Below are 1004519 nucleotides of genomic sequence, written 5' to 3'. Positions count from 1 at the left end.
TGACTCTTGACTTATCTATTAATATTGTCATGTAGAATAAGGTGTGATTAGGTGAATGACAAACACTAACTTCACTTAATGAATTTTTATTCAGCACTTGCATATGCAGTGAACTGCCTCTGGCCAGAACACCTATGGTATATATACAGCTACAGAACATTCCAGTACAATGGTGCTTGACATTTGTAGATACTTCTAGAATATAATCAAGCTGAATATAGAAATTAAAATCATACAGTCCAGGTGAGCATTGAACTCACGAGTCTCCATGCAACAGTTTAGTATCATAACCACTACACCACAGTGCTACTCATCTTCTTCTGCCACATTGCTCCCTCCTTAAGTGAACAGCATCTTGGTGTTATATCCTCCTAGTCCGGGATGAGTCATCAGTCCTGCATACCCCGACTCCCGATGACTGATGCTCACCCTGGGGGTGATCTTCTTAGAATTTCTTTTGACACTACACTCTTCATCACCTTTCTGTTTGTTGCCTGTCACTGAAGCTTCAAATTTACCCTGGATTGCAGGATCCTTGTAGGGCTTCATTTGAAGGATGTGGACTGTATCTCTGATCTTTCATCGTTTTGTGTCAGGGTCGAAATCTTCAACTTCATAAGTAACATCTGACAACTGTGTTACAACCTTGTAAGGTCCAAATTCGTGCTTGAGTAGCTTCTCGGAGAGACCAATCTTCTGAAAAGGAGTAAAGATCCAGATGAGGTCACCAGGCTGGTAAACAACAGGGCAGTGGCTTGCGTCATACCTTCAGTGACTGTTTTCTTGAGCCTGCAGCATACAGAGTTGAGCCAACTGCCGAGCTTCCTCAGCTGTGGTTAACACCTGGCCAATGTAGTCATTGTCCATGTCATCAGGATGTGACAGAAACAGTGTCCATCATCATACTCACCTCATGCCCATGCACCAGGAAAAATTGTGTAAATCCTGTGGTGTCTTATTTGGCAGTGTTTTAGACAAACGTCACAAAAGGTAGCACCTCATCCCTGTTGCTCTGCTCAGCATTGAGAAACACAGATAGCATGTCAGCCAAGGTCTCATTAAGGTGTTCATTAAGCCCGTTATCTTGCAGGTGATAGGCAGTTGTCATGTGATGAGTAATGTTGCACCGGCGGTTTGTCTCTGTCGCAAGATTCTATGGAAAAACTTTCTCTCGATCCGTAATTAACGACCTTCGGGCACCATGTTTTAGTACAATGTCTTCCAGTATGAATCTGGCTACCTCATATCCTTCGGCTGTTTTCATGGCTTTTGTAATGGCAGAGTGTGTCAGATAATCAGTGCAAACAATAATCCATCTATTGCTACTAGCAGACATTAGAAATCATGCGAGGAGGTCAATCCCAACACACTGGAAAGGCGTTTTGGCTGGTGGAATTTGTATGAGTCAGTCAGGCAGTTTCTGAGGAGCTGCCTCTCTCCTCTGGCACTCTTGACAGTGTGACACATAGTGATGGACAATCCTAAGTAAACCTGGCCAAAAACAAATGGATTCTATCATATGTTTTAATAAATCCTAAATGTCCCACCTCAGGTGTGTCATGGAATTTCTGTAGAACATCTAAGCACATGTGTTTAGGAATCACTGGTAGCCACTTCTTTCCAAACAGATCAAAGTTTTTCCACAAAGTAATCCATTAACTACCTTAAATTGTCCTTTCACATCCTCTGACTGATTTAAGGCAAGCAATATTTGAGATATCTTGGCATCCTTCTGCTCAGCACAGAGATCCTGGAGTGCAGCAAGACAGTCACTATTTTCATCAAAGTCTTGATGGTCTTGCACAGGGTTTCTTGACAGACAGTCAGTATCTTGGTGTTTTCTTCCACTTTTGTACACTATGGTAATGTCATACTCTTGAAGACATAGTGCCTACCTGGTAAGTCATTCTGTTGGATCCTTAAGACCTGTGAGCCAACAAAGTGAATGATGGTCTGTAACAATTGTGAATGGCCTTCCATAGAGATACTGTCAAAATTTGCACATGGCCCAGATCACAGAAAGACATTCTCTTTCTGTAGTCGAGTGATTTCTCTTGGCTTTTGTAAGTGTCCTACAAGTGTAGGCTATAACCTTCTCTTTTCCATCCGAAATTTGCACCAGAACAGCACTGATCCCATACCCACTGGCATCTGTGTGTAGTTATGTAGGTGCTCTCTCATCATACAGACCAAGTACAGGGTCAGTCATCGGAGCTTTTCACAGCACGTTGAAAGAATCTTGTTGAGAACCACCCCAGACCAGCTTTTAACAACTCTTTGAGTGGCCTGGCTTTCATACAAAAGTCTTTGATAAAATGACGGCAATAAGAACGTAATCTGAGGAAACTTCTCACATCTCTAATACTTTTAGGAATAGGAAATTCTGTTATAGATCTCACTTTTTCTGGGTCTGGCCACACACCTTCATTTGACACAAGATGTCGAGATGTTTTGATTTCTTTTGCTCTAAAGAGACACTTTCTTGGATTAAGTTTCAGTCTGCCTTGTTGGAGACACTTAAGAATGGCCCTCAGTCTTTTTATATGTTCATCAAATGCCTCCAAGAACACTATTATGTCATCTAAATAACAAAGACACATCATCCAATTAAGGTGACACAGAAGATTATCCATCATCCATTCAAAAGTTGCTGGTGCATTACACAAACCAAACAGGATTACCTTACATTCAGATAGGCTCTCAGGGGTGATGAATGCAGTTTTCTCACAATCAGCTCCATCTACTTCAGTTTGACAGTATCCTGAGTACATGTCCATGGTTGAGAAAATCTTAGCCCCCTTCAGACAATCTAGTGTATTGTCAATTCATGGAAAAGGATAAACTTCCCTTTTAGTTATCTTATTAAGCTCCCTGTAATCAACACAAAAGTACCAACTGCCATCCTTCTTCCTGACAAGGACCACTGGTGATGACCATAGGCTCTGCAAAGGCTGAATGATGTCATTCTTCATCATTTTCTCTACCTCGTAGCGAATTACTCAACGTTCCGTTGCTGACACATGGAATGCTCTCTGGCTTATTGGTTGATGGTCTCCAGTGCTAATCCAGTGCTTCACCATCAATTTGTCTAATTTGTTCTTCACCTGAGGACTGAAGCATTCAGAGAACTCTTAAGAAATGGCAAGTAGCTTCTTCTGTTGTTCCTTAGTGAGACCTGGTGATAGTCGAGCTAGATGATCTCGTCTCATAGTGGTAGCACCAGTTTCGCCCACAGACTCGGAATGGGAGGTTTCTGTGATGCTCAGCTGTTCCTCAATTAACAGCTCAGAGTTTGCTATGCACATGGTTCTTGGAAAGATCTGTGGTTCTCGGCGACAGTTAACTATCTGCTATTCACCAAATCTGTTCTTAAACAAGACGACAGAGGCTGGGATGGCCAAGTTATTTTTCAGTGGTATGCTTCTCTTACATTCCACTACAAGATCCATGGGTTGACGCATGGCATGACACGTGACAGTTACCTTTCTAGTGCTCACTGCAGGAATGATCACTTCATCCAGCACACATAGTCTCCACACACTTGGATGTGCATCTTCCTGTTCACAGTATCTCATCTTGTCTAGCATAAACTTCAATTGCCTGAAAAGGTTTCAAAAAGTCCCACACACTCTTGTAAAATGATGAATTCTAAGGGCTGTGCATGACCACTTGTACCCACACAAATTGTACATGTTCCTGTAGGTTTTACATATTTCCCATTAGCCATCTTCAGCAGAGATGTTTTGCTGTTGACAAACATGGTTTTCTGCAACTGGCGATGGTACTTCTCCGAAATGACTGAATATGATGCTCCAGAGTCCACAAGAGCTTTGACTGGTCGGCCTTCTATGAGGATATTGATGTAGTTTCCTATAATTTTGTAGTGATTGACAGTGGAGGATTTTTCTCTTCGGCATCCTCATCTACAATTGAGGTCGCATCCTTTAGTTTTCCAGGTTGCGGCAGCTAGGTAATTTGCTGGAGCTTTTAAACGGCAATGGAGACCATGATCAGCATGTTGGGGTGCGTTCTCTCCAGCAGCTAGCTTATGGCGATGGTAACCTACATCATGCTGCACCAACATCTTCTTGTTCATCTTAGTCATCCTAGAGTTGGCGTCTACTAAGATTGGTCTGCTGTCTTCTGGCGTGGGTGTCATCAAATATCCACCACCTTTCTCAACAATAGTACACTACATGTCCCAGTTGTCTGCAGTGGAAACACACTGGTTGGTTATCCTGGGTCCTCCCTACATCAGTCTTCCTTGGGTCCCAAACAGGTTCCTCATGCGGCATATGATGTCATCCCATTTGTTAAATTCGGCTATACCCTCATATACCTTCAGCCATTTGTTTGGATCTTGGCCATCATCACCAGAGAACCTGGAAGGATGTTTCATGTGGTGGCACACTGTTGCTGTCATCGTAACATCCTCTTCTTCTTCTTCTGTCTCTGGTAGATTGCAATCTGTTGAATATGGCTTGAACTCGGGTTTCTCGCCACATAAATGGTGGCTCTGTTGTGGCCTGATGGGAGCCACTGTGTCGTCAATAATGTGCGCTATCACAAGATCCAGTACCCAGTATCTCCACCAGAATAATATCACATAGAAGAAGGTGTAATTAGGTGAATGATGAAAACTAACTTCACTTAACAAAAGTTTATTCAGCACTTGCACATACAGTGAACTGCCTCCGGCCAGAACACATACAGTAAATATACAGCTACAGAACATTCCAGTACAATGATGTTTAACATTTGTGGATACTTCTAGAATGTACTTGAACCGAATATAGAAATTAGAATCATACAGTCCACATGAGTTTTGAACTCACGACCCTCCATGTAACACTTTAGTATCATAACCACTACACCACAGTGCTACTCAGCTTCTTCTACGACAACATGTTGTCAATCAGTCTTTGACAGTTCTTGGTCACTCTAGTTGGAAATTTTACTACTGTTGTCAAATTATAAGAATCAACTAAATGTTCTAGATCTGCTTTACCATTGCTTGCATTTAGGAAATTTACATTGAAATCACCTGTAATTAATAGATCCTTGGATTTTGAGTACACTTGCAATAAGACAGAATCTAACTGGCTCAGGAGCATCTTTATGTTACCTGACAGAGCTCTGTATAGTGTTAACACTACAGCTGTATGGTTGAATTTAATTGAATTGAATTGAATTTTATTTGATCCTGTAAGATTACATTGTGTACAGTAAATGTACGTGTAATATAGGACATGTCAAAGTGTTAACATTTCTTATCACTTATTTTTCTACACCTTTAGCTTACATTTTTACATTACTGATAATGAGTAACAATATATACAAATTTAATGGCATAAGTATTCTGCAACACTGTAAAACTCTTTTTCAATGAGATAGTCTTTAAGTTTCTTTGGAAAGTCATTGTGAAGTACACAATCTTTCAGGGTTTTGGGCAGACTTCTTAGTAGTCTGATACCAAAGTACTGGGGTCCTTTTTCTAGCATTGCCAGTCGGTGGGGTATGCTCCGTACTTCATTCTTCTTTCTTGTATTGTGGGTGTGTACACTAGCATTTGTAATCTAGCCCTCACTACCTTTTGTGATGTACATTATAGTTTTGTATATATACAACGATGAAAAAGTTAAGATATTTAAATTCTTGAAACAGTTTATGCATGTTTCAGAGGTCTTTCTTCTTAAAATGGTCCTAATTGCTTTTTTTTTTTTTTTTTTTTTTTGTAATGTGAACACTCGTTTTGTCTCTTGTTTGGTCACTTACAGTAATTGTTTGGTCACTTACAGTAATGGCAATTGCACTAATAATTTACGAGCAACTTTACAAAAAATTGATCATGCTCAGAACAGTGAAATAAATATGCTGAACCTACCAGCTTCAACTAGTGACAATTATATGCTTTATAATTTATAAAAAAACAGCTACCAGCCACATGTATGTTTTTTATATAAATTATAAACCTATAGTACAACAGCCACGGTTCTCAACATGTCAACTTTCGACAAAATAGCGTTACAATTATATGCTTTTTGATCACCTTAAACATAAACACTGTCAAACATCCAAATGTACAATCATCCTGGTCACAATGGCACCACTTTAACGACCTCCTTGACATCTCTCCTTCCTTCCCACCAGACAATATACAATCTAGCACGCACACAGTTAACATTGTTCCAAAGTACATCAGTAAAGATATAGTCATACTAAGATCAAAATATAGATCATTAAATCAAAAATAATTTACAGAAAATGAAATTCCCTCAACAGCTCAATAGAACAATTAAGATAACATATATTCACATAAACAAAATTTATCTTTTTATAGTGCAGTAATTTTATGAAATTTGATTTTTAAATCATAGGGGTTGATTTTGTAAGCATGACATACACTACTATACAGCCAGCTTAGTATAGCTACAGAATATGTTAATTAAAAGTTACAGCTAATTAAAGTTAACACTGTAGTTTGATATGTGAAAAACTTTGTGAGCTAATGAGCATAATTCCATATAATGGCCCATGCTAATAAAAAGTAAATCATTTTGGCTTCCATGTAAAGAACTTTAAATTATCTAAAACAAATTATCTTTCAAAATAATTAAACTTGTAGTTCACAGCCATCACCATTTTCCTCTGCAGATATTGTCTGAGCCACTGTTAGATTCTCAACTCTGACCTACTTTTATTACCTTAATTTTTCTGTACAATGTGATGTGCAACATTCATTCATTAACTCACTGATTATTAATTTCATGTAGTCTAACATTCTGATGACTTAAAGTGTGAGTGGGATGTGGGTTATATTGGCTTATTCCCCCAAACCACCTTCCACTTCTTTACAAGATGGCTTACTTGGAATTTGCAGCCATTCTTCTTTAGTGAATAGCCAGCTGCTTGAAACCCTCTTGACTTCTTCTCTGTCAAATGATACTAGGTACAGGAATTTTTAGACTCTTTCTGCTTATGAACTTAGTAGACACACAAACTTTACTTTTCTTCAGCTAACGATGTATTTGACCTCCACACACAATAAAAATTTCACTTTCCACATGTAACTTCCTGCAAGTTTCTCATACAGCTGGACATTAGAAACAAATTGAGTTTCAGTTAAAAGAAAGTTGACTTGGATACCATGACCTGTCTTAACACGAATCATAAAATGAGACTTGCCTCTAACGAGGTTGCGTCAAGAGTCTACAGGAGTACTTTTTCAACTGTCGTTGTTTTAATAACAATAGTCAATGTCACAATAACCACAGAGCTGCATATAAACTCCATGGTTCTTCCTTACACACTCACTAAAACATCTATGGGTTGAACGGCAGGTACTTGTCGGAGCCGTCCGACTGCTGCATCTACTCTCTTCCCGCGACTGATTTTAAACCTGCACACACAAACATGTGACGTACAGTGGTAGGATTCTACAATTCCACACTCATATCCAGAATATCATGTTTTTTAGATGGTAGAACGCTGAGTGGTTCTAGAATTTACACAGAAATTGTAAAATCACTATAGTACTTTGTGCAAATTTGCAGTATAGCATTCATACATGTAAACATGGGGATTCATATTGTGCAATAAGCATAGTATCTACATACTTTTCTAAATTTCTGACCAGCAACATTTTCAATAAGCCAAAATCAAATTGACAGCTCCAAGTATGAATATCGTAAGTCCAAAAATGGTCAAACTGAGTTCTGATGTTCACCAGAATTTTTACTTCAGTATTTTTCTCCTGTAAAAAATCATGTCTCTAGCACTGCAACTTTAGCAGTAATAGCAATCTTAAGGATGCCGTAAGTTATCTAACGAACTCTCTCTGATGAATAGAACTCAAAGTTATGTTACGATGTTCTTCATGGGAAAATGGTAGCACAATTAAAATCACAATTGTAGTTACAATGTTTGTATAGGGAAAGTTTCTCCTTACAAGTGTGTGCTATTTAGCTTTCTTACTATTAATTTGGGAGCAGTGCCATCAAAGGTTGGTTGTTGTCAATAATAGCTGTCCTCATTGTAGACATGATCATCAGTATGAGTATGACCAATGATCTTGCCTAGAATAGTAATTGATAAAAAGGTGAGCAAATGGGTTGCAAGTTTGCTATGTTTACAGTTTGTAGCAGTAAGTAAAATCTTAAGTGATCACGTACACAAGTCAGGCATTAAAAATTCAGAATGTAATGCAACATACTCTTCCCTGGACCCAGTTAGAACTCAATGGTACTCAAATAATGAAAGGAAGACCCATAAAAGGAGAAGGAATCATCCTCATATACAGTAAAGGATTCCTCAACTGAGGTTCAGCGCAATAGGGCTGTAAGAGTGCTGAAATTCAAGCTAGATTAATGAACCTTGAATGCAATCCCAACCTATGCTGACTGAAATGCCATAATAAGTTAACCTACGAAAACAGGCAGGATATATCTGAACAGTTTTCCGATATTGGATATCACAAGCAGTCAGAATTCATTTGTTGGCATATCAAAAATTTTAGCAGGTACAGATCTGAAATGTGACTGAATCAAGAGAAAAATTTCAAAATTATATTCTGTTAACAGTTGATGTGAATAACGTTAAGATGTGTCAGAAAATGTTTCTGCATACTCTCACTATTACAGATATGTGTGTAAGGGCTGCCACAATAAAACTGGGAGCAGATGGAATTTTGCTGTTTGATATGAGAGGAAAACTTGAAATAAAAAAGTCAGTGCAAGAGCATATAAATGGCTTCCTGTGTGTAGAGTCACATTACACAAGGAAAGAAACAAGCAGAAGATATAGTACCTTGATGCCAAACTGAGCGCAACAAAGAAGCACAGAATGTAATGAGGATGGTATCTTGCACTGTTAGCTGCAACAGGCAGAACACATGCTTTGTTGGTGTTGCTTATTTTAGTGATTTTGACCAAGATGAACTCATGCTGCAGTGTCCTTCTGCAGCATTCCTGTGTATAAGTGTGCACAGAGTCAGCTAAGTGAAAAATCTGCGTAATGTGTAGATTTGTTTATAAATTAAAGTTGACTTTGGAATTTTCCTTTGTGTGGGACCATGTGTATGAGATTCTTGAGTGCCACATACGATGGTTGGAACTATAATAGTGGCAAATATTTATTTACAGCTTGTACAAAATAGATACATGTTTTAAAGTTTTACTGACCTTCAAAGTAGTCACCAGCAGTGTGTATACCCCTTGCCAGCAACGTGGAAGTCATAGGATACTCTTAGCAGTGTCAGTTGTGTTGACAGTTTGAGCAGCATGGTCTATCACCTGACAAATTTGTAGCAGTTCTGAAGTGAATGCTGTGAAGTGTTTCCTTCAGTTTAGAAATCGAGTTGAACTCACGAGAGCATAAGTCAGGGGAGTGCAGTAGGTGATGTAGCACTCATCAGCCCCATCAGTCAAACAAATCAGTAACAGCTTGAGCATTGTCCTGCAAAATGATGGTCAGGTCCTGCAGAAAGTGTCATCCCTTCTGTCTTTAAGCTGGTCGTAGGTTATGTTCCAAAAATAGCATAGAGACAGAAATGATGACACTTTCTGCAGGACCTGACCATCATTTTGCAGGACAATGCTCAAGCTGTTACTGATTTGTTTGACTGATGGGGCTGCTAAGTGCTACATCACCTACTGCACTCCCCTGACTTAAGCCCTCATGAGTTCAACTCAATTTCTAAACTGAAGGAAACACTTCACAGCATTCACTTCAGAACTGATACAAATTTGTCAGGTGATAAACCGTGCCTCTCAAACTGTCAGCACAATTGACACTGCTAAGAGTATCCTACAACTTCCACATTGCTGGCAACGGGTTATGCACAATGCTGGTGACTACTTTGAAGGTCAGTAAAACTATGAAACACATAAATATTTTGTATGAGTTGTAAATAAATAGTTGCCACTATTACAGTTACAAGCCTCGTATTTTACTGTTCACACCACTTCTGCATAATGTTTCACTGGTTGTATCAATGCCCATTAGTATTGTGATGTATTGTGAAATTTCAAACATTTGTGAGTGCCGCAATAAACTCATACTATTATCATCAATTATAGGCTTGAACTTAATCATGCCCTCTTAAAATTTTTGGAAAAATACCTATTCTCATTCAAAACAATCATTCTCTAATTTCATTGTGCAGTTACCAGTATGTGAGAAAGAGGTCATCTTTGAGAAATTTTGAACGCTTGCAAAACTACATTTTTGTAAGTTACCAGTACAAGTGTTTTGGATATGTAACATGTTTAATAAAAAATCAGCATTTGTGGTTCACAGTCCTGACAAATAATATATCACCCCTAAATTTCATTGTTTATCAACACACATGAAGTGCACTTTTGAGAATTTTTGGAAGTTACAATCTACAGGCAAGCTATAGTAAATCAGCATTTGTGGTTTAGTTACTGTAGCATATATTGTAACTAATATATTGTGTTACACCTACTTTTCCTTTAAAGAGGAGCAGCCATATATATAATCTACATTTATTATAAATGAATTTTTTTTTTCAAGTTTGCTGACAATGTTTCAGGAAAGTAATAATTTTTAGTACAGGTTTTAGTGTTATCTTAATAGAAATCTCATTTTGTGTATTTGCTTCAATGCTTATAGGGAATTAAAAACTTTTTAACTCAACAGATTAAAAGATAGTCAGCAGGTTTAACTTGAAGTTATTTGTTTGCTGCCTTGAAATACACTGCACCAGCCAAAATGCAGCCCCACAGTGAATGCTGTTCATGAACACAAGATGAATTGATTGATGTTTGTAAGCAAGTGGATATTGCCCTGGCTACTGCTGCTGTGGTACCTGGGCTCACCACAGGGCCACTGTTGCTGGCACTATCTTGTCTCCATGGGCCACATTATACAAACACAACTCCACAGTACTCCTCCACTGGCAGCTTTATAAGATGCTGCCCAGCAGCTCATCAATCAGTCTGTAAGTGTGCAAGTTCCAGTTCCAGTTTGTGAGCATAGCACATGGCAGTCAGAGCCAAAACATCAATAATGTAGCAGATATAGATTTTACCTAATACAGTGTATCCTTAATGTCAGACTGTGTACTCTAACTGTACCTTCAAAACTGTTATAAACTAGTACATTTTCTCATCAGATCAGAGTGATCTTTCAGGTGCATTGATTCAGAAGCTGTTCAGTTGCTATTCTGACTCTAACATTAGTGTGTATCCTCTGTGTAACTAATTAAGTTCTGTTGTTATTGGTTACCTGGACATATCTCTCTTCTTGTGTGCATCACCCACAAAACACAATACTAAAGATGCAGCAAGTTATCTTGGATGTAGAGTTATCAATAGATGTAGAGCTAACTTTGGGTGTACCCTAGGGAGTGTGTTGTGTCCCTTGCTATTCATATTATATATTAAAGACCTTGCAAACAATATTAACAGCAACCTCAGACATTTTTCACCTGATGTGGTCAACTATAATATAATACAGAAAGAAACTGAACAAATATTCAGTCACATCTTTAAAAGACTTCTCCTCAGTGCAAAGATTGGCAACCTCCTTTAAGTGTTCAAAAATGTAAAACTATACACTTCACTAAACAAAAACAAAAAATAGTATTTTATGACTATAATATCAATAAGACACACCTGCAATTGCTAAACTCATACAAACATCTGGGTGCAATATTTGTAAGGACATGAAATGGAACAATTACATAGGCTCTGTCAGGGGAAAAGCAATTAGTAGACTTTGGTTTATTGTTAGGAAAGTAGGGAAATGCAGTCAGTCTACAAATGAGATTGCTGAAGTGTGTGGGTCCCAGATAGGACTTACAGGGAGTGTTGAACATATAGAGAGAAGGGCACATGAATGGTCACATGTTTGTTTGACCAGCAGGGAAGTGTCACAGAGATGTTGAAAGAACAGAACTGGCTGAAGATAGATGTATATTAGGCCTGGCCAACATTTTTGCTCCCAGATAAAATGTATGCTCATCCCTCCGGCTTCCCCAAGCAATGCACTATTCTTAGCAACTGTGAGTGAGACAGCTATATTCTGAAACCTACACATGCCATAAACTTAGGAAGACAGTGCAGCTCTAGTTCTAAGGGACAAATATTGCAGCATACTTTTATAAGTAGGCGTTTACCAAATGTGTCTATTTTCAGCTTTTTGTTTTACTGCCAAAGCAGTTACTTTTATTACTCATTTAAATAAATACATTATATTGTTTTAATACAGTGAGCATAACTACAAAAAGCAGTAAATACAGCCATTTAACATTACATTGTGATGTTTATAAACTTATATACCTTCCTGTTTTAATGTAAGAGGTACATCAGAGGTGAAAAGCGAAAATGGTCTGACAAATAAATCAAAATTACCAAATCAGCATTTGTGATTTAGTTACTGTAGAAGATTTCCTAATTAACATTTTGTGTTATATACAGTTTTCCCTTAAACAGGAGTAGCCATATAAATTATCTGCATTTATCATAAATTAACTCTGTTTTAGAGTCTGCTAATCACTATCAAATCCAGTATCAATAATGCTTTTCATTATCCTCCAAACTTTTTTAGTTGGATTAATAACAGGAACAATAATGGAAAGATACTGACTATCATATATTTTATTCTTAACATTTCTTGGTGGTATATTAGTCCTATTTATTTATATTACAACAATTGTGTCAAATGAAATATTTCAACATAAATCAATTACCATAATTATTACCCTAACAATAGGAGTATTTATTATATCAATATTAATTATCCTGGACATATCAATATTTATAGACTTCTTCAAAAATACTGAAACTATAAATATTGATAATTCAATCAATTAACAAGAAATAACAATATCTTTAGAAAAATTATATAATAGATCAACATTCACTATTACAATAATAATAATTTATTTATTTTTAGCACTATTAGCAGTAGTTAAAATTACTAGTATTAACCAGGGGCCTATTCATAAAATAAGATAACTTACTAATGAATAAACCCTTATGATTAAGACATCCTTTAATTAAAATTATTAACAACTCTTTAGTTGATTTACTTGCACCAACAAATATTTCATTTTGATGAAATTTTGGGTCCCTGCTAGGGTTATGCTTGATAATTCAAATCGTAACTGGACTATTTTTAGCTATACATTATACATCAAATATAGAAATAGCATTTAGTAATGTAGTACACATCTGCCAAGACGTAAATAACGGTTGAATTATTCGAACTTTACATGCAAATGTAGCATCTATATTCTTTATTTGTATTTATTTGCATGTAGGACGAGGCATTTACTATGGATCTTATATATAAATACACATCTGAATAATTGGTACAGTAATTCTATTCTTAGTTATAACAACCGCGTTTATAGGATATGTTTTACCTTGAGGTCAAATATCATTTTGAAGTGCAACAGTAATTACTAATTTATTATCAGCAATTCCGTACTTAGGAACAGATTTAGTTCAATGAGTGTGAGGAGGATTTGCTGTTGATAACACAACATTAAATCGATTCTTTACATTTCATTTTGTATTACCATTTATCATTGCAGCTATGGCAGCAATTCATTTGTTCTTCCTTCATCAAACAGGATCTAATAAGCCATTAGGCCTAAACGGAGATATCGAAAAAATCCCATTTCACCCATACTTTACTTTCAAGGATTCTATCACATTTGTATTAATAACATCATTATTAATTATATTATGTTTAATTAACCCTTACCTTCTAGGAGTCCCAGATAATTTTGTACCCGCTAATCCATTAGTAACACCAGTCCATATTCAACCAGAATGATATTTCTTATTTGCATATGCAATTCCTAACAATGTAGGAGGTGTTATTGCACTATTCTTATCAATTAGAATCTTAATAATTTTACCATTCTATAATAAAACACCATTCCGAGGTATCCAATTTTATCCTATTAATCAGATTCTATTCTGAATCATAGTAGTTGTTGTATGTTTATTAACACGAACTGGTTAACAACCAGTTGAAGAGCCTTACAACATAACAGGGCAAATATTAATAATTATCTACTTTACATACTTCTTAATTAATGTCTATGTTATAATTACCTCATGTTGTAATTACCTCAAAACGTTTTAGGAAACTAGTAGTTTTTACAATAGGTTTTTGTGTTGCAGTAACAGAAATCTTGTTTTATGTATTTGTTTCAATTCTTAAAGGAAATTAGCAACATTTCAGCTCAAGAGATTAAAAGATAATCAGCAGGATTAATTTAAAGTTATTTGTTCATTGCCTTATAGCACATTGCTCAAGCCAAATTGCAGCCCCACTGTGAATGCTGTTCTCAAACATGGGATAATTTCATAAGCAGCTGGAAATCATCCTGACTACTGTCAAATGATTGGCAGCTACTGTGAATCAGTGTGTTAGAAGAGCTCCTGCGAGCCGTGTAACCTGTGATACTTGTACTAGGGGTACCTCACATACTGTCCTTTCCTCCATCCTGTCTCCTCTGCAGAAAGTACAGGACCTGTCATTAGTCATCCACTTGACAGTGAGTGGCATGTTAATGGTAGATCTAGGCATCCTGTAGAAGGTGGACAGGGACCAGGGGGACTCAGGATGTTGTACCAATTAACCTACACAACAAGTTTCACTTAAACTGAGCCAGTGGTACTCATTTTATTTGTTTTGGGGAAACCTGTTTTCTCCAGCATCAAGAAGAGGCCAAACATTAATCCTCGGCAGTTCAAATTATGGTACCATTTAGGGAAGTAGTAGAAAAGGACAGGAAAGGACACCAGGTGCATTCAGTGTGTATGCCTAGGGGCCTCATTGAACACACTGAAGAGGCCATTCCAGCAGCCATTGAGGGAACAAGGTGCAACCAACTATATAGATCATGGCACAGTGGAACAAATGATGCCTGTTGTCTGGGCTCCGAGGTCATTCTTGGGTCATTTCAGTGGCTGGCAGGGAAGATTGAGAAGACCAGCCTTGTGCATGGAGTTTCAACAAAGCTCCCAATTTGCAGTATTGTCCCCAGAATTAAGTGTGACCCTTCATTTCTGAGTTGATTGGTAGGACTGAACCAGAAACTTTGAAAGTTCCATGACAAGCTAAGCTGTGATTTCCTGGACTTGTGCCACTAGGTTGAGGACTATGGGGTCCCCCTAAATGAGCTACTAAGGTAGCTGACTATGTGTGGGGTGCACACAAGGGTTTTTTTGATGAGGTGACTTTGCATCCAGTCCAGATAATGAAAATTGTAAGAAACCCACAAGTATCAGTGTAAGATCAAAAGAAATGCCTCTTATAGGTGAGAGTATTAGAATCCTAATGGTAAACTGCCAAAGCAATAGCAACAAGTGGCAGAGTTTGAAGCACTCATGAAAAGCAGTGAAGCTCACTTAATGCTAGGTACAGAAAGCTGGTTGATACCTGAGACTGATAGCAGTGAGATTTTTGGGGAAAATTTAAGTGTGCATCAAAAGGATAGGCAAATTGAAAATTGAGGTGGTATATTTGTCACAGTAGGCGAGAAACTTAAATCCACCATGATAGAAGTTGAAGCTCCATGTGAGATTGTTTGGTTAAAATACAATACCAGAGGTGGGTGTAAAATGATAATTAGATCCTTCTGTTGCTCCCAGACTCATCTCCTGATATAATCAAAGAGACAACCTCAGTTCACTTGCAAGTTCCCCAATCATACAGTAATAACCAGAGGATTCTTTAATCGTCCAACAATTAATGGGAAAACTGCAGTTTCTTAGTAGTTGCCATGATAAGACATACTGTGAAACTTTACTAAATGACTCCTCTGAAAACTACCTCGAATAGATAGTTAGAATCCCACCCATGATAGAAATATATTGATCTAATGACAATTAATAGACCTGACATCTTTGAGGACGCCCACATCAAAACTGGTATCAGTGACCATTATGTAGTTGCAGCAACAGTGATTACCAAAGTACATAGGGCAACTAAAACAAGCAAAAATAAATATATGTTCAGTAAACTATACAAAAAATCAGTAGTGTCATATCTCAAAGAGGAACCTGAATCTTTTAGCACAGGGCATGAGCATGTAAAGAAACTCTGGCTCAAGTTTAAAAGAATAGTTGACCATGCACTGGATAGATATGTAGCCAGTAGAGAAGCTCATAATTGGAAGGAACCTCTTTGGTATACAGTCACTGTAAAGAAACCTCTAAAGAAACAGAGATGACTGCATAATAGTTGTTGTTGTGTACATAGTTCCGTGTAGTCAGTGCATACACAACTTTCCCACTAGAGCGCGCCCTGCTAAGCACAACAGCGCAGGCGCAGCGCTCGTCCGTCTCCGCACTACGAGATGGCGCTGCCGTAGAGACGGACCAAATTCTGCTTCCGCCGATCCACATATTAATATGTAACACAGCCAATGAGATTGTTGCTAACAGAGAACCTTTTCTCCTCACGTATCACACTCGCGCAGTGGTACATGAACGCACGAGGTATTATAACGAGTGTACAGACCTCCGATTAGTCAGTCTGCATTAGTCTGTACCAGTCTGTATGAGTTCTACATTTGTCTGTATCAGGCTACAGTCAAGTTTCTGTCTGCGCCTAATAAGATTATCATATTCCTGCACATAGCCATGAAGATAAATGAATAGACACTTTTGTCAAGTATCAGAGATGTGTGTGAGAATAAGATTAACATACCAATACCAAAGGAACTTCAGATTGTCAATTTTGGTCACTGTCAATCAGCTACTCTAAGCATGCAAGTGGCAGTTCTATTGTCTGACCTAACGTCAGAAGATAAACATGCCACGATAAGACCACGAGACATATTGCTGACACTCGCCTACTTCGTTAGAGCAACAAGTCAAATAATTTGATGGTTTGTGTACTGAAGGTCTTACAGTGTGCTCACCACAGTTGTAAAACAAAGTCTAGGACTAAAGACAGAGAGATGCTTATGGAAATGTTTTTGCCTGTCAAGAGAGCAATGAGCGATGCCTTCAATGCCTACTGCAGCAGAATATTGTCAAGTGATCCTTCACAGAACCCAAAGAAATTCTGGCTGTATGTGAAAGCTGTTAGTGGGACAAAAGTTAATGTCCATTCCCTACTGAATGAGGCAGGAGCTGAAACTGAGGTAGAAAAGCAAAAGCTGAAATTCATAACTCTGTTTTCAAATGTTCCTTTACAAAGAAAAACCCAGGAAAAATGCCACAATTTAATCCTCATGCCACAGAAAATATGAATGGAATAAGTATTAGGGCCAGTGGTGCTGAGAAACAACTGAAATCATTAAAACTGTGCAAAGCTCCAGGCCACAGTGAAATTGTAATAGATTCTATACTGAATTTGTGGCTGAGTTAGCCTCTGTTCTAACTATAATCTGTCATAGATCCTTTGAACAAAAAACTGCCCAGTTTTCTGGAAGAAAGCACGTCACATCTGTCTACAAGAACGGTGGTAGAAGTGGTTCACAAATCTATGTCAATTTGTTGTAGAATCTTAGAACATATTCTGAGCTCAAACATAATGAGGTACCTTGAACAGAATGACCTCAATGCCGAATAACATGGATTCCAAAAGCATCAATCATGTGAAACCCAACTCGCATTTCTCTCACGACATATTGAAAGCTTTGGATCAAGGTAAGCAGGTAGCTGCAGTAAATGATTTCTGAAAAGGTTTAACTCAGTACCACACCTATGCTTATTGTCAAAAGTATGATCATATGAGGTATGAAGTGAAATTTGTTACTGGACTGAGGACTTTTTGGCAGGAAGGTTGCAACATGTTGTCTTGGATGGAGAGTCATAGTCAGATGCAAAAGTAGCTTTTGGTGTGTGCCATGCAAATGTGTTGGGACCCATGCTGTTCATGCTCTATATTAATGATCTTGCAGACAATATTAAGAGTAAAAGCAGGCTTTTTGCAGATGGTGCAGTTATCTGTAACAAAGTACTATCTGAAAGAAGCTGCATAAATATTCAGTAAGGTCTTCATAAGATTTCAAAGTGATGCAGAGATTGTCAACTTGTTTTAAATGCTCAGAAATGTAAAATTGTTCACTTCAAAGAATGAATAAATGTAGTATCCTATGACTATAATATCAATGAGTCACTGTTGGAATCAGCCAACTCATACAAATACCTGGGCGTAATACTTTGGAGGGATATTAAATGGAATGAAACCACACATTCAGTTATGGATAAAGCACATGGTGGACTTCAGTTTATTGGTATAATAATGGGGATGTGCAATCTGTCTACAAAGGAGATTGCTTACGAGTCACTTGTGTGACCTGATCTAGGATATTGCTCAAGTGTGTGGGACCCATACTAAGGAGGCCTGACAGGGGATACTGAACATATACAGAGACGGGCTGCATAAATTGTCACTGAAAGAACTGAACTGGAAGACTCTTGAAGATAGACGTAAACTATCCCGAGAAAGCCTATTAAAAATATTTCAAGAATCAGCTTTAAATGATATACTACCATCTCTTATGTATCACTCACATAAGGATTGATGGGATAAGATTAGAATAATTATTGCATGCACACAGGCATTGAATCAATCTTCCCGCACTTCATATGTGATTGAAATGGGAAGAAACCCTAATAACCAGTATGATGCGATGTAACCTCTGCTGTGCACCTCATTGTGGTTTGCAGAGTATTGATGTAAATGTAGCAAAGCATATAACATTGGCTTGGACACCTCAGTCAGATTACATGAAATAATGTCTATTCTTAACAAAATTAAACACCTGGTAGTTCGAAATTATCCCCGCTGGAACTGCCCTGGTTATCCTGGATCTAACCAACAGAATGTACGGCCAGTTGTAACGTTGCAGATTCGGATGCATTTTAAGGAAAGCTGTTATTCTGAAAATATCAAAGTACCCAAAACTATCTTACAAGTTTACACGAAGTGGTGCAAACACCTGTATGCATTGTAACAATATAAATCTAATATACAGATGTAATTAGATTACCTAGAATGCATTATGTAATATGAATGGTTCAAATGGCTCTAAGCACTATGGGACTTAAATCTGAGGTCATCAGTCCCCTAGCTTAGAACTACTTAAACCTAACTAACCTACAGACATCACACACATCCATGCCCGAGGCAGGATTCAAACCTGCGACAATAGCACCAGCGTGGTTCCGTACTGAAGCACCTAGAACTGCTCAGCCACAGCAGCTGGAGTAATATGATAAAAATGAGATGTAATACAGCTGTTGTCCAAAAATCTGTACATAAAATATAAACAAATGTTATAACCTCTACTTACAAAATTCATACATAGAACCTGATTGTAATTAATCCTCAGCTAAGTGTAAAGATGCAGGATTCATGTTAGCATCAAAATCAAACCTGTATTTAAAAAGTTATTAAGATTTCTAAATCAAACATTACTGTAAAAAGGTATATCATGTAATTTTGCAATGATAACAGTAATATTTCAACATGTTAATTTTCTTAGAAAGATTGTAACGAATTGTAAAACTAAATTCTGTAAATTGTTTTAGAGAACCAATCAATTTTTCATTGTAAACTTCAAAATTTCTGTTTAAAACAATGAATGCTTTCATATTTCGATTGTTAAAAGCTATATACGCAACAGTGGCAACAGCCGATCAAATTTAGTTTTGAGTCAGTAATATTTGAGTTTAGTTCACTGTCAGTGTCAACGTTTTGTTCCAAATAAACAAGCTATGAAGTACATTTATGTATTGAGCCCATCATTTACTAAATTTGATTGACCTGAAGTGTTGACAGTACGAAAAGCTCACTTTGCATGAAGATGATGGGTATGAAACTCATTGAAATGATGCAACAAGATGCTACCGCTCAGCTGATCATCTTAGAAGATTTTATCATCAAAGTGCCCAAGCTCTCTTTCAGGTGGAGATAAACAGCAGGAAGGGATCTACACCTCAACACAAACTTCGAGAAACATTAAGTATCTGTTTCTGGTAGCCACAACAGGTTGTTACATTTTACCATCTACTAACATTCACAGAATGTCCTCAAGAAACAAATGGCACCGTAACAAGTGGCAACTAGTCCTCCAAGATGTACAAGCACAGTGGGGACTTGTAAGCTCACTGCATCAGATGTCTATCACTGGCTTTTGCCACTCCGCTCCTTGTGGCTGCGAGTATGCAACACGGCTTCTATAAGCTTATGACTGAGTCTGAACTGACTGGCTCTAGTCACCCTATTGGGTCACTGCATTCTACTACATATACGATTCTTGCTCTTCTATTATGCAGTAAGACAAATTATGCTGGCATACTAACTGTCATTGTACTTTATTTGTCTCCAACTCAACTAATGTCAACACTTCCATTGAGCCTAGAGATTTCCTACTTTGTCTCATTATGTCTTAATACCTGACTTAAATGTATGCTTTTTCCAAGATGATACCTCCAGCCTCTATTAAGTCTTCAACACTGAAAAGCATATTGGCAGACAGTGGTTAGCCCATTGCAACTGATATTATCAAACTGCCATAGAATGTTTTTCATTGAAAATCTCAGTAATTGCTGTTTTTGAACTTGGTCTCTTTAAAGTAGTAGTGAAACAGGTTGACCATGAGATCCCGATCCCAATTCATTATTCAAGTATTAAGTCAAAGAGAATGAACAGGTCAAGATTTCTTTTTATTTTTACACGAAAATGAAAGGGAGTGCTCCTCGACATCCAAATTTAACACACTCTGAAGATGACGAGTCTTTGAGACACTTTAGAACATATAAAAATCATTGTACCTCATAAATTACAACAATGCAGTCAAGATCTACCAAACAAATAGCCGTCATGGAGTAACCATATAACTCAAAACTTACACTGTTTTCTGTTTTTAAATTAATTCTACAATGAGTAATACATGTTATGAAGTAGCACAGTAAAGCAATGGCTTCCTGAGCTCCTTTCATATCTCTGAAAACTGCGTTTTTTTTAGTACAAACCTCTCTTCGGTAAAATGCAATACTTGCAAATGTGTGTGCTATAATTAGTTACTTCATGGTCACTTGTGTTAAGTTTATCACTAATCTCATTTCTGCTACTACACATCATTTACATGGTTTTCTTTTTTTTTTCAGTCCATATTCTGTACTCATTACAACTTCATTCCATTCAAATATCTAGGTGTAATAATGCACAGCAATATGAAATGGAACAAGCGTGTAAGGATCGTAGTAAGGTTCGTGAATGCTCTACTTCAGTTTATTAGAAGAATTTTAGGGAACTGTGGTCCATCTCTTAAGGAGACCAAACATAGAACACTAGTGTGACCCATCCTTGAGTACTGCTAAAGAGTTTTGGATCCCACCAGGTTGGATTAAAGGATGAACTGAAGCAATTCGGAGATGGGCTACTAGATTTTTCACCGTTAGGTCCGATCAACACACAAGTATTTTAAGGATATGCTTCATGAACTCGAGTGGGAATCCCTGGAGGGAAGACAACTGCATTCCTGTGTACCATGACTATTTGATTACCATCACCCTGTAGATCACGAACCACCTGTACCTTCTACTTGTGACGTCAGCATGTAACTCTTCTTCACATTCATTAAGAATTACAATGTCATCATTGAAACCCTTTCACTCAAACTTAAATCCCACTCTTTCATTTGCATCATTTCTTCTTCAGTGTATAGATTGAATAGTAGAAGTGAAAGACTGCATCCCTGTCTTCCACGCTTTCTGGTCCGAGCACTTTGTTCTTGGTCTTCAATTTTTATTGATCCCTCTTGGTTCTTGCACATATTGTACAGTATATTACCAATCTTTCACTATAGCTAACACCTATTTTCCTGAAAGTTTCTAGCATCTTGCACCATTTTAAATTGTCGAAAGCTTTTTTATAGGTGGACAGATACTATGAGTGTCTTATTTTTCTTCAGTCTTGCTTCCATTATCAAGTAAGAGCTGACTTTTGTACCTTTGCCTTTTCTAAAGCCAAATGATCATCATCTAACTGCTCTTAGATTTTCTTCTCCACATTCTTCTATACATTATTCCCAACAGCAACATGAATGCATGAGACATTAAAATGACTATGCTCTTGCTGTTTTCAAGACTGTGTGGATGCTATTTTTCCAAAGTCTGATTAATGTTTCCAATCTCATAGATTACTCATACCAAACTGAATAGTCATTTGGTTACTACCCCCCCCCCCCCCCCCCTCCCGCAATTTCAGTACCTTCTGCCACAATCATAAATCATCCAGAGCTCTGTTAAACTTTGACTATAATAGTGGATCGCCCATATCGACTCCCATTTATCCTTCTCTCTCATCATTGGGCAAATCCTCCCCTCATAAGGAACTTCACAATGTACACTCTCCACCTATCCACTTTCTCCTCCGCATTTAACAGTGGAATTCCCATTGCACTCTTGATGTTGAAGCTCTTGCTTTTAATTCCACCGCAGGATGTTTTAGTTTTTCTGTAGGATGAATCAGTCCTTTCGATGACCATTTCTTTTCAAATTTATTCACACTTTTTTGGAGTCCCTCCACCTTGGCTTCTCTGCACTTCCTCTTTATTTCAATCTTAAGTGACTTACATTGCTGTACTCCTGTCTTTCCTGAATATTTTTGTACTTTCTTCTTTCTAGGGATGTCTGCCCCTCTTCCACTGAACTCTCTACTGCGGTATACATTATCGCAGTACCTATGGCCTCACTGATCTTCAAATGTATTTCAACATTCCACAGTACTTGTGTCTCACTTCTTTCCACATTGATTCTTCCACACAATTCTCTTAAACTTCAGTCTACTCTTCATCAATACTAAATTGCAATCTCACTGTGTACCAGGTATCTTCCCATGTCTCCAGGTCTTTTGCAAGAATCACTCTATCAATCCTCCTCTTGTGATTTTTCAGCAATATATTCACTATTACTATCTTAAATTTATTGCACAATTCAATTAGTCTTTTTCCTCTATCATTACTGGTACCAAGCCCATGTTCCCCTGTAGCCCTGTCTTCCATTCCTTCCCCTACAACTGCATTCCTGTGTACCATGACTATTAAGATTACCATCTCCCCCTATATAATGAACTACCTGTCCAATAGCCTGTCATCTTCTGCTTCTAACTTGAGCACAGATATCTGAATTATTGTTGTTGGCATTGGATTTGCTGTCGATTCTGGTGATAACAACCCTATCACTGAACTGTTCACAGCAGCTCTCTGGCTTCCATCTACATCTACTTATGTAATCCTCTAAGCACCATAAGGTAATGGTGTAAAGTACTTTGTACCATCAAAAGTAATTTTCTTTCCTGTCCCATTCGCAAATGGAGGGAAGAACAATTGTCTATATGCCTCTGTATGAGCCCTAATTTCTCTCATCTTATCTTCGTGGTGCTTAGGCGAAATGAATGTTAGCACCAATAGAATTGTACCGCTGTCTACCTTGAATGCCGGTTCTCAAAGATTTTCTCAAGTGTTCTGCAAAAAGAACATCATCTTTCTTCCACGGATTCCCACTCGAGTTCATGAACGATCTCCCTAATACTCGTTTGTTGATCAAACCTAACGGTGAAAAATCTATAACCTGCCTCAGAATTGCTACATTTAGAACAAGCTTTCATTCATTACACAAACTAGTAATTTTGTCTAAATCATGTTGTATCTTCATGCAACCACTCAATGACAACAGCTTCCCATAAAACACTGCATCAGCAAACAGCTGCAGACTGCTGCTCACCCTTTCAGTCCTATTAGTTATGTATATAAAGAATGGCGCAATCCTGATTATACCCTTCTCTCTGATGAACACTGACAGTTGACGACAACATACTGGGGTCTGTTACTTCGGGTCTTTGAGTCACTCACACATTTAGGAACCTATTTTGTATGCTCATGCCTTTGTTAACAGTCTTCAGTGGGATACCATGTCAAACACTTTCCAGAAACCAAGGAATATGGCATCTGCCTCTTGTCCTTCATCCATGTTTTGCAAAATACCATGTGATAAAAGGGAAAGCTGAATTTCACACGAGCGATGCTCTCTAAAAATGAGCTGTTTTGTAGACAGAAGTTTTTCCTTCACAAGGAAATTTACTATATTTTAACTGAGATTATCTTCGAGAACTCTGCTGTAATCCAACATTAAGGTATTAATATATAGTTCTGTGGGTGAGTTCTTTTACCCCTCAACTATATAGGACTTACCTAAGCTTTTTTTACAGTTGCTTGGGACTTTGCACTGGGAAGAAATTCATGACAGATGAAAGCTAAATAAGGGGCCAATCCACTAGAGTACTCTCTGTAAAATTGAATTGGGATGCCATTCAGACCTCGATACTTATTTGTTTTCAACTCTTTCAGTTAAATGTAATTTTCCTGCATATATGGGGCAACACTTCTCACATATATTCTATTTATGTATCCCTTCAGCTGCCCATGTCAGTCTTCTGAGATACTTCAAGGATATGATTATTAAATGCATTGGCTACCTGGCTATCATTTATTATTTAGCTGATTTCTTTAAAAACAAAATTGTCATTATCCTTAAAGGATTCCCTGGTTTCTTAACTATTTTAGTGCCAATTCAGACTTAATTTTATTACTTGAATTTAAACAGCACAGTCTTTTTTTAATGATATCAGTTTTACTTATCTTTTTGTCCCATATAATTTTTACATAGTAAAATAGGTAAGTTATTTTATTAGAGAGAGAGAGGGGGAGGAGAGAGGGGAGGAGGGGGGAGGAGAGGGGAGGAGAGAGAGGGGGGGGGAGAGAGAGAGAGAGAGAGAGAGAGAGGAGAGGGTAGGACAAAGAAATAACTGTTCTTCAATCATTAAACCATACTTCATTTTACTCAGTGAGAAGCATATCCAAAATATACATAAGGAGTAAGGTAGATTATGAAACATCACTGTATTAAAGGAAAAATATATATTTCAAAGAAAGGATCATATTTACAAGTGAATAAAAATTTCTAGTGTAATGTGTGATCTCTATTAACATCACATTAAACTATATAGACATAACAACATGGACAGTACAAGTAGATCGTTTCTCTTTTTCTTTGCATATATTGTACAAACAATGCTGCAATATTCGTTGATTAGAACACAAACGTTCACCAAAAATGCTTTCCAAGCATGGTCAATACAATAAGGCAATGTCAATGCAAATGATAATGATAATCCTCACGCCTCCACTTCCGCACACAACAAAGTATTGGTAATTACTGTATAAATGCATTCTATAGTTCACTTTTATTCAGAATAAAAATAAATTTTGATAGCATTCAAATATTTCATTGTATAACATTTTAAATATTAGCATTTCAGGGAAAAATAAACTCCATGGTAACATAAACCATCTTACCACATACCAGACCCATTCATGTGCGCATAAACACACTATTTCTAGTTAGAATAAAGTATTCTATAGCTTTTCTAAAGTTCTGTAAATTGTTTTAAGGCATTAATGATGATCGTTAAAAATTGAGATATTTACAAATCAAGCTTTCAGCAAATCTTTTTGCTAATACATTACAATTTTAAATCTCAATGATATGTATTAAAGAAAAAGTGATGAACTACTGCACGTGCATTTCACAGAAAAGTGACCTAATTCTGTTTAATAATGCTTGTAAATATTTCAAAGACAGTTCGGAGAGCTTCCCTTCCAAATATTAAATGAATTAAAAAAAATCAATCATTTTTTACTTTAGGGAACTGCAGATGTTATTGGAAAGTCATTTATGTACTTGTTACTAGGAGGCATAATGATATACAGTTGTCTGATGACTAAGACAAATTACAGTACAAACACTGTATTTTATAACAGTGTTACCAGTGAACAACACAATTTGTGTAGCTGACAACCCTCTTTGATGATTCACTGAGTTCCTGCACTTCATCTGCCAACAGAACACTGAAGAGAACTTACTTTTTCGCAAGTATTTTCTAAGAATTAAACAAAAGCTAAAAATCAGAGGATACTCAAAATATACAATGTTTAGTGTCAGCAGCAACCACACAATACATCAAAATTTTAATGAACTTAAAACACTCAAAAAAAGAAGGAAAATGATAAGGTTAAAACCTTGTGATACTAAAAAAATGAACTCAAAAATAAAGCAGTCACTTCTCTGAAGTAAAGCAGGTACAATCTGAGTAATTTTAGTGTATTTAACACTTCTGATAAACTGGCAGGAACTTACACAACAATGAATTACAAGCTGTATAGGCTTATTCAAGTACTTAATAAAATACATTTATAAAAGACAGCTGTTAACTTTTAACAGGCTGTAATTATATACATTTTTACAGGTCACTTACATTTTATAAAGCTTTAAATATTCACATTATTAACAGGTAAAACTTTCCAGTTTCACAGTTCTATTATTTAGAATAACATAGTTAAAATGTTCAACTTTGTTTTGAATAATTTGTTGTATAAATTTAACTTCATATAAACATGGAAATATTAGCACCTACATGTATTGTCTACTAGTGAAACTGATGTGTGACCCCTCTTTGTTTCTCTGTACCCAGGAAGTCACATAAAGAAGATCTGCTACATTGTTCTTCACACAGCATGTGACCGTTCCAAAAAAGAGGAACTGTGCATTTACAAGAAATTCCATTATTTTTTTCCTTTTGTGGTGAAGTGGGTACTCTCAACAATGTACCACATATCTTGTATCATACATTTACAACATATCAGGCACGAAAAGCTTCCATTTTCTGTTCCATTATTTCACCACAAAAACAAAATAAATGCAACTGTCTTCTCTATTTCCTAAGAAATACAACACCTGTTCCCCTCACAATTTGCAAGCAAAATTTGATATTTTTCTTGACTTCTTACATGTGGGTGAACTGGCTTAAATAAAAGTACCATTAATTTTTACACATACATACAATGAGTTTTACAGACAATTCTTAATAAACAAGAAGTACCTACTCATCATTCAAAAAAATATTCATTGCGGAGCTTAAGAGAAAACAATACAGGAAACATTACTTAATAATCTAGATAACGTACTGTCTTCACAGACTTCTTGAAGTTATCAAGAGGTATTAGCTCTTTCTGATCTGTTTTCCTTTTATATCTTCATAATATTTCCACCCCTTCTATTAACACTTTTGCTCCTGTGAAGGGAGTAACAGTATATACAATGGTATGCAGGTACATTTCAGCTACCTTAATATCACCGGGAAGATTCATTTGTGTGCTAAGTACATTCTGGTACAGAAATAAATTGGGCTTACATAAAACACATACAATAAAACTGTAATTCTAACACTGTGTATTTTATGTGTGATTGTTTTCACACTTCCTTTCCTCATAGTGCATCAAACATCAATGACATCTGCACTGATTCAGCTTGGTTACTTTGGTTAACATTCCACAGCTTACCCTCCAATCAAATAGGATGGCACAATCTACGCAACCTATTTATGATATGCTCCTGACAGCACCATCACAGAAACTTATTTTTGAATACTAATCAGCTGAAAATTCATAGTGTGCTTTACAAAGAATTTACAAAAGGAAATTAAAATGTGCATACACTGCTAAGTTGCCTCAGCCACCTCACCTGTGTGTCAGGAACAAAGGAAAAATACATCTTTCTCAAAAATATTCACAATTTGACAATACAGCTATATCATAGTTTAGGAAATACATAACAAAGTAACACCAAGTTTTTCAATTTTGTTAAGTAGAGTCAGATTGGCCTTCAGTGGTTCCCTGAGACAGTGAAAAACTTTTAAGCTATTTGTAACATTTATTCAGTAAAACACATATTATTAATGTCGCTGCATAAATTTCCATACAGTAAGTACTGCTCCACCTTCCCATTCTGTATTCTTTGTAATGCCCGCATTTTGCACCAGAAGTATAAAATAATGTTAATTCTCCACTTACACATGTTGACATGGAACACAAAGAAACGGTTAAGTAATGGAATGAGAGAAAGAAACACACAAACTTAACTTCTCTTTTTTAACAAATACAGCAGTCAAATCCTACTAAACAAATTCTCTTTACCGTTCAGCGTAACTGATACAATGAAACAGAATATTCGTTAATACCTTTCAGGTTATTATTGCTTAATTACGAGGCTGAGATTCATAGTTTTGCGACACTTCAGAGATGATAAAGATATAAGAAACCTATCTCAGTCAAACTATTTACCACATTACTTGGTGGAAAATTTTGTACATGCCTATTGCATTGTTCAATACTAACATGTACTTTTATCAGATATTTTACCAAACTGCCATATATAATGATCTAGCAGTGTGACAGCTGTTCCACTGTAAAACTCTCCAGTATAAACCTGCAGAAATTTCTATTTAAAATGGGGTAAGTGGAACAAGAATTAGATTCATGACACTACTGTCACTTTTGCATGTTGTAAAAATCCACCTCAGCTTCATGTAATGGATGAAAATATGGACAGGACATTATATATTTAGTAAAAATGTAGCCATCAGCAGTACGTTAAGGGCTCAGCTTCCCACTAATGAACACAAAAGCAACATTTTAGCGGGTAAACAGACAAGAAAGGTGGACCTGTTTTTGTCATTCTGAATGTAGCAACTACCACATCCAATTTTGTGTGTGCCAAATGGTTTACCAAAGACCAAAACTGTGCATTAAAAGTTATTCTATCAGTTAAGAGCAAGGCAGAAAGTGACACAGCAACTGAATTGCAAGATTTGTGTTACAATATACAAACATTAAGCAAATTTTTGTTTCCACAACTTATCTGCTACGACATACGATTCAGTAACAATTAACGTTATCCTCCTCCTTGTATATTAATTCTTGCTTATTCATCATTCCCAATAAAACTTACAATCTCTCAGTTCTGAGGCAATTAGCCTGTCTGTCCATGGTACTATTACTGTTTCCAATATTTCAATGTTCCATCCCATTTATACACATTAACATTTGTTCATAGTGTTTTGATACAGTATTAGCAGACTAATTTGCAAATAGTCGTCAGGTCCTCTTATTCTAACATCCAAATTTATACCTTTCCATTAACTTGTGATGGTGGTGGTGGTGACGGTGGTGGTGGTAGTGTTGCTGACAGTGGTATGGAAGGCAAATGCTGACTTCTTCATAATGAGTTTCTTTACAAGAAACAGTACTTATGGTTTAACAGTTACACTATCTAGGAACTTGATTTCAAAACATATTAAATAGTCTGTAACTTTGGGGCCCCTAACTACAAAAGTTCCAGTTACGGAAAGTTTATTATTTGTATCCTTGATTTCAATATTTCAAAAATCATTTTATCAACATCCTACATCTAGGAAAGCATCCATAGGAGGCATATGCTCAACAAGATAGAGAATTAAAGTTCTCAACACTTGACCTCATTGTCATGGAATTAATGTTATAACAGTTACAGCTTTTGAAGTTTACACTATACATTAAAGATAAATAACTTGTACCACTTCTTGAAAATGCGATACTGTGTATAAAACAACTACTTCATACGAACCAAATACCACAACTTCAGATTGATATTCAGTAAAAAACAAATAACAGAGAAAACAGTAAAGTGTTGCTAAAAAAAAGAAAAAAAAATTTCTTTGAGTAATAGAAACTGACATTTGAAAAAAATCTGAGTTTTTTGTAAATCTGACAACTCCCATTTTCAGATCAATAACAAACATGTGAAAGGGTGGTAAATACAAGTAGTTGGAATGACTGCACAACTAGGCAATGATAAGAGTGCTGTGCTGTACAGATATTCAAAAATCAACTGCATGATTACAATGCAGTACCAAAATTCAAGTTTCCATCACACAGCATACCTTTTTTTCCTTATTCATATAACACTGCAAAAAATGTAAACTTGTACAACAGAACTGCAAACAAGTCTTTTATATTAACAGGAAAACTAAGCAGGAGTTCACAAATAATGTACTCAACAAATTGTATAAAAACAGTTCATAAGCATTGATCCAAGTGTAGGAGACCAATGAAACAGTAGGCATCTTACTGTCATGGAAACTGCCTTTACATATTGACTGACTACTCATAACATGAACACTAAACTTCACTTACTTCTCTCATTAACAACAACATAATTTACAGTCTCATATCATAATTTACTCATGAAAATACAGTGACTCACTATTAAGCCCAACATTTGAACATTTGTTTGTGATAAAAAAAACTTTTTTGTTCTGTGAAAATTTCATTTCCTTTACAGGATGTCATGATACAAGTACTCATAAAACTACAAATAATAATAAAAAATATAATTGTGACAGACGATTGTTAAACAGATCATTACATATAAATTTCTCAGTTGCCAGAACTAAGTTGAGCTGACTCAATCTTGACCAGAAACATGACTACTGTGAGAAAATCTTGAAAGTGAAGATTTAAAGTGCACTCTTTTTACAATAAATCTTGTCAAAAGTCATTAAAAAGGAAGGCATCACAGATGTCAGTTTTATTCGCTACACACTGTAAAAGTGACACTACTGTTAGATGTAATCTTTTAAGTATGCAGAAGATACAAGAAGTTACACAGGTTATTCATTTGATGAAAGATGTGCAGATTCTGATCTGCACCACAATGTGTGACATTACGGTAGCAAATAATGAGCAATGTACCACATGCTACATACGATTAATGTGAGACAACGACTCCAGACATGCCGCACTCCTAGTGTCTCCCATAAAAATAGAAAATTGAACTTTGTACACCATCTTGCAATGCAAATGGCTGGCTCTGGCACAGGGGACCATAGGATTTCTCTAAGTAGCAAGCAAATTCACAGAAAAAAATGTCACCATTAAACACTTCAATGGTTTGAACCAACAGTAACAGCAGTAATTTCATTTCCACCACTGCACTGTGCACGAGCAACTGACACTGTTGTGTTACTACCGTTCAAGAATTCTTCTCTTATTCTAAGAGCCTGGCTCATTTTGGCATCAGGTGCAGCAATAGCCTCTCCCAATGAAACATTGTCCCTTAAGCCAATGAAACTCTCCCTCAGGCAGCCGGGACCAGGAGGAGAGTCTGCTGAAGAGAAATCGGGCACCTTCGAAGTTGGGGATGTTGGAGCATCGAGCAGTGGCCGGAATTCCTCTGTTGCAGCTGCTGTTCCTTGTAAATATGAACTTTCACTTTCTTCCGAACTGTCTGATGTTGTGACACAGGATGCAGGAGCTGGAGGATGTACAATAGTAACCTGCAAAGTACTGCCACTTTGGTGTATCAAAGGGGTGGGTCCTGTTGCAGCAGTATTAGCCAACAGTAAGTCAGCCTCATCTGCAATCTCCACATCATCATCATCTTCAGTTACTGGCACAGCAGCAATAGTTCTTGCAAGGCTTTCACGAGATGCATAAGGAGGTGGAGGACCTTCTCGTGGAGGTGATGCTACCACTTCACTATAGGGAGGTGGATCCACAGGTCGCCCTACAAACTGAATACCATTGTTAATATTGTATGTTACTAAGAGGGATCCTGGACCAGGTGATGAGACATCAGCTGTAGAATAAGGAGACCGATTCAAAAAGACATCCAAGTCATACAGGGGGACATGATGATGTGGATGTCCCACACCACGGAGAGGAGGAGGCGGGAAACCACCTCCTAGCCTGGAACCCGCGGGGCACCGGGAAAGGAGTGATCGCTTCATATGCACGCGACAGATGGCTATCACCAGGATACTCACGATGAACATGAAAGCTGTTGCACAACCTGTAAACAATAAAAATAAAAGATAAATATCAACAAAATAATCAATGTCTGAAAATATAACTGGATATTTAAACAAATTTACTCACTATTCAGAAGCAGGAAAAAAACAAACATAAAGGATATGGAAATGCACAAACTTTCAGAGTCAAGGGTTCCTTCTCCTGGCACAAATGTTGAAGGAAAAGGGATGAAGGAAAAAGACTGGTGAAGTTTAGGAAATAGGGAATGTTAGAGAAAACTCCCCCACAACACCCGGTCAGGGGAGGCTTACCAGACAGGATGAGAGGGAGAGTCTGATATTGTTGACTAGTTTTGAAGACATGAATTTAAAGGTGGAAGATATGATAATAAGCAAGATAGAATACTGAAATATCATGATCCAAGACTCAATAAAAATGGAAACCTACGTACATTATAAATGTTAGGACAGGTAATGGGTGTAGGGGTGGAGAAAAAAGAGAAGCTCAAAAAATAGACGATATAGAACAATAAAAGGGGAGCACGAAAAAAATAAAACTACAACCGCAAAAATTAATGTAAATGTAGTTCAGAGGAGTGGCGAGAATGAATCATATGCAGTAAAGCCAATTCCCTTCTGTGGATTTCTGAGAAATTGAAATCAAAAGAGATAGTTGAGATGGTACATGTGGTGAAACAGGCACCAAGGTCACAAATGTCATTTTGTAGTGCATGCTCTCAATAGGACACTGTGTTTCCCATTCATCCTAACTGATAACTACGTGGTAATTATACCAATATAGAAGGCCTAACAGTGTTAACATAACAACTGCTATACAATGAGTCGTTTCACAAGTGGCTCTCCCTTTGATAGTATATGTTTAGCCAGTTACAGAGCTGGTACATGTGATGGCAGGAGGTTGCATCAGACAAGTCTTACAATGTGGACAGTCATAGGGATAGGAGCCATAGGGTAGAGAAATGTGTGCTGGAAGAACATAGGGTCTAACCAGAATACTGCAGCCAGAGATTGAAAAGGAAAAAGGCAGTGGGGGGACAAAAGCTATTTCAGGTGGAGTGTGCAAACATGTGACCTCATTTCAGGGCATGATTTTGGGGAGTCAGAGCCTTGTTGAAGTAGCTGATTAATATTCAAGAGGAGGATAGTATTGAGTGACAATAGATGTACCCCTACATTTTTTGTTGTTTTTTTTTTTGTTTTTTTTTGGTGGGGGGGGGGGGCGGTGGGGGTGTCAGCAGTACTAGGATTGGATGTGGTGACCCATGAAGTCTGCTTTTGAATATGCTGGTGGGATAATTACGTCCAGTGAAGGATGAGGTGAGGATGGTGATGTATTGCTCTGAAGTCTGCACCTGAACAAACATGTTTGTCTCAAATGCAAAGGCTCTAAGGGAGAGAACATTTGACATGGAAAGGACCACAACTGATAAAATGTAAGTACTGTTGTTTGTTTGTAGATTTAATGTGAAGAGAAGTGGTAGTTGACCTTCATCAGAATGAGGTTTCCATCAAGGAAAGTAGCATGGGCTTTGGAATAGGATGGTCTCTGTGGTCACAGAATTTATTTTCAGTAACTATTCCTTTTCTTCAATACCCTTTTATTATTCTGTATCTTCTACCTTCTGACGTGTCTAGTTTTCCTCATCCCAACCCCAAACCCCACGCTCCTTACCTATCTAACATGCATAATAGAATCAGCTTTCTGCTCTTACTGATTCATGCATAATGTTTTTTCAGTAATCTCTGTCTGGCTTATTACCCTGTCATCCACCTTTAAGCTTTCTGGTTTTCAAATCTCATCCCATGCAGGCACTATCAGTCAGTCTTCGCTTCTCATCCTACCTAATAAGTCTCCCTTGACCCAGTGTTCTGGGTGACTCTTCCATAACTCTCCCCATTTCCTAAACCTTGCCAGTTTTTTTCCTTCATCCCTCTTCCTTTCCCTTTATCCCTTCTGCCAGAAGGAGGAGGCATTTCCACATCCTTTAAATGTGTTTTCTCCTGCTGCCACTTGGTGAATATACATTTTTTATCTATCCAGTTACATTATATTCTTAAAACAAAAGATATGTAACATTTTATTTGGACCGAAAAATTTTCTTTAAAAATTAATATTTAAAATCAGTATCCATTTAACCTAGCTGTACAGTAAATATCGGGAGAATATTAAGACAACACTTCATCAATGTGTCATCGTCCCCCCCCCCCCCCCCCCCCCACACACACACACACACACACACACACACACACAAGCATAGGAAAGTCAGCATACAAAGTTTACAACTGATCTATTTTTCAGTAACTATAACATGTGCATTTCTCTGTATATACTAAACTGGTCACTTCAGAATGAAGTTCTGTCATTTATGTACTCCAAGGAAATGAAAAATGCCCCTGAACAGGATGTATATGCATACAAGAAAAAAACACTCAGATTTCCTTGGATTTACTTGTTAAAAATATATTTCTCACTGTGTTAAAATACACTTTCTACTGGGTGAAAATACACCATTCCCCTAGTGAACATACATATTTTCCACGTTCAGTGACACTATACTTTCCCTCGCAGCTGTAAGACTTAGCAATCCTTTGAATGGTGAAGGTTTATACACAGACATGGGATTTCATGGCAGTTTAGGAAATTAAACCAAGCAAAAAACAATGTGTTTTGAACAGATCTTTGATGCATGGCCACATTTACACTACATATTTCTGTATTACGAAACTATAAACACGAATTCCACCAAATACAGCACGATAACTTCTTAAGTACAGAGTTTGAGTTCGCAATGCGCTTCTGTCACTCAATGATAGCTCATTTATGTGCTCTTGCTCAGCAGATATTCAGAGCATAGGATACATGATGTAGTCAGCCAATAACATCACTGTTAAGTAGTGTAAACACACAAAATGGAAAAGTTGATGGTTAAGATTAATATACATACAGTATAGCTACAAGAAAAGCTAGGCGGTCACATATAATATTGGTCATAAAAAAAATTTCTGCTGCTCTCCCCCCCCCCCCCCCTCCCCTTTCCTGAGGGTTTGGTTAGGTAATATCCTAAGAGTGCAGCTTCAGTTGCAGCAGCTAAATATTTCTGACAAGCACGATTATAAATTTCACTGTTGTGCATCTAAAATTTCATGGGTTACCTGGCTGAATACATGTTCCCTTGAGCATTTCAACCCTTCCATCAAAAAGTCTGTCACGTGGAAAATAGCTCAAGAACTCACTTCACACATTTTTGGAAGGATAATTATACGTTTTTATCATCACTATTGTATTATTTGTAATCAATGAAAGAACTAAAATATGAAAAATTAACTCTGAAGCTTAGTCTTTTTTAGCATGTGTTACTTGTTAACATGTATCAAATACAAATGTGTCAGTGAAATTTTAAATAATGGCATAAATGGCTGGCCTCCTGGGCCCAAAATTATTCTAAGTGGCTGGTCCTCAGTGTTAACTTTTGAATGAGAGTCTAATGCTCTGTGATTTACAAAATTCATCACACATTCTTACACATACTTTATCTTGCAAAAAAGAAAATTTACTCACAAACTAAAGCTTCTCAAACCACCACTCGCAAGATCTTCCCATGACCTGTTAGAAATGTAAACAGTTGTGACATCACGCACATCGATTCGAGGCCCACAATCTTGGGGGGGCCTACATCAAAACAATTTGTTGTTATGAAGTATTGCATAGTCTTTGACACTCTTTGGTGTTGACAGACACTTTGCGCACTGTGTTTTGTTGTTGCAAATGGCAGATTTTTTTTGCAAACTAAAGTTTTATTTCAGTGTTATTCTCTCATTTATATTTTATTGGTGCAGCCTTTTTCAGCAGTACTGGGCTAAAGTAAAATTCTTTGTTAGAGTGAAAGTCAAAATTACAAAAAATTAAATGAAAACTAAAACAATGTAAAATTCCCAGAATTCTAAAAAATTCCCAGGTTCTTACACGATTTCTCCAGGATGAAAAAATTCTGTTTTTCCCGTATTTCCCAGTTGTCTCGGGGCATATACACCCTGTTGAAGTATTGTGCTATTCACATCTTCCAAGAAACAACCCCCCCCCCCCTTTTTTAAAAAAATTACAAACTTACAAGTGCACTCCAAAAATCCCATGCAGCAGGCACACAGCATATATTGGATTGGCCTGAATATAAGCTGCATCTAATTAAACATTGCACCTGCAAATCCTCGTTTTTAATAGGGGGAAGGGAGAGAGTAATATCAGAGGAAAGCAGTAGAGAAAAATTTCTCACATTACCCATTTACAAAAACTGTTCAATTTATTGTCACTCTTTAAACATATTCCTTTACGATCTGATGTAGATAAATCACACCAGCCTTCCAGTCCAGTCTACACTAGCTTAGCTCTCTTACTGAGAAGTACACCAGACCAAAATTAATTGCGTTGTTTTTTTCTTGGCAACAAATCACAAATGCTTACAGGAAATTTTCTTTGGACATAGTTCTATGCTTCAGCTAGTGCTAGTATCACAGTCAGTCTTTGTTGTTTTCAGTTGTTCTTAATGACTTACTTTCTATTGCTTTACAGTCCGCTTATTGGTGAAGATTAAATTTTACTCCTTAATTAAAGGAAAACTCTGCCTATCCTACTGTGCAGAGTAACAGAACTGTAAGCCCGACAATAGTCAATACAGAAATGTAACATCAATTAAAGATGATAACCATTCATCTGACTATTTTATTTTCAGTGAACAAGCTGAGAGCAAATGAGGACACTCAGAACATAGTTTCTATCCAAGTGTTTCCGAGTCGAGCCTACAAATGATGTTCTAAGTCACAGAGATATGAATTATTCATCAATCTTTCAGAGTTCTGTATTGACCACAAGCTATCCACCACTGGAAATCTTTTGTTTTTTATATTTACAGGACAGTTAGGTACTATTATTTTCTGCGATATCACTGAAAATAAATTATGCTTAATAACACGCATATCGATAAAGAGGCTGAATCACAACAACAACGATTAATTTTCAAACACAAGCAATACTACTGCTCCAGTCTGAACTAAGAAGCAAGCTCTACAGATGAAGTTTCTATGATGTGCATAAATATCAACATTTCCGAGGTAGCACAAATAAGCTGTACCTAATATTTTGCAGGCGAATATTTAGAGAAAAGGTGTGACTTATATTTAGGAACGTAAGGTACTACAAGCATAACAATGTACTACTCACCAATAACTGTGTATATAGTAGTTTGGAGGAAACCCATGTCATTGAATCTCATTTCATCATACATTGATGGATCATGGTCCATAACTGAAAAAGAATGAATAAAAAAACTTTGCAACAAATCTAATCAAACAGATACAATGCATTAGATATCAAATGGAATGAATTCACATATTTACAATAAATGTCCCTGAATTAAAAAAGTCTTTCATTATATGTGAATAAAATAAAGAAGGAAAATAAGATCTTTGAATTACATCCATAAAGAAAAAAAAGTACAGTAATGGCATGGATGTCTACCTCTGAGAATAGGTTTTGTTCTTTACAACTAAACTTTGTTTTCTGCCCCCTTTAATATCGCTGATAACAGTGGCAGCAGAGGTGTGGAGGAGGGGTTGACACTGACATTCTGGACAATCTGTAAATGAGTTTCTGGCACTACATAACTCATGAAGCTGCAGTAATACACATGTAGTAGCGAGTGCAATAATTAACTGAAATTTAAAACATGGCTGCTACACTGAATAGTTATAATAAAAGAAACACCTAGCATAGGGTTTCCAGATAATAATTGTATGGCCAAGTGCAAATGTGTAACAGCAGTCACTAACAGTTACTCTCATGAAATCACAACATAAAGCTGATGGTACTTGAACTACGCAACCATTACGGCACCTCACCTGAACCTCTCGATATCAGCAATATTCTACTGTATTTCTGTAAAGTAGTTGACATATTTCTGAGACAACATTCAGATTTGATTTCATTTGTGATACATCGATATGTTTATATTGCAATGATATTATTCTTATGTGTATTCTTTCTTTTGTCACTCCGATCTTCGACGTACTTGTAACTGATTTTTGGGCGCATTAGCGATTATTAGTTAGTTGTTAACTTGTTAGCGTCGGACCTTGAGAAAGTCAAGTCATGGACGTCATGTTGGAAAGACGAATATTCTCGTCAGCTTATAAAATGTGAACTTTAACAGTGACTGTGAGGAAGATGTTTCCAAGTATGTTTTGTATTGTGAAGTGATGTTTTGTGTGTTACGTGATATTGCAATAAGAGCAATTAAAAGGAAGTGTAACTAATTTCGGAGTGCTGATTATTTTTTTACATCACCATTGTCCAGCAAAAGTGTAATCTCCAAGAATGGTTTGAGAAGCACATCTACAAAACTTTTGAATATAGCAGAATAAAACCTAGGCCTCTTTGCATCAGAGCTTGGAATCATAATCACCTAGATTTTCAATTATTGAGCCATGATTTTACGACGAGACCAGCGTGGGAAACACAACAAGATGAGCGCCTAGTTTTTTGATTATTACATTATTACATGAACCATGGACCTTGCCGTTGGTGGGGAGGCTTGCGTGCCTCAGCGATACAGATAGCCATACCGGAGGGGTATCAGTTGAGAGGCCAGACAAACGTGTGGTTCCTGAAGAGGGGCAGCAGCCTTTTCTGTAGTTGCAGGGGTGACAGTCTGGATGATTGACTGATCTGGCTTTGTAACAATAACCAAAACAGCCTTGCTGTGCTAGTACTGCGAACGGCTGAAAGCAAGGGGAAACTACAGGCGTAATATTTCCCGAGGGCATGCAGCTTTACTGTATGATTAAATGATGATGGCATCCTCTTGGGTAAAATATTCCGGAGGTAAAATAGCCCCCCATTCGGATCTCCGGGCGGGGACTACTCGAGAGGATGTCGTTATCAGGAGAAAGAAAACTGGCATTCTACGGATCGGAGCATGGAATGTCAGATCACTTAATCGGGCAGGTAGGTTAGAAAATTTAAAAAGGGAAATGGATAGGTTAAAGTTAGATATTGTGGGAAACAGTGAAGTTCGGTGGCAGGAGGAACAAGAATTCTGGTCAGGTGACTACAGGGTTATAAACACAAAATCAAATATGGGTAACGCAGGAGTAGGTTTAATAATGAATAGAAAAATAGGAATGCGGGTAAGCTACTACAAACAGCATAGTGAACGCATTATTGTGGCCAAGATAGATACGAAGTCCACACCTACTACAGTAGTAAAAGTTTATATGCCAACTAGCTCTGCAAATGACAAAGAAATTGAAGAAATGTATGATGAAATAAAAGAAATTATTCAGATAGTGAAGGGTGATGATAATTTAATAGTCATGGGTGACTGGAATTCGGTAGTAGGAAAAGGCAAAGAAGGAAACGTAGTAGGTGAATATGGATTGGGGAAAAGAAATGAAAGAGGAAGCTGCCTGGTAGAATTTTGCACAGAGCACAACTTAATCATAGCTAACACTTGGTTCAAGAATCATAAAAGAAGGCTGTATACATGGAAGAAGTCTGGAGATACTGACAGGATTCAGATAGATTATATAATGGTAAGACAGAGATTTAGGAACCAGGTTTTAAATTGTAAGACATTTCCAGGGGCAGATGTGGACTCTGACCACAATCTATTGGTTATGACATGTAGATTACAACTGAAGAAACTGCAAAAAGGTGGGAATTTAAGGAGATGGGACCTGGATACACTGAAAGAACCAGAGGTTGTACAGAGTTTCAGGGAGAGCATAAGGGAACAACTGACAGGAATGGGGGAGAGAAATACAGTAGAAGAAGAATGGGTAGCTCTGAGGGATGAAGTAGTGAAGGCAGCAGAGGATCAAGTAAGTAAAAAGACAAGGGCTAGTAGAAATCCTTGGGTAACAGAAGAAATATTGAATTTAATTGATGAAAGGAGAAAATATAAAAATGCAGTAAATGAAGTAGGCAAAAAGTAATACAAACGTCTCAAAAATGAGATCGACAGGAAGTGCAAAATGGCTAAGCAGGGATGGCTAGAGGACAAATGTAAGGATGTAGAGGCTTATCTCACTAGGCGTAAGATAGATACTGCCTGCAGGAAAATTAAAGAGACCTTTGGAGATAAAAGAACCACTTGTATGAACATCAAGAGCTCAAATGGAAACCCAGTTCTAAGCAAAGAGGGGAAAGCAGAAAGGTGGAAGGAGTATATAGAGGATCTATACAAGGGCGATGTACTTGACGACAATAGTATGGAAATGGAAGAGGATGTAGGTGAAGATGAAATGGGAGATACGATACTGCGTGTAGAGTTTGACAGAGCTCTGAAAGACCTGAGTCGAAACAAGGCCCCGAGCGTAGACAACATTCCATTGGAACTACTGACAGCCTTGGGAGAGCCAGTCCTGACAAAACTCTACCATCTGGTGAGCAAGATGTATGAGACAGGCGAAATTCCCTGACTTCAAGAAGAATATAATAATTCCAATCCCAAAGAAAACAGGTGTTGACAGATGTGAGAATTACCGAACTATCAGTTTAATAAGTCACAGCTGTAAAATACTAACACAAATTCTTTACAGACGAATGGAAAAACTAGTAGAAGCCGACCTCGGGGAAGATCAGTTTGGATTCCGTAGAAATGTTGGAACACGTGAGGCAATACTGACCCTACGACTTATCTTAGAAGCTAGATTAAGGAAGGGCAAACTTACGTTTCTAGCGTTTGTAGACTTAGAGAAAGCTTTTGACAACACTGACTGGAATACTCTCTTTCAAATTCTGAAGGTGGCAGGGGTAAAATACAGAGAGCGAAGGGCTATTTACAATTTGTACAGAAACCAGATGGCAGTTATAAGAGTCGAGGGACATGAAAGGGAAGCAGTGGTTGGGAAGGGAGTAAGACAGGGTTGTAGTCTCTCCCCGATGTTATTCAATCTGTATATTGAGCAAGCAGTGAAGGAAACAAAAGAAAAATTCGGAGTAGGTATTAAAATCCATGGAGAAGAAATAAAAACTTTGAGGTTTGTCGATGACATCATAATTCTGTCAGAGACAGCAAAGGACTTGGAAGAGCAGTTGAACAGAATGGACAGTGTCTTGAAAGGAGGGTATAAGATGAACATCTACAAAAGCAAAATGAGGATAATGGAATGTAGTCGAATTAAGTCTGGTGATGCTGAGGGAATTAGATTAGGAAATGAGACACTTAAAGTAGTAAAGGAGTTTTGCTATTTGGGGAGCAAACTAACTGATGATGGTCGAAGTAGAGAGGATATAAAAGGTAGACTGGCAATGGCAAGGAAAGTGTTTCTGAAGAAGAGAAATTTGTTAACATTGAGCATATATTTAAGTGTCAGGAAGTCATTTCTGAAAGTATTTGTATGGAGTGTAGCCATGTATGGAAGTGAAACATGGATGATAAATAGTTTGGACAAGAAGAGAATAGAAGCTTTCGAAATGTGGTGCTACAGAAGAATGCTGAATATTAGATGGGTGGATCACATAACTAATGAGGAAGTATTGAATAGGATTGGGGAGAAGAGAAATTTGTGGCACAACTTGACCAGAAGAAGGGATCGGTTGGTAGGGCATGTTCTGAGGCATCAAGGGATCACAATTTTTGCATTGGAGGGCAGCGTGGAGGGTAAAAATCGTAGAGGGAGACCAAGAGATGAATACACTAAGCAGATTCAGAAGGATGTAGGTTGCAGTAGGTACTGGGAGATGAAGAAGCTTGCACAGGATAGAGTAGTATGGAGAGCTACATCAAACCAGTCTCAGGACTGAAGACCACAACAACAACAACAACAACAACAACAACATGAAATGACTTTATTAACTGTGTTCTAATGACACCTGCCACATAATATGACTGTTGTTGCCAAAAAATGCAGTATTTAGCAGTGTGAGCAACACCACAATCATTATTAAATTCTGACCTTTGTTGTGATAGGGTTGTTAGACTGGTCACTGACATTCCTTCAAGTTTCCATTTGATTTTGTAGTGTGCGAGAGTTCTAGGTGATATGGTTAAAAATATAAATGGTTTCTTTCGAGTTGCATTTATGGTAATGACAACCATAGCTCACTTATTAGAAAAGGATTCACAGTCTTGATGGAAAGATTTAGATCTGTCTCATCAACTGAGATGCCATTTAAAGGGACCAAACTTGCATATTGTTAAAGTTGTCATTAATTTCGTGCATAAGTTGTAAAGAGCAAAATCAAATGTTGTCCTGAACTGCTTGTAAACAAGTAAGCTAGCATTGAGATGAAGGAATAGTATTCTGTTTTGTGTTAGCTAATAAGTATATTTTAATACTGCTCTTTCAAGACAATTGTGCATTTTGCAGAACAGCTGAGTCAAAACTCCCAACATACAGTAAACTACAGCAGCCAACTGGTGTATATCATATGAGAGACGTCCTCTTGAACAATCACCAAGCCATAATGCTTAGATGAAGGGAAAATGGCCTTGTTAATAATGTATTAGACTAATGTTGTTTTAACCTTGTAATAATGAAACAGTGCACCTATTTCACATTTCCATGTGGAAAAAGTATGTAAATGCTATTTTCCAGGTCATTAAAAAAAAAAAAAGAGTTCTTCGCATGATATAAAGAAGAAAATGAGTATAAGGAGAGCAAAGTAAAATGTTGTCAACCAATCTGAGTAAAAACCCTAAATGGTTTAGGTCTTATGTAACATCAGTAAGCATTTTGAAATCCTCTATTCATTCCCTCAGAGACCATACTGTCACCAAAACGGAAGATAACAGAGAGAAGGCCAAGACATTGAATTTGGTCTTCCAAAAAGATTTCACCACAGAAGATAGTAACACAGTCCTCCTTTCAACCATCGCACAAATGTCAAAATAGCAGATACTGAGATAACCAATCATGGAATAGAAAGGCAACTACAAGTGATTAGTAGTGGAAAGGTATCAGGACCGGATGAGGTAAGTCAACAATGATCATGTGAAAGAACTTGGTCCCCTTGTAGCAGCAATTTATTGCAGACCCTGCAGCAATGAAAGGTACCTAATGACTGGAGAAAAGCACAGGTAATTCCCATTTTCAAGAAGGGCCGCAAGGACAAATGCACAAAACTATGGACCTGTATGTTGACGTCAGTCTGTTGTATAATCAGGGAACATTTTTAATGCTCAAGAATTATAACTTTTGGAGAACTAAAATCTCCTCCATAAAAGTCAATATAGATTCCACAAACAAAGATCTTGCAAAACTCAACTTGGTCTGTTCCTCCAGGAGGTCCATAGCATTGTAGACAACGTCCCGTACTGCTGGTTAGTGCAAAAAATACAAACTTATCTAATATTGTACCGCATTTGTGACTGGATTCATGACTTCCTTACCAACAAAACTTGAGAAGTCACTCTTAGGAGTGACAGACATAAAGGAAATTTTCGGAGTACATCAAGGAAGTGCAAAAGGACCATCACTGCTTACAATGTATAACAATGATCTAGTAGAAAGCAACAGTTGCTCTTTAAGACTGTTCACAAATGATGTGGTTGTTTATAACAAAGTAACAACAGCTGAAGACAGAATCAATTTACAGAATGATTTGCAGAGGACTGATGATTGGTTCAGAGTCTGGTACTTTACCCATAACGTAAATAAATGTAACATATTGAGCATACACAGGAAAAGAATGCCACTACTGCACAAAAGCCCTATTGATAGTAAACTGCCGGAAACAGTATCTACCACAAAATATTTAGGAGTAATTATCCACAGTAAAGCAAATAGTACGAAAAGCAGATGCCAGACAGATTCATAGGCAGAATCTTAAGGAAATGTAACTCATTCTCAAACGAAGTAGTATACTGGGTGCTTTTTCAACATATCCTTGAGTATTGTTCATTTCATCTATCTGGGATTGTTACCAGGCACGACTGAAAGGAGAGTGGGGGCGGGGGAGAGAGAGGGTAGAGGAGAGGGGGAGAGGGAAGAGGAGAGGGGTAGGGGTGGGAGGAAGAGAGAGAGGGGGAAGAGAGAGAGGGGGGGGGATCCAAGATCCAACAAACAGCGGCATGTTTCATCGCAGAATAATTTATTTAGTGAGATAGCGCCACACAGATGCTTAACAAAGTGCATTGGCAGATGTTACAAGAGAGTCATTGTCACCACAGAGGCTTACTACAGCAATTTCAAAAAAGCACTTTCCGGGAAGAGTTGGACAAAATTTTACTTCCTCTCTCATACATCTCACGTGGTGACCACAAAGTGAAAATTTGAGAAATTAGAGTCTTATATGGTGGCTTGGCATCAATCATTCTTCCCACACGCTGTTCATGAGTGGAAGAGCTGCAATTAGTGGTACCAGAAGTACCATCCGCCACATACCATATGTGACTCACAGTGTCTGGTGTAGTTGTAGATGAGTTAAGAGTTGTTATCAAATATTTCCAAAGAATGTAAATAAAAGCTCAGTGTGCATAGAATACAAATCTTAAAATAAATTCCAAAACAAAGGGAATGCTGTTACATTATGCATCTGTACAGTTAATTATTAAATTAATAAGAAGGAAAGATTATCATTAAAAATATAAGTGAGTGCTCACAGCAGTTCTTCAAATCACTGCAATGAAAAAGACTGTGACTGTGACAAAATCAAAGTTTTTAAATAAACACACAAAAAATGAAAAACTGAAGTTATAGTTTGTCTGATGAGTAATTACCTATGACAGTTATGTGAACTAAGCTTTTAGGCACCAAAGAGAAGGAGAAAGTTACATGTTATGTATGACAGATATAGTCCACACATGGAATGTATCATAATTACTATCTTTTCCAGGATCACTACTTGTTACATAATTTAAAACTTTGGATATTGGCCACTTTAAATAATATCGGACCTACAAGGAAAGCAGCCATTTATGCCTTTATTTAAAGCTTTACTGGGGCATATGTAATTGATGCAACTTCAAGAGAAATACATACTAAAAACAAACCAAGCTTCAAGATTCATTTTTCATATTTACTTTAGTTCTTTGATAGATTACAAATTTTAAAATAATGATGAGAGAAAGCATAATTATCCTTCTGAAGAAGTAGCACAATATGAGTTATTGGGCAATTTCTTCTCTCGAGCAACCAAAACTTCTTGATCACTCCACAAACATAATGTATTTGTAGCAGAATTATAGCAAACTGTGAAACCTAATGGATACATGTACAAAATTATATAAATGCAATCATACTGCCTCAGCCATTCATGGCAGCAGCTGTACGTTTTCTAATGAAGGGACAGCAGCAAAATGTCCATATACGAGGAGCGACAATAAAGTAATGAGACTGATGTGAAAAAAATGTTGCTTACCGTTATAGTCAAGTTTAGTGTCGTCTCCTTCAAAGTAGTTCCCTTCCGATTGCACACACTTTTTCCAGCGCTTATGCCATTGATGGTAACATTTCTGGAACTCATCTTCTGTAATATCTTCCAAGACCCTTCTCACAGCTTTTTGGACATCTTGTGTTGTTTGAAAATGGTGTCCCTTGAGCGCCGTTTTGACTCTTGGAAAAAAAGTCACACGGAGTGATATCTGGTGAATAAAGTGGCTGTGGTAGTACTGAAATTTGTTTTGAGGTTAAAAATTGCTGCACTGACAGAGCATTATGGGATGGCGCATTATCATGATGCAGAATCCATTTACCAGCAATTTTGGCACAGACACGAAGAATTCTTTTACAAAGTCTTTCTAAAACTTCTTTGTAATAATATTGGTTAACTGTTTGTTCAAGAGACACCCACTCTTTATGAACAATTCCTTTGGAATCAAAGAAGTACACAAGCATGCATTTCACTTTTGACTTGGACATGTGAGCTTTTTCTGGTCTGGGTGTTCCCTTTGAGCACCATAGCGAACTTTGGCGTTTTGTCTCTGGATCATACTGAAAAAACCAACTTTAATCACCAGTGATAACACAGCTCAATAATTCTGGATTGATATCCGTTTGCTCAAACATATGAGCTGCCACATTTTTCCGTGTTTCTCGGTGTTGTGGTGTGAGATTTTCGGGGACCATTTTTGCATAAATCTTTCTCATACCAAGATCTTCAGTTATTATCAGAGGAACCGTTTCTCTATTGATGTTCACTTCTTCTGCAACCATTTTCATGGATAATCTTCAATCAGATCGTATGAGTTCACACATCCTGGCCAAACTGACATCCGTCCGTGAGGTTGATGGTCGTCCACTGTGGTCTTCATCTTCACCATTTGTTCTGCCTTCATTAAACATTTTATGCCAATGAAAAACTTGAGCTCTTGACATAACCTCCTCTCCAAAAGCCTTCTGAAGCTTAACGTAAGTTGTCACCGGTTTTCACCCAATTTAACGCAAACAGAAATGGCATACCATTGCGCAATATTAAGCAGTTCCATTTCTGTGGCGTGAGACACAAACACTTGACAACTTATTATAGCACAACTCATGACTGAACAGTTGCATCGATGTGCCGCTTGGACTAGATGCAGCTAATAGACCGAGGTAAAAAATATTGTGCCTACGCAAACCTGTAGGGTTGCAAAGAAAATCAATCTCATTATTTTATTGTCGCACCTTGTATTGTTCTCACATGCAATGAGTCCAGTTTCTGATGACAGATAGCTGACACACGTTTTCTTTCCGATGCACAGTTGATGTCCAACTCAGGTTGACATGGTAGTGTTCATATTCCTTCAATTCATTACCCTTAGCAGACTCAGGGTGAAAGAAACATTTTGCTACTTACATGCCTTCTTTGCCAAGAGTAGTTCATGCTGACTCTATATTTCTGTATTCCTCCAATTCCAGTGGCCCGCAAATTCTCACTTTTTTATTTTTTACAGAAACGAAAGTAGCCATCCTTCATAGATTTAGATGCACTGAACATCAATATCGAGGTTGAAATTCTCTCCTAGCTCAGGGTTACAAGTAAATAAGGTGTTACAAGGTGTTTACATCTCACAGTCACTTATGGAAAAGCTAGGCATTTGAAAGATTTCCTCTGTCATTAATTGAGTAAGGTGGGTATTCCCAGTAAAATAAGGCAATATTGCTCTACACTATGACTCATGTGCACAATATCCAGTCACGTGATCATTGTAGAACGTAGAAACTAGACGTGATTCCGATGTAATTTGTCACAGCTGCATGCTCTTTTGCTGTGTTAGTTCACTTGTTACTGACACGAGTGTCATGTCAGTTGGCAGTAATGTGTGTGAAGTGAACTGTTGAATCTGAAGAATTGTGTTATTCTGGGTGTGTATGCTTTCACAAAAAAAAGAACCTGTACGTGCAATAACAAACCTGGTAACTTTTTTAACATTTGTGCAGATGTTACTTGTGGTTCAAGAAGGTGACGACTGACTAAAGCAGTAAAACAAGCATATGCCTTGTATTTCAGTTGTCGATTTGAAGTTGGGTTGGATTGTTTGAGGGAAGAGACCAAACTGCAAGGTCATCGGACTCATTGGATTAGGGAAGGACAGGAAAGGAAGTCGCCCATGCCCTTTCAAAGGAACCATCCCCACATTTGCCTGGAGCAATTTAGGGAAATCACGGAAAACCTAAATCAGGACACCTGGACGTGGGATTGAACAGTCGTCCTCCGAATGTGAGACCAGTGTGCTAACCACTGCACCACCTTGCTAGGTGTTGAGTGGGAGACTCAGGATAAACTATGGGTTCCATACATGTTTTTCACCTTGTGTTTGTCTACAATGAATGCTCGGATGCATGGTAGAAGTGTCACCACGAAGTTTGGTGTGCATGCTGTTTGGCATAAATCCATAAATCATGAATTGAATTGCTATTTTTGTAAGGTAACTCCCTTGAGGAAAGGAGTCGATGCCAAGAGGAAGAGGAATATTCAATACCCTGTCACTGTGTACCAGAATGATGGTGCTGAACTGAGACATACAGCACTCATTCATTAGTGACACTGACCCTACATTTACACCAGCATCATCATCTGGAAAACAACACAATATTCGCAGAGTGGACTCAGTAATCTGATTAGTGATTTAGATCTTCCAAAGTGTAAAGCAGAACTCTGGGCCTCATGACTTCATCAGTGGAATCTCCTTGCTGAAACAGTACAAGTGTCTGTGTTTCAAAATGTGAGAAAAAACTAGAGTGTCATTTGAGTACTGAAGGTGGCATTATATTCTGCAGTGACATTTACGTTTTGTTGGAAGACCTGAAGATTACATACAAACTAGACACAAAGAGAATCTTTATTAATGGTTCAAAAACGTGCTTGGAGGCAGTACTGTTATACAACAGCAATGGAAGTGCATCCATTCCTCTCATTAAACTGCCTTAGCTTAAGTAAGTTTTACCACATTGAAATCCATTGTAAACTGTGTTAGTTACAATAAGCATGAATGGCTGGCATGTGGAAATGTATGTCACTATGATGCTCTTGGGTTGGCAAGTGGGTTACACTAAGTAGTGTTGCTAACTGTGAATGAGACAGTCGTGCAAGAGAAAAACAAAACACATAGAGGGAATGGTTTCCACAAACAGCTCTGGTGCCTGGGTCAAAAAATATTGCCGAAGAACCTCTAGTGAATCCAAACTAAATTGTTCTCATTGTTGTACATTTATCTGAAGCTCATGATTGCATCTGTTAAGGTGGTGCACAGGAATCAAGCAGCATTTCAGTATCTGTGTAAAAAAATTATATGAAACAACATACAGATGATCACAAAGGGGATATTCCTTGATCCACAGATACGCCAGCTTTTGGGGAGCATACACTTTGAATCCATTACAACCACAGATAAGCAGCATAGCACTGTTCTCATACCATCACAACACTGTTAGTAGGAAATAGGAGAGCAAAAAGTTACAGAAGCCTTGTGGATGAAATCATTCATGCTTATAAGGCCACTGATTGCAACATAACCTTGAAGGTGCACTTCCTTTACTCGCACCTCAGTGTGTTCTCAGAGAAATGTAGCCATTCGTTATAAGCACGGTAACTGGTTCCACCAGAATACTTCTTTCCAGGAGCAGCGGTACACAGGATGGTGGACTTCTGCTATGTTGGCTGATTCCTATTGGATCCTACAGAGAGATGCTGGTGAATAAACTGGTAAGTTCAATCAATTTATGTGTTGGGGAATAAAAGACTCTTACACAATTTGTTGTTGTTGCATACAAAACTGTAGACTGTGTGATTTGTTGGTGTTGCGCACAAAACTGTAGACTATGTTTTGAATTCCTTCAAGTACTACTGAGTAGCAACATTTTTGTGCCAAAGCACGGATGTATATGAAGAGATTAAATGCTACTACACATTTAAGAGGAGTCAACATCGGTGGAGATGGTTTTGAGCGACTTAAATCTCAAAATATGGTCATGCCACACCACATTCAGCACACATAGGTAAGTCGCATGATTGCTGTATTAAACTCAAAAGGACATTACTGATTATTTCTGTTTGTATACATGTCACTTGGTGCACACTTTCTGGTGGCAGAGCAATATCGTCTATTTCACATAATATTTACATGGTACAAAGGGGACTGCTTAAGAATTAGTACACTGCAGCACCATACGTTATCAAGAACAAGCATTCCTATGGGTTGCTAATGGTGAATACTGCACAGCAGCCCCATCTTTTAGCAACAGCAAACATCCTGTTTTGGGGCGACTAGCACAGACGCACACATGCATCATCCAAGCAAAACACATTGTGGCAGAGGCAGCAGCCATGATTCTGTCAAAACTGTGATGCAAGCAGACCACTTTACACTCGAATGCTACGGGTTTCATGAGCCAGATAAATGCATTCAATGTTTCTACACCAACAGAAGAAGTTGGACACTGTCAGGAGTGCCTGTAGGAAACTTAGAAGAGCCCATCACAATCAAAGACTCAATACAGGATCTGCTGGTTGACACAGAATACAAGGCTTACAAAGAGGCTTGTGAAGACTTCACTGACAAATGCCATCTGAAAGGCGAAAGGGCTTTAGGAGGAGCATGTTCAGGGGTATAAAAATGCAATTGATACACATTTGCCAACCTCAGCAGCTCACCAGCATGCCTACATAGACATCAACTGAATTCTTTCTCAGGTGACACAGAAGCATGGCCATGATTCTGAGAGCCTGTTCACAGCCTCCATAGATGAAAATCCAATGATATCACTTATGAACAAGCACATATTCCTCTGTGAATATTCAGATGTGCAACCCAAGGATTTGGTCAATGGGACTGCTGTTGCAGCTGACAAGCGAGAAGATGAAACAAATTTTGAAATCCAAGTATGGGGATAAGACCAGGCTTATACAAAGCCACCTTGACTTCTTGAACCTTAATGTTTCAACTTCAAGCAGTCCCCATCTACATTGAGTGCCATAAACAGATTCATGTGCTAAGAGCATTAGGAGAGGATGTGGATTCTTATGGGAGAACACTTGCTTCTAAATTACTATGTGCATTCCGAGAAGAAATTTTTCGGAAACTGGCTTATCCATCCAAGAAGGCAAAAGATCCAAGAAAGGAATCTCACATACCGCATGGAGTTTCTAGCGTCTGCCCTTTATGTTAAAGTTAAAACGAAGGTTGACAAAGAAGAAACAACAAAATTTACACTCTTCCTATGCGTACTGTGAAGAAAGGGAGCACTTGGGCCAAGACTGCCGATAGGCTGTAAGCTTACGGGCTACAATAGATACCATGCAGAAATGAACAGCTGCTTCTTATGCCTTAGACATGGCCACAGCAAAAATCCGTGCTTAACCCTTTAACATATTCTTTTTTTTTTCCAAATTAGCTTCAAAAAACACGTTCCCATCAATGAAAAGCATCCTATAATGAACGAAATTACATACAGAGCATTTTAAGTTCAAAATAATGAGTCACAATATTTTGAAGATACCCAATAGTAAAAACTCAAGTATACTCAAGCACTGGACTTTGACTAAAATATCCTGAAATGATGAAGTAGTTTCTTAATTTCTGCACAGCTATAAGTCAAACCCTGTATCTCACTACGGTTTCCTGTGAAGATAAATCTTGGAGGAACTGGCTGGAACACAGTGAATGTATTTACCTCATACCATTGGCGATAACTCGTCTCTCAACTGGCAAAATGTTGTCACTTTCTCTCTCTAATGAAGTAACATCACATTCTTCTTCATTTTATGAGCTGCTAAAATCAGTGTCAAACACGGGATCACTAGAGCCACACATTTTTGAAAGTATTGCCCAAATAACAATACAAGAGAGAGGATGAAAGCTCATGTTTTGTTGTTGAGAATCCAAAGCTGCACCCAGTAAAGACGATAACCAAAACACGACAGCCAGGATACAAATGTATGATCAGATGCTCTCACGCAGCCGAACACTTAACTATCAGTGCTGAAATGGATGCAAGCAGGTTTTTAGTGTTTAGAAGTTCTGTTCACCTTTCTGTTGCCTGAGAATACACGGGATTTTAAGTTTCTGTCACAATAATAAAAATGAGACAACTGGGGTTTTATGTTAAGGGGTTAAACAGGTAAAGGCATTCTCTGTGAAATGTAAGGGTAAGCACCACATATCCATCTGCAATACCTCACAACGGTAAACAAGATGGAAACGACAACTTCCAATTTCACAAACTTACGAACTGCTTACATAAGTATCAGAGGACAAACTGGTAAGAGTAAACAGACACGTGCCATCTTAGATACTGGGAGTCGCTCATAGAATCTCTCAAACTCAATGTCATGGAACCACAACTATGGAAATAATAACATCTGAGTCATCCTGTACTTCATCCCTCTCAAGGAGAAAGATTCATTTTGATATGATCGGATACTTCCACCAATGCAGACGCATCATTATAGTTTCCGAAAGCAGCAATAAATTCGCGCATCAGCCAACAGTACCACAAGATGTAGGAGATATGGCCTTGACAGAGAGTATGCAGCTGGCAGATCCAATAGGAGACACTGAAGATCTACCTATTGAATTCTTGTTTGGAGCAGATTATTATTGGAAATTGTTACCACGGAATGACAAATTAAGGTATCACGTTCATTGGTCCTCCTTCCAACAATCCTTGGTTATGTTCTTAGTGGAAAAAGAACTGGTACTGCAGTAAAAAGGGCAACTACCAGCTTCAATGAGGTGTCTGAGATGAGTCAGAGCACTGCTTTTGGGATTTGGAGAGAACCGACATAACAAAACAACAACAGCGAGCAAGAGTTCTGAGAGTCATCCTGCATGGAGAATTGCCGCAGAGTTCGATGCCTGACTCGGAAGGAGGATATACTTTTCTCCAGTAATTGCACTGCTGCTGAAGCACATTTTTGTTCTTTACAAAAGGTAGAAGTTGCACCTGAAGCCTACACAGCTGGAAACATATTTTACCTGCCACACCATGCAGTGAAGAAATGCAACAATGGAAGCATCAAACACAGGATTGTGTTCAATGAATCATCAAATGAACCAGACACTCAATCTTTGAATGACATCCTTGAAACAGGACCAAATTTACCCCCAAATTTACTCGTAACCTTGTTACATTTCTGCAAACTTCCAATGGGGCTAGTCTGTGATGTGGATCAAGCCTTCTTACAGTTGGTTTTGAACAAACAGGACAGAGATCTCACTAGTTTATTTTGGTATAGTGTTGAGCAAGCTGAGAATGGTGCCTACACCACCACAGATAACGCGATAACATATCGCTTCGCATGTTTACCATTTGGCTTTGCACCAAGCCCATTCCTTTCATTAGGTGCTATGAGGGAGCCATCAGCACTAAATAGTGACCAATACCAATGACTGCCAGCACTCAGTGTCAATTCTAAATTCATAGACGATTTTGTATTTAGTGTGAGAGACAGTGGGGATGCTGCATCTCATGGGAAACAATTTAAATGCAGAATATGATCTTTCAACATACAGGGAAGACAGGTCTTGCATGGGAGGAAGTTTTGCCGACAGATTTTGCACATAGTTGGCACTCTTGGGTTGTAAAGCTTCTATCACTTGTCCTCGTAGCACATTCCCAAATGGATGGTGCTGTTTTATATGTATAGACAACAACTGAAGTCAATTACATAGCACATATTGTTTGCAGCAAGAACAGGTTGTCACCTGTCAAGAAAGTAACCTTACCTGGGTTGCAATTGCTTTGTCACATTGTTTGGTTCATAACTCCTTCATTCCTTCTGCCAGGAAACAGTGTCTGATGGCAAAAAGGCTACATTGTGGAGTGTTTCAACAGCTATCTTGGAGTGTATACAAAATGATCCAAACAAACGGAAAACCTTCATCTGCAACTGGGTGACAAATAATGATGAACACTACACCCACTCAATGGATACACTGTCCTGGAGATCACAATCTCGCAGATACCTCGCACGGGGACTGGCGGCAGATTTGCTAGTAACACTTGACATCTGCTGGTGTGGTCCACCATGGCTTTCAGAAGACAGGGAGTTATGGCCACTGGACATCCGAGCTCCACCTTACACTAGGCGCAAACTGAGAAGCTTATAGCACGTGTGGTACGGCGCACCACAGTGTGCGTTTTTGTAACTTTCCATCTGTCTTCGTTAGTACATAATAGTCTTCAGTTACATACATCTGTATAGTTTTTGTTCTGTTTATTCTTTTGTCAAGAACAATAACTGGTGGGGCATTAGCCACTGGGATTATATCTTTGGCCTCCACAATGTTTTCATCGTAAGAATGGACAGACAATTCATCATGGGGACAGTGAATAAGGAAGTAAGGAATATTATAAAGTCATGTGATCTAGAGCAAGGCACAAAAGTAAAACAAGGTTATCTACCTGCTGCCTGTTATGTTGGCGTATCTCTAAAATCTGTTACAAAAAGTCAAAAAGGGGTGATTTCCACAGGTATGACCCGTTTGTGCTCCTGGTAAAAACTGTACAAGACCTGAAGTACACAAGTTTCACTGTAATTATTTGGATATGAATGTAATAAAAGACATATTATGTACATGTACATTTCCACCGCAAGCTAGAAACAGCCAAAAAGTCCTCTCAAATAACAATGTTTTCACTGGCTCGTTGTGACTAGAAAAAGCATTTTAGTGGTTGCATACACACTATCGGCATTAATAAACATTATACAAGAAGTTACAAAACGGGAGAAGTGGTCGATATTATTCCAAAAGTATGAGTATCCTGAAAGCGTGTGGTGATATCACGTATTTAATTTGTTGAAATGTAATGGTGACAAATGCAGATCTACTTTCCTGACAATCTTTTTTGAATGATAAGAACTCTTCCTTTCACAAGGCACACTCGGCTAGCTTTCAGATTTCTGGCGCGTACATTATTCCCAGTTGCTGACAATACCTTGACCATTGTGTTGAGCTATATATCACTTATTTATTTTTCTCAATAACAACTATTTTATTTGCGAATCACACACTGTCAGTTTGGCAAGCTGTAGGTGAGTAACCAGCATCTGACATGAGCGTGTCATTCGCCTGAAGGGCATGCTCATCATTATTTTAGTACTATTAAGATGAAGAAAAGGAATAAAATCCTTTGGTAAGTTTCCATTCCAGTCATTCAGCATTACAAATGCGATGGTTTACGGGGATTCAGCCAAAATTCCAACAGAACTGGCAATTTATTTTTGTGTGAATTGTTAACCTTTTCTCATTCTAAGAAGCACCACAATTTACACGTAACGGTCACATTTCTTGTGTTGACAGGTTTAATTATACTTCTTTTGCCAAAACACAGTATAATTTTCACAAACTCATCTTGCAGCAGCTATTGCGACAGAATTATGAAACAGTGTGTCTCATTAAACAAGTAATTGGTGACCAGAGAGCTCAATAGCTCACGACAAACCTCATTCAATCGGTTTGCAATACCATAAGAAATTTCATGTTTATCTTCATACTAGAAAACTCTTGTATCACTAGCTGTTGATAACTTCAAAAATTACACTCACAGAAGGGAGAAATAACTAAGTTAATAAAGTAGAAAGTATAACTTATACTGCCAGAGATAAAAAATGTTCCACATGTTTACGAACTGGCAAAATACTCTCCTCCTTGTGAGCTATCATTCACCAAAATCTCATTTCGATGTCTCAAGTGGTTTAGGAGATATTAGGGATGTTGTGAATATTTCATTCTCACGGGCATGAGCGCACTAGATAGGATCCATTTTCTTGAGATCGGAGACAATAGAGAGCACCTCTCAAGTCTAAAGAAAAATTCAATATGTTAGCTAAATTTCATATGCAGCAACATGTGTAATACACACCAAACACAAAGTCATAGCGACCCCTATGTTTGACTGCAAACTTTTTTAATTCTATGCAGTATCTTAATAAAGTGTGTACTGTCACTGTAAGTATGACCGTTAGGAGATGATGGGCACTTTGCCACAAAGCTGACATATAACACTACAAAGTATGGCAAAAAGCAAATACTTTAACTGAATGCTTTTGAAAAATCATTTGAGAAAGATTACAGCGTGCACACACTTCGATTCTGTATGCCCTGATTCTGCGGCGCATGCAAAATCTGTGTACGCGTCTCAATATGCACAGGACTAGCACAGCACGTAAAATGTAACTCAGATCAAAATTTAGTTCCTACTGGCAAATACTTCACACAACTACCCTTGTATGTTGTTTTGTTGACAGTACAAAGAGAAAGATTAGAAATACTGGTAGTTTGAGTGTTCTGGAGTCACAGAATACCCAAACATACTGGATCAGAAGAGTTCAAGAGAAGTTATTCAGTATCTAACTCTGTGCACTGCATGAGAGAGAACATTATCCAAAGTGTGAGTGACGGCTCGATGCAATCCTTTTCTGCTGGATGCAATGATTCAGCTCAGTGGTAGGCTACAAAGCACTGCATTCTCAAACTCGGAGGAGGATCCAATTATATTGGACGGAGGTCATCATTTCATGCAACTTCTTATCAAACACACACATGTAAAGACTGCACCATCTCGGAGTACACATTGTACTACGAGAACTGCTATACATTGCTCGAGAGGTTCATTCTTAACTGAATAAAGCCCACTGTTGAGAAGGTACCAGTTGAAAATGCTGGCTTTAGGCCTAAAAGGAGCTGCAGTGTCCGGGTACTAGCAGTAAGCACACATATTGAAAGGGGCTTTGAAGAAAAGAAAAAGTCCAAAGCTGGATTTATTGATCTACCATCTGTGTATGACATAGTATGGAGACAAGAAATGCTGCTGAAATTCCTACACATCATATCTTACAAAAAACTGGCCACAATACTTAACAACATGCTGGCAAATAGACACATCGAAGCACACCTTAATGGCTAGAAAAGCTGCAGCTACTAACTCAATGATGGCCTTCCCCAGGAATCAGTTATTTCGCCTCTGCTCTTCAATATATACATATCTGACCTACCACACACCCACTCTAAAAAGTTCATTTATGCAAACAACATATGTTTAATTACACAATCTGTTAACTTTGATACATCAGAAATTACTCTTGAAAACAACCTGAAAAATATGGGTGAATATTTCCAAGTGTGGCGAATTAAACACAATGCCATGAAGCCACAGACAGCCTGCTTTCATCTAAACAACAAGCAGGCACACTATGCACCCAGAATTGCTTTCAGAAACCAAATGTTGAGATACAACTCTCAATCATGAACTATATAAAGATGGCGCCAATAGGAAAGTGTAGTGACACTTCTCACTCATTACATAGGCAAAAAATGCACAGTTCTTCGTGTAGAGAATGTGAAAAGCGTGTGATAAAGGGTATTCTGTGACTCAAATGCAACTACTGGTTACACGAAAAGTGCGCGAAAGTAAATCTAAAATTCGTCAGCGATGATTTTCCATGGACATGTCACAGTTGTTTACGTGACGAAACGGCCCATCTTGTAAATGCAGTTGATACAAAAAACGAAATTATAAAGTTACTACAAAGTGACATTGAGGCATTAAAAACCGAGCTTTCGACCATCAAGAAAAAAAAACAATACATTAACACAAGAAAAGAAGTCCTGTGTGTGTAAAAGCCATCAAACGGAAAAGCAAGAAGATCGCAAAAATACGAGTGACCAACTGGACTTTAAAAGCAACATTTCAAGTGCTCCCGTTGATGTCTCGGTAAACTCAGTAGGCCAAAAACCTGAAGATAAATATAAATGGAAGGTGGTGACATACAGCAAAAAGGAAAAACAAGGTGACAGATACGCAACAAAAGGAAAATGACTTTTTAATAATTGGCGATTTGCTGCTGAAGAATATTGTTGTCGCCAATTGCAAGATCGACGTACGACCTAGAATTAGAACGCAACAACTCTGTAAACATTTTAAAAATATGGTAAATGCAATACAAGATACTACAGAACCTTCTGAAACCAGACATAATTATAAAGGGGTGTTTATACATGGTGGAACGAATTCGTTAAGGAGCAGCAGTGAGGAAGAAATAGCAAACTAACAAGAAACATGATTCGTTCTGCAAGAAATATGTAAGCAGGATCTTGGCTGATGCTTAGCGGAATCCTAAACAGAAAGTCGGTGAATGAAAAATACATCGCCAAAATAAACTGTGCTCTTAAAGAACAATGTGATCGTCTTGGGGCAATTTTTATAGACCTAAACAAATTCCTATGTGAAAACTCACTAGCGAAGGATGACTTGCATTTAAAGACTGGGGTCTGTAACATTCAGCAGAATGTTTGCAGATGTCTGCAGAATCATTAGAAACAAGGGAAACTAATATGGTCTGAAGTGGGTGAAAAGTCATACACTCTATCTGAAAAAGAAAAATATAAGCACCATACCAAAAAAAAGACGATACTAAAGAATTTGCCTCAGAATACAGCTCACAACATGTAAACTAACAAAAGAAAAATTACATAAAAATACTTCATCAAAATATTCAATACTTTGGTAACAAAAAATTAGAAGCAGAAGTACTCCTGAGTGAGGTAAAACCAGACATATTATGCATAAGTGAACATGGACTAACTGAAAGTAAAATACATAATGTTGCAATAAAGGACTACAAACTAGCTAGCTACTTCTGCAGATCTAAATACAAGGGTGGTGGCGTTTGTATATATATTAAAACAGGTACTCTACTAAAGAATGTAAACAGTGAAGCTGCTACATAGCCCATAGCTAGAGAAAAAGACTTTGAAGTTACTGGTATAGTGACAGAGGATTTTAGTGTTTTGTGTGTACAGGTCACTATGTGGCAATATTAGCATCTTTCTGGAAAAAATTTCTACCTTATTGAGAATGAATATGAAGAGAAATCTTATAATATGTGAAGACTTCAACACTGACATGGGAAACAGATATAAAAATAAGACAGGATTTTGAAGAATTGTTAATACAGCATAACATGAAAGTAACAATAACTGCACCAACATGAGTGACTTCACAAAGTGAGACAGTTATTGACAACAGAATTACTAATATGTATAACTTTGAGACACATGTAGTTCATACAGAAATATCTGATCATCATGGACAACTAACCAGCTTTTGCAGAAGTAATGACACAGTATCAGAACCAAAACAAACAACCAAAGAAATCAGAATAATCAGTGAGCAAAACATCAACATCTTTAAAACTATGTTAAGTAAGGAAACCTGGAATGAAACCCTATAGGCCCAGAGTGTAAATAAAAAATATGATGCATTTATTTCAACAATTAAATACCATTTTAATGTAGCATTTCCCAAAGTAAAAAGACAACAATAAGAGAAGCCAAAGCACGAGCAATTTACACCACCATAATGAACTCAAAAAACAAGGCAACGGCAGCTTGGAATGCAATCAATGCTCAAAGAAAGGAAAAAGATGGGTCAAACAAAGGAGAAGGTATTAGGTCATTTAAAATAGACAATACAGTGGTCAAAAATGGTATGGAAATAGCAAACACACTGAATAATAACTATATCAGTGTAATACAAAACTTAAAATTGGAAAGAAATAGACAAAAACAGAAGGGTATTAAGGCACCAAAAATATCATGCAGTACTGTGTTCTTAAGACCAGTCACGGAAGATTAATTGCGAAAAACTATACAGAAACTGATGTACAAGAAATCAGCTGGCGGTGATGAAATATCAAATCATGTAATAAAGCTGGTAAGTGAACAAATAATAACACCACTGCTGAACAAAGCAAACTGCTCTTTCACAGATGCAATTTTTCCAGAAAAACTGAAGATAACGAAGGTGGTGCCAGTTTACACGAAAGGGTATAAGGACCTGTTTCACTGATATCAGGTTTCTCGAAAATCCTAGAAATGCTTATGTATACTAGATTAGTTAATTATATTAATATAATAGAAACAAACATTCCACATGGGAAAAATATATTAAGAAAAGAAGCTGTGACTTACCAAACGGGAAAGCGCTGGTAGATAGACACAACAAAAAACACACAAACACACACACAAATATCAAGCTTTCGCAACCCACGGTTGCTTCATCAGGAAAGAGGGAAGAAGAGGGAAAGACGAAAGGGCATGGGCTTTAAGGGAGAGGGTAAGGAGTCATTCCAATCATGGGAACGGAAAGACTTACCTTAGGAGGAAAAAGGGACCGGTGCGCACACACACGCACGCACACACACGCACATATACAGACTCTATAGATATTTTATGGAAGTAACTGGTTCTGCATGTGTATACAGTGAAACCCCTATTTTACGTTTTTGTATGGTCCAGACTTTAAAAAACACAAAATTGAGGAAAATGTTAAAACACCACAAAATACGAGCAAAAACACTTGCAATTGGCTTATATGATTATAAATCACAATTCTCTCCGACACTTTGTATAAAATCTGTCTAAGTGAAGGAAATTAAATGTTCAGGGCAATGTCTATACAATAATTTGTGGTAATGAATTTCATCAATTCTTAAAAAATCACAGATGTGTAGCCCAAGTATAATCTCATGGGAAAAATTTTCCAATATGCTACGCCTACAAATTACACATTCAAAACACAAATTTTTGAGCAATCATCCTTTGTGCTCACCCAGAAAAAAAAGCAAAAATTGATGAGCATGTTGAATTAAACCCAAAACATCAAAGTAGCTATGTGGTTAAACCATAAGCATAAATGTGGACATCTGATTACCGTATTTACTCGAATCTAAGCCGCACCTTTTTTCCGGTTTCTGTAATCCAAAAAACCGCCTGCGGCTTAGAATCGAGTGCAAAGCAAGCGGAGGTTCTGAAAAATGTTGGTAGATGCCACCACAACTAACTTCTGCTGTCAAATATACGTAGCGCTACACAGGCATGCTTTGTAGGCACAAAGATAAATACTGGCGTCAAAACCCTCTGCGTCAGTAAATAAATTTAAAAAAAAAGGTGGAAGACGAGCTTTTTTTCTCCGCCCCGAGTTTCGACCACTGCATTTTCATACATTATCCAAGGACGTAACTACAAATTCCGTATTGTTCATCTTCGAATGTAGCAGAATTTCAATGTACTACGAAAATCCGACTGGCAAGACTGCTTGGGATGTTTGTCAATATGGCCAAGTCTATGTTTTGAAGAGATGGTTACTAATAGGAACCTGATCAAATGTGAATCACATACAGTATTCTTTTCACCATAAGAATAATACGAATATAAACATTTTGCCATGTATTCTTTCATGTTTGCTTCTATCTCATTTAACTCCTGTCTGCCTAATAAACTACAAAACTAGAGTGAGACAATAGCAACCGCAGAAGAATATACATATCATGTCACATTTACATTCATATTATTCTTATGCTGAATAGTGATACAGTCAGAAATGAAACACGGTAACTGACTAGATTTTTAAATCTAAGATGACTAATTTCTGTGCAGAATTTGATGTACTAAAGAAGCGGCCGAAAAGATTTTCAAACGGAGAAAAATTTTCGCCTAACTCATTCACAACATGTTCTATCATATGCAGTCTATTATTTAGTTCTTGTTGATCATTATCAAAGAAAGCAGCAGTGTAAGTAACAAAAAATAGCAGTCTCTTGCCATTGTTTCGCTAATGAGATGATTTTTTTTTATTGTACACAGCGGTAGTGCGCACAAAAGCAAGCCATGCCGCGAGCGGCGACAGGCCGTAAACACGAATGTGATAAACAATGCATGACACAGTACAGTAATGCATTTTCAGCTCAGAGAGACGTAAACACCTATAACAAAGAAAACGGTACTTATCAGATCAAAGCAATCGATTCAAACCAGACGAAGCACGTGAAAAATGAAGGGTACCCGTATAAATACAGACGGAGCGCCTGACGCATAGCAATGGGCTACCTGGTAAAGTGTAACTGCTAAGCTTACGACTCGCACCAAACTACTGTAGATGTATCGCCATACATTCAACCTAAATTGTGTCTCATATTACAACGGGCCAACTTTGTTTCGATTTGGAGGTGCGGTCTGAAACTTTTCTCTCCCCTTGAATTTCGAGTCTCAAATTTCAGGTGCGGCTTAGATTCGAGTAAATACGGTAATGGTATACTTTGTTACCATTGCTATTATTCTTTAATGCTTTTCTTATGAGCCGCACTTCATATGCAAACCACTGTGTAAGTGTTATTTTAGGCTTTATGAGAGAAACAGGGAGACAAAAAAGTGAGTTTACTTCCCCAATTGATGTTATGAGCTTATCAGAAGTCAGCTCAGTGAATTTTTGTACATTTACACACATAAATTTGAAAGAAAGCTCAGGTGCTACAGTTTCACTTCATGCCCTCTATCACTGCTGCCAATCTTTAGGATCTTCAGTGCACAGTGCAAAGTATACAAATGAGCAGTGTATGTAGTTGTTCCAACTGTATCATGTCAGATTCGAACACGAAAGTCGTTAAAATGTGCTATCAGAAAACCCTCATTCTACTTTCGTGTGACATCTCTGTCACAGCACATTGACAGAATGAAAAGTATATTTTCGGCACTTCACAAAATGCTTTCACCCCTACCTGCACTCCCGTCACTGAAGGACCACTCCCCCTCTCCACAAGTCCTGTAGGAGAGTTCATTTTATGTGTGTTAGTGTGCTGTGGAGGCTGCACTGGCTATTGGGTGACTTAACAAGTCATTGGGTGACTTAACAAGTCCGCATCCAATGAGAGTTCACTCTCCGGAAACGGACGACATTTCCTCGATTATGACTGAGCATATTCTTCAAGACTCAGTATTTGAATTTAAAAGGTTGACAGTTGATACTGTTTTTGAATACAGTGCATGAAAAATACATGCAAAAAGTTGACACCAAGTTACAATTGGCACAAGAAAAGGTGGCAGCAGGTCCCCGTCGTCATGTATTGGCTTGGTCCATAACACTTCACATTGACGGTCTTGTTTTTCCATCACCACTGCAACAAAGAATAGTTTTATCATAACTGCATGGTGAAGCTAAATGTTGACTCCTCTCTCCACAACAGCCTAAAATATTCCCTTAATTCCACCACCACCCATGGTGCAAACCATCTGGCTTTTGAGCCACATCAAATATCAATAGGAAGAAAAAGGGATGAAGTCAAGTGAGATATCGAGAAAGAACTTAGAATCAATGTAAACTTTACTAGGAAGAAATGTAAAATCGGGGCATTTTCAAAACTGATTATCTGTGTTTCTCACGGGGCTACAAAGTTACGGTGCAGAATCACGAACAACAAAAAATTGGAGAGCGTAAAATCAGTGTTCCACTGTAATCACACAATAAAAGGTCTTTCTGTCTATTATTTGCAATATGTTAGATACAATTACCAAACATGCAGCAACCAGTTGCAAAATCATTTTGCGACTGGTTGCTGCATATTTGGTAATTTTATAGTTTACAGTCGCTGCACGACTTGGGAACCGCGTGGAGCCCACCATTCACATGTTAGATACATTTAGGTCGAGGGTCAAGGGTCAAGCACCGATCTTCTACCAGTCTTCCTACATTTCACTACCATTTTCTAGCATTGCAAATTCTCTGTGTAGATTATCATCATCTGCAAAAAGTCTCATGGAACTTCTGAAGTTATCTACTGGATCATTTACATATAATGTGAAAAGTAATGATTCTGTAACACTCTGCTGGGGTACATACGACATTATTTTTACAACTGAAGATCTCTCTCCATTCGGATCAATATGCTGTGTCCTGTTTGCTAGAAATTCTTCAATCCAAATCTGTCTGCTGATATTCTGTACACTCATATCTATTTTTCATTTGGCAGCTATGTGAAACTATACCGACTGCCTTCCAGAAGTCAAGGTACACAGCATCTACCTGGGCACCTCTGTCTACTGTTATCTGGGTCTCATGGATGAACAGAGCAGTCTGTGCTTCACACAATCACTGTTTTCGGAACCCATATTTTTGGTTCCCAGAAATAACGTAACATGAGCATAAAACATATTCTACAATTCTGTAACTGACTGACGACAGAGATACAGGCCTACAGTTTTGTGCATCCTTTTGATGACACTTATTGAAAGCAAAAATGACCTGTGCTTTTTCCCACTCACCGTGAACACTTGGTTCCTCCAGTGACCTACGGTACACTGCTGCTAGAAAAGCTACAAGTTCTTTCACATACTCTTTGTAGAATTGTAATGGTATCTTACCAGGTCCAGTAGTCTTCCCTCTACTAAGGAATTTCAGTTGCTTTTGTATCCCATGGTCACTTATTTTGATAAGCCATTTCGTCATTCGTGTGATGATTTAAAGAAGGCACTACAGGACAATCTTCCTCTGTGAAACAGTTTTGGAAAAGACTTATTACTTTGGCCTTCCTTGTGTTGTCCCCCATTTCAATGTCATTAAGGTTACAGAGTGTCTGAATAGCTGGCTTCAATCTAGTAACTGATTTAACATAATATCAAAACTTGTTAGGATTTCCTGTCAAGTGGATAGACATAATTTTACTTTTCAATTCAATGAATGCTTCACACAAGGCCAAGCTTTTGCTAATTTTGTTTGGCTTTGTTCAATTTTTGTGAAGCTCTGCCTATATTTAAATTTAGAGCACAGCTCTCTTTGCATTTGTAGTAGTTTTCTAACGAGGCTTTTGAAGCACAATAGGTCTTTTCATCCTTCACAACTCTGCTCAGCGCATACCGGTCTAAGTGTATTGTACAATGACTGGTAAGTTAAACTCTCAATCTAAAATTATACCATGACCAGAAAATGTATGCAAGTAATGTTCTCCAATTTACCCCTCAACTGTTGTGCGGCTAATGCTGCTGAGGAAGGAGGATTTATATAAGCATCTGATGACAATTCTTGATCCACCTTTAACACCTGCCTTCTACCAAATTATTTTGCGTTCAGGACCTATACTAATCTCACTAGGTTTTATTGTATTTTTTTTTTCCATCTATAAACATGCCTTCACCAGCATTGTTCAACCCACCTTTTCAATACATATTCCAATACGAATTTTGAATTTCATTACTAATGATGTTTGGCTTCAGCCAGACTTCAGTCCCTAGTGCTATGTGGGCACTGTTACTATTTGTATGTGAAATTAGTTCTGGCACCTAGCAACAGACACTTCTGCAGTTAACTAGTACCATATTAACATTTTCTTTATCTGATCTGCTATGACAAATGCTACTCTTTCTGGACTCAGAAGGCATCTGGTAAGGCCTGTGAAGGGGTTTCTTCACTCTAAAAACCGCACATGTGCACACAACACATACTCCATTACCCTAGTAACAGCTTGCTGCACACAGTGTACACCTGACCTATTAACGAAAACCTTACAATTCTCCACTCAATAGTTCACGTCAAAAAATTTGTATCCGACACTATCACTGAATTGTCTGAGCCTCTAGTTTAAATCTTCCACTCTGCTTCAAACCAGAGGGCCACTGCGCATTTAATTCATAAACATTGTACTGAAAAAGGAGAATTCTACATGAAACTTATTGTTCCCTAAACTTTAGACCATACATTAGAGTGTACAAAATGTACCTAAAGGTTTGTGAAAGTTTTGAATCTTGGAAAGACATAGATATCTATCTAGATTCCAAAGTAAGGGCATGTGATTTAACAGCATATTATCACGTAGTATTACAAGCTGATGGTGGACAGCATTGGCTGCATAACAACTGTTGGCTTCTGCTTTCCACAATCGTTTGCCTGCTAGAACAACTGTTGCTGAGCAATTAAAAAGGTGATTTTTTTTCCAATAACAGCATCAGAGAATCTATCTGGCCAATCAAAATAGAGAATCATTGTCTGTTTTCAGCTCCTGTTTGAATAACTAAGGAGCAACAAAGGCAAATTTTTAATTTTATATTGAATGCCTGTTGCAGGTTTCAAGAAGATGCAGTGTCAGTTGAAGAAATGTCTACAACTGTGACATTCCAATATTAGTGGTATCCAGCCTATTGAAATGCTGACGATCACAATAATATAGTTAATAATTTCAACAAAGTCACTACAGTATTAAAAAGATAATACCTTTCCACAAAAAATTACAAATTTGTGAATTACTATGGAATGCCAAAACTAATATAAACTGTTACAGGAGAAATAAATGCATAAGCCTATAAACAGGGTGTTTATAAATTAGTTATACAAAAGTAACCTTTAATTCTGAAAAGGGCAAATAACTTACAGAAAAGTTTGATCAGCACTGAATTCAGTGTATGTTCAAGTTTTATTCCCACCCAACACTGTTCTTCCCTGACATTTTCACTAGGTGGCATGCACGAATGAGATAGTCCAACAATCACCATGGAATCTTATAATGGTGCAGAGCTTGAGCAGTGTTGTTTATGGTTTCATGGATCCAAATCTGCAACTACAGTCAGAGACAATTCAAGATTAAATATTGATAGCCACCACCTCAAACACAAACTGTTCCTAATTGGTATAACTGTTTCACCAAAATTGGCTGTGTCTCGCATAGGATGCCAGGTCAGGATCAGTCAGCAGTATCTGATGCAACAACTGAACAAGTTCGGCAGTCTTACATTCATAGTCCGGATAAATCAATGAGATGTGCCAGCCAGTGTTATGATGTGGAAGGTACTATGGAAACGTCTAGTCATTCAAACCCAACAAATTGGAACTATTACTATTTTAAGAGAAGGTGACACTTGCTTCATAGGATTTGACAAGAAATTGAATACAGATGGGAAATTTGTCACATTACAAAAGGTAGCCACATTGAACGTTTGTGAATCAAACTTGAAGATGTACTGCATTCCATGCTGCATGAAAGATTTCTTTAACTTATTTATCTTTTCACAATTAAAGGTTACTTTTTATAACTAATTTATAGCACCCTGTGCTTGTGGGTAGGTTGTTGGACTAAATGGTTTCTTCTAGCACTTATACATTGTGTGAAAGAGGTTGTGGGGTTCATTCTTTCAGAAACTGTTGCTTTCTTGCAACCCTTGTAAAAATGTCACTATTCTGATTTGGATGACTTGGCAGGACTCTTTGTATTTTAATATTCTATATTAAACTCGGCACTCTAATTTGGAAACTGATAAACATACTGCCATCGAATTATTTTGCTGAAACGCTCATTGTATGCATTTTTTTGTGACTAGGACTTCAAATTCTTTGTTAAAAGCTATATATACTTCTCTCTAGGTTCACTGTGGGATCAAGATCTTTGTGTCTGTTTGCAGTGCTGCCAACAGGTCATTTTCACCATCTACAGCGAATTTTTTCTTTAGGTCCCCATTAGTTACTTTTTCTTGTCAGAAGTAACTTTTTCTGCATTCAGAAGTGATTTGACAAGCCTGGTAGGAGAGAGAGAGAGAGAGAGAGAGAGAGAGAGAGAGAGAGAGAGAGAGAGAGAGAGAGATTTGCAGGAAAAGTGTAGTGTAAACTTAATTCGGTTATCTTTGTAATTAAAAATACTTATACATTTCAGGGTGTGACATCAGATTTTAAAGTCACTGTATTTTCTTCTGCAACAAAGTAGTGCAAAGACAATGGGCAGATGTTTCATGAGAAAGAACAGGTTTTTCAAGGAGGCTGGAGTAGTAAAGAAAGTGAGTGGGCAAAAAGTGATCATGAAGTGCTTTTGTCATAATTGCAGTAAAGAAACCTTTCAATGCCTGAACAACATGTAGTGACATCAAGACATAAACAGTATGGATAATAAACAGATTGCAGTAGACCTGGACCATGTTTTCATGCTCAAGTAATATTACAGTAGACTTGGATCATGCTTTCATTCTCAAGGAATTTTGTAACAAAATAGCACCACAATAGCTTGACACATGTTAAGAAATATTTTACTGAGGCCTGTAAACTCAGTAAAAACCCACTTCAACACTTTTCAAGGGACTTAACAAAAATGGTGCAAAATGTGGGAAAATGTAAAATGTGGGGAAATAACATTTTAAGCTGTAAAAAATATGTACAGAATACACCCTTTGTTTTCCCTCTTTATGTATGATACATGTACATAACAGACATCAAAAGATTTCTCAGGTACTTGTTTATTATCTAATAAAGATTTATCATCTTATAAAAACCACTGACATAACTGGAACTGATAACTGTCTGGGAATTAGGAACGTTTGACGCACTCTCATACGTTATAATTGATGTTTCTGAAAGATTGCAGCTGTCATTCATTATTTAAATAATGAAATACTGAAATAGTTACTTATTTTTCATGCTTAGCATGAGAATTTTTTTCTCATTGTGAAGTGCAAATATACACAGGGTGTCCCACTTATCTTGACCACCCTACATAACTGTTTGTCCAGATGCAAATTACAAAATGTTTCAAGCAATCTTTAGCCATCAGGGGGACATCAATCAGCATGATTGCAATCGTTGTAGCTTTGTTTTTTTTACAAAGAAATGAACAGTGGTACGACTTTTTTAAACGGAAACCTGTATTTTTTATTCGGTAATTCATTTCCTCTCCTAAAGACCTATCTAAAAATGTATCACAGTGTACCATTTACTGAAACACAGTGTTATTAATTTTATAGCACAACACTGACGCTGACACTCCCAGCGCTTAGTGCACGAACTCTGGGTAATGGAACACATCCATGTGCTGACGTTGAGAGAGGACAAATATAAATATAAGTAGAATTCCATCAACCACTGTCAGTTGAAGAATTGTGTGAGTAGAACGCTCAGCTATGGGGAATGTAAGTTGGCAGAACAGTACTTGCAATACTGTTTTCTTATGTACATGTATATTTAGTACAGTAGTTTAGATCTTGGGTCATTCCATATGAAGTTTCCTAGGGCTCCCAGCTCGACCATCTTTAAATTTTGCTGAAATTTGTACAGTACGTACCTGAGAGCCCTACATGAACTTATGCAAAGTTTCAGGCTCACCTGTAACTTGGTTGAGGTGCTGGAGCCATTTTCTTGAAGACCACTTTTACAGAGACCAAAAAGTCGTGAAGAAATCGTCAAGTTTGGCATTTCACTGTTCCTAATGTAAAAGAGCTAGACTCTTACTTCTGGGTCTAGTGGTACAACTTTGTGTGCTCTACACACAAATGTTGCAAGTAGAGTTCAGAAAGCAATAAATTTGGTATAATCTCAGTTCAAAGTGGGCAACAAATCATGCTGCGACAATTTTCTCCATAATTTATGGAGGTTCAAAAAGTGGCTCTGAGCACTATGGGACTTAACATCTATGGTCATCACCCCCTAGAACTTACAACTAGTTAAACCTAACTAACCTAAGGACATCATACAACACCCAGCCATCACGAGGCAGAGAAAAATCCCTAACCCCGCTGGGAATCGAACACAGGAACCTGGGCGTGGGAAGCGAGAATGCTACCGCACGACCACGAGATGCGGGCAGTTTAACGAGGAATAAGTAGTGGAGAAAGTGTGCAATGGACCTGGTCTTTTGCCAAACTACTGTCTGCCTGAGTGTTTAGTATATCACAAATTTTGGCCTGACTTGTGTGTTTAATTACTGTGCTACCATCATGTAAATTTGCTAAAAAACACTAATGTATCTAAATATACCCGTGTTCAAAGTCATGTATCTCATAATGGGCACCTACCACATTACATTCATTAACACCATTCAACAGAGCACATTTCTTTCTATTAGAAAAACTTATTTTCATTTTGGTGTCTCTTTGGATAAGGCGCAAAAATGTCACCTAAAATTTGGAATTTTGTTGATTATGTCTTCATTGTTTGAATATTCATTTTGCTGTTTATTCAGTGACTTTAAACCTGTTTGTGACAGGTTCATAGTTAAACTTAACCATTTAACTGTACTAGAGATTGCTACATAATTTTTGGGAACTGAATCCTTATTAATTTTATTTCTTTTCTTTATTTAGGACTCTACAATTTGATTTTAGTGTCTGAAGCATATCAAGTTGTTGCTAAAATGTAAGAACAAGATCAAGTTAATGTATGCAGTTTTGGAAATATTGATTCCCCACACCATTTAACGACATACAGTGCCTTAAAAGGACTGGAAGCTGTAAAGCAACTTTCCTTAGAACAACAAGAATTACTTTCTAGACGGAGTGGTTTACACTCTACTGAAAATACTCAACTATGCTTCCATCATGAAGCTTTACTCCTAAAAAGATTTTAATTTTTGCAAAGATCATGCTGCAACCCATTTGGCAAGAAAAATCACACTGCACGAAAAAGCTTGCACTCAATCAACATAGAAACAGCTGACCTACTAAAAAGGATAGCCATGTCTGATATTAAACCAGGCCAAAAAATGTGCCTTTCCTGTAGAAAAGAATATGATACACTGAAATATTCACAAATGGACGTTACATATCATTCAGATGAAGATGATGAGACTAATGTTGGTCACAATTTGAATACAAGCTCAACATTTGTTGGAATATCACCATTAAAATTTCTACGAATTGGTGGAAGGGATACAAAAGGATATGCAAAGCACAAAATACATCAAGTTGAAGGTGGGAGGACTTGATCCCAGTGAACTGGAGCAACCATCCACAAGCAAGCAATGATCGACTTGATCAGATTACATTGAGTTGATCCAACAATTGAATGAAAAATTACATATATCAAATAGTAACGAGAAAATTCAAATTTTGACCTTTGTTCCCCAAAACTGGTCGTTCAAAAAGACTATGGAAGAATTTTGTGTTTCAGAAAGAATGATAAGGAAGGATAGAAAGCTAAAAGGTGACCAGGGAATATTGGCACAGCCAAACATAAATGTGGGAAAAAGCTTTCTGAGGATGTGAAGGCAAGAGTCATAGAACATTTTTATTATGAAGAGTTTAGTCAGATTTTTCCAGGAAAAAGGACTGTATTACTGTTCAGATAGATGGAAAAAAGATTAAAAAGCAGAAATACTTATTGCTGAGCAACTTAAAAGAAATGTTTGTTGCGTACCGCAATAAAAATGGGCCGGAAATTGGATTTTCCAAATTTTGTGAATTAAGGCACAGCTGGTTCACATTCAGTTTGTGTCTGCACAATACATCAAAATGTGAAACTAATGTTGGCATATAGCCCAATAAAAGAAGATCACAAAATTTTACTGAGCAAAATTGTCTGCAATTTGGAAACAAAGGATTGCATGCTTCATCACTGTGAAGTATAACCAGGAACAGACGCTCTAAATGAAAATTTGGAAAGTGCTTTTGCAGATATTGATCCTGAGGATACAATTCAGTTCAAACAATGGACCCACACAGATATACACTTGAAACCAGAGAAATGATAGCTGAAGAATTCATTGCACTATTAGTTACAAAACTGTTGGCCTTTTCTATTCCCCACTACATTCCAGAGCATCAGAGCAAGCATTTGCAGTTCACTAAAGAAGGTCTTAAACCAGAAGAATTGATTACATTAATGGATTTCGCAGAAAATTACTCCTTTATTGTCCAAGACGCAGTGCAGGGATTCCATTGGGAAAATAGTCAAGCTACAATACATCCATTTGTCATTTACTGCAAAGGTAATGAAGACCTAAAGAGTGTCAGCTACTGCACAATCAGTGATTGCCTCCGACATGACACAGTTGCAGTGCATGTGTTTTTAACGTACTTCATCAAATCCCATGAGTGCATTTTTAAAAAAATTAAGCATATTCATTATTTTAGAGACGGTTCTGCAGCACAGTACAAAAATTTTAAGAGCTTCCTATATCTTTGCCATCATCAAAAAGATTTTGGCACTACTGCAGAATGGAATTTTTTTGGAAGAAGCCACGGGAAATCACCATGTAACAGAAGTCATTCCATGTCAAATCAACACACCTATTTTACCTCACCCTCTTAGATTTTGCTGGAAGTTGGTATAGTTATGGTGGGCACTGAGACTAAGAAAAATACCAAATTTCAATTTTTTTTTATCTCAAACCATTCCTGAAATATGGCAATTTTTTTTATCTCAAACCATTCCTGAAATATGGCTATGTAAACTTTTCAATAACCAGCCAAAAATTTGTGAACGGACTTTTTTTAAATTGCCCTAGGAGCTGCCCTAATTGAGCTAGAGAACTGGGAAAGGTGTCATTTTGCAGCATTTTTCATGCTCTTTCCAGTGATAGACAAAAACACATAGCTTCTAATTAATAACCTTTTTCAAAATGGTAATTAATATTTTGATTTAATTTTTTTACGAAAGTACATAATTGAAAATTTTCAAAATATTTCCATAACTACTTCATACTATTGTAAATCACATGGCAAAATATAAATCTGGGATGATGATTGGTTCATTGTTAAAAAAATTATTCCAGACTCTTGTTTCTCACTAACGGCCCTATTTTGACCAAATTGACCTTTAACAAACAGGAATTTCTTTAAAATATACTGAAAGGTAAGTAAAAAAAGTATTAAAAATTTCAAAACATCACCTTATTAAACCAAAACTAATCAGCATATTTTATAATTAAGTTGATTACTTATTTTAATTTCATACAACTTCACTAACAGTATATTAACCGATATAACAAAAACAAGAAATTGAGCATTTAACTACAAACTAAAATAAAGTATGAATAAGTACAAGTATTTACATAACAGTTCTGGTCCATGATGTTTGAAATGGAACTATTAAACAAATTAAATATGTAATGCTTGTTTCTGAGTAACAGGTATCTGTACATAGCTAAATTTAAAACAATAGATACTAACAATAATTTTGAAACAACTTTCTATAAAATATATATTAACACTAACCTGAGACAAAAATTAAGTTTTGAGTTGAAAGCAGTTTCCCAATAAATTGTCTTGGAACTTCACATATTACATTTTAATAAAGCTGACTGGGTTTGGTTTACATCAATTTCATTGAGAATGTATGTTCTCCCTGTTGCAGTAAATGGATTCACTTTTGTGAGAACATCCACAACTGACACCCACAGGACATCTGCATGTGCAGGATAAGAGAATGACTTAGCTGGTCCACATGGATAAAAAAAAAGTTATTTTCACTTCATCAAGTTCTTCGTTATTTTTTTTTCTTTTCTAAAATGTACCCAAGCCACCAGTTTTTGCCATATACAGTGGTGACATAGCCTGATACATCTTGTAACTTCAGTTTGTCTGGTGATGTAGTTACTCCCCCCCCCCAACTCTGCATATCACCTGAGAAGTATTTGATTATTAATTTTGATGATGTAGTTTTGGGGATAAAAGCATGAAATTGCTGTGTACTTTTGATTGTCAAATGCCTCAAGTCGGCTTTTTAAGAATATTTCGGAAGCAGTGCAGTCTTCTTGAGTGGAATATGCAAAATCAACATTTGTGATGTTATCTACTGCCCACTCAAATAGACCTCGTGCTGTTTGGATCTGATTTTGGTATGGCCTTGGCAAACTTGCACGAGCTGCCAGTCTCTTTACTGAACCCCCTACTCCATCACAAGGGCATTTCCAGCGTGCTGTGGCTGAAAAGTGCCACTCAGCTTTTATGTTGAAGTCTTCCTCATGAAGGCAAAGGTTCAGGAAGTTTAAGATTTTATAACTGAGTGGCAGAACTGTCAGAATAATAGTATATCTTTTTTGGAATCTCTTGAGATTGATTTGTTAGATATGAAATTAGCTTCTTTTGAAAGGTGTAAACCGCAGTTGTATTGTGCTCCAGGCAGTCAGAAACAATGAAAATGTTCATATGCTCAATTTTGTCTTCCTGTTTGTAATATATAACAAAAGGATGAATGGTAATCTGTTGTCTTGTCCAGTGGAAACTCTGAGCTTCATCCTGTAGAACTATACTATAATTTTCTGAAAAATCACATAGGACTACAAATTCAGATTCCACAAGGTCTTCTCTTGCGGAGTTAAGGAATGTTCGTTGTAGCTTGGCAATGAAGTCACGCCGAATCAAATTCGACATCTTACTACAAAATAAATCTATGAATTATTCAGAAGTCGGAACTGAACTTGTTCAATTAAGTTTTCATGAAAAGCATCTTTTAAAATTTTACGTATGACAGTTTCTCCTGGGCAGTATTCACAGTTTCCCATGTTGCAATCAACTGATGATGGGTTGCAAAGCACTGACGTACTACCTTAAAGGTCAGTTTGGTCAAACTAGGGCCGTTAGTGAAAAACAAGAGTCTGGAATAATTTTTTTTTTAACAATGAACCCATCCCACATTTATATTTTGCCATGTGATTTACAGCAGTATGAAGTAGTAATGGAAATATTTTGAAAATTTTCAATTATGTACTTTTAGTAAAAAAATTAAATCAAAATATTAATTACCATTTTGATAAAGGTTATTAATTAGAAGCTATGTGTTTTTGTCTATCACTGGAAAGAGGATGAAAAATGCTGCAAAATGACACCTTTCCCAGTTCTCTAGCTCAATTAGGGCAGCTCCTAGGACAATTTTTAAAAAGTCCGTTCACACGTTTTTGGCTGGTTTTTGAAAAGTTTACATAGCCATATTTCAGGAATGGTTTGAGATAAAAAATTGAAATTTGGTATTTTTCTTAGTCTCAGTGCCCACTATAAGTATACCAACTTTCAGCAAAATCTAAGAGGGTGAGGTAAAATTTTTATTAAAAGTGTGTTGATTTGACGTGGAATGACTCGGAATTGGGGGCACAGTTAAGCGTTTAGTAGCAAGAGCTAGCCTTCAACGCCCAATTGACAACCAAATCTTAACACCAACTGATCTGTTTGAATATTGCAACAACAAAAAAAATTATCATGACATTGAATTTATTTATATTAAAAAAGAGATTATTGAAGGTGCAAAAACTGATCAAGAGAAACATTTTGAGGATGGATGTCTAGTGTCTGGTGCAAGAGACCATCACCATTTTGTGCCAACTGATGATAAGCGTCTTAAAATTCACAGAGTATCAAATGATACATTGTTCTTTACAGCAAATGTTAACCAAAATGCTAAAGTTGCTACTAAACACGTTGCCATTAATAAACTACAGCCTGGTCAGTATGTTGCTTGCGTTTATGATGGAAAATGGTGGATAGGAAACATCTGTGAAGTTTCATGAGAAGAAAAAGATGCCTTGATTAATTTCATGCATCCTCCTGGAGCTGCTCAATTATTTCATTGGCCTACTAGAAGACATATGCTGGATCCCACAACAACAGATAATTGCAGTTATACCAGTCCTAGCTGCTTCAATGATGGGGCGGCAATACAGTTTGCCGGAAGCAATAGTTTTGGACATCAGTGAATAATTTAAAACATTTAACAACTGAAGAATTCTGTATTACGTTTTGGGAACCACAGAGAGACCTAAAAAACTCTTGGGAACCCACTAGATGCCCACATTCAGACTTGGGAACCTGCTATATATTCGCATTTCGGCTTGGGAACCTGCTACACACCCACTTTCACGCTTGGGAACCTGCAGTAAAGAAACCCACTCTTAGCTGACCTTGCATGGCTATCGGGCGTGGCCCCTTGGCGATAGGGTCACCAGTCTTGAGATTGGTAGTCGCACAGCCACCATGGACCAATGCAACAATTTTCCAAATTACCAAAATAGTCAATACTTTAGGCGAATTTTTTGCAACTTGCCCAAAGAGACATCAAAATGAAAATAAGTTTTTCTAACAGAGTGAAATGGGCTCTGTTGAATGGTGTTAATGAATGTAATGAGTTAGGTGTCCATTCTGAGATACATGACTTTGAACACGGGTATATTTTGACACATTCGTGTTTTTTAGCAAATTTACAGGATATAGCACAATAATTAAACACACAAGCCAGGCCAAAATTTGTGATATACTAAACACCCAGACAGACAGTAGTTTGGCAAAGACAAGGTCCATAGTGCACTTTCTCCACTACTTATGCCTCATTAAACTATGGAGCAAATTCCTTGCGACATGATTTGTTGCCCACTTTGAACTGAGATTATGCCAAATGCATTGCTTTCTGAGCTCCACTTGCAACATTTGTGTATAGAGCACACAAATTTCTACCACTATACCAATAAGCAAGAGTCTAGCTCTTTCACATTAGGAACAGTTGAATGCCAAACTTGACGATTTCTTCACGGCTTGTCGATCTCTGTAAAAGTAGTCTTCACGAAAATGGCTCTAGCACCTCAACCAAGTCACAGATGAGCCTGAAACTTTGCATAAGTTCATGTAGGGTCCTCTGAAGATGGTCGAGCTGGGATCATCATCTAAACTGGGACACTTGACATGGAATGATGCCATTTTAAATACTGTTGTGTAGAGTAGGCATACAGTAAAGGCTGTCCTTCCTACAAACTGCATCGACATAACATATTTTTTATTGTTGATGTTAGAGGTAGGCGAAATGCTATGCAGACAGCGGAACTGTAACACAGAGCGATATTCTGATAAGAACTCACCTTCACAACAGATGTTTTTTCGTCTTGTTGCGACACTTCAGGAAACAGGAAGTTTCAACTCACAACAATGCAATCATCATAACACTCACACAGACGAAGCTGCCGAAGTTACTGTTCTCACTTCCGATGCTATGAATCCACATGTGAGCACACAACAGCTTGAACACAAGATTGGCATTCCTAAAACCAGTGTACATCTTATTCTTACACGTCACCAGTTCCATACTTATCATGTACACCTACATCAAGAATTGCATGGGAATGATTTCCAGAATCGGGTACAGTTCTGTCAGTAGGCACAGCAGCAAATCCTCGCCAAAGAGAAACTTCCTCTCCAATGTTCTATTTACTGATGAATGTTCCTTCTCAAACAAAGGACAGGTAAATACAAGGAACATGCATTATTGGTTCAGCGACAATCCATGATGGCTTAAACAGGTAGAACATCAGCATCAATGGAGAGAGAATGTCTGGTGTGGGACCCTTGGTACTACAATTATTGGCCCCTATTTCATCAATGGTAGTCTAAGCGGCACAGCATATGCCAACTTCCTCAGACGAATTCTTCCTCCTCTTCTGTATGAAGTTCCCCTAAGAACCAGAATGCTTATGTGGTACCAACACAATGGATGTCCAGCATATAATGCCTTGCGTGCACGTCGTATTCTGAACCAAATGTATCCTGCCAGATGAGTCGAAGAGGAACAGTTACTTGGCCTGCTACATCCCCTGGTTTAAATCCTCTGGACTTTTTCCTTTGGAGATGCATTACAGACGTTGTCTATCACGATATTTCAACAACTCCAGAGGACATGCAGGAACATGTTGTGCTTGCTTATGTTGTGCTTGCTTGTAATTCGCTTCAGCAGGCAACACTGGAAGCAGTAAATAATTCTTTCAGTCAAAAAGAGCACCAGTGTATTGGTGTCCTGGGTCACCACTTTGAGCACCTTTGAATGTTCTACTCCTGGGCAATTGTACAGGGGAGTCAAAATCACTTTTGTGTTATATTTTTACTTGGTTTCCATTTTTTTTTTCTGACCACTCCCGCAAGTGGACAAGTTTGTGATTCCGGGCTCAAAGTCAATGTTGTGTTATGTAATTAATAATGTTGTGTTTCAGTGAATGGTATACTGTGATATATTTTTGAATAGGTCTTCTGGAGAGGAATTGAATTACCAAACAAAAAATACAGGGTGCCATTTAAAAAAGTCGTACCGTTGTTCATATCTTTGTAAAAAACAAAAGCTACAACGAAGGATCTCTTGCTGACTGATGTCCCCCTGATGGCTAAAGAGCATTTGCTTGAAACATTTTGTAATTTGTATCTGGACAAACAGTTATTTAGGGTGGTCAAGATAAATGGGACACCCTGTACATTAGTATTTTGTGTGGTGTTTGAACATGTGTTATTCTGTGTCTCTTGTACTGTAGTCTCCTTTTTGAGGTGCCTCTTCAGTTATGTAGAAAATCACACACACACACAAATTACCACTCACATTTTTTGTTTGTAACGTCACAAAAAATTCATATGTAAATAATGCATTTGACAACAAGAATAAATCCTCGAAAAAGGTTTTGCTCAGCATGGAAAAAAAAAAAAGAAACACACACACACACACACACACACACACACACACACACACACACACACACACACGTTGCCGGCACTCTGTTTAAACTAAAAACATTTGAGTAATGCAAAGTGACTGACGGCATCAACAAGCGCTACAAGTGGCCAAACGCCAAAATACACTAAATATGCTTCAACAAATGTGTCACGATGATCACAACAATCACGGAACTATGTTTGCGGTGTAGAGTCAGTCTGGAAATGGTTGTGGCAGGACGTAATATCTTTATTTGAACGAACCTAGTTACTCCGATCAGCCACCAAGCTATATAGAGCTTGGGAGCAACGAGAGATAAGGTATGAATTGTTTCAACTTTTATATGTTTATCATTTGAAATCCACTGAGTAAATACCATGGTGCGAAGAAACTTAAAACACCACTGGACAGCCAACATCAATGCCAGCGACATTTCCTTCTCCACAAACTTTTCTTCATAATGCATAAATTGCAGGAAAATTAAAAATATGTTGACACGAAATTGGGTGCAAATTAACGTTGTGGACATAGGAAATTTGAGAGGTACAATAAGACATGTTGTAAACTGCAGGAAAACGTAAATTCTGGGAACGTAAAAGTGGGGTTTTACTGTACATTCTTCTTAAATCCAACCTGGCACGGTCAAGGAATTTAAAACACTTCTGGTGTCTGCATAACTGTGACAGATCATCAGCAGAAAGTGTCACTAATATTTAAGTGCCTCTAAAGCATTATAGCTGCATACTGCTTTTGATCTGCTAGTGGATGAATGGAATCTACTCCAATTGGAAACCACCATAACTTCAAGTACAACACAAACTCCATTCGACAGTTATTGAAGCAAGTCATCAGAACGAAATGTATGAAAGAAGAACCATAATATCCACAAACAAGTTAAGTGGTGAATGTAGTCCCAACTGTGTCTTATGGAAATGATGAAGTTGAAAGAGGTTATCCTGCATCAAGAGGATGTCTTACAGGGGAGCAGGCAGCGCTTTCAGGAAAAAAAAAACCATCAATTCAGTTATGACAGTAAAAGATAGACTGAAACTGTATGATTTGTACACACCTTTGCCCACCAACCAATCGCCAAGCCAAACCATTTGTTACCCCCTTTTGTAAATGGTTCTTCATGTACGATCAATGGTCAATACAGATCAACAGAATTAAGAATTGAGTTAATGATACAGCTAACATAGAATTTTTTCTCATTTTGAAGTGCAGTTGTTGTGCATTGCTAATGATGCAGACTGTGTGATTTTTCAGAGAAGAGCCAAAAAACAAACAAAGTGGAATTTGTGTCAACAGCATACTCAGAGTAGTGTGTGTGTGTGTGTGTGTGTGTGTGTGTGTGTGTGTGTGTGTGTGTGTGTTGGGGGAGGGGGGGGGGGGTTTACATATCTGTAATATTCATTAACAACAGAAACAAGTAGAGAATACTTTGTAACAGATATGTGCCTGAACAATACCTAATACATAAGGTACAAAATTTAGTCATTATTTTTACAGCTCTAATACGGAGTCAAAAGGAATTGCAAATAAACCAAGCAACATGTGAAAGCTACTATAAAAACTGAAAGCCATTGAAAAAATTTGAAAGCCATTGAAAAAAATCTAAAGTCCACTAACTTAAAAGATCTTCAGTCATTTCTTGGCAAAGTCAATTAGTGTGCCAAACTCATTCCAAAAGCTGCCTTGATCACCAGACCATTCAATAATTTACATAAGCAAGTTGCAAAATATGAGCAGTCCCAGCAGTGTTGGGATGCCTTGCAGAAAAAGCACCGTCTTCAGTCTGCTGTGCAAATGAAGATCTAAACTTGTGTTACATTAAAGGGAGATAGACAAAAGGACATTGGGATAAACGAACACACATAAAAAGTGGCTAATTGCTTTCTTAAAGGAACATCTCCCACCCAATTCCCTTGAGGTGCTCCATACCTATTTTTCTTTTAAGAACAGGATCCATAGCAATACAGTACATGGGCTACTGATGCTGACAATAGACAACAATGATGATGATGACGACAACAACGATGATGATGATGATGATGATGATGATGAGTGCCAAGCATGAAAAGTACTAAGGGATGGGAAGACATGCACAAATGTGCTCACAAGTTAGCATGTCTACTGACCCGGCATCCATGATGACAAAGAACACATCCCACTCCCGCATATAAAATCAGTCAGCACCACGGCAACAATTCGACGTCTGACCAAAGGTGCAGTAGCCAGGGAAGTGTGTAACGTAGTTTTCACCAGTCCATTCGTAAGAGAGGTGTGACTCATTGTCAGCAATGCCTGTTCAAAATCCATTTCTTTCATTTGAATACCTAATACCACAGCAAGTGAAAGTACCAGCATCTTGCAGAAAATATTCACCACTGAAAAGACCCCAGAAAAAATAGTTTTGGAGAATGTCCCTCAATTTCCTTTTCATACGTTTCAGCATTTCTGTTCTCAGAATGACATAATGTACCTAAAAACAGCACTGTTCCACCCAGCCTCCAGTGGTGGAGCCACACCACTGTCGACACCTTCAGTTGCAGATGTGAGTACATCAGCATCAAGTAAACCCACTGACATGGCACAGTTCCTGCCATACAACTGAATCACCTCAATCCAAAGATACATTCCAGCAGACCTGGTGCATGGCCACTAATAGCAGACAATCTTGGACCTCCTGCGACCAACGAACACCCGGGTCAGTGCAGCCACCACCCCCACTGCTCTCTGTGGGTAGAGGTCAGGTCTCGCATCCTTGAAAGGGTACCTGTACGGCTACCCAGCATCATTAGAGCCACTCAGGGGAAGCTAATGGCACCATGCTGGTATGGCAAACAAACCAGCTGCACACACAGACACCAGCAGATTCCACACTGAGGCAACCACCACCATCCCCGGAATCGGCTCAGCATAACTTTAGATGCCATATTGAGTAAGATGACATCTGCTGGACCGTCAATGTCAAAGTTGGTCCACCATGGAGTGGGATCCCTTTCCATCTCCAGCACCGATGACTACAAGCAGGGAGGCAAAAATCCAAACACCACCCAGCTCCAGCATCAAGACAGTGCCCCTGCAGCAAGCAGAGGACCATGTAATTACAGATCTGCAACCATCAATACCAATGAATTTAAAGATGACCATCAAACACCTTATGAGCTGCCAATCAACATCCGTCCCCTGCTTTTACAACAATACCACTACCAACTGGGACATATCCAGGTCTACAGGGCAATTAAAGTGGGAAGGGGTGGTACCTACATCTTTGTCGTCTAACAGGGAGGTCAATAACCTGTGATCATGGCCTTCTCCTTCAATATTCTCAGAACAGCTAACTACACTATGGCTAAAGGACTTAGCATGACAGCAGACTCTATGGGTAACTCTCTTGGCTTGCTTTCTATGACATGACAGATAGGCACAGATTGGTTTTTGTGAACTGTCAATTTTACTTGTGCAGTGATCCAAACTGCACAATAATGTATATCTGTTACACCATAGCAGGAATAATAAAAGTTTTTTTTGGTCATTATTCCACTTTTCAAAATATCAATACAAGGTAAATTAGGTTAGGTAAAATTTAGCCCAATCAATTGTTGGATTCAGACTGTACCTCTAATTGTGGCTGTGTATCACATTTGTAGGCATGAGAAAACTAAGGAATGCAGGAATCAAGATTTTCACATTGGGGAATCATGATTTGCTGTAAATAAAATCCGGAAACACTTTCAATTATTTATTGCGCAAGAACCAAACATTGTACAGATATTATACATATGTCATTTTAAAAAGAAACCCTGAAAGTTTCTTTCATCTATATCGCCACAGCGCAGTTTTGTAATCTGCCAAATGTCAGCGCTAGTCGCAAACATGGAGAGTTTAGGTTGCAGAGCAAGCTGTTTTATGAAATGGTCTCACTGATCACCAGATCTCACTCCGTGTGACTTTTTTCTGTGGGGACACGTTAAAGATCTGGTGTATATACTGCCTCCACCATGTGATGTAACAGGGCTCCAGGAGAGAATACGGGAAATGACTGCCACAGTCGACCAAGCCATGCTCGGATGGATATGGCAATAATTTGATTACCATACTGATGTCTGCCGGGTCACTCATGTTTCGCATATCAAATGTTTGTATAAAAAAAATAAATAAATAAATAAAAAATAAAAAAAACCACTTTCAGAGTTTTTCTTCAAAATATAATATGTATGACATCTGTACAGTGTTTAGTTCTTGTGCAAAAAATAACTGAAAGTGTTCCCAGACTTTATGTACATCCTGTATATTAAATATATATTTTCAAAAATCATACAAGTAGGACTGTCAGTGGCACATATAATGCAATCAATGGGGAAAAGTAGGATCATCCACGACAGGACAATATCAGTTCATGATAGGAAAGAGACATACATACAATATCTCCAAACATTTGTTCAAAAATGGCTCTAATAGCTCTGAGCACTATGGGGCGTAACATCTGCGGTCATCAGTCCCCTAGAACTTAGAACTACTTAAACCTAACTAACCTAAGGACATCACACACATCCATGCCCGAGGCAGGATTCGAACCTGAAGTGCCTAGAACCGCTCGGCCACACCGGCCAGCTCCAACATTTGTTCTAAGCATATTTACTTACTGGTCTTTGGACAACATGAGGGCTTGATGCTGACATTACAGTTTGGATCTTGATATTCATCACAACACCATGAACTAGGTATGCATCGACCATCATCACACTGTTGTCTACCCTCACATGGATCAGGACCTGCAGTATCACAAAAAACAAGGTACATTCACAAAATTAAGAAAGGTGGTTATTTAAAGAACTCACTCTGAATCCTGATCACATATCAGTTGATCTTATTTTGTTATCAACAGGAGCCATAAAGAAAGTTTGTGAAAAAATGGTAGGGGAAGGGGAGAACGGTACAACCAATTTACTTTATATCAACATCAGACACTGTTAAAATGTTACTGCTACAACCAACTGAAGATACCAAACAGATGCCTCTAAGAAAAACTGTGGTACTTACACAGTGTTAATGCAGCTGCAAACCAGATACGTGTATTTATGAAAACTGATTTCCTACTTTCTTACCCCCACATTACATTCATCAGCACCTTCAAGTTTAAAAATAAAGTAACTTCAAAAACTATAATTACGCCAACAATTTTTTTGTGGCCAACTGTGATAAAAAAAACAACAGACATGCATCTACAAATATAGACTCTTTATGTATATGAGAGCTTGCTGCATGAAATGCTCAATTGTATTTCTATTCTGCAGTACACAGCTGATTAGTGTAAAAATTTCAGATCCCACAGCAGCCTGCAGTAAATGCTGCTAGTCCGCAAAGGTACTGACCCAGCAACCAAATCAATTTGGATTTCAAAAGGGGAAAAATACAATAAACACTATCAGGGAATTCATTCAAAAGATAAGCTCTGCTTTAGACATGGGTAGAAAGGTCACAGGTATTTTTTGTGATGTGACCAAAGCTTTTGACTCAGTCAGTCACTTACTACTTTTACACTGGGATCGTGGATGTGGATAGGGCATTGCAGTGGTTCAAATCTTATTTGTCAGAAAGATAACAGATAGTTATTCTAAATTCAAATGAAAAAAAATCATTCTTGGACTGGACAAATATTTGTACATTGGTTTCACAGGACTCAATTTTACGACTTTATCTTTTTCCACTGTACATAAATGATTTACCTTTAAACATTGACGTTCACCCAGTTTTATTCACAGATGACACCTCGGTTTTAATTGAAAATGACAATTTAGAACAAATTCACGATACTGTGGAAAATATAATGGGGAACCTAGAATTATGGTTTCAGCACAATGGATTAAAACTCAATGTCACAAAAACACAATTAGTGCAGTTCAGTGCTTAAAACATTAGCAGCATCTCCAATACGAATAGCGCATGACAATCGGGAAATGACTGAAGCAAGTTATGTAAAATTTCTAGGTCTAAACCTTGACAAAAGTTTACATTGGAAGGCACATGTAGACTTCTTAGTAAACAGACTAGCTCATGTGATGAATGTCTTATCTGGTTCCACCCTTATGCACACCAGGAAGATAGTCTACCACAGCTACTTTGGGTCTATAATTCAATATGGAATAATTTTCTGGGAAAACTCTACAAACTGCCCAAGATTACTTACACTTCAAAACAGAACCATGAGTAACATGTGTTCAGTCCAAAAAAGAACATCATGTCACCCATTATTTAAAAAATTAAAAATACTAACCATTCCTTCTCTGTACATCTACGAAACTTTTATTTTCATATATAAAAATCAAAACTCACTTGACAATTTTCATTTCAACCACAATTACAGTACTTGTCACAGACACAGCTTCAAACTTCCCTCTCATAATTTAAAATTTTATGCTCAAACACCATTGTACATGGCATTCAAAATTTGCAATAAATTAAATAACACAAATCTGTTAAATATGCAGTGTGACCCACTAAAAATATTGTTATTTAATACACTCGTGGGAAAATGTTATCATTCAATTGAAGAATTCATGCAGGACAGTTTGGCAATTTGAAAAGAAAAGAAACAATAAAGATTATGTATTGTATAATAAATTGTTAATGTAGCATATAAATTGTACTGCAAGCTGCAAAAAGACCACAAGTGTTATATATCTTATTGTTAAATTGTTCATGTGTAAAAAAGTAGATATGCCTGCTGAAAAACGTTAATTATTATAACCTTATTTTTTTAAGTAATCTGATGTGTCTTCAGTACAAAAATCTTTGATTTGTAACTGTACATTATGAGACAAATAAACTACAGTCCACATTCCGTCAACAGTAAACTGCAAACATTGCTTACAGTATTTTAAAAACACATCGCCAAACATCTGTTTTAAAAATCACAATGTCCAAGAGTTCCAAAATCTGAAGGGTAGAGGAGGACTGCAATTTATTTTGCAACAGGGTTCGACAAAATGTTTTGGCAAAACATATTCCACCATAAGGTGACTTAAGCACCAAAGTCACTTTGTACTTGCCCAATCAGTTTTATCACAAGTAAACATAATGTGTCTCTCACCATAATCAGTTAACTTAGAATACCTTAATTTGAATTAAATTTTCTGTGTGTGAACTTTGTCCATCTTCTTTCAATATCTAAATCTAATGGATTTATTGACAAAACCAATGGTTTATAAGAGAAAAAATGTTGTTTTCACATTCTATCATTGATTATATAAGTATACTGACCACAATGAACTAGTGACTCATCAGCTCCATCCTTGCAATCAATTCGACCATCACACAAGTATCTTCTCGGAATACATGCACCCGATGAACACAAAAACATTTTGTCAGCTGAACAGTGTGACTTTTCTGCAAGTGAAAAAGAATGGATATACAACAAGCTCCAAACTACTGTTGAAACTAGAATTGTATATTGTCAACTTAAATGGTAACATATAGCAGAGTAAATTTTATAAATATAATGGCACTGTCCAGAGATCAATAAAATTTAACAAAGAAGTAAGGGAAGACCATTGGACTAACAATGGATGCAGAAACACAAACAAATCAAAACGTTACAAAGTCAGGTCTGCCAGACAGCCATAGGTAGCCACAGGCCGTTGGGGGATGAGATTATGGCAGTAGGAAACCAGACCCCAACTCTCAGGCTGGCAACACCATATTGTCTGGCCTCCAGATACAATCACACAACCCACACTGTCATACAAAATGTAAAACTAGTTTCGCAGCTTGGATGTTACCAAGTAAAACTGAAGGTATTAAGTCAGCTAGCTTCTAGGTTTGCTTTATCATATTTAATGGAGTTGGACACTTCCTTAAAATGTGTGCCACTGTTAAATTAGTGCTGTAACTCCAATAATGTGGAATGGCTTTTTTAAGAATAGGATATTCTTGTGAGGGTAATGTGAAGTCAGGTTTTCTGAACAAAAACATCCATGCATGGGTCTCTTTGCGGTACTTAGCTGCTTGGTGGCAGCAACAGTACATCACTTCCTATTCCAGGTGGAATGGTACTTGAATTACGTAACCATTACGGCACCTCATCTGAACCTCCCGATACCAGTAATATTCTACTATGTTTCTGTAAAGTAGTGTACATATTTCTGAGATAACATTCAGATTTGATTTCATTTGTGATACATCGATATGTTTATGTTGCAATGATATTATTCTTATGTGTATTCTTTCTTTTGTCACTATGATCTTTGACGTACTTGTAACTCTGATTTTTGGGCGCGTAAGTGATTGTTTGTTTGTTGTTGAGTTGTTAGAGTGCAGGACCTTGAAAAAGTCAAGTGTTGGATGTCATGTTGGAAAGATGCATATTGTAGTTGGCTTATAAAATGTGAGGAAGATGTTTTCAAGTATGTTTTGTATTGTGAAGTGATGTTTTGTGTGATACGTGATATTGCAATAAAAGCTGTTAAAAGGAAGTGTAACTTAAATTCGGAGTGCTGATTATTTTTTTACATCACCATTGTCCAGCAAAAGTGTAATCTTCGAGAATGGTTTGTGAAGTGCATCTACAAAACTTTTGAATATAGCAGAATAAAACCTAGGCCTCTTTGCACCTGAGCTTGGAATCATAACCACCTAGATTTTCAACGACTGGGCCATGATTTTATGACGAGACCTGCGTGGGAAACACAAAAAGATGAGTACCTAGTTTTTTCATTATTACATGAAATGACTATTAACTGAGCTCTAATGACACCTGCCACATAATATGACTGTTGTTGCACGATGATGCAGTATTTAGCAGCGTGAGCAACAACACAAACGTTATTAAAATTTTGACCTTTGTTGTGGTAGGGTTGTTAGACAGGACACTTACTATAATTAGGATAGGACATCCAAAATTCCAGACCTGGTGTCTCCAATTTTAAGATATTCTTTTTGATAGCCTCCTTGGCCAAATGACCTTTGCATCCTTTCCTGATATTCCAATGTGACTGGGAGGGTCCAGAGAAATACCTGTATCAGGGATAGTAGTGGGCTATGGCAATGTCATCTAGATTAAGAAGGCCTGTGCGCTGTCTGCAAGTAGAGTGATGAGTATACAGAGAGTAGTCATAACAACAGCAAATGACTAGTGTTGTGTAGCACTGCACTGAACTTGCAAATGGGTCATTCCATGGCAAGTGGCCAAAGGGTCCCCACTTGACCATCTCCAATTTGAATGAAATTTTTACAGGATATATATATAGACCTTACATGAAGCACTGCCAAATAACAGCTTCATAAGTAGTATGCTGGGGTCACTAGCCACCTTTTCGTAAAGGCTCGTTTTTTGACATTTCAACTGAAATGAATAAATGATCAGTTTTGTTTTACCACTGTTCAGGATCTAAGAGACTTCTTGTGCTGAAACTTTGTGATCCTGTTCAACTGTTTGGGTAGTACAAAAGGTCAAACTACGGTAAATTTATCATAGTGTGCGATCAAAGTGGCCCATAAATCTTGTCATACCATATTTTGACTATACTTCATTGCCTTGTATCAACTGAAAGAGTTCTTTTCTGAAGCTAATATTTTAGTTATCTGCAGCCTGCCAGCAAGTCATAAAGCTCTGCAAGTGGTACCCAGATTGCTCAAATAATAACTGAGTTATCAAAATTCCAAGTGCGCTAAAAAATTTAATCAGTCAATTTTGGCTCACTTTCAAAAAGGTCATATCGCAAAAGGGATCACTCAAATTTTACTCGGACCATTAAAACGAGTTCACTTTTTTTTTATTAGAAAAAGTTGTTTTTATTTTGGAGACTTTGCATTTAAGAACAACTAAACTTATATTTTCATTACATTACATTTCTTGACATTGCGACTCAAATGAATAAATGATCAACTTTGATTTACCATTACTCAGAATCTAAGAGATGTTGTTGTTGTTGTTGTTGTTGTTGTTGTTGTGGTCTTCAGTCCTGAGGCTGGTTTGATGCAGCTCTCCATGCTACTCTATCCTGTGTAAGCTTCTTCATCTCCCAGAACCCACTGCAACCCACATCCTTCTGAATCTGCTTAGAGTAGTCATCTCTTGGTCTCCCTCTACGATTTTACCCTCTACGCTGCCCTCCAATACTAAATTGATGATCCCTTGATGCCTTAGAACATGTCCTACTAACCGATCCCTTCTTCTCGTCAAGTTGTGCCACAAACTTCTCTTCTCCCCAACCCTATTCAACACTTCCTCATTAATTATGTGATCTACCAATCTAATCTTCAGCATTTCGAAAGCTTCTATTCTCTTCTTGTCCAAACTATTTATCATCCATGTTTCACTTCCATACATGGCTACACTCCATACAAATACTTTCAGAAATGACTTCCTGACACTTAAATCTATACTCAATGTTAACAAATTTCTCTTCTTCAGAAACGCTTTCCTTGCCATTGCCAGTCTACATTTTATATCCTCTCTACTTTGACCATCATCAGTTATTTTGCTCCCGAAATAGCAAAACTCCTTTACTACTTTAAGTGTCTCATTTCCTAATCCAATTTCCTCAGCATCACCAGACTTAATTCGACTACATTCCATTATCCTAGTTTTGCTTTTGTTGATGTTCATCTTATATCCTCCTTTCAAGACACTATCCATTCCGTTCAACTGCTCTTCCAAGTACTTTGCTGTCTCTGACAGAATTACGATGTCATCGGAGAACCTCAAAGTTTTTATTTCTTCTCCATTGATTTTAATACCTACTCCGAATTTTTCTTTTGTTTCCTTTACTGCTTGCTCAATACACAAATTGAATAACATCGGGGAGAGACTGCAAACCTGTCTCACTCCCTTCCCAACCACTGCTTCCCTTTCATGTCCCTCGACTCTTATAACTGCCATCTGGTTTCTGTACAAATTGTAAATAGCCTTTCGCTCCCTATATTTTACCCCTGCCACCTTCAGAATTTGAAAGAGAGTATTCCAGTCAACATTATCAAAAGCTTTCTCTAAGTCTACAAACGCTAGAAACGTAGGTTTGCCCTTCCTTAATCTAGCTTCTAAGATAAGTCGTAGGGTCAGTATTGCCTCATGTGTTCCAACATTTCTACGGAATCCAAACTGATCTTCCCCGAGGTCGGCTTCTACTAGTTTTTCCATTTGCGTTAGTATTTTGCAGCTGTGACTTATTAAACTGATAGTTCAGTAATTTTCACATCTGTAAACACCTGCTTTCTTTGGGATTGGAATTATTATATTCTTCTTGAAGTCTGAGGGTATTTCGCCTATCTCATACATCTTGCTTACCAGATGGTAGAGTTTTGTCAGGACTGGCTCTCCCAAGGCCGTCAGTAGTTCCAATGGAATGTTGTATACTCCGAGGGCCTTGTTTCGACTCAGGTCTTTCAGTGCTCTGTCAAACTCTACATGCAGTATCGTATCTCCCATTTCATCTTCACCTACATCCTCTTCCATTTCCATAATATTGTCCTCAAGTACATCACCCTTGTATAGACCCTCTATATACTCCTTCCACCTTTCTGCTTTCCCTTCTTTGCTTAGAACTGGGTTTCCATCTGAGCTCTTGATGTTCATACAAGTGGTTCTCTTATCTCCAAAGTTCTCTTTAATTTTCCTGTAGGCAGTATCTATCTTACCCCTAGTGAGATAAGCCTCTACAGAGACGTGTCATGCTGAAACTTTGTGATCCTGTTCAACTTTCTGGGTAAAATAGATTAGCTGTAAAACAAAAGGTCAAACTATGGTAAATTCATCATAGTGTGCTATCAAAGTGGCTCATAAATCTTGTCATACCAAATTTTGACTATACTTTATTTCCTTGTATCTACTGAAAGAATAACTTTCTGAAGCTGATACTTTAATTATTTGCAACCTGTCAGTATGTCATAAAGCTCTGCGAGTGGCATGGAGATTGTTCAAATAATAACTGAGCTCACCTTGTCTTATCAGAAAAAGTTGTTTTTATTTTGGAAACAGACCAGTTTAGTGTCAACAGTAGAGTTTGGTAACATGCTTCAACAATCAGTCTGAAGCACACAGTTGTGTAGTGAAGTGTGTTCAGATGTTGTGTGTGCCTTTTTAAATGATGTGAAGTGTGTTGTCATTACTGGATAAACATCTTTTTTCGGTTGGTAAAAAATTATTTCAAGATACGGAGTGACTCTTTAGAAATGTTTATCAGGTTATTTAACTTTTTTCTGTTGAATTCTCAAGGAAATTCCCTTTATCTATGATTGTTTAATATTTTTCAGTTGGAAATATACACCACTTCTGCTTTATCTAATATTGATACAAACAGCAAATGGGTGCTTAAATTTAATTGTAGTGTAATGGATATCAACGAGGTTTCTGTACCATGTGTCATTGGCCTTACTGATAATTCTGCATGTCATCTGAAAACATATACACATCAGCATAGCTTCATTCTAATCAAAGAATTTTCAGTAGAGCAACAGGAATTACTAAACCAAAAAAGTGAGATATGTCTTACTGAAAATGCACAAATATTCTTTCATCACAAAGCAATACTTGTGGACAAATATGACTTTCTACAGAGATCTTGTAATCCTTTTGGTGCAAAGAACCATTCTGTTAAATAGGGTTTATGGATTGTCAATGTTGAAACAGCAAAACAATTGCAAGCCGTGACTAAGAGCAATGTGAAAGCTGGTCAGAAGATCTGTCCATTTGCAGAAAACAATTTTTAGCAAAGAAAGCAGAAAAATAACAATCAACTTAAAACCAGTCAGAAGATAAAGCATATCCAGAAGTATTAATCGATTCAAGTCTAACTGCTTTTCGGGTCTCCCCTCAAAAATTTCAGAGAGCATCAAAAAGGCATGTGAAAGGTCATGCAAAACGAAAAATAAGCAAAGGTCAAGGGGCAATTGTGAATAACAATGCTGCTGCTGGAGGATTCTCCCCAAAAGATCTTCAAACACCTAGTACAAGCACAAGAAATGTCCTGATTGTGGTGATTATAAGCAGCTGATTACAGAATTGAAAGGGGAAGTTGCAACTGTCAAGGCAGCCTGAAAAATTGTAAATACTGACATTAGAACCACAAAGCTGGGCTATAAAAAAGACAATGCAAGAATTTGGTGTTTCAGAGGCGATGGTAAAAGCAGCTAGGAAGTTACAGGCAGAAAATGGTGTATTAGCTCTGCCAAAGAACAAGTGTGGCAAGAAGATTCCAGATGCTGTAAAAGAAAGAGTGGTGCATTTTTTCAGAATGAAGAATTTAGCCGAATTTGTCCAGGTAAAAAAAAGACTGTGTGTCAATTAGAATAGAAGGAAAGAAAGTTTTGATGCAAAAATACCTTCTTTTGAATAATTTGAAAGAAATGATTGCTGCATATCGACTTCAGCATGGGCCTGAAATTGGATTTTCCAAATTTTGCGAATTCAGGCAAAAATAGTGCATCACTGTGGGTGCTGCAGGAACCCACTCAGTCTATGTTTGTACTTTACACCAAAATATGAAACTGATGCTTGCAAGACTCCAATTAAAGAAGATTATCAGAGTCTGACTGCTAAAACAGTATGCGATTTGGAATCCAAAGACAGCATCCTTCATCGCTGTGAAATCTGTCCGTGAATAAAACTACTGGAACTGTTTTTAGAAAGTAGTTTTGAAGACAGTGATCCAGATGATACCATTGAGTTCAAACAGTAGGTGCACACCGATACAGATACATTAGATACCATGCAGGTAACCACCTAGGATTTCTTGAAGATCCAATTTAAAAAATTGACATACTTTCCACTCATCATTATGTCGCGAAGCACCAGAGCAAGCACCTAAAATGAATAAAAGAAAGCTGTAAGCCAACTGAACTGATCATATTAATGGACTTTGCTGAAAATTATTCATTCACTGTCCACGCTGTAGCTCAAGATTTTCACTGGAATAGCAGCCAAGCAACTTAACAACCATTTGTTGTTTACTTCAGAAATAACTTGGACATCAGCAGCATCAGCTACTGAACAATAAGCGATAGCCTGAAACATGATCGAATTGCTGTACATGCTTTTATAATGACATTAACAGAAGATCGAAAGTGTCTCCTTGGAAAAATCACACACATCCACCACTTCAGTGATGAGTCAGCAGCACAGAATAAAAACTTCAAAAATTTTCTGAATCTCTGCCACCATCAAAATTACTTTGGAATCTCAACTGAATGGAACTTTTTTGCTACAAGCAATGGAAAATCTCCATGTGATAGAATTGGAGGAACTTTAAAGGGCCTGGCAGCAAGAGCAAGCCTTCAATGACCAACTGAGGAGCAGATTTTGACACCAACTGATTTGTTTAAATACTGTACAAAGAATATCAGAGGAATCCAATTCATTTTTGTTTCAAAAGAAGAAATTGAAACATTAAAAAATGAGCAGGAAGCAAGGTTCAAAAATGGCTGTGCAGTATCAGGAACAAGACAGAATCACCATTTTGTGCCATTGAATGAAAAGCAAATTTGTTTTAGAAGAGTATCCAATGATACAAATTTTTTGTGGCAATGTTGACCAAAGTCAAGCAACAGTGTCATTCAGAAATATTACAGCCTTACAAACAGACCAATACATTACCTGTATATATGATGGAAAATGGTGAATTGGTAATGTGTCTAAAGTTTCAGAAGACGAAAATGATGTTTTAGTCAGTTTCATGCACCCCAATGGACCTGCGTATTCATTCTATTGGCCAGCCAGGCAGGATGGTTGTTGAATTCCAAACCATCCAGTTCCATCAGCAACAAGAATGGGCTGACATAATAGCCTGTTGGAATCAACTATAATTGCTATTAGTAACAAATTTCAGCAAATGAATTAATAAGAACTGAAATATTTGGCTTGGGAAGCATAATGAGTATGACTGGTACATGTATTTTTTAATGTAATATAAATGTAAGTTTATTTGGTATTACAAGATTTATGAGCCACTTTGATAGCACACTATGATGAATTTACAGTAGTTTGACCTTTTGTTTTACAGCTAAGATATTGTACCCAAAAAATTGAACAGGATCACAAAGTTTCGGCATGACAGGTCTCTTAGATCCTGAGTAATGGTAAATCAAAGTTGGTCATTTATTCATTTAAGTCGCAATGTTGAGAAATGTAATGCAATGAAAATATAAGTTTATTTATTCTTAAATGCAAAGTCTACAAAATAAAAACAACTTTTCCTGATCACATAAGGTGAGATCTTTTCAATGGTGCCGAGAAAAATCATATTTGCCTGATCCCTTTTGCAATATGACCTTTTGAAAGTGAGCCATAATTGACTGATTAAATTTTGTAGCACACTTGGAACTTCGATAACTTAGTTATTATTTGAGCAATCTGGGTGCCACTTGCATAGCTTTATGACATGCTGGCAGGCTGCAGATAACTAAAGTATAAGCATCAGGAAGTTACTCTTTCAGTAGATACAAAAAGCAATAAAGTATAGCCAAAATACGGTACGACAAGATTTATGAGCCACTTTGATAGCACACTATGATGAATTTATGATAGTTTGACCTTTTATTTTACAATTAAGCTACTGTACCAAAAAAGTTGAACAAGATCACAAAGTTTCAGCACAACAGATCTCTCAGATCATTTATCCATTTCAGTTGCAATGACAAAAAACGAGCATATACGAAAAGGTGACTAGTGGCCCCACCATACTACTTATGAAGCTGTAATTTGGCAGTGCTTCATGTAAGGTCTATATGTACATCCTGTAAAAATTTCATCAAAATGGGAGATGGTTGAGTGGGCAGCTTGTCTAAATTTTGGCCACTTGACGTGGAATGACCCAAATACGTGAATGTCGCACAGTGTGACCGTTTCAGAATGTTCTTAATGTTATTTGTGCAATTCACATTTCTAAATGACAATAAGCACTACACATGTTATGTGACAATGCGTAAAGAAAATTATCCAACAGGACCAAAAGTAAAAGTTTTTTTCATTTCCAGAGGAAGAAAAATTTCTACAAAAATGGAAATGGGCTATCACAAGGGAAAATTTAAGTATCAGTAAAACAACAAAGCTACATCACTTAAGCTGCTTTATAATTATGATTTTGTAGGAAGTCAATTACATAAAGCATAACCTTAACTTTACAAATAATTTTGTACTTACTGTTTTACTATTTTGGCAGTATATTACTATAATCATCATATATCTTTAAGTTTTTCATACTGTATAAAAAGTAACTATACTGTACAGCGTAATAACAGAAAAAATATTAAAGCTGAGAAATTAATCTTTCTTTGGAAAACTACAGTTCAAAAATTGAGTTTTTTAAATTTGTAGCTGATAACTTTTAACTATCAAAAATACATTAAAGAATACATTCAGCTAAGTGATAATGATGTTAATTTGCAGCCCAGAGCATGTTGAACTATATTCATTTTATCTGAAAGGCTTAGGACAATCCACTACTGAATAATTGTAAAAAATGTAGATGCTTGCAAATACGAAAAAACTCATGCGGCCTGGAACAAATGTGGTCACCATTTAAAAATAATAAACAATAAATTTTAAAAAAATATATATTTTTGTGACTACTAAACATTGTGGGAATTCGCTCAGCAAATATAAAATTTTTCTCACATGGTCAAGCAACCAGTGCTGGACCACTTGGTACAGATTGACCCTTACAACATGTTGTTTCCCATTCCATTTTAGTTGCTTGCTTGCCGTGAAAGTCAAGCTTGATATGGAGTTCACTTGATATGAAAGTGAAACCTGATACAGAGCAAGAGTGTATCACTGTGTGCTTTGGCTGATCCACAAAACATGTTTAGAGCGACTGTTTTGTTACTGACTTAGAATGCTGCATATCTGAGTGGTTATTACTATTCACACCGAGCTGCTCATAGAAATTTAACAAGGTATTGTGTTTACCTGTGCTGGATTAGTGGTTTAGCATACTACTGGCAAGAATCTAAAATCTCATTTGAAAGAAAGGTAGAAAGAGTAGATGTTTTCCTCTTACCATCAAGTTATTAGAGCAGCAGCTCAATTTTGGTGTTTCATTATCTGACCATTTCAGAGTAACAATCCTGGTTTTTTTAATAATGTGGCTTGGGAGAGAATATGTACCCTAATATGAATGGCCACACTAAGAAGTAGTTAAGATAATTCAACTAATAATTCATAAATTACAAGAAATGTTCATTTGGGTATGATGCTAAAGAAACACGTATGGACAGTATCTACATGAATCTCTGCACACTTTTTTACAACACTAGGGGTGAAACTGATTCGTAGTCATCCTGAATGGCAGTCACACTTTTTCCTGGGAAAGGCAACTTCACCCACTGCAAACGCTGCTCATTTTTCAGACAGACTGTACCTCCCTCACATTTCCTGTCAAGTTTCCTCTCGTGAGTACACAAAATAACTTCACTCTGGGGTTTTGTTTACACAACGTAGTAATTAAATGAGTACTTATTTTTGTATTAATCAGGTGTTGTAAATAAGAGAGCTTATTGCCAAAAATAAGGCCCAATAACATGCAAATATAAGTTTCGAAAACATTATTGGAAAAACAGCAATCTGATCAGATAATCTGAAGTAATAATCAGTCTCAATCACAATTTTTATTAAAAATACATGTCAGTGCTAAATGATTTCAGTTGTATCTAGATCATCAACCATGTCTCGGGAATGCAAGAAAATAATTCTCCTTAGAGGGTAACAGGTGCAAAATTATACAGTTCATCTACATAATAAAACACAATCCCAACAAAATAGAAAGTTTTAATACAATTAGGCACTGAGCAGAGACAATGAGCTGAGCACTGACAAGTGTCAGAAGACACCTCTGGCACACTACCATCTCCACGGCAACAGCTAGTGTCACTGTGCTTATGTTTGCTTCCACACCTTAGTTTGAATGATCACACAATTCCCACAGATGGCACTTTAGCATTTTTACAACTAATTCCATTGGTTGTTTATGCATATTTGTAGTTATGTTTTACAAACGTAAAGTATTTACAACTATGGACACCTCACATTTATGTAATCTTTCACATCATATTCTATCTGTGTCTAGATTGATATGTTCAGTTTTCACGTGTTATCATTGTATGTTAAGCACTATTAGCTCCCAACAAGGTCATGCAGTAGGTGATGGGCAGAGCTTCCCCTTTATAATACACAGCATTCTGACACTATTTCACAGTTGCTGGAGGTGTCTTCCAACAATTGCCAGTGCTCTACTTTAGATATGACTGATATTTGTTACCAATGACATGTGAGTTTCAATTATTAATGAAAACTGCTTTCACAACTGATAATTATTTTAAAATAGGCAGATATGTCACACTTATTTTCAAGGCAGGCCAAGGCAAATAATGTGTATCATGCAAGCATTCCTTTGTGTAAAATATCCAAATTCAATTCATAGCATCCAATTGTCAAAACTATGTTATGTGAGTTGTAACTAATGTGTTGTGTTGTGTCATTCACAAATAGGGAGCACTGCACTGTGTTCCTTGTCATGGAAGTTGAGCCACTGACTAAGCTAATAAGTATGCAGATGTTAAGGATACTGCTCAGTAGGACACCATTCTCCTGTTTGAATCAAGACTCATTATCAAAATACCACTGTGACATGACAGACCATAAAAAAGAGGGAATATATACTTCATAGTATCACAGGTAAAACTATACAAGTGCATTACACTTCCTTGCAATTTCATAAGCCTTCTCAGGATCAAGAAACATGCCTACAAATGTTGCCTGCATAAGAACGTATAATATACAGGGTGGACAAAAATTGTGTTATGAAATTTTAACTTTGGATAGCTGATGCCAGTAGGAACCAAAATTACTTATGTTGTGTAGGTCAACAACGCACAATTTTTAAACTACGGAAACTTGGCGCCACCCGCTCTGATTGGCTCTGGGATTGCCCTGTTGCCATTTGTCAGTTGACGGGCATCACTATGGTCGTCGGTTTACACGTACAAACGTCCCTTGCCCTGTCATTGCCCCAACATGATATGCACATGGGTTGAATAGGTCTTGCGGTTTGTCTCCATGTCACCTCAGAGGCATTCACATGTAAGCTTCGCTTCGGAGCACACACACATCACTTGTGATGCAGTCATACAGTAGGCATGGTGGCACAGTATTCATTTGAAGAACAAGGCATGATTTCTGCTTATGGACTAGCTGACAGTAATGCGCATTAAGTTCGACAGTTGTGTAAGGAACAGTACCCAGCAAGACGCCACCCAACCCCACTATCATATACAGCAATTCACTAACACCTTGGTGAAACAGGCTCATTAGCGGAATATCATGGTGATGCTGGAATACTTCGAACATGACGGGATGCTGCATTTGAAGAGACTGTTCTGTAGCGCTTCGAGGAAGCACCTACAACAAGTGCTCGAGAAGTTGGACACAATATGGTGGTCACTCATCAGTTAGTCTCGGAGGTTTTGAGGGATGACGGCCAGCATCCATTTAATTTCCACCCTGTCAAAGACCTAAATCCTGTGGCAAACTATGAACACGGCCTTTACAACACTGGAAACATTCATCACTGGACAAGGCGAAATCCTCACATCAAGTACATCCATGGACACCACGAACGATTTTCATTCAACATTTGGGCAGGCATTGTGGGTGACCATCTGATTGGACCACTCCGTCTACCTCTTCAAATTAACGGGCTAAATTACCTTCACTTTTCACAAGAAATCCTACCCAGCCTCCTGGAAGATGTTCCCCAGGGCATATGGCTATGCATGGGGTTGCAGCGTGACACGGCACCCACACGTAAGTCGTGCTGTGCGTGGATATTTAAATGAACTCTTCAACAGCCAGGTAACTGACAGAGGTGCTTGTAGGACATGGCCCCCGCGATCATCATACCTCATGCCACCAGACTTTTTCCTGTGGGGATTCTTCAAGGTTCTAGTTCACCCACCCAGATGCAGACCACATAGAAATGAAGAGGAATTAATGAATCACATTCAACATGCCGCCAATCACATCAGCGCAATGCCAGTAATCTTTGAAAGAGTTTGGCAAAACATCGTTCGACATTACCAAGCTTGTGTCGTGTCAGAGGGTTGCCAGTTCGAGCACCTGCTTTAAGTAAACAGTGTCCTAGCTACAAAAATGGCTCTTTTCAAGGCTGACACAATTTGCAAAAGACTTTCTGTACGCGAACTAAAAGCTGTTGACAGGTTCGTTCCTGGTATGTCTTATCATGAAACTACAATGGATGTGTCGGGACTCCGGCAGACTCGCCACCAGACCCACAGAGTGGAACGCTGACGCACCATCACTGAGCCTGCGCACCGCCTTGGATACATTACAATCTTCGGTAGGCAAAGCATTCGCGGTCATGCGTTGTCCAGAGCAACTGGCAAAAGGGCAATTCTACGGCCAATCGAAGCGTGTGATGCTGAGTTTCTGTAGTTTAAATATTGTCAACCTATACAACATTACTAATACTGGCATTAGCTATACAAGGTTAAAATTTTGTGACAATTTTTCTCCACCCTGTATAGTTGCCTACACAAGGTTATCAATGGTGGAACGATAGAATACACATGGAAGCAACTGCCAGTGGACTATACAGAATGTACTGTTTGTTCATCAGCAATAGCAAACATTTAGGTCCACAAAAAATTATCTTGAGCACAGCAGCTGAAAGACAATACAACAGCCCACACCTCTGTCCCATCTCCAAACTCATTGCTATGTAGCAGTGAGACAATAACTGCTGCACGACTTCTGTGCTTGTCATTCCTGACATATATTTTAATGAACTTTTCGAATCAAACTGTATTACATGGGAATCCAGAAGAGTTGCAAACAAGAGACCCATATTCCCTGATGCCTATACAGCTCCATGACTACAGAAGGCAGAGAAATATTAGTAGAGGACTGAAAATCACTTATCTGGGCAGATGCATCATATATCTATCTGCATGTCCGCTATTCTATTTTAGATTTCAAGATGCCTTCTGTGAGAAATTCATGGTGAAAGCTTAAGGAAATTCTGATATTCCGAGAACATTTTAATGACATTGAAAAGATTTCTTTGGATGGGTATAAAATTTTGCTAAATTGAAAGGGCCATATCAATTTGCTACCAATGCAGGATTTCATGATCACCCATTTTCTTTACAGGGACAGTAAAATTGTCAGCCTACTGAATCTTAGAAGATGACAACATTCATATCCATTACTCAGTGCATATAATTCCAAAGCATTAGAAATACTCAGAAGCAGACACCTATCTTGAATGGCCCACATGGATTTAAAGCATATTTTTAAATGGCAACATTTATCCTCTCCAGGAATCTTTGAACTATCACACTTACATAGTAATACATGCACTCACTGATTGTTTCTATGACTAATAAAGAGAGTGAATTTAGGTTGAATTATGAAATACACAATCACAATTCTTGAAGCAAAAATTATATCCATACTGACTATGCATTCATGTCTAGTGTTCAGAGAAAAGTCTTATATTCTAGTGCAAAACTATTGACGAGACTGCTAGGTAAACTTTGACAGGAAACTGATAATTTCCACATATCTAAAATTAAGACTGTACATTATTACATCTGCGGCCATGTTTGGATGTCTGCTTGTGTGTGTCAATGTGTTTCCTTTACTAGAGAAAGCTAGTGTAAACACTATTTTCTGCTGCATACTTATATGCCACACATCAGTCAGCTATAGGTGATAGGGTAGTTGTGTTACCTTTGTTGTTGTTGTTGTCTTCAGTCCAGAGACTGGTTTGATGCAGCTCTCCGTGCTACTCTATCCTGTGCAAGCTTCTTCATCTCCCAGTACTTACTGCAAACTACATCCTTCTGAATCTGTTTAGTGCATTGATCTTTTGGTCTCCCTCTATAATTTTTACCCTCCATGCTGCCCTCCAATACTAAATTGGTGATCCCTTGATGCCTCAGATAATGCCCTACCAACCAATCCCTTCTTCTAGTCAAGATGCACCACAAATTTCTCTTCTCTGCAGTTCTATTCAATACCTCCTCTTAAGTTATGTGATCTACCCATCTAATCTTCAGCATTCTTCTGTAGCACCACACTTCGAAAGCTTCTATTCTCTTCTTGTCTAAACTATTTATCGTCCACATTTCACTTCCATACATGGCTACACTCCATACAAACGCTTTCAGAAACGACTTCCTGACACTTAAATCTATACTCGATGTTAACAAATCTCTCTTCTTCAGAAACGCTTTCCTTGCCATTGCCAGTCTACATTTTATATCCCCTCTCTCTACTTCGACCATCATCCGTTATTTTGCTCCCCAAATATCAAAACTCCTTTACTACTTTAAGTGCCTCATTTCCTAATCTAATTCCTGCAGCATCATCCGATTTAATTTGACTACAGTCCAATACCCTCGTTTTGCTTTCGTTGATGTTCATCTTATGTCCTCTTTTTAAGACATTGTCCATTCCGTTCAGCTGCTCTTCCAAGTCCTTTGCCGTCTCTGACAGAATTACAATGTCATTGGCGAACCTCAAAGTTTTTATTTCTTCTCCATGGATTTTAATTCCTACTCTGAATTTTTCTTTTGTTTCCTTTACTGCTTGCTCAATATGCAGATTGAATAACATCGGAGAGAGGCTGCAACCCTGTCTCACTCCCTTCCCAATGTCTGCTTCCCTGTCATGTCCCTCGACTCTTATAACTGCCGTCTGGTTTCTGTACAAATTGTAGATAGCCTTTCGTTCCCTGTATTTTACCCCTGCCACCTTCAGAATTTGAAAGAGAGTATTCCAGTCAACATTGTCAAAAGTTCTCTCTAAGTCTACAAATGCAAGAAACACAGGTTTGCCTTCCTTAATCTATTTTCTAAGATAAGTCGTAGGTTCAGTATTGCCTCACGTGTTCCAACATTTCTGCGGAATCCAAACAGATCTTCCCCCGAGGTCCGCTTTACCAGTTTTTCCAATTCGGCTGTAAAGAATTTGTGTTAGTATTTTGCAGCCGTGGCTTATTAAACTGATAGTTTGGTATTTTTGACATCTGTCAAAACATGCTTTGTTTGGGATTGGAATTATTTTATTCTTCTTGAAGTCTGAGGGTATTTCGCCTGTCTCATACCTCTTGCTCACCAGATGGTAGAGTTTTGTCAGGACTGGCTCTCCCAAGGCTGTCAGTAGTTCTAATGGAATGTTGTCTACTCCCGGGGCCTTGTTTCGACTTAGGTCTTTCAGTGCTCTGTCAAACTCTTCATGCAATATCCTATCTCCCATTTTATTTTCATCTACAGCCTCTTCCATTTCTATAATATTGTCCGCAAGAACATCGCCCTTGTATAGATCCTCTATATACTCCTTCCACCTTTCTGCTTTCCCTTCTGTGCTTAAAACTGGGTTTCCATCTGAGCACTTGATACTCATGCAAGTGGTTCTCTTTTCTCCAAAGGTGTCTTTAATTTTCCTGTAGGTATTACCCCTAGCGGTATGTGCCTCTACATCCTTACATTTGTCCTCTAGCCATCCCTGCTTAGCCATTTTGCACTTCCTGTCGATCTCATTTTTGAGACATTTGTATTCCTTTTTCCCGCTTCATTTACTGCATTTATATGTTTTCACCTTTCATCAATTAAATTCAATCTCTCTTCTGTTACCCAAGGATTTCTATTAGCCCTCGCCTTTTTACCTACTTGATCCTCTGCTACCTTCATCATTTCATCTCTCAAAGCTACCCATTCTTCTTCTACCGTATTTCTTTCCCCCATTCTTGTCTATCGTTCCCTAATGCTTTCCCTGAAGCTCTCTATAACCTCTGGTTCTTTCAGTTTATCCAGGTCCCATCTCCTGAAATTACTATCTTTTTGCAGTTTCTTCAGTTTTAATCTACAGTTCATAACTAATAAATTGTGGGCAGAGTCCACATCTGGCCCTGGAAATGTCCTACAATTTAAAACCTAGTTTCTGAATCTCTGTCTTAACCATTATATAATCTATCTGAGACCTTCCAGTATCACCACGCTTCTTCCATGTATACAATCTCCTTTTACGATTCTTGAACCAAGTGTTAACTATGATTAAGTTATGCTCTGTGCAAAATTCTACCAGGCGGCTTCCACTTTCATTCCTTCCACCCATTCCATATTCACCTACCACATTTCCTTCTCTTTACTATCAAGTTCCAGTCACCCATAACTATTAAATTTTCGTCTCCCTTTACTATCTGAATAATTTCTTTTATCTCATCATAAATTTCATCAATCTCTTCGTCATCTGGTGAGCTAAATGGCATATAAACTTGTACTACTATGGTAGGCGTGGGCTTTGTATCTATCTTGGCCACAATAATGCGTTCACTATGCTGTTTGTAGTAGTTTACCCGCATTCCTATTTTCCTATTCATTATTAAACATACTCCTGCATTACCCCTATTTGATTTTGTATTTATAACCCTGTATTCACCTGACCAGAAGTCTTGTTCCTCCTGCCACCGAACCTCACTAATTCCCACTATATCTATCTTTAACCTATCCATTTCCCTTTTTAAAATTTTCTAACCTACCTGCCTGATTAAGGGATCTGACATTACACGCTCCGATCCGTAGAATGCCAGTTTTCTTTCTCCTGATAACAATGTCCTCCTGAGTAGTCCCCGCCCGGAGATCTGAATGGGGGACTATTTTACCTCCGGAATATTTTACCCACGAGGATGCCATCATCATTTAACCATTTAACCTTTATTTTACATATTATTTCACCCATATATGTCTGTCGTTGGTGTGCATTATTAGTTATTTCTCTTATAAAGTATACATCGGAATACTTTGATTCCAAGATCATAATTTGGAATTGTTAAACAATGCAGTATGCACCAATAGACATAAAACATCAACAAGAGCCTCAAAACACAGCCAATGGTTGACACAAAAGCATCATCAAATCAAAAACGGACAAGCTTGTTAATGGGACTTTCAAGGCAACAGGGATTATTGGGCAGGGATACTGCTGTTATTAGTACCTTCAGACACATTAAAAATCTGAAAATACCAAACTACAGTGGGAACATTGGACTTCTCACAGGAGATGTATATGTAATGGCAGAATGTGCAATGTATTAAAAAATCGTTGGTCATTGCATAGTCATTGGCTTTTTCTACTTAAAGAAATCATGACCTTCCAATGCAACACAGACTGGGGGTTATGGGTAAGAGAACTTGCAGTGTTTGAGGATTTGCACTGTGTGCGAATGTTGCAATTCGTTGATATTGAAACTCATCAGTCAAGTGATAGTATACAGTAGCCAAGTACACAGTAGCCAATAAGAATTGCTATATATACTGATTTCTTTGCAGAAGGTATTGATTGAATACATTTGTTTTCGATATGGAGAGTGACAGAATAACTTTTACTATGCTTATTATTATCAAATTTAAGGTTGCTTACTGATTTTTGTATTTCTCTGGTGACTGGAAAAACCAAGATGTGCTGACTGTATGATGTGTAGTGAAGCCTGAGGCCTAGTTTACTTTGGAATGAGTCAGCAAAAAACCTGGTTATTGCGACAGACTGACCTGTAGCACAGCATGAGGTCTAAGAAACAGTTTAGCTCAAAGCCTAGGTTAAGTTGGAATGTGATAATCTTATAAATGAGCTGTTCGGGGGAACACAATGGTAAGCGCCATCACCATGTATTTTGCGGTAGATGGCTAATGACACCACCTGTGGGATGAACAATGCAGTAAACTTACTAGTGGTTCCAAATTCACTCAACAGATGTCAGGGAGGAGCTTAATGGTAAGCGCCACTGTCCATCTGTTGCGGAAAAATAATGGTAAGTGACAGAGAGAATGGCGGCAAGTAAAAACATCTCCGAGATTATGGCTACAGTGAACATGGCAGAAGACGAGGAATATACTTTCAATGATACTAATATCTTCGAGAGGGATCCAGAATACATCCCTAACGAGTCAGATGACTCAGAGGTATGTTATTTTGTAAATATACTGTCTTTAGTACGTTTCACGAACATAATTGTAAGTGCATGTACATACCATTACATTCCTGAAGTACAGCTGAAAATTACGTTCGCCGACAAGTACAAGATGTGTACAGTCCAGATCAGTGGTGCGAGATCATCAAGAAGTCGGCTAAGGAAAATCCATTGCTTATATCTAATATGAAAAGAGAGGATTTCTATCAAATACGACACTCTAAAGAAGCATTTGTCTACAGAAAGAAGAAAGTTGATGGTCGAGATGTCAACCTAAGGAAAGTACGTAGGTGGAAGGTGACCCCGAATATCCATCATCTTTATACATCGGCGAGACATTTTGTCATGACATTTGGCATGAAATAAACTTCAGGAAATGTGGAAGGCAAGGACCAGTTCCTATGCTTCGACTTAAATACAATGGGCCAAGGCTTATTGAAAAGAAGAAAGTTGCTGACGTCCTGTCGCTCCTAAATTACATACCTCCTGTCCAAAATGGATGTTTCCTGTCACTAAAGCCAACAGTTTTAGGTGAAAAAGACATTAGTAGTGAGAGTGATGAATGATTTTGCAATTTCAGTAAAGTCTTGAAGACTTACTGTAAAATTTAATATGGAATGTTCTATCATTGTGTGTTGTTAATGGTGTATGGTAATGTAATAACTTTTGTATATTTCATTTGTTTTAGTCAGTTCTGAGTTTCATTTATGCCTGTATAGTAAAAGATAGATGTTAATAAAATAGAAAGAAACTTCCACATGGGGAAATATATTAAAAACAAAGATTCCAAGACTTACCAAGCGGGAAAGCGTCGGTAGACAGGCACAATAAAATAACACACAAACACAGACACAAAATTTCTAGCTTTAGCAACCAACAGTTGCTTCTTCAGGAAAGAGGGAAGGAGAGGGAAAGACGAAAGGATGTGGGTTTTAAGGGAGAGGGTAAGGAGTCATTCCAATCCCGAGAGCAGAAAGACTTACCTTAGGGGGGAAAAAGGATAGGTATATGCGCGCGCGCGCGCGCCCACACACACACACACACACACACACACACACACACACACACACACACACACACACACACAGACATATTTACAGGCAAAGAGTTTGGACAGAGATGGCAGTCGAGGCCGAAGTGCAGAGGCAAAGATGATGTTGAATGACAGGTGATGTATGAGTGGCGGCAACTTGAAATTAGCGGAGATTGAGGCCTGGTGGATAACGAGAAGAGAGGATATATTGAAGGGCAAGTTCCCATCTCTGGAGTTCAGATAGGTTGGTCTTGAGATACTGTACTGGCCAATTACAATATTTGTTACGCAAATGAATTATTCGTGCCAGAACTCTTCATTTCTATACAAACAGTAAATTACAATCAAGTAAGTACATACATACGACATACATCATTTCCTCCTTCATTGGTTGTATGTCATTTACATGGGTGTGGAATCTGCTGGTATCTGGAAAAATATGTTGAAATTTCGAAAACATGTTCATGAGAGTAATTTATTCCATAAAACACATTTAACATATGGAAAGAGGAAGAAGAGTATCGTCTGCACAGTCAGGAAAAACAGGAGGAAACACATCCAGCGTACCAGATCTCTCAATAGGTGCCCTCGTCACCTCCGACACGAAACTTCACATGTTTTATGTCCATTCTAGAGGCCACGGCTGATAATAGAAAGTCCTCTTCGACAAAAGTATCACTGGAAGGTGAGTGGAAGCGCTACAGGTCTGTTGTTGCGCATGGTTTGTACTTAAGAGGCATCAGAAGAGTTGGATTGGGAATGTTCTGGAGTGAAGGCATCGTCTGTTTAGAGGCAGATGTGTCTGATCCGGAGGAAACAGGAAGTTTGAACGATACAGACATAATGTTTGTGGGACCAGTTGTATTCGATGGACGCTGAGTGTTAAGAATTCTAATTGCCGAGTATGGCAGAGGCGACACGCCGTTCGGAAGATGAAGCTCTGTGTTGTGCGTAACTGGTCCAACATTGTCTGAGCGTTGCACCGTTTGTGCCACCAGTGTGTGTTTCTGCCGCGGAAGCGGTTTTGGCGTGGTCGTGAAATTAGATGTTAGAATCACTACAGAATAAAAGGACTCTTCAAAAAAAATATTCAGATTTGCAGATCAATTGAAACTTTAGATGCACTGTATCTCGAAACTGTGATCTTGGCGCTTACCATTTTGTTCCCCCGAGCAGCTCAAATTATAGAGTGCACCAATCAGTCGTCCTTTTTAGATTTTATTATGCAAATCCATTCTCAATGTCCTATTTTTTATTCTCAATACATGTAAGTCCCTGTTGTTTGGACGTCAGTCACAGTTCTTTGAATACTACTGTATACAGTAGGTAGGATGTGTGGAGAACACATCGATTGGTTGAAAATAAAAAATAGCGCATTGAGAATGGATAGCTACTAGCTGTAATCTGGATTTGCATAATAAAATCTAAAAAGGACGACTGATTGCCATACTCTATAATTTATAAGTCACATACAGTCATTGAGTGCATCCACTTTCCAAATGGAAGGTAACCTGGTGTGATAATCTGTTTGCAAGTTGTCGAAGTCAACAAATCTCAACATGAAAATGAGACATACATATGTCACTACAATAACCTATCTGTATGTCTTATTTTTGATCTTGTGAAAATATGACAAGGTGGTTAAATTCTAACCCTATGTAACAAAATACCAGCTAACTTTAGTTATGAACCATATGAAATCATGAATGAGAATCATCTCACTCATGAATCATCACGTTAACTTCCCAGGATTTATTGTGTGAACTGTTATCAACAGCAGCTTGCAACGGAAAATCCAGCAAACAGCATAAACCCGCTTTTACCAGAGCTACTCTACATATCAATATGTAACAACAAAAAAACAGTGACCTCACTGCTCACAGTAGAATGGCAGTATTGCTATCTTCAATACATTCACAATCTCAGACAGACCTTTAGAGAAGTAGAATATACAAACTGCCTCTCTCAAAGGACCATCAACAACAAAGGTCTGGTGAATAACACTACCCACACCTCCATCCACAAGAACACATGCACTAACCTCCATTTGCAGATCTTCCTGTATGGAATAAAGTAAAGACAGGGATTTGTGACTGCTCAACATGCCTATTTTTCAAATGGGGAGCCAAACAAAAATATCACAGGCAGCAAATAAACAGCACAGGGCAAAGTTCTAACATTCAATAACTGTCACATGCTACCTCCAAAGGTAAAATTCACCAGTTTACAAAGTAATTGAGAGAATCAAACTGAAATTGATATATCACATATGCACACTTGACAGCTCCCTAAAACATTGTAATAATAGTACAACAAACACAATTTCAAATTTATACCAGACAGTCAAGCAAAGTAAACTATTTCATCAAATCATAAAAAATCAACATGAAGTGCTGAGAGAGGGATGATGTATGTTTTTCTCGCACACTGGGTATTGGTGGAAATGTAACAAGTATTATGAGAATAATTCTACAATTAACCCGTAGCTACAGTATGAAAACACAGAATTAAAAAAACAATTCTGTGCTATAAATTATTTTAGAGATTAGGATCTAAATGAAAGGAACACTCAAGTATAAGTTTTATTATTAACCAATTGGCTTGTACAGCCGGTCGCAAGTTTCAAGTCCATTATCACATTGCTGGCTGTGGGACAGGCTGACAAGCTACAGATGCTTCTTTTGTGTTTCTTCTTCTCTATTAATAAATAGCATGAAATGTAATATATCGCTGGAAGCTGAGAAATGAATCTATTCAGTGGCGTATAAGAGACTCAATTTCATTTGATATTAATCAAGTTACAAGCAATCATTTTCGAGTTTTGTTAGGTTTAGCCCCCCCCCCCCCCCAAAAAAAAAAAAAAAAAGAGTCCCGTCAAGAAAGCTCACTCTAGATATTGTGTAGTGTGCAAAACAATGAAGAAGAAAAGTGATTTGCTGTATGAGTGTGAGAACTGTACTTTTTTCGGGTGTATCATACAAAATAAAAATTCTGAAAAGTATTATATTCACTCCTCATCACGTCAATAAATAATAACAGATTTATAAAGGATCCCAGTCAAAAAAATATAATATTTTGAGAAATTTATGTAAGATGAAATATGCTAATTTTCGTATAGTTATATAGTAAATATAGTGTTTACCGTACGGAAAAGATATAAGTAAGTCAGTGGGTTAAACAGCACCTCAACAATGACAGACTGATATACACAGACATAACTACGAAAGCAGATTTCAGAAAAGTTAAAACGTAAACTAAGGAATGAATCAGTGTTAGCGGATATCAACACCAACAATAACAACACAAGCGCTTAGTTTCCTTGTACTTACTGTTCTTCACACTAACAAAGGCGAATGCACTTAAGGTAACTCTTCCTAATTCCTCGACAGCTTCGCAAGTGTAGTTACCAGTATCCCTTTCCTGCAGGTTTTGTATTAGTAAATTTGCTTCGTTCCACATTTGTTTTATTTGTACTCGATGCTTACTGCAAATTAACCGAGTACATCTACGTTTAAGAAACACTCCAATGTTATTGTACATATGAATTCCTCAACTACTAATTAAAAGTATACACACTACACATTAAATGTAACTACATTTAGCCTCAGAGGCAGACACCATAAGAATAACAGAAGCACCTGTTCTGCGGGTTGAAGGGCAATCGCCAGGTTATGTTAAACATTGGTGTTGGTTTGTTCTCTTCAGATACAACTTTGCAGCTAACATTCAGCGTGTCTCCAACCCGTACAAAGAAACGGGCGATCTCCTGCAGCTGTGCTGGGATCACCGGCGTAGGTTGAAAAACTAACTCGTATCCTATGGAAGTTTACAAATACATAATAACTCTCTTACCATAGCAAAAAAATGAGTTATTCTTGTTACTAGACGAAAATAAATGACTTAAAATTTAAAAAGTTTCAAATACTACATACATAATATTAATTCCGACAGAAAACGTTCATAATAATTGATATTTACCTTTACATTGGCAAAGTATAGAGCATGTACACAACAATAACATAAATAAGGCCATGTTTAAAATCACAGCCAATGAGACAGAGATTCTACTGAAGCTGACACAAAGATGCAGATAACATACTGATTACGACTGAACTTTTTGGCAAATAAAACTCGCGATTCAATTATGTAAATGTTTACAGATAAGAAGCACAGAAACGTAATACGCAATCAAGCTCGGGAATAATCTGAACGCTTCCATTTGCATCAACGTGAAGCTACAGCATCATGGCAAACACGTAGTAGCAGATAGCCTATTTATTTGTGGCAAGTAGTTTATTTGCACCGATATGCTTGTAGTTAATTCATGTATTCGTGACATTTCCTGGGCAGCCCTAATGATTAATCGTAGATGCCTAATATAAGCTCAAAGACATGCAATAAGAATAATATGTGGTGTTCCCCCCACGACCATCTTGTAAACATTTGTTTAAGGAGCGTTACAGTACATTTATTCCTTCATGAAATTTATTATAAATAGTCCACTGCAGTTAAAGAGGAACCATGATGTACACAATTACTGCACAAGAAGAAAAAATGACATTCATTACTCCACACTGAGGTTGTCTTTAACACTGCAACCAAAATTTTTATTAATAGCCCCACGACATAAAATGTCTGAAAGACAAACAGATAAAATTTGAAGAAAAACTAGAAAGGTTTCTCACAAAAAATTGCTTCTATATCGTAGAAGAATATCTATTATTGTAATGCGCAAAAGGTAGCGGGTAACAACTTGTAACTCGCTTCAGTAGGCTAGATTTTTTTTAAAAAATTAAACGTCTAAATGTTAAGCATGTAACCTTATTTACAAATTAATTTGTGATTCGAATGTAGAATAACTTGTTTGGCACCATTATGATTTATAGGGCAAATCATCCATGGAACATGAAACTAACTAATCACAAATTGGACACCAGATTGCTGCGCATTTCACAGTACAAGGCAGATCTGCATGTAACGACTTGAAAATGTCCGCCCACATCTCTTCTGCACAGACTGATCGTTGGGTGTGGACAGGAGATTTCAGCAGCTACGAGACAGACTTCAAAGCTGAATGGGGAGGTTAGCAAAACAACTCAAATACATAGATGTAAATTACATCTGCGCAGACAAATAATAGTGTGTGGACAAAAGAGCGCCCTAAATCGTCGCACGCAATTTCGTTGTCGCAGAATCACTGCAAACCTTGGGCGCTGTTCCTCCTCCATCCCTGAGATCGACACAACAATTACTGATTCCATTTCGGTTCTTAGAATTGAGAAAAATCTTAAAAGGTACTAGCGATGCTGCTTCTGGATATGACGATATACACTATGGGAAAGCTAGTCAATCTGCAGGACAAAGCTTTACATTACCTGACCGACATTCACAATCAGATATGGGAAAACGCCAAATTACATGCCGACTCGCACAATTATGTAATTGATACAATACTCAAACCTGCCAAATACCCAGATTTAGCCAGTTCATATCGTTTACTCACTCTTTCTTCGTGTGCGCTCAAAACTTTAGAAAGAATCTTGAAACGCCGATTGGACTGTTATTCGAGAGTAATTCCCTTACTCCAGGTTCACAATACGTATTTCGAAAAGTAAGAGGTTCAATTGACAGCCAAAGTCTATTAATTATGGACGCAGAATACAACTGTTTCTAATCGCTACTGTTTTCTGATGTTTCCAGTGTGTATGACAGCATGAATTTGAACATTTTTATACAGTAGCTCCAGTCGATGGGTGTTCCATATTTCATTATTTGTAAACATTACTCCATCTTTTGGCAACATCTAATATCTGTAATACAATAGGACAATATCTTGTACAGACCACACGTGGTCCACAGCAGAATGCTGCAAGGCTCCATTTTGGTCCTGTTCTCTATTCACTGTAAAAATCCCAAATTAGGTTGAAGATATCTGTGTGTACACTTTAGCTCTCAGCCTGATAATAGCATTATTACGGTTGGACTGAGTGCAGACGTGCTCTTCTCGTAGACATACAGATCTGCTCGGCACCAAGTCTTCAGTGATTATCTTTACACTGCAGTGATGGACAAAACCAACACCCAAATACAAGTAGGACCTTTTACTATTCACTTTAGAAGCACAATGAAAAGGCTTGGGCTCGATGTCGACAGCAGACTGATGAGGGTGCACCACATATTTATTTATTAATTTATTTATCCATATACAAATTTCTTTCTATGGATGTCGTCATTATACATACATATGTACACTATTTTGTCACATAAGATAATGAAATACAAGCTATGTATAATAAATTCATTATATATTATTCAATTCATTATCATTATCATTATATATTATTCAATTTATCATTGAATTATATAATACAGAAGAACCTGCTTCAAACAAAAGAAATAGATTACAAGACACCTCTAATACTTGTATGGGTAAATTACAATCTAAAATGTCCACTTTATAATTGATTAACCTGAATATTTATTTATGCCAATTTTTTGCTGCATGAATTCTCTAATCGAGTAAAAACTATTTTTTAACAAATTTTCTTTCAGGAATACATTAAATTTCCTTTATGTTTTTGATTTCTTTTGGTAATTTATTGTATATCTTGTATACCTTGGTAAAACATAGTGGTTTGGGTTTTAGTTTTATTCGTTCTACCTAGGTTCAGGCAATTACTGTTTCTGGTTTGGTGATCATACATGCAGCTGTTTACTAAATATTGCTCAATATTTTTTGTGAATTAAAACTGTAGTTTGTGAGATATATTCACTTGAGTTTGCCAGAATACCCATTTTTTAAATAGCTCACTGCAGTGTGCTCTTTTGTGACTTTTGATTTGAACTTAGAAATCTCTTTCATTATGTTAACCAGGATATGTAATTGCTAGCATACTTTCACTCAGCACTGTCCTGTGCCATAATATTTGAACAAGTGTAAGTAAAATTAAAAAAGTATCTATTATACAGAAGAGTGCAGCCAGAACATTGTGTAAAATAGATACAGAATATCTTGGACCAGTGCCTTCAGGGGCGTAGGCATTCTCATACTTGTGAGTCAATACGTATATTCCTATTTACTCCTTCTTCAAGATAGTGTGTATAGATTACCATATGTGAGGTACTATTTCGCTCAGTGCTCGTTTGGATATCATAATGGAGTTGAAAATTTTAAATCTTTGTCACTTCTTCCTGTTGCCAAAAATCTCATTTTCTCTCTCAGTCGTTCATGTCGTGAAAGTACTCTCCTTATACATATAGTTTGCAGTATTATATGAAAAGTTATAAGAGTCATTACATGTCTCGGTTTCTATCCGCAAATAATTTCGCCAGGTCGTTAGGTACACGGTGAAAGTTGTGGTGTTTTAACATTTGAAGTCCGTTGTTGCTTAAGGATCCACTGTCTTGAAAATTTAAACGGTTATTTGCATCTCTGTTAACATTTTTTTAACTAGTTTCGAACACAGGCCACAGCAGAATTTCATGCCTTACGAGTTAGTGGCCTGAATTGAAATTGCGAAATAGTTGCCGTTTACCACTGATGGTATGGTCCTTGCCGACAGACATCGAGCCCGTGGTAGATTGAAAGAAGAACGTAGGAATATTAGGGTTTAACATCCTGTCGACAACGAGGTCATTAGAAGCGGACAATAGATGGAAACAGTGTCATGTGGATGCACGAGATTTGCGGCGAATTATTACATGATCAGACGTCTACGCAGACAGACCGGGGGGCTAGAGTCTAAGTTATTGGCCGATTTTTTTGTGAATGTCGCTAAAATGAGTTCGACAGAAATCGATCGATTTCGTTGTAGTGATACAGTGATCTGTAGTGTAGCCGAAGATCTAGGTTAGGTGGAAAGGTGATGAACTGGTTGTGAGCTGGCGAAAGTAACAAACGTGAATGTAAAATATCGAGGCGTGGGCGGGGGGGGGGGGGGGGGGGGGCATAATGCTAGCGCAGAACACAGATTTTTCGCCGTACTGCGCATGACGTCAGCGTCGAGAAACTCGGCTCAGTTCGCGCGCGCTTTCTTATGTGTTGAAGCAAGTAAGTTTTGCGTTGTTGCTGTTTGTTATCGTGTTGAATCAAGATTATTCTTTCTGCGACACTTTAATAATGCCGAATTGTGCCGTGGCTGTGTGTCAAAGCTCGAATCAGAAGACTAAAGGGAGTAGTGTTTTCTATCATAAGTTTCCAAAAGATCCTGAAACATGTGCTTGGTGGGTTCAGCGCTATAGAAGAAATGATAGTATTAACATTTAAAATGCTACTATATGTAGCGTACATTTTAAAGAAGATTATTTACCGGATCTCCAAGCTCAATTAATGAAACTTCCGACAAAGAATATCTTAAAGCCTACTGCAGTTCCTTCATTGCACCTCATTAAAGCCACATCTGCAGCTGCTGCTGCTGCTTCGTCTTCTGTCCAAGAAAGAAATGACACAAGGAAAGATCGTGAAACACGTAAACGTGCACTTAACAGACTAGCTTCACTGTCACCGAAGAAAAAAAAGTGGCTCAAAGCACAGAAACTGAAAAATGCCGCTTTAAGGATGAAATGAAGAGACTTCATAAGGAATTATCGCTCCAGACAGAAAAAATAAGCGTTTGATATCTGAAAACAACACACTGAGAACGAGAAACAAATTACTGGCTCATGCATTAAGCAGACAGAAAAAACTATGCCATAGTCTTCAGTATCAACGAAGTAATAAAGTGAGAACTAAAGTACACCAAGTTGTAAAAAAAAGTGTTTACGAACGCACAAATTGAATGTCTTCTGAAATCAAAGAAGAGCACCCATTGGACCCAGGAAGATACAAGCAAAGCGTTGCTTCTGCGCTCTCTGTCCAGAAAACTTTTATTTATTTAACAAAATATAATGGGAATACCATTACCTGGATTTTCTACGTTAAAACGATGGATATCCAATTATTTTCGTTGTGTTCCCGGAATTTTGACTGATGTATTGTCCTTAATGAATAAGCAAGCCACAAACTTAATTCAAGCAGGGAAGATGTGTGTGTTAAGCTTTGACGAAATGAATGTGGACAGTCGTATATGCTACGACCAAGAAACTGACACCATATACGGACCACATTGCCAGGAAAAGGTTGTTATGGCACGTGATTTCTGTGGAACCTGGAAGCAGCCCGTATATTATAACTTTGATACTACGATGAATCGAGATTTACTGATCAGTATCGTCAGAGAGACGCAGGAAGTAGGATTTGTCGTAGTTGGTATACTGTCTGATATGGGGGGTAAAAATGGGAAAGTGTGAAAGGAATTCCACATCGACTACACAAACACGTTCTTCACCAAACCAGATGATGAAACGAAACGTGTTTGGGTATCTGCTGATGTACCACATATGGTGAAACTTCGCAGAAACCACCTTTAGATGATGGTTTCTCATTAAGTGACAGAAGAATGATAACAAAGCACGTAATCGAGCAGCTATTGTGGAAAGATAATGGAGAACTGAATCTGTGCCCTGAGCTTATTGCTCATCATCTGACAGTGTGGAAGAGTTCGACAGCGCGTTCATCTTGCTTGCCAACTCTTTTCCAGCAATTTCTTTTGTAATGCCTGAAGAAAAAGACGCGGCAGAATTCTTCAAATTGGTGAACGACACTTTTGATGTTATGAATTCGAGGGTACCTGTCGGCAAACGACCAATTTCAAATGATTTGGATTGTGTAAGGAGACGCAGGAGGAAGTTCATCGCAGATTTTACTCCGTCTATGAAAAAATGAGATGGAGAAACTTTACTTCCTGTCCAAAAGGGATTACTCACCTCGATTCGGTCACTGCTGGGTTGTTTTTCTGATTTAAAACACGGCTACGGTTTGAAGTATGTATTGACCTCAAGGTTCAACCAAGACTGCCTTGAAAACTTATTTTCCCAGATAAGAGCAATTGGCAGATCCTATGGTCATCCCTTACCAGTGGAATTTAAAAGCTGTTTGCGTATTTTAGTTATAAACAAAATTTATTTATTTAATTATTTCTTGTTCTGGTGATCCATGTTGTGAATACATCACAGGATATGGAATGTGTCAGTTTTACAAACTTTTTGTGATATTTTGTAAGTATTGCTATTATTCATATTAAAATTATATGGCTTAGATTAACGTTACAAATTAAAATCACAAAAAATAAATGTTACAAAGTTAAGGATTACAGACTCTATACACGTACATACAGAAAATATACTACTGAAAACTTAAGATAGATATATAGGATCACAAATGAAGAGTGGGAAATGTATCTGAGACTTATCCGTAGAGGTACTAGGGTACTATTCATCGTGGTTCAGGAACTCTTCTATAGTATAAAATGACCCTTGCAATAGGAAATGCCTTAAGCTTTTCTTAAACGAGAACTCTTCATCTACTAAACACTTAATTTGTGAAGGAAGGGCATTAAAAATCTTACAACCACTGAAGTGGACCCCCTTCTGTACCTTACTCAGGTTTGCATGCTCATAGTGGATATCATCTTTTCTTCTAGTATCATGATTATGATAAACACTATTAGGTTTGAAGAGGGGCTTTATCTTCCTTATGAAACACATCAAGGAGAATATATATTGTGCAATGGATGTGAAGATTTGAAGTTCTTTAAAAAGATTTCTGCATGTGGCTCTAGGATGGGCTCCACTCATGATTCTTATGGCTCTTTTCTGTGCAGATAGCACTTTCCTAGCAAGTGGCTGATTTCCCCAGAATATGATTCCATATGCCATAATGGCATGAAAATAACCATAATAAGCTGATTTACTGGTTTCTATATTTCTGTAAGAGCAGATAATGCGTAAAGCATAAGTTGCCGAATTCAGCCTTTTGCAGAGATCCAAGATGTGGTTTGACCAGTTTAGTTTGCTATCTATATGTAAGCCAAGGTACTTTGTACTATCGACCTTAGCTATCTGCATGTCACCTCGTTTTTGTTCTTGTTCATCTTCTTTAGAGACTGTTTGAAACTGGACATAGTTTGTTTTACTGTGATTAATAGAAAGACCATTTACATTAAACCAGTTCACAATATCACTAAAAACCTTATTAGCTGTCACCTCAAGTTCATCCATTGAGTTATCAACCAGTAGCGCAGTGTCATCAGCAAAGATGGTGAATTTACAAAAATCTGTACATAGAGGAAGATCATTAATAAAAATAATAAAAAGTAGGGGCCCAGAATGGAGCCTTGAGGCACGCCACAGGTGATTGTTCCCCATTTCGATGATGCTGATGCACCTTCTTGACTATCCAGTACAACTTTCTGTTTTCTGTTTGAAAGATAAGAATGGAGCCACTTCCCTGCTGCCCCACTTATGCCTAGATATGAAGCTTTATGCAAAAGTATTTGGTGACTGACACAGTCAAACGCTTTTGAGAGGTCACAAAATATTCCAACTATCTTCATCTTTTTGTTGATGGACTCCAAAACGTTGGCAGCAAATGCAAATATTGCATCTTCTGTTGATAACCCCTTCTGAAATCCAAACTGACTTTTACTGATGATCTTATATTCAATGAGGTGATTAACAATCCTGGCATGCATTAGTTTCTCTAAATCCTTAGAAAAACTCGTCAGTAGTGAGATTGGCCGATAGTTAGCAGTATCTGCCTTATCTCCCTTTTTATACGGAGGTTTCACAACTGCATACTTAAATCTTTCGAGCACTATTCCTTGCTTAAGTGACGCATCAAAAATGTGGCACAGGATTCTACTTAAGTGGCCGCAGCAGTCTTTTAATAGAATGAGATTTTCACTCTGCAGCGGAGTGTGCACTGAAATGAAACTTCCTGGCAGATTAAAACTACCGGGCGTGAGTCGTGCTTCGGTAGCTCAGATGGTAGAGCACTTGCCCGCGAAAGGCAAAGGTCCCGAGTTCGAGTCTCGATCGGGCACACAGTTTTAATCTGCCAGGAAGTTTCATATCAGCGCACACTCCGCTGCAGAGTGAAAATCTCAATCTGGAAACATCCCCCAGGCTGTGGCTAAGCCATGTCTCCGCAATATCCTTTCTTTCAGGAGTGCTAGTTCTGCAAGGTTTGCAGGAGAGCTTCTGTAAAGTTTGGAAGGTAGGAGACGAGATACTGGCAGAAGTAAAGCTGTGAGTACCAGGCGTGAGTTGTGCTTCGGTAGCTCAGATGGTAGAGCACTTGCCCGCGAAAGGCAAAGGTGCCAAGTCCGAGTCTCGGTCGGGCACACAGTTTTAATCTGCCAGGAAGTTTCAGTATTTTAATAATTTGCTAGATATGTTGTCAACTCCAGTGGAGTTTTTACTTTTCAGGGATCTAATTATTCTTTCAATTTCTGGAATAGTGACTGTTGTTATTTTGATTTGTGGTACTGTGCCAGGTACGCTGGCTTGCAGAAAACTAATGGCTTGATATATGGAGCCTTGCGATCCAATTTGTTCTGTTACTGTTAAAAAATGTTTGTTGAACATATCAGCAACTGTTTTTGGATCACTAACAATATGATCCTGATTTTTTATTTGAATATTTTCACTGTGAACTGCACTTTTCCCCGTTTCCTTCTTTACAAAATTCCAAATAGTTTTTACTTTATTGTTCGAGTTATCAATTTCTGCCTTTAAGAACATGTTCTTTGATGCCTCTATGGTTTTGTTAAGAATTTTACTGTACAATTTGTAATGCTTAATCTTATGTGAGTCATCTGATGTCTTGGCTCCTGCATAAAGCTCCCTTTTTGTTCTACAGGAAATTTTGATGCCCTTTGTAACCCAAGGCCTGTGATCTGATTTATACAGATTTTCTCTAATTAACTTTGTAGGAAATTTTTCTTCAAAAATACTTGTAATCTCGTTGATAAATATATTAAATTTGAAGTTTACATCAATAGCAGCATACACAGAAGACCAGTCCATGTGCTGTAGTTTATGTTTAAAGTTTTCCATGTTGTGTGTGTTTGTAATCCTAATGTTTTTCCAAATGAAATTTACTCTCCTTTGTACATTTATTTGGTTTATGGTGAGGAACTGTCCATTATGATCAGATAGGCCATTTGTAATATTTTTTTACACTTAAATTATTATATGCATCCTTATCTATAAATATATTATCTATTAATGTACTAGAACTGGCTGTTACTCTAGTTGGACTGTTTACCACTGACACTAAATTGTAAGAGCACATCAGGTGTTCAAGATCTGTTCTATTCCTGTTTTCTGTTAAAAAGTCCACATTAAAGTCACCCATTACAATGACTGAATTAGTTTTTCTAGAGAGGCGGAACAAGAGTGATTCAATATTTGCCATAAAAACGTTCAGATATCCAGCAGGAGCCCTGTAAATTGACAGCACAATAACTGTTGCACTGTCTGTTGTTATCTCAATACCACACACCTCAATGTGCTGTTCCAGACAATATTTGCTTAAATCTAGAGATTTATATTATTCCTAATAAATATTGCGACACCACCCTTTCCCATACTAGATCTACAATAGTGGGCAGCTAAACAAAAGTTTTCAATCTGTAACATGTTGATTCCGTCTGTGATATGATGTTCAGAGAAACACAATATATCAGGTTCACTTCCACACTCTTCATCACTTAGGTGAATTAGCAGTTGGTCTATTTTATTTTTCAGACCTGTTATATTTTGATGAAATACAGACAAAGTTTGAGACTTGCTCACCTTTACATTTGTATATTTGTTTGTGGTATATTTTCTCAGTATACTAGTTAGTTCTGCTTGTGGCGCTGGAGTCCCATGTTTAATACACGAGAGAGATGTTTCACATGATTTTGACTGTTTTTCTCTCGTGTCACTCAACATAAATAACGCTGAGTTACCTTTCTGTTTCGTGTAGGACGAGCTGCTGCTTCCGCTGTGTGTGGTTCAGCTGCTAGTTCTCTTACTGAAGGCACTGCTATTTCAGATGATGATGCTGTTTCAGTTGATGATGATGTCGGTTCCACACAATGGGATAGGTGGTTTGGCCATAAAAAGTTTTTGCAATTAAACATGCTACACTCATTTGCATTTTCAGTATGTTTTACACTGTATTTGTCTTTGGGTACAATGTTTTCCTCACTGATGTTTGGTTCTCTATAACTGAGTGGTATTATGGGCCCACTTAGTGATTTTTCTGTCATTACAGTCTCTAATATGAAATTTGTGATTTCTCTCCTCCCAAGATTGTTTGGGTGAAACCCGTTTCGTGTATAAAACTTTCTGTGAAATTCGCTTGCTTTAATTATCGTAATATTTGCGAATTTTGAGCACAGTTTGTAGATCTGCGAATTTACGCTGGTTACTTCTGTGTTTACACATGACCAGTTTGGAAGATCATGTCTGAAAGGCACATCCACTAAAAACACTTTCTTCGATACAATGCACGGTAATTTGGCTTTTAAAGTTTTTATTAGATGTTGGCTGTTGTTGCAAGCAACATCGTTTGTTCCTGTTGCAGTTACCACAATGTCAGAGGTGCAAGATTTGGGGGTGTTTTGGTTAACGTTTTTGAGTACGAAACTTGCATTGGCTTGAGGGTAAACGTAGCCTAAACATCCAATCTGAGCGTTTTCATTTAATAGTTTAGATAAATTGCGTCCTTGGCTGTCACTTAAGATAACAGCCTTGAGCTTTTGGCCATACGATTTTTGTTTTTCATCAAATTTCGTGTTTACTACCGCTTTGTTTTGGGAAGTACTAATAAGTAACTTTGGGTTTGTGGGCGGTGGTTGCGATATTTTTGGTTGAATATTAGTTTTAGATGACAATAGACGTGGTTGCACTTTACCGTTTGGGGTGATATATATATTTTTCCTGGAATTCTTATTTGCAGCACTAGAATCATGGTCCTGGTTTACAGTAACATGCTTGTTATTACTGGGATTCCTAGCCATATGTGGATAACACGAACACAATACACTGTCTTTGCGGCCATCACTTTCACTTTTGGGCAGTTTCTTCTCTACTTGTACGCATTTTTCCATGTGGTCTTCGTATTCCGAACGTGTTGCAGCCAGATCTTGTTTCAGTACACTAATTTCCTTCTTCTGTGCCACCAAAATAACTTCGACATTGCTTACTTCTAAGCACTCAGCAGATAATTTTCCCGTCACTATCTTGTGATTCTTCAGGAGTTCTTCGTGCTTAGAACGTAATGCAGCTAGTTCTTCTTTCACTGTAGTGAATTCCTTTTCCTGTAGTGTTAGGGAATCCTTTAATTTATTTTCTGCTAGACGCTCAACACACGTTCGGTATTGCCACTGGTCTCCATCGTTTATGAGTTTAAGGTTTATTTTCACGCACTTATCGTGATACCAACACTTGCATTCTGTGCATAGGATACCTTTCATTACCTTTCTGGGGCACATATTACAAACGGAGCGATCACATAATAACGAAACTGAGAGACGATCTTTTTCACTACCTTTACTCGGCGCCATCTTGAAACATGATTGCTGACATTCAGTTACGCCGTTCTTGTCCAGTCTCCCCGGAAACTGATACAAAATATTTGACTTCCAACATGTTTACAGGACTTGTGACGGGCATTGATGAAACGTTGTCAATGGCAGAAGGTGATCAACAAATGAGGGACATTACACTACATGACTTAATTGTTCCACCTTTGATAGAAGATTCAGAGTGTTCTCTATAAGGTCTCCGCTACATCGCTGGATATATTGCCTCCAGGTGCGTCTCCGTTGACAAATGACTTGGTCATCCTAGTGGTAAGACACTTGAAGTGTCGAAAGACCATGCAAGTTCTGGGTGGATTGAGAAACTGTCTCGTGGTGGCTTAACCATCCCTTCAGATAAGTGGTTTGATGTTGTTAAGCAGTTAGACGTGCTTTTTTTTTTAATTTTCATGGCAGCAGTCTGTGCAAAGACGGCAATGTGATCAGAAACCTGACGAGACTTTTAATTGGGAAGTTTCCAACTATTCCTCAAGAGGTCATCACAGTGTACGCTAAAACCAGAACCTTCATCCGGTTAAGGCACTTCAACACATCTGCAAAGGCACAAAGGGACAAACAGCAGCAGCAGAAAGCAGCACACAGGTGGAGAGCTTCTGCAGTCCCCTCCAGATCTTATTACGGAATTTAAATTCTTCTTAACATTTTTGAATGTAAGTTCATTAAACCAGTCTTCTGTATCATTATGTGTAGTAATGTCTCAACTAACTAAACGTATGGTTGTTGCTTAATACCTGCATGAAAAAGATGGTACACACTATTGTCGATTGTGATGCACAAAATGTGTTTAGTAAACTGAAAGCTCTTGTAATTGTTGCGTTTACAGTACCATTAAAATTGTAAAATAAATAAAAAGGGACTGAATCATACCAGATTGTTGCTATCTAACAAAAAATATTGAGTAATAGAATATAAATTGAGGGGAAGCCACAAATCTGTAGTTTTACTTTTGTCATTACCAGAGAGACAATATAAGAGTTTCACATTCGTAGCAGGTATTAACATTCAGTCCCTGTATTGGTAAGTTTCGATCGAATCCATAATTCATTATATTGACCTTCACGTTTCGTAAATTAATGTTATCTTTTAAGCCCATAGTGCCGTATGCGAACGTCTAATGCTGCTGACGCTTCTCGACAGTGACGTCACAAGGAAGCGCCCGATCGCTGCCGAACACATTGGCCCAACCTTCTATGTAGCAACCTGGGTAAAATTTAGGTTGTGGTAACAGGCAGATAGACTTGTAATGTAGCCTAATGTTTACGTTTGTGCCATACTTAATCTGTCGATCTCTCCTGAGCGCCAGTTATACCGTACTCATTTTAGTCGCTCATTGCTTCTGGTCGTTTCAGAGGTTGTCTATACCGAAGAACACATCGAGTAGAATCGCTGGTGGGCATCTACATATTGTTTTGTTTTCTGACTACTGTCAAACTCGAATTGTGAGGGGCCGTAGCCGCCTCCCAAGGGCGGTAGGATAATGTGTTAACAAAATGGTTTTGGTATCTTGATAACCTGCGTAACATGCCGCGACCAAAATCAGCCAAGTCAGTTTTCATAGAAAAAAATGATTCTTGTGTTCCTCGTATATTTCTCGAAGAGGTGAGTTTCATTTAGTTTTCTAAGTGGCTGTATCATTGTCGGTCTCCATTAGTTTTCCCAGTAGCTACTGAAATGGCATCGAATATGAAATTAAGATATACTGAATGCAATATGTGACTAGTTACGTGTTGACAGTGTATCCTACGTTACATTTTATAACAGTTTATTGTTGTAGCTCAATTTTCTATTCAGTCAGTTTAGGGGGCACCTTACCACAATTTGTGTTGTTTTTCCAGTGCTGATAGGCGACGCTCCTTAGGTCTCTTTTTTTTTCCATAATGTCCAGATGGTGTTTCGTTGGTAGTTTTTTTAAATTGCGGCAATTTACTCAGATCAAATGAAAATAATTTAAACGACAATTTGGATAGACGTCCCATATCACATGAACCAGAGCTAATTGTGCTGTTGAAGGTTTGGTTGGAGCAATCCATCCTAGGAGTATGTTGGATTAAGTTAGATCGCTACTTCAGAACTGAAGACTTCAGTGACTTCAATTTTAACCTAAAAAAATTGTAGGTACTAAATGCAGTCCAGTTTACTGCAGTAGTAACAGGTAGAATGTTTCTAGTCTGACTGGAACTGACAATAATTGTCTTACCCATATATAAAAGTGGAAATTCAGCCCAAAATTACAGTCCTATAGCAATAGTGTCAATAATACTGGAGATGATTCAACTTCTAACGAAAGACCAGTTAAATGGCGCTTCCTTAATTAATCAACCCATTAAGCAGAGTGCAGCATGAATTACGAAGTAGGTTGTCAACAATTAAGACATTTCAAGAAGTTACTTGAATTTTAAAGTAGGGAGAGCAATTTCGTCACACTAATAGATCTAACCAAGGCTTTTGACACTGTCTCACTTAGTATTTGAATTAAGAAATCAGAAATACGTCGAACAACTAGAACAGTTAGCGCCACTGTAATCATATTTAACAAACAGAAGCTAAGTAAAAGTTTAGATACAAAAATATGCCCTTTTCAAAATAATATAGGTAGTCTAACAAGGCTCTTTGGTGGAACCTTCTTGTATTTTCTATATGAGTGTTTTCTTAATTTATTAGCATGTAAATTTGTGATGTGCATTAATGATGTAACTTTCATCTCAGAACGGTAATGTAGGCCTAAATGTTGTCAGAAAAATTAAGGAATCCATGATGGGAAAGGAAAGTTGGTGCTTCCAGGAAAATATGTTGACAATAACCAACAATAAAATGGAACATATCTTCTTTTCCCCTAGAAATATTACTAATCAACTCAAGAACTCTGTAAAATTGTTAGGCATCTACCTGGATATTAAATTGGACTGGAACACCCACCCAGAAGGGATTTGTGGCAAATTAGCTGATTATATCTTGTATGGAAACTTAAATGTCGCATGTTGTATTATATTTGATCCATTGAGTCGCATGTATGCAGTACAGCACATTGGATAATGGACAAATCAATATTTATAACTGTACCAAATGTAAATCTATAATTAGAATTCAATATCTGGAACATTTTTCAGTCTCTCTTCAGAGCACAGTGAGAGATGCTAGATTAGATAAGGAAGACATTAGAAGTAAGAGAGATGGGATACATGTAAGTAACATTAGGCATGCTGATACTATCTTGAAGGCAGAAAGTGAAGGTTTGACCACTCTATTTTAAAATTTTCCATTAGTGCGTACCATTTGGGGAAGGACGCCTTACGTGGTGCTTTCTATATCCATCCTGCCCTAAGATCTGGCATACCCGCTACTGTCATGGAGTTGGACTTACACCGAGCATCCGGCCACATCAGCTGCAGTGTGTTCCGGGTAGCATACATTCCCTCCCTTGTGCACTTCCATCTTTGCCCTCGTCATATCCATGGATATTAGACACCCGACATCCAGCACGGTAGCCAGTCCGTTGTGGTGGAGTCGCACTGCTGATGCCTGAGCTGCTACCTCCCCACGTATGCCAAGGAGTAGATGCATATCCCTCTAGGGCATCAGGACTCCTGGCAAAGGCCGTCCTGCCAGGTGGTCTTTGCTGTGGCTAGGTGGCACCCGTGGGGAGAGCCCCTGGCCGTAGTGGGTGGCATCAGGGCGGATGCCCTGCAATGAAGTGTGGTACATCATCTCTTGCTGGTGGGCCTCCACCAGCAGTCTCTAAGTGATCAAGGTCTAACCTCAATGGTAAGAAATATGATCTGAGATCATTTCCCTCTCTATCTACTTTGTGGGAGGAGCGTATGGCTAAAGACGGCAGTGCAGATTATTCACCCCGGTATCTTGTCTGTATGTGAGTTGATGGTGAATCATTTGTTGACCAAGCCTCAGTTTTTTGTGGAGCATATAGAGGACAAGTTACGGGAGGTGGAGGTCTTGTCCCAAATGCGCTCTGGTTCAGTTCTAATCAAAACAGCATCCTCTGCCCAGTCACGGAGGTTGCTCGCTTGTGACAAGTTGGGTGATGTTTCAGTTACTATCATGCCCCATAAGAGTCTAAACATGCTCCAGGGTATTATATTCCATAGGAATCTTCTTCTCCAGTCAGATGATGAACTACGCGCCAACCTAGAACGACAAGGTGTTCACTACGTCCGGCGTGTCCAGCGGGGTCCGAGGGAAAATCAGGTAGCCGCCGGTGCCTTCATCTTGGCCTTTGAGGTTGATGCCTTACCTGAAAAGGTCAAGGTGATGGTTTACCGCTGTGATGTGAAGCCATATATCCCTCCTCCGATTCGGTGTTTTAAATGCTGGAAGTTTGGGCGTATGTCATCCCGATGTACTTCCAGCATCACGTGTTGAGAGTGTGGACGTCCTTCACATCCCAATACTCCATGTGCCCCACCTCCCATCTGTGTTAACTGCGGGGAACACTATTCCCCCCTGCTTGACGGACTGCCGGGTATTCCAGAAAGAATGGAAGATTATGGAATATAAGACCCTGGACCACCTGACATACACTGAGGCTAAGCTGAAATATGAGAGGCTACAACCTGTGCCAATGACGTCAACCTACGCTGCTGCTGCAACAACGGATCTCCCGTGTCGTCATGTACATGACTGACCCAGTGACGCCCTCCCAGGCTGAACCACTGATGGCACAACACTAGAAGCAGAAAAAGGAAAAGGTTTCCAAGAATCCCGACATTGCGGTGGCACCCATCCCACCACTTCCTACAAGCTCGGCGTCTGAGGGTGAGGTCGAGATTCGGGCATCTGCTGAAGACCTGGATCTCGCCGGACCCTCGGACGCAATAGATGTCACTCGCATGGGTACTGAACCGGAGGCAGCAAGTGACCAAGCGGTGTAATCTGCCTCCCCAGTTCCTTCACGCCTTTCTCAGCCGTGGACAGTGTCATCCTCCAGTTGAACTGTGGCAGTTTCTTCCACCATCTTGCTGAGCTCTGACAACTTCTCAGCCTTCACCCTTTCTTCTGCATTGCTCTTCAAGAAACTTGGTTTCCAGCAATGCGAACCCCCGCCCTACATGGCTATCAGGGTTATTATAAGAACCGGGCAGCTTATGAAAGGGTATCTGGTGGCGTCTGCATCTATGTTCTTCACTCTCTTCACAATGAGTCTGTCCCTCTACAAACACCTTTAGAGGCTGTTGCTGTTCGGGTGTGGACGCCACAGGCTGTTATTGTCCGCAGTCTCTATCTTCCATCAGATGGTGATGTCCCGCAGCATGTCCTGCCTGCGCTGATAGCCCAGTTGCTGCCACCTTTCCTGTTATTGGGCACCCATAACCCTCTGTTGGGTGGGTCAGTGGCGACAGGTCGAGATGCCACCGTTGAGCATGTATTGACACAGCTTGACCTTTCCATTTTAAATGATGGTGCCTTCACACATTTCAGTATGGCACATGGCACGTACTCAGCCATTGACCTTTCAATCTGCAGCCCTAGCCTCTTACCATCTGTCTAATGGAGTGTACATGACGGCCTGTGTGATAGTGACCACTTTCCTATCTACCTGTCACTGCCACAGTGTCACTCATCAGGGCGCCCTTGCAGATAGGCTATGAATAAGGCTGACTGGGACTTGTTCTCCTCCATGGGCACTATTGCCCCTCATTTCTAATGAAGCCATTGATGCGGTGGTTCACTCGGTCACCACCGGCGGCATCGTTACTGCTGCAGAATTGGCCATTCCCCGTTCTTCTGGGTCCCCTTGGCGGAGGACTGTGCCTTGGTGGTCGCTTGCGGTCACCAAGGAAGGTCGCCGGCAGGCACTTCAGCGCCACAAGTGACATCCCTCAATAGAACACCTCATCACCTTTAAACGGCTGCGGGCGCATGCCGGTGCCTTATTCGCAAACACAAGCAGGAGTGCTGGAAATGGTGTGTCTCCACCATTGGCCTACATATCTCTCCATCACAGGTTTGGGCCCCGATTAGGTGCCTCTATGGCTATCAGACCTCTGTCAGCGTCCCTGTGCTCTCACTGATTGGGACAGTTTGTACTGACTGCGACAAGTTGCAAACCGCTTGGCAGTGCATTTTGCTCTGAGTCCCACTGGCCTTTCGCTCCATTAAAGAGCGGGTGGAACGTCGGAGCCTTCCATTTCACACCTGCCATCCTGAATCCTACAATGTTCCATTCAGTGAGTGGGAATTCCACAGTGCGCTTGCCCTGATACAGCTCCCGGTCCAGATCGCATCCACTGTCAGATGCTGAAACACCTCTCAGTGGACTGCCATTGACGCCTCCTCGACCTTTACAACCGTATCTGGGTTGAGGGTGAGTTTCCGTTGCAGTGGTGGGAAACTATTGTTATACACGTTTTGAAACCTGGCAAGAGCCCATTGGAGGTGGACAGCTGCCGCCCCATTAGCCTCACCAACGTTCTTTGCAGGTTGCTCGAACACATGGTGAGCCGGCAGTTGAGTTGGGTACTCGAGTCTCGGGGGGCTTCTGGCTCTGTCTCAGGGTGGGTTCCGTAAAGGCTACTCTGCTGCCAACAATCTGGTGAGCCTGGAGTCAGCCATCGGTATGGCCTTTGCCTGCTGTCAGCACCTCGTTGCTGTCTTTTTTGACATGCGGAAGGCGTACAATACAACATGGCGCCATCACATCCTCTCTATGCTTCATATTTCAGGTCTTCAGGACCCGCTGCCGATGTTATTATGAAATTTTCTGTCACGTCGTACCTTCCGTGAGCAAGTCATGGCTTCCCATAGCCCCCCCCCTCCCCCTCTCTCGAGTTCAGGAGAACGGGGTACCACAGGGATCTGTCCTAAGTGTCTGCCTGTTTTGCCTGTTTTGCCTGTTTTCTATTGCAATTAACGGGCTAGCTGCAGCATTGGGAACATCGGTCTCAGCTTTCTTGTATGCTGATGACTTCTGCCTCTACTACAGCTCCATTGGCATTGCAGCTGCTGAATGTCAACTGCAGGGCGCTATCCGCAAGGCACAGTCTTGGGCTGTAGTGCATGGCTTCCAGTTTTCGGCTGCCAATTCCTGCGTTATGCATTTCTGTTGGTGACGCACTGTTCACCCTGAGGCCCGGCTTTTTCTTGACAGTGAACCTCTTGCTGTGGTAGAGACACATCGGTTTCTGGGTGTGGTTTTTGATGCCCGGTTGACTTGGCTCCCACATATTGGGTAGCTTAAACAGATATGTTGGCGGCATCTTAATGCTCTGCGATGCTTGAGCCACCGGTCTACCCTCTTACGGCTCTACCAGGTGTTAATCCAGTCCCACCTGGATTATGGGAGCCTGGCTTATGGTTCAACATCCCCATCTGCATTACGGGTGCTGGACCCAATCCTTCACAGCGGGAACCGACTTACCACTGGTGCTTCCTGGACTGGCCCTGTGGACAGCATACTTTTGGAGGCAGGTGTCCCTCCACTGTGGTTACGGCATCAGCATTTATTGGCCGCTTATGCTACACATGTTTGTAGCTTGCCTGGGAATCCTAATTATCATCTCCTGTTCCCTCTGTCGGTCGTCCATCTCCCAGAAAATCGGCCCTGGTCGGGTTGCACGATCACAGTCCGCGTCAGAGAGCTTCTCTCCGGGCTTGGGGTTTTCCCTCATCCACCTCCTTTCTGGGCCCCTCTGCGTACACCCCCTGAGGTGTGTGCCCCTTGCCTTCAGCTCGAATTGGTACAGGGCTCGAAGGACTCAGTCCTCCAGATGCCTTCCGCCACCGCCTTCTTTCCATCCTTGCCACGTATCAGGGCTCTGGCGGTGGTTACACTGACGGTTCGATGGTTGCTGGATGTCAGTTATGCTCTCACTCTAGGGGAGCAGTACGAACAACATTCATTGCCTGCTGGCTGCAGCATTTTCACTGTTGAGCTGGTCACCATCTTTTGTGCCCTAGAGTATATCCGCTCCTGCTCAGGTGAGTCCTTCATTATCTGTAGCAACTCCCTGAGCAGTTTACGAGCTTCGACCAGTGTTTCCCTCGTTCTCGTCTGATGCTAGTTATCCAGGGGTCCCGCCATACTCTTGCCTGTTGCGGCCGCTCTGTGGTCTTTGTGTGGACCCCAGGCCATATTGGGATACCAGGCAATGAACATGTAGACTGCCTGGCCAAACAGGCCACCAGTAAACCATCTCTGGATCTTGGACTCCCGGAGACTGATTTGCGAGCATTCTTACGCCGCAAAGTTTTCGCGCTTTGGGACACTGATTGGCGTGATCTGACCACACCCAATAAACTCCATGCTGTCAAGGAGACAACGACTGTGTGGCAGTCATCCATGCGAGCCACTCGCAGGGACCCAGTTGTCCTTTGTCTCCTCCACATTGGCCACACCCGGCTGACGCACAGTTATTTACTGCGTCGTGAGGACCCGCCTCTATGTTGCTGCGGTGCGGCTTTGACGGTGGTCCACATTTTGTTGGCCTGTCACCTTTTAGCTGTGCTGAGGCAGACATCTGTGCTACGTGATACGCTCCCTGCCCTTTTAACAGATGACACTGCCATGACAGGCTTAGTTTTGCATTTTATTCGGGCAGAGGGCTTTTATCACTTAATCTAAGTGTTTGTCTTTTTTTGTGTTGAGTCTGGCCTTTGGCCTACGGTTTTAGACTGAGTTTCTAATGTGTTTCTCGGTGGTTGGCTTTTCCTTTTTTTGTCTCTATGGTCGGCCAACCACTGTCACACTCTGTGTGATTTTAATTCCTTTTGTCTGCTCTCTGTCTAAGTCATTCTTGTCCTGTGTCGTCTTCCGTCTTTTCCATTGTTCATTTTTATTCTGTGTGGGTGTTTGAAATTTTGGAAAAAGGGACCGATGACCATAGCAGTCTGGTCCCTTCAATCCCACAAACCAACCAACCAACCAATCGCATTGCTACGGGTGCCTTTATCCTGGCCTTCGAGGGGGATGTCCTCCCAGAGGAGGTCAAGGTAATGGTGTATTGGTGTCATGTAAAACCTTGTATTCCACCAACAATGAGATGTTTTAAATGCTTAAGATTTGGACACATGTCTTCCTGCTGCACCCCTGATCCCCTCTGTGGTGACTGTGGGGGCCTCTTCCATGAGGGGAGTACCTGTGCTTCCCTGCCAATGCCCCTCAAGGGGTCAGCAATTAGTTGCTGGGTACAGGCTAGGTGACCCTGGGGTCCCTGAGCTGGGAAGTGCCACCAGTCCTCAATACCATAAGCTCTGAGCGTGCTTAAACGACCACCGTAAGGAGCAATGGTGGAACATTGTACAGTACAGAGCCTGGGGATCTTGGCTTAACTGCCTGGGTCGTGAGGATGGTACGAACCTCTATTAAAAAAACCTCAATCTCAAAGTGTGCTTCATGCCAGGGAGACACATGGCTGTTGAGGTAGAACAGTTGCTAGCGGGCGACCTCTGGGGATCCTGCCGCCCCCTGCTTACCCAGGCAGGTGGGGCTCTGTCTGGGTGGACATAACTTCGCCTAGCTGCTCGTGGGAACACCATGAAACGAAATACGAATAGTGCGAAAGCGTGAGTCTCGAAGACAGGAAAGATCAGTGCTTTACGGTATGACCCCCCCCCCCCCCCCCCCCCAATCGTTCCTTTCCCTGTCCACACCAGTGGAGGAATGGGGGTCTAAATTACCTGGTGCGACGTATTCTTTTCGATTTATGGTTTGCAGCTGAGCAGATGGGGACTCATTTTGTGGAAAATTTAAAGGACAAGTTTGGAGAAGTTGAGGGCATGTCTAAAATGAAGTGTGGAGCAGTCCTCATACAGACAGCATCCCCAGCACAGTCACGGGCATTGCTTGCTTGTGACAAGCTCGGTGATGTTGCAGTCTCCATTGCGCCTCATAAGAGCCTCAGTATGGTTCAGGGACTTATTTTTCATCTTGACCTGTTGTTGCAGTCTGATGATGAGCTCTGTGCAAATCTGGAATGCCGCTGTGTCCACTTTGTAGGATGTGTCTTCAGGGGACCTAAAGATAGTAGGGTCGCCACTGGCTCCTTCATCTTGGCTTTCGAGGGTGACACCGTGCCCGAGAAGGTCAAGGTGATCATACATCAATGCCCGTCAAGTACCCTAAGGCATAAGTCAGACCCTTGGTGGACATCAGAGATTGCAGAAGCTATCCAGGACAGCCGATGAGTGCTGCAATGACTCCGGCATCATCCTTCCCTAGAGAATCTGGTTGTCTTTAAACGGCTGCAGGCCCGGGTTCGGCGGTTAATCCGGCGGAGCAAACAGGACTACTCAGAATGATATGTTGCCACCATAGGTTCTCGCACCTCCCCATCTCAGCTGTGGTCGCAGGTTCGGCGCATTTTTGGCTTTCGCCCTCATGCATCTCTCCCTTGCCTTTCTCTTCTGGGTACACTTTGTACTGACCCAATCGCCGTCACCAAACATCTGGCAGAGTACTTTGCTCTTATTTCCGTGACAGTAGGCTACAGCGCAGAATTCCGCGCCATTAAAGAGCAGGCCGAGCGTACGCAGTTGTTATTTTGCACGCATCATTGGGAACGATACAAAGCCCTGTTTAGTGAATGGGAATTCCAAAGTGCCCTTACAGCTTGCCCCGATACCTCTCCAGGTCCAGACTGAATTCACAACCAGTTTCTTCGTCATCTCTCGGCGCACTGTCAGGGTGAATTACTCGCCCTGTTTAACCCCATCTGGATGGAGGGCGTTTTCCCAACTCATTGGCAGGATAGTGTTACCATCTCAGTGCTGAAACCTGGTGCAGATCCGCTGGTGGTTGATAGCTGTCGCCCTATCAGCCTTACCAATGTTATGTGCAAACTCTTGGAACGGATGGTGAGTCGGCGACTCATGTGGATTCTTGAAGCTTGGGGCCTCCTAGCCCAGCAACAGGGAGGCTTTCGTCAGGGCCACTCAACAATCGACAGTTTAGTATTGCTACAGTCGGCTATTCATACAGCTCAGTGAGAACATCTACTTGCTGTTTTCTTTGATCTTCGGAAGGTGTACGATACCACCTGGTGCCATCATACCCTGGCTACGCTGCATGAATGGGGCTTCCGGGGTCCACTTCCAATTTTTTTTTTAAGGAATTTCCTCTCCAGTTGCTCCTTTCGGGTTAGAGTTGGCACATATTTTAGCTCTGCTCATATTCAGGAGAACGGTGTACCACAGGGCTCGTTTCTCAGTGTTCCCCTCTTTTTGGTGGCGATTAATGGTCTTGTGGCTGCGGTGGGCTCATCGGTCTGTTATGCTCTCTATATGCTGATGACTTTTGTCTTTATTACAGTTCCCCAAGCATCAGCATTGCTGAACGGCAGCTGTAGGGAGCTATCCATAAGGCACATTTTTGGGCATCCAACCATGGTTTTCAGTTCTCAGCCTCCAAGACCCAAGTGATGCATTTCTGTTGTCATCACACGGTCCACCTCCATCAAGAGCTCTACCTTGTCAATGAACTCCTTCGTATTGAGGAGACCATTGCTTCCTTGGCATGCTGTTTGATGCTCAGCTCTCACTTGAACACCTCATCTTCGTGAGCTTAAACAACTGTGCTGGTGGCACCTCAACATCCTTCGCTGCCTCAGCCACACCGTTTGGGGGGCTACACGAACAACCCTCCTACAGCTCTATAAGGCCTTATTCCAGCCCCAACTCGACTACAGGAGTGAGGTGTATGACTCAGCAGCACCTTCAACATTGCAGATCCTCGACCTGATTCTCCATTGTGGTGTCAGACTGGCGACAGGTGCCTTCCGCACTAGTCCGGTGACTAGCCTTCTTATAGAAGCTGGAACCCCTCCCCTATGATTCCACCGACAACAGCTGCTTGCGTCATACATCGCCCGTCCATGCCTCACCTGACCACCCAAACCGCAGGCTCCTTTTTCCATCTTCTGCACTCCCCTCCCCACGACGGCGGCCTAGATCGGGTCTCCCGATTGCGGTCTGCATTAGTTCCCTTATCTCGCCACTTGAGTCCTTTCTCCTTCCTCCATCCTTCCGGCCCTCTTCTTCTATCCCTCCTTGGTCCCTCCCTCACTTGTGGTTTTGCTTGGATTTGTCCTGCGACTCTTTAAGTCCTCCGTTCCACCTGCCAGTCTATGTCAACAATTCCTGGCTCTTCTTGCCTCGTTTCGCGGTGCAGATGTAGTCTACACCGATGGTTCTGTGGTCGATGGACGCACTGTGTTAGCTTTCATCCACGACGGCTATGTTGAGCAGCAGTCCCTGCTTTGTGGGAGCAGTGTTTTCACTGCGGAGCTGGTTGTTCTTTATCGTTCACTCCATCACCTTTCCTCATGCCGCGGGGAGTCATTTGTCATATGCAGTGACTCCCTGAGTGGATTACAAGCACTTGACCAGTGTTTCTCTCAGGACCCTTTGGTGCGCGGTATTCAAGATGCTGTTTTCGCTCTCACAGAGTGTGGTCGTTCAGCAACGTTTGTGTGGACCCCGGACCACATCGGCATTCCAGGAAACGAACGTGTCGATCGCTTGGTCAAGCAGGCCACCACTTCGCTACCCCTGGAGCTTGGTCTCGTGGAATGAGACCTCTGGTCAGCCCTACATCGCAAGGTCCACGATGTTTGGAGCTCTGAATGGTCTGTCTTGAACACGCCAAATAAGCTCCGCATGGTCAAGTCGTCCACGGCCATATGGAACTCATCCTTGAGGGGAAGGCGTAGGGATTGAGTTGTTCTCTGCCGTCTCCGAATTGGACACATGCAGTTGACCCACAGCTATCTCCTTAATTGTGAGAACCCACCCAAGTGTCGCTGTGATGCAGGGCTGACAGTGGTCCATCTTCGGATGGACTGCCCCCTTTCCGCGCCCTTGCAGCAGTCCTTTAATTTACCAGTTGCCCTTCCTTTAATTCTATCTGACTATGCCTCTACAGCTGACTCAGTTTTACGTTTTATCCGTGCAGCTGGGTTTTATTACTCGCTCTAGTGTGGGTGCTCTCGCATGATTTCTCAGGCTACACCCACTCCAGCGAATTGTAATTGTGACGTGGATACTAAAAAGTGTCTTTTATGGTACCAAGTTGTGTTGGTACCTCTGTCAACACTTTCCAGTTGGAGGTTCTTCATTTGTAGTTGAGAGGTTGACCTTTTACCTGATCCATCAACCACTGTAGTCTGTTTTACTCCAGTCAACTATTTGCTCTGCTCCTTTTAAGTGACCTCCATTTCATGTTACTGTGGTGTTCATTTTAGCTCTGTACCCCTTGGTGTTAGCTCCCTCTGGGTGCAGAGGTTACGCTTTTACTGTATAGGCCTTTTACAAGAATGTCTGTTTGGAACTGGGGAATGATGACCTCGATGTTTAGCATCCCATCAAACCCCAAAACCAACCAACCAACCAACCCTCCACCAATGTGTGTAAATTGTACTGGACAGCATTCTCCGCAATCGTCTACATGCCCGGTGTTTGTGAAAGGAAGGAGGATTCAAGAGTACAAAACCTTAGATTGGCTCACCTAGATAGAGGCTCGTCAAAAATATGACCGGCTCCATCCCAAGTCTATGACCTCTACTTCAATTACATCCATTTCCCCTCGCCCCCTGCGGGTTCGGGGGTTAGAATAGGCCCGCGGTATTCCTGCCTGTCGTAAGAGGCGACTAAAAGGAGTCTCAAACTTTTCGGCCTTATATGATGGTCCCCTGTTGGGTTTGACCTCCATCTCTCAAAATTTTCCGAAGAGCGAGCCGATTGGGGAAGGGCGCCTTACTTGGTGCATTGTGTCCATCTTGCGATCAGTCCTTTCGCCAGCTTATACACCGTTGAACTGCAGTCCTGTCCGCTCTCCATCTCTTGGGCATGACTCTTTTTCTGCGTGCAGATAACATCTTGCACTGTGCAGTGTCTCTTTCTGCACCGACGGCGACCATGGACCACATTTTACCTAACATCCAGCACGGTAGCCAGTCCGTTGTGGTGGGGCCGCCATGTACCCTGTTGGTTGTAGCCCCCTGACAACACAGGGATCGCTCTACTGATGCCTGCGCCGTTAACTCCCCACGTATGCCAAGGAGTAGATGCCTATCCTCCTGGGGTATTGGGACTCCCGACAACGGCCATCCTGCCAGGTGGCTCTTGCCGTGGCTGGGTGGCGCCCGTGGGGAGGGCCCTTGGTTGGAGTAGGTGGCATCAGGGCGGATGACCCGCAATGAAGCGTGGTACATCGTCTCTCGCTGGTGGCCAGCCGCCAGCAGTCTCTAAGCGTTCTCGGGCTCAGTTTAATGCTCAGAAGTACGATCCGAAAATGTTCCCCTCCCTTGCCACACCGTGGGAGGAATGTAAGTCTCAGGATGGCAGTAGCAATTATTCGCCCCACTTCTTAGTTTGTACGAGGGTTGATGGGGAGTCTTTTCTCTCCACAAAGCCTCAGTTCTTCGTCGAGCATTTAGAGGACAAGTTTGGGGAGGTGGAGGGTTTGTCAAAAATGCGCTCTGGATCAGTCCTGGTACAAACGGCATCCTCTGCCCAGTCACGACGGTTACTCGCTTGTGACAAGTTGGGGGATGTTGCCGTTACGATCACACCCCATAAGAGTTTAAGTATGGTCCAGGGAGTTATTTACCATAGGGATCTTCTTTTCCAGTCTGATGAAGAGCTGCGCGCCAATTTAGAGCGCCGAGGTGTACATTTCGTCCGGCGCGTTCATCGGGGTCCGAAGGAAAATCAGATTGCTACCGGTGCCTTCATCTTGGCCTTCGAAGGGGATACATTACCGGAAAAAGTCAAGGTGATGGTCTACCGTTGTGACGTTAAGCCCTATATCCCTCCCCCGATGCGGTGCTTTAAGTGCTGGAAGTTCGGCCATATGTCTTCTCGCTGCACTTCCAGCCTCACATGTCGAGATTGCGGACGCCCATCACATCCCAATACTCCATGTGCCCCGCCTCCCATCTGTGGCAACTGCGGGGAGCACCATTCACCTTGCTCGCCAGAGTGCCGAATTTTCCAGAAAGAGCGTAAAATCATGGAATACAAGACCCTGGACCGACTAACCTATACTCAGGCCAAGAGGAAATACGACCGACTCCATCCTGCGAGAATGACATCTTCCTATGCTGCTGCTACAACACCTGTGCTAGCCTCGTCTGTTTCTCCAATTGTGGCCGGATCGACGAGTAGTAAAACTCCTCCTGCCCCCTTGCCAGTGGGGGGCTCTACCCACCGGGTTGCTCCTGCGCCACCTACCTCAGGAGCAACAACATCCCACCCATCGGCGACGTCCGTCCCCACTTCTGAGCCGGAGAAGTGTCCAACTTCTTTGGCTTCTCACGCTCGCAAGGGGTCCCTTGGGTCCCTCCCTTCCCAGGTTTCCGCCAGCGAGAAGCCTGACGACCGACAATGGCGTAAGTGCCCGCAATCAGCTGGTCGTAGGGCTTCACGATCCTCCTCTGTCCCGGAGACTGAATCGGTGAAGCCCTCCCAGCTGGTGCGACCCAAGGAACGGCGTGAGAAACCCAAGAAGAGCTCTCAGCCCAAGGAACTTGCGGTGGCAGCCATCCCACCGCAACCTTCCAGCTCTGCGTCTGAGGATGCGGTGGAGATTCTGGCGTCCGCTGAGGACCTCGATCTCGCCGGTCCATCAGACGCCATGGAAAGCACTATCACAGGTGTTAAATCGGAGGCAGCAGGTGACCCAGCGGCGTAATCTCCCTTCCCAGTCCCGTCAAGCCTTTCTCAGCCATGGACAACATCATCCTCCAGTGGAACTGCAGCGGTTTCTTCCACCATCTAGCTGAGCTCCGCCAACTTATCAGCCTTCACCCTTTCCTCTGCATTGCTCTGCAGGAAACTTGGTTTCCGGCAATGCGAACCCCCGTCCTCCGTGGCTATCGGTGTTATTATAAGAACCGGGCATCTTATGAAAGGGTGTCTGGTGGCGTCTGCATCTATGTCCTGAACTCTCTTCACAGCGAGTCTGTACCTCTCCACACACCTTTAGAGGCTGTCGCTGTTCGTGTGTGGACGCCACAGGCTGTTACCGTCTGCAGTCTTTACCTTCCACCGGATGGTGATGTCGCGCAGCATGTCCTGGCTGCTCTGATAGCTCAATTGCCTCCACCTTTCCTGTTGCTGGGCGACTTTAACGCCCATGATCATCTGTGGGGTGGGTCAGTGGCAACAGGTCGAGGCGCCATCGTTGAGCATTTATTGGCGCAGCTCGATCTCTCGATCTTAAATGATGGTGCCTTCACACACTTCAGTGTGGCGCATGGCACATACTCCGCCATTGACCTTTCCATCTGTAGCCCTGGCCTCTTACCGTCTGTCCAATGGAGAGTGCATGACAACCTGTGTGGTAGTGACCACTTTCCGATCTTTCTGTCACTGCCACAGCGTCAGTCTTCTGGGCGCCCTAGCAGATGGGCTTTAAATCAGGCTGACTGGGACTTGTTCTCCTCCACTGCCGCTATTGAGCCTCTCTCTAACGATGGCATTGATGCAGTGGTTCAATCGGTCACCACCGGCATTGTTACTGCCGCCGACTCTGCCATTCCCCGTTCTTCTGTGCCTTGGTGGTCACCTGAGATCGCTGAAGCGATTAAAGCTCGCCGGCGGGCGCTCCAGCGTCACAAGCGGCATCCCTCAATCGACCACCTTATCGCCTTCAAGCGGCTGCGTGCGCGAGCCCACTGCATTATCCGCCAACGCAAGCAGGAGTGCTGGGAGCGGTATGGGTCCACCATTGGCCTCCATGTCACTCCATCGCAGGTCTGGGCCAAGATTCGCCGCCTCTATGGCTATCGGACCCCTGTCAGTGTCCCTGCACTCTCACTGAATGGAGCAGTTTGTACTGACTCCGACGTCATTGCAAACCGCTTGGCAGAGCACTTTGCTATGAATTCCGCTTCTGCCAACTACCCCTTGGGCTTCCGCTCCATTAAGGAGCGGATAGAACGTCGGAGTCTTTCTTTTCGCACTCACCATCCTGAATTGTACAATGTTCCATTCAGTGAGTGGGAATTTCGAAGTGCCATCGCCACTTGTCCTGATACTGCTCCTGGGCCAGATAGCATCCACTCTCAGATGCTGAAACACCTTTCAGTGGACTGCCAGGACGCCTCCTTGATCTTTACAACCGCATTTGGGTCGAGGGTGAGTTTCCGTCGCAATGGCGGGAAAGTCTTGTTGTCCCCATTTTGAAACCAGGAAAGAACCCTTTGGAGGTGGACAGCTACCGTCCCATTAGCCTCACCAACGTTCTTTGCAAGTTGCTTGAACGGATGGTGAGCCGGCGCTTGAATTGGGTACTGGAGTCTCAAGGCCTTATGGCTCCGTCTCAGGGTGGGTTCCGTAAAGGCCGCTCTGCCGCCGACAATCTGGTAAGCCTGGTGTCGGCCATCCGTACTGCCTTTGCTCGCCGTCAGCATCTGGTTGCTGTCTTTTTCGACATGCGGAAGGCGTATGATACGACGTGGCGTCATCACATCCTTTCTACGCTTCATGGATGGGGTCTTCGGGGCTCTCTGCCGATCTATATCCGCAATTTTCTGTCGTATCGTACCTTCCGCGTGCACATCGCGGCCTCATATAGTTCCTACCAAGTCCAGGAGAACTGTGTGCCACAGGGTTCTGTTCTCAGTGTGTGTCTGTTTTTAATAGCTATTAACGGGCTCGCTGCGGCCGTGGGAAATACTGTCTCTGCTTCCCTGTTTGCTGACGACTTCTGCCTTTACTACAGCTCTATTGGCATTGCAGCTGCTGAACGTCAGCTACAGGGCGCAATCTGCAAGGCGCAGTCTTGGGCTGTAGCGCATGGTTTTCAGTTTTCTGCAGCCAAGACCTGCGTTATGCATTTGTGCCGGCAACGCACTGTTCACCTGGAACCGCGGCTTTATCTTGATGGCGAGCTTCTTAAAGTGGTGGAGTCACATAGGTTTTTGGGGATGGTTTTTGATGCCCGGTTGACTTGGCTGCCTCATATTCTGCAACTTAAACAGGCGTGTTGGCGGCATCTAAATGCTATGCGATGCCTGAGCCACACCAGGTGGGGCGCCGACCCATCTACTCTCCTACGCCTTTACCAGGCATTAATGCAGTCCCGTCTGTACTACGGGAGTCTGGCTTATGGCTCAGCATCCCCATCTGCGTTGCGGGTGCTGGACCCAATCCTCCACAGTGGGATACGCCTTGCCACTGGTGCCTTCCGAACCAGCCCTGTGGACAGCATACTTGTGGAGGCAGGTGTCCCTCCACTACAGTTACGACGCCAACAATTACTGGCTGCTTATGCTGCCCATGTTTTTAGCTTGCCCGGGTATCCAAATTATCGTGTCCTCTTCCCGCAGTCCGTCATTCATCTGCCAGAACGTCGGCCCCGGTTGGGTTGTCCGATCGCCGTACGTGTCAAACAGCTTCTTTCCTGGCTTGGGTGTTTCCCTGTTCCACCTCTTTTCCGGGCCCCTCTGCGTACACCCCCGTGGTGTGTGCCTCGCCCTTGCCTTCGGCTCGACTTGGCACATGGCCCGAAGGCCTTCCGACGCCGCTTTTATTCATCCTGGCCACATATCAGGGCTCTGGCGTTGTCTACACCGACGGTTCGATGGTTGCTGGTCTAGTCGGTTATGCACTAACTCTAGGGGACCATTCTGAACAACGTTCGTTGCCGGCTGGCTGCAGTGTTTACACTGCTGAGCTGGTCGCCATCTTTCGTGCCCTAGAGTATATCCGCTCCTGCTCAGGTGAGTCCTTCGTTATCTGTAGCGATTCCCTGAGCGGTTTACGAGCTCTCGACCAGTGTTTCCCTCGTTCTTGTCTGGTGATGGCTATCCAGGAGTCCCTGCATACTCTCGCCCGTAGCGGCAGGTCTGTGGTCTTTGTTTGGACCCCAGACCATGTTGGTATACCCGGCAATGAAACTGTTGACCGCCTGGCGAAAGAGGCCACCAGTGCGCCATCTCTGGAGATTGGCCCCCTGGAGGCTGATTTACAGGCAGTCTTACGCTTCAAAGTTCTCTCATTTTGGGATGCTGAATGGCGCGGTCTGACCTCCCCTAACAAACTCCGTGCCGTAAAGGACACGACGACTGTGTGGCGGTCGTCCATGCGAGCCAACCGCAGGGACTCAGTCGTCCTTTGTCGGCTCCGCATTGGCCACACCCGACTCACGCACAGTTATTTACTGTGTCATGAGGATCCCCCTCTTTGTCGTTGTGGGGCGTCCTTGACGGTGGTCCATATTCTGTCGGAGTGCGCCCTTTTAACCGTGCTCAGGCAGACTTTTGCAATGCCTGACACGCTCTCTGCTCTTTTATCAGATGACTCTGCCATGGTGGACTTGGTTTTGTGTTTTATTCGGGCAGGGGGTTTTTATCTTTTAATCTGAGTGTTTGTTTAGTGTTGATTCTGGCTTTTAGCCTCTGATTTTAAACTGAGTTTTTAAAGTGTTCTTGGTGGTTGGCTTTTCCTCTTTTTCTCTATGGTCGGCCAACCACCATCACACTGTGTCTTTTAATTTGTTTTGTTTGGCCTCTTAGAGAGTATTTCATGTCCTGTTTCGTCTGCTGTCTTTCCTGTTGTTATTTTTTTTTTATTCTCTTCGGGTGTTTTAGTTTTTATGGAACAAGGGACCGATGACCATAGTAGTCTGGTCCCTTTAATCCCACAAACCAACCAACCAACCATTTCCCCTCCTACCCCCTCCTCTTCCTAGCCACACCCCATTCACCCCATGACTTCAGCCTCCTCCCTCCCCCCCCCCCCCCTCTCCCATTCCCACTCAGTACCCATACTCACCCCTTTGGCTGCTGCTCCCCATCCTCCGCCGGAGAAGTGCTCTCCTCCTTCGGCGGCTGCCGGTACTGGGCTCCCTCCTGGGACTCCTCTTCTCGGCACCCCCCCTGAAAGGCAAACTACTGCTCCACATAGGCAGTGTGATCTGCCGCCAGTGGGCGTCAAGATTGCCCGGTGTAATTCCGTGCCTGCCCTCGCTGAAGTCTGCCCTTCTCTTCCTTCCCAAGAGAAGAAGCAGAAACGTAGTAACAAGGACAAGGCCCCTCTGGTACTCCCTGAGATGCAGCCTTCCCCTCCTACAGTCCATGAACCAAGAGTCTGAACCCACCTATACTGATATTACCCCATCCTTACCGGTGACAGATAGTGACTCGGTGGTGTGACCAACTCCGGTCCATTTGCTTCCACTTTGGACTCCGGCTAGAGAATCCTCTTGTGGAATTGTAATGGATATTTGTCACCTTCCAGAGTTGCAGCCTCTTCTTTCCTCTGCTCTGCCTCTTTTATTGTACTCCAGGAGACCCATTTTGTCAGTTCTTACTCACCCACCCTTTGTGGGTTCCACGCTTTCTGTCTGAACCAAATTGGCCCCTTGTGAGCTTCTGGTGGTGTTTGCGCCTTGGTCTGCAAGGACATTGTTAGTAAATGGGTTCCTCTCCTTATCACTCTGAAAGCCATTGCTGTCATGGTCCATGTAGCCTCTCCAATCACAATCTGTAATCTCTACGTCCTACCTGACAGGCCACCCACATCCCATGCCCTCTCCACCTCACCACCCTTCAACTCCCTTCTCCCTTCCTGTTATTAGGGAACTTTAATGCCCACAACCCTCTTTGGGGTAGTCACACGACTGCTGCCCTGGGCAGGACAGTTGAAGCTGTTTTGGCAGGGTTTGATCTGTGTTTACTAAACACAGGCGCTCCCATGCACTTAAGTGTGGTGCACAGCACTTTATCAACCATTGACCTCTCCATCTGCAGTCCCGGCCTTCTTCCCTCCATTCAGTCGGGCATCCACAATGACTTACGTGACAGCGAACATTACCCGATTGTTTTGATCTTCCTTCAGTGTCTCTCACTCAGTCACCCTCCCAGGTAAGCCATATCTAAGGCTGATTGGGGTGCCTTCTCCTCTGCTCCCATCCCCCCTGTATTGCCACACAACAGTGGATTAATCTACTCAGACTTTGACTGCCTCCATCCTTGCAGCAGCTGTTTCAGCAATCCCTCCTTCTTCAGGCTCCCCCCACCGGAAGATGGTCCCTTGGTGGCCTCCGTGAATTGCTGCACCATAAAAGACCGCCGCTGTGCTCTTCAACATTTCAAGCAGCACCCTTCTACTGCTCTCCTTCTGGTCTTTAAATGACTCTGTGCTCGGGCTTGCTACCTAATAAAGTTTCAGAAACGGATTTGCTGGGAATGATATGTAGCTGCCATAGGACCCCACATCCCCTTTTCACAAGTCTGGGCGAAACTCCTGAGAAATTTTGGCCACCGTCCTCCCACTGGGGTCGAAGGAATTTTTGTGCATGGTATTGTCCTTAGCAATCCAGACTTTGTGGCAGAAAATTTCGCTCAACACTTCGCTCGACGTTTGGCATTGGCTCAGTATCCACCCATGTTCCTTCTACTGAAAGAGCATTCACAACGACTGCCTTTGTCCTTTGTTTCATGCTGCTCAGAACCATATAATGCCCAATTCAGCAAGTGAGAATTTGGCAGCACCCTCACCCTTTGTCGTGACACGGCTCCTGGACCAGATCAGATACATAACCAAATGCTCAAATACTTATTGGTGGCTGGCCACCATCGTATACTGTCCCTCTTCAACTGTCTGTGGGGTGAGGGAGTCTTTCCTATCCAGTGGCATGAAATCATTGTTGTTCCGGTGTTGAAGCCAGGGAAGCTGCCCCTTCAGTTGGATAGCTACCGTCCAATTAGACTTACTAATACCCTGTGCAAGCTTCTTGAATGAATGGTGAGTCGGTGGCTGTTATGGATCCTTGAATCCCGCGACCTTTTGTCATTGACTCAAAGTGGTTTTCGCTGTGGCCATTCTATGGTGGATAACTTGGTCCACCTGGAATCTGCTATCTGGTCGGCTTTTGCCCATTGCCAACACCTCCTTGCAGTCTTCTTTGATGTGCATAAAATGGATGACACCACCTTGATCCACCACATCCTCACCACCCTTCACGAATTGGGCCTTTGTGGTGCTCTGCCCGTTTTTATCCCTAACTTCCTTTCTTGTCGCTCTTTTCGGGTCCTAGTTGGCTCCTCCTACAGCTCTGCCCCATTGGCAAGAAAATGGGGTTCCACTGGGTTCCGTGTTGAGTGTCCCTCTCTTTCTCATATTCATTAATGGTCTGATGACAGCTGTTGGGCCGACAGTGTTCCCCTCTTTGTATGCTGACGATTTTTGTATCTACCTCGCCTCATCTGTAATGGGCACTGCAGAACGCTGTCTACAGGGGCCAATCTGTTGGGTGCTTTCATGGGCTCTCTCCCATGGCTTTCAGTTTTCGGTGGCCAAGACGTTTCGTGCATTTCTGCTGTTGCTGCACAGTCCATCCCCATCCGGAACTATTCCTTGATGGCCAGCCCATCAAGGTGGTGGACACCCATTGCTTCTTGGGTCTGGTCTTCGATGCCTGGTTGACTCTTCTCCCTCACCTTCGCCAGCTGAAGAGGACGTACTGCAGATACCAGACCCCGTTCACCACTGTGATGTCCGACTTGCGACTGGTGCCTTTCGGACTAGCCCCATACTTAGCCCTCTCGCAGAGGTGGGTATTCCACACTGTGAGTTTTGCGCTAGCAGAAGCAGATATCTTATGCGCTCCACATTCCCTGCACCCCAAAGCACCCTAATTATGGTCTCCTTTACCCAGACACGATCGCCTTGCTGCAGTGGCGGCCACGATGTGGGCTTATCATGACTGTCCGTATTCAGTTGCTGTTTTGTGAGCTCCAGCAATTGCCTTTACCACCTCTCTTCTCAGCTCACGTACATACCCCTCCATGGTGCGTCTCTCAGCCGCAACTATGTCTTGATCTCTCTATTGATTCAAAGGATTCTGTCCGTCTGATGGATCTTCGCCACCAGTTCTCCTGTATCCTCAGTTCTTTTCAGGGTTCAGAGAGGCGATCTATAGTGATGGCTCCATGGTTGCTGGCTGCACTGGTTTTGCTTACACCTATGCGTGATGCACAGAACTTCGTTCCTTGCCAGATGGCTGTAGTGTTTGTACTGCAGAATTGGTAGCCATCCTGCATGTGCTCGTCAACATTTCTTTTGGGAACGGGCACTGATAACCTCGTTGTTGTGTGCCCTAAAACACTAATCATCATCATCATCATCATCATCATCAACATCAACCATCTTGCACGCACTGGACCATATCCACTCCTGCTCAGTTCTATCCTTCACTATCTGTAGTGACTCATTGAGCGGTTTGCACACTTTTGGCCAGTGTTTCCCTCGCCCATTGGTCATCGCTATCCAGAACTCCCTTTCTGTCCTCACTCAACATGGATGCTCGGTGGTTTTCATTTGGACCTCAGGCCATGTTGGGATTCCTGACAATGAACTTGTCAATCACTGGCTAAATTAGCTATTACCAGGCCATCTCTTGCTATTGGCATTCCGGAAATAGACCTTCATCAGGTTTTGGGCCTTTGGGATGCAGTATGGATCACTCTTTCTTTGCCGAACAAGCTCAGGGCAATTAAGGATTCTAAAACTCCATGGCAGTCCTCCTTACGGGCATCTCGTAAGGCCTCTGTTGTCCTATGCCAGCTCCGCATTGGCCATACTTCTTTGATTCGCGGTTATCTCCTCCATCGTGAGGACCTCTCTCTGTCGTTGTGGATCGATGTTGACTGTGGCTCACATCTTATTGGACTACCCCAACTTAGCCACCCTACGACAGACTTTTAGCGTTCCAGACTCGCTATCCCTAGTGTTGGCTGACAGTGCCTTGGTGGCAGATCTCGTTTTACGTTTTATTCGTGATTGGTGTAATTATTGCTTTATTTAAGGGAGGGACCTTCTTCCACCTTATCGGTGAGTGGAGGGGATGGCAGGCCCTCTTGCTTCCCCCTTCACCCCAAATGGGCTTCATCTGGGCTTGGTGGTTCACCCCAGCCCTCTGCCTTTCCACTCCTTCAGATACGGGGTCTGTTATGTCTTAAGCGTCTCTATTGTCTCCTGTGCTTCTTCCTTCCCGCCCCTGTCATTTGTCACTTTCTTTCCCTCACATCTTCTTCTGCCCTTTTCCGTCCTTCCCTTAGTTTCTCATTTTATGGACATTGTAGTTGCCTCTCCTAATGTGGGATTTTATCGGTTTTAGTTAATCTAAGGTTGGAGGGACTGATGACCGCATAGTATGGTTCCTTTTTCAACCAACCAACCAATACTCGCCAAATCCAGTACTCAGACAGCGTTAAAATAACTGCTCGTTCTAAACCACAAGATACACACTGGTCCGGGAAAACAATTTCAACAACGACCCACAGTACTGAAACCAGTCACTGAAATAACGCGGACGAATTATAAGTTGGTACAAACACAGAGAAGCCAGAAGCAACAACATCCTTCTGTCGGTCAGTGCATGTGTGCTGCCAGCGGTCATACGAGTACTTGCTGTCCGGACCTCACTGCTGCTCCGTCGCAACTCAACTCACTCGGCACACGATGACCCAGAAATACTAGAAACCAGTCCAAAGATAGCACGACAGTACATGCTATCGATAAGTGCTGGTGCTGCTAGTCACGGACAGACAAGGCGAGCAAATGTATTGGCACTAGTGAACACACTAAGAAAACGAGACGCCGCTATCACGATTACAAGATGCCAAGCTATGAATGGCATCAATGCAAGCAGCACACAGCTCAGTGTTTTTCTTTGGTGATTGGAAAAAAACTAAATTTGCTGACAGACTAACCTGTAGCAAAGCCCAAGGCTAAAAAGTTAGGTCAGAACTGGGTTATTTCATGTCAAATGAACAATTTGTACAATCAGACTCTTAGATTTATCTGAAATCAAGTGTGTATGTAGTGCCCAAAAATCGTAATACAAAACATTTTTTCACATTCTTCTGATGAAAGATATACTGTTTTCCTCTACATTGTGAAAGTTGCAACTTGGGGTGATTATGGGATCACTATCAAAAGTAATTTTATGTTCATCCCTGTCTGTTGATCGTATGTCTCTAGAAGCAATTGCAAAATCCTTAGACGGCTTTACTGATTTTTTTTTTTTACAAATTTAAACTATTTACACAACATTTCTTTGTCGTCAGCCTACAAACACTTTCCAAGACAGATTGAGAAATGAACTTAGGAAAGGGAATTCTTGATTTATGATTTAACTGCAGATCACACCTTTGTTATACAGGATGAAGTTCAAGGTTACCATTGGACCAACACACAAGCAACAGTTCATTCCTTTGTAGTTTATTACAAGGATGGCTACGAACACATACACAAGTCTTGCCAATATACAGAAAGCCTCACTTATGAAACTGTAGTTGTACATCTGTTCCAGTTCTACTTAATTGACTTTCTGACCAAAAAGAAAGTAATACAAAACCAAGTAAATATATTACTCTCAGATGGAGCAGCAGTTTGTATAAAAATAGAAAGAACTTCATCAACCTGTGCTATGGTGGTGATTTCCATATTGAAGCACAGTGGAATTTTTCAGCACCTCTCATACTAAAGGAATTGACACTGGTATTGGTGGAAAAGTCAAGTGACTAGCTGACTGAGCAGATCTGCAATGCCCATATACACTGATCGACTCATGACACCCAAACAACTTCATGTGTTTGCCAAGTATAATACAAAAGAGATCAATTTCAAATATGCGACTATGGAAGATCATGAAAATAAAGAATTGAAACTTAGAGAGATTTGAAAGTGCTGTACAATTGCAGGGACACAAAGATTTCACATCTTTATTCCTCTAAACACAAACAAAATAATAAACTATAGTATATGAGGGGTGTTTGGAAAGTCCATACAAAGTCAGAGGGGTGGCACCACTGGCACGTACTGAGTTCAGGTTTAGTTAGTAGCATCGTTGGAAAGAACACACACAAAGTTTCAGCCATATTGTCTATTTCTTTGTGTATGGCATTCATGTGAATCAAGGAAGTCAAGTGATTGTCAAAAAATGGACGAAAAAGAATTTTGTGTGGTGATTAAACATTACTTTGTGAAAGGCAAAACGACTCGAGTCGGGAGGCTAAAGAGGAACTTGGTAAACATTGTGGTGACTCTGCACCTTCGATTAGAACAGTTTATAAGTGGTTTCAAAATTTTCGGAGTGGCCATATGAGCACAAGTGATGCTGAACGTTCTGGACCCTGTGGAGGTTAAGACTCCAGGAATTATTGATAAAATCCATGGTATGGTGATGGATGACAGAAGAGTTAAGGTGCATGAGATTGCTAGTGCTGTGGGCATCTCAAATGAACAGGTACATGATATTTTGCATAAACATTTGGACACGAGAAAGCTATCCGCAAGATGGGTCCACAATTGCTCACACTCGCCCAAAAACAGAATCATGTGAAGTGTTGCAAGGATGGTTTGCAGCTGTCCAGGAAGAATCTGCAGGACTTGAAGTGTCGTTTTGTCACTGTGGAGTAAACATGGATGCATTACTGTACTCCTGAGACCAAAGAACAATCTAAACAATGGGTTACCAAGGGAGAATCTGCGCAAAAAAAGGCGAAGACCATTCCTTCGGCTGGAAATGTTATGGCAACTGTCTTTTGGGATTTGCAGAGAATAATCCTCAACTGGAAAAGGGTAAAACTGTTACAGGTGCATATTATTCATCATTATAGCACCATTTGAAAACGGAACTGCAAGAAAAATTCCGGCGATTGGACCGCAAAAAAGTTCTTTTCCATCATGATAATGCACCAGCACACACCTCAACAGTTGTGGTCCCAAAATTAATGGAAATAAGATTCCAACTCATTTCTCATGTCTCGCCTAGTCTCCAGACTTGGCTCCCTTGGACTGCTATTTGTTTCCCAATTTGAAGAAATAGCTGGTGGGACAAAGATTTTATTTAAACGAAGAGTTGATTGCAGCAACTAATAGCTATAATGCAGACTTGGACAATTCCTATTATTCAGAAGAGATCAACAAATTAGAACAGCATTGGACGAAGTGTATAAGTCTAAAAGGAGACTGTCGAAAAGTAAAAAAAAAGTTTACCCCAAACACATAAGGAGTTTTTATTTTTGTACGGACTTTTCAAATGCCCCTCATATACTCTAATGAAAACAACATTGATCTAGTGACAGATTTTGGTGGTGATCCAGTATCGTTTGATATCAGAGGATATATTGTGTATGAGTATAATGAACACTGGTTGTTAGCCTCTGTAGATGGAAGAAAAAAAAATCGGGACAAGTATCAAATCACATTCTTCCCGTAAGCAGCAGGGAAATAAAGGCAATCTTGAACCCTCAAACTACTACATGGAAAACATACGTATTGTCCTATGCAGAAATGGTGATGTGCACTAAGCTGATTGGCTAGAAGCATGTTGAATTCTACTGATTTGACTTAAGTCAGTAACAAGCACTAATAAATACTGATTTTAAGACTGTTCCTGCCATTAAGCTGTATTCAGTTTTTTTAAAAAGATATGTAACTTTTATTTTCTAATTATACATTGATGAGGCAAATATTGGTTTTTTCCCAACTATCCATTATAAGCCATTTTATTTTGATTCTACGTATATAATACGAAAGTTCTTGTAAAGATATTTCAAATGCACTCAATTTCATTTATAGATTGACTAGAACAAAAGTTGTGAACAAATCAATATTGTTCTGAGAGTAAAAAATTCATTGAGTTTAACATTTTTGAGCGTTCTTTGCATAGCAACCTTTCATAAGAAACATTTGAAAAAAAATGTTTTGTATTACTATTTATGAATACTATATACATACATAATACAGGCCAACAATATTTTTGGGAAAAACTTTTTACTATGATGGCTGATCTCTGTAGATTTTTGTAAGCTAAATTCAAATCTAGCCTTAATATTTTGTATCAACCATAGTTTTTGAGAAATACACTTTTTATTATACAGTGTGGCCCATTTATTTTGACCACTCTAAATAACTGCTTGTCCAAATGCAAATTACAAATTGTTTCAAGCAAATGTTCTTTAGCCATCAGGGGACATCAGTCAGCAGGATTGCCTTCATTGTAGCTTTGATTTTTACAAATATATGAACAGGAGTATGACTTTTTTTAAATGGCACCCTGTATTTTTTGCTCAGTAATTCATTTCCTCCCCTAAAGACGTATTCAAAAATGTACCACAGTATACCATTCACTGAAACACAATGTTATTAATTTCATGATGCAACATTGATGTTGTTGCTCCTAGTGCTTAGTGCAGGTAATGGAACACATCCACATGCTGACATTGACAGAGGACAAATATAAATATAAGTAGCATGCACACCCATCATTTCGTCAACCATAGTCAGTTGAAGAGTTGTGTGAATAGAATGTACACCAACAAAGAGAAGGAAGAAATGCTACTCATCTATGGGTAATGTAAGTTAACAGAACAGTAATTGCAATACTGTTTTCTTATGTACATGTACATTTAGTACAATAGTTCAGTCCTTTTAAATATTAAATATTGTAGAGTAGGCATACAGTAAAGGCTGTCCTTCCTACAAACTGCATCGACATAACGTTTCTGTTGTTGTTGTTGTTGTTGTTGAAGGTAGGCAAAATGCTACGCAGACAGCGGAACTGTAGAGAGAGCGATATCCTAACAAAAACCCACCTTCCCAACACGTGTTTTTTTTTGTCTTGTTGCGACGCTTCAAGAAATGGGAAGCTTCAACCCATGACAATGCAATCATCATAGCACTCGCACAGACGAAGCTACCGAAGTTACTGTTCTCACTTCCATTGCTATGAATCTACATGTGAGCACACAACAGCTTGAACATGAGATTGGCATTCCTAAAACCAGTGTTCATTGTATTCCTGCGCGCCTCCGGTTCCATCCTTACCTTACATCAAGAATTGCATGGGAATGTTTGCAGAATCATGCACAGTTCTGTCAGTGGGCACAGCAGCAAATCCTCGCCAACCGGAACTACTTCTCCAGTGTTTTATTTACCGATGAATGGTCCTTCTCAAACAAAGGACAGGTAAATACAAGGAACATGCATTATTGTTCCAGCAACAACCCATGATGACTTAGACAGATGGAACATCAGAATCAATGGAGAGTTAATGTCTGGTGTGGGATGCTTGGTACTACAATTATTGGCCCTTATTTCATCAATGGTAGTCTAAACAGCACAGCGTATGCCAACTTCCTCAGACGAATTCTTCCTCCTCTTCTGGATGAAGTGCCACTAAGAACCAGAATCCTTATGTGGTATCGACATGATGGATGTCCAGTACATAATGCCTTCCGTGCACGTCATGTTCTGAACCGAAGGTATCCTGCCAGATGGATTGGTTGAGGAGGAACATCTACTTGGCCTGCTAGGTCTCCTGATTTAAATCCTTTGGGGATGCATTAAAGATGTTGTCTATCGCGATATCCCAATAACTCCAGAGGACATGCGGGAACGTATCGTGCTTGCTTGTAATTCTCTTCAGCAGGCAACACTGGAAGCAGTAAATAATTCTTTCATTCAAGGAGTGCACCAGTGTGTCGGTGTCCAGGGTTACCACTTTGATCACCTTTGAATGTTCTACTCCTTTGCAATGGTACAGGAGAGTCAGTCAATTTTGTGCGGTGTTCGTACTTGATTTTCATTTGTTTTCTGTCAACTCCAGCAAGTGGAAGAGTTTGTGATCCCGTGCTCAGTCAGTGTTGTGTTATGTAATTAATAACATTGTGTTTCACTGAATGGTACACTGTGATACATTTTTGAATAGGTCTTTAGGAGAGGAATTGAATTATCAAATAAAAAATACAGGGTGCCATTTAAAAGTCGTACCGCTGTTCATTTCTTTGTAAAAAAAAAAAACAAAGCTACAGTGAAGGCAATCATGCTGTTTGATGTCCCTCTGACAGCTAAAGAACATTTGCTTGAAACACTTTGTAATTTACATCTGGACAAACAGTTATTCAGGGTGGTAAAGATAAAAGGGACACCCTGTATAGTATAAAAATCCTATGCTAATCCGTAAATGGAGGAATTATAGAAACACTTTGTTACAACACCAGCATGGTTTGTATTTACAGTAAGCTACTTAAAACAATGATATGTGTCAATAGAGATTTCAATTGTCAGCTGGATTTGGTTTGTATTTTCTTTCTCTTTTTTCTTTGAAGCTTCTTGTGTGGCTTTTTCTACAATTAGTCGCTTGCTGAACTTCTCGGTGATGAGACCAACAGAAGTACCCCCATCATGTTGATGTTCCAGTGGCCTTGGTAGCCTGTTCCAGTTTCCTGGGTAGCCTTTTTCCATTACTCCAGCGTCCTGGTGAAAATGCTCTCCTTGCTCCTCACAAACACCCATATTTTCCGAGAAGTAATCAAGATGACTGTTCAAAAAGTGAATTTACATTAAACATCCTAAAGTTTTAAACTTCTCTAACATTGTGGCTATAATAGAAACATATTCTGTGTCTTTTTCATGTCCTAAGAACTTTGTAACAACTGGCTTCAATGGTACCCATACTTCTCACTTAAGGTCATTGTGGATTCAAAGTTAAGGTAAAACATCAATTTTTTAATGTCAGGTTTGCCAAAGACGACTTCTTTTAGTTTGGCACTTGAAAGGTGTGGAAACTTTTGGCAGAGATACTTAAAACATGGTCCATATTTAGGCAAAGCCTCTACAAACTGTTTTGTTTGTCCTAACTTTATATGTTTTTTGGATCTACAAGCTTTTTGTGTAGAATGTTCTTCTCCCCAGGTTTTAAAGACTCCTTCACAGTTGAGTTCTTTCTGCACCAGTGTTGATCCCTAGCCCTAAAGTCATTCACACAAGAAACATGGAAATTTGGCAAAGTCACCTTGCTGACCAAGGAGCATACATTTTATTTTTAGATTGCCACATATCACCCAACCATGAGCAGAATAGCCTATTTTATTTAGCTTTATTTATAGGTTTTCATAGATTTCTTTCGTACGTACAGATCGTCCAGTGGGTATAGATGCATACATATTACCATTGTGTAATAAAACAGCCTTGGATGAATCAATAAACATCCTCCAGTCTTGCTTTTTGTATTCAATACCAAACTCATTCATCAGACCAGGAATGTCTGAGCAGTACACTAAATCACCTTGTTGGGGAAAAAAAACAACAAACTTGGAAAATTGCTGCTATCCCTTTCTATACATGTATAGGCTGGTTCCAACTGCCAATAAGTTCTTTTCTCTTAATCTAGAGCCAAGCAATCCAGCTTTTTCTTTCGTTAAGCCCAGATCCCTAACCAAATCATTAAGCTAGGTCTGAGTAAACAATTTGGGCTCTAGACTTTCTGCTTTACAATGGAATTCATCATCTGGCTCATCTAAATCATATTGTACATTAGAAAATACATCTGTTGGAATAGAATTTAAATCATCTGGTGGTTCAGGAGCCGGCAAATCTACACCATGCCCTACTAGTCGGATGGACCTTCTTGTTTTTCTAATTATGACCAATAATATAGACACTGCAAAAGTAGCAATCATCAGAATGATTTCTTGACTCCCTCCATATCGTAGTAACAGCAAATGTAAAGGCTTTCTTTCTCCTTTTGGGACCATTTTCTCATCTCTTTAACACGCACATAACATACCTTATGCAGTGCCCAAGCTTTATCTTGATCACAAAGTTTAGATCCAAAGTATGATAAATAAACCTTTATCACAAAGTCTGTAATGTTTCTTTGGTGTTTTTTAAATCACAAATTCACCACAAATATAACAAACTGTCAGCAGAGTTTTTACAACCACGATTAGACATTGTACTGAGCACATGTACAGGAAATAGGAAAGTGAAGTTAGGTTGACAGTTAACAAAACACCATCTGTTAACACAAAAATAGAACCAAAGTCATCTACATTCATTACACCTCCTTATTAAATTATTTTAACTATATAAAAGCTGTTAAATTCTTTTTAAAAATCACTTAATTTAAAATATTTCACTGTAAATGTGAAGAAATGGTGGGTGATACAGTTTTTTTAAGTATCATTTGTATTTCCCACCCTAAAAACATAAGGTATTTTCAGCAAAAAAGTTTCCCCATCATTGGCCTGTGTAATCAGTACAATATAAAAGTGTACAATGTGTGTGCCAGTAAAACTTAGAAATGAATCCTGGTATGATCAAGGGAATTATATTGTGTGATAGACCTGCATCCCTTCTCCATGCAGGAGGTTCCCATTTTTTACCTGGAGGAGATGCTTTTGAAAATATAAGGGCTGTGTAGTTTTGCCCTCTAGAAATTTCTAGAACATTCCAGAATATTCAAGAACATCCAAGAGCATTCCAGAATGTTCCACAATGATCCAGGATGTTCTGGATTGCTCGGAAATAATCTGTAACATTTGGGAAGATTGCAGAATGTTCGGGAACTTCCCAGATCATCGTGGAACATTACAGAACACTCTCGAATGTCGTGGAATGTTCTGGAACATTGTGGACCATTTGAAGCCTTTTAGGTATGTTCTGGAATTCGCCACTGGTGTGGCTACCCATTGGTAGGGGTCTATAAAGCAAGACCTGCCATGGGCATGAACATCAGTTTATTATCAGTGATGAAAGGAGGAACTGAAAAAGTAGTGCAGTGAGTGAATAAAAACAAACAGTGAATTGTGAGTAGTCACAGTGATACAGTGGTGAAATAGAAATCAAAAATAAAATGTGAGAAGTGAGTCAAGTGTACTTAGTTTATTTCTCAATAAAAAGTTGATTTGATTTTTATTTTAGACAATTCCCAAATGTAAGAGAGGAGCAGATCTTACCAATTCTGAAGCAAATCGGTGAAAACAAAAAGAACAGCGAGAAATTAAACAGACGAAGAGTGCGAGGCACGTTTAAGTTCACAATGGACAAGAATGAGTATTGTGAGAGGCAGAGAAACTGAAGAGCAACAAAACGAAAGGATTGAAGTTTCAATTGTGACACATTCTTATAATAAGACTGCAAACTCAAACCAGCCATGAAAATATCACCCTATGAGAAGAGACGACTAGGGCAAGTAAACAGTACAATGTAAAAAATGAAGCATTTCACTATGACACAATGAAAGAATGTAACAAACAAAAAACACATCATATTTGTTCAAATGGATAACATATGCCAGTTTTGCAATGCCAAAAAAAAAAAAAAAAATCGGTAGAGAAACACCAATGTTATGGTGTAAACCCAAGTACCAGCACGCCAGTAGGGAACAACAGGGAAGAGTGGGCTGTGAGAAGAGATCAGCCAATTGCACGCTGACCAGACCTTCGTCCAGGATCACATTGTGGCCACAGTGGCCCCTATGTGAAAAGGATATAAGTGCCGCAGCTGACTGGTGATGCCCCAGTTGAATAGCAGCTTCATGATTAGTGAGTTCTATAGCAGCACAAACACTGGGTATTTCACTTGTACTCCCTCTGTATCATAGACTTGGAACTGTCTATACTGAAGAAGATTATTTTGTATGTCACCATTTACTTGCTTCACATCTGTGTTATTGCAAAACTTGATTATTGTAAATTTGTGTAATAAAACTCATTAATACAATTTGTTTGAATGTTTGTCCAGCGACCCGGGTAAGCAGGCTTCCTTAACACCACAACCAGGATTGTGTTGCATGAATGGAAAAGTTCCATTACCACCACTGAAAGCACCTTTGTAGAAATTTTTACTTTATGTGAACAGGAAAAGATTTCCTTCAAAATATAAAAGTTTACAATGCCTGCATCTATTTATTTATTTATTTATTTATTTATTTATTTATTTATTTACTTTTTTTGTGAAGTCAATTATGTTTAATTTATGGATATGGTATCTGTTCTTTCGGATATGTAGTGCTTGGACATATAAGATGAGAATGTGGGTCTCACGGGAGGCGTGCACAACGTAGTCCCTGCAGTCGCACTATTCTCTGTGCCCTCGGTGACATAGATGGACAGAGCGTCTGCCATGTAAGCAGGAGATCCCAGGCTCGAGTCCTGGTCGGGGCAAGCATTTTCACCTGTCCCCATTGATATATATTAACGCCTGTCAGCAGCTGAAGGTATTAATATATAATTCTAATTTCAGTTATGTTTGTTTCAGTCAAAGGACAAATCTATCTAAACATGGGATCATTACTATGACTACCCAACAAAGACCATAAATTTCTGCAAGTTTGTGTAATTGGAAATGAAGAAACAGAAATTGACCAATGATGCACAAATATCAGTGGATTCAGACTAGTAGTAGTCAAAGATGTACGCTCTTATATGAATACAACCATCTAATTCACATATTCAAAACAGCACTCGACAAATGATTTCTGATGACTGCAAAGACCACTTGGAGAACATCAACTTTGGTTTAATGCACCTCAAGATATGCAAAGTTGTCATCATAATTGCGGACATTGAAAACACAAGCCATGACATAATTCTACGTCTACACCCATACTCCGCAAGCCACCTGGCTTTGAATACCTCTATCGGTTCTCCCTTCCATTCCAGTATCATATTGTTCATGGAAAGAAAGATTGTCGGTTTGCCTCTGTGTGGACTCCTCATGGTCTTTACACAAGATATACATAGGAGGGAGCAATATACTGCTTGACTCTTCGGTGAAGGTATGTTCTTGAAACTTCAACGAAAGCCCCTACTGTGCTACTGAGCGGCTCTCCTGCAAAGTCTTCCACTGGAGTTTATCTATCATCTCCGTACTGCTTTCGTGATTACCAAGTGGTCCTGTAATGAAGCGCGCTACTCTGTTGGATCTTCTCTATCTCCTCTATCAACCGTATCTGGTACGGGTCCCACACTGGTGAGCAGTCTTCAAGCAGTGGGGGAACAAGTGTACTGTAACCTACTTCCTTTGTTTTTGGATTGCATTTCATTAGGACTCTTCCAATGAGTCTGTCTGGCATCTGCTTTACCGACAATCAACTTTATATGATCATTCCATTTTAAATCACTCCTAATGCCTACTCCCAGATAATTTATGGAATTATCTGCTTCCAGTTGCTGACCTGGTATATTGTAGCTAAATGATAAAGGATCATTCTTTCTATGTGTTTGCAGCACATTACACTTGTCTACATTGAGATTCAATTGCCATTCCTTGCACGATGCATCAATTCGTTGCAGATCCTCCTGCATTTCAGTACAATTTTCCATTATTACAACTTCTTGATATACCACAGCATCATGCGCAAAAAGCCTCAGTGAACTTCTGATGTCATTCACAAGGTCATTTATGTATATTGTGAATAGCAATGGTCCTACGACACTCCATTGTGGCACACCTAAAATCACTCTTACTTCGGAAGACTTCTCTCCATTGAGAATGACATGCTGCATTCTGTTATCTAGGAACTCTTCAATCCAATCACACAATTGGTCTGTTAGTCCATATGCTCTTACTTTGTTCATTAAACGACTGTGGGGAACTGTATCGAACATCTTGTGGAAGTCAAGAAATATGGCATGTACTTGGGAACCTGTGTCTATGGCCCTCTGAGTCTCGTGGATGAATAGCACGAGCTGGGTTTCACACGGTCGTCTTTTCGAAACCCATGCTGATTCCTACAGAGAAGATTTCTAGTCTCCAGAAAAATCATTGTACTCGAACATAATACGTGTTCCAAAATTCTACAACTGATTGACTTTAGAGATATAGGTCTATAGTTCTCCACATCTGTTTGACGTCCGTTCTTAAAAACAGGATGACCTGTGCCCTTTTCCAATCCTTTGGAACGCTATGCTCTTCTAGAGACGTATGGTACACCGCTGCAAGAAGGGGGCAAGTTCCTTCGTGTACTCTGTGTAAAATCGAACTTGTATCCCATCAGGTCCAGTGGCCTTCCTCTTTTGAGCGATTTCAATTGTTTCTCTATCTTTCTATCTATCTATCTAAATAAAATAGAAAGAAACTTCCACATGGGAAAAATATATTAAAAACAAAGATTCCAAGACTTACCAAGTGGGAAAGCGCCGGCACACACACACACACACACACACACACACACACACACACACACACACACACACACACACTAGCTTTCGCAACCGATGTGTGTGTGTGTGTGTGTGTGTGTGTGTGTGTGTGTGTGTGTGTGTGTGTGTGTGTGTGTGTGTGTACACCTGTCCATTTTTTCCCCAAAGGGAAGTCTTTCCGCTCCTGGGATTGGAATGACTCCTTACCCTCTCCCTTAAAACCCACATCCTTTCGTCTTTCCCTCTCCTTCCTGAAGAAGCAACCATCGGTTGCGAAAGCTAGTAATTCTGTGTGTGTGTGTTTGTGTGTTTTGTTCATGTGCCTGTCTGCCGGCGCTTTCCCGCTTGGTAAGTCTTGGAATCTTTGTTTTTAATATATCTATCTATCTATCTATTTATCCCTCTATCATCTATTTTGATATCTACCATTTTGACATCTGCGCAACAATCTAGAGGGAACTACAGTGCAGCCTTCCTCTGTGAAACAGCTTTAGAAAAAGACATTTAGTATTTCAGCCTTTACTCTGTCATCTCCTGTTTCAGTGCCATTTTAGTCATAGTGTGTCTGGACATTTTGTTTTTAACCACCTACTACTTTGACATAAGACCAAAATTTCTTAGGATTTTCTGCCAAGTCAGTACACACTGTTCATATGGTGTCCTACAATATATGTTAGTATTTCTGCACAGATAGGACAGATATCATTTTAATGTGAAACAAATCCAACCTGAAACAGGCATATAAACAAACAAAAAAGTTACTTCATATGAATTCTATGCTTACTGCTTAACGGTCAGAGACAATGAAACGTACAATCACATTCTCAACACTTCCCATTTATCCCAACAATTCCTGGTAGATATGTATGCAAAAACAGAAATGGGATGGAAGCTTTGCACAACACTGAATCAGAGGAAACTATGCACAGAAGGATACATCCTCCATCGAGACGCAGTCGTAAATGACTGAAACAATGGAACAATGATAATCTTATCCTCATCACATGTAGGAAGATCGAGACACGTGCATGAATACACTCAAGGTACCATGACCTACACAAGAAAATAGGGATGACCTGACCTCATCATCATGTCACGTGTGACTTTTCATGGCTAGAAATCAAAGAACAACTAAGATACAAACAAGTCTCTGTGCATCAACATGACATAAGCTAGTTTTCCAACAAAAGCAAACAAGATTTATTGAAGTCATCACAAAATACATCTTTGGAACCATTAGATGCTGGATGTACACAATAAAAAGGCAAAAATGAGGACTGCCTCACTCTCACAATCTCATATGGCTACACAACAGAATTCATCGCGCAGTAATTGACAAAAATCATCGAAGCTGAATTTCCCTGTCCAAAAGATGATCTGGAACAGTACAGTAATGGCTATCCCAAATACAGAAGATAATTACCCAAAAATAGTTGCTTCACAGCAAAAATATGAATGAGACATTGACGAACTGGAAATAGATAATCAGTGGGTAGTGCCATATAACACACTACTATCCAAAACGTTCGAAGTGCACACAATCGTAGAATGCTGCTATTCAGTGAAATCTGTCAAATATTCCTGTGAGTATGTGAACATAGGCAGTGACGTAGCAGTATTTCAAATAGCCAAAGACAATGAACAACGAAACAGAGACGACAAGACCCTCATGTACCAAATGGGAAGATATGTCAACAGTAACAAAGTGATGTGGCGGATTTTCGGTTTTTCCATAGATGAATGTGAACCATCTGTGCCAACATCTAGCAGTATATTTGGAGAATGGACAGAGTGTTTACTTCACAAAAGACTGCCAGACAAATTGCTAGTGAACCACCTCAGAACAACACATTAACAGCTTTTTATCAGCTGCGTCAAACATCTGCAGTCACGATAACGTACTATATGATGATGTCTGCACCTACTGTACTTGGATCACAATAAGAAAAATTTCCCAACAACGAAAACAAAGAATTCCAGTAGGAGATCACCCAGGAATCGTGAAAACTGGTGCACTAGGCCAAGTATACACCGTGCATGTGAATAATGCCGAATGTTTCTATCTCTAGATGTTTTACACAAACTACGGGGACCAACAAGTTTCACGGATCTCAGGACTGTTGACCGTTACATATGCCAGATGATCTGAGAAGCATGCCAATGCGTAGGACTCTTAAAAACTAACAACCACTGAGAATTCACACTACAAGAAGTCTTACTGACAGCCTCATTTGACTTATTCGCCATAACTCTAACAACATGTAACCCATCAATTCCAAAACAGCTGTAGGGAAACCTTCAAAGAGAGTATGAGTGATAATGTAATGTACCAAACACAACAAGCTCATCTTGAACTGACTATCAGATTCAACAAAGACATCTTCAATGAAACACTCATATGTCTAGAAGATGTCAGATCGTAGCACATTTTTGGATTCATGCACCACGAAAAGATGCTGTCTGTGTGCTAAACTTGGAAATTACAAAGAAAAAGTTACATCAACAAACTAGTTAAATACATTGGGCACAACAAACCATTCCTGAATGATATTCAAAAGGAAATTTATGACATTATCATGGACTGGATCAATGACGACACTGGCCAAATTATTTACTTGTATGCACCAGGCAGCACTGGGAAAAGTTTCGAATAAATCTATTGCTGGTAGAAATATGTGCTAAACACCACCTTATTTGCACTGGCAACATCTGGCATTGCAGCCACACTTACGGAAGGAGAATGAACCGTCTATTCCACCCTACGACTACCATTGAATATACCTGAAGAACAGTTCCCGGTATCCAATCTCGAGAGAATCTGGATGGCTTGAACTTCTAAAGCAAGCTAAAATTATCTTCTGGGATGAATACACAATGGCACACACAAAATCACTTGAAGCCTTAGACAGAACTTTACCAGACTTGTGAGGAAACACTGAAATGATGGGAGGAGCTCTCGTCATGCTCTCAGGAGACTTTAGATGAACACTTCCAGTTACCACCAAGTCAACACCAGCAGACAAGATCAGTGCATGCTTCGAAAAAATCACATCTCTGGCCATACCTAAAAAGACTGTGACTAACAAAAAATATGAAAGTTGAACTATCGAAAGACAAAACAGTACATTCTGCTGAACAACTTTTTCAAGTAGGTGAAGGCACATATCCTACTGACCACACAACTGCCCTAATTAACATCAACAGTGATTTCTGCAACATTGTCACTGCTGAAACTGAGCTCATCAACCAAATTTTTCCAAACATTGTCCACAAAGGTACCAATCTGAACTGGCTATTTGAAAAGGCAATTTTAGCAACTAAAAATAGTAATACCAATGATATCAACTTGAATATTTGAAAGAAAAATCCCAGTGAAGGGAGAATACACAATGGTAAATTTTGAAGAAGGCATCATCCTCAAAGACTACTCCTTCTCTCAAGGTTAACTATACGTAGTGCGCTCTTGGGTAGGAAATCTGAAAACTTTGTACATAAATACCCGGGATAACAAAATGAAAAATTTTATTTACAAACAAGTATTTCAGATAGTTAGAATATGATTTCAATTAAAAATTTTTACCTCTTACACTTTAAAGTTTATCTTTTTATTCCATCTACCAGACAATCTCACCAACTCCCTGAACGAAGCCAGGTATCCCAGCTAGTGCCAAAAAAATTCATACTTTCATTTGTTGATTTCACTTAGAATGACCAAATGTAGCCATTTGGTTGTGAGTTGGCAAATCCAGTGAATGTGAATGGAAGAGAATTAATGTGCTAAAGACTGACCAGTAGCACAGTCTGAGGCTTAGGTTATGTTGAAATATGATAATTTGCTTGTGGGTTAGTGGAGCCAACGAATCTTGACATGAAAATCTGATTGTCATAATAGACTGATGTATAGCATAGCTAGATATGTACATTAATCATTGCAGTAACTTGCTTGTATGTCTTGTTTCTGATTTTGCCAAAATTCTTATGATTTGGTTAAATTCTGTTCTAACAGAGCAAAATACCAGCTAATACTATCTAGGAACCACAGAAGAATATGAACAAATCTCATTTCCTACTTAACACCTGACTTAAGATTCACATTGTCCATTTCTCATGACTCATTGCACAAACTGTTACCACAGGAACCACAATGAAATAACTGCAGTACACTGTAAGTGCACTTATAACACTTTATTTTCTTTGGATTGAGGTAGATTCCTTCACCATTAACTAGGTGCTCCAAGACTTTTATTTCTCGTGCAACGGAGAGGCACTTTTATGGATCGAGACGAAGGCTTGCAACCCAAACGACACGTCAGTATGGTTGTAAGGTGGTGTTTGAATGGTGTATAGTACAATCGACATAACTTTAAATTTATACATGCTGTCAGGAGTTAAGAAGGCAGTATTTTCCTGGTCGGCTTGTCAACTGTGAGTTGCCAGCAGCTTCTCTGTATGTCCATAGTTGAGAAGTACTTTGCTTCTGTCAAGCATATATGGTGTTATTTACCATTCTGTGGTGTTATTTGTGTGGCAGTAGGTTGACATCTTTCTTCATGATGTTATTCATTTGTGAGTAGTCAGTGATGAAATCCAATGTGTCATCCTTCTTCACAAGGGCCACAGGAGAGGAGCACGGACTGTCCAACGGTTTAGTGTTGTCATCTTGCAGCATCTTAACCTACACCTACAGCCTTCACAAACCATTCTTCAGAGTGTGATGGAGGGTACCCTGTACCACTGCTAGCCATTTTCTTTCCTGTTCTACTTGCAAGTAGAGCATATTCTCCAGCTCCTCCCAGATTATCCAGTGGTCAGTCAGGGACACTCTACACTAGTGTTGTCTGATTGGTGGATGATCCCATGTTGATACAGTGTTTTATCATTGGCCTGTTGGTTTGCTTTTTCTCCAGTCTGCTTCCTACCTTCCTCCCTTTCTCTAGCAGAAACACTGAGTTGAACAGCCCCCCCCCCCCCCCCTCCATTTCATCCCGCACCACCTTGAGCCCTACAGTGCTCCTTTCACTGAATGAGAATTGGTGCAGACTCTTAGCTCAACACGAGACACAGCCACAGAGCCAGACTCCATTCACAATCAGGTGATTCAACACTTGATGTTCCCCAGATGCAACAGCTCCTCAAGGTCTTTAATCACATCTGGCTCACGGGTGCTTTTCCGTCACAATGGTGAGGCAGTATTATAGTACTTCTGCCTGCCACTGTAATACCATAACCTCAAAGCTGGAGGTAGTTCGTATAAATGAATCATTTTTATTAAAGCAATTGCAGTATAAAGAAGCAGAGTAGTGTTACCCTCTGAAAGGAATTTAGTTGTGTTGACCTTGATATACCAAATGGAGGTGGCTTATCAGAAGTGAAAGTTAGAATCACATAAATATTTAAACAGTAACAAACAATAATTTACCTATCCAAATGATAATAACAACAGTTGCCAGCCTAATTAGGCATAAGAATTAGTAACATTCCTGTTCAAGAAACTGAAAATAAGTAACTTCAATGGACAATCACAGTCTATACTTTGTCACAAGGGGGGGTAATGAACTATGGCATTTGCATATGTTCATGTTAAAGTTGGAGCTGACAGAGCTGAGCAAACTATTTGCATAAATATAACAGATAATGAAACACACTATTACCTTGAGGTCTTAGTCAAACTGAATGGTCTCAGTAATGTCACTATTAATATTTACTGTAGAATTGTAAATTGGACATAGGTTCAATATTACTTTTCAAACATATTCCTATCTGACATGAAATATGGGTATGGTTCACAGCAAAATTAGTTATTGTGCGTAGATTAAGTCTCTCACTACTAAACACCTTTCTACTTAGAATGGAAATTAAATGGAATTCACTAACAGATTACTTCTCACTGTCTTTTGAATAAAGAAGTAACTGTTTTCATAGATAGTGGTCTGTCTATTAATCGTTATCTAGCATGAGCACGATAGACAAACTGTGGATCCTGTTACACCATTAATATGCACTTTTAATACACAAGAGGAACCCATTATTGTACAGAAATGGACTTGAATAGCAAGAGTAATCAAAATTTTCTATAATTAACTAACTTTGTGCATTTGAACTACTTTTAATGGAGGGGGGGCCCTTAATCCTGACCACTGTAGCAGAGCAAACTAAACACAATTTCAATACACTGTAGAAACAAGTACTTAGCAAGCATGAACATATAACTCTCAGTAGTTGCAGTTCTGAACTTTTACTGCAGCGAAACACAAAATTGAGATATTTGTAAGATGCTTTCGACAAACAATATTAATTTTAGCCCACTCTGTTGCCATATTAATTTTAATATACACTCAATAAAGGACGTTCGGTGAACACTTTAGTGTGGGAGAGACCCTGAGTGGATATGTGACTGAGGATAAATCACGATAGGTACAAGAGTTCAGTCTAATTTTACCTTATATTTGGGTACACTATAACATCCTATGAGCTGATCCTTCACTGTACATGACTATAGTTATTCTGTTCCATTACAGTGATTGAGCATTGTGGTGGCGATTGCATGTTGGTAGGTGGATTTGCAGGTAGGATTGCTGGACTTGTCATTTCTTGGTGGAGATGATAGACACCAATTCCAGAATAGTTCCAGCTCTTTATCCATCCATCTGAGGCACCCGAAAGCATCAGGAAAAGCCTCTCTTGAAAGCAGCACAATACTCAACTTTTACATGAACAGTTGATAGTTCGGTAGCTCATCCCCGACTGACTTTTAATCCACTTTTCTATCCATGCCAACTACATTTTGCACACGCTGTGTGCTTCCGTTCCCGAGGGTAACTAGAAAACCTTCTACATACGAAATAACTAAGAACCCTAAGTGAAGGTCAGCAGTTTACATAACAGCAACCAAACATATGAAATAAAACAGAACATTTGCACATATTGACATTTCTACAAAAAATTATTTAAACAAAATTACAATTATACACATTAAGTTTTGTTCCCTCCAGATGAGACAAAGAATTTAAATGATAGATACACTACATTGCATAGAATCAAACCATGACATCAAAGTTTTTACAAAGGAAAAAAAACGAACACACTTGTGCTATCAATGCAATCAAAACATTTACAGATACTCAACGTTATAACATTAAACATCAAACAAAAGGCAAAGTAAGTCAGTACAGCATTAGATCTATGGTGTTACAGTACAGTTATCCCCGTCCTTAAGCCTTGACAGCTACTGCCCCCTCAGCCTTACAAATGTGCTTTGTAAACTGCTTGAAAAGGATGGTCAACTCCAGATTACGTTGGGTACTCAAATCTCAGGTCCTTTTATCACCATAACAATGTGGCTCCCGGGCAGGGCGATCTCCAACTGACCATTTACTCCAATTGGAATCAGCCATCCGACAAGCTTTTACTCACCACTGGCACATTGTCGCAGTGTTCTTTGACCTACATAAGACATATGACATGGCTTGGTGCCATCACATTTTAGTTACCCCTCCATGACTGGGGCTTACATGGTACCCTTCAAATTTTTATCTGCAAGTTTTTATCTTACCAGGTCTTCTGGGTTCGAGTTGTCACTTCACTCAGCAACCCTCATATTCAGAAGAATGGTTTCTGACATGGTTCTGTGCTAAGTGTCATGCTCTTCCTCATTGCCATAAATGGACTTGTGGCCTCTGTTGGGCCTGTGATTACACCGGCGTTGTTCATTGACAGTTTTTGGCATCTGGTGCAGGTCCCTCTTGATGGCGTCTGAGTGCCAGCTCCAGGGCTCCATCCGACGAGCCTCTACGTGGGCCATTGCCCTTGGCTTCCAGTTTTCCTCCTCCAAAATGCAGGTTATGCATTTTTGTTGTTGACTCAGCAGTACACCCTGATCCAGAACTTTACTTAGGCAACCAGCTCCTTGATGTTGTAACACAGTCCCATTTCTTGGCCCTTATTTTTGATAACAAGAACACATGACTGCCCCACATTTGCCACCTAAAGACTACATGCATGCAGAAGCTAATGCTCTCCACCTCCTGGCCCACACGTCTTGGTGTGCAGACCGTTCCACTCTTCTCCATCTTTACTCTGCTCTGGTGTTGTTCAGGCTCGATTATGGCAGTCAGGTTTATAGCTCAGCAGCTCCTTCCACTTCGAAACTTCTTGACCCTGTCCATCATTGTGGGGGTGCATCTGACTATTGGTGCCTTTCACACTAGTCCTGTTAATACACTCCTCACGGAATCAGGGATTCCTCCTCTACACATCCGACGGAGCCAACTCCTTGTTTCTTACGCACTCGCTATTCACCAATTCCCTGACCATCCTGTTTACCCTGTGCTCTTCGCCATTGAGGGATGTCTCCCTCCTAACACCTGCCATGGGTGGGATTGTCGGTTGGCATGCGACTCACTGGACTGCACCCCATGTCTTTCCTCCCATACCCCCTTTCGGATGGTGCCTAGACCATGGATTAGGACTGTTCTCATCCAGGGTCCTAAGGTCTCTGTTGCTCCTATGGTTTACCAGCATCTTGAATGTGCCATCCTTGCAGAGTTCCAGGGTGCCACCATCTTTTACACTGATTATTCTAAGACTACTGATAAGGTGGGATATGCTTTCATGTCTCCTACCAGCTTCGAGCACCATTTGTTGCCAGGATCGTGTAGTGTATTTACAGCAAGAGCTTCTAGCCATTTACAGGGCCTTCCTTTTTGTTTCTCAGGCCTCCCTTTATAGTGTTTTAATTTTTTCTGATTCCATGAGCAGCCTTCAGGCTATCGATTGATGCTACTCTCGTCACCTCTTCGTCTCTGCCATCCATGACCTTCTCTCTTCCCTTGAGCATGCTGTCTGTTCAGTCGTCTTCCTCTGGGTTCTGGGTCCTGAATCGTGGGAATTCCAGGGAATGAATTGGCTGACCATTTAGCTAGAGAAGCAGATACTTACCCCCCCTTTTCCTTTCACGATTCCAGCTGTGGATATGTGGATCTGAATCAAATCTCTCTTTGCCCAACAGTGGAATGCCATCTGGAGTGCTACTACTCATAGTAATAAACTCCACACAATCAAGTAGTCCACTGCAGTTGTGGGCACTTCTTTCCACCCCTCTCGGAAGGAGATCACTGTTTAATATTGTTTACCCATTGGCCATATATGGCTCATCCATTGTTTCCTCCTATGTAATGACCCACCTCCACAGTGTGGTTGTGGCACCATACTGATATCATGTCACATATTGGTGGCATGTCCCCTTCTTTCAACCCTTCATTGTAAGTATAGTCTTCCTGCTTCCTTAAATTTAATATTAGTGGACGATCCACAGATGGTAGACATGGTCCTGGGTTTCCTCCATGAAAGTGGTTTTTATTTCCATATATAAGATTCTCCTTTCGTCTTGGAGTAGGGGAGGGTTGGTCGTGATTGGGACTCCTTTTGCAGTCTTCACGGTCTGTGACCCCTTGGCCCCCCCCCCCCCCCCCCTCCTCTTTCCAGTTTTTAGATTTGGTCTCACCTTTTATGTTTATTCTGTGTGTGTTTAATGTTCATTCTTTTATATTTTGACTCCTCTGACTGAATCTGTTCACTTTTAGCAGACTCTTTCTTATGTAACACCCTTTGAAATTGCGAGACTGATGACATCACCATTTGGTCACATACTCTCTCAGTTAATTAATTAATCATCCAATCAATCAATCAGTCAATCATTCTCTGTTACCTCCTGATGCATGGGGTTGACAGTCATTATTGCCCTGTCTTGCTCACTTGGTCCTCCACTTCTGCCATAAAGTGCTGTATTCTTCTCTTACAATTGGGCATAGCAGAAAGACGAGATTGTACTGGTCTTCCATAGCTGCCATAGGGACCACATTCAGGAGTCTGTCAGAATTCCTTCATCTAAATCTTTCTGTGACATTGATGCGCTGTCATCACCTGATTAATTGCTCGGTTGTTGCGGCATTCTTTAGGAGAAGAGCTTGGTGCATGTCTTCTATGACTCCTTGCGTCAAGTGTGAGATTTTGTTGGCTTCTGTCATATTCGGATTCACAATGTAGCGTAGGGCAAAACCATACTGTGTGTAAGACCGTGTCTTTTCCTCTGATGTTGGCCCCTGTTCTTCAGTTGTTCTTCTGCTAGAAAAAAAGAAAGAAAAAACATTGCTGGGCTGTGCTGTCAAAGTAAAATACACATTCGCCAAACATATCCTGTCATCCCATGTGTGGTATTTAGTGATTCATTCAAATCCTTTCAGCCATTTCATCATGTCTACATCTACAATATGTAAACTACCGTGAGGTGTGTGGCAGAGGGTATATCCAAATGTACTGGTCCCGCTGTGGGTCCGGGGGTTATAATAGGCTCGAGGTAACCAGCCTGTCGTAAGAGGCGACTAAAAGGAGTCTCACACATTTTGGCCTTTATGTGATTGTTCCCTGTAGGGTTTGACCTCCATTTTTCAAAATTTTCCCGTAGAGGGAGCCAGTTGGGGAAGGGCGTCTTACTTCGTGCATAGCGTCCATCATGCACCGAGACCTCTCGCATCCTTCATTGACACGGATCTGCACTTCAGCTCATTCTCCAATTGTTGGGCGTTGTAACCCTCCTGGGTGTGTTTTCCTCAATCCTCTGTGTGGTATCACTTTCTGCCTTGTTGACAATAATGGACTACTAAGCTCATTTGTGCCTGATAACCCAGCACAGTAGCCAGTCCATTGTGTTGGGGCCGACATGTACCCCATTGATTGTAGCCCCTTGACAACACAGGGATCGCTCTGCTGATGCCTGCGCCGTTAACTCCCCATGTGTGCCAATGAGTAGATGCCTGTCACCCTGGGGCATCAGGACTCCTGACAATGGCCATTGTGCCAGGTGGCCTTTTGCTATGGCTGGGTGGTGTCCATGGGGAGGGCCCCCGGTCAGAGTGGGTGGCATCAGGACAGATGACACGCCATGAAGCATAGTACGTCATCTCTTGCTGGTGATCTGCAGCCAGCAGTCTCTAAGTGGGCACTGTCTAACTTCAATCCTAAGAAATATGACCCCAAGTCGTTCCCCTCCCTGGCCACACCATGATAGGTACGCGAGGCTTAGGATGGAAGTGAAGCTTATTTGCCCCGGTACCTCGTATGTACTAGAGTTGATGGGGAATCTTTCATGTCCATGAAGCCTCAGTTTTTTGTGGAGCATTTGGAGGACAAGCTGGGGAGGTGGAGGGCTTGTCTGAAATGCACTCTGGGTCAGTTTTGATAAAAACAGCATTATCTTCCCAATCACAGGCATTACTCACTTGTGGCAGGTTGGGGGATGTTCGTGTTACCATCATGCCACATAAGAGCTTAAATATGGACCAGGGTATTATATTCCACAGAGACCTTCTATTGCAGTCTGACGAGGAGTCCATCACATTCCAATACTCCATGTGCCCTACCTACTATTTGTGTCAACTGCAGAGAGCATCATTCACCTTTCTTGCCAGACTGCAGGATTTTACAGAAAGAGAGGAAAATCGTGGAATAAGACCCTGGACCGACTGACCTAAACTAAGGCTAAGAGGAAATTTGAGCACCTACATAGCCATGACCTTCTCATATGCTGCCGCTACTAGAACAGTTGTCGCCCCATCAGTTCCTCAAATTCATGTCACCTCTCAGAGCCAGGAGACTACACCTGCCCCCTTGATGGTGGTCGCTTCCCTCCCTGTTGCTCCTGCACCACCTACTTCGGGAGCAACATCCCCCCCCCCCCCCCCCCTCCAACCATTGGGGATTTCAGTCCCCACTTCTGAGCCAGAGAAGTGTAAGGCTTCTTCGGCTCCTCTTGCTAGGAAGGAATCCCTTGGGTAACTCCCTTCCCAGGCTTCTGCTAGTGGGAAAGGTGACACCTGCCAGTGGCTGAAGAGTCTAAAAGCAGCTGGTCGTAGGGCTTTACGCTCCACCTCAGTCCCGAAGACTGATTCAGTGAAGTCCTCCCACATAGGGAAACCTAAGGAACAGTGCGAGAAATCGAAAAAGAAGACCCCCCAAGAACAAAGAACTCGTGGTGGCACTCACACCACCACCACCACCACCACCACCACCACCACCACCACCACCAGTACCTGCAAGCTCTTAGGATGTAGTGAAGATTCTGGCATCTACTGAGGACCTGGATCTCGCCGGACCCTCAGACACAATGGATATAGACTGCTTAGGCAAAAAGTCGGTGGCAGCAGGTGACCCTGAGGTGTAATGCCTCATTGAATGTTCCATGCCTTGACTGTCTCATGATGATGATGTCCTCCAGTGGAATGGCGGATTTTTCCACTGCCTGGCTGAGCTATTCAACCGTTAAGCTTTACACGTGGTTTCTGCGTTGCCCTCCAGGAAACCAGGTTCCTGACAATGCAGACCCCTGCCCTCTGCAGCTATAAGGGATATTACAGGAACCACAGCGACTGTAATCGAGTGTCAGGTGGAGTTTGCGTTTATGTGCTAAACTCGGTCTGTAGTGAAACTATGCCCCTTCAAACCCCTCTAGAAGATTTGGCTGTCAGAATATGGATGACGCGGGGAATAACTGTCTGCAATGTATATCTTCCTCCAGATGGTGCAGTATCCTTGAATGTGTTAGCTGCACTGATTGATCAACTCCCTAAACCTTTCTACTTTTGGGAGATTTTAACACCCCTAATCCCTTGTGGGATAACACCGTGCTTACTGGCCAAGGCAGAAATGTCGAAACTTTACTGTCTCAGTTCAACCTCTGCCTCTTAAATACTGGGGCCACCACACATTTCAGTGTGGCTTGAGGTATTTACTCGGCCATTGATTTACCAATTTACAGCCCAGAACTTCTCCCATCTACCCACTGTAGAGCACTTGATGACCTGTGTGGTAGTGACCACTTCCCCATCTTCCTGTCACTGCCCTGGCGTCAGGCCCACAGAAGCCTGCCCATATGGGCTTTAAACAAGGCGGACAGGGAAACTTTCACTTCTGATGTCACCGATGACTCTCCCCCACATGGTAACATTGACGTGATGGTTGAGCAGGTGACTACCACAATTGTTTCTGCAGTAGAAAACGCAATCCCTTGCTCTTTAGGGTGTCCCCGGCGAAAGACGGGCCCTTTGTGGACGGCAGAAGTTGCTGAGACAATTACAGAGTGTCGGTGAGCTCTACAGTGACGTAAGTGGCACCCTTCCCTAGAGCATCTGATAGCCATTAAGTGGCTCTGTGCCCGCATTCGGCACTTTATCGAACAACGGAAGCAGCAATCTTGGGAGAGATACGTCTCGACCATTGGATGCCATACATCACCTTCCCAAGTCTGGACAAAGATCAGATGTCTTTTTGGGTATCAGACCCTAACAGGTATCCCTGGCGTTACCATAAATGGCATGCTATGTACTGACACAAACGCGATTGCCGAGCCCTTTGCTGAGCCCTTTGCCGAGCCCTTTGCCGAGCGTATGACACCAACTGGCGACATCATATCCCTGCCACATTATATGGGTGAGGCCTCTGAGGCCCGCATGCACAATTTTATCCAAAATTTCCTGTCGCTCTGTACTTCTAATGTCCAAGTTAGTGCCTCTCACCCCCCCCCCCCCCCCCTCCCCCATATCCAGGAGAATGGGGTCCCGCAGGGCTCTGTATTGAGAGTATCACTATTTTCTAATGGCCATTAATAGTCCAGCAGCAGGTGTATGGCCATCTGTCTCACCCTCTCTTTATACAGACGAATTCTGCATTTCGTACTGTTCCATCAGCAATAGTGTTGCTGAGCGCCTACAGGGAGCCATCCACAAGGTGCAGTCATGGGCTCTCGCCCCCCAGCTTCCAGCTTTTGGCCGCTAAGTCGTGTGTGTCATGCACTTCTGTTGGCGTCGTACCGTCATCCGGAATCACAACTTTACCTTCATGACAATCCACTCACTGTAGTGGACACACATTGATTCTTAGGACTGGTTTTTCATGCCCGATTGACTTGGCTACCTCACCTTCATCAGCTTAAGCGTAAGTGCTAGCAGCACCTCAATGCCCTCCGCTGCTTGAGCAGCACCAACTTGGATGCAGATCACTCTACTCTGCTGCAGTTCTACAAAGCCCTTGTTCCATCCTGCCTTCACTATGGGAGTCTGGCTTATGGTTCGGCGGTGCCCACAGCGTTCCGTGTACTCAACCCAGTACACCTCTGTGGCGTTCGCCTAGTGACGGGAGCTTTTAGAATGAGTGCGGAGACCAGTGTCCTGGTGGAGGCCGGAGTCCCTCCTCTGCAGATCCAACATGCATAACTGCTCGCCAGTTATGTTGCACACATTTGTAGTTCTCCTGAGCATCCAAATTACCATCTCCTTTTTCCACTCATTGCAGTTCATATCTCGCGTCAGTGGCCCAGGTCAGGGCTAATGATTGCGGTTCGCATGCGATCCCTTCTGTCTCAACTAGAGTCCTTCCCTTTATCACCTCCCATCCAGGTCCATCTACCGACACCTCCATATGGTATACACCTAGGCCACAGATTTGTCTGGACCTTTTGTATGACCATAAGGACTCAGTTACTCTTGCCGCTCTCTGCTGTCACATCCTATCAATTCTTGACGTGTTCCGGGGCACTGAGATGATGGTCATGTTAGCTTCGCCTATGTTCACAGAGACCAATTTTAACAGCATTCCTTGCCGGTGGCTGCTGCAGTGTATGCCCTGCAGAGCTGGCAGCCATTTCCCCTGCACTTCAGTATATCCGCTCATGGCCCAAGGTATCGTTTCCTCTGTGTACTGACTCCTTGAGCAGCCTACAAGCTATCGACCAGTGCTACCCTCGCCATCGTTTGGTAGCGTCCATCCTGGAGTCCATCTATACCCCGGACTGGTTCCATTGTTCAGTGGTGTTTGTGTGGACCCCAGGACACGTCGGCATCCCAAACTTGACGACGGGCTGGCCAAACAGGCTAAGCGGAAACTGCTTCTGGAGGTGGGCATCTCTGAACCTGACCTGCTCTCTGACTTAGGCCATAGGGTTTTTCGGCTTTGGGAAAGGGAATGGCATAACAGTACACACAACAAACTGCGTGTCATTAAGTAGACTACGAATGTGTGGAAGACTTCCATGCGAGCCTCTTACATGGTATCAGTTGTCCTCTGATGGTTCCACATTGGCCACACTTGGGTGATCCATAGTTACCTCCTGCACAATGAAGACCGCCTAAGGTCAGTGCGGTGCCCGGTTAACAGTGACCCATATTCTTGTGCACTGTCCCTCTTTGACTGCCCAGCAATGAAATCTTGGGTTACCTGACTCATTGCCGCTAATGTTATCTGACAACACCTCACCGGATGATTTAGTTTTACATTTTATTCATAAGGGTGGGTTTCATCATTTGATCTAAGTTTTAGTGCATGTCCTTAGTCCCTGTTTGTCCCCCACCCTGATGTTTCTTGGTTTTTATGTGTTTGAGTGGCTGACTTCTTTTTTATTCTCGTGGTCATCCAACCATGGTAATGTGTTTTGTTGTTTTAATCTCTTCATCCCATTTCTTGCGTTTCTATTGTTTTCTTGTCCCCTTTTGTCCATTTACATGTTTGTTGCCCTTCATCGTTCTTGCGATTTTTCCTTTCATTCCGTTTTGTGTTGTCAGTCTCGTTTGTTTTATTCTCACACTTGTGGCGTTGTTTTATTCGGAACGAGGGACTGATGACCTCGTAGTTTGGTCCCTTTCCCCCTCTTTTAAACCAACCAACCAACCATTGTACTGGTTTCTTCCCATTCCTTTCACATATGGAGCAGAGGAAGAATGAAGGATTCAATGCCTCCATGCTTGCAGTAATTATTTTATTCTTATCCTCACAATCCCCACGTGAGCGATACATAGGGGATGGTAGTATGTTCCTAGAATCATCATTTAAAACCAGTTCTTGAAACTTTAACAGACTTTATCTGAATCGTTTAAATCTACCTTCTAGATTCTTTCAGTTCAGTTCCTTGAACATCTCTGTGACATTCCCCCACAGATTAAACAAACCTGAGACAATTCTTGCTGCCCTCTTCTGTATAAGTTCAATATCTCCTGTTAGTCCTATCTGATATGGGTCCCATATACTTGAGCAATGTTCTAGAATAGGTTGCACAAGTGATTTGTAAGTGTTGTCCTTTGCAAAGTGATTACATCTCCTCATTAGTCCACCAATAAACCAAAGACTACCACCTTGTTTACCCACAACTGAGCCTATGAGAACATTCCATTTCATATCCCTTCAAAGTGTTATACCCAGGAATTTGCATGAGTTGCCAATTCCAACAGTGACTCATGTATTTGTAGTCATAGGATACTATGTTTTTGTTTTGTGAAGTACACAATTTTACATTTCTGAACATTTAAAGCAAGTTGCCAATCTTTGCATCACTTTGAAATCTTATCAAGGTCTGACTGAATACTAATGTCGCTTCTTTAGATGGTAATTCATTACAGATAACTGCATCATCTGCAAAAAGTGTCAAGTTTCTATTAATAGTGCCTGCAAGGTCATTAATATACAACATGAACAGCAAGAGTCCCAACACACTTCCCTGGAGCACATTGAAGATAGTTCTAGTACATATGGTGATGACTCTGTATCCAAAGTAACATACTATGTCCTCCTTACCAAAAAGTCCTCAATCCAGTCACAAATTTCACTTGATGCCCCATGTCTGGCCTAGTGTCTCTGAATACTCTGATGAATGCCTGATGTCCAGCTGACTTGTTGCTGCTTTGGAATCCATTAGTTTCCTGAAAATATGGACCTTGGGAATTGTCCATTTTGAAGTACCCTGCATTTCCACCAAAATGTGTCATGTCATAACCAGAGTCAAGACCAAATCCAAAAGCAGGTTCATCAGCAATGTACAGGATTTAGCACTTAAAAGGTGTATATTGTGAACACCGAGATACAGATGTGTTTGAATTGGTGACCCGCAGCTCGCCAGCGAATGACATCAAGCACTACATCACACGGCATGCAGCATAGCTCATGGCAGTATTGCTCAGTAGAGCCTTACCTGATAGGATTAAAAGTTGATACAAAGAAATTTATTGTATTCTTTATCAAGATTATTAAATAAGTGTGAGGTCACCACAGAATTACTCATCCAACTTTTGTACCACAAGCTACAAAATGGCATTGTGCAACACAGAGGTTTACTATTCAAATTCTGAGAGTATATGTTCAAAGAATAATCATGCAACTTAGTACTTGCTCTTCCATATACACTGAAGAGCCAAAGAAACTGGTACATCTGCATAATATCATGTAGGCCCTCACGAGCACACAGAAGTGTTGCAACAAGACTTGGCATTGACTTGACTAATGTCTGAAGCAGTGCTGGAAGGAATTGACACCCTTAATCCTGCAGGGCTGTCCATAAATCAGTAAGAGTACGAGGGGGTGAAGATCTGTTCTGAACAGCAAGTAGCAAGCCAGCCTAGATATACTCAATAATGCTCGTGCCTGCGGAGTTTGGTGGCCAGGGGAAGTTTTTAAACTCGGAACAGTGTTCCTGGAGCCACTCAGAAATTCTGGATGTGTGGGGTGTCGTATTGTCCTGCTGGAACTGCTCACATCCATTGGAATGCACAATGGACATGAATGGGTGCAGGCAATCAGACAGGATGCTTACACATGTGTCACCCGTCAGTCATATCTAGGTGTATCAGGGGTCCCATATCACTCCAACTGCACATGCCCCACGCTATTACAGAGCCTCCACTAGCTTGAGCAGTCCGCCGCTGACATGCAGGGTCCATGGATTCATGAGGCTGTCTTCATACCTGTACACTTCCATCCATTTGATACAATTTTAAATGAGACTTGTCCGACCAGGCAACATGTTTCCAGTTATCAGCAGGCCAATGTTGGTATTGATGGACGCATGCAAGGCATAAAGCTTTGTGTCGTGCAGTCATCAAGGGCACACGAGTGGGCCTTCGGCTCTGAAAGCCCATATTGATGATGTTTCGTTGAATGTTTCGCATGCTGACACTTGTTGATGGCCAAGCTTTGAAACATGCAGCAATTTGCTGAAGGGTTGAACGATTGTCTTCTGTCGTCATTGGTCCCATTCTTGCAGGATCTTTTTCCAGCCGCAGCGATATTGGAGATTTGATGTTTTACCAGATTCCTTGAAATTCACGGTACGTTCATGCTTTGGTCGTACGGGAAAATCCCCACTTCATTGCTGTCTCAGAGATGCTGAGTCACACACTCATGCACCACCTATAACACCACATTCAAATTCATTTAAATCTAGAGAATGTATCATTGTAGCAGCAATAACAGTTTAACAACTGCGCCAGACACTTGTTGTCTTATATAGGTGTTGCTGACAGCAGTGCCATATTCTGCCTGTTTGCATCTCCCTGTATTTGAATATGCATGCTTATACCAGTTTCTTTGGCGCTTCAGTGTATGTCATGGAATGACGATGAGAGCAGAAATTGGAAAGAAAGTTGAGTGTGTATGATGGCTTCCCAACAGCTGTTATTTCTGCATATCATTTGCAAATGATACAGCAAAGAGGCAGAGGAAATGACTGCCATAGACAGAGAAACCTCTATCATATGCTATGTGGCTTGTAGAATACAGATATAAATATAGATGTAGTATTTTGTTCTTAAAAATTTCCTTTATGGGAATGTCATTGAAATCATAGTGGTGGTCCCATACATTTTTCACTGATTGTTTACAGAGTATCCACATAACACTTTCTTACCAAAGAAATTGATGCAAACTGTATAACTACCATGTCTGCAGCATGACCCATATAAGATATGTATGGGCTAGATAGTAGCACCTCAAAGAGCTCGGCCAGCAATAGATGGATTTAAGTTTCATGAACCTGGGAGTTTTGCTCTGGGAATTAGTCAGTGTTGCTAGTCTTTTACATCTGCTCTTTTAATCCTCATGGCCTTTCACTGTATTTAGTTGAGAGTATAATCATTTAACCACACTTCTTGTTCCAGTCGCAAATGTTGCACAACTGTCAGTAAATCTCTGTACAAGGTCAGGTTTCTCTTATTTTGTTGCCCCTCCTAATCTTGTGATGCCATCAGCAACAGGTTTTGAACAGCTTATGTATTCTTTAAGACATGGTATTTCAATTTCTTGAAAAGCTGCCAATCAGAGTTTCCTTAAAGTTTCATTTAAAGTATCCTTGACTGTGAGTAAATCATGACTAGAATTACAGTACAAATTCCTTCATGTTGGACATGGACAAGAAGAGGATTTTCCAGCTGATTCTAAATGGGTTTTGCAAGCTTTAGGACACAGTGAACACAGATTCCAAAATGCTTGACAGTTTGACATTGCTATATTATAAAGTTTTTTGTATGAAGTACTTCAAGATCTGGCCTTATCCATCTCTCTTTATGCTATTAAATATATGGTGTGTGTGTGTGTGTGTGTGTGTGTGTGTGTGTGTGTGTGTGTGTGTGTCAGTCACACCTCTCATGATTAGGCAGTTGCAACTCCTCAAAATCTTCAGAAGTCTCTGGAAATTCTCATAGGCTTAACATGTCTTCATCGTCATCCACAGCTTCAGTATCCTGAACCTCTTTTAATTGTTCCTACATCAGAATCTTTTCCATGTATTTTAAAAGCTGGACCATATTTCATTCATTGTCAGTAGCAGTTTTCACGATTTTTGTCAGCTCTAAATCAAATTCTGAGTTAAAGTCCTTAATCTGTTTAGCTACTTTATTGTAACTGTGTGTTCCCTTATACTTCTTGCAAGCCATGAATCAACTTTTTGATTCAAATGTTTCACAATCAATCCAGTGAACTGTTACACTCAGACAGATGGTCTTGAATGATGACTAATATCAGCAGTAGTGCATACAAATAAATCTGTTTTAAAGCTCCTTTTGTGTTCTCTGTATATTCTGTGTGTAATTCTGCAATATTTTGATATGTTCTCCAGCACATCATTTTTGGTGGAACAGTTGACTGCTGTGTACCTTCAATAAGGTCCTTAAAGGATTCATTTGCTAGAATTGGTATAGGTGACATTGTATCACTTAGGAAATAGTCACCACAGTGAAATTGTTGCCAGCACTTAACAATGTGGAGTAAGATGAACATTGTCAGCACATCAGAAGTACTGAAATTATCAATGACCAGTGAATACTGTTGATACTAATCTTACTGACGAAAGGAAAAGCAGTTTTTCAAGTACTCCATAGATGTAGACACTATATGCAAAGGTATAGCTGTCACTGTCAAATGGAATGAACACACTTAGTTTTGCCCATGAGTAAATTTGTGATCTCACAAAAATGCGGTATGGAACTCACTCCCTCTGTTTTTCACTTCCTTTTGAGTTCACTGGGCATTATGAGATGATTTCAGTATGCTTCATGTGAAACAGACAATAATAGTTTACATACAGTATGTACCCATATCTTACTGCCTTTTCTAACAATTAGCCTCAGGAAACTTCCTGGCATTGTGTGCCGGACCAAGACTCAAACTCAAGATCTATTGAGTTCAAATCTTGGTCCGGCACACAGTTTTAATCTGCTAGGAAGTTTCATGTCGGCACACACATTGCTGCATGGTAAAAATCTCATTCTGGGAGTAGTAGACAGGTCAGGAAAGTGGGGCCAGTGTGCATTCAGCATGTTAGCTGTGAGGTCTTGTCAGAGATTCAGAGGAGGCTTTACTGGCAGCCAGTGAAGTCATGGGGCGCAACCAGCTTGCCACCTTGTTTTTCAGGCCATCTTTGATTTCTTTAAGCAGTTGGCTGGATTGGTGAAAGCAGCTAACATTGCACTTGGGATGCAAACATGGCTAACTGCTGTGCCATATCTAGAACACTAGGTGCCTATTGAAAGATCTAAATTAGGAACTCAGATGATATTTGACACAAATTTCTCAACCATTGTGTTATAACCAGGAATAACACAATAACCTCTTCAGTCTGGTTTATTAAATCACAAATCACTTTTTAACAATTATGTTAGCCAAGCATCTATCCAGACTCACACTCAGAAGTGGTTATACCAATGTCCAAATGTGCATGGTGGGGTGCATGTCCCGTAATTATTCCCAAGTCCAGTGAAGTTCAGTCCCTCCAAGTGATGTCGCAAGATTTCCGCCGAGCAGCCAGATAACCTCGAGTGGTGCGGCGCGTCATCCACAAGCAGCTGGAACAGGGCATACTTCACTTCCCAATGAGAACTATCGTTTGCGGCGGCGGCCGGGTTTATATAAGGCTTGCTAGTTAATGGAGCCGTCGGCTGGGGTCGCTGTTTTCCAGGGAAAACCAATTGCAATGTTTCCTGGCATAGCCAATTGCTGTGTGCTGACAAACGCGCGCGCGCGCAGGTGGCCAGCGATGGTAGCCGCGAGCCGCCCGGAGAAGTGCGGCCAGCGATGTATTTCTCGGCCACGTAAGGAAGCATGCGTGTGAAGACGGCCAGCGATGGAAGCAGCGTGCCGCTCAGAGAAGTGCGGCCAGCGATGTATTTGGCGGCCGCATACTGGAGCACGTTGTTCGGTGTTTGTTAGAAGTGATGTATACCACAATTACTATTGGATGGAGAATTGTAGTGCCCCCCTTTCCCATTGTGCAATATTTCAGGTGTGAACTAAACCAAGAAAGCAGATACTTGGGTAGTAGAGTATCTGTGGCATGTTCTTTGGGTCAATGATGAATTGCCTGCCAAAGTTGAAGGCAGATCAGCCACATTACCCTTAGGAAACTTTTCTCCTTGCGGTTGGAAAGAGAAAATGTTAATGTGGTGTTAGTAAACTGCAGAACCATCCTTGGTAAAGTTCCAGGATTAAAGTTAATAATGCCTTTGTACTATTAGAATCAGAAAGCTGGTTGAAACAGGAAGTGAATAGAAGCAAAATCTTATGTTTAGATTAGAAAACACATTGCAAAGGTAAGTAGAAATCAGTGATGTCAGTTTATTTACTGCTGTGTATAAATCAAAAACGGATAGTGAAATATATAATAAAATGTTTTCTGAACCAGTTTAATCAGGAGCTGCAGTGGCAGAGCATTTTAGAATCAACTTGCAGAGTTGCTTAAGTTTCCTGATCTTGTTGTATTTGGTGGGGTGGGGTGGGGTGGAGGGGGGGGGGGGGGCGGCATCATAAATAGACCCGCTATAGAATGAGTCACCAAATGAAACGTGCTGTCAGAGATGGATTATATAAGATTGTTCTGCATATATTGTGTGTTTTGCCTAATTATTTAAAGCAAATTGATCGAGAACTGACTTGGGAGTTTGATGTCTTACATGGAGAGGTCTGCAGCTGTGGGACTGACTTTTTGAAACCATCTACACGGTGATGTAGGTTAAGATCCCAGGTATCACCACCTGCAGCCATTCACCCATTCACACTTGTGTGACCTCGTTGGTGAGGAATAGATGGAAAAAAGTTTGGAATTTTATATGGTGCTTAATAGTGTTAAGATTTAAGTAGACTGGTTGTGTGGTGTAATGACTATAGTAAGGCCTTCACATGCTGAAGGTTCAAATATCATGATGTGCCTTAAATCTTTTTTATTTTTAAATCTTTATCAAAATGACAATGCTCGTTATTTTTATTAAGTTAATTGCTTTAAATGTAATTTTTTATTTCTATTCCTTTGTCACATTTCAGTCATCATATGAATTTTTTCATTTGTTCCCATTTTTTCTTTATATTATTGAAATTATTGTGAATATGAATTTAATTATATTTATCTGTTATAATAATTAAATATTTGAAAATGCCGATCTATTGGTTAAAAAACAAAAGGCATTTAATCTATTTATGCTGACTGTGCAATAGTGTCGAAAATGTATTTTTCATTGAAAGATGCACAATTTTTTATGGTAATCATTGTACAAACATTTAAAGCATAGCCTAAATTCACTCAACACTATTACAAAATAGTGGAGATGAAGATTTAAACAAAAGATGGGATTGTAAGCAAAGCCAAATTCAAGAAAAATTAGGAATAGAAATAATGACTGCAAAACATGAATGAAAAAATAGGATGATAAAACGAAAGAAATTAAATCAAAATGAGTACTTAAAATCTTGTGAACAAAGATTTTGAGTGGAAAAAGAATAATAGGAAGAAAGATGAGAGCAGATAGATGAAGATACTGATGTGATGAGTAAAATGTGATAAAGGAATAGAAATATAAAATTACATTTAAACCAATTAATTGAATAAAAGTAATGATCAAAATAATTTTGATAAAAATTTAAAAAAACAACTAAAAACCATTAAAGTATCTGATGAGATTCGAACCCACTACATTCCTCCCTGTCAAGGCCTTCCACTATCCATTACACCACGCAACCAGTAAATAAGAAGCTACTATATTAATGGTATTGAGCATCAAGCAATTCAGATTTTTTTGGCCAATAACTCTCAAATGAGGGCCTACCAGGATGAGTGGCTGTGGTACGTGATAGCTGGGATATTTACATCACAGTATAGATGCTTTCAAAAAGTCGGAAGTCAATCCTACCACTGAGGACCTCTCCTTGTTAGACCACCTAGCAGCAGTCATACCTAAGTTTTCAAATCACTCAACATAGAGGAGGCAATCAGTGATATTAAGGCTGTGAGAACATCAGTGACTACAGGTGTTACAAGGAATGTTGAACGAACTTAGGAAAATGTCTTTGCTTAACAAGAGTAACAGGATACAAATTTCAGAGTATGAGAGTAGTCAACCTCACTCAACCCTGAACACAGATGGAGAAAATCCAAAAACATTTTCAGATACCACTTCCCTAAGTCTCTCTCTCTCTCTCTCTCTCTCTCTCTCTCTCTCTCTCTCTCTCTCTCTCTCTCCCCCCCCCCCCCCCCCCCTCCTCCCTCTCCTCTCCTCTTTCATCCTTCCCACCCACTGTAAGTCTTTCCGACTCTGCACCTAGCAGCCAGCCATATCCTGTCTGTACCATGCCCCTGCATACTCTCACAAGCAACACATTATTTTCTCCCTTCCCTACCCTGCTATTGCACCTCCTCCCCACCCCATGCCTCCTCCATACCCTCCCCACACCCCACCCCAAATTGTTGCTCTCGTCAGCCACAGTGGGATTAGGTCCACAGCAACCAGAGAAAGTAACAATTGTTAAGCAGTCTTTTCATTGTGCCTTTCTGTGTCTCATTGCCACCTCTGTGTGATTATAGCAATCAATCATTTCTATATTGTTTTCAAAATAAGTCATTGTGTAATAGGAAAAAAAACTCAAATTGCTCAGTAGTGGAATGGCGTTTGCATAGGATGAGATACTTTGAGATTCTCCATAGATTATGCCAAAGAAGTTGCTCCCATTGTACCAGTATTTTATCGTAGGTCGTTGGAGCAACAAAGGGTACCCAGTGACTGGAAAACTGTAGTTCATTTCCATTTTCAAGAAGGGTCCTAGGATAGATGGACATACTTGCAGACTCATACTGCTAAAGTTGATGTAGTGTAGAATTGTGTGATGTCTGATTGTCACATATTATGACAATTTTGGAGAACGAAAATCTTCTGTAAATATCAACATAATTCTGTAGACAGAGACCTTGTCAAACTCAGCTTGATGTGTTCATTCATGAGATACACAGCACTGTAGACATAGGCACCTAGGCTGATGCTGTGTTTCTAGGCTTCAAGAAAACATTTGGTTAAATTGCGCCCTTTCACATACTCAGCGAAATATGAACTTAGTGAGTATTGGACTTATCTTTCTTTTCAAGAGTACAGCAGTTTTCCTCTGTCACAAGAAGTTAAAATAGTCATTATCATTTTCACAGATTGCTGTCATTTACCTACACTTGCCTCACACCCTTGTCAATGTTACCTACTTTCATCCCCACTCCTTTTATTTATTTCATATTGTCATTTCTACTTGTTTACAGGTGACACTGCCTGACCTGGAAAAAAACGGGATTCTTATTGAAGTAAAAGCATGTGGCCTGCCTGATACTCAGTTTGACCACATTGCTGTAATGCAGATACTTGCAAGAGCAAACAAGAAACAATTCATGGGTTTGGGATTTGACATCTCGGGTGTTGTTCAAGCTGTTGGGTCTGATGTGACTACTTTAAAAGTTGGTGATCAGGTTGTTGGAGTTGTACCACTTGATTATGAGCAGTCTGGTTGCTCAGAATATGTTGTTGTACAAGAATTTGATGTCGGTATGTATCATGAAGTTTTAATTCTAATCTCTGGTTTGAAAATACTATAATATTCCAGATACTGCTGTTTGTTTTGTTTTCATTTATTAGTGGTACGATGAATAAGTAGAAGCTAAAGTTGTTATAGTAGTGCATTGGTGAGGAAATTGGCCAACAATAGGAAACTACATAATAGAGATTTTAACAACTCCTGATAGAAATAAAATAAATAATGTGACACAATTAAGTTTTAGAACAACTAAATTACATTAGTGCTAATTAAAAAAAAATTGGAAATAAAAGAAATATTTAATCATATCCATAAGAATTAAGTTAAGAAATAAATGAAAAGACAACTCAATACCATTCAGAGAGGATGGAAGTTTAAATTATGAAAGTAAAATGGGGGTGTGACAGCGAGATGACATATCTGTTTTTGACAATGTCATTCTCATATCTGATAAGTATGGGTGCATTGTGTCCATATTCACAATGATTCTGTGGGACGCTTTACACATGTAATTGCAGTGAGATGGAAAAGACACACTGTGGTTTAGTAGTTGTATTAAAAAATTTACATATGTTGAGAGAGTTTTGGTACAGATTTAAGTGAAGTTAAACACTTGTTAACAAAAAATATCTGAATGACACCAAATGATCATAAAGTGCAATGTGAGAAGGGTTCAGTGGGATTAAAAATATCATTTTGCCAATTGATCTGACAAATGGATATTAAAAAAATTTTGGTCTTGTGTAAATCAGTAAAACATTTAAAATCATGTACTCAGTAACTTAGTGCTCTAATGGAAGATGACAGAAAGGATACTGCAATACTGAATTCAGTATTCCTCCAAAATTATTTTACTACAGAAGATAGTAATCGGGTTCCTTCTTTCAATCATTACATGTATGCCAAAATGACAGATATTGATATAAGCCATTGCTTAGCAGAAAATTAACTAAAATAGCTCAACAAAGAAACTATATGTGGACCTGATGAAGTAATCTATGTGATTCTATATGGAGTACTTGAAAGAACTCTCCTAGCAATGGTTTATCGTAAATGACTGGGACAGTAAAGTGTACCAAGAAAATGGAGAAAAGTGCATGTAAGTCCTGTTTCCAAGAATGGTCATGGGGCATAAGATTGCAATTATTATATAAGACTAGATCACTGACATCAGTCTCGTAGTCTTATGGAACACATTTTATGCTTGCTTTTATCATGTTTTTGGGAACAAATATCATTTTGGTAGAAATCAACATAAAGGCCAGAAACAAAGATTTTGTGTACTTTGGTCACTCTGTCCGCAACGTCCAGAGGACCATAGATAATGATGCCCATCTTGATGTCATATTCTTTGGATTCTGGAAGGCATTTGACATAGCTGTGCATTGTGGCTGATTGAGCAAAATAAAAGCTCACTGAAGAATATTTCATCCATGAAGGACAGCATTATGTGAGGGCTGTGGCTGTTGATAAATACAAGTAAAACAGTTTTCTACAGCAATCTCTTATTCACTTTGTCACTATGCATTTCAGTGGTTCACATCATCTTCATGTGGAAAATTGTTTTCATAGCTGGTGTTAGTGAAGAGCAGTGAAGCATTTTCACAGCAGCAGACCAAGGGCAATATAGGTTATGTTATGTCTTTTACTAGTTATAAAAACTGTGCTTTAGGAAAGGTGCTTTTAAAGTTTGAAAACATTAACTTGTGACAGTAAGTTGTACTTACAGGGACAGTAGCATCATAAAAAGTGCATATTGCTGCTTGTTGTATGACCTCCTGTACACTATGCGTACAGTCTCATGTCAAAGATGACGTACATGTTACAAATATGATACAAAGATGATTGAGAGTTGCAATACCTAAAGCTAGGTTATTTGTTACTCTACACTACAAATCGGTTATTATATTAAATGGTTATATACAGAAATGTTTTTCTTTTATTTTAAAAAGATGAATGGGCTGCCTAAGAATATGATTGTGCATAATTCAGCTCTTATCCTAGGTGATTATACATACACAAATGTGTTTTTCTTCTACTTTATAAATATGACTGGGCTGCAACAGAATTTGGACATGTGCACAATTCTGTTATATTAAATGGTAATATTATGTAAAAAAGGTTACAACATATCATACATACATATTTGTTGTAGGTTAAACTTATTGGGAAATGAAGAGGATTGGTTATGTAAATTGCTGTGCATTGAAATTGTAGATTGTGAGAATGCTTTAAGTGTCAAAATTTTGGAAATGTTGGTTGAACCTGTTCCACTATTGTTGTTGAGTAGGTTTTCCCCAAGTTTCTTTCTGTGGATATCAGTTTCTAATTCCTCTTACAAGCCAACGTGCATTCAAAAGTTAACTTTTACAGAAGATGATACATTTCTAATCATTGATGGGGAAAACAAAGATGATGATAAAGTCATCGACCAAACATTCAACAACATTCAGCATAGCACATAGAACTCTACACATCAAAACGTCAGATGTGCAAGGACAGACATAGGTGATTGACCCTTAACATAAGTAAATCTAATGTGTTGTGCATAAAAAGATGAAAGGATGTGTTGCCCTTAGATTACACTATAAACCACTTACCACCAAGAGTGGCCTAAAATGGAATGATCATATTAAGAAAAAATAGTTGCTACTCTCCATGCAGTGGATATGATGTGTATTTATGTAAATTTTTCAAACGCATTTCTATGTTTATTTATGTATTTTTATGTGTTTTTACCCTCCACTGTGTTGGCACCGAAAAATTTCCTTACACGTTCTCAGAATCCCACATAAAAAATCAGCATCTCTTCTAAATGGTGAGTAGCAGTTATCCTTTTCATAATATACAATATATATATTATTTCATATTCCATCTTGGGTTTTCCGTTGTTAAATGACCATATTGAATTGCAGATATCAGGCTGAGATTCATGGGAAGAATGCTAATGATATGTAATTAATCCACAATAAAATGGCTTACAATACACTTGTTCAATCAGTTCTCAAGTACCCTTAGCAAGTAGGATTAATGGAGGAGGTAGAGAATACCCAAACAACTGTGATGTATGTTTGCCACAGGTTCATTAAGTAAGTGTGATAAGATATGGAAACGCTCACCAAATTTCAATTGAAGTTACTAAAAGAGAAGCATTGTGTATTACAGAGAGATTTACTGTTAATATTGTTCTGAGAAAGACAGACAACGTATTAATTTCGCGTACATACATCTCATGAAATGATCATAATAAGAGAACTGGAGGAACTAAAAGTCATACTGCTGCGAACTGTGCTGTGTGCAGTGTGGACTAGCAGTAGTGTCACTGGATGGCATGCTTTGGTCACCGGTTCAGATCTGATCACCAGCCATAATTTATCATTCGTGGATGGACCTTAAATTTCTTGTGTTTGTGCTGTTTGCATGTTCTGGAATATTCAGTGTTTGTGGAAATAGCAGCAGTTGTGTTCTCTCTGTACATTGGAGTTTCAGTGCCAAGTGTTTTACTTCTTTGATGACCCTGCTTTCAGATATAGACTTTATTCTAGTTACAACACAACACTATTGAGTCTTACTGACAGTCATGCTTTCCAAAAATGGCTCTGAGCACTATGGGACTTAACATTGATGGTCATCAGTCTCATGCTTTCCACACACCATTAGTGGATGGAACAGGAAAGGGCAAAAAACGGTGCTGTTACCAGAATTATCTTCTACCACACACAGTTAGGTGTTTTATGGAGGATAGCTGTAGATGATAACAGATTCTCACTGTCAAAGAAGGAAATGTATAGTTGTTTGTCAAACAATGGAAAATTGGTAATTGAATAACAGTAATACGAATTATTATACATTGCTACTCAGCACATAGACGAGGCATTGAGGTGCCTCTTATGGCTAACCCTCCCCCCCTCCTCCTCCTCCTCCTCCTCTACACACACACACACACACACACACACACACACACACACACACACATAAGGAAAAAAAAAAACACTGTCGGTTCCAGACACTGCAGCCCTACTTGAGGAAAGACTTAGTCCAATAGCTTGATAATATCCAAGAGCCTACTTTTAAATGTACCTGTCTGCTGCTCAGTGTATCTCCTCTATTTAATGTGTAGCAATCCATCGTAATTCATGTTGTTGTACTTTTAGGTCTGGCTGTTAAAAGTAAAACCTGTTTAATATAGGCAGGAGTAAACTTAAGAACGGTCCCTGTAGTTGATGTTTTGAACAGCCGACAGGCATGTAAGCGAGATGGAATCTTGAACGGTGACAGGAATGTGAAGGGCGATGTCCACGAGAGCAAGAGGGAGCAGTGGAACAAGATAGCCATGTGGCACCAGAGATTTTTGTGTGTTGAGGGAAAGTGCCATAAGTTACTTGTTACGAGGGAGCAGGAGAGATCACAGGGACAGGGCAACTGCACAGGTAACAGTGATGGTGGTGAGCACCGGTTGGGAAGTGGGTGGAAAGGAAAGGCATGGTGACAGGGCTGGAGGAAGGTATTTGACAGGCTAGTGGAATCAGACTCCAGTGGGTTTCAATGATTAAAGGATGTGTTGGATAGACAATTACCATCTATGCAATCTGAGAAACTAGTATTTGGAAAAGAGGGGAGGAGAGGGAATCAGGTGCATTATGTGACAGGGTGTTTCAGCCTGGGGTGGTACTGCAGATTTAGGGTAATGCTTCTGAGCATCTCATAAATTGGAATGATTGAATAATTAGAAACCTGTGGGAGATCAGTTAATGAACTAAGATTGGATGGTAGTGCCTGTTTATGCCTTAGCATACTGGGCAAGGCTGGGGAGTGCTTGTTGCTCTAGATGTGGTTACACTGTATGGGAGAGACATTTTACTGTGGAAAGAATGGCAGCTGTTGAAGCTACAAGTTCAATCTTGTTTATGTGACTGCCTCTAGCTAATACCTCAGCTATATAGTGTTCACTGTTTGTATTTCCCCCACAGCCGGTATTGAATAAATTTATTATTAGTAAAGGCTAGGAGTGGATTACAGTGTATACAAAAGAAGAATGAGATGGCAAATGTCAGAGAATATTTGCAGGGAAAGTGACAGCAGGCTATGGGAGTAGCAGAGACATAGGCCAATGTTGAAGAAAGAGTTTTTGCTTGCTCAGTGCACTGGAGCTAGTGTTCAGCATAGGGGGAGATTCAAATCTCATGGGTGTTTGCGTGTGCAGCAGTTTCAGAAACAGAGCAGTGAAGTTCATGGTTAGGCACACTTTGGTGGTTGTTATTCATGTCACTAGATAGCGCTGTCAAACCCACATAATATACTTCAAAGTAATTGTAGCATGTTGTATGACAGTGCTGCTTTCACCCATGGCCATATCTTTGATCAGGTTGGAAAATCATGTGACTGGACTGTAATAAGCGGTTGTGATCGTGTGTATGGAACTGGTTTTGTACGTATGTTTATTCTACTTATGGGTTTTTCACAGGTCAAAGACTTGGTGGTGGTACTGGAGGGAGCTGGAGTGGCTCAGGGGTTGAGTTGAAGGGAGCATCTTCTTCTTCTTCTTCTTCTTCTTCTTCTTCTTCTTCTTCTTCTTCTTCTTTTTAATTTTTTTAAGAAAAAAGAGAGAGAAGGAAACTGCCATATGATTGTATATTACTAAATTTATCTTCTCTACTATCTGGATTTTGGCTTTTCTGCCATTATCAAGTACAATGCTAAAAGTTGTTTGACCATTTGTGGATAAGGCATCTGTTGTCTCATGGTAAAATAATAGATAATGAAAGCCACGTCAAGGGATGCACTTATTTTTTTCCAATATGTAGAAGAAATATAATGACAAAGGAATACTGATCAGTGGCTGGTTTGAAGTGTCAATGGATTTGTTGGGCCACATTGGAAGAAATGGTGCGGGAAATCTGCTTCTTGCACAACCTTTGCAAAGTTTCTGGAAAGGTTAGCTGTCTTCTTAAAAAACTCCTTTCAACTACAGATTCTGTATCTGCAGGTGTAGGGACTGTAGAGGAGGGACTTTTTGATGTGGAATGTGTGACAGGTGGGAAAGTTAAGGTACTGTTGGCAGTTGATACGTTTGGAATGCCCAGAGACTTCTAGGGAGATGAGAATCGGTATTCAGAAAGGTAGGTCATTGAACTGATAAAGGATGTGTGAAGCAGGCTCAAAAGTTTGTAATAAGATACTGATGGAAATATACTGTCCTTGCCATGTGCCTAGGTTATGATGTTATCAGTGAATCTGAAACAGATGAGAAAAACAAGGTGTTGAGGGACAGGACTGATTCCATTAGGGATGCATATGCGGTTCTGCAGGTTTATGTGTAAATTTCGTCTTAGAAAAAATAATTATTAGTCAGAAGGCATTCAACAGGAAAGATTTGGTAGAAGTTGATTTGTTTGGCATGAGGAAAGTAACAATCGAAACAGTGGGTTACTTTCCATGCATCTACTCCAAAGAAGTGAAAGACAAGACTGTCTGCACACCTGGAAGTAATGTTCAGAGTGCCTTAGATATATGTAGTAGCCATAACTATCCCTGTTCTGTATTAATATGCAGGTGATGACTTTGTCTCTGAAAAAGTGTTATCCTATAATAGTTATCCAGTCAGACTTTCATAAAATATTGGTATAGTTATAAGACTTGTAACTAGCCATTTATGCAGTGTTAAATTGCAGATTTTGAGGAACAAACATTTCCTAAAACAATTCATAAATTACTACAGGAGTTAGTCATTTTACGTAAATACATGAAGGTTGTAATATATGTGACTACAAAGAGGAACAACACTGTAGGTTCATTTGTAGACAAATAGTGTGGCAAGTTTCAGTTGACTTGCTGGGAGCTGTAATATATCTGTAAAAGGGATGGCTTACCCTTGTATGACACATAATGGAATACTATTAAATTGTGTGGAATTCATATTGACAATTTGGAAATAAATGTAAATTTTTAAGGGAAAAAAACATTCTTATTAAATACGATAAGAAGTTGTCTTATTTCAGTAGAAGTAAATATTAATTTTTTGGTAAAGTTATAATAATTCGTTTGGTTTCCAGTATTGAAGCCAGATGATGTAAGCTTTGTTGATGCTGCTGCCTGCATTGGGGATGCCGTAAAAGCCTACACTGCACTTCATTACCTTGGGAAACTGAACTCTGGAGACACAGGTGAGACAGAATACATGTTTCACTGTTCAGCAGAATTTTAAATGCAGTTAATGGTACAATCAGCATTTTGGAATGTAATTTTAGACTGACACATAATTACATACTTTCGGTAAGCTCGCTCGAATTAACACTGATACAGTCATGCTTGTTCCTCATTCTTTACTCCTTCCCTTATTTATATTCCATCGGGACATTCCATTACCATATTAATAAGGATGATATTCCTTGTTATGCAGTAGTATCATACATGCTAACTACTCAACACGACATTCTGAAATGAATGTATGGACTTAAACCAACATCTGACATGTCCAGAGCCATGAGAGGTGCATAAATAAATATACTGGTGAACTGCCCCACACAGGCCATAGCCTTACTAATTTAATTCACAGTTTCACTTTATATTCATCAAATATTGGTTTGCCCCTGTATACAACATACATCGGTAGGTCTCCGTGGATGGGATTGACTTTCTAAAACCATCTATACCAATGGTTCCCAACCTTTCTCTGACCATTACCCCTTTGTGTAATGAGACGTTAGCCAGTACCCCCCCCCCCCCCCCCCCCTCCCCCAACTACACTTTGGAATGAAAAAGAATTTTTTTGCATACTTTTATTTTTAAAATGATAAAAGATAAATGATATTTAGTTTTTGAAGATGTTTTACTGAAACACAAACTAATGAGCCAGTGACACAACTGGTACTGCTTATTTCTGACAACTCTTTTATAAAATGATGAAGCAATCCTCAGTGCACTGCGAATGGTACCTACAACTCCTCCTCCAAAAAGAAACATAACTACCCACATTGAGGACAGACACTTGATGTAAAACATGCTTCCTCTGCACCAATCCTCTTCCTAGGGATCCTTGCTGCAACCCATTTAAAATCAATCAAGGTTAAATGCATTCTCTATTTGAAGAAGACAATATTCATGCATTTATTTCACAAGCTGTAACCTCCACTACATTGTGTCACATGTTGATGCTAGTAATTGGAAAAAAGGTGGTTATTGGTATTGCATGTACTGTAAGCAGTATTACAACCTTATGAAATAGTGGTAAAAGTTATGATCTTTTTGAAAAACTTGCATTCATGGCCAGAACAGTCAACCCCTTTTCTTTTTTACCTTTACCTTTTATCCCCCAGGGGGTTATTACCCCCAACTTGGGAAGCGTTGATCTGCGAGGTGGTGTAGGTATCACATCACACCGAAGTTGGCCCTCATTTGTGAGTAATCAATGAAAAAGTTTTACATCATACTCTAGAGCCTTAAAATTATCAGTGTAGCACAGTGGTTAAGATGTACAGAGAGAGTCAAAAAGGACTTCTTTACTTTGGAATGGTAGAGAAATTCCTTTCGATAACTTACAGAATCGGTAGCAAACAACCTCATGTTTGATTCAAGTAGTGGATCAGTACCCCATTCTGTCACAAGAAGTGCCAGTACCCCATTCTGTCACCAGAAGTGCCAGCATAGTGCACAATTCAAATGGCTACTTTCACTAGTGCGGAATTTGCTCACTTTGTGTTTTGGTTTAATGAAACGAACTCTGCAACAACTGTTCGGTGTAAATTTCACACCGAATACACTAAAGAACCTTCTAGCTGGTCTATAACGTACTTCTGGCACAAGAACTTTGTTGAGACTGGTTGCTCACTACAACATGATAATTCACTTGCGACTTGATGATTATGTCGAACAGGTTAGGGAGAAACTTCCTGGCAGATTAAAACTGTGTGCCAGACCGAGACTTGAAGTTGGGACCTTTCCCTTTCACGGGCAAAGCTGTGTCGACGGGGCGTGAGTCATGCTTGGGTAGCTTGGTTGGCAGTCTGGCACTTGCCCGCGAAAGGCAAAGGTCCTGAGTTCAAGTCTTAGTCTGGCACACCGTTTTGATCTGCCAGGAAGTTTCATATGAGTGCACACTCCGCTGCGGAGTGAAAATCTCATTCAGGTTAGGGAAAGATTTGCCTGGAGTCCACAAAAATCAGCGTGATGTGTTTGGTGAGTACTGCATAGGTGTTTACTCTTGAAACCGTACAGAGTCATAATGGCACAGAACATTGATGAGTCATATAGGGTTGCTCATGGAGAATTCTGTACAGAGATGTTGCGTGGACAGAGGACGTCCAAACATTCCTGAATACAACAATCTTTAGCGATGAGTCAACATTTCGTATCAGTGGCATGGTGAACACCCACAACTGCGCGATATGAGTCAGCAAAAATCCACATGGAACACATTTGTGACAGCCCCAGAGTTAATGTGTTTTGTGCCCTTAGGAAATTGAAAATTTACAGCCCTTTCTTCTTCAAAGAGAAAACTGTCACTGGTATTGTGTATATGGATATGCTTGAAAACATTTTAATGTCACGGATTAGTGAAGGTGACAGAGATGGGATGGTTTTCCACCAGCAAGATGGTGCGCCTCATTTCCTCACGGAAGTTCAAGGTTTCCTCACTAATTGCTTCCCAGGTTGGTGGACTGGCCGTGAAGGGAAAATTGTGTAGTCACATTATTCCCCAGACTTGACACCACTGGATGTATTTCTCCTGGGTTTCATTGAAGACCTTGTGTATGTTTCTCCCCTACCAAACAATTAAGCCTACCTGAAAAATTGAATCTATGCTGCTGTTGCACAAATTGTGCCCAATTTTCTGCAACAAATGTGGGAAGAAATTGACTGCCAGTGAGAGATTTTCTGCATCGCAAATGGTAGTCATATCAAACCAAAATGACACATCTACCAGTTCTGTAGCTTATCTCAATAAATTTCTATATCATTCCGAAGTTGTGAAGTCCTTTTTCCCTCACCTGGTATTCTGACATATAGAAGTTGTGGGTTCAATTCCTGTCAGATGCATTACAATTTGTATTTTTAAATATTTATTGAAATAACTTTGATCATTATTTTTATTCAGTTAATTAGTTTACATTTAAACTTTTATTTCTAATCCTTTCCCATGTCATTTTAATCATCATGATTAATTTTATTTGCTCTAATTTTTTATTCCTATCATTCTTTTTTTCATTTGGAATCTGTGCACATGATTTTAGTTATTTTTATTTGTCTATCAAATACTTAAATGTTGGAAAATGCAAATCTGTTACAAATGAAAGAAGAGAGAATTTTTTTATCTTAGCTGTGCAGTGGCATTAAAAAATTAGTTTTTGTTACAAGACTTTTTAATTCTCATACAAACATTTAAAACATAATTTCATAAATAAAACTAAATTCAAGCAAAATTGTGAATAGAATTAATGAATGCAATAATGTGAATGAAAATATAAAATAATAAAACAAGAGAAATTAAATCAAAGTTGATGATGATGATGATGAGAACAAATAAAAAAATCTGACAGTGTGGCAAAGCATTAGAAATAAAGACATTTAGACCAATTAAATTAATAAAAATAAAGATTCAAAAATAAAAATTTTGATGCATCTGACAGGATTCAAACCCACAACCTCCAACATCTGAGGAACATATCTTAACCATTATGCTATGCTGCTGCTCAAGGTAAGATTCTAGAGTAGGAATATCAAAGTGTGCTCTGCAGAGCCCTGAGGCTCCACAAGGCCTGTGTGAAGGCTCCACTAAAATAATGTCGACCTTCAGAATAAAGCACATAAAGTCTTGTCACGCACTGAGAAAATAACTCATGAATATCATATCAATGTTGCTGTTATGTAGTTGGTTTTTCTCTCAGTGCTTAATAGGTGAAAATGAGGTGACAAGCAACATAATAAATCTATAGATAAAAGAATTTAGTTTGTAAGAGTAGATATGTGGTGACCCATTAGTCGTAACTAAACACGCACACAGGAGCCGTGCGAACCCTTTCTCCCACCCTCTCTCCCACTCGCCACAAGCATTCCACTGCACTCTCTCCATCTCTCTCTCAACCACAAATACCTGAAACTGCCTCAAAGGATTTCATTGCTTCTTCACGCTTCACTGCCCGGGGTTTATATAGCAAAAGGGGTTGCTGTGTTTTGGCCGTGATTTTTTTTTTATCTCGTAAGATTGTAATACTGATTACAGTACACGCGTTACCAATAACCACCTTTTTTTTCAATTACTAGCATCAACATGTGACACAATGTAGTGGAGGTCACAGCTTGTGAAACAAATATATGAATATATAAACCCATTCCACGCAGTACAGAGTACAGTTCCTACTCAATTACAATGTGCAATCTAGTTTGGCACGGTGAATCCATGCACTGTTCTCAGACCCCAGTACATTTGGTTCATGTTTTTACTGACCACAGTAGTAAAATCCAATATTTGTTTGTTCTGTTGTTAAATTAAACTGTTGAACTTAAAAGATAGAATGGAGCATTGGCTTAAAAATTTTGTAGCAAGATCTTGCATCGAAAGTTCAAATGCGATTGTCTGGAAAATGCAGCATCAACCTTAAAGATTTCTGATCAAGACTATAAGATTCAAGATGATAATGTAATGACATTGATTTCCATGGTTTCAAGCAGTGAGATATGAAGCAAGTCACGAAGGATTAAGAAAAGAAAATTCATGAATCGTATATCAATCTTGGATTTGTTGTTCCTAATGGCGTCTCTTTGTATTTTATGTAGCAACTCTGAATACTTCCACAGTGCCTGCTACGATGTGCTGCCATTTGGAAATTATAAACCCTGATTGAAAAGGCAAGACTGAAGATTTTTTTATGTGTAACAAAGAACAATTACTAAGAAGTCGGATACCTATGAAGTGAAGTGTGCAAATCAAACTCAATGAAAAAGCCGTGAAGACATCATATTTGGTCAGCTATCACATTGCAGAAGCAGTTCAAGCACACACTATCACTACAGTCAAATTAATGACATAACAGGCTATATCAAACAAGTACTCCAGCCCAACAAATTTGTCTTGCAGATAGAAGATTTGACTGATGTCGCTGGACTGGCGATCATGGTAACTGTATGATATCCATATAGACATTCACATGGCATTGCTGCCAACTAACATTACTGTATCTTTCTTTTTTCTGTGATTAACTTCTCCCACTCAATTGGCATGATTGTATTGATATTTGTACAGATGGGGGCATGGCAATGATGTCGAAATAGCAAAAGTGGTACTACTAATAAAAAGTAAAACACCAAACTCAAGTTCCAGCTATTTCAGTGAAAATAATTAATTACTTTAAATCTCCTCTTCAGTGTTGATTGTTTTCATGGTTACATGAAGATCATAGAAGCAGACATAGAACACTACTGCTATACACCAAGGTTAGATGGTTGTTTTGTGGTAAAACCTTAATGAGATTATTCGAACTAAGGGCTATATTACAAGCTATTATGACCAATATTTCATTCACGTTAGACTGTTTGAGCGATGCGATTTAGTTGTTTAGACTATCTTTGTAGGCAGAGATGTCTGAAAACTTAATTTATTAAATATATGTTTACAAGGAAAACAGACAACAGTTTTGTGCTTGCAACAAAAAACTGCCATAAAAAATTATATTTTTGGATGGTATGTGATGGCAAGAGAGAATTAGAAAGCACTTTAACACTGAATTTTTTCATTTGCGCTGCAGTAGAATTACCAAATAAAATATTTGAAGAATTGGTCCAATGTCTTCAAGATATGCATGCATCTTTTGAGATTTATTTTTCTGATGAGCGGATCACAAAACTGAAAATGAATTCATGGATTCACAGAGTTGTATTCTCCTTTCGTACACACAGTTGTACACGGAGAACAGTCAATTGATTAACACATACATAGTGAATGAACATAACTTTTTATTTATTAATGATAGAACACTATATTTTATAGTTCTCCTACCTCCTAGGGCTGAAGTTATCGTGTGTAGGATTGTGTGTAAAATTCATGGTTGTCATAGAGCACAAAGAAGAAGCCGAAAACACTGGGCAGTGAGAGATAGCAAATCTGTAATTCTCAAACTCTGAAGAATATTCTCAGTGCGGTTACTACTAACTCACACAAGCAGAACACAACTCAACACTCAATATACTCTAGTCTGGCATAAGCTCAGCAGAGTGAGGACCCAACAAGTCCATCCACTGAAAGCGGAAATGGAACTCTCCTTGCTTCTCCCATGCAGCCATGTCATTCCGCTGCACGATGGTGGCACATTGACTTGCCTGCATTGGTATTGACATCCAGCATCTTTGCAATGGTAGATGGCTGGTGTGAAGCTACTGATGATCAATGACACAGCTGTCCTCTGGCCCTCCCCCTCTCCCCCTATTCCACCCCAACCACACACACCAATGCAACTCCTCCATAGGATGCAACATAGGCTGCAGCACAGACTGCCAGCATGGCAGCAACACTGTAAGTACTTCCAAGTTAACATCCATTGACATCCCCAATCAAGGAGATGACTGTCCTGCAGGAGAAGACAACTGCGCCAGTGATGACGGCCGCTGCAGGCTCTGGTGACAAACTGGATCTGTGAACCCGAAAGGAGGCAGCAGTATATCACGAGAAGCAACAGGACAAAGCTGGTGTTGGTGTGCTGGTGCAGTCCCATCAAACTTTCTGTAGTGTAAGTGGATTGCAAAAGCACCATTTTCCAATCTACAACGCTTGCAATAAACTGCAAACAAGAACAGTTGCTAAGCTGAAACATAGGCATGACTGGTAGGACATAGATCCTCTGAGGTGGATGCATACTGTGAAGTAATGTGCTATGCTGATGACCATGAAATGTGCCACTGGCAACTTGGCATCCCTAGACAAGGAGCAGTACGATGGTAAAAACACTTTGAAGGTCTGTTCCCACAAGTGGATGGCCTGTAATGTGTTCATCTGAGCCCTGAAGATTCTAACAAAATGTTCCACACTACTACTGAAAGGACGCCATGAGGATGTGAGCTGTCGCCCATTACCAGACACAATGACCTGTGACAATCCTTCAATACAAATAAAGGTGAGACTAGATATGTATCAGGAACATCATATGTATATGACAAAATACTGAAGTCAGATCTGACACAGTATTCACGTATGTCATGGGGGCAATGAAGGGGAACTTGCTATAAGCTTCCACCACCAATAGTCTTTGTATTCCAAAATGGGCTATCAAAGCCAATGTGTAACCACTGCTGTGGTCCAGCAGGATGTGGCCAATCAAAGTATTGCTGAGGGGAGGAGCGGCCTCATGTTCCACACACTTGATACTCCGCATAGCTCAACACTCAGCGCATTCTAGTCACGCGTAAGCTCGGCAGATTGAAGACTTGATAACTCCATCGACTGAAAGAAAGAATTGCTCATTCCTTGGTGCGATATTTCATAACCACTGTGCAGTGCTGGCACCTTACCACTCTGAGGAGCATGGCAAAAGGCTCATCCAGATGTGTGCTACCGGTGATGCAGCATTCACATGCAGCATTTTTGTGGAGGTAGATTGCTGGCATGAAGTTATCAGTGAAGAAAGACAGCACACACAGTCCTTTTGTACTGAATTTACAGAAGCCAGAAAATATGTCTGACGAAATCCATGAATCCTTTTAAAAAATATCAGATTCAAGCAGAGAATCATTGTTTAAAACAATGTTACTTGATGATTTTTGGAACAAGGTTCATGATGAATACACACTTCAAAAAAAAAAGTTTTGCTTCACCTTGGTTCCGAGAGTTCTGGAACATGTACAGAAATCTGGAATAGAGATAAACATAAATATAATTTCCACCCTTTTTATTGCTCATGAAAACCATATATTGCATGTTGTACCACCATACAGCGAGATCTTCAGAGGTGGTGTTCCAGACAGCTGTACACATCAATACATCTAATACCCAGTAGCACGTCCTCTTGCATTGATGCATGCCTGTAATTGTCATAGCATACTATCCACCAGTTCATCAAGGCACTGTTGGTCCAGATTGTCCCATTCCTCAACAACGATTCAGCATAAATCCCTCAGAGTAGTTGGTGGGTCATATCGTCGAATCAGCCTTTTTCAATCTAGCCCAGGCATGTTCAATAGGGTTCAGGTCTAGTCCAGTGAAGTCGTTATTCTGAAGGAAGTCATTCACAAGATGTGCACAGTGGGTCACGAACTGTCGTCCATGAAGATGAATGCCTCGTCAATATTCTGCAGATATGGTTGCACTCTCGGTTGGAGGGTGGCATTCATGTATCATACAGCTGTTAGGGCACCTTCCATGACCATCAATGGCATACGTTGGCCCCACATAATGCCAACCCAAAACAGCAGGGAACCTCCACCTTTCTGCACTCCCTGGACAATGTGTCTAAGACGTTCAGCCTGACTGGGTTGCCTCCAAGCACGTCTCCAACGATTGTATGGTTGGAGGCATATGTGACTCTCATCGGTGAAAAGAATGTGATGCCAATCCTGATCAGTCCATTAGACATGTTGTTGGGCCCATCTGTTCTGCACTGCATGGTGTTGTGGTTTACTAAGATGGACCTCGCTATGGATGTCAGGATCAAAGTTACGCATCATGCAGTCTATTGAGCACAGTTTGAGTTGTAACACAGCGACCTGTGGGTGCACGAAAAGCATTATTCAACATGGTGGAATTGCTGTCAGCGTTCCTCACAGCTGTAATCCATAGGTAGCGGTCATCCATAGCAGTAGTAGCCCTTGGGTGGCCTGATTGAGGCATGTCATCGACAGTTCTTGATTCTCTGTATCTCATCTATGTCCAAACAACATCGCTTTGGTTCTCAAAGATGCCTGGACGCTTCCCTTGTTGAGAGCCCTTCCTGGCACAAAGCAACAATGTGGATGTGACTGAACTGCGGTACTGACCATCTGGGCAGACAACATGAGCCGTGTACATCCTTCCTGGTGGAACGACTGGAACTGATTGGCTGTTGGGCCCCATCCGTCTAATAGGCACTACTCATGCATGGTTGTTTACATCTTTGGGCAGGATAAGTGACCTCTCTGAATAGTCAAAGGGATTGTGTATCTATCTTCAGGAGTTCTGGGAACCAGGGTGATGCAAAACTTTTTTTGATGTGAGTACATTCACAACTTGCCAACTGGCTGTTACTATCCTTTTCCCATTCTCAACAATATACTTGGGTGAAATAAGATTGTTGGCATATGCTGCTACATATTACTGAAGTAGACTGGATGCTGAACCTAACATATGCCTTCAACTCTCTTCTGTCAAGCCTGACATTAAACACTTCATCAAATAAAACAATTACTTCATACCTCCCTTTAAATGGAAACACCTTTATCAATTTACAGTGGAATGAATACAGTGTTATTTTGTGTATTGTATTATTGTGTGTTATTTTTGTATATTGTTGTAGAAGTCAATAGTGTACAATGCACATATTTTTGCATGATTTTCGCTAAATGATTATAATTAAACCAGGTTTTGGTTATTTTAGGACTTCATAAAATATTTAGTACTTCAAAAGGCTTCAGTCATTAAAAAAATTTGAACCGCTGGTCTACAGTATCACGTGAAATTCGTATTCATGAATTACTAGCAGCCAAGGGACCACCTGAGTGAATGGTTGCAGTGTGTGATATGAGGGACCCTAACCTACACCACTGTACAGATAGTTGCAAAATGCCAATTCCACTCCCCCCCCCCCCCCCCCCCCCCCCTCTCCCCCGGGATGAATGGCAGACATGATGATGTAATGTTCCTCAGTAGATCTCATGTCACATGCAGATGTCTTCACTAGAAGTGGGGTCTCTCTCATCCTGGGTCTGAGTGACGTGCCCTACCTTTTCAAGCTTCGTCCTACCCACGGAAGGTAGTAATAGTTCTGCAAGCTAAAATAGTTTCATCACATTAAATTTAAAGTCTGTGTGTCACTAATGCCAACGTTTCACCTTCTGAAACAATTTTCTTCCAGTTTGTTTTCTTGACTGAATTTTTGTTTGATACAAAGCTAAAGAATGAAGTGCTTCCCAAGGACATATGTAATAAATTAAATATATCTTTGAAAGAAAATATAATTAATTGTAAATAAATTGATTCTCCTAATATTTATTTACAGTTCTCATTATTGATGGGGCCAGCTCATTCGGCAGCATCTGTGTGCAATTGGCCCATCACTGGGGTGCAAGGGTACTTACTACAGCCACGTCAGATGACGAGAAGGCATATCTGCAAGGCCCTGGCCGGGGCATTGCCCATGTTGTTGAAGTGGGAACAGGTGGACTTACAGGACAGGCCCAGAAAAGCAGCAGTACCAGCAGCCTTCGGTCTGGTATTATGCTCGAAACTGGCAATTTGGGTGTTGACATAATAGTGGACAGGGGTGGATTGCCATTCCTACCAGAAGATCAGCAGGTAACGGCTGTCTGTTGAAGTTCCTTTGTAATACGATACAAAAGAGTCATGGTCTCATTAATATTATGTTTTGTCACACATAATGAAATATTACACGGGAAAGAACAAAAATATACTGCTTTAAGTGTTACAGAAAGAGGATTGGTGTTTACAGCTGTAGTCTTCTGTAAGTTATATTTTCAGATTAATGAGCAGCTGATTTTGCTTATTCTCTCCTGCTGTTTGTTCTAAATGATTTGCTTCTCATCAGTGGCCCTAACATTATCCTCTTCTTTTCTTTTTAGAATATTAATAATAATGTTTGCGACAACAGATGGAGCTCTACCACAGCATATTCACCAACAAAACATGAGATAATTTCTTGCCTTGGGGTTGGGGGACGCTGGGTGACGTCTAAAGCAAATCTTCAGGTAATGGTATATCTCCACTTTCCACTAACTTGACAAAAAACACACCTTGTATATGTTAATGAATATTGTAGACCTGAAATTATATACAGGGCAGAGTGTATATCATGTAGTGTGTTCTACGACAGGTTTATATTTGTATCTACTTTTTCAGTTGGATCCACCTTATTCAAGGATGCTGTATTTACGTTGTGCTAGTGTTGGTTTTCTGTTTGAGCAGTCATGGATTTTGTCAAATGCCCAGCAAGGACGTTATCAGCATATACTGATGGACATTGTAGAAAAGATAAAAACTGGTATTGTACGGTGAGTGATTTATTGCTCAGTTACTAGACCTATTTTGATGGCAGATCTGGTTCCCTCCCTCGGCTACCACATTGTATGTGTACTTTTTCATGTTCTTTTCCCATTTTTACTTTTTTTTAAGGATTCCACTGAGAAAATACTGAGCATTAATGAGATGATATTAATGCACAGTTCACTCTTTATACATCATCTATCATGGTGAGTTGGAAGAAACCTAAATAAGAAATTAAATGGCCAGTTATTTGGATGTGAGAAACTTGCTCCAGTGCTTATACAGAGTGTTCCGGTTGGAATGGTAAGGGCAATGACAGGAACAATCATTCAGTACAAGAAAATGTAGTAAACATTGGCTCTATAGTGCATCTTAAGAGCTGTGAGCATGTCTTCATCTTCAATACTTTGAAACAAATTTCTGCTACTGCAGGCTCTTTGCTTTCCATATTTTGAGATATGGCAATATGGATCAAAACAAGATAAAAATATCCAGTAAACTTGGGCTCTGAAGTGCATACCTTAAAAGCTACAAGCACTTGTTCATCGTCGCTGATGTAAAACACATCTTCCACTGAACAAGTTCTCATAGCTCGTAAGCTATGCACGTTAGAGCCCACATTCACTGTACACTTTTTTCCCCTTGTTTTGGTCTATACTACCTTCTTCCAAGATATGGAAAGCAACGATTTTGCCGTAGAAGGGATTTGTTTCTTAGTATTGAACATGTAGTAGTGTTCATAGTTCTTAAGGTGTGCATTTTAGAGTCCACATTTACCAGACTTTTCTGCAATGAATCATCATTCTTTCCATATCCCTGAATATTGACCATTCCTCCTGGGATGATCTCCATGTGCGTAGACAACCAAGAAGTCGTTTATGGAGGTTATCAGTGTCATTCAGAGTGTAGAAACCATCTTGTCTGTAATCAAATGTAGCTAATTTATTTATCCACTTCATAACATAAAATTTTATCAACATGACATGTTAGAAAAAATATGGATATCTCAAACATTCCCACAACCCATATGTCCCCTGCTTCATGGTAGTGCACTCTTCATGGTTATGGAAAACGCACATAGAGGATTTCAATAAAATTTTAGTGCTCCTAGTAATTTCATTGTGAAATGCGTGTGCTCAAACTATAAAAATATTTCCATTACACTTTCCTCTCAAAGGAATTATATTTCTCTTTATATCCATATAATTTTAATAGCCTAATTGACACTAGTTTTCTTTGTGGCTACTTAATGAGATTAAGTTAATTTTATTTTTATCCAACTTGCCACTATTGTCTTATTTCTGACTTCTTTTATCTTTTTAAATTTTTATCTTTTTAAGTTTTTATCTTTTTAAGTTTTTATCTTTTTAAGTTTTTATCTTTTTAAGTTTTTATCTTTTTAAGTTTTTATCTTTTTAAGTTTTTATCTTTTTAAGTTTTTATCTTTTTAAGTTTTTATCTTTTTAAACTTTTATCTTTTTAAACTTTTATCTTTTTAAACTTTTATCTTTTTAAACTTTTATCTTTTTAAACTTTTATCTTTTTAAACTTTTATCTTTTTAAACTTTTATCTTTTTAAACTTTTATCTTTTTAAACTTTTATCTTTTTAAACTTTTATCTTTTTAAACTTTTATCTTTTTAAACTTTTATCTTTTTAAACTTTTATCTTTTTAAACTTTTATCTTTTTAAACTTTTATCTTCTATATCATTTTTAACATACGCTTGGGCACTGTTAGTACTTACACCAAAGTACGTAATTTTTACATTAATTTCATATTTCGGCAGTGTACATTCAACTTTCTTCAATTCAGTTATATACTACATAGTCACCATTTATTAATGTTTGGGGTAGTCAGTCAACTCTTACGCCGTTCACATATGACATCACTTCCCCTTGTAACATGACACTCACTAGTTTTCATGCGAGGTTGCCATCTGCCATTGCATAATTTCATATCTCGAGTGTAGCTGTCATGTGCCTGCAGCCTAGTGTTCGGGTGTGATGGCCACGTGCCTCATGGTTCTTGTACTCCTGAAGGTGGATATAATTCCCCAAAACTGGTTGTGATTTTGAACCAATAAAATTGTTTACAACTGAAGTGGTTAATTGACTGATTCTACTGAAATAATAACTGCAGTTACTTACTTTAACATCTTCCTGGTGAAAGAAAGAACAATAGTCAATGACCTATATATCATACTGTGTGACAGTCTGCAGGACATATTGCAAATAGCAGGATGCAGAAAACGTAAGTCTAAAATTTAAAGCATAGTTAACATATCAGCATTTGAAATATTGTTACTACAAAACAGTTAGTAGTGTTAAGTTTTAACATTTATTGTTGCTATTAAACTACATGACCTGCTCTGTATTTGCTGGCACTAAATTAAGCATAACATTGATTTGTATTTATACCATGCCAGTTCTAGTGTTACATCCTTGCACTACCTCTATTAAGCCACTGACTTCGTAGTTTTAGAAGCACTGACATTTCTCATATGGACTGCATTCTGTTCATTATTCACCAACATAGTAATAAAATGCAGTGCGTGAAGGTCTTACAGTAAATATACTTTCGGATTTTGTCATAAACTACAGGGTGTCCATAATTAAAGTTCCAGTTTCAGAACACTGTAGGAGGAGAACCACTGCTCAGAATGATGTCAAATTGTAACAGCTTAAGAACTGATGCAGGGCGAAACATCCTGGAACAAAAAAGGACAAAAATTTTGTTGGGCCCAAAAAGTGCATGAAAAGCGGAATATCAGTTTTTAATTGTCCTGGGGCCAAAATCCACATAGGAAGCAAAATGACATTGGTTTCTAATTGTCATGGAACTGGGGCTAGGCATGTTCAGTATGCTGTCGCACTTCTCTGCCACAAGTTGAAATCGAGAAACAGCATATTCGACAATAGACTGGTTTGTCTTGGGGGTCACGTTCAGAATGTATTGTGAAATGTCTGCCTTCAGTTCAGCTACATTCTTAATTGGAGCACCGAACATGACATCTTTCAGATAATCCCACAGCCAGAAGTCACACAGATTTAGATCAGGTGATCTGGACAGCCAGGCTGTAGGGAAATGATAACTGATAATTCTAGCACATCTGAAATTCCTGTACAGTAACTGCTTGATTGGCTGTACAATGTGTGGAGAAGTGCCATCTTCAATAAACATAATCCTATCCACACTTACTTACTGTTGAAATTTGGAATGATAATGGTGCGTTCTGAATCCCATGCCACTTTCCTTAATGTTAATCTAGTGTTCACCAAAGGCCAGTTACACACTTCTGTCCACATTAAACCTACCAACAAATAACAGTACTTAAATTTTGACAGTTGCCATCCTTTCCATGTCAAACGTTCCCTCCCATACAGCCATGGCATCCAAGGCAAATGTATTTATTTGGATTCAGACTCGTTACAGCAATACACCACCATTCTCACCTTACCCTTGTAACCCCACCAGCCTAGCCAAAAAGCGTATTTCCCTGGTCATCACATCCTACGGTGTACTGCTGACCCGTCCACAAAACAGCTTTGGAGCACACCATAGGTGACCCAGTATTATCCTGGACTGGAATTTGTCAAGCAGCTACTTAGACAGGTCCATGACTTCCTAAAATCATGCTCTGAAATGAAATCCATTGTGTCTGAAATTTTGCTCACTACACGTAGAATAGCTTTCTGCTGCCCTACCGATCTCCGTGATATTCTTGTCATACCCTATGCTCCTTTTGCACCTGTCTCCTTACCCTATGGCTCCTACCCCTGTGGCTGTCTCTACTGCAAGACTTGGCCTATGCACCCTCCTACCACCACCTATAATAGCCCTGTAAATCGCAAAACATATAATATCAAAGGAAGAGCCACTTATGAAACGGCACTTCATGTACCAGCTATTATGTAAACACTGTTTGGCCTTCTACATCAGCATGACTACCACGGGCAGAGGATGTACATTGGCACCTTGCAGTATTCTATTGCAAAGTGTGCTCTACAACATGACGCCCGTGATCACGGCACCTGTTTCTTCACACCCACCATCAGGATTCTTTCTCCAGACACCAGTTTCTCAGAACTACACAGGTGGGAACTAGCACTTCAACATGTCCTTGGTTCTCGCCACTCACCTTGCCTTAATTTACGTTAATTTCAACCGTCACAGCATTTCTTCACTGTAAGTACTCTTTGCTTCACTCCATTTTAGTTTTCTACATCTTTCATTGTCTTTCCTGTCTATTTTTCACAACCCCCTCCCACCTCTGTTACGTACAATGCACTTAGCTTTTCACTCTTATTAACTCACACATTATGTTTAAGCAGTAATCTTTGGCTGCATATTACCCTGTCTTCCACCTTTAAGCTCTCAGGTTTTCAAATCTTGCCTGATGCAGTCCACAATACTCAGTCTTTCCTTCTCATCCCATACGGTAAGTCTCACCTGACCCATGGTTGTGGGTGAATTCCCCAAAATCTACCCCTTTTCCTAGACCCCTCCAGTCCATTTCCTTCACCCTTCTTCCTTCGCCTTGAACCCTTCTGCTTGATGGAGGATCCATAGTCTCTGAAAGCTTGCCAATTACAACAGTCTTTTATGTGTTTGTTCTGCCACCACTTAGCGAGTAGATTTTTTTATCTATCCAATAAAATAATGTTGTCAGTAATTCATGGTTTTCATTGTTATGTTTAAAATTTTACCTACTTAGTTGTCCATCTCTCTTTCCATGTGAATGTTGTAGTATTCATCTAGAGTCATCCGGCAACATTGACAGTTAACAGTTAACCCCCATTACATGATATATCTAAGGTGTACACCTATGCTGCAGCACGCCAAGGGCACAAGTTTGGGATTGCAGTCTGGTTCTGGTAGGCCTATTATATTACACAATTTGCACAGAATATACCTTTTGAGAATCAGCGCATGCACATTAGATGGCAGTTACGCATGGAACCTGAAGGAGACTGTTTTGCTGTAAAGTCATTCATATAGACTAAAAATTGTTTGTAAAATAAATTATTCAATTATATACTTAGAGAGTAATCTGATTGCCATATTAAAGAAAGATGCATGTTAAATGAAAAATACATTCATTTTTCTTTATACCATATTCACAGTGCACTTGGTATGCACAGTTTTTTCAGATTGACACTTAAATGCAACAATGTTCTGTGGAAGGGACAATACAGGCAGGAGCTTGTCTTGGCCACTAATGTCAGCTCTCTGAAACCAATCCCACCAAGTGACAATTAACTCTTTTTTTCAAGTTACTGAACTGGTACAAGTGTACAAGTCTTTTATCTCTGAATGTGTGGTTGTACTAGTTTCAACCATACGTACTAAAGGAACCCCAGCCTATGGTAAATCGGTATACAAATATATTTCTTGGTGTATTTATTTGGCTGCTATTAGTAAATGACAGATTTTTTTTTTAATTCTGTCATGTACAAATAACAGCCAAATAAATACACCAAGAAATGTATTTGTAAACTGATTTACCATAGGCTGTGGTTCTTTTAGTATGTGTGGTTGAAATTAAAAAAAAATTCTGTCATGTTTGATAATAACGCAGTCTATTCACTATATATGCTGACATTGAGTACTTTAAGTACCCTACTGTACTTATCAATGTATGTAGCAAAAAAAAATAGAAAGAAACTTCCACATGGGAAAAATATAATAAAAACAAAGATTCGAAGACTTACCAAGCGGGAAACCGCCGGCAGACAGGCACATGAACAAGACACACAAACACACACACAGAATTGCTAGCTTTCGCAACCGATGGTTGCTTCTTCAGGAAGGAGAGGGAAAGACGAAAGGATGTGGGTTTTAAGGGAGAGGGTAAGGAGTCATTCCAATCCCGGGAGCGGCTCGACAGTCGCGGGCACATACAATGCAAGCTGTGGCTGCTCTGTTTGGTTGATGGGACTGGGAAGTACTCGCCAGACTGGAAAGTATTCGCTGGACTTAAGTTCTTGTGACTGATTTGATTACGAAGATGAAGGAACCACTTCGTGGCATTCGCTTTGGAACTGTTCCAGAGATTCGACAGGCAGTAGACTGCTCCATTCGCACCATCAATAGAACAGTTTCTGCTAATGGTACACTCTCTTTCAATCACTGGTAACGGGTTCTACATAACACTGGAGACTACTTTAAAGGACAGTAACAAGTGCAAACATGTAAATCTTTAGTTTTGGTTGTGAATAAATAGTTGCCACTACTTAAGTTATAACCCTCGTATTATTAATGGTAAAGAATAGTACATTCACATCCTAATGAAAGTAATGCACTTCATGATCATGTTATGAACATGTGACATGAAATGTAGTGCACAGGCAGATAAAGTGCCTCAAAGGCATTAAACAGAGCAAATACATTATTGTGTCACAGACATATAAGAACAGCTATAAATATTTTGGTAAAAAACATCATCTATACATTTAAGCATGAGTAGAACACTTTATAATCCTGCAATGAATATACAATATAACATCTTACTGATGGGACAGGGTGCACAGTGTTGGGCTCATGCGTGCATGATGTCGTAAAGAAATGCAACTACTTTCTACAAAAGCTCAATCACCGTATCAAGCACAGCGATAGAACAACATCCTTAAGCAAAACAACGCCCTTACTCTTGAAAATATCAAATTTCATGATCATAGTGGATGTAAAAGATGGGGCACAGCCGCGTGGCGTGCTACAGTAATAAAAAGCAATGCGAATACATTCCTGAGTGTAACATATAAACACACAACATATTGTAAATACTGATTAACGCTAATTAAGGTAGGGTGTACAGTGTGCATGATGTCATAAAGAAACTCAAGCAATTTTTATAAAAGAACTAGCATCACATCAAACATGGCGAAAGAACTACGTCCTTACATTTCAAAGTAATTGGAATGAATTACGAACATGTTCGATCTAGCACTTGCGGCACACCCAGGCAACACGCCAAAGTGATGCCAAGTAGTGCAGATACTTTCCTAAAGTTTGCCACAAAAGCACAACCATAATATTGTGAACGATAATGTACATCATCTTTACATCCAAATACAAGCAATGCACTTCATGCTCACACAGTGAATATGTATTTGGTTATAAAGATGATGTATTTTATTATCAGTAATATTGTGGTTGTATTTCTATATGTGACACTCAGGAATGTATTTGCACTGCATGGTGTCACTGTGGTGTGTCGCCTCGGCGTGCTCCGTATCGTACATCCAGTACGACTGTGAATTGTTTTGATTATTTTCAAGTGTAAGGACGTTGTTTTGCTTTTGTAAAAAAGTAGCTGCTTTTCTTTATGAAGAAACGCACACGCAAGCTGCACACTGTGTACCCCATTCTATCAGGAAGTTGTTATATGGAATATTGATTGTGCAATTATGTAGTGTTCTTCTAATGCTCAAATGTTTAGATGATGATTTTTAACGAAATATTTGTAGCTTCCTTTTATCTCTATGACATAGTAATGTATTTGCTTTGTTTCATGCTATTGTGGCACATTCTCTGTCTATGCACCCCATTTTATGCCACATTTTTATTGTATGATCATGTCCGCCCCGGTAGCTGAGTGGTCAGCGCGACAGACTGTCAATCCAAAGGCCCCGGGTTCGATTCCTGGCTGGGTCGGAGATTTTCTCCACTCAGGGACTGGGTGTTGTGTTGTCCTAATCATCATCATTTCATCCCCATCGACGCGCAAGTTGCCGAAGTGGCGTCAAATCGAAAGACTTGCACCAGGTGAACGGTCTACCCGATGGGAGGCCCTCGTCACACGACATTTCATTTCATTGCATGATCATGAAGTGCATTACTTGTATTTGAATGAGAGGTGATATTCTTTGCTGTTAATAATGGTAAGGTGGTGATTTTGTATCTGACACTTCCGAATGTACACTCTAAGGCAAAGAAAAGGAATGCACCATGAAGAAATTATCCAATTGGTGTGGAAATTGGTAGGTGGTGTGTACATGTTCAGATAAACAAATGATAACAATTTCAGAAAAACTGATTATTTTATTCTAGAGAGAGAGAGTGAGTTTTACAAATTGAGTAATTCAAAATGTGTCAGTTCGCCTGTGGCTCTTAATGTCAACAGTTACCCATCTTGGCTTTGATTGATAAAGATGTTGGATGTCATCCTGAAGGATATCATCCCAAATTATGTCCAATAGGCACATCAGATGGTAGGAGGGCCCTCTCTACAATCCTCCAAACTTTCTCAATTGGAAAGAGATATAGTGACCTTCCATGTCAAGGTAGCATTTGCTAAGCTCTCTCTCTCTCTCTCTCTCTCTCTCTCTCTCTCTCTCTCTCTCTCTCTCTCTCTCTCTCTCTCTCTCTCTCTCTCTCTCTCTGTGTGTGTGTGTGTGTGTGTGTGTGTGTGTGTGTGTGTGTGTGTGTGTGTGTGTGTGATCTTTGCTGATCATTGGAGCTCAATTTGAAGTTAATCACTCAAGACAAGTCTGCTTCAGTCAATCAGATTCCAGGCCAAAGACATGTCTAGAGATGCCCCAGACAGTAGTGGGATACCAACCTGACTGTCGCCCATCATATGGCCCAACCGTCAGGAGAGATGGTCGGGCATGCCATTTATTTTCATAGCAGGATCCTTTTGGTTGTCACCTACATCTACAGCTATGTTCTGCGAATTGCCATAAGGCGCATAGCAAAGGATACCCCCCATTGTAGCAGTTTTTAGGATATCTTTCTGTTCCATTCATATATGGAGTGCAAGAAGAATGATTGAACGCTCTTGTGTGTGCAGGAATTATTCCAATTCTATCATCATGGTCCCTGTGTGAGTGATATGTAGGAGGTTGTAAGTATATTCCTAGATTAATCATTTAAAACCAGTTTTTAAAACTTTCTTAATAGACTTTCTCGGAAAAATTTACATGTACCTTCAAGAGTCTTACAGTTCAGTTCCTTCAGTATCACTGTCAAACTCTCCCTCAGGATTAAAAAAAAAAAAAAACAACCTGTGACCATGTGTGCTGCCCTTCTCTGTATACGTTCAATATCTCCTGTTAGTCCCATCTGATACAGGTCACACGAGTGATTTGTAAGCAGTCTCCTTTGTAGACTGATTACACTTACCCAATATTCTACCAATAAACTGAAGGCTACCACCTGCTTTACCCACGACTAAACGTATGTGATTATCCAATTTCATATCCCTACAAAGTGTTACGAGGGTCGGTCAAAAAGTAATGCCTCCCATTTTTTTTCTACTTAAAAAAATTAAGTTAAGTGAAAAATTTGAATTTGGCGCCATTCCTCAAACCTTCTTCTGCAATCCACTGCAGTAGTAACTTTCTGTGTCAACAGGTGGCAGCACAGCAGAAGTTTGTAAGATGGCCGACATCGATGTTCGTTTGTGACAGCGTTGTGTGATTGAATTCTTGAATGCAGAAGGTGAAACGCCCATACGCATTCATGAAAGACTGAAGAAGGTGTATGGTGTTGACAGTGGATGTCAGCATTGTTAGACGATGGGTTCGTCGTTGTAAGGAAGCTGAAGGGCAAACACCGTTGACTGACGAAAAGCGGAGCGGCAGGCCGGTGAGTGCAGTGACTCCACACAACATTCAGCAAGTTGATGACATCATTCGTGGTGACTGTCGGGTGACTGCAGATGAAGTGTGTCGCATTATTTCTCTTAGTAAAGGCAGTGTGATCACGATTATTAAACAATTGGGGTACTCAAAAGTTTGTGCACGGTGGGTTCCAAGAATGTTAACCGATCAGAATAAAGAGGCAAGGAAAACAATAGCCTCCCAACACTTGCAGCGCTTCCGTTTGGAGGGAGATGAGTTTCTGAAAAAAATTGTGACTGGGGACAAAACATGGGTGCATTTTTTTGAACCCGAATCAAAGAGGCAGTCAATGGAGTGGCGTCACACAAGCTCGCCGAGGAAGAAAAAAATTCAAAACTGTGCGATCGGCAGGGAAAGTTATGGCAACAGTTTTCTGGGATACAGAGGGTGTGATTCTGGTTGATTTTTTGGAGCAGGGATGCACAATAAATTCTGCTCAATACGTCACAACCCTCAAAAACCTTAAAGCACGTCTTCAGCGAGTTCGCCCAACAAAATCAATGGCAGATGTTCTTCTTTTGCATGAAAATGCAAGACCACACACCAGTCGTCACACCTCTGACGAGATTGTCAAAATTGGATGGGAAGTTTTGCCTCATCCCCCATACAGCCCTGACCTGGCACCATCAGACTTCCATCTGTTCGGGCCACTAAAAGAAGCTCATCGTGGGATTCATTTTGAAGATGAGGAGGCCGTCAAAACATCCGTGCGTCAATGGCTTAGGAAGCAGAGCTGTGATTTTTACCGTGCTGGGATACATGCCCTTGTTCAAAAATGGACCAAAACTGTAGAGATGGGCGGAGATTACATTGAAAAATGACAAAATGATCCTCAATGTTGTGGTTTTCAACCTATGTAATTGCATTTAAATTTCCTGACAATTAAACGTAGAAAAAAAATAGGAGGCATTACTTTTTGACTGACCCTCGTACATCCAGGTATTTGTATGAATTGGTGTATTCCAACAGTGACTCATTGATATTATAAGAGACCATGTTTTTTTTCTTTTTTTTTTTTTGTGACAGTATGAAGTGCAAAATTTTACATTTCTAAATGTTTAGAGCAAATTGCCAATCTCTGCACCACATTGAAATCTTACCATCTAACCAAATAATAATGCAGCTTCTTTGAGATGAGTGCAATGGTCCAACACACTTCCCTGGGGTACATTCAAAGCTACTTCTACACCTGATTATGACTCTCCATCCAAGATAACACACAGTGTCCTCCCTACCGAGAAGTCCCCAATCCACTCTCAAATTTCACTTGATACCCCAAATGATTATACTTTTGACAATAAGTGCAGGTGTGGTACTGAGCTAAATGCTTTGCAGAAATGAGGAAATAGTGCATCTACCTTGTTATCTAGATCCAAAGTTTCCTGTATGTCCTGTGAGAAAAGTGTGGGTTGGGTTTCACATAATCGATGTTTTCAAAATCCTTGCTGGGTGGCACTGAAGAGGTCAATCTGTTCAGTATATCCCATTATTAAAGACTGGTTTATATACATCACAAAAACTTAAAATATGCATGAAAAATGCTTAAAAATGCATGAAAAGTGTTGAAATATGCAAGATCAAATAATAATAAAAACTATGGTAGCTACTGCATGCATTATATCTCAAATTCGAATGTGTGCATATCAGTTACGAGGAAGAGTGCTGGCCACGTGAAAGCTGATATCATTTTCTGAATACTTTCTGGTAGAGGTTAGCAAGTTGGCCTTTTTGGGATTATTTTCTAAAAAGTTACAAAATGGGGATGCATACTGTTTTTCTATAATTGTTTCTTCTTTGCTATTGTTGTTTGGCAACAGGCAGATGCAGTCTGAGTGAGTCGCAGCGAAACAATCAATATGTACAGTACCAACTTAGAGATATATCGCATGCAGAGGGACATGCCCAAGAAATCCATAATGTTTTATTTAAAAAACAATGAATTTTTTTAACAGCATTAACTTTTAATTAATACTATTGGACCAAAGCTTCATTTACTATTTATTTTACACATTTCTGCTAATGTAAACATAAACAACCAAGTGTTGTTCCAAATGTTCGGTAGTAACATTGTGTCTCTGATCACTCAAAACATTTATATAATCAGGAAAGGACCATTCTACATCAACTGAGATGTCTGGGCAGTATTTGAATTTGAATGCTATGTTGCCACTTACTGTTTCTGGTTAGAGTTCACCTGTCCCATTAATAAATCTATCAACTTGGCACAACAGTTCAAAGCCTGGATTATTGTTTAAAATGTTTTCAAACTTTTCTTTAAGTTTTCTTCGGAGTACCTCCGGCAGTGAGGAGTTCACTAGAATAATTTTATTCATTAACTGAATAGATTCATTCAATGCCAAACCTTGAGTTTCAAGCTTTTTAACACTTGCAGATTTATGGGAAAAGAGAGTGCTAATCACAGCAGTGTCTTTTAATACCAGAATCATTAAAAGCTTCCTTGCACTGGCAAACTGCCAAATCCTCTGCACTATCGAAGTCGTTTACTACCACTGTAATGGCCTCGAAAGGTTCAGTGTAAAACACAGCTTCAACCCACGTACCCCAACAAGTTACCACTGGTCCTGATGCGAGCAGGAGCCTTTAGAAACACTTTTTTGTGTGGATGAAATCCGTTTATTTACATTCACAAATGTGTAACATGCTTCTTCAGCAAGGCTTGTATTCCACGAGCAAAACATGTCACATGAATCAAATTGGAATAAAATACCTGGAGGGCTTTTCCTGCTATGATCAGATAGGGAGCAGCATCTGAAATAAACACAAACACCCTTTCATTAGCCGAAGATTCTGGAAATATTTTTCTAATACAGTCATTCACAAATATGGTGATTGTAGGATGAATTACTTTTTCAAGTTCCTTGCAGGCCGCTAAATAGGAAGGAGGAGGCTCTTCTTTTAAAGCATCAACAATTAAATTTGCTATGTGATTTTACCAAGTGTCTGCAGTTTTGTCAACTGAAATCCAGAAAATGTTGTCCTTGAGTTCACTGCGTATTTATTCCAGAACATTTACGTAAAATTGTCAGTATGCAATTTTTATGCCATGTTGATTCATCTGGTGTATTTTTATTCAAGCAATATTTGCACAGGAAGCCTTTGAGGATAGGTTTTGTAAGTTTGTGAAGAGAAATATTGCTTGCGATGAATGCTTCACATAGATCAAAGTTAAACTGACTTTTGGACAAATCCCTGCTGCTGCAACTTGCTGTTGACAGAAGGTGTTGTCATGGTCCTTTCTTCTGCATTCTTGTGATATGAAGACTTGTCATGGCATGCGGTTCTATTTAAAACTTTCTTTTGCACGAAATGTTTTTCTCGCAAACTCAAAAAGATAAAACAATTCTGTCATATGTAAATGTTCCAGCAGTGTCATATCCACAAAACGATGGTTTTTTGTTTTTCCAAGCTGTATGGCGCACAAGACATTACACACTAAATGTCGTAAACATATTATTCAACTGCGTACAAGTAAATAGAAAGTTAAACTGAAACAATGGACGTGCGACTAAAGGCTTGCGTAGTTTAATTTAATTGTTGCTGATGGGTATGGTATGACAGCGGAGGGGATTAACCAGGGATGCAGGTGTAGGAGCATTGATGCCTGTTCCTGTTGCTCTTCTGTAATGACTTCACTAGACAGTGGACTCTCGGTTAGCGATTGTATGCAGTTCTGGGTCGCGGTCAATCTGCGAGACATCAAAACTAAATTGAGTAGAGACCATGCATCTAAATTTCTAAAATATTGTAAACATAGAGCAAAAATGGAGTTAAAATATGCAATAAGTGTTGAAAAGGAGCCAAATATGCAAATGCAGATGCAACATGCAAATGCATATAATGTGGTCTCTATTCATTATGTTTGAGCACAGAGTATGTTCTGAGGTTCTACAACAAATCAATGTCAAGAATATTGGACAGTAGTTTGTTGGATCACTTCTGCTGTTCTCCTTGTAGACGGGTGTGACCTGTATGTTTTTCCAAGAACTGGGCGTGGTTTTTTGTTTGGGGATCTATGATAAATTAGGATTAGGAGGAGGCTAACTCAGCTGCAAACTCAGTATAGAATCTGACAGGTATTCCATTGAGGCCTGGGCTTTGTTCAGTTTTAATGATTTCAGCTATTTCTTGACACTACTGGCGCTAGTACTTTCTTCATTCAAATTTTCGGTGACACAAGGATTAAATTGGGGCATTTCTCCTGGGTTTTCCTTTGTAAAGGAACATTTGAACCTTTGTAAAGGAACATTTGAAAACACAGTTAAGCATTTGAGTTTTTGCATTGCTACACTCTTTCAGTTCCTGTCTCATTCGCTAGGATCTGGACTTTGGTGCCACTAGCAGCCTTTACGTACAACCAGAATTTCTTTGGGTTCTGCGAAAGATCACTTAACAATATTCAGCTTCAGCAGTCATTGAAGGCATCACGCATTGTTGTCTTGAAAGCCAAACATGTTTCATTCAGCCTTTCTCTGTCCATAGCCCTACACTTTGTTCTACACCTATGATCCAGTAACCTCTGTTTCTTTAAAAGTTTCCTTACACTGACTGTATACCATGGAGGTTCCCTCCCATTACGAACTGTTCTAATGGGTACATATCTATATCTAGAGTTGAGCCAGAGTTCCAGCAGCTCTACATGGAGGCACCAGCAGCCCCGCCAGGACGCCGGCGCCGGCTCGCCACAGCTCAAGGAGTCGGCGTCCGCCCTGTAATGCCCCCAGTCGTTGCACATTCCACCCGCCTTTCATCCTCTCCATGTCTGACTCACTACCCTAAATGACGCTGCAGTCGACGTGCTTATTACCGTCCTGTGCTGAAAGTTTCAAGTTTTGTGTTGAGATGTGACACTACTGATATTTTATCTAGTTTACTGAACATATATATCTTTCTGCTTGTTTTAGTTGTCCTATGTACTGTGGTAATCATTGTTGTCACAACCATGATACCAGTTTCGATGTGAACATCCACAGAGAGATTAGGTCTATTTGTTGCCATTAGATCCAATATGTTTCCATCATAAGCAGGGTTCCTAACTGTTTGGTCTAAGAAGTTTGCAGACAAGACATTTAGTAAAGTTTTACAGGATGTGCTATCATGCCCACTACTAAAAAAACTGTAGTTTTCCCATTAATTGTTGGATGATTAAAGTCTCCACCATTGATTACAGTATGATTGGGGAACTTATACACGGTGCAAGTGAACTGAAGTTTCCTCTGAGGAGATGATCTGTTGGGTGATAGAACACTCCAGTTATTTTATGCCCACCCCCTGATACTGAGTTTTGTCCAAACAATCTCACATGCAGCTTCAGTCTCTCTCTCTCTCTCTCTCTCTCTCTCTCTCTCTCTCTCTCTCTCTCTCTCTCTCTCTCTCTCTCTCTCTCTCTCTCTCTGTGTGTGTGTGTGTGTGTGTGTGTGTGTGTGTGTGTGTGTGTGTGTGTGTGTGTGGATTTGAGTTTCTCGACTACTGTGACAAATACGCCACCTCCATTCCTCATTTACCTATCCTTTCCATATACCCTTACAATTTCCCCCAAAATCTCACTGCTATCAGTTTTAGGTTTCAACAATTATGTGAGCGTCGCTGCTTTTCATGAGTGCTTCAAAATCTGGCACTTTTTTGGGGCAGTTTTCCATTAGGATTTTAATACTCTCACCCATGGAAGGCATCTTAGACTGCTACTTCTGAGTTTCCTACAGCTGTCATAATCTAGATTGGATGGAGAGTCATCCAATCAAAAAGAAAAAGAAAAAAAATGTGCATGCCACACAGTCAGCTACCTGAGCAGCAGCAGCAGCTGCTGATGTGTATGTGATCTATTTAGGGAGACCCTGCAGTTCTTAACCCTATGGTGCAAGTCCAGGAAGTTGCAGCCTAGCTGGTCACAGAACCTTTGAAGTCTCTGGTTCAGTCCTTCCACTGGGCTTAGAACCAAAGGGCCATGATCAGTTCTGGGGACCATGCTGCAAATTGTGAGCTTTGTTGAAACTCCACACGCAAGGCTATTCTTCTCAACCTTCTCTACCAGTCACTGGAATCGTCCAAGAATGCTCTCAGAAAGCAGTCAACAGACATGATTTGTTCCAATGTGTTACCTCAATTTGCAGTTGATTGTGCACTCTGTTCCTTCAATGGCTGCTAGAAAAGCCTTTTCAGCATGTTGAATGAGGCTCCCAGGCATACCCACAGAGTGCACCAGTTGTCCTTTCCTGTCCCTAGCCTGCAATTTTCTCCAAGGGCTACCATCATTCACCATACGTTTGAACTGCTGACGATTAATAGACCCAGCCCTTTTGCATTTGCCTCCACCTGACATTGGGCAAAACAGGTTTCCTCAAAACAGGTGAAGTGAGTCCCACTGGCTCAGTTTCAGTTTGAGTGAGTCCCACTGACTCAGTTTTAGTTTCAGTTTCAGTGAAACACAGCACCTCATACTTATTGGTTAGGGGAATCAGTACAACACGTTGAGTTTTCCCTGGTCTCTGTCCCAACTGTACAGGACGCCTAGATCTACCACTGACATTCCACTTGCAGTCAAGTGGAGGGTAATGACAGATCCTGCACTTCCTGCAGCACAGACAGGTTCCACAGGAGAGGATAGTACTTGAGATACCTCTGGTACAGGTATCACAGGTACACGACTCTCGGTTGCCTTTCCAACATACTTATTTGCAGCAGCCACCAATCGTTTGACAGTAGACAGGGCGATTTCCAGCTGCTTACGCACATCAACTAAATCATCCTGTGTTTGCAGTGATGCTGCATTTTATCTGGTCCAATGCATTACAAGACAGTAAACAGATAATCAGCAATCTTAATTTAAAATTATCTTTTAATCTGTTGAGGTAAAGATTGCTAATTCCCTACCAGAATTGAAGCAAAAACGAGTTTTTTTGTTAAGGCAACACACAAACCTGTGGTAAAAATTACTAATTTTCTAAAATGTTGTGATGTTAATTATATTTGTTAGAAAACTCAAAAATGGAGTTAATTTATGATAAATGCAGAAAATATATAGAGCTACTCTTCTGTAAGGGAAACCTAGATGTAACACAATATGTTGGATAGAAAATCTGCTGCAGTAACTAAATCATTGCACCTATTTGCTACAGATTGCTCATAGATTATGCAAAGGACAATAGTAGCTTCCAAAAATTCTCAAAAACATACTTGTTTGCAGTGATGTACAATGAAATTCATGGGGGATGTATTCTTTGGCTGAACTGTGAACCACAAATGCTGATTTGCTGCAAAATAAATTGCATATCCAAAATATTTGTAATAGTAACTTGCAAAAATATAGTTTTGTAAGCATAAAATTAAAACTATTTCTCATGTAATTGTACAATGAAATTAGAGAATGATTGTTTTGAACGTGGATAGGCCTACTGTTCTCAAAAGTTTTAAGAGCACAATTTTGTTTAAGCCTAAAATTGATGGTAATAGTACTAGTTTATCGTGGCACTCATAAATGTTCGAAATTTCATGATATATCACGATACAAACAAGTATTGATACAATCAATGAAAGGTTAAGCAGAAGTGATGCGAACAGTAAAATATGCAAATCTAGAACTTTAAATTGGCACGCAATCTTGTACATACGGTCTCATGGAAGAGAAAATTCCTGAGTTGTCTCTTATTTATAAATAAATGTGCATATTGCAGGGAATTTTACATAGCTGATTATGTATACACTTCTACAATGGTGTGCCAAAGAACAACACTGCTATTTGAGTTTATCTTGATCAAAATTTCTGAAATGTCCAAAACCAACAAAGGCACTGTTACAGCAATGCATTATGTCAACAATATCCTACGCCCCATATTCTTACTGTCCATGGCAAGTGACCCTGGGCTTACATTTTAGCAAGATAATGTCTACTGCTGTGAGAGTTTCTACTGCTTGCCTTTGTACTTGGCAAACCCTACCTTGGCCAGTGATGTTGCTGGATCTCTCCCCAGTTGAGTATATTTGGAGCATTATAGGCAGGGTCCTCCAGCTGTCTCAGAATTTTGAGGATGTAACACGTGAGTTGGACAGAATTTGGCACGATCTCCCTCAAGAAGACATCCAACAACTCTATCAACCCGCACCAAGTCAAATAACTGCTTCCATAAGGGCCAGAAGTGGACCCACACTTCATTGACTTTACCAGCTTGTGAAGCTCTTTCTCTTGAATAAACCGTCCATTTTTTCTGAAATTGTAATCATTTGTTTGTCTATACATGTACATCAGACGCACAGATTTCCACCGGATTCAGATAATTCCTTTGTGGTGCATGCTTTTATTTTTCTTGGAAAGTATTTGTACTGTTTGCTTTTGCTGCTGCATGTCTCCTGGATATTTTGTAAAAATCAGATAACTATGTAAAATGAGAACATTTTGTAACTATGCCTTGTTATTGTGTGTGTCATAACAACCATGTAGTGCTGAGGGTACTTGCTAAGTTATTTTATGTTATTTTCTGTCTGTCACATAGTAGTAAATTCAGTGAAGAATATTCCACTTAATTGTGTGGTTCATTCTCGTAACATATTGACATGTTTTGAACTTTATTTAGATGGTGTTTGTGACTACAGCTGAGATGAGCACTAGAGGCTCACATAATTTTTATTCCTTTTACTGATGACTATTGCTGTGTTTGCAGCACATAAGTAATTTTTTGTCCCTTCTAATAAAGATTTTTGCACTACTTCATTGTAAAACATGTTTATTATGTTAGTACTATATCTAACCCTGTGTGCACACATCGTTTGCAGCTATTACCCACTTGAAAATGACCACAAGGTTGAAACTGCATTAGTGGATGGTTAATAAACATGCAGTCAATGTTGAAAATTAAATTTTTCAAAGATAATATACTACATCTGCTGCATATATCCTTTCATGATTTCTTCCGGGTCTTTGGTGTTGTGATTATTGCATTCTGGAAAGTTCCAAAAACTAGCATCTGATTGTGTGAAACCTCAGAAAGAAATCCATTATCTGCTGCTCCACCACACGTGTAATCGCCAGATTTTTGCTATTGTTATTGATAAGAGCATGAGTTTCCATGTTTGCTTTTGAGATGTGATCTAAAACCAGTTTGGTAATATTATAATATACACCCCTGTAAATCTGAAAAATTATGAACATATTATGGATGCTTGTGTCATACAAGAAATGCACAAGCTTAGCCAGTCAGCTTAAGTTGAGTGCATTACCTAGTTGGTAGCCTCCGAATCATCCTAGCTCTGCTGCAGTTTGAATGAATAAATACTGTAATGACTTGTCTGGCTTTCCAGAATGGGGGTGGGGGAGGGGTATAAACTAATGTGGATATGCCAAATTCCATTGCTGAGTTTGGCAGAATGGTATTACGAATATTTGCAGTTTTCCCATCTTAGGCTCTCTCTCTCTCTCTCTCTCTCTCTCTCTCTCTCTCTCTCTCTCTCTCTCTCTCTCTCTCTCTCTCTGCTTCCCTGCAACATTGCAACATTCTGTGTTATCTGCATGCAACAGTGCCACTGCCTGCAACAAGTGCTTTATTGCCTCCTGTATTATTACTTTGCTTGTTCTCATTATTCTCACCCTTTTGCTGTCACAAGTCTGGATGAAACAATAGATGAAAAGTAAAAGTAGTAAAAATTGGGACCTGCATTGTTCTAGGGTTTGTGGCTGCACTCACACCAAACAACCATTGGCATTCAAATGGTCTGTTGTTGCTCAGATGCTGCCTCTGAAGTGGGTGGTCACAGCATTGAGACCACCATGTCGTGCCTCTCACTATTCTGATATGTCACTAGAGCTGATTTTTGGGCAGCATCAGTGCACTGGATTAACACATCAGGAAGTCTGTCTGAGACCACATCTTCAGGCTGATGGGGTCACTGTATATAGATCAGCAGCAGACAATTGATGTAGCACCAAGACAAGGCAGCTGGCCAAGAAAGTTGCTTGAATTATGCACGATGGAAAATCAGTTCATCTTAATTAAGATGGCAAATCCTGACCAGTCCTGTTTGTTAATATCTGTAAACAACTACCTGGTGTACCTATTACTATAACTCCCCATAAGAACCTAAACATGGTACAGAGACTGATTTTTCAACAAAATTTAATGCAGCAAAGGGATGCAGAACTGCACAAACACTTTCAATCCTTGGAAAGACCAAGGGATCCTCTTCATACCTCGTGTGTATGTTGAGGAGCCCCCCCCCCCCCCCCCTCCCCCTAATGCAATAGGTTTAACACCAGCACATTCATCCTCCCTTTTAAGGGATTTACTTCTGGAGGAGATAAAAATTTATCAATTATTGCTGCAAAGTGAAGCCGTACTTCCCACACTCTATTCAGTGCTTTAAACACCAGTGCATCAGGCATATGTCTTTCAGTTTACATATGACTCAGTTTGTGGACACACTGGTTGGCCTCTTCACTATGTATGTTACCACCTGTCCGTGTCAAATGCGAGAATGCCTACCCTCCCTGATGCCCAAAATGTTCTAGCCTGATCAAGGAACACAAAAATCCCGGAACTGGAGGTAGGTCACCAATAGCCTTTCATATTTTGGAGCTCATAAAAATATAAGATTGTTCCTATTAGTCCCAATGATATCGACTTTTGTCACTACTGTGGCTAAGTCATTGGCAGTGTTTGTTGTATTCACTCCCTCACCATCAACCCCTGGTACTCGTGCAAATAAACTTGACCTTGGGAGTGGCTCCACACTCGGCTGGAGAAGCAGCACTCTCTTCCAGCATCACCAGTGACAGGCTCCCTTTCTGGAATCTTCTCTCTGGAAATCTACAGACCAGCAATCCTACACAAGCCAGGGGCTGAGTGGGATACAGGCTGTGGGTCTACAGGTTGCCCACTCTTTTTCCATTCCTGTGCCCATAGCAAATAAGCCCTCACAAGATTTTCGGCCACCAAAAGTTGTGAAAGAGACAAAGAAGAAATTTTGGAAGAAGACTATTTCCAACTATCCCACAGCCACAAAATCCCCTCATGCCATCAAACTTCGAAGTACTGTCTATTGATGTTGTTCTGCCCCCACTGGTGACACAGTGATTCTGGGGCATGAGCTGTCCTTTTGGCCCCTTCACAACTAACCTTAATACCTTTGATAGTTCATGTCTATGGCGATTGATTTCTTCTTGTTATCTGATCTGCATTGCTTTCCAAGACAACCAGTATCCAACTCATCACGATTACAATGCATGCTATTGGAACCGCACTGGCCCTGAGATATGTACATTGGTTTGCAGAGATGTCATCACTGAGTACATTCCCCTTTCTAACACAGTGAAAACAATATCAGTGTGAGTGCAAATGACATCAGCAATCACCATTTGGAAAAATACACTCCTGGAAATTGAAATAAGAACACCGTGAATTCATTGTCCCAGGAAGGGGAAGCTTTATTGACACATTCCTGGGGTCAGATACATCACATGATCACACTGACAGAACCACAGGCACATAGACACAGGCAACAGAGCATGCACAATGTCGGCACTAGTACAGTGTATATCCACCTTTTGCAGCAATGCAGGCTGCTATTCTCCCATGGAGACGATCGTAGAGATGCTGGATGTAGTCCTGTGGAATGGCTTGCCATGCCATTTCCACCTGGCGCCTCAGTTGGACCAGCGTTCGTGCTGGACGTGCAGACCGTGTGAGACGACGCTTCATCCAGTCCCAAACATGCTCAATGGGAGACAGATCCAGAGATCTTGTTGGCCAGGGTAGTTGACTTACACCTTCTAGAGCACGTTGGGTGGCATGGGATACATGCGGACGTGCATTGTCCTGTTGGAACAGCAAGTTCCCTTGCCGGTCTAGGAATGGTAGAACGATGGGTTCGATGACGGTTTGGATGTACCGTGCACTATTCAGTGTCCCCTCGACGATCACCAGAGGTGTACGGCCAGTGTAGGAGAACGCTCCCCACACCATGATGCCGGGTTTGTTCCTGTGTGCCTCGGTCGTATGCAGTCCTGATTGTGGCGCTCACCTGCACGGCGCCAAACACGCATACGACCATCATTGGCAGAAGCGACTCTCATCGCTGAAGACGACACGTCTCCATTCGTCCCTCCATTCACGCCTGTCGCGACACCACTGGAGGCGGGCTGCACGATGTTGGGGCGTGAGCGGAAGACGGCCTAACGGTGTGCAGGACCATAGCCCAGCTTCATGGAGATGGTTGCAAATGGTCCTAGCCGATACCCCAGGAGCAACAGTGTCCCTAATTTGCTGGGAAGTGGCGGTGCGGTCCCCTACGGCACTGCATAGGATCCTACGGTCTTGGGGTGCATCCGTGCGTCGCTGCGGTCCGGTCCCAGGTCGACGGTCACGTGCACCTTCCGCAGGTCGACGGTCACGTGCACCTTCCGCCGACCACTGGCGACAACATCGATGTACTGTGTAGACCTTACACCCCACATGTTGAGCAATTCGGCGGTACGTCCACCCGGCCTCCCGCATGCCCACTATACGCCCTCGCTCAAAGTCCGTCAACTGCACATACGGTTCACGTCCACGCTGTCGCGGCATGCTATGTGTGTGTTAAAGACTTCGATGGAGCTCTGTATGCCACGGCAAACTGGCTGACACTGCACAAATGCTGCGCAGCTAGCGCCATTCGACGGCCAACACCGCGGTTCCTGGTGTGTCCGCTGTGCCGTGCGTGTGATCATTGCTTGTACAGCCCTCTCGCAGTGTCCGGAGCAAGTATGGTGGGTCTGACACACCGGTGTCAATGTGTTCTTTTTTCCATTTCCAGGAGTGTATATTTACCTGTAGGCAGGGCACATACTTGAGATGAACACCATGACCTTACTCCAGCAACTGCCCTTGCTTTTCACGTACTTGGGGATTTCAGTGTGCATCATGTTTTGAGGGTCCACCTTATCTAGTAGAGGTCTTCTGATTGACCAGCTTCTTTCCAATATTGATTTATGTGTCCTAAGTGACTGTAATCCTACCCATCATAGAGCCGCCCATGTCACCTTTTCAGTTATCCATGTTACTGTCTCTTCCCCCAATCTCACGGCTTCACTTTAGTGATTGCTACTTGATTACCCCTGTGACAATGACCATTTTCCAATAATCCAGTGACTTTTTGTAAGTCGCTGCCCAATCGAGCAGTTACCACGTTAGGCTATTCAAAGGGCCAGCTGTTAGTCGTATGCTGCCCTCACCTTTGTCCCCCAGCCAGATTGCATCAGTGAGGTTGTGGGAGATCTCTGGTGAGACTACCCGCATCATTGGAAATTCCCCTTTCTGTAACCCACTCCACTGCATGTCAGTGCACAATAAAATAGACATTGCAACAGCTATTGTGGATAATCAAAGGGCACTGCAGTGCTCGTGATGAATCAGTTCATGATGAACTCCTCTTGTCCCACTCTGCAACAGCATCGGTGCCCTCTTATTACCTAACTACATTTCAAATTGAAGACATTCTCCTATCCTTTACCCCCCTCTTGGTTACACTGAATGACTTAATGAATCTTGACGTGTCACATGATGCAGGCCCAGGCCCTGATTCAATTCCTAATCAGATTATCCAACATCTGAACATTACTTGGACTCAATCTACTCAGAGTCTTTAGCTGTACTTGTCTAGAAAGTGTTTTTCTGTTACAGTGGTGGGATTATATATCATCATCGTCCCAATCCTCAAACCAGGCAAAAACCTAACAACCATCTGCAGCTAATGACTAATTAGCCCCACCAGCATGCTTGAGAGAATGATAGCCAGCTGATTATGTAGGGTTCTCAAATTTAAGGATCAGCGTGGTTTCTGTGAGGGATTATCCACAACTGACCATCTTGTTAGATTGGAAACAACAATCTGACAGACATTTTTATGAATGCCAAAATATCATTGCAGCCTTTTTTGACCTACATAAGGCACACAACACTACTTGGCATATCAGATTTTACTTGAGGATACCCTCAATGACTGGAGCTTTTAAGGCGCCCTAGTGATTTTTATTAATCAGTTTTTATCCCATGAGCTTTGTTGGGCTTCAGTTGATATATCTCTCAACACATCACAAGCCCAAGAGAATGGTGTCCCATAGGTCTCCATGCTGAGTGTCGCACTCCTCATTGCCATCAATGGGCTAGTGACCTCAGTCGGACCAGTGGTTGCCACTGTGTTCTATGTTGATAATTTTTTCATTCTGTTGCCTTAGCCAAACAGTATCCTCTGATTGGACTCTTTCCCGTGGATTCCAATTCTCTGTTGTAAAAACTTACCGTGCATTTCTGTCCACATATCATTGACTGTCCTACCCCATAACTCTACTTGGGTATCCAGGGCTAGGAAGTGGTTGCAGTGCCTCAATGTTTGTGACTTATCTTCGATTAAAAAATGACATAGCTCCACTATACTCATCAACTAAAGACAAGCAGCATGTGAAAGCTTAACACTGTCTGCTTCCTTGCTCATGCTGTGTGTATTGTCTGTCTAGTCTCAGATGGACTACAGTTGCCAGGTTAATGGCTCAGTGGTACCTTGGTTTTTGAAATTATTGGATCCAATCCTCCATCATGGTGTAAGAGTGGCCATTGGCTCCTACTAGTGTAGTCCCATAGACATTCTCTTTGCCAAAGCGAGGATCTTACCTCCTTAGTTCTGATCGTACCAGCTCTTGCTCGCTTATGCAATCACATTCCTACAATTTCCTAATCATCAGTCTTACCAAATTCTTTTTGCATAAAAGGCGCTTCGACCTCCTGACACCAGGTCTTGGGTGGGATTACCAGTTGGAATGTCCCTTGAGGTCCTTAACTGGGGCCTCCATCTAACTTCCTAGAATGAGTCCCCATGTCTTCCTACAAACCCTCAACCCTCCTTTATTATTACCCAGATGATGAATTACTTCTCCCACTGGTCAGGAACAACATTCATTGCCAAGAAAATGTAGTTTTGTCTCTCTCTCTCTCTCTCTCTCTCTTTTTTTTTTACAGCATACCAGATAGCCCTCAGTTTTATTAACAGATCTTGCAACAGCATTTTAATTTGTAGTGACTCAGTGAACACACGCCACGATATTGATTGTTGTTACTTTTGTCATTGCGTGATACCTGTTACCTCACAAAATTCTATCTGACCTTTGTTGTATTGCCTGGTCCGTTATCTTTCTGTGTGTCCCATGTCATATGGGTATCCGTGGTTGGTTGGTTGGTTGGTTGGTTGGCTGGAGAAATGGTTACTAGCCCAACATTTGCTTTGATGATCCTAGGTGCAAACTTATGGATGGAAATAACCTGTCCTGACTCGGAGATGGAACAACATATTGGGGGCTTCTACCCCATCTAATAAACAAAGAGACCACTGCTGCATTGTGCTTCTCCTACTCTTCTCAGAAAAATCCACCATCATATGCCACATCTGCATCAGTCTTATGAGATTGGCCCATAGTTTTGTCTTAGTTACTGAGTAACACGTTTTGGTTTCGGAGCCTTACTGAGAGTTGTTCACATCCTCTTCACTTTCCGTGCTAAGCATGGTCTTCTCGATTTCTTGGTCCTAATATTGGCAGGTTTTACTTATTTTTATTTTTTTAATCTGAATTGATTAGGGTCATCAGGCCCTTTCTTACATTGGACAAGGATTTTACGCATACAGTACCTTATTTACATTATAGTTCGCTAAGATATAACAGTTTTAATATGATAACTAGTATTAAAATGATTTGAGTGTATGAAGTGGTAGTGTCAATAAATTATACTGACTAAACTAATAAATACAAGGTTTTTATAATTGATTGAAGTGTTTTCATAAATTCACAGTAGCTGGCATTAATGGACACATTGTGACAAAACTCAATACTTAGGTACATAAATACAAAAACTTTCGTATCTTGCTTCTGCAATTCAGATATCTGCCATAAGAGCGCAGCAGTGAGGTAAGATGGCGACAGGCACCGAGAAAGTGCAAGTTGTACTTAAAATGAATACGCACCAATCTGGCCTAACAATACCCATGTGATTCTTTTTGTGTGGGGTTGTGTGAAAAAATAAAGATTTACACCTCCTCCGCCAACAACCTACCAGAACTGCAAGCTGCACCAACTATGCTTTTGAACAGGTTGATGAGGACATGCTGTGCCGAATGTGAGGAGAATTTTATTATAAGCTTGATGTCTAAAGAACCAGTAGGTGGTCACATATTTCTTCTTTCTTTTAGTGTTCAACCCTGAGGTTGGTTTGCAGCAGAGCAGCATTCCTCTCTTCTGTCTGCTTTCCTCTTCATTTCCACGTATGTGTTACATCCAACGTCATCCATGATCTGTTGCGTGTATGATATCCTTGATTGCGCCCCCCCCCCCCCCCCCCCTCTCACCTGCCAATTCCTTCCCACAATAGTTCCTTCTGCTATTGGTCCAGTGACATTGTTGTGTCGTCGCATGTGCCCTACAAGTTCGTCTCTTCTCGTTTGGATGTGCCTCCACAGAGATCTGGTTTCCTGCACACTTCTAAGCACCTCCTCATTTGTTACTTTCTCTCTCCAGCTGATCTTCTTCATCCTTCTATAGCACCACATCTCCAGGGCATCTAGCCATCTTTTCTCTTCTCTTCCAGTTGTCCAAGTTTCACTTATTTTCAGACAGATTTTTTTGCTTGTGAGTGAGTTCCTTCTCTGATTAAATTCAATTTTGGCCTTTTGTATTCTGGTCGCAATTTCTTTCAGGCTTCTGCCATCTCTCATGATTTTGCTTCGCAGGTAAGTAAATTCCTCTGTCACTTCCAGCTGCTCTCTTCCAATTCTGATTCTGAGAGGTTCATATTCTGCTCCTGTACTGCATACCATCACTGTAGTCTTTTTTTGTTTATTCTCATTCCATACTGATTGCATTGATTTTTTTCGATTGTTCTGAGGACTTTCTCGAGATTTTCTCTTGTCTCCATGACTATAGCAATATCATCTGCGTAACGTAGCATGTCTCTTTCACCCATTAATTTTGATCCCCACCTCAGTAGTTTCTCGAACGTGGTCTATAGCTTCCTGGATGTAAGCATTGAATATAAGAGGAGAGAGCACATCCTTGCCTTACCCCTTTTCTAATATTTGCTTCTGGTTCCTGGTGACAGTTCCTAATCACTGCCACCCCATTCTTGTAAAAACTGAGTGTCACACGGATGTCTTTGTACTTCATTCCAATTTTCCTCAGCACTCTGAACATCTCTTGCCAGATAACATTATCAAATTCTTTTCCATGCCTACAAAGGCAGTATAAGTTGGTTTATTATTATGTAATTGCTTTTCGATAGCAAGACTCAGTGCCAGAATCGCCTCTCTTGTTCCCAATCCCCTTCTGAAACCAAATTGATCTTCACTCAGCATATCCTCCACCTTCTCTTCAATTCTCTTCAGAACTACCTTTATCAGAATTTTTGATGCACATGATATTAGGCTTAGAGTTTGGTACTGTTAGCATTTTGTAGCTGCTGCCCTCTTTGGTATAGGAACAGTGATACATTTCTGGAAGTCTGTCGGTATCTCTTCTGTGTTATAGATGGACCTAATAAGTTGGAGCAGCATCATTTTCATGCTGTCATCAGCATTCTTTATTAGTTCTGCAGGTATGTCATCAATATTCGTTGCTTTGTTGCCCCGTAGTTCTTTTAGAGCTCTGTCAAATTCTTCTTGCTGAATGTCATCTTCCTCTACTTGCTCTTCTCTTCCTATTTCTTCCTCCGAAAGAGGTGTTCTGGCATACAACTCGGTTTTCAGAAAGGTGTTTCAACAGATAGTGCTATACATGCTTTCACTGATCAAATTTTAAATGCTCTGGATAGTAGAACATCACCAATTGGGATTTTCTGTGATCTCTCTAAGGCTTTTGGTTGTGTGGATCATGAAATCCTCTTAGATAAGCTGAAGTACTATGGAATGAATGGTTCAGTAGACAGATGGTTCACTTCATATTTAACTGGTAGAATGTAGAAGGTTGAAACAGTAAACCCACATAGTACACAAAGGGCATCAGATTATTCAGACTGGGGATGTATCAAGAATGGGGTACCACAGGGTTCTGTCTTGGGGCCTTTATTGTTTTTAATATATGTCAATGACTTGCCTAATTATATTCATGAAGATGCAAACTTGGTTCTCTTTGCAGATGGCACAAGTATTGTAATCAAGCCTAAAAAGCAAGAATCAGAGGTGGTTTTCCGCAAATGGACTTTCATTGAACTTTGAAAAAACGCTGTACATACAGTTCAGTACAGGGAAAGGCATAACACCGGAAATAAATATAGTGTGTGGGGGAAAATCTTTAGCTAAAGCAGATTGTTCAAAATTTCTGGATGTCTGTATTGATCAGAATTTAAACTGGAAGACACACATTGACAATCTACTGGAACGATTGAGCTCAGCTACCTATGCTATTAGTGTCATTGCAAATTTTGGAGACAAGCACATCAGTAAGTTAGCTTACCATGCATATTTTCATTCGTTGCTTTCTTACGGAATCATCTTTTTGGGCAATTCATCACTAAGAAAGAACGTATTTATTGCACAAAAACGTGTTATCAGAATAATGTCTGGGGCTCATCCAAGATCATCTTGTAGACAATTATTTAAAGAATTAGGGATATTGCCAGTAGGTTCACAATATATATACAGCCTAATGAAATTTGTTGTTAGTAACCCAGATCACTTCAGAATTAATAGCATAGTCCACAGCTACAATACTAGGAGACAGGGTGACCTTCACTACCGTTCATTGAATTTGACATTGGCACAAAAGGGGGTGAATTATACTGCCACAAAGATTTTTGGTCACTTGCCAAACAATATCAAAAGTCTGACAGACAACCAATCGGCATTCAAAAGTAAGTTAAGGGAATTCCTGAATGACAACTCCTTCTACTCCATAGATGAATTTTTAGACGTAGGCTAAAGAAATACAGTTAGTATTAACAATTGTACCGTATATAAGACTAACAAAGATTATTTGGGATAAATGAATCTTTTGTACTTGGACACGTTCCACATCATTACGAAAGAATCGTGTTCATGATCCATGGAACAAGTAATATAACTAACTAACTAACTAACTAACTAACTAACTAACTATGTATTCTTTCCATCTCTTCACCATGTCTTCACCAATCAGCATTTTCCCTTCTTTACTTTCTATTGTGCCTGAGAGTATTGTTTTACATTTTACGTTTGTTTGTCACATATGGTCGACTTGTAATATGCAAAAAAAAAAAAATGATTTTGAGCCTCTCTCTCTCTCTCTCTCTCTCTCTCTCTCTCTCTCTCTCTCTCTCTCTCTCACATATGGTCGACTTGTAATATGCAAAAAAAAAAAAAAAAAATGATTTTGAGCCTCCCTCTCTCTCTCTCTCTCTCTCTCTCTCTCTCTCTCTCTCTCTCTCTCTCTCTCTCTCTCTCTCTCTGTGTGTGTGTGTGTGTGTGTGTGTGTGTGTGTGTGTGTGTGTGTGTGTGTGGTTGGCCATTTTTTCTATTACACTCTGTTTCACAGTTTCAGAGTAATGCTCTGAAGAAGGCTAAACCTTAAAGGTTCATTGTCCTCGATACTAGCTGATGATGAAAGAACAGTTGAACAGGTTTTTATACTTCTTGCAGGGTAATGGGTGGTGTTCGTGTTAGCTATAATGGATCAGGGATGGGACGACTGTGGGAGGGATGCCCCTATTGCATGCTGAGTCCCGGGAGACATTTGCCTGATGCCCCACCCACCTACTGACCTAATTATTTCTTTCGCCTTATTTTATTCTTGTTAGTCCAACAAATGTTCATTATATATTTAGTCTTCTCACTTTTACTATTATGGATCATCCTGTCTAGAAAGCATTTTTTACTCTGTAACTGCCTTAAACCTTAATTGAGATGGAGGGTACAAATTCAGTTGAGATTTCTCATGCCACAGATGTGTTCTCTTATACTTGTACCTCCCTTAATTATTTCTGAGCTCTAGCACCAACACTGCTTTCAGTGCCTTGATTTGATCACTCCTACATATTTTCAAAATTCGATCAGTTTTCTAGCACTAACTGCAGATGATCCATCTCTTGACTGAGGAACTGAGTCCCTTAACTCACCAGTTAACCAGTAACTGCCCACACACTCAGCTAGAAATGCAATTAGGATCATTCTATTAGTCTGGGAGTATGGCCTCTCCATCTGGAAAGGTCACTTGAGAATGTGAGAGGTTCAAGCAGTGAAAAGGCACATGCAAATTTATTGAATGCATTGCATTTATTCACATCTTGGTAAGTCTTCTATCACAAGATTTAGATTATGTTTGTTGTCATTATAATTTCTTTTTTCTGTGTTTTTACTATGTGGTGGCTTCGGAATTGATGCACTGAGTGAGTAATGAGTCATGTTTGTTAAAGTGTGATTTACTGTCATCAGTCCTCATAGTAGGCCCATTTATCAAGAACTTTGAGTTAAGCAGATGTAACAAGACTTCTAAGCAACTTAGTCTGTGTTCTAACAATAAAACTGAGGCAGAGTTGCTGGCCATATGTACTTTCAGGAGATGGGATTTTGATATTGCTATAAAAATACACTGCCTGACAAAACAGTGAAATACACTGAAGAGGAGGGGGAAATGAAATGAAATGAAATGAAATGAAATGAAATGAAACAACAATGTTGAGGGGTTTGTGACATTATTTAAGTGATTACAGAATTGTGTTGAACTCACCAAGCACTTGAACAACTTCGGCAGCTCAGGCCAACATGCAACTATGACATAGAACAGAAGCAACAATCTGGATGGGGCATGAAAGAGGAAGTGATAGCAGAATATGGGGGAGGGAGGGGGGGGGGGGGGGGGAGAAATACGTGCTCTCCACCGAAGCGTGTAGGTACTAGACTGCCAACAGTTGCAGCTTCGGGAGGCTGTGAGGCAAGGAACTCGGGAGGGTGCATGGGAGGAGTGATGAGGGAGAGGAACTAGGATGGGGAAAGTCAGGTAGGTGCATTGGCAGAGGGCAGCACACACAGAGGGTGATGCAATGAGAATAGGGAGGAGTTGATAGGATAGTGGGGGTGGAAACAGTTGGGTGGAGGGTGTGGCGATAGTGGGTAACCATAGATTGAGGTCAGTATAATTTTGGGAATGGAGAATATGTTGTAAGGATAACTCCTGTCTGCGCAGTTCAGAAAAGCTGGTGGAGGGGAAGATCCAGATGGGTTGAGTAGTGAAGCAGCCATTGAATGCTATGTTCAGCTACATGTTGTGCCACAGGATGGTCTGCTTTGCTCTTGGCCACAGTTTTGCTGTGGTCGTTTATGTTAGTGGACAGTTGGTTGGTAGTCATAACAATATAAAAAGCTGTGCAATGTTTGCGGCAGAAGTGGTATATGACGTGACTGCTTTCTCAGATGGCCCAAACTATGATGGGGTAGGGTAAGCCTGTGGCAGGACTGGCATATGAAGTGCTGGGTGGGTGGGTTTGGCAGGTCAAGAACTTACCTTTATGAGACCACTTGCCAATATCATGTTACGCCCACTCTTGCGCGGATGGATACATGCACTGATTCAGTCACAGGGAGGGAATAATAAAACTCTTCTATTCTCTATGAAACAAGCTGGCCCACAACTGTTGTACCTAGTCTTTGATAGCCGGGATCCTGGCATTGTGATGGAATTGATGCCCAAGCCGGTTCCATACATGTTCTATTGTGGATAGATCTGGAGATTGTGCTGGTCACCTGAGTACCTCAACATTATGCAGACGCTCATAGACACCTGCCAGATGTCCTTGGCATTCTCTTGTGCCATCAGAGTTCCCTCAATCACTAGCACTAATGACCTAAAGTCATACCAGATGGCTCCCTACACCATGACACCAGGAGAAAAATACCACCTTTCCTTTGCAAAACATTGGAAGAATAAGACGTCTCCCCAGGTTTCTGGCGATGACCATCTTGGTTAGTGCAGAGTCTTGATTTATCACTGAACACAAGAAAATAGGTTTTAGCTTCCCAGTCAAGGCACCAGTCCATGCACAGTTGTTTCTGTTGTGGTGTTAATGGCAGCCTATGCATGAGATGGTAATTCCAAAGTTCAGCGGCTGCTATTCTCTGACCCATAGTGTGGAATGAACACAGAATGTTGCAGGGAGTTCATTACTTGTTCTTGGATGGCAGGTGCGGATGTTAAGGGGTCATAATGTGCAGTGCACAATAGGGCGATCCTTCCTTATGGCAGTACAACATCGGGTCACTGTCAAATCTGAATGCTGCACAAATCTGGGTATTGCATGATTGAATGAGCTGGTCAAATAGGGACTCACTATGAAGTCCCTTTCAGATCCTGATAACATTGTCTCACACTTGTACGTAGCATCTCTGTGTGCTCCAGAATGATCACTCAGCATCTGTTGCTTTTTGCACCACTTACTACACTGGATCAGACTTGGGAACAGCAGTAATATAAACAACAACAATGCATTATATTGGCTATTCTATCTGTCCCAGAGAATGGCAACTTAAAACTATTTACACACCCACCAGTGGTGTGAACGTGCACAAAGCTGTCTTCTGGATGCTTCACTTTTTTGTGAGGCCATGTATGCACTTACATGATCCTAGCTTTCAGAACTATTAGTTCTTACCTCAGGGAGTTTAATATTACTTAATTCACTTCTGGTCAAGTCATAATCCAACCATCTGTTGTATCGCCTACAACCCCCCCTCCCCCACCTACACCCCTTCTCTTAATTACTCATAATTACTCACCCATGGGTTAGCACCTTCACCTCCACTCCACCCTTCCCTATCCCCCCCTCCCCTCCACCTCCCCATCCCACCCTCCCCCCTCCCACACTCCCACTCCCCCCTTCCTCCACCCATAACCCCACTGCCCCCTCCCATGCTCCGCCTCCCATGCTCCGCCTCCCATGCTCCGCCTCCCATGCTCCGCCTCCCATGCTCCGCCTCCCATGCTCCGCCTCCCATGCTCCGCCTCCCATGCTCCGCCTCCCATGCTCCGCCTCCCATGCTCCGCCTCCCATGCTCCGCCTCCCATGCTCCGCCTCCCATGCTCCGCCTCCCATGCTCCGCCTCCCATGCTCCGCCTCCCATGCTCCGCCTCCCATGCTCCCCTCACGTCACCTGGAGGAACAAAATTGCATGAAAATAAGGTAAGTGTTTAAATTGTTGGCTAATCTCCAGAATTGCAGAGGTTGACAGCTAAGTTATAAACTCTTTAATGTTTCCAACACTTCTGTTGCTTATTGATGTAATACAGAAAATGTATAGACTAGGTTTTTGGTAGTTATCTATTTTTTTGTGTACTTGTATGAGGTGTTTGTTTATGTATTGTCTTTTTTACAGTCCAAATATCCACCATACAGTATCATTTGAATCTGTTCTGGAAGAAGTGAAACTAACTGAGGAACTCAGAGTTGGGAAAGTTGTCATGACAAGGTCCTAACACACAGAATTTCACTTCGCTCTTTCATAAGGTTTTACTACTGTTCTTGGAAATGTCAGAAAGAATGCACATTTGTGATCTCAGGGAACCTACATTGTCATCCAGAAGTTGGGAACAAAGGAGTACTGAAATGCTTACAACTACATCAAACACATGTCCTCCAAAGCTAATATTGGAAAGTCCAGTAAATATTTAATAACCATTAATAGTAGTTGTCTGTGTGCCTGCAGTTTGTGAAGTGACTGTTTATAGTAGCACACTGCTTGCAATCAATGTATAATGAGTAAAGAAAATTATGTATGTTGAAAAGTAAGTGATCTTTGTAAAATTAATTTACACTTGTTAGTGAATATTTAACTCTCAGAGAAATAATTTTACTTGTTTTTGGATTGTAGATTAAACTGACAGTCAACATATCAACATAATTTTGTCTTGTTTGTGGCAGTTTTGTGTTCATTATTACACTTATTCACTGAGTGTTGATGCTGCACAGTATATTTTTAATGGAAGAAGTAAATATAACTACTATACACCAATTAAATGTATACAGTGATCTTTTAGAATGGAATTATTAACTAAAAATTCAGAATTCTTAATGAAATTTATTTCATGGGTATATATTAGCTTGGTTCCAATAGTGAAAGCATGCCACTGGGCATATAGCTCAAAGTTTGAGCTGTATATGAATTTTGCTTGATTAGTGGCATCACATGTATACACATAATTGGTCTATGTTATAGATAGAGCATTTATATATGTGATAGTTGATTGTTGAATGGTTATGCTATAGTGTCCATTCAAAAAAGTTAATGCAGATTCTGTCCATTGTATCAATCCAGTATCTTATTTCAGATCAGAGAATATCAGCAGATTTGTATACTATCTGTAAGAAAATTACAGTTATGTAAAATAAACTATTTTTTGTTTCTGTTGTTTTTACTTATTGTGTCCCAAAATCCAATTCCTTATCAGAGCAATAAGAGACAAGTGGTGGTCCGAGGTAAAGTGTTGCTCATAAAGTACAAAGGGAATTCAGTGTGTTAGGGCTGACTGGCCTTGACGATACTCAGCAAGGTGGTTTGTTAAAGTGGGCATTCAAGCCAAAGAAAAACCTTTAAAACATCAGTAAACTGCAAATGATTGATTGACACTGTACCTACACCTATCACCAAATGACCACCAATTTATAGTTTGAACTGTAAATATCCTGAAACTGACACATAAAACGGAAGAACTGATTGATTGTATGCAAAGAAAGCAAATTCTTATGGAAATAAATAAAATGTTAAGAAAATTGTAATCTAAAAATTAATTTAATCCTTTCAAAATACAGTATTTGCAGTGACGTTAAGAGAATCAGTGATAGAATAATTAAACACTCAGCATTTTGAAATGGGTACAAATTCTGTGCAGTCAGATTGGCTTTTCATAAGTGAAGCTTAGCTGTTCATAAAGATTGGTTTGAAAACTGCAGTACTTTCCTTAGCATACTCTTATTGGGGATGGTATGCGCTTGCCTTCCTCTTTACGTTCATACTATCTTCATAGCCAGTTACAGGGGCATTTAAAATTTAATATGGTATGGAATGATTGTGCGACTTGCTAATTTTCATGTGTGCAAATCATTGCTAAAGGTAAAAGAAAAGTGACAAAAATAAGTTAATGCTCAGAGTAGGTCTCAACTCAGCCTCAGGCACTTACCCACAGAACCACTCTTTCCACAAATTTTTAATGATGTAGGGATGATGTTGACTGTTGCATGCTTAGTGATGGATGCTTTTCTGCCAGATCAGGCATATGGTGCGTGGTGCGAAGTGCTACCCTGTGGCTGTGATTGGCCACTCGATGCCAAGTGTGGTCTCTGCTGTGGTCTCCAGGGACCACATGGCATTCAACATGTTAAATCCTTAGTTAGAATCACAGCGAATTGTATGACTCTTTACTGGAATGACATAGGTATGACGGAAGACATACTTTCAAATTTTCACATACAGTGTGATTGTAGAAACCTCCTAGAACAAAGGGAGAAATACTCCAAAAATTGTCACAGTTTGGATGACAAGAGAAACAGTGACAATTTTGTAGTAGTAGTGGTGGTGGTAGTAGTAGTAGTAGTTTGAAACACTATTAATTATATCAATGCAATCCAAAATGAACACCTTGACTGAATATTTGACTCCTCTCATTCTGTAATCAAAGAATATAAAAAATGATAAAAAACAATGACTCTTTTAACCAAATATCAACATGCACAGACTTGTGATAAAGAACGGGAAAAGATAACCAAAAGACATTGCATGATGAAATGATAAAATTACCATTAGAAATGAGAGTTGGACAAGAGCTGAAGATGAACTAAAGTGCAGGGCACAGCGTGCAGGAGAAACTACAGCATCCTACATTCTAGATCGCTGAAAGTATGACGTGATCCACCACCCTGTAGTCCACCAGCCTGATGACCTCGTATGGATTTTCACTCCTGTTCACAAGGTAGGTCTGTCTAAGAAGCTTCTCAGGCACCACTTTGGACCTTATAAGGTTGTAAGACAGTTGTCTGATGTTGCCTATGAAGTTGAATATTTCGACCCCAACACAAGACGATGAAATATCAGAGATATGGTCCACATTCTTCGAACAAAGCCCTAACCTAGGTAAAATTCGAAGCTCCAGCAACAGGCAGCAAGCTTCATTAAGTGAAGTTAGTGTTCGTCATTCATCTAATTACATCTTATATGTGACAATATGATTGACTTCATTTCATTTCTTGTAAATATATTCCACTTGAGAATACCTCCGCCATCTGCCTGAGCAATGCCTCTTTGGTAAGCAGCATATATCACCTTCTGTGATTTTTTTTTTCTACTGTCAGTATCAACATGCATTAAGAAGTACCATCTGCCAAACATATGTGATCTTTTACAATGCTTCAAACATGTAGTGGCAGTGTTAATGCACCCCATGCCAATTTCTGTGACCTGTGGTGAACAGAGGTGCACTTTGAAGTGTTGCTTCTGGATTCTGTGGTTGTTCATCTGTTGTCACTTCCAAGGGATGAATTGTGAATGATTTGTTGCAGTGTGGCCCATTACCTGCTTCTACAATCTGCAATAGTCCACAGTAACCCCTGTTGTCAACACATGGACTCCAATTGCAGTTGATTCTGTTTGCAATGGTTTACCTCGAATGTAACTAAAAACATCGTGGGATAGGAATGCATAGTATCTGCATGACCTCTAAAGTGGAGTACTCCATTTGATATATTCATTTGTTCATTGTGCTCCCACAATCCCCCAAAGGGGAATCTTGAGTGATGGGGAACCGGGCAAGGAGCATATTAACAGCGTCAGAAAGAAAACTGCTACTTTGGAAAAAGTAGCTACCACCTCAATTATATTATGCAGCTGTTGTATATTTGCTGTTTGTAGGTTAATATTTATTACTCGGCAAAGTGAACTGTAGGAGCTTCAGTAGTAGGAACTAACTTGATCACGTGACTGGGTACAACCATACTCCAGTGAAGATGTGGCACAGTGTTACCTGGCAGTGAAAGCTTGTTATTAACAAAATTAAATTTTTACATGCATGCCTTTGAAGAACAGACACAGCTGATGACCACAGCAGTATGGAATATTTCAGAATTACTTTGCAAACTTTGAATTCCTTGACATCAGCTTTATTACATCAGATGAAAGTACACTTGCTGGTACAATCATGGGTTATGTGGTTTCCTCTGGGAGGAGACTGAGGAGATATTATAACACACAAAATACTAGTTCAGTTTATCACAACATAGATAAGAAGAATGAATTAACCTTATACAATCAATATCCATAGGAATGTCATGAGTGTTCACAACTGTCTCGGAACATTAACATATCATTTGATAGACAAAATAAAAGTCTCCCAATCAGTTCCCATTAACAATAACTTTTACTTAGTGTTCTACCTAGTAAACTGATCATAGAGCTAGCCTACTAGATGATGATGCTGTCATGTTACTCAGTCATCACAGACATGGCTGAGTAGTACTGCGCGCAGCCATAAGCAGAAGAATCACTGTGAAACAGTTCTGGGCTATGCCAGTGTCACTCATTGATCGTGGCAGCTTGCAGTGACTGTCTTTTCTTGCAGTTTCATCATAAGGTACTGACCTTGCTTTGGCACCTCACTCCTTAGATAACGCCACAGACCTGAATCTAGGATGTCCCATTTTCATGAGTGGTTCCCTTAAATACTTCATCTAACTGTGCACACTTCCCAGACTGGTTCAATCCTCCATATGTCAAACTGTCTAAATCCTTTTATTGTAGCTCACGAAATTCATCACCTAATGCTTGTAACATTACTTGGATTCCCACAACAGAGAGAATAAGACAATGAGAAATTGAGGCCAATTTTATTATTGTCATGTGCCCACCTAGGTTGTAAAACTAACATCCATATCTGAAAGAACAGACACTGCTGATGATCCACAGCTGTATGAAATCTTTTCAAAATTATTAGGTAGTGAAACTAATATAGCTTATGGCCAGGAATTCACAGTTAGCCAAAGTATTTTGTACAGCCATGGATGACCAACTGTCTGTTCTTTCAGGCATTCATGTACGTATTACAAGACTAAGTGGTCACATAATGACAACAACATTGGTCGCAGTTCCTCATTCTTTCATTCTCTAAGTTATGGAATCTAATCAATGTTGCATATGTTTGGTGATGAATTTAATGGAGTATGATAAAATTATGTAGACAGTGCGACACGTAGAAGTTTGGGCTGGTCCAGGGAGTGTGAATGGATAACCAAAGTGGTTAAGGCCACTGCTCACAATTAGTAGGAAATCCGGTTTGAGTCCTGGTGTGGCACAAATTTTCACATGTCACTACTGTTAATAGATCTATCTATAATACAAATGATATCAAGGAATTCACAGTTAACAAATTAATTCTGAAAAATTTAATTTGATGTTGATCAGAAGGGGAAACCAACAACAGTGCAGATCGGAAATGTGCCAGAACATGAAAGCAATATGTTGAAGCTGAGTAAGTTGATGGCATGCAAACATGGCAGGAGAGTGGAACTTGAGTATTTACCCTAAAGAAAAGGGAGCAAAATACACAAATAAAAATGCCATTTGTGATGTGGATGAATGTGTTTTTTGACAGCAATTTTTAAAATATTATGAAAAATACAGTAAAATACCAACCTTGTGAAACTTCACAGCTTTTGTTCTAGAGAACTGGACTTCTTTGCTTGCTGCCCAGGCAAGGGAGGGTGCGGCACCAGGATAGGTGCTCAGAGAATGGACTGAGTGGTTCAAGGTGCACTGTCTCTTACCTTAAAATGTTCAAAATAAATTTCATTGTGATCCATTAAAATGACCATAGATTGCTTAACACAGCAATTGAGTAGTGGTTAGGATTGTTAGGTATCACACTGGGGGGCATGAGTTTGATCATGCTATAAAATAAACTCTCTTTTTCTTCTCTCTCTTTCTTCATCCTTGCTTGACTATCACTATTGATAACAGTTGAAAAGGTTCTTTGTTATGTTAGTTATAAAATAGATAACAAAAAGAAAACATACCATTTATTGATTATTTAATATGCAGCAGATGCATACAAATTTATTTATCGTTAGGATTTAATTTTTAGTGGTCCTTGTCATTGAAACATTGGCAAGACAAATTATTCTCACACCATGAATACTGCATGAAAGACACCTTGCCACAACAGGATTTAATTTTCATTAAACTGAAGCAAAAAACTTACATCACAAAGAACTGAATACCCCTAGCTGCATACAGGCATTAATATAAGTCATCAGGGACAGTTGAAAATGTGTGCCCTGACCGGGACTCAAACCTGGGATCTCCTGCTTACATGGCAGATGCTCTATCCATTTGAGCCACCGAGGACTCAGACGATAGTGCAACTGCAGGGACTTATGTCTGGCATGCCTCCCGCGAGACCCACATCTGCAACTTATTGTCACACACTATATTCATAGTGCTGCTGCCCATTATACTTGTTTCTCACGGCTTCACTGCCAGTTCCCGTAAGAGTTCGGGCACTGTTTGTGCGTCCACACAGAAGAACATGGTCAAATGGGCGGTAAGCCTTAACTGTGTATATATGAAGATGGTATCTGTTCTTTCGGACATGTCCAAAGAACAGATATATAAAATTTACATCTTTAAAATTCTGCAATATTTGTTTTATATATAAACTTTGCAGCCATAAAAAAGTATTTTACTCAAATTCTACTGCCTTCTGCCTTATTTTTGGCCATATACACCAACACATTTTGACACAGTCAAAAATTAAATTAACATAAAGCTAACATTGTACCAACAAGCTACAGGATGCAGAGCTGATGCTATACATGCTCAGCTAATTAACCTTTCTCAATATGGGCACTATTTTAATAGGCAGTAAGTAAATCGACCTCATCTTATTACCAGGAATCTCTCCTGTGTGAAGATACTCCAGTGCAAATGACTCAACTGTGAAATAGCTGACACCTTAAATTGCACCATCATTCAGTCCATACTCTAATCCCCGTGCTTGAACCACATCCTCCCTTTGTGAGAAATACTGTTAGAATAAACAAGTTATTATGCATGAATGAGACACCACAGTTTCAGAAAAGTGTGATCGCATTACATATTTATGAAAATAAGAGGAACAAGAATTAAAGTGACCATTGGTTTATTAAGATGAAACATGGATTCATACATATTATTCTGTAAATAAATGCTCACAAAGTGATACTGTCCAATTGTTCCACTCTGCTTCTTATTGTTGTGCTGCACAGGGCATTGATGTACAGGCATGTGGCTGTACCCCGTTTAAGAATACTGGAGTGTGTGCTCCCCTACCTGTTTCTCAAGCATAAAAACAATTATGCCACCACCCTGTTGAAGTCTTCAGTTCAGTTTGGAGTGTAAGACTTGACTGCAGTGGTATTTTTCAATGAAAATACTTACTTAAATCCATAAATACAGAGCCCTATTTACAGTACTTCTACTACCTGCCATGCAGCCTTATAACAAAAACAGTTACATGCAATGTATTTAACAGAATGTTCCAATCCATGACTCTAGATCTTCAGATAATGTATTGAAACATTTTTTAATGAGGCATATTTTTCATTTTCTTTCAAACTCGTACAGATTCCCAATTTCTTGCTTGTGACATAAGCAAACCTTACATTCGTTGGAAGATCGTTTATGTAGGTTAAGAACAAGAGCGGATCCAATAATGATCCCTGTGGCACTCATATTCTGTCCCCAAATTCTAACATCATTTTTGTTCCTCAGATAGTCTGTGAATGAAATGAAAAGATGGATAGTTTAGTGGTGGAGACAAGGATCATGCGCAAACACAAAAACATGAACTGTATACAATGAGACGGGGATACATTCATGATCATGGAATTATGAGAATTTCGGCTTAGGTTCAATGAAAAGTTCAACTACTTACTACAAGTAACCAAATAAGAACAAATACAAAAAGCATCAGTTAAGAATTTAACTTGAAAAAAATCAGCATTTCATAGTTAACTCTTTATAGTCAATCAGTTGGGGAAACTTTAAATAAACATGAAATATTGCGATTGTGAGTTTTCAAAAATTAAAACCAGATCTTCAACAATTGAAAATACTAAAACAATTAAATGAAACTGGAAATACAATTATTCAGTCCTTGTGGGGGTTCATTGAGGTTAACAACATGAATACAAGAATTCGGAATATACGGTGCTTGCAAAACAATCACCTCAGTTCTTGCTTGCTTGACTTGTGTTGTGTCCTGGTCAGTCATAGTGTCTATCATCCCCTACTTCTTTGTCTGTCCTGTCTGTTTGTTGTTAGCACTACTCCCAGCAGTTCCCCTGCTTGGAGGCTTCACACCTCTGTTCTCTGCCATGCACCACTCATCACTGGTCACTCGAGATGATAACATTAGCAATGAGGTAAAAGGTTCAGTAGCATGGAGGCTAAGTTGGGGCAGTCCTGGCTCACAGGAATGAGGATGGCACAGAACAGCCCATTGTGTTCTGTGCCAACACAGCAGAGAGGAACTATTCTCAGGTTCAGAAAGAGCCTCTGGCGATTGTGTCTGCCATTCAAAAATTGCACATTTACCTGTTTGGGATGAAGTTCACTCTCCCCACTGATCACAAGCCTTTGTTTACCCTATTCGATCCACACTTACACACACCACCCAGGGCAAACTGCTCAATGTGTCCAGCGCTGGACGCTGTTCTTATGCAGTTAAGCTGACGATCACGATTTCAACCAGCAGGAAGTTGTCAGCTTTCACATTGATATGGCCCGCCAAGATACACTAGATGGATTTCCCGTCACGGTTGCACATGTTGCCTCTGCCACATGCCAGGACCCCATTATACGGCAGTTTCTCCGCTACATGACCCATGGTTGGCCCACCTGTCTGACTCACTAGTTGACAATGGAATTCAGCCTCTGGTGGCACCTGTCACCCAGGCTCTCGGTTGTGGTGGATGTCCTTTTGTTGCTCATGGAGGCTGACACCCATCAATTGATCATCCCACCCAATTTGCGCCACCGCGTCCTATGCTTGCCACACTGTGGACACAGCAGATGTCCCGTATGAAAGCACTGGCTTGCTAGCATGTGTATTGGCCCGTCATTGATGGTGACATCAAATGTTTGGTCCGTTGGTGCACGGAGTGTGTGTGTCTGCCCTTTGCAATCATTTGCACCCTGGCCCACGTCTCACCAGTCCTGGGATCGCATCCATTTTGTTTTGCGAGCCCGGTCTTGGGACCAGTGTGGTTACTCATTGTGGATGCATACTTTATGCTTGCACATGATGTCCACCACAACTGATGCCACACTCACAGCCTCGGCTCAGATTCTCGCCATCGAGACCTTGGTCTCCAATAATGGCCCCCAATTTATGGCAGTCTCCTTCCACACATTCTGTGAGGCCAACAGTCTCAAACACCTCTGTCCCATCTGTCCTCCAATGGCACAGCAGAATGACAGGTCAGGACATTTAAACAACAGCTGACAAAAGTGGTCAAATCCCTTTGCCATCATGTCGGCCCTCACCTTATCCTTGATCAGTTACCACACCATTCTGATTGATGGTCACAGTCTGGCCAAACGCCTCCATGTGTTGCAACCACGGACCCCGTTCCATCTGCTGACACCGTCACCATCTGAGCCCTACTTCGGACCCTCTCAGCGCTATACCCAGGCACGACCACGTGGGCTCGCTCGCAAGTGGGCAAGGCCGCTTGGACTCCCACCACAGTAGTCCAACCCACGGGTGGTGTGTGACATCGGTATGGACATGGAAGAGGCTCAAGCACCGCCACCATAACCAACTCTAGCCTGTACCCCTTCATGGCACGTCATGTTCCCCAATCCCCTGCCTCCTTCTGGTGTGCAAGAGCCCCCTGATTCAGCCCCACTGCCAATGGCTGATGGCTCCATGCATGCATGCTGACACTCCTTCCCACATCCACGAGGATCAGAGATGCTATGCAATGCCCTGCCCTCAGGTGACTTTTGATGGATTCCATGGACTGCCCTCCCAACCTACCACTAGTGGTCGATGACACAGGGTCCACTCCGTTCCCTCCTTCCACCCACCACAGCACCGTCCGCAGCATTTTTGCCACTACACACGTTTTGGGGGGAGGGATCTGGTGTCAGAAGGTACAGAACGTGAATGCGTTTCAGAGGGTACAGACCTTGATATCCACTAGGGATCTCTGTGCTCCAACGTGCACCTGTGCTGTGAGCCTCACTATATGAGTGCGCCATTCTCCATACCAAGTAAAGTGTGCGGCCAATCGCACTTCCCACGGTCATGTATTTAGGCGGCCACTCGGCACTACCCCAGCAGTCTGTCATTGTTTGGAGTGTTCCTATGTTGCTGTGGTCTCGCCATGTTTATTACCTCAGTTCTTGCTTGCTTACTTCATGTCATGTTCTGGTCAGTCATAGAGTCTGTCGTCCTCTACTTGTTTGTCTGTCCTGTCTGTTTGCTGTTCGTGCTACCTCCAGCAGCTCCCCCGCCTGGCGGCTTCGCTTCTCCATTCTCTGCCATGCAGCACTCGCAAGTCACTCGCGGCTATAACAATAGGGAAGGTATAGGGAACATGTCTGCAACCAGAAACTTGGAAAAATGATCTTCAGAAAGTAGTGACATTATACACTCCTGGAAATTGAAATAATAACACCGTGAATTCATTGTCCCAAGAAGGGGAAACTTTATTGACACATTCCTGGGGTCAGATACATCACATGATCACACTGACAGAACCACAGGCACATAGACACAGGCAACAGAGCATGCACAATGTCGGCACTAGTACAGTGTATATCCACCTTTTGCAGCAATGCAGGCTGCTATTCTCCCATGGAGACGATCGTAGAGATGCTGGATGTAGTCCTGTGGAATGGCTTGCCATGCCATTTCCACCTGGCGCCTCAGTTGGACCAGCATTCGTGCTGGACATGCAGACCGCGTGAGACGACGCTTCATCCAGTCCCAAACATGCTCAATGGGGGACAGATCCGGAGATCTTGCTGGCCAGGGTAGTTGACTTACACCTTCTAGAGCACGTTGGGTGGCATGGGATACATGCGGACGTGCATTGTCCTGTTGGAACAGCAAGTTCCCTTGCCGGTCTAGGAATGGTAGAACGATGGGTTCGATGACGGTTTGGATGTACCGTGCACTATTCAGTGTCCCCTCGACGATCACCAGAGGTGTACGGCCCTGTGTGCCTCGGTCGTATGCAGTCCTGATTGTGGCGCTCACCTGCACGGCTCCAAACACGCATACGACCATCATTGGCAGAAGCGACTCTCATCGCTGAAGACGACACGTCTCCATTCGTCCCTTCATTCACGCCTGTCGCGACACCACTGGAGGTGGGCTGCACGATGTTGGGGCGTGAGCGGAAGACGGCCTAACGGTGTGCGGGACCGTAGCCCAGCTTCATGGAGACGGTTGCGAATGGTCCTTGCCGATGCCCCAGGAGCAACAGTGTCCCTAAATTGCTGGGAAGTGGCGGTGCGGTCCCCTACGGCACTGCGTAGGATCCTACGGTCTTGGGGTGCATCCGTGCGTCGCTGCGGTCCGGTCCCAGGTCGACGGGCACGTGCACCTTCCACTGACCACTGGCGACAACATCGATGTACTGTGGAGACCTCACACCCCACGTGTTGAGCAATTCGGCGGTACGTCCACCCGGCCTCCCGCATGTCCACTATACGCCCTCGCTCAAAGTCCGTCATAGAAGGCAGTTTATTGTTACAGAGTATTACCTAGTCCTCGTTCTAAGGCCTTTGACATATTTTTGCTGTTTACAGATGCTTGTGCATCCACAGTGTTTTGTTGTTGTAAATGGCCCATTTCCTTTGCCACTATAGTTTTTTTTTCCCTGTCGTTTATATTTTATTGCTGCAGTATCATTCTCCACTAGCAGGATACAGTAACATTCTTTGCTAGAGAATCAATTCTTACCAACCACAAGTACAGAAATTTAACTGAAAGCTAAAACAATGAAAAATTCCCAAAATTCCAAAACATTCTTGGGCTTTTTCAGTTTTCTCCCAGACGAAAAAATTCCCAGGTTTTTCCCATATTTCTCAGTTGTCCCATGTCATATGCAGCTTGTCGTAAGACTGTAATAATAATAGACTCCCATACTTTTGAGTTCTTCCTGTACCATTCCTTCTTCTAGCAAATCTTTTTCAAGTTACATACTACACTCCTGGAAATGGAAAAAAGAACACATTGACACCGGTGTGTCAGACCCACCATACTTGCTCCGGACACTGCGAGAGGGCTGTACAAGCAATGATCACACGCACGGCACAGCAGACACACCAGGAACCGTGGTATTGGCCGTCGAATGGCGCTAGCTGCGCAGCATTTGTGCACTGCCGCCGTCAGTGTCAGCCAGTTTGCCGTGGCATACGGAGCTCCATCACAGTCTTTAACACTGGTAGCATGTCGCGACAGCGTGGACGTGAACCGTAGGTGCCTTGACATCACAACTGTTTACATTAGGTTCATTTGACCAGTTACCAGTGGGTCATGCACATGCGCAGTTGACTCGCATACGAGCAGGACCTTCTCTTGCTTCCCGCTACTTGAAGTGTAGCTGTTAGTAGTATTGGCAGTAGCAGCAAGCTGCCAGATGCTATGGAGAAAAATTTTTCTCTTGTGCCTTAGCTGCCAGATTTGTGCATGTGCAGAGTTGTCTGAGTTGTTGTTGGGAGGGGGTTAGCCTACACCCAACCCATGTTTACATTAAGTGATTTCACTGTTTCCTCTTCGTTTACAGCTCCCACATCAAATGGAAACAAAACTGATTTCTGCAGCTGGGAGCTATCAAGTGAATTAAAATACATTCACATAATTAGAGAGGGCAAAAATATATTATTAGTTTCCGTTTTCTGATTTTATTTTATTTCCAAGTTATTATCAGTCAAGCATTAAAGCCTTGCAGAACAATGAAGTTATTTTTGTCAGTATGCTAAAGAAATTTGGCTTTCTTAATCTTTCAACTGAGGCAATCAATTTTTTTGAAATGAAGTGTTTCATTCCACAGTATTGGCTAGTTCCAACTGTTTGTGAATTTCAAGTGCACATTTTCATTATGCCATAATAAAGAACCAAATTTGAGATAGTACAGTACTGGTACAGCAAGAAAATTTACATCCCAAAAACCACACTGAAAAGCTTAATATCAGATGGGACCTACTCCATTGTGAATCTGGAAAAAACTAATGTGTACTTCAAGACAAATTATGCATTTTAGTATGGTTTACGAAATTCTGATGCTCTTGGAGTCCTGTTTCTTTTATGGCATACTGTAAGCTCTTTAGTACTTTATACATACGTACATGCGGGCTTCCTACACCACTGCAGCTGCACACGTACAATAGTGCCTGTTTTCTGGCATTCTCTGGCAACTGCTAAATCAAACCTATTTCTGACAATCTCAGGGTAGTATTGCAAATGATGGTTGAAAAATTGTTACTTTCAAAGTAAATTTCTTTTTATGCAAGATGAATTATGTTACGTGTGAGAAAGTGGGATGAATCACAAGGTGTTTAAAACTGAACACATTGAGGATCAGCCACTTACAAGAATTTCGAGTCCAGAAGACCAGACATTTATGCCGTTTTTTTTAATTTACTGGCACAATTGTGTGATGTATCTTAAGGTATAACACACGCAAGAAAAGATCAATATTAAGTGTGAAGCTTAGCTTCTCTTCTAGCTTATTAACCTTCGAGACCAATATTATATATTTAAACTTAGCTTTTCTTGTAGCTATATTATGTATATTAATGTAAACCATTAACTTTTACTATTTGTGTGTTCACTCACCGTAACACTGATCTTGCTATTGGCTGACTATCACACGTGTCCTTTGCTCTGAATATCTGCTGTGATCGGCTGGCGAGATCACATGACATGAGATATGACTGGCTTACAAAAGGACACCAGTGTATAAAACGTTAACCATTCAAAAGATTGATAAGTTTCACAGCTCCAGGGGAAAAAATCTGCGGAAAGCCTACTGACACTTAGCATGCAAAAACTGTATTTTCGCCTGGAAAAAAGTATATTTTTTAAACAGGATATCAGGGAATAATCTGGGAATTTTTTTCCTTGTCCATGAATTAACATTGTATGAGCATAAAGACTGACCAAATTGGTTGTCTCAGGAAGCAAAATAACTGCTATCTCAGAATCTATATAAGAACTACTCAAAAACAAAGAAAAAAATCAGTAGGGCACCCGTTACTGGTATAAAAATTATAGAAGATACTGGTAAGTCAAACAAACCTAATAGGAAACAGCTCTTCATGGAATTTATGTTAGCAGATGGAATAATAACTACCACAGAGAAGGAGGAGTGTCTTATTGGAGTGTTCCTTGATCTAGAAAAAAGCTTTTGATTTTGTCGACATCACCATGTTACTTGTCAGGCTGTGGAACATGGTTATTAGAGGAACTACCCACAAGTTAATGAAATCAGGTATAAGCAACAGGAAACAGTTTGTGTTGCTTAAAACAAACAGTGGGTCTTTGAAATTCAGAATGACTGAGTGTGTTGAAGTTCCGCATTGAGGCACCTTCCTTTTTTTTTTAATTTATGTTAATGATGTGAAGCACTGTAAAGCTCCTCCCGCTTTTGGTTATTTCAGATTAATTTTTCAGATATTGGACTCAAGTATGGGAGCTTTACATAGAGAACACACTTCATTATGAAATAAACCTGACAGTGTGGCTAATATGAACAACTGTCTCTTACACATTTCAAATATTTAAGTTACATTCACATGGAAAAGATGACTTTGAATTTTGTTGTATTGTATCTTTACCATTAACATACTTCTCTAACAATGCCCAAACTCCTACAGTCTTGTGTTAACAGTTAAGCTTGTTTCACATTCATACTTAAGTAACCACTGCTACATTGTGTTTCCACATTAATTAAACAGATAATCACTGATTTACATTCTACTATGACTATGTTCCCCCAAAATAATTACTGATTCACCAACATGAAACTGTTCATCCATAAGCAAATTCTTCATACTGTTTATCCAGCTCCACATAACTGGTCCATGCTGAAACTGAAAAATCATTCTACTGCACACACAATGATGGCATGTGACCATTTGCACTGGGGCATTATTGCCATTATATGGCAAGCCAATGCTCCCTCCATGGAAAAGGTGTGCTGAGCTTCAAAAGTTCCAGAAGCCAACAATAAGTAAGGAGCACAATATCAATTTGTTACAACATTCTAAAAGTACTATTCTCCTAATCCTGAAACAAAATCATGTATGCCAATGACACATCAGTTGTGTATAAACATGAACACTATGGCAGTCTGGTGGTGCTGTGCAACAGTGTTAAGAATGAGATAGTCAAGTATTTTAATGAAAGCCATCTAAATGTAAGTGCTTCAAAGACTTCATTAATTGAGATTATCCATAGGAAACAATGTTACAAAAATGGACAAAATTTGTGGGAATCTCATTCCTGGACAACCGCAAATGGGACATGCGTATAGATTTGTTAGCTTGTAAGCTTACTAAAAACATGTTTGTCCTAAACATGAATATCAAATATTGTAATGATGTATGTGTACTAAAAACTGCTTACCTTGCATAATTCTCATCAAATTTAAACCAAGTCGTATGGGGTGCAAAAGTGCACACCAACCTAAGTGCATCATTAAAACTAGAGAAAAAGCTATCAGAATTATTTGAGGTGCCAGATGTAAAGTATCATGTTGGCACCTGTTTCCAAAATTTGGTCTGTAAACCATTATTGGTATATAGGCATAAAATTAATTCTGCTTCTGAAAACAATAAATCCAAACTTAAACTGTGACCTAGACCAGCATAATACAAGACAAAAATTAAGGTGTCATGTAAACAGCCACCGAACATCATTATATTAAAAAAAAAGAAAAGAAGAAAAAAAACTTTATGCTGAGCTGAAGTTAGCCAATGCCAGCCCTTCCTACTAGCAAATTAACAGACCAACTACAAAGAATTTTTACTGAAAATCCTTTTTTTGCCTAGATGAGTTCTTTATCTTTATGAAAAGTACTTCACAGGTATGTCAAGCTCACAATTGTAGGTAAATCACAAGTGATCTAATGATGATAAAAAATATTGGTAACACAGTTATTTGTAATATAAACAAATGTAATATGTATTAAAAGATAAAAAATCAATCAGTATGATGTCCCGAAACTGTATTGTTTCTAGAGTTTGTATTCCCTTATTTGACATTCAATAAATATTAGTATTAGAAGGGCAAGTTTTGAACAAGTATTTCTTAAAGGTCTTCATCTCAGTAGGAATTTACATTTAGGAAAAGACTAGATGTTGAAGTGTAAAGTTGGAATCAACTGTGAGAAATGTTATCTACAAATACTAAGGAAGAGAAGTAAAGCAATTACTATTTCCAAAGAAATGTTGATTAATGATGGGTTGGAGGCAAGAATATACGTTCTAAATTTGTTGTTAGCAAATGGGACAGAAACAGAAGGAGATTATGATATTTGCAGGAAGGAGAAATCAATGCCCAATGCAGAACTGAGTAAAGAACAGTTTAACAATTTGGGGAATAAGGTGTGCTCTCAAATAGACTTGATCAGGTAATGAATTATTAATGTAAACTTAGTCTGAAATGTCATGAGACTTTCAATCTGAAACCTTACCCTTTTGCTATCACCAAGAAGGAGAAGTATCTAGAAAATTAGGATAAAATGGAAAAATGAGGTGCAGTATATCAGAGTGGATACTTACCAACATCTACTTCACCTTTGAGGGGCAGACATACAAACAGATCAGGCGTATGGCCATGGGAACCAGGATGGCTCCTTCCTAAGCCAACCTTTTCATGGGTCACTTGGAAGAGGTGTTCCTGGGATCCATAAGTCTTCAGCCCCTGGTTTGGTTTAGGTACACTGATGAAAACTTCACCATATGGACTCATGGTGACTCTGACCTGCTAAAATTCCTGGAATCTCAGAATACCTTCTCCCAATTACATTTCACATGGTCCTATTCTGAATCCCATGTAACTTTCCTTGATGTTGAGGTACTCCTCATTGAAGTCCAGCTACACACTTCCGTTCACATTAAACCTACCAACAAACAACAGTACTTAAATTTTGGCAGTTACCATCCTTCCCATGTCAAACGTTCCCTCCCATACAGCCTAGGTATCTGAGGCAAATGTATTTGTTCAGATGCCAACTCTTTACAGCAATACACCACCATTCTCACCTCAGCCTTCCCTCCTCATAATTACCCCTCCAGCCTAGTTAAAAAACAGATTTCCCAGTAATCACATCCAATCCAGGTACTGCTGATACCTCCATAAAACAGCTTCAGAACACACCATTGGTGACCCAGTATTATCCTGGTATGGAATGTGTTAATCAGCTACTTCGACAGCCACGACTTCCTAAAATCATGCCTTGAAATGAGATCCATTCTGTCTGAAATTATGCCCACCTACCCTAGAATAGCTTTCCACTGTCCTCCCAATCTCCGAAATATTCGTGTCAGACCCTATGCTCCTTCTGCACCCGTCTTCCTACCCTATGGCTCCTACCCCTTTGACTGTCCCCACTGCAAGACTTGCCCTATGCGCTCTGCCTTAACTGGAAAAAGGAAGAGCAACCTGCAAAATGACACGTCATATACCAGCTAGTATGTAAACACTGTTCAGCCTTCTACATCAACAACACTAGCACCAAATTATCAATTAGGATGAGTGGGCATAGGCAGAGAATATATACTGGCAACTCGCAATATCCTGTTGAAAAGCGTGCTCTACAACATGACATTCGTGACCTAAGCACCTGTTTCACCACATGTGCCATCTGGATTCTTTCCCCAGACACCAGTTTCTCTGAACTACACAGGTGGGAACTAACACTACAACACGTCCCTGGTTCCCGCCACCCACCTTGCCTTAATTTATGTTAATTTCTTCCATCTCAGCAGCTTTTCTTCACTGTAACTACTCTTTGCTTCACTCCATTTTAGTTTTCTACATCTTTCATTGTCTTTCCTGTGTATTTTTCACAGCCCCCTTTCACCTCTGTTACATACAATGTACTTAGCTTTTCACTCTTATTATCTCAAGCATGATGTTTAAGCAGTAATACCTGTCTGCATACTACCCTGTTTTCCACCTTTAAGCTCCCAGGTTTTCGAATCATGCCTGATGCAGTCCCCAATGATCAGTCTTGTCCATATGGTAAGTCTCCCCTGACGCACAGTTCTGGGTGAATTCCCCGAAATCTACCCCTTTTCCTAGACCTCTCCAATTCATTTCCTTCACCCTTCTTTCTTCCCCTTTAACCCTTCTGCATGAAGAAGGAGCCACTGGCTCCAAAAGCATGCCAATCCCAACAGTTTTTTATGCGTGTGTTCTGCTGCCACTTGGTGAGTAGATTTTTTACCTATCCAATTAAATATGAAATTGCTCTGCATGAACAGAAAATTTAATGCTCTACTACTAATGATCACTGCAAATGCCAGCAATCACAGTTCAGCTGAAGTGTACAGTACAGACCCACTGACAACGTCTTCTCCACACTTATGCACCTCCAGAGTATCGTTACTGCACCTCGTAGCAAATCCGTTCTTCAAGTCCACACAGAGATGTTGACACTCACTATGAAACACTATCTCACTTGGTCAAGGCAGCATATGGCAAAGAGATATTCCACTACATAGGCCTGCTTTGCTCATGGCCTATCCACGTGTTGTTTGCTGAAGCAGATAGGTTCGCTGTAGTGTGTCACCACAGTACTGCTGCTAGGTAGAAGTCATGGCAGAGGTGTAGGACCTCACATTTATAGGAGAAACTAGGGGAATTGTATCAAGTTACCAGCATTTTCAAATCAAGTGCTGGGCTGAACCAGGTGATTGAAGAATTACAGGCTCTGTGTAAGGATTTCATGAAATAGTGATGGTGGAGCAGGGAACAGTTAGGATAGGGACAGGGCATATAATGTAGGGGTGACAGAGCAAGATATATTCCCTAATTGGTAACATCAATGTGCCCATGGTTATCTGTTCCAGCAACATGATTGTCCACTTGTTGGCAGTACTGTAAAGTGAGTGACTGTGGGGCTGGAAATGGTGCTGACTACTGGCCAGGCACACATTGCACTGATACTGGTGGAGACTATAAGGTGATGGGATACACAATGCATGACCTGCACCTCAACAGGACTGAAAAGGGAAGATTGATGGATTAATTGGTGAAAGTATAGCAACTGGGAATTGGACCACATATGCTCAAACTCTTGTTTTGTAGGTAAAAGGCCTAGGCCTTTTTTAGCATCATGACTATAGGCTTTCCTCCCTTATAGGTGCCTCAACCATTTTAGAAATTTATTCAATGTGTACACGGAAGATAGAATATACTTGAGTGTGCAGTCACCTGGTATTAGAAAAGAATCAAAATCATAAGGACAAACATTGCAGAAATATCCGTAGAATTATCTATTTTTCATCAAAATATGCAATCTATTAAAAACAAAATTCACTGGCTTGAAGGCGTATTACAGGCTTTCATCAGTGCAGTGGTATGAATAACAGAGCACTGATGCAGAGACACTGAAATACAGCATATAGTGCCATTTTCATATGAATGTGTAAGTTGCAACTACAGAACTACCTTAAAGGTTAATTGCACACATTTTAAAGCTAGAGAAGACCTGATCACAATAAGTGTAGAAAAACATTTTGAATTTGCAGCCATTGAAGTAACAAACCTAGGCATTCATAAAAAGTTAATCATTCCGAGTGTGTACCACTCACTTAGCGTAAATGTGAGAATTTACTTCAACAAATTAAGTGAAGTTTTGGAAAGAGCTCAGCCTCCAAAGCTGATCTAATAATATGAGGAGACATGGAATATTAATGCAGGATTTAAGGGTGAAATTAGTAATAACTTCCTAAACCATAAGAAAAATTTTGGGTTATCACAAATGGTAAACACTGCTACCAGGGTATCAAGCAGTTCACCATCACTTTCAGACCACATACAGGGTGCCTGTACCTAAAGTTCCAGTTTCAAAATGGCCTAGAGAGAGAACTTCTTCTCAGAATGATATCAAATTTGAACAGAATATTATTGACTCAAGGGGGAACATCATGGAATAAAAAGAAATTCAATGCAAATTTTACTGATAGATGGTACTGTAAGTGTCTTAACATAAATGGACTTTGGTACAAATGACAGATAAATCACAATACAATGGCTATGGTTTGAATTGCATGTTACAACATCTGTCCTGTTCAATGTGTCTGACTGCACAAGTTAGGCAGTCGACAGTTATGGCACTATTAGTTAGGTAAGCCCATCCATTGTGGCAAAAGGTCTTACCATGTTGAATGAGAAAAGTCAGTTTTTAATTGCCCTGAGGCCAAAAACCATTTTCTGCCACAAGTTGAAATTGAGAAACAGCCTGTTTCACAGCAGACTGGAGTGTCTCAGGGGTCATGTTCAGGCTGTGTTGTGCAACACACGCCTTCAGTTCAGCTTTCTATCAGATAATCCCACAGCCAGAGGTCACACAGATTAAGGCTTGGTTGTCTGGACAGCCAAGCTGTAGGGAAGTGATGGCTGATAATTTTAGCATTTCTGAAATACCTCTGCAGCAGCTGCTTCACTGGCTATGCAATGTGTGGAAGAATGCCAACTTGCATAAAACAATCCTACTCGCATGTCCACACTTTTGAAGGGTTGGAATGATGATGTGCAAAACACTGATAGCTTTTACTAGTGATGTTATAGGTAACGAGACTTGCGGGACTCATCTTCTTGTGAAAAAACAAAGCTGTCAACCTACACCACACAGTCACCTTTTCAGAATGAAGTGGTACCAATTGATATGCATGTGGATTTTCTATTGCCCACATTCTGCAATTATTCGCGTTGACATGTTATTTGAGATGGAAATGGGCTTCATCTGTTCACAGAGTGTTCCATGGCTATTCATTGCCCACTTCCATGTGAGCAAAAAATTCCAAAGCAAACATTTGTCTTGCTGGCAGTACAACAGGAAGCAACTCCTGTACATGGGTGATATTGTATAGATAGGAATGCAGGATGTGTTGTAGGATTTTATGCACCTTGCTTGCAGGCATGTCAAACATGCGCTGCATGTTTGCATACCACTGCTCAACCCCTCCTACAGTGCTGTGGCCACGTATCTTCAGCAGATGTCAGATCAACTGCTTTCCTCCCTGTGCCACATTGCACTTCAAAAATCCCGTCTTTTCAAATTTTGTAATCATTCTCTCTAGACTCTTGGCAGACATTGGACCAGTACCTTTTCTGTACTCTTGAGTGCCTGGATCTTCTACCAGGCTACTGGCACACAGTCACAGTTCTTGTGAAAGAGCTTTACGAGCAGTGTGCAGTCCTCCATGGAGAGAGTCATGTTGTGCATCTCAGCTGCAAAATGAGAAAAGCTGTGTGCCACATGTCTGTTGGTGTGCATATTCTGACACTTAAAGCATCATCTGTTGGTCAAATTTTGGTAACAAAATTTTTTCCATGGTGTTTCTCTCTGCATCGATAATATGCTCTTCAAATCTGACATCATTCTGAGCAGTGGTCCTCTTTCCATATTGTTTTGAAACTGCAGCTTTAATTATGGATATACTGTACTTGCAGATATCAACAAGGAAAACTGTAAAGTATTTATAAAATATCTTGGTCTCTCTGATCATTATTTGAATACCATAAAACAAAACAAACCTGGGATAAAGTGCCTATGAAAAACGATGTAGCAGCTGATTTTTTTAAATTCTGTGCACTGTTTAAATTAATTTTTGAGGAGGTAATTTCAAAAGTGATCACTTCAACAGCCGCAGCTAAAGAAATATAGATGGATAGCAGCAGGTATTAGAAAATCCTCCCAGACACAAATACACTATCGGACATTAAAATTGCTACACCATGAAGATGACGTGTTACAGATGCAAAATTTAAATGACAGGAAGAAGATGCTATGATATGCCAATGATTAGCTTTTCAGAGCATTCACACAAGGCTCGCGCCGGTGGCGACACACCTACAATGTGCTGACATGAGGAAAGTTTCCAACTGATTTCTCATACACAAATAGCAGTTGACCTGATGAAACATTGTTGTGATGCCTCATGCAAGGAGGAGAAATGTGTACCATCACGGTTCTGACTTTGATAAAGGTCGGATTGTAGTCTATCACAATTGCGGATTATCGTATCGCGACATTACTGCTTGCGTTGGTATAGATCCAATGACTGTTAGCAGAATATGGAATCAGTGGGTTTAGAAGGGTAATACAGAATGCCGTGCTGGATCTCAATGGCCTCTCATCACTAGCAGTTGAGATGACAGGCATCTTATCTGCATGGCTGTAACAGATCGCACCTCGATCCCTGAGTCAACAGATGGGGTCATTTGCAAGGCAACAACCATCTGCACAAACAGTTCGATGACATTTGCAGCAGCATGGACTATCAGCTCAGAGACCATGGCTACGGTTACCCTTGATGCTGCATTACAGACAGAAGCACCTATGATGGTGTACTCAATGACAAACCTGAGTGCACGAATGGTGAAGCGTCATTTTTCGGATGAATCCAGGTTCTGTTTACAGCATCAAGATGGTCGCATCCGTGTTTGGCGACATTGTGGTGAACACACATTGGAAGCATGTATTCGTCATCACCACACTGGCGTATCACCCAGCGTGATGGTATGGGATACCATTGGTTGTATGTCTTGGCCACCTCTTGTTCACTTTGAACAGTGGACGGTACATTTCCAGTGGCTCCGCCCCTCATTTGATCCCTGCAAAACCCTACATTTCAACAGAATAATGCATGACTGCATGTTGCAGGTCCTGTACGGTCCTTTCTGGATACAGAAAATGTTCGACTGCTGTCCTGGCCAGCACAGTCTCCAGATCTCTCACCAACTGAAAACGTCTGGTCAATGGTAGCCCAGTAACTGGTTCATCACAAACGCCTGTCACTACTCTTGTTGAACTGTGGTATCGTGTTGAAGCTGCATGGGCAGCAGTACCTGTACACACCATCCAAGCTCTATTTGACTCAATGGCCAGGCATATCAAGGCCGTTATTACGGCGAGAGGTGGTTGTTCTGGGTACTGATTTCTCAAGATCTATGCACCAAAATTGCGTGAAAATGTAATCACATGTCAGTTCTAGTATAATATATTTGTCCAATGAATACATGTTTATCATCTGCATTTCTTCTTGGTGTAGCAATTTTAATGGCCAGTAGAGTATCTCAGTTCCTTGCAAAAGCATCACATTAAATTCACAGTTCCAAAATAACTATCAGAGATACAAAAAGATGTACATGAAGGTACTGTTTGCTACAAAAAATCATTCATTTACAAAATAATATATAATGCTCAAAATTAAAGCAAAGTAGTGTGGGAAGTTATAAAACATGAAACTGTGAAGTTCCTCTTCATTGTTCACTTTGTTGATAATTGCTCATCTCCTTGTCAATAATGTATTATTTCACCATCAGTCTTATTTGATGGTCAGCTGAGTTAAGGTCATTATGTACAATGAACTGAGATGCAACTCTTAGCTTATTATAGCCTTTGTCAAAAAGCATTACTGAATTGTAGTAACTAAATTATGCCACAGTATTTGTATTCAACTTCAAATTCCATTACTGCTTCAGTCTTGCATTGCAATTCATAGTTCTACTTTCTTCTGACAAACAGCCAAAAGGTTCAGTGCACTATTTAACTTACTTTCACATACTTCCTCCAACAGAGTATTTGTGATGATCATATCTTAAGACTACATATTAAAGACTGCTGTACAAATATTCAGTCAAACTTTGATAAGATTTATAATGGTGCAATGACTGGCAAGTTGCTTTAAATGTTCAAAAATATAAAACTGTGCACTTCACAAAATGAAAAAGAATAGTACCTTACGAATATAATATTGTTACATTCCATCCTGGATTTTCCACTATTTGAATATAATATTTGTGAGTCACAGCTGGAATCTGTAAACACTTACAAAAACTTGGCTGTTACACTTGGTAGGGACATGGAGTGGAATGATCATATAAGCTCAGTTGTGGATAAAGCAGGTAGTAGGCTTTGGTTTATTGGTAGATCACTAGGGAAATGCAATCAGTGTACAAAGGAGATTGCTTTCAATTCTCTGCAATTCATCTATTAAACAACCATTTCGGCTAGTTCTAAAAACTTTCGCTTTATTTCCATTTCCGTTTTTCCCACACCACTGATCATTTTTAGCTGCTTCCCACAGGTTTTAACGTCATTATTTCTTTGTCAGACAATTGTTAGCCACATTTTCATAATCTGCCACCACAAAACCACTCCTTTTAATACATTTACACGCAGTTTTTTCGAAATTTTCCCAAATTTCTCCACGCTTTAACGTGTTTTGGCGGCAACACAACCACCTAACCTTTGTGTACCACAGGATCAACATAGCTCAGTTTTAATCAACACTTTTTCGACTTTTTTCACACCAAATCCCCAGTTGCTTTCTAGTTCACCCTTATCTCTTCCCATATATTTTTGTTTTCATTTTCATTTCAGCCTCATATTACACTTTCCACCTTCTAATACCATGTCACCCTCACAGCATCCCTACAATGACTCCATTAAGTTTTATTTACATTCCTTCCGCAAACATGCCTTCGCCCTAGCCAGATTACACTCCCATATTTTATTTACTCAGGCTTGTCTGACATTTGGCGTTACCCCCAAAGGCCTCACACTTAAAGTTCCCATCTCTGGCTGTAACCCTTCTTTCCATCAGTTCCTATACCAGTTCCACACGGAACAATCTATAGCCCTCACCCACCTAATCCTTCACCTACACATCAACTCAGCCAATGAACGGCCGGCCAGAGTGGCCGAGCGGTTCTAGGCGCTTCAGTCCGGAACCGCCCGACTGCTACGGTCGCAGGTTCGAATCCTGCCTCGGGCATGGATGTCTGTCATGTCCTTAGGTTAGTTAGGTTTAAGTTAGTTCTAAGTTCTAGAGGACTAATGACCTCAGAAGTTGAGTCCCATTGTGCTCAGAGCCATTTGAACCATCAGCCAATGAACACACCCATCAACTAATGTCCTTAATAAAAGTCCTCAATCTTTCCTCTCCCACATCCACACCGGATGTTCAGAGAATCCTCCTACAGGCCAGCCCCAAATTAGAACAGCATGCCACCCTCCACCTCAAAAAACTATCCAATTTCCTGGTTTCCCACCTCCAGAAAGCCAACTCACTCACCCTTCATAACCTTTCCAGCAAACCTCAACCTCCTCTCATTGCACTCAGACCCAGTCTCTCCCATCTACTCTATCTCCCACTTCCAGCTCCACTCCCCTGAAAACCTCAAAATTCTAATCAACACAATCTGGAACCACGAAACCCTAATTCAGTAGTTAACCTTTCCTCCAAACCTCTCTACAATTGCGAAACCTCTGTCCTATCCAAGGGCCTCACCTTCAGCCCTACTCCCAGATTCAACCAAATAGCCCTCGTCAAAGATTTACTGTCCTACACTCGTACTCTCTGCTGGAAATATTACTTTGCCACGAAGAAAAATAATCCCAATCCTACTCCTAATGAGCCAACTCCCCAAGACACTACCCAAATTGAACCCTGCCTGGAACAGTTCCGTCCTCCATCACAGTGGGACCAAACTCCTCTTCCTCAAAATCACCCTCTCCAAATCTTCCAGGAATTTCTCACTCCCAGCTTTGCCTCTCAATCCTTCTTGAAAAACCTTAATTCTACTCCCAACATCACCACTGCTGAAGCCCAGGCTATCCGTGATCTGAAGACTGACCGATCCATCATCAGTCTTTTGGCGGACAAGGGTTCTACGACCGTGGTACTTGATCGTATGTGGCTGAGGGACTGCGTCAGCTTTCAGACAACACTACATGCAAAGTTTGCCAAGGTAATCCCATTCCTGATCTGCAGGCAGAGCTTCAAGGAATCCTCAGAACCTTAGGCCCCCTACAAAACCTTTCACCTGACTCCATCAACCTCCTGACCCCACCGACATCCCGCACCCCTACCTTCTACCTACTTCCTAAAATTCACAAATCCAATCATCCCGGCCGCCCCATTGTAGCTGGTTACCAAGCCCTCACAGAACGTATCTCTGCCTACGTAGATCAACACCTTCAACCCATGACATGCAGTCTCCCATCCTTCATCAAAGACACCAACCACTTTCTCGAATGCCTGGAATCCTTAGCCAATCTGTTACCCCCGGAAACCATCCTTGTAACCAACCATTGATGCCACTTCCTTACACACAAATATTCCGCACATCCAGGGCCTCGCTGCGATGGAGCACTTCCTTTCACGCCGATCACCTGCCACCCTACCTAAAACCTCTTTCCTCATTACCTTAGCCAGCTCCATCCTGACTCACAACTTCTTCACTTTCGAAGGCCAGGCATACCAACAATTAAAGGGAACAGCCATGGGTACCAGGATGGCCCCCTCATATGCCAACCTATTTATGGGTCGCTTGGAGGAAGCCTTCTTGGTTACCCACGCCTGCCAACCCAAAGTTTGGTACAGATTTATTGATGACATCTTCATGATCTGGACTCACAGTGAAGAAGAACTCCAGAATTTCCTCTCCAACCTCAACTCCTTTGGTTCCATCAGATTCACCTGGTCCTACTCCAAATCCCATGTCACTTTCCTTGACATTGACCTCCATCTGTCCAATGGCCAGCTTCACACATCTGTCCACATCATACCCACCAACAAGCAACAGTACCTCCATTATGACAGCTGCCACCCATTCCATATCAAACGGTCCCTTCCCTACAGCCTAAGTCTTCATGGAAAACGAATCTGCTCCAGTCCTGAATCCCTGAACCATTACACCAACAACCTGAAAACAGATTTCGCATCCCCCAACTACCCTCCCAACCTGGTACAGAAGCAAATAACCAGAGCCACTTCCTCATCCCCTCAAACCCAGAACCTGCTACAGAAGAACCCCAAAACTGCCCCACTTGTGACAGGATACTTTCTGGGGCTGAATCAGATTCTGAATGTGGCTCTCCAACAGGAATACGACTCCTCAAATCCTGCTCTGAAATGAGATCCGTCCTTCCATGAAATCCTCCCCACTCCACCAAGGGTGTCTTTCTGCCATCCACCTAACCTTCGTAACCTCTTGGTTCATCCCTATGAAATCCTCAAACCGCCTTCCCTACCCACTGGCTCCTACCCTTGTAACTGCCCCTAGTGTATAACCTGTCCCATGCACCCTCCCACCACCACCTACTCCAGTCCTGTAACCCGGAAGGTGTACACTATCAAAGGCACAGCCACTTGTGAAAGCACCCACGTGATTTACCAACTAACCTGCCTGCACTGTGAAGCTTTCTATGTGGGAATGACCAGCAACAAACTGTCCATTCGCATGAATGGACACAGGCAGACAGTGTTTGTTGGTAATGAGGATCAGCCTGTGGCTAATCATGCCTTGGTGCACGGCCAACACATCTTGGCACAGTGTTAACCGTCCTGGTTATCTGGATACTTCCCACTAACACCAGCCTATCAGAACACCGGAGATGGGAACTTGTCCTTTAATATATCCTCTCTTCCTGTTACCCACCAGGCCTCAACCTTCGCTAATTTCAAGTTGCCACCGCTCATACCTCACCTGTCATTCAACAACTTCTTTGCCTCCGTACTTCTACGTCGACTGACATCTCTGAATTCTCAAATGAGAAGAACAATGTGAAATGATGGATGCACTGTTCCAATAATTAAGAAAAGATACTATGGCATGCGAGTGGGACTCTTCCAACTTGTGGAGATGGAAGCAAAAGAGCAACACAGGATAACTGACTTTGCTAACAGAATATTAATGAAGCATGAAAAGAACTACACAATTTCAGAAAGAGAGACTCAGTAGTGGTATGGGGTTTCCAAAAATATAGGAACTGTGTACATGGATGTATATATGGATCATAAAGTACTTAACTTGCAATGTCAGTTTATATAATGTTACTTAAAATCTGTCTTGATTGCAAATTTTTTATTCATATCTGAAGATGGTTCTGAATGAACCGAAACCGATCATATGAATAAAAAATTTGCAATCAAGACAGATTACAAGTAACAGTATAAAATCACTGACTGCTGTTATCCCATCAGACATTATGCCTGTTTTTGCAAATGTCAGTTAACTTGACAGGCTAAGAGTGTGGTTGGGCGAGGACTCGACCTTGAACCCAAGACTCCTGTGGGAACTGCTTCCAGGAGTCCAAGTCATGCAGCAGGAGAACTTCTGTGAAGTTTAGAAAGTAGGAGAGAGATACTGATTAAACTGAAACTCTGAGGGTGGGTCATGAATTTTGCCTGGATATCTCAGTCAGAAGAGCCGTTGACCACAAAAGGTGAGGTCTCAGGTTTGAGCCCCATCTCGCACACAGTCTGGTGCCGATTGAAAGATTTATTCTAAGAACTTAATGTGTGCAATTTCTGTTGTGAAACACATGCCTGAGAAGCAGAATCAGATATCTGATGCTTTGTTCACATTGCCATTTGGTAGAACAATAATGCACATATTTATTGTAAAGAAAGAAACTTAAAAATGTGAAATGAAACATGGGCAGAAACGAGAAACAAGAACATTGTAAAAGTCGATGTGCAAACAAAGCCAGACTGAAGTAAAAAAAATAACACACACACACACACACACACACACACACACACACACACACACACACACACACTAGGTGTGTGGGGGCAGTGTTGCGTGCAGTGGATAGAGGGAAAGAGAGGTGGGAGGCAGGAAAAATAACACACACACACACACACACACACACTAGGTGTGTGGGGGCAGTGTTGCGTGCAGTGGATAGAGGGAAAGAGAGGTGGGAGGCAGGAAGAGGGTTTGGGGTGGGTAGCTATTGTCTCAGAGGGAGGCAGCAGGTCTGCGAACTAGGAATGCAGGAGGGAAGAGTGACAAGTGCGTGGGCTAGGCATGTGATGCACGGATACGGGAGCTGATGTGATTCCAGCATTGTGTGTCCAGCTGGCACAATTATTTTGTGTGTGTGTGCTTATATTTATGCTGTCATTTTCAATAAGCTGGAAAAGAACAATTTCCTAAACTGTGTATACCTTAAAAAGTTCTGTTGGACAATAGACCTCCATTAATTTCCAAAGTCAAAGAGTACCAATTTCATGCCACAACAGGTAATAACAGGAATGAGAAAATCCAATTTAGTGGAAAAATTGGTGCCATTTCCATCCACAACAGAATATAGTACAAAAGAGAAAATAAAATTAGTAAAGGAGAACATCAAGGACAAAACTAGGGAGAGAAACAACTGACAGAATCGAGATCAAGATGTTTAAAATGGAAGACTGGGTTGTGATAGGGACACAGAGCAAATCAAACAAAGCAGATGCAAAGATTCCCAATTTATTTTATATTTATAAGAAAACTTAGGCCTACAAGACAGCAAGGATACCACATCGAAATGTGTAGTTTTCAGTTTGTCCTAAGTCAAAGAATATTTGGGAATAATATTGTAGAAGTGAGAGAGTATAATTTGAGAGTGAGAACAGAGAGGAAAAAATTAGCAAGCAAGGCTGCAATAAATTCCATACCACACAAATGTCCACATCAACTTGCAGGAAATCAAAGAATGTTTTGTCATGATAAACTGACATGTTTAAATTAATGTTGATAAATTTGTAAATTTGTGAATTAGTATTTATAACAAATTTTGTTTGCGAAGTAACAGTTTTCAGTGAGTAATTAAACCTGCCACAGAGATGCTGCAACTAGAAGCACAACAAATACAAGCTGTAAAAAGAGGTTATTCATGGAATAAATATACAACAGCTAAATGAAATCAGAGGAGCTGAAGGCAATTATCTGTTTGTGTGCCAGACATGATGTATTTAATATTTTGTGAGAAAATTGTCATATATGAAATTCGTGGAACATGAAATCATAGCCGGTTGATGTGGCCGAGCAGTCCTAGGCATTTCAGATTGGAGCCATGCAACCGCTATGGCCGCAGGTTTGAATACTGCCTTGGGCATGGATGCGTGTGACATCCTTAGGTTAGTTAGGTTTAAGTAGTTCTGGGGGACTGATGACCTCAGAGCAATTTGCATTTTGAAATCATACTACTGGCTCAACTAATGGTCAAGATAATCAGTAAAACTAAACTAAACTCCATCCAAGCAGGCCTTGGAAGGCCCAGTGGTACCAACCGGTCACCGTGTCATTCTCTCAGCCCAGAGGTGTCACTTGATGCGGATGTGGAGGGACAGGTGATTAGCACATCGCCCTCCTGGCCATTGTCAGTTCTTGTGACCACACTCGCTACTTCTCAGTCTAGTAGCTTCTCAGTTTGCCTCAAAGGGGCTGAGTGCCACCCGCTTTCCAACAGCTCTCGGATGACCGGACAGTCACCTATCCAAGTGCTAGCCCAGCCTGACAGTGCTTGACTTCAGCAATCTGACGGGAACCGGTGTTAACCAATACGGCAAGACCATAGGCAATAATCAGTATAAAACCAGACAAAGTTCACACGATCAAGAATGAGACTTTGCAATGAAATGAATCAAAACTCTTAGAAAATGACTTCATAATGTGCTTGAATTTTTCCAAAAACATCTAAAATTCAATCAGTTCCTGTGAAAGTTTCAAAAGTCAGTAGCTAGGTAAAACCATTTTTAAGGTTAAGATAATATTACCACTGATATATCAACAGTTGCTGTTTATCACAGGACTATTGCATGTCTTTCTAGCTGTAAAAACACTATATGTTAGGGAAGAAATATTTCAAATAATACTCTTAACATTCAGAGAGAATACAAACCACAAAACGCCATTATGAGTAAAAATCAGGAGTGATCCCTTATCTCTGTTAATTAAGATTAGAAAGAAGCTTGATGAGCACCATATTGATATCCAGTACTGCATTACAAAGCAAAACTGTGGCCCAAACACATTATCCTAAATACACTAACTTGAGCTAATCATTGTCCACACAGCTGATCACAATGATATCAAGTCATCTCACAACAGGAGTGGGCAAATAGAAGCACCAATATCTGATCCTAGCACCAAACCATAGCAAATTCAACTGCAGCAATATCACGAGTCACCATAGAATTACACCACAGGACATGTGCATACTGCTCATGAATTTTTGTCTCATTAAAAGTTGCAAAAAGTAACATTTTTATTCACACATAGATGCTTGCATCTACTACTGGCAAATCACAGTAGTCTGTTATTCCCTCCAGCAATTGCTACTCAGTGGACATATGTTTAACATCACAGAAAGAGATATTGATCATTGATGGTGCTAAGTGATGTTAGAATCATCTGAGCACAAGACAATTTCTATCTTGTGTCCTAGGTCACACTATCATTTTAGAAACAATATTTTGTGTTTTGTACAACTGGTCAAATGGAAGCTGGCAAAACTTTACTGTTGTATGCTGCCAGGAGAGTTCCCAATGGCTGCAGTAAAAGGATTAACTAGCATTGCCTCAGGTTATGACTGGAGCTCATCCATGGATCCCTGAAAAAGAGGTTTTCAGATTACAGTGTGAATGATTTTGACATGCCATGCTCCTCACAAGAACAAGATAGTTATGCTTGTTTAACTACTTTCAAAGTTGCAAGGCTTGAGTCTACTTGCAGATGGAGGGCTCATTGACATGACTGTTGCGCAGTGATGGTGTAACTTTGCACTGAATCTCAGTACCATATATGCTCCATTGACTCAGTTCAGAAGAAATATTACCATGCTAAACAGGGAACCCACAGAACCAGCGGCACCATGCCAACTATCAGACCTGACCTGCCTAGATAGCTACTAGATGAGCTTCACACAAGCATTCCAACCAGGGCACAGCACAAACAGCTGAATTTCAAAAAAAAAAAAAAAAAAAAATTATCAGTAAAAACCTCTGTAGGTTTCTCACTACAACTGATTAATAGTGTACTTCCAGGTGTTCTACCAAGTTGTTGATTCCATTTTTTGCACAATATTTTGGCAACTGACACAGCCATTTTCTTCAGGTGTTATGAGTTTTGCTGTTATGTGTACTCAATACCTGGACTTCAAACGAGTCCAGGTAGTGAGTGCACATAACAGCAAAACTTGCAGCACCTGAAGAAGATGGCAGGGTTGGTCATCAAAATATTGTGCAAAAAATGGAATCAACAACTGTTATGTGTACTCAATACTTGGACTTCAAACAAGTCCAGGTAGTGAGTGCACATAACAGCAAAACTCGCAGCACCTGAAGAAGATGGCAGGGTTGGTCATCAAAATACTGTGCAAAAAATGGAATCAACAACTTGCCAGAACATCTCTAAGCATATTATTAATTGTTTAATTTTATTTATGGTAACCAGTTTGTTATTTAATAATTGCCATAAGATCAATTAAGAACCTGTGCACAGGGCCACTATTACTATAACATGATATCCATCACCAAGCAGTTGGTTGCACAATAGCTCCTCGTTTAGCTCGTGTAATGATGGCTATTAAATAACTGAAGCTGATTACCACCAATAAAATTAAGTGATTTTCACTTGTAACTTTTGTAGAAAATGTTAAGTCATAACCACACTCGAGTCCAAATCCCAAAAGCAGAGTTGTAAATGAAGTACATTCAACATTTAGCACTGAAAGCACAATTATTGCAAACATCAACATACACTCAGAACAGAACTGATCTCCTGGATGGAGAATGCAGCTGTTTATACACACATTGACTATCACAGTGCATACGAACATTAAAAAATGTAAGGTACTTCAAGAACCTTTCAGAAATGATAAATAATAAATAAAAAATTATTACTGGAGGTAGTATGAACTGATGACTCATAGCACAAATGCCAGCAACACTATCTGCTAGACTACACTGCATGTACCACATTCTGAAATTGCTCTCTCCTGCAGAATCTGCAACCAATTGCTTCAGAAATTCTCAATTGAGCACCTTCGATCTATATCTTGTAATGCTCCTCTGTATGACTGCACTGGTGCATCCTAACATTCTGGTCATGTTGTTACACCCTCTTCATTGCAATCAGTATCAAAGGTAACACCTTCCATTGAAACTTCATGATCACTGAGTGGGTCTTAACTTTTCTTGAACCCCCTATCATGTATTAGCACCTCTGGACTGTAGCAGGACTTCATACAGAGGACATGGATGATGGTGTTTCTGAGGTTTTGAGTTCTGATGGTCATAAAACTCAACTTCATTTGTAGCATCTGACAAGCAACAAAGGACATGATACAACCCAAAATAGCATTTTGTAACTTTTCCAATAATCCCACTTACCACACAGATGTAAATGTCCATGACAAATCTCCCATTCTGTATCTCACTTGCCAGTACTTGGCATAATAGTGCTCTCAGTCTTTCTCCTGGGATGATGTGCAAATCAGCTGCATCACTTCTTTGGTTCTTGTGACAAGGTATTTCACATAGTCATCCAGAGAGTTGTTCAGTTAAATGGCAAATATGTGTTCATTTTTGCTTCAGCCTGATGACCATGTAGCAGGAAGAATTGTGTGCAGCTTGTAGTGTCTTACTTCATTGTGTTATAAACAAATGCCACAATGGGCAATATTGTATACTAGTCTTTCTGTTCAACATTAATGTATGTTGAAAGCATATCTGCAATGTCTTATTAAAGCATTTTGTGATGGCATTCATCTGTGGATGCTAGGCAGTTGCCATCCTTTGGATGATGTTGCAACATGAAATTATCTCTGATACTAGCCACAATTGAAAAAATTTCCTGAGATCAGAGACCATCACAGGGGATGCTCTATGTTTCAAATAGATGTCTTCTACAAGGAATTTTGCATTATTTGGAGCTTCAGCAGTTGTCCCAGCTTTGGGAACAGCATAAAAGGGTTAGGTAAGCAGTGAAGAATGTTAATTATTGATTCCCATTTGTTGACTCCAGGAACCTCCCCAAGAGGTTGACTTCTGTTTGATGGAATGGTACTGCTGTAGGCAGGATTGGTATCATATGCTCCAGAAGTAATTGCGATAACTGCATCCATAACTGGCATGCCTTACAGTAGCCTCACAAAGTTTCTAATGGCTTGGTAGGAACCTGGCCAGATTCTGCAAGCTCACACAACAATTTCACCAGGCAGGCACAGCAGTGCTCCGCAGGCACAATGCACTGTAGTTCAGCACCCCATATGTGTCCGTGTGTCACTAGTGTCGGCACAGGAGCATGAGAGATAGCTGCAGAGTGAGAGAGACTGCACAGCACTGCTCTGTACTGGACTGTCCCACAGGCAGAGTGAATGTAAACAAGATAACAGATGAAGCGCAGCTCTATAAAAGTGGTCCATGAGCGGTAAAACAAGCAAACCCTTTACTGTTTAGGTAACAATTAGTGTTTGTGTGGCAGAATTACTAAGTAAAGCTTTAGCAAACAATGTCCAAAACAAGAAATGAAGTACTTTTCTGACCCACAGTATGATTATATTAATATTGCACATGGACACTCATCATATGTAAAGTGGGCGTCTTCTGAAAGATATATCAATTTCTTAAATGGACTGGTGTCATAAATATTCTATTCTATAAACAGTTTTGTGTAAAGAACACAGAGTCTCATTCTTACTGTTAGTAGTTACAAATAAATATTATTTTTTACTTCATGCTACAGCTTTTTGTATCCATTTTCACAGTTCAGACATCGGATCCTGAGTTTGCTATTTTGTATGCAATAATTTTAGTTGAACAAGTTTGAAAACTTATTAAAAAATAGAATTAAGGTTATAAAGACCTTAAATCTTACAGTCAACATTGTTAAAGAGGACAGTTAACAATTTACATGTTTTTTCTTTTTCAAGAAAATGTTTTTTCTAGTGTTGGTACAATACTCCAGAAGACTGCTGACCTCAAAGAATTAGTCAAATTTGTATTGCTAAGAAGTGAATGGTTCTTAGTTTTAGCCAGCTTTAAAAGGGAGAAAAATCGCTCACAAATATACGTGGAACTAAACATTGAGAGAACTTTGGCTACATGCTGATGCAAAAGAGGACACGTCACTCATGGAAAGCAGCTGTAAAAGTCATCCAAAGAAAGCGATCCTTCAGGTGAATATCACACTGCAGGTCAATCAGCTCTAGTTGAAACACTAATGAGACATCCTCTTCTCAAAGGGAAAATAGGCAAACAAATATATCTAAGCTCAGTTGAAGCTCACCTATCCCCAAAGATCTGTTTTCAAACTCTTCTTGTAATTCACAAATGATTTGAACATTATCTGAAAAATCCACATATTGTTTAACACTGTTTACTGCAGGGAAGTGTCCACAATTCTCCTCGCACAACTGTTTTTCCCACAAAATAAGTTAAAACATCTGCACTAAATCAACAACAGAGTGATTTTCGCCTTGGAGTGAAATGTTCAAAGAATTTAAGTGACCAGTTAGGTCACTCAAAAAAGCCAAATTCGCCACCCACTTAGGATAACAAAGTAATTCTTCCGGACATCCTTTCATTTTCCAAAAGGTATTGATTTCGTCCCTCAAAGGTAAAAACCAGTGAAGCACCTTCCCTCTGCTCAGCCATCCTGCTTTGGCATGGTAGGGGATGTCTCAGTATTCCAATTTGACAATTTGATATCAGCCAGAAATTCTTTAAATTGGCGATACGTGAGTCGATGGGAGCAAAGATAATTTACCGTTCAAACAACTGTGTCCATTACATTTTTTATGTTGACAATTTTCACACACAGTGCATCATGGTGTACAAGAAAATGGATTGCTGTGAATAAGGAACAGCCAACTTCAGCCATTTTTGACCTGACATAACCCAGGAATCCAGTGTTTATCCCTCATAGTGCGAGGCTCCATCCATTGTTACACTGGTCAGGTGTTGCCATTTTATACCCATTGAATTGAACATGTTTCCCACATCTAGAAAAATATCCAAGCCTTTTGTTGTGTCTTTTAATGGCACACAGTCAAGAAATTCTTTGGTGAGATTCATATTGTTGTCAACACTCCAAATGAATATGATGTGCTGAGATATGTCTGCAGTGTCCATGGACTCGTCAAGAGCGATAGAAAATGAAACAAAGTTTGCTACTCTCTCCATTAATTGCTGCTCCATATCTAAGGCCATATCTTTGATTCGGCAAGCAACAGTTTGAGGCAAAAGAGCTATTTTTTATCATTTTTCTGTGAGGTCTGCTGGACAAATACAAGCCACCGAGTCGACAAGACCATCCTTGATGAAATTCCCAGCCACAAAGGATTTCCCTGCTTTTGCAATTCTCAGCAAGCATTTGTAACTTGCGCACAAACTTTGCCCACCTGCTTCCTGCTCCCATCCCAGTAAAGAAAAAAAACACCCTTACAATTAATTTTGGACAATACTGTTTTTAAAACACTTTTATCATTTTAACAATTAATTGTTTCATTCATAGAAACTCAAATAAAAAAACTAACAAGAAAATATTGGTTTTTGGTGCATTTTCCTCCAGTTCCTCTGAAAAGTAGTTATAGATACTAGCAAGAACGGCAAAATCTGGTTGCAAAATAAATTTTTATCCATTGAAATATTCTGTTTTAATTAACTGAAAACACAGATCAAACTACAACATATGCTTTCCCATCCATCAAACTAAAAATACGCAAAAAAAAGAATGACTCTTAATGACACTTTGCTGTCTGAGAGAGCATTTGTGATGGCTTTTCAGAAAGTGGCAAAAAATAACACACCTGAAAGTTTTTGTTATTCTTGTGCAACGTGATTTAATGCAACCCAAATATAAAAATTAACTGAAAAGAAATGTTCCTTGTTGCTGACAATCTAATATTTGATAAATGGCACATTGTTAGTGACAAATCAGATTATAAAACATTGTTTTATTTATCATCTTTATAAATAATAAAGAGTCATACAATAGGAAAACACTTACTTCACTGTAATGCCGCTTGAAATTTTCTTTCAGTTCTTCAAACTTGGACTGGTATTCCTCTTGTGACACATTTTTGAATGATCTTTGTGACAGGTATTAAAGTACGGACCAATTGAGTACTTTTTTAAATACATGAGGTTCTAATGACATACTAAACATTTGGCATGATTTTAGGCATCAGTACAAAAGAAATTAATTTCCCAGTTGGCTTTAAATAGTGTGGACAGGTTGTTCCTGCTTTTTTTTCTGCTGCTGTTGACCACCCATTTTAATCCACTGTAGCCTTATGTCTGTTGACTAATGGCTTTGTGTCATATCAGTGCTTTTGACCACTGCTGGTGTGGCAGTCTGTCTTCGGTTCAAAGTGTGCATACAGCAGCATGGCAAGGAGCAGTGGGTGGACCGCATGGTCAGCTAGGTGAAATGGCTTGGCCACTGCAACATCATACGAACTTGCCCTGGGTGCTGTCCTCAGGTGATCGTGGGGGCTAGAGCCTCAGGGGCACAGTTTGGATGAGCCTGGTTTAGAGCCTTCACTGCTCACAGATGACCAGATGGAATATCATGAAAATACTTCAGGATACCTGGCCATAGATAAGCAGGAATGATGCACATCCATTTCCATCCTACAGAATCATAGTTACTTTGATACACTGCTTTGTCTATTTACTGGAATTCTCTTTTGGTCATTGTCTCCTCTTTCAAGGCTTCCGTGGTTTCCAGCAGTACTGGACCTTCCATCTATTCTGCACAAGTGTCATTTAATGCAGTGCTGTGTCCCACCAAAGGATTCCATGTAAGGCAGTCAGTGTCCTTTTGTTTGCATTCTCTTATGTATATCACTGTTATGTCATACTCCTGATGTCTCAGTGCCCATCTTACTAGTTGATGTGACAGATCCTTCAGGCTAATCAGCCAACATAAAGAATATCAGTCCACCCCAACAGTGGATGTTTTCCCAAATAAATATGGTCTGAACTTGGTGATGGTTCAGGAAACTGCTAGAGACTCTTTCTCAGTTGTAGAGTAATTCTTGTCAGACGTGGAGATTATTCTAGAAGCATAAGCTATCACCTTTTTAGCACATCCCTGAATTTGCACTAAAACTACACTTACTCCATAACTGCTAGCTTCAGTATGAAATTCTGTCTCAGCATTCTCGTCATACAATGTTAAAACTAGAGAAGATTTGAGTGCCTCCTTCAGGTCAAGTAAAAGACTACCTTGCACCTTCTTCCAGGAAAATTTTGCATCTCCTGCAGTACTTCTTGCAAAGGTTGTGCCTTGCTACAAAAGTACTTCATGAACAGCCAGTAATATGAGCACATTCAGAGAGAGCTTCTTAAATCATGAATGTGCCAAGGAGTCAGAAAATCTGTGGCTGCTCTTACTTTCTCTGTATGAGGAATGACTCCATTGTTTTTACTAGATGCCCCAAGATTTTATTTCTTGTGTGGTGAAGAGGCATTTTTTCAGATTTAGGCAGAGATCTGCTGTCTGAACACTCTTCAGCATGGTTCTCTGGTGGCTTAGATGTTCTTCAAATTTCTTTGAAAAACATCCAATGTCATCCAGACAGCAATGTCATCCATTTAAGGTGTTGAAGGAGGTTGTCCATCATACATTTGAAGGTGGTAAGAGTGTTACACAGTCCAGAGAGCATAACTTTAAGCTTAGTGAGGCCATCAGGATTTATGAAGGCAGTCTTTACTCTGTCAGCCTCATCAGCCTCAGTTTGATAGCTGTCTGTATCTGTGTCTAAAGTTGAGAAATTCTTTGCTCCTTTCAGCTAATATTTTGTTCAGTCATCAATAGTTGACACAAAAATGTCAAATGCCATCTTTCTTTTTCACACGGAGTAGGAGAGGACCATGGACTCTCTGAAGGTTCAGTGATGCCATCTTGCAACATATCCACTTTCTCCTGCATTATCCATCACTCAGCCTGGGACCCTTTATATGAGTGCTGTCTAACAGAGGATAATCCCAGGTGCTGATACAGTATTTTACAGTGGGCCATTTGGTCTGTCTTTTCTCAACTTGGTATTTGAAAACATCCAAAACTGATGCAGAATGGCTGTTGCTCAGTGACATTGTTCCTCGGTCAGACCAGATCTTATTGGCAGTTTGATAATAGCTTACTCTCCCGCATTTTCTGTCCTACACATGTAGGGGCAATTTGTGGTTGCTTATGACAGATGAATGATTTCTGGCTGCTTCAGAACAACATCTTCAGTGGCAGCAAATGCCTAGAACAATCTTTGTTATGTTTGCTTGTTGAAATAGCTTCATCAGACTGGAGTGATTATCTTCTGAGTCTATGACTGCTTGTGATGTCTGTAAGATATCCTGTCCAAGAATAGCATTGTGACTACATTTTGTTGAAGGGCTGCAGTCTGTCATTGATAGTTATTGTTATGACACATGTTCCTGTCAGGTGAATGTATTTCTGTTTACCACTTTCAGCAGAATCAGTTTCATATCACAGAACACAGTTTTCTTAGCTGATGACAATAAGCATTAAACATTACAGAAGGAAGCACCTAAGTCAATTCGCTCCCCAGGTTGGCCATCAATGATGACAGTGAGATTTCCTGACATCTTTGTGGCTGTCGTCCATGGAGCATTTGAATCTTTGGCAGCCTCACTTCTGTATATGCTCACTTCAGTTTTCCTGAAGTCAGTGGATAGATGGGGTGGCTGGTACCAATGTATGGTGGCACTGGATGGCTGCAGAATATTGAGGAGTGACCTCTTCCAGGACACAGTGAACGACTTTGTTCCAAATGTTGACTATAATCATCTTCTGCTGACTGCCATGAACAGAGTTGTTATGATTGTTTGTAGCTGATAGAGCAGTGCACTCTAAGAAGAAAGGAGCAAAAAAAAAAAAAAAAAGATGCACCACAAAGGAATTATCTGAATGGGACAGAAATCAGTAGATGGGATGTACATGCAGAGACAAACAAATGGCTACAATTTCAGAAAAATTGGATGCTTTATTCCAGAGCAAGTGCTTCACTAATTGAACAAGTCATTAATGCATTGGTCCACCTCTGGCCCTTATGCAAGCAGTTAATCGGCTTGGCACTGATTGATAGAGTTGTTGGATGTCCTCCTGAGGAATATTAGGCCAAATTCTGTCAAATTGGCACATTAGATCATTAAAATCCTGAGGTGATTGGAGGTCACTGTCCATAATACTCCAAATGTTCTCAATTGGGGAGAGATCCTGGTGACCTTGCTGTCCAATATAGGATTTGGCAAGCATGAAGACAAGCAGCAGAAACTCTTGCTGTGTGCTGGTGGGCATTGTCTTGCTGAAATGTGAGTCCAGGATGGTTTGTCATGGATTGAACAAAATGGGGCACTGCAGGTGACAAACAAAGGGGTCCTGTTATGAAAAGAAATGGCTCCCCAGACGATCACTTCTGGTTACAGGCAGCAGTCAGGTTGGTGTACCACTACTGTCTGGGGTGACTCCATACATGTCTATGTCTTTGCTGGTCATGGGGTCTCAGTTTGAAGTGGGACTCATCAGTGAAAACAGTTCTACTCCTGCCAGTGAGATTCTAGGCCAAAGTCATTTCCAGAGATGCAGTGAACAGCAGTGGGATACCAACCTGTCTGCCACCCACCATATAGCCTGACAACCAGGAGTGATGGTCTGAAGTGCCATTTCTTTTCAAGCAGGACGCCTTAGATTGTCATTCAAGGAACCTTTACAGTACAGTGGTATGTTGACAATATTCTATGCCTCATTTTGTTGCCCTTCAAGCCACCCTGGGTTTACATTTCAGCAGGATTATGTTGCCCAAACACAGCAAGAGTTTCTACTGTTTGTCTTCATGTTTGCCAAACCCTCAGCCAGCTAGGTCTCTGTATCTTTACCCTGTTGAGAATGTTGGGAGTATTACAGACAGGGCCCTCGATGCTGCTCAGGATTTTGACACTCTAATGCTCCAATCAGACAGAATTTGGCACAATATCCTTCAGGATGACATCCAACAACTCTGTCGATCAATGTCAAGCCAAATAACTGTTAGGATAAGGGCCAGAGGTGGACCAACACATCACTGACTTGCTCAATTTGTGACAATTTTTCTGAAAGTGTAATCATTTGTTTGTCTGTACATGTACATCACATTTACCAAAGTTCATGCCATTCAGACACTTTCTTTGTGGTACATTGTTTGTTTTGTCTTACAGTGTAGTTGTTGAAAACTCGCCTTCTTTCTCTGCACTAGTGTACAATGTGAACACAGCATCCACAGTGAATACCCACTGGTGTATTCTCCTCTGTCCTCCAAATGTCTGTTCTTCTATGGTGCATTGTATTTGGCAAAAGAGTTGGTTGTACCTGCGTTGGATGGGTGATAGTTTGTCATTTGATAGGTGTGACATGTCTAAGATGGCTGAATCCATTCTTCCTAGCACATCTGGCTGGTGGTGGAGATTCTTCTACATTCTCTATAATTTCCTGACATATTGGATCAACATTCATTGCTGCTATCTTTTACATACTTGGTCCAACAGTTCTAGTTGCCATAGAACATTGCATCTATTCTCTCATTACCTAGAATATGAGAGAGGCAATGTTTAGATGGTCTTCCACAACTGCCATAGGGCCCACTTTCAGGAGTCAGTCATACTGGGTGGTTACAATTAAACAGACAGTATTCTGAGTGCTGCAGTGTTAGGTGTATACATTTCAGGATACTGAACCATTGTAAGTGTATTCATTAATTGTAGCATCCATGGAGTATCCTGAGAAAAATGATAACCTTTCTGCCACCAGTTGAAAATAAGGTTTAAACAGTCGTTTCCAGTTTTGATGTCAGTATCCTGTTTGTTACTTGGTAACATGTTGATTTCTTTTGTGAAATGACTGTTGGTGTAAATGGCTAAGAAGGTTGAAGTTTACTGTACAAAATGCAATGGCTATTAAGAAGAAAGAGCATGCACTGCTCGTAAAGTTGCTTTATCAAAATGACAGCAAGAGAAATGCTGCACTGTAGGATTATCACTGACAGAATCAGCTGCGAAGAGGCCCCATGTCAATAAATGTGCTAACAAATATGATGAAAAAATTTGAGAGAGAAAAAAAAAAGAAAAAAAAGAAGATAAAAAACAGGTCAATTGGGTGCTGCAGCAGGGAAAGGGAGGCAGCCCACTCCCATGGCAGTTGTTGATGAAGTTCCTGTAGCTACAGCTGACTGTGCAGCACATGCTTCAAATTCTGCAGTTTACAGCTCGTGGTCTAGTGGTTAGCATTGCTGCCTCTGAATTACAGGGACCCAGATTCAATTCCCGGTTGTGTGGAAATTTTCTCTGCCTAGGGACTGGGTGTTTGTGCTACCCTTATCATTTCATCATCATTTGAGAAAGTGGTGAGATAGGACTGATTAAAGTCTGGGAATTTGTATGGATGCTGATAACTGTGTAGTTGAGTGCCCCACAAATCAAATATCATCATCACCATCATCAAATTCTGCAGCCAGTACTTGAGCTGTGTCTTGGTTCCCAGGTCAACAGTTCAAAATATTTTGTGGTGCATTTAACACTGGTATCCCTACATGATTCAGAATGTGCATCAAATGAAGCCCCAAGATAGCCTACAGCACCATGACTTTGCTCTTTACTTTTTAGCATGCATGTGCGGGGGATATTCTTTGGATGGAAGAGGCACATTTTACTCTGTGTGGGGGCATTAATGTACAGAAGCATCACATGCAGGTTTCTACTCTCCTGCATGCTGTGTAGAAACACCCACTGCACTCAGTTTATGTGACTGTCTAGTGTAGTTTCACAAGCTCCTTCATTCTCAGTCTGTTTTTCTTCAAGGATTATGACAACTCTCAGGCCTGTTAGGTGTACAGTGACATCTGCACATTATAAGTATCTCCTTGTGCAACATATGATTCCAGCTTTGCAAGAATGCAACTGTGTCTTCACCATTATTTTCGTGCAAAATGTGGTGACACCACATGTCACTTGGCAGGTGAAAAATTTCTTTCGAGAGACCTTCGGTAATAATCACATCATCTTTAGGATATTTAACAATGTGTGGCATCCTATATCCCCTGACCTAAATCTGTGTGCCTTCTGGTTGCCTTTATAGATCTGTATCCAGACTATTCTGGATCTGAAGGGTAATGTACAACATATCACTCAGATTACACTGGATATGCAGATAGCAACTGCCTTTCAAGCTGTGTTACAGATGCAGCATGTTGCTGGGACAGAAGACCATACTGAACACTTGTAATTGAGACCATATCCTAATAAACAGGCCAGAAGCACTTTTATCATGTATTTGATCATTCCTCCCTTTTTCCTGTACCCACACCACATTCTTACTGCTTACAGCACCATATTTTCACTGGTGACAGAAAGTAGAACTGCTATTTCTTTTCAGCAAACTCCATGAGTGCACTGATTAATGGATGTGCCTTCTAAATTTCAGCATCCTACAAGGTACGTGTCTCACATTGCACCACTCAGAATACCATCAGTTTAATTATAACAACCCAGTACTTCTTTTGTCCAATTCTTTTCTGTCACATTTCCTCAATGCACTGGCACCACTTGATGAATTTCATGGCATGTTACATACTTTACCAAAAGAGCATGGTACATATCTTCTGTAACTCCTTTCATCATGCATGAGATTTTGTCAACTTCTACCTTAATTGGATTCACAACGCGGCTTAGGGCTGAAATATTCTGTGCACGCTGTGTCATTTGCCCATGATATTGGGCCCAATTCTTCAAATTTTTGTCTGCTAAGTGGACTTGTTGATGATTGTCACCAAATATTTACTTTGGTTCAACCTACTGAGCTTCTTTTTCTTGTCCTTCAACTGAGCCTAGGCTGTGCCATACAAGTAAAAGTGCACTTTTGCCAAACACATCAAGTCATTCCAGCTGTTGTATTTGCATCTTGGCTAAATCCTTTTAGTCAATCTGTTGGGTCTTCACCAGCTTCTCCAGAGAACATTAACTGGATGCTTGATGTCCAGCTGACTTGTTGTTGGCTTGGAATACATTGGTCTCCTATATGTACAGACCATGAGAACAATGAACTGCCTGCATTCTGGTTCCTGTCCATGTAGGTTATAGTTTTTACATTGTCTAATAGGAGCCATGATGATGTAAATGTTTGCAAGTACCCAGTGTCTCCTTAAAATGATATCACACTGTATAACTACAATCAAGTCCAAATCCAAAAACTGAGTCCTCAATGAAATAAAACACTTAACATTGAAAATACATTTATTACGAACACCAGTGTAGAGCCGGAACAGAATTGACCTCCTGGATGAGTGTGTATATTTATATAATCAAATATTCCAGAAGCCAGACAGCAAATATTTCAGTAGATACAAACATTACAAAAATAAGATATTTCAATGACTTTCCAGGAATGATAAATACTAAATAACAAATAATTGCTGGTGATCAGGTTTCAACTCATGGCCTACAGCACACCAGCCAGGAACACTAATCACTATGACACACTAAATGTACCTCAGTACGTAGCAATATGAAATATAATCTCACATGTTGCTACAGGAATTTCGACTTGAACATTACTATTGCTCTCCTATAGTTTGCAACTGCTGTGACGTTGTTTAAACAACTGTTGTGACTATTTACTGCCTACTGTCAATCTTACTACCGCAACACTCTAATGGATGTAGGATACCAATTCCTCCTTTGAGACATACTAAGCCAATGACCAAAGTTTTGGAAGATGCTGAAGACTAATTCCTTATGATTTCATCATACTCATGTAAGGAGAAACACATCAGACATTACCCACATGAAAAGTTGTAACTGATATCGTTCATAACTTCTATATACACCTTTCCATCGTCTACATCTAGCATTATGGTATTTTAATCAGGGTAGAAGTGTATGTATGTAAATCATTGTATGGACAAAAAAGCCTAAATTTCCATCATAAACCCTTCATCTCAGATCAAAGCAATACAGAGAAAAATGTTATACACTTGCAACACATGACTAGTAACACATTTTATGAGATGTCATATTCTTCACTTATTATGAGTCAATGTAAGAGGCCCCAACCCTTAAAGAATACTTGGCCACAAGTGATAAATAGAAGTAGTATTTTTTAGATGTTGTCACCACTGACATTCAAGAGAGGTTATGAGTATAATAGAGCACCACTGAGAAAAACTGGACGGAAGTTGCAGAGACAGCTATATTGGGGAACTGTCTATGGACCTGGGAGAGCCTACAGCATGAAGACATTTATTGGCCACTGATGCTAACAATGCCAGAAAAATAACTTGTCACATGTCACTGATAACTTATCCATCAGGCACCACAGTGTAACCCTCCTTGCTCTGCTCATTTATACACAGTGTGTGCATATGTGTATAGGGTGACCCAAAAGTTTGTTAACATTTGAAAATGCTCTAATTCATGTAATAATGTAGGTAGAGAGGTAAAACTTGACACATATTCCTGAAACACTGAGGGCTTTTACTGAAACCAAAAATGAGTGCAAGAACTGACCAAAAAGACGGCGCTGGACAGAGAATTATGTGTAAAATGAGCTGTAGTAAGAAAGGGAGATATATGAACCAGCAATTTCAGCATGAAGACTTTACCAGAAAAGGCACTGTTACTGAAACTGTACTATCAAAAGCAAGAATCCACTGCTGCAGCTTAACGATTGCTATAAGAACATCCTGTGACTTTCAAAAAAATTAATTAATGACCAAGAAAAAAGATCTCCATTTGAATGTGGGTTTGATCCAAGGTCGCTATGTAAAAAATGATCACAAAATTTGAAGCCATGGAATGTATAAATGATTGGCCTCATAGTAGGTGACCAGACACAAGTGCTATTGCTGCTCGGATAGTTCAGGAAGAAGTGGAGACTCTAGCACTTTGACCTCCACATGGTGAAGTCAGCTCTCATGAAGTCACATATCACACCAGCATTCTATGTGCTACTGTAATGCATTCCCTCCAATTCTATCTGTACAAAATCCAGTGTCATCATGAACTGTTAGCCACTGATTTTGTGATGGGGAGAGCATTTGCAGTGTGGGCACTTCACAAAATAGGTGAAAATAATGACTGGTTATCTAATGTGTTGTGGACCCATGAAGCACATTTCATACTCTGCAGGTCTGTTAACACCCCAAACAGCAGAATTTGGGCTACCAAAACTCCTAGAACAGACCTGGAACCCCCATATCCTGATGAGCAAGTCATAGCATTGTGTGGATTTACCACATTAATTGTGATTGGACCCTTTTTCTTCAAAGAAATGAGGGGTGCTGCTTTTAAAACTGGTAGTGCAATTTAAAAAGGGAATTAGATAGGTTAAAGTTAGATATAGTGGGAATTAGTGAAGTTTGGTGGCAGGAGGAACAAGACTTCTGGTCAGGTGAATACAGGGTTATAAATACAAAATCAAATAGGGCTAAAGTAGGAGTAGGTTTAATAATGAAAAAAAATAAGAGTGTGGGTAAGCTACTACACACAGCATAGTGAATGCATTATTGTGGCCAAGATAGACACGAAGCCCATGCCTACTACAGTAGTACAAGTTAATATGCCAACTAGCTCCACAGATAATGAAGAAGTTGATGAAATGTATGATGAGATAGAAGAAATTATTTGGGTAGTGCAGGGAGATGAAAATTAAATAGTCAGAGGTGGCTGGAATTCAACAGTAGGAAAAGGAAGAGAAGGAAACGTAGTAGGTGAATATGGATTGGGGGCTAAGAAATGAAAGAGGAAGCCGCCTGGTAGAATTTTGCACAGAGCATAACTTAATCATAGCAAACACTTGGTTCAAGAATCATGAAAGATGGTTGTATACATGGAAGAAGCCTGGATATACTAAAAGGTCTCAGATAAATTATATAATGGTTAAGACAGAGATTCAGAAACTAGGTTTTAAATTGTAAGACATTTCCAGGGACAGATGTGGATTCTGACCACAATCTATTGGTTATGAACTGTAGATTAAAACTGAAGAAACTGCAAAAAGGTGGAAATTTAAGGAGATGGGACCTGGATAAACTGAAAGAACCAGAGGTTGTACAGAGTTTCATGGAGAGCATAAGGGAACAATTGACAGGAATGGGGGAAAGAAATACAGTAGAAGAAGAATGGGTAGCTTAGAGGAATGAAATAGTGAAGGCAACAGAGGATCAAGTAGGTAAAGAGACATGGGCTAGTAGAAATCCTTGGGTAACAGAACAGATACTGAATTTAATTGATGAAAGGAGAAAATACAAAAATGCAGCAAGTGAAGCAGGCAAAAAGGAATACAAACATCTCAAAAATGAGATCAACAGGAAGTGCAAAATGGCTAAACAGGGATGGTTAGAGGACAAAAGTAAGGATGTAGAGGCTTATCTCATGAGGGGTAAGGTAGATACTAAATACAGGAAAATTAAAGAGACCTTTGGAGAAAAGAGAACCACTTGCATGAATATCAAGAGCTCAGATGGAAACCCAGTACTAAGCAAAGAAGGGAAAGCAGAAAGGTGGAAGGAGTATATAGGGGGTTTATACAGGGGCGATGTTCTTGAGGAAAATATTATGGAAATGGAAGAGGATGTAGATGAAGATGAAATGGGATATATGATACTGCGTGAAGAGTTTGACAGAGCACTGAAAGACCTAAGTCGAAACAAAGCTCCGGCAATAGACAAGATTCCATTAAAATTACTGACAGCCTTGGGAGAGCCAGTCCTGACAAAACTCTACCATCTGGTGAGTAAGATGTATGAGACAGGCGAAATTCCCTCAGACTTCAAGAAGAATATAATAATTCCAATCCCAAAGAAAGCAGGTGCTGACAGATGTGAAAATTACTGAGCGATCAGTTTAATAAGTCACAGCTGCAAAATACTAACGTGAATTCTTTATAGATGAATAGAAAAAATGGTAGAAGCTGACCTCGGGGAAGATCAGTTTGGATTCTGTAGAAATATTGGAACATGTGAGGCAATACTGACCTTACGACGTATCTTAGAAGAAAGATTAAGTAAAGGCAAACCTACGTTTCTAGCATTTGTAAACTTAGAGAAAGTTTTTGACAATGTTGACTGGAATACTCTCTTTCAAATTCTGAAGGTGGCAGGGGACAAATACAGGGAGTGAAAGGCTATTTACAGTTTGTACAGAAACTAGATGGCAGTTATAAGAGTCGAGGGACATGAAAGGGAAGCAGTGGTTGGGAAGGGAGTGAGACAGAGTTGTAGCCTCTGCCCGATGCTATTCAATCTGTATATTGAGCAAGCAGTAAAGGAAACAAAAGAAAAGTTCGGAGTTGGTATTAAAATCCATGGAGAAGTAATAAAAACATTGAAGTTCGCACATGACATTGTAATTCTGTCAGAGACAGCAAAGGACTTCGAAGAGCAGTTGAACAGAATGGACAGTGTCTTGAAAGGAGGGTATAAGATGAACATCAACAAAAGCAAAACGAGGATAATGGAATGTAGTCAAATTAAGTCGGGTGATGCTGAGAGAATTAGATTAGGAAATGAGACACTTAAAGTAGTAAAGGAGTTTTGCTATTTAGGAAGTAAAATAACTGATGATGGTCGAAGTAGAGAGGATATAAAATGTAGACTGGCAGTGGCAAGGAAAGCGTTCCTGAAGAAGAGAAATTTGTTAACATCGAGTATTGATTTAAGTGTCAGGAAGTCATTGCTGAAAGTATTTGTATGGAGTATAGCCATGTATGGAAGTGAAACATGGACGATAAATAGTTTAGACAAGAAGAGAATAGAAGATTTTGAAATTTGGTGCTACAGAAGAATGCTGAAGATTAGATGGGGTAGATTACATAACTAATGAGGAGATATTGAATAGAATTGGTGAGAAGAGGAGTTTGTGGCACAACTTGACAAGAAGAAGGGACCGGTTGGTAGGACATGTTCTGAGGTATCAAGGGTCACAAGTTTAGCATTGGAGGGCAGCGTGGAGGGTAAAAATCATAGAAGGAGACCAAGAGATGAATACACTAAGCAGATTCAGAAGGATGTAGGCTGCAGTAGGTACTGCAAGATGAAGAGGCTTGCACAGGATAGAATAGCATAGAGAGCTGCATCAAAGCAGTCTCAGGACTGAAGACCACAACAACAACAACAGTGTAATGGGTGCAAGATATGAATGTTACACAATTGCATCATCCATAATCCGGCTGTTAAACACCTGCTGGAAGGTATGACTTTTATGCAGAATGATGCCCCACCCCATACTGCTATAGGTCCCTTTTGCACATTGTATGGTGAGGATTTCATGTTACTTGTTTTGTGAGGATTTCATGTTGAGCCATCACTTCCATCATGCCTTGCCTCCCCACCCTATACTGCTATAGGCCCCTTGTGCACATTGTCTGGTGAGGATTTCATGTTATTTGTTCGGTGAGGATTTCATGTTGAGCCATCACTTCCATCATGCTTTGCCTCCCAGGTCCACAGATCTCAATCAGTGTTGTTATTGGTTGTGGGGTTACCTGAAATTGAAAGTCTGCCATGATCCAGTGTAGTTATTGGTTGTGGGGTTACCTGAAATTGAAAGTCTGCCATGATCATCCATCCTAATTAGGGATGCTAAAACACCACATATGAAAGCAGTTCCTCACTATGCTTACTGATACGCTGTAGAGTGCTTTCCAAAACATTGCCCCTCACTACAAGTATTATTGATAAATGATGGCTGACATGTTGAGCATTTGCTATAAAGAAAAATGTCTTTGCTAAAAATCAGTTGTTATACTAATTATTACTTTTGTATCATATGAAGCACCATCTGTTGGTCATTTTGTATTCTTTCTTTGCCTCCAACAAAACGTGCATAAATATTTACCTCTTTTACATTATTCCATGTCATATTTAATTTTCAAAGTTAACATATTGTTGAATCACCTTGTATAATTATATACAGAGCGATATAGACTTCACGCTAGCATCTGAGTTTCTCTTCCCTTTCCTCATTCCTGAAGCTAAGCCCACTGCCAGCTGCCACTATTCAGCTGCCACTATTCAGTGGCAATCTACAGTTTCAGACTTTTAACACTTTCATATCAAAACCTGTTCGGCTCTCCATTTGCACTTTATTACCTTCATACAGTGTTTCATTCAGAACTTGGCAGATTAATAACTATCTCTCAAATCAGGAAACATGAACACATTCCAGAGACTTGTTTCAAAGAGTTATGTGACCACAGTGAAGTATATGAATATATTTTCACAGCTGTAATAAATTTCTCAACAATATATAAAAAATGTGAAAACCTGGAACAAGCAATTCTCAAATACATTTACTGTGTACATCAACAAAACAAGTAGCTACTTGTCAGATCTGCACTGCAATACAATGGACAACGAATCTTACATGATAACTCCATATTATTGCTAACAGGAAGTGGCTCAAGGTTGTGTGCCACATTCAGGAATGTTTTAATACACTCCTGGAAATTGAAATAAGAACACCGTGAATTCATTGTCCCAGGAAGGGGAAACTTTATTGACACATTCCTGGTGTCAGATACATCACATGATCACACTGACAGAACCACAGGCACATAGACACAGGCAACAGAGCATGCACAATGTCGGCACTAGTACAGTGTATATCCACCTTTTGCAGCAATGCAGGCTGCTATTCTCCCATGGAGACGATCGTAGAGATGCTGGATGTAGTCCTGTGGAACGGCTTGCCATGCCATTTCCACCTGGCGCCTCAGTTGGACCAGCGTTCGTGCTGGACGTGTAGACCGCGTGAGATCTTGCTGGCCAGGGTAGTTGACTTACACCTTCTAGAGCACGTTGGGTGGCACGGGATACATGCGGACGTGCATTGTCCTGTTGGAACAGCAAGTTCCCTTGATGGTCTAGGAATGGTAGAACGATGGGTTCGATGATGGTTTGGATGTACCGTGCACTATTCAGTGTCCCCTCGACGATCACCAGAGGTGTACGGCCAGTGTAGGAGATCGCTCCCCACGCCATGATGCCGGGTGTTGGCCCTGTGTGCCTCGGTCGTATGCAGTCCTGATTGTGGTGCTCACCTGCACGGCGCCAAACACGCATATGACCATCATTGGCACCAAGGCAGAAGCGACTCTCATCGCTAAAGACGACACGTCTCCATTCATCCCTCCATTCACGCCTGCCGCGACACCACTGGAGGCGGGCTGCACGATGTTGGGGCGTGAGCGGAAGACGGCCTAACGGTGTGCGGGACCGTAGCCCAGCTTCATGGAGACAGTTGCGAATGGTCCTCGCCGATACCCCAGGAGCAACAGTGTCCCTAATTTTCTGGGAAGTGGCGGTGCGGTCCCCTACGGCACTGCGTAGGATCCTACGGTCTTGGCGTGCATCCGTGCATCGCTGTGGTCCGGTCCCAGGTCGACGGGCATGTGCACCTTCCGCCGACCACTGGCGACAACATCGATGTACTGTGGAGACCTCACGCCCCACGTGTTGAGCAATTCGGCAGTACGCCCACCCGGCCTCCCGCATGCCCACTATACGCCCTCGCTCAAAGTCCGTCAACTGAAAATACGGTTCACATCCACGCTGTCGCGGCATGCTACCAGTGTTAAAGACTGCGATGGAGCTCCGTATGCCACGGCAAACTGGCTGACACTGATGGCAGCGGTGCACAAATGCTGCGCGGCTAGCGCCATTCGACGGCCAACACCGCGGTTCCTGGTGTGTCCGCTGTGCCGTGCGTGTGATCATTGCTTGTATAGCCCTCTTGCAGTGTCCGGAGCAAGTATGGTGGGTCTGACACATCGGCGTCAATGTGTTCTTTTTTCCATTTCCAGGAGTGTAGCTTTTGAAAGTGTGCTGGGCAATTTAAGACAGAAGTACAGACTCTCTCAGATTTCAAATGAGTATGCCTACTACAGAACCAAATTCATTGGTTGTATTTTCACACTCCCAACCTTTAGTTCAACTGCTATTTATATCCAAATGGTACCACATTGCTTTCATGCGAGATGTATGTCAATTTACTGCCACGGGCATCACAATAAACATAATAAATGTATTCTCATAGGAAGATGGCTTTATTATAGTAAAATATTTGATGTGACAACTAACAAAGCATTATGAATTTGGAATTTTGTTATTACAGTATAGTTTCACACAAATTTTTATAATCATCTACAGAAAACTTACTTTTTTCTTAGCCACAAGTATCTTTATTTTCTGTTACAGCTCTGAAGCACACTTTCCTCTGATTAACATTCTAAGTGTTTTGCAAGAGCTATGAAACTGTTTGTAGACTATATCATTGTCGAAAAAAAAAAAACATTTCGATCTGAAGTTTCTCACAGTAGAGGCAGGTCACTGTTGTCAACAGATGTTGTGTCAGATTCCTTGATGACACATATTCTATCATTTTCTGATATTACTGTGTGCTCCTTCAATTTAAGCCCTGGGATCACCACATCATGTTTATCCATATTGTCACTGTGTTTAGCACTGTTTTCCTGTTGACACAACAAAGGTTGTAATGCATCTGGAGTGTTTGTATCAGGCCCTAACACAAAAGAATTGTCACCACTACATGTCAATCCAGGATTTGGTATTCCATAATCAAAATAAGTATTAGCTGGTCTGCTGGTCCAAGGATCAATTCCTCCAGATGTGTAGTAAAAGAGGCTTGGCCAATTAGAAGGAGAGAGCAGCATGTCAGTTGCTTCCAGTTTCTCATTTGTTGGAGGTGCAGGTGGAGGGGAAAAGGTGAAAGGAGGCAGCCCATTATAGTCATCATGCAGTGGAGCAGACAAGGATGATGTCTTGTTGGTGAAGAGTGACTCAGTTTCATCAACCTGTAATAGAAATAGCTCACTTCTTAAACAACTGTATAAAAATCAGAATACTTCTATCATACTGTGCAATTTAAATTATATTAAAAAGTTGTAAGAATGATGCTACTGATTATTATTTCTGTGAAAAGTAACAAACTCTAATATCAGATGTTAAAAGAGAGGTTTTGACTATAATGGTGACACTTGTTATAATTACATGAATAGACATTCCAGTAAGGACATGCAATATATTACTTCCTTTCACTTATTACATTTCACAGTATAACCAATATGGTGAAATAATAGAAACTTGACTTTATGGAGAGGCTTACCAACAGCTGTAGACTGGAAATGGGAAATAGTGAAAGTACGAAATGTCAGAATTTAAGAAAAAAAGGAAGCAACCGTGGTAGATTCACATCACAAATAGTTTTGTTTAAAGAAATGCAAATAATGATAGTTTCACATAATTTGTAATGTCTGACAGAAAAGTGTTTCAATTGTCAATAACTTTAGAATTAAAACATATGTGGAAATTACAACAATTGAAAGTCCATGTTGGAATATCAAACAACATTATGAAAAGGATAAATTGCAACTCACTGTAAAGATGACACAGTGAGTTGCAGGCAGACACAATCAAAAGACTTACACATTGAGCTTATGGTCAAACCCTTCTTCAGAAATGAAACACACAAGGAACCACAACTCGTGTACACATGACTGTTATCTCTGGCTAGAGTGGCCAGAGATAGCAGTCATGTGTACATGAAGTGTGCTTAATCATGTGAATATGTGTGTGTTTTCCTTTCTGGAGAAGACTTTGGCAGAAAGCTCAAGGAGTAACAGTCTTTTAGTTGTACCTACCAGCAACTCCATGTGTCATCTGTAGGGCAAGTAGCAATCCATCCTTTTCATAATATTATTGTATATGAATTAAAACTTAGTTAAAGATGTGTCATGTTTCATTTCCAAAACATTCCTTAATGTGCACACCACAACCGCATATATTTCTGCACAGTGACAAAGAATACAGTATTGATATTGACGACACAATGAGAAATAAAATCCCCTGCCTTTCACTTCAAGAAAATCTGCCATGGCTATTAGATTGTTCTTTTTTCAGCAGTTAATTTTTTGACTAATGGGTGGCAAGGAATACTTCACAGGATGGAAAGACCATGCACCCTAAACACCAAAGTTACACAGTTTTTTATTCATGTCATTGTGCTGCACAATACACAGTTCAATTTTAATGATTTCAACTTACACCATGTTGTAGTAGCTCTTTTCTTAGCCACAGCCATCCCTTTGTTTGTTAAATATGGCTTTCATTGAATTCTTATCTCAGTATTCTTCATTATGTTTATAATCTTGTCTTCCTTTCTATTATAAAGCACAGGACACAAAAGATTTACTTAAAAAATAACTGAAATGAAGGAAAGTGCACCATTGCTTGTTGCTTGTAGACAAGCAAGTGAGAAACATCTTATAATATCCAGAATGAATTTTCACTCTGCAGCAGAGTGTGTATTGTTTTGAAACTTCCTGGCAGATTAAAACTGTGTGCCGAACAGGGACGCGAACCTAAGACCTCTGCTTTTCACAGGCAAGTGCTCTACTGACTGAGCCATCCAAGAATGTCGCACGACTTGCACTTACAGCTTCACTTCCACCAGTAACTCATTTCTACATCTACATCTATATACTGGGTGTTTCAAAAATGACCAATATATTTGAAACGGCAATAAAAACTAAACAAGCAGTGATAGCAATACACCGTTTGTTGCAATATGCTTGGGACAACAGTACATTTTCAGGCGGACAAACTTTCGAAATTACAGTAGTTACAATTTTCAACAACAGATGGCACTGCAAGTGATGTGAAAGATATAGAAGACAACACAGTCTGTGGGTGCGCCATTCTGTACGTCGTCTTTCTGCTGTAAGCGTGTGCTGTTCACAACGTGCAAGTGTGCTGTGGACAACATGGTTTATTCCTTAGAACAGAGGATTTTTCTGGTGTTGAAATTCCACCGCCTAGAACACAGTGTTGTTGCAACAAGACGAAGTTTTCAACGGAGGTTTAATGTAACCAAAGGACCGAAAAGCGATACAATAAAGGATCTGTTTGAAAAATTTCAACGGACTGGGAATGTGACGGATGAACGTGCTGGAAAGGTAGGGCGACCGCGTATGGCAACCACAGAGGGCAACACGCAGCTAGTGCAGCAGGTGATCCAACAGCGGCCTCGGGTTACCGTTCGCCGTGTTGCAGCTCTGGTCCAAATGACGCCAACGTCCACGTATTGTCTCATGCGCCAGAGTTTACACCTCTGTCCATACAAAATTCAAATGCGGCAACCCGTCAGCGCCGCAACCATTGCTGCACGAGAGACATTCGCTAACTATATAGTGCACAGGATTGATGACAGCGTTATGCATGTGGGCAGCATTTGGTTTACTGACAAAGCTTATTTTTACCTGGACGGCTTCGTCAATAAACAGAACTGGCGCATATGGGGAACCCAAAAGCCCCATCTTCCAAAGGAATCATTGGCCCATATTTCAGATCTGAAACGATTACTGCATCACGCTATCTGGACATTCTTCGTGAATTTGTGGCGGTACAAACTGCCTTAGACGACACTGCGAACACCTCATGGTTTATGCAAGATGGTGCCCAGCCACATCACATGGCCGACGTCTTTAATTTCCTGAATGAATATTTCGATGATCGTGTGATTGCTTTGGGCTATCCGAAACATACAGGAGGCAGCGTGGATTGGCCTCCCTATTCGCCAGACATGAACCCCTGTGACTTCTTTCTGTGGGGACACTTGAAAGACTAGGTGTACCGCCAGAATCCAGAAACAATTGAACAGCTGAAGCAGTACATCTCATCTGCATGTGAAGCCATTCCGCCAGACACGTTGTCAAAGGTTTTGGGTAATTTCATTCAGAAACTATGTCATATTATTGCTACGCATGGTGGATATGTGGAAAATATCGTACTATAGAGTTTCCCAGACCGCAGGGCCATCTGTTGTTGACAATTGTAACTACTGTAATTTCGAAAGTTTGTCTGCCTGAAAATGTACTGTTGTCCCAAGCATATTGCAACAAATGGCGTATTTCTATCGCTTCTCGTTTAGTTTGTATTGCCGTTTCAAATATACCGATCATTTTTGAAACACCCTGTAGATACTCCACAAGCCACCGTATGGTGAAACGTGGTGGGTACCCTGTACCACTACTAGTCATTTCCTTTCCTGTTCCACTCACAAATAGAGTGAGGGAAAAATGACTGTCTACATGCCTCCTTATAAGCCCTAATTTCTCGTATCTTATCTTTGTGGTCCATATGTGCAATGTATGTTGGTGGGCAGTAGAATCGCTTTTGCAGATTCAAATGCCAATTTTCTAAATTTTTGCAATAGTGTTTCTTGAAAAGAACATTGCATCCCCTTCATGGATTCCTTTTTCAGTTCCTGAAGCATCTCTGCAACACTTATGTGTTGTTTGAACCTACCAATAACAAATCTAGTAGCCTGGCTCTGAATTGCTTCAATGTCTTCCTGCAATCCAACCTGGTATAGATCCGAAACACTGAGGCAATACTCAAGAACTGGTCACACAAGTGCCCTATAATTGGTCTCCTTTACAGGTGAGCCACTCTTTCCTAAAATTCTCCCAGTAAACTGAAAACAACCATTGACCTTCCCTACCACTGTTCTGACATGCTCATGTCATTTCATATCACTTTACAACATTGTTGTTGTGGTATTCAGTCCAGAGACTGGTCTGATGCCACTCACCATGCAACTCCATCCTGTGCAATCTTCTTCATCTCCCAGCACCTACTGCAACCTACATCCTTCTGAATCTGCTTAGTGTATTTATCTTCTGGTCTCTCTCTATGATTTTTACCCTCCACGCTGCCCTCCAGTATTAAATTGGTGATCCCTTGATGTCTCAGAACCTGTCCTGCCAACCAATTCCTTCTTCTAGTCAAGTTATGCCACAAATTTCTCTTCTCCCCAATTCTATTCAATACCTCCTCATTAGTTATGTGATTACCCATCCAATCTTCAGCATTCTTCTGTAGCACCACAATTCGAAAACTTCTGTAATCTTCTGGTCTAAACTATTTATCGTCCACATTTCACTTCCATACATGGCTACACTCCATATAAATACTTTCAGAAACAACTTCCTCACACTTAAATCTATACTCGATGTTAACAAATTTCTCTTCTTCAGAAACGCTTTCCTTGCCACTGCCAGTCTACATTTTATATCCTCTCTACTTCGACCATCATCAGTTATTTTGCTCCCCAAATAGCAAAACTCCTTTACTACTTTAAGTGTCTCATTTACTAATCTAATTCCCTCAGCATCACCTGATTTAATTTGAATACATTCCATTATCCTCCTTTCAAGACACTGTCCATTCTGTTCAACTGCACTTCCAAGTCCTTTGCTGTCTCTGACAGAATTACAATGTCATCGGCAAACCTCAGAGTTTTTACTTCTTCTCCATGGATTTTAAAATCTGCTTTTCTTTTGTTTCCTTTACTGCTTGCTCAATATACAGATTGAATAGCATCAGGGAGAGGCTACAACCCTGTCTCACTCCCTTCCCAACCACTGCTTCCCTTTCATATCCCTCGACTCTGATAACTGCCATCTGGTTTCTGTACAAATTGTAAATAGCCTTTTGCTCCCTGTGTTTTACCCCTGCCACCTTCAGAATTTGAAAGAGAGTATTCCAGTCAACATTGTCAAAGGCTTTCTCTAAGTCTACAAATGCTAGAAACATAGGTTTGCCTTTCATTAACCTATCTTCTGAGATAAGTTGTAGGGCCAGTATTGCCTCACATGTTCCAACATTTCTACGAAATCCAAACTGATCTTCTATGAGGTCAGCTTCTACCAGTTTTTCCATTCATTTAAAAAGAATTTGTATTGGTATTTTGCATCCATAACTTATTAAATTGATAGTTCGGTAATTTTCACATCTGTCAACAGCTGCTTTCCTTGGGATTGGAATTATTATATTCTTCTTGAAGTCTGAGGGTATTTCACTTGTCTCATATATCTTGCTCACTAGATGGTAGAGTCTTGTCAGGGCTGTCTCTCCCAAGGCTAACAGTAGTTTTAATGGAATGTTGTGTACTCCCGGGGCCTTGTTTTGACTTAAGTCTTTCAGTGCTCTGTCAAACTCTTCACGCAGTATCATACCTCCTATTTCATCTTCATCTACATTCTCCTCCATTTCTATAATATTGTCCTCAAGAACATCACCCTTGTATAGACCCTCTATATACTCCTTCCACCTTTCTGCTTTCCCTTCTTTGCTTAGAACTGGGTTTCCATCTGAGCTCTTGATATTCATGCAAGTGGTTCTCTTTTCTCCAAAGGTCTATTTAATTTTCCTGTACACAGTATCTATCTTACCACTAGTGATATGAGCTTCTACATCCTTACATTTGTGCTCTAGCCATCCATGCTTAGTCATTTTGCACTTCCTGTCAATCTCATTTTTAGGAAGTTTGTATTCCTTTTTTCCTGCCTCATTTACTGCATTTTTATATTTTCTCCTTTCATCAATTAAATTCAATATGTCTTGTGCTACCCAAAGATTTTTACTAGCCCTTGTCTTTTTATCTACTTTATCCTCTGCTGCCTTCACTATTTCATCCGTCAAAGCTACCCATTCTTCTTCTACTGTATTTCTTTCCCCCATTCCTGTCAATAATTCCCTAATGCTCTCCCTGAAACTCTCAACAACCTCTGGCCCTGTCAGTTTATCCAGGTCCCATCTCCTTAAATTCCCACCTTTTTACAGTTCCTTTAATTTTAATCTACAGTTCATAACTTACAATTTAAAACCTAGTTCCTAAATTTCTGCCTTACCATTATATAATCCATCTGAGACCTTCCAGTGTCTCCAGGCCTCTTCCCTGTGTACAACCTTCTTGAACCAAGTGTTAGATATGATTGAGTTATGCTCTGTGCAAATTTCCACCAGGTGGCTCCCTCTTTCATTCCTTACCCCCATTCCATATTCGCCTACTACATTTCCTTCTCTTCCTTTTCCTACTATTGAATTCCAGTCACCCATGACTGTTAATATTTCATCTCCCTACACAATCTGAATAATTTCTTTTATCTCATCATAAATTTCATAAATCACTTCGTCATCTGTGGAGCTAGTTGGCATATAAACTTGTACTACTGTGGTAGACAAGGGCTTTGTGTCTGTCTTGGCCAAAATAATGCATTCACTATGCTGTTTGTAGTAGTTTACCCATATTCCTATTTTTTTATTCATTATTAAACCTACTCCTGTATTACCCCTACTTGATTTTGTATTTATAGCCCTGTATTCACCTGACCAGAAGTCTTGTTCCTCCTGCCACCAAACTTCACTAGTTCCCACTATATCTATCTTTAACCAGTCTATTTCCCTTTTTAAATTTTCTAACCTACCTGCCTGATTAGAGGATCTGACATTCCATGCTCTGATCCGTAGAACGACTGTTTCCTTTCTCCTGATAATGACGTACTCCTGAGTATTCCCCACCCAGAGATCAGAATGGGGGCTATTTTACCCAAGAGGACAACATCATCATTTAACCATACAGTAAAGCTGCATGCCCTCGGGAAAAATTATGGCTGTAGTTTCCCCTTGCTTTCAGCCGTTTGCAGTACCAGCACAGCAAGTCTGCTTTGGTTAGTGTTACAAGGCCAGATCAGTCAATCATCCAGACTGTTGCCCCTCCAACTAATGAAAAGGTTGCTGCCCCTCTTCAGGAACCACACGTTTGCCTGGCCTCTCAACAGATACCCCTCCATTGTGGTTGCACCTGCGGTACGGCTATCTGTATTGCTGAGGCATGCAAGCCTCCCCACCAACGGCAAGGTCCATGGTTCATGGGGAGGGGGGGGGGGGGGGGGGGGAGGGGAGGGGGTTACAACTAGTGTCCTGCTTGACAAAATCTAGTCATTTAAATATATGGGTGTTCTTTTCAACATTATGTTTTCAGCGTTACACCCAGATAGTTAAATGACTAGATTTTGTCAAGCAGGACACTAGTAATACTCTTTCCGAACATTATAGGTTTGTTCTTCCTATTCATCCATATTAACTTACATTTTTCCACATTCAGAGCTAGCTGCCATTCATCAAACCAACTAGAAATTTTGTCTAAGTCAACTTGTATCTTCCTACAGTCTCTCAACTTTGTCACCTTGTCATACACCACAGCATCATCAGCAAAAACCACAGATCGCTGCCGAAGCTGTCCACCAAATCATTTACGTATATAGAGAACAACAGCAGTCATATCACATTTCCCCGGGGCACTCATGATGATGTACTTGTCTCTGATGAACACACACTGTTGAGGACAGCATACTGGATTCTATTACTTAAGAAGTCTTTGAGTCATTTAAATATCTGTGAACTTATTCCATATGCTCGTGCCTTCATTAACAGTGTGCAATGGGGCTCCGTGTCAAATGCTTTCTGGAAATCTAGAAATAAGGAACCTGCCTGTTGCCCTTCATCCATAGTTCACAGTATATATGTAAGAAAAGGGCACGCTGAGTTTCACATGAGCGATGCTTTCTAAAATCATGGTGATTTATGGATATAAGGCACTCAGTCTCAAGGAAGTTTCATATATTCAAACTGAGGATATGTTGATGGGTTCTGCAGCAAACCAAAGTTAGAGACACAGAGACATTGGTCTGTAATTTTGTGGGTCCAATCATTTATCCATCTTATATACTGTAGTAACCTGCATTTTTTTCCAGTTGCTTGAGACTTTGTGGTGGGTGAAAGTTTCATGATAAATGCAATCCACAGGGTACTCTCTGTAAAACTGAATTGGGATGCCATCTGGACCTGGTGATTTATTTGATTTCAAATCTTTCAGTTGTTTCTCTATGCCAGGGATGCTTAGTACTAAGTCGTCCATACAGGAGTCTGTCCGATGGCCAAATGACGGCATGTTCGCATGATTCTACTGTATGTACAATTTCTTGGACGTGAAATTTAAAACTTTGGCTTTCAGTTTTGGCTTTAACTGGCACACCAGACTGGTCAACAAGGGACTGAATTGAAGCATTAGATACGCTTAGTGATTTTACATACAACCAGAATTTTCTTGGGCTCTCTGCCAGATCTTTTGCTAAGGTGTGACTGTGGTAGTTGTACGTTTTGCACATAGACCTTTTCACAGATGCACGAAGCTCTATTAACCTTCACTTGCCATCATTTGTGCATTCTCTTTTGAGCTTCTGCTTCCTCAGCATCTACCAAATTTCATTATTAAACCATGGTGAATTCTTGCCACCCTGTATCCACTTACTACACAAATAATTCTTCAGACCACAGTCTCCTTAAACTTTAGCCAGAATTCCTCTACACCCATGTTACTGGAACTGTGTGATGTCAATTTACTATCTAAGTAGGATGCTAACAACTGCTTATCTGCTCTGTCTACCAGAAACACTCTCCTAGCCTTCTGGACTACAATAACATCATGACCGCTAATCCTCATTTCTGTAACTGACATTGTCCATAAGGTCCAGCCTATTTGTAGCTACAAGATCTAAGATATTTCCATTGCGTGTGAGCTTCTGAGATAACTGCTCAAGACAGTTGTCAGAAAACAAGTTCTAAAGAATTCTGCATGACTCTCTGTCTGTACCCTCCACAATGAATCCATAGACAAACTAGTCTATACTCGGTAGGTTAAAGATGCGTCCAACAAGTATGCATGATCTTGGTATTTATGCACTACTGACTGAAGACTTTCTTTGAATGACTCTAGAACTGTCACAGTAGAATCAGATGGCTGGTAAAACATCCAACAATTAACTTGGTTTCACCTACACCTGTTATACGTGTTTATATAACTTCGCTCCTCCCCCCATGAACCATGGACCTTGCCGTTGGTGGGGAGGCTTGCGTGCCTCAGCGATACAGATGGCCGTACCGTAGGTGCAACCACAACGGAGGGGTATCTGTTGAGAGGCCAGACAAACGTGTGGTTCCTGAAGAGGGGCAGCAGCCTTTTCAGTAGTTGCAGGGGCAACAGTCTGGATGATTGACTGATCTGGCCTTGCAACATTAACCAAAACGGCCTTGCTGTGCTGGTACTGCGAACGGCTGAAAGCAAGGGGAAACTACAGCCGTAATTTTTCCCGAGGACATGCAGCTTTACTGTATGATTAAATGATGATGGCATCCTCTTGGGTAAAATATTCCGGAGGTAAAATAGTCCCCCATTCGGATCTCCGGGCGGGGACTACTCAGAAGGATGTCGTTATCAGGAGAAAGAAAACTGGCGTTCTACGGATCGGAGTGTGGAACATCAGATCCCTTAATCGGGCAGGTAGATTAGAAAATTTAAAAAGGGAAATGGATAGGTTAACGTTAGATATAGTGGGAATTAGTGAAGTTTGGTGGCAGGAGGAACAAGACTTCTGGTCAGGTGACTACAGGGTTATAAACACAAAATCAAATAGGAGTAATGCAGAAGTAGGTTTAATAATGAATAGGAAAATAGGAATGCGGGTAAGCTACTACAAACAGCATAGTGAACGCATTATTGTGGCCAAGATAGATACGAAGCCCACACCTACCACAGTAGTACAAGTTTAAATGCCAACTAGCTCTGCAGATGATGAAGAAATTGAAGAAATGTACGATGAAATAAAAGAAATTATTCAGATAGTGAAGGGAGACGAAAATTTAATAGTAATAGGTGACTGGAATTCGAGTGTAGGAAAAGGGAGAGAAGGAAACATAGTAGGTGAACATGGATTGGGGCTAAGAAATGAAAGAGGAAGCCGCCCAGTAGAATTTTGCACAGAGCACAACTTAATCATAGCTAACACTTGGTTTAAGAATCATGAAAGAAGGTTGTATACGTGGAAGAACCCTGGAGATACTAAAAGGTATCAGATAGATTATATAATGGTAAGACAGAGATTTAGGAACCAGGTTTTAAGTTGTAAGACATTTCCAGGGGCAGATGTGGACTCGGACCACAATCTATTGGTTATGACCTGTAGATTAAAACTGAAGAAACTGCAAAAATGTGGGAAATTAAGGAGATGGGACCTGGATAAACTGAAAGAACCAGAGGTTGTACAGAGTTTCAGAGAGAGCATAAGGGAACAATTGACAGGAATGGGGGAAAGAAATACAGTAGAAGAAGAATGGGTAGCTCTGAGGGATGTAGTAGTGAAGGCAGCAGAGGATAAAGTAGGTACAAAGACGAGGGCTGCTAGAAATCCTTGGGTAACAGAAGAAATATTGAATTTAATTGATGAAAGGAGAAAATATAAAAATGCAGTAAAAGAAGCAGGCAAAAAGGAATACAAACGTCTCAAAAATGAGATCGAAAGGAAGTGCAAAATGGCTAAACAGGGATGGCTAGAGGACAAATGTAAGGATGTAGAAGCTTATCTCACTAGGGGTAAGATAGATACTGCCTACAGGAAAATTAAAGAGACCTTTGGAGAGAAGAGAACCACGTGTATGAATATCAAGAGCTCAGATGGCAGCCCAGTTCTAAGCAAAGAAGGGAAGGCAGAAAGGTGGAAGGAGTATATAGAAGGTTTATACAAGGGCGATGTACTTGAGGACAATATTATGGAAATAGAAGAGGATGTAGATGAAGACGAAATGGGAGATACGATACTGCGTGAAGAGTTTGACAGAGAACTGAAAGACCTGAGTTGAAACAAGGCCCCCGGAGTAGACAACATTCCATTAGAACTACTGACGGCCTTGGGAGAGCCAGTCATGACAAAACTCTACCAGCTGGTGAGCAAGATGTATGAGACAGGCGAAATACCCTCAGACTTCAAGAAGAATATAATAATTCCAATCCCAAAGAAAGCAGGTGCTGACAGATGTGAAAATTACCGAACTATCAGTTTAATAAGCCACGGCTGCAAAATACTAATGCGAATTCTTTACAGACGAATGGAAAAACTGGTAGATGCAGACCTCGGGGAGGATCAGTTTGGATTCCGTCGAAATGTTGGAACACGTGAGGCAATACTGACCTTACGACTTATCTTAGAAGAAAGATTAAGAAAAGGCAAACCTACGTTTCTAGCATTTGTAGACTTAGAGAAAGCTTTTGACAATGTTGACTGGAATACTCTTTTTCAAATTCTAAAGGTGGCAGGGGTAAAATACAGGGAGCGAAACGCTATTTACAATTTGTACAGAAACCAGATGGCAGTCATAAGAGTCGAGGGGCATGAAAGGGAAGCAGTGGTTGGGAAAGGAGTGAGACAGGGTTGTAGCCTCTCCCCGATGTTATTCAATCTGTATATTGAGCAAGCAGTAAAGGAAACAAAAGAAAAATTTGGAGTAGGTATTAAAATTCATGGAGACGAAGTAAAAACTTTGAGGTTCGCCGATGACATTGTAATTCTGTCAGAGACGGCAAAGGACTTGGAAGAGCAGTTGAACGGAATGGACAGTGTCTTGAAAGGAGGATATAAGATGAACATTAACAAAAGCAAAACGAGGATAATGGAATGTAGTCAAATTAAATCGGGTGTTGCTGAGGGAATCAGATTAGGAAATGAGACACTTAAAGTAGTAAAGGAGTTTTGCTATTTAGGAAGTAAAATAACTGATGATGGTCGAAGTAGAGAGGATATAAAATGTAGACTGGCAGTGGCAAGGAAAGCATTTCTGAAGAAGAGAAATTTGTTAACATCGAATATAGATTTATGTATCAGGAAGTCGTTTCTGAAAGTATTTGTTTGGAGTGTAGCGATGTATGGAAGTGAAACATGGACGATAACTAGTTTGGACAAGAAGAGAATAGAAGCTTTCGAAATGTGGTGCTACAGAAGAATACTGAAGATAAGGTGGATAGATCACGTAACTAATGAGGAGGTATTGAATAGGATTGGGGAGAAGAGAAGTTTGTGGCACAACTTGACTAGAAGAAGGGATCGGTTGGTAGGACATGTTTTGAGGCATCAAGGGATCACAAATTTAGCATTGGAGGGCAGCGTGGAGGGTAAAAATCGTAGAGGGAGACCGAGAGATGAGTACACCAAGCAGATTCAGAAGGATGTAGGTTGCAGTAGGTACTGGGAGATGAAGCAGCTTGCACAGGATAGAGTAGCATGGAGAGCTGCATCAAACCAGTCTCAGGACTGAAGACAACAACAACAACAACATAACTTCGCTGACACACTCAGCTTCAACCTCAACAGAAACAATATTTTTCTCAACTATAATGAACACTTCTCCTCCTATGGCCTCTACTCTGTCTTTCCAATATACATTCCATGACTTGCTAAATACCTCAAAGCTGTCCACCTCATGTTTCAGCTAGCTCTCAGTCCCAAGAATAATTTGAGGGCAAGAACTTTCCTGGAGGGCAGTAAATTTGACAACTTTACTACAAATATTTTGACAGTGTACTGTTAAAACTTTGACAGTCAAAATGTGTTTATTCTGAACGCCATCTGACTTCCCTTGCTGCATGTCAATTGATGAGTGTTCATCAGAGCACCATCTTACCTACGAAACCCTCATGCGCACACCACAAGTACTCTGCAACCAAAGTAGCTGCTTCCCTCGTGTATTGCACCCCTGATTGATCAAGGGGTGCACCAAAAATCCCCACATGATAACGCATGTCTATAAATCTGCATACAAGACTGTCACAGAGTTGACGAAGCCCTCGGTTGAAACCCTCCACTCGGCTCCAAACCAAAGGACCCGATCAACTCTGGGAACAATGCTACAAATGGCAACTTCTGCTTGCACCCATGCATGAGGCCAGAAATCCTCACCACCTCCATCAGCTGCCTGTATGAATTGAGGATGGCCTCAGAAACCATGCAACAAGCATTGTTGGAGCCAACGTGAGCCACTGCTTGCACGCTCGATAGCCACAGTCAAGGGCTTCTCCACATCTCACATGATGTCCTCTGATAGATATACCTAGTGCACATTGGCTTTCTTTCCAGCCCTGAAAGCTATCCAACTAAGAGGATCCATAACATGCCTAACGTTGGAGCTCACAATATCTAGTAAATCCCTCCCCCCTTGTGTGCCAGCTCAGACAAAGCTTGGTGAATGGGTGAGGTCAGGCAGCCAGTCTCCACATTGACCTTCTGCCTCAAGCAACACGAATGAATTACAACCTGCCACTCACCGTGCTGTGAGGGCAAATCCTTTGCATCTGGTGCACTGGGAGGTGCCTCAGAAGTAGAGCCTATCAGCAAAACAAGCAACACCTGAGGTGTCCCATGTGGTGTGCCAGATTCTCTGCCACCACTGCACCCCAAGGCAGCAACTCAAAAGTGACTGACTATAACCAAAAGCACATTCCAAAGAAGTAAACTACAAAAGCCAACATAATACTAGATAAGCAACTTGCTACCCTCCTGATGTGTCACCAATGCAAGCTGATGGATTAATGAGCTATATAGTAAGCTTTTCAGTGAGCAACTACTGCACAAGAGAGTGAATGAATTTACATTTACAAAAATATGAGATTACAACTCTTAAACAGAAAAACACACACAAAATTTAATAAATATACTATGAGAAAAACACAGAAAAAAGTAACACTCAACTTTCCGGTGTGTAGACATATATCAGCCAAGAGCTGGAGCCCGACTGACTTGCTTACTAAACTAATGGGCAGTTACTTTCAAAACAAAACAAATGAGTACCTACTGTGCCACAGAGTGAATGGACTTATGCTTATAAAAACACAATATTAAACCTCTTAAACAGAAAAATAATGCACAAGATTTAATAAATATTCTATGAGGAAAACACAGAAAAAGATAACACTTAACTTGTTTACCATCAAAACTTCACATGCATTCTCCTGCAGACCCTGAAGAACCAGAACACTTAGAAGAAAGATTATTGGAAGACACTGCATGGCCACAGCCTGGGAGATTGTTTCCAAAATGAATTTTCACTCTGTAGCAGTGTGTGCACAGATTTAATCCTTCTTGACAGATTAAAACTGTGTGCCAGGTCAGGACTTAGTGCTCGGATCTTTGCCTTTTCTGGGAAAGGGCTCTGCTGAGGTCCATGATCCCAGATTTGAATCCCAGTCCAGCACAGTGTTAATCTGCCAGTAGTTTTCAGGTCAGCCCACGCTCTGCTGCAGAGTGAAAATTCATTCTGATAACAGTTCCCCAAGCTGTGACTTAGCCATGTCTTTACAGTATACTTACTTTCAGGAGTGCTAGTCTCTCAAGGTATGCAGAGAAGTTCTGTGAAGTTTGTAAGGTAGGAGATAAGGTACTGGTGGAAGTAAAGCTGTGAGACTGTGTTGTGAGTCTGCTTGGATGGCTCAGTTGGTGGAGTACTTGCCTGTGAAAGGCAAAGGTCCCAGGTTTGAGGTCTGTCTAGCATGCAGTTTTAATCTACCAGGAATTTCAGGTTAAAACATAATTAGCATCATGGTCAGACATGTTCTGCACATTCAGTGTTCCTCAAATCACAAACAAAGAAATTTACACACTGTTAAATCTAGTAAGTACAAGGAAGCTTCTCTGGTTCTTCCAGTCTATCTCAAGTTATTACACATGACATGTTCAGCAGCTTACAGGAAAAAATGAAAATATCCAATCTTAGCACTTTCAACATTTTCCATTTCCAGTCTTCAATCATTCTTGCTGTGTGTAGCAAGCACAAATGGAAAAGAAAAGCAGAGGGGGGGGGGGGGGGGGGGGTAGGGTTGATATTGGTACACAATGTGCCCTCTAGTCCACAGTGAAAGATGGTGCATGGTGTGCAAACGTAAATGTAAATAAAGGATCATTATCAGTAACGACTGTTTTTTGCTGTACTTTTTACCATCTCTAATGACTGTGGTGTTGATGGAATGTTAAATTCTAATCTTCCTTCCTTCCTATATTTTATAGCATATCCCAAGACTGAAGTAATGAAATGCCTTAAGAGAAAAAATCCTCTCACAAAAATTCACCATGGACTCAAGAAAATACCACCTCTATCAAACAGTTTGCTTATTTTTATACAGTATCTTGAAAACAGTAGATGCAGGCAAGTTGATAAATTCTGTCATCCTAACATTTCAAAAACATGTGAAACTGTACTACACAGTCAACTGATAACAAAGATATGATTATATGGAGTATCTCCACAACTTAAAAAGGATAGCTGAGACAGAAGACAGAATGGAATGCAGTAATATCTAGTGTTCACCTAGGAAATGTTATAGGCCCTCTGCTGTCCCTGATCTACATAAACAACATTGGAAACAAACTGAGTAGCTCTCATAGATCATTCACAAGTGATGCTGTCATTTACTGTCTTGTAACGTCATCAGATGATCAAATACAATTGCAAAATGATTTAGACAAGATATCTGTATGTGCAATAAGTGGCAATTGACTGTAAATAATGGAAAGTGTGAAGTCAACCGCATGAGTACTAAAAGAAAGTCAGTAAAATTTGGTTACATGATAAATCACACAAATCTAAATACAGTAAATTCAACTCAATACTTAGGGATAGTAATCACAAATAATTTAAATTAGACTGATCATGTAGATAATGTGATGAGGAAAGCAAACCAAAAACTGAAATTGATTGGCAGAACACTTTGAAAGTGCAAAAGGCCTACAAAAGAGACTGCTTGCACCACACTTGTGCACCTTCTTCTGGGGTATGTGGGATCCACATCAAATGAGAGTGACAAAAGACATCAACAAATTTCAAAGAAGGGCAGCTCATTTTATATTATTGCAAAATAGATAACCGGGTGCTATGGATATGATATTGTTAATTGTGGTTTATTTGCCTCATAATGAACATAATTTAAATCATTTGACTCAAGTACAGGAGACATGTCAAATTGTGGTAAAATTTCACCATAAACAAAGAGCAGCTGATGTTAACAAACAGTATCATAATAACAATACAATTCTGTTATATATGCATAGAATAAAATCTAACACTTAATTACCCATTGCTCAAATTATCATTTCATACTCTATGAATTTTTCCATTGAATAATAGCATTTCTCCCACAGAATTTGCTGTAGCCTCATTTTTAAATTTTTGGCTTAATGTTAAATATGTTTTTGCCCATTAACTTGTTATATATTGTCATCCCCATATACTATGGAGTCCATGCATATAATTTCAACTAGTGTGTGGGAAGCATAAAATATGATTGTCCTGAAATAATTTTTGTCTGCACTGTAGGAAGATTATAATTTCATAAATGTACATGGAGGGAACTGTTAGGATTTGTAGTTTCTGAAATAATTGGTGACAAGATTCTGTTTGCTGTGCAGTACACATGTATTGGACAATTTTCTTTTGCAGTTTCAATATTTGAAATACACTACTTGATCTTCCCCAGAAAATTATCCCATATCTAATGACAGATCCAACACAACTATGATAAGCAATTTTTGAAGTACTGAAGTCAATGGAATTTCCTAGTATTTGCATTGCAAATGCAAAACTGCTTAGTTTATTTGATACGACGTCAATATGTGTATTCCAGGTAAAGTTCTTGTCCACATTTAATTCCAGAAATTTGACAGTGACTTCTTTCATAGGCTGATTATTATGTGTATTTTAAGTTCCACAGATTTTGAATATTTGGTTTTGAAATGTAGAATATGGGTTTTTGCAATGTTCAGTTTCAACTTATTTAACTGGAACCAGTTTTCTAAGGTATCAAGTGTGCTTACAATAGAGCTCAGAATTTTTTCTGCATCATCATCTTCAATTAAAACAAAAGTATCATTTGCAAACAGAACTGATAGGGAATTTATATTTATGGGTAAGTCATTTATGTACAATAGGTGGTAGTTAAATTTTTTTCCATTGTGTAAGTATGATGATAGCCAATTTAGACCATAGCCCTTAATCCCACATTCATCTAATTTGTAGATAAACGAGTCATGATTCATGGAGTGAACTGCTTTTGTGACATCACAGAAGATACCTGCAACTTTACTTCTCTGATCCAATGATTTGCATGTCTTTTCAATGAAGTTTTTCATAGTTGAAATCCAAGTTGGTTTTTACAATAATATCATTTTTTGCAATAAAGTTTTTGATATGGTTTGCAGCTTCTTTCTCTAGCACTTTTGACAGGACTGGAAGTATAGAAATACGCTGATAGTTTCCCGTGTCTTCCTTTCAACCCTTTTTTTTTAAGGGCATTCTTCGAAACATCAGGAAAGCATTCCTGTTTAAATATTGGTCGAATATTTTAGTTAGGAGAGATGCTATTATGCCACACACTGTTTTAATCACTTAAGTGAGTATCCCAACCCACCCAGCAGAGCTTTTATTTTTTAATGTAATGTAACATTTTCCACATCCTTTATTGTGACTTTTTTGAAATTTGTAAGATACTCAGCTTCTTGGTGGATTCCACAGGGATTTACTTTACTCTGCTACATCAACGTCTGACTTTGCCATATATGAACAGTTCATTTAAACACTCTGCTATTTGAGCCAGGTTTACAATAAAGCTATCATCTACTTTAATCCTTGATATTTAATTACTACTAACTCTAACATCTAACACTGATTTCCCAACAGACCACACTGCCTTTGTTTTACTTTTTTGTTGTACAATGAACTTCTTGTTTGACATTTGTTTGGCTGCCTTCGCAACTTTTTTTAAATATAGCTTTATAGTGACAAACATACTCAGTAAAATGTCTGTTTTTATTATATTTCAGTACATTGTGGAGTTTCCTCTTCCTGGCAATATAAATTTTTATATTCTAGGATATCCATTTAGGTTTATTAGTCATTTTGTTGCATGTGGTTCTAAGTACAAAAGTTTCATAAAATATTTCAAGAAAACTACTTAAAAATTGTTAAAGTTACTATTACTCAAAATATAGCTGTGAATTGGGGTGGCAATCATAAACATAATGGTGTTTTTTGTTGTGGCAGGACATTCCTGTGACATTTCAGTCACTAACTTCTCCTCTGATTGTGAAAACATTCTGTTGGTGCCCACCAACATAAGGAGAAATGATCATCATGATAAAATAAGTGAAACTGGAGCTCACACAGAAAGGTTTAGGTGCTCAGTTTTACCACATGTGATTGAGAGTGGAACGATACAGAAATAACTTGAAGGTGGTCTGATGAACCCTCTGCCAGACACTTAATTGTAAATTGCTTAATAATCATGTACAGGTAGATGTAGATGTGAATGACGGTAGAGCTCTGCAGGAATGTAGCCCATCAGAGTAGTCTGTGCGCAGCTGCAGCGTGTGAAAAAGAGAATGAATACATTGCACATAGTTTGATGAATGTTGCCGATGCTGCTTTGCCGTATGGTACAACCAAGTGAACACTGTCCACATCCATGTGGATGTCATGTGATCACACTCACTTCCATATAGACTGTGAATTTGTGAATTTACAGTGTTTTCATGTGTAATGTACTTCCCTTTCTACTACACCTAGAACTTCCTTCCTTTTTCTGGTCAGTGCAAGGAACAATATCAGCTATAATGAGTCCTATAACTGCATTTTCTCAATTTACTCATGAAAGCCTACCATGTAGCTGAAACTTTTTATTTAATTGAACATCAAGTTGACAATTATAATCAATTGTCACTTTCCTGAATGAAAATATTTTGCTTTTGTTCTGTCAAATGCAAGCATCATTTCATCAGCTAAATCAACGACATTCAATGAAATTCAATATGTTATTACTACTTCAATTTTTGTTTTACATAATCATACAGAGTCACTGTGGTATTACTTGGTAAATCTCAGGTATACAGCATACACTTTCTCTGCAGAAAATGTGGATGCATGAATCTGAAACAGAAAATGGATTTTGAGTGCTGACTGGATAGGAAGGACTCCTGAAGATGGCCCATAATAATTTGGCATAGAATAATGTCATATGAGTACCCATGCCAGTATTAAGGATTTGTTTATAGATTTGGCCTTAGAAAAGTGAAATAATTTTGGGTCATGATGTTACTAGCTAGGAGGATTAGGAAAGAGGTGGCGGATTTTGGGTGCCAGGAGAACATTATGGTGTATAAAGATATTGCATCCATAGTGACCAACAAGGAGTCTGGTGGTAATGGGACAGACACTGTTGAAAGGTGGTGAAGGAAGTGTGCACTATCTCAAATGCAGCATGGGAGGTTACAGACAATGGTCCGGAAGTGTCGGTCAGTAAGGGAAGTGGTTTGTTGAGTGGGAGCCTTGTACCCAGCCACACTGGGATAACCAGTGGGGTTGAGTTTTAGGGGGTTGATAAAAGGTAGGGGTGCAGGGGTTGCTAGTGTGAGGAAGAATGTAGATGCAGGTGTCAGACTTCAAGGTGGACCTTACACCCTGAGGAGTTTGTTGGAGGTCCTGTTGGATTCTGGGATGGGATCATGGTCACAATGTTTGTCTCCACAGCTGTCAGAAAGCTGGCGGAGTCCCTCAGCCACATACTCATTATGATTCATGATTATGTGAGTGGAGCTTTTGTCTGCGGGACAAGGTCTGGGTCTTTACTGCTTGTGACAGCTAACCATCCATGATTAGGTGGGATGGGAGGATGATCACAGTTGGAGACACATTGGAAGTGTTTTAAACAAGGTTCTATGTGGGATTTCGATTGGTTGTTGTCAGTGGGATACGTAGTTTCCACTGCAGAGAATGAGTCAAGGAAAGAGGTCCTTAACTAGTCCAGCATAGTTGAATATAGATTTTGGGGTAAGTGTGAAGCCTTTTGGGAGTACTGAGACTTCTGCAGGTGTGAGAGTTTTGGCTGGAAGGTTGACAGCAATGTTATAGGATGGGTGATTAGGAGAAGTGAATACATGAAGAATAGAGGAAGTGTTTGAGATAAGAAATTAAGAGTAAATAAGCAAGCCATGGACATGGAGCTCCTTGTCGGTCACTGTGGGTGCAACATCCTTGTGCACTAATATCTCCCACTACCTTTACCAACATTCTCCTGATATCAAACTCACAAACTCTTTCCTAATCCTCTTAGCCAATTACATCCTGACCGTCAACTATTTCACTAGTAAAGGCCAAATATATAAACAAATCTGTGGTACTGCCAAGGGTACTTGCATGGAACCACACTATGTCAACTTATTTATGGGTCACCAGGAGGAATCTTTTCTATCCAGTCAACACCTAATCCCATGTCTGGTTCAGATTCATTGATGAAATGTTCATAATCTGGACTCATGACAAGGACAACCTTTCTCCTTCCTCTATATCCCTAACACCTACTCCCAAATCTACTTCACCTAATCCTTCTCCACTCAATGTGCCTAATCCTTCTCCACTCAATGTGCCTAATCCTTCTCCACTCAATGAGCCACCATCTTAGATGTTGATCTTCACCTGACAGATTGCTCCATAAATACGTCAATGTATATGAAGTGCACCACTCACCAGCAGTACCTCCACTTTGCCAGCTGTCAACAATTCCATGTCAAAAAATCTCTTCCATATAACCTCACCACTCATGGAATGCTGCATCTGCAATGGGATGCAGGAATTTTTGAAATATACCAATAACCTCACTAGAGTCCTTACTGAAAGACAATATCCTACGCAGCTCATCCATAAAGAGATCTCCTGTGCCATCTCTGCCTCTGACACCGTAAACATGTTAACCAGCCACTGGCCAACACTCCTCTTAATCTCCCAATATCACCATGACCTTGAAAATGTCAATCACATCCTTCACCAGTCCTTGACTACATCCTTCACCAGTCCTTGACTACCTCTTGTTGTGTTGTGAAATTAGGGATATCCGACTCACAATCCTACCCACATCACCCTAGGTAGTCTTCTGCCACACGCCCCACCTACAGAACATCCTTGTCCATCCCTATTCTAATTCTGCTTCCAAACCTGCACCCTAATGGTCATTCCCTTGTAGTCGACCCATGTGCAAGACCTGTCCCATATATCCACATTCCACCTACTACTGCAGTCCTCGAACAGGCAACTCCTGCCCAATAAAAGGCAGGGCCATGTGTGGAAACAGCCATGTTACCTATCAGTTATGCTGTAAATACTGTACATCATTCTATGTGGGCATGAAAAGCAGCCTACTGTCCACTGGCATGACTGGCTATCACCAAATTGTGGCAAACAGCACATGTGACCATCCAGTTGTCGAAAAAGCAGCGCATTGCAATACTAATGACTTCAACAGCTGTTTGACTACACAGGTCATTTAGATACTTCCTTCCATGACACGTTTCTCTGAATTCCACAGGTTTTGATTGTCTCTCTGGCATATCCTACGCTCTTGCAATCTTACTGGCCTAAATCTCCCTTAACTTGCTTCCCACTAACTCACCTTACCTCTTCCCTTCTATCTTCTGTCCACACCACTCCTTCCCCATCCAGATAATACATGACTTCTCCTACTACACTTTTCCACCACACCTGCTCCCCATTTCATGCTCTTGTACTCCCCCCCCCCCCCCCCTCTCTCTTTCTCTCCCTCCCTTTCCCCCATTCTTTCCATCTTCTCCCTTACTCTCTCCTTTCCCTGTCTCATTCCTCATCCCCATTTTCCTCTCCTTTCCTGGACCCCATCCCCCTCCCTCCCCACTCTTTCTATCCCTCATATGCTCTACCCCCCAGACTCGTTTCATTTTTTGTGCTGACCCTGAATCATGTGGTGAAAGACCTGCCTCATACTACCCTGCCACCCAATCCTTCCCTCCCTTCCTATCTCCATCTACCCAGGCAACTGCTTTTGGTAACTGATATTCAATAATCATGCTTGCTGTTACCACGAGCGGTTATGTTTGATGGCCTGTGTGAATGTGCGTACTCTTACTAGAAAAAGAGCGAGAGCTTGAAAGCTAGTGTTAACTGTTTTAGCTATTAAGTGTTTCTGTAAGCCACACCCCAGCCCTCTAGAGGTAAATGGTTGCCTTTCACTTATTTTAGGTATTTTTGTATCCAAATGTATATTTAGCACCTTATCCATTGGAAATATATCACAATTGATTGCAAATTTTTTTTAAACACACAAGGCAAAAATTGGATTCTCTACGTCTACTGAACTGCTACAATACCTAATATATGATATGAAGTGTGATTATGAGCCATATGAAGACCCTGCAATACATAAAATAACGTGTCAGAAATGCCATACGATACACACACACACACACACACACACACACACACACACACACAAATAGACAGCACCCATTTTAAATGTATCTGTAGTAAGGACTGGAGATACATTCGTATTACAAGATTACGATAAAATATTGAAACTCGAAAGTGTATCCGTGAATTTCCTCAGATGCATGACAGTATCCTTAAATAAGCAAATAAAATGGTGATAAATGGAAATCAGTGTGCTTGTAGCTAATACACAAGCAAATAATGATTTAGATTGTATGTGAAGAATGTCCCCTGCTCTAAAGAATATCATTTGCCATCTATGGATGCTCTGTGGCATAATATTTCTTTGTGGTGGCATGTCATTGCATGTTTATGTTTTTAATGTATGCTGCAAACTCTCTATGTCATGCATAACATTTGTAACTTTTTACATAAGGTGACAACAAGAAATCCATAAGCAAAAGTTATGTTCAAATTTGCCATATCTGACATTTCTTTCTGTTACCATACATGGGATAAAGACTGTTTACAAATTAATGAAGAAGATATGAGCATGTCTCAGATCTACAAAAGTCAAACGGACTCATCTTAAGTCTCAGAAATATATTGACTATTGTGTATGTTTGAAAAGTCTATGCTGGAAAGACTGGATTATCCATCAATACTATGATTATCAAACTTAAATGATATTGCACATTTGGACAGGTGGAAAAAGTTGGCTACGGCAGAACACATGCTGTGTGAGACTGATCATATAAGAAAATTCACCATGGCACAGGTTCTGTGTAGAAGAGCTATCATTCCTGTCTGTTTAGGAAAATCATACAAACTCACAAGCATAACAATATTTTTAACAAGAAAGAATTAGCTTCATTGTAGATGGGTTCTGGATTGCTGTGCTGCAGCTAATGGTTGTTGTTGTTGTTGTTGTTGTTGTCTTCAGTACTGAGACTGGTTTGATGCAGCTCTCCATGCTACTGTATCCTGTGCAAGCTGCTTCATCTCCCAGTAACTACTTCAACCTACATCCTTCTGAATCTGCTTAGTGTACTCATCTCTCGGTCTCCCTCTACGATTTTTACCCTCCACACTGCCCTCCAATGCTAAATTTGTGATCCCTTGATGCCTCAAAACATGTCCTACCAACCGATCCCTTCTTCTAGTCAAGCTGTGCCACAAACTTCTCTTCTCCCCAATCCTATTCAATACCTCCTCATTAGTTACGTGATCTATCCACCTTATCTTCAGCATTCTTCTGTAGCACCACATTTCGAAAGCATCTATTCTCTTCTTGTCCAAACTAGTTATCGTCCATGTTTCACTTCCATACATGGCTACACTCCAAACAAATACTTTCAGAAACGACTTCCTGATACATAAATCTATATTCGATGTTAACAAATTTCTCTTCTTCAGAAATGCTTTCCTTGCCATTGCCAGTCTACACTTTATATCCTCTCTACTTCGACCATCATCAGTTATTTTACTTCCTAAATAGCAAAACTCCTTTACTACTTTAAGTGTCTCATTTCCTAATCTAATTCCCTCAGCATCACCCGACTTTATTCGACTACATTCCATTATCCTTGTTTTGCTTTTGTTAATGTTCATCTTATATCCTCCTTTCAAGACACTGTCCATTCCGTTCAACTGCTCTTCCAAGTCCTTTGCCGTCTCTGACAGAATTACAATGTCATCGGCGAACCTCAAAGTTTTTACTTCGTCTCCATGAATTTTAATACCTACTCCAAATTTTTCTTTTGTTTCCTTTACTGCTTGCTCAATATACAGATTGAATAACATCGGGGAGAGGCTACAACCCTGTCTCACTCCTTTCCCAACCACTGCTTCCCTTTCATGCCCCTTGACTCTTATGACTGCCATCTGGTTTCTGTACAAATTATAAATAGCCTTTCACTCCCTGTATTTTACCCCTGCCACCTTTAGAATTTGAAAGAGAGTATTCCAGTCAACATTGTCAAAAGCTTTCTCTAAGTCTACAAATGCTAGAAACGTAGGTTTGCCTTTTCTTAATCTTTCTTCTAAGATAAGTCGTAAGGTCAGTATTGCCTCACGTGTTCCAACATTTCGACGGAATCCAAACTGATCCTCCCCGAGGTCTGCATCTACCAGTTTTTCCATTCGTCTGTAAAGAATTCGCATTAGTATTTTGCAGCCGTGGCTTATTAAACTGATAGCACGGTAATTTTCACATCTGTCAGCACCTGCTTTCTTTGGGATTGGAATTATTATATTCTTCTTGAAGTCTGAGGGTATTTCGCCTGTCTCATACATCTTGCTCACCAGCTGGTAGAGTTTTGTCAGGACTGGTTCTCCCAAGGCCGTCAGTAGTTCTAATGGAATGTTGTCTACTCCGGGGGCCTTGTTTCGACTCAGGTCTCTCAGTGCTCTGTCAAACTCTTCACGCAGTATTGTATCTCCCATTTCGTCTTCATCTACATCCTCTTCCATTTCCATAATATTGTTCTCAAGTACATCGCCCTTGCATAAACCCTCTATAAACTCCTTCCACCTTTCTGCCTTCCCTTCTTTGCTTAGAACTGGGCTGCCATCTGAGCTCTTGATATTCACACACATGGTTCTCTTCTCTCCAAAGGTCTCTTTAATTTTCCTGTAGGCAGTATCTATCTTACCCCTAGTGAGATAAGCTTCTACATCCTTACATTTGTCCTCTAGCCATCCCTGTTTAGCCATTTTGCACTTCCTGTCGATCTCATTTTTGAGACGTTTGTATTCCTTTTTGCCTGCTTCATTTCCTACATTTTTATATTTTCTCCTTTCATCAATTAAATTCAATATTTATTCTGTTACCCAAGGATTTCTAGCAGCCCTCGTCTTTGTACCTACTTTATCCTCTGCTGCCTTCACTACTTCATCCCTCAGAGCTACCCATTCTTCTTCTACTGTATTACTTTCCCCTATTCCTGTCAATTGTCCCCTTATGCTCTCCCTGAAACTCTGTACAACCTCTGGTTCTTTCAGTTTATCCAGGTCCCATCTCCTTAATTTCCCACATTTTTGCAGTTTCTTCAGTTTTAATCTACAGGTCATAACCAATAGATTGTGGTCCGAGTCCACATCTGCCCCTGGAAATGTCTTACAACTTAAAACCTGGTTCCTAAATCTCTGTCTTACCATTATATAATCTATTTGATACCTTTTAGTATCTCCAGGGTTCTTCCACGTATACAACCTTCTTTCATGATTCTTAAACCAAGTGTTAGCTATGATTAAGTTGTGCTCTGTGCAAAATTCTACTAGGCGGCTTCCTCTTTCATTTCTTAGCCCCAATCCATATTCACCTACTATGTTTCCTTCTCTCCCTTTTCCTACACTCGAATTCCAGTCACCCATTACTATCAAATTTTCGTCTCCCTTCACTATCTGAATAATTTCTTTATTTCATCGTACATTTCTTCAATTTCTTCATCATCTGCAGAGCTAGTTGGCATATAAACCTGTACCACTGTAGTAGGTGTGGGCTTCGTATCTATCTTGGCCACAATAATGTGTTCACTATGCTGTTTGTAGTAGCTTACCCGCATTCCTATTTTCCTATTCATTATTAAACCTACTCCTGCATTACCCCTATTTGATTTTGTGTTTATAACCCTGTAGTCACCTGATCAGAAGTCTTGTTCCTCCTGCCACCGAACTTCACTAATTCCCACCATATCTAACTTTAACCTATCCATTTCCCTTTTTAAATTTTCTAACCTACCTGCCCGATTAAGGGATCTGACATTCCACACTCCGATCCGTAGAACGCCAGTTTTCTTTCTCCTGATAACGACATCCTCCTGAGTAGTCCCCGCCCGGAGATCCGAATGGGTGACTATTTTACCTCCGGAATATTTTACCCAAGAGGATGCCATCATCATTTAATCATACAGTAAAGCTGCATGTCCTCGGGAAAAATTACGGCTGTAGTTTCCCCTCGCTTTCAGCCGTTCGCAGTACCAGCACAACAAGGCCGTTTTGGTTATTGTTGCAAGGCCAGATCAGTCAATCATCCAGACTGTTGCCCCTGCAACTACTGAAAAGGCTGCTGCCCCTCTTCAGGAACCACACGTTTGTCTGGCCTCTCAACAGATACCCCTCCGTTGTGGTTGCACCTACGGTACGGCCATCTGTATCGCTGAGGCACGCAAGCCTCCCCACCAACCGCAAGGTCCATGGTTCATGGGGGGTTCATGATTATTGCAAATAATAAAAGGAGAACAACAGTGATAAGTATTAGGAAAAAGCACTCAGATGCTGGTGCAACTGGTACATATAATCTCTGGCCATGTTCTCTACTGCAGCCCATCACCCACAATGGAGCGTCTCCCTTTGACAACGTAATTGACCTGCACTGGCGAAAAATTGTTAAACAAAACTCAGCCACAGATACTAAGACAAAAGCCAATGGACGATTCTTCATTAATAGTACTATTATATTTCCCTTACGAAAACTCAGTATTATTTCTGCCTCTGTACACTATTGTCCATCCAGGATAATCTATATCATTCTGCCTGCCAATAATTTTTAATTAAACTGCAAACTGCGTCAGATATTTCATATTACAATATTATTGTTCTTAATGTAAAGAACTGTAAAGATGTACTCTTTAAAAATGTAATAGATTTCAACGACATGATTAGTGAATCAAACTTAAAGTCAGTTATGCCATATAAAAAATGAGGTAACAATATGCAGAGGTATGAAGTGAATTAGGCACTTATGCTCAATTGTAGATAAAGCTAATTGATACATGTTGATGTGGTTCTATGATGTGTGAAGAGTAGCAGTTGCATTTCGAGTGACGGTTGTTTTTGGAATCTTTACTAGCTTCCATTGGAAATGTCATTTTGTGACAGGTTCTAGTACTGTTGCATTTTATGCAAATGGGCATAAACTGCAGTTTTACCCCATTTTTAGACACTGTTCTCCATTCAAGCGCTGTGTGGTAAATTATAGTCAAGAGGAGAACTAAAATAAAAGTTTTTATGCAACACAACATAAATTCTTCCAACACTTAGTAATTTCATGTTTCCCAAAATGACAAGTTCTGATTATTATGTCACTCATCTTTGCAGCTGTGTGGATAATGAATGGTAACAAGAATCTCTATTTTCAATTACAAAGGAATGTTTTAAGATAAGATTTAATAATATGGCTTCCATTTTAGTACTGTCTTTAAAGTCCTTTTAATTTTTGAGCTGTTGTTTCCAAGGGTCCATGCATTCCCCTTCTGATAGTCATATGCATTTTAATTAATGTATGCCTTTGAGTGAACATGTTTTGCTTTGTGATTAAGTACACAGTAAGTACTATTTTTAACTGATATTCTTTGTATCTCAAAGGGGAATCTCTGTTGCCTTCTCACTCTGCAGTGGAGTGTGTACTGTTTTGAGAGTTGCTAACAAAATAAAACTGTATAGGAAACGAGTCTTGAATTCGGAACCTAGCCTTCACTGGGAAGGATCTTATCATACAGAAGTGATGCCGTGTGAAATTTAAACAAGTTTAAAAATCTGAAAAGTTAGAAAAGTACACATATGTCATTTATGTTTGAAAACATAGCATGAATATAAAGGAAATCTATTCACCAAACAGCAGAAGTAGAAAACACTTAAAAGATATGGGAATGCACGAGCTTTTGGAATCAGTGGCTTCTTTGATTAGGTTTAGGAAATGGGAATAGTTACAGGAAAGTTGTTCATAGCCCCGGATCAGGAGAGACTTACTGGACAGGGTGATAAGGAAAAACTGTTTGTTGGTAAAGATGTGATTTGAAAACCTGAGACCTTAAATATGGAAGATAGAGTAATAAGCAGAACAGAAATTATTGGGAAAAAATTGTGAAAGAGGCAGTATGAGGGGAAAATTAAGTACTATATGTGGTAGACAAGTGAGGGGATGGGGGAAAAAATATTGGAGAATCAAAAATAAAAGGGAAAAAAAGGAATAGTTACTGAAAAGAAATTCTGAGATCACAGAAATTATTCTCCAGGTGAGTGGCAAAAACTAAGCACATCCTGTAAACACTGTTCCCATCTGCAGAGTTCTGAGAAACTGATGTCAGGAGGGAGAATTCAGGCGAATGTTTGATGAAATGGGCACAGAGGTCATCACTATTATGTTGTAAAACATGCTCTACAACAGGATGTTGTGTTTTTCAAGTATACACCCTCCGCCTATGCCCATTCATCCTAACTGATGACTTGGAAGAAGTCATGCTGAAGTAAATGGCCGAACAGTATTTACATAACAGCTGGTACCTGACAAGTGCCATTTCACAGGTGGCTCTCCCTTTTGTTTTGCCAGTTACAGGGCTGGTGTAGGTGGTTGTAAGAGGGTGTATCAGGCAAGTCTTACATTTGGGATGGTCACAGGGATAGGGGCCATAGGGAAGGGAAATGACTGTAGAAAGAGCATAGAGTGTGACCAGGATATTGGAGAGACTGGAGGGGGGGGGGGGGGGGGGGGCAGAGGGCAGTGGAAAGCTATTCTATATGGGGTAGCAGAAAAAATATCAGACATAATGAACCTCAGTTCAGGTTATGATTTTAGGAAGTCATAGCCCTGTTGAAGTAGCTGATTAATACGTTCAAGATCATTTAATACAAATGACAATAAATGCACTCCTAAGTTGTTTTGAGGCATGGCCAGCAGTACGAGAACAGAATGTCATGGACTGGGAAATCTGCTTTTCAACTATGGTGGTGGAAGTATTACATAGAGAATAAGTACATAAAGATACTACACCTGACAAATACATTTACCTCAGATGCCAAGGTTGTGTGGTAGGGAACGGCTCACATGAAAAGGATGGCAACTGTCAGACTGTTTGTATAGCTGACCCTCGGTGAGGGTGAGGTCAGCACCAAGGAAAGTGGCATGAGATTTGGAGTAGCACCATGAGAAATTTAATTGGAAGAATGTATTAAGAGATTTCAAAAATTTTGACAGGGGAGCCTCACCATGAGTTCATGTGGCAAAGATGTCATCAGTGTGTCTAAACTAGATCAAAGTTTGAAGGCTTATGGATCTCAGGAAAGCCCCCTCCAAGCAAACCATGGAAAGGTCAGCATAGGAAGAAGCCATCCTCTTTCACATGGCCACATCATTGATCTGTTTGTATGTCTACTCCCCAAAGGTAAAGAAAGTGTTGTTAAGCAAGAAAAATGTCACAGTTTTGAATCAGGTGGATGCTGGTTGAGATAATGTTCAGCAGCAGACAGACCATGTACATGGGGAATATTGGGGTAGAGAGAAATGGCATCAATGATGATAAGCAAGGTATGCATTGGGAGTGGATTGGTCACAGATTTCAGGTGCTCTAGGAATTGGTTAGTGTCTTTAATATAGAACGTGAGTCTTTGTACTACAGGCTGCAGGTATTGATTGACCAACAGAGAGATATATTCAGTGGGTGCTTTGAAGCCAGCACCAGCAGCTACATGATACCAGAGTGGTTGAGTTTGTGTATATTAGGAATATTGTCTATTTCCACATCTATGGGTTCTCTCCTGCCACCAATTGACAAGTAGATTTTTTTATCTATCCTTATCTATTTTCAACTATGTCATTTAGTACCATAAGCTATTTATATACCAAGTGTGCTGAGGCACATGCAGTTTCAGTTTAGTTTTTCATGCATTCTTGAATTAGTAGATGACCAATTAATAAAATCTAAACTGAAGAAATATTTTATTTTTATTTTAAATAAATACACATGTATTTTGCAGCAATAAACAGAACTGACTGAAAGAAACAAGGGAACAGGGAGGAAAACTAATGAAAGGCTATTCCAACTATGCCAAAAAAATATAATACCACTATAACTTTTCACAGCATTTAATACTCATCAATATTGCATTAACCATTGTTTTGCAATTCCCAAACATCAAAATATTGTGATTCACACATTTAAAGTTATTCCATACTTTTAAATACCATCTTCTTTTCTTTTTCAGATCCATCAGCTGTAGTGCACAAGAGAACTTACTATCCTAAATGAAGCTGTAGAATCTCATCAATTCTCTAGTGCACAAAATAGTACTTCAGCAATTCAGATATGTTGCTAGTGCAGTCTGAATGACAAAAATGAATAAATATGGTTTCTTTTTAGAAAAGATCAAAAAGGGGCATTAATCCATCCTTCCAGGATCTTGACTGTTAGTTGCAGTTGCCATGTTCTTACAATGCTGGAAAGGGAACAAAAGTAGCAAAATTGCGTATACTACTCAGCCAAGGAACCATAAATATGACAAAGGAACAAAGGACCATATAAATGAGGACACACAGGGTGTGCCAAGAAAATAATTTGAATAAATCTGTAAAGAACAATTTATTGAAAACAAAAGTACAGATGTTAAGCATTCTTCAAACTAGCACCTTTGGGAGTCAACACCATTTTTCTAGCAATTCTGCCAGCTCTGGTAGGCTTCCTCAAACACCTTGACGAGAATCTCCTTCAGACAAGTCATCACAGCAGCCTTCACAGCATCTACCATATTTTACAGACTATAAGATGCACCTCAATTTTTAAGCAATTTTTAAACAAATCACTTTTTTACCATTTTTATTGTTAAATGGCTAAGCCAGACTAGTTCATAAAACTGAACTGACCTGTAAAATCCCTGAAAATCATCTGAACTTTCTTGTTCCTCTTCACCATCATCGTTGTCCTCTTCATATATAAGATGGTCCTCACTGCCATCAAGAACATTACTTATGCTGCACTTCTTGAAATGTTTAACAACAATGTCTTCTCTCAGTCTAGACCACAACTGTTTTACCCATTGACACGCATGTTTGAATAGAGGTCGTTTTAAAGCTCCCTTCGCCATGAATTCATGTTGGGTTTTATCCATCATCTATTTGTTCCATTCGTCTCTCATATATACTTTTAAGTGGTTTATTTATCAAGACATCAAGAGGCTTCAGCTGTGAAGTAAGTCCTCCCTGAATAACAGCACACTCTGTATTTTCCTCTTTCAGCTTCTCTTTCACAGAATTTTTCAGAAGATTACTAAACTGATCTAGCACAAGAAGAGAACTCTTCTACAATAAAACACCTTTCCTTCTCTCCCACACTCTGTTAATCCACAATTTCATACCACCATTGTCCATCCAGCTGTTGTCATGTGTGTGAACAACAGGCAACAACACTTGGTAGTATTTCAGAAAGTTTTAGCATTGTTTTATGCTTGAAAATGACCACTGGATTGAGTTTAGTACCATCAGCACAACATGAAAAGACAACAGCGTAGTGCATTTTTTCATGTCCATTTGTCTTTATAGTTACAGTTCTAGCACCTTCCTTGACAACACTTCTGGTACATGGCACATCAAATGTCAGAGGAGTTTTGTCCATATTCACTAGCTGGCTTAGTTTCACACTGGTTTTCTATCAATGTTGGATAGTAAAATGATGGAAAGATAATATTTTCTCTTCATACTCTTGTGGTGCTTTTTGAGATATTTTGGTTTTGGTTCGCATGCTAAGAACATGATGCTTTATAAAACGGTAGCACCAACCAACTCCACCTTTAACGTCTGTTAAGTTCCACTGAAGTGCTAGCTTACAAGAGTGTATTTGAATAATTTATGTAGGTATCAATTCCAATGTCATTTTGAGAGTGTTCTTGAATCCATTTCAATATATCATCTTCTAGTTTTGGGCATTTTGCATTCAGTCTTCTATTTGCATGTTTAGTCTTCCTCATTTTTTTTTTTTTTCAGTTCTTCTTTACTAGCATGCCAAGTGCGAATGATTCTTTTCTGTTGCTGGAGTCCCAAAATGCCATTCAGCTGCTCTGTTTCTATGTTCTTCTGCATATAATGTTACTTTTAATTTATAGTCCTTGCCATTACAAAGCTAGCTACCAACAAAAATATTGTACTGTTAGCGATAAGACAAATCACTTTCAATCCAAGTTCACTGGCACCATAGACTGCAATGATGCATTCATAGGCTAGGCAATGTTCTGTGATGACAGGTTTGAAGGGAGACAGTGTTAGCAAGCTTGTGAATCCCTACAACTCAAGTTTGTCACATTGGTGCTCTATTGCTGTCAGTTGAATCCAATGCTGCCAGACAGAAATGGGTTTCCTGCAGCATCAAGTAATGCTCATTTTTAAGACAGGTGTGAATTTTAAATCAAACACTGGACTTTTTATATTAATTTTGAATATAAGATGCACCTGAATTTTAGAGGCAATTTTTCGAAGACAAAGGTGCATCTTATAGTCCATAAAATATATTACTATTCCAAAATGATGGGCCTTTGAGATACTCTTTATTTGAGGAAACAAGAAGAAGTCCATTAGCGCCAGATCGGGAGTGTATGGTGGCTGGGGCAGTGTTGCCATGTTGTGCCTGGCCAAGAACTCACAAACAAACCAGGTGTTATGAGATGGCATGTTGTCATGATGGAGTCACCAGTTTCCACTGATCATCCTCCTGACACAAAAAACACCTGATTTTGCAGCCTTTCACAGATTTTCAAATAAAATTGTCTGTAGACAGTTTGCTCCTGTGGATCAAACTCTGAGTGGGCATTGCCTTTGGAATGAAAAAGGGTGATGAGCGTAGCCTTCATCTGGGGTTTTGTCATCATACCATTTGGAGAAGATTTCAAGTGCCACTCTGCATTTTGTCTTTTTGATTCATGATTATATTCATAAACCCATGTTTCATCCCCTGTTATTACATTATCCAAAAAATTTGCATCACTTTTGCAGCAGTCCATGAAATCCCTTTGGATTATTTAACGACCAGCCTTTTGTTCAACTGATCTTGGGAGCCATATTTGCGCAGACCTTCCACACGGCCAAATGTACTGTAAGAATTTCATACACAACAATTTACAGTACACTACACTGTTCTGCTATCATTTGCACACTGAAGTGTCAGTTAGAGTCCAAAACTTCCTCCACTTTCCGTACGTTCTCATCAACATAAGACATGGACAGATGTCCAGGTTGTTGTTCATCATTGATGTCCTCTCCTGTGACACTGGTAACTCCTATTTTGGGACCTTGCAGCATCCCCATAAGCTTGTTTACGCACTGTGATGGTCTCGGAGACCAATTTCTCTAACTTAACACAGAATTTAATGGCATGTCACTGTTTAGTAAATCATGGTATTTTGATCTCCTGATGTCTCACTTGAACATGGATACACACTACAAACAGTCAGGACTCGGAAATTGCCAGCAGACAACTGGTGAGGGATGCATTACCTTCCCAAGGCCCCCAACAACTTTCCCCGCCAGTCACAACATTGCAACCTTCTGGTTTGGCAGGAAACAATCATTCAACTTACTTTCCAGACACATCCTGTATGACCCTGAAAGGACAATTGATAAAGTTATTCAAGGATATTATGCTTCCAAGTGTTATCACAAACTTTCTTATGTTCATAAACTACACCAATGAGTTTCTGCTTGCATACTTGAACCTGTTGTAGAGGCACTCCCAGTAGGGTTATATAATCAGGGATTGGATTATGCCCCATGAAACCACACTGAAAATGACTTAGGGGTTGTAGCTATTCAATAACTCAGACAAGAGAGCTCATGAGGGCAACATTAACCACTTGGACATGTACAGCCCTTTCTGTGTAAAAGGGAGGATTAAGGTAATTTCATTTTATGATTTGGGAAATAGTACTGTCTCCCACAACAGATTAAGGTGGCACAGTAGTTAGCAAAAAGGACACAACCAAGAGGAAACTGACTGAAATCTAGAATGAGATTTTCACTCTGCAGCGGAGTGTGCGCTAATATGAAACTTCCTGGCAGATTAAAACTGTGTGCCTGACCGAGACTCGAACTCAGGACCTTTGCCTTTCACGGGCAAGTGCTCTACCATCTGAGCTACTGAAGTACGACACATGCCTGGTAAAGTTTGGAAGGTAGGAGACGAGATACTGGCAGAAGTAAAGCTGTGAGTACCGGGCGTGAGTCATGATTCGGTAGCTCAGATGGTAGAGCACTTGCCTACGAAAGTCAAAGGTCTCGAGTTCGAGTCTCGGTCGGGCACACAGTTTTAGTCTGACTGAAATCTATGTAGTCATCCACATTTATGTTTCCTGCCATTTTCCTAAATCATTTAAGACAAAATTGTGGTTTGGTTTCTTTCAAAAGAATATAACAATTTATTTCCCATCCTTCCCTTAATTTGAGTTTGTGTTTTTCTAGTGATATCATTGTCATCAAGACATTTTAATGTAATCTTACTTCTCTCCTTCTGTTTCCTATATTTAACTGAACAGGACAAAGAGGCTTTATTTTGCACTACTTGTGACCTATCACATTATTGTGCAGTGCACCTGATCAGCATATAGACGATGTTCAGTCCAGTTGCCACATGAAGAAGGGGCACTTTCAAAGTTCTTTGTAGTTAGAACTATAATCTTGAGCACTCTTCTCAACAATAGCTTGGTGGTTAGGGAAGATTACATGTTGAGTAATGGTAATGATGACTTTGGCAAAGTTTTCCACTGACATCTGCACAATATTTTTTCCGACTGGTCCAGAGGCAACCATGTTCTATTACAGCATTAACTGGGCAGCTCCCACCTTGTCCAGAAATATACTTGATGATCACCAGAACTATTGCAGCTTTTGGAATGATGTTCAGGAATTTACAATGAAATCTCTTCTTTCTTCCCTCAATAATTCAGTACTGTGTGGTCCTTATCACTCGAAAGACTGCATGGTCTACAGCAGTACCTGACCCTGATTGCAGAAAGCTGTTTCTCACTTCATTAGGCAACAGGTGGTCTTCATAGCTAGCTTGCAGAAACTGGAATGAACTGTGCAGATGGGAGTTACAACACATTATCCACTCTCTTTATCATCCCACCCTCCACATGTGGTAACATACTGTCCCCACAACATCCTTTCAAAAGTTTCCGCCTCCTCTGTCCTATCATCTCCTCCTCACTCTTGTCTCCAAGCCTCTTTGTTTGCCACTCTCTGCTAATGCACCTGCCTATCTTTCTCAACTCCTCTTTTTTTACTCCTCTTTTCCCAGCTTCCCTGCCCCTCAATCTCCTAATGATGTGCCTGTTGTCATTCTAGTCCCTGGCACACTCCGTCAGACAGTGTTCCTCTGTTCCCCCATCCATACACTACTATCCCTCCATTGTTTCTGCCCCATCCAGACTGCTGCTGCCATCCCATGTGATAGTTGCATTCTGGCCTAAGGTGCTGGAGTTGATGGTCATCTGTGTGTGAGGTATGCTTGCTTGTGTGTATGAATGATGTTTGTGTCTCTTTGGCTGATGAAGGCTGTGGCCGAGAGCTTTGTATAAGTGTCTTTTTATTGTGCCTGTCTGCAACTTGTCTTTTTTGCCTACACTGATGACATACAAAATATGTTTTTCATATGAAAAATGATATATAGTTAATGTTCCTGAAAACTGTATAATCAATGTTTGTAATAATACGAAATTTTGCAAAATATCTCACTGCCATTAATTAATTCTGATAAATGAAAACTTTTGTTACAACATAAATTCACGAAGCTTTCAAGCCACATAAGTGCAATAAAGCTGATATTTGAAATATTGTTTTTAGAATATAAGCTGTACGCAATGTGTTGTTGGAGTTTTTTCAACATACCTAATTAAAGTGTCCAAACATTCATTATTATTCTAATTATTTATTTTACTTACATCTGTGTTATATTTTAAGATATTGTTTTACATTTTACTTTCACTTTCTTTGTTTTTGTTTTTAGTTTATCTTTTCACACATGTGTATTTTGTTGATTGAAAATAAGAAGTAATGCTTTATAATGTTAGCAAATATTGACAGCAGTGACAATCTGTTAAGAAATGCTTAAAACATAACATTTATTTACACCATGTACATAAAATTAACAAAATTTCTTTACATAACATACATGATGGAGATGGCAATATAAAACAAAATTCAGCAGAATTTTCAATTGTCGTGGACGAGCCTCTGAATACCCTGATTTTGTATCAGGTATATATTAGTATGTTGGTAAGCCTTAGCAAAGAGAATTGATCATGTACTAATGACTGCAGCTTAATTATATTGTTTCTCAAGTGGAAACTAACAGCATACTCATTCAATGGAACTAGACCTGAAAGTCGTCTCACAAAGTTCTTCCAACATCGAAAGCTGTATCTGTGCTGTCCAAACCTTTGGCATCACCAGATGAAAAAGTCCCTTGTCCTCAGGTACACTGCTCTAAATGATTCTTTCACACTGACAATAATACAGATATTTCTCCCTCACTAGGAAAGAAAACATCTTTCCAATATTGTTTGACCTGATCAGACATTTGTTTACCAGATTTCAATGATATCACAAGGACATTTGGCATTTCAAAAAGAGGTTATTGAATTCTCGGTCCAGACTCACCATTTGTTTCTTTTAAAACTACAAGAAGGTAGTGAGAAAAAAGCCATTCTGAGCATTGTACCTGAGACCAAGAAACTTCTGGTGATCCCAAAGGATTTGATTGCAGACGTACAGTGTGAAATGCACAGTCTTTCAGGGTTGGAAGAACATTGTGAAATGACATTCAGATCCAGTTCTGTTGAATAATTATGATATCAGTCTTCATTTGAGAAACAATACAATCAAGCTGCAGTCACTAATACATAATCGGCAAAGCTTACCAATGCACTGAAATATCGCTGATACAAACCAGGATATTTAGAGGGTAACCCATACCAATCTAAAATCATGCTGAATTTTGTATTATATTGTCTTCTTTGTCGCTTCTACTACATGAAGAAATTTCATTCATTTTATGTGCATGGTGTAAAAGAATGTTATATTTTGATCATGTCTTTACAGATTATCACTATTGTAATTATTTTCTATCATAAAAACGAGTTATTTGTTATTTCCTTACCATGAACCATGAACCTTGCCATTGGTGAGGAGGCTTGCTTGCCTTAGTGATACACATAGCCATGCCATACGTGTAACCACAATGGAGGGTATCTGTTGAGAGGCCAGATGGTCATGTGGTCCCTGAAGAGGGGCAGCAGCCTTTTCAGTAGTATAGGGCCAACAGTCTAAATGATTGACTGATCTGGCCTTGTAACACTAACTAAAACAGCCTTGCTGTGCTGGTGCTGTGAACGGCTGAAAGCAAGGAGAAACTACAGTCGTAATTTTTTTCCAAGAGCATGCAGCTCTACTGTGTGGTTAAATACTTCAGAGTTAAAATAACCCCCCACATTCAGATCTCTGGGAAGGGACTACACTGGAGGACATCATCATCAAGAGAAACAAAACTGACATTCTATGAACCGGAGCATTGAATGTCAGACATCGAATCAGGCAGGTAGGTTAGAAAACTTAAGAAGGAAAATGGGTAGGTTCAAGTTATATATAGTGGGAGTTATTGAAGTTCAGTGGCAGGTTAATACAGGATTATAAATACAAAATCAATAGGGGTAATGCAGGAGTAGGTTTAATAATGAGTAAAAAAATAGGAATGAGATAAGCTACTATGAACAGCATAGTGAACACATTATTGTAGCCAAGATAGACATGAAGTGCACACCCATCACAGTAGCAGATGTTTATATGCCAACTAACTCCGCAGATGAGGAGGACGTTGAGGAAATGTATGATGAGATAAGAGAAATTATTCAAGTAGTTAAGGGAGCTGAAAATTTAACAGTCATGGTGGACTGGAATTCAATAGTAGGTAAAGGAAGAGAAGGAAAACTAGTAGGTGAATATGGACTGGGGGAAGAAATGAAAGAAGAAGCTGCCTGATAGAATCATGGCTAACACTTGGTTTAAGAATCATGAGAGAAGTTTGTATACAGGGAAGAGACCTGGAGACACCAGAAGGTTTCAGATTGATTATATAATGGTTAGACAGAGATTTAGGAACGAAATTTTAAATTGTAAAACATTCCCAGGGGCAGATGTGGACTCTGACTACAATTTATTGGTTATGAACTGCAGACTAAAACGGAAGAAACTGCAAAAGGCAGGAACTTAAGGAGATGGGATCTGGATAAACTGAAAGAACCAGAGGTTCTAGAGGGCTTCCGAGGAACCATTAGGGAGTGATTGACAAGAACAGGAGAAAGGAATACAAAAGAAGAAGAATGGTTAGCTTTGAGAGATGAAATAGTGAAGGCATCAGAGGACCAAGTAGGTAAAAAGATGACTGCTAGCAGAAATCCTTGGATAACACAAGAGATATTGAATTTAATCAATGAAAGGAGAAAACAAAAATATAATAAATGAAGCATGCAAAAGGGAATACAAATACGTAAAAAATGAGACTGACAGGAAGTGCAAAATGGCTAAGCTGGAATGGCTGGAGGACAAACGTAAGGATGTAGAAGCATATATTACTAGTGGTAAGATAGATTCTGCCTGCAGGAAAATTTAAGAGATCTTTGTAAAAAAGAGAACCATTTGTATGAATATCAACAGTTCAGATGGAAAACTAGTCCTAAGCAAAGAAGGGAAAGCAGAAAGGTGGAACAAGGTACATAGAGAGTCTTTGCAAGGGAGATGCACTTGAGAACAATATTACGGAAATGGAAGAGGATGTAGATGAAGATGAAATGGGAGATATGATACAGCATGAAGAATCTGTCAAAGCACTGAAAGACTTAAGTTGAAACAAGACCTCGGGAGCACACAATGTTCCGTCAGAGCTTCTGGGAGAGCCAGTCATGACAAAACTCTTCTATCTGGCGAGCAAGATGCGAGACAGGCAAAATATCCTCAGACTTCAAGAAGAATATAATAATTCCAATTCCAAAGAAAGCAAGTGCTGACAGGTGTGAAAATAACCGAACCATCAGTTTATGTCATGGCTGCAAAATACTAACACAAATCCTTTACAAAAGAATGGAAACACTCATAGAAACCAACCTCAGGGAAAATCAGTTTGGATTCGGGAAAAATGTAGGAATATGCAAGGCAATACTGACCCTACAACTTATCTTAGAAGATAGATTAAGGAAAGGCAAACCTACATTTCTAGCATTTGTAGACACAGAGAAAGCTTTTGACAATGTTGACTGGAATTCTCACTTTCAAATTCTAAAGGTGGCAGGGGTAAAATACAGGAAGTGAAAGGCTATTTACAACTTGTACAGAAACCAGATGGTGGTTATGTGTCAAAGGGCAGGAAATGGGAGCAGTGGTTGAGAAGGGAGTGAGACACGGTTGTAGCAAATCCCTAATGTTATTCAATCTGTATATTGAGCAAGCAGTAAAGGAAACAAAAGAAAAAATTGGAGTAGGAGTTAAACTCGAGGAAGAAGAAATAAAAATGTTGAGGTTTGCTGATGACATTATGGTTTTGTCAGAGACAGCAAAGGATTTGGAAGAGCAGTTGAGCAGAATGGACAGTGTCTCAAAAGGAGGATATAAGATTTACATCAACAAAAGCAAAATGAGGATATGGGAATGTAGTCAAATTAAATCAGGTGATGCTGAGGGAATTAGGTTAGGAAATGAGACACTTAAAGTAGTAAATGAGTTTTGCTATTTGGGGAGCAAAATAACTGATGATGGTTGAAGTGGGGAGGATATAAAATGTAGACTGGCAATAGCAAAAAATTGTTTCTGGAGAAGAGAAATTTGTTAACATCAAATTTAAGTGTCAGGAAGGCCTTCCTGAAAGTATTTGTATGGAGTGCAGTGATGTACAGAAATGAAACATGGACAATAAGCAGTTTACACCAGGAGAGAAGACAAGAAGCGTTGAAATGTCATGCTACAGAATAATGTTGAATATTAGATGGGTAGATCATGTAACTAATGAAGAAGTACTAAACAGAATTGGGGAGAAGCAAAATTTGCAGTACAACCTTATGAAAAGAAGGGACTGGTTGCTAGGATACATTCTGAGGCATCAAGGGATCACCAATTTAGTACTGGAGGAAATGTGTGGGGTAAAAATTGTAGAGAGAGACCAAGAGATGAATACAGTAAGCGAATACAGAGCAATGTAGGTTGCAGTATTTACTCAGAGCTGATGAGGCTTGCAGAGGATAGAGTAGCATGGAGAGCTCCATTAAACCAGTCTTTGTACTGAAGACCACAACAACACCTTATTAATTTCAGTGTAAGAAATACACATATGTGAAACAGTACACTAAAAAACGAAAACAACCTTGAATATAAAATAACAATTTAAAACATAAAACAAATATAAGCAAAGTAAATAATTAGAATAATAATCAATGTTTAGATATTTTAATTAGGTATATTGAAGAACCTTGGACAGCACACTATGTACAACTTATTTTCCAAAAATTGTAGTTCAGAAATCAGATTTATTACAAAGGGATATATGTGGCTTAAAAACTTCTTTAATTTATGTTGTAACAAAAGTTTTCATTTTTCAAAATTAACTGAAGATGGTGGGGTATATCGCAAAATTTTAAATTATTACAAAAATTGATTATGCAGTTTTCATGAACATTCATTACATATCAAATTTTATATATTTTTTGTATATTTCATCATTTTAAAGGTATTACCTCTAAATTTAAAATGCCAAATTACATTTCAGGAAGTGTTTCACCCCTTAAAAGCAAAACTGGGAAAAACAAAAAAATATGTGTAGCACTACTTTGCTCCCTCTACACACTCACCAAGTTTCATCAAGGTCATTTATTGACACTTGGGAATGTTGCCTTGTTAGTGGGTAAGTGTCAAACTAAAACACTGAAAGTTTCAACTTCACTCTTCAGTCAGCCCTGGTATTTTTTCTGGCTTTTTAAAAATTATTTATGCACCTGTGTACATGACAAATGCTAAGTTGTGTTATGGTTTTGATTCAAGGTCACATTATTATGTTCTGTGCATAGAATTTGAAGTATCTGCACTAGCAGAATAGAAATGTGGAAAACACAAGTCCAAAAACAATTTATTGGACTCACTGAAACAAAACAGTAATACAGTCTCCAAAAGAACAGACTCAATCAAAACTGCAGATCATCATAAACATAAAATAAGATATAATAATAGAAAAGACTTGAATCTTCACAGGGAGATCACAATACAACAATTGTACACTGTCAAGATGTTTGTCGACTATACCAAGTCCATCTGCAAGAGATCGGCTAGCTAGAAGAGGCTCTCTGGCCATGGCTGCCAGGGTGGCAGCTCTGTATACTTCCAAGTGGTGTGTCAAACTGCCCTTTTCTGGCAGTGCCCTGTAAAGCCTGTTTGGCAGATGTATCTGCCGAACTATTTGTGATCACATGCCTAACATTTCAAAGTAGTTCTTGGGCTAGCTGCGACTTCTGGTGAAGCTGTTGTGCAGGCTCTGTGAATGGGTAGCATCCCTGGCAGCCGTTGGTGGAGACCTGGTGTTGTGTTGTGTTGTGGCTACCGGTAAATATTTGTGTTGACAACACAGACGACTTAGGCTTTCCTGGTGAATATACGCCCTGTGATGCAGGCATCTCATATTGGTTGGACGTGAAGTGGGATGCCAATGCAGTAAGCACTATGATGTATGTAGTGGGCATTCACAGCAAAATTCAGGAGAACCTGCTTCATATGTCATGTGTAATGAAGGGTACAACACTGTGAACAGAGCCATCTTCAAATTAGGATGTCAATTACGTTTTGATTCATGTGTTCTCTTGGTGTAATTAACAGTTGCCTCCAAATGTTTACTGGCAATTTTGCCAAAGTGAAAGAGATACAAACATATTTCTCATGTTTTCTTCAGTTTGGCATACATCATGCAACTCTGTTGAATTTAGGCCTCAATATCATGTCCTTCAGTGACCACTGGGTACCATGGAACACTTCTTGTGGCATGGCACATAATTGCTGCAATGAAGTCTATTAATCTCCACAAGTCAAAATTATTAGTCCTGCAGCACAGATTCATATAAATGTACATAAAACTATCCTATCATTTGGAACTATTAGTTCCTTCCTCATAGAGGAGATATTATGGATTGGAGAAAGTTGGAAACTAACGATAGATCACTAAACTGCATGGGGAGAGGAACTCATCTGTTGTCAGGACAAAGGGAATTAAATAGGAGACCTTCATGTCCCCAACCATCAACAACAACTATTCACCATGGAGGATGATGCACAGTATGTGGAATATTGCTATTATACAAAAGAAGGTAGAAGAGAACCTCCAATTGTCCCTGAACAAATTAGAATAGATATCAAATGAATAAAGCCAACAAATAACAATTCCAATTAATGGCTTTCCTAGGTAAATATCCTTTATGATCTAATATAGGTCTATGACACTCTTATCAAACAGATGTCACACTTATGTCACTTAAGGGTTGACATACGTAACAATGAGGACAAAGATAAGTAATAAAAGGGCAATGTTCCAAAACATATATCAGACCATCAACAAAATGCTGAATAAAAATGTGAGGAAATATTCAAGTATAAAAATTTACAAAATTATGGTAGTACCAATTTTCATATATTGGTGAAGAGATATGGCTCCTCTATCAAAACAGCAGAAATGAGACTTCTAAGAAAAGTCAAAGAATTCTCTCAGTTGGATAGAATAAGAACTCATAAGATGCAAAACAGAATTGAATGTCATTCAAATTGGAACAAAAATATAAGAAATGAGAAAAGGGAAAATCATAACAACACAACATGCAAGAGAAGCCATCCTAAGTCAATACAGGAGTACAGATCTAAAGGACAAAAAGATGTTGCTAGGTCTCAGAGAAGATGGGAACAGCTCTCTGAATGAAGCCATAAGAAGCATTCTCTTCATATAATGAGACTATCAGGAAGAAGGAGAAACAATACACATTCACATACCACTATACGTATACCATGCCCATCCATCAGATTGTTCAGTCTCTTTCCAATAAGCTGAATGAAATACAAATCTTGTTAAATGATGTGAGCGATATTTCTGTTTTATGCTTTACTGAGCACTGGCTAAATAAAGACATGATAGAACTAGCACACCTACCTCAGTTTAAATTAACTGGCACATTTTGTTGAGAAGTGCTCAGGCATGGTGGTAGCTGCATATATGTTCGAGAAGATATAGACTTCACTAACATAACCAAATTAAAGAAACTTCCACATGGGAAAAATATATTAAAAATAAAGATTCCAAGACTTACCAAGCGGGAAAGCGCCGGCAGACAGGCACATGAACAAAACACACAAACACACACACAGAATTACTAGCTTTCGCAACCGATGGTTGCTTCTTCAGGAAAGAGGGAAGAAGAGGGAAAGACGAAAGGATGTGGGTTTTAAGACTTCCCTTAGGGGTAAAAGCTTGTGTCTGTGTATGTGCGGATGGATATGTGTGTGTGTGTGTGTGTGTGTGTGTGTGTGTGTGTGCGCGAGTGTACATCTGTCCTTTTTTTCCCCCAAGGGAAGTCTTTCCGCTCCCGGGATTGGAATGACTCCCTACCCTCTCCCTTAAAACCCACATCCTTTTGTCTTTCCCTCTCCTTCCTGAAGAAGCAACCATCGGTTGCGAAAGCTAGCAATTCTGTGTGTGTGTTTGTGTGTTTTGTTCATGTGCCTGTCTGCCGGCGCTTTCCCGCTTGGTAAGTCTTGGAATCTTTGTTTTTAATATATTTTTCCCATGTGGAAGTTTCTTTCTATTTTATTTATATGTTGTTGTTGTCTTCAGTCCTGAGACTGGTTTGATGCAGCTCTCCATGCTACTCTATCCTGTGCAAGCTGCTTCATCTCCCAGTACCTACTGCAACCTACATCCTTCTGAATCTGCTTAGTGTACTCATCTCTCGGTCTCCCTCTACGATTTTTACCCTCCACGCTGCCCTCCAACGCTAAATTTGTGATCCCTTGATGCCTCAAAACATGTCCTACCAACCAATCCCTTCAGGGTTATAAACACAAAATCAAATAGGGGTAATGCAGGAGTAGGTTTAATAATGAATAGGAAAATAGGAATGCGGGTAAGCTACTACAAACAGCATAGTGAACGCATTATTGTGGCCAAGATAGATACGAAGCCCACACCTACTACAGTAGCACAAGTTTATATGCCAACTAGCTCTGCAGATGATGAAGAAATTGAAGAAATGTACGATGAAATAAAAGAAATTATTCAGATAGTGAAGGGAGACGAAAATTTAATAGTAATGGGTGAATGGAATTCGGGTGTAGGAAAAGGGAGAGAAGGAAACATAGTAGGTGAATATGGATTGGGGCTCAGAAATGAAAGAGGAAGCCGCCTAGTAGAATTTTGCACGGAGCACAACTTAATCATAGCTAACACTTGGTTTAAGAATCATGAAAGAAGGTTGTATACGTGGAAGAACCCTGGAGATACTAAAAGGTATCAAATAGATTATATAATGGTAAGACAGAGATTTAGGAACCAGGTTTTAAGTTGTAAGACATTTCCAGGGGCAGATGTGGACTCGGACCACAATCTATTGGTTATGACCTGTAGATTAAAACTGAAGAAACTGCAAAAATGTGGGAAATTAAGGAGATGGGACCTGGATAAACTGAAAGAACCAGAGGTTGTACAGAGTTTCAGGGAGAGCATAAGGGAACAATTGACAGGAATAGGGGAAATATATATATATATATATATATATATATATATATATATATATATATATATATATATATATAGGGAAAGCGCCGGCAGACAGGCACATGAACAAAACACACAAACACACACACAGAATTATGAGCTTTCGCAACTGGCAGTTGCTTCGTCAGGAAAGAGGGAAGGAGAGGGAAAAATGAAAGGATGTGGGTTTTAAGGGAGAGGGTAAGGAGTCATTCCAATCCCGGGAGCGGAAAGACTTCCCTTAGGGGAAAAAAAGGACAGGTGTACACTCGCACACACACACACACACACACACACGTATCCATCCGCACATACACAGACACAAGCAGACATATTTAAAGGCAAAGAGTTAAGGGCAGAGATGTCAGTCGAGGCGGAAGTACAGAGGCAAAGAAGTTGTTGAAAGACAGGTGAGGTATGAGCGGCGGCAACTTGAAATTAGCGGAGGTTGAGGCCTGGCGGATATCGAGAAGAGAGGATATACTGAAGGGCGAGTTCCCATCTCCGGAGTTCGGATAGGTTGGTGTTGGTGGGAAGTATCCAGATAACTCGGACGGTGTAACACTGTGCCAAGATGTGCTGGCCGTGCATCAAGGCATGTTTAGCCACAGGGTGATCCTCATTACCAACAAACACTGTCTGCCTGTGTCCATTCATGCGAATGGACAGTTTGTTGCTGGTCATTCCCACATAGAAAGCATCACAGTGCAGGCAGGGCAGTTGGTAAATCACGTGGGTGCTTTCACATGTGGCTCTCCCTTTGATCGTGTACACCTTCCGGGTTACAGGACTGGAGTAGGTGGTGGTGGGAGGGTGCATAGGACAGGTTTTACACCGGGGGCGGTTGCAAGGGTAGGAGCCAGAGGGTAGGGGAGGTGGTTTGGGGATTTCATAGGGATGAACCAAGAGGTTACGAAGGTTAGGTGGACGGCGGAAAGACACTCTTGGTGGAGTGGGGAGGATTTCATGAAGGATGGATCTCATTTCGGGGCAGGATTTTAGGAAGTCGTATCCCTGCTGGAGAGCCACATTCAAGGTCTGATCCAGTCCCGGGAAGTATTCTGTTACAAGTGGGGCACTTTTGGGGTTCTTCTGTGAGAGGTTCTGGGTTTGAGGGGATGAGGAAGTGGCTCTGGTTATCTGCTTCTGTACCAGGTTGGGAGGGTAGTTGCGGGATGTGAAAGCTGTTTTCAGGTTGTTGGTGTAATGGTCGAGGGATTCAGGACTGGAGCAGATTCGTTTGCCACGAAGGCCTAGGCTGTAGGGAAGGGACCGTTTGATATGGAATGGGTGGCAGCTGTCATAATGGAGGTACTGTTGCTTGTTGGTGGGTTTGATGTGGACGGATGTGTGCAGCTGGCCATTGGACAGATGGAGGTCAACATCTAGGAAAGTGGCATGGGATTTGGAGTAGGACAAGGTGAATCTGATGGAACCAAAGGAGTTGAGGTTGGAGAGGAAATTCTGGAGTTGTTCTTCACTGTGAGTCCAGATCATGAAGATGTCATCAATAAATCTGTACCAAACTTTGGGTTGGCAGGCTTGGGTAACCAAGAAGGCTTCCTCTAAGCGACCCATAAATAGGTTGGCATACGAGGGGGCCATCCTGGTACCCATGGCTGTTCCCTTTAATTGTTGGTATGTCTGGCCTTCAAAAGTGAAGAAGTTGTGGGTCAGGATGAAGCTGGCTAAGGTGACGAGGAAAGAGGTTTTAGGTAGGGTGGCAGGTGATCGGCGTGAAAGGAAGTGCTCCATTGCAGCGAGGCCCTGGACGTGCGGGATATTTGTGTATAGGGAAGTGGCATCAATGGTTACCAGGATGGTTTCTGGGGGTAACAGACTGGGTACGGATTCCAGGCGTTCGAGAAAGTGGTTGGTGTCTTTGATGAAGGATGGGAGACTGCATGTAATGGGTTGAAGGTGTTGATCTACGTAGGCAGAGATACGTTCTGTGGGGGCTTGGTAACCAGCTACAATGGGGCGGCCAGGATGTTTGGGTTTGTGAATTTTAGGAAGTAGGTAGAAGGTAGGAGTGCGAGGTGACGGTGGGGTGAGGAGTTTGATGGAGTCAGGTGAAAGGTTTTGTAGGGGGCCTAAGGTTTCCCTCTCCTTCCCTCTTTCCTGACGAAGCAACTGCCAGTTGCGAAAGCTCGTAATTCTGTGTGTGTGTTTGTGTGTTTTGTTCATGTGCCTGTCTGCCGGCGCTTTCCCGCTTGGTAAGTCTTGGAATCTTTGTTTTTAATATATTTTTCCCATGTGGAAGTTTCTTTGTGTTCAAAAATGACCAGCATATTTGAAACGGCAATAAAAAGTAAACGAGCAGCGATAGAAATACACATTTTGTTGCAATATGCTTGGGACAACTGTACATTTTCAGGAGGACAAACTTTCGAAATTACAGTAGTTACAATTTTCAACAACAGATGGCGCTGCTCGTGATGTGAAAGATATAGAAGACAACGCAGTCTGTGGGTGCGTCATTCTGTACGTCGTCTTTCTGCTGTAAGCATGTGCTGTTCACAACGTGCTAGTGTCCTGCGGACAACATGGTTTATTCCTTAGAACAGAGGATTTTTCTGGTGTTGGAATTCCACCACCTAGAACACAGTGTTGTTGCAACAAGACGAAGTTTTCAACGGAATTTTGATGTAACCAAAGGACCGAAAAGCGATGCAAGAAAGGATCTGTTTGAAAAATGTCAACGGACTGGGAACGTGACGGATGAACGTGCTGGAAAGGTAGGGTGAACGTGTACGGCAACCACAAAGGGCAACGCGCAGCTAGTGCAGCAGGTGATCCAACAGCGGCCTCGGGTTTCCGTTCGCCGTGTTGCAGCTGCGGTCCAAATGACGCCAACGTCCACATATCGTCTCATGCGCCAGAGTTTACACCTCTATCCATACAAAATTAAAACGCGGCAACGCCTCAGCGCAGCTACCATTGCTGCACGAAATACATTCGCTAATGATATAGTGCACAGGATTGACGATATGCATGTGGGCAGCATTTGGTTTACTGACGAAACTTATTTTTACCTAGACGGCTTCGTCAATAAACAGAACTGGCACATACGGGGAACCGAAAAGCCCCATGTTGCAGTCCCATCGTCCCTGCATCCTCAAAAAGTACTGGTCTGGGCCGCCATTTCTTCCAAAGGAATCACTGGCCCATTTTTCAGATCCGAAACGATTACTGCATCACGCTATCTGGACATTCTTCGTGAATTTGTGGCTGTACAAACTGCCTTAGACGACACTGCGAACACCTCGTGGTTTATGCAAGATGGTGCCCGGCCACTTCGCACGGCCGCCGTCTTTAATTTCCTGAATTAATATTTCGATGATCGTGTGATTGCTTTGGGCTATCCGAAACACACAGGAGGCGGCGTGGATTGGCCTCCCTATTCGCCAGACATGAACCCCTGTGACTTCTTTCTGTGGGGACACTTGAAAGACCAGGTGTACCGCCAGAATCCCGAAACAATTGAACAGCTGAAGCAGTATATCTCATCTGCATGTGAAGCCATTCTACCAGACACATTGTCAAAGGTTTCGGGTAATTTCATTCAGAGACTACGCCATATTATTGCTACGCATGGTGGATATGTGGAAAATATCGTACTATAGAGTTTCCCAGACCGCAGCGCCATCTGTTGTTGACAATTGTAACTACTGTAATTTCGAAAGTTTGTCTGCCTGAAAATGTACTGTTTCCCAAGCATATTGCAACAAACGGTGTATTTCTATCGCTGCTAGTTTAGTTTGTATTGCCGTTTCAAATATACCGGTCATTTTTGAAACACCCTGTGTGTATATATATATATATATATATATATATATATATATATAAAATAGAAAGAAACTTCCACATGGGAAAAATATATTAAAAACAAAGATTCCAAGACTTACCAAGCGGGAAAGCGCCGGTAGATAGGCACAATGAATAAAACACACACACAGAATTTCGAGCTTTTGCAACCTGCGGCTGCTTCGTCAGGAAATAGGGAAGGAAAGGGAAAGATGAAAGGATTTGGGTTTTAAGGGAGAGGTTAAGGAGTCATTTCAATTCCGGGAGAAACAAGTGTCTGTGTATGTATGGATGGATGTGTGTGTGTGTGTGTGTGTGTGTGTGTGTGTGTGTGTGTGTGTGTGTGTGTGTGTGTGTGCGAGTATATACCTATCCTTTTTTCCCCCTAAGGTAAGTCTTTCCGCTCCCGGGATTGGAATGACTCCTTACCCTCTCCCTTAAAACCCACATCCTTTCATCTTTCCTTTTCCATCCCTCTTTCCTGACGAAGCAGCCACTGGTTGCAAAAGCTCGAAATTCTGTGTGTGTGTGTTTGTGTGTTTTATTCATTGTGCCTATTTACCGGCGCTTTCCCGCTTGGTAAGTCTTGGAATCTTTGTTTTTAATATATAAAATAGAAAGAAACTTCCACATGGGAAAAATATATTAAAAACAAAGATTCCAAGACTTACCAAGCGGGAAAGTGCCGGCAGACAGGTATGAGCGGCGGCAACTTGAAATTAGCGGAGGTTCTCGATATCCGCCAGGCCTCAACCTCCGCCGCTCATACCTCACCTGTCTTTCAACAACCTCTTTGCCTCTGTACTTCCGCCTCGACTGACATCTCTGCCCTTACTCTTTGCCTTTAAATATGTCTGCTTGTGTCTGTGTATGTGCGGATGGATATATGTGTGTGTGTGTGTGTGTGTGTGTGTGTGTGTGTGTGCGCGCGAGTGTACACCTGTCCTTGTTTTCCCCCTAAGGGAAGTCTTTCCACTCCCGGGATTGGAAAGACTCCTTGACTCCTTACCCTCTCCCTTAAAACCCACTTCCTTTCGTCTTTCCCTCTCCTTCCTGAAGAAGCAACCATCGGTTGCGAAAGCTAGTAATTCAGTGTGTGTGTTTGTGTGTTTTGTTCATTGTGCCTGTCTGCCGGCGCTTTCCCGCTTGGTAAGTCTTGGAATCTTTGTTTTTAATATATTTTTCCCATGTGGAAGTTTCTTTCTGTTTTATATATATATATATATATATATATATATATATATATATATATATATATATATATATATATATATATGTGAGAGTGTGTGTGTGTGTGTGTGTGTGTGTGTGTGTGGTTATATGTGGAGATTTCAATGCAATGTTGATTTCTCCAAACCCAGTAAATTTAAAGATGAAATCTAAGATTTACTGGAGTCCTGTAACCTAAAACTAACTATAACTAACCCAACTCATATAACCACTACTTCTGCAATAACCATAGATCCATAGATCAGGTGTTAGTATATACAGATAAACATACCTGCAACACATAGACTACAAACACTGGTTTTAGTCATAACAGTGCCCAAGTACTAACAATTGATATTCCAGGAAACACAAAATCCCAGAAAATCCCAATCCCAGAAAACTAGAACTACTGTCACGAAGTTTAATAATGAAAGCATAGATACTTTTGTTCTCTCTTGAGAAGAGAAATCTGGACTGACGTTTCCAGTTCAAAACAACACAGATGACAAGTATGATAAATTTATGGCCATGTACAAACATTTTTTTGAAATGGCCTTTCCTAAACAAACGTTACTTATAAATTCTGTACACAAACCAAATAAATAGATCACAACAGGAATAAAAAATATCATGCCAGAATAAAAGGAACCTATATGAATACTCAAATCAAACCACAAATCCTGTATTTATCAACTACTTTAAACAATATAAACAAATACTTAGACAAGTTATAACAAAAGCAAGGAAAATGGAAAATTACAAACAAATAAAAAATTCCAGGAATAAGACAAAAGCAACCTGGAGTATCATAAAAAGAGAAACAGGCACTACATCATTAGTCCACAAAAATATAGAACTTCATGTAAACAACAATAAAATACTCAACACCACAGTAGTAGCTAATAAATTTAACAACTACTTTTCTAACATAGCACACCACCTGATTACCGAACATTACAACTCACAACCAAACAGCAATACACTCCAGTCAGATACAAAAATTCTTACAAGAACCTTATTTATGTCTCTTACAACACCTGAGGAATTATCTATCATTATAAAAAGATTACCCAATAAGTATTCAGCAAGTACTGATCAAATACCAGATATTATCATCAAAGCAAGTGTAACATCTATCGTAGAACCATTAACGGATATTTTCAATTCATCATTCATGAGTGGTATATTCCCAAAAAAACTGAAAATGGCAAAAGTGGCGCTAGTGTACAAGAAAGGGGACAAACATGGAGCTGCAAACTATAGACTTGTATCAGTATTGTCAGGCTTTGGCAAAATTCTTGAAAAACTATTCCTTAGGAGGCTGACAGCCATTCTAAATAAAGAAAACATAATAAGTGTTGCACAACATGGATTCAGAACTGGCAGATCAACGCAGTCAGCTATTTATACCTTCTTAAATGAAATACTAACTACAGTAGATAATAAGCAACATGTGACTGCCATACTTCTTGACCTTACTAAAGTCTTCGATGTAATTGATCATAATACTCTGTTGCAGAAGCCAGGTAACTATGGAATACGAGGCCTGCCAAGATACATTCCTACCTTCATGACCATCAACAGATCACTCAAATAAAATACAAAGACATAAAAACACAAAAAAATGTAATTTTTACAGTAATGCTCCATTACATATGGAGTTCCTCAAGGGTCAAATCTTGGGTCAATTCTTTTCATTCTTTATATTAATGATTTGGTTGGTTGGTTGTTTTGGGGGAAGAGACCAAACTGCGAGGTCATCGGTCTCAGCGGATTACAGAAGGACGGGGAAGGAACTCGGCCATGCCCTTTCGAAGGAACCATCCTGGCATTTGCCTGGAGAGATTTAGGGAAATCACGGAAAACCTAAATCAGGATGGCCGGACGCGGGATTGAACCGTCGTCCTCCCGAATGTGAGTCCAGTATGCTAACCACTGCGCCACCTCGCTCGGTATTAATGAGTTGTCAGAAAAAATAACTAAAGGGACAACAGTACTTTTTGCAGATGACACAAATATCCTAATCCAATCATTTGATGAGGAAAGACTACAAAAAAACAGCTACAGGTATAATACAAAATTTAACACAATGGTTCAGAACAAACAAGCTAATATTATATGATGAAAAAACAGTGACAGTCAATTTCCACAATTCACAGAAACTACATCCTGCAAGATTGATTTTTAAAATTGATGGAAAAACTGTCTCATGTGTGAGCGACCCAAAATTTTTAGGTATACATATTTATTAAAACCCAAAATGGGACACACATCTTAATCATATAAATAAAAAGTTAAACACATTTACGTATGCAGTAACAATCCTCTCACAAAATACAAGCCATGCGTCAGTGATCACAATGTACCATGGCAATATTCAATCACTGCTGATGTACGGCATTATCTTTTGGGGGAACTCCGCAGATACAAACAAAACATTTAGGCTACAGAAAAAGATTGTTAGAATAATGAACCATGCTAAGTACAGAGACTCCTGTAGACCAATATTTAAAAATCTCAGTATACTGCTTCTTCCTTGCTTATACATGTATGAAATACTAAATTTAAAAAAAATTACATATTTTAAAAGATTGGAATATCTTCAAGTGTAACTGTGATTTCCACCCTCATGATACTAGGCAGCAGCATAATTTGCATGTCAATACAGTAAGTACAAACATTTGTAAGAGAGGTGTGTATCATACTGGCATAATGCTGTACAATCACATGCCATCCTATTTGAAACAGATGTAAAATTTACAAAAGTTTAAAGTGGAACTGAAAGAGAACTAGCTTGACCACTGTTTCTATTCTGTTTCCGAGTTTTTAGAGTACCAGGAAAGTATAGTGTAACTGCTCAAATATTCTTAACCAATCTTTCATTTTATTTCATTATATTAATTTTGTCATCAATATTCAACATGTATTGAATAATTTTTAATTATTTATCTTTTCAAAATAATAATGGGTAAAATGTTGTATATACTGTACCACCCTGATTTGTCCTACATTGTTTGTGCAAAATATGTACCTAAACACGATTTACAGGACCAATAAAGAAATACAAATAAAAATAAGCAAAGCTCGTATATTACTCTTTGAGTCAAAGATGGCATGACATCCATTAGAAGGAATATTCAAAATGTTCCAACTGGACATCCAGAGTTTTCATGGTTTCTGCACTGAGAAAAGGGTGAAAGGGTGAAAGATGGCAAGAAAAGAGATCTCAGGACTGCTGTGCACAAGATGTCATGTGGAATTTGTGACTGTATAGAAACAGAGTTTCGGAAAAATATATTATACTTTCAGATGAGGTTCCATGTGAAAAATTTAACTACAGCAGCTCAGTTGAATGTGGGAGTAAGACCTAAGGTAGGACCCTTGCAAGAAATATTATCTCGGTTGCAAAATTATGGGTTTACATTAAAGCTCATAGTACTGTTAAATGTTGCTAGTACATGCGTTGCTTATTTGTTGCTAGTTTGAAGATCACAGCAGAAGCTTGTGAATATTGTGTTTGTGAAATGTGGTTAGTGGGACTGCTGGTGGCAGGGGGTGGAATGGTTGACATATCCACAAAAGGAAACAACATTGTAGGTGAAACTAAACCAGGTGTTGATTTTTAAATCTGCTGTATGCCTATTCAAAGAAAGTGGCTAAAATGAAAAGCTGCAAATAAAGCCAGATGTCTGGTCTGAGAGGCATATACAGGGTGTTTATAAATGAATATTGAGGTTTTAACGCTTTATGATATTTATTATACTTAAATTACAGTTATAAATGATGTCAAATGAAAGAGCAACTCAAACAGTTTTACCAAGAACCTTATAAATATTCAAGGTGAGCACCATTTGTCACACGGCACACATCAAGTCTATAGCCGAGTTATTCCCCAATGTTGATAAGTGAGTCTTCAGTGATTGTAATAACAGCTGCTTCAATCTGGTTTCTTAATTCAGGGAGGTCTAATGGTAGCGGAGGCACGCACATATGATCCTTGATTTAGATCATAAGGAAAAAATTGCATGGTGTTATGTCAGGTGAACCTGGAGGCCATGCAAAGCAAGCCCTGTCATTGGGCTTCTGACAAACTCAGCTATAGACTTGATGTGTGCCATGTGACAAATGGTGCTTACATTGAACATTTAAAAGGGTCTTGGTAAAAATGTTTGAGTTGCTCTTTCATTTGACATATCATTTATAACTGTAAGTTAATGTAATAAATATTATAAAGTGTTAAAACCCCGATATTCATTTATAAACACCCTGTATTATTGATAAATATGAAACCCCAATACGCTTTAATTTCTATTTGAAGTGTGATGTATGCAACATCAATGTGCAAACAATTCAGTGGAATATGCTCTCATTGTGAACAAAATTACATATACATACAAACAAAATGGATAACAAATAAAAAACATTACAGCCCATAATCAAAATATCCACGGGTGTACTGCCGGTCTATAGTGTCCAACAGGCACAATATTTCGGTGATCAAACATGTCGCCATCATCAGGTGAACTGACGGACTGAGCTCCTGTGAACGTGCCGGCACGGAGATCCGTACGCTATGGCTGCTCAGGGGGAACTGGGTTCAGTCGCGGCGGCGGCCGATTTAAATACCCTCTGCCCGCGGCGCGCTCCCTCCGATGTCCGTGCCCCGTGCCACAGTAGCGCGGTAGAACAGATTGCGACGGCGTCTGAGATGACGTTGGTGTGATGGCTCTGTCCACCGTGGTCGTCACAACTATGCGTTTGCCCATGTTTACTTGCTACAAAAAGAGTTTTCACACTGGCCTGATTGCTTATATTACCAAATAACAAGCATTCTTCAGTGTAGAACAATTTTCTTGGGTTAACACATAAACTAGCTCAGTCAACTTGACTAAGAAAAGAACTGTAAGATTTCTGCAGACTCCCCATTCAAAAGTCTTAAATCTTCCCATATGGCTACAGTTTACACTATAAAGTGGCAAATATGAAAGTAGGGGTTTAAAAAGACAATTTACTTACTGTAAAGATAACACACTAAGTTGCAGATAGTCAAATTAAAAGACACACATAAACTTTCAGCCACAGTCTTCATCATAAAAAGAGAAACGCAAACACACTATCCATTCACACAAGCAAGGACAGTGCACACACATGACCAACAACACTAGCACCTCAGGCCAGAGTTATATAATTATTTAATGATGAGACAGATATTTTGAAGCCAGCTTTTAGACTTCAAAACATTTCCAGGATCTGATGTGGACCCTAACTGTAATATATAGGCTATGAACTACAGATTAATAATAAAGAAATTGAAGAAAAGAAGGAACTTATGGAGGTGGGTCTGGGCGAAATTAAAAGTAGCAGAGGTTGCTGAGAGTTTTAAAGGGAACATTAGGAAAAAACTGAATGAAATAGTAGAAAGAAATGGGTTGCTTTGAACAATGGAATATTGAAAGCAGCACAAGATCAATAGGTAAAATGACATGTACAGCTCTTGCATAACACATGATAATACTGGATTCATGACTATGGGAAATATAGATACTGTGTACATGAGCATTTTGTCTTAAGGTGGTAATCCAGTATTAAGCAAAGAAAAGAAGGCTGAAAAGTGGAATTAAGAAATAGAAAGGTTAAACAAGGTATATAAACATGATGGCAATATTATAGAAAAGGAAGAATAAATAGATAAAGATGAAATGAGGGCTGTAATACTGTGAGAAGAGTTTGACACAACATTGAAAGAACTATGTCAAAATGCACCTGTAGTCGAAAACATTCCTTGAGAATTATTGAAATCCTTGGAAGAATATATCATGAAAAAACTATTCACATGATATGCAAGATATAGGATGACATGTCAAATATCTTCAGACTTCAAGTAGGATGTAATAATCCATTAAATTTTGGGTATTCAGCTAAGCAAATAAAATTTTTTCCACTGAAATTTCGTCTGCATATCATTTGGCCATCCTTAGAGAGAGATGCGAGACTGCAGCTTACTCTGAGGATGGCTGGATGATACACAGTTGAAATATCAGTGGAAGAAATTTTATTTGCATGGCTTCATGCCCGAAATTTAATGGACTATTCATTATGCTGTGAGAAGTTGAAAATGCATAGGATGTAACAACTCCATTTCCAAATAAAGCAAGTGCTGACATGTTTATCACTGATGCATCAATTTACTAAGACATAGGTGCAAGATACCAACACAAATTATTTACAGAAGAATGAGAAAGGATAAGGGTGCTGACATCATGGAAGATCAGTTTGTTTTAAGGGCAAATGTAAGAACATGCATGGCTACATAGAGGGGACACCTTATCCTCAACAATATGTTGAAGACATGCAACCCTATGCTTGAAGCATTTGTTGATGTAGATAAATATTTTGACAATGTTGACTCATATATATTCTTTGAAATTATGAAGGTAACAGGAATAAAGTACAGGAATGAGAGGGTATCCATAAGTTGTCCAGAAATCAGACTGCAGTTCTAAAAGTTGAAAGTCATGGAATTATCTAATCACTAGAGACAGTTGACTGCAGCCAGACACATGAGACCACTATCCCATCGACCTGGAAAACCACAGAGCGAGATATGCGTGCTTGGTCACAGATTCAGCTAATCACCCTGAACCAATAGTTGGGTGTCATGCTTCCAATGCTTATGTATTCTCATAGACACCATACCACAGCCAATGGAAAGTGTGACATGTTACTAGGCTGTCTTGAGGCCTTCCCAGTTGAGCACAAAACTGGAGGATTCATAATGACTGCACATTTGATCTCTGCCAGATCCTCCATCTTCAAGATCAAGCAGATCTTGGGCTTTTGGTGTGTGTCACCATTTAAAGGATATGTACCTCAATTGTCACAAGTGTCAGCTATCTAGGATAACAATATGTTGATGACAGGAGTCACTTCCACTAGATTGATTAGCATGAAGAGTTGCATAAAATGAGAAATGGAGACTAAAGCAACAAGAAGCAGAAAAATTAAACTTGACTGTCTCTCTTTTTCCTAGCATTTGTCCCATTTTATATGGTCCACTGTTATTCATAGTTTGGCAAATTATCTTCTTTTAATGTGGCCTTCCTATGACAGTCATCAGGTAACCTAATGGAGGGAAGATGTGTGTGACATCTGTGAACTGTATAAAATTTGTCCTGTGTGTTATCATATTTTAAATGCATGTGTATCGTATTTACTGAGATTGAGATTGGGGACAAGCCTAATATTCACCTAAACAAGGAAAGAAAACTGTTTGGAAATCATGTGCAGGCTAGCTGGTGTAGGAGACTAATGGTTGTTAATCCACTTTGTGGATTCAGTCCAGCTCTGGCTCACTTCCCATTCATTCAAGGTCACACACTGCACACTAAACTATACAAGCACGTCAATTAAACTTGTTCATGTAATATGATGAATTTAAAGGAATACGGGACATTCTCAGAAAATTATGTTCAAAATAAATTATCCTAATTCAAGTAGACATACAATCATTGTTGTTTAGCTATAGGTTTGAATAATTTATTTGCACTCCTATGCACAATGTACCAAACCTCATAAATATATAACAAATTCATGAAACTAAACAGATCCACCAATGCCTATAAAAGGGAAACATCAGTACACAAATGATTCACTCTCAGTATCAACTGTTATGAAACTCCTGTGAACTAATAGAGAAATTTATACAATAATGATTGAAAATTTACTAATAACAGAATTATAAGGGCCATTCAAATGAAACCCAGTCATTAGTGTAAAATAATGGTAATGATTTTACTAACTCAAAAGTGGAGTTATACACAGTACACACACTCCAAAATAGTCTCCAAAACTGTTGGCACATTTATCCCATTGTGACACTAGCTGGTTGATTCCATCCTCGAAGAAGCTAGTAGGCTGCTGTTGGATTCAGGCCTGGACCCAGTCACACCCTTCATCATCCATTGCTATGAAGATGATGATGATTTATGGGGAACGTCATCCATTGCGAATCAATATTTGCGAATAGCTTGTTTTAGAGATCCAAAAACCAATGGATGGTGTCCACAGTGATTCTGCAGTTGTCCAAGACTCACTTCCACATCCATTTCCAGTATTATGACACGATGAGCCTGTCCAGGATGAATATCATCCTCCAGTGACTTTTGCACCTCAAGGAGTTGTTTGCACCAATCCACAAGAATCAAACAACTCAGACTGTGTTCTCCGTACACAGCCTTCAACTCTCTCCACTGCCAAAAATCGAATCACTCCTTGTTCCTGCTTACTCGCCTGCATGTTCGGTAGTGGATGATAACTTGTGTGACCACCTTCTCTTCGGCGTGAAACCAGACTGGCACTAAGCAACACCAAATGGTGTGCACGCATCAGTCTCTCTACCAATAGATGGTGCAACCATACCTACAGTTACGTGGTGTCACCTTATGTGTAACACAAGGTAGACACACTGACCAGGTTTCATTTGACTGAACCTCATATAACAGAAGGGATGGTATTTTAGTGACTTGCTAGTGTTTTATACATTCTTAGATTATGTTCATGTGCTAGAATTAGCACTTCTTTAAGCTTGATACTTTGAAAGATTAATATTGGTATTAATTTGCTGATAATTTAATCTGTTTGGTGCTCATCTGAAATGTTTGAAGTTTACAGTTACCTGACAAATAAAAATAACTGTTTATGAACAATAATCATAGACACACATTCTAAAGAACTTGTTTTCCTAGATCCATGAGTATTAATTTAAAACTTCAGCAGCAAGAACCAGATGATTTATGAGCATAGTCAACAGGATTTATTTTGAATGTAGTTTGGAATTTCTTGGGAGTTCTGTTCTTCTCTTTTGTGTTTATAGGTACCATAATAGAGACAACTGCAGCCAACACACTTGGAAAAGGATGCAAAACTTACTTGGTAATCATGTCAGTCTCTTCATGGAACATTTAACACTTCATCTGACTTTCAGATTTATTATTAGTACAATTTCCATTAAAAAGAAGTGATACTGCCAAGTGAGCCTCAAAATACTAAGATCCTTGTAATACCAGATGCACATGATATTCTCCGTGCTTGTTTTAGCTGAGTGAAGAATTTTGTGACTTTGTCCCTAATGCACTTTCTACAAAACAACCAGGAGTTAGAATATGCTAAATGTATAAGCAGTTTTCATGTAAAAATCAAAAGAATGAGGAACATTTAAGGATAAGATGGGCTACACTTACACTATGTCTTGTGCTATGTTATCAGCGTGTTCATTCAATTTCAGTCTTTTATTCATCTGATCCTAGAAATATTTTCACACTAAGCTTGATTTGGTGTCATTATTAAAATGTGACACTGGGTTAAGTGAGTATTTCATATTTGTAAATTTATTTTAAATATATTATTAGTGGTAATAAGAGTAGATACAGTTGTAACAATGTTAATTTGTTTGCCCATGTGAATGTGTATTTTGTATTACTTGCAAATGCCTTTGTATGAGGTTGAAACCAGAATGTTACAACTGGAATAGGTGACCTCTCAAGTCACCTGCCACCTTCCACATACACACCATCAAACTATAAACGAGCATTCCCCTCATGGCTCAATACCACCCAGAACTAGACCAACTGAACCACACTCTCCGCCAGGGTTTTGATTAACTCTCATTGTGCCCTGAAATGAGAAATACCCTACCCACCATCCCTCCCACCTCAGCAACAGAGGTATTCTGCCACCCACCAAACCTATGCTATATCACTTTCCAGAAACGACATTAAACAGCCATATAAAAACCCATGGATCAGTAGAGAAATTACAGTATTTCATGAAAGGAAAAGGTAATTGTATCTGTTGGCAAGAAGAAATAAAGATACTGCAGTAGTTGCACACTACAAAAACTACTCAAATTTACTAAGAAAATTTAATAAAAAATCAAGGCACATGCATGGCACATCAGTAATCAGTAGCTCTGACAACAGACTTAAGGTGATATGGAATGTAGTGAAACAAAGTCAGAATGACTGGTTAAGAACATGAGAACATCACTACTGACTTAAATGGGAGAGCTATAAATGACGAGTCATAGGTAGTAAATGCATTTCATTATCGTAAATTAAATTTAAACAAACTCAGAATCCCTAAGATTAATAACCTTTTACAGAAGCTCAAAATTTAGTGTGGACTTCAATGCGAGATGCTTATAATAGTTTTCACAATGAAGCTTTATCTCGAGACCTGTCAGCAAATACAAGGAGACTCTGACCTATTGTAAAGTATGCTAGTGGCAAGACACAATCAATGCCTTCTCTGCGCAGTAGCAATGGAAATCCTATCAATGACAGTGCTGCTAAGGCACATTTACTAAACACAACCTTCCAAAATTCCTTCACCAAGGAGGACGTAGTAAGTATTCCAGAATTCAAGTCAAGAACAACCACCAACATGAGTAACTTAGAAGTAGATATTCTCAGAGTAGTGAAGCAATTTAAATCACTTAGTAAAAGCAAGTCTTATGGTCCAGATTGTATACCATTTTGGTTCCTTTCAGAATGAAATGATGCAATAGCTACATACTTAACAATCATGAACAACCACTTGCTTGACAAAAGATCTGTACCCGAAGACTGGAAAGTTGTACAGGTCCCACCAATATTCAAGAAAGGCAATAGGAATTATCCACTAAAATTACAGCCCCATATCATTAACGACAATATGCAGCAGGATTTGGAACATATATTGTGTTCAAAGATTATAAATTACCTCGAAGAGAATGGTCTACTGACAGTCACCCAAGATTTAGAAAACATCAGTCTTGTGAAACAAAACTAGCACTTTACTCGCACAAAGTGTCGAGTGTTATTGAGAAGGGATTTAAAATTGATTCTGTGTTTCTAGATTTCCAGATGACACCGTACCACAGTTGGTTTATAATCAAATTGCATGCTATGGAATTTCATTTCAGTTATGTGACTGGATTTGTGATTTCCTGTCAGAGGGGTCACAGTTCATAGTAATTGATGGGAAGTCATCAAGTACAACAAAAGTGATTTCTGGCATTCCCCAAGATAGCGTTACAGGCCTTCTGCTGCTCCTCATCTATATAAATGATTTAGGAAACCATTTGAGAAGCTATCTTATGTTTTTTGTAGATGATGCTATGTCTGGTAAAGTCATCAGAAGGTCAAAACCAATTGCAAAATGATTTAGATAAGATATCTGTATGGTATGAAAACTGGCAATTGACCCTAAATAAAGAAAAGTGTGAGGTCATCCACTTGAATGCTAAAAGGAATCTGTTAAACTTCAGCCATGTGGCAAATCAATCAAATATAAAGACCATTAATGCAACTAAATACCCAGGAACTACAGATACTGACAACTTAAATTGGAAAGGATACATAGAAAATGATGTGGGGAAGAAGAACTGAAACAGTGTCTTACTATCAGAACACTTACAAGATGCAACAGATGTACTAAGGAGACTGCCCACACTATGCTTGCCCATCCTCTTTTGGAGAACTGCTGCACAGTGTGGGATTCTTACCGGATATGGTTAACAGAGCACATCAAGAAAGTTCAGAGAAGGGCAGCATATTTTGTATTAAAGAGAAAATGGGGAGAGAGTGCCACAGACATGAAACAGGATTTGGGATGGACATCAGTAAAACAAAGGTGTTTCTTATTGCAGCATGTTCTTCTCATGAAGTTTCGGTAACTAAAGTTTTCCTCTGAATGTGAAAATAATTTGTTGAAGCCAACCTACATATGGAGAAATGATCACCATAGTAAAATGAGAGAAATAAGAGTTCACAAGGAAAGATATAGGTGTTCATATTTTCTGTGTGCTGTTCGAGAGTGGGATAACAGAGAATTAGTGTGAAGGTGGTTCAATGAACCCTCTGCCAGGCACTTAAGTGCAATTTGCAAAGTAGCCTTGTAGATGTAGTTGTAGATATAGTAGAAAATATGGTGGCAAATAGTTTGAGAAAAAAATACAGCTGTAAGTGGAAAAACCAATGCTCATAAATTTCAATCATATCAACTGAAATTAAGAAAATTATATAACCCCTCAAAAATATAATCTCATATGGACTTGAAGGTGTTTCTGACAGAGTACTAAACATTTGTTCCCTTATAAGCCCTGTCTCATCTGAAATATATAGTAAATCACTTACTCATGGGATTTCCCTGGATAGAATGAAATATGCCACTGTTAAATCCCTTTATAAGAAAGATGATAGGAGAGATGTCAATAACTATTGACCTGTTTCACTGCTGACATCATTTTACAAAATTTCTGAGAAGGTGACATTCTAGAATAGTATTCCACCTGAGAAACAATAATATCCTCAATAAACCACAGTTTGCATTTAAAAAGAGTTTCTTGATTGAGAATGCCATTTTCACATCAACTCACCAAATTTTACAAGCATTAAGTAACAAAACAGCACCAGTCGATATTTTCTGTGACTTATCTAAGGCATTTGACTGTATGAACCACAATATTCTCCTAGAAAAAGGGGGATTTATGGAATTGATGGTGTAGGCAATTAAAGGATAATGTTATATCTAACCAAAAGAATGCAGAAAGTTATACTTAGTAATTCAACCAGTGTAATCAGGGGAGATCCCTCTGACTGCAGAGAAATCACATAGAGTTCTTAGGTCTGCATTGTTACTCATATAGGTAAATGATCTTCCATCTAATTACAACAAGTAGAATTACTTCTTTTTGCAAACGACACTAGTACTGTAATCAATCAAAGCATGCATAAGCAACAGAAGAAATGGTAATGAAGTTCTTAACAGTGTCATTGACTGATTTTCCAGAAATTGTTGCATGCTCAATTTTATAAAGGCACAACATTTTCAGTTCTTGCACATGTAGAGGTACTACACCAATGATAAGGGTAACACACAGTGAGGAAATAATAAATAGTGTTGAAACCAAAATGTTTAGATGGCCACATTTGCAAGTAGAATCATTGCAAATCTTGGGGAGAGAGAAACTGGTAAGTTGCCATATTTTCACTCAATAACGTCGTATTGAATATTGTCATGGAATAATTTGTCTTTAAGAAGTAAAGTCTTCATTGCTAAAAAATGTGCTGTAAGAATAATATGCGCTGCCAGATGCCAACCATGAATACTCTTGTAGGCATCTGTTTAAGGATTTGAGCGTTCTGACTGCTGCTTGACTGTATATTTACTCCATCATGAAGTTTGTTGTAAATAATCCACTGCAGTTCAAAAGGAACAAGGATGTATAAGACAATGATACTAGAAGGAAAAATGACATTTATTACTCCACATTTTCCTTAGCACAAAAAGGGGTGCACATGCTGCAATTAAACTTTTTGATCACTTACCCTACTATATTAAGTGCCTGACAGGCAGCAAATTAAAATTTGAAAATAAACTGAAAATGTTTCTCCTTGACAGCTCCTTCTGTGCCATAAAAATTTCTATTATTATAAAGTATGAATAACTAACTCATATCTGTATGTTTAATAACAATGATGATGATGATGATATGATAATAAATAAAATAAAAACTTATAAATATTCAGCATGCTCCCATATTTACAAATTAATCTGTGATGTGGATGGAAAAGGACCTGTTCCACATCATTATTATTTATCATACAATTGATCTTTGGAATATTAACTAACACACACTACCTCTGCTCCCAGCCTGTTGCCTCATGGCTCATTTCACTGCAACAGGGCCTAGGTGCAAAGCCTGTCCCATACATTCTCCCATCACTACCACCACCGCCACTTACTACAGTCTGGTCACAGGCATCTAATGTCCCATCTGAGGCAGGGTTATCTATGAAAGCAGGAATATGATCAACAAACCAAGCCGCAACCACTATGTACCTCGAAATAATCAGCAATCAGTTGCAAAAAGAAGTTTAATTTCTTAACCAGTTTCAGGCACTTTCTAGAAGGTTATACCTATTGCATTATATGCGAGTGTCAACAGTAAGATGCATACAGCAAAATGCCATGGTCATGTGACCAATAGTGCCTGTACAAATGTGGTGCATCATTTTTGTAAAGGCACTATGAACCACATAACCATGGCACTTTGCTGTATATATCTTATTGTTACTATTTTTGTACAGGTGCTATGAACCACGTAAGACTCAGTTTGTGCAATTCCAAGTAAGGAAAAAAGTTGAGGATCAATTAAGTATTACATTGAATGGTAGTGACTTACTAAAAGTTGAGTCAGCCCAGTTTCTGGGTGTACACATTGACAACAGTCTAAAGTGGTCTGAACATATTTTGCACCTCCACAAAAAACTCAGCTCAGCAACATTCGCCGTTCATATTATTTTGACTGTATGTGACTGAGACACCACAAAAACTGCTTATTTTAGTTATTTCCATGCATTATTACTGTATGGCATAATTTTCTGGGGTAATCAGCCACTATCCAAAAAAAAATATTCATTGCCCAAAGAGAGTTATTAGGAAAATGAGTGGAGTCCAGCCTAGACATTCCTTTAGAAACCTTTTTCAGAAAATTAGGGATACTGAAAACTGCATGCCAATATATCTACTCCTTGTTATGTTTCATTGGTAAAAATGGACAATCGTATAAAACCAATGATTCATACCATACCCACAATACCAGGAGGAAGATGGACCTCCATTATGAATCAAAAAACCTTATTATTGTACAAAAAGGAGTCCATTACGTGAAGTGCAAGGTGTTCAATGCTCTCCCACCATCACTGAAATTACTTATCCACGAGCTTCCCAAATTTAAACAACAGATCAAACAGTATTTATTAGATAATTTCTTCTACTTGGTAGAAGAATATTTCAGTTGAGTTAACTGTAATTGATTTTTTCATTTACTAATTTGATGTGCTATTGTGCATTATGATACTCACAATCACTGTTAGCATTACTGTGTCTTTCATTTAGCTACTAAGGTCTACCATATTTTTAATGTAATTTTTCTATGCATATTAATGTGTATTTTGTCTTATACCAGATATCCTCTTACAAGAGGTACTTTTATGTATTCCTTTTGTATTATTTGTAATAATTCTGACACATTCCAGATCCATGCGAATACCTGACAGTATTGGATTTATGGGATATAAATAAATAAATAAATGACCACAGAATTTTGTTGCATGTGTCTTAATGTTGACATTTGCAAGTAATGCAATTGATATAACCTTCTGAAGAAGGGCACTGAGAGCCAAAAATTCATTAAGAAATTAAATTTCTTTTTGCAACTGGTTGCTGATTATTTCAATATATACAACTGCAATTGCTGAGGACGGATAAAGTACTGCAACCATTGTGTTGCTTTCTACAGGGGCATGACAACTAACAAGCACCCTCTGTTCACATGAATGGCCAGCAACAAACAGTGGCCAAGAGACAGAAGAACCACCCAGTTACTGAACATGCTGCCCAACACAGTACACTTCAATTCATTGACTGCTGCACAGCAAGCACCATTTGGATCCTTCCTACCAACAGCAGCTTTTTGAATTGTGCATGTGGGAACTCTCCCTGCAATATTCCAATGTTACCTCCCTCCTCCTTCCCCTGAAACCCACAACTGTACACAGCAGCCCTACCCTACTCCACCATGTCCCTGCTGCAATCTCCCACAAGCAGCACTACACCTTCCTCCAACCTATCCTGCTATCCCCCACCCATCCCCACCTGTGGCTTTTCCTTGCCCCCTCCACTCAACCCATCACATGCAATTACGACTCAATCTGGCCACAATGGTCAGAGTCTGAAGTCATGAATTGTGATGTACAAATGTGTGTGTCTTTTCTACTTCAGAAGGAGCCCGTTTGGTCAAAAGCTAACATGTATACAATCTTAACATCGTGCCTGTCTGTGATTCGTCACCTCTGTATGGTGAACAGCAGTCTGTCCTTTTCATGATATTGTTATTATTAATTCACTCTCAGCATGTTTGTGTCATAAATAATTTTACAATTTTTTAAAAGAACATTTAGAACATTTTTGGTTCATTTGTCTACGCCCAAGAACTACAGAGAGCAAATAGTGAACTTCAAAGGATGTCCATCATTGTTTTCTTATTTTGAGTTTAGGTCTATTACTCTGATAGTGTTTAACAATACAGTTGATAATCTCTTATGCAGTTGCCTACAATACACATTTCCTGTTGCTTTGTTATGTCAAATACAGGTATTTTTGTAGAATAGATATTACACAAAATCAAACAAAATGAAGAAATAAACTTCTGAATAGCAATGGCACTTAATATGCTCTTGTCCATTAAAATCATGATATGAGGAAGGTGGCATGAAGCAGAAGTCAAATTGTCATGAAATGTACTAGCTGCTTGCATATACAGATGATTTGTATTTTAGTAGAACTGTAGAAAATAGGTGAGAGTAATGACATTTACATTATGTACATAACAAAGGATTGTGCAGTTAGTTTCTCATTCAGAAATCATATTTAATGTTTCTACGTGTACACATCAGACAGTTATAGGTTATTGGTTGGCTTTCATATATTTTACACATTTAATGCTGTTTGTTTGTGAGAATATCATGTTATGCCTTAAGTAGGAAGGAATGTCAGAATGTGACAACTGCAGGATTATGGCCTACTGAGATCTTGGCTTATCATTCCTTAATATTACTGCTTGTGTTGCTCATAATTCCATGACTGTCATGCAAATATAGAATCTTTGGTTTAAGGTGGACCATACTCAACAGGATTTCATGGCCCAACATAGGTACAATCATAAGGGACTTCCCATGCAGGATTGTACAACCACCTCACAGACCTTGAGTAAGGAAACTGGCTTGTTTGCAGCAAGATAAGTTAGCAGGCAGAAATTTTGTTGTGCAGGCAACCATGAGAATGTATAAAGCATACTTTGTCTTTTTATTAACATCTATCATGTTCAAACTGCAGTTTGCCTGAATCCATTTGCACTCAGAATTGAACTGACTTTAAAATTGAACAAATGCTCAACAATAGCATACTTCCTGCAAGAGATGCTAAAAGTCTAGATGGGGGCCAGTGGTATATGTCTATTTTGTGCAGCAATGTTGTCGACACTCACTATGGGATATGACAGGAACAACTGGGGGCCTGTGAGCTGTTGGTTCTACACAGCCAATGAGAGAGTGGTGGTAGACAATAGATGATATGTTTGGAATCAAGAGACATTGTAGCATTCTCACATGCGTATAGAAAAAACTGGAGCTGTTTTCTTGGGTCCCACAGTAATGACAACCTCAGAAATTGCATTATATTCAAAACAGACAGCCAAATGTCTGTGACAATGGTTATATAAGTTCCACAGCTGTCCTGTAATGATGATGACAATGATGACTTAAAATAGCAGTACTGCAAACGACAGGGTAATTAAACAAGAAAGGCAATAAAGATAAAAACTAATGTAAACAATTTTTGTTTATTTTATTCCTCCTTATATTACCAAAATGTAGACAGTCAATAAATGGCACAAATTTCGAAAAGGTGTGATCCTTTATGTCAGAAAATTTTTTGTAATTCTGATTAGTCAGAATATGCTAAAAAATATTATTTCTCAAGGAGCCTCTTAAAGAAAGGTGGGTCATCTTACACTCGGGTAAATATGGTAAGTAAAGTTAGACAGACCTCCATAATCATGCAGAAAAAGTGTAATGTAGAATCTGAGAGGTGAATTCCATTTTCTTATGGACCTACATCAATGCAGCTGTGTTACATGTAGCACAAAAAAGAAGGGAAAAAAAGCTGTAAATGAAATTTGGATATTCTGAAATGGGGTAGATTAATAATGTTTTTGGTAGATGCAATACATTTATTTACCTCCAATGTTAAATGCATGATATCACTTTGATATGCATTTTAACCAACACTGCATAGTTATATATCATTTAGGAATACACAATTAACATCAAACTTTGGTAAATCATTTGTACACTGTTTCTTTGCTGGTGTTTTTTTACTAGATTGACTTGGGTGTTTCGAGATTCTTAATGGTAATATTTATATTGTTCTTAAATGTTCAAATTTTTAAGCAATAAACAATATATTAAAGTAATATAAATCATTGCATATTTCATTTAAATTGAATTTCAATAAGTTTTCTCTCCAAAATAAAGGCAAAAAAAGTTATATGAGTAAAATAGTTTGAATAAATGGGCAGTGACTGCCTTTTCACACTAAAAATATAATTTTATATTAACTATTGCACCTCACAGGTTATGCAGTTAAGTCAATATACAATTTTATCTTGCTACCTAATTTTTAAAATATTCATCACTTAAATAATAAGATAATAAATATAAGTCACTGAATGTTATTTCTGAACTCTGTAAAATGATAAAATGTGTTACATTTCAAAATTTCCTAAAATAATACTAATATTGTCATTAAATGTAAGCTTTTTTTATTTTGGAACATTTTGAATACTGGAGTTTCCTTTTTCAGGAGCAGCAAATAAACTGTACACAACATAGATGCAGTTACTATGCTAATAACACAGTTACTGTACTGGAAGAACTAGAGCTAAATTCTAAATAGCGACTCATTTGTAAGTAAGTTTCAAAATTTTCAAGTATCAACATTTTTTATAACAATATGTTTTCAGTTCAGTGAACATTACCATCTTATACTCTAGTGACCTGTTATTAACAAGTGTGTAATAAAAATACAAAAATTATCAAATCTATAACAAAAAGTGTAATAAACTCAGATGTTGCAGTTAAAAAACAAAAAGGGGCAATTTTACCCTCCAATAGGTAACAGGTTCTTCTCATTAATCAAATTACATACCGGTACAGACAGTAACACTATTCTTTATGTAACACAATATTTTTACTTTCTGATAAAGGCCAACAAAATATTTTGGCAAGGAACTCTAGAATCGTGATGCCCGTCATACTTCTAAGAAATGACTTTTCTTACATTAATAACAAAGAGCGAAACAGAAACATCCTTATCATAACAAACACAACTAATGAATAAATGTAGTTTTTATGGCACATGCTAATCACTTAAATCTTAAACCCAGTACTTTTTCAACAAAGTCTTAAATAGTTGGTATGGAAACTAGGCTGAATAACAGAAAGTGACAATTAGGTTACAGTTTTGTTAACTGCTTGTTTGAGTGAAAAATGGTTATCGTGAATGTCCCACACATTGCTTCTCTTATGAATTTACTGTGTGTGTCTTTTTGCTTGATTTTGCCTCTTTGTAAGGCACTGTAGGAAGAAAACCCATTCAAAGGACATATTTCTGACATTTAAAAATTATCAAACACATAAATGTCCTGCAAAGCTGACAAGCTATGGACAACTGTAAAGTCCTCAACAATTATTTATAATTTGCCATTCACTAAGAAGTTTTACCTGAATGTAAATCATCAGGTGAAACTTCAGCAATAAACACTTGTCACATATTCAGTCAGAGACAAAAATCTACCACAAAAATCTATGAAAATATCTTTCAGGCAAGGAAGCACAGAGCCATGGAATAAAACTAGTGACAAATAATTGGTTGCTTTCTTAAACTAAGTAGAACAGAACTTAATGATTGGAGTTCATGAATCAAGTTCTTTACTTCATGCACAGACACAGCACCTTCTCTGCTGCATTACGCAACCATCATTCAAATGAATAAGTTACATATATCAACTTGTTTATATATTTATACTATATAAACTTTGTTTGCTAGTGAACTCTAGAAAAAGTACCTAATTTTCTCACTGCTTCTAGTGTAATTCTAATCAAAGAGTACTTTGCTCCAGCATTAAATCTTAAACTTCTTCACATCACTTTCACGTCTTAAAGCTCTCTGCATTATCATGAGTTTAAAATGTATCTTAATGTAAGCTATTATTCTAGCTCTCAAAAACATGAGTTTCACCAATAAATAAGGCACTCCAAGTTTCAGACTACACATGCTTTTTCAGACATCTGTTTTCATATTTATGTTGGGAAGTCTATTCTTTGTGACATTGAAGGTATTATTTCAGAAAGGTAACTATCATCCTCAAGAGTGTAGGCAGTTTATGTTCAATGCTCAAAATGTTAAAAACGAACAAGAGAAACTTGAGAAAAGTTGTCTTATAATGTCTACAATACATGCAAAACATGACTGACTATGTACATATGTATAATATATGCATATATACATACATTTCACATGTGTGTTTAATTAATTTTCATTTATTACAATTCATAATGCATGGTGGTTTTTCTCAGTTGGCACTAACACTTGTACTGCAGATATGAGAACAAAAAAACTTACATGCACTACTTCTATAATGACAAATTATTTGAATCTCATAAAAACAAGGAAACAAATGCACTGAATGGAATGGTCATTTTCATGTGAAATATTGAAGTTTTTGTGGAAAATGCAGGTGCTATTTTAGTTTAGATGTAATCATTGGATGAGTTTCAAATATCCAATGCTAATATTATAAAATAACACAGAGCTACATAGTATTTTTGAAGCTGACACACTTCTAAATCCACCAACACCTGATGGATAAAAAATAGTACTCTAACGGAGATGATGCTCTTGGCACATTCAGTGCAAATACTGTTTACAGCATAAGTATGTTAGCAGTGACTAGAAATATAGGAAAAGTAACAATAGAGCCTGTTGCCTTCCATCCAGTTATCAGAATAAAGCTGAGTTTCATAATCAGATGCCATGCCCTCTCTAAATATGCTTCAAACACAACACAAAAGGAATTGTACTGCTTTTATCACTTGTCAGGAATTTTATGACAGGAGACTTATACTTCCTCTATTATTATGTTTTGTGGATGAATCTGTTTCACTACTGGTATATGTTTCATGAATGTAAAAAAAAAAAGAAAAGAAAAAAAAGGAGAGCAAACAACAAGAATGAGGTAATCATGAATAAAGGTGCTTGAAATACTATGAAATGCCTGCATCTCTAATTAATGGTACACTTTTAGTGATGTCTTATATTTCTTTTGCAAAGATAGAGCACAGCATATATTCACATGTGCTGACAAAAGTTTTAGAAATTATGAAATAGAATTTCTGTATTTTTCTCATTAACATTGTAACAATGTTCACAGCTTCACATATTGTAATTTGTATGTCAAATACTGCATATGAATTTAAAATTAATTCCCCAAAGAGCATCAAGTTAGTAATGTTTCATTCATTACATCATTATGTTTCTTCTTCCTCCATGACACACAAAATGCCTTTCTCGATGATAAGCCAGTCTAAAGTGAGAGCTATTAATATAATTAAGGAATCTGAACAGTGCAGTCAAGAAAGGCTACTGTTTAGCTTCTGTTGATGTTGAAATCATCACAGACTAATGGAGTATAGTTAGAAAAAGTTAGAATAGGCATGATATAATCAGAAGCAGCATAGGAGATTATTTCAAATGGTTGGAGTATTCTGCTTTGTCCTTAATTTGAATATTAAAAAAAGAATAGTAAAGATAATCTCTTAAAAGATTATATACTGTAATTTTTGTTTTTGTTTAATTTTTTGAAATTCTCTTTTCACTATTAGCCAAATCATGACCACTCAAGCTGCTTGTTAATGTAATTATTTAGTCTTATATGCAGTCTGAGATTTATGGGTTGAGTCACACCATTCTACTTCAAAATATCAGTCACTGACAGGCAGAACTTAGTACACTAACTTGGCCAACAAAGAAAATTCCCACCAGTAGAAACATTATCAATAATACAGGTAGATACATTGGAGATTCTCATAATGTTAAATGGAAAATATACATTATTTCAATAATACATGAGATTATATGTTACTTAAAGGTTATGAAGTAAGTTATATTTAAAATTAAATTGTTTTAAGAGCAGGAAGATTAATATTTGCAGTAATAATGCAGCTATTTGCGAATTAGTGGAGCATAGCAATACTGAGAGGTTAGGAGCAGAATTTCAATGCACCCAATCCACCATTTACTGCTATATTTTGTCCACATGAACACTAAATATATCCATACAGCCACTGTTCAGTTTAGTTTATTCAACATTAAAAATCTGTCATCAAAACACAGTTATATTCAGCTTAACATATGGTCTCCAGAAATATGTTACACATTTTTTTCTGAAACACATTGTAAATACTTCTCAAGGAATGTGACTTGACTAAGAGAAGTATTATTCATATTTTCAGTAAATATGGTAAATGAATAATACATAAGATTACCACATGGTGGAAGAAATTGGTATGGCTTTTGTGACTTTTAACAGTAATTGGTCCCCAGAAGTACACCTTTAATGAACAGGATTGGATTTTGTGACTACAATAACACTTCCACCCAGAGCTCAACTAGAGAGATTGAAATTGAATATTATAAATTTTATGGCTGGATATGTGAGTGTCACAAATGATTATCATGCTGGAATGTTCACTATTTTGAATTAACAATGTGCTCTTTCTCCAGTCCTTCACTTCAAGGCACAATTTTCAAATAAGTTACAGTTTCTAAAATATTTGCAGAATGTTCCTTTTTGCCCAGCATTTATTCTTTTGTATACTGATGATATCAGCATTAAACAATGCCACAGTATGTAACTATACCACTTTACACAGTGTAAAGTAATTTTTAATCAGTCACTGTATTTGCTACACAAGTAAATCCCTCCCTTTCATTGATCTGCTAGACAAGAAAGAAAATATTACATCATGAAACACAAAGCTAATTTCCAGAGGACTAATTCATGCAGTTGCATTACATTAAAGTCAGCTGTTCTTTTGTATTGGTCATGGAAGATACTGTGATGGTGCATTTTTTGATAGCTGCATCATTTCTATGATGAATATATAGACATGTGTGTAGTGAAATGTGTTCATTTATCCTTTCTCAAGAATCTCCAAATTTTGGGGATAAATGCTACAAAGAGGGAAAGGGGTGAGGATGGGAAGGGTGAGGGATGAGATAGAGGGGGAAGAGAGAGAGAGAGCGAGAGAGACAATATAGATTAATTGGTAGGAACATGGATAAGAGCATGTTTTCAACTTGTAGGGAGTATTTTTGTATTAAGGAAAACATTTTACAACTATCAGGCACAGTGAAATTAAAGTATTCATTATTGCAGGACTTTTGTTCCCATGTATACTGAGTCTCTATAACACTTGCACCTTTCAAAATTAAATGAACATAACTGTAATCATTATATGGTTATTGCACAATGTTGCTCTGTAATGAGTGCACATGTGCATGTGTGACATAATATGTATGATCTTGATTTCAAGGGTTAATAATGAACAAAAATTGATTTCTTACAGAACCTTCTACAGCCAAATACAAAACCTCTGTATATTTTCATGAACAATATTGTGTGCAGACTACTGAAAGTTCTTCAAAAAGCTACTGAAGGTTCTCTTTGATTGTTCTGTCTATTGAAGCTTCTACTGAAAAGAGTGCACTTTCTGCTGCTCCTGTGTAAGAAAAGTGCCACACGAAAGTAATGAGCTATAATAAAACTAAGCACAATAACAGTCTCAGTTCTCCATAATTCTATCATGGGCAGCGTATCTTTATGACATCCTCAGACTGTAACTGGTTTCTCTTTTTCTCTCTCTTCTTTAACTTTCATAGTAAATATTTAACTTTTGAGATATTAGGAAATTAGTACCAAATTATACTGCCCTTGTCTCCACATCAACCCCTAAATTTGCTATGAATAACCTAAAAGTATGTTCTTACTTTGGTTGTTTGCCTTCTTGTGATTCTCACAGCAAAGAAACAAGCAGGAACACAAAATGGAATAAACACTTGAATTTGCTCTCATCTCTCATTTTGATATCAGTAATAGTAGAAACAACAACTGATCATTTGCAGACAGAATGGAGATCAATACATAATGCTGACAAAAAGTGAAAACTGGTTGGAGCTTCACTCATCCTTCCTTTATGACAAGTTTCTCTTTGGACAAGAATGAGTGTTTGAAATTAAGAGTCCAGTCTCTTTCTTCTCCCTTTAACTGCAAATTCTTCAAGGCGCTGATTATATCTTTTAGTAACAAACACACCATTTTGAATTAAATGGAGGCAGCATTTTTCCACCAAAATTAAAATTTAGTAGCAAGCACATCATTTTGAATTTATTGGAGGCAATATTGTTCCACCAAGATTAAAATTTTATCAGGTAGATATTGTTGTTCATGTTACAATGTTACAGAGCCCACTCTTGCAGGTAATACTGAAGCACAATATGAATCTGTGAAGTCAAACAAAGGAGAGCCCAGACCGGAAATCAAAAATATTAGGAAAAGAATAGATTCCTTCTCACTGTAAATATGTCATGTTGAGTTGCAGATAGGCACAACAAAAAGACTGTTACACCCACAGCTTCTGGCCAAAGCCTTCGTCAGAACAGAAAACACACACACACACACACACGCACACACACACACACACACACACACACACACACACACACACACATTCACACAGGCAAGCTCAACTCATGCTCACACGACCACCATCTCAGGCAGTTCAGAACAGAATGCTTCTGGTCCAAGCTGCTGGAGATGGCAGTCATATGCATGTGAGGAAACATTTCACGTGGGAAAAATTTATCTAAAAACAAAGATGATGTAACTTACCAAACGAAAGTGTTGGTACATTGATAGACACACAAACAAACACAAACACACACACAAAATTCAAGCTTTCGCAACCCATGGTTGCTGCATCAGGAAAGAGTGAAGGAGAGCGAAAGACGAAAGGATGTGGATTTGAAGGGAGAGGGTAAGGAGTCATTCCAATCCCGGGAGAGGAAAGACTTACCTTAGGGGGAAAATGAACAAGTACACACACACACACACACACACACACACACACACACACACACACACACACACACACACACACACACACATCCATCTGCACATACACAAGCAGACATGTCTGCTGGTGTCTGTGTATGTGTGGATGGATATGTGTGCACGTGCGGGTGTATACCTGTCCTTTTTTTTCCCCCCCTAAGGTAAGTCTTTCCTCTCCCGGGATTGGAATGACTCCTTACCCTCTCCCTTAAAACCCACATCCTTTCGTCTTTCCCTCTCCTTCCCTCTTTCCTGATGAAGCAACTGTGGGTTGCGAAAGCTTAAATTTTGTGTGTGTGTTTGTGTGTCTATCAACATACCAACACTTTCGTTTGGTAAGTTTCATCATCTTTGTTTTGTGTTTGCGCGCGCGCGCGCGGGGGTTGTGTGTGTGTGTGTGTGTGTGTGTGTGTGTGTGTGTGTGTGTGTGTGTGTGTGTGTGTTTTCTGAAGAAGGCTTTGGCAAGTAAATGTGTGACAGTATTTTCGCTGTGCCGGTCTGCAACTCAATGTGTTATCTTTATGGTGAGTAGCAATCTGTTCTTTTTCTAATATTGCTAATCTATGAAGCCACATAGAACAACTCTGAAGAGCCAAACAATGTAGAGAAGCATTATTCTATATGGTTTCTGATGCAAATGTTCACAGTTCAAAATGTTTTCACACTTGGGAATGATTTTGTAATCTGAAACTAGAGGTGTGCACAGTGGCCAACAAGACCTTCCAGATAAAATTTAGTAATTGCAATCCCTCCAATTTCCTTTACATGACTGAATAATGGTGGGCTTCCAGCTGTACAGCCAACTTGTTGTTCCCATATTATCCACATTATTTCAATGAGCGACCATGTGCTCCTCTTCATGTGCTGCAAGTTGCACTGTTAAATTTACTTGCTGCCTGGATAGAGTTCAGGCAGCAAATCCACTTAGCAGCACAACTTGCAACACCTGAAGAAAATGACTGCCTGGATTGCAACAAGACAGCAAGTACACTTAACTGCACATCTCAACACCTGAAGAAGGTAACTACATCAGTCATTGAAATACTGTGTGCAGGATGGAAACAGCAACTAAACTGTATACCCAACACACCATTGAAATTTTAACGTTGTTGGAACAACGCCCATTTTATTTAACAAAGATGTGGTTGTAGTGCGAAGTATAAAGAAAATATTTGTTTAAATCATTACTATGTCATGAATTATCCTGTAAATTCATATTTTCATAATATGGTGTGTTTGTGTAGTTGAACAAGAGCTGATACTACTACTGTAGTCTTTCGGAAATGTTATTCCTCCTCTGTTGCCTTTTCTGTAATCAAAGGCCCTAGTATAGCTGACAGGAACCAAAATTGAAGTACATCATTTGTCCATAGCCTTTAGGTGCTCTCTGTTGTTAATGATTAGGGAGATCATTGGCAAAAAAAAAGAAAACAATAATGGAACTATTCTCATTTCTGTAGAGTTAAATAAAAATTTAGATAATGCAGTAATTGTGTCTTCATTGGCTATTTGAGCTTGCAGAGAAGCAATGAGCAGTCATGATGGGTTTATTTATTATTTTGTAACATGAAGGTTTTCGCTACATTGACCCCTATGTTGACTAAAATTTTTGAAAAAAAATTGTCTGATTTTTATACTGAAGGCTGCCCTCATGTACATTACACACCAATTATTTTTCATTCATTCCTTAGACTCATTGTACATGAAGCATATTATATGTTCAAAATAATCTATTAACTGAAATGTCTTAGCACATTTCTGAAAGTATCCCACTTCCTTGACAAACACTGACATGGTTTTCATTTATTTAATGAAATAATTTTATATAAATACGGGAAACCTTGAAATTAAGTTGTGTAAATCATGATATTGTTGTTGGGAGTCAACAAGGAATTTATGTTAATATTATGAGACTTGTAGTTATGTTGGACTGAAAATAAAACCACTGATTTCATTAAAACTGAGTCAGCAATATAGTTTGGTGTGATCATTGCTACTGGCATTTGTCTACCTCTATCAAAAGTTTCTCACTGTTAGTTCGAAAAGGTTGGGCATAACCATCTATAGTATTACATCATTTATCATAGGCAGGGCTTTAATATGTATGTCACTAAAAACTGTGCTAGGATGATTTTTATGTCTGTTGGTTTTGGCAGTTGCAGACAATTCTTCAGTCATTGTAAACACTATACCATTTGGTAAGGCTGACCCTTACAATTGTTTATTTTCAGCTTCAGTTAAAAAAAAAAAAGAGCACTTCATTGCACACAGCACACTTTTAGAAACTGTTGAGCAGGTAAGAGCTGAAACCTGTGTTGTGATAGTCATTATAATAATTGCAGTATGCAGAGGGGTCCACCAAGGTTGGTGGCCAGTCCATATGTTGACTGACCTGTTGCTGGTGTTGCTGTTGATGCAGAAGTTGTTGCTGCTGCTGTTGCTGGTGCTGCTGCTGTTGTTGCTGTTGTTGTTGTTGTTGTTGTTGTTGTTGTTGCTGCTGCTGCTGAAGTTGCTGTTGCATGCTACTAAAAAAACCCTCATGTGAGAAACGGCCAATCTCAGTAGACCCAAATGCCTGCTCAAAAGCAGGTAATGGTTTAGTGTCAACTGGAGTAGTTGAAGTGACAGCTGTGGTGCATGTACTTCCACCAGAAGTCACAGAAACAGCCATATTTGATCCCTGTTGCTTCTTGCTGTTGGCCTGCTTTGGGACCTGTTGTTGTTGTTGTTGTTGTTGTTGTTGTTGATGATGGGCTTGTTGCTGTTGTTGCTGCTGCTGTTGTTGTTGTTGCTGCTGCTGCTGTCTCTGAGCAATCTGATGTTGCTGATGCAGCTGCTTCTGCTGAGATCCAGCATGCACAGGTGTACTTACTCGCACACAGTCTTCTCTCTGCTGTGTCCCATGCAAAACAAAAAGCACAAATTTTAATAGTTAAGAGTATACAATGACTTAAGAGTCTCTCTCTCTCTCTCTCTCTCTCAAATACACACACACTCCATAACAATTAGAGCTATCACACAAGCAAAGATGACAAAGGTGATCAACATTATTAATTACTGATAGTGATTTTGTTAACAATAGAATTTGGATCTACAATTTCACACTAAACATGGAACAGCAGTCGAAATATAGAGAGGAAGTCAACTGCCCTGATCGGGGAGAAAAAGAAAAAAAAAACCATGGGATCAATGTCATCTTCCACACTGTGGTCAGCATTTTATATGTTCCAGTTGGAATTCGCTTAACTGATTTTTTTGCAAAGTGTAAAATAATGAGTGACAATTACTATGCAAGCCTTCTGAACTAACTTTCTTTCTTCAGGACAATGCAAAAAGTGGGGTACCTGGGGGGGGGGGGGGGGGGAGAAGAAAGAAAGAAATAATAAAGGGATAGGGAGAGAGAGAGAGTCAACATATTCACAAGAGTCCTCATTCTCTAGCTTGCACCTGTTCTAACATTTGAAGAAATGTGTGGCTGGAAATTACTTAAAGTCCAATGCACATAGATGAATATGTTTCAGACCTTACATAGAGGCAATTCACAGATGGAATCTAGTTAGGGCTGGAGGTGAGGGGGGTCAATAACCTAAAGGAGAACTACATTAAAACAGAAGTGTGTTTTTATATTTTATAAGTCTTGCACTACCTGGATGAGAAATTTTCTCTTAACATTTCTACATGAAACCTAGTTAAACATCAACCACAGAGATATATTTGTAGATATTTTAAGAACAGTTCCTTCTGTGCATATGCACTGATTTGATGATCCATGTTCATTGTAAGCTCAACATCAGAGGCACATAACATGGTTGTAGTGAGTAATTATGTCACAAATGTCTTCCAAGAATAGATATATTCTACATTACATAGGAAAATTGAAGAACAGGCTCAACAAAATCTAGATGATGAGAAAATATGGATATATTTGGAAAACATTAGTTTAGTTATGCTTATTAACAGTCCTCTAGGAATAAAAATGACAAAACACATTATCATCTGTGAAAAATATACTTCATATGAGATCTGTCTTAAACAGACTAAAGGAATAAAAGATTATTGTAGAAAGTCAAAAACTCATGGAAACTGGTTCCACATATGCACAATGCTACCTAGAAACCATACACAGATACAGGTTGTAGGTACGCACTTATGTTGCAAAAATCATATAGAACCATAAGTTCTGGAAAATATATAAAGAATATCCTGGTTTGATTGAAGCCAGTTTAGTAAGTCACAAATATTGGATTCTATCAAAATAGCAAGATAAGAAATCTTTTTAAGAGCAATAGGAAACACAGATTTTTATTTTTGAGAGGTTCAAAAAGGCAACTACTCTTCAGTTCTTCTCAAGACAAGGGTAAATGATCAGCACTAAACTTCAAAGATGATGTTGGTATAGAGTAAAGACGAATATATTTTTTTTTTAGCTTACTGTTTTTTAAAAGGAAAGAAAACTATATGAAATGTAATTATTACTAAAAATTATTACATATTTTCAAATTTATTGATCATTTTTATGCAATTAAGGAAAACTGTTCAATGCATTTTAAAGAACATCACTGGATAAACCACTAATCTAATTTATAGCTCCTATATCTAGTATTTTCAAAGTAAGTGATACTTAAATTACTGAAAATCAAAGCTACAGTACACTGGAGAAAAACTATATATACAAAAGTTTAAGCCTCTCATAAGGAATCATAATGTACCAATGCTATAGTCTTCATTTTGAGATTCCAGTACTTATTCTTCCCTATTTAGCTTTCCTCTTCTTAGTTACTGGTACTTTCCTCAGCAGGGCACAGAAGTAGCTTAATTTATGTGGCAACAGTGTGCTTGGCTCACACAGCTATCATCTACACAGCTCACTCATTTCAACACTGGAGGTTTTGCTGCTGCTTCACTGCAGTATTATAGGATCTCAAAGCTTGGCACAGGTTTGTGCAAGCATGCTATTTGACTGAAGGTTTCCAGTTTTTACTGATTTATGGCAACTGAAGGCCACAGCAAGACTTCCTGAGCTAGAATGTGCTTCAAAGTATTTGAATCAATAAGTGAAATGGAAAACATTTCACATGTATCATGTCATTTCATCTAACTTTAATTTTCCATCAGGAAATACCTTGAATCACAGATTCACAGTCTTGCTAGTACCACTGTCCACAAACTCCTTATTGTGTCTACATAAAGGCTGCAATTTCAAAAATATTGTGCCATGAGACAAGTTATTATTCTAAATTGGTATCCTCCTGCCCCAAAGCCAGTTAAACTGGGTCAAAACAACTAAGTTCCAGGAGAGAATGAAATGTGAGTAAAAAATAAAACAAAAAAATTACAAGTCAAAATGGCATCCCTCCCTTAAATGAAAGCTCTGTATCTTATCTTGAAAAACATGCTGCTTAATTTGGCACCAAATATAGCAAAGATATTGATATTGTGGAGCTCATTAAGAAAATAGCTGCTTCCAGATAGGTGAAGAAGCTGATGAAAAGCATTCGGACACTTTGAAGGTTTTTTTCTGTTCAAATTAAGGGTGAAGAAATGTTTATGCAAACACCAACATAGTTTCAGTAAATTAAATATGATAAAAAACTCTAAATGTTGAGTACAGGTGGAGCAGAATGTCAAACTGCTACCTTGTCGAAAGAATGATGAAAAATCAAATATTATAGCTATACTAAAATCTGATGAGAACATAATAGACCTCAAAGCTATTGTTTAGTTGCTCTACTCAGAATCATCTAAAAAGTATTAGAAAGAGTTCCTCAACAGAATTAGCCATAAGACACTGCAAGCAGTCCCACCAGTTCTGATCAAACAGAACCGGCTCAGACCAGGTTCTTCCTTTAACTTCTTATATTGCATTTTTTCAATTCAATAAACTTTATCAACAGCTGTACACTTAAAGATATTTTATTTTATTTGGAACTCAACCAGTTTTGGCAATTCATTTTGCCATCTTCAGACCCCATACGCTTTCTTTGAATCAATGAGCTTATCGTATAGCGCCATAAAACTGGATATCGTGAATCCCATTTATTGCGGACCTAATTCAAACGAAAGCGTGAGTTGCTGTCACACTTTGCAGTTGCACTGGTTCCATTATGTGCTATTATTTTTGCTCTCAAACCTTCCTCTTCTAGTGTTCCGAGTAGTATGGATGATTCTACATTTTGCTTATCAATTTTACAGTTAAGATCTGTGGCTAGTACAATTTCAACTGGTCACTGGCTTCTGATGCCATATCTGTAATATATTCAATGTTACACCTGGATGTACAGGGAGTCCAAAATTAGAGTTCCAGTTTTAAAATCCTGTAGAAAGAAAACCACTGCTCAGAATGACATCAAATTTGAGCAGCACATTATTGACACAGGGAGAAATGTAAAATAATAATAACAATGGGGGTGGGAGTGGGAAGAAGAAGAAAGACCAACAAACGGCACTAGAAGTGTTGGAATATCAACATCCGAGACATCTAATATGACATCTCCATGAGGGGGTGACTATGGACCAGTGGCTCTGCAGAAGTTCCAGACACTCAAGGGTATGAAAAAAGGCATGGAGAAAATGATCACAAAATTTGAAAAGATAGGTTCTTTTGAAGTGCAGCGTGGCACTAGGAGGGAAACAGTTGATCCCACATCTGTTGAAGATGTGGCCACAGCTTTGCAGGAAGGGTTGAGCAGTGGTGTGCAAACATTGAGTGCACAGGGAATTACCCATGGAAGCATGCTGGATAAAATCCTACAAAACATACTGTGTTGCTAGCCATTCAAAATCATCCATGTTCACTCTGGAATTTATTGCTTGCATGGAAGTGGACAATGAATGGCCGTGGAACTTTTTGTGGACAACCAAAGTCCATTTCCATCTCAATTGAGATGGCAATATGCAGAGCTGCAGAATATAGGTAACAGAAAATCAACACACAAATCAACTGCTACTGCTTCATTCTGTGAAGGTGACTGTGTGGAGCAGGTTGACATCATCATTTATCATAGGGCCCATTTTTTTGGGAGATGGGTCATGCAGGTACTGTTAACTATACCATATGTGGGTCCTGTTACCGGTTCCATCACTGGTAAACACTATGAGTGTCTTTTCTGCATGAATACCATTCCAACCCTACAACAGCAAGGACATTTTGGGAAGGACTATTTTCATGCAACATGACACTCCTCTGCACATTGCAAAGCCAGCAAAGTGGCTGCTGCACAGGCATTTAAGAAATGCTAGAATTATCAGCTGTCATTTTCCTACAGCCTGGCTCAAAAGAGCACCTGATCTTAATCTGTGTGACTTCTGCTGTGGGGTTATTGGAAAGATGTGTCCAGTGTTCCAGTGGTGAACATAGCTGAACTGAAGACATGCATTGCACAATACATTCTAAATATGATGCCTGAGACAATCCAATCTATTGGAGAACATGCTGTTTCTTGATTTCAACTTGCGGCAGAAAATGGTTGATGGCACACTGAACATTTCTTGTGCCAATGTCATTTTGCTTTTTATGTTGTTTTTGGCCTAAGGACACTTAAAAATGGATTTTTCCCATCCAATGTGATATGATCTAGCTTTGGTGGATGGGCTTACCTAAATAACAGAGCCACAACACTGACTGCCAACCTGTGCTGTTCTGGACACTGAACAGTATGGATGGTGCAATATGCAACTCAAACCACAACTATCATATTGAAATCCATCTGTCATTTGCAGCTGTCCTCTTTATGTCAAGACGATAACAGTGCCACCTATTGGTAAAGTTTTCATGAATCCCCCGCCCCTCCGGTGTTCAAATTTGATGTCACTCTGAACAGTATTTCTCTTTCTACACTGTGTTGACACTGGAATTTTAGCTGTGGACACCATGTATATAAAAGCTGATTTTTTTCCACGGTGTACAAACTCAAGGGATTGATCAATGAGAGGATACAGAACGGAAAAAAAAAGAAGAAAGGAGCTTTGGGTCACCTCGGTTCTGAAACTGTACAGAAAACTGGAATAGAGATCAATATCATTTCTGTCCTTTTTATTGCTCATGAAAACCCCATATTGCATGTTGTACCACCATACAGTGAGAACTTCAGAAGTGGTGGTCCAGATTGCTGAACAGACTGGTACCTCTAATACCCAGTAGCACGTCCCCTTGCAATGATGCATGCCTGTTATAATTGGTGCCTACTATCCACAAGTTCATCAAGGCACTGTTGGTCCAGATTGTCCCACTCCTCAACAGTGATTCAGTGTAGATCCCTCAAAGTGGTTGGTGGCTCACAACATCCATAAACGGCACTTTTCAATCTATCCCATGCATGTTCAATAGGGTTCATGTCTGGAGAGCATGCTGGCCACTCTAGTCGAGCGATGTGGTTTTCCTGAAGGAAGTCATTCACATGATGTGCACAATGGGGGCGCGAATTGTTGTGCATGAAGATGACTGCCTTGCCAGTACGCAGCAGATATGGTTGCACTATCGGTTGAAGGATGGCATTCATGCATCGTACAGCCATTACGGTGCCTTCCCTGACCACCAGTAATGTACGTTGGCCTCACATAATGTCACCCCAAATCAGCTGGGAACCTCCGCCATGCTGCACTCACTGGACAGTGTGTCTAAGGCATTCTGCCTCACCAAGTTGCCTCCAAACAGGCATCGCTTTGGTTCACTCCGAGACGCCTGGACACTTCCCTTGTTGAGAGCCCTTCCTGGCACAAAGTAACAATGCAAATACAGTCAAACCATGGTATTGACCGTCTAAGAATGGGTGAACTACAGACAACACGAGCCGTGTACCTCCTTCCTGGTGGAATGACTGGAACTGATCAGCTGTTGGACCCCCTCCATCTAATAGGTGCTACTCATGCATGGTTGTTTACGCCTTTGGGCCGGTTTAGTGATGTGTCTGAACAGTCAAAGGGACTATGTCTGTGATACAATATCCACAGTCAACGTCTATCTTCAGGAGTTCTGGGAACTGGGGTGATGCAAAACTTTTTTGATCTGTTGCTGACTCACCTTGTAATGGATGTGATACAGTGTTGTACACAATGGTTCTGTATTCAAATTGAGAGCTTGCCGATATTGTGTTTACTTATGGAAAGGCAAATGGCAAAGAGTGGCAGGCAACAAGGTTGTATCGGGAGACCAACAACAACCATAGCATTCAATGTTTGCAACAGCATTTTGCAATTTGTCTGAGACAGGGTCACTTCAGGAAGTAGGTCATGAAGGATGTACTCAAAATGTTCCGACACCAGACTTGGAGAAAAATGTGATTAACATTGTGGAAGGCGACCACTACGTCAGTACCAGGCAGCTGACTAGCTAGTACAGGGTAAGCCAGACGATCGTGTGGAACATCCTCCATGACAATTGTTACTACCCTTATCACTTACACCATGTGTGGGGCTTACTAGCAACAGACATTCCACATCAGGAGCAGTTTTATCACTGGTTGCTTCACCAGGCAACCACGATTCCAGGATTTTTGTCAGCCATCCTACTCACAGATGAGGCCACCTTTATATGGAGTGGAATCTTCAACTTTTGTAACAGTCACCTGTGGTATTGTATGCAGAGCCCCCATGGTATGGTAACAGTGAATCATCTGCATCGGTACAGACAGATTGTGTGGGTCAGGATAATTGGCGACCGTATTCTGGGACCAGTCTTCCTCCCACGTCACCTAACAGGATAGAACTATGCATGTTTCTTGCAGGTGACTTCACTTCCCCTGCTGGAAGAAGTCCCATTGATGATTAGAAGGATTATGTGGCTGCTACATGATGGTGCTACAGTCCACTTTGCCATTAATGTCTGGACACATCTCAATTGTGTCTTACGTGGTTGATGGATCAGATGAGGGGGTCCAGTTACATGGCCTACTCATTCACTGGATCTCAACCCTTGCAATTTATGGTTATGGGACCATCTCAAAAGTATCATGTGTGCACAGTCCATTCCAGATGTGGAGACACTGGAGCAGATTATCCATGCTGTTCAGATACAGCCTGGCTGATGTGAATGTGTGAGACAGAACATGCTACAGCATGTACACATGTGTGCTGAGACACATGGAAGCGCATTTTCAACACATACTGTAACTGTGGCTGATGGTACAGCATGTATCAGACCACAGTCTCTGTAACAATGTATGACTGAATAAATGGTGTCCTGAATGTAACCCACACATTTCCAGACATAAGTTCATTAGACCTTTTTCATTCCATATCCTCTCATTGATTGATCGCTAGAGTTTGTACACAGTGGAAAAATCACCCCATATATGTCTATTACTGTTACTATGGTAGTTTTTATTATTACCATATTACCCTCCTTGATAATTCTTTTGATGTTCTCTGTTTTGCCCTTTAGGAAGCATGCAATTCCCTCCACTGATCATGCATCGACTGGCTGTCCCACTGCATTTATAGCACAGTAACCCTCAAGTTTTGTAGGTTCAGTAAGAAAGATCTCTGTGAACTTCAGTTACAAAAGTTATAACATCAGTTTCATCCATTATCTCCTTTGGTGCAAAAGGTAGTGCATTTTTCATTCCCTCAATGCTCCACAATCTTGTGTTTATGCTCTTATTCAAGTGTAATTCGATTTTCTTATAGGTAAGGTTATTGTCTCTCCCTATGGTGTCTCTGTATCTCCAAAAGCTGTATCTTCTCTCCCCCTCCAGTGGCCTTTGTATCTCCAAACGTTGTTTCTTCTTATGACTATTCCTTTGGACCTGAAATCTGTTCTTTGCGTGTCTTCTGGATAACTGAATGAGAAGCCAATCTTGAAGGCTTTCCTCTCCCCATGCTGGAGTCCTTCACATTCTATATTTCCACCAATATCACTTCTCTCAAGGAATTTTCTGTGTTGATGATTTCTTTTAGTCTCCCTATGTAGAGCCAGGCCATCTTGGCTGCTGATTTCAGCTCAGTCTGCTTTCTTGGATCTTGTGGTGAACCTAAGTTGGTTTGTCAGTGTTTTCCTTTCTCCTGTGTACATCATTTCAGAGTCCATTTCCTTCCAATATTTTGTGTCAATTTCTGATCTTCTCACAGGCCGATTTCTTCTTCTGGTCACGATCATTCACTGATGTTCTCCTCCACTCTTTTATGCATCTTTGTAGAATGTCCCTCATTTAATACATTCCATCTCTCTATGGGAGTTTATTCCTCCTGATGCGTTTGAGTCTCTGTATTGGTCACAGTGAGTTTTGTGCTGCATTCTTTATTTCTTCTATTATCTTCTTGATGATCTTTGCAATATCTTTCATCAACAATTCATAGATGCAATTTATGGTTGGCTGTCTCAGAGATTTTTTATTCCATTTTTGGACCTGTGAGTGGCTTAAGAGATCAACTAGTAGATGTCTCTGGGTGGCAGTTCATGCTTGACTCATCACTGTTGCTGTCTCTGTTCAGCCTCATTGCAGTAGCTGCTGATATGTACTGGGTTTTGCTAGTAGCCTTGTGCAGTGCCTCATTAGATGGCATCCTTAGTTCTGTGCCATTCTGTTGTTTATGTGTACTGCTAGTACCTAACCAACTTTTGGTGTGGAGGCCACAAATGTCAATGAGGTATGAAACTAAAATTAAACAGAAACCTAAGTCATAACTTAAATAAAGACAGTGATCGCATTTAAAAACTTAACATTTAAAATAAATACAAAAAAAGCATTATGTTATGGTAAATACTCACAGAGTTTTCCATTTTCTGGAACAGCCCAGAGTGTTGCAGCTGTGCAGAACCTATGCGTCCAGCATTCTGACCAGCACAAGTTCCATTTTGAGCTAGTCCAAATTGGTTTGTGCCACCTAACACTGTCTGCCGGACCATCACTGATGAACCTTGAGAGGCAAGCATAATATTAACAAATACTTTTCTTCATCATGTAAGGTCTTATCATGGACATAAAATCAGTATTCTAAATTTAAGAAAAACTTGAATACCATTAAAACTACAAAATTATGGTATAATTGAAATGGATTGCCAGAAACAGAAAGGCGGTAAGAGTACCCATGTCATTGTCAAAGCAGCATATGAGCTGATGTAAGTGTTCACAAAATACAAATCACCATGTGTGGCTTTTATCTGGCCATATATTTCATTATTTTAAAATTAAACGTATTGTTGATAGTTAATCATAAATTCGGTCAGATAATATTATGTAGATTCAGGGGCGGGAGGGGGGGGGGGGGGGGGGGGGGAAATGAGAGAGATATAATGCAGCAGTTGGCAAATATGTCTGAGAAATCTTTAGTAATCTCATCAAGAGCTGCTAATTATTTGTAGAAACTTTTTCATGAGCAATAAACTTCTTGTTTGGAGGCTCAAACATAAGATATTAGACATATGGCTCTTAACTAAAAGGATGCAGAGTGATGCATTAAAAATCTCCACAACAGTTTCCATGTAACAGAGACTTCTGTCATAAATAATATATTCTCCTTGACTGTTTGCAACAGTCTACCAACATTAGGGTAACTTTTTGATTCAATGAATGTAGAAATCATGTGGTGTTGAGGCAAAGAACTTGTTGAGTCGTGTTCGGAGAAGATTTTCATCTGGAAAGGAAGTTTCATGAAAGCTGTTCCAATATCTAAGGGCACACGATCCGGTGAATAAAGTGGGTGTGAAACAACTTCCCTACACAACTCCTGTACAGTGTTTCTTGTCAATCTAGCCGAATGTGGATGGGCATTATTGTGGAGGAACATCACGCAATTTTCCTTGTCATTGTTCTTGAACTGTGTCTGTAAGACACCTCATTTGCTGATAATGAATGCCAGCACTGATCCTTACACCTCAGGGGAGCAATTTGCAGTACACCACGCTGTTGCTGTTCCACCAATTGCGTAACATTGCCTTTTGTGGATGCATGCAGGTCTTTGTGTGGGGAGTTGCTACTTTGTTTGGAATCAACCATTCCTTTCCTTTCCTTATGCTAGAATATAGCCACCATTTCTCTTCATCAGTAACGATAAAAGATAGGAATGGTTAGTGTTATTCATAAGCCAGTTGGTGACGAGCAAGCAGAGAAGCACACGTGGCCACTCGCTGATTTATGTGATTTAGCTTAAAGCATATAGTACCCATATTCTCGATTTTTGAACCTTCCCCATTGCATGCAAATGTCGCATGAGGATAGGATTTTAATGATCCATCACAACATTTGCCAATTCTCATTGGACCTCAAAGGTCTTCCTGAAGGTGGAGAGTCACTACATCATCATGGTGGCACATTTAGATGATGCTGTGACAGAGAAAATAAAAGATGCCCGACCACAACGTTTCTAGATCACATCAAAAGAGGCATTTACACAGCGATATATCCTGTCGCTGGAACACAGATTACAGTGCGCTTTTAACGATGAACTGATGGGTAACTTATCTCCATCTCAAGTTATTTGGGCTTTACTTGCATTGGCAGAACCAGATTTGTTTCAGTACGCATGCTGTGGCAACGAAATTTCCCTGTGAACACTCACACAGAAATAGCTGAGTATAAAGGTTTATCACTGTGGGAGGTAGCGGAGAAGGTAAATGCCATAGAATATCATGTCGGGAGTTCCCCTACGAGCCACCATTGGAAACAAGAGTTATAATGATCAAGGAAGAGGCACAGAAGTGGCACAAATCATCAACAAGTTATGCAGACACTCTACAGAGCTGATGCAAGAACGAAGTGTAGAACGGTTGGAGGAACAAAAAGCATGCATGAATCTAAGATTATCGGAGTGTACTCTAGAGAAGTACACCATGGGCAAGAAAAATGACTGATACACATGTGAGACAGATATGAATCAGTGGTGCTGGTATCACAGGTGTGTTGGGGAAGCCGAACAGCACTCCACTACATCCTGCTGTTACCCGCATCAGCAGACGTTAAAGGACACTGATGTCCATCACCAACAGCTTACATTTCCACAGAAGAATGTGCAAAGACAGCTGGCATATGCAATGCTGACAGTAGGGCACAATCACAGAGGTTATTTGTACATGACTGCATTTCTAGCAAGAATTTTTTGGTGGATTCTGACTCTAGGGTTAGCATCTATTCAAAACAGCAAATGTCAGGCCTATCATGCTGCTGCAACAGACTCACAGCAGCAAACATGTCGGCCATTGAAACCTGGAGAATGGACATGAACAGTTAATTTAGGTATTTCATTCGAGCCCGTGTTCACATTCATAGTTGCAAACGCCACCAACCTCATATTTGGTGCTAATTTTTTGTCACATTTTCACTTATTGCCAGATGTAGCCAACAGATTGTTAATTACATTCAATAACATTTCTGATGAATGTGTCATCTGTCCTGGCAGATGAATAACTGCCAGCTCAACAGGGGAAAAATCAATTGCTCACATTCCACAATAGGATGTATGAGAAATTGAAGGCTTCTCAGTTGTGAGGTATGGATACCACAGCACACGAGGATGAGCACTTTGGCCGAATAATACAAGAGTTCCCATTGCTGCCATAAATTAACTACCAATGGGAGATGCAGACACTCTATGAGGCATCACAACTGCACAATGATGGTCCAGATCGCTGCAGCTCATCCAAGGAGACTGTAACCGCACAAGCTCTTGTCGGTGCATCTCGGGTTTGAAGAGTTCCTGAAATCAGGTGTTGTAGACATATTGGATAGCTGTGGGCATCTCTCTTACACATAGTGAGAAAGAAAGATGGATCATGGTGATTATTTGGAGATTATACAGCACTCAATACTTGAGCAATATGTGATCGTTACTCAATGCCAAACATAACACCCTTTAACAATGCTATCACCCAAGCTCAACTGTTTTGTATTGTTGATTGTGAAAAAGCCTACACGCAAATTACCAGAAAACCATGTTAACAACACATTTTGGGCTTTTTCAGTACAAATCTATGCCCTTTGGGTTGAGGAATACTGCAGAGATGTGACAATGTTTTGTGCATGAGATATCACAGGGTCAGCTATTTTTTTAATGTTACATGGAAGATATTCTCGTATTTTCACCAACAACTGCAAGAATTTGGCATGATAGTTAATCCAGGATATGTCGTCTCTCTGGCCAGGCTGGCCTCACTGCTGGGATGGGTCAAGGCAGTACAGATTATGACAATACTGACAACTTACAAGGAATTACACAGACATTTAGGTATGGTAAACTTCTACTGACATCTTCTGGGGCTGGCAAGGCAGTAAGAACCACTCACTGCATCACTTGTGGGCAAACACCTGGCTGGTAGTGAAAAAATACCTTGGATGCCGGTAAGAAAACCTGCATTCCTCACAATCAAGTTATGTTAGGCGCAAGCAGGACAATTGGCTGATCTACGAATTAACACTCCACTGGCCACCATGGTAGATGTAAGTAAAAATGCTATAGGAGCAACACTGCAATAAAAGGTGGTTATCAGATGGTAACCACCCACTTTTACTTGACGCAGCCTCATGCCATGATGAAGGAAATGGAGCACCATTCATTGGAAATCATTGGCAATCTTTGCAGCCATTAAACACTTTCAATCATTGGTAGACCATAGACATTTCACGATCTTTACGGATCAGCAACGGCTAATGTCACTCTTCCAACGTACCACAAATCACAGCTCACTGCAACAGTGCAGATAGGCATAGCATATAGCACCGTATACAACCAATGAGTCGCACATTTCCAGCAAGGACAACATTGTTATGGATTCTTTGTCATAGAATTGTGCCAGTCTACAAGTATTTCCATGGATGGAGATAGTGGTAAAGCAGTGAGATAATACAGTAATAAATGATTTGCTAACAAATGAACATGCAACATTACAGCTAAACCGCATTCCTGCCCTATGTGGTGAAATGAGCAATTAATGTGACACATAGTGAGGAGTACAATGACCTTACAGTACTGCACAATTTGGATATAGGGTTTTCCAAGCTCTATATAATTTAGCATGCATGCTATGACAAAATTAGTGGAAGCTAAGTGGTGTGGCCTGGAGGGCAGAAAGACTGCAGAACTTGGGCATGTTCTTGCCTTACCTTGAGTGTGAAAGCAGCAAAGTTAGTCAACAGGCTTTTACAACAGTTACGCAGTTCCCATCACCTGCAGTCTGATTTTGCTACATAAATGTGGACATCATGGGACAATTATTATATTCAGATGGACACTGTTATCTGGCTACACTTGCAGATGGCCAGAAGCTATACTTGTACCAGAAATCTCAGCAGAGATGGTGGCTAAGGCATTAGTGAGTGTATGGTTTTCAAGATTTGGTATTCCTCACCCAATTACTATAGATTGCAGATGACAATTTGAATCCCAGTTTTATGCAGAAATCCTACAGCTATGAAGTTGCAACCGTCTGCACACTGCCAGCTGACGTTTTAAGGGTAATGGAACAGTGAAAAGGCTGCATCGTACCTTAAGGCTGCACTGATTTATTCTTCACCTATATTGAGGGGGGCACTTCTGCTACTATTGCTGGACCTGTGCGCAGAGATCAAGGACAATTTTAAATGTTCACCAGCCCAAATGGTCTATGGAGAATGGTTGAGGGTGGCAGCGGAGTTCATGAGCCTGAAAAGTTCACCAGAAGTAATGGAGTTCACAGGGCAGCTCGGCATATACATGAGATTTTGTGGGTGAGCCCACCTGTCAGATACAGTGAAACACAGATTTTCATTCACAAGGACCCATGTACTGCATCACAAATCTGGCTCCAAGATGATACAGTGCACCTGCCATTACACCAAATGTATGCAGGACCATACAATGTACTTTTGAGTTATACGAATACCTACGAAATGACCGGAACAGTAGACACAAAACAATCTCTAGTGACTGGTTAAAGCCAACATATCTAGACATGAAGGAATTGGCACAACACCGATCCATGAATTCTACACTGACACAAGATGATCCAACAGCACTACGTAATGTGGAGTATTTCATGGTGACAGTATCACTCACTGCCAGAACTTCTGCAGGGCATTGTTAGGTAGGCCAGATATCAAGTCAAGCATCAGTACCTTAACATTTACGGGGTATAGGGCTTTAAAAGGTGGGAGGAGGGAGGGGGCGGCAAGCAGTGTTGGAGTGACAAACGTTAATATTTCACCCCATAGTAGCAGCCAAAGAAGTGAGAGTAGTACATTATAACATCAAGGAACTTGGCCCATCATAACTGAAATCATCAAATATACAGGGTTATTATAATTAAAGTTAAACTTTCAAAATGCTGTAGAAATGACACCACTGGTTAGAACAAAGTCAAATTGTAATGGAATATTATCAGAGAAGGGGGAAAAGATATGGTAGAAGAAAAAACATAGTGTGAAAATTGATCAATAGAGGTCAGAATACACAGATGACAACACCTGTCATGCTCACGACCCATTGAAGTTGATATACACAGAATTTTCCTCCTTTCACATCTGTGATGTTTGCCATGACTGTATTAATGCAACATCACACTCTGTTTGTAAAGCTGTATTACAAGAATGATGACTGGGCACATGTCACTCTGCAGAAGTTACGGATGCTGAAGGGTTTGAAAAAAGGCATTGGTCCGATGTCTGCCATGGGTTTGCAGAAAATGATTCAGAAATTCAAAAAGATGGGTTATTTTGATGTGCACCCTGGCAGAGAGCGGAAACAAATTGATTCGATGTCAGTGGAGGCAGTGGGCACAGCAATGCAGGAGGAGACAAGTGGTGGTGTGCAAATGCATAGTGCATGGAGAATTGCATGAAAACTGGCATACTCGTGAGCAAAGGACGTAAAATCCTACGAAACATCCTTCTTTGCCATCCAATCAAAATTACCCATGTGCACGAGTTGCTTCCTGTTGACCTGCCAGAAAGAGAGCTTTAGAATTTCTTGCTTGCATGGAAGTGGACAATGATTGGCCATGGAATATTTTGTGGACAAACAAAGCCCAGTTCTATCTGATAGCATATGTCAATATACAGAATTGCCAAATATGGGTGACAGAAAATCCACACATAAATCAACCAGTACCACTTCAACCTGAAAAGGTCACCGTGTGCTGTGGGTTTACAACATCATTTATCACAGGGCCATATTTTTTCGAAGAGACAGGTGCTTCCATTGCTATGAGTGCCTTTTGTGCAACCACATCATTCTAGCTCTCCTAGAGCATGGATGTGTGGATGGTATCATTTTTATGCAAGATGGCACACCTCGCATTGAAAATCCAGTTAAGCAGCTGCTGAAGCACCATTTCGGAAATGCTAGAATTATCAGATGTCTTTTCTCTACAGCCTGGCCATCCCGATCACCTGATCTTAATCGGTGTGACTTCTGGCTGTGGGGCTATCTGAAAGATGTTGTGTTCAGTGTCCCAATTGCAAACTTAGCTGCACTGAAGGCACACACTGCACAACACATTCTGTACATAACCCCAGAAACACTTCAATCAGCTGTGGAACATGCTGTTTCTCAATTTCAACTTGTTGCAGAAAACAGTGCACAACATATTAAAAATGTTTCGCACCAGTCATGGGAATTAATATTCTGATTTGATTCTGACTGATTCTTTTTATGCAGTTTTTGGCCTCAGGACAATTAAAAACTGATGTGATTGATGCTTTTTATGCAGTTTTTTTGCCTCAGGACAATTAAAAATTGATTTTTCTCATCCGATGTGATATGACCTTGCGTGGTGCATGGGCTTACGTAACTAACAGTATCACAACTGTACAACCATGCACACTGAGTAGTAGAGTTTGTTTTAACATCAAAAGTACACCTTACACATTGTTATGTGATTCATTTCTCATTTGTAGTCGACTGCTATTAAATGCCTTTTTCCAAACCCTTCAGTGTCCAGAACTTCTGCAGAGCAACATGTGTGCACTCATCATTCTTGTAATACAGCTTTACAAACAGAGCACGATTCTGCAGACAGCCATGGCAAACATAGCAGATGTGAAAAGAGGAAAATTCTGTGTACCCAGCATGTTTATATTAACTTCAATGTGTCGTGCGCATGACAGGTGTTTTCATTTATGTATTCTGACTTCTACTGATCAGTTTTCACACTATTTTTTTCTTCTGCCATAAGTTTTTCCCCTTCTCCAATAATATTCCATTGCAAATAATATTCCATTGCAATTTGATGTCATTCTGACCAGTGGTGTTATTTTTTCAGTAGTTTGAAAGTTTAACTTTAATTATAATCACCCTGTATATAAATGATCTTCCATTGGCAATGCATGTATTATAATTAAGCCCAATTTAGTAACTTCAACACTTTAAAATGTAAATAGCATTTTTTGAGAATTAGTAACTGGTTATCTTCAAATGGGCTATTGCTGGATTTAAATAAAAGACGATACCTGCTGTTCTGTACAAATAAACAGTACTGCATAAGTCTTGACCATACCGTTAGAACTAATGCACAAGGATAAATCAATAAATGAAACAAAATATTCTTAATTTGTAGGTGTTTACACTGAATAGAACATGAACTGGAAGTCACATTCTGCAGACTTTAACACCTTGCCTCTGCAACTTTTGCATTATGGATAATATTAGATTTTGAAGATGGAAATGTAAAGTAGACAGTTCGTTAAACAGTTGGATATACTGACAACAATCTCATAGTGCATTTATGAAGCATGTTGTCAGGAAGCAACAGTACTTTCATAAATATCGTATTAGAAGTAGAAATGATTTACACAATCCATCATTCACCCTTAGTATGGCACCGAAAGGAGTGGGGTATTCAGCCATAAAAATCCTTGACCACTCACTTAGTTAAGTACATAAAACTTGAATGGATAATAAAAGTAGCTTAAAACACAAATTGAAATTATATCTACTTAATGAATACTTCTGCTACACACTGCTGAGAAGATATACAATAATTGTAGAACTGAATCATTTCATATCACAGTGAGAGGTTACAAGTAAGATTTACAGAACATTGAACTAACAAAACAGCAGAATCTACTTCAGTGCAAAATAAAAACAACTGTCAATATTCAAGTGAGGAAGACTATGTACAACACAAAGAGAAGCCAATGAAACTATTAAAAAAGACTTATCATATAATATTTGTTGATGCCTGTTGCTTGCTTGGTAAGCATTTTCAACAATAATGGACAGTTCATCACAGTTCTCATGAATGGGCAGCACATAATTCTAATGTAGTTTCCTCATTCAGTCATGTTAGGCTAAGGCTAATCAAAAGGTTTATCACAGCAAATCAAATGCTCTGAAACAGCAGGAAGATGGCATTCAGCGAGTACTCACCAGTGACTTTCCATAATGTGTTATGCCATTCTGAAGCAGTCACTGATGGTTAATCTTCTATAATTAATTAATATATTGGATAGATTTCAGTACTTCATTCACTGCTGTTTTGGCTGAGACTAGTTACAGGCATCAGTTGACTTATCTGACATAATATCAATGCTTGGCTTAACTTTTGAGGAATGGACACACATTCTACAGCATCAATTATCAATAAAGACAGCTGTGTTTCTGGAGGGCTGTGAGTTTGTAAGGCAGCAACATGCACTGCAAACACATTTAATGGAAAGCAACTGACAATGAACAAAAAGAAGTTGGAGACATTAATGCCTGTTTATCTTTCAGTTAGAACTGATTATGATATTCAGTTATTAGACCTGGTGAATTTGGTCAATTCTGAGAAGAAAATGGGATACAATGACCCTTGGTTAAGTTGAAGAAAGAAGAATAAACAGAAATGAAAAATTTCTGCAGTGAAAGCTGACCTTACAATAGGACACATTTCTTTCCAGTTGTAAGTCTAGTATCTCATCACTAGAGATCACTCAGTTGGCAAAGAATCATACAAAGATTTTGTAATTGGATGAACATGTATCTTTAACTAGTATCACTTGTTATTCAAAACATCCTTGCTGCGTTATGTAAATGCTGTACCCACCTTGGTGGCCTCGGCTGTCATTACCACACACATTCCAGGCCCCAAATGGCTGGAGTTTGTCATCTGATTGCCTCAAATAGTTTGCTCCTCCATGTTGAGATCCCTGTTGACAAAAAAGTTGAAAATTATTATTATACATTATTTAGCACTTCCTCATCCATACATAGGATACTATCACTCACTGAAAAGAATAAATGCTACTTAAAAATGAGGTAATAGATACAATGCTTTACAGTCCAATGAACATAACTGTCTTCAATGGACCCCTCACAAGTGGAAAAGTAATTTTGAAATGAAGGTAAACATTTTGAGATTCAGATTACGCTCTTTCCAAGTTATCAACATAAATTTGCATGCATCTGGAACAATGTTTTGGCAAATGAGTATAATACATACTATGTGAGTTTTGCCACGACTGCGGGAGTTTGCATTTGAGTGTCTGTGTAGTTGTGTGTGTGAATATGTGTACTTTTTACTGGAGAAAAATCAAGAGCTCAAAAGCATGAGCGAATAATGTTTTCTGTGGTGTTTCTGTGCACCGTGTATTTATCAGCTAAAAGTGAGTGGTTGCCCATATGACGGTTCATATCAGTGTTTTCTTTGAACACAATGGGATAGTGTGTCATGAGTTCCTGCTTTATGGTTGTATGGTCAATAAGGAATACTATCTGGCAGCTATGTGCTATGTGGATGAAGCAATCTGAAGAACACTAACAGAACTGCGACAAAACCACTTGTAGAAATTGCATCAAAATAATGTTCCCGCTGACATCTCAATGCTTGTACGACATTTTTTGGCAAAAAACAAAACCATTATGTTGCCTCAGCCATCCTGTTTGCCAGACATGGCCCTTATGACTTCTTTCTACTCATGAGGCTGAAGGGAACCATGTAATGATGTCATTTGGTGGTCATTGGTGAGATAAAAACAGAGTCACTCAAGGAGCTGAACACCATAATGAAAACTGAGTTCCAGAAATGCTACCAAGGTTGGAAAAAGCAATGGCACAAATATATTATATTTGAGAGGGGATTACTTTGAAGAGGACAAGTTGATGTTTACGAATAAATAAACATTCTTTAATAAAAACGAAGATTCCAATTACTTTTTGATCACTCCTTGTGACAGCATGCTGGTCCACTGTTGGAATGCAAAATGGCAGTGATTCTGTGGGGAATGGTTACAAGAAGCCATTGGTAGTGATTCTTGGTATATGGCATCAATGTGTCTATGTAGAGGTCATGCAACTCCCATAAATAACAAGCCAGTGGTTTGTAGGCACGGAGCTGTCACCTGACAGCACCCCGTATGTGTTCCACAGGGTTCAGATTAGGTAAATTTGATGGCAAAGGCATCAACACGAGTTCATAATCATGCTCCTCAGACCACTGCAGTACAATTTTTGGCTTGTGACATGAACAATCATCCTGCTGGAAGATGCCATCATTGATGGGGAAGACATCAAGTAAGTATGAAGGGATGCAGATGGTCCACAATAATGATCACGTAGGCTGAAGGTAGAGGATATTTTACCTCTCTCGTATATCTTGTGTACCAGGAGAATAGCTATGTTACAGTATGTCCTCCAAATAATCTCAATAATTCTTACTCTTCAATAATAATGAGTGCATCTACATACCTGTTGCATCTGGTTGTACCACATATGGCCACTAAATTCTGGAAAGAAATTGTAGTCCGGCATGCCCACAATGCCCACAGGGTATGGTGTGATGGTCTCAAAGTCGAGGAACTGCTCTGTGTAGCCACTGAGCAGACCCTGCTCCACCTGTTCCCGCACAGATTTCCGCAGCTCGTCTGGACACTCGAGCTGCAACCAAGAGTCCAAGCATCTACACTGCAGGCTGCAGAAACTGTTTATAATACAATTAACACTGATAAAATTCTTTGTAGCTTCCAGCCGCACCAAGTGGTTTCAAACACTTGACCTTTCAGCTAAATGTCTTTTGGTTCCTTCTACCATCCTTATTTTATACAGCAACACTGCTGTCTGCAACATCGCTGGTGCACACTCCAGCACCATATGAGACAATATTTTCATTGACCACCCATTTCAATCTGATGCCCAGGTCACAAGCTGTGGTTAGCTCCAGGCTGCCATCTTTGTTGAGGGTTTTTTCGTAAATTTTTATCTCAATTACTTCTTTCATTATGCTACCCCAGAAACTATTAATCCATGTAATAACACACATCTTGTTGATGAGAATACTATGTCTGTTTTCTAGTGCTCTGCTACAACTGGTTTTTCAAGGTACTGAAGGCGGAATGTGTTTTACACAGTGCTGTTCAGTAAGATGCAGACTGTCTGACATAAAACTGTCCACACTCACATGGTATTCTACACATTCCTGGGTGGGTGTAGGCTGTGCATACTATTGAATAATGCTGTGGAGAACATGATAGATGCTTTTTTCCTTTGGTACCCTGAGAAATCAATGGCAGCAGAGCATGCTCTAGAAAACAGACACTGTGTTGTCTTCAACAACATTGACAAGACATCTGTTATTACATGGACTAATAGTTTCTGGGATAGGGTAGTAAAAGAAATGATTGAGAGAAAAACTTGTGACAACACTCTCAATAAAGATGGTGGTCTGCAGTTAAGCATGGCTTGGGACTGGCCAACAGAAAGTTGAAGAAGGTGCGCAGGGCATGGCCATCAGAAAGTTGAAGAAGACACGCAGGGCATGCCAAGAAAACATTACCTTATATGGCAATGGAGCAAATATTAGTGACGTCACAGAAGGTAGCATGGCTTTATAAGGATGGTAGCAGCAAACCAAAACACAGTCACCAGTCGACAATGGCTGAAGAGAACTTGTCTGACAACTCGTGGATTTTAAATCACTTGATGTGACTGGAAGCTCAAGAGAATTTTATCTGTACATACTGTGACGAAACAATACATTTGTAAAATTAATATGGATACATAGTCTGTTTAACATCCATTTACTTGAAAACTGCTTCCAAAAAAAGTAGCATGACAATAGGAAGAAGAATAATCAGTTGTATACGATTTTCCAATGAGACATAGTATTAATAAGTGAAAATGAAGGCATTTAAAGTATATTAAAGGAGATGAAAACCAGTTGCAAGGAATACAGAATGAAGGTAAATTTGAGGAAGACTAAGGCAATGGTTTTGACAAGACTAATGAGGAAGAGAAAAGTTTATTAAATAATTGATTACTTCCGTTACCTAGGATGCAAAATAACATGAAATATGACATGTACTCAAGAAACAGAAAAAGAACAGCCATTGCCAAAGATGTGTTTTACAGAAGGATGGTTATTTTCTGTGGTATACTGAACAGGCAATTACGTGAAAGATCAGTGAAGTGTTTTGTATTGATTTGATGCTGTGGATGGTGGCAAAACATGGACACTGTGAGGCAGACAGAAGAAATGCTTAAGAGGCTTACAAGAAGTGGATTTCGAAAAGAATGGAAGGTGTGAAGTGGACAGATAAAATAAGGTTCAAATGGTTCAAATGGCTCTGAGCACTACAGGACTTAACTTCTGAGGTCATCAGTCCCCTAGAACTTAGAACCACTTAAACCCAACTAATCTAAGGACATCACACACATCCATGCCCAAGGCAGGATTCGAAACTGCGATCGGAGCGGTCGTGTGGTTCGACTGTAACGCCTAGAACCGCTTGGCCACTCCGGCCGGCTGATAAAATACGGAATGAGGTTGTGTTACACAGGATGAATGTGGAAATATGCACTGGAAGGGATAGTCACTGGGAAGAGGACCAGTGGAAGGAGAAGATAACAGCTAATTGATGACATCAAGATAAATGTGTCAAATGCAGCTACAAATAGGATGGCAGAAACTACAAGGTCTGAAGAATGTTGATCTTGCAGTGACAGACCTGTCTTATGGGCAGAACACATTATCATCATTATCAATACTGATATAGGATATGTATGATTTGATAAGAATAAGAACTACATTTTATAGTTCACAACTGAGGTTTGTGTTATTTTCATAATACAAAGGGTACTAAGAAACTTGCAATACAGTCCAGCTTATTTGAATTTAATTTCCACAGTACTAATCGTATCTCATCATTTCGAAGTCAGTAATCAAAACCTCCACTCCCCTCCTTATTCTTGGAGTATGACTCATTCACTGTGACACTTGTAGGAGCCCATCTTTCAGGTACGTCTCTCTTTGTGGAAATGAGCAAACTTTACATGGAGCCAGTTCAGGACTACAAAGATAATCCTCCAGAGCACACTGGTATATGACACATATTTTTGACTGCACTTATGGAGCATCAACACAATGAAAGAAACAATTACCTAGTGAAGGTGGGCATTGTGGGGTGAAACTTGTTCCTATACTTCAATTAAAATTATTTTGTGATTGCTATTTTAATGACTCAAGCAATAGGTGCCAAAAGTCAGCTGACTGCAGTTTTTTCTTGGAACATCCTCCACGACAAATGCCACTATTTGTATCATTTACAACATGTGTAGGCCTTATTAACGAAGGGCATACCTCCGCGGCAAAGATTTTGTTGCTGCTTGATTGCACAGATCACCACGATGCTGGGATTTGTCATTCATCCTAATCACAGATGAAGCTACCTTTACAAGGGCAGTATCGTCAACCTGCACAAAACCCACTTTTGGCCTACAGAGAATCCCCATGATACAGTGGCAGCGAACCATAAGCACGTGGTCAGTATCAGTGTTTGGCGGGTATTATTGACGACCGCCTCATATGAGTAGTCATATTTCCACAACATCTCACAGGCGAGGAATGTCTGCACTTCCTGCAGTTGACCCTGCCTCTCCAACTGAAAGATGTGCTTTTGATGGAACGACGGGTATTTTGGTTACCACATCATGGTGCTACATCTCGCTAACTCACTATTCTGTTGAGTGTGTGGCTACAACACTGGTACAAACAGAACATTCCCACCTGCCTGGTGTGTTCTTACATGTGCTTTTAAGTTCAAATGTGTGTGAAATGCTAATGGACCAAACTGCTCAGGTCATTGGTCCCGAGACCTACACACTGCTTAAAATAACTTATCTTATGCTAAGAACAACACACACACACACACACACACACACACACACACACACACACATATTCCCAAGGTAGGACTCGAACCTCCGACAGGAGGGGCAGCGCAATCCGTGACATGGCGCCTCAAACCAAGCAGTCACTACGTGCGGCTGCTTTTAAGTGTTCAAACCTGCGATATCGGCACTTACCCGGTCAGGTGCACTTTCAAATATGCGCCCCACCGCCGTCACGTTTCCTACAACTGCCATCGTGGCAGGAGGACGCTGCCACAAATGATTACGCCACTGCCAGTAAGATACAAGTACCCCTCTCCGGAGTGCCAGGGGCGGGTGCACTTATGTTCGAACATTCATGTACTGAGCCCATTTTGTGTGTTTGCCAGCTGAATAACGTTTACAGACTTTCAGAGTTGCCAGGACTCAACATCTTCTGAAGAGTGACAGATTTTTAAATCTTTTGTATCTGTATGTTTCAACATTCAAAACTACTGTTAGCAACTGATGCCGCTAATACAGCAACAAAGTTATGTATTATATTTGATGTTAGATGTAGAATAAATTAATCTCTGAATTCTCAATTCATGAACAGCATCAAATAAAGAAACACGTAGCATGCAAAGGAAGACATAACAAAACCTACAATGTCAAAGACCTGTTATCTCTGCCTCCATGAGTGTATCTCCATTGGAACACTTTCCTGACCATTGTCAATACTACAGAACCCAGTACGTTGTCCTCAATGGCTAGTGTTAATCAGAGTAAAGGGCATCACCAGGAGAGACTCAGGGAAGTGTGATACTACCACTGCTATTTTCTATATACATAAATAATCTGGTGGACGGGATGTGCAGCAATCTACAGTTGTTTGTTGATGATGTTGTTGTGATGTAAGGAAGTCATTGTTCTTGAGTGACTGTAGGAGGATACAGGATGACATAGACAAAATTTCTAGTTATTGTGATGAATGTCAGCTGGCTCTGAATGTAGAGAAATGTAAGTTAATTCAGATGAGGAAAGACACACCATTAATGTTCGAATACAGCATTAGTAGTGTGATGCTTGACCCAGATGCATATGATCATACAGTAGATTCTTGTGTCGTTAATCGGTGAAGTGTGATTGCAGGCATGTCAGTGACCTTAATTCACCTCCCGTAAACGTCCTCCACACAAAAACTAAGAATAGGGCATTGTCTATGACACTTGGCCATTTCTTACATGGAGAAGCACTTCCTGCTTGTGTTCACTGGCTGTGTTCTAAATTCAGATGAAAGAGTAGACATTCGTCTGATTAATGACCTACCATCTGTTTTAGGGACGAACCAGTTGAATTTGCAAAAAAATTGAAGTATATCTGCGTCTACAGCTACTCCCCAAGGCTCCATATAGTGCGTAGCAGAGGATATTTTGTACCACTGCAACTCATACCATTTGTGTTCCACTAGCAAATAGAGCAAGAGAAAAACAACCGTCTGTATGTCTCCATATGAGCCATTTGTTTAATCATGTCTTCAAGATCCTTTCGCAGAATGAACATTGGTGGAAGCAGAATCATTCTGCAGTCAGCTGCAGATGTCGGTTTTGTGCACTTTCTCAATAGTGTTTCTCTAAATGAGCTTCGTCTTCAGTCCAGCTATTCCCATTTTATTTCACAAAGTATCTCCGTAATACTCACACATGAACCGAACCTACTGGTAACAAATCTAGCAGCACACCTCTCAATTGCCTCCACGTCTTTCATTAATCCGAACTGGTGGGGATCCCAAACAATTGAGTGATACTGAAGAGTGTGTCAAACAAGTGTTCTACATGCTGCCAATTTTATACATAAGCTTACTTCCTTCCTAACATTCTCCCAATAAACCATACTGAATCATTTGCCTTCCCTACTACTGACCTTACGGGCTTGCTCCATTTCATACCGCTTTGCAACGGTTTGCTTAGATACTTAACTGACACATTACTAATACTGTATTCGAACATTACAGGATCTTTTACTTACTCATGTGCATTAATTTACATTTTTCTGTGTTTACTGCAAGCTACCGTTCACTGCACAATACTTTTGCTGCGGTTAGAGCAAGCTGCCACTCACTTCACCAAGTAGAAATTTTGTCCCAAGACATCCTGTATCCTCCTACGGTCACTCAATGATGACACCTTCCCATACACCTCAGCTTCATGAACAGATGGCCGCAGATTGTTGCTCATTCTATCCATCAGATTATCTATGTGTACAGAAAAAAACGGCAGTCCTCTCACACTTCCCTTGGGCGTTCTTGCCGATACTCTTATCTTTGATGAACACTCGCCATTGAGGATGACATTACTGGGTTATGTTACTTAAGAAGTATTTGAATCATATATCTTCAAACCTATTCCTTATGCTCAACCTTCGTTAACAATCTGCAGTGTGGCATCATGTCAAAAGTTTTCCAGAAATCTAGGACTATGGAATCTGCCGATTACCCTTCATCTTTGGTTCACAGGATATCATAAAGCCATAGAGTATTCTCTGTAAAACTCTATAGGAATTCCACACGGACCTGGCGACATTTTTGTTTTCAACTCTTGCGGTTGTTTCTCTACGCCAGGATTACCTATTATTATCTTGTCCATACGGCAGTCTGTTTGATGGTCAAACAATGGTTTGTTTGTAAGATTCTCCTGCGTGAAGCATTTCTTAAATTCTTAAATGCGAAATTTAAAACTGTGACTTTTGTTTTCTATCTTTAACTGCCGCACCATAGTAGTCAGCTAGTGACTGGATGGAAACCTTACACACCCTTAGCAAATTTATGTAGGACCAGAATTTTCTATTATTCTTGTTCAGATCTAAGGTATGGCGGTGGTGGTAGTTGCTGTATGCCTCGCACATAGATCTTTTCACAGACACATGAGTCTCTTATCAGTTTTTGTCTGTCGTCATTTGTGCCTTCTCTTTTAAACCGAGAGTTCTGCAGCCTTGTGAAACCATGGTGGGTCTTTTCCATCCTAAACCACTGACTAGGCACCTACTTCTCCAGATTTACAATCAGTTCAAACTTTTTCCATTATTGTTCTACATACATCGTATTGGAACTAAATAATACCCATTCAGTGTCTAAGTAGGTTTCTAATAACTGCTTTCTGCTCTTTCCAGCACAAATACTCTCCTAGTCTTGTTGATGGATTTGTTAAATTTAGTAATCATCACCTCCCTAATAACATCTTGATCACTAATCCGTGTCTTACGCTCATACTGTCGACTAGGTCTGGCCTGTTTGTAGTAACAGGGTGTAAAATATTTCTATTGCACATTATTTGCTCAATAGAATATGTTTACAGAACTACCTCACAAGACTGGTGTGTCCCTACCACCTCCAATGAATCTGTAGACAATCTTGATGCTGTAGGTTAAAGCCGCCTCCAACTATATCGCATGACAGGGGTATTTACATGCAACTGAGCATAGACTTTCTTGGAATAAATCTGCAATTGTTCCAGCATTATTGTGTGGCTGGTGAAAACATGTTGTCTGGACTGCTAACTAAACTATTAGCTGCAGCAACAATATTTTATGGTGTGTCTGAGTAGCTGATTTAGGACACCATCTGCACATCCCTCTTGTATTATTTTCAGATGGTGCTGTCTAGAAAAGTCATCAGAAGATCGAGATCAATCCAAAATAATTTAGTCTAGATATCTGTGTGGTGCACAAAGTGGAAATTAACCCTAAATAATGAAAAGAGTGAGGTCATCCATATCAGTATTAGAAAGAATCTGTTAAATTTCTGTTAAATGATTAATTTTCTTTGTAGTTTATGATTTGTTTGGCTGATGGCACCATTTCCCAACATGTTTGGGTATGTCTTGTCAAAACACACAGGCCCCTGTAACACTCAGTAAATAAACACCAGCATGGTAGAAGATTTTTCAGAACACACACAGGAGACCAAATGAAAATATTGTTCATATGTTATCTATTGGTATACGTTTCATGTAACAGTTGCACAGCTTGAATGTTTGTGAAATGCAGACTCAAGGTGAATGGTGCCTCAAATGAGACTGGCAATATGAATTGAGAAATAAGAAAGAAATTTCATGATCTCCATTGCATCTTGCCACCCAAGCTGCTGCAGAAAAAGTCCTGTTCCTTTTCAGGATTCAAATGGAATACTTTCACATCAAAAGTCATCATTTGCGTTGTGGTGATGACTCAGCTGACTTCAAATTTTTCTTATTGTTGTGCAAAGATATGCTTCGAAATTGAAGAGAGCATTTCTCTGTGTGAATAGCATTGCTGCAGACAGCTAAACTTCACTGCTTTATGGTAGTATTTCTACTGTGTAACAAAAGAGAAGTATGCATGCACCTGTTGTTACCAAGAAGTCCCATTATATCACGAAGAAAAGGTTGCTATTTCTTCACCTTAAGTGGACTGCTGTAATGTGAAGTGCCCATGAGTTGCTAGAGGCAATATTGCAAGCTATATACTCCATGTTTACCACTCCCCTCTATACCTCTTGTAATACACTTCACCTGAAGCTCTGCCTGTTGATATAGATATTTGGACGTAAGATAAAGCACCCCGTTTCCGCATTACGACAACGACTGCACTGTTCACTAGATTACTGTAGCGAACTGTACAGAATGCTTTCCTAAATGGTGATTTCTGTAGAGGATATTTTCGTCTTGAGAGACGTCATAAGACGTGAGCATATCCATGTTGATAATACTACAGAAGATTGAAAACAGCGATATGGGCCTATTACATGATATGTCCTGCGGCCTTACTTGAAAACGGGAATTACCTGTCCTGCTTTCCAGTCGCTAGGTACCCTTCGTTATTCTAACAACCTACGATAAACTACTGACAGAAGAAGAGCAAGTTTTTTCGCATAATCTCTAGAATCTCACACGTATCTCATCAGCTTCAGATGCCTTTCCTCTATTGAGCGAATTTAGTGCATTTTCTATTCGGCAATCACTTACTTCAAGACATGCTAATTCGGTATTCGTGTGATGATTGGAAGGAGGAAACGTTCTACGACCTTCAGCAGAGTACCAGTTTCGGAAGAAGACCAAGAGTTCTTAGGATTTCTAGTCAAACTGACGGGCAAAATTTTATTTTCAAATTCATTGAACGCTCCTTGTACTGCTATCCTTAAGCTCATTTGCGCTTCGTTTAGCTTCTGTTTGTCAGCTAGACTTTTAATCTGCTAAAATATGAGAGAGAGCTTTCTTTTCTTCCGTACCAACTTTCTAATAGGCAACTGAACCACGGTGGGGTTTTCGATCCCTCAAAACGTTATTTCACATATACTGATCTTTGTTTTTTATCTATTACTGCTCCACACCTTCGTCCTTGGCACCTGTGATTGCAGTCATCACCAGAGTGTTATCCATGTAGTTGACTATGGTAAGAACGATTTTCTCCAGAATCAAGATACTGGCGTATACACTTCTTATGGTAATATGTGAAGGCCCTGTACAAAGGCTCACGTATAATCGTGAGAGTCAAGGAACAAGTAGATAAAAGTGCCCCGTCCGCCTTCCCATACACACACACCACACTGCACATTGGACGTTCTGCTCAGAATTGAGTAGAAAAGAAAAATAGGTAATAAACACTTGATATTGTAAGAAAGTTCTGGTAGGACGTAAATACTTCACGAATGAAGGAGTTCATTCACCGAAAAGCAAAAGCGTTGAGTCATCGAGATGAGCACAGTAGGGAAAGAAAACTTGCCAGCTTTCAAAGTACCCTTTTTCGGGCCACAGTACAAAAAACATACAGAACACAACACCACACACACACACACACACACACACACACACACACACACAAACGCGCGAGCGTGCTTGCTCACATTGTATGCACAACCTAACCATTTCGGGGCATACGTGTGAGTATGCGTTAGTGTGTGTGTGTGTGTGTGTGTTCGTACTCTAGCTCGAAAAAGGATTACTCTGAAAGCTAGCAAGTTTTCTTCCTTTGGTGTGTGTGCATCTCAATGACTCGAACGCTTCTGCTTTTCGGTAAGTATTCTACTTTACTCCTAAGGTAATAATATTAACAAGTACTTAAAAGGAGTCAGTGACGAAACAGGAACGAAACGATAATTTCAAAGAAGTACATAAATAACATTCATGTAAATAAGTACACTACTAATGAAATTCATAGCCGGCCGCGGTGGTCTAGCGGTTCTAGGCGCTGAGTCCGGAACCGCGCGACTGCTACGGTCGCAGGTTCGAATCCTGCCTCGGGCATGGATGTGTGTGATGTCCTTAGGATAGTTAGGTTTAAGTAGTCCTAAGTTCTAGGGGACTGGTGACCACAGATGTTGAGTCCCATAGTGCTCATAGCCATTTGAACAATTTTTTTGAAATTACACACGTCAAAAAAAGATTTCCATCACCTCGGTTCCCAGAGTTCCGGTACCTGTAAAGAAAAATGGAATAGAGATCAACACAAACATCATTTCGCCCTTTTTATTGCTCATGAAAACCACACAATGCATTGTGTACCACCATACAGCGAGACTTTCAGAGGTGGTGGTCCAGATTGCTGTACACACCAGTACCTGTAACATCCAGCAGCACATCCTCTTGCACTGATGCATGTCTGTACTTGTTGTGGCATACTATCCACTAGTTCATCAGGCACTGTTGGTACAGATTAGTCCACTCCTCAACGGCCATTCGTCATAGATCTCTCAGAGTGGTTGGTGGGTCACGTCCTCCATAAACAACCCTTTCCAATCTACCCCAGGCATGTTCGATTGTGTTCATGTCTGGAGAACATGCTGGCCACTCTAGTCGTTACTCTGAAGGAAGTCGTTCACAAAATGTCCACGGTGGGGGCGCGAATTGACGTCCATGAAGAGGAATGCATCCCCAATATGCTACCGATATGGTTGCACTATCGGTCGGAGGATGATATTCACGTATCATACAGCTGTTACAGCGCCTTCCATGACCACCAGCAGCGTACATCGGCCTCACAAACTGCCACCCCCAAACAGCAGAGAATCTCCAACTTGCTGCACTAGCTGGACAGTGTGTCTAAGGCGTTCAGCCTGACCGGGTTGCCTCCAAACTAGTCTCTGACGATTGTACGGTTGAAGGCATATGCTACACTCATCGGTGAAGAGAATGTGATGCCAATCCTGAGTGGTCCATTCGGCATGTTGTTGGGCCCATCTATACTGCGCTGCATGGTGTCGTGGTTGCAAAGATGGACCTCGCCATGGACGTCGGGAATGAAGTTGCGTATCATGCAGCCTATTGCACACAGTTTGAGTCGTAACACTACGTCCTGTGGCTGCACCAAAAGCACTATTCAATATGGTGGCGTTACTGTCAGGGTTCCTCCGAGCCATAATCCGTAGGTAGCGGTCATCCACTCCAGTAGTAGCCCTTGGGCGCCCTAAGCGAGGTATGTCATCGACAGTTCCTTTCTCTCTGTATCTCCTCCATGTCCGAACAACATCGCTTTGGTTCACTCCGAGACGCCTGGACACTTCCTTTGTTGAGAGCCCTTTCTGGCACAAAGTAACAATGCGGACGCGATCGAACCGCGGTACTGACCGTCTAGGCATGACTGAACTACAGACAACACGAGCCGTGTACCTCCTTACTAGTGGAATGACTGGAACTGATCGGCTGGCGAACCCCCTCCATCTAACAGGCGCTGGTCATGTATAGTTGTTTACATCTTTGGGCGGGTTTAGTGACATCTCTGAACAATCAAAGGGCCTGTGTCGTACTCTTTTATTTTTACAGAAGTGTTTACACATTTATCTACACTCTGTAAACCATTGTAAAATTAATAACAGAGGATACTCTTTATATTACCATACATTAAAGTTGTCTATGTTCCATGCACACATGGTATGGTGATAGTGTTGATGTGAGTGCTGTGCGTCGTTGGGTGAGTAAGTTTAAAGATGTTAAGGCGGGAACATCGGACCTGCATGACAAACAACGAATTGGACATTCTGTAGCAGCAACCACCGACTTTCACAAGCAAAATGTTGACAGATTGATTGAGGACGATCGTCTTATCACTCAGAGAGAAACTGCAAGCACAATCGGCATTTCACAAGAACGTGTGGGCTATCGGAAGATCTGTACACGATGGATACCCTGGATGCTGACTCCTGAAATGAAAGTGCACAGACTGGAAATTTTCAAGGAACTCCTCTTGCGTTACGAGAATAAAGGTAACGCCTTTCTCCATTCAACTGTGACAGGAGACGAAACGTAGGTACGCCATGACGACCTGGAGAAGAAACGTCAGTCTATGGAATATCGACACAAAGACTTGCCCCAAAAAAAGAAATTCAAGACGCAGCCCTTAGCTGGAAAAATCAGGGCCACAGTGTTCTGGGACGCAGATGGTGTTATCCATGTTGATTTCCTTGATCGTGCAACAATAAATTCAGAGCATTACATCACAACACTGTGAACTCTGAAACGACACTTAACAAGGGTCTGAAAGGAAAATGGAAATGTTTCCCTAAAGCATGACAATGCCAAACCACACACTTCACGTGCCAGCACAGCAGAACTTCAGAGACTGGATCTCACCACCGTGCGGCATCCTCCAAACAGTCCAAATTTAGCACTGTCTGACTTCCATCTCTGCCCGATAATGAAAGATGATCTGTGGGGACATCATTCCGCTTCTGATGAAGACGTTGAGAGAACTGTGAGACTGTGGCTGCAGGAACAAGAGTGTCGACTTCTTCTGTGATGGCTTCAGAAAACTTGTTCATCGTTGGCAGAAATGTATCCAGTTGGTTGGTGATTATGTGGAAAAGTGAATATTGGTAATTAAATGTCACATTCGAAGTATTACTTCCATGTTTGATTTAGTAAAATATTCCCATCCAAACCCAATTAACGAAGGTGAAGGCATTACCTTTCATTCAACCATTGTAAAAGGGTAGTGCATTGGCTGACCTGTCATTTGCACTTAGATGATTCATGTGAAAAGTCTTCCGACATGCTTATGGTCGCAGAACGGGAATTGACACACTTCGAACGCGGAATGGTAGTTGGAGCTAGACGCATGGGACATTACACTTCGGAAATTGTCAAGAAATGCAATATTCCGAGATCGACAGTCTCAAAGAGTGTGCCGAGAATACCACATTTCAGGCATTACTTATCACAACGGACAATGCAGTGACTGACGGCTTCACTTAACGATCGAGAGCAAGAGTGTTTGCGCAGAGTCGTCAGTGCTAACAAACAAACAACAAGGCATGAAATAACCGAAGAAATCAATGTGGGGCGTACGACGAACGTATCCGTAGAATAGTGCTGCGAAATTTGGCGTTAATGCGCTATGGCACCAGACGATCGATACGAGTGCCTTTGCTAACAGCAGGATATCTCCTGCAGCGTCTCTCCTGGGCTCGTGACGATATCGATTCGACTCTAGACTACTGCAAAACCGTGGCCTGATAAGAGCACTCCCGATTTCAGTTGGTAGGAGCTGGTGGTAAGGTTCGAGCGTGGCGCACAACCCACGAAGCCATGGGCGCATGTTGTCAACAAGACACTCAGCAAACTGGTAGTGGCTTCATAATGGTGTCACTGTGTTTACATGGAGCTGACAGGGCCTCTGGATGTTCGGCTGCTTGGAGACCGTTTTCAGCCATTCATGGACGTTATGCACCCAACGATGAAATTTTTATGGATGACAATGCGCCATCACCGTGTCGCAATTGCCCGCGATTGGTTTGAAGAACGTTCTGGACAATTCGAGCGAATAGTGTGACCACCTGGATCGCCCTACATGAGTCCCTTTCTGAATTTATGAGAAATAATCGAGAGATCAGTTCGTGCACAAAATCCTGCACCGGCAACACGTTCGCAATTATGGACGTCTATATAGAGGCAGCATGGCTCAGTATTTCTGCAGGGGACTTCCAGCTATTTGTTGACTCCATGCCAAGTGGAGTTGTTGCACTACGCCGAGAAAACAGTGGTCTGACATGATATTAGGAGGTATCGCATGTCTTCTGTCACCTTAGTGTACAATTTACACAATTTTAAAAACCTTTTTTACTTGGAAAAACAACGCTCTGCTTTTACAATAGATACAGATTCTGTTAGATACATCAGCACGGTTGTGCCTAAGTCTGCGTACGAAAATTTCAGCTCCGCTAAGTATTGCAAGCCGAACAGTTTTGATGTTCTTTTCAACGTCACTGCACGGTACACGTTAGTATTTAGTTGGGAATGAATATTATCAATCATTGGGTAAATAGAGATTCATCGTTCTTACTTAAGATCTATGTCAGCCTTCTTTATTGTTGTTATTCGCTTGTTGACTTAGCTCTCGATGCATCCTCTTTCACAGATGTTGAAAGTTCCATCAGGCAGTTTGTCGGACAGCACTCTTCCTTAAATGTCTCTCTTTCAAATTCTGAAGGTGGCAGGTGTAAAATACAGGGAGCGAAAGGCTATTTACAATTTGCACAGAAACCAGATGGCAGTTATAAGAGTCGAGGGACATGAAAGGGAAGCAGTGGTTGGGAAGGGAGTGAGACAGGGTTGTAGTCTCTCCCCAATGTTGTTCAATCTGTAGACTGAGCAAGCAATAAAAGAAACAAAAGACAAATTCGGAGTAGGTATTAAAATCCATGGAGAAGAAATAAAAACTTTGAGGTTCGCCGATGACATTGTAATTCTGTCAGAGACAGCAAAGGACTTGAATAGCAGGTGAACGGAATGGGCAGTGTCTTGAAAGGAGGGTATAAGATGAACATCAACAAAAGCAAAACGAGGATAATGGAATGTAGTAGAATTAAGTCAGGTGATGCTCAGGGAATTAGATTAGGAAATGAGACACTTAAAGTAGTAAAGGAGTTTTGCTATTTGGGGAGCAAAATAACTGATGATGGTCGATGTAGAGAGGATATAAAATGTAGACTGGCAATGGCAAGGAAAGCGTTTCTGAAGAAGAGAAACTTGTTAACATCAAGTATAGATTTAAGTGTCAGGAAGTCGATTCTGAAAGTATTTATATGGAGTGTAGCCATGAATGAAAGTGAAACATGGACGATAAATAGTTTGGACAAGAAGAGAATAGAAGCTTTAGAAATGTGGTGCTACAGAAGAATACTGAAGATTAGATGGGAAGATCACATAACTAATTAGGAGGTATTGAATAGAATTGGCGAGAAGAAGAGTTTGTGGCACAACTTGAGAAGAAGAAGGGACCGTTTGGTAGGACATGTTCTGAGGCATCAAGGGATCACAAATTCAGCATTGGAGGGCAGCGTGGAGGGTAAAAATCGTAGAGGGAGACCAAGAGATGAATACACTAAGCAGATTCAGGAGGATGTAGGTTGCAGTAGGTGCTGGGAGATGAAGAAGCTTGCACAGGATAGAGTAGCATGGAGAGCTGCATCAAACCAGTCTCAGGACTGAAGACCACAACAACAACAATAAAGGGGTGACGCAGACCGCAAGAATAGATGCATACTTGTGTTGACACACTGTGCCTTTCAGAATGACGAGATCACCAAAAAAAAAAAAAGCCACAAAAACATTCTCCAGGCCATAACATAACGCTGCCTCCTCCGGCCAGGATCCTTCCGACGAGTATTGCAGAGTGTCGGTCGTCTGTCCAACGGAGCATAAAACGTGATACATCTGTGAAGGTCTGTCGCGACTCAGTGGACGTCCAATTCTAGTGCTGTCGTGCAAGTTCCAACCTTCGTCGCCGATGAGCAGCCGTCAGCATGGATGCGTGAACCAACCTCCTGCTGCAGGTGCCCATACCGTTTGCTAAACGGTCGCTGAGGAGAAACCATTGATACCCCCTAGCTTCATCTGAGTGGTCAGTTGCTCAACAACTTCACGTGTATTCGCCCGTGCACATATCTGTAGTCGTAGTTCACCCCTGTCACCTATGGACCGTGGTACACCACGGTTGCCTTGCCGCCAGTTTTGGATAGCGCTGTTGTGTTATGGACGATAGCACGATATACGAGTACTTTAAGAGCTGCAGCGCATTAACAGTTTACAAACTTGGCCGCTTCCGAAATGCTGCACTCTTCCTTAAATGTCATATGCAGGTGCAATGTCAATGCTCCCAGATTACGAGGCTCTAAGTACTGTAAGATATTTTTCTAGTACCTTGATCAAATTATGTTTTAAGACGTACTGATATACGAGTTGTGTTCAAGAAGTAAGGTGACTATATTTTTATGAAAAAATATATATATTTATTCATCAATACTCATGTTGTCCCCTTCAAAGTAGTCCCCTCGGATACAACACACTTGTGCCAACGCTTCTTCCAATCCTCGAAGCACTTCTCATAAACACTTTTCGGTTTAGTGCTGAATACTTCCAGTGACGCAGTTTTCATTTCCTCAACCGTTGAAAATCCTTGTCCTTTCATAGGTCTCTTCAGTTTTGAGAGTCCGCAGCTCGTGGTCGTGCAGTAGCGTCCTCTCTTCCCGCGCCCGGGTTCCCGGGTTCGATTCCCGGCGAGGTCAGGGATTTTCTCTGCCTCGTGATGACTGGGTGTTGTGTGATGTCCTTAGGTTAGTTAGGTTTAAGTAGTTCAAAGTTCTAGGGGACCGATGACCATAGCTGTTAAGTCCCACAGGAAAAAGTCGCAGGGGGCCAAATCCGGTGAATATGGTGGCTGAGGCATTATTGTCGTGTTGTTTTTGGCCGAAAAATGTGTCACACGCAACGACGAATGAGTAAGTGCACTGTCATGATACAAAAGCCATGAACTGATTTCCACAATTCCGGACGTTTTTTGCGTATTGCTTCTGGCAAACGGTGCATAACGTCGAGGTAATACTCCTTATTGATCGTTCGACCTTCAGGCAATAATTCACGATGCACTACGCCAGGGAAATCGAAAAAAAAACACCACAACAGTGAGCAATACATTGACATTTGATCGAACTTGACGTGCTTTTTTCGTCTTGGTTCTCCGGGATTCTTCCATTGGGACGATTGGGCTTTGGTTTCGATGTCGTAACCATAAAACCATGTTTCGACACCAGTTATGACCCTTTTGTGCAAATCAGAATCATCATTGACGTCATTCAAGAGCTCCTGAGCGATGCTCATGCGACGGTTCTTCTGATCAAAATTGAGACGTTTGGGAACAAACTTCGCTGACACACGTTTCGTGCCAAAAACATCCGAAAAAATTCCATGACACGAGCCGACCGATGTGACAACATCCTCAGCAACTTCTCTTGCGTCTAACTCGACGACTTTGCAAAACAATTTTCTTCAAATCTTCGATGTTATCATCTGTTTATGTGCTGGGGCGTCCAGAGTGAGGTTCATCCCTGTCATCTTCTCGGCCATCTTGGAAGAGCTTGTACCACTTGTAAACATTTTTGTTTACCTAGTGTAGACTCACCATACGCTACTGTCAACATTTCAAATGTTTTAGAGCACTTGATTCCATTTTTCACACAAAGTTTGATGCAAATTCTTTGCTTAGTTTTTATAATAATCGAAAACCGTGGAGCACACTAAAACACGTCTAACCTTTCTATCGTTAAAAACAAACGAAGTATGCTGTACACCTGAAACTGTGAACATGTATGTGTACGGGCCATGTGTACCAACATAACAAAAAAATCGATAATCGAATGTAAGTTACCCGCGCAGTTTGAAAAGTCACCTTACTTTTTGAACAGCCCTCGTACTTCGTTCGTTACCAGTAGCAATTATTCCAATAAATATCTCTTCTACTGCAGACTGGTCTATGACCAAGATGAATGAGGTAAGTCAGTCGTGTAGCTTTGACTCTGAAGAATTTCCACAGCTGTATGTGATTACCTGAATAAATCAAAAGAGTTCACTTGACTGATCGATTTTACTATCTTCTCCACTTCTCCTTTCAATTTCCATTTTTCTTTCTTTCGGCCATTCCATTAATCCTCAGGGGCTTTGGGCCTTTCCCCAATGTGCCCCTGCCTAATTATGATCTGCTATATCGCAAAACAGTTACCTGTATTAGGCAGTGAGTAAACAACGAATCGCGACGTGCCGCAGTTGGCTTTGGGACGTGCCTGTGGTATCAGGCTTTGATGACACCCTAGGGCGTCAGATGACAATGGAAATGCAAGTTTCCCTTGGACGCCGATAGGGGTCGCGAGGGATCTGACGGAGTCAACAGTGCACGCCCACTGAGCCGTGCCTCCAGGCTCCGAGCGCCCTCCACCGCCGGAACAAGGAATGGCCTGCGGCAGCGAGATAGCCCACTTGCACTTGGAGCCTCTTCACTACCACACCCTCGTTCGTATCTAGTGCAGTGAGCCTCATACCTGTTGACACTGAGAGCTGCATTTCATTTCTTACTGCAATATCTGCAACGAGTCTTCGTCCACTTTTCTAGTTAAATAAATCTTCTGTTTGCTAATCATTTCTGCTCCCACCCAGCGACCTTCCGAACCCCACGTCTTCTTACTGTTGTGTACAAAATCGTAACAACAGTGCCCACACAGCCATCACAACATTGAAATGTCAGTTATGACGATACACAACACCTAGTCCCCGAGCAGAGAAAGCCCCTGACCCGGCCGGGAATCGAACTCACGCCCCCGGTTAGCAATCCACCGCGCTCTGACCGCGTAGTTAACCATGCGCACCGACTACGCGAGTGCATCGAGGCTCCAGCACCAACGTACACTATGTGATCAAAAGTATCCGGACACCCGGCTGAGAATGACTTACAAGTTCGTGGCGCCCTCCACCGGTAATGCTGAAATTAAATATGGTGTTGGTCCACCCTTAGCCTTGATGACAGCTTCCAATTTCCCAGGCATACTTTCAACCAGGTGCTGGAAGGTTTCTCGGGGAATGGCAGCACATTCTTCACGGAGTGCTGCACTAAGGATAGGTATCGATGTCGGTCGGTGAAGCCTGGCACGAAGTCGACGTTCCAAAACATCCCAAAGGTGTTCTATAAAATTCAGACTAGGACTCTGTGCCTGGCAGTCCATTACAGGGATGTTATTGTCGTGTAACCACTCCGCCACAGGCCTTGCATTATGAACTGGTGCTCGATCGTGTCGAAAGATGCAGTCGTCATCCCTGAATTGATCTTCAACAGTATGAAGCAAGAAGGTTCGTAAAACATCAATGTAGACCTGTGCTGTGAGTGCCATGCAAAACAAATGGCTCTGAGCACCATGGGACTTAACAACTGATGGCATCAGTCCCCTAGAACTTAGAATTACTTAAAACCTAACTAACCGAAGGACATCGCACACATCCATGTCCGAGGCAGGATTCGAACTTGCGACCGTAGCAGTCGCGCGGTTCCGGAGTGCAGCGCCTAGAACCGCTCGGCTACCGCGGCCGGCACCATGCAAAACAACAAAGGGTGCAAGCCCCTCCATGAAAAACACGACCACACGATAACACCACCTAGTTCGAATTTTACTGTTGGCACTACACGCCGGCCGCTGTGGCCGAGCGGTTCTAGGCGCGCAGTCCGCAACCGTGCGACTGCTACGGTCGCAGGTTCGAATCCTGCCTCGGGCATGGATGTGTGTGATGTCCTTAGGTTAGTTAGGTTTAAGTAGTTCTAAGTTCTAGGGGACTGATGACCACAGCAGTTGAGTCCCATAGTGCTCAGAGACTCCACACAACGTTTTTCCACTGTTCAACCGTCCCGTCCAATGTATACGCTCCTTACACCAACCGACGCGTCGTTTGGCATTTACCGGCGTGATATGTGGCTTGTGAGCAGCCGCTCGACTATGAAATCAAAGTTCTGTCATCTCCCGCCTATCATAGTACTTGCAGTGGATCCTGATGCAGTTTGGAATTCCTTTGTGATGGTCTGAACAGATGTCTACCTATTACACGTTAAAACCCTCTTCAACTGTCGGCGGTCTCTCTGAGTCAACTGACGAGGTCGGCCTGTACGCTTTTGTACGTGTCCCTTCACGTTCCTACTTCACTATCACACCGGAAACAGTGGACCTAGAGATGTGTAGGAGTGTGGAAATCTCGCGTACTGACCTATGGCGAACGAGACACCCAATTACTTGACCACGTTCGAAGTGTATGAGTTCCGCGGAGCGCCCCATTCTGCTCTCTCACTATGTCCAATGACTACCGAGGTCGCTGATATGGAGTACCTGGCAGTAGGTAGTAGCACAATGCACGTAATATGAAAAACATGTTTTTGGGGGTGTCCGGATACTTTTGATCACATAGTGTTCATAATCTTGTGTGTGCGCCGCACATAAAAAATTTTTAGTTTGGTAAAAACAAAATAAATATTTCTCACTTGCCTTTATCAGAAAGTAATGAACTATCAAAACAATGAGATGGAAATTAAAATTTCTGACCTCTAAAACACATTCCTTTCAGATGTCTTTGTACAAAGGCAACCAAGCAACACACACCACTGTTGCTTGCCTTTCTCAGGCCAAATCAAAGGCACTCCTCCTCAGAATAACAGTTGCATTATATTGCGAATGGAAACCCGTCTTTTCGGCTTGCTTTCATGTTTCCTTACAAGTGACACGCCACAATATACCCACTCCATTCGTCAACAATTACTTTAAAATATCTGCTTGTCAATATTGAGCAATAATAAAGAATAATTTGAGACGCAAGGAAGTAGACTGATACAGAGTACACCAACGGCTATTTTTTTAACATAACGGCAATGTGGTTTAAGATTTCAGTGAAGTTGTTTTCACGTAATCTGGATTGTTATCGTTTTGTTTGTTGAGATAACGGCTTTGAAGAACGCGTGAGTTCCGTAGCGTAGCATTCAGTTTGGGACGAGACGAATGGTTATATGAATATATGTATAATAGAAATTACACTCTACTCTGCAAGGTGAAAAGACTACTTAGATAAAGTAACATAACATACAAACAACTCAGTGGAAATGATGGAAAGTGCACGAGCATGTTGCCAGTTTATTAGTGTACACCGAAATTGACCATTACGTTCGAAAAACCATGCAAACACGTGAAATATTTCAGTCAGTTCAGAAAATGAAATTAACGGGACAATCGCTAGGAGAATGAGTCTCGGAAGGCGACAAGAAATCGAAAAACCATGGTTATCAATTCCTCAGAGAAAAACCAAACTGAAAAATACAGAAATTACAAAACTGGAATCGAATAATTCGGTTGACTTCTGTCAAACGAAGACAGCAATACCCGATGCCCTTTCCTCCATCCCCCCCCCCCCCCCTCCCATACACACGAAACGAAGATAACTGAAAAGTGACACTTGCGAATTTCTTCAGAATGGATCAAATTAAAAAAATGCAAAAATTTCACAACTGGGACCGAATTTTCCGCTTGACCTATAGAATGGACCAAATTTTAAAAATGCAAAAATTTCACAACTGGGACCGAATTTTCCGCTTGACCTATATAGGTCAAACAAAGATAGCGATATCAGTCATCCCTTATAAAACAGCCACATAACAGAAAATCAACACACACTAATTCGTCTAGAATAAACCGAATAAATGATGCAAGGATACTGGAATCGAGTATTTCGATTGACCTACACACTGTAGCTCAAACGAAGACAGGGACACCAGACACACCCCCACCAAACAACGACTTAATTAAAAAAAACATACACAAATCCTCCAGACCAAACCTAATGAAAATCTATTAAATATTGGAACAGAAGTCCAAACGAAATTAACTGGTCAAAAATCGAAAACTAATAAATAACTTATAATTAGCAAAGACGCAATTGCATACAGCTGAATCATTACTATAAAACACATTATAAAAACAAAGATCAACAACAACAAGAGTGAACCATTACTATAAAACACATTATAGAAACAAACATCAACAACTACAAGAGTGAGGCACTGGTGACGTCAACACTTCCTTTACAAAAACAATCGACTTCTTATACGCAGCACCTCAATGTCGTCACGTCCGAAAGAAAACCAACCAAAGTCTTAAATAACATCAGTACTCGTTTCACTCACGACCATTTTAGCTATGCCAGGCTAACGTCACCTCCAACAAACTTGTCACGTTACAAAAACAGCCAAATGATTGTAAGAAACAAGATGATAATTATAACCACTATCACATGTAAAAATTTTAAGTTCCTGTCTAACCTTATTCTCGGGAATTGTGACCAATACAGAAAGAAACAGCGAAGCATATGCGAGGAAACATATAATCGCTACTAGTTCTTCTGTCACTAATTTAAGTTGTGCTCTTCGGTTCCGCCCTAACCAAACGCTCAACATACAAAGAGCGTTCAAAAAGTTTTGCACAGCCATCTTTATTTTTTAAATTCTTTTCAGGAGGAGAATGAAAATTTTTGTGAACATATTTGGAACACTTAGCTATAAGTTGGTATATAAAAGTATTTTCTTTTATTTACTGGTGAGCCATAATGGACCGTGAAGTAGATGCCAGATCGCGACAACGGTCGGTGATGGAGTTCCTCTTCAAGACCGGCTATGTCTCTGCCACGTCGATTCACAGGAAGTTGCTCCCTGTTTATATGAAGGACACGGTGGATCGCAGCAGTATCCAGTGGTGGTTGCAGAGGTTTAAAGAACGTGGTTTCTCTCTACTGGACAATCCACGATGCGGTAGACCATCGACGGTAGTTAATTATGTGAATAAGGAGACCATTGATCAAATCATCCAAAATGACATATGTGTGACGACACGACAGCTTGCTGAGATGACTTGTTTGTCGTTGGGTAGTGTGGTATCACTAGTACAGTTGCTAGGGTAGAGAAAAATCTGTGCACGTTGGGAGCCTAGATTTTTGACAAGAGAAATGAAAACGACGAAGAAGAATGTGTGCGAGGATCTAATGAAGACCTTCACTGAAGAGTGGAAACAGTGTTTTGACGGCGTCATTACCCAGGATGAAACATGGTGGTTTTTGTCGGAACCTCGAAGCAAAATCCAATCCATGGAGTGGCGTCATCCGGGTTCCCCTCGGAAGAAGAAACCAAGACTTCCACGATCAGCAGGCTGAAAGGTGATGGCATCCTTCTTCTGGGATCAGAGTAGTGCCATTTTCATTGACTTTTTGGAACCTGGCTCCACAACTAACCGGAACCGTTCCTGTTTGTCATTGGACAAACTGCGACGTGCCATCAAGACCCACAGACCACAGCTTCAGGGTCAGCTCATCAGACTACACCATGACAATGCCAAACCCCACACAGTCCTTATGACGCAGGAGAAAATCAGGAAAATGGGTTGGAAAACTGGCCCTCATCCTCCCTACAGCCCGGACTTGTCTCCGTATGATTTTTACCTCTTTGCTCGTCTGAAGGTCCACCTGCGCGGTGGTAAAACATTTGATAGTGAGAAAGACCTTATTTCAAGCGATGGTGTAAAAGTCAATCCCCAGAATTTTACCAAAGTGCATTTACATCGTGGAAAGAACGTTGGGTCAGATGCGTCACAGCTGATGGAGACTACACAGAGTAGGCTCAATGTAGAGCTAAATGCTCCAAGTACGTTCACAAAAAAATTCAGTCTCCTCCTGCAAAAAGTAAAAAAAAAAAAAAAATAAACAACTCAGCAAAACTTTTTGAACGTCCTTTGTATTTGGAATAAACAACATAAAATACAAACATAATAGCTTGCACTAGTTAATAACAGTACCTCAGGTAACATTCATAACAGCGCAACATAAATTCACGACATCACACAGGACGATACGGGTTAAAGCAGACGGGTGGGTGGAATCGGAAAGCTGGATATTCCTTGGCGCGATGTCAGCCTGACTATGGTGTCAAATTGCGCCGGCCTCACAGCACAGGAAGTGAAGGGCCCGGAGATAACATTTGCATGACATCACACGCGGAAGAACCATCGAGAATCTGGAAGAAGGAGAGGAGGTACTGTTTATTTCTACAATGGTTTCCATCAGTTTACAGCTTGAACATTTAGCTACTTTTCGACATAATCACCATTTCTGTCGTTGCATTTTTGTAGACAGTTGGCAGTTTTTGTATGTCCATGTCATACCATCTCGCCGCCATGCTGTTCAGAAAGTTATGAATCTCTTCTTTCATCTCGTCGTCGGAGCTGAATCGCTGGGACCACAATTAACGCTGAGAGGTACTGTGAGACTCTGAAAAAACTCAAACGGGCAATTCAGAATCGGAGAAGGGAAATGTTGAGCAAGGGCGTACACATTCTCCATGACAACGCTCGCCCACACATCGCTCGGCAAACCGTTGCTCTCCTGCAACAGTTTCAGTGGAACATAATCACCCACCCACACTATAGTCCTGACTTGGCGCCCAGTTCCCTAGGTTAAAAGAACATTTGGTCGGAAAGCGATTCATCTCCGACGACGAGGTGAAAGAAGAGGTTCATAACTTTCTGAAAAACAAGGCGGCGAGCTGGTATGACATGAGCATACAAAAACTGCCACAGCGTTTACAAAAATGCAAAAACAGAAATGGTGATTATGTAGAAAATTAGCTAAATGTTCAAGGTCCAAACTAATGTAAACCATTGTAGAAATAAACGGGTCTATGCACTTATAAGAAAATAGGAGACCTTACTTTTGGGATTACCCCCGTACATTGTGCAGCAGGCAACACGTCTAACAGTGTGGAATTTCGACCACATTTAACAGGACTGCAAGGCACGAAATCTCACGCCACATAGTGGCACGGCAACTGCTTGGGGGTGATCTCTTTGCCCAACGAACAGTAAGTTGTGTTCCGTTGACACCCGGACACGGGCGGCACTATTTGTGATGTATGTCAAAAGCATAGGAACTGAACCAACGGGAAGTGGGCTGACGTGCTCTTCTCGGATAAGATCAGATTCAGTCAAAACAGCGATTCTGGACAGACCCTCATATGGAAAAAAGGCGGGAACACACAATGCACCCACGAACGCTGTCATTCATCATCGTTTAGGTGGTCCAGGTGTCGTGGTGCGGGGAGGCATAATGTTGCATGAGCGAACTGACCTCCAAATCCTTGAACACGGTACACTCACTGGTGAATGCTATTGTGACACTGTAGTCCATCCCTATGTGCTTATTGTTACGAGTGCATTCGCTCATGCTTTCATTTTTATGGATCATAATGGGTGACTGTGTTGACCAGTGCAGATGGAGGAGCGAATGGACTGACCTGCCCATTCATCTGATTTAAATCCCACCGAGCACGTGTGGGATGCGTTGGGAGGATGTATTACAGCACGTTCACATGCACCAACGACCATCAGCAGTTGTCAACTGCGCTGCTGGAAGAATGGATCGCTCTACAAAACTTGTCCTTGCTGCCAGCTAGGAAGCACTGTGATGAGCATGCATTGCCGTTCGTCGTGATCATACAGCCTGTTACCGACTATGTCCCTCCTTTTTTTATGTCCAGGGAACCATCACATGGCTTCAGTGAAATTATTGCGTTTGAATAAACGTGTCATTTCTGTTCGTCTTATTGCATATTTGTTTCAGTTACCTTCTGTACAAAACTGTAGGAGTTCTTTCTATGCAAGGTTCAAGTTTCGTTGACTTGGCAGTAAGATATCATGCGAAACTTACACTCGTCCTTAAATTTTGCACACCAGCGTACATGACATGCAAATATCACATTAAAATTGAAATGATAGTATGGAATTGTTGGCCGAGAGGCCCCAATCAGGGGAGCTCGGCCACCGTATTGCAAGTCCTTTTTAGGTGACGCCACATCGGCGACTTGCGAGTCAATGATGATGAAAATAATGATGGACACACAAAACTCAGCCCCCTGCCGGGAATCGAACCCATGCCCCCTGCATGGTAGGAGGTAACGCTACGCTACGGAGGCGGACATTATCACATTAGATCTTCACTAACGCAACAAATGTTCACACAGTTGCAAAAAAAAGTATGTGTGTGTGTGTGTTTGTGCTGGGACCATACCTTAAAGTGTTTAATCACCCGATAAAACGTGTTACTCACAAGACGACTTAACCCACATAATTGGAAGGAAGGAGGGAGAGGTCGTTAGAGATGGTGCACTAGCTCGGAATGTTTGACGGATGTGGAAGAAAACCAGCCATGCGCTTTCAGGGGAACCATCCCGGCATTTGCCTGGAGCGGATTACTGAAATCACGGAAAACCTAAATCTGGATGGCCGGACGCGATTTGAACCGTCGTCCCCCCGAATGCGAGACCTGTGTGATTATCACTGTGCCACCTCCCTCGGTCCATCGAATTGGGCAATTCAACTGTTTTACATAATATGCAATGATGACGTCATTTTTGTGAAACACCACGACCGGTTTGTAGCCACCAAGACAATTTTTTATGTACTTCCAAGCTTGCCATCTTGGAGGTACAATGAATATCATTTTAAGTGATTATGAACCTAGTGTCGTGGGGGTAAACAGATAAACCATTTTAAGCGTTCATTAGCCTAGCGTCTTGGAGGTATACAGGCAGGCAATAACAAGTGGTTAAGAGCCTATTGTCGTGGAGATACACACAACATTTTAAGAGATTAGAGCTTGACGTCTAGAAGGTACAAAGACAGATCATTTTAAGTGGTTAATGACCTAGCGCCTTGGAGGTACGCAGACACACCATTTTCAGTACCTACGCCATGCTTCTGAATGGCTAGAGAGTAGTGCACGCAGTCATGCTAATGTGTATCCTTATTTCATATTATGTTAGTTTGTAACTCTGGTAGATTGCGATGTGAGAATGAGTGAGATTTATTGTTTGAAAATGGTAAATATTAAATAAATAGGCAGCGATTTTAATCTGTGTCGTATACTGAACTGAAAAAAGTATGGAGCTGGTTGATGTTTAGAACTTGTTTTGTGCATAAAGAAAAACAGTGGCGCACGCACTTGTTGATTGAGAATAAGAGCGAAGCAATAGAGTGTAAGTAAAAGTACTACGATCCCTTACACCATGCTTAGCGTAAGTGAAATACAGTCGATTACAAAAGAAAGAAAATCAGAATCGCCGAAAAAAATTGACACTTCAACCTTCATACTAATTTGCGCTCTGGTACGTCACCATATGGCTGAATTACACGAAAAACTGGCAATATTGATAATAAATATAATTTTTATCTCAATTATAGAGTTATTAATATGAAACAAGTGGCAGAAGTGCGTTAAAAAGAGTTGCTTTCGAAATTATTATTTTTTTACTTTTGGTCTCGAATTGTAACGTTATACGTATTTAGGCGAGGTATTGGGTCGTCTAGGGTTGGTGTTGACGAGTGGTGCATTTACTTGCTTTTTTACTTGCATTTGTCACATTTTTTGACAAATGTTGCCTTCCCGCTTCAAGTTGACCCACTTGTATCTGTTTTGTCACCAGAAAATAATTTTTTTGTATCTATACAGTGATCTCCAGCAATATAAACATGTACATGAATGTATAAACACCTGAGGATGGGCACAAGCCCGAAACCGGTCTTGTGACAAATAAATAATGTTTTATTGTGATTGGCAGCGGAAATTTTTCTACACCGTATAAAGGAACAGTCACGGAGTTCAACAGAATCCACTATGGATAAAAATTATTTTTTAAATTTTTTTCTTCAGCTAACCATTCACGCACATTTTGAATTATTTTCTGCTATCAATGTGTATAACAGGCCTACGAGGCATCGTAGAATTTATAGACGGATCTTCATTCATGATCATTACGTTCGATATACTAAAACGAACCAATAATAATGCACCGCACTCTGTTGCTAGATCGCATAGGTTGGCGGCTATTCAGAAAACGACGACTTCCGACTTCTGCCGACAAATAACGCTCCCAGCATAATCTACCGCAAGGGGCCAAGCCCTCACCACCAGAATAGACACTCTTAGATTTCAAAAAACCAACACGACGCATCACGAAGGAGTCATGCGAATCGGACGCAAGTCAGCAGATGTGATGTACATGTACAAACAAACAAACGGCAATTTGACAAAAGTTGGATGATTTATTCAAGAGAAAGAATTTCATAAATCAAGCACGACAATAATGAGTTGTCCACTTCTGGCCCTTATGCAACCAGTTATACGGCTTGGCACTGATTGACAAAGATGTTGGATATTCTCCTGGGGGATAATGTACCAAATTCTGTCCAGTTGGCGCGTTAGATCGTCAAAATCACGAGAAGGTTGGAGGGTCCTGCTTATAATGCTCCAAACGTTCTCAATTACGGAGAGATTCGGCTACCTCGCTGGCCACGGTAGAGTTTGACAAGTGTGAAGCAATCAGTACAAACTCTCACCGTGTGCGGGCGGGCATTATCTTGCTGAAAGGTAAGCCCACGATGGTTTGCCGTGAAGGACAACAATATGGGGCGCGAAATGTCCTCGGTGATCGCTATGCTGTAACGGTTCGGCGGATGACGACCAAAAGGGTTCTGCTATGAAATTAAATTGCATCCTATTCCTAGTTGTGACGTATGACGGAAGACAGCTGTGCTGGTATCTTACTGTTGTGCGTGGCGTCTCCAGACACGTTTTCGTCAGTCATTCTCTTCGCTGGTCGTCGGGGCTCAGTTCGAAGCGCGGCTCAACGCTGAACGCAGTTCTAATCCATTCGTTGAGATTCTATGTCCAATGTGCGCGTCACTACCGCGAACGGGTTTGTTGGTATACAGAGGTCAATGACAATGAGCTGCCCCCTTTCTGTGACCTGTCTATTCAAGGTCCTTGCGGCCACTGAAGCACCAGATGCACATAGGATCGATGATAACGACGGATCCGGAGCTGTGAGTGCTTCTTTGACCACTGTTCGGTCCACACGTTCTGTCATCTCTCTAAGTCGACTGCTTCCTTGTTGACGCTGTGTTCGGTCATGATTCACTCATTTTTCCGACATTACTGAGTGATCATGTAGCTCCTATTTAAATGTCGAGCGATTCGCCGATTACTCCAACCAGCTTCTCTGAGCCCAATAGCACGTCCTCTCTCAAATGCTGGCATCTGAGTATAATGTCAAAATTGTTCAAATGGCTCTGAGCACTATGGGACTGTAGCGCCTAGAACCGCTCGGCCACCGCGGCCGGCCGTATATTGTCCACGAGGTATCGTTACTGCCGGCTTCGGTCGCAGGTTCAAATCCTGCCTCTGGCATGGATGTGTGTGATGTCCTTAGGTTAATTAGGTTTAAGTAGTTTTAAGTTCTAGGGGACTGATGACTTCAGATGTTAAGTCCCATAGTGCTCAGAGCCATTTGAACGATTTTATCGTTACTGCCCAATTCAGTACACGGAATGAAATTAGCGAACGCTGTATGCCGGTTTTACTCTGCTTGCCAACTGCACGGTGAGATGGCGCTGTAGCGTCACACATCGGTGCCCTAATCTACAATTTTGCATTTTCCGTCGATTCAGTTTATGACCAATTTGTATAATCATCAGTTGTGTGCCGTGTTTTTTTGTGTTATAGTCTATTTAGATCGCACGTGCCATAATTCACACATTTTACTCCACAACATAATTGCGTGAGATTTTGTCGTTCCCATGCAACCGGTAAAATAAAAGAACTCACGAAACTTCGTATTTCGAGCCATAATTTATGAGCGTACGACGCCGTTAAGTGTGGCACAAATTTCAATCCGACTTTCAATTCTGTACTGTACTTGAGCCCATTTCTGATCCTATTAACTTATTGTGGATGTTCTTGATGTATAGTTGATTTTATAATGTGTACAGTGTGTTGACTTAACGGTGTCGCTTAGCTTTCGTGACTTGGAAGCTGCACAAAAATAGCTATGGTATTGTATGTAGCTGCTTTGTGAATACGGGCTCAGTAATGCTTAATAAAGCAATTAGCGATGAAACTATTCCTGGCCCATCGGGGTAAAATTCATTGCTACAAATCACTATCACCGGTAGAACATTAACTTCCGTGTAATACAGTTTCACGAAACGTTGTTACTTCCGCGTGCCGTTTCTACCGATACCCACTGATAGGTGCGTGGTGCCTGAATTGGTAGCCATGCAGGATATATTCCCGCCCCTCAATCTCCATCTCAATGCAGCGACCAACTTTTACTTCATTTTCACCACATCGTCACGCGACGCAGACAGTTACGTTGGCAGAGTATAGGCACTTACGTAGAGCTGAACGAGCTGTAACGAATCAAGTTTTAAGTGAAATTATGAAAAGTTTCTCAAAAATATTGCATCTGGTAGTACGGAATCATCTGAATCGATTGCTTTGACTTCCAAAAAATAGTCGCGTCCGGTACTCCAGACCCACAAAGAAACAAACCACAATGTCGGAAATAAACACAGAATCAAACTCCAGTGAATCAGAATCTGAAACTCCCGTGGTGAACAGTGGAGCTCACGAAAAACAGCTGTGTTTTCTGTCTGTTAGGATGATGATGATGTTGGGATTGAGGGGTTCTCAACAGCACCCGTACAAAGTCCCAATTTTGACACAGTCCAATATTGTCATTCCCACGAGTGATGATGATGGTGATCAAATGACGAGAACTAGACAAACACCCAGTCCCCGGACAAAGAAAATCCACTACCCGGCCGGGAATCGAACCCGGGACCCCGTGATCCAGAGGCAGCAACGTTAGCCACTATACCACGAGATGCGGAGTGTCTGTTAGGATGACGTTATAGACGTATTTGTCAGTACGTATCCATGAATGTAGACGTTTCCTATAGCAGATTATCAGCACCGTGATATTGCTCAAAGCGGCCCTACACAGCAGTTAAATAATAATAATTAAGAATATCCCAAATACGATCATCATATACACTTTTCTATTTTTCATTACTGCAGAAAACTATGTAACAGTGAAACTCAACATCGTCGATGGTGAGGTTATTCAAATTCTCAAAATAAAGTTTTCTGTTTTCCACGTAGACTATCTGGCAGAGCGCAGTTCTAGTGATGTTTTCACTATGACAACACACTGCTCCGTCGTGAGACGCTCCTTACTACACTACTGGCCCTTAAAATTGCTACACCACGAAGATGACGTGCTACAGACGCGAAATTTAAGCGACCGGAAGAAGATGCTGTGATATGCAAATGATTAGCTTTTCAGAGCATTTACACAAGGTTGTCACCGGTGGCGACACGTACAACGTGCTGACATTAGGAAAGTTTCCAACAGATTTCTCATACACAAACAGCAGTTGATCGGCGTTGCCTGGTGAAACGATGTTGTGATGCCTCGTGTAACGAGTCGGAATGCGTACCATCACGTTTCCGACTTTGATAAGGATCGGATTGTAGCCTATCGCGATTGCCGTTTATCGTATCGCGACATTGCTGCTCCCGTTGGTCGAGATCCAATGCCTGTTAGCAGAATATGGAATCGGTGGGTTCAGGAGGGTAATACGGAACGCCGTGCTGGATCCCAACGGCGTCGTGTCACTAGCAGTCGAGATGATAGGCATCTTATCCGCATGGCTGTAACGGATCGTGCAGCCACGTCTCGATCCCTGAGGCAACAGATGGGGACGTTTCCAAGACAACAACTATTCTGCACGAACAGTTCGACGACGTTTGCAGCAGCATGGACTATGAACTCGGAGACCATGGCTGCGGTTACCCTTGACGCTGCATCACAGACAGGAGCGCCTGCGATCGTGTACTCAACGACGAACCTGGGTGCACGAATGGCAAAACGTCATTTTTTCGGACGAATTCAGGTTCTGTTTACAGCATCATGATGGTCCCATTCGTGTTTGGCGACATCGCGGTGAACGCACATTGGAAGCGTGTATTCGACATCGCCAAACTGGCGTATCACCCGGTGTGATGGTATGGTGTGCCACTGGTTACACGTCTCGTCACCTCTTGTTCGCACTGACGGCACTTTGAACAGAGGACGTTACATTTCAGATGTGCTACGATCCGTGGCTCTACCCTTCATTCGATTCATGTGAAACCCTACATTTCAGCAGGATAATGGCACGACCGCATGTTGCAGGTCCTGTACGGGCCTTTCTGGATACAGAAAATGCTCAATTGCAGCTCTGGCCAGCACATTCTCCAGATCTCTCACAATTGAAAACGTCTGGTCAATGGTAGCCGAGCAACTGGCTCGTCACAATACGCCAGTCACTATTCTTGATGAACTGTGGTATAGTGTTGAAGCTGCATGGGCAGCTGTACCTGTACACGCCATCCAAGCTCTGTTTGACTCAATGCCCAGGCGTGAGGCAAGTGTGAAGGCGAACGCTTAAAAGCGGACAGACAGTCCATTCCGGTTAGCCGTTAGCACGCGCAGGCGTCACATTGTGCGACGTGCAGGGTTTGGGCTTGTCTATCCGACAGTCAATCACAGAGCGAATCGACGCCGGCGGAGGCGAGATGAGCGCCAGAGAGGTAATTGACGTGGATCGATGCGCGCCACGAGATCGCGCGGGCTCGCGTTCCTGGCGGACTTCTTAACACGGCTCGGCGGCGGCGTCGGCTTCTCTGTCACCTGCTGCGTGCCGCGGCCTTGCCGTATTGATTTCTGCCCGCCAGCATCACGCGCCACGCTCGGAAAACGAGGAGCCAGACGGCATCCTTTAAAGGGCGCTCGAACACTGTCCCTTTTTTCTTATAATCCGAGGAGCTGAAAGAAACCGGGCTGGATCTGCCACCGAGGCGCTGACGTCGCGACGTAACATCGAGCCTCTTCCTCCTAACCTTCCTATTGGCTTTTCGCCTGCCGCTAGCTGCAGTCCGCTGGAACAGGCGTGACCTGACCTTGTACAATAGAAGGGAGAAACTGTTTCGATGTTGCATACTGGGACTTTCTCGACCAGCTCTGACATGTTTTTAAACTATATGATTAAAAGTATCTGGACATCTATCGTGGATATTAATATTGAGTCCACGCATACTCGTTATGAGCCGGTCGGGGTGACCGAGCGGTTCTAGGCGCTACAGTCTGGAACTGCGCGACCGCTTTGACCGCAGGTTCGAATACTGCCTCGGGCAAGGATGTGTGTGGTGTCCTTAGGTTAGTTAGGTTTAAATAGTTCTACGTTCTAGGGGACTGATGACCTCACAAGTTAAGTCTCATAGTGCTCAGAGCCATTTGAACCATTTTGAACCTCGTTATGACGGCTTTGAGCTCTGATGGTGAAACTTTCAGTCAGATGTTTGAATGAATAGGGAGGAAAAGCAGACCATTCTTCCTTAACAGGAGAAACGAGAGAAGGTAGTCATGTAGGACGCTGGGACCTGTGCGAAGTCGACTTTCTAACTCATCCCAAAGGGTTTCCATTGCGTTCAGGTTGGGGCTCTGGGCAGGTCAGTCCGTTTCAAGAATGTTATTGTCCACAGACCACTGCCACACACATGATGCTTCATGACAGAGTGCAGCCGGCCAATGTGGCCGAGCGGTTCTAGGCGCTTCAGTCCGGAACCGCGCTGCTGCTGCGGTTGCAGGTTCGAATCCTGCCTGGGGCATGGATGTGTATGATGTTCTTAGGTTATTTGGGTTTATATAGTTCTAAGTTTAGGGGACTGATAACCTCAGATGTTAAGTCCCATTTGACAGAGTGCACCGTCATGCTGATAAACAATCATTGTATTCGAACTCTTCCTATACTGTACGCACACTATGCTGTAAAGTAAGTTCACATCCTTCCGCATTCGATACTGTCTTAATCGTAATAAAGGGATCACAACCTAACAACTAAAAAAGCCATCATAACCTTCCACCCACACCCCCATCCCATATTCAATGTTGGCACTACGACTACACGTGATGGCAGCTAGCATTCGTCACACCCAAACCTTTCCATCGGATATCACAGGTTATAGCGTGATTCATCGCTCCAAAGCACTCGTTTCCAGTCGTCCACTCTCCAGTAGCGGTGGAGCACCTCACGCGTCGCTCAACATTGACTGCAACAATGTGTGGCTTATCAGGATCTGCTCGACCACCTTTTTAACGCAATACGCGCAGTCACTGCGCTAGATGAACTGGTACGTAGCAGTTTGGAATGCATGAGTGATTTCTTCCGCTATATTCATGCGACTTTTTACAACAACCACGCGCAATGTTCTGCAGTCATCGTCTGTCACTAGGTGATGTTTGCCTGGACTTGGTTTAGCTGTGATTGTTCATTCACGTTTTCACTTCACAATCACGTCATCTACAGCCAACTTGGGCAGTTTTAGCAGGGCTGAATCCAACATGGTGAAATCCAATGACTTGTCAACGGTTAAAGTCAGAGAGCTCTCCTACCACACCCATTCTGCTGTTACGGCTTTTCTACTGACAACACAGTATTCCCCACATCCTTTTAAGCCGAGGGGTACGCCTCTCGTGACTTCTAGTGGTCAATTCCGCATTGTATAGGTACGTCCGAATATTTTCGACCACGGCCGTGCGGTTCTCGGCGCTATAGTCTGGAACCGCGTGACCGCTACGGTCGCAGGTTCGAATCCTGCCTCAGGCATGGATGTGTGTGATGTCCTTAGGTTAGTTAGGTTTAAGTAGTTCTAAGTTCTAGGGGACTGATGACCACAGCAGTTAAGTCCCATAGTGCTCAGAGCCATAATTTCGACTAGATAATGCTGGCACAAATTGAAATCCACACCTGGCCATAAAAAACACCAATTTTACTTATTGTACATATGGAATACAGTAGGAAGATTGCATCATTAAACAAGTGAGTGTTTTGAGAGTACATAGGATGCGAAAATTAGTATGCAGCATTGCCAGCTCTGGCAACAATGTCTCTAATCTACACTGAAGAGCCAAAGAAACAGGTAGTGCTGGAGGGAACTGACGCCACGAATCCTTCCGCGCTATCCGTAAATTCGTAAGAGTATGAGGGGTGGAGATCTCTCCTGCACAGCACGTTTAAGGTATTCCAGATATGCTCAATAATGTAAATGTCTGGGGAGTTTGGTGGCCAGCGGATGTGTTTAAACTAAGAAGAGCGTTCCTGGAGCCACTCTGTACCAATTATGGACGTGTGAGGTGTCCCACTGTCGTGCTAGCATTGACGAAGTCTGTCGGGATGCACAATGGACATGAATGGATGCAGGTGATCAGACAGGATGCTTACGTACGTTTCATTTGCCAGAGTCGTATCTAGACCCATCAGGGGTCCCATCTCACTCCAACTGCACATTCCCCACGCCATTACAGAGGATTCACCAGCTTCAACACTCCCCTGATGACATGCACGGTTCATGGATTCATGAGGTTATCTGCATAATCGTACACGTCCATCTGCTCGATACAATTTGAAACGTGACTCCTCCGACCAGGCAACATGTTTCCAGTAATCAAGAGTCCAATGTCGGCGTTGACGGGCCCAAGCAAGACGTAAAGCTTTCTGTCGTGCAGTCATCAAGGGTACACGAGTGGGCCTTCGGATTCGAAAGGCCATATCAACAATGCTTCGCTGAATGGTTCGCATGCTGACACTTGTTGATGGCCCAGCAATGAAATCTGCAGTAATCTGCGGAAGGCCTGCACTTCTATCACGCTGAACGATTGTCTTCAACCGTCGTTGTTCCCGTTCTTGCAGGATCTTTTTCCGGCCGCGTATGAACAAAGATCTAGAAATTTTCAATACCATCAAGGTAAGAAAACTGGAATACTTTGCCCATGTAATGCGAAACAACAAATAGAACCAGTTGGAAATGATACTTCAAGATAAGACTGATATCAGACGTGGTCCAAGGCGCAGAATATTATCCTAGCTGACCCTGGACTCGCATTCGGGAAGACGACGGTTCAATCCCGCTTCCGGCCATCCTGATTTAGGTTTCCCGTGATTTTCCTAAATCGCTCTAGGCAAATGTCGGGATGGTTCCTTTCAAAGGGCACGGCCGACTTCCTTCCCCGTCCTTCCCTAATCCAATGATACCGATGACCTCGCTGTCTGGTCTCTTTCCCCAAACAACCCAACCCCCCAACCTTATTATCCTAACTAAAGACCTTAAGCTTGTGGTTTGAACTGAGCATAGAACCGCTGTTCAAAACAGTCACGGAAAAACAGTAATCGTGCTACTGGTCACGAATGTTCTTGGAGAACGAGGTACTCAAAGAAAAACAAAAACTTCCCACTATCTTCCCATTAGAAAAGGCAATACCTTGCGAAATAATCATGAGGTATTTAATTATAATAAGGTGGGCACATGGAACGGCAAGTCGAACGAAAATAATTTTCCTGGTAACTATGCGCCGGGAATGCAGCGTTGTGAAGTTACAGACGAAAAACTACAGATAATCAGAAATGACAGCACCCATGTGCGAGCTTTTAAACTAACCAGTCCCAGCTAGCACTTGACGTACTAAAAAGCGCAGTTCCTAATTAGACAGGCTGAGTATAGTCGTTACAGATGGACAGTTAAAGCTAGGCCAACGCTTAATATTTATCGCTGTCTCGTAACGTTACACGTGAATTTCCCGGGTAAAGCTTGGCCATTTAATCAACTACAAAAAAGTAGTTGTTAAAATAATAAGGTGTACTACAAAAACACCACTGTCATAGTAGACACTTGACATTATAATATGAAATGTTATTAAAGATGAAATCTAAAACCCGTGTGTTTCAGTTTTTGCTATTGTTCAGGGACGATGAATGAAATTTTATTCTAAAAAATAAATTAGCTCAGTAAGTATGAATCGAAAAAACTGGTAAAACAAAAAAGCAGAAATTGACTTTTAAACGTTGCTTTTTTTCTCAAGTCAAAGTGTTTGTTGTAAATATCTGAAATTCCAGCCTCCAACATCGCTACAAAGATGACACTGTCGAAGAAATGACTGGCGTGCACTCTCGAAAAACACAGCAATAGTCCCACGTTTCCCTCAACAAAAGACAATTTCTTCCACTTTTTAAATTTTTGCACAGAACGATTCATTTTTAGAAAGATCTGAAATCAGGAAAGATACTCCCTGTAAAATTCTACACAAAAGACATCTTGTACATATTTTACGCCAGACGAATGGTTTTCGAAATATAAGTTTCGGAACAGGATTCTGTTAATGCACAATTTGCAGCTTTTGCTGCTTGGTCAGTTATGTAAATGAAAACAGTAATTAAGAATATACAAATATTTCGCATATTTTCAAATAGATGAAATTTCTTGTGGCTTCAATACTGATGAAATCAGGGTTACATGCCAAACAATGAGAACGGTGAACTGTCCTTCTGATTCACTCAGTTCCCCTACCGCTGTCGCTCCAGGTTGAACCTGTCCTGTTTATCCCGAAGCCAACCACCTGTTTTATTTGCGGGAAATCTATTCCGGAAGGAACGAAGGGATTGGAAACTTTGAACGTGCAGCAAGGAACGGAAGGATGGGGCTCATACCCTTCATAAAAAACGTTGGAATGCTTGAAATTGAAAAGGTATGACGCCGTGAATATATTTAGCAACGTGATGTAAGGAAACTAATCAACCAGAAATCTGCAAAAGTAGATTAAGAGAGCTGAAGATCATCTGAAGCTGCGAAACAATACGTAAAAGCTGTCGAGGAGAAATCTGCAATAAACTAATATGCAGTGATTTGACAGACGATATGGAGGATGGTTTTCTGTAAATAATGATATACAGCAGCTTATCTGTTCATACGATAATGTGGTAATTTAGTGTGTTGATGTTGTACGTTTGATAATTGTAAACATATTATGAAGACAGAAATTGTTAATTAATTTTACAATAATTCTTAATTTGCATGAGAAATGATTTTGATTCCACTATAAATATAAAGATGCATAATACTGAACAAGAAAATGTATAGAAGAATTGTCCTTAATCAGTAAATGTAAATTTTAAAAGCATTCCAATGGATTTTAGTAATAACATTTAAGTGTTACATATGTTTCTCCACGTATAAAATACAAGCATTTGGGGAGAAACAGACGAAAGATTTAACTGAATTACAATAGAAATTGAAAAGTATGCGAAACTCACAGGCTAAAGGATTGTTAATCTTCCACATAGAATGACTCGATAACTAACTGTCTCGTTTAAAACATGCATATCATCATCTCTGAGCAGAATTCCACTAGAAACATTTGTGTCATAATAGATGTCTTTCCTAAAAACTAAAAAAAGGTAAATAAAATTTGAATAAAGGGGATAGGCAGAGGAACGCTACCCAATAGGGGAGGGAACTTTTGTGTTTCATACTGTAGTATCACTCTTTAATTAGTAGCATTTATTTTACTTTTAAAATTATTTCCGACATTTATGGAGTCAGAGATTCCATATTACATCCTGTCTTGTAGTTTCATCTGTGTGTACTTATCGATGTATCTGCTGACGTACGACCTCTGTTTACTTTCGTTAGTCATTTTTATGTCTTAACTCTTTTGTCTAGCGTCCGCTGGTTTTTGTTCTGTTCTGTTCCCGCTGCTCTGATTAGGTTCGGAATCACTGTCATAACTCTATGTACGAATCTATGTTAAAATGTACCTTAAGTGCTTATAATACAGTTAAAGTTAACTTTACTACGATTTTCATTTCTAAATTTCAACTCTCTATATCACTTTGTTATTAATATATTATTATTTATGTTTTTTCAGACGCTTACGGCTGGAAAAGAGGCGCCGACGACCCATTGTTAGTAGACGTACATGGCCGAACACTTCTCGTGTTCAGTCATTAATTTCAAACGGCGTATATCGCTCCACGTCCCTGAGATCGGTGCGCCGATCATTTCATTTGCATCCTGCCGCAGTTTTCACGCGAGTGACGCAAAAAATGATTCGGCCCGCTGTCCACTAATAGTGACGTCGTTGTGCTTCCTACGCCAGTCGGACACAGGCCCCGCTTCGTTCAAATTATTAATGCTTTATTTTTTAATTTATACTAGCCGCTTCACGCCGAATTCGACACGGAGCGTTGCAGTTTAATCGCGCTGCGCCGTCCGTATTTCGGGCGACAATACGCGCGCGACCGACATCTAATGGTACTTACCTCCTTCTTTACTAATTTGGGATGCTAATTTTGATTCTCCTTCAAGGCTAGGAAACGTATCTATACTACTAAATCTGCTGCATCGTCCGAAGAAGACACAGCCAGGGCAAAGGTAACACAGGCGCAAAGATGGGAGCCGGTGCTACTGCTATATATACTCGCTACTTGAGCGAGTTCCACGAGGGCCACGAGCGGCGCTTAGGATTAAGATGTCGACTTCGCCTCGGCCAATTGCCGGCCGAGTACAATCCACGAATGACAGGACGACAACGGACAGATGACTACTCAGAAGATAACAGAGCAGCTCTCGCCCACTTGGTTATGGATCATCGTCCAGGACTGACTTATACAGGGAGCGACCTTTAGTGAATTTGCAATGTAGTGTGAAGTTTACCTACGATTATTTGCACTTAGCCATTGAGGGCCTTTTTGTGCTAATATTACAAGCAGTGTTGCAGACTTAATAATTCAACATATCAAAAAGCAAACCTTTTAACTCATTTGTGTGACTTTGTTACTAATTTGTTGGTGTGTTCCTTCTATCCTGTTACCTCACCCTGGGGCATAGCTGTGTAATAGTGGCAAAGGAGAAATTGTCTTAGCGCTGTACTGCACCAGAAGCTGTTTCACGGGTTCACAAAGTCGGTCTCCACAGCAGTAGCGACGAGAATTTAAAAAAATATACCCTAATAGTGTTTTCTCAAAGTTTCAAAACTTCATGAATTACACTACTGGCCATTGAAATTGCTACACCACGAAGATGACGTGCTACAGTCGCGAAATTTAACCGACAGGAAGAAGATGCTGTGATATGGAAATGATTAGCTTTTCAGACCGTTCACACAAGGTTGGCGCCGGTGGTGACACCTACAACGTGCTGACATGAGGAAAGTTTCCAACAGATGTCTTATACACGAACAGCAGTTGACCGGCGTTGCCTGGTGAAACGTTGTTGCCATGCCTCGTGTAAGGAGGAGAAATGCGTACCATCACGTTTCCGCCTTTGAAAAAGGTCGGATTGTAGCCTATCTTGATTGCGGTTTATCGTATCGCGTTGGTCGAGATCCAATGTCTGTTAACAGAACATGGAATCGGTAGGTTCAGGAGGATAATACGGAACGCCCTGCTGGATCCCAACGGCCTCGTATCACTAGCAGTCGAGATGACAGGCATCTTATCCGCATGGCTGTAACGGATCGTGCAGCCACGTCTCGATTCCTAAGGCAAAAGATGGGGGCGTTTGCAAGACAACAAACATCTGCACGAACAGTTCGACGACGTTTGCAGCACCATGGACTATCAGCTCGGAGACCTTGGCTGCGGTTATCCTTGACGCTGCATCACAGACAGGAACGCCTGCGATGGTGTACTCAACGACGAAGCTGGGTGCACGAATGGCAAAACGTCATTTTTCGGATGAATCCAAGTTCTGTTCACAGCATCATGATGGTCGCATACGTATTTGGCGAGATCGCGGTGAACGCACATTGGAAGCGTGTATTCGTCATCGCCATACTGGCATTATCACCCGGCGTGATGGTATGGGGTGCCATTGGTTACATGTCTCGGTCACCTCTTGTTCGCATTGACGGCACTTTGAACAATGGACGTTACATTTCAGGTGTGTTGCAATCCGTGGCTCTACCCTTCATTCGATCCCTGCGAAACCCTACATTTCAGCAGGATAATGCAGGAGTGCATGTTGCAGGTCCTGTACGGGCCTTTCCAGATGCAGTAAATGTTCGTCTGCTGCCCTGGCCAGCACATTCTCCAGATCTCTCACCAACTGTAAACGCATGGTCAATGGTGGCCGAGCAACTGGCTTGTCACAATACGCCAGTCACTACTCTTGATGAAATGTGGTATGTTGTTGAGGCTGCATGGGCAGCTGTACCTGTACACGCCATCCAAGCTCTGTTTGACACAATGCCTAGGCATATCAAGGCCGTTACTACGGCCAGAGGTGGTTTTTCTGGGTACTGATTTCTCAGGATCTATGCACCTAAACTGCGTGAAAATGTAGTCACATTTCAGTTCTAATATAATTTATTTGTTCAATGAATACCCGTTTATCATGTGCATTTCTTCTTGGTGTCACGATTTTAATGGCCAGTAGTGTATTTCCCCGCTTTCTAATTTGCCTGCTGTTTTAGCCGAACAAAACTAGCGCGCTAGACACACCGAAAAACACGGTCGCTTACCAGAAAAGTTTCCGCGCTCTCATCGCTCATAGGCTGCCGTTTTATGACCGTTATGGTTACTTGGAGAATTATACTCTATTTCAGGTTGTCTACCCTCTCTGACTATATTATCACCGTGTTTCCCCCCCACCTTGCTTACACCAAATGCTAAGAAAATGTATAAAGCCCCCCGGTGTTGCGAAATTTGCATCCCAGCTTCAGACGCGAAGCATCTGGAGAGGGCTAGTCAGATGACAGAGGTGTAGGAACTGTGAGCGCGCCGGTTCCTTAGCAACCGAGCACGCTGGCGCTCCCCAAGTAACTGGCTGCGGCAGGCTTCTTTTACAATTACAATGGAGGCTCCTTGCGGGCAGCGCGCCGCGGCCGGGCGACAGTAACATATTAGCCACCTGTTAGATCACAGACTTGGCGGGAGAGCGCGCTGCCAATTAATATTGGAAAGCCGTCGGTGCGCGCCGCCACACCTGCGCCACATTCCAGCGCGGCCAATGGAATCCGCCGCCTCTCCCTGCTCCATTCAGCCCTCGCTCATTGACATTCCTGCGCAACGTCTGCAACTCCCCACGCTGCCCACCAGCACGGCCGAGTGCACTTGTTTCCAAGTTTAGCGGCTACTCTAAACATCGCGCATTCTCACTAGCGATCCTGAAGTCCAGATGATACTTGCAAAAGGCTTTGTCCGCTTCTACAGCCTATTGTCTGTAAACGTAACTGTTACAGCTCGTAGTAAAGAGCTCTTAGGCGGAGCAGCAGCAAAAAACGTATTAAAATACATTTTTCAAGTATGTATTACAGATTTTAAATTATCAGTATGTCATTCGATTATTTTGCATAAAGACTGAAATAATGTTAGTCAAATGGCGACTGAACACTAGCAACATTCAACCCCCGTCCACTAACACGCTGGATAAATACCGCCTACCTCGTGCACCGTTGGTTCTGTATAGGCGTCTCAAGCTTCGCACAAGCGCTGTTGATATTTTTAAAAATATCGGGTATCCGATATTTCGATATTTAAAGAACATTATTATCCGACCTAGATATATCAACAAAAGGTATAGATATATCGAAGGAAAAAATGCAACATATCGCCCTGTAAAAATATTGGCTGCACATTGTCAACATACTGCCAGTTTTAGAGTAGTGTATTTTAGTATTTATTCATTATTACCTATTTTGTACAATAACAAGCCAGCTGCCTGCGTACCCTCTTAGAGCAAGAATTGAAAGACAACATACTTAACCTGAAAATTCGTAAGTTAATAATGGGACTATCTCCAGACGAAAAGCTTGTATTACAATCCTTTTTTGGTCGACTGTTGTGTTGTTAATTAACAACTGTGTAAATGGTGCATTGTCGTGCAATATCGCTTTCCAGTTAACTTCTCAAAGTTTATTTTCTTAATTTCTCATTAGCTACATGTCGAAGTAAAACTTTTCTCACGTTGATGTAGCTGCTGTAGGGAATTGCGTGGTGAAGCTAAACGTTGCAGTTTCTGTTGGTAACTCCGATTATGTCAGCATTTCCTCTCGCATATCTATATCCACTGCAAGGACCAGTCTTGTCATTTATATTTTTGTATATCACTTTCAGCAACTGTTTTTCAAGAACTACGACGTTTTTTAACGCAACTGAAGTCCTATTTCTTCACATGGGAAATCATGATATTCCATTCATGCCACTATACCCCCAATGCAATCGGACAACTCCTTTTGCATAACCTACAGTTGCTTCACACAGTCAAAGAAAAAGACTGAACGTGATGAAAGCTCGAAAAGTAGTAAAACTTCTTCTTTCAGTGAAAGAAAAAATTATGCTCTACTACAATTTCAAATATTCACCGAAAATTGCAAAAAAGTATAATATAAAATAAAAATATCGGTACTCCATATTGCCATGTAAGGATGTAGAGGCTTATCTCACTAGGGGTAAGATAGATACTGCCTACAGGAAAATTAAAGAGACCTTTGAAAAAAGGAGAACCACTTGCATGAATATCAAGAGCTTTGATGGAAACACAGTTCTAAGCAAAGAAGGGAGAGCAGAAAGGTGGAAGGAGTATATTGAGGGTCTATACAAGGGCGATGTACTTGAGGACAATATTATGGAAATGGAAGAGGAAGATGAAATCGGAGATATGAAACTGCGTGAAGAGTTTGACAGAGCACTGAAAGACCTGAGTCAAAACAAGGCCCCGGGAGTAGACAATATTCCATTAGAACTACTGACAGCCTTGGGAGAACCAGTCCTCACAAAACTCTACCACCTGGTGAGCAAGATGTATGAGACAGGAGAAATACCCTCAGACTTCAAGAAGAATATAATAATTCCAATCCCAAAGAAAGCAGGTGTTGACAGATGTGGAAATTACCGAACTATCAGTTTAATAAGTCACAGTTGCAAAATACTAACACGAATTCTTTACAGACGAATGGAAAAACTGATAGAAGCCGACCTCGGGGAAGATCAGTTTGGATTCCGTAGAAATATTGGAACACGTGAGGCAATACTGACCCTACGACTTATTTTAGAAAGCTGATTAAGGAGAGGCAAACCTACGTTTCTAGCATTTGTAGACTTAGAGAAAGCTTTTCACAATGTTCATTGGAATACTCTCTTTCAAATTCTGAAGGTGGTAGGGGTAAAATACAGGGAGGAAGAGCAGTTGAAGGGAATGGACAGTGTCTTGAAAGGACGGTATAAGATGAACATCAACAAAAGCAAAACGAGGATAATGGAATGTAGTCGAATTATGTCGAGTGATGCTGAGGGAATTAGATTAGGAAATGAGACACTTAAAGTAGTAAAGGAGTTTTGCTTTGTGGAGAGCAAAATAACATGATGGTCGAAGTAGAGAGGATATAAAATGTAGACTGGCAATGGCAAGGAAAGCGTTTCTGAAGAAGTAAAATTTTTTACCATCGTGTATAAATTTACATGTCAGGAAGTCGTTTTTGAAAGTGTTTGTATGGAGTATAACAATGTATGGAAATGAAACATGGACGATAAGTAGTTTGGACAAGAAGAGAATAGAAGCTTTAGAAATGTGGTGCTACAGAAGAATGCTGAAGACTAGATGGGTAGATCACATAACTAATGAGGAAGTATTGAATAGAATTGGGGAGAAGAGGAGCTTGTGGCACAACTTGAGTAGAACATGTTCTGAGATATCGAGGGATCACCAATTTAGTATTGGAGGGAAGCGTGGAGGGTAAAAATCGAAGAGGGAGACCAAGAGATGAATACAGAATGCAGATTCAGAAGGAGGAGATGAAGAAGCCTGCACAGGATAGATTAGCATGGAGAGCTGCATCAAACCTGTCTCAGGACTGAAGACCACAAAAACAACAACATATTGCCATCCTGATATCGATAAATAGAGGAAGAAGATATCGTCTGTAAATATCGACACGTCGTTTGCCACCGGTAGCTGAGTGGTACACGGTGTGGCGAGCGGTACACACGCCTTTTCTACCTACGACGGCGCGTTCATTGTGGTACGTGGTTGTGAATTGGAAGTTCGCTACTCGTCAGAGGCTACATGCCATTCATCTGACAGACGACCCCTTGTGTCCGACATGCTCAGTCGTTGACTCGGATGCACACCGTCTGACTTGTGCCGCGACCAGCGAGTGCTGGCTACAGACGCAGCGCATGCTGGCATTACTCTTGCGGCGATTGCCGGGGTCTATCTGCCCTGATGATATATTGCGCTCCGACGGCGTATACTTTCCATCAACCAGGACAAACGCTTTAACTGGCTAAAAGGCATGGCCCTTTACTACATATTTTGCGATGCTCCCAAAGGCACACTCGTCTTTTGGTCCCTATTGAAGACGACACATGCAGCTTTCAGCCGCCACCTGAAGTACAGAACCCTTTTCGCAAAATATTTAGGTTCATTATTTGCGGATGCTCCTGCTCACTGGGGCGTTCAGGGTATGAGACGCTGAAAATGAAGAAGAATCCTCGAGCATATAGATCCTCTACGGACGGAATAGGGGGAACCCCTCCCAACAGACGAGAAGACGACTCGGACGCTCGACTACGGCAGATGTAGGATCTTTTTTGTAATGAAACAAAAATATCCATAAACACAAAAAAATTAAATGTTATACAAATTAAAGAAATACATAAATAAAACAACATAGACCAACCCACTACATCCTCTTCCTGATCCTTCGATCCTCGAACACGTTGCTTGGGTGTGGCGGCAGGTTGGTCAGGCATCGGGTGTCAACACCTGCGTTACCTGCCTTACCGGTCGTCTTGCTTCTGCAGCGGTCCCTTGTTTTTTTTTTTTTTTTTTTTTTTTTTTTTTTTTTTTTTTTTTTTTTGTAAGTGGTCAGCGCGGCAGAGTGTCAGCCCTCAAGTGGCCGGGTTCGATTTCCGGCTGAGATTTTTCTGCGCTCAGGGACTGGGTGTTGTGTTGTCCTAATCATCATATCATCATCATTTCATCCTCATCGGCGCGCAAGTCGCCGAAGTGACGTCAATTCGAGAGACTTGTACCCGGCGAACGGTCTACCAGACGGGAGGCCCTAGTCACACGACATTTATTTATTTATCGATACGTCCTGGGGGTAATATCGATATATCTATATTACATTAACAGCCTTTCTTTGCGCCGACCATCTTAGACGGTAGAAGCGATACGCGTTTTACTATGTACTGCAATCCCTCTCTTCCAAATGGTTCAAATGGCTCTGAGCACTATGGGACTGTTGTTACTCGGCCTAATGGCAGCGTCCAAACACAAAACCTTAGGGGCAATTTTCCGAGTTCTACAGACATCTATTGAAACAGAACAAAGGAGCTCTGCGATCAAGAAAAGTTTGACAAATAGTATGTGGGGAGAATGAGGTACGCGCTACATGCGATAAATTTGTATGCAGTTAAAGATCTTCTGGTTCGTGTCGTGTAGTCACTAAGAAGACGACAGCTGAAAGTTCGTCGAAATGACATTTTTGTCCTTCCGTTTTGGCCAGTTAGGGGACAACTGACAATTACAAAAATTTTTAATTAACTCGTTTCTTTTTCTCCAATATTCTTTCGTCTATTCACTCTGTCTTTCCGTTTTCTCTTGGAGTCCATCTAAATTTCACAGTTTCCTTCTGAAAATATCTCTTTCTTCTTTTGTGTGTAAATTTCAAAAAATTTTTCTAAAAACTCAAATCCTACTCGTCATTAACTTATTTTCCCAGAGGTACCTGAAGATCTGTTTTTCTGTCTTTTGTCATTCATTCTGTATAAATGTCCAAATAATATTGGTCTTATTTTCCTTATTGTCTCTTGCTTTGATCAAATGTCCGAGCGTAGCGAAAGCAAAATTCCTAGAAACTATACACTGGATTTTTTTCCAAGTTTTCAGAGCAAAAAGTAGGTGATGGACAAATAGGGCATCAAACTGAACATTGCAAGGTCTACTTTTGCAAAAAAGAATACTTCATTGACTGAAAGTAATAAGGATAATTAAGTGAAACTTAATTACTGATTTGAGGGAAAATTACACAATGGAATATTGTACGAATACTGATAAATGGACAAATGGGGTGTCAAATCGGCCAACGTGTGGTGTAGCTCTATAGATGACTATTGTTTCTTCTGCAGTTGTTAGCACTTTAAGGTTAAATGTTGGCAACAGTGCTGCTAGGGGCAAGGGATCTTACATGACTTCAATATTAGAATGTTTGAAGAATTAAGTGAGATGCAAAAGTTTAAGTTATCAGAATTCCACTTCTCATCATATTAGAAACTATACATTTCTTTCTTTCCCGTGGAAAAAATAAAATAAATATTATATCAAGCATAAATTCCAATTCTCTGATTTCTCTTGACCTACATACTACTAATAATAATAATAAAATACAGATCGATATTTAAATACATTTCAAGCTTTCTGAATACAACTTGAAAATACAAAATGAAAAATGTTCAAATGTTTAGGGAAATGATATGATTAGAGATACAGTTGACGTACCTTTGAATGATGCTCGAAATCATGTACAGCAAATTAAATGCCAACTGAGATTTTAAAGTTCAATTTTTAACTCAAAATCTTTGAATTTCATATAGCAACAGAATATAGATACGTAGAGCGCGCAGTCTACTGTCGTACGGTCTTGACATAATTCTGTCATCTATACCCGAAGATGTAAAACAGGTCCAACATGTTTTTAGTCTCAAAAATGTTTCAATACAGAATCGTGTGGCGCAAGAAGTAATGCCGCCTGCACTATTACTGTGACATAACTGTCCTTGCTCACTCATTTCCCTCGAAACGAAAAATGAATATAAAAAAAATAGAATGAAATTGAAATTGTAGCTCACACAGCAGTTCCAGCTGAACTGCCGATTCTATTTCGTGCTCTTTTTACGTCACCAACGTATGAGCGTTCCATCTACTACAGTTCTTTATTTCCTATTTTAAATATTTCAATACTTGATTTCTGCATAGCACTGTCAATCACAGTTTTACTTCAACGTTTGAACGGAAATTTTCGAGTGTTCTGGGAAATATTTGCCCGCATATATTGTTCACATTACTTCATGCTGCAGTGTGGCTATGAGATATTCGCCTAGTCTGTTGAGTAGATGTTACAAAAATTCACCAATTTTAGAGGCCGAAAATTTTCACACAACGAGAACCGTACAAATACTAGAAAAGGGATGTGCGCGGTGTAAAAAGTAGCGCATCTCTACCCATTAATGTCGACAACACTTTCCTGCTCACGGTTAGTCGTCAGAAAAAGGTTAATCGGTAAAAAGAATAAAATTGGAACGCTCATCATATAGCAGTTAGAATCGGTTGCCGAATTTCATTCAGAGGTATCCTCAGCTGCGACGGTCAATGATTTGCATAGAAATAGTAACTACTGGTAAAATGTTTAAGCGCGTGAATTTACATACCTCAAGAAGTAAAATATTATACCGCTTTGACTTCACATAGCAATAGACTTCAAGGTCTACATACACAGTTTTTTTTCAAATTTTACGATTTTTTCTATATTTTGATACATTCTATCCTTGCTTTGTAAGCCACATCTCCGTAAACGAGGTCGCACACATGTGTGGTGCTACTCGACTCGAAGGTACACCGGTTCGAACCTTGATAGTGGATGAAATTTTCAGTCAGTATTTGGCTGACAAGTGGAGGAAAGGGTAAGGTTCTTGATCATCAGCCTATTGCGCCAATCTCTTGGATTAAATTTCAAACCTCTCCGCTGTGTCTCCTGAAGTGAGGCATGTTGATCCGTCCGTCAGCGGACTCCTTGGTGCTATTCGCAAGGAGTAGGCGCTGTGTTGGCATGCAGTTTCTTCACGTTCTCCCTGCTATCATCATCATCATCATCATCATCATCATCATCATCATTATCATACAAGACATACGTAACACTATACACGCATCCTTTACACTCACCTACACTTCCATAAAACACCTACCGGTAAGATACAACTCTCACATATCATTAAAGAACAGAAGAATGTCCGCAGAAGAAGAAAACCCTTTCCGACAAGGGTTGAACCTATCTCGTCGAATATCTCAGTTAACAATGTCACACAACATTTACACTGTTTCATAATTTCCATACTTCTTGGCTTATTACTGGATGTAAGAATTTATTTATGAGTTTTCACCGTGATATTTTAAGTTTACCTAATTTATAATTCAGCGTTAGACACTCACTTGCGAACAAACATTCCGTTCTCAACACCACGTTGTAATACATTATTTTTGTATTTCGTGATACGTAAGTTCTACCGTTAACGCTTTCTGTTATTCTACTTGCTCTTTCAATTTTGTGCGTCCATTCATTGAAGGGCGAGTTTTCTAAAACATTTATTGGATTATCTCATCTAGTAGTTAAACTTTTTGAGCTTTCCTATCTCACCAACGTCAGTTGCTATTATGTTAGTGATGATTCTGGTTTTCTCTGCAGACGTTTTCTAACCTGCCCTTCTGGCTATCTGTTCCACGAGACTGACTTCGAAATCCTAGTAATTTTCAACAAAGAAGTTTTTGGACTAACATATGTAATAAAGTGTTTCAAAAATTTGCTCATGGGCGCTCGTCTCAGTATTCTTTTTATAACTTCGTCTCGAGATGTCTCCAGGCCTGTGCCGCCTATCGCGTAATGGAAATTCCGTTCTTACTACAGATTGAGGTGAAAAACGTCATATCGTGGCATAGTGCGCAACGCGGCGTGACATGGACTGAGCAAGTCGTTGGAAGATCCTTCCGAGATGTCGAGCGCCGGCCGCTGTGGAGAAGCCGTTGTAGGCGCTACAGTCCGGAACCGCGCTGCTGCTACTGTCGCACGTTCGGGTCCTGCCTCGCGCATGGATGTGTGTGATGTCCTTAGATAAGTTAGATTTAAGTAGTTCTAAGTCTAGGGGACTGATGACCTCAGATGTTAACTCCCACAGTGCTTGGAGCCATTTTTCAGAGATATCAAGCTATGCTGCCTTTATAACGATCCATAGCTGTAAAAGTCTTGTCGATGCAGGATACCGTGTAGAAACTGTCTTCTTGCGTATGTCCTATAAATGTTCGATGGAATTCACATGGGGCGATCTGGACGGCTGATTCATTCGTTCCAATTGTCCAGCAACTGCGGCCCAGTACTGTGACATCGTTGTTTGGGGCATGAGGTCCATGAATGGCTGCAAATAGTCTGCAAGTAACCGAACATAACCATTTCTAGTCAATGATCGGTTCAGTTGGACCAACGGACCCAGTCCATTCCACGTAAACACAGCCCACACCACTATGGAGCCACCACCAGCTTGCACAGTGCATCGTTGACAACTTGGATCCCAGGCTTCTTGGGATCTGTGGCACACTCGAAGACTACCATCAGCTGTTGCCAACTGAAATAGAGACTCTTATTACTGGGCCACGATTTTCCGCCCGTCTAGGTCCAACTGATAAAGTCACGAGCCTAGGTGAGGCGCTGCAGGCGATGTCTTGCTGTTAGCAAAAGCACTCGCGTCGGTCGTCTGCTTCCTTAGACCATTAATGCCAGACTTCGTCGCACGGACCTTCGTCACACGTCTCACATTGATGTTTGCGGTTATTTCACGCAGTGTTGCTTGTCTTTAGCACTGACAAATACATGGAAACGCCGCTACTCTTGATCGTTAAGGGATGGCCATCGGTCAGCGCGTTGACTGTGGTAGGACGTAATGCCTGAAATTTGGTATACTTGGCGCACTCTTGATACTATGGATCTCGGGCTATTGATTTCCGTAACAATTTCCGAAGTGGACTGTCCTATGCGTTTAGCTCCAAGTATCGTTCCTCGTTCGAAGTCTGTTAATTCCCGTCGTGCGGCCATAATCACATCGGAAACCTTTTCACATGAATCACCTCTGTACAAATAACAGCTTTGCCAATGCAATGCCTTTTGATACACTATGTAATCAAAAATTTCCGGACATCTGGCTGAAAATGACTTACGAGTTCGTGGCGCCCTCTAAATACTGGAATTCAATATTATGTCGGCCCACCCTTAATCTTGAAGACAGCTTCCACTCTCGCAGGTATACGTTCAATCTGGTGGTGGAAGGTTTCTTGGGGAATGGCAGCCCATTCTTCACGGGGTGCGGCACTGAGGAGATGTATCAATGTTGGTCGGTGAGGCCTGGCACGACAAAGGTGTTGTATAGGATTCAGTCAGGACTCCGTGAAGGCCAGTCCATTATGGAGATGTTACTGTCTTGTAACCACTCCGCCGCAGACCGTGCATTATGATCAGGTGCTCGATCGTGTTGAAAGATGCAGTCGCCATCCTCGAATTGCTCTACAACAGTGGGAAGCTAGGAGGTGCTTAAAACATCAATATAGGCCTGTGCTGCGATAGTGCCACGCAAAACAACAAGGGGTGCAAGCCCCCTCCATGAAAAACACGACCACACCATAACACCACCACCTCCGAATTTTATTGTTGGCACTACACACGCTGGCAGATAACGCTCACCGGGCATTCGCCATACCCACACCATGCCATCTGATCACCACATCGTATACTGTGATTCGTCACTCCACACAACTTTTTCCACTGTTCAATCGTCCAACGTCTACGTAGCTAGGCATTTACCGGCGTGATGTGTGGCTTATGAGAAGCCGCTCGAGCATGAAATCCAAGTTTTCTCGCTTCACTCCTAACTGTCCATAGTACTTGCAGTGGATGCTAATCCAGTTTGGAATACCTGTGTGTTGATCTGGATAGATGTCTGCCTATTACACATTACGACCCTCTTCAACTGTCGGTGGTCTTTGTCAATCAAACAATCAACAGACGAGACCGGCCTGTGCTGTACGTGTCCCTCCACCTTCCCACTTCACTATCACACCGGAAACAGTGGACCTAGGGATGTTTAGAAGTGTGGAAATCTCGCGTACAGGCGTACGACACAAGTGACACCAATCACCTGACCACGTTCGAAGTCCGTGAGTTCCGCAGAGCGCCCCATTCGGCTCTCCCACGATGGCTAATGGCTGCTGAGGCCGCTCATGTGGAGTACCTGGCAGTAGGCGGCAGCACAATGAACCTAATACGAAAAACGTATGTTTTTGTGGGTGTCCGGATATTTTTGATCACATAGTGTACCTTGAGTACGCGATACTAATACGGTCTTTATGTGTGTATATCACTATACCATGACTTTTGTGCCTCGGTGTAGTGCTCCCTTTTATAGCCACGATATTGTCGCGACAATAGCTGTAATCTACAACGCAGGGACGTAAAGTGCAGAATCATTATTTCTGAGAAGATCATGAACAGAGGAAATTAAACAACCAGTACCCTGACATATATCTCAATTGTGAGGATTATCCATACAACCAGTACCCTGAAATATATCTCAATTGTGAGGATTATCCATGCACCAGGGAGAAAATCTCTGATTCTAGGAAAGGGTGTATGTGTATCATAAAATCTTTCTTCTGCGTTTCGCGGTATTTTATCCGTTTGTACAGGGGCTTAGCCGACATTTATGTAATTATGTGTACAACATAACGACACTTTGATCCAGTCTTCAGTTAATATTTACACGATCGACTATCGTTGGAGAATACTGATCAACGAACAGATTCCGAGAGACACTTTTAGTATGTTCATATTGGAGGAGTTGCCGAATTGCCGCAGAAGGCTCTCGTCGTACGACTGATCGCGCTTAAATCATCCATCAAAAGTACTTGAACATGAAAACTATCAGTCGTAAAATAAAGTACTTTGGATGTAAAAACCTTGCCTTAGTGGAAAATCTCGTTTCGCCCATCACATGAGTTGGAATTTTACATAAAGACAATGATTTTTTGTCAATAATTACTTTATTTTATGACTGCTACTTCAAATGTTTAAGTACCTCTCACTGATGATTTAAAAGCACATAGTAAGATGATACAAGCGTGATTCATGAAATGAGTAGCTGTGTGTGTGAATATCAATCCATTAAATAAATATATCGCGTTTTACATTTATCATCAACTAGATGACATACGCGCCATGGCCCGAACATTCATTTCGCAAATTTTCTGTTACAAATGAACACATAAGGTGTAATGCGTTTTTAGTGAAATATCGAAAAATTTCACTTCCATTTATTCGTAAAAACACCTTTGAAATTACGAAACAGCTGTAGAAAAAAAATGTGCATAACGTACAAATGTGCAGGTACAGTATCCAAATTAAGAAACATGATCCCGGACAGTTTCTGTAGGCTGGGAGAAGCTGCTTCGCGTTTATGGAACGCGATTTTGTATACGTCTGTATGGCAATGCCTCTTTATAGCTCTACAGCCTACAGCCGTTCGAACTTCGAAGTTGAAAGTTGTCAATAGAGCTTCCAGGTTTCGCAGGTTTGCTTAAGTTGATTCGACTGTACGAGTGTCTTCGTAATAAAGAATAAATGTATTGAAGAAGAAAGAAGTAATAAATTTAAACTTCATGGACAATGCGCCAGTTTTTCACACTCAGTGTTTATGACTTCATATCTCCTGGACGATGTGTGTGGAATAGCGGCATAAATGGATACTGTCTCCGAAATTTATTGCGAATACAATTAGCAGCACAGAAATAACACATTTAAACGTAATGTACTATGCGGCAGTTTTTAGGCATCTCCTTGTTTATGATGCCGCATCTGCTGAACTGTCATAGGTATGTGTTTCTTACCCCCACAACAACTGTTGCCTGGCAGTAAGGAATATGTGTACTAAGTTTGATTAAAAGCGGTACAGTGGTTTAGGAGGAGAACACACACACACACACATTTTTACAATGTGTACGGATATATAACTAGAAAGCGCCCCGTGTTCTTACTCCGTTGTGTTGTTTCCCCATTCATCAATGTCGTAATCAATTTTGGTCTCTGTAAGCACTGGAATATTTTTCTTCCTCTCCTGCATTGTTTTCAGCAATTCACGTCCTTTACTTGTCAGCTTTCGGACGTACAAATGTTTCCGCAGTTCTCAGTTCTACTTCCTTTTTGCTTTACCGTTTGACAACATCGTCTTCCTTTTCAACTGTTTAGCTATTCTTATTATGAAGTTTGTCGGTACAAATGAACGTTCTGTGGCAGCGTTAAGGCGACACGAAGGATAAGGACCGTGATGGTGCAGCTGTTTCCAGACAAACCAACCCTTTTCGGCTCTCATATCGATGAAACCTTCGCTTTAACTCTGAAAGAGACCTTACGTTTTCGAGACCGCCAATTCTGAGTCTGCACACCAATTAAGAAAAGTTTTCAACTCTGGCCGTATATGTTGTTTACAATTTTTATGGCGTTGTCGAGGATTAGATCAAAGTCTCTTCAGTATATTTATGCATCTTGCTGCTAAGTCTGAATGATGCATCGTGTGCATTAGCGGCACGAAGTCTTCCGTTTATTACTGATTCCACCGATTGGGAATAATAAGAGTTCCGCATTCAAGAAAAGTTTGAAAAAGTGTGAGTGGGTATTCAAACAACTTATGGGACTGCATCCGGGTGATATCTTAAACAAACACCGATATTTTCGACAGTGGGCGCCCCGTCATTTTCAAGGTACAAATGCAAGGAGAGAGCGCTATGCAAGGAAATTTAAATACTTGGGAGGGCTACGCCAAGCAAGAACAGTAAAACAGCATATGCGGGAAGGCAGCACACACACCGTAAACAACTAGCGCCGTCACACAAATAAAGATAAGCAACGCCAGATTTTTCTGCAGTGAATATTAATTAGCAAAGGGAAGCACGCAGCATTAATTTTGTCCTTTGCCTGTTGTTTGACCAAGGAGAGAGCAAGATTGCAAGCAGAATTTTAACATTGTTTACTATCTCACGTGGCTCACCTATGACTGTGTGGCGGCGCTGGCTGTTTACGATATAAATGTGTTGTCTTTCTGGATATGTCGTATTATAGTTCTTAGTCGGCGTGGCTCACCTCACAAGGGTTTGTCAGCATGGTCTCACCTAACGAGGGTTTAAGATTCAGGTTTCACGGTAAGTGGGCAGATAAAGCAGCCTGTTAACGAGCGCAATTTAAGATATTTACGTACACGGAAGTGACAAGTTATGGGATAGCGATAAGGTGGTAGTATCCCTAACACAAGGTAAGAAAGGGCAGTGCATTGACGGAGATGTCATTTGTATTCAGGTGATTCATTTGAAAAAGTTTCCGACGTGATTATGGCCGTCCGACAGGAATCAACAGACTTATGAACTCGAATGGTAGATGGAACTAGACGCATGGGACATTCCACTTTGGAAATAGTTAGCGAACTTAATATTCCGAAATCCACAGAGTCAAGACTGCCCAGAATAGCAAATTTCAGGCATTACGTCCCACCACGGATAACGCAGTGCCCCACGGCCTTCATTTAACAATCGAGAGCAGCACCGTTTGCTATTGCGCAGGGTTGTCAGAGCTAAAAGAATAAGCAACACTGTGTGAAATAACTAGCAAAATCAATTTGAGACGTATGATGAACGCATCCATTAGGACGCTGGAGCGAGATATTGTGTTAATGGGCTATGGCAGCAAACGACCAACGCGAATGGCTTTGCTAACAGCACATCGCCTGTAGCTCCTCTCCTGAGCTCCAGACCATATCCGTTGTATGCTAAACAACTAGCCGGCCGCGTGACCGAGCGGTTCTAGGCGCTTCAGTCCTGGGGTTGGGCTGGTTGGGGGATGAGACCAGACATTGAGGTCATCGGTCTCATCTGATTAGGGAAGGACAGGGAAGGAAGTCGGCCGTGCCCTTTCAAAGGAACCATCCCGGCAGTCGCCTGGAGCGAATGCGGGACTGAACCGTCGTCCTCCTGAGTGTGAGTCCACCGTGCTAGCCACAGCACCAACTCGCTCAGTGCTTCAGTCCGGAACCGCGCTGCTGCTAAGGTCGCAGGTTCGAATCCTGCCTCGGGCATTGATGTGTGTGATGTCCTTAAGTTAGTTAGGTTTAAGTAGTTCTAAGTCTAGGGGACTGATGACCTCAGATGTTAAGTCCCATAGTGCTTAGAGCCATTTGAACCATTTGCTAAACAACCGCAAACCCGTCGCCTGGTCAGATGAGTCACGATTTCAATTGTAAGAGCTGTTGGTACGGTTTGAGTGTGACGCAGAGACGATAAAGCCATGGACCCAAGTTTTCTACAAGGCACTAAGTAAGCTGGTGGTGGCTCCATGATGGTTTGGTCTGCGTTTACATGGAAAGGGTTATGTTCGGCTACCTGGAGACCATTTGCAACCATTCATGGGCGTCATGTTCCCAAACAATGATGGAATTTTTATGGATGACAATGTACCGTGTCCCAAGACCACAATTGTTCGCGGTTGGTTTGAAGAATATTCTGGACAATTCGAGCGAATGCCTTGGCCACCCAGATCGCCCATCATGAATCTCGTAGGCATAATCGAGAGGACAGTTCGTGCACAAAATCTTGCACCGACAACATTTTCTCGATTATCGACGGCTGGAGAGGGAGCACGGCTCAATATTTCTGCAGGGGACTTCCAACCACTTGTTGAGTCCACGTCAAGTCGAGTTGCTGCATTACGCCAGGCAAAAGGAGGTCGGACTTCGCCCAGCAAGTAAACAATGATAGGTCAACACCAAGCTATGGAAGCGCACTAATTTTACAAGTAAATAACGTTAAGTACCCAATGACGAATTTTTAAGAATAAAATTTTGGATGCGGTGTTGTTGTTGCTGTGGTATTCAGTCCTAAGACTGGTTTGAAGCAGTTCTCCTTGCTGCTCTATCTTGTGCAAGCTTCTTCATTTCGCAGTACTTACTGCAACGTACATCCTTCTGAATCTGCTTACTATATTCATCTCTTGGTCTCTCTCAACGATTGTGATCCCTTGATGCCTCAGAACATGTCCTACCAACCGATCCCTTCTTCTTGTCAAGTTGTGCCACAAAACTCCTCTTCTCCACAATTCTACTCAGTACCTCCTCATTAGTTATGTGATCTACCCATCTAATCTTCAGCATTCTTCTGTAGCACCACATTTCGAAAGCTTCTATTCTCTTCTTGTCCAAACTATTTATCGTCCATATTTCACTTCTATACATGGATACACGCCATACAAATACTTTCAGAAACGACTTCCTGACACATAAATCTGTACTCGATGTTAACAAATTTCTCTTCTTCAGAAACGCTTTCCTTGCCATTGCCAGTCTACATTTCATATCCTCTCTACTTCGACCATCATCACTTATTTTGCTCCCCAAATAGCAAAACTCATCTACTACTTTAAGTGTCTCATTTCCTAATCTAATTCCCTCAGCATCACCCGACTTAATTCGACTACATTCCATTATCCTCGTTTTGCTTTTATTGATGTTCATCTTATATCCTATGCGGTGTACTATATTTAAAGTTTAAAAAGTATGTCGTTACCGTAGATACATTTGAAAACGATTACTTATTTGAATAAAAAATAACAGTGCATGTACTTGCAATATTTATTAGTGACATTGGAGATATGAATTAAACAACGCCTTCAGTCATAACTTTTGCTTGTTTTATTAACTACACGACGCATTTCGTACCCAGTGGGTCCACCGTCTGGTGTAATCTGTCTTGATTTATGTTTTATTTCTTCTCTTGAATGAGGTGAAATGCATATTCCAGTCACGAAAAGGTTTAATGTTGGGTTATGAATTTAGTAAGTCGAACGCGGAAAATACGTGCAAAACAGTGGAAAATGAATAGTGTAAACTTATCACATAATCCAAAGAAAACATTTTTAAAGTTTTACCGCCGGCAAACATTCTTCTCTCTGTCGTTTTAGTACATGTCACTTCGTTCAAGAGGTACATTTCCACACACATGTTTATAAACACTTCACAGATGTTTTTGTACATGGTGTTGTCAAAGATGAATTAGGTTCAAATGGCTCTGAGCACTATGGGACTTAACATCTGAGGTCATAAGTCCCCTAGAACTTAGAACTACTTAAATCTAACTAACCTAAGGACATCACACATATCCACGTCCGAGGCAGGATTCGAACCTGCGACCGTAGCAGTCGCGCGGTTCCGGACTGAAGCGCCTAGAACCGCTCGGCCACAACGGCCGGGCAAACCTGAATTTATTCGTAGTGCTAAAGATACAACTATTAAACAATTGACATATGCATGAAATAACTTTAGAATCGGTCTTTAAAATTACTGAAATAACTAAGGTTTGCGAAATCTGTTTGTTCATTTAACATAGATTCTGGTTTTTTGATTTTGTGGAGGTATATCTCCAGTTGTTCTAACAGACTTAGGTTCTTACCATTGGCTTCGTTCTTTAGTATTACCAAATTCTTTTCTAGGCTGTTGATGACAAGTTTCGTTTCCAACGTATGTTGTGCAATGGCTGATTTTTCAAAATTCTTGAGCCTGAAAGCATTTACATGTTATTGAAAACGGGCCTGTAAGTTTCTGTCTGTTTTCCCTACTTAGTAGGCAGGACAACGGTAAGACCCTACGCCTCTTAGAACAACTGGACCTCCACAAAATCAGAAAACCAGAATATGTGTTAAATGAACAAACACATTTCGCAAGCCACAGTTTTTTCAGTAATTTTAAAGACCTATCCCAAAGTTATTTCTTGCATTGTCAATTGTTTAATAGTTATATCTTAAGCACTACAAATAAATTCATCTTTGACAAAACAATGCACAAAAACATCGGTGAAGTGTTTATAAACATGTGTGTGCAAGTGAACCTCTTGCATGAAGTGACATGTACTAAGAGAACGGAGAAAAGAATGTTTGCCGGTGCTAAAACGTTAAAAATGCTTTCCTTGGATTATGTGGTAAGTTTACGCTGTTCATTTTCCACTATTTTGCACATATTTTCCGCGTTTGACTTACGAAATTCATAACCTAACTTTAAACCTTTTCGTGACAGGAATATGTATTTCACCTCATTCAAGAGAAGAAATAAAACATGTATTAAGGCAAATTACTCCTGATGATGGACCCACAGAGTCCGAAATTCATCGCGTAGCTAATAAATCACGAAAATGTTGTGACTCAAGGCGTTGTTTAGTTCATACCCCCAATGTTTTAATACAGTCACGTTTTTAAGCTGCAAAATATGGATAAAATTAAAAAAAATATTTATTAGATTTTATTGAAACTTCACCGAGCAATTTCTCAAAACAATCAACTTACGCCTTACCATCGTTTACAGCCGAGGTCTTCAATTGTACGCAGTTGATGATAATCTAACGTTTGCAGTGCACTGTTATGTCTACATGTATAACTGGTGCAAACTTTAGTAGCACATCTCGACATTTTTCATTGAGACACGTAGGTGAAATCATTCGTCTCGCAGTAGCCTGTCAGGAAGTCTGTTCTTGAGGAAAATGAACTTCGAAAGCGTGATAAGATATCTCAAAGGCAGCATGTTGTTTCCTACAGTTCGGGTCGAATACAGATGTTCGTCGCATCTTTCCATTACTTATGCAACCAATCCTTCAACATTCGAGCACAAGTTGCAGACGTTACGTGAATGGCTTAATAATTAATAAAAATTTAAAATCATCTAAAAAAATTTGAGAAGTAATGTTGCACAAAGTGTTCAGTATTTTGCTCCAATTTAGAGAGAACCTTAGTGGGCACGCCTAATCCGTGACACAGGTTTATAAAGTATTATACGCAAATTAAACATCACAAAAAGTGATTGTTAGAACTGTTTTTAATTATCGCGATGCATGTTGGAGAGAAATATCCATCTTCAGTTGGCACATTCACGATTACTTCATTTGCTGTGTTCATTCTCAAATTGTTTCTGGTACAATGTCCATTTCTGTAATGGCTCGAGATTAACAGAAACGCTATAATTTTTGTATGTGTACTTCTCCAGCTACTATAAGAATGAACATGTCACCAAAGATCATAATTTACAGTCATCAAAGATGATAATTTACACAGAACCAGAACACAGAATATAGAGAACAGTACGAATGAAGAAAGGGGAATGGTACACCGGTTAACAACATTTCTCTCCGAAATCCAATGTAAATAACAATGTCTTGTTACAGTGTTTTTCTCTGTGTATAAAACGTTATTTTGTTCATAGGTTAATGATCATGACATTTATCTACAGAGATATTCAAACGACGATGGGTTTTTAACGCCACGTGAGCTCTCGTGAAAAAAGGTGTACTGTGTCTTCAGTACTTCTTATTACATAAAAAGTGGCACTTGAGTTACATGTGAAGGGCAAAGTTGTCGGGCACAACGTTGGTTTTGTTCCTTATCCGCCGTTTACGTGGTAATCAACGTGAAATACGTTTCTTTCTCCTATTTAGCTCATTCCTCGCCTCTTTCCGTTAAACGTTTCACTGAAAATAAGAACCACATCGCTAAAATACAGGGTGACCCAAAAGTCTGTTAACATTTGAAAATTCAGTACTTCACAGAATAGTGTAGGTTGAGGGGTAAAAATTGACGCATCTGTTTGAAATGACATGGGGTTTTATTGAAAGAAAAAAAAGTGCACAAAATGGCTGACGGATTAGCGTAACTATTGATTTTTAGCCAAGACGAGGTTCTTTATAAGAAATTCCCCACATGGCGTTCGTTCTTCATAAAAAATAACTGCAGTGGAGGGACAAAGTTGTTGAACAGCACTGTACAGCATATCAGTAGGTATGGTGAGAAATTACATTCGCATGTTGTCCTTTAGTATCCCTAACGAGGTTGGACGATCGCGGTAGACTTGTGACTCCAGGCAACCCCACAACAATTAATGACACGGGATGGGGTTTGGGGACTTGGGGAGGTCAAGCGTCACGGAAGCGGTGGCTCAGCACGCAATCCTACCAAGCTATGTACCCAAGAGATCTTTCACACGTGTGGCAATATTCGGTGCACCGCCATGCTCCAGAAAAATCCTACCTTCCAGCAGGTGTTATTCAGCCGGGCAGGGATCATGCGATTCTGTAACATCTCGGCATACCTCGTAACCGTCACACTCACAGTTTGAAAAGCAGCACACTGTATTTCCTTGAAGAGAAAGAGTCCGAACACGACTAATGTGATAAATTCACACATGACCCCTGACTTTCTCGTCACGCAATAGGATTTCCTCGACAGTTCTAGGATCTTCAGTAGCCCAAATTACGCAGTTGTGTGTGTTCTCAAGCGGTGTCACTGACGTGTTGCCGTCCAGCGTCCTCTTTCTGTCGGTTTTTGCATTCGTTTTCGGTTTCAATAAAACCCCTGGGCATTAATCAAAATTCCTTTAATGACGTTAAACAATAATTCTTTTCGTTAAAAAAACTTAGTGGCCTGAGTATATCGGTAGCTGAGAAAGTTGCAAATATAGTAGTGTCATTGGTCCAAAACCCCATTTTCACACTGTATCTGGCATTTCAGAAATTTATCCTTACGACAAGCTATTTGCGATAAGCTTGTGACGGTCTGAGATCCTAGACTTCAGACACCAGCATCACACGGCGTTCACACAACGCCGTTCTGTCATTTTACTGGTTCACTTATTTTAGCGCACTTCGCAGTGATAACGCATTTGCATATGTGGACGCTCACGTGCAACAGCTGCTATAAAATCGCCGAATCGGTTACTGAAAACCAAAAGCATCGAAGGGAAGGAAGACCTTACCGGTCCGCCAGTTTCGCATTAATTCTTCTGGGTGTTCTCATGATTTGGATTTTTATGCCACACGGGCCCTTGTCGCTGGACGCAAGGAAGGCTTAGCAGAGTAGTAGCAAAATACAGTCCTGGAAATGGAAAAAAGAACACATTGACACCGGTGTGTCAGACCCACCATACTTGCTCCGGACACTACGAGAGGGCTGTACAAGCAATGATCACACGCACGGCACAGCGGACACACCAGGAACCGCGGTGTTGGCCGTCGAATGGCGCCAGCTGCGCAGCATTTGTGCACCGCCGCCGTCAGTGTCAGCCAGTTTGCCGTGGCATACGGAGCTCCATCGCAGTCTTTAACACTGGTAGCATGCCGCGACAGCGTGGACGTGAACCGTATGTGCAGTTGACGGACTTTGAGCGAGGGCGTATAGTGGGCATGCGGGAGGCCGGGTGGACGTACCGCCGAATTGCTCAACACGTGCGGCGTGAGGTCTCCACAGTACATCGATGTTGTCGCCAGTGGTCGGCGGAAGGTGCACGTGCCCGTCGACCTGGGACCGGACCGCAGCGACGCATGGATGCACGCCAAGACCGTAGGATCCTACGCAGTGCCGTAGGGGACCGCACCCCCACTTCCCAGCAAATTAGGGACACTGTTGCTCCTGGGGTATCGGCGAGGACCATTCGCAACCGTCTCCATGAAGCTGGGCTACGGTCCCGCACACCGTTAGGCCGTCTCCCACTCACGCCCCAACATCGTGCAGCCCGCCTCCAGTGGTGTCGCGACAGGCGTGAATGGAGGGACGAATGGAGACGTGTCGTCTTCAGCGATGAGAGTCGCTTCTGCCTTGGTGCCAATGATGGTCGTATGTGTGTTTGGCGCCGTGCAGGTGAGCGCCACAATCAGGACTGTATACGACCGAGGCACACAGGGCCAACATCCGGCATCACGGTGTGGGGAGCGATCTCCTACACTGGCCGTACACCTCTGGTGATCGTCGAGGGGACACTGAATAGTGCACGGTACATCCAAACCGTCATCGAACCCATCGTTCTACCATTCCTAGACCGGCAAGGGAACTTGCTGTTCCAACAGGACAATTCACGTTCGCATGTATCCCATGCCACCCAACGTGCTCTAGAAGGTGTAAGTCAACTACCCTGGCCAGCAAGATCTCCGGATCTGTCTCCCATTGAGCATGTTTGGGACTGGATGAAGCGTCGTCTCACGCGGTCTGCACGTCCAGCACGAACGCTGGTCCAACTGAGGCGCCAGGTGGAAATGGCATGGCAAGCCGTTCCACAGGACTACATCCAGCATCTCTACGATCGTCTCCATGGGAAAATAGCAGCCTGCATTACTGCGGAAGGTGGATATACACTGTACTAGTGCCGACATTGTGCCTGTGGTTCTGTCAGTGTGATCATGTGATGTATCTGACCCCAGGAATGTGTCAATAAAGTTTCCCCTTCCTGGGACAATGAATTCACGGTGTTCTTATTTCAATTTCCAGGAGTGTATTTCGTACAGAGATTAAGGGTCAAGGACCGAAACAAATGCGAACTTGACAGAGAATAGTAGACGGGAGATTAAAAAATTATTTAACGTTACAATCGGGGATTGCAGGTATTAGACACGAGAAAAAATTCTTTTATCTAGAAAGTAAAATTACAGAGGAGGCCCAAACAACGAAAGTACCAAAGTATACTGGTATAGGAGAAGAGATTTTTCTTCAATAAGAAAACGCTGTACTTGTTAGATAGTTTGAATTATGCAAGACCTGAATATGGAGATTAGAAACGATATTGAGTTTCGTACGGGGTAGTCAAAAAAGAACTGGCCCAGAAAATATGTCATGGACCTTTAGACAGCCCAACTTTCATCATCTAGCCCAGGTGCAGACGATGGAACTTCGGCTGCCTGTCTAAAGGTGCGTGACATATTTTCTGAGTCAGTTTCATTCTGTCCACCCCGTATCATTTAGAAATAAGATTACCATGGGTGGCTTGTCACAAGTAAGTATAGAAGAGATGTACACTCCGTCTTCTTTGGCCACAGACCCTTCTTGCTTGTTCATCATCACATCAGTTTGTTCATATAACGTAGCAGTCCGTGCTAGTACTCACATGGGTATTTCTGACCTGCACCACACTCTTATACCTACAACTTTTGGAGTATCATGTTACAAAAAGTTTATTTGTTCACAGCGCCTTTGCGTATTTCTATTACGTCTGTGATTTTCGTGTGGATATACGGTCGTAAAAGGTCATATTTATTTAGAATAACGATATTTGTACGGATATAAACTGTCGCCGACGTTGTGTGGACTACCTATTTAGTTTTAAGTTGTCTGAGGATGGCCAAAAAACCACGAAAACCGGTTCATAACGAATAAATATTATTGTGGGACATCAATACTATGCTTCAAATTTTAATACAAGGGACATTCAATAAGTAATGCAACACTTTTTTTCTTCTAAAAGCAGGTTGGTTTTATTCACGATTCCAATACAGTATATTATTCCCCACTCTTATGGCTACAAAACCCTATTTTTCAACAAAATCTCCATTCAATGTGACGGTCTTACGCCACGTTACTGGTTGGGCGTATATGCCCGCATTGTACGAGGGTCACTCCAAACGAAATGAACACTATTTTTTTAAATCCATCTTTTATTCTACATGTTTGAAAGTTTTACAGTGTGTAGATACATCCATTAGGAACAATAATTTGTTTTCTCCACATAATTTCCATCCCGGTAAAATTCTGGCCCCACCTGTTGCAGCCATTGTTTGGCAACGTGCATCTTCAAACCTTGTTCCACGAAGAGAGTTTTTCAGTTTCCCAAAGAGATGATAGTCACATGGAGCCAGGTCAGGACTGTAAGGCGGGTGTTTCAGTGTTCTCCATCCGAGTTTTGTGATCGCTTCCACGGTTTTCTGACTGACATGTGGCTGTGCACTGTCGTGCAACAGCAAAACATCCTGCTTTTGCCGATGTGGTCGAACACGACTCAGTCGAGCTTGAAGTTTATTCAGTGTCGTCACATATGCATCAGAATTTATGGTGGTTGCACTTGGCATGATGTCCACAAGCAAGAGTCCTTCGGAACTGAAAAACACCGTCGCCATAACTTTTCCAGCAGAAGGTGTGGATTTGAATTTTTTTTTTTCTTACGTGAACTTGCATGTTGCCACTCCACTGATTGCTTCTTCGTCTCTAGTGAAAATTGATGGAGTCATGTTTCATCACTTGTCACAATTCTTCCAAGAAATTCATCTCCACCATTCTCGTACTGTTCCAAAAGTTCTTGATTTTGTGAACCACTGTCAACATCCTGGGAATCCAACTGGCACAAACCTTTTTTAACGCCAACACTTTCAGTATTCTGCAAACACTTCCTTCAACTATCCCAACGTAGCGTGACAATTCGTTCACTGTGATGCGTCTGTCAGCAGTCACCAATTCGTTAACTCTCTGCACATTGTGCGGAGTGTGTGCAGTACGAGGCCTGCCGCTGCTAGGACAATCCTCAATACTGCTGTTCCCGCTTTCATCACGTAACCTGATAGCCCACCGACTAACTGTACTGCGATCGACAGATGCATCTCCACACACCTTTTTCAACCTCTTGTGGATGTTTCCCACTGTCTCGTTTTCACAGCACAGGAATTCTATGACAGCACGTTGCTTGTGACGAACGTCAAGTGTAGCAGCCATCTTGAAGACATGCTGTGACGACGCCACTCGCGGGAACAGGTTGAACTAAGTTTGAAAACAAACGGGAAGGATGCATCTACACACTGTCAAACTTTCACACATGCAGAATGAAAACTGTACTTTTACAAAAATAGGGTGCATTTCATTTGGAGTGACCCTCGTATCACTCAACTGGAGGAACTCGAGCCGACGTCTTGCTGCATCAATAATCTCTCCACCACCCACGTCCTGGTTCCCACGGAGTGCATTTTTCGTTGGACCAAACAGATGGCCCTTCATTACGCTCCTGGTAGTGGGCGACGAATCCAGCTTCCTTCCCAACTGATGCACTAGAGTGTCAGCAGAGCCAAAAGAAATATCCAGAGCAATGTTTGTTTGTGATCCGTCGATCACCTCGAATGAGCGTGTCCGCATGCTCCAACAATTGCAGAAGTCACAGCTGTGTGCGACCGGCCGGCACGCGAGATATTGGACAGGTTTGTACAATCTTCTTGCGATGATGATAGACCTCTCGCCCAACCCATCGTGTTTTTGTTCACTGGCAGGTCTCTGTACGCATTCAGCAATCGCCTACGAATATCTGCGGTGCTCTAGTTTCCCGTCACAAGAAACTGAACGACACCTCTCTGCGTGGAAAGCACCTCCACTACAGACGCCGTTTTGAAGGCTACGTATCGCACCGACGCCTTATCGAAACTTCATGACACTACGATCAATTATAGAATTTTGGAACACTTATTATGTTCGACTATAACGACTTTTCTGGAGACCAGAAATCTACTCTGTTGGAATCAGCATGGGTTTCGAAAAAGACGATCGTGTTAAACCCATGTTGTGCTATTCGTCCACGAGACTCAGAGGGCCATAGACACGGGTTCCCAGGTAGATGCCGTGTTTCTTGACTTCCGCGAGGAGCCTGATACAGTTCCCCACAGTCGTTTCATGAACAAAGTAAGAGCATATGGACTATCAGACCAATTGTGTGATTGGACTGAAGAGTTCCTAGATAACAGAACGCAGCGTGTCATTCTCAATGGAAACAAGTCTTCCGAAGTCAGAGTGATTTCAGGTGTGCCACAGGGGAGTGTCGTAGGTCCGTTGCTATTCACAATATATATAAATGACCTTGTGGATAACATCGGAAGTTCACTGAGGCTTTTTGAGTATATCGACAGGTTGTAACAATGGAAAATTGTACTGAAATGCAGGAGGATCTGCAACGAACTGACGCACGGTGCAGGGAATGGCAATTGAATCTCAATGTAGACAAGTGTAATGTGCTGCGAGTACATAGAAAGAAAGATCCTTTATCATTTAGCTACAATATAGCATGTCAGCAACTGGAAGCAGTTAATTCCATAAATTATCTGGGAGTACGCATTAGGAGTGATTTAAAATGGAATCATCATATAAAGTTGATCGTTGGTAAAGCAGATGCCAGACTGAGATTCACTGGAAGAGTCCTAACGAAATGCAATCCGAAAACAAAGGAAGTAGGTTACAGTGCACTTTTCGCCCACTGCTTGAATACTGCTCACCAGTGTGGGATCCGTACCAGACAGAGTTGATAGAGGAGATAGAGAAGATCCAACGGAGAGCAGCGCACGTTGTTACAGGACTATTTGGTAACCACGAAAGCGTTATGGAGACGATAGATAAATTCCAGTGGAAGACTCTGCAGGAGAGACGGTCAGTAGCTCGGTACGGGCTTTTGGTGAAGTTTCGAGAACATACCTTCACCGAGGAGCCTAGCAGTATATTGCTCCCTCCTACGTATATCTCGCGAAGAGACCATGAGGATAAAATCAGAGAGATTACAGCCCACACAGAGGCATACCGACAACCTTTCTTTCCACGAACAATACGAGACTGGAATGGAGAACCGATAGAGGTCCTTCAAGATACCCTCCACCACACACCGTCAGGTGGCTTGCGGAGTATAGACGTAGGTATAGATATAGGGGCTGAAGAGGGAATATTTCACAGCGTTCAAGAACAAATTCCGCATTTTTTGAATAGAAAATGGCTGAGAAAAAAATGTGTTGCATTACTTATTGAGCGCTCCTCGCATGTGTATGTTCCTCCAAGTAGCGACGGAATAGTCGGTAATTGTAAACAAAAAATTAATTAGGCAACTTTATATTTTCGAATGGTAATTAAAAGTTGTTGATGCCCCTCGTATGAGGACACTACTAAGATGTTGCGACAGTTGAATATACACTACTGGCCATTAAAATTGCTACACCAACAAGAAATGCAGATGATAAACGGGTATTCATTGGACAAATATATTATACTGTAACTGACATGTGACTTCAGTTTCAAGCAATTTCGGTGCATAGATCCTGAGAAATCAATACCCATAACATCCACCTCTGGCCGTAATAACGGCCTTGATACGCCTGGGTATTGAGTCAAACAGAGTTTGGATGGCGTGTAGAGGTGCATCTTCAACACGATACCTCAGTTCATCAAGAGTAGTGACTAGCGTATTGTGATGAGCCCGTTGCCCGGCCACTATTGTCCACACGTTTCCAGTTGGTGATAGATCTGGAGAATGTCTTGGCTAGGGCAGCAGTCGAACATTTTCTGTATCCAGAAAGGCCCGTACAGGACCTGCAACATGCGGTCGTGCATTATCCTGCTGAAATCTAGGGTTTCGCAGGGATCAAATGAGGGGTAGAGCCACGGGTTGTAACACATCTGAAATGTAACGTCCACTGTTCAAAGTGCCTTCAGTGCGAAGAAGAGGTGACAGAGACGTGTACCCAATGGCACACCATACCATCACGCCGGGTGATACGCCAGTATGGCGATGACGAATACACGCAACTAATGTGCGTTCACCGCGATGTCGCCAAACACGGATGCGACCATCGTGATGCTGTAAACAGAACCTGGATTCATCCGAGAATATGACTTTTTGCCATCCGCGCACCCAGGTTCGTCGTGGAGTACACCATCGTAGGCACTCCTGTCTGTAATGCAGCGTCAAGGGTAACCGCAGCCATGGTCTCCGAGCAGATAGTCCATGCTGCTGCAAACGTCTTCGAACTGTTCGTACAGATGGTTGTTGTCTTGCAAACGTCCCCATCTGTTGACTCAGGGATCGACACGTGGCTGCATGATCCGTTACAGCCATGCGGATAAGATACCTGTCATCTCGAGTGCTAGTGTTATGAGGCCGTTGGGATCCAGAAAGGCGTTCGTATTATCCTCCTGAACCCACCGATTCCATATTCATTGGATCTCGCCCAACGGCGAGGAGCAATGTCTCGATACGATAAACCGCAATCGCGATAGGCTGCAGTCTGACCATTATCAAAGTCGGAAACGTGATGGTACGCATTTCTCCTCCTTACACGAGACATCAAAACAACGTTTCACCAGGCAACGCCGGTGAACTGCTGTTGGTGTATGAGAAATCGGTTGGAAACGCTCGTCATGTCAGCACGTTGTAGGTGACGTCACCGGCGCGAACCTTGTGTGAATGCTCTGAAAAGCTAATCATTTGTATATCACAGCATCGTCTTCCTGTCGGTTAAATTTCGCGTCTGTAGCACGTCCTCTTCGCGGTGTAGCAATTTTAATGGCCAGTAGTGTTTTCGAGCATTGCTCTAGAAATTAACCTGCCCCGCGTATTTTGTGATGAAGCCTTTTAAGTCGTACAGAAGAAAAGTGATGATCGGGTATCCGAGTGTCTGCTAAACAGCCAGCAAAAGGCAGAGCCCGATGAAGGTGGGTGCGCGGCGTCTCGTCTCGCGTGGATTCCGGCTAAGGACGTGATCAATATGCGGCCGACTGACAAGGGCCTCCGTACCGCCGTGCAGGATCCCCGTCGCCTGCAGACCTTGTACACCACTTACACACCGCCTGCTGCTTACAACCCAAACCTACCCACCTTCGCACCCTATTTGGCTACTCTTCCCTTACTGTCTTTGAAAATTTGAACCTGAATCTTCAAGTTATTCCAGTTGACAGGTAGATGAGAGAAGAAATGTACAACTTGATTTGTTTGATGCAGACCTCCACTCTAGTCTGTTATCTTCAGATCGAAGATCAGTTTATTGCAGCTGCCCATCTACTCAGCAGCATCATTACTGAAACCTACTTCCAGTAGTATGTGCTTATTGTAGTCGAGTGTTGGTCTCTACCTGCAATTTTCGAACCCCCTCCCCTCCCCCCGCTACCAAATTAACTATTCCTCGATTTCTTCAGAATTTTTCTTTAGCACCACACTCTAGAAGCCTCTGTTCTCGTCTTTATATGTGCTGTTTGTCATTCACGTCTCACTTCCATATAACGCTACAACCCAGACAATTGCAGAACGAGTGAAATAAAATATCTCACGCTCCTTAAGATTAGTAAATGGAAATGCCGAAAACTCTGTTTTCTCCATTTTCAATCGCAGTTGACACACTGGCAAGTTCAGACGGCTGTCGACAGTGAACTGTACGCTGTACTGTATTATTTATACGACCATTGGAATACTCAAGCTTTCCAACCATGAAGGTGCAACAAAAATGTTCCAATCTTTCATTGAAATTTACCAAACTTGTCAAACCACCTTTGACTTCTTCTTTCGCATAATGTAGTTTGTCTTTGAGGTATGAGCCGCGCTTGTGTAAAACGCGCTATCCTATTTTCTGCCTTAAACGGTTAATAAATCGAAATGTCGTGTGGCTATGGCCTCCCGTCGGGTAGACCGTTCGCCTGGTGCAAGTCTTTCGAGTTGACGCCCCTTTGGTGACTTGCGTGTCGATGGGGGTGAAATGATGATGATAACGACAACACAACACCCAGTCCCTGAACGGAGAATATCTCCGACGCAGCCGGGAATCGAAACTGGGCCGTTTTGTATGACATTCCGTCGCGCTGACCACTCAGCTACCAGGGAAGGACAGTAAGATAGGTAACACGACTTGTCATTTAGACGTAGGCTGCGTATCTTAAGGGACATGGAATATTTTCCGGCCCTACATTCGCAAAAAAACATTACTAACACCAATTTTTAATCTAGATGCAAAAATATTTGAAAAAAATATTGCCACTTACATTTTCCATCCTATTTACATCTGACATCACCAATCATTCTGCTGGCCGATTAACAAAATACCCGTATGTGGTCGGCAGCTTGTGGTCTACTGGTTGCATTGCTGCCCCTGCATCACAGGGTCCCGGGTTCGATTCCCGGCCGCGTTGGGAATTTTCTCTGCCTGGGGAATGGGTATTTGTGTTGTCCTCATCATTCGTGCAAGTGGCGAGATTGGATTATATAAACATTGGGAATCTGTACTGGCACTGATAACCAGACAGTTGAGTGTCCCGCGAACCAAACACATCATCAGCACCTCTATTATGTTCAGTCACATATCCTTTTCTGGTTCCGTCAGTGTCACCTAATTTAATACAACTGCAACCCATCACCCTCGTTTTACTTTTTTTATTTTCGTATTATAAACTATTTTCAAAAGACTATTCATTTCGTTCAGCTAATCTTCCAGCCCTTTGCAGTCTCCGGCAGAAACACAATATCAGCGCCAAACCTATAAGTTTTTATTTCTTCTCTGTGAACTTAATTTCCTAATTTCTCCATGGTTTCCTTTATTAGTTGTTGTATGCACTCACTGAGTAACAGGAGAATAGGTTACAAACCCTGAGAACTGCCTTCTCAGCTTCTGCCCCCTTTCACGATCTTTGACTCCAGGGAGTGCAGACTGGATTCTGCTTTGAGTCTCATAACTGCGCACTGACTTCTGTACAAGATGTAAATGACTTCAGAATTTAAAAACTGTAGTCCAGCCAAAACTGTCAAAACATGAAAATGCTAGAAATGTAGGTTTGCCTTTTTCAGTCTCAATACTGAACATCTGATTTAGTGGCTGCGACCGACTGTGTGACCAGCTTCAGTAACAGCTACAACAGTGTTATGGATATTAAAGTCTTGCCTCATCATGCGAAATTTTCGCCATTCTCCTGTTTTCCGTCATTCATCTAACTCTTTACACTGAAAGTCGTCTAACGGTGTGTGGTGAAGTTTACTTTGTACCACTGCCACACCCTCTGTTTCGCTTTTCTGTTCCAATGGCGTGCAGTGTGAGGGAAGACAGATTGTTGGCAAGAATCCGTGTGAGCTCCAATTCCTATAATATTACCTTCACAGTCTTGTTGCGAGATATACGTAGGAGGAAGCAATTTATTGGTTGACTCTTCCGATGAAGTAGGCTGATGTAATTTCAACAACAAACCACACCGCGGTGCACGGCGCGTCTCTTGCAACGTCTGCCACTGCAGTTGATTGAACATCTACGTTACGCTTTCGTGCTTCCTAAACGAAGCTACGATGATACGCGCTGCCCTTCCATGGATCTTTTGTGCTTCTTCTATCAGTTCTTTCTACTTCGGTTTAAGACCACTATTCAAGTATCGGTCGAACAAGCGTTTTGTAAGCAAGTTCCTCTGTGAGCGGATTTCACTTCCTTGAAAATTCCATCAATGAATCTCAGTGTGACTTCTCCCTTTCCTACGATTATTTCATGCAGTTGTTCCAGTTTAAATGCTCCGTACGCATGCCCTTAGATATTAAACGTATGAGCTGCTTGCAGTGAGTGTACTGTAATCGTGATCATACAAGAATCCCCCCCCCCCCCCCCTACCCAATACACGAGTTCTGCTTATGTTGAGGAGGCGATAGGCGTAGGCAATCTGCGGCATGCGTTTGCAGTGTATATTGCCTATAATCCAGCCATCTGCGCCGCTTGAAGGGGGGCAGGTCAGGCAAAACTACAGCCTCTCAAAAATGGCTCTGAGCACTATGGGACTTAACATCTGGAACTTAGCACTATGGGACTTAACATATAGAACTTAGAACTACTTAAACCTAACCAACCAAGGGCATCACACACAGCCATACCCGAGGCTGGATTCGAACCTGCGACAGTAGCAGTCGCGCGGTTCCGGACTGAAGCGCCTAGAACCGCTCGGCTTCCGCGGCCGGCACTACAGCCTCTAAAACACGAAAACATGCTGAAAGTAAGGTCTTCAATACCTTTATGTGAAAACTCTTACAGAATTTTTAAATAAAACGAACTTTGTTAACATTTTACTTCCTTATTCCTGTCTAAATATTTATTTTTCAACATTATCACCCTGGCGAGGAACGCATTTCTCCTGGCAAGAGAACAGTTTTTGTTGATACCGTCACTATAGAAAGTTTAGAAAGAGCCACAACCTCACCTCTGATTCCACCGTTACATCGCTATCAAAGTGAAGTCCTCGAAGGTATTCTTTAAGTTTTGGAAACAGATGAAAATCGGATAGGGTCAAATCGCCACTGTATGGAGGGTGACCGATGACAGTGAACCCAAGGCGTCGGATTGTTGCAGGTCTTGTAGTGCTTGCGTGAAGTCTGGCTTTGCCACACGGGAAGGAGATGGTGTTCCATGTGTGGACGAACCCTTTGTCTCCGAAACTCTATTAAAGCACGTTGTTTCTCACATACCGACATACTTACGTTACACACTATCTTGTTACACACTACAATTCGAAGCCCTCTACCGGCAGAGGGCTGCAAATATGTAAATGTGAAGAATAAAGATGTAAAATGTTAATAACGTTTGTTTTAACAAAAAATATTTAGGAGTTTTTACGTAAAACATTCGGACGAACTGCTTTCCAGCACTTCCCCGTTTCTTTCTCATTCTCAACCTTTTGATGCTGAAAATCAACTTACTGGACTAGGTAGTATGCAGAACACTTAGTAGTCCTTGGTAGTTCAGTGCAACCTCGTTGTCATCAGGCAGCCGAATACTAAAGGACGCCTAGCGTCGGCGGGAAATGTAAGCAAAATTTTTCCCTGTTCCACCTGACCTGGTCTATCACTACTAGACGTTTGATGCAGACTTCGAAATACTGTGAATATAGGAAGAGCGTTCAGTAAGCAATGTCTTTTTTTTATCGGCTAATTTCGGTTGAAACATGTTGACATATTCCGGCTTCAGCCCCTTCAGTTCATGACGCTCCGATAGATGGAGGCGCTATGCATAGGCATCAAAATGGCGTCTGTAACGGAGGTGCATTCCAAGAAGAGACCTGTCACTAAGTGTCTTTTGGCTGAAAACCGAAGCACCTCATATAATCACAGACGCTTGCAGAATGTCTACAGAGGCCTGACAGTGAACAAAAGCACGGTCAGTCGTTGGGCGCGAAGTCTGTCATCATCGCAACAAGGCCGCGCAAACCTGACTGATGTCCCTCGTGCCGGCCTGCCGGACACGGCTGTGACTCCTGCAGTGTTGGAACGTGCGGACACTCTTACTCGAGGTGATCGACAGATCACAATCAAACACCTCGCTGCTCAACTGGAAGTCTACCAACTGAAATACCCAAAGGCGTTTAGCCCGCTGGGTTCCCCGCCGCCTAAGAGAAAGTCCATCTGTTGAAACTGCTTGCACATTACGAGATTCAAAGTGACAATTTTTTGTCAAACGTCGTCCCGGGCGTTGAAACATGAGTTCATCACTTAGAACTCAAGAGAAAACGGCAGTCCATGCAGTGGCGCTACACCATCTCTTCTTCGAAGAAAAAGTTCAAAGCCGCACCTTCGTCCGGTAGGGTCATGGCGACGACCTTCTAGCACTCTGAAGCGGTTATTCTGTTTGATGCCCTTCTTCATGAAGCGCCGATCAACTCTGAAGCGTATTGTGCTACTCTCAGGAAAATGAAAGAACGACTTGAACGTGTTCGTTGCCACAAAAATGCAAACGAACCTCTCCTCCCCCTTGACAACGCAAGGCCGCACTCGATTCTGGGCACCCTGACGAGGTATTCATTGGACAAATATATTATATTAGAACTGACATGCGATTACATTTTCACGCAATTTGCGTGCATAAATCCTGAGAAGTCAGTAGCCAGAATAACCACCTCTGGCCGTAATAACGGCCTTGGTACGCCTGGGCATTGAGTCAAACAGAGCTTGGATGGCGTGTACAGGTACAGCTGCCCAGGCACCTTCAAAATGATGCCACAGTTCATTAAGAGTAGCGACTGGCGTATTGTGAAAAGCCAGTTGTTAGCCACCACTGACCAGACGTTTTCAATTGGTGAGAGATCTGGAGAATGTGCTGGCCAGGGCAGCACTCGAACATTTTCTGTATGCAGAAAGGCCCGTACAGGACCTGGAACACGCGGTCGTGCATTATCCTGCTCAAATGTAGGGTTTCGCAGGGATCGAATGGAGGATAGAGCCACGGGTCGTAACACATCTGAAATGTAAAGTGCCGTCAATGCGAACAAGAGGTGACCGAGATGTATAACCAATGGCACCCCATACAACCACGCCAGGTGATACGCCAGTATGGCGATAACGAATACACGCAACCAATGTGCGTTCACCGCGATGTCGCCAAACACGGATGCGACCATCACGATGCTCTAAACAGAACCTGGATTCATCAGAAAAAAACGAAGTTTTGTCATTCGTGCACCCAGTTTCGTCGTTGAGTACACCATCGCAGGCGCTCCTGTCTGTGGTGCAGCGTCAAGGGTAACCGCAGCCATGGTCTCCGAGCTGATAGTCCATGCTGCTGCAAACGTCCTTGAACTGTTCGTGCAGATGGTTATTGTTTTGCAAACGTCCCCATCTGTTGACTCCGGGATCGAGACGTGGCTACACAATACGTTACAGCCATGCGGATAAGATGCCTGTCATCTCGACTGCTAGTGATACGAGGCCGTTGTGATCCAGCACGACGTTCCGTATTACCCTCCTGAACCCACCGATACCATATTCTGCTAACACTCATTGGATCGCGACCAACGTAAGCAATGTCGCGATACGATAAACCGCAATCGAGGATACAATCCGACCTTTATGAAAGTCAGAAACGTGATGGTACCCATTTCGCCTCCTTACATGAGGCATCACAACAACGTTTCACCCAGCAACGCCGGTCAACTGCTGTTTGTGTATGAGAAATCGGTTGGAAACTTTCCTCATGTCAGCACGTTGTAGGTGTCGTCACCGGCGCCAACCTTGCGCGAATGCTCTGAAAAGCTAATCATTTGCATATCACAGCATCTTCCTCCTGTCGGTTAAATTTAGGGTCTGTAGCACGTCATCTTCGTGGTGGAGCAATTTTAATGGCCAGTAGTGTGTATTGGACCGTTCTTTCTCATCCACCCTACAGCCTGGATCTCGCACGTCCAGACTTCCATCTGCTTGGCGCACTGCAGCGGGAAGCAGTAAGTGGATGACGGGGTGGTTACTGATCCAGCAAGACGTTGGCGCCGACGCTGATAGTAGAGTGATAGCATGCGAGCACACATGCCCTACCAGGAAGGTGGCGTAAGGCCGTCGTACTGAAAAAATTGGGTTTTGTAGCCAAAAGAGTGGCGAATAATGCGGTGTCTTGGAATTCTAAATAAAACCGCCCTGTTGTTGTTGTGATCTTCAGTCCTGAGACTGGTTTGATACAGCTCTCCATGCTGCCCTATCCTGTGCAAGCTTCTTCATCTCCCAGTACTTACTGCTACCCACATCCTTCTGAATCTGCTTAGTGTATTCATCTCTTGGTCTCCCTCTACGATTTTTACGCTCCACGCTGCCCTCCAATACTAAATTTGTGATCCCTTGATGCCTCAGAACATGTCCTACTAACCGGTTCCTTCTTTTTGTCAAGTTGTCCCACACACTCCTCTTCTCCCCAATTCTATTCAATACTTCATCATAAGTTATGTGGTCTACCCATCTAATCTTCAGCATTCTTCTGTAGCACCACATTTCGAAAGCTTCTATTCTCTTCTTGTCCAAACTATTTATCGTCCATATTTCACTTCCATACATGGCTACACTCCATACAAATACTTTCAGAAACGACTCCCTGACATATAAATCTGTAATCGAGGTTAACAAGTTAGTCTTGTTCAGAAACGGTTTCCTTGCCTTTGCCAGTCTACATTATATATGCGCTCTACTTCGACCATCATCAGTTATTTTTCTCCCCAAGTAGCAAAACTCCTTTACTACTTTAAGTGCCCCATTTCCTAATCTAATTCCCTCAGCATCACTCGACTTAATTGGACTACATTCCATTATCCTCGTTTTGCTTTTGTTGACGTTCATCTTATATCCTCCTTTCAAGACACTGCCCATTCCGTTCAACTGCTCTTCCAAGTCCTTCGCTGTCCCTGATAGAATTACAATGTCATCGGCGAACCTCAAAGTTTTTATTTCTTCTCCATGAATTTTAATACCTACTCCGAATTTTCCATTTGTTTCCTTTACTGCTTGCTCGATATACAGATTGAATAACATCGGGGAGAGGCTACAACCCTGTCTCACTGCTTTCACAAAAAGAAAATGTTGCATTACTTATTGAACGCCCTCGTAGATCTCTTCCACGTTAGGTAGATAAAACCATGGTCTGTATCCCGATATAGGCGTTTCGACTTCACTCAATAAACAATGAGCACTGGAGTATCGGCATGTGGGAAGCCGGGCTGGTCTTCGCTGGTCAGCTGACGCAACGCTACTGGTTGCGCCCGCAACGGTGGCGGCGCGAGGCTCCTTGCAGAGAAAGTGCGGTGCGGCGGCTCGGGCGTCAGTGCCCGCGGCGAAGCGCCGGGTTCAATACTGGCGCGCGCCCTCGCTCCGCCAATCGATAGCGGCGAGCGGGCCCCAATCAGGCCGGATCATCTGCCACGGAGCCGCAGCCGCTCCCTCTGCCGGGTGCACCCGCACGCGCCCCTGCCGCAACAATGCTCCACAGCCAGCAGAAAAGGCGCTCACCTTCCCTCTGTAAGGCCCATACCGACGCTGCGATCCACTGAAAGACGCCCCCGTTCGATCTATCGCACTTCAACGCGCCAAAAGCTATGGATAGGAGTTATAGAAACGGAGATCGAGGTTGTTCCACAAGGCTCGATTTAAAGTCCAAAAATATTTATTTTTGGATTACAAACCGACGGCTCCAAGTAGGGTCATTCCATGCCAAGCGGTCTAGAGGCTCCCACATGACCCTCATGGATTGTGATGAATTTTTGTATGTACATTCACACATGTTCACAATGAACACTGGTAATGTTTCAGTTTCAGAAATTTAATACTTTCGGAGATACAGGCACTTGTTTAAGACCATAGCACAGTTTTCTATAGTGCGTCCTTGAATTTTCAGCTACTTTGAGATGAGATATCTCTCTAAGTATTTGCATGAAAGAAACAGAACTTGACCATCTTATACAACTTTTAGAGCTCTTTAAAGTAAAATATTAAGAAAAGGATTTCTGAGCAATTTTCATATAGATAATTTGAAGCAAAGTTGGGCGAAAAAATAGCTGTTTAAAAAAAATGCGAACTTTAGTTTTTTATATCTCCAAAAGTAATTGTGGGATGTACATGAAATTTTGCACACCATAACTCACCAACACTAGGTCTTAGAATATAAAATTCCATTCTCCTATTGCTTTCCATTTATTAGGCATAATAAAAGTTTCAGTGCAAGAAAAATGTGTTCAAACTTCCACTGCGGCTCTTTGATGATGCTACTTTTAAGGGCCTTATATGCTTGCATTGCAAAACCAAATCCACTTCTCTAGGTAGTTTAGAATATGCTCTTTCTAATGACCGTAGTTTAGAAGAGTTTAGAGAAAATACTTTTTTGAAAAATTTGACTAAAATACCCATTTTTAGCACTTTTTGAAAAATCGTCAACTTAACCCTCGATTTTTGAAATAATGGAAAGCAATAGGAGAATGGAATTTTATATTCTAAGACCTTGTGTTGGTGAGTTATGGTGTGCAAAGTTTCATGTACATCCCACAATTACTTTTGGAGATTTAAAAAACTTAAGTTCGCATTTTTTAAAGTTTTTTTTTCGCCCAACTTTGCTTCAAATTACCTATATCAAAATTGCTCAGAAATCATTTTCTTAGTATTTTACTTTAAAGAGCTCTAAAAGTTGCATAACATGGCCGAGTTTTGTTTCTTTCATGCAAATACTTAGAGATATCTCGTCTCAAAGTTACTGAAAATTCAAGGATGCACAACTGGAAGCTGTGCTATAGTTTCAAACAAGTGACTATATCTCTGCAAGTATTGAATTCCTGAAACTGAAGCTTTACCAGTGTTCATTGAGAACATGTGTGAATGTTCACACAAAATTTCATCAAAATCCATGATGGTCATGTGGGATCATTTCTCGATATTAGACCACTTGGCACGGAATGGTCCAGTATTAACATCGTAAGTCCAAATATGGCTAAATTGGGTTACGATGCTCGGCAAAAATGTTGCCTCCGTAATTTTCCTCTATATAAGTATCGTATCTCTAGCGCTGCAACTTAAGCAGAAATGGCAATCTTCAGAATATCTTAAGTCAGCTAAGGGGCTCTTTCACCAATGATAATGATCACAAGTTATGTTACAATGTTTTTCCTGGGAGAATTGTAACGGAACAAATATCGTTAAGTGTAGTTACGATGTTTTTACAGGGAAATTTTACTGTGTAGCTTCATGCAATGTTTCTCGCTCGCCCATTAAGTTGGTAGCATTGTCGTCCCAGATTGTTTGTAGCCAACAATTGGTATGTTCATTGTAGATGTCGTCATCAGTACGAGTACAACCAGTTATTTCGCTTAGCATATTAATTGATAAACATCTGTGTGAACGGGTTCCGAGTGTGCTGCCTTTGTAATTAGTATCATTTATTACGTTTTTGGATAACTATGTGCTGAAGTAGAGCATTACAAATAATGTACATGGTTCTCAACCCTACGAAAGATGATGAACATGAGTACTCATAAAGAACGTAATTTCGTATATACAACTGAAAACCTGAAGAAGCCTCGAAATTCTATAGACAACAAAAATAATTACGATTTCTCGTTTTATATACAAATTAAGAATATTTTTCGTAAATTTTTGGCTGCAGTTCTGTTTAGTGCTACAAATAATTTGTGTTGTCGCAGTTATAATTATTGTTAGACGCCATTCGCATCTTTCTACAGGAGACGGAAGTGCAAATAAAAGGGAACCACTTTTCACTGATGCTGGGTGCTCTAGTTCGTGGTTTTTCTAATGTTCGTCCCAATAATTTCACAGCTGACGTGATGACAACAGGAAAAAGTTCAAAATTAATTGAGACATCGTTTTTGGATAATAGTGATGTCTCTGTTGCTGATCCTGACTTCTTTGCCACAACAGCTGATGATTCATCAAGCAGCAGTGACGAGAAGGAACAAAAGAGAAAAAAGTTCAAAAGGAAACATAACGAGGACCAAGGTAAACAATAAAGGTTTCTGTAGCATAGTACATTTCGCAAAACAATATAATATAGGCATTTTATTTTAAAATTACACATTTTTATTGCAGGAGAGATCTCCTTGCAAACTACTGGGCAACGCTTAAATGTTTCTCCAACCATAATACAACTATATCCTCACCAAACACTGTTAGCACATGACGATGTGAAAATAAGCATAAAAAGACCCATAAAAGGATTAGGAACCCAGCCTCATGGATAGTAAATAGACAAAAGACATTTAATGTAACAAAATTCTGAAATAAATTACTTTTGCAAACAAGAATTTCTGAACCCTGCGACTGCACCACAGACTTTTGCTAACGGTGTGGATTTTGTAAAACTTTCCAAATTAAGCGTCAGGCAGTTCACCATTTCTCTATAAATCAGCTGGGAGCCCCAATGCGCTAATTTAAGAAAATATCACCGACACACAAGCCAGCACAGTACAGTTCAGTGGGCTTCCGTAGGATGTGGGCAGATATAATAATGTACTAGCGTTTTATGCCTAGGAGCGCCTACTCGTACTTGTCGCAACTTCTCAAAATATTTTTTAAATAAATGCAATTAGAAATTGCTATACTAGAAATTAGGTACGCACACACAGCTGGTTGACGTTTCCTGTAACTGAAGTTTGTTGCTTTTGAACACGAAAAATAAAGAAATACATAATTCACAGTTTATTCTCGAAAATTCGCAGAGTTCATATATCAGCAGAGGCTATCATCTAATTCACGATAAATTCCTTGAGCTTTCCACAAAGAAATAGTTGAAGTTCCACAGCACCAGTTCAAACTACATATTTCACACTGGCTTCCCACTAAAATTACTCTAAGCCTAGCGTTTAACTGGATACAACAGCCTAAAACTGATAAAGAGTCCCCACGAGCATGTCCTACTCCCAACCGACACATCATGAATTCCCCAAGTCCAGACTGGACACAGATTAATTCCGCACATGCAAACAGAAAAAAACACAAGGTTCTACAAACGATCCACCACGAAATTAATCGCAGCTATGTCGCCGCTCATCAAGCACGACTCACAGAGATTGACCCTCATGTCTATGATGAACTGCCCGTTTAAAGATGGCCACCTTCTGTCTGCGATCCCTGAAATTAAATCAACTTGATAAGACAATTCTGAAATTCATAATTTAAGCATTCTATACGGACATTTTCCAAGAAATCTGGAAATTTTCCGAGAAATCTCAAGCTACCGTCCGTTTCCTTTTGCCTAGCATAGTTTCCGTCTAAATAACAGTTTTCTGTGCCTATCCTCAATTTTCGGGTTTTTAGGAATAAGTATTGATAAATAATTTAAACTATACATTCTTATTTTTAGGATTTTTATAGTTATTTGGCAATAAAAAAAGTTTTTACTGCACGAAAAACACATTTTGGCGTGCCACTTAAAATGGGACTTAACTTCTGAGGTCATTAGTCCCCTAGAACTTGGAACTACTTAAACCTAACTAACCTAAGGACATCACACACATCCATGCCCGAGGCAGGATTCGAACTTGCGACCGTAGCGATCGCGCGGTTCCAGACTGAAGCGCCTAGAACCGCTCGCCAACTCCGGCCGGCTGTGCCATTTAAAAATGAGTACAATATTAGTGAGTCTGCTATGACTGTCCGATACAGCTCTACGAGATGTATCCGCAGGCACACTGTTTGCTGTAATCCCACAATGTGTTGCCTTGATATCTGTTTTCATGGTTTTGACAATATACATAATATTTAATTTACAATAAATACAAACTAATGCAGATATCGAAAGCGCGTTTCGCTTGCGAAATCGTCTCTTTTTTTTGCTTACGGTGATCCTACTAGCTACTCAGTGAAACAATTGGAACAATTAGTTGTTAATTTCTGAGCAAGTTTATTTTTCACGTAGTCGCGCAGTTGTGACCATGAAGAGTTCACCATTGTCCCCCTTCAAATGCCTGGGAAAGCCTGGGTGCAGTGCGTCTCTCTCCTTGGGATTATCATATCTCAGATGCACCACCATCTATGGAGAGAAGTGTGAACTGGGCCCCCAAGTACTTCTGTCAAACCGCTCTTAGCGGTCAAAACGTGCGCCTCGATTTTGAACGCCACCTAGGCGCTAGCGGACGTGTATTTACGTCCGAAATCAGGGTCACTCGCCTTCTCTGTGGGCTGTGTTCTTACAACTGCATATGGAGACCTCTCTCTATTTGTGGGACACAAGAAAAGTGTGGTTCACCGTGATCACCCACCTGATCGCTCTTGTGCCCGCAACAATGCCCAATAACCCAAGTACAGATATCTGCAGATATCTGCAAGGTGAATGTAGATGCAACGATCCACTGAAAGGCCATCTCGCGAAATCTATCGTACTTCAAGGCACCACTCAAACGGTCTGCGACGTGTGCGGGTAATGGAAGGACGTTAGAGGAAGGTAGATTAAGGGTAATTCACGAGGTTCGTTTTTTGGTCTAAAATATTTATTTTCCGATTACAAATGTGGTAATATTCTCAGACAAATGACTTTAGCAAGAGGAATCCGCGAATCTATACAAATTTCAATGTATCTGTATGACTGCTAAATATATTAGAACACACAAAGTCCATCCACCGTCTTTTTTGTACTTTATATTTCTCTCAGAAATAAAATAGTTTCCCCAGATAGGGAATACTCTATTAGTTGTGTTATCTGAATGAAGCACAGTTGAACCAAAATCTGCGTGGAGCAGACGTATTGAGACGTATGTTGAAGTTTATCTAGTTAACAGTGCGCCTAAGATATCTAGTGTCGAAGTGTTATTAGCTGTAAATGTGTTTTAGTGTGCAATGATTTTTAGTGATGAAGAATTAGCCAATAATGGAGAACACTTTAGGAGAAGCAGCATGTATTTTTAACTACTAATCTGGAGGGAACCGCATAGTTTCTTTTGGAGAAAAAAATTGATACTGTGGTGTCACCGCCAGACACCACACTTGCTAGGTGGTAGCCTTTAAATCGGCCGCGGTCCGGTAGTACACGTCGGACCCTCGTGTCGCCACTATCAGTGATTGCATACCGAGCGCCGCCACACGGCAGGTCTAGAGAGACTTCCTAGCACTCGCCCAGTTGTACAGCCGACTTTGCTAGCGATGGTTCACTGACTTCTACGCTTTCATTTGAGGAGAAGATAGTTTAGCATAGCCTTCAGCTACGTCATTTGCTACGACCTAGCAAGGCACCACTATCAGTTACTATTGATATTGTGAATCATGTACCGTCCGACGTTCGTAATTAATGGATTAAAATTAAGTATTCCACCAGCTACGTCCGTTTTTCTCAAGTCTAATTTCCTTGTCCTGTTCCAGACCTCACGTCAGCCTGCTTGAGCTAAAACGCGTGCCTCTCGGTTTCCTCTAGTAACACGGTGTTGGCTCTCCTGCCAACCACAAAAGATACTTGCATCTCATTGGTTAATAACGTTACGACAACATGCTGTTCCCTATCGTATGAAGCTATAGTGCAAACACAATAAAATACCTTTAGCGTATTACAAACTATCTAAAAGTGAAATGAAGGCGTCATTTTACATCTCAGATTCAAGGAAGCTACGCTTCCAAAAGACAAGTTATGGATGGCGGTTAGAGGAGCAGAGATTAAGGGTGTTCCGCAAGGCATTTAAGGTCTACAGCTATTCCTCATGTGCAGGGCGCAGCACATAACTCTTCGTTTAGCAAACGACAAAAGCCTCATAAAAATGAGCAGTGTTTCTCCGCAAAAGTAATAACCACCAAGCTAAAAAACTAATTTTATCGTCTTTGCTTTCTTGAAATAAAAATATCCTGTTTTGGTTCTATTTTCTAGGTTTTCGAAGAAATTGTGTAGTCAGTACGCTTTTAAAATAAAGACTTTTCTGTTGTTTTCTGCATACACGTATGTTCGCTGAAGTGACGTACTTGATCATTTGTGTACTGATCTCTGGACCGTTGGATGAAATGCAATTAAACTTCAGTTTATATAAATAGAATTTGTTGCGAGCTACGCAGAAGTTTATTTTTTGTATCTCGTTCGTAAAATAATTACACTGTGAAGTCAATAGCAGCTGAACTTCTGTTTACATAAATAGTGTTTGTTGCGAGCTACGCAGAAGTATATTTTCAGTATATCGTTCGTAAAATATTTACTCTATCAAATCGATAGCAGTTGGTAGAACACTTTACACGAACAATAAATTACATTTAACGCATATTGGTTGGCATCGTATCAGTTACGGGGAAAAAAATCACCAAAAGGCATCAAGAAAAAAGGGTAAGAAGAGGAAGCCCTATTAAGGGATTTCTAGCGATTGCCCCGAATCTCCCATCTGAGACATGTGAAAGCTGCATCTCTCAGGAGATTCCAGACAGGAGAAATTATATCTTTACTGCCGGCCGCGGTGGTCTTGCGGTTCTAGGCGCTGCAGTCCGGAACCGCGGAACTGCTACGGTCGCAGGTTCGAATCCTGCCTCGGGCATGGATGTGTGTGATGTCCTTAGGTTAGTTAGGTTTAAGTAGTTCTCAGTTCTAGGGGACTGATGACCTAAGATGTTAAGTCCCATAGTGCTCAGAGCCATTTTTATATCTTTACGGGGAGGTACATAACTAACACACTATGTTAAAATATTCCTGCTGTAAAGACCAGGCCAACGAACAAAATCATACGTTTCTCTACACGTTTCCTCGAGTACTCAAATGACAGCAAATCTGTTGATGAGATTTGGCCGCGTGACATCATGGTCATAAGCACCTACACAGAGATAACTGCAAAGGTACAGGAATTAGTAACAAATAGTATGAGAGAATTAGCAAATTAAAACAAAATCTGCATTGATGGCGATTAAAACTGCAGGTCTGTCATTCAGCAATCGAACTGGAACGTTTGTTGTCTGTGAGAAAAATGTGTTATGCCTTATGTAAGAATTCGACAACGGCAGGGTCGTTTCATATCAAGGCTCGGCTTATTGTTTCTTCAGTGTGTTGCTCGCGAAGGTTCAGAATCACCATCGTCGACGCACTGCAGAATCTCAACGGCAACGTTTGACTAGGGGCCGGGAGATATGATGTGTTTGCTTCATCGTGCAGCATCTTACAGACACGTCACTTACAAGGAGTCTGGAAACGGGGTTGTTTGGAGCAACACACGTGGACAGCGCGACGTGGAATGTTCCACCACAGACTATCACACGACGACCATTGTTGCGGATCCCCTTGAAGCGTCGGAAAAGTTAAACGTGCCGAAAGTGCTGCGCCCGGCAACTCGGCACAGGAGTGGCAAAACATCGCCTTTTCACATGAGTCCAGGTCCTGTGTACAGGTTTACAATGTACTTATCCTCTGTGGAGGTTTCATGACAGGATGTCTGATTCGCATAGCCGGCAATTAGGGCAGCTGGCGTTATGTTTATGAATGGTTAAAGTCGCTAGATGTGCCCTATTTTTAGCATACGAGGGTAATCCAGAAAATAAGGACTCCTATTTTTTCAAGTACAGAACTCTGTTTGTGTAGCAGTTGGTCAAACTGTTATGAAAGAGTGCTTCACGCGCTGTGTGTAAACATGCGCACGCCGCGCTGAGGTGCTGTCTTGGCTTGGCAGCCGTTGAGAATGGAGCTCCCGTTGGATGTTACCGCCAAGTGCGAATTGCGCGCAGTTATTCGGTTTATGAACGCAAAGAGCACTGCGCCGATTGAAATCCATCGCCAATTGACGGAAGTGTATGGTAAGTCGTGCTTGGATGTCAAAAATGTTCGTAAATGGTCTTGAGAGTTAGCAGCTGGTAGGACGGAAATTCACGACGAACAAAGGATCGAGAGACCGTCAATTTCTGAGGAGACAGTGTTAAAGGTTGAGCAAAGCATGCGTGAAGATCGGCGGATCATTCTGGATGATCTCTGCACGTTGGTTCTTGAGGTTTCCCGAAGCACCGCTCACAGAATTTTAACGGAAACATTGAACTGCCGGAAGGTGTGCGCAAGATGGGTGTCACGCATGCTGACTGAGGGCCACATGCGGCTACGAGTTGATGCTTCTCGCGCATTTCTTCACCAACTTGCAATCGAACAGGACAATTTTCTGGCCTAAATTGTTACAGGTGACGAAACCTGGGCATACCACTTTACACCTGAGACCAAGCAACTATCACGCCAGTGGCGTCATCATTCTTCGCCAAAGCCGCGGAAACTCAAACAAACACGGTCTGCCGGTAAAGTCATGACAAGCGTTTTTTGTCATCGGGAAGGGGTATTGTTGGTCGACTTTACACCCACTGGGACAGTTCACGCTGACAGGTACTGTGAGACTCTGAAAAAACTCAAACGGGCAATTCAGAACCGGAGAAGAGGAATGTAGAGCAGGGACGTACATATTCTCCTTGACAACGCTCGCCCACACGTCGCTCGGCAAACCGTTGGTTTCCAGCAACAGATTCAGTGGAACATAATCACCCACCCACCCTATAGTCCCGACTTGGCCAGTGACTATCACTTGTTCCCTTGGTTAAAACATCATTTGGCCGGAAAGCGATTCAGCTCCGATGACGAGGTGAAAGAAGAGGTTCATAACTTTCTGAGCAGCATGGCGGCGAGCTGGTATTACATGGCCATACAAAACCTGCCACAGCGTCTATAACAATGCATCGAAAAATAGCTAAATGTTCAAGCTGTAAACTGATCTAAACCATTGTAGAAATAAACAGGTCTACGTACTTATAAAACAATAGGAGACCTTAGTTTTGGGATTACCCTCGTACTTGTGTCGTTATCTTTCAACTAAGTAACGCAACACCGCATGTTGTCCATGGCGTTCTGACTTACCTCGATACAGCCTATCTCGTTACAGAAAGTGCTTGACTGTTGCTCAGCCCAATAGGTGCTCCAGGGGTCTTGCCTACTGAAAACTGCTTGACATGGGTTGCCGAGTGAGAGCAAACTATCATTTTCCAGCAGCTACAATTAATCCTTTCACGATTTTCATGGAGAGATTTCAGCTTTGTTCAAACTTATGATTTCGACTTACATACAACGCTTCATGAAAAAAATCAGTACTGAAACATATTTCGTTTGCCTCAGTCCACCACGTTACCAGGGAGATACAGTAAAAGCATTTCCCGCTCGTATTTGTAGCAGATGATTCGTTTCCTATGTTCCGAAATTTGTGGGAAGCCAAACCATCGCTACAACAACCGATCGTTATCACGTACTAATAGAATATTTAGTTACCCTTTCAGTCGTGCACGCTGCACAATCCAAATGTTTTTGCTATATGGGCTGCGAAATTTCGGTCCCATAGCACTACATCATAGTCAAGAGGAAACAGTGGTTTCTTGCAAGTCCCTATTTGCATATTTTTTAAGAAACCATTTGAAAACAAGTAACACTCCATCTGACACTTTGGATAAGGTAGGTTTTGATGAGAACTTTATAGATGAAGATTACAACTACAAGAAACACAGCTTTTATTACTGCAAAGTGTACCGAGAAGATATGAAGCGCTTGAAATCTGAAATGAATTTAGAAATTACTTTGTATTTTCCAAAGGTTCTGTGTCTTGGTAGGATTAAATAATTTAAAAGAATATACAATGTCAGAAAAAATTAGTACACTCTTTTAGAGATTTCCAGTTCGTTCAGGATTTATTGCTGTACATATGGGTTACATGAAATGATAACATTTACAAACCAGTAGCAGACGCGATTCTGAGGTACCAGGTATAGACACATGCTGAAACAGACATGTTAGTATATGGTATAATCTCCAAGGGCGATAATCCAGGGACTGCCTCTGGCATCCAATCGATCGTATAGTTGGCGGCTACTGTCCTGGGATACGTTATGCAATGACTGCTCGAGCTGTTAATATACACCACTGGCCATTGCTAACAATTGGTGGAAGAAAGAAAACGTAAATGCACTACACCATTTGCATATACAAACAGCGCAATAATAGCAAACACATAAATCAGTCGGCGTTTGGAACAAGAAAAGACACCATGATACGTACCCAGGTTTAACAGTACAGTAGCCGGCCGCTGTGGCGGAGCGGTTATAGGCGCTTTAATCCGGAACCGCGCTGCTGCTACGGTCGCAGACTCGAATCGTGCCTCGGGCGTGGATGTGTGTGATGTCCTTAGGTTAGTTAGGTTTTAGTAGTTCTAAGTCTACGGGACTGATGACCTCAGTTGTTAAGTACCATAGTGCTTAGAGCCATTTGAACAGTACAGTAAGGCACACAAACAGGACGAAAACTAATGTAGCCTACAACACAACTGCGGCAGAGCGCCTAATGGTAGGTAGAGTACTGTCAGTAAGACGTCATAATACGCTACTGGCCATTCAAATTGCTACACCACGAAGATGACGTGCTACAGACGCGAAATTTTACCGACATCAAGAAGATGCTGTGATATGCAAATGACTAGCTTTTCAGAGCATTCACACAAGGTTGGCGCCGGTGGCGACACCTACAACGTGCTGACATGAGGAAAGTTTCCAACCGATTTCTCATACACAAACAGCAGTTGACCGGCGTTGCCTGGTGAAACGTGGTTGTGATACCTAGATTTTTCTTATCACCCCACAGCACACTTTTGATTTTAACTAACACTTTAAGTACATTATTGGAGAAACTGACAGATACCAACCACAACTGTGCGAAATTCATCCCGTGAAAGATGCTCTTGTTCTATATCAGAATTGTGATCATTGGCTATTGTGAAATCGTCGTCTTTTTCGTCCGTTTCTTGACTTTGATCTACATCACTGACACCTTCCTCCATCCACCGGCTAACAATTTCATCAAACTCGGGAAGTTCCTGAAGCGTTCCTGCGAACACATTTTGTACTGTACTGTAATGAAGAAAATATGTACGTAGTTCACGAGGTGTGGTCTAGTTCACCCAGACACCTGTTAGTTACACGTGTCAACAACAAACAAAGAAGGAGGTAACGCAACCGATAGAAAAACATCGTGGGATTGTCAATTTAAAGAGGGTAGAATTTCGTCACAAGAGATCTCCGAGAGCGTGTTCGAAAATTTTCGCACGGTCTGAGAGACCAAAACTTGTAAGTTAAAGGTTCACTGACGACTACGAACACGTCCACATTTGCAATGTTGCGCAGAGTTGTTTGAGAGAATCCCATTTCCACGGGTTTCAAATGTTGTATCTGTTTGGACGCAGGCACACACTCCGAGAACATGGAAAGACGTTGCGTGTGTGAAAAAGCAGCGGCCATTCAAGCTAGATTCAACAGCGTAACAAAAACGCGCAACATCTGCCACCTACTGCCAGGTACTCCATATCAGCTACCTCAGTAGTCATTAGACATCGTGAGAGATCAGAATGGGCGCTCCGCGGAACTCACTCACTTCGAAGTAGTCAGGTGATTGGGTGTCACTTGTGTCATACGTCTGTTCGCGAGATTTCCACTCTCCTAAACATCGCTAGGTCCACTGTTTCCGGTGTGATATTGAAGTGGAAATGTGAAGGGACACGTACCAAAGCATACAGGCCGACCTCGTCTGTCGACTCACAGAGGCCGCCGACAGTTGAAGAGGGTCGCAATGTGTAATAGACAGACATCTGTTCGGACCATCACATAGGAATTCCAAAACTGCAACAGTATTCAATGCAAGTACTACGACAGTTAGGTGGAAAGTGAGAAAACTTGGATTTCATAGACGAGCGGCTGCTCACAAGCCACACATCACGCTGGTAAATGCCAAACGACGCCTCGCTTGGTGTAAGGAGCGAAAACATTGGACGATTGAACTGTGGAAAAACGTTGTGTGGAGTGACGAATCACGGCTCACAATGCGGTGGTCCGATGGTATGGCCTATGCGCGGTGAACGTTATCTGCCAGTGTGTGTAGTGCCAACAATAAAATTTGGAGGCGGTTGTGTTATGGCGTTGTCATGTTTTTCACGGAGGGGGCTTGCACCCCTTGTTGTTTTCCGTGGCACTATCCCAACACAGGCATTCACTGATGTTTTAAGAACCTTCTTGCTTCCCACTGTTGAAGAGCAATTCGGGGATTGCGATTGCATCTTTCAACACGATCGATCACTTGTTCATAATGCACGGTTACACAACAATAACATCCCTATAATGGACTGGCCTGCACAGAGTCCTGACCTGAATACTACAGAACACCTTTGGGGTGCTTTGGAACGTCGACTTCGTACCAGGCCTCACATATTCTTTTGTTTGAGTTCAACTGAGGGGCAACAGCAGCGGAGGCGGCCAGGAAGATTTGTGCCCTGTATGGGATAGTGCCATTGGTTCAAAAGGCTCTGAGCACTATGAGACTCAACATCTGAGGTCATCAGTCCCCTAGAACTTAGAACTACTTAAACTCAACCAACATAAGGACATCACATACATCCATGCCCTAGGCGATCGCGCGGTTCCAGACTGAAGTGCCTAGAACCGCTCGGCCACAACGGCCGACATAGTGCCATTGGACAGGCACGGCATGAAAATGATTTTCTAGTTTTAAGGAGGATCGTTTTGACCTAAGTGATTCTCTGCGTTCAGGAAGACCTTCGGGTTATGATGAAAATCGTTTAATCGCGTCCACAATGATTCACAACAGTGTACTCGAGCACTGGCAGATGTGATAAACTGTGACCATTTCACCATCGTGCTACATTTGGATGCAATGGGGAAGATTCAAAAATCGTGTGTATGAGTACTGCATGCTCAAAGCCAAAATCAAAAAAAAATCATGGGGTAACCATATGTGCATCTCTGCTTGTGCGCGTCTCTATTGACTCGTGAACGACACCGGCCGTTACTAACCTGCACAGTTATTGGTGACGAGAAATAGTGTTCTTATACTGACATAAAAAACAAAGGAGTAGTTGAACCCAGAAAAAGTAGCCACTCCCTGTACGAAGACCTGGGCGTATCCACATAAGATAATGTAATGTTATGCATCTGGTGCAACAAAGACGGTTTGGCTTCCCCCAGGTACAATCATCACTGCCGACTTCATTGTCAACAACTGAGACGTCTTTCAGACGCAATCCAATAACAACGACCAGGAAGACTTCGTGAAATGATGCTACTTCACGTCAATGCCTGCCTACATTCTGCTAGACTGACGAAAACCACTAAACGGGGGTTGGGTTGAGAAGTCATTTCGCACCCACCTTATTCATTCGATCTTGCGCCTTCCGATTTTCACCTTTTCCGCTCTCTATCGAACAACCTTCAAGGAACTTCCTTTCGGGGTGAAAATGCGTTCCCATCATAACCCGATGAGTTCCTCGCCTCAAAACCACTTGATTTCTACAGTCGCGAAATGGAGAAGTTACCCCGGCGTTGGTAGACTATTGTACATAGTGACGGAGAATATATTATTGATGACTAAAGTCTCTGTTATGTGTATCTGTTGTGTTTATTAAACTTACGGAAAAATTCTACGAACTTATACACCAACCCAATAACTGAAATATCGAAGTAATTTTTTTTAATGGAACAAGTTACTTTTCAACGACATTATAAAGTTCTTGAGAAGACGATAGCGGTGATATAACAATTGTTAGTGGTGGCGTCGAGAAGTTTCGCAGAAGCATCCTAATTATGTGCTTAAACTGAAAGACGAGTCTACTTGAATCGGCTACTGCGGCCTAAACAACGCCAAATTGTGTTTCCAAAAAAGATCTTCATTTAAACCTGAATGAAACAGGTTTCCTTGATCCCTTCTGATACGCTATAAACCAGAATAAAACAGGCTTCCTTGATCCCTTCTGATACGCTAGGAGTAAGAATATATTTCCATATACAACAATCGTAACGGACAGTTCTGTGTGGAATGAATTAGGGTCAAGAGGACAAGTTTTACACTAATAGCATCACCCTATACTCACATTTTTGCTACATACAACGACGCAACCTGGCCTGAGAGCCATTATAGCCGATTCCAGACGTCTTCTCTTTCATGTTTGGCACATTTCTTGGACAACTTTGCGAAAGATTTCGACAACATTACCGAGCGTTTATCACTCCACTCGTGTTTGCAAGAATTTATAAAAAAATACAACGTACCATTACAGGTACTTTATTTAATATATCGATTGATAGAAGAGTTAACGAAGTTGTGGGCAACTCTGTGTAACATCATTTCCCGAAAGCCTCTTATCTAAATCTTTAGCCACTCACGAAATTAGAGGTATGTTACTTCTTACACGACACACCATATGAGTCCAACAAACAATTGGGAATGTTGGCTTAAGTGCTACTACAGTTGGAGAGTGGAGCATAGTGGGCCGCATCAAACCAGTCAAAGCACTTACGGACAAGAATAGCAATTTCGTCTGAGGTACACAGCGTTCACAAACAGTCTTTATAACGTACACATGAAATCTGCCCAGGAACAGCTCAACAAAGAAACGTACGAAAATACAGCAACTTTCACCGACCTGTTTCCCACACGCTGCAAACAAACGAATTCCACATTTACGCACTGCACAATCAAATAAATTAGTCCAGCGGGGCGTTTGTGCATGACGTCAGGGTAATGAGTGAATCAAAAGTGCGGCGCGTCAGACAATGGGGCCCAAACGAGGTTCGATTGAGCAATTTAATGCTCTCTTGAGCTCCGCATCTGGCATTGCCGGGTGCGCTGTAATAAAAACTGCCGCTTTCCTTCTCATTAACTCCTTCCCGGAGCAGAGCGTAAACGTAACGTGGCGGCGAGGTGGCGCCAGCTGTCCGCCTGCGTTGCGTCGTGGAGGGGAGCGCCCGACGGTTGCCATGGCGACGCTGGCCGCTGGCGCCACGTGCACTACGCACGTGCCCTCCCTCCACTCCTGCCCGCTGGTTGCTCCACGCTAATTAGATACACAGCTCCCGAAACAGTTCGGTCCATATTTTGTCTTCATATTACTCTTCTTGCAACTGACGGAACTCATCCTTTCTACACATATAAGGCACCCGCTGCCGTTTCTGTCTGTATTTCAACAGTAATCTCAAGTGTTACTACAGAATTTTGATACGTTGTCCACCGACAGACCGATTCACAAAGAAGGTTCATGTATACAACCCATTGTCGCTAAGTAATGATGAGTGTGTAATGTAGTTATTGTCATTTGTTCTATATTTAATTGGCGTTTGGCGCGCCATCTCGTGGCAATGATGGGAGTTATGATGTGGTCAACTACCGAGGAGGCGGTGTCTGGCGGGCAAAGCAGTAAACAGCCGTCGCAACTCTCAGAGAGCAGTGAAGCCTGGCAAGAATCTACGAGGTGCGGCTATAAATTAACGGGTATTGTTGTAAAACATTTTATTTAAAAAACTTATTTTCTGTTACCCTCAGTACAATCCCCTCCTCTATCCCTACGACGCTCCATGTGAATTCTCCATTGATGTAAACAGCCACTTTCTCTTTCACTGCTTCAGCTGACTGAGATCTTGTTCCTTTTAACGCAGAACTGACATCGAGGAACAGATAAAAGTCACATGGTGGTCAGGAATAAGATGCGCGGTCTTGCACTGGGATGCTGTACTTCGCTAAAAACCTTGTAACAGACAATTTCGTATGAGGCGGTACGTTGTGTTGATCCACAATTTTTTCCAGTTTTCTCGCGAAGTTGAGCAGGAACCTCAAGATAGTAATGTCGATTAATAGTCGGTCCTTCTGGAACCTAGAGAAGATACAAAATTTCATAAATATTGAAAAGGAAAAAAAAAGATCATCGCTTTGAATCTTGATTTACTTATTCGAGCTCTTTCGCCCTCGGTAAAGTAGGCTCTGCCACTATATGGATTGGGGGTTTAGTTTCAGGAAGTGAAAAACCAGATTGATCACATATTATCACTCTTTCCAAGAAATTAAGATCATTTTCCGTTGTATTCAACTTGCAGAACAAACATTTTCACGAGCTTCTTTTTTGTTCGATCGTGAGAATTTTTGGCACCAATTTTCTACACACTTTTCTAATGTTAAACTGTTTTATTATATATTTGTGTTACACGTTTTTTGTCAATGCCTACAGTTTCAGCAATCGATCGAAAACTCAATTGACGTTCGGATCGAATCAGATTACCTGCTTTTTCCGAATTTTCATTCGTTTATGATGTTCAACGGCTTGACTCATCTTCGACGTCCTGTTGGCCATCTTAGGATCGCCTGAACCACTCAAAAACTCGCGTAAGTTATAAACAGCCTCCTTTTAGCAGTTTTTTCAAGTTACATGTAAACTTCAAGACAACTCGTTTCTCTACTACTACGCTGACCATTTTTCCTGCAAAATAAAGGAACAGCTGTTACACAAAACGAAGGCCAAGGTTACACTGATTTGTCTACAGGCACTAGAGATGTCGCATTCGACTGACCAAGTCTTTACGCTTACTGGTCGTTCATCTTGGGCACAGGCGTACTTTGTGGTACGTAAGTTCCTTTATTTTACAGCCATACCTCGCATGTCTCGTGGTGCTGTCAGTCGAATGCGATAGACGGCGGGGTTACACCTCATGGGAAGTGAACAAATACATTCTCTGAACGGTCTCTGCGTACCTAGTGCTACTGTATAGTTTGAAACTTGGCTTCGGTTCGCTATTAATGCGAGCGTGTTTAGGATTTTTTTGTTTATTTATGGTAGCAGATAATGACCAAAAGGTAAATGTCTTATATGTTAGGACATCTTCACAATAGATGGCAGGTAGACCAGGACAACTTATCAGAGGAAGGTAGAGTTGTGGTAATACATTTCGGTCATGACTGGGATCCACCTTGTATGAAAATGTATGTAGTATGGTAGAGTATAGCAGAAAAAGAGAAAAACTTTGCTGTTATATGAAGGGCTTATTTCAGTAGTGGTACAAGTCCATTACCTCCACCTTTCTACCTATAATGCTTCTGAAATTAATGATTCAAACAAACAGAAAGAAAGGTTCATTTCTAGCAAGAAGCCATATGCTTGAATATTTCTGGTATCTCAACTGCAGATTTTTCAGCACTCATTTAACTTTAGGACTCTGTATCTCACAATGAACAAAATGGACTTGTACCACTATTGAAATAAGCCCTTCATATATCTGGTAGACATAACAAAGAGGTTCCTCACAGTATGAACTGTACAGTAACGTTCTTTTTCCGGAACAAACATATAATGATTGCTCTGGGACTGGTAACAAAAAAGATGGGCAAGATATGATTGATAAAATAGCTGGTTCTCGACGTGGCTGAAATGCCATTGCAATGTTCGCAAGTTAAAAGACAAAAGAAAAAATCAGCTTGTTCGATCAGGTTACTAGCCACCCTGTGTAAAAGGGACTGAGTAAAGTTTTCATGGAAGGAATTTGAAAGATGTCATGCGACATCACAGAGATAGAGAACGAAGGAAAAAAACGTTGTTAAGTGGGTTTCTGGAAACAGAAAGGTCCTGAGATCGAATTCTGGATGGACCACAGGCTTTTCAGTCTGTGTTCTGAGCTGGCATTCACCTGTCAATAATGCGGAGATTGGAAAAAAAAAAGTTTCGGACACCACGTTAAACTGTAGGTCCCTTTTCCTGTACTAGATAGCTGGCTTAGGTTACGAACACACAAGTCGCCGAAGTGGCGTCCAATTGAAAGACATGCACCAGGCAGTCGAGCCACACGAATTATTGCTATCTAGACATCTATAAATTATCTTCTTCTTATACACATGTTATAAATTATAAATTAAATTCCGATGCCGGTCCACGAACTTCCAATAATTCTCGAGAGACTCGATCGGAAGTTTTCAGAGTGTCTTTAATGTCCCAAAACAAGATCACTTTTTCGATGGGCCGTGTGGCTTTGTTGAGCGTAAACTGCATGAAGATGAAAAAAAAAAAATATTTGTAACGTTTTAATGTAAACAATCTTTTATAAGAGATCCGTAATTAATAATTTATATTTTTAATGAAAATTGTGTTTCGATATATTATTAGAAACAATGCATGCCTTTTTTTTATTAAAAAAAAACCATGTGAGCTCACTTATACTCCCTCAACTACTCATAAAAATTCTTAAATTAATACTTTCGTGAGGCTGTGTAGGAGAGCTTTGTTTTTGCGCGTTTACCTCGTTGAAAGAGCCCCTTTTAGCACAGATTTGGTTTCCAGAAACAGAAACATATCAGACGATGCTATATCGGATTAACTAAATCGATGTACAAGGATTGCGATGTTTTACTAACGAATAATTGCAACGATATTGCACACTGCTAGTTGCATTTATAATACTACATGTGGTACGTTAATTCTCTGTAAATTTTAAAAGTAAACCAATAGCAACTTTTACATACCTGGTTACTCAAAGCAATTTTTCTTTTGGTTTGTTGTTCTCAGACCTGAAGATGGTACTTAAGCTGTCTAAACAGTTCATCACTTCGTAAAAAAATTAAAAAGAATAATGTAAACTGTTATTAAGAAAATAAGTAGAGAATCGCGAAAATTTTAAAACGTTTTATTGAATGGTTTTAAAATGTTCATAATTTTATGTGTGGGGTGTTATTAAATGGTACGACCAAACTTTCAGGAAACATTCCTCACACACAAAGAAAGAAAATATGTTATGTGGACACGTGTCCGGAAACGCTTACTTTCCATGTTAGAGCTCATTTTATTACTTCTCTTCACATCACATTAATCATGGAATGGAAAACACAGCAACAGAACGTACCAGCTTGACTTCAAACACTTTGTTACAGCAATTGTTCAAAATGTCCTCCGTTAGCGAGGATACATGCATCCACCCTCCGTCGCATGGAATCCCTGATGCGCTGATGCAGCCCTGGAGAATGGTGTATTGTATCACAGCCGTCCACAATACGAGCACGAAGAGTCCCTACATTTGGTACCGGGGTTGCGTATACAAGAGCTTTCAAATGCCCCCATAAATGAAAGTCAAGAGGGTTGAGGTCAGGAGAGCGTGGAGGCCATGGAATTGGTCCGCCTCTACCAATCCATTGGTCACCAAATCTTTTGTTGAGAAGCGTACGAACACTTCGACAGAAATGTGCAGGAGCTCCATCGTGCATGAGCCACATGTGACCATCACCAACAATGGCTGCCCAAACGTTCACAGAAAATCTGTGTTGATGACGTGATTGCACAAATGCGTGCGAATTCTCGTCAGCCCACACATGTTGATAGTGAAAATTTACATTTTGATCACGTTGGAATGAAGCCTCATTCGTAAAGAGAACATTTGCACTGAAATGAGGATTGACACATTGTTGGATGAACCATTCGCAGAAGTGTACCCGTGGAGGCCAGTCAGCTGCTGATAGTGCCTGCACACGCTGTACATGGTACGGAAACAACTGGTTCTCCCGTAACATTCTCCATACAGTGACGTGGTGAACGGTACCTTGTACAACAGCAACTTCTGTGACGCTGACATTAGGGTTATCGTCAACTGCACGAAGAATTGCCTCGTCCATTGCAGGTGTCCTCGTCGTTCTAGGTCTTCCCCAGTCGCGAGTCATATGCTGGAATGTTCCGTGCTCCCTAAGACGACGATCAATTGCTTCGAACGTCTTCCTATCGGGACACCTTCGTTCTGGAAATATGTCTCGATGCAAACGTACCACGCCACGGCTATTGCCCCGTGCTAGTCCATACATCAAATGGGCATCTGCCAACTCCGCATTTGTAAACATTGCACTGACTTCAAAACCACGTTCGTGATGAACACTAACCTGTTGATGCTACGTACTGATGTTCTTGATGCTAGTACTGTAGAGCAATCAGTCGCATGTCAACACAAGCACCGAAGTCAACATTACCTTCCTTCAATTGGGCCAACTGGCGTTGAATCGAGGAAGTACAGTACATATTGACGAAACTAAAATGAGCTCTAACATGGAAATTAAGCGTTTCCGGACACATGTCCACATAACATCTTTTCTTTATTTGTGTGCGAGGAACGTTTCCTGAAAGTTTGGCCGTACCTTTTTGTAACACCATATATATATATTTGTAACACAATAACTGCTTCATTGATAAATGAAGCGCTGTTGGCGAGAGCATGGAAAATAACAGATAACGATTTCATTAAATTTCGAACGACTTTGGTGTGTTTTATTCGGTATCGGGGAATATAATCGTTTTCAGAGCGTTCAATAATAGCGAATAAAAATAAAATCAACTGTAATAACACCTTTTGCAACACTCTTCATTAATATGAATCAAAAAATCAGAATAGATGTTTGCGGGTAGACCGTTCGCTTAGTGCAAGTCTTTCGCGTTGACGCCACTTCGGGAACTTGCGTGTCAATGGAGATGAAGTGATCATGATAAGGACAACACAACACCCAGTCCCTGAGCGCAGAAAATCTCCGACCCAGCCGGGAATCGAACCAGCGCCGTGAGGTATGACATCTCGTCGCGGTGACCACTCAGCTACCAGGGGAGGACATGAACACTAGTATTAAACGGAGATTGTTAATGAATATATTCTGAGTGTTATACATTTTTTTCTGGTTTTATTCAGGATTCCAATACACCATATTATTCTCCACCCTTTTGTCAACGAAACACTATTTTTCAACATAATCTCCTTTCAATGTGACGGCCTTACGCCACCTTACTGGAGGGCCTGTGTATGCCTGCATGGTACCTCTCTGCTGTTCGACTTCAGAGGCAACGTCTTGTTGCCTCGATAAGTTCTCCGTCATCAACGTACTGCTTCCCACACGGTACGTCCTTCATTGGGCCAAGCAGATGGAAGTCGGGATACCGGCTGGGGTGGCTGAGCGGTTCTAGGCGCTACAGTCTGGAACCGCGCTGCCTCAGGCATTGATGTGTGTGATGTCCTTAGGTTACTTAGGTTTAAGTAGTTCTAAGTTCTAGGGAACTGATGACCTCAGAAGTTAAGTCCCATAGTGCTCAGTGCCATTTGAAACATTTTTGAAGTCTGGATGCGCCATATCCGGGCTGTAGGGTGGATGAAGAAAAACTGTCCAATGAAGTTCTGTAATCTCCTTTCGGGTGTGCACACTTATGTGGGGCCTTGCTTTTTCATGGAGATGGAAAAGATTGTTTGCACTTTTGTCGCGACGAACACACTGCAGCAAACTTTTTATTCGGGGGAGAGGTGGTGTTGCACAACTGCATGGACTGCCCTTTTGTTTCCGGTTGGAAGTGATGAACCCACGTTTCATCCCAAGTGACGATGCTCGACAAAAAGCCTTCACGATCAGGCTCCTAATGCTCAAGCAATACCCCATAGATGGTGTTTCGTTGCTCTTTTGGTCTTCTATTAGGCAGCATGTAACCCGTCGGGCACACAACTTTGAGTACCACAACTAGTAGACGAGTGTGTTATCACTAACAACAGAGACGTTCAGTTAAGCAGAAAGGTGTTTTTGTTTGTGATCCGATCATCTCGAATGAGAGTGTCAACACGTTCCATCATTGTAGGAGTCACAGTTCTGTGCGGCTGGCCGACGCGGGACAGGTTATCGTGACCTTTTTGCGATAATGACAGACACCTCGCCCAACAACTCACCGTGCTTTAGTTCACTGCCAGGTCTCTGCAGACGTCCTGCAAGCGCCTGCGAATATCTGTGATGCTCTGGCTTTCTGTCAAAAGAAACTCAGTGACAGTTCTCTGCTTGAAACGCACCTCTGGTTACAGACACCTTTTGAAGTGTACGTATAGCGGCGCCACCTGTCGGAACCTCATGAAACGACAGGGGCTGAAGCAGGAATGTTCCACGATGTCCCAAAACAAATTACACTTTTTTTAACCAAAACTGGCCGAGAAAAGGTGCATATAAGCTAATACTTCATTAGTAAACCCACCCACACTGCTGTGTATCACTCGTAAGGTGCAGCTTACACCGTCGGAAAAACAAACCCGAATCAGAACAGGGCAGTACAGAAGGCAATGTTGAGGATGAACAGTTAAGTCCGCATTAATGTCGTCAACAGGAGGTATTGTAAGTGAATGGAACAAATACGATTCCAAACATTAGTTTTTGTTCAGCATAGACACAGAGACAAATGGGAATAACAAATCAAACGAAATGAAATTCTTCTGTAAGGACCTATCGAAGATCACGGGACATTCATATCAAAAGACTCCGAAAATATGCTAACTCAACCCCTCGAAATTTTGTTTGCCCGTATTTTCCAGCGTAGGAGAAGTTCAATAAAACTCGTGCTAATAATAATAACACACGATAATACGGCCCTTTTCTGATCTGTGAAAGTTTTCTGACTTGGGGCCACTATGGAATGTTTACGATCGGTGGCAAACTTACGTACGTAACAATATGGTGCGCTATAAAAATACGAAGTCTTTGTAAAAATAGTGTAGATTCGTGTGCAGTCGTGAGCGTAGTGTTCATTGTTACTATTATTCATAAAAAATAGCGAAGTGGCTGTACTTCGTCCTTCTTTAGCCTCCCCATCATCTTTGGTGTCACATCAGCGATGCAGCCTCCCCATCGTCTTTGGTGTCATACCAGCGATGCATTAACCCATTACATGCTCGTTTCTTTTATAAGCCATAAGGAGGCGATATTTGTCCCAGCAACCAATGCGCTACGAGTGATCGTAAGCATTCGCTCCCAGCATCATCTACAAAAAGGACCACCTTTGGTGTGCGATTAGTACGTGACTTATTATCTAGATAAACATAATGTTATGGTAAGATACCTCAGTAGCCTTAGAACAGGGAAGCGGCTGTGACAGAGTGACATGTCAAAATAAGCGAATGAGATAAAAGAATACGACCGCCTGCTAAATAGACTATTGATTTAGCTCTGAAAAGCAGTATAGCAGCGTTTCTGTGAGGCACGGATTCGGCAAATTCTTGCTAGGTTTCTGGGGGCACGTTGCACCAGGTATCTACACAAAAGTCACGCAAATCCAGTAAATTACAAACAGTACTTTGTGAGCAAGGAGCTGGAGGACGATAGTGAATTTGGTGGCCAAGAAGTCACTATCCTGCTATTACGTCGCTGTGACAAGAGTTTGGCCTCTTGACACGGGAGGATGTCCTGGACGGTGTCAGGGAAGACAGCAAGCATCCAGGGATGCAAGGGGCTCATAACAATGTTTAGTAGTGTACAACGGTCGTGGTGACTTCGTTTACTAACCGCAGATAACATAGTGAATATCCCCCACAGTGTAACACTGCTCCCACAGACCGGCGCCCATGGCGCGGAGCATGTTTGGAATGGCTGTTCGTTGGTTGGGGGAGGGGACCAAACAGAGGGGTCATCGATCCCGTAAGTCGATCCAGCCCTTTCAAAGGAACCATCCCGGCATTTGACTGACGCGATTGAGGGAAATTACGAAAAACCTACATCAGGATGGCCGGACCCAGGTTTGAACCGTCGTCCTCCAGAATGCGAGTGAAGTGTGCAAACTCGCTCGGTAGCTGTTCGCTGTATAACAGGGTATCCGGGCGTGAGCATCGACCTGGTGTAACAAGACACGTGATTCATACGATTAGGCAACACGATTCCATTTATCTACTATCGAATCTGGATGACCCCGTCTCCACTGCAGCCGTAATTAGCGTGATGTATTTGCGTCAACACGGGTACACGTGTGGAGCCGTCTGCTGCAGAGCCCCATGTTCAACAATGTGGGCTAAACTGTGTGCTCAGAAACACTTGAACAGTCATTTGTTGAAGGGGCATCTGTCTATCGGAGTGAATCGTTGGATACGAAGAAAAAACTTATTTATTACCTCATTTCATGATTTTTCTCTGAATTTTCCAGTCCAGAACACGGCACTATCACTCTTAATGCGGATGGTTGATATTAAATCTCTTATATTGAGCTGAATGATAATGATGTTACATCTGAAAAATTCCGGACTTGTGCCCATTTAAAAATTATAAAAAATTTCATGGATTTCTAATGCTTGTACACAACTCAACTTTTTATTGTGCTTGTAAAGGAAATTAAAAAGAAAAACGTGTGTAAGGAGCTCATTCTAGTCTTCTAATTGGATATTTTCTTTCACCAATGCATGTCCATATAAAATTCACTGGAGCTATGTTCCACATACTAAACGATTTTGTGAAGGTCTTCCATTTTTTTGCTTTTTTTATAAGCACGTTACTAGAAGGATATCCTACATTTCTGAATAGTTCAACACGCTGCCTTAGGCCAACATTAACATAATAATAGAGTTGTTGTAACCATAAATGAAGTGAACTAAAAATAAACTCTCTCATTCCTCTATTTGAATAATATTTCTAGGGAGACAACTGTCCTCTTATAGAACAGATTAACTTAAGGGACAAAAAAACAAAATAATACGAAACCACCTGCATTCCCCACCAATTATTTTGGCACCTACATGCATTCCAGAGCAGTTCTTATAAGACGCTCCTCTCAGTCTTGCTTCTTTTATTAGGCTACGTCACATGTTCAACATTTGGCATCCACTTTTGAGCTATTTCCTGACATTTGCGACCCCATGTCTCTTATATCAAATTAAGTGTCTCAGCATCATCTATGTCGCTTCGGAGGTTCTTAAACAGTAATAAGAATCAACCTGTACAGTTAATGCCTTAAGGCGTAGGGGTGGACAATGGCCGGTAACTACATATTTTTGCACTACACACTTGTTTCATACCTTTTCCGTGTAAGACTAAGGAAAATAACTGATCAGCCAAGGGAAATCAGCTAACGGTGAAAATAAATTTGGAAAAAACGGATTGAAAGGCATGGTTTAAACTGTCGTCGAATGTTATACCTGAACCTTTCTATAGTTTAATATAATGTCTATGCAGATACTGAAATTCCACGATTGTCAGCTTTGGGTTAAGTTTTTGATTTGTTACGTTCCCGTATGTTACAGTATGGCTGCACACAATTATTGCTTTGTATTCCGTGACAGGAAACGTGTGTATTAATAAACCGGCTATTTCAACATTTACAACTGACGGCCGCTAACTGCAAACATATTACCAACATAAAAGTCACTATCTTATAACCAACGTAAAGGGTATGACGTCGTTAGAGACAGAGCGGTAGTTTAGCTCGGGAATTACAGAAAACGGAATGGGTATGACCTTATTGGAAGAACCCTCCCAGGACACAGCTGGAATGATTTGAGAAAACAACAGAAAAATCAAAGCCAACATAAAGCATACAACACCATTAGAGACGAAGCATTATTTCAATTCATGCATTATAGAAAAAGAAATGGGCATGGTGTTATTGGAAAAATTCTCCCAGAATAAAGCTTCAATGATTAGGAGCAACAACTAAAAATTAAAATCGGGATGGCTGAATCACTCTATTTCCGAAGACGGGCCCAGTAGGACATGAAACCCAACAATATAGGCTACTTACAGAGTGGTATTTCATGTAAGAGACAACTGAAAACCAAATAGGGGAGAGCGGGACAATGCCATTTAGCTGGGTAAGACCATGCACCGCTTTCTCTAGTTTCCTAGATGGAATAAAGAGCGCCCCTTAGTGCTGCCACATAGCTGAAGGAACTACAATCAATCAGATCCAGGGAGGCCGTGAACTTTTAACGGCACAGTCGTTTTTGACAACTGCTTTCATTTGATTTAGACTGATTTGTTGTAAAATCAGCAGATCACGAGTGAAGTATGTTAATAGTAACAAGCTCGATTTAATTGCGCATTTCTTGGACTTGTTTTAAACACGAAATGTTAGCGCTTAAACATCGTTGGGTTAGAATAAAAAATGCTAGGTCACGTCACAGAACAGTACCGCACAAGATGCATGGTATTACCCCATGGTGAACGCTATTGCTCCTTATTATAATTTGTTTTAGTGTTTTCGTGAATTATAGTTTTGCAAGCATGTGCCATCTTAAAAGATGTTTTTTACCGCAGATAGAAAAAAAAGTCAGAATACCTAAAAGGGGGAGAGGGTGGACCGAACATGACCTGAATTGCGCACTCCATTATGTTATAGAAAATTGAAAGCCGTAGAGGATCTGCACTACAGTCAGGAACCGCATGGCCGCTACGGTCGCAGGTTCGAATCCTGCCTCGGGCATGGATGTGTGTGATGTCCTTAGGTTAGTTAGGTTGAAGAAGTTCTAAGTTCTAGGGGACTGATGACCTCAGAAGTTATGTCCCATAGTGCTCAGAGCCATTTGAACCATTAGAGGAGCTGCAAGATTGTACGGAATAGCATTTTCAACTTGAAAATAGACTGGAGACTGTTCTAATGCAAGCTTAGGAAGAAAACTACATTTTCTAAATCACAGGAAGATGACATAGCTAAGCATGTGCTTTCGTTAGTAAAGACATTTTATGGAATATCCTCAATGGAGTTGAGAAGATTAGTGTATGAATATGCCGAGCCAAATAATAGTCATAATTTTATAAAACCACCTAAAATAGCTGGAAAGAATGGGCTCAATGGGTCTCTTAGAAGAAATCCTTCAGTCAGTACTCGAAAACTTGAGGCCACCAGTCTTAACCGGATCTCAGCTTTTTAACACAAGTGTAGTTTTTCTCTAACCTCACCGCTGTAATGGACGTCCATGAGTTCAGAGCTTGTAGACCGGTGTCCTCGATGATTCAGACAAAGATTTAGGCCCACAAAGTTCAGCCTGCAGCTGGGCTACAATTCAAAGATATTTCTCCATTACTAGGCCATCTTAAATTGAGAAAAGTGCCATACAGCTTCCTCAATTTTCATTTTGAGTCCCAACAAAGTTAGTTTAAGAAATGGGGCAGACAGTAAAAAAGCAGAATTAAGACAGAAAGAAAAGAAAGTGAATTATTTTAGGAAAATTAAACTTAAAGCCTAAGGGACAAAGCATTATCAGAAAGTGTGCAACAATCTAGCATAATGAAATGTCGATGGATCATTTCATTTGAGCCTGCATTAGACGATGTTTTAGACCCACCGTCGTACAAACTCTGTAGTGAAGATGAAATAGATGACACTGACGCCTGCGGAGAAACTCGTGTTACAAGAAACTTTGGAACATTGACTGACAACAAATGGTTCAAATGGCTCTAAGCACTATGGGACTTAACATCTGATGTCATCAGTCCCCTAACTAACCTAAGGACATCGCACACATCTATGCCCGAGGCAGGATTCGAGCCTGCGACCGTAGCAGCGGCGCGGTTCCGGACTGAAGCGCCTAAAAGCGCTCAGCTACAGCGGCCGGCGACTGACAACGATTCCGTTTGTCTATTCTGTGGATAATTTGAAGTGTATGAGTTCATTAAGAGTGCAGTGGATGTGACACTGCTGAAAAGTATGTTTGTGATTACTGCCGTTGAAATACGCACTTAATGTGAACAAAAGGATTTTTGATTTTTTACTCTGTTGGAACTTTAATAAATTTCGAAATTTACGCTATTGAACTGTAAGTAAACAAGTTCTAATTTTTCCATTTGCTTTATTTTTACGAAATTTGTACCATTTTACATGTTATTTTGTGCTATGCCGTCACTGCATGCTATTACCGCTCCCCTTGCGGTAGTACCGTGCAACGTAACATTTTAAAAACATCTGTAGAAATGTGAATAGGCCTAATATATTAAATATGGAACCATAAACGCGTAGGAAATTGACTGCTTGACAAAATAAGATGTTCACCATATCAGTGGAGTTCGAAAAATAAGAAACATTTTTAAGAAACGCTTAAGCGCACGGCATTTCTCCGCTCTCCCCTAAGTATACAGCGTTCATGGAGAAGAAAAAATCATACACAAAATTAAAAGTAGGTATCTGAAGATAAGAAAATCCATGACATCTGCGCAGGAAAATCTGAAGGACGAAGACATCTCGAAAGATCTTGATTACGTTACTATGGCATCAGAGAAGATACGAATGTCCTAGGCAGAAAGAACTGGGAAATGTAATACACAGCGTTGTAAAATCAGTAGTAAAGAATTTGCGTATCTTGTGAAGCTCTTTAATAATGATAATTCTGTAAGGACAGGTTTTGTGTAGCTCCTTAATAACGATAATTATGCGAGGGCAGCTTACTTGGTACGATAAAATTATGTACATATCAAAAAATAGGATTTCATTTAATAAACACAATACTTTCGAATGTGTGAATAATTCAGATAAACAATGATGTTGATCTTCGGTGTCACTCCGCGGTTTGCGTACCTACTGACCATGTCAAAGTCTCTCCTAACCCGTCCAGTCGCGCACTGCTGCGAAGCAATTCTTCTTCTGTGGTAATTGATGCAATTAACTGTTTTAGATACCAATATAGGAGCACAAAAGTGTGTCACATCGCGATGTTGCGGACAACAGTCTTCTTCTTCTTTCCATTAGCGCGCCGTCGTCCGAACATGAAATATGACGCTCATAGCTGTCGCATAAAGCGGAACACCTGTTGCCAACTGAAGAGTGGGTTAAATACCACTAATTGAGCGGCAACCGCGGCGGGATGGCAGCGGGAAGGAAAGGCAGAGATTACAATGGCGCGTCATCATCCCATAATTTTTGGCGGCGAGAGGTCGCGCACCTCGGAACGTGTTTTAATTAACTAGCACCGTAGAGAAAAGGATTTTACAGCTATGTTCCGTCACCCCCACCCGGCAGCTCTCGACTGCGCCCCCACCGAGCCGTCACCCCTACCACTTTCCACTGGTCGGAACTTAGGGGAGAGAACGCGGGAACTGTGATTCGGTAAAGTGGATGCCATTCCGGCGTCACCGGAAGAGCGGGACAATCTCCGCGAGTTTTGACCTACTGCGTGTCAGTTGGTTTGAGTTACAGGGGAGATAAACTTAACACTGAGTCAGCAAGGGCTGACAAGTGTTTGCGTGTAAAAGAAGGGGCGTATATCGTGTCGATGTCTGCGACGTAGCAGCCGGCTGGCTCTGCCTGTCTATCGACGGTCGGTGGGACGGCGCATGCGCAGTGACGGCAGACCGTGCGCTGCTGTCTCTATGGCAACCAGCCGTGTTGCTAGGCAACGACCGGAGTCTGGTTCTTCGACCGCCGCTCCTGCCAACAGCGCACCGGTGAAATACTCTGGCAGAAGCAGTTGTCCCCGGAGCATCGTACAATGTATTACGCAGTCGTTAGCGCCTGCGCGCGCGGAGTCTAACATCCGAAGGCCGTCAAGCGCGCGCTTTGCCCGACTCTGGATAGAAATGAAAACATTTAACTCAAGTTTCCCAGCTGCACCAACCAATGACTGAGAACAGAGGGCTCATATTCTATACAGCGGAGGTTGAATTAAACCTTTAACCTCTAGTATTGGCGGCATACTGTAGTGTACCATATCTGATTCAAGTCCCCAGCATACGAAAATCAATCAAGACTGGTTCAGTGCGATCACACGGCAGCAAACAACAAAAAATTATCTGTTACGCTAAGTTAAACAATTCAGGTTTCAATCTCTCGTATTTCCAAGTGAATCAATAAAAATGTTTGGAAATGGGAGGTTCTTTACCAATGCAAATATGAAAATTCATGCATTATGCAACAACTTTTTTAATTTTCGAAACTGAACAATGATATGGTGGTGGAAGATCTCATGGCTATGCATAACACGCAATAATATTGCCACCGGTAGACTTTAATGAGGATATGTGAAGAAAGTGCTGGGGCTCCAATCATCTTACAAGAACAATGCAGCCCATGCTGGCGAGGAACCTTCTTATGTCAGCTGATTCCGTAGGATTATGCGAACATTGCCTTCGGAAAGATTGGTTGTCATCAGTAAAAGGGCCACTGATATAGTTATTAATAATACTGCTCTACGCGTTGCTCACGCAATGACGCGCAAAGCTGTCGTCGAGTGTATCGTTAATATTTTCAAACGGCCATATGTTATGTTGCGATGGTTGTTGATGCACGTACAGGATTCAAATAATATTATCTGTGGAAGTACTGGTGAAGTACACTATGTTTATCCTTCTGTAAGTCTGTGCAGTGGTTCTCGAGTCGGGGGTAGTGGGTGATGACCCATCTGTGCTATCGACTTTCTGAAACTATCTATACCGTGATGTAGGTTACGATCTCAGGTATTACACACTACAACCATTCACTCTGTTAGGCCCTCGTTTGCACGTAACTGACCAAAAAAATCGGAATTCTGTGTGACATTCAGTACCGTTAAAAAAGGTGTATTCTCTAGTCTGCTTGCATCTTGTAATGGATAGGATAACAGCACGATGCAGGAGATTGCGAGTTCGAATCTCGCCAGATACACAATTTTTGTTCAATTTTTAAATCTTTATTTAACTTACTTCAATTATTATTTTCATTTATTTAACTGGTTTAAATGTAAATTTTATTTCTATTCCTTTGTCACATAATTTTAATCACGTATGAAATAACAGCTTCACATTGTGGGCTTGAATCTCGCCAGGTGCACAATTTTTCTTTTATTTTTAAATCTTTATCGAAATTACTTTGATCATTATTTTTATCCAATTAATTGGCTTAAATGTAAATTTTTATTTCTATTCCTTTGTCACATAATTTTAATCACCGTATGAACTTTTTCATTTGTTTCATTTTTTCTTTATATAATTCTTTCTTCAACAGAAATTTTAGTGGACATAAATTTTATTATATTTATCTACTAGAATATTCAATTACTTGAGAATTCCGATATGTCAGTTAAAAAGCAGAAGAAGAAATAATCAGTTTACATTTTTGCAATGGTGTGAAAAATGTATTTTCATTACCAGATGTTTATTTTGCGCAGTAATCGTCATAGAAACATTTAAAACATAACCTAAATGGCTATTGCGCTATGGACAAACTAATGCAGACGAAAATTTAAATGAAGAACGGTTTTATAAGCAAAACGAAATTCAAACAAAATAACAAATAGATGTAATGAAGGCAATAATGTGAACGAAAAAAAAAAACAGGGTGATAAAACAAAATAAATTAAATCGATATTAATACATAAAATTAATTAAAAACACACCAACTAAGATTTCAAATAGAGGAAGAATGACAGGAAGAAAAATGAGAGCAAGTTAAGGAGTTGATATTATGATTAAAAATTATGCGACAAAGGAGTGGTATTAAAAAATTTCGTTTAAATCGATCAATCGAATAAAAATGGAGGTCAAAGTCATTTCGATAAAGATTTCAAAATAAAAAATACTTAAAGCCCCTGAGGAGATTCGAACCCACAATCTCCTTCATGCTGCTCCATTCTTTCCGGCTGGGTCAAGGTTCCGCCTTTTTAACAAACTCCACCTCGACGAGGCGTGATATCTTCCTCTATATTCAACCCCTTGGGAAAGTCCACTAGAGTACTCTGAGCAATCATAATTGCACGAAGAACAGAAAAGATTCCTCGTATTTCTTCTTAGTGAGAGAAGGAATATCGCTGTTTCAACCAGTATCTTTAGTTGGAGGCGCCAAACCGAAAACTTTAGGCTTGCCGCAACACGTGGAATGGACTCGACTAACGTCTGAAGTAGCCGCACAAGGTCGCACACAGGTTGAAGTTCGAGATGACAGCATAGCACCCTCCGCCGAAGAAGATCCCACGACCGACGAGCTGTCTTCTGCGCTAGGGAGACAGCTTCAGAAGACGGCAGGTTGGTGGAAAGAACAGTTAGGGACTCTTATTCAGTCTCCACACATCCCTCCAGCTTCCACATCTGACTTAAAACACGAAAACGTATAATTTACAGCCTGGTAGAATTTTGCACCGAGTGTAACGTAATCATAGCTAACACTTGCTTTAAGACTCATGAGAGAAGGTTGTATACATGGAAGAGACATGGGGCACCGGAAGGATTCAGACTGATTATATGATGGTTAGACAGAGAGTTAGAAACCAGATTTTAAATTGTAAGACATTTCCATGGAGAGATGTGGACTCCGACCACAATTTCTTGGTTATGAACTGAAATTAAAATTAAAGAAACCGCAAAAAGACAGGAATTTAAGGAGATGGGACCTGGATAAACTGAAAGAACCAGTGGTTGTAGAGGGATTCAGGGGGAGCATTAGGGAACGACTGACAAGAACAAGGGAAAGGAATACAGTAGAAGTAGACTGGGTAGCTTTCAGAGATGAAACAGTGAAGGCAACAGAGAATCAAGCAGATAAAAAGACGAGAGCTAGTAGAAATCCTTGGGTGACACATGAGATATTGAATTTAATTGCTGAAAGGAGATAGTGTGAAAATGCAGTAAATGAAGCGGACGAAAGGGAATACAAAGGTCTAAAACTGAGACTGACGGGAAGTACAAAATCGCTAAGCAGGAATGGCTAGAGGACAAATGTAAGGATGTAGCAGCATATATCATAGGTGTAAGAGAGATACTGCCTACAGGAAAACTAAAGGGACCATTGGTGAAAAGAGAACCTCCTATGTGAATATCAAGAGCTCAGATGGAAAACCAATTCCAAGCAAAGAAGGGAAAGCAGAAAGGTGGGCCCGTCGTGGTAGCCGGGCGGTTCTAGGCGCTCAGTCCGGAACCACGCGACTGCTACGGTCGCAGGTTGGAATCCTGCCTTGGGCATGGATGTGTGTGATGTCCTTAGGTTAGTTAGGTTTAAGTAGTTCTCAATTCTAGGAGACTGATGACCACAGATGTTAAGTCCCGAATTGCTCGGAGCCATTTGAACCATTTGCAGAAATGTGAAAGGAATACAGATAGGGCCTACACAGGGGAGATGCACCTGGGGGTGGGGGCAATATTATGGAGAGAGATGCTTACTGCCAGGTAAAAGCCATACTGCTAAAACGCTCTAGAAACTCAAAGAACTGGATCATCCTCCAAGTAGTCCCGATCTTGCCTCTTCTTACTACCACTTGCTTAGTCCGCTCAAACAGGCATTAAGGGGTCGACAATTTGCCTCGGACGAAGGAGTGAAAAACGCGATGCATTCCTGGCTCTCAGCTCAACAGAGAACCTTCTTTAATGAGGGCATCAAGAAGATTGTAAAACGATGGACCAAATACGTTGAAACACAAGGAGACAATGTCGAAAAATAATGTTCTTGTAAATTTCCTATTTGATTACAATAAAATTTTATAACTACTTTGCGGATGATAATTGACTTACCCTCATATATGGAATGCGACGACCTCTGCTTTTATATTACAATTCATGTCGATCAAAAAGCATTCAGGCATCACCGGAATTAGAACAGCTGACAGATATTAGTCAAGGTACGTTGCACACAGTTAGATTCCAACGCAGTGACATTATACGGAAAATACGCTAACAAGCAAAGGAAAAGTAGATCAATAGCTCAAAGAAACAAAGGACGATTTTGTGGCCGTATTCAGGGAAACTGGTGAGCACACTGTGGTTTGACGGAGTCAGAATGCGTAAACGGCACAGAACTTCACGATACGAATGCGGTTAGAACATGCATACCCTTGCCACATCTATAAACTTAAAGTTACAGGTTCCTCAATTTGCAGTAATGACACTGAAGCGAAACTTGATTTTAATCACATAGTAATGCATTACACCGAGTGCTGAACACAGAAAATCAAATTACTCCTTAAGTTCAGCCAGATTAAGGTCGCATCGCCCACATCCTTTCCTGTCCTCTTAAGTACGAGTGACTTAAGCATATACATATACTCTAAGGAAAAAAGGAACAAGAAGAAGAAGAACGACGCACCACGGAGGTATTATACGAATGGAATGGAAATCGGCAGGTGTGATCTATAGGTACAGACCAACTAATGATTGCAATTTCAGAAAAACTGGATCATTTATTCGACAGAAAGTGCTTCACAAACTGAACAAGTCCATAAGCTTCACAAACTGAACAAGTCCATAAAGCGTTGTTCCTTACGCAAGCTGTTAGTCTCTTGGAGACTGTTTGAGAAAGTTGTTGGATGTTCTCCTACGACATATGTAGCCAAATTCTGTCCAACTGGCGTGTTAGACCGTCAGCATTCCAAGATGGTTGGAGGGCCCTGATTATAATGGTCCAAATGTGCTCAACTGGGGACAAATCCAGCGCCTTGCTGAACAAGGTAAGGTTTCGGTAGCACAACGACAAGCAGCTGAAACTCTCGACTTGTACTGGAGGGTGTTATCTTGCTTAAATATAAGCCCGAGATGGCTTGCCATAAAGGGCACAAAAGGGGCTAGAAGATCGTCGACGTATCATTGCGATGTAAAGGTGCCGCGGATGACAACCAAAGGAGTCCTGTTATGAAAAGAGATGGCACCTCACACCATCACTCCTCGTTCTCACTCCTCTGACTGCACAGAGGGTGACAGTCAGGTTGGTAATCCAGCGCTGTCCGAGGCGTCTCCGGACACGTCTTCGCTGGCCATCGGAGCTCAATTCGGAGCGGAATTTATCACTGAAGACAATTCCACTCCAGTCAGTGAGATTCCAGACCGAGTATTTATCTGAAGACTCCCCGGACAGTGGTGGGATACCAACCATACGGTTCGTTAATCATGAGTGATGGCCTGGGTGCTGTACCATTCCATAGCAGGCCCCCTTTGGTTTCCAGCTACGCAACCCTTACAGCACAGCGGTACGTCGACGATATTCTACGCCCCGTTTCGGTATCCCTCATGGCAAGCCATCTGAGACTTACAAGGCAGCAAGGTATTGCTTATCTTCGCGCTTGTGAAACCCCACCTTGGCCAAGCAAAGTTGGTGGATCTCCCCCCAGCTGAGAACGTTTGGAGGATAATGAGAAGGTCTCTCCAACGAGGTCGTTATTTTGAGGACCTAACATGCCAGTTATACAGAATTTGGCACGATACCCCTCAGGAAGACTTCCAACAACTGTATCAATCACTGGCAAGCCGAATGACTGCTTGCGTAAGGACCTGAGGTGGACCAACGGGTTACTGACTTGCTCAGTTTGTGAAGCTCTTTCTGGTCAATAAATCATGAAGTTTTTTCTAAAATTGCAATCGTTTGTTTGTCTGTACCTGAACACCACATATACCGATTTCCATCCTATTCGGATAATTCCTTCGTCGAACGAGAGTATCGCGTTATAAGAATCTGCCTAAAAGCTGGTCGGCTGCTGTGGCCGAGCGGTTCTAGGCGCTTCAGTCCCGAACCGCGCTGCTGCTACGGTCGCAGGTTCGAATCCTGCCTCGGGCATAGATGTGTGTGTTGTCCTTAGGTTAGTTAGGTTTAAGTAGTTCCAAGTCTAGATGACTGATGACCTCAGATGTAAAGTCCCATAGTGCTTAGAGCTATTTTTGAACCTAAAAGGCTGAGACATCAATATTAGTTTAAGTTTTGTTTTAGTTTTTTATATCTGCAGATGAAAACATGTATATATGTTGAGGTAACATGTAAATTTGAAGTGCCGACCGAAGTGGCCGAGGGGTTCAGGGCGCTGCAGTCGGGAACCGCGCAACCGCTACGGTCACAGGTTCGAATACTGCCTCGGGCATGGATGTGTGTGATGTCCTTAGGTTAGTTAGGTTTAAGTTCTAGGGGACTGATGACCTCAGATGTTATGTCCCATAGTGTTCAGAGCCATTTGAACCAGCCAAATTTGAAGCAAATAAATAAACAGATAGTCGCTCGTGGGGAAGCAACCGCACAGGAGACATCTTGGTTCGCATCGACAGTGCGCTGGGATGCGAACGAGGAAAAGTATGACACACTCGCTTGACGACTTTTTCACGAAGCGCTGACAGCCAACCACTGAGGAGGTTCGGTGTTTCTGAAGTTAGGACTATCGGCCGCTTGATTCAAAGTTGAAATATTTCGGGCATTTTGAGACCACTGTGCTACGATTAGACAAAGCAGCAACAGGACATCTCAGTTGTATGGTACACTTATTTTACATATAAAACAATTATATGTTCTTCTGATTCGACGTTTTTGAGCTGCAAAAGTAGTAACAGCTCTACGAATATTAGTTTGCACGTAACAATGGTACAGAAACTTCCAGATTCTTTTCAGAATTATCTTTAAGTCGCTTTATTTTCTGTATATGTTGAAAAGTCAGCCTTTGTCTGTGTGTGTGTGTGTGTGTGTGAGAGAGAGAGAGAGAGAGAGAAAGAGAGAGAGAGAGAGAGAGAGAGAGAGAGAGAGAAGGAGGAGAGATACATAGCTTTCGGTCGGGTAGGTCTGGGATGAATCAATTTGGGGTCTGTGGTAATGAGCTATCATAGAAGTAATTATCTGATCAGGATTTCAATTCGTGGAGTGGATTTGCGTGTATTAAGCGTGGCTGGAGTAACGGCTGACACTCGAAGTATAATTTGTGCTTATCTGATTACGTACATCGTGGCAGGAGTTAAGTGGATTACTGTCTGTTAAGGAACGCGTTGGAGGAGCGTCAGTGATAAGTATCTCTCATATTTCAGCCGCTGCTCGAAACGTTGGGAATGTTTGTAAATAAAGTATGAGCTAGAGAGAAATTTAAAGCAAAAGCATTACTTAGAGTATGTGTGGCTTTCTTTAAACTGAAAACAGATGGGCGCTCGGCCTAGGTTTCGACAGATCATTGAATTCCAATGCTAGGTTTTTTGGGCTAACCTACGTGCCAGATGGATCCGTGACCATAGTAGACTCTGCTTTCGAAACAGGACATAGTATCATAGGTCCTCCAAAGGAGGCAGCACCAGACAGACATTTCAGATTGTGGAAGAGGGCGCAGAACCAACTGGTATGCCTACCATTGAAAGAAAAATAAATAAATCTCCATTCACAGCAGTGAATAGCAGGAAGTCAAGAGATTAAATATTTCATTTGTAAACAATAGATTTCAGCTCTCAGTCGTCATTTGGAACTAGCCACTAGCCATTCTCACTGACGTGATATACCCCTGGCGCTGGGCCGTCGGCAAACCTGGCATATGTAAGCGTAACGGCCACAATTCTCGCCTTTTTTCTCAAATGGTTCAAATGGCTCTGAGCACTGTGGGACTTTACCATCTGAGGTCATCAGTCCCCTAGAACTTAGAACTATTTAAACCTAGCTAACCCAACAACATCACACACATCCATGCTCGAGGCAGGATTCGAACATAATGTAAGATGGATGCGGTCGCGCGGTTCCAGAATGAAGCGCCTACAACCGCTCGGCCACAACTGCCGGCCCTTTTTTCTCCCACTCACATTTTCGTAGCAGCATAACTGTTGAATGAAATAAATGCGCCATCGATGTCGCACTTAATGGAACGGAAGTGAAGCCGTGAGGCAGTTTAGTGAGGTGTCGAGCTGTCCTGGCAATTTACAATTATTGTGTTTAATTGGTCAATTAAGGATTGATCCTCCAAAAAGGGAGGACAGCTGGTGTCTATTGTACCTGTTTTCGAAACCAAGTGCTACAAGCGGTAAATTGCGGTTACTTCTCCTTTCTCGGAAGCCTCCTGTGTAAAGTAACCCTGGAGAGACTCGATTATGTTTCAGCTAGTGTCAGTCTGTTTACTAACTGTGGAGCTATATCTAGATCACGCCTGCCAGTTGTGTACGATCAGCTATCAATGTCTGAGCATACCGGAGAAACAACAACGTTCAAGTTACATATTGTAGATGGTGGCTCAACTGTAGCGTTATGGAACTTTTGTGACCTTTCTCTGGATTGCATCGCACCAAAGCCTCCAACAGAGCGAGTACACGGACCTCGCAAAGGACACAACAGAATTCAACGCACATGTCCGAATGCCTGAGCTTAAAGTAAGGTTACATAACGCTCAGAAAGAGAAGAAACAGGATGGTAGACAGCCGAGAGTGGAATAATGTGTAACCTGCACTCTTCAGAAGATCAAGGATGGCGGATCGGACATAATGCAACCGATATCCAGTATCAATACCAAGGAAACTCCTTCATAGCGAACACATGCTCAGCTCAGCTCCATAGGGTAGGAGACTCCCTCACTCGTCGGTGCGGCACAAAAACAGAAGATGGTATGTTGTTTAAGTGTGCGTGGTATCGCGATCAGCCAGCAACTCTATGCGAAAACCAGTTTCCCACTAACATCACCATCTCGAAAGACTGCAATGTGTTCATATAATTGTATATTCACTCTCACGGTGAATTTTTATATCATACAACTGATGGTTATATCATACAACTGATGGTCCGCCATACGATCTTCATCTTTCGGAAGCAGTTGTATAAACAAAACACACTCCCGGAAATGGAAAAAAGAACACATTGACACTGGTGTGTCAGACCCACCATACTTGCTCCGGACACTGCGAGAGGGCTGTACAAGCAATGATCACACGCACGGCGCAGCGGACACACCAGGAACCGCGGTGTTGGCCGTCGAATGGCGCTATCTCCGCAGCATTTGTGCACCACCGCCGTCAGTGTCAGCCAGTTTGCCGTGGCATACGGAGCTCCATCGCAGTCTTTAACATTGGTAGTATGCCGCGACAGCGTGGACGTGAACCGTATGTGCAGTTGACATACTTTGAGCGAGGGCGTATAGTGGGCACGTGGGAGGCCAGGTGGACGTACCGCCAAATTGCTCAACACGTGGGGCGTGAGGTCTCCACAGTACATCGATGTTGTCGCCAGTGGTCGGCGGAAGGTGCACGTGCCCGTCGACCTGGGACCGGACCGCAGCGACGCACGGATGCACGCCAAGACCGTAGGATCCTACGCACTGCGGTAGGGGACCGCATCGCCACTTCCCAGCAAATTAGGGACACTGTTGCTCCTGGGGTATCGGCGAGGACCATTCGCAACCGTCTCCATGAAGCTGGGCTACGGTCCCGCACACCGTTAGGCCGTCTTCCGCTCACGCCCCAACATCGTGCAGCCCGCCTCCAGTGGTGTCGCGACAGGCGTGAATGGAGGGACGAATGGAGACGTGTCGTCTTCAGCGATGAGAGTCGCTTCTGCCTTGGTGCCAATGATGGTCGTATGCGTGTTTGGCGCCGTGCAGGTGAGCGCCACAATCAGGACTGCATACGACCGAGGCACACAGGGCCAACACCCGGCATCATGGTGTGGGGAGCGGTCTCCTACACTGGCCGTACACCTCTGGTGATCGTCGAGGGGACACTGAATAGTGCACGGTACATCCAAACCGTCATCGAACCCATCGTTCTACCATTCCTAGACCGGCAAGGGAACTTGCTGTTCCAACAGGATAATGCACGTCCGCATGTATCCCGTGCCACCCAACGTGCTCTAGAAGGTGAAAGTCAACTACCCTGGCCAGCAAGATCTCCGGATCTGTCCCCCATTGAGCATGTTTGGGACTGGATGAAGCGTCGTCTCACGCGGTCTGCACGTCCAGCACGAACGCTGAGAAGCCAGGTGGAAATGGCATGGCAAGCCGTTCCACAGGACTACATCCAGCATCTCTACGATCGTCTCCATGGGAGAATAGCAGCCTGCATTGCTGCGAAAGGTGGATATACATTGTACTAGTGCCGAAATTGTGCATGCTCTGTTGCCTGTGTCTATGTGCCTGTGGTTCTGTCAGTGTGATCATGTGATGTATCTGACCCCAGGAATGTGTCAATAAAGTTTCCCCTTACTGGGACAATGAATTCACGGTGTTCTTATTTCAATTTCCAGGAGTGTATAATGTCACAGTGACACTCCAGAACAAATTAGTGTATGTATAAAATTATTTACCTGTTTTCCACAATAATCTAAAGGGTCTGCATTCTTTGTTTGTTAGCAGCATGTGTCATGATCTACTATCAGTTAGTATTTATACATGTCCAACAGAATGTTTTCGCGGTTCCAGCAGTGTAAAGTGATTACAGTGGAACGAACTAGCGACCAAGTACTCGTCGGCCACCGCCAACTGGAAATGACCGCCGTGAGTATTTTATAGACTAAGAATTCTGAGACCGGCCGTATCTCACATGTCATGGTGGATATTTGACGGCGGCCTGAAGACCGTTTTAATTTTGCCACCTCGCGTTTCAGCATATCATGTAAGGAGACATAAAATTAAACCAAACTTCAGTCTTCCACAGAAATTCGCCAGCTACTCAGACCAGTAAAAGATGCGGCAGATCTCAGAACGCCACGGGTTTACAAAATAAAACTTGAGTGCGGACTGCATCACGTCGGACACTGTGCGGACTGTGGGACAACGCAAGAAAGAGAAATACACGGAAATTTTGTGTTGTTGGGCATGTTATGGGAAACGATCATGGCTCATCCTAACGGCTTCTGAGATCAAAGAATCCTCCGAAATAAAAAAAATTACAGATAATACTCCTAAGAGACACGGTCGCCTACAGTATACGACGGTATGGCATAAAGCGATCGCGAAGTTGGAGAGGCTGCAGTGAACACCGAAGCAAGATACCCACTTGACAATGGACAACGAGTACTCATTCGAAAACTAGTAGCACTTTAACATAAGTCCTACATTGCGGACGCCATGCATTATTTTGCTTAGAACCGTATTGTGTGTTATGATTAAGTGAACACCAGTTGGTACCAACTGTTACGTCACTGTTAGAAGTTTGAGTTGCAGTCCTGATTTGTATTTGTGACTGGAGAGCTGTGTTAATGTCCCTATGCTTGGAAAAGCGACCGAACACTATCTACATCTACATGACTACTCTGCAATTCACATTTAAGTGCTTGGCAGAGGGTTCATAGAACCACAATCATACTATCTCTCTACTATTCCACTCCCGAACAGCGAGCGGGAAAAACGAACACCTAAACCTTTCTGTTCGAGCTCTGATTTCTCTTATTTTATTTTGATGATCATTCCTACCTATGTAGGTTGGGCTCAACAAAATATTTTCGCATTCGGAAGAGAAAGTTGGTGACTGAAATTTCGTAAAAAGGTCTCGCCGCGACGAAAAACGTCTATGCTGTAATGACTTCCATCCCAACTCGTGTATCATATCTGCCACACTCTCTCCCCTATAACGTGATAATACAAAACGAGCTGCCCTTTTTTGCACCCTTTCGATGTCCTCCGTCAATCCCACCTGGTAAGGATCCCACACCGCGCAGCAATATTCTAACAGAGGACGAACGAGTGTAGTGTAAGCTGTCTCTTTAGTGGACTTGTTGCATCTTCTAAGTGTCCTGCCAATGAAACGCAACCTTTGGCTCGCCTTCCCGACAATATTATCTATGTGGTCCTTCCAACTGAAGTTGTTCGTAATTTTAACACCCAGGTACTTAGTTGAATTGACAGCCTTGAGAATTGTACTATTTATCGAGTAATCGAATTGTCTATGAAAAGGTTTGAATAATATACATCACACTTATTTGTAATTTCTAGGTTTATATACACAACTTGAAAAGTAGGCTATTTGTTGTATTATGGGGTAAAACAAGTATAATATCAACAATGATTCACAGTAATCAATGTCATATATTGTATATATTGTCGTGCTTCATGTAGAACATCGATAACACAAGGGGGGTTCATTTATAGCAAATGATTTCTTTTACACAAGAATTTCACCTCTGATAATGCTGGAAAACGGTTACTACAATGACGATTCATGATATCACTGAAGGACCCCATCCCCTCATTTGAAGGGTAGGAGCAAGAGGAGGATAGATAGCGGCAGAGGAAGGCAAATAGGATTTTTTGGTGATGCAAAGAGGAAAATGTGATCTTACAAAGTGCAACAATGAATGGTCTCAACCATATTACGTTCTGAACAATCGAGGCTCTTCGTAAATATTTTGATAATTTTTTGATGCTGCCGAAGATAACAGACTGGGTGATGTGACTTCAACTGAAACGAGATTATTTACTGCAATCATTTTATTTAGCGGTTATACTAAAGCACCGACACGGAAACATTATCAAATTACCATAATAGTCTTGCTGTTAGGGCTTTTTTCCCGCGGCAGATTTAAATTCATAATACACAACTTACAGATATGTGGCAATGAAAGTCTAAATAAGTCATACTGGTACACTAAGGCGGGGCAATTATTTGACTTGCTCCACACAAGATTCCAGGAAAATGCACCCCATGAAGAAAAACATGGCGTTGATGAAACATGGTGTCTTACTTCCGTAAACAAAGATGCAAGCAGCTCATTAGAGGAGAACCAATACGGTACGGCAACAAAACTTGGGCTGGAGCTTATCGAGGTTTGAGCACTAACCTACAGCAGAACTACCAACACTTCGGCTTCGGAGCATTTGTTATTCTTCAGTAGGCTGATGTGTAATTGTCTTTGGGGAAATATTGCTACTATCTTTAATGTCCCATACTGGACAGTAACAAGATGGCGCTTCCTCGAGGAAGCATTGATTTCAAAGGCGACTAGTCTAGTAATACAGTAATTGCAAGGTGGAATGACAATAGTGTGGTTACAATAGCTTTCAACTCGAACATCACTTGCTGGGAATCGGCAATAATGCAATGACTGTTGTTCAGAAGTACAATGCAACGTTCCTTCGGATACATGCTTCTGAACAACAAAGACACGGCAATTAATTTTTATGCTTGAAACTAGTTTTGGTAGGTTATATGACGCCTATGTAACACATTTCTGTAGGAAATATCCGAAACTTTACAAAAAAATTAATTCAGTCTCATACGGTTAACCACAATACTGGCTGGAAACAATATGAAGCAATCAGTCGCCACTGAGTTAATTCAATGAAATGATGCATTTTCTGTCACCGTTACTACTTACGTGAATTTTAAAAGGTAAGACCAAATGTATAATTTATTATTACATACATGTACAACAGGAGTAATATTCATATGTTTCTGTATCCAGAGGTAGAGTATTTAAAATACTGCGTTTGATACTTCTTATTTGCAACGCATTTAGTCCGCCAACTTACGGAGGGGTATCATGTTGCTATCACGTTTATTTTTTATTGCAATGATACAGTTGCAGCTATAACAAAATGGTACAAATGGCTCTGAGCACTATGGGACTTAACATCTTAGGTCATCAGTCCCCTAGAACTTAGAACTACTTAAACCTAACTAACCTAAGGACATCACACACATCCATGCCCGAGGCAGGATTCGAACCTGCGACCGCAGCAGTCCCGCGGTTCCGGACTGCAGCGCCTAGAACCGCATGACCACCGCTGCCGGCGTTGCAGCTATAGTAACAGTTGTAGAAACAGATATAGAGAAAAGTAATACTTCTAAATTTTGGCAGTCACGCCATATAAATAGGAGCTGAAATTAAAGGGGAGAAATGGAAAAAAAAAGTTCCAAGATCGGAAAAGACCAAAATTACGGAGAAGAAAGTAGGTCAAAAGGCGAACCGTACAAATTATAAGACAAAACTTGGAATTTTCAACATCAGAATCAGAGGTAAACTTGACCAACGTGTATGATTCCAATGAACTAAATAATTCGAAACAATAGGACTGTTTAGTATGTCGTGTACTTGAAAAAGATGACGAAGTTTGCGAAAGATGCGTGTCCGGGTAGTGCTGGTATCATTCAAATGCATAGGATAGCAGTCAGAATAATGATTCACAATGATCAGCCAGAACATTATGACGACCGTCCTATTATCGACATAAAACCGACCAGGCGATAGCGGCGTCACGTTGCGAGGAATGACTGCACGGTACGTATAGTATCAGTGTGTGTGCTGTCCGTGCGTGAAATGGGAAAGGAGCGCGATTCAAGGGCAGATTGTGATGGCCCGGAGGCACGAGATTCGGAAGCTGCACGACTTCTCGCGTGTTCGAGAAATTCTGTCGTGAGTGTCTTCAAAACATGGCGGAACCAAGGTGAAACCATGTCCAGATGTCGTGTGGTCCGGCTGCCATCGCTCATTACAGATGCCGGACGCCGTACCCTGGACAGACTAGTAAAACAGGACAGGTCGTAAACTGTTGCGGAACTAACACCAGACTTTAATGCTCGGCAGAGTATAAGTGTGGCTGAACGCACAACACCTAACACTCCTAGCGATGGCACTCCGCAGCTGACAACCCATGCACGTACCAAGACATCGGTAAGTAAGATTGAAATGGACACGTAGTAGAAGAGCGTTGCGTGGTCTGGCGAATTCCGATACCTACTTTATCATACCGATGGAGGTCGTGTATTCGTCGTCTTCCAGGGGAACAGCTCCTTGACACTTGTACTACAGGACGGAGACAAGCTGGCGGCGGCTCCATTATGCTTTGGGGAACATTCATGTGGGCATCCATGGCTCCAGCAGAGCTCGTGCAAGGCACGATGACGGCCAAGGAGTATCGTGCACCTCTTGATGACGATAATGTTTCCCTAAGGCAGTGGTGTTTTTCAGCAAGATAATGCGCCGTGTAACAAGACCAGTGGCGTGATGAAGTGGTTCGAGGAACACAGTGACGCATTATGTTGTTGAAAAATAGCACTGCCATCGAGACACATGATCGTCATCAAGGTTCAAAAATGGTTCAAATGGTTCTGAGCACTAGGGGACTTAACTTCTAAGGTCATCAGTCCCCTAGAACTTAGAACTACTTAAACCTAACTAAACTTAGGGCATCAGACACATCCGTGCCCACATCCATGCCCGAGGCAGGATTCGAACCTGCGACCGTAGCGGTCGCGCGGTTCCAGAATGTAGCACCTAGAACCACCACTCGGCCGCCCCGGCCGGCCGTCATCAAGGGGTGGACGTGATCTGCAACCAGTGAACGATACTCCTTGGCCGTCATGATGCCTTGCGCGAGCTCCATCGAAACCATGGATGCCCATGTGAATGTTTCTCATAGCATATTGACGCCGCCGCCTCCGTCTTGCAGTACAGGTTTAAAAGAGATGTTCCCCTGCAAGACGACGGATTCGCGCCCTCCCATCGCCGGGATTCATCAGACCATGCAAGCTCTGCCATTGCGCCAACGTCCAGTCCCGATAATCACGTGCCATTTGCAGTCGTAGTTGGCGATGTCGTGGTGTTAACAATGGCACATGCATGGGTCGTCGGCTGCGGAGGCCCATCGTTGGGAGTGTTCGGTGCACTGTGTGTTCAGAAAAGCTTGAACGCTGTCCAGCATTAAAGGCTGATTTTAGTGCCGCCACAGTTCGCCGCCTGTCCTGGTTTACCTGTCTGCCCAGCCTACGACGTCAGACATCTGTAATGAGAAGTGGCCGCCCAATCCCACAACGTCTGGACGTTGCTTCACCTTGGTTTCGCCATGGGTTGCTGACACTCACCACAGAACTCATCGAACACGCGGTTAAGTTCTGTAGTTTCCAAAATGCTCGTGCCGAACCTCGGGGCCATAACAACCCACCGTCGGTCAGACAGATTGCACGCCTTCCCCATTCGGAACCCGGAAAGCACGCTCACTGATACTACATGTAACGTGCGTGTCTTTGACTAGCAGTCATTCCTCGCCAGGTGACGCTGCCATCGGTAGTAAGGTCGGTATCATACTGTTACGGCTGATCAGTGTATTTATGTAGTCAGTGTTAAGCTACGATTGAGGTGATGTAATGAGCGATGCTTCTGCATAGTAAATGACTGGAAAGGAGTTATTTGGAGAGATGAATCACGCTGTACCCTGTGGGTACCCGATATTAGGTTTCGCGAATGCATGGACAGCGTTACCTGCCGTCGTGTATAGAGAATACAGATGTATGGAGAGAATGCTGTTACGGCATGGTTTTTTTTTTTTCGTGGTTAAGGTGTGGTCCCACTTACTAATACGCTAAATGCGGAAGGAAAAAAATGGTTCAAATGGCTCTGAGCACTATAGGACTCAACTGCTGTGGTCATCAGTCCCCTGGAACTTAGAACTACTTAAACCTAACTAACCTAAGGACATCACACACATCCATGCCCGAGGCAGGATTCGAACCTGCGACCGAAGTAGTCGCACGGTTCCGGACTGCGCACCTAGAACCGCGAGACCACCGCAGCCGGCGCGGAAGGAAATAAATACATTTTACAGACTGTGTTCTGCGCACATTAGGGGTATTGTTCGGAGACGATGATTGATTGCATTATCATGAGCACGATAATGCATCCCCTCGTACAGCAGCATTTGTGAGGCAATGGGTGATAGGCAGTAGTGTACCTGATATGGACTTGCCTTCCCAGAACTCCGACTTGAACCTTATGGAACACCTATGTGATGAGTGGATATCGACTTTGCTCCGGATCCCAGCGTTAAACATCACAATCTTCTGCGTTTTAGGCTCTTGAGGAAGAATGGACAACCGTTCCTCCACAGACACTCACACACCTCACTGAAAGTGTTACTAGCAGAGTTCAAGCTGTCATTAAGGTGCGAGTACAAAAACACCCGATATTAATATTCAGGTGCCTGCATACTTTGGATCAGGTAGTCTACCACAGAAAAAAATGCTTCTATCAAAGCACAAAAATGTGAATACATTCCTTTTTATATAAAAGATTATGAATGAAAAGTGGGCTAACATGTGCCTCATTCTACCATCCTCAGATCCAGCTAAAAAATTGTCCAACAATGTTCGCATGCGGGCATATCCGCGCTGTTTTTAACAGCAATTCATCTCTGACTCCCACAAGCTCCTCTAACTGTAGCTCGCCCACATCCATTGGTCTAGCGCTGTAAGTAGCTCATACCCATCCACTACCAATTACCCATTCTCACTAACTCATTCAGTCCAACTCACTGTCATTGCCGGCCGATGTGGCGCTTGAGTCCGGAACCGAGCTGCTACTACGGTCGCAGGTTCGAATCCTGCCTCGGGCATGGATTTGCGTGATGTCCTTAGGTTAGTTAGGTTTAAGTAGTTCTAAGTCTAGGGGACTGGATGACCTCAGATGTTACGTCCTATAGTGCTTAGAGCCAATTTTTTAACTGTCAGTATCTGTTTGTGCCTCTCTGTCGCTGTCTTCCTTCTCACGGCCACTGTCTCCATCGTTCTGTCCTACTACTACTGTCGCCTCCCACTATCACATCTCCATCGTTCTGTCCTACTACTACAGTCGCCTCCCACTATCACAGTCTCCCTCTTGCTATCTCTTACTGCTACCATCTCATCCCTTCCTTTCCGCTGCTGCTGTCTACTCTATCACTACTCTCTCTTCCTCGTTGAATTTGCTTACACCCCGTTCCTCATTATCACTGGCTCTCACCCACATCCACTTTCTCTTTATTCCTCCTCCCCTGGGACTGTCACATTCCTCTTTTCCTAGCATTGTTCTGACGTTGTCAACTATGTTCTAGCGCCACTGTGACCCCTTCTTTCTCTCACATATGTTCACATGCCAAAATTTTGGAAAATTTTTTAAAGCTGCTGATGAACGCAGAATGAAGTAACTGCTACCCCATAAATCGTTCGGAGTCTTTTAAATAAATATTAGAAATTTTTGTGCTTTGATTGCAACATTTTTCCTCTGGTACCCTTCATTCACCTACTCCAGCAGGACACGACAATCATATGAAAATAAATGTGCTGGTCGGTAAAATTTCGATAGTTTACCTATGTGAAATTGAAATAATGCAAAACTAATTTTACAGACCGGATTTTACGTGCACAACAATCTCCTTGTGCTTTAGTACTACAACACGGGATGCTTTAGTACTACAACGCGGGATTCCCCGAACTCTTCTGACGATAATGGAGATATTTTATAGAATATTTCCTCAGTTTATAAACTACGTTTTGGCATCACATCGGACTTTGCGTGTACACGTGGGGTAACTTTGAACCTTCGTATCTCGGAAATGGATAAAGATACTAAGAAAATATTCAAAGTCATTCAGGATCACGACCTTAGGAGTACATCGTAAAAACTGTACACATTTGCTGTGTGCAGCCGTCTTTGATTCCTCGGCTCGGATTTGAAACGAAAAACGGCAAAAAAAAAACACTTTTTTCAGGTTTTCTAACGACCTGCCTATTAATTAAAGGTGCCTCTATAAACCCCCTAGGGCCCACCGTCGACCACATCAAATGCTTCAAGCTGGAGGAAGAGTGTAATTCATAACTTGACTATGATTGTAGGACAGTGACACTAAGACGATCGTTCTGTTGGATGTACAAATGGCCCATAGCACTAGGGCTGTCCAAAACACTTGACACTATATTTCTATCACCAATAGAACGTGAGGTACCATCCCTGGAAAAAACCGTTTCTTATGCGCGGCTATTTGGAACATTTTGCAAACATGCTGTTGCATACGTTGTTGTTGTTGTTGTGGTCTTCAGTCCTGAGACTGGTTTGATGCAGCTCTCCATGCTACTCTATCCTGTGCAAGTTTCTCCATCTCCGAGTACCTACTGCAGCCTACATCCTTCTGAATCTGCTTAGTGTATTCATCTCTTGGTCTCCGTCTACGATTTTTACCCTCCGCGCTGCCCTCCAATACTAAACTGGTGATCCCTTGATGCCTCAGAACATGCCCTACCAACCGATCCCTTCTTCTAGTCAAGTTGTGCCACAAACTTCTCTTCTCCCCAATCCTATTCAATACCTCCTCATTAGTTACGTGATCTATCCACCTTATCTTCAGCATTCTTCTGTAGCACCACATTTCGAAAGCTTCTATTCTCTTCTTGTCCAAACTAGTTATCGTCCATGTTTCACTTCCATACATGGCTACACTCCAAACAAATACTTTCAGAAACGACTTCCTGATACATAAATCTATATTCGATGTTAACAAATTTCTCTTCTTCAGAAACGCTTTCCTTGCCATTGCCATTCTACATTTTATATCCTCTCTACTTCGACCATCATCAGTTATTTTGCTCCCCAAATAGCAAAACTCCTTTACTACTTTAAGTGTCTCATTTCCTAATCTAATTCCCTCAGCATCACCCGGTTTAATTCGACTACATTCCATTAACCTCGTTTTGCTTTTGTTGATGTTCATCTTATACCCTCCTTTCAATACATTGTCCATTCCGTTCAGCTGCTCTTTCAAGTCCTTTGCTGTCTCTGACAGAATTACAATGTCATTGGCGTACCGATGTATATAGCCTTTGGCGTTTTCGCGATGCCATTCTTCAATCACAGCATGCGTCATATGTCGCACGTGGATGATGGGCGTAGAATTAAGTAGGACTCTGCGAGAAAAGAAGGGATATTACAAGTATTTTCACAGTTTCATCCGCCGACTGCATATGTCAGTCTTGTGGAGCGGGCACGGTAGTAGCTGCGAACCATAGGAAGAGTATGCGCTCTCCACGTCGATCGCTTCTGCAGAGGAGAGGAAAACTGAGGTTTTCGTCGGCGGCCGGCCAACGAGGGTGTTTGTGTGGCCGCTGGAAAAGTAGAGTGAGGCGTCGGTAGGGCAGCGTGCGGATTACACGGTTATTACGGGCTGCCCCTGCAATCGATAGATGGGGCGGCTCCTCGTCGACCCCCGCTTCTGATACGCGTCCTGGTCTAGCCTGCCACGCAACAAAGCCGCACAGCCTCGTAACAGGGCTGTCTGTTCCCTCGCATATTCTGGCTACCTCTCGCTTCAAAAAAGTTCTCACAACCGCCCACACCGACCGAGGTGTCGCGGTAGTGACAATGCTGGACTTGAGTCTGAAGGAGCAGTGATCAAACCCCCGTCAGGCCATCCTAATTTGGGTTTTCCATTGTTACCATTAACCGATTGTCCGCCCCATGTAGCTGAGTGGTTAGCGCGACGAAATGTCATACCTAACGGCCCGGTTTCGATTCCCGCCTGGGTCGGAGATTTTCTCCGCTCAGGGACTGGGTGGTGTGTTGTCATTATCATCATTTCATCCCCATCGAAGTGGCGTCAACTCGAAAGTCTTGCACCAGCCGAACGGTCTACCCGATGGCAGCCCCTAGTACGCGGCATTTCCATTTATTAAACGATTAAGGTAGAAAATGGGATGACACCTTTGACATCAACGCGGCTCATACCTCAAGGACAAACAACGTTATATGGAAGAAGAAGACGAAGGTGCTTTCATAAATCTGGTAAATTTCCATTAAAGAATGGAACATTTTTGTTGCACCTTCCTGGTTGGCAAACTTGACGATTCCAATGGTCGTACAAAGAATTTCAACACTGTACAGCGTACAGTTCACTGTCGACAGACGGATGAACTGATCAGTGTGTCGACTACGACTGAAAATGGAGAGTCACACTTTGTTGAGTTTCGTGCGGTAATTAAAAACTTTAATTTGAAAAGTTAGACTTACACACAAATCGAAACAGAATTGGACAAGGCTCACGCCAACTCTGTACCATCATTGATGACCATTTACTTTTGGATTGATGACTTTAAACGTGGTCAGAAGAGTACCGAAGACAAAGCGCGCTTACGCCGTCCAACTAAGATCAGAATCGACGTATGGCAATGCTAGACAGCCGAATAAAGATTCATGACACTGTTGAGACTGCAGGCATCCAAACTGAGGGAGAGAATTGCCTATAAAGAAGATGTGTGCGAGGTGGATGCCGCAACTGCTCATGGACAACCAAAAGCTCAAGCCGCGTGACATTTGAACACAACGTCTGGTGGCGTTTAATCGCACTCCGCGAGACTTTTTGCGCCGATTTGTGACTGTTGGTGAAATCTGAATCCATCATTACACACCAGAGTCAAAACAGCAGTAAAAACAATGGACAAAGACTTATGAAAATGCACCAAAGAAGACTAACACCATCTAATTAACTGGTAAGGTGATGGCCAATGTTTTTTTTGTGATTCCCAAGGAATAATCCATTAGATTACTTGGAAAAAGGCAGTATCTTAACTGGAGTCTACTATGCTTCATTGTTGGATCGTGTGAAACTTGCTGTGGCTATAGAAAAACCACGGTTTGTACGCAAAGAAGTGCTCTTTCACCAGAATAATGCGCCATTCCACACATCAGCGATAACAGTGGCGAAAGTGCGTGATTTGGGCTTTGATTTGATTCCTCATCCTCTCTATTCACCAGAAGTAGCCCAATAAGACTTCCTGTTTCCTAACTTGCAACTTCGGCTTGCTGGGAAGAAATTTTCACCGAATAAGGAAGTGACAGTTGCAATCAACGAATATGATGCAGAGGACCAATTTTTCCAATGGGATCAAGAAGGTGGAGGATAGCTGGACCATGTGTGTATCCCTCAAAGGAAACTATGTTGAGAATCAATATGAGATGTTTACGAAACAAACATCTTTCTTGCTGTTTTTACCAGAATTATCAAACCGCCCTCGTACAACAAACGTGGGTCAGTGGGTGATTGTGCAGTGGGTAAGTGGCGGACTTCAAATTTGAAGGTCCTCTTCGGCAATGGTTTATTAATGTCGTACGCTGACCGCGTTAAGCTAAAGGGCTTACCATAACTGAGTTGGTAAGTCATTTCAAAGCTGGGGGTAAAGCAAGGGCATACGACATCCAAAAGGACAATATGTTCTAAAGAACTGTGGTGTGTAACGAAAATTCGAGTTGAGAACAAGTTTACTTAAAACAAGTATAGTACACTCTGTAAACAGATTCTCTTGTGAAACTGTTAAAAATATTTTTTAATTTACATTCCCTCGTGGGGACGGGAAAGTTGGCGGACTGGCAGCAGCCAAATTGTCGCTCTTCACTCTTTGAATACGATAATTAAAAAAATACATATAATACTAGCTTTCATCCCGTTCCTTCACAATGTGTGGCATTTCACATACAAGTACAGGGTGACCTAATATTAATATTTGGAAATTCAATAGTTCATGGAATAATGTACCCACGTAAAAACTGACAAACATGCTTAAAATGACATTTTATTGAAACAAAAAAGTGTCTAAAACATCCAACAGCTGGCGCTTCATGGTACAAAAGCAACTATTAGCATAACAATGGATTTTTTAACAAATACGATGTTCTTTATAGCCAATGCTCAGCATGTCGACCGTCGTTCATCAACAACACCTATAGTCGATCAGAGAGTGTTGTGAACAGAATTGTACAGCATATCAGTAGGTATGGTGAGAAAATGCCGTCGGATATTGTCTTTTAGAAAATGGCTCTGAGCACTATGGGACTCAACTGCTGTGGTCATCAGTCCCCTAGAACTTAGAACTACTTAAACCTAACTAACCTAAGGACATCACACACATCCATGCCCGAGACAGGATTCGAACCTGTGACCGTAGCAGAACCACGGTTCCGGACTGTGCGCCTAGAAATGCCAGACCACCGCGGCCGGCTATTGTCTTTTAGTATAACATTCTAGAAGATAGGTTAACTCTCAGCAAAAAACTTTCTCATCAACATCGTTTGGTTGAAGATGACAAGCTACCTGCGTAATTGACACAAAAGTGATCCAGAAATTCATGCATACCATATGTAAAGGTATTTACAAAAAGAAACGATCTGTTCTTTGAACTAGAAATGCACATAATTTTATAATCATTAAACGAAAACATTCAGATTACAGAATACATAAAAAGGAAAACCCACTGATGATGCCACAGTGGTGCCGAAACATGTTTGGGCACTGAGAAAAACGGAGTTTTGCACAACTGGCGGACCTCACATCGAAAAATTTTAACTGCAAACATGGCCAATACAAGGAGCTGCAAAACAAAAAGATGGATATGTTATAATTTTATATAAGGTAATGGTAGCTCGGCGGTTAAGAGCTTTCAGGAGAAGTAAATAAAAAAGACATGGGAACAGATTTTGTGTGTTCACAATAGCTTAGTAAGTTGTGGGTGGTGCACTAATGGTAAATCAACAGAACAGAGAACGTCTTTTCAGACGAAATCAGCGTCAGCGTACAGCGTAACGATGAATGAGCCGTGTGTGGAGACTCCAAGGAGAACTACGTTGCCAGACTGCATTCTACATTGTTACTCCAGTACCTGGCGTAATGGAGTGGGGCGCCTCTGAAGCGCACAGACAGTAATTTTGACCGGAGGCATTACATTTATGACGTGCCCTATCTTAGATGTCTGCGTGAAGTTAACGTAGGATCATATGCTGTCCGTGCTTTCTTGGCCTACCTCGATACAAGCGACGTTCAACTACTGCCCTGGCCCACACGCGCTCGTGTCCTTTCACCCAATGAAGATACTAGGCATAGGCTGCTGAGAAAATAGTACGCCGCCTCTCGCCAGCCACTACAACTGACAAACTCTGGCATAGATCTGAAGCAACATGGACTGACATACCAGCTTCTGTAATCCTATATCACATTAACTACGTACGGTTTTCAGAAAGTAAATTTGGTTGAAATAATTCGGAATTTGTTGTCTGACATTGTGAAATATTCCCGCTTCAGCTCCTATAGCTTCATGAATGTCCAATACGTAGCGGCGCTATAAGGAGCCTTCAAAATGGCATCTGTAATGAGGGTACGTTCCAAGCAGAGAGCTGACACTGAGTTTCTTTTGGCAACAAACCAGAGCATCGCAAATATTCATAGGCGCTTGCAGAATGTATACAGAGACCTGGCAGTAAACAAAAGTACGGTGAATCGTTGACGAGGCATCTGTCATCATCGCAAAAAGGTCGAGCAAACTTCATCTACTCCTGAGTGTCGACCATCGCCCACGGCAGTGACTCCTGCAGTCTTGGAACGTGCGGACACTCTAATTCTATGTGATCGCGGATCACAAACACCTCGCTGCTCAACTGGACGTCTCTGTTGGTGGTGTTGACATCCTCTCACACCAGTTGGGATACTTAAAGGTGTGCGCCCGCTGGGTTACCCGACACGTATCCCTGTGGAACTGCTTGGGCGTTACGAGGCTCATCGCTACAATTTTTTGTCGAACATCGTCACAGATCATAAAACATAGGTTCATCACTTCGAACTAGAAACAGAACGGCAATCCATGGAGTGGCACCGCACCACCTCTCCTCCGAAGAAAGTTCAAAACCGCACCATCAGTCGGTATAGTCATGCGACGGTCTTCTGGGCCTTTGAAGGCGTTATTCTGTTTGACGTCCTCCCTCATGACGTAAGGATCAACTCTGAAGTGTACTGTGCTACCTTCAGGAAATTGAAGAATCTGCTTAAGACCTCACACAAGTCTGTGCACCTGAGAGGAATACACAGAACCTAATTGGACTGTTCTTCCTCATCCATCCTACAGCCCGGGTCTCACAGTTACGGAGTTTCATTTGTTTGGCCCAGTGAAGGCTGCACTCCGCGGGGAGTAGTACGTGGATGATGGGGTGGTTATTGATGCAGCAAGACGTTGGCTCCAACGTCGACAAGTTAAGTGGTACCATGTGTGCACACAGGCCCTCCCGGTGAGGGAGACTATCTCGAAAGATAGGAGTTTGTAGCCAAAACAGTGGGGATTAATATTGTGTATTAGAACCTTGAATAAAACCAACCTTCTTTCATAACTGAACGACCACGGTGTAAGAATCGTAAGTAAAATTCCGTTATCCGCTGTCCTTGCTGCTGCAATTTAGAGTGTCAGTCTTTTAGGTCTGAACCTGTGCTTACACTAAACAGCAGGTGAATGATAACAGGAAGCCACAAATAAATACCAGCATGCGGTGGTGAAGAGCCAGCGAGACGGATGGGACAGAGCGCCCTGGGCTGTCGGCTGCTACCAGTTGCTGTGCGATGTGACGCACATGATGGGCCTACCTGGCGAATATCGATCAATCCGGTGGGCGTCAGCGCTGGCACACGCGGCGCGCTCTCAGACGCCACGGCCGCAAAAATTGTTTTCCCTATACGGCCGTTTTACCAAGACCTCGGTTTCTGGGAATTCTGTCGTCATCGTACACTACAGGCCATTAAAATTGCTACACCACGAAGATGACGTGCTACAGACGCGAAATTTAACCGACAGCAAGAAGATGCTGTGACATGCAAATGATTAGCTTTTCAGAGAAATCACACAAGGTTGGCGCCGGTGGCGACATCTACAACGTGCTGACATGAGGAAAGTTTGCAACCGATTTCTCATACACAAACAGCAGTTGACCGGCGTTGCCTGGTGAAACGTTGTTGTGATGCCTCGTGTAAGGAGGAGAAATGCGTACCATCACGTTTCCGACTTTGATAAAGGTCGGATTGTAGCCTATCGCGATTGCGGTTTATCGTATCGCGACTTTGCTGCTCGCGTTGGTCGAGATCCAACGACCGTTAGCAGAATATGGTATAGGTGGGTTCAGGAGGGTAATACGCAACGCCGTGCTGGATCCCAATGGTCTCGTATCACTAGCAGATGACAGGCATCTTATCCACATGGCTGTATCAGATCGTGCAGTCACGTCTCGATCCCTGAGTCAACAAATAGGGACATTTGCACAACCATCTGCACGAACAGTTCGACGAAGTTTGCAGCAGCATGGACTATCAGCTCGGATACCATGGCTGCGGTTACCCTTGACGCTGCATCACAGACAGGAGCACCTGCGACGGTGTACTCGACGACGAATCAGGGTGCACGCATGGCAAAACGTCATTTTTTTGAATGAATCCAGGTTCTGTTTACAGCATCATGTTGGTCGCATCCATGTTTGGCTACATAGCGGTGAACGCACATTGGAAGCGTGTATTCGTCATCGTCATACTGGCGTATCACCCGGCGTCATGGTAATGGGGTGCCATTGGTTACACGTCTCGGTCACCTCTTGTTCGCATTAACAGCACTTTGAACAGTAAACGTTACATTTCACATGCGTTACGACCCGTGGCTCTACCCTTCATTCGATACCTGCGAAACCCTACGTTTCAGCAGGATAATGCACGACCGCATGTTTCAGGTCCTGCACGGGCCTTTCCAGATACAGAAAATGCTCGACTGCTGTCCTGGCCAGCACATTCTCCAGATCTCTCATCAACTGAAAACGTCTGGTCAATGGTGGCCGAGTAACTGGCTCGTCACAATACGCCAGTCACAACTCTTGATGAACTGTGGTATCGTGTTGGAGCTGCATGGGCAGCTTTACCTGTACACGCCATCCAGACTCTGACTCAATGTCCAGGCGTATCAAGGCCGTTATTACGGCCAGAGGTGGTTGTTCTGGAAATTGTGTGAAAATGTAGCCACATGTCAGTTCTAGTATATTTGTCCAATGATTACCCGTTTATCATCTGCATTTCTTCCTGGTGTAGCAATTCTAATGGTCAGTAGTATACACACAGATGACGGCCTTGGGAGAGCCAGTCCTGACAACACTCTACCATCTGGTGAGCAAGATGTATGAGACAGGCGAAATACCCTCAGACTTCAAGAAGAATATAATAATTCCAATCCCAAAGAAAGCAGGTGCTGACAGATGTGAAAATTACCGAACTATCAGTTTAATAAGTCACAGCTGCAAAATACTAACACGAATTCTTTACAGACGAATGGAAAAACTAGTAGAAGCCGACCTCGGGGAAGATCAGTTTGGATTCCGTAGAAATGTTGGAACACGTGGGGCAATACTGACCCTACGATTTATCTTAGAAGCTAGATTAAGGAAGGGCAAACCTACGTTTCTAGCATTTGTAGACTTAGAGAAAGCTTTTGACAATGTTGACTGGAATACTCTCTTTCAAATTCTGCAGGTGGCAGGGGTAAAATACAGGGAGCGAAAGGATATTTACAATTTGTACAGAAACCAGATGGCAGTTATAAGAGTCGAGGGACATGAAAGGGAAGCAGTGGTTGGGAAGGGAGTGAGACAGGGTTGTAGCCTCTCCCCGATGTTATTCAATCTGTATATTGAGCAAGCAGTGAAGTAGTAGGTATTAAAATCCATGGAGAAGAAATAAAAACTTTGAGGTTTGCCGATGACATCGTAATTCTGTCAGAGGCAGCAAAGGACTTGGAAGAGCAGTTGAACGGAATGGACAGTGTCTTGAAAGGAGGGTATAAGATGAACATCAACAAAAGCAAAACGAGGATAATGCAATGTAGTCGAATTAAGTCGGGTGATGCTGAGGGAATTAAAGTAGGAAATGAGACACTTAAAGTAGTCAAGGAGTTTTGCTATTTGGGGATCAAAGTAACTGATGATGGTGGAAGTAGAGAGGATATAAAATGTAGACTGGCAATGGCAAGGAAAGCGTTTCTGAAGAAGAGAAATTTGTTAACATCAAGTATAGATTTAAGTGTCAGGAAGTCGATTCTGAAAGTATTGATATGGAGTGTAGCCATGAATGAAAGTGAAACATTGACGATAAATAGTTTGGACAAGCAGAGAATAGAAGCTTTCGAAATGCGGTGCTACAGAAGAATGCTGAAGATTAGATGAGTAGATCACATAACTAATGAGGAAGTATTGAATAGGATTGGGGAGAAGAGAATTTTGTGGCACAACTTGACCGGAAGAAGGGATCGGTTGGTAGGACATGTTCTGAGGCATCAAGGGATCACTAATTTAGTATTGGAGGGCAGCGTGGAGGGTAAAAATCGTAGAGGGAGACCAAGAGATGAGTACACTAAGCAGATTCAGAAGGATGTAGGTTGCAGTAGGTACTGGGAGATGAAGAAGCTTGCACAGGATAGAGAAGCATGGAGAGCTGCATCAAACGAGTCTCAGGACTGAAGACCACACAACAACAGTCCACATGTGACGTCATGTAAATGTCCAATGTTCTGTAGCTTAATCGAAAGGGTTGGTGAGAAGTCCTGTGTCCTTATTTAGCAACCAGTGGTATTATGCTGGCTGATAGCTATATTACTTCTTATCAACTTGTGGAGTTCGTTTGGTTGGGTTGTTTGGCGGAGGAGACCAAACAGCGAGGTTATCGGTCTCATCGTATTAGGGAAGAATGGGAAGGGAAGTCGGCCGTGCCCTTTCAAAGGAATTATTCCGGCATTTACCTGAAGCGATTTAGGGAAATCACGGAAAACCTAAATCAGTATGACCGGACGCAGGACTGAACCGTCGGCCTCCCGATTGCGAGTCCAGTGTGCTAGCCACTGCGCCACTTCGCTCGGTCTTCGAGATCGTGTTTTCGCAGTCGCAGTTGAGTTTTAATCTTTTGCCATGGCAGATGTGAGTTTTCATATTTACACTTGAGTAAAGCTTAGTGATACGAGTGCCAGTGCAAAAACAATACACACGGCAGACAATGAGACAGATTATGGGAGCATTCCAGGAAAGATTTAATAAAGCTCCACCACGAAATGCAACACTTCTGGATTGTGAAAGATGCACTTTTGCTTTTGATGGTGTTAAATACAGGTGGCGGAGTGGAAGGCAGAAGACACGAGATAATATATGTGTCGGAATCTCTGCTTCGATTGAAATATCTCATATAAAGTTGCAACATGGACGTGCTTCGGAACTCGATACACAGAGGACAAAAATGCGAGCCTAAATGAAAAAAGAACTGAAGGTCAGATCTTTTCAACCGATGTTCGTAAACGAGTTATCGGATACATACCGGAATGAGCGCGTTTCAGCTTTGTTAACTCAATTTCCTAATGCATTGAACCGTACCAAGGTTATGTTTTCACATGAATGTGCCAATTATCGCAGCTCACGCGCTAGAAATACCTTCGTTTGGGCCATAGAGGATCCTCATTCAAAGTCGAGTTAGGAACGCGCCTCATGTAATGATACGGGCAGCGATGACGTTACATTTTTTTGGACCGTAATTTTTGAAGGGACTGTGAATGGTGCAAATTATTTACACATTTTAAAAACATGGTTAATACCTCAGATTTAGGAAAGCGGCCTTTAAGAACGAATATTGTTGCAAGACGGAGTGTGTCCTCACTACTCTCTTCTCGTGCGCGACTTCCTAAATGAATACTCTCCAGGACGGCGGACACGTTGTGGTTCATCAGCAACACCAGCTCCCTTCAAATGGCCGCCAAGACGTCCTGACTGCTCGTTATGGGGAGTCATAAAGGTGCTTGTGTCTCCGCGTCGTTATGTTACAAACGAAAAACTGTGCAATGCTGTTGAAAATGAATTTCGCACTATAACACCGGACGTGTTCAAAAATATGTCAAGAGAAATATGGAGACGTATAGAAATGGATTTATAACGAGAGGGGAACATACCGATATACTGGTCACTTATTACGTACGTAAGTACTCGGCCTAAAACGAATCAAATTAACATTCGATACTAAGGATAAGGATTTCCCATCTACCCTCTACATCACGGCGGGAATTTAAAACACTAATCTTCCTTTTAAAAAATACATCAGGCCGTAATTACTTGAGGGGATATGAAATATAGCGAATACACAGGCTCAATCTCTGCGTTGTGCGATTTCTCACGTCCATTCCAACAGCTCGCCGAACCGAAGCAGCAGGAGTGAAATGTAACTTTAACTGGTGATGTATCTCTGTACTATAATTATTAATAAAGTCTGACCTGTAGCGTCAGCCTGTAACCGGACAACGGTACATCTCGAAACGGGAGCTCAAGAATGCAACAGTTTAAAAAAAATTACAAAGCATAGTGCCGCTTCGATTTGTTTGCAGATGACACAAGTATTGCAATAAATAGTATGACGAGTGTAGTTCTAGAAAAATCTGCTAATGATATTTTCATGGATATTAATAAATGGTTTAAAGCCAACTCACTGACATTAAACTTCGAAAAGACTCACTATATGCAATTTAGAACCTGTAAGAGGTTTCCACCCAGCATATGCATAAAGTATGAAGGAAGAGCAGATAGAAGAGGTTGACAGTCTTAAATTCCTGGGATAACAACTTGATAATAAACTCAGTTGGGAGGAGCACACCACAGAACTGCAGAAACGCCTTAACAAATCTGTATTTGCAATTCGAGTGTTAGCAGACATAGGCGACTTAAAACGAAAAATGAAAAAGCTTGCATACAATGCCTACTTTCATTCCATAATGTCATATGGTATAATATTTTGGGGTAACTCTTCAAGCCAAACAAGAGGTTTCAGAGTCCAAAAGCGTGTAACACGTATTATTTGTGGAGTAAATTCATGGACGTCCTGTAGAAACCTCTTCAAAGAACTGGGTATACTAACTACTGCCTCTCAGTATATTTACTCCTTAACGAAATTTGTACGAAATAATATATCTCTTTTTCCAACAAACAGCTCAGTTCATACATACAACACCAGGAACAAAAATGATCTGCACAAGGACTTAAAAGCACTTACTTAATTTCAAAAAGGCGTCCACTACTCAGGAATTTCAATAATTTGCAAGCAAACATAAAAAATTTATGTTACAAATAAAGATCAGTTTAAAAGGAGCCTGAAAGAGTTACTAGTGGCCAACTCCTCCTACTCCATTCACGAATTTTTTAATAGAAACAAATAATGTATGTATTCATACTGTTAGTATTGTTATTTCAACTTTAAAAAAAAATACACACACACACACACACACACACACACACACACAGAGAGAGAGAGAGAGAGAGAGAGAGAGAGAGAGAGAGAGAGAGAGAGAGAGAGAGAGAGAGAGGAAAAAATAGGGTGACTTGTTCCACATCGACGAGGTTCTCCTCAACACGGATCTATGGAACGAAAAACTTATGTAATCTAATCAAGTCTATACAAGGGCAATGTAATTGAGGACAAGGGTGGAGGACGTAGATGAAGATGAAATGGGAGATATCATACTGCGTGAAAGAGTTTGACAGTGCACTGAAAGACCTAAGTCGAAACACGGCCCCGGAAGTAGACAACATTCCGTTGGACCTACTGATAGCCTTGGGAGAGCCAGCCCTGAGAAAACTCTACCATCTGGTGAGCAAGATGTATGAGACAGGTGAAATACACTCATACTTCACGAAGAATACAATAATTCCAGTCGCAAAGAAAGCAGGTGTTGTGAAAATTACCGAACTATCAGTCTAATAAGTCACGACTGCAAAATACTAACACAAATTCTTTACAGACGAATGGAAAAACGCGTACAAGCCGAACTCGGGGAAGATCAGTTTGGATTCCGTAGAGATTTTGGAACACGTGAGGCAATACGCACCCTACGACTTATTCTAGAAAATACATTAAGGAAAAGCAAAAATTGGGTAGCAAAATAACTGATGGTCGAAGTAGAGAGGATATAAAATGTAGGCTGGCAATGACAAGGAGAGCGTTTCTGAAGAGGAGAAATTTGTTAACATCGAGTATAGATTGAAGTTTCAGGAAGTCGCTTCTGAAAGTATTTGTATGGAGTGTAGCCATGTATGGAAGTGAAACATGGACGATAAATAGTTGAGTCAAGAAGAGAATAGAAGTTTTCTAAATGTGGTGCAACAGAAGAATGCTGAAGATCATATGGGTAGATCACATAACTAATGAGGAGGCCCTGAATAGAATTGGGGAGAAGAGAAATTTGTGGCATAACTTGACTAGAAGAAGGGATCGTTTGGCAGAACATGCACCAAGGGATCACCAATTTAGTATTGGAGGGGAGCGTGGAATGCAAAAGTCGTAGAGGGAGACCAAGAGAGGAATACACTAAACAGATTGAGAAGGATGTAGGTTGCAGTAGGTACTGGGAGATGAAGAAGCGTGCACAGGATAGAATAGCATGGAGAGCTGCATCAAACCAGTCTCGGGACTGAAGACCACAACAACAACATCAGTAGCAGGCAAGTGGTCCGCCAACACGGTGTAAGCCAACATAGCCCCTTCTTATGGAGCTATGTCAAAGACAAGGTGTACAGCAATAATCCCAAAACCATTGCTGAGCTGAATACAGCCATTCAGTATGTCATTGACTCATCGACGTTCTGACACTTCAGGGGGTAATGCAGAATTTCGCTTTTCGCCTGCACCACATCATCGCCAAGGATGGCACGCACATCGAATATGTCATTATCTAAATCCAAATATCTATAGTGACGTTTACGTGTAGAATAAAATGTGTGCACGTCGTAGGTCGTAACTAATTTGTGTTTTTGTTTTCATATAGTTGAATACTTGTCACTCTGTATGTTTACGTTGTGAGCGCCCCTCTGGACGTCTTCAGTTGACGAGTCATTATGTAAGGTATAATTGTGTAAAGAAATTAGTTGGATTTGTAATTTGGTTCCCTCCTATTTACAACCCCCATTTCCTTTCGCTTTTAACAGATCACCTGTTGATGACTTCGCATTTTACGAGATCCTACACATTCATCCGACTATGGTGAAAGTATGGTGAGTTGTGCACACGCCCACAGGGATGGGGGTAAAAAAGGGGTGGCATAGAAGCGTAACTCAGGAACCCTTGGAGCAAATTCAATCAAGTTTTGAATATACGTGACTCATCCTTTGTATAAAAGTATTGTGGGCGTAATATACCCCAACCACCAATAGGAGTGAGACGTGGGAATGAGAAGATATGACATGTAAAAATATTCGATGACGATTGAAATTAGTAACTGGCCAAGAGCTTTCTGCGTTGCCGGACTTGTGGGCGACATTCACCGTGTTGTTGGGGATAGGAGGGGTGGGGGGTGTAAATAGTCGCATAACGGTGTTTCTCTGTAACGCCTAAAGGAGTTTCTTTCCAAATAGTCAAACGTATGGCTTGTGTATGGAGCAATTTACTGTGACAATAAATCACCCCTATAACTAACAGCACTGTTGCCAGCTTTCAGCTGCGATGAACAAACGGCTGCAGGAAAAGACGATAGTCGTCTATGGAACTGCGACAACACTGAGGCGTTGCCATAGAGACTTTCACAAAGTCGTATTATCTCTCTGGTTCGGGCAGATGCGTGAAACTGCAGCGCCCAGCTAACTGCTACTGTCAGGGATTCACATACACCGACCCGACTATACCACCAGTATAGATGAGGGTTTGGGATGATAAGGATGAACATAAAGGCGGAACTCAGGAACGTCTAAAGCTGTTTCAACTAAGTCTGATACATATGCGATTCATTCCCGGTATAGCAAACTGGACTACGCGCATACGGGAGGACGACGGTTCAAACCCGCGTCCGGCCATCCTGATATAGTTTTTCCGTGATTTCCCTAAATCGCTTCAGGCAAATGCCGCGATGGTTCCTTCACAAGGGCACAGGCGCCGTCCTTCCCTGTTCCGATAGGACCGATGACCTCGCTGTTTGGTCCCGTCCCCCAAATCAACAGCCTGTCGTTGTGACTGAGCGCTTCTAGGCGCTTCAGTCTGGAACCGCGCTGCTGCTACGATCGCAGGTTCGAAGTTTAAGTAGTTCTAAGTCTAGGGGACTGATGACCTTAGAAGTTAAGTCCCATAGTGCTTAGAGCCATTTGAACCATTTTGAACCCAAATCAACCAACCAACCTTGTACCGCTAGGGAAACTTCCGAAAACGACCTGTTGGCATTTCTTTCCTGAAATTAGTTGAATTATAATACTTTACAAGTATGAAGCTCTATCTGTCGCTTATTTTCGTTGCATGAGAATGAGTGAGACAATAATTTTGTTAGCATGTTTCGTATTAAACACCATGCAATACGTCTCAGTACCACAGACACATTTAACACCATCTCTAGAGTTGCGGTGTAATACAGCGGACAATCGCTCAATGGCCAGAGAGTCGTTTTTCTCCAAAATACGTTCAGTTACTGGCAGAATTTCAAGTGTCCTCAGTATACTGATGCAACTGCAGGGAGAAATTCGCTTCCGATACGGCTGAAATGTGTAAAACACAAGGGATATCAAAACATTTCCGTTTGAGGGCGTTGCTGCAGCGTGTACGCAATGTAGCGTGACTTCGATGCGGGTATATAAGCACCGACATGTCAGGTGTTTCCTTCAGTTTAGAAATCGAGTTGAACTCACGAGGGCTACGGTCAGGGGAGTGGAGTAGGTGGTATAGCACATAGCGTCCCTGTCACTCAAACAAATTAGTAACAGCTTGCACTGTACGTGCTTGAGCATTGTCCTGCAAAATGATGGTTAGATCCTGCAGGAAAGTGTCACGACTTTTGTCTCTATGCTGTTCATTTCTGGAACATAACCTACTACCAGCTTAGTGACTGAAGTGATGACACATTCTGCAGGACCTGACCATCATTTTGCAGGACAATGCTCAAGCACGTACAGTGCAAGCTGTTACTGATTTGTTTGACTGATGGGGCTGCTATGTGCTTTGGGATTGAGATTGGTGTGGAATTGAGTCTTTCGTGCGTGCGGCAAATGCGCAAACGTGAACTATGTCTGCGTTATAAACAAAAACGTCCAAACAGAACTAAGGTAATGTCATTCTTTTCTTGTCCGCTGAAGGACAAACACTGGTAGGCATCAAAAGGAGAATCAAGAATGTGTAAGGGGCAATTAATGCGATACGTGCGGGAAAATTGCGACAAGGGGCGCTGCTGCTCCATGATAACGAGCGTCCCTATATCGTTAATGTCCTAATATTGCTGTTACGCCTTCTCAAGTGGGAGACACTCAAGAACCCACTCTATGACCTGGTCTCTCCCCATGCGATTATCACGCCTTCGCACCCTTAAAAAAGGAGTTGATGGGTCGATGATTCCTGTCAGGTGAGAATGGACAACATGCAGTTACGGACTTCTTCACGCGCAGGACCCAGTCGTCCAGGTAGATTTTCATCCAAGTATGCTCTTGACATTTCTGTGGCAGTAAGGCGGAGCGCCAACTTGTAATAAAAATCATTAATTTCCAAGCGCCTCTCGGATGGTAGGTAAAATCGCTGTTTGCACCATAAGACGGTACAACTCACCAGTTTCGGTAGCTTCGAAGAAGAATAAGCCAATCAAACCGCGCAATAACAGACCACACCGCACATTAGCACCCGGGAGATTAACATGTCGATCCACGTGAGCGTGAGGATGTTCAGTAATCCAGTACAAGCAGTAGTGGTGGTTTACAGTACCGTTCGGTTTGAATTCGGCGCCGCCAGACTAGATAGCCATCCCTGAAAACCGTTCTTATCCTCACAGAGCATGCCTTTGAGCCACTGGAAGCACTCCACCCTCGCTCCGGGTCGTCCGGGTTCACAGCGTGGTCCGATCTTGGAATGTACAAGTTGCTCGTACGTTTGATCGGTTTACCCCGCCCTCACGTGCACCCTGCTTCACAGATTTTTGACGTGACATAGTAAACGGTTCCAACACACAGCGCTGAAGTTGGACTTGTTGATGTTTTTGGTCGGCCAGACCTTTCCTTATACACATCCTGATCAATACCGTCGGCTTCAAATTTATCCTGAATACGATAAATTGTTGTACGTGTTTGTTGCTGGGTTCCGTACACATTACGCCATTGACGTTGTACTCCATCATGTTTTCGCACTTCTAGTAATCCACAGCTCGTGGTCTAGTGGCTAGCGTTGCTGCCTCTGGATCACGGGGTCCTGGGTTCGATCCCCGGCCGGGTTGGGGATTTTTCTCTGCCCGGGGACTGTGTGTCTGTGCTGTCATCATCATTTATCATCATCATCATTAGTGACAGTGGCTAAATTGGACTGTGGGAAAAATTGGGACTTCATATGGGCGCTGATGACCGCACAGTTGAGCGCCCAACAAAACCAAACATCATCATCATCGTACTTCCAGAACCACCTCAATACGACCATGCGTTGCTCAAAGGACAATCTTACTTCATTCATTGCTGCACTGTCACCTGCTGGAAAACGCGCGCCAAGATCTGTTGAGGAAAGACTGGACTATGCTAACGCACAAAATTCCGATGATATGTCATTTTGTTCCAAAGATATTAAACCATTAAGGAACGCCTACATTTTTCGGGGCCACGCTGTATAAAATAAATGTATGGGACATATGCAAATGCGGGTGAAGCCTCGGGCAAGAAGCACTTGAGTAAACCTTTTTTTTTTTTCCAAATTCAATTTAATGCAGGAAATATTGTGTTTCATTTATTTCGGGCACAGCTAGTTATAAATAAACATTCTCGGCAGTCGTTAAATAGTACATTCTTCCACACACAGCTTTGGAGTAAAAGATGCGTATTGCAAAGCAAAGCAGAGCAAGTGTATGTGTTGAGAGAGTCCTCGGATCCCCTTGCATTAACAACGGCATTCTTCGGCTAGGTTGTGGAAGGCACAGAGCATGGGCAGAGAAACACCTGTTGCATGACCAGCGCAATCACGCGACTTTCTGTACGATACTGCATTGTTACATATAGCGAACCATTCGATGCTAAATAACATTAGTTGCTTTATAAAAAGAAACTGAACATAGATTTAAAATGTTCGAAATATCGAAGCTGAATATCACCATGTCGCTGTGATGGGTGTAATCAGTTTCAGAGTAGAGACTTTTAATACAGTGTTGAAACTGTATGCAATTGTAGTTGGATATTCAACATGCAGTTTCTTCATATCATCCATAAATTACGCGCAGAAAGTTAGAGTAAAACTTCCCGTTGACATGACATATTCACGCCTAGCTTATGTGCTCTTGCTTAAGAAATGTGCTTGGAATTCGGCTGAAGTGATGTACTACCTACGGAATTATTGAAACTACCTGGCAGATTAAATCTGTGTGCCAGATCGGGTCTCGAGTACCGAGGGAGGTGGCGCAGTGGTTAGCACACTGGTCTCGCATTCGGGTGGACGACGGTTCAAACCCGCGTCCGGCCATCCTGATTTAGGATTTCCGTGATTTCCCTAAATCGCTTAAGACAAATGCGGGGATGGTTCCTCTGAAAGGGCACGGCCGATTTTCTGATCTCCTCCTCCACCGGGTCTCGAATACTCAACCTTGTTCTTTTGAGGTAGTTCTCTTACCGCCTCAGCTATCGGGCCACGACTCACGACACGCCGCCATAGCTTCACTTCTAGCAAACTATTATTATTATAATAACATTATTATTATTATTGCTCTTAACGAAGTCGTGTAATCATGAAGGTCTATGGGGCATCATTGAGATATACAATTCGATGGCCTGATGATGTTTCAAACTTTCAGGAAAAATGGAGAAAAGCTAAGAAAACCTGGTCTGGAAACGACCCGTCGTAAGTTATGCACGAAAATTGTTCTGGAACCTCTGACAGTACATCTCTTCTACTGCAGTCTCTTTGCTTTCCACTAAACATACGATCTAAAATGCACACCTTAAGAGCTATGAGCAATTGCTCGTCTTTGGTACTGTGAAGCGCGTCTCTTGTACTGAACAAATGCTCATAGTTATTAAGGCATGCGCTTTAGAGCTCATGTTTACTGGGCATTTTTTCTTGTTTGCGTCCATACTACCACCTCTCAAAATATGGAAAGAAAGAGCCTGCAGTAGACTTCAGCCACGCTATGGAAAAATGTAACATTCACTTGAATCTTCGAATACTCCCACAGGAAGAACTCTGGAGAAGTCTAGTCTGTCGACTGTGCTAACCAAGCCACGCGGAGTAGCCGAGCAGTCTATGGCGCCTTGTCACGGTCCACACGGCTCCCCCCGTCGGAAGTTCGAGTCCTCCCTCGGGCATGGGTGTGTGTGTGTGTGTGTGTTGTCCTCAGAGTAAGTCGGTTTAAGTTAGATTAAGTATTGTGTAAGTTCAGGAACCGGTGACCTCAGCAGTTTGGTCCCTTAAGGCCTTAACACAAATTCCCAATATTTTTTATTTATCTATTTCTTTTGTGCTGGAACATGAATGCCTCCAATTCTGGAAACGAATGGATTAGGGAAACGACGCCGCAAGACATTCCACGGCAACGCCTGGTATATTAGCTATTGCCCCATCCTACTGGAGCTATATGTCTGTGGTTTGCGTACTGTAAGACCTTCGGTACACACACCATCACATTATTTGACTTGTCGCTCTAACGAAGTAGGCGAGTGTCAGCAATATGTCTCGTGGTCTTATCGTGGCGTGTTTATCTTCTACCGTTAGGTCAGACGATAGAAATGCCACTTGCACGCTTAGAGTAGCAGATTGACAGCGACCAACTTTAAACAGAACTTGATTAATTTTCAAACACATTTATTAAAATAATAACAAGCATAAAAATAACTTAACTTGGTTCTGGATGCTATTTACAATTGACCATCTGAAGTTCATTTGGTCTTGGTACGTTAATCTTATTCTCACATATCTCGGATACTTAACAAAATGTCTATACATTTATCTTCATGGCTATGTACAGGAATATGATAATCTTATTAGGCACAGACTGAAACTTATAGACTAATGCAGACTGACTAATCGGAGGTCTGTACACTCTTTATAATACCTCGAGCGTTCAGGTATCACTGCGCGAGTGCGATCTGCGAAAAGAAAAGGTTCTATGTTAGCAGCAATCTCATTGGCTGCGTTACATATTAATACGCGGATCGGCGGAAGAAGAATTTGGTCCGTCTCTAAGACAGCGCCATCTCGCAGTGCGGAGACGGGCGAGCGCTGCGCCTGCGCTGTTGTGCTTAGCGGAGCGCGCTCTAGTGGGAAAGTTGTGTACGCGCTGACTACGCGGAACTATGTGCACAACAATGTCGTTTCCCAATCTTGAAAGAAGGAAGTCATTTAATATATGGACATAGCATTCTCTAGTAACCGTTATTGCACGGCCATGAAGATTTTCAAAAAGATATGGACCGATGATACCCCACAGTCGCAGGGGTTTCTTGTGCAGCAGACGAGGATTACCTTGGTTACGTAGAAGCCAATACCTGTAATTCTGTTTATTTGCATCACTGTCTAGATGAAGTGCGTGGGCCTCATCCGACATCAGAATGTTGTTTTGCATCTGCGGGTCGGCTGCCAAAAGTTCCAGGAAGCGCAAGGCGAAGGTTCGTCTGACAACTTTATCTTGCTCGTTTAGTTTCTGTACGACCTGCTATTTGTTTGGGTGAAAGTGCAGGTCATCAGGAATGATGCGCCGCAGGGACCGATCTGACATTGTTAGCGTCAAGACGTGTCTGGCAGCAGAATGTTGAGGACCTCATCTTCTCCACATCCTCCGCGGTCCGCTGTGTCCTTCGTCGTCCTGGACTTGTCTCCTTTGCACATGATGTAGTAGTCCTCTACTGTTGCATCCACCATATAATTGTCCGGTGATCAGAGACTTTATCATGTCGTTTCAACTCGAAATAGCGACGAAAGAGTCGCTGAACTCAGAAGGTAGACTTGTTATGTTTCTAATACGCCTCGACAGAGAATGTTCTACCGTCTGAACTACGAAAGGCCATAATTACAAATGGCCGTCCTTCGTCGACGCAGGCACAACAGCGACGCCGTACCACGTGACTCGATTCCTACTATTCATATTGCCGTACCCTGTACATATTAAACAATGAAGACCCGAAAAATTAGATTTGTATGTGGAATTGAATCACACTCCTGCGTGGAAAGAGCGCCATGTCCAAGCCACTGAGTGATGTATTTTGCAGTTCGTGAAACACAGATTCGAAAAACACAAGGTATCCGAAAAAAATGCCCGCATGTTCATCATAAAATTCATAATTCATATAAAAAGTGAGCACCGGTAAAAATGTGACATAGAATAATATCAGCAAAAGCAGAACTCTGCTCAGAAAAAGTGTTAATCTCTCCGTCTCTTCACTAAAGCTGCTTTCGTGAAAAACGGTCCGCCAGCAGAGTGAATCGAAATGTAACAGGTTCCTCTGTCCTGCCAATATTCCCTAAGAGAACCTAGAAGGGATTGGTTGAGATCAAAGGCATTCTCTTGCCCTTGGTGCATGAAGCTAACTGCAAAGGCTCGTCCATCAGCAGTGATCAACAACATGAAGCAACAGAAGGCACGAGGGAACTACTTGCGTTGTGGACGTGGAAGGTATAGCCATACTATTCCGCCCTTTGAAATCTTGAACGATACTTCATATAACTTTTGGAGGAACACTAATTTCACACTAAAGCCGACCTCTGTGGCCGAGCGGTTCTAGGCGCTTCAGTCCGGAGCCGTGCGACTGCTACGGTCGCAGGTTCTAATCCTGCCTCGAGCATGGATGTGTGTGATGTCCTTAGGTTAGTTAGGTTTAAGTAGTTCTAAGTTCTAGGGGACTGATGACCTCAGATGTTAAGTCCTATAGTGCTCAGAGCCATTTGAACCATTTTTCACACTAAAATTTCTAGAAGTGCTCAGATCGAAAAATGAACATCCGTCACAGAAACTTTCACTAGCAATGTGTCATGCTCTTTATTCTCTCATGTTGTGCGTTTGAAAGGTTTATTCCGTCGTTGTAACTTATCCTGTTTCTTAATTGCTTGGGTACAGATTTATAATTCGACTGTAGGACAAACAGTCAGAGCAAGAAAAGTAAAGCTGGTCTTTATACACTGACAACATGCAGCCACATTATCCAGCTGGCAGTGTCCGCAGAGCAATCGGTCGTGGCGAGTAGGTATTTCCATGTCCCTAGGATCGTAGCCGTGGGTAGTGAGGAATGCAACTCGTATTAGTTCCGCGGCGAAAGACGCGACAAACGGTTCTGTGCCTCAGGAACATATTTCTGCCCTTCTTCAAACTGAGATGTCTATATGACGTCAAAGGATGTAACCATTCTTTCCATATAGGGAAGGGGGAGGGAGAGGGTGAAAATGACCTACCTCGCGTCCTTGACAGCCTACGCTATTAACATGGACGAAATGTTTCCACTTGTATTGTAAACCTTTTGACTAAAATCAGTATTTGGAAACTGAGGTTTTTCATATGAGTATTTCCGTCGCAACTGCAGAGAATAGTACATTTTTATTACGGATTATCACTCGAAATTTTCACATTTTTCCTTGACGGTGCGAACAGTATAAAAACCTACTTTCGTTACCGGAAGACAGAAGTTTTTTATGCGAATTTTCAGTATCCACATCATAATCCATTCCTTTGTTAACTAAAGTAATGAAGATATCGGGTGGGTCCCCTACCCGTCGTCAGTTGCGTTTTCTCTGTTGTTTTGACTCAATGTTTTGGCAGATATTTTCAATTTAGTTTTTGCAATGTGTAGGTGGAGTGGGATTCAATAATTAGTGGTTCTCGTCACAAGTTTCGTGTGGCAACCAGCGTCAACGGACGGCGTCCATTCCCAGTTACGAACAAAATGATTTTCAAAGCGGAATTTTACGTGTCCATTCACTAGTGCGGTACCCAGTTAGGCTAATGCGATATTCGTTTTACCGAATCAGGAACAGTAAACCGGAAGAACAACCAGTATTCCAGCACCGACTGAGTAGCACTGCCGCACGGCGGTTGCAGACAATGCGAGGCAGTTCGGCACGCAGACTCCAGTTACACATTGCAAAAACGAAACTGAAAATACCTATCGGAGAAAATGCGCCTCGCGGCTCTTACGACAGACACGCGGTATATGAAAGTGTGCGGTTCGTATACAAAATTATTACGAGTGTTGAAGAGCAATGTGGTCTGGCTAGACGAAAACGAAATGCGACGTCAAGGTAGCGTTATAAAGGTCCTTCGAATGACACTATTTTATTTACTGTTTTGACTACAATAGGAAAAGCGGAATCTCATTGCGACCTCACATCGCTGATCACTAATGGTTCCTTATAGCAGGTTATGTTTTAAATTCAGTAAATGCATCTTATTCTAGGTACTCTACATCAATTAATTCTACATGTACTACGGAGTTGGTGTAAATTGTTTTAGCGTTCTTGCTGTTTATTTAGGACACCACAGACTGCAGTAAGAAGTACCATGTATTCTGCATAACATCCGCCGCAACAGTACATTGAGGAACAAGGTATTCCACTGACTATCGTTTTCTCGCATGTTCCATGCGGTTGTACAAGAAGAAAATGATAGAACAGAGGTGCAACTAGCGATCAAAGGCACCAGACAACGGGACTATTTTGTTGTCTTCCAGAATAATTTTATTATGTGTGGAATTCGATACACAACTGATTTCAATACGAACAAAATAGTGTATTCATGGTTTTGATGGTCCTATTACTAAAGGAATCTAGACCCAGCAAATTTCAGAAGTTATGAAAGCTGATTTAAAAGACGATACGGCAGGTCTGGAGGAATAATAAATTGGTTCATCCTTGGGCGACCTTCATCGTACACAATGAAAGAAGCTTGGGGTTGCGTGCAAGGGACACCAAATTGCGTTACAACAATTGCAAACCATAAGATGCACACAAGACGTTCAGACGAAGGTATGGATAACTGTTTCACAAGTCCTGAAGTCTTAACGGGCACTTATCTCTCTGAAGACAATGTGCAGCATCGAGGACACCTTCGCCGTCCGCAATTGGCGCCTGCCAGCGTACGAACTTGCTTTTCCATCGCTCGCTGTCTCCGTTGGGCCGGCCGGTGTGGCCGAGCGGTTCTAGGCGCTTCAGTCCGGAACCGCACTGCTCCTACGGTCGCAGGTTCGAATCCTGCCTCGGGCATGGACGTGTGTGATGTCCTTAGGTTAGTTAGGTTTAAGTAGTTCTAAGTTCTAGGGGACTGATGACCGTAGGTGTTGTCCCATAGTTTTAAGAGCCAGAGCCATGTCTCCGTTGGACGGGAGTGGGGCTGGTAGGACTAGCGTCCACGCCACCACAGAACGCTAAATTCATATGATCTCAGTGCTTGTGACTCTGATTGGCCCGCGCGTATTATTAAGCAGCCACACTCAGAGCTTCGCCCCCGACTCAGTGAATCAACAGACTCGTATCAACTTTAGTACGGAAGACTAAAATGAGGAGATTATGTCGATGTAGAACGACACTACAAAGCGTTATTAGTTAAATGTGACTTAGTTGATTGTATCAGCATTCAAGACAATTTCATTGCATCACAAACTTAAGTCTTATTTTTTATACCTCAGTCCCATAGAATGACCTACAGCACTTCTAAGTTTTGTATATCTCAATATCGTTAAGTGTACATATTGTAAATAAACTACTAATATATACCAATTTGTAGATGTCTCACTGTCTTTACTGGGCACCTTAACCACCGACACATCACAATGTGCTCACTGCATGTGTAAAAATGTGTTTCAGAACCACCGTTGAGAGTTTCACGAATGTGTAATCGTGTTATGGAAACCAAGATGTCTCCAGTGCAGGGCATCAACTGAATCATCTACTGAGTGATACTGCCGATAGATCAAGGCTTCATCCCACAAAATTTAACATTTGTAATGATTATCATTACTGAGTGCAATCGATCTTGAATAGCTTTTGATCTATCATTGCACATTAATCACGAAACATAAAACTATGGAAGATTTGTCCTGATGTGTTGTCCGAAACGTAGCATCATCTGTCGCTGATCACAACATACTATGTAGCAATGGTACAACTCTCGTAACAGTGGACGCACTGCTCACACTTCTTACAATATAATGGTGAAGATTAGTGTACATTCGAAAAGTGGACAGAAGTACGTTTTATTTGTGATGTGGGAGGGGGGCCCAGTGATACTGTATATCCTTTCTCTTATCGTAGATGCAGCAGTGAAGTCTGCGCAGTGCATCATTCACCAAGATAAAAGCTTGTGCGTGGTGATCTGTGACTGCAGAAGAAAGCAAGAAGAGGGTGGGCAGGTATAGATAACCATGGAAAGCGATGGACGTGTAATAAGGTTGAAGACGAATACTGTCAGCCAAATGTAGAACAGACTATCCACTACTATGCATCGCAGTTACGCCATTGGGATCACTGTTTACGTCAGGCTCATTACCCGCGGTGAATCCAATGGCACTACACATATTTGCAACGATATGTTCAACCCCGAAATTCGTTACAACACGCTCAAATCAACGTTTTGTTTCACGAATAATGGTTGCAGCTTCGGAAAAACGGGCAATCCGCTCCCCCCCCCCCCCCCCCCCCCAGCCTGACGACAAAAATCCACAAGAGGTCACCTCTCAACATAACATGAGAACCTTCACTGACACCTCGCGGAGAAACGATGTACCTGGGACTTACATCACACAAGAAGTCCCATTTAACGCCTCTAAAAAACCTAACATTTTGTATATTTCGCTTCTTTTTCATCTGCACACTATGGTACGTTATAAAGTTTTAGTTATCAACTCGAAAAAAATCAAGCTTCGACCACGAAAACTTTGTGAAGGTGTTTGTCCTCCTCTGCAAACTCATCCTTGAACGAGAACTTTTTTTCCAATGATAGATGACTTGGCAAAGACCTTAATAACATCAAATCACATTTTTTTTAGAAGTGCAGAACAAGAATTAGGAAATCGTGGATTAATATACATAGCCGGAAAAAATAAAAACACTTGGAAAGACAACTTAGATTTTGATATGATGACAGCATATGCCACCTGGGGGATAGTAGATGTACTAATAATGATTTCAGCGTCGTCCACCAATAGATACCGTAGTGGCATAGTTACTACTGCCCATTAAAATTGCTACACCACGAAGATGACGTGCTACAGACGTGAAATTTAACCGTCAGGAAGAAGATGCTGTGATATGCAAATGATTAGCTTTTCAGAGAAATCACACAAGGTTGGCGCCGGTGGCGACACCTACATCCTGCTGGTTCAAATGGCTCTGAGCACTATGGGACTTAACATCTATGGTCATCAGTCCGCTAGAACTTAGAACTACTTAAACCTAACCAACCTAAGGACAGCACACAACACCCAGTCAGCACATGGGGACGCTTTCAAGACAACAACCATCTGCATGAACAGTTCGACGACGTTTTCAGCAGCATGGACTATCAGCTCGGAGACCATGGCTGCGGTTACCCTTGATGCTGCATCACAGACAGGAGCGCCTGCGATGTTATACTCAACGACGAACCAGGGTGCACGAATGGAAAAACGTCATTTTTCGTATGAATCCAGGTTCTGTTTACAGCATTATGATGGTCGTATCCGTGTTTGGCGACATCGCCGTGAACGCACACTGGAAGTGTGTATTCGTCATCGCCATACTGGCATATCACCAGGCGTGATGGTATGGGGTGCCATTGGTTACAAGTCTCGGTCGCCTCTTGTTCGCATTAAAGGCACTTTGAACAGTGGACGTTACATTTCAGATGTATTACGACGCGTATTTTTACTCTTCATTCGATCCCTGCGAAACCCTACATTTCAGCAGGATACTGCTCTACCGCATGTTGCAGGTCCTGTACGGGCCTTTCTGGATACAGAAAATGTTCGACTGCTGCCCTGGCCAGCACATTCTCCCGAGCACATTCTCCAGATCTCTCACCAATTGATAACGTCTGGTCAATGGTGGCCGAGCAACGGGCTTGTCACAGTACGCCAAACACTACTCTTGATGAACTGTGGTATCGTGTTGAACCTGCCTGGGTAGCTGTACCTGTACACGCCATCCAAGCTCTGTTTGGCTCAATGCCCAGGCGGATCAAGGCCGTTATTACGGCCAGAGGTGGTTGTTCTGAGTACTGATTTCTCAAGATCTATGCATCCTAATTGCGTGAAAATGTAATCACATGTCAATTCTAGAATAATATATTTGTTCAAAGAATACCCGTTTATCATCTGCATTTCTTCTTGGTGTCGCAATTTTCATGGCCAGTAGTGTAGTTCAGTTTACTGGAACGTACTCTAGTAAGGGGCACGTATGTCACTCAAATGTAATTGATCGCTATCTCGGTGCGTCTGTATCGCTTCACGTGGAACGTCTATCTCTTCAGCAGATTTCCTTTCTATTTTTTGCGTAAAATGGCGCTCTACCGCTTTGAGGCGATGAGATAAACTGAAGGCGCAGCTGCATTTTTCCGTCGCGCGTCAGCCTCCCGCATTCCTGGAAATCCGATACCACTCGCCTCGTCGTGCAGATTTTGGCGGGAAACGGAATACCGCAGATTTCTGCAAACTGCGTAACTCGAAAAGCACCTCGCCAACAGCAATTAAATATCACCTCGCGCGCCGTTAAACACAATTTGCAGAATCGCACCTCTTCTGCCGAGTTTTAAATTAACTGAAAATATTTTGCTCCAACCTTAACTGAAACTGCCATAAATTTCGGTTCTCTGTAATTTGAGCCGAAGTCTTCTCACAGAATTTTTAATTACTCTTCCTTTTATGCGCATTAATGTATCCGTTGCAATGCATGTATTAATAATTTACGTTTTTGATGTACGTTGTAAGATGCACAGTACGTACTGGATGATGAACTGATTACTGTTATCTCTGAGTGCGTAGGAGAAAACATCAGATTTTACCTGACCAAATGAACATGCTGGATTTAAAACTGATTATAGGGCAATGAAGCACGAGCCAGCCGTGCGCAAAAATAGAAGACGGTTGAATGTAATTTAAACAAATACTCCGTAAGGATTAAGGAAAGGTAAACCTACGTTTCTACCGTTTGCGGACTAAGAAAAATCTTTTGACAACATTGACTGGAACACTCTTTCAAATTCTAAAGGTGGCAGGGGTAAAATACAGGTAGCTACAGGCTCTTTACAATTTGTACAGAAACCAGATGGCAGAGATGGCAGTTAAAAAGAGTCGACGGACATGAAAGGGAAGCAGTGGTTGGGAAGGGAGTGACACAGGGTTGAAGCTTATCCCCAATGTTATTCAATCTGTATATTGAGCAGGCAGTAAAGGAAACAAAAGAAAAGTTCGCAGATGGAATTAAAATCCATAGAGAAGAAATAAAAACTTTGAGGTTCGCCGATGACATTGTAATTTTGTCAGAGACAGCAAAAGGACCTGGAAGAGCAGCTGAACGGAATGGGCAGTGTCTTGAAAGGAGGATATAAGACGAACATCAACAAAAGCAAAACGAGGATAATGGTGTAAAGTTGCATTAAATCGGGTGATGCTGCGGGAATTAGAGTAGGAAATGAGACGCTTAAAGTAGTATATGAGTTTTGCTATTTGGGGAGCAAAATAACTGATGATTGTCGAAGTAGAGACGATATAAAATGTTGACTAGCGATGGGAAGTAAAGCGTTTCTGAAGAAGAGAAATTTGTTAACATCGAGTATAGACTGAAGTGTCAGGAAATCGTTTCTGAAAGTATTTGTATGGAGTGTAGCCATGTATGGAAGTGAAACGTGGACGATAAATAGTTTGAACAACAAGAAAATAGAAGCTTTCGAAATGTGGTGCTACAGAAGAATGCTGAAGATTAGATGGGTAGATCACATAACTAATGAATAGAATTGGAGAGAAGAGAAATTTGTGGCACAACTTGACTAGAAGAATGGATCGGCTGGTAGGGCATATTCTGAGTCATCAAGGGATCACCAGTTTAGTATTGGAGGGGTGGAGGGTAAAAATCGTAGAGGGAGACCAAGAGATGAATACACTAAGCAGATTGAGAAGTATGTAGGTTGCAGTAGGTACTGGGAGATGAAGAAGCTTGCACAGGATAGAGTAGCGTGGAGAGCTGCATCAAACCAATCTCTGGACTTAAGACCACACACAAACACTCCGTAAGGCATACTGTGCACGACGGGGCTTCGTAGTACCAATATTTGTCACTTTCCTTTCCTATGTCGTTCATGTATTGAGCGAGGGAAAGACTTCTCTATGCCTCTTTGTGCGCCTTAATCTCATCTAATTCTCATGAGCCCTATGCGAGATATACAAAAGCGTGCTCAAAAGCAATGCATCCAAAGCTCTTACAGTTTTTTAAATAAAACACGTTATTAAAATTCTACACGAATACCGAGTTGCTGACGGCGAATGCAATGATCAGAGACGTTGCCAATACTGCGTTTTGGAAATGACAGGGTGATTAGCTGTTGAAATGTCGGCGGTTGTCGACGACGTCACCCAGCTGCATTTTCTTAAGTTATTTGAACATCGTAATTTTTATTCTTCATGTATACATATTTAGAGACCTCAGCCGCTTGAGGACTCCCGTTTACAGCGTGTAACATGGCGAAGTATGTCGGTGAGTCAGGAAAAGTGTGCTGAAATCTAGTTTCGGATTCGAAAAGTCCGTCTACATATGGAGCGCCCTATCCTTCAACACTGCTATGCCATACTATATACGAGCGCTGCGGCACCTCTATCAATCTGATGTCTTGGGTTCACTGGCATTGGCCATCCTTCTTACGGACCCGATTTGGTCCCAGCCGATCTTTATTTGTTTTCAAAACGTAAGAACTCCTTCGAGGACTTGACTTTGATAGTGATAAAGCAGTTCAAGAAGAGATGAGGTTGCGACTCCGTCAACAAAGTCAATCGTTTCACAGTGACAGTATTAAACTGGTCTCTTGTTGGAAGAAATGGGTTCGTCTTCAGGGTGGCTATGTTAAGGAATAAATATGTACATGAAAAATAAAGATACAGAATGTCAATAAAGTTTGTTTTATTTAAAAAGGAGTTTCGTACTTATATGATGCGGTAAACTCCAGATGTTCACCAATAATCTTGTAATCTGATATTATCGCAATATCTCTCTTTGTTATAGGAAATATCTTGCCCGTATCAGGAGCTGAAGAGCGATACCACGCATAACATAATTTTTTTCTAACTCTTTCTGCATGTTCTAGAATCATGTGAAGCAAACTGACGAAAACTGTCCTGTTATACCGTTAAGATTAACATGCGTGCTTTAACTGAGATTGAGGTGGCTATTACTCACAACGAAAGTACCTAGGTTAGACGGCTAAAAGCGAATTGTAATATTTTAAAATACGGAATTGTGTCTGTACTGTCATCCGTTACGATGATTTATCCGTAAAACTTTGCATTAATGTACCATCGGTGTTTAAGGTTATGAGTGACGATCCGGTCTGCCGAGCGCTGTTGGTAAGCGGGGTTCACTCAGCTCTTGTGAGGCAAACTGAGGAGCTACTTGATTGAGAAGTAGCGGCTCCGGTCTCGGAAACTGACATACGGCCGGGATAGCGGTGTGCTGATCACATGCTCCTCCATATCCGCATCCATGTGCCTTATGGGCTGAGGATGACATGGCGGCCGGTCGGTGCCGTTGAGCCTTCATGGCCTTTTCGGGAGGAATTTAGTTTTTATAGATGTTTAAGGTTAACCCATCTGGAGAAAATAGAGCACATGTCGCTGAAGAAACAACACCGCGTAAAAGATTGCTCTCATCAGCAGGTTGTCGAAGTCATACAGCGCAAGCTTTCACGGCCAGTACTGACTTCACTTGAAACTTCCGGGCTCACAGGTGTGGTCGATGTATAAAACTTTCTATCGTTTCCTCTTCGACTGTGGGAAATATCTTCAGATGTAAGTGATCGACCGCAACCAGAACTCTAGAGGGCACAGAATATACGAGCAGCGTAGATGGCAGCACAGTCTGTCACGTGACGTCGGCTACGAGATTATCTCTGGTAATGCCAACATTCTCGATTGAAAGTAATGGATCGTCTTTCTTATGTTGCAATGCTGACATCCACATTTTATCTAATTTACCACCTTCCCCTTTTCTGTTAAAATTATTACGGTGTTTATAAATATAAATAGCTTCTCCAACATATGCTCACGATAATGTGATGTTTTCGATATGATGTCTTAGTGAACTTTCTTTGCCGGACGGAGTGGCCGAGCGGTTCTAGACGCTACAGTCTGGAACCGCGCGACCGCTACGGTTGCAGGTTCGAATCCTACCTCGGGCATGGATGTGTGTGATGTCCTTAGGTTAGTTAGGTTTAAGTAGTTCTAAGTTCTAGGGGACTGATAACCTTAGAAGTTAAGTCCCATAGTGAACAGAGCCATTTGAACCATTTTTTTTTTGAATTTTCTTTCATGATCTCCTCTTGGTAAATATTTTCCGCAACGACTGATTTATCCGTATGTCCCAGACGGCAGTTCCTCTCGTGCTCAATCAGACGGGTGTTAACACTTCTTTTTGTGTTACAAACACAAACCGATTCCCAACTACAAGGTATTTTATATACACCCGGTGTAGCCAAAGGATGTCGTATACCTTTTGCCGGTCTTAAACATTATTTTATCTTCCTGGTGGGTCCGAAGGTAGTTTCCACACCATAGCTGCTCAACACTTCCCCACACCAATCTGTAATCGTACTAATAAACGGAAGCGACACTTTCTCTTTGAGCGGTCTTTCCTTCCTCGTCGATCCTGATTCTCACCCTAGGGTGAAGAGCTCGGTCTACTTCTTGTTAGAATAACCATTCTTCTTGAATGTCGACGTAGACGTTCACGCTCATCTTTGAAATAAGTCGGTTTTGAAAATGTTGTGCGCTCTGTCTACCAAGGTTTTAATCACGCCTCTTTTTGTCTGGCGTGATGGTGCCATCTAACGGTCAGTACGCGTAGTTTTTTCTGTACATCCTATGGCCCAACTTCCTCCCTCTCGCTTGATAACAGACACATCCATACTAAACTGTATTTTCGAACTGATACTGTGGGGGTGTACCAGGAAGGCGTCCAATTCCCCTGTCTACGACAGTATCATCGTCACAGCGGTACAACCTGGCTTGTCTTTTACAGGCAGAGTGCAACGCCTGTTGTTCAATGTTCTCTGTAAACAAGTTGACCACAACCAGACTAAGAGGACTTCCCATAGTCACACACCGCCCCCAAATCTGGTCATAAAAATCACTTTTTTTATTTATTTATTGTTCAGCTAATTCAACCTATACAAGATGTAGCCTCTTCAAGTAATTAAATACATTTTTAAGAGGTGTTTCCATGCATCTCTGTCCTCTGCTGTCTTCTGCCAGTTGAAGCCCGCAACCTTCCTGAGTTCCTTATCCCAGCGATCAGGTGGTCTCCTGGTGGTGTTCGTTTTTCTCTGGGACTCCACTCTAAAACTGATTTTGTCCATCTTCCATCCTCCATTCCTGCAATATGTCCTCCCCACTACCATTTTAGAGTCTTAACACGTTCTATAATATCTTTTACTCCTGTTATTGTTCGAATGTCTTCACTTTTCTGTCATTCTTTCTTAGTGAGACCTAACATTGACCTTTCCATAGCTCTCTCAGCAGTTCTAAGTTTCCTTTTGAAAAATTCATTTAAAGTCCAAATTTGACACCCGTACATTAAAACCGGTAGTACACACTGATCAAAAACTGTCTTCTTTAAGTAGCGTGGCATGTTAAATTTGAAAACTGTTGCATTCCTTTCGTAAGCCCTCCAACCCAGTTTAATTCGAAGAAAAATTTCAGGTTTCAAATCCCCTTTTGTGTCAATTAATTGCCCCAGATAAACGTATTCTGTAACATTGTTTAGGATGTTGCCGTTAGGTGTTACTTCTCCAGCAGCTACCACTTATTATGCATAACCTTAGTTTTGGAGTGATTTATTTTTAGTCCAACTTCCTGACAACGGTCTGTTAAGTCTTTTATAGAGGACTGCATTTAAACCTTACTGTAAGCTAGGACCACTATATCGTCAGAAAATCTCAGGTTGGTGAGCCTTTTACCTTTTATCCTTATTCCTCCGTTGTTCCAAATAATTTTGGGCATAGCCATCTCGAGAACTGCTATAAATAACTTCGGGGATATAGGATCGCCCTGCTTTACTCCTTTTCCAATGGGAATTTCACACTTGTTTTTTCCTATGTTGATAGATGCTACAGACGTGTCATAAATGTTACACAATATGTTTATATGTATTTTTTCCACTTCTTGCTAGGCCTGTGCTTGTATGACTGCAGTGCGGCTGACAGAGTCAAAGGCTTTTTCAATTATTGTACTGAAAAATGATCGTGGTAAGGCAGTATCGCAATAACTCGACAACATCTGCTGGAAAAATATATGCTATACGTGAGAGAGTTTCGTTCACTAGAATCAAGATAAATAACGACACAACATCAAAACTAGCCAAGTATATCATCTTGGTCCATGCGCATTTCTTTTAATTTGCCAATGAAGTTTTTAATATGACATAACATATCATATGAAGTTTTTAATATGACTGACTGTTCCACCAGCATAAGGTTGCAGCAATGAGATGAGCTGTCTAGCTAATTCGTGGGTGGGAAACCCTATAGCGCTCATAATAGGCATCAAAGAAATCTGTGGTTTGTGCAGCTCGGGTAATTTATTGAGCTTAGGCGGGTACGCTTCCGCTTTGCAGAGTAGCTTCTTATCGTCAGAGGAGAGTGAAGACGCTTTCATCAATCGACTGGTGATTTTAAAAAAACTTCTGAAGTTTTTTTTAGATATATAATTGGTGGGGTTTATTGATCTTTTCACGATGATCCTCACTCCATATCTGGGCCGTGGCATTACCCTTGTCTTCTGGTAAGAAGGGTAGTGTTATTATCTGCATTGATGTCTCTGAGCACAGTAATAATTTTAATAGAAGAGAGAAAGATGTTAAATTAGATGAAATTTGGATGTCAACATTGCAACACAAGAATGGCGATCGATTTCTTTCAACCGAGAATGTTGGCATTACACCAGTTAATCTCGTAGTTGACATCACGTGATAAGAGTGTGGTGCCCACTGCACTGCCCATATATTCGGCACTCCCTCGACGTTTGGTTGCAGTTCGCCACTTTTACCGCTGAAGATGTCTCCCGTAGTGGGAGAGGAAATGTTAGGAGAAAGTTTCATACATCGACCACGGCCTATTACCCCGGAAGAGGTTCACAACGGTCATAAATGAGGCATTATTTGGTAAAAGGCTCAACATCTGCTTGAGACAGTGTATGCTTCCGAAAATAAGAATAAGCAGTATTGTCGCGCGCTCTTCTCTTATTCGACATTGAAGTGCAAATGTGGAGCTTCAATGAACTGATTGAAACACAGCGGAATGGAACACTACGCGTACTTGACAACAGAAACGTAAGGACAGATCACATAATTTCCGTGTGTTCGTTCACATTATTATTTGGTCATCTGCCTTGTACCAGGTTTAGACTTGATGTTTCTCTGTCCCTTGCTTTCCTCTTCACTCTTTGGTACCCTCCTTGCCGTCTACTGACGTCATGCAGAATCTGATGTCTTTTTCTGCCCTTCTTTCTCTTTCCCTAAACAAAACGTTCGATTGCTTCTAGTAGGAGGCAAGTTCGTCTCAAATTATGTCCCATCCAGTTTAGCTTACTTTCCTTCATTGTCAGCAACGTCCTCCGATCTCTAATTCTTCTCAGTACCTTCTCATTCCTGACTTTATCGGTCCAGCTGATCTTCATTCTCCACCATATCCACATTTCACAAGCTCCAATTTTCCTCTTGTCCGCCTCACGTTTCTTCTCTGTATAAGGCAACGCTGCGTATCAGACACTTTACTGGTCGCTTCCTTAATTCTGCATCCAAACCAATAACTAAGAGCCTTTTCTACTTTTGAAATGGTTCTTCCATCAGCGCCGTTCTGCTTTAATGTCCTGTTCACAAAGGATTATTTTCCCTGATCCAACTTCCAAAATACCCGAATGTTTTCACCTGTTGTATGGTTTCTGACCCCGACTTATACTTCGACCTTCTTTTTGTTAAGCCTATAAGCGCACCAATAATTTTATTTTCGTTTATTTTCATATCGTATGCTACACAGGCTTCATTCAGATCATTTAGCACCTGAATTCGTGTCACAGCATTACTTTTCAACCACAAACTAAATACGTGACAGATTGGTTTTTTTGTATATTTGCGGCATTTAAAATCAAAAGGAATTAAAACTTTAACCAATCCATGTCTGCATACCAACGTATATTATGAAGAAGACGAGCCTGAGAAGCTAGATTCTTTTATTTTATCAGGCTTATGTTTTAACTTCACTAGTCACTTTCGTACTTACTTATCTTTTCCCTGCCTCGTCTTGTGGAAGCAACGCTTAAGTGCCGTGTGCTACCCGCTTACGAAATAACGAGTTACCATTAATTGACTCACGGTGTTTCATTCCGTAGTGTCAGCTGAAATGTCTTATCTCAACAACATTTTTGGATTACACGTGTTATTCATGGTTTTCAGAGGCCATTTTCACGAGGTTGTGGCCGGACTCTTTAATAACCGTAATTTCGTAGTGCCAGTTGAAATGCCTTTTCTGAACAATATTTTTGGATTACAAGTGTTATTTACGATTTTCAGATGCTGTTTCCACGAGGCTAGAGCCGGATTCTTCAATAACTACAGGATACGAGCGTCATTTGCACTCCTTCGTCAATCGTTCCCTTAACAGGAAAAGAACCTTTCTTCGTGAATATCGATGTACGATTAAATTAATTTCTAGGGTTTTTTTCGGTGTAAGAATTTTATTAAACTTCCACGGTCGATGTCATTGACCAGTGAGGGGCGACAATAAAAACTCATCGCCCCGATACATTATATTTTTTTGGTGATGGGAATAATTATCACTAATGGAATGTGCCTCCTTGACGAGACAAAATACGCATTCGAAACTTTTAAACCATTCGCATTTTTGAATGTCGTTTCGCTGGAGGGCTGATGCATTTTTTTCCCATCTAAAGAAGTTTTCACTATTTCTTCCAAATAAATGTTAAATATGATCGGCGAGACACAAGACTCCCCTCTGACCCTGTATCATTTCCCATTCCTATCCTTTTCTTCACTTCGAATTTGCAATCAGTCTTCTCTCTTTCTCCTCGAGATATTCGCACTTCAGTAGTCAATATCAAAATTATCAGTGGTTACACTATCCAGATCTTTGCCATGAGCTATTCCGCCACTCTTGTCAATCCGCTGGTCATAACTGTCTCTTTATGATATTGATTCTTCTAAAATCGACTGTACGGAAATGCCAAGTATGTAGATAAATGAACTTGATGGGTGGTAGGACACAAACATCTCCTTATTCTAAAATCATTTTCATCGATTTTTGCCGTTCGAGCTGCGATACTCCCTTCGTTAGTATTGAATGTCAAAAGGTGGAACTACTTCTCAGAGAACTAACGAAACCTGCAGGTCTGGAAGGAGACTGCTGGATTAAAGGAAGTTGACTAGTTATAGACTTGGAAGCGTTTTCCATGGCTGTATCTCCTAGTGGCGCAGGAGTTGGTCAAACAATTTCATCTGCTCTAAAGTTCTTGTTTTTCCTTGGCATCATAGCAATCATTGAGACCCCCCTTTCTAAGCTAGAATGGTAACCAGTGCCTTTGCCTGCAGACGTGGCACACACACGGCGGGTAGGGGCCCGCGGCAGACGGTGACGCCTTGGGCCGTCGCCTGGCCCATCCTTGGGCCACACGGAATCAATATATTTGCGCGCAACCTCCGGTGAACCTGAGCGCCTGCCGGTATCGACGCGCCGTTTCGAAGCTCCCGCGCGCGCGCCCGCAGTGACATCGATCGCGGCGCGCGCAGGTTGGCAGCCCTGCGCGGCCACGTGCACAGCCGCCAATGTCATTGGCTCGGCGCTGCGCTGCGGCAGGCGCTGCCCCCGCAGATTTCCCCGGCGCGGTTAACAGCGCCAGTTCTGCTCGCGTCAATGCGCACGGCGTTAAGTGCGCGCGAGAAAGCGAAACCGCTGGCAATGTTTACACCTACGACGCCACCTGCAAAGCATTATTCATATGTACGCGTGTACCCAGCCGTAAACTGAGCCAACACACAGCGCCTGTCTCCCTTTCTACGCTCTAATAAAGCTACTCTTATTCCACGCTTTGGCTACGGACAATTGGCTGGAGGTGCACGACACAGGAACTAGCCAAAGTCTCTGCATCTACATCTGTACTGAGTTATTACGCATGTGTAATAACTCTTCTAACAGCAGTCTACCGTAGATCGCTGGAGGAACGAACCGTTCCTATTCATTGGAAAAATAGTAGGTCATCCCCGCATTCAAGAAGAATCACCAAACAGACGCAAAAGCTTCAGGCCTATATCGCTGATGTCATTATGTTGTATAATTTTAGAACAGGTTTTATACTCGCGGATTATGAGTGTTCTGAAGACGTAGATCCTCCGTTGCAATATCTATATACATAAAGAAGAACGTTTGTTCATATTTACGCAAATCTGCAGTTTTATGAAATTTTACACCGTCACCTTCAAGCCAAGAGGAAACTCATTGTCCACATAAGATGTAATCTGTCTTGGATCATGTATGTGCGTAAAATATAAAGCGGAAATGTTGTTACCCAAAATCTCTAAAAGTTTTTGGGCAAGTTATTTCAAATTTCTACACAATCCCCTAACGAGCATTTGGGCGGATACAGGCTACATATTTTTAATAAGAGATACGTTGTTACTTGACTGATTTACCGGGTGATCAAAAACTCAGTATAAATTTGAAAACTCAATAAATCACGGAATAATGTAGATAGAGGGGTACAAATTGACACACCTGCTTGGAATGATATGGGGTTTTATTAGAACAAAAAAGTTCAAAAAAAGTCCGACAGATGGCGCTTCATCTGATCAGAATATCAATAATTAGCATAACAAAGTAAGACAAAGCAAAGATGATGTTCTTTACAGGAAATGCTCTATATGTCCTCGATCATTCCTCAAGAATAGCTGTAGTCGAGGAATAATGTTGTGAACAGCACTGTAAAGCATGGTGAGGCATTGGCGTCGGATGTTGTCTTTCAACATCCCTAGAGATTTCGGTCGATCACGATACACTCGCGACTTCAGGTAACCCCAAAACCAATAATCGCACGGACTGGGGTCTGGGGAAAGTGGCGGCTGAGCACACGATCATCACCAAACGACGCGCGCAAGAGATCTTTCACGCGTCTAGCAATATGGGGTGGAGCGCCTGGTTCTAATAAAACCCATGTCATTCCAAGCATGTGTCAATTTATCTCTCTCTGTGTACATTATTCCGTGGTTTATTAAGTTTTCAAATTTATACTGACTTTTTGATCACCTGTTACTTCAAATTTCTACATTCAGAAAAAACCATGAAGAAAATTAATGAAAAATTAAATGCCTAACAGACTAAATATATCGCTGTAATTTCTATCGCGAGAATAAATTACAGCGGCAGTAACCGTCATGGAGATAGTATGGTGCACTATATATGAGTAGTGTGCGACGAATTGAGCATTTGGGTTGGAAGGGCAGTCTGTCCGGATAGCCGAAACGATTAAAGGAAAACGACAGGGTTGTTGTTGTTGTGGTCTTCAGTCCAGAGACTGGTTTGATGCAGCTCTCCATGCTACTCTATCCTGTGCAAGCTTCTTCATCTCCCAGTACCTACTGCAACCCACATCCTTCTGAATCTGCTTAGTGTATTCATCTCTTAGTCTCCCTCTACGATTTTTGCCCTCCACACTGTCCTCCAATACTAAATTGGTAATCCCTTGATGCCTCAGAACATGTCTTACCAACCGATCCCTTCTTCTGGTCAAGTTGTGCCACAAACTTCTCTTCTCCCCAACCCTGTTCAACACTTCCTCATTAGTTATGTGATCTACCCATCTAATCTTCAGCATTCTTCTGTAGCACCACATTTCGAAAGCTTCTATTCTCTTCTTGTCCAAACTATTTATCGTCCACGTTTCACTTCCATACATGGCTACACTCCATACAAATACTTTCAGAAACGACTTTCTTACACTTATATCTATACTCGATATTAACAAATTTCTCTTCTTCAGGAAAGCTTTCCTTGCCATTGCCAGTCTACATTTTATATCCTCTCTACTTCGACCATCATCAGTTATTTTGCTCCCCAAATAGCAAAACTCCTTGACTACTTTAAGTGTCAGAATTCCCTCAGCATCACCCGACTTAATTCGACTACATTCCATTATCCTCGTTTTGCTTTTGTTGATGTTCGTGTTATATCCTCCTTTCAAGACACTGTCCATTCCATTCAACTGCTCTTCCAAGTCCTTTGCTGTCTCTGACAGAATTACAATGTCATCAGCGAACCTCAAAGTTTTTATTTCTTCTCCATGGATTTTAATACCTACTCCGAATTTTTCTTTTGTTTCCTTTACTGCTTGCTCAATATACAGATTGAATAACATCGGGGACAGGCTACAACCCTGTCTCGCTCCCTTCCCAACCACTGCTTCCCCTTCATGTCCCTCGACTCTTGTAACTGCCACCTGGTTTCTGTACAAATTGTAAATAGCCTTGCCACCTTTAGAATTTGAAAGAGAGTATTCCAGTCAACATTGTCAAAAGCTGATGATGGTCGAAGTAGAGAGGATATAAAATGTAGACTGGCAATGGCAAGGAAAACTCTTCTGAAGAAGAGAAATTTGTTAACATCGATTATAGACAAACGACAGGGTGACGGTAGAAAAAAAACTGGAAATTTTTTATTACGGAATTCGAATGTACGAGTACATACTTTGAAGAATTATTCTCAAAAAAAGTTATGCGCAAACTTCAAAAAATAACGATTCTGTGAGCGTTTGAAGCCAAGCGTGCGCTACACAAAATGTCACTGCCGCAAGTTGTTATCGATGCCATTACCCATATTTATACCGATTTGTGTAAACCTGATTCGCTGGAGCGTTGTTTGAGCGGTTACTCAAAATGTGAACGAAACTTTTCGACAGTCTCATTTGGAGATACGCTTTAAAAATAACATCATCCAGCCAAAGCGAAACTGTAAACATTGCTTCAGATTTGGCGGTATGTCCAAGGTAGGCCATACTGCATTAATGCACGTGGCAAATGCCCATCAAATCAAAATCGGCTATGAAATGTGTCGATTCTGTCAAAATAGAGATGCCAGAGGCGATGCACTCAGCCACGAAAGGGCATTGAGGACGAAAATAAGGCCTTATTAGGTCAAAGTAGCAGAACGCGGACATCCACTAGCCGGGATGATAGTTATCGTGGACCACGCATCGATGATATCCTGTAAGTTTCAGGTTTTGTCCCTTTTTCTAGTATGATAAATATTTGTCACACTTTAAACGAGTTTTTCTCAAATTAACATTTTTCGTCATGATTCATGATTGTTGTCACCCACGCTACAGTTTTCATCTGTTTTTAATGATTGTTCGTCTGTCTCTTTTGAACCAAATAGAATTCTTCAGTTCATCGTAGCGGATTTTTTATGTTGATATTTTGTAATTTTTCGGCCAAAAAACAGGGGTCCAAAAATTGCCATTTTTTCAAATATCTATAATTTCGCCGACAATTTTTTTCTTTCATATCCCTACGATGAATTAAAACTGCATCAGTAAGGATCACCATAAGCGGAGTTACAGCGACAACCGTCGATCTACCTCCTTTCAGAGCTGCCTGAGGAAAATCCCAATTACACAGTGCTGATATTAATATTATTCAATAAAAATACCAATAAAAACTTCAGTGCATGCTTTATTTATTTCAGCAAACTCCATTTGTCTACTACACTTCAGTGCGGATAAAAAAGTCATGAATTTGTGGAAAATTTTCGTCCGTCACCCTTAAGGCGAACGCTTGTGTAAAGCAGAAATGCGGGTTAGAGTCCCGGACCGGCGCCAATTTTCACTTGTCGCCATTGAATTTAATTCAATGCCCAATTCCGGTTGCGGTCTGTATTTCTCTTACATCCTCTGCATGACAAAGCTGCTTCCGCAAACAACAATCGTGTTATCACCGTTACTGTTAACTATACACACCTCCAGGAAAAAATTAAACACCCTCGAGGATCAGCTCATTTTACTGACAACTGATCTGACAAGTAGTTCATCATTTTAGGAGCATATGACAACAAATTCAGACCAAATGAAACTCACATGTCACAGTAAGGTGTGCCCAAAGAGTTACATCAATATATTCCCCTCCAGCGGTAACACAGGCGTGTGTTATAGTACACAAATGATCATAATGGTGCTAAATGACAGATTGTCCCTAACATCTTGCACCTTGTGTTTTATTTTCGGCAATGGCTCTTGCAGAGCTTGGATAACGAGTAAGTTTCCGTTTCATCACGCACCATAATTGTTCAACTTGTTGACCAGAGCAGCTGCTGTACACCACTGGTCTGCTAGAAAAGCACATCACCTTCCTGTCGAAGAAATGTCAATAACACGTGGATAGCAGCCTGTGCAATGTGGCAGGCTCTGATTATTTTACCCTTCATTATCACCGAATGTGACCGCGAGCTTTTTTTTTAAACAAGCATTGGGCTGTCGGAGGCTCTGACTTTTGCGATGTCGGTGTATAGCGCTGAATAAAAGAGCATTGAAAGTAGTGGCCTGAGGGAACTTCGGCACTGCGTTTAAAACAGGGAGCACGAGCAGCTTCTGCCGCACTTTTGCATTACGAAGTTTGGTTAAAGTAAAACATTATGGATCGTAAAGATTTAACTACTTCTACTGTAAGCCATTTCCTGACCATAAACTGTAAAACTTTCAGGACGGAAGCGAGCCTATCGGAAATAAAACTGAACTGTTTTCCACCTCTTGGAATATTAGTGGATATAAGGGGTGCAGAAAGAGAAATAAAATCGAACCGGCCTGCAGCAGTACAGCCTTTGTTACAAAAGTATAGAAAAACAATACACTCAGAAGTAAGTTTTACTTTCAACTGAAAATAAAAGATATGAAATGTATTCGCAACTGTGAATACAAACAATTATCAGCTGCATTCAGGGAATGACGACAACGAAAATTTACGTCGCAGTGGACTCCAACCCGGGTTTTCCGGTTTACGCGAGAAGTTCACCCTAACCGTCGTCGTTCCTGCTACACAACCTCTACTCATACACACGTCACGTAATTCCCGTACGGGAGACCGCATTTTAATTGAAAGTCGCTGCCTGGTATAGGCGGATACAAAGGATATTGCAGTACCACTGTTATTAAGGGCCGGCTGCGGTGGCCGAGCGATTCTAGGCGCTACAGTTTGGAACCGCACGAGAGCTACGGTCACAGGTTCGAATCCTGCCCTGGGCATGGTTGTGTGTGATGTCCTTAGGTTAGTTAGATTTAAGTAGTTCTAAGTTCTAGGGAACTGATGACCTCAGAAGTTAAGTCCCATATTTCTCACAGCCATTTGAACCATTTGTTATTAAGAAGAACGAAGCAATACAGGTTTTGATGCAGGAACGATGGCATATGGAAATCTGGGTCTGGCCTTGAGTCATGCAAAGCGGTTAAGGCGACCTCTTGCATAAAGCGGGAAATCCAGGTTCCAGTCTCGGTCTGGCACAAATTTTCTGTTCTCAGAATATCCTGAATTTAGTATTTGATCCGAAGAAAACCATTTTCACAGTTAAATGTTACGCCAAAGTAACTTTCTATGCGCAAAATACCAAGACCTAGAAAAGATAAACTTTGATACCTCATTTTTATTCGTAGTGTCTGCTATTCTCGAAATGTCGTAAATTTTGTGGTTGATTCGAAGGAAACGATTATAAACCAAATACCACACGACTGCAACTATGTCATACCAAGCAATTTTTTAAAGCCAAAATAGCTACATCTTGAAAAAGTAAACTTTTTGACACCTCACTTGTCTGCCTAGCGTCTTCTGTTCTCGAAAAGTCCTGAATTTAGAACTGGATTCGAAGAAGACCTTGTCACTCTTCTTTACCACACCACTGCAGCTGTTGTTTGCGCAAATTACCTTGGTCGTCAACAGATAAGCTTTTAGAATCTTTATTTATATAGCTAGCAACATCTGTTCGTGAAATATTTCAATTTCCCTCAAATGAGTAAGTTTTTCTTAATTACCTTGATTACTTTCAAGCAAATAAACGCTTCTGTTGCAAAACTACAGATTTTGGCATTCGCCTTCAAACAATGTTTATTCTTTATCACGGGTGTTTGTATGTTCTTCCAGAAACAAACTGTACCATTACAGGTTGATTCTTGCAAGAAAGAAAACAGCAACCAGTTACTGTTGATAACGCTATTTATTTACACAAACAGTGCCGATACCGGTTTCAAACCAACAGTTTCATATTCACACGGCTGCTCACTTCTACGTAAAGATAAGCTTCCCCACAAACAAAAAAATTCAGCAATAAGCCACTCGTAACTTAAGAAATAATAGCCCCCCACTCCAATACAAAAGATCAGGTATATACAAACTCAGCTGCCAAATTTGCCCCTCCATCTATATAGAACAAACTGGGGAAAGCTTCGACATTCGGTTCAAAGAACGACATATCAAGATCTCCATTTGCAATGCACGCAATTCTCGACATGGAGTAACAAGCATTGAAGACAACACCCGGATATCGTATTACGCATAGAAAGGTGGCCTAATGAATCTACTCTAAGAGATACAATATACGTTCATAAAAGAAAATCACCACATCATCCCCATAATGAACTGGTTAAGTTAGCCAATGCAACCGTTCTACAAAATTACCACTCTCTTTCACAACAACAACATGCTGGCAGAAATCTAGCATGAAGAATAACACCAAAATACAACAGATTGCTCACTCAAACATTAATACAACTGTCAAATTAATTTGAACTCTTAATTACCCATCATATAATAATATAAAGTCCTCTGTTCTAATATTTAGGTATTTATATGCACTTGTTTCTCAAATGCTTAAAAACGCTCTGAGCACTATGGGACTTAACTTCTGAGGTCATCAGTCCCCTAGAACTTAGAACTACTCAAACCTAACTAACCTAAGGACATCACACACATCCATGCCCGAGGCAGGATACGAACCAGCGACCGTAGCGGTCGCGCGATTCCAGACTGCAGCGCTTAGAACCGCTCGGCCACCTCGGCCGGCATTTGTTTCTCCCTATTTCTTTTGTTCCATGTGTGTACCTGTACCACAATATTTACGTAACATTATTTCAGTAACATTTTTTAATACACTGGGTCCTGCATTTGTTACTTTATCTGTAATTAATGCTAACTGAATATAAACCGCAAGTAATAACAGTTTATCCTTTGTAAATTTTCTAGTGTCATAACTCTTGATAAAAAAATTCTTCGGCGCTGTTATACCTATTATAACGCCATTTGTATATACATTTCCCACTTGTCAAAAACATCTGGTGTGTGCTTGGGAGGGGGGGGTTACTTCAGAGTATGTGGATATATACCTATCAGCCAGGACATTATGACCGCATATCTAATAAGAGGTATGTCTACGTTTGGCGCGAATAATAACGGTGACGCGTCGTGGCATGGGAGCAATGAGGCCCTGGCAGGTCGCTGGAGGGAGTTGGAACCACACCTGTCCAATTCCCGTAAATTCAGGGAAGGGGGACGATGAACTCTGACGCCACGTTCAATCACATCCTCGAACCACTCCACCATACTCCTGGCCTTGTGACATAGCGCATGTTGTTGAACGACCACAGCTGTCGAGAAACTAGATCGTCATGAACGGGTGTACGTGGTCTGCAACCTGTGAACCGATATACCTTGGCTGTCGTAGTGGCTTGCACGAACTCCACTGGACCCATGGACTCCCACGTGAATGTTCCCCAGAGCATGATGGAGCCGCCGCCTGCTACTCTCCGTCCCACAATATACGTATCGAGGAGCTGTTCCCTGGAAGACAACGGTCCTATACAGTCTACCTCCACTTTCTTAACCAGTTTCAGTTCTCTGTTCCTTTACCCTTTCCAGTACTCGACTGTTCTTCACTTTATTCACCCAATCTATTTTGTGTATTATTCTCCAAAACCACGGGTCAAATGTTTCAATTCTATCCTCTCTTTCTTTTTGCTCAATACTCAGCTTTGACAATCATAAAGAAAAAGAAAAAACTCCTCACGAAGCCTTTAAACGAACCTTTATCTTTCATCGAACCCTTTGCTTCATAATAAACGATTCTTTTACTAGGAAGCTGCCGGCCGGAGTCGCCGAGCGGTTCTAGGCACTACAGTCTGGAACCACGCGACCGCTACGGTCGCAGGTTCGAATCCTGCCTCGGGCATGGACGCGTGTGATGTCCTTAGGTTGGTTAGGTTTGAGCAGTTCTAAGTTCTAGGGGACTGATGACCTCAGAAGTTAAGTCCCATAGTGCTCAGAGCCATTTGAACCATTTGAACTAGGAAGCTTGCTTTGCCATTGCAGTACTGGATCTTCTTTATTTTCGCTTGTCCAGTTATGAGTTATCATCCTTTCCAAATACCTGTACTGTGGTATCCTGTTCAATTTGAGTTTCTGTTGTGTTCACTTTCATATCTTTTTCGTCATGTACTGACATCATCTTAACTTGGTGTTCATACACTTGCAATCCTTCTTCAAGTGTAGATAATACTCTTCGAAGAGTTGTTTTATCTGCAAGCAGTACCATATCATCATTAAAAACATATGCAGGTCATTTTCCGGTATCTTATGCTTTTGTTTTATCTGCAAGCAGTACCATATCTTCATTAAAATCATATGCAGTTAATCTTCCGGTCTCTTATGTTTACTCCTTCCTTCTCCACTTGTAGCATCTTCATTACCAGTCTTCGATATACAGAGTGAATCAGCTTCCCTAACAACGTGTTTTATGCAACCCACAACACCTTCAAAAAACACGTGCGAGATTTTCATAATCCCTTGGTTGCTATGTGGAGATTACTAATCCTACAGACAAAATGAACCGGAGAATTTGTACGACATTTCATGAAGTTAAACTTTGTACTGGGATACGTTTTCGGTGGAGGCCGCGGTTTTTGCCTTATTCAAGAAAAACGCGGTGGATTTCACTTTTTTTTTACGTTTTTCTGCAATAATTTGAAAACTACGGCCTTTAGTGCAAACGTATCCCAGTACAAAACTGAACTACATAAAATAAATTGTATAAAGCTCCTGTTCAGTTTTCTGTAGGACTAACAGTTTGTACGTAGCATGCGATATAAAAACACCTCGCACGTGGTTTTTGAAGATGTTATGGGTTCCATAAAACCCATAGATAATGGCAGCTGATTCACCATGTAAGTCGAAAAGTGGTAATGAAGACGCTACAAGTAGAGAAGGAAGGAGTAAGCATAGGAGTCCGGAAGATCAAATGCATATGATTTACTGATAATATGGTACTGATTGCACATAAAACAATTTCGACTTTGAAGAGCACTAACCCCGCGCCCCCCCACGATTCTTTAAAGAAGTAAAAATGGTTCAAATGGCTCTGAGCACTATGGGACTTAACATCTATGGTCATCAGTCCCCTAGAACTTAGAACTACTTAAACCTAACTAACCTAAGGACATCACACACATCCATGGCCAAGGCAGGATTCGAACCTGCGACGGTAGCAGTCGCGCGGTTCCCGGCTGAGCGCCTAGAACCACTAGACCACCGCGGCTGGCTTTTAAAGAAGTAAACTGCCATGTAAATTCCCTATACCACTCTGTAGCCCTGTAGACCCACTGCGCAACACATTTGGGCAAAACTTCAAAGCTTAATTGGATTTTCACTGAAGTTTTAAGGTTGCTACTGACCGGTGGCTGAAAAAAATTGTCTTCGCAGATACTGTACTTACATTCTGTTGCTTTCAGTGGGATAAGTTAGAATTATATACAATTTCTGGAGTATTTTTTCATTAATATCCTGTACCTCGCGCCTTTACAGGCATGAGCTTCGACTTTATTCACATGTATTTTAAGCTTATTCGGCTCTTCGTATTTTAACAACACTTGGAAGCAAAAATACACTATAAGACAAAAAAGAGAGAGAGAGAAGCCGATGCACTGAGAAGGAATAATCCGAATGGAACGGTAATCTGTAGTTATGAGAAACAAATTCAGACAAGCAAAGGACTAGAATTTCTGAAAAAAATTAGTTGATTTATTGGAGAAGAAGAACTTCACAAACGGTGCAAGTTAATAACGCATTGGCCCACCTCTGGCCCTTATGCAAGCAGTTATTAGGCTTGGCATTCATTGACAGTGTTGTTGGATGCCCCCCTCACATATATCGTGCCAAATTACGTCCAACTGGCGCGTTAGATCGCAAAATAACGAGATGGTTTGAGGGCACTGCCCTTAATTCTCAAAACGCTTTCAATAATTGGGGAGAAATACTGCTAACTTGCTGCAAAGATAGAGTTTGGCAAACGCAAAGACGAACAGTGTAAATTCTGGCTATGTGCGGGCGGGCCATTACCTTGTTTAAATGTAAGCTGAGGATGGCTAGCCATGAAGGGCTACCATCGGGGCGTAAGAGTATCGTCGACGTACCGCTGTTGCCCAGATGACAACCAAAGGGGTCCGGCTTTGAAGTGAAATGGCTGACAAACCATCAGTCCTAGCAGTCAGGCCGTGTGGGGGGATACAGGTTGGTATTCCACCACTGACTGGTGCGTCTTCAGCTGGTAATCGGGGCTCAGTTCGATGCGGCGCCCATCACAAGACAAGTCTATTGCAGTTAATGAGATCACAGGCCGAATATGCCCGACGCCACTGGAAACGTGCTTGTTGGTGTACAGTGTAGACGGCGCAAAGAGGCACCGTGAGTTCAGCTCCCTTTCAGTGAGCTGCCTGTTAATGATCCTTGTGGTAACTGAAGCACCAGTTGCACGTCGGATCGACGATAATGGTGAATCTGGGGCTCTGATAACCTTTCTGACCATAACTCCACCCTTTTGTTCTGGCTTTAGATCGACCACTTTCTTCTTGACGCTGCGTTTGGCCATACATCACCCATTCCTGCCAAACCATCGAATAGTAGCAAAGTTTCCATTCAAATGACAGCGCCTGTCTGCTGGGCATGTGAGTACACGGAATGAAATCTGCAAAGACTTCATGCTGTGTTTACTATCCCTGGCAGCTTCGTGGTGAACTGCGCTGTAGCGTCACATATTCATCCATCGGCCGCGAAAGTATACAGTTTTGCATTTTCCGTCGATACATGTATGAATATCAATTTGTGAGGAATTTGCATAACTCCTTCGTGGTGCGTCGTTAGAGTGTACAACGACTATTTCGTAAATTAAGTTTAAAAAGAATTAAAAACGAACATTTTCACAGCACACATGACATTAACTGTCGAATGACCTTCTTGCACTAGAGGCGTTAGTGTGTCTTCAACTGTCAGATGAAACAACTTTCTCAGCAGTGTATGTCACTACTTTATATTTTAGTCTCTGTTATTACACTGAATTGACAAAAGTCATAGGATACCTCACAACGACGTGTTGGACGTTCTTTGACAGGCGTAGTGCAGCAACTCGACAGCTATGGACTCCACAATTCGTTGAAAATCTATTGCAAAAATATTGAGCCATGCTGTCCCAATAGCCGTACATCATGATGATGATGATGATCATCATCATCATCATCATTTAAGACTGATTATACCTTTCAGTGTTCAGTCTGGAGCATAGTCCCCCTTATAAAATTCTTCCATGATCCCTTATTCAGTGCTAACATTGATGCCTCTTCTGATGTTAAGCCTATTATTTCAAAATCATTCTTAACCGAATGCAGGTACCTTCTCCTTGGTCTACCCCGACTCCTCCTACCCTCTACTACTGAACCCATGAGTCTCTTGAGTAACCTTGCTTCTCCCATGCGTGTAACATGACCCCACCATCTAAGCCTGTTCGCCCTGACTGCTACAACTATAGAGTTCATTCCCAATTGTGGATACCCACCTGTCATTTTTCCCATCTACTAGTACCTGCAATCATCCTAGCTACTTTCATATCCGTAACCTCAACCTTATTGATAAGGTAACCTCAATCCACCCAGCTTTCGCTCTTATAGAACAAAGTTGGTCGAAAGATTGAACGGTGCACAGATAACTTGGTCTTGGTGCTGACTTCCTTCTTGCAGACGAGAGTATATCGTAGCTGAGCGCTGAGCCGTACAGGATTGTAAAAGAATTTTGTGCACAAACTTACCTCTCGATTATGTTCCATAAATTTTCGATGGGATTCAAGTTGGGCGACCTGGATGGCTAAATCATATGCTCGAACTGTTTTGAATGTTCTTCAAACCAGTCCCAAACAACTGTGGCCCAATGACATGGCGCACTGTCATCCATAATAATTCCCTTGTTGCTTGGGAACATGGGGTCCATTAATGGCTGCAAATGGTGTCCATACAGCCGAATAAAGCCGTTTCTAGTCAATGATCGGTTCAGTTTTACCAGAGGACTCAGTCTGTTTCAAGTAAACACATCCCACACATTAAGGGGGTAGGACGTCAAACGGGCCGACTTGGAGCAGGAGAAGCACCACAGGACATTTTATTTTCTACTGGCTATACTTTAACAAATAAATTCATAAAACTTTGTCAGCATGACAAGGAAGGATTCAGGATTCACACTCATAGCAGCGGAAGTGCAAAAACATAACAAAATAATTTTTTTTTAGGTATGAAATTTCATCATTATCTCACTTACTTTTGGCTGAATTTGTTGCTATATGTACATTTTTCTTCACAAGTAAGAGAGATTCTTTGATGAATTTTGCACAGCATACAAACCATACTTACAGGTGAATGAAACTCTAGAATTTTCTAGATCTATTAAAAACGATGGTAAAAATTGAGATAATTAACTACAAAATTTAATTTTTTTCTAAACATAAAGTTTAAAACGTAACAGCGCATTAATTTTTTCATAAATTAGATAGATTCTTGAGTTTCTGACACCTGTAAGTATGGTTTGAATGCTGTGAAAATTCATCGAACAGTCTCTCTTACTTATGAAGAAAAGTGTACCTATAGAAACAAATGCAGCCGATAGTAAGTGAAAAAATGATGAAATTTCACAAGTAAAAAGAATTATTTTGTTATGTTTTTGAATTTCCGCTGCTACGAGTGTGAATCCTGAATCCTTCCTGGTAATGCTGACAAAGTTCTATGAATTTACTTGCAAAAGTGTAGACAGTGGAAATTAAAATGTCCTGTGGTGCCTCTCCTGCTCCAAGTCGGCCCGTTTGACGTCCTACCCCCCTTAAGAAGCCACCACCACGCACATTGCTTTGTTGACTTTGACTTCGAGGAGTCTGCGCCACAGTCGTATCATACCATCAGCACTTACCAATTGAAATCAGGACTTCTCTTCACGGGCCACGGTTTTGCAGCCGTCTAGGATCGAACCTGTACGGTCACGAGCCCAGGGGAGGCACTGCAGGCGATGTCGTGTTGTTAGCAAAGGCAATCCTGACGGTCGTCTGCGGCGATAGCCCATCAATGCCAGATTTCGTTGCACTGTCCTGACGCATACGTTAGTCGTAAGTCCCACATTCTGCGATTAATTCACACGGTGTTGCTTGTCTGTCAGTACTGACAGCTCTATGCAAATGATGCTGCTCTCGGTCGTTAAGTAAAGGCCGTCGGGCACTAAGCTGTCCGTTGTGGAAGGTTGTTGTTGTTGTGGTCTTCAGTCCTGAGACTGGTTTGATGCAGCTCTCCATGCTACTCTATCCTGTGCAAGCTTCTTCATCTCCCAGTACCTACAGCAACCTACATCCTTCTGAATCTGTTTAGTGTATTCATCTCTTGGCCTCCCTCTACGATTTTTACCCTCCACGCTGCCCTCCAATACTAAATTGATTATCCCTTGATGCCTCAGAATATGTCCTACCAACCGATCCCTTTTTCTAGTCAAGTTGTGCCACAAACTTCTCTTCTCGCCAATCCTATTCAATACTTCCTCATTAGTTATGTGATCTACCCATCTAATCTTCAGCATTCATCTGTAGCATCACATTCCGAAAGCTTCTATTCTCTTCTTGTCCAAACTAGTTATCGTCTACGTTTCACTTCCATACATGGCTACACTCCATACAAATACTTTCAGAAATGACTTCCTGACACTTAAATATGTGCTCGATGTTAACAAATTTCTCTTCTTCAGAAACGCTTTCCTTGCCATTGCCATTCTACATTTTATATCCTCTCTACTTCGACCATCATCAGATATTTTGCTTCCCAAATAGCAAAACTCCTTTACTACTTTAAGTGTCTCATTTCCTAATCTAATTCCCGCAGCATCACCCGACTTAATTCGACTACATACCATTATCCTCGTTTCGCTTTTGTTGATGTTCATCTTATACCCTCCTTTCATGACACTGTCCATTCCGTTCAACTGCTCTTCCAAGTCCTTTGCTGTCTCTGACAGAATTACAATGTCATCGGCATTGGTGGGAGGTAATCCCCGAAATTTGGTATTCTCGGCACATTCTTGACAATGTGAATCTCGTAATGTTGAATTCCCCTACGAGTTCAGAAACAGAATGTCCCATGTGTCTGCTCCAGCAACCATTCCGCGTTAAGTCTGTTAATTCCCGTCGTGTGGCCATAGTCACATCGCAAACCTTTCACATGAATCACCTGAGAGGTCCGCCAATGCACTGCACTTTTATACCTTGTGCAGGCGATACTACTGCCATCTGTATATGCGTATATTGCTATCCCATGTCTTTGGCCACATCAGTGTATATTGTTCAGCCGCCGTGTTATCGTCATTTCCTTGAATGTTATCGAGACGCTAGGAGAATTTACCTTGTAGTGTTGCTTGTAAACGAGCTACTAAGTAGGGAGGGTGCGCCCGGGGGCAGAGCGCCCCCTGCACAAAGACAGGCGGCCAGGGCCCTCGGGGGAGGCAGCAGCGACGCGTTCGATTTGTGCCATTGTCTGAGCGCGCCACCCGCACTGCTACGGATTCGCGACGCCCACGCAGCCCCGCCTGACCGCCGGCTGCCACCGCCGCTCAATCACACGTACATTTCCTCCCCGCACACTTTCCTCTCTTAACACAACGGGCCCGGCGCCACGTTTCATTTGCGTCGGACCAGGTTCCTCTGCTGTCTGTTGCAGAAAAAGCGTGATAGTGGATGCAGCGCCCTAGTTCACAAACCCAGTCTCCGCGGACGAGAATGGTGATAACACAGCGACCTAGAAACACGGCGCTGTACTTTGCCCTTGGCTAAAATGCTACAAAAATCTAGACCACTTGCGGTCAACTCAAGGACACAGCTTTCACATACTAAATCGTATAAGATGATTTAAACAATAAACTTAAAGTTTGCCGAATTAGCTAAATAGTAGGCGGAAATAATTAAACTGCACCTGCATAGGTACAATGTGGGCAGCGGGAATTAGATTAGGAAATGAGACAATAAAGTAGTACGAGGGTCGGTCAAAAAGTAATGCCTCCCATTTTTTTTCTACTTAAAAAAATTAAGTTAAGTGAAAAATTTGAATATGGCGCCATTCCTCAAATCTTCTTCTGCAATCCACTGCAGTAGTAACTTTCTGTGTCAACAGGTGGCAGCACAGCAGAAGTTTGTAAGATGTCCGACATCGATGTTCGTTTGAGACAGCGTTGTGTGATTGAATTCTTGAATGCAGAAGGTGAAACGCCCATACGCATTCATGAAAGACTGAAGAAGGTGTATGGTGTTGTGACAGTGGATGTCAGCACTGTTAGACGATGGGTTCGTCGTTGTAAGGAAGCTGAAGGGCAAACACCGTTGACTGACGAAAAGCGGAGCGGCAGGCCGGTGAGTGCAGTGACTCCACACAACATTCAGCAAGTTGATGACATCATTCGTGGTGACCGTCGGGTGACTGCAGATGAAGTGTGTCGCATTATTTCTCTTAGTAAAGGCAGTGTGATCACGATTATTAAACAATTGGGGTACTCAAAAGTTTGTGCACGGTGGGTTCCAAGAATGTTAACCGATCAGAATAAAGAGGCAAGGAAAACAATAGCCTCCCAACACTTGCAGCGCTTCCGTTTGGACGGAGATGAGTTTCTGAAAAAAATTGTGACCGGGGACGAAACATGGGTGCATTTTTTTGAACCCGAATCAAAGAGGCAGTCAATGGAGTGGCGTCACACAAGCTCGCCGAGGAAGAAAAAATTCAAAACTGTGCGATCGGCAGGGAAAGTTATGGCAACAGTTTTCTGGGATACAGAGGGTGTGATTCTGGTTGATTTTTTGGAGCAGGGATGCACAATAAATTCTGTTCAATACGTCACAACCCTCAAAAAACTTAAAGCACGTCTTCAGCGAGTTCGCCCAATAAAATCAATGGCAGATGTTCTTCTTTTGCATGACAATGCAAGACCACACACAAGTCGTCACACCTCTGAGGAGATTGTCAAAATTGGATGGGAAGTTTTGCCTCATCCCCCATACGGCCCTGACCTGGCACCATCAGACTTCCATCTGTTCGGGCCACTAAAAGAAGCTCATCGTGGGATTCATTTTGAAGATGAGGAGGCCGTCAAAACATCCGTGCGTCAATGGCTTAGGAAGCAGAGCTGTGATTTTTACCGTGCTGGGATAGATGCCCTTGTTCAAAGATGGACCAAAACTGTAGAGATGGGCGGAGATTACATTGAAAAATGACAAAATGATCCTCAATGTTGTGGTTTTCAACCTATGTAATTGCATTTAAATTTCCTGACAATTAAACGTAGAAAAAAAAATAGGAGGCATTACTTTTTGACTGACCCTCGTAAATGAGTTTTGCTATTTGGGGAGTACAATAACTGATGATGGCGAAGTAGACAGGATATAAAATGTAGACTGGCAATGGCAAGGAAAGCGCTTCTGAAGAAGAGAAATTTGTTAACATCGAGTATAGATTTAAGTGTCAGGAAGTCGTTTCTGAAAGTATTTGTATGGAGTGTAGCCATGTATGGAAGTTAAACATGGACGATAAATAGTTTGGACAGGAAGAAGAAGCTTTCGAAATGAGGTACTCCAGAAGAATGCTCGAGATTAGATGGGTAGATCAAATAACTAATGAGGAGGTACTGAATAGAATTGGGGAGGAGTTTGTGGCACAACTTGACTAGAAGAATGGATCGGTTGCTAGGACATGTTCTAAGGCATCAGGGGGGAGAGGGGGTTGGGTTGTTTGGGGAAGGAGACCAGATAGCGAGATCATCTGTCTCATCGGATTAGGGAAGTATGGGGAAGGAAGTCCGCCGTGCCCTTTCAGAAGAACCATCCCGGCATTTGCCTGGAGTGATTTAGGGAAATCACGGAAAACCTAAATCAGGATGGCCGAAGGCGGGTTTGAACCGTCCTCCTCCCGAATGCGATTCCAGTGTCTAACCACTGCGCCACCTCGCTCGGTATCAAGGGGGAGACCAAGAGGTGAATACACTAAGCAGATTCGGAAGGATGTAGGTTGCAGTTGGTACTGCGAGATGAAGCAGCTTGCACAGGATAGAGTAGCATGGAGATCTGCATCAAACCAGTCACAGGACTGAAGATCACAACAACAACAACAAATTATCATACGGCAGCGAAACTTGGTAGACATTGTTAAGCGTCAATGCAAAAGCGATTTACACTGGAAAAAAATTAATTGCTATTTCGGCCACCAGGTGCAAATCTAGCGCTGTGAACGCAAGAAGCCATATAGAAATGTTTCCGTATGTAATGGATTAGGAACTGGACGTGTGCAGAAAATGTCAAACAAGTGAGTAAGACTCCTGTTGAATTTATTATTAATTGCCATTTACAGAACTTCTGAAATACCAGTATCGGAGATGTCGATGAGATGCTGTACAACGCCATTTTTGCATCTGGTGACCAAAATTGGAACTAATTTGTAACCAGCGTTAATGGGTAACGCATTTGCATATCTACCAAGTTTCATTGCCGTATGATAGTTATAACCCACACTAGATCTCTGTTAGTAGCTGCATTTCAATTATAATCACCCGGTATCTAGGAGTTACAGTTACGAATTAAACTGGAACCGTCAGATAAAAAACGTTGCCGCGAAAGCGAATCAAAAATTGTGTCTTTTTGCAGAACACTTAGGAGATGCAACGAATCATCTAAAGGGACTGTTTGCACTACTCCTGGCAATTCTCTTCTGGATTATATTTCGGGAGCACGATAGTTCGAATCCCCGTTCGACCATCCCCGTATCTGTTTTCCGTGATTTCCCCAAAATCGCTCAAGGTAAATGCCGTGATAATTGCTCTGAAAAGACAAGGTCGGTTTCTTTCCTCTTCCTGTCCTAAACCGAGTTTTTGCTTCGTCTCTAATGATCACGTTGTCGACGGGATGTTAAACACAACCTGTTTCCTTCCTTTTTTTGGAATATTGCTGCGCAGTTCTTACCCGATAGGACTGACGGAAGACTTCGACAAATTCCGAAAAAGGGCACATCGTTTCTTATTACCGCAAAATAGGGGAGACAACATCACGAAATTATAAGCTGGCTCGGGTGGTAATCATTAAAACAAAGGCGTAATGACTACTCTGCAATTTACAATCAAGTACCAGGGAGCTGGTCACTGAACCACTTTCATAATATTTTTCTTCCGTTCAACTCTCTAACAGCGCGTGGGAGAAACGAACACTTGAAATCTTCCGTGCGAGTTCCGATTTCTCTTTATTTTATTACAATGATCATTACTCCCTATGTCGGTGGGTGCCAACATTATTTTCGCATTTGGAAGGGAATGATGGAACTGAAATTCTGTGAAGTGAACTCTCCGCCATAAAATACCTTCATTTAATCAATGCCGCCGCAATTCGCTCGTCCTATCCATGATACACTTTTCCATATTTCGTTATAATACAAAATAAGCTGCCCTTCTTTGAACTCTTTCGATGTGCTCCATCAGTCCAGTGTGGTGCGGATCCCATACTGCTCAGCAGTATTCTAGCAGACGACGGACAAGCGTAGAATAGGCAGTCTTTAACAGACCAGTTGCATCTCTGCCAATAAAAACGCAGTCTTTGGTTTTCTTCCCCACAACAATATCTACGTTATGGTTCCAATTGAAGGTGTTTGTAATTGTAATTCTTAGGTATTAAGATGAATTGGCAGTCTTAGATTTGTATGATTTAACGTGTAACAGAAATTTAACGGGTTCATTTTATTACTCATGTGAATGAACTCACACTTTTTCTTATTCAGGGTCAATTGCAACTCTTCACACCAAACGATATTCCCGCCGCCGGTATGGGTCATCTTTCCGGCGGTGTGCGCAGAGCAGGCGCTGGTGTCACCTACCGGAGCGATCGGGAGCGAGAGGAAAAGCTGAGGAAGAGGGAGGGATTTTGCTGTTGGACGCCGAGCAGCAGCGGCGGTTTGGAAACTATGGCGGGCAGCTAAGGTTCGGTATCAGTCAGCAACCAGGGCACGTCTAAAAGGGGCTGTTACCCGGGTAACGGTGCCGTGGCAAATATGGCCGGCTTGGGAAGAGACGTTACTTGGAAGCCGTTGGTGTTTTTTCCGCCTGCTTTATGTCTCCTGGCATCGGGATCTGCGGCGGCTGGCTCCGTCGAACAGGCAAGACGGTAAGGGCCTTGCTTGTCCTGTAAATTGTAGTCGGAATCCACTACTGGGTTCTGTGCGTTTGACTGTATTTTCTTGGGCGACCGTCGCTACTTCTACAGTCAGGCCTTCAATGTGTTGATTTTAATTGGTTTAATATGTAATGTTTTTAAGGTATATCTGACGTGATCATTAACATTTACGAGGGCCTGGAGTGCTGAGACATTCAGTTCCAGATCCCTACTGTCAAGGTTTAACCGCCACTGAAAGCAATTTGCTGGCCCTTGTTTACGTACCGCCTGGTTATTGTATTTATATCACACCACAGAGTTAAGATGGCCAGTAAAATATTTCCCTGGATATATTTATCTCTGGATTATAAGGACATTACCGTTACGTTTCTGTTTGAACTAATAATGAGTCTGAGAGACACATGTATAATCTGAAATCAGTAGTTTCCTAAATTCTTACCAGTTGTTGAGAGGCCAATTGCTAGTGTGTGTTTAAAAGCCTGATGGTGGTATTAGAATCCCTTCAATGACAGTAGATCGATGTTGTTGTTGTGGTCTTCAGTCCTGAGACTGGTTTGATGCAGCTCTCCATGCTACTCTATCCTCTGCAAGCTTCTTCATCTCCCAGTACCTACTGCAACCTACATCCTTCTGAATCTGCTTAGCGTACTCATCTCACGGTCTCCCTCTACGATTTTTACCCTCCACACTGCCCTCCAATGCTAAATTTGTGATCCCTCGATGCCTCAAAACATGTCCTACCAACCGATCCCTTCTTCTAGTCAAGTTGTGCCACAAACTTCTCTTCTCCCCAATCCTATTCAATACCTCCTCATTAGTTACGTGATCTATCCACCTTATCTTCAGTATTCTTCTGTAGCACCACATTTCGAAAGCTTCTATTCTCTTCTTGTCCAAACTAGTTATCGTCCATGTTTCACTTCCATACATGGCTACACTCCAAACAAATATTTTCAGAAATGACTTCCTGACACTTAAATCTATATTCGATGTTAACAAATTTCTCTTCGTCAGAAGAGATCGATATTGTGATTAATTTCATGTATTACTTTTACTGATGATGTGTTGTAATGAGTTATTTCCTAAATTCTTATCAGTTGTTGAGAGGCCAATTGTTATTGTGTGTTTAAAAGCCTGAAACGGATTCTATTGATGGTGGTTATAGAATCCCTTCAATGACAGTAGATCATATTGTGATTAATTTCATGTATTAATTTTATTGGTGATGTGTTGTAATGAGTTATTGTGTTCCTAGCTGTTTAAGGCAGATCTCAGTCTGTTGTAGATACCCACTAGTTCTGGGATTTTCTCGTGCCCATTCGTGCCCGTTGCTGCTCCCGTCTGGGGGTCCATGCCGAGCCTGTATTGGAAACAGTTGAGCGGGCGGGCGTCCGTTTTCTGAGCGTAGTTGTTGTATCTCATGAGCTTGTTTGGCTACATGAAATTTTATACACTAAATTATGTGATGCCTACCATTTAAGTAACCTGTTGAGTGCCATGGTATCTGAGTGTTGCCTGAACTCTGAATTATTTTGCGAATAACAATCGCTGTCTTAATGAAAGAGTACATCATTTAAATTTTAGTAAGTTGTTCTTCAGCTTGATTACAATTTACCGTATATAAAATTTAGCTCATTTCAGTAAATGTGCAATAGGCCATAAGTGCCCGTTTTTATGAATGTTTAAAACTGAAGTAATTTATTTTCACATGAATGGTAATTTGTAAAGATGTGTGGTAGTTTTAAACATGTGATGGTTTTTACTTGTCAAGTTCTCTTGTTTAAAGTTACCAAATAAAATGTTCGGTGCAACTGTTGATGGTGATTGCATGATGTGTTACTTTGGCCCGGTCCTACCATTGAGACCTACCATTCTACAGCCTATTGTGCTGAGTGTGAGTCGTTGCGTAAAAGGTGGAATTACATGTCGTCTCTACACTTCAGATATATTTTCTAATGCACTTTGCAATTGGTTTTGATTTTCTGATGAGTTTACTACACGGTAAGCTACAGCGTTATATGGAAACAATCTACGATGGAAGCTCACCTCGTTTATACAAATAAGGAACAGTGGATGGCCTATACATTTTCCTTGAGGAAGGCCAGATATTACTCTTGTTTAGCTCGATGACTTTCCGTCAGTTACTACGAACTGTAATGTTTCCGATAGGAAAACACGCATCGAGTCGCACAACTGAGACGATACTCCATAGGCATGCAGCTTGATTATAAGCCGTTTGTAAGGGACTGTATAAAAAACCTATTACAAACCTAGAAAATATGCAATCAGTTTGAGATACACTGTCGATAGCACTTATTACTTCGTGAGAATAAAAGATCTAGTTGTGTTTCACAAGAACCATATTTTGTGTATCCGTGCTGTGTGTCAAATAGGTTCCAAAATCCTACTGAAAGTCTAGTCAGTGATAGGGATCCATTATTCATCGGATTACACATACTTTCTTTCTTCAGTATTGGTGCGGCCTGTGTAAATTTCCAGTCTTTCGTCATGGATCTTTCGGCGAGCGAGCCATTGTATAAAACTGTTAAGTATGGGGTTATTATATCAGTATACTCCGAAAGGAATCTATATTGGCATTGATTGACAGAACTCTTGGATGTACTCCTGGAGGATATCGTGCCAAATTCTGTCCAACTGGCGCGATAAATCGTCAAAATCCCGAGCTGGTTGGCGGGTCCTGCCCATAATGCTCCAAACTTTCTCAACTGGGGAGAGATTTGGCAATCTTGATAGGGGCTGTGAAGCAAGAAGACAAGCAATAGAAGCTCTTGCCGCGTGGGGGCAGACATTATCTTGCTGAAATGTAAGCCCAAGACGGCTTGCCATTAAGGAAAACAAAACGGGGAGTAGAATATCGTCTACGTACCGCTGTGTTTAAGGCTCCCGCGGATGACAGCCAAAGGTGTCCTGCTATGAAATGAATAATCCCATCCAGATAGTTCCATCTTGATTCGTCGTTTTTTCTTGTCTAACATTGTATTAAAACTATCACGTATGTCCGCCCTCCGTTAGCTGAGTGGTCAGCGCGGCGGAATGCAACGCCGAGGGGCCCAGGTTCGATTCCCGGCTGCGGCAGATTTTCTCCGCTCAGTGACTGGGTGTTGTGTTGTCCTCGTCATCATATCATCCCCACCTCCGACGCGCATGTCGCCCAATGTGGCGTCGAATGCAATAATTACTTGCCCTCGGCGGCCGAACTTCCCCGAATTAGGGGCTTCCGGCCCACAATGCCGTACGCTATTTTCATTTTCCAAAATTATCTTGTATTGAAGTTCGCGCTACATTTCTAGGTTTTGTAAAACTCCGCCAATATTGGGGATTTTTCTTTAGGCATGCTTTTTTCGGGGCTTCTGCAACAGTGTTCTGATCTGTTTCACTTAATGTACGATGCGGCGCAGAGGGGGGTCTGTCAATTGCGCGCGCGTGTACACACACAAATTTGTTTATCACTCGAGGAAAACTTGTATCGGATAAGTCACGGTTGTCCCATGAATGAAATGAGAAATATTAAGTTTTCGCGTCCCACGACGGCAAGGGAAGGACGAGGAAGAAATTGGCTTTAACAGATTTAGTGAAACAGCCGAAAACCTAAATGAAATTGATCGGTTTGTGTTTCCAAATATGAGTGCTATGTGCTAACCACTATGTCATCTTGGTCGGTGAAATATAAAGGGAAACCGCAAATGAACACACTTCAATATGTATGTACATCGATATGAGGTCTCTCTGTAGTTACAAAACTCGAGAAGGAGAGTGATGGACTGGTATTTGCTACAGCAAGACATTTACGGTGAGGCTTATTTTGAAACTCTCACAAATGGTGGCGTATTTGATAGTGATAACATACTTATGACTAAAATCTCCAAGCTATTGTCATGAAATGGAAATGCAAATCACATGACAGGGTGATGTTCGTCGTTCCATCTCACAAAGGAAATGCGCGACTAGAGGGCCATCGATTTTGCTCGTGTGTCACATTATTGCAATATATACAGTATTGCTCTAGTACGACGTACTTCTCAAGGTTTTACAAAAAACAGTCATTCAGTGAGTAAAATTTTACGAGCCTACACGACGGACAACCGTTGAGCAACATCGCTAGCCCCAAACGGCTAAGGTGGCAAAGTAGAAGGCTATCAACACTCCATTCTAGTCTTGTCATTTTTTTTTATAATCTTCCATTCAATACTTGGATCACCAAAACGAACGGCCAGTTATTTTGCTCCCCAAATAGCGAAACTTATTTACTACTTTAATTGTCTCATTTCCTAATCTAATTCCCCCAGCATCACCCGATTTAATTCGACTGCAGTCCATTATCCTCGTTTTGCTTTTGTTGATGTTCATCTTATATCCTCCTTTCAAGACACTGTCCATTCCGTTCAGTTTCTCTTCCAGGTCCTTTTCTGTCTCTAACAGAATTACAATGTCATCGGTGAACCTCTAAGTTTTTATTTCTCCTCCGTGGATTTTAGTTCCTTCTCCGAATTTTTCTTTTGTTTCCTTTCCTGCTTGCTCAATATACAGATTGAATAACATCGGGGAGAGGCTACAACCATGTCTCACTCCCTCCTCAACCATTGCTTCCCTTTCGTGCCCTCGACTCGACTAATAACTGCCATCTGGTTTCTGTACAAATTGTAAATAGCCTTTCGCTCCCTGTATTTTACCCATGCCACCTTCAGAATTTGAAAGAGAGTATTCCAGTCAGCATTGTTAAAATCTTTCTCTATGTCTACAAATGCTAGAAATGTAGGTCTGCCTTTCCTTAACCTAGCTTCTAAAATAAGACGTAGGGTCAGTATTGCCTCGAGTGTTCCTCCATTTCTACGGTATCCAAACTGATCTTGCCCGAGGTCGGCTTCTACCAGTTTCTCCATTCATCTGCAAAGAATATGTGTATACTTTTGCAACCGTGACTTATTAAACTGACAGTTGGATAATTTTTACACCTATCAGCACCTGCATTTCTTTGGAATAGAAATTATTATATTCTTCTTGAAGTCTGAGGGTATTTCGTCTGTCTCATACATCTTGCTCACCATATGGGAGAGTTTTGTCATGGCTCGCTCTCCCAAGGCTATCATTATTGACGATTCTCATAACCGAAACCAAGTGTGCGTGTCTGAAAGTGGTATTCATAAAATATAACTGGTGAAAGTCTGTACTATGTTTTTTTCTATGGTAAGAGCCCATCCCGAACAGTGTCGTCCTACAAATGACGATTAAGAAATGTAAAGTTATGACTTCATTGTGCAAATTTTTTAAGGTGCGCACTAATGTACCAAGAAACACATGATCATTTCACCACGACTCTTTATTATTCTCGGCAAGAAAGTACCACTATGATGACGATGGTGAGGTACAGTTAAACTTTCAGCAACATATCACTGTGAATGTCAGAATGCAAATGCAGAAGAAAAGAAAACTAACAATTATTCACGTGGGACAATTCTAATCTAAAACTTGAATGTCCCGGCATTGGCTGGATAGTTCAGGTGAATAGGACAGGTACAGGTTCTACGCATGACTTACGGGTCACGCAGTTTTTGGATGAGTTCGTCAAAAGAATGAGAAACTACACATAAACTAATATTGCTAACTGTGTCGTGAATAACCCTTCAGCCACTCGACAAAAATAGTGACTTCATGAAATGTGGCTAGTCCTAACAACATGACTACAAACGCACAGTCGTTCCCTACCCTGCTCACCCAAGCTGCGATTTCCCACCAGATTTAGCACTCTGTTGTGCGGAGCGTAGCGAGTGTCCTGATCTGACACATACTGCGAAACGTGAGCTCTTTACTGGATCTCCAGACAAAATCTCTTGGCCAAGTGTTCTTTCCACAGTCCTCAGACGAAGCCTCCTCCACCGTGTCCCAAGGCGAAGTGCCTTCTTCTCCGACACAGAGTTCTTTCTCATGTCTACAACTCCGCGCAGTTCCCGTGCGTCAATGAAAAAGCCTCTGCAAAATGCAGGCCAATGATATTTTTACTAAACGACAACTATCTCCCCTCACAGCAGAAGTTTTACATCACTGACCAATCGTTACACACTCATGCCTGCAGTTATTAAGCAATTCTGAGTTACTCTGCCATTCCTCAGTTTGGTACTATATCCAATAGAGTCGTCTCCACGGACGCATTTCAGGGAAACTGGCGTTCTCACTTCTCTTACTCTTGTTGTTGTTTGTTTGTTTGTTTGTTTCTCTCTCTCTCTCTCTCTCTCTCTCTCTCTCTCTCTCTTTTTACTAGCCAGTGAGGAGCCCTCTGACAACTTTTACGTCAGAGATTATTCACCTCGTATAAAAAATTGGCCCATTTCATTACAAAAAGAAGAAAATACCTATCCACAATGCAGGTCTGGAGCACTGACTTCCCTCCGCTCAGCGTTCTCAGAAGGCGAGTCGTCGGTGCATCACTAACTAAACTAAACTAAACTCCTCCCGCACAGGCCAGGAAGGCCCAACGGTACCGACCGGCCGCCGTATCATCCTCATCCCACAGGCGTCACTGGATGCGGATGTGGAGGGGCATGTGGTCAGCACACCGCTCTCCCGGCCGTATGTCAGTTTCCGAGACCGGAGCCGCTACTTCTCAGTCAAGTAGCTCCTCAGTTTGCCTAACAAGGGCCGAGTGCACCCCGCTTGCCAACAGCGCTCGGCAGACCGGATGGTCATCCATCCAAGTGCTAGCCCAGCCCGACAGCGCTTAACTTCGGTGATCTGACGGGAACCCATGTAACCAGTGCGGCAAGGTCGGTGCACCACTAGGTTCCTTTAAGGTGTGTTTTGGCCAGATGGTACTGCTTGTGACAATCAGACATGTTCCTCACGTTATGTTATACGGCTGATATGACTAGAGTTCAGATAGTAATTTTTTTAAATCAATCATGAATGACCAGCCCGTGAGATTTGTCAGTCAAGCAATGGACTGACGCGTATCACGATGATGGTACATTCGAAGAAATGTGATTTGTTTTTCCAATGCAAGCTTATGGTGGAAGATCAGGGAAAAATTCAAGTCTGCCCCTTAAGCTCTTGCGCTAACAGCACTGCTTCAGAGCTAGGGCTCTCACGTAGTACTCGGCAGGCTCATAAAAGTTTAATCCTAGATTTTTCGGAAACAATTGAGAAGTACACTGTACTGGAGCAGCATTTGTTACTTTACTATACTATAATCGTGCGAAAGATGAGAAAAATAGGCATACGTGACCACTGTATGTAAGACGGCTAAAAGAATGGAAACATAAATTACGGGCCAATATGTTTAACGTCGGTTTGCTACAGAGTTATTGAACTTATTCTCGGTTAGTATGTAATAAATTTCCTTGAAAAAGAAAAGTTTGTGATCACAAATCAGCACCTGCTTAGGAAGTATCGTCCGCGCAAAATTAAACTCGCCTTTTTCTCGCACGATATCCTGCAAACGATTGATGAAGGGCAAAAGGCAGATTCCATATTCCTAAATTTCCTAAAAGTGTTTGACACAGTGCCCCACTGTACACTGTTAACAAACGTGGTAGCAACCAGAGTGGCTCCAAATTTTTTAAGTAACACAATTCAATACGTTGTTTTGGATGACAAATGTTCATCAGAGACAAGGGTAAAGCTCAGGAGTGTCCCAAGAAGTGTGATACATATATAACCGATCTGACGTAAAGAGTGAATTCTAATCTGCGACGGCTTGCTGAGTGACTGTAGGAGGATACAGTATACTTAAACAGAATTTCTGTTTAGATTGATGAATGGCAGCTTGCTACGAAAAACTTAAGTTAATGCAGATGAATAAGAGAAACAATCCTATAATACTCGGATACAATAATAGTTGTGCGCTGCTTGACACAGTCAGGTCGATTAAATATTTTGGTGTAACTCTCCAAAGGGAAATGAAGTCGAACGAGCACGTAAGGATGATAGTAAGATACGCGAATCGTTGACTTTGGTTTATTCGCAGAATTTTAGGAAAGTGTAGTTCATCTGTGAAGGAAACTAGTACAGCCAGTTCTTAAGTATTGTTCGAGTGTTTTGGAACCCCGGGAGGTCGGATTAAAGGACGACAACGAGTCAATTCTGAGGCCGTTTGATAGATTTGTTATCGGTACGTTCGAACAACAAGCAAGTATAATTTTTCTAGATTTGTTGCCGATAAGTTCGAACAACAAGCAAGTATAACGGAGATGCTTCGTGAGCTCAAATGGGAATGTTTGGAGCAAAGACGGCCTTCTTTTCCCCATAACACTATTGATAAAATTTAGAGAATCGGCATTTGCAGCAGACTGCAGAACGATCCTACTGCCACCAATACACATTTCGTTTAAGGAGAGCGAAGATAAAATTAGGATTCATATAGAGGCAAGTAGACGGTCGTTTCTTCCTCGCTCCATTTGCGACTGGAACAGCCAAAAGAAAGGACTAGTACCCCCCCATGAAAAATCACTCGGTGACTTGCGGAGTATGGATGTAGGTGTATGCTAAGCCGTCACTAATCGCTACAGCACTCTCAGAAACAGATTCGATTAATCGATAGTCACAGCTAGACCACCTGTAACCAGCGTTGGAAAACGACCCAGGGAAATCACGGCCGCGGAGGAACTGGAGCAAATCTCAGAAAGCTATAACGGCCAAATCAAAGTGGGAGCGCCGGGCCAAGTTCCTGCTTTCGCAGCGACGACAAGCCCGCGTGGGAAGACAAAGTTGAAGTGGGAGAGGCCGCCGAAACACAAATAATTCATGGATAACGAAAGATGCGTGCCAAGCTGTCTGCAGACTCCATTAGGGCGCGCGCAACCTACTTAGCGTTCCGGCTACTTTACTTGAATAATTGATGGCTACAAACTTCACTCTTGTCTCTTTCCGTGCCTCCTGAGAAGAGGAGGGGAAGAGGACTTTCGGAATTCCTATGACGGCGCCAGTGCGTCGCTAAATCTCGACAAGGTGACAGCTCCGATGTAAACGCAGCGCTAAACGGAAATCCTCTGCGGAACTCCTAATTACTATGCTATGTCGTTCGGCAACTACCTACGTCGAAGCTTAAAACTATGCATTGGTCTAGGATAAGGTAAGGGGCCTAATATCGTCCCAACTCCTAATTCGTCCCTCAAGGAAATTTCAGTTTCCACAATTGGTAACAAACGTTTAGATGTGCATACATGCGTGACCTCTGTCCATAGTGTTGTTGAGAGTGTTTTTTATGTGGAGCATGTGTAGCTTGTGTGTACGAACAAATTAACTTTTTTTTAATGCTGAGGTGAGTTGGCGAAGCAATCAAATTAACAGCTTGCAATTCTTAGTGTGAGCAGTGGTATCTGTTCAAATGGCTCTGAGCACTAACTGAGGTCATCAGTCCCTTACAACTTAGAACTACTTAAACCTAACTAACCGAAGGACATCACACACATCTATGCCCGAGGCAGGATTCGAACCTGCGACCGTAGCGGTCTCGTGGTTCCAGACTGAAGCGCCTAGAACCGCTCGGCCACACCGGCCGGCGGTATCTGTTCAAATGTTGTGTTGCATTTCACTCGTGAGTCGCAATTTCTGGTGTGTAATTATTACAGTCAAGGGTTTGGCATATACTGCTGTAGCGGCCAATAAAATCAATCTGGGGATGTTCATAATATCGTTCCTCGTCCAGTTCCTATTTTCCTCCAAGGGCTAAATTTGGAACTCTCGTTAAAAACTGATTATATTAGCTATTTATGTAGATTATTTTACTTTTCTGATATGAGAAAACGCTAGGGGAGAGAAATTGTTTCGTTGCACGAAATGTTTTTGTTATCACAAAACATGCTGTTCATCTATATAGACATACAAATTCACACGGTACATATCTTTGGAAAGTGACCGAAAGAACAGACACCACGCGGAATCCGCAGCTGATACATTATATGTAAATTGAAGATGGAGGGACAGAAAGGACCGGCGGAGGTTCGAGTCCTCCCTCGGGCGTGGGTGTGTGTGTTCGCTCTTAGGATAGTTCAGGTTAAGTACTGTGTAAGCTTAGGGACTGATGACCTTAGCAGTTAAGTCCCATGAGATTTCACATACATTTGAACATTTTGAGAGAAAGGAAAAGGAAAGGTAGGGATTATTGATGTCAGCTACATCGGGACATTGAGCGGAATCAGCGGCGTCGAATGAAAATGTGTACTAAAGCAAGATCCGAACCAGGGATCTCCTGCTTACTAAGACATGTGTGTTAACCGCTGTGCCATCCGAGACACAGTGTTATCTCAACTGAGCGGACCACCTAGTCACGCCTCTCAGCTGACACACATTCCCATCCAGCGCCACCTATCTGCAGTCCTTGTTCATTCCCTCCATGGTCGCTACTCTGAGATTTTCCGCAGGAGGTCGGATGTACTCGTGCATCCGCACTGAAGAAGGTGGATCCAGTGCCCGTCTAGGCGAATCGGTGGTTCACGCACCTGCGTAGTGAGGAGAAGATCTCGGGTTCGAATTCCGGTCCGGTACACATTTTAACTCGTCGCACTGATTCCGCATAATGTCCCGAAGAACATGACACCACTAATCCATTCCCTTTCCTTTCCTTTTCCCCCCTCCCCCTTCAAATTACAAATAAATTAACTGTAATTTAAAGAATGTTTGTGGAGGACGAAATTAAGAACACTCTTTGTATTACTGTTTTTGCAGTGTTAACGTTTATGTCCAATACTGGCTTTGGTACGTTGACACATCTCGACTGTAACTTGCTTCAAGTTAGGCATAAATTCAGGGACATACAGGGGTAATCCCAAAAGTAAGGTCACCTCTATTTTTATTTATTTATTTATTTATTTATTTTCTTTTAATAAGAACATTGAATTGCTCAGTTCTACAATCGTTTACATCAGTTTATAGCTTGAACATTTAGCTATTTTTCGACATAATCACCATGTCTGTCGACGCATTTTTGTAGACGCTGTGTGATAAACCTTTTGCATTTCCTTTATGTTTTCGTCTTCTTTAAAGGCAAAGAGAGATAATGAAGCGGCAGCCCATCACAGAGCCTATGCCTACCGTCAAGTATTTTTTGACTTTCAGTTGTTAAAAAACAGAGTATTTTTTCCGGTACCAGTAGGAGGAAGGAAGGATTCGCGCTCAGCTAGTGAACGAGTGAGAAGCGCGCCATTTTTAGCGAGTAATTGTAGACCGCCATTTTGGGGTCGCTATGAATAAGTGAGCTGTATGTATTTCATATGTGCACCGTTTAGAAAAATACAGTATTGTTTTATTAACAGAAAGGTCGTGTGAGTTGTTATTTCAAATAGTACAATAATTACAAGAACTGAAGCCCACCTGTGTACTTTGGAAAACTGCGAAGATCCGATAAGCTTTATGGGAACACGGTCAAGACTTTAAAGGTGAACACGGCGACCAAACGTAGCATTATAAAGAATGGTAGGCACAAATCTACAGCGGAGAAAGAAACTACTTCGCCCTGCAAAATAATATGAACTAATACGAACTTATCTCAGCTTATCGTGCTTGTCATTCATGCCGAAAAATTAACCTCAGTAATTCAATACATTTTAAAAAGCCAGGCATTTCAACATTATATTATCATCTATTCCATTATTTTATTATATCACAGCTGTGGCAGTTTTTGTATGTTCATGTCATACCAGCTCGCCGCAATGCTGTCCAGAAAGTTATGAACCTCTTCTTTCATCTCGTTCTCGGAGCTTAATCGCTTTCCGGCCAAATGTTCTTTTAACCTAGGGAACAGCCTCACTGGGCGCCAAGTCAGGACAGTAGGGTGTGTGGGTGAAACTGAAACTGTTGCAGGAGAGCAACGGTTTGCCGAGCGATGTGTGGGCGAGCGGTGTCATGGAGAATGTGTACTCCCTTGCTCAACATTCTCTACTCCGCTTCTCAATTGCTCGTTTGAGTTTTTTCAGAATCTGACAGTACCGGTCAGCGTTAATTGTGGTCCCAGTGGGCATAAAGTCAACCAACAATACCCTTTACAGATCCCAAAAAAACTGTTTGTTATTACTTTACCGGCAGACTGTGTTTGAATTTCCGCGGCTTTGCCGAAGAAGGATGCCGCCACTGGCGTGATTGTTGCTTGGTCTCAGATGTAAAGTGGTGTGCCCAGGTTTCGTCACCCGTGACAAATGGTTCAAATGGCTCTGAGCACTATGGGACTTAACATCTGTGGTCATCAGTCCCCTAGAACTTAGAACTACTTAAACCTAACTAACCTAAGGACATCACACACATTCATGCCCGAGGCAGGATTCGAACCTGCGGACGTAGCGGTCACGCGATTCCAGACTGAAGTGCCTAGAACCGCTCGGCCACACCGGCCGGCACTGGCACCTGTGAAAATTGAGTCCAGAAAGTTGTACTGTTCGGCTGCGAGGCGGCGAAGAAATGCGCGGAAAGCATCAACTCGTAGCCGCTTGTGGCCCTCAGTCAGAATGGGTGGCACCCATCTTGCGCACACCTTCCGGCAGTTCAATGTTTCCGTTAAAATTCTGTGAGCGGTACTTCGGGAAACCTCAGGAACCAACGTGCAGAGATCATCCAGGGTGATCTGCCGATCTTCACGCATGCTTTGCTCAACCTTCAACACTGTCTCCTCAGAAATTGACGGTCTCCCGCTCCTTTGTTCGTCGTGAATATCAGTCCGACCAGCTGCAAACTCTCTACACCAGTTACGAACATTTGTGACATCCATGCACGACTCACCATACACTTCGGTCAATTGGCAATGGATTTCAATCGGCGCAGTGCCCTTTGCGTTCAGAAACCGAATAACTGCGCGCAATTCGCAATTGGCGGTAACATCCAACGGGAGCTCCGTTCTCAACGGCTCCAAGCGCGGCGTGCGCATGTTTATACACAGCGCGTGAAGCTCTCTTCATAACAGTGTGACCAACTGCTACACAAACAGAATTCTGTAATTATAAAAAAATAGGAGACCTTACTTTTGGGATTACCCTCGTATGTAACAATTTTTAGCTTTTTCCGTAACCTTTCAAGAGTTACACAAGTCCTAATGTGCTAAGGTGGCGAAATTTGGACCTCCTGCCTTACGTTTACATTGCACTTCTGAACTAAATGGCTCTAAGCACTACGTGACTTAACATCTGAGGTCATCAGTCCCCTAGACTTAGAACTACTTAAACCTAACTAACCTAAGGACATCACACACATCCATGCTCGAGGCAGGATTCGAACTTGCGACCGTAGCAGCAGCGTGGTTCCGGACTGAAGCGCCTAGTACCGTTCGGCAACAGCGGCTAGCATGCATTTCTGGATATTTGTGGTAAGTTCCTAAGGGAACAAATTGATGAGATCATCGGTCCCTGGGTTTACACACTACTTAATCTAACCTAAACTAACTTACGCTAAGGACAACACACACACACGTCCATACCCCAGGGAGGACTCGAACGTCCGACCGACAGGGGGAGCAGCGCGAACCGTGGCAAGGCGCCATTAGACCTCGCGGCCGTTAATGTTGCACCCTCCCAGCTGTCACATCGCTGCTCTCCGGGAGCCTTTACACTGCAGCTGTTCACACTGATAGTTGAACTGGCTATTTGCAATGGTATGAAGCGAAAACGTTATTTTCTCCATCTTCTGATGACAATACCAATCGTTACTTCGCGACAAAATATGATTATTGACATGGAGAAAGATGAGGTATAGGTGCATCATTTGACGGCAGAACATCCACACTGCAAATACTTTCACCTGTTCTAAGAAGAGGCGAAAAAAAATTTTGGGCTGTTTTTCAGGCAGTTCGAATGTCTCCTCAAATTTACCAACTATTCTAAACATTACTGAGCCAGACATAATTAAACATACGAATATTCGAGCCAACATTATTAATGCAATAGCAATGGAAGAGCGGTTGGTAGATCTACTCATTCTGAAGTAATACTTTGTCAATTTTCATCCGCATCTACTTCATGTGCTAAGTCCTGTCACATGTTTCGTTCTGATACTTCACCGAAAAAGTAGTTTCAGTGCGTCGTCAGCGTGGCGGATTGCCAAGCGATGGGGCCTGGGTGCTATTCACGGCCGGATCAGTAACTTTCTCCGCTAGAGACTGGATACTGTGTCGTTCTTACATTCGTACCGTCATAATTGACATTCCACTATTGCGGTGGTTGAACGGGCCCGTCCCGAAAGCAAATACATTAAAAAGCGTTTTTGCAGTGGTTCTAATGCCTAAAAACTACTACACTTAATAATATTCAGTAAGAAGCTGTTGTGCCAGATAGCCTTGCGTTCAAAAATAGCAAGAATAAGTGGCAGGAAACTGCAGTAAATGAAGCAGGCAAAAAGAAATACAGGCGTCTCAAAAATGAGATCGACAGGAAGAGTAAAATGGCTAAGCAGGGATGGCTAGAGGACAAATGTAAGGATGTAGAGGCTTATCTCACTCGAGGTAAGGTAGATACTGCCTACAGGAAAATTAAAGAGACCCTTGCAGATAAGAGAACCACTTGTATGAACATCAAGAGCTCAGATGGAAACCCAGTTCTAAGCAAAGAAGGGAAAGCAGAAAGGTGGAAGTAGTATATAGAGGGTCTATACAAGGGTGATGTACTTGAGGACAATATCATGGAAATGGAAGAGGATGTAGATGAAGATGAAATGGGAGATACGATACTGCGTGAAGAGTTTGACAGAGCACTGAAAGACCAGAGTCGAAACAAGGCCCCCGGAGTAGGCAACATTCCATTGGAACTACTGACGGCCTTGGGAGAGCCAGTCCTAACAAAACTCTACCATCCGGTGAGCAAGATGTATGAGACAGGCGAAATACACTCAGACTTCTGGAACACGTGAGGCAATACTGTACCTACGACTTACCTTAGAAGCTAGAATAAGGAAGGGCAAACCTACGTTTCTAGCATTTGTAGACTTAGAGAAAGCTTTTGACAATATTGACTGGAATACTCTTTCAAATTCTGAAGGTAGCAGGGGTAAAATACAGGGAGCGAAAGGCTATTTACAATTTGTACAGAATCCAGATGGCAGTTATAAGAGTCGAGGGACATGAAAGGGAAGCAGTGGTCGGGACGGGAGAGAGACAGGGTTGTAGTCTCTCCCCGATGTTATTCAATCTGTGTATTGAGCAAGCAGTGAAGGAAACAAAAGAAAAATTCGGAGTAGGTATTAAAATCCAAGGAGAAGAAATAAAAATGTTGAGGTTCGCCGATGACATCGTAATTCTGCCTGAGACAGCAAAGGACTTGGAAGAGCAGTTGAACGGAATTGACAGTGTATTGAAAGGAAGATATAAGATGAACATCAACAAAATCAAAACGAGCAACAAAATCAAATCGAGGATAACGGAATGCAGACGAATTAAATCGGGTGATGCTGAGGGAATTAGATTAGGAAATGAGACACATAAAGTAGTAAAGGAGTTTTGCTATTTGGGGAGCAAAATAACTGATGATGGTCGAAGTAGAGACGATATAAAATGTAGACTGGCAATGACAAGGAAATCATTTCTGAAGAAGAGAAATTTGTTAACATCGAGTATAGATTTAAGTGTCAGGAAGTCATTTGTGAATATATTTGTATGGAGTGTAGCCATGTATGGAAGTGAAACATGGACGATAAATAGTTGGGACAAGAAGAGAATAGAAGCTTTCGAAATGTGATGCTACAGAAGAATGCTGAAGATTAGATGGGTAGATCACATAACTAATGAGGAGGTATTGAATAGAAGTGGGGACAAGAGGACCTTGTGGCACAACTTGACTAGAAGAAGGGATCGGTTGGTAGAGGGCTTGTTCTGAGACATCGAGGGATCACCAGTTTAGTATTGGAGGGCAGCGCGGAGGGTAAAAATCATAGACGGAGACCAAGAGATGAATACACTAAGCAGATTCGGAAGGATGTAGGCTGCAGTAGGTACTCGGAGATGGAGAAACTTGCACAGGATAGAGTAGCATGGAGAGCTGCATCAAACCAGTCTCAGGACTGAAGACCACAACAACAACAACAACAACAACAACAACTGCCAGTACAAAAACGCCACTTGACATTATCACCTCTGGAATTATCTTCTTCACAACATACAATACTGACTGCGTATCTTGGTTTCATTGGTAGGATACTAAGTAAATGTATTGAATCTACAAAGAAGAATAGCTGAAAAATACACGTACGGCCCATCCTACAATACTGATTATGTGTGTGGGATCCATCTCAAACAGGAGTCACTGGATACTGAACGCACATAAATAAAGGCAGCACGAATGGTCATAGGTTCGTTTGACACTTGGAAGAGCATCATGGAAATGCTCAGAAAAACCTGAACTAACAGAAACCTGAAGATAAGACTTCAAGCATCTCGTGAAAAATTTTATCATAGTTTCAAAAATCAGAATAAACAGAAATATCAAGGAATATACTACAGCTCACTACACGTCACTCCTTTAGGACTCGCGGACACGAGATTGGACAAACTACAGCGTGCACAAAGGCATTTAAGTAATCATTTTACCACCGACCGATACGCGAACTGAAGGGGAAAAATACTATTGTGAATAATAGAAAGTACCCTCTGCCACTCACTTGACAGTGGTTTGCAGAGTATGGATTTATATAATAATAAATACAGTAAGCACTCCCATTTGGAAGATAGTGAAAGCATCCTCCCTAAAATCCTGTATGTACAAGGGGCAGTCAAATTAAAACGAGACAGTGGAAAAAATAATAAGTAAACTGTTTGTTGTACCATAAATACTATATATAAAATGCAATCTTCAGACTGAGTGACACATCATCGCTCAGCACAAATCGCAAAGGACAGAACTTGAAATTTGGAGAGTTTATTGATGTTATACTATAGGCGGCGTTTAATAAGAAATTTTTCGGAATTCCATCCCTGAGAGAGTGAAATTAGGGGATGAGAGGTTTCTTTGCAAAATGTCGCTATTAAGGAAATTTTGAAGTTAGACTTACGAAAGTTGGTATTTGGTTTTTCGGTCAGAAACAGAGAAACACGTGATAATTAACTGATACCCTTAGATGCCGACAGGTGTTGATGATATACCTCAAGGGGGACAGCTGAAAAACTGTACCCCGAATGGACTCGAACCTGGAATTTCCTCCTTGCATAGCAGACGCTCTATCCATCTGAGCCACCGAGGACACAGATAAATAGCGCTATTGCAGGGACTTATCCCTTGCACGCTTCCCCTGACACCCACATTCCCAACTGTCCACAATCTACATTCGTAATGTTCCTAACATTTGCCCATCCACTCATTACTCGCGCCAACTAAAGTTGCGATTCCCGTAAGAGTTCGGGTAACCCGTGCGCTTTCGCACAGACGAAGGTCAATGGCCGTGTAGCCTCTAACTATATATGAAGATAGTAACTGTTCTTGAAAGAAGAGGTACAATTGATGACGGTGCAGTTTCTCTAGAATAAATGATCATTAATTGAAACCCTGAACTGCCGACAGGTGTTGTTGATATACCTCAAGGGGAACAGCTAAAAATGTGTGCCCCGACCGGGACTCAGACCCTGGATCTCCTGCTTAGTTGGCAGACGCTATATCCATCTGAGCCACCGAGGACACAGATGAATACCGCGACTGCAGGGACTTATCCCTTGCACGCTTCCCGTGAGACCCACATTCGTAACTGTCCACAATCTACATTCGTAATGTTCCTAATATTTGCCCATCCACTCATTACTCACCCCAACCAATATTAGGAACATTACGAATGTAGACTGTAGACAGTTGGGAATGTGAGTCTCACGGGAAACGTGCAACGATTAAGTCCCAGCAATCGCGTTATTCATCTGTGTCCTCGGTGGCTCAGATGGATCGCCGGCATGGTAACTCAGCGTGCCCGGTCAGAAGGTTAGCTATCCTCTGTAATAAAAAAAAAACTGAGTTAATGGATCAACGACGAACTGAAACGGGTGGGTTGCGACGTCCGCCCCGAGCAGATGCAACGAACAAAACCGAACATAACGAGATTAAAAAAAAATGTATAAAGATCCCAGGTTCGAGTCCCATTCGGGGCATACATTTTCAGCTGTCCCTCTTGACGTATATCAACAACATCTGTCGCTAGCTGGTAGTTTCAATGAATTATCATTTATTCTAGAGAAGCTGCACGATCATCAATGATAGGTGTTCTTTCGAGAACAGTTACTATCTTCATATAGAGAAACGAAATTTAATCCTTTGAGGGTGAAATAGTGAGTGAATGCGTTTTTTGAAAATACATCATTATTCAGGAACTACTAAAGTATTTTTAAAGCTATATTTACGTACACTGGTATTGACTTCTCGGTTTCAAATAAGAAAAGTACTTATTTCAGTGCTTTGAAGAATTGAACCTCCAAATGGGTGAAACAGAGGATGAAATTTTTTATTAATATCTTCTGTTACGAAAGCATTTTTAAGCTAAACCTATGAAAATTTAAATTTGGCTTCTCAGTTAGAAATAAAAAAACGCGTGTTTCACTATTTTTGGAAATTCAGCCCCCAAGAGGGTGAAACAAGCGACGAAATTTTTTTCAGAAATATTTCATTGTGCGTGCATTTTTGAAGCTGAATCTACGAAAATTTGTATCTGACTTCTTTGTTAGAAATAAAAACACATGCGATCCGTTGTTTTTGAAATTCAACGCACAATAAGCACACCGTAGCAGGCGCTTCCAAAATGAGGTTAAATATGACAAACTTGGTTGTTTGATATCAAACCTGTGGAAAACAAACAGTGAATTTGACAAACAAGTTTGTTGGTTACATGGGCTGCGCTTGCGCTGTCCCTACCTTGCAAGACTGCATGGGCACGCCGGGGGCGCCCCTCTGGCGGGCGGCGGCAGCCCACCCCGCGGCTCGGCCGGCGCCGCCCCCGCGACCGGACGTCAGCCGTGTCTCCCGCGACTGCTCGCGCATCGCCTTGCGTAGCCGCGCCTCCTTCGGGTTGTACACATAGTCTGAAACAAGAGCGTAGTCCTCAGCACAGCCGCCGTTTTACAACTCAATCCAAACAACTTTCTACACTACTGGCCATTAAAATTGGTACACCAGGAAGAAATGCAGATGATAAACGGGTATTCATTGGACAAATATACTACAACTGACATGTTCACGCAATTTGGGTGCATAGATCATGAGAAATCAGATCCCAGAACAACCACCTCTGGCCGCAATAACGGCCTTGATACGCCTGGGCATGAGTCAAACAGAGCTTGGATGGCGTGTACAGGTACAGCTGCCCATGCAGCTTCAACACGGTACCACAGCTCATCGAGAGTAGTGACTGGGGTATTGTGACGAGCCAGTTGCTCGGACACCATTGACCAGACGTTTTAAATTGGTGAGAGATCTGGAGAATGTGCTGGCCAGAGCAGCAGTCGAACATTTTCTGTATCCAGAAAGGTCCGTACAAGACCTGCAACATGCGGTCGTGCATTATACTGCTCAAATGTAGAGTTTCGCAAGGGTCGAATGAAGGGTAGAGCCACGGGTCGTAACACATCTGAAAAGTAACGTCCACTGTTCAAAGTGCCGTCAATGCGAACAAAAGATGACCGAGACGTGTAACCAATGGCACCCCATACCATCAGCCCGGGTGATACGCCCGTATGGCGATGACGATGACGACGAATACACGCTTCCAATGTACGTTCACCAAACACAGATGCGACCATCATGATGCTGTAAACAGAACCTGGAGTCACCCGAAAAAAGCCGTTTTGCCATACGTGCACCCAGGTTCGCCATTGAGTGTAACATCGCAGGCGCTCCTGTCTGTGATGCAGCGTCAAGGGTAACCGCAGCCATGGTTTCCGAGCTGATAGTTCACGCTGCTGCAAAGGTCGTCGAACTGTTCGTGCAGATGGCTGTTGTCTTGCAAACGTCCCCATCTGTTGAGTCAGGGATCGAGACGTGGCTGCACGATCCGTTACAGGCATGCGACTGCTAGTGATACGAGGCCGTTGGGATCCAGCACGGCGTTCCGTATTACCCACCTGAACCCACCGATTCCATGTTCTGCTAACAGTCATTGAATCTCGAGCAATGCCAGCAGCAATGGCGCGATACGATAAGCCGCAATCGCGATAGGCTACAATGCGACCTTTATCAAAATCGGAAACGTGATGGTACGCATTTCTCCTCCTTACACGAGGCATCACAACAACGTTTCACCAGGCAACGCCGGTCAACTGCTGTTTGTGTATGAGAAATCGGTTTGGAAACTTTCCTCATGTCAGCACGTTGTACGTGTCGCCACCGGCGCCAACCTTGTGTGAATGGTGTGAAAAGCTAATCATTTTCATATCACAGCATCTTCTTCCTGTCGGTTAAATTTCGCGTCTGTAGCACGTCATCTTCGTGGTGTAGCAATTTTAATGGCCAGTAGCGTAAATAACAAAGAGCAAAGTTTACATTAATACCAAAAGGTGCTTTGCGCTTACAAATTTGAGCATTCTTGATACAGGCAGTATAATCGTTGTTTCTGGAGGAACGGTCAATACTTTAGGACATTCATCGTCAATCTTTTTGCTTAAGAACCAGTGCTGACGTTACAGGGAGATACCACGGGCTAAATAGTGAAGGGCGGCGTAAAGCGGTCATTCTAAGAGAAATTAGGCAAACAATGGTAACTGACAGAAGCTTATCACTTAAGACTGTTTGAATCTAGATATTATAAGCCATCACGCAAAATATTTTTAAGTGAAAAAGAAGTCGATACACACTGATCAGCTAAAACATTGTGACCACCTATCGAATAGCCTATTATGTCCATCTTCAGTACGGATAACAGCGGCGACGCGTCGTCGCTTGGAAGCAATGCGGCCTTGGTAGGTAGCTGGAGGAAGCTGGTACCAGATCTGCACACTGAAGTTACCTAATTCCCACAAATTCCGTGGAGGGGATCCATGAGCTCTGACGCCACTTTCAGTCACATGCCGGATGTGTTCATACGGGTTCAGATCTGGCGAGTTGAGGGGCTAGTACATCATCTGGAACTTGCCACTGTGTTCCTCGAACCACTCCATCACAATCCTGAACTTGTGACATGGCGTATTATCTTGTTGAAAAATGCCACTGCCGTCGGGAAACATGATCGTCATGAAGGGGTATAAGTAGTCTGCAACCAGTGTACGATACTCCTTGGCCGTTATGACGCCTTGCACGAGCTCCATTTGACCCATGGATGCCTACGTGAATGTTCCCCTGAGCATATTGGAGCCGCCGCCAGCTTTTTTTCGTCCTGCAGCATAAGTATCAAGGAGCTATTCCCCCGGAAGACGAAGGATACGCGCCCTCCCATCGGCATGATGAAAAGATACCGGGATTCATCAGACCATGGAACGCACTGCCACTGTCAAAGTCCAGTGCCGATGGTCACGTGACCATTTAAGTCGTAGTTCCAGATGTCATGGCGTTAAAGCTGGCACATGCAGGGGGCGTCGGCTCCGGAGGTCCATCGTTAGGAGCGTTCGGTCCACTGTGTGTTCATATACCCTTGTACTCTGCCACAGTTCGCCGCCTGTCCTATTTTACTAGTCTGTCCAGCCTAATACGTACAACGCGTGGACTTTCCAAAATGCTCGTACCAAGCCTCCAGACTATCACAATTTGCCTTCGGTCAAACTCAGATAGATCGCGCGCCTCTCCCATCCTACATTCGGACAATACGCTCACTGATAATACATTCGCCGTGCGCGTATCTAACTAGCAGTCATTCCTCGCCAGGTGACGCTATCTCTCGAACGGCTTCATACCAATAGTAGCTCGGTGATCATAATGTTCTGAATGATCAGCATATTGGAACTAAATTCATTTTTCTGAGGCTTACATAGTGACCAATTTTTCGTAACTAAGAGAATACTGCCGCCAGTGCAATCGAAACGGCATCTCGTGTCTGATGTTCTGATTTTCGGACGTATGTTCTAGGCCTGGTCACGCCTCCGTGTTTGAAGGAATATCAGTCAGCTGCAGCACAGCCCTTCCAATCGGGTTTCCGTATTTGTCCATACGTAACAGAACAGGGGTGGTTTAAACAATATCAATTAATGCAAAACTGTCGCAAAGGGATAGAATACCGTATGATAGCTTTATATATAAAAGTGTTTAGAAGGTTGCTTTATCGATTGTATTTCGCGTGTTTTTGGAAAATCTAGCCCTTATTGGAGTGAACAACGTGCCCACTTTTCTCGGCGAGTAGCGGCCACTTTTCTCGATCGCACTTTATGTCAAGAAACTATGAAACTGAAATAAAACACTAGGATCTACATCTGGAGTCCAAAAGAGGTTGTTTGAACAATGTGTTAATCAATTATTATTCTCCATACAAGTGAGGTAAAAACAACGATATAAATGAGTTATCTTACCTCAGGCGACTCAAAAACAAAAACGTTTTCACTAAAAAATAACGAAAGAAGCTTCCTCTATCAGTATCACTGACAACAATGGCGATGTATATTAGAACAAGTATGAGCACTTCTCGGCAGGCAGCAGCACTTTTCAGGGCAAATTGTATGCAAAAGACACTTTTCCGTCCTGGTCACTTTCCCACATGTTCCCCTACTGATCTTACTATTAACCGGTAACTTACGCAAATTAGTATGTTATATTTATTATTTCGCCGATGACATTGTAAATCAGTCAGAGGCAGCAAAGGACTTGGAAGAGGAGTTAGACGGCATGGACAGTGTATGGAAGGATGGTATAAGATAAACATCAACAAAAGCAAAACGAGGATAATGGAATGTAGTCGAATTAAATCGGGCGATGCTGAGAGTATTAGATTAGGAAATGAGACACTTAAAGTAGTAAAGGAGGTTTGCTATTTGGGGAGCAAAATAACTGATGATGGTCGAAGTAGAGAGGATATAAAATGTAGACTGGCAATGGCAAGGAAAGCGTTTCTGAAGAAGAGAAATTTGTTAACATCAAGTATAGATTTAAGTGTCAGGAAGTCGTTTCTGAAAGTACCGTATGGAGTGCAGCCATGTATGGAAGTGAAACGTGGACGATAAATAGTTTAGACAGGAATAGGAGTTTTCGAAATGTGGTGCTACAGAAGAATGCTGAAGATTAGATGGGTAGATCACATAACTAATGAGGAGGTACTGAATAGAATTGTGGAGAAAATAAATTTGTGGCACAACTTGACTAGAAGAAGGAATCGGTTGGTAGGACATATTCTGAGGCATCAAGGGATCACCAATTTAGTACTGGAGGGCAGCGTGGAGGGTAAAAATCGCAGAGGGAGACCAACAGATGAATACACTAAACAGATTGAGAAGGATGTAGGTTGCAGTAGGTACTGTAAGATGAAGGAGCTTGCACAGGATAGAGTAGCATGGAGAGCTGCATCAAACCAGTCTCTGGACAGACACCACAACTACAACATTTATTAATAACAGTAACTGCAATATGAAACACGATCGCAAATATTTACTAAATGTTTTGAATGTGATTTCCTTTTCCTCGTTGCACTGTATTACAAAAACCTGACTCTTATTTTATAATACTTGTTACAAACATGTATTACATTTGACGGTAACCTTATCTATCATATGCTCTCCCGAATCCATGCTACTTCCGTTTCACATTTACATTATAGCAGCTGATCAGTGCTAGTTGTGCGTACTGGTGGCTTGTCTGCGTTGTAAGACAAAGAATAAGTTTCCCGCGCTAAAAACCACTCTATCGCTGACGTAAGCTGCTAACTTTGCTTAGTTCACGAACGAATTCATCAACATCAATTAAAATTAAGTGTATCCTAAAATATTACTGTCTCTATAGTTTTTGCTACTGAACAATAAGCTCTTAACGCCAGTTGAATTTTTTTGATTTTGCTATTAGACAATAGAAGGATATTGTTGAACACGGCTGAGAATCTGGACACTTGACTCTGGCCGCCCGCGAGCCGCTGTTTGACGATCATTATCGTACGTGGTGAAGTCACCTTGAATTCATCGCATCATTATCATTCTGCACTCGTCTTACAGTCTTCCGCAATTTGTTTTTCTCCACTCGACTGGTGTCCATTCATAGATTGTTTCTGGCCAACGGTTCTCATAGATTCATTGGAAGCGTCACTACCAAGTTAACATTTTGCTATCCTATGGCCCCTAGCTCGAAACAAGGCCCCGGGAGTATAGACATTCCATCAGATCTACTGGTAGCGTTGGGAGAGCCAGCCATGACAAAACTCTTCCATCAGATGAGGAGGATGTATGAGACAGACTACAAGATGGATATAATAATTCCAATTCTAAAGAAAGCAGGTGTGAATATCACCGACGTACAGTTTAATAGGTCTTGGTTGTAAAATATCAACACGAAATCTTTATAGAATGGAAAAATTGGTAGAAGCCGACCTGGGGGGTTGATCACTTTGGATTCCGGAGAAATGTAGGAACATGCGGGACAGTACTGACCCTTCGACTTATCTTAGGAGACAGATAAAGGAAAGGCAAAACTACGTTTATAACATTTCTATAACTAGAGAAGCTTTTGACAATGTTGACTGCCGTAGTCTCTTTGCTATGCTGAAAGCAGCAGGTGTACAATACTTGCAGTTATAGGAGTGGAGGGGCATGAAAGGGAAGCAATGGCTGTGAAGGGACTAAAACACGGCTGTTGCCTATCCCGATGTTATTCAATCTGTTCACTGAACAAAGTAGTAAAGGAAACGAAAGAAAAATTTGGATTAGGAATTAAAGTTCTGCAAAGCAGGCAATTGAACAGAGTGGACAGTGTCTTTGAAAGCAGGATTACAATGAACACCAACAAAAGCAAAACAGGGATAATGGAATGTTCCAGATGATACTGAGGAATTAGATTAGGATGCGAGACTCTGAAAGTAGTAGATGAGTTTTGCTATTTGGGCAGAAAAATAACTGATGGTGGAAAAAGTACAGAGGACATGAAATATAAACTAGCAATGGCAAAGCAAGCGTTGCATAAGAAGAGAAATTTGTTAACGTCGGGTATTGGTTTAAGTGTTAGGAAGTGTTTTCTTAAAGTATTTCTACAGATGTATAGATGTCAAACATGGACGATAAACAGTTTAGACAAGAAGAGAATAGAAGCTTTTGAAATGTGGCACTACAGAAGAATGTTGAAGATTTGATGGGTAGGCCACGAAACTAACGAGAAAATGCTCCACAGAAATTGGGGAAAAAAATGAATTTGTGGCACAACGTGACTAGGAGAAGGGATCGGTCGATACGACACATTCTTAGACATCAAGGGACCACGAATTTAGTACTGAGTTGAAGTGTAGTGGGTAAAAATCGAGTAGAAGGAGCCAAGCAGATTCAGCAGGAAATTGCAAGAGTTATTCGGAGATAAAGAGGTTTGCACACGATAAAGTAGAGTGGAGAGCTGCTTCAAATCAGTCTTCGGACTGAAGACCACAACAACAAACATTTTATGGCATGGAAAAGAGGTACTTTTCTTCTACAATTTCACGTTTTCTTTCATTTGTGACGTGTTCTGGGCTGTAGATGGGACAAATTTCTTGGTAAAAATCTAGCTCAATGGACGTCGATTTATTTTTTTTTTTTTTCTTTTCATTTAGCTCCGATGTTTCTTCGCCACATGTGTGATTCTCTCTACGACTTACTTTACTACAACAGCAAGATCTTTGTTTTATTTGTAGTTTTGTCACTACACAGCAAGGAGTTAAACTGGCCGGTTACTATTTTTCCCTGCCTAATTTTATTTCTGGTGTGTTATATGCTCCTTCCATTTGTTATAAAAATGACGCCAAAGTATTAAAAGGTACTGACATTTTTAATTTTGCATAATCCTCCATCAGTGCCTTCTCGTTCATCTTTATCCAATACCATACATTGCACTTTTTTGTGTTTGTCAGGTTTCATTTTGAACATCTTAACTGGAGTCGCCTTTGCCTCCTGCTATCAGAACCTAACCGCTCGCGAGGAATAAATATACAGTATTTTTTGGGCTACAGCGATTTCTATTCCACGATATTTCGTCTTACAATTTTGCAGAACTTCTTCGCAGTAAAGTCTGTGTCAATGAAAACTTTGCTTCCTGTGAAACTAGGAACAGGAAAGCGTGTTTTCTTAAACAGCATCCAATATATTTTTATTCGGTAACACTGTACCATGCACGTAAACATTATGTTATTAAATACGTTACCACACAACTGACTTCGACTTTCGTGAACTAGCATACAATTCAGGTCCACAAGCAGGAGCTGACAGCAGTCTAACACACGAGGAAAATGCCTGAGTAGCATTACGTCTATCTTCAACCACAAGACACGAAATTGTTAAAAGATGCAGTTTTTATTCAAGGACTGTCTTTACTGTACATATCGTGTAGAAGTACAATAGTAATTTTCTACATGTACTCGTATTGTATATACAAAAACACAACCTGAGAATCTGGCGTTGCTCAGGTACGTATTTATACCATTCTTCTATTTGTCCAGATCTGCCTTTCTATCTCTCTGTCCATCCTCTCATACCCACAGAAGACAGAAAGGAAGTGAACAACTGAGCTGTGTGCACAACAGTACTCTGACAAACGGTGTCCAACAAGAATGTCAATTCAGCGCATAAGCCACAAATGCACTCTAGTACTAAGCATAGGGTAAGTAGCAAGCCCGCAGCAAGTGGAGCAAAGGAAATAGATGTTCTGGCAGCTGTTGTTCATAATTCACACCTTTGCTCCAGAGAAACAGCGGGTGTCTCTGGAATAGCTATGCCCAACGTTGTTCGCATTTTGCTTGCAAACAGCTTACATCCATACCACTTATTACTTCACCAAATTAATCAGCGAGACTCCATAGGTCACACGAAATAAGTCGTTACGTTCTGCTGAGATGGCAAGATAATAAACCGTAAGTTTTGATGTTGTAACTTCTCCAAACCTACTAATCTCATTTTGAGTGAAACGTCGTTGAATTTTCTTCACGATACTAGCAGCAAAAGTTACTACACTTCCATTTGAAAAATCGAAGCTGATACTGATGTCTCTGTAATTTCTATACACTATCCACTCAAAGCAATGCGATTACCTGTCAAAAGATAAATAACAACATTTGCAACACAGTCACACGTGCAAGATGAGAAACAATGAGGTTCTCGGCAGTATCGACAGGGATGTAGAGTTATGCTGACTATAGCTCGCGTCACATAAGACGACGCTTCCACGTATAGAGGCAGAGCAGAGGAGGGATGAGAACTGCGCATGCGCGGCAGCAGAGAGTGGACACACGAAGTCCATGTTGCCAAACGGCGTTGCTGCGGACAATAGTCAGGCTCATTTGCCAGCAGTACATCGTATTATACCTTCAAATCTATGAGAGGAATAGTATATATTAAAACCAATTTCGATCAGTCGTCATTGGGAGAAATATTAATATACGTCTTCACATCGTTGCGCCACCGATTTACTCCGTGTGACGACGGGTGGCGAGAAAAGCAAAGCTTTGTGAAGTACAATGTTTCTCAATATGACAATTGTCTGACACAAGATTATTGAAACTGCTTGCAATAATTATGATTATTGCGATTTGAACTGAATTTTAAGTAAAATTTCAATACATAACTAAATTTACTTCAAACACAAACGAAACCATTATATTTGCTTTACAACAGATTGTACTCAATAGAATTTTTAAAAATGCCTATATGTGTATGTATTGATGTGTTTGTAGTTAACTGTAATTACTGCGAGTAAAAAAGAATTAGTTGTAAGAAAGACTAATGAAAAGACTATCGTGAAAATGGGCAGCAAGTTGTCGTATTTTTCGCTGTTAACAGGCATTACTACGACTCGTTCAATGAATTCATTCGACATTACAGTGAGAGACCGCATTTATAATCCACTGACCACGCGAACAATTAATCATCATCTGTGAATAACTCCAGGGAATGATCACCCGTAACATCGAAAACCACCGACATCTCGACCAGTAACAATTACTGTCATTTTAGGTCCTTATCCAATACGTTCCTTGCCGGCCGGAGTGGCCGTGCGGTTCTAGGCGCTACAGTCTGGAGCCGAGCGACCGCTACGGTCGCAGGTTCGAATCCTGCCTCGGGCATGGATGTGTGTGATGTCCTTAGGTTAGTTAGGTTTAATTAGTTCTAAGTTCTAGGCGACTGATGACCTCAGAAGTTAAGTCGCATAGTGCTCAGAGCCATTTGAACCATTTCATCGGTCCCTAGGCTTACACACTACTAAATCTAACTTAAACCAACCTACGATAAGGACAACACAGACACCCACGCCCGAGGGAGGACTCGAATCTCCAATGGGGGCAGCCGCGCGAACCGTGACGAGTCGCCCCAGACCACGCGGCTATCCCGCGCAGCAGTAATGTGACTAGGTCGTGTAGCTATGAAAATAGACTATACGTCGTTGGGTGAGGATATTTTCACATTTTTTTTTGGTTGAAAGAAAACTACAATATCTCAAACGATTCAGCAAATATGTGAGGTGAACAGCTTAACTGTATCACCATGTATCTAAATGATTAAGTGAAGGAAGTCGGAAACTTCATGAGGCTGCTCGTGGAAGATGCCATTGTACACAGATAAGCCGCAACGTTAGAAATTTGTGTCGAAATGCAGAAATACCAGTCGAGGATCCATACTTGGTAAAGGAATTTCTGTTGACCCTCACCATAAACAAATGCAACGTACTGCAAATAAACTGGCAGAAAGACGCATTATTATACATTACACGAATGCCGAACAAGCACTTTATGCAGTCATATCCATTATACAGGGCGTTAAAAAAACAGGTGCCGAATACTTTTAGAGGTGGTAGTACTCTAACAAAAATAAAAAAAAGTCCAATAAACATGGGTCCGGAAATACATACTTTCTGCGATAAACACGTATTTACAGGAGCTGTTCAACGTGGTGTCCATTCATGACAATGCACCCCTCTTCCCTCCGAAGTAAGGAATGACGCACCCTTTTAGTATACTCGATTGTTGCTGTACCTGCTGGCACGCACTGAAGACGCAATCCTGTAGTAGTGTCCGCACATCATTGATTGGCGCTGCGCACACCAATTTCTTTAAATATCGCTAAAACCAAAAGTCTTGGGGATTGAGGTCTGGGGAACGAGCAGGCCAACATATGCCGCTCCACCTCCCCGACCAATCCAGCAGTCCTGAAATGTCTGCGTCACATGTTCGCGTACATTGTGACGAAAGTCTGCTGGTACGCCATCATGCATGAACCACATGTGTATTCGTTGCTGCAATGGCCGACCTCCAGAAAGGTAGGCAATACATTAATGAGAACGTTCAGATAATGTGCCCCAGTTAACCTTTGTGGTAGCACGTATGGCCCTATTAATCTATCGCCAAGTATGCCTACCCATATGTTGATTGAGAATCGGAGTCTATGCCCTCTTTCCTGAGCTGGTTGGGGATTTACTTCTGCCCATGCATGTTGTTGTAGTGGTCTTCAGTCCTGATACTGGTTTGATGCAGCTCTCCATGCATACAGTAAAGCTGCATGCCCTCGGGAAAAATTACGGCTGTAGTTTCCCCATGCTTTCAACCGTTCTCAGTACCAGCACAGAAAGGCCGTTTTGGTTAGTGTTACAAGGCCAGATCAGTCAATCATCCAGACTGTTGTCCCTGCAACTACTGAAAAGGCTGCTGCCCCTCTTCAGAAACGACACGTTTGTCTGGCCTCTCAACAGGGCTGAACGCGCTGTAGATGATACGGGTACAGCGACTGTTCATGAAGTACCCCCCTCCCAGATAACTGAGTGAGGCGCTTTCGACTAATGCTAAACGTCACACACCGGTCCCAGGGTTTCATCCACCGAAAATAGCACACGCTCCTCCTTTTTAGGCGTGTGGACTGTGCAGAGGAACTGACGAGCTCGCTGTTTGGTCCCCTCCCCCAAATTAACCTACCAACCCAAAAAACCAACTGTGTGGGGCTTTCCACCGCCAGTCTTCCGATGTGCAAGGGTATGTGTGTCCCTCAGACGCTGGAAAACTCTGCCGAATAGCTCATCAGAGGGCCCTATGCGCTACGAATATTTTTCAGAGTAGAGGTCAAGGGTTCGCAAGTTATGTCCACTTGTTATACCATATCAGAATAAACTTCCTGGCAGATTAAAACTGTGGGCCTGGCCGAGACTCGAACTAGAGCCCTTGCCTTTCGTGAACAAGTTTTTGTTGATCTCATTTTGCTCTATATTGTTCGTGGCGGACGTCCGATGACACTCGTTCAGGTTGTTCGTTGATCCGTCCACTCAGTTTATTATTATTATTATTATTATTATTATTATTATTATTATTATTATTACAGAGGGTAGCTAAACCCTCTGACCGAACAGGCTGAGCTACCGTGCCGAAGACTGAGCTACCCAAGCACGACTCAGGCCCCCTCCTCACAGCTTTAATTCCTCCAGTTGGGAGAGTGCGAAAGGCAAAGGTCCCGAGTTCGAGTCGCGGTCCGGCACACAGTTTTAATCTGCCAGGAAGTTTCGTACCAGGGCACACTCCGCTACAGAGTGAAAATTTCATTCTCATACCAGAATACCTTTCACTTGTCGAGTAGTAGGCTTCGATTGCTAATAAGTGGTGGAAGAGAGAAAATGCGAATCTACTACACCATTTATACGTACAAACAGCGAAATAACAGTAAACATGTAAGTTAATCGGCGTTTGGAAGAACGTAAAACACCATGAAGCGCACCCAGGGTTGGCAGTAAATAAAGCACACAAACACGACGAAAACTAACGTAGCCTACAACGCGCCTCGAATCACACAACTGACTGCAGACCACCTAATGATAGAGTATTGTGAGTAAGACATCGGTAATACCTTGCACACACATTTGACGGAGCGCCAATGCAACGACTGTGCTTATAGCCGCAACCAAGCGTCGCACAGCCCTTCCTATCAAAACGTCTTTATTTAGGAATGTATGTGTTCCCCGACCCATGTTTATTGGACTTATTTTTCTTGTGAAAGAAATTGTCCACCCACGTAAATGGCAGCTTTCAAAACCTTCTCTTCCCGAAGCTTTCACATATGTGAACGCGTGAAGGGATAGCGTTATGCGTGTTCTTGTACCTTGTGAGTCAGATAAGGATATACTCAGCAAAAAATGGGCAAATTTCAGTATGTAACCTCACAAGAACACGAAGCAAATATCCCTCATAACGCTTCACTTCAAAGGATTTTACAAGTCGAAATAAATGTACATTTAACTGTAAAACACTTGCTGAAGGCGACAGGCCGTCGAAACGCATCGCCCCAACCGGTAAATAAAAGTGTGAAGCTCTAATTACAAAACGTTTCCAGAATTTTAACGGAGCAGGAGGTATGCAAGCGCTACCACACAGGTCATGTGATTGCTAAGTCGGGGGTTCATTTCTCAGTAGTAGGATTTTTTTGTACCTTTACTTGAACAACATATTTTTAATTTTTATGCCAATTAAACACTAATTAATAAATATTTAATCATATTTTGCATAAAAATTTAATCTTTTTATTTTTAATTAACCTACTAACTGCATTAAAATGCGAAATTCATAATAAATTAAAACTTGGTACAAAACTTCGTAACATAAAACAGAAAATTAGAAACAAGTAATTCTAGAGACTGAAAAGTGTTGTTCATACATATAATATTTTCATTTATCAATACATCGTTTCGCACTTTTGTATCAAATTTTCATTTATTTTTATGCAATTGTTAATTAAAAGTAACGAGATGTTGCTCTTTTTTACAAAATTATTATTTAATCTTTGGTATTTAATATTCCCGTTACATAAAAAATACAGAAATCAAATCAAGTTAAAAATTGTTAGTAGCGAGGATATTACAATTAACTGTAAGTACGCACTCTGCTACTGGCAGCTCTACAATCACCTTCGAAATGTAAACTGTCATACAGCATTTGGAAATCTTAAACTCATCTAAGACTATCTTTTTTGAGAAACATGTTGCACTGCTTCAGGACTGTGTCTGATTAAACTTTGTACAAGTGTAGCCGCATTAGTTCGAAATAAGACACATTTTGAAGAAACAAAATCAGAACAATAAAGTTTAATTTGATGATAACTGCAAAGCTGGTTCACGCAGTTATTTGTAATTGATAAAGTCAGTTTACATAAGTTTGTTTCTCAGGCTAAGCAGCGTAATAAAGCCATACCGTATAACCTGGCCGAAGTGCTTTTAACACAGTGCTGTCACCAACTTTCTCAACAGCGGATTTTCTCACTCGGTACCTGTGTACAATCTACGCTTCCACGGGGCGTGAATACGAAAGCGTGCCACGTTGTCGTACTACAGGACAATCAGCGACAGGATATCGCTCACAGCTGGCAGTCTTCAACTGCAAAGTGCAAACGGTTGCAGGCGAAAGAATAGCCTTTCATAGAGCTGCGACAGTGATGACGAGTTGCCGTAGAGATGTGTACAAAATTGCCTTTCGTGACTGTTGATCGCGGAAAGTCGATTATGAACGAGCTCCTCACAGGAACTACTGCTGTCGTGTGATAGGTTATTGCTGCTGTGTTTGACATGGAACTCTGTAATATATGATGATGTTGAGAACTTTACTACGCTTGTCCCAAGATCAATTATATACTACCTCGGATTACTGAAGAATGGGATACAACCCATCGATTTGATCAATGACATCAGAATTTGCCACAGATGATGTCTGGCATAGATTTAACAGCAAAGACGAATGTTGAGAAACAAAGGAATGCTGAAAAAAACAGATTGTAGACGTATCACGTACATTCATATTTCGAAGATAATGTTAAGTATATCGTTTCTTTGAGTCATAATATCCTGGTCTTCAGCTGACCTACATAGTTCAAATGGAGAATGGGATACTAATGCAAAAATAAAAGAAAAAAAAGGGACAGAAGGAACGTTACCACGGAACACCTCAGTTGACATATATGAGTTGTATCCCGAACTTCAGCTGAACTGTATAGGTTAACTGCAGTACAGGATACAAACTTAGCGTTATGTCAACTTTTTCGTCTTCGCTATCACTAGTACGCTATTCTTCAAAATGGCTTCAAATGGCTCTGAGCACTATGGGACTTAACTGCTGACGTCATCAGTCCTCTAGAACGTAGAACTACTTAAACCTAACTAACCTAAGGACATCACACACATCCATGCCCGAGGCAGGATTCGAACCTGCGACCGTAGCGCGCTATTCTTCAATTTATATTAGAACTAGGATAGGCGAAAGGGCCATATATGTAGAATCTGTATCCTAAATTTCAGTTGCCTATATAGGACAACTGAAGAATAGGATACTAGGATACTAATGCTAGCGATGACGAAAAAATCGACTTAGTAACATTTGTATCCTGTACTTCAGTTGAACTATGCAAAGGCGAATAAAAGCGACACACACAACATTCGTATCCCATACTTTTTAGCTGAGCTATATAGGTCATATACTTCAGTTTCCCTACGTATATCAACTGAAGTATGGGATACATTTTTTTGGTTTTCGCCTTCGATGCTAGTAGTATTGACTGAAAATTATCACAGTAGTACTAGCAATGGTGGAAGACCTACAACAGTAAAATTTGTATCCCGTACTTCAGCCGACGTATGTAGGGAAGGTGAAGAATGGGACACTAGTGTCAGCGAAGGTGAAAACTCGACGTACGTAAAATTTATATCCCGTACTTCAGTTGATCTATATAGATCAACTAGAGAATAGGATACTAGTGCCAGCGGGGCGAAAATAGCGACATACACAACATATGTATCTCGTTCTTCGGTTGACCTACATAGGTAAGAGACACAAATTTTTCTTATGTCAACCTTTTCGTCTTCGGTAGTACTAGTATCAACTGAAAAATATCGTAGTAAAACTAGAGTAGTTTGCTTGAAATCTTCCATACTCACAGAAATAGATAAATCCATACCTACAAACGAAAATCAAAAAGTAAAAAACTGTCCAGAATGAAAAGCAATGCGTCGGCCGCGGTGGCCGAGCGGTTCTAGGCGCGTCAGTCCGGAACCGCGCGACTGCTACGGTCGCACGTTCGAATCCTGCCTCGGGCATGGATGTGTGCGATGTCCTTAGGTTAGTTATGTTAAGTAGTTCTAATTCTAGGGGACTGATGATCTCAGATGTTAAGTCTCATAGTGCTCAGAGCCATTTGAACCATTTTTGAAAAGCAATGCTTCAAAAATATTTAGGAAGCACTAAGAATGAAAAGTAACGAATGAATTGGAACGAACAAATGATTTAAATTAATACAAGCGACAAAAATAGTAAGCAGTATCCAGCCCTGTCTTTTAAAAATACATTGATGTATTTCAATTTACAAGGATGACACCTCACTACATAAGATAATGGATTTATTATCTATGCTTAGAAAAAAAAGAAATTAATATCTATGGGTAAACTATGATGTCGTTGGTCAAAGCCGATAGGTTGTATCCCAGTCTTCAGTTGATCCTACTGCCTTATGGAAAGCGTTTCACCACTGATTTCCAAATCAGGCCCTAATGTGAGACAGGCAGCTGGCGCAAAAGCAAAACCTTAAGTGAATTTATGCTATTTAGCCACATGAGACTCATTTTTAGTGAATTTATGCTATTTAGCCACAGGAGACTCATTTTTATTTTATGTCCCACAAAATAAAATTAGCAAATTTATACCTGACACCTGCGAAACCACTCCAAAGCAGGTTCATATAGACTTATGAACAGATTTTCATTTACTAAATTCGGTTGGCTGGTCGTTGCTGAACAAATGGGCGAATTCCAGGCTTCATTTAGTGGAGCCATAATCAATTTAAAACCAATCGCTTTGGTCTGAAGTCAGGTACTGGGAGCGCATTGTAAATTCTCTTTGGAGCTACCGTTCGTACGTCTTCATCTATGTCCATCTACATGTATGCAAGGCTGCCTTAGCGTATGTGGCAGGCAGTTCCTCTGGCACTTCTGTAACATTCCGTGTCTATTTACGAATGCTGTGTTGGAAAAAACGGTTCAAATGGCTATGAGTACCATGGGACCACATCTGTGGTCATCACTCCCCTAGACTTAGAACTACTACTTAAACCTAAATAACCTAAGGACATCACACACATCCATGCCCGAGGCAGGATTCGAACCTGCGACCGTAGCGGTAGCGCGGTTCCGGACTGCGCGCCTAGAACCGCTCGGCCACTACGGCCGGCAGTGGGAAAAACCAATGTCTATAAACTTCTGTATAAGATCTAATTTGTTTGTGGTCATCATACGAGACATATGAGGCAGGAAGTATATGATGCCCAACTCTTCTTCGGAGTACGCTCTGGGAATTTCAGTCTCTCCGTGAAATGCACTGCCTCTGTTATAGTGACTGTCACTGGAGTTGGATGAGGATATCCGTAACGCTTTCGCCCCCACTAAACGATCCCGTGACGAAACTTTTCGCTCTTCTCTACCTCCTCTATTGAAGGAACGTGGTAATAATCCCTGGGTGATCAGCAATACTCAAGAACTGGCCGAAACAGTTCTTTGTAGCCTTTTCTATCGTGGATGAATTACATTTCGTTAGGATTTTTCCAATGAGTGTCACCCTGTCATCGGATTTTCCTATGAATAGTTTCATGTAGTTATTCAGCTTTTAATCGCTGCGGACGGGTTCTCCTCTGTTAGTGTTTCCAGTCATTTTACAGCAACAGAATAAAAGACAAGTAATGGATCTTCGCCCATCTACGCACATTTTATAACATGTATTCAAACTGGCTGTAATGTCATTGGTTTGCATCATACAACACTGGTTCACCTGCATATAATCACAGAAATCACAGAGTTTCACTTTCTTGTAATTGTACACAAACTGGTGACTGAAAATTAAACATGTCTGGCATGAGACTTGATCACTCAGGTTTGCCTATGATATCACAGGATTCGTCACAACGCTAGTTTGCTACATGTTCCACAGATAATATCCACGCTAAAAGTCATACCGTTGAACGCGTCAACTGTACAGGCACAGATACGTATATTTCTAAGAAAAATTGAAGAAAGGATATAGTTACATTGTGGCCATTAACGGTTATTTCTTCTATAAGTATTCCTCGGGCTTCCAACCGCGTCAGGTGGCTAAAATCCCACGAGCTTTCGGCCGAGCTCTCCCCAGTGATTGTCAAGTGGTAAGAATGACTGCTGTGTCGCCGTGGCCGCGTCGTTATATAGCCGCACTGCTGGCTGTGACGTCACTAGTGCTCTCTTCCTCGCCATGTATGGTAATGTTTTCAACCCGCGTCCGTTCCGCCCGCTTTAACCTCGATGGCCGGGTCTGGCCGGGTCCCAGGCTGTACTGAGCTGCAAACCGCCATCCTTGTTGTGGTGTTTTCAGAGGTTTTCGTTTCAATAGCTTCTTTTATGACGCTATCCCAAAACCCCTTCGTCCTCATAACGACAGATGTTTCGTCGAATAGAATTCGGTGTCCATTTTCTAAGGCGTGTTCTGCTACGGCTGATTTTTCTGCATAGCGTAGGCGTCAGCACCTCTCGTGTTCCGTCCGGCTTTGCTTCACAGTTCGTACTGTTTGGCCGACGTAGTAACAGCCACACTGACGTGCTATCTTGTACACTTCAGGCATTCTAAGCCCTAGATCCTCCTTCACAGGCCTCATGAGCTGTCGAATTTTTGCTGGGGGCCTGAATACTGATGAAATGATATATCTCTTCAGGAGCCGGCTAATCTTTCCCGGCACTGTCCCACAGAAAGGCAAAAACACAATTTTCTTGCTTTCTTCTTGGGTGGTGTTCTATTGTTTGTTAACGTATTTCTTGCTTGTCACACCATATATGGCCTGTGACACCTGTCCTTGGCTGTACCCGTTTTACCGGAAGACTTTTCGGAGGTGGCTGAGTTCTAGTGGCAGACTTTCAGCGTCTGAGACGACTTTAGTACGATGGACGAGGGTATTCAGAACGACACGTTTTTGTGCCGGATGGTGGTGGCTGAGAGCGTGCAAATGCCGATCTGTGTGTGTCGGTTTCCTGTAGACACTGTGGCCGAGGTGCCCATTGGTTTTCCGTCGAACGAGGATCAAGGAAGGGCAATGCACCATATGTCTCGGCTTCCGTCGTAAACTTGATGTGGCCGTGAATGCTGTTCAGGTGTTCTAAGAATTCTCCCAGTTTTTCATGACCATGGGGCCAGATGATAAAAGTGTCAATTGACGTAACGATAAAAGCAACTTGACTTAGCTGGAGCCGTGTCCAAAAGGTTGGCTATGGATGGAGCTAATGGGCTTCCCACAGCCACGCCGTCGAACTGGTCGAAATACTGGCCGTCATGTGGGAAATACGAAGATGTCAACATGTGTGCTTAAACAGTCCCACAATTGTGCTACCAAATAACTGAGAGAAGAGATCTATACAGTCTTCGACCGGAACACGTGTAAATAGGGAGACCACATCAAAACTGACCATTATATCTCATTGACTAAGACGCAGTTGTTTAATTCTGTTGATAAAGTCGTCGGTGTTCTTGTTGTGATGCACACAACGACCGCTATGCGGTGCAAGGAGGTTGGCCAGGTGTTTTGCCAACCTGTAAATGGGTGACCCAATGGTGTTCACATTGGGACGAAGAGGAGAATCCGGTTTGTGGATTTTTGGTAGTCCATAAAGCGCAGGTGGTCTCGGCGCCTGAGGGAGGAGATTATTAATAACGCCTTCTTCCAGTATTGACTGTTTTAGAAGCTCTGATGTCTTCCTCATTATTCTTGACGTCGGGTCCCGTGACAGGTCCCGGTATGTATCCTCTTCAAGAATCAACTGAATTTTGGCGCCACTGTCAGCTTTATTCTGAATGACTGATGCATTGCCCTTGTCAGCTGGCAGAACAACGATAATGGGGTCGTTGCGGAGTGCATGAAGACCATTTCGTTCAGCCCTAGTCAAGTTAGATCCCGGTGGTTTAGATTTTGAAATGATACGACACGTTTCGTGACGAATTTCATCTGCACTCTCACTTGCCATCTTAACAACCTGACGCGTCTGGAAGTCCAAGAAAATTTTATTAATTCATATCGCTGCGAAACCATCCATTCATACATAACTATTCCTACTTAAAAATTCCTCTGTGATAGGAAGGAGTTGTTCAAAAGAAACAGCTTTAATCTATATTTGGAAACACTTCAGCTGGGTAGACAATGCATTTCAGGAGCTACATTGTGAAAGAGTTTTATAGCTGCAAATTCACCTCTTTCCGTGCCAAAGTTACATTCATTAAAGGCTAATGCAGATCATACTTCGTTCTGTTGTTGCACTTGTGATATCATTGTTACTGTCAAAATCAGATGGACTGTTGGTGACAAATTTCGTAAGTGTACACATGTATCGTGAGGTTAACTTTTGTGCAGTGAAAACTCTAAGTGAGAGGTTACCCCGGAATATTATCCAGTAGGACATCAGTGGATAAAAATATGCAAAATATGTTTACTTAGTGTGTTCTAGATCCCCAAAGTTGGCGATTGTCCTTACGGCAAAAGTATCCGAATGTAAACGTATTATCAGGTCTACTACATCAGTAGCACCTCTTCTCTACAGTCGTTTAAAGAATTGAACTCCCACGTCTAAAACAGCTTCAAATGTCTGATAATTTTACGACTGTAGTAAGAGATATACTTCTTTCGTTTCATTATTTTCTGGGGGGTGTTTGCGAGGTAAAAAAATTCGAAAGGTTTGAAATTGTTTGTTATTTTTATTGGAAGTCATTAAGCACTCTCATTCTCAAATACTGCGTGAATATAGTCTGGATGATTTGCGCACTGTGAGTTGTGCTGCTTCAAGATACATAGCCCACACAGTTGCAACTTTAATACTTGCCATATGGTCATCATCATCTTCTTCATCATCATCATCTTAACTTTCTTGCCAAGTGTTAGGCCTCTTGACTTACCACGGGTTCGTCAAGAAGTTGTACTGCCTAACTTCATTGATCGACGTAGTGATATAGTAGCGTGGTTTTTAAGATGCTCTTTGAATTCATTCGTTGTAGGTGTTTTCTCCTGCTGTTTTGATAGCTCTGAATGTAACGTGCGACGAGTTCCATTTAAAACTCATCGTTTCTTTTTATGTTCCTATTCGGTGTAACCAGCTGTTCATCTCAAGAATTTCATTTCATTTCACAAGCTGTTTGTCTTTTCACATCTTTTGCCTTTATTATCCACGCTTCACTGCCACAGCGCAGCACAGGTCTTACTAAGGACTTATCAAGACGTATTCCAGTGTATTTCTAGAGTAGGGAAGGCTTCATTAGATTTTTATCTCCCATTGGTTTTGGGTGCCTTGTGTGTTTTTCACCAAGGTCGGTTACTTCCAGAAAGAACAGTTTATGGCCTAAATACGTGAATATCATACCTCTTTCTAGAATTTTATTTTTTAAGCATATCTTCCTTTGTACTGAGTATTTTCTGGCAAAGGTCGTAGTTTGTTGTTTCGAGTTTGATGTCCATGCCGTATTTCTCGGATATAATCACTAAATTGTGTACAGAACACTGCAGGTCATCCTCTGAAGACGCTATAATAGCATCTACAATAAGTAACTAAAGCCTCTAGCTTCGTTTTATTTTTTATTTTTTTGTTGATGTGAATGAAACAATGCGGCGTTTGTCTCCACTCTTGGATGATTTTATTCATATAAATAATTAACACGAGTGGTGAAAGGCCATACCCCTGATGTACTCCTGCATGTACTCTGCCCCACTCTTATAATTTATACCCTTCCTTAAGAAAGACCTATGTTGTGGTTGGCAGGAGAGTAAACCGTATGGTTAAAGGAGGCCGAAATGCACGCGTGTTAGCTCACGCAGGCTGGCGTGAGGTCTGGAACATGACAAGGGCATTAGAAGTGAGAAAAACGGACGTAGCTGGTGGAATACTTAACTTTAATCCATTCATGAAGAACGTCGCTCTTTATGGTACATGATTCACAATATGAATAGTATGGATACTGGCGCCTTGCTTAGGTCGTAGCAAATAACGTAGCTGAAGGCTATGCTAACTATCGTCTCGGCAAATGAGAGCGTAGAAGTCAGCGAACCATCGCTAGCAAAGTCGGCTGTACAACTGGGGCGGAGTGCTAGGAAGTCTCTCTAGACCTGCCGTGTGGTGGCGCTAGGTCTGCAATCATTGATAGTGGCGACACGCGGGTCCGAAGTATACTAACGGACCGCGGCCGATTTAAAGTCTACCACCTAGCAAGTGTGGTGTCTGGCAGTGACACCACCACCGCAAATATTGCACAAATGGAAAGTGCTATTGATGTGCGGTTTTCACAGAATTTATTGGCAGCCAGAGGCTCATACGGTTAGCCAATAAACAGATTGTAATAGCGTTGAGAAAGAAAAAAAAAGTTCATATGTGTGTAAAATCTTATGGGACTTAACTGCTAAGGTCATCAGTCCCTAAGTCACTACATAACCTAAATTATCCTAAGGACAAACACAAACATCCATGCCCGAGGGAGGACTCTAACCTCCACCGGGACCAGTCGGAGAAAGTGTAATTTTTGTGCAAACATACTTTTTTAAATTGAACAGTGCCTATTGGCATTAAGAAGCTAAACGTAGGGTAAATCAAAATGTCAGTGATGTTTGCTGTAGAATTCTAGTGTGAGTCGTTCACGAGATATCGTATTTTGAAAAGTTCCTGCACGGACACTTTTTGTGCCATTCTGAGTAGTTGCTAGCTACAATGTTGTTATGGTTGTTTACAGTATACTTAAGAGTTCCTTGAGTGCAGTGCGCATTACTGATCAGTTAGCGTGTTACCGTCTAAGCAGTAGCTCGCGAGTGGAAGATGGAATTTACCAATTCAGTAAAACCCGACACGCTCATGGTGTACGGAGAGTGCCGGAAGAATGCAGTTCGTTCTAGGACGGTATATGTGGCAAGATGTTCCAATAGATATCAACGACTCGGCAATTATTCATCTATCTCTTCAACCAGTTATGCGAAAGGGGCAGTGAAACACCTAGACAAAGTAACAGAACGAAACAGGTGACGACAAGAGACGGGGAAATTAATGTTCTTGCTGCTGTTGCACTCGATCCGCACGTTAGCTCTCGCGCAATACCACGCGGAAGTGGCATGAGTCAGCCAAGAGTCCTACGCATGCTTCATTGACATAGGTTCCACCCGTATCACATCTATTTCTATCAAGAGCTGCGTGGAAACAATTTTGAGAATCGTATTAACTTTTGTGCGTTGGCATTAAGACTCCAGATGTATCTTGTTTAGTGATGAAGCCACATTTACGAATCATGGCCAGGTAAACGGCGAAACATGCACTATTGGTCTGTTGGCAACCCCCGTTGGCTTCGCCAGGTGGAACGTCAGCGTCCATGGAGTGTAAACGTCTGGTGTGGGATAGTGAAGCATCCGCTCATAGGCCCGGACGGAACACTGAACGCGCACACGTATCGCAGACCTCTGACAGACCATGTTCCATGGAAGCGAAATGAGTTCCTCTGCGCCAGCCACTGTGACCGAGCGGTTCTAGGCGCTTCAGTCTGGACCCGCGCGACCGCTACGGTCGCAGGTTCGAATCCTGCCACGGGCATGGATGTGTGTGATGTTATTGAGTTAGGTTTAAGTAGTTCTAAGTTCTAGGGGACTGATGACCTCAGATGTTAGGTCCCATAGTGCTCAGAGCCATATGAACCATTTTTTGTGATGCAGCGTGAAGGGTAACCGCAGCCATTTGATTTTGATTTCCTATGCAGACTAGCAGTATCCTGTGGTACCAACACGATGTTTGTCCAGCCCATAGTGCAGAAACTACTACAGCATGTCTTCACGAACTGATTCTAAATCGTTGGAACGGACATGAAGGACGTGTACCTTGGCCAGCCAGTTCCCCAGGTTTGTCGCCTGTACACCTTTCTCTGAGGGAAAAGCTGAAACACCCTATTATAACGCATACCAATTACACCCGAAGACATATGAAGACGTGTTACTGCAGCCTTCCCGGAAATCTCCGTTGAAATGTTAGGATGCACGAATTGTTTCTAAATCGTTGGAACGGACATAAAGGACGTGTACCTTGGCCAGCCCGTTCTCCAGGTTTGTCGCCTGTACACCTTTCTCTGAGGGAAAAGCTGAAAGACCATATTATAACGCATACCAATTACACCCGATGACATATGGAGACGTGTTACTGCAGCCTGCTCGGAAATCTCCGTTGAAATGTTAGCATGTTTGCACCGGTCGTTCCATAACAGACTGGAAGTGAGTATTGCCGCTGCCGGTGATCATTTTGAACACAACCTGTGATGGTCAGTTGTCTCGTACTGGTCAGAGTCCACATCACTAGTGTATGCAAGTGTTGTTTTTCAGTGTGTATTACCATAGGTGTTCTACAATGTTGGTGTGGGTACTTTTCAGCCGGCCACTGTGACCGAGCGGTTATAGGCGCTTCGGTCCGGAACCGCGCTGCTGCTGCGCTCGCAGGTTCGAATCCTGCCTCTGCCTCGGACATGGATGTGTGTGCTGGTTAGGTTCAAGGAGTTCTAAGTCCGGGGGACTGATGACCTCAGATGTTAAGTCCCACAGTGCTTAGAGTCATTGAACCATTTTGGAACTTTTCAAAACGTTGTATTTCGTAAACGACTCTCACTAGAATCCTGCAACGAACACAGCTAACATACTAATTTATCCTACTTTAAATACGTTTTGTAAGTATTACTACAATCTCCTTATTAGATAACAATACCAGCCCCTGACTACCAATCCATTCCGTGAAAATCGCACGTCAATAGCAATTTTCATTTCCGCAATAATTGATGTGCAAGTCTTAGACGATTCACCCTGTATTATCAACGAGCTAAATTAAATAAACTTTCATTCCCTACTTCGAAAAATGAAACCTGAAGAATTTTGATAACTACCGAGAAATAACTATATCGGCATACAAAATGTTTTGCCAACATCATCAAAAATAAATTGTACAGATACTATGAACCTTCCAAGGCTTAGGAGCAAAATGCCTTTCGAAAAGGAACATCACGCTGCGATGGCTACTTTTCACTGAAACTACCAGCAGACAAACACAATCGAGAAAGACATATTGCCTTCGTTGTCTTAATAAAATTAAAAAAAACCTTATAACACAGACAATAGACACAAATTAGTATAGATTCTTCAAGGTAAGATTAAAGCACTTACAAAAAGTAGATTATGTCAGCATTTAAAATTTTTAAATTCTACCAGTAATTATGCGAAATACTGAAAATCAAGTTGTTGTTGTCTCTTGAAGAAGTTAGATAAGATACCTGAAACTTGGACCAGATGACCGTTAGTAATATACAGAGCGTTCCACAATTTATGTTAAATACTTTTAGAGATTATAAAGGAAACATAGTAGATCAAGTCTTGCATAGGAACCCAAGTCCGGAAACAGTTCGTTTCTGTATTACAAAGAATACAATATGTACAAATTTCACTCCCATTTACGGTAATATTACAACAGCTGTTCGACACGACGATCACTAAATTCAATGCATACAATGCATCTGCGCTGTAAGTTCACACAAACCGTGTCCAAGATGCGTGGTGTATAGTTAATCACTCCTGTCGCGGCCATGATCCGTGCAACCACATCTTCCTGCAACTGGACAGAGGTCTCGTACAAAAGGCTCTTCATGTGGCCCCACGAAAAAAGGCCAGAGGTGTCAAGCCTATGGTCCATCTCGACCGATCCACCTGTCCCCGTATTCTGCGTTCAGATGGTTTCGGACGAGAAATGCAAAATGTACTGCCGCGCCGTCAAGCTGAAACCACAATTCTTGCCTATGTCTAAGCGCACATCCTCCAAAAACTGCGCCAGCACTTGTTGCAGGAATATCAAGTACGTGGCAGTCGTTAGGTTGGGAGGAAGATTGTTGGGCCCAGTCACACCACCATAGCAGATACCTGCCCAGACACTGATGCCGAAAAAACTTCATGTACACGTAGCTTAGGGGTTTTCTTGATCCCAAACGTGGCTACTTCGAGCGTTAAAAACATCTTCCCTGTTGGAATGCGCTTCGTCGGTGAACAAAACTGAGGACAACCCACACAATGGTGTAAAAACAAAATACAGAAATTGACATGTGACGCAAAATCCACCGAGAGCACGGCATGTACCTTCAGAGGACGATATGGATGGAGTTGGTGCTCATGCAGAACACGCCAGACAGGCGAGTGAGATACATGCTAGACACGTGCAACGCCTCGAGTGTTGGTCGATGGGTTCTGTTCAAGTTGTTGAAACACTCCCTCTTTCAATACGACAGTGCGCCACATTCTTGGAGCACCACAGTTTGCTGTATCGCTTGTGGATTTCTCACTTTCCCGCAGCCGTTGTTCTACTCTGGAAAACATGGGATGAGATGAGAGTCACACAATTTGAAAAGTACTAGTGGTACAGACGTTGAGGTTCTATACCATTACAGCGAGCTTCACCGTAAATTAACAGCAATATCGGAGTACTCTGCGACGTGTATTCAGGCATTCTTCACTGCTGTGCTAGTCACTGTAATGTTAACTTATGCATCACCAAGAGGCATCGGAACAAGGTACGAGGGTCATTCCAACAGAAATGCACACTATTTTTCTAAAAACACAGTTTTCATTCTGCATGTGTCGAAGCTTTACAGTGTGTAGATACATCCTTCCCGCTTGTTTTCAAACTTAGTTCAACCTGTTCCCGTGAGTGGCGCCGTCACACCATGTCTTCAAGATGGCTGCTACACCTGACGTTCGTCAGAAGCAACGTGCTGTCATAGAATACCTGAGCTGTGAAAACGAGACAGTGGGAAACATCCACAAGAGGTTGAAAAAGGTGTGTGGAGATGCTGCTGTCGATCGCAGTACAGTTAGTCTGTGGGCAAGCAGTTCACGTGATGAAAGCGGGCACGCCATTATTGAGGATTGATCTCGCAGCGGCAGGCCACGTACTGCACACACACTCCAGACAGTGTGCAGAGAGTTAACGAATTGGTGACTGCTGACAGAGGCATCACAGTGAACGAATTGTAACGCTCAGTTGGGATAGGGGAAGAAAGTTTTTGCAGAATACTGAAACTGTTGGTGTTGAAAAAGGTTTGTGCCAGGTGGGTTCCCAGGATGTTGACAGTGGCTCACAAACAATCAATAAAAACTATGCAGCGAACTTTTGAAACAGTACAAGAATGGCGGAGATGAATTTCTTGGAAGAATTGTGATAGGAGTGAAACATGGCTCTATCATTTTCCACCAGAGACGAAAAGGAAATCAATGGAGTGGCATCATGCAAATTCACCGAAGGAAAAAAAATACAAAACCACGCCTTCTGCTGGAAGAGTTATGGCTACGGTGTTTTTCGATTCCGAAGGACTCTTGCTTGTGGACATAATGCCAAGTGGAACCACCATAAATTCTGATGCATATGTGACGACACTGGCAAAACTTCAACCTCGACTGAGTCGTCTTCGACCACATCGGCGAAAGTGGGATGTTTTGCTGTTGCACGACAATGCATGGCCACATGTCAGTTAAAAAACCATGGAAGCGATCACAAAACTCGGATGGACAACACTGAAACACCCGCGTTACAGTCCTGACCTGGCTCCATGTGACAATCATCTCTTTGGGAATCTGAAAGACTCTCTTCGTAGAATAAGGTTGGAAGATATGAGTCCCTTGTGCAGCTGCCAAACAGTGGCTCCAACAGGTTGGTCCAGAATTTTACCGTGCGCTGGTTCCAAGATGGCGTAAGGCAGTTGAGAGGGATGGAAATATATGGAGAAATGAAAATATTGTTCCTCAGGGATCTATCTGTTGTTGTTGCTGTGGTTTTCAGTTCTGAGACTGGTTTGATGCAGCTCTCCATGCTACTCTATCCTGTGCAAGCTTCTTCATCTCCCAGTACTTACTGCAACCTACATCCTTCTGAATCTGTTTAGTGTATTCATCTGTTGGTCTCCCTCTGCGATTTTTACCCTCCACGCTGCCCTCCAGTACTAAATTGGTGATCCCTTGATGCCTCAGAATATGTCCTACCAACCGATTCCTTCTTCTAGTCAAGTTGTACCACAAACTTCTTTTCTCCCCAATTCTATTCAATACCTCCTCATTAGTTATGTGATCTACCCATCTAATCTTCAGCATTCTTCTCTAACATTTCGAAAACTCCTATTCTTGTCTAAACTATTTATCGTCCACGTTTCACTTCCATACATAGCTGCACTCCATACAAATATGGTACTTTCAGAAACGACTTCCTGACACTTAAATCTACACTTGATGTTAACAAATTTCTCTTCTTCAGAAACGCTTTCCTTGCCATTGCCACTCTACATTTTATATCCTCTCTACTTCGACCATCATCAGTTATTTTGCTCCCCAAATAGCAAGACTCCTTTACTACTTTAAGTGTCTCATTTCCTAATCTAATACCCTCAGTTTCCTTTACTGCTTGCTCAATATACAGATTGAATAACATCGGGGACAGGCTACAACCCTGTCTCACTCCCTTCCCAACTGCTGCTTCCCTTTCATGCCCCTCAAGTCTTGTAACTGCAATCTGGTTTCTGTACAAATTGTAAATAGCCTTTCGCTCCCTGTACTTTACCCCTGACACCTTCAGAATTTGAAAGAGAGTTTTCCAGTCAACATTGTCAAAAGCTTTCTCTAAGTCTACAAATGCTATAAACGTAGGTTTGCCTTTCCTTAATCTTTCTTCTAAGATACATCGTAAGGTCAGTATTGCCTAACGTGTTCCAATATTTCTACAGAATCCAAACTGATCTCCGTCGAGGTCGGCTTCTACCAGCTTTTCCATTCGTCTGTGAAGAGTTCGTGTTAGTATTTTGCAGCTGTGGCTTATTAAACTGATATTTCGGTAATTTTCACATCTGTCAACACCTGCTTTCTTTGGGATTGGAATTATTATATTCTTCTTGAAGTCTGAGGGTATTTCACCTGTCTCATATACATCCTGCTCACCAGATGGTAGAGTTTTGTCAAGATTGGCTCTCCCAAGGCCGTCAGTAGTTCTAATGGAATGTTGTCTACTCCCGGGGCCTTGTTTCGACGAAGGTCTTTCAGTGCTCTGTCAAACTCTACACGCAGTATTGTATCTCCCATTTTGTCTTCATCTACATTCTCTTCCATTTCCAGAATATTGTCCTCAAGTACATCGCCCTTGTATAGACCCTCTATATACTCTATCCACCTTTCTGATTTCCCTTCTTTGCTTAGAACTGCGTTTCCATCTAAGCTCTTGATATTCATGCAAGTGGTTGTCTTTTCTCCAAAGGTCTCTTTATTTTCCTGTAGGCAGTATCTATCTACGCACTGTAAAACTTTCAAACATGTAGAATAAAAGATGAATTTTAAAAAAATAGTGTGCATTTCTTTTGGAGTTAAATGGGAACAGGGTACATCTCGCGTCATCGTGCCATGAATGTGGGTAGCCTACCGTAACAGGTGAACAGCATAGGGAACATCTAGAGCGTGAGTGAGTAGCTGTTGTTTCCCTTGTAACTTGGAAACGAACCGTTCTCGGACATGTGTTCCAACGCAAAACTTTACCTACTAAGTCACCTCTACAACGAGTAGAAGTGTGTAACAAGAATTGTGAAACAGTCCGTAGATAGTTTACTATGCTGTTTGGTGACTTGGATCATAGTGCATGAAAACGTGACTCGCGCTAAGGGTGTCACGCCGTGTAGCAGCACACCTTCGCAGTCGCAAAAAGAAAACCGGATGTACAGTGGCAAGCTTGCAGCGGAGTCGTTCGCTCGATAGCGGGGCAGCGAGCGCCAGCGGGCCAGTTACTGGCGATGGCTGTGTCGCAGGCGCCGGCGCCGCGGGCGATGCACCTTGGCGTCGCCCGGCGCGCTGCCACCTGTTGAAAGCGACTGGACACGGCACGCAGGACAAACGCTGCCCAATCACAGCTGCTGATTTATACAGCAGCCCCGTCCGCGGCACGCCTCCTCGTTTACATTTCCCTTCTCAGCTGAGTGCGCTGCGAACATCGTGTCGCGCGTGATCGCCCACTGTCCTTTCTAATCTGTTTCCGCCCCCTGCGTGCCACTTTACGGACGCACAAATTGCACGCATAGGTGTAAATATTTCATCGATGGGAAAGCGCCCACTTGCGGGCGCTAATGACGGTTTCCTTAAACCGCCTATGTGAAAAGCGTGACCTTACGCACTTAACAGTTAATTAGTCTTAGCTTACAAGGGAACACGGCATGTGACACTGTTGATGGGGGCGTTAAGCCTAGCAGCGGCCCCCTTTGTGTTATTAGCGAGGAGTAGGCTATTTGTCGCACGGAGCTTCACCCTCTTTCTTCCCTCAAAATCACCATGGTACAACACACAGTCGCGCAGGATTAGCCGAGCGGTCTCAGGCGCTGCAGTCATGGACTGTGCGGCTGGTCCCGGCGGAGGTTTGAGTCCTCCCTCGGGCATGGGTGTGTCTATGTTTGTCCTTAGTATAATTTAGGTTAAGTACTGTGTAAGCTTAGGGACTGATAATCTTAGCAGTTAAGTCCCATAAGATTTCATACACTTCTGAACATTTGATACAACACACTCTCTCTCTCTCTCTCTCACACACACACACACACACACACACACACACACACACACAGTATTACAAATAGTGTGTGGACCATGTTGTAAATTAACAAACTAACAGGTCACCGATTTTGCTCATCTTAGGCATGATTGCCATACATACGCAAAGTGGCTGCTCAAACTTGGAAAAAAAATTCCCTTAGGATTCCAGATGTGGCGAGGAAGATCGAGTCAAGAAGCTCCTGAGCGGGAGATAGCACAATAATCATTTTTCTTTCCTCTCATCTGAGCCCTATACCAGCCATAAGCAGTATGGTTCAAATGGCTCTGAGCAATATGGGACTTAACATCTGTGGTCTTCAGTCCCCTAGAACTTAGAACTACTTAAACCTAACTAACCAAAGGACATCACACACATCCATGCCCGAGGCAGCATAAGCAGTACTTCAACAGCAGTTTTTAAACACCGATAACTTATATGGAATACTGTTCATATAATTAACACACTTTCAAATATTAGGTATTTTAAAATTTGTGACTAATAAAACCTCAACAAAATACAATTTCAATGCTAGGTTAGAAACGCAGAATTCCCTGAGATTTTATGAAAGTCCTGAAATTCTCCGAGATACCAATGATTTTTCAAGGTAAATTTTAATTCCCTGACAATTTCAGGATTTCCAGAACTGCCACTCTGATAATGTTCTAGTACTATGCGCTTCGCAGTCGACCTCGAGAAATCGGCGTTCACAGTTTTACGACTCTGTTCAGTGGCGTACAAGAGCGCCAGCTATCGGGTAGTTAGAGCAACAGGATAAAAGCCTGTCTGTACCGCTAACGATTCTCGTCATACAACTATTTTCTTATTTTTCGTAATCTTCCGGCAAGCACTTCTAATGCTTCCACGAATTATGGTTCCTCAAAAGGAAACAATAATAATAATTATAGGGCAATTAAGGAGAAACATAAAAAAATCAGAATGAAATGGACATCTATTTAGCGATACAAATCATACGCTATAGTGAATGCAGTGTACGTTATTAAAAGCAGATACAGTCCGCTATGAATTCACTTTCATATCCACATAAATCTATCCACAAACAATATTATTTCTAGACGTCAACACGAATGTACCACAACGATTATTGTTATTATTATTGTTATTATTATTATTATTATTATTATCATCATCTATCTTTTCGAAGAGTCCTAATTCGTTGTAGCTATATACGAATTTGGTGGAAGATCAGAAAAATGTCGATGCTCTAATGCAATACGGACAATTTGTAGCCTCCTAAATAATCCGGTTATGCTAATACGGCTGATCCATGGTTGGCGCTTTCGTATTGCACGTAACAGGCTCGCAATACTCTGAAGTTGCATTCATCGAAAACGCGTCAGGCGCACAACGTGCTAGAACATCATGTGATGTCTTTATGTATGTACACAACAAACGTGTGACTCATGCGCGAAATCGGTGACCCGCTGGGTGTATGCTTCCATTGATAGTACTGTAGACGCCGCCCAGGAATCTCCTGCAATTTAGTTATGTATTACTACTCCATTAACGCCGGACACACCATTAAAACAGCGCAAATGTCGGAGGTTGAAAAGAAACAGTAACTGCAACGCTGTCATTACTACCGAAAAAAACTGGTATAGTTATGCGTATTCAAATAAAGAGATATATAAACAGGCAGAATACGGCGCGGCGGTCGGCAACGCCTATATAAGACAAGTTAAAAAGAATGGCTCTAGGCACTATGGGACTTAACATGTAAGGTCATCTGTCCCCTATACTAAGAACTACTCAAACCTAACTAACCTAAGGACATCACACACATCCATACCCGAGACAGCGTTCGAACCTGCGACCGTAGCAGCAGCGTGGTTCAGGACTGAAGCGCCTGGAACCACTCGGCCACAGCAGCCGGCAAGACAACAAGTGTCTGGCGCAGTTGTTAGATCGGTTACTGCTGCTACAATGGCAGGTTATCAAAATTTGAGTTTGAACGTGGCGTTATAGTCGGAGCACGAGCCATGGGAGACAGCATCTCCAAGGTAGCGATCAAGTGGGGATTTTCCCACCGTTATATCAGGAATCCGGTAAATCATCACATCTCCGACATCACTGCGGCCGAAAAAAGATCCTGCAAGAACGGGATCAACGACGACTGAATAGAATCATTCAACGTGACAGAAGTGCAAACCTTCCACAACGTGCTACCGATTTCAATGCTGGGCCATCTACGGGTGTCAGCGTGCGAACCATTCAACGAAACATCATCGATATGAGCTTTCGCAGCCGAAGGCCCACTCGCACAACCTTAATGACTGCACGATTAAAAACTTAACGCCTCGCCAAGGCTCGTCAACAACGACATTGGACTGCTGATGACTGGAAACATGTTCCCTGGTCGGACGAGTCTCGCTTCAAATTCTATCGAGCGAATGGACGTGTACGGGTATAGAGTCAACCTCATGAATCCATGGAGCCTGTTCAAGCTGGTGGAGGCTCTGTAACGGTGTGGGATGTGTGCAGCTGGAGCGATATAAGAACCCTGACACGTCTAGATACGACTCCTGCCTGATCACATATACCCGTTCATGTCCATTGTGCATTCCGAGGAACTTGAGAAACTCCAGCGGGACAATCCGACACTCCACACGTCCACAAGTGCTACAGAGTGGCTCCAGAAACACTGTTCTGATTTTAAATACTTCCGCTATCCACCAAACTCCCCACACATGAACATTATTGAGCATGTCTGGGATGCGTTGCAACCTGCTATTCAGAAGAGATCTCTGCCCCCTCGTAATCTTACGGGTTTATGGACAGCCCTGTAAGATTCATGGTGTCAGTTCCGTCCAACTCTACTTCATACATTAGTCGAGTCCATCATGCCACGTCGTGTTGCGGCACTTGAACGTGCTCGCGATGGCCCTACTCGATATTAAGCAAGTGTACCAGTTTCTTTGGCTCTTCAGTGTATTTGTCCTGTCATATCACTGCGCCATCCTTTAATTATATCTATGCGTATTAGTAAACGTCAAATACTGTGCATAAACTGTAGCAGGATGCCCGTCTAAAGGCTTCAGGGGCAACAAAAATTCGATTTTCATGATTTCATATAATTACTGACCGAACTGAGAAATTTAAAATGCTGTCACAATCTTCACTCCTGGAAATGGAAAAAAAGAACACATTGACACCGGTGTGTCAGACCCATCATACTTGCTCCGGACACTGCGAGAGGGCTGTACAAGCAATGATCACACGCACAGCACAGCGGACACACCAGGAACCGCGGTGTTGGCCGTCGAATGGCGCTAGCTGCGCAACATTTGTGCACTGCCGCCGTCAGGGTCAGCCAGTTTGCCGTGGCATACGGAGCTCCATCGCAGTCTTTAACACTGGTAGCATGCCGCGACAGCGTGGACGTGAACCGTATGTGCAGTTGACGGACTTTGAGCGAGGGCGTATAGTGGGCATGCGGGAGGCCGGGTGGACGTACTGCCAAATTGCTCAACACGTGGGGCGTGAGGTCTCCACAGTACATCGATGTTGTCGCCAGAGGTCGGCGGAAGGTGCACGTACCCGTCGACCTGTGACCGGACCGCAGCGACGCACGGATGCACGCCAAGACCGCACGGTTCTACGCAGTGCCGTAGGGGACCGCACCGCCACTTCCCAGCAAATTAGGGACACTGTTGTTCCTGGGGTATCGGCGAGGACCATTCGCAACCGTCTCCATGAAGCTGGGCTACGGTCCCGCACACCGTTAGGCCGTCTTCCGCTCACGCCCCAACATCGTGCAGCCCGCCTCCAGTGGTGTCGCGACAGGCGTGAATCGAGGGACGAATGGAGACGTGTCGTCTTCAGCGATGAGAGTCGCTTCTGCCTTGGAACCAATGATGGTCGTATGCGTGTTTGGCGCCGTGCAGGTGAGCGCCACAATCAGGACTGCACACGACCGAGGCACACAGGGCCAATACCCGGCATCATGGTGTGGGGGGCGTTCTCCTACACTGGCCGTACACCTCTGGTGATCGTCGAGGGGACACTGAATAGTGCACGGTACATCCAAACCGTCATCGAACCCATCGTTCTACCATTCCTAGACCGGCAAGGGAACTTGCTGTTCCTACAGGACAATGCACGTCCGCATGTATCCCGCGCCACCGAACGTGCTCTAGAAGGTGTAAGTCAACTACTCTGGCCAGCAAGATCTCCGTATCTGTCCCCCATTGAGCATGTTTGGGACTGGATGAAGCGTCATCTCACGCGGTCTGCACGTCCAGCACGAACGCTGGTCCAACTGAGGCGCCAGGTGAAAATGGCATGGCAAGCCGTTCCACAGGACTATATCCAGCATCTCTACGATCGTCTCCATGGGAGAATAGCAGCCTGCATTGCTGCGAAAGGTGGATATACACTGTACTAGTGCCGACATTGTGCATGCTCTGTTGCCTGTGTCTATGTGCCTGTGGTTCTGTCAGTGTGATCATGTGATGTATCTGACCCCACGAATGTGTCAATAAAGTTTCCCCTTCCTGGGACAATGAATTCACGGTGTTCTTATTTCAATTTCCAGGAGTGTAGTTACATAAGGTATAATCTTATGTTGATATTTAACACAGTAAGTTAATAATGAGAGTTAGAAACTTTGCATGTGTCTGAGGTAGTGCAACTTACGGTGCGCAAATTACCCAGACTACAAAAACATTATGACCTCTGCCCATTGCGTGGTTGAATGCTTCCTGATGGTGTCGCGGTCACGTGACGTAGTGAAGAAATAATGTAAATGGAAGAGTGGCGAATGGGCAGTCATTATAGTGAAGATAGAGTCTGCGAATGTAGAAATCCACTAATATAAACGGTTTGACAAAGGGCAAAGCTGTTGTCCCGTTGACGTACTACTGTCGTGAGCAGTTGGTGCAATAACGAGTAGGTCTTATGGTACTGGACGACCACGTCTCATCACAAAATGTGAAGGTCGGAGGAGCCCCCACTGTGTAATCGAGGATAGGCAGCAATCTGAGCTAGATCTGACGATAGAGGGCAATGCTGGAGCAGGCAGTGTTTCGAAACAGGTCTTTCCAAGGCCATTGTTGAACATGGAGCTCCGCATCACACTACCCCTATGTTGACCATGACATTGTCAGTCATGATTGCAGTGGGCACAGCACCACTGAATTTTCACCGTGGATGAATAGAAACGCCAGTCGAATGAATCGCATTTCTTATTACACCAGGTCGATGGCTGAGTCCTTACATGGCGTCATCCAGGCGAATGACTGCACGTAACATGCACCGTGCCACAGATGCAGGCCGATGAGGGCTATTTGCTATGGGGTACATTGAGCTGGGCTTCTATGGGATATGTGGTGGTAATCGAAGGCATAATGACAGTAGTGAACTCGCTGAGATTACGGTGGACCACCTGCATCGCTTCATGCTTGCGCTGAAATTACGGTGGACCACCTGCATCGCTTCATGCTTGAAGTCTCCCCCTAAGGCGGTGAAATCTTCCAACAGGATAACAGTTCGTGTTGCAATGTCAAGATAATGCTACAGTGGTTTAAGGGGCGTTATGGTGAACTCACATTGGTGTCTAGGCCAGCAAATGAGCCTGATCTGTATCCACTGCAACACATATGCCGCCAGCTGCGTGCCCATAAACCAACAGCCAGTAATTTGCGTGAATTGCTTTTCCTGTGCGTAGACATATTGTGCCACATATTTCAGCAATCATGACATGGATTTTTAGAATCCATGCCAAGCAGAATCTCTGTCGCACTGTGTTTGAAAAGTGGAATAACGCGCTATCAAACAGATGGTCATAACGTTTTTGCTCATCGGTGTTATATTCATCGGTTATTTGAGAATAAGAACACTTAGTGACTTCATACGAAATTTGCACATAATTTCAAATCTTTTTAGGAATTCATCCTCCTTGACACACCTCACAAAATAATGAAGGAAAAAATTTCATCGCTTACTGTATTTTCGCTATTCATACAGTAAAACTTCAGCATCAAGCATAGTCTTTTAATTTATTGACTTCCTTGCTCCTAACTGTCTGTAGACAGTAGCTACATGTACCAATGAAAGTAACTGCAAAATTATATTATTTTGCGACACATATTTCAGGAGACATGACGACAAAAACATTGACATGCGTGAAAAACTAGCTTTCCTGAAACGGAGGACAAATTACCCACACTATACTCATCCAGTTTTTGATAATGAGAGCTCTTAGCGACTCCCAACAAACTTCACACAGTTTTGATTTTAAATTTTTCATTCCGATACTAAAAAAAAACAACGTAATTTGGGTTTTGGGTCTTCAACTATAAAGTTTTTAGATACTCACCGTCAAATATTCAACATATCAACTCATTTGTAAAATAATCAGACGTTTGCAGCTGTTTTGTTCATAGGGGTGCGATTCTTTAAGCAATCGGTCATGTGTGTCTTTGTGTCAGAGGGAGAATGGGGAGTGGGGGGCCATTTATTATCCACAAGCAAAGACAAACCAAATGGAAAAAAAATCGAAATCTGAAGTTATCCATTAATCGCGATGCTTTCGACGGACAGACAGCCGTAGTTTTATGTTATTTAAATAACTTCAAATAGCTGGGAAAACAATTTAAGAATATATGAAATGATATTATGCCACAGGCTAATAGATATCGCTGCTCGGTACACTTCGTTTCATTGCTAAGACACTGTGCAGATGAAATAAGTTTACGGAGGAAAAAGCTTACAAAACACTCCTGCGATCCACAATAATAAACCCACTAATAAATTGAGACACCCCCGCCCACCACCAAACTTACAAGCGCGCCTTGCCATTTGAATATATCGTTTATTTACCACTTCGTTTCAGTCACCAGCCAGAGTTGCACAGATTACTACAGTATTAAGATGCTGGTATTAGTTACTAGGACGGACACACGATGGAAAAGTGGAAGAAATTAAAGAAAAAATATAGGAAGAGAATCGAAATGATGAACGACATTAGAAGAGGACGAATATACACACAATACCCATTAGCACGTCCTCTTGCATTGATGCATGCCTGTATTCGTCGTGTCATACTATCCACAAGTTCATCAAGGCACTGTTGGTCCAGAATGTCCCACTCCTCAACAGCGGTTCGGTGTGGACTCCTGAGAGTCATTGGTGGGTCACGTTGTCCATAAACAGCCCTTTTCAATCCACCTCAGTCATGTTCGATAGGATTCATGTCTGGAGAACGTGGTGCCCACTCTAGCCGAGAGATGTCGTTATCCTGAAGGAATCATACACAAGATGTGCATGATGGGGGTGCGAATTGTCGTCCATGAAGACGATTGCATCACCAATACGCTGCCGATATGGTTGCACTATCGGTTGGAGGATGACATTCACGAATAGTACAGCCGTTACGTCGCCTTCCATGACCACCAGCGGCGTACGTTGGCCCCACATGACGCCACTCAGAAAGAGCAGGGAACCTCCACCTTGCTGCACTCGCTGGACAGCGTGTATAAGGCGTTCAACCTGACAGGGCTGCCTCCGACGATTGTGTAGTTGAAGGCAAATGCTCCTCTCCAGAGCGGTCCATTCGACATGTTGTTGAGCCCATCTGTACCGCGCTGCATGGTTTCGTGGTTGCAAAGATGGACCTCACCATGGACGCCAGGAGTGAAGTTGCACATATGCAGCTTATTGCGCACAGTTTTAGTTGTAACACGACGTCCTGTGGCTGCACGAAAAGTATTATTCAACATGGTGGGATTGCTGTCAGGGTTCCTCCGAGCAATAATCCAGAGGTAGCTGTCATCCACTGCAGTAGTAGCCCCTGGGCGGCCTGAGCGAGGCATGTCATCGACAGTTCCTGTCTCCCTGTATCTCCTCCATGATCGAACAACATCGTTTTGGTTCACTCTGAGACGCCGGAACACTTTCCTTCTTAAGAGCCCTTCCTGCCACAAATTATCAATGCGGATGCCATCGAACCCCGGTATTGATCGTCTGGGCATGGTTGAACTACAGACAACACGAGCCGTGTACCTCCGTCCTGGTGGAATTACTGGAACCGATCGGCTGTCGAACCCCCTTCGTCTAATAGGCGCTGCTTCTGCATGGTTGTTCACATCTTTGGGCGGGTTTAGTGACATCTCTGAACAGTCAATGGGACTGTGTCTGTGATACAATATCCACAGTTAACGTCTATCTTCAGGAGTTCTGGGAACCGAGGAGATGCGAACGTTTTTTTGATGAGTGTACAAATAATGAAGCAAGATGCTCAGAACAGGATACAATGGCGAATCTCCAGTTGAAACTTGTCGTAAGACAGATACACTAAAGAATGTAGAAACAGTGAAGTGAAGAACGTAAAAAATAGTTTTCTTCAAATGTGTAACTCCGTGCCTCGAAGCATTTTGCATCGCAGCTTGCGTGTCACTTCCACTACGGGCGTCGCCTTCCACAGCGAACTTCTGCAGCCCGCATGCCGTGCTACGCGGGTTGCGTGGATACGAGGCGTCTAGCAACCGCTTCGGCGCAGCAACAAGCCGTTCTTCGCACGGCCGATTTATGCACTGATGAGGTAAAACAGTATGACCACAGCCCGTCGCAAGATTAACTGCTACCTGAGATCATGCGACGCGGAACCATATAAGCGAATCAGGGGCGAATGGGGAATAATTCTGGCGTTACTATGAGCCGCAAATAGGGAAATTACTTAAATAAACTACTTTCACAAAGAGCATATTGCTATGGCTCAAATCCTGGAAATGAGCATCTCGCAACGGCGAAGATAGTCAGCAGTTACTGTCGTGATATTCTATGGCAAGTAGTTGAAGGACGGTAAAAGCATGAGTAGACGTCAAAGTGTTGGACGTCCACCGCCCTTTCAAAGGACGTGGAGTTCGGTGGTTTGCTCGCTCTGTATGTCAGGACAGACGACGATCTGTAGCAGAACCTTTCGGAGCAGGCCATTTAGTGAATACTGTTATACAGGAGGCCCCGCAGCAGATGACTCTTTTGCTTTCCCATGTTGACACAGGGAAATAGTCAATTACTATTGCCGTGGGCACAGGACCATCACGGTTAGACTACGAATCAATGGAAACGTGTCGCCTGGACGTCTCAATTACGTTTCATGTTAATCACGTCGATGGCCGTGGCCGAGTACGCTGTTATCCAGGCGAACGGTTGCTCGAAGCATGTACTGAATCACGGTTACAGATTGATGGGGAAAATATGCTATGGGAGACATTCATCTGGGACTGCATGCGGTCTGTGGTAATAATTCAAGGCATAATGACAGGTATGAAATGCGTGAAGATTTCTGCGGACCACCTGCATGCCTTCAATCTTGATGTCTTCCCCAACGGCCATGGCATCTTCAATGACGATTAACAGTCCGGGTCAGAGCACCAACTTCGTTGTACATTGTTTCGGGAAGCATGCTAGTGAACGCACGTTCATGTTTTGGCCAAAAAAAATTCTCCTGATCTGGACTCGATATAATACATCCGCACTCACATGGTACAGGCCTGTAATTTGTGGAAATTTCGTGACCTGTCCGTGGACATCTGGTGGCTCATACTTCCGCAAACTGGCCAAGTACCTTACGAACCTATGCCACGCAAAATCACAGCTGTTTTGCGTTCCAAAGATGGAGCATCATCACGCTATTTCCCAGAGTTTTTTGCACGAACGTCATTGTTCCCGTTGATCTTTTTCAACATACCAATTTACCTAAGTTGTTATCAATTTTGTTCAACACAGCGAAGAAGCAATCCTCCATCTTTGCCGGCCGGGGTGGCCCAGCAGTTCTAGGCGGTACAGTCTGGAACCGCGCCACCGCTACGGTCGCAGGTTCGCATCCTGCCTCGGGCATGGGCGTGTGTGATGTCCTTAGGTTAGTTAAGTTTAAGTAGGTCTAAGTTCTAGGGGACTGATGACCTCAGAAGTTAAATCCCCAGTGCTCAAAGCCATTTGAACCATTTTTTCTCCATCTTTAATCGAATATGACTTTTTATGCACGATATATTTAACGCCCAGCGATTTAAATTTTTATTGTGATAATCTTTCCTATTTTAAGCACTACAGACTAGCAGGGAGAGCTGCAAACAAAAACCTTACGACTGGAGTCAACAATACTTTTTTTTTTTTCAGGGCAATGAGACGAGTGTGGGAAAGGTTTTACGATCTTGTTTCTTGTCACGTCTCTGCCCAAGTTGTTGAATACATTATTTTAATGTATCTCAGAGAGTCGGATTCATCCTTTTTTTAATCAGTGATCACGTCAGTAACAATTATATGAATCAGTGTTACATTTCTGACACTTTTAATATACCGATTGATTGTAACTAAAGTGCAGTTACCCACAAAGGTCCAGTGTGGGCTATAATTTTCGTGTAGTAAAGAAACGTCTTAGATATGCCACTGCGTTAATGTGGGACCGATTTATGCTCGAGAAAAATTATTTTCAGTTTTGGCCACCACGTGCAAATTTGGCCCTGTAAACTTTTTGTATGAAGGTATGACATCCATGCCGTCTTTCGGTCTGAATAATCTGTTCGCTAGCAGAACTGGGATCACTGACTGTTATAATATTTCGTCTGTTTCTTGATCTATATAGAGTGATTAGAATTAAACTTTCAAAACGTTGTATAAATAAAACCACTGGTCAGAATGACGTCAAATTGCAATGGAATATTATCGAAAGAGGGGGAACGTATGGCAGAACTGATCAATAGAAGGCGCTGTATGTGTCAGAATACCTTAATGAAAACACCTGTCATGTGCACGACCCATTTAAGTTGGTACAAACAAGCCGGTACGCGGCTTTTCCTGTCTCAATGCAGGATCGCGCTCTGCTTGTAAAGCTGTGTTACTAGAATGATGACTGTGCACACGTCGCTCTGAAGAAGTTCTGGACACTGAAGGGTTTGAAAAAAGGCGTTGGTCCGATGACTGCCGTGAGTCTGGAGAAAATGATTCAGAAATTCGAAAAGACGGGTTCTTTTGGTATGCAACCTGGTAAATGGAGGAAACGAATTGATTCGACGTCAGTGGAAGCAGTGGCCACAACAATCCAGGAGGAGCCGAGTGGTGGTGAGCAAACGTGTAGTGCATGGAGAATTGCCCGAACATTGGACATACCCGTGAGCATGGTGGGTAAAATCCTACGAAACATCCTTCTTTGCTATTCATTGAAAATTACCCACGTGCACGAGTTGTTTTTTGTTGAGTTGCTAGCAAGAGGGACCTTTGCTTTAGAATTTCTTGCTCGCATGGACGTGGACAATGATTGGCCGTAGAAGATTTTGTGGACAGACGAAGCCCACTTCCATCTGACAGGATTTGTCAATACACAGAATTGTCGAATAGGGGCAACGGAAAATCCACACGAAAATCAACCAGTACCACTTCACCGTGAAAATGACGCTGTGTGGCGCGGGTTTACGGCATCATTCACCATGGCATCATTCACCATAGGGCCATACTTTTTTCGAAGAGACAGGTACTTCCGGTGCTGTTACCCCTACCGTCACTGGTAAGCGCTATGAGCGTCTTTTCGCAACCACGTCATTCCAGCTCTCCAACATCGTGGATGGGACCATTTTTATGTAAGATAGCGCATCTCCGCACATTGTAAACACAGTTCAGCAGCTGCTGAAGCTGCTAGAATTATCAGCAGCAATTTCCCTACAGCCTGGCCGTCCCGATCATCTGATCTTAATCCGTGTGACTTCTGGCTGTGGGGCTATCTGAAAGATGTTGTATTCAGTGTTCCGATTGCAAACCTAGCTGTACTGAAGGCACGCACTGCGCAACACATTCTGAACGTGACCCCGGAAACACTTCGATCACTTGTGGAACATGCTGTTCCTAGATTTCAAGTTGTTGCAGAAAACGGTGGGCAGCATATTGAACATGTTTTGCGCGAGTCACACGGAAATTAATAATCCTATTTGATTGATGCTTTTTATGTGGTTTTCGGCCTTAGGACAACTAAAAACCGATGTGATTGGCGGTTTTCATGCAGTTTTTGGCCTCGGGACGATTACAATCCGATGTACGTGATGCTTTTTATGTCGTTTGTGGCCTCAGGACAATTAAAAGCCGATTTTTCCCATTCGATATGATATAACCTTGCCGTGGTGGATGGGCTTACGTAACGAACAGAATCAGACCTGTACACACTGAGTAGTGTGGTTTGTTTAGCGTCAAACGCAGACCTTAGGAGTATGATTCATTTGTCATTCGTAGTCGACCACTATTAAATTATGATGCTTACAGCGCCATCTACTGCTACACGTTTGTAACTATTTATTTTTCTTCTGCCATACGTTTTCCTCCCTCTCCGGTAATATTCCGTTGCAATTTGACGTCATTTTGACCAATGGTGTTATTTCTACAGCGTTTTGAAAGTTTAACTTTAATTATATTCACCCAGTATAGCACTGACATCCACCGACTAATAATCTCATCAAACTCACGACCGCTGAAACTGACACGTCCCTGAGAAGACATTTGGTACTATACTGAAGAAAAAATGAGATAGGTAATCCCGAAGCGCTGTCTAGGAGACCACAAAACCTGTCAATATAATGTGCCAATAACAAACAAAGAAGGCGATAACGCAACCGACAACAAACCGTCGTAGGATTGGCGATTTAAGGAGGGTAGGGAGAGTTAAGAAGTAGTTCGCCTGAACTGACCTGGAAAACGGTTCGAAAATTTTCGCGCTGTCTGATGGGCCACATCTCGTGAGTTAAGGGTTAACAAGCGTTTTAATCACAATACCCGTCGTTTCAAGAACTTACAAATTATACCTTCCATTTAATCATACTTGCTTCAGTATACTAGAGATAAGTGGATTAAATAAGCAACAAAATTACGTGGTCCTGCGTATATTACATGCCGCCATCTTGAATGGATCAAGAATTAAAGAGGGTTGCTCTGGGACCCCTTAGAAATGACCGATTCTGATGTATTACAAAATATCAAGCTGCGCACTTCTCAAGTCGAATTCAGATCACCATCTTGATTGCCTCATGGTTTCGCCTTAGAGTTTCAATTCCGTTTACTCTTTCTTATTTCCCCTATAAAAGTTTTAAACTCAAGGCGATTCAAAATGAATACAGCGACTACGAACGGCAATAATTATTTAATGCATAGTGATACATCGAAAGAAATTACGGAGGTCATAAAAGAAAGCTCAACAAAACTTTAAGTATTTTTATAGGTGTTCTATATCTCTTTGCCACACGGACAACATCTAAGCAATAATCCATTTCATACTATACATTAAGAAGAATATATGCCGTCATCGACGCGAGTGCATTTGAATTGCGCAGTTTGAGTTCCGGAATTGTTTTCGGCCATGGATGCAAAAACAAAGGGACTTTCACACAATCCCTTTAAAAAAGATCCATGGAGAGTTAGGCCCGGAGTTATAGGTGGCCAAGAGCATAAGACAGCATCGTCCTATCCATTACGATCGATCCAATTGCCTGGAAGATGTTGACTTAAAAATGTGCACCCTTCCATAACCCAACGGGGAAGCGCTAAAATCCGTGGGATCTGTATCAAGCTGCGGCATCAGTCATTGCTCCATGAAACTGTTTGTCGAAAACACGTTGCTCAACGAATAAGTATGGACTGTACAATTTTCTTCCTGACGTTATTTTTTGGTGAGTCACGCTAATATTCAACCAACACAAAGACTTTTCTGTATTCCTTAATGAAATGTGCCAGCTAATCTTACACATTGGTTCAAATGGCTCTGAGCACTATGGGACTTAACTGCTGAGGTCATCAGTCCCCTAGAACTTAGAATTACTTAAACCTAACTAACCTAAAGGCACCACACACATCCATGCCCGAGGCAGGATTCGAACCTGCGACCGTAGCGGTCGCGCGGTTCCAGACTGTAGCGCCTAGAACCGCTCGGCCACTCAGGCCGGCCGTCTTACACATTGTGTAGGAGATTGCCTCACTGCTAAAAATAAGATGTGCGGCACATGTTTCTTCCTCCATTGCTTCCACTATTGCCGTAGCATAATTCGAACGTTTCCGCAACGACTGGGATTTTTAACTCTCTTTTATATCCTATTTAGTGGTTATGGATGTCTCATTACTACTAAATAGAGGGTCATTCGAAAAGTAAAGAATGTTTGTTTCATAAGATTTTTTAGTCAAGATAATGAAAAACACATTTTGGTTATCTTAGCTATTTTTATAGCTAATAGCCGTTCAAATGAAAACCATTTGCAGTAGCATGAAAACATATGCAGTAGCTCTCCACAAGCTCTTCTATGCCTTCTGCGTACTCAGATGCCGCCAAGCTACTGAACCAGTATTTCAGTTCCTCGTCGTATCCATAATGCTTTCGCTCAAAAATTACTTCAATTTGGGAAAATAATGGTAATCACCAGGAGCCAAGTCGTGGCTATATGGCGGATGCTCAAAAATTTCCCGTTTAAACTGCTGAATCAACTCTTTCGTCAACGTAGCATGAAGCAGGCACGTGATCTCGTGAAGAAGTACAATGCCGCTGTTTTGAACGGTGCGACGTAATGATTGAAGGGTCTGACAGTAAGCGATTGTATTTATGTTATCTTCTCTAGACTTTTTGTGCATCGTGAATGATCCCATTCCACTGAGTGGCGCATTACCTCAACTTCAAGCGAAGCATAGTCTCGTTGTCAGTAATATTACTCCTTGCCATCATTGACGTAACGAGTTAAAAAAGTCAGTACCGCTCCCACTAGGTGCTTTTCGTGTTCATCTCTCAAAGGTGAAGAAACCTTCTCGTATACGCCGTTCTATAGGCCAAATCACAGCTAACAGTCTGATATAGAACTTATCTTGAAATCTCAGGAAATCATAATTTATATTCATCATTAGTGAAATGACTATCTGACTGAATTTTTTTCTCGATCCTTGATTTGAGTTTGTCAGGCAAAACTGAATATCGGCATGACAGTTCTTCTTCATGAATATACGGCCGTCCGGCATTAATGATGCATTTTCGAACTGCAGCTTCATTCATCGCATTTCCATAAATCTCTGTTATCGGTCTGTAAATTTCATAAATGTAATTTCTGCGTTTGTGATCTGTCGTTAATTTTGTCACACAGTAAAAAAAAAAAAAAAACGAACAATAAACGGCCATTCCCGTTCGCTGCTAAGTCATAATGGCAAGTAACGATTAGGGAAGTCTACGAAACGACGGTGGGGTGGAGCAGAATTGCGAGCCCATAAGATCAGTACGTTATTTGCCTTTACAGTCACCATCGCAGTTATGGCCTTTTGCAATTGTTGTATTCACCTCAACTGCCCTGCTGATCGGCATAGTTATATTTTACAATAGCTATTCGTGTTTCGGCGTCCGTTGCGAACTTCAACTCGGGGAGTATCAGCACTCACCACTTAAAACCCACTGGATGATGGGTTTCGGGGCTGGGCAGATAATGATCCGCGCAGCTGCTGGCTAACCGCAGCGGTCCTCCACCGCATACGCCCAAGAGCGGACGCCGCAAGGCCGATTCAACAGGTTGCAGCGCGTACTTGACAACGCTGTGATCTGATTGAGTGGTTGCGTGTGAGCGCGCTGCGCTCGTACGTAGCATACAGCGAGGAACACAGTTCAAGGTCTCTCCTGTCCCCTATCATCTCCAACCACGTGCCGTCTACAACAGGGCAACATGTTCTTATGCTCGCATATCATCGTAACACGGCGCAGATCTATGCTCTGTTCATCGTAAGTTTAACGTGGAAGTAAAAATTGCGCCACATTCCCATTCGCGTTTGTTGTTATTAAAAGCCTCTTCCCGCGGAACATAAATGACGCCTTGACTTGCGCAGTCGCGTACACTTACGATTATTATAGTACGCATGCGCTGGAGTATCGTTGCTTGCACATCGCCTTACTGGCGCATTTAACCAGCAGTTGTGCTGCCTTTCGCCTTGCGGGCGCATTTAACCTACAGCTGTGCTGCACTACACGCAGATGGTATTCGCGCCAGGAGTGTGTTAGGCTACAGCTGTACCATTAACGAACTTGACAACACCCCGACAACAAAACGTCAAATTCTCTGAACATATGATTCGCAAAAACCACAAACAGCAGGCAAATAATATTACTTTAAATTCCATTTACGACAATTCGTAAGTACAATAAAATAATACACAGTAAAACTCCATAATATTCTACACAAGAAATCAAACGGAAAGACACGGGTACGAGAGAAAACGACCAACAGAAAAATCAATCGCAGACTTATGCCATTTCATGTTCGTTGAGGTACGTGTAATTTAAGAGCGTATTGTTGAGACCTGAAGAATAGACAGTGAATCAATGTCTTTTTTTTTAATCTCTCTGAGCACCTTAAACACAAAACACACAGATTTGATGTACCGGTAGCGAAGGATTTAGTTTCTATCATCGTCTCGAAGACAGGATCGCTAGTTTCTGACGGTTCTCCGCGCCTGTCTCACACAACAGAGTACAAACCAACTTCACATTTTTTCACGGCGCATACGAACGAGAAGACCACATGAGAACGACTGATAGGACATGGAAAGCGAATGTCCAATGAGTTGTGAATAGGGGACTACACGAGTAAAACTTGTAGCGAACAGTGAAGACTTTCAATGCTTTAGCGTGCTCGTTGTGTCATTCACGCCAGGTTACCAACGCAATAACTAATTCATGATCAGGGCCTGTATCCAGTCGCGCTACAGCATGCGGTGTAGCGCCCAGAGTTTAAACTTACGATAAATATAATCAACAAAGCATAGTTAACGTTTGCCTATTCCGCGCTATTTCCTAACCATTATGTAATGTGAAACACAATCCGCGAAAACGTTTTAAACATATTATCGTTACTGAATGTTAAAATAACTTTATTCATAAACTGAAATTTCAGCCTTATGCCATTATCAAGTGGAACAATTTACTGCTTTAACACATTTATTTATTTGTGAATTTATTTCACTGGACAAGTTTACGAGCTTCAGGTCCTTGCTTAGGACCTTCAAGACCTTTCTTATGTCCTTATTGGGTCGATATAAGAATATGCATAGTAAGCGAGCACTATGTAATAATAATAATAATTAGTATCATAAGTAGTAGATATACTGATGATTATATGTATTCACAAATGTCATTTCAGAGATGACAGTCTTATTAACGTTGTGCTAAGTAATTTCTTCATTACATTCTTGTCGAAAGTGAGTAACTGCATACCAACGAAAAGACATAGCGACATTGTACGGGAAACCAGATCTGGAAAAGAAATTGCCAGTCTTAGGAAGAACACAAATACAAGGATTCCCTCGATCACATAATTCGTTGTACGTACAATGGCACGTAATACAATTGAGGATATGTTACATGCAATAAAATGTCTGGTATTTTACTTCTGACGTGTGCTAAAGCACAAAATGGTTCAGTTTGATAATGGTCAAAGGTCGAAATTGCTAATGGACTTTTTAAATGCAGTAGTTGTAGCATTCAAATGAGACAACGATGTCCTTTAATAAGTATTACATGACTAAGAATCCCATCCTCGAAAAGATAGTCTGCGAAAAAACAACTTTTCGATTACAAGTCGGTAACAAGAGGGAATTTCTGTCGGTAACTTCACGTACTGTGTGTTGCATAGTCTGATTTGCGGAAGTTGCTGTACGTTGCCTTTATAAAATTGCTTACTTACTTCATAAAATATTCGGAATAGGCGCAAAACTACTCTGCAACGGCAAAACATTTTACAGCGAGTGCGTAAAATCGTAATGTTAAAAACGTTTTTCTCTCTTGTAAATTCGCAAAGGTAAGAATAGTGAATAGTTCCTAATACAACTACAATTTGGAAATGCACTGTAACCTGCCCGGAACAGGCTCCTATGTAACAGCAATGTTACAGCACGACCAAAACTGCATTCGACAGGCTGGTTGCATTCTCATCAAAACTCCACATATATGTAAGAAGTGATTCGTTTTGATTGATGTTAGTATTATATGCATGGATATTAAATTCGCATAACTACTCGAGAGCTCGCACACCATTTATTTTCATTGTTAGCTTTTATGCGGAGACGTCGGAGTTTCCCTGAGAGAAATTAAAGCCGACATACGTTTCTGCGACGTTCTTCCCGTTGCTTAGGAACAGATCGATTAAAACGCAATTTTTATCATAAAATGATGCTAATTTTTTCACAGAATTAGTGCAGATCCTTATAAAAACATGGAACGAAAATACAAATTACAATGATTGCTACACATTTTTGTGTGTTTTTGAGTAAATAATGTTCAAGTACGATGTTGCATGTAAACAATCGTATAACAACGCTTGTGTGGCGTAGTGTTAACTTAGCTATTTCGAGAAATAGTTTTGAGCTTTACTGCGGATGTCCCAGCGGAGAATGGTATGATTAAATCAGCAACTTTGGGACCTTATATGCCTGGTACAGCTACTACCTTTATAACTAAGGCTAGGGGTCAACGATCCGTCCACATCCAGACTATTGGGAACTATACGCTAGTTCAGGTGGGAAAGTATTAGGAGGGAAACGGCCGCAGTATTGCTGAGGAACCATCCCAGCATTCGTTTGACGTGATTTAGGGGGAGAAAAGCTCTCTACTTTGCTTTAGCGGCGTTCTATTATAGAAGCAGGTCACAAAAAAGGGACCAAGAGAAATACTGTATATCAAATCCAAACAACCGAAACTTCAGAACAACTCCTTCTCCTGGCGTTCAGCGAATTTTTAAAGGTTGCATTTCTGGTACACTGAATTTCTTTGGTAAGTACGGTGATATAAATGATCAAGGTGAAATAATTGTGGAAAATGCGCTAGAAGTGGTAGCGATAGCAAATTTTTCCTGTCAGAATGCATGCCTTTTCGAAATGTTAAAGGAGTTCAGTGTAGTAAAGGCACACGACCTACGTTGGCTGGAGATATTTTTCACTTACATTTAGACAGACGAGAGAACCAAGGGAATCATAGCTATAGGCACGATGTAACTACGTTCACAGTTTAAAGGAACTAAATCAGTATTGAAACAACTTTATTTGCGCTTTCATTGGCGTTCTGGTCAAGTGATGGTGGTTATTTTATGGAGAGGATGGGTTCTTTGTTTCTTCACATTGTTATTATACACATTATAAATATGTGGGTTTTTTACCACAACGATTCACGTAGTAAGCAGAATAAAGCTACGAACGCCTAGGACTTGGTAATATCTACGAGCGCCATGGAGCAATATTTTAGTTTGTAGAGAAATCGCACTAGGTCGGCACTATTATTATAAGATGAACCTTTATTTGCGAAAACTGAAACGAACTGTTCAATGAAGCAGAATGTGAGTCATATTACGTTGTTATATTATATGCTATGCTACGAGCAGCACTCTCCGTAATATTACGGTACAGTTGCACCTTTCATAAAACTAGCGATCTTCGTAATATTATGGTACAATGGCACCGTTCATATAAGTAAGTTGACGACTATGCAAAGACAGCAGAATAATAAAACGGCAATGACTGGGAGTACCAATTACGATTATGTGGGTTGTTCACAGACGTTACTTAGGAAGGAAGGCGGGAAGAGTAAGGTATGGCTAGTACGTGGCAATATCTACCAGCGACGAGTTGGTACATGTATTTCAATTTCAGCACAATGCGTAATAAGTCAACTGCATCACTGCAAGACAAATCTTTTATTAGTAGACACTGAAAGAAAGAAGTTTCATGCCAGAGAATATCTTTCAGGTTATTATAGTAAGTGTTTTGTTGAAGACGGGCAGTTTGACCCTCTTTCTCCGGAATATAATAATACAGCTGCATTGCTGGTGGAAGTAATTCAGATCCTACGTAGAGAAGTTTGGATGGTGTAACGGCAATCTGATAAACAGCACAACATACATTTATTTAACACTTTCCTTAAGAAATGAAGGTTGAACTGTAAAATTGCAAAATATTGCAACAGTGAAATGTGTTTAGTGACAAACACACGCGGTTCGTTACGACAACGTTCAGTGATCATCATCGCCAAAATATGCATGAAAGACGACACATAACCTCCTCGCTATAGTTCTGCCATCCAAACAGGGAATACACGTTAAAAATAAATTTAACGATGAAAAAATATATTAATCCATCTGATGATATTGGCATTACAATTGAAACGCGTAGTTGTGTAACAAAGTGGCTGGAACAATTTACAGATAATTTTTTGTAGTGAAAGTCATTACAAGCAACAGCTTAGAAATCTTTTACGAGATAATTAAATCCCTTTTGCGATGATTTATTCAGCGATGTAGGAGTGAGGAGCGGGTCGATATGGCTCCGAGCAGTGGAGCGGGTGCCGGTGAGGTCTCTGCGAAGCGCGCCAGATGTGGGGGCTTCGACCGCCACGCGCGCGTTAACTGGGGCAGGCGGGCGCGATCAGCTGTTGCTGCGGCCACGGCTGCCAACTCACCGCAGTAGGAGGGCTGCGGCGGCGGCTCGTAGCAGGCGGGAGGCGGCGGAGGCGGCAGTGGCGGCGGCTGCGGACCCGCCCCCGCGTGGTAGTAGCCCGGCTGGTAGCAGTGCGGCTGGCCGTAGTGCGGCGCGTACTGCTGCTGGTGGTGGTAGCCGTACTGCTGGCTGCGGTACTCCACGTAGTTGCAGCAGTCCATGGCCACCGCACACGCCGCGCACTCGCCGGCGGTTGGCAACGCGCGCCGCCCTTCTATCTCGACGCGACCACGTGGCCGGACTTCATGCCAGACGGAATACTACGCGGCTTCGGCGGGGTAACTCGAGGACATTGCCTCCTTTTGGCAGTGACAGAGGGTACGTGGGTGTCAGTGCAGGTGCCAGTCCAAAGTAAGAAGCTATCGTGTCGTGTAAACGGTAGAGCTTTGCCGTTCGAAACGAAGGAAGACAATGTTTTCGTCTGTCCCGGTCACACATTCAGCCGGAAAGCACGTGTCGGCCGAATTGAAGGCGGTGTTTATTTTTCACGAGAGGAAGATAGAGAATGGTTCGGAGGCCGGTGGGAAGAATAGAGAGGGGGGAAGAAGCGGAAGGAGGACCCTCGCAGAGCGGGCTTGGCGCGCCATGGCTCGGCGTCGCGTGTCGGAGCGACTGCGGCCGCTGCGAGTCGGCCGCCTGGCCGCCGCCCCTCCACCGCCCCTCCGCCGCCGCCGAATCAATACGGGCCCCCCCACCAGCGCGGCGGGCCGCCGCCGCTTTCGCTGCGGGCTTGTCCCAGCCGCCGACTTGCCCCCGCGACGCGCCTCGCCCGTGTACGACAACAATGCGACTAACCCCGGCCGCGCGCCGCCGCCCCCACCACCACTAGGCTGACGCGCCGCCACCTCCGACTGTTTTCGCCGAGCGGCCACGCAGAGACAAATCTTCCTCGACGAGGTGGACAATCCCCGCTGACCGCATCCCACCACGCCACGAGGGCAAACTTTCCCCTGACATGCGTACCACCTATATCGACGCGAGCTGGGTACGATGTTACAACTGAAACCCGACGTGTTGTCGGAGAACATCCTATAAGCCTACTCGTTATAGCGCAGCCGTGGTGTAGCGAGAGCGAGCTGTGTAACGGAAACTACACGTGAGGTCTTATGAATAAAATAGAGAATATGCAATATTCTCTAAATTTCTGAAAAGATTCTCAGGTTCGCATAAATAAAGCGAGTCGGAGAATACACTTTACCCGAAAATGTCCTCAGCGGGAGTGGTCAAAACATTCTCCGTTTTATGAAGTGAGGTCTAGCATACTTCGAGCTAAGTTCTTTTGGGGTTAAGTTTTACCGAAGATTTGGTACTGTTGTTGTTGTTGTGGTCTTCAGTCCTGACACTGATTTGATGCAGCTCTCCATGCTACTCTATCCTGTGCAAGCTCCTCCCAGTACCTACTGCAACCTACATCCTTCCGAATCTTCATAGTCTGTTCATCTCTTCTTGGTCTCACTCTACGATTTTTACCCTCCACGCTGCCCTCCAATACTAAATTGGTGATCCCTTGATGCCTCAGAACATGTCCTACCAACCGATCCCTTCTTCTAGTCAAGTTGTGCCACAAACTCCTCTTCTCCGCAATCCTATTCAATACCTCCTCATTAGTCATGTGATCTACCCATGTAATCTTCAGAATTCTTCTGTAGCACCACATTTCGAGAGCTTCTATTCTCTTATTGTCCGAACTATTTATCGTCCACGTTTCACTTCATACATGGCTACACTCCATACAAATACTTCCAGAAACGACTTCCTGACACTTAAATCTATACTCGATGTTAACAAATTTCTCTTCTTCAGAAGCGCTTTGCTTGCCATTGCCAGTCTACATTTTATATCTTCTCTACTTCGACCATCATCAGTTATTTTGCTCCCCAAATAGCAAAACTCCTTTACTACTTTAAGTGTCTCATTTCCTAATCTAATTCCCTCAGCATCACCTGACTTAATTCAACTACATTCCATTATCCTCATTTTGCTTTTGTAGATGTTCATCTTATACCCTCCTTTCAAGACACTGTCCATTCTGTTCAACTGCTCTTCCAAGTCCTTTGCTGTCTCTGACAGAATTACGATGTCATCGGCAAACCTCAAAGTTTTTATTTCTTCTCCATGGATTTTAATACCTACTCCGAATTTTTCTTTTGTTTCCTTCACTGCTTGCTCAATACACAGATCGAAGGATTTTAATACCTACTCCGAATTTTTCTTTTGTTTCCTTCACTGCTTGCTCAATACACAGATCGAATACTATCGGGGAGAGGCTACAACCCTGTCTCACTCCCTTCCCAACGACTGCTTCCCGTTCATATCCCTCGACTCTTATAACTGCCATCTAGTTTTTGTACAAATTGTAAATAACCTTTCGCTCCCTGTATTTCAACCCTGCCACCTTTGGTACTAATGATAGAAATTATGTTGCTTGGAAGCAAAATAAAGTTTGCAGACTGATGTACGAGACGGCTTAGGTGTACACCAAACAACTGTCTCACTGACTTTTCCAGGTGGTGGCAGGAAGGGCATCCGGCCACCCCTTCAAATTAACATGCCAAATCCGATTTAAACTAGCCAACCCCGCGCATAAAGAGGGACGAAGACGCAAGCGGTAGTAGTAGTAGTAGTAGTAGTAGTAGTAGTAGTAGTATATTAGTAAAAAATGAAACAAACCTATATAGCTGAAAACCAAGCAAATACCGAAAAACACCGGTTATTTACAGCTTAAATATCGGTATCGGTTATAACCGATCGGTTTTTCCATCTTTAGTGTATGGCGGAGTGTACTTTGTATCACCCATTCCTGTTACAGGCGGGAAGAACTATTTCTGGTAAGCCGGTAATCCTCCGTGCTGGCTCCAATATCTCTAATTTTATCATCATGGTCTTTTCGCGGGGTGTAAGTAGGAGGAAGCAATCTGTTGTCTCTTCTAGAAACGTACACTGTCGGAACTTTTAACACTGAACCACACTGAGATGCAGAATGCCTATTGCAGCGTCTGCCACACGAGTTATTACATCATCTCCGCGATTCTTTCGTGCTTACAAAATAAACCTGTAGTGAAACGCGCAGCTCTTCTTTGGATCTTCTGTATTTCCTCCATCCGTCCTATCTGGTGCGGTATACTAAACTATACAGAGCACAGTATTAGACCATCCAGGTTGTTTCCCGTGATTTCCCTAATTTAATCCACGCAAATACCGGGAAGGTTCCACGTCAGAATCTTACATCGTCTTTGAAATATTCCGAGAGTGTGCTTAGATTCTAATGGGACGTTAAACAGTAAGCGCCGGACGGTGTGGGCGAGCGGTTCTAGGCGCATCAGTCCGGAACCGAATGACCGCTACGGTCGCAGATTCCAATCCTGCCTCGGGCATGGATATGTGTGATGTCCTTAGGTTAGGTAGGTTTAAGTAGTTGTAAGTTCTAGGGGACTGATGACCTCAGAAGTTAAGTCCCGTAGTGCTCAGAGCCATTTGAACCAGTTTTATTTACAACTTTGTCGCCAACCTACGTCTGCACTGCTTTAAAAGAAGCACTTCACGGATTTCTTTTGTCTATATTGTTTCATGTTGATCTGCTGCGGTAACTGAACATGGTTTGGTTTTCTTTGTCTTTCCATATAGGTAAACATGTTCATTTGGTGCAATAACTGTACATGTTTTTTCTCTTTGCCTCCCAAATACGTAATCATTTTATATAATCCATTATTTCACGTGCTCTGGGAACTTGTGCAATAACTGTACATGTTTTTTCTCTTTGTCTTTCCAAATACGTAATCATTATATATAATCCAATATTTCCCGTGCACTGGGAATATCTTATTCGCTTTTTTCTTCTTCTTCGTCAGTCGATTTATCACTGTCATTTCATTAGCATCAGTAATATTTTCGCCATCTGGTTGCTGACAGCTGTCAGTTTGCCAACGGTTCTGGTCTTCAGGATTTTTATGCCGTGTTCCCGAGATGCCTGTTTTGCCTTTTAGAAGATCACAAGCGCGGATTCCTCAACTTCAACACAAAACTTGATTGCACAACGTTGTTCGAAATTGCGCTTTTCCATTTTAGTAACACACATCAAAAGAAGTTCACTGACGGTACTATCAAAACTCACGTGATGGCTGTACGGACCTGAAAATCGGCCTGAACATATGGGAGGGACGAAAGTACCGGTCTGCACAAGTAGAACAACACACCATTTCCAGAGCGCATGCAGTGTTGTCAGTCTCGTTACTTTTCTGGAACACCTCGTGTATGGTGTAGAATGAGAGTCAACTCGTTGGTGACACTCTGTGGCATGGCGGTCAGAGGTAATTCAATGTGTCCGCAAACGACGTGGAGAAAGGTCATTGGAAGCAGTTGTTCTGGATACACATACCTGTCTGCTTCCTGAAATAAGGGAATGGTGAGGAATTGGATATGAGAATAGGGTTGATTTGGTAACTGCTGAAGGGATGCTGAGTGCTCGCCAGTATGTAGCAAGAATGGTAAACTCTGCTGTCGATCCCTCATAACCAGGATATTAAATGACATATTTTCGAAGGAAGACATTTCAGTTCACATCACCATCGCCTATTGGAGTGCATGGATCGTTGACTGCACTTTCGATTCCGTAATATATCTATCATAGAGTCTGATATGTGGTGAAAAAACGTATACTGTCTTACCAGGCTCCAGTCGGCAGTCTCCATAAACTGACACAGTGTGTCCTCAAGATAATATTAGGAGAGTGTTTGCTGCTATGCCACTTTAAATAAAAAAAGTATATTCATGCCTCTGGGCGTCATACGGCCTAGTGATTTTCGGCCTAGTGATTTTGATGAAGGACTCAGTTTCCGAATGGGACGAAAGTTCAGTGTATATTACGTGATGAGCTTTTCCGAAACGTTCGGTAAATATCGGACTGGTGCTTCACGGTATGTACTTCCCATTACAGTCCGTATAGGTTGCAGTAGTTAAGCAAATGTGACGGTCCTTGTATGTGATAGACGATAGTGGAGCGCTGAGTCAAAATGATTTCCAGACTGTAAACTACTACAATAACAACATGAACAAAGTATACGAAGACATCCAGTCGTGTGAAAAGTTCGATGTTGTCAAACAGTCGTTGAAATATTTGCGAAATCACTTGCTTAGTGAAAGCCCCTGGTTGCCTGATGTACATACAGTATAAACATACAGTGAAAGTCCGATTTTTCAATGTCTGAAATACCGCAAATCCGGATACAACACGGCATAAAAATCCTGAAGACCAGAACCGTTGGCAAACTGACAGCTGTCAGCAACCAGATGGCGAAAATATTATTGATGCTACATACTGGCGAGCACTCAGCATCCCTTCAGCAGTTACCAAATCAACCCTATTCTCATATCCAATTCCTCACCATTCCCTTATTTCAGGAAGCAGACAGGTATGTGTATCCAGAACAACTGCTTCCAATGACCTTTCTCCACGTCGTTTGCGGACACATTGAATTACCTTTGACCGCCATGCCACAGAGTGTCACCAACGAGTTGACTCTCATTCTACACCATACACGAGGTGTTCCAGAAAAGTAACGAGACTGACAACACTGCATGCGCTCTGGAAATGGTGTGTTGTTCTACTTGTGCAGACCGGTACTTTCGTCCCTCCCATATGTTCAGGCCGATTTTCAGGTCCGTACAGCCATCACGTGAGTTTTGATAGTACCGTCAGTGAACTTCTTTTGATGTGTGTTACTAAAATGGAAAAGCGCAATTTCGAACAACGTTGTGCAATCAAGTTTTGTGTTGAAGTTGAGGAATCCGCGCTTGTGATCTTCTAAAAGGCAAAACAGGCATCTCGGGAACATTCCTTATCAAGAGCACAAATTAGTTTTGGAAGGCCGAGAACACGCTGAAGATGAACGTCGTTCAGGGAGGCCTTCAACTTCAAAAACTGATGAAAACTTCGAAACTGCGTGTGCTCATGTGAGATCAGACCGACGTTTAACAATAAGAATGATGAGTGACTTGTTAAACACTTTCACCGCACGTCAATTTTTGACGGAAGGTTTTCACATGCCATAGGTTTCTGCCAAACCCCACAATTGATCAAAAGGACAATCGAAGAAACGTGTGCGTTGATCTTCTAGAGAGGATTGCCAATAACCAGAATGATTGAGTCGTGTGATCACAGGTTGTTGTTGTTGTCTTCAGTCCTGAGACTGGTTTGATGCAGCTCTCCATGCTACTCTATCCTGTGCAAGCTGCTTCATCTCCCAGTACCTACTGCAACCTACATCCTTCTGAATCTGCTTAGTGTACTCATCTCTCGGTCTCCCTCTACGATTTTTACCCTCCACGCTGCCCTCCAATGCTAAATTTGTGATCCCTTGATGCCTCAAAACATGTCCTACCAACCGATCCCTTCTTCTAGTCAAGTTGTGCCACAAACTTCTCTTCTCCCCAATCCTATTCAATACCTCCTCATTAGTTACGTGATCTATCCACCTTATCTTCAGTATTCTTCTGTAGCACCACATTTCGAAAGCTTCTATTCTCTTCTTGTCCAAACTAGTTATCGTCCAAGGTGATGAGTCCTAAATTTCTGTCAACCAAGTGTTTTTACAAAGACGTCGCCGAAAGGCTCAACAAAAGGATCAATAGGGTGTGACCGGACATTGCAGGTAAGTGGACGCTGCATTACGATAACGCCCCATGTTACACTGCCATTTTCAACGCGTAATTTTTAACCTAAACAGGCATTCATGTTGTTCCACAACCCCATAGTGACCTGATTCTTTTCCCAAAATTAAAAAATTTCTTAAAAGGACGATATTTTGGGACTCAGGAGGATATTCAAAAGAATGTGACATGTTAAAGGCCCTACTAGTTGAACTCTTTAGGCGCTGTTATCAATGCTGGTAACGACGACTCCGTCGGTGTATAGCTGCCCAAGGGAACTACTTTAAAGGGGACAATATTGTTTTTTTTTTCTTTTTTTTTTTCAAAAAAAGAGAATCTGAATTTTGGTAGATAAAAAATCTGTCTGATTATTTTTCCATACACTTTGTAGGTCTCTGTTGCCTATAGTATGGCGTCGGCTTTGTGTGACGCATGTGAACTCGGTATCTCAACCTTGCTTCCACTAAACTGTTTCCAACGTTCCGTGGTAAGACTCCACCTGTAACTTCTACCCCGATTTCAGCTGTTGTATAAGTCTGTTCGTTCGAGCCAGTGGAATAATCCTGTGAGCTTCTCGTGGTGCAGTTCTTCTGGCACGATCCATGCTGATTCTTCTAGTGCGCTGTTGTTCTTAGTGAGACTCGTCATCAAGCGTTCTGAATTCACTGCGTTACAGCCTATCATCGTACTGCCTGAGAAATTTTTCGGAACGATCCTTCTATGTCGCTCGTATGAACGATTCGTCCTACTCAAAGTCTTTTTCTGTGCTTCAAGTACGCGCCAATAAAGATGAAATTTTAATCAACGTGCCTCCTAGGTTCGGAAATGCTGGAGTATCAGTTACAAGAATGCTTGGTGTCTGTTCTTTCGGACATGTCTTTTTGTAGAATCAGTGTCGATGAGTGCAAATATATGCCGAACCGGGACTCTCGTTAACCAGGGAGCCACCCGGACATAGCACTTACCCCACACGCGGGGACTATCTCGAACCGCTATCCGGCCGAGTCTCTTTTCCATCTAGCGCCATCTATCCGTCTACATGTCCTCCACTATCTCTAATTTTAGATTCCTGCTGGAAGTCAAACGTTCCGCACCGAAGGTTGTGGATTCATTGCCCACCGAGGCAAGTCAATTCTGTATCTGGAAGTACAGAGACCATGCATGCACATAAAATTAGTGAACACTTAGGATATGGATGATGACTGCGGATAGGTGGCGCTGAGTGGTAATATGGGTCGTCCAGGGAGCGAGCCCAGAGTCTGCGCATTTCCGATAAACACTGTCTGGGTGGCGCAGTGGTAAACGCAATTGCCTAGTAATTGCATCTGCCAATATTACAAGATATGCTGAATGCGGCGGATACAGACGTTGTCCTGCTCCAGCAGGTCTATGTCCAAGATTTCGTCGGCCTTTTCGGAGAACTGCTCATGCCTCCGACGCGTCTTCCACTGTGAGTGGCGTGGTAATCCTTCTTCCTGGTGGCCTAATTGCCGAAGACGTCGCTTTCCTCCATAACGCGAATGTCAGAATCTTTAATATGTATACGCCCTCCGGATCGGACGACGCTGTGAACGGTCCGCTTTCTTCGCAGATGCGATAGCACCCCTCCTTATGGGACGCCAGGATGCCTTAATCTTCGGTGGGGATTTTAACTCCAACGCAGGCGCCGAAGAACCAACTGCCACACGTCCGGCGCTCTCCACCATCATACTTATCTTCGACTCGCGGGCATGTGGGAGTATGTACATAGCGCCCGCCCGGCTAGCCGCGCGGTCTAACGCGCTGCTTTCCGAGCAGGAAGGTATGCCGGTCCCCGGCACAAATCCGCCCGGAGGATTAGTGTCGAGGTCAAATGTGCCGGCCAGCCTGTGGATGGTTTTCAAGGCGGTTTTCCATCTGTCTCGGCGAATGCGGGCTGGTTCCCCTTATTCCGCCACAATTGCACTACGTCTCCACATATGCGTACACCATACTAACTCTACCACGCAAACATCTGGGGTCACACTCGTCTGATATGAGACGTTCCAGGCCGGAGGGGGTGGGTGGGAGAGGGGGTAAGGGGGGTGGCCACTGCGGGCCGAAACGCACAATAACCCTGGGTTCGGTGTGGGGCGGCCGTGGGGTGGACTGCTAGTGCCTGTTGTGAACCACTGAGGGCTACTGCGGGACGAAGCCTCTCCGTTGTTTCTAGGTCCCTCAGCTCAATACACAAGTTACATAGCGATAAGGTGGGTTTCACACACTATACCAGCCACTTCTCCAGCACTGCAGACCGCGTCTATCGCCGGCGCTCCACTGTTTGGGGCACATGGGCTGCTTAATAAGGCCTGTTACTTTTTCCAACCCAGCGGCCTATATACACACAGTCACCGGGCACCGCCTGATGTTATGGTATGAGCGAGGCCCCTGGAATCTAAATGTGACACACCTACATTCGCCTGAATGCTGACAACTTGTGGAGGCAACGTGGACGTCATGCTCCTGTCAGGGAGACGCTTGGTGGCTGCTATGCGCCAAGTGCGCTCTTAGGAAGGAGTTGATTGGTCACACCAGGGAAATCGCCGCCCGGAGGCGGGATTCACTAAAGTTTTACTACCACGTTCTGCCTGATTATTCCATAATGCCGCATTCACTTGCCAGCCAGCAAGCAATGAACCGTGCAAAACCGCGGATCACGGGGTCTTCATCATCATTTCATCATCATTGACTCGCAAGGCGCCCAAGTGGCGTCATCTAAAAAGGACATGCAATATGGCGGCCGAACTTCTCCTCATGGGGCCTCCCGGCCAACAATGCCATACGATCATTTCATTTTTTTTAATTTTTTTTTACGGCACTTACAGGCAGTCACTCGAAGGGACGATTGTTTGTGCGCGCACCATGGACAGAATGGATCGCGAAGGGCCATCGATGTATCACATCATCGCGAAACGCCGGCGCCGCAATGGACGCTGTTCAATGCTGTAACTTCAGTCCGCGGTCGCTGTGTCACAACATAATGTGCGATCGGGAATGCTCTCCACGCTCACTATAGTCAACTGTTCGCAAATCACCATCATCCCCCAGGCGCGAGTGAGGAAATCTCGCCTTATGTATGGCACACTACCATGAGACGCGCTGATGGCATTATTTGAGGACGTAACTGAGGAGGAGGCCACTGCAGATATACTGGCCAGCATGCCTCACAAGTCTCCAGAGTTTTACAGGACCTACCGCCAACTAATGACACCTGCCTGGATGGACATACGCCGCGACTTGATCTACATCTACATCTAAATCATACTCCGCAAGCCACCTAATGGTGTGTGGCGGAGGGTACTTTCGGTACCACTATCTGATCCGTCCAACCCTGTTCCACTCGCGAATAGCGCGTGGGAAGACTCTGTATTGGCTCTAATTTCTCTAATTTTCTCCCCGTGGTCAATATGCTAGATGTATGTGGGAGAAGTAATATGTTGTCTGGCTCCTCCTGAAAAGTGTTGTCCTCGAATTATCAATAGTAAATTTCTCCGTGATACACAACGCCTCTCTTGTAACGTCGGCCACTGAGAGTAAGTTTAGCATCTCCGTAACACTCTATCGCCAGCTAAACGGTCCTGCGACGAAACGCGCCGCTCTTCGCTGTGTCTCCTCTATCTCCTCTATCAGTCCTACCTGACAGGGATCCCAGATAGATGAACAATATTCAAGAATCGGGCGAACAAGTGCCTTAAAAGCCACTTCTTCCGTGGATGAGGTGAATGAGTTATATTTCCTTAAGATTCTTCCGTTGAATATCTGGTGTCTGCTTTTCCCACTATCAGTCTTATATGGCCATTCTACTTAAGGTCGCTCTGGATATTACGCCTAGATATTTTACAGCAAACGCTGTCTCCAGCTGTTGGTCATCAATAGTGTAGCTGCACAGTAGTGGATTTCTTTTCCTATGAATGCGCAATATGTTATATTTATTTGCGGTCAGGGTCAACTGCCAAGAGTCTGCACCATTCAGCAATTCTCTGCAGGTCGTTCTGCAAATACTTAATATCTTCTGGCATAGCTACTTTGGTATAAACAACTGCATCATCTGCGAATAGCCTTAAAGAGCATCTGACTATTTCTCCTAGATCATTTATATATATTGTAAACAGCAACGGTCCTATCACACTTCCCTGTTAAACTCCGGATATTACCTTTACATCTGTCGATTTAGTTCCGTTAAGAGCGACGTGTTGAGTTCTGTCTGCAAGAAAGTCTTGAATCCAATCGCAGGTCTACTCCGATACTCCGTAAGCTCATATTTTTTTTCTTTTTTTCATTAAACAGCGATGCGGGACGGTGTCAAATGCCTTATTGAAATCAAGGAACGCGGCTTCAACCTGAGCGCCGTTGTCCACTACGCTGTGAATTGCGTGGAGGAATAGAGGGAGCTGAGTTTCGCAGGATCTCTGTTTGTGGGATCCATGTTGATTTTTATAGAGGAGATCTTCATTTTCCTAAAACGTCATAATTCTTGAGCATAAAACGTGTTCCATAATTCTACAACAGACTGACGTCAACGATATAGGTCTATAATTGTGTGTATCGCTCTTATGGCCTTTCTTATAAACGGAATGACCTGCACTTTTTACAGACGCTGGGTACCTTTCGTTGCTCAAGCTATCTACGATAAATAACTGCTAGAAGGGGAGCAAGTTCTTTCGCATAATATTGATATAATCTTATAGCTAACCCATTTGGTCCTGAAGCCTTTCCACTACTAAGCGATTGTAGCTGCTTTTCAATTCCGCGATTGGCTATCTCAATATCTGCATTTCGACGATCGCACGACGATTGAAAGGAGGGACAGTGTTACGATCTTCCGCGGTGAAACAACTTCGGAAGACCGAATTCAGTATTTCGGCTTTCTCTCTGTTCTTCCGTTTCGGTGCCGGTGTGGTTGCTGAGAGAATGGATGGATGATTTTGACCGACTTACTGATTTTCCATACGACCAAAATTTCTCAGGGTTTTTACTCAGTTCGGCTGACACGCCTTGCTTTCAAAATCATTGAATACTTCTCTCATTCCTCTCCTTACGCTCATTTTTGCTTCGTTTAGCTTTTGTTTGTCAGCTAGGTTTTTGCTTCTCTTGAATATTTGATTACGCTGAGCTTTTCTAACACGGCTATTAAACCATGATGGATCTTTCCAATCCTTAAAAATCTTACTTGGAACATACTTGTCTGCCATATTGAAAGATGCCTTTGAATTTTTATCATTTGTTGTCCACATCCCCCCCCCCCCCCACCACCACCCTGCGTCCTCATCACTAAATATTTGATGCTGACTGCCGAGATATTCTGAAATTTGTATCTGTCACCCTTGCTGAGCAAATATATATTCCTGTCCCCTTAAGTACAGATTCCTGGCGTCTTCCTCGAAGGATTGCTTGTCCCTGTCCATAAAACAAGCGGTGTCCACACCCGGTAGCTGAGTGGTCAGCGCGACAGAATGTCTATCCTAAGGGCCCGGGTTCGATTCCCGGCTGGGTCGGAGATTTTCTCCGCTCAGGGACTGGGTGTTGTGTTGTCCTAATCATCATCATTTCATCCCCATCGACGAGCAAGTCACCGAAGTGGTGTCAAATCGAAAGACTTGGACTCGGCGTAAAGTCTACCCGACGGGGCGCCCTTATCACACGACATTTACAAGTGCGAAGCGGTGGAACCTCCGTCAATGACTATCACTCCCTATCGCTCCTGAACTGTGATATTAAGATTTTTACCCTGCTTTTACCAGCACGTCCAGGACCCGCCCGATAAGTGGTGTCCCACGATCAGGCTTCTTAGGAGGCAGTTCCAACATCCGGACTGCCTCATGTCGATACCGTGACATGATCGTGCTTGCGCGGACGCGGTCCATTATAGGGGTGCTGGCATCTCTTGATTTCAGTCAGGCCTTCGATAGGGTTGTTCACTCCTGTCTGACAGCGGTGATACGGAATGTGGGATGTCCAGACAGCTTCGTGGAGATCATAAAGCGCCTACTCAGGGGCGCGACTTCTAGGATCCTGTGCAGTGGTCGCCTTACGCCGCCCGTCCTGGTACAACGTGCTCTCTTTCCGCGATCCTGTACGCTCACGCCATGGAACCGTTACTTTGCGGCCTCCTCCAGCAGTCTATCCGAGTGATTCTTGGCGGACACACCTATTGTTGCACGTCCTATGTGGATGTCCTGCTCCTTCTCCTGCGCGACGGCAACGATGTTCAAGCAGCCCTAGAGTGGGTGACTACGGCGCTGCTCCGGGCAGCGTCCTTAATATTAGCAAATCTCGCGAGCTGCCTATAGGTCGTGAGCTGCCCGGGTCCATACTTTCCCCATTCCGCCGCCAATGGCCAGACGCATGTTGGTTGCACTGGGTTCCTTTGTGAGTCAAGGCTTGTTATTCAAAGTCAGTTACGTGTCCCTCACCCTCCCAAAGAGCAAAGGAGGCCTCAGTCTCTGTCTCATTCACCATTGAAGAATAGCCTTCTTTGTAAATACGCATGTCAAGATGCGGCGACGCTCTCCGACATACCTCACCAGCCTATTGATGAGGGTCCTTACCCCGAGCTCAGTCACTGCCTCAGTGTCGCTGAGAGACGTCCCAGCACTCTTTTTCTACTTGGGCCGTGCTTCTCCCTCCACGTCTACCGACGGCCAAAATAGTGTACTCCTTGCCGCTTATCGCGACTTCCGCCGAATATGATTGAAGAAAAACATCCCCTCATTCTGTGGAATCCCATGCGACGGGCAGTGCACGCCCCTTCTCTTGTGACGGACGTCCAATCCACATGGTACGGCCGGCCGCGGTGGTCTCGCGGTTCTAGGCGCACAGTCCGGAACCGTGCGACTGCTACGGTCGCAGGTTCGAATCCTGCCTCGGGCATGGATGTGTGTGATGTCCTTAGGTTAGTTAGGTTTAAGTAGTTCTAAGTTCTAGGGGACTGATGACCACAGCAGTTGAGTCCCATAGTGCTCAGAGCCATTTGAACCACATGGTACGTGACGGTCAATGAGAACCAGGCCTGCCACTCGCGTCTCCTCAGGATCGACCTGGCACCATCACCGTTGTCTAACATGTGTGGCGTGCAAGACGACGATGGCCATCGACTTGTATGCGGCGAGTCGAATTATGACTGGCTTTTGGTCCGACAGATGCTGGCGTTCTTCACACGCGCAACTCCTGACGGTATCGCCCTACAAACGATTATCTTCCCGGACATAGACTACTTTTCGCGTGCAAAAACCTACTCGGTGACTTGGTTTTACGGGCACGCAGTTTAATACCTGTTTGGTGGTGGTGACAAATCAGCCCTCGATTTCTGGCAATACCTTAACGACCCTCATTGTGCAGTTGTCAAGAACCTGATGTACCGAAAATATTTCTCCAACTTTCTCCTGAGCGCTTTCCACAAACTCCTCGCAGCAGACGTATGTCCATTCTTCCATTTTATAGATTCGATTCCCTCAAAGATTCTTCATATAAATTTCCGAGAAGATGTGCATCAGCGATCTAAGAACTTTCAACACTGCAGCGCGTCAGCAATCGTAAGTATCGAAACAATTATGAAAAATCCGCCTCGAATGCACAAACTACCTGTTGTTAACCTAGGTTTCAGCGTGGGTAACCACGCCTTCTTAAGAACAAATATAAAACATCGTACGTTGGCTTGGGCGAGGCAGCACACACAGGGTTGAGATGAGTAATATTATTGACCTGGTACATATGTACCGTGTATTAGTAAAAAAAAATTTATGGGGTCTTGCCGCTGTAGGTGTTGATTTTAGCTTTTGACTATGCCTATTTAGGCAAGCTGTTTTATATTTGATCTGAAGAAGGCGTGGATACTCACGCTGAAACCTAGGTAAACACCAGGTAGTTTGTGCAATCGAGGCGGTTTTTTCATAATCATCAGTGATCTACTGACGTGTCACCACCATGCGGGATTTTCATCCCGCTGATGTCGAAGGCGATCGCCAGCCTTTGCAAAGACGTGCTGGTGCGACGGGGATGGATTCATTCATGATAAAGAAGACAATAATAATAAAAAATAAACGTAGAATATTATCAAAAGGCACCTTCCTCGCATCTCTCTCTCTCTCTCTCTCTCTCTCTCTCTCTCTCTCTCTCTCTCTCTCTCTCTCTCTCTCTCTCTCTTTTTTTTTTGTGGAAGTTACTGGGGGTCTTTCTTGACAGGAACCAACGCCTGAGTGGTGGAGCTTCTCTTAAAAAATGCGGTAGAAATTGCTGCTGCATTGGCTTCCCTTTTTCTCTGTAGTTTTAGGTAACTTCAGAAATGTGAGGATAAAACTGTAAAAAGAAGAGGGGTAATTAAAAAAAAAAGCAAGCAGGAGATTCCAGCTTCGATTCTCGGTCCGGTACACATTTTCACTACTCGCCGTTGATTCAGCACAAAGCTCCGATGCAGATGATATCATTAGTTTTTTCCTTTTAGTTTCTGCTCCTCCCCCTTCAATTTACATAAATGGAATATCGCTCTGGTAGCGTTCGAAATAGCCTGAAATTTGGACACTGAGTGTCGCCATGAAAGGTACAACAATTTCAATTTCCGTCAATGTATATCCATTTTAAACAGCTTAGTGTGCTCAAGCCTTGGCGTTTCTCTACAACTTTGTCACCCCCTCGTGGCGCACTTCCTCCTCCTCCTCCCGCATACAAACTTTCCACCGTTACAAAATTAATTACTCCTTGATGCCCTAGGATGCGTCCTATTTAACAAGTACTTCTCGTAGTAAAGTTGTATAATAAACACTTTTCTCCTCGACTTAATTCACTACGTCCTCTATTGTTATCCGATATGCACATTTAATTTTAAGCATACAATTTGCATCGACATTAGATGGGTGCAACGTTTTGTACATAATCGGACAACCAAGCCATGAGCTGTATGTTTATATCACGATGAATTTTAGTGACTCTGTTGACCTGTCCAATCATTCTGCAATGTCGCATGTTTTGGACAAACGTCAAAATGTATTCAGAAAAATACTTTCACCTAATGACCATATTTAGTTAAACAACGCACAGAAAAAGAAGTAAATTTTGAAACCTACTTTGCTTCTGTATAATCCGAGAAAGTTTTCGATCGAACTTATCGAAATAAACTGTGGGCAATAATGAATGAAAGAACCTATTTAACTCACCTCATAGGGAAATCTAAAAGCTTTCATCATGATATTTTTTTTAACAGATTCAATGCCCTTCTCAGTCTCTCTATTCTATGGAGCATTATCATGAAGGATCGAAGAGGATTTAGGAAAGAACGTCGTGTAGGGACAATACTTTTCCAATAAGGCGACTCAAAGAAGAAATGTACATCAATGAAGGTGAGAGACGAGGCTTGTTTTTCAACCACTCTAAATGAGTCACACTGACATTGTTCTTCAAAATAGGAGATCAGATAATTATACACGAATATGCCACGGCCGTCGGGGAAGACATCAAGCATGAAGGGACGCAGGTGATCTTCAGCAATATTCACATAGCCCGTATCTGTCATGATGTCTTCGATTACTGCCACAGATCCCATGAAAATACAGATGTATCTTGACCATAGTATAATAGTGTCCCATCGGCCTGCGTCCGTAACGCGATGTACGTTTCGTGCAGTCAATTGTGTGGATGACAGCGTATACAGATACGACCACTGACCAGACAACAACTACTCAATTAATACGCGTCCCAGTCTCAGATCTGCCACAGATCCTCGTCTATCCTAATTCAACTCCACGTTCTGTGAACAGTCATGGACATCTAACACCTCGTCGTCTGCCATAGTTCATCGTTCTTCGACCAATTTCCACAGAGGCTCACTCCAGTAGCATGCGAACAGCCAACAGCTTCACCATTTCCGAGATGCTCATTGCCAGTTGTCGGGAAATAATAATCTGCCTTCTTTCAGTGCTAGTTACGTCAGTGACTCTCCGCATTGGCGGTCTTTACGGTAGCTAGAATGATTCGTTTCCGCTCCGCTTATACACGGGGACTCAGCTGCCCCTACCGCTGTCGTTATATGCAACCCGCAATGTTACAGTTGGCCTTCGTAAATCACGCGTGAGATTTTCATATTCTCTCTCACTAAGAGGAAACTATTTGTCCTACAGAAAGATAAACAGAACCTGTTTGTAGAAAATTTAATTTACTTAAATGTTGCACTGGGGTACGTTTACGATAGAGGCCGGAATGCTCGGATAATTCATGAAACATGTACAGAAATAACCATCAAATGCACTCCCACATTCAGTCCCCACAGGTCAGGATTTCTACATTGTACAAATATTTCCGACTGCACGAGTTCTTTCCCACGTCCGACAATTCTTCGTCTTCACTGACTGGCCTTACTATGCCACCAGCTTAATCGAGCACTTACAAATTTTAAAACTGACGTTTACGTAAAAAAGAACTAAGTTTTGTGAATTCTAACAGTATACAGTAAATGATTACGTCGTTGTAGTCATCACGCCTTCTGACTACGAAACCACTCTGTTTATAAGGGTTAAGTTAGGATCGAATTGTCAATAATGATGTTTTAATGTAACGTTTACAAAAGTCGTTTTCTTTCATCACCCTTACAATCAAAGTTCGAGGTTAATCCAAAAGTAAGGTCTCATATGTTCTATAAGTACATAGACCTGTTCATTTCTACAATGCTTTACATCAGTTTACAGCTTGAAAATTTAGCTATTTTTCGAATAATCACCATTTCTGTCAATGCAGTTTTTGTATGTCCACGTCATCCCAGCTCGCCGCCATGCTGTTCAGAAAATCTATGAACCTCTTCTTTCACCTCGTCGTCGGAGCTGAATCACTGGGACTACATTTATCGCTTACGGGTACTGTGAGAATCTAAAAAAAACTCAAATTCAGAACCGGAGAAGAGGAATGTTGAGCAAGGGCGTACACATTCTCCATGACAACGCTCGCCCACACATTGCTCGGCAACATTTTCAGTGCAACTTAATCACCCACCCACCCTATAGTCCTGACTTGACGCCCAGTGACTATCACCTGTTCCCTAGGTTATAAGAACATTTGGCCAGAAAGCGATTCAGCTCCGACAACGAGGTGAAAGAAGAGGTTAATAACTTTCTGAAAGGCATGGCGGCGAGCTGGTATGACATGGGCATACAAAAGCTGCCACAGCGTCTACAAAAATGCATCGACAGAAATGGTGATTAAATGTTCAAGCTGTGATCTGATGTAAACCATTGTAGAAATAAACAGGTCTATGTACGTATACAAAATAGGAGACCATACTTTCGGGATTACCCTCGTAATAATGTCAACGAAGTAGCCGACTATGCTGGTGGCGTGACAGCCCATTCAACAGTGACCTAAAAAGGTCGAGTACAGGAAATAGTTAGTGAAGTGGTAGGAGAGAGCGCCACGAATAACATACTAGAAATCCTGATTGGGGAGGGATGAGGTCGGATGGAAGTGCATTTGAAGGTAACTTTCGTACGTGTTTCTTGAATAAATCAAAAACTGTGGTCTCCAGCGAAAACGTATCCCACACAAAATTTAACTACATAAAATTTCCTACGAAGAGGTCCTACTCATTTTTCCCTACAGGACTTATAACTTGCGCGTAGCGAGCTAGAGAATATGAAAATCTGGAGCGTAGTTTATGAGGGCCAGCTGTAACATCGAGTATTGCATAAAACGACAGCGGTAGGGGTAGGCTGAATTGCCCTGTATACTATCCTCATCACGTCATGTGACCCCGCCTTTACCAGGCAGCATTTAATCTCGCTGTGGGCAGTGGTCATAATAATTGGGATACTAACGAACAAACCTCCGGTTAATGCAAGACAACTGAAGATTCACAAGATCATGAGTCTGTGACAGTTTACGAGGGTATTGGATATAATCAAAACCAGAAGGTCAAGTTGAACAGGTTTCACAGGAGTACATATGGGGAGAGTGCAAACTAATAAGTGAGGGAGTGAAAAAGAAGTGTGGTCAATATTACAATGGCAAAGCAAGTTTTCCAGAAAAAGAAAGGCAGCAAACTGGTATTAGAGTTAAGTAAAAGGCTGGTTAATTGCTTCGCGTGAGTTCCTTTGTACGGTTCTGAAAGTCAGACATTGCAGAAGAGAGACAGACAAAATTGAAGCATTCAAGATGTGGGCTTGGATGAGAATACAGCAAATGAAATGGGTGGATAAAATGAGTAACAATGAAGTAATGGAAAGGGTTAAAAAGCAAAGAAATCTCCTGAGCTGAGTTAAGAAAAGGAAAACATATTGGATTAAACACATACTGCGACTAATACGAATTCTGTCAACAGAAGCAGAGAGAGAGAGAGCATTGGAACAAGAACAGTTACAAATACCAATCTACACACCAATGTTTGATTAAATGCTGGCATATTTGTAATATGGTACGCCAAGTTGTTTCCATTGTTGTTAAAATTTATTTCACGTACATCACGAATAATGTCAGAGATTAAAAATGCAAATTTTTATTAAGGTTAATCCACAGTGCTATGTACTTATCTGTAAACATACAAAGTGCGATCACATGTAAAAAACTAATCTTGTGTATATAGTCTGTAAATTAACATGATTCATATCACTTCGACAGTAATCGGGCTTTTAATTAATAAAGTAACTATATATTCAACTAAATTAACTGTATGTCTAGCATATGTGACTGAGTTTAACTCAAAGGCCAACAGCACACCGTTTAACACAGAAATGTGGACTTCAAACGCAGGGATAGTCTCTTTGCGCCATTGCTAAACTAAATTACTGTGATAGCAGGCTAGACAATATGACAAAACTGTTGTCGGGCATAATCTTTCCAAAGGTGTTTGATCCTGTGTTAATAACTATAATGGAACACACACACGCAGTTGGACCAAAAGCTGAGTTTTTGGGACTCTGTCATTTATCCCCAGCCAACCAAACTTTCTCTACTTGTTTGAGTTATTCACCAGAAGTTTTTAAATTCTTTTTGTTAAGATCTATATAAAGGGATGAATTCCATAATACTCAAGTTTATCTATAAACGGCATGGAAATGAAAACTAGACATGTGGAGAGAAAGTTCGTAAACTGTCTATTATTTCAAAAGTAATCGCTATAACTGTTAATACATTTATCCCCTTATGACACAACGCGGTCCGTGCGTTCGTGGAAGAATGTTTGCTGTTACCTAAGGTAACGCTGCCGAAGTTTCGTTGGAAAGCCCTTGCGCATCTTCCAGGCAGTTCCGACCTCTCCCCAAGCGATTTCCATATTTTTGGTGTCCTGAAAAAAGACATTCGTGGTCGTCGATTTGCACTGGATAAAGAAGTGCATCCCTGGGTACAATCATGGTTCCGCAGGCTATCGCAAACATTTTTATATGAAGGCAACTGCCGTCTTGTATGGTAGTGGGATAAATGCATTAACAGTTGTGGTTATTAGTTGAAATAATAAACAGCTTACTTAATTTTTTCCGTACGTCTCCTGTTCATTTGACTGCTTATAGGGTAGTAACATGATTTACGCAATCAAACGTCTGGTATAATGATTACAATAACAGCGTTTTCCATTGAGTGCCAAGGAGTGGCCCCTATTGGCCGAAACAACATTTTTATAAGTTGATCACAAGTTGCTATCCTGAGTGAACGAGTGGTCGCGACATCTGGAAGAGATCATATGTTACTGTCCCTGTGACATTTCTGCACATTTCTCTGAAACCGTTCTACCATATGCAAAAAAAGTGCCCACTACCATCTTGATAATGAACATATTATTCAAAATACGTTAAATACTTGGGGACAGCCTTCCAATAAAGGATGGTATTTCCGACCACGCAGTGTCCTGCGTAGAACAGTTAAGATATACAAGTACGTAAAAGCGGGTAAATTCTATTTAAATAACATTAAATGCTGCTTAAGGTCAATAAGCACTAGCAGAACGATAAATTCAATCGACGTCTACAGTGTTTTATGTTAAGCTTCTGGCCCCACTGTTTTCGACATGATGAGATTTGTGTCCCCCATCATTTCATTTACGCATCCAGGAATGAAACTCTGGAATCCGTCACTGCTGTTTCAGCCCCGATTGGTTCGCGGAGTAATTATTTCATTTCATGGAATCGCGTTATTACACGGTCAGCGCATACGTCGATGTTCCATATACCTGTCGTTCAACAGAACTGCCTGATCTTTTAGTCAAACGGTGTCGCAACTAACCACAACTGGCGAACAGTAAATATGAATTGCAAGACAAGCATAACGAGGGCATCGTAAGCAGTACAGACACAAAACACGATATCACAGAAATACCGTGTTTTACCCTACTAACCAAACACACGCTGACGCGCCAAAGAAATGGTATAGGCATGCGTATTCGAATACAGAGATATCTTAACAGGCAGAATGCGGCACTGCGATCGGCAGTATAAGACAACGAGTGTCTGGCACAGTTGTTAGATCGGTTCCTGCTGCTGCACTGGCAGGTTATCAATAGTTCGGTTGAATTTGAACGTGGTGTTATAGTCGGCGCATGAGCGATGGGACGCAGCATCTCCGAGGTAGTGATGAAGTGGACATTTTTCGGTACGACCATTTCACAAGTATACCGTCAGTATCAAGATACCAGTAAAACATCAATGTCCGACATCGCTGCGGCCGGAGAAAGATCCTGCAAAAACGGGACCAAGGCTGACTGAAGAGAATCGTTCGACGTGACAGAAGTGCAAGCCTTCCACAAATTGCTGCAGAATTCAATGCTGGGCCATCAACAAGAAGTGCCAGCGTGCGAACCGTTCAACGAACCATCACAGATATGGACCTTTGTGACTCGTGTAAGCTTGATGACTGCAGGACACAAAGGTTTATGCCCTGCTTGGACCCGTCAAAACCGACATTGGACTGTAGATGACCGGAAACACCTTGCCTGGTTGGAGGAGTCTCGTTTCAAATTGTATCGAGGGGATAAACGTGTACGGCTATGGAGACAACCTTATAAATCCATGCACTCTGTATGTCAGCAGGGGACTGTTCAAGCTGGAGGAGGCTCTGTAATGGTGTGGGGCGTGTGCAGTTGGAGCGATATAAGAACCCTGGCCCGTCTAGATACAACTCTAACAGATGACACGTACGTAAGCGTCCTGTCTGATCACCTGCATCTATTCACGTCCGTTGTGCATTCCGACGGACTTGGGGGCAATTCCAGCAGGACGATGCGACACCCCACAACTCCAGAACTGCTACAGAGTGGCTCCAGCAACACTCCTCTGAGTTTAAACACCAAACTACCCAGGCATCAACATTATCGAGCATATCTGGAATGTCTTGCAACGTGCTGTTCAGAAGAGATCTCCACCCCCTTGTACTCTTACGGATTAATGGACAGCCCTCCAGCATTCATGGTGAGAATGCCCTCCAGCGCTACTTCAGACATTAGTCGAGTCCATGCAACATTGTGTTGCGTCACTTCCGCATGCTCGCGGAGTCATACACGATATCAGGCAGGTGTACCAGTTTCTTTGGCTCTTCAGTGTAGAAAACCGACTGCAAGCTTCGTGTTATATTCAGATACGGGTTCTTGCGTCAGTGATTTCAACCTACATTCAAACCCCGACATTTCCTTTCTAATGTTGTTGTTTGGTAAACAACAAAAATAAATTCTAAGACACATTACAGAACCAGTGAACGCGTCAGAAATTTGTAGTACAAATACCGGGTGATCAAAAAGTAAGTATAAATTTGAAAACTTAATAAACCATGGAATTATTATATCCAGAGAGGTAAAAATCGACACAAATGCTTCGAATGACATGGGGTTTTATTGGAACAAAAAAAATTCACAAAATGTCCGACAGATGGCGCTGGACAGTAAAACGCCAGTGACTGCGCATGACAATCGTGTATAAAAGGAGCTGCAATGAGAGAGAGAATCAGAGGCACCAGCAGTCGCAGCATGTTGACGTTACCTGAAAAGGCGCTTTTAGTGAAGCTGTATTATCAGAATGGGGAATGTGCTAGTTCAGCGTTACGATCCTATCGCCCCACAGGAACGGGATTAGAACGGGTAAAGGTCCATCGACAAATGCAGCTGTGGCGAGAATGATTTCGAAGTTCGAAGCCACGGGCTGTTTAGACGATAGACCCCGTAGTGGCCGACCGAGCACAATGCGTAATGCTGCTGAGACAGTTCAGGAAGGAATGGAGAATGTAGCGGGTTCGTCTATGCACGGGGAAGTCAGCGCTCGTGCAGTCGCACGTCACACCGGCATTCCATAGACTACCATTTGGTTGCCGTACCCTCCGATGCTATCCGTACAAAATCCATCGGCATCACGAACTGTTACCTGGCGATTTACTGAAGCGGAAGGCATTTCCGGTGTGGGCGTTTCAAAAGATGGCGGACGATGACGATTGGTCCAGTAACGTGTTGTGGACCGACGAAGCTCATTTCACGCTCCGAGGGTCTGTCAACGCCCACAACTGCAGAATTTGGGCTACCGAAAATCCTAGAATTGTCGTGGAAACTCCATTGCACGACGAGAAAGTCACGGTATGAGTTGGATTTACCACATCTACCGTTATCGGGCCTTTTTCCTTCGAGGAAATGCGTGATTCTGGTTTTGTAACTGCTACCGTGACGGGTGAGAGGTACGCCGATATGTTACAGAATCGCATATTGCCTACCCTGGCTGATAAACACCTGCTGGAACGTACGATGGCGCTCCACCCCAATATTGCTAGACGCGTGAAAGATCTCTTGCGCGCATCGTTTGGTGATGATCGTGTGCTCAGCCGCCACTTTCGTCATGCTTGGCCTCCCAGGTCCCCAGACCTCAGTCCGGGCGATTATTGGCTTTGGGGTTACCTGAAGTCGCAAGTGTACCATGATCGACCGACATCTCTAGGTATCCTGAAATATAACATCCGATGCCAATGCCTCACCATAACGCCGGGCATGCTTTACAGTGCTGTTCACAACATTATTCCTCGATTACAGCTATTGTTGAGGGATGATGGTGGACATATTGAGCGTTTCCTGTAAAGAACATCATCTTTGCTTTGTCTTACTTTGTTATGCTAATTATTGCTATTCTGATCATATGAAGCGCCATCTGTTGGGACATTTTTTGAACTTCTGTATTTTTTTTGGGTTCTAATAAAACCCCATGTCATTCCAAGCATGTGTGTCAATTTGTATCTCTCTCTCTCTCTACATTATTCCGTGATTTATTCAGTTTTCAAATTTATACTGACTTTTTGATCACCCGGTAATATGAACACACTCGACAACTGGGGCCTATGAGAAAGTTTTGTAGTAAATTTTTCAAAACTCCAAAAATATATTTTCTTGTCTAAACTCCACTGATATCAATGAACCTAGCCCAGCGATATTTAAATTTTGTATTCCCTCTCAAAGTAATCTGGTGCCCAAGTAAGCATTACAGTCGATCGCAACGCTCCTTGTCCAACGATGCTAGAGACCTTTCTGGCGCGCCAATGTGTGTCGGTTCGGGTGCGCCTATGTATGTCAATTCTCCTTCAACTGACCACATAAAAATTTCCAGTACCTTTGTACAGTAATCGACAGTAACTATCCTACCGCACGTTTTGAAAATGGTCAACTCTGTGTGCCACAAAAATAAATCCTGGTGTTTTTCGACGCACTGAAGCCCTCGCCAAAGCACTGTTTTGTTTTGACTGTGGTTCTGTTTTCCAGGCGTAATAGTGGACTCGTGTATTAGCTACAGTCTACTTAAGTTTTTCCGAAGAAAATTTTGAAATGTACTACCTTTAAAGGTTTTCGATTCACAGTCAACTGACGCATCGATTCACAAACAACAGATGCACTCAGCTGCTTTGAATGCAGAACTTCGTTGAGGAAACTAGGTATATGAGAGAGTCGTAGATGCCAATTATGTCAAAAACTCATATATGTTAATGCGACGGCCTTCCATCGGGATAATATGAATTTTACGGACCACTGGTTCAGAAGAAACCTTGGTTATCGTCAAAAAGAAGGAAACTGTACAGTGCTCTCGCAAGATCTCGTTTAAATTGGGTTGCCAATTCTTTGAGGAGTTAGGTGTTTTGACTACTACCGCACATTATATTTATTCCATCGTAAAGCTTGTTGTAAATAAACCACATCAGCTCAAAAGGAACAATGATGTAGATATTTACAATACCAGGAGAAAAAAATTGTTTTTGATAACTTACCCGTTTATGAAATATATGATACACAGAAAAGTTAATATGAAAACAAACTAAAAAATTTCTCCTCGACAGCTATTTGGTAGAAGGATTTTTATGTTATGTGTAAAATATTGGGGGATAGTAATTACCAATGCCTAACATGTAGCCACCTATAGGGTGGTCAGAAACAGTCTGAAAAGCTAGTAAAGATGTTACAAGGCAGGTAACGCTGAGAAATAATTGTTAAGAAAAAAATCGTATTTTTGCGCTGTTTCCAAGTCAACTGGCACTGAAGTTAGCCAGTCTGGAAATAGTGCGCGCAATTTCAAGCGGCTCGTAGAGACGGTGTCTCCAAACGTGTCAGTTTGATTTCGTAAAACCGAACAAGAGAGCGGAACAAAAATCGAAAATGAGGCAATAATAAGGAACGAATCCAAGCCAAAGAGGGAGCAATTCTGCGCTATCGGTTACTTTATGAGAATAACCGATACTAATTGTATCTGGCGGCCGAAACGGCGCAACAATTTGAATTTTTTCTTACTAATTATTTCTCGGTACATCCTTACAAGCTTTTCAGACTTTTTCTGGCCGCCCTGTATACATATGAACGTGTAATGTGAATATAAAATGACTCGTTCCAAATCATTAGGTTTAATCCTACATACACTACTGGCCATTAAAATTGTTATACCAAGAACAAAAAGAGATGATAAACGGGTAATCATTGGACAAATATATTATACTAGAACTGACATGTGATTACATTTTCACGCAATTTGGGTGCATAGATCCTGAGAGATCAGTACCCAGAAAAACCACCTCTGGCCCTAATAACGGCCTTGATACGCCTGGGCATTGAGTCAAACAGAACTTGGATGGCGTGTACAGGTACAGCTGCCCATGCTGCATCAACACGATACCACAGTTCATCAAGAGTAGTGACAGGCGTATTGTGATGAGCCAGATGCTCGGCCACCATTGACCAAACGTTTTCAGTTTTGAGAGATCTGGAGAATGTGCTTGCCAGAGTAGCAGTCGAACATTTTCTGTATCCAGAAAGGCCCGTACATGAGCTGCAATATGCGGTCGTGCATTATCCTGCTGAAATGTAGGGTTTCGCAGGGATCGAATGAAGGGTAGAGCCACGGGTTGTAACACATCTGAAATGTAACGTTCACTGTTCAAAGTGCCGTCAATGCGAACAAGCGGTAACCGAGAGGTGTAACCAGCGGCGCCCCATACCATTACGCCGGTAGATACGCCAGTACGGCGATGACGAATACACGCTTCCAATGTGCTTTCATCGTGATGTTGCCAAACACAGATGCGACTATCATGATGCTGTAAACAGAACCTGGATTCATCCGAAAAAATGACGTTTTGCCATTCGTGCACCAGGTTCGTCGTTGAGTACACCGTCGCAGGCGCTCCTGTCTTTGATGCAGCGTCAAGGGTAGCCGCAGCCGTAGTCTCCTAGCTGATAGTCCATGTTGCTGCAAACGCCGTCGAACTGTTCGTGCAGATGGTTGTTGTCTTGCAAACATTCTCATCTGTTGACTCAGGGATCGAAACGTGGCTGCACGATTCGCTACAGCCATGCGGACAAGATGCCTGTCATTTCGACAGCTGGTGATACGAGGCCGTTGGGATTCAGCACGGCGTTCCGTATTACCCTCCTGAACCCACAGATTCCATGTTCTACTGACAGTCATTGGATCTCGATCAACGCGAGCAGCAAAGTCGCGATACGATAAACCGCAATCGCGATAGGCTACAATCCGACCTTTATCAATGTCGGTAACGTGATGGTACGCAATTCTCCTCCTTACTCGAGGCATCACAACAACGTTTCATCAGGCAACGCCGGTCAACTGCTGTTTGTGTATGAGAAATCGGTTGGAGACTTTCCTCGTGTCAGCACGTTGTAGGTTTCGCCACCGGCGCCCACCTTGTGTGAATGCTCTGAAAAGCATGTCACAGCATCTTCTTCCTGTCGGTTAAATTTAGCGTCTGTAACACGTCATCTTCGTGGTGTAGCAATTTTAATGGCCAGTAGTGTATAATACATGGGAAAGGAAAGTAAGTATCTAACATAGGATTTAAAGGTCAGTGCCCGGGCATCAATTTCCGACAGCGGTAGGACGCAATTGTCAAAAATCCCGGAAATTTGAAGATTTCTGAGTGCTACTAAGTACAAAACATTTTTAACTTATTAACGTAATCGTTGGTGGCTGAGTATAACGCTTAAAAGTCTTGTAATCGCCAAGATACTTGTACGAATCTCATTTGTGAAAACAAACTTTGAAACTGGGCAAATACCAATTACCGAAAGTATATATAACGTGTCAACTCAGTTTTTACTCTATAGACAGGTTTCAGACGTACTTGAAGCTGCCGAAGAGAGAACTCCTGCTTTTCGTTGTGAATACTCTGAGCTCTGTTTGTGACGCGTATTTGCACTTTACAACTTTATTTAGGAAAGCACTACCTCACTGCTGCATTACAATGGAAAATAAAGGAAATACGCCTTGATGTAATGAAAAGGTATATTTATTTTATCTTATGCCCAAGTTATCTTTTATGTCTACCATAAACAATTTTAGATAAAATTTCTCCAGTTACCGTCTCCCCATCCCAATGAATGTTAAGGGTGGTCCGAGTCCACAATATTATGATTTTAAAATAATGAAGTAAATGTATAGCAAGTTTTGTTGGATTTGATCCCTGCCTTCCAGAGTTGTGCACTATATGCCACTCCTTCCCGTTATCATCACCCGTGATGCTGGAATCTCATCAGGACTATAACTAATCAGCTTAGTGAAAACTAAAACTCACCATAACTATCTCTAATCACCTTAGCCAAACCCAAAAACAAGAGATTTAAGAACTGTACGGTTCGTTTCCCATTGCTCTGAGATGTGATCCTCCTCCTTCCAACCACCCCAAACAAAACTGAGACTAGTGATGTCGTCACAAACAATACATTTATCTAGGCAGTAAGCCATGCTTTTACTGGCTTTGAAATTGCGGTAGAGTCGGGACATTCCAGATATATAATTACGTGTTACAATTTTTCCACCACACTCCCATAAATAGTGATGCTACGGATGTCTTAAATCCATAACAACTGTCTCCTAATCAGAGCTGTATTTGTAACAACTTTCGTTAGAATCTCTATGCGTTCCACAGTAGTTACATCCATTTTTAAATACACTGACGGAAATGAAAATGGTTACACCATGAACAGTTTTATCGGACGTTACCAAACTGATATTATAGCACGAAGATGCTTAGATAGATCTAGTAAAAACGCATGAAAAAGTATTTTGTAAACAAGTCACCTTACTTTTTGATACAGTCTCCCTTGAGGGTATACACTTGGTCCAGTGATCCTCCAGCTCTTTCATCCAATCGTAAAATCTGGTTCTGAAACTTTGCAAAATATTGTTGACTGCAACTGTCACTTCCTCATTTGATGAAGATTTGTTACCAGCATGCTAAATTTTCAAGTTAGGGAACAGGAAGAACTCACTTCCGGCTAAGTCTGGTGAATTGTGTGGATGAAGATCCAAGTCAAAGCCCAAATCACGCACTTTTTGCATTGTTATCGCTGACGTATGGGAGGGAGCTCATCCTGGTCAAAAGAGTGCTTTTTGTGTGTCATCGTTGGTTTTTTTTTCACTAGGCCCAAGTTTCAAACGATCCATCAGTGAGGCGTAATAGGATCCTGTTAAGGTCCTGTCTTTTTTCAAGTAATCTATGAGGATTATTGCTTGAGAATCCGAAAAAAAACGAGTGGTTTGGCCATCACCTTACCAGGTGACAAAATTGTCTTTGCCTTTTTCGGTGCACTTTCACTAGCTTTTATCCATCGTTTTGACTATGGTGTGTAACGATGAATACAGGTTTCATCAACTTTTAAAAATATCGGATTTGTACTTCATGTCGTAAACTTCCCATTTAGGTCGCCGTACATACAGGTGTTGGACAAAAATACGCAAACATTGCTTGAAAGGCATGCTTGAACATAAATGCAGATGCTAACCAAGCCTGCGCTGTTGAATTTGATCACGAGAGCCATTTGCCCATTGTCCTCAATACGCTGCTAGTGTGAGCCGTGATCCCAGCAGCGTTCTGTATTGCTGTGAGTGCATTACGTCGGAGCTGAGTGCATTCGAAAGTGAATAAATTGTTGGTGCCCGTATGGTGGGTGTTTCCGCAAACTAATGGGGCCGAAGTCTTTGGTGTTTCTGCAGGCACCGTATCGAAGATTTCTAGCGCATACAGGGAAAGCCGAAAAATACCATCCGTTAAGCAACAACGCGGAGGAAAGTGTGTTGAGTGATCATGATATTTGGTCATTGAAGAGGATTGTGACAAAAAATAAGAGGATGACAACCGCAAAAGACACTGCAGAACTGAATGTTATTCTCGCGAACACTGTCGGCACAACAGCACGATGGGAAGCGTCCTGGGGCCTCTGCTGTTCCTGATCTATATAAATGACCTGGGTGACAATCTGAGCAGTTCTCTTAGGTTGTTCGCAGCTGATGCTGTAATGTACCGTCTAGTAAGATCATCCGAAGACCAGTATCAGGTACGAAGCGATTTAGAAAAGATTGCTGTATGGTGTGGCAGGTGGCAGTTGACGCTAAATAACGAAAAGTGTGAGGTGATCCACATGAGTTCCAAAAGAAATCCGTTGGAATTCGATTACTCGATAAATAGTACAATTCTCAAGGCTGTCAATTCAACTAAGTACCTGGGTGTTAAAATTACGAACAACTTCAGTTGGAAAGACCACATAGATAATATTGTGGGGAAGGCGAGCCAAAGGTTGCGTTTCATTGGCAGGACACTTAGAAGATGCAACAAGTCTACTAAAGAGACAGCTTACACTACACTCGTTCGACCTCTCTTAGAATATTGCTGCGCCGTGTGGGATCCTTACCAGGTAGGATTGGCAGAGGACATCGAAAGGGTGCAAAAAATGGCAGCTCGTTTTGTATTATCACGTAATAGGGGAGAGAGTGTGGCAGATATGCTACGCGAATTGAGATGGAAGTCATTACAGCAAAGACGTTTTTCGTCGCGGCGAGATCTTTTTACGATATTTCAGTCACCAACTTTCTCTTCCGAATGCGAAAATATTTTGTTGAGCCCAACCTACATAGGTAGGAATGATCATCAAAATAAAATACGAGAAATCAGAGCTCGAAAAGAAAGGTTTAGGTGTTCGTTTTTCCCACGCGCTGTTAGGGAGTGGAATGGTAGATACACTCCTGGAAATGGAAAAAAGAACACATTGACACCGGTGTGTCAGACCCACCATACTTGCTCCGGACACTGCGAGAGGGCTGTACAAGAAATGACCACACGCACGGCACAGCGGACACACCAGGAACCGCGGTGTTGGCCGTCGAATGGCGCTAGCTGCGCAGCATTTGTGCACCGCCGCCGTCAGTGTCAGCCAGTTTGCCGTGGCATACGGAGCTCCATCGCAGTCTTTAACACTGGTAGCATGCCGCGACAGCGTGGACGTGAATCGTATGTGCAGTTGACGGACTTTGAGCGAGGGCGTATAGTGGGCATGCGGGAGGCCGGGTGGACGTACCGCCGAATTGCTCAACACGTGGGGCGTCAGGTCTCCACAGTACATCGATGTTGTCGCCAGTGGCCGGCGGAAGGTGCACGTGCCCGTCGACCTGGGACCGGACCGCAGCGACGCACGGATGCACGCCAAGACCTTAGGATCCTACGCAGTGCCGTAGGGGACCGCACCGCCACTTCCTAGCAAATTAGGGACACTGTTGCTCCTGGGGTATCGGCGAGGACCATTCGCAACCGTCTCCATGAAGCTGGGCTACGGTCCCGCACACCGTTAGGCCGTCTTCCGCTCACGCCCCAACATCGTGCAGCCCGCCTCCAGTGGTGTCGCTACAGGCGTGAATGGAGTGAATGGAGGGACGAATGGAGACGTGTCGTCTTCAGCGATGAGAGTCGCTTCTGCCTTGGTGCCAATGATGGTCGTATGCGTGTTTGGCGCCGTGCAGGTGAGCGCCACAATCAGAACTGCATATGACCGAGGCACACAGGGCCAACACCCGACATCATGGTGTGGGGAGCGATCTCCTACACTGGCCGTACACCTCTGGTGATCGTCGAGGGGACACTGAATAGTGCAAGGTACATCCAAACCGTCATCGAACCCATCGTTCTACCATTCCTAGACTGGCAAGGTAACTTGCTGTTCCAACAGGACAATGCACGTCCATATGTATCCCGTGCCACCCAACGTGCTCTAGAAGGTGTAAGTCAACTACCCTGGCCAGCAAGATCTCCGGATCTGTCCGCCATTGCGCATGTTTGGGACTGGATGAAGCGTCGTCTCACGCGGTCTGCACGTCCAGCACGAACGCTGGTCCAACTGAGGCGCCAGGTGGAAATGGCATGGCAAGCCGTTCCACAGGACTACATCCAGCATCTCTACGATCGTCTCCATGGGAGAATAGCAGCCTGCATTGCTGCGAAAGGTGGATATACACTGTACTAGTGCCGACATTGTGCATGCTCTGTTGCCTGTGTCTATGTGCCTGTGGTTCTGTCAGTGTGATCATGTGATGTATCTGACCCCAGGAACGTGTCAATAAAGTTTCCCCTTCCTGGGACAATGAATTCACGGTGTTCTTATTTCAATTTCCAGGAGTGTAGTATGATTGTGGTTCGATGAACCCTCTGCCAAGCACTTAAATGTGAATTGCAGAGTAGTCATGTAGATGTAGATGTAGATATAAGCAGGGGGAGCTGGAATTCGAACACCTCTCATCAGAAAAGCAAATACTCGCAACAGCACGCCGTGATGGGCGGGAGGTGTTAGTGTTTTGTATCAATATGAAGAAAACAGCGGCTGAGTCCCATCGAATGCTCATACACATGGTAAGAACGCTGTTAGTGAAAGAACGTCTCATGAGTGGTTTCAACACTTCAAGAACGGTGATTTTAACGTCGTAGACCGGTATAGTGGTGGAAGAGAGAATGTTTTCGAAGATGCAGGATTGGAGACATTGCTGAATGAAGACTCGCGTCAAACACAAGAAGAATTGGCGCGATTAGTAGGAGTGACAAAGTAAGCCATTTCAAAACGTCTCAAGGCCATTGGCATGATTCAGAAAGAAGGAACTTGGGTCCCGTGTGAGCTGAAACCAAGAGACGTTGAACGGCGTTTGTGTGTAGGGGAACAGTTGCTTCAGAGGCAATAACGGAACGGATATCTGCATCGCATTGTGATCGGGGACGAAAAATGGGTTCATTACGATGAGCCTAAACGCAAAAAATTATGGGGATATCCCGGCCATGCTTTCACGTCGACGGCCAAACCGAATATTCACGGCTCCAAGAGATCGTGCTCTGCATTTGGTGGGACCAGCTCGGCGTCGTGTACTATGAGGTGTTAAAACTTAAGTGAAATAATCATAGGTGCTCGTTATCGAACGCAATTAATGCGTTTGAGCAGAGCATTAAAAGACAAACGGCCGCAATACAGCGAGAGGCTCGATAAAGTGATTTTGCAGCACGACAACGTTTGACCCCAAGTTGCAAAAAAGGTCAAAACGTACTTGGAAACGTTAAAATGGGAATTCCTACCCCACCCGCCGTATTCTCCAGACATTGCTCCCTCTATCACCTGTTTAGATAAATGGCGCATGGCCTGGCTGACCAACACTCCCAATCTCATGAAGATGTCACAAATTGGATCGACTCGTGGATCGCTTCAAAAGATGAGCAATTTTTTCGAAGCGAGATTCGTGCACTGGCCGAAAGATGGGAGAAAGTAGTGGCCAGCGGTGGAAAAATACCGGGTGATCAAAAAGTCAGTATAAATTTGAAAACTCAATAAACCACGGAATAATGTACACAGAGAGGTAAAAATTGACACATATGCTTGGAATGACATGGGGTTTTATTAGAACAAAAAAAAAATACCATATTGCTAAACGCGTGAAAGATCTCTTGCGCGCGTCGTTTGGTGATGATCGTGTGCTCAGCCGCCACTTTTGTCATGATTGGCCTCCCAGGTCCCCAGACCTCAGTCCGTGCGATTACTGGCTTTGGGGTTACCTGAAGTCACAAGTGTATCGTGATCGACCGAAATCTCTAGGGATGCTGAAAGACGCCAATGCCTCATCATAACTCCGGACATGCTTTACAGTGCTGTTCACAACATTATTCCTCGACTACAGCTATTATTGAGGAATGATGGTGGACATACTGAGCATTTACTGTGAAGAACATCATCTTTGCTTTGTCTTACTTTGATATGCTAATTATTGCTATTCTGATCAGATGAAGTGCCATCTGTCGGACATTTTTTGAACTTCTGTATTTTTTCGGTTCTAATAAAACCCCGTGTCATTCCAAGCATGTGTGTCAATTTGTACCTCTCTATATACATTATTCCGTGACTTATTCAATTTATTAAATTTATCCTGACTTTTTGATCACCCTGTACTTAAAATGATACATTTGTAACTAATTTGTTTCATTAAAGCCTCAAATGTTGGTGAAAAACGGCGGAAGCAAAGTTGTTCACCATTTAATTGATACAATTGTAGAACTAGTTTTATTCAATGATTAGTTCGGTTTTGAATCATAATCAATAACACAGAAATCACAAGAAAATTTTTAAATAATAAGAAAAAAATTTAAAAGAAGGCGTGGTATTAATAGTTTTTAGCTGAGTGCTTTCTTCCCACAGTTTGCGAAACCCTGCAGTATAGCGATGATATGAGGGGGCAGCCCAGCCACGCAGGAGAAGAGTGTGCGCCGGCGAGCCTCTGGACGGCGCTGCAGCAGCGTACGGCGTGGGGCAGGGCGGCTGGCGGCGCGGCCTTCTTGGAGATCGACTGCCGGCGCGGACTTATCGACCACCAGCGGGGCAAAGGTGAGGGGTCAGCCGCTCCTTGCGCGCCTCTGCCGGGTATTGAACCGGCGGTCTCCCGCCGCCTCCGGAGCCTGGTGCGAGACGCCGGCGCGTCTGCCCACGTGTCTTCAACCTGGACCACGCTAGCCATCTCTGAACCGCACAGCAGTCTCCCTTTCACTTTCATTACATTCAGCAGCTTCTACTCTTGGATCTCCTCTAGCACAGGAAGGTTCATGTCTGCGAATTATATGAACCGCTACGAAGTTGGATAGAATCGCTCCTTCATCGTACTGTGGCCGATTGTGAACCGTGCAGCTGCCTCGCTTTCATTGTTTCATTACGTCAATGTGCTTCTACACCTGTACCTCGACAGGTGTAGAGCAATGGGCGTCTGAGATTTACACTGAAGCGACAAGGAAGCTGGTATAGGCGTGCGTATTAAAAAACGTAGATATGTAAACAGGCAGAATATGGCGCTACGGTCGGCAACGCCTGTATAAGACAACCGTCTAGTGTAGATGATAGATCGGTTATTGCTGCTACAATGCCACGTTATCAAGATGTGAGTTAGAAAGTGGTGTCATACTCGGCGCACGAGCGACGGGACACAGCATCTCCGAGGTAGCGATAAAGCGGGGATTTTCGCCTACGACCATTTCACGAGTGTACCGTCAATACCAGGAATCCGGTAAAACATCAAATCTCCGACATCGCTGCGACCGGATCCTGTAGGAAACGGGACCAATGAAGACTGAAGAGAATTGTTCAACGTGAAACACGTGCAAGACTTCCGCAAATTTCTGCAGATTTCAAAGCTGGGCCATCAACAAGTGTCAGCATGCGGACCATTTAACGAAGTATCATCGATATTGGCTTAGGGAGCCGAATGCCCACTCGTGTACCCTTGATGACTGCACGACACAAAGCTTTAAGCCTCAGAAGGACCCGCCAACTCCGACATTGGACTATTGACGACTGGAAACATGTTGTCTGGTCGGACGAGTCTTGTCTCAAATTGTATCTAGAGGATGGACGTGTACGGGTATGGAGACAACCTCATGAATCCATGGACTCTAGATGTCAGCTGGAGTTATATGGGATCTCCGAAACGTGTAGATTCGACTCTGACAGGTGACACGTACGTAAGCATCCTGTCTGATCACCTGTGTCCATTCATGTCCATTGCGCATTCCGACGGACTTGAGTCACTCGAGCAGGGCGATGCGACACCCCACAACTCCAGAATTGCTAGAGTGGCTCCAGGAACCCTCTTCTGAGTTTAAACTCTTCCGCTAGCCACCAAACTCTCCAGACATGAACATTATTGAACATACCTGCGACGCCTTGCAACGTGCTGTTCACAAGAGATCTCTTACTTAAAAATAGTTTTTATTAAAAAAAGTTGAAATTGTCAATGTTTGACTCAGTTTTTCTTCGAAAACAGTTGATTTTTGACGTGAAATAGAGGGATATTCTGCTAAAAAAAGTAAAAAGAAAAGAAAGAAAGAAATAATAACAGACTTTTCATATAGCGCTAGAAAACGCCATTTCCTAGAAAAAAGTTAAAATAAAAAAAACGGTAAAACAAAAAAAAACACATAAGACATATCTTCAATACTTCATATGAATCATGTTTCTGTTGCTCATAGAGAGAGAGAGAGAGAGAGAGAGAGAGAGAGAGAGAGAGAGAGGAGTCGTCGGCTCCCAGTTCCTGTCTCACACATTCGTTTATGTTTCTTTCCCTACCAATGTACCAATACTATCAGTAATTCCGCCGTTTACTGCCTCATTTAAGTATTGTTCCAAAATGACCAAACTGTACTTTTGGCAGAGCGAAAGTTCACTTTCACTGCTTCCCTAGCGCTTCTACACCTAGATCTAGTCTGGTGCAAGAATGTCAGATTTTAGTAACCTCTGTGAAATTAGATAGACTGGTAAATCATGGACTGAGACTGATTCTGAACCTCGTGGCTGCCTCACTTTCGCCGGCCGCGGTGGTCTCGCGGTTCTAGGCGCGCAGTCCGGAACCGTGCGACTGTTACGGTCGCAGGTTCGAATCCTGCCTCGGGCATGGATGTGTGTGATGTCCTTAGGTTAGTTAGGTTTAAGTAGTTCTAAGTTCTAGGGGACTAATGACCACAGCAGTTGAGTCCCATAGTGCTCAGAGCCATTTGAACCATTTTTGAGCCTCACTTTCAATTTTATTACATCAACACCCTTCTACGGCTGGACCTCATCTGCTGGAGGAAGAGGATGGTTGGTTGATCGGTTGATTTTGGGGAGGGGACCAGACAGCGAGGTTGTCGACCCCAGCAGATTAAGGAAAGATGGGGAAGGAAGTCGGGCGTGTCCTTTCAAAGGAATCATCCTGGCGTTCGCCTCGAGCTATTTAGGGAAATCAAGGAAAACCTATATCAACTCGGTACGAAGAGGATGCCTGTAATTTATATGAAACTCTTTGAATTTGAACACTCTGGGCTTTCCGTACTGAGGCCGAGTCTGAACCTCACAAAAGTCTCACATTCCCTTTTACTGAAAAAGAATGCGCATCCACACCTAAATCATCTGAAGCGGAAGAAAACAGAAGTCTCAGATTTATGTGAACCTCTTCAAATTTGCACAGATTCTGTAACACACTAATCTTGATATTGCCGGGCTGTGTTTTATACATTTTCCAATTCCGCAATACCAGTTATTTTGCAGCATAAATAACAAAACTCATCTACTACTTTCAGTCTCTCATTTCCTAAACTGATTCCCCCAGCATCGCCTTATCTAATTCAGCTACATTCCATTACTCTTGTTTTGCTTTTGTTAATATCTTATAGTCATTTTTCAAGACACTATCAGTTCCATTCAATCGATCTTCCAAGTCCTTTTTCGACCCCTATAGATGAATAATGCCATCGGCGACGTAAACGTTGACTTGAATTTCCTTTCCAAATTTCTCCGCAGTTTCCCTCACAGTTTCCTTGATTTACAGATTGAATAATATGAGAGATAGACTAAAATTTTCCGTAAATCTACAAATCATAGCGAACAAGGACTGATAGGTGATGTGCATGAGAAATTCAGGAAGACAATTGGTTCATATGGAACAATGTACCTTCCAAAAACTGACACACTCAGACAACTCATTTAAACAGAAGCCATATGATTTGTTATTATTCGAAAAGATGTGCTGACTTTGAACACTGACCTCCCGGATACAACGCTGTGCTTGTCTCATGAGGAAAAAAAGGGGGGGAGGGGGCAAGTGCGTGCAGGACACGCCCATTGATGGCAATGTACATACTTAATTACGTATTGATACTCGCAAGACATCGGTTCCAGAGATTGCAAGAGTTGTCGAGAATGTTTCAATTTCGAGTTTGAAATCGCATTAGAAATGAAAATGAGGTTTCTTGTTGTGATAAAGTTAATATTTGCATTTTTTCGGTTTTTTCCTTTTTGACAAATTTCATGATTCTAGAAGGAGGAAAGTACTCCATAGTTTCTGATGAGTGAGCTCGCGACTGTCAGAATACGTATGTAACATAAATGGCCGTATCGTTTGACTACATCGATCTAAAGGCTAACCTTTATTATACCACCAAGGGACATAAATTTCAGGCTGATACATTCATCCATTCCTGAGAAAAAGATGCCTTAACATACGGGCATACAGGCAAACAGTCTATAACAAACGACAATTTTCTTTTTCATGTGATATAATCACAAATTAACAATTTTCAGATCTTTACCTTTCGTACTAGTACGAAACCCTGCTTATTGCCAAACATGATTCTGGACCTACAGGAAGTATCTGATAGGTTTTAATGAGTGAATTTGCGAGAGTCAAAGAAAGTGATACAAATGGCCGTACTTTTTGTTACATTATTACATCGCCATGAGACCACAACCTGGACGTCAAATCATTATCCTATAAATCAACAAATTTGTTGAATATTACCGAAGGAATGTTCAAAAATGGTTCAAATGTCTCTGAGCACTATGGGACTCAACTGCTGCGGTCATTAGTACCCTAGAACTTAGAACTACTTAAACCTAACTAACCTAAGGACATCACACACACCCATGCCCGAGGCAGGATTCGAACCTGCGACCGTAGCGAAGGAATGTGCTACAGCTGACAGAATATACCTACATGCAGACAAACATTCTGGTGGCAGTGTCAATTAAAAAAATCTGGAATGAACAAACCATTCTGTTCATCGTTTCAACTTAAGCTCTGTTCACTGAAGCTGTAATCCGCTTTATCTTTCCTGGAAAAGGAACTCACATAACTCGTAATGTTCCAATTACACTAGGAGACTTATCTAAGTCCCGAGAACAAAGCTGCATATTAAATCCTAGAAATTCTTTAACTTTCTAGTATATTATTTTCTTTACTACTTAAGAAATGAAGAATAGATGATGAATTTCCATACTCCTTCACACAGCGTAGGGAACGATGCGGGAGACACGAACCGCCGTAATAGGCAAGGTCCTAGTGGAGATGGTTTACCATTGCCTTCCTCCGACCGTGATGGGGATGAGTGATGATGACGAAGACGACACAACACCATTCAGTCATTTCGAAGCAGGTAAAAATCCCTGACCCGGCCGGGAATCGAACCCGGCACACCGTGCTCGGGAAGCGAGAACGCTACCACGAGACCACAAGCGGCAGACAATGAAGAATGGAATGAAGAATGGCCAGTGTATTTTGGACGATTGCACTCTACGAGACAGCGCTCGCCATGGTCTACGTCGTAGGAGCAAGCGATCGTCACCACTGGCTTGCAGGCAGAATTTGCTTTCAGCGCTGAAGAGCACGGCCCGCCATTCCGTCTTCCAAGTGATCCTCTGACGGCACCAGCCGAGCCGTGCACACCGATGTTGTGGCGAGAGTTGAAGACGGGCTAGAGGTGTGCGCGACCATGGTCCCACTGCTAGTGACCGGTTCGCTACATTACTTGTTGACACGACTTGTCTTACAAGCCCACTTATCTGAGCTGTGGTAGCAGTACGATATGGCCACTGCCGTCCTTACAATCTTACAATGCGACGATCCTGGTGGGAATCTGTGCTGTGTGAAGGTCCAGAAAAGTCGTCTAAGGTGTATGATAATGTTCACGTGACTACTGATACCAGCATCGTAATACGACGATTATGGCGGGCGTCTGTGCCGTGTGAATGTCCTGGACCTCGTCTACGGATGTGAGAATTTTTTTTCCCCTTTATTGTTATTTGAACACCTTTACATAAGGTGGGTTGGCAGCAGCATCCTACGCCGCTGTTCAGCCACAAGTTGGACAAATGAAAATACGAAGAAGATACATAAGATAGAGTACAAAGTGGCGGGCAAAAAACAGTAGACACAGAAAACAAATAACACGAAGCCGTTCACACTCGACGAAAGACACACTAAAAAACTGTCGACACGGCGCACAAACACTGGCGACTTCGACGGCACAGGTGAACGGAGGAGCGTGATGGCGAAGAACACTAAACACAAGCACGATGGCACACACACGAGAAACTGATGGCGATGATCTCTGGCGCGCGAATGTCCACTTAGCGTGTGCGAGTCCGGGGACCTGCCAAGAGGGGAAGAAGGGGGTGAGGGGGATGGAGGGGAGAGAAAAGATGCCAGTGGCAGAGGAGATGGTAGGAGGAATGGAGGTAGGGGAAGCCCAGGGGAGGAGTGGGGAGAATGGGAGGAGGGAGGGAAGGGGGAAAGAAGGGAGAGAGGGTGCCCACAGGAACAAACACAGGAAGAGGGATGGAGGATCAATGTTGGTAGGAGGGGTAGATGGAGGGGAGGAGGGCATCATCAGGGCGGGGGAGCTGGCGGAAGCCACCTTGGAAGAGGGTATGGAGAGTGGAGAGATGGAGAGCAGGTGGGACGTGGACACACAGGTGCGGCAGCGGATGAGGGCGGGAGAGGATGGGAGAGACCAGCAGGTGAGGAGGATCGAGTTTACAGAAGGTGTAGAGGATCCATATCCATTCGAGGAGAAGGAGGAGGTGGGGGAACGGAATAAGGTCTTACAGGGTCTGCATGGGGGAGGAGAGACGGATGCGATAGGCGAGGGGAAGAGCATGGTGTTCTAGGATCTGAAGGGATTTGTAAAAGGCAGCGGGAGCGGAGATCCAGGCAGGGTGGGCGTAGCAAAGGATAGGGCGAATGAGGGATTTGTAAGTATGGAGGATGGTGGATGGGTCCAGACCCCACGTACAGCCAGAAACGAGCTTGAGGAGACGGAGTCGGGAGCGTGCCTCGGCTTGGATTGTCCGGAGGTGGGGGGTCCAGGAGAGGCGATGGTCAAGGGTGACGCCCAAGTACTTAAGGGTGGGGGTGAGGGCGATAGAACGGCCATAGATGGTGATGTAGAAATCGAGGAGGCGCAAGGAAGGGGAGGTTTTGCCTGCAATGATCGCCTGGGTTTTGGAAGGATTGACCTTAAGCAACCACTGGTTGCACTAAGTGGTGAACCGGTCAAGATGGGATTGAAGAAGGTATTGGGAGCGCTGCAGGGTGGGAGCAAGGGCAAGGAAGGCGGTGTCATCGGCTGTGAGAATGTTCACGAGACCACTTATATAAGCACCGTTGCACAACCGACGCTGGAAGTCCATTGTTGTGTGGCAAGTCTCCGAAAGGACCATCCCGCAACTCGGAAGGCCACAATTTGACCCCTTTCAAACTCGTTCAGTTGGCTGCAGGAAACACGAGTGTTAAGCATGCCTTATAAAGGGAAAACACGGATGTTGCTCTGGAACCTATGCCACTACTCTGTGTGTTGACGGACGATGTTGAAACCACCAGCAGTACTTATATTGTCGCCCAGGTGGCATACACTGTCGTCGGATTAAAATAGACGTCGTTTTTCCAGGTATACTAATTTTTTTCGGCAGTGTTTTTTCCTTCTCCCCGATTTATTTCAGTATCTCTTAATTAGATATCCGAACTACGCATCTATCTTCGTCATTATTACATAACAGCGCAATTCAAAAGCTTGTATTTTCTTCTTGCCTGTTACCGTTTATGTCACGTTTCAATTCCGTGGAGTGGTATATTCTAGACAAGAAAGTTTAGGAAAGACTTCCTGACAGGTCAGTTTAAATTCAATGTTAACTTTTTCTTTTCAGAAAACTGATATTGCTATTGCCAATCTGCATTTTCTTTTTGCTACTTCGCTCCTCGTCAGTTATTTTGCTACCCAAATAACAAAATTTATCTACTACTTTTAGTGCTCATTTCTTAATCTAATTCTGTCTCATTATCCTGATTTAGCTCGGCAACGCTACAGATATAATGTTTTAATTTTGGTGGTATTCTTAATTATCTCTCTGGAAGACGCTGCATATTTTCGTATTACGAAAGCAAATATAGGACAGTAGCTTCCGAAGCACTGAAATCAAGATTGCATTGCGGTTTTAACGGCCAGTCATAACTCATGTCACGTGAGCTTGCCAGTCAATGACAGCAGACATTCAGAACATACGACACGTGTCTGCCAATAGCAACGTTATTATTAAATAGCGCTAACAGTTAATGGTTTAAATTAACGTACACACAGTATAGCCACAAAAAGCTAATATGTCACGTATAATACCGGTCTTCTTTAGTGTGTAGTAGGCTTCAAAATACATCAAACACAAATGTACCAGTAAAATTTTGTATAATGACATCAATGGCTGCCTTCTGGGTCGGAAATTTTTCTAAGTGGCTGGTCCCCAAAGTGATGAGTTTTGAATGAGAGTCAAACGCTCTATGATTTAAGGAAGTCATCGCACATTCTCACGTGTAAATTAATCCATCTTAAGTAAAAGGAAATTTATTTTCAAAATAACGCTTCTGAAATCACGATTCGCAAATATTTTTCCGCGACCTGTTAGAAATGTAAACAGTTGTGACGCCACGCTCGTCGAAAGCAGTTTGTTATTATCAACTATTGCATAATTTTGCTGGCGGTAAACGCTTGAGTGTGCGCTGTGTTTTATTGTAATGTGAACACAAGTTTGAGTGTGTGTGTGTGTGTGTGTGTGTGTGTGTGTGTGTGTGTGTGTGTGTGTGTGTGTGTGTGTGTGTGTGGCGGGGAGACAGAAAGAGAGTGTGGAGGGGAGGGAGATTCGTTAATTATTTATCCTGGCTACATTTTGGCTTGTAATTGCTTTGGTGATCAGAGAGTTATTGCTAATATGGATTTGGTCGTTGAGTACCTTCTTTCTCATTGCAATGGCTCTTTGTATGAGAAAGATTTATTGGAATGTCAGGAACCTTTTGTTGTGATTATGCACTCTGATAACTGTCTTGTCACGATCCATGTTGAATGGTTCGTCTCCATGTTTTATTAGGTGCTCGACGAAAGCTACACCACTGGTCATTAAAATTGCTACACCAAGAAGAAACGCAGATGATAAACGGGTATTCATTGGACAAATATATTATACTAGAACTGACATGTGATTACATTTTGACGCACTTTGGGTGCATAGATACTGAGAAATCAGTACCCAGAACAACCACCTCTGGCCGTAATAACGCCTGGGCATTAAGTCAAACAGAGCTTGGATGGCGTGTACAGGTACAGCTGACCATGATACCACAGTTCATCAACAGTAGTGACTGGTGTATTGTGACGAGCCAGTTGCTAGGCCACCATTGACCAGACGTTTTCAATTGGCGAGAGATCTGGAAAATGTGCTGGCCAGGGCAGCAGTCGAACATTTTCTGTATCCAGAAAGGCCCGTACAGGACCTGTAACATGCGGCAGTGCATTATCCTGCTGAAATGTAGGGTTTCGCAGAGATCGAATGAAGGGTAGATCCACGGGCCGTAACACATCTGAAATGTAACGTCCACTGTTCAAAGAGCCGTCAATGCCAATAAGAGGTGACCGAGACGTGTAACCAATGGCATCACATACCATCACACAGGGTGATACGCCAGTACGGTGATGACGAATACACGCTTCCACTGTGTGTTCACCGCGATGTTGCCAAGCACGGATGCGACCATCATGTTGCTGTAAACAGAACCTGGATTCATCCGACGATGAAGCGTCAAGGGTAACCGCAGCCATGGTCTCCGAGCTGAGAGTCCATGCTGCTGCAAACGTCGTCGAACTGTTCGTGCAGATGGTTGTTGTCTTGCAAACGTCCTCATCTGTTGACTCAGGGATCGAGACGTGGCTGTACGATCCGTTACAGCCATGCGGATAAGATGCCTGTCATATCGACTGCTAGTGATACGAGGTCGTTAGGATCCAGCACGGCGTTCCGTATTACCCTCCTGAACCCACCGATTCCATATTCTGGTAACATTGGATCTCACCCAATGCGAGCAGCAATGTCGCTATACGATGAACTGGCATTGGCAATAGGCTAAAATCCGACCTTTATCAAAGTCGCAATGTGATGGTACGCACTTCTCCTCCTTACACGATGCATGACAACAACGTTTCACCAGGCAACGCCGGTCAACTGATGTATGTGTATGAGAAATTGGTTGGAAACTTTCTTCATGTTAGCACGTTGTAGGTGTCGCCACCGGCGCCAACCTTGTGTGAATGCTCTGAAAAGCTAATCATTTGCATATCATGTCGGTTAAATTTCGCGTCTGTAGCACATCATCTTCGTGGTGTAGCAATTTTAATGCCCAGTAGTGTATTTCCGTATTTACAACTTCTTATATGTTCTTTATATATACTTTTTAAGCCCTTGTTTCTCATTCCCAGATATACTGACTTACATTCTTGGCTGGTATATAAATGCTCCTCAGTATTTATCTGGTTTGTCTGTTGTTTGTATAAAAAATACAAAAAAAACGTTTCACAAAACTGCAAGGCAAGGAATTTTACGCTGCACAATGGCAGAGTGACTATGTTCGACGAGCTGTACGTTGTGTTTCGTTGACACCAGCACACCGGCTGTACCATTTACGATGATCGCTGTGGTGATTCACATGTAATGATGTGAGGAGACATAATGTTACATGAGCGTCCTGACCTCCAAATATTTGAATACGGTACACTCACCGGCTGGCATTATTTTGACACTGGACCCCTTCCCAATGTGCTTCTTTTCAGGGGTGCATTTGGTTCTGACATTTTTATGAATGACAATGCGCGACAGCATCGCACAGTGCAGTCGGATGAGCTGTTGGAGCGGGAGGATACTGGGAGAATGGACTGGTCTGCTCGTTCACTCGACTTATATCCCATCGAGCAAGTGTGGGACGCGTTGTGGAGACATATTTCAGCCCGTCAACACCACGCACCACCCAGCAGTTGTTAATCGCGCTAATGCACGAATGCAGTGCCGTACCAAGAGAAATCCTTACCAACGTTGCGGCCAACGTGGGAGTACGTTGCACACCATGGATTGCCGTCTGTAGCGATCAAATCTCATTACGAACCATTCTTGCCTTTATTAACATCCAGGGGCATAACAGATTGCGGTGACTTCAGGGAATTATTGTCTGCGAATAAAAGTGTCATTCCACCTGTCCATCAACTGGCAGATGAGCGGGAGATACTCCAAAGGCGAAAACGAGGAGGTATGGTGAGAATTATTTATTGCTAGGCTTCACGAAAATTGCAATAAGCTAGCAAGTTTGACACCTTGAACCCAAACATCCTGAATTAAACCAAAAGACTTTTGTCTCTGGAAACTAAATATTTCGTTATCTACCGAGAAATACTTTACTAAGACGACGAATGTGACTTTTAAGGTCCTTTTAGCCTCTTCCCAGATTTCGCATACGACTGCTAAATGCAAGAAACCACGTGCGCTTGCCAAATGTCCGGTTTATCCAGCAGGGATAGATGTATCATCACCAATATTAGGTGACTCATTTGCTCACACTAGAAAAGTATTTCTGATTCTAATGACACAGAGCTAAGAAGTCTTTTAGACATTTCTGACGATTTTTTTTTTGGGGGGGGGGTGTTTCGGGGAGGAGACCAGACAGCGAGGTCATCGGTCTCATCGGATTAGGAAAGGACAGTGAAGGAAGTCGGCCGTGTCCTTTCAAAGGAACCATCCCGGCATTTGCCTGGAGCGATTCAGGGAAATCAAAGAAAACCTAAATCAGGATGGCCGGACGCGGAATTGAACCGTCGTCCTCTCGAATGCGAGTCTAGTGTGCTAGCCACTGCTTCTGACAATTTAATCGAGCAATTAATCTCTAAAAAGTTGTAACAGTTGTTTTGCACTTCAAAGGGACAAAGCGACTGATAATCGTAAATATGCTCATTTGACCGCTTATACGAGGCTTTTAACATTCGAGAGGAATTGCTTTTCTGTGAGCCGATACTGAAAACAGCTACACCTCAAAGCCTTTTTGACGTGATCGATACTTTTTTTAATCAAAACCGGATGTCATGGAATAGGAGTATGCACAACTGGAGCTGGCTCAGTATCTGGAATTCATGGCTGATTGCAAGCGAAAGTTAAAGCTGTAGCTTTTGATGCAGTATGGACTTACTGCATGATGCATCAGGATGCATCAGAGAACTTAGCCCACCCTTTCGTAAAAGGCTGAAAATGGTTATAGAGGCATTCAATATTATTAAGGCAAAATCTATAAGTTCACGACTTTTTAAAGTGCTTTGTGAGGTGATGATGCTGTACACATTCAACTGGTCTCTGTAATGTTAGATGGTTTTCAAAGGATAATTACTACAAAGAGTGTCAAAACTGAGGGATAAATATTCTGTTTCTGTAAGGAGAAAAGGCACTCTCTGGTAGACCGTTCCTTCAACGGAGATTTCTATTTCAAATGGGTTACCTCACTGACGGTTTTGACAAATTAAATATTCTTAAACTTCACTTCAATTCAAGGTAATTATTTTGGAATGAAAAAGTGAAAGCGTCCACAAAGAAATTACAGCTGTAGCAAAACCGAATGGAAAGTAGCATACTAGATATGTTCCCTACTCTAGAGTCACTGTTAGAGGACAAGATACTTCGATACTTCCAACAGAGATAAAAGCTTTCCTTCATCATCGTCCTGCAATAGTAATAATTCACTTCGAAGAGCACTTGAGCGACGATTTTGATGAATTTAATTGGATTAAAAATCCATTCAAAAATGCTCCTGGACCCAGCAAGAACAACTTATTGATCTCACTTGTGACACTTTACTGAAGAGTAAATTTAATGAAGTGTGTCTGTTGAAGTTTCGGCTACATATTAATAGGCAATTCTCAACGCTGTACAAAAATGCTGTAAAGATACTTTTTGGTTTTGCAACAACATACTTTTGCGTGATTGGCTTTTCAGATGTGGCAGTTATAAAGTAGAATTACTGTTTAAAGCTAAATGTAAGCAAAGGAATTCAAGTGGCTGTTTCTGCTAGTACATCACATCTGGAAATATTATTTTCCAACGCAAACTCTTGCTTTTGTAATCCTTGTCGTAAATAAAGTTCATTTCACACATTTTGAATAAATGAAAATGTGAAAAACAATACGTTCCTAATTTTCGTTATAATTCATGTAGTTTTATTTTCTGTTGCGTAAAATTCTTCTAAATTGAATTTGGTAAAATGGACAATAAAGGAAAGAAAATATAAAAAAATCACTATTTTATTAACAAAATAGGCAGGGAGGCTAATATAACTTTTCCTAGTGAAAGGGAGCCCACAGGAAAAAAAGTTTGAGAGATACTGTTATATACACTGACGGAAAAAAATGGCAACACGAAGGAGTTGTGTGTTGGTAGGTGTTTTTCTACATCTGACGTATGATGTCCATTCAAATTTCGCACCAGTCGCATATGAGTGGCGTTAGTAGAACCGCCACAAAGAGGATGGAAATCGTGTTTGCTTCAAATACATGCTGCAACGGTCGTGAGCGTTAGATAACTTCGAGACTAGAAATGGTGCTGGTAGTCAAAGAGCGCCTTTAAGGCGACGAAGACGGTATTATCAACACCTCACTGTCTTCGAACGAGGTCATGTATAGGGATACAAGAAGTTAGCTTTGCCTTCTGCGATATTGCAGAAAGGCTTGGCTGTAATGTGGCCACTGTGCATGACCGCTGGCAGCGGTGCTCACGAGAACGTATGGTAGCAAGAAGAAAGGAATCAGGAAGGCCACGTGACGCTGCCGAGAGGGAAAACCATCGCATTCGGTGTATGATGGCTCTGCCGCATCGTACTGCTTCCGCAACAGCAATTTGAGCAGCAGTTTGCAGCACAGTGACACAACGAACTGTTACGAATCTGTTACGTCAAGGACAGATCCGAGCCAGACGCCCTGTAGCGTGCATTGCACACACACCAAACCACCGCTGTTTGTGACTTCGTTTGTGTCAAGCGAGAGTTCATTGAAGGGCAGAGTGGGGTTCTGTTAGGTTTTCTGATGAAAGCTGGTTGTACCTCGATGCCAGTTGGTTACGAGGCCAGTCGAGGACCTGCAACCAACCTGTCTGCGTGATAGACATACTGGACTAACACCTGGAGTTATCGTCTGCGGTGCGATTTCGTAAGACTGCAGCAGTCTCCTGGTAAACTCGTGCACTCTGCCTGCAAATTTCTACGTCAGTCTGGTGATTCGACCTGCTGTGCTGCCATTCATGCACAGTATTCCAGGGGATGTTTCGCAACAGGATAACGTTCACCCAGATACCGTTTTTGTAACCCAACGTGTTCTAAAGAGTGTCGACATGTCTCCTTGGTCTGCTCAATTGCACATCTGCCTCCAGTCGAGAACATATGCGGCATCGTCGAGTAACAACTCCAACATCATCCACAACCAGAATTAACCGTCCCTGTGTCGTCCGACCAAGTCAACAGGCATGGAACTCCGTTCCGTAACTGACATCCGACAGCTGTACAACATAATGGTTGCACGTTTGCACGCTAGTATTCGACATTCTGGCGGTTACACCTGTTATGTGACAGGCGAAATACCCTCAGACTTCAAAAAGAATATAATAATTCCAATCCCAAAGAAAGGAGGTGTCGACAGATATGGAAATTACCCAACTATCAGTTTAATAAGCCACGGCTGAAAAATGGTATGGAATGTCGTGTGGCTAGGGCCTCTCGTCGGGTAGACCTCTCGCCTGGTGCAGGTCTTTCGATTGGCCGCCACTTCGGCGACCTGCGCGTCGATGGGGATGAAATGATGATGATTAGAACAACACAACACCCAGTCTCTGAGCGGAGAAAATCTCCGACCCAGCCGGGAATCGAACCCGGGCCCTTAGAATTTACAGTCTGTCACGCTGACCACTAGCAACCGGGGTCGGACGGCTAAAAAATACTCACCACGAATTCTTTACAGACAAATGGAAAAACTGGTAGACGCCGACCTAGGAGAAGATCAGTTTGGATTCCGTAGAATTGTTGGAACATGCGAGGCAATACTGACTCTAAGACTTGCCTTGGAAAATAGATTAAGGAAAGGCAAACCTACGTTTCTAGCATTTGTAGACTTAGAGAAAGCTTTTGACAATGTTGACTGGAATACTCTCTTTGAAATTCTGAAGGTGGCAGGGGTAAAATATAGGGAGCGCAAGGCTATTTACAATTTGTACAGAAACCAGATGGCAGCCATAAGAGTCGAGAGGCATGAAAGGCAAGCAGTGATTGGGAAGGAAGTGAGACAGGGTCGTAGCCTATCCCCGATGTTATTCAATCTGTATATTGAATAAGCAGTAAAGGAAACAAAAGAAAAATTCAGAGTAGGAATTAAAATCCATAGAGAAGAAATAAAAACTTTGAGGTTCGCCGATGACATTGTAATTCTGTCAGAGACAGCAAGGGACTTCGGAAAAGCAGTTGAACGGAATGGACAGCGTCTTGAAAGGAGGATATAAGATGAGCACCAACAAAAGCTAAACGAGTATAATGGAATAAAGTCGAATTAAATCGGGTGATGCTGAGGGAATTAGATTAGGAAACGAGACGCTTAAAGCAGTAAATGAGTTTTGCTATTTGGGGAGCAAAATAAGTGATGATGGTCGAAGTAGAGAGGATATGAAATGTAGACTGGCAATGGTAAGGAAAGCGTTTCTGAAGAAGAGAAATTTGTTAACATCGAGTATAGATTTAAGTGCCAGGAAGTCGTTTCTCAAAGTATCTAAATGGAGCGTAGCCATGTATGGAAGTGAAACATGGACAATGAATAGTTTAGACAACAAGAGAATAGAAGCTTTCGAAATGTGGTGCTACAGAAGAATGCTGAGGATTAGATATGTAGTTCATATAACTAATGAGGAGGTGTTGAATATAATTGGGGAGAAGAGGAGTTTGTGGCTCAACTTGACCAGAAAAAGGGATCGGTTGGTAGGACATGTTCTGAGGCAACATTTAGTACTGGAGGGCAGCGTGGATGGTAAAAATCGTAGAGGGAGACCAAGAGATAAATACACTAAGCAGATTCAGAAGGATGTAGGCTGCGGTAGGTACTGGGAGATGAAGAAGCTTGCACAGGATAGAGTAGCATGGAGAGCTGCATCAGATCAGTCTTCGGACTGAAGACCTCAACAACAACAATACCCGTTATGAATGTAACAGCATTTCACTCTTGCAATGGCTTATCTCGCTCTTACATTAATCTGTGACCTTGCAATGCTAATCATTTACATTTGTTACCAATGCAAATACAGGGTGAAAAGTATTTAAACCGACAAACTCTGGGAGGTTGTAGGGGAAATCAAAACAAATATTTTCCCCTAATGTCATTTTTCTTATGGGGATTATTTAAACCGGTGGAGGCCGAATTACGCTCTTCAGTTGTTAGAGGGCGTATTACGCTCTTCAGTTGTAGACAACTGCTGTCCACCAGTGTAGTAGTGCATTGACTCTGTTTAATAATGGAGCGATACACCTGGAGTGAGTACACTGATATGGTTGGTGCGTACTACGTAGCGCACCACAACGGACGAGTTGCACAGCGAGTTTATCAACAACAATATCCTATTGCCGCATCCCGCATCATACGACCTTTGCTGCTGTGTACCAATGTCTGCGTGAGACTGAGTCATTTAGCAGATTACCTGGACAAGGACGCCGGCGCACGGTAAGAACGGTGCAATTACAGGAAGCTGTCTTCCAGCATCTGGAGCACGATCCTTCAATCAGAACTCGTGCAATTGCATGTGACATGGGGATGAATCAGATGAATGTAAGAACAGTCCTTCGAGAGCAATTGTTACGTCCATTTCACTTACAGCGTGTCCACAATCTGGAACCAGTTGATTATCCATCCAAATCACAGTTTTCGCAGTGGTACCTGGAACAGTACGAAATGCCTCCTACATTTCCATCCTCTGTGTTGTTTACCGATGAAGCAACGTTCGGGCGTGATGGAGTCTTCAACATTCACAATTCGCATGTTTGGGAGTGAGTATAACCCACATCCCACAGTTACTAGCACTCATCAAGTGCGGTTCTTCGTTAATGTGTGCGTCGATGTTGTTGGAGACTGTTTAATTGGGCCGTATCTGCTACCTAGGCCATTAAATGGTAGGAGCTATTACAATTTTCTCGCCAGAGCATTGCCAGAATTGCTGGAAGACGTCCCGCCCCTTACAAGACAACACATGTGGTTCCAATATGACGGGGCGCCGGCTTATTTCAGTCGCCGTGTACGTCTATTTCTGGACCTACGGTTCCCAGAAACGTGGATTGGCAGAGGGGGTCCTGATATCCCCAGATATGTTCCCTCTGGACTATTTTGTGTGGGGAGAGATGCGCAACCTTGTTTACATAACTCCTGTTGCATCAGAAGAGGAACTGGTTGCCCGGATAGTAAGAGCAGCAGGAACAATTCAGGATACTCATCTACATGACATGACTACTCTGCAATTCACATTTAAGTGCTTGGCAGAGGGTTCATCGAACCACAATCATACTATCTCTCTACTATTCCACTCCCGAACAGCGAGCGGGAAAAACGAACACCTAAACCTTTCTGTTCGAGCTCTGATTTCTCGTATTTTATTTTGATGATCATTCCTACCTATGTAGGTTGGGCTCAACAAAATATTTTCGCATTCGGAAGAGAAAGTTGGTGACTGAAATTTCGTAAAAAGGTCTCGCCGCGACGAAAAACGTCTATGCCGTAATTACTTCCATCCCAACTCGTGTATCATATCTGCCACACTCTCTCCCCTATAACGCGATAATACAAAACGAGCTGCCCTTTTTTGCACCCTTTCGATGTCCTCCGTCAATCCCACCTGGTAAGGATCCCACACCGCGCAGCAATATTCTAACAGAGGACGAACGAGTGTAGTGTAAGCTGTCTCTTTAGTGGACTTGCTGCATCTGCTAAGTGTCCTGCCAATGAAACGCAACCTTTGGCTCGCCTTCCCGACAATATTATCTATGTGGTCCTTCCAACTGAAGTTGTTCGTAATTTTAACACCCAGGTACTTAGTTGAATTGACAGCCTTGAGAATTGTGCTATTTATCGAGTAATCGAATTCCAACGGAGTTCTTTTGGAACTCATGTGGATCATCTCACACTTTTCGTTATTTAGCGTCAACTGCCACCTGACACACCATACAGCAATCTTTTCTAAATCGCTTTGCAGCTGATACTGGTCTTCGGATGACCTTACTAGACGGTAAATTACAAAAAAATACCAATCCTGGGGTATTTGCCCGTGTCAGACAGAACATGATACGACGGTGTAACCTTTGTTTATGTGTCAATGGAGGCATTTTTGAGAATCTACTGTAACTGAAATTGGGTTATGTTAACGTGTTGTCTCTTGGTCATAAAAAATGGAAAAGTGTTTGTTGGTTTAATTAATTTGCCGCAAGAGAAATCTTCCTCTACCGGTTTAAATACTCCTTCATAGGAAAAAAAATGACATAAGGGAAAAATATTTGTTTTTCAAAATATCCACAGGTGTACTGCCGGTCAATAGTGTCCAACGGGCACAATATTTCGGCGATCAAACATGTCGCCATCATCAGGTGAATGATGGCGACATGTTTGATCGCCGAAATATTGTGCCCGTTGGACACTATAGACCGGCAGTACATCCGTGGATATTTTGATTATCAAATACGCCGCGAGAAACTCAAGAATCACAATATTTGTTTTGATGTCCCCTACCACATCCCAGACTTTGTCGGTTTAAATACTTATCACCCTGTGTATTCTCATTGTTCCATTACATTAATTATTTTTTTTAAGTGTTGATGTTTTTTCCGTCGTTGCGTAATATGTACAAATTAAAAGGATTTACGTAATACAGTCACTTTAACTGCTAATAGTGTAAAACAGCAATTTTTCTGTACAGGCAGTTTTTCTGCACAGATCTCGATTTCGACAGCTAAATCTCTAACACAGATGACAAAAAGTACCGCAGGCAACTGTTCCCCACGCAGTACGCTAAAACCCGACTGCCGGACAGGGGGGCTTGGGCTTTGGAGGTGTGGCGACGCAGCCGAGTGGAAACGCCGTTTGTGAAGCGAGCGATTGATCGCGTGGCGAGACGGGTGCGCGCGGGATTGCGCGTGGACAGCGGGCCCGCCCTGACCTAGGACACGCCGCGGCTGCCACAGGGGAGGAAACCGAGACAGACTGAAATTAATTTGGCCGCTCATCGCGGCGGCTTTTAATAATTTAACTGCGACGACCTTAACCTGAATGCGCCAGCGACACAGCTGCCGGCAGCGCAATGCGCTCCGCCTCCCCCCCGTGCTACGTCCACATCGAAGATGCTACTACACATTATAGCCACGCCTACATGTGTGATGACCCTGACAGCAAATAGCAGAAGGTACTTAGTATCAGTGCTAGCGAGTTTCTATTCGTTTCGTTCGCGTGTTGACCGAGGGAAAAACGGCTGCTATATGCCTCGGTACGCGCCATAATCTCTATTATCTCATTTTCATGATATCGACATCTCCATCCTTATACCCCAAGCCACCTTACAATGTGTGGCAGAGGTGTCGGGTCCCAGCACAGCCTCACTATACCAGAATGAAGTAAGCGTGAACTGTGTAGCACAATCGCGACGTTAACGACAATGGGTTAGTTGTAAATTGCTGTCAACCTTTATATGGGAGATAAGAGGGAGAGAATCTCCTTGGTTTGAAGCAAATGAGTTTCCTGAGAATAGCTTACAGAATTGCAATAGGCATAAAAGACTGGTTAGTTTCTATCCAGTTTATTCCCACATATACTTACGTTAGGTGTTGGACCCTAAACCCCTTAGTAAGATTAAGTCTATTTATTCAGACTTGCTACTTCTAAGCTAATTGCCAGTACATATAAGAAACAAGTACATAGCAATCACTTGTTCTTGGTTAGCACTGAAATATCTCTAAGTAATTGAGACAAAGACTGACAGCCTCTGTTCAACACTATTCCAATGAAACTCTAAAAATCCTTCTGACCTACAGTTCCTGAGTGTCCACCAGAGTCCATCAAGGTCTTCTCGTAGTTGAAGTCTTTATCAGCTGTATCGGCTGCTGTGGACCTACTCGGCCCCGCTGGCATCTCGCTGCAGAATCTCCAAACTGCCGGCACTGGCTCTGAATCTGCATCTGAATCTCTGCTTCCAGCTATTCCGCTGCCTGGCCTTCTCATGATCGTTGGCGCACATGAGTTAATTTGTTTCACACGCCCCTTTCATTTCTAAGTGATCCGATTGCACAAGAATGCCTATTGTTCCACACGACATTCTCGTTTCTAATTGGTCGGCTTGCGCAAGAATGCCTTCGGTTCCACATGAGTCTTTTCCACATGTGGCTGACACTCTCTTTTGCTGTATTATCGCCCTGGTGTTTGCATCTTCCATTGTGCAAGTTTGATTCATGCTGCTTCCTCTGGCAGGAAGTCAAACACTAAGTTATTTGATCAACAAGCCATACTTAAGAGCCTCTGCCGCTTATCTTGGCTCTACGTCTGGGTGGACTATTTCTTAATGTCGCCTGGCTGTTTGCCTATGGAGCCTGGACTCTTATTCTGGTCACAAAATAATAATAATAAAAATTAAAATTTTCTACGGTCACAACAGAGGATACCTCTGGCGCCACTGCAGTGGGTGACCGAAAATATGAGGACACCCCAAAAACACAACACATTACCATGCCTTATACTGTGTACGAAACCCGTCACCATTCCAAACGATCTCCAATCCTCTCGGAATGTGTACGTAAAAGTCTTGTGTGGTCTTCAAGGCCGTCTCATGACACTCTTTCTGTAAAATAGAGACAAGTTCAAGTAGCGATGATACAGTTGGATTGCGATCAAGCAACCTTCTCTCGAAAGCAGACCACAAACACTCAATAAATATTACAATCTGGTGAATGAATGAACGATGGTATGGCATTTGCTGGCTGGGATACCCCATTCGGAGTTCGGGCGCCGTATTGCAAGTCTTTTTAGTTGACGCCACTTCGGCGACTTGCGTGTCAATGATGATGAAAATGATAATGAAGGACTTACAACACCCAGGGACCTGTCGGGAATCGAACCCGAGTAGCCAGGGGGGATGCGACAGTTCTTTCTCGAGTTCACAAAACCAGCCCTGGACTATGCGAGCTGTGTGAATAGCAACCTTGTCGTCTTGCAACATAACATCATCATTAGGGAACAAACACTCTACCACGGAATGGACCTGATCAGCCGGACTCTGTGACCGAGTGGTTCTAGGTGCTTCAGTCCGGAACCGGAGTGCTGCTACGGTCGCACGTTCGAATCCTGCCTCGGGCATGGATGTGTGTGATGTCCTTAGGTTAGTTAGGTTTACGTAGTTCTATGTCTAGGGTACTTAAGACCTCAGATGTTGAGTCCCATAGTGCCTAGAGCCATTTGAACCATTTTTTGGACCTGATCAGCCAAAATGGTCCCATAATTCTTGGCAAAAATGCGACCTTGAGCAGTAACCGTGGGGCCCATGGAATATCACATTCTGACTGCCCAAATCAGCACCGAATCACCGGCATTCCGGGGGCGTAAACTCGGCCAAAAGTTAGAAACAATGTGAAACAAGACTCATGCGATCAAACGTATTTCTTCCGTTGTTTCATAGTCCAGGTATTACGGCTTCGGCACCACGTCTTCCCGTTACGGCCATTTCTGTTCTCATGAGTGGTTTGGAATTCCATCTCACCCTGCGATTCCTTTCTTATGGAACCCCCATCGTGTTGATTTGGTGCTGACAGGGTTCGATCTGCAATGACTTCTGCAGCTATAGTTCTCTTATTTATCATCACGATCCTCTTTAATCATCGTCCTTCAGGATCATTCAACACCCACTTTCGTCGGCGTTATGATTTGGCGGATGATGTGTTTACACTTTCCCTGTATGCAGAGTAAATCTTCGATGTGGTGCCTGTTGAAACAACAAACACTTCTGCTACCTTACAGAAGCACCCACCATTAAAAAAAAAAAAAAAAAAAAAAAAAAAAAAAAAAAAAAAAAAAAAAAAAAAAAAAAGGGTACTGTGGGACTTAAATCTGAGGTCATCTGTCCCCTAGACTTAGAACTACTTAAACCTAATCAACCTAAGGATATCACACACATCCATGCCGGAGGTAAAATCCGAACCTGCGACCGGAGCAGCAGCGCGGTTCCGGACTGAAGCGCCTAGAACCGTTCGGCCACAGCGGCCGGCTGAACACCAACATTTAGCTCCGAGACAACGCGCTCTCAGCTACACAGAACACCATTCTGACAACGAATGAAACCTGTAACGTGTTGACGAAATTGCACAGGTACCGTCCGCGGTCAGATACAACAGCGCTTTTCCAGGCTTCGTTAGCATCTGCCTGTAAGTTCATACATTTCTCGCAATGTATCATATTTCTGCCCAATCCCTCTATCTCACACTCATCATATCGACAGATACATCTATACTCCACGAGTCATCTTATGTTTTGGGGCTCAGAGTATCTCTGGGTGAGGCAAATGAAAACCTTAAATTTGTAATAACAAATCGAAATTTCGCGCCGTTATCCTGTAAGTTGGTAAGCGTGTTACAAACAGCGTGCAGAATGGCCTGTAGGCGGCAGCATAGTGCAGATGCACATATACCGTCGCAGTATCAGTATAAAGATGGCGGCCCCACTTGCGACTTGCACCAGGGAGGAACAGCGTTTATTCGGTTTTTGCGTAGTGAATGTGTGAAACCTATTGAAATTCATCGACGAATGAAGGTGCAGTACGGTGATGCATGTTTGTCACTGCAGCAAGTCTACGAATGGATTAAGAAGTTCACAAATGGTGTGACTTCAGTGGAAGATGCTCCTCGTCCAGGTCAGGCACAACGAGTTGTGACTCAACAGAACATTGCAGCAATTGAAGCCATAGTGAAGTAAAACCGCCGAGTGACACTGAATGACATTGCAACATGTTTACAGTTTAGTCATGGGTCAGCACGCTACATTGTGCATGATGTGCTCCAGTTTCACAAAGTGTCTGCAAGATAAGTGCCACGGCAGCTGATTCCTGAAATGAGAGAACGACTTGATGCTTGTGAAGAACTTCTTCGGCGCTTTGAACGAGAAGGTGATGGCTTCCTTGCAAGAATTGTTACTTGCGACGAAAACTGGGTTCACTTCCACCAACCGGAAGCGAAGAGAGCGGGCAAGCAATGGCGCCATTCCTCATCACAAAAACCAAAGAAGTTTCTAACAGAACCATCAGCGGGGAAGGTTATGCTGACACTCTTTTGAAAAAAAAAGTCATTTTGGAGCATTACATGTCCAGAGGGACCACTGTCACCAGTGCATCATACACAGCTCTCCTAAAAAAAATCATTTGCGGCCTGCAATCAAATCAAAGCGACGTGGATTGCTGTCAGCAGGTGTCCTTTTGCAACATGGCAATGCAAGGCCCCGCACTGCCCGTACAACAGTTGCAACAATCACAGACCTGCATTTTGAGTGTATTCCTCATCCATCATACTCACCAGACCTTGCCCCAAGTGATTTCCGTATGTTTGGACCACTCAAAGATGCAATGGGAGAAAGGAAGTTCCGTTCTGATGAAGAGGTACGTCACGCGGTGCATGAGCGGTTGCACGGACTACCAAAATAATTTTTTTCTAAAGGAATTTAGGCCCTTTGTAAGCGCTGTAGGACTTGCAATGAGCGTGGGGGAGATTATGTTGAAAAGGGATACAGCTTTGTACCACTTCTGCACAATAAATAATATTTTTAAAAAATTTAAGGTTTTCATTTGACTCACCCTCGTATGTCTCCCTCTGGTAATACTATCATTTACCCTCTTCCATTCGCAAATTGTGCTTCGAAAGAACTATTGTCGGTGTATCTCAGTACTAAGTCTAGCCTCTCTGATTTTGTCGTTATGGTCATTTCGCCAGTAGTGTGCGGGAAAGAAATAACATGTTGGCCGATTTTTTGGAACGTATTCGCTTTGAACTTCCATAGTAAACTTCTCTGTGACGTATTGTCAGAAGAAAGTACATGTTCTGGGTTTCCTGTAGACACATATCTCCTGCGGTACAGATAACAGGTGTGTCACAGTGTGCGAGTGAAATGGCGCGGCAACTGGAAACGTACTCCCCAGCTTAAATACGTGGGGCAGTGCGATTCTTGTCGGCATGTCTAATTTGCACATAATTTCACTGTGAAATTCTGGCGGTGTATGTGCCAAACACTATGTTGGGTCCAGCCGTAATGAAATGGTGTCAACAATTTGCCCAAGGACACACAGACGTTGGCGACATTGATCGGGAAGTCCAGATTTTGCAACATGCGATTTCCAACTTTCGGCAAGCTGGACCAACACCTGGGGAAAGTGATTTTACAACGACGATGACGTTCACACAGCGTTTCTCGCAACATTTGGGGGAAAGTGACTTTACAACGATGATGACGTTCACACAGCGGTTCTCGAGTGACTAAGTGACCAGGGAGGGGATTTCTATCGTCGAGGAACTGGAACGCTCCAGCCGTTGTTTACAGAGACTTGGTGGCTATGTTTAAAAATAGTGTCCTGTATCTGTATGACTCTGACAGGTACGGCAGAATTCAATAAAAATTACTACGTCTGCCATAATAATGTGTAACATACTCTTTAAGTTCCCGAATTGTGATTGTTCAGTTTCTCCCGGCGTATTTCTTGCTAGAGCAGGCCACAGGTGTACTGCCGGTCCATAGCGTCCGACAGGCACAATATTTCGGCGATCAGACATGTCGCCATCGTCAGGTGCGCCGACGAACTGAGCTCCTGAGGGAGGGGCCGTATTAAATAAACTCCCCTCGCAAGGCGTTCTCTCCACGGTCCGCGCCCGCGCATCAGCGGTCGCTGAGACGCTGGCGTCGGCGTCTGTGGTGGCGTCGGTGTAATTGCCTCGTCCGCCCGAGTCGCTGATTCGACTATCGAATATTGAGGAAACACCGAGTAGGAACTGTCCTTTGCCCACCAAATAAAGCACGAGCATTATTTGGAAGTGTCAAGGACGATCTCGGTTTGCGGAAGGCCGGCAAACACCAGACTCCGTGTCGATGTGGGAAGACTTCTATTGGACAGACAGTGCGCACCATCGAAGATCGTTGCCGAGAACATCAGAAGCACACTCGACTTGGGTACCCCAACAAGTCGGCGGTCGCAGAGCACTGTCTGTCCGAAAATCACGAAATGGAGTACCAACATACCAGGGTCTCGGCACAGACATCTAAATACTGGGACAGCGTCGTAAGAGAGGCTGTCGAAATTCGTACCAGGAACGGACTCATCAACCGAGATTGCGGCTGCAACCTCAGCAGGGCATGGGAGCCAGCACTGAGTCTAATTAAAAAGACGCTCAGTAAAGGAAACGAACGGGCGGACGGACGAGGCAATTACACCGACGCCACCACAGACGCCGACGCCAGCGACCGCTGACGCGCGGAGAGAACGCCTCGCGAGGGGAGGGTATTTAAGACGGCGGTCGCCCTCATTAAGCTCAGATCGTCAGCGCACCTGCCGACAGCGACATGTCTGATCGCCGAAATGTTGTCTCCGTTGGACACTGTGGACTGTTCTAGTAATTAAATTAATCTGCGTTTCAGTTGTCATTCAATGACCATTCTTTCGAGCGAAAATATCTTCAGTGAACAATCTGGCAGATCCTGTCTGATAAATATTGTACACTCTAATACAAACAGAAGAATTCAGAGATTTCTTCAAGAGAAAGAGCTGCGCAAATTAAAGAAATTAGTAATGCATTGATCCACCTCTGGCCCTTACGCAAGTAGTTATCCAGTTTGGCACTGATTGATAAGAGTTACTGGATGCATCGTCGCAGATATCGTGCCGGATTCTATCCAGTTGACGCGTTAGATCGTCAAAATCCCGAGCTGGTTGGAGGGTCCTGCCCATAATGCTCCAAAATGTTCTCAGCTGGGGAGTGATCAGGGGCCCTATCCTGTATCTTTCGGCCGGTCTGCCGATTGGAACGGTAGGCGAGAGCACCGACCGGAATTGTTTTCGAGGGAGAGCCACATCATTCTGTAAGCATTCCGGAAGCAATGCCGAACGGTTCTAGCGAACCGAGACGCTGTTGTCAGTTCTCCTCGCGCCAACCAATCAAAAGCAATCTGCCTCAGATCTTTGCATGCACACTGCAGCAGCAACGAAACCGAAGCGGCTAGAAGCCGTCCAGAAGTGTGCTTAGAGTATGTAATAGTGTACATATTTCGCTGGCCACGTGCTTCCATGAAAGCATAATAACGACAGGATATTTACTGTGTTCTGGAAACTGTCATAAATGCTACATTATGTCATTTTATTCTCATTGACATCTGCCTCCTGTTTTGCATTTTACGTATCGGAATATGAGTTAGGAATGGAGTGTAGTACCACATTATACAAATGCATCTATAGAAACACCGGAAAAGTTCGTCATTTTTTTCTGTTTCCCGGCGTTCCTTACTTGCTTCAAAATTCAGGGAGGTACGTTCCATCTATGCAACTAATTGAAGGCAGTTCGTTTTTTGCCATATCTCCATGAAACCGAAAAACTTTTTAAGAGAGTGTCAAACAATAAGGAGATGCATAGAATGCGGCTGTAACTCAAATGGGTCTAAGCACTATGGGACTTAAAATCTGAGGTGTTCAGTCCCCTAGACTTTGAAATACTTAAACCTAACTAACCTAAGGACATCACACACATCCATGCCCGACGCAGGATCCGAACATGAGACCTTAGCAGCAGCATGGTTTCGGACGTAAGCGCCTAGAACCACTCGGTTACATCGGCCGACAGTTGAAAGTGGCTCCTAGAGATCCAAATGATGAAGTTGTCTACTTCCCTATACGATGCACCAACGATTTGGTTCTTAAAAATAAGACTTAAAAAATCCGTTTTCGAGAGCGTGTGACGAGTGCAGCTATTGAAGTTCGTTGTAGTTTATAACACGCATTTGATGAATAAAAATTTTCGTATATAGTGGTATAGTCTAAAAATATTATGGCGGGGATCTTTCATCTCTGTCTACTATTGTTAAGGATTCGATTGCAGACAAATAATTATGACAAGCTAGAGTATAAAGACGACTGGTGCTTGTTTCATCCTCAGTAATTTAAGTTGTGCTCGCGGATTCCTGCCTCACCACACACTCAGAAATCGCTACCTATTCAGTAAAGAGTGGTGAATCATTTGTAATAAGAAAAAATGTAAAAGTCACTATCGGTTGTTTCACGCACAGCAATTTCATCTTCCATTCCTTAAACATATGGAAGTCCCGAAATCGAAGATACTCATTACTGGGAAAGTGCGCTCTTACGTGTAAACAAGGAATTTTTCAGAAAATATTAAACTTTGACGATTAACCAAGTCTCAGAATACGTTACAAACATGAAGAGGAAAAAAGTATTTTCGTACCCAGCAGTATACGGACGATTTTTTAAAATTTCATTTTGTTCGTGAATGTTCGTTGCATTTGTGCATGGCGGACGTCCCATGACGCCCATTCTAGTTCATCGTCGATCGGTTCACTCAGTTTTTTTTTTTTTTTCCCTTATTATAGATGGCCGATACTCCTCCGATCGAACACGCTGAGCTACCGTGCCGGTTTGGCTACAACAACCCGCATGCCTTCAGCACTATATTCCACGTTAATTTCAGTCGAGAGAAACGCAGGCTAACTTCGTTGCCGAATGATGAGGGCGTAAGCCGTAAATGCATGAAATTTTGGAAGGTTTCCTCTATCAGGCTTCACAAAATTCCTTTCCATTGTAATTAAGGAATAGTTAATAAGTAAACCATTTGCGGAAAAAAGTACGCGAAGTCACTAGTAATTTCAGCTAACACTCATGATATATACGTAAGCAGAGCCGACCTTTTGAAATTTAACGATTTTTTAAACTTTTAAGTATGTAAAAATAACAGGTATTTTGTGAAAATATTGACCCAAACTGTTTCTATTGTTGTTATAATCATTCACAGTAACAACAATACAAACCATATATATAATAAAGGAAAACAGTCTATTATGAACTCAATTTCCACCCAGATGCGTCCTGGTGATTCTTCAGAAACACAATCATTAAATCCGAAGCTAAAACCGCTTAATATGTCAAAAATAATAAATTCTAGGTGTAAATAAATCGCACCGAACCGAAACTAAAGTCTCTCAGTACAGTTGAAAAATCTGCAAGGGGACCGATCGGTAACAGGTCTCAGCAACTTTGGATAAAGAACCGAAAATAACGTCACTACCGGGGCTAACCTACTCCACCAATCGGTATCAATGATAGAGAATAGGGCCGCTGGCGACCTTGCTGTCCACGGTATCTACATCTACGTCCACATCCATACTCCGCAAGCCACCTGAGTGTGTGTGGCGGAGGGAACCTTGAGTACCTCTATCGGTATGGTTTCGCAAGCACGAAGACAAGCGGTAGAAACTCTCGCCGTGTGCGGGCAGGCACTATCTTGCTCAAATGTGAGCTCAGGACGGTTTTCCATGAAGGCAACAAAACTGGGTGTAGAATATAGTCGACGTGGCGCTGTACTGTAAGCGTGCCACAGATGACAGCCAAAGGAGGTCTACTATGAAATGAAATGGCTATCCATTCCATCACTGCTGTTGTCGGGCCGTACGGCAGGCGACAGTCAGGTTGGCATCTCACCACTGTCTGTAGCATCTCCAGACACGCCTTTGCTCGCAATCGGCGCTCAATTCGAAGCGGAATTCTTTACTGAAGACAATGCTGCTCCAGTTAATGAGATTCCAGTTCGGATGGTGGTTACGGATCGGGTGATAATGATGAATCCTGGGCTCTTAATTACTCTCCGACGATTGCTCGGTTCTCAAGTTCTGTCTAGGTCGACTGCTTTCTTTCGTCCATCCGATCCACCCGTTATTAATTTGTTTTTTGTTAATCACTTACCGTTCATCATAGCATAAAGTATGCTATCAGCAATAGAATCTTCGATCAAATAACAAGGAATGAACATTCTTGAAATTCCGTGGCACATTAAAACCGTTTGTCAAATTGGTATTTGATCCTGTGACCTTTGCCTTTGTCCGGCCGTAGTGGCCGAACGGTTCTAGGCGCTACAGTCTGGAACCGCACGACCGCTATGGTCGCAGGTTCGAGTCCTGCCTCGGGCATGGATGTGTGTGATGTCCTTAGGTTAGTTAGGTTTAAATAGTTCTAAGTTTAGGGGACTGATGACCTCAGAAGTTAAGTCTCATAGCCCTCAGAGCCATTTGAACCATTTTTTGACCTTTGCCTTTCACAGGAAAATGGTCTACCAACTGAGGTACCCAAGCATGACTCATGACCTGCCTTCACAGTCCCTATTTTCGCTAGTACTTTCCAAGCTTCCCAGATTAGAATACCGGTCTGGCACACAGATTTCATCTCCCACGTAGATTCACATTAGCGCTCTCCACTGGAGAGTGAAAATTCATTCTGGGAACGTATCTTGTTTGTCATCGAAAATGTAGCACACTATACACCGACTAACATCTGTAGGTAATCTAGGGATACGGAAATTACGTAGTCACCTGCATCAAGTACGAGGGTTGGAACTTTAATAGTGACAACTATTTATTTATAGCTCGTACAAAATAGACAGTGTTTCAAAGTTTTACTGACCTTCAAAGTACTCACCAGCATTGTGTATAACGCGTTGCAAGCGATGTGGTGGTTGTAGGATACTCTTAGCAGTGCCAGTTGTGTAGACAGTTCTAGCGGCGTGGTCTATTGCCCGACGAATTTGTAGCAGTTCTGAAGTGAATGCCGTGAAGTGTTTCCTTCAGTTTACAATTAGAGCTGAACTCAGACGGGAATGCAGTAGGTGGTCCTGCATTGTCCTGCAAAATGATGGTCATGTCCTGCAAAAAGTGTCATCACTTCCGTCTCTGTGCTGTTCATTTTTGGAACACAACCTATGACTAGCAGAATCTGACTATTTTGCAGGACAATGCTCAAGCACGTACAGTGCAATCTGTTACTGATTTGTTTGACTGATGGGGCTGCTAAGTGCTATACCACCTACTGCACTCCTCTGACTTAAGCCCAAGTGAGTTGAACTCGATTTCTAAACTGAAGGAAAGACTTTACGGCATTTGCTTCAGAACTGTCACAAATTGTCGGGCAATAGACTGCGCCGCTCGAACTTTCAACACAAATGGCACTCCTAAGAGTATCCTACGACTTCCACATCGCTGGCAACGGATTATACACAATGCTGGTGACCACTTTGAAGGTCAGTAAAACTTTGAAACATCTATCTATTTTGTAGGAGCTATAAATAAATAGTTGTCACTATTAAAGTTCCAAGTCTCGTATTTGCAAGAGGTGTCAAAAACAAGTATGACGTCAAATCGCTATACGATTGCTTGAGTGACTCTGTGAGGGAAATAATATCATTCTTCAACGTAAGGTTTCATGTTTTTCGCAAACTTAATTAAGTAAAAACGAAAAATATTCTCAAATAACGAATATATGAAAGTGTATGTGTGTATGAATGTATTCCATACGTCCTAAACCACTGGATAGATTTCAACCAAACTTGGTGTACATGTCATTTACTGTCTGGAAAGAAGGACTGAGAGGAAAGAACCACCTATCTCTCAAAGGGATGCTGGGGTGTGTGTGAAAGCGAAGTTCTCAACGCGGAAGTAGCCTACTATATTCATCCAGTATTTGAGAATGAGAGCATTTAGCGACTTGCAACAACCTTTACACATAATTTCAAACCTTTACGAGATCTTTCCTCGCTCTCATCCCACCAACGAAAATACAACAGGAAAAAAGTTTATAGCTCACTATATTTTCGCTGATTATCTAATAAAATTACCACATCAGGCATTACCTTTTATTACTTTTTTTTACTAATAACACATTTTAGCACCCCGTTGCCACGCCACGAGTGGCCTCTACCGGGACCATCCGACAGTCGTGTCATCCTCAGTAGAAGATGCGGATAGGAGGGGCATCGGGTCAGCACACCGCTCTCCCGACGTTACGATGGTATTCTTGCCCGAAGCCGCTACTATTCGGGTGACTAGCTCCTCAATTGGCATCACGAGGCTGAGTGCACTCCGAAAAATGCCGACAGCGCATAGAGGCCTGGATGGTCACCCATCCAAGTGCCGGCCACGCCCGACTTCGGTGATCTCACGGGAACCGGTGTATCCACTGCGGCTAGGCCGTTGCTAATAACACATTTTGCAGACTGCAATTACATACAACAATGAATGTATCTGCAAAAACATATCATTGCACGATACATAGCTCAGGAGATCTGATGTCATAAATGTTGAGACGCGTGAAAAACTGCCGCGTCTTTGCATGACGTTTACTCTATCACTTCTTTACTGTTAACTTTATTCGCAACAAATTTCGCAGACAGTATCCATATATGTGAGCCGAATGTACCTAGAAAAATGTGTCACTGTACGGCAATAGTTCAGAAGATATGATGTCATAAACATTGGGCTGCATGAAAACGAAGCTGCAGGCGAATTTCGCTGGGGATACTGGCGAAATATGTGTACAGAAATGTGTGAAATAAGTGAACTATATGTGACATGTGCGTATGCTGGCATATCCGCGGGTAAAGAGCTACTTCTAAACCTCTGGGTCGATTTCAACCAAGTTTATTACACATATCACTTACCACCTGGAAAGAAATACTGTGGGAGTAAGAACCAGAAACCTCCTATTGGGGTGGGAGTGATAACGTGGAGACAGAAGGGGGGTCGGGAAAAGAGATGGAAAGACAGAGGGGGGAATACGAAACTCTATAGAATAAGTGTGTTTTGAAAGATATTGTGTCTTTGTAATGCAGGTGCCACTGATGATGAACATGTGCTCGATACTGGTCCGACAACAAAGAAATAAATATAAATAATTGCTACTGGGCAGTTTACGTCTATGACATATTGCCAATATTTGCAATCTGCAGGGCATCACTGGTTTGAACAAGTAACGGCTAGAACAATGTTCCCCAACACTGCACAGTGAGCTGTACTGTTCGGCAAGTGATTAACGGAAACGAAAGTTACTTCAGGTATGTCCCAAACAAACATGACAGGGCCACCAGTGCTCTCGAAATGCACACATGATTAATCAAATAGAGTCAGTATTACTCTCAGATTGTTCGTCTTATATGCATTTGTCTTCAAAGGTACATCATCGACAGTAATGGTAACGCGGAACGATTTAAGGCAGCATTTCCGCATGATGTACTGAATGGCTGCTCATCATAGATGTCAAGTTACTCAACTACATCAGCAAACAAAAGAATCAGGCAATAGTAGATTAAATATCACACGAACACGTGTCAAGTCTCTTAAGTCCTTTGGAAATTCGTTAAATCAAGCAGTTCGATTTGTTGGATTCAGGAAAAGTGCGTTTATCTATTAAGCAAATCGCATGCTATACTCCAGATGCTCAGTGAACTTGAATGGGAAATTGCTGAAAGATCTGTTTCTGTCCAGGTGAAATCATATAGCCACCAACCAATCGGCGTTCAAAGTCTGTTAATTCCCATAGTTCGGCCATAATCACGCTGGAAACCGTTTCACCTGAATCATAGTTCATAGGGCTGTTCCTCCAATGCACTACCCTTTTTACCTTATGTACACGATAATACCGCCATTTGCATATGTGCATATCGCTATACATGACTTTTGTTACCGCATTGTTTCTGAGGTTGTAGCTGCTGCAGTGAGTTGATGTCAGAAGGCGTTGTATGCCTGTATAGCGTGAGTAGTATTTCGTGAACGGTTGAAGATATCGAGACTATGTTTCCTGCAAATGATAAGTGTGGTGAGAGATGGGGTGTATATAGAGGATATGTTAGGGTTACCCGCTAAAATTCTGCAACGTACTCCAAACAGCACTGCCAACATGTGGTCTTGCCCACATCCCCCATAGAGTCTCTATCTCTCCCCATATGATTTTCATATTTTTGAATCCCTGTAGAAGTATACTCAGGCTGTCGGTATGCTTCGAATGAAGAGGTCCGTAAGTGGTTTGCTAGGTAACCACAAACAGTTTTCCATGAAGGCACTGACCGTTTTGTGTCGCGGTGGGATAAATCTATTAATAGTTACGGCAATTACTAATGAAATGCGAGAAGCGTTCAATACATAATACAACCCATTTTTTTTCTTAGCCTCTTTCGTTTGGAAAAATGCGGAATTTGTTGTGTAACAAAACGGAACATCCCCGCTTCAGCCACCAAAGTTCCATTAAGTTCTGACAGGTAGCGGCGCTATATGTAACCTTCAAACTGGCGTCTCTAAGGGAGGTGCACTCCATAGATTTTTCACTGAGTTTCTTTTGGCCGAAAACTAGAACATCGCACATTTTCATAGGCACACGTACAATGTCTATAGATTCCTGGCAGTGAATAGAAGCATGGTGAGTCATTGGGTGAGGCGACTGTCATCATGGCAACAACGTCGCGCAAACTTCTCCGATCTATATGGAGATGATATCTGTTCTTTCAGACATGTCTGAAAGAACAGATACTATCTCCATATAATTGAGACTAACCGGCCATTGACTTTATTCTTCTGTGCGGATGCACACGCATTGCCCGAACTGTTACGGGACTCGATAAGATTGTCTCCCGCGAGTAATGAGTGTAGTGGGCAGGGGCACTACGAATGTAGTGTGTGGACATTGAGTTGGGAATGTGGGTCTAGCGGGGAGCGTGCACCGGATAAATCCCTGCCGTCGCACTGTCCTTTGTGCCCTCGGTGGCTTAGATAGATAGAGCGTCTGCCAAGTAAGCAGGAGATCCCGTGTTCGAGTCCCGGTCGGGGCAAACATTTTCAAGTGTCCCCGTTGATGTATATCAACGCCTATCGGCAGCTTAGGGTATTCATTAAATTATCAGTTCATTCTCAGACCTACAGTGTGCCGGCCCGCGGCACACAGTTTGCAGCTCCTGCGACGCTGGAAGGTACGGATAGTCTTAATCTACACATGAAATGTGTTCGCAACTGCGATTAGGAACTAGCATCAACTGCGTAATGGAATGACGAGAATGAAAATTAGTGCCTGACCGGGACTCGAACCCGGATTTCCTGCTTATTGCGAGCGGTGGCCTTACCATTTGGGTGTACGTGCACGACTCATCGTCAGCCTCGAACTTCTAACTGCCGTCAACCACGTGTCCACAACCTGTACTCTTACTTCCATTATGTATATTCCCGTAAAGGGGAGACAGTTTTAATCTACACATGAAATGTGTTCGCAACTGCGATTAGGAACTAGCATCAACTGCGTAATGGAATGACGAGAATGAAAATTAGTGCCTGACCGGGACTCGAACCCGGATTTCCTGCTTATTGCGAGCGGTGGCCTTACCATTTGGGTGTACGTGCACGACTCATCGTCAGCCTCGAACTTCTAACTGCCGTCAACCACGTGTCCACAACCTGTACTCTTACTTCCATTATGTATATTCCCGTAAAGGGGAGACAGTTTTAATCTACACATGAAATGTGTTCGCAACTGCGATTAGGAACTAGCATCAACTGCGTAATGGAATGACGAGAATGAAAATTAGTGCCTGACCGGGACTCGAACCCGGATTTCCTGCTTATTGCGAGCGGTGGCCTTACCATTTGGGTGTACGTGCACGACTCATGGTCAGCCTCGAACTTCTAACTGCCGTCAACCACGTGTCCACAACCTGTACTCTTACTTCCATTATGTATATTCCCGTAAAGGGGAGACAGTTTTGTTACACTACTGGCCATTAAAGTTGCTACACTAAGAAGAAATGCAAATGATAAATGGGTATTCATTGGACAAATATATTATACTAGAACTGACATGTGATTACATTTTCACGCAATTTGGGTACATAGATCCTGAGAAATCAGCACCCAGAACAACCACCTCTGGCCGTAATAACGGCCTTGATACGCCTGGCATTGAGTCAAACAGAGCTTGGATGGCATGTACAGGTTCAGCTTCAACACAATACCACAGATCATCAAGAGTAGTGACTGGCGTATTGTGACGAGCCAGTTGCTCGGCCACCATTGACCAGCCGTTTTCAACTGGTCAGAGATATGGAGAATGTGCTGGGCAGGGCAGCAGTCGACCATTTTCTGTATCCAGAAAGGCACGTACAGAACCTGCAACGTTCGGTCGTGCATTATCCTGCTGAAATGTAGGGTTTCGCAGGGGTCGTATGAAGGGTAGAGCCACGGGTCGTAACACATCTGAAATGTAACGTCCACTGTTCAAAATGCCGTCAATGTGAACAAGAGGTGACCGAAACGTGTACCCAATGGCACTCCATACCATCACGGCGGGTGATACGCCAGTATGGCGATGACGAATACACGCTTCCAATGTGCGTTCAACGCGATGCCGCCAAACACGGACGCGACCATCATGATACTGTGAACACAACTTGGACGGATTCATCCGAAAAAAGATGTTTTGCCATTCGTGCACCCAGGTTCGTCGTTGAGTACACCAGCGCAGGCGCTCCTGTCTGTGATGCAGCGTCAAGGGTAACCGCAGCCATGGTCCCCGAGCTGACAGTCCAGGCTGCTGCAAACGTCGTCGAACTGTTCGTGCAGATGGTTGTTGTCTTGCAAACGTCCCCATCTGTTGACTCAGGGATCGATACGTGGCTGCACGATCCGTTACAGCCATGCGGATAAGATGCCTGTCATCTCGACTGCTAGTGATACGAAGCCGTTGTGATCCAGCGCGGCGTTCCGTATTACCATCATCAACAGTCATTGCATGTCGACCAACGCAAACAGCAATGTCGCAAAACGATAAACCGCAATCGCGATAGGTTAGAATCCGACCTTTATCAAAGTCGGAAACGTGATGGTACGCATTTCTCCTTCTTACACGAGGCATCACAACAACGTTTCACCAGGCAACGCCGACCAACTGCTGTTTGTGTATGAGATATCGGTTGGAAACTTTCTTTATGTCAGCACGTTGTAGGTGTCTCTACCGGCGCCAATCTTGTGTGAATGCTCTGAAAAGCTAATCATTTGCATATCACAGCATCTTCTTCCTGTCGGTTAAATTTCGCGCCTGTAGCACGTCATTTTCGTGGTGTAGCAATTTTAATGGCCAGTAGTGTAGAAAGGCGCGTGCCCGGTGTCAGTGGATACACATGATATTGTAGTGTCTGTATTATTCCGAATTACGATGAAAAAGTTCCTTCGGACGTGCTTGTTATTCCAAATTATGATGTAAAGCTCCTTCGGACATGCATGCATGCCCGAAGAAGCTTTGCATCACAATTCGGAATAATACAGGCACTGCACTATCGTACTCTCGTTCTAGGTGATCGACGGATCACAACTAAACACTTCGCTACTCAAATAAAACTCTCTGATGGTAGCAGTGACACCTGGGTCCACCAGTTGCGGTTGTCAAAAGTGTGTGCCCTTTAGGTTTCCCGCCGCCTAACAGATGACCACAAGGAGCAACGAACGACCGTGTGTGAGGAATTGCTTGTGCGTTACGGTGCTGATCGTCACAATTTTCGTCGAACAGCGTCACAGGCGATGAAATAATGGTTAATCACTTCGAACCGGAAAGAAAACAGCAATCCACGGAGTGGTTCTACGCCACCTCTTCTCGGAAGAAAAAGTTCAAACCCTCACCCTCAGTCGGTAAAGTCATAAATGATCTTCCACGGCTCTGAACAGGTTATTTCCTATTTCACGGTGCAACATTCAACTCCGAAGCCTATTGTGCTACCCCCAGGGAGTTCAAAAAACAGCTTCAGTGTGTTCGTTGCCAAAAAATGCAGACTAACTTCTCCTTCTCCATGACAAAGTAAGGCCTCACACAAGTCTGTGTAACTTCGACTGTTCTTCCTCATCAACCTCCGATGTCGCACCTTCCGACTTGCATCTGTTACGTCCAATGAAGAATGTGTTCCGCGGAAAACAGTACGCGGATGATGGGGAGGTTATTGATGCAGGAAGACGCTGGTCACGACGAGATACCGTGCGGTCATACAGGTCCTCCCAGTATGGTAGCTTAATGCCGTCGCAATGAACGGATGTTGAAAAGCAGGGTCTTGTAGCCACGTGAGCAGGAATAATACGTTGTATTGCAGTCTTGAATAAAACCAACCTGCTTCCAGAAAAAAAATGTACTGTATTACTATTGAACGCCCCACGTAGTAATCAGTTCGTTTACTTTTATTCCGTCTGTCTCGTTTTCGTCCGACTGACCCTTACTGTAATCAGGTTGCGTTATTAGAGGGGCATGTTCAGTGTCTGGTGCTGAAAACAGATTCATTGTTGTATATGAACAGTCAGGTACAGTATCAAATGGAGTTGCGGGCTTTCAAAACAAAACCTCACGTCGAATGAACGAGATTTACTACATTATCACGGGTTTCTCGAAACCGACAATTACGTCGTATTTTATGAAGTGTAAAGTGTTGTTTGAGCTGCGGTGGCCGTAGCGAGTGGGTGGGAAGCGCTCCAGTGGAACGGGGTGGCAGGGGGCGCCATGTGCCATCTGGCGCTGCGACCACTTGTTGCAGAGCACGGCGCTGCGCTGGCCTGGCCTGGCCGGAAATTTGCAGTCCCCCTATCGCCAGCTACTTCCCGCTGTTTTTCACCTCGCCGTTCGTCGTCCTCCCGAGCCGGCTCCACATCTTCACTACACCCGCCCACAATCTCGGACAGTTTAGCCGAACGCTGTGCTGATACACTGCTGGTCATTAAATTTGCAACACCAAAGAGGGTAGCAAATAAAGAAAATTTACGTACTGTGCGTATACTACAACAGGAAGCATATTCGATTACAATTGTAGGAGTCTAGAGGGTATAAGTAGACGAAAGTTAATTCACTGAGCTACCCCTCTTGGCAGCAAAACGGCTGTAAAAACCGACAGTTCATCGCGTCGAAAGAGCTTGGGTAACGTACACAGGTATGTCGTTCCATGTTGGTTCACTTTTCTGCCTCGAGTACATCAATTGTAGTGGCTGGTGAGTACTGGCGTGCTACTCTCTCGGCAACTCAAGAACGTACACTCATCAGCCAGAACACTGCTACCACCTACCTACTATAGATATAAACCCGTCCAGGCGATACCCGCGCCAGCTGGCGAGGAATGACTGATGACTGCTAATCAGACACACGGACGGTGCATGTAGTATTAGTGAGCGTTTTTTTTTTCCAACTTCGTGGATTTTGACTTCTGTAGGGTATGGAAAGGGTAAAAATTTTCGCTTTATTTATTCTTTTTTTCAGCTTTAGTTTGGGCACACAGAATGATCCTTTAACTCGCTGCTTTTGGTGTGTGTTTGATACAGGGTCTAGAAGTGCTAAAGGACTTTATGTCCTTAAATTATGGAGAATTACGTAGGGATAACATTTACGGAGCCTCAAATACTATCGCCTTCGGTACTTTTATATTTGTGATTGCGTAATGGTTCTACCGTACCTACTGTGGTGAGTTGTGGTTTACCGTCGCGCATCATGTCCAGCTTCCAAATAAGGTTCGTGCCTTCTCCTTGACCTTGTCTGAGAGGTAAGATTCGCTTAAGGCTCGAAGAATATCAAGATTCCGGATCCATCATTGGGCTCCAGTGGTCCATCGTAGGCACACGTAGTACCCCAAGAGGTCGATCCATACAAAATAGATGGTTCGACTGTGGCGTGGTACAAGTGGAGTTTCGTGCGTTGACTGAGGTACGAGCTCTTCAAAAATGGGAGCTCCCAGCATTTTGAGGCCAGACGTCTTCTTCTCCATAATGTGATGACTGTACAGCAGTTTGGCGTCCAGATGCACTCCAAGGTGTTTTACAGTTGTTGCCCAGGGGAGTGACTGGTCTGATATCCGTGGGCGTACATTGACGATGGGTCTACGACGTGTGAAGACAATAACTTTGGTTTTCTCTGCATTTACCGTTATTTTGTTCCTGTGGGTCCAGTGGTCCACTAAATCTAGTTGGGGCTGCATCAGTGTGACGAGGTGGTCCATTCTGGTGCCTGCAGTCAGGAGCGCTGTGTCGTCGGCATACAAACTGGCAGTAACATGTGGCACCGTCGGGTGGTCGTTAATGCATAAATTAAACAGCAGTGGAGATATGACCGATCTTTGTGAAAGTCCATCAAGGACATATAATCTGCGGTCCTGAAGAAAATGGTCAAGAAGTTTTAAATAGCAGTCTGGTAGGGAATTGGTACGTCGGAGCTTGACGATCAAGTTGCGTCGCCGTACTTTATCGTAAGCCTTCTCTATATCAAGATAGACGCCAATGGTATGTTTTTTCTTGTTGAAATTGTCTTGGATAGATTCCGTGATGCGTAGTACCAGTGAGCGTGCTGTCTGTGTGAAGAATGAGGAAGGCGCGAGCTCTGAGTTGGACCGAAGGCAGATTATGATGGCCCGGAGGCTCGGCGCGAGCGTTTCGGAAACTGCATGACTTGTCGAGTATTCGAGGAGTGGTCTGGTGAGTGTCTTCAACACGTGGCGAACCACGTCCAGATGTCATCGAGTTGGATGGTCACGCCTCATTACAGATGTCGGACGTCGTAGGCTCGGTCGACTGGTAAAACAGGACAGACGGCGAACTTGGCGGAACTGACATCAGACTTTAATGCTGGGCAGATACAAGTGTGTGTGAGCACACAGGGCACCGAACACTCAAAAGGATGGGCCTCCGCAGCCGACGACCCATGCATGTGCCAATGTTAACATCAGGACATCGACAACTACTGCTGAAATGGACACGTGGCCATCGACATTGAGCATTAGCGCACTGATTGAGGGCTGCATGGTCTGATGAATCCTGATAAATTCTTCATTATGCAGATGGAAGGGCGCTAATCCGTCGTCTTCCAGGGGAACAGCTCCTTGATACCTGCACAGTGGGACAGAGACAAGCTGGTGGCGACTCCGTTATCCTCTGGGGAACATACACGTTAGCATCCATGGGTGCAGTTGAGCATGTGAAATGCACCATGATGGCCAACTGGTTGCAGAGCATCGTACACTGGATGCAGACCACGTATACTCCTTCATGACGAAATGTTCCCCCTGCCGGCCGGAGTGGCCGTGCGGTTCTAGGCGCTACAGTCTGGAGCCGCGTGACCGCTATGGTCGCAGGTTCGAATCCTGCCTCGGGCATGGATGTGTGTGATGTTCTTAGATTAGTTCAGTTTAAGTAGTTTTAAGTTCTAGGGGACTGATGACCACAGCAGTTAAGTCCCATAGTGCTCAGAGCCATATGTTCCCTGACACAGAGGCATTTTTCGAAAAGATAATGCGCCATGTCACAAGGCTGGGAGTGCGATGGTGTGGTTCGAGGAACACAGTGACGAGTTCCAGTTAATGTGTTGGCTCCCTAGCACGCCAGATCTGAGCTCGATCGAACGCATCCGGGATGTCGTTCAACCTGGCTTTAGAGCTCATCGCCACCCTCCCCGAAATTTAAGAGAATTAGGTCACTTGTGTGTGCAGATGTGACGCCAAATCCTTCCAGCTACTTACCAAGGCCTCATTGCTTCAATGCTACGTTGCGTCTCCTCTGTTATCCGTGCCAACGCTGATCATACCAGCTATTAGGTGGGTGGTCATAATGTCCTGGCTGATCAGTGTGTGTCTTCAATGGGAAAGATATGTGATTCCCAGGGAGACAGTGACCTTTGTCGAGGTAGTTCAGGAGACCACGGGAGACATGCTGCTTTGCATTATCTATTAACTAGGCTGGTTCTTAAATTATTTTATTTGCGCAACTTGTTGCGGACACTGCACATTCTTGAGTGCATCTGTAGCGGTAGGTTTCGGTACATCGTCCTCGTCTCGTCATAAAAACACTTGCCAGGCATATATGTGCAGCAGAGCACCGTCGTTAACGGTCCTCATCTTGTAATCTTAACTACCTATCACACTACAAATTCATGAGTGCGTGGGTGTCAGCCAGAGAATCACTCTTCCCATGCAACCATGCGTATGTGTCAGTTACATAAAAAAGAGTGTGTGATGTGATTTGTAGCGTACATCACAAGATGAGGACCGTTGACGACCGTGCTACGAATATTTGTGCACAGCACGGTCTTCAGCGATCGTCATATTGTAATGTTTAATACTAATCACACTATATACAATTGTGCATTCGATTGAAACATGTGCATGACTGCGTGGGAAAATTTTATCTGTAAGACAGAGAATCACTTATCCCACGCAATGATGCATATGAGTCAGTTACATGAAGAAGTGTATATGGTACGATTTGTAGTAAACATTACAAGATGAGGATAGTTCACGGTCGCGCTGTCCACAGATTTGCATAGCACGCTATTTTCTGACGAAAAGGGGACGATGTGTCCACATGTATTACTGTAGATGCACAATTTAAAACACAGCCTGCTTAAATAATACACGAAATATATTCGCATCTGCGAATGTGGAGAACCATTAGATGTCCAACGGAATGACGACAGTGAAAATTTGTGCCGGACCGGGACTCGAATCCAGATTTGCTACTTATCACGGGTGGTCTCCTTAGCGTTAGGCTATCCGAGCACGCTTCATGTGAGACACAAACTTCTATATGTAGTCATTATACACTCATCCCATAAATTAAGGATAATGCTGATAAATGGTGAAACAACGCTCTGGTGGGCGGTTTGCGGGTTTAAATCACCTCGGGGTATAACCATGCGGTGCATCTGACCTGCGATCGTCGCACGGTGGCGCTGGCAGCAGTCCACATACGCAGAGGTGTGTTAGTGCATGTCAGTGTACGGTGCAGCGAGCAAGTGTGCAGACGTTTTCAGATGTGCTAAAAGGTCGTATAGCACGGGCCTTCGGTGTGCCACAAAGTGTGATCTCAAGATTATGGCAACGATTCCAGCAGACAGGAAACGTGTCCTGGCGCTACAGTACGGGACGTCCACAGTGTATAGCACCACAAGAAGACCGATATCTCACCATCAGTGCCCTCAGACGGCCACGGAGTACTGCAGGTAGCCTTGCTTGGGGCCTTACCGTAGCCACTGGAACAGTTGTCTCCAGACACAAAGTCTACAATGACTGAACACACATGGTTTACTCGCCCGGAGACCTGCAAGGTGCATTCCACTGACCCCTGGTCACAGGAGAGCCCGTAAAGCCTGGTCTCAAGAACGCAGTATATGGTCATTGGAACAGTGGTACCAGGTTATGTTCACGGACGAGTCCAGGTATAGTCTGAACAGTGATTCTCGCCGGGTTTTCATCTGGCGTGAACCAGGAACCAGATACCAGCCTCTTAATGTGATTGAAAGGAACGTGTATGGAGGTCCTAGTTTGATGGTGTGGGGTGGGCGATTGGTGCACGTACACCCCTGCATGTCTTTGACAGGGGAACTGTAACAGGTCAGGTGTATCTGGACGTCATTTCGCACCAATATGTCAGCCTTTTCAGGGATGCATCCTCCTGATGGATGATAATGCACGACCCCACCGAGCTGCCACCGTGGAGGAGTACCTTAAAACAGAAGATATCAGGCGAATGGAGTGGCCTGCCTGTTCTCCAGACCTAAATCCCATCGAGCACGTCTGGGATGGTCTCGGCCGACATATCGATGCACGTCTTCAAACCCCTACGACACTTTAGAAGCTCCGACAGGCACTGGTGTAAGAACGGGAGGCTACAACCCAACAGATGCTCGACCACCTGTTCCAGAGTATACCAACCCGTTGTGCGGGGCCTGTGTACGTGTGCATGGTGATCATATCGAATGTTGATGTCGGGGTACATGCGCAGGAAACAGTGGCGTTTTGTAGCACACGTTTTTCGGGACGGTTTTCTCAACTTATCCACAATACTGTGGACTACAAGATCTGTGTCATGTGTGTTCCCTATGTGCTTATGCTATTAGCGCCAGTTTTGTGTAGTGCCACGTTGTGTGGCACCACATTCTGCAGTTACCCTTAATTTATGAGCATGAGTGTATGTACTCCCGTACAGGATCGCGCGGGGTAGCCACGCGGTCTTGGCGCCTTGCCACGGTTCGCACTACTTGCCCCGTCGGAGGTTCTAGTCCTCTCTCGGGCATGGGTGTGTGTGTTGTCCTTAGCGTAAGTTAGTTTAAGTTTGATTAAATAGCGTGTAAGCCGAGGAACCGATGACCTCAGCAGTTTGGTCCCACTGAAGTTATTACAAATTTCCAGTTTTCCGTAGAGGAGAAACATGTCAATTCAAAACCGCTTGCCCAGTGTCGGCAGATAAATCGGACACTGCAGTGCTTTTGTTGCTCAGGGGTGCGATGCAAGGTACAGACACTGCTGTGACTACAGGCTTTATGAAATACATGAAATGAATTCGCAGTTGCGAATACGGACAACCATCAGCTGAGTAATAGAATGACGAGAATTGATTTTGTGCCAGCCCGGGACACAAAACCGGATCTCCCGCTTTAGCTGATCTGTCACCTTAACCGCTTTAGTTTACCGTGCGCGACTACGTTCAGACCCAAACATCCGTATGTCCTGAACCAAGTGTCCACAGCTTACCGACTCTGAGCAATTAAAATATCCCTCTGTATGGGAAAATACATTATGGATGTTCTAGTGCAGCTTGTTGACACGTGACTGACGACATATGGAAATTTGGACCTGGCTCCGAAGCGTGCCAGGATAGCGTAATGGTAAGGTGACCGCTGGCGAAAAGGGCGATTCCTGGGTTCGAGTCCTGGTCCGGCCCAACTTTTAGTGTCGTCATTCCATAACACAGCTGATGATGATCCATATTGGCAGCTGCTAATACATTTCATTGCTTTATAACGGCTGTAGTCGCCACCGTGCCGTAATAATGTTCTCCTTCAAATTTATTAAGTCTGTGAGTCGAGCCAGAAGAACTTGCGATGCCTTGCTGAAAGACAGCGTTACAGTTCCACGAAGATAGGACTCAATCGCTGGTGCTAACACATTAGAAATGTAACGGCTGCTGTCCAAATTACGACTACGCAAAAAAGGGTGCCGATATTGTGTCCCCAATGGCATCTGAACGCATCACGCCAGATGCTGCCCCGTATTATGATCACAAACGCTGTCTGGTAACGTTCGTTTTCCTCGGAGCCTCCATAGACGAGTACGTTCATCGTGATGCCGTACGCAGAAATGAGACTCGTCTCAAAAGACGACTTGGTGTTGTTCCTGTACCAATGTTATGGTCGGGTGCGCCTCTCTGCTGCCGCGTTAAGTGAAGCCACAACAATGACGACAGTCTCTCGTGCTATAAACGTCATTGCACTGTTCTCGTGGGTGCCTGTCTTGCTTAAAACAGGGCCATTTCCTGTTTCAAGATGCATACACTGAAGAGGCGAAAGTGATGGAATGAAATGAAATGAGCGGTTGGCGTCATTGGCCGGGAGGCTCCTTGCGGGGCAGGTCCGGCCGCCTTGGTGCAGGTCTTATTACATTCGACGCCACACTGGGCAACCTGCACGCCGGATGGGGATGAAATGGTGATGAAGACAACACAACACCCAATGCCTGAGCGGAGAAAAATCTCCGACCCAGCCAGGAATCGAACCCGGCCGGGCACGTAGGTCGACAGTCCGTCACGCTGACCACTCAGCTATCGGGGCGATATGGTAGTATACAGAGGGCGATGGTATCGCGTACACAAGGTGTAAAAGGACAGCTCACTGACGGAGCTGCCATTTTCACGCACGCGGTCTGCGCTGAGATGTCGGAGCGAGAGGATGTCCGTACAGCGAAGGGTGTGGCGGATCGCGGTCCGTGTCCAATGACGATGCCTGGGTCGTCTTAGGTGGGGGGCCGGACAAGATTCGGAGGTCTCATTGATTGCAATATCAACCTGTTTGGTGTGAGTGGATGCACTCCACACAGATGAAGCATATTCTGCAGCAGACACGAACAAAGCAAGAGCCGAAATTCTCAGGACGGGAGGACTTGCTCCCCAGGCGGTGGAATTGAGCTTCCTCAAGATGTTACTCCATGAAATAACTTTCAGCCTGGTGTTATGGCAATCTTATCAAGGATCTCCAGACACCCATATGCAATACGGAATTGGCCACTAGATGTTAAGAGAGCGGTCGCGCCAGTATAAAGGGACGCGGTGTCAGTAGAGAAGCTGTAATAAAAGAATGGGTTGTTCAGGGGAGTACAGTCGCGGATGACACGGCTATATATACAAGAAGCCTCAATGCCGCTGACTTGCGCTGCCGTCTGCAGCTCGCCGTTGACACCCTGGCCGTCAAGTGGCGTCTACAGTTCAATGGGACAAAGACGCAATTCCTGATCGTCACCAGAAGACTCGATCCTGCGGGCCTGCAGAAGACTCGATCCTGCGGGCCTGCAACCGCTCACCGTCGGTGGAAGCCCTGTCCCGTGGCGTCCAACGGCCCATTACCTCGGCGTCACCATCGACCGCCGACTCACGTGGCGTCCGCACATCAACGAAGTGAAGAACAAAGTGCGGAACAGGCTCCGCAAACTCTACCCCGTGCTGAACCCCAGTTCCCACCTACCACCACAGCTGGGAATCACTCTGTACATGGCACTGCTCCGCCCTGTACTACAATACGCCGCCGTCGTCTGGGGAAACACCGCCGCCACCAACCTGAAGAAGCTGGAGACACTGCAGAATCACATACTTCGGCTGGGCTTACACCTGTCTTACGACTTCAAAGGCGCACGTCTTCATGACATCGCGGAAGTACCACTGCTCCGTGACCTCTTCAAGACGACCGCCGGCAATTTTTACGAAAATTGCCTTCCGGTCCGACAACAACCAAATCCGGATGCTGGGCCACAAACTGCCGCGCAGCGTCACCACCCGATGGCCACACCTCCTAGCTGCGTAGCCGAACTGTGCTGCGGAAACACCCCTGAAGACAATCAACAAGTGAGGACGCATTACCTCAGCATGCATGGGAGGCAAAGCAATAACTGCTGCGGACTTTTATATCACACATCGGAGGACAAGTTATCTCCGTGAAGATCCACGGGAGAGGGAGTACAGTGACTTGAAACGTATATTAAACATTGGATACCACCTGAGTAAACGTATATTAGTCATTGGAAACCACCTCAGTAAACGTATATTAGTTATTGGAAACCACCTGAGTAATAATATACAAAAAATTATACACTTTATTTTTCTCGAGGTGATAATTAAAAAAGTAAACAAAGCTAATTTGCTTGTGCGAAGCATGGGCATATTAAAACTAAGGTGTGTTCATAATATTTGATTTCACAATACGTACTGAACCTTGTATTATGTAAATTTTTGCTGCATCTCTGCGGGCAGAAGCTTACTGCCAGACGTTCTGCTCTTGTTCGTCTTTAGCTGGGGCGATGCTTCCGTACAGATCGCGCTCGCCGCGCGGCGCAGGAGAAACGCTGATCGCTGCGCCCCGGATCCCGCTAACAAGCCGCTTATGAATCAACAATGGGCAAACGCGCTAGCCCCGGCCAGCCTTCTAACAGGCAGCCGGATTGAATAATCGCCCAAAGATGGATGCGTGCGACATGCTATAACTAAGGATGTCGCAACGCGACACGTGGCGCTCCTCTTGGCTCGCTCTTGAGCTTTGACGTCAGCTGGAAAGATACAGCGCTCCCCTGTGATGGCCCAGTTCACTACTTAGGAATCCAGACGTTATCCGCACGCCAATTCTGTCCGGCAATTCTTACTATAACTGTTCACAAAAGGCGAATCTGCGTACTGTGCATTATGGAAGTGGATGAAATAATACAGATCGACTGAATCTTAGTATTTGCCCAAGGTTGTTCTTTATAATGATGGTATAAATGGCGAATACTATGAAGAGCCTTGAAGCTTATGACGTATCGTTTATTTCGACCGCCCTGAATTATTCTGTTAACTGACCTCGCTATCTAGTCCCCAGGTACGTTGATTAAAACATTTACTAGGTGTAATGGCAGTAACCGGTCACTGATAGTGAGCAATCGACAGCACGGCGATAATGTGGCGGGAGTCAAAGAATCCCCGATGATGCTAGCAGCCAATTGAAAAAATATTATATTTTTAATTAGAAGTCCTATAAGATCTGTGTTTTAACTACTCAGCACCTAGCCAAATACAAGGTGTTCAAAAAAGAGTGTAGAATACTTTGAGAGGTGGTAGTACTTACGGAAACAAGAAACACAAGTCCAATAGACTGGCTTCGGAAACGCATACACTACTAGCCATTAAAATTGCTACACCAAGAAGAAATGCGGATGATAAACGGGTATTCATTGGACAAATATATTATACTAGAACTCACATGTGATTACATTTTCACGCAATTTGGGTGCATAGAACCTGAGAAATCAGTACGCAGAACAACCACCTCTGGCCGTAATAATGGGCTTGATACGCCTAGGCATTGAGTCAAACAGAGCTTGGATGGCGTGTACAGGTACAGTTGCCCATGCAGCCTCAACAATATACCACATTTCATCAAGAGTAGTGACTGGCGTATTGTGACGAGCCAGTTGTTCGGCCACCACTGACCAGACGTTTTCAACTGGTGAGAGATATGGAGAATCTGCTGGCCAGGGCAGCTGTCGACCATTTTCTGTATCCAGAAAGGCCCGTACAGGACCTGCAACACGAGGGCGTACATTATCATGCTGAAATGAATGGTTTCGCAGGGATCGAATGAAGGGTAGAGCCACGGGTCGTAACACATCTGAAATGTAACGTCCACTGTTCAAAGTGCCGTCAGTGCGAACAAGAGGGGACTAGACGTGTAACCAATGGCACACCATACCATCACGCCGGGTGATACGCCAGTTTGGCGATGTCGAATACACGCTTCCACTGTGCGTTCACCGCGATGTCGCCAAACACGGATGCGAGTATCATGATGCTTTAAACAGCACCTCGACACATCCAAAAAAAAAATGACGTTTTGCCATTCGTGCATCCAGGTCCGTCGTTGAGTACACCATCGCAGGCGCTCCTGTCTGTGATGCAGCGTCAAGTGTAACCCAGCAATGGTCTCCGAGCTAGTAGTCCATGCTGCTGCAAACATCGTCGAACTGTTCGTGCAGATGGTTGTTGTCTTACAAACACACCATCTGTTGTCTCAGGGATCGAGACGTGGCGGATAAGATGCCTGTCTTCTCGACTCCTAGTGACACGACGCCGTTGGTATCCAGCACGGCGTTCCGTATTACCCTCCTGAACCCATAGATTCCATATTCTGCTAACGGTCATTGTATCTCGACCAACGCGAGCAGCAATGTCGCGATAAGATAAACCGCAATCGCGATAGGCTACAATTCGACCTTTATCAAAGTCGGAAACGTGATGGTACGCATTCCTCCTCCTTACATGAGGCATCACAACAACGGTTCACCAGGAAACGCCGATCAACTGCTGTTTGTGTATGAGAAATCGGTTGGAAACTTTCCTCATGTCAGCACGTATTAGGCGTCACCACCGGCGCCAACCTTGTATGAATGCTCTGAAAAGCTAATCATTTGCATGTGACAGCATCTTCTTCCTATCGGTTAAATTTCGCCTCTGTAGCACGTCATCTTCGTGGTGTAGCAATTTGAATGGCCAGTAGCGTATTATGATGTCTTACTGACAGTACTCTACCTACCATTAGGCGCTCTGCCGCAGTTGTGTTGTAGACTACATTAGTTTTCGTCCTGTTTGTATGCCTTACTGTACTGTTCAAATGGCTCTAAGCACTATGGGACTTAACTGTTGAAAACGCGGCCCTGAAGAGTCCGCACATCGTTGATTGGCGTGATGTAGATAACCCCTTAAAGTGTCCCCATACTCAAACGTCTAGAGGATTGGAAAACGGACAGGCCAAGGTATGCCACCTCCCCAACCAATGTAGCGGTCCTGAAACGTCTACGTCAGATGTTCGCGCGCATTCTGCCGGAAGCGTGCTGGTCGCTCAGTCTGGAACAGCGCGACCGCTACGGTCGCAGGTTCGAATCCTGCCTCGGGCATGGATGTGTGGTATGTCCTTAGGTTAGTTAGGTTTAAGTAGTGGCAGACAGCGGTTCCGTCAATGGGGGTAGCACAAGTGTGCCGCACATCCGCTGTTCTTATCCAAGATTTTATTTACTGATGAGGCAGGCTTCACATGAGACATTGTTGTGAATTTCCATAACCAGCGTGTATGGGCAGATGTAAATCGCCAACCAAATCAGAAAAGAGGGCATCAACATCGAGCCTCATTTAACGTATGGGCAGAAGTACTTGGCGATAGATTAATAGTGCCATACCTGCTACCACAAAGGTGAGCTGCGGCACATTATACAGCCTACCTTGCTGGAGGCTGCGCCATTGCAGCGACGAATACATATGTGGTCCACACATGATGGCGCACCAGCACACTTCAAAATGGTTCAAATGGCTCTGCGCACTTTGGGACTCAACATCTGTGGTCAGAAGTCCCCTAGAACTTAGAACTACTTAAACCTAACTAACCTAAGGACATACCACACATCCATGCCCGAGGCAGGATTCGAACCTGCGACCGTAGCGGTCGCGCGGTTCCAGACTGAGCGACCAGCACACTTCCGGCAGAATGCGCGCGAACATCTGACGTAGACGTTTCAGGACCGCTACATTGGTCGGGGAGGTGGCATACCTTGGCCTGTCCGTTTTCCAATCCTCTAGACGTTTGAGCATGGGGACACTTTAAGGGGTTGGTCTACATCACGCCAATCAACGATGTGCGGACTCTTCAGGTCCGCGTTTTCAACACGTGCCACAATTAACAACAACCGTGTATACTTGAAAGGGTGCGTCATTTCTTACGCCGGAGGGCAGAGGGGTGCAATGCCATGAATGGACGCCACGCTGAACACCTCCCTTAAACAGGTATTCATCGCAGAAAGTATGCATTTCCGGATGCATGTTTCTTAACCTTATTTGTTTCGATGAGTGCTACCACTTCTCAACATATTCGACATATTTTTTTGAAACCCTGTGCAATTAATATTGCTTCTGAATGTATGTACGTGACTTTATGATACCTACGGACACAAATGGTGCTATCTATATATCTAATTGGAAGAACGGTGAGGTGTGAAGAAAAAAAGGCGAATGAATATTTTTAGTAGCATCTGCTGACGGTACAGTCATTTATGTGATTTGTCCGACAGCCTGATCCGGTGAGATAGACAGCGTCGAGTTGAACCGATTTCTCACTGCGTCCAGAGGCGCTAGGCTAGAGTGACGTACTTACCAAGTCTGTCGCGCATCATGGATTGCGAACAACGCGTAAACATTGAGTCCAATTTCAACTCGCAAAATTGCCAGAGAAACTAATGAAATCTTAGAATTGGTGTCTGACGAAAATTCTGTAAGTCTGAAGACTGTGGTATGAGTGATTTAAAAGCAGAAACGAATATGCAGAATTCGGGAAACGTTCGGGACGTCATTTAACCTCCATAACAGAAGAAAACATGCTAAGATTGTTTGTCAAAACTGATGAATATTTGGGAGCCTACCGAAGAACTTAGCATCTCGTACGAGTCCGTTCAAAGCATTTAAACCAATAATTTGCCAACGACACAAGTCAGTGCTAGATTGGTTCCCAGACTTTTTAAGTGAAGAACAGAGCGGAAATCGTGAGAAAGTTTTCACGGCGTTGGAGAATCCACTTCATTCAGACTTGGACTTCAAGTCCAAAATTGTGACTGGAGATAAAGCTTGGAGCTATGGAAATGACGCTGAGAGGAAAATTCAGAGTTCCCAGTGGAATACTAGTGAGTCTACTAGCACTTAAAACGCCCGTCGGTAAAACTCGAATACCAGATTCGTGCTCGATTGTTTTTTTTTCGACACTGCGGGCAGAGAACGATTACAGTTTGTTCCAAGGAGAACAACGGTAAACGCCAAATTGTACAAAAGCATTCTGCAAAATTTGCTAAACGATGTACGAAGAATGAGACCAGTGGCTTCCTTCTGCGTTGCAACAACGCGCCCCACCTCGCTTTTGATTCGTCAGTTTTCGGCCGGGAAAAAGTGTTCCTGTCTGTCCACATCCGCCTTACTCATAAGATTCAGCAGCCTGCGACTTCTGCTTCTTCATAAAAAATTGAAACCGTGTTTAAAAGAAAACGTTTTGACACCGTTCCTGACATGGAGAAGGCCACGACAGATCAGCGAACGCCCTTCCAAAAGAAGCTTTCCAGAAATGCTTCCATTAACGGATTGAGCGTTAGGATAAGTGCTTTGCTTGCTACGGACAGTGCTTTGAAGGAGATTAAATCAAACTCCAGGTAAGCATACTACTCTGTTTCTGATAAGGCTATTCACCGCATTTTTTTTATCACACCTCGGTATGTCATAATGTTACAATCATAATTTGCAACTTGCGACAGTTAGACTGAATTCATTGAGGTGACATTATTATTATATATGCAATGTCGATGTTCCGAGCAGTCCTACTTCATCTGTGATTTACAATCTTTACGAGGGAGTGGCAGTTTATTTACACTTGGAAAAGTCTTGTTTGTGGAAATAGCGAATTCTACCAATCGCAGTAGTCGCGAAATCTCTTGACACCGAGTACGAAGTCAGATAATTACGAGAATATTCAGTGGTTGTTAACTGAGATAGATAACGATTACCAGAGGATGTGCTTTAGGCCCGTAGTGTGGAATCTCCTTGGATCGATGACTTTAGTAAGGTGTATACAAGTTCATATGGACCGTTGACCAACTACAGACTTACACTGAGGTGACAAAAGTCATGGGACACCTCCTAATATCGTGTCGGACCTCCTTTTCCCAGAAGAAATGCAACTCGACGTGGCATGGACTCAAGGCGTTGGAAGTGCTGGAGTTTTGCACGAACTGGCCTCTGATTATGTCCCATAAATGTTTGAAGTATTTCATGTCGGTCGACCTGGGTGGCCAAATCATTCGCTCGAACTGTGCAGGCAGTTCTACCGACCAATCGGGAACAACTGTGGGTCGGTGACACGGCGCATTGTCATCCATAAAAGTTCCAGTCATGTTTGGGAACATGAAATCCATGAATTGCTGCAAATGGTCTCCAAGTAGCCGAACATAAGAATTTACAGACAATGATCGATTCAATGGGATAAGACAACCCTGTCCATTCCAAGTAAACACAGCCCACACCGTAACGGAGCCACCAGTAGCGTGCACAGTGCCATGTTGACATCATGGGTACATAGCTTAGTGGGGTCTGCCCCACGCTCGAATCCTATTGTCAGTTCTTACCAACTGAAATCGAATCTCATCTCACAATGCCACAGTTGTCCACTCTTCTACGGTCCAACCAATATGGACACGATTGCAGTAGAGAAGCTGCACGCGATGTCCTGCTGCCATAGCCCATTAATGCCAAATTTCGCCGCATTGTCCCAACGGTTAATATCGTCGTACGTCCCACGTTGACTTATGTGGTTATTTCACAGATTGTTTCTCGTCTCTTAGGACTGAAAAACGCCGCTGTTCTCAGTCGTTAAGTGTAAGCCGTCGTTCACTGCGTTGTCCGTGGTGAGAGGTAATGCCTGAAATTTGGTTCTTTCGGCACACTCTTAACATCACGGATCTCAGGATATGGAATTCCCTAACGATTTCCTACTCGATTTTCCGATGTGTCTAAATCCAGCTACTATTCGGCGTTCAAAGTCTGTTAATCCTCGTCGTGCGGATTTTTTCACATCGGAAACCTTTTTACATGAGTCACCTTAATACAAATGACAACTTCGTCATGTACTCCCCTTTTATACCTTGTGTACGTGATACTACAGCCACATGTATATGTGCACATAGCTATCCTGTGTCATTTGCGCCTCAGTGTAATCACCCACAATAAGTTACAATCCTAGATACGAGAAACGCCACAACATACACAACTATATTTTTATTTGTCCTTACGATACGTGTGGCGTTCATATAGTTTTAATCATCTCCTCAGTTACTTAATTCGTATTTTGTTTATTTGTAGATGCATGTCGGCAGTCATGGTACAGACTGGAACCTCTCCGCCGCACTGCCGTAGCTCGCCGCTAGAGGAGAGATAACAAAATGATGCAGTACATTAATTAAGTGTAGTAGAAGTGAAGAACAAATTGGCAGTGGTTCAAATGGCTCTGAGCACTAAGGGACTTAACATCTGACGCCATCAGTCCCCTAGAAGTCAGAACTACTTAAACCTAACTAATGTAAGGACTCACACACATTCATGTCCGAGGCAGGATTCGAACCTGCTACCGTAGCGGTCGCACGGTTCCAGACTGAAGCGCATAGAACCTCTCGTCCACAACAAAGTGGCAGTGCCGCAACGTATTTTCTTCCAGACCAGATTTGGTTGCAAAAAAGCGGAATTTGCTGTAGGGCATCGTGGAATATACCCGCTTCAGCCCCTATAGTTTCTTATAGGTGGCGACGCTATACATAGTCTCCAAAATGGCGTCTGCATCGGAGAGCCGTTGCATGCAGAGAGGTCCGTTGCATGCAGAGAGCTGTCATTGAGTTTCTTTTGTCAGAAAATCAAAGCATCGCAGATATTCATGGCGCTTTCACAATGATGCGGAGACCTATCAATGAACAAAAGCACGGTGCGCCGTTGGGCGAGGCGCCTATCATCATCGAAGTAAGGTCGCGGTAACCTGTCCGATCTCCACCCCCAAAGCCTGGACCTCTCATTTTACGACTGCCATCTATTTGGCCCACTGAGGAAAGCACTCCGGAGGAAGCAGTACATGGATGATGGGGAGGTTACTGATGCAGCAAAACGTTCGCTCCGACATCGACCAGCCGAGTGGCACCGCGTGGACTTACTGGCTCTTCCAGTAAGGTGGTGTAAGATCGTCGCATTCAACAGAGATAGACCGTCGCAGCAGCATCTGTATTACTAAATGGTTAAATCTATGTAGGGGCAATCAAAATTTGATTTTCAGTACATCATATCATTTTCGGCCGAAGTTGAAAATTTAAACTGCGTCATTGTCTACTTATTAAGAGGTTTAATTTTATGTACTAAGTATTAATGCAATGAAGCAATTATTAACAAGTATTAACCCTCGGAATCCCGCCGCGCGGTTAGAGGTGCCATGTCACGGATTGCGCAGCCTCTCCCTCCGGATGTTCGAGTTACCCCTCGGGCATTGGTTTATATGCTGTTCTTAGCATGAGTTAGTTTAAAGTAATGTGTAAGTCTAGGGACCGATGACAGCAGGTTGGTCCCTCAGGAATTCAACACATTAGAACATTACGGAATACCGGCAGTGGCGGATACTTCATGCCTATCTCATGAAAATATTGTAGTCTAGTCAGTTACTTTATAGTTTTAAATTTTGAAAGAAGCGTTGATTGATTTTAATGAATTCCATAAATGCTTTAAATTTTTCGGTTAAACGTATCTAAAAGTTACTCTTTAAAACGTATGATGTGAGTAAAAGTCAATAACAGTTTACGAAAATTGCACTTTTTAAAATTTGTTTTGCGGTGTGCATAAATCACCCCCTCCCTACCCTCCCACCGTCAGTAGTGCATTCATAATGCTAAGAGTGCGCGAAAAGATATTTTCAGGTTCTGGGCCCTACTTGCACATCACTATCTGTGCAACTAGTATGTAGTTAAAATAACTCAACAACAATTGACAACAGATGCTTAATTCAAAGCGAGCAAACTACAGAGCCTATATTAATCCGATATTTGAGAAGAGAGCACTTAGCAACTTCTAACAAACTCTACACATAATCTGAAACCTTTTCGAACTTTTTCCTCGCTGATAGCCCCGGCCCCAAAATAATGAAAGAAAAAAATTATCATTTACTACATGTTCGTTGCTCCTGCACCAAAAGTTATGACGTTTTAACGTATTACTTCTTTACTACGAATTCTGTCAGCACCACGCTCTGCACACAGTAAACTCATATACCACTGGATGTACATGCAAAATTCAGTCACTGTACGACACGTATTTCGGTAGACAGGATGTTTTATACAGCGGAGTTCGATTATTTAAAGAATCGCTGTTGGGGAGGTTTAATAGTAGTCTTACAATCTCCTGACACTTTTACGAATCGCGTTCTAGACAAGTGGTCGTCAACTTTTTTTGCTCACGAGCCGATATTGACATTGTAGGGCGACACCTCGGGCTGCATAGCGGAGCGGAGGGAGAGAGAGGCCACTCATAGGGAAATTTAATTTCCACCAAACCTTTCTGAATCTAACAGTCATGTTCAGAAAGAACAGAAAACCTTGAACGACTAGAGAGGGGACGTTCATATTCACAGAACATGTAGATTCGTACATTTTGTAGAAATGATTAGCGTCTCAGTCACCTCGGTTCAACTTGTGTCCTGTTGCCTAGAAACACAGGGTCCTCCATGGGCCTTAATAATTTGTTACATGCGTGATGGCATCGACGTACAATCCTGTGGTACAGCCATCCATGCTGCATTAAACTGGTTCTAAAGTTCATCTGTGCTGGTTGGCACCGGCTCACAGCGCTGTACCCGTCATTTCACCATATCGCACACATTTTCGATTGGTGACAAGTCTGGTGATCTGGCGGGCCAGGGCAAAAGGCTGACATCCTGTGACACCAAGAAGATACTTGTTCGTGCAGCAACATGTGGTCGTGCATTGTCTTGCTGAAAAATGGTGTCTGGGGTGTTGTGCAGAAAGGGTAGGGCAACGTTTCGCAGGATGTCCTTCACGTATGTCACACTGGGCAAACTACCCTGGTCACGCACCGATTGTGATTTGTGGTTGTACCCAATAGCACTCCATTCCATAAAGCCTTGCGTTGGCGCTGTATGTCTTGTGCGAATACAGAAACTGGATTCGTACGAAAATACTATCCAATTCCATTACCCAGTGACGTCGTTCCATACAGCATTGCCGTCTGCCATGTTTCTGCACATTCGTCGAGGTAGGCGGAGAAGTGAACGACACGCTCGTAACCCATCCCATAATAAACGGCGACGGATTGCCACCCTTAATAGTGTACGACAGTGTTAACACTGTTCCATTGTTGCGTCAGAGCCAAGGAGAGAGCAGATCTGTCCTGCGATGCCATTCGGATGAGGCGTCGATCTTCTCGGGGAAGGGGAGGGGGGGTGTGGTATCTGTCTGGATGATATGATCTGACCCATCTCTTCGTGTTCTACGGCCTTCCGTGAACCATTCCACACACATCAGTTGCATTGCCTTGCCGAAACACTTCGTCCCGGACGGGTGCATCACATTCTCTCAAACCATTTCCTGGACGGATGCATCACATTCTGTCACACCAATAATGTCCCCTCTCTCAGACTCACTGATTTGATGGTACGGTTTGCGCACACATCTGCGGGGCATCCTGCACGTCTGCTCAAGTCACATTGAACCATTACCTTCGGTTTATAGCGACAACGAGAGCGGCAGGTGGTGTCGTACCGCGATATCGATGTTGGGCTTGAAACAGCGGGCCGTCATGGCTGAAATGCTAATCAATTCTGCAGAACATAATAACGTACATGTCTTGTGAATATGAACGTCCTATCTATAGTTTTTAGTTTTCTCTTCCTTCTGAACGCGAGTGTAATTTATAAGGTTCAAATGGCTCTGAACACTATGGGACTTAACTTCTGAGGTCATCAGTCCCCCAGAACTTAGAACTACTTAAACCTAACTAACCTAAGGACATCACACACATCCATGCCCGAGGCAGGATTCGAACTTGCGACCGTAGCGCTCGCGCGGTTCCAGACTGTAGCGCCTAGAACCGCTCGGCCACCCCGCCGTCAAATTTAGAAGGTATCACACTCAAGAAATTTTAGTGGGAAAGAAAATAACAAGTAGGAAGTACATGCATTCTTCTTGAGGCTTACAAAGAGACCAATTTTCTGTACCAATGCGGGTTCTCTGGCCTGCGTCATCGCGACAAGATCCACTGATTTTTGGGCACATTTCCTAGGTAAAAAATGAAAGAATTGTGTGGTATTGTTGGCCGGAAGGCCCCATCCGGGGAGGTTTGGCCGCCGAGTGCAAGTCTTATTTCAGTCGACGCCACACTGAGTGTCTCGCGTGTCGGTGATGAGGATGAAATGATGATGAGGGCAACACAACACCCAGCCCACGAGCAAAGAAAATCTGCAACCCGGCCGGCAAAAGTACCCGGACCAGCTGCATGGCAGGCAAGCACGTTATCACTTTTTTCGGCAAAAGAACCCGGACCAGTTGCATGGTAGGCAAGCACGTTATCACTTTTTTTCCGTCATTGTTCGTTGTATTTGGTCGTAGCGGACGTCACGTGACGTCTTTTGAAGTTCGTTGCTGATCTCTTCAATCAGTTTTTTTAAGAGAGAGCAGCCAGCTCTGACCGAACACGCTGAGCTACCGTGACGGCATTCACTCAGCTAACCACGCGGATATCATTTTCTAGGTGTTTTCAAGCCGCGGTTTCTGAAACAACGCCAAGCGGCTGCAGCAGACCATTTTGAATCCGACTTTTGTACTAGGCCGTATATAACAGAACAAGACGGTTTCAAACAATATTCTTTCATTAATTCGAAATTAGCGCAAAGCGATAGAACGTTGGATGACAGCTTTATGTATAAAAGGGTTCAGAAATCAGTTTCTTTTGCTGTATTAAGAATGGTTTCGGAAACTGTTGTTATCCGATGAGTGGAGTGGGCGTTTTTAACGATCGGATCATTCCGTATGTCGCCATAAGTGATCCTCAGAAGAAACAATCACAGTGAAACAAATGAAACTCAGAATTAAAAAAGGGTTTACCAAAAAAGTAAGGAACAAGCCTCCTATTACGATTTATGTTAGAACTAATGTGACATTTCTACTATAGCAGCTGATCGTTCTTAGTTACCCATGATCTTGAGTTTTAAGCATTGGGAGACAAACAATAAAATATTTCCCTCACACTTCAGTTATCCCCGTAGTGTCCACGCTGTATACCACTCTGCCCCTGACATAAGGGCCAAACTTCACTTAGATCACTGCCGGATTCAGAAATGTCAATTAAAATTAAGCATCACTGCCGAATTCACAAATGTCAATTAAAATTAAGCACGTGTTAAAATAATACTGCCTCTGTATTTTTGTTTGTTATGGGCAAGAAAAATACTCTCTTAAGAAGTTCTTAACGTTATTTGATATTTTCATATTTTGTTGTTAGGTAGTTGCTAATTGTATCCAGACTAATATAATAAATGTGAAAGTAACTGTCTACGCTTTCACGACTAAGACCCCGAACCGATTTCCATAGAATTTAAAATGGAGATAGACTGAACGCTGAGGAAGAACATAAGCAACTTTAAAAAGTGCACAGAACAGGATATTAATTCATTTGAAGAACGCGAAATATGGAACAATAAATAGTGTTTGGAAAAGCTATTTACTCTTTGTCTTCTGGAACTTCATCATGTTTGTGAATATGCTTTTATCATTTAATACGTTCTCCAAATATATAATAGTTCAAATGGCTCTGAGCACTATGGGACTTAACAGCTGACGTCATCAGTCCCCTAGAACTTAGAACTACTTAAACATAACTAAACCAAGGACACCACACACATCCATGCCCGAGGCAGGATTCGAACCTGCAACCGTAGCGGTCGCGCGGTTCCAGACTGAAGCGCCCAGAATCGCTCGGCCACTCTGGCCGGCGATACCTTCTATACAGGGTGATGCAGATAAGTCGTGACACCCCTTGTATCCCCTCAACCGTAATAGATACTAAGATGCCTTTCGGACAATGAATTGCAGGGACAGGGGCTACTTGAATACATCACATTATATGTTTGTGTTATTTTTTATTGCAGAGATATGGGGCTATCTATGTTTTTTAATGGAACCCTATGATACATTTTAGCGTGACACGGTGGGCTTAAAAAGACGGTTTCAAATATGTGTATATCATAATATTTAGGTGAATAGTTTTTGAGACACAGATATGTTCCCGTATCGTATTAGTCCTTCGAAGCGGCGTTGTCCAATGCGACCTTTCCTGTTGACCACTGAGGAACTCAACAGGAAGGCGTTGTTTTCCTGCTTCTCGATAACGCTGCAAGGTGACACATGAGGCAGCTGGAGAGAAAGGTATAAATGTGCTGCTGGGGTAATGAGACAGCGCATTATCGTCTCAGTTTCTTAGAGCAGGCATGTACACCAACGAAGAAAAGTTAGATATGCTTTTAGTGTATGGTGAAAGCAGAAGAAATGCTGTTAAAGCAATAAAGCGATATGGAGAGCTGTATTCTGATCGTGAGCGTCCTACGTGCCAGCTTCTTGCACGTATTTGTAAGAAACGACTTGAATCGGGATCAAGGAACCCCAGGCTGAAAACTGCAACTGGCGAGGTACATGAAGAGGGCGACGTATCACCTCGGAATGTGATATAAGCCAGAGAAGTGATCTACGTATATTGCACCGGCATAGATTTGACCCGTTTCACTTCTCCTTACATCGAGCACTCTCTGGTGAGGATTTCGAAGGGCTCCAGGAGTTTTGCCGATTTGCTCTGCAGCGTTTACAAGATGTTCCAACACTTTTTCAACGGGTGCTTTTTACTGATGAAGCGACTTTCACCATCCACGGTAATGTGAATTTGCATAATATGCATTACTGATCAATAGAGAACCCTCATTGGCTTCGACAGGTACAGCATCAGCAACCGTGGAGTATTAACGTGTGGTGCGGCATCGTCGGAAATGTCATTGTGGGGCCGTACGTTATTCCGGGTGTACTAAATGGCAATGACCATGCACAGTTCCTGCGAAACGTTCTGTCCTGTCCATTGTGCTGGAAGAGGTACCATTAACTACGCGTCAATGCATGTGGTTCCAAAATGACGGTTGTTCTGCTCACTCTTCCCGTGTGGTTACAGAGTTGTTAAATGAAAAGTTCCCGGATTGTTGGATAGGACGACGTGCTGAAGTGAAGTGGCCAGCCCGGTCTCCTGATCTGACGCCTCTTGTTTTTTCCTGTGGGGAGCACTCAAACATAAAGTGTATGCTCAAACACCAACTACGCCAGACGATAGGAAGCAACGTATCATCGGAGCGTGCGCTGATATCTCACGTGACACCCTCGCAGCCGTTCAGAAATCATTCGAACGGCGACTACAGATGCGCATTGCAGCAGAGGGGAAGCATTTTGAGCACATGCTTCAGTCAAGTTTTGTACCATGTACAGTATGCATTTTGCACCTTTGTATTTGTTTCGTATTGTGATGAATAGTAAATATTTTCAAATGAAAAACAAATACGTACGAAATAATTGTGACGAATAAGGGCCTCCTCATTAACATTTGTATTTCTGTTACTTAACATGTATTAACATCTTGTCCCTAGTATTTTAATACTGCATGTTGTCGACTTTTTTGGTATCACAGTTATCAAATAACTGAATAATATTTGCGCAACATCATCAGTTAGTTTTTGCGCAAAATATCGCAGTATGTATTGCTGTTGTTGTTGTTGTCTTCAGTCCTGAGACTGGTTTGATGCAGCTCTCCATGCTACTCTATCCTCTGCAAGCTTCTTCATCTCCCAGTACCTAATGCAACCTACATCCTTCTGAATCTGCTTAGTGTATTCTTCTCTCGGTCTCCCTCTACGATTTTTACCCTCCACGCTGCCCTCCAATGCTAAATTTGTGATCCCTTGATGCCTCAAAACATGTCCTACCAACCGATCCCTTCTTCTAGTCAAGTTGTGCCACAAACTTCTCTTCTCCCCAATCCTATTCAATACCTCCTCATTAATTACGTGATCTACCCACCTAATCTTCAGCATTCTTCTGTAGCACCACATTTCGAAAGCTTCTATTCTCTTCTTGCCCAAACTAGTTATCGTCCATGTTTCACTTCTATACATGGCTACACTCCAACCAAATACTTTCAGAAACGACTTCCTGACACACAAATCTATATTCGATGTTAACAAATTTCTCGTCTTCAGAAACACTTTCCATGCCATTGCCAGTCTACATTTTATATCCTCTCTACTTCGACCATCATCAGTTATTTTACTTCCTAAGTAGCAAAACTCCTTTACTACTTTAAGTGTCTCATTTCCTAATCTAATTCCCTCAGCATCACCCGATTTAATTTGACTACATTCCATTATCCTCGTTTTGCTTTTGTTGGTGTTCATCTTATATCCTATTTTCAAGACACTGTCCATTCCGTTCAACTGCTCTTCCAAGTCCTTTGCCGTCTCTGACAGAATTACAATGTCATCGGCAAAACTCAAAGTTTTTACTTCTTCTCCATGAATTTTAATACCTACTCCGAATTTTTCTTTTGTTTCCTTTATTGCTTGCTCAATATACAGATTGAATAACATCGGGGAGAGGCTACAACCCTGTCTCACTCCTTTCCCAACCACTGCTTCCCTTTCATGTCCCTCGACTCTAATAACTGCCATCTAGTTTCTGTACAAATTGTAAATAGCTTTTCGCTCCCTGTATTTTACCCGTGCCACCTTCAGAATTTGGAAGAGAGTATTCCAGTCAAGATTGTCAAAAGCTTTCTCTAAGTCTACAAATGCTACAAACGTACGTTTGCCTTTTCTTAATCTTTCTTCTATTACTATTGTCGGGTAAATGGGCGTGTTTGTGTAAGGACGGACTCGCGACGTTTACCATGTACCCTACACTACAGGAAAGGTCGCATTGGACAACGCCGCTTCGAAGGACTAGTACGATACGAGAACATATCTGTGTCTCAAAAACTATTCGCCTAAATATTATGATATACACATATTTGAAACCGTCTTTTTAAGCCTATCATGTTACGCTTAAATGTAACATAGGATTCCATTTAAAAAAAAACAAAGACGGCATCATATCCCTGTAATAAAAAATAGCACAAACATGAAATGTGACGTATTCAAGTAGCCCTTGCCCCTGCAATTCACAGTCCAAACGGGGCGATACAAGGGGTGTTATGACTTAGCTGCCTCACCCTGTATAATGCGATTCAAAGTAATGAATACAGTACTTATTCAATCCTCAACGTGTGTAATCTGTACGTCTAATATCAGATACAAGCCCGTCGTATTTTAGTTACTATGAGTCACGCATCTCCTATAGCTACTGAGGCGATTGAAGACTCACCGCAACGACGTCCTTGAAACGCTGTACGACACAGGGGCGTTGTGAATTCACATGTAAAACTTAGTAAGAGACAGAGGCGGGAGGGCAGCTGATGTATTTGCACTTACAGATGTTATAAAACTCGCGCTGTACTGGACGATAATTTTTTTTATTTTCGCTCTTCGTCACGTTAACGCTACTTATAATTTTGGGTAGCCCAACTTTTGTTTTCCTGCAGTGACCATCACTCTTCATAACAATACTTACTGGTAAGCGTCACCAGCAAGTGGTCTTTTGGTTAGCGTTGCTGACCCTTGATCGCAGCATCCCAGGTTCGATTCCTAGCCAGGTGGGATTTCCTGTGCAAAAGACTGGATGTGTGTGTTGTCCTTATCATCATTTCTTCATCATCAGCTGGTAAGCAACCGAATTGGCGTCAAGCGGCTGAACATCCCAAACTGAGTCTCATGGCCTATAAAGCCGTACGCATGTTTCATTTCACTGATATGCGAGCGCAGCTGCGAATTAACAGTATCATTATAAAGTAGGGCTGAGAACCGTGGAACTCACGAACACTCGATGCGGGCCGCAGTTTGACGACCACTGGGCCAGGTAAAACGTCGCGGGAAGCTGTCCTAGGGCGACGTTTTTCCACTAGAACAACGAGCCAGCTCATTCTGAGCAGGACACGGCTACACACACTGTTTCTGTGAACTATCAGCTTTTGCCCCTCCCCGTATTATCATGTCATGTCATCCACCTACTCCGCCCTCTTTCTTCATATAAAAAAAAAACCACTGCCTCGCAGGCATTTCCAGAAAGACGACGGGGTGATTTTCGAGGTCGGTCGTTTCCTAACCAGCCAAAATGCAGACTTCCACACTAAACGTCTTTGCCAACCGATCTGCCGTTGGTACAAACGTGTTGCATTGAAGGAAGAATTCAAAGAGAAGGACACCACGGCCAAGCTTCATGGTCGCAACTTGTTTTTCCAAGGTGATAATTAAGACTTTATTACCCCCTCCCCCAGTACAGCCACGTGAGCCAAATTGACGCCGCATCCGCGCATTAGATTAATGAGTATTGATCTGGCGCAATGCCCAATCAGTTACGTAATTTATACACAGTTTCCCATAATGATTTACGGGAATTGGAACCGCCGTTCCTGACTCTGTCTCAAAACGAAAGTAAACAAAGAACTAAACAATAAATATGCACGGAGAAGGTAGAAATCTTTTAGAATGATTGCGCTCACTGTTTCTCGCTCTTAATTAGGGTGCTGTCACTGTATCGAAAAGGACATCTGCACAGATAAGCAATTAACAGATCCACGATGAGAAGGGGCTCTCAGATACGAATCCTGGAATCTAAGCAAGTCAACGTCTGGGAAGGTACTTGGTTTGTGGTGTAGTTTTTCGAAAATCTGTATTCCAACAGTTACGCTAAAAAGTATTAGGAATGACTTAATGCGAAAGGAGTACTTTACACTAACTGTTCAAATGGTTCAAATGGCTCTGAGCACTATGGGACTCAACTGCTGTGGTCATCAGTCCCATAGAACTTAGAACTACTTAAACCTAACTAACCTAAGGACATCACACACATCCATGCCCGAGGCAGGATTCGAACCTGCGACCGTAGCAGTCGCACACCAACTGTTAATGATATATGAAATCACATAGTTGGAATGCCTGCGGATGTGGTCGCTTCACTGCAGCTGTTTGCCTGTTGAGTTCTTACTGGGATATAAAGAGGTGACTGTCACCCGTTGCTCCGAAGCATGAGTCCTGAACATCCGCCTTCAACGAGATTCTTGAATTTATCCTAGCTAATCGAATCGATGAATGTCTTGAAAGAGACCCAATGCTTCCCAATAGCCATTGTACATTCTGATGAATATGTTCCACTTAAGGCAAGCTCCTCATCCTCACCATCTCTTACCTCAGTAATCGTATAAATATTGCTTCGCTATCTGTATTTACTTGTACCTAGACTGAGCCTTCGATACCTTATGTCGTTCCGATCTCCTGTTTACACTCCACTCCTACGCACTGTCAATCAGCGATAACCACCAGATTCATTCGTTTCAGTCTCTCGGCACTCTCCATTCCAGCAAGCACTTGCCACAATTGCACCGCAAAACCCCGACCTCGCTATAATATGAGGAGAAATGCGATGGATACAGTCAAGATAGCTGCGACCTAACATCGACAACATCATGACAAGGTCGCGTACCAAACAGAAAATTACTTCTAAGTTATCAAGAAGTTACCATATAATCAAGTTTCTTGGTTATATACTTTGTTTCGCAAGTTCCTAAATGGCTAATATCAACAATATCATCGCATGAGGTGTGGCGGCATGTCTTCAATGGATGCGAGTGAATCTATCCATGTACTTCTTATGTACGATCTCTACAGAAAGTGACAATCCTGGTATTGTCAATGAATAGTTTCAATTTTTTAGTCTTCCAAAATACCCTTGTAGTTACAACACAACTCAGAATTATATTAGTGGTCAATGCATTGAGCTATATGTAATTTGATTTTAAACACTTATGGGCAAGTGCATATTATTAGTTTCATTGTAGTGCGGTCTCCTCATTTTTTCCTTAAATTAACATTGATCAGAGACGAAATCATTTTACGATATTACAGACACAAACTTTCTCCTCCGGTTGCCCATACGTTTGTTGCTTTGCACCTAGAAGTGGTGATCAAAAGGTTTCCTTTCGAAAACCATATTAAATTCTTGCTTACATGTTGGTACTTACGTACCCGCACTGCAGTCGCGTTGGATTGCATATACGCTGCAGCAAACGCTCAAACGGAAGTTTTTGATTGCCCCTTGTACAATGCTTCGTCTCCTATCCATCGGCAGGAGTGCCCAAATATTCCGGCCTCTCCCACTAGCATAATTTCTTCACACAATCGACATCCCTAAGCCGTCTTCCCCAAGCCACTTGCTTCAGTACACCAGCGACAGCGCCTTTCCTACTTGAAAACGCAGTGCGTCAGTCCTTACAGATATGCCTTCAGCAACACTTTAACATTTCCTTGTCTTTGTGTAACCTCTGGTATATAGCAATTAATTTCATTGAAACCCATGCGATAAGAACAGTACGAACCACGTGTCGATGCCGCAGTTGTGGTTTCTACCTCACTATTGACAACAACCGCATCTACACCCACACGACTGATGAGCAGTTCACACTTAAGTGTTTGGCAAGTATTTATAGACTATTTATCTACCGTTTCATTCTGTAATTTCACATGCGAAAAATGAAAATCTAAATCATTCCGAGCGAACTTCAGTTTATCATACTTTATCATGTTGCTTATTCTTTTTATGTAGCTGCAAATCAACAAAACGTATAGGCGATCGGAGCAGAAAATTGTTGATTGTAATTCAATGAAAACATCTCGCCTCTCTTTTAATGATAAAGTTTTAGGAAAAGGCAGGAACAAAGTACATAATAACATTTGTAATTAATAATGAAGCAGTTGCTAAGAACTGCTTAAAATCAGATTACGTACACTTTTGCAATGACTGCTAATGTAATTCCAAGAGTTTTGTTGCAATTACAGGGATATTTTGGAACACTGTAAAAGATTTAAACTATTCGTTGTCAATACGATGGTTATCACCTTCTGTAGACTTCGTACATTCGCAGTACGTAATTGAATTAATATCAGACCGATGAATGTGCACCATGAAACATACATTGTAAAACATAATGCGGCAAATATTTGATTAGCCGCTTTAAGTATCGACAAAACCGCCACGAATTCTGTAACCTAGAAAAAATATAAAATTTTTCCTTTAATTGTTTATTTTCTGGTATAATCATCTCACTGCCGTAAATACGCAGCTATCTCGCATTTGTTTACGTATTATAACGAAATTGGGGTTTTGTGATGAAGGAACAGTTCAAAAAATCAATTTAGGTTCTTTTCAACGTCGCCACTTGGAGGCATCGAATAATAAAAACGGCGTTTGGAAACGAACATCCACGCTCATAAAATAAACGATGGATACAATAAATATTATAATGGAATAAACTGTCAATGGTTTTAACTATCAGCAGGATAAGTACCTCAAATAATAAGTAGAGGTAGGGGTGTAAATGTGGAAACATGTGGGTAATGTGGAAACGTCTAGTATCTGGCCTGCAGTGTGCGGCACTCTAGCGGGGCAGCCAGAAATTGTTGCAATAGTTCCTATTTGTCACGGTAGAGGGTTAGCAGTCAGTTGAGCAACAGACGCCGAGACAATGATGCAATTTACGTTCGCGCATTTTCTAAACCTTTTTCGAGGTAAGTTGTGGTATAATGTTTATCTACATACTTTGTAGTTATCTTTCTTTACGTCTGTTGGTTATAAAGGGAGGTGCATAGAAGGTTTTATCAGTCCTTTGTCAACCTTAAATGGATAGTTGCTTAATGTAATCTACCGAAATTGTAGGTAATGTGGAAGCATACATACGATGGCATTGCGGAAACGTTTCCACAATACCAACATAAAATGCATTTCTTCTAATACGTTTTGCGTCTGTTTCTAGGTGCCACGAAAGCTAACACATCGGTAACCAAGAGCTATTGTGAAGAAGTGGGATGCTGAAAACATGATTAAGGCTATAGTAGCCTTAACGGATAAGCAGATGGGGTTAAGAAGAGCACTAAAAAAAAAAAAACTTTCAGTGTACCTCAGACGACACTTCAAAGGTTTCTGCATAGTGATATGTCACCTTAAGAATGTGTTTCTTTGAAACTTGGACGTAAGCCTGTACTACCTGATGCTATTGAGAAACAATTGATACAGTATCTCATTGAAATGTATAATGGCTTCTATGGCCTTACCAGTGTAGATGTCAAGAGAATGAAATATCAGCTAGCGGAAATAAATAATATTAATCATCCTTTTACTTAAAACGTTGCAGGTAGAACTTGGTTTGACCTTTTTCTTAGACGACACAGAAATAAACTTACAATCCACAAACCTATGGAGACCTCATTCTCGAGAGCAAACAGATTCAGCAAAGAAGCTACAGGCAAGTTTTTTGACATTTTGGAAGCTGAGTACAGTAAACACAGCTATAGTGCTTATAGTGTGTACAATGTGGACGAGACTGGGCTATCTGTCGTCCAGAGCAGTATATCACATGTAATTGGACTGAAAGGTAAACGTCAAATAGGTGCCCTCACGTCAGGAGAGCAAGGATCCCTGGGACTGTCATATGCTGTATGAGAGCTGGCGGTACTTTCATACCACCAATGATGAGTTTCCCCAGGAACAACTGGACTGATTACTTAAAGGAGCACCACGTGGAATAATTGGTAAATGCCATCCTTCAGACTGGATTCAAACTGTGTTTTTCTCCGAGTGGTTTGACCACTACATTTCTAAAGCACATCGCTCAAAAGAATCTCCTGTGTTGTTAATTCTTGATGGGCATAACAGTCATGCCAGAAACCTTCAAGTTATAGAACATGCATGGGAGAACCATGTTACAATCGTGACCATCCTGCCTCACACCTCTCAAAAACTCAGCCAATTGGTAAGACCTTTATGGGCACTCTAGAAACCTATTACGCTGAGTATGTTTTCCCAATGGTTGGGGCACAGCAGCCGGCCCTGAGTTGCTTGGGAAAGCCTACCGAAAGTGCTAGACTGGCTCTATTTCTGCAAAAGGATTTTTGGAGACTGAAATTTTCCCATGGGACTGGACTCTTTTTGCAGAAATCGACTTTATAGCTGCCACATGGGCTTTAGATGAGGCCAGAAGTCTGAGAGGAACTTATGAGAATGCAGCATCTCCAGGTGGAAGTAATGACCTCAGACAAGAAGACACTCAGAACGCATTCAAACCTGTGACAGCTGACAGCCCAAGTGAAGACGGCCAAGAACAAAGCAGAATGTCAACATCGTTGTCAAATACCTCATCAAACACATGTGTTTCTCCACAAGATATCATGCCAATCCCTCCTCTAAAGAGAACGGTTTCCAACAGAGGTCTTAAGCCAGGTTCGAGTTATCTGAGGATACAGATGAAGAGCCCAACACACCATCTGTCTCTTCAGGCGAGTCAGATTTGGACCTCCCAGTTGGGGAAGAGAAACCCACTGAAGAAGATTCCATTTGTATTTATTGTGGAGGCGCATTTTCCAAAGACGTTCGGAGACAATTGTGGATTAAGTGTGTAGTGTGTGTGAGGAGTGGAGTCACTCTTTGTGTGCCGCCAACGAAGGAGATATTTACATATGAGATTTTCGCAAGTGAACTTCGCATATGAAGCATTTTTCTATTACAGTTGCATTTAAAAATATTTTGTGTAATTTAAATTTAATATAAAATAAAACAGTCTCTAACTTTTTACTAGTTTTCGTTTGAAGTAGTCAGTTTTTCACAATTCTAAGGCGTTCCCACATTACCTGCATTTCTTGAAAAATTAATGATTCGTTGTGCAAGCAGAAAATGTATTTTTTTTTAATTTTTAACGTATTTAGTTTTTGTGTTTCATAATATTAAATTCATTGCTAAAACATTATGAATTAGCTTTGGCAAATGTTTGAAGCTGAAAAAAGAAGTAAACATTTCTTTTCTACAGCAAAAACAAACTGTGTTTCCACGTTTACACCCATACCTCTATCTAAGTGAAACCATACACGTGCAAACTCATTAGCTTTCATGGACAAAAGTCTAAATCAGGGCCTACAATTTATTATTTCGACCTCAATCTGAAACGCATTATAGTCCTCCGAGAACACAAGCCAAGTTAACAGCTCTCGTCGCTCTAAACAGTCCTCTCTCTCTTCCGAGAGAAGCGATACAAACGGCCGAATCACGAGCTTTTAGCCGTCCAGAGTGGAAGAGCACTTCTAGGCGCTTCAGTCTGGAACCGCGCGACCGGTACAGTCGCAGGTTCGAATCTTGCCTCGGGTATGGATGTGTGTGATGTCCTTAGGTTAGTTAGGTTTAAGTAGCTCTAAGTTCTAGGAGACTGATGACCTCAAATATAGAGTCCCATAGTGCTCAGAGCTATTTGAACCATTTGAACGAGGTTTCATTTTCCGCACTAAGTTTTCTTCTTATCATTACTTTGTTAACTATCACGATTTTCCGCGATAAAATGAACGTACATTTGGTAAACTCAGAGTTCAGTGTATTTGTACTGCAATAGGTCTATTCTCTATCGTCATTAACCATTTATTTAATCATGACAATTTTTCGTCGTTGCCTTATCCTTCAGTCATTGGCATCTACCATTTCCCACGCTAGGAGCGACTTCGTTTGATGCTAGTAAGCTTCGCCATTGCAACTGCACTGTTGCGGATATGGAAGCAGCTGATTGTCTCAACCCTCACGAGAGCCTTTCGCTTCCACTCCTCAACAGAATGAAACTCTTATGTCCAGAATTTACCTTATTTTATTCCCTTATTTGTGATAACTCACAATTTAATGTCACGTTTAAAAATTGTAGCCGTCCATAGCTATTGTAGAGTAAAGCGTTAAGGGAGTTCTTTTTATTGTTTTATTTAGCAACGGGTATTTAGTACACCTTTTTCGCTTTCAAGAACTTTTGTGTCATAAGTTTAACGGCTTGTGTACGGTAGAACGTGGAGTAGTCATAAAATTTAAATTGTTGTTGTTGTTGTTGTTGTGGTCTTCAGTCCTGAGACTGGTTTGATGCAGCTCTTCATGCTACTCTGTCCTGTGCAAGCTTCTTCATCTCCCAGTACCTACTGGGATTTAAATTATCATATCGAAAAAAATAAAGTTCACAATTATCTCTTATTTCTTTGTTTTTATTTTTGCTGGTGCACATCTGCAGCGCCGGTACACATGGAAATCCTCGGGCCAAGGAAGTTTAGCACGCCGCTACATCAGCAAAACAAAAAGGGTACTACCACCAGTTATTTCTCTCCTTCCTTCCAAAGTTCACACAAGCAACCGTGCATACCTTATTGGACTACCACTGCTGGAAGAAAGGATACGTAGAAATGTCTCTGCCAGTGCTTACGGAATTATTTCCAGAACGAACGTTCCGGGTTGTTGTTATGGTCCGCCACACAGTTTTCATCTACTAGGAAGTTCTCCTGTCAGAGAGGTCACAGTTCGTAGTAATTGGTCATCGAGTAAAACAGACGTGATTTCAGGCGTTCCCCAAGGTAGTGTTACAGGCCCTTTGCTGTTCCTTATCTATATATACAATTTGGAAGACAATCTGAGCAGCCGTCTTCGGTTGTTTGCAGATGACGCTGTCGTTTATCGACTAATAAAGTCATCAGAAGACCAAAACAAACTGCAAAACGATTTAGAAAAAATATCTGAATGGTGCGAAAAGTGTCAATTGCCCTAAATAACGAAAAGTATGAGGTCATCGACATGAGTACTAAAAGTAACTCGTTAAACTTCGGTTACACGATAAATCAGTCTAATCTAAAAGCCATAAATTCAACTAAATACCTAGGTATTACAATTACGAACAACTTAAACTGGAAGGAACACATAGAAAATGTTCTGGGGGAAAGCTAATCAAAGACTGCGTTTTATTGGAAGGACGCTTAGAAAATGTAATAGGCCTACTAAGGAGACTGCCTACACTACGCTTGTCCATCCTCTTTTAGAATACTGCCGCGTGGTGTGGGATCCTTACCAGATAGGACTGACGAAGTACATCGAAAAAGTTCAAAAAGGTCAGCACGTTTTGTATGATCGCGAAATACGGGAGAGAGTGTCACAGAAATGATTCAGGATTTGGGCTGGAAATCGTTAAAAGAAAGGCGTTTTTCGTTGCGACGAAATCTTGTCACGAAATTCCAATCACCAACTTTCTCCTCCGAATGCAAAAATATTTTGTTGACACCAACCTACATAGTGCGGAACCATCACAAAAACAAAATAATCGAACTCAGAGCTCGTACGGAAATATACATGTTCATTCTATCCGCCCGCTATACGACATTGGAATAATAGAGAATTGTGAAAGTGGTTCGATGAACCCTCTGCCAGGCACTTAAATGTGATTTGCAGAATATCCATGTAGATGTAGATGTAGAACTTTATATTTTCAAATTCATAATTAAAACTTTCTGACTATCCCTCGTACAGTTTATGAGAAGAGCGTGGGTTAGTGGAGCGCCCGACGGACCCTCACTACAAGGGGCCCGGCGTAGTCATCAAAAGCACCCCGCCGGGCTCGCCTCTTGTGGCGATGGCTGCGTCCGCTGCGTACTCCGAGAGATGCCCACGGGCAGACAGGCCCAGAAGTAGAAGCAGACAGTGAGCGACCCGAAGTCACGGCAGCCGCTTGTTTATGCAGCCGGCTGACCTTCCGGGCCACTTCATCCAATTTAAGCTGCGACCCTTACGCACGGCGGACACGGGCCCGGCCACTGCCGGCGGAGACGGTAGTAGCGCTGCCTGCAATGCGGCGCGCCGAAGGTCGAGACCTGCAGCCTGTTTGCCCCGGGCTCTGAGGGCTGCAGTTGTGGTTGTCTGTCCTAACACCTTCCTAAAGTACAATGACTGAAAAACTTCGCAACACCGAGATGGAGATGTGCAAAGTAAACGAAAGCTGATAGCCGTGTTTCTACACTGCTAGCCATTAAAATTGCTACACCAAGAAGAATTGCAGATGATAGGGTATTCATTGGACAAATATACTAGAACTGACATGTGATTATGTTTTCATGCAATTTGGGTGCATAGATCCTGAGAAATCAGTATACAGAACAACCACCACTGGCCGTAATAACAGCCTTGATGTGCCTGGGCATTGAGTCAAACAGAGCTTGGATGGCGTGTACAGGTACAGCTGCCCATGCAGCTTCAACACGATACGACAGTTCATCAAGAGATTGCCGTATTGTGACGAGCCAGTTGCTCGGCCACCATGGACCAGACGTTTTTAATTGGTAAGCGATCTGGAGAATGTGCTAGCCAGGGCAGTAGTCCAACATTTTCTGTATCCAGAAAAACCCGTACAGGACCTGCAACATAAGGTCGTGCATTTATCTTGCTGAAATGTAGGGTTCCGCATGCATCGAATGAAGGGTAGAGCCACGGGTCGTAAAACGAAATGTAACGCCCACTGTTCAAAGTGCCGTCAATGCGAACAAGAGGTGACCGAGACGTGAACCAATGGCACCCCATACCATCACGCGGGGTGATATGCCAAACACGGATGCGACCATCAAGATGTTGTAAACAGAACCTGGATTCATCCGAAAAAATGACGTTTTGCCATTCGTGCACCCAGGTTCGTCACTGAGTACACCATCGCAGGCGTTCCTGTCTGTGATGCAGCGTCAAGAATAATCGCAGCGATGGTCTCCGAGCTGATAGTCCATGCTTCTACAAACATCGTCGAAATGTTCGTAAAAATGGTTGTTGTCTTGCAAACGTCCCCATCTGTTGACTCAGGGATCGAAACGTGGCTGCACGATCCGTTACAGCCATGCGGATAAGATGCCTGTCATCTCGGCTGCTAGTGATACGAGGCCGCTGGGATCCAGCACGGCGTTCCGTATTACCCTCCTGAACCCACCGATTCCATATTCTGTTAACAGTCATTGGATCTCGACCAACGCGAACAGCAATGTCGCAATACAATAAATCGCAATCGCGATAGGCTACAATCCGACCTTTATCAAAGTCGGAATCGTGATGGTACGCATTTCTCCTCCTTACACGAGGCATGACAACAACGTTGCACCAGCTAACGCCGGTCAACTGTTGTTTGTGTATGAGAAATCGGTTAGAAACGTTCCTCATGTCAGCACGTTTTAGGAGTCGCCAAACCGGCGCCAAACTTGTGTGAATGCTCTGAAAAGCTAGTCATTTGCATCTTCTTCCTGTCAGTTAAATTTTGCGTCTGTAGCAACGTCATCAACAACGAGCATTAATCCTCGCTATATTGACCGACCGAGTCAACAAGCATGGAATTCCATCCCACAAACTGGCATCCGGCACCTGTGCAACAAAATGAATGCACGTTTGCATGCTTGTATTCCACATTTTGGTGGTTACACCGTTTATTAATGTATCAGCATTTCACATTTGCAATGGTCTATCTCGCGCTTACATTAATCTCTGATCTTGCAATGTTAATCATTTACACTTGTTGCCTACACAAACGTGTTCACGAAATTTCATTAGTCTAATTATTTTTTAGTGTTGCAATTTTTGCTCTGGCAAATGAATACCTTGTGCGAGTCTCACCTCGCTCTGTTCGTCCACGATTCCCAGAACGCCAGCTAAATTGACGTCCCACGTTGATTCCGTGTTACTTTACTTCAGCGTGGCCTTTGATACAGTTCCGCATTGCCGTTTAGTGAACAAAAAGCGAGCTTACCGAGTATCGTATCTTCCTAGCAGATGAAGTCAAGAGGCTGCTCCTAACGGAACGTAATCAATAGATATAACTGTAATTTCGTGAGTACCTCAAAGAAATGTAACAGGATCGTTACTGATCACGAGATATATATAAGTAGCCATCTCAAGCCACCTAAAGTGAAATGACTACATAAAATAAGTTGCAGGAAAAGAAGATGGCAGGGTAAATTCATTGGAAAAGATCTTAACAAATTTAAATTCTTTTTCACCGCTCTGGGACCCTTAGAAGGTAGGTGAAATTAGAGCTAATACGTGATTTTAGTGACAATTCTTTCCATTCGCGAATAGAATGGCGAAGGGGCAGCAGGTATTAGTACCAGAAATACATTCCGCCACACTCCGTAAGGTGGCTTGCGGAGTACAGAAGCAGACGTAGGGATAGACCATTTTTAAATATTCAGCCGTCTCTGGTTTGCGAACTGTCACCTAACGAAAAAAATAAGAGCGCATGGAATATCAGACCAGCTTTGTGAGCTGGTTGCGAGTTTCTAACAAACACTACACTGCATGTTATTCTTAACAGAGAGAAATCTTCAGACGTTAAGAGTAGCTTCAGACATACCCCAACCGAGTGTTTTAGTAACACTGTTCTTCTAGAACTGAAATCTTTCGCTAAATTTTCTTCGTAACGGGTGTGTGAACCTCGTAAGTAATGTCTGTCTTATTCGCTTCGCGTGTGGTCCTATGCTCCTAATATGCCTCTAATTAAAAGTTCCAGGTGTGTATTCCTTGCACAGCGAAAAAAAGGAAATGACTTTATGAGATCAATGGAGATGTTGGATTCTGTGATTGTTGCAGTAAAGAAGTAAGCTATTCTTTTTTGCCTGACACTTGTTCTTTGTAAACATTACAAAATTTATTTTAATAATTAATTAAATAAGAATGCTATGTCAAATCCAGTCATTTATTACTGTTCCGGCACTCAAGGCCCTGCAAATTTTTAAATCGATTTGTGCGATGCTTTTGTAGGAGTAAATGTACTACTACCTGAGAAAGTCTTAAGGTTTCTTTTTGGAGAAGTGAACATCAAAAGATGTCCCAGATTCCTCGACATTGGGGAAAATAATGTTTCAAAATCTTATAATATGGTAGGCGTACGTAATGTAGTTGCCAAAATATTTTGTGTAAAAGTAAATGAAAACTCCTATCACACACGTAAAAAACACTTGTTGTTTTGCTGACCAGGTATTGAACAAAAGTTTCTAGGAACTCGGATCTTCAAACATATGAGCAACTGTTGTTGAAAAAATTGATGCTATGGCGTGCTATGTTGCTAAATTAAATGACGATTAGCCTGGTTCACCTTATCTAGTGTGCTGCAAAGTCCTGCAACAAGGAAGTAACTCCATAATTGCTAGTTTCTTTGATGATCGACTGCTAAAGTTTTAATCAGATATTGTAACTGAATAAGATCAGAAATAATTATTTTAAATCTCACAATTTTCAGAGAAAATGTTTCTCCTATTTTGGTTCTCAGTGGCGAAATAATCTACATAAAAGCAGAGTTCTTTTGCTGTTAAGTAATGCTGCTCCCTACATGCTGAAGGCCGGGAGGGAATTACAATATTCTGCCCAAATGTAAAACACATTAAAAGTCTTGCAATATGATCTAATTATGACAATGTCATAATTGTGGATATCCTCAACTAAAAAGGTATGTGTAACACCTAGGGATATATAAGTTTTAATGTTCCAAAAACTGTAAAAGTAAATAACTCACTTTCAAATGATAATATGCTTTACACAAAGATTCTGCCTGAGTTATCGTTACCTCCACCCACCCCTCCTCCTCCGCCAAAGCAACTCCTTACGAGTTGGAATACTTGGCTGAAAGCTGCAATGTTTTACTCTGACAATTTTGATGCCATTAAATCAAATTAAATATTTGTTTTTGGAAAGGGTCCGCTTTGAGCAAAGCACAGTTTTTGTTCTTATATTTTTCTTTTAATTCCCTAGACATGTTTCGCTGAAGTTTCAACATGACCAGTGTTCCACACACACACACACACACACACACACACACACACATATATATATATATATATATATATATATATATATATATATACTCCTGGAAACTGAAATAAGAACACCGTGAATTCATTGTCCCAGGAAGGGGAAACCTTATTGACACATTCCTGGGGTCAGATACATCACATGATCACACTGACAGAACCACAGGCACATAGACACAGGCAACAGAGCATGCACAACGTCGGCACTAGTACAGTGTATATCCACCTTTCGCAGCAATGCAGGTTGCTATTCTCCCATGGAGACGATCGTAGAGATGCTGTATGTAGTCCTGTGGAACGGCTTGCCATCCCATTTCCACCTGGCGCTTCAGTTGGACCAGCGTTCGTGCTGGACGTGCAGACCGCGTGAGACGACGCTACATCCAGTCCCAAACATGCTCAATGGGGGGGCAGATCCGGAGATCTTGCTGGCCAGGGTAGTTGACTTACACCTTCTAGAGCACGTTGGGTGGCACGGGATACATGCGGACGTGCATTGTCCTGTTGGAACAGCAAGTTCCCTTGCCGGTCTAGGAATGGTAGAACGATGGGTTCGATGACGGTTTGGATGTACCGTGCACTATTCAGGGTCCCCTCGAAGATCACCAGAGGTGTACGGCCAGTGTAGGAGATCGCTCCCCACACCATAATGCCGGGTGTTGGCCCTGTGTGCCTCGGTCGTATGCAGTCCTGATTGTGGCGCTCACCTGCACGGCGCCAAACACGCATACGACCGTCATTGGCACCAAGGCAGAAGCGACTCTCATCGCTGAAGACTCCATTCGCCCTCCATTCACGCCTGTCGCGACACCACTGGAGGCGGGCTGCACGATGTTGGGGCGTGAGCGGAAGACGGCCTAACGGTGTGCGGGACCGTAGCCCAGCTTCATGGAGACAGTTGCGAATGGTCCTCGCCGATACCCCAGGAGCAACAGTGTCCCTAATTTGCTGGGAAGTGGCGGTGCGGTCCCCTACGGCCCTGCGTAGGATCCTACGGTCTTGGCGTGCATCCGTGCGTCGCTGCGGTCCGGTCCCAAGTCGACGGGCACGTGCACCTTCCGCCGACCACTGGCGACAACATCGATGTACTGTGGAGACCTCACGCCCCACGTGTTGAGCAATTCGGCGGTACGTCCACCCGGCCTCCTGCATGCCCACTATACGCCCTCGCTCAAAGTCCGTCAACTGCACATACGGTTCACGTCCACGCTGTCGCGGCATGCTACCAGTGTTAAAGACTGCGATGGAGCTCCGTATGCCACGGCAAACTGGCTGACACTGACGGCGGCGGTGCACAAATGCTGTGCAGCTAGCGCCATGCGACGGCCAACCCTGCGGTTCCTGGTGTGTCCGCTGTGCCGTGCGTTTGATCATTGCTTGTACAGCCCTCTCGCAGTGTCCGGAGCAAGTATGGTGGGTCTGACACACCGGTGTCAATGTGTTCTTTTTTCCATTTCCAGGAGTATATATATATATATATATATATATATATATATATATATATATATATATATATATATATATATAGGGTGATTCAAAAATGCATGTAAATATTTTAAGGGTGTATTTGTGAGGTAAATATAAGACAAAAATGTTCTATACAATTTTTGCTATACTTGGCTTATTACAGAGTTATGAACAAAACATGATAATACATTCAATACAACGTAAAGTATTTACTTCCCAGAGTTCACAGTTTAAGTACAGTGCATTTGGACTAAAAACGCAAACTGGTAAATAAACGTGACGTAACAAACTGAAACAATTCCTCGCGAATACTGTATTACTTTAGTTCCTGTTGATTGAACTAAATCAATGCAAAATAACTAAGGAAAATACGTGAAGAATTTACAGACTGTACTGTACTGTATTTGCACAAATCTTAATGCAATGCATGTTCAAAATGCTGTCCCTGAACTTGCAGACAGACCCGTGCTCGTCGCCGCAATGATCTCTGCACATTACACAGTCCGTTCAACTCTCCACGAATAATTTCACAACCACCTTCAATTCTTTGTTGTAGCACTTCTCTGTTCGGTACTGCAGAAGAATACACCAATGTCTTTAGTCGGCCCCATAAATAAAAGTCTAAAGGGTTCAGGTCAGGTGATCTGGCTGGCCAAGCAATTGGTCCTTCGCGACCTATCCATCGATGTGGATTCGCATCATTGAGGTACGTCCTTACGTTGCGGCTGTAATGGGCAGGAGCACCACCGTGCATAAACCACAAGGTGGCTCGTGTTGCAAGAGGGACATCCTGTAACAATCCAGGCAATTCCCCCTCCAAAAATTCGCTGTAAGCGTGCCCAGTCAGCCTTGGAGGTAGAATATGAGGTCCGAGTAAGTCATTCCCCACAATACCACACCAAATGTTTATGGAGAATTGATGTTGATATCCACGCACAATTCTCGCGCCAGGATTCTCGACAGCCCACTGGTGCATATTATGCGAATTGATTACACCCGCACGAGTAAACATGGCCTCATCTGTGAATAATATCCGCCGAATGAACATTGGATCATTCAAATGACGCTCTTGTAACCACTGGCAGAATTGCTGACGGCGAGGATAGTCTGCAGGTGTCAATTCGTGCACTTTGTGCAGGTGAAATGGATGCAACTGTTGTCTCCGAAGCAGCCGCCATACAGTAGATTGTGGAAGTCGTACAGCTGCACTAATTTGTCTCGTACTGATGGCTGGATCTTGGTCTACCAGGTCCAAAACATGTCCCTCGACGTTCACTGCATGCTCAAGTGGTCGACCTGAATGTGGCCCAGGACGAATGCCATACTCCCGCATACGTCTGTCCACAGATACAAACGTCTGATGACTTGATAACCGTCGTCTTGGAAACAGCTCACTGTACCTTCGTCTTGCTGCAAGTGCGTTTCCATCTGCTGCATCATACACAAGGTGCATATCAGCATACTCACTGTTTGAGTACATCATGTGCACGAAACCTGTAGCCTTCCGACGATGAATGAACGACAGGAAGTACGTTTCCGTTACCAACAACATCAGCGCCATCTTCTGTACAGTAGGAGTAAACAGCAATTGCAAACACAAACAAACACTATTCATGCAGTTTCGAAACAACTGTTGGGAGATACGTATGTGCATTACGTACCAGAATATGGCATCCTGCTGCTTGCACTGACGTCGTTTTGATACGGACATGACTTTCGTATTTTAACGATAACTCTGGAATTAAACGTTTATGGAAAAACATTTATAGAACATTTTTGTCTTATATTTACCTCACAAATACACCCTTAAAATATTTACATGCATTTCTGAATCACCCTGTATATATTCGTGTAATTTAATGCAGTTACTGTTTGTTGTTTCATAATTTCTCATCCGAAACCATACTGAACTTAACATACGATAGTTATATACTTCGAAAATGTTAAGATTGTGAATGTTTCGATGATGCTTACCATTAACTAACACTATGTTGAAGAACGATGGGGAAACCGGCAAAAGTAAGTGAAGCAAAAATAAGTAAAACATATTGCAAACGCGCACACACACACACACACACACACACACACACACACCTTCCACATGGTATTTAATTACTTAATGGTAAACATAACCTTGCGATGCCGAGTCATAAATTTTCGAAGTTAATACCTGTTGTGCATTAAATTCTGTATGATTGCAGATGACAAACTGTGATACAGAATACAGTAACTGCATTAAAGAACATGAAATCCAGAAAGTCACATCATGTGGTAACAAGGTATCTATATAACATTTAGTTGTTTCTAAAATACCTGAATATTGTCTTAAAAACTGAAATTTACATCTGCAGAAGTAGTAAAAACCGTTTTTCCTGTTTTATAGAAGACAAAGAACACCACTGGCCATAATGAAACCTCAGCGAAACATACCTGGGGAATGAAAAGAAATAATGTGTTTTGCTAGAGGTTGACCCTCTTAAGAAACAAATTTATTTGTACTCAAACACAGACGAAAGAGCTTCGCCCTCAAGATCAGTGGGAAATAAATTGATACACAGTTAATTGCAATGAAATTAATACTTCGCTATTTAATTCTAAAGTAAAAACTTTAATTCTTTGTACTAAACTGTTTCTCGTGAGATGATGCCGTATTATCAGAGATGCGCAATCAGCATTTGAATGCAAAAATGTGCAGCAATATTTGAAATTACAACAAACCTTTCTAAATTGCCCTCTAATAACAAAATTAAAAGTCCCGTGTCTGCCAATGGCATATTCAATGTAAATTGTCCAAAAACTCCAGAGATTACTCAGTGATGCAAAAGGGAAAGTGGGAGTAGATGCAAAGAACAAACTGGACAGTGTCTTAAACAGAAATGGATTTCATTGTTGGATGAAACAAGCATTTTGTCGTGAAAGTATGAGTGAAGAACTTGGCTTGACACAGTCACAAATACGTTCGTTCAAATTTGCGCCTATGATCTCTTGAGACGTAGAGTCGTAATTTTCTGCCTTTAAAAATATTTTGACTGATAATTACATGAATCCCACAGAAAAAAATAGAAATATTAGCTGTTAACTACGCAAAATGGGTACTGAATCAATAAATTGGAAACAAAACAATAGTACAAATTTTAATGCGTTTTTCACTTGATCATGTAAACACTTGCGTATTTTGAGACTTTATAGTGCATTTAACCATCAATATCGGCATAGTTTCCAAAGAATAAATGACGATAATTTCATCAGAAACAGTACTGTAGCTCTCGTCATTGTAGGTAGTATTGCAGCAATCATTTACGCCATTAATATGTATAAGGGACAGTCAAATGAAAACGAGACAGATGTAAAAAAAGTAAGTAAAATGTTTACTATTAATACAGTTAATACAGAAGGCAATGACCGTCTTATCTCACAGTGGGATAAATGTGTTAACAGTTATGGCGGGTACTTCTGAAATAATAAAAACGTGACGGATAGAAAGATAATCACGTAAACTGTTTGATTGCCTCTTTTATTTCTGACACCCAAATCTCCAGGTGTCAGACACTCAGATCGGTATCAAACGTTGTGTGTTGTAGAGTATCAACTAGAACTCCTATTCAGTTCGTGCTGTGTGCTGTCGTCCGGTAGAATGTGTGTGAATGGTAATTAAAAAATAACATGGCACTAGTGTCACCAACTGCGATATGGTCGCGTATACAAACAGTGATCCAATACTGTCAAATGTTATTTATTTCAGTCTTTGATCACAATACGAATTTTTTAGACATATGGTTTGACGATGCCATTATGGCCTGATAACTTTAGGGCATGGTGTAAAAAAGATCTGATGATGGTCATTACGGACTGAAACTTGTCATCGTCTAAAGAATTCATATTGTGATCAAAGACTGAAATAAAAAATATTTAAAAATAACACTGGAACTACGTAGTATAGCTAAAGCGCATCTGTGAGGCGCAAATGTGAGTATCTGTCTGTGGTAGGTAAGTCGGTAGAACGTCAAATCGTCATTTTTTTTTAGTAATTCACGCATGAACAGTTATATAGGAGAACATTTTTACGACATGTAAAAAAGACGTTTCGGAGTTTGTAGCAATGTTCTTTTGGGAGTCTGCTTTCACTGCGTTGGCTGAAAGTAGCAAACTTACAGCGTGTATTTGTATAGGTAACAACACACCTGCAATGCAAATGTACTCTATAGGTTTGCTAACGAAGCGAAAGCAGACTGCCAAAAGAACATTGCTACAAATTCAGAAACGTCTTTTTTAATATGTCAAAAATACGTTCCCGCATATAATAAGTTCGCACATAAGCTGTAAATAAATAAATAAATAAATAAATAAATAAAAAGGCGTTAACGGGTTTCGAACTCGGAACCTTTCGTTCGAGGGTCTACTAACTTACCTACCACAGATATTGACAGTGCACCCGGCAGTTGAGCTTTTGTGGCACTCGGTGTTTTTTTAAATTTTTAATTACTATTTACACATCTTCTGCTGGACGACAGCACACAACAGGAACTGAATATCACACAACAGGAGCTGAATAGGAGTTTTGGTTGATATACTATCAACACACAAACGTTTGGTATCGATCTGAGTGTCTGACATCTGGAGGTTTGGGTATGAGCATCAAAATGGCTCGAAGCACTATGGGACTTAATATCTGAGGTCATCAGTCCCCTAGACTTAAAAGAAATCACACACATCTATGCCCGAGGCAGGATTCGAACCTGCGACAGTAGCAGCAGCAGCGCCGCTCCGGACTGAGGCGCCTAGAACCACTCGGCCACACCGGCCGGCGCGTGAGCATCCTGCATGTCCACGGACTCTGCCACTTCCATTCTCTTGTAAAGTATCAAATAGTGTACCCATTTTCTATGCTAAAAGTAAGAAAATAAAATAACTAAAACTCTGTCGAGATGAGCCACAGACCCACAGTAAAGAAGGCTGAATTAACGAGGCTCCACTGTACAAATAAATGATATAGTGGATAACGTGGGAAGCTCTATTAGGCTGTTCGTGGATAATGGTGATGGATGCAGAGAAGTAGCAACGCTAGAAAAACGTAGCGAAATGCAGGAAGACCTGTAAATGGATGATTGTCCGAAGGAGTTGCATCTGTCCCCCAACAAAGATAATTGTAATACTGCCGACACACAGACACAAAGATCCATAATTGATTGTTGGATTACACAACTGCAGTTACTTCCACAAAATATCTATAACATGCTTTCGGAGCTATTTAAAGTGAAACAACCACAAAAAAAAGTAACAGCAGGAAAAGCGAATGCCAGATTGAGATTCATTGAAAGAACGCCCAGAACATGTAATCCGTCAACAAAGGAGGGGTAACTAACAAAACCATCGTTCCACCATTATCTGAATATTGCTCGTCAGTATGTGATATATACGACACAGGATTGATAGAGGAAATAGAGAAGATCGATGGAAGCGCAGCGTGTTTCGTTGCAGGTTCATTAAGAAAGCAAGCAAGTGTCATGGAAATGATTAATTGGATCCAGTGGCAGACACTGCAAAGTTCCGAGAGCGTACATTCTAGACGAGTCAACAAACATATTGCTTCTTGCTACGTACATCTCGCGAGACGACCATGAAGGTAAAATCTGAGAGATTCGAGCCAACACGTGGACTTACTGCTTATGCGTTCTTGCGCGAACCATTCGCCAGTATAATAGGAAGGAAGTGATACTGGTACACAAGGTATTCTCCGCTTAATACCGTAGAGAGGCTTCACCCATCAAAAAAGTTTTGCATCACCCCGGTATCCAGAACTCCTGAAGACACACGTTGACTGTGGATATGTGGATATTGTATCACAGATACAGTCCCTCTGACTGTTCAGAGATGTCACTAAACCCGCCCAAAGGTGTAAACAACCATGCATGAGCAGCACCTATTAGACGGAGGGAGTCCGACAGCCGATCAGTACCAGTCATTCCACCAGGAAGGAGGAACACGGCTCGTGTTGTCTGTACTTCAACCATGCTTAGACGGTCAATACCGCTGTTAGATCAGGCCCGAATTGTTACCTTGTGCAAGGAAAGGCTCTCAACAAGGGGCGTATCCAGGCGTCTCGCAGTGAACCGAAGCTATGTTGTTCGGACATGGAGGAGATACAGAGAGACAGGAATTGTCGATGGTATGCCTCGCTCAGGCTGCCCAAGGGCTACTAATGCAGTGGATGCCGCTATCTGCGGATTATGGCTCGGAGGAACCCTGACAGCAACGCCACCTTGTTGAATAATGCTTTTCGTGCAGCCACAGGACGTCGTGTTACGACTCGAAATGTGTGCAACAGGCTGCATCATGCTAACTTCACTCCTGACGTCCATCGCGAGGTCCATCTTTGCAACCACGACACTATGCGGTGCAGATAGGCCCAAAACCATGTCGAGTGGACCGCTCGGGATTGGCATCACGTTGTCTTCACCGATGAGCGTCGCATATGCGTTCAACAAGACAATCGTAGGAGACGTGTTTGGGGGCAACACGGTCAGGCTGAACGCCTTAGACACACAGTCCAGCGAGTGCAGCAAGGTGGAGGTTCCTTGTTGTTTTGGGGTGGCATTATGTGGGGCCGACGTACGCCGCTGGAGGTCACGGAATGCGCCGTAACGGCTGTACGATACGTGAATAACATCCTCCGAGCAATAGTGCAACCATGTCGGCAGCATATTGGCGAGGCATTTGTCTTCATTGACGAGAATTCACGCCCGCACCGTGAACATCTTGTGAATGACTTCCTTCAGGATAACGATATTGCTCGACTAGAGTGGCCAGCATGTTCTCCATACATGAACCCTATCGAACATGCCTGGGATAGATTGAAAAGAGCAGTTTTGGACGACGTGACCCACCAACCACTCTCAGGGATCTACGCCAAAACGCAGTTGAGGAATGGGACAATCTGGACCAACAGTGCCTTGATGAACTTGAAGATAGTATGCCACGACAAATTCAGGCATGCATCAATGCAAGAGGACGTGCTACTGGATATTAGAGGTACCGGTACGTACAGCAATCTGGACCAGCACCTCTGAAGGTTTTGCTTTCATGAGCAATAAAAAGGGCGGATATGATGTTTATGTTGATCTCTATTCCAATTTTCTGTACGGGTTCCGAAGCTCTTGGAACCGAAGTGATGCAAAACCTTTTTTCATGTGAGCAGTATTTTTGAGCCTCAGGTCACAAAGAATGTACCGTAACACGTTCTGGCATTTTAGCAAGTGAATTCCCACCATCAGATGATTTCAATATCTTGCATAGTTGACGAGTGACTAAGAAATATAGTTAAATCAGCGGATGACTGACATGTTGAGAGTCATAAAGTTTTAATTATCACATCAAAATAATAAAGTAATAATTATTAATTTGTCTACAGCTACATGTTTGTGACCCTCTGAAAACAAAAAAATCCTTCATCAAGGAGTTATTTAAATTGGTCACAAATTTATATACATGCAGGTATCGATGAAAAAGCAAAATTGTAGACTTTGGAGGCCGAGAAATAAATGTATGCCGATATAGCGCGATTTCGCCGCGTAGTTGGCAAGGATAATAAATAGAGAAAATTTCGACACTTGGACATAAAGTCTTCGCGAATTTGATTCTGTGGACTTAGTTGCATGAACCATGCCGGAAAACAGCGTCAAGAAGGAAGTGGTAGACAAAGAGAGACGGCAGAACGTGAGGACCGAGCAATCGTCAAACAGGCACTTTCTGTCAGAGTCCCGGATTCATCATTGTCATCGATCCAACGTCTAACTGGTGCTTCAGTGATAACAAGGGCCATTAACAGGCGGCACACAGAAAGAAGCCGAGCTCACGGCGTCGCTTTCTCCGATTACCATTTGCCTCAGTGCGCCAAGTTTGCAGTAGTGGCGGCCACACTCAGCCTGGAATTTCACCGACTGGAGTAGAATTGCTTTCAGTGGTGAGTCACGCTTCGAACTGAGCACCGGTGACCCTGGAAATGAGTACAGGGACTCCCTGGAATACCAACCTGATTATCGCCCGCCATACGGCCCAACAACTACGAGTGATCGTCTGGTTCAAAAAAATGGTTCAGATGGCTCTGAGCACTATGGAACTTAGCTTCTGAGGTCATCAGTCCTCTAGAATTGTTGTTGTTGTTGTTGTCTTGAGTCCTGAGACTGGTTTGATGCAGCTCTCCATGCTACTCTATCCTGTGCAAGCTTCTTCATCTCCCAGTACCTACTGCAACCTACATCCTTCTGAATCTGCTTAGTGTATTCATCTCTTGGTCTCCCTCTACGATTTTACCCTCCACGCTGCCCTCCAATACTATATTGGTGATCCCTTGATGCCTCAGAACATGTCCTACCAACTAATCCCTTTTTCTGGTCAAGTTGTGCCACAAACTTCTCCCCAATCCTATTTAATACTTCCTCATTAATTATGTGATCTACCCATCTAATCTTCAGCATTTTTCTGTAGCACCACATTTCGACAGCTTCTGTTCTCTTCCTGTCCAAACTATTTATCGTCCATGTTTCACTTCCATATATGGCTACACTCCATACAAATACTTTCAGAAATGACTTCCTGACACTTAAATCTATACTAGATGTTAACAAATTTCTCTTCTTCAGAAACACTTTCCTTGCCATTGCCAGTCTACATTTTATATCCTCTCTACTTCGACCATCATCAGTTATTTTGCTCCCCAAATAGCAAAACTCCTTTATTACTTTAAGTGTCTCATTTCCTAATCTAATTCCCTCAGCATCACCCGACTTAATTCGACTACATTCCATTATCCTCGTTTTGCTTTTGTTGATGTTCATCTTATATCCTCCTTTCAAGACACTGTCCATTCCGTTCAACTGCTTTTCCAAGTCCTATGCTGTCTCTGACAGAATTAAAATGTCATCGGCGAACCTCAAAGTTTTTATTTCTTCTCCATGCATTTTAATACCTACTCCGAATTTTTCTTTTGTTTCCTTTACTGCTTGCTCAGTATACAGATTGAATAACATCGGGGAGAGGCTGCAACCCTGTCTTACTCCCTTCCCAACCACTGCTTCCCTTTCATGTCGCTCGACTCGTATAACTGCCATCTGGTTTCTGTACAAATTGTAAATAGCCTTTCGCTCCCTATATTGTACCCCTGCCACCTTCAGAATTTGAAAGAGAGTATTCCAGTCAACATTGTCAAAAGCTTTCTCTAAGTCTACAAATGCTCCTCTAGAATTAGAACTATTTAAACCTAACTTACCTAAGGACATCACACACATTCATGCCCGAGTCAGGATTCGAACCTGCGACCGTAGCAGCAGCGTGGTTCCTGACTGAAGCTCCTAGAATCGCTCGGCCACAGCGCCCAGCTGATGGTATGGTGTGCGTTTCTTTTCATAGCAGAACCTGTCATCCTCGGCACCCTTACACCACAACGATACCACGACAATAATCTACGTCCCGTTTTGTTTCCTTCATAATAAACCATCCTGGGCTTACACGGCGGGAGTGTCTACTGTTTTCTTCGAGCTTGCCTAACCCTACCTTGGCCAGCAAGGTCGTCGGATCTCTCGCCAGTTGAGAAAATTTGGGGTTACGGGCTGGGTCCTCCAGCCATCTCCGAATTTTGATGATCTTACACGCCCGTCGGACGAAATTTAGCAGGATATCCCTCGGGAGGACATCCATCAACGCTATCAATCAACTACAACTACAACTACTTACATAAGGACCAGAAGTGGACCAATGCGTTATTAACTTGCTCAATTTGTGAAGCTCTTTCTCTTGAATAAATCATCTAGTTTTTCTTGAATACATCATCTAGTTTTTCCGAAATTGTATTCAGTTGTTTGTATTTGTACATCACATCTACCGATTTTAGTCTCATTGAAAGTCGTCGTGCGTCGTTCTCTTGTCTCGGTGTTAAATGAAATATTCGCGCCGTATCGCACGGTTTCGACAGCAAGAGAAATAATGCAGCTTTTCATGCCAATCCCGACGGCTATACAAGTGATCTGGATTCGTCTAACACAGCTGCAACATTTGCGCTGCTTCCGAAAACTAAATATGTGTTCGTCTTTGTCAAGAGGCAGAGTCAATTTGTTTTGGTTGCTACAGCGCCATTCTTCGGTACTGCAACATTAGGAGTGCAGTGTCTACCAAGATGGCAAACATGTACCTGAAAACCAACAGTTAACTGCCTAACTTAATTATTTCAAGGTATAATTAACTCTTTAGGACTAGCCTCTGTACTCTAGCAGTGACTCCGGTGTTCTGCTAGTTTGCATTATTGCTACACGATTTCTCCGTTTGTTCCTTCATTCGTTTCTGATGTGAGCGCTGTCGCCTGAAAGATAAATTTCCGTATTTCTTACTTTTTCCTATACCTCACTATTTCTTCATTCAGTTAAAAATTTTAAGCTGATAGCATAATCTCTCTTAAACTCCTCCCGAACAGGCCATGAAGGCCCAAGGGTAGCGGCCGTATGTCAGTATCCGAGACGGGAGCCGCTACTTCTCAATCAAGTAGCTCCTCAGTTTGCCTCACAAGGGCTGATAATCTCTCTTCCCATCAAATAACTTAAAGCCAACTACCGACCTCAAAAATCTAACCTCTGTATTTCCTGTCGTTTTAATCCGTCTTTCCAACACACACATCAACACGGCAATGTTGGAACTGCCCTTAATTTTTACACCGGATGTATTAGAAAGATTCATCCGAACGATTAGTTCTTAGTACTGTACCGTGTCAGTCAGGAGAATGGGCTGGCTGCATATGGAGAGATGGAAACGCTGAGTGGTGTGACCAAAGCTGATTGCTTGGCTTTTCTCTGAATTTGCTTGATGTTCCCACGTATTACACCATCCGACAGGAGTTTCCAAGTAGTTTGGAGGGACGAGTGGGAGAGATGAAGGATGTAGTGAGTGGCTAGGTAACTGAAGTCGTCAGAATATTGAAGGACGTAGGTAGGGGGTGGTGATCTGAGAATGTCGGCATTCTGCAGGAAGTAAACCAGGGGTGGAAGGACAGAGTCTTGAGGCACACATCAAGTGGGTGAAATATGTGGGAGCTGCTGTGATTGATCGTGGTGAAGCAGGAAGGATGCTATAAGGCGGACATAGTTAACTGGGAGAGCATGGAGTTTTTAGGTTGAAGAGAAAACCAGAATGTCATATATGATCAAAATATTTTGGGATATCAAGGGAGAAAAGTCTGGCAAATTTTCGTTTATTTCGTTGATGGAAGATTAGGTGTGTCAGGTAAAGAAGTTGGTCGACGATGGAATAGTTGTGATGAAACTCATGTAGGGTATTGTGGGTGGAGAGGTGAGTTCCAGAGTGGTGATGGATTCGTTTGGTAAGGACTGTTGCAAGGATTTTTCTGAAAACTGACGTCAGGCTGAGAGGTCGATAGGATTGGTTTGTGAGGGTGATTCATCAGCTTCTAGGAAGGGGAGCGGTTTGGACATTTCCACTACTCTGGGTAATAACATGTGTAGGAAATGGCGTTGTAAAGGATGGTAAGGGTTTCGTGATAGGCTCTTGGTCATTCCTTGAGGCGGCGGTAGATAACTGGATCGTAATCAGGTGTAGTGGGTGTAGTGTTTCGCTCTTGAGCGCGTGTTTGTGTTATGCCTTCAATTGTTACTGACGTGTTCAGTTGATGTCTGTGTAAGTACTGTAAGTTTGGTGTGAGGGGTGGGATAACTATATTGATACGTTCAGACGCGTAGGGATCCACACAGAAATAATAGTTGGGATAAAGGGGAGTGGCGAAAGCGTCTTCCAGTGGTTGACTTTGGTGAGCACTGTCGGAATATGCCATGTTGTTATGTGGGATGGGATATGTGGGAGTCAGGTTGTTCTGAATAGCCCATGGAATGTTTTCCAAAGTAAAATGGTTCAAATGGCTCTGAGCACTACGGGACTTAACATCTGAGGTCATCAGTCCCCTAGAACTTAGAACTACTTAAACCTAACTAACCTAAGGACATCACACACATCCATGCCTGAGGCAGGATTCGAACCTGCGACCGTAGCAGTTGAGCGGTTCCGGACTGAAGCGCCTAGAACCGTTTGGTCACAGCGGCTGGACTAATGTTTTCCAATATTTTGTAGCGTCTGTAGATGTTTCATTTAGTTTCGCCAATGACATGTGCCAGTCCCGACGTCATTTAACTTGTAGGTAACGGTGAACCTGATGTTCGAGCTCGTGTGACGGTGTCCTGCGCAAGAGTACACAGGAGGTCTCAGTAGACCAGATGGGATACTTGGAATAGTGCAAGAGCATGTGTAGGAAGAGTGAGACAGTCATAGTAAATCGTTCGAGTGGGGTTACATAGGAAATTGTATATGATGTTTCGTATTAATCAGCGTCATTTCAGGATTTTGAAGGTTGGAGAAAATTATTTATCATCACACGTTCATAGAACATTACTATACAAAGTTTTTCCAACGTAGATTGACATAACGTTTCATTATTACCTTACCAATTGTATGTACTATTGAACGAACCAATAAAAGGAAAACAATGAATTAATGGAAAATTTATTTGAAATTGTTTTCGGTGCAATTCCTGGAGTGATAATAAACTGAAATCGCGAGTTTTCGGAAAAGTGGTCCGTTATGCGTGGTTTGCAGCGAAATTAATGCCAAGCGTGAATTCTTCAGCAATGTTAACGACGTTTCTTTCCCGAGTGAGATTCATACGAAGAAATGTCGCTGCGGAGAAACACGCCTTCGCGTGATGCTCGTCATGTTCGGAATTTCTGTGATTCGAACGTTTCTACGATAGGTATCATCCAAGGGAATGCACCAAATATTTCCGAAGATATAAACATAAGAAAAAAATTTTGGAAACTTCTGGTAAGTTCCTATGGGATAAAACTTACGCTTATGCCTCAAGGAGGGCTCGAACCTCTGAAGGGGGTGAGCAGCGCGAACTGTGGCAAGGCGCGCTAAACATAATCATAAAGTATGAGAATTTAAAAAGCTTGTAAGAAATCCACATGTAATTTTACAATTAATATAAGGCCCTTGATCGCCTACATTGACAACAAAACATTCGTTTAGCGACTTTTTATGGACAAGAGTAGATACACGAGGAAGTAAAATAAAACAAATTTAAAAAAAACGGGTTTCGAACACGGTACGCAAAAGTGAGAAGCCACGACGCTAGCCACGATACCAGAAGCTTCGCTATGCTTCTCTCGAGCTAAAAGGCATCTAAATTACGTCGAAAACTTTGTCTTTTCTGAGAGACGGTCGAATGTCTGTGGATAAGGCGACACAACTGTTCGCTTACTTCCACTAAGAGAAGTTTCTGGAAAACCAGGTTATGGCGCTTGCTGTGCTCTCCTCGTAGGTCATTTATGTATACAGCCCTTATTGTAAAAAGTATCGGTTCTATAACGCCTCAAAAAATCGTTCAAATAGCTCTGAGCACTATGGGACTTAACATCTGAGATCATCAGTCCCCTAGAACTTAGAACTACTTAAATGTAACTAACCTAAGGACATCACACACATCCATGCCCGAAGCAGGATTCGAAACTGCGACCGTATCAGTCGCGCGCGTCGGGACTGAAGCGCCTAGAACCACTCGGCTACTGCGGCCGGCTATAACACCTCTTTGGGAATCGCCCGAGTACTTTTACGACCGCAAATTCTCTCCATTAAGAACGGTATGAGGTGCTCTGTCTGCTAGGAAGTCTACAATCCAAACACATGGGTGTTACGATATTTCGTATGCTCGTATTTTATTCATTAGGCGGCATTGCGGAACTTCAACCTGTCCACCGGTATCTGCTGCATTCTGGGTCTCGTGGACGAACAGCACCAGCTTGGTTCCAATTACACTACCACGATAGCCCCGTACACCTGGCACCTAATTATGTTGGTCTTGCCCCTGGCTTCGATTTTGCCGAAGGATTGAGCAAGAGGGTTCGACAATAACGATACAGCCTGCTGAGACGGGAATCTGATACGACTGCGAGGAATCCTCAGAAGAAATATTGGCGGGATAGGGAGCTGATATAGGGAAAATTGCTAAATTGAAGATATTAAGTTAGCTAAGAGTTTATTCATACTCACAAAGCTAGCAGGCAGCGGATGTGGCAACACTCTAGCGGCAACTATAATATAGTTTTAATCCGAGTATAGTGTAGAGAGTGAAGGAAAGTTGGTTGCGGCCGGTGCAACAATGGGCGGCGTCGCCGTGGAGCGGGCGCAGTTTTAAATCAATATCGCGCCATGCTGCGCCGGGGCAACCAGCCTGCCCGAGCGAAACACGGCTTCCTCGTACCTCGCTCCCCAATCCACACGCATCTGCATCCCATGTACGCAGCTACAAACACGGACACGAGTAACCTACATTTACAGATAGTGGCCGTATGCGATCCTAGGAGCTCTTAGCGCTGACGAGCAATATGCACGTTACTGGGCAACGAGTAGTCACATTTTTAACGGATTACACCTAACCCTCCGTTCTTCTTCTTCTTCTGTAGAGGTCAATCCAAGGATTGGTTTGCAACAGCTACAATGGCAGCTTGTCTCCATTCCGTGCGTCTTTCAGCTTTTCTCTTCATTTCTTTAAAGGTGTTACATCCCACATCTTTCACGATTTGATCCGTGTACCTCAGCCGTGGTCTTCCTCTTGGTCTTTTTCCCTCGACATGTCCCTCTATGATTGTGTTCAGGAGCCCTTTGTGTCTTAATAGATGGCCTGTAAGTTACACTCTTCTTTTACCAATGACACTCCAAAAGCTTCTTTTCTCACCTGCTGTTTCCAGAACCACTTCGTTTGTGACCTTTTCGATACATTTTATTTTGAGCATGCGTCTACAGCACCGAGCATGTTTCACACCCATACCATGCAACACTCCACACATATGATTTCAAAACTCTTTTCCTGATTTCAAGGCTGATGCTCTTAGATGTTAAGATGTTTTTTTCTTGTTAAAAGCAGCCTTCGCTTGAGCAATTCTACTTCTCACTTCTGCCTTGCTCCTTCCATCCCTGGTAATATTACTGCCCAGATAAGTTCTACGAATCGGAGAGTGGAATGCCAGATCCCTTAATCGGGCAGGTAGGTTAGAAAATTTAAAAAGGGAAATGGATAGGTTACAGTTAGATATAGTGGGAATTAGTGAAGTTCGGTGGCAGGAGGAACAATACTTCTGGTCAGGTGACTACAGGGTTATAAACACAAAATCAAATAGGGGTAATGCAGGAGTAGGTTTAATAATGAATAGGAAAATAGGAATGCGGGTAAGCTACTACAAACAGCATAGTGAACGCATTATTGTGGCCAAGATAGATACGAAGCCCACACCTACTACAGTAGTACAAGTTTATATGCCAACTAGCTCTGCAGATGACGAATTAATTGAAGAAATGTATGATCAAATAAAAGAAATTATTCAGATAGTGAAGGGTGACGAAAATTTAATAGTCATGGTTAACTGGAATTCGGTAGTAGGAAAAGGGAGAGAAGGGAACGTAGTAGGTGAATATGGAATGGGAGTAAGGAATGAATAAGGAACCTGCCTGGTAGAATTTTGCACAGAGCACAACTTAATCATAGCTAACACTTGGTTCAAGAATCATAAAAGAAGGCTGTATACATGGCAGAAGCCTGGAGATACTAAAAGGTATCAGATAGATTATATGATGGTAAGACAGAGATTTAGGAATCAAGTTTTAAATTGTAAGACATTTCCAGGGGGAGATGTGGACTCCGACCACAATCTATTGGTTATGACCTGTAGATTAAAACTAAAGAAACTACAAAAAGGTGGGAATTTAAAGAGATGGGACCTGGATAAACTAAAAGAACCAGAGGTTGTACAGAGTTTCAGGGAGAGCATAAGGGAGCAATTGACAGGAATGGGGGAAAGAAATACGGTGGAAGAAGAATGGGTAGCTTTGAGGGATGAAGTAGTGAAGGCAGCAGAGGATCAAGTAGGTAAAAAGACGAGGGCTAGTAGAAATCCTTGGGTAACAGAAGAAATATTGAATTCAATTGATGAAAGTTGAAAATATAAAAATTCAGTAAATGAAGCAGGCAAAAAGGAATACAGACGTCTCAAAAATGAGATCGACAGGAAGTGCAAAATTGCTAAGCAGGGATGGCTAGAGGACAAATGTAAGGATGTAGAAGCTTATCTCACTAGGGGTAAGGTAGATACTGCCTACAGGAAAATTAAAGAGACCTTTGGAGATAAGAGAACCACTTGTATGAACATCAAGGGCTCAGATGGAAACCCATTTCTAAGCAAAGAAGGGAAAGCGGAAAGGTGGAAGGAGTATATAGAGGGTCTATACAAGGGCGATCTACTTGAGGACAATATCATGGAAATGGAAGAGGATGTAGATGAAGATGAAATGGGAGATACGATACTGCGTGAAGAGTTTGACAGAGCACTGAGAGACCTGGGTCGAAACAAGGCCCCCGGAGTAGACAACTTTCCATTGGAACTACTGACGGCCTTGGGAGAGCCAGTCATGACAAAACTCTACCATCTGGTGAGCAAGATGTATGAGACAGGCGAAATATCCTCAGACTTCAAGAAGAATATAATAATTCCAATCCCAAAGAAAGCAGGTGCTGACAGATGTGAAAATTACCGAACTATCAGTTTAATAAGCCACGGCTGCAAAATACTAACACGAATTCTTTACAGACGAATGGAAAAACTGGTAGATGCAGACCTCGGGGAGGATCAGTTTGGATTCCGTCGAAATGTTGGAACACGTGAGGCAATACTGACCTTACGACTTATCTTAGAAGAAAGATTAAGAAAAGGCAAACCTACGTTTCTAGCATTTGTAGACTTAGAGAAAGCTTTTGACAATGTTGACTGGAATACTCTTTTTCAAATTCTAAAGGTGGCAGGGGTAAAATACAGGGAGCGAAAGGCTATTTATAATTTGTACAGAAACCAGATGGCAGTTATAAGAGTCGACGGACATGAAAGGGAAGCAGTGGTTGGGAAGGGAGTGAGACAGGGTTGTAGTCTCTCCCTGATGTTATTCAGTCTATATATTGAGCAAGCAGTGAAGGAAACAAAAGAAAAATTCGGAGTAGGTATTAAAATCCATGGAGAAGAAATAAAAATGTTGAGGTTCGCCGATGACATTGTAATTCTGTCAGAGATAGCAAAGGACTTGGAAGAGCAGTTGAACGGAATGGATAGTGTCTTGAAAGAAGGATATAAGATGAACATCAACAAAAGCAAAACGAGGATAATGGAATGTAGTCGAATGAAGTCGGGTGAGCTGAGAGTATTAGATTAGGAAATGAGACACTTAAAGGAGTTTTGAAATTTGGGGAGCAAAATAACTGATGATGGTCGAAGTAGAGAGGATATAAAATGTAGACTGGCAATGGCAAGGAAAGTGTTTCTGAAGAAGAGAAATTTGTTAACATCGAGTATAGATTTAAGTGTCAGGAAGTTGTTTCTGAAAGCATTTGTATGGAGTGTAGCCATGTATGGAAGTGAAACATGGACGATTACTAGTTTGGACAAGAAGAGAATAGAAGCTTTCGAAATGTGGTGCTACAGAAGAATGCTGAAGATTAGATGGGTAGATCACATAACTAATGAGGAAGTATTGAACAGGATTGGGGAGAAGAGAAGCTTGTGGCACAACTTGACCACAAGAAGGGATCTGTTGGTAGGACATGTTCTGAGGCATCAAGGGATCACCAATTTAGTATTGGAGGGCAGCGTGGAGGGTAAAAATCGTAGAGGGAGACCAAGAGATGACTACACTAAGCAGATTCAGAAGGATGTAGGTTGCAGTAAGTACTGGGAGATGAAGAAGCTTGCACAAGATAGAGTAGCATGGAGAGCTGCATCAAACCAGTCTCAGGACTGAAGACCACAACAACAACAACAAGTAAATTTATCAGCTTGTTCAAGCAGTCCATTGCCTACATGAACTTAGACTTTAACTTGATCTTTTTTGTCGCACACCATTACTTTTGTTTTTGCTTTATTAAGTCTCATATTATATTCCCCCCCTAACTTTATCCATTCTATTCAGTAGGACTACAAGATCTTCTTCACTTTCAGCCAGGACAGCTAAATCATCGGCATATCTTATCATATCTATTCGTTGGCCATGAATTACTACTACACCTGTCTGTGAATTTTCCCTTACTTTTCTCAGCGCCTCTTCAATGTATAGGTTGAAGATAACATGGGATAGTGCGCAACCTTGTCGGACGCCTCTCCATATCTGCAGCTCTTCTTGTTTTGTCCGTCCACGGATAACTGCTGTATAGTGTTCGTACAGGTTCCATATCATTTTCTATCTTTATAGTCTACTCCTACTTTTTTGAGTACCTCAAACATCTTATCCCATTTAACATTATCAAAGGTTTTCTCTACATCTGCGAAAGCTATTTATGTTGTCAGGTTCTTATCTAGTCATTTCTCTATTATTAGTTCTAGAGAAAATATTGCTTCTCTGGTTCCTCTATCTTTCCGGAATCCAAACTGATCTTCGGAGAGTGTAGCTTCGACTTTTTGTTCTATGCGTTTTAGGATAATTGAGGTTACTATTTTGGAGTCGTGAGTAACTAGGCTGAGCGTCCTATAATTTTCACATCTTGTAGCATTTGCCTTCTTTGGAATGGGGATTATAATGTTTTTCTCAAAGTCTGTAGGAATTTTACCCTGCTTGTACATGTTGAAAACAAGATTATACAACTTCTGATTCAGTTTTGCTCCTCCAGATTTATTAAGTTCAGCTGGGATATTGTCTATACCAGGCGATTTGTTGTTTTCCAATTTTTTCAGAGCTAGTTCAAACTCTTCCTTTAATAAGGTTCACCTATGTTGTGTGCATCAACTTCTGTTTCTTCTTCCATGACAGTTCTGGTTCGCTGTACGGTTTTCCTATATATTGTTTCCATCTTCTTGCAACTTCATCATCGTCATCCAACATATTGCCATTTTCATCCACCACAGCCCTACATTTGCTTCTTCTGTCTCCAAAGAAATGTCTCACACATTTATAGGCCTTGTCAATATTTCCCTTCCTCATGTTACTCGCGCGAAAATTCGTGACATGGTCACTCGCGTGGATGACAGTTATCATCCACAAAGCAGGCGGTCTATTTGTATATTTTGAATGGTCTTTATGACTGAGTTAATGATTTTTTATTAAATCTAAATATAATACATTTAATATTCGTACACAGTATAATATATTGTAACGTTTAAAACAGTTCGACGATTGGAAGAACAATATCTTCAGCTGAATTACTGGCATTACATGGTCCCTCTGGTTGCTTACCGACGTATGGTTCTAAATTCAAAGTGTAATCTGTTTTTACATCAACCAAAGCAAACAAATTTAACACATGCTTTGCTGGTTTGCTAGGCATATATTGCCTGAATGGAATGGGCAGTTTCCTCTAAATACCAAAAGCTGTTCGTCAACACACAGATATTCACTAGGTGAAAAATATTTTTGGCAATTGTTAGTGAATAGTTCAAGTACCTCTCTGATAGGAGCCAACTTGTCCGTCTCTCTGCGAACACCTCTATCACGGATATTATCAAACCTAAGACATCTCAACAGAAACCTGAATCGGTTTTCACTTATGATTCAAGTCCGTTTCCCTTTGAGTTATCAGACAATTTCGATATACTCTTCCTAGAACATCTCAAAGATCCACACCGATATAACAGACCAATGAAAGCTCTGATATCTATCACATCTGTTTCTTTGGCATCCCTTCCCCTAGAGAAGCTACCATGGACTTCACTGATGCATATATTTGTGCATGTTGCGATAATGCTTATTATGTTTTTTTAATACGAGCTTGATTTCTTGGTCCAGGCAAATGCGTAATAATATTACAAGATCTGCTTCTAAGAATTGTAGGATATTTATTTTTCCTCCGTTTAGTTATTCCATCGTTCCCTAAAAGAAATGCATCCTCTTGAGTTACTTCTTCCTGTGACTCATATTCATCATTCTCTGGCACTTCTTGTTCTGTTCCTGAATCATGACCGGTTTCATGAACACAGTCCTCAGTCTCTGAGTCAGCGCTATCACTGTGAGCATCGCCGGCCGCGGTGATCTAGCGATTCTAGGCGCTCAGTCCGGAACCGTGCGACTGCTTCGGTCGCAGGTTCGAATCCGGCCTCGGGCATGGATGTGTGTGGTGTCCTTAGGTTGGTTAGGTTTAAGTAGTTCTAAGTTCTAGGGGACTGATGACCACAGTTGTTAAGTCCCATAGTGCTCAGAGCCACTATGAGCATCTTCATCACTCAGCTCATTGAACCATTTCAATCATACATGAGGATCTCTACTAAGCTCTGCCCGAGGTTTTTTTGCTTTTGATATTTCTTTCACAATCTAAAAATATAGCACTATGGAACTCAACATCTGTGGTTATCAGTCCCCTAGAACTTGGAACTACTTAAACCTAACTAACCTAAGGACATCACACACATCCATGCCTGAGGCAGGATTCAAACCTGCGACCGTAGCAGTTGCGCGGTTCCGGACTGAAGCGCCTAGAACCGCACGGCAACACCCGCCGGCACAATCTAAAACTAAAGAGAATACTAGATAATACGGAAGGTAACTGCAGTCAGTTTCAATAAGTCCAAATTTACGCACATGAAAGATCAAAACTCAAATGGTTCAAATGGCTCTGAGCACCATGGGACTTAACATCTGTGGTCATCTGTCCCCTAGAACTTAGAACTACTTAAGCCTAACTAACCTAAAAATCCGCCCAGTCCACGCCACACAACCCCTGCTACCAATGTAGGCGCTTGCTGCGTGTAGTGGACTCCTGACTTATCCAGTGGAACCCGAAACCCCACCACCCTATGGCGCAAGTTGAGGAATCTGCAGCCCACACGGTCGCAGAACCGTCTCAGGCTCTGATCCACACCCTCCACTCGGCTCTGTACCAAAGGTCCGCAATCAGTCCTGTCGACGATGCTGCAAATGGTGAGCTCTGCTTTCATCTCGCTAGCGAGACTGGGGTCTTCACCAAATCAGGTGAGGATTCGACCCTGCGACGGTAGCGATCACGTGGTTCCAGACTGAAGCGCCTAGAACCGCACGGCCACAACGGCCGGCCATGAAAGATCGGTTGAAGCTAGGAAAGCAATAAAGTAATACAGACGTACTTTGTTTCAGATTGTTGCAACGGAGCTCGCGCGGATGACTGGTGTCGTCTAGACTATAATAATGTTTCATAAACAATGTCTCTTTCGTAACTGAAAGCCAACAATGATTGGTGCTAACTGCTGGAGTTTTAACAGAAAGGTGCTGAAAATGGCGCGATCTCAATCCTGTCCTGTCAGAAAAAATTGAGCGGGAAAGTCATGTGGATGACGATAACGCGGAGGGGGAAAAAAAAAGAAAAAAAAAAGACACACCACGAAGGAGCTATGCAAACTGCTTACAAATTGATATTCACCAGTGTATCGAGGGAAAATGCGAATCTGTGAACTTTGGAGGCCGACGAATGATATGTGTGACGTTGCAACGCAATTTCACCACAAAACTGGCACATGTCGGTACTAGGGTGTAAAGTCTTTGACAATTTCATTCCGTGTACTCAGTTGGACAGTAACTATGCCTCGCAGACAGAAGTGTGAAGAACATACACAGATGTCAGCGTCTGAGAGAGGACATGTACTTGGGCTCAAAGAAGTCGGTTGAAGTAATCGGTGAGTCGCTCGATATTTGGTTAGGAGTGATGCCACTATTCGACAATGTTGGCAATGAAGTGCGTGAACCATTGCCGAACACTGCGTCAAGACAGAAGCAGTCGTTCTGAGACTACAGAACGTGAGGACCGAGCAATCGTCAGAGAGGCCTAGAATGCCATTGATTGGAGTAGAACTGTCTTCAGTGATGAGGCCCTGGACAGCAGTGGAATACCAACCTGTGCTCCCTGCCGCCGCCGTTGTATAAGCAGCTGCCAGCAGAAATTCGTATACTCCTAGCTCACTCATTTGTTACATAGTTTAATTCTTAATTTCTGTGCGTGTTTTTGGTACTTGTATTGTTTAATTCATAAATTTCGGGCGTATTGTAGTATTTGAGAGTTGTAGCATCGCGCTTTAGTACCTGAATAGTGTAAATTCGCGTAGTCGTCTGTCTTCGTTTTTATTTTGAACGGCCAGTGTCGGTTAGTCACAGCCAGTGTGTTCCCTGCCACCGTTGGATAAGCAGCTGCCAGCAGAAAGTCGTATACTCCTAGCTCACTCATTTGTTACATAGTTTAATTCTTAATTTCTTTGCGTGGTTTTTGGTTCTTGCATTCTTTAATTCATAAATTTCGGGCGTATTATAGCATTTGATAGTTGTAGCATCGCGTTTTAGTACCTGAATAGTGTAAAATCGCGTAGTCTCCTTCCGCCGCCAAGCAGTGTGCCAGCAGTGCGCAAGTAGCAGCATTACTGCATTTACTAGGCAATCTTGTATTTTAATAACCGTTTAAATTTTGTGTCGATTTGTTTGTGCTCTCTGTAGATTAATGCAGACGTTCTTTGCACAACAGTTTAAATTTTATGTCGATTTGTTTGTGCTCTCTGTAGATTAATTCAGACGTTCTTTGCACAACAGTTTTTAGCATGGATAGGGACTGCAACTGCTGTGTTCGGATGCGGGCTGAGTTGGCATCCCTTCGCTCCCAGGTTCAGGCAGTGTTGGCTTCGGTCACACAGCTTGAGGCTGTTGCCAATGGGCATCACTGTGGGGGTGCGGATGGGGGTTTGTCGGGGACGGCCAGCTCGTCCCACGCATCCCCCGATCGGACTACGACTCTGGCTGCCCGGGATACTGCCCACATTGAGGCTGATCCCTCACCTGTGGTAGAGTGGGAGGTCGTCTCGAGGTGTGGCAGGGGGCGAAAGACATTCCGGAGGGCTGGACGGAAGGCCTCTCCAGTTTGTCTGACGAACCGGTTTCAGGCTCTGTCTCCAGCTGATACTGATCTTCGGCCGGAGATGGCTGCTTGTCCTGTTCCAGAGGTTGACCCTCAGTCTGCAAGATCCGGGCAGTCGCAGAGGGTGGGCTTACTGGTAATTGGGAGCTCCAACGTCAGGCGCGTAACGGGGCCCCTTAGGGATATGGCAGCAAGAGAGGGGAAGAAAACCAATGTGCACTCCGTGTGCATACCGGGCGGAGTCATTCCAGATGTGGAAAGAGTCCTTCCGGATGTCGCGAAGGGTGAAGGGTACGAGGTGCACCCATCTGCAGGTGGTCGCTCAAGTCGGCACCAATGATGTGTGTCGCTATGGATCGGAGGAAATCCTCTCTGGCTTCCGGCGGCTATCTGATTTGGTGAAGACTCCCAGTCTCGCTAGCGAGATGAAAGCAGAGCTCACCATTTGCAGCATCGTCGACAGGACTGACTGCGGACCTTTGGTACAGAGCCGAGTGGAGAGTCTGAATCAGAGGATGAGACGGTTCTGCGACCGTGTGGGCTGCAGATTCCTCAACTTGCGCCATAGGGTGGTGGGGTTTCGGGTTCCGCTGGATAGGTCAGGAGTCCACTACACGCAGCAAGCGGCTACATTGGTAGCAGGGGTTGTGTGTCGTGGACTGGGCGGTTTTTTAGGTTAGATAGCCTCGGGCAAGTACAGAAGGGCAACAGCCTCAAAGGGTGCGGGGCAAAGTCAGGACATGCGGGGACCAAGCAGCAATCGGTATTGTAATTGTAAACTGTCGAAGCTGCATTGGTAAAGTACCGGAACTTCAAGCGCTGATAGAAAGCACCGAAGCTGAAATCGTTATAGGTACAGAAAGCTGGCTGAAGCCAGAGATAAATTCAGCCGAAAATTTTACAAAGGCACAGACGGTGTTTAGAAAGGATAGATTGCATGCAACCGGTGGTGGCGTGTTTGTCGCTGTTAGTAGTAGTTTATCCTGTAGTGAAGTAGAAGTGGATAGTTCCTGTGAAATGTTACGGGTGGAGGTTACACTCAACAACCGAGCTAGGTTAATAATTGGCTCCTTTTACCGACCTCCCGACTCAGCAGCATTAGTGGCAGAACAACTGAGAGAAAATTTGGAATACATTTCACATCAATTTTCTCAGCATATTATAGTCTTAGGTGGAGATTTCAATTTAGCAGATATAGACTGGGACACTCAGATGTTTAGAACAGGTGGTAGGGACAGAGCATCGAGTGACATTATACTGAGTGCACTATCCGAAAATTACCTCGGGCAATTAAACAGAGAACCGGCTCATGGAGATAACATCCTGGACCTACTGATAACAAACAGACCCGAACTTTTCGACTCTGTAAGTGCAGAACAGGTAATCAGTGATCATAAGGCCGTTGCAGCATCCCTGAATATGGAAGTTAATAGGAATATAAAAAAATGGTGGACGGTTTATCTGTTTGGCAAGAGTAACAGAAGGCAGATTTCAGACTACCTACAGATCAAAACGAAAATTTCTGTTCCGACACTGACAATGTCGAGTGTTTATGGAAAAAGTTTAAGGCAATTGGAAAATGCGTTTTAGGCAGGTACGTGCCGAGTAAAACTGTGAGGGACGGGAAAAACCCAGCGTGGTTCAACAACAAAGTTAGGAAACTACTGTGAAATCAAAAAGAGCTTCACTCCAAGTTTAAACGCAGCCAAAACCTCTCAGACAAACAGAAGCTAAACGATGTCAAAGCGTAAGGAGGGCTATGCGTAAAGCGTTCAGTGAATCCTAAAGTAAAATTCTATGTACCGACTTGACAGAAAATCCTAGGAAGTTCTGGTGTTACGTTAAATCAGCAAGTGGCTCGAAACAGCATATCCAGACACTCCGGGATGATGATGGCATTCAAAAAGAGGATGACACGGGTAAAGCTGAAATACTAAAAACCTTTTTCCAAAGCTGTTTCACAGAGGAAGACCGCAATGCAGTTCCTTCTCTAAATCCTCGCACAAACGGAAAATTGGCTGACATCGTGATAAGTGTCCAAGGAATAGAAAAGCAACTGGAATCACTCAACAGAGAAAAGTCCACTGGACCTGGCGGGATACCAATTCGATTCTACACAGAGCACGCGAACGAACTTGCCCCCTTCTAACAGCCGTGTGCCGCACGTTTCTGGAGGAACGGAAGGTTCCAAATGATTGGAAAAGAGCACAGATAGTCCCAGTATTCAAGAAGGGTCGTCGAGCAAATGCGCAAAACTATAGACCTGTATCTCTGACGTCAATATGTTGTAGAATTTTAGAATATGTATTTTGCTCGAGTACCATGTCGTTTATGGAAACCCAGAATCTACTCTGTAGGAATCAACATGGATTCCGGAAACAGCGATCGTGTGAGACCAAACTCGCTTTATTTGTTCATGAGACCCAGAAAATATTAGATACAGGCTCCCAGGTAGATGCTATTTTCCTTGACTTCCGGAAGGCGTTCGATACAGTTCCGCACTGTCGCCTGATAAACAAAGTAAGAGCCTACAGAATATCAGACCAGCTGTGTGGCTTGTTTGAAGAGTTTTTAGTAAACTGAACACAGCATGTTATCAACGGAGAGACGTCTACAGACGTTAAAGTAACCTCTGGCGAGCCACAGGGGAGTGTTATGGGTCCATTGCTTTTCACAATATATATAAATGACCTAGTATATAGTGTCGGAAGTTCCATGCGGATTTTCGCGGATGATGCTGTAGTATACAGAGAAGTTGCAGCATTAGAAAATTGTAGCGAAATGCAGGAAGATCTGCAGCGCATAGGCACTTGGTGCAGGGAGTGGCAACTGACCCTTAACATAGACAAATATAATGTATTGCGAATACATAGAAACAAGGATTCTTTATTGTATGATTATATGATAGCGGAACAAACACTGGTAGCAGTTACTTCCGTATAATATCTGGGAGTATGAGTGCGGAACGATTTGAAGTGGAATGATCATATAAAATTAATTGTTGGTAAGGCGGGTACCAGGTTGAGATTCATTGGGAGGGTCCTTAGAAAATGTAGTCCGTCAACAAAGGAGGTGGCTTACAAAACACTCGTTCGACCTATACTTGAGTGTTGCTCATCAGTGTGGGATCCGTACCAGGTCGGGTTGACGGAGGAGATAGAGAAGATACAAAGAAGAGCGGCGCGTTTCGTCACAGGGTTATTTGGTAACCGTGATAGCGTTACGGAGATGTTTAGCAAACTCAAGTGGCAGACTCTGCAAGAGAGGCGATCTACATCGCGGTGTAGAGTGCTCGCCAGGTTTCGAGAGGGTGCGTTTCTGGATGAGGTATCCAATATATTGCTTCCCCCTACTTATACCTCCCGAGGAGATCACGAATGTAAAATTAGAGAGATTCGAGCGCGCACGGAGCCTTACAGACAGTCGTTCTTCCCGCGAACCATACGCGACTGGAACAGAAAAGGGAGGTAATGACAGTGGTACGTAAAGTGCCCTCCGCCACACACCGTTGGGTGGCTAGCGGAATATAAATGTAGATGTAGATGCAGATCGTGGCCTGCCATACGGTCCGCCAACTAGAGGTGATGATCTGGTTCTCATACGCGGTGCTCTCACAGAAGATTGGTACGTTTTGTTGCCTTTCGTGGCAAGCCACCCTAAGCTTACATTTCAGCGAGATAATGCCTCCCGCTCAGGACGAGTGTTTTTCCTGCTTGTCTTCATGTTCGCCAAATCCTATCTTGGCAGAAACGTATCCAGATCTCTCCCAAACTGAGAAAGTTGGAGAATTGTGGGCAGGGTCCTCTCAGGAGGACATCCAACAACTAGTGCACGCATACCGGCAAGAGGTAAGCCAACGCATTACTGATTTTCTCAATTTGTGAAGCTCTTTCTCTTGAGTAAATCACCCAATATATCTGAAATTGTTATCATTTGTCTGCCTGTCTGTACACGCGAAACACATATATTCAATTGCGTCCCACTCGGATAATTTCTTAGTGGTGCCTTTTTTTTTTTGAACGCATTCGTCAGTGACAAGTGGAAGGTCTCAGATAGGACCAACAGGTTCGTCTAATGTTTGAGAAAGTCACCCATTAAGTTCATGACGTGCAAAGAACTCAAAATTGACAAAACTATTCTCAGGAGACCTAGAGATAGCTTTCAAATATTAAAGCCGGCCGTAGTGAACAAGCGGTTCTAGGTGCTTCACTCTGGAACAGCGCGACCGCTACGGTCATTAGGTTAGTTAGGTTTCAGTAGTTTTACGTTCTAGGGGACTGTTGACCTCACATGTTAAGTCCCATAGTGCTCGGAGCCTTTTTTTCCCAAATATTAAAACTTGAAAACAAATAAGGAAATGGGTTAACGGTTTATATTCGAACTGTGGAAGTTTTGTTGTCGACTTTTGTACTAATCGTCAGCTTACACTTAACTTCAATAATTAAAGAGAATTAACTGACGTAAGAACATTTTTTTTGTACAAGATGATTCAAAATGGTTCAAATGGCTCTAAGCACTACGGGACTTAACATCTGAGGTCATCAGTCCCCTAGACTTAGAAACTACTTAAACCTGACTAACCTAAGGACATCACACACATCCATGCCCGAGGCAGGATTCGAACCTGCGACCGTAGCACCAGTGCGGTTCCGGACTGAAGCGCCTAGAACCGCTCGGGCACAGCGGCCGGCGTACAAGATGAGACTTTTATTACTTCTCACGTAATCCAAATAAATATTATTAGGCTTGTCCTACCGACGAACTAGCTTTTTATACCTGATGCGAATAAGCATCTGCCTTAATGTCAGAGCCACATTCACAGAAATTCTTTGACCTCTTCGTTGTTGCTGCAAGTTCGCTTAATGCTTCCTTGAGTGAGAGGAACAACTGTAAATCAGAGGGAGCCAAATCTGGACTGTAGGAAGGATGTGGTAGAAACTCAAAAGCCAATTTTTCAATGGTGAGATGTGCAGCGTTTTTCTCCGATTGTTGGATTTGCTTTGTTCATCAGCATGTCCGAGTAGTAGGCACTGTCTATTGTACGCTGATCTTCCAAATAATCACGATAGCTAATAGGATTTGATGCGAAGGAGTTGACATTTCAGATGGACGGCGTGGACGCTGTTCGTCAGTCATGAGGTTCGACAGTTCTTGAAACGTTTTACCCACTTATACAAATAAAAACAACCTTGGATCACTGACCGCTGTTCAGCTGATGAGGAAACTTGAGAGTTGTAAAGAAAACAATTTTTATTCAGTAGCTAGCTGTTCTTGCTTATGCCAGTGAACATGAACTCATGGAAGTATAAAACTCCTCCTACATATCGTTTCATTTCTAAATCAATTTGTATCTTTAATTATTGAATGTGCTTCGTATAATAAGTTTGAATAATGTCCAAAATGAATTATAATAACATTAAATTATTAATAATCAACATACTTTTACACAACAGTGGGTACTAAATGGCTAACGAAGACAATGACATAATCTGTCATTTGAAAACCGTACACTACGAGATGAAGGTTTCCTTTAAGGCTTTCCATGCATTTAGGTGTTCGGCTTGTGCCAAACCAGTGATAAAATAAGCTACTTGCATACACTGCCAGATGAGGGCTTCCTTTAGGCGTTCCAGTCTTCAGCTTTTGTTCAACCTGACCTAACCGCCTTTGTTCATACTTTTAATATATGTAACTGCCAAACATTTTACTACAAATAGTTACTTCGAAACGAAGGAGTGGGTTGGTAGGACACATTGTGATACATCACGGGATTACCAATTTAGTACTAGTGGGAAGCGGAGGGGGTGGGGGGTAAAAATCGCGGAGGGAGTCTTAGAGATTCATGCAGTAAGAAAGACAAATACAGTAAGCAGATTCAGAAGGATGTAGCTTGCAGTAGTTAATCTGAGATGAGGAGGATAGAGCAGCATGGAGAGCTGCATCAAACCAGTCTTTGAAATGAAAAACACAACAACATCTTCTCCGAAAACCTCACATTGAAACTGCTCAAAGAACTGTTGGCTTTGGGTTGCATTAGCACTGGGAGTACGAGCGTTGTCATGGGTCAGAACAATTCCAGAAGCCAGTAGGCCTCTTCCATTGTTTTGAATGGCTTTCCGCAAACGTTTCAATACTTGAATTAACTGTGGTCCCTGGCAGTATGAACTCCACAAACAGCACACCTACGACCCCCCCCCCCCCCCTCCCACCACCACGTACAAAACATATATAAGTCAGTTTAACCGACAGATGACGCGTGAAAGATCTCTTGCGTGCGTCATTTGGTCATGATCGTGTGTTCAGCTGCCACTTTCGTCATGCTTGGCCTCCCAGGTCCTCAGTCCATGCGATTATTGGCTTTGGCGTTACCTCAAGTCGCAAGTGTATCGTGATCGACCGACATCTCTAGGGATGCTGAAAGACAACATCTGACGCCAATGCCTCACCATAACTCCGGACATGCTTTACAGTGCTGTTCACAACATTATTCCTCGTCTACAGCTATTGTCGAGGAATGATGGTGGACATATTGAGCATTTACTGTAAAGAGCATCATCTTTGCTTTGTCTTACTTTGTTATGCTAATTATTGCTATTCTGATCAGACGAGGTGCCATCTGTCCGACATTTTTTAACTTTTGTATTTTTTGGTTCTAATGAAAATTACAAACATGTGTGTCAATTTGTACCTCTCTATCCACATTATTCCGTGATTTATTCAGTTTTCATTTTTATACTGACTTTTTGATCACCCGGTGTATATATTCTTTTTTTCCGCGCGGTTGAGACGCCTTATCACGGTCCTTGCCCCCCCCCCCAGCGGACGTTCGAGTCCTGGTGTGTGTTGTCCATACCGTCAGTTATTTTAAGTTAACTTAAGTAGAGGGTAAGCATAGGGGCAGATGAGCTCAGTAGTTTGGTCCGATAAGACCTTACCACAAAATTCCAAATTTTTTATATTTGTGTTTTGGTCTGTTTGATGAATCTGAGTGCATCAATTGCTGTGACTGACGGTTTGTTTCAGATGTGCCATTTCGAATCCAGGTCTCATCTCCGGCCACAATTCATTGTTGTCATTATTTTATGAAGAGAGTTGGAAAGCTTGTCCACAGGTATGACAAATGCCCCAATGGTACGTTGCGGCAATGACGTCGAAAAGTAATGTTCTCAACTTTTAGTAATAAATTTGTTTTTTATATACATTTGTCTTTTATTTATGGCCCACCGGAGGAAAAAATAAAAAAGTCATAACGCGACCGGCACACAGTGGGCCACCTCTCTTCACAATGTGGACATAAGAGAGAAATATATATAAAATTCTACAAAACTGTTCTTTTTAGATTGGGTCGCTGATTAGGAATCCGATGTCAGTATTACGAAATCCAAAATGGTTGAACCAATTTGGAGGTTCGAAAACTAGAAATTTACTGGATTAGAGAAAAATTTCGGGTATAATGTACTGTGAGGTGATAAACAGTTACAAGTCGAAATTGCAGTGTTGCAATGTTTTATTTGATGTTCCATAGTTTTCGATCGACATCATAGTCACATTCATCGCTTAGTATCTTCTTCAATTGTCATTTTTAGGAATCATGGATCCGACGATGCCAGACACCGATGGAACATGACATGCACCGTTTTCTCACGGTATTAGTTGCGTTTAAAACCTTCTCGGTAACATAAAGTATCCTTATTCCGAGCTCTCTGATCTTCAGATAGCCGACCAATCGGTAACGGGTAAGCTTAGATTATGCAAATTCGTGCATCAAAACTATGTGGAATGATGTCGGCATTATTGCAGAATATTGAGGCCGGTGAAGTTGGCTCCTTACTTTCGACATATGTACTTCTTTTCACATTTATTGATAGATACGGTTTATTCTAGAGTTCCATGTACAAAATGATGATCACAATTCCAAACAGCTTCCAAAAAAGTCCACAGAAAACCCCAAAGACATTTGTTGTGCAGATAATAGATTATAACTGAAATAATGGGAGGACCCGTTTTCACAGCGTAGCGCGGCCGCTCGGTAGAAAAATAACTGTCCGCTAAAACTGTGCAAGTACATCTGAACTAGTTAACTACATTACTAAGGTAACAGGACAGCTATTGGCAAAAGTGGAGCACGGAGAGAATATTTTGTAGGCAACGATTTCGGATAATATCTTTAGTAGTTTAGTTTTAAGCCGATATACGTCAGTACACTGGTTAAAAATGCAATGAACGTACCTTATGGAATGCTACCCATCTCATTTCATCCCGACAACTGGCCGTATTGCTGTCATGTATTAAACAGGCCACACAAACAATATCTGAAAAATGTGTTATTGTCCGATTCACTGTTTATCGCCAACTGCCACAGCACGCGTGATATCGGCTTGAGACTGGAGTGACACCGCAGTATGGGGTAAGTATGCGCCAGTGCAATCTGCACCCCGTTTCGCGGGGCTGAAGTCGGAACGCGCGCCTTTCTTTCTTTACACATCTTCTATTACATCGTTATATCTGTCTTTTCTTATCTCTTTGGATGCAGTCACTGACTTTCTACTACCATCCATTTGCCTGGCTACATGGCCCAACATATCCATTTCATTTACATTGCGATCATAATCAGGTCGTACATTCGCGTCTGTTCCGTCATCCATTTGTCTTCCTGCCTGTTCTTGTAATTCGCAGTATGATTCAACAGCTGATTCGACAGTGTTTTCCAACGTGTTTCGCAAAGAGTTCACGTACTGTTGCCACAGGTGCAAAGTATTAGTTTGAGACAAAAAGAAAACTTAGGCTTGGATCCTCTATTTAGTTGACCGAACACCCCTAGACTTTCTAATGATTCTGTTTTTTCTTTTTCTGTCCACGCAGCTGTTCTCAAATTCTCTAATTTCAAATACGCATGAAATGGTTTTGTGACTTCATTATTAAATTGTGTAATTTTCTGTCCGATGCGTTCGACTACCCTTTTTATTTAAATGATTGAGTTTGGCGTAATACTTGTTACATCAAGTTCTTCCATTCACTGTTAACCTGTATTCCTTCCTCGTTTCACATGTTTAAGGATTTTAAAACTCTCTGTAAGACAACTGATATTAATTATGATGGTATGAGATTTTCCTAATTGAAATAAAATGGCTCAACACTTAATTCTAAGTTGGATCTCTGATACAAAAACTTTCTTCGACTAAGTGTCGATTGTGAATGTAATTATTTATTATGTCTATGGTATGATTTTACATTTGTTAGCACATTACGCTTACGTAAGAGGACGATGTATAACAGATGTTACGTCAAAAAACATCATATTTCTCGAGAACTTTGGATTGAGTGTTCCTCGTACAGTATTCCTGTAGATTCTTATACACAAAAAGATGCTGCATGTTTACGTGGAAGTGGAATGGAAAGTTACAATCCATCGATATAGTGCTTCTCGGGCGACGTGTCCGCCGGCCAGGGTGGCCGAGCTGTTCTAGGCGCTACAGTCTGGAACAGCGCGACCTCTACAGTCGCAGGTTCGAATCCTGCCTCGGGCATGGATATGTGTGATGTCCTTAGGTTAGTCAGGTTTAAGTAGTTCTGAGTTGTAGGGGACTGATGACCTCAGATGAAAAGTCCCCAAAGTGCTCAGAGCCATTTGAACCATTTTTTTTGCGACGTGTCCCGACCACGTCAAGTTCTCCTTGCGTCGTACCATGGTACCCACCCACCTACTTACTGCTTTCCGCATAAGATTAAGAAGCGACCTTCAGATCCTGTGAGTTGAGAGAAATCATCTCCGTCGTCTGAATGATGTTTTTTCCCTTGATACCAGACTTGGGGATGGCAATTTCGCAACCCAAAGAAGATATCTGCGGCAATTCTTATTCCCTTGACCCACCGCTATTCTTCGTCTGAGAGGTCGGGGTATTCATAAAAACTGAAGTTCAAGGTTCACAGCAACCAAGATAAGAAATTTCAAGAAAAATATAATTAACGGCTAATTTGAAGACTTGCATGACCCTCCGGAACCAAAAACAGTAATTGAGCCAAACGCCCGTAGTAAATAGAACGGAATTACAAGCAAGAACAGAGAGAAGGGTAAAGTCATGGTACCATCGTAATTTTTTCTCTGTGACAATTTAAAAATTCAACTTTTTTTAATAAGCATGAGCCACCATAGAAGTGATACATATTTAGAACTCGGTAGCTTTTAACTATCGAGCAAAGATGACTTCTACTAGGGAAGCTTCGTTTCTAAAGACAGTTTATGCAATTCGGAAAATAAAAGAATCGTCGTCCTTGCTAAGTGTTCCTCCCAGAACAAAAGAACTTTGTTAACAAGCAACCATATGGAAATTACAAAGGCTTGCGTTTGAAGCGTACTCATGTATGGAAGGGAGAGTTGCCAAAAGGCAAGAATCAGAAACGCCATCTGATTCGGGAAAACATAGCCAAAACTAACTGAACACAAGAGAAGTTCAATCAGGAAGTTTCCACATAAATGGGGGCAATAAGACAACTCCTTAAGAAATGAAGCGAAGCAAAGTAAAGAAGATGGGTTGTGGTCTCACAAATAACATACTCACAAACATGCTTTAAGGAACATATCTGAAGATACGACCATAAGTTAGTTAGTTAAATGTTTAATTTGGTCATTTACCTATCGGACTATTTACGGTATTTTTGTTGCTGCATATTCAGTTCCTTTCCGAGCGACTGATTGTTTCAATAATCTGTATGTATACAGATAAATGTGGTGACTGACTCATCATCACCCAGCCCAAATCACTAAATAGAGAAACTTGAAATTTGGAGAAGGTCTTGATATTTTACTTTATGCATAGTTTAAGAAGGTTTTGTGGAGCATTTTTGAAGCTAAATCTATGAAAATTTGTGTTTCGCTTCTCGCCTGGAAATTAAAAGAATGTAAGTTTCAGGGTCTTGGAAAGTCAACCACTAACTGGCCTGATAACTACTCACCATCGCCCAACTGCAACCAATAAGGGTAGAAACTTCGAATTTAGAGAGAGTGTGTTGGTCTTATACTGTACACATTGTTCCGGAAGGTATTGGTCGAAATGCAGCTCAATTTAAGGCAATATTGAAGCTTGAGCTACGGAAATCGTTATTTAGTTTCTCGGTCAGAAATAAATAAACATAGGCTTTGTTATTTTTGAAAATTCAATCCTCAGAGGGTTAAAATAGTGTGTGAAAGTTTTTTGAAAATAAAGCTTTATTAAAGCACAAACGAAGCATTTTGAAGCTACTTCTATGAAAAAATGTAAGTGGCTTCTCAGGTTAGAAACATTAAAAAACGATGTTCAGTGATTTTCTGAAAATTCAACCCTCAAGGTGCTGAAATAGAGGGTGACATATTCTATGAAACTACTTTTTTACCGGTATATTAAAACATTTTAAAATTTTAATCTATGAAAACTGGTACTGGACTTCTAACGATATACGTGTTAGGAGATTAAAGTATCTATGGAAATATCACCACGTGTTAGGGGATTAAAGTATCTATGGAAATATCACCACAAGAACTCAAAAGGCATGATTAGCAAAGGCCTCTGAGTACAGCTACCAGAATCATCTTTGGTCAGATTAACATTCGGAAAAAGAACATGTTTCTATGAGCTTAATTAGCGTGAGAAGTTCAGAAGATGTTGGAATTTGTTAACATAAAAATTCGGTTGAAGATAAACAAAAAAATTGGGCAGACCATACAGTCAGAGCGAAGGAGGTGCTAAGCTAGTCGGTAATAAAGGTCATTTTTTCCCCTGGTTTGGGTATGGATATCAGTATTCTTCGCAATTTCTGATGGGTTCTTTACGACAAATTTTAATGACGAAAGTAAGTACTGTGACTGTGCTGTTAAAATGCCCGACTCCTTGAAGTACCTACAGGATGAGTGCAGATGAATATCATATATTATTCTTATTGTTCGCTTTTTCACAATCAATACTTCATTTCTAAGCGATGATTTGTTCCAAAAATAATTTCATAAGGTAATATGCAAAACATGTCACGAGGTTGATTCGAGATGTGTTTTTGAAGATCTCAAGTGAACTGTGTGACTTAGAAACCAAAACGAAATAAGCGATGAAGCGGAAGACAGAAGATGCTATGCTTGTCCATTAAAAAGAAAACAAGTCGTCAGATCCCTCCCGCGTGAGGAACTCGTGTTTCAAAACTACTCTAAAACAAGAAGCCGTGCTATGTTACGTGTAATGCGCTTGACCTCTGTTATCCAAATGAAAATGATATGCCCCAGAAGTGGAACCCTTGCCAATCCGCGCGCTACTGCCTGGGTTGACGCCCCACTGCAGGCTGCAGCGTCCGTGGCTCTGGACCATGACCTGCCGCTACAGTCAACACAACAGATACCGGCGTGACCTTTCGCCTGGCACGTAGCTCATTGCACATGTATGGGACATGGTTAACTGGCAACGGCGCCCCCCTGCTGTCACTTCCAACAAACTGTGGAATCGGATCGAAACTGACTCACATGCAATACTATTCCAATGTTCCCAACGCCTCTTCGATCTCTATCACATGACGTGTAAAAACTCTTACGTCCCGGATGTCACTACAAAAATGCTAGTTTCGCGTGAGTAGTGACGTTTTATTGCTGTTTTACACAACGTGGTGTTCCTCCCAGCCGAGAGTGCCTTTGCACTATGCAATATTTGGAAAACGGAATTTAATTTTTCTGCTGATGTCGTCTAAGCGAGTTATGAGCTGATTTCTAAACTTCGCCGCCATTACTCTACACAAATGCTAGTAATTACACTTCAGCACTGAATACAAACTTTAGGAAGGAAGATTAGAAATGAAAGACCCAGCAATCCTAGCCGACGTTACACCTGATTCAGGGAGACCATCTCAAATTTTTTTGGGCTACAATCCTTATCTACGCTAAAGCGTCTTTAGTAAAGTAAGCTGTATTGCAATATTAGTCCTTGAGAAATGAAATAATTAGGGTTTGCCAGGCAGCTAGGCGAAATGGTTCCACTAAAAATATATAGCCATTGGAAAATGAATGGTATTAGGAATGACAGATTCAGGATATAGAAAAGTAAAAGCAGAGGGTCAGCATTACGACTTCGTAATTCCAATGCTAAGCGCAGAGAAGAAAGCGGGTGGCTGGAAAAAGTGCACTGACTGTCTCTGCGAGGGGAAAGGAACGTAACAGAAGAAATGGGTGTCGATTTGGAGCACACAGGGGATCCAGTCTGACAGAGATTTGATGACTTGCTATTAAATAAGGCTGAAGGTACAGATAATATAGTTTCGGAGCACGAAAAAGTGTCAACTATACAATTATTCAAGTTAATGTACACACTATCAGCTGGAAACATACCACTGGACGACCATAGGAAGAACACCAATCACATAATCCTCAACAAAGAAAGGCCAGATAAATGTGAGAACGTCGCATAGTCAGCCTGACAATTTATGTATCCTAAATGCCGAACGGAATAATATACTGGAGAATTCAAGATAGAGGATATTCTAGATAAAGACCAGTTTCGTTTTAGGAAAGGTAAAAGCGACAAAGAAGCAGTCCTGTCTTAACGGCTGATATTGTAAGCTGGACACTTTCTAAAGTTTATAAAAACACAAAAAGCGCACCACAATGCAAAATGGTGCATGTTACCTGAGAGCCTCAGAGAAGTAGGTATGCGTGATAGGGAAATATCGGTAACATACAGTATGTAATAGAACAGAACGATAGGGGCGCAATAAAAATGAAGACCGACGCGGATATCGTTTTCCTCCTGTACCGTGTATCGAAGGAGCAAAGAAAGAAATAAAAGCAAAGAGCATAAGTAGGATTAAAATTCAGGGTGAAAATACAGGGATATACAAAGATATGCAGACACCAAATCACAAGACATTACCACGCCTAGTAGGGCATAGGAAAACCGCTGACATTCAGAACAGCTGCCAGTCGTCTCGAAATGGATAAATCCATATCCTGTTTGATTTTGAATGGGATCCTGCACTATTCAGCTAACAATGACGGAGGTGGATAAGCAATCACGTACCCTTCTCTCCGAAGTAGGCCACAAACGCTCAGTACTATTGAGACCTGGTGACTGCGGTGTCCAGATATGAGCTGCGTCAGCAGCGTCCCAGTCGTCTTGGAACACAGTGTCATCATTGAGGAACAAACACTGTACCATGGGATGGACCTGATCAGCCAAAATGATCACGTAATCTCTGGTAACTAAGCGACATCGCAGGGTACCCTTGGGGCTCACCATGGAATACCATGATACGGATGATCACGTCCTCACCAAACCCCTCCATGTTTCACTCTAGGGGCGCAATCTCGGCCAGAAGTTGAAAACAGTGTATAACAAGACACATCCGACCCCAATGACACTCTTGCATTACTCCAAAGCCAAGGTTTTATGGCTTCGGCGCCACGTTTCCCTGTTACGGACATTTTTCATCACTGATGAGTGGTTTTAGAATACCAGCTCGCCCTGCAATTCCCTGCTTCTGGAGTTCCCTTCGTGTTGTTTTGGTGCTGACAAGGTTCACGAGTGCAGTGACTTTAGCAGCTGTCGTCCTCTTATTTTTCGTCACAGTCCTCTACAACGAACATCTGTCACTATCACGCAACACACATTTTCGTCCGCGTTATGACTTAGCGGATTATGTTTCTCCACTTCCCCTGTATGCGATATAAATCTTGGATTACCGAACACTTTGGTTACCGTGGTTACTGAAGCATCAGCCATACGAGCACCAACACACCCATAACTGCAAAGAACACTGTTGTGTGTGTGTGTGTGTGTGGGGGGGGGGGGGGGTTGAGGTTTTCGGGCGCTAAACAGCGTGGTCATCAGCGCATAAACACATAGAAACAGGAAGTCATGCGGTGAAGGGACTAAGACGGACAGTGAACAAGGAGAACTGCTAAAAGACACAGACCTGATGCAGTTCCAAATCCTCACATACAGAGGCAAAACAAGAGGAGAAGAAACGCACTAAGAAAGGAACGGAAACACAAGGAAAAGAGACCTTAACCACAGTCGTTGCGTCGTCTTGCAAAATAAGAGAGCAAATCCGGTGGCAAGGAAACCACCGCCCTCTGGTCAGAGAATAAAGGACAGTCAAGTAAAATGTGGCGGACAGTATTCTGGACGCCACGAGCACTGCAGATTGGGTGGTCCTCCCGCTGGAGTAAAAAACCATGCGTTAAGGGACTGTGCCCGATGCGGAGGCGAGTGAGGAGAACCTCATCCCGCCTGCATGACTGGTAGGACGTACGCCATGGTCGCGTGGTGGCCTTGACCAAACGTAGCTTATTTTCACCGACTGCCAGCCACTCCTCTTCCCATTGATGCATAACACGAAAACGCAAAAGGGAGGTAACAGCATGGAGGGGGACGGCACATTCAACAACTTGAGGGAGGGAACATGCAAGAACAGTGTTCCAACCACGGCTGACACTTGCAACGTATCGAGAACATCGCACAGGTGCCGATCGTGATCAAATATAACAGACCAACCTGCAAGCTTGGTTACTATCTGGATTTATGTTCAAGAATGCATTTCTCGCTATGCTTCCATATTGTTTTCCAGCAGTTGGGCATCAATGGTAATATTCAGTAAGCATATTGCTATCATCTAGGACATGTATGGACATAAAAAACAGACCAACACAATCAAAGGCGGCATTTTTCACCAAAAGAGATCTTCACGTATCAAAAATAGGTCTGATGTCCTTAGGTTAGTTAGGTTTAAGTAGTTCTGAGTTCTAGGGGACTGATGACGTCAGAAGTTAAGTCCCATAGTGCTCAGATCCACAACCTTGTATAACAGCGAATAAAGGACGGCATAAATATCGGAAAAAAAGGTAATCGGAGCGTTTAAAACGTTGTGCTACAATATGACGCTGAAAATGGTGTGGCTTGATAATAAATATGTTTAGACATAAGCGAATAGCTTCCATAGTACTGGAGAGAGAGAGAGAGAGAGAGAGAGAGAGAGAGAGAGAGAGAGAGTTTGATTAAGTTGATTCTAAGCAAGGAAAGACCCCGGACAGGACCAACCGATGCGGCTTTTGATTCTCAAGAAATTTCGGCTACCGTTTTTGAGAAAAATACCCCTGAAGTTCATGACGCGAAATCGACTCAGATTTGACAGGACCGACAGATAACTGAAAACTGAACATTGAGCATTTTTCATCACATATATGGGATCTGCAAGCGTATATTTTCCTAGAAACCGAGGAAATAAACGATCTCGACGTATCGCTTTTGTTCCCAAAAGGTATGCCTGTTAAACGAAAGCGCCGCTTGCGTAGCGACCACGTACATGGTCCCTTTTTTTTCCCTCACGAGTCGAAACTGCAAGGAATGGAGAGTTAATCAAACAACTTGGATTAGTAAAGAATTAAAACTTTAGACCTTGTTGTATGAAAACAATTCTGAGCAAGATTGCTGTGTTGTATGAAAACAATTCTGAGTAAGATTGCTCCGAAGACCTGCATTCTGCGGAAAAACTAATACTTACCGCAGATGGTAAGAGTGCATGAAATCAGGCTTTCGCACAGGTGACAATATTCCATCACAGTGACTAGAAATTTGTAGCCTAAAATTTCTCCGTGCTTATAAGAAACTAGTGATTAGTTAGGTCCTCCAGGTACAGAAGAGGTCATCGTTTAACAGACTCGTCAAAAAATGTTTACTTCTCTTGTTCAAATCCGCAAAATAGAATAATTCAATTTACAAAACATACCTTGAGAACATTTGAAAACCATGAGTTTATGACAACAAGTCTTGTCTGATATGGGATTCCCAGAGTGGACAAACTCACACCGTCATATATGACAGATAGCTTGTTTATAAATAACGAGTGTCAATCGACTTGCACGGGAGAAGTAGCACCGCTAAACTTCACATCGTTGTGCCAGGCATGTAATTTTTTTATTTTCATCGCCAAGTCAAAAACTTTATTTTGAGATTTCAGAATTACAATCCAGAAGTATCTGGAAATCTTGCAGAAATTGCACAACCGAGAGGATGCAATAACGATTCACAGCATAATTCGTCACTAACTTACAGCATTGATTTTTCAATGTTACCGTATCCATGATACACATCAATATCAATTTCCGAAAAAAAAAGTTTTCGAATCCAAACTAAGTCTGTTTTCCTCGAAAACACCAGAAGGAACGATGTAGTTGCGCGAAGACTGCACTGATTAGGTGTTCCTCGTGCCCAAGCATGTTTGCGTCGGATGTTTAGGAGACAAGAATCATCTATCTAGTAGAGTGAGTGAAAGAATCATTGTAAAGCGACCAGGATTAATACCTGAGTGTATTTTCGTTCCATCGTTACAACTACAAGAAAATGCGTGGTTTTTTTATCGTCAGGCGCGTTTCGCTTTATAGACGTACAGCATCATCAGTGGTCTGTAATTAAAGGTATATAAATTAAGCTCGAAAACAGTCCGTTAACAATTTATTAGTTTCTACTTACGGTGACTTCTTTGGTTTTCGCGTGGGATTAGCCGAGCGGTCTAAGGCGCTGCAGTCATGGACTGTGCTGCTGGTCCCCGCGGAGGTTCGAGTCCTCCCTCGGGCATGGGTGTGCGTGTTTGCCCTTAGGATAATTTAGGTTAAGTAGTGTGTAAGCTTCGGGACTGATGATCTTAGCAGTTAAGTCCCTTAAGATTTCACACACATTTTTTTTCTTTGGTTTTCGCTTACATCAGGAAACGCCGCCTACTAGTACGTTTTTGGGGCCTTCTTCATTAGACACTGATATCTGTAGTCTAATTTGTCGCTGTTTTGCAGAACAATGCAGTTCTTACGTTTTACACACCATAGCTTTTCGTAAACCACTGTTTACTGTTTATTTTCAAATTTCTCAAAGTGTACTGTGTTTTGTAGTGATGCCAACATAACATTCTCGCTAGTTTGTCTTTGTCCAATACATTAGTCTTTTCTTAGTTAATTATGTGTTATTCTATTTAATTATGTTGCTGTGTATTTATATATTGTTAAGAGTAATGAACGAATAGTGATGGAGTGTCTTTGTTTTATTTTTTGAATACGTTGTAAGCACTCCGTCTTCAGGCCACGAGTGGCCTACGGGGACCATCCGACCGCCGTGTCATTCTCAATGGAGGATGCGGATAGGAGGGGCGTGGGGTCAGCACACTGCTCTGCCGGTCGTAAGATGGTATTCTTGACCGAAACCGCTACTCCTCGGTGGAGTAGCTCCTCAATTGGCATCACGAGGCTGAGTGCACCCCGAAAAATGGCAACAGCCCATGGCGGCCTGGATGGCCACCCATCCAAGCGCCGACCACGCCCGACGGCGCTTAACTTCGGTGATCTTACGGCAACCGGTGTAACCAGTGCGGCAAGGCCGTTGCCTTTGAATATGTTGTAACATGTCGAAATTAATTTTGAAGCGTTTCAAGTCGTTACGTAAATAATGCGCTCGTTTCAATCTATTATGACAGCAGCAAAATATCGTAAAGCGGATAAAGGGTGTAAAAATGCTTTATTTCTTGTAACTAAACTCAATGTTTGTGTATATGTTCTAGAAAAACCAGAATTGTAACCAGCTGCACAAGTGTTCGCCCAGAAGCTGCAAAGACCATATATGCGGTGGTGGCTGACAGCAGCAGAGATCATCCTGGGCGAGGTGGCCACTGGACGACGATAAACGACAGCCACAATCAATTACAGGATCACAATTACTGAACTAAATAAAAAACGTAAATTATTTACAAACTAAGGCGTGCACACTCTTCATTCAACATGTAAACGTCACTACAGGTATTCGGATTTGGGTTACGACATATTCGATATGCCTGCCATCATGGCGATTATGTGGCGCAGACGAATAGCGAAATTCTGCATGACCCGCTGAAGTGTCGGGGCACCGATGCTGTCGATGACCTCTTGAATGGCTCTTTTCTGGTCAGCAATGGGTTTGGGTTATGGCTGTATACCTTGGCTTTAACATAGCCCAACAAAAAGGAGTCGCATGTATTCAGATCTGGAGAACATGGCACCATATCGATGCCCATGGCAGCGGCCTGTGAGTACCTCATAGCGAGACATCCATGGGGTCGAGCTCAGTCCTGCATGAACTACATCTTGTCGAAATCAGCGTCACATTCGATAACGGGTATGGAATCATTTTCCAGTACCTACACGTACCGTTAGGTTGTCACCACGTCATCAAGGAATAGCGCGCCGATTATTCAAAAATGATTCAAATGGCTCTGAGCACTATGGGACTCAACTGCTGTGGTCATCAGTCCCCTAGAACTTAGAACTACGTAAACCTAACTAACCTAAGGACGTCACACACATCCATGCCCGAGGCAGGATTCGAACCTGCGACCGTAGCAGTCGCACGGTTCCGGACTGTGCGCCTAGAACCGCGAGACCACCGCGGCCGGCACGCCTATTATTCCGTGACTGGACATTGCACACGACACAGTTGAGGATGAAGAGACTTCTCGATCGCAAAATGCTGATCCTCAGTCCCCAAAATGCGCCAATTTTGCTTATTGATGATGCCATCCAAATGAATGTGCGGTTCGTCGCTAAGCCGCGCGGGATTAGCCGAGCGGTGTACGGCGTTGCAGTCATGGACTGTGCGGCTGGTCCCGGCGGAGGTTCGAGTACTCCCTCGGGCATGGGTGTGTGTAATTTAGGTTAAGTAGTATGTAAGCTTAGGGACTGATGACCTTAGCAGTAAAGTCCCATAAGATTAACAAAAAAACGTCGCTAAACCGCACCATGCATTCGCATGCTAATTCCCGTCATGTTCCGCTGTCGACAGTCCTAATGCAAACGGAAGTTATGATGACAAATTTCATACAGTTCAATAATTGTCACCTGTATGTATTGACTGCTAAAGAATGACGGCAGCGCTCTACATTTGTCTGGATTTCTGGTACAGCTTTGGTTTTATGGAAAGAAGCAAGGAGTCAACTATCGAGGAGCCGAAGAGTATGTGAGCTTGAATCGGTAAGACGACTCTTGTGTTACTGGATGTGGGTCGAGACAAGTTTACGAGTGTCGCTTTCGATACTTTCTAGGAGAATGCGGTATCGATCATCAAGACAGCTGAAGATGTTCCATGGATTTTGTTGGAAAGGTTTCGGTAGCTTGTAATGAGTGGATTTAGATTTTTAAATTCAAGATTACATAATGTAGTAATGATGCTTTGGCACAGTCAGTGGAACTGTTTGATGCATTTGATTTAAAAGTGGCTCCTCGTAATTTTGTGTTGTACTTGACCTGTGGACAAGAAACATTTGAGTGGCGGGCTTAGTGTAGCGTTGATGGTACGCTGTGTTAGTTTCACGATTGATATTTGGGTGTAGTAGGTCGACTGTAATTGGATGTTTTAATGTCAGCAATTGTGTTTCACGAAGACCGGTTTTGTTGCCTCTGATACTTTGTTGCACACGCCGAAGGGTTTGGGCGTTCTGGTCCCGGCGGAGGTTCGAGTCCTCCCTCGGGCATGGGTGTGTGTGTGTGTTTGTCCATAGGACAATTTAGGTTAAGTAGTGTGTAAGCTTAGGGGCTGATGACCTTAGCAGTTAAGTCCCATAAGATTTCACACACATTTGAAAATTTTTGATTTGGGCGTTGCGTATATTTTGGAGATTTTGGGGCAAGCAAACTCTAAGGTAGTTGATTTGTAGAGGATAGTGTTACTACGAGGTAGTTACTTGTATATTGTGGAGTATTTAATAATCGAGCGTCGGTCTCGAGTTTTTCCTTGATTGTAGGTTCAAGTACAGGAACAAATGGGCCGATAGTGAATTGTGGTTACTAGTGTATTTCGCCCATACTCACTGTTAGTGACGCAGTTATAGAGATTCCCTTGCACTAGCTCAACCATTTGAAACCGGAAAATCCAACTGCTACCATTAACCTAGCAGTAAGTTGATCTCGGAAGTGGTGGTGACGCGTAGGTTTTTTTAGCTTTTTTTTCGCTCATTGTGGGAACTACACTCCTGGAAATGGAAAAAAGAACACATTGACACCAGTGTGTCAGACCCACCATACTTGCTCCGGACACTGCGAGAGGGCTGTACAAGCAATGATCACACGCACGGCACAGCGGATACACCAGGAACCGCGGTGTTGGCCGTCGAATGGCGCTAGCTGCGCAGCATTTGTGCACCGCCGCCGTCAGTGTCAGCCAGTTTTCCGTGGCGTACGGAGCTCCATCGCAGTCTTTAACACTGGTAGCATGCCGCGACAGCGTGGACGTGAACCGTATGTGCAGTTGACGGAATTTGAGCGAGGGCGTATAGTGGGCATGCGGGAGGCCGGGTGGACGTACCGCCGAATTGCTCAACACGTGCGGCGTGAGGTCTCCACAGTACATCGATGTTGTCGCCAGTGGTCGGCGGAAGGTGCACGTGCCCGTCGACCTGGGACCGGACCGCAGCGATGCACGGATGCACGCCAAGACCGTAGGATCCTACGCAGTGCCGTAGGGGACCGCACCGCCACTTCCCAGCAAATTAGGGACACTGTTGCTCCTGGGATATCGGCGAGGACCGTTCGCAACCGTCTCCATGAAGCTGGGCTACGGTCCCGCACACCGTTAGGCCGTCTTCCGCTCACGCCCCAACATCGTGCAGCCCGCCTCCAGTGGTGTCGCGACAGGCGTGAATGGAGGGACGAATGGAGACGTGTCGTCTTCAGCGATGAGAGTCGCTTCTGCCTTGGTGCCAATGATGGTCGTATGCGTGTTTGGCGCCATGCAGGTGAGCGCCACAATCAGGACTGCATACGACCGAGGCACACAGGGCCAACACCCGGCATCATGGTGTGGGGAGCGATCTCCTAAACTGGCCTTACACCTCTGGTGATCGTCGAGGGGACACTGAATAGTGCACGGTACTTCCAAACCGTCATCGAACCCATCGTTCTACCATTCCTTTACCGGCAAGGGAACTAGCTGTTCCAACAGGACAATGCACGTCCTCATGTATCCCGTGCCACCCAATGTGCTCTAGAAGGTGTAAGTCAACTACCCTGGCCAGCAAGATCACCGGATCTGTCCCCCATTGAGCATGTTTGGGACTGGATGAAGCGTCGTCTCACGCGGTGTGCACGTCCAGCACGAACGCTGGTCCAACTGAGGCGCCAGGTGGAAATGGCATGGCAAGCCGTTCCACAGGACTACATCCAGCATCTCTACGATCGTCTCCATGGGAGAATAGCAGCCTGCATTGCTGCGAAAGGTGGATATACACTGTACTAGTGCCGACATTGTGCATGCTCTGTTGCCTGTGTCTATGTGCCTGTGGTTCTGTCAGTGTAATCATGTGATGTATCTGACCCCAGGAATGTGTCAATAAAGTTTCCCCTTCCTGGGACAATGAATTCACGGTGTTCTTATTTCAATTTCCAGGAGTGTATATTTTTGTGGTCACTCGCTCACATCAATGTTCGTGTATGTAAGGAACTGATTCTTTTTAAAGAGCTAAAATAAACTCTGACTTGGAAGATGTCTATCAACAGCCGTCAAGTAACGTAAAAAATGATGAGACGTGACCATTGTTTAAGTAATGACAGAGGTGATGTGGTTTAAACTGTTTTAATCATAACCCGTGAAGATGGTCTGTGACTGAAACCGGACGATATTGGGGTTTAAAACAAAAGCAGCTGATGGTCAAACATGCATTTTACGCAACCTCAGATTCGTTGAAATTAAACCAAGTCCCCGTGTTATCATTTTACACACTATTCTAAATAAAGTGAAACAGAATAAACCAATATTAAGCTTTGAAAAGAAGAACAAAAAAGATAAAGGTTGAAAATTTAGTGATCTGATTTATAATAAGAGCATGCACGCTTAAGTCATTGATATAATGCAAATAGAGTAAATGAACGACGAGACTTTAAAAAGAAAATTTAACGACGCAAAGTTTACTATTTACGTAATTTCTTGAGGGGTAAAATTTGATTTACAGTTAAATATATTTTAATTGACAATTATAATAAAATGCGAAAAGATTTACTTAGGAAAGAATTCTGATTTAGTACAAAAGACTATATTTAAACTGTATTAGCAGAAGTATCGCCAACGAGAGGATGTAAATAACTGTTGTTTATTTCGATAGTAACAAATACCATCTTTGGCCTGACATGTCATTTGCCTTATAAAAATAATGAAATGCAGAACCTTTTTATACACTTGGGAATGCGTAAGTATTGTAATTAAGAAATGGGATTAATTAACTGAAATAATCTAATACCAAATGCAACGTTGTTGTTATCTGAGTAGCGAGTTATGAGTTGTCAATATTGAGTGGTAAAGTATGATTGACAAGAGTGATGTTCATTAATAATAATTTGTACGAAACACTCGTTTGTGGCGTGGTCATCATCTCTATAATTATTTATGAGCTTAATTAAAAAAGATCCGTGGGGTCGTTATTACATCATAGTGTTGGAAAGCTTCTTTACCGATTCAATCGGATACATACAGTGTTTCAAAGTAACCTGTTATCTTCTGAGACGTGAGATTGAGATCTATTGTGCCTCTCCACGAATTATTAGCAATTTATTGCATCTATATTCATTTTTTCTGAATTTATTCTTGTACTGGGTTGAGGTGAGGCCTGAACTATTATCTTGGCTAGATAAGAAGACACTCGAAGGTGGCAATTCGGGCACAGTGCGAGGTAGAGGAGGAAGCAAAGATGAGTGGACATAAGCGTACAGTAGTATTATGGAACGTGAGGAGGAAAAGGTCAGGAGCAAGAAGTGAAATGAAACTGAGGAAGAATAAAGTTTTTCATTCTTTACTCGTCCAAGTTGTCTGAGAAATTTGCCTATCGCGTGATTATTCCCTTCTAATTTATTTAACTTACTAGCCTTCTTATGGTAACCAATTTAGAAATGGAAGAAATACACATAAAAAACTTGCGGATTGCAACTGGGTATAGAACAGAGGTTCTCCGCTTCGCAGCCGGATGTCTTCTTTCTCTCTCTCTCTCTCTCTCTCTCTCTCTCTAAGTGTATACAGGATGTACATAAAGTCCGGGAAAACTTTCAATTATTTATTGCACAAGAACTAAACATCGTACAGATGTCATACACACTACATTTTGAAGAGAAACTCTGAAAGGTTCTTCTACAAACATTCGATATGCGGACCATGAGTGACCCGGCAGGCGTCAATAAGGTAATCGAATTCTTGCCATACCCGTCGCAGCATGGCACGTCGACTGCAGCAGTCGCTTCCCTTATTCTCTCCTGGAGCTCTGCTACATCATGTGGTGTGTCCCCACAGAAAAAATTCACACAGAGTGAGATCTGGAGATGGGGAAGGCCATTTCATGAAACAGCTCGCTCCGCACCTGAACACTCCATGTTTCCAACTAGCGCTATCAGCAAATTACCAAACTACGCTGTGGCGGTATACATAAAATAATAACTTTCAGGGGTTCTCTTCAAAATGACATATGTATGATACCTGTACAATGTTTCGTCCTTGTGCAATAAATAATTAAGTGTTCCCGGACTTTATGAACACCCGGTATATTCTGTTTGTCAATGTAGGGTATAAAGAAGGGGGTCAGGGGGCAGAGTGGGCAGGGGTCGTAGCCCGAGGCCTCCCCCTCACATCTTGAGGAAAAGAGAGAGAAGGGGACGTATGCTGCAAACCAAAAACAATGACAAATATAGTCGTTTGCAACCATAAACGACAATTATCGTATTTAAATTATTATTATACATGAATTAGCAACCTATGGGACGCCGTGCTAAGTCGGGGTGGGGGGTGGGGGGAGAACTAAATCACGCTTCTGGCGCGTGATAGACCTTGAGGAGAAAAACGAAAAACAAAATAGCAACAGACACAGGGGCAGTGGTGCACCATCGTACGTGACGCCATTAGAGCCGACGTGTCTCTGTTGTACCTTGTTCGTTCGATAAAGTATATGACCAGTCATACAAATTTCTCTCGCCGTGGACGTTCCATTTACTCGGTGGATGTTACAAGACACTCCATGTTGTTGTTGTGGTCTTCAGTCCAAAGATTGGTTTGATGCAACTCTCCATGCTACTCTATCCTGTGCACGCCTCTTCATCTCCGGGTAACTATGCAACCCACATCCTTCTGAATCTGCTTTGTGTATTCATCTCTTGGCCTCCCTCTACGATTTTTACCCTCTACGCTTCCCTCCAACACTAAATTCGTGATTCCTTGATGCCTCAGAATGGGTCATACCAACTGATCCCTTCTTCTAGTCAAGTTGCGCCACAAATTTCTCTTCTCCCCAATTCTATTTAGTACTTCCTCATAAGTTGCGCGATCTACCTATCTAATCTTTAGCATTCTTCTGCAGCACCACATTTCAAAAGCTTCTACTCTCTTCTAAACTAAACTTCTTATCGCCAATGTTCCTCTTCCAAACAAATACTTTCAGAAAAGGCTTCCTGACACTGAAGTCTATACTGGATGATAAAAAATTTCTCTTCTTCAGAAACACTTTCCTTGCCATCGTTAGTCTACATTCAAGGCGCCTGTAGAGAGGCATTTAAACATTAATCCTTCCAGTGCTTCATATGAAACTGGAACGGGAAGAAAGAATGGTTAAAATGGCTCTGAGCGCTATGGGACTTAACATCTGTGGTCATCAGTCCCCTAGAACTTAGAACTACTTAAACCTAACTAACCTAAGGACATCACACACATCCATGCCCGAGGCAGGATTCGAACCTGCGACCATAGCAGTCACGCGGTTCCGGACTGAGCGCCTAGAACCACTAGACCACCGCGGCCGGCGCAGAATTACAGTGTCATCGGCAAACCTCAAGGTTTTTATTTCTTCTCCATGGATTTTAATTCCTATTCCAAATTTTTCTTTTGTTTCTGCTTGCTCAAAAAACAGATTGAATAACGTCGGGGATAGGCTAAACCCTGTCCCACTCCCTTCTGAACCACTGCTTGTAAGGTGTCAGGCAAATCCAACACCTTACATGAAAACCCTGACATGATAAGCAAATCCAGTAGTATGTCACATAGCTCAGAATAAATCGTGACATTAAATTAACCAAAGTAATACGAGTAACGAGTGAGCAAATGGAATACCACAGACTAACACAAGAATGCCTAAATGCACGTCGTACCTTCCCACCGTGAGGCAGACGCAGTTCCGAGGGGAGAAACGAGAACAGAAGCCGAGAGCAGAACCGTGTTAAGCTAGAAGGCCCTACGATAAGGGAGGGGCTGCACACTCACGCCTCCAGGCTACCTGTACGACTACACAACCCGCACGTTTTAGCGTGAGGCTTTTTCGCGTCTCAGGTACGTCAAGGATCACCCCCAGCCCATGTTAAAAGCTAGAGCCCTCCAGAAAAGCAGTATAGATCTTACGATAACACAAAAAGGGCCACTACCACCCGCAAGTTTTAGCGTGAGCGTTTTCGCGTGTCTGTTACATTAGGATCACTCCCCAGCCCATGTTAAAAGATAGAGCCCTCCAGAAGAGCAGTATAGATCTTACGATAACGCTGAAAGGACCACACCAGCTGCAGGTTTTAGCGTGAGACTTTTTACCGTCTGTTACGTTGCAAACTTTAAAAACATTGCCCCACCACGAAAAGTATAACGTTTCTCATTGGATAGACAGAAGTTTTGTAGGCGGAGCTTAAGGTTAACATTGAGACCCTGATTGGTCAGATTAAAACACAGCCAGATAGTTTTTTAAACCAACTTCGGTAAATTGTAATAAGGAGAGGTTAGGAGAGAAGAGTTAGTTCCGAGACGGCGGGCTGGATGGCTACTGCGCCGGCCGCTGCCGCCCTGACGCTGCTTAAACACCGACAAGGTAATGAACGCACGCGATGCCGCATTTTTGAGCGCATAAGGCTTCACTCAGAACTGCAGAAGACTCATCTGTTACACCCCCTTTTTGCGTAATACTAATGGTGATCGTTAATTAAAACTCATGGTGTTCACATTTGCCACTTGAAGAACAGATCTGAAACGCGATGATTTTTCTTTTATATAGTTATTGAGAAGCCACATCAGCCACTGTAATTTACGACAAGTTAGATAAGTTATTAAAGATAATTGAGGGTCACTGTAGACAATTTTGATAGTTTTCTCTTTTGTGAAACTTAAATTAAACCTAGATTATAGATGTGATATGGCATAGGTCATCCTTCGATCGATTGTAGAACTTGGAAACCCATTTAGGGAATATTTGTTCACATTTTTGTTGAACGCAGTTGGTTTTTACCATCCTGTATTAAAACATTTCCTTTTATCAATAGTGCAATTTATAAACGATGTTTTGTGATTAGAATAAATTTCCAATGGTAAACTTAACTGCTTTTTCGACGTTATTTTACCAGCTAACTAAAATTAGGAAAGCCTTGAACCCTTTCCACTATATTTAGTTAGAATTAAGATTCTTTTACAGGGAGTGCAGTGGAGCTGACGCTGAGATCATTAAGCATTTGATTATATCATCGCTAGTCTCACTGAACTCTTCTGAATTCTACATGTCATGTGTGGTCTGGCGTCTCCTTACCAGCAACAGGTCCCAGGTTCAAACTAGTTCCCTAAAAAACACGCTCAGAGCGTCGTTGCGCGAAAGTGGTAGGGAGACACGATATAGTACAACCAGACACCACCATGAATGCCTCTCGACTGTTATAACTGCCACCTGGTTTCTGGGCAAAGCCGGCCGCTGGGGCCGAGCGGTTCTAGGCCCTTCAGTCCGGAACCGCGCTGCTGCTAAGGTCGCAGGTTCGAATCCTGCCTCGGGCATGGATGTGTGTGATATCCTTAGGTTCGTTAGGTTTAAGTAGTTCTAAATCTAGGGACAGATGACCTCAGATGTTTAGTCCCATAGTGCATAGAGCCACTTGAACCATTTTTCTGGGCAAATTGTAAATAACCTTCGCTCCCTGTATTTTAAACCCTGCCACCCTCAGAATTTTAAAGAGAGTATTCCAGTCAACGTTGTGAAAAGCTTTCTCTAACTCTACAAATGCCATGAGCATAGGTTTGGCTTTGTTCTTAACCAACCTTCTAAGATCAGTCGTAGGGTAAGTATTCCCTCGCATGTTCTTACATTGCTACGCAATCCAAACTGATCTTCGCCGAGGTCTGCTTCTACTAATTTTTCCATTCGTCTGTAAAGAATTCGTGTTTTAACCATGACTCCGTAGATAATTCAAAAAATGTTGACCGTATTGTGGGTGGCGAACAATAGCGTGGTGCCGCTTATGGAGGTAACACTAGAAATCAAGAACGTGTTTGGGTCGTCATAGTAGAGATATTTCACGGCCTCGCTACCTCAAGGTCAAACAATCCTACAAATGCAGTACCTACAATCAAGTACAGAATTACTGTTCCAATTACTCAGGAGTGTATATACACACATCAAAAAAGTTTTGCATCATCTCTGTACGGAACCTGTACAGAAACGTGGAATAAAGACCAACATAAACTTCATTTCCGCACTTTTTACCGCTCATGGAAACCGCACATTGCAAGTTGTACCACCATACAGCGAGATCTTCAAAGGTGGTGGTCCAGATTGCTGTGCACACCGGTACCGTTAATACCAATTAGCACGTCCTCTTCCACTGATGAATGCCTGTATTCGTCGTGGCATACTATCCACAAGTTCATCAAGGCACTGTTCGTCCGGATTGTTCCCCTCCTCAACGGCGATTCGGCGTAGATCCCATAGAGTGGTTAGTGAGTCACGTCGTCCAGAAACAGCCTTATGCAATCTATCCTAGGCATGTTCGATAGGGTTCATGTCTGGAGAACATGCTGGCCACTCTAGTCGAGCGATGTCGTTATCCTGAAGAAAGTCATTCACAAGATGTGCACGATGGGGGCGCGAATTGTCGTCCATGAAGAGGAATGCCTCGCCAATATGCTGCCGATATGGTTGCACTATCGGTCGGAAGATGGCATTCACGTATCGTACAGCCGTGACGGCGCCTTCCATGACCACCAGCGGTGTACGTCGGCCCCACATAATGCCACCCCAAAACAGCAGGGAACCTCCACCTTGCTGCATTCGCTGGACAGTGTGTCTAAGGCGTTCAGTCTGACCGGGTTGCCTCCAAACTCGTCTCCGACGATTGTCTGGTTGAAGGCATATGCGAAACTCATCGGTGAAGAGAACGTGACGCGAATCCTGAGCGGTCCATTCGGCATGTTGTTGGACCCATCTGTACCTCGCTGCACGGTGTCGTGGTTGCAAAGATGGATCTCGCCATGGACGTCGGGATTGAAGTTACGCATCACACAGCCTATTGCGCACAGTTTTAATCGTAACACGACGTCCTGTGCCTGCACGAAAAGTATTATTCAACATGGTGGCGTTGCTGTCAGGGTTCCTACTAGCCATAATCCGTAGGTAGCGGTCATCCACTGCAATTGTAGCCCTTGGGCGGCCTGAGTGAGGCACGTCATCGACAGTTCCTGTCTCTCTGCATCTCCTCCATGTCCAAACAACATCGCTTCGGTTCACTCCGAGACGCCTGGACACTTCCCTTGTGGAGAGCCATTCCTCGCACAAAGTAACAATGTGGGAGCGGTCAGATCGCGATACTGACCATCTAGGCATGGTTGAACTGCAGACAACACGAGCCGTGTACCTCCTTCCCGGTAGAATGACGAACTAATTGGCTGTCGGACCTCCTCCGTCTAATAGGCCCTGCTCATGCATGGTTGTTTACATCTTTGGGAGTGTTTAGTGACATCTCTGAACAGTCAAAATGACTGTTTGTGTGATACAATATCCACAGTCAACGTCTATCTTCAGGAGTTCTGGGAACCAGGATGATGCAAAACTTTTTTTGATGTGTGTACATATAAGACCCATAATAGATTCCTCATCCTACATGTAAGTAAATGGAAATGAAAAATATAGATGCCCCATTTTCATGTGCCCGCGTCTCGTGCTAATGCGGTAGCGTTCTCGCTTCCCACGCCAGGGTTCCCGGGTTCGATTCCCGGCGGGGTCAGGGATTTTCTCTGCCTCGTGATGGCTGGGTGTTGTGTGATGCCCTTAGGTTGGTTAGGTTTAAGTAGTTCTAAGTTCTAGGGGACTGATGACCATAGATGTTAAGTCCCATAGTGCTCAGAGCCATTTGAACTTTTTTTTGAACTGTGCTGTGTATGAGTTACGTATTTTAATGTAAAGTTCGAATAATTCAACCGTATCCACAAGACTGCCTTCGTCCGAGTCTGGTGTGGAACGTTTCTTTTGGTAGAAGAATCAGTTGTGCGCCAATATGGAGTGGCTTTCCACGTAGGATATACGATGAAATGTGGCGCACAAGATACCTACCCCACGTCCCCATAGTGTTCGTCTGTATCTATTTCTTGGCGTGTCGGGCAAGTCGGTGAATCAGCCAGGTGGATCTTACAAATGTGTTCGTGTGTCACATACTTCCTGTTGACAGCCACATACCACCGCGTGCTTGGATATTTGTATGCGATCACGTTAGGTCGACGGTACTGCCATAGTTCACCGTAGATTCGTTTTGCCATCGAGTCATACCTTGGTCGCTGCACCAGCGGCGCTTTCATTGGCCATCCGCTACCTTATGGGCACATAAAATGGCAGTCGAAGAAGTTTTTAACCTCGATTTCTAGGAAAATATGCATTTGCGGACCCCACATATGTTGATGAACAATGCTCGATTTGTACTTATCCACCGCCGGAAAAAAATTAAGACATCTGTAAAGACAACGTCGATTTTTATCCAATGACAGCATATGTCACATAGGGGATAGTAGTATTGACAATGGTTTCAACGTCGTCCGCCAACAGATAGCATAGTGGCATAGCTACCAGAGCACCATCTGTGTCTACCCTTTAAGGTTAGGTTTACTATCTTTTGATTAAAAACATCAGTTTAATTGCATTTCTGGACCCATAAAAGTGTTTAGAATTCCCCCCCCCCCCTTTGAAACGGTTTCTCCGAATGCGGAACGGAAATGTTTGTTATTCGCGGTTGAACAAAAAAATGCACCTGCCTGAAATCTGCCTTTTTCACACACCAGTTTTTTTTCTTTCGGAGGTCGAGTTATTGAACCGGTGCTTGGGAGGAAACACACAATATTCAAATGAGTTTGAACGCGTGTGTTTGAAAGTTAGCCCCCAAGCATTTGCATTATGGTGCGAAGAATGTGGAGACTGCGACTTTCCTGGCAGTGAGCAGCTTCACCGAAGACTATTCAGCAACTCTGAAGACCATGACAACGATGGACGTCACCCTGCGGCTCTATTCGACACAGTTCGCCAAGGATACGGACGACCACCGGATTCAAGAGCCCGAAAACCGCTTGTCACCGACCGTACGAGCGGCTATGGAGCAGCGCAGGATGGCCCAGATCGAGCAGAACGCCCTCTATGAGGAAGAGAAAGGACTAGTTTATGGACCCAGAATAGCAGATTGAACGTACGGTGCATAATGTTGCATTTATATGTAGTCAAAACTTATAAACGCGTTTTTATCGAAATGACTTCTACTGAACGGATTGGCATGATTCTTTGTTTCCGATGGAGCTAACTAAATTGTCTAGGAGTTGTACCACTTTTATTCCGATACATTAAGTACAAACATTTTTACTTGGACGACAAAGTCGAAGAATCGATAAAAAAAACATTTTTTTTCAAATGGCCGCCATTTTGTTTCCTATGGTCCAAATAACTTAAGCGAGGTACAACTCCTAAAGAATCTTACATACTTCGCTAACGTAAACTCAATTTTGATTTCAGACGAGCCGGCTGACCTGTGACATGCCGCGCGTGGAGATCTAGATAGAAATTTTGTTTCGTTTCGACTGCACTTCCGCCTTTGCTCTTCGACATCGCCGGTCGAAACACTTCCAGTTTGTATAGGAAATACGAGGGTCAGTCAAAAAGTAATGCCTCCTATTTTTTTTCTACGTTTAATTGTCAGGAAATTTAAATGCAATTACATAGGTTGAAAACCACAACATTGAGGATCATTTTGTCATTTTTCAATGTAATCTCCGCCCATCTCTACAGTTTTGGTCCATCTTTGAACAAGGGCATGTATCCCAGCATGGTAAAAATCACAGCTCTGCTTCCTAAGCCATTGACGCACGGATGTTTTGACGGCCTCCTCATCTTCAAAATGAATCCCACGATGAGCTTCTTTTAGTGGCCCGAACAGATGGAAGTCTGATGGTGCCAGGTCAGGGCTGTATGGGGGATGAGGCAAAACTTCCCATCCAATTTTGACAATCTCGTCAGAGGTGTGACGACTGGTGTGTGGTCTTGCATTGTCATGCAAAAGAAGAACATCTGCCATTGATTTTGTTGGGCGAACTCGCTGAAGACGTGCTTTAAGTTTTTTGAGGGTTGTGACGTATTGAACAGAATTTATTGTGCATCCCTGCTCCAAAAAATAAACCAGAATCACACCCTCTGTATCCCAGAAAACTGTTGCCATAACTTTCCCTGCCGATCGCACAGTTTTGAATTTTTTCTTCCTCGGCGATCTTGTGTGACGCCACTCCATTGACTGCCTCTTTGATTCGGGTTCAAAAAATTGCACCCATGTTTCGTCCCCGGTCACAATTTTTTTCAGAAACTCATCTCCCTCCAAACGGAAGCGCTGCAAGTGTTGGGAGGCTATTGTTTTCCTTGCCTCTTTATTCTGATCGGTTAACATTCTTGGAACCCACCGTGCACAAACTTTTGAGAACCCCAATTGTTTAATAATCGTGATCACACTGCCTTTACTAAGAGAAATAATGCGACACACTTCATCTGCAGTCACCCGACGGTCACCACGAATGATGTCATCAACTTGCTGAATGTTGTGTGGAGTCACTGCACTCACCGGCCTGCCGCTCCGCTTTTCGTCAGTCAACGGTGTTTGCCCTTCAGCTTCCTTACAACGACGAACCCATCGTCTAACAGTGCTGACATCCACTGTCACAACACCATACACCTTCTTCAGTCTTTCATGAATGCGTATGGGCGTTTCACCTTCTGCATTCAAGAATTCAATCACACAACGCTGTCTCAAACGAACATCGATGTCGGCCATCTTACAAACTTCTGCTGTGCTGCCACCTGTTGACACAGAAAGTTACTACTGCAGTGGATTGCAGAAGGTTTGAGGAATGGCGCCAAATTCAAATTTTTCACTTAACTTAATTTTTTTAAGTAGAAAAAAAATGAGAGGCATTACTTTTTGACCGACCCTCGTATCAATGAACATTTTGGCCAAATTTGACGTTGTAATATGTAACACATCCCAAGAAAAAATTCTCAAAGAACATGCTTTTTTCGGGCCGTAGATAGTAAACGTCCCCTTAACACGGAATGCCTACAGCCAGAAGACTCAGGGTGTTGTAAACGTGTGCAGCAAGCGGGCAACCATCCCAAGGAGGCGCAGTCGTGTTAGCTGCAGCCAATGCGCAAAATTTAAAGGGGTCAAGTTGTGGCTTTCCAAGTGGCGGGATGGTCCTTTCGAAGAATTATCACACAGGCTGGAGGTGCTGCGTCAGCTGTGCGACAATGCAGGTGACAGTGGTCACGTGAACGTTCTCATACACGTAGACGATGTTCTGGACCTCCACGCAGTACAGACGCCCGCCAGGATCGTCGTAGGTTTGAGTCCTCCCTCGGGCGTGCGCGCGCGCGCGCTCGCGTGTGTGTGTGTGTGTGTGTGTGTGTGTGTGTGTGTGTGTGTGTTTTTCCTTAGGATAAATTAGGTTAAGTAGTGTATAAGCTTAGGGACTGATGACCTGAGCAGTTAAGTCCCATAAGATTTCACACACATTTGAACACAAAAAACGGTGTTTTGCATAAGTCAAGGACCTTGCGTCCAACATTTTTTTTCCACGAAATACTCAACACTGTTGCCGCTTTTCATCAGCTACTCGAGAAAGGATCAAACTGGCGGATTTCATCATTTTGGTACAAATTTGATCAGCGCGATTGAGCGTAGGTGCGTACTAGAAGACGCCTCCCGAGCGACAATCTCGACTCACCGATTTGGGGCACAAAGCGCAACTCATACTCGCGGTATATGCTGAATTCCTATTGTTAAGCAGCCAATCAGATCATCTCGAGAACTTGTATGCTCGTGGTATTTCTAATGTCAGCCAATCTGATTACTACAAGTAATTTAGACTAAAAATCTTATAATTCCGAAACTAGATGAAATTAAGTGAAAATGAAATATGATTCCTTTTCACAAAATAAATTACTACTAAATTTAATACCCAATGCCCCTTCTGGCTGTCTTTTACAAAATTAAGCTAACTCGGACACCCGTCACAAATTCCGCTATTGCACAACAACTTTCGCACGCTTACATTTACACAATTTTAATAAAATATCACATTCTCACTTTACGTATGTATTTTCATTTACGGCAGAAAATCTATGGTAATGAAACTAAAGAAAATTTCAGAAAATTAGATTACAATGAGCATACCCTCTTAGGTATAGTTTCAACTGACACCGTAGACGAGTAAATTACAGTCCCTAAATGAGTTCGAGAATGCCAGCACGGTTATTATGTGTTTTAGGTCAAAATTCATAACTCCGAAAATACTGAAATTTTAGCAGTGTTGTTCTGTTATCCATATAATTTGGTCTACTAAGCATGGAAAAGATCGATTAGCATTTTATCAGTACTTCTTCAGATTCATAGAGAGTATGTGTAACGTATTGCACACAGCATTAACGTACACCGCTCGCCCGGCCCAAGAGCCAACGTCAGGTGTGTAGGCCAGAGAACCAATCTCTCCTCTCCTCTAGGCTCCACCGCAAGCTACGTTTTCAATGAAAGGTGACTATTCGTAATAATTTGCTACGTTTCAACTTTGGAGGTAAGGCTTATGGAACTTTCGAATCCCTGGCCGCCCTTCGAAGGTGTTACAGGTGGCATGTTGAGTTCTTCACGTTTGTCGGAATCATGGTTAGTGGGGTTGCTCCAACAGTCCAACGCAGGACTCTATTTTGTATCCGTTGCAATGTCTCCATCCTCCTTTTGCTGGTTGTCACCGATGAGGTGCAAACATACATAAGTGATGGTAGGACAACTGAGTTGTCGAGTCCCACTTTTGTTTGCGGACATAAATCTTTACTTATGAAGAGGCGCTATAGTATTTGTATCAATTTTTGTGGTTTTTGTGGAAGAGTTTGAGTTTAATGCAGCGTCGACATTGAGTTAATTAGAGACGGAGCAGAAGTTCGGATTGGGGAAGGATGGAGAAGGAAAGCGGCCGTGCCCTTTCGATGGAACCATTCTGGCATTTGCATTAAGCGATTTAGGAAAAGCGCGGAAAACCTAAACCAGGATGGCGACACGCTGGTCTGAACCGTTGTCCTCCTGAATGAGAGAGTCCAGTGTGCTAACCACTGCACTAAATGGTTCAAATGGCTCTGAGAACTATGGGACTTAACTTCTGAGGCCACCAGTCCCCTAGAACTTAGAACTACTTAAACCTAACTAACCTAAGGACATCACACACATCCATGCCCGCGGCAGGATTCGAACCTGCGACCGTAGCGGTCACGCGGTTCCAGATTGTAGCGCCTAGAACCGCTCGGCCACCACTGCACTACCCGGCTTGGCTCCTCCTCTTTATGCGACGTATTAAAATGGCGGAGGGGGTCAAAACAACCTTGTCACACGATTTTCGTTTAATGTCATATCCATTTTATTTACTTCGTTAGTGAAATTAGATGACTCTTTCTAATGTTTTTCTCCTCGTTCTGAAGATGTGTTAGTATTTACAAATCATTTTAATTTTTTTCGCCATTTCATTCGGTATACCTAGAACGGCGGAAGGGGTCAAATTGACCCCACTGTAATTTCTCTTCTGAATATAATTATCCAACATTACAGTGGCAACAGTGAGCAAACGAAGGGCAGTTGCTCCTCATAGCTGCAACTCGGCACGTGCACATTCCAGTCCGCCATAGCTCATGTTGTGTCACTCAGGCAATCTTTGTCCTTGAAACACGTTTTCAAACATGGAACTTTCTGATGAAGAACTGTTACATCTCTTAAAGAATTCCGAATTTGAATCTGAAACTGACTTCATTGATGAAGATGATGATTATGTACCTGATGCAAGTGAAGATGAAGACATTGTGAACGAGGGGAGATTAATGGAAGAGGATTCAGATGCTGATGTTTATCAATCATCACCTCTTTCACTACAGCCGGAACAGTTGGAAGCGTCTTCAAATATAATTGCAAGGGATGGAACCATGTGAGAGAGATTGGAAATTGTTCACCTTCTGGAAGGCGGTCAGCTGTGAATCTTCTGAAGGAGAGAGGAGGTACCACTGCTTATGTTCGCCAACAACCTCCTTTTATCAAGGACATTATGCCAACGGACAGATATCAGGAGCGTCTCAGATTTTCCCGTTTTGATGAAAAATCAACCCGGGCTGAACGTCTGGCAGCCAACAAATTCACTACTGTAACTGAAATTCGGGAAATTTAACTGAAAACATTATTCGCGCTTACCGCCCTGGAGAAAATAAAACCACTGACGAGCAACAATTACCAAGCAAAACAAGATGTAGGTTTACTCAATTCATGTCCAACAAACCACACAAATGTGGCCTCAAATTCTGGTTGGCTATTGACGTAATGACAAAAATTATATATGTAATGCTTTCCCATACCTCGGAAAAGAGGACAATAGAGAGAAACAACAACTTGGAGAGTACGTCGTTCCTCGTCTCATAGAGCCGTTTGTAAATCAAGGAAGAAATGTGACAGCAGACAACTTCTTTATGTCTCAGCAACTCACTAAAAAAGTCAAAGAAAAAAACCCGCCGTGAAATCCCCGATGAAGTAAGGAAACCGAATGCTGAAATTCACTCCACCATAATACTGCCCAATACTGGCAATACAACTGCACCTTGACTGCATACTAAGAACAGATGAATAACAATGTCATCCTTCTGAGTACAATGCATGCTGCAGTAGCAATAAGCAAGCAAGGAAAGAAAATACCTGAAACGGAACGTTCTACAATGCAACAAAGTAGGGGGTGCATATGGTTGATCTAATGACCCGTATATATACTACAAAGGTTGCATGTAGAAGATGGCGAATGCATGTCTTCTGCAACATACTTGACATGGCAGCAATAGATACATGGGTCATCTATAACATAGTAACGAAGAAGAAAATGGAAAGAGAGAAGTTCATTCTTCAACTAGCAAATTTGCTCAAGAAATCCGGCTGGAGTGGCCGAGCGGTTTTAGGCGCTACAGTCTGGAACCGCGTGACCGCTACGGTCGCAGGTTCGAATCCTGCCTTGGGCATGGATGTGTCTGTTGTCCTTAGGTTAGTTAGGTTTAAGTAGTTCTAAGTTCTAGGGGTCTGATGACCTCGGAAGTTAAGTCGCATAGTGCTCAGAGTCATTTGAACTCAAGAAACGAAAGGGGAATAACATCAGGCAAAGGAAGAAGATATGGGACTGAAATCACCTAGAAGGTAGAGGAAGTGCCGAATCAGCCTATGCAAAGGCAACAAGACCAGCGAAAACTGAGTAAAGTGCCACAAAGCCGTGTGCGGAAAATGTGCACGTAAAATAGAAATCTCCTGTGCTAAGTGCGTTTAGCAGCTTCAAATGACTTAAGTGAAAAGTAATCCAGAGCTGTTTGTAAAACACATGTGAGAGTAAAATAGTCCAAATATACTAAATGTATCTAAAGTTTGTATGAATAGTTAATGAATTAAAACCTATAGTTAAGAAACGTGTTAGCAGTAGCAACAATAAATGAGTATGATACATTGTTGTTCAAATAAATTAGTAATTAATACTTGTAATTGGAAATAATTGTTGTGATTACTAGCAATAAAGTACGGATTAACAAACACTAAAAAGGTACTTGTGTAAGTTAAATACGAAAATATTTTATGCGAGGTCAAAATGACTCCTTTCCGCCGTTTTAGGAATGTCAGAAACTCCGCCATTCTAGTGTTAAATATGTTTAAAGGAAAATAGTTTGTAGGTTAGTGTTAATCTGAGGTATTTTATATATGGTTTCCACGAAATTGATATATTCTTGATGGTGGCAATTTTGCGAAGAGAGAAAGGGTGTTAGGAGAGTTTTTCAATACAGCTTTATTTATTTAATTTTCTCGAAGTAATTTCCGCCACATTGAATACATTTTTCCATTATCCGAAATTAATCCTTAATCCAGCTCTCCCAAGTTTCTGTAAGGAGTAAGGCACACTTGTTGACCCAAGCCCTTAGGAGGTCCTCAGCACTTGAAAATTGCACTACTTTCAGTTTCATTTACATGCGAGAACAGTACAGTCACAAGGAGCAAGGTTTCGACTGTAGGAGGGTGCTCAACAAGTTTCAGTCCTGTACCCCGCAAATATTCGGTGCGTGCTTTGACGCGGTGAGCTGGAGTGTTGTAATCGTGGAACCAAGTGTCCATCCTTGATATCGGTCGCAAGTTCTTCAAAGACTGGATGACTTTGGGTAGGCACTCCTCAGTGCAGCACTTAGCTGTGACTCTTCTGTGTGTCCAAAACAACACGCTCCACAATTCCCCCCGATTTGGAAAAAAAAAACAGTTACCAATTTCTTCTTTACTGATCGGGATTTTCTGACACCTACGAGTGTTTAATGACTCAAACTTTGTTTTGAGTCATCGTCGGCACGCCATATTAGTACAACCAAGTCTCGTCGCCTTTCACGATGTTATTGACATACTGAGATTCTCCCTCAGAAATCTTCTTTAACATCTCCTGGCGCCACGTCACACGCGTCATTAACTCTTCCGTCAGTCTATGTGGCTCCCTGAGACAACAATGTCTCTTTACTTGCAAATAATCACGCAGAATCGAACGAATTGCAAGTGCATTTGGTCCTAAGGTATCCTCTATCTACTTATAGGTCACTCGCCTGTTTCGTCTAGCATTTTCCTCATAGCATCCATGTTTTATTCCGTAACTGATGATCCTGGACTTCCCGCGCTCTCAGTGTCCTACAGAGTGAAATTTCCTCTTAGGAATTATCTGTGCCACCTGAATATGGTTGTGCGATGTGAACACACATCACCGAGTGCAAAAGTCGTTTCTTCAAAGCACAGCTTTATGTTTAAACCACGCGCGGAGTTCTACTGCAAAACTTCCCGAATCTCACTTCGTGACCGCGATGCCATAGCAAGTACAACCAAGTCTCGTCACCTTTCACGATGTTATTGACATACTGAGATTCTCCCTCAGAAATCTTCTTTAACATCTCCTGCTAGTGAACGATTGTGCCCACGGACTTGGCATCGCTGCTACAATGCAAGTATGAAGCACTCTTAGAAAACAACAACAATCAGCCTCCAGTGTTCAAGCTGATTTAAAATGACACTGCATTTAATTCTTTAAAGTTGCAAATGTAGATAACAAAAAAAAATAGTGTCTGCTTTTTTGGGCTGAAATTCTTAAATATAGTACGACTGGTCCAAAATATGATATGCGTGTGATAATGTTATCTACATTGAAGACAGGTTGATGGAGAACACGCAAAAGGTGAACTGCAGAAATTTCTCAATTTGCTTTTCCTAATTTTGATACCATAACGTCAACCAGTAATGGGAAGCTGTTTCCAATTATACTGAATATATTAACACTAATACATAAATAGGAGATACGCAAAAGATCATCACTGTCTTGTCTTTTTTTAATAAACATCTACAGGACCGTTACAATTCATAATCTATGTTCGATATTACCCAACCTAGTAGTAACATCGCAACGGCCTTGCCGCAGTGGATACACCAGTTCCCGTTGAGCACCGAAGTTAAGCGCTGTCGGGCGTGGCCGGCACTTGGATGGGTGACCATCCAGCGGCCATGTGCTGTTGCCATTTTTCGGGGTGCACTCAGCCTCGTGATACCAATTCAGGAGCTACTCGACCGAATAGTAGCGGCTCCGGTAACATAAAACCCCCATAACGACCGGGAGAGCGGTGTGCTGACCACACGCCATTGAGGATGACACGGCGGTCGGATGGTCCCGATGGACCACTTGTTGCCTGAAGACGGAGTACTAGTAGTAACATGAGAAATGGCCAATTTCCACATAACATCAGTCCTATTAATAAGGTAAATATCTTTTTCATTTAATTTAAAAACCATTTTACCTGTGTACGCAGACTCAAGAGCTTTAACATTTAGGTCATTTTCCAGTACTTTCTCTATGCTGCAGACGTACTCCCAGTAATCCTATGGAATCTTCTTCCCTCGTCGAAATTTAGCCAATATATAATCTCCTCTATCTACATATGTTGAACCAGTAATCACAACAGGATCCGATTTGGATTGTCCAAAGGGATCAAAATCAGCCATGCAGCTGTCACCCTTCAAAGAGACAGCGGAATCACAATCAGTCTCCTCAGTTTCCTTCCTTTTGTGTGTACTTGCCACTGCTTGGTGACAGATCTAGCTTATTCGCTCTGCTGCTTTTGGCCTACTGCGTTTTTGTTTCTAGGATTTCTTTTTCAGCAGCGAGTTTACTGCTGCAGGTGTGGCATCCTACAATCATGACGTACATGCAATTCTCATTCATATTAGAAACGTGGCCTTTCTCTTTTCTGTCTTTTCCACTTAAGAAGACAGAGTCAACAACGCCTGGCGTAGAACTGGTAATAATACAGACTGTACATAAAGTCTGGGAACTCTTTCAATTATTTATTGCACAAGAACCAAACATTGTACAGATATCATACATATGTCATTTGAAGAGAAATATCCATGAAAGTTTTTTTCTTTATTTCATGTTACCGCCACAGCGTAGTTTGGTAATTTGCCGATAGTCAGCGCTAGTCGCAAACATGGCGAGATCAAGTGCGGAGCGAGCTTTCTGTGTTGGTTCGACAAAAACAAAACAGCTGTTCAACGGGTGTTTAAAACCAAGAACAGTAAGAAGCCGCCAACAAGGAAGGCCATTTACCACTGGCACAACAAATTCGTTGTGACGAGTTGCTTGTGCCCGGGTGAAGTGAATGTGGAGCGCGTACGAGAGACATTCATAAAGAGCTCAAGAAATCGGTGCATAGCGCATCCCGTGAACTCGAAATAGCTCTAATGATAGTGTGCAAAGTCCTGCGACAGAAGCTGCCAATGAAACCATTCAAATTCGAGCTAGTACAGAAGCTCAATGACGACAACAAAGACAAGAGTTTTCTTCGCAGTTGCAACAATTGAATGAGGATGGGGATGGCATTGTTGATCGCTTAACTTTTAGCGACGAATCCACTTTTCACACCGATGGGAAACCGAACAGGTGTAACTGTCGAATCTGGGGTACAAAACATTCACATGAATGCACTGAATTTGAGCGTGATTCCCCTAAAGTAAATGTTTTTTGTGCCGTGTCACGTCGAAAACTGGCAATTCATCTTCGCCGAGAGCACTGCCGTTGGATATTCCTACTCGGACATGATGCAGCAATGGCTGGTGCCTCAAATGCAATCGGACTCTCCGTTCATCTTTTAGCACGATGGGGCCCCACCCCATTTTCATCCTGAAGTTCGTGGGTACCCGAGCACGGAGCTGCAGCATCGATGGATCGGCGGTGCTACAGAAGCGGACAGCTGTTTCATGAAATGGCCTCCCCGATCACCAGATCTCACTCCGTGTGAGTTTTTTCTGTGAGGACACATCAAAGATCTGGTGTATGTACCGCCTCTACCACGTGATGTAGCAGAGCTCCGGGAGAGAATACGGGAAGCGACTGCCACAGCCGACGATACCATGCTGGGACGGGTGTGGCAAGAATTCGATGACCGTATTGACGTCTGCCAGGTCACTCATGGTTCGAATATAGAATGTTTGTAAAAAACCTTTCAGAGTTTCTCTTCAAAATGCAATATTTATGACGTCTGTACAATGTTTACTTCTTGTGTAATAAATAATTGAAAGTGTTCCCGGACTTTATGTACACCCTGTATAAAATTCCACAGATAGGGCACCATTTTCTGCGTATGCAACAAAATTTGGTAAACTTGCGTAAAAGTGGCAGATGTTGTAAAACTGTGTGCACACTTTTTCACTCTGTTAAGTGCTGCATGTCAAATTTACTTTGTACTTTCAAAGTGAATTTTCTAATGGAAAAACAAATTACATAAACATAACATGTGTCACTGTACAGAGCCTTGTGCAGCTGTAACTGGCATTATTTTGCGAGGTGATCGTTGTTCCTTGTTTGTCCACCAGAAAAGTTCTGTTTCGTAAAAAAACCTATTTTTATGTAGTCGTCTAGGCATGGACGTTTGTGTCATCATTTTATAGCTTGGGTATTACTACCGTATTTTGTCTAGGCGTGTTGTGGATCTACGTAAACTCCTGCAGCTAAGGTTGTGAGGTTAATTTTTTTTCCTGTACATTCCGTTATATAGAATTCAGCGGATAGGTGGGTGCTGAAGTCAAACTGTCCTCGGATGCTTCCTTCTACAGCTACAGGTAACGTGATTCTTCTTAGAAAAATTGTTTATAAGACTGGACATGCTGTTCAGCTTGGACCATTGTCCCTGGGTGTTGATGCATGTAGATATTAATGTATACCCCAAAATGTATGAATAACCGCCTTAGCGCTCCCGTGTCGTGACTGGACGCACATTTGTGCAGCCTTGTAACTGTTTATGTAATACCACTACACACTCGCACCGCTGTGACAGCTTCTCAGAATCGTCTGTTATCTTTCACAGAGCAGTGTAAAGTGCACTCGCTGTTACTGCTAAGGAAACCTTGCGGTTGTTAGCAGCCTCTGTAGCTGTCAGCAGAAACAAAGGCACGCGCTGTCTGTGCGCCGGTTTTCGGAAGGCCCACGCGACACGAGATGGCAAGTGGCCTCGAGAAGTGTGCGCCCGTTTCGCGCCGGGAGGTTGGCGGCAGTGGGCGCCACTACTGCCAATAGCGCGCGGCCGTGGCGCCAACGATCGATGTGCGCTGTGCAAGGGCGTTACTTTGAAACGCCCTGTGACCTCCGCCAGCCGCATTCCTGCACTTTCTGCATCTCGCCTCCCTTCGCACCACCGGAGATGCCTTTGCCAGTAGCCGTGGCCCCACACGCGGCGTCGGTGGACGCGTCACTGCCGGACACGACGTGTATCCGTTTCTAATCGAAATTCGGGAAATAAAATAATACTCCATCTATCTTTGTCTATTTCACACAACATGCTAATGTTATTCATGGTAATTTTTCTTGCTGATGGCGTTGACACACTCCTCACGTCATATCATTGCAGAACAAATGTGATCTGCTCAAAACCTATTTTGTATGAATGTACAAAGCTTAGAGATTTCTTTTCATTATCGAAACGTTGTTTAGTGTCATCATGTTCGAATTTAAGAGCGTATTACCATTAAAAATTTATTTTAAATTCAAAAATCCACATAACGTAAAAGCGTCGTATTTTCAAAACAGCTTTAAAAACAGAAAGAAAAGAAAATAAATACTGTGCACTTAAAAATGTCCAATAACTAACTCCGGAACAACGTGGAAACAAAATCGGATAAGATAGGTTTCCAATAACAAATTTTCAACAACCATCACAACCAGAGTTGTTGCGTAAAATCTAATATTTACGAAGAATACAGTAAATATGCCATATGATAGCACAGCCTCTTTGCTCTTTCCCCAAAGCTTAAAAATATCTCCTTCGATAAATAGAAAGATCTACTGCTACACGACATGCGTTGTGTTAAGCGCAATGAGAATCCTAACAGCCACCTCTACCCTATGTTGATTCTTTCGTAAACTACCAAATATAAATATTAAGTTTAAAAATTGGGTTTTGTTCCAACTGTAGTAACACCCAGAGCTAGAAATAACTGGCGTACTATTCCACATTTACGAAAGCTATCCAACAATTTAGTCAAAATTCTAAAAACTTACAATTAGAAACGATCATTATCTTTAAGACGTATAGTTTCTTTAAGACGCTCAGTTTCGACATTAAATGTAACCGAACTAAAACTGAATTTATTTGCTTTTGAGCTTTACGCACCAAATTACTCTACCAAGAGGCGACGAAAAAATAACACCCAAGACGTAATTTACGATCCAATGCGCCTGCAGCGTAGATGATGTCTGTAAGGAATCTTATGTAATAAAATCCAGACTGCCACTATAGCAGTTATGTACTGCTAAATAATTGCTAGAAGTAATGTAAGATCGCCCTTGTCTCAGCAACAAACCTGATTTCAAAAGAATAGGTTGTCAAATGAAGAGTGCAAACGGACTAACATCTGACATGTGCCCAAGAATATCAATATGGATGTATGTATCATCTACGTTTATACCACCTTACCAAGGACAGGTCATAGAGCAACAGGTGCCAATATGCGCAAATAATCATATGTGGATCGAACCCGGATGTCAGATTAACAATTGTTGGCTTGGTTCATCGACCAGCGTTGGTACCGTTTCTACGTGAATTCAAGCAATCTTTCAGATATAGGTAACACCAACCACATATACAAATATCTGATTCTTTGAATAATCGATTCGCTTGTGTAAAACAGTTTTTCACATATCTCAAGGTTTATGGCGTCGTATTAACTGAACTCTGTATCGTACAACGATACCTGTCGTTTCGAAATGAATATCGAGCTTTTAAGGCTTTGTAGTATTTATTACATTCAATTTACAATCATAAATAATACATCAAATGCAGTAGCAACTCGAAGTTTAGTTTGTATACATTTGCACATGCGCATACACTGTTTCCTGTGTCTTCCGTTAGAAAGCGCTAGTAGAAAAAATGGTGAGTGGTGAACAGAAAACTTTTTGTATTTTACAGTTTGCAAGGATTGAACCTGTTGTTACAATGAAACGTGAGTTCCATATTAAGTTTCACTGTAATCTTCCAAGTGATGATGAAATCCGTAGATGGCACCATTAGATTGAAGATACCGATTAACTCTGTAGTATGACCAGGAGTGACTTTCACATGTAGCCACAGGATATCACTTTGGAAGGTAACGAAATGTTGCTGCATGACAATGAAGATTTTATGGATCGTGTCGTCTTCAGCGATGAATCGACATTTCACCTTACCAGAAATGCAAACATACACAGCGTGACCAAGGAAGCGGAAGACAGGGATTGGCCTCCACATTCAACCGATCTGACGTCATTGCGATTTTTACCTTTGTGGGTTCATAACGGATCATGTGTAAGCTTCCGCTACCAGATGATCCACCCGACTTAAGGGAGGAAGGACGTCAAAAATTATAAAAAATTCCATTTTTCAAAAATATGCCTACTTTGTGGCGTACATCTTCCTGTATAGTTTGACGTATAAAACATATATATTTGAGAGATTATAAGGCACGTTATTTGGTCTTAAGTGTACCGAGATGCAGCGCCACACCCCTTTGCACAGCATTCTTCTGTCATACGTAAGTGTATTTCGCTCTGTAGAATTCAAATGTTGATACTTGCGCCTGAGATTGCCATACGTGAAATAAAGGACTATTGATATGGATACTTTCTCTGCTGCTGTCGACGTGCATTGTTTTGATGGCTGATTTTGTTTGTTCTCTGTATTGAAAGGCTTGCAGTGTGGTGTGAATTTTAAAGCGATTTTCATTTGGCTGTGTAGTTTTGTGTTCGTTTGTGGCGTGTTATCGCACAAGATGCCTAGAATTTGTTACTTTAATCATAAACAACGGCCCCAGGGCAACAGATACACAGTAAAGGCAGCTACGACAAATGTTACACCAGTGGTTCAAGACTGCAACCTCTCAGAGCCGGTAAACAAACCACCGCCTCGTACTTCAAGAAGGAAGGTTCGTGTAATATTATTGTTGATGTTATCATACTGTCACAGTTAACATTGAACAATGTTATGTGCAAGCATTGCTTTGATGTGCAGTGTGTTTCTGTGGTGGAGAGTGGCGGAAAAGGTCTTGCTACGCACATACCTGTGATATGCAGCAAATGCAACTCTGGTGCGTCTTACATGTCATCTAAAACCGTAACCGAAGGATTTGAGGGTACCATATGGCATGTGCTGTATTGGTAGGCGACAGAAGGCAGCAAGAACACTGTGCAGTGATGAATCTTCCACATCCGCCAGCAAAATTTAAAGATATACAATGGCTTAGTGTTTGGGGCTGTAAAAGAAGTTGCAGAATCATCAATGAAAAGTGCTGCAAAAGAATCTATTATCGAAAATGATGGTGACAGGGACATAGTGGCCGCTTTTGATGGTTCCTGGCAAAAAAGAGGACACACTTCATTGAATGGTGTTGTTACAAAACATTTGTTGACACTGGCAAAGTATTAGATGTTGAATTGTTGAGCAAGTTTTGCCCTAGATGCTTGAAAGGGATTCCAGCTCATCAATGTAATGTGCAGTATGAAGGCTCTAGTAGAGGCATGGAAGTGCAGGGAGTTGAGAGCTTGTGTTAACCAGATTTGTTGCCTCCCGTGGCCTGCAATATGTGAAGTACCTTGGTGATGGTGATAATAAAGCTTCCGTTGAGGTTCAAAAATGTTCTCCATAAAGAGCTGAGACTACTGTGCTTTAGTTAGAAGGTGTGGGACATGTACAGAAAAGACCTGGAACTAGACTTATAAGTCTGAGACAAGATTTGTCAGGAAAAAATTATCTGATGGGAAGGGAATAAAAGGGAGACGCCGACTGACACATGCAGATATTGACAAGCTACAGGCGTATTATGGCTTGGCAATAAGAAGGAACACAGGGGGCTTGAAAAATATGAAGCAAGCTGTTTGGGCCTTACACCAAAATGTCCACAGACCCTACCCACAACTTGTGCCGAAAAGGAGCTGAATAATTCGTGAAGAATTTCATCACAGGAATTTTCTACCAACTGCTGTAATGGAAGCCATCAAACCTATATTCAGGGACCTTGCAAATGAAAATTTATTGAAGAAATGTCTTCATGGCGGTACCCAAATCCCAAATGAAAATTTTAACCAATATGTATGGGAAAGATTGTCAAAAACCATTTTTGTACGAAGAAATGCACTTGCTATTGGTGTTTATGATGCAGTTTCATGTTTTAATGATGGTGTGCAAAGCAGAAAATACGTTTTAGAGAAGATGTGAATTAAGGCCGGAGTGAACTGCATCAAAGCTTTGTATGCGATAGACATCATGTAGTGAAAGCAGATAAATCAAGAAGAGTGCATCATATGATTGTGAAAAGGAAGAATAGTGATTTAGAAAATGAAAAAGAACCTGCTTATGGTTTTGGACACTTCTAAGAGAATGGAAAATACAAGCAGAAACTTCAACGGCCATTTTCCGCAAAATACAAATTTCTGTACTTAGGTGCATGTAACATCCAAAATAAATATCCTATTGCTTTCTAACTTGGTATGCTTATTAAACATAAGTCAAATGTAATAAGCGCTACAAAGTCTTAAAATCCCGATTTAAATTTTGAGATACCCTGCGCAATTTTGCAGGTATGTACAGTAGTATATTTGGATACTGTCTATCGCATATATGGATACTGCCTATCGCGAATATAGTTAGAAGTGAAGAAGTTATGAATTAAAATATCTTGTCTGATGCTGCAGTTTTTCTGCATAACAGTAAAAATGTTGCAACTGATAATCTCTTTTCATTGATTGCTTTGTGGGGAGTGTTAGTACGGAAAACTTTAGAAAAGCTTTAAAATTATTTGTAAAGTTTCTTAGAAGTTTCTCATTCTCAAGTAATGGATGAATATAGAATAGGCCAGTAGAATTAGATCCAAATTGGAAATAATTGCTGCAAAAGGTTTTATATTTTAATAGTTTCGTCTCTGGCCAAATATAGGACTATCCTAGGTTTCCTCCTCAGCACTGTTGTTCTTAAGTGGTGGGGGTGGGGAGGAAAAACCTACCCTGGAGCGGGGTTTTGCGGTCTATGGTTACATCTCATAAAGGCCTCAGAATATCGAAAACATGATCCTATTACAAGTTGTAGGGCATTAATTTCTACATTGAATGAGACCAGACGTATATTTTTTAGACCATCCATTCCCATACTAGTGCTCGTAGAAGATCATCTAAACTAACCCATCTATCAATACAGTGGTGCAGACAAGAGTTACAGAGGAATAAATTCGGCGTTCAATTAGACCAAAAATGAATTTTCCGGACGGCCAGTTTCCGTACAGCTCCACCTTAGAACTGGACCAACTCATATTGATTGTGTAGGTTGTGTGGAAGAGAAGGGATTTTTTTGCATCCTGTTTCCTATTTAAGTTAGATAAAGGGTAAAACACTACTACAGCGCACCACAGCACTAGTATTGTATCTAATAAATACAGTAATATGTTGTTGTTGTTGTTGTTGTTGTTGTTGTTGTTGTGGTGGTGGTCTTCAGTCCTGAGACTGGTTTGATGCAGCTCTCCATGCTACAATAATATGTTATGTAACTAAAATTGCAAATTTCCGATGAATTTTGTTGCAGGATGGAAACAAGCAGATGTAAAAATGATGGATCTGTGTCCTGTCTGTAAAAAAGTAATAGAGGAGAATGAGACAGTGACTGTGAAAGCAACTTTGTTGCAGTGCAGTAAGAAGAGAAATGATGGAAAAATGCTCATATTAAGACATGTGATACCGTAAAACTTCATGTCTTATATCATACATCTTACATCACGGAGAAAAATGTGGTTGCTACACAGAATGGTAGTGGTAGTGGAGTTGCACGTCGAGTCCGATTACGTCAGCCAGTGTTCAGTTTTAAAACAACATGTTACTTTTTGTAACACGGATGTCAGTGATGACTTCATTTCCAAACAGCTAAGACTGAAGGTCCCTCGGCGGGTTGATGTCAGTACCGTCACCTTTCTTCTCCATCGGGTTGTGTTGAAGAATGGTGAAACATACCAATCAGTTCCAACCAAATACATTAACTACCTAAAAAGACACTAGAACCGAAGTCCAACGAGTGTAAAAAAAAAAAAAAAAAAAAAAAAAAAAAAAAAAAAAAAAAAAAGGCACACTACTCCTCAGGTCACCTTTATCGAGCGAGCTAAGGGTGGTCACCACAGCTCAGGAGAAATGAAGTGCGTCTCATTAGCTTGCTTATTGATACGCTTGAAGGTGATGTCTTCTCAGTAAAGCAACCTAATGGAGATGCAGACCAACTGATTGTTGCCACGAACCTCGAGGTATCATAGGAGCATGAGAAATTTGTCGTAATGGGTGAGGATACAACCTTCTCATCATGGTCAATGCCCTAGCCATGACATTCAGCAAACATATGTCAAAACTGGAAGAGAAACATCCCCATCAAAAGTATTTGGTACCAACAGCTTCAAACTGGCAGACACCGGAAGGCCGCTCACGTTTCTCCCCGTCAAAAACGGACTGACACAAATTCACCATTCTTCAAGCAGGGCACGAAGAAGGTGAGCAAGCTGTTGGTCGAAAATAAATGTCTTCTAGAAGAAACAGCCCTACGATTTTTAACAGCTCTCTACGGAAGTAGGTCAGGTAATACTTCAAATACTTAACGATTCGACCTGCTTTCCAAACCTCTCGTGAAATCCAAATTCAATTGAACCCGAACACCACCTTCCGAAGCAGACCGCCAACACTGCTTGAGAACTTACCTGCAACTACGGGAATTGGGTTAAGACACCATACGGATCCAGACCTCTGGGGATGGAAGGCTCCTGGTTTGGTCTTGACCCCGTTTCTGCCTCCAAGTAACCAGTTCCACAATCTCTTCTTTCCACAATTTTCTGCAATTATAACAAAGGGTGCGCAGGTGGTTGTGGGTGTCAGAAGGCTGGGATGAAGTGCTCACTGATTTGAGCCACGTGTATGGGGCTCTGCTGACTAACTCCCTCCCACCATATGAAATTGACGAACCAGATGTTGACGAAGATCGAGACTGTGTATATGAAGCGACGAAAATTAACAGACTTCGAGGAGCCGAATGATGGGGCAACGAACTACGAATCGAAAATTACAGACTTTGAGGAGTCGAGTAGCCCAACGACAGCCAAACATCGACTGCTGTGAAATTTTGTGTACCCATGTATTATTTTTCCCTTTTCATTTTCACGCCTTTAACTATATTTTTAGTTGTTATGAAGTGTAATCAAGATTGATTTCAAGAGTTGTGCTTCTTATCCTGTATCCATCCTCATATTACTTGATGGATCTTATCATCATATTCTATATAAAACCATTTTACAACACTATCTTTTTATATATATTCTATAATTTCAATATTTAATTTTTACTACATTTATTAAATACCAGACTAGTACAATGAAGTACTAAGGTACTACTGTCATATTCAAATGCAGAGGTATGGAACAGACAGAATATGGCGCTCGCGGTCGGCAACGCCTATACAAGACAAGTGTCTGGAGCATTTGTTAGATCTGTTACTGCTGCTACTGTAATGGTGACGACGAAAAAATCGTCACCAATGTGAATGACTGGTGGCCAATGCTAAATAGAAACATACAAATTTCTTCTTTGCATATACAGCAGGTTTGTCAGTGAAGTCGATAAGGAGCTGACTGCACTGTCTGGGTCTACAACGACTAAAATAATTAGAAGTCGTTCGTAAAAGAAAAATATACAGGGTGATTCAAAAAGAATACCACAACTTTAAAAATGTGTATTTAATGAAAGAAACATAATATAACCTTCTGTTATACATCATTACAAAGAGTATTTAAAAAGGTTTTTTTTCACTCAAAAACAAGTTCAGAGATGTTCAATATGGCCCCCTCCAGACACTTGAGCAATATCAACCCGATACTCCAACTCGTTCCACACTCTCTGTAGCATATCAGGCGTAACAGTTTGGATAGCTGCTGTTATTTCTCGTTTCAAATTATCAATGGTGGCTGGGAGAGGTGGCCGAAACACCATATCCTTAACATACCCCCATAAGAAAAAATCGCAGGGGGTAAGATAAGGGCTTCTTGGAGGCCAGTGATGAAGTGCTCTGTCACGGGCTGCCTGGCGGCCGATCCATCTCCTCAGGTGGTTGACGTTCAGGTAGTTACGGACAGATAAGTGCCAATGTGGTGGCGCTCCATCCTGCTGAAATATGAATTGTTGTGCTTCTTGTTCGAGCTGAGGGAACAGCCAATTCTCTAACATCTCCCGATACTGTAGTCCAGTTACAGTAGCACCTTCGAAGAAGGCCGTCCAGAACTTTTCCCTTTGCACAAACACCCATTCTCTGTAAACTGTTTATACCAACGTTTAATACACCACCTATCAGGAGGTTAAACACCATACTTCGTTCGAAATGCACGCTGAACAACTGTCGTCGATTCACTTCTGCCGTACTCAATAACACAAAAAGCTTTCTGTTGAGCGGTCGCCATCTTAGCATCAACTGACGCTGGCGCCTAGTCAACAGCGCCTCAAGTGAACAAATGTACAACTAAATGAAACTTTATAGCTCCCTTAATTCGCCGACAGATAGTGCTTAGCTCTGCCTTTTGTCGTTGCAGAGTTTTATATTCCTAAAGTTGTGATATTCTTTTTGAATCACCCTGTATTGTACGTAACTGGTGGTAGCGGAGTCTTCATAGTCAGGAGGAATATAATTACAATCAGGAAGCTATAGAAGCATCACATAGGCCACACTTTAACTAAGCGCCTTGTTAGATGTTGCTTCCTATCAGCTGAATGCTATACTACTTTCCTACTTGACGTCCCAAGAAAGAGAGGCCGAGCGCACGCTAGAGACTTGTTGCAAGATGCGGAGCGACGCTAGTCTCGACTCGCGGGTTCAGCGATACTAGTAGAGAACGTGGTCGATAACTGCAACCCCTAAAAAGTGTTGATACCACAGCTACAATGGCAGGTTATTAAGACTTACGTGAGTTTGAACGTAGTGTTACAGTCGGCGCACGAGCGATGGGACACAGCATCGCCAAGGTAGCAATGAAGTGGGGACTTTCCCGTACGACTGTTTCAGGAGTAAGGAGTGTACAATGAATATCAGGAATCCGGTAAAACATCACATCTCCGACATCGCTGTGGCTGGAAAAATATCCTGCAAGAACGGGACGACAGACGAGAATAGTTCAACGTGACAGAAGTGCAACCTTTCCGCAAATTGCTGCAGATTTCAATGCTGGGAAATCAACAAGTGTCAGCGTGCGAACCATTCAACGAAACATCGTCGATATGGTGTTTCGGAGTCGAAGGTCCGCTCGGTTGACAAACTGGCCGATGACCGAGACCCTAAGTATGCACGTATTATACCCTGGTGCCACTCAACAGAGTCCTTGATGCAATGAGCACTTCGGTAATAAATATAAATTTGTTTCCAGAGGGTTTTCTCGTTATCACGAAGACATGTAGCCTATAGTCTGACCACAGATGTCGTTTATGAGCGCCAGTGAAACAGTCACGAGAAAAAGTTGCGTCATTAGTAAACAATACTAATGACATTACTTGGTAATATGCAGTTAGCCAATAACAAGATTACGATCGTCTACATTCATTTTATGTGTATACAGGAAAGAAAAGCTAATGGGAAATGGAGGTGTATTTGCAGCAGTAGACAAGAAACTCGAGATCCACCGCAATAGAAATTGAAGGTGCTGGTGAGATTGTGTGTACAAGACGCGGTATTAGGGGTAAACATAAAATGATAATTCGATTCTTCTATCGCCCTCCAGACTCATTTCCTGATGTAACCGAAAACTTCAGAGAACACCTCTGTTCGCTTGCACAAAAGTTTCCCAATCCTACTGTAATCACCAGTCGAGACTTTAATCACACAATAATAAAATGGGAAAACTATAGTTTTGTTAGTGGTGGACATGAGTTAACCCCTCCTCTAACTGTAACCTATCTTAGATCCCTCGAACAAAAAATCGTCCCCAGTATATGGAGGGAAGCACAGGTCGCACCCGTCTACAAGAAGGTAACAGAAATGAGCCACAACAGGACGGTTCAATATGCTTGACACCACTGTGTTGGAAAATCTTAGAAGATATTCTAAGCTGAAACAATATGAGGTATCTGGAACACAATTATCTCCTCCTTGCCAACCAACATTTCGAAAACATCGACCATGTGAGACCCAACTTACACTTTTCTACGTGACGTACTCAAAGCTTTGGACCAAGGCAGACACGTAGATGCAGTATGTCTTGATTTCCAAAAAGCATGTAACTCAGTACCACACCTACGCTTATTGCTGATAGTACGATTATAAGGGTATCAAGTAAAATTTGTGTCTGCCTTGATAACTCTTTGGTAAGGACGTCGCATCATCGCCGTCAGATGCAGAAGTGACGTTAGGTTTGCCCTAGGGAAATGTGTTGGGCCCTTTCTGTTTGTGATATCACATATTGATGCCATTCCACAGGCGTCGCGAAGTTGGTGACGAAATTCCCGTTAGACGCCAAAAGCAGGCGCCCGCGATCTGGTGAACCGAATAGTGAGCACCCGCTGAGCTACTCCAGCGGCTCCGTACCCCGAGCGCCCTCTGCTGTCGCAATATAGCATGGCCAGTAGCAGCCACTCAACCCACTTGCACTCGGTAACTCATACACAGCACAGTTCAAAAAAAGGTTCAAACGGCTCTGAGCACTATGGGACGTACCTTCTGAGGTCACCACTCACCTAGAACGTAGAACTACTTAAACCTAACTAACCTAAGGACATCACACACATCCATGCCCGAGGCAGGATTCGAACCTGCGAACGTAGCGGTCTCGCAGTTCCAGACTGTAGCGCCTAGAACGCTCGGCCACTTCGGCCGGCACCACAGTTCGTGTTGTATTTGAATGACCTTGCGGAAAATATTAACAGTGACCTCAGACATGTTGCAGATGATGCAGTTATCTATAAAGAAGTACTGTCTGAAAGAAGCTGCATAAATATTCAGTCAGACCTTGATCAGATTTCAATGAGTTGCAAAGGGCGGCAACTTGCTTTAAACATTCAGAAATGTAAAATTGTGCACTTCACTAAACAAAAAAATCGTATCCTATGACTATAATACAGCGAGTCACAGCTGGAATTGGCCAACTCGAGCACATATTTGGATATAACACTTTGTGAGGGTGTGGAATGGAATGACTACAAATGCTCAGGTGTGGATAAAGTGAGTGGTTATTGACATAATACTGGGGAAATTCAATGAGTCTACAAAGGAGATGGTTTACATATCACTCGTGCGACTTATTTTAGAATAATTCTCAAGTGTGTGGGATTTGTATCAAATATGACTAAAACAGGCTACACTGAACGTATATAGAAGAGGGTAGCACGAATGGTGACAGTGTTGTTCCACCCCATAGAGGTTCTGAAGGAACTGAACTGTCAGACTCTTGAAACAGATGTAAACTACCCCTAGAAAATCTACAAAGCTTCAAGAAACGGCTTCAAATACTGACTCTTGGCATATACTACAACTCTACGTATTGCCCACATAGTGATCGCGATGTCAAGATTAGAATAATTATAGCACGCACAGAGACGTTTAGACAATCATTATCCATGCGCTCCATATATGAATGGAGAGGAAAGAAACCCTAATAACTGGCGTGGTGGGACGTACCCTCTGCTTTGCACATCATGGTGGTTTGCAGAGTACAGATGCAGAAGAAGATTTAAGTCTCCTTGTCTTAACCCTTTCAGACCTGAATTATTTCTAGTTAAAGATTTTTTTTTCTTTACGCTGTAATGCTCTGAGGTGATTTTTTAATGATTTTTGATGCAAGATGTATGCAATAATATATTCCCGTTCTCAAAATATACTTCGTACACTTGCCTTCTTCTTCTGGGTTTAAAAATAATGGATTTTGAAATATTTGCTGTTGTAATAAGTAAACGGACGATTCAGTGATTATTCAGTAATCATCATTCAAAATAACATTAGAAATAATGTTCATTTATACAGTAAAATATAAATAACCAACCACTTCCTTGTACACTGGCGATCACAAGCTAGTGGTCACTGCTACATTGACTTGTTGATATTTTTATGGTGAAGCCCAACATTTGGCAGTACTTGTACATGATAAAAATATGGGCATCCACGAATGTGTAAATAAGCTTTCCACTGTGGAAGAATGTCTCTGTTTCAACTAAGAGACAGTAAAATTCAATATACACGATTGTGACCAAAGGGTCTGAAAGGGTCAAGTCGCGAGTTCGCTGCAAATAATAAGGACAGAGGCTGTGCACACATATTATCCGCCGGCCGGTGTGGCCAAGCGGTTCTAGGTTCTTCAGTCTGGAACCGCGCGACAGCTACGGTCGCCTAGGGCATGGATGTTAAGTCCCATAGTGCTCAGAGCCATTTGAACATAATGTCCACGACGTCCTTGCGTTAGTCTTTGGTAAAGGAAGATAAAATAAGCAGCACTAACTCGGTCCCGCGGCCCTCTCTGGCAGTTTCCAAATGCTACCACTACATCTATATAAGCCGAACAACCTGCCAGTTCCGCAGTCATTGATGTTAACTCCTGATGATGATGGCGGAGACAACAATCGAAATTTTGAATGTTTTATTTGAAAAGACGTATCTTGTAAATCGAGGAGATTTTATCCATATTGCAAGAAATTCTTAAAGTTTCCAGTGAAAAGCAGGAGTTTGGCAAACATCTGCGGCCGTTCGAATAGAAAATCCTGTGCTCGAGAGCGAACAGTTCAATGTACGTGTCGCAGGCGCCTGTCCGGATCAGGTGCATGTGGGACCGTTGAGTGGAGATCAGAAGTATATTCACCAGCGAGTCCGGCGACATCATCTCCGATCTCGCCGTTTCCGTGAGTCTGCACTGCTGCCAACTTGTCACATCTGTCTGTTGTCGGGAGCAACAACTGGACTCGACTCGAACAGAAAGGAGAGCGAGTACACGAGGAACGTTCAATAACTAATGTTGTTGTTGTTGTTCTCTTCAGTCTTGAGACTGGTTTGATGCAGCTCTCCATGCTACTCTATCCTGTGCAAGCTTCTTCATCTCCCAGTACCTACTGCAACCTACATCCTTCTGAATCTGCTTAGTGTACTCATTTCTCGGTCTCCCTCTACGATTTTTACCCTCCACGGTGCCCTCCAATGCTAAATTTGTGATCCCTTGATGCCTCAAAACATGTCCTACCAACCGATCCCTTCTTCTAGTCAAGTTGTGCCACAAACTTCTCTTCTCCCCAATCCTATTCAATACCTCCTCATTAGTTACGTGATCTATCCACCTTATCTTCAGTATTCTTCTGTAGCACCACATTTCGAAAGCTTCTATTCTCTTCTTGTCCAAACTATTTATCGTCCATGTTTCACTTCCATACATCGCTACACTCCAAACAAATACTTTCAGAAACGACTTCCTGATACATAAATCTATATTCGATGTTAACAAATTTCTCTTCTTCAGAAACGGTTTCCTTGCCATTGCCAGTGTACATTTTATATCCTCTCTACTTCGACCATCATCAGTTATTTGACTTCCTAAATAGCAAAACTCCTTTACTACTTTAAGTGTCCCATTTCCTAATCTAATTCCCTCAGCATCACCCGATTTAATTTGACTACATTCCATTATCCTCGTTTTGCTTTTGTTGATGTTCATCTTATATCCTCCTTTCAAGACACTGTCCATTCCATTCAACTGCTCTTCCAAGTCCTTTGCCGTCTCTGACAGAATTACAATGTCATCGGCGAACCTCAAAGTTTTTATTTCTTCTCCATGAATTTTAATACCTACTCAAAATTTTTCTTTTGTTTCCTTTACTGCTTGCTCAATATACAGATTGAATAACATCGGGGAGAGGCTACAACCCTGTCTCACTCCTTTCCCAACCACTGCTTCCCTTTCATGCCCCTCGACTCTTATAACTGCCATCTGGTTTCTGTACAAATTGTAAATAGCCTTTCGCTCCCTGTATTTTACCCCTGCCACCTTCAGAATTTGAAAGAGAGTATTCCAGTCAACATTGTCAAAAGCTTTCTCTAAGTCTACAAATGCTAGAAACGTAGGTTTGCCTTTTCTTAATCTTTCTTCTAAGATAAGTCGTAGGATCAGTATTGCCTCACGTGTTCCAACATTTCTATGGAATCCAAACTGATCTTCCCCGAGGTCGGCTTCTACTAGTTTTTCCATTCGTCTGTAAAAAATTCGCGTTAGTATTTTGCAGCTGTGACTTATTAAACTGGTAATTCGGTAATTTTCACATCTGTCAGCACCTGCTTTCTTTGGGATTGGAATTATTATATTCTTCTTGAAGTCTGAGGATATTTCGCCAGTCTCATACATCTTCCTCACCAGCTGGTAGAGTTTTGTCATGACTGGCACTCCCAAGGCCGTCAGTAGTTCTAATGGAATGTTGCCTACTCCGGGGGCCTTGTTTCGACTCAGGTCTTTCAGTGCTCTGTCAAACTCTTCACGCAGTATCACATCTCCCATTTCGTCTTCATCTACATCCTCTTCCATTTCCATAATATTGTCCTCAAGTACATCGCCCTTGTATAAACCTTCTATATACTCCTTCCACCTTTCTGCCTTCCCTTCTTTGCTTAGAACTGGGTTGCCATCTGAGCTCTTGATATTCATACACGTGGTTCTCTTCTCTCCAAAGGTCTCTTTAATTTTCCTGTAGGCAGTATCTATCTTACCCGTAGATAAGCTTCAACATCCTTACATTTGTCCTCTAGCCATCCCTGCTTAGCCATTTTGCACTTCCTGTCGATCTCATTTTTGAGATGTTTGTATTCCTTTTTGCCTGCTTCATTTACTGCATTTTTATATTTTCTCCTTTCATCAATTAAATTCAATATTTCTTCTGTTACCCAAGGATTTCTAGCAGCCCTCGTCTTTTTACCTACTTGATCCTCTGTCGCCTTCACTACTTCATCCCTCAGAGCTACCCATTCTACTTCTACTGTATTTTTTCCCCTATTCCTGTCAATTGTTCCCTTATGCTCTCCCTGAAACTCTGTACAACCTCTGGTTCTTTCAGTTTATCCAGCTCCCATCTCCTTAATTTCCCACATTTTTGCAGTTTCTTCAGTTTTAATCTACAGGTCATAACCAATAGACTGTGGTCAGAGTCCACATCTGCCCCTGGAAATGTCTTACAACTTAAAACCAGGTTCCTAAATCTCTGTCTTACCATTATATAATCTATCTGATACCTTTTAGTATCTCCAGGGTTCTTCCATGTATACAACCTTCTTTCATGATTCTTAAACCAAGTGTTGGCTGTGATCAATATCTAATGGGAAAAAAATGCGAAATTGGTTGGTGGAATATTCTCGCTTCATCCCCTATAGTTTCATGAAGTTGTGATATGTGGCAGCACTGTACATAGCCCTTAAAATAGCGCCTGTTACAGGGGTGCGTTCCATGCAGAGGCCTGTCATTGAGTTTCTTTTGGCGGAAAATCAGAGTATCGCAGATACTCACAGGCCCTTACAGTATGTCTACGGAGACCTGGCAGGGAACAAAAGCACGGTGAGCCGTTGGGCGAGGCGTCTGTCGTCATTGCAACAAGGTCACACAAACCTCCAAGGTCTCCAGCGTGCTGGTCGGCCGAACACGGCCGTGGACATTCTCATAGGAGTAAATGAAAGGTCACAATCAGTAATTTTGCTGTTGAACTGGATGTCTCTCCTCCGAAGAAAAAGTTCAAATCCGCATCCCCAACCGTGGCGACATCTTCTGGGACTGTGAATGAGTTATTCTGTTTGATGGCCTCAATCATTATTAAACCATCAACTCTAAAGTGTATTGTGCTACCTTCAGGAAACTGAAAAACCAACCAGTGTTTTTGTCGCCACAAAAATTAAACCTCTCCTTCCTCATGACAACGCAAGGCCTCACAGTATCACAAAACTTCATTCACCTTTCCTTCCTCATCCACTCTACAGCACTAATCTCGCACCTTCCGACTTTTATCTGTTTGGCCCAATGAAGGATACACCCCGTGGGAAGCAGTACGTGGATCATTGCGACGTTACTGATGCAACAAGACGTTGGCTCCGACATCGACCAGTAGAGGGATGCCATGCATACAGGCCGACCCAGTAAGGTATGTAAGGCCGTCGCACTGAAAGGAGACTGTGTTGAAAAATAGCGTTTTGTAGCCAAAAGAGTGGGGAATAAGATGGTGTATTGTAAACCAGGCGATGGTCGAAGTAGAGAGGACATAAAATGTAGACTGGCAATGGCAAGGAAAGCGTTTCTGAGGTAGAGAAATTTGTTAACATATAGATTTAAATGTCAGGAAGTCGTTTCTGAAAGTATTTGTATGCAGTGTAGCCATGTATGGAAGTGAAAAGTGGACGATAAATAGTTTAGACAAGAAGAGAATAGATTTTGAAATGTTGTGCTACAGAAAAATGCTGAAGATTACATGCGTAGATCACATAACTAATGAGGAGGTATTGGATAGAATTGGGGAGAAGAGGAGTTTGTGGCACAACTTGACAAGAAGAAGGGACTGGTTGGTAGGACATGTTCTGAGACATCGAGGGATCACCAATTTAGTATTGGAGGGCAGCGTGGAGGGTAAAAATCGTAGAGGGGGGCCAACAGATGAATACACTAAGCAGATTCAGAAGGATGTAGGCTGAAGTAGGTACTGGGAGATGAAGAAGCTTGCACAGGATAGAGTAGCATGGAGAGCTGCATCAAACCAGTCTCAGGAGTGAAGGCCACAACAACAACAACATTGTAATACTGAATAGCGCCAATTGCTTTCAGAAAAAAAAGTGTTGTACTACTTATTGAACGCCCCTTTAATGACTATAAATGGTTCAAATGGCTCTGAGCACTATGGGACTCAACTGCTGTGGTCATTAGTCCCCTAGAACTTAGAACTACTTAAACCTAACTAACCTAAGGACATCACACACATCCATGCCCGAGGCAGGATTCGAACCTGAGACCGTAGCAGTCGCACGGTTCCGAACTGCGCGCCTAGAACCGCGAGACCACCGCGGCCGGCTAATGACTATAACTTCGCGGCTTAAATGCTACATACACACACATTTTGAAAGAAATTTCTGTTATTAAACTGTAAGTTACTGTTCATTTATTTCACACAATCGTGAATAGCCATTCTCCAGTGCAAGATGAAATATCACAAAATGTCCGACCTGCTAGTAAATTTATTTTAATATTTCATATTTATTCACTCAATTTCTGACAAATTACTAACGCTTTCGAGGCGTTACCGACTCTCTAACGATGGTACCAGAAACATGACATGAGGTGAAATGCAATTTATATTGTGATTTATTATTAAAATAAATATATAATATTTTCCAAAAAAGTTGGGGAAATGAATGATAGGCTACAAAAGGCGCAGTTAGCTCATAAACGCAAGTAGCCATAATCAGAAGATTAAAGAATTTGCGCGCTCTTTGGACGCTCAGTATTCGTTTGAGGCAGCACTGTTCAAAAAATTCCGGAAATTTCGCCGCCAAATTTTCTGCGTTACCCTTTTACTTATTGTGCATGGTCTCAACGCCGTTTGCAACAGTAGGAACCAGTCTTGTCACGTCCCTGGCTGGATCGCTGGAAGCTCATCCTGCCTCATGCTGGAGGCAGAATAAAAAGAAATAAAACGATTATGTTTTCATTGGGCGTGAATTACTGCATGAAACGTATTCCAGATAATGTCCCTCCCCTAAAGGAACACATCTGCAATTGTTTACTTTAGGCTCAATTAATTTTCGTCTTACGCCCTCCACAGCGTCACAAAACACACTTTCGTTAAAGGCCATCTGATCCCGACAATCAGTCATTTCGCCTTGTCACTGCTACTTTACAGCGGTAAGATCGTGTACTCATATTGCGCAATATCGTTAAGTCACGACTAGTCTTACACTCCTGCATGCTTCAGTAAGAGAGAAGGAGTCAATGAATTTGAAGCAACCGCAATGCCACAGCTCTCACACTCATCATGCTCACGAGACTAAGAACGAAGGACGCCTGTTAGCACTGGTGTAACAGCGGTGCCTTGATTTATTAAGGATGCAACTCGCAACATTAGACTCGTATTCGCTCCGTTTATCATTACCGTTGAAAGCCTGCATGGCGTTGGGAACCTTCGATTTCGTATTAGTATGGCAGTCGTACGATTCCGACCACTGAAAGCAGAAATATCGCAGGACGGTAAAGTGCAGTCTCGACAAGCTTCGGTCCTGCCAACGTCGAATTCCAATACGTGATGATAGACAATTCTCCTTCTTACACGGGACATCCCGTCATCTTCTCACGTACTACCAGCATTCAAGACTGATTTCTGAATGAGGAGACCGTTGTGTAATATTGCCTATAATTAAGTCGGGTGATGATGAGGGTATTAGACTAGGAAATGAGACACTTTAAGTAGTAAAGGAGTTTTGCTATTTGGGGAGCAAAATAACTGATGATGGTCGAAGTAGAGAGGATACAAAATGTAGACTGGCAGTGGCAAGGAAAGCGTTTCTGAAGAATAGAAATTTGCTAACATCGAGTATAGATTTAAGTGTCAGGAAGACATTTCTGAAAGTATTTGTATGGAGTGTAGCCATGTATGGAAGTGAAACATGGTCGATAAATAGTTTCGACAAGAAGAGAATAGAAGCTTTCGAAATGTGGTGCTACAGAAGAATGCTGAAGATTAGATGGGTAGATCACATAACTAATGAGGAAGTATTGAATAGGATTGGGGAGAAGAGAAGTTTGTGGCACAACTTGACCAGAAGAAGGGATCGGGCATGTTCTGAGGCATCAAGGGATCACCAATTTAGTATTGGAGGGCAGCGTGGAGGGTAAAAATCGTAGAGGGAGACCAAGAGATGACTACACTACGCAGATTCAGAACGATGTAGGTTGCAGTGGGTACTGGGAGATGAAGAGGCTTGCACAGGATAGAGTAGCATGGAGAGCTGCATCAAACCAGTCTCAGGACTGAAGACCACAACAACACAACAATACAGAATGCAGATGGCATTACTCCAATCTACTTTGTGAGGTTGTTCTGAAATGCTAATCATTTGCGTATCCAAACATGAACTGTAGTACATAACATAAAATACGAGGCCTGTCTGAAAAGTATCTGACCTTTTGCCAGAAAAAATGTTTCGAATATCTGGCGAGGTTGGGACCCTATATCCCCTTCAAAGTAGGCCCCTTGTGCTTGTACACACTTAGCCCACTGATCCTGCCACTACCAGAAACGCCTCTGGAAGTCTTCTTTTGGAATGGTGTTCAGCTCCGCCGTCGTGTTCCACACTCTCTCTTCTCTACTCTCAAAACGGGATCCTTTCAGTGGTGATGGGATGAATTTGCGGGGGCGTTGTCGTGATGCAGTTGCCAGTTTTTCGCCGTCCACGTGTCTTTTGCGCCGAACTGCGTCACGGAATCGACGAAGAACATCTTGATAGTACTCCTTTGTCACTGTTTGTCCTTCCGTGCGTATTTGCGATGCACAGTCCCACCGACATCAAAAAGGACAGTCAGCATCACCTTGATTTTGCTTCTCACCTGCCGCACTTTCTTTGGCCTCGGAGACTTGGGATGCTTCCATTGCGACGTCAGTCTTTTTGTTTGTGGGTCGTACCCGTACACATATGACTCATCTCCAGTTATCACGGTATTCATAAACCCAGGATAAGTGTTGCTGGTGTTCAGAAGGTCCTGTGCAACGTCAAAACGGAGGTCTTTTTGTTCCCGCGACAACAACTTGGGCACGAATTTCGCAGCCACTCGGTGCATGTTCAAATCATTACGCAAAATTGTATGTGCAGAATCTTTACTCACTCCAACCTCTTCGGCAATCTCCCGCACAGTCAAATGACAATCTGTCGTCACCAAATTTTGCACCCTCTCAACAACAGCTGCACTCTGAGCAGTTTGGGGCCTGCCAGAACGCTGGTCACTCCCCACTGGTGTGCGGGCATTTTTGAATCGGTTGAACACCTCCTTAATTTGTGTTACACCCATCGCATCTTCTCCAAACACCTGCTCAATATTACGAATTGTTTCGCTCTGAGAATCACCAAGCTTTTGACAAAATTTGATGTGGTACGTTTGCTCAACATGTTCAGTAATCTTGAGAGAATCGGTAATCCGACGAACACTTGTGCAGCATCTCACTCAGCAACTGACGCAGGCCGGAGTGGCCGGCGGTTCTAAAAATGGCTCTGAGCACTATGGGACTCAACTGCTGTGGTCGTTAGTCCCCTAGAACTTAGAACTACTTAAACCTAACTAACCTAGGGACATCACACACATCCATGCCCGAGGCATGATTCGAACCTGCGACCGTAACAGTCGCACGGTTCCGGACTGCGCGCCTAGAACCGCGAGACCACCGCGGCCGCCGGCGGTTCTAGGCGCAACACTCTGGAGCCGAGCAACCGCTATGGTCGCAGGTTCGAACCCTGCCTCGGGCATGGATGTGTGTGATGTCCTTAGGTTAGTTAGGTTTAAGTGGTTCTATGTTCTAGGGGACTGGTGACCTCAGTCGCATTGTGCTTGGAGCCATTTGAACCATTTTTTAAGCAACTGACGCGCTGGAAGGCGAGGACCAAATTCACGCACGCGCATAAAGGTCTCTTCCTTTACTGTGTACAGTGGCGCCGCGATATCGTCTCTATTCTGCCGGGGAAACTTAAAGATCTGATACTTTTTAGACAGACCTCGTAAAGAATGAGATTTTCACTGTGCAGCGGAGTGTGCGCTGGTATGTGTGCGGTCCGGCACACAGTTTTAATCTGCCAGGAAGTTTCTGCTCTGGTAGAGCACTTGCCCGAGAAAGGCAAAGGTCTCGAATTCGAGTCTCGGTCCGGCACACAGTTTTCATGTGCCAGGAAGTTTCATAGCAGCGCACACCCCGCTACAGAGTGAAAATTTCATTCCCGAAACATCCCCCAGGGTGTGGCTAAGCCATGTCTCCGCAATATCCTTTCTTCCGGGAGTGCTAGTTCTGCAAGGTTCGCAGGAGAGTTTCTGTAAAGTTTGGAAGGTAGGAGGTGAGGTACTGGCAGAAGTTAAGCTGTGAGGACGGGGAGTGAGTCGTGCTCGGGTAGCTCAGTTGGTAGAGCACTTGCCCGCGAAAGGCAAAGGTCCCGAGTTCGAGTCTCGGTCCGGCACACAGTTTTAATCTTCCTGGAAGTTTCAGATCTCGTACAGTTTCATACCGAGGGAATCAGCTTGCCCTTTTCTCACATGATATACTCTGAAATATGTATGATGGGCAACAGGTATATTCCGTATTTCTAGATTTCCGAAAAGTACTGGATACAGTGCCCCACTGCAGACTTTTAACGAAGGTTTGAGCAAATGCAATAGATCCCCAGATATGTGAGTGAATCGAAGACTTCTTAGAACACTGCATGTTGTCCTTGATGGCTAGTGTTCAAAGACATAGGTATCGTCAGAAGTGCCGAAGAGAAGTGTGTCAGGATCGCTGTCATTTTCTATCTACATAAATGATCTGGTGAACAAGGTGAGCAGCAATCTGTAGTTGTTTTCAGATGACGCTATGGTTTACGGGCAGGTGTCGAAGTTGAGTGACTGTAGCAGGATTATCGAGACACAATTTCTAGTTGGTGTCATGAATGTTAGCCAGCTCTAAGTATAGAAAATTAGAAGTTAATGTGGATGAGCAGGAAAAACAAACCCGTAATGTTCGCATTCAATATTAGTTGGTTGGTTGATTTGGGAGAGGGAACAAACAGCGAGATCATCGGTCTCATTGGATTAGGGAAGGCATGGAAAGGAAATCGCCGTGCCCTTTTCAAAGGAGCCATCCTGGCATTTTCCTGGGGCGATTTAGAGAAATCATGGAAAATCTGAATCAGTATGACCGGGCACGGATTTGAACCGTCGTCCTCCAGAATGCGAGTCCAGTGTGCTAACCAGTGTGCCACCTCCCTCGGTTACCAGTATTAGTAGTGCCCTGTCCGACACAACCACATCGTTTAAATATCCGGATGTATCGTTGCAAAGCGATATGAAATGGGACGAGCATAAGAGGACTGTGGGAGAATCTTGGGAAAGTGTCATTCATCTGTAAAGGAGACCACACGCTAGTGCGACATATAAGTACTACTCGAATATTTGGGATTCGTACCGGATATGACTGAAGGAAGACAACGAAGCAATTCGGACGCGGACTCCTACATGTTGTAAGGTGTCACGCAAATCCAACACCTTCCATGAAAACCCTGACATGATAAGCAAATCCAGTAGTATGTCACATAGCTCCGAATAAATCGTGACATTAAATTAACCAAAGTAATACGAGTAACGAGCGAGCAAATGGAATACCACAGACTAACACAAGAATGCCTAAATGCGTGTCATATCTTCCCACCGTGAGACAGACGCAGTTCCGAGGGGAGAAACGAGAACAGAAGCCGAGAGCAGAACCGTGTTAAGCTAGAAGGCCCTACGATAAGGGACGGAGTGGACACCCACGTCGCCAGCTAACCACTAGGACAACGCCAGCTGCAAGTTTTAGCGTGGGACTTTTTCGCGTCTCTGTTACGTCAAGGACCACCCCCCGGCCCATGTTAAAAGATAGAGCCCTCCAGAAGAACAGTATAGATCTTACGATAACGCTAAAAGGACCACACCAGCTGCAAGTTTTAATGTGAGACTTTTTCGCGTCTCTGTTGCGTTGCAAACTTCAAAAACATTGCCCCCCCCCCCCCCCCCCCGACGAAAAGTATAGTTTTTTTTTTAACCAACTTCGGTAGTAAGGAGAAGTTAGGAGAGGTTAGTTAGTTCCGAGACGGCGAGCTGGATGGCTGGTGCGCCGGCCGCTGCCCCCTGAAGCTGCCTAACCAACGACAAGGTAATGCACGCATGCGATGCCGCAAAACAGAGCATAAAAGCTTCACTCAGAACTGCAGAAGTCTCATCTGTTACACCCCCTTTATGCGTAATACTAGTGTCGATCGTAAATTAAAGCTCATGGTGTTCACATTTGCCACTTGAAGTAAAAATCTGAAACGCGATGATTTCTCTGTTATATAATTACTGAGAAGCCACATCAGCCACTGTAATTTACGACAAGTTAGATAAGTTATTAAAGATAATTGAGGGTCACTGTAGACCATTTTGATCGTTTTCTCTCTTGTGAAACTTAATTTAAACCTAGATTATAGATGTGATATGGCAGAGGTCATCCTTCGGTCCATTGTAGAACTTGGAACCCACTCATGGAATGTTCGTTCACATTTTGTTGAACGCAGTTGGTTTTTACCATCCTGTATTGAAACATTTCCTTTTATCAATAGCGCAATTTATAACCAATGTTTTGGGAGTAGAATAAAATTTCCAATGGTAAACTTAACTGCTTTTTCAACGTTATTTTACCAGCTAACTAAAAATAGGAACGCCTTGAACCCCTTCCACTAAATTTAGTTAGTATTAAGATTCTTTTACAGGGAGTGCAGTGGAGCTGACGCTGAAATCATTAAGTATTTGGTTATATCATCGCTAGTCTCACTGAACTCTTCTGAATTCTACATGTCATGTGTGGTCTGGCGTCTCCTTACTAGCAACAGGTCCCAGGTTCAAACTAGTCAATTCCCTACAAAACACGCTCAGAGCGTCGTTGCGCGAAAGTGGTAGGGAGACACGATATAGAACAAACAGACACCACGCAGAATGTTTGAATGTGGTACTGGTAGGTTCGGACAACACGTATGTATTTCGAAGTTGCTTCAGGAACTCAAATGGGAATAGCTCGAAGGAAGATACTATAGAACGATTTTACGGCTGTGAATATACAGGGTTATATCGAAAACTATACATGAGGTAAAAGTAGTGGGTAAAACAACTTCGTAAACTCTTAGGGGGATATCAAATGATACTACACGTGACCCCCAGTCCTCGCCCCCTTACGTGGGGCGCCGGCTGCGGTGGTCTTGCGGTTCTAGGCGCGCAGTCCGGAACCGTGCGATTGCTACGGTCGCAGGTTCGAATCCTGCCTCGGGAATGGATGTGTGTGATGTCCTTAGGTTAGTTAGGTTTAAGTAGTTCTAAGTTCTAGGGGACTAATGACCACAGAAGTTGAGTACCATAGTGCTCAGAGCCATTTGAACCTTAGGTGGGACAGCTTTTAAATCTTATATGGAAACCGCCATTTTATAGAAAATTCGGATTCTCCATAAAAAAAAGTAATCAGTTTTTGTTCGAAACATTTTTTTCGAACTTTGACACAACCGTGCCCAAACTGCGAACTACGGCTCAGTATAAAGGTCGGTGCATTCGCAGTTTGGCCACGGTAGCGCCAGTCGGATGAGTAATGCAACTGTGGAGTGTTCTCTAACGAGATTTTAATACCATTCCGCCTCCCTCCATCAAAAACTGTGGCGGGTAGGATATATTTTGTAAAACAATAGCTTAATTTGGAGTAATTTGATGCGTCCTTCTAGGATCATTCTAAATATATCGGAGTTATTCCCCAATCTTTTTTATCGATTTCAGCGCCATTTGTAGTGTGTTTAAAAAAATGATTCAGACAAAAATTGATTACTTTTTATAGAGAATCCGAATGAGCAATACAAAAATGGTGGTTTCCATTTAAAATCTATAATTTGCCCCCCTCCATATCCAAGAGGGCAGGGGCTGGGGGTCACATGTAGTATCATTTGATGTCCCCCTTCACGCTTACGAACTTGTCTTACCCACTATTTTTTCCCAATGTATAGTTTTCGCGATAAATCATCAGAAACTTCAGATGGACCACCCTGTACATTTCGCGTAAGGATCACGAAAGTAAGATACGAGAAATGGGGGCTCATACGGAGGCATACAAACTTTCGTTCCTCCCTAGCTGATTTTACGAGTGGAAAAGGAAAGCAAATGACTCAATAGAACGGTAGCTTGCGGAGTATGGAGATTTATAAGTAGTTTACCACTACCTTTCTTCTGCCTGTTAGAAAATGGTAAGTGTGTACCTCTGTCGTATGGATGATTGTAGAGAGTGCTTGTACACTGTAGTGTTGGGTTTGTGATATAATGGGACAAGGGAAGGAAGATGGTGAAACTTGGTACTAACACATATCCCATTCCTCTCGAAGAGTACCGAGGGGACGCCGAGCTTAACGTTCCATCCGACAGATCGATCACCACCTACAGTTTCAGCAACCTCACTTTATAAGGCACTGTGAAGAAGTTTGGAATTTCATCCAGGACGTAGGAGCATAGACTGGTGATCAGGAAGTTTAGGGCAGTTTTACTCATCTTGCTGGTCAAATACTGACAGTGAGAAGTTTCCGCCACCAGGATCCGAAATAGCTTACCTCTAAGTCAAATACCATCCGACAGGCATGTGATAACAACTTCGGCTACGGAGACAGGGAAGTATGCAGCTAATTCGACGTTTCTTGCATGGCACTTTACTGGCGCTGCAATTTTTAGTGACTGGAAGTGTGGTTAGGAACTAAAAGTGCACTCTGTCTCACCGACTCTATACTTTTATGTTCTATAAAGAAACGTACAAAGTATGTTGTGTTATGCTTCGTGGGCAGGTGGAAGAAGGATATTTGCAGGTATTTCGTGTTGTTCTGCGGAACGTGTCTCAAAAACTTGGTAGCCACTGCATTAGAGCCGTCTTAAACGAGCCGCTGTTTTATCTCGGGCAAGGAAGGGGCGAAAGAAGTAAATGACAGAGGAGTCGTAACTTAAGGACAAGACGGCGTGGTGGCGTGTTATTACATTTTGTGCTCCTCGGTTTATTGGCGGCCCGCACAGCGGTGGTGTGAGCGTCGGAGGGCATCTGAGTGCCCGACTGCACACGGCCTACGACGCTACCGCTGCGCGCCGAGATGTCAATCGATTGTCGCGTCGGCTGCCGCCACGAGGGAGTGGGCTAAGACGCCTGAAAAACGACGCTCGCTGCCCCCGCAAGCGCCCGTCACACGTGTCTGCTGCTGTCGGGCCGGCGAAGGGGTCCGTCAAGACGTTTCTGGGCCTCACGTCTCCCGAAAAATACATAAATTCGGACTCTAATATATCTAAATTCCTCCCTACGCTGAATAATTTCCTCGCCGAAAAATGTTGTCATTACATGAATTAAACAAGCAATGTGAGCAGCCAAAAGTACAAATTACAAGTACTCGCGGGAACAGGGGAAACTATATCACTCAATCTACTAATTTTAACAGTCCTAAGCACTGGTAAAACTCAGTAATTATCAACGAAAAAATACTTTTCTTATTCTTCGTTGGTTCGTTTACATACTGGATCATTTTTTCCTGTCGTATACAGTGTTGCCCCAATGTGATTTTGTGTAACCACAAAAGTAAAACAACACATGTAACTGAAATAAAACCCTAGGCATCGTTTAAGAAAGGAATGTTCGAAATTCTACTCCTGGGGGGATGAAATAGGCGATAAAGGACTTTCTGAAAATACGTCACTATTAAGAAAAAAAGAGGCTCCAAGCACTATGGGACTTAACATCTGAGGTCATCTGTTCCCTAGACTTAGAACTACTTAAATCTAACTAACCTAAGGGCATCACACACATCCATGCCCGAGGCAGAATTCGAACCTACGACCGTAGCAGCAGCGCGGTTCCGGACTGAAGCGCATAGAACCGCTCGGCCACAGTGGCAGGCTGCTATTAAGACAATTGCGAAGCTGAGACTACAAAGGACTAAAAACTAGTATTTGATTTCTCAATCAGAAATAAGAGCGTTTTTGGAAATTCTACCACTATGGGGGTGAAAAAGTGAGTGAAAGATTTTTTTTTTTGAAAATATATCGTTATTAAAGAACTACTAAAGCATTATTAAAGCTACATTTATGAAAACTGGTGTTTGACTTTTAGGTTAGAAGTAAGAGAAACACGTCTTTCAGTGTTTTGAAAATCAGTACCCTAATAGAATGAAACAGGAAATGGAAGACCTTTTCAAAGCTAAAACTATTAGACGCATATTCTTGATGTTTGCCGCGCGGAGTGGCCGCGCGGTTAGAGGCGCCATGTCATGGATTGCGCCTCTCGCCGGAGGTTCGAGTCCTCCCTAGGCTATGGGTGTGAGTGTTGTTCTTTAATTTAATTTAAGTAGTGTGTAAGACTACGGACCGATGACTTCAGCAGTTTGGCCCCTTGGGGATACACACATATTTGATCATTTATCTTGTCGTTTCGGCAGATATTTGTAATTTAGTGTCTGTAATGTGCATCCGGAGTCAGCCCAAACAAATACTGCTCATCAGGTCTTTTATACGAGGCGCTCTGTTGACGGATGGCGTCAGTTGGTTACGAACAAAATTATTTTTGAATCAGAATTTTACGTGCCCATTCGGTCCCAAATTTGTCTACCACGATATTTATTTCATCATTACGTATTAACAGGGGACGGTCAAACACGATGAATAACCAGTACTTCAGGAGCGTCTGAGCAATGCTACTACACCGCGGTGGCAGTCAGCGTGCGCCAGGACGATGCTGTAGTACTGGTTATTCATGGTGCTTTATAGCCCCTGCTGATAAACATCGATGCAACAAATATCGCGCTACACTATTTTGTGGCCGCTCTATCGACTGGGTGCTTAAAGTTCCGCTTTTAAAAACAATGTTATTTGCAAAATGAAGCAAACAAACGCTTTCCGACGACATTGGGAGTCGCATGATAGAAATGAATGAGCAATATTTGTTTGGGCTGACTTCACTGCACACTGAAAAAGCCAAATAGCCGATTTCTTCCGAAACACCAGAGAAAATAGCCGATTTCTTCCGAAACACCAGAGAAAAAGCGCCTGAAGACTCCTAGGAGGATACCCCGGACATGTTATTTGATCCAGAGGCTGTATAACTAATTGTACAAAGGTTTCATTCACGTTACGCACTTTCATTTGGATGGGTTCGTCAACAAGCAAAATTGGCGCATTTGGGGGACTGAGAATCTGCATTTCGCGATCGAGAAGTCTCTTCAGTCTCAATGGGTGACTGTGCAGTGTTCAGTCAAGGAATAATCGTTGCGATATTCCTTGATAGCACGGTGACTACCAAACGATACCCAAGATTTTGGTAGATGATTTCGTCCACATTATCCAAAGTGAGCCAGATTTCGACAAGATGTATTTCATGCAAGACAGAGCTCGACCCCATGGAAGAAGGAGAGTCTGCCTCTGGGGTACCCAGAGGCCAGCGGCATGGACGTCGATTGGCTGCCATATTCTCCGGATCTGAACACATGGGGTGTACACCTGTAACCTCAAACCCCTTGCTGATCTGAAAGCCGCCATTCAGGAGGTCAGCGACAGCGTCAGTTTTCCGATACATCAGCGAGTCATGCAGAATTCGCTATTCGTCTGCGTCAACCCATCGCCAATGATGGCAGGCATATCGAACATGTCGAATGAAGTGTGTGCACGACTTAGTATTTAAATAATTTACGTTTTTTCCCATGTAGTTCAATTACTGTTAACCCTGTATGTATAGATGACGATGACCAACGCTCTTCCCCCCCCCCCCTCTCCCCTCCAATTCGGATTCACACCATGCTTGATCTGTTAACGGGAAACGGGGATCTGCGGGTAAGGGCTCATGGGTAAGTAGCACTACGTCAGTAGTGTATAGCAGGATGGCTGGAAATTTGAGTCGGGCGCGGATGGGAGGGGGTGGGCGGCAAATCGGGGAGTGGTAGAATAGCTGAGGCAGTTAAGGCGACCGTACGCGTAAAACGGGAAATCCAGGTTCGAGTCCGGGCCCCCCACGAATTTTCATATGGCACCCTTGATTCATTTCAATGCCCAATGCGGCTAACGTCAATTAAAGCTCTGAACAAGTAATGTACACTATAGGGCCTTAACATTATCACCACCTGCTAAACAGCGTGCTGGTCCACTTTAGGAGCGCAGTGCACCAACATTTTGCGTGTTATGAACTCCACAAGTCTTTGGTAGAGTTCCACAAGTACCTAGCACTAGAATTTACGCATGGCTCATGCGATTTCCGCTATTTACAGGATGGTGCTATGTGGGTGCGGATATAGCAAATTTGATGGCCTACGCATCAACCTTGAGTCCACAATCATGCGCATAAAACCCCTGTATCATAATTCTGCCTATGACACAGATACTAATCCTGATGAAAAATGCCATTGCTGTTGGGGAAAACTGCAACCATGAAAGAAATGGGTAGTTCGCAATGATGTTCATGCAGGCCACAGCTATCACGGTGCTTCCGAGTTCTACCACAGACCACGGGTAACTGCCAGGTGACCGTCCCCCATACCACAAAACTGCTGCCACTGGCCTCTGTCAGTAATGCAGTGCATCTTTCAAACAGCCGGTCACTGCAGTCGTAATTAACTGTGTTGTTGGGTAAATATGAGAAGACACAGTACTCATCTTCTGTGAAGCCCACGTTCAACAATGTGCACTGAGCGTTGTGTGTGAAACACATGTGCCTGTACCAGCACTGTACTCTCATCGCCAGATCTGTGCTAGATCGCCACGTGTCCTTCTATACAAAGCGGGAAGGCCTCCGAAATCGACATTCTTTGATGACACTAATTCGTCGCCTGCTCATCTTTTCACTACCCTTCGACCTCTTTCTATAGATGCTCACGACAGACAATCACTTTAGCATTTTCTGAGACGCTCTTTCTGAGGCACTGGGTTGTAATAGCCTGCCTTTTGTCAAAGTCGTTTATGTTAGTGGATTTGTCCATCTGCTCTTCATGAACTATCACCTTACCGGTGTTGAGGATGTTTGTGTGCGTCAATGATCCATTGAGCTATGCTGGCGGAAGCACCCTTTCTAGCAGGGTCACCCATTAGAGACAGGTAAGTTGGTGAGATTCCAGACGAAGTATAGTCCCTCTAGGACTATATATGTTTACAAAAAATATAGGTCGTCTCATCTATGAAACCTTGGACAAATGTCGCGTGGACAATGCTGACTGGTACGCGACGGAATATCTACCGAAAGCAATACCCAAGTGGCGCCACGATTCGTAAAGTCGAAAACTGAGACCTTCTTCTGCATCACAACAATCCCTCAGCATATACAGCTATCAGAAAAATTTTCTCGGACATGGGGAAAGTGCGAGTGTGACTGCACGTGACCCAGCACCGTGTGACTTCTTCCAGTTGGCAAGGACGAAGGGAAACATTTGTGGGCAGAGTTTCTCATCAGACAAGGCGGCTATCGCAACATACAACACAAGTGAGTTCTCTAAAGAAGCTCAGACTTAGACATTTTCGAGATAGCTTCAAAGGATTCAAAAATGTAGAAGTGCTAATAGAGACTACTTTGCCTGTACCAGCACTGTACTCTCATCGCCAGATCTGTGCTAGCTCGCCACTTGTCCTTCTTTACAGGGCGGGCAGGCCTCATACATCGACATTCTCTTATGACACTTCTTTGTCGCCTACTCATGTTTTCACTACCCTTCGACCACTTTCTATAGATGCTCACGACAGACGATCACTTTAACACTTTCAGAGACGCTCTTTCTGAGGCACTGCGTTGCAATAGTCTGCCCTTTGTCAAAGTCGTTTATATTAGTGGATGGTTGCAGACCATATCATCACCAGAAGATTCCTTATTCGTCTCTGTTCCACTTGTGCAGGGTGATTCAGCTGGCCCTGCCGATGGGTTTTATGCAACCCGCAACATCTTCAAAAACCACATGCAAGATTTTGATATTCTCTCACTCAATACGTGCAAACTGCTAGTCCTTCAGAAAAAATGAACAGGGCCTGTTCGTAGGAAATTTAATATAGTTAAATTTTGTACTGGAATATTTTTTCGCTGGAGGACACAGTTTCGCAGTTATTCAAGAAAAATGCGTTTGGTCCTGTTCAGTTCTCCTTTAAGATTATAACAGTTTGCACACAGCATACACGAGAATGTGAAAATCCTGATTCTGATATTTGAAGGCATTGCAGGTTGCATAAAACCCATCGTTAGGGGTAGCTAAATCGTCCCGGTATACTTTTGTTACTGCGTCATGCCAGCAGCATCACCTGATGGCATTCAATCTCGCAGTGGCCAGTGATCATATTAGTGAATCCGTGGGCAGTGATCATATTAGAGAAGTCTGACATCTCCAGGATGAAGATATCGGTCTTAATGTAACTTATTCAATAAAAAATTTAATGTAAGCAACTTTTAATGTCTAGAACGTAATTTTCATTACGTAACTGAAGCAAGACGATCAGGTTTCGCTGCTTTCTACAACCATCTTCATATCGTTCAAATCGTAAAAACGAATTGAAACGCAAAGGTAACATAATCTTAAGCTAAAGTCATGAATTCACATTATGGATCAACAGAACTATGGTAATGAGTAGTTAAAAGCTTAAGCGAGCTGCTTGTAAAACATAATCTCGCAAGATGCAAGCAATTAACGAAGGAATACGGTCCACTTGCATTAGTAAAAATTGCATCAAATGTCAATTATTTGGAATTGTACAGAAGATATTGTAGTGAGGACAGTATATGCAACGGTAACAAGAATCTTAAGCTGTTCCATAGCATGGCTTACAAAGGAGTGACCCATTATGGCGTATTAAATAGTCAACCTTATAAAATATGCATAAGTAGGAAGATTAAAAGTAAAAACGCCCAATCTGTTAGGAAAGACATGGCAAAACTAACTGTGTGACTTGCCTTGCAGGGTAACTGCGCTTGTGGCATTTAAGTTTTAATCTTCAGCTTGTACAATCACCACAGATGGCAGTGCATGCAAAGTGCTCCCATGCAAGCCACAAGGGTAGGAAAGCGTTATAGTGATAGGGCGTTTCAGTCCTCCAGAAGCGCTGTTGACAGTTGCTAGATGGTCTTTGGTGCATGTGGACGTGCTAAAATACGTCTCCCCAAAGCATTCCACACAGGGTCGGTGGGATTTAAGTCGGGGAAAGGGGCAAGTCAGTCCATCGGCCGAATATCATCTCGTTCTAACAGCTCCTCCACCCGCGCTGTTCGACGCTGTCGCGCATTGATTCACAAAAGTGAAATCAGGGTCGAATGCACGATAGAAAAGACGTAAATGGGGAAGGGGATCGTATCTGAAAACGGAGATCTATACTCCCATGCAAAATTATACCTCCTCACACTTCATTTTCATGGCTAACAATGCGTGTCCTCACGAAACAGTGCAGATATGCACCAACGACAATTCAGCAGTTATCAACAGCACTGCTGAGAGTATAGAACGTCCTAGCACAAGAACGACATACCACCCTTGTGGCCAGCAAGGGAACAGTTACAGAGCATGCATTGTGTTCCATTGCTATCACTCGCCATATTAAGAACCACGCCTCGCCTTTTGTAATGCCTAGGGGACCACATGGGAACAGTTACAGAGCATCCATTGCGTTCCATTGTGATCACACACCCTATTAAGAACCACACCTCGCCTTTTGTAATGCCTAGGGGACCGAATGGGAACAGTTACAGAGCATGCATTGCGCTCCATTACGATTATTCACACTCCTAATAACCACACCTCACCTTTTGTAATGCCTAGTAGACCACATAGGAACAATTACAGAGCTAGCATTGCGTTCAATTGTGATCACTCACTATATTAAGAACCACACCTTGCCCTTTGCAATGCCTAGGGGACCGCATGGGAACAGTTACAGAGCATGCATTGCACTCCATTGTGATCACTCACTCTCTTAAGAACCACGCCTCACATTTTGTAAAGCCTAGGGGGTCCCATGGGAACAGTTACAGAGCATGCATTGCATTCCATTGTTATCACTCACCCTCTTAAGAAGCACATCTCACCTTTTGTAATGCCTAGGGGATTGATGGGAACAGTTACAGAACATGCATAGCGTTCCATTGTGATCACTCACCCTATTAAGTAACATACCTCGCCTTTTGTAATGCCTAGGAGACCTCATGGGAACACTTACAGAGCATGCATTGCGCTCCATTACGATTACTCACCCTACTAATAACCACACCTCACCTTTTGTAATGCCTAGTAGACCACATGGGAACAGTTACAGAGCATGCATTGCTTTCCATTGTGATCACTCACCCTATTAAGAACCAGTCCTCACGTTTTGTAATGCCTAGGACACCGCATGGGAATAGTTACAGAACATGCATTACATTCCATTCTGATCACTCAACCTCTTAAGAACCACGCCTCACATTTTGTAATGCCTAGGTAACCGCATGGGAACGGTTACAGAGCATGCATTGCATTCCATTGTTATCACTCACCCTCTTAAGAACCACATATCACCTTTTGTAATGCCTAGGGGATTGCATGGGAACAGTTACAGAACATGCATTGCGTTCCATTGTGATCACTCAACCTATTAAGAACCACACCTCGCCTTTTGTAATGCCTAGGGGACCGAATGGGAACAGTTACAGAGCATGCATTGCGCTCCATTACGATTACTCACACTCCTAATAACCACACCTCACCTTTTGTAATGCCTAGTAGACCACATAGGAACAGTTACAGAGCATGCATTGCTTTCCATTGTGATCACTCACCCTATTAAGAACCAGACCTCACGTTTTGTAATGCCTAGGACACCGCATGGGAACCGTTACAGAACATGCATTGCGCTCAATTACGATCACTCACCCTCCTAATCACCAGGTCTCACCTTTTGTAATGCCTAGGGGACTGCATGGGAACAGTTACAGAGCATACATTGCTTTCCATTGTAATCACTCACCCTATTAAGAACACCGCCTAGCCTTTTGTAATGCCTATGGAACCGCATGGGAACAGTTACAGAACATGCATTGTGTACCATTACAATCACTCACCCTCCTAATAACCACGTCTCACCTTTTGTAATGCCTAGGGGACTGTGTGGGAACAGTTACAGAGCATGCATTGCGTTCCATTGTGATCACTCACCCTATTAAGAACCATGCCTAGCCTTTTGTAATGCCTAATGGACCGCATTGGAACGTTTACAGAGCTAGCATTGCATTCGATTGTGATCACTCACTATTTTAAGAACCACACCAAGGCTTTTTAATGACTAGGGGCACGCATGGGTACATTTACAGAGCATGCATTGCATTCCATTGCGATCACTCACTCTCTTAAGAACCACGCCTCACATTTTGTAAGGCCTAGTGGATCCCATGGGAACAGTTACAGAGCATGCATTGCGTTCCATTGTGATCACTCATCCTATTAAGTAACATGTCTCGCCTTTTGTAATGCCTAGGGGACAGCATGGGAACAGTTGCAGAGTATGCATTGCGCTCCATTACAATCACTCACCCTCTGAAGAACCAGGCCTCATATTTTGTAATGCCTAGGGGACTACATGGGAACAGTTACAGAGCATGCATTGCGCTCCATTACGATCACTCACCCTCCTAATAACCACGTCTCACCATTTGTAATGAGTAGGGGACTGCATGGGGACAGTTACAGTGCATGCATTGCTTTGCATTGTGACAACTCACCCTATTAAGTAATATTCCTCGCGTTTTGTAATGCTTAGGGGACCGCACGGGAACAGTTACAGAGTATGCATATTACAAATACTCACCCTTCTAATAACCACGTTTCACCTTTTGTAATGCCTAGGGGACTGCATGGGAACAGTTACAGAACATTCATTGCATTCCATTGTGATCACTCACCCTATTAAGTAACATGCCACGCCTCTTGTTATGCCTAGGGGACCGCATGGGAACAGTTACAGAGTATGCATTGCGCTCCACTACGATCACTCGCCCACTTAAGAACCAGGCCTCACCTTTTGTAATACCTGGGGGACCGCATGGGAACAGTTACAGAGTATGCACTGCGCTCCATTACGATCACTCGCCCTATTAAGAACCAGGCCTGACCTTTTGTAATGCCTAGGGGACCGCATGGGAAAAGTTACAGAACATGCATTGCGCTCCACTACGATCACCCACTCTCCTAATAATCACGCTTCACTTTTTGTAATGCCCAGGGGACCGCATGGGAACAGTTACAGAGCATGCATTGTGTTCCATGTGACCACTCACCCTATTAAGTACCATGCCTCGCCTTTTGTAATGCCTAGGGGATCCCATGGGAACAGTTACATAGCATGCATTGCGTTCCATTGTGATCACTCGCCCTATTACGAACCACATCTCACCTTTTGTAATGCCTAGGGGGTTGCATGGGAACAGTTACAGAACATGCATTGCGTTCCATTGTGATCACTCACCCTATTAAGAACCATGCCTATCCTTTTGTAATGCCTAATGGACCGCATTGGAACGGTTACAGAGCTAGCATTGCATTCGATTGTGATCACTCACTATTTTAAGAACCACACCTAGCCCTTTGTAATGCCTAGGGGCACGCATGGGAACATTTACAGAGCATGCATTGCATTCCATTGTGATCACTCACTCTCTTAAGTACCACGCCTCACATTTTGTAAGGCCATGGAAACAGTTACAGAGCATGCATTGCGTTCCATTCTGATCACTCACCCTATTAAGTAACATGCCTCGCCTTTTGTAATGCCTAGGGGACCGCATTGGAACAGTTACAGAGTATGCATTGCGCTCCATTACAATCACTCACCCTCTCAAGAACCAGGCCTCATATTTTGTAAGGCCTAGAGGACCGCATGGGAACAGTTACAGAGCATGCATTGCGCTCCATTACGATCACTCACCCTCCTAATAACCACGTCTCACCATTTGTAATGAGTAGGGGACTGCATGGGGACAGTTACAGTGCAAGCATTGCGTTGCATTGTGACAACTCAGCCTATTAAGTAACATTCCTCGCATTTTGTAATGCCTAGGGGACCGCACGGGAACAGTTACAGAGTATGCATATTACAATTACTCACCCTTCTAATAACCACGTCTCACCTTTTGTAATGCCTAGGGGACTGTATGGGAACAGTTACAGAACATTCATTGCGTTCCACTGTGATTACTCACCCTATTAAGTAACACGCCTCGCCTTTTGTAATGTCTATGGGACCGAATGGGAACAATTACAGAGCATGCATTGTGTTCCATGTGATCACTCACCCTATTAAGTACCATGCCTCGCCTTTTGTAATGCCTAGGGCATCCCATGGGAACAGTTACGGAGCATGCATTGCATTCCATTGTTATCACTCACCCTATCAAGAACCACGCTTACATCTCTTGTAGTGCGTAGGGGACCACTTGGGAGCAGTTACAGAGCATGCATTGCTCTCCACTGTGATTACTCACGCTATTAAGAACCATGCCTAACATTTTGTAATGCCTAGGGCACCGCATAGGAATAGTTACAGAGCATGCATTGCATTCCATTGTGATCACTCACTCTATTAAGAACCATGACTCGCCTTTTAAAATGCTTTAGGGGACCGCATGGAAACAGTTACAGAGCATGCATTGCGTTCCATTGTGAACACTCACGCTATTAAGATCCACGCCTCATATTTTGTAATGCCTAGGGGACTGCATGGGAACAGTTACAGAGCACGGATTGCGTTTCATTGTGATCACTCACTCTATTAAGATCCACGACTCGCCTTTTATAATGCCTAGGGGACCACATGGGAACAGCTACAGAGCACGCATTGCGTTCCATTGTGATCACTCGCCCTATTAAGAACCACACCTCACCTTTTGTAATGCCTCGGACACCGCATGGCAATAGTTACTGAGCATGCATTGCGTTCCATTGTCATCACTCACCCTATCAAAATCCACACGTGTGCCTCTTGTAATGCCTAGGGGCCACATGGGGAGAGCTACAAAGCGTGCATTGCACACCATTGAGATCACTCACCCGATTTAAGAACCACACCTCGACTTTTGTAATGCCTAGAGGACCGCATGGGAACAGTTACAGAGGATGCATTCCGTTCCAGTATGATCACTCACCCTATTACGGACCATGCCTCACATTTTGTAATGCCTAGGGGACTGCATGGGAACAGATACAGAGGATGCATTGCTTTCCATTGTGATCACTCACCCTATTAAGAACCACACCTCACCTTTTGTAATGCCTAGGACACCGCATGGGAATAGTTACAGAACATGCATTACATTACATTCTGATCACTCAACCTCTTAAGAACCACACCTCACATTTTGTAATGCCTAGGGGACCGCATGGGAACAGTTACAGAGCATGCATTACGTTCCATTGTCATCTCTCACCCTATCAAAAACCATACGTGTGCCTCTTGTAATGCCTAGGGGACCACATGGGCAGAGCTACAAAGCGTGCATTGCACACCATTGAGATCACTCACCCGATTTAAGAACCACACCTCGACTTTTGTAATGCCTAGAGGACCGCATGGGAACAGTTACAGAGGATGCATTCCGTTCCAGTGTGATCACCCACCCTATTAAGAACCAACCCTCGCCATTGGTAATGCTTAGGGGACTGCATGAGAGCAGTTACAGGGCATGCAGTGCGTTCCATTGTCATCACTCACCCTATCAGTAACCATGCATGCGCCTCTTGCAATGCCTAGGGGACCAATTGGGAACACTTACAGAGCATGTATTGTATTCCATTGCTATCACTAACCCTATTAAGAAGCACACCTCATATTTTGTAATACCTAGGGGACCGTATAGGAACAGTTACAGAGCATGCATTGCATTCCATTCTGATCACTCACCATATTAAGAATCACAACTTGCCTTTTGTAATGCCTAGTGGACCGCTTGTGAACAGTTACAGAGCATGCATTGCATTCCATTGTGATCACTCATCATATCAAGAACCATGCGTGCACCTCTTGTAATGCCTTAGGGGACCACTTTGGAACAGTTACGGAGCATGCAGTGCGTTCCATTGTGATCACTCATCATATCAAGAACCATGCGTGCACCTCTTGTAATGCCTAGGGGACCACTTGGGAACAGTTGCATTCCATTGCAATCACTGACCCTATTAAGAACCAAGCCTAGGCTTTTGTAATGCCTTGGGGACCAACATAAATTGTTGTGACTTCAGTGTCATTATTGTCTTCTGTTGCCTTCTATGCATGGTCCAAGTTTCATCGAGGTATGTTACTTGCCAGTGACACATGATGCGAAAATTACTTTTAAGTTTAGCACATCAGTGTAGTTTGTCTTGTCTTATACTGACTGGAAACCGATAATTTTCAATTTCCCATATCTTGTTAATTCAAATAAATCTTCCCCCAGAAATCTGTAATGGAGGATTAAAAAAAGCGACATGTTAGTTTTTTTAATTTATATGTATTTATTATTTCAAATCTCCAGCTTAGGAATGGATTTAATAACCGCTGTGAAGTTGAAACATAGCTAGTGTTGTTATGTATGTACCTTGGCGTCAACTCTCGACTATAGATGTCAAGCCCTGATTTTATAACAACATATATGTAGGTATGATAAAAATGTTTCTTCACATGTCATCTCCGTAAGCTAGTGGCAGAACGATCGGGCACTATCGTTAACGCGTTAAAACTGCGTTCATTGGGAGTGGCTTTCAAATACCTGTCCAGCATTTCAGATTTAGTTGTTTCTTAGTTTCCCGAACTCGTTTCACGCGAATGTTGTTACAGTTCCTCGAAAAAGGCTGAGCAGCATTTCTCGTCTATCCTTGCCTATATGAGTTTTTCCATTTGTTCAAATGTCTTTGGTGTCGATGAAAGTTAAACTTTGAAACAGATTCCGCTCTTCTAGAATTTACCACTTCGAGTTACTGAGTCTAATGAGAAGATACCATCAAAGACCTTTATATTCTAGTCTTCTACCCAGGAAATAAACAAGTGCTGTCTCTGTGATGCGGATCACAACTTCACCACCTGCCGTTTCGCTGGCTGCCCCAAATGCGTAACCGATATCATTTCTATTCACTTCATCCGCGGAAGGTAGGTGTGAAAGGAACGATCGACGTACTGCTTCAGGTGGAGAAATATAAGAGGAGATGAAAAACAAGAAATAGAAAAAAAGGAACTGCGGGCGGCTGAAGCTGTTCGGCTGGCAGTAATGCATCCTCCGCTACCTCACTGGTCAAAGCTGTGGCGTCCAAAGCGAAAGAGTCTGGTTCGATTCTCGGTCTCTTATACACACACCGAAAAATGTAAGCAGCAGCGAAACATTGGAAACAACGCTCTCTTCGATACTAAAGTAGTACCCAAATTCATACCGTCTCCTCATAGGCTTTACTCACATTTCCTTTAATTCACGCAGAATACTGCGCAAAGTAAAGAGAAATCTGCAATGGAATTCGTTTACTGGAAGACAGTTCCCTGCCCTTATTCTGAGTAGTGCTGCTGAAGAAACCTGTAATACCTGGATTAATTCTTTGATATAGTTGTTGGCCAAATAATAAGTCCTTTTGGCGCATACTAGATTTCGATCTTAGAAGGAAAAAGGACTTTCGCAACCTACAGTTTACTTCACAAACATACATATTATAAAAATGTATGTGTGCCTGGCAGAGGGTTCATCGAACCACCTTCACAATTCTCTATTATTCCAATCTCGTATAGCGTGCGGAAAGAGTGAGCACCTGTATCTTTCCGTAAGAGTTCTGATTTTCCTTATTTTATCTTGGTGATCGTTCCTCCATATGGAGGTGGGTGTCAAAAAATATTTTCGCATTCGGAGGAGAAAGTTGGTGATTGGAACTTCGTGAGAAGATTCCGTCGCAACAAAAAGCGCTTTTCTTTTAATGATGTGCAGCCCAAATCCTGTACCATTTCTGTAACACCCTCGCCCATATTTCGCGATAATATAATACGTGCTGCCTTTCTTTGAAAGTTTTTGCTGTACTCCGTCAGTCCTATCTGGTAAGAATCCCACACCGCGCAGCAGTATTCTAAAAGAGGACGGACAAGCGTAGTGTAGGCAGTCTCCTCAGTAAGTCTGTTACATTTTCTAAGTGTGCTGCTAATAAAACGCAGTCTTTGGTTAGCCTTCCCCACAACATTTTCTGTGTGTTCCTTCCAATTTAATTTGTTCATTATTGTAATACCTAGGTATTTAGTTGAATTTACGGCTTTTAGATTAGACTGATTTATCGTGTAATCCGAAGTTTAAGGAGTTCCTTTTAGCACTCACTGGATGACCTCACACTTTTCGTTATTTAAGGTCAACTGCCATTTTTCGCACCATTCAGATATCTTTTCTAAATAGTTTTGCAGTTCGTTTTGGTCTTCTGGTGATTTTATTAGTCGATAAACGACAGCGTCATTTGCAAAAACCGAAGACGGCTGCTTAAATTGTCTCCAAAATCGTTTATTTAGATAAGGAACAGCAAACGGCCTGTAACACTACCTTGGGGGACCCCAGAAATCACTTCTGTTTTACACGATGACTTTCCGTCAATTACTACGAACTGTGACCTCTCTGACAGGAAATCACAAATCCAGTCACATAACTGAGACGATATTCCATAAGCATGCAATTTCACTACGAGCCGCTTGTGTGGTACAGTGTCAATAGCCTTCCGGAAATCCAGGAATACGAAATCTATCTGAAATCCCTTGTCAATAGCACTCAACACTTCATGTGCATAAAGAGACGGTTGTGTTTCACAGGGACGATGTTTTCTAAACCCATGTTGACTGTGTGTCAATAGACCGTTTTCTTCGAGGTAATTCATTGTGTTCGAGCACAATATATGTTCTAAAATGCTGCTCCATATCGACGTTAACGATATGGGCCTGTAATTTAGTGGATTACGCCTACTACCTTGCTTGAATATTTGTGTGACCTGTGCAACTTTCCAGTCTTTGGGTACGGATCTTTCGTCGAGCGAACGGTTGTATATGATCGTTAAGTATGGAGGTAATGCATCAGCATACTCCGAAAGGAACCTAATTGGTATACAGTCTGGAACAGAAGACTTGCTTTTATTGAGTGATTTAAGCTGCTTCACTACTCCGAGGATATTTATTTCTACGTTCGATTCGAATTCTGGAATATTTACTTCGTCTTCTTTTGTGAAGGCATTGCGGAAGGCTGTGTTTAGTAACTCTGCTTTGGCAGCACTGTCCTCGATAGTGTCTCCATTGCTATCGTGCAGAGAAGGCACTGATAGTTTCTTGCCACTAATGTGCTTCACATACGACCAGAATCTCTTTGGATTTTCTGCCAGGTTTAGAAATAAAGTTGCGTTGTGGAAACTGTTATAAGCTTCTCGGATTGAAGTAAGCGCTAAATTTTGAGCTTCTGTAAAATATCACCAATCCTGGGGATTTTGCGTCTGTTTAAATTTGGCATGTTTGTTTCGTTGTTTCTGCAACGGTGTTCCAACCCGTTTTGTGTACCAAGGAGGATGAGGTCCGTCGTCTGTTAATTTATTTGGTATAAAGCTCTCAATTGTTGCCGATACTATTTCTTTGAATTTAAGCCACATCTGGTCTACACTTACATTATTAATTTGGAATGTGTGGAGATTGTCTCTCGGGAAAGTGGCAAGAGAATCTTTATCTGCTTTTTTGAATAGCTATATTTTTCGCCTATTTTTGGAGGATTTAGAGATTACAGTATTTAATCTCGCTACGACAACCCTGAGTTCACTAATCCTTGAATCGATTTTGATGCTCGTTATTAACTCAGGATTATTTGTTGCCAAAAGGTCGTGTGTGTTTTCACAACCGTTTACTATTCGCGTGGGCTCATGAATTAACTGCTCGAAATAATTTTCAGAGAATGTGTTTTGCACAATTTCGGATGATATTTTATGCGTACCTCCGGAATTAAACATGTGTTTTCGCTAACATAACAAGGGGAAATTAAAGTCACCATCAACCATTATCGTACGAGTCGGGTACGTGTTTGAAATCAGACTTAAGTTTTCTTTGAACCTTTCAGCAAGTGTATCGTCTGAATAGGGAGGTCGGTAAAAGGATCCAATTATTATTTTATTCCGGTTACCAACAATGACCTCTGCCCATACTAACTCACAGGAAGTATCTGCTTCAATTTCGCGACAAGTTAAACTACTTCTGATAGCAACAAACATGCCACCTCCAACCGTGTTTAGCCTATCCTTTCGGAACACCGTTAGGTTCTTCGCAAAAATTTCGGCTTAGCTTATATCCGGCTTTAACCAGCTTTCGGTGCTTATTAACGATTTGAGCATCAGTGCTTTCTATTAGCGCTTGGAGCTCTGGTACTTTCCCAACATAGCTACGACAATTTACAACTGTTACATCAATGGTTCCTATATCTACGTTTTTCCTGTGTTCAGCCTGCACCCTTTGTGACTGAAGCCATCCTTGTGTTTTCCCGAGACCCTCTAACCTAAAAAACTGCCCAGTTCACGCCAAACAGCCCCTGCTACCCGTGTAGCCACCTCCTGCGTATAGTGGACACCTGAAGTATTCAGCGGAACCCAAAAGCCAACCACCCTTTGGTGCCAAGTCAAGGAATCTGCAGCCTACACGGTCGCAGAACCGTCTGAGCCTCTGATCCAGACCCTTCATTCGGCTGTGCACCATAGGTCCACAATCGGTCCTATTGACTACGCTGCAAATGGTCAAGTGTGCTCCCATCTTGCAAGAAAGGCTAGCAGCCTTTATCACTTCTGTTAGCCGTTCGAAACCAGAGAGAATCTCTTCTGAGCCAAAGGGACACACATCATTGGTACCGACGTCAGCCACCATCTGCTGTTGGCTGCACCCTGTAGTCTTCATGGCATCCAGAGGGCCCGTTCCACGTTTGGAATGACTCCACCCATTATGCACAAAGTGTGCACATTGGCCTTCTTCCCCTTCTTGGGAGACAAGTCCCTAAGGGGCCCCATAACGCGCCTAACGTTAGTGCTCCCAACTACACTCCTGGAAATTGAAATAAGAACACCGTGAATTCATTGTCCCAGGAAGGGGAAACTTTATTGACACATTCCTGGGGTCAGATACATCACATGATCACACTGACAGAACCACAGGCACATAGACACAGGCAACACAGCATGCACAATGTCGGCACTAGTACAGTGTATATCCACCTTTCGCAGCAATGCAGGCTGCTATTCTCCCATGGAGACGATCGTAGAGATGCTGGATGTAGTCCTGTGGAACGGCTTGCCATGCCATTTCCACCTGGCGCCTCAGTTGGACCAGCGTTCGTGCTGGACGTGCAGACCGCGTGAGACGACGCTTCATCCAGTCCCAAACATGCTCAATGTGGGACAGATCCGGAGACCTTGCTAGCCAGGGTAGTTGACTTACACCTTCTAGAGCACGTTGGGTGGCACGGGATACATGTGGACGTGCATTCTCCTGTTGGAACAGCAAGTTCCCTTGCCGGTCTAGGAATGGTGGAACGATCGGTTCGATGACGGTTTGGATGTACCGTGCACTATTCAGTGTCCCCTCGACGATCACCAGAGGTGTACGGCCAGTGTAGGAGATCGCTCCCCACACCATGATGCCGGGTGTTGGCCCTGTGTGCCTCGGTCGTATGCAGTCCTGATTGTGGCGCTCACCTGCACGGCGCCAAACACGCATACGACCATCATTGGCACCAAGGCAGAAGCGACTCTCATCGCTGAAGACGACACGTCTCCATTCGTCCCTCCATTCACGCCTGTCGCGACACCACTGGAGGCGGGCTGCACGATGTTGGGGAGTGAGCGGAAGACGGCCTAACGGTGTGCAGGACCGTAGCCCAGCTTCATGGAGACGGTTGCGAATGGTCCTCGCCGATACCCCAGGAGCAACAGTGTCCCTAATTTACTGGGAAGTGGCGGTGCGGTCCCCTACGGCACTGCGTAGGGTCCTACGGTCTTGGCGTGCATCCGTGCGTCGCTGCGGTCCGGTCCCAGGTCGACGGTCACGTGCACCTTCCGCCGACCACTGGCGACGACATCGATGTACTGTGGAGACCTCACGCCCCACGTGTTTAGCAATTCGGCGGTACGTCCACCCGGCCTCCCGCATGCCCACTATACGCCCTCGCTCAAAGTCCGTCAACTGCACATACGGTTCACGTCCACGCTGTCGCGGCATGCTACCAGTGTTAAAGACTGCGATGGAGCTCCGTATGCCACGGCAAACTGGCTGACACTGACGGCGGCGGTGCACAAATGCTGCGCAGCTAGCGCCATTCGACGTCCAACACCGCGGTTCCTGGTGTGTCCGCTGTGCCGTGCGTGTGATCATTGCTTGTACAGCCCTCTCGCAGTGTCCGGAGCAAGTATGGTGGGTCTGACACACCGGTGTCAATGTGTTCTTTTTTCCATTTCCAGGAGTGTATTAATAATGCCACCCTCTGTCTGGGTCTTGCAGGCTGAGAGGTTTTCTCTGAAACAGGACAGGCGACAGCATCTGGCTCAGTTACAGTGTCAGCCACAGACAGCACCTGGAACCTGTTTGTCAGACAAAGGGAAGTCTTTCGCTGCCTGCTTCGCCCTGGGGCGACCTCCCACTCGACCACAGGTGTCAGGATCAGGGTCAGCCTCAATGCCAGCAGTAACTGGGTTGGCCACCAGTCAGGACCGATTCGAGGACTCTGACGCGCTGAACGTCCGTCGGATCACCACGGCCGTCCCACAACAGCGGTGCCCATCCACTGCAGCATCAAGCTGTATAACCGAAGCCATCACAGCCTGAAGCTGAGGGCGAAGTGTCACCAACTCGGCTCGCGTCCGCACACAATCGCATTACCTGACCATACTAAAGGCCGTGGAAAACTAAACTATGCAGATATACGGACTATCGGCACGTGCTGCGCAACTCTGCTGTAGACCCTGACGAAAACGCACGAACCGTGTCTAGTAATATGCAGATATTCAAAAACCTATCTACCGAAGCACTCAGGTAAAACTAAAGAATTTGCCCCTGATTAGGAACTTTTAATATGTCACTAAATCTAAACGCGACAACTTTGGCTATTACATATTAAATTTACACGCAGAAACACAAGAAACTGAAGTATTAAAGCACACAGACGATATAATAAAATTCGCTCCTGGTTAGGAAGTCGTAATGATACGCATATCCCTTACTGTCTGGCAACACTCGCCGTGGGGGGTTAAGAACCACCTACTTATCATTGTTCTGGATAGTTTTAACTGCGTAGCGGTGACTGCTCTAGGCGAAAACGATGCTCTATCGGGTTATGAAGAGGCTTTGACACAGAGACGTTTGCAAAATGCGAAGCAGCTGCCCCGGCGTGCAGAAGCACTTATCTTATTACATGAATGCGTTTCATCGCACTATTAAAGAGTGAAGGAGCTGAAGCGATTTGCCTGTTTAAGGCTTCACTTATCAATCAATAGCGTTTATTTACCACTACAGATGGTGCTCTTGAAGTTCACTGATCTGTTCATGCTATGACGGCCGATATCTACACAATTGGTGAATTTCGTTAATACTACCAGGAAAAAGTATGGGGTCACTATTGACAATGACCGATTTGTTGTCAAAACAAGAATTTCGTTTCGAATATTCTGTCATATCCGCCTTCTGACAAGAAAACAAGTATAAATACGTAAAGACTAAGCGTCTCTGTTGTTTATCTAATTGTGCGCATAGACAGTCGCTGATGAGTATCCACAAAAACACTGACGCGCCTTCATCTGGGAGATATAAATTTAAAAAAATTAAACAAAAAAAAAAAATAAAAAACATTTTACAGCACTTATTTACAATGATTGCATTGCTGCTCAAAATTTGTTTCACGTTATACACGCATCAGTCGGTTCTGCTAAAAATTCATCAGTAGAGTACAAGGAGTTGGTCACCAATAAATCCGTTAGAATCTTCTCAAACTTAGCTTTATTGTTAGTTAAACTTTTTATGGCTGCTGGCATGTTACTGAAAGTGTGTATTTCTGCATAATCGACACTTTTCTGAACGAAAGTTATCTTCGTGAAAATTATTCTTATTTATAGCACTGATTTCATGAACGAAGCTGTTGACTTGAAAAAAAGATATGCACTGAATGACAAATTTCATTAACGAATAAATATTTTGGGAAGCAGTAGTTACTATCCCTAGTTCCTTAAACAGCCCTCTGCAGGACCTTCTTGAGTTCATACCACAAATAATTCATCTCTGAAAACTTTAGCTTGCCTTGTTGAGTGACGCCACAAAATAATCTCGTATGACATTATAGAATAAAAGTAAGCATTAATAGGCTAGCTTTTTTAATATCACCTATGTCTAACAACATTCGCATAACAAACGGAGATTGTTTAGGCGCTTCAGCAGTTCTGTGGTATTCTTCTCTCAGTTACATTTATTGTCAAGCTGTAATCCGAAGATTGTAACACTGTCAACTTGTTCTATCTGCTTGTTGCCATATTTCAAGCAAGTATGAGAAGTCTACAAAAGCTTTATTCGTAGATTTTTTCAGCATTAGGAGACAAGAAATGTGGCACATTAATATGTCTTAGGCCGTGGCCTAATCCTCATATAAGGAAAATCACTTGTCTGTATAGGGTTTGTTATCGATCGCTTTACAGTAATACCCATCCGGCGTGCTTGTGGATGATACAGTCCGATACAGCAAGCAATTCATTAATTTTTTAAGAGTCCATAATGTATCAAACAGTTCCCAATTTGTTTGTTCGAATTAACGCTGAAAATTAAAATAAGTTAAGAGCTAGCTTCGCACAGAAGGCTAGGTCATTGTAATGGAATACAACAACGTGAACACCATTTAGGGGTTTGACCTTAGGCCTGTTGCGACTAGCTGGCTGCTACCTACAAGGCAGTTCGAGGAGCGGTCTATGATCGTGGGACATGTGATCAGCATATCGCCAATTCTTCCAGCCGTTACTGCCAACAGATAAATTCTGCTTCTTTATTCCAGCCGTACGAGCCTCAAGAGGTAGAGCGGACCCCGTTACAGAGCTCCCTACCTCGGAAAAAATCTGAGTAGACATCAGATGAGACTATCTGCGCCGAAAGCTGTGACGGCTTTAACAAATAGCATCGAACATATCGACTGACTCTCTCACGGTCACATAATCCTCAACTTTTCACGTAAATCACAATCATAAATTTTTAAGATGACATGGAGAAGTTCTTAATAGAAACCAGAATCAATTAGACGGAGGTGACAGAAGTAGTAGGATAGATATGTATACAGATGGCGGTAGTATCGCGTACACAAGTGCATTGGCGGAGGTGTCCTTTGTACCCAGGTGATGCTTGTAAAAAGGTTCCGATATGGTTATGGTCGCACGATGAGAATTAACAGAGTTTGAACGCGAAATGGTAGATGGAGCCAGACGCACGGTACATTCCATTTCGGAAATCGTTTTGGGACTCCGATATTCCGAAACCCACAGCGTCAAGAGCGTTAGGCGTTACGTTTCGCCGCGGACAACGCAATGGCTGACGGCCTTCACTTGACTGAGAGCAGTGGGGTTTGCGTAGAGTTGTCAGTGCTAACAGACAAGCAACACTGCATGAAATAACTGCAAAAATCAATGTGAGACGTGCGACATCCGTTACGTCATGTGGCGAAATCTGGAATTTATGGGCTATGGCAGCAAATGGACGACACGAGTGCCTTTGCTAACAGCACGACATCGTCTGTAGCACCTCTCCTACTCTCGTGAACCACATCGGTTGGGTCTCAGACGATAGGAAAACCGTGGCCTGGTCAGATGAGTCCCCATTTCAGATGGTACAAGCCGATGTTAGGGTTCGAATGTGCCACAGACCCCTCGAGGCCACGGATTCACGTCGTCAACAAGGCACTGTGCAAGCTGGTTGAGCCGTGGCGACCTGGCGCCAGTGTTATTTTGTTATGTATCGTTGAGATCGATTGTGGTTAAGCTATCTTTGCTTTTCGCGTGTCTTATGTTCCGGGTTGGCGGGCGAAGCTAGTTGGCTGTTAGCCTTCGACGGGTAATCCTCGAGATCACGTCACATTCGCGGGGTGACGAGTGTCAACGGCTGCCGAACGAGCGTGATGACCGTTACATGTTGTGGTGTGAAATTGGTTGGGCGTTTTGCCGACAGGGGCAACTTGGAGATACAAGTTCTGTGACTTCGCTGGGAACAAAATTTGAAGGGAGGCGGTAAAGCTGTGGATCCCGCTCCCTCGTATTGTGTACCTGATATGAAGTAAGTTGTCGTAATTGTGTTTGTTCACCGACGCACCCAGAGCCATTTACACTTTATTATTATGGTGAGACTTTCATAGGCAAACCTTAAGACGGTGTGAAAGAGTTCAGTTGGCCTACTTAAATGGTGGCTGTTATTTGAAGGTTTTCTCAGAAGTTTTACTAGTGCTTTGTGTCTCTTGCAATCAAATGATTTTATGTTGCGTTTTTAAAACCTCCACTCTATTAATATAGTTGTCCATGAGTAAGTGAGTCAAAGGTTCTGCCGAGTGTTTCTATGTTTCAGAGTTATTGGAATGTCTTTGTGATTCGGACAGAAACTTTTAACTGAGCCAGCGCCTTGGCGGGGAGTGCAATGTCATCCGAGGTCTAGGCCTGGCAGTGTTTAAAAACCTGGCCACTACCGGAAGTTGTTCACATGTCGCCTTCCAAAGTTTAGTGTTTATTTTCCTTCCACCAAGGCGGTTTAAGCTGGTGGATATAAAGATACATATTGTATGTAACCTGTCCGTATATGAACTTGTTTCCTTCTAATATTAGGGACTGGCAAATGGCTAAACCTTAAACTGCATAGCATCTGCTGAGTTCCTTGTGCAGCCTTTTCTACTTTTTTTATTAACACGTCTGAGCACTTGAAGGTTTATTTTTAAAGATCAATGTTTCTGATGTGTGGTTTAAGTGGTTCTATCATGTTATGTGATTGGATTTTAGCTTGGCAGTAGTGTTCAAGTGTGATTGAGTCACGCTTTACTTGTAATTGTTTTATTGTACGTATTTTCGTGGACATCCTATATGGGAGTCTGAAATTCTGAAGTTTATCAGTAATTCTATTTTCTTAATAAGGGACTGTTTGAGTGCTCAGTACGTTGGGTTTCTAACTGTATTTGCAAAGCTTTATCTAGTGGCTCGTCCACAATTTGTAATTCTCAATATTTTTTTCAAATGCGTCATATCAACAAATTGTCTTAATTATAAAGTGTGACTACCAACAATGATTCCATCCCACTCCCTCTATTATGGTATTTAAGATATGGTGTGTAAGTGTGGTACGATTAAGGAACCACGAATCCTTGGTGCTGGCTCCAAAATTGCTGTGTTTACATAGAATAGACTAGGTCCACTGCATGTTCGGATATTTGGAGACCATTTTCAACCATTCACGGACACATTCTCAAATAAAGATGGAATTTTTATGGATGACAATGCGTCGTGTCACCAGGCCACAGTTGTTCCCGATTGATATGAAAAACATTCTGGACAGTTCGAGCAATTAATTTTGTGATCCAGATCGCTCGACATGAATCCCATCCAACATTAATCGGACGTAATCGAGAGGTCAGTTCGTGCACTAAATCCTGCGCCGGTAGAACTTTCGCAAATATGGAAGGCTACACTATTTCTGTAAGGGACTTCCAACGACTTGTTGAGTCCATGCCACGTCTATTAGTTTCTGCACTACACAGGGCAAAATGGAGCTCACATGATATTAGGAGGTATCCCATGACATCTGCTACCTCAGTGTAAATTACCAGCCCCGGTGACAACACTACGGAGAGACAACACTAATGCACTCTGGTAGCCATACTACCTGTGACGGAGAGTTATAAATATAATCATTTATATATGTGCCAACAGCACAAAGTTAGATTGACATTACACCATGCCTTGTGGGTACTTCACTTTTTTTTGTCATGCAGTATACAGGGTGTTACAAAAAGGTACGGCCAAACTTTCAGGAAACATTCCTCACACACAAATAAAGAAAAGATGTTATGTGGACATGTGTCCGGAAACGCTTAATTTCCATGTTAGAGCTCATTTTAGTTTCGTCAGTATGTACTGTACTTCCTCGATTCACCGCCAGTTGGCCCAATTGAAGGAAGGTAATGTTGACTTCGGTGCTTGTGTTGACATGCGACTCATTGCTCTACAGTACTAGCATCAAGCACATCAGTAGGTAGCATCAACAGGTTAGTGTTCATCACGAACATGGTTCTGCAGTCAGTGCAATGTTTACAAATGCGGAGTTGGCAGATGCCCAATTTGATGTATGGATTAGCACTGGACAATAGGCGTGGCGCGGTACGTTTGTATCGAGACAGAACGAAGGTGTCCCGACAGGAAGACGTTCGAAGCAATTGATCGGCGTCTCAGGGAGCACGGAACATCCAGCCTATGACTCGCGACTGGGGAAGACCTAGAACGACGAGGACACCTGCAATGGACGAGGCAATTCTTCGTGCAGTTGACGATAACACTAATGTCAGCATCAGAGAAGTTGCTGTTGTACAAGGTAACGTTGACCACGTCAATGTATGGAGAGTGCTACGGGAGAACCAGTTGTTTCCGTACCGTGTACAGCGTGTGCAGGCACTATCAGCAGCTGATTGGCCTCCACGGATACACTTCTGCGAATGGTTCTTCCAACAGTGTATCAATCCTCATTTCAGTCCAAATGTCCTCTTTACGGATGAGGCTTCATTCCAACGTGATCAAATTGTAAATTTTCACAATCAACATGTGTGGGCTGACGAGAATCCGCACGCAGTTGTGCAATCACGTCATGAACACAGATCTTCTGTGAACATTTGGGCAGGCATTGTTGGTGATGTCTTGATTGGGCCCCATGTTCTTCCACCTACGCTCAATGGAGCACGTTATCATGATTTCATACGGGATACTCTACCTGTGCTGCTAGAACATATACCTTTACAAGTACGATAGAACATGTGGTTCATGCACGACGGAGCTCCTGCACATTTCAGTCGAAGTGTTAGTACGCTTCTCAATAACAGATTCGGTGACCGATGGATTGGTAGAGGCGGACCAATTCCAAGGCCTCCACGCTCTCCTGACCTCAACCCTCTTGACTTTCATTTATGGGGGCATTTGAAAGCTCTTGTCTACGCAAGCCCGATACCAAATGTAGAGACTCTTCGTACTCGTATTGTGGACGGCTGTGATACAATACGCCATTCTCCAGGGCTGCATCAGCGCATCAGGGATTCCATGCGACGGAGGGTGGATGCACGTATCCTCGCTAACGGAGGACGTTTTGAACATTTCCTGTAACAAAGTGTTTGAAGTCACGCTGGTACGTTCTGTTGCTGTGTGTTTCCATTCCATGATTAATGTGATTTGAAGAGAAGTAATAAAATGAGCTCTAACATGGAAAGTAAGCGTTTCTGGACACATGCCCACATAACATATTTTCTTTCTTTGTGTGTGAGGAATTTTTTCCTGAAAGTTTGGCCGTACCTTTTTTAACACCCTGTATACTACTGTGTGTGTGTGTGTGTGTGTGTGTGTGTGTGTGTGAATGTGTGTGTGTACGAGGGGGAGTTGGAAAGTAAGTTTCCCCTGTCGACTGTGGGCAGAGTTGTGTGATATGAGCGAAAGGCGACACGGCAGGTGAACGCGCACGTGCAAGACACCGATACACCACTGGATAGGGGTCGACCGCGGTCAAGCAGATGGTGCTGTCGCAGTGCCTGCGCAAAGCGGAGGCCAGCCTATCAGTCTTTCGCCGAAGCTATGTAGAGACTTTACAGAAGCTCTCCTGCGAACCTTGCAGAACTAGCACTCTTGAAAGAAAGGATACTGCCGAGACATGGCATAGCCACAGCCTGGGAGAGCTTCTTTAAAGTTTGGAGGGTGGGAGACGAGATACTGGCGGAAGTAAAGCTGTGAGTACCGGGAGTGAGTCGTGCTTCGGTAGCTCAGATGGTAGAGCACTTGCCCGCGAAAGGCAAAGGTCCCGAGTTCGAGTCTGGGTCGGGCACACAGTTTTAATCTGCCAGGAAGTTTCATATCAGCGCACACTCCGCTGCAGAGTGAAAATCTCATTCTGGACACACGAAGACTGTCCGGTGAAGCAGACTAACGATCGGGCCCGCTATAGCTGTCTTCCGCATCTCACGAGCTTGGAATGTACGCGTTGTGCAGAACTGCCAGACCCCATCGAGGTCAACCTACCCGACAGAATTCTGCGCAAAATCAGAGTAACAGAGAAATACGAATACCATCGATGCTTCCCGACATCGACATTACACTACACGACAAATGTGCTGCTCAGGCACTGGGTCATACCTTCCTCTAAAACCGGACTAGATTTTAACATTACAACTGCCCGATGATTTGTAGAAAGAGTATATGGGTCGTTTAATGCAGGCATCGAAGAAATAAGTTTGTAAATTGAAGCGAAAGTCTAGTAAACTTCCTTCGTTGCAGTACTAATGAATATTTTTGTCGCGGTCACCTGTGTGTCAACTACGGAACTGATGGTAGCACCTGCGCCACTCAGGCTGATTAACGCTCGCGTCCGATCGCAAACGCATCGCAGTAATGACGCCTCATATGCGCCGGCGCCCTCCTGCGGTGGGTGTTAGCGTCACGTACGCACATGAAACGTAAGACATTTACAACGGTAGGCCAAAAAGGCAGATTCGTCTTAAGAGGCTTGGTGTCTGTGGGTTTGCGCTGATGCCGAGCTGAACGAGTTTCAGCAACGTTTTTTCGTCGCCAGTGACTTTTTAACCCTCGTACGGTATCAGCTCTGGAAAAACATATTGTATGTCTGGTGTCTTTTTTGACCCCCCAAGTGATTTTAGCAACTACAGCGTGTCCCATTTATCTTGACCACTTTAAACAACTTTTTGTCCGGATGCAAATTACACAACGTTTCAAGCAAACGTTCTTCAGCCGTCAGTAAGACATCAATCAGCATGATTGTCTTCGTTGTACCTTTTTTTTTACAAAGTTATGAACAGCGGTATGACTTTTTTAAATGGCACTCTGTACTTTTTATTCGGTAATTCATTTCCTCTCCTAAAGACCTATTCAAAAATGTATCACAGTGTACCATTCACTGAACCACAACGTTATTAATCACATAACACAACCCTGATTTGAGCCCGGGATCACAAACTCGTCCACTTGCTGGAGTCGTCAGAAAACAGATGAAAACCAAATAAAAACATAACACAAAATTGACTTTGACTCTCCTGTACGATTGCCCAGGAGTAGAACATTCAAACGTGCCCAGAGTGGTGACCCTGGGCACCGATACACTGCTGTAAACATTGAATGAAAGTATTATTTACTGCTTCCAGTATTACCTGCTGAAGAGAATTACAAGCAAGCACGATACGTTCTTGCAAATCCTCTGAATTTATTGAAATATCGCGATAGACAACGTCTCTAATGCATCCCCAAAGAAAAAAGTCCAGAGGATTTATATCAGAAGACCTAGTAGGCAAAGTTACTGTTCCTCCTTGACCAATCCATCTGACAGGATACCTTTGGTTCAGAACACGACGTGCACGCAAGGCATTATGTCCTGGACATCCAATCGTGTCGATACCACATAAGCATTCTGGTTCTCAGCGGCACTTCATTCAGATGACGAGGAAGAATTCGTCTGAGGAAGTTGGCATACGCTGTGCCGTTTAGACAACCATTGATGAAATGTGGGCCAAATAATTGTAGTACCAAGCATCCCACACCAGACGTTAATCCTCCATTGACGCTGATGTTCCACCTGTCTAAGCCATCGTGGGTTGTCGCTGGACTAATAATGCATGTTCCTTGTATTTTCCTGTCCTTTCTTTGATAAGGAACATTAATCGGCAAATAGAACACTGGAGAAGAAGTTTGGGTTGGGGAGGATTTGCTACTGTGCCCCCTGTGTGACAGAAATGTACACGGTTCTGGAAATCACTCCCACGCAATTCTTGATGTAGGTGTACATCGTAAGGATGGAACCGGTGACGATGTACACTGGTTTTAGGAATGCCAATCTCGTGTTCAGGCTGTCGTCTGCTCACATGTTGATTCATAGCAGTGAAAGCGAGAACAGTAACTTCGGCAGGTTCGTCTATGCGACTGTTACGACGATTGCGTTGTCGTCGGTTGAAACTTCCCGTTACCTAAAAGTGTCGCAACAAGACGAGAAAATATCCGTCGGAAGGTGGGTTCTTGTCAGGATACCGCTCTCCGTACAGTTCCGCTGCGTGCGTGGCATTTCACCTACCTTCAACAACAACAACAACAACAATAAAAGAAGCGTTATGTCGATGCAGTTTATAGAAATGACAGCCTTTATTGTATGCCTACTCTACACAACAGTATTGAAAAGGACTAAACTACTGTACTAAATGTACTCGTACATAAGAAAACAGTGTGCGGTCTAAGGCGCTGCCGTCATCGACTGTTCGCTGGTCCAAAAAAAAAATTCAAATGTGTGTGAAATCTTATGGGACTTAACTGCTAAGGTCATCAGTGCCTAAGCTTACACACAACTTAACCTAAATTATCCTAAGGACAAACACACACACCCATGCCCGAGGGAGGACTCGAACCTCTGCCGAGACCAGCCGCACAGTCCATGACTGCAGCGCCCGAGACCGCTCGGTTAATCCCGCGCGGCGCCGCTGGTCCCGCCGGAGGTTCGAGTCCTCACTCGGGCATGGGTGTGTGTATTTGTCCTTAGGATAATTTAGGTTAAGTTGTGTGTAAGCTTAGGCACTGATGACCTTAGCAGTTAAGTCCCATAAGATTTCACACACATTTGAACACATAAGAAAACAGTATTGCAATTACTGTTCTGCTAACTTACATTCGCCATAGATGAGTAGAATTTCTACCTTCTCTTCATTGGTGCACATTCTACTCACACAACTCTTCAACAGACGGTGGTTGACGGAATGACGAGTGTGCATTCTACTTATGTTTACATTTGTCCTCTGTCAACATCAGCACGTGGGCATGTTCCATTGCCCCGAGTACCTGCACTAAGCGCTAGGAGCGTCAACGCCAATGTTGTGCTATGTATTTAATACCGTTGTGCTTCAGTGAATGGTACACTGTGATACATTTTTGAATAGGTCTTTAGAAGAGGAAATCAATTACCGAATAAAAAATACGGTGTGTCATTTAAAAAAGTCATACCACTGTTCATATCTTTGTAAAAAACAAAGCTACAACGAAGGCAATCATGTTTGCTTGAAACATTTTGTAATTTGCATCTGGACAAACAGTTATATAGGCTGGTCAAGATAAATGGGACACCCTGTATATGGCGCTAAAATGTAAAATATTTCCACAAAGATAATAATGATTTATTGACAGACGCATGCTTAGTGTTGCAGTTAAGTTACGTGAATGCTGTAATTATATACTAGCTACATTTGAAATATAAAGACATCTACTTATCAGCCAGGACATTACGACCACCGACCTATTATCGATATAAACCCGCCCAGGCGATAGCAGCCTCACCTGGTGAGGAATGACAGCTGGCCAGACACACTCACGGTGCATTTAGTATCAGTACTGCCCGTATGTAGAATGGGGAAGGCGACCGGTCTGAGTTTGACCGAGGGCTGAATGTGATGGCCCGGAGGCTCGGCACGCCCATTTAGTGAACTGCGCGAAGTGTTGGGTATTCGAGGAGTGATCTGGTGAGTGTCTTCAACACGTGGCGAAACCAAGGTGAAACCACGTTCAGGCGTGGGCTCAGGCGGCCACTGCTCATCACGGATGTCGGACGTCGCAGGCTGAGCAGACAGGTAAAACAAGACAGGCGGCGAACTGTGGTAGAACCTCCGCAGCCAGTATTAACACCATCGACATCGGAAACTACAAATGAAATGAGCACGTGACCATCGGCGCTGGACGTTGACACAGTGGCTGATCGTTGCATGGTCTGATCAATCCCGATACCATCTTCATCATGGAGATGGGATGGTACGAATCCATCGTCTTCCAGAGGAACAGCTCCTTGACAGCTGCACTACGGGATGCAGACAAGCTGGCGACGACTACGTTATGCTCTGAGGAACATCCACGTGTGCGTCCATGGATCCAGAGGTGCCCATGACGGCCAAGAAGTATGGTACACTGGTTGCTCACCACGTACACTTCTTCATGACGGTCATGTTTCCCGACGGCAGCGGCATTTTTCAACAAGATAATGCGCCATGTCACAAGACCAGGAGTAGGATTGAGTGTTTCAAAGAATACACTGGTGATGCACTGGCCCCTTAACTGGCCAGATCTGAACCCGGTCAGACACATCTGAGACGTGACTGAACATGGCGTCGGGGATCATCGCCCCTCTTCCCCGAATTTACGGCAATGAGGTGACCTGTCAGTGCAGATGAGGTGTGAACTCCCTCCAGCGACCCACCAAGGCATCATTGCGTCCCACGACGCGTCGCCACTGTTATCTGTGCCAAAGGTGGACATATTGGCTACTAGGTACGTGGTCATAATGTTCTGGCTTATCAGTGAAAATACTGTTTAGTTTCGAACTTAACACAAAATAATCGAACACCACACACTATGAAACAATACTGTAATTAATTATTCTTCAAATTCTCACTGTGGCTCGAAAAATATGTAAGCCATACCCGTCTGAGCAAAATTCAAAGGTTTCCCACGTGCCTTATGTAAGCCAGCTACAATTACAAAAACAAAGACTGCCTGCAGTTCTGTAGAGTCAAGTTCAATCCAACATTCAAGATATGGGTGTAGAATTTTATTGTCATCTGCCTTATGTAAGCCAGCTACAATTACAAAAACAAAGACTGCCTGCAGTTCTGTAGAGTCAAGTTCAATCCAACATTCAAGATATGGGTGTAGAATTTTATTGTCACCTGCGTGTTTATTGGTATACATTTCTATTACACTCTGCATGTGATTGGTGACAGACAATCGGAGGCAATACGCCCTTGTTTGTAATACTGTATTCTAAGGTAAAGTGGAACATACGCAGTTTTAAGTATTACAATGCTTGAAACCTAGTTGCGCATATCAGGTGGTACTATGTCATACGTTATCTATCTACTTCTAGATACAAGAGTAGAAGCACTAGTTTCCTGAATACCACTATCATCTTCACATTCACTCACATCTACTTCATCTCCGTCGTGTATATCTTCCTTTATCGTATCTACATCAGCATTACTCTCACTTCATCTCAAAAATTTAGTTCAAATGGCTCTAAGCACTTAGGGATTTAACACCTGAGGTCATCAGTCCCCTAAACAGAACTACTTCAACCTAACTAGCCTAAGGACATCACACACATCCATGCCCGAGGCAGGATTCGAACCTGCGACTGTAGCACCAGCGCGGTTGCGGACTGATGCGCCTAGAACCGATCGGTTACATCGGCCAACCCTCATTTCAAAAAATTGATTCATTATCACTAGCACTCTTCTGTAAATCTGCTAAAGCCTGCTTGAGACAGTCGCACCTTCCTAAACGTATATCATCACTGGTTCAGGCATACGTATACAAATACAGAGACATGTAAACAGGTAGCATACGACGCTGCAGTCGGCAGCGCCTATATAACAAAAGTGTCTGACGCAGTTGTTAAATCGGTTACTCCTACTACAGTGGCAGGTTATCAAGATTTAATTGAGTTTGAACGTGGTGTTACAGTCGGCGCACGAGAGATGGGACGTAGCATCTCCAAGGTAGCGATGAAGTGAGGATTTTCCCGTAGGACCATTGCACGAGTGTTCCGTGAATATCAGGAATCCGGTAAAACATCAAAACTCCGACATCGATGCGGCCGGAAAATAGCCTGCAAAAGCGGGACCAACGACGACTGAAGAGAATCGTTCATAGTGATAAGAGTGCAACCCTTCCGCAATTTGTGGAGATTTCAATGCCGGGCCGTCAACAAGTGCCAGCATGCAAACCATTCAACGAAACATCATCGATATGGTCTTTCGGAGACGGAAGTTCACGCGTGTACCCTTGATGACTGCACGACACAAAGCTTTACGCCTCGCCTCGGCCGGTCAACACCGACACTGGACTGTTACTTACTGGAAACGTGTTGGCTGGTCGGATGAGTTTCTTTTCAAATTGTATTGAGCGGATGGACGTGTACGAGTATGGAGACAACCTCATGAATCCATGGACCCTGCATGTCAGCAGGGTACTAAATGGTTCAAATGGCTCTGAGCACTATGGGACTTAACATCTTAGCTCATCATCAGTCCCCTAGAACTAAGAACTACTTAAACCTAACTAACCTAAGGACATCACACACATCCATGCCCGAGGCAGGATTCGAACCTGCGACCGTAGCAGTCCCGCGGTTCCGGACTGCAGCGCCTAGAACCGCACGGCCACCGCGGCCGGCCAGCAGGGTACTGTTCAAGCTGCTGGAGGCTCCGTAATGGTGTGGGGCGTGTGCAGTTGGAGTGATATGGGAACCACGATACGTCTAGATACGACAATGACAGGTGGCACGAACGTAAGCATCCAGTCTCATCGACTACATCCCTAGCATGACAATTCGAATCACCACACGTCCAGAATTGCTACAGAGCAATATCAATAATTCAAGAACAGTCTTAATCGTATTTATTATTATTATTATTATACCGGCAACCCGTTTCAACCCGACGTGGGGGTCATCTTCTGGGCGTTTACACCACCAGCAGTCGAACAATGGCGTATGCGATTAAGACTGTTCTTAAATTATTGATTAATCATACTAATCGCTGCTTCTCTCCACAACCATGTTGTCCAAAAATGCTACAGAGCAGCTCCAGGAACACTCTTATGAGTTTAAACACATCCGCTGGCCACATTTTTGAGGATATCTGTGATGCCTTGCAACGTGCTTTTCAGAAGACATCTCCACCCCGTTGTACTGCTACGGATTTATCGACAGGCCTGCAGGATTCATGGTGTCAGTTCCCTCCAGCACTACTTCGGACACCAGTCGAGTCCATGTCATGTTGCGGCACTTCTGTGTGCTAGCGGGAATCCTCCACGATATCAGGCAAGTGTACCAGTTTCTTTCGCTCTTCAGTCTCAGTTCAATAAAACGCAATTTCTACTGTGAATCAGTGCCGCCAACACATCTTCGATCATGTCCATACACGCCAGGTGAAAAGTCAATTCGTTCACCTTGAAAGTCCCTACGGGCGCAAAAAATTCTACACTGACGACCAAAAAATAAAAAGCTAATCATCTATACGGTAGTAACATTTTCCCTCATCACCATCATCATTTAAGACTTATTGGTGCCTCTTCTGATGTTAAACCTATTACTTCAAAATCATTCTTAACCGAATCCAGGTACCTTCTCCTTGGTCTGCCCCGACTCCTCCTACCCTCTACTGCTGAACCCATGAGTCTCTTGGGTAACCTTGCTTCTCCCATGCGTGTAACATGACCCCCACCATCTAAGCCTGTTCGCCCTGACTGCTGCATCTATAGAGTTCATTCCCAGTTTTTCTTTGATTTCTTCGTTGTGGACACCCTCCTGCCATTGTTCCCATCTACTAGTACCTGCAATCATCCTATCTACTTTCATATCCGTAACCTCAACCTTGTTGATAAGATAACCTGAATCCACCCAGATTTCGCTCCCATACAACAAAGTTGGTCGAAAGATTGAACGGTGCACAGATAACTTAGTCTTGGTACTGACTTCCTTCTTGCAGAAGAGAGTAGATCGTAGCTGAGCGTTCTCTGCATGAGCTTTGCTACACCTCGCTTCCAGTTCTTTCACTATGCTGCCATCCTGTGAGAATATGCATCCTAAGTACTTGAAACCGTCCACCTGTTCTAACTTTGTTCCTATTTGGCACTCAATCCGTTTATATTTCTTTCCCACTGACATTACTTTCGTTTTGGAGATGCTAATCTTCATACCATAGTCCTTACAGTTCCGATCTAGCTCTGAAATATTACTTTGCAAACTTTCAATCGAATCTGCCATCACAACTAGGTCATCCGCATATGCAAGACTGCTTATTTTGTGTTCACATATCTTAATCTCACCCAGCCAGTCTATTGTTTTCAACGTATGATCCATAAATAATATGAATAACAGTGGAGACAGGTTGCAGCCTTGTCTTACCCCTGAAACTACTCTGAACCATGAACTCAATTTACCGTCAACTCTAACTGCTGTCTGACGATCCATGTAAAGATCTTTAATTGCTTGCAAAAGTTTGCCTCCTATTCCATAATCTCGTAGAACTGACAATAACTTCCTTCTAGGAACCCGGTTATATGCCTTTTCTAGATCTATAAAGCATAGATACAATTCCTTGTTCCACTCATAACACTTCTCCATTATTTGCCGTAAGCTAAAGATCTGGTCCTGACAACATCTAAGAGTCCTAAACCCACACTGATTTTCATCCAATTGGTCCTCAACTAATACTTGCACTTTTCTTTCAACAATACCTGAGAAGATTTTACCCACAACGCTGATTAAAGAGCTACCTCTGTAGTTGTTACAATCTTTCTTGTTTCCATGTTTAAAGATTGGTGTGATTACTGTTTTTGTACAGTCTGATGGAACCTGTCCCGACTCCCAGGCCATTTCAATTATCCTGTGTAGCCATTTAAGACCTGACATTCCACTGTATTTGATGAGTTCCGACTTAATTTCATCCACCCGAGCTGCTTTATTGCACTACAATCTATTGACCATTTTCACCACTTCCTCAAATGTGATCCTATTTCCATCATCATTCCTATCCCATTCTACCTCGAAATCTGAAACATTACTGATCATATTTTCACCTACATTGAGCAACTCTTCAAAATATTCCCTCCATCTGCCCAAGGCATCCACAGGATTCACCAGTAGTTTTCCTGATCTGTCCAAAATACTTGTCATTTCCTTCTTACCTCCCTTTCGAAGACTGCTAATTACACTCCAGAGTGGTTTTCCAGCAGCTTGACCCATAGTCTCCAACCTGTTTCCAAAGTCTTCCCAAGATTTCTTCTTGGATGCTGCAATTATCTGTTTGGCTTTGCTTCTTTCTTCAACATAACTTTCTCTGTCTACCTGAGTTCTAGAATGTAGCCATTTTTGATAAGCCTTCTTTTTCCTTTTACAGGCTGCCTTGACTGTGTCATCCCACCAAGCTGTTTGCTTCATTCTACTTTTACACACTACTGTTCCAAAACAGTCTTTAGCCACTTCTAGTACTGTGTCCCTGTACCTTGTCCATTCCTTTTCCAATGACTGTAATTGACTACATTCAACTAACTGGTACCTTTCTGAGATCGCTGTTATGCACTTGTGCCTGATTTCCTTATCCTGAAGTTTCTCCACTCTTATCCTCCTACACATTCGGCCTCACAATCCCAAGTTCACTGCAGATTAAATAATGATCAGTGTCATCAAAGAATCCCCTGAATACACGTGTGTCCCTCACAGTCTTCCTGAAGTCTTGATCTGTTATGATAGTCAATGACAGATCTGGTTCCCCTGCCTTCCCAAGTATACCGGTGAATGTTCTTATGTTTAAAAAAGGAGTTTGTGATTACTAAGCCCATACTGGCACAGAAATCCAAGAGTTGTTCCCCGTTCCTGTTGGCCTCCATATCCTCTCCAAATTTACCCATAACCTTTTCATACCCTTCTGTTCGATTTCCAATCCTGGCGTTAAAATCACCCATGAGCAGAACAATGTCCTTGTCCTTTACTCTAACAACTACATCACTGAGTGCCGCATAAAAACTATCCATCTTAACTTGATCTGTCCCTTCACAATGCGAATATACTGACACAATCCTAATTTTCTTGCTAGACACTGTGAAATCTATCCACATCAGTCGTTCGTTTACATACCTTACTGCAACTACGCTGGGTTCCATTTCTTTCCTGATATAAAGCCCTACACCCCATTGTGCTATTCCTGCTTTGACTCCTGACAGGTAGACCTTGTATTCTCCCACTTCCTCTACTTTCTCACCCCTTACCCGAATGTCACTAACAGCTAAAACGTCCATCCCCATCTTACTTGCAGCCTCTGCCAGCTCTACCTTCTTCACAGAGTAGCCCCCATTGATATTAATAGCTCCCCACCTCATTACCATTTGTTTGCCAAGTCGTATCTTAAGAGTCCCTGGTTTGTCAGTTAGAGGTGGGACTCCGTCACCTCCAAAGGTCCGAGGCATTTTGCTCTGATTGTTGCCAGCATCATATTTAAAGTATCGGGGAAGCAGGTTGCTAGCCTTACTTGCCCCGAGTCCCATTGAGTTTTACCCCTAACGGTTGAGGGACTAATCGGTGGATTTGGTAGTCTTTGCCGTATGAGCACAAAGGTGACCACGACTCAGAATATGTCCGAGATGCCCAGCCTTCTTCCAAAGTAACTGGTATCCCGACTGTCGGGACCACTTACTTGGCCACTCATACGTTGCCCGTGGTTCATGAACTAGGACATGACTACAGGAACCCACACCATGAACCACACATTTTCCTTTCATTAACAATTTTGTACAATGAACGGTCACTGTTTTCACAGGTCACTGTTTACGCATAAAAAATTTTCACAATGTTATTAGGTAAGTTTCCTACTAAAGACGCCGAAAGACGCAGCGAAATGAAGTCTTTCTTTTGGAAATGACGCACTATTTCCAGTTATTCTCCATTGGAGGTGTCTGAAAAGAAAACCCTCATTTTTAGTTCTTATTTTTAATTTTTTATACATTTTTTAAAAATTTTATTGTTTGTTGCCTTTATCGAAGGTTGTCGGCCACCGGGAACTTGGGAAATGCAGGGATGCCGGTAAGGGTGCGGCGAGAAATAGATCTTCTGAGTTATACAAAGGAAGAAAGTTAGCTCACAGATGCAAATTTTTATTTTTTCAAACGAACAGTCGGGGTTTCATAAAGTTCCTGTCTTCAGATTATTATATAGCAAAACACCGAAACGTGTATTTGAAGCGAACTTATTTTTGTGAATGGTAGAGCAAAACAGGTGCAGGATTACTGCTGAAACCAGCACCACAGCCAAGATAGTCAAGATGTACCGTAGTTCTAATTAAGCAGCTCGTGGTTCTTACCGAACGCCTACTGTGATTGAAATGACGCACAGAAGTATCAGTGCTTCATAAATGCGCGTTACAGAGACGTTCATGCACACCTGTAGTTGCCTATTAGTCTCAGTACGTGAGGTAAATAAGAACATAACAGCTGCTTTTTGAAAACTTTTTATTTTTTACACCACCGGTTTCGAGCCCCACTACGCATCTTACGCACTACGCTAACGTGCCGCTCGTGGTGAAACAATAAAATAAGCTCTTGACTACGTGAAGGTTTGTCCCCACGATGCGTCTGTCCTCGTGTGCAGCCGCTGACGCACGGGAACAAAACGAGATGCACAAAAATTAGTAGAAAGAACACACGTAGGAATGCACGTCCTCGTGTCCACACATTGCCTCATTGTGCAAGCTTTGCTCGACAATTTGTGCTGCGTTTATTGCAACGAAATGCGACAGAAAACGTAAACACAAGACGACTGTGAGTAAAACATTATCTAAACAGCAGAGGTACGAGAAACACAAAGTGACGCTGACGTTTTGTTCGAATATTTCCTGCAAAGTTGGCCACAGGGAAATTTAAGAATTTCTTGTTAGGAAAATGAAGCAATGTGCTACCAATAACATTTCGTTAGCTTGGCACCGGCAACCCATATACCAGTTTGAGGGGTTTATTTGGCATTTCAAAACAATGCATTTCACTAATTATTCCTAAAACTAAGAAATACAGTATTATACCTACTTAAGGGAGGTTCCTAGTCAATCTGTAAAGATTAATTAACTGCTAATACGTCGTTTTGTTTTTATAAAATCTCCTGCATGACTGGGCCAAATATCTCACGAAATAAGCGTCAAATGAAAAAACTACAAAGAACGAAACTTGTCTAGCTTGAAGGGGGAAACCACATGGCGCTATGGTTGGCCCGCTAGATGAACCCCCATTTTTTTATTACATATTCGTGTAGTACGTAAGGAAATATGACCACTTTTTTCGCTTTGTGATAGATGGCGCTGTAACAGTCACACAAACATATGGCTCACAATTTTAGACGAACAGTTGGTAACAGGTAGGTTTCTGAAATTAAAATACAGAACATAGGTACGTTTGAACATTTTATTTCCGCTGTTCCAATGTGATTAATGTACCTTTATGAACTTATCATTTCTGAGAACGCATGCTGTTACAGCGTGACTACCTGTAAATACCACATTAATGCAATAAATTCTAAAAATGATGTCCGTGAACCTCAATGCATTTGGCAATACGTGTAACGGCATTCCTCTCAACAGCGAGTAGTTCGCCTTCCGTAACGTTCGCACATGCATTGACAATGCGCTGACGCATGTTGTCAGGCGTTGTCGGTCGATCACGATAGCAAATGTCCTTCAACTTTCCCCACAGAAAGAAATCTGGGGACTTCAGATCCGGTGAACGTGCGGGCCATGGTATGGTGCTTCGACGACCAATCCACCTGTCATATGGTATTCAATACCGCTTCAACCGTACGCGAGCCTATGTGCCGGACATCCATCACGTTGGAAGTACATCGCCACTCTGTCATGCAGCGAAACATCTTGTAGTAACATCGGTAGAACATTACCTAGGAAATCAGCGTACGTTGCAACATTTAGATTGCCATCGATAAAATTGAGGCCAATTATCCTTCCTTCCATAATGGCGCACCATACATTACCCCGCCAAGGTCGGTGATGTTCCACTTGTCTCAGCCATCGTGGATTTTCCGTTGCCCAATAGAGCATATTATGCCGGTTTACGTTACCGCTCTTGGTGAATGACGCTTCGTCGCTAAAGAGAACGCGTGCAAGAAATCTGTCATCGTCCCGTAATTTCTCTTGTGCCCATTGGCAGAACCGTACACGACGTCCAACGTCGTCGCCATGCAATTCCTGGTGCATAGAAATATGGTATGGGTGCAATCGATGTTGATGTAGCATTCTCAACACAGACGTTTTTGAGATTCCCAATTCTCGCTCAATTTCTCTGCTACTGATGTGCAGATTAGCCGCGACAGCAGCTAAAACACCTACTTGGGCATCATCATTTGTTGCAAGTCGTAGTTGTTTCACATGTGGCTGAACACTTCCTGTTTCCTTAAATAACGCAGCTAGCCGGCGAACGGTCCGGACACTTGGCTGATGTCGTCCAGGATACCGAGCAGCATACATAGCTCACGCCCGTTGGGCATTTCGATCACAATAGCCATACATCAACACGCTATTGACCTTTTCCGCAGTTGGTAAATGGTCCATTTTAACACGGGTAACGTATGACTAAGCAAATACCGTCCGCACTGGCGGAATGTTACGTGATACCACGTACTAGTTTGTGACTATTACAGCGCCATATATCACAAAGCGAAAAAAGTGGCCCAACAAAACATTCACATTTCTTTACGTACTACACGAATATGTAATAAAAATGGGGGTTCCTATTTTTAAAAACGCAGCTGATATCCATTAGACCTATGGCGGCGCTATCTAGGAGGCCAACCCTAGCGCCATCTGTTTTCCCCCTTCAAGCTAGACGAGTTTCGTTCTTAATAGTTTTTTCCTTTGATGCTTATTTCGTGAGATATTTGGCCCGGTATATAGGTGAACACCCTTGTACTTGACAAGTTCGGCAAAGTCGTAGACACCACAATCTAGTAGGACGAAGATTTTGTTTTCCAGTTTCCGTGCGAAATTTGTTCCTTAGGACACAGCAGCTCATCGGCACGAAGAGCGCTCAGGCCCGACGACAGGGGGAGTGGGTGGGGGCAAGAGTTGGGGGGGGGGGTCAAAATCCCCCAGGGCTCATGCCTCATGCTGGGCCCGAGTCGGTCAAGGTTTCGAATCCCCCAGGGAGCTCATTTGGCAAATATCAGACTGCTACTGCAAAATAAATTTTGTATCAAAAAATAAAATACTACCCAGCACTAGCATTTTTATGATTCTTACAGGTCAACTGCGTACAATTCTATTTCGTGCTTACTCTTGAATGCACAATTTTTCCTTGGGCATCGTGCGCAAAAACTACCCTGTGATGGAGTCTAAACTGCGCTTTCTTTAAATGTTGTTGGAAAACCTACCAAAACATTCTCCTAACAAATGGACACGGCAACAGCCGTGAAACATCGTTATAATTTGGCAGGATTGCCAACAACATTAAAAGATAAGGCACTTCTAATTCCATCACAAGCCGATTTTACACGAAATATACAGAAAATATTTTGCATTCAAGAGTAAACAATGTGTGTGTGTTTGAGGAATTTTATAATGGGGACTATGCTCCAGACTGAACGCTGAAAGGCATAATCAGTCTTGATGATGATTATGATGTGTGTGTGTGTGTGTGTGTGTGTGTGTGTGTGTGTGTGTGTGTGTGTGTGTGTAAATAGTTGTACTGGAAGAATCGTAAGAGTGAAGAATTGAAAAGACATGAAAGGGGTGGAATGGCCATGCTAATGCTCGGAAGTAAAGTAATGTTTTTCTTTTGTTCGTTCGTACAATGGCAACTTAAATTGGAACCCTCTCGTTACTTAACATGACGTTATTTCTTGATCAAAGAAGCACGGGTTTCAGAGGTTCATCTCAGAAAGCTGCTCACCCAAATAATGGAAGGTTCCTCGGAATACTTGAGCTCTTGAGTCACTACGACCCAGTTATCGAAAAAACAGGGGTAGCTCAAAGACGGACAAGATGCCGGAAAGCGTACAAGTGAATTATCTGTCACGTGATACTCAAGATGAGTTCGTTTCTAGTTTCACCCGATGCGTCAAGGTGCCATCTTAGAACAAAGGGAAAATGAGAAGTATTATTCAATTATCTTGATGCAACTCCTGATTTAAATGACGTTGAACAAGGAACATTCATCCTGCACTATATTTGCTCAATAAATAAAAATTTACGAACATAAACAAGAAAGAAATGAAGAGCTTTGGAATTCGTAGATTGTAATTAGAAAAGAAAGAGTTGCTAGTGCACATATCGTTCTACAAAAGTTACAGCCAGTAAATGTAGCAGAAAAGGATACGAGAGGATGTTATAATGGTGCTCAGACACATGTTCTTCAGCGGAATTTGCCTTTTCGAGTGATTCAACTTCTTTACAACATGTTCAGTTTGTAGTCCACAACGTTAAGAAATTCTGAAACAATGTGTTGGAAATTGTTTATATTTCATTTCTGACGCCCACTGGCGTCCAAGACCAAATGCAGCTCATGTGGGCAAGGCCGCCATTGCTCTTGAAACTTCCAGTAAGTTGAATGTGTCAAACACGATCTGTGGTACATACTTCCTTGGTGTACGGGAGATCTTTCAAGCGTTTAATCATGAAATCAATTTGGCTTAAGTTGTTGGTACTAATTGACTACAGAATCAATTTAGTAGAAGCTCGAAATACTACAACTGATATTAAGATGAAATGAAATGACCGTATGGCATTGTTGGCCGGGAGGCCCCATGCGAGGGAAGTTCGGCCGCCGTATTGCAAGTCCTTTTTAGTTGACGCCACTTCGGCGACTTCCATGTCAATGATGATGAAATGATGATGATGAACACACAACACCCAGTCATCACGCGGCAGAGAAAGATACCTTGAGAGCTTATTAAATATCTTAAAATATTTTTGTGAAAATTGGAACACCATTCTCTTTGAATCTTAAGTAATTGTCAGTGCAATTAATAGCGATACTGAATTTCCGGAGGTGTGCAGTAACAGGAGGAAATAATTTCATGATGAAACTAGGTATGAAGTGACAGACGTAAATTCAGAAGACTTATTCAAAACAAGTTCTTATTTTATAACTGACAATCTAGTGCCCAATTTGAAATTCTGATGTGAAACGGTGAAGATCATACACGAAACAAAATGACTCTGAGCATTAAGGGACTTAACTTCTGAAGTCATCAGTCCCCTGTAACTTACAACTACTTAAACCTAACTAATCTAAGGATATCACACACATCCACGCCCGAGGCAGGATTCGAACCTGCGACCGTAGCGGTTGCGCAGTTCCAGACTGTAGCGCCTAGAACCGCTCGGCCACCACTGCCGGCATACATGAAACATTTGGGTTTTTATTGAAGTACGCAAAGGTGACTATCAGGTCGCTGGGACATGCGATTTATACTCATGCCCATAAATTAAGGAAATGCTGATACGTGGTGAAACAACGCTCTGGTGGGCGGTTTGCGGGTTTAAATCACCTCGGGGTATGATCATGTGGTGCATTTGACTGCGGTCGTCGCACGGTGGCGCTGGCAGCAGTCCACATACGCAAAGGTGTGTTGGTGCATGTGAGGGTACGGTGCAGCGATTAAGTGTGCAGACGTTTTCAGACGTGCTAATGGTGACTGTGTTTAAAATGGCTCAAAGAACACATACTGATGACTTTATGAGGGGTAGAATACTAGGGCGACTGGAGGCTGGTCAAACACAGCAGGTCGTAGCACGGTCCCTCCGTGTGCCACAAACTGTGATCTCAAGATTATGGCAACGATTTCAGCAGCGAGGAAACGTGTCCGGGAGCTACAGTATAGGACGTCCACAGTGTACAACACCACAAGAAGACCGATATTTCACCATCAGTGCCCGCAGACGTCCACGGTGTACTACAGGTACCCTTGCTCGGAACTTTAGCGCACCCACTGGAACAGTTGCCTCCAGACACTCAGTCTACGTATGACTGAACGAACAGAGAGACAACTCGGAGACCTGCAAGATGCATTTCACTGACCCCTGGTCACAGGACAACCCGTAAAGCCTGGTTTCAAGAACACAGTACATGGTTATTGGAACAGCGGTCCCAGGTTATGTTCACGGACGAGTCCAGGTACAGTCTGAACAGTGATTCTCGTCGGGTTTTCATATGGCGGGAACCAGGAACCAGATACCAACCCCTTAATGTCCTTGAAAGGGACCTGTATGGAGGTCGTGGTCTGATGATGTAGCGTGGGATTAGGATTGGTGCACGTAGATCCCTGCATGCCTTTGACAGAGGAACTGTAACAGGTCAGGTGTATCGGGACGTCATTTTGCACCAGTATGTCCGCCTTTTCAGGGGTGCAGTGGGTCCCACCTTCCTCCTGATGGATGATAACGCACAGCCCCACCGAGTAGCCATCGTGGAGGAGTACCTTGAAACAGAAGATATTAGGCGAATGGAGTGGCCTACCTGTTCTCCAGACCTAAACCCCATCGAGCACGTCTGGGATGCTCTCGGTCGACGTATCGCTGCACGTCTTCAAACCCCTACGACACTTCAGGAGCTCCGACAGGCACTGGTGCAAGAATGGGAGGCTATACCCCAGCAGCTGCTCAACCACCTGATCCAGAGTATGCCACCCTGTTGTGCGTCCTGTGTACGGTGTGCATGGTAATCATATCCCATACTGATGTCGGGGTACATGTGCAGGAAACAGTTTACTTTTGTAGCACATGTATTTCGGGACGGTTTTCCCAACTTATCACGAATACCGTGGACTTACAGATCTGTGTTGTGTATGTCCACTACGTGCCTACGCTATTAGCGCCAGTTTTGTGTAGTGCCACGTTGTCTGGCACCACATGCTGCAATTATCCTTAATTTATGAGCATGAGAGTATTTAACAGTGAATACCATAATGATATCATGACAAAGTTAGAAGAAGAAATTAAATATCTAAAAACTATTGATACTTCCAACTAGCTTTGAAACAATTAGACATATTGAATAAGATGAACGAGCTTAAAATTTCAAGCTCATTTCCTAACGTAAGTGAAGCATGAGCATCTTTTAGACTGTTCCATGGCTGTAGGTGAAGCAGGAGTGTCATTCAGCACTCTGGGTCGTGTTAAAAATTACGTGATATCAACTATGTATCAACAATATTTCTCAAATTACGGGACCTTGGCAACTGAATATTTATGGCAAGGTAACTAACTAGTCTTTGATGCTGGTATTCAGACATTTGTTGAACAAAACGCTCGCAAAGCACCTTATATATACACTCATGGTCTTAATTTAAGGATAATACAATTACATGGTGAAACAACGCTCTGGTGGGCGGTTTGCGGGGTTAAATCACCTCGGGGTATGATCATGCGGTGCATTTGACCTGCGGTCGCCGCACGGTGGCGATGGCAGCAATCCACATACGCAGAGGTGTGTTGGTGCATGTGAGGGTACGGTGCAACGAGTTAAGTGTGCAGATCTTTTTAGACGTGCTAATGGTGACTGTGTGTTGAAAATGGCTCAAAGAACACATATTGATGACGTTATGAAGGGTAGAATACTAGGGCAACTGGAGGCAGGTCAAACAAACACAGCAGGTCGTAGTACACCCCCCCCCCCCCCCCCCGTGCCCCCGTGTGCCACAAAGTGTGATCTCAAGATTATGGCAACGACTCCAGCAGGCGGGAAACCTGTCCAGGCCCGTGTGTTTCGGCAACACTATTGTCCACAGAATTGGTGAACAGGACATTGACATGAATATGGTTTGGTTTAGTGACGAAACCGACTTTCATTTGGATAGGTTTGTCAATAAGTAAAATTGGCGGATTTGGGGACTTTGAATCCGCATTTCGCGATTGAGAAGTCTCTTCGCCCTTGATAGTACGGTGACTACTGAACGAAACATGAAGGTTTTGGAAGATGATTTCATCCTCATTATCCAGATGACCCTGATTTCGACACGAAGTGGTTCATGCAAGACGGAGCTCGACCAAGTCGAAGAAGGTGGGTGTTTGATGTCCTGGAGGAGCACTTTGGGGACAGCATTCTACCTCTGACGTACCCAGAGGCCACACGCATGGACCCCGATTGGCCGCTATATTCTCCGGATCTGAACAATGGGATTCCTTTTTGTGGGGCTGTATTAAAAGACAAGGTGTACAGCTACAACCCCAAACCCAATGCTGAGCTGAAAACAGCCATTCAGGAGGTCATCGACAGCATCGCTGTTCCGATACATCAGGGTCAAGCAGAATTTTCCTATTCGTCTGCGTCACATCATCGCCAATGATGGCAGGGATATCGAACATGTCATACCCTAAATCTGTTTATATGAAGTATCGTTTACATGTTGAATAAAGTGTGTGCACGCCATAATTTGTAACTAACCTTTTTTTGTATATTTCAATAATTGTCACCCTTTACAATGCAATGACATGCCGCAGTCTGTATAATTTCCTTAAATGTTTACAGGGCTGTAATACAGGACAACACTGCAGTTGAAAAAGAGTGCGCGATGTATACCCTCTTGTATCATCGAGCCACTATTAACAGCACTAAGGTCAGTTGCTTGTTAGGTGCACCCAACAAGCAACTGACCTTAGTGCTGTTAATAGTGGATCGATGATACAAGAGGGTATACATCGCGCACTCTTTTTCAACTTACTACGCCATAAACAACTGCTACTTCGCTCAAATTCCACCGGCAGTATTCCATAAACGTGTAGCGCCATTGTATACATTTTTTTTGTCGACGTATGTTTAGTGTTTAATAAGAAATTATATTTATTGTATATTTCATCCCAATGAGTAATTTTTGTGTATTTCCAATATTCCTAAAATTTTGTTGCTATTAAATCATGTCAGGTCTTCTTTAAAATAACAGTAACACAGGATTGCTGTATTTGGAGATGGTCCCCAATCATACATCCTACCCAGGCCCAGTCCTTTCGCTCAGCACCCTTGGGAGCTCTCAGCCATAAACATAACAATACTTTCCTTCTGCAACGCGTTTTGCCCTTGAGTTAGGCCCTTATAGAAAACTTTCCGTACGCAATGATGACAGACGTATTCAATGTTTACAATTTATACAGTGTGGCAACTTGTTCTTTTTTTAATTTCTTATTTCGTAATTTTTCTTTCTCTGCCAAAAAGTCTCTACGTTTTACAGAGGGATGCGAAATCTGTCCCTACATCCTTACATTATGGAGAAACGAGCCAAAAGTTCCTACGCACAGGAACAGCTCCCTACGATTGGCAACAAAGCTGTGAATTTGTGATAACAAAACACGCGTATGTATTTTTTATGAACTGTTTACAACGATGGACATATAAACGTCGGTTTAGAAGGTGCATTGTTGCCAAGTTTTTATTTTCGTAATAAAGTTGAAACACACCATTGAAAATCACATATTGTGATGCCATGCAAAAATTTCAAATTATTGTAATACGATGAGAATGACCATAAATATTTTATTTTACCCAATTGCAATGAGAAGTCCAAAAAAAGCATATCTGGAGAATGAGAAGTCTGCATTCATATTAAAACTGTTTCTTTGTAGTCAAACGAGTTTATGGTCCAAAAAGACTCCAGACACCATGTGAGAGTTAACTGAGTTGCCTAGGCTGATGGACATATAAACGTCGGTTTAGAAGGTGCATTTTTGCCAAGTTTTTATTTTCGTAATAAAGTTGAAACAAACCATTGAAAATCACATATTGTGATGCCATGCAAAAATTTCAAATTATTGTAATACGATGAGAATAACCATAAATATTTTATTTTACCCAACTGCAATGAGAAGTCCAAAAAAAGCATATCTGGAGAATGAGAAGTCTGCATTCATATTAAAACTGTTTCTTTGTAGTCAAACGAGTTTATGGTCCAAAAAGACTCCAGACACCATGTGAGAGTTAACTGAGTTGCCTAGGCTGATGGACATATAAACGTCGGTTTAGAAGGTGCATTTTTGCCAAGTTTTTATTTTCGTAATAAAGTTGAAACAAACCATTGAAAATCACATATTGTGATGCCATGCAAAAATTTCAAATTATTGTAATACGATGAGAATAACCATAAATATTTTATTTTACCCAACTGCAATGAGAAGTCCAAAAAAAGCATATCTGGAGAATGAGAAGTCTGCATTCATATTAAAACTGTTTCTTTGTAGTCAAACGAGTTTATGGTCCAAAAAGACTCCAGACACCATGTGAGAGTTAACTGAGTTGCCTAGGCTGATGGACATATAAACGTCGGTTTAGAAGGTGCATTTTTGCCAAGTTTTTATTTTCGTAATAAAGTTGAAACAAACCATTGAAAATCACATATTGTGATGCCATGCAAAAATTTCAAATTATTGTAATACGATGAGAATAACCATAAATATTTTATTTTACCCAATTGCAATGAGAAGTCGAAAAAAAGCATATCTGGAGAATGAGAAGTCTGCATTCATATTAAAACTGTTTCTTTGTAGTCAAACGAGTTTATGGTGCAAAAAGACTCCAGACACCATGTGAGAGTTAACTGAGTTGCCCAGGCTATCTTCCCACTTGTCCAATCTGCCGGTCCCACTTGTCCAATCTGCCGGTACTTCCAAAGAGTCCTTCAACGCACAGTTAACACTTTCATGTCCAATCGAAAATCCTCGTAAAAATTATCAATCACAAGAGGAATCAAACGTTGAATATACTTCCAAGAATTCCAACTCAGTACGCACGATCATCCCATCTAACTCAAGAACAGAGTAAAATATTTGGTTTCGGCCACAAACTATATGAAATGCTCATTGTCTATCGTCCAAAGAATATCACAACAGGCTAAAACTACCAACAGTACTGCCACAAAATTGATGAGACTGACAAGCGTAATCCTGTCACTTATGTGATAACATGTAAAAACCTTTTTGGAATTCACTATATTGTTACGATGTTAATACTCTTATCTTCTTAATGTCGAATGACATGAAAGGGAATTCATAACTGAGAAGGAGAATATCACAGGCTTGTAGCCTATGCCCCTATTATTCATCTGTACACTGGCTTCCTGTGAAATTTGGAAATTCCTCGCAATATCAAAGGAGTGGGGGAGGGGGGTAGACTTTATGTCCCCCTCCTTACGAAAGCATTGAAATCGAGTCTTTTTTCTTGTAGGCCTATTTTAAAATTATGAAATAATATTTATTGTTTTTATTGAATTCTTCTGCCAGATCCCAAACATGCTTTAAATTTGTCCGTTAAACTTCGCCCAAAAATATGAGTCTTACTTGTAGATGTCAATTTTTCCCGACGAGGGTCATATTCAACTTTTTCAGGTTCAGCACCTTACTTAAACATCAGTACCTATTTAACAAATACGTTGGGAGTAAAAGTCAACAACAATTAACGAAATTTTCTTTTAAAACTTTTTTTTATGACGGTCATAGTACATTGTAGTACAAGTGATTTTACGCTGCTAAACGATATTTTTAGGTTCTAGACCCCGCTTACACATCAGTACCCCTGCAAATAGTATGTTGTTAATGTAAGTCAACAACAAGTAACTAATTTAACCTTTTCTCAGATTTTTAAGGGTTGGGCATAAAGTACATCCCACCCCCCACCCCCACCCACTTGGTAATGTGCGTTATGGACAATGTGTAGGTACGGTTGGGTTAATCCTAGCAATACCAATGCAGAATAAATAAAAACTTTGGTGTTTGATGAAGCCATTGTAATTCCGTTAGAGATAGAAAAAGATTTAGGACAGCAGTTGAATGGAACGGATAGCATCCTGAAAAGAGATTATAACATGAAATTCAACAAATGTATAACAAGGATAATGAAATATTGTCGAATTATATTACGCGCTTTCGTGGCAGTTACACTAAGAAAAAGAAGCTACACTAAAAGTAGTAGATGAGTTTTGCTATTTGGGCAGCCATTAACTGATGAAGGCTGAAGTAGAGAGGATTTAAAATGTAGATCGGCAACAGTAAGAATACTTTCGCGAAAAAGAGAAATATGCTACGATTTATATAAATAAAAAACAAACGCCGCGCGTATGAGAGATGGTTCAAATGGCTCTGAGCACTATGGGACTTAACATCTTCGGTCATCAGTCCCCTAGAACTACTTAAACCTAGCTAACCTAAGGACATCACACAACACCCAGCCATCACGAGGCAGAGAAAATCCCTGACCCCGCCGGGAATCGAACCCGGGAACCCGGGCGTGGGAAGCGAGAACGCTACCGCACGACCACGAGATCCGGGCACGTATGAGAGATCATCACTTGAGAACGGCAGGACTGATTTGCCTTTTTGTGTGTCTGCGTGTGCTTTTTCTTAATTGTGAGGACATGGGTTGACTGAAAGAAAATTTTTGGAAAAGTCACGGGAAAAGTCGGAAATCTGGATGGCATTTTTGTATGAAAATGTCAATTAAAGTAAGGTGATGGTCGATTTGACAGTTCAGCGTTCACACGTTTTCAAACGAAAAAATTTGTGATGTTGGATTTGACAGTCCTGCTGTCGCATGTTTTAATAACAATAAGTTCCGCGCTGAATACTGAAATTTTGGGAAAAAGAATCCACTTGAAAGTGATATTTCAGTGTATTATCGGGGGTGATCATATCTTTTGTGTGTAGCAAAGATTCAGTTGTGCCAGTTCGTGGTAATTTGGTGTGCTGCAAACATTCAACTGATTTCAGTTCGTGGTTTAGTTCTTTGGAAAAAAATACGAGTAGTGAGACGTCGAAATATTGGTCGGCGTACGCGCAACTCGAGCCAATAATGTGACTGTCGAATCAATAAGACTCACGAAGAGCGTAAACAGTGTTTGGAGACAAATCGAATAAGAATTTCTCAAGCGCGATCCATTATGACTCCGGAACAACAGATACAATCGAGTTCGACTTGCTTAGTTGAAGGTTACACAGAAGGGGGGAGGAAATGGATATAAAGAATAGGAAGGATGGTGTAGACAGAGATGAGGGAGGAGGAGATGGATAGAGAGAATGTGCAGATGTGTAGATTGGTACATAGTGTAACTAATGAGGTGGTTCTGAACCGAACTGAGGGAAAAACAAATTTATGGCACAATGTGATAAAAAGAAGAGATTAGTCGACAGGACACATCCTAACGCGCCAAGAAATCGTCAGTTTGGTAATGGAGGAAAGTGTGGAGGGTACAAATTGTACCCTCAGATACAGAAGGCAGGTTAAGAAGATGTATTTGCAGGTGTTATGCACAGATGAAGAGATTTACCCAGGATAGACTAACAATTCCAATACACTAAGATTTTAATACATTTATTTTTCCTTTTAACAAGGATTGATTCTTTTTTGTTTTCGTGTGGAGCGAGGGTGCGTCCGATGCGACTGGCCACTATTACATTCACCACGCCAGCCGAAGACCATAAACAAGTTCACTTCAGGACGTCGCCCACGCGCTGTTTTTCGTTTCTTAAACATACGAGGGTCAGTCAAAAAGTAATGCTTCCTATTTTTTTTTTCTACGTTTAATAGTCAGGAAAATTAAATGCAATTACATAGGTTGAAAACCACAACATTGAGGATCATTTTGTCATTTTTCAATGTAATCTCCGCCCATCTCTACAGTTTTGGTCCATCTTTGAACAAGGGCATGTATCCCAGCACGGTAAAAATCACAGCTCTGCTTCCTAAGCCATTGACGCACGGATGTTTTGACGGCCTCCTCATCTTCAAAATGAATCCCACGATGAGCTTCTTTTAGTGGCCCGAACAGATGGAAGTCTGATGGTGCCAGGTCAGGGCTGTATGGGGGATGAGGCAAAACTTCCCATCCAATTTTGACAATCTCGTCAGAGGTGTGACGACTGGTGTGTGGTCTTGCATTGTCATGCAAAAGAAGAACATCTGCCATTGATTTTGTTGGGCGAACTCGCTGAAGACGTGCTTTAAGTTTTTTGAGGGTTGTGACGTATTGAACAGAATTTATTGTGCATCCCTGCTCCAAAAAATCAACCAGAATCACACCCTCTGTATCCCAGAAAACTGTTGCCATAACTTTCCCTGCCGATCGCACAGTTTTGAATTTTTTCTTCCTCGGCGAGCTTGTGTGACGCCACTCCATTGACTGCCTCTTTGATTCGGGTTCAAAAAAATGCACCCATGTTTCGTCCCCGGTCACAATTTTTTTCAGAAACTCATCTCCCTCCAAACGGAAGCGCTGCAAGTGTTGGGAGGCTATTGTTTTCCTTGCCTCTTTATTCTGATCGGTTAACATTCTTGGAACCCAAACCGTGCACAAACTTTTGAGTACCCCAATTGTTTAATAATCGTGATCACACTGCCTTTACTAAGAGAAATAATGCGACACACTTCATCTGCAGTCACCCGACGGTCACCACGAATGATGTCATCAACTTGCTGAATGTTGTGCGGAGTCACTGCACTCACCGGCCTGCCGCTCCGCTTTTCGTCAGTCAACGGTGTTTGCCCTTCAGCTTCCTTACAACGACGAACCCATCGTCTAACAGTGCTGACATCCACTGTCACAACACCATACACTTTCTTCAGTCTTTCATGAATGCGTATGGGCGTTTCACCTTCTGCATTCAAGAATTCAATCGTCTAACAGTGCTGACATCCACTGTCACAACACCATACACCTTCTTCAGTCTTTCATGAATGCGTATGGGCGTTTCACCTTCTGCATTCAAGAATTCAATCACACAACGCTGTCTCAAACGAACATCGATGTCGGCCATCTTACAAACTTCTGCTGTGCTGCCACCTGTTGACACAGAAAGTTACTACTGCAGTGGATTGCAGAAGGTTTGAGGAATGGCGCCAAATTCAAATTTTTCACTTAACTTAATTTTTTTAAGTAGAAAAAAAATGGGAGGCATTACTTTTTGACCGACCCTCGTAACTTTTGTCTAATCCTTATGACTTTTATCGCGTTATACAAGATCATCCCACACAGCCCAGTAACAAACCCAATTTTTTCTAGACCAGTTTTCCACTGCATCTAATTTGTAAAGTCGCTTATTAATTGAAAAAAAATAAAAAGAAGAGCCTTGTTTGATGCGACCTGCCACGATTTCCTGTCGCACTCAGGAGGTTTTCGAACACCATTATCTCCTATTAACATCCATATCAGCCACGACTGTCAAATTCTTACCATCAATGAATTTCCGAAAAAGTCTATACATTCGCATGTTACCGCAGCAAAGCGTCATCGCGTGTGCAGTCTTCACTGAACCAGGGGGCTGACACCTACCAACCAGTCTCCACTTCCTCACGCTCCATGCCCTGTCCCTATGTAGTTTTCACCAGCTTTCTTCGTTTACTTTCTACCGGATAAAGTCACTTTTTCTCCTAAACCTTCTGTATATCAAGGTCCTGTAACCCACTCCATCCACTCCCACTTCGTAAAATCGAATCCCCACACCAAATACTGCACAAATTGCTTGAAAATCTTTCCAAAAGATCAAATTAAAGGTCACGGTATTCATGCTCCAACCCTACCCATGCAACAGTCCTTCTACCCATGTACGAGGGTAACCCCAAAAGTAAAGTCTCCTATTTTTTAATAAGTACTTATACCCGTTTATTTCTACAATGATTTACATCAGTTTACACCTTGAACATTTAGCTATTTTTCGACATAATCACCATTTCTGTCGATGCATTTTTGTAGACGCTGTGGCAGTTTTTGTACGCCCATCTCATACCAGCTCGCCGCCATGCTGTTCATAAAATTATGAACTTCTTCTTTCACCTCGTCGTTGGAGCTGAATCGTTTTCCGGCCAAATGTTCTTTTAACTTAGGAAACAGGTGATAGTCACTGGGCGCAAGTCAGGGCTATAGGATGGGTGGGTGATAATCTTCCACTGAAACTGTTGCAGGAGAGCAACGGTTTGCCGAGTGATGTGTGGGCGAGCGTTGTCATGGAGAATGTGTACGCCCTTGCTCAACATTCCTACTCTCCGGTTCTGAATTGCCCGTTTGAGTTTTTTCAGAGTCTCACAGTACCTGTCAGCTTTAATTGTGGTCCCAGTGGGCATAAAGTCGACCAACAATGCCCCTTTCCGGTCCCAAAAAACGGTTGTCATGACTTTACCGGCAGACTGTGGTTGTTTGAATTTCCGTGGCTTTGGCGAAGAAGGATCCGCCACTGGCGTGATTGTTGCTTGGTCTCAGATGTAAAGTGGTATGCCCAGGTTTCGTCACCCGTGAATATTGAGTCCAGAAAGATGTCCTGTTCGGCTGCAAGGCGGTGAAGAAATGCGCGGGAAGCATCAACTCGTTGCCGCATGTGGTCCTCAGCCAGCACCCATCTTGCACACACCTTCCGATAGTTCAAGGTTTCCGTTAAAATTCTATGAGCGGTGCTCCGGGAAACCTCAGGAACCAACGTGCAGAGATCATCCAGGGTGATCCGCCTATCTTCACGCATGCTTTGCTCAACCTTCAACACTGTCTCTTCAGAAACTGACGGTCCCCTGCTCCTTTGTTCGTCGTGAATTTCGGTCCGACCAGCTACAAACTCTCTACACCACTTACGTACATTTTTGACATCCATGCACGATTCACCATACACTTCCGTCAGTTGGCGATGGATTTCAATCGACGCAATGCCCTTTGCGTTCAAAAACCGAATAACTGCGCGCAATTCGCACTTGGCGGTAGCAACCAATGGGAGCTCCATTCTCAACAGCTGCCAAGCCAAGACTGAGCGCTTCAGTGAGGCGTGCGCATGTTTACACACAGCGCGTGAAGCACTCTTCATAACTTATAAAAAAATAGGAGACCTTACTTTTGGGATTATGCTCGTACTTCTCTTGAGTTCCGTCACTCACTTTTGCCACTCTAATGGCATCTGGTGTTGGCTCTTGCAACTGGACAGGTCAAGCTCTCCATTAGAGCCTTGTCCCTGTCGGGAACTTTACGAGCAAGAAAGTAACTGGAGACGCAGCAGCGGACGGACTTGGGTCTCAGCCAGACAAATTCTGCAGATAGCGGAAAATTTTGTATACTGTCGTCAGACTCTGTACAAGTTCACTTTTAAAGAACGAACCGATTTGTAATGGAGTAAGGGAAACTTTATTTATGAACGTTAATTGTTTCGTAAAGTACAATAAGCACCTTTTTTTCACTTTTCAACATAGTCACCATGAACATTTAAATGTTTGTCAAGTCTGGCACCAGCTTCTTGGATCTAACATCAAAGGACACTGCCGCCTAACAGTCAAACCAGTTAGTTACAGTTTCTTTCAACATGTCATAACTTCCCAAGCGCTTTCAACTAAGAAACTCCTTCAGTTCTGAAAACAGATGAAAGTCTGATGGTGCTAAGTCAGGGCTGTGTGGTGGATGACTCAGTAATTCCCAATGAAACTTGCACAGCTGCGTCTTTGTTCTTGCCACAACACGAGGCCATGCATTGTCGTGAAGCAGAAAGACGCCGCTTGAGACCAGCCCCCGACCGGTTATTTTGAATAGCGCGCCTAATGTTTAATAATGTTTTACAGAACCTCACAGCATTTACTGCCATTCCTCTTGGCAAAATGTTTAATAGAAGAATGCCTTTCTGGTCCTAAAAAACCGTGGCCATGATTTTCCGTGTTGAAGGCTCTTGTTCGAATTTTCGTGGTGTAGTCGGGGAGTTTGAATGATGCCACTCACTGGATTGACATTATTCTTTAGAATATAGTGCGCAATCCACGTTTCATTACCGGTCACAATGTGACTCATGAACGCATCACCTACCTTCTGACAGTACTCCAGGACAGACAAAACATGTGCCATTAGTTTTGTTTTGTGTTCTTCTGTCAACATTTTCGGCACCCATCACGCACACATTATTATTGTAATGAAGTTTATCAATAACAATGTGAAAAGCTAGTGATCTTGAAACTTGTGGAAATTTCTGATGCAGCTCGTCAACAGTGAAGCACCGATGGAGAGCGCCACGAACTTGTAATTTTTAGCCAGGTGTCCGGATACTTTTGATCACATAGTGTATCTCCAGAAACGCCGCGCATAAAATCAAGATTCTTCCAGGACTCATATTTCGGGTTCTATGGGTGATACAAAAGCATGGTCACGTGTTTTGGATAGCCTTTGTGTTAGGGAACATTTGTATATAAAAAGAAGTAAGCCTCATTGTTATGTCACTACCCTACAGTAGAGGCTCACAGTATGAATATTACACACTTCCTGTTGCTTACGCAAATGAAGCAAATCGATTGGTTCTGTCTGCATTTGATGCAATCTACGATGGGCCTTAACGGACTTATGGAGGTACCGTCAGAAAGCTACCAAAAAGAGTTTATACAACTTTTTTCGAACAAAAACAGAGCCACGGCTTCCACGACGGTTATGTAAAGCAAATGACTGACATTTTTTACGATATATTCCTATGATCTCGATCTCCAACAGCCTTGAAACTATTCTTTTTATATGTTACCGTTTTCAAAAATCCTTAGTTCAAGGGCGGTTCCTTATAAAACTCCCAAAACGCGTTTTTTATCACTTTTTCTGCCAAAACCGGACAGCAGATTCCAAGACGGCTTTGCACAGCAAAAGACTGAAATGTTTACGACATTGGTCGAGCTGTTCTAGGCGCTACAGTCGGGAACCGCGCGACCGCTACGGTCGCAGGTTCGAATCCTATCTCCGGCATGGATGTGTGTGATATCCTCAGATTAGTTAGGTTTAAGTATTTCTAAGTTCTAGGGGACTAATGACGTCAGTCCCATAGTGCTCAGACCCATTTGAACCATTTGAACATTTTCCTAAGATCCAGATCACGAACAACCTTGAAAATTTTACTAATATTTTTATCCGTTTCCGAGAAACGGAGGTTCAAATTACCTTACATATACACGTAAAATACATAAGTAATTTCCAGTAACCGAGCGAGGTGGCGCAGTGGTTAGACACTGGACTCGCATTCGAAAGGACAACGGTTCAATCCCGCGTCCGGCCATCCTGATTTAGGTTTTCCGCGCTTTCCCTAAATCACTCTAGGCAAATGCCAGGATGGTTCCTCTGAAAGGGCACGGCCGACTTCCTTCCCCATCCTTCCCCAAAAACCAACCAACCAACCTAATTTCCAGTACCTGGCGAAATCTAAATAGTAAATAACCGCAGCAAACTGCTCAAATTTTGGCGTTATATTCTTTGTCCCTAGGCATATATCTAGAACTGCCATCTTCTAGTTTTCAAAAATCTTCTTCCGTTATCGAGAAACACCCCAAAAATTTGGGTTTTGGGTACCAAAACCGAGCCCCAGTTTTCGAGACGGGTATACACAGTGATGTATGAGTAAGATCCTGATCTCCAGAATCCTCGAAAATTTTCTTGATATCTTTACCTGCTTCCGAAATATACAGGTTGAACGTTATCTTTCTTAATATTTAAAATACGCGCGTAAAGGCCATTGTGAGCAGAAAACTTAGTTACAAATGCTCAAATGTGTATGAATTCATAAGGAAACCAAATTGCTGAGGTCATGTCCCTAGATTTGCACAGTACGTAAAGTAACTTATGCTACGAGAACACTCACACCGAGGCCCGAGGGAGGACTCGAACCTCCGGCGGGAGAGGCCGCGCAATCCATCACATGGCGCCCTAGACTGCGCGGCGAACTTAGTTTATGATGTGGCGTAGCACGGAGGAATATGTTGGAAAGTATCTTAGTAAAGTATCTCTGTTATCATCAGAAGGGTTCTGGGAATCCTGTGTTGTAATACTGAAGAACATGCAAATTTTTTGTACACATAAAAACCGGTCTGAGGTGTAGGTTTACAGACCCACAAAGTTCTTTTTATATGAGTGACATGCACTGCTGTTGAAGGGAAAAGAAGAGAATCAAAAAGGCAAATGTGCTCCTGTTTGAAAGACGCAGACTGAAAAGTGAGTTAGCGGCTGCCTCATTCTACCTTCTTCAGCAGCTTTTCCTAAAAATTTTGGCGTGCGTACATATTTACCCTTTTTTATGCTGAGAGCGAAGGAGACAGTGCCAGTGGCAGAAGATTAAACAAACGAAGAAAGTGGATGTGGATGAGAGCAAGTGATAATGAGTCTATGACAATAACAACCAGGAAGAGAGAGATAGTTGTAGTGAGAAGAGATAGCAACAGTGGGATGGAATGAGAAAATAAGAGGGAGACAGTGACAATGAGAAGAGGAGGAGGAGGAGATTAGGAGATAAGTGTTTAACGTCCTGTCGAGAACGAGGTCATTAGAGACGGACCACAAGCTCGGATTAGGGAAGGATGGCGAAGGGAACCGGCCGTGCCCTTCCACAGGAACCATCCCAGCGTTTGTCTGAAACGATTTATGGAAATCACAGAAAACCTAAATCAGGATGGCCGGAGACGGGTTTGAACCGTCGTCCTCCCGAATGCGAGTCCAGTGTGCTAAACCACTGCGCCACCTCGCTCGGTGCAGTGAGAGGAGACAGGAGTACTAGGACAAAAGGATTGTGACTGTGGGACAGGAGACAGTGACAGAGAGATAAACAGAGATAACGACTATGAGTTGGGTTGAGTAAGTGAGTGAGAACAGGCGAGTGGGAGTGGATGGATATGAGTGACTTGCAGCGTTGAACTAGTGGGTGTGAACAGTTACAGTTAGGGGAGCGTGTTGGGATGGGAGGTGATTTGCAAGTTAAAAAGAGCGCGAATATGTTCGCATGCCAAAATATTTCCGAAAATTTTTAAAAGTTCTAAGGAAGCAGAATGAGGCAACATTCTGTGTCATCGCACACCAGTAATCTGAGACACACTGCAGCCGGACTAGGGAACTAGCATCCCATCTGTACTCTGTCATTTACACCACAATACAAACAATGGTGCCATGACCTGGAAGCATGGAATCCTGATGAATGTCGTCGCAGTGTATTCAGCGACGATTCGCCGTGCTGTTATACCATGCATGACCAACGTCGGAAAATATGGAGCCAACATGGGGAGAGGTCCACTTCTTCCAACGTCTTGGTGAGGCATAGCGGTGTTACTCCTGGTGTGACATTGTGACAGGTCATCAGTTACAAGGTGCCACAATAAAGCAATGAAACTGATTTTCTTTGTAAGATGTGTCAACCCTGCAGGCTTGCGTAGGCACAATATCTTTGACCTTGCTCTATAAGCTGCTTCTAGTCCAAGCGGCACATCGCTGCAACTGCTCAGTCATGAGTTGTGGTGTAATAAGTTAACACGTGTTTGTGTCTCTCGTCACGGAAATGGAACATCATAATATTGCGCAACGGTATGCCATTTCTTTTTGATTGAAATTGGGTGAAAACGTCCACACAATATACGTGTCTCTATGAACTGTCTGCGTGATGTTGAGGTACTCCCTTAGTGGCGTCTTGCCCTCTCATCGCTAACAGGGTGCCTGCGGATTGCAGCGTTCTCGGTATGCTATACAACAATTTCAAACAAACAACTTTAGTAGTTTTATTTCAAGAAAACGTCGTCACTTACAGTAAGCTTCAAAAGGCTTTCAGAGAGGAGGTTATGTCAAGAGCTCAAGTTTTTCGATGGCATAAAATGTTTAGTGGAGGCAGAACGAATGAAGATGAAGACCGCAGTGGATGACCATCAATACTTGTGTGTTTCTTTGATTCCAAGGGAATTGTTTATAAAGAGTGGGTGCCTCATGGACATGGACAAACAGTTAACCAATATTACTACAAAGAAATTTTAGAACGTAAAAGAGTTCTTCGTGCCTGTGCCAAGGCTGCTGATAACTGGGTTCTGTATCACAATAATGTGCCATCCAATACTGCTCTGTTAGTACAGCAATTTTTAACCTCAAAACAAATTTCAATACTACCACAGCCACCCTATTCAGCAGATATCGCTCCGTGCGACTTTTTTCTATTTCCAAGAGTCAAAATGGCGATCAAGGGACACCATTTTCAAACAACACATGTGGTGTCACCGCGAGACACCACACTTGCTAGGTGGTAGCCTTTAAGCCGGCCGCGGTCCGGTAATATCGTCAGACCCGCGTGTCGCCATTATCAGTGATTGCAGACCGAGCGCCGCCACACGGCAGGTCTAGAGAGACTTCCTAGCACTCGCCCCAGTTGTAAAGCCGACTTTGCTAGCGATGGTTCACTGCCTACTTACGTTCTCATTTGCCGAGACGATAGTTTAGCATAGCCTTCAGCTACGTCATTTGCTACGACCTAGCAAGGCGCCATTATCAGTTACTGTTGATATTGTGAATCAAGTACTGTCAAGACCGACGTTCATCATTAATGGATTAAAGTTAAGTATTCCACCAGCTACGTCCGTTTTTCTAAATTCTAATTTCCTTGTCCTGTTCCAGACCTCACGCCAGCCTGCCTGAGCTAGAACGCGTGCATTTCGGCCTCCTCTAGTAACACGGTGTTTGGCTCTCTTGCCAACCACAACAACGCACGATGTCCAAAAAGCTGTGACGGGAGTCTTGGAGGATCTTACAGAAGATAAATTCCAAAAATGTTACCATCAATGGCAGAAACGCTGGAAAAAGTGTGTGCAATCAGAAGGGAACTACTTTGGAGGAGACAAGAGTAAACTTGAATAAAACGGTAAGCAACATTTATTTTCACATCAATCTCATTACTTTATTGTCGCACCTCGTATGACTCCGAGTCACTGCTGGTAGTGACTGAAGGGAAACTGACGACACAATGGTACGTCGCGGACATCCTGCATCCTCATATATTACCTATCATGTGTCAATAATGTCGTTTTAAAACAGGACGATGTTAGTCCACACAATACACGTGTCTCTATGAACTGTCTGCGTGATGTTGAGGTGCTCCCTTAGTGGCGTCTTGCCCGCTCATCGCTAACAGGGTGCCTGCGGATTGCAGCGTTCTCGGAATGCTATACAACAGTTTCAAACAAACAACTTTAGTAGTTTTATTTCAAGAAAAGCAAATTGATAATACTTAACTTTTACTACATCATATGTTGCCAGCGAGAGGCGATATGAAAACAACACAGTTCTTGCTATACACCAAGTACAAGGAAACACTTGATACGAATCTGACAGTGGAGCACTAATCACATTGCATACTCTGGCTGTTCTAGTGCGGTAGAGGCTATTTTTTTCCTTTATTGGATTTCGATTCCCCCCAAAGGGGGCAGGCTGGCAGCAGCTTAGTACGCTGCTCTTCAGCCTACAGAATTTTTAAAACACAAGAAGATAAGAAATAATAAAAGCAGGTGATAAAACGGTGTCAATTGTAAAACGGCGGAAAATTGTGAAAAGTTACAACATAAAACAAAAGGTGGCCGATGATAATAAAATACATAGCAAGCAGACAGGAAAGACTGTAGATAGACAATTAAAAAACACAGCGACAGTCTGGTTTCTGTTCGCAAGAGATACAAGATCACACACTGAGACAGTATGATGTCCATTTGCAACACTTCGGAACAGATGCACAACACTTAACAATCACTAAAAACACTGCACTAAAAAAGCGGCACGAAGATGACACACCACAGGCAAGGACAGGTGTGGGGGGGCACCTGAACAGATGAGGGAAAAAAAGGGGGGAGGAGAGGAAAAAGAAGGGGGGGGCGATGGAGGGAGAGGACTCAGAAGCAGGGGAGCAGGGCAGACGTGAGAGGGAATGGGGAAAGGCAGAGAGAGGGTACACGGTGAAACAAAAAGGATGGAAGGGAGGGAGAGGGGACAGAGGAAAGGAGGGGGAGGTGAGGATCAGAGTTAATAGGCGGGATAAATGGAGGGAGAGAGGGCATCATCCAGGAGGGAGAGTTGACAGAAGCCACCTTGACCTTGGGAAAGGAGATGAAGGGTGTAGAGATGGAGGGTAGGGGGGACACAACAGTGAAGGCGCGGCAGTGGGCGGGGGTTGGAGAGAAGAGGAGCAACCATGGCATGAGGGGGAGCAAGGCGGCGGGAGGTGTAGAATATGCGGATGAGTTCGAGGAATAGGAGCAGACTGGGGAAAGGAATCAGGTCGTAGAGCATTCGCATGGGGGACAGGATGCGGATACAGAAGGCGAGGTGGAGTGCATGGCGCTCAAGGATCTGGAGGGACTTCTAGAATTTATGCGGGGCAAACCGAGGCTAGCGTGAGCTGCGTTTATATCAAGTCCGCCCCAGTGCTAGGATATGAAGGACCAATTGTGGGTTAACTAGCTTCTCAAGTGGATACAACAGCTCCCTGATACATGTCCCAAATGAATCACTGCATGTATGCAGGCTGTATCATACTTATGAATGGACTCACTGCCATGTTCTTTGTAAATTTTTCTCCATTTTGTACTCACTGCAATTACGTCATAACCAGTAAAGTTTTTATTTTGATCCCCTCCCTTCGGAGTGCCCCCCTTTTTTTGTCGGGCTGTGTATATCAGAAGATAACAACACGAACACTTGCTGTAATTTTAGAAAATACACTATTGGCCATTGAAATAGCTAGACCAAGAAGAAATGCAGATGATAAATGAGTATTCAGGACGCACAGGACGTGCAACATGAGGTCGTGCATTATCCTGCTGAAATGTAGGGTTTCGCAGGGATCGAATGAAGGGTAGAGCCTCGGATCGTACCACATCTGAAATGTAACGTCCACTGTTCACAGTGCCATCAATGCGAAGAAGAGGTGACCGAGACGTGTAACCAATAGCACCCCGTACCATCACGCCGGGTGATACGCCAGTGTGGCGATGACGAATACACGCTTCCAATGTGCGTTCACCGCAATGTCGCCAAACACGGTTGTGACCATCATGATGCTGTAAACAGTTTTGCCATTCGTGCACCCAGGTTCGTCGCTGAGTACACCATCGCAGGCGCTCCTCTCTGTGACGCAGCGTCAAGGGTTATCGCAGCCATGGTCACCGAGCTGATAGTCCATGCTGCTGCAAACGTCGTCGAACTGTTCGTGCAGATGGTTGTTGTTTTGCAAACGTCCCCATCTGTTGACTCAGGGATCGAGACGTATCTGCACGATCCGTTACAGCCATGCGGATAAGATGCCTGTCATCTTGACTGCTAGTGATACGAGGCCGTAGGGATCCAGCATGGAGTTCCGTATTACCCTCCTGAACCCACAGATTCCATATTCTGCTAACAGTCATTGGATCTCGACCAACGCGAGCAGCAGTGTCGCGATACAATAAACCGCAAACGCGATAGGTTACAATCCGACCTTTATCAAAGTCGGAAACGTGATGGTACGCATTTCTCCTCCTTACACGAGACATCATAACAACGTTTCACCAGGCAACGCCGGTCAACTGCTGTTTGTGTATGAGAAATCGGTTGGAAACTTTCCTCGTGTCAGTACGTTGTAGGTGTCGCCACCAGCGCCAACCTTGTGTGAATGCTCTGAAAAGCTAATCATTTGCATATCACAGCATCTACTTCCTGTCGGTTAAATTTCGCGTCTGTAGCACGTCGTCTTCGTGGTGTAGCAATTTTAATAGCAAGTAGTGTATTTTTTTAGAGGTGCAATCTGGATTCAGGAGCCGGTCGGTGTCGGCGAGCGGTTCTAGGTGCTTCAGTCTGGAACCGCGCGGCCGCTACGGTCGCAAGTACGAATCCTCTCTCGGGCATGGATGTGTGTGATGTCCTTAGGTTAGCTAGGTTTAAGTAGTTCTACGTTCTAGTGGGCTGATGACCTCAGATGTTAAGTCCCAGAGTACTCGGAGCCATTTGAGCCATTTTAGATTGAGGGGTGGTAGGTCCCGTTCAGACTATGCATTGTCATCAGTCAAGTAATTGAAAAGCATCTAGAATTCCATAGAGAAATAAACCCCCCTGTTATTGAAAATCCGAGCGTATAGCCGCGCGCGTTAACACGCCGCTTCTGGGATTCGGGGAGTTGCACTGGCTCAGATCGAATCCGACTAGCGGGTTAACGACGAGTGTTGTGCCGGACGGCACGGATGTGATTTTTGAGGCCGTTTCCCCACGTCAGACTAGGTGGGCTGGAGCCTATGCCTCGCTTCAGTTACCATTCGCAAACATTTCGAAAACTTTCTTACACTTTCAACCAGATGATGTACACGAATTCCTTCGAGAGGCGAAAGGCATGGTAAACGGTACAGCATCCGACCACCCTCTTACACTAACATTGCCAAATCCAGATTAAAATGCCGATCACGTGAAGACAGGGTATAATCCCAGGAAAATAATGATTTGCTTACTGACTACATAAAAGCTTTCAGCAATGTAGGTACAAGAATGCTGTGGGAAATGCATACTGTACTACTTACTAACAGCAATCCAAAAAATGTACCAAGACTTCAAAATTTCCGTTGGCGGAAAAACAACGTTAAAATAACAACAGATCTAGGTTTACGAGGAAAGTGTAATTTGTCTCCGATAATATTTAACATCTACCAAGGGCATTCCGTAAGTAATGCAACACTTTTTTTCCGAAAGCAGGTTGGTTTCATTCAGGATTCCAAACATAATATCATTCCCCAGTCTTTTAGCTACATACCCTATTTTCAACATAATCTCCGTTAAATGCGACGGCCTTACGTCACCTTATTGGGAGGGCCTGTATTTCAACATGGTATCTAGCACTCTAGTGCTGGAAGTCGGAGTCAACGTCTTGCTGCATCGATAAACTCGCCATCATTCCCATATACCGAGCGAGGTGGCGCAGTGGTTAGCACACTGGACTCGCATTCGGGAGGACGACGGTTCAATCCCGTCTCCAGCCATCCTGATTTAGGTTTTCCGTGATTTCCCTAAATCGTTTCAGGCAACTGCCGGGATGGTTCCTCTGAAAGGGCACGGCCGATTTCCTTCCGAATCCTTCCCTAACCCGAGCTTTCGCTCCGTCTCTAATGACCTCGTTGTCGACGGGACGTTAAACACTAACCACCACCACCTCATTCCCATACTGCTCAGTGCATCCTTCATGGAGCCAATCAGATGGAAGATGGAAGCTGCTAGATCCGAGATATAGAATGGATGAGGAAGAACAGTCCAATGAAGTTTTGTGAGCTTCTGGGTCTGGTGTGCAGACTTGTGTGAGACCTTGCGTTGTCATGGAGAAGGAGAAGTTCGGTTGCATCGGTCGATCACCTCGAGTGACGGTGTTCGCATTTTCCATCATTGCAGGCCGGCGGGCAAGCGGAAGGTAGGACAGCTTTTGCGCGACCTCGTTGCGATGGAGACAGACGCCTCTCCCAACGACTCACCGTGCTTTTGTTCACTGTCAGGTCTCGGTAGACAATCTGCAGCACCTCATGAATATCTGCAAATGCTCTGGTTTTCCTCCAAAAGAAACTCAATGACAGCTCTCTGCTCGGAACGCTCATCCGTGATAGGCCTCATTTTGAAGGCAACATATAGCGCCGCATCGGAAATATTCCACGGTGTCCGCTTTTTCCGACAGAAAGTGCCCGGGAAAACAAAGGTTGGATTACTCTCTTAAGGCCTCTATTACTGTGTGATATGTGAAGACAACAAATACAGGAAATGGAGCTTTAGATTAATAAATCTAACCATTGAAATTACCTAATGACAACTTCCTTTGTAGATGACACACTATTTGTAGCTGATAGCGAGGGTACCCTTCAAAAACTCTTTATAACTTAGACATAAGTGCCAAGAGCTACAATTTAACAATCTCGCCAGAAAAAAATAAGTCATGGATTTTAAAAATCAGACACGGTCCCAAGGCAATTGGTAGTAAATGTTCTGAAAATGAAGTGAATGAAATACCATCTACATGTTGACTTCTTCGTTTTTTGCCCTCTTGTTACCGCAGTCTGATATACACCGAAAAATACTGGAAGTTTCAGTTACATAAATGGGACCATATGCAGAATACTGAATAAAAAAGCGAGGAAAGAAATCTTAATAAAACTCTGCAAGACAGTGGCGACACCATCTACACAGGGCGTACATAAAGTCCGACAACACTTTCAGTTATTTATTATACAGGAACTAAACAATGCACAGATTTCATATATATTGCATTTTAAAGAGAAACTCTGAAAGCTTTTTTGTAAACATTCGATATGCGAACCGTGAGTGAACCGGCAGACAACAATATGGTAACCGAATTCATGCCATACCCGTCCCAGTATGGCATCGTCCACTGTGGCAGTCGGTACATACACCAGATCTTTAATGTGTCCCCACAAAAAAAAGTCACACGGAGTGAGATCTGGTGATTGGGGAGGCCATTTCATGAACTCAGCACAAAGAAAGCTAGCTCTGCACCTGAGCTCTCCATGTTTGTGACTATCGCTGACTACCAACAAATTAACAAACTACGCTGTGGCGGTATTCATGAAAAAAACCTTTCAGAGTTTCTCTTTAAAATGACATATGTATGGTATCTAGACAATATTTGGTTCTTACGCAATAAATAATTGGAAGTGTTCCCGGGGTTTATATACACCCTGTATTTTACGGCAGCGAGACATGCGCAGTATAAACTGGAAATAAGTGAGTACAAGACGCGAAAAATCAGGTTTTTAAGAGAACAAGCTGACTACATAGACTATACGGCATGATATGAAATACAACCATCAGATAAAATGATTAGAGCATGAATGAACAGACCAAGGATACAGAAATCTGATAGATCATGTCACAAGAATGAATGAAATAAAATATGTCTGATAGTAAGTTAAAAGTCTGCTGTTATAGAAGCACACAGAAGCAGATTATTGAAACTGATCTGTCTCGTGACCTTTTTATAGTGGAACTGTGCTCTTTCCATGATAGAATTTGTAAAAACAATTTCTGAATAAATGAACAGACTGCCCTGTAGCACTTACGAACTGGAAAGCCCAGGCTTCTTAAGACGATGAAAACCTCGTCAAGACTAGCAAGAAATTAAGAAAAAAGTTACAAAAGAAAGTCACTGCGAAAAAGCAACGCCGTTGTGACCCTTTGCCAAGACTCTTTGCCTAAAGTTGAGGCGACAACTTTTTGCTGAAGGACGGCAACTGCTCCGAAAGAGCGCTCTATTCTGCACGCACTTGCCCACTAGCAGCAGTGCCATCTCCCGAAGAGAAAGAGAACTTTGAAGCGGTGTTCTTGCCGAAGAAGCAGTGCCATCTGTAGATACGGAAAGGAACTTCAAGGCAGCATATTTGCCCGACAGATGTCAGACAACATTAGAGAAACGTTACCTTGGCCGTAACTTGACATCACGTAAAACGTTGCTTCTCTTTCAAATGCGAGCATATAGCGGGGAAGGACAAAAATGTCTGTCATCGGATGAAAAGTATATAGCATATTGTGGAGAAGGAAAAAAAAGTCAAGAGTCATTGGATGAAAAAATGTATCAGGGGTGTCAACATGAAAATTCCCTGATTTTCAGATGCAATAAAAAAAAAAAACTACGAGACAATAGACATTTGCGACTTGAGGCATCAATGTAAAGCAATTCAAAAAGTTTGGTGTCGAACTTGCCTAATTTTTTTTCTTTTGTTTAGTTTCTGGTACCTAATAATTGTTGCAAATGACTACAACCCAAGATAGAACAGGATGCGAATGTTGTGCCTATTAATCTTCCAACAAGTGCCGATGGTTCCTTCGTCAGAGGACACGTTTCCTTTGACAGCTGATGTTTCGCGCGATTCAGTCCAATATCTCAATAGCAAATTCGTGGCTAAGCATCAAGTCGTTTCGATTAATCGCTTGCACAACTTGAACTTGTAAGCGGTCAAGCTAAGTCGTTTGTGCTGCGCCTTGTTGTGTGTTCACCAAGAGATGTTTAGGTCGCGAGATGTTCAAGAAATTGTCTTTAATGGTCTCCTTTGGAAAGTCCCTCTGATCTCTATTATTTCATGAGATGTGCGTTTGCTGACAGAACCGCTCCGTATGTTTACACTCGCTGGGAACTTGTCACACCACGGTTTAATCGTCTTGACGTTTGGTGGCTCCCTTTGAAATTCACATCGGAAATTTCTTTGGATTTCAATGAGTGATTTCTTTTCCGCATACAACACCACGTACTGGGCCCTATAACTTAGCTCCTGAAACAATTCACGAAACTTTTTGAGTCCTCCTGGGTCACAGTTTATGTACTGATAATTTTTTCAATGTCGTCCGCTAACAGATAGCATAGGGACGAAGCTACTAGAACGCCGCCTGTGTCCACTCAATAGGGAATGCTCACAGCCACAAGGCTAAGTGTGGTGCAAAAGAGTAAAGCAAGCAGACAACCATAGCTAGGCAGCGTTAATCAAAAGTTAACGTTTCTAATCCTTAATACGTTATTAAAAATGTTTACTTCGTTAAAAGTTAAAGCGTTGCTTTACATGATATTTATTGGAATTTCCAGTTAATCGTTAACTCGTAACAGTAAACCTTATGTCGTGGGTGTAATGAATGAGGAAGTGAATCAAACGTATTACCGTTGCTTAAATAAAAATCTCTTGGTGCGGAAGTTTAGGTGGACCGTCGAAAATAAAGAAACAACGTAATCTTTCAGTTTTATACATATTCTGTTATCAACTTTAAATCAAGGGAGAATGAAACCACAAGAAAATCAGATAGTATCAAACACGACATGCATATTTCCCTTCATGAACATCAACATGTTAAAATTGTCATCCGACAGTTAAGACAAAATGGTTTTGCCCCCACAAAAAAGTCGTTCGACTGCAGCGCTCGAGGATATTGGGGTCGTAAATTTAATAAATAAATTTACTAAAACCTGTTCCCCAAGAAATACCGCATCGCTGAACGAGTCTCTTTATTTGAGTAGACTCTAGGCTTTACTTTCTGCAGACGTGTTACCACTAGGCACAGACGTTAAAAAATTTTCGTCTTCGATGTTGCTGGTTCCGCAACCGTCGCGTAAAGTGTCTGTCCTTTGAACACTGGCGGCTTCGTGCCTCAAAGCCACTTCAACAACTACGATGATTTCCATTCGTTTTCTTACTACCCCCAAGCGACTGCTGTCATACTTTTCTAGCCAGGTCAACCGGAATTTCGGACGAAATACCGCCTATCAATCCATTAATTAAAAATAATGGACGTAGTTATTCTTGCTCGCACTCGATTCTTTACATTAATCGTCGCATTCCGGCGTAGTCACACACGAGGGGCGTTTGAAAAGTCCGTGCAAAGTCCGAGAGATGGCACCACCGGCGCGTATCGAGGCCATGTTTAGTTATTAGCATCTTAGGAAAGAACGCACACTACGTTTTGGGTACACTAGTCTATTTCTTTGTGTTTGGCATTCGTGAGAATCAAGGAAGTCGAGTGATTATCAAAAAATGGACGAAAAAGAATTTCGTGTGGTGATTAAACATTACTTTATGAAATGCAGAACGCCTCAGGAGACTAAAGAGAAACTTGACAAACATAACGGTGACTCTGCACCTTCGATTAGAACAGTTTATAAGTGGTTTCAAAGTGTTCGGAGCGGCCTTATGGGCACAAGTCATGCTGAACGTTCTGGATGCCGTGTGTAGGTTACGTCTCCAGAAATTATTGATAAAATGATGATCGATGACAGAAGAGTTAACATGCGTGAGATTGCTAGTGCTGTGGGCACCTCGAAATACGGGTACATGATATTTTGCATAAACGTTTGGACATGAGAAAGCTATCCACAAGATGGCTTACGTATCTGATCACACTTGACCAAAAACGGAATCGTGTCAGGTGTTGCAAGAATGGTATGCAGCTCTTCAGGAAGAATCCGCAGGACTTTAAGCGTAGTTTCGTCACTCTGGATGAAACATGGATAAATTACTATACTCCTGACACCAAACAACAATCTAAACAATGGGTTACCCAGGGAGAATCTGCACCAAAAAAGGCGAAGGCCGTTCCTTCGGCCGAAAAGGTTATGGCGACTGTCTTTTGGGATTCGCAAGGAATAATCCTCATCAATTATCTGGAAAATGGTAAAACTATTACAGGTGCATATTATTGGACCGTTTGAAAACCGATGGCGATGACGAATACACGCTTCCAATGTGCGTTCATCGCGATGTCGTCAAACACGGATGCGAGCGTCACGGTGCTGTAAACAGAACCTGGATTCATCCGAAAAAATGACGTTTTGCCATTCGTGCACCCAGGTTCGTCGTAGAGTACACCATCGCAGGCGCTCCTCTCTGTGATGCAGCGTCGAGGGTAACCGCAGCCATGGTCTCCGAGCTGATAATCCATGCTGCTGCAAACGTCGTCGAACTGTTCGTGCAGATGGTTGTTATCTTGCAAACGTCCCCATCTGTTGACTCAGGGATCGATACGTGGCTGCACGATCCGTTACAGCCATGCGGATAAGTTGCCTGTCATCTCGACTGCTAGTGATACGACGCCGTTGGGATCCAGCGCGGCGTTCCGTATTACCCTCCTGAACCTACCGATTCCATAGTCTGCAAACAGTCAGTGGATCTCGACCAACGCGAACAGCAATGTCGCGATACGATAAATCTCAACCGCGATAGGCTACAATCCGACCTTTATCAAAGTCGGAAACGTGATAGTACGCATTTCTCCTCCTTGCACGAGGCATCACAACAACGTTTCACCAGGCAACGCCGGTCAACTGCTGTTTGTGATGAGAAATCGGTTGGAAACTTTCCTCGTGTCAGCACGTTGTAGGTGTCGCCACCGGCGCCAACCTTGTGTGAATGCTCTGAAAAGGTAATCATTTGCATATCACAGCATCTTCTTACTGTCGAATTTCGCGTCTGTGGCACGTAATCTTCGTGGTGTGGCAATTTTAACGGTCAGTAATGTATGAAAGTTGAAATATTTAAGTTAAGATATGTAAGGCATTATGGCAAACCGAGGAGAGCAACATCTGTGTTGAGCAGCGTCTAACATCTGTTCATTTTTAGAGGCAACAAATAACAGAACCGCTGTCAACATTTTCTTGTCTGGCAAGCAGCTCAGCCGCAAAACGCACCAGAAGCTAAAAACGGAGATCAACGGCCACTGCCACCTCTGCCCTTCCGGTAATAACTCGATGAGAAGAAGTAAACATGGAGTGAGTACATAACACAGCTGCACCTACTCTTCGACGCTACAAAATCACAGATGAATCACTCCAAGCATCTATCTTTTCATGTGAATATGTGTATACGTACCAGCTATTATTATTTTCCCTCAGTGACCCCCAAACCAGCCCTACGAGATCATAATTGAAAGACTGAATTTTTCGAAAGTCAAATACATATTGCTGCTGAAAAGTATACATTTATCAAGACTAAAAGTTTCGCGATGCTATTATTAAGAATCTATTAGATCGGAGATTGGGGGCCGAAATTCTAAAGCATCGCAATTCTAACCTCAGTAAAGTTGTTGATTGACGTAAAGCTGAAGATTTAGCGAAGCAAGATTTCTGTCTACCAGTTATTGCTTCACATGTGACACCTCGTGCCCCAGCCACACCACAGCAACGCCCCCCCACATTCGCAGATCAGCACCGCATAAACAAGACCGGACACAGAACTGCACAAAGCGTTAGCCACGCCAGTGCAAAGCTAATTCCACTGCTTCAGGTTCCCTCACAGTAAAGGCAGATGTGTATTCCTACGTCACCCATCATCGGAAGAATTGCTTCTTCACACAAGCTTAATGCAATTTTTATCATCGCACCTGACATGCCAAATCGATCTGCCTGTAAAAGGTAGAAAGCCCTCCTTCGTTTCACGGGGGAATAACGAAAAGAAGGAACAGATGAAAATACATAAATGTCATTTCATATTCAGATTCTACTGCTCCTCCTGCTAAAAAATGAGACAATCGAAGACGTAAAAAACGCACGCACAAGAGTTCAAGGCAAATCCCACACACTTCAAGCAGGCTCTCTCCCAATCTCAAAATTCACAAAAGCGCTCTAGTGCGCGTGTGAAAACAAAGAATAGTTTTTTTACAATACAGAACGAACAACTGCATTCAGAGAACACACTGGAAACTGTGGACTGAATTGCAAATTTGTAACCAGTCAGTGCCTTTTCAACAATGTACATCTACATCTACATCTACATGGATACTCCACAAATCACATTTAAGTGCCTGGCAGAGGGTTCATCAAACTACCTTCACAATTCCCTATTATTCCAATCTCGTATAGCGCGCGGAAAGAACGAACACCTAAATCTTTCCGTACAAGCTCTGATTTCCCTTATGTTATCTTGGTGATCGTTTCGCCCTACGTAGATCGATGTAAACAAAATATTTTCGCGTTCTGAGGAGAGCCAGTTGGTGATAGGAATTTCGTGAGAAGATTCCGTCGTAACGAAAAACGCGTTTATTTTAATGATGTCCATCCCAAATCCTGTATTATTTCTGTGACTCTCTCCCCCATGTTTCGCGATAATACAAAACGTGCTGCCCTTCTTTGAACTTTTTCGCTGGACTCCGTCAGTCGTATCTGGTAAGGATCCCACACCGCGGAGCAGTATTCTAAAAGAGGACGGACAAGCGTAGCGTAGGGAGTCTCCTTAGTAGCCCTGTTACATTTTCTAAGTGTCCGGCCAATAAAACGCAGTCTTTGGTTAGCCTTCCCACAACATTTTCTGTGTATTCCTTCCAATTTAAGTTGTTCGTAATTGCAATACCTAGATATTTCGTTGAATTTACGGCTTTTAGATTAGACTGATTTAGCGTGTAACCGTAGTTTAACGAATTCCTTTTAGCACTCATGTGGATGACCTCACTCTTTTCGTTATTTAGGGTCAACTGCCAATTTTCGCACCATTCAGATATCTTTTCTAAATCGTTTTGCAATTTGTTTTGGTCTTCTGATGACTTAATTAGTCGATAAACAGCAGCGTCGTCTGCAAACAACATAAGACGGCTGCTCAGATTGTCTTCAAAATCGTTTATATAGATAAGGAACATCAAAGGGCCTATAACACTATCTTGGGGAACGCCAGAAATCACTTCTGTTTTACTCTATGACTTTCCGGCAACTACTGCCAACTGTGACCTCTCTGACAGGAAATCACAAATCCAGTCACATAACTCAGACAATATTCCATAAGCACACAGTTTCACTATAAGCAGCTTGTATGGTACAGTGTCAATATACTGGAGCTTCTGTTACGTTGTTTAACCTAAATCCAAGTGAAAAAATTTGCCAACCACCTTTGCAGACATCAAGTCTGTATCTCACTGTATGCAACGGAGACAGCATTTCTATGTTTCAAATGTGCCACTTAACTGCAAAATACAATAACTACTACGGAAGTGCCTTTTACTGTTGTTCGCTCACGCACGATTCCAAATATTTTCGGCATGGATGCGTTTGATTCCTTTGAATTACACGTACAGGAAATTGCGCATACCTCAATTCAACAACTCTGTGACAAGTATCATTTGTTCTACGGTACTATGGGATGTGGAAAAGATTACGCTGAAAGCTAATGCGCAACCCAAATTTCGCCGCGTACGTCTTGTGCCCCATGCATTACGCGAAGACATCGCTAAATAAATTCAGAGACTAGAATCAGTTGGCGTCTTAAAACTTATTTCAGCAGGTCAGTGGGCATCGCCCTTGGTCATCATTTGTAAACTAAATGGGGAAATTATTCTTTGCGTGGGTTAAACGCAGACAGTCATTGATTCCTGCCCGCTCCCAAGTACTACGGAAATTTTGGACAGCGCAATGGGAGGATAGTTCCTCTCAAAAATTGATCTCGCACACGCCTATTTTCAATTGCCATTGGACGAAGTGGCAAAGAAAATTTTTGCTGTTAATAGTCATGTCCGTTTGTTTGAATGTCAGCACCTACCGTTCGGAAGTTCTTCCGCGCCTGCGTTGTTTCAAAAATTTCTTGAATTTGTTTTAGTAATCTTGATGACATAATCGTCTGTGGACAAACACCAGAAAAACATTATCAACACAACAACCTAATACTTAAGACGTGTCATCGACAGCGGGCTGTTCGAGTAATGACCATCGGTAGAGTCAAAGAAATTTCCAGCCGAATAAGAAGTGAGTTGCTAGTGGGGCTGGAGGAGTCCAGATTGGGAATATTTGGGAGGATATTTCCAGTTCCAACATTTGCCTTATAACTAAAATAAACTTCCCAAAAAAACTCTGTCAGAACCAGGTATGGGGTCAGAACAACGTATGGAAACTGTTCTTAATTTAATTCTGAGATGACATGTTATGGGTAATAACTGTACTGCATTCTAAACTGTATTATTCATCTGTGTACAGTCTAACTTCGATGACTTGTTCAATGTGTGCAACGAAACTGTTTCGCTACCGATCGGTGGCGGGTAGATAACACATTATCGATAGGTACGAATAAGGGACCACATCCAGATCCCTACACGAACCTTTCAAGTGAAGGTGTAATCTCAGAGATTTATTTTTTCCGTTTGATAATAAGCTATGATAGGAAGTACTGTGAACTGATCAATAATATGGTAAATATTACAGTGCAGCTGGGCATCCTAAATTACTTTTTTATTTCCCTTTACTTGTTCCAGTAATTACAGAATAGTATGCGGAATAGTATGTAAGATGATACTGACTTCAAACAGTAATCACACATGGGAGAGAAGAACATTCTCAAAAATTATGGTGGGGATGTATAATGAGAACTTGCACCGCCAAACCACTTTAATTTGGGGTGTAATCGAAATTTGCTGTGTGTTCCAGAAGATATGGGACACAACCTACATAAAAGAGACCTGAATCGCATAATACTCAGGGAACATAGTTGAAGTCAACCTTAAGAGGGGACATAAACTATAAGGATTATATCTGCCTTAATGACACAAACAGCTCCCAAAAGAACAACCGTCCGCCAAACGTGGATAGAAGCAGGCAAATGTATAAACAATGTATTTGAATTAATGTAAGAAATTATTTTACGATAAAAAGTAATTGTAAACTATCTGAATAAAATAAAGTTATAATTATATTGTAACTACCAATAAAGCAACATCTATGTCCCTTGTTTTTTTGAAGCTGTCACAATGAAGTGTGACTCGGCCTTCTCTTGTAGCACAAGTTTAACAGTTTTAATTGAAATAAGGAATTTCTTATTGTTTTTCCTTTTCATCTAAAATATTAACAAGCAAACTGAAGTCAGACAGTTTACGTGTTTCAAAGATGAGAAATCTTTAATCACTTCTTTTTTATTCATAAACCATACAAAAAGCAATAATCTGGTAGGTAAGAGAAACGTAACAATATTTTTTTTTTAGTCTGCGATAGGAGTACGTATGCTGTCAGGGTAAGAATGATTAGTGTTTGCTTAACTACGAGACCTTTCGGTGTGGAATAGTGCCAGACTCAGAACATAATGACAGAAAGTAGAGGAGATACAAGTCAAAATATTTCGAGAGACGACGGTAGGAGACAAAAATCTGAAAACATTTTATCTTTGCATTTCATACCATCATCTGCTATAAGGGCGAAATGGAAAATTTTTCTTATTTGTGTCAGTTTACAGGGAGATTGATGGAGACATACAAACTGTTAGGCCTACAGAGTAAGGTTTCTGTTGTGCAACTGATTTGTACGTGTGTGTATGTGTGTGTGTGTGTGTGTGTGAGAGAGAGAGAGAGAGAGAGAGAGAGAGAGAGAGAGAGGGAGAGAGAACGGCTGAAACAGCCAGATAGCTGCTGTTTTCACAATCGCAGCATTTTGGTGCCCAACAACGTGCAGTGACTTTCATCATTTGCATCAGTGGTCGTAATTTTGAGTCACCTCCCAGCAACAGCGCCTTCAATAGGGTCCAACAGCGTAGTCTTTCACAGCTGGAGTATCACTATGGCCCCGCTCCCTTGGCATTCTGCAAAACTCCGTTGAGGTTGTTTTCTTTTATCTAACTGGCTAGTCAAATTTCTCAACTTCACAACTGAATCATTTTTCACTATGTTTATTTGCTGATGTGTATCACTTTCATTTCCAACGGTAAAAGAAACACACACTTTATACAAATGTTCGTTTCTAAAAGCACTCCATCTGTACATAATGTTTCATTTGCCGTTATCCATCAAAATTTGCAAACTTTACAACTTGTTGTCCTGTTGAGTTATTAATTTGTAAAGTTCATCCCGTATTATCTCCTGACCATAAGGCTGAACCATTTGTGGGTGCCTCTCTTAGTCTAGTCTCTGGACATGGTTTGTGATACCCGTACACAGACGCCTCAGCAAGATTGAGCAACAGCACACATCGCCTTGGCAACCTTGTCACGAGTGCATGAGGTACTCGGTGAGGAGAGGAGAGAACGATCAGCAGTGACAATGCAATCTCCTGATTACCACGTTCGCCTGGTCTATCTCCCAGTGATTTTTACCCGTGGGGCAAACTGAAGGGGCGGGTGTATTCGAATAATTCACCCACAGTAAAAACGCTATTGCTACTTGGGTTAGAGCTGCTACACGTGCCTCACAGTTTGATAAATGAAGCGCAGCACTGCATCGACGTCAACAGCGGCCATTTTCGTTAACTTCTCTGATGTTTATTAACACCCGTTAATCCCGCGTCAGGCCTATTTTTAATATTTTCGGACCAATTTAAGTTTGCCCAGCTTATTTCAACAAGCGTCACTAACACTATATTGAGCCATATTAATGTCGCCGTTCTGCAACGATTCGTTGCAGATGGATGTATCAGGTAAGGCTGTTGATAAAATAGCGTTTTTTTCCCAAGAAATATGTATTTAAGACGGCGATACATTTTTAGCTACGACATATGGATATCGAAACGGCAATATAGGGTTCCGATATTTTTATATTATATATTTTTCGCAATTTTCAGTAAATATTTAAAATTGTTCTTTTGAAATTTTAGTAGAACACTATTTTACTTTGACTGTGTGAAGGAGTCTTACTACTTTTTGAGCTTTCATCACGTCCAGCGTTCCTCTTTGACTGAATGAAGCAAGTATAGCTGGCACAAAGTAATAGTCCGATTGCACTCGGGAATTGTGGTGTAAATGGAATAACAAGATTTCTGCGTTTCAGTGTCACTGCTTGCTGATGTTTTTGGTGATCGCATAATTTCACAGGGACTTGGGCGTCCACGATCGTCTGACCTAACACCACCTGACTTTTTCTTCTGGGATGCAGCGAAAGAAACTGACTATAAAAACCGTCCAAAATCCATCGATGAACTGAAAACTGCAATATCCACTTTCACTGCTTCTGTTACAGAGGAAATGTTACAGTTTGTGTTTGGAAACATGAGTAGACGAATTGAATTGTGTATTCAACAACAGAGGGGACACTTTCAACAATTAATGTGAAAATTTATATGTAAAAATGAATATTCAATAAATTAATAAATTGTATTTCACTGAGTTTCATTTCGGTATATGCTCTGCGGCATACGGCACACACGGCTAACAATCATAGGGCACTGCGGAGAGACTTTTTGAACACCCCGTATTTATAATGTGCAGCCGATGTTTTTATAGCCCGGAACGTCCAATTTTTTTCCCTCGATACATTAGTAAATTTTATCCGATATATCGAGGGCGTGTAATGATAGTTTTTTAAATATCGACATAACGGATTCCGAATATTTTTAAAAATATCAACAGTCCTAGATCAGGGTGTACACGCGGACAAGAAATAAAATTCCAAGATTTTTTCTGGATTTCCCTACGAGAAACACACTTTTTCCCTAACAGATGTACATTACTTTCCGTGTTTAGTGACAATATACATTCTCTCTGGAATGTAAAACTTATCAGTCGTTTTAATGGTGAAGGTTTTATACATCGCACTTTAGGAAACAAAAACCTAGCCAAAAACAAAGCGTTTTGCAAAGATTTTTGATGCTCGGCTAAATTTAGACTGCTTTTTTTCTTGCATAAACAGGAATTGCACCAAATACTGCACGGTAACTTCCGAAGCCCTGAAATCGAGATTCTTAGCTAATCACGTGATCTCGCCAATGACAGCATATATTCAGAGTATAGGATACGTAATGCAGTCAGCCAATAGCAACATAAATGTTAAGTGGCGCGAACACACGAATAGCAAAAGTTAATAGCATACTTACAAGAAAAGCTCAGCTTTCACATATAATATAGGTTGTCGAAAATTTTTTGCTGGATAGGCAGGGTCCTAAGAACACAGGTTAAATTGCAGAAGCTGAATATTTCTGACAAGCACGATTATAAATTTCAGTGTCGTGCACCTAACATTTCTTCGGTTACCTTTTTTAAAGATAATAACACTTTTTGTCATCGTTATTGTATAATTTGTAATCTATTAAAGAACTAAAACATGAAAAACTAACAATGAAACACGAATGTACCAGCAAAATATTAAGTAATGGCATAAACGGCTGGGCTTCTGGGCCCGGAATTTTTTCGAGTGGCTAGTCCTCAGTGCTAAGTTTTGAATGAGAGTCTAATGCTCCGTGATTTGCGAAATTCATCTCACACTCTCACACGTAACACAATTCATCTTGCGTAAAAAGAAATTTACTTTGAAAGTAACGCTTCTCAAATCACAATTCGCAATATTTGCTCGCGACGTTAAAATGTTAAGAGTTGGGACGTCACACTCATCGAAACGAGGCCTACGAGAAGCAATGGTTTCTGTGCTTGAAATTGGATCATTGATATAGTTATGAGAATAGCTTATCCACGGAAGAGAGGGAGAGGGAGGCTATAGTTCCACGTTCCACGTTACATGGTCGGTGATCATTAGAGGTGGAGCACACGCTCTGACAGTGAGGCCTGAGAGAACCAGTCGGCTGTAGGAGCGGCAGGATCCTAGAAGAAGAGTGGTTATGAGTATTTCCTGTGGTTAATCATCAATCGCTTAAACAAATTGACGATACATAACATGTCACATTTGTAGCTGTGGTGGTGAAACGTGTAAGGTGCTAGACTCCAGTTCTGGTGGTCGTAGGTTCACCCCAGATGGGGGCTGGGATTTCGTCCTTGTTCCACTTTCTCCAGGACGGCCCCTGGTCCACTCAACCTAAACATCAACGGAAGACGTGGATATGCTTAGCGAATCTTCAGGGACAAACAATTAACATGCACTGATTTCTGACAATTTGTTCTGGAGTCGAGAACACAGTCTAATGGCTCCAAATACAGATCTTGTGAATAATTCCGACTGCGAACTTCTAAATCAAGCACCGACAAAGCCAATGGATATGATCAGCTTATCTTCAAAGACAAAAAATTAACACACACTAATTTCTAACACACTACCCGGGAATCGGTAACACCACCGGACGACTCCAACTACAGATCTTGTGAATAATTACAAGACTTCTATATTAAACATCGACGAAATCTCTGGATCTGATTAGTGTACCATCAACGACAAAACACTGACATACTTCGCTTTTCGCCACTTGATCCCGGAATCGTTAACATGTCAATGAGTTACTTTCTTGAACTGAGTAACTTCAGAGTAGCTTTTTATATTTTCATATTTATCGGTTTTGAGCTACGGGCAGAGTCAACATCTAAAACAGCTAACGGTAATTGCGTGTTTCTTTGAACCTGTAAATAAACGTGTACTGTTACGAGGTCCAAGCCAACATTTCTCGAAGTAGATCAAGGGCAAATAAGTTTCCTTCAAAACACTCGTCAGAAAAGTCTTACCAGATGACTTAAATAACATATCAAATACCGGTGAATTCCAAGACACGTACTCCACCGACAGCAGTGCTACGCTTTTAAAACGATAGACTGGTACCAGTATCTGAAATACGTATTTGAATTCTAAGGAACGCCATGATATCCAGCCCCACTACGGAAAAGCTGTGAAATATAATATAATGGAAGTGTGTACTCACTCGGGTACTTCCGCTTGTGTTCAGCGTCCACTTGCCTAGCTTGGGCGAAGTACTGGTCCTTGTCTGCCTTGGTCATTGATTTCCACATCGCACCGAGCCTGTAACACCGAGAAACTCGCCGTAAGTAATCTAGATAGTAATGCTTTTCAGCCACGCTACGAAGATCGAGGATAGATTCAAACGTTTCCTTAACTATAAAATACCAAATGGTCCCGGAAAGAAACAAAGAACGCCGAAAACCATCACCTGATGTGTCAAAAGTTGACAGTTTTCCACATAGCAGGTGATAAGGCTGACGCCACAAAGTACTTCACGCGAAATCCAAACTGGGTGGATTGAGTAATTCAGTAGATGCTGTTGCCAGTCCCAAGTCTACATAAAGGAGGAGAGTTGAGTATAGGCGAACCGTAAAAATGTACCCATCCAGCGGATACCAAGCTTTTGAGGTGAGGGTCTCTCTCCCCATCTTTTTATCTTACTTCTAGGCAATGCGATAAGAGAATGAGAAGTTCTGGATGCAATGCAGCAGAAGCGTACGTGAATATCAGAAAGATAGATGGTACCTACGAGAAATTAAAGAATCCTTTGGAGAAAGGAGAAGCAGCTGTACGAATATCAAGGCGGGTAGTACTAAGCAAAGAAGTCAAAGCTGAAAACTCAAAGGACATGTATTAGGGCTGTACAACGGAAACAAACTTGAAAATAATTGTATGGAGAGACAAGAAAATGGTTCAAATGGCTCTGAGCACTATGGACTTAACATCCATGGTCATCAGTCTCCTAGAACTTAGAACTACTTAAACCTAACTAACCTAAGGACAACACACAACATCCAGCCATCACGAGGCTGAGCCTGCCGGGAATCGAACCCGGGAACCCGTGCGCGGGAAGCGAGAACGCTACCGCACGACCACGAGATGCGGGTCAGCTCAAGAGATAGAGCTAACTAATACTGCATGTCCACAAGACGACTTTCACAAGAAGGTAAGTGAATCTGAAGTGTTAAATATTGAACAGCAAACAGATTTAGTGAGAATTCTGTCTAAAGACCATTCAGTATTTTCAGAGAATCCGGGTACCGTTAGTGATTATGTTTGCAAATTTAAGATTAAGGACGAGACTCCGTTTTTTTCCCCCTTCCAAACCATACCGTATAACTCTTAAAGAAGCGGTTAGGGAAGAGAGTAATAAAATGATTAATCAAGATATAATAGAAAGGAGTATGCTTGTCTACAATAATCTCTTAGTAGTAGTGAAAAAAGCTACAGGTGGAGTGCGATTGGTGCTAGATGCACGCACTCTCAACCGTCATATTGAAACCGAAAGAGATCGTCTGGTTAATATAGATGAATTATTAACTAAATGTAGCCGGCCGCGGTGGTCTCGCGGTTCTAAGCGCGCAGTCCGCAACCGTGCGACTGCTAAGGTCGTAGATTCGAATCCTGCCTCGGGCATGGATGTGTGTGATGTCCTTAGGTTAGTTAGGTTTAAGTAGTTCTAAGTTCTAGGGGACTAATGACCACAGCAGTTGAGTCCCATAGTGCTCAGAGCCATTTGAACCATTTTTTGAACTAAATTTAAGGATGCCCAGTATTTTAGCTCCGTTGATCTGACGGTTGGGTACTGGCAAATGCGGTTACATCCCGATTCAAAGAAATATACTGCTTTTTTGTTCGACGGAAAATCTTACCACTTTAATGTACTACCTTTTGGACTAAATATAGCGGTATCGGTATTTAAAGAGCACTTGATATGGCTATTGGACGAGAGTTATTGGAAGAACTAGTTATTTAAGTGGATGACATCTTGATTATTTCACCTACTTGGGAAGAACATTGTAGGACATTGGAAAAAAACTTTGGAGCGATTTAAGGAAAACGGTATCACCTTAAAGCTAAGCAAATCTCACTTTGCGAAGCAGGAATTAAAGTTTTTAGGACACATCGTGGGAGTAAAAGGCATTAAACCAGACCCCGAGAGAATCGAGGCTATTAAAAACTGTCCATCTACTTGAAACGTTAAACAACTAAAAGGGTTTCTGGGAATGGTAGGTTATTATCGACGCTATGTGCAAAGCCAAGAAATAAACGACCCTAGACTATTAAGATTATTACGTAAAGGTATATCATGGAATTGGGACCAAGGGACACAAGAATACTTTGACAAACTAAAACAAGCTTTAGTAAATGCGCCTATCTTACAACATCCCGTAATGAATGAACCTTTTAAGATAGCAACTGATGCCTCAGATTACGGTATTGCAGCAGAATTATTCCAAGGGGAATGGGGGACAGAAACCTATGATCACAGATCTATAGCGTTTATTAGTCGAAGCTTAAATAAGCATGAACGAAATTACACTACTACCGAGAAAGAATTGCTAGCGATAGTGTGGGGTATCAAAAGTTCCAAACTTTGATATGGGGATCCGAAATTTACATTTATACCGACCACCAGGCTTTGTCATTCCTAATGGGTAGTAGATTATTACACAGTAGACTAATGAGGTGGATGTTGTTTTTACAAGAATATGATATTAAAATACAATATATAAAAGGATCGGAGAATATAGTACCCGATGCTGTGTCGCGACTACCTCAAAACATGAAAGATCTGCAACGTACAGAAGGACCTGGGGTAGTTTTCGCTATCAATTTTATAACAACAGAATATCCAGCTAGGGAAGTACCCGAGTTAGCCCAAACGATAACGGAAAATATTAAACATGACCCTCATTTTACAGATATCTATGCCATGTGTATAAGAGAGTCATTACCGGTAAACAAAAGGGAACAGTAGAAGCTAACAAATCACAACTTGTTCTGGAGAAACAGCAAAGAGTCAAGCTGTTGGCGGCTGTGTATACTACAAATAGCAGAGTCTAAATTAATACAGTACATTCATAGTGGATATGGCCACTTTGGAGGGAAAAAGTGTATAGTTCACATGAATAAATTTTATTATTTTAAGCGATTAGGGCGTAAGGTAACTGCTACTATTAAAACGTGTGCCATCTGTCAGAAAGCTAAGGAGAATAATACTCGTGTAAAGTATAAGATGCATCCGATTATTCCTAAAACATTACATGACCTCAAAGCTGCCGATTTTTTTGGACCCATACCCAAAGGGAAGGGAGGCGTGGCTTATATATTAGTACTTATAGAATGTGGGTCGAAATATGTAAGACTGTATCCTATTAAGAAGGCTAATGCGCAAACCCTGATCAAATGTTTGCAAGATTATTTTATAGCTACAAGTAAACCGAGGCGTTTTCTTTCGGATAATGGACCGCAGTTTAACACCCATGAAGTTAAGGAATTTTTAGCCTGGGAAAATATACGACACATTTTAATATCCAAGTATAATCCATCTTCGAACCCTTGTGAAAGAGTAATGAAAGAGATTGGTAGGTTGTGCCGCACTTATTGCCACGACACTCATACCTCGTGGGCGGAAATAATTAAAGATTTTGAGGTTATTCTAAACGAACTACCGCATTTGTCTACAGGAATGACGCCCGTAGAAGCCATTGGCAAGCTAATTATAGGAGAACCTCTAATTAAGTATTTTACGTGGCCGGAGCAAAAAGCTACTGTTCACCAAGCAATTCAGGAAAGAGTTGGTAGAAACTTACATAGGAGCGCCCAACAAAGGGTAGATAAATACAATGCAACCACAACTGACCCAGAATACCACGTAGATGACTCAGTTTTAGTAAAACAACAACATCGAAGTTCAGCACTGAAAAAAGAAACACACAATCTTTTTCTGAATTACGTAGGACCTTATCGTTTTCATTCAATAGTACACCGAAAAATCCTATATTTAGTAGATCCGGTGACGGGAGAGAGAAAGGGAATGTACAATGTTAAGGATATAAAACGATATGTACAAACCACCAAGGACGTTGACGTTCTGTGTCAACGGGCAGAGTGAGGTCCGCCGGTTCCCGAGTTGGGTTCGGTGTTGCTTCCACATTACTTTTCCTACCCCGAACTCCCTTCAAATCTTCGACTATCCTGTAATCTATTTATAGGCCTTAAGCTATCCCATCATATTAGTATTAAAAGAGACCAATTGTGACTACATGATTATTACTAATTTAAGGAGTCACAATAAACAGTAACCTCTAAGCATGAAATAAAACTAACGGGGTAACATTCTAACCGGAGATATAATATGATGGAACTGTTTAGGAAGAATGATACCTAGATGACATAAACTGAACATGTGTATGAAATATAAAGCGAAGTTACTAACTGAATAACTATTTGATTATAGTGTATATAATTTCTATTTATATAGAATGTTTTATATTTATTGTAGAGTGTGATGTGATTGGGAAGGGTTTATATCTAATTTTGAAAGGAGTGGGTAGCATAGGCACAGACACGACCTACACACCACGCCGTTCATGCAACACCCGCGAACAAATGTGACTGGTTCTTCATCATTTGCCATTCCATAGGAGTTGCTGCGGTCTTTTCTTCGGGGCTTCAAAGGTGACGGTGGGAATGTCCGTTCTGCAGGAGACGCCGAACATCATATCTCCTCCGGCTTCTCACTTAAGTATCGGCGAAGTGGGGATCCTGGGGAAGGGGATTGGGAAGGGTTTCCTGTCTTTGTGACTGTATTCTTTCTTTCTTCGATCTTAGCAACCAATTTTTTTATTTCCTTCCTTACTTCTCTTAAGAGTACCAATCTATCTTTTCCTGTGTCCACATTCATATACTTCTATCGATGAAGTCCTTCTCTTTTCCGCGATTTCTAAAAATCTTCAACTAAGAACCTTAGTGGGCCGAAGAATCAGGACGGCCCGCATCTCGTGGTCGTGCGGTAGCGTTCTCGCTTCCCACGCCCGGGATCGATTCCCGGCGGGGTCAGGGATTTTCTCTGCCTCGTGATGGCTAGGTGTTGTGTGATGTCCTGAGGTTAGTTAGGTTTAAGTAGTTCTAAGTTCTAGGGTACTGATGACCATAGATGTTAAGTCCCATAGTGCTCAGAGCCATTTGAACCAATCAGGACGCACGATCACACTTGCACACTCAAACAATTAAATACAAAGACTCAGACAAGTAATACACAGGGAGATGTAACAACCGTCACAGATAAGGGGGGAGATAGTGCTCAGGAAGGGCTCGAGCACATGTGCTAAGTAATGACGATTGTACATCTCAAAGTAATAGATATTAAGCCAGAGGTATCGAGTCAAATAAGCTAAAGGAACAAGGGGGGACGAAGTGTATATCCACCTGTGTTCATAGCTATAGTGGTACAAAGTAATATGAATGGAGATAAAAAGAAATAGATATTAAGCCAGAGGTATCGAGTCAAGTAAGTCTCTGATGTTTCCAGAATGAGATTTTCACTCTGCAGCGGAGTGTGCGCTGATATGAAACTTCCTGGCAGATTAAAACTGTGTGCCTGACCGAGACTGGAACTCGGGACCTCTGCCTTTCGCGGGCAAGCGCTCCACCATCTGAGCTACCGAAGCACGACTCACTCCCGGTACTCACAGCTTTACTTCCGCCAGTATCTCGTCTCCCACCCTCCAAACTTTAAAGAAGCTCTCCCAGGCTGTGGCTATGCCATGTCTCGGCAGTATCCTTTCTTTCAGGAGTGCTAGTTCTGCAAGGTTCGCAGGAGAGCTTCTGTAAAGTTTGGAGGGTGGGAGACGAGATATTGGCGGAAGTAAAGCTGTGAGTACAAGGAGTGAGTCGTGCTTCGGTAGCTCAGATGGTGGAGCGCTTGCCAGCGAAAGGCAGCGGTCCCGAGTTCGAGTCTCGGTCGGGCACACAGTTTTAATCTGCCAGGAAGTTTCAAGTCTCTGATGAATAATAGGATAGTGCAGACCGAATAGCCCGAAGAAAAGAAATAAAGTTACAACCATGGACGAAACATGTAGTTATTAAGGCTATATAAGTGAGCTATAAACAATGAACAAGCGAATAATTTAAGCAGGTAGGCTGAAGGACTCAGAAGGAGGAAAGGAGAGGTAGATAGAAATTTTAAATAAAATAATTTGCAGAGGAGTACGAAAGAGGCAAGGCTATGAATCATTGTTAGAGAAGATAGGGAAGGCGCACCCTATACAGATTAAATGAGAGAAAGAGGGGCAGGTAGGCAGATCCAGAGGAGGCTGACCTATACTGTGTGGGCAGGGGCACCAAAAAGGGGATTGACCTGTACCATAGTTTAGTATAAATAGTAGGGGCGTACCTACCCAAGGATGAAGAGGAAGATGTTTTCATAGTATCAACCCCTACGTAGATTGGAACTCAAAGGGAAAGGGTGGTATAGTGACCTGAGATTGTAGTATCGCCTGGTAAATTTGAATTCTAAACTTTTTTAATTAGAAAAGACGAGGCCTGCGCGAGGAGACAGAAAAAAGAGAAAACCCCCATTACAACTAATTTTTTCAGACCCGGAAGACCGGTGGTTATCATTGCAACAACTTTGAAACTGCCTAAGGGGAGGGGTTTATTTTGGATCAATCCTGGAAGCAAGAGTAGATAAATCTATTGGAAATAGCTAATACTTGTTATGCTGTTAGTTTATCATACTACTATGTCTATGAAAGATATTACCAACAGCTTAATGAAATAACGGAGATGGGAGAGTGTTTTTTACCTAATGTTTTTATGTAGTACAAGGTAACAAGATAAGTGTTAAGAAATAAAATTATTAAAATATATGTTGTGTTCAAAATAACGAGTGTTCGAGCTAACGGGAGGGATATGTAGTGCCCCAAAATTTTACGAAAGTCTGGAGACACTTGTGTTCCAGCCGTTTCGAACACGCGTTATTTTAAAGCAGGGCGTAAGGATGATCATGGGATACTGCAGCCATTTATTGTTTGCGCAGGCGAAACTGGAAGGGAGATAATTCGTCGGCGCTGCCAAGAATAAACGTATACGGCCCGGAAGCGCCGTGGCCGGCTGCAAAGAGTAATGTAGCTTTGTATTGTTGAAAAACAAATGGAGTCACTCGAGATAGTGACTGTTTAGTAGACGTGGATAGTCAGACACGATAAAAGCTTATGTATTAATTGTGTTCAAAAATGTGTAATTAACTGATCTTGGATGCCCGGTAATGTGTGGGCTTACGTCATAAAGTTTACTTGTTTTTTTGTACAAAGTGGAAATAAATATGTTCTGGTGCATTGAATGATATTCCACGAGTAGCGTATTTTTTAATAAGAAAAGAGAGAAATTTCTGCTTCCTAGCAGTGAAATCTTCGGAGAAGCGTCCGGTGCTAGCAGAAGACATCGGCGCTGCAAGAAAGCAGAACCAACATTCTTCAACAAGTAAGTCCACGAAAATGCTTATGCTGTATAGAGAGAGCTTAACACTACACCGGACCACAGCACCTTACGTATACAAAAATTGAAACAGGGGATAGTACACCAACAACAGATAACATTGGAATCGGGAACCAATGGTCGAAAATGCCTATTTCAAAAAATGGCTCTAAGCACTATGGGACTGAGATCATTAGTCCCCTAGACTTAGTAACCTAAGGACATCACACACATCCATGCCCGAGGCAGGATTCGATACTGCGGCCGTAGCAGCAACGCGGTTCTTGAATGTGTATTTATTGTGTTATGCACATACACCACACACACCACGCAACAACAAAGCAAATAGCAGCAACTGTTCAAAGCGTCGATCACCAGTATCAGTGCATGTATTTCAATGGCGTATGCAGATCTGCTGCACTCTCGCAAAGATCCTGGGTGTCTATTGTAAACTGAAACAGGCAGTGGGTGATAAACAGCGTCACCCCTGACACCCACCAGACATGCTGTACACAATTTAGCTCACAGCACGTGTCATGTGACGACGGCATGCATCACCCCGGCGCGTTAGCCTGTACCGCCCGCGCATCACTATCACCTAATGTCAGTTGTCCATTGCATCAGACAACCTGTGATGTGTTAGTGGTGAAGCGTGTTACTCTGTACAGTGCATAAGGCGTAGTCAAAAATGGAAAGTTACTCATCACGAAAGTTAGCACACATGCATTTAATGTACGGTGCAGCAGGATGTAGTGCCCGTATGGCAGCATGAATATACAGAGAATGCTTTCAAAACAGGGGTTATCCTAATCGGCAGAATTTTATCCCCGTGGATGCGAACTCACGAATGACGGGGTCGTTCGCACCACAGAGAACCGGCCAAGATTCCCGCCAAAGACATATCCAAACACCAGACAGATCGCACTGCCGATCACCTAGCAATTAGCACCCGTCAACTTGCCCGTCAATGAACACTTCGAAGAATGCAGTATGGAGAGTACTGGTGGAACATGTATTACACCCCCATCATAAAGATAATGAGCAAGCACTGGGACCAAGGGATTTTGAGCCCAACGTTCATTTCCGTAAATGAATTGTCCACCATAGTGCTGTAGTACCCAACTTCGTAGTTTGTGTTGTTCACGGATGAGGCTTCATTCATCCTTGATGGTGTTTTAAACAGTCGCTACATCCATGTCTGGAGTGATGGCAACCCCCGCACTAACCACATCGGTGGTCATCAGACACGACTCTCTCATCAATGTATGATCTTTGAGTTCGTTAGACATTTAGCACAAACTAGTGTTGTAGGGAATCGTGTGTGACCTCTGCAAGAATTATACCGACATTCGCTCGAAGTAATTCAGGAAATCCGTAGGAAACAAACTCTAATTCGTCTCGACAGTTTACTATTCTCAGACGGTGGAGACCTGATTGACGTCATGGTGTATCCATTCACGTTGCATTTCGAAAGTAATGAGGATGCTACTTTGTCTGTTAAAACTCTGATATTAACAGATGCTAAAGTTCTAGTAAATACGAGGAAAGAAACGGCTCACACATTCGACTTGAATTGTTTCGATGAAACACTACTGTGCTAATCTGTAGTGGCCGTATCAGAATTTATCTTTTATCGTTGCTGCTAATCGTGTGATGGATTTTGTCCAAAATCAATATTGACACTGTGCTAACAGTTAAAAATAAAGTACAAAAATAGTTTTAAGCCATTTTTCATAAAATTTTTGGCAGTGGTGACTATGAGGTGAAGTTCGTGTATTTGTGACTTATAATCAGCAACTTTTAATTTAAAGTGGCAACGTATTTATATCAGGATTTTCCCCACGTCGTTCTCATTTCGAGCAGCATCGCTTTTGATCTATAATGTTCCTTTACGGAAAAGTGGCACAGTTGGAAAAATGGCACAAAATTGTATTAATTTTGAATTTGAAGTTCCTCTGGATTACCACAAATTACCAAGTAAGTCTGGTATGAAATGGCCATCTAATAGGACCTTATTTGCTGCCTCTACTGGTTCACGTTCCAACGTGTTCGTGCGAGATGTGCTGCCACTATTCTCTGAGTCAGTATTATGAATACTTAGATTTTCATGCGATTAGCAATTAAATCAGAATAATGTAATTTTTATTACAAACTTGGATTACTATTTGTTAATTAATACTTCAATATGATAATAAATGCAGAATGCAAATAAAAATAAAATAGTGTGGTGTAACGAGAATCGAACCAGTGACCTCGCAGAACAGAACTACAACGCTATACAAGCGCACTCTGTCAGATCTCAATATCTTGTTTTCCGCGAAAGGATGTGGTTTCAACACGACGGTACTTTGATGTTAATGTTCGCGAGCACCTGAACAACAGGTACTCTCTTCGTTGCATTGGAAGTGGAGGTCCTGTTCCGTGACCACCGCGGTCGTCCGATCTCACACCGCTGAACTTTTCCCTCCGAGGATACATCAAGACGCCGGTGTATGAAGCTCAATAGGTACGGATGAAGACCAGCTTGTTAGGGTGCAAGATGCCTGTCTTCTGGTTCAACAGACACCAGGGATCTTTGAGAGATTGTAGCAGAACGACATGCGCCGTTGCCACGCATGCATTGAGATTGAAAAATTACTATGAGCTACGTTGTTGTTATGTGGTGTATGCTGTGTATGTCCACAACATAATAAATGTGCATTTCCGACCATTGAGTGCCTCCCCCCCTCCCCCCAAGAAAAACCACGGCCCGCACAGGCCGTAAAAGCGCAACGGTACCGACCGATCGCCGTGTCATCCTCAGACCACAGGCGTCACTGTTGGATGGGGAGGTGGAAGTGCATGTGGTCATCACACCACTCTCCCGGCCGTGTGTCAGTTTACGTGACCGGAGCCGCTACTTCTCAGTCAAGTAGCTCCACAGTTTGTCACACAAGGACTGAGTGCACCCCGCTCACCAACAGCCCTCGGCAGCCGGGTCTCGCCCATCCAAGTGCTAGCCCAGCCTGACAGCGCTTAACTTCGGTGATCTGACGAGAACTGGTGTTACCACTGCGGCAAGGGCGTTGGCCCACTGGTTCCCTACTTTCATGTAATCGTTTTCGGACCCACTATCACCTGTTTCACTACTTTCACTACTTTCGAAATGGAATGAGAGTGAACACACCATGTAGTCAATTAGGTCCCCACCGTGCATGAAACGAAAATTACTGGTTTCCATAATACTTACGGAACAGAAGCTTTTCTGAAAGCAACAATGACTGATCCACACAGACATACGCAACCAACAGAAGGCTTTGAACATCCTGTATATGGTTGTATCATTCAGCAATATGACATTTCGAATTTTAGTACCAAATTGTAATCTGTTATGAATGCTTCGATTTTCATGCGATTAGCAATTAAAACAGAATGATGTAATTTTTATTACAAATTCGGATTAATATTTGTTAATTCATTTTTCGAAATGATAATAAATGCAGAATGCAAATAAAAATAGAGTGAGTCTAACAAGAAGCGAATCAGTGATCTCGCGGTTACAAGATTACAGCGCTACACACGCACTCTCTGCCAATATCTCAAGTTTTACTCAACATCGCTCGGATATATTCAGTTATCGCTTATTTCATGTCCGGCAGTGATTTAGTCATATTAAAACGTCAAGCTGTAGCGTGGTAACAAGATCATGAAATTAAACTTTAAGAGTTCCTCAACAACTGGCTGGCTATGTTTCAAGATCGGAGGAAGACAACTGCATACGAGTTCCAACAGAACTATCCCTAGCAAATCCCCACCCTGTTAAAACCAAACTTATGTTTGAGGATACTTTCCTTTTGTTCTTGCCGCGCGGTCTTCGGCGTCCTGTCACGGTTTGCGCGGCTCCTTCCGTCGGAGGTTCGAGTCCTCCCTCGGGCACGGCTGTGTGTGTTGTCCTTCGCGTAAGTTATTTTAAGTTAGATTAAGCAGTGTTTAAGCTTAGGGACCGATGACCTCAGCAGTTTGTTCCCATAAGATCTTGTCAAAAACTTCCAAAAAAAATTGCTTTTGTTCCTCACAATTTAGGAAGGGGAACTGGGCATTAACAAAGTTTGAGTTAACGTCATCATTTACAAACTTTTAGATAAACAGGCATTCAAAGTGAATGACTGCAGAGGATTTAATTGATAATTCTGACTGACGCCTGTCTTCTGCAAATTATCATCATTGCAGGTGAGACCTTGTGCTAACAGTTCGATCCACCATAGTGAGGCAACTATCATCAACGCAGTACACATCAAAGTTTTTCAGAACCCTTAAAGTGTGGAACCTGCACACTTAAAACAATTTCAATACGAAGAATTCGATGATAGTTGCTAGAGATTTACATATGTTACTACTAGTGTATTATGGTGACTGGAGGTTATTTTGACTATGGTTGAAGATATTTTTTTGTTTAATACGATTTATTTATTTTATAACACACCAGTCATTGTATTCTGAAAATGAACCTTGCTCATCATCCACCTCACTACACCACTTTGGCATTTCAGACAGCTGGATTGAAGCATCTTTCAGCAGAACGGCTTCTGTTTTCAGTGGATTTTTTTCTATAAGAGAGGGGCCAACATATAAGTATTCCTAATATTAAGGATACCTGTCTACTTCCAGTTCCTCCAGGCTAAACGTACTTGCTAATTTGCTATAATCCAGATGATCCTAAAATATAAAATTAACACAATTTTTTCCTGAACTGTGCCATTTTTCGGACCAAGGGAGGTGGCGCAGCTGTTAGTACACTGGACTCGCATCCAGGAGGACGAAGGTTCAAATTCGCATCCGGCCATCCTGATTTATGTTTTCCGTGATTTCCCTAAATCGCTTCAGGTAAATGGCAGGATAATTCCTTTGAAAGGGCACAGTCCGACTTCCTTCTCCTCTTTCCCTATTCCGATGGGACTTGAAAAAAAAGTCTTGTGGGACTTAACTGTTAAGGTCATCAGTCCCTAAGCTTACACACTACTTAACCTAAGGACAAACACACACACCCATGCCCGAGGGAGGACTCGAACCTCCGCCAGGACCAGCCGCACAGTACATGACTGCAGCGCCTAAGACCGCTCTGCTAATGCCCGATGGGACTGATGACCTCGCTGTTTGAATGCCTCTCCTAAATCAACGAACCAATCATTTTTCGGTAAATGAACATTATGGATCAATAGTGATGCTACTAAGAATGGGAACGATGTGGGGAAAGTCCTCATATAAATACGCTCACACGCTACAAAGTAAAAGTTACTAATTAGAAGTCTTAAATAAACGAACTTCACCTCGTAGTAGGTACTGGTAAATTTTTATAGGAAACGTAGAAAAACCTTTGGAAACACAAGTGCAGCAACTTTTTTTTGTCGTATATTTTTAAGAGTTACCACGTTGTCAACATTGATTTTGGAGGAAATCCATCGCACGAGTAGCAGCAACGATAAAACGATAGATTGTAATACGGCCACTACTAATTACTACACTCATGATTCACCGAAACGATTGTGGTCTCGTAATTACGAGAGCTTTAGCATCTGCTACTACCTGAGTTTTAACGGGCAAAGAAGCATCCTCACTACTTTCGAAATGGAATGAGAGTGAACACACCATGTAGTCAATTAGGTCTCCACCGTGCATGAAACGAAATTTTACTGCTTTCCATAATACTTACGGAACAGAAGCTTTTCTGAAAGCAACAATGACTGATCCACACAGACATACGCAACCAACAGAATACAGTTAACCATCTGTCAAGGTGAATTAGTTTCTGTTTCCCACAGGTTTCCTAAACTACTGCGAGGGAGTGTCGGGACAATTCCTGCAAAAAGGTCACATTCGATTCACTACCACACTAGTTTGTGCTAAATCTCTAACGACCTCAAAGTCGACGGGATGTTGAACCCCACCCCTCTCTTTCCTTCAAGTTCGGAGGTACTTTCAACTCAGAAAGGAGCTCACGCGAAATTGTGTTTTCGACTTACGCGTGGCACCCATCGCTATTGTTCCGTTCCCCAACTATATTAAGTTACGGCCGAAGTTAGTAACTTTATATTACTTTTTACGTCAGAGTCAAAGTATTACTCGCCTACCAGAAAGTTACATACTGGATACGGTCCACAATTTATGTTTTAGGGTAATATCTTTCTTCTATTTTTCACCAATATCATACCGCATTCTTCGGCTCTTAGTGTTTTTAAAATGATATTCTTATACGTATATTACCCAACTTCAAAGCGAAATAACGACATAAATCAACTCGTTACATGTTTTCTACTTTTTGTACTTATTTTTAGCAAGGATATTTATTTCACTATTTACTAATATAAATATTCCAACCAATATTCAATGAAATTTAATGGAATTAAATCTCTCAATCGTCTAACAATAACAAGTGCAGTTAATCAGTATCAACAAAATACTTACAACATTCTCCATAACTAATAGGGGTCCACACAATGACTGTATGGAGACGGATTAAATGGACGAAAAAACAAGATGCTCAAGTTATGCTGCTCCCAATGTGACGAAATGTCTCAAGATCACTGTATTTGTCTGTTATCATCGCGTTCATCTCAAAACAGGCTTCCACAACAGCTGTGTCATAAGAGATTTGGAAGGTTGGCACCCTTTTAGACACGCAGTTGAGTGGATCTATAAAACGTGTAATAAATCTGGGGTTTCATGTCTCCATTTGTAGACATTAAAGCCACTCGTCGCCCATCTTCACAGTTCAACATTAGTTGCCTCACTGCAATTGTGTGTTGCTATTATAACTAACTTTATAAAGATTGTATATTGCACTATCCGTTCAAGCGGACCAACACCTCAATCTGAATAATAGTTTGCTGACGCATTTCTTGTTGAAAAACAAATAAAATTTTGACCTGTAAGTACTTCAAGGAAACTCTTCCCTAAAAGAATCTAGCATTCTCCTGCTATGAGATCTCATTTTTTTTTTTTTACTGTGGTGTGAAGGATATGTACAAGACACAATAATCCATTTTATGGGGGATGTGCACTGGTAAAAATCGTGACATACTGCAGCGTCAGATCATCATGAAACAACAAAAATTATAACCTATCTCATCTTACGAAACTCAAACCGTAACACAATTTCTGATCTGTGATCTCGTTTCAAATTAACAATGCATGTTGTAAGACACTACGACAATTGACCAACTAGAAACCAAATCAATTAACATGTTAAAAGGTAACAATATGATATGGTAACACTCTATAACCCATCCACCAAGAAGTTTTAGATTTGGTATTGCAGTGATTAGGTTCAGAGATGTGGATGTCAAAAGATGACATCGCACCAACAGACTCCTTATGGCAAGTCAGGGAAGCACCTGGGAGTCGAGTGGTGAATGGGATGAGACTGGTCTGAATGTTGCAGAATGTTTGACAGCGTTCTCAAATGTTCCACTATCGTATATATACAATGATGGTATCTGTTCTTTCGGACATGTCCGAAAGAACAGATACCATCTTAGTATATATACAGTTAAGGATCACCGGCCACTTGACCATCTTCTTCTTCTGTGCGAATGCACAAACGGTGCCCGAAGTCTTACGGGGATCGGCAACGCGCCGCGAGTAATGAGTATAATGGGCGGGGACACTACGAATGTAGTGCGGGACAATACGTTGAGAATGTGTGCCAGAGATAAATCCCTGCAGTCGCGCAATCCTCTGTGTACTCTGTGGCTCAGCTGGATAGGGAGTCTGCCATGTAAGCAGAAGATCCCGGGTTCGAGTCCCGGTCGGGGCACAAATTTTCATCTCTCCCCGTTGACGTGTGTCAACGCCAGTAAGCAGCTAACGGTGTTCATTTCATTGTAATTTCGTTCCATTATCGTGCTGTGGGGATTCGTTCCAGTCGTGTACAGAGCGTGCCAGGAGGTATGGTCAATATTCAGGAATATGACATGAACGATCATTCTAAGAAAAAACGTCTAGTAAACAGGCGATTTAAACCGCTTATCTCTGGGGCTATGAGCACTTCTTCATCTTCGATGCTGTGAGACATGGCTCCTCTTCTGCAAGCTTCTTGTTTTCCATATTTTTAAAGGTGGCTGTATGAACCAAAAAAAATATAAAAATGTCTAGGAAACATGCGCTCTAAAGTGCACATCTCAAGAGCTATGAACACTTGATCATCTTCTCTACTGTGAAATACAGCTCCTCCGCTGAAGCTATTAAGGTATGCATTTATAACCCGTGTTCATTAGATAGTTTTTCTTGTTTTGGTTCATATTGCCTCCTCCCAAAATATGGGATGCTTGCAGCAGAAGAGATTTGTTTCACAATATCGAAGATGAATACTTGCTCATTGCTCTTAGGTATGACTTTGAAGACTCCATCTTTACTAGTCTGTTTCGCTTCAAATGATCTTTCTTTCCGTATCCCTAAATATTCACCATGGCGAGATACATGCGTCGTTGTTCAGTACTTCTGGAAATCAGTTACAGGGTATCAAGAAAAGTGAAACAAATGTTAGTGAAAGAAGTGGTGAAGGTAGTGAACTGGGTATTAAGCGGAATTTTAGTGTATAATATTAACACTTAATTCGATGCCGAACACAGAAGAGGAGGAGATAAGGCGTTGGTGTAAGTCAACGGGGACAGTTGAAAATGTGTACCCCGACCGGGACTCGAACCCGGGATCTCCTCCTTACATGGCAGACGCTCTACCCACTTTTTTCCGTAATTTATCATTGTGTTTGTTCGGGGCGGACGTCCTATGACACTTGTTGAAGTTCGTCGTTGATCCATTAACTCAGTTATTATTATTATTATTATTATTATTACAGAGGGAAGCTAACCCTCTGGCCGAACACGCTGAGTCACCGTGCTGGCATCCATCTGAGCCACCGAGGACACAGGGGATAGTGCGACTGCAGGGAGCCGGCCGCTGTGGCGCTTCAGTCCAGAACTGCACTGCTGCTAAGGTCGCAGGTTCGAATCCTGCCTCGGGCATGGATGTGTGTGATGTCCTTAGGTTAGTTAGATTTAAGTTGTTCTAAGTCTAAGGGACTAATGACCTCAGATGCTTAAGAGGCTTATCTCTGGCACGCCTCCCGTGAGACGCACATTCCCAACTTATTGTCCCGCACTATATAAACAGTGGTGAATTCAAAAGAATGAAATAGAAAGAAAAGCGAAGAAAAGAAACAGACGAGGAGAGAAAATCGAATTTAGGTTTACAACGCAAGAGAAGAAACAAACTGAAAGAAAACGATGAAATCAGAGAAGTGGATCGAGTGAGACACATAATAAACAGACAGAGAGAAACTACTGAAGGGACAAGGCATTTGGAATATTTATTTTTACTATTTTCTCGAATATTTTCAACTGAGCTGGAATGTTCTCAGAAAATAAAATAAAGACCATGCGAAGCGTGTCTTTTGAGACAGCTGCCTACTAATTTCACACTCTCGATGAGCTGATGAAATTGTTGAAAACGATGTTGCCGGCCGTTAAAAAAGATATACTCCACCAGCTGCTAATAAATTTCATTAGATGTTCAACTACAGTAGGATACGGCAAGCTGTAGCTTTCACAGCTGCTAAACCCCGAAGGGCAGGTCCAGCAGCTTAATTATGTTTTTCCGTCCTTCGCGATGGCACTTTTCCTTCGCGAAGAGAAAGAATTGTTAGTGTATCTGGTAAGTGTAGGTGACTGTAACGGGTGCGTGTAGGCGTGGTGTCACGTTTGTGTTGGAGGATGATGAGAGAAGGGAGAGTAGGAAACCCTGTGTCCACATATAGTCTACTCTTCCAGAATAGCTCCAGGGAAGCAGCCGAGCTCCCCATTCGACAGACGGATCACACCCCACAATGTCAAAATGCCTTTACTCCATGAGAGACTGTGGGCGGGTTTGGATTCTAATTCCGGACATTGACGCAAAGTTTGGCGGTCAGAAACTTAACAGCACCACCCCCAGCTGCACGTGGTTTACTCGGGCGGTTATCCACCCAAGTACTCGCCACGCCGACATCGGTGACGAGACGACAACTGGTGTATTGAGCTAGGTAAGACCATTTGCGCCCTATGTACAGGGTGGCGCAAGAAATGTGTTACCATTTTGTTTTTGAATATCATTTCGTTTCTTAACTTCCTTCAAACGAACATTGAAGTTAGTGATTACCCTACGGCACATGTCTTCCGTAATTTCACTGCAAGCTTGAAGAATAAGTCTTCTGAGCTCCCTTAAATCACGTGGACGTTTCGGGAAAATTTTTTCCTTTAGGCACCCCCAAAGAAAAAAATCACATGGATTGAGGTCTGGACTATTGGGGGGCCAAATATGACCGTCACTGAAGCGACCTGGAAACTTGAGTGAAATGATCCGCATGTCGAAATACTCGTGTAAAACCTCCAACACAGTGTTTGCAGTATGTGGCCTTGCTCCATCTTGCACGAACCACTGCGTGTCGAAGGGCAAGGCAGTACCAAGAAGATGTGGAAAGAAGCTATTGCGAAGCATGATCAAATAACGCTCGCTGTTCACAGTTTCTTCAAAGAAAAAGGGTCCAATAAGTCCGTGACTGGAAATTACTTACTGCCCACGCTGTAATTCTCGGAGCATAATATTGTCGTTCATGAAGCACTTGTGGGTTTTCAGTGGCCCAAAAGCGTACATTTTGTTTGTTAACCACACCGTCTAAATGAAAATGCGCCTGGTCTGAAAACCAAACGTTGTTGAGAGTTTCATCTACATCTACATGACTACTCTGCAATTCACATTTAAGTGCTTGGCAGAGGGTTCATCGAACCACAATCATACTATCTCTCTACTATTCCACTCCCGAACAGCGAGCGGGAAAAACGAACACCTAAACCTTTCTGTTCGAGCTCTGATTTCTCTTATTTTATTTTGATGATCATTCCTACCTATGTAGGTTGGGCTCAACAAAATATTTTCGCATTCGGAAGAGAAAGTTGGTGACTGAAATTTCGTAAAAAGCTCTCGCCGCGACGAAAAACGTCTATGCTGTAATGACTTCCATCCCAACTCGTGTATCATATCTGCCACACTCTCTCCCCTATAACGCGATAATACAAAACGAGCTGCCCTTCTTTGCACCCTCTCGATGTCCTCTTCCCTATCCTCCGCCCACTGAGCAAACAGTAGCCTCTGCTGCTTGTGTTCTTCAGTGAGCTTCGGTGTACAGGTAATCTTGTATGGGTACATATGGAGGTCACTTTTAAGAATGCGTTGAACGGAGCGTCTGGGTATTCTGAGTTGCACTGCTGCCTTTCTACAAAATTTCCTGGGACTTTGTACAGCAACTCGTACCCCTTCAATATTCTCCGGCGAACGAACAGACTTAGGCCGAGGTCGCTTCGCTTCCAATACTGTTCCTTCCTGTACAACCTGTGGATGGTCTTCTTGCAAGGGACCCAACGTGTATTAAACTGTTGTCGAAAACGCCTCTGAGTCACAACAAGGGCTTTCGTTTCATGAAAAAGTAACACACTTGCCGATCATTGCTGTGTCGTCAGCCTGCCATTGTCAGCCATTGCTGCTTACTAGTCTCCTAGCGGCAGTATCGTGACTTACACGTCATTTCGTAACTCATTTGTTTTTCCAAGCTCTGCTGGTGCTGCTGTAGAGAACCCAGCAGGATATCTTATGTGCGTCGTAAATTGTGAAAGAAACAATTGGTAACACATTTCGTGCGCCACCCTGTAGATGAAACAGTAGGCTCGAAGTCTCCCTGAGTTTCCGCTGAAAAAAATCGTCAAAGTTGGTAAGGCACTCACCGAACACTGATGTCCTTGTTGCTCTCGCGCGGGTAGTTGACTGCAAGTTTCTTGCGCCATTCGTTGGCGAATATCATGAAGGCGTTGGGAGGGCGCGGGATCTTCTGGCGTGTCGTGAATTCCACGGTGGACGGCGGCAGTTCGCACACACGCACCGAATCCACCGCCACCACTGAAACATGCGTCAGCTGATTAGCATTTTTACTCTTCACGTGTCACCTGTTAGGATAAACAGAGAGACGACCTCATATTGTGACGCACATGACGTGCTAATATCTGAGACTGTCACAGGAGAGAGAAACGAATACTATCACAGCGCCACTTTTCAAGAAGGGTTGCAGGAAACTTTGTCAAAATTATAAGGATGTTACTTTTCTTTCTCATTTGAGAAAACTCTGGTAAAGAGAGTACGACAATTAGAAGGAAGAAGACAGAGACAGGGAAAATAATGTTTTTGATGAGGAAGGTAGAGACTATGCAAAATTTTTGTGTAATTTAGCTCTAAGAGAAACACTACATATACGGTAACGACTTAGTAACGGTGTTCCTGAATACTGCGAAAGCTTATGATTATGTGAAAAGAAGAAACATTTGGGAAGCCGTTTAGGAAAGGAAATTGGAAAGCTGAGTTGAGAGGAAAAATAGAAATGTTCAGTGAAGTATGACTTGTGTAGTAGTGGGAGGAGAGAAGACTAATCGGTTAGAACAGAAGCAATTATTTAAATAAAAATAAATTTTAAGATACCACGTTTTGAAATCGGGCTATTCCTCCACGAATAGTCCTGAAATTTTGTGGTTTTTAATTTTTAATAGCTGTAAAAATCCGTTTAGAAAAGGTAACTGGAAGGCTTACTTAAGAGGAAAAATAGAAATGTTCAGTGAAGTATGAGTTGTGGAGAAGTGGGAGGAGAGAAGCGTGATCGGTTGGAACAGGGATAATTATTTAAATAAATATTTTTTTTTAAGAAACCACGTTTTAAAATCGGTCTAGCCCCATACGGATAGTCCTGAAATTTTGTGGTTGTTAATTCTCAATAGATGCAAAAATGCTTGTAAGATATAAAACGGGAAACGTGGCGCGTATGCAATAGTAAGAATAGACAATAGTAAGAAGGTGAACTACTCATTCATATCGGTGATGAATTTTTCCACTTTAAAGAATATAAGTAACTATTAAAAATTCATAATCACGGATTTTCAGGAGTATCTCTATAGGATTAGGAATCAGTATGGGGCTAAGAGAAATTATTCTATATTTTTTAATCCGATTTAAAAAAGTGGCACATTAAGAACTGATATTTTTTAAATAATTATTTTCTGCTGTTTAGTCGTGTGTCTGTGTGTGCTCGCGCGTTTGCGTGCGTGAGTGTGCGTGTCAGATTTTTCAACCGATTTCAAACATTTTGATGATATTACACCCAGAGGCAGGTGATTAGTTTGAGGTTAATTTTAGTTCCTCTTCACTTGAGTTAATGTACTTATTACACTAAACTCTCGCTAATACGGCCCTCAGTAGTCCGGCCTCTCAGTAATCCGGCACACTTCCAGCTTCTTGTCGTTCAACCTGAAATGACGCCTACAATAATACACTCTGAAATTGTGGCCTTCATTGTGGTTCATTATCATGCTTTACGACGGGAAACGCGTTATGCTAGACCTCAAGTAGTAACCCGAAATTAGAACTGAGGTTCTACGCAGAAAACCGTTGTTACTACCAACACTGTTGGACGAACAATTATTTATGATCAAACTTCAGCAGATAAGAGATAATCATAAGCTCACAGGAAAGTTACGATAAAACTAATAAAGAAGAGGACATACGAAGAAAGAACATGAGAAAATCGCAAACAGCTGGCGCTGAAGTTAGAGACGTCTTCCTGTAATATATTATGCAACAATCAGAAAGATAGCAAGCCCTATGAAATGCTTGTAAAGCCGTTGTGTGATCATGCATACTACCGTCGCGTATCATCATGGTGACAACTAAAACTTTGGGTCATGTTCAATAGTGAATAATGTCGAGTGATACTAATATGCATGTACACACTCAAGGACTAAATTTTCTGTTATAATGAAATTATCTTCTGATTTGATCAATACAATCCCTATGAGTTTAGAGAGCCGGCCGCGGTGGTCTCGCGGTTCTAGGCGCGCAGTCCGGAACCGTGCGACTGCTACGGTCGCAAGTTCGAATCCTGCCTCGGGCATGGATGTGTGTGATGTCCTTAGGTTAGTTAGGTTTAAGTAGTTCTAAGTTCTAGGGGACTGATGACCACAGCCGTTGAGTCCCATAGTGCTCAGAGCCATTTGAACCATTTGTGTTTAGAGGCCGCCGAAGAATAGGGTCCTAGTGTGTAATAGGCAACATCTATCCAGGCCATCACGCAGGAATTCCACCTGCATCAGGATCCACTGCAAGTACTATGACAGTTAGGCGGGAGGTGAGAAAACTTGGATTCCATGGTCGAGCGGCAGCTCATAAGCCACACATCACGCCGGTAAATGCCAAACGACGCCTCGCTTTGTGTAAGGAGCGTAAACATTGGACGTTGAACAGTGGAAAAACGTTGTGTGGAGTGACGAATCACGGTAGACAAATTGGCGATCCGATGGCAGGGTGTGGGTGTGGCGAGTGCCTAGTGAACGTCATCTGCCAGCGTTTGAAGAGCCAACATTAAAATTCGGTGGCGCTGGTGTTATGGTGTGGTCGTGTTTTTCGTGGAAGGGTCTTGCACCCCTTGTTGTTTTGCGTCGCACTATCACAGCACAGGCCAACATTGATGTTTTAAGGACCTTCCAGCTTCCCACTGTTGAAGAGTAATTTGGGGATGGCGATTGCATCTTTCAACACGATCGAACACCTGTTCGTAATGCACGGCGTCTGACGGAGTAGTTACACGACAATAACATCCCCGTAATGGACTGGCCTGCACGGAGTCCTGACTTGAATCCTAGAGAACACCTTTCGTATGTTCTGGAACGCCGACTTCGTGCCAGGCCTCACCGACCGACATCGATACTTCTCCTCAGTGCAGCACTCCGTGAAAAATGGGCTGTCATTCCCCAACAAACCTTCCAGCAACTCACTGAAACTACACCTGCGAGAGTGGAAGCTGTCATCAAGGCTAAGTGTGGGCCAACACAATAATGAATTCCAGCATTAGCAATGGAGGACGCAACGAACTTGTAAGTCATTACCAGCCAGGTGTCCGGATACTTTTTATCACAAAGTCATTCCAGCCAGGTGTCAGTATACTTTTGATCACATAGTGTATCTCCAGTATACTTTTGATCACATAGTGTATCTCGCGATAGGACCGTGAAGGTAAAAACCAAAGATATTCGAGCTCACACAGATTCTTACTAGCAATCGTTCTTCTTGCGAACCATTGGCGACCAGAACTGGAAAAAAAGGGAAATGACAGTGGTACACAACGTAATCTCCACTACACGTCAGACAAGAAAGCGAGTTACTATTGTATTGCCATCCAGTTCTGAGCTATGTTGTAAGTTCCATATCTCTGGATCATAGAAAAGTTAGGTTAAAATAAATTGCAAAATTTATTCAGAACAGAGAGACAAGAAAGTTACCTAACAAAAATGAGAAAAAAGAAAGGCTGAAGCAAAAAAGGGCACTATCCATCTCTTTTTCAACATCGTTATAGAGGAGATAAAGGCAGAAGTAGCAGCGCGAAAAGGTGATGCAAATATGAAAGCAGTGGTGTTTGCAGCTGCTCTATTGGTGTGGGGAAATTGAGAAGGAGAGGTACAAGAAAGGCCAAACGTATGGTAGAAAGTGATGGGTAATATGGATTGAAATTTAATGCAAACAAGTGTGAGATAGTGCAGACAATGAACAGTAAGATGAACGTAGCGACACATATGAGTATTAGAGTGCAAGTGATAAAGAAAGCGGAAAGTTTCAAGTACCCAGGGAGTGTAATAGAAGACAGCAGGAGTAATGATAAGAAGATAAGTGAAAGGGAAGAGCAAGCAATGGATTCCTGCAGTGTAAGAAGTCTGGTCAGGAGCAAGGATGTACCACCATGCTCCATTTCTCATGTGTGCACCAGAAATATTGGTAATGAAGAAAGGGATCGCGAGATGGAACCCCCAAGAAACAAATAGCGTTAACTAGAAAGGACAGAATAACTGTGACCAGAAACGAGTGGAAGTTGCAAGATACCAAGACAGGCTCAAGGGTGTCAATAGGTAGCAAGACAGCTAAAGCAAGACCGAGAGAAGGATGGATGGTTGGAGTGAAGAAACTGTGTGGAGAAGGGCCGAGAACACGGGAATAGAGTGGAAGGGAAAACGAGGTGTGAGGAAAGGAAAGCATAAAAAGGTTTTTGTAAACTGTGTAAAGAGAAGGAGATGATGATGGTGATTATGGGAAGTTTTCGATGTTATATATTCGAGTCAGAAGCAAGTTCACTAAAAGGCGTGATTAACATTAAAAACAAAAGAGATGCAATTGTTAAGTTACTCTACTGCTGCCCCAAACTCTTGCAACATCAGCAACGCTCTGAGTTACGAGCAGATCTGTGCATGATGCAGGGCGTAGTTGACAGACCAGTGCGTATTCCAGGGAGTCTTCTCCGCAGCCACTGTTGATGCTACCTACAGGCACGTGCCGCTTCCGGAAGTTCCTCCTGAATCTTCCAACTTCAGAACGAAGGCGAGTGAGTGATGTCGACACGATCTTGTTCTGTTCATGCTCAGGTGGACGGGTTTCCGAAGAGAGTGGCCAGTTCGAGTTATTCTCAACTCACGAAATTCACAGTTGTCTCGTTACTGTAACTCCTTTTGCTGGCAACACTGGAGTGGGGCTGATGAAACTTCTTCTGGACCCCAACATTGGTGTTGCCGCAATGTGTCCATATAATGGATGGTTTTGTGATAAGCCTGATTTGTTCCTTCCGCATTGGCACCTACTTCACGACGAATATCTGGTTGCGCTATACCTATGAGCTGATTTAGGTTCCAGGCAACCTGTAATAAGCCTACACGTTTCGTTAAGTGCCTTGTGAACTTTGTTTGCTTGGGTAGATTTAAACCAGACTGGGCACACATACTCTACAGCACTGTAATATCTAATATGTTACTAAGTGCCGTCGTTCTCAGTGTTTGTAGTCGAGAGTTCCTGGTGCTACCAGGGATCTTGGGGGCGGGGAGAGGGGGGTATTACGCTGTGGTCGCAAACGTCATGGGATACCTCCTAACATAACGTCGCACTTCCTTTTGCCCGGTTAGTGCAGCAAGTCGACGTAGCATTGACTGAACAAGTCGTTGGAACCCCCTGCAGAAATATTGAGCCATGCTGCCTGTATAGTCACAATTGTGAATGTGTTACCAATACAGGACTTTGTGCATGACCTGACCTCTCGATTACATCCCATAAACGTTCGAAGGCTTTCATTGCGGATGATCTGGGTGGCCAAACCATTAGCACGAATTATCCGGAATGTTCATCAAACCAATCGCCATGTCTCTCTATGACATGGTGCACTGTGATCCACGAGTGGTTGCAATTCGTCTCCAAGTAGCCGAACATAGACATTTTCAGTCAATGATCGGTTCAGTTCGACCACAAGACCCAGTCCATTCCCTGTAAACACAGCACGCACCATATGGATCCATCACCAGCTTGCACTGTGCCTTGTTGACAGCCTGGATCCATGGCTTTGTAGTCGAATGAAATCGGGACACACCTGACCAGGCCACGGTTTGCCAGTCGTCTGGGGTCCAACCGACAAGGTCAAGAGCCTCGGAGAGGCTCTGCATAGCCTTTCATGGTATACGCTTGTGTCTACCAGTAGTTATGTTCTATAAAAATGAATTTGCTGTTCTCCTGGCTGCAAAGTATGTCCCGTAACAGCTGATCTGTCAATCTCTTCCTTTCTACAGTTGACCTTGTGCTCTTCTAATTGTTTTGTGACAGTTCTTTTTGGTCTTCACAGGTACGCCTCCCGACAACCCAAGGATGCCCACAGGCCGCTGGAAAAATGAGGGATTTATAAAATTCTGCGCAGTTGAATTTCGAGAAATTGAATGACATCTGGATCCAGATGAGTACGAGTCTTCGACCGTAGGGTGATAGCCAGAGCGAACACCGGCGACCGACAACAGCCAGTTGCACCGTGTATTCAAAGCATGTGACGTTAAGCCACAACGCGGGAGCACGTGTAAATGTAATTTTGCTGCAGTCAGTAGCGGGGCAGAATGTGAAGCTACGATCACCCTTGAAAACGTCGTCCTCGGGTGGGGACGAAACGTTAGGTTGTAGTGTGAAATATACCCGACCACGGCTTAATAACCCAAAATATTTTATTAATTGTGACATACTGTATTGATGGTGACGTTGTTGCAGTCGTTTATGCAGTCACGCTTGACAAGGCTGTGCATGTACCTTCAAAAGCGGTCACACAATGGACACGTGACGCCAGAGAAAGAACGTCGATTTCCTGGCAGCTGGCACATTCACTCGACTCAATCTGAAGTCCATCTCAAATTTATTTTAATCAAAATATAGTCACTCCTTGCTGAAATATATATAATCAGTTGTACAATTACGATTTTATATTAAAAATCTCAATTGAGATTTAAAATACAAGTGAATAAACACTGAAGCGCCAAACAAACTCATGTAGGCAAACATATTCAAATACAGAGATTTGTAAACTGGCAGAATATGGCGCTGCGGTAGGCAACGCCTATTTAAGGGACCGAGTGTCTGGAGCAGTTGTTAGGTCGGTTACTGCTGCTACAATGGCAGGTTATCAATATTTAAGTGTGTTTGAACGTGGTGTTATGGTCAGGGCACGAGCGATGGGACACATCATCTCCGAGGTAACAATGAAATGGAGATTTTCCCGTACAAGTATTTCACGACTGTACCATGAATATCACGAATCCGGTAAAACATCAAATCTCCGACATCGCTTCGACCAGAAAATGATCCTGCAAGAACGCGGACGACGACGACTAAAGAGATTCGTTCAACGTGACACAAGTGCACATGCTGCAGATTTCAGTGCTGGGCCATCAGCAAGGGCAGCAGTCGAACCACTCAACGGAACATCATCGGTATGGGCTTTAGGAGCCGATATGGACGTGTACGGGTATGGAGACAACCTCGGGACTCCATTGGCCCTGTATGTCAGTGGGGACTGTTGAAGCTGGTAAAGGCTCTGTAACGGTATGGGGCGTGTGCAGTTGGAGTGATACGGGGCCCCTGATACGTCTAGATACGTCTTTGGCGGGTGAAACGTCCGTAAGCATCCTGTCTGATCACCTCTGCCCATTAATGTCCATTGTGCATTCCGACGGATTTGGTCAATTCCAGCAAGAAAATGCGACGCCCTACACGTCCAGAATTACTACAGCGTGGCTCCAGTAACTATTTTCTGAGTTGAGACACTTTCGCTGGCCACCAGACTCCCCAGACATAAAATTATATAGCATATCTGAGATGTCTTGCAACTTGCTGTTCAGAAGAGATCTCCACTCCCTCGTACTCGTACGGATTTATGGTTAGCCCTGCAGGATTCAAGGTGTCAGTTCCCTGCAGAACTTCTTCAGACATTAGCCGGGCCCACATCTCGTGGTCGTGCGGTAGCGTTCTCGCTTCCCACGCCCGGGTTCCCGGGTTCGATTCCCGGCGGGGTCAGGGATTTTCTCTGCCTCGTGATGGCTGGGTGTTGTGTGATGTCCTTAGGTTAGGTAGGTTTAAGTAGTTCTAAGTTTTAGGGGACTGATGTTAAGTCCCATAGTGCTCAGAGCCATTTTTTTGAACATTAGCCGGGTCCATGCCACGTCGTGCTGCGGCACTTCCGTGTGCTCGCGGGGTCCCTATTTGGAACATATTCATTCTGGTGTACTCAGATATTACGTCCCTTTGTATTATTGGCAGATGCTCTTAATATACAAATTTCTGTGATTTATATCCGACATGAATCTGTGCTTTCAGTGCCTATCATTTTCACGGCTGCTTTCTGCAGCCTGATGAGCACCCCAGGAATTTCAATACGAAGGAGTAGAGCGTGAAGTTGAGTGACTTTTGGATCCTGGAGCTGAAGAAGATGTCTCCGAGTCTCCTTCATGGGGTGATGATAATGACAGCGAACGACGACAATAGACATTGGCCAGTTGCGCCCGGATGGCCGATATTCAAAGCACGTCACCAAGCGGCATATCGCGTGAACGGAATTTTGCTGCAATCAGTAGTGAGTGACGATATGAATCGGGCACGAGAGAAGCTACTATCCCCCTTGAAAATGTGCTCCGCACATGGGGACGAAGCGTTACTCTTTTTTTTTTTTTTTTTTTTTTTTTTTTTTTTTTTTTTTTTTTTATCCATCCAATATTAATTGTGACAGGTCCGGCCGTGACAGTTTATGTTTTATACAATTAGAGTACGTCAATCACAAAGTTATTTTATTCGAGTTTGAACAAGTCTCTCCGCGAACCATGGATATTGAGTTAGGGAGAGGTTTGCGTGCATTAACGATATCACTTACAATGAGTCAACCACACCGGAGTGGTATCTGTGGAGACGCCATGCATGTTTTTCAGTAGTTGTAAGTATAACAGGATCATTGATTCACCTGGCATTGTAATATTAGCAAACATGCCCTTCCTATGTTGGTACTACGAATGGCTTAATGAAAGGGGAAACTACTTCCCCATGCAACTCTTTTTTACTGTACAGAATAAGCATTTCATTTTTTAAATTCTCTAACCTACCCACCCGATTCAGGTTTGTAACATTCCTTGCTCCATCCTGTAGGACGCGATCTTTGTTTTTCTTGATGAACACATCCTCCTCAGTTCCCCCAATTGGAGATAGTGGGGGACTGCTTTAAACTCAGGAATATTTTACCCAAGACTGCACGGAGGAATTCACGTCGAGAGCCGATACCAAGCATAGAAGTGAAGCAGAAACGTGGAAGAAATGTATAGAACTGGAAGACAGTGTTATAGAAAGGCAAGTGGAAGTAAATGACGATGAGAAGGGGTACATACTGCGAAAAGAATCTGGAAGACCTGGAGTAGACAGCATTTGCTCAGAATTATTTAGATCTTTTGCACAATCAGAAATGACAAAACCATTCCATCTTGTTTGAAACACATTTTAGACATCGGAAATACCCTCAGACTTCAAGAAGAAAGATATAATTCCAAGTGCAAGGAAGGCAAAGATGTGAACACTGCCGACCTACCAGTCTAGTATGTCACAGGTACAAAATACTATCACGAATTACTTGCAGAATAAAGCAAAAACTCCTAGATGGCGTGCTCGCAGAATTTCAGTTTGGGTTCTGGAGAAATGTAGGAACAAGCGGTCGGCCGCGGTGGCGGTGCGGTTCTAGGCGCTCCAGTTCAGAACCGTGCTGCTGCTACCGTCGCAGGTTCGAATCCTGCCTCGGGCATAGATGTGTGTGATGTCTTTAGGTTTAAGTAGTTCTAAGCCTAGGGGACTGATGACCTCAGATGTTGTGTCCTATAGTGCTCAGAACCATTTGAACCATTTTTTTAGGAACACGCGAGGCAATATTGATCGTTGCGGCCGATCTTAAAAGACAGGTTGAAGGAAGGCTAATATTGGTTATATCATATGTGGGTTTTGAGAAATCTGTTGACTATGTTGATTGGAACATCAACTTCTCAAAGTAGCGGGGAGAAAATACCAGGGGCGAAAGGTTTTCGTACAACTTTTACAGAATCTGGCCTGTAGTTATGAGTCGAAGAAAATGAAAGGGAAGCAGTGGCTGAGAAGCTGTAGCCTATCCCCGACGTTATTCAATCTGTACATTGAGCAAGCAATGAAGGAAACTAAGGAGAAATTTGGAAAGGTAATTACAGTTCAGGGCAGCAATTCGGGCAGTAGCATAATTTACGTCGACCGAAGCAGAGAGATATATAACGCAAACTGGCTATAGCAAGAAAATTATTTCCTAGAAAGACAATGTTATCATGGAATATATGTCTATTTTAGTTCATGGAATTCTTTTCTGAAGGTATTTTTCTGGAGTTCCTCTCCTCGCACTGAAGTGAAACGTAGACGATAAATAGTTGTGCTACAGAATAATGCTGAAAATTAGATGAGTTGATCAAATGACTATAATGTGGAGGTACTGAATGTAACTGGGTGAAACAGATATTTGTCACGACTCAACTAAAAGGAGAATTTTGTCGATGTAACACATTCTGAGGCGTGACGTTTTAATTTATTATTTCTTTACTACTGACTCCATCCACAACACATTTTTCATTTAGTATTGACATATATGTCAAGTACGACCCATAGTTTAGGAGGTACGAGTTCATGACCATTGAGATACGTGAAAAACTATCTTTTGCTTAAAATGGAGCACAAATAACCAGAGCCGGCCGGAGTGGCCGAGCGGTTCTAGGCGCTACAGTCTGGAACTGCGCGACCGCTACGGTCGCAGGTTCGAAACCTGCCTCGGGCATGGATGAGTGTGATGTCCTTAGGTTAGTTAGGTTTAAGTAGTTCTAAGTTCTAGGGGACTGATGACCTCAGCAGTTAAGTCCCACAGTGTTCAGAGCTATTTGAACAAATAATCCGTTTACAGCCATACAGTGTTTCATAATGTACGTCTACACATACCGTGGCTAAAAAATATGTAGCCACGGCTGGAAACAGTACATAATTCTCGTTTCTGTCTTCAGTTTTGTAAAAATATAGTTGTGTACCACCTTTAATATACCTACGCCGTCATAACAGGGACAGTAGTAACTTGTTTTCAAAAAATGGTATAGACTGATTGGGCACCTGAAGATGAGCTCTCAGGGAAATGCACCCTATATTGAACTAAAAGTAATGATTTATGGCTGAAGGCACTTTGTTTTCTTTTTTAAGAAAGTAATACAGTCCCTGTAGGAACACGTAACAGTGGATGAAATAAGCTACCATAAAGGCTTAAGAAAACGATTTCAAACGTACGTATGTTTTCGTATTTCAGAAAAGCATTTTTGTGAAAACATCTGCATAATTTACTAAACTTACATCGTGTCATCCAGTAATTTAATTCTGTCCGTTTCAAGGAAACTCCCGAGTGTCTATGTTTCATCCAGACGTAAGCGCATGTTCTCAAGTTAAAGAATCGAACGTGCCCTATATTTTTGCAATAAAAACAGCTCTAATACGAAAAAATTAGCGTATTCTTTTCAGCATCAATATACAAATCCGCGTCTTCGTAACTTTAACACTAGAAAGTGCAACAGGACAGTTCTGTGATTACAGAAGGTGAATATTTGCATTTTTTATTTACAGAATTTTTTATCGCTACCGTTACATCTTCTCTCTGATTTTTAAAGGTTTGGTACACAGAAAGAGGTCTGTCGCGGAGGGCAGCGATCGCGCGTTCATCTCGGCGGTAGGCGGTATGTTTAGGTCTCATACACAGCGTTTCCGATCCAGTGCTGTGATAGTATTTCGCAGGTTTTTCTTGGAAAATGAGTGGTTCCGACGTTGGGCAGCTCCTGCTTCTTTCAGCACTACGGAGGAAAAAGACGACACAGGGTGCACCTATTTAACCTGGCCAATACCAAGACATTTTGTATAACGAGGGGGGGGGGGGGATTATTTTACGCCCACCTTAAAAGAAAAACAAAATTCGTTAATTGTTATTGAATTATATTAACAACATACTTGTTACTGATATACTCATGTGACAGTAGTACCCAGAACGTGAAAATATGTTTCTCATACTCATAGCAATATCGACGCACTTTCAATAACTTGCACCGACTTCATGACTACCACAATAAAAATTTAAAAAATACGAAGTTCGTTCATTGTTGTTGCCTTTTGTTCTCAATATGCTTATCAAATACCTATTCATGTGTAAGTAAGCACTACACCAGCAAATGTTGAATACGACATTGATTGGAGAATGTGCTGTCTATTACCGAGACTTAATCTACTTTATACAAGCTAACACATTTATATGTCGTTGTCATTTGCTGTTATATACATTCGTAACGTTCCTCGCACTACTTAGCAGCGTTACGAATGTATATAACAGCAAATGACAACGACATATAAATGTGTCAGCTTGTATAAAGTAGACATGGCTCAAATCCAAAACATCTGCACTTGATAATGGCCTAAGGCCGAAATTGCAATAGTGGAAATAAAAAGTTTAACAGTCACTGGCGTAAACATGATGACTTTCAGAATATGAAATTTGTTAGTAGAATTAATTAAAAACAGCAAACTTTTTCAAAATGTTAAAATATAAAGTCATTAACTAGATTAGAATATTTTGACATGCCCCCCGCCCTCCATTCCAGCCTTGATATTACGAAGGTTAATGAAAAAAGGGAAGAACTTGATGAATACCACAGTGCTTGTTGGGAACTGCAATCACATCGAGAAAAACTTTGCTGTATGTTTCCGCTCGTCAAGGTAAAGTACCGGTAAAGTATATGGTCTACTCTAAAAGAACGCTGAGACGATCACTACGAACTGGAGAAGAACTATTAAAACGACAGAAAAATTAGCCGTTTGTTTGAGATAATTTAATGGAAAATTTACACGAACCTATATTATATGGGCAGTTATTTATTTCAATAAGTAGAGTAACATTACACACATAAGAATGAGAAATATACATTACAAACATTACTTATTCATTACGAACGCTATTACCTACTCTGACTGAAAATGGGACCCATGATTTTCACATAAATGACGTTCATTTCCACACGAATTAGTGATTGATTGTAACCATGGATTTCTGTTCTGGTAAACTGGGGTCCTATCTCCTGAGGCAAATGCCATATCATTAGTAGTAGAGGAATGAAAATAATTACGATCGGAGTGCAACGGAAATTGGGGTGTGGGTACTCTAGGTGGATAAAATGGTGCACCAAGCTCTCTCATTTCTCTATAGTCGACGTAATTGTCTTGAGAGACTCAGCGCCGGTTAAAAATCCATCGAAATCCGGTAAAAAATCCATCGAAATTCACGCAGCACGTATATACATAAAAAGTGTGTAAACTATCCAAAAGAGGTCAGACAGGCAGGGCGTTTGAAATACGCTTCAATGCGCACGCTTCAGCTCATTGTAATAAAACTGCGATGGTAAGTACCTTTTAACGTCGAAGCATCCTGTTGGAACTACTGATACGCATTTGGAAGTGCGGCTCAGTGAACATAACGGACGGACACCTCCTGACAAGAGCCTGGAAACACATTAATCAGCAGAACGATTTTTTAACAGCGAGTTTTTTAGAAAATTTGATCGACTCTTCTGGCTGCCTACCTCACCGCAGGGCAAGAGGGATCAACAGCCCCACACACGGAGAAAAGACAGTGGCGGCGCTACTGCTCACACACCGTCCTACCAGTAAAATTCGTAGTACTTAATGACACTCCATGCAGTTCTAGGTCCTTAACATCATACCACTTCCGTAATTTTTCAGTATTTGTGTCTCATTCTTATACATTCATTGTTCTAGGCCTATACTTTTAATATGTTAACGAAAAAAATTATAGAATTTTATTTTTATACTCTCAGAGTAAGAACTTATGACTTTTTACTTAACAAAGGTTCACACTCTGAATATCTTTACATAGTATATAAGTTTTTGCTGTTTTATTTCCACTTCTGTAATCAAATATTTTATCCCCTTTTACAGCGTTATGCATCCATTCTGGCATCTTAACATACGGATTTTTACATTAACTTTTTACAATTTTGATAAGTCCATAGCATCCCGGTCCATTTTATAATTTCACTGATCTATACCATTTACATTTTACATACTCTATGTTCCACACTATTAGCGTTTCAACGAGAATTTTTGCATAGTTGTACGTTCTACAATATTAACACAACTCCTCTTGTTAAATCACGTCATTCTCAACACACCCAACCTTCTTCCTTTCTCCTGCTCCCCACCTTCAACATATAACTACTTAAAACATTGTTCGCAGTTGCAAAACACAGTACTCCGATATGTGCTTATGAATAGACAGGGCGGGTTACTGACGCAACTACTTAAATAAATTCTACGTTTATGTACGAGTCTTGTCTTTTCTACTTATTGTAAAATATTGGATGGTACATATTTAGTTTTACTTTGTTTTAGATCTGAAGATAATCCAAAGTAATCGAAACATGTAATCTAATTAAAAATGTGTAATGAGACGGAATAATAAATGAGAATTGTCTCTCATCTCTGTTCTTGCGAAGTGAGTAGCTAGTTCCATCTTCAGCAATGCTTGTGTTGTTGATTGGAATTTCTTGAACGTGTCAGCGTAACTGAGAAACAAGCGATCTACGCCATCAAACTTGCGTTTAACCGGCCTGATCGCAAATAATGAATGACTTTGCAAACTGAAGATTTTTGGGGTGGATCATTTTGGGCTGTAGATCCAGCTTTCGTTTTTTCTTAAGAGGTGGGAGTGCCATTTGTTGACAAGTTGCAGCTACTTGCATTTCACGATACTCACTTTCACTATGAGGTTAAGGAGTTTCGTTGTCAAGTGATATGGAACGCTCACCGACATTTGGCATATTCCTGACCATGGAACGCGTTCGAAGAGTATCATCAAAAAAATCATAAGTGTTCATTCAATGGCCACTTGAGGCACTTTTTGGCCTATCTCGTTACATCTTTCAAGCTGTTTTTGTACCTCAAATAACTGCACAGTGATTTTTTTTACTTTGGTTCGTTGCGTCACCTAACAAATTTAAATGTGAATTACATAATTATTGTTACTAAACCGTTGTGTGGCTCAGGATCAAGTGCTACTGTGTAATAATAATATTTTTTTAAAAAAATATGAATGGATGCAGGTGAATACACAGATTTTGCAATTTATGGAGGTACATTTGGTACTGAGATATACAAGTTGAGTTAGGAGGAAAGATACGTGTTTTGATGGGTCATAGAATTACTTATTCTGAACAAAAATATTGATGTGGACATATGCCCTCTTCCGAATGCTTTCCAAGATAGAACACTTTTAATGTACATTTCTATTTATTTTTTGGATTAGTCATGGCATTGTTTACAACGTACCACAGTGGCATAGAGGACATTTTGATACAGGGCGCTTATGTTCTATCAAGTCGCAAACCTATCTCAAACTGGCCTACAAAAAGTACTTAAGCTACAGCGCACGCGCGTCGCGCGAGTTTTTCAATATTACCGCGATCTCTCCGCGCAACTTGTTAGTCCTAAAAAAAATATTAATAGGACCTTTTTTGTAGCAAATGTAATTCAGTTTAATTGTGTACTGAGACACTTCTTCTTTGGAGTGCGCGGTTTTCGAGTTATTAAAGACGAAACATACAAAAGTGAATTTAACGTGTTCTATCTTGGAAACCATTCGCAATAAATGCGTATGTCCATACGAAGTTTTTTGTTCAGAATCACTAATACTATCGCGTCTCAAAGCATGTCTCCTGACTCACCCTGTATGTACCTATGTATGTAATTTACTTTTTCTTTCAACTGTTGCTTCCTTTGTCTTTATTTGTATTACAGACGGTAATTTTCCCTGTCTTTCCAGGTATCTGGCAGCAGACGACAGTCACTAGAGCATCGCTTTTTATTTCTGCCTGGGACGTTCAACTGTTTCCACGATAGTGAGAAAAATTTGTCCAGACGTATGGGATGTTTTGCAGCCAATCTGTTTGCCTCTACCCACGACACAGGTGTGGACAAAAGCTTGGGATGGTTCATCAGCACTTGGGATTTTCCGAATTATACTGGAAGCACGGGTGAAAAACAAGTCAAATTAAAATGTCCCAAGGACGTTGGATCTTACTACTACTGTTGCAAAAATCATTTTTCACTCGTTCTTTTAGCGGTAGTGGACCCACTATACATGTTTATGGTAGTTGATACAACAGCTTACGGACGATATAGGAACAGTGCTGTTTTTGAGAATTCAGTTTTCTACTGACTGTACATCGATGGAAAAATAATACTACCTCCAAAGCCATTACTTGATACTCATACCCCTATGCCTCACGTTATCGTATGTGTCGAAGGCTTTGCACTTCAAGCGTACCTGATGAGACCGTATCCTAATCGCGGAATGATTTCCGATTAAAAAAAGAAGGCTCGGTGCACAACTCTCTCGAGTACGTTGTGTAGTGGGAAATACGTTCGGTGTACTAGCTATGAAACGGCATGTAGTTTTGAGAGCCATAGATCCAGATGAGCAACCTGCAGACTGCATCGTTAAAGCAGCTTGCTGCTTGCATAACTTCGTTATACTGAAGAATGACTGGAAATGTTCAGTTAATGATCAGAAGTGAAGAAGCCACACAGCCTATTCAAGCGCTGTCGCCAACAAATACTACTAGTCGAAGATCAACCAACTCTGCAATTCAAGTCTACGAAAAGTTTGCTGATTATTTTCTCAGTAGGATATAACTTTAATAGACATTATTTATAATACTTTTTGAGGATCTTATGATAATAACTACCTAATAAAATAATTTTAAGAAATAAAAACTTATTCGTACTCACTGGTAATCTTTAGCTCTACTGCAATCAAGAGCTATGTTTCTGCCTTTCCCATCAAACTTTTGTAGAACTGGTGTGAACTGTTGTACAAAAAAGTGGTGAGTGTTCATCGGAGGTGAGGGTATCATCTGGAGTGGCCCAGGGAAGTGTGGTAGGTCCGCTGTTGTTTTCTATCTACATAAATGATCTTTTGGACAGGGTGGATAGCAATGTGCGGCTGTTTGCTGATGATGATGTGGTGTTCGGGAAGGTGTCGTCGTTGAGTGACTGTAGGAGGATGCAAGATGACTTGGAAAGGATTTGTGATTGGTGTAAAGAATGGCAACTAACTCTAAATATAGATAAATGTAAATTAATGCAGGTGAATAGGAAAAAGAATCCCGTAATTTATGAATACTCCATTAGTAGTGTAGCGCTTGACACAGTCACGTCGATTAAAAATTTGGTCGTAACATTGCAGAGCGATATGAAGTGGGACAAGCATGTAATGGCAGTTGTGGGGAAGGCGGATAGTCGTCTTCGGTTCATTGGTAGAATTTTGGGAAGATGTGGTTCATCAGTAAAGGAGACCGCTTATAAAACACTAATACAACCTATTCTTGAGTACTATTCGAGCGTTTGGGATCCCTATCAGGTCGGATTGAGGGAGGGCATAGAAGCAATTCAGAGGCGGGCTGCTAGATTTGTTACTGGTAGGTTTGATCATCACGCGAGTATTACGGAAATGCTTCAGGAACTCGGGTGGGAGTCTCTAGAGGAAAGGAGGCGTTCTTTTCGTGAATCGCTACTGAGGAAATTTAGAGAAGCAGCATTTGAGACTGACTGCAGTACAATTTTACTGCCGCCAACTTATATTTCGCGGGAAGACCACAAAGATAAGATAAGAGAGATTAGGGCTCGTACAGAGGCATATAGGCGGTCATTTTTCCCTCGTTCTGTTTGGGAGTGGAACAGGGAAAGAAGATGCTAGTTGTGCTACGAGGTACCCTCCGCCACGCGGAGTATGTATGTAGATGTAGATTTTCTCATGTTTACTATCAAAAATTCTGTTTCTTCTTCATCTTGAAAAAAACTCTCAAGCAAATTGCGGCAGGAAGCGGCTACATGGGTAGTGGAGTACGTGTGGACCGCACATGTAGGTTTTTTAGGTTAGAGAACTCCCTCCCTAGGCCCGACAAGACGCCTCCTGAGACGCGGCGAGGTAGGAGTAGGCAAAATGCTACAGGGAATAACAATATTAATGTGCTAATAGTAAACTGCAGGAGCGTCTCTAGAAAGGTCCCAGAACTGCTCTCATTAATAAACGGTCACAACGCCCATATAGTACTAGGGACAGAAAGTTGGCTGAAACCAGACGTAAACAGTAATGAAATCCTAAGCTCAGACTGGAATGTATACCGCAGAGACAGACTGCATAGTGAAGGGGGAGGCGTGCTTATAGCGATAAGAAGTGCAATAGTATCGAAGGAAATTGACGGAGATCCAAAGTGTGAAATAATTTGAGTTAAGGTCACGGTTAAAGCAGGCTGAGACATGGTAATGGGATGTCTCTATAGGCCCCCTGTTGTGGCTGAGCACCTGAAGGATAATTTGGAAAATATTTCGAGTAGATATCCCCACCGTGTTATAGTTTTGGATGGAGATTTTAATTTGCCGGATACAGACTGGGAGACTCAAACGTTTATAACGGGTGGCAGGGACAAGGAATCCAGTGAAATTTTTTAAGTGCTTTATCTGAAACCTACCTTGAGCAGTTAAACAGAGAACCGACTCGTGGCGATAACATATTAGACCTTCTGCTGACAAACAGACCCGAACTATTTGAAACAGTTAACGCATAACGGGGAATCAGCGATCATAAAGCGGTTACTGCATCGATGATTTCAGCCGTAAATAGAAATATTAAAAAGATAGGAAGATTCTTCTGATTAGCAAAAGTGACAAAAAGTAGATTTCAGAGTACCTGACGGCTCAACACAAAAGTTTTGTCTCGATTACAGATGGTGTTGAGGATAAGTGGACAAAGTTCAAAACCATCGTACAATATGCGTTAGAGAAGTATGTGCCAAGCAAGATCGTATGAGATGGAAAAGAGCCACCGTGGTACAACAACCGACTTACAAAACTGCTGCGGAAGCAAAGGGAACTTCACAGCAAACATATACATAGCCAACGCCTTGCAGACAAACAAAAATTACGCGAAGCGAAATGTAATGTGAGGAGAGCCATGCGAGAGGCGTTCAATGAATTCGAAAGTAAAGTTCTATGTACTGAATTGGCAGAAAATCCTAAGAAATTTTGGTCTTCTGTCAAAACAAAATGTCCAGACACTCTGTGACCAAAATGGTACTGAAACAGAGGATGACAAACTAAAGGCCGAAATACTAAATGTTTTTTTCCAAAGCTGTTTCATAGAGGAAGACTGCACTGTAGTTCCCTCTAGAATGTAGCACAGACGACAAAACGGTAGATATCAAAATAGATGACAGAGGGATAGAGAAACTATTAAAATCGCTCAAAAGAGGAAAGGCCGCTGGACCTGATGGGATACCAGTTCGGTTTTACACAGAGTACGTGAAGGAGCTTGCCCCCCTTCTTGCAGTGGTATACCGTAGGTCTCAAGAAGAGCGTAACGTTCCAAAGGATTGGAAAAGGGCACAGGTCATCCCAGTTTTCAAGAAGGGACGTCGAACAGATGTGCAGAACTATAGACCTATATCTCTAACGTCGATCAGTTGTAGAATTTTGGAACACGTATTATGTTCGATTATAATGACTTTTCTGGAAACTAGAAATCTACTCTTTAGGAATCAGCATGGGTTTTGAAAAAGACGATCGTGTGAACCCCAGCTCGCGCTATTCGTCAACGAGACTCAGGGGGCCATAGGCACCGGTTCCCAGGTAGATGCCGTGTTTCTTGACTTCCGCAAGGTGTTAGATACAGTTCCCCACAGTCGTTTAATGAACAAAGTAAGAGCATATGGACTATAAGACCAATTGTGTGATTGGATTGAAGAGTTCCTAGATAACAAAACGCAGTATGTCATTCTCAGTGGAGAAAAGTCTTCCGAAGTAAGAGTGATTTCAGGTGTGCCACAGGGGAGTGTCGTAAGACCGTTGCTATTCACAATATACATAAATGACCTTGTTGAAGACATCGTTAGTTCATTAATGCTTTTTGCGGATGATGCTGTGGTCTATCGAGAGGTAGTAACAATGGAAAATTGTACAGAAATGTAGGAGGATCTGCAGCGAATTGACGTATGGTGCAGGGAATGGCAATTGAATCTCAGTGTAGATAAGTGTAATGTGCTGCGAATACAAAGAAAGATAGATCCCTTATCATTTAGCTACAAAATAGCAGGTCAGCAACTGGAAGCAGTTAATTCCATAAATTATCTGGGAGTACGCATTAGGAGTGATTTAAAATGGAATGATCATATAAAGTTGATCGTCGGTAAAGCAGATGCCAGACTGAGATTCATTGGAAGAATCCTAAGGAAATGCAATCCGACAACAAAGGAAGTAGGTTACAGTACGCTTGTTCGCCCACTGCTTGAATACTGCTCAACAGTGTGGGATCCTTACCAGATACGATTGATAGAAGAGATAGAGAAGATCCAACGGAGAGCAGCGCGCTTCGTTACAGGATCATTTAGTAATCGCGAAAGCGTTACGGAGATGATAGATAAACTCCAGTGGAATACTCTGCAGGAGAGACGCTTTGTAGCTCGGTACGGGCTTTTGTTGAAGTTTCGAGAGCATACCTTCACCGAGGAGTCAAGCAGTATATTGCTCCCTCTTACGTATATCTCGCGAAGAGACCATGAGGATAAAATCAGAGAGATTAGAGCCCACACAGAGGCATACCGACATTCCTTCTTTCCACGAACCATACGAAACTGGAATAGAAGGGAGAACCGATAGAGGTACTCAAGGTACCCTCCGCCACACACCGTCAGGTAGCTTGCGGAGTATGGATGTAGATCAAAGTGCGCTAGTCAATAAGGAAGGAACAAAAAAATTCACATTACACATCTTTTGTGAAAGCAATTAAAGAAGTCGTTGTATTTAAAGACTTGTACGCTACATAAAAACAAAATGCGTTTAATTTTTAAATATATGCTTTAAATCTGAAAAAAAAACCAAGACAAATTTTCACTGAAATCGTCGTATGCCCCCAGAAAATGTTCATGGTAAACTCAGAGTTTTAGCAGATAAGGTACTTACTTGTAATCTTAAAAAATCTGCACAAAAACTCGATTGTAGATTTTGATAAGATTTACAAGTGTTTCAAAGATTAGCAAATTGCTTTAATGTTCAGAAATGTAAAGCTGTACAATTTACAGAATGCCTGCAATAGCAATGAGTCACAATTGAAATCAAACATCTCATACAAAATTTGAGGAGGTTTCAAATGGAAAGATCACACAGGCTCAGTTGTAAATAAAGCAGATGGTAGGTAGTCTTCAATCCATTGGTAGGATACTTGGTTTTGGCATTTTTGCCTTCAATTTACCACGTGCACTGCTTAAAAAGCACTCGCGCGATTCATCGTGTACAGAGTGTCTCACGAAAGTTTAATCACTTCAAATACTGTCACTGTACGTCATTACTGCAACAGCGCCTAGTCCGGGGCTTTTCCTCCCCGTATGTCACTGGGCCCGTTTGGTTGGCTGGCCGGCTGATTTGGTGGAGGGGGACCAAACAGCGAGGTCATCAGTCCTATCGGAGTAGGTAAGAATGGGGAAGGAAGTCGGCCGCGCCCTTTCAAAGGAACCATCCCGGTCTGGGCCCGGTCCTCAGAAACACCGTGCGCGTGTCTTCCTGTTAGGGCGTTCTGTTTTGAGTTTCCTGTCGAGTTTCCATGCGGTATGGTACAAACGTAGGATCAACGAATGTTTCTTGTGTTGAACGTTGCAAAATCAAAATCATATCTGGAATGCGGGCTTGAATTCATACGAAAAATTCCCGGTGTGCAGTTCCCAAAGATTCGACTACACGCAGATTATTGAAAAAATTTCAAGAGACACACAAACGAAGGCCAAGAAAATCTCGTGTTTTAACCGAAAATAAATTAAAGGAGGTATAGGAGGCCTGAGAAAGAAGTCAGATAATATCTCTGCAGGCCAGAGTGGCTATTTGTTTTGGTAACTGATTGGAGAATATAGTAAACCATATATTTGTTTTTATAATCCAGTGTCGGTGCTCTTCTGGATGTTTCTTGCTAACACGCGCGTAAGAAATAAAAAGCAGACCAGTAAGTCAACCTACGCTCGTCTCCCTTATAAGCAATATATCTACCTCCTTGGTCTAACATCCAAGTCTTTTTGAACTGTTCCCAACCACAGAGACCTGAGAAATCTCGTGTCCTCGTCACCGTTTCACTCGTACACGCAAGCGCTCACGTACCATAAGACGACTGACATCAAATCCCTCATCACCACTGATCTGAGAATGAGCTTCTGAAGTATGTCGCAACCCTAGTCAGGTTACGAATATGTATTGTTTACTCGCATCCTCTGTCACAGTTTTTCATGTTTTATTAATTCTTTACTTATAAAATATACTAACCAGCGCACTGTAACGTATTCACTGACTCGTTCCATCGCCAAGAAGCTTTGGCTAGCATGATCCCTTGTAACCTAATAAATACCATACAGATATGGGTTTCTCTCGGTCTATGAAGAGTTCAAATTATCTTACGCCTTACGGGAATGCAGCAAGTGACGTCTGCGACAACCGCCAATATTCCGACAAGTGCACACCACGTCATTTTCAAGACACAAATGCAAACAAATGCTGCCAGAGAGCAAGGACATTCAGCACATATACCGAAAGATTACAGATATACAAACACACACACAAACGCGGCAACACTAGCGCCACCATGCAACCAGAGATTACGACAGAAGTTATCAATAGTTAATACTAATATCCAATGGGTGAAGTGACATTCACTCTGTTCCTGTTATGTTTGACACGAGAGTAAACAGGATACCACTCAGGATTCAAGTTAAATCCTCCATCTCAATTGCTGATTTAATCTTGATTGTTTCCTTAATAACACTATACGAATAAGTGGAATTGCATGCCAGAATCTCCGTGCTGTCGTATTCCACAGGATATATCAAGGCAGTGTTCTGCAATAGCAGATTTGCTCGGCTGTAGTAAGCATGTGTAACGCTTAGCCCAATACATCAGTCCTCCGCTGTCTTTAAGGTCTGACCAATGTACGACATGCCACAACTGCAGGGAATACGATAGACACTCGCCTTACGCAAAGCAATATCATCCTTTACTGATCCTAAAACAGCCCCAATCTTACTTAGCGTTCGAAAAATACAGTTCACGTTGTTTTCCCGCAGATTATGAGTAATCCTGTTGAAAATGCGTCGCGCGTAAGGTGAATAATCCGTAGACCTTGGTACTACTTAGTCATCATCAACGCTCACCCTGTTCACGGCTGGTCGAGAGCGCAACTCGCGTATGATCCATCACCATGCGGCTCAGAATTAAGGGGTACTTTGTACGTTGCTTCGCAGGGCCCACGTCATTTTAGATTTGAAAGTTTTTCAGCTGAGTTAGAAACAAATTTCACTCGAACAGGCCTTGAAGGTCCAACGGTATGGATTGACCGCAGTGTCATCCACAGACCATAGGCGTCACTGGATGCAGATATCGGGGTGCATGTGGTCAGCAGACCGCTCTCACGGTCTTTGTCAGTTTTCTTAAAGGGAGCTACTACGTCTCAATGAAGTAGCTCCTCAATTGGTCTCACAATGGCCGAAATGGCTCTGAGCACCATGGGACTTAACTGCTGAGGTCATCAGTCCCACAGAAATTAGAACTACTTAAACCAAACTAATCTAAGGACATCACACACAACCATGCCCGAGGCAGGATTCGAACCTTCGATCGTAGCGGTAGCGCGGTTCCAGACGGTAGCGCCTACAACCGCTCGGTCGCCCCGGCCGGCACAATGAGCGAGTGCACCCCGCTTGCCAACAGCGCTCGGCAAACCCGGATGGTACGTCATCCAAGTGCAAGCCAAGCCCGAAAGCGTCTAACTTCGGCGATTTGACGGGAAATGGTGTGACCACCAATTGAATCTCAATGTAGACAAGTGTAATGTGCTGCGAATACATAGAAAGACAGATCCCTTATCATTTGGCTACAAAATAGCAGGTCAGCAATTGGAAGCAGTTAATTCCATAAATTATCTGGGAGTACGCATTAGGAGTGATTTAAAATGGAATGATCATATAAAGTTGATCGTCGGTAAAGCAGATGCCAGACTGAGATTCATTGGAAGAATCCTAAGGAAATGCAATCCGAAAACAAAGGAAGTAGGTTACAGTACGGTTGTTCGCCCACTGCTTGAATACTGCTCAACAGTGTGGGATCCGTACCAGATAGGGTTGATAGAAGAGATAGAGAAGATCCAACGGAGAGTAGCGCGCTTCGTTACAGGATCATTTAGTAATCGCGAAAGCGTTACGGAGATGTTAGATAAACTCCAGTGGAACACTCTGCAGGAGAGACGCTCAGTAGCTCGGTACGGGCTTTTGTTAAAGTTTCGAGAACATACCTTCACCGAAGAGTCAAGCAGTATATTGCTCCCTCCTACGTATATCTCGCGAAGAGTCCATGAGGATAAAATCATTGAGATTAGAGCCCACACTGAAGCATACCGACAATCCTTCTTTCCACGAACAATACGAGACTGGAATAGAAGGGAGAACCGATAGAGGTACTCAGGGTACCCTCCGCCACACACCGTCAGGTGGCTTGCGGAGTGTAGATGTAGATGTAGACCACTGTGGAAAGTTCGTTGGCTCAGGCGTGTAAGACCATCTCGAAATGATCTGTCATCAGAATGATTACAGTAAAAGACAAATAAGACGCCCGTTACGCTATCGACTACAACGTGCAACCAATTAGAGATGATAATAACGAGTTGTCAAAAAAAGTCTACGACTGTTTTGGTCGTATTCTGCGGAAATATTACTTGAAGTGTGTTGAGATCACCATCTAAGGTCAGGGCCCTTTTAGTATCAGTAGAGGATGATGTTGGTTTGAGAAAGGTGGGTCTCTATCATATGCACTTGTGGCATGTCGTATATTGGTCGGATGGTCAGAACCGTTGAGGACCGGTGTACCAGCATAAGCGTCACACACGCTTACAACAGCCAAGCAAATCTGCTTTTGCAGAACACTGACTTGACATAGGTTATCCTATGGAATATAGCAAGACGAAGATTCTGGTAAGTACTTCCAGCTATTTCGATAGTGTTATTAAGGAAGCAGTTGGAATCAAATTAGCAAGCGATAGGAGAGTTTTTGCTTACATTCTGCATGAAATTCTGATCTCTGTCAGATCAATGAAAAGAGGGACAAAGTTAATGCTACCTGACCTCCTAGTTATTCATATTCACTATCGATAACTCTGTCTCTGATCATCTTTGATTGTGTACATGGGCCACGAGTATTTTTGGGCCGCATATAACATACACTAATCAGTCAGAATATTATGACTACCTACCTAATAGCCGGTACGTCCACCTTTCGTATAGATAATGCAGACGACGCGTCGTGGCATAGAAGCAACGAGGCCTTGGTAGGGCGCTGGAGGGAGTTGGCAAGCACATCTGCAAACACGAATCACCTAATTCTGAGCAGGACGACGATGAGCCATGACGTCACGTTCAGTCACATCTCAGATGTGTTCGTTCGGGTCCAGATCTGTAGGAACTCGCCACTATGTCCCTTGGATCACTCCATTACACTCCTGGCCTGGTGGCATGGTGCATTATCTCGTTGAAAAATGCCTCTACCGTAGAGAAACATGATCGTTATCAAGGGGTGTACATGGTCTGCAATCAGTGAACACTCTCCTTAGCTGTCATGGTGCTTTGCACGAACTCTACTGGACCCATGGACGGGCACGCGAATGTTCACCATAGCATAATGGTGCCGCCGCCAGCTTGTCTCTGTCCCGCAGTACAGGTCAAGGAGCTGTTCTCCTGGAAGACGACGCATTCGGGCTCTCCCACTGGTCTGATGAAGGTATCGGGGTTCATCAGACCATGCAACGCTCTTCCACTACACCAACGCTCAATGCTGATGATCACGTGCCCATTTCAGTCGTAGTTGCCGATGTCGTTGTGTTAATATTGGCACATACTGTACATGTATCGTCTGTTACGGAGGCCCTTCGTTAGCAGTGTTCGGTGCACTGTGTGTTCAGACACATTTGTACTCTACCCAGCATTACGTTGATGTCATTTCACGAACAGATTGCCGCCTATCCTGTTTTACCAGTCTGTCCAGCCCACTTCGTCCGACATCAGTAATGAGGGATGGCCGCCAAACCCCGCGACGTCTGATCGTGGTTTCAACTTGGTTTCGCCACGTGTTGAAGACCCACCACAGCACTCCTCGAAAACCCAACAAGTCGTGCAGCTTCCGAAGTGCTCATGCTGGGCCTCAGAGCTATCACAGTCTGCCCTCCTCCAAACTCTGATAGATCGCGCGCCTTCCCCAATATACACACGGACAGCACGCTCACTGATACTACAACAGCCGTGTGTGAGTCTGACTGGCAGTCATTCCTCTCGCCTGGACGTGGACTGGAGGGAGAGAGAAAGGGAGAGAGAGAGAGAGAGAGAGAGAGAGAGAGAGAGAGAGAGATCGCCTGGACGTGGACTGGGGGGGGGGGGGAGGAGGAGGAGGAGGAGGAGAGAGAGAGAGAGAGAGAAAGAGAGAGAGTTGCATTTGTGCCTTGGAAATCTACATCTACCTGCATGGCTACTCTTCAATTTGGATATAAGTGCCTGGGATAGGATTCTTCGAACCACCTTCAGGCTATTTCTCTACCGTTCCACTCTCTTAACAGCGTGCGGGAAAACTGAAGGCCGCGTGGTTAGAGGGACCATGTCATGAATTGCGCGGCCCCTCCCAACGGCTGTTTTGCGTCCTCCCTCTGGCATGGGTATTTGTGTTGTTCTTAGCGTACGTACTTTTAGTTTAAGTACTGTGTCATTTTGGTCCCTTAGGAATTCACACACTTTTGAACATTTGTTGAAAAATGAATCTCCCGTACGAGCTCTGATATCTCCTATGACGGTCATTCTCTCTCATTAGTTTTCTGAGGAAAAAGTTGGTGATTGAAATTTCGTAAAAGGACTCGCCTTTGTTTTAATTATTACGATCCATACTCTCTTGTCGTAGCCGTAATGCTCTCTCCCCTATTTCGTGATAATACAAAACAAGCTACCCTTGTGTGAACTTTATCGATGTTTTCCGTCAATCATATCTGGTAACGATCTCATACAGCACAGCAATACTCTAGCACAAGACGAACAAATTGTGATAATTCACACATAAGTTTTTGTAGCTGTAATTTCTGGGTGTTTAATCGAAATTCAACGGATTTCTTTTGTACTCGCATGTATGATCTCACGTTTTTCCCTTTTGAGGGTCAATTTCCACTTGTTGCACCATTCAGATACCTTTTCTTCTTCTTCTTTCTTCTGTCACGTCTTCGTATGAAGCATCTGCACAACGATGGAAATTCACGAGATCAAGTTTTATGGCGTTGAATTGTAAAAAGCATATGGGGTCTTAAATGGCAAAATGAATTGTAGAAACTGGTTGCTTTCAGAATAAAATAAAGTATCTTAAAGTGTATGGCTGTTCGTAAAGTTTACTGACGTTGAAAAGTACGTCCCACCCGATTTCCCCTGGTCGTAATGGACCAACTGAGATTGAGATATTCAGATATCGTGTCTAAGCAGTTTTCCAATTTATTCTGATCTTTTGATGAGTTTACTATACGTAAATAACAGCATCATCTGCAATGAGTCTAAGACGGCTGCTCAGCTTATCTCCTAAATCGTTTATGTACACACACGAAAAAAGTATTGCATCACTCCGGTTCCCAGAACTCCTGAAGACAGACGTTTACTGAGGATATTGTACCACAGACACAATCCCTTTGACTGTTCAGAGATGTCACTAAACCCGCCCAAAAATGTGAACAACAATGCATGAGCAGTGCCTATTAGACGGAGGGGGTCCGATCAGTTCCAGTCAATCTTGTGTTCTCTGTAGTTCAGCCATGCCTAGACTGTCAATACCGCAGTAGATGGTCGCTACCTATGAATTATGGCTCGGAGGAACTCTGACAGCAGCGCCACCACGTTGAATAATGCTTTTCGTGCAGACACAGGACGGCGTGTTACGACTCAAACGGTGCGCAATTGGCTGCATGATGCGCTACTTCACCCCCGACGTCCGTGGCGAGGTCCATCTTGGCAACCACGACACCATGCAGCACGGCACAGATGGGCCCAAAAACACGCCGAATGGACCGCTCAAGATTGGCATCACGTTCTCTTCACCAATGAGTGTCGCATATGCCTTCAACCAGACAATCGTCGAAGACGTGTTTGGAGGCAGCCCGGTCAGGCTGAACGCCTTGGACACAGTGTCCAGCGAGTGCGGCAAGGTGGAGGTTCCCTGCTGTTTTGGGGTGGCATTATGTGGGGCCGGCGTACGCCGCTGGTGGTCATGGAAGGCGTCGTAACGGCTGTACGATACGTCAATGCCAGCCTCCGATCGATAGTGCACTCATATCGGCAGCATATTGGCGAGGCATTCGTCTTCATGGACGACAATTTGCGACCCCATCGTGCACATCTTGAGAATGGCTTCCTTCAGGATAATGACATCGCTCGACTAGAGTGGCCAACATGTTCTCCAGACATGAACCCTATCGAACATTCCTGGGATAGATTGGAAAGGGCTACTTATGGACGACGTGACCCCCCCCCCCCCCCCCCCCCAACCCAACCACTCTGAGGGAATCTACGCCGAATCGCCGTTGAGGAGTGGAACAATCTGGACCAACAGTGCCTTGATGAACTTGTGGATAGTATGCCACGACGAATGCAAGCAGGCATCAATGCAAGAGGACGTGCTACTGGGTATTAGAGGTACCGGTGTGTACAGCAATCTGGACCACAACCTCTGAAGGTCTCGCTGTATGGTGGAACAACATGCAATGTGTGGTTTTCATGAGCAATAAAAAAGGGCGAAATGATATTCATGTTGACCTATATTCCATTTTTCTGTACAGGTTACGGAACTCTCGGAACCGAGATGATGCGAAACTTTATTTGATGTGTGTATATTAGGAACAGTAGAAGCTTCTTGGGGGAATGCTGGATATCATTTGCGTTTTGCTTGATGATTTTCCGTTTATTACTACGTACTGTGACCTTCCTAATAGCAAATCTTGGATCCAGTCGCACAATTAAAATGATGCTGCATAAGAACGCAATTTGAACATGAGCCCCTCCTGAAATTTGGACATTTGTGGTAAGGTCTTATGGGACCAAACTGCTGAGGTCATCGGTCCCGAAGTCTACTCACTACTTAATCTAACTTAAACTAACTTACGCTAAGAACAACACACCCACCCACCCACTCGAACCTCCGAAGGGGGGGAGGGGAGGAGGAAGGGGGGAGTGGCCGAGGGGGGGGGGGGGGGGAAGGCGCACGGACCGTGACAAGACGCCCAAGGCTGAGCGGAGTGGCTTCCCCTTCTGAAGAACGGTGTCAGAATCCTTCTAGAAATGTAGAAACATGGATCCCCTGTCGATAGCACTTTGTGCGAATAAGGAGCTGGTTATGTTTCACAAGAACGGTATTTTCTGAATCCGTACTGACTGTGTGTCAACAGACCGTTTGTTACCTTCGGGGTAATTCGTAACGCTTGAACGAGATGTATGTTCCAAAATCTTAATACAGATCTACGTTAATGATATAGATATTTAATTCAGTGAATTATTGCATTTCCTTCCTTGAGTGTTGATGTGACCTGTGCTACTTTCCAGTTTTTCGGTGCGGATCTTTCGTCAGACGGTCGGTTGTATATGTGATTGCTACGTATGGGACTATTGAGTCAGCATGACGCGGTGTGTACCTGTCTAAATATCAGCGGCCGTCGAAGGCATCATCCCCGGCACCCACCTGAAGTTGTTTGAAGAAGTACCAGGAATGTTATTACAGTACATGAGATGACAGTCTTAATTACTTTCCTACGCCAAAAGAAACAAATAGTTGTTGGTTTAAATAGAAAAAACTCGACGTGCCTCTGCCCATAAAAACCCTTGTACTTATAGGGTCATTTTGTTGTCCTCCTGTCTGCACAACTTTTCAAAGCCCTTTTTTTATGGAACGGGTAGACGTACCCAGTTCAAATTTTTGTCATATGTTAGCATCTACGGTTCCTTGGCGATGCGAAAAAAGCGAAGGTTTTAAGTCAAGTGCAATAAAAAGATACGGTCATTTATGTCACATACACTGAAGAGATATATGTAAACAGACAGAATACGGCGCTATGGTCGGCAACGCCTACATAAGACAACGAGGTGTCTGGCGCTGTTGTTTGATCGGTTACTGCTGCTACATTGGCAGGTTATAAAGACTCAAATGATTTTGAACGTGGTGTTATAGTCAGCGCACGGGAGATGGGACGCAGCATCTCCGAGGTAGCGAAGAAGTGAGGATTTTCTCGTACGACCATTCCAAAAGTGTACCGTGAATATCAAGAATCCGGATAAACATCAAATCTCTGACTTCGCTGCAGCCGGAAAAAGATCCTGCAAGAACGGGACCAATAATGACTGAAGAGAATCGTTCAATGTGACAGAAGTGCAACCCTTCCGCAAATTGCTGCAGATTTCAATGCTGGCCATTGGACACATACGGGTACGGAGACAACCTTATGAAGTCATGGACCATATCAGCAGGGGACTGTTCAAGCTGGTGAAGGCTCTGTCATGGTATAGGGCGTGTGCAGTTGGAGTGATATAGGACCCCTGATACCTCTAGATACATCTCTGGCAGGAGAGAAGTGCATAAGCATTCTGACCGATCACCTGCATTCATTCACATCCATTGCACACTCCGTCGTACTTGGGCAATTCCTGCAAGACAATGCGACACCGCACGCGTCCAGAATTGCTACAGGATGGCGCCAGGAACACTCTTCTGAGTTTGAAAACTTAATGAGCATATATGGACTGCCTTGCAACATGCAGTTGAGATCTCCACCCCCTCGTACTGTTACGGACTTACGGACAGCCCTGTAGGATTATGGTGTCAATTCCCTCCGGCGCTACATCAGACATTAGTCGAGTACATGCCACGTCGTGTTACGGCACTTCTGCGTGCTCGCGGGGGCCCTACACTATATTAGGCAGGTGTATCAGTTTCTTTGGCTCTTCAGTGTATTTTGGTACTCCCAAACTCACTCATTAAAAACTTACAGGTACTTCCCCCTAAGGTCGAATCATGAAATTTTGGCAAGGTAAAAGGTTTAACAGTACAAGTCAAGAAAAAATAATCAGAAATTTGTTATTGTATCTCACGCAAAAAGTATTTTTTTGTCAACTTCAAACTTGAAGCCTGGGACCAGTATCTTGACGGTATCAATGTTCATAGGACGCAAAAATAGTTGAGATTCTCGATTCCTGGGATGGATCGAATCCGTGTACATGTCTTACGCGTATCTGGCCATCTTCATAATATTCATATTCTGTAATTCATCTCCAAATTTCTCCACTACTTGTTCCCATAAGGTTTGTGTTTGTCATGATGTTTCTCCATAGTGTAGGTCTTTTTACACGTCTATTATAAAGTACTCTTGTGTAAATAGAAATCTCGGCTGGCGATATTACGAACCTACTTCTGTTTTGCTTGGGTGCGCAACTGGTTGCGGCTGTGGGTGTTCTCCAGTTGCCTTCTTTTTTACTTTTTTGTGCGAGAGTGTCTGTGTCGTCTGCTTACTTGGACACATGTCATTTGCCAACCGCGCCGCGTCAGCCAATTGTGCAGCAAGCAACCTTCGTAATTAACAGCCACACGTGACAAAGTGTGCCGTCAATATGACAGGCGGCCTCATTCCCTCCCCCCCCCCCCCCACCCAACCCCACCCCCTTCGCGCTTCAAAAATAGTTCGAGGCACGTGGCGCTTAGCACATTAGCCACGAAGGAAAAGCTATTGTTTACAGGTCATTCACCTTTTGGTTAATGTCCTGTTGCCGTACGCATAGATTTATTTTTCCTCTTTTCTTTCTGTCACTCGGCTGCCCAAAGCGTGCCATTTGAGTAGGTCTGGGACAACAGCTGGGCAATTAGAGGCTAAATAAATGTAATAAAAAAATACAAGGGATCGAGAGCCAATGCTCTGACAGATGCCACGTGCGTCTTCTCAAGAAACTCTCCTCTCGGTCTCTGCAATCGAAAGGTCAGAATTATCCCTTCAGCGCTGTCGAGATGAAGTTCTTGATACTGATATGCAGTTTTATTTCATTTAAACGCAATAAAAAATTCGATACCTACTCGAATTACCGATGAGACCCTCTGTTTCACGTTAAACGCGCTCGCTTACCGAAGCTCACTTATACGACAGAAATGCTTGGAGTAAAGAAATCAGTATAAACGCCAACATGAAATGAAGTAGCACAATTCCGTGTGAAAACGGAAGTATCTCTTCGTCTGAAGCAAACTATCTATCGACAAGACATTAAATCTCAACAATAAAATAGATTTCTTTGTTGCACGCAGTTCACCGCCGTGCGTCCTCGTGTCGCTGGCTAAAAGCAAATACGTTATCGTCAACAATGCAACGATATTCAAACAATTGTGAATCATCCGCAAATACAGTTAGGCTGTGAGAAATCGTATAATTAATGTAAAGGCTGTACCCTTTCTAATCATCCGTTAATCATTGTCTACATTTAGATTAACACCATATGTCTCCTTTTTCTTACAAAACGTGGCAGCACAGTAAACAACGCCCCGCATAATTATGAACATTAGTTGGAAAAGTTTGTCTTCTGACTTGCAATACGGCTTTAGTCAACAATTCAACGCTGCATTCACTATAATTCGCAGCCAACTTCCGTAAAAAACAGGCGTTTCTCTTCTGAACAAAATCTAGACAGCTGCAGGACATGAAAGAAACTGGAAATACGTCATCAGTGCAAACACGTGGCCAACGCAAGGAAGCATAATCGAGGATTACTTCAAACCTATGGGCCATGCTGGAGTAAAATATTACAATGTCTTAACGATCTCCAACTGTGGATGTTAATATTCCAGTTTGTTAACACTTCGAAGGATGTAGCAAAAACGTAACAATGGGCATTCCTTTGATGCTTCCTCAACATTTTCAACGTTGCCATCATCAGGACAGAAAAAATGAAATTTGAAGCTGGCCGACTGTTAATAGACTTTGGCGAGAGTGGTGATCCCTGAATGAGACCAAATTACGATCTCATTGGAAGTCTAAACGGCGAGCAAATAAATCTGCACTTTGCACCGCGTGAAGACAAGCAGGGAAGTTATCGAAATATCGTGGAGGTGAACGAGTATATGGTATGGAGATACCCTTCTAATTTGGTACAGTAGGACGGACACTCTGTCATGCACTTGAAGTGGTTTGCAAAGCACAGACATAGATGTTGATATAAATTTTACCATGACGGTGTACATCTGTAATGTCAGCGATATCTGTTTTGGCCATATGAGTGTAAGTTACGCAGTATCTTTCACCCACCAGTTCACCACACTGAAACGCATATACTTTCACGCTGTGATTTATTAGAGCGAAGATGCCATTTATCTTCCTTTCTTTACTTACAAAGATCACTCGTTTCCTCAAGCAGTGGTGCACTTCACTCAATTTTTCAATTTTGGATATCTCTTGCCACACACCCCATTTACTAACGCTCTATACATATGTACAGAAGTTGCAGAGATCGAGTTCAGAAATATGTAAGAAACGTGAATCACTTCTATGTTTAAAATTCAGAAGAGAATTATTGCGAATCAAAGTTCTTACTCTGCTGACAGAAAGATTGTACGAATGCAGAAAACAGGCATTCCCTAAAAATTGATGTCACATCCTCAACATCACGAAGGCATTTGACACCGTACCGCACTGCCGTTTGGTGAAAATAAAAAAAAAGACGAACTTACCGAGTATAAGACCAAATCTGCAACTAGATTCGAGACTTCCTTGCAGATAGATATCAACACGTCGCTCGTAACGGAACTAAATCGACGGATGTAAAGGTAATTTCTGAAGTACCTAAAGAAAGATAGATAGCACAGTTATTGCTCACAATGTATATAAATGATATGGCAGAAAGTGTTGGACGCTTTTAAGACTGTTCGCAGATGATGCGGTTGTCTATAACAAAGTAGCAACGACAGAAGACAGTATCGATTTGTAGAATGATCTGCAGAGGACTGATGTATGGTGCAGGCTCTGATAGTTGATCCTGACTAAATGTAACATATTGCACATACACAGGAAAAGAAAGCCACTACTGGATAACGACGCTATTAACGACAAATTGCTGGAAACGAGTCTCTATGGGGAACTATCCAGAGTGACCGTAAGTGGAATGACCACATAAAACAAATCTTAGGAAAAGCAGATGCCACACTGAGATTGATGGGAAGAATCTTAAGGAAACGTAATTCATCCATTAAAGAATTAACTAACAAGGCGCTCGTAGTACCGATTCTTGAATACTGTTCATCAATCTACGACCCTTATCAGGTAGAACTGATAGAACAAAAAGAGATAAGATCCAACGAAGAGCGGCACGTTTCGTCACGGGATCATTTCGTCGGCTCGAGAGCGTTACCGAGATTTTCAACAAACTCCATTGGCAATAGTTACAAGAAAGGCATTGTGCATCACGGAGAGCTGTAGTATTGGAATTCCGAAAGGGTACTTTCCAGGAAGAGTCGGACAACACATTACTTGCTGCTACATGCGCAATGACCACGAAGCGAAAATTCGACAAATTACAGCAATACAGAGACTTACCGACAATCATTCTTCCCAGGCGTCCACCCCCGTTAGCTGAGTGGTCAGCGCGGCGGAATTCCACGCCAAGGGGCCCGGGTTCGATTCCCGGCTGGGGCAGATCGTGGACTGGGTGTTGCGTTGTGCTCATCATCGTTTCATCCCCATCTCCGACGTGCAAATCGCCCAATGTGGCGTCGAATGCAATAAGTACTTGCCCTCGGCGGTCGAACTTCCCCGAATGGGGTACTCCCGGCCCACAATACCGTACACTCATTTCCATTTTTTTTCTTCCCAGGCGCAATTCGCGAAAAGAACAGAGCATGGGGTATCATTTGGTGGCACCATAAGTACTCTCCCCCACACACCATTATGGGCTTGTGTAGTATGATTTATATGCAAATGTACAGGCATTCCAGCTGCCCAAAAAGAACCAAGGAGAAAGCTTAATATGACTTATGAGAACGCAGTTTAAATCACTGTGTTCATCTAAACACTTGGGTTAAAATTGGATTGTGCCTTTGCTTACAAGCAATAGACACCAGACGGAGGGTAAGCACCAGGATCAACCTCGTCCGCAAGCTGGCAAACATTACGTGAAAAAATTTGGAAATTTGTGGTAAGATCTTATGGGACCAAACTACAGAGGTCATCGGTCCCTAAGATTACGCACTACATAATCAAACTTACACTAACTTCGGCTAAGGACGACACACACACCCATGCCCGAGGGAGGACTCGAACCTCCGACGTGAGGAGCCGCACGGACCGTGAGAAGGCGCCTTAGACCACGCGGTAAACATTACGTGGGGAGGGTGGTCCAGCTACTCCACATATTCGCTCTTGCTCTACATTTCTCTGCTGCAGAGTACGTTGCTTCATTCTGCAGTAACCCTGCCTACAGTAATCAAGTTGACGTGGCTCTTGATGAGACGGGGCACATAGTCACAGGGTGTCTAATGCCAACTCAAGTCAATAACACGTCTCCAATCCCGGGCGTAGCGCCTCCAGATGTAAGAAGACGGGTAGCAGAATAAGTTGGAAAGAAGAAGCAAGAAACAGGTCCAAGCCATCCATTGTTTTGAACTCATCCATCACGACTAACATTAGCAAAAGCCTCCTTCTAACAACAGCAACAATTCCACGAAGTTTCCTGGAGAATTATGGACATCAAAAGAGAATCTACAATCAGGCTGCGACTCCAATACGGGACTGGAAAAAATTAATTAAGGAAGTGGGGTATCAGTAATGATGAACTTTGTGAATGTGAAGCAAAGCAAGACTATTGAACACTTGTTGGTTTGCAGTAATCTGAGTGAAACCAGTGATACTTGTTTGCAGAGAAAGACTGTGCGTTTTTTTCTTTTTTATTCGGATAAATAAATGAAATCCATTAATACCGTAGATCGCACTGAATACTCTTTTATGAATTAAAAAATGTCCCTAAGAATGCACAGAGTTGCCTAAATTATGCACAGACGTACAAACTCTGCTACTAAATCCGTTGGTTCGAAGAAGCTGTTGCGGAGTATAATACAGTTTTTCTCGATGATTTACTTTTGCTTACTGACAATATTCCCCAGGAAAAATCATTTACGTCTAATGCCTTCTACATAATAGTAAATTAGTAAATAGCAATCTACATCTATGGCACAGAGGAAGAACGAAGTGAGAGTGGTGAATGGTTAGTAAGAAAATTCATATAAAGAAGGAAAGAAGAAATATTGGTTTTACCATCCTGTTAACGACAAGGTCATTCATTAAGAACACAGGATGGGAATGCAAATAGGTTGTGTCAGTCTCAAAGGAACCATTCCAGAAATTATCTTAAGAGATTAAGTGAAGCCACGGAAAACCTGAATCTAGATGGAGTGACAGGATTTGGAAACAGAATGCTCCCGTGTATGCATCCTGTGTGTTACCATTGACAGCAGCTTGCTTAATCTTAAATGTAGAAGTTATTTAACATGTATGGGCGTAATTAGCACTGACTCCAAAAGATTATTCTGCGTTTGCATTGTGCGAAACGCAATGAGAAGGCACGAACATTGAGCATATGAGAAAAATCTCACTTTTTATTCAGACACGGATTAAAGGTAAGTTCCCGCTAACAAAGAGACGCCTTCTCTGGCTTAGTTGCTATATAATCTAACTCTGTAAGAACCAAACAATGATGATAAACGGGAGTGGAAACAAGTTTTCGCGAAAATATGAGACTAATGGTTAATAAACATCCGATATTGATTTAAGGAGTTCAATTTGACAACGATTTTAGCTTCGGGGTGGGGGGGGGGCGTATTGGGGAGGGGGAGGGAGTCAAGTCGCGACTTTAGTTTCAAGGAAAGTTGGGTGGGAGAGGAGTAGAAGAAAGGATGGCAATTTACACGACTTCGTTAGCTTTTCCGCCAATACAACTTGCAATATTGTTTACGTGTTTGCAGCTAGAGTTTAAACTCAATTCGACACAATATTTCGACGCTCCATCATCAGATTAGGCGCTGTTGTTGCCGTATCTCATCCCCAAGTAGACCGTCGAAATATTGTGTCAGCTTGACTTGAAGATCAGGCTGCAAGCCTGAGAACGATTATCACAACTTGCGCTATCTCATAATACTGACTTAGGAAAAAACAGTGGCCCTCTCTTACTTTTCAATAAGCTATTTCGGCGTCGTGTCACACAAACGGCACCGTTACCGATTTCGAATTATTACAGAGTCACCATCAGATTAAATGGATACTACGAGCTGCTAATGGGCCTAATTCGAGATTGGTAACGATATCATTTGTGTGACCTGAGGTTGAAACATACAGGAGTTTTCGTAATTCCTATTACAGATTTTTAGGGGTTATAGAGGGCATTTAGTAGATAAAGATTTGACAAGCAGTGTACCTTTCGGATGTAAAATGAGATTTAAGATCGGATCATTGCCGAATCTCCCGCTTCACCGTGCACACACACACACACACACACACACACACACACACACACACACACACACACACACACACCGGAGACAGTGAACTCTGACCTGTGTGCTCTACAGGAGCCCGTAGCATGGGTAATGTTTCGAGCACCCGTTGTCAGGATTTCTTCTACGTGAGGAAAGATATGCTTTGCAAAGTGGACAGCGCGTTGCGTCCTTGCTACACCACAGTCAACCATCATATTTCTCTGATAAAGAAATATGATCAAGTATTCGTCAACTTTCTTTGGCAAAGATCTTTGACGAGGCGTTAAAAAGGGCTGTTAAACTGTCATCATAATTTTCGTCAATGTTCAAGATGGCGGACAACCACTACTTGTTAACTATGCGAAGCTATTGCTTATACCACAACTGCACTGTGGAAGAAAAGCGGCAGAAAAAAAAGAAACATATTTGGGCCAATCCGTGAGTCTTACGTCGAGATAATAAAAACATTCAGCAATTTTTTTTTTTTACGAGAGCTGCAAGTGGAGGACGGCAAGTCTTATATGAACTACTTACGCATGGAAGAGAGTGCATTTCAATATTTGCTTATTAAAGTGCCTCCTCATATTACAAAACAGAACATTCAGTTCACAAATGCTTATATGTTCACAAGTCAGGCGCACCGTAACAGGGCGAGTTCTTCCTACAGGAGGGAACTACTGTAGCTTACAACACAGCACTCCAATACCACAGAGCACGTTAACAAAAAGTAATTCAAGAAACGTGTGAAGCGATTTATAAGTCACTGTAGGCGGAATATCTGAAGGTAAATAAATGTTTAATACACACAATATGGTCAATAACAAATACTTTTATTTTTAAATAATTTAATTAATAGAATTAGTGTTCCCACAACTACACACTTTATAAAAAGCACGAAACGGATGAAGCACTTTTTAACTTGTGGCGTCCAGAGTTCAAAAATCCACAAAGTAGAACGGAGAGCAAAGTATTTTTTGTTTTACGGTGTTTCCTTCTCCTTTATTCCTATTAGCTGAAAAGCTGCCTGGATGTTTCCAGACGTAGAGTTGGGTGGCTGCAGCTGTGATTGTGGATTTCAAGTCGCCTTCAGTATATTCAACCTGCCCACCAGCACACGATTATTAGGGTGCGTTATGCCCCTTGCTCAGCCCTCAACTCAGTTGAAGACAGGTTATTAAAAAAAGTCAAACGAACATACCGACTAAATTTTGTAGTCATGTTTACAAACACACTACAGACGTCAAATGGATGTAGCTATGCCAGCGCTCAAAGCGGTTACATTTCACATTGCAGTACACAGAAGACATACGAGGCCCTAGATTTGACGAAAGGCGAAATTTGACAAAGTTCCATATTACACTATCAAATTTCTTTGATAGAAATATTTCCCATATCAACTTCGCGAAAGAAATATGATAGTGTAATACCGGCCTCAGCACAGCCTGGGCGCCTCTACAACGCCTCAGTGTTGCCGCATCTCTACAGACCGCTGTTGTCTGGCCTACAGCCGTTTGCAGTTCGCAGCTGAAAGCTGGCAGCAACGTTACTAGCTATCAGTGTACTTCTTACTAAAGGCGCAAACCTACCAGTTTCTGACAGCCGTTGTTATAGGTGGCCTCGAATGGTACTTCATGTCATAATTACGTCTGGGACTGACGACGGTGCACTCTTCTCCGTCAATTGAAAATGTTCCGATCTTCAAATTCATTTTATATTCAAACGATTGCATGGAGAGCTGCATCAAACCAGTCTCAGGACTGAAGACCACAACAACAGCATTCAAACGATACATTTCCGTACATAGGTTCCTTCTCAAAATGTAAGTGTCCTCTACGACACCTAGAAGCCTGCAATAGCCACTCTCTCTACTTACATAAATCACAATTTCTTGCATAGAAAATCTCGAACCTTAAAAACTTGTGATTGAGACATTAATTACCAAACATGCTAATGCTGCCAGTTTATAAAAATGTTCTTAACCGAGAGAGTACAGTATGTACGAGGTTTGTGCATATCATTACGAAAAATTCAGAAACTGTAACTACTTCCTATATTCGCAGTCTTAACAGTTACTCACAAACGATGATAAGAAGTGAAAAAAATGCCGTGAAGTGAACCCACAACGGCACTGAAAGCAATTAGAACCCAATCCCTTTGGCGTTGTCAGTTTCAAGCAACAAAATGGCGAACAGCGAAATAGTTCTGAATTTCACGATAAATGACTATGTGCTTGTCACTATCCATTACATGTTCTGGCCTTCTTGAAGCTTCACTGGGTTCATAGGTCTGTCTGAGTTGCAGGACAGCTTACAAGTTCGGGTTGCAGAGAACAAAGTTTATTTTTGAGGGGAGAGTGCTACAACGTTGGAAACAAACTCTCCATTTGAGTCGATATGACAACACACCTGCCCCACAGAAAAAGTGGAAATTTCTAAAGATAGAACATGCAGTAGAACCTCATTTCAGAATACATTAATTGCTTTGGATTTGCAGCAAACCGAAACTTCATGTTCTCATTTATAAATTATTAATGACATTTCACTGAATACAACAAAAAGCTTTGAAATAGTTCAATACATTGTACCTCAGTTCCTCGAGTCAGAATACGTTTAGTCAACCTATATACATTCAGGCCTAATTTAGCTTAATCAGAGATTTGCGTTAATGTATGCAGATATCAAGTGTTGTGAAGGTTTTGTGCAGCTCTACCAACTAGCGTGGTTACATTTAAAAATTCGGTCAGAAAACTACATTAAAATTATCAGACTTGAAACTTATTTATTTTTCTAACAGAACAGCCCATTTCTCATTATCCTAGAAATAGTTCACATACCAGTCTCAGGACTCACAACAACAACAACAACAACAACCAGCGGCTAGAAGGCACGCTGATCACTTGCGAATTACAGATTACTTTTACCTATGGAGTATCTTTATATTTATGGAACATATCAGAAACCTCAATGTCAAACTGGCTTATGGCATGCAAACAAGGGCAGCACTATGTTCTGATTCTCGAGCACTGGACGTGCATAAAGTTGGTCTGAAAAACGCTTTGAAGGAATTCAGAAATGAGATGGAAACTTTGTTACTGGGTGGTTTATCCACGTCTAATGTACGAAGATGCCCAGAAAAAGTAACTGGGATCATTGGAGAAAAAGTGACTTTATTTCCGCCTAACGATGCTGAAAATTTAGAAAAGGAATTCATATGCATCAGAAAATAATTCTACTATGTTCGTTCCTTTTTTTCGCAATGATCACAAAGTCACAAAAGATTACCTACGGCTCGTACCGTGTGTATAAACATCGTCTCTTTTTTAACGATACGTTTTCAAAGCAAATACTTAGAAAAATGTTGGTGCTAACGACTCTCTACCACACACCATAATTCAGTTATGTAGAATAGCCATACTGATTTTTCCCGATCGAGATGCAATGAGGATTGATACAAAATGCTGAATAATTTCTCACAACGAACAAGGGCTCATAATAATAAGATGTCAGAAAGATCAAAATCTGATGTAATAACATCTGTGTTTCATTTCAAAACTTTCGGAACGACAGTAACTGGGGCATTAAGAAGATGCAGACACGAGTATCTCTAGTACCACATATGTCTCAAATTGTAAAGGAAATAGTTCTGTTGAATTAGTACCCTGCAACACGCAAAAAAGCATGCTAAGAACTTTAGTTCCAAAATGTTATTCGATGTAAAGAGGCAGACATGTGGTACGTGCATGATACCGTTATTTGTCTGCCGTTAGTGCTCATCTTTAATTGGTTCTTACACAAAAAATTGCTTATTTCGTCGCCGTTACTTCAAAAGAAAGAATTTGTGAGAAAATCGAATGTCAAAACAAGCGAAATTTTGAAGTTTTGGCTTTAGATATAATTATGGGAAACAACTGTAAACTTATTGCATCAGAATCTAATACTAAAAAGACAACGATAAAATACGTTCTACAATTTCCTACGGTTCTCGGTTCTGCTGCTGGATTGCGAAAATATGTTGGGTAGATGCTGTGTTGAAACTACACGTGACCGTAAGAGATACATGGGAACCATAAATTCAACATGACCGTCGGAAAGTACGATGTGATATTCCGGTTCCAAAGCTCTTTTAACCACATTATGATTGGACACATTCTGTGCCCAAGACAATTATCTGGATCATTCCTGTCCCTGTCCCAAAGAAGATATTATTCACTCTAGGTTGCTGATATGAGGCATAATTTATGCACCTTTGCGCACCGCAGTTTCAGACGCAACCGCTTTTTTCTCAAATTTCGATGTAAAACTGATTTCTCACCATAATATCTCAGTTCATAAATAAGCGAAAAAAGATACACCACGGTACATCAGGTGCTACTGTTCACATCAGGAGTCAATTGTAACAAGCAACAATACACTACATGAAAGCGAAAGTACCGCCATATTGTTGAAAGGTTGTCGGGAAAAAGAAAGGAACGCAATACTTTCAGAAATAAACATCAGTCAGTCTAAACAACATTTTACCTTTTACATATTTCACATCGGACGTTTTACTTAGCCCACACAGCCTTCCTGTATTATTAACTTGTAACTAACGGACAGATTTAAAAATACTCGCTAACTTGCAACATGTGTAATCAAATTTTATATCAATGCATTTAACTCATATTTTACGACCCCCTCCCAATAAAGCAGGTATTCACCCCAATGAAACTTGAGAAAGATGCGTTACGCGAAGAGTTAATGAGCCAAATCTATTCGTGGAGGGAACGTTCGCAATTTAACATTGAAATACAGCCACATCTCGAACTATACGAGCTAAATATTTCATACGATTCATTCATAACGACTTCTGGTCAGAAATAGGAGCCACTGATTTGCACGACAGTTCAGAAACCACATACCAAAATTCGATGCATAACGTCCTAAATTTGGATAGAATGGTGCTAGCGTAAATTGACAACAGGAAAAATCCTAGCCACTTTTACATTGAGCTCTTAAAGAAAGAAATCCAATCACTGTGACACTGTGCTAAATACATTAACTAAAAATGCATATACCACGTTAAATTTGTTTCGCCCTTCCATCAGATACCTTAGCAATTATCCAATTTTCGTACAGAAAAGCACAGATATGTGACGGGGCAACACCGAAGATTTTTTGGGCACATTTTGCATGTCAGATACTAGCAAACAGACACTCACGCTTGTCGCTGGGTGCCTTCTTGCCTCTTCCCCTTCCTCGCGGCATGCCGATGTAACCTTCACCCACCAGAAGGTGCCGTGCCACTAAATCGTCCGGCAATAATTGCTTGCCCTACCCCCACCACCACAAGCCAGCTGATCGCGGGCTCTGTCACTGTGACCAACACAATTCTCGAAAACCCCGCCCAACGCGTCGACATGTGTCTACTTCCCCTTTCATTGAGGGCGCATCGTTGTTTGAGCGCTACTGGCGTTGCAAACGTTCTGAGAATGTTACGATTTTTTATGTGTTCCTGATTGTGAATTAACACGGCAGAAATACACTTCCAAAAGCCATCTCATCTATACATTTGCGTAATTGGAATTACAGTAATCAGATTTACATGGTTCCGTCATTGATATTTGCTGTATATACATAATGTTATGTTCCTGGACATAATGTTATGTATTTAGAGCTAATATCATGATGGAACAATGTACATCTGATCACTATTATTCCAATTACGCAAATACGCAGCTGGGATGGTTTTTGGACCGATGATGGACTTATCCTAGACCGAAATCGATCGTCTCTAATAAAATATATTGTTACAGCTGTGCATTACATAATGCAGTTCCTAGCAAGTTTTTTCCTCGACGACGAACCAAACATGTCCTCAGACCTCACTACTCCGTTTTACTTCCCACCTACTACGTAAAAGAATCAATGTCAAAAATGAAAAAAAACAAGGAGTCTAAATGCCGTTCATCAGCTTTCTGAAAACTGCAGGGCACGGTGAATACGAAACAAATAAAGATCGCGTCAGTTTCTTCGCTTCAGATGTTGGTATCGACTAGCTCTTTTGGCGCATTCATACATAGAACTTGGCATTTTTTTAAATCATTCCATACATTCCGAACAGTCACTTCCAACACTTGTGAGATCATTACTCCTGAACAAGCTCCAATATTAGCCACCATTACCTGTCCCCGCCCCCAAAGAAAATTTTATAATGAAAAGATAAATTAACATTTCTGTTTAAAAAATGGTCAAAGTAGGTAAAATTTAGTTAACATCCGGTCAAAGAAAACCGCCTCTTCAAACATATTCTGCAACACATTGTCATGCGCATGACGGAGGGTACTTAGCATTCTACCACAGCCGGCCGGTGTGGCCGAGCGGTTCTAGGCGCTACGGTCGCAGGTTCGAATCCTGCGTCGAACATGGATGTGTGTGATGTCCTTAGGTTAGTTAAGTTTAAGTAGTTCTAAGTTCTAGGGGAGTGATGACCTCAGCAATTAAGTCCCATAGTGCTCAGAGCCATTTTAACCATTCTACCACAAATGACTCTTTCTTCCGGTTCCAGTTTCATATGAAGCACTGGAAGGATTAATGTTTAAAGGCCTCCCTACAGGCGCTTTGTAGCCTATAATCCTGTCATTCGCCGTCCCTGCGGGAACGACACGTAGGTTCGATTATCGAAAAATGTTCCGTGACTACCAATGACATTCGTCACAACTTACCCTTGTAAAATTGGTCTTGTGACTACGATGACGATGATGACAGCAGTGAGAAACCGAATGTATCTCGAATATTAGCGGACACCAAACAACATAAAAAGTGTTGTCAGAAATGAACAGCAACTATTACTCAGTGACTCATTACTAATTCATGTGATAAATGCGACGAATAACGCTGTTGGTAGCGGTAACACACTCGTACACCAGTTTAGGTCCTGAAAGGTGTATGCCAATTGGGTCCCTGTTCACCCAAGAAATGACCATTGAGATCTGTGAAGGATCGTCTATGAGGAACTGCTTGCCTGTTACGAGACAATTTTTTGTCGAATGTCGTCACAATCTATGAAACATGGGTTCATCACTTCGGATTGAAAATCGAACGGCAATCCATGGAGTGCCGCTATATCACGTCTCGTCCATAAAAAACGTTCAAAACCTCACCCGCATCCCGTAAAGTCATGGCGACGATCTTCGGGGGTTATGCTTGATGTCCTTCCTCATGGTGCAACGGTTAACTATGACGTGTATTGAGTAAGCGTCAGCAAATTTAAAATACGACTTAAACGTTTTCGTCGCCACAAAAATGCAGAAGAATTTCTCCTTCTCCATGACAACGCAAGCCCTCACACAAGTCTGCACACCCGAGAAGAAATCAGAAAACTTCATTGGACTATTCTTCCTCATCCACCCTACAGCCTGAATCTCGCACCTTCCAACTTCCATCTGTTTGGCCCAATGATGGATGCATACCGCAGGAAGCTGTACTTGGATGAGGAGAGGTTATTGATGCAGCAGGTTGTTGGCTCCGATGTCGACCAGTAGATTGGTATCATGCGGTGATACGGGCCCTCCCAGTAAGGTGACGTAAGACCATCGCACAGAACGGAGATTATGTTGAAAACTAGGGTTTTATGGCCAAAAGAGTATGGAATAATATAGGGTATTGTATTGATCTGGGGAACTAGAAACGGCGGAGAGGCTTCGTCCCAGCTGACTGGAGTGGCCGAGCGGTTCTAGGCGCTTCAGTCTGGAACTGCGCGACCGCTACGGTCGCAGGTTCGAATCCTTCCTCGGGCATGGATGTGTGTGATGTCCTGAGGTTAGTTAGGGGACTGATGACATCAGATGTTAAGTTCCATAGTGCTCAGAGCCATTTGAACCATTTCAGCTTCGTTCCGGCCGTAGCCTGAGCGGCACACAACCCCACAACAGGCTACAGCAGTCCACTCACCCAGCCGTCGCCCCACACCGAACCAAGGGTTATTATGCGGTTCGGCCCACAGCTGACCACCCCAGGGAACGTCTCACACCAGACGAGTGTAACCCCAATGTTTGTGTGGTAGAGTAATCATGGTGTACGCGTACATATACAATATGTACAATAACCAAGAGGGATTAGTAAGAGTGGACGATCAAGAACGAAGAGCTCGTATTAAGAAGGGAGTAAGACAAGGCTGTAGCCTTTCGCCCCTGCTCTTCAATCTGTACATCGAGGAAGCAATGATGGAAATAAAGGAAAGGTTCAGGAGTGGAATTAAAATACAAGGTGAAAAGATATCAATGATACGATTCGCTGATGACATTGCTATCCTGAGTGAAAGTGAAGAAGAATTAAATGATCTGCTGAACGGAATGAACAGTCTAATGAGTACACAGTATGGTTTGAGAGTAAATCGGAGAAAGACGAAGGTAATGAGAAGTAGTAGAAATGAGAACAGCGAGAAACTTAACATCAGGATTGATGGTCACGAAGTCAATGAAGTTAAGGAATTCTGCTACCTAGGCAGTAAAATAACCAATGACGGACGGAGCAAGGAGAACATCAAAAGCAGACTCGCTATGGCAAAAAAGGCATTTCTGGCCAAGAGAAGTCTACTAATATCAAATACCGGCCTTAATATGAGGAAGAAATTTCTGATACTGTACGTCTGGGGTACAGCACTGTATGGTAGTGAAACATAGACTGTGGGAAAACCGGAACAGAAGACAATCGAAGCATTTGAGATGTGGTGCTATAGACGAATGTTGAAAATTAGGTGGACTGATAAGGTAAGGAATGAGGAGGTTCTACGCAGAATCGGAGAGGAAAGGAATATGTGGGAAATACTGATAAGGAAAAGGGACAGGATGATAGGACATATGCTAACACATGAGGGAATGACTTCCATGGTACTATAGGGAGCTGTAGAGGGCAAAAACTGTAGAGGAAGACAGAGATTGGAATACGTCAAGCGAATAAATGAGGACGTAGGTTGCAAGTGCTACTCTGAGATGAAGAGGTTAGCACAGGAAAGGAATTCGTGGCGGGCCGCGTCAAACTAGTCAGTAGACTGATGAACAAAAAAAAAAAAAAAAAAAAAAAAAAAATGCGTACGTGGAGGCAGTGTTTGCCCAGCAATCGCCAACTGAGGTGGAATAAGGGGAACCAGCCCGCATTCGCCGAGGCAGATGGAAAACCGCATTAAGAACCATCCACAGGCTGGCCGACACACCGGACCTCGACACTAAACCGCCGGGCGGATTCCCGCCCGGAAAGCACAGCGTTAGACCGCATGGCTAATCGGGCAGGCTATAATATAGGGTACTGGATTTCTGAATAAAACCAATCTGCTTTCAGAAAAAAAATGTGTTGCTTACTAACTGAATGCTCCTAGTACATATCATACCAAGTGCCCAAAGTACTGAGCATGAGCAATGACTAATATTATAGAGCCATTCTAGACTGACAGTTTTACAGGTTGAATATCATCCGCATCGGAATCTCTCCTCGTTTTAATTTTACCCATAGTTAAAACTCCTGAAGGCTGGTGAGCTTGGAGGCCGTTTTGCATCTCACAAGCAATCGATCCAACGATCTCTAAATAATCTCAATTAATAAAATCTTCCAGGCTATTATGCCGCGGTCGAATGGAATTCACTTCGCATTTTAAAGTGAAATATATTCGAACACGACATAATAGCCCGAAACATATGATTAATTGTGACATTTCCGTCCATGTAAACTGATATTCTATATAATCTGTTACCTTAGCTTCCACAGGGAATCATGCAACTCTCTTAGAAACTGGCTCTCCAAAACTTCTATCTTAAATACACCTCCGTGATACTGGCAAGGGCAAAATTAAGTCAATAATTAAGTCGCTAAAGGCTCTCATGGAGAGAATGGGGTATCCAACAAGATACTAAAGCACTATGCTGCGTATAACAGCCCAATACTTAGCCATTTTGTAATTTTTCCTCGAGGAATGGTCAGTTTCCAGAACGAGTGAAGTACTCAGTAGTAAAACAGAAAAGGATAAGTAGACGATCTTAGACTTATTACTAAGCCACCGTTGTTTGCAAAAGTTATTAAAAAGGCTGTTCATATCACGATAATTGACCATTTCGGTTCACGTAAGATTCTGTGGGATGTGCAGTTTGGTGTCAAAAGAGGCTTAACAACCGAAAGCGTTATATTCCCTTTTCTCGGTGAGGCACTGGATGGATGAAACGAAAAATCTATTACTAGACATATTCTTAGATTTAACTAAGACGTTTGACTATGTGCATCGTAAGATGTTGCTGCACAAGTTGGACTATGATGAAATAAGAGGAATAGCTCACGACTGGTCACTCTCAAACCTTGTGAAAGGCCATTCACCACAGAAACGAGAAAGGCTGTTGGGTGGCGTTTGATTGCGGCACGTATAAATGAGTGGGAGAAAGGGGGAGGGGGGGGGGTTTCCCCCAAGCGGTCAGTGCTGCGACTGCTGCTATAAGTGCATTATTATTCTAATATAGCAGGTGATCCTAGACTTTTTTTTTTTTTTGTTTGACGCACTAGTTCGGTAGTGAAGGATGTTGAGTGAAGATGGGAAACGGATAAATACTGCAGTTCAAGGCATAAGTTCATAGCTTGTAAAAAACAAATCGATGCTAAACCACTCTAAGACTCAGTTTTTACAGTTTCTAACGCACAGTTCAACTAAAACTGGCCTTTTGATTCAACGGAATGGGCATATGATTAGTGAATCCGAATAATTCCAATTTCTGCGTGTTCTGATAGACAGTGAACAGCCATGGAAAACACATATTCAGGGTCTTGTTCAAAACCTGGACACTGCTATATTTACAATTAGAACAATATCTGAAATAAGTTAAGGTGCAACACGAAAATTAGCCTACTTTTCTTGTTTTAATTCGCTTTTGATATAAGGCATTATGATCTTGGGTATCTCTTTTCACTTACGAAGAGAATTTTTGGCTCAGAAACGTGCAATACGAGGAATATGTGACGTAAGTTCGTGTCCTCCTGTCGACACCTGTTCAGGAGTTTGAAAATTCTGACATTGGCCTCTGAATATTTACCTTCTTTTTTTATGACGTTGTTTCTAACCGTTGATATACTTTACAACTTTGCATTATTTAATAACTGAACTTTGTACCTTTACATTCAGCGGCTGGTAGTACAAGTGTATTCTTTGCATTTGTAGTGTGCGTTGTGTCTTTTCAATAAAGCATGTATTTACAAGTGTGTAAACGTACGTTTTTGATGAATACCAGTAGGATGTAGGCCCAGGAGCGTGTTAAAAGTACACTTTCAGGAAACTAAAAGTATGATTCTGCTACAAGTTTTTCTGAAGTTATCTCCTCTAAGCTGATTGTTTTTTGTGTGTGATGATACTGATTCCAACAATCAATGATGGAGTCCACGAAAATTATCAACATCAGACGTCTGGAACAAATAATAACTGGAATACTTAGAAATAAAAATAAGTATTTGTTTGCGAGGAATTCCTGGTGCACTTGATGATGTGGAAGGCAGGTTAGTGAAACCTAAAGTACTTTCAGAAAGTACAACCGCTGAACAAAAGGTGGCATACATAAGTGCACTAGAAGCTTTCAAATAAAGCTGACAGCTAAGCTTTAATTCAAATATGTTGGAAGAAACTTTATAGAAAATAATGCGTCTGAATACAAACAGAATTGCACAAAATATTTAATGATGTCACTGAAGATAAAGTTTACAATCTTTGCTTGCAGTTCTTTAGTTACAAAAAGACTATTTTGCAACAAATATTTCAAAGCTGAAAACTCTGCGGATTGATTTGAAACGGGAAATGGGTTAGGATTTAGGAAATGATCCAGAAATGCCTTTTGTTTTTGATTTGTAAAATATTAGGTACACAAACAGACAACTGTTTTTCGTTCATGTTTAGTTGGATGCTACTGTCTAGAGGTGACGGAACAACTGACAATCTTACAAATCAATTGTGTGCGTATGAGAGAGCTTCCAGGAGAAAGGAGGACGATTTTAGCAAACAAGAAGCTCTCACTACAGATTCATCAAGGCAGTCAACTCATCAGATAAATCCAATGGAGAGAAAGAAGAAGGTATTAATCTGTAATTACTGCAAGAAACAAAACTACAATTGAAGTGTGCAGAAAATTGGCGCCTTTAAAACCTCCAAAACAAGCTAACACTGATAAAAAAAAGTATTTTTTGCTGCTACTTCTCTATGGTGAATTCTGAATGGAGAAGTAATGACTGGTACATATAAAATTGTGCAAGAAGTCTCATTGCAACAAATTGTTTCAAAACGTTTGAGCCATTTTCAATAAAACACAACCGCGCCCGGTAGCCGTGCCGTCTTGGCGCCTTGCTACGGTTCACGCGGCTTCTCGCGTCGGAGGGTCGAGTCCTCCCTCGGGCATGGGTGTGTGTGTTGAACTTAGCGTTAAGTTAGATTAAGCAGTGTGTAAGCCTAGGGACCGATGACCACAACAGTTTGGGCCTATAGAACGTACCACAAATTTCCAATTTTTCAACAAAACACTCAGAAACTACAGCTAATACCGACATAATTGAAGCAATGGAAAAGGTCCAACAGATATTGACATCGATGTAACAGTTGGAGGAAAATAGTACAAAATTACTCTGTCGTTAGTATGATATGTATCTCAGATTCACAAGAACCTATTCCCAGTTCTTGCAGCACAGGAAAAACATTCAGAAAGTAAATTCACACCAACTGCAGAAATTTGTAATTTCAATGTTGATGAAGTCACTAGATTGGTAGGTGTGCATGATCGCTTTAAGGAACTTTTTAAATTGGCTAAGGGAAATGTGAAACCTAGCTCCCTCGGTGTAGTCAGTGTCACTAACCAGACAATCTTTTGCAGATTTATGAATGATTTGGACACCTGAACAAGCACTATGTGAAGTCCGTATTTAGCAGTGAGCTGAATATCAGCGTGGAAATGGACGATGAGTTGTGTGAAGGCAAAGCTCATCGTTTACCGTTGGCACTAGGAAGAGGGCAGTGATACGGGGTGAACTTCTTCACACATATCTGTGTGGTCCATTTCACAATTTATTGTCGGGATATCACTATTTTGTCATTTCAACGATGGTTACACAAAGTTTATGGCAGCATATTTCATCAAAGAAAAATATGGAGTTGCAGAAAAGTTAACTGAGTTCATAGCTGAAGCAAAAACTGAGGGACATATCATCAAGAAACATCCGAGTGACACTGGAAAAGAATTTGACAACAAAGCAGGCAAAGAAATTTTTCGGAAAGAATGTACAATTCGCCGTCTTACAATGTCGAACACTCAAGAAGCGAATGGACGCAGTGAAAGAGAGAACTGTAGAGTCGCAGAAACTGCCAAGCCATGCATACGGAAATATTCCACAGAAGCTTTTGAGCGAGATTATGAGCACTGCAACCTACATCCTGAACTGAACAGGGTCTTCCAACATTCCAGGAGCATTTCCAAATCAATTGATGTATAGTAAGAAGCCAACACAGAAACATTCTCGGCTGATAGGTTCCACATGCTACGGTCATATTTCGAAACAACAGAGAAGGAAGATGAGTCGGAAAGCAGTGAAAGAATCCTTATTGGATATGATCACAGTGAAGGTAAGGAGAGCGTAAAATCATTAGATCACGAGATGTCATCTTTGAAGAGAGGCCACTGAAGTGGGAGAAAGGATCAATTTCTCCAGTGGCTGTTTTTGATCATCAGGATCCAGCATCTCAGACTGATGAACCGCCTGTTATTGATATTGAGAGTGAGGAGGATAAAAGATCCTTGAATACAGATGAAGACCCGCAGGAGGAAGATCAGGAAGATATAAGTGAAGAAGCATTACTACGTCTGTGTGAACGATCAACTCTCAGAGCTCCACAAAAGTTTGGAGATTATGTGATGCAGCTCTCAACATTTTTCAAGGTGTCAGAAGCATACAGTTTAGCCATGAAGTCTGTTCAGAAGGACTTTGGAAGGAAGCCACGAACTGCGAAATAAAAGCTCTTCAATAAAATAAAATATGGGACTTGGTTGAACAACCATCAGGTAAGAGGGATATTCCCAACAGATGGGCGTACAGAGTTAAAACAGATGCTGATGGATCCATCGATAAATTTAAGGTAAGATTGATGATTAAGAGTTACTCACTGTGGAGAGGAGTTGACTATGCCCAAACCCTGTACTATTTGAGCACTACTCAGTGTTGCAGCGAGTTAGAGCATGAAACTTGTACTGTTTCAGCAGCTTTTCTTTACGATGATTTAAAAGAAACTATTTACTTGCAGTAACCTTAAGAATGTGATCATGGGTCTACGTATGTTGCTTGATTAAAAGTCTGCACAGACTGAAGCAGACTTCTCGTTACTGAGATGAGAAGTTCAGTAATCGTCTAAAAGAACTGAGCTTCCCGAGGAGCGAAGCTGACACCTGTCTCTCCATGAAACAAGAAGGATCTAAGAAACCTTTCTTTGTGTTGTATGTTGAAGGTTGTTTAATTTTATCTTAGGATGGACAGAAACTTCAAGAATTTATCAGTGAATTAAGGGAAGAATTCAAAAATTGTTTCAACACCTGCTCATTTTTGTTATGTCTGGAAACTCATCGACAAATAGATGGACCTGTTTGCGAAGTCAAGCGGATTACAGAGAGAAGGTATTAGAGCTTTCCAACATGAGCAACTGAAAGGCTGTAACTATAAGGTTATGAAAGATAATGACACAGAAAAAATCCTCACAACTCTGTGTTTCCATAGAGACAGGCTGTTGGTGCTCCAATGTGTCTGATGGTTGGGGCATGTGCTGATATTGCGTTGCTGTTAGTTTGCTATCAAGAAATCTCGAGAAACCAACAGATCGTGATGTAGTTAGGATAAAAGGATTTTACAATACCTGAGAGATACAACAAATTTTGGGTTTGTTTACAAAAACAGATCAAAATATTGCGCCCTGTGTTCCTATTTATTTTATTTTTATTGTTTCCCTTTATCTACCCATGTTCGTACATGGTTACTACACGTATGTTTCTTATCAGGTTAGGGGATACAAGGGCGTTATATTAATTGTAAAATTGCAACGGGATTTCACAATAAGTGTCACACATTTATTATAAAATATATGTGTGTTTAGTATTTTGAGGAATTACAATCTTTCTAAATTCTCAAATTCTGATATTTCGTTCTCATATCAGTTCTTATATTAATTCCTACACTTTATTCATATGTTTATTTTTCAGGAAGATTTGGTGCATCCTCTTGGATTATACCAATCATAGAAACATTCAGAACACAGATATTGCGAGCACCAAGAGCACTGCGCGGATACATGTTTGCCACAGTGACATTTCTTCGTATGAATCTTACTCAGGAAAGAAACGTCGTTAATACTGGTGCAGATTTCGCCCATTGCAATAATTTCGCGGCAAATCACGCCTAAAGGATCATTTTTCTGAAAACTCCCGCTTGCAGCTGATTACGAATCAATATATACAGAAAAAATTTCATCGGAAACAATTTCAAATAATTTTCTCACTTTTTTTAAATACATTCCTCTGAAAATACTATCAGTAGACGAATAAGGACAACGTTATAACAATATATACAAGAAACATTCGCGTAGTAATCTTCTGGAGACATGGCTATGTAAATGAAAAATAAAAGTAATTATCGGGTTTCAACACGGGGCGCAAAAATTAGCAATCCGCGATGTTAACTTCGTCTGACGATATCGCGCCGTATAAGGCACATATTGTGACTGGAAAATATCACGAAAATTTTAACCATCGTTTCTTCAGAAACAGTCGAGTATCTACGGGTACGTCGAGACACGTTTCGCCTATTTTGTCGCCTCTTGCACTGGGCGAAGTTTCTGGGAAATCGGGTGATGACACTTGCCATGTTATACAGGGGGCTCCAAAAAAATGTATCCACTGTTTAGAAGTCCATAACTAGCAAACCAATTTGCGGAGTTGTCTCATATTTGGTAGTGTAATAGTTTGTAGTTCCGGCAATCGCCACAGAAGCGTTGTATTGCGTTGTTTTGTTTTGTCAGATGGCAGTCGCTAGATAGTCAGTGTTTTGTTCTTATTTGCACCTAGTTACTCGAGTAAACATGGCTGGTGCAAGGCTTACATTCGATGAAAGGAAGTCAGTTTTGAAGTGGTACTTTAAGTACGAAAACATTAAAGAGGTTCAACGGCAATCGCGAAATGAGTATCAAACAGAGCCACCGACACGTTTAACAATTCGTCGCATTGGAGAAAAATTTGAAGCCGAAGGCTGTGTTAAAGATGTACACAAACAACCATCTGGACGACCTGTAACAGTAACAAGTCCAGCTAACTCCCATCGTGTGTTACAACAATTCACTCGCTCACCACAGAAGTCTGTGAGACAGTGTGCCCGTGAAACTGGAGTGAGTCGCTCAAGTGTTCGGCGAATTTTGAAAACAGCAAAGTGGAAGTGCTACATCCTACGACTGCTGCACGCAATGAACGAGGACGACCCAGATCGTAGAATGGAGTACTGCGAGTGGTTTACTAACATGGTGCGCAACGATGAAGAGTTTGCAGAGATGATTGTGTGGTCTGATGAGGCACAGTTCAAATTCAATGGTACAGTAAATCGCCACAGTTGCATCTACTGGGCCGCCGAAAAGCCGAACGTCCATGTAGACAAAGCCATGAATTTGCCAGGAATAAATGTGTGGCGTGGATTGTCTTACCGGGGCTTGATAGGGCCATTGTTCTTTGGTGGCACAGTTACCAGTGAGGTGTACCTTCAGAAGCTTCAGACATCCATTTTGCCTGCCATCCGAGACTTGTATGGGGACGGAAGAGTTTACTTTCAACAAGATGGTTCCCCAGCCCATACCAAAATCGTGTTAGGGCGTATGTCGACGAAAATCTAGCAGGAAGATGGATAGGCCGTAGAGGCGCAGTGGAGTATCCACCACGTTCCCCAGACCGACAAAAGCCACGCATATTGGATGAACTTCTAGAATCCATCGTTCATTCATGTGCAAAATATCCAACTGAACACGCTGCAGTCAGTAGTTCGTGCTGCAGTTCGACGGCATCGTTTGTGTGTGGATATTAATGGTGACCATTTCGAACACCTACAGTGATATCTTTAAGTTGGACTTTAAGCTACACTTTCACAAAAAATGAGACAACTCCGCCAATTAGTTTGCAAGTTATGGACTTTTAAACAGTGGATACATTTTTGGGCCCCTCTGTATACTCGTCAGTTAATACTAAGCAGAAATCCAATACGCATTTGGATCGCACCTCCTTGACTACAGTGTAGAAAGGCAAACAGTAGCCCGCTGCATCCACTTTCAGTAAGTTGCCACAAAAATTAGAAAATCTTAGCAGTAATTCTCGCACTTTCAAGTCTAAATTGATGAACTTATTCATCGTTCACTTCCTCTGTTCTGTAGGAAAGTGCCTGAAAAAACTGAAGAAAGTTCGTGTGTTATTCTATTGATTACGTTTTACAACGTTCAATTTGTCTTTTGCCACTGAATGGACCACATCATCTTGTTGGACGCTTTGATATTGTGTTGTGCTCGTTAGCTATGATAGAAATATCTTGTGTTGTATCATGTAAGACATGAGAGCTTTTTATTTTTGTTCTTTCCTGGATGATGGTTTAAGACCGAAACGGATCGGAATAAAAACGAAATTAAAAACAGCACTGAGTCACGAGTTTTATACAATATATTTCGACTGTCACCTGTCACAAAAAAGCATGAGTTTCGATCAGGTGGACTAGTCTAGGGGGAGTCTACTACTGGCCAGCCCAAGGGCCTGATTTGAATCCAATGGATTTTTTCCCTTGTATACATATAGAATCCTTAGTTCATTCAGCGATGATGTTCTGAGACAGCGTATCCAAAATGGATTCAACCACTTTCAGAACATGCCGGGAATTTTCCACAAAATACTACTAAGTAGGGAATTCAGGCCCCGGGAATGAATGAAAGTAGTAATGTCTGTAAATATAAATGTGTATGGTAAATGGATCACTTTTGTATCACAAATAACATAGCTTTTCATACTCAGCTAAAGAAGGATTTTTGAATCCATGTTTTTGTGTATTGCTTGTAATGTTTGGATGACAAGAATAAATCCTTAAAGATCTGACACATCTTTTTATATACCCTGTATGTATAGGAGGGGAAGGGTCGTTGACGAACAAATTAATTCAGTATCAATTTCTGGAAAGTTAGAAGGTTTAAAAGGTATTGTCTAGCAGCAAGTCCAACGAGAGGTATCTGTCTCGAAATCTCAGAATTACACTATGTGATCAAAAGTATCCGGAAACCCCCTAAAACATACGTTTTTCATAGTAGGTGCATTGTGCTGCCACCTGCTGCCAGGTACTCCATATCAGCCACCTCAGTAGACATCGTGAGAGAGCAGAATGGAGCGTTCCGCGGAACTCACGGATTTCGAACGTGGTCAGGTGATTAGGTGTCACTTGTGTCATACGTTTGTACACGAGATTTCCACACTCATAAACATCCCTAGGTCCACTGTTTCCGATGTGATAGTGAAGCGGAAACGTGAAGGTGCAGGTAAGGCACATCAAACGTACGACCTCGTCTGTTGACTGACAGAGACCGCCGACAATTGAAGAGGGTCGTAATGTCTAATACGCAGCCATCTATCCAGAACATCGCATAGGATTACCAAACTGCATCAGGATCCACTGCAAGTACTATGACAGTCAGGCGGGAGGTGAGAAAACTTGGATTTCTTGGCAGAGTGGCTGATCATAAGCCAAACATCTCCCCGGTAAACGCCAAATGACGCTTCGCACGGTGTAAGGAGCGTAAATATTGGACGACTGAACAGTGGAAAAACGTTGCGTGGAGTGACGAGTTACGGTACACAATGTGACGATCCGATGGCAGGGTGTGGGTGTGGCGAATGTCCGGTGAACGTCATCTACCAGTGTGTGTAGTGCCAACAGTAAAATCGGAGGCGGTGGCGTTATGGTGAGGTCGTGATCGTGTTTTTCGTGGAGGGGGCTTGCACCCCTTGTTGTTTTGAGTGGCACTATCAAAGCACAGGCCTACATTGATGTTTTAAGCACCTTCTTGCTTCCCACTGTTGAAGAGTAATTCGGGGTGGCGATTGCATCTTTCAACACGATCGGAACACCTGTTCATAATGCACGGCCTGTGGCGGAGTGGTTACACGGCAATAACACCCCTATAATAGACTGGCCTATACAGAGTCCTGACCTGAATCCTGTAGAACCTCTTTGGGATGTTTTGGAACGCCGACTTCGTGACAGGCCTCACCGACCGACATCGATACCTCTCCTCAGTTCCGTACTCCGCGAAGAATGGGCTACCATTCCCCAAGAAACGTAGCACCTCACTGAACGTATGCCTGCGAGAGTGGAAGCATTCATCAGGGCTAAGGGTGGGCCAACACCATACTGAATTCCAGCATTACCGATGGAAGGCGCCACGAACTTGTTAGTCATTTTCAGCCAGGTGTCCGGGTACTTTTCATCACATAGTGTATATCGCGGTTTCTAAAAGCTCCAAGTAGCATTGTACCTCAACTTCAAAGTATTTTTTTCTGTTGCCACCAGCTAAAGTCAAAACCTACTAAAAAGTGAATACAGATTGTATTTCGATATGTCTAAATGTTATCTTCCTAATAGCATAGTACTTGTAATATGTATAAATCATTTAGACTGCGTTGTCTCAGTGATGCGTAGATTCGCCAGGAATGACATGTGGTTTGGATTCCACATTAAATTGCGGGTCCACTTTCCCCGGCACGATTACACGGATAAGTTAGGAACATGCAAGTCGCTGATGTAGCATCCAACTGAAAGCCTTCCATCAGGCCACTGAGCCACGTGAAATTATTATTATTAACCCTCCGGCCACCACGTAATGTGATGAGTCGCGGGCGTCCGACAACTTGTAGGCTACCCGTAATTTCACTGTCCTTCAACCACTTCCCGTGGATGCTCACGACATTAGCACGCAAACTGTCTATCAACTTCGCCGATTCCTAGGCGCTCGTTCCCAAGCACCGGGCAATAACAGTGTGCTCTTCGTCTAACAAGGAACCCCTTGAGTGCGAGGTCGCAAAAGGCCAGTGATGTTTACGGCATTCGACGCCCCACATTTTGCCTACCATTCGACCACAGTATTGGGCGCTAAAAAGCAACAGTAGGCGGGTTGGAGGTTTCTGATGGTGAGCGCAGCGTGAGGTTACAGAGCGAACTGCTGAGTCGACGAGTAACTCACAACAGTGTTACAGTGCTAGTGGTATTAACACAAAGCAGAGCAGTGGAAACAATAAACAAACATCGCATTGCGCCTACAACAGCAATTGCCGAAGTTGGTATTTCGTCAGTAAGAAACCCAAAGAATTTCGCAGACTGAGATAGAAGTGGCAGATGAAATTAACATTTCTGCAAGATGAGTCAGCGGAATATGTGGTATCATATATGCTCGACTGTGCGAACAATGTACATGAGCCGCACAGTGATGAAACTGCTTAACAAGTGAAAATGATATTGAAACATATAGTTCATCATCCCTGTTGGACAGCGAGCCAGAAATCCTGTCTCCAGTGAAACGTTATGAAGGACAATAGTTTACCCAGAAGCATGTACTAAACATAATTACGTACATGGATGGTCATCCGCAGCATGGCAAAAAAAAAAAAAACCCATTGTGAACAGATTTCGAATAAATCTGCCGCAATATGGCAGTGTAGTGCATTATAAAAACTACGGACATCCAAGGGAGAACAAGGTGCACTTATTACAAATACTGCAGTTTTGTTGTTTGCACGTTTCACGGATACTCGATACAATTTACAGGACGTGCACGATACTGACCTACTACGTTGCGCACATTAAATTCCGCGCGACATAGATTACAGTGATTTCAAGGGACGCAGTGGATGGTTGCACAACTTCAAACAGTGCTACAGAACTGGAAGAGCTGGGTGTTGTGTGTTGTCCTTAGGTTTAAGTAGTTCTAAGTTCTAGGGGACTGATGACCATAGATGTTAAGTCCCATAGTGCTCAGAGCCATTTGAACAATTTTTGAAGAACTGGAAGACGTAAGATAACGAAATTTCAAACAAGGTATGAACTTGTCTATTCACAGCAAATTGCCGAACCAGTCCGATAATTTGTAGAGAAGATAAACAAACATATCCAATCGTTCAGTAATACATTTGTTTTCTGCTCAGATTTTTTTTCAACTAAAAAAAAAACGGCTCTGAGCACTATGGGACTCAACTGCTGTGGACATCAGTCCCCTAGAACTTAGAACTACTTAAACCTAACTAACCTAAGGACATCACACACATCCATGCCCGAGACAGGATTCGAACCTGCGACCGTAGCAGTCGCACGGTTCCGGACTGCGCGCCTAGAACCGCGAGACCACCGCGTCCGGCTTTTCAACTCAGCCCAGTCAGGTTTTGAAGAAGAAAATCATGAAAGGAACGCTGGAAATTAGAGGTACCAAAAGGGTTGTATCAATATCAACTAACATAAAGGCCTTAACGCTTTCGTAGTCAATTATGCCGACTGTTAATCTTGATGGTGTCCGCCCACGGTAGCTGTGTAGCGTTCGGTCAGAGGGTTAGCTGCCCTCTGTAATAAAAAAAAAAAGCTCAGTTAATGGACCAACCACGAACTGAATCGGGTGTCTTCCGACATCCGCCGCGAGCAGATACAACGAACGAATACGAACAAAATGAGATTACATACAAAACAAAAAGTGGTCAGCGCGACGATGTGTCACACCTAACGGCCCGGGTTCGATTCCCGGCTGGATCGGATATTTTCTCCACTCAGGGACTGGGTGTTGTGTTGTCCTTATCATAATCTGAAGAAGAAAATCATGAAAGGAACGCTGGAAATTAGAGGTACCAAAAGGGTTGTATCAAGATCAACTAACATAAAGGCCTTAACGCTTTCGTAGTCAATTATGCCGACTGTTAATCTTGATGGTGTCCGCCCACGGTAGCTGTGTAGTGTTCGGTCAGAGGGTTAGCTGCCCTCTGTAATAAAAAAAAAAGCTCAGTTAATGGACCAACCACGAACTGAATCGGGTGTCTTCCGACATCCGCCCCGAGCAGATACAACGAACGAATACGAACAAAATGAGATTACAAACAAAACAAAAAGTGGCCAGCGCGACGATGTGTCACACCTAACGGCCCGGGTTCGATTCCCGGCTGGATCGGATATTTTCTCCACTCAGGGACTGGGTGTTGTGTTGTCCTTATCATAATCATTTCATACTCATCGACACGCAAGTCACCAAAGGGGCGTCAACTCGAAAGACTTGCACCAGGCGAACGGTCTACCCGACGGGAGGCCCTAGCCACACGGCATTTCCATTTATCTTGATGGTTCATATGCTAGAAAGTTATTTATTTTGCTACGAGAAGTTGGAGGTGCTCTGCCACCTACGATTCTTTCTCGTGTGCGTCATCTTGTAAAGGAAGGAGAGAATATTTACGTCACAGCGAGCAAGAGTCGAAAATAGGGCGTAAGACTACTACAGCTCTGGTATGAGCCTGCGTATGGCCATCAGCTGGTCAAAACATCTTGCTTTTGCATGATTCCTGGTCTGCGTATAAAAATCATACTACTTAATAGCAAATTATCTGGACGTTTGTTTTTTCTCTGCCTAAAAACGTATTATCGCACTATCTGCAACTAGCCGTAAAGGGTAGCCAGTTTTACGATAAGCTTCACGACAGAGTATTTCGCATTCGGTTGGATGCCATTAAATTTCATCAGTTCTCATCCCCCCCGTTATATCAATATGATTCTATATGCATTCTTTAAGACTGGATACCAAAGAGATCGCCTTCGATCTTGACGGTGCGCGCCTTTGTGATCACTGCGGCGCACCATTTTTCATTCGGTGTTCATGGTGCAAGTTAATGGTTTGTTTTGAACATATCTTAAGAGTCGACGATGTCCTTTTTGTGGACTGTCTTACGTACATCCCAAAGAAAGTTGATCTCTGCGCCTCCCAGACACTCATTTTCTCTTGCCCATCTGATGGACATGGTGAGTCATTAGCATTTAATATTTTTCCTGTCATAATTGTTAAGATAATGCTTTCGAGTGGGCCTTACTAAAGACTGAACTTGCTACCTCGTTCTCAAGTGGTTCCTTGTAAGACGTTTATGTCAGCGTATCCGGCCGTTATGACCGAGCGGTTCTAGACGCTTCAGTCCGGAACCGCGCTGATGCTACGGTGGCAGGTTCGAATCCTGGCTCGGGCATGTATGTGTGTGATATCCTTAGGTTAGTTAGGTTTAAGTAGTTCTAAGTCTAGGGAACTGATGACCTCCGATGTTAAGTCCCATAGCGCTTGGAGCCATTACGTACTTCCCCTATCGCATCTCGTGCCTGCAAAGCCTTGGGCAACACTTATAACGATTGGGCTCATCAAGGCGTGGTTGTGTGAATGTGTGTGTGTGTGTGTGTGTGTGTGTGTGTGTGTGTGTGTGTGTGTATGTATGTGTGTGTGTGTGTGTGTGTGTGTGTGTGTGTGTGTGTACGAGTAAAACTTCATTTCTTATCCTTACTGCGGTTGCTGTTTTAAAGGCCAGCAGTGTGTTTCAAGGCTAATAACTTGGATCCATTCTGTTTGGTTTAAAATTGCTGAAACAAGATAAATAATGCTACAAATATTGGGGAACAATGACCATACAGCGTACTGTAACGAGTCGCACGCTAGCTTGAGAGGCAGGAATGTGAGCCGCTGCCGTGGGCTGGTACTGGCCAGTCTGACTGTGCCTTTTAGGTAATTTTCCACAATAGTTTAGGCAAATGCTGGGCTGATCCCCAAATTCCGCCTTAGCAAATACAATACACAAACCGTTAAATTACAATAAAACAAAGAATAAAGTTGGCACGATTCACAGATACATGGGGCGCTTGAGTTCCCCACAACTGTGGCCTCAGGAAGAGCATCTAGCCACTGAGATAAATAATACAACAAAATCTGCAAAATCTGGAAAATCAGCCATACACTAGACGAGATAAACGCTAGGGGAAAGAAGAATTAGGTAAGCTTTTCATGTATGATTACTATCTGTAATTTTTCTTGCGACGTAAGGTGCCTATTCTGCAGATAAATAATGCTTGCACATGGTCGTTAAGCAAGTACTTCACAACAGTGAGCTGTTTCTGAACTGTTTATCATAAGATGCAGAAGCTTGTGTAATGTAATTCAGCTCGCCATATGAAGAATTATCATCCTCGTGTGCAAGCACAGATGAAGGGTTAAGCCTTCACAAATGGCTCAGCGACTGAGTCACATGCTCAACGGCGTGCACACTTCCTCTATGTGAGCATGAGGCCGTAGCGATCAGCGAGACATTTGTGTTTCAAGCGAACACTGTACGTAAACATGGGTAAATGCAAGTACATTACAACGTGGCAAAAAGGGGCAATCTTATTTGGCCACGCCCGTGGCCACTTGGTGGTGAAATTGCTGGATTTGTTGGTGTTTCGCGGTGGACTGTTCAACGTGTTTACAACCAGTGGGCCTCGAAATGCGGCGACAGAACTATGATAGGAAGAAGATCCTGATTCAGGCGGACCGGAGACGCGTTTCATGGTTTGTGAATCAAAATCGCTTCCTAGCTCGACAGGAATTTCTGCAGGCAGTGAATGAAGGTCTTTTCCCACCTGTTTGCGAGAGAAAATGCCGTGAGAACTGTGTTCAATGAGCATTTGGAGTCGGGCACATCGCAAGAGGCGATTGCTGACACAAGCACATAAAGACGACATCAGCAAAGTTCATCGGGCTGGAAGAATTTTTGACTGGTTTTCTGAATACTCCTCCACGCTATGCCTGTAAAATAACCTAACTCAGTCCCCATAGTAAACCTGTGGGACATGTTGGAAGAGTGGGTAAAACGCCGACATCAGCATCCTCGCCATTTGGTAGAATTTCGCTGTCATATCCTCAGCGAGTGGCTCAAATTGATTGGTTGGGTGATTTGAGAAGAGGGGACCAAACAGCGAGGTCATCGGTCCCATCGGATTGGAGAAGGATGAGGAAGGAAGTGCCCTTTCAATGGAACCATTACTGGCTGGGCCCGGTCGTCACACAGAAACACCCTGCGTGTGTCTTCTGTACTGTACGACTGAGTGTTCAGGCGTTTTGTTTTGAGTTTCCTGCCGAGTTTCCATTCGGTATGGTATAAAGGTAGGATCAACAAGCGTTTCTTGTGTTGAACTTTGCAAAAACAAAATCATATGTGGAATGTAGGCCATCCCGGCATTTGCCTGAAGCGATTTAGGGAAATGACGGAAAACCTAAATGAGGATGGCCGGACGCGGGTTTGAACCGTCGTCCTTTTGAATGTGAGTCCAGTGTGCTCAGCAATGCGCCGTCCGCCCCCGGTAGCTGAGTGGTCAGCGCCACATACTGTCAATCCAAAGGGCCCGGGTTCGATTCCCGGCTGGATCGGAGATTTTCTCCTCTTAGGGACTGTGTTGTCCTAATCATCATCATTTCATCCCCATCGACGTGCAAGTCGCCGAAGTGGCGTCAAATCGAAAGACTTGCACGATGCGAACGGCCTACCCGACGGGAGGCCCTCGTCACACGACATTTCATTTTTTTCAGCAATGCGCCACCTCGCTCGACGCTCAAATTGTATGCGATTTATCTACACATACTTGTGGACACTACCTAACCGAATCCAGGCGGTTATCAAGCCCAGGGGCGGAATTACAGAGTATTAAATGCTGCCTGGAATGATTTCTCTAGGGGTCACTAATTTTTTTGTCCAGTAAACTTAGTATCTCGGAACTATTCACGTGGTGATAACAAACTGCGACTACTTTAAAGCGATTGTAAGCACTGGAGACTGAAGTGCAATGGCTGCAGGCGGAAAAAGGTAGTCGTTTCGAAATCCACCGTAATTACGAGAATGCACCTAGAGTACAAAATGTGTGCTTCCTGTTTCAAGACTGGAACAATACGTGTTGAAGACGGATCCCGAAGCACGATCACACGTACACCAAAAGGCGTATGGCATCACTGAATATATTTTCAAGATCGACCACAACAGATCTACTGGTAAAGTCATTTTCTGCCAAAATTCGGACGACACCACGTTCTCCTCAGTCGCAGGATTTACAGTCACTGCTGAATCCATTCAACATTTCAATAGGTCCGTGGTACGAAAATTACAGACACTTCAAATTAGGTATCTCGCTAAGAACAGAAAACGAATCAGAGACTGTCAAGAAACAGTTGCACAACTCTATATGTAAATATTGTTTACTTTTGAATGTTTGTAGGACCTCCAAAAGCGGTGAAAGATATGCTGAGCGACGACGCTTCCTTCCTGAGTTACTGTATGGCGAACAGTAAGAAGGAAGGAAGATTAAGGTTTAATGTACTGTCGACGACAAGGACATTGAAGACTGAGCACAAGCTTGGACTTGGTATGGAAATCGGTCGTTTTCTTTTAAGGAAATTATCACGGAAGTTACCTTAAACTAGTAACGGAAACCACAGAAACCCCTACATCCAGCCTTACCACTGCTCCATATCATTCTATGAAGTATCCGAGAAAAAACGGAGTGATTGCGTGACTGGTAAAGAACCAAGACGATCGAAATATTGAAAGATAAAAATTACTTGCCGTGATCCGAGATAGCACGTTAAGATTGTGCCTTAAAAAGATATTGTCATTCGTGAACAATGCTCTGAATCTAACTACAGCTCTAATCTTCATATAAATTTTCCCTACAAAAACTAATAAATCTAACATCAAATGCGACTCATTAGGGACCTGTTTCTCCCATATTCACTTCTCTGGAGATGCCTCTTCCAGTGCATTTTTGAAGTACCGCGCACTCGTATCATAACATTTTTTTGCAATGTGCAGAATTTGATAACCAGAAAATGCAGCACAAACCTTCAGCATCGATAATAATTTAGATTTTGTTCTTGTTATTGTTGTTATTTTTATTGTATTTTTATTTCTGCAGCCAAAAATCAACCTGAATTGTAAAATGTCTAACGTAGCTTTCAGTGCGTTTCCAGTACTTTATGTAGTATATATAAGGTGACGTGTTATCATTCCCCTTGCTTAGATCGCCCCGTTTTGATAGGAATTTGCTTCTAAGTTACCTACAGTGTTACGAAACGTTTGGTACTTCAATGTAAATAATTCTGAATGGACCGTGGATGACATGCACTGGATGTCCAAAAAAGTAGCTTCTTCGTTCCTTAGTGCGTCAACATTGCATACGGTCGGCTGCTTCTTGTTATGCTACTGTTATACTTAACGGAACGCTATCATTTCATATTGTTTTCACTATGAAATTCCTCCGGTTAAATTTGTGTAATTACAATTCTTCTTGTACTGTAGAGCAGCCAACTACATTTAACGAGCAAAAAGTCCAATTTTAGCAAGTGCTAGACATTATCATCTGATCGTCGAGCTCTAAAGCCATCGTTGATTAATAACACAGGAATTAGGAAGCAAACAGAGGAACACTTTAATGAAACTATTTGCTATAATAACTTCTTCCATAACGTGACAAATGGAGAAGCAATTCAGGGCGGCGAGGAGGGGGGGGGGGGACGTGTGTTTAATAAACCTGCTGAGAGTTTCGGTGATCCGAAGAAGTGCGAAGAACGGGAAGACGGGAAAGGTTTACTGCTGTTACAAGCCTACTGCTGAATTATTCAAGAAAGTCATGGAGTGGAGAGTATACGTATGTTTCAAACAGTATTTGCGATTCTGCTCAAAGAGAAATTAATAGGAAGCCATGTGACTTTTCAGCCGCTCACAGGAAATGTAGGGCCGGTTCGGGAACATTTTCTCACACAAGCAACATTTGGCGCCCTTCCCTTTTCCCTCGTACACTTTCAGCTGTGCTAGTTTTCGTTTCTAATTGTGGTGTGCACTGTATAAAAATCTTGCACTTGGGCTTGCCTCTGACCATGGCACCACAAGGTGCCGCTACTAATTGTGATACTCCTGTATAGAACTCGTATAGTTGTGGTGCCGCTCTCAGCTTGGAGTCTCAAGCTGCGGCTTGTGCCGTTTGGGCCTTAACCGTTTGAATACCAGAGGTTTTTGCCTGAAACCACCAATTTCATAATATTTTTTGAGGAACCAGTGCCTTTGCATGAAAGCACCGATGCTGTTGCAAAACAGATAGGTCTAGTGGTGCAATGAGATACTTCTAAGAGCACTCACTTAGCGTTCAAAGTAACAGACGGCGCGGAGATAGTGCGACTTGATTGTAAGAGATTGTGAAATGAAGCATTTTTTTTACATTTTTTATAGTGATAATACGAGTAGATCACTGGCAGTAAAAGTAGGTATACGTAAAGGTAATGTAACGTAGATGTAGAGACAATACTAACGCTGCTACTCTTATGACTAGTATCGAAACGAAACCACTGCAGAGTATGTACTTTTGATTTAAATTTATTGAATTTAGACCCATTTTGTTTTTTATTTAGGACTATACTTTTTGCAGCCATTATGAATTCACGGAAGTTTCGAGATATGGGACTGCGCCTAGGACAAACGCGAAATTGCTTTCTAACCTGAAAGTAAAAGTTTAAAACAGTTGGTTGTTTACTTTTGCATATTTCTTCTTGTATTCATAGCTAACTATTATGATAAAGGCCAAATTCGCGAAAAATCTTAAAATTAACTTTTTATGTTATTGGGACTCACGGGGTTAAACTGGTCCTGGGAAATCTATTATACGCTTATGAATGTGACACTGTGCTTTGGCCCGCCGACACTTCCACCATCTTCTCGTGAACACATATCAGATTTGTTGCTTTCAGTAAATGGTTTGGTGCAGAGATTGCCCTGTGCCATGGGTGACGAAAACTAGTTCGATGAACAGATGGAATGTTCTGCACTAGCACTTTAAGTTGTAATTTGAACAGTGTGTGCCGATCTTCAATGTATCTAGCTCATTTTAGCCATTTATTAAATTTTCATGTTATTATGTTACGTTTCTCTTCTTATTTTGTTACTCTACTTGCTAGGTCTTGAAAACTGTTCTTGAAAACAGTGTAATCAACTTTTGTAATAATTTCTAATTTTGCAAAGTACTCCACAACCGTTATTAATTCTGACAAATGAAAACTTTTGTTACAACATAAAAAAGCTTTAAAGCTACATATATCCCAGTGTAATAAAGCGGTTTCTGAAATACCATTATGGGAAAATAAGCATTCCCCTAATGCGCTGTCGGAGTATTTTCAACATCTCTAATTAAAATATCTAAACATTCGTTGCTATTCTAATTATTTATTTTACTTATGTTTAATTTATGTTTTGAATTGTTATTTTACGTTTTACATCTATACTTTTGTTTTTTTTAGTTTACCATTTCACATGCATGAATTTTGTTAACTAAAAATAATAAGTAACTCATTATGTGATATAAAATAAGTACAATAACGAAAATCTGTAAATAGATGCTTAAAAATAATGTATTTTTATACCATGCACATAAAATGAAAGAAATTTCTTCAAGTAATATACATGACGGAGAAACCAATATAAAACAAAATTCCGGAGGATTTCAAGTTTTCACAGGTGAATCTCTTAACATCTTGATTTGTATCATGCATATTCCAGTACACTGGTAAGCCTTGGCGATGAAAATTGTTTATGTATTAATGACTGCAGCTTCGTTGTATTGTTTCCAAGTGGAGACTGAAATCATCATTATTCAACAGAAATTTATCTGAAAGTCTTCTCACAAAACTCTGCCAACATCGAAATCTGTATACGTCCAATTGTTATGTAAAATACAAGAAAATGTTGTAACGCATATATGTATAGGCAAAGAAAAAGACAGGCAAAGTACAACTAAGTTACAGTCCACCCGCGCAGAAGTACTGGAGTATGGTACTCCACTGGCGGAACCTAAACTTGATTTCGGCAAGAAGGTGTGATAATAGATTTCAAGACTAACACGAACAAATATCCCTAGTATGGATGATTTCATGTACCTTATGCTATGACAAAAACGTAAACAACACACACTGGTGAGCTGTAGCGGAAAAAAAAAGAAATCAAAAACTACTAAATTAGATCAAAATTCCCGACATTAACTTTTTTTAAACTAGGCTATATACAACCACGTGCACAAAACGTTAAGTGTTACTAACGCTACTTAGAATTCTATAGGAAGTACAAGAATTTAAAAACACTTCTCCTTACGTGAGTGAAACACAAAGAGAATCCACTAGCAAGAACTATATTTAGTGGTTTCGTTTCTGTTCACTCCCCTGACTAGTAATATATGTATTTACAGGTTTCACCCAATAATAGAGACACATATCCTTTCCATATTGCACTGTGAAGTGAGCAGCTTACACAGTTCGTCTTCACTAACACTTCATTTGCCCTAAAAATGCACTAAAACAGACTGTCTAGTGAATAATCGAAAGAATCTTCCATTTACTCGCTTTAAACACTTAGGGAGTAATGTCTCATCTGGTAGTCTTAAAGGCTGATGCAAATTGGAATAGAAAACGAAACTAAGGCATTTTTGTTTCGGGTAGAACTAAATATAATTTCGTATGCGCCAGGAAACGAAATAAAACTACCTATGAGATATACACACACTCCAAAAATACTTCGTATATGAAAGAATCAAGCAGTGATTAAAGCTACTCGAACAGCAGGCATTTTGGATGCGGTATCCAGTTGTAAAACATGATGGTCAGTATTTTATAGCTAATTGTTCCAGTTGTGTATTTATTTTAGGTTATTTTCATAAGAAGGCTACAATAAAAACAAAATTTACCCTATCATATTTTTCCAGTGGTTAGGGTAGATGTTATGGAACTAAATACAAGAAAACGTTTTAAAGCATTTATTTATAGGCAAAGAAAAAGACAGGCAAAATCGACTAAGTTACAGTTCGTCCGCGCAAAAGTGAAGGCGTATGAAACGCCACTGCCGAATTGTTTTCCTTCCGGCCAGTATCCATATCTCTATTCTAGTTTAACAGCGCGACAAATTTAATGTAGTTATAACGAGCGAAATTTGTAGTATAAATCTTATTTTACAAGCGCTGAGTGATTTATGAATGAAATAACGCTGCATCTACAACCTACAGTGTTAAAAATGAATCGAGCGGCACTTTTCTACAATAATTTGTAAGCATTAATTATTGCTCAATAATTGAAATATGGATGCCATACCGTTCGAATCATTTGCAGAGTTCGTATGCAGTTCCATCAGAAATAGTTTAAATCAATGAAACAAAGTGCAGACAGCGTCAGATTGCAAATGCTGGTGGACGATGATCGGATTTTCATCGATGTTTAAAGCACTTTCAAACAAATTAGTTGCAACTGTTAGCTACAGTATCGTCCTCACTGACGGACGCAAAGAGTTTAGTAATTTCGTTATTTGTTTTCGGATTTCAATTTTTCAGTTGCATGGCAACAGCGCTCTGACATGAGTGTGAAATAATATTTCTTATCAGATTTATTGCTGATCAGAAGGGTTAGGAAAGCGTCGTGGATAGAACTGTTCTGATATCACAGTATCTGAACACAAGCTATTCATCTACTGATGCATACTACTAGTTTCTTTTTCATTAACAGTTTTTTAACAGTTTTTATTTTCCTACAAGATTCACATTGAAACCAAAATATAGCACTGTGTGCTACAAGATACAATGAAAAATTTTGAAGAGAAACTTTAATAAACGAGTAGTTCATTAAAATAGCTGTTTTTAAGGTAGATCATGACTGGCTCTTGTACCTCTACTAAAGGTTTATTGTAAGTTCCAAATAATTCTTACTTGAATTTAAACTTGTAGCAAATGTGAATTGTTTAAAATGAAATAATGTCTGTACGAGGGATAGTTCCATCGTTATTCCCATCGGGATCCTTGTCCTTTATTTTGGTAGACCCACGTTGCAACTTGGCGCGCAGTGTCCTTATTGCAGTACGTAAATCGAACATCAACCGTTTTGGATGCGGTATTCAGTTATAAAGCATTATGAGTCACAGCAAATTGTCACAGCTACATATTTATTTTAGGATATTTTCATATAAAAAGCATATGAGATAAAGCGAAATTCGCGCTCTCAGACTTCGCAAAGCGATTCCTCGCATACTAACAATACAAAAATGTCTCTCATAAAATTTCGTCCTGCTCATGTTTCCTGCAGTAAATGGACGTGAAATATTGGTAATCTGGCAGCACTGTAATCAAATGTGCTGCTACTACCTCTGTCAGCATGTAGGTTTAGTGCTGTGCAGTTGCTGCAGGGGATAGTGTTTTGGGTTCGCATGCGAGAGGGCGGGATTTCGGTTCTTGGTTTGGAATTTGTTTTTACTTGCTAAATGTAGGCTGCGTGGTACAGTATCTTGCATCTTAATCGTCATACAGCGATTACAGTCAGTCTTCTACAAAGCTTATTCACTTATGTACTACGAACACAGAAATGGAGATACAATCATTTTCATTGGTTAGCTTTTAAAGGAGCCTTTTGCACGTCGTTGACGCGAATTGTTTCCCGCCGCTGCATCTACTAGATTTCAAACCGATTTTCTATGTACCGTCACCCAGTGCTCCAATCGATTAGTACCAACTATTATTCTTGCCATGTTCACGTGCACTACATTTCGTTAGGAATGTACTATGTAAGTGTCAGATACGTATGGCTTAAGAAAAGATATACAGGAGGATTACAATTAAAGTTTAACTTTCAAAACGCCGTGTAACCAACACTACTGGTGAGAATGTCGTCAAATTGCAACGGAATATTATCGGAGAAGGGGGAAAACGTATGACAGAAGAAAAGAAAAGAAAAGAGACTGAAAGTCGATCAATAGATGGCGCTGTTTGTATCGCAATACGAAATGAAAACACCTGCCATGTGCACGACCCCCTGAAGTTGGTATAAACACGCCGGGTACACGGCTTTTATTCCTTCGCGTCTGCGACGTTCGCCATAACTGTCTTAATGCAGGATCGCGCCGTGCTTGTAAAACTGTATTACAAGAATGATTACTGTGCACACGTCGCTCCACAAAAGTTCCGGACACTGAAGGGTTTGAAAAAAAAAGGCGTTGGTCCGATGATTGCCGTGGGTCTGGAGAAAATGATTCGGAAATTCGAAAAAACGGGTTATTTTGGTGTACAACCTGATATAGGGAGGAAACGAGTTGATTCGACGTCAGTGGAAACAGTGGCCACAGCAATGCAGGAGGAGACGAGTGGTGGTGTGCAAACGTGTAGTGCACGGAGAACTGCCCGAACATTGGACATACCCGTCTGCACGGTGGGTAAAATCCTACGAAACATCCTCCTTTTCTATCCATTCAAAATTACCCATGTGCACGAGTTTTTTCCTGTTGAGCTGCCAGCAACAGGGATCTTTGCTTTGGAATTTCGTGCTCGCATGGAACTGGACGATGACTGGCCGTGGAAGCCTACTTCCAACTAGCAGGATTTGTCAATACTCAGAATTGTCGAATATGGGCAACGAAAACCCACACGAAAATCAACCAGTACCACTTCACCCTGAAAATGTCACTGTGTGGTGCCGGTTTACGGCATCACGTATCATAGGGCCATATCTTTCGAAGAGACAGGTGCTTCCGGTCCTGTTACCTGTACCGTCACTAAGCTATGAGTTGTGGAACACGCTGTTTCTCGATTTCAGCTTGTTGCAGAAAACGGTGGACAGCATACTGAACATGTTTTGCGCCAGTCACACGGAAATTAATAATCCGATTTGTCTTTTCATTGATGCTTTTTTATGGGGTTTTGGCCTTAGGACAATTAAAAACCGATTTTTCCCATCCGACGCTCATCTTACCTCGGTGGACGGGCTTAGGTAACTAACAGTATCACACCTGTACAACCATGCACACTGAGTAGTACATTTTATTTGACGTCAAACGTACACCTTAGACATTGTTGTATGATTCATTCGTCATTTGTAGTCAACCATTATTAAATTATGATGCTTACAGCGCCATTTATTGCTACAGTTTGTAGCTATTTATTTTTCTTTTCCCATACTTTTTCCCCCTTCTCCGACAATATTCCGTACAATTTGACGTCATGCTGACCAGTAGTGGTATTTCTACTGCGGTTTCAAAGTTTAACTTTAATTATAATCACGCTGCTCATTGTCTGGAGTGTGTGCAGTACCAGGTCTGCCGATGAGAGGACAATCTTCAATATTGCTGTGCCCATTTTCATCATGTAACCTGCTTGCCCACCGACTAACTGTACTGCGATCGACAGCAACATCTCCATACACCTTTTTCAATCTCTTGTGGATGTTTCCCACTGTCTCGTTTTCACAGCACATGAATTCTATGACAGCACGTTGCTTCTGACGAACGTCGAATGTAGCAGCCATCTTGAAGAGATGCTGTGACGGCGCCACTCACGGGAACGGGTTGAACTAAGTTTGAAAAGAAGCGGGAAGAATGTATCTACACGCTCGTACTTCTGGTATAAAACTTGGAATGGTGTTGACTGGTCTCATAAACGTGATTGCTAGAGTCACCAGTAGCAAAAAATCGTAAGACAGCCTCTAGTTTTGGACAGGTAGGAACTGCGTTTCTTATTAGCGTATATGCTTTTGATATTTCGTGTTTAGTTAAATTATGCAATTGTCTCGTATGCTAGATGACCCTCCTCGGCAAGCACCCAGCTGATCTCTACGACACACTCAGTCTTTAACCCAGCACGAACTGCTTTTGGTTAACACTTCTTGAAGCTCTTCACTTAAATGGTGTACTACTTCACTGACAGTCTCATCAACAGCTTCCTCGTACACTTCATCAATCTCCTCCATGCTCTACACATCCTCGGACAGTGTTGCACGCACGGTATCCACGCACGAACTAGCTACTGGCTGCCACTAGAACAATTTCACTGGAAGCCGTTACTGTCCTCGTGTGTAGGCCTACTGTCTCGGTTCACGTCCCTGTGTCCAACGGGCTTAAGACAGTGTTCTGTTTTTTTTTATTATTTCGTTTGCTCAATTCATCTCTTCCTATTTCATATGTACTAATCTATGTATACCTAGCTACAATATTCGGTGCCTTCATAACAGTCTGCATTAAGTTAGCTCACCTACAAAAATCACTTAAAAATCTTGAATTCGCATATGCTAAAAATCTCTATAGTACCTTTAAGTATGTCAAAAATAAGTTCTTAATTTTAACTGAGGTCGCATTGCCGTTTTTTTGGCTTAAGAAAAGATATACAGGAGGATTACAATTAAAGTTTAACTTTCAAAACGCCGTGTAACCAACACTACTGGTGAGAATGTCGTCAAATTGCAACGGAATATTATCGGAGAAGGGGGAAAACGTATGACAGAAGAAAAGAAAAGAAAAGAGACTGAAAGTCGATCAATAGATGGCGCTGTTTGTATCGCAATACGAAATGAAAACACCTGCCATGTGCACGACCCCCTGAAGCTGGTATAAACACGCCGGGTACACGGCTTTTATTCCTTCGCGTCTGCGACGTTCGCCATAACTGTCTTAATGCAGGATCGCGCCGTGCTTGTAAAACTGTATTACAAGAATGATTACTGTGCACACGTCGCTCCACAAAAGTTCCGGACACTGAAGGGTTTGAAAAAAAAAGGCGTTGGTCCGATGATTGCCGTGGGTCTGGAGAAAATGATTCGGAAATTCGAAAAAACGGGTTATTTTGGTGTACAACCTGATATAGGGAGGAAACGAGTTGATTCGACGTCAGTGGAAACAGTGGCCACAGCAATGCAGGAGGAGACGAGTGGTGGTGTGCAAACGTGTAGTGCACGGAGAACTGCCCGAACATTGGACATACCCGTCTGCACGGTGGGTAAAATCCTACGAAACATCCTCCTTTTCTATCCATTCAAAATTACCCATGTGCACGAGTTTTTTCCTGTTGAGCTGCCAGCAACAGGGATCTTTGCTTTGGAATTTCGTGCTCGCATGGAACTGGACGATGACTGGCCGTGGAAGCCTACTTCCAACTAGCAGGATTTGTCAATACTCAGAATTGTCGAATATGGGCAACGAAAACCCACACGAAAATCAACCAGTACCACTTCACCCTGAAAATGTCACTGTGTGGTGCCGGTTTACGGCATCACGTATCATAGGGCCATATCTTTCGAAGAGACAGGTGCTTCCAGTCCTGTTACCTGTACCGTCACTAAGCTATGAGTTGTGGAACACGCTGTTTCTCGATTTCAGCTTGTTGCAGAAAACGGTGGACAGCA

General features: G+C 42.0%; 3 protein-coding genes and 1 non-coding gene across 6 annotated transcripts; 2 read left to right on the top strand and 2 right to left on the bottom strand.

The window, feature by feature from the left end:
- Window positions 1-24910: 24910 nt before the first annotated feature.
- LOC126284079 (uncharacterized) lies at window positions 24911-108559 on the bottom strand. Its single transcript, XM_049982710.1, has 7 exons — window positions 108097-108559; window positions 107757-107934; window positions 107448-107602; window positions 84367-84492; window positions 81750-81878; window positions 36929-37012; window positions 24911-31733 (listed from the first exon to the last, which is right to left on the bottom strand). Exons 1-7 carry the CDS (start codon window positions 108149-108151, stop codon window positions 30826-30828), a joined length of 1635 nt encoding a protein of 544 aa, XP_049838667.1. The 5' UTR covers window positions 108152-108559; the 3' UTR covers window positions 24911-30825.
- A 12252-nt stretch (window positions 108560-120811) lies between these two features.
- On the top strand, window positions 120812-232810 carry LOC126284078 (quinone oxidoreductase-like protein 1). Of its 2 annotated transcripts, XR_007551434.1 has the most exons (8): window positions 120969-121190; window positions 180360-180639; window positions 187681-187791; window positions 197803-198098; window positions 198383-198508; window positions 198660-198811; window positions 198933-199009; window positions 231783-231865. XR_007551434.1 is itself a non-coding variant. In XM_049982709.1 (7 exons), the coding sequence occupies exons 1-7, from the start codon at window positions 121113-121115 to the stop codon at window positions 231880-231882; spliced, it is 1143 nt and encodes a 380-aa protein (XP_049838666.1). In that variant the 5' UTR covers window positions 120812-121112; the 3' UTR covers window positions 231883-232810. The 2 variants fall into 2 exon arrangements, 1 of the variants encoding a protein (XP_049838666.1); XM_049982709.1 differs by lacking the exon at window positions 198933-199009 and having other exon boundaries at window positions 120812-121190; window positions 231783-232810.
- A 50723-nt stretch (window positions 232811-283533) lies between these two features.
- Window positions 283534-999694, bottom strand: LOC126284559 (probable basic-leucine zipper transcription factor N). 2 transcript variants are annotated; one of them, XM_049983561.1, is made up of 9 exons: window positions 999462-999694; window positions 930863-931034; window positions 911773-911870; window positions 581292-581458; window positions 381473-381661; window positions 379833-379935; window positions 370608-370756; window positions 361296-361796; window positions 283534-284328 (listed from the first exon to the last, which is right to left on the bottom strand). In XM_049983561.1, the coding sequence occupies exons 1-9, from the start codon at window positions 999496-999498 to the stop codon at window positions 283825-283827; spliced, it is 1920 nt and encodes a 639-aa protein (XP_049839518.1). In that variant the 5' UTR covers window positions 999499-999694; the 3' UTR covers window positions 283534-283824. The 2 variants fall into 2 exon arrangements, with proteins under 2 accessions (XP_049839518.1, XP_049839519.1); XM_049983562.1 differs by having other exon boundaries at window positions 283538-284328; window positions 361296-361793; window positions 999462-999680.
- On the top strand, window positions 828603-828677 carry Trnas-cga (transfer RNA serine (anticodon CGA)). The gene has a single exon. It is a non-coding gene; the product is annotated as a tRNA-Ser (tRNA).
- Window positions 999695-1004519: the final 4825 nt, after the last annotated feature.

This window comes from Schistocerca gregaria, chromosome 8 (genome assembly GCF_023897955.1).
Source record: "Schistocerca gregaria isolate iqSchGreg1 chromosome 8, iqSchGreg1.2, whole genome shotgun sequence".
In the NCBI taxonomy this organism is placed as follows: domain Eukaryota; kingdom Metazoa; phylum Arthropoda; class Insecta; order Orthoptera; family Acrididae; genus Schistocerca; species Schistocerca gregaria.
Note: the sequence above shows the minus strand (reverse complement) of the source record. Positions and strands in the feature narration are given on the sequence as shown.

Excerpts from the sequence above, each read along its gene's own strand:
- LOC126284079 (XM_049982710.1), bottom strand. The coding sequence starts at position 108,151 with ATGGCCTTATTTATGTTATTGTTGTGTACATGCTCTATACTTTGCCAA. Across the intron at positions 107,603-107,756 it reads CCCTTCAACCCGCAGAACAG|TAAGCATCGAGTACAAATAA; the intron begins GTGCTTCTGTTA and ends GTTAATTTGCAG. Across the intron at positions 81,879-84,366 it reads TGAGTCACTAGTTCATTGTG|GTCCTGATCCATGTGAGGGT; the intron begins GTCAGTATACTT and ends GTGATACTGCAG.
- LOC126284078 (XM_049982709.1), top strand. The coding sequence starts at position 121,113 with ATGCCGCGACCAAAATCAGCCAAGTCAGTTTTCATAGAAAAAAATGAT. Across the intron at positions 180,640-187,680 it reads TGTACAAGAATTTGATGTCG|TATTGAAGCCAGATGATGTA; the intron begins GTATGTATCATG and ends TTTGGTTTCCAG. Across the intron at positions 187,792-197,802 it reads ACTGAACTCTGGAGACACAG|TTCTCATTATTGATGGGGCC; the intron begins GTGAGACAGAAT and ends ATTTATTTACAG.
- LOC126284559 (XM_049983561.1), bottom strand. The coding sequence starts at position 999,498 with ATGGAACTGCATACGAACTCTGCAAATGATTCGAACG. Across the intron at positions 379,936-381,472 it reads GGTACAACCAGATGCAACAG|GGATCTCAACATGGAGGAGC; the intron begins GTATGTAGATGC and ends TTTTGTCAACAG. Across the intron at positions 284,329-361,295 it reads AACAGCAACACCAGCAACAG|GTTGATGAAACTGAGTCACT; the intron begins GTCAGTCAACAT and ends TTTCTATTACAG.